This window comes from Corythoichthys intestinalis, chromosome 2 (assembly GCF_030265065.1).
Source record: "Corythoichthys intestinalis isolate RoL2023-P3 chromosome 2, ASM3026506v1, whole genome shotgun sequence".
Lineage (NCBI taxonomy): Eukaryota > Metazoa > Chordata > Actinopteri > Syngnathiformes > Syngnathidae > Corythoichthys > Corythoichthys intestinalis.
This window is the reverse complement of record NC_080396.1, coordinates 32,487,311-33,559,511: the sequence shown is the minus strand read 5'-3', so window position 1 is coordinate 33,559,511 and position 1,072,201 is coordinate 32,487,311. Positions and strand designations below refer to the sequence as shown.

The 1,072,201-nt window shown below is 40.1% G+C and overlaps 19 protein-coding genes, 2 long non-coding RNA genes and 1 pseudogene across 63 annotated transcripts; 11 read left to right on the top strand and 11 right to left on the bottom strand.

Annotated features, from left to right (window-relative positions):
- Positions 1 to 25,107: 25,107 nt before the first annotated feature.
- On the top strand, positions 25,108 to 39,399 carry LOC130912304 (chemokine-like protein TAFA-4). 2 transcript variants are annotated; one of them, XM_057830301.1, is made up of 5 exons: positions 25,108 to 25,336; positions 25,936 to 26,061; positions 34,881 to 35,036; positions 36,395 to 36,519; positions 37,727 to 39,399. In XM_057830301.1, exons 2-5 carry the CDS (start codon positions 25,941 to 25,943, stop codon positions 37,736 to 37,738), a joined length of 414 nt encoding a protein of 137 aa, XP_057686284.1. In that variant the 5' UTR covers positions 25,108 to 25,336; positions 25,936 to 25,940; the 3' UTR covers positions 37,739 to 39,399. The 2 variants fall into 2 exon arrangements, with proteins under 2 accessions (XP_057686284.1, XP_057686286.1); XM_057830303.1 differs by lacking the exons at positions 25,108 to 25,336; positions 34,881 to 35,036; positions 36,395 to 36,519; positions 37,727 to 39,399 and adding an exon at positions 31,282 to 33,332 and having other exon boundaries at positions 25,934 to 26,061.
- Positions 36,992 to 60,037, bottom strand: LOC130912308 (uncharacterized). Of its 2 annotated transcripts, none has more exons than XR_009062593.1 (3): positions 57,897 to 60,037; positions 49,853 to 49,967; positions 36,992 to 40,451 (listed from the first exon to the last, which is right to left on the bottom strand). It is a non-coding gene; the product is annotated as an uncharacterized LOC130912308 (long non-coding RNA). The 2 variants fall into 2 exon arrangements; XR_009062592.1 differs by lacking the exons at positions 49,853 to 49,967; positions 57,897 to 60,037 and adding exons at positions 46,616 to 46,926; positions 47,635 to 47,994.
- A 5,835-nt stretch (positions 60,038 to 65,872) lies between these two features.
- On the bottom strand, positions 65,873 to 153,275 carry LOC130912301 (chemokine-like protein TAFA-1). Of its 3 annotated transcripts, none has more exons than XM_057830296.1 (6): positions 152,989 to 153,275; positions 148,963 to 149,107; positions 89,792 to 89,932; positions 71,862 to 71,986; positions 71,629 to 71,718; positions 65,875 to 67,010 (listed from the first exon to the last, which is right to left on the bottom strand). In XM_057830296.1, exons 2-5 carry the CDS (start codon positions 149,102 to 149,104, stop codon positions 71,683 to 71,685), a joined length of 444 nt encoding a protein of 147 aa, XP_057686279.1. In that variant the 5' UTR covers positions 149,105 to 149,107; positions 152,989 to 153,275; the 3' UTR covers positions 65,875 to 67,010; positions 71,629 to 71,682. The 3 variants fall into 3 exon arrangements, with proteins under 3 accessions (XP_057686280.1, XP_057686279.1, XP_057686278.1); XM_057830295.1 differs by having other exon boundaries at positions 65,876 to 67,010; positions 148,963 to 149,104; XM_057830297.1 differs by lacking the exons at positions 148,963 to 149,107; positions 152,989 to 153,275 and adding an exon at positions 93,921 to 94,022 and having other exon boundaries at positions 65,873 to 67,010.
- Positions 153,276 to 201,426: 48,151 nt separating this feature from the next.
- On the bottom strand, positions 201,427 to 205,583 carry slc16a7 (solute carrier family 16 member 7). 4 transcript variants are annotated; one of them, XM_057830257.1, is made up of 5 exons: positions 205,487 to 205,583; positions 204,256 to 204,486; positions 204,024 to 204,167; positions 202,522 to 203,358; positions 201,427 to 202,445 (listed from the first exon to the last, which is right to left on the bottom strand). In XM_057830257.1, exons 2-5 carry the CDS (start codon positions 204,470 to 204,472, stop codon positions 202,240 to 202,242), a joined length of 1,404 nt encoding a protein of 467 aa, XP_057686240.1. In that variant the 5' UTR covers positions 204,473 to 204,486; positions 205,487 to 205,583; the 3' UTR covers positions 201,427 to 202,239. The 4 variants fall into 4 exon arrangements, with proteins under 4 accessions (XP_057686240.1, XP_057686241.1, XP_057686239.1 ...); XM_057830258.1 differs by lacking the exon at positions 205,487 to 205,583 and adding an exon at positions 204,596 to 204,665; XM_057830256.1 differs by lacking the exon at positions 205,487 to 205,583 and adding an exon at positions 204,579 to 204,644.
- Positions 205,584 to 209,591: 4,008 nt separating this feature from the next.
- Positions 209,592 to 229,309, top strand: LOC130912271 (calcium-independent phospholipase A2-gamma-like). Of its 3 annotated transcripts, XM_057830233.1 has the most exons (10): positions 209,592 to 210,511; positions 219,844 to 220,032; positions 220,104 to 221,520; positions 224,191 to 224,343; positions 225,768 to 225,925; positions 226,542 to 226,636; positions 226,714 to 226,885; positions 226,960 to 227,017; positions 227,098 to 227,292; positions 227,468 to 229,309. In XM_057830233.1, the coding sequence occupies exons 3-10, from the start codon at positions 221,512 to 221,514 to the stop codon at positions 227,924 to 227,926; spliced, it is 1,299 nt and encodes a 432-aa protein (XP_057686216.1). In that variant the 5' UTR covers positions 209,592 to 210,511; positions 219,844 to 220,032; positions 220,104 to 221,511; the 3' UTR covers positions 227,927 to 229,309. The 3 variants fall into 3 exon arrangements, with proteins under 3 accessions (XP_057686216.1, XP_057686218.1, XP_057686217.1); XM_057830235.1 differs by lacking the exons at positions 209,592 to 210,511; positions 219,844 to 220,032; positions 220,104 to 221,520 and adding an exon at positions 224,412 to 224,526 and having other exon boundaries at positions 224,237 to 224,343; XM_057830234.1 differs by lacking the exons at positions 209,592 to 210,511; positions 219,844 to 220,032; positions 220,104 to 221,520 and adding an exon at positions 224,412 to 224,526 and having other exon boundaries at positions 224,237 to 224,343; positions 225,549 to 225,925.
- Positions 229,310 to 229,369: 60 nt separating this feature from the next.
- Positions 229,370 to 257,636, top strand: nfascb (neurofascin homolog (chicken) b). Of its 6 annotated transcripts, XM_057830228.1 has the most exons (28): positions 229,370 to 231,131; positions 231,417 to 231,501; positions 234,500 to 234,612; positions 234,708 to 234,813; positions 234,902 to 235,092; positions 235,321 to 235,443; positions 239,067 to 239,285; positions 239,473 to 239,584; positions 242,695 to 242,882; positions 242,945 to 243,076; positions 243,152 to 243,295; positions 245,867 to 245,978; positions 246,058 to 246,221; positions 248,521 to 248,668; positions 248,772 to 248,896; positions 248,977 to 249,078; positions 249,836 to 250,033; positions 250,272 to 250,342; positions 250,409 to 250,631; positions 250,718 to 250,833; positions 252,540 to 252,750; positions 252,824 to 252,946; positions 253,106 to 253,279; positions 253,338 to 253,469; positions 255,456 to 255,525; positions 255,969 to 255,980; positions 256,069 to 256,104; positions 256,894 to 257,636. In XM_057830228.1, exons 3-28 carry the CDS (start codon positions 234,537 to 234,539, stop codon positions 257,126 to 257,128), a joined length of 3,543 nt encoding a protein of 1,180 aa, XP_057686211.1. In that variant the 5' UTR covers positions 229,370 to 231,131; positions 231,417 to 231,501; positions 234,500 to 234,536; the 3' UTR covers positions 257,129 to 257,636. The 6 variants fall into 6 exon arrangements, with proteins under 6 accessions (XP_057686211.1, XP_057686210.1, XP_057686214.1 ...); XM_057830227.1 differs by having other exon boundaries at positions 229,370 to 231,501; XM_057830229.1 differs by lacking the exons at positions 229,370 to 231,131; positions 231,417 to 231,501 and adding an exon at positions 231,521 to 233,475.
- A 3,235-nt stretch (positions 257,637 to 260,871) lies between these two features.
- On the top strand, positions 260,872 to 270,688 carry LOC130912279 (acidic mammalian chitinase-like). The gene is made up of 12 exons (XM_057830252.1): positions 260,872 to 260,974; positions 261,067 to 261,100; positions 261,173 to 261,202; positions 261,293 to 261,497; positions 262,249 to 262,305; positions 262,394 to 262,559; positions 262,642 to 262,766; positions 262,839 to 262,962; positions 263,060 to 263,242; positions 269,814 to 269,930; positions 270,064 to 270,196; positions 270,282 to 270,688. Exons 2-12 carry the CDS (start codon positions 261,076 to 261,078, stop codon positions 270,674 to 270,676), a joined length of 1,560 nt encoding a protein of 519 aa, XP_057686235.1. The 5' UTR covers positions 260,872 to 260,974; positions 261,067 to 261,075; the 3' UTR covers positions 270,677 to 270,688.
- Positions 270,689 to 285,608: 14,920 nt separating this feature from the next.
- On the bottom strand, positions 285,609 to 307,432 carry pm20d1.2 (peptidase M20 domain containing 1, tandem duplicate 2). 13 transcript variants are annotated; one of them, XR_009062583.1, is made up of 18 exons: positions 307,146 to 307,432; positions 306,971 to 307,057; positions 304,916 to 305,151; positions 303,744 to 303,830; positions 303,518 to 303,651; positions 303,322 to 303,441; positions 302,000 to 302,075; positions 301,867 to 301,928; positions 301,716 to 301,794; positions 301,568 to 301,639; positions 301,339 to 301,504; positions 289,391 to 292,944; positions 287,599 to 289,313; positions 287,050 to 287,208; positions 286,613 to 286,736; positions 286,113 to 286,266; positions 285,900 to 286,010; positions 285,609 to 285,769 (listed from the first exon to the last, which is right to left on the bottom strand). XR_009062583.1 is itself a non-coding variant. In XM_057830253.1 (13 exons), the coding sequence occupies exons 1-13, from the start codon at positions 307,339 to 307,341 to the stop codon at positions 300,888 to 300,890; spliced, it is 1,545 nt and encodes a 514-aa protein (XP_057686236.1). In that variant the 5' UTR covers positions 307,342 to 307,430; the 3' UTR covers positions 300,479 to 300,887. The 13 variants fall into 13 exon arrangements, 1 of the variants encoding a protein (XP_057686236.1); XR_009062580.1 differs by having other exon boundaries at positions 287,599 to 289,831; positions 290,026 to 292,944; XR_009062579.1 differs by having other exon boundaries at positions 287,599 to 290,175; positions 290,267 to 292,944.
- LOC130912289 (acidic mammalian chitinase-like) lies at positions 293,118 to 297,198 on the top strand. Of its 2 annotated transcripts, none has more exons than XM_057830271.1 (12): positions 293,118 to 293,251; positions 293,748 to 293,799; positions 293,887 to 293,918; positions 293,990 to 294,016; positions 294,133 to 294,322; positions 294,405 to 294,464; positions 295,609 to 295,735; positions 295,838 to 295,947; positions 296,029 to 296,128; positions 296,222 to 296,362; positions 296,448 to 296,525; positions 296,777 to 297,198. In XM_057830271.1, the coding sequence occupies exons 3-12, from the start codon at positions 293,894 to 293,896 to the stop codon at positions 296,921 to 296,923; spliced, it is 1,005 nt and encodes a 334-aa protein (XP_057686254.1). In that variant the 5' UTR covers positions 293,118 to 293,251; positions 293,748 to 293,799; positions 293,887 to 293,893; the 3' UTR covers positions 296,924 to 297,198. The 2 variants fall into 2 exon arrangements, with proteins under 2 accessions (XP_057686254.1, XP_057686253.1); XM_057830270.1 differs by having other exon boundaries at positions 294,402 to 294,464.
- An 83-nt stretch (positions 307,433 to 307,515) lies between the features above and the next one.
- Positions 307,516 to 338,761, top strand: mfsd4ab (major facilitator superfamily domain containing 4Ab). Of its 2 annotated transcripts, XM_057830251.1 has the most exons (12): positions 307,516 to 307,588; positions 310,382 to 310,544; positions 335,419 to 335,568; positions 335,646 to 335,844; positions 335,956 to 336,198; positions 336,287 to 336,449; positions 336,563 to 336,678; positions 337,294 to 337,467; positions 337,545 to 337,692; positions 337,784 to 337,854; positions 337,933 to 338,053; positions 338,162 to 338,761. In XM_057830251.1, the coding sequence occupies exons 2-12, from the start codon at positions 310,522 to 310,524 to the stop codon at positions 338,254 to 338,256; spliced, it is 1,503 nt and encodes a 500-aa protein (XP_057686234.1). In that variant the 5' UTR covers positions 307,516 to 307,588; positions 310,382 to 310,521; the 3' UTR covers positions 338,257 to 338,761. The 2 variants fall into 2 exon arrangements, with proteins under 2 accessions (XP_057686234.1, XP_057686233.1); XM_057830250.1 differs by lacking the exons at positions 307,516 to 307,588; positions 310,382 to 310,544 and having other exon boundaries at positions 335,224 to 335,568.
- A 4,344-nt stretch (positions 338,762 to 343,105) lies between these two features.
- LOC130912296 (CMRF35-like molecule 3) lies at positions 343,106 to 344,859 on the top strand. Its single transcript, XM_057830280.1, has 4 exons — positions 343,106 to 343,146; positions 343,213 to 343,575; positions 344,222 to 344,255; positions 344,490 to 344,859. Exons 1-4 carry the CDS (start codon positions 343,110 to 343,112, stop codon positions 344,632 to 344,634), a joined length of 579 nt encoding a protein of 192 aa, XP_057686263.1. The 5' UTR covers positions 343,106 to 343,109; the 3' UTR covers positions 344,635 to 344,859.
- Positions 344,860 to 348,370: 3,511 nt separating this feature from the next.
- Positions 348,371 to 351,853, top strand: LOC130912297 (cell division control protein 42 homolog). Of its 4 annotated transcripts, XM_057830283.1 has the most exons (7): positions 348,374 to 348,479; positions 349,466 to 349,594; positions 349,698 to 349,770; positions 349,840 to 349,949; positions 350,033 to 350,230; positions 350,859 to 350,982; positions 351,426 to 351,853. In XM_057830283.1, the coding sequence occupies exons 2-6, from the start codon at positions 349,490 to 349,492 to the stop codon at positions 350,946 to 350,948; spliced, it is 576 nt and encodes a 191-aa protein (XP_057686266.1). In that variant the 5' UTR covers positions 348,374 to 348,479; positions 349,466 to 349,489; the 3' UTR covers positions 350,949 to 350,982; positions 351,426 to 351,853. The 4 variants fall into 4 exon arrangements, with proteins under 4 accessions (XP_057686267.1, XP_057686266.1, XP_057686264.1 ...); XM_057830284.1 differs by having other exon boundaries at positions 348,371 to 348,479; positions 349,470 to 349,594; positions 350,859 to 351,853; XM_057830281.1 differs by having other exon boundaries at positions 350,859 to 351,853.
- Positions 351,854 to 351,885: 32 nt separating this feature from the next.
- Positions 351,886 to 358,011, bottom strand: LOC130912294 (F-box only protein 6-like). Of its 2 annotated transcripts, none has more exons than XM_057830278.1 (6): positions 357,922 to 358,011; positions 354,980 to 355,226; positions 354,795 to 354,909; positions 354,615 to 354,710; positions 354,168 to 354,303; positions 351,886 to 354,064 (listed from the first exon to the last, which is right to left on the bottom strand). In XM_057830278.1, the coding sequence occupies exons 2-6, from the start codon at positions 355,224 to 355,226 to the stop codon at positions 353,918 to 353,920; spliced, it is 741 nt and encodes a 246-aa protein (XP_057686261.1). In that variant the 5' UTR covers positions 357,922 to 358,011; the 3' UTR covers positions 351,886 to 353,917. The 2 variants fall into 2 exon arrangements, with proteins under 2 accessions (XP_057686261.1, XP_057686260.1); XM_057830277.1 differs by having other exon boundaries at positions 351,889 to 354,064; positions 357,606 to 358,009.
- A 918-nt stretch (positions 358,012 to 358,929) lies between these two features.
- Positions 358,930 to 374,213, bottom strand: dnajc11a (DnaJ (Hsp40) homolog, subfamily C, member 11a). Its single transcript, XM_057830249.1, has 16 exons — positions 374,080 to 374,213; positions 372,199 to 372,328; positions 372,040 to 372,113; positions 370,054 to 370,155; positions 369,714 to 369,842; positions 369,504 to 369,626; positions 365,383 to 365,456; positions 365,112 to 365,301; positions 364,934 to 365,019; positions 364,736 to 364,852; positions 364,217 to 364,372; positions 364,029 to 364,098; positions 363,793 to 363,850; positions 363,129 to 363,271; positions 362,914 to 363,043; positions 358,930 to 360,050 (listed from the first exon to the last, which is right to left on the bottom strand). The coding sequence occupies exons 1-16, from the start codon at positions 374,149 to 374,151 to the stop codon at positions 360,025 to 360,027; spliced, it is 1,680 nt and encodes a 559-aa protein (XP_057686232.1). The 5' UTR covers positions 374,152 to 374,213; the 3' UTR covers positions 358,930 to 360,024.
- On the top strand, positions 373,584 to 942,236 carry camta1a (calmodulin binding transcription activator 1a). 7 transcript variants are annotated; one of them, XM_057830217.1, is made up of 25 exons: positions 373,584 to 373,714; positions 379,732 to 379,900; positions 382,797 to 382,898; positions 396,461 to 396,564; positions 613,487 to 613,554; positions 687,300 to 687,435; positions 836,235 to 836,306; positions 885,339 to 885,492; positions 891,069 to 891,209; positions 895,558 to 897,839; positions 903,046 to 903,172; positions 905,303 to 905,437; positions 920,110 to 920,297; positions 921,029 to 921,225; positions 921,313 to 921,391; positions 921,763 to 922,111; positions 922,289 to 922,758; positions 926,406 to 926,584; positions 927,053 to 927,296; positions 927,903 to 927,974; positions 932,008 to 932,028; positions 932,115 to 932,314; positions 933,979 to 934,053; positions 934,329 to 934,359; positions 936,528 to 942,236. In XM_057830217.1, exons 2-25 carry the CDS (start codon positions 379,876 to 379,878, stop codon positions 936,558 to 936,560), a joined length of 5,484 nt encoding a protein of 1,827 aa, XP_057686200.1. In that variant the 5' UTR covers positions 373,584 to 373,714; positions 379,732 to 379,875; the 3' UTR covers positions 936,561 to 942,236. The 7 variants fall into 7 exon arrangements, with proteins under 7 accessions (XP_057686200.1, XP_057686201.1, XP_057686206.1 ...); XM_057830218.1 differs by lacking the exon at positions 373,584 to 373,714 and having other exon boundaries at positions 379,704 to 379,900; XM_057830219.1 differs by lacking the exons at positions 373,584 to 373,714; positions 379,732 to 379,900 and adding an exon at positions 379,914 to 380,677.
- Positions 604,693 to 605,022, bottom strand: LOC130912305 (uncharacterized; annotated as a pseudogene).
- Positions 942,237 to 950,844: 8,608 nt separating the features above from the next.
- ccdc187 (coiled-coil domain containing 187) lies at positions 950,845 to 974,296 on the top strand. Of its 2 annotated transcripts, XM_057829660.1 has the most exons (14): positions 950,845 to 951,098; positions 951,205 to 951,288; positions 951,552 to 951,613; positions 960,225 to 960,287; positions 960,518 to 960,656; positions 960,761 to 960,851; positions 963,574 to 963,649; positions 967,606 to 968,781; positions 969,176 to 969,297; positions 969,437 to 969,508; positions 969,597 to 969,731; positions 973,022 to 973,116; positions 973,197 to 973,291; positions 973,370 to 974,296. In XM_057829660.1, the coding sequence occupies exons 3-14, from the start codon at positions 951,565 to 951,567 to the stop codon at positions 973,504 to 973,506; spliced, it is 2,250 nt and encodes a 749-aa protein (XP_057685643.1). In that variant the 5' UTR covers positions 950,845 to 951,098; positions 951,205 to 951,288; positions 951,552 to 951,564; the 3' UTR covers positions 973,507 to 974,296. The 2 variants fall into 2 exon arrangements, with proteins under 2 accessions (XP_057685643.1, XP_057685644.1); XM_057829661.1 differs by lacking the exon at positions 967,606 to 968,781 and having other exon boundaries at positions 951,037 to 951,288.
- Positions 974,297 to 978,398: 4,102 nt separating this feature from the next.
- On the bottom strand, positions 978,399 to 987,355 carry tnfrsf9a (tumor necrosis factor receptor superfamily, member 9a). Of its 2 annotated transcripts, none has more exons than XM_057818619.1 (7): positions 987,099 to 987,355; positions 983,121 to 983,240; positions 982,913 to 983,050; positions 982,758 to 982,830; positions 981,829 to 981,923; positions 981,584 to 981,658; positions 978,399 to 978,978 (listed from the first exon to the last, which is right to left on the bottom strand). In XM_057818619.1, exons 1-7 carry the CDS (start codon positions 987,238 to 987,240, stop codon positions 978,860 to 978,862), a joined length of 762 nt encoding a protein of 253 aa, XP_057674602.1. In that variant the 5' UTR covers positions 987,241 to 987,355; the 3' UTR covers positions 978,399 to 978,859. The 2 variants fall into 2 exon arrangements, with proteins under 2 accessions (XP_057674602.1, XP_057674594.1); XM_057818611.1 differs by having other exon boundaries at positions 978,403 to 978,978; positions 981,584 to 981,745; positions 987,099 to 987,352.
- On the top strand, positions 981,573 to 999,701 carry LOC130905334 (uncharacterized). The gene is made up of 3 exons (XR_009061084.1): positions 981,573 to 981,958; positions 987,161 to 987,328; positions 998,271 to 999,701. It is a non-coding gene; the product is annotated as an uncharacterized LOC130905334 (long non-coding RNA).
- Positions 995,290 to 1,046,231, bottom strand: LOC130905312 (segment polarity protein dishevelled homolog DVL-1). Its single transcript, XM_057818600.1, has 15 exons — positions 1,045,756 to 1,046,231; positions 1,029,455 to 1,029,524; positions 1,027,781 to 1,027,902; positions 1,015,440 to 1,015,558; positions 1,010,546 to 1,010,684; positions 1,010,163 to 1,010,256; positions 1,009,949 to 1,010,018; positions 1,009,643 to 1,009,782; positions 1,009,003 to 1,009,079; positions 1,008,807 to 1,008,874; positions 1,008,645 to 1,008,722; positions 1,006,928 to 1,007,062; positions 1,006,641 to 1,006,808; positions 1,006,344 to 1,006,559; positions 995,290 to 997,015 (listed from the first exon to the last, which is right to left on the bottom strand). The coding sequence occupies exons 1-15, from the start codon at positions 1,045,923 to 1,045,925 to the stop codon at positions 996,540 to 996,542; spliced, it is 2,142 nt and encodes a 713-aa protein (XP_057674583.1). The 5' UTR covers positions 1,045,926 to 1,046,231; the 3' UTR covers positions 995,290 to 996,539.
- Positions 1,046,232 to 1,050,160: 3,929 nt separating this feature from the next.
- mxra8b (matrix-remodelling associated 8b) lies at positions 1,050,161 to 1,062,202 on the bottom strand. Its single transcript, XM_057856448.1, has 11 exons — positions 1,062,099 to 1,062,202; positions 1,061,711 to 1,061,888; positions 1,059,619 to 1,059,645; positions 1,059,226 to 1,059,537; positions 1,058,244 to 1,058,345; positions 1,057,707 to 1,058,168; positions 1,051,220 to 1,051,378; positions 1,051,107 to 1,051,137; positions 1,050,944 to 1,051,023; positions 1,050,826 to 1,050,879; positions 1,050,161 to 1,050,736 (listed from the first exon to the last, which is right to left on the bottom strand). Exons 2-11 carry the CDS (start codon positions 1,061,724 to 1,061,726, stop codon positions 1,050,711 to 1,050,713), a joined length of 1,269 nt encoding a protein of 422 aa, XP_057712431.1. The 5' UTR covers positions 1,061,727 to 1,061,888; positions 1,062,099 to 1,062,202; the 3' UTR covers positions 1,050,161 to 1,050,710.
- Positions 1,062,203 to 1,066,805: 4,603 nt separating this feature from the next.
- Positions 1,066,806 to 1,071,984, bottom strand: aurkaip1 (aurora kinase A interacting protein 1). 3 transcript variants are annotated; one of them, XM_057856120.1, is made up of 4 exons: positions 1,071,830 to 1,071,969; positions 1,071,386 to 1,071,486; positions 1,070,837 to 1,071,288; positions 1,066,806 to 1,068,887 (listed from the first exon to the last, which is right to left on the bottom strand). In XM_057856120.1, the coding sequence occupies exons 2-4, from the start codon at positions 1,071,429 to 1,071,431 to the stop codon at positions 1,068,771 to 1,068,773; spliced, it is 615 nt and encodes a 204-aa protein (XP_057712103.1). In that variant the 5' UTR covers positions 1,071,432 to 1,071,486; positions 1,071,830 to 1,071,969; the 3' UTR covers positions 1,066,806 to 1,068,770. The 3 variants fall into 3 exon arrangements, with proteins under 3 accessions (XP_057712103.1, XP_057712095.1, XP_057712088.1); XM_057856112.1 differs by having other exon boundaries at positions 1,071,767 to 1,071,914; XM_057856105.1 differs by having other exon boundaries at positions 1,066,810 to 1,068,887; positions 1,071,869 to 1,071,984.
- Between the last annotated feature and the right edge of the window lie 217 nt (positions 1,071,985 to 1,072,201).

Below are 1,072,201 nucleotides of genomic sequence, written 5' to 3'. Positions count from 1 at the left end.
AAGCTGCAGTACAGGTAAGTGGTTTGGAAATAATTGTGTGATATTGTGATATTGTCCTAGACAGAGATGTTTTTATTTTTTTCCCAGTCCTGTCACGTTGTATGCCTAAATTTAAATTGGGATGCCCCCCCCCCAAGACAGCTCAAAAAACATTAGTGACATTTTACACTGTAATATGTGCAGGCTCGGAATGGTTCGGTGGATGTTTCGAAATTCCTCTTCGTACCTGACTGGATTGAGGCCAAAGATAACTGTGATCCTGAGGCTTTGAGCAAGGACTCCACTGTAAGTAGTCACACTCTACGAAATCAACAAACAATAATACAGTTGCATAAAGAAACTGTTGTTTTTTATTCCACCTCCCAAACAGCCATGCATTTCAAAGCTTGTCAAAGTCTTGAACAGCTACAAATATGTACTGGACAAAGTGGCGAAATTCAAAAAATGTTCAAAATTCGTCTCTCCTCTGAAGCCAGTGTTGGACGGCCTGAGAATAAGCATGAGCAAATGTAATCAACTGACAAAGGTGAGTGGCCTCTGAAATGATGACACCAATTTACAATTTAGATCGAATGATTTAACAGATTTGACATCAAAACCTGTCACCATTAATGTTGGCAAATGAGTTAAACAGATGGTTTGTTATCTGTGCAGGACATCAGTGAGCTGACCCCGCATATCCGCAATCCAACAGATCAACCAGAAGAACTGTTGTGCCACTACATCCTGGATAGACTCTTCTCCTTTTCCATTCTCACTGCCCGAGTGTTTGCAGTCGGCCATCCGTCTCAGTACTCTCAAAGCTCGGCACACAATTGTATGTAGAAACCAGTCAATGCATCATGATCATACTGATCACCATATCAATTGTGACTGTGATCATTATCATCATGACAGACAATAGTGTGTCTATATTTCCAATGGAAAGGCCAAAAAATGTGTTTACTACATTTCTTAAAACAATATTTATTTTATTTATGACTATTTATTGTTTTTGTACACAATAAAAATATGACTACACCATAAGGATTTTGTGTATCCTTATTTTTCTTCTTCCTGCTACACCTCCTGCTACACCTCTACCACAGTATAGTCTACTGGGTTATCTGGGATTATCTCTCGCACTTCTGCGACCCTCGTGAAATTACAGCTAGGCGACATATATATTTTGTAATCGTAATTAATAGCATGAGATCGTTGCGATTGTTATAAACACACTACATTAATACTAAAACTAATGTATGGCACGCTTTTACTGGACTGTCTCAGAAAATTAGAATACACAATATTCTAATTTTCTGAGACAGTCCTGTATATTGTTCTATGTAAAGGACGTCAGCCAAGGTCGGCCCCCCACATTTTTACCACGCCAAATCTGGTCCCCTTTGCAAAAAGTTTGGACACCCCTGCTTTAAATGGTGGATTAATGTACAGGACTGTCTCAGAAAATTAGAATATTGTGTATTCTAATTTTCTGAGACAGTCCAGTATTTTTCATGTGCTGCCATTTGAATGAAAATATGTTTTCTTCAACAACAACAACAAAATGCAAACACAATTACGACATCAAAATTTCTGAGATAACTGCAGAAACTACTTTCTTTGATCAAACTGCAATAACAACATCTGTCTATCTGCAATATTCAATTACTATTATTCCTCTGCACCACAGGTGTCAAATTAATTCCACAAAGGGCCTATATTGCACCCCTTTTTTTTTGTTGAACCGGAAATGCACAAACAGTTTGACCAAAGAGGTTTTTGCTAAAAACAAGCTGGACCTGACTGCAATCAACTGATGACACTTGTAAGGTGTCCTCTTCAGTGGTTGAAAGGAAAGCTTGCACCTACTAGGCACTTTGTGGAATCGGTGCCCTACACCATGCCAGTTACTAAACAGATCATTAAAATTTGCAGATGATCAAAATTTGCAGATGATCAAAAAAAAAAAAAGGACAAATTATGTTGCAGGAGTGCTATGTACTTGTGTGAATTGGAGGGAAGCGTGAAGGCAAGGTGCCTCCTAGCATGCAGTGGAGCGCTACACATGTAAATAAGAATAAAAATTCATGATCTGTGCTCATTCTTCAGTTATTTTTCCAGTTGTTTTATTAATCGCTAGCTTTGGTATTCTGTAACACTTTATTTGACAGTGGCACCATTATACTGTCATAAGACCATCAAAATTATGATCTCAGACTGCCTGAGCATTAATAAACGCTTATAACAGATGTCATTTTATGTCATCCGGCAAACTATCTCACTTTTGAATAGATGTAAAAGATCCGAGCTGAACATAAATGGAGTTAGCGACATTATTTGCCGGATGATACTTAATGACATCTGTCATAACCATTATTTAATGCCCATGATAGTGTCATTTCACAATTATGACGGTCTTTTGCCAGTCTTATGACTTCACTGTCAAATAAAGTGTTGCTCATTAATCCAAATAAATCGACAAATAAGCCGCACTGGACCATAAGCCTCGGATTTCAGAATGAAGCAAAAAAGTAGCGGCTTATAGTCCACAAATTACAGGAGAGAGGGAGATCCCTTTTAGCTTTTACCTTTTCCCCTCAGGGGTGTCTACAGCGAAGCCTATGCTCACATGGTGGATATGGCACACAAGGTTCTTCGCCCTTCCTGACACAACGCATTAGTGGGAATCAAACCCGGGTCACCACAATGGCTTCAGGGTGCTCAGACTATCTAAACATTATTATTATTATTATCATTAATTTTAGTTATAGCTATAACTGATGTTGGCTGCAAGTTGGCCACCACTGTTAGTTAATAATGCAGATAATATCGAACAATAATTATCATTCATTAAAAAGGAAAATACAGGGCCCCTTTAAAAATGCTGACATAAGGAAGATGTATTTTCCCAAAATATTTCTGCTTTTCTGACTTCCCACCTGCTCCCATTCAGTTTTGTCCACTGAAGCAGATTTGCTTCTTTGAGTTACCTCACACACTTTGATGATGCAATTTCACAGTGCACAGTGGGTTTGTTTATTGTGTGTGGATTTTTGTTGTCAACGAGGAATGTTTAAATGGGAAGTGGCCGAAGGCTTAATGTGAATGAGCTGTATTACAGCTCAACAAGGAAGTTTGGCTCCATTCAAAGCTCGTATTACGCAACTCTGCAAACAATCATGAATGCGGATATCCTCAGACTTTGCGGTGCAGAGACATTACCTATTTGCAGGCATGTGAGCGTTGTGTTAAAAAAGATTTTGATCTTTTATTGTGCTCAAAGATACACATGCTGACTGAGTCACTATATATGGGTTATCCAGACTAGTTGTAATTTCGTCTTTTTGACTCCACGTTGAGAGGGTGACTACTTGCTGATCATATCTTTGGCTTTAAGAGGACCCAGTGCAGCTTGCAGAAAACAGATTATTTAGATCAGATGTATCCAGATAATTTTTCTCCGTGGGCCGCTTAAAAAAACAAATCAACAGATTCCACTTTCATTCATTAAACAATATGATACAGTATATTGTTATATCATATATCACTGATTAGTATACATATATATACAGTATGTATATATGTATACAGTATATATATATATATATATACAGTGCTGCTCGAAAGTTTGTGAACCCCACAGCGATGGTCAGATTTTTTGTAAAAAAAACTAAAATAACCTTATTAAATGTTAAGCTATACCCAAATCCACAATACTGACATTCCAAATAATGGACTGAAACAAAAGAAATAGTTATATTGTCATTCTTTATTTAACAAAAGTGGTTGATTTAAGAAAAACTCAGATATCATGTGTGCAAAAGTATGTGAACCCCTTCAGTTAATAGGATATTGCGCCTCCTTTTGCAGAGATTACCTCAACCAAACGGTTTCTGTAGTGACTAATCAGCCTCTCACATCTACTTTGGGGGATTTTTGCCCATTCTTCCTTGCAGAACACAGTCAGTTGAGAGAGGTTTGATGGGCGTCTGGCATGAACTGCTCGCTTCAGGTCCCGCCACAGCATTTCAATGGGATTTAGGTCAGGACTTTGACTGGGCCAGTCCAGAACACGAATCTTCTTCTTTTTCAGCCATTCCTTGGTTGTATTGCTGGAATGCTTTGGATCATTATCATGTTGCATGATCCACCTTCTGCCAAGCTTTAACTTCAAAACAGATGGCGTCAGGTTATGTTCTAGGATTTGACAATATTCCTCAGAATTCATGATTCCCTGGACTATGTGGAGTTGTCCAGGTCCTGAGGATGAAAAGCAAGCCCAGATCTTGACATTCCCACCTCCATGCTTCACTGTTGGGAGAAGGTTCTTTTGGTGGTATGCAGTGTTGACTTTTCGCCAGACATGGCGGTTTTGGTTGTGACCAAACAGTTCAATTTTGCACCTACATCAGTTGATGAAAACTCTTTTTAATTTAGTCTCGACAACACAACTGTTAAAAAAACAAAAAAAAAACTACTGAATTGATTGATTAGGAAATCAGGTTGAAATAATAGAAAATTCCAAAATGTTGAGGGGGTTCACAAACTTTTGAGCAGCACTGTATATATATATATATATATATATATATATATATATATATATATATATATATATATACTATATACTGGACTGTCTCAGAAAATTAGAATACACAATATTCTAATTTTCTGAGACAGTCCTGTACATTAATCCACCATTTAAAGCAGGGGTGTCCAAACTTTTTGCAAAGGGGACCAGATTTGGCGTGGTAAAAATGTGGGGGGCCGACCTTGGCTGACGTCCTTTACATAGAACAATATACAGGACTGTCTCAGAAAATTAGAATATTGTGTATTCTAATTTTCTGAGACAGTCCAGTATATAGGCAGGCCATTTATAGGAGGCCATTTGAGTACAGTGAACTCATTGTCATGTTCAAGAAATCAGTCTGAGATGATTCCAGCTTTATGACATGGCGCATTATCCTGCTGAAAGTAGCCATCAGAAGTTGGGTACATTGTGGTCATAACGGGATGGACATGGTCAGCAACAATACTCAGGTAGGCTGTGGCGTTCCAACGATGCTCAATTGGTACCAAGGGGCCCAAAGAGTGCCACCACCACCACCAGCCTGAACCGTTGATACAAGGCAGGATGGATCCATGCTTTCATGTTGTTGACGCCAAATTCTGACCCTACCATCCGAATGTCGCAGCAGAAATCGAGACTCATCAGACCAGGCAACGTTTTTCCAATCTTCTATTGTCCAATTTCGATGAGCTTGTGCAAATTGTAGCATCAGTTTCCTGTTCTTACCTGAAAGGAGTGGCAACCGGTGTGGTCTTCTGCGGCTGTAGCCCATCTGCCTCAAAGTTTGACGTACTGTGCGTTCAGAGATGCTCTTCTGCCTACCTTGGTTGTAACGGGTGGTTATTTGAGTCACTGTTGCCTTTGTATCAGCTCGAACCCGTCTGGCCATTCTCCTCTGACCTCTGGCATCAACAAGGCATTTCCGCCCACATAACTGCTGCTCACTGGATATTTTTTCTTTTTCGGACCATTCTCTGTAAACCCTAGAGATGTTTGTGCGTGAAAATGCCAGTAGATCAGCAGTTTCTGAAATACTCAGACCAGCCCTTCTGGCACCAACAACCACGCCACGTTCAAAGTCACTCAAATCTCCAACTGTGTGATGCCATCATGCCAATATGGACCAAACTCTTTGAGGAATGCTTCCAGCACCATGTTGAATCTATGCCACGAAGAATTGAGGCAGTTCTGAAGGCAAAAGGGGGTCCAACCCGTTACTAGCGTGGTGTACCAAATAAAGTGGCCGGTGAGTGTATATATATATACATACAGTGGGGAGAAAAAGTATTTGATACACTGCCAATGGGTTTTTCCATTGACAGTGTGTCAAATACTTGTTTTACCCACTGTATGTACATATATACTGGACTGTCTCAGAAAATTAGAATACACAATATTCTAATTTTCTGAGACAGTCCTGTATATTGTTCTATGTAAAGGACGTCAGCCAAGGTCGGCCCCCCACATTTTTACCACGCCAAATCTGGTCCCCTTTGCAAAAAGTTTGGACACCCCTGCTTTAAATGGTGGATTAATGTACAGGACTGTCTCAGAAAATTAGAATATTGTGTATTCTAATTTTCTGAGACAGTCCAGTATGTATATATACATTTTTTAATCGAGTTAATTACAGCTTAAAAATGAATTAATCGTAATTAATCGCAATTAATCGCAATTTAAACCATCTATAAAATATGCCATATTTTTCTGTAAATTATTGTTGGAATGGAAAGATAAGACACAAGACATATACATTCAACATACGGTACATAAAGACTGTATTTCTTTATTATAACAATAGATCAACAAGATGGCATTAACATTATTAACATTCTGTTAAAGCGATCCATGGACAGAGGGACTTGTAGTTCTTAAAAGAAAAATGTTAGTACAAGTTATAGAAATTTTATATTAAAACCCCTCTTAATGTTTTCCTTTTAATAAAATTAGTAAAATTTTCAATCAAAAAATAAACTAGTAGCCCGCCATTGTTTGATGTCAATATTTACTTACACAATGCTCATGGGTGCTGAAGCCTATAAAATCAGTCGCACCCAAGCACCAGCAGAGGGCGGCAAAACTCCATAAAACACAACAAGTGAGCGTTTCACTGTACTGTCATTTAAATCTGTCTGAGCAGGGCATCTGCGTTAATTGCGTCAAATATTTTAACGTGATAAAAAAAATAATGCCCGTTGACGCGATAATTTTGACAGCCCTAATATATATATATATATATTTATACATATACATATACAATTGTGGTCAAAAGTTTACATACGCTTGTGAAGAACATAATGTCATGGCTCTCTTGAGTTTCCAGTTATTTCTACAACTCTGATTTTTCTCTGATAGATTGATTGGAACAGATACTTTGTAAAAAAAAAAAAAACATTCATGAAGTTTGGTTCTTTTATTACTTTATTATGGGTGAACAGAAAAAAGTGATCAAATCTGCTGGGTCAAAAATACTGGACTGTCTCAGAAAATTAGAATACACAATATTCTAATTTTCTGAGACAGTCCTGTATATTGTTCTATGTAAAGGACGTCAGCCAAGGTCGGCCCCCCACATTTTTACCACGCCAAATCTGGTCCCCTTTGCAAAAAGTTTGGACACCCCTGCTTTAAATGGTGGATTAATGTACAGGACTGTCTCAGAAAATTAGAATATTGTGTATTCTAATTTTCTGAGACAGTCCAGTATACATACAGCAGCGCTAATATTTGGTAACATTTCCCTTGGCAATTTTCACTTCAATTAGGCGCTTTTGGTAGCCATCCACAAGCTTCTGGTTGAATCTTTGACCACTCCTTTTAACAGAATTGGTGCAGTTCAGTTAAATTTGATGGCTTTCTGACATGGACTTGTTTCTTCAGCATTGTCCACAAGTTCTCAATGGGGTTTAAGTCAGGACTTTGGGAAGGCCATTCGAAAACCTTAATTCTAGCCTGATTTAGCCATTCCATTACCACTTTTGATGTGCGTTTGGGGTCATTGTCCTGTTTGAACACCCAACTGCGCCCAAGACCCAATCTTCGGGCTGATGACGTTAGGTTATCTTGAAGAATTTGAAGGTAATCCTCCTTCTTCATTATCCATTTACTCTCTGTAAAGCACCAGCTCCATTGGCAGCAAAACAGCCCCACAGCATAATACTACCACCATCGTGCTTGACGGTAGGCATGGTGTACTTGGGGTTAAAGGCCTCACCTTTTCTCCTCCAAACATATTGCTGGGCATTGTGGCCAAACAGCCCGATTTATGTTTCGTCTGACCACAGAACTTTCCTCCAGAAGGTCTTATCTTTGTCCATGTGATCAGCAGCAAACTTCAGTCAAGCCTTAAGGTGCCACTTTTGCAGCAAGGGCTTCCTTCTTGCACGGCAGCCTCTCAGTCCATGGAGATGCAAAACACGCTTGACTGTGGACACTGACACCTGTGTTCCAGCAGCTTCTTATTCTTGGCAGATCTGCTTTTTGGTGATTCTCGGTTGAATCTTCACCCTCCTGACCAATTTTCTCTCAGCAGCAGGTGATAGCTTGCGTTTTCTTCCTGATCATGGCAGTGACAAAACAGTGCCATGCACTTTATACTTACAAACAATTGTTTGCACTGTTGCTCTTGGGACTTGCAGCTGCTTTGAAATGGCTCCAAGTGACTTTCCTGACTTGTTCAAGTCAATGATTCGCTTTTTCAGATCCATGTATGTATATTTTTGACCCAGCAGATTTGATCACTTTTTTCTGTTCACCCATAATAAAGTCATAAAAGAACCAAACTTCATGAATGTTTTTTGTGACAAAGAAGTATCAGTTCCAATCACTCTATCGGAGAAAAATCAGAGTTGTAGAAATAACTGGAAACTCAAGAGAGCCATGAAATTATGTTCTTCACAAGTGTATGTAAACTTTTGACCACAACTGTATATATACTGGACTGTCTCAGAAAATTAGAATACACAATATTCTAATTTTCTGAGACAGTCCTGTACATTAATCCACCATTTAAAGCAGGGGTGTCCAAACTTTTTGCAAAGGGGACCAGATTTGGCGTGGTAAAAATGTGGGGGGCCGACCTTGGCTGACGTCCTTTACATAGAACAATATACAGGACTGTCTCAGAAAATTAGAATATTGTGTATTCTAATTTTCTGAGACAGTCCAGTATATGTCAAAGGGAAATTGAAAAGCGAAATAAAAAAACTTAAAAAAAAAAAAAAAAAAAAAAAAAATCTGTAACACAATAGCTCAGTTTATTTCTATGAATTTGTATTTTTTAAAAGTTTAAAAAGTGTAAATCAAAATGCTTAAAGTCCACAGCGTTTCCTACTTTGATTTCAACATGTTGCCAGGCGGCAGCACGGTGTGGGAGAGGTTAGCACGTCTGCCATACAGTTCTAAGATCAAGGGTTCAAGTCTGTGCTCCTGCCTTCTCGTGTGGAGTTTGCATGTTCTCCTGTGCCTGTGTGGGTTTTCTTCAGGCACTCTGGTTCCCTCACACATCCCAAAAATTTGTGGTAGCCTGATCGAACACTCCAAATTGTCCCTAGGTATGTGTGTGTGTGAATTGTTGTTTGTCTCATCGTGACCTGCGATTGGCAGGCAACCAATTTACGGTGTACTCCAACGACTGCCTGTAATTACCTGGGATTGGCTCCAGCACCACCGCGATCGTTGTGAGGATGAGCGGCATGGAAAATGAATGAATGTTGTCAGATTTTGACCCTAGAGCTAATGGAGAGGCACTGTTTAAGTGACTAACTCTTACTAGTGTTGAAGCTGATAAGTGCAACAGAAATAGCGGCTGAACTCAAGCGCCCTATGCAGACCATTTTTAGAATTTGCTGCGGGCCGATAAAAAACTGGGCTGCAGGCTGCATTTGGCCTAGGGACCATAGCTTGAACACCCCTGTTTTAGACCATTACCTCAACACATATCTACCGTATTGGCCCGATTATAAGACGGTGTTTTTTGCATTGAAATAAGATTGAAAAAGAGGGGGTCGTTTTATATTCGGGTAAGGGTTAGACATTATACCCATTCACAACGCTAGATGACGCCAGATATCATTGAAGCGATGTTCTGTTATGACAGATCTCTGCTACTCTCCCCATTCACGACGCTAGTTGGAGCCAGATTTCATTGAAGCGATGTTCTGTCATGACAGATCTCAGCTACTAGTTTAACCAGTTTGCATTATTTTATTGCAATGTTTTCCTTATCCAAATTTGTTTTAAGAATATAGTTACAGTTAGACTTCACTTTGATAGTTAATGCAGTTATTGCAATTTTGTTGTTTTATCACAATAGATTGGTTTATTTACATTTAAAAAACCAGAAGCCATTCATTTACGAATGTGATAGCACTTTAGTTTACATATTTAAATGTTTAGATATTAAGATTTGAATGATGCAAAATAACATGCCTTTTCTTTCAAATATATTGTTATAATCATTTGTTTCAGATCCACTGTAATTATTTTCTGTATAAAAATTAATCAGTTTCGCTTCTCGTTGAAAACGTAATGCAAATGCACTGCTAGAAAGGCTCGGTCAGCAAGTTTACTATTTCCTGAGCGTGTCAAAAACTTTTGGGTAGTTTTTGTGGTGTATGTAAAAGGAACATGAACATTATATTACATTCCACATTTATTAGTTTTTCAGACATGCTGCAGGGAGGTCATCTGCTCAACAAGCAACTGATTTGGAACTTGACAACAACAATAAATCCATTAACAGATTTGATGGTCAAAATAACCACTAACTCTGATAAATTGCTTCATCATTAAGGAACGTTTAAAAAAAACAGTAATATAAAGAATTTCAACTTCACAGCAATAAATATTGTCTGATTTTTTTTTGGTCCTCCATGAAAGCAGCAGGGGCGGTTTACAGGTGTGCACATGTTTAAATAACACAATAGCCAGGTTTTGCTTTTCTTGAAAAAACAAAAATCAGCATTTTTACAGGACAAAGCAATAACTCAAACAGAAACACAGTTGTTTATTTTCCGCTTTGTTACGACGTAATAATGTTTCAATTTTAAATAAAGCGAAATAAATCTAAAAAACTCCCCCTCAAAACACTTTAACAGATTAAGAAAATACACATTAGTTGCAAGCCTATTTATTATTGATAAAATATTTGTTGCATGAAGAGTTTATTGTTAAAAATATTTTGTCTGTTTATAGTTTACAACGACAAGCGTATCACACTGGTGTGTAACTATTTTATTACAGCTCAGTGATGCATTGAAAGTTATATTGCAGATAGGTAAATATTGACATTTAAATGCGACATTATGAAAGTATGTTGAAAATATGAAATGTGAAAAAAAAAAAGTGTGTTGGGCTGTATTTTGGAAAATTTTGATTGTTTTTTTTAATTTTTATAAGTTGTATCATATGAGCACTTTTCAAATTATTGTTCTTTTTCATGTTAGCTTATATGCATTTATATAATTCTTTATATTAATTGCGATTTTTAACAATTATATTGGATTGGCACATAAAAATACAAAACTATTAAAACAATAGTACTCCATTTTTCATCTTTCCGTTATAAGATTCCGGAAAGGCTTGCTTTCTTTGGTGCCTGAAGTTTCTTCTTAATTCTAAGCATCAACAGCGACATCTAGCGCCTCATTTAATTCCAATGGAGTTGGTTAAATGTATCTGCACTACAGCGGCCTGCTTGAGTGATAAAAAGCTCAACCTCATCTCGCCAAGCTAAAAAATGAAGAGAAGAAGAAAGATAAACACAATTCAATAGATCAGTCACATATGTGAATTCCGCCAGTGCTTGTGTTTAGGCCATGCAGCAGAGAAGGCATTACTGGCGGACCAACAAACGATCTAAGAAAGTCGACTTGACTTGCTCATCAAATCAGGTTTATCTGTATTGCAAGCCTTCACAAATAAAAGTGGATAACTTACTAAGTTAAATGCATTACCATGAATATAATTTGTCAAAAGCAATGATCAAAGCAATACACATGCTTAATAAAATTGGATATGTATTATTTATTTATTTATTTATTTTTGTAGAAATAGGACTTATTCTAGTGAATATAATATATATGTGAACTATTCTAAATTTTTTTGAAAGCAACAAATTGCCCAGCATCACTGTACAATGAATGAATGAACAATTTAACCAACAAACTCCACATAGTCAGTGTTCGCTCTGATCACCCGAACAATGCAACAAATATGTTTCTAATTTAATCAATACAAGGTGGTCCACATCATCTGCTCACCTCTGATCCGGATCCGATCTGTCAAACTAAAAATATGTACGAGGTGTATTTTCTGTTCCGTCAACTTGCGGCTGAGCCAAGTCCTGCCGTTTAGCACGCACCAAACAGGAGATGTAATGTGGTCTGCTTCATTTTGCGCATGCGGGCGTCTGGGCGGATGGGAGATGTACAGTGGGGCAAATAAGTATTTAGTCAACCACTAATTGTGTTCTCCCACTTGAAAATAAAAAAAGTTCTCCCACTTGAAAATATTAGAGACGCCTGTAATTGTCAACATGGGTAAACCTCAACCATGAGTGACAGAATGTGGAAAAAAAAAAACAGAAAATCACATTGTTTAAATTTTTAAGAACTTATTTGCAAATCATGGTGGAAAATAAGTATTTGGTCAATACCAAAAGTTCATCTCAATACTTTGTTATGTACCCTTTGTTGGCAATAACGGAGGCCAAACGTTTTCTGTAACTCTTCACAAGCTTTTCACACACTGTTGCTGGTGTTTTGGCCCATTCCTCCATGCAGATCTCCTCTAGAGTAGTGATGTTTTGGTGCTGTCGTTGGGCAACACAAACTTTCAACTCCCTCCACAGATTTTCTATGGGGTTGAGATCTGGAGACTGACTAGGCCACTCCAGGACCTTAAAATGCTTCTTACGAAGCCACTCCTTTGTTGCCCTGGCTGTGTGTTTGGGATCATTGTCATGCTGAAAGACCAAGCCACGTCTCCTCTTCAATACCCTTGCTGATGGAAGGAGATTTTCACTCAAAATCTCTCGATACATGGCCCCATTCATTCTTTCCTTTACACAGACCAGTTGTCCTGGTCCTTTTGCAGAAAAACAGCCCCAAAGAATGATGTTCCCCCCCCCAATGCTTCACAGTGGGTATGGTGCAATTCAGTATTCTTTTTCCTCCAAACACAAGAACCTGTGTTTCTACCAAAAAGTTCTATTTTGGTTTCATCTGACCATAACACATTCTCCCAGTCCTCTTCTGGATCATCCAAATGCTCTCTAGCGAACCGCAGACGGGCCTGGACGTGTACTTTCTTCAGCAGGGGGACACGTCTGGCAGTGCAGGATTTGAGTCCCTGTTGGCGCATTGTGTTACTGATAGTAGCCTTTGTTACTGTGGTCCCAGCTCTCTGTAGGTCATTCACTAGGTCCCCCTCATGGGGTTCTGGGATTTTCGCTCACCGTTCTTGTTATCATTTTGATGCCACGGGGTGAGGAGGGAGTAGAAAGTCCGTGTTGCCCAATGACAGCCCCAAAACATCACTGCTCTAGAGGACATCTGCATGGAGGAATGGGCCAAAATACCAGCAACAGTGTGTGAAAAGCTTGTGAAGAGTTACAGAAAACGCTTGGCCTCCGTTATTGCCAACAAAGGGTACATAACAAAGTATTGAGATGAACTTTTGGTATTGACCAAATACTTATTTTCCACCATGATTTGCAGATAAATTCTTTAAAAATCAAACAATGTGATTTTGCTTTTTTTCCCACATTCTGTCTCTCATGGTTGAGTTTTACCCATGTTGACAATTACAGGCCTCTCTAATATTTTCAAGTGGAAGAACCTGCACAATTAGTGGTTGACTAAATACTTATTTGCCCCACTGTATGTAGTGGCCATTGGGCAACGCAGCTCGCACGTAGGCGGTCCGCAGTAGAGAGACGCTGAGCGGACACGTGCTATGTGGAATTTGGGGGTTAAAGCATAGCCGGAGTTTGACTTTTGGAGCGGGGTTGGGCAAAAACATGTTGATGACCCCGAAAAGCTGTGTCAGCAATAAAATTCACTGACAAGATATATGCTCGGTTAGTAGCTTAGCCCATGCTCGTAAATACAGGCATCCCTGCTATGTGTGTGTGGGTGTGCCTGAGTGTGTGAGCGCGCGCGTTTTTCTGTGGTGAAGTAGGCGCCGATTTTTACGTTCCAAAAATGGAAGCTATCCAATTTAATGCCAAGTTTTTCCAGTCACTCACACCCTTGCGAAAAGAATTCTCACCGTGGTGAGTTTGAAAATGGCGGCTGGCAAAACAGGAGATAATCATATACTGAATATGAGCGTTTTTTGTTTCCTATAATTTTTTAAGGGAATTATAAATCAGGCTGCTTAGGACAGGTATGCATTTGGCCAAGGACGTCGTCCATTGAATATGGTATGCCCGGTTGTGGCTCTGTTGTACAATTAACATCTTTAGTGGGACAAACTGAAACGCCGCTCACCATTTTGGCAGTGCTCTCCGGTGTTTCATGGTCCACATGTTCAATCCTTGATTCTCGCTCAGTAGTTGTTGTCGCTTTTATAAACTTAGATTTGAAAAAAATTACGTATCTCCATCTATCTTGTTTCTTCTGTCCTCAGGTAGTTTTGGCTAAGCAAAGCAATTGACCATCGCTAAGGTGCTAGTCACATGATCTGTTCGAAAATTGATTTTGACCCATTATAAAAAAATTATTTGTTCTTTTTATTCATTTTTGTTGGTGCTTTTATTGTTTTACAACTTTTCTTGATTCAATTTTACCGGCAAAGTCTTAATTTAAAATTCATATATTGGAAAGACAATTACATGCAATGATACTTTCGGCCACCGGAGGGGGCTATGCCCCCACAGCCCTTCCCTTAATCTCCGCGTATGGGTTAAACGTGTAACTCCACTTTATAAAATGAATGTGTTGGAATTACTTTGCAAACCACGACCAACCATTCTGTAATCACAGTCTGAAAAATTATGTCGATCATTGACCATCAAGATTAATTTTGGACCATTTCTCATACAAAATGTTTGCATTTCAACAAGATTTCTGGGATGTCTCCTGTGTGGTCTTGAGGTCATGGCATGTCATCTCAATTGTTTTTTTTTTTTTTTTTCTTTTACAGTTGCAACTTTTCGTCTGAAATATATGGTAATTTTTTATTCTTATGATAAAAAGGATTATCAATTGAAATTTTATGACAGACTTAAGTGGAAATTTCAAAGGGCTCACTTACCTTTCCCTGAGTTACTCCAGTCAGTTTTTTGTGTGTTTTTTTTAAAGAGCCATATGAAGAAAAAATACCGGTAACTAAGTAAATAAATAAACAAATAAATAAATAAATAAATAAATAAATGAATAAAGGAGCCATGTGTAAAACTGGTGGCCAAAAACGATACTGAGTCCAGGATCAAATTATTGAAGAGCACAAACTTTGGGCTGCTAGACAAACATTTGGCAAGCTACCTTTGGGTGAAGTTGCACCTGGTCTGTGTTCTGTATCACAAATGGTTATGATATTCTTGTTGCATTTTAATCAGGAATCAGAAAGACAAAAAACAAAAAACAAAAACAAAACTTTACACTAATATTAAAAGTCATCATCTGAGCATACAGCATATGTACTCTTTATAATGTCTATTCCATAGAAAAAATTAAGTGATCATATGATATAGTCTTCATATATAAGGGTTTCAAATTTCACCAGCGTTAAGTTAGTGCACGAATAAATAATCGTCATTCACGGTAGTGAGGGAGCGCTAGTTTTCTCAAAGTATAAGCACACTGGCAAAAAAATATTTATTGACACCACCCACTAAGACGATTTGTTTTTAATTGACTACTTTTTGCACAAGAGGTAGACGATATCCTTAGTTCAGACTGCTTGTAGCATGCAAACTTTTAGCCTAGGGATTACGGAGTTCTGGCAACCTGGACACATACACAAAACCAGGGCCGGAGTGGGACTCATTTTCGGCCCTGGAATTTCATGCCTCAGACCGGCCCACTCATTTAAAATTATGTCATTATGCATACACGTGTTAAGTTCAGTGTTCTCTAAAGCCGTGTACTGTAATTCTGTGTATTCCAATTCAGTGCAGGTCATGGTTGTTTAACAAGGTGGCTTTATTTTAACAAGTGCAACACAACATATTTTGAACAAATTTAAAAATGGATTTAAAAAAAAACTATATTAAATGATACATTTGAAAAATAAATTAGGCCTGTCAAATGATTAAAATTTTTGATCGAGTTAATTACAGCTTAAAAATTAATCGTAATTAATCGCAATTCAAACCATCTATAAAATATGCCATATTTTTCTGTAAATTATTGTTGGAATGGAAAGATGAGACACAAGATGGATATATACATTCAACATAAGGTACATAAGGACTGTATTTGTTTATTATAACAATAAATCAACAAGATGGCATTAACATTATTAACATTCTGTTAAAGCGATCCATGGATAGAAAGACTTGTAGTTCTTAAAAGATAAATGTTTGTACAAGCTATAGAAATTTTAATTTAAAACCCCTCTTAATGTTTTCGTTTTAATAAAATTTGTAAAATTTTCAATCAAAAAATAAACTAGTAGCCCGCCATTGTTGATGTCAATAATTACTTACACAATGCTCATGGGTGCTGAAGCCTATAAAATCAGTCGCACCCAAGCGCCAGCGGAGGGCGGCAAAACTCCATAAAGCACAATTAACGAGTGGGCATGTCATTGTACTGTCATTTAAATCTGTCTGAGCAGGGCATGTGCGTTAATTGCGTCAAATATTTTAACGTGATTCATTTAAAACATTAATTACCGCCCGTTAACGCGATAATTTTGGCAGCCCCAAAATAAAAGAATAAATAAGACCTTTTCTGCAACATCAAATATTAACAAAATGAGTGCTTACAGATAAAACAAACATAGCAACATAACAATATGAAAAATAAAGAATACGTATTGCACATTGTAACTGTCATATCTGTATGCCTTCTCAGTTCTTTTTTCATTCCAGCATCTGATTCAGCTGGATGGGCGGGGCCGTTGCAACACACCTGTGGCGCATTTGGAGCGCTCATTATTTAAGGACTCCGGCCACAGTCTGCGAGTGTCGGACTATTGCTTGTTTGCTTACTACTTGCCTTGCTTACCGCCTGTGTGTTCATCGTCAGCCTTCGAGTTTCCCGACGTTCTACGGTCGTATTTTGGTTTGGTCATCTTTACACTAGTGCTCTTTTGGGCTTGGTAGTTAGATTCTTGTACTGTTATATTCATGCATTTTTCGCGTGCTCCCTTTGTTGTACTGTATTATTATACTCGCGTTTATTGGCGTGCTCTCTCAGTTTGTTATATCCGCATTTTTCGCGTGCTCCCTTTGTTGTACTTTATTATTACACTCGCGTTTATTGGCGTGCTCTCTCAGTTTGTTAAACCCGCATTTTTGGCGTGCTCCTTTTGTTGTACTTATTAAATACAAACGTTCACTATTTCTGTTTCTTGGTCTGTGATTTGGATCCGCCTCAACGGCTTGCCGTTCACAACAGAATAGTCCGACCATATGGATCCCACAGACTCAGAAAGTATTCGACATGTGCTCGCGGAACACGGGCATATGATCAGCAGGAATGATCAGTCATTGCGTGCATTAGTGAATGTGATCGGCTCGCTAACTACAAGAATTGAGAATATGACGTCACCTGTACAGCCCGTTGACGCTGCCGCGGCGCCCGATCTATCCACCCCGTCTCCAGTGGGCTCGCCGGCAGCTTTTCGGGAGCCGTTGTTGCCACACCCCCATCGTTATGAGGGAGAGGCAGGTGCTTGCCAACTATTTTTGCACCAGTGCTCCCTTGTGTTCGACCAACAACCTCAAACGTTTGCGAGTGATAGATCCCGTGTAGCGTATGCAATGAGCCTCCTTGCCGGTAAAGCTGCAACATGGGCCATGGCGGTAAGCAACTCAAGACCCGCGATCCGTCATTCATTTGAAACTTTTAAGACTGAGCTCGTGAGAGTTTTCGATCATCCGGTTAAAGGCAAAGAGGCAGCCAGCCGCCTGCTGGATTTTTCCCAAGGCGATCTGACCGTAGCGGATTACTCTATTCAGTTTCGCATTTTGGCCGCGGAGTGCGGTTTCGAGGAAGCAGCACTGTGTGGTATTTTTCGGCGCGGGCTGTCTTCGGCGGTTAAAGACGAGTTGGCGGCCCGGGATGACTCATCGAATCTGCAGGAGCTGATTGAGTTGTCCGTAAATTTGGGTCATCGTCTAAAAGAGCGTGAGAGAGAGAGAGCTGCGGAGCATCGGGAACGTCGCGGGTCAACGCCGCAGAGCAGCCCGACGGCGGCCGGTCCGGACGGCTTCATCAAACCACCGTTGGTCTCTACGTCGACACGGAGGCCGGTACCGACGGGGAAGGAGCCTATGCAACTCGGCGGCGGACATCTTTCTGCGGCGGAGCGACGAAGACGGATGATGGCAGGCTTGTGTCTGTTTTGTGGCTTGCCGGGGCACCGTGTCGCCGCTTGTGACGCCGCCCCTTCGCATCGACTGGAATCTTCGTTGCCTGGGGCTCCCCTCGCCCGAGGGGGTACTAGTACGAGGTTCGTACAAGACAGCAATCCCTCAAGTGAGTTGCCTCGGGACGAGTTGAAGGAACAAAGAGACTCCCAAGGTGTGGTGAGACTGCAATTGCCGGGAGAAGTGTCGCACGGTGGGGTTCACTTTAGTTTTACTGCTCTAATTGATTCAGGGGCAGATGACTGTTTTATAGACCAGAGTGTTGTTGACGCGCTTAAATGTCCTTTAATAAGACTCGCTAGGCCCAAAAGGGTTTTAGACCTCAATGGGCGCCCTCTGGCGGACGTGAAGTTTATTACGCCCCCGCTCAAATTAAAGTTGTCCGGGAATCATTTTGAGGCCCGTAGCTTCTGGGTTATGCCGTGCAAATCGGCTCCGGTCGTGCTGGGACTCTCCTGGTTGAAAGTGCATAATCCTAATATTGACTGGGCGAAGACTCAAATAGTTGCTTGGAGTACGTTCTGTTATGCGCACTGTTTACGTTCGGCGTGTCTACTTCCCGGTCAAGAAAGAACTGCTACCGAGCCTGCTAATTTGAAAAATGTTCCCGCCGAGTATCATGATCTCCAGCGTGTATTCAGTAAAGAGCAGGCTGGTACCCTGCCCCCGCACCGTCCTTACGACTGTGCCATTGATCTGCTGCCCAATGCACCGTTGCCCAGTTCGCGATTATACAAGGTCTCTAGACCGGAGCAGGAAGCTATGAGGGAATACATATCCTCTTCCTTGGCTTCGGGCCTTATTCGCCCTTCGTCCTCTCCTTTGGGGGCGGGGTTTTTCTTCATTGGCAAAAAAGATGGGGGACTTAGACCGTGCATCGACTACCGGGGTCTCAACGAGATTACTGTTAAAAATAAATACCCGTTACCGTTGTTGGATTCGGCTTTCGCGCCGCTAAAATCTGCCACCATTTTCACCAAATTAGACTTGCGCAGCGCTTACCACTTGGTCAGGATTCGTGAAGGAGACGAGTGGAAAACCGCATTTAAAACCCCGCTTGGGCATTTTGAATACTTGGTCATGCCTTTCGGTCTGACAAATGCGCCCGCAGTGTTTCAGAGCCTCATTAATGACGTATTGCGGGACATGCTAAATGTGTTCGGTTTTGTTTATTTGGATGACATCTTAATTTTCTCCAGAAGCTTGCAAGAACATCGCCAACATGTCCGGATAGTTCTGCGAAGACTGTTGGAAAACCGGTTGTTTGTTAAGGCCGAGAAGTGTGAGTTTCACCGTGAGTCAATGCAGTTTCTCGGTTTTGTTGTGGAAAAAGGGCAGCTAAGGCCTGATCCAGCAAAAATTCAGGCGGTGGCAGAGTGGCCCACCCCCACCTCACGTAAACAATTACAACGTTTCCTCGGGTTTGCTAACTTTTACAGGCGTTTTATCCGCAATTATAGTATGAGGGCCGAGCCCCTTACCAGGTTGACCTCTAACAAGCGACCATTTGTGTGGTCCTCTGTGGCAGAGGCCGCATTTGTAAGCCTTAAACGAGCGTTCACAAACTCACCTGTCCTTGTTCATGCTGACTCGGATCTCCCTTTTGTGGTCGAGGTTGACGCATCGAGTTCCGGAGTGGGGGCCATCCTTTCCCAGAGGTCTGCAGTCGACCAGAGGCTGCACCCCTGTGCATTCTACTCCCGCCGCCTCAGCCCGGCCGAGGCGAATTATGATGTTGGCAACAGGGAGCTGCTCGCTATAGTCCAGGCATTGCAGGAATGGAGACACTGGTTGGAGGGCACTGAGGTACCGTTCCAGATATACACAGACCATAAGAACTTGGAATACCTTCGTGCAGCCAAGCGCCTCAACTCTCGCCAGGCCCGCTGGGCATTGTTCCTGACCCGTTTCAACTTCCAGATTACCTACCGTCCAGGGTCAAGGAACGGGAAGCCCGATGCGCTGTCAAGGCTCCATGAGGCAGCGGAGGAGGGGTCTTCAGAGGAGTCTATTGTTCCCGAGAATCTGATCGTTGGCGCCCTACGTTGGGAAGTAGAGCGTCTTGTGGAAGAAGCCTTACGAGGGGTTAGGGTACCTGGGGGCTGCCCTGCCGGCAAGTTGTTCGTCCCAGTTGCTCAGCGCGCAGGAGTGCTGAAGTGGGGCCACTCCTCGAAGTTTGCCTGCCACCCGGGTGTGTCCCGCACATTCTTCCTCGTTTCCCAGCGGTTTTGGTGGCCAGGCATGCGCAAGGACGTCACTGACTATGTCTCTGCTTGTTCCGTCTGTGCTCGGGGCAAGCCAGTCCATCGTGCTCCAGCGGGCTTACTCCATCCGTTACCTGTTCCAACTCGCCCCTGGTCACATGTTGCGCTCGATTTCGTCACTGGTCTTCCACGATCCAGGGGTTGTTCGGTCATCTTGACGGTGGTGGACCGGTTTTCCAAGATGGCGCATTTCGTCGCACTTCCCAAGTTGCCTTCAGCCCTGGAGACCGCTGACCTGCTGGTGACACATGTTTTTCGGGCTCATGGGATCCCGTGCGACCTCGTCTCTGATAGAGGGCCCCAGTTTGTCTCACAGGTCTGGGGAGCGTTCTGCAAGGCTTTGGGGGCCACCTCAAGCAAATCTTCGGGTTACCACCCACAATCCAATGGGCAGACGGAACGGGTCAACCAGGAGCTAGAGGCCGCCCTCCGTTGTGTTTGTGAACTGCATCCGGCCTCCTGGTCATCGCACCTCCCATGGGTGGAGTATGCGCGCAACACCCTTGTTTCCTCTGCTACTGGGAGGTCACCTTTCATGACTGCATATGGGTACCAGCCTCCACTGTTTCCTTCCCAAGAAGCCGAAGTCATCGTGCCATCTGTCCAGGTGCACCTGCGGAGGGCCCATAGGGTCTGGAGGGACGCAAGGGCTGCACTAGTCCGCACGGCGGCCCGCAACCGGCAGATAGCTGATCGCCACCGACGGCCCGCTCCAGTCTATCGCCCAGGCCAGATGGTCTGGCTGTCAACGCGGGATTTACACCTGGCTGGGACTTCAAAGAAACTGGGCCCTCGGTTCGTGGGTCCTTTTGCTGTTGATGCTGTGGTGAACCCTGTGACTGTAAGGCTGAAGCTTCCCAGCTCGATGAAGGTTCACCCAGTTTTCCACGTCTCTCTGCTCAAGCCAGTCTCCACCTGTCCCCTGAACCCTCCGCCAGTGCCTCCTCCTGCTCCTCGCGTAATCGACGGTGGGCCGGTGTACACGGTACGTGCCATTCTCGACTCAAGGAGGAGGGGTAGGGGGGTGCAGTACCTGGTCGACTGGGAAGGTTATGGCCCTGAGGAACGCCAATGGGTCCCCCGCTCCTGGATCCTCGATCCGTCGCTGCTGCGGGATTTCCACTCTCGTCATCCCACGAAACCAGGTGGTCCGCCAGGGGGCGTCCGTTGAGGGGGGGGTTCTGTCATATCTGTATGCCTTCTCAGTTCTTTTTTCATTCCAGCATCTGATTCAGCTGGATGAGCGGGGCCGTTGCAACACACCTGTGGCGCATTTGGAGCGCTCATTATTTAAGGACTCCGGCCACAGTCTGCGAGTGTCGGACTATTGCTTGTTTGCTTACTACTTGCCTTGCTTACCGCCTGTGTGTTCATCGTCAGCCTTCGAGTTTCCCGACGTTCTACGGTCGTATTTTGGTTTGGTCATCTTTACACTAGTGCTCTTTTGGGCTTGGTAGTTAGATTCTTGTACTGTTATATTCATGCATTTTTCGCGTGCTCCCTTTGTTGTACTGTATTATTATACTCGCGTTTATTGGCGTGCTCTCTCAGTTTGTTATATCCGCATTTTTCGCGTGCTCCCTTTGTTGTACTTTATTATTACACTCGCGTTTATTGGCGTGCTCTCTCAGTTTGTTAAACCCGCATTTTTGGCGTGCTCCTTTTGTTGTACTTATTAAATACAAACGTTCACTATTTCTGTTTCTTGGTCTGTGATTTGGATCCGCCTCAACGGCTTGCCGTTCACAACAGTAACAACTTCTAATGATACTATTATCCATTTTCCATTTCCACTTTAAAAACGCCACGTAATTGATTATATTAATTCTAATGTTCACTCGCTGAACGACATGGCAATCCTACCTTCCAGCTCTGCACCTGTGGTGTGTTCATTATGGCTAATGCTTGCTGCTACATATCCCTTGTGAGGTGCTACAAGAAGCCAAAGTTTCCACAATTACATATTGTCGTATCACACGGTGCAAGTTGCATTTTATTCGCCATGTGGCCTTACCACTTTCGTTGTAATCCTCTGTAGTTTGAGGCAGCAAGGTCGTTGCATGAAAAAAATTAGCTATTTTCGCGCATTTTGCCGATTCTTTCACGAGTGCTTTTCTCTTTTTAATTCTTATTTTTCAGCGCCACCCTTGCTCTTTTTATCCATCCGAGCACCGAGATAGCAGCTAATTTGGCTCAATAGAGACTACAATTAGGGGGCGGAGCTGCATGCTGTATTTTTCGTCTGCACACGTGAGGATGAGTCTGGAAAAAAAAATAATACTGTTTTTTTTTTTTTAAGACGGCCCACAGGGACAGCGGTAACAGAATGTAAGTTATACTCAGTGACACTGTCATAAATAAATACCAAACAAAAAATGATAACAGTGTAATTTTTTTTTTTTTTTTTTAATAAAACGCGGACCGGCCCATCTGGCCGGCCGGCCCTTCTGGAATCGTCCAGAAGCTCCCGATTAGTCACTCCGGGCCTGCACAAAACTGATCTTGTAACTGGCTGATTGGTGGAGCGTGGGGGATCCGTCGTAAACACAGAATCACAAAAATAAAAACCAAAACTTTTAAAATGGGAAAATCTCAGCTTAACCATTGAGAACCTTGTTAGAGATACACTACTTCAAAAAAATATATTTTTGAAATGTCTATTAAAATTAAGCCTGTCGCAATATGCAATAAATCCATTTATCGCACGATAAATAAAAATGAAGGCGGTAATTTTTCCGCTGCGATTTATCGCCTCACGTGCACGTGCGTGCGCGCGTGCGGCAGACGTGCTGTTAAAAGTTCGGATTCCTTGTTACCTACTGCGCAAAATGAATCTTCGTTCCAGGTCCGGCAAAAACTAGCGCCGGAGGCAATCGTTCTCATTACTGGACTGTCTCAGAAAATTAGAATACACAATATTCTAATTTTCTGAGACAGTCCTGTACATTAATCCACCATTTAAAGCAGGGGTGTCCAAACTTTTTGCAAAGGGGACCAGATTTGGCGTGGTAAAAATGTGGGGGGCCGACCTTGGCTGACGTCCTTTACATAGAACAATATACAGGACTGTCTCAGAAAATTAGAATATTGTGTATTCTAATTTTCTGAGACAGTCCAGTATATCGTATTGTTCAACGTATACCGGCCGTGTAAGTGCTCCGGATTGACTGCGGACCATCTCCGGCGCGACGGTGTCGTTGATGTGTGGGGGCTCCCGTCAGGGGTGACGTCTCAAGCGGGGTTCTATTTTTCGGCACAACGCCGGATATTTACAACGAAGTCCGCCAAAACATTGTTACCGACTTGGCTGCTACGAACAACCTCGCTTTGACAACGGCCAGCTGAATGGACATGATGAACATTGAGTGGCAAATTAAGAGCGCTGTGCTTCAAACTCGTCCTGTTTATGAAGGTTGATTGTCATATGCTAGTGCTGTGCAGTAATGAGCAGATGTGACTTTAGCGGCGTTTGCTAAGTTTTTTATTGCGCGCACACACTAGAAATCATGAAATAGCAAACTAGATATGCTACGTTCCATGCCATTGGCTACGTGAGCCCAGAGTGATTATGGGACATGTAGTTCATATACTACATCGATGAATTCTAAACTGTCATGACTGAATGGAAGTTAAGAAGGCCAAATCAATCCATACCAGTGACTATAGATAATGCTGCAAATATTATTAATTCACTCCGTAACACAGATGGACTTGGACCACAAAAAGGATGTTTTTCACATGTGGTAAAACCTCTAGTCACCTGCTAAGAGAGTAATAGCAATCAACAGTGTGCACTTAACAAACAGTAAAGATTTTTGTTAGCACTTTTAAACATTTTTTTTTTCAGATCAGTAAGAAGTAAGCACATAAATATTATGCACTAAAATGCATGTTTACATGATGGCAATTTAATTTTTGCTCATTAGCAAAACAAAAAACAAAAAATTGCTGTTTTTTTCAGAGCTGTATTGTATTGTATTGCTGTATTGAATCGGATCGAAAATCGTGTCCCCTGTATCAAAAATCGTACCGAACCGTGACTTAACTGTATCGTTGCATCCCTATGGAACACCGTTGCAGAAGCTATGAGGGGAAAAGTTTTCATTTGCCTAAATGCTTAAGTTATTAAGTGCAATTTCTTTTTTTTTTTTCTTGAAAACCACTTTTTATTTCTTCTGTTTCTGTGCGTTATTAATATTGTTGTCTTTTACTTAAGAGGCATGGTCTAATGTTATTAGTTGTGATTTCTTAAAAAGTATTTTTGAATTAAGAGTAAATATTTATCACGTTTAAATGGGTGTACTTGATCTAATAAAATAAACTGTATTCTCACTGTGTTATTGTGAATTGGTTTAAAAAAAAATTGGGGGGCGCAATAATATTGCATATCGCAATAATTTATGAGATAAATTATCGCACACTAAAATTTGTTATTGCGACAGGCCTAATTGAAATATTAGACCGTTTAATAAATAACTAAATTACAATTCTTAAATATGGCTCCTTTAAGGTTATCTGTCCAGGCACAAGCTACAAGTCTATCATTTTGGTCTCATTACAGTTCCTTGGCCCTTCCCCTCCAATTCCCATACCCAGTGTCAACATTGTGACACCATGTCAACACCATGATGCACTTTAATCTTCTTAGGCGTTAATGAAAGTGGATGCACATTGTGCGGGAGACAGATGGCTTGGGTCTTGATTAAGTTCTCATTTTCCCTCCTGCAGATGCTCGCAGGCTTTGCTGGGCCAGCTTCATCCCTAAGGAGAAGAGCTCGTGTGTGAAAGTGCAGCACGCGCTCTGCTTTGACTCTCTTTTCTTCCTTTATATATTTTTCTTGATGCAACTTGAGTATCACCTGCTACGTTGTAGCATTTTTATAAGAGAATAGGTTTTCTAAGGGGTTCATTTGAATGGATACTAATGGAAGCCTGAGAAGAATTTTGTATTGATAGTGAAGAGCAAAGGAAAAGGTAAGTAAACCTGAACTTTATTACAAGTGTCTTGAATAGAGGGAAAGTTAATTCACTGCTGGCTAATGGGAGGGTTATTATATCAATGTTTCATCATTCACTGCCAGCTCATCAGTATGTGTTGTGGGAGTTAAAAGAAGTTTAAAATGTACATCAAATCCACGTATTGATGGCAATAGACATTCAGTCAATTTGACTAGGAGGGGCTGGCAGCAAATGATCCTATAGATGGGATGTCTATCGCCATCAATAGCAGTTGAAGAGTTGTTAATTTCAAGTGAGTCAACTTCCCCTTCTTAGCATAAATACACTGCTGCAGTTCGACGACCCAGTTTTTTTTGGGTGACTCAAGTGGAGTCTTGACTATTTTTCAGTGTTACTTGTACTTGTTCTCAGAAGATGCTCACGTTTAAAGCCCCAACAGCAACTGACTCACAATTAAGTGCAAAGAGCTGCTCTAATCAGACTTTTCTTGGCATTCCATTGACTTGGCTCAAATTCTTGATGGAAGAATCATCACTAAGCGCATCTTAACAAACACCCACAAGCATGTGTGGTTACTTTGTTTATTATGATTCCACCCTCTTTTGTGTGTGCAGGCAAGATGACCCACAAGGGCCTTGTTTCAGCAAGGCCGTTCCACTGGGGTCTTCTTCTGTTTTGTGTGCTGAGCTTGTGCAGCCGGCGAGGGTCCGCTGGCAACCAAAGCTCAAGAGGCGAGACGGGTACGTGACAGAGCCGGCCAGATTTACGTATGCACCTAGGGGACTCATTAGGGCAGCTGGTCACCTGTCTGGGTGTTTCTTTGGTTGGAGCCTAAAATTACCTCTTCATACAAAAAACAAACAAGCACATAAACAAACAAAAAACAACAAAAACAAAGCAAAAAATATTCAAAAATTGTCATGTTTAATTTGTTGTAGCAAGTTGACATTAGTGTAGGAAAACAATATTTTAATTTTTCTGGAAAAAATGCATAATAAAACTTTAAAATAGAATGATAGTCAAGTACAACTATTTTGACCATTTGACCATTTCATATAGTTTTTTTTTTTTTTTTTTTAATTAGTTTTTTTTGTTTTTTTTTCGCAACAACTTTAGAAATTACTTTTTCAGGTTGAGATATTGAGCATTATCATTTATTCACATTATTTCCATTCACACAGTAGTCAATCAGGCAACCTGTAATGGTGCATAAATTCCTCACTGCCCATGTACACTGTAGTCCAATGCATTTACACGTATGTACTGTAATTTGAATGAAGTTTTTAAATAACTTTAATTATATACTAAATATGTTATATTTTATTAGCTTATTATTTTAAATGTTTTAATGCAATCATTTACAGATTATGCAGAATTTACCCATATTACTTTAAACATACATATTTTTCTTTTATTTTGGCTCAATTATTCTCAAACATTTGGACCAATGTAAAAATTTTGGGATGTTGTTTTTCCCTTATGTAACGTATTCTTTTTTTCTTTTATGACTATTAGCAAACTTTTCAATTTTTCACTTCAAATTTTAAACCTAAAATATTTTTTCATGGAATATCCCAAATTTAGGAGTACAGCCTTTATCTCATTAAAAAAAAAAAAAAAAAAAAAAAAAAAAAAAAAAAAAGATAATATGATACTCTTATATTTATATTCTAATGTTGGTCATTGGGCCATGTCTACACCGAGCAGTTTTTTTTTTTTTTTTTTAAACCGAGGATACTGTCCTCATACATCCTGAAAAAATAATTACGTCTACACCACCACGTTTGAAAAAAAAAAAGCATCCACAGCGAACCGCATTCATTCGCTTTTAAATACATTCATAACAATGCGCAAAAAATATTTGTCCATAATTTCGTCTTTCACATGTGTTCTTCAATATGGAGCAGTGCTAGAGTTTGTAAATAAATGGAAGCAAAAAACACCTTTCTAATAGTTAGATCGAAAGCCACTGCGAAGGGATCCGTTTTGACTCTAAATGTAAACATTCGTTTCATGTGTGTGGTAGGAACAAAGTTTGTCGCAGACAGTGACGTTTCCAGTTAAATCTTTGGTTATCCAGTGTCCATTTGATGGCGCTAAAAACGCAGAATTCGCACATCTTTACTTTGGTGGGAGTTTTTAAGAACCCTTGTTTTCAATGCCTAAAAAGTGAGTGTGTGTGTGTGTGTGGATGATACTGTAAGCCAAACCATGGAAAAAGTTATTCTTTTTGCCCAAATACCCTGCTACGAGTAGAGCTGGCCAGACATTTTTTATTCTTGCGTGGTACTGGTATAGCGCTTCAGCAAATATTTGACTAAACTCCTCCCATCCCCACCAACATCAATCATACTGTAATTCTCTGTCATCTTCGTTTGGAGACACGGTCATCAGACTTGGTAGGAGGGTGCATCTTGGCCAGACGAAGAACCTGTTTGCATTTATAAGCGATTGGTCAAGAATCGCCACAGTAAAATATAATAGAAATTGGATAAGTGATTGCCACGGAAAGAAATAACCTTAAATTGATAAGTATAAATTTAAAAAATTGATGGCTTGCCAATAAAAATCAATAGGAACTATGCAGTATTTTGCAGGTGATAAGTGACCCTCATTCCGCAAATTGTGTCAGTGCTTATCTAACGCGCGTGTTGCGCCCAGTCCTTTTTTCAAATTCAAAGGCGTCGAGCCTGTAAAGATTAGTTGTGTGGCCATAATGCTGCGGCTGAGGGAGTGCAACTGAGCACACAGCAGAATTTCTTGCTGGAATACCCCAACGTGAAGGTCGCCACGGAGCCAGAAATTTTGTTTATTTATTTATTTATTTTTTTTAACACATACAAAAACTGATTTTCATTCAAAATTGTATTTTTTCAATGATTTGCAAAATAAAAGTTAACAAAAACAGCAATAACCCAACCTCCAAACATTTACTTTTGCTTTCTTTTTTTTAATTTATGATAAAGATATAAATAACATACATTCAGAAAAATAAGTACAAATGACATATTAAGCAGAGTGAAATGGAATATATTTTGAAGCTCGCGCAAACATTGACTTTTTTAAATCATAATGAATAAGTAGCCTAACATAAATGAACAAATAGAGGTCCAAAGTGCACATTGACAGCTAAGATGTTCTGAACCTCCCCATCAGAGCAAATAAAACTAAATATGATAAATAAGCCTCCTCAACTCTTTCCTTGCTCTTAAAGATTTGATCCATTTTCTCTTGCATTGCCCTTTTTTGTCGCATCAATTCAACAACCTTTTTTTCCCCCGCTGTTCCAGAAAACATACACATTTGAACCAATCAGAGCTAACTATCTCTGCTGATCACATGTCAGTATGTCAGCCAATTGAACGGATAAATGAGTCCAGGCGTTTTGCTTTGCTGCGTGCATTCGCAATTTGACGTGACTAATCATCGTCAGACTCCGATAACTGCAACAGCTGAGGAAACCTCCATGCCGTCCGTGGAATAAAATCAATAATAAATATCGGTGGAAACTGATTACGCTACACAAGCACTTTATTATACTTGTTGTTAACACTTGTGTATGTAAATCTGATGTTGGTAGATTGTTTTCTTCTTAGAGATGAAATGCATGTGTTTTTTTACGTAGCATTTGACAGTTGGTGTCATATTTTTGGAATCAAAGCACCGTGTACCGGAACAGCATTCCGGCCCTGAATCTTACACCAGAACTGCGTTCCTGACCGTTCTGGCCAACTTTCCCCTTGGCGCACAGTCGGGGGCAGGTGCGCTAGTTACACTAAAGCACCACAAGTCCTCCTTTATCCCCACTATCAATTATTTTTCCAACCCTGCTAGCATTTCCAATTTGCTTTTCGTGTTGCCTCACATGCTTCCAGCCCGCAGACTCCTCGGACTTGATTATAAAATATGCAGGCAAGGGTTTGAGATGGAGCGCTCTGCCCCGTTGCACAACAATTTCAAATCACTTTGGCATGCATTCACACGAATAATTTGTAGAGACACAATCCAAATCTGCATCCATTTAAATATTCTGTGAAATGACGCGTTCCTGGGTTAAACATTTTTCTTTTCATGCGCATTATTTCATTATTTCTATTTATATGCATGCTACACATCAAATCAAGACCGTCAAACGCTATCATCTAAGAATTTTAGTTATGTTTCCGCTCAATGACCGCTGACGTCTTTTATCCACGTGATGGCGCTGTAGCTTAAAAAAAATCGCGTTAATTTTTTGATAAGCCTTTTAATTAGTTTCCCAGCCATTAATGCATCTCATGATTTTTCCTGCTCTATGTCAAATACGGGCATGTTTATCCATTCTCAGTGCCGCTTATGCTGCCTGACCCTTGTTGCTTACACAAACGTAAATACATATACTGTATGAAAATTAACAATTAATAAACAGATTAATCTGATTTTCATACAAGAAAGTAATGAAAAACAAACAAATTTTTTTTGATAATATCCATGGGCAAAATTGAAAAGTCGCCTAACATAAATTGGTATTGCAGGACCAACCGATTCCCACCCAACAACAGTATTGCTTCAAGTTGTTAAAGAAAAACAACAACAACAACAATCAAATGTAAAATGTATATGGCGGAAAACATTCAGGTGACTTGAAGTTCCGCTCTAAGACCACATTTGGCCACATTTCAAAATTGTCCAACATGCATGTGTGCTACATCATTGGAAAGTTTAAAATCTCAATTTTATGGGGGAAGAAAAATTTTGAACAGGACGGCATTAAAAAAATAAATAAATAAATAAACAGCAAAATCCTATCTGGAGGTGAGAGCACGCGAGATCAGAATTGCAAACGTCATGACTTTAACGAGAAATTATCGCGTACTTCCCTTGTTTCGATCCAAAAACTCCATGTAGCATGTATCATTGAGTGTCAAGACACAGCTGCGAATGGCCACAGCTGGATTTTTTGGGGGGATTTTATGGGTGAAACATGGTAATATAACAAGGATCGCGATGCAAAAACCGCAGACATCAAGGAGTGGTCGAGATTTTCGTTTTCATATATTTACCAAGCGTTTTTTGTTTTTGTTTTCAATTTTCCTCTGTTTGGATCGATTATTTATCATCTAACATAACGGAGAAAATGTGACAGTAACAAAAAAAAAAAAAATACATTAAGTGATAGTTATGAGATAGATATTCGTGACTTTTTTACAGACTCCATTTTTTCCATTGTGGCGTAATTCGTGTAAATGTTTAAAATATGTGACTGAATCATTTTTTAAAGTTTTTTTTTTTTTTTTTTTTTAACAAAATATTAGACATCGATTAATGATTCTAAGCTAAAAATGACAGACGTTTTTAATAAGAAATATAATTACCTTCGTTTTATAGCTGGGTTGAAACAAAAGCGGTTGCGTGACGTCTGTAAACGGGGGTTTGCAGGGTAAAATGGACAAATTAAAAATAGTTTGGGGGCTTAATGCGCCATGAATCTCCTACGGTAGCATATAGACACATTGTTCTATCAAACACAACAGTTGTTTTGGCTTAAAATACAGCAGTTTCTTTTAAAGAGGCGTGCAAGAGCAGAAACTGCTTTTTCAGTCTTGTCTGTGTTTTCCGCCATATCTTCTTTCATCAAGAAATATAACTGATAATACCTTGGCACATTGGCACATGAAAGTTTTTTGGGTACAAACATACACAGAAAACTGTCCTGTTGTTACATTATTGTGAAAAGAATAAATGCATTTGAAAAAACAGTTCCCGCTGCCATTTTTTAAATGCTTTTTGAAACCTCAAGATCCTCAGTGTTTGTTGGCTGGATTTGGTTGTTTTTCTCTTCTTTTTTTTTTTAAACCTGTCCTGTTCAGCTGCTTGACACGGAGAATTGAATCTGAGTGTCCTATTAGTCTATTTTAATTTGTCACATGAGCGTATGATTTTACTCGCATTGTGATTATTCATTGTGTCTTATTTATTAGGAGAATCCAGCGAACAGGAACGGAAAGGACAGAAAGGAAAATGGAAAAGGAGAGAGAGACAGAAGAGAAGAATAAACAACAACAAAAAATACATTCAATGCCTATGCTATCAATAATATAGTAGTGCTATTGTTAGCTAGTTGTATGTCCGGTTGACACCATGTGGGGGGGCCTGATGACAGAGGAGAAAAAGGAGGTGGGGAGAGTCAGAAAGAGATGTGATTAGGTGGGGTGGAGTGTACACAAGTCAGCAATGTGAGGTGTCGAATCCAGTATTATGTGAATCACATGCAAGTATGGATATGTTGACATCCTATTCTATGCTGCCTGATCGCTAATCCTGGCACCAACACCTACTTGAGTGTGCCTAATTGCACCCAGTAATGCATGAAACCCATCAGACGTGTGATAGTTTTGCAGGCAAGAGGAAATGCTTTGTGGTGGCCGCCCCAGGGTCACGGCCCCTCCCTGGCCAATCGGGGGTGTGAGCCAGCGCAGCCCATCCATCCTCTTGAAGGGGGCCGCCTTCATCCCTCCGGGATCCAGGGTGGACCCCCAGACCATCCGCACCCCATTAACCAGCCATCAGGGAAGGGATGAAGGGATGCGCTACCAACCGTCCGCCCACTCGGCCCACCAGTCACTGCCGCAACACCCCAACCGACACAGCACACTGCGGGACCCCCACGGCCCACTAGACCCAGGGCAGGACAGAGCCCCCACCCCGAGTGGCCAATACCCCGCCGACCCACCTGCACTTAGCCAACAACCAACGACGGAGCCTCAGGAGGATACCCGGGCAGAAAAGAGAGAGGAAGGTGAAGCAGGGAAGTGTTGAGAAGGCGCCGCTGGGCGGCGCAGGACGCCGAGGGACAGAAGCCACAACCCCCACAACCGGCAGCCCAGACAAAGAAGAGGCCACGCCCCGGGAGCAACACCACAGAGAATAAGTGTGGGATCCACCTACTGCCCGATTACTGGGGCTGCCAGGTCCCCGACTGGCAGACATTACCTAGATCGTTTTTTAATTTTACAGTATTTTATATACCATGTAAAAATGTTTAACATGCCGTGGGTATCTATCTTGGCCTATTTTTTTCCTCAGTACAATGTTATCAATATCACCATACAGCAAATTCTGATTGGGAAAAATATACAGAAATGAAGCGTCAGCCGTCCCATCCCAAGAGCATGCGTGCCCTTCAGTGCGCACTGGTGCACAGATAAAAATATTTTCTACCATCAAATTATATCACGGTTTTCCTTGGTCTTTCGGTTTAAATGAAAAACTGAGTTTCCAATACACACTCTCCACTAATATAAATGGCTATCGGTAATAGTTTTTTAAAAAATTTTTTATCATTTTTATTTTTTTAAAATGGTGCTTTCAGGACACTATGTGATTGATCACACCATGGTACGTCTGATTGGTATAATGGAGTCACGGGATCATTGTTGCGACATTTCATTGTTCAAACTGGTTGAGCCACCGTGAGCATCTCTGGCAGAAATAAAGTAAATCTAATGTAAAGAGGGGAAAAAGGGTAGGTAATGAATTAATTCTGGTTCACTTTCTTGTTAATTTTAGGGTACTTAAGGGCCGCTTTCTATATATTTTGTGGCATTTAAGGGGTCACTTCCTGTACATTTTGGATCATTTCTTGTGGTTTTTGTTGTTGTTTCAGAGCACTTCCTGGGATTTTTTAGCCTTTTAAGCTCACTTCCTGTTGATTTCAGATCACTTCCAAGTCACTTCTTGTACATTTTGGTTCACTTCCTGTAATTTTTGGAGCAGTTTGAGGATTTTTTTCCTGTCAAAAATGATGACCACTAATGGAATTTTTGCATGTCCGCAATTAAAATCAAAGTAGTGGAGTAAGAGTAGCTGTTCTTGACACATAGATTCAAGTATTCTGTCGGTGTGTGTGTGTATGTCAATGTGTCTCTCAGTCTGCCTGTCTGTCTGTCTAATACACAGAGAATATATACATATAACTTTTCAGATACTTTATTTTGTTTTCTATAAAACAACTAAATTTCAGCATCTACAGCGGGGCAAATAAGTATTTAGTCAACCAATAATTGTGCAAGTTCTCCCACTTGAAAATATTAGAGGCCTGTAATTGTCAACATGGGTAAACCTCAACCATGAGAGACAGAATGTGGGAAAACCCCCCAGAAAATCACATTGCTTGATTTTTAAATAATTTATTTGCAAATGATGGTGGAAAATAAGTATTTGGTCAATACCAAAAGTTCATCTCAATACTTTGTTATGTACCCTTTGTTGGCAATAACGGAGGCCAAATGTTTTTTGTAACTCTTCACACACTTTTCACATAATGTTGCTGGTATTTTGGCCCATTCCTCCATGCAGATCTCGAGCAGTGATGTTTTGGGGTTGTCGTTGGGCAACACGGACGTTCAACTCCCTCCACAAATTTTCTTTGGGGTTGAGATCTGGAGACTGGCTAGGCCACTCCAGGACCTTGAAATGCTTCTTACGAAGCCACTCCTTTGTTGCCCTGGCTGTGTGTTTAAGATCATTGTCATGCTGAAAGACCCAGCCACGTCTCATCTTCAATGCCCTTGCTGATAGAAAGAGATTTTCACTCAAAATCTCTTGATACATGGCCCCATTCATTCTTTCCTTGACACAGATCAGTCGTCCTGGTCCCTTTGCAGAAAAACAGCCCCAAAGCATGAGGTTTCCACCCCCATGCTTCACAGTGGGTATGGTGCAATTCTTCAGTAGTATTTAGTATTCTTTTCCCTCCAAACAAGAGAACCTGGGTTTCTCCCAAAAAGTTCTATTTTGGTTTCATCTGACCATAACACATTCTGTCGGTCCTCTTCTGGATCATCCAAATGCTCTCTAGCGAACCGCAGACGGGCCTAGACGTGTACTTTCTTCAACAGGGGGACACGTCTGGCAGTGCAGGATTTGAGTCCCTGGCGGCGCATTGTGTTACTGATAGTAGCCTTTGTTACTGTGGTCCCAGCTCTCTGTAGGTCATTCACTAGGTCCCCCCGTGTGGTTCTGGGATTTTTGCTCCCCGTTCTTGTTATCATTTTGATGCCACGGGGTGAGAAGGGAGTTGAAAGTCCGTGTTGCCCAACAACAGCTGCAAAACATCACTGCTCTAGAGGAGATCTGCATGGAGGAGTGGGCCAAAATACCAGCAACAGTGTGTGAAAAGCTTTTGAAGATTTACAGAAAACGTTTGGCCTCCGTTATTGCCAACAAAGGGTACATAACAAAGTACTGAGATGAACTTTTGGTATAGACCAAATACTTATTTTCCACCATGATTTGCAAATAATTTTTTTGAAAATCAAACAATGTGATTTTCTTTATTTTTTTTTTCCACATTCTGTCTCTCATGGTTGAGGTTTACCCATGTTCACAATTACAGGCCTCTCCAATATTTTCAAGTGGGAGAACTTGCACAATTAGTGGTTGACTAAATACTTATTTGCCCCACTGTACCTTTGTCAGGAATCACTGCTATAAGAAGTTGTTGCATGTCATACTCTCTGGGCTTGTACTCACACATAATCCCATTTTAAACTGCACTTTCCAAATTGTTCGCTTTAAGGGTCATCGAAGGAGAGGACAGGGACCTGTGAAGTGGTAGCGGCTCATCGTTGCTGCAACAAGAACAAGATTGAAGAACGCTCTCAGACGGTCAAGTGTTCCTGTTTCCAAGGACATGTTGCTGGGACAACGAGGGCGCGGCCTTCTTGCGTTGAAGGTCCTTGTACTACTCACCTTCTCCTGCTGGTCTCGAAAGATTTAAGGATTGACTTTTTTTGTTGTCTCTTTGTATATTGTGATATATATTGAGATATGAAAGAGCCAGTTTATGACCTGTCCGACTGATTCATTCTTTTTTTTTTTTTCCCTGTAACTTGTACCCGAAAATTTCAGATTAGTGTTGGCGCATGCTAACAGTGAACTGAAATTGATTATATTCACAATAAGCAATGCTCGGCATATTGTGGAAAGTTTATCAAAAAAGCGACTTCAATGCTATCCCAAATTCTAAAATATCTTATGTGAGGAAATCATACATGGTTTTTGAGACAAAATCCATATAGATTAAATATATTGTATTAAATTACTTTTTGAGATACATTTTTCTCAGCCCTCTGAACGGTTCAAGCTGTGACGGTAGCACATTACAGCAGGATTTAGACCAGTGTTTGTTTTACATGGTTGTAGTCGTCTCACTCTGGAGGTGATTTGATATTTTTCCAGCAAAAATGCCTTGATTTTGTGTCGTTGGTGAATGCAGTAATGTCACAGCTGACAGTGTTAATCTTTTTCCAAGCTTGATCAACAGGAAATTGGTCAGAATTCGTGGAGAAAACGCAAGTGTGGAAAGATCCCTCTCGGCGTTCTCTTTATTATACTCTGTGCACTCCGAATCAGATTGTTTTGAGGAGCTTTACTGTGCTGCAAGAGATAATGGACGAAAGACTGAGGGGTTCAGCACTGAAAACCATAGAGGCTTTTTTTGCAAGCCGCAGGTTGAGGAAAAATTTGGACAGACGAGCAGACTTAGGTCAAAATGAACAGCGCTATCATAGAACCATTAGTATTTAACTGGACAATATTTGTGCAGAAAATGCAAGTGTAACTACAGTTTATTTTTTTAATTTTCTTTGATTACGCCATTGCTACTCTACAGTAAATGACATAAGATGCAATTTCATAAACTTATATTTTCGTCATTAAAACAGATTAGTAAATTGGAAGATTTTTTTTTTAGGGAGGGACAAACTGAATAATTGCATCTCCATTCACTAAATGCAGAAAAGATATTTCTGCCTCCCTAATTTTTTCAAAATTTCTTTTCCATACACTGCTTTCAGTCACTATATTGTTTCCATGGCAACTCCACTGCCACAGAAAGTCATGTAGATATATCAGACAATCATACCCTAAGCCCATTACCCTAAAATAGCACGATAAGGATAATGTGATAAGTGTATTTAGTGTACAGTAAACACATTATCACATTATGAGAACCTTTTTTCACTGCAGCACCAACTTGCCTACATTGCTTCATGGTCACTGCTCTGCTGTGTTGTGTCATATTTCCTGCAGCCTCCATCGTGCGTCACAAGTGGTGGTGTCAGATGAAGCCGTGCGTGGAAGGGGAGGATTGCCGAGTCCTGCCTGACCTGACGGGCTGGTCGTGCATCTCCGGGAACAAAGTAAAGACCACCAAGGTGAGGAAAAGCCATCTCGCTCCATGTGAAATAACACCAAATCTGTTTGTTGAAAATCCTCTTTCCTTGTTGCATTACTTTCAAGCTAAAGTCTTACTTATGACACCATAAGCTCTTTTTGAAAGAGAAGGATCAGAGAGCAAAGCATGGTCATTGCTCCCGGTGGTCACATCGGTTCCCTCGACCAAACGCACAAAAAACTACTTGTATAATCTGCTGAACGACGGGGCCAAGAGGACAGACACGAGGATGGGCTGTAAACTAATACAGCGCACTAAAACCCGTGTAATTAAATCTGACGAGCAATGGAAACGGCGGTGCATTTTGAAATGCGCTTTCTCATAAATTGCTTTTTTGTTGAGCTGTTGAAGATTGTATACGACACGAGACTGCAAGCGTTTGGAGGATGCAAGGCGTGATCAAAAGAGAGCCACTTGTCTTGCCACTTTACCATGCAACAATAGAAGGAGAAGAAAAGTTTCAATTCAATCCAGTTCAGTTGATGCTACTGAATGGTCAACCCACTGTTAGTTACTGTTACTCAGTTTGACTTTTCTCATTTGCAGTCTTTGACTACACAGCAGGTATCCATCAAGAAATTTATGAGTTATAGCATGTTTTTCGCTCTTCACTTGTAGCCAGAAGAATGACAAAGAAGTTGGGTTCTACTAAAGAAACTCATAAATAGTAATAGGCTTGCAGAATTAATAATCATTATGGGCATTTTAAGAAAATCATTGTATTGTGAGCTAACTAGCGTTTGACTCAGAAAGCAAACTGGTTAATCCCTCCTCCCTTCCCATATAGGCATACCAATATTACTAACTGGATTCAGTCTTTACATTTTATAGTATTTCATGGAGCTATGATGCTTCACTCAACCATCACGCGTCTGTCACGAAAAGTCAACATGAATTTGGGATTTCAAAGCAGATTTAATCCAATAAAAAGGTGTCATATGGTCTCACAACAAAAAGAGGATACAGGACGTGAAGGTACAAAGTACAGTATAGTCAAGAATGATGCTAATCAAGCAGGGGCAAGGTTTGCCCTGCAGTACACCTACTAGGATCTCAAATCGGTTAGTTAGAAGAAGAATAATCTGCCCTGTTTTAGGTTAAATGTTAAAAATTAAATCAATTTTCAAATTGTTGGAATAAGGTTCTATTGCAATTGCAAAATGCTTGTTGTTCTACTTTTGTTTTAGGTGGCACGGTAGTTTAGCAGCAACGTCCAATCAGAGCAAATCCTAAGCAACTCTGGAACCTGAGGACTGTTGGATTCACAAAGACTACACTAAAAAATAGATGATATGAGAGGAACTTTTTTTTTTTTTTTTTTTTTTTTAACATTGACTGTGTTAAACACATATTTAGTCATAGTAATCCTGTGTGGACAATCTATTTGTGAAGACAAAAAAAGAACTGACTGTTGTGAACATTTTTTCCCCAATTGTCCCAGTGGTGCATTTACTGTATACGATCAGCACATGCACATGCATTCAAAGATAGGATGGGTCTGGTTATTGTTTGTGGATTTTCAACAGGCTCCAGCCATTGGTTTGCATTCTCCCTGCCCATTAAAAAAAGCACAAATAATATAACATCTATAACAGTGGACAATTCTGCAGACCCACTCTGAGTTTTACAAAGAGGTCGATCCCTTTGGACTGGGAAGACGCGCACGTACACACACAGGCTGCGTTTCGATTGTGGATTGGATGGACCACAGGATAAACATGCAGACATTCCTGCAATGTACGAAAATAAAAGTGTTTGAAATGCTAATCATGGGGAGAAAAGCGACAAGGAGCGTCTTCACTGTTGTGAGTATTTACATCTCGCTTTTGTTTATCTTGCCAAACGCTGCGCTCCTGCAGAGGAGACACAGTTTATTGTAATGATGGTGAACAATGAACGTTTTCTGCCTTGGAGCAAAGTGTAGCCACTAACAAAATGCTTTGTGTTATTACCAGTTAATCTTGATGAATAATATAATAATTGCTTTTGTTGTATTGCTTGAGTACAGCCACTGTGTTTGCATTGCATATTTTCAATGAAATAATAATACAAAAAAAATCCCAGAAAAAAAACCATACACTGGCGACATGCATACTGTACATTTTACGGTAAGGTGTGAGATGATAATGAATGTTAACTCCATTGACAACGACAGACTTGCAATCCATTTTAACTGTGAGGCCTGGTAGCCCTCTGAGTTAAAATGGTTTGAACGTCTATCGCCGTCAATGGCAGCCTATAAGCAAGGCCGGCCCAGCCTATACGCAGACTATGCAGCTGCTTAGGGCCACCACTAGGGGGACCCCAATCCGGCAACCTCATTTTATATGTTGTTAATAGAGCATCGTGAATAATGTGGCGCGCATTGCCGTTTATCTATGCAAACAACCATTTTCTTGTCATTACAATGTGACAACCTGGGGAGTGACGTTGAACCTGCTTTGCCATGATTGGTGCTCAAACTTGCTTGGACAATAGATGCACGAATATTTCGAAGAGAATCTATCCTTCTGAAGCAGAGAAACGAAAGAAAAAAATCGGAGAATAAAAGAAACAACAGTATCAAGGTAATAGAGCATGTTGTTGTTGTTGTTGTTGTGCAAGACACTCCGACTTGAACGTTGTTGTCAGCTGAGCTTGCCAATATGTCGTACTGGTAATTGCCATTTGCCGCAGGGCGAAGGCCCGGAGCTAATTAAGTAAAAACTTGGACTATACCACATGTCGGCTACACTAGTATGGATTAGTTGTTAGACGGCTAATGTAGACGGGTAATGTTACCCGCCGCCTACGCTCGGCCTACGCTCCGCCTACACTCGGCCTACGCTCGGCCTACGCTCCACCTACGTCTGCCTAATATGCCACCCCAAGATGAAAACATCTTTGTCCTATGATAAACCATGTACAAAATAATAATCTCCTAAATCATCAGACAATATCTTACTGGAGACACTGAAACAGTTCTTTAAATCTACAACTGCTCTGCTCTTCTGACGCAAGATGATGCTCCCATCCAGTTAGAGCAGCAACAGGTACAAGCTACACTGCTCAGAGTCCAGGCGAGAAAAGTTTGTGGGCCAGGTGGTGCCGAGGAATTTTGCATAGACTTGTTAGCATCGGCTTTCACCATGATATTAAACACAGTGAGCTGCATGAACGACAACTATGTTGTCCCAATGCACGTAAACTCAATTTGAAAGACTAGATTTGTCCGAATAATGACTTCATGACTGATATCCCGATATTTTCCAACTCCAAAAATCTGATACCAATATCAAACCAATGCTGATATATGCGGTCGTGGACTAATTGTATTGTGATGCCCCACTGGATGCTTTAATAATGATAAATGTAACAACTTAGAAAAATGGAACAGGAGATCGAAAGGCGGATCGTTGCTGTGTCTGCAGTGATATGGACTCTGCATCGGTCCGTCGTGGTGAAGAGGTAGCTGAGCTGAGCTGAAAGGCGACGCTCTCTATTTATTGGTCGATCTACATTCCTACCCTCACCTATGGTCACGAGCTGTGGGTCGTGACCGAAAGAACAAGATCTCGGATACAAGCGGCCGAAATGAGTTTCCTCCATAGGGTGTCCGGGCTGTCCCTTAGAGATAAGGTGAGAAGCTCGGCCATCCGGGAGGGGCTTGTAGTAGAGCTGCTGCTCCTCTGCATCAAGAGGAGCCAGATGAGGTTGCTCGGGCATCGGATTAGGATGCCTCCGGAGCGTCTCCCTGGTGAGGTGTTCCGGGTATGTCCCATGGGAAGGTGCCCGAGAGGCCGACCCAGGACACGCTGGGGAGACTACGACTCCCGGGAACGCCTTGGGATCCCCCAAAAAGAGCTGGCTGAAGTGGCTAGGGAGTGGGACGTCTGGCCTATCCTTCTGAAGCTGCTGCCCCCGCAACCCGACCTTGGATAAGCGGGAGAAAATGGATGGATGAATGGATGGTAAAAACTTCATGTTTTTCCAAATAAACATTCTGAGAAAAAAAGAAAAAGTTCCTATATTGCACCACTAATTTTATTGTTGTAAATAGTGCAAACATCAGTTTTTTGGATCAAGTGCAAGTGCAAAGAGTTAATTAGGCACTTATTCTGTCCTTAATGCGTGTGTGGGTAGACAAAAGTAAACAAATCAGGCTCTAAAGAGAGGTCAGATGCTGGAGTAAAGTTGAATTGGCTTGGCTGTGGTCATCTTTCTCTTAACAAGAGCACAGATACTTTTTTGTAAAACTAAAAACAACAAAACATTGTGTCAATAATACGAAATATCATTTTAAAATGCTTTTATAGGCCGGTTTTATCGGCCGGTACCCGATAATTGCAAACAACTCTATCAAGGACCTTCATTTCTAGATAACCTTGATCCACAGTAGTTTGCTGGATACAATTATTACAGGCCTCACACAGCTGCACAATTCCAACAAAACTCCCATCTTAAACACGGGGACACTTCATACATGTCTCCTCAGTCCCCACCTCTGCTCATTCTTATTACATAGATATGACAGCGTCCCCATTTCGCAAAGGAGCGCAATTGGCAAATTTGCTGATGATACCGCCCTTGTTGCACTGAACAGAAACAACGATGAGTCAGTCGCTATGAAAGAATTCTGACATTTCTGGCAATGTTGTGAAATTAATAACCTGCACCTGAACACAGCCAAGAAGAAAGAGATCATGGACTCTAAAAACAAAGAGTAAAGAGCCAGTTGTATTAAATTACGGAAACTGTCTTCTGGTGAAAGACATGGTACGATTTGACATACATTTACTATGTATGTACAGTGGTACCTCTACATATGTAGTTAATTCGTTCCAGGACCTTATTTGTAAGTCGAAATGGTTGTATGTTGAGCAGGATTTTCCCATAAGAATACATTATAATTCCATTAATTCGTTCCACAGCCTGAAAACCTATACTAAATCCTTAATAAATACTACTGGTACTATTGCAAAATACAGGGCAAAACAGATGAATTATGAATAAAAATAGGAATAATAATAATAGTAATAATAACATTAATACCTGTAATAATGTAACGAATCAGGTTCTGATGTGGCGAATGTGTTTTGCGTGGTGTACCTGAACGCACTGCGTGGCTGATGTGACAGAGTGAGAGAGGACTTTTTACTTTGACTTTTCATGTTCAACTGCGGCATGTTGTGTTCCACAAGTTTTGAAATAAATTATTAAAAACTTGACGAAGCTGGTGACTTCCTTGCCGATGTTATAACAATAATCATTGTCACTTTAACTTATAAAGACGGGCGAATAGAGGTCGGAGGAGGACCGTAAAAATTGTGGACATTCTGTGGCTGTATTGTCCAGCCACTTCACCGACGCATACACCACGCTCATATTGTCTATCATTTCCATCTTCATTTCAATGGTAAGCCTAAGCTTTTTCCTTTTTTTCACCACCTGCACTAACTATCTTGGAACCCATGTTGATTTCTCTCACAAGAAAATCCGCTGCAGGTCCGTCTAGCGGGACAACAAAGGAACTGTGGCGCTGTCATAAATCGTCGTATTTCGAGCATGTTGTTGAATGTAGAAAAAAATGGAGTCAAATTTTACGTCGGATGTTGAGGTACCACTGTATATATATGTACAGCGCCGGTGATTGGGGGGGGGGGGGGGGGGGGCAATACCTCCACTGGTGGCCGAAAAATGTCATTTCATGTAACTGACTTTCCGATAAATGAATTTAAAGGGGGAGTTCAGAATTTTTGACATAAGGCTTAATCTTCGAGTTAGTGGTGGTTTAATTAATCTGTGGAGTTGATTTCTACAAATTCCGTGCAGTTTGTTAGTTATTTGTAAGTTTCAGGACTTCGGAGTGGCTAAGCTAGCACCAGTCAATGGTGCCTGCTCAGCATACCAATAAAAAAACAACATATGCACGCATGAGATGATGTTGACCCCTTCAATCAATAATGTTGGCTGTGTTTTCAGGATACATTTCTTAAAACCTACCATTGCATGTCAATAATTGTACAATGAACAGCAACATTTGCAATCCAGCAGCTCTGGAGGCAACGAGTTGCCGAAGCACTCCTCTCTATTGTGGTTGCATTACGCATCTAAAAACAATAATTCTGCAGAATTAAATGAATCACGGCATTTGGTGTGACCTTATTTCGGCCGCAAGGGTATTTCGAACAATGATCTGCATTTTGAATTTATGTTAGATCTGTTAATATAATTTTTTTCTGTTGGCTTGCAAAGCAGGCACCATTGACTCGCACTAGCTTAGCCACTTGGGAGCCCTGAATCTAACAAATAATTGACAAACTGCACGGAATTTGTTGAAATCAACTCCACCGACTATTTACACCCGAGGATTAAGGCTAATGTTAAAAATTTTGAACTCCCCCTTTAAAATAATGACCTAGCTGTTAATATGTCATCTATAAACGTTGTAAAGCAATAAAACAAACAAATAAAATGAATGATATAAACACGATTCCTATAAAGTACCGTACTGGCCCGAATATAAGACAGTGTTTTTTGCATTGAAATAAGATTGAAAAAGAGGGGGTCGTTTTATATTCGCCGTCTAGACATTATACCCATTCACGATGCTAGATGACGCCAGATATCATTGAAGTGATGTTCTGTTATGACAGATCTCAACTACTCTCCCCATTCACAACGTTAGATGGCGCCAGATATCATTGAAGCGATGTTTTGTCATGATAGATCTCAGCTACTAGTTTAACCGGTTTGCATTATTTTATCCCAATGTTTTTCCTTATTCAGATTTGTTTCAAGACTACAGTTGGAGTTAGACTTCACTTTGATAGTTAATGCAGTTATTGCAATTTTGTTGTTTTATCACAATAGATTGGTTTATTTACATTTCAAAAACCAGAAGCCATTCATTTACGAATGTGATTGCACTTTAGTTTACATATTTAAATGTTCAGATATTAAGATTTGAATGAGGCAAAATAACAAGCTTTTTCTCTCAAATATATTGTTATAATCATTTGTTTCAGATATACTGTAATTGTTTTCTGTATAACAATTAATTTGGTGTTCAAAAAGTCTTTTTTTCAAACTTGAGTCTTGAAAAAGAGGGGGTCGTCTTATAATCAGGGCTGTCTTATATTCGGGCCAATACGGTACTTCATAATGGGTCAAACTAATTTTTCGAACAGATCACGTGACTAGCACCTTAGAGACGGTCCTTTGCTTTGCTTAGCCAAAACTACACCTGAGGAGGCAAGATAGATAATTTTTTAAACCTAAGCTTTCAAAAGTTTCAACAACAAGTGAGCTTGAACCGATGATTGAACACGAACAGCGTCAAGATGTATATTTATAAGTATATTGCAAGTTTTTTTTTACTGCTGACACACATTTCGGGACCCCGAAATATATATATATATGGCGGAAAACACAGACAAGACTGAAAAAGCAGTTTCTGCTCTTGCACTTCTCTTTAAAAGAAACTGCTGCATTTTAAGCCAAAACAACTGTTGTGTTTGATAGAAAAATATGTCTATCTGCTGCCATAGCAGATTCATGGCACATGAAGCCCCCGAACTATTTTTGATTTGTCCGTTTTACCCTGAAAATCCCCGTTTACAGATATTGCACAACCGCTTTTGTTTCAACCCAGCCATAAAATGAAGGCAATTAATTTTATTTATTATTCAAAATGTCATTTTTAGCTTAGAATCATTAATTGATGTCTAATATTTAGTTTAAAAAAACTTATTAAAAAAATTATTAACTTAGCATAACCTAGCATATTTGAAACTTTTAAACAAATGACGTCACAATGAAAAAGTTGGCGTCTGTAAAAAACTCACGTATATCTACCTCATAACTATCGCTTAATTGTATTTTTTTCGTTACTGTTGCATTTTCCCTATGTTTTAGATGATAAATAATCGATCCAAACAAAGAAAAATGAAAAAAAACCCAAAAACGTTTAAACGGGTAAATATATGAAAATGAAGATCTCGACCACTCCTTGATGTCTGCGATTTCTGCATCGCGACCCTTGTTACCATGTTTCACCCTTAAAATTCCCCCCAAAATCCGGATGTGGCCATTCACAGCTGTGTCTTGACACTCGGTGGTGATACATGCAACATTTTGGAGTTTTTGGATTGAAAAGAGGTAGGTATGCGATAATATCTCGTTACAATCGTGGCGTCTTTAATTCTGCTCTCACGTGCTCTCGCCTCCAGTTAGGATTTTGCTGTTTAAAAAACATAAAAAAAACATTTTTTTAAAAATGCCCTCCTGTCAAAAATGTTTCTTCCCCCCAGAAAATTGAGATTTTAAGCTTTCCAATGATGTATCACACATGCATATCGGACAATTTTGACAGTTGGCCAAATTGGGGGTCTCAGAGTGTTTTCCGCCATATACATATACACACATGTATCTAGTCAAACTTTTAATATTGAAGTTTATAATGAGTTGAGTAATTGGCTGCCAAGTTGGGGGGGCTTCTGTCATCTGAGAACAAAGGAAACAGGGCCCATTTTACTGCCTACTCATTTTTTTTTTTTATTGAGCTGTGTGACTGTGATTCATCCGTCTCAGGTGTAACTCACTGGTTAACTAAAATGTAAAAGTTTCCCATAAAAGCAGCAAAATATAGAAACTAAAATCCGCATAAATAACGATGAAGTTGCTACACACAGCCCCCGTAGCACCTGCCAAATATGCATGCATTTAAAATAGAAAATACGTGATGAAAACAGAGAGTGCACACCACGACGAGTAATTAAAATAAGAGTCATTTAAGATCCTGATTTCTTGCTCACCTGTGTTGGACAGCAGGCTGCTGTATTGCTCAATTACAATCAAATGAATGAGTTAACTCATTGGCTATTAATGGCAATATGTGTTCAATCCACATTTACTGGGAAGGCTGGCAGTGATCATGAGGAGAGGGATTTTTATAACCCCCAGGTGTCTTAAGCGAATGAAAAGAAGCGAGCCAAAGTTTGAGAGAGTGTGTCATAGTACTGACTGCAGCTGTTTTGACACGGGCTTGTAATCAATATAATTTGACCTGTCAAGCCAAAGCGTGTCAAGTGTCCTTCATGCCTGTCCACCGTGTGGTTCAAACTAGGCAACTAGAAAACTAGGCCGCATAAAAATATGGCAATTAAAAAATAACTATACATTGTTATGAATATTCACTCTGAGGAAGCATATACTGTATATCTCATATACCCAATTTTGGGATTGTATAAGATTGTAACCTGTATGTAAGCTTGAAATCTTGTTGTACTCTGTACAATGACAATAAAGGCTTTCTATTTCTATTCTATATTTTGAAAGGCAATGAAAATGGATCCTTATGATAACGACATCAGTGACTGGACTTTTGTCAACAAAATCTTGTATTTGAACATGTTCTATTTGAGTCTGTTTTGATCAGAAAGTGCTGACATCATACATTGACAACAAAGTTGGAAAATTCTCACATTTTCTGCTTTTAACTTTGTTACACATGTCCCTCGTAAAGCTGTGTTATAATTGACAGAAAAATAAAGAATTATTGCCATCTTAAACCGAGGGAGAATTTCCAGTTAATTTACAAATACAATTCTAAGTTGATGACAGTAAAATAGTAATTTGAAGGTTACAAATCTTGGTCATTAGTTAGTCAAAGTAAGAAATTTGTTAAAGGTTTTTTGATACAAGTCCACAGTATGTGGCTGCTGTTGATAGAAGAGAAAGTGTCTCGGGGCTCATGAAGGATATAATGGAAACTCAGCTCTCTTTCCCCTGGATAACTTTTCCCATCTGTATTTCTACTAAAAAACAACACAAGCCACATAGTCTATCTCACTGTGCGTGCACTTAAGAGTTTTCGTAACGTAAATTGGGGGTCTTTTACTGCAGGCAAGTCCAGTTGTAATATAAGTAAGTCGAAGCAATAAAATGAATGTAGTTTGGTCACGGCTCAAAGGCTTTGTCATTATGCATACAAGCTTGGATTGTGTTTCCCGCTTAATTAAAAGAGAGGGGGACAATTAGACTTTAAGAATAAACATTAATTGGATGATATTATCCTCCTTGTTCGATGTACTCACATGCATTTGTCCCCTTTTGACACTGTCTTAATGAAACAGAAATTGACTGACTTGCACAAGGGAGAACCACGTGATCAATAAGTCGGTGACTCGTTGACGTAGTTATTATCGGATCACCCCTTCATCACCAAAATATAGATTTTGTATATAATGTATGTCTGTCTCTGAGCCCTTTAGCAGTAGTAGTCCAGTCTTCTGGAATCTCCTCGACAATCTCTACAACATTTATCCTTTCTCGGCTTCCATCATGTGGTTCTCTACTTTGCTGTTGTCTTCTTGACCTTACCACCTAAAGAAAAAAACACCACCACCTAAACAAAACAGTAGAGAAAGCACAGCTCAAGTGCATTCATTAAGAAAAGAATCCCATGATTCATTAGAGGTACAAAAGAAAAACAGTTTTTTGCTGCTGGAGTTTCAGATAAAAGCCCTCAAAGCCTTGACTGACTTTAATCCATGGCTATTTGAGAAAACAATGAACTTTCTGCATAAGAGTAAATGTGTCAATATTGATCGGAATGGAGAACAATAGTGGATCTACAACAAAGCCATTGAGTACAAGTTTTGAAACATAAAACGTTACATGGCAAACTAAAATAAAATTATGTTCATTACATCAATTAACTGATAATATTTTCTTACTACTTAGCATTTGAACAATGGTAAATTGCTTTTTCTACACTGAAATTTTTGAAGTTATTCAAAAACAGAATAATTTAAGTGCAAACCTATATAATTATTTTAGTGCATCCATCAGAGTTGAAGAATTACACTGAAGAGTCACAGAACACTTCAATAGAGATTTTACAGCGTTATTAAGAACAACAACCTCAAACCAAACCAGAATGCACTCTAACTGCAGGCCATGTCGTCATGCATTGAATAATCAGATTAGGGTAGCTGAATTTCTTAAACTATATTTAAGTGTCTTGTGTGTATAATTGTGACTTAGTGTCAGTGTCGCTTAGAGTCAAACATGCGGCTTAAAGAGCCAATGGTGAGAGACGAAAACAACCTACAGCAAGACTCTGCAGTCGGCCCAAGTTGGTTGCTGCTCATTTCATGTCAGATGACAGATGACGGCCACATTATGTCATCCTGCGCTCGATTAGCTCAGCCAGCTGTGTTTCTAAAGGACGTGGGAGACGTCGCTGAGACTCAATGACGCCTTCAGAAGGTTATCATCTTAACGAGGAAAAAGAGCTCACATCTTTATTTATTTATTCTCTGTAAGGCTATTGACCTTTAAAACATTGTTTCAATTATCCATAAACAGCCTACATTAACAAGAAACATAAAACCAAAATCTCTCCATCTTTAGTCTTAGGTCTTTCAAAATTGGTACAGTATATGTTGATGTGTTATCCTAGATTCACAGAATGACATATATATATATTTTCTGAAAAGCATAGATATTAATACAGTTAAACAAATACAAAAGCTGGCAACGGTAATCCAAGTAAATACTAAATGCAATCTTAAAATGCTGAAAAAAACAACAGTATTAACAACAGGTCTCTTTAGCCTGGAGCTTCTCATGTGTGCCTCAGGGTATGGGGTCAAGCTACCTAGTCAGCTGGAGAGATACTAACTGTACTCCTGGGTCTTTAAAGGGAACCTAGGACTTAAAGACTTGTAGGCTCTAATAAGCTACAATTATTTTCTGTTATTAAAATATGTTATTAGAAACACATAAAATCTTGCCATTGATATAAAAATCTATAATATTTAGGACATGTTTTGACCTACGAAGGGCACCATGGACGCTCAAGCGCACAATGGACGCTCGGGGTGATGACGTAGATTTTCACTGTCACTCCATGAATACTACCGGGTTACTACAATTCCTTCTACGCGGCGAGACGTCCAACACATGCGCTCATCGGTTAAAAGCGGCGAGTAATTGTGTTTTTATTGCGTCTTTTATTACCTTTTCAATGCCTCAAAATACTTTTTGCATGTGTTTTCCTCTCATACTTTTAAGCATTGTGTTTTCTTGTAGCTATGAAGCAGATTGTTGATCTGTTGACCACATGAGTAACGTAGCATATTTAAACCACCCTTATTTGATATTACTACGTTTAAGTATTTTCTTAAGGAATCTTTCGTATGTTTTGTCTTCATGCATCTAAGCAAAACAAGCTGAAAGTGCACGGTAGTATTTTGGGTGTCAAACATACCACTTGTAACACGTTTTGTCGGTGTAGCACATTTTGGCAGAACACGTTTTTTTACCCCTATTCTCGTCTCGTGTCATCTCATTTTTCTTTTCCTGCTCGTTTTGCGAAATATCAACAGTGCTCTCATGCTCATTAATGTTCCTCTCGGGTTCACATTGAAAGGGTTGAACAGATGACATGTTTATGTCGCTGGAGTCATACTCTGAAAGCCCGGCAGCGTAACCATGTGACGTCACCGCCCAGCGACGTCAACAGCAATGGCGACCTACTAGTTAAACTAATTTTACAAATTGTATGAAAACGAAAACATCAAGAGGGGTTTCAATATCAAATTATTTTAATTCATTATAACGTTTATCTTTTGCTACAAGTCAACTACAAGTCTTTCTATCTGTGGATCCCTAAGTTTAATATGATGTGGTGGATGGATTCAATAAGAGTCAAAACTTATTATCCAAGTTGTTTTTTCGGCGACCCATACACGCACTAACCTTTTCCTCAATCGTGTTGTTCTCAATATCATTGACAGTTTGACGTTTGCCCTCCACGGGCGATAAAGTGCATATTGTACAATATTCAATTTGAACCCAGCCGTTGCAATAGACGGACAAACAATGCTGGCTTTTGATATTTATCCTTGAAGCGGAAAAAAATAAATAAAAATAAAAAGGATTGGTTTCACACAAAAATTGGTTTCAGCAGTGCGAAAAATTTGGTCATACCATGTAATAAGAATAATTTCCATAAACTGAGCTGAATGACTATACAAACGAAGGGAGAGTCATTTGTATAACCTTTGGAGCTTGTTACACCATTAATGCCCTCACCATAAGCAGACCAGATATAGTTATGTTTATTGCCATACCTGCTACTGAGCGTCTTTTAATAACCCTTCGATTTTTGGCAGATTGACCCTTGGCCGATTGATTTTTGGCAACTTGGAAAAAATTCACTCGCTGTATTTGTGTAGAAGTGTCTCATATGCAATATATTTTTTATTTTGATCACTATAATCCTTGCTTTCAACATTCCAAAGTGCTGGTAAGCGCCGATATACCTCTATCAGCTCAAGAAGAAAGTTCATCTCCTTTTTTGATGGCACCATGACGATGTCTTCTGTAACTGGGACAATTTTTCATCTGAAGGATCACCAAAAGCACTTCCCAGATGTTCTAGAGTAAGAAAAGGATCGACATACGAACGCATTGACATACGATTCTCTCGACATTCGACGTAAAATTTGACTCGTCATCTGTCTTGGTATATGACGACATGCTTGAATATGACAATTTATGACAGCGTCGCAATTTCATTGTCTTCACACAAGTCTGCAGCACATTAGAATTTCTTAAGAGAAATCATCATGGGTCTCAAAAAGGTTAGTGCAGGTGGTAGTAGCGGTGAAAAAAAGGAAGAAGAAAGTGACGCTTACTATTGAAACAAAGAAATGAATCATAGAAATGGGCGTGTGAGTGAACTGGCAAGTTGAGGCGACAATAAAAACGCTTTTTTGAATTAGTATATTCAGAATTTATTTGTTTTACATGGGCCTTATTCAGTGCAATTGTTAAATTTGACAGAACACGGCTCATTGTATCCTCTTATACCTACAGCCGTCTCATCCGGCATTTGTTCGCCAGTCTCTTTAGACCCCAATCACCAACGTCACACAATCACGTGATCGCTGTATTGTGCCGCCATATTGTTCGTCATTGTGTGTCCGTATTGTCATTGATCATAGTTTCTAAAGGTGGATTCACTTCCAAATTATGGAAGCCCCGGTGCTTTCAGACACTGTAAACTCATTGGATGAGTTGCATAAAAGCCGTTATTTGGAAAAGCTTCGGTCGATCCAGTTGCCAGATCCATATTTGATGCCCAAACCGATGTTTCCTCCCATCCAGTCCCGTGCGTCAGAGCTCGTCCTGAGACCACAAAATTTCCTATCATACTCCAGTTTATGTCACGATGAGGAGTCGGGTACCCAAAATCGGCACCTGCCCGAATATAAACCGACATTTGGTCAGCTGAGCGTCACCGTTGTCACGATTGTAAAATGAAACTTGATTGACAACGGGCCAGTGTGTGCCGAAAAAATAGCTGCCCCGCGTGTAATGTCCCCCTTCACGGGAGCGCTTATTTATAACATTTTATTGACGTGAAAACATCAAATGTTTTCATGGACGCATTACAGTAATGTATTTATGACTGTAAGATCAGTTTTAAATAATTAAATTACACAAAATATTAGTACTGTATTTTAGTAACAAATCGTAGACTGGGCCACATAAAATTCTTTGAACAGAAATGTATAGTCTACAGGTTTTCACGACCATATCCCAATGACAATCACACAGGTATGACATTTATTAGTCCAAGCAGAGTAAAATAATACATATTCACGGTACAAGAAAGTAGTTTCCGTGTGGGCGCTCGCGTCAGGGGGGGCATTTCACGCAGGGCGGCAAATTTTTGGCACAACACCTGTTGTTGCGCTCACCTTCTTGCTGCGCGACCGTGGTGACGAGCTTTGTAGTCTCCGTCTGATGATGTCTGCGATCGTGTCGGCATCATATTGATATTTTCACCGCTGTCTGACGGCTATCGACACAAACGCATCATGGACAAGTGCTTTGAGCACCTTGAAAGGTGGAAAAGCGCTATACAAGTATACTTCGGGCAAATCAAATCACATTTTGTAATTGTCAGTGATTGTGAATGATACCGATGATGATGACAATATAATTCCATTAAAAAAAAAAAAAAAAAAAAAACACCACCACCGAGATAAACAAACCATGCTGCTTTAGAGATTTACCCTTTTAACAATGGGCACACAGGAACTACTAAAATGACCGTTTATCTTCTCTGTTACTGCAACCAACCGCCATACATGCCTTCATCATTTTGATGAATCAATGTTAACGATTGTCAGGAAGGTTTTTGGGTTCGTTTACTAGGCGGTGATTCCTCAGACAAGCAGAAAACCAGTCATGCAGTAATAGGAGGAATGTACGTAGCGGTAATACGTAAACACGATAAGCTGACAGACAATATGGCGGCACCAGTCAGGGGGGCGGAGTTGTGACGTCAAGTGATTGGGGTCTATAAATTAAGATGACAGTAAAAATGCTTTTTTATTTATGATTTATTCATAATTTATTTGTTTTGCTATGTGTATTTGGATTTGCAATTGTACCAGCAGTATTTATTTAGGATTTATCGTAGATTTTTGGGCTGTGGAACAAATTAATCAAATTATTAATGGGGAAATCCATCTCGACATCCGATCATTTTGACATACAAACCAGGACGTGGAATTAATTAAATTCGTATGTCGAGGTACCACTGTATTATCTCATAGATTTGTCGAATGCATTGCTAAGTGTTGTTTTTGGTATGTGTACAATATTATGGATTTTACTTTAGGATTGGTGAGATCTCCCACGTAATTTCATGGAGTTGTTAAGTTTAGTTTTTCACACGTTTAATGATATGTACTTTGCTGTACATGTTATATCACGGTTTGTAATCGTTCTACTCTTTTCGATTTTAAGCAGTTGGTAAATTTTGTGTTAAATATGTGTATATTATGTATATGTGTGATTAGGCCTTGTAATCTGTTTACTGCTTTAGAATAAGCTTTGTAATATAACGAGATCTCTGATGTGACACCAAGCTGTACTTGGTTTACTAACAAACTTAATTTTCCCGTATAGTATAAATATGGTTGCAAAATGCGCGGTGACATCAAACCCTAACCCCTCGACCCACATACTTATTTTTTTCCCGCCTACGTGCAAAATTCGTAGGCTCGCAGTTCGCGCACGCATAGTGACACCAAACCTTACTTATTTTACAAACTGATTTATTTTTCCGACACCGCCACTTCAATAGTGTACCGCACCAATGGTATTTTTAGACAGCAAGGCTACGTGACATCAAGTGATTGGGGTCTATAAATTAAGATGACGGTAAAAACGCTTTTTTATTTATGATTTATTCATAATTTATTTTTTTGCTAGGTGTATTTGGATTTGCAATTGTACCAGCAGTATTTATTTAGGATTTATTGTAGATTTTTGGGCTGAGGAACAAATTAATCAAATTATTAATGGGGAAATCCATCTCGACATCCGATCATTTTGACATACAAACCAGGACGTGGAATGAATTAAATTCGTATGTCGAGGTACCACTGTATTATCTCATAGATTTGTCGAATGCATTGCTATGTGTTGTTTTTGGTATGTATACAATATTATGGATTTTACTTTAGGATTAGTGAGCTCTCCCACGTAATTTCATGGAGTTGTTAAGTTTAGTTTTTCACACGTTTAATGATATGTACTTTACTGTACATGTTATATCACGGTTTGTAATCTTTTTACTCTTTTCGATTTTAAGCAGTTGGTAAATTTCGTGTTAAATATGTGTATATTACAGTGCCTTGCAAAAGTATTCGGCCCCCTTGAATCTTGCAACCTTTCGCCACATTTCAGGCTTCAAACATAAAGATATGAAATTTAATTTTTTTTTGTCAAGAATCAACAACAAGGGGGACACAATCGTGAAGTGGAACAGCATTTATTGGATAATTTAAACTTTTTTAACAAATAAAAAACTGAAAAGTGGGGCGTGCAATATTATTCGGCCCCTTTACTTTCAGTGCAGCAAACTCACTCCAGAAGTTCAGTGAGGATCTCTGAATGATCCAATGTTGTCCTAAATGACCGATGATGATAAACAGAATCCACCTGTGTGTAATCAAGTCTCCGTATAAATGCACCTGCTCTGTGATAGTCTCAGGGTTCTGTTTAAAGTGCAGAGAGCATTATGAAAACCAAGGAACACACCAGGCAGGTCCGAGATACTGTTGTGGAGAAGTTTAAAGCCGGATTTGGATACAAAAAGCTTTCCCAAGCTTTAAACATCTCAAGGAGCACTGTGCAAGCCATCATATTGAAATGGAAGGAGCATCAGACCACTGCAAATATACCAAGACCTGGCCGTCCTTCCAAACTTTCTTCTCAAACAAGGAGAAAACTGATCAGAGATGCAGCCAAGAGGCCCATGATCACTCTGGATGAACTGCAGAGATCTACAGCTGAGGTGGGAGAGTCTGTCCATAGGACAACAATCAGTCGTACACTGCAAAAATCTGGCCTTTATGGAAGAGTGGCATGAAGAAAGCCATTTCTCAAAGATATCCATAAAAAGTCTCGTTTAAGGTTTGCCACAAGCCACCTGGGAGACACACCAAACATGTGGAAGAAGGTGCTCTGGTCAGATGAAACCAAAATTGAACTTTTTGGCCACAATGCAAAACAATATGTTTGGCGTAAAAGCAACACAGCTCATCACCCTGAACACACCATCCCCACTGTCAAACATGGTGGTGGCAGCATCATGGTTTGGGCCTGCTTTTCTTCAGCAGGGACAGGGAAGATGGTTAAAATTGACGGGAAGATGGATGCAGCCAAATACAGGAACATTCTTGAAGAAAACCTGTTGGTATCTGCACAAGACCTGAGACTGGGACGGAGATTTATCTTCCAACAGGACAATGATCCAAAACATAAAGCCAAATCTACAATGGAATGGTTAAAAAATAAACGTATCTAGGTGTTAGAATGGCCAAGTCAAAGTCCAGACCTGAATCCAATCGAGAATCTGTGGAGAGAGCTGAAGACTGCTGTTCACAAACACTCTCCATCCAACCTCACTGAGCTCGAGCTGTTTTGCAAGGAAGAATGGGCAAGAATGTCAGTCTCTCGATGTGCAAAACTGATAGAAACATACCCCAAGCGACTTGCAGCTGTAATTGGAGCAAAAGGTGGCGCTACAAAGTATTAACGCAAGGGGGCCAAATAATATTGCACGCCCTACTTTTCAGTTTTGTCTGTCTAAATAAAGAATTTAAATACAACTGAAAAACCTCTGAGAATACCAAAAATAAATAAAAATGGAACCTTCCTTCAGGTAAAACGGTACTGCTTCTGTCCACAAACACAAACTCAACAAAAAAAAATGAAAGCACCTTTGGGCTGCTTTAAGCCCACATAAATAAAGGGGCTAAACCTCCGTTCACTACATTTCTCACAGTTTAATTAACATTAACAGTAGAAAACATACTGAAGGACACTTCTCTCTAAGCAGCTTCCTACTCGAGTTTTGCAGGTTAGTAAATTCATATAGTTTAATGTTATGCTAACTCTGATGCAGGCTGGACTTTCAGTCGCAAAATTATTGGTGTGTTCCCCACCTCCACAACATTGACGTTTTTTTACATTACATACAGTGATTACTGTTGCTGGTTGAAATAAAATTCTAATATCCCTCGTTTTCGAAGAGGGCAGAGTAGGTGGCATGTTGTCGACACGTTGTATTTCTATCTGGGCTGTGAGTGTGTGTGTGTGTGTGTGGGGGTGTGTGTGTGTGTGTGTGTGTGTGTGGCCGGGGGATCATGTTATCAGCCAATCAAATGTGTAATTGAGGGAAAAAAATGGACTGGCACATTCAGCAAGTGAAAATGGGATAAATGTCAGCCTCAACATAATGAAAGTAATTCACTTAATAATGGTAGGGTCAATTCTATCTATACAACACATGGAAAGACAATATAAATTACCCATATAACTTATCTCTTGATATAATGCCAGTAAGGTTGCTTTAAAGTTGGTGGGGACAATCTGAGCATACTGAAAAGTTGGTCGTGTCATGTCCGTACCATCGCTATGCAAATCTACGGCCTTGATATAAACGACCCCCTAGAATGGTTAGAGACGTAAGACAGAGGATATATAAGAAAGACAGGGCATACAGTGGTAAAAGTAGCTTGTTGAAACAGTAGAATGTCATTGTCAGTTGCGTATGGTAATGCACACAAGAAAAACGTGTCGATAACAAAGCTACCTCTGGATCAGTTTGGCTCTTTTTCAGTCCTCGACACTCAAGGCATCTCTTTAACTGAACATTTGTATGTATTTCCACATTTTTACCAGTGAATTTGGCACCAGTGACATCATTTTCCGACATAATGGCGTACCGCAAGCAACACGTCACTTCCGTTCATTAATATTCATGAAATTAGCTTCTGTTGCTAAGTAGGGACAAGCCACCGTTTGTTTGCCTGGTACACCAGACTCAACGCTGGCCACCATTCCCACGGATACAATTTCCAGGGCGGAGCAAGCCACAGCAAACAGACAGCGGAGTGGACCAATCAGCGACGGGCAGACGTGACGTTATTAACTGACGACGGAAGGACGAGGGACTTGCGCGCAGAAGTAAACATACGAAGAGAGCGGAGTTTATTCAACATGGCTAGCGCGAGACAGACTATTGTCAATGACTCGTGTCGCTGTGTTTTTGGTAATTTAAAACAGAATTTACCGCGGATTGGAACATGTTCTCGGTTATCCCGTTGACCATCTGTGTTGTGGAGATGACTTTCGGCGCGCAAGAGTGACGTTGCTCGTGAAGAACACGTCACGGAAATAAACGAACCTGATTTGTCGATGGATTTTGTACCTGCTCGAAAAGGCCGTTAATGGGATGGTTCCCAGACCATTTCTCTCAGTGTTTGAAAAATACAGGGAGAATAGTCTGGCAGAGCCAGGCAAACCGTTTGTCCCTAATAGGAAATGAATGGAAATCGTGTACAAAGGAGATGTTTACAGAGCTAAACCTACCAATTCTCTCCGAAAATGATGTGCCTGGTGCCAAATTGACTGGCAAAGATGTGGAAGAACATAAAAATGTACAGTTAAAGAGATGGCTTTAGTGTCGAAGGCTGAAAAAGACGAAAAAAACGAGCCGACCTAAGCATAGCTTTAGCTTTTTTATCGACGCAACTGACAATGACATTCTCCTGTTTCAACAAGCTATCCTTTACCATCAGCCCTGTCTTTCTTATATATCCTCTGGTTGTCCTACGTCTCAGTACCCCCAAGAACCCCCAAGAACGGTAAGTTCTTGGGGGTAATTTAGTTAGCTTTGTGTAGCGATCGCAAATGCTACTCAGTGACAGCCAATGAACACTTTTAATTTTTTCATTGATAACACATCTTATTTCTATAATTTATTTACACTTCCCCTTTACTAAAGTTGTTTTTTTATATATATGTATAACAGAAACGGTAACGGTGGCAGCCAGATACCATTGTAATTCTTTTCAGGTCATTCATTGTCAGACAGAAGCAGTACGGCACAATGTTACGCTAAAAAAAATAAGTTAAAAATATAAAAATGGGTTATCTCTTTGTCCTCTGAAAGACCATGCCAACCCAACATAATGTTTACTGCATATGAAATGTGAATGGATTCACCGAGCTGGTGTTAAAAGTCTGCGCAAGTTGATTCAGTCTTCACATTTTTTCCTCCCGAGTTTTTGGGTTTCCGAAAACGTATGAAGAAAACATCCTTCATGTGTTGTAATGTCTAGAGTCGTTTCTACAAGTTCCAAAAAAGCAATGCGCGATCGGCATGTTCGTTTTTGAAAGATTACCGGAGAAAAGTAGCACAAATTACGTCGTATCTATGCGAGGGCGGGTCTATAATGTTCCACTTCGGCTTTACTTCCGCTTTACGATGAGACGTCACGGTCTAAAAATAGCCTGCGTGCGGTACGCCATTGGTAGGTTTCGCTCAGTAAACATCTCGTTCGAACACTATTTACATGCATCTAGCATGAGGGACAAACGCGAGCTTGACCCCCCCAGCAACATTTGCTAACGTCATGAAAATTAATGAGCAAAAGTGACATGTTGCCCGTGGTATGCTATAGCGTTTTCAAGTTGGAGCTTGTGTAAAACGCATTGGCAAGCATCTTACTTCCTGGGCAAATTGTGCACTTCACCATCAGCAGATCCTTTTTCGTTCCACGTACTTGAAAGAATGGTTAAATCACCACCTGTCAGAACTAGCTTTTGCATCTTTGGTTCGTTTTCATTAGCACGATAAGCATGTCTTGTAAACGCATCTACTTTTTCCCAATCTGTCTCAGCGCATGCCATTTTCCAGATGGCGACCAATCGGTGATGGTAAATGATACCTCGTGCCAAACCCCAACCACTCACTGTTCCATTCACACCACCTACCTTCTGTACTCTGCAGTGCGTGTAATATTATTAGTCTTTTCATTGAAGTAGTGCCTTACACCACTCGTTACTGGGACTAGTTATTTTAAAACAGTGCCAAGTTACTTTCGCAATAGTCCAACACTTGTTTACGAATCAGGTTGCTCCAGTCACTTGTGTCTTTTACAGGTGGTTCCTAATCCTTCTTTCTCTCAGTGCGCATCGGTTCACCTGATAAGGCAGGAGCAAATGGCAGACATGTTTCTAAGCGATTTTCTAGCGTTTCTCCTGCCATTAGCCAAAGCTATTTTTTGCACCCGTGTCAGCGTTTTGCAGACTGTAGACATTGTGTACCTCACAGTTGTGTGTTGTTCGCAATAACTTGACAAAAGACACAGAGATCTCATCTTTAATTCAAAGCAGCCTTTGTCACATCAAGATGAAGCCCTCCACCCACTTATGTAAGATACAAAAAGCTACAATTTTCCCTGCTTCTATTCAACGATTGTGTGTCCTTTACCTGTGTGTGGCACAGTTGAAAAGAATAATTCAATGTTCTGCTTTTGTTCACACCACGTCAGTGTTCCAGCGTGGACGCCGTGAGCTTGAGACGTGGTTCCTATTCAGACAATCTGGCCAGCCTGTTGGAAAAGGTTCACACCTGGAAGCGGAGCATTTTGCCACATTTCGTCTTCATTACGCTTTGTGATTCTATTATATTTCCATTTTTATCCCCCTTATTCCATTTACACCCCTACATTTCCCAGCAATGACTCAAAATATGAGCTGAGTGCCCCTGCATCGGTCTGACTTGACTTGATGCGAGGCGGTGGTGTCATTGTAAATCTGTGTCCGCTTGCTTTGTGCCATCTCGTTGTTATTCCTTTGTGAGGTCCTAACTGCATGAAAGGCCCGCTGTTCTCTGCATGAATCATTTAGATGAAAGCCTGTGGTGGAGAAGGGAAGGCGCATGAGGCACCTGATGTCAACTTTAATTACAATCCATTTTGGCCCGCGTTACCTTGACTTTGAAAATGTCACAGTCCTGCCGCTGCACAGGAGACGATAGCCACAATCGCGAAGGGAAAATGTGAAATCTTTTTTATGTCAACTTGTCATCAGGGACAATCAACTTTTAATTGGCTGTGTGTTTTGATTTTCTCATTGTGTCCTTTTCTTGTTTTGTTTTTGGCCCACCTGTGCGCTTGATTCTAAAGAATTCAAACACAAAAATGCTCTCGCTCAGACATTGATCTTCACTGAAGCAGATAATTACTGGCGTGTGGGGAGTTTACGTTGCCTTATTTCACACTCGATGCACTTTATCATCCAAACATATCCTGTTGATTTAAATTGCACCTTGATATTCATAGAAAGTCAGCCTTGACTTGCGAGGGCCGGGAAGGACTTGACTGTTTAATCATTTTGAATGAGCTCGTGTCTTCCCAAGGAACCTGTGGGGACTCTGCACTCCCAGGACGTCCCTGGTGTGTCATACTAAGAAGTCAGGCCACATCACCATCACTTGAGTCTCATTTCTCACTGTTCTGCAGCTGGAACATAAGACATCAGAGCCCTCAGCTGTAGCTGGAAGAGCAATGCTCCACACTGAAACTGGGACACTGCCTATTGACATATTGCACACATTAGTCACATTTAGTAAATATCTCAAACGGAATCTCAAACTGCGAGAGCCTGGAGCAAACAATGCAAGATCTAAACACTGTTTCCATCTCACCGTAACAATATGAACAGCGGTAACACTTAGAAATGAGACCAAAATGTTGTCGTATTATTGCAGTACATGATGAAACATGTAGTAATTTGCAACTGATGAATCAAAGACAGATGGAAATGATGAAGAAATCATTCCCATATTAGTGTGTATTTTGACCATTGGGCGAGAGTAGTAAGTAGGAATGTCGTAGTGTTTACATTAACTCATGTCCAATCTATTTGAATTGGAAGGGCTGTTCAAAGAGATTGGTCAACTGTATCCTTGATGGCACTGAAATATGATCTGACACTGCCAGCCCAGTCGGTTCATTGTTGTTACTAAAATTCTCATTTTGTCACTCTACTTGAGTCTAAATAGTGTAATGGATGTATTGCGGATTCATGTTTTAGAAAATTTGTCAAATTATGACAACTTTTAATCTTTATTTGAGACAATATACAATGAGTATTACTCCCCAAATGTTAAAGCAACACTTGGTAACTTTTCAGTTTTGGTGGATTTTAACGATGCCGGTGGACAAAAGCGGTAGTGTTTTGCCTTAAGGAAGACTGTGTTTCCCATGAGGACCAGTGCTGCGTTTCCCATGAGGACCAGTGCACACCCGCACAGTGTCATAAAATCATCAATCAATCAATAATCAATCTCCCGTTCACCTGCAGATGGATTGAACAACATTTATGTTTCCAGCAGCTTTGTGAAGGAAGAATAGTAATACGGTAATTAATCCAATTGTGGCAAAATAACAGCATATGACGGTTAGCACCATTTGGCTTTGTGTGGCTAATCCCGCTTCGACCCGAACTGGTCAACGCTGATGCGTTCGGTTGAGTGAAGGGACGTCATGCCAGCGAGCGAAAGCTGGGCCAATGTTTATTCTGTATATCTTGGTAGCCCCCCTTTTTTCCCCACCTCAGACTAAACCTTTTTTCTCTTTTGTTGCTCTGCCATCATTGCAGAATTCACGCGAAAGCATTCACATCGACATCCGTCTATATAATGAATGGGGAAAGGGGGAAGTGACGTATGCCGTAAAGCAATCAGCACATTCGCAGTTCTATTTTTTTGCGTGCCAGGGTTCCTGCCGCCCTCCTCAAAGTTAATTATTGCCGAGGAAAGCGATTCAGACCCCCTCAAGATATAAAACTAGTTGTCAGTCGACATATCTCCACAAATGCTATGAAAATATTTTACAAAGGTTGAAAAGTTAAGTAGTGTTGCTTTAAACGAAGATTTGCGCTCAGTAAAAAAGAAATTGGAGTATTTAAAATTTGGTCCACTTGATATAATTGGTTCACTTTAAAAAATAGTTTACATGATGCTTGAAATTTCAGGTTGCATTATATTTACTCACGAGTCAGACTTTTTTAAACTCCATCCATCCATCCATCCATCCATCCATCCATCCATCCATCCATCCATCCATCCATCCATCCATCCATCCATCCATCCATCCATCCATCCATCCATCCATCCATCCATCCATCCATCCTCAACACTGCTTAACTTTGTCAGGGCCGTGGGGTGCAGGAGCCTAGCCCTCTGACTTCTGGGCGAAAGGCAGACTACACCCTAAACTTGTCGCCAGTCAGTTGTAGGACACACACAGACTGGACAACAATTCACACTCACAATCACAACACCACTGAGTGGGATTTGACCCCACAATGCGAGTGCTGAAATAAAGCGTATCAGCGTAAACGTATCACTAAACCATCAGCGGCTTTTAAAAGTTCATACAATGTCTAATTTTTGTCAATAAGTCAAACAGGTAATTTTTCTGAGTGACATTTTTTTTTTTTTAATGATGTCAGTGTTGTCTTTATATATTGTTGTAATATCATTGAATATAACACAAAACTTGTTTTGATACAAATATAATTTAATTTAAAAGTTTTAGACCTGTTTGAACATGAACATGTAACAGTTAGTTGAGAGATGCCTTAATAGTCCTAATGACGCAGTTGAAAGAGTTCTCACTCCCTGTACTCAAATACGTAAATCACTGACCATCGAGGATTTCCAGGAGCCCGTGTTATGTCTGCTTTGATTATAGAAATTAAATGTAAAATGTCTTGTAATACATGTTATGACCTTTGTCTTCAAAAGTTACTTCAGTTAATCTCAGATCTGGTAGACCTGCTTTTTTTTTTTTTTTTTTTTTTAAATGATGTTAGGAGTATTTGTTTAAATGTCGATTTAAAAAAAATAAACATTTTTTAATGCGCTTTGTCACATTTAAATAAGAAGCATTGATTCTAAGACCAGAGGCCACCTCTACCCCAGCTGAATGAATTCTATTTAAATCTTGTATGACTTCAAGGTTGACTTGTGCAGCACATAAATGAGTATAACCTTTAGTTTTTTTTTTTTGCTTTTTTTTTTTTTTTTAACAAACACAGATCCGTTCTTATTTTCCCTTTCCCGTGTTTTTGCTCAGCTGAAGTTGTGCTTGAAAACATACATTACTATATTTTTTTCTGGTTATGCACAGAAGCTATATTTGGTAACTTGTTAGGCATATGGTTACATTAATAAAATATAAATCTAATATCAACAGACTTTGAGAAAGATTGAGAATATTAAACCAAACAATGTTTCCAGGCTTTGCAAGTTTCATACATTCCTGTTTCATAAAAAAAAAAAAAAAAAAAAAAAAAATCAGACTGTCTACTCTATGGATATAATACTAAAACTGGATAGAATGGATCATATGTATCATAGCATCATATAAATCAATTGGAGTTAGCATCCTTTTTTTTTTTTTTTTTTTTTTTAAATATCTACTGTATGTGCGCTTGTCCTCGACGTATGATGTAGGCCCATTAGATTTTTCTTCCCAGAAATTGCCCATACGCTAGTGAAGATGACTGAAAAACAGTCTTTGAAAGCTTTTTACGGGCAATAGGCCACTTGACGAGCCAGAAGAGGAGCCTACTACCTTGAAGAAAACCAAAAAATCTTTAACAGACAATACCAAGAATCCCACCTAAAATACGGGTTTGTCGCAACAGGTGACTCCCATGCACCAAGTCCACTCTGCATTATATGTGGCCAAAACCTCGCAAATGAGGCAGTGAAGCCTTCACAGCACTTCGGCACATAGGGACAAAGCAACCTGGCATAATAAATAAGCCTTTTTTTTTTTTTTTTTTAAAGTGCCAGCACGAGGGACAGAAACAATTACTGAGGGCCACCACATCACCAAAATGGAATGCTCTGAGAGCATCATACCTCGTGGCGAACCGTAATGCTTAAGCCAAGAAACCTTTCAAGATTGGAAAAGAACTTATTATGTCTGTGTACAGAGATATTTGCTCTCAAGTTTTAGGAGAGGCCGCCGTTAAAAAGTATTTAGTCAGCGTCTGGTGAGTTACATTTTTTCTGCACTCCCTGCATTTATATTTACTCGATTTTTCTGCCACACATTGCCAGTCTGTGAAAAATAGGCACACATCACACCAGTCCGTGGTGCAATAAAGGTTGGGGACCACTGCTTTAGACCAACTCATCCAATCTCTAAGGTACGATCGAACCAAGGTTGATGAACCAATCGAAAACACTAAAGTAGTATGCAGCCTAACGTTGGATTTTGTAACAGCTATGCTGATAAAAGTGTATCGCTGCAACACCATTAAAAAAAGGAAGTTTAGATAGGATGGACTGCTGGCAAAACAAAATGAAGCAGTGTCTTCTGGCTCCGGTCACGAGCGAGGCTTATGTAAGTATATGTGTCTTTGTTTTAAATATATTTCAAAGCACTTGACCTTATTTTGTCTTTACAGTATTATAGAACAGTAGTCAGATCGTAGACAGTAACTTTGATTCATACAGAAAATTAAAAAAAAGGACTTTGTCAATGACTTGAACTATAAATCAGACTCATCACATTATGACAGTGGATTGCAAAAATGACCACAATGAGATGCAAAACATACCGTATTAAAACACAAAATTTATCACGTTAATATAACGCAAAAAATATCAAGCTCAAATGCGAAACCTTTCACGTAATAATGCAAAATTTATCAAGTTATAATGCAAAAAGTATCGAGTTGGAATACGAAACATCACATTATAGCTCAAAACTTATCATGTTATAATGGAAATGTATCAAGTCAAAATGGGACTCCAATGTATTATTGTCGACAAAATCAAAACATAAAAACTATACATGTTAGAACACGGAATTACCATTTTAAAATGCGAAAATTATTGCATAACACCCAGAAAATGATAACAATATTTGAAATACGTTGTTTTAAAAAACAAAACTTTGAAACAAAATTGTTCAAACTGAAATGTGAAACTTGCCACTTTGTAACGCAAAACTTATCACTTCATAATAAGAAATTATTACGTTAAAAATGCAAAAATCTTCACGTTAATATGATTGTATTATAACACCGTATTTATATGGGTTCAAGTTATCATGTCATCAACCGATTGTGCTGCAAGTTACAAGGGTGTGGGAGGAGGGGTAGTATGTGCTGACCTTGAATGTGTGTGTGGATGTGATAATGTACATTTCCTCCCGTTGTATTCTGTTGACACGGCCTGTTTTTTAAGGTCTTCCACATGACTTTATGCATATAGCAGATACAGTGCCTTGCAAAAGTATTCGGCCCCCTTGAACCTTGCAACCTTTCGCCACATTTCAGGCTTCAAACATAAAGATATAAAATTTTAATTTTTTGTCAAGAATCAACAACAAGTGGGACACAATCGTGAAGTGGAACAAAACGGATTGGATAATTTAAACTTTTTTAACAAATAAAAAACTGAAAAGTGGGGCGTGCAATATTATTCGGCCCCCTTGCGTTAATACTTTGTAGCGCCACCTTTTGCTCCAATTACAGCTGCAAGTCGCTTGGGGTATGTTTCTATCAGTTTTGCACATCGAGAGACTGACATTCTTGCCCATTCTTCCTTGCAAAACAGCTCGAGCTCAATGAGGTTGAATGGAGAATGTTTGTGAACAGCAGTCTTCAGCTCTTTCCACAGATTCTCGATTGGATTCAGGTCTGGACTTTGACTTGGCCATTCTAACACCTGGATACGTTTATTTTTGAACCATTCCATTGTAGATTTGGCTTTATGTTTTGGATCATTGTCCTGTTGGAAGATAAATCTCCGTCCCAGTCTCAGGTCTTGTGCAGATACCAACAGGTTTTCTTTCAGAATGTTCCTGTATTTGACTGCATCCATCTTCCCGTCAATTTTAACCATCTTCCCTGTCCCTGCTGAAGAAAAGCAGGCCCAAACCATGATGCTGCCACCACCATGTTTGACAGTGGGGATGGTGTGTTCAGGGTGATGAGCTGTGTTGCTTTTACGCCAAACATATTGTTTTGCATTGTGGCCAAAAAGTTCAATTTTGGTTTCATCTGACCAGAGCACCTTCTTCCACATGTTTGGTGTGTCTCCCAGGTGGCTTGTGGCAAACTTTAAACGAGACTTTTTATGGATATCTTTGAGAAATGGCTTTCTTCTTGCCACTCTTCCATAAAGGCCAGATTTGTGCAGTGTACGACTGATTGTTGTCCTATGGACAGACTCTCCCACCTCAGCTGTAGATCTCTGCAGTTCATCCAGAGTGATCATGGGCCTCTTGGCTGCATCTCTGATCAGTTTTCTCCTTGTTTGAGAAGAAAGTTTGGAAGGACGGCCGGGTCTTGGTAGATTTGCAGTGGTCTGATGCTCCTTCCATTTCAATATGATGGCTTGCACAGTGCTCCTTGAGATGTTTAAAGCTTGGGAAATCTTTTCGTATCCAAATCCGGCTTTAAACTTCTCCACAACAGTATCTCGGACCTGCCTGGTGTGTTCCTTGGTTTTCATAATGCTCTCTGCACTTTAAACAGAACCCTGAGACTATCACAGAGCAGGTGCATTTATACGGAGACTTGATTACACACAGGTGGATTCTATTTATCATCATCGGTCATTTAGGACAACATTGGATCATTCAGAGATCCTCACTGAACTTCTGGAGTGAGTTTGCTGCACTGAAAGTAAAGGGGCTGAATAATATTGCACGCCCCACTTTTCAGTTTTTTATTTGTTAAAAAAGTTTAAATTATCCAATAAATGTTGTTCCACTTCACGATTGTGTCCCACTTGTTGTTGATTCTTGACAAAAAAATTATATTTCATATTTTTATGTTTGAAGCCTGAAATGTGGCGAAAGGTTGCAAGATTCAAGGGGGCCGAATACTTTTGCAAGGCACTGTACCTGAAAATCTGCTTCATAAATACTGGCTGTGACCAAATTCTAGTAGTCCATCATCAATGTAAAGTGAGCAAATTTGTTCTTTTTTTTTTTTTTTTAATCCCGAGTGGTTTTTAAAATTGTTTTATAACTGGTCACTTTTGGTGTTGGTGACCTTTGCTCAGGAAGGAAATAAAAATAATTTTTAGAGCAGAAGCAGCAAATCCAAGGCAAAGATTGTTCTCTTTTTTCAATGAGCCCAGGTTTTGCCGCTGCTTTGGTCTTTACGCCAAGCCGATATGAGCATATCAAGCTTTTCATCAGCAGCATCTTTTGGCAGGAAAGTGACAGGAAATAGAAGGCCTATCTCCGCCAAATGTCAGACTATTTCTGTAAATCATCACTTCCCGAAACACATACAGTATTCATGAAAAGTCTGCTTGGCTCATGCAACGATACACTGAGTATTCACCTACAGGTACAATGACTTTAATGACATTTCATCACATTTCATCAACATATGGCTTCATATGTACAATATCATCATTTGAATGATTTGACACAAATAAGGCATTTCAAGTGTCGAAAACAACCTAGTGGTATCACGTATTTGGCAAGTCAAGATTATTTATCAGGGTCTTTGATGTGTTACCAAGTTGGACTGGTAAAGCTGTTGAAGAGGTGGTCAAAGGCATACAGGGACCAGAGAAACAAATGTACAGCATCAAGACACACAGGTTTAAATTGTAAGACACCTCCAATTCTTCTTCTTAAGCTCCTCATTCAGGGCTCCACCAGAAATAAAACTGTTTTGCACATTAAAACACAAAGAGTTTATGTACAAATGTTGTCCTCACACAATGCTTAAAAAAGAAAACCCTGAGGGCTGTCAACTCATTTACTGTCTCCTCTCTGGCCCCGGGCTCGCCAGTAGACTGACGTCTGCTGAAGTGAGCGAGACGATCTCCTGATTTGACGTCTCGTCTCCAAGTTTTGCAAAAGTGATGAAATTATATTTGTAACAAGGTTACGATGATGTTGATGATCCCGCAGGCAGCCCGGAGCATCCGTAGAGTCAGCAGCCTTGAGCGGGATGCGCATTATGTATTCTACAACTTTATACACTGGAATCATGTCTTAAAACAATGGAAAGTTTGTTGGATGCTTGTTGCTTGGTCCTTTGAAAACGCTGAAAGGAGGAGAAACAACACTTACTGGAATAGTTACATTATGGTGTCATTACGGGAATCCCTGTCAAGCAAAGTCCTGGTCTGTTGTTCACCTTGTTACATTAATCAGGAGAAACTATATCAAACTTTTAATTAAACATCACGCATGTCAAATAATTTGTTCAAAGACATTTGAGTCAGATTGCTACACGGGTGCATTTTTGGGCTTAAGTTTTGACCAGGAAAAAAAATCTTATGTTTCTGCCTAACTGCTTTTCGTTGCGAAGCGGTATCTGTTGCCTCTACACAGTGCTTGTATCTCAAATTTCTGCAAGTAAGCCACAGCAAAACATCAGTGAAATGACAAGTTGTAAAACTAACAAGTCAAGTCACTCGTTTATCAAGACATCAATCAATATATCTGAAGGTGCAAAGAAACAAATTTTAAAATGTGATCAGTATATTGGCAGCAATGATCAAATGATCATGCTTATTGTTAATTTTTACTTTTAAAATGTGACTCTGTCGCACATTGCTCAACAATCCCCTCAAGAAATTGTCATCCAAATACTAGGTGGAATGCAAAATTCATTGACACAGCTTTTAGATCTCAATGTAGCAAATGTAAAGGTTAGTACAATGGTTCTTACTAGGGATGGGAATTGATAAGATTTTTACGATTCCGATTCCATTATCAATATTGCTTAACGATTCGATTCTTTATCTATTCTCTTATCGATTGTAATTTCGGGAAAAAGAAGAACAAACATTTTGATTGGCATCAAGTTTGTTTAATCAGAAGTCACAACCTTACAAATTCACAACGAGGTCAAAAGAGGCCCAAAGCCTCGATGTTAACTGTGGCAATAAGTGGCAAATGCACAAGAATGTGTAACATTTTACTGAAACATTTTCTAATAGAAATAAAACATATTGGTATATTTTGGCATATAGGTCGTTGTTCTGCCTTCAGCAATGTCCCCAAACTTTTTCCTGTGAGGGCCAAATAACTTTTCCCTTCTCTGATGAGAGCCCGGGGTCAGTTTGTAACAGAAAAAGTGTGACGATTGCAGGAGTGCGTAAATGTAAAAAAATTATTGTTTTTCAGAAAGCCACAATCAAATAACCCTCTGTGGATTCTTCCCGGAACAAAAGTAAATAAAATAAAAATAATAATATAATATAATAATAATAAATAATAATAGCACTATTAATTAAATAGATAATAACCAAATAACCCTCTCTGAGTTATTCACTGAAAAAGGCCTGGAAATAAATAACAGTACTGAGGGAGAAAAAAACAAAAAAAATTCAAAATGCTCTTTGTAATTGTTCAGGGGGCCGGACTAAATATGGAGACGCGGGCCGTAGTTTGGGGACCCCTGTTTTTATTTACCAGTACATTGAAATGCATGCCTTTTAGTTTTTATGGCGCTTTCACCCTCAAGCGGTGGCGCCCTTGCGCTTCCTCACGCGAAGAAGAAGAAATGCCGCATCCAAGCCAGTGAGCGAGTTAGTGAGAAAGGGAAACACTGCCACGAGCCTACGTTCTTTGTTAATGTTTGTAAAATATCCGCAGAGCCAACGCCTGTATGTATCATCTTCTGTGTTGTTGTTGTGTGTTTCCACTCGCGATCGGACACTTAAATCCAGTTGTGTAGTGGTTTAAACGATGTGCTAATGCTAGCGAACGCATGCTAACTGTTTGTTATGACTGTGTTAGCAGCTAATCATCGCTGATTTACGTTGATGCAAACCTGTTTGTTATTGGGGACGAAATTGATTTGTTTAATTTCTATTTTTAGTTTCAAGTGATGGTTGAATAAAGTCAGCAAATTATACCAACGTCTTCTGCATCGTCATTTGGGAGTTTAGCTAGCTGTATAGCCAGGACTGAGCTTTAGCGTCTCGGTGAGGACAGTGCAGTCTATTCCCTCCGGATGCAGTTATTTCCATCTCGCAATGACTGCAAGTCGCTTTGTTGTAATTTTTCCTCGTGAAGTGAAGACACACTTTCGAGCGTTCGAACCTACGTCATTGTTATGTTTACGGCGGCAACGCTCCTGCTAAACTATCTTAACCTTTCATTTTCACCCTTTTTCCTGGTGAAGTGTAGCCAAACTTTGGAGCGAGTGGTTCTTGGCGCCATGCTAGTTTGATGCGTCTGGACAACAAAACACGTCACGACGCAGTATGCGTCTTTAGGGATCGTTAAAGGGATTGTTAAGGCTTTTTCACTGTGATGTCGAGGCCTCGAAACACTCGGAACCGGTTCTGAATTGGAATCGGATTTCGATTCCCATCCCTAGTTCTTACCCTTCTCGGTGCTACCGAACCCCACCAGTTTCATATGCGCATTCACCGAACCCTACTTTAGTATTAAATAAAATATGATTTTTGTTCAAATTCAAGACATAGTTTTTCTACTGGAGCACAAAATGAACCATGCAGAACAAAACCAACATAGTGCATGAACTCACAACAAATTACATACCTGCTTTGCGATCAGGTACGCAACTTTATGATGTTGTGAGGATCAGTTTGTTAATGGTTACGAATCAAAGAGCAGGCAGAGTGGCCTTATCTTCGAATTTAGCTCTTTTCACCTTGAATTCACCAAACGTTGTGTTCTTATATTCCCCAACTCCATGCAGCTTCTCAAAGTGTTCCTTTAGTTTTGCCGGTGCAAGGCTAGAGTTGCCCAATTTGGCATTGCGAATCATGCAGCAAGGATGCTGATTCCCATCCTGTTACGTGATACATGAGAATCCAGATTGTATATATTCGTCCGACCACTTTCTTTTTGCTCGACATAGTTAGTATGGATTGAAATGTGGAGAAAGTAATTATACGACGTACTACGATGACTTTCAGACGTTGTATTGCTCCTAAGCAGTGTTGGGAAAAACGCTGTTATATATATAAAAAAAAAAAAATAACGCCGTTACGTAACGGCGTTATTTTTTCAGTAACCGGGTAATCTAACTAATTATTTCTTCCGCCGTTACAACGCCGTTACCGTTACTGACGGTCAAAAGCGGTGTGTTATTTACCCTGAATAAATTGAAGAAACTACCAGCCGTAGCAAGTCTTCTCTGCCCTGTTTATGTATCATCAAAGACTTGGGGTGCGTTCAGGTACGAGAATAGCCTCGGATAATTCTGTATCAGAATATTACAGTACGTACTTCTTATGACTCCAGGCTGTTTGTTCAATTAGATAATGCTTTCCAAAGCTTGCTAATGTTTCTGTTTTTGATGAGGCTACCTGAATGCACCACCTGGATAGATGCGATGGAAGTGATTGTGACTGGCTGAGGGTTAGAGTCATGTGTCATAGTAAGTAAATCAGAGCCGGTGTTTTCACACACAAACCGGAACAGCGCGTGTGGCAAACACACACACGCAAAACAGATGCAGAGGGATATGATGGCAGAGTATTCAGAGGAAAATTTGTCCTTTACGAGGTGGAGATATAAACACTATTTCAAGTCAAAATACTTGAAGTACAGTAGGCTATGTCTACTTGACCAGTTGTCTCAGGTTGTGAGAGTTAGATTTAATTGATTAAACTCACTTTATATTGTTTACTGCTGATTGTTATTTTATTATATCGTTTACTTTTTATTTTTGTTGCACTTCAAGTGTAGTATAACTCTGTTGCTGGTGAGGTGCAACAAATATTACAAGGTTCTATAACACAACTACCTGTCTGTTGTTCTCTATTCAACTGACTTGAATACTGCTCAGAAAATTTCAAATTCTTTGACATACAACAACTTCTTTTTAAAGTAACGGAAATAATTACTTTCCCTGGTAACTAGTTACTTTACTATAGAGTAATTCAGTTACTAACTCAGTTACTTTTTGGAAGAAGTAGTGAGTAACTATAACTAATTACTTTTTTAAAGCAACGTGCCCAACACTGCTCCTGAGTGCACTAAATTCTTTGCAGCACTGATTGGCCAAGCGATTTCACGTGATCATCTGCAGCCAGTGATGGCCATGCGGGGTATGCCATTGCATATAGACATGATTGGTTGGTGTGTCTTGTCCTCAACAGCAGAGGCTCCACCGAACCCCTGAGACCGATTCACTGAACCTCTCGGGTTCGATCGAACCCAGGTTAAGAAACACTGGGTTAGTACAATGTTTCTCAAACTGTTTACACTTAAGTACCACCCAAAAAATATCGAGCTCTTCAATTACCAGCAACATGGCCAAAAATAAAATACTGTGCGTCAAAGGTTGAAATCTTCAATCACAAATGAATTAAGATAAACATAATTCTGAACAATGAAGCAGAGGTTTCATTTGATATCAGTGAATAACTATACTTAATAAGGATTCAATGAAATTATACTACAGGTAGATTTTAACTAGGTAAATATTTGGAAAAATAAATGTACCTTAAAGTTGAATAAAACTGGACAGTAGTAAAAAAAATGTGCAAAAAAAAAAGTTAAGGCAGTTTAAAGTTTTACTTAATTCTTTTTTTCATGTTCTACAAGAGGACGCTCGCATATTGCTGGTGGTACTCGTACAACATTTTGAGAATCATCGGTGGAGTACATCCATATACTGTATATGTATGCTCTAAATTATTCTAACATAGATTCATTTTAGTGCAAAAACTTACCTGCCATTCAGCCTTCGCGCTGACAATGCTCAATTGTAAGCCTCTTGCAAAGCTTCAGTACGTCGATGACGTCGGGTATGGCTGAGTGTTCTAGAGATGGGGTATTAGGGTAATATTGTCATTAGTAAGACTGTCATATCCACCGATAGAATTCCATGCTAAAGCATTTTACTGGCCATGGTACATTCCTCTGCCTTAACGTTGTTTCCTGCGGTCAAGCGAGGTTATCTTACCCTGGTGGTTTTGATCTTGTTGCCTGCATAGCACATCCAGCCTGAGTTGTCAGGGAGCGTCTTGCATTCTTCTCCCTCCAGGCAAGGCTCCATCTCACACCACCACCTTCCAATTACAATGGACGCTACAGGCAGCAAAGACAAGAGACAGTAATAGAGGTGTCGAACAAACTGCAAATCCAGCTCAAGCCAGACACTTTAAAAATAAAGGGATTTTTTTTTGCTCCCCAAGTTGGCAGTACGTAACCTGCCCAGTCATTTTTCTTGTACTGTACATGCTTTGCAGCTTTAATGATTAGGTGGGCGAGTGAAAGTAATACTTTTCATGGAATGAGTGGGAAAAACGCAGACCACATTTGTGCCACTGGGAAAGAAAATTGACTTAAATACAGGGCTAGTAGACAGAAAATGGTGCATAATGAGTTATAGTATGTCTATTAAAGCTGAGATTGACTGATTTTGCAGTGCTGCAGCTCTACCTGAAGACTGGAAAAATATTTGGGAAACAGATTCACAAGGCGAGCTGTCTATGAGATACTTCGCAATTGACAGTCTGCCCTTTTGGTGTGAGGAGTGTGTAGCAGACATTTGACAAAGCGGGTACAACATAATTGTACATCAACAAGCTGCGCATTCAATATTTCCCACTCGTTGTTGCTTTTCTACTTTTGCCTGTGGTGCACTTCACATAGAAACCGGCTGTAAAATGAGAGAGAAAGCCAGAGAAACGTCATTTGATCTGAAAAAGGGTTTTGATTCTGTGTATATTTTCCTGTGCAGACTTCTCTCTTCGCTAAGTGTTGAACCAATTAGGCCTGTCGCGATAACAAATTTTAGTGTGCGATAATTATTCTCATAAATTATTGCGATATGCGATATTATTGCGCCCCCCCCAATTTTTTAAAACCAATTTACAATAACACAGTGCGAATACAGTATATATCAATAGATCAAGTACACCCATTTAAACACGATAAATATTTACTCTTAAATTCAAATATACTTTTTAAGAAATCACAACTAAAAACAATAGACCCTGCCTCTTAAGTAAAAAACAATAATATTGCTACCGCACAGAAACACAGAATAAATAAAATGTGTTTAAAAAAAAAAAAAAAAATTGCACTTAATAACTTAAGCATTTAGGAAAATGAAAACATTTCCCGTCATAGCTTCTGCAATGGTGTTCCATAGGGATAAAACGATACAGTTAAGTCATGGTTCGGTACGAATTTTGATACGGGGGACACGATTTTCGATCCGATTCAATACATTTAATGCTCTGTAAAAAAAATAACAGTTGTATTTTTTTTTTTGTTTTTTGTTTTTTTTTGTTTTGTTTTGTTTTTTTTTGCTAACGAGCACAAATTAAATTGCCATCATATAAACATGCATTTTAGTGCATAATATTTACGTGCTTACTTCTTACTGATATGAAAAAAAATTGTATAAAAGTGCTGAGAACAATCTTTACTGTTTGTAAAGTGAGGCAGGGCACACCGTTGATTGCTACAGCTCTCTTAGCAGCTAGGTTTACTACATGAGCAAGACATCCTATTTATGGTCCGAATCCATCTGTGTCACGTACTGAATTAACAATATTTGCAACATTATCTATAGTCACTGGTATGGATTGATTTGGCCTTCTTAACCTCATGTGACAAATGACTAGAATTCATCGATGTAGTATATGGACTACATGTCCCATAATCAATCTGGGCTCACGTAGCCAATGGCATGGGACGTAGCACATAGCACATCTAGTTTGCCATTTCATGATATCTAGTGTGTGCGCGCAACCGCGCATTGAAAAAGGTAGCAAGCGCCGCTGAAGTCAAGTCTGCTCATTACTACACAACACCAGCATGTGACGGCTTTCATAAACAGGACGAGTTTGAAGCACAGCACTCTTAATTTCATTCAGCTGTTCGTTGTCAAAGTGAGGTTATTCGTAGCAGCCAAGTCGGTAACAATATTTTGGCGGACTTCGTTGTAAATATCCAGCGTTGTGCCGAAAAATAGCCGCCCCGCATGAAATGTCACTCCTGACGGCAGCGCCCACACGTCAACAACACCGGCGCGCCATAGATGGTCCACAGTCACTCCGGAGCTCTGACGCGGCCGGTATACGTTGAACAATAGGATATAATGGGAACGATTGGCTCTGGCGCTAGTTTTTGCCGGGCCTGGAACGAAGATGCATTTTGCGCAGTTGGTAACGAACTTTTAACAGCACGTCTGCCGCACGCGCGCACACACGTGCACGTGAGGCGATAAATCGCAGCGGAAAAATTACCGCCTTCATTTTTATATATCGCGCGATAAATGGAATTATTGCATATTGCGACAGGCTTAGAACCAATTATAGTCAAATTGTTCAGGAGTCAACTTTCCTAATACACATTGACATTTAGTGAACAGGTGATGTCAACTGATGGCTAAGCACACGTTTTTGGCATCTGTCTTCCGAACGGCTAATTTACGTACAGAGGACTTTCAGTTCAAATTGTAGTGTCACTATCAGTGATATTATTACAGAATATTGTATCAATTTGGTACTTGACTACACTGGCTGGAAAAAGACATTGTTCCATTAGGAAAACACAAAAGTTGCAAAGTCGCAAATGCACATAGGGAAAAAGTCATTTTAAGAGACACACCCAATGGTCATAGGCGGAGTTTGCCTTTTGGGGCGGGGGGGGGGCAACATGGTAATGACCCTGAAACACAATGTCAGCAATAAAATTAACTTACAAGAATATTTATAATAATAAGTTGACAAGTTGAGCGTTTTCTGTTTCCCATCATTCTTGAGGGGAATTCTAAATGAGGCTGCTTAGTCAATACTTTTAGCCAAGATCGTCATCCATTGAATAAGGTACGCCAGCCGGAGTCGTGCCAATGTAGTTACCCCAGTCAAAATTTGTATCCCCTGGGCGGAGCCATATTATTATTCAATATAAAAAGTTACTTCAATAGAAAAAAAGTTGCTGCAATCAAAATATATATTTTCAATCAAAATAAAAAAGTCGCTTCAATCAGAAAATGCCAAAATAAATTTGAAACTCAAAACAATGCATGTAACAGCTATTTTTCTTTGACTGAATTTTTTTTTTTTTTTTTTTTTGATTGAAGCAATGTTGATTTGTGTTTGGGCCACATTTTGGCTAAGATGTTTTTTGTCGGCACGGTGGCTGAGTGGTTAGCACGTCTGCCTCACAGTTCTGAGATCAAGGGTTCAATCCTGGGCTTCGGCCTTCCTGTGTGGAGTTTGCATGTTCTCCCCGTGCCTGCGTGGGTTTCCTCCGGGGACTCCGGTTTCCTCCCACATCCCAAAAACATGCATGGTAGGTTGATTGAACACTCTAAATTGTCCGTAGGTATGAGTGTATGCGTGAATGGTTGTATGTCTCCTTGTGCCCTGCGATTGGCTGGCAACCAGTTCAGGATGTCCCCTGCCTACTGCCCGTAGTTAGCTGGGATAGGCTCCAGCACCTCCGCGACCCTCGTGAGGAAAAGCGGCATGGTAAATGAATGAATGAATGAATGAATGTTTTTTGTCTTCATTATTCAATCAAAAAATAAGTTGCTTCAAAAAAATATATATTTTCACAAAAAAAAAATCACTTCATCCATCCATCCATCCATTATCTTCCACTTAGTCTGGGGTCGGGTCGCGGGGGCAGCAGCTTTAGCAGGGAAGCCCAGACTTCCCTTTCCCCTGCCACTTCAGCCAGCTCCTCCGGCGGGATTCCAAGGCGTTCCCAGGCCAGCCGAGTGACATAGTCTCTCCAGCGTGTCCTGGGTCGACCCTGGGGCCTCCCGCCGATGGGACATGCCCGGAACACCTCTCCAGGGAGGCGTCCAGGAAGCATCCGAACCAGATGCCCGAGCCACCTCAACTGGCTCCTCTCAACGCGGAGGAGTAGCGGCTCAACACCAAGCCCCTCCCGGATGACCGAGCTTCTCACCCTATCTCTAAGGGAGAGCCCGGACACCCTGCGGAGGAAACTCATTTCGGCCGCTTGTATCCGGGATCTTGTTCTTTCGGTCACGACCCACAGCTCGTGACCATAGGTGAGGGTAGGAACGTAGATCGACCGATAAATCGAGAGCTTCGCCTTTTGGCTCAGTTCCTTCTTCACCACAACGGACCGGTGCAGAGTCCGCATCACTGCAGACGCTGCACCGATCCGCCAGTCAATCTCCCGCTCCCTCCCACCCTCACTCGTGAACAAGACCCCTAGATACTTGAACTCCTCCACTTGGGGCAGGATCTCATCCCCGACCCGGAGAGGGCATGCCACCCTTTTCCGGCTCAGGACCATGGTCTCGGATTTGGAGGTGCTGATCTTCATCCCAACTGCTTCACACTCGGCTGCGAACCGCCCCAGTGAGAGTTGGAGGTCACGGCTTGATGAAGCCAACAGCACCACATCATCTGCAAAAAGCAGAGATGCAGTGCTGAGGCCACCAAACTGGACACCCTCAACGCTTCGGCTGCGCCTAGAAATTCTGTCCATAAAAATTATGAACAGAATCGGAGACAAAGGGCAGCCTTGGCGGTGTCCAATCCTCACTGGGAACGAATTTGACTTACTGCTGGCAATACGGACCAGACTCTGACACCGGTCGTACAGGGACCGAACAGCCCTTACCAAGGGGCTCCGCACCCCGTACTCCCGGAGCACCCTCCACAGGACTCCCCTAGGCACACGGTCGAATGCCTTCTCCAAATCCATAAAACACATGTAGACTGGTTGGGCAAACTCCCATGCACCCTCGAGGATCCTGCCGAGGGTGTAGAGCTGGGACGAAAACCACACTGCTCCTCCTGAATCCGAGATTCGACTTTCCGACGGACCTTCCTCTCCAGCACCCCTGAATAGACTTTACTGGGGAGGCTGAGGCGTGTGATCCCACTATAATTGGAACACACCCTCCGGTCCCCTTTTTAAAAAGGGGGACCACCACCCCGATCTGCCAATCCAGAGGCACTGTCCCCAATGTCCACGCGATGTTGTAGAGGCGTGTCAGCCACGACAGTAGGGTTTGGGGATTGCCGCCACGACAGGCACCAACCACCTTACGGCCACAGCTCCGATCGGCCGCCTCAACAATGGAGGTGCGGAACATGGCCCACTCGGACTCAATGTCCCCCACCTCCCCCGAGACAAGGGAGAAGTTCTGCCGGAGGTGGGTGCTGAAACTCTTTCTGACAGGGGATTCCGCCAGACGTTCCCAGCAGACCCTCACAATACGTTTGGGCCTGCCAGGTCTGGCCAGCAACTTCCCCCGCCATCGGAGCCAACACACCACCAGGTGGTGATCAGTTGACAGCTCCGCCCCTCTCTTCACCCGAGTGTCCAAAACATGTGGCCGCAAGTCCGATGAAACGATTACAAAGTCGATCATTGAACTGCGGCCTAGGGTGTCCTGGTGCCAAGTGCACATATGGACACCCCTATGTTTGAACATGGTGTTCGTTATGGACAAACCATGACGAGCACAGGAGTCCAATAACAGAACACCACTCGGGTTCTGATCAGGGGGGCCGTTCCTCCCAATCACGCCCCTCCAGGTCTCACTGTCATTGCCCATGTGAGCGTTAAAGTCCCCCAGTAGAACGAGGGAGTCCCCAGAGGGGGCGCTCTCCAGCACACCCTCCAAGGATTCCAAAAAAGGATGGGTATTCTGAGCTGCTGTTCGGTGCATAAGCGCAAACAACAGTCAGAACCCGTCCCCACACCCGAAGGCGGAGGGAGGCTACCCTCTCGTCTACCGGGGTAAACCCCAACGTACAGGAATCAAGCCGGGGGGCAATAAGTCTGCCCACACCTGCTCGGCGCCTCTCACCGTGGGCAACTCCAGAGTGGAAGAGAGTCCAACCCCTCTCGAGAGGATTAGTACCAGAACCCAAGCTGTGTGTGGAGGAGAGTCCGACTATATCTATTCGGAACTTCTCTGCCTCACACACCAGCTCAGGCTCCTTTCCTGCCAGAGAGGTGACATTCCATGTCCCAAGAGTTAGCTTCTGCAGTTTGGGGTTGGACAGCCAAGGCCCCCGCCTTTGGCTGCCGCCCAACTCTCTGCGCACCTGACCCCTTTGGCCCCTCCCACAGGTGGTGAGCCCATGGGAAGGGGAACCCATGTTGCCTTTTTGGGCTGTGCCCGGCCGGGCCCCATGGGGACAGGCCCGGCCACCAGACGCTTGCCTTCGAGCCCCACCTCCAGGCCTGGCTCCAGAGGGCGGCCCCGGTAACCCGCGTCCGGGCAAGGGAAACTGGAGTTCATTTATTTTTTTCATCATAAGGGGTCATTTTGAGCCATGCTTAGTCTGGCCTCTCACCTCGGACCTGTTTGCCATGGGTGACACTGCCAGGGGCTTAAAGCCCCAGACAACATAGCTCCTAGGATCATTGGGACACGCAAACCCCTTCACCACGATAAGGTGATGACTAACGGGGGAGAAAATCACTTCAATCAAAAAAAAAAAATTCAATCATAGAAAACGTTTTTGGATACGAAAAAATGTTTGAGATTGAAAAGTTTGCATTTGAACACTTAATTTTTCATTGAAAAAGTTTTCTTTGATTAAAGCAATCCTTTTTGTGTTCGGGCCATATTATGGGTAGGACATTTGTGTCCAAATCATTCAATCCCAAAAAAGTTGCTTCAATAAAAAAAAAAAAAAAAAAAAAAACATTTTCGATCAAAGAAAAAAATCATTTGAAAAATAAAATTGCCCTCCCCTAATTTTTTTTTTAATTACAGTATATGCAAAGCAAATGACCACCAAAGGTGCTAGTCACATGATCTGTTTGAAAAATAATTTTGACCCATTCTAAAAATATATTTTTTTGTCCATTTCATTCACTTTTGTTGCAGTTTTATTGCTTTACAACTTTTATATATATAGGAAAGTCAATTTCATGCAATGACACAATTTGGCCAACCAGGCAGCCCCCCCCCTTGAAATCCGCTTATGCCTGTGGTATGATAAAATTATATTTGAACTTTTTTCCCCACAATGATTACCATTGTTTGTATGGAAAAGGGCAACGCTTGCAAGCCTGAGAACACCATCCCAACGGTGAAATGATTTGATGTTGGCATCATGTTGTGGGGTTGATTTGCTTAGGAAGGGACCGGTGCACTTCACAAACCAAAACCAACCTTTCCCATCATAGGGAAAGAACATTACATAGAAATATTAAATCAACATCTGGAGACAGTACGAAAAAGCTTGGGTCCAAATTGGTCTTTCAAATGGACAATGGGCCTAAAGCATACCATCAGACTTGTACAAAGTCGCCTTGGGTCATTGACACTTACTGTATTTTATAGTGTTGTACTTAGAAAATTTCCTGCCAACATGGTACAATTTTCTCCACAGGAGTCGTCTGATGTTTTCGCGCAATATTGATCAACTTGAAAAGCTCGGAAACATTTTTTTATATTTTCTTTGTTTTGTGGACCAATGATGAAACAGTGATGGTGCACTATTTTTATAACTACCATATTGGCCCGAATATAAGCAGACCCGGCTGCAGAAAGAAATTACAGGGGGGGCATTACATTTTTTTTGGGGGGGGCACACTTCTTCAACGTAAATTTAGCCGTAACAGTGGCGTTTTTACCCGTTATATTTCCTGATGAAAGTGTCAGTCAGTGTAACTGCAGGAGGTGGCAGCACTATCCCTTCATGTTGACTTTCGGCCGCGTCTTTGTCATGGCTTGAGTTCGTCTTTAGTTTCTTGAAAAAAAAACACGTACTGGACTGTCTCAGAAAATTAGAATACACAATATTCTAATTTTCTGAGACAGTCCTGTATATTGTTCTATGTAAAGGACGTCAGCCAAGGTCGGCCCCCCACATTTTTACCACGCCAAATCTGGTCCCCTTTGCAAAAAGTTTGGACACCCCTGCTTTAAATGGTGGATTAATGTACAGGACTGTCTCAGAAAATTAGAATATTGTGTATTCTAATTTTCTGAGACAGTCCAGTATGTCCATTCCAATTTGAATTAGCAACAGAGGAGCCGTTCTGTAACCGGAGCAATCCCTATCCAATCGAAGTACCCAATGGCCGGCTACTCAGCCCGCCCCCCTTATCTGTGATTGGCTAGAAATTGCCTACATTCGCTGCTCAGATTGGTTGAATTGAATGAGGACCAATCAAGATAGGATGACTAGAGTAGTGTTTTTCAACCTTATCTGAGTCACGGGACGTTTTTACGTTGGAAAAAATCTCGCGGCACACCACACCAAAATGTTCCAAAATTACTTTCCGTACAGTATATTTAATTATAAAACAATTTCTCAGTATTTGTACTTACTCAGTGTGAAACGTTTAGCAATTAGGCTTGAAAAACTATCAGACAGGGGACTTGAGCAACGTCTTTAAGCACATCAGTGCAGGTCGTTTCGCTGACAATGGCTTTGCAGGCAGGTAGTGTTAACGTCTCTGCCACAGTTTGGGACTTTTGGGATTTAGCAACAAAGTAACTGGCTTTCAGGGCTCTTATTTACCTTTGTAGTTTTTCTCAAAAAAGTTGCGCATTTCTCTGTGTTTTCACGAAGGCGTACAAAATAGTCCATCGACTTGTTCTGAAGCGACAGGCGTTTATTTGGAGATGACGTTTAAGCTTGTATGGCGCCATGGCGCTAGATAGCCGCTCGTGTCGCGTTCAATAACTGCTCGGTTTTCTAGCCCTCTCCCACCTTGCTGTCCTCGATAATGTGTTGGAATAAAACAAAGAGGGAGGATCAACGGTCGTCACATATGGATAAAATGAAAAGGACACTTTTGTGTATATCGACACTTGACGAGTCAAATAATGAACAGTAGACGTGCTGGGGTCCACATTGTTGCGGAGAGCAAGGTGGCTGATGGCTAGAAATCCGAGCAGCTCTTGAACGCAACACGACTCGTCTGCACACAATCGAGAACTTTTTGCTTACTCCTTCCTTCCTACTGCAACTTTGCCCGACGATGTTAAAAAAAAAGCGACATTGGATAATTTCTCGCGGCACACCTGGCGATCTCTCACGGTGGCGGCACAATTGGTTGAAAAACACTGGAATGTAGGGTTCATCCTCTCCGTGGGTGTATGTTTTTGTGGAAGATTAAAAAAAACATTACACAATTCAGTTTAATCGAGCTAGGGTGGGCACGGCCGTCCCTCAGGGCGGGCACGGCCCCCTAATGCCCGCCCATGCCACCGGGTCTGATAATAAGACGACCCCCTCTTTTTCAAGACTCAAGTTTGAAAAAAGACTTTTTGAACACCAAATTAATTTTTATACAGAAAATAATTACAGTACATCTGAAACAAATGATTGTAACAATACATTTGAGAGAAAAAGCATGTTATTTTGCCTCATTCAAATCTTAATATCTGAACATTTAAATATGTAAACTAAAGTGCAATCACATTCGTAAATGAATGGCTTCTGGTTTTTGAAATGTAAATAAACCAATCTATTGGGATAAAACAACAAAATTGCAATAACTGCATGACCTACCAAAGTGAAGTGTAACTGTAACTGTAGTCTTGAAACAAATCTGAATAAGGAAAAACATTGCAATAAAATAATACAAGCTGGTTAAACTTCAGAGTAGCTGAGATCTATCACGACAGAACATCGCTTCAATGATATCTGGCGCCATCTAGCGTCGTGAATGGGGAGAGTAGCTGAGATCTGTCATAACAGAACACTGCTTCAATGATATCTGGCGCCATCTAGCGTCGTGAATGGGTATAATGTCTAGACCGCGAATATAAAACGACGCAGTCTTTTTCAATCGTATTTCAATGCAAAAAACACCGTCTAATATTCGGGCCAATACGGTATACTCAAGCCGACTTAACTTGGTGAAAAAGAGATTTTGGGAGCTAATGCTGCACAGGTGTTTGCTTGGCTTCTTAAAGGGAATGGGCTTTTATAAGACTTGATATACAGTAGAAGCTTGTGCATGTTCAAATATTAGTGTGTTCAAACATGCCCTCGGCTTTACATTCATAGTATTTAATTAACTCAGAAGCAGCTATCCACAGTGATAGACGAACCAGAGTTGCTTTAAAATCAAAATATTTTTAAATTGACCACACAGTAACTATGGCATATTACCACTTATAACACTGAAACTGACGAAATACATCAACAAATGGCTTTAATGTTATTCATCAATAAATAAATTGGCTGCCATTGATGGCGACAGACATTCAATCCATTCTGACTGAGAATAACTGCTGTCAGCCCTCTCAGACTAAATGGACTAGCCCTCTGTCACTGTGAGCTGCAGTAAAACATTCGCCTGACTTTCGCTATGTACAAGATATATGGCAAGTCAGTCTTGTCTTCTGTGGTTTCAACATGTTTCCCACTCCGGTCTGATATTGACTGACAAATCACAGCACGCAAGGCGAGACTTTGTGATGCGTTATGAAGGGAATCGAAGGCCAATCTTTTTTGCACTCATGGGCGTTTTGGAAAGTGTTGTGCCGTCACGTGTTTTTTTTTTCTACCATATATTTGACGAAGTGGGTGCTATAGGGCAGTGGTCCCCAACCTTTTTTGCACCACGGACCGGTGTAATGTGGGCCCTTTTTTCACCAACCGGCAATGTGTGGCAGAAAATGACAGTAAATATAAAATAACACGTCGAGACTAAAAACAGATATTAAATGCAGGGAAAATGTCACTCACCATTCACTGAAACGTTTTTTTTAACAGCGGCCTCTCCTAAAACTTGTCGGCAAACATCCGTGGTCGCAAGCATAATGAGTTCTTCTCCAATCGTGAAAGGTTTCTTAGCTTTAGCAATACGGTTCGCCAAGAGGTATGATGCTCTCAGTGCATTCGCTTTTGTTTCCTCGTTTGCTAGCTTTTAGCCACATATTATGCAGAATGGACCTGGTTGTAGGCTCCTCTTCTGGCTCAGCAGGTGGCCTTTTCCCGGTAAAAAAGCTGTCCAAAGACATCGCCGCCCGCAGCACACAGCCAACAGCAGCTAAAGTCACATTTTACATTGACTGGCGCTGGGCTGCAATAGGTGTCCAAACACCCTTGTAATTGTGGCCAACCACTCGATGGCGACCTTTACAAATCTTTACTTGCATTAATCTATAAAGTACACAGGAATAATGATGTGTCAAGAACCACAGGCCAAATTGCAGTCGATAATAAATCATTTATTTCTCTGCGGCCTGGTAGCAAATGTGGCACGGACCAGTACCGGTCGCGGCCCGGTTGTATGGGACCACTGCTGTAGGGGACCCGATGGTACTTTTTCAGCGTGCTGCTATTGCTTTTACTACGTAAAGTCTTGTTCGCAACATGGGAAAACACCAGAACAAATTTTGCACATACGCTCTGCTGTCAGAACAAGTCAAAAGCAGATCTTACCTTTGCAAATCGACTTAAACGGACTTTTAGCGTTTGTTGTCTTTTCAAAAGTCAGTATCGTAAACGACAATACACCATGTATGCTTAGTTTTTACCCAGAAAACCGGCAGTAACTGTTTACGAGTGCGCTGGTACGATTTGACTGAATACCATGTAGTGTTGTGTCGGTCGTTTGGAGCAATGCGACCGAATAAATTAGCTGCTGCACTGATTCGTTCTTAAAGACCAAATGTGAAGTAAGGTTGGCCAACCATGTTTTTGAATAATATCAATGGCTAAACAATTATAAGCATATTTTCGTTATTCTTTTTAACGCAACCCTTCCAGATTCTTTGTTTAACCCATAGCAACGCCCTTGACAACGAAAATGCTTTTCTTCGACAACCTTTGGAAATCTTCGGAAATGACGTCACACCGACAACTGCGAGGGAAGTCCGTCATACACACAGTATTGTTGCATTGCTTCTCGGTAAGATGCCACGGCGGTGTGTGGCGATGTATTGTTTTCAATTTAAAGAAAAGTTGTATGAGTGGCCAAAGGATAGCGGGGCACTTAAATGGACATCTTTCGTTCGCACGAAACAAATGAATTTCACGCCATCATCGAGTAGTGTTCTCTGCTATAAACACTTCGAAGATGCCTGCTTCATCAACTGGTCTGCTTACGATCAAGGATTTGCAAAAAAGTAAGTGTGATTTTTGGATAGATGACTGATGACTTTGTCAAAGCAGAGCTGCTAGCTGTTGTGGAATGAACAGCAGAAGGTAGTGACGCTAGCTGAAAGGTACTTCGAGGCAAAACCCTGATCGTGTTGTGGAATAAACAGCAGAAGCAAACTCATGGCAATCCCCGATCATAGTTGTATTGAGTTCATTTTGCCTACACTTATAAATTCGTCAAAACTTTTCTTTTATCCCAGGCAATAGTAGGTGGTATATTAGGGTGACCATATTTTGATTTCTAAAAAAGAGGACACTCAGCCCAGCCTCAGCCCGGCCTCAAGATACTTGAATTTTACTCGAAGTTCACTCAAAGATACCTATATCACTTTAATATATTTAAAGTGTGCCCCCTCACTCTGGATGGGAAAAATGCAGTTTGATAAAAAATAAATAATGACTTAAAATAATAATAATAATAATATATATATATATAATGCAGACCCATAGAAATGTAGTCCAGTCAATACACATACACACAGTAGGCTATGTGCCAACTAAACATTTTTATAAATTACTATCACGACAATTGTCCTTGACAAATTGTTATTCCCATTCAATTGATGTTCTCATTCAATGTTCTAGATTGCAAACAAACAAAAACCGAAATAAACTGACAAACTATTCAATCAGCATGTTTCCAAACGTAGCAGTTCAAAACTATGTTTCCCATAATGCCTAGCGCGGTTTAGCTTACTGATAGCTAGCTGAGGCAAAAATCAAACTTTGCTATAAAAGTTTACAATCATCGGCAGCGCGCCGATGCGACACCAAACGGGATTTTACAGTCAAAGCTCCGACAGAAGTCAACAGTTGCCATTATATACGTATTTATCATTAAAAAAAACAACTTCTGGCATTGTGGCCAAATCGTCAACCCAGTAGATGGCGGTAAGGCCTCATGATAGGGGTAAACTGCCAACCAAAACAAGAAGAACTACTACTTCCCTCCATTCTCGTAGGAGCCACGTCAACTGCTGCCACCCAGCGGTCGGAAGGATTCTCTTCAAATTGGTCCCGTGAAAAATCAAAAAACCGGACATTTTTATGAATTTATAAAACCCGCCCGAACCACAAGGACACTACGTGAAAGTAGGACTTGTCCGGGCAAAAGAGGACGTTTGGTCACCCTATGGTATATACACCTAACATGCCTCGGCGAACACCCCCGCCCATGTCAGAGGGTCCGAAAGCGGAAGTGTTCGCCGAAACACGTCAGGCAAACAAAAGCTAACTTCGCTAGCCTGCACCGCTCATTCCACAACACGATCAGGGATTTGTCAAAACTTTTCTTTTATCCCAGGCAATAGTAGGTGGTTTATTTACGTGACATGCTTCAAAACATAAAAATAATAACAGCCTAAAGCTTACCAATCTTGTAATCTCGATGGGTCTTGTCTCAATTTCATGTCAGGTAGTCTGGGCACATTGTTTGCATCCTGATTAGCGTCTGGCTAATACAACGTACGGTCCAACATAAAATTCCAACCTCCTCCTCTTCCTCCAACTCTTCAAAAACTTGGATCTCCTCACTTGCGCTCGATCTGTCGCTTATATCGCTGTTTGAATCATTGTTTGAAGGGCTTTGTATGGTGGCCGTATGGAGCGCTGTCATCGCTGTTCTCGGTGTGACGTGTCACTTCCGGGTTCGTCCCCTTTCAGGCTCGAACTTCGGAAACGCGATTATTTTGTCAAAAATACAACATATAAATTATTTTTTTCATGCTTTATTTGTTGGACAATGTTTAATTACTTTAATTGTGACCCTATTTGGCATTTTATGGAATTACTTCACATTTGGTCTTTAAGGAAATTAGGACTTGCGTGGGACGGCGTTGAGAGCAAGCAGCAGCGTCTGACATCGTGCAGAACCAATCAGACGCCAGCCTTATCGCAAGCAGGGTAGGGAGCGGAAACAGAATCGGAGAGTCTGTCACTCACTTCCTCGTGTGGCCAATAAGCAGCCAGTGTGCAGGCAGAGGGCAAGACTGAGTTATGGGGGGAGGGGCAAACGATGCGTGAAACGATTCGTTTGAAAGAATCTTTTTACTGAAAGAATTGTATTGGATTCGTTCCCTCAATTGAACTGTTTATCCCGACACTAATACCATGATTCTATGTCAACGGCAAATTGACTACATCTGACAGCGTGAGTCGCATTGGGTTTATGTCACATCGGTGCTTCTGTGATTGGGTCTTTAAGATTCAGTCTGTGCTGTAGCCTTACCTCTAATATCAATTTCCAGCCGGAGCAACAGAAGACCAGGCAGACTTGCCATCTATCTTGTATTGTACATGGTGAAACGTCAGGCTTACTTGCATAGGCGGAGCTACTATTCAGGTGAAGTAGGCGATCGCCTTAGGCCCCCAACCAGTAAGGGGCCCGCAACCAGCCGCCCTTGCTCGTTGGGGCTTGGGCCACTGGATTCAGCAGCACCCCCAACTATTCGTCATGTATAATTATGTCAGCATACCAAACAAACAAATAAAAAAAAAAAAAAAAGAAGGCCATTTGAATGCTGCATTTATATTATCTCTCCCCCCCACACACGCACTACAATGGACTTTTCCACGACGACGGACTGAGTATCAGTCGCTTAGCTTCATTTAGCTTCGCTTAGCTCCGTTTAGCATCGCTTAGCTCCGCTTAGCTGTTTGTTAGCTTCACTTAGCGCTCCCGCGTTTTTCATGCTGCTAAGCTCGCTATTTTTACTGCTCACTTGCTACTTTGCACGTTGGCTATCGTTTATTTCGAATACACGAGCAAATGTGCTCTCCATGAGAGCCAAAGTGCAGTGAGGTAGTGTTGTATCGGTCGCGAACGATTCGGTCTTTTTGAACGAATTGTTTGGGTGAACGAGACCGAACTAATCACCATCTGCACTGATTCGTTCTATGAAGTTAGGGCTTGTTCGCTGCGTGGGAGGGCGTTGAGCAAGTGGCTGCGTCTTCTGACATCACACACGACCAATCAGACGCCAGCCTCATCGCGGGCAGGGGAGGGAGCGGAAACAGAATCAGGAAGTCTGTCACTCACTTCCACGTGTAGCCAATAAGCAGCCAGCGTGCACGCAAGGGGGCAAGACTGAGTTATGTCACTTCCCGTTCAGTGACTCGGTCCTCCGGTTCCTGACCTAGCTTGCTGCCAACTTGACTTTCCAGTAGTGCGGTGAACGAGTCAAAAAATGGAAGGAAATGACTTTGTCACATATTTGTTAATGTGGAGCCTATCAAATGATGCTCAAACAGACAAAACACCAAACAAATCTAGCGAGCATGGTTTAATGTACTACTTTTCTCAACAGACTCGGGACTACCTATGACTGACAACATACTGTCAAATTTACAGTAGTTAAAACATGGGTAGCTAAAAAAAAAAAAAAACACGGGTAGCTACGAGGCAAGCAAAAGTGAGCTGCGGTCGCGTGACGGCACGCACGGCAGTTAAGGGGGCAGAGAACTGTCTCTATATGGAGGCTTCATGGCAGCGATATTTACCTCATATGCGCACAGTAAAAATATTTAGTATTATCACCATAATACTGATTTGCAATGAAACTGTATATACATGTCAATTTTTTCCGACTGTTTTTTTTTTTTTTTTTTCCCGTGTCAGCGTGTCGGGTGTTGGTTGATTTGACAAATTATGTCCATCCGTCCATCATGTGCTACTCAAAAACAACGCACGCGGACACGGGAGATGTCGCAATATGTCTACATTTTTCTTAACAGACTAATGAGAGTAGAAAGGCAACATCGTAAAGAGCAAACAATTATTTCTCGTCAGCATTTGACGATCTGAGATGAGGGGGCGACAGGGGAGCTGACCGGATTATTTTATTTGTTAATACCAGTGCAAAAATTCAATACGATCATCTTAATACTGATTTGCAATTAAACTGTCGAATATCAAAATGTAGTATTGTTTTTATTTCAGAGCAGCACATTTGACAACTAGCTATTTACACTTCAGTTTTAACAATAGTGACCTAAAATAATAGTGATGAGCATAAAAACAAAAATACAACAGAGCGAGAGGTAAATATGATGTGTTGGTCGTTCCATATTTAGAAATTAAACTTTCGATTTTCGTGACAGCAAGCATGCTGCGTTGGCTGGTACCGGCAGCATTGTATATGTGATCAAGAACATGCTAAAGAAAGTCCGTGCTCCCCCGACCCCAAACCCCCACTCCCCCCCACAAAAGGAAAATGTTTAACCGTGTCCTAAATCGAAATGCAAGCACGAGCCATGACTTTGAGCCCATAGAACTAGGACAGACGACGCGGAAGTTCTCCCTCGCTTTTGCAGCAGCGGGAGGGAGGGAGACGAGGCTGTCTGTGAAAGCTGAATAATACCGCCTGTCACTCATTTCTGAAACTACGACGAGCGGTGCCTGTGTGCAAGAGAGGGAGGGACCAAGCAATGTCACTTCCCGTTCAGTTATACCGCGAAGCGGTCTTTTGTGATTCGTTCGGCAACGTCACTTCCCGTTCAGTAACCGAACGATTCGTTTGGGCGGGGAGGGAGATGAGGGGGGCGAACGATTCGTTGAACGATTTGTTTGAACGAATCCTTTTACTGAACGAACCGGAATGGATTCGTTTACTCAAGTGAACGACAGATCCCGTCACTACAGTGAGGTAGAAGTTGAGAACAGGCTGCTAATGCCTCTTTTAACTTTATTCTTCTTCACTCTGAACATAAAATACACGACAGCACACCCTGTGGTGAAACAATGCAGTACAGTTCCAATCAGTCATACAATAACACTCAACAGCTGGATAACAGCATTTGCTAACGAGAAAAAAAAAAAAAAATCTGTTAGTGACACCACAAGCAATGATAAAGAATGTTTTTTTACGGAGTGTAAAGCTTTCGGTTAGCGGTTTAGCCACCGTACCTCCAGTGAACATTTCAAAATAAAAGCATGTAATGTTCGTCAAATAAAGATTTCTGGAGTTAATCCCACATACTTCAGAATTAATATTATGATATGTAGAGTAAATACTACAGAATACAGATTCTACACTAAGAATAGCTTTCAAATGACACTCTTTATGACAAGTATGATTGGCAATGAATAATTAATATAGTTATTATATTACTATTATATATACTAGTATACTATAATAATAATGCTAGAATTTTTTAAAGAATTGTTTTGAATTATATTGGAAAGGCAAAGTCAGTGTTCTGAATCTATTTACTTTTCATTCTTTTGCACTAGTAAATGCTACCAGCATTTAAACTCATTGATTATTTGTGATTAATTATTGTTATTTACATGATTATTTGTACTTTAATAAAGAATTTAAGTGTTCCAAAATGGTTTTGTGAATTAATAAGCATCAACAAAAATTTAATTGCTAAATTAGTAAAACAAAAACAACAAAAAAAAAGAAAATTATTAGATTAGTCGACTAATCGTAAAACTAGTCGGCTGACTAATCAGAAGTAAAATTGTCGTTTAGGACAGCCCTAGTGTACCGGAACATGTTTCCTCCACACCCTTCTCACCTTTTTAACCCCTGACCCATGAAGAGGGCCCCTGGATATGTTCACCTTAGGCCCCAAAATTGCCAAGTCCGCCACTGCTTGCTTGTCATGATGCTCAAACATGATCATTTAATACCGCCATCCCGTTAAAATGGATTTGATGTTATCACTTCAATGGATGTGAATGAGTTAATTCATAAACTATTGAACACAGTTTTGGGGTGGAGCTGTGACTTAATAAACAAACAGCAAAACACTGTTTTAACCGTATGTACTGTAAATGTAATACTGTACTCACCATCAACACACGAAGGTCTGTTTCTGGTGGTTCCAGCTACCTTCCCCGGGAGGCAAGAACACTTGACGGTTTGTGAGCGCTCCTCAATACGATTCTTATTACAGCATCTGTGAGCAGCAATTACTTCACACGTGCCCCCCTCTGATAAGGGAAAAAAACAACAACAGTACATTAAATCAGCATCTCAGGGGTGGACTAAAACAACATTCTGCTTCCCGAGAGTGCAGGTTTATTTTTTATTTATCCATTTAATCATATTTGTCCTCAAGTTGGAGTTTGTATTATTTAGGTGTAATGCCGGCGCGCGCGATAATCATCCACAAATTCCCTATATATTAATCATTTATATTAACTGCTTAATTTCATGCAGCGAGAACACTACAAAATATCACCGTAAACATGAATAATAAGTCTGCGCTGTACACTCTTTGAGGCGTAGAAACCCCTGCAGCTTATTGATGTGGAGTGATGATGAAGAGACGTGAGTGTAGAGAAAAAAAAAATCGTTCTATTAGTGGGAGAAGAGGTCTGCTTCAGGGTCGTCATGAATATGAACACCTACTCCGCTGTGCAATTATCGCCCGGCTACGAGCTGCGCCCCAAAGGACGGGAGGCCTGGACCGAGTGCAGTCGACCCACCTCGACCGCTGGGGCATCTCCCACCCACTGTGCTCTAACTCTCCAATCGTGAGAGTAGAGCAGCAAAAGGACCATGTGACAATTACAGCCGCCAGTGTGACACAAGATCAAGGGGGCTGTGAGGAGAAAGAGGCGAGGGGGCCCAAAGGTGTAGCAGGTATATTGGCAGTAAAGTGATGTTTGACAATGAGCTGCCGCTTTGGGAAATGTGCCCCAGTTTGCATGTATTTCCCTGCTCTATTTGAATATTTCCTTTTGCGAGTCTGTTCAGATGCACAGGCTTTTCCTAGAAGCACCTTGATCAGTCATAATCTTATGTATACATTCCGCCATGTTGCTGCATTCGTCCGTTCCTTCTAGTGCTTAACCTTTTCAGGTTCACAAAAAAGCTGGAGCCAATCTCAGCTGATTTAGGGTGTCCTTAGACTCAAACTCAGTGTATAGAGTGCAGGGGAAATGTATGTGAACCCTTCAGAATATGTTAAATTTTTGCATAAATTGGGCATAAAAGACGGTATATCCTCATTAAAATATCAGGAATAAATAACCTGCTTATTCTAATACTACAAACAAGTTTTTAAAAAATTACCACATTTTATTTTTTAAAATAAATATTCTCAGGACAGGGAGGATAAAAAATGAATGAACCATTAAATTGAATTCAATAACTGTTTGTGCCTTCTCTTGCAGCAATCATTACAAGCATACGTTTCCTGTAGTTGTCTAACAGATGTGCACAACCATCAGGATGAATTTTAAAGCACTCTGCTTTATAATACTGCTGCAGTTCAGCAAAATTCCCGGTATATCTGGTCTGACTCGTTCCCCTGAGGTCATTGTTGAGCATTACAATCAGGTTGAATTCAGGAGTTTATGTACAAACTTGTTTAGATACGGAGGTTACAAAAGAATTTTTAAGGTCTTGTCCACATATAGCATTTTTTCCCCCAAACTGAATCACGCATTTCACAATTTAATGTTAAAACAATAGTCATGATCTCTTGCAGTTTATCAGTGTGAGCAAATGAGGTATTGCATTTTATATGTTTATTCAAAGCTTGGACAAAAAGTTGAATACTTTGTTAAGCAGTGACAATCTATAAAAAGAGAAATCACCGACATCAGTGTCATTGAAGGAGAACCTGCCTCGGGCATGGCATTGCAAGGTGGCCAAACATAGCTGTCCTTTGCCTGTGTCCTTTTTTTGGGTGGGGGCACCAAAACCCACAAGAGAGCATACGTACTGTCCTCGAATATAAACACGGGCCATATCGCTGCCACACGCCAAATGTATGCGTCAAACAGAATGGGCTTTTTGGGATATCACAATTGAATCTGTGGTCTAACTAATCAACCTGGTCCTAATGTAGGCAGCAAATAGTTCTGTGTGGACTTCGATTGAGCTCCGATGGGGATTTGTCAACAGAGCCCCACTTGACCTGCTGGGTGGAAGTAGATCACTTGGCTGTCATGCACTTGATTCAGTAATTTCCCACACTTATCATTGCATTAGGGTGACCGCCACGAGGCTAAATGGAGGTATTCTTCCTGGTGAGCTGACGTGCGATTTCTTTATAGTGGAAGTAAATGAAGAACAGCCATCACATCACAGTATGGCACATATAATACATGAATACAAAGGAATAAGCCATTTTTAAAAAGCAGTACGGAAGGGAATAATATATATTACATCAGAGCATTATAGTTTGGAAATTACGAGAATGAAGGTGTCAACTCCAGGAATTTAGATTAAAAAAGTGAACACACTATAATTTGATATTCTTGAACACTTGCCACCTGAATTTACCTTTAGCAAGTGACACACACAGATACTGGCAGAAAACCTAATTCTGAACTAGGGTTGATAGCTGACAAACAACCAGAAATGTTTTATATCCATCCTCTGTAGCGCTTATCCACACTAGGGTCGGTGCTCGATACTTTCCCCCATTTTGTTCCATAGAATAAGCAATGTTTATAACTTAATTACTCACCAAGAAATAATGAATTTACCTGTTTATGCTCTGTACTGTAGAGAAAAATTGGAAAAGGATGCCACAGGGTTTAATTCTTCGAGCCGTTCTGGGAGAATGTTTGTAGCTGTCTGGTGCATTCAACAAAAGGGCATGCATGTGCAACATTAAACGTGATGCACCAGCGGAAGCAGTGGGGCATCATTTGAAAACAACAGCCCACAGGGGTTTGTTCTTCTTAATGCATTGCCGTAATTGCAGAAGACAGCCCCAGATTTCTTCTTTGATCTATTAAAAAACACGCCGCTTCAACGGAATTAACTTGCATTGCTTGTCGGTAGTAAACAGAGCAAAGATAACGCTATATTTAGAAATCATCACCTTACAAAAATACATTAAAATCACAGTATTTCTCATCAGCACGATATCTCCAGCAGGTGCAAACTAAGTCATTTGATTTAGACATTGAGTACTGCATGTTTGTAAATGTCTCACTGGAATGAGGGGAAAAGCTTGGCAGCTGGTGGCTAACATTCTAATTGTCTTCACACCTTGTGTACTGTATACGTTTTGTCTCGCTGGGAACATTTTGATTGACGGTGTCTCGCAGGAATATTTATGCATCAGGTCAGAGTTGGTGTACGAGGTCTGAACTGAGCTGTGCAGCCATCTTCATTACGCTGGTGAGGTGAGAAACTGCCAGGTAACGAGGCCTCCGTCTCATTTTTAGTCCTGAAAAAAATCATGCGGCGCAGATGTTTCCAGGCTACTTTGCCATTTGTTTGGTTTTCTTAAATTCTGCACAATCTAGTAGACTGAAAAAAAAACCACCAAAATGAATTCATGCTATGGCAGCATTGGTTGCCAGAATTTTACAGTTATATGGAAAAATGTGAATTACACCTAAAAACGATGTACTGTAGTGCTTCAGTAACTGTAAATTTTAGGATATATCTTTGTAGATTAATTTTGGAATGAAAAAAAAAAAAAAAAAACATTTTTTTTTCAATGCTGTGATTGATATCTAACCAGTGTTGATGGTGACCTAACTGGATCCGTTTTCTCGCTCGTCCCCCTTTTCAAACAGGATTTGGACCCAGGTTGTCATCTTGGCAGTCAAGCGTGCAGACTACCAAGCTGCTAAAGACCGATTGGGAAGGTTAGGAAAACCTTATTCCCTGAGAATTAAAAGTGTGCTCCTGGAGCTGAGACAAGATGGGTCTGTTGACTCAGGCTACATCTACAATAGGACAGATAATTTTTGGCGTAAATTATTGTTTAAGGTGCGTTTAAAAGACCCTGTTCCTCCAGGGGACACCTGCATTTCTGCAGACTACTACGCATGCGCAAAAAGGAGCAGCCTCGTGTGTGACGTACCCGTCCGCGCGGGTCACCTCTGAACCGGAAGCTTATCATTCTTTGGCGCTGTTCAATGTCTTCTCTGGACATATTCAATCGTAAGATTTACAAGCTCTTTCAGTTGTAAAGAAGAGGAGAAGGAAAGCCGTGTCACTCACCTCCACTGTTTACAATGCCGTAATGCCACACAAAAAATGACGATAGCACGTTCCTTGACGTCATTTCCTATGGCTCCAATTATTACACAAAAATCCCGGCTATATTAGGCGGCTCCATAGTTTATTAAATTACACGGCCTCCTACCCCGTGGAATAAAACCTCTGGACAAAAGGTACATTAGTGTAGCAGACATGTACAGTAGCCTCAGTAGTCAGCACGCTGAATGGTCACAGTGAAAATGTGGATTCAAACCCCAGTTGGGAAGGAGTTAGAGAAAGGGTGTGAGGTAACCACGATTTGACTGGTTACACATGTTTTTTAAGCTTTTTCAGTGATTTGGTTGTGTATTCCTATGGCTGCCATTGACAACAACAGACATCCAGTCCATTTGAACTATTTAATTGTTCGATTATTGAAGGCCAATTTTCACACACTCATATTAAACTAAGAAATATACGAGACTGTCATGACATTGTGAATCAAATGAATATTTATTCCCCTGATTGTGCAAATTATTGCTTGATTGCTGAGAGAGAAGCGCTTACACTAATGAAAACTGAAATGACCTTTCATATTGAGATCTCAACATGTGAAGTTTCAAAACAATTGCAATTGGAAACTGTTGTGATGGAAAGATGGTTTATTTTTACTCGACTGTATCTGAGTAATTTTCAGTTGTAGATGAAAGAAATGGAAGGAAAATATATACAATATAAAGTCATGACAAGGCTTTGTAGCAAGATATGTTTCTCATCTGCTGTTACGGCGGTCAAGAATCAACTTTGATGCTGAAGCGCTGATGTAATTCGTTTAAACATTCTCACTGCAGATGTATCTGCTTTAATTCAGGGCACTGAGCACATTTTTCCAACATCAGAAAAATATAATTGCACACTTTCACATCAAAGAATTCATTACCTCCTGTGATAGTGACATGGGTTCTAAGTCCATGCATTTCTGTAGTGTGTAAATTGCTTTGGGTCTCATCACATTACATAGATCATCTAATTGAAACAGTTATAGTAGAAAAAGATTTTAAATAGTTGCAGGCACATCGTGACGTCTTGATTCGTGCCCTGACATATTTCTCGTCTCTTGTTGTGCTTTAGTTCATCGTAAAGAGGCAGTTTTGTTACAGATGCACATCAAGATGTAACAGCGTGTTGACAGGTTGTGTAAAATGTGTTTTAACAAGCCCTCTGGCACAAAACGAGGCAAGGGATGTGCTTTGTTCAAGTTCACTTCATAAAAATCAGTAACCATTTCAGTGAAACACTTGTTTCTGCACACATTGGAACAAAAGCAGATCACCCGCGTTGCGCCAGACAGTACCACAGCATTGAATGATGACTTCTAGATAGTCAGAAAAGGGGGTAATTGTACTCACATATTGATGTACGTAAAAGTACAGGTCCTGGTGAAAACAAGTACCTGTATTCCTTCTTAAGTTGGTTTGACTTTTGTGAAATAAAAACCTTTTTTTAGGTTAGCACATAGCACTCATGGCAGAGCATTTTCAATAGATGGGGAATATTCTCCTATTCCCAATCTTTTGCATCACCTATTTTAATGTTACCTTGTTCACCTCCCTCCATGTTAATGCCGTTTCATTTTTGTTCCCCACATAAGTCCCTAAAAGTCTTGACAGACAAAGATGACAGAACCCTTTTTAAATTTCTTCTTCTTTACGTCTTTACGCTTTAAATTCAGGCATTAAGGGCTTAACCGTCAAACATGACAACGATAAATGTCTTTGAACAAAATAAAAACAAAATTAAAATCAATATTCTTGCAATAATCTGTACAGTTAAAGATTGGAGGATCCACTTTTTCATTTTAAGTGAACCAGTTTGTCGTCACGCGCATCCACAGTAGTTTGAAAAAAGTAACAAGCCTAAAATAAGAGGCTTCGAGCTTTTTAATTGCACTCCCCGTTGTAGTATAGTTAAAAAACAACAACAACAACAAAACTTTCAGTATTTAAAACAATTTCCTGATCCTTGGTTTCAATTACTTGTTTTGAATTGTTTGTTTTAACATTATATCATGGTTTGCAGTGCCCCTCTCTCATGTCCTATCTACTCATTAGATATTCGTCTCCAACTTGTGTCAAACAACCATCTCCAGCTAGCCACGTGTCTCCTGTCCAGGCGTGCCTTTTTGTCTTTATAATTTGTTTGTATTTAGTTCCCTGGTTCCCCAAGTTTTTCTGCCTGGTTACGTCCCTCGACTGTCAAGCAAAGAAATGCTGTCAAAACATGTACTGTACTTCCAATGGTTGGGACTCACTCTTTCAACTTTCATTGGCTCCACACTTGCGCTTTCATAATTTATATGTGAACTACGTTATTTTGGGACCTGCAAATGTTTCTTCAAACATGACAAAACACAGCACGGTGTGAGAAATTTTGGCCATTCTATCATAATAGAAATGCTACTATGCAATGAGTTGGCGTCAAAGTAATGAGTCCAGACTTGTGGTTGTCTCTGGAGGTGCTCATAGCAGTCATTCGAATAGCCACTTGAACACAATGCCTGACCACATTACATAGGGGTGTAAACATACAGTATGTACCATTGGTTCAAATTTCATATTCAGACAGATTATTTAATGAGTAAGTGGGCAGCACTGACTGTTCATTCCACGTACTAACTGAAAAACCTGAGGGACGCTGTGCGGTAACATGACGCTTGGCCCGAAAACTCTCAGTACCAGTGATTGGCAGTCTAAAGCCTACTTAACACTGACAGTGTAACACAGTTCTTTCTGAGTGCATTTCTTTTGGACAGTGGTGCCTTGAGATAATAGTTTTAATTTGCTTCTAAATCACATTTGGAATTCTAAAACAATCACTGCAAGTCATCTCTCCCCAATGAATAAAAATGTAATTGATGTGTTTAATCCCCCCAAAACTAAAAGTTTGGGATTTTTATTTAAAATAAATAGAATCTCATAGCTGTCTGCTTTGTTATGAAAGTGGCTCTAATGTCAGTTTTCAATATTTTAAATAGTTTTATGCATAAGATGGAGTGTGCGCTGGTTGAAGTGTGTTGTCAGTGTAGTTTGTTATTTGATTATAATCACTCTACAACAAGGGCGTAGGTTTGCATAGGGACGGTGGGGACAAAACACTACCAACTTTTCAGTAGGCTCAAATTGTCCCCACCAACTTTCAAGCAACCTTACTTGCATTAGATAATTTGTTCAGTTATATAAGTCATTTAGATTGTCTTCCCATATGTTGTAACGATAATATTGACCCTACCATTATTAAGTGAATTATTTTCAATTATTTTCAGACTTACATTTACCCCTTTTTTACTTGCTGAATGTGCCATTTCATGTTTTTTTTCCTCAAACGTACGTTTGATTGGCTGATGACTTGACCCCCACCAGCACATACACACGCAACTCTCACAGTACAGAATTACGTTACATAGGAGGTATATAGACCCTACTCACGTGACACAGCCACGCCCCCGCGCCATGTTGTCCGTCTACTCGTCACGTTAATGCATTAGCGCTTCGTAAATTCCTCCTATTATGGCGTGTTTTTCTGCTCGTTAACATTAATAATCAAAATGGTGAAGTCGTGTGTGGCGGTCGGTTGCAAAAACAGAGAAGATAGACGGAGAGACTTGAAGTTTTACCGTATGCCGAGAAACCCGGAGAGGAGAGCGAGATTGACTGCTGCAATTCGACGAGAAAACTGGGCTCCAAACGACTACCACAGATTATGTAGTAGTCATTTTATATCTGGTAAGATGCATTTAATATATATTTAGAGCGTTTTGGGCTGACAAGCACAATTAAGATCATTGCTAGGCTAATCGCCGACAACATACACTCAGACGTTGTGAATGAACTACCTGAAAATATATAATTATAAGGGGATAATAAGACAGTTGTCATACAATTAATTTACAATTTCACTATTGAGGTCAAAAGCCAAAAAATAAATTCAACTAGGGACAATCTGGAGTAGTGCTATCGCACTTCATATTTATTACATATTATACAGTGGTACCTCGACATACGATCGCTTCGACACACGATCTTTTCGACATCCGACGTAAAATTTGACTCGCCATTTGTTTCTACATCCGACGACATGCTCGAAATACGACGACATGACAGCACTGCAAACGAACGCACGGTGGATTTTCTTGTGTGAGAAATCAACACAGTTTTCAAAAAAAGTTGATACAGTTGGAGAAACAAGGAAAAAAGTGATGCTTACCTTTGAAATGAAGATGCAAGTTATAGAAAAATATGAGCTTGGGGTGCGCGTCCCTGAACTGGCTCAACAATACAGCTCCATGGTCCTCTTCCGACCACCGTTCGCCACTATTTATAAGTTAAGGTGACAATTATTATTGTGGTAACATTGCCAAGGAAATCGCCAGCTTCGTCACGTTTTTATCATTTATTTAAGAACTTATCCAACACAAAACGCCCATTGTCTTAAGCAGTTGACGAAAGTATTATCTCTACCGCACTGACCTATCTCACTGAGACGTCAGCTTCGCGGTGCGTTCAGGGACAGTAAAAAGTGTCCGCCATATTAGAATCCGATTCGTTACATTATTTACAGGAATAATTATTAATTATTCTTATTATTATTATATTATTCTGAATTATTTATTTATAACTTATTTGTTTTTCTATGTTTAATTGCCATTTGTAACAGTGCCAGCAGTATTTATTAAGAATTTAGTGTACGTTTTTAGGCTTTGGAACGAATTAATGGAATTATAATGTATTCCTATGGGAAAATCCTGCTCGACATACGACCATTTCGACTTACAAACAAGGTCCTGGAACGAAATAAATTCGTATGTAGAGGTACCACTGTATATGTATGTAGTGAGAGTGCTATCGCTAAACCATATAAACATTAAAAGCCCTAGCTCCATTGACAAATGACATGCAATACATTAGACTTGACAGTGGATGTTAGCAAGAACAAAAGATTTTGAATTGAAAATTTCGTAACTCACCTTCCCGAGCACAAGATAGATTCCTGCCGAATTTTCGTGGACGAGGACCTGTTTCACCCAACCAGCAACGAAGTATTTATAAGCCTCCAAGCTCTTAAAGTTTTTCAAACTTTCGTGAGAATAGGCTGATTTTGTGTGGAAAAGATAGTTGTAAATATCAGGGTAGCAGATGTCAGGCAAAGACGGCGAAGACAGCGGGTCGAAAAACATCGATTTAGGCATCAAATATGGATCTGGCGAATGGATAAACTGAAGCTTTTCCACATAATGTCTTTTATGCAACGCATCCAATGAGTTTACAGCGTCAGATAGCACCGGGGCATCCATGACTTGCTGTATAACTTGTACGACTAATTGAAAACAATGAGAATAGGTCTAAAAAATACGGACAATATGGCGGCCGGATACAGCGACATGTCATTTTGTGACGTAGGTGAGTAGGGTCTATTAGTTTTTTCGGCCAGCGCTGTAAGTAACGTGAAACGTAACTGTTGTGAAACGCACCACTAATTTTGCTACTGAAAGTCAGACCTGCATCACAATTTAGCATTACCATTACATTAAACTGTGTGAACTTGCTAACGGAGTAGGAAGCTGCTTAGGAGAAGTGTCCTTCTGTATGTGTTTTCTACTATGTTCACGTTAATTAAACTGTGAGAAAAATAGTGAACTCTGCTAAGCTATAAGAAATTTAGTGTACCAAGGTTTACCCCCTTCTCCCCAGTTTTCATTTTTATGTTGCTTATGTGGTCTTGAAGCAGCCCAAAGGAGATTTCATTTTTTTGTTCGGTTTGACTGTGGACAAAAGCAGTAGTGTTTTTCAAGAAAGAAGTTATTCCCTAACTAAGAATATATTTTTTTGTTGTACTTATTTAGAAAGACAATTTTGTGTGGTATTAAGACAAATGTTTATTAATTTTTTTTGTTGCATTCCTGGAAACTTAAGAGATAATTAACAAGTTTATATTTCTTGTGTATGTTAATATAGTTTGGGTTCAAAACTTCAAATAATGCAATTTAAATTTCCTAATAAAATCCAGACATTTATTCTGGAAGTTTTCAAAATGTTTCTGTTCTCAAAATGTTAGTTTTCGGAAAACAAAGGTTTGAATCAAACAGTGTATCACCTGAACCAAAACATATACACAGCAAAAACCCACCTCCTTAAAACTAAAAAAAAAAAAAAAAAGTTTTCTATGTAAATCCACTAGAAATAAGTGAAATTATCTGCCAGTGCTTCAAGTAAATTTTACTCAGATTTCTTGAAATAAGAAAAATATCTAGCTGAAAATAAGGTTAACAGACTTGTTTTAAGCAAAAAGTTTGTATATTTAAACTAAAAAAAAAAACTTGTTCGTCAGAAATGTTCCTGATCCAATAATACAACTAGCTAACGATAGCACCAACCAGGGCCGGATGTATGGGGGGGGGGGGGGGCTGTGGTGGGCACGGCCCACCCAGACGTGAGTCGTGCCCACCCAATCAAAAGGTCGGGAATATCTATTGTAGCGTCGCACTGGATATAGAGAACGCACGGAGAGTTGGTCTCACCTACTTTTTTATTGCCCGATTAACGGTTACTGTTGGCCGCAACCACGCCGAACATGCAATCACCAAAACAAGCTGTTTTTCCAACCTCGTTTGTTATCCGCGCGCTTCCTCTCTCTCCTCCAGACACATTCTCGCAGTCGGACATCCGGGCATTAATGACATCACCAGCCACAACAAAGCGTCGCCATATTCAAATGGGGGCAAAACACAAGTCACAAGCAGTTGCTCTGTCGTGCATTGTAGTACAAACGTGTTGAACTTTTGTCTTATTTGTGGTCTTTTTTTCGGAATGACTAAAAGTTGCCTTGTTGCGGGTTGTGACACAAGGAAGAGTTCGGAGCCGCATTAGAAGTTCTTCATTCTTCCTCGTGAGAAGAAAAGGACAAGCAAATGGCTGAAAGCAATCGATCGAGGAACAGTAAAAGAAGACGGTTCCGTGGACCATTCTCGCCAGTGGGAACCTAAATCCAGACACATTTACGTTTGCAGCCGACATTTTATTACTGGTGAATGAACTTTACTCGAATTCTTTTTGCCCCAATTAGCTGCTAGGATTCAATAGACTAGGCAGTGGTTATTATTACCGTAACCGACAACTCGCAAAGCGTTATTTTTGTTTTGCCGTGAACCGCTCTGATCGGTCAATCGGTATATTATTGGCCTGGTGGGAATTGTTTTTTTTGCCGTGACGTGTTGACGGCTAAATAACGCTTGGAGGCGATTTACTGGTTACGGCAGGAATAATCACTCCGTATATACTACCAGTTTTCTTAGTTCCACACAGTACATATTCCACGTAATTGATAAAGGTCAACTTACTGGGTGACATTATGAGGTAGTTGTAGATGTTTCCGAACTCCACTGCAGGCAATTCCTTTGGATTATTTATCCAGCTATCAGCTGCGACTTTGTATGGGCAGATTTGCAGGCCAATACACGCTAATTTTAAGTTGTATCGCCTCCTCGTGTCTGTCGGCAGTGACTCGTGACAATAATAAGTCATGTTTAAGACGTTTTTATGAAAAAAAGACCCAAAACACAGCTGAAATATATGAATTTCAGACAACGTTTGTCTACAGATGTTTACCTTTGCGTGCCCCATCTCAAAATAGCGACACATTGCTATGCGTGATGACTTCATCGTGACATCACGCCGACTGCGAAAATAAGTAGATAGATAAATGAAAAAAACAAAACAAAAAAACCCCCCAAATAAACCCCCCAAAAATTAATGCAGCCTCAACGGGACACAAGCCAGTGTCCTACTTGCGCCGGTCCCAAGCCCGGAGAAATGCAGAGGGTAAAAAAAAGCCTGCAATGGGGGTGCCCACTCAAGATTTCTTAGTGCCCACACTGATGGGTAAACCTAGATCTGGGCCTGGCACCAACATATTCATAGTTAGCGTAGGTGTTTGATGTATTTGTTGTTGTTTTTGTTTGTGCTTCTGTCTTTCTCTCCTTCTTTTCTTCTGTTCCCCCATAACCCATTCCTGTTCGCTGCTTTCTCCTAATAAACGATGTAGGTTGAATGATCACAATGGGAGTATGTCATACTCCCATGTGATATATTAAAACTGTTTGGACCAATCGGACACTCAGATCTCAATTCTCTATGTCAAGCAGCTGAACAGGACAGGTTAAAGAAAAAAAAAGTTCTCAATTCAAGAATAGATATTGTTGAAAACATTATTTGAAAGCAATATTTTTTTGATTTAGGTGAAAAATGACCGACTTTTAGATGTATAGGCTTAATAAAAACTAATGGTAATATTTACTGAAAGTAAGTGGAAGAATCTGACACATTAATCTGTTAACTAGCCTTTAAAAGTCAAAACAAGATGAAATTTATTTGACTAGATTCAAGAAAAATTAACAGATGAAGACCTTATACTGTAAATTTGCTGTGTGAAAGTTAGTATAGATCAATACAGATTTATTTTGCATCAATCATCAAGCCTAGCCCTGACCTCCTTTCACCAATCTGTTTAGTCTTATTAATGTCCCATCCCCAGCAAAATGTGTACATGCAGGTTATGCTGTTATATCGTCCCTACCAACATTGAGACCAAACCTACACCCTTGGGCTACAAATGGTAGGTTTTAAAACTGAAAAAGGTGTGACTTATCACGCAAGTACCTAGCCTATGAGTGAGTGAATGTTAGCTAGTCAAGTTTACTGCGTTATACAGAGCCTCTTTATCAAATTGTAGGTCTAAGCAAGAAATTAGACGGTCAAAGACTCACATCTTGGAAAACCCATAAGTTGAGTCTACTTTTAACTGAATCCATAGTATGTTGTTTTAAGGTGAATATCTTCCATTGGACATAACATATGAATGACTACTAATAAGTGCCCTTGTTCTATGCCGGAAAAAAGCGAAGTTGGAGCCTGCGTGACCCTGCGATTAATTATTTTCGGTTTGAAAGTCATTTAAGAAGAGACAGCAGGTCCTGATCTCCGAACCGCAGAGGTCTGTGTTGTTGAGCAACATGCCTGTCACCTTTTAATGAGAAACGCATCCAAGGTGACCCATAATAGGCACGGCTTTCTCCACAAGCCAACGGGCAACTGGGGCTCTTCCTCTGTCGGCAGAAAGTTAAATTAATGCAGATGGAGGACCAAAATATGTGACTGCACGTTGTCAAATTATTTTCTCCCCGTCTTGGGTGAAAACATAAATCCCTGCAGTGCTTTTGTTATTCCGGAGTGACACATTGCTCAATAAACTTTGAGACAAATTTGTTTTGAAGCCAGAAAAAAAAAAAAATTGGACGACGCACATGTTGGAGTAAACAATTAAAGGCGAGAGTCAGAGTATATCTGACAAGTGAAGTTGAAGTGAATGCTTGAGAAGAATTTCAGATTAGGAACACGTCGAAACGAGGCACGGGATCGAGATAGAAACATCAGAACAAGTTACCAGAAAAGAGAATCTTGCAATTGCTGACAAAAGCACAGTGTGAGGCAAAAATTCACAATATTCCTTGACGACACGTCAGCCATGAGAACTGACGTAAATTGAGATATTTTAAAATGATACTAAGAGCGAGTGTTTCTGACACGCATCAACAGATGAAGTAATGCGTGTCGATTTTTTGTTTCACAGGACTGGGACTAATTAAACACATTAACATAGCTCTGACTCTAATGAGTGTGGCCGTAACGTATAGGTTGCAGCGACACGCGACACTTTTTCATGTCCATTACACACATAAAACCAAAGACAAACGCTCAACATTATCCTCCTCAGCCAACCACTTCTCAGGAAAAACAGCATTTAAAGGCACATATGTGTCCTCTGTCACTTTAATCTCGCTCATCTCTAAATGTCAAGTTGCACAAAACCTTCTTTCAAAATCCATCTCCCTATATGGCAAACGTTCTAAACCGTTATTTCATATTTTTAGATGGCAAGTGCTGATGAAAGTGTTACATTCAGAGAAAAGAAAAGAAAGCTGCGATAGACTAGGAACCTTTAGTGAGCAGCTGCCGTCTGGCCTCGAGTGGCTGCCGCGCCTCACGATGCCGGATGCCAGCAACCATGTGCCATGTCAATGGTCCAATAAAGCATAATGCAAGGCTAAATGACCTTTGGTCCTGGATGACATGATCCTAAGGGCAGCTTGTCAAAAAGCTGCAAAAATTTTCCTTTGATTCCTGTTTATAAAAAGTGGAAAACAGCTAAAGATAACTGAAGAAAATGCTTAATGAGAGGTTAGGAGGGGGTGTATGCCCCTGTGTGAAAAGATATTTTAACAAAAACAACCACAATCAAGCCTTTTCTAGAACTGCAAATGAGTCTTTCATAACTGTCGAAATATTTTTGTCCCACTGTTCTTTGCAGAACCCTTTTGATTCGGTAAAAGTAGAGAATTTTCAAGCATTAATGGCTTTTTAAGGTCATGCCAAAATATTTTAAATCAGATTCAAGTCCGGGTTTTAACAAGGCAAAGACCTTCTTTTTTTTGTGTATGTATTTTTCTAACGCGATTTAGAAGTTGAATGCTGGTGTGTTTTGGATGGTTGCCTTGTAGTAGACCTAGGCATGTGCCGGTATGAGATTCTGACGGTACGGTATGATAACCTTAAGCCAAAATATCACAGTATCACGGTGTTGCTATTACAGCTCTAGAATGTGTTACTTTGCGATATCTGGGTTAAAAAAACAAAAACAAACAAAGAACAGGATTCGTATTTTTAAAACATATTAGCAAATTGGAACATAAGTATAACGTTAAGTTAAATGAAAAATAACTGTAATATTCTAAATAAAATTAAAATAAATGCAGGCCTTTAGGTGAGCGTAAACCCACAGCCACAGCTCAACATTATTACCATCAGAACAAAAACAATTGAATTATTTTCCATAAATAGCAGGTATGTATGACTTGTATCATGTTTATATCATACACACATTTCTTTCTCAACACAGACAGTTGCCAGAGAGAAATAAAAAAAACTAGGGGTGTCAAACGATTAAAATTTTACAGCTTAAAAATTAATTAATCGTAATTAATCGCAATTAATCGCAATGCAAACCATCTATAAAATATGCCATATTTTTCTGTAAATTATTGTTGGAATGGAAAGATAAGACGGAAGATGGATATACACATTCAACATACGGTACATAAGGACTGTAGTGGGCATTTCACTCTACTGTCATTTAAATCTGTCTATGCTGTCCCCACTCCAAAGCGTCTACTTTTTCCAAAGCTAGACAGCTAGTGAATGACGCCTTAATAATCAGACTTCTTCCTTTTTCATCTGATTTATTAATAAAATGGCCTCAAACCATTGTCCTCTTTAGACCGTCGTAAAACTACAAAAAAACAAAAAAGTACACAAGCATTGCATTAGCAACAACGTTAGCTTAGCACGCTATACAGGTTCACTAAACATAAACAAAAAGCGTCTCATACAAAAAATACAACATTTCGCTTACTAACATAATATGTACATTCTTTACAACAACCATACTTACGGACAAATCTTGTCCATGGATCATATAAGCACAACATTACAACGTAGGCGTCAGCCCGAGACGTCGTGCAGCAATATTGAACTGGCAGGAAAACAATAAACCATGTCGCAAAGCGACCACAAGAGTTCGCTGTTGGACAGCACAAAAAGCCTTGCTGTAAAACTTACCAAAAGGCAGAATACTGTCTGAGCGGGACATGTGCGTTAATTGCGTCAAATATTTTAACGTGATTAATTTAAAAAATTAATTACCGCGCGTTAACGCGATAATTTTGACAGCCCTAAAAAAAACGTTTTACCATAACTAGACACACTAAACACGCTGGAGTTAAGTCTCGTAGCTGTTGAGAAATGTTCATGACAGTGTTTCCTAACCTTTAATTTTGTATAAATGCGAAATCATATTGGAGGTATTGCCTAATGGACAGCCACCCTCCGCACACATGTTTTACATGTCGGTTGGCCCTCCTCCTCTAAACCGCAGCCGTCTGTAACTTATCTGTAGTCGAAGTATTCCCATACCAGCGATCTAGTTTTCTTCGATGGGGGAAAAAGTTTAGGTGTTTCACTTCCTCTAACCATCGTGTAGCACAGCTGACTCACTGACACTGAGCAACAACCGGTGGGGGAGGGTTGAGCCTTGCATCTGCATGCGAGGGATTTCTCCCTTCATTTTTGGGACAAAAAAAATAGCTAATACCGTAGGAACAGTATGTTGGAAAACGTTTGCAGTTTTTGAAACCGTGACGTCTCCATACCACGGTATACCTTGAAACTGGTTATCTGTACATGTTGTAAAGGGTGCCTTTGTGGCTTCTTGGATGCTCTTGGAGTTATTTTTGGAGACTAGCCACTCCTGAGAAGGTTCACCACTGTTTCATATGCAAATGATCAAGGTGTTATCTGTCCCTTTAAAACCATATTTAAGTTTACTTTGGTTGTCGTTGTAAATTAAACAGCCCAAAATAAAAACATCCCAGTTTTTTTTTTTTTTTTTAATTATTAAATTTCTACTTAATTTGAAAATCTTCAATAATTCATATTTAGTTTCCTAAAATATGGCATTAAATAAGACATTTACAGTTAGGTGCAATAAAACTAAAGAATTGAACATTCACTAAATGAGATCAACATATAAATTGCCTAACCAGTGAATGAATATTATTTAGTTTTCCGATGTTACTGCTCTCTTGTCTATTCTTTAAGGCCTAGACAATGATTAGAGTGTTATCATATTTTAACCAGCTTTTGTTTAATGATGCGATGATAACATCCTTTATCTCAGTGTTGTAAACTAAGGAACTATTCATCAATTTTAGACTGCGAAAAGAAACACCAAGAGACTGAGGAACCATAGAAACAAAGCTATTTCGTCACACTTGAAGTTTGACTTGAACAGACATAGGAGCCGTAAATCCCGGTCAACAAATGATTAATTTATGTGGAAGCTCAGGTCTTTTTTTGTCCGTTGTTATAAAATTTTTATCAAACTTTTATTGAAAAGCCTTTTAACCTTTTCTTTTGCTGCAGCTTTAATGAGTTGTCAGCGAAAGACAACAACTGCCTAAATTGTCAAAGTGTGCTGTGTGATTGTCAGAGTCAATCAGAGAGACTTTGGATCTTAGTGGGCGAGACCTAACTACCCAGGGCCCATGAAAATCCAGATGTTTTTTTTTTTTTATCTTCATATTTTTCATTTCAAATGAATGAGAACGTCCAATTAAAATGCCTTGACAACCAAAACTGTATGTATACATCTTTTAACTAAATTACGTTCACTACAAAAGATGTATAAATATTTGTTTTCCTTCCATTCGTTTCTCCAAAGGAAGGCTTCAAAAAGGTCTGATGCAACCCTTCACAAAACGATTAACATGGAGTGCAATTTCAATGCCCCCCAAAAAGGCATTTTGTTAAGAGCATAGGAGGAAGGTAAGCGACACGTCCAAAAAATATGATGAAGACAAATGCAACGTGAAAAGTGTTTGGGAAATAAATCATTGTCAATTTTTTTTTCTGTCTGAGCTACGAACCCCACTGCTAACTAAACACATAAAAAGCCAGACTGGAGTTTGCAAAAATGTACCTGAGAAAGCCTTAATCTTTCTGGTGGAGTTGTATGGATAGACATGCCTAAGATAGAGCTTTTGGAAAAGCACATCATTCTACTGTTTACAAAAAAAAGAATGAGGCCTACAAAGAACTCAGTGCAAATAGTCAAACATGTTGACGGTTCAATAATGATGTGAGGTTGTTATGTATGTTATGGGTGCCTCGACAGTGTGCAAGGAGTCATGAAATCTGGAGACTATCAAATAGTTCTGAGTCCTAAGGCCAATGGTCAGAAATCTGGGTCTGCCTCAGAGGTCATTTGTGTTCCAGCAGAACAATAACCCAAAACATACCTCATATAGCACCAAGAAACGGTTGGAGAAAAAGCACTGATAAGCCGTGAAGTGGCCATTAACGAGTCTGAATCATTAAATACATATCAAAAGTACTCAAAATTGTTGTCGCAAAAAGGCACCCTTCAAATCTGAGAGACCTAAAACAGTTTGCTAAGGAAGGGTGGTGCAAACTTCCATCTGAGAGGTGCAAGAAACTGGTTGATGGGTATAGGAAATGATTGCTTTGAGTTATTTCTTCCAAAGCGTGTGCAACCAAATATTTTGTTGAGGGCACCAACGACTTTTACCAGTCCACTTTTCAAATTGCTGTGTAAAATTGTGTCAATCCAGGCTTTTGTCTTTAGCTTTTTTGTGTTTTTCTAATGCACACCCATGAAATAAATGCATTGATACTGAAAACATTTCCGACAACATTTGTAATTGCATTAATTTTCAGGGGAAATAGTGCATTTTCTGTAAAATCTCCAGGAGTGCCAATACAGTAGTTTTGTTAATGATTTTAAGTGAATATGTCAGGCAGCAGAGGACCCATGAGAGTGCAAAAAAGAAGAGCAGAACCTGGAGGGATAAGCTCCTAAATGGAATGTAACCCGGGCAAGCGGAAGAGGTGGCTGATATCAAGAAATCCTACCACTGGCTGGAGCAAGCTGGACGGACGGACGGACAGACACTAATTATGGCAGCACATGAATGGGCCAAAAGTACAAGGGCCATAAAGGCCAAAAAGAGCCAGAGTGCTGCTGTGCAAAGATGTAGGGTGTAAGATGCTAGCTGGATCCGCAAACAAGGAGAGGAACACCCAAGTGGCTGGGGCAGTTCTGTATACAGGAATATCTAATCATTGTGGAATAGATCCCAGATCCCAATGGGCCACACCACAGAAAACAGGCTGAAAACAACAAGGCCAAGGTTCTGTGGGACCTCAATTTCCTGGCTGACAAACAGCTCCTGGCTAACAAACCAGACATCATGGTGGTGGACAAAGAGCAGAATAGTGTGATGGTGATAGACACCAGTACCAATACCAGCAGACGCCAATGTCAAGAAGAAGGAATATGGGAATATATTGTAATTTTATTGTATTTTAGTTTTTTTATACCAGGTATTTTAACGTAAATTTTCCACTTTAACAGTGAAATCCATTTTACGTGGAAATTAGGGTTAGTCGCCAATTTAGGGATGGAATTGAAGACTCGAAAACTCCCTGTATAGGCATTTTTACTTTAGAATCTGATATCAATGGTATCCATATTCCAGTACACACATCACTCCAGTCGAGGGTCATCTGCGAATCTGAAATCAGCTGGGTATCCAAACTTTAGAGGTTATGGCGCAGTCTGTGTTTTTGGGTTGTTCCTTGATCTGACTTGTTTCCGTGTGTTTATTTCCTCTCTTGTCAGATTAGCTTTTCATTCCAACCCTTTCTTTGTGCCATTCAGTTTTATGTATTTATTAATTTATTGCAACCTAACACACAGCCCTTTACCATGTCCACTTTGACATCATGTGTTTTTTGAAGCTGAATGTGCATTTGGACCTGAAGGTTAGAAAGTAATTGCCAGCAACAGGATAAATGCAGTTATCTATAGATGCTTGTATTATACAGAGATTTGCTTTTCCTGCCTAGGCTCTCTTGAAAACAGCCTCATACCCTTATGTGTAAGACTGAATTAAAAGTCGTCCTTCAACCTAGTTACCTCCGGTGATAGATATCACTCACGCTGAAAAGAGATTTTCTTTGACTTTCTCTTGTAAAAAAAATAAGAAAAAAAGAAAACCCTCATTCTGGTCTGCATCACTTGCCTACAATCGCAAATTATAATTCGTAATTATGTCATTACCCTTTTGTGTAATCTAGTGCACTCTTGTTACCATGGTGAGTCAAAAGGTTGTTATATTGCAACCAGGCAAAGAAAATCTTTTTCTATCCATGTTACTGCTCTCGAGTGTGATAACCCAACATAGTAAAACATTTTTCTTGGTTGTAAGATTGTTTACCACTGGACTTTCTTTGTAGTTACATTACCAAACCTAGGTAATGATGAAAATCAAATCCTATATGAGGTATATTAAACAGTGAAATAGATAAAAGGTGACTGGCTAGCAGTTGGTCTCTGATTTCCCCGAGAAAAAAAAACCTTATTCTTTCTGTTTTTCAGTAAACGGCAGCAACACATGGGGAGGTTAATACAAAATCCACTAATTTCTTTAAGAAACCGCCGATCTGGACTCACAAGCCAGACAGATCTAAAATGGTGCATTGCTGCCATCTACTGATGGTTGTGTGTTAAGAAAATTGCTCTTGAACTGTAATTCATATTGAAATAGTTCCTCCCCCCAGCCATCCCCCACGCTTGACAATTGCCGATTCTAATTAACTGAAATTCAGAGTATTAAAGTATTAAATCCGCTCAGACACACAATATTATTACTTTTCTAGTTTTTATTATTACAGATCATAAGATACAAGAAAATGGATATTTTCTGTCTGATGAGCATGTTTCTGTTGTTGTTGAAAACTATGTGGCATTTGTGTGTGTCAATATTTATTCTTTTTATAGTTCAATATGGAGATTTGATGCTGATTTTCATTAGGGCTTGAATGGCATATTCCATTACTTATTAGTAAAGATACACGATAATATCGGTCACCGATAATTATCGGCCGATAATGGCAATTATGACGTCACACAGATAATCCAGATAATAAAAAAATTCAACCGATAATGCAATCCGATAATTATATACTTGATTTTGCCTCCAAATGTGCGCAACCAAAGAATTCAGCACGCCGCCTCCTCAACCCCTCCCCTCTCTGAAGCCCCTGAGGGAGGAGGGGTTGAGGAGGCGGAGTTACAAAACAAGAAGTAGTTGAATATTATGGCGGCTGTTACTAAAAAAAACGACGCTCTCGCCATCTGCGAAACATGTACCGTAGAAGTTCCACGAGGCAGAAAGAACGCGTCCTCATTCAAAACCACTAACCCAGCAGCCATTTAAAAATGCATCACAAAGAATTTTGGAACAAATACGAGGCTGCTGCTAGCAGGAATGCTAAAGCTATTGTAAACACTAAGTTAAACTACAGGGCTTGTGACGATACAGAGTCGGGCTGTTTGGGAATGCAGCCCAAGGCGGGTGGTAAATTCGCATCTAAGGCTAAACACCGGCACTACTGGAGACCGATAGTCGGCAAGTAGCCGTCTTCCGACGGAGCCCGCCGCTCTGGCCAGTCCGGCAGGCCGCCGCCGCCTCGCCATAGGCGGGGCGGGACGGGCCGAGCCCGGTTCCCCGGCCTCTGGACCTCCGGCGAACACCCCGGTTTCTCGAGCGTTCCCCCATGGCGTGCGAGCAGAGCCAGGACCCGAATACGCCGCGGCGAACCGGCTGGGGCGGGAGGATTATCCGGTACGAATGTAGCTGCCGCCGCCGCCGAGACGAGACACGTTTTTTTTTTTTTTTTTACCTTAATGACCCGAGAACCAAAGCCCTGGATAAAAGAAATAATGCAGTTTATTCGACCACCATTCTTCATGAAAAAGTGATGTCCGGTAAGCAAGCTTATCATGACGGCACAGTGGTTATAAGATAATTTAAACATGGAGAAAACGAAGTCAGCCAGTCAATAATGCATTCAGAATGTGAAATGACGAGCAGTCAGATGACTTTGTAACGCTGCCTTTATTTTCGGCTTAATAAAACTCAGGCACAAAACAACACGCACGCGGATGCGAGCTCCAACTCCGTCCAAATAGTACTGCCGTGTAGCAGTTTAGCTGCTGTAACGCAAATGTCGTGAAAGCCGCAAATGTAAACAAAGCGTTGCAGAATATAATCAAATTCTTAAATCAATATTCTGTAGCCACAAATATTATTCAAAATCTTTCCTTCTTCAAGTTTTTTTTTTTAGGATTAAGTATAATAATGTATTGCTTAAAACAAGGCTGTTAAGATTATTTTCAGCTAGCTATTTTTCTTCCAAGAAATCTGAGAGAAATACACTTGAAGCGATCGCAGATAATTTCACTTATTGCCAATAGATTTATACTTAAAACTGACTAGTTTTAAGGAGGTGTGCTTTGCAGCGTATTAATGTTATATATGTTAGGAATGGCTTACTTTTAAACGCATTTTTGTGCAACTTAGGTATTTACTCTGTATGTAATTGTTGCCAAAGGTTTACCATTACACAATGTCAGACAATCTGTCATTATTTAGATGTTTGAATTGACGACTTGTTCATACTATATGTTGAAAAAAAGAGCAATAAATTATATTTTTGCACATATTTTCTTTTGTGTATACTTTAAAATTTTACATAAATCTTTTAATAGAATTATCGGCTTGACATTATCGGTTATCGGTTGGAATGAGGAGGAAATTATCGGTTATAGGTATCGGTTGAAAAATGCATTATCGTGCATCACTACTTATTAGCGTTAAACTTGTGGACACATTCGGAAAACAAAATATATTTTGTATTTTAATCCACATTATCTGTAATTGTCCTTGTTATGTGTATTTACTGATGACCTTGACTGGTTTATAATAAACATCGCTTGTTTTTATTTTTTTACTATTATTACTTTTAATAAACTTGTCTCCATTCAATTCAATTTATTCACACACATTCATATTTACAAATTGTACATCATATCCTAGTGCTGAACCAAGATTATGTGTGAGTCAGGTCTCCTTAAGAAGCTACTAAAAGCTTATAGTCAGGAGCCTGCGTACATCAAATCCATCCATGTTTAATATCAAGCAGCATAATCGCTTGTACCAGGAACTTGACAATCTGTGATAGTTTGTAATTAATTAATCATTCTCTTTGACTGGCTGGCAACCAGTTTAGGGTGCATACTGCAGCCTGCCCGCTGTTAACTGGGATAGGCAATCGCGCGATTTTTGTGAGGATAAGCGGCTCAGAAGATGACTAAGTAAACATGTATATAGGCCTATATATATAGCACGGAAAACACTCAGGTGGCTTGAAGTTCTGCTCTGATATCCCCAATTTGGCCAGATTTCAAAATTGTCTTATATGCATGTGTGATACATCATTGGAAAGCTTAAATTTTCTGGGGGAAGAAACGTTTTTGAACAGGAGGGCTTTGGGAAAAAAAAAAAAGAATTTAAACAGCAAACCATTACTGGACGTGAGAGTACGCGAGAGTATAATTAAAGACGCCATGATTTTAACGAGATATTATCACGTACTTACCTTGTTTTGATCCAAAAACTCCACGTAGCATGTACAGTGGGGAGAACAAGTATTTGATACACTGTCGATTTTGCTGGTTTTCCCACTTGCAGAGCATGTCGAGGTCTGTAATTTGTATCATAAGTTCTCTTCAACTGTGAGGGACGGAATCTAATACAAAAATCCAGAAAATCACATTGTATGATTTTTAAATAATAAATTTGCATTTAATTGCATGAAATAAGTATTTCATACATCACAAAAATCGAACTTAATATTTGGTACAGAAACCTTTGTTTGCTATTACAGATACCAAACGTTTCCTGTAGTCCTTGACAAGGTTTGCACACACTGCAGCAGGGATTTTGGCCCACTCCTCCATGCAGATCTTCTCCAGAGCCTTCAGGTTTCGGGGCTGCTGCCGGGCAACATGGACTTTCAGTTCCCTCCAGAGATTTTCTATCGGGTTCAGTTCCGGTGACTGGCTAGGCCACTCCAGAACCTTAAGATGCTTCTTACGGAGCCACTCTTTAGTTGCCTTGGCTTTGTGCTTTGGGTCGTTGTCATGCTGGAAGACCCAGCCACGACCCATCTTCAGGGCTCTCATTGAAGGAAGGAGGTTGTCAACCAAGATCTGGCGATACATACAGTAGCCCCATCCATCCTCCCCTCAATACGGTGCAGTCGTCCTGTACCCTTGGCAGAGAAGCAGCCCCAAAAAATGATGTTTCCTCCTCCATGTTTCACGGTTGGGATGATGTTCTTGGGGTTGTGCTCATCCTTCTTTTTCCTCCAAACACGACGAGCCGAGTTTAGACCAAAAAGTTCAATTTTGGTCTCATCCAACCACATGCCCTTCTCCCATTGCTCCTCTGGATCATCAAACTTCAGACGTGTCTGGACATGCACTGGCTTCAGTAGCGGGACGTTGCGTGCGCTGTAGTATTTTAATCCATGACGGCGTAATGTGTTTCCGATGGTTTTCTTTGAGACTGTGGTTCCAGCTCTCTTCAGGTCATTGACCAGGTCCTGCCGTGTAGTTCTGGGCTGATCCCTCACCTTCCTCATGATCAGTGATGCCCCACAAGGTGAGATCTTGCATGGAGCCCAGAACGAGGCAGATGGACCGTCAACTTGAACTTCTTCCATTTTCTAATAATCGCTCCAACAGTTGTTACCTTCTCACAAAGCTGCTTGCTTATTTTCCTGTAGCCCATCCCAGCCTTGTGCAGGTCTATTATTTTATCCCTGATGTCCTTACACAGCTCTTTGGTCTTGGCCATTGTGGAGAGGTTGGAGTTTGTTTGTTTGAGCATGTGAACAGGTGTTTTTTATACAGGTAACAAGTTCAAACAGGTGCAGTTACTTCCGGTAATGAGTGGAGAACACGAGGGGTTCTTAAAAAAGAACTAAGAGCCGAAATATTTACTAGTTGGTAATGTATCAAATACTTATTTCATGCAGTTAAACACAAATTTATTATTTAAAAATTATACAATGTGATTTTCTGGAATTTTGTATTAGATTCCGTCCCTCACAGTTGAAGAGAACTTATGATACAAATTACAGACCTCTACATGGCTTGCAAGTGTGAAAACCAGCAAAATCGGCAGTGTATCAAATACTTGTTCTTCCCACTGTATCACTGTGTGTCAAGACACAGCTATGAATGGCCACAGCTGGATTTTTGGGGGATTTTATGGGTGAAACATGGTAATATAACAAGGGTCGCGATGCAGAAATCTCAGTCATCAAGGAGTGTTTGAGATTTTCTTTTTCATATATTTACCCTTTTAAAAGTTTTTTTTTTAATTCAATTTTTCTTTGTTTGGATAGATTATTTATCATCTAACATATCGGAAAAAATGCGACAGTAACAAAAAAAATACAATTAAGCTATAGTTATGAGGTAGATATCCGTTTGCCTGGCACGGCCAGACTGTTCTCCCTGTATTTTTCAAACACTGAGAGAATAGTCTGGGACCCAGCCCATTAACGGCCTCTCGAGCAAGTACAAAATCGATCGTCAAATCAGATTCATTTATTTAAGTGACGTGTTCTTAACGAGCAACGTCACTCTTCCGCGTCGGAAGTCGTCTCAACAACAACAGAGATGGCGAACAGGAGAGCCGAGAATATGTTCCAATCCACGGTAAAATCAGTTTTAAATTACCAAAAACACATGAACACAAGTCATTAACAACAGTCTGTCTCGCGCTAGCCATGTTGAATAAACTCCGCTCTCCTCGTATGTTTACTTCCGCACGCAAGTCCCTCGTCAGGTTTCTAACGTGACATCCGTCGGTCGCTGAATGGTCCACTCCGCTGTCTGTTTGCAGTGGCTTGCACCGCCCTGGAAATTTTATCCGTTTAATGGTGGCCAGACTCAATAGCTGGAACAGCGGTGAGTCTGGAGTACCAGGCCAGATATCTGTGACTTTTTTACAGACAACATTTTTTTCATTGTGACGTCATTTGTTTAAAAGTTTAGAATATGCGAGGGAATAATTTTTTAAAGTAGTTTTTTTCTTATTTTCAAACGGAGTATTAGACATTAATGATTCTAAGCTAAAAATGACAGACATTTTGAATAAAAAATATAATCATTTAACTTCGTTTTATGGCTGGGTTGAAACAAAAGCGGTTGCGCGACGTCTATAAACGGGGGTTTCCAGGGTAAAACGGACAAATTAAAAATAGTTCAGGGGCTTAATGCGCCATGAATCTGCTATGGCAGCATATAGACATATTGATCTATGAAACACAACAGTTGTTTTGGCTTAAAATAGAGCAGTTTCTTTTAAAGAGGAGTGCAAGAGCAGAAACTGCTTTTTTAGTCTTCTCTGTGTTTTCTGCCATATATATATATATATATATATATATATATATATATATATATATATATATATATATATACAGTGCCTTGCAAAAGTATTCGGCCCCCTTGAATCTTGCAACCTTTCGTCACATTTCAGGCTACAAACATAAAGATATGACATTTAATTTTTTTGTCAAGAATCAACAACAAGTGGGACACAATCGTGAAGTGGAACAACATTTATTGGATAATTTAAACTTTTTTAACAAATAAAAAACTGAAAGGGGGGCGTGCAATATTATTCGGCCCCTTTACTTTCAGTGCAGCAAACTCACTCCAGAAGTTCAGTGAGGATCTCTGAATGATCCAATGTTGTCCTAAATGACCGATGATGATAAATAGAATCCACCTGTGTGTAATCAAGTCTCCGTATAAATGCACCTGCTCTGTGATAGTCTCAGGGTTCTGTTTAAAGTGCAGAGAGCATTATGAAAACCAAGGAACACACCAGGCAGGTCCGAGATACTGTTGTGGAGAAGTTTAAAGCCGGATTTGGATACAAAAAGATTTCCCAAGCTTTAAACATCTCAAGGAGCATTGTGCAAGCCATCATATTGAAATGGAAGGAGCATCAGACCACTGCAAATCTACCAAGACCCGGCCGTCCTTCCAAACTTTCTTCTCAAACAAGGAGAAAACTGATCAGAGATGCAGCCAAGAGGCCCATGATCACTCTGGATGAACTGCAGAGATCTACAGCTGAGGTGGGAGAGTCTGTCCATAGGACAACAATCAGTCGTACACTGCACAAATCTGGCCTTTATGGAAGAGTGGCAAGAAGAAAGCCATTTCTCAAAGATATCCATAAAAAGTCTCCTTTAAAGTTTGCCACAAGCCACCTGGGAGACACACCAAACATGTGGAAGAAGGTGCTCTGGTCAGATGAAACCAAAATTGAACTTTTTGGCCACAATGCAAAACGATATGTTTGGCGTAAAAGCAACACAGCTCATCACCCTGAACATACCACCCCCACTGTCAAACATGGTGGTGGCAGCATCATGGTTTGGGCCTGCTTTTCTTCAGCGGGGACAGGGAAGATGGTTAAAATTGACGGGAAGATGGATGCAGCCAAATACAGGAACATTCTGGAAGAAAACCTGTTGGTATCTGCACAAGACCTGAGACTGGGACGGAGATTTATCTTCCAACAGGACAATGATCCAAAACATAAAGCCAAATCTACAATGGAATGGTTCAAAAATAAACATATCCAGGTGTTAGAATGGCCAAGTCAAAGTCCAGACTTGAATCCAATCGAGAATCTGTGGAAAGAGCTGAAGACTGCTGTTCACAAACACTCTCCATCCAACCTCACTGAGCTCAAGCTGTTTTGCAAGGAAGAATGGGCAAGAATGTCAGTCTCTCGATGTGCAAAACTGATAGAAACATACCCCAAGCGACTTGCAGCTGTAATTGGAGCAAAAGGTGGCGCTACAAAGTATTAACGCAAGGGGGCCGAATAATAGTGCACGCACCTCTTTTCAGTTTTTTATTTGTTAAAAAAGTTTAAATTATCCAATAAATTTTGTTCCACTTCACGATTGTGTCCCACTTGTTGTTGATTCTTGATAAAAAATTAAAATTTTATATCTTTATGTTTGAAGCCTGAAATGTGGCGAAAGGTTGCAAGGTTCAAGGGGGCCGAATACTCTTGCAAGGCACTGTGTATATATATATATACATATATATATATATATATATATATATATACACACAAATATATTATACAGTATATTAGTGCTGTGTGATATGACGATATACGTTGCCGTGTTTACCAAATGAAATTTAAAGAATTTCAAGTTGGTCCTTGCATCCCTCAATATTTTGGAAGAATTGGACATCACTGTTTAGAGTCACTAATAACTGACGAACACCTAAGTCCTTAAAAGTACCAGAAATGTCATCATGATAGAGATCTAATCATTATTCATTTGAACAGGCAGACCATCTCAAAATTAAATTGCAACACTGCAATGGTGAAGATGAGGATCTTGAAACTAATCGAACATTTACCCACGTATTTATCAATAATAAAATGTGTTTTGCACTGCAGGAAAACCGCCTAATGTTTTGTCCATGTTGCACAAAATAAAAGCAAACCCATAATTACATATTCTTCAAACTTCACTACTCCTTGTGAATTTCACCCCAAATGGCCAATACAATCCATCCAAGCATTTTACATGTCCAAATATTTCACTTTGCAATGGGCCAATCTGCTTGATCATTTGCCTGGAAAATCGTATGCCACAAGACGCGAAGGTCGGAAGTGTGTGATAGAATATTTAGAAACAGTGGGAAGACAACGTTATCATTAATTTAACAGCAGCCTTTGTTCCAAAGTCAGAGCTGCTGAATTAAAGAGAAATGGCGTTTGCACATAAACCCACACAGGTACTGCATGGAGAACTGCTGACAGTAATTACAAGGAGTCTGTAATGTGGGGGCTCCTTTTATTCTCTATGCAAATAGTGCATTTGCATTGGATATAAAATGTCTACACACCCACCACTGGTCAAACGTGTGCATACGGTTTTATGACTTATGAAATTTGTTTAGAGTGAGATGGGTGTGTGTGTGTGTGTGTGTGTGGGGGGGGGGGGATCATTTTCAACGGTTTGGCAGAAATATAAATACTGTATATAATTTTGACATAATAAATTTAAAGGATTTCGTTAAAAAAAAAAAAATTGAAAAAATTGAAAAAATTGCAAAAAAAAATAAAAATCCTTGATTTCTGTCCCATTATTTCATAATTTTAATACTAGTACCGTCAAGCAATTAAAAGATCATTCGCATGCAGTCCGTTGTTAACTAATCACATTTTGTTTTCATAGTTTTTATTTTTGTTTTTTTTTATGCAAAAATGATTAAATATTTGAAGTTTTAAATGTACACCTTTTAGCACAGGAGTTGACCGATGTGCTTAAAGTGATCCTCTAACTTAAATACATGTAGGCTCTAATAAACCACAATTGTTCTCTTGTACTAAAATATGTTGTTAGAAACACATAAAATGTTACATCAGTGGCAATATTTTATAATATTTAGTCCATATTTTGATCGTTAGTTGGCACCATGGTTTGCGGGCTCGCAGTGACGGCGTCATTGGTATCTTTCGTGTTCAACAATTGCTTATTGCTGCCTAAACTCGCGACGTAAAATGCCACGATGTGCTGCTTTTGGATGCAATTTCCAGTCAAATGGAAACAAGGGGAGTGAAGTGAGTGGTCAAGGTGGAATTATTATTTTTAGTGAATAAATGTGCATAAGTGGAAGCTTCTCCACCTTTTTGGTCCCTGTATGCACGTATCCTACCCACCACGCGTTACAACTAGCGCCCGAACATTTTTCCTGGATCCTCAGTCAAGTAAGGGATCCGTCTATTTTCTGGATCCGACGGTCCCACCGCGTCTGCAATATTGTTTTCGGATCTGTCCATTTTCTTTAATTCGTCGGTCCCACAGCGGCTTTTCGGGTCAGTCTATTTTGTGGAATCCACAGCCTAATCGCGGCTGCGACATTGCCATGGTATTGGTCTAATTTCTGGATCTTCGAGTGAGTAAAAAACGCGAATTTGGATTACTATTGCTTTTTTGTTGACTATTCTTCGTGGGAGTTTTCCCCAAATCATACTAAATAATTAAAGCACTATGGCACGCTACAGTGACGACAGTGACTCTGACGTGGACCTTACAACAATGTTGGTAGTTCGTCAGGGAACGCGTGTTTGCGTACTGCTGAGCTCCCAAGTGAAGAGTGGTCAAGGTGGAAATATTATTTTTTGTGAATAAATGTGCATATGTGGAAGCTTCTCCCCTTTTTGGTACTTTTATACTCGTATCCTAGCTACCACGCGTTACAATGTACAAGACCTGGATTACACAAGGTGTGCTCTTTAGCCTGAACTGTAAGCACACGACAGCTCTGGATGCTAACAATCTACATAATTATATTGGGATAAGTTTGAAAACGCAATATGCTTACCTTGAATATCTGCTAATAAAACCGGACAGCATACACTCTCGCTCCCAACCGGACTTCCCAACAGGACTCTCTCGCATCACCAGTTTTGCCCAACTTTTGTCTTATCAGATATTTGCTGCACGCATTTTTCCCTGAAGCTCGTCTTGTGAACGACCGACAGTGCTGTCCTGCTCTTCACTTTTCAGATCTGGTTCAATAGGAAGGGTAGAACTGAAGACATGTTGGGAAAGCTAACGAGTGAGCCGCTGGAATTTCGGCAACACGACCAGTGACGTCACGCACTGCGACGTAACAAGAATGGCGACCTATCACTTAAAATAATTTTAAAAACTTTATTAAAACAAAAACATGCTTCACCAGTAGGTAGATGGCAATATAGTGTAAAGCGCTTTGAGCGCCTTGAAAGGTGGAAAAGCGCTATATAAATATAACACCATTTACCATTAAGAGGGGTATTAATATCAAATTATTATAACTCATACTAACATTTATCTTTTAAGAATTACTTGTCTTAAAAACAGAGGATCCCTTTAAATAACAATTTAAATTTAAGAGTCATTAGAAACAAGAGTTGGGCAACTTTACATTTGTAAGGACGAATTAAACATCCATTTAACTTAAAGAATAATGCATTTCCGCTCACAGTTTTGAGATCAAAGGTTCAAAGCACAGGTCTGACTTCGAGTTTCTGTTTTTTTGGTACAATCTATAACACTTGTATTTTATTTTATATACTTTACATTTCTATATACATGTACAGTATATCTTAATGAAATATAACATTTCATGTCATTGGTTAAATATTATTTATGATATAAAATTCCCCCAAAAGTTGAAAAATGAGATAATAAAAAATAAACTCACCAAAATTCATGTCTTCCAAAGCATTTATACACTTCATCTGTGCATTTTAGGGGGAATTGCGCTTGCCAAGCCACCTCAAAAGCCACATTTTGGGTTAAAACACCAAAGTTACATTTTTCCTGAGAACGTGGATTCCTACCCGAACTTCCTTGTCCGTCTAGTATTCAGTGGGTATGTATTTTTAGTGGATTAAACCCTTAGGTCAGTTACAATACAGGCTGACAGAGAAGTGATATCTCTGAGGCTGACCACATTGGACTGACAGATAAATTTCTTTAGATTGGTAAAGCGGTTGTGCAGCACATGTAAAGAGAATGATTTTGAAATTCAGCCATTTCATTTTATTTCTACATTATGACACTTGCCGCGTTTACAAGGAGCCAAATATTCCAATTACAATCAGAATATTTGTTCAAACCGAATAAATGTGTTCCATATAAGCACCTCATTCGGAATGAACAGGCCCAAACCGAATGGAATTTCATTCCGATTCACAGGGGTGGAATATTCCTTTTCCCAAACCGATTAGAAGTAAAATTATATCATGTAAACAGGGAAGCGGAATGGTGTCTGGTTGCGTTCTTTCTGCACATGCTCCGTACTGACGTGGTGACGTCACTTGGTGACGTAAGTAACGTCACTTGCAACATGGCTTCCAAGCACAGCGCACCTAATTGGGAGTCCGGCGGAAAGATTGTATTTAATTCAAACTTTAAAAGAATTGAATATAATTGCTCGCTTAGACGGGTGTAAAACGAGGAACAGTGAACTATTTAAAAAAGTTCACGAGAGGTTACACGAAGCCGGAATAGGGAATGGGACATACTACGTCATTGTTTGGACGCGCCTCCATGCTGGCAATATGATTCACTTCCGGGCCGGCAGAGTCAATGCGGATTGTAACGTGTGGTCGTGCTAAGCTAACTCTTTCGGTGTTTTAGCAAGAAATTATGGGTGTGTATTGTTGTGTCACCGGGTGCAACAGCTTCTCCTACGACTAAAAAAAGGGCGAGGAAAACTGGACTCACTTTTCACCGTTTTCCTGCATGGAGGACCAAATATCAGATCACGAAGGCACGACGGATGGCTAGGGCGCAGCGGTTCGTTGGAAAAGCATTTCTCTTGATCATATTTCTGCTGGAATGAGAGTGAATTCCCCTCATCTCTACTCTCGTAAGTTGAACGATTTATCCGTTTTGGTTTCAATACGTTTTTTTTTGTTTTTTTTTACTGTTGTGTAAATCTGCCTCGGTAGCAATGCTAACCTTCTCCTCCTCCTCACCTACCTGTTGTGTTACTAGGAAAACCTGCATATGAAATGCTGACAACACATCCCGATTGGTCACCATATCTCTTCTTGGGTTAGTCCAGTGCTTCTCAATTATTTTCTGTTACGCCCCCCCAAGGAAGACGTAAATGTTTCGCGCCCCCCCAAACTCTCTGCCACCACTGTAAATAGTATCATTTGTCTATAAAATTACTATTATAAATACGCATCTGCCTAACATTGTGTCCTTTTTTTTCCTAATAACGAAAAAAAGTAACAGATCAACTTATAATAAAGTAGAACTTTATTAACATTGTTTTGTTTGTAACAGAGAAGACGACGCGCATCAATTTGCCTGAATTAAAAAAAAAAAAAGTCCCATCCAAACTAAAAAATACACTCAAGTTACATTTTTGACCATTTGATAAAGAAAAATAAAATGTAATAAAATCAGTAAATAATAACAAATTAAAATTGATTAGACACATTCACTCATGAGGACAATATGCCAAAAAAATTTGATCGGAAAAACAAAACTGAATAAAAGAAAAAGAAAAAAAAAAGTGTCCTTGGACAGAAGGACAGTTTTTATTTTTGTACCTCCTTTGCAATGGTGTGGAGTTATCTTGCAATGAGCATGCTAACAATGCTAATTGGTTTACTGATATTACACTGACAAAACAGGACGATTGTTGGAAATATTCGGCCGTTTTCGCTGAAAAACAATCAAGCTTATCAATGAGATTGGGGTCTTTAAATGGCGTCTTAATTGTTTTGGCTTCTGGCTGTCCGCTATAATTATTTTTAGACACAGTAAACAGTGGTCTTTCCTCATTACCCACTGTATTAATTTAAAAGTCAAAGCTAAAAGGCAAACGGCACGAAAAAAGCGCATTCCCGGCGGCCGAGGTAGAACCGTAGATGAGGGCGGTCGTCGTGACGATCCCAAGCCAAAAATGGCACTTCTCGGGCGGCGACGTGAGAACCGGCCGGACAAGACAGTGGGTCGCTGCGTGAGTCCGGTCGGAAAACGGCTTTCGAAAACGGCGGCGGCGCACTGCTCTTCATATCTGTTTTCTGTGTGTTCTGAGTGCTCTTCCTTAGTTCAAAAATACTGCGCGCACTCTGAAAATGAGAGCGCCACTGCCACCCACTGAGTGGATGTGCAAGTACACTTTATTCCAGTACGGCAAAAAAAAAAAAAAAAAAAAAAAAAGCATGTTCCCCGAGGTCACATGCGCCCCCCCCGGCATCGCTCTGCGCCCCCCCAGGGGGGCGCGCCCCACTATTTGAGAAGTACTGGGTTAGTCTGAGGTCAAGCGCACCACATCGGAGCGTTATGAGAGGTTGGAAAGGCGAAGAGTGCACGCTGAAACTTCAGTTTGCTCTGCTCTTACAAACACGATCCCAAGTGTTGTTGTGAAAAGTCAATAAAATATGAATACCAAAACATGACTTGAACAACTTCTTGACAAACTGTAACTGCTTGTTGTTTACTTCAGGTCTTCATAATAAACAGGTGTAATAATTACAAAGTCAGGTGACTTAATTTTGTTATTCTATTTGGAATATGCATTGACAATTTTTGGACAGTGTTGTAGACAAGAACTGGGACTGATAAGTTGCAATAGATTTATTTCAAGTAATGCAATTTCTCCAATACGATATTTGAATTGACAGTTTAAAATCTTTAAATTAGTGCAAACAAGGCCCACCCTCTGACGGTGGCAGCAAATATTATATAATTATAAGTAATACACAAATACAAGATCACAATAAACGTGTCTTTGTCAAAGCAGTTTAAAACACTATTTACTGGCCTTGGGTAAATTGCCAGACAGGATAAAAAAATGCTTTAAAGTTCTTGCATTTCCATTTTAAGTATTGCAAGTACTAGTCTCCAACACAGTATTTGAACTGACAGTTTAAAATCCTTTTAGTACAAAATGGCCCACACTCTGGCAGGGGGCAACAAATATTATAATACATAATACATTATAAAAAGCTATATACTATATAAATACAAGATCACAACAAAACCTGTATTTTTCAAAGCAGTTAAAAACATCCTTAGGTAAATAAAGGTGTATAAATATGTACTTTACAGTTCTTGCATTTCTATTTTAGGTATTGCAACTTTTCCAACACTATTTGAATTGACAGTCTAAAGCAGGGGTCTCAAACCGATTCCACAAAGGGCCGCAGTGGGTCCTGGTCTTTGTTCCAACAGATCCAAAACAGACAGTTCAACCAATGAGGTTTCTGCTAAAGTAAGCAGCACCTAACTGCAATTAACTGATTACACTTGTTAGACACCAGATTGGTGAAAAGGGATTGTTCTCGTTTGGTTGGAATGAAATCCAGTACCCACTGCGGCCCTTTGAGGACCGGTTTGAGACCTCTGGTCTAAAGTCTACATAAGTGCAAATAAGAATATTATAATTTAAAAATGATAATAGAATATATAAATTCAACATTACAATGAAACGTGTCTTTGTCAAAGTGGTTAAAAAAATAAAAATAAAAAAAAACCCGTCACTGGCCATAGTTAAATAGCCAGGCAGAATAAATATGTGCATTAAAGTTCTTGCATTTTCACAAGTTAAAAGCCCGCAGTTCATCGACGAGAAGGGCAGACCCAGATGGCGTCTGCTGCAGGGGCTTGTTTGAGTCCGACACAGGACAAATGGAACCACTCCATTGAACAAATTTTCTTTGTCAAATGATCCAAGAAGAGAGATGGTGACAAATAGGGATGTGTTGTCAGCAGGTTTACCTAGGAACACAACAGGTAGGTGAGTCGTAGTAGGCGAGCATTGCTACCGAGGCAGATTTACACAACGGTGAAAAAACAAAAACGTATTGAAACCAAAAGTGGATAAAGCGTTCAACTTACAAGAGTAGAGATGACAGGAACACACTCTCATTCCAGCAGAAATATGATCATAAATGCTTTTCCGACGAATCGCTGCAATCCAGCCATCCGTCGTACCTTCGTGATCTGATAATTGGTCCTCCATGCAGGAAAACGGTGAAAAGTGAGTCCATTTTTTCTAGCCCCTTTTTTTGTCGTAGGAGACGCTGTTGCACCCGGTAACGCAACAATAAGCACCCATATTTTCTTTCTAAAACACCGAAAGAGTTAGCTTAGCACTACCACACGTTACAATCCGCATTGACTCTGCCGGCCCGGAAGTGAATCATATTGCCAGCATGGAGGCGCGTCCAAACAATGACATAGTACGTCCCATTCCCTATAGACCGGAGCGTTGACCAGATTAAAAACCGGTGGAAAACCGGCTACTACAAGGCAAAAGAGCAAAACAGCAGAAGCGGATACGACCCCACAAACACAACAAGTGGGTTAAAGTTAAACTCCGACGATCGATCTCCATGTTTTGCAACGGGACACTTTGTTTTGATTAATCTGCGCATGTCAGACGGCAGTTGTCAAACGTCCTTTCGGAATAAAGGCAGTCACATGTAAACGCTGGATCGGAATAGATGAAGTGACATGTAAACAGCTGATCTGAAATTTCCATTCGGAAAGATTTGAATCAGTATGAATAAAAGTCAGCATGTAAACGTAGCTAATGTTTGAGTTATATTTTTAGAGGGGCGGGAAAATAGTAAGGTGTGGCACACGCTGTGAGAATGTATTGAAGTGCATGAGAGACATGCTAAGTACTTGAAAGTTGAGGATCCTGACTGTATATACTGTACCAAAAGAGAGGTTGATTCATTGAGTCTTTTATGTAAGTCAGCAGCTCCTATTGAGTAACCACAAAATGCAGCTACCGGTGGCTAATGTACAGGATTGTTCTATGGAACTTCCTGTCGTTGTCCAACACAATTCAGACAAATTAAAGTTTAATACTAATTACTTCTTACAGTCGCCATTACAGACAAATTAATATAAAAAATTCATGCTCTGCTGTTAACTCTCTTTAAAAGCCACTGATTCATTCTCAGTACTTAATGCTCCGCAGGCCTCCTCGAACAACGGCACGATATAAGAAAACCACTTATTTAGCTTGCACACAGCCAAAATAATGGTATTGCTAATAGTTTGCTTTGCTACACACAAGCCCTGGAGTGAGAAGGCAGGCAGTCAGCGAAGCACTATGATGCATTTAGAAAACCGCTGGCAGCCGCGAAACAAAAACAAACCAGGGAGAAAATGTTTTTTTTACCTGTCAGGGACAAAGTGTTTGGAAAATTCCTTCATTATTCCGTGTGGCAGCCATAGAAAACATTAAATTTTTTGTGTTGAGGTAGCTGTTGTTTAACTTCTTCGCTACAACTGATAGCGATAGACGTCCAATCTATTTTAACTAGAGGGCAGCAGGGATCATTCACAACCATCAGGGCCAACATTAACTCAATGTCTGCCAATAACAGTGATTGACATACAGTGGGGCAAATAAGTATTTAGTCAACCACTAATTGTGCAAGTTCTCCCACTTGAAAATATTAGAGAGGCCTATAATTGTCAACATGGTTAAACCTCAACCATGAGAGACAGAATGTGGAAAAAAACAACAACAGAAAATCACATTGTTTGATTTTTAAATGATTAATTTGCAAATCATGGTGGAAAATAAGTATTTGGTCAATACCAAAAGTTCATCTCAATACTTTGTTATGTACCCTTTGTTGGCAATAACGGAGGCCATACGTTTTCTGTAACCCTTCACAAGCTTTTCACACACTGTTGCTGGTATGTTGGCCCATTCCTCCATGCAGATCTCCTCTAGAGCAGTGATGTTTTGGGGCTGTCGTTGGGCAACACGGACTTTCAACTCCCTCCGCAGATTTTCTATGGGGTTGAGACCTGGAGACTGGCTAGGCCACTCCAGGACCTTGAAAAGCTTCTTACGAAGCCACTCCTTTGTTGCCCTGGCTGTGTGTTTAGGATCACTGTCATGCTGAAAGACCCAGCCACGTCTCATCTTCAATGCCCTTGCTGATGGAAGGAAATTTTTACTCAAAATCTTTCGATACATAGCCCCATTCATTCTTTCCTTTACACAGATCAGTCATCCTGGTCCCTTTGCAGAAAAACAGCCCCAAAGCATTATGTTTCCACCCTCATGCTTCACAGTGGGTATGGTGCAATTCAGTATTCATTTTCCTCCAAACAAGAGAACTTGTGTTTCTACCAAAAAGTTCTATTTTGGTTTCATCTGACCATAACACATTCTCCTATTCCTCTTCTGGATCATCCAAATGCTCTCTAGCGAACCGCAGACGGGCCTGGACGTGTACTTTCTTCAGCAGGGGGACACGTCTGGCAGTGCAGGATTTGAGTCCCTGGCGGCGCATTGTGTTACTGGTAGTAGCCTTTGTTACTGTGGTCCCAGCTCTCTGTAGGTCATTCCCTAGGTCCCCTCGTGTGGTTCTGGGATTTTTGCTCCCCGTTCTTGTTATCATTTTGACGCCACGGGGTGATTAGGGAGCTGAAAGTCCGTGCTGCCCAACGACAGCCCCAAAACATCACTGCTCTAGAGGATATCTGCATGGAGGAATGGGCAAAAATACCAGCAACAGTGTGTGAAAAGCTTGTGAAGAGTTATAGAAAACGTTTGGCCTCCGTTATTACCAACAAAGGGTAAATAACAAAGTATTGAGATCAACTTTTGGTATAGACCAAATACTTATTTTTCCACCATGATTTGCAAATAAATTCTTTAAAAATCAAACAATGGGATTTTCTCGTTTTTTTTTTTTCTTCCACATTCTGTCTCTCATGGTTGAGGTTTACCCATGTTGACAATTACAGGCCTCTCTAATATTTTCAAGTGGGAGAACATGAACAATTAGTGGTTGACTAAATACTTATTTCCCCCACTGTACAATCTGTTTTAACTCGGAGGGCTGGCAGCAATTGGGCTAACATGAACTCATTGGTTGCTTTTGTCACCTACAGATATCCAATCAATTTTGACTGCAAGTCAAAATGGGTTAGACCTCTAACCCAGTCCAGAGCACTGAAACATGACCATTCACTGTCAGCTCTTTCAGTTGAAATGTGAAGGAGAAGACGACAAATACTTTAATGCGGGAGGATGGATTTGAAAATGAGGATGTGCCAGAAGCCACTGATGATGAGGCGTCTTACTCAAAAACAATCGAGGACATGGCTGGCTCAGAGGTCACGAGGATGACGCATAACAGGCCGCCTCATGCTAAATGCTGCACTTACTGCTCCATGTCATGAGCGTGTTTGCTGTAATGCCAAGTTGGGGCATGGCAAAGATTGTTAAATATAGGCAAACCTAATTTAGAATACTTTGGTGAATCAGTAAACAGTATACGCAGTAAATAAACAAGTTATATTAACGAACTGCTGCATTTCGTGATCGGATTGATAATCAGTGATTAAACTTGCGTGTTTAAAGCACATACTTTAAACTTTCCACTCTCAAAAACTGAAACTCATCAACAAACTAATACTTCTGACCAGAGGAAAACAAATTTATGCATCAAGCAGTAAGCTTTCTTTAATGTTCTCGCATTCTGTGTAGGGCAGGCAGCATTTGACAAAGAAAGCCGGCTAATTAATTAAGCTGTGGGCAAGCAAAAGTCATTTTTGCAAAGAAGCGTTGGCCCCTACACATTGGCTGAAAAGCTTCAATTAAACATGCTGTTTAAACAAATATCCACAAGCTTAGAGGAGCACTCTCTTATGAATTATGCATTAACCGTAAAACGAATTAAATGGCAAATACTGAAATATGCAAAAGCTATTTGTAACCATGAGCATATAATCAAAATTAGGAGACTGATAGTCCCCTTGATTTATTTACTTTGAAAAGATTATTTTAGGGTGGCTTACAAAAGGAAATCTGTCTGAAGTGAGCTCACGACAAGAAAAGTGGGCCTATTGTATTTGATCGAACGCCTGCGGAAGCAGCCTCCCTTTTCCTCAAAGCCGAGACGTTCAAATAGAAAAAATCCATTTAGAAAAAGCAATAATACAATTTTCCTGTGTGCCACAAAAGGGTCAGTGGTCTGACATTAGAGCGGCATGTGTGACGACGGTCAAACAAAGTGGGGGCTGCAGATGTGGCGAGGCCTTTGGCTAAAGAAGAACGACGCCACCTCCCATTGGCACCATGCAAGCGGCATTGACAAAAGAGAACGTACGGATGAAATGAGTGCTGGGGAGAGTTAGTAGGGGGTGATGTGTGTCAAACTAATGTGCCTCCAGGATGCATTATATAAGGCTATTAAATAGTCAGTGTCTAAAACAGCGCGGAGAGGATATAACCTTTGTTTGTGACAGCCGAATATCCATTTTTCATGTCACCAAGAGAAGCCCGCAGCTTCCTTTCTTGGAGCTCACTCAGAAAAAATGAAAATAACATACTATTAAACCTGGTGAAAGGACGATAGCAAATTTTTGAATGATATTGGAAATGTAGAAATAATAAAAAACGTATCGCTAATAAAAATATGAATTGGAATTTTTGTTTGTTTGTTTTGGAAGCAACACCTATCATGATGTAATGGCTCATTTACTATTCACTCTTTCAGTTCCCACTTGGTCAATGTGTGAAAGGACCCCGTTATTTTCTGGAAACGGGTCTACTTTGGCTCAGGATGAATATGATTACGGATGGGAATTTATACTGTAGCTCCCAATCTTTAAATAAAACTTTATTTTATCATGCAGTAGCACCTTGAAATATCAGTTCAATTCATTTTATGTTAATTAAAAGCATTCACTGACATATTCAAAAGTTAATTAATCTCACAATCAATCAATCAATCAATTTCAAATCAATTAGCTGAAGGACAGCTAGTTTCTTGAACACTCTTAATCGCGTTACTCGTATCTCAAGACACCAATTGTTTTTTTTTTTTGTTTTGTTTTGTTTTTTTTTTGTTTTTTTTTTACCTTTAAAGCTTTCATGCACAAATCACAATTTAATTTTTGTTAAAAACCCTTACAACCCTTACGTCCAATCCATTTTGACTGGGAGGGGCGAATAAATGTTTCTTCATTCGTCCCTCCCAGGAGATGAGCGTTCACAACCATGTTTTCGCGGTTTAAATGAATTGGATGTCTGTTGCCATCAATGGCATGCATGCAATGAGTTAATTATTATGGGGATAAAAAAATATTTAGAGTATTATTTGGGGCTGTAACCAGCGTGCAATTTTTTTTTCATTTTAATTTCATTATTTATTTTTGTATTAATATTATTATCATTATTATATAAAAATACAATAAGGATGACTATACAATATTTATGTATATAGTAACAATAGCTTACTTTTAAAGTTTTTTAAAAATGACCAAAACGAGTCACTTGCTCCTTTAAAGTGCATGTGACATGAAAAAAAAAACCTTCAATAGCATTATTATTGGAATTAAAAACATATTTTGAGATGTTTTGACTATATACAACAATTTGGCAAAGCACAGATGAGAGAAATGCATCTTTAAATATGCAATTTAACTCCTCCTGTCATTATAACACTCTGGCACCTCCATCTTGGTGATGACGTCAAAGAATGAGCGATTTCAGTGGATTTAGCATTGAGCCCAATGGAAAAGGAAGCGTTTATCAGCGATTCTGGTTCAAGTGTGGATTTTTCAAACGATATTGTCGATCCAGAAGAAGTATTTCACATACAGCTGTATATGTTTGAGTTGTATTTGGAGGAGGAGGAAGATTCAAAACGAGAAAAAGGCAACAAAGACAACAAACACGAGGTTGATGACGAGAGCAGACTGCAAAATGTCATTGTTTTTATCCCTCTACTCCAATATTTTTACAGGATATTTTTTATATCTAAGTATTTTTCCCTCGATTGCTAAATAAATTGTGTGGTCATAACAAATAACAGTCTTGTGCTAAATGGAATATGAAATATTAAAAATGTATTCATTAAGTACGACAAGGCTAAATTACTGCATAATGGTCAAAACTGCCAACTTCTAAATCCTCCCGAATGGTATTTTATACTACCAGAGTTAATCCGGCTCTTGTCATTTCTCTGCAGGGACTCGGACACAGAGGAAAGAACGTAAACAAAAGAAAAGGGTGAGGCTACATGCTAACCCGAACCGAGTGGCTCTTCCAAGTCTCTTCCTCGCCTTTCGAACACAAATCACTCACTGTCTAAAGGGTTAAAGGTCATGACAGTCCATTTTTGAATAGCTGTCCACTGTAGTGATCACTGTCAGGGTTCAAAATGTTGTGTGTGTCATGAAATTAATTGCTCAATCAGTGTCAGTACTGTGCTGTTATTGGCCCATCTGAGTTTTGAAAATTGTAGATGGTGCCACAAATAATCAATCAAATATATCAATAGATGTACTGATAAATAATTCCTTGTTTGACTTAAAATGATCAAAATCTTTGGAATTTCAGACTCTTGACAAGCATCATTTCTCTTTAGACATACATATTAATAAAAGCCTTTCTTGAATTATTCCCTGAAGGAACACAATGACGACAGAAGGAACGCAATAGATTTGCTTGATTTCCATTTTCCCTAGTGATCAAAAGTGTTGACCAACAGTTGATTGTGTTCAACCTTAGAGGTGTCAATATATGACGTAATGTTCTTATTTGTTGCTGTGAAAGTGTCACCGATTGAGTCAAAGGTAATTAAAGCTTTCAACAATATCAGGCCCCAGAGCAGAGTGAATAGAGGGCAAAATACTGCAGTGTAAGAGGTATCACTCTGAGTAAAAGATTTATGACTTTTATCTGAATAAATGATATAGGTACTTACAAGTGAGTTATTTCTGCTTGTACGCCGCCGTGTTCTTTTGCTTCTGCATATTTCAACTCGTTAAATGCAAACAGTAAGCTCACAGGAAGAAAATATCGACACGGTTATGACAATAGACAACCTTTCAGGTGAGCATAGTGTGATGCGGCGAAGCTGACATATGGTGGGTTGGAGGTCACGGTTGTGCGAGGCCACCTCAGGCGACTCCAGTTATTCTTTGTCCCTCCACATAATGCCTCCGCTCACATTCAGCATCTTGTGTGAGTAATTTCTTTTCAATTATAGACGAGCGTATTACGCTGTGCATTGAAGCTCTTATTTGACTATTCTAATCTAGTCATACCAATGGGAGAAGCTCCAGGCCTATCACATCATCCCTGACATTTTACACAATCCATTATTTTCATAAAAAAAGGTGTTTAGAATGCAAGACTTGCAAGCGAGGATTTTATAAGGGCCATTGCATTTATGGCACTTTCTTGAGGCTACAAGACAAATGACAGGATTTGATACCAATTTACTAGACCAGTGTTTTTTAACCTTGTTGGAGGTACTGAACCCGCAAGTTGAAGAACATGCAACCACCAATAACTTTGAGAGAGAAAAAAAAAAAATCAACACACATTTTGTTAAAATGAACTTGGGCTACAGCTGACTACTGTAATTAGTTCAATAGTCATTTAGTTGTCAATTATTTTAAGTTGATTGATAAATTTGACTTTTTTTTTTTTTAAAGGTGCAGTCTTATTATTATTATTTTTTTTTCAAAAGCAAGACATTATTTCAAACTGACACACTAGATGTACAGTAATTTATTACACTGTCCAACAAAAAAATTGATGCATTAATGCAAACACTAGTTTGTAGGTAATTTGGGGGTGCTGAATCCAAATCTGCTTTTAGTTTTTGCCAGTAAGCTTTGTTGTTGTTTATTTTTTCATTTGTAAATCTAGGCTTACTGTATTTTACCTCGAACGATCCAGCCTTCCCACTCAAAATGGATTGTGCGTCTATTGGCAGCCAATGAGTAAATGTTGGTCGTGTCAATGGCAGTAAAAATTATGACTCAATACCAGCCTTTACATTTGAAATGGATTTGATGTCTATAACTATAATTTCAGTGAATGAGTTACAAGAAACAAAATAATCCAGAGGTATAAGAAAATTTCAAAAATATATGGCGGAAAACATAGACAAGACTGAAAAAGCAGTTTCTGCTCTTGCACTCCTCTTTAAAAGAAACTGCTGTATTTTAAGCCAAAAGAACTGTTGTGTTTGATAGAACAATATGCCTGTATGCTGCCATAGCAGTTTCATGGCGCATTAAGCCCCTCAACTGTTTTTGATTTGTCCGTTTTACCCTGGAAACCCCAGTTTACAGACATCGCGCAAGTGATTTTGTTTCAACCCAGCCATAAAAAGAAGTTAAGTAATTATATTTATTGTTCAAAATGTCTGTCATCTTTAGCTTAGAATCATTTATTGATGTCTAATATTTTGTTAAAAAAAAAACAACTTTAAAAAATTATTCACATATTTTAAACTTTTAAACAAATTATGTCACAATGAAAAAAAATGGTGTCTGTAAATAAGTCACGGATATCTAACTCATAACTAACGCTTACCTAATTGCATTTTTTTTTTGTTAGTGTCGCATTTTCCCTGATGTGTTAGATGATAATGTATCCAAACAAATTAAAAAAAAAAAAAAAAAAAAAAAACAATCTCGACCACTCCTTGATGTCTGCGATTTCTGCATCGCGACCCTTGTTATATTACCATGTTTCACCCATAAAATCCCCCAAAAATCTGGCTGTGGCCATTCACAGCTGTGTCTTGACACATGCTTGATACACGCTACATGGGTTTTTTAGATCGAAACAAGGTAAGTACGCGATAATATCTCGTTATAATCATGGCGTCTTTAATTATGTTTTCTCATGCTCTCAACTAGGCATGTGCCGGTATGAGATTTTGACGGTACGATAACCGTGAGCAAAAATACCACGGTTTCACGGTATCACGGTATTGCAATTATAGCTCCCAAAAATTTTGAGATGTATGGGTTAAAAAAAAAACAAATTTTTTCCATTGAACAGTATTTTTTTTTCAGACCATCGTTGCAAATTGGAACATGAATATATTGTTAAAATAAATAAATTATCAATAAAAAAAATTTGAAATAAAATTAAAATAAATATAACTTATAGAGTAGACTATACTCACAGCCACAGCTCAAGTTGCACAAGATTACAGCAAGAACAAAATAATTTCTATAAAGTAAAAACACTTCTGAATAAAATTTTTAAAAATTTATACTGCATGACTTTTTTTTGAGGGTGGAAAAGCTTAAGTGAAGTTTTGCCATTTTCAGCCACTGTGTCAACTCTAGTCTACATGATGTCATGCCTTTGTGTTAAAAAGAACATAAGGAATTCATAAGTTAGGTAAAAATGTATAAGTTAGTTAAAATGTCAATATTGTTGTGGAAAGGTTTCATCTAAAAAAAAAAACAAAAAAAACAAAAAAAACATTGGGAGTGAGACCTCACATTGATCCAGCGAACGTGGATTTATGCTTAGGGCAAGATCATTGTTCGCAATTAGCGATCTTTGATGCTATCAATTTTCCCCCTTCATTCAAGCGAATCAAGCTTGTTTTCTCACTCTGCGGCTGTAACACTCAACGAAGTTGCTCTCCCAGCTGAGCCTAGGCTAACATTCATCTTTGTAAGCTTTTACTTTGTTTGTATATTGAATTTGAAAGGAAAATGTGTGTTTTGTTTTTGGCGAACTTTTTCCATGGTGCTAATCTGTGGAAGCTACTCACATGGAAAAATCTAATTGTACAACATTTTAAATGTATTCATTTTGTAGATTAAATTTACCACGATTTGAGAGCTCAATAAATTGAAGAACAGTACGCCTCATGTTTGGAGTAATTGTTTTTGGGTTAGCTGGCTGTGTAGCCGATAGCATCACTCTCACACACAGCAACAAACGGGAGGGGGTGAGCGCTGCTGCGCCAAGCCGCTTCTGGCTGCATTTTTGACACAAGAAAAATAGTGAATACCGTCCTACGGTCTGACGGAAAATTTTAGTGGTTTTGAAACCGCGACGTTTTCACACCACGGTAAACCGTGAAACCGGTAACCGGTACATGCCTACTCTCAACTCCAGTTTGGGTTTTGCTGTTTAAAATTTGTATAATTACTATATATATATATTTTTTTTTAAATGCCCTCCTGATCAAATTTTTCTTCCCCCAGAAAACTGAGATTTTAAGCTTTCCAATTATGTATCACACATGCATATCGGACAATTTTGAAATTTGGCCAAATTGGAGGTCTCAGAGCGGAACTTCAAGCGGGGCCGGATCTATGGGGGGGCCGGGGTGGGCACGGCCCACCCAGACGTGAGTCGTGCCCACCCAATCAAAATGTCGGTGTTCTGTTATGCATAAAAGATTGATGGGTTTTGTGATTGAATACCTGAGTTTTATTGCTTTTACGTCTTATTAGCATCATCTAGTGGACGCCTTAATTTACTGCATCCCATGTGCACTTTATTTGAAAGAAACTGTCACACGGATGTTCAGTAGTTGTTCAGTAGGGAATCACACGAAGACGGCCGCAGTCAGTTCGCACTGTCTCTGTGACCACTTTGCCTTGAATTTGAAGTTGCATCGCCGGTATGTAGTTTAAATGTGTTTAAAAACGTAAATATGTGAATTGTGTGTACTTCAGTGCAAAAAAAAGTGTGACAGATTCACTTAGTATGAAACTTGTGATATGTTAATTACCCACGAGTTAGAGGATCGGCAAAATGGCGTCTCGGGCGCTCGGCTAATTGTTTATTCATATTTTCATATGCAGTTTGCTACAGATAGGGCAGTATATATGCGATTTCATATATTGTGCATAATTTGATTGTGTTGTTTTGTCTGTTTTCTTTAGTTTCACCCTTTTGAGTGTTAATAAACCTGCTTAGACATAGCCACGTCTGTAGAGTCGTTGATCCGAGAAAGGTGTTCATAGCCACGACTATCGTGACGGAACAGTCTCTATTTAGCGTCGCACTGGATATAGAGAACGCACGGAGAGTTGGTCTCACCTACTTTTTTATTGCAGGATTAACGGTTACTGTTGGCCGCAACCACACCGAACAAGTAATCACCAAAACAAGCTGTTTTTCCAACCTCATTTGTTATCCCCGCGCTTCCTCTCTCTCCTCCTGACACATTCTCGCAGTCGGACATCCGGGGATTAATGACGTCACCAACCACAACAAAGCGTCGCCATATTGAAATGGGGGCAAAACACGAGTCACAAGCAGTTGCTCTGTCCTTTATTGTAGTACAAACGCGTTGAACTTTTGTCTTATTTGCGGTCTTTTTTTTCATCGGAATGACTGAAAGTTGCCGTGTTGAGGTTTGTAACACAAGGAAGAGTTCGGAGCCACATTTGAAGTTCTTTATTCTTCCTCGTGAGAAAAAAAGGACAAGCAAATGGCTGAAAGCAATTAATTAAGGAACAGTAAAAGAAGACGGTTCCGTGGACCATTCTCGCCAGTGGGAACCTAAATCCAGGCACATTTACTGTACGTTTGCAGCTGACATTTTATTAGTGGTGAGTAAACTTTAATCGATTTTTCTTGCCCCAATTAGCTGCTAGGATTCAATAGACTAAGCATTTTTATTATTACCGTAACTGACAACTTGCAAAGCGTTATTTTTCTTTTGCCATGAACTGCTCTGATCGGTCAATCGGTATATTATTGGACTGGTGGGAATTGGTTATTTTGCTGTGACGTGTTCACAGCTAAATAACGCTTGGAGGCAAATTACCGGTTACGGCAGAAATGATCACTCCGTATATACTACCAGTTTTCTTAGTTCCTCACAGTACATATTCCACGTAATTGGTAAAGGTCAACTTACTGGGTGACTTTATGAGGTAGTTGTAGATGTTACCGAACACCACTGCAGGCAATTCCTTTGGATTGTTTATCCAGCTATCAGCTGCGACTTTGTATGGGCAGATTTGCAGGCCAATACACGTTAATTTTAAGTTGTATCATCTCCTCGCGTCTGTCGGCAGTGACTTGTGATAATAAGTCATGTTTAAGACATTTTTAATGAAAAAAAGACGCAAAACACAGCTGAAATATATTAATTTCAGACGTTTGTCTACGGATGTTTACCTGTGTATGCCCCCATCTCAAAATGGCGACACGTTGCTATGCGAGATGACGTCATCGTGACATCACGCCGACAGCAAGAATAAGTAGATAGATGAATGGAAAAAAAACAACAAACAAACAAAAAACAAACCCCCCCAAAATTAATGCAGCCTCAACGGGACACAAGCCAGTGTCCTACTTGCGCCGGTCCAAGCCTGGAGAAATGCAGAGGGTAAGAAAAAGCCTGCATTGGGGGTGCCCCCTCAAGTTTTCTTAGTACCCACTCTGGTGGGTAAACCTAGATCCGGGCCTGACTTCAAGTCACCTGAATATATATATATATATATATATATATATATATATATATATATATATATATATACAGTGATACCTCAGCTCACGAACATAATTGGTTCCCAGAAAGTGTGCGTGAGGCGAAAAGTTCGTCTTCCGAACATTTATTTCCCATAAGAAACCATTAAAATGAGAATAATCCGTTCCCAGGTCCCCATAAAACATAATTTTCTACTAAATAAGCCTTAAAACTACACAAAAATATACCTTATTTTATGTATAATAAGTGTGCTATTGTATTATAATTAAAGAAATAAACTGTACTGTATAATAAAGTTGTTTTATTTACCTTTGCGATGGTATGGGAGTGGGAGGAGTGGGAGGAGGAGGGAGGGAGTTACTGTTTGGAAGGAGAGTGTTACCGGCAAAGTGCGCAGTTAGCGTAGACTCCACTGCTGTGCCCCCCGCATGCTTTTGGTTGTTAATAAAAGCGCCCACAAAAAGCCATCCGACACCTCTGGGTGTTTGTATGCAAGCCGCCATCGGGCGCACCGAAGACAACCGACGACAACGAGCCAACGTGACTCGCCGGTCCACTTCTCACGACGGTGGAAGGCTGAAAGCACCGCCAATTACCAGTCGAGGGCGAATTGGTAACACGAGTCACCTTCCATAAGGACTGTATGTAACTCTTTTTCGGTCCCATAATAGCAAAAGTACACTCAATATGGTCCAAAATGTCTATCAAACACAAACCACGTCCGCACTCAACGAAAGGGAGGGGACGAACTGGGACGCCGTGAGCGTGCGTCAGCTTCTCGTGGCGCTGTCCGACCGCGTGGCTTGGTTCGTCCGCCGAAAACTAGTTCGCCAGCAGAGACTATATGCTCGCGAATTTAATGTTCTTGAGGCGAAAAGTTCGTGAGCTTAAGCGTTCGTGAGCCGAGGTATCACTGTATATATATATATCATAATAATGAAATCCTAGTTTCCTACATTGATCTGAACATATCAGATTTTGACCACTTAACTAGTAATTTGGACACTCCTGCTTTAACTTAAACAAGTTCTATAAAATATTGAATATGTCATCATATTAAGTAGGTTTTAATTACTTTGACAATAGATCAGTTGTTGATCGATAAATAGTTGCTGTTCTAAAATGAACCATTTACTGTAGATAGAAATTAGGGCTGAACGATATTGGACAAAAATTACATTGCAACTTTTTGGGGGTTTGCGATATATCGCGATAAATTTATTGCAATATTAAAACCAGAAGACATTTCACCAGATGACTTGAGTAGCTCTGTTTGGGTATACCTTGGTTGACTCACCATGTTTTTGTATTAGTGTATTGCATTCAGGATTTTATTAGATTGTTTTCTCCTGAGTTTCAACCTTGTTTTTCTCATTCATCCTTGTATTTTTATTTTTTTCTTTATTTTATATTATTTAAGCAATTTCATATTCTTCATTATAAAAATGTTATTTTAATTTCTGTATTTTTAATTGTTGCATTATAGATTTAAGGTGCTTCAATTTAATTGTATTTATGTATTCATTCATTATTTATTTAAAAACTAACGGTGCAAAAAATTGCAAAACTGTGATACGTGATTGTATTCATATAATACCATTTAATCCAGGTTAAATGGGTTTATCTTTGAATGATGAAGATTCCTGTGTATTAAAAGGATATAGGAAGCCATGTTTCTGCACACCTGCTGCTTTTATGAAGCAAACCAGAAGTTTGTGTAAAAAAAATAAAATGCACATCCTGCGATAGGACTATTGTGCATGCACACATCATGATGGCGATATTCAATCGATATATTGTGCAGGCCTAACAGAAATACTAGCAACAACAGCAAAAAACATGAATTTAACCCTTAAGTTTATGTAAAAGCTAATGTGACTTTTGCTGTTGTAATTGGAAATGTTACTACTTCCAAACCCTTAATCGCATGAAAGTCCAGCTCAAATTGTGTCATTTGACTGCCTGCTTCTTAAAGAAATAATCTGGCAACATGATGAGTTGATTCAGTCCTTCTAGTAAACTCAAGCAGAATCATTGATTTCAGCATGGAAATTCCTCCTCTGGACACCATTGCGGGGTCAAGAATCCACGACCCAAAAAGTAACATCCCTCCACAATGCTTAACAGATGCACGGCCAACACAATCTGTTCTCTTTTGTGCACTATTCATGCTCTTTGCAGCAAATAAATGCACACCTTATGAATCACAGGATTGAGTGCAGCAGTATACCAGTAAGGCAGAAAAAAAGCCCTCCAAGCAATCAGAGACTGTGGGGCAGGAAAGGTGTATAGGAAACATCTTTTTTTCTGTAATCGCTGACCTTACACTGTAAATATTTTAATTTATACAACACTCACTTTGGGATCACGAAGCTCACTGACTCAATTCACAGACTTTTTTCTTCACAGTCGTACGGAATACATGGAGCACGCTACAATACATACACATAAGCACTTTGTGACGGATGATAACAAGCATTTTTCTGTGCAAGGTTAGTTGAGGACATGATGTTCAGAATTAGACAGCCCCATCACAATATGATGTACTACAGCATCTTGAAAAATACACAAAAGAGTATTTATGCAACACTGAAATGGAAAAGAATTTATTTACTACATGAATAAAGAGTGCTATTTTTTCAAGAATAAAAGTACTTTTTCTCCTTTTCTAGGTGATGTGCACGCACTCACTGCCAACAGATAATCATATTTTTCTTCTAAGGTGGTGGTTTTTAAAGTGTGGTACGAGTACCACTAGTGGTATGTGGTGGCTTTCCCCAGTGGCAGCAAGAGATTAATTGAATTAAACGTTCAAACTGTGCCGCCCCGCGTTCCGCTCCCACCTCTGACTAGGCTGGGACGCCAACCCGCGCCCCGCTACGAATTCTAGTCGGCAGGCAAGTTCGGTAACCACTGCGCCAATAAGGCTCGAGTCAACGGCGCAGCCGTTAGCGTCATTACATGAAGGAATCGGCGGGGAGGTTTCCGCGTGCTACAACGGATACACGTTCTGTGTACCCGTTACACTCTCCCCCCGAAACCTTCGCTGCGCTGGGACGCGAACCCGCGCGCCGCGACGAATTCTAGTCGGCAGGTAAGTTCGGTAACCACTGTGCCAATAAAGCTCGAGCCAACGGCGCAGCCGTTAGCGTCCTTACATGAAGGAATCGGCGGGGAGGTTTCCACGTGCTACAACGGATGCACGTTCTGTGTACCTGTTACATATATCTTAACTATTATTTATTTATTAACTAATTATTGAAATACTGTAGTGTTTTTTTCCCTTGGGTTACCCCTTCTAAAAGGTTTAGATGTCCTCATCTAATTCTGTGTGTCTTGGACTGCGGCTTTTTGGAAGGTGTACAGTCTTTGTGTTTTAAAGAACTACCAGCAGTTCTTGGACTAAGATCAAGTTTTATGACCATGCCATGATGTACAATAGTCACCGGTTGGTCTACGGAATGGCCAGGTTTGTCATAAGTCAAGCGAATGACTGGTTTGCGTTGTCGTTGAGAATGTCTCGTCAGGTTGTCAGTTCTAACACTCAGCTCTAAAGGTAATGTCGCTTCTGGTTATTCTTCTAGGTCATTGTCACTGTTTTCAGATTCTTCTAAATCATTGTCACTGTTTTCTAATTCTTCTACGTCATTGTCACTGTTTTCTGGTTCTAAATCATTGTGTGATTGTCTTTCTGGACTGTCTGACTCACTTGCTTCACTTTCCATGACCTCCGAGTCCTCCTCTTGAATTTCAGTGATCTGACTGGATGGTTGGTGTGTATACAAAACACGTCTCTCAACTTCGTCTATATCAAATGAATGGGGTTCAGGTGCCACGTCCCACTCTGACTCAGAATCAGTGTAGTCACCAGTCACTATTGGTTGTTTAAGTCGCTGGTGCATGTTCTTGCTTCTTGACCTAGTCGCAGGCCTGTTTACTACTTTCTCTGTCTTATCCTGGACATCCGGCAGCCTCACCAGATAACCAATTGGCAAGAGATGGTCTCTGTGAAGGGTTTTGTTAGTTCCAGAACCACTTTCTGGTTTCACTTCATACACGGGTGAGTTAGGTAGCTGTCTGACAATGATGTATGGAGTAGATCTCCACCTATCTTGGAGTTTGTGCTTCCCGGTCAAGCCAAGATTTCTCAACAAGACTCTGTCGCCTTCTGCCAATGGCTGACCTCTCACACGTCGATCATAGTTAGTCTTGTTTCGGAGATGATTTTTGTCTGCTGCTTCTGTCGCAAGCTTGTAGGCTTTCTTGAGGTCTTGTCTTAACTTCTCCACATATTGCATATGATTGGATGTGGCATTTTCACCTTGAGTGACATTGAAACAAAGGTCAACAGGCAAACGTGCTTCCCTCCCAAACATTAAAAAATATGGAGAGTACCCAGTTGCATCGTTCTTTGTACAGTTATACGCATGTACCAACTGACTGATGTGTTGACTCCATTTGTGTTTTTTCTCGCTCTGCAGAGTACCCAACATTGATAAGAGTGTTCTGTTGAATCGCTCTGGTTGTGCGTCACCCTGCGGATGGTAAGGAGACGTTCGTGACTTTTTAATATCAAGACTTGAAAGGAGTTGTTTAATAATTCGACTCTCGAAGTCTCTTCCCTGATCTGAATGAATACGTGCTGGCAGACCATGATGATCAAAATATTTTTCCCAGAGAACCTTTGCTACCGTCATGGCTTTTTGGTCCCTTGTAGGAAAAGCTTGTGCATATCGGGTGTAATGGTATGTAACCACGAGTACATTTGTTGTCCCTTTACTGTCTGGCTTAATCTGAAGAAAATCAATGCAGACGAGATCTAATGGACCAGTACTAGTGATCTTATTCAGAGTAGCAGAACGTTGGGGAAGCTGTTTTCTAGAGATGCATCTTCCACATGTTTTTACATACTGTTCTACTTCATTTGCCATATGTGGCCAATAGAACCGGTCTTTTAGAAGCTCTAATGTTCTTTCTATTCCTAAATGACCGCATTCATCATGAAGAGATCTTAAGACCATGGATTTGAACCTCTGAGGTAAAACGAGTTGTTTAACCTCTTTGCCAGTCACTGTGTTTGACTCTGTACAGTACCCCATCTTGAAGCTGGAGCTTGGATGCTTCTCGACAAATCAAAGCAACATCAGGAGAGTCATGTGTGGTTGCAGCTGGTACTTTGCCAGCACCAATGGCAGTTTTAACTGGTCCTATGTTAGGATCCAAATCCTGGGCAACCTTGATCTCTTTTGGCGTGAGCTGATCAATGGTGTTTCCACTGAGACTAACTGGACAGGCATAAACTTCAGGAACAACTTCTGGAGGAGTACCAAGCTGGTCTACTAGTCTTTGTGTTATGCCCGAATTTTCAGCAGCATGTACCCATTTGCAGAGAGCTTTGATGCCTGATGGCGGAATAATTGTCCAGTCGTTTTGAATCTCAGCAGCATACTGTCTCGACAACAGATCAGCATCGACATTTTGACAGACAGGTCGATACTGAATTGTGAAGTCATAAGTAGATAGAGCTGCTAGCCAACGATGTCCTGTTGCATTCAAGCGTGCTGAAGTGAGCACATAAGTGAGGGGATTATTGTCAGTCCTCACAGTGAACTTCGCTCCGTACAATTAGTCGTGAAATTTGTGAACTACAGACCACTTTAATGCCAAGAATTCAAGTTGATGTGCAGGATATCGTTGTTCTGATTGGCTGAGCTTTCGACTTGCAAAGGCCACTGGCCGAAGCCCTTCAGGGTGCTGTTGATTTAAGACGGCTCCTAGACCAGTCGTGCTAGCATCAACATGTAGAATATATGGCTTAGCAGGGTCAGCAAAAGCCAGTACTGGAGCATTGATGAGGCAGTCGATTATTTTCTTGAAGGCATCTTTGCACGACTGATCCCATCGCTCTCCAAACTGCTCAGATACCTGGAGGTAAGACTTGGTGGAAACTGTGGCTTGCGTTTTCCTCCCTTTCTGTGTGGGTAGATACCCTTTGGTGAGCTCGGTGAGTGGTCGAACAATGCGTGAGTAATTTGCAATGAATCTGCGGTAATAACCACAGAACCCAAGAAATGACCTTAAGCTCTTGAGATCTGTTGGTTCTTTCCAGTTCTTCACAACAGCTATCTTTTCAGGATCTGTGCCAATTCCTGCCTCTGACACAATGTGACCCACATATTTGACTTTAGGTTGGCAAAATTGGCACTTATCAAGAGACACTTTTAAGCCAACTTCTTTCAGACGGTCTAGAACTTTAAGCAAGCGATACTCATGCTCTTCCAGTGTTTTGCCAAAGACAATTATATCATCTAGATAGACAATGACTTGAAGAAGATGCATATTACCGACTGCTTTCTCCATGAGTCTTTGAAAAGTGGCTGGAGCACCAGAAATCCCTTGGGGCATTCTTTCAAATTGGTAGAAACCAACTGGAGAGATGAATGCTGTTTTCTCTTTGTCTTGCTCACTCATGGCGATCTGATAATACCCACTCCGAAGGTCTAATACTGAAAACCATTTGCTTCCAGTCAGGCAATCCAAAGCATCGTCAATGCGAGGAGTGGTGTATTGGTCTGGTATTGTTCGACTATTGAGCAGACGATAATCAATGCACATTCTGATGGAACCATTCTTCTTGCGAACCACCACTATAGGTGAAGCATAAGGGGATCGTGATTCTTTCACAATACCAGCAGCAATCAACTGTTGGATATGTCTTCTCACGTCATCTATGTCAGCAGGAGCTAGCCGACGAGATCGTTCCCTGAAAGGGGTGGAGTCACTCAAACGAATGTGATGTTCCACTCCAGAGGCAAGACTAACATCCCATTCATGAAGAGAGAAAACATCTCGCCTTACTGCGAGTGCTTCACAAAGTTGCTTTTTCCATTTTTCTGGGACAGGTGAGTCTCCAAAGTCAAAAAGACTCAAGTCAAGGGGATCATCAGACTTGTCTGAAAGATGTGGCACAGCGACTGTATCGACAGCATACATTTCAGCAAGGACTGTTCCGACCTGGATTGAGGTAGATTTCTGGCTCTCATTTTGCAGAAGAACTGTAAAGATGTTATTGTCAATGTTGAAATCAGGAAGAACCCCCGGCTGAATCATAACACCAGCTGGAAGTTGTTGCATAACTGGATTGTCCATGAGAACCATGTCGTTTGATGACAAAGTTTGCTTTTCTACTTTGCAGGTGACGCTGTTTTTCTCTCCAGGAGCTAAAGTGAGTGGACCTGGACCTTGCCATGTCACCTGTCCAATTGTTTCTTCCTCGGCTGTTTTCTGAGGCAAAGATGACTGTGACTGTATCTGCTCATACAGTGCTTGAATTCTCATTGAGTGAACTTTGTGTTGACTGCCATTCTCTTTTGCAATGCCCCATAGTCTGTGGAATAGAAAAGTGTTTGTCCCAACTATGACAGCCGGGACGCGAACCCGCGCGCCAACGACGCTTCCACACGGCAGGCAAGATCGGTAACCACTGCACCAATAAGCTCAAGCCAACAGCACAGCCGCTAGCGTCCTTACATGAAGGAATCGGCAGGGAGGTTTCCACGCTCCACATGGACTTGCGTGTACCCATTACACAAGAAGTGTTTGTTTTGAATTAAATATAATAACTTCCAAGTCTAAAACCATTTAACTCATTCATTAATAAGTACATTATCTTTTTTCCTGAAAACTAAGCATAGTATTAATGCTCAAACTGATGCTCATGAAGATAATACAACTGCCTTTTTTCCCTTGAACATTTTACATTACACTATAAGGTACAGTATTTAACTCGTTGCCTGCCATTGACAGTTATTGATGTCCGAATTGTTTGGGACTGGGAGGCTAATGCCACGTGCCATTGATGCCAAAAGATACTCAGTCATTTTTTTTTTTTTTTTTTTTTTTTTTTTTTTTATGAGGAGCGATCATTTACTGCCAACCCTCCCTGTCAAAATGGATTAGATGTCTTGTGCCGTCATTGGCAGATGTCAATGAGTTAATGTTGGTCCCAAAGTTGGTACTCAGAAAGCCAGAAGTGGTACTTACTGTAAAATGTTTGAGAACCGTTGTTTGAAGGGTTAGATGGAACAGATCTCACGCAACCATGGAATAGTGTATCCTCAAAGCGATTGTTATGGAATTATTCCTTCATTAATTAATCCACAGGATAAAAAACAGACTACAGGAACAACCAATGACTTAACAATGTAAGTCATTTAATGGGTTTCTCAGCAGAGCATTTTACAGACTAATGTAACCTGTAAATAAACACAGAGCAAGGTGCACCGCCCCCCTCCTCCAACCCCAAGCCCAGCGGCCTTAGATGTCCAAATAATATATGTTTGGTCTAATAATTTGTCCCTCTCTGCGCTTCTTGGTTCCTGTAGTGGACAATGAAAAACTGCTGGTAGAAAAACAAGTGGAAGACTGAATACACCTGGTCTTTAAAACAACAATTAGGATTGTTATTATTATTTTAATGACAACTAATAAGATATTTAGCAGTGGTTTCAATTTGTTCCCAAACATATACGTGTTTCATAATGTATCAATGTGTTGTGAAAACATATTTGCATACCTGTTAACCCGACACCGTTGGCAATCTTACAAATTGGTGACTAATCTTACGTTTTATTTAGCGTGCAATATGAAACAAAAATAAAACTTTATTTAAAAAAAAAAAAAGAATTTATTGGTAATATTGTCACATATAACCTGGTGCAATCAAAGAACAATCAATATCTTCAGCTACATAATGATTACTAAAATTTAACAGTGACTTTTGTTATAATTACACACACACACACATATATATATATATATATATTCAAGGCACTTGAGCTCGCAATTCAGTTTGACTTGAAGGTAGTTTGTTAGTGTGTCCAATTATAAATTAAAAAGGCGAATTGATAAAATTACCTTACTGATGCAACCTTTGAGTCAGGGAACATTTCTTTTGCTAATTCTGAGAAGTGATAAGCAATTGTTGCAGGCAAATTGTGTTTGGCAACAAATTGGCAGAATAAAATCTCCCCTTTCGTCACTTTTCATTCTGCAGACTGCATCTTTATGACCAGTGTTGTTAATCTTACTTAAAAAGTAATCAATTACAGTTACAAATTACTTCTCCCAAAAAGTAATTGAGTTAGTAACTCAGTAACCTGAATGTAAGAGTAATTAGTTACTTGGCAAAGTAACTTCTGTTACCTTTCATGTTTTTTTTTTTTCATTAAAAAAAAAAAAAAAACATAAAAAAAAAAAACATAGTAACCTTTGCTATGTTTGGAAGTCATTTATTGTTGTGAATCAACTGTTAAAGTTGTTAAAATTGCCCCCCGTTTTTGCATTAGTTCCCTTCTGTCTACTTTCGACATGTGAAAGTTTTAAAACGATTTCATATTTTAAAGATAGATTCAAGTCAAGATTTTGCTGATTTAGGAGTATTTTAGATCAATAATTACTTAGGTTCGCTAGGAAGGTTCACAACAACAGAGCCTTTTTGAGAAGTCTACTGCTTTAAGATGGCAGCTGTTTACCAACGCCGGCAAGTGTATCATTTCGCAGCTAGTTCATATACATATAATATTTATCGTAGCATCAAGTGGGCGTAGTTAGTAGGCTACAGTCAGGTATTATTGGAGCCACCTAGCCTAGCATCGCGTTTGCAACGGAGTCACAACTCCCTCTTTCTCACTCCCGCTCTTCCCTCTCCGTCTCTGACTTTTCTTGCGTCATTCAACCAACGGAGTAATGCATAGTAACGCACATTGTCTCGTTGGCGAAACGGTCACAAAATCCGAATGGAAAAAAAAAACAAAAACATAATGCACGATAAATGTACGAATTTTGTACGTAAGGCGTACACATTTAAAAATCAGTGCTCACTTGTACAAAGCCGTACACTTGACAGGTATGTATTTGTCTCAATTTAGGATGATTTTTGTTATGTGCAGAAGGACACTCCTACGACAGCGAATGACTCAACTTTTTTGACATCTCAAGGATCTGAATTCCTACCAGAGTGGGCACAAGTGAGCCATCATCCTGCATGATCTCGATTTCCTCGAGTAATACTGCTCGTGTTGAACTTATGGCATTTGGCCGGCTTTAATGATTGGCCGGTTGGTCTCCATCCACTGGCCTTCTCGCCACCAATTCATGACCCGTCAACCCCAATTCTGCCGCCAATCCAACAGCCGCACGATGCAGAGCACAGAACAAATGTCTCAGTGTCTGGATCAATCTGGACGGGCAGACTATCGTGTGCTCATAAAACTGGCATCTCATTTATACAAGAGTGAGGACAGGCCACTTCACGCAAAATGGAATGGCAGCGCATTTAAACATTTTAATGGCGGAGAGCTCTGACAAATCCAAATCGTTCTTATGATGCAATCACTTCTTGTTTTCCCATAACACATGCGATTTGAAATGCAAGGTATGCAATGTACATAGAGAGGAAGACCTAGGCTCCCTTTGAAGAAGTGACAGCTTCTTCGCCATCAAATTCGGTAGTGAAAATATTAATATTTACACACCTTCTTGCACGCTGAAAACAAAAGTTCAACTACACTGGTTTGGTCATTTTCTATTCAATTTAATTTCACAAGGTGTGCTGTCGCCATTGCCGAGCAAATTGAGTGGAGGCAATGTAGCGTAAATATCAGCTGCAGACTCAAGGAGGAAATTGCAAAATGGAGCGAATATCTGAGGGATCCTCACTAAGGAAGCGAATCCAATTAAGGTTCAATCTTAATGAAGAACAAGCAAGTGGAAAATGTGTCTTCACAAACAATACCACCTCATATGCAATATGAAAGAAAACAATCATTTCCAGGCATTGATTTAACCATTAAATTGTTCGATGTCATTGAACAAATTCATTTGAACTGATAGGACTGGCAGTAAATTATTATATTTCACTGCGGCATTGATTGTCAAATCCATTTGAACTGTCAAAATGGATAGTGTGTTTATCGTCGTCCATGGTATAGTAACTATAGAGTGAAACTAAGTTTCAGTCTTTGCATACTATGTCTGTAACCAAAGCTACCAAAGCTACAGTGCATTTTAACAGCTAAATGCATGCCCCTCCAAATATATATTTTCATTTGATAACATGCCGAAAAAGTGTGAAAACACTGTATAAACAACAATAACCTAGCAGGTGAGAATTCTTTAAGGTATTTGTAGTGGCAGAAATGCACAGCGGGAGGCAGGAGGGAATCGTGACATTAACATTTTCAAGGAAAAACTGTGTTAAATGGGTTACTGTGAAATAAATAAAACATCAAAGCCTTTCTCCAAACACTTCTTCAACTGTCAGGTAAGAAATTATCTTAAGATATGAGATAAACATATGAAACCTTTCCCGCGTCCTTGGTACATGTGGGTTTCATGCTGGGAAGTGAGGAAATATATGAAAATGCCCAACATTGATTTGTTGCAAGGTTAAAAAATGTGATTTCCAAAGGAGATAGCGAAATGAACTCGGAGGAAATCGAAGTTGCTCTCTGCTAGCTTGTGACAATCTAATTAAACTCGGGAAGCTAAACCAGTTACAAAAGCTTTGTTCGATAATCGAGCGACAAAGTATTTTGTCTTTGTGAAATCGCACTGAAAAGGGCTCACCGATCATGTGGATGGTGGTGCGGCCGGGCCTCGTCCCATGCTGCTGCTGTATGGTGTCGTAGAAAGTGGCTTGACACAACTGAATGGCCGTCACGCTGACCCAGAGGCACAGGCAGAGCAGCCAGGACATGACAGGACACATCTGCTGGGGATCACGTTCACAAACCGTGACGTCAGATGACATACGAAAATACATTTCCAAGTTCATGCTGCGCTCAAGGCCTAATGTGCCTCAGTTTTTACATTTTTAGGGAAGAATACCATAGTTTGGGAGCCAATAACTTTGATTCATGAGACACAAAACCACCTTAGTTAGTCAAACATAAGTGATGAGTTATGTTAAAACATGATGTTTCGCGTTTCAATATATTTATCATGTTTTAATGCTAATACATGTTTTATTTTCACATTTCACCTAGCCATAAACCCTAAACTTAATTTCCATATTTCAACATTAAAATGTGCAAATTGTCACATTAAAATGTTAATTCGTCACATTGCAATGGGGTGCTAAACATTTTTTTATCTCAAATCACTAACTGTCCAATTCGTAAAAGCTCAGTGTTTAGGGTAGGAGAGCGAGTGGAACCCGTTGGTGTCCTGGCATGCAAAATTCTATTCTATTCTATTCTATTCTATTCTATTCTATTCTATTCTAAACAAGCAAATAGTGAATCTTTACACATTGAAGAATGTTTCATTCCTTTAATGAAACATTTTCGAGCAAATACAATATCTGACTAACTTCAGGAAGTGACAAAGATGTGGTACGAGTTCTCTTTTGTGTTGTAAGCATATTCAATTTGGGCATTCTGTAGGCGGTATCCTGTATGCAAAATTTTCAAACCAATTCTGCTGGACTATCAATAACAAATACAAAAGACACCTGAGTTCTGTTGTAAGAGCAAGTTTTTTCCAGCTCCGTCTCCTGGCCAAAGTGAAGCCTTTTCTTACTCGCCACGACTTGGAAAAAGCAATTCACGCTTTTATAAGCTCAAGGCTGGATTACTGCAACGCTCTTTATGTTGGTCTTCCCAAATCCTCAGTTTCTCGTCTCCAACTTGTTCAAAATGCTGCTGCTCGATTTTTAACAGATACACCTAGACGTGAACAAATTACCCCCGTGCTATCATCGCTCCACTGGCTTCCAGTCCATTTTAGAATTGATTTTAAACTTTTACTGTTTGTTTTTAATTCTATTAATGGCCAGGCTCCTTCTTACTTATCAGAAATTGTAACCATCCGTAACTCTGGCAGGAGTCTTCGCTCTACCGGCCAACTTCATTTGCAAGTCCCAAGGTCCAAACTCAAACAGTGGGGAGACCGATCTTTTGCGGTTGCTGCACCCAGGTTATGGAATAGTCTTCCCCCGGAAATCCGCACCACTACAAATTTGGGCCTTTTTAAATCTCGTTTAAAGACACACCTTTTTAGACTCGCCTTTCCCCAAGATTAGTTTAGCCTGGTTTTATTTCTTTAGGGTTTTTAATGTTTTCGGATTTTATCTGTTTTATTGTTTTGTTTGGTGTCTGACTAATCGTGATGCGATGGTTCGTTTTTTTTCTTTTCTTTTCTTCCTAATGTCATTTTATAACACTTTCCTGCCTTTTATTTACTATGTGCCATGTTTGTCTTTGTTGTAAAGCACTTTGGGGACCTTTCGGGTTTTGTAATTGGCTATATAAATAAATTTGATTTGATTTGATTTGATTGAGTGACAAGTGGGAAAGTGACAAGACATGTCCAATTCAAATTTTTCGTCTCGGGATTTTCCGTCTCCAGTCAGAGATACTGTTCTCAATTGACTTACCTGTACAAATACATTAAATAGACAGAAAATGAATACATAGAGAGATAGAAATGTCTGTATGAATGGGCATTGTTGTCTACAGAGTTTGGACAATCCAGTCCTCACCAAAAGAACAAGATCCCGGATACAAGCGGCTGAAATGAGTTTCCTTCGGGTGTCCGGGTTCTCTCTTATTAGTGATAAGGAGAGAAGCTCGGTCATCCGGGAGGGGCTCGGAGTAGAGCAGCTGCTCCTCCCCATCAAGAGGAGCCAGATGAGGTGGCTCGGGCATCTGATTAGGATGCCTCTGGGGCACATCCCAGGTGAGGTGTTCTGGGCACGTCCCACGGGGAGGAGGCCACGGGGCCGACCCAGGACACGCTGGGGAGACTATGTCTCCTGGCTGGCCTGGGAATGCCTTGGGATCCCCCAAGAAGAGCTGGCTGAAGACGCTGGGGAGAAGGAAGTCTTGGCTTCCCTACTGGGGCTGCTGCCACCGCGACCCAACCTCGAATAGGCGGGAGAAAATGGATGGATGGATACATTATGAAGTGACATGATACATTTTAACATGATAAGTTATCACATTTTATCCTGATCATTGTTAGGTTTTAACGTGATAAGTTATCACATTAAAACATACTAATCACGGCAAGGTGGCTGAGTATTTAGCATGTCCGCCTCACAGTTCTGAAATCAAGGGTTCAATCCCGGGCTCCGGCCTTCCTGTGTGGAGTTTGCTTGTTCTCCCTATGCCTGCGTGGGTTTTTCTCCGGAAACTCCGGTTTCCTCCCACATCCCAAAAACATGCGTGGTAGGCTGATTGAACATCCGTAGGTATGATTGTGTGCGTAAATGGTTGTATGTCTCCTGGTGCACTGCGATTGGCTGGCAACCAGTTCAGGGTGCGCCCTGACTACTGCCCGTAGTTAGCTGGGATGGGCTACAGAACCTCCGCGACCCTCGTGAGGAAAAGCGGCATGGGAAATGAATGAATGAACATACTAATCTTGTGTCATGTTTCAATGTGTCTTTTTACATTTAAATGTGATAAATTCTACGCACAAACTTGACAAATTATCCATCTTATAGTGAAAAGTTTCACCTTCATTTGTGGTAAAGAATTGATTTAAAATATGATCAACTTTATTGTAAAATGTATCACATTTGAGCGTGTTCATTTTCATGTTCACAGAAAGAAAAGCAAAATTTGATTTCTGGTTCACATGGATGAGTGGAGTCCTTTTTTTGTCTTATAAATCGAAACTTTTCACCTACTCTGCTCCTCTAAAATACTCCAAACAACAACAATAAGGCAAGCAAAAACATACAAGCCAATGATTTGCCTTTCAAATGGGGGTGTCACATATTAATATGATATTAATCATGATATCAGTGGGGTTTTTGTTTTCTTTTTTTTCTCCATGTGTTTCAGGAACACATGTAGGTACAACAGTGACCTGAGCACTAATCTAATAGTGTAATAACGCAACATGAGATTTCAAAGCAAAGCCACTTTTCATTTTCAAAAAAATAATAATTTGTGGACACTTTTCTCCATAATGTTGCTTTCATTATCACCAGGGGCATGAAATTGATTCTTCATGGCTTGTCTTCCTAGTTTGCCCTGTGTTCTAGCAGAGCGACGCGGCTGCAAATGTGGAGCGATCCCTGGGGAGTTTTTGTTCCCGTGCAGCTGAGATTTCCCCTGACAGACTGATTCCCATCTACTCCTGAGCAGTGTCCCTGCCTCCAAACCAAACTCCAACTTAAAGAAAAGACACGATTAGGCTGCAGAGGCTTTTCGCTGTCTGTCACAATAATGTGACAGTGACACAGCAGAAATAGGAATCAAAAGCTGTTGCAGCACATTGTTTAGATAAGAGAAATCATAGAATATAGCAACAGCAACTGTGGGGGGTTTTGTATGGTGAAGGCAGAAGGACTTCATCGCAGTGACGTTGAAGCTATTACATTTTCATCCTCTCTAACAACCTGGCATCATGAATTAAATTCACCGACGCGTTCAAAGTTGGGTGCACAGCCTTCTCATTATATTCAAAAGACTCACCGTATTTGAATGCGATGGAAGTGATTTGATTTGAACTTGAAACTAATTTTCATCTGTACCTTCCAACTTTTAGAGTAAAATACAAACAGTAGCAGATTGAGACAAATGACATTTTTCTTCCTTTTCCTGGCATCTTAACACATGAAGCTGTTAAAGAGCATCTCACCTGAGCAACCGGTCCGTGAGTCTATAAATTTCTCAGTAAAATGCCATAAATCCATCCATGATGCCGCTCATGTTGAGAACTCAACTCACTCTTCCTTCCCGCTGCTCCGCTCTTTTGCCCGCAACAGTCCAGTGAGTCACAGAGACAGGAAAGAGATGTTCACTTCTTTTACGTCCACCTCTGAAACACCACAGCTGCCCCTTGAGGAGTCACTCCCGCGGAATTCATCTGCCCATTTGCATGTGTCGGCACGTGTGGCCAGCTCCTTGTTCAAGTGTACTGGAATCTCTGCTCTCGCAGTCTGCATCCTCCACCCAGAGTGAGCGGCACGGACTGACTCCCCCCCACCCAGCCCCCATCAGCCAACACCAAGACACCAATGAGGCACCTCGGCGCACCTTCGGTCTCTGGATGAGATAGCATGTTGTGGAACTGCAGCACCTGATCAAATGCAAATGAGTGAGACAGGCAGCATGCACCTACGTGATTAACAACCAATTACATACTGAAGAATCACCTGGGGTTTTTTTTTTTTTCTTTTTTTTGCCATGTACAGCTGCCCCACATAATTACAAGCCGACTCTGTGTATAGCGGATGGCAACTCCCTCATGGAAAATTGAAATGTGGAATTATTATGGAAGTCTGTTTTTTTGTGATGAATGGAAAAAACATAAACTGGAAGCTATTGATGGTAGGGTTGTTGGTAGTGTGGTTCTTCACAGCAGATTCCTGCCACAGCAACAAAAAAAGTTCAATATCATGTCATAATGTGATAAATTAACTTGCATCTGCATTAGATAAACAAATATTTAGATAAAGGAAAATGAAGTAACTTTTTATAGTTCAGGTCACTTGTTGATACTTGTATCCTCGTTACTATTTTCTAAAAACCTAGCTTTGTTTATGTTTTTTTTATTTTATTTATTTTTTTATTTTTTAACATAAGCATAGAGGAGCTAGTAACAATAATTTGACAATATATGACAATAAAAGGATCCCACATGAACCGGAACGTGATAAATTGTCGCATTTAAATATCTAACTTTGTATGTTAAAATGTGAAACATGTAACATGTAAACACATTAAATGATAGAAGCTAAAATTTATGATTTTTTAAATTAAAGTAGCCCACAGAACATCAAAGTTCAAAATTTAGAAAATTATAATGAGCGACTTATCACATTAAACTATTTGAACCTATTACCATTATGTGTGAAAATAATTGTGTTGTAAAAATGTATATAAATATATAATATTTAGAATAATAAAATGTGAAGTTTAGTGCGTTTAATAATGAAACCTTTTATGTTAAAATGTAAAACTTGTCACATTAAAATGTTTTAACATACAGAATACTGTATTTTATCATACACATATATTACATAGATATGAAATCTGTTGATTTGTATAGGTCGTTGGTCAATGATATAGCATGGTTTCACAATTTTGCCATAAATGGCTGGCATTGGAAAAGAAACGTAATGACTTTAGACGCGTTGTAACACTAAATTATTGGTGGACTCTTTTTAAATCCAAAATAAAACACAAAAACTATTATCAAAATGAAGCAAAAAAAAGTTTACTTGAAGGAAATGTGTGCTGTGTGGATAAACAGCTCAATCCTCCACATTTCTCCACATGCGATGATTAAGTTTTTCTTTATCTGTGTCTGGCATGTACAATACTGGCAAGGTTTTTGAACCTGTAACGACTTTTCATCATGATGCGTGCAGAGGTCGAGCACACATTCCCAGCTAGCGAAGGAGTGAAGTAAGCAGCAAGACGCTGAAGGCAACACAGCGTTAACCCCAGAAGCTTTGGATGAGACACCTGGGTGCAGGAGAGATTTACCCCTTCGGGAGCAGGAAGCAAAATATTAATAAACTGTTGAGTTTTTGTGCAGAATGAGCGGGGAAAAAAAAAAAAAAAAAAAGCTGCTCATATGAGTCGAAATAACGAGAAATCATAAGCCTTACAGGCTACAGCCAGGTTTGTAGGAATTTTCTAGACCATTTAGTCAACTACAAAACAATTAGAAACAGCCAGTACATCAATATTATTTTGTTTTATTTTTTTTCTCTACTTGGAATTGATTCAAGTAGTCGACTGGTTGCCGAGTATGTTGGTTAATTCTTATCAAGATTTGGTGTTTGTAATTGATGAATTGACGTACCGTAATTATACATTGCAGTCCGAAATTATATCGGGTTATTTTGATGCACTGTACATGGCGTTACACTTATTTGTCAACTAGTCAACTAATTGAATTGATTATACCTGATCAACGATTAAAACTAGACTAATCGGTAGTCGTGTTTCGGAGAGAGTCAGTACACACAACACTGGGTTACTTCGATGTTCTCTATTAGAGTTTGATTCAATTTGTCAACTTGTCACTTGTGACGTTCAAAGCTGAAAGTCAATGAATTGCTAATTATTTGTTAGAGATAACCAGAACGTTGAAGGTAGCTGAATTTGTTGTTCTCGTGTAGGGCTTAAGCCAAATAGTCAACTAGTTACTAGTTGACCTCAAAACTCTTTCGTGATGAGTAATAGTGAGTCAGTTTGACGACATATCAATGTTTGAAGCTTGAAGTGGACTAATTGGTAGTCACATGTAGGATACAACCAGTTCGAAGAACATTCGCTTATTATCATATTCTCCACTAGGCGGTGAGCCGATTCTTTGGGTAGTCAATTAATTCATTAGACTATTCCTCCTCAACGATAAAAGCTTGAAGTCGAAAAATTGATTGATGGTGACGTGTTTTCAGCATTTTTTCTTTCACCAGAAGATTATCCACTTACCTGACAATTATGGACCAGAAAAACGTCGGACAGAAAAGGCAAAGTCTTCAAATCTCCATGTAGGGCCACAACTATTAAGGTAAACTGCTTGTGAATGTGAATATGGCTGGCTGGTGTTATTCCAGTTGTTATTACTCTTTAAATATTCATACCGGCGGAACCACGGGGACATCCGGCGAGGAGCAAGGGCCGTGGAGCGAAGTGTAACTTCATCGCAAAATATTTGTCAAATACATAGCTATTGACTGATGACCAAAGTTAGACCTGGAATGATAAGAGTGGATTGAATGGATTATAATGGCTTGATTTCATCATGTTATGCAGGCCATTATTTTAGATGCATTATTCAATTAAATGCTCATGACATTGTCTCTACTGTTAAGTATGTGTGTTGTTACTTGACTCTTTTCACTTGACCTGCTCTACCAACCGATCCACAGCCAGCCAGCGGGAGTAAGAATGTTATTAGTGGGTTGAAATCATGTAGCACAAACATAGTTTGTCTCTGTTAGGTCAACGCACATTGCTTCCGTCTCTTCTCTGAAAATGTTAGAGCAGGGGTCGGGAACCTATGGCTCGCGAGCCAGATCTGGCTCTTTTGACGGCTGCAAGCGGGGTTGTCGTATTCTGTTGTCGAAAAGAGCGGCTAATTTTAGAAACCCTTTTGAGAAGATGGCTAAAAGAAAAAAAGACGAGGAGTCATAGACTTCATAATGTATTGACGGGACACGGGGTGCGCGGCCGATTCATTGGGGGCCTATCTCCCTCAAAGCTGACCGAGTGTAAACAAAAAGCTTTTTCCGTTGAAAATTTTTGTAAATAATTGCTTAAATCCCTGACTTCTTTATAGATATGGACGTAAAACAGTATCGATTCTTGGTTAAAAGCAGAAAAAACGTGCAGTTAGCAGTTATTTTACGTAAATATTGCGAAGTATAATGCCAATGCTGTAGCGGCTAATTTCTCCCATTGATTTTTTAAACATTTCAAAATACATGCATGGTACGAAAAATATAATGATTACCTTGAATCCTCGAACAAATCACTCCTGAGACAATCCTTCTTGTTTGTATGCGGTACAGCTTTCGTACTTTTTCAACCTAAATCCGGCGTTGGATCCCTGCATGTGTTGACTAACTGCGACCGACTGCAAATAACTGAAGCGGACTGTAGGACAGCCCCCTACTTGAAGGCGTTGTGCAGTGGCTGACGGGCGTGACCCATCAATACAGTTATGAAGTCTATGAAGGAGTATCGTACTATTAAGCAGGAATGGACAGAGGAATTTGCCTTTGTGGGGAATTTTTGAAGACTCTTTGGATAAAGACAAGATAATTAAATGGATAAAAGATATGCGTCTATCGGCAAGAACTTTTCACGACCGTACCATCATGATGTCAAATCAAATTGAGGCAGTGCAAGTGTAGGACATTAATGCGGCACCGTTTTTTCTCTCGCTATGGATGGGTCAACAGACGTAAGCAATTTATCCTAGTTCAGCGTGATTGCAAGGTTTTGACTGTGAAATGGACAACAAGACGGGAGGATTTTTTCAAGTCCTTTACTGAATTCGCTAAAGAAAAGAATTATCGATGGATAAACTTGTTTCAATGTGCACTGATAGTGCTTCGTGCGTGGTGGGGGAAAACAGGGTTCGTGGCACTTCGTGAACATGAAAAGAGACGCATTCTAAGTTTCTCACTGCCTGCATGAAGTTTAACCCCACCAAGTATCAACCAGACTACAAAGCCATCAGCAAAACCATGCAGCACCAGAAGTCGCATTAATGATAAGAAATACTCATCATTGATTAGCAAGAGCATAACAATGTTATTAACATAATTCAGAGACTTATTTGTACTTAGGTGTTGAAATTACATAAAATGCACACATTACTTGTATTTTTAGTTTTAAACATATTGTACGGCTCTCACAAAATTGCATTTAAAAATATGTGGTGTTCATGGCTCTCTCAGCCAGAAGGTTCTCAACCCCTGTGTTAAACGCTCAGCATTGACCATCTCGCCATGGAGACTACGAGGAATTTTAATTGCAATTAAACACTCTCTGTCATAATTAGTCTCACTTTTCCGAGCCAAAAAAAAACAATATTGTTGAATTGGAAAAACAAACAAAATATTAACATCAACCAATGGCTAAATCTACGGTAATCATTGAATATATAACAGAGAAAATATCTGCCAAACAGACAAATAAAATGGACAACTACGAACAACAGTGGGAAACAGTTACTAGAATGATGAACATAGAATAAGGATTCTCTCTCGCCAGCGAAGTCATGCCACAACAATAATAAAAATGTATAAATAAATTGATATATGCGTGGTGTCCCGGCAACTCGTATGCATCCTTTTACAGCTGATAACTGGACATGTTTACACCTGAACTGCATTTTCACACTCTCAGTAGCATTTGGTAAATAATTTTCTTCCTTCAAAGTTTAGTCAGTCAATGGGTTCAATCTACAAAGAAACCCATAGACAATTTGGTTGGGTTTGCTGGGGAATGTATGCATTTTTTCTGGGACACCCTATATATAACAACAATGAACATATAACATATATATATAACATATATAACAACGAACAATTAAGGAACTATGTTTAAATAATACACTTTACTGGTCCTTGGCATACAGCTAAGGGTGTTTGATAAACCACTTCTTCTGTCAGCTTCACAGGTGGAGTTTGTTGGCGTCTTGCCCTGTGCTGTCCCGTCGCCGGTCCCGGCCCCGGGGTTTTTCGGCTTGAGCTTGTTTGGTCGCATCTGGTCGTGCGTGGGTCCCGTGGGCGCACGGTGGTCTCGCAGGCGGGTGGGGGTGCTGCGCAGGTGCTGCCCCGGTGCCGCAGCCCTTCCCTGGCTGACTGGGGTGGGATGGAGTGTGGTGGGGAATGGGGGGTGGGTGCGGCGGCCACAGTTCCCTCCCGGGTCGGCCGGAGCAGCGTCTCCATCTCCCGGGTACCGGGGAGGTGCTCCCTGGTGTCATACCGCGCACCCTTCCTGGCCCGGGGGTGGGTTGGAGGGTTTGCGCCTCCGTCTCCTTGGTCTGTCTCCTGCCTCTCTGGACCGCGGCGGCTGCCGCTGCCCTCCTGCAATTGGGGTCATCGGCGGAGCCTCTTGGAGCCCGTGGGGCCTTGGATGGCGTTTGCTGTCCCTTGCCGGTAGAGTAGACGTCCCTTGGTCTCCGGCGCTTGGCGTAGCGCCTGTTCGGGGTGTGGGGCGTGTTCTTGGGCGGCGGGGGGAGGGTTGGGCGGTTGCAGGTGCGCCGGGGGTGGTCTGGGGTGCGGGTTGATCATGGTCCTGGCGTTTTTCCCGCCCTACCGCCGGTGGTTTTGGTTGCGGGAGCCTGCCTCTTAATTCACGTACTCCTCACTCTGCAATGTAAATATCTTTCACACTGGCACCTACATACTCATTCATTCCTCCGGAGAGAGTTGGAACGGGGCCATACAGTCCCGGCCCGGCTCCCCCTCTGATTTTAATGCATCACACACCCAAGTTTTGGCATGGATGGGACCTGAGGTGGTGCTCATGGTTAATTCCTCACGGCAGGCCTCGCCATTCCTGCACCTTTTTTAATGCACCACACACATCATACTCCATGGGAGAGCTCCGGCAAAGGGTGGCGGGATGGGCGGCTGGGTAGAAATTCCATGCAGCCTGCGGTCCCACTGCCCCAAGCAGAGCATACACTGCACTACCCTCCCCACACAATCCCATCACGGTGCTGGGTAATGGCTGTCAGCTGGGAACCTGGCAGCCACAGTAATAGGGTGGTAGGTAGGTCCCACACTTTTTCTCTGGGGGTCCCGTGGCTTGCTGTGCCGGTTGGGGGGCTACGGCTGTGGCCTGTGGGCCGGGTGGGCGGACGGGGTTGAGGGTGGGCGTGGGGCTGGTGGTGCGTCCTCTCTTCCCATGCCTGGGGGCCTGTTGATGGGAGCGCAGGTGGTCCGCCGGGCCTGGATCCTGGGGGGGTGACGATGGCTCCTTTGCTGGGCTGCGGGAGGAGGGATAAAAAGTTCCAAACAATTTAATCTAATAATGTGGGTTTGTTTTGAGCATGTAAATGTGTTGGCATAAAAGTACTAACGGTTCAGCACATTCACTTCCACTGACGGAGATAAACGTCTAATCCTTTTTAAAAGTGGGAGGGGTGGTGAATGGTCACTTACAGCCCCCCTCCCCCTCCAGACCTCAGTTCAAATTAAATGGACGTCTATCGCAACGATGGCAGTGAATTAGTTAACTGCCTTTCTGACTAAAATTAAATACGTTGCGTCTAATGCTTTTCCCATAAAGCACAGTCCAACTTACCTTTTGTGAGGCAGCATAAAGCAAGCACATGAAAACGCAAATGCCCTCCTGTCTATCATCCTTGCAGCGCTGCAAACCAATCACAAAGATTTTTTCTGACCTGCACACCACCGATTTCTGTCTGAAAAAGGTTCATGCACTACTGATTCAATGGACCTCTCCCTGAATGCTTCTGACGGCGGCTCTCTGAAAAGCAAGCCTGACTTTTTTTCCTGAGCCTATAGTGTTCAGAGATAGTGCCTAATTCTCAGATGATAGTTACAGATATGTCACGCATGCAGCATGTTTTTACAAACAATACATATAAAGACTATTCAAAGAGTGGACAACATCAAACCATGTTTTCAAGTAATTATGGCAGCACTCTGGGTTTTACCCTTAACGGCTGTCTGCCTCTGTGCTTGTAAATGGCATGCCTACAAAATAAGGTGTTAGTTGCTTCTTCCAGAGGGCGGCTAAGCACAGTGAAAATGTCAATAAATCGTTGTGTTTTGCTCAGGGTGGGACCATTGAAAATGTCTCTGGAAGAACTATGGAGCCAGGATGGTTCTAGTCTATTTAGATTCTCTCTCAGCAGTGCCACAGTCTTGTTATTATAAACATCACTTAAGGCATTTTTTTATACCCACAAAAAAAAAAAAAAGACAGAAATGACATTTTAAGATGATATTCAGATTACAACAACAACAACAACAACATGCCTGGGGTTACAATTCTGTTGGATGTGTATGACGTAACACTGTGAAAATCATCCTGGAGCAATGCTTTTCGAACGATGAAAAAGTAGAAGATGGTGAAGAACAGTGGTTCTCTGACATTTTACATCAAGTACGTACTACTATTAATATAGCTCTCTGAGTGCCACAGTCAGGATCAACAGTAACTAATGGGTACACTGACAGAGAAATTTGCTGCCATGACGCTCTCCCATTCAATGTGAATTAAACATCTAGCGCTGTCAAAGGTAGTAAAGCATGAGTGTTCACTGCCAATCCTCTCATTTCCAGTAATTTGGCAGCCAATGAGTTCAAAAGTGTTAGTGTGGTAGGCCACAATGTTCTGAAAAATGGCAGAAACTTTACTGTATTTATTTTTATAAGGATCCGTTTGACTATTAACACTGCACTTAACTTTTTTGGGGGTAAATGTAATGCAACGTAATGTAATGATTCAAATGTGTGTCAGCAATTTGCAAATTCCAAACGTTTGGCAAAAAACACAGATTCAAGAGCTGCAACACGATTGCAAAATGACCACAACAGAAATAAAAGAAGAAGTAAAGTAGATAAGTTACGATTTGAAATACATTCGGGTAGATATCGCTTGGTTACCATATCGACTTAGGTATTTCAGAAGTACTCATCTAGTAGCGATCATTGTATGATATTGGCCGCTAAATTCATCATCCAGTAGTGACGTTTGCTACTGACACTAACCAGTCAAAAGTAAATGTGCGCTGCTTATTTCCGTTGTAATGCTTGGAATGGAAGAGTGTGGGTACACACTTCCATTGTAAGCCTTTCAATGAAAGTAAGTACTGTAGATACACTTATTCCCATATGATTGTTCATTTTACTTGGTCTTTTCATTTCCATATTGTTTGTGTTATTCACTAGGTGTCTGGAAGAAGTGGGAGCCTTTCTCCTAAGGCTATTGTAAACAGATAATAACATATAGAACCTGCCCAGTAACTTTCCACTTTCTTGTGAGCCACTTAAAGCGTTAACATGTCGGCTGGAGTCCACCTGCTAACTCGCATTTTGAAAATAATGAAAAGGGTAGGTGGGAAGGTCAAATCCGAATCTTCTGGAAGGCACCTTGAGGCACTCTAGGAGCATAGGTCCAGGTCAGCCTGTTTTTAATTGTTCATTAGTGATTATTTTCTTTCCTTTTGTTTCTGATTAATATGTCATTATCTTCTGTTAATTTAGGGAATAATAATTGTTAAAAGAGAAAATCAGCTTTTTTCTTCTTCATTACAACCTTATGTCTGACTGACTAATTTTAACGGCTAACGTCACACAACTATGTCTGCTGGATGGCTAGTTCTGAAAAGCATAAGGAAGAGATGGTCATATAGCGATCAACCAGAGTGTAAGTCTGCTTCCAATGTAAGTCTACTTCTGCTGTTGTCATTTAGCATTCGTGTTTTGGCATTCGTGTTTCTTTTTTTTTTTTTTTTTTTTTTTTTTTTTTTTTTTTTTTTTTTTTTTGCAAATCGTTTGGAATTTGCTAAATCCTTAACACTTCTCACCCACAGTATATTAAGTAAGTTCTTCCTTATTCATTTTCAAAGACAACGTTCCAAAACATTTAATGGGAATATATTGCGTATGAAGTTGAATACAACTAAACTGTACTTGATAATGCACTGTTGAAGAATTAAAGACAGTTCGAGCATTTAAACTCAAACAGTATTTTGCTACACTAGAGGGAGCTTGCATAATACTGATGGTACCACATTTTGAGAACCACTGATATAGAAAACCTTAGGCATTACTTGGGGGACCACCTGTCCGGTTTTAGGACGGACACTCAGCCTTTTCAGTGATGTGTCCGGCATCCGGCCCAACCCATCAGCCAGACGCTATTTGTCCAACTTTTGAAGAAAATGGGCTGCGGTTCAGTTTATGTGACGCAACTCAGCCCCACGGTTGTCACAACTAGCCTACAATTAGACAAGAGTGGCTTCAGTTAAAAATGTCCTATATCATTAGTTCAATAAAATGTAAACAAAGCTTCACATGTGGCAATCTGACGACATCATCATCACATCAGATTGTACAACAGTGCTGGCGAACATTTTTTAACATTGAATGGACGAAAGAGCATGATTTCCTCGCCAAAAGCAGCCGAGATTCGTTCCACGGTTTCTGCACTCTGTGCCGGTGTAGTGTGGACGTGAGGAGCAGGGGCAAAACATCCGTAGAACGTCACATCGAGAGCGCGCAACATAAAATAACTAGGCGAGCAGCAAGTGCGACGACAGTGAAAACATTTTTTTAAAAAACCCTCAGTGCCTTACAAAGGGTCAGGGGCGCCGTATAGGGGTGAAAAGTGAGACTGATTCTCAGGGCCCATGCCCTGATGGGGGCCCACAAAGAAAATTTGAAAATTAGGTAATCGTTTGCAAATTTAAATATTAATCATTAGCATTTTAACAGGAATAAAACAAAGGGTTTCGTTTTATTGTTTTGTTTTGGCAAAAAGTAAACACCCAGAGAGCATATTTATTGCCAGCCCCAACCCCAAATTTTCATTAAATGTTTTGGTCCGCTCTTCCTTCGATCAGACCGGGAGCATAGCGGTTCACATTTACACCACTCAATGACTCGAAGTGCGCGCAGCGCAGTACTGCAGAAATGTTTTCAAAACAAAAATCGGGTTTTCAAAAGAGGAAAGAAAAGAAAGCAAAGCAGGAGATGGGTAGAAAAGGCCAACAGGATGTGACCAACTACTTCACAAAGGAAGGTTGGTGTCTTTTTGGTATCCTACAGATGTTGAAAGTTGGTGTGGAAATGTTCTTTTTTAAAATCAACTTGAATCCACTTTGTCAAGAATTTTTTAAATTTGGTTTATCATCAATTGAATTTAGTTTTTTAAAGAGGGACCTCACTTCGGAGCTGTAATCTATAGTGGAGATCGCAAATTTCCAGATGAGGCTAAGCCTACTCCATAATGAAATACTATAATTGTTTGCTAGCTAGTGTTTGCTCCACTTTTAGCTTACATTTAATCAGTACAGCAGGCAAATCTTTAGCAATCTCTTCATACTAAAACAGTTGTATACTGTACACTGTAATGTATACTGTAGTATAGTTAGGTTCAAACAAAACATTTATTCCAAGTCATTTATTATGGTATTTGCTTTTGAGAATATTTCTAATAAAAATATATTTAGATAGTAAAAGATGGCCTTCAGTACATTTCTTATAGATGATATCAGTCTATTCATTATTGCTCTATACGCTGTATGTTTACTTAAATATTAGACCTGTCAAACAATTAAAATTTCTAATCGAGTTAATCACAGCTTAAAAATTAATTAATCGTAATTAATCGCAATTCAAACCATCTTTAAAATATGCCATATTTTTCTGTAAATTATTGGTGGAATGGAAAGATAAGACCCAAGAGAGATATATACATACAACATACTGTACATAAGTACTGTATTTGTTTATTATAACAATAAATCCACAAATGGCATTATTAACATTCTTTCTGTTAAAGTGATCCACGGATAGAAAGACTTGTAGTTCTTAAAAGATAAATGTTATAGTTACAAGTTATAGTAATTTTAAATTAAAACCCCTCTTCATGTTTTCGTTTTAATAAAATTTGTAAAATTTTCAATCAAAAGTAGAGTTAATATAATAAGAATAAAAATAACAATAATAAGAATAGAGTGACCAAAGTCTGAGTAAGTTGCCAGTTCATGCCAGTTCACTTTGCATTGTTGTTTAACTGTGTGAGAATAGGGCCTCATTACTACAGACTGAAGTGCTTTTCTTTTTGTGAACATTATTTTTTTTGAGAGATAGGAATATTATTTTTGTTGTGCTTTCACTAAATGACACTTATGTTTGTTGTTAAGGAGTTGCCGAAGCTTATGCCGATAAACGGCGCGGTCCAAAGAACGCCTGTGCCCACTCGCCTTTATAACATATATATATACAGTATATCTGTCCATATCTTACCCAAAATACAACAAGAGACACATAATTGCCGCTAAAAGAAAGAAAACTTACAGAAATATGCGTGAAGCACAAATAGCACAATGTAACAGCATAAACGTCTCACAACTACTAATTCTCCCACTCGTAGAAGGAATAACATTAGTATGGAATGGTGCTGCCCCCAAGCGGCCGGTGGCATTCTCTTTAGTCTTAATGTCCATAAACAGCGTCATTGTAAATTGTTTGAGGCAATGCGTGAGCGGGTCATTCAGTGCATGCGTTAATTGCGTCAAATATTTTAACGTGATTAATTTAAAAAAACAACTAATGCCCGTTAACGCGATAATTTTGACAGCCCTATTAAATATATTTTCATCTTAAATCAACGCAGAAAATGTACAAATTAGTGTGTAAAGATTCACCAGAATGCAAGAAATCACGTACTTGATACTCTAAATGTGTGTGTGTGTGTTTGTCCCGGCACTGGTGGTGGGGCACAAAATCCCTGGCAGCGCCCCTGCAAAGGGTTCACTTCTTTTGAGCAGTTCAATGCTCACATTTTTTATACACAAAAAAATTATTGTTCTTAAGAATTATGTCTGTTACAAATGTTCCTTGTTAATACAGCTTTTCTGCCAAAATATCCTACACTGCCAAAAGTCTACTAATGGCGAATATGACACCCTAAGTACTCATCTTTCATCTTGTTTTGTTTAGATGCATACAGGAAGAACGTACTTAAAATGCCTTGAGAAAATACTTAAACACAATAATATCAAAGATGGTTTAAATACACTACGTGACTGATGTGGTCAACAAATAAACACTTTGCCTTAAAGCTACAATAAAACACAATGTTAAAAGCTATGAGAGGACAACACACGGCAAAAGTATTTTGAGGCAATAGAAAGGTAAAAAAAGACTTAATAAAAAACAAAATAATAAGTACTCGCTGCTTTTAACTGAGGTGCGCATTTGTGCGCAAGCGCAATGTACCTTGGTAGACATTTCGCCGTGCAGGATACCATTTCAAAATAAAGATTTGTTCTTGGGCATGTTGCAATTTGAAAACATGATACTGTAAACTAAATAAAGTGTCAAAAAAGTTTGACCTTTATGGGTATTTTTTACTATTTAGATACAGAAATGCACCGCAAATCTGATGTTTTTATTTTATTTTTTTTCATTAGTATGTCCTCCATTTTGACCTTATTGAAGTGGTTACCCTATAAATCACCCTCACATGCACAAAATTTTTGAAGTACTCAAGGGGGAAAATGCTTATATGCAATACCACACCATCTATAAGTTAGTCACTAGTCACAGTACTGCCTTTCTCGGGAATCATTTGCATTTTCATTGGCCGTTTTTTGTTTTCTCAAGCCTTCCACAAAGGTCAATAGGAAACGGTTGCTGTCTACTTTATCTGCATGAAGCGACTTTCGAGTTCAGCCAAGTAAGAAATAAGATTACGTTGAATGAAGGAAGTGTGAAAATCTGGCCTTTGAATCACTTTTAGTGGAGTATTAACATCTAAGTGGGTAAAATCAATACAAATAAGTCTTAAGTGGGATATTTTTCAATTTGCCTGGGTCCCACCCCTAATGCTGAACAGATATCGAGCTTTTACACCTTTCACATCGTTGATCTTAACATTTAATAGCTTCTCTTCAGGATATTAATCTGATCCGTTTTTGTGGATAAGAAGTAAAGCAGCGAAACAACTCATTAGCTTGCTGGGCACAGACCTTTCCGCACTTGAGGTGTGCTCTGTGAAAAACAGAAAAAAAGCAGAAAAAACGCTATGCATGCTTAATTTCTGAGAATGCAAATGTTTTCCATTACATCCCGAGTCTAACATTGACATTTACCCAGAGCGACGCTATTTGATCTTGAGTCAAATGTCATTGCATGCACATTATGAAATATTCAAATTAACAAAGAACTGTTCAATGGTTCAATGTTGAGGATTCCTTATTTTTGTCCCACTGCTGATGACAGTCTGCACAGATGTTTTTACCTTCTGGCTCCAAGCTGGGCCGTTCCAGCCCAATAAGCATCCCAATGCCTCCAGAGATCTGCGACCGTTTTACACTATTGGCAAGCAGGTGCGAGACATTGAACACAATGGAAGGCGTTTATCCGTGGCCTTTCCAAATGTCATTGACAGTTATCTGCGTTAATATTTACAATCGTCCCAAGCTTGATGTGCATTTCTTGTATTCAAGATAAGGAAACATCATGCTGGGAGATTACAGTGCCTTTGAAGCATTTGAAAAGAGATGAAAATCTGATGAGATCAATCATTCCAGTTGCCTTCATTGAGCGATCCCGCTAAAGACCATTGGCTCCCACTCCAACATCACATCACAAAGCCAACAATTCTTATTCCACCTGTAATTTTTGTTTTCTCTGACAGGCTGTATTCATCTCCCTATATGAAACTGCATTTGTCCTTCAAATCTTTACAGTCATGTCTAAATGACATGAACACAATCAAGCCCATACGCATGGCGTCAGGTATGCGCAGGAGAATTCTGAATCGAATCTGAAATATGGTACAATTAAGCATAATGCCTTCTTATGTTACATGTTGTGGAAAAATGCCAGAAAGTGCCTATAATTAAGAGCGATTCTCTCCCTCTTAAAGTGATGCCAGAACAAGGGCAGAATACTGTATGAAAGGTGGTTCTCAGAAAAAAATAATTCAGGAAGCTATCATTTATATTATATGACATATGTCAAATCTTTGCCCATCTTTGCAGTCAGAGAATGATTCACAAAAAAATCTAAGCCTCCTGACAAGGTCAGAGTGTCTCATGCAACCTTTTTTTGTGGAAATCACTCAGCACAACAAACGAAGACTAAACTGCTTGATGCCTGCTGTTTGTGCTCGAAAGGCAGCTCACAAGACTTGATTATGGACACCAACCCTGGCACGTTGAACCCTCCAGCATTTGTTCTGGGCCACTGCCGCCCGAATATGACTTGAACAGCTGGAGGAAACGCAGCGGCAGAGGTCAGCTACAACTGCCTCCAGAGTTAATGAAATCTATAGAGAAAAAACTGACATTTGATGGGCGGATATACAAAAGCAGAAAATGCAATCAAACCACCTTTCACTTTCAATCGGAAAATATTCTTGTCTGACTCTTTTATGTCTACTTTATAAAGACACGTTTCCTGAGCGAAACATGGGCGGCGCCATCTTCAACATTTTTTGCTACAGACTTCCGGTTTAGACAGAACAACAGGAAGTGCTGTTGACGTAGGCAGTGTGTAGATCAAGTTGAGACTGCAAAATCAACCAGAGGAACCCACGAAATCTCCAAAAATTCAGTGTTGTGCGTTTGTTCTTATCACTTCGTTGATCGTTTGTGGACAAAATTCTAACAATCTGTGCAGCCTGTGTGAACATGAGTTGTAGATTGATACGTCAGCCACTTGTGTGATCAAAATGAGGCAAAATTACAAATAATATTACAGTTTCCGAATGCAGAAGGGCTGACACAGATTTTGTTGTTTAAAGGAAATACTACAATGTATTGTTCATCTGGTTAGATTATAGTTATGGTATTATGAGCTCATCACACATGTACATAAACACAACTAGTATTTCATTCTTTTTTTATTGCAGCTATCGATCACAATAAAACTTTTGGACAACATGATTCCATTTCTTCTTTTATTTAATACGTTTAGTGCAAGTGCAAAACAGGTAAATAAATCACAATTTATACAATTATTAGAAAAATCTTCACGAAGGTGGAGCATAAGTGCAGCTTTCAATCATCAAAGTAGAATGCACGTAGTCTCGATATATGTCCATCCATAAACTTCATAATACTTGACATGACACGGGAAACGGGGCCGATCCATAGGGGGCCTATTTTCAAAAACTTCAAATTAAAATATTTTCAAAACCAAAGCTGCTACCGACATAAACCAAAACAGGCACCTACCATAGCCATATATGAGTCTCCATGATCAGTGGCATAAAAAAATTCAAAGTTATTCGCTTATAAAATCCCGAATAATTATATATATATATATATATATATATATATATATATATATATATATATATATATATATATATATATATATATATATATATATATATATATATATATATATATATATATATATATATATATATACAATGGCTATAAAATTCTCAGATTTTACAGTAGATGCACAAAAGTCACCAAATGCAGGATAATCACCTATATTTTCAATACCAAATATTTAACATATCATATAAGTTTTTGACCGAAATATATACAGTATATATATCTATATATATCTATATCTATCCATCTATATATATATATGAATAGATAGATAGATAGATAGATAGATAGATAGATAGATAGATAGATAGATAGATAGATAGATAGATAGATAGATAGATAGATAGATAGATAGATAGATAGATAGATAGATAGATAGATAGATAGATATTTTTTTTTTACTGCACGTTTTCAACAGCTAATAAATGACTCAATTCGACATCAGAAACTTAATACTTGAGGAAAACATGCAGAATCAATTATAAATAATGTAAATAGATTATTAATAAATTCTATATACAATCACAACTTATTATAGAATAACCCTTTATTATCATTATACAGTTATGAAATTGTGGAGCGTCCCTTTACAGTGCAGGATAAGTTAAAATCTCAAAAGTGATATGCAAGTATGAAATAAAAACATAAATTTAAAATGCGCATGAGATAGCCCTAAAATTCAGGCAGTGCAAATAATCAATGTGGTGTTACCACGATGTGAGCTTCGTCTTTCAACAGTCACATAGCCTTTTTCTATGCCTTGCGTTTTCTGGTCACCTCGACTTGTACTTGTCCCTGTTCCTCGCTGTCTCCTTTCTGCCCTCCTCGACTCTGCTCTTTTTCCTGCCGGCCGGCAGTGTTGTTAATCTTACCTTAAAAAAGTAATTAATTACAGTTACAAATTACCTCCCCCAAAAAGTAATTGCTTTAGTAACTCAGTTACCTGAATGTAAAAGTAATTAATTACTTGGCAAAGTAACTAGTGATAATTTTCATGCCCCCCCCCAAAAAAAAAAACCCCAAAAAAACAATGTTCTGAATCAACCGTTAAAGTTGTTAAAATTACTCCCGTGATTGCATTAGTTCCCTTCTGTCTACTTTCGACATGTGTATGTTTTAAAACTGTTTCATCATTTAAAGATAGATTTAAGTCAAGATTTTGTCGATTTAGGAGCATTTTAGATAAAAAGTTACTTAGCTTCGCTAGGAAGGTTCTCTACAACGGAGCCTTCCTGAGAGGTCTACTGTTTTAATATGGCGGCTGTTTACTAACGCATCCAGTTCAATATATATATATATATATATATATATATTAGGGCTGTCAAAATTATCGCGCTAACGCGCGGTAATTAATTTTTTAAATTAATCACGTTAAAATATTTGACGCAATTAACGCACATGTCCCGCTCAGACAGTCTTCTGCCTTTTGGTAAGTTTTACAGCAAGGCTTTTTGTGCTGCAGCACAACAGTGAACTCTTGTGGTCGCTTTGCGACATGGTTTCTTTTTTTCTTGCCAGTTCATATGGCTGCACGACGTCTCGGGCTGAAGCCTACATTGTAATGTTGTGCTTATATGATCCTTGGGCAAGATCTGTCCGTAAGTATGGTTGTTGTAAAGAATGTACATATTATGTTAGTAAGCGAAATGTTCTATTTTTTGTATGAGACGCTTTTTGTTTATGTTTAGTGAACCTGAATAGCGTGCTAAGCTAACGTTGTTGCTAATGCAATGCTTGTGTACTTTTTTTTTGTAGTTTTATGACGTTCTAAAGAGGACAATGGTTTGAGGCTATTTTATTAATAAATCAGATGAAATTGGAAGAAGTCTGATTATTAAGGCGTCGTTCACTAGCTGTCTAGCTTTGGAAAAAGTAGGCGCTTCGGAGTGAGGACAGCATAGACAGATTTAAATGACAGTAGAGTGAAATGCCCACTACAGTCCTTATGTACCGTATGTTGAATGTACAGTGGGGAGAACAAGTATTTGATGCACTGCCAATGGATTTTCCCATTGGCAGTGTATCAAATACTTGTTCTCCCCACTGTATATATCCATCTTGTGTCTTATCTTTCCATTCCAACAATTTATTTTACAGAATATAAATAATTTACAGAAAAATATGGCATATTTTAGAGATGGTTTGAATTGCGATTAATTGCGATTAATTACGATTAATTAATTTTTAAGCTGTAATTAACTCGATTAAAAATTTTAATCGTTTGACAGCCCTAATATATATGTGTGTGTGTATATATATATATATATATATATATATATATATATATATATATATATATATATATATATATATATATATATATATATATATATATATATATATATATATATATATATATATATATATTAGGGCTGTCAAAATTATCGCGTTAATGGGCTGTAATTAATTTTCTTAATTGATCACGTTAAAATATTTGACGCAATTAACGCACATGCCCCACTCAGACAGATTTAAATGACGGTACAGTTAAATGCCCAGTTGTTAATTGTGTTTTATGGAGTTTTGCCGCCCTCTGCTGGCGCTTGGGTGCGACTGATTTTATAGGCTTCAGCACCCATGAGCATTGTGTAAGTAATTATTGACATCAACAATGGCGGGCTACTAGTTTATTTTTTGATTGAAAATTTTACAAATTTTATTAAAACGAAAACATTAAGAGGGGTTTTAATATAAAATTTCTATAACGTGTACTAACATTTATCTTTTAAGAACAACAAGTCTTTCTATCCATGGATCGCTTTAACAGAATGTTAATAATGTTCATGCCATCTTGTTGATTTATTGTTATAATAAACAAATACAGTCCTTATGTAACATATGTTGAATGTATATATCCATCTTGTGTCTTATCTTTCCATTTTAACAATAATTTACAGAAAAATATGGCATATTTTATAGATGGTTTGAATTGCGATTAATTGCGATTAATTACGATTAATTCATTTTTAAGCTGTAATTAACGCGATTAAAAATTTTAATCGTTTGACAGCCCTAATATATATATATATATATATATATATATATATATATATATATATATATATATATATATATATATATATATATATATATATATATATATATATATATATATATATATATATATATATATATATATATATCTGTCCTGCTCCATCTGTGTCTTGTTCCAGTAGCCCACTTGACATCAGGTGTTCCTGGTCCCCCAACACCTGACGTGAACCTTGTTAACCCGGGCGACGTTTGAGCCGGTATGACTCTATATATATATATATAGATATCTAATGTAGCATCATGTGGGCGTAGTTTGTAGGGTATCGGCTACAATCAGGTATTATTGGAGCCACCTAGCACAGTGTTTGTAACGGCGTCCCCACTCCTGTTCTGCTCTCTCGTCTCCGTGAGTCCGTCTCTCTCAGACTTTTCTCGTGTCATTCAACCAACATACTAGCGCATTGTAACGCACGCCTTTCCCGCCTCTGTAACGGTAACGGCGTTGCCAAGATGAGAAAAGTAATTAATTAGATTACTCACTACTGAAAAAAATAACGCCGTTAGTAACGCCGTCATATTCTAACACCGTTATTAACAACACTGCCGGCCAGTCACTCCAAGGCCTTGTTCTTCCTCGCTTCTGAAGTCACATCCTTGGAGAATTTCGCACCAAAACAGTTGAAGAGGGACTGCCAGGAACTCAAGCAGGTGCTCTTGTGCTTCCTGCACATCAGGGAGTCCCACAGCGACATTGCGAAGGACGCCATGTGGGCCATGGGGAGAGATGAGGACTGTTTGAGGACAGCCCGGCCCGTCTCCAGGTCTCCCTTGTCCTCTGGAACATCTCCAGGATGTTGGCCCTGTGTGTCCCTGTGTTCCTCCTTGCCCGTGCGACCGTGTTGGGGTTAACGACTGTCATGATGAGCCCGACGCTCTGCTTCTCGATCGAAGAGCGTGCCAGCATCTTCTGGGTCAACTTGTAGCCAGCCTTGACAGACTTGTAGTTCTCCCACCTGGCCAGCACCTTTCGGCTCGAGAATCGGGCCTTCCTCATCCTTTCAGGCTCCTAAAAAACATATCTGTTTTCGAAAGATAGGTGTTTTGATTCATATGTTTTAAGAAGTGAATAATGCTGGCCACTTACTTCAGACCCAGGACACCTGGGCAGCACCATACAGCCGTTGTTGTGGAAACTGCTGTAGATGTTCTTCCAGAGGTGCACGGGGTCAGAGTAGACAAAGATCTGCTTGTTGCCGTCGGCGTAGGGGTTGGTGTAGGACCATGTTGTTAAACTGAAAGTTATTAGATTGAAATATTACATAAAATAAAACACGTAAAAGCTGATTCTTCTTTAATATGGATGCAGAAATATCCAAAATAAAATCTAGAGATACAAAATCCAACATGGCCGCCGTGGCAAAACAAATAGCTTTTTACGTTGAGATTCTTGTGAATGAATGCTTAAATAACTGAATTCTTTATAGATATGTATGTAAAACAGTCTCAATTCTTGGTTAAAAGCAAAAACTGGGCAGTTGGCAGTTATTTTACACAAATAAAATGGGGTGGTGTGGCTCAGTGGTAGAGTAGTTGTCCCCCAACACAGAGGTTGTGGGTTCAATTCTCCGCCCTGATGAACTCGCCTAAGTGTCCTAGAGCAAGATACTGAACCCCACGTTGCTCCTGGTGCTGCGTCACCAGTCGGTGGATGGCGAGATAGTGTAAAGCGGTTTGAGCGCAAGGTGGAAAAGCAGTATATATGTATAACACCATTTAACACCAAATATTGCGAGGTATGGAGCGGCTAATTTCTCCAATTGATTTTTTTCATGTTTCAAAATGCATGCATGGTACGAAAAATATAATAATTGCCTTGAATCCTCGAACAAATCACTCCTGAGACAATCCTTCTTGTGAGTATGCGTTCCAGATTTCCTACCTATTGAATGTAAATCCGGCGTTGTGCTCAAAAGCATGTGTGAGAGTTTCACTCCCACCGACATCTAATACATGAAGCTGAGTCACACAGCCCCCTACCGGCAGGCGGGGCGCAGAGAATGAAGAAGCTTTGCAGTCAAGTATCTTGATGTCTATGGTTCATCAAAGTACAACACAGTTTAAGTGTGGTTGTGAGGCACATCAAGTTGTCTTCCCTTGTCGAACAGCGTTTTCTACCTAAACAAACAAAAACTTGTAACGCTTGCATTTATGCATTTAGGGTAAGAAGCCCATGTATGACTTGTAGTGGATGAGTGTTTGTTTTCCATTTTTTTTATTGCTGTATAACTAGATTTAGGAAAGCTCAGATGTCTCAGCTGTGATGCAAAACACAGAATTTTAGTCAAATTGAACATAAATGTGTCATCCTACACGTACTGATTAACAAGAGGCTAGCTAGCCAGCTATCATGTGTTGCAGCCGCAGCAGTACAGTAGTTGTGGTAAATAATATTAAACATCATCATAATTCCAATCATCATCATAAAAACAATATCAAAGACAACAAGTCCTTTCATGCGCAAGATTTTAGCGTTAGTATTTTTGGAGCACTGAACTCATGAAAATACAGGGATAGGAAGAACATAACTTCCATAACACCGCGGCAATATGGCTACATAAACACCCAGTCTTTGTGGTGGCACGGGCTTGGTTCCACGTCTGCCTTTATGAACATGTTGTCCTATCCTGTCGTGATGGTGGCAGAAGGATTTTGAAGTGATTTTGATGAATGATGCCGCTCCAGGTCCACTGTTGTTTTGGTTAGAGAAAGTGTAAAACATAGGTCGCTAGCAAAAATGCGGAAGTAAAGTGGAAGTACCTTGGAAACTTGTCTATACTGTAAGGAATGAATCTGCCCCAAATGTTGTGTCCAGACCAAAATGTGACTTCACACGTTCAGTCAGTTGGTTGACATATTTTTTCTTGGTGTGCTTGAGACCACAGCACTAAAAACAGAACTCAGACAAGACCCAAACGTTTGGGAGTCCAGTCCTAGGTGAAATTAAGACCTTCATAATGTGGTCTTCAGAAGCAAAAAGGAAGGTCTACACTTCTTCAGAAAGAGGCAAACCCGGGGTCTGATAAGGTAACAAGATGATAAAAATCACATATTAAGGAACTAGGTTTTTGTAAAACAGCAGCGTATATCAGTAATGAGAAAGAAAGAAAGAAAGAAAGAAAAAGATTAAGAAAACAGAAAAAAAAGAAAGATAAAGAAATGAAAATGTAATAAGGAACGAGCAAACCGCACAAACTACAGCTGACTACATGACTTTCCAACATTTGGATGTTGACTTTGTGAGAATACCCATGACATCCAACTATTTTCCTCTCAATTCAGCTGTCTGAAGAAGTCATTTTCTTGTCTGAGAAAAATGGGTAATTGACAAAAATCTATATAATGATAATGCAAAAAAAAAATAAATACAGTCACCTGCAGTGAGCAGGATTGCCAAACTTGATGGTTAAAGGAAACAAATGATTGGAGTGAACTGGAGCTCGCCAGCTCTTTACTCACCTCCACAGGCAGAATGTGAGGATAGCTAAGTGGAAACCCAAATTGTGATTTTTTTTCCCCTGTAAAGAGGAATGGTTGCATATCAAGTTGGCTGCTTCAAGTACCCCCTGTGTACGACTCCTGGGTGCAGAGAGAGGAAACATTTTTCTTCCAGCCGCTGGAAGAGCGAGTCAGGTTTATGACTGTGGTGGGGGAGCGAGGGGGGCAGAGGGTGGCCTTTATTTCCCTGAGAAGAGTCATTATTATTGCCCTGCAAATTTATGGCTTACTTCTGAGAAGAACGTAACAGCTGAGTGCCTATCATTTCTCTTACCAGATGATACATTATTGATAAGTCTATGGACCTATCATCTCTAGCGTGCCGGGGCCATAACTCATCGGCACGCAATGACACATACAGTGTGTGTGTGTCTATGATGTTTCCCCAACTGTATTTTTTCACCTTACAACAAGAATGCTTGATTCCAAATAGACTACTGTTCAGGTCGCTCTACAGTGTAGAGTTTACACTGTAAATGCTTATATACAACTTGATTAAAAATGATAAATGAACCAAACTTATTTCTTATCAAGCTGTTATGCAAACTATTTTTTTTTTTTAAATAAGTAAGTAGTAACTTGGGGCTGGAAAACATGCCTGACTTGATGTACTGTATCTCAGTTAAGTCAAATTACATTAAAAAAAGAAGAAAAAAAAACTTCTTTAGGCATTCCTTCGGCGTTCTTTCCCGTTCTTTCCTTTTTCTTTCTTGGGGTCATGTGGTGTGTGGGGCACAAGAACAGCAAGTGTTAAAAACAAAAGCCAGTCTCTGTAATTCTTCTCCACGTCGCTGGCCACTCTTTACTTACCAAATCGATGTGAAGTAAGTGAAGGCGTTGAAGAGAGTTCTGGTTATACCACTGTTTGTTCATTTCACACCTAACATTAACAAAACATTCAGCAGTGTGTCAAGAGCCAGTGTCTCTTGTGTCTGAAATCCATTGTTGAGCATTTTAAAACATTATCCCGTCATTTATTTGGGGGTAGGGTCATTACTGTTTGAAAATGTGTTATTAATTAAATTAGCATGTGCTGTAAGCACAATAATAATAATAATAATGTAATAAGCAGCACTAAAGCTAACTAAGATCTCACTACAGTATTTTACATAAAATAAAATAAAAAACTGTATTTTCATTTTTTTTTTTTTTTTGTAATCCGCAATAGAAATGGGTCTGTTCGATCAAAATGTCACAGTTTCTCTATATTTTTAACTTCATATAACTGTATGAACATACTATAACATTAATCTATCAGTGAAGTAAGACAAGTGGCAGACTCATGGACCGGGGACCAGATTCTGCCAGCAACATCATTTTGTATAGCCTGTGGCATTTGCTCCTCATGCTCCTTGCTAATATATCAACATTATTGTCATTCTTGTTAGTTTTGAAAACGTTGAGATTCACAAACATGTTTTCTTACCGATCCCAATTTTAAAATAAATTACATAATTTTCAAATCAACATTTCTTTGCTGTTTTCTGATTTCACAACCGGGTATCATTCAATTTCTTATTTGAAGCTTTCATACAGTATATTTAAATGGGATTTGTATGGGTTTGGAGTCATAATGGCCCCTACCAACAGTGTTGTTAATAACAGCGTTAGAATATAACGGCGTTACTAACAGCGTTATTTTCTTCAGTAATGAGTAATCTTAAGTGATTACTTTTCTCATCTTGGCAACGCCGTTACCGTTACTGAGGCAGGAAAGGCTTGCGTTACTATGTGTTACGATGTTGGTTGAATGACGCGAGAAAAGTCTGAGAGAGACGGACTCATGGAGACGAGAGAGCAGAACAGGAGTGGGGACACCGTTGCAAACACTGTGCTAGGTGGCTCCAATAATACCTGACTGTACCCTACAAACTACGTCCACATGATGCTTCGGTAGATATTATATACACAGAACTGGATGCAAATGACAGACACGGCGGCATTAGCAACATATATAATAAAGAACTAGATGCATTAGTAAAACAGCCGCCATCTTAAAGCAGTAGACCTCTCATGAAGGCTCTGTTGTAGAGAACCTTCCTGGCGAACCTCTCAGTCAGTCACTTTTGATCTAAAATGCTCCTAAATCGGCAAAACTTAACTTAAATCTATCTTTAAATGATGAAACAGTTTCAAAACTTACACATGTCTAAAACAGAAAAACCCTTTAAACTTCAGATTGTGTGACCATTTTTTTTGTTTTTTTTTTTTTAGGGAAAAAAAAAACATGAAAATTATCGCCAGTTCCTTTGTCAAGTAACTAATTACTAATACATTCAGGTAACTGAGTTACTAACGCAATTACTTTTTGGAGAAGTAATTTGTAACTGTAATTAATTACTTTTTTAAAGTAAGATTAACAACACTGCCTACCAAAGGAAACCACAAAAATGAGTTTGACAACCCTGAAAAGAGTTGCAACAATATTTTCACATGGCAAATACATTTGTGTAAATTCATAACGAGAATATTAACTTTCTGACGGTGACCATAGTCCAATTCATTTTGATATTTTGGCCCAGTTAAAATGGGCTGGACGTATACTGCTGTCAGTGGCAGCACGTAAAACGAAGAGTAAGTATTGTACTGTATATTTATACGTTCTTAACAAAAGCAATCAATTGCCAATGGCAGTGAATGGGTTGAAAACTTTTTATTGTTCATTCAAAGCAGAAATAACATGAGTGATCAATTTGCGATTAAATGTGAGTTAACCCTTGATGTGCCATTCTACTGTGAATTAAAGTTAGTTTGCCATTCGATCACTGCCACCCCTCCCAGTTCAAACGGACTGATCGCTGTAAATGGCAGCCAATGAGCCAAGCCAACTATGTGAATAATGAAAAAATACGTACTTTAATCACATGCAAGGTATTTAGAAAGAAATTCACTCAGAGGCTCATTAGTCTTTGTAAATTGGGTGTCATGAGCAAGTTTGCATGATTTGGGTTCACACGCGGGTTGACGAGATGTAGAAAATGGTTTCAGACGGGACAGATGCAGGCTGAGAAACTCAGTGAGTCTGCCTGCGTCAGCCATAAGGGACAGGAGTTATTCTCATTTTCATAATGTAGCCAGGACATGGAAATGTGAACTCATACTCACAGAAGAAAATTTGTTAGTTTAGACTGTGAAACATGCAGTGATACTCTATATAAATTAACAAATGCTTAAAATGACTTTATAAAAATGATGGGAAATAATGTGCCGAATGATAAATTATAGGTTTGAACTGGTTTTCCAATGGAAGCTGGTTATTGCTATTCACCATAAATGTTATGAAACAGTTTCCTAGGGAGATAATGACATCATTATGTTGCGAAATGATAATGAGGATGTGCCTCTTGCAACAAAGGCTCCCCTCTTTGACGTTGTACTTCACCTGGCTGAAAACAGCTTTTCTATTGAAGGTGCAGGAATGAAAGCCACCGAGGGCAACCCATGACAGGTGACACACCAGAGTCCCTCCGCATGCTGATCATCATCGCATCATCGGTGCTGATGTTTTACATGAGGCCTCCCACACGTGCGCCCCTGGCTCAAGGACCCTTCAGCCCGCCAGCAATCATCCTATTTAGACAGCTGAGAGGGCCTCCTTTTTAAAATGTGCTATTGTGTAACTCAGCCTTCACTCGCAATCACACTCTTCACAGTGCCACAACAACGCTTCATATGGTGCTTTTGTTTATGTTTGGTGTAGGAAAGAAGTTCAGTACAGCCTCAGAAAAGGTTTATCAATGTAAAGCATCACTATTTAGAATTTGCAAATTATAGAAGAAAAAAACAGTTACATAAGCCTTATTCTCTGAATTCCCTGGCAAGTCCTATGTATCACATATGAATAACACACCTTAAAAATAATAATAGATAATAATACATTTTATTTATAGACTACTTTTACAAATGCTTTTTTTTTTTTTTTTTTTTTTTTTTTTTTTTTTTTTAGTTTAATGAAGGAAGGTCTGAACAACAGTTGAAACTGTTTTTACTTGGGACTTTCAGTACTGGAGTCTTGACAGCTTAGGTTAGTTATATTTTATTCTATCTATGTAATGACAGGCAAGTAAACATGTAGGCAGTCAAATGTTAGGAAACTAACATTACTAGTTAAGTCTATGTTTTTACTACATGCTATCAAATATATATTTTTTTAATTACAATTTAACCATTCATTAACTTGTCTTCAAGCAAGCATAAGTGTCCTTGGGTGACTGTCTTGACATTCAATTGTTTATGTGGTTGACGGCAGCCTTATCCATACTATGCATTTGGTGAGCCTTTGAAAAAAGGCACACAAAAAATTCCTCCCCCCAATCTTTCAGAGTACGTAGCGTTGGAATTTCAGGTACCCCACGCAGAGCATTAAACCATCAGGGTTTTGCTATTTTAAAATTACAAAAAAGATGTTTAAAGTCACTACCACACATTATTTCTATGCAACTATACGGCTAGGTGTCCGACTTTTGTGATTTGGGGGTGTGGATTTGCGATAGGTCCATTGGCCTACAACAACTACAGTATGACTTTAGCTTTTCGCCAAAACATAAATTTGCATTAATTGTCATAATTTGGATGGGGATTATCATCACACAGTGGGCAGTACAAAGGATTATTTCTTTCATCTTCCGTAACACTTATCCTCGTGAGGATCACGGGGGTGCTGGAGCCTATCGTTGCTAATAATGAGCAGGACACAAGGTACATCAGGGACTGGTTGCCAGCCAATCGTGGGGCACATGTAAACAAACAACTGTTCACACTCACAGTCAGATAAAGGTAGTACCCGGGTTACGAATGAGTTCTGTTCCTAGGCTGGCGATGTAACCCGAATTTCAGAGTAAATCGGAATAACCCTTTGAGCAGGCTAACCCAGCCTGACGTTTGGGCCGGTCGTAATATACTGTACATTTTTGATGAAGCTCTCAGATTGTTTTCGAGCATGTTTGGATGAAAGTACAGCGATGAACCTACCGACCTAAATATTGTAGGTCATGATATTTAGCGAGCCAGGCTGAAAATGAGTCCCACTTCGGCCCTCCCTTTGAGTATCCCAAGATACCCTTTGAACCCCAAAGTAACTGCCCAAAAACATGTATTATACGACATATTAATAACATAAAGTAAAAAATAAGATATTGTGAGGTACGTTGTGTTAAATGCCGTTATATTCAATGACTATTCAGGCTTTAAAAAAAAAAAAAAAAACTATTCACCTTGGTGAGAGAAAGTGCGCTGTGGAAAGGGTAGAGACTAGAGAGGCGAAAGAAGGAGGATATAATGGCCGCTCAGGTCGCTAGCGTCTGCTTTCTTAACGCAAGCCAGCCGTCCGAACCGAAAAAAAACGGATCGGGACTCGCGAGAGGAGTCTGCGCCGGGGGGAGCAGCAGCAGCAACAGCATGAGAACAAGAAAGTAGGATCTGCCGTATGGAACTGCAGGATGGTGGCGACGCTGCTGGGGGAGGCAAGACATGACATGGCAAGAACTAGGTACTCTTTATCGACAAAAAAAAAAAAAAAAATCCTGTATATGGAGAAAGCATGTTTTGGGATGTAGGAAGAAACCAAAGTACCTGTAGAAAATCAATGTAGGCAAGGAGAGAACATGAAAAAATTCCACACAGAAAGATGTGCTTACTTTTTTTATTGTCACTGTACATGCCACATTGAAGTTGTGACTTCATGCCACTCAGCTTGACAAATTTGTGACTAGACTTGACTTGCCCACAACAGGAAAGACTTGGGACTTGCTTGAGACTCGGACCAAATGACTTGGATCTGACTGACTTGTACAATTGTCTGTTAAATAGGATTAAAAACCACAATATGAGGGCTTTAATGTTTTTATTTCAAATTTGACGGTCTACATTTAGTAGCAATCTTTCATGCAGTTATTGCTGTCAATACTGAAAACAGACATTTTTTTCCCTACAAGCTTCAGTGCTGAAAAGTGGCAAAACAGGTTTAATTTTACACAAACGAAAAAGTTTAAACAAGACGTCCTTAAAAGGATCCAAAAAACTTGACTAATTCAATCAAAGCCGAATATCACTCTTTATCATTAATCATGTTTACACACAAAGTCTCCTAAATTGATTTCAGTTCATTTAGAATCAGAGTCTGGAACCTATGCAGACAACAACACAATTTCTTCTTTCAAAAATTTGCTGAAACCTATTTTAGTCCGGATATATATATTAGTGCTGTCAAACGATTAAAATATTTAATTGAGTTAATCACAGCTTAAAAATGAATTAATCGTAATTAATCACAATTCAAACCATCTATAAAATATGCCATATTTTTCTGTAAATTATTGTTGGAATGGAAAGATATGACACAAGACGGATATATACATTCAACATACTGTACATAAGTACTGTATTTGTTTATTATAAGAATAAATCAACAAGATGGCATTAACATTATTAACATTCTGTTAAAGCGATCCATGGACAGAAAGACTTGTAGCTCTTAAAAGATAAATGTTAGTACAAGTTATACAAATTTTATAATAAAACCCCTCTTAATGTTTCATTTTAATAAAGTTTATAAAATTTTCAATCAAAAAATAAACTAGTAGCTCGCCATTGTTGATGACAATAATAATTATGGTGCTGAAACCCATAAAATCAGTCGCACCCAACTGCCAAAACACCAAAAAACACAAGTAACAAGTGGAAATGACACTTTGCTGTCATTTTAATCTGTTTGAGCGGGGCATGAGCGTTAAATGCGCCAATATTTTAACGTGATTAATTTAATAAATTAATTGACGCCTGTTAACGCGATAATTTTGCCAGCCCTAATATATATTTAATAAAATGCATGGAGGGGAGGGCGGATTCTGACGGGAGTGCATTGTAAAGTTAAAACATTAACAGAAACGATAGAAACGATAAGATTTATAATCAACGTTTGAATTAATATTGTATTATATACATTATATATATAGTTTTATTGGTGAAAGTGGGGATGGCAAGGCAATTGGTAGGACCTGCAGCTCCTGCCCCCTGCAACTCTATGGATCCGTGGCGGATCTTTACAAAAATATGTTTCTGTACGAGCGTATTGAGTGTTTTCTTCTGTGAGTAAACAAGTTTGAATATGGCCCACCAGAAGGTGAGATTTGTCCATATCAAAACCAGCATCTGCTCATAATTGAGACTTCTACATCAGTTGCTACTCACTTTTAGCTAGTTGAGATGAACATTGTTAATGTGAATTAAAAACGATTAAGACTCTTCCAAATATGGCAACATTCTTGGTACGTTTTTGAAACATCGAGTTGCACGTGACATTGCAATTGAGAAAAAAAGGAAATCCACCCAAAGGGTCAACCATCACACTTATTTGCTTCCCACTTTCTCAAGCCTGGCCAATCCATCACCACTGAATGACCTTATGAATACATTAAAATAAATTACAGCTGATTGGCTGTGCAGGATTCACTTGGTGGTGACTTATGTTGTTTGTCATTCTATGTTTCACGAGTTGCTGCAGCCTGCAGGTAATGATGCACGGGGAAGAAAGCACGGCAGTGTCATGCGGCTCTCAAGTCTGCGACCACATCACTGCTTTAGTTTCCTTCTTGTTTTTTTCAACATGGCAAACATATTTCAATCAGTTTTTCAATTCTAGATTGGTCGGACTCTTCTCTGATGTATAATAAACTTAAATATACATATACAATACTGTATACGGAGGGGAAATACTAATAAAAATTCCCCAAAAAACCTTGCATGTGAACAAAAAGCGTTTGTATATGTTATGAATACTCAACTCTTAAGCCTACGGGATTTAGAACCTACACTCATCATTTCCCATGCACACATGTTTGAGGTCAAATACAATGTAAAAGAATTACATTTATGATATATTTTCAATTGCTGTCAAATCTCCAAATGTTGCAAATGTGACCCTAATATTTTGTAAGTCTTATGCAGTGAAACATGAAACACTAAAGGAACTGTGTTTTTTCATTCAAGTACTGTAGCTCAAAGGCGAAGGTCATTTATTAACTGTGAAATATATATATATGGCAGAAAACACTCAGGTGACTTGATGTTCCGCTCTGAGACCCCCAATTTGGCCAAAATTCAAAATTGTCTGATATGCATGTTTGATACATTATTGGAAAGCTTAAAATCTCAATTTTTTGGTGGAAGAAAATTTTGAACAGGAGGGCATTGTCTAAAAAAAAAAAAAAAAAAAGAAAATTAACAGCAAAATCCTAACTGGAGGTGAGAGCACGCCAGAGCAGAGATATTATTGCGTACTTACCTCTTTTTGATCCAAAAACTCCATGTAGCATGTATCACCGAGTGTCAAGACACGGCTGTGAATGGCCATAGTCAGAATTTTTAAAATTTTTATTTTATGGGTGAAACGTGATATAACAAGGGTCGCGATGCAGAAATCGCAGACAACAAGGAGTGGTTGAGATTTTCTTTTTCATATAGTTACCCTTTTAAACGTTGTTTTTCAATTTTTCTTTGTTTGGATCGATTATTTATCATCTAACGTATCGGGGAAAATGCGACAGTAACAAAAAAAAATACAATTAAGCGATAGTTATGAGGTAGATGGCCGTGACTTTTTTACAGACGCCAAATTTTTCATTGTGACGTCACTTGTTTAAATGTTGCGAGTGAATAATTTTTTAAAGTTGTTTTCTTTTTTAAACAAAATATGAATTAAATAATTAATGATTCTAAGCTAAAAAGACAGAAATTTTGAATAATAAATACAATAACTTACCTTCTTTTTATGGCTTGCTTGAAACAAAAGCGGTTGCGCGACGTCTGTAAAAGGGGGTTTCCAGGGTAAAACGGACAAATTAAAAATAGTTTGGGGGCTTAATGCGCCATGAATCTGCTATGGCAGCATATAGACATATTGTTCTATCAAACACAACAGTTGTTTTGGCTTGAAATACTGCAGTTTCTTTTAAAGAGGAGCGCAAGAGCAGAAACTGCTTTTTCAGTCTTGTCTGTGTTTTCCGCCATGTACTGGTATATCTCAGTCTAAAAGGTTCCTGACCCCTGCTGTATAGTGTTCCATAGCCTCTCTTTCAAAAGCGTAAAATCATATACCTCTCACATACCGTAGCAACAACCTCATCGTGCCCATCACATGATGAGGGTGAATGTCCTTGAAGCACCAAGAACCACTGAAGACGTTGATTCACTTTAGTCATATTACAAAGGCCATTACACCGGTGACAACTACAAAAAAACAGCACAACATCCTTACTGATAGGAACAATCTTTGCTTGAGTTGCCAAACACTACAGTCTTCAAGCTGGTCTTATACAGTAAGGAGCAGAAGTATTTGCACCCCTTGTGGTTTTGAAATTTCACCCACTCAGAAAATAGGTAGAAGTCTGAAATTCCAATCATAGACGCATTTCCACTTATAGAGACATAATCTTAAAAAAAAAAAAAAAATCCGGAACTCACATTGTATGATTTTTCAATAATTTATTTGTAGGGGTTCACAAGTATTTGTATCCCTGAGAAAATCAGTGCTACTATTTAGTGGAGAAGCCTTTGTTTGCTATTCCAGAGGTCAGATGCTTTCTGGAGTTCTTTACCAGGTTTTTACATATGGAAACAGGGATTTTGGCCCATTCTTCCACACAAATCTTCACTAGATCTGTCAGGTTTTGGGGCGGTCGTTGAGAAATACGAAGTTTAAGCTCCATCCAAAGATCTTCTATTGGATTGAGGTTTAGAGATTGGCTAGGCCACTGCAGAACCTTGATATGCTTTTTACGCAGCCACTCGTAGGTCAGCTTGGCTATGTGCTTCGGATCATTGTCGTGTTGGAAGATCTCTGACTGAGGGAAGGAGTTTGCGGCTCAAAATCTGACGATTCATTTCACCATTCACCCTCTGCTTTATACAGTACAGTCGTCCTGTCCCCTTTGCCGAAAAGCAGCCCCAAAACACAAGGTTTACACCCCCGTACATCACAGTGGGGATGGTGTTCTGGGGATTGTACTCACCCTTCTTTTTCCTCCACACACGACGATTAAGGTTTGCACCAAAAAGTTCTACTTCAAAAAGTTCTACTTTGGTCTCATCTGACCACATGACTTTCTCCCATGACCCGTCTGCATCATTCAGATGGTCCCTAGCAAACTTCAGACGGGCCTTTACATGTACTGGCTTCAACAAGGGAACCCTCTGAGCAATGTATAATTTTAAACTATTGCACCGTAGTGTTCTACTAACAGTAGACTTTGAAACTGTGCATCCAGCTCTCTTCATGTCAGTGACCAGCTCCTGCCGTGTAGTTCTAGGCTGAGCTCTCACTTTTCTCATCATTAGTAATGCCCCACGAGGAGAGATTTTACATGGAGCACCATTCCGAGGTAGATTATTAATCATGTTTAGCCTTTTCCATTTTCTAACAATTGCTGCAACCGCTGATTTATTCTCACGAAGCTGCTTTTCATGTCCCATCTTCGGGGGGCTTTCCACATTTCATTCCCCTCAAAATGTAATTAGCCAGAAGGTCACGAAATGAGGAAGTTCTTTGTTACATTCAGCAGCAGAAATCGGCAGAATAAATACACATTTTTATTTCCGGATCCCAAAAGAGAAGGTGCGATATGACAAGTGACTGGCTGTAATCAAACAGGACAACTCACAAATATATATTGCAGTAAGTCAGAGTAAAACTTTGTCGCAAAGAAGTCAGTGATTCTCAGTAGTGACAGTGGCGCCTCCAGAAACTTTTCATACGGGTGGCCAGATGGGGCCACTCAAAATTTTGGGGTGGCACACCAAAACTAAAAGCCATAATTTCAGGTTTTCATTATATTATTGCAGTAAAAAGGTCAGGGGAAAACTATCAGAAAGACACGGCTACTGATATACTTTGGTGCATTGTGTAATATTTGATGTTACTAATGATTTAATATGCATAGTCCATAACTGTCCAGTCAAGATTTGGAGTTCCACAACAATTCTGTTTTATTGTGTTATGTATACATTAGGCATAAGGTGTACATTTAATAAAACAAAATAATTACTGGAGAAAAGCAGGTGCTGGCAGATACAAATAAAAGCAAGTACAGAGGCAATCATATCTTAACTGGATATTTCCCAACACACTGTTAATGTGACACAAAAATAATTATTACTGAATGAACAAAACATAAAATGTACTTCCCAACAGGGATCAACAGATTACCAGGCTATACCGTATGTGCAACATACACTCATATCGTTGTTTAATGACACGCAAAAATAATTACTGAATTGTCTGAACAAATATACTGAACAAAAAATAACAAAAAGAGCTTGCCAAAAGGATCAATATTCTCTGATTTTGATGAGCAGGCTATCAGTATGCTTCAGAACAGTTTTATTCGCCTGTTGCTGTTTTTTGGCAAAGGCATCCACAAAGTCATCAAGATTTATGGCCCTAGCCCTTCGTGATTCGACACTTAGCACCCCTAAATTGTTTAAACGCTCATCAGTCATGGTACTTCTCAAGGCAGTTTTGATTAACTTGAGCTTAGAAAAACTGCGCTCACAGGATGCAGTGCTCACAGGTCATGAAAGTGCTATTTTGCACAATTTCTCCTCCTCACTAGCCTCTGTTGCTCCCCTGTTGTTTCATTCTCTCCTCCAGTGCTAATTTTCGTCTTAAAATAAGAAGCAATGTCTGTCGACTTTCTCTTCATTGTCTGAAAATTGACCAGCAGCAGCTAGCGTTAGCTACGTAACTCAGTTACACAAGTCGAAAGCACGTCAAAAAGCTGCTCTAACAGGTGTGTAACAGCACAATTTAGCTCTTAAAAAGCACTTGTTATGATGGCGCATACTTCCCCTTCTTTTACAAAAGTATTCTGACTTATATACTTGTAGTCTTCTCCGTCTTCTCTCTTTACTTTTTTTGGCGTTCACCAAAATAAGCTGCCCATCAAATTGTGCTACCTTGTCGCACGCACTCAACTGTTGCTGTCGGAGCGCGCAACATCAGCGGGGGCGGGGCGGGGCGGGGGCACTACAGACCCCACTCACATGACGTCACAACCACGCCTCCACGCCATATTGTCCGTCAGCTCGTCGCGTTTACGCATTACCGCTACGTAAATTCCTACTATTATGGAATGTTTTTCTGCTCGTTAACATTAATAATCAAAATGGTGAAGGAGTGTGTGGCAGTTGGTTGCAGTAACAGAGAAGATAGACGGAGAGACTTGAAGTTCTACCGTATTCCGAGAGACCCGGAGAGGAGAGCGAGATGGACTGCTGCAATTCGACGAGAAAACTGGGCATCAAACGATCACCACAGACTATGTAGTAGTCATTTTATACCTGGTAAGATGCATTTAATATATATTTAGAGGGTTTTGGGCTGACAACCACAATTAAGATCATTGCGAGGCTAATCGCCAACAACATACAGTTTCAAATTCAAGATGTTTATTTCTTCCGCCATCATTATTTTTTGAATAATATTTAGCTGGTACCAAGTGAAAGAAGCTGGTCTCGTCTACGGATCATCAGTTAAAGAGGGGTGTCCAAACTTTTTGCAAAGGGGGCCAGATTTGGTGTGGTAAAAATGTGGGGGGCTACCTTGGCTGATTTACGTAGAACAATATATTTAAACAATTTTTAGCAAGCCCTGCTGTGTGTCACATTTGCTTTATTATTATTTTTTATAAATTCATAATTTCAAGAATCTCGCCTTTGTGGCGTTCTCTTTCGACACTCGGGCTCTTGCGAAATACTGCTGCTGTGAAATTTAACTAGCTCCAAGTTGCTATAATTTCTTGCTGCGTATCTTCCTTGTAAATTTGTCGTACATGTCAGCGTGTCTTGTTTGGTAATATCATGTCAAATCGAACTCTTTGAAAACAGCGACTGTCTCTTTTCAAATGAGGCAACTTTTTTTTTTTTTATTGATTGTCGCCATTTTAGAAAATTGAAAGTAAAGGGTCACACGGGGTAATGTTGCTTCGAGTGCTGCTCTTAAAGTTTTTCAAAGTTTCGTGAGAATAGGCTGAGTTTTTGTGGACAAGATAGTTGTAGATATCAAGGTAGCAGATGTCAGGCAGAGACAGCGGGTCACAAAATATTGATTTAGGCATCAAATATGGATCTGGCGAATGGATAGACTGAAGCTTTTCCACATAACGCCTTTTATGCAACGCATCCAATGAGTTTACGACGTCTGAAAGCATCGGGGCTTCCGTGAATTGCACTATAAATTGCACAACAAATTGAAACCATTGAGAATACAGATAAACAATGACGGACAATAAGTTGGCCGGATACAGCGACACGTCATTGTGTGACGTTGGTGAGTGGAGTCTACTGTGAAGGTAAGTAGCAGCGGCTTGTCTGGCTGTGCATTTGGGATGAAATGCATAACTAATGCTACAACAATCTAACGATATACAGTACTGGCAAGCGGGGTGGCCAGTGGGGTGGCCAACAAATTTACCACCCCTGGCCACCCCCTGGTGGCGCCATTGAGTAGTGATGGGTGAAATGAACAGAGACGTCCAATTCATGTTTGAACCATCCTGAAGCAGCACACTGATTCAGGAAGTGTTTTGCTTGTTTGGGGTCCACTCAAGGGTGAAAGTGGGCCAGAACGGTCAGGAACGCAGTTCCGATCTGAGATTCAGGGCAGGAACGCAGTTCCGGTATAAGATTCAGGACCGGAATGCTGTTCCGGTACACGGTGCTTCGATTCCAAAAATATGACGGCAGCTGTCAAAACGTTATGTAAAAAAAAAATTTAAATGCTGAGCTGCCACACATGCATTTCATCTCTAAGAAGAAAACAATCTACCAATATCAGATTTAAATGCACAAGTGTTAATAACAAGCATAATAAAGTGCTTGTGTAGCGTAATCCGTTTCCACCTATATTCATTATTTATTTTATTCCGTGAACGGCATAGAGGCTTCCCTAGATGCTGCAGTTATCCGAGTCTGACGATGATGAGTCACGTAAATGTGCCAATGCACACAGCAAAGCAAAGCGCCTGGACTCCTTTATCCGTTCAATTGGCTGACATATTGACATGTGATCAGCAGAGATATTTAGCTAGCTAGTGCATGTTTTCTGGAACAGCAACAACAACAAAAAAAGTTTTTTGAATTGATGCGAAAAAAAAGGGCGATGCAACAGAAAATGGATGAAATCTTTAAGAGCAATGAAAGTTGAGAGGCTTATTTATAATATTTAGTTTTATTTGCTCTGATGTGGAGGTTCAGAGCATCTTAGATGTCAATGTGCACTTTGGACTTACGTATATTTGTTCATTTATGTTAGGCTACTTATTCATTTCAGTATGATTTTAAAAAGTCAATGTTTGTGCGATCTTCAAAATATATTCCATTTCACTCTGCATAATATAATAAAAATGAAATAATAAATAAAATAAATAAAATAATAATAATTTCTGAATGTATGTTACTTATATCTTTATTATTTAAAAAAAGAAAGCAAAAGAAAATGTTGATATTAACTTCAATTTTAATATAAATTATGTGTTCTTAAGTAGTTAAAATTTAGATTTTGCATTTAGTATGTGAGGAAATGAGGGAAAATAAAAACTTAGGAGATGTAGGTTGGGGTTATTGCTGTTGTTGTTAACTTTTATTTGGCAAATCATTGAAAAAATACAATTTTTAATGAGAATCATTTTTTGTATGTGTTATAGAAATAACTGTGCCAAAACAGTTTTTTTTGCATTTCAGTAGTTTTAGGAGGTTCGTACCCCCCCCCCCCCACACCCTCCCCCCCCCCAAAAAAGAAAAGAAAAAATAAATAAACAAAATTTCTGGCTGGGTGGCAACCTTCACGTCGAGGAGTTCCTGCAAGAAATTCTAGCCACTTTCACCCCTGGGTCCACTGCATGTCTTTTGAGACATAGAAGGCACGGCAAAACGCAGTGGAGTCCACCGCACGGAGTCCAGCCCCAGATGGGCTTTGTTGAGGTAAAGCTAGCAGGCACCTATGGTATCACCCTTCAAATAAGTGTTCCAGATAAAGTAAGATTTTTCTATTAGAAATCCATGTCAAATGTGCCACATATGAGACACTTTCATGTTTGAAGATTCTATCTCAAGCTTGCAACAGTCATGAAAGGTTGTTGTTCATATGAACCATTTTAAATGTTGCTGTCCCTGGGTTACGATGTACTATATACGATTCTGGCCCGTACACACACACTCCCGCCTGTAATTTGACCAGTGTTGTTAATAACGTTAAAATATAACGGCGTTATTTTTTTCAGTAGTGAGTAATCTAATTAATTACTTTTCTCATCTTAGCAACGCCGTTACCGTTACTGAGGATGGAAAGGCGTGCGTTAGTATGCGTTACTGTATTATTTGAATGACGCGAGAAAAGTCTGAGGGAGACCAACTCACTGAGACGACAGAGCAGAGCAGGAGTGAGGAGGAAGAAAAAAAGTTGTGACGCCGAGCAAACGAGATGCTAGGTGGCTCCGATAATACCTGACTGTAGCCGATAGCCTAAAAAACTACGTCCACATGATATTGTAGATATGGTAGACATGGTAGATATCACATATATATGAAACTAGATGCAAAATGACAGACACAGCGGCGTTAGCAACATGTACAGTATAGGACCTAGATGCGTTAGTGAACAGCCGCCATCTTAAAACAGTAGACTTCTTAGGAAGAGAACCTTCCTAGCAGACCTAAGTAACTTTTTATCTAAAATACTCCTAAATTGGCAAAATCTTGCCTTGAATCTATCTTTAAATGATGAAACAGTTTTAAAACTTACACATGTCAAAAGTAGACAGAAGGGAACTAATGCAATAATGGGAGCAATTTTAACAACTTTTAACGGTTGATTCAGGGTAAAGGGTAAATTAGGGTAAAGAATTGGCCTAGGGCCAATTGTCCCAAAAACCTTTTAAACTTCACATAGTGTGACCTATGGTTTTTGTTGTTGTTGTTGTTGTTGTTTTTTTTTTTAGGAAAAAAAAAACAAAACATGAAAATTATCACCAGTTACTTTGCCAAGTAACAAATTACTCTTACATTCAGGTAACTGAGTTACTAACGCAATTACTTTTTGGGAGAAGTAATTTGTAACTGTAATTAATTACTTTTTAAAATATTAACAACACTGGACGTGACAGATGGTAGTAAACAATGTTTAGCCACGCTGTTGAATTAGCCGAGTGTCTTCGTAATTCCCGTGGCACAGGCAAGTAAAATCAGGTTTCTTCAGTAAGTATGGAAAATACTTAACGGACGGTGACAGGTTATTTCTATATATACTATATTATGATAGAAACAAAATGATGTGATTTTCGGAATGACTCATATTTCCCCATTTATATTGGATTGCAAGCAAATATCGAGTGCATACCCCCATCTACTGTACAAGAGTGTGCAGCACCCATCTGTAGAAGCTGCTCTCACTGTTGGTTTTTATTGGTCAATATCTTGTTCACCTGCCTAATCTTGCATGTATTCATGTTGCTGCCTCTAGTATTACAGTATAGTTGCAAAAGGCATATTGATTGCCCCGGAGGCATGAAGATGAAACTATCACTTAACAATTAAAAAAAAAAAAAAAGGTTACGCAGGTGACAGTTTGAAAAGTAGAGGAGTAAAAATAATTGTACTCAAGTAAAGTACAGATGCATAAAAAATGTACTTAAGTACAGTAACAAAGTACCTTATTCCACCACTGGATACGAAGCTAAATTATACTTCCTTAACCATTTGTAGGGCACTCAATTTTACAACTCGGAGCCCCTCTGAGCACGATCAGAAATGTTTCATATTTTTCTGGATTGGGCTGTCTTTGGAGCAGCTCAGCGGGAGAATTGAATTGTTTGTATGTGCTGGTAGAGTGATTCCGCAAGCTTCAAAACAAACTACCTCCAAGCAGCCTGGAGGCAAATATAGACAAGACAGAGGGTAATATTGTGATTATTGTGCTGTCCCATGCATTTCATATGCCCCCTTGAGACTAATGTCTGGTGATGGGTCTTCTTGTGCAAATGTGTGTGTAATGTACTGTGTGTAGTGTACATTTAAATTGCACTCACTTTATTGACGATAATTTAAACATCTGAGTTGTTTCTCACCAATAAACCTGCTTAACAAATCCAGCCATGAAGTACTGGTAGACCTAAGGGCTTTCATAGTTTTTTAATTTTGGGGAGTGTAATTATTCTTCATATTTGAAAGGTAAACCAAATTCAGCATATCATAAGATTAAATAATGTCCTTACAAAAATGTTTTAGGCAACAAATATGGATCCATTGAACCAATCAGGGTATTCTTGTCAAGTGTACCACTTCTTTTTGTGTCGATTCACGTTGAGTTGTATTGCTAAAACACGGTGTTTGATGTCCGAAGGTTGTCATTGGGGTGGAATCACGTCACGTGTCAAATGACAATGAAAAACGTCTTTCACGATTTAATGGACTAAGGGAGTGAGACGGGCTTCATGTGACTCTCAGACAGAGAAAGAATGAAGGAATTTTGCAAAGGTACAGAAACTAAAGAGTGCGTGCTTATTTGTTTGAGTGTCTAAGCGTTTATGTGCTGCATATGCATGGGATATCCGTCACACAATGGCTAGGCTCACAAGCGGTGTCGTTTTATGTGTTTAATTTTTTTTTCTCCGTTATCGTAGTTTCAATAAATTTGTGATTAGTTGCTCAAAGAATCTACATATTTTCAAAAGTATCAGGGGAAAAAAGCAAAGCTTTTGCTTATTTTTATTAGCCTTGATGAACACTGCATTTTCATTTAAAATGGTAATTAATTAATTAAGTTGTAATGTACTCAAGGATCGACTTAAATGTTATTACACCTACAAGTTGTTCCGTTTGAAAAGAAACCGTTCTTAAACATCATACGTTAATCTTTTCTACTTTAAGTTGAATACAACTGAACTGTGTTTGATTAATGCGCTGTAGCGGAATTTAAAAAAAAAAAAAAAGTTTTAACATTTAATTCAGTTAATCTTTTGTCTACCACTAGAGGAAGCCCACGTACCACTGGTGGTACTCATACCACACCCTGAGAACTGATCTTGAGTAATACAAATTCTCACTATATGAAGAAAAACTTCAGCACTGGTTCTTCTCTACCAATAATGACGCTGTCAGGTTGCGGCGTCACGTTTCACCCCGACCTTCATTCATTTTGAGGACGAGCTGACATGCCTCACTTGCTCCACTAATTATTTCTGCTCCTCTCCCTCTTGCATACGGGTCCCTGTCATGCTACCTCTTTCAACCCGAGCTCGGGTGTCGACTCTCCAGGGCTCGGCACCGGAGGGGGTCCTTCAATGGGCATCTGCAGATGCTTGAGAACGGCCAGGGATTTGGGAATCAACAATCCGAATGTGTTAAAAGTCCAACCAAAGAAGGTCGTATTGGTCACGCGTGCGTGTCTGACACAGTGAGAAGAACAGCCAGTTGCTTTTCATCATCAACATGACACATTTTACTTCATGTGTGCTCTGCGTGTAAATGTGTTACAGGGCAGCCTCATGGGCAGTGAATGCCATTTAGTCTTCAACCAAATGTGTTTATGCAGCGGTGTGATTCAGCGTGGCATTCAAATGCTTGATTACAATCTGTGTCTTCCCTCATTTAACAGGCACACGCGAATGCCATCGACCACAGACATACGTGCTTTAGCAGGTTTCTGCATTTGCCAGATAAAGAGAAACAATGGTCTTAATAGGCAGCACAGAGCTTCCACATGCAGTCTTTCTGTAACACATTCCTTCTAACAAAGCATAAATGTATTTTGAGTGGCAGATTAAGGATATTGGTCAGAGGGGCTCTGCATTGTAAGCAAAGAAAAGTAGGGTAAATGTGCATATAGTTGATAATTCAAGCATTTTTAGAATGTCTTTTTTGTCTGCCGACTATTTTCTTCTGGCTTTTGGGGAATGTGTTTCACAGATAGTTAATTATGGGCAGCATAATCGCATTAAGTCCTTTGGCGGTCGACTCGCAAGCATTGGTCATGACAAAGAAGTTCAGGGGCCTTCGCTTTTGTGTATGTTCATATAAATCCTTAATGCAGACTTGAATATTAAGGAGATCACAATTTGGGGGAATTTATTGTTTGTGGAGTGTAAATTGCCAGTTTCAGGACAATGTTTCACAATATCAATTCTTTGGAAAACGATATTTTCCCATATTACAAAGGCCACCAAGATTTAAGGTGAAGTGAAGCCTAAATAATCTTTTGTTGAAATAGTTGGCATGTATTCTTGATTTCTAGTCATGGCTATGCTTCTTTGTTTGTTTCAAGCAGTAATCGCAACAAATGTTATGTTTCGATTAAAACGCACATTAGTCAGGACCACTGCCAGCTCATATGCAATAAATACATTTAGTCAAAATAATCAAATCAAATGGCAATGGAATTCTCCGTCACATCCATGTCTATATTATGCACTGTGCTGTACTCTCATATACTGTAATTGTCCTTCAGCGGTTATTCAGGGTGAAATAAAATGAATAACTGCAATTGAATCACAGTTTAAAAATCATAAATGTGAATTATAATTATCATTATTATCATCCGATTACATGCAAGACAGATATGCGATTGTTCCATTCATCCATTTTTATTTATTTTTTTGCCGCTGTGGATCAGCCAATCGAAGGGCACATACAGACAAACAAGTATTCACTTACAATTGAAAGTCCCACCAAAGCATGTTTATGGAATGTGGGATTGCACATTTTGAGTGACATATTGTGAGTAAACCAAATGCCTGGTCATCAGATGATTAAATGCTTCCGTGTCGGGTTAACATGACGTCACTCCGCGTGTTGGTGTCAACATGGCAAAGACAGGATTACTGTTGTTTCACAAAGAAGATTAGTAGTGTTTATCAACCAGCATGTTGGATTCAAATCAGTCTTGTTTGAAGCTGAGCTTGGGGTCCAATGGCTCAATTCATTTAAACACATTCAACGCAGTTGCAGTTGTCACAGGAATAGCTGCCCGGATTAAATCGTACTGTCCCAATTAAATTCAGATTTATTGATATCAGTCACAGTTCATTGCAGTGATTAAAGTCAAACTGCTAAGAGAGGATGTGATATAACACTTATGGTTCCTGCCGCCTATGTGAAGTCTTGATTTTTCCTCAAATTATACTGTCACGTTAGCTCCATGTTGCGACACATGAATCTCAAAGGAGTTTGAATAATGAACTTGGTCTTACCTGTCAGCAGGTTGGAATAAAAAAAACATTCTGCCCCAAAAAATATAGATTTAGGCATTCTATCTCATCTGCAGATAATGTTATCTGCACTTATAAAAGAACATTGATTCGCTCACATAAGCAATTTTAGTGCGTAGGAAAGGGAGTCAATATGTACCTTGCAGGGACATAATAAGGATAGAACATTTAAGCATACATTTGTAATAATGGGGTTGTTCTCTCCCCGAATGGCTCTTCAATACATCTTGTACAGCAGATGCTTCAGGGTACGTGGTTCGAGTCCAAGCAAACTTTTCAAAAACCGCTCAACTAAAGCCATTAACATCGCTTAACCAGTCAATCACTTTTTAGTTTTTCAGTTTTCATTCTCCATGGAGCCTGTCAACGGAATTGAGAGCTTTTTTTTTTTTTTTTTTTTAATTACAACCTTTGTCATATTTTTCATAGAGTCATATAACTTCTCGGCTTGATCCCCTTTCCATTGCAGAGTGTCAGTCATTTAAGCTAGTGAGTGTTGACCCGAGGGCGAAAGCTACCATTACTGTAGATTTTGTGCAGGTAAACTGAAACAAAGGCTGTGACATTTGTGACTACAATCCATTTTGTTCGCACAGTTAACTGCTGAATGGTTAACACTGCCACCAAAATGTGTGTCGTCAGTGTTTTTTCTAGATACCATCGGTGTGTCGTGTAATCTTGACATTTGTTATATATATATATATATATATATATATATATATATATATATATATATATACACACACACACGTATATATACATGTATATATATATATATATATATATATACACACGTATATATACACGTATATACACTCACCGGCCACTTTATTAGGTACACCTGTCCAACTGCTCGTTAACATTTAATTTCTAATCAGCCAATCACATGGCGGCATCTCAGTGCATTTAGGCATGTAGACATGGTTCAAGACAATCTCCTGCAGTTCAAACCGAGCATTAGTATGGGGAAGAAAGGTCATTTAAGTTACTTTGAACGTGGCATGGTTGTTGGTGCCAGAAGGGCTGGTCTGAGTATTTCAGAAACTGCTGATCTACTGGGATTTTCACGCACAACCATCTCTAGGGTTTCCAGAGAATGGTCCAAAAAAGAAAAAATATCCAGTGAGCGGCAGTTCTGTGGGCAGAAATGCCTTGTTGATGCCAGAGGTCAGAGGAGAATGGCCAGACTGGTTCGAGCTGATAGAAAGGCAACAGTGACTCAAATAACCACCCGTTACAACCAAGGTAGGCAGAAGAGCATCTCTGAATGCACAGTACGTCAAACTTTGAGGCAGATGGGCTAAAGCAGCAGAAGACCACGCCGGGTGCCACTCCTTTCAGCTAAGAACAGGAAACTGAGGCTACAATTTGCACAAGCTCATCGAAATTGGTCAATAGAAGAATGGAAAAAAGTTGCCTGGTCTGATGAGTCTCGATTTCTGCTGCGACATTCGGATGGTAGGGTCAAAATTTGGCGTCAACAACATGAAAGCATGGATGCATCCTGCCTTACATCAATGGTTCAGGCTGCTGGTGGTGGTGTAATGGTGTGGGGAATATTTTCTTGACACTCTTTGGGCCCCTTGGTACCAATTGAGCATCGTTGGAACGCCACAGCCTACCTTAGTATTGTTGCTGACCATGTCCATCCCTTTATGACCACAATGTACCCAACTTCTGATGGCTATTTTCAGCAGGATAATGCGCCATGTCATAAAGCTGGAATCATCTCAGACTGGTTTCTTGAACATGGCAATGAGTTCACTGTACTCAAATGGCCTCCACAGTCACCACATCTCAATTCAATAGAGCATCTTTGGGATGCTGTGGAACGGGAGATTCGCATCATGGATGTGCAGCCGACAAATCTGCACCAACTGTGTGATGCCATCATATCAATATGGACCAAACTCTCTGAGGAATGCTTCCAGCACCTTGTTGAATCTATGCCACGAAGAATTGAGGCAGTTCTGAAGGCAAAAGGGGGTCCAACCCGTTATTAGCATGGTGTACCTAATAAAGTGGCCGGTGAGTGTATATACATATACGTACAGTGGGGAGAACAAGTATTTGATACACAGTCAATGTAACCCATTGGCAGTGTATCAAATACTTGTTCTCCCCACTGCATATAAGTTATGTATCCTGAGGCTCTACACAAAGCGGAAAGAGGGCGGCCGAGGACTAGTGAACATCAGAGCCACTATCCAGGAGGAAACTACATCCCTCCAAGAGTAAATCATGAAGATGGCCCCCAGTAATGACCTGCTCGGTGAATGCCTCAGGGAACAGATGCCCAGGAAGGAGATATCATGGAAGGACAAGCCCCTGCATGGTATGTACCACTGACAAACTGAGGGGGTAGCTGACATGGGAAAAACATACTAGTGGCTGGAAAAGGCCAGGCTGAAAGACAGCACGGAGGCACTGATCATGGCAGCACAAGAACAGGCCCTAAACACAAGATAAATAGAGGCAGGGGTCTATCACACCAGACAGGACCCCAGGTGCAGGCTATGCAAAGAGGTCCCTGAGACCGTCCAGCACATCACAGCAGGGTGTAAGATGCTGGCAAGCAAGGCATGCATGGAACGACAGAACCAGGTAGCAGGCATAGTGTACAGGAACATCTGTGCCGAGTACGGACTGGAGACCCCGGAGTCAAGGTGAGCGACACCTCCAAAGGTGGTCGAGAACAACCAAGCCAAGATCCTGTGGGACTTCCAGATCCAGACAGACAAACTGGTGATGGCCAACCAGCCGGACATAGTGGTGGTGGATAAACATCAGAAGACAGCAGTAGTGATAGATGTAGCAATCCTGAGTGATCGCAACATCAGGAAAAAAAGAACACGAAAAGCTGGAGAAATATCCAGGGTTGAAGGAAGAGTTGAAGAAAATGTGGGGAGTGAAGGCAACAGTGGTGCATGTAGTGATTAGGACACTAGGGGCAGTAACCTCCAAGCTGGGTGCATGGCTCCAACAGATACCAGGAACAACGTCCGACATCTCCGTTCAGAAGAGCGCAATCCTAGGGACAGCTAAGATCCTGCGCAGAACCCTCAAGCTCCCAGGCCTCTGGTAGAGGACCCGAGCTTCAAAGGGGAGACCATACCGCCCGGGTGGGCGAGACAACGATTTTTATTATGTATATACCTGTATATATACGCTGTATAGTTACCTAAAAAGAGAGTGACTTAAATTATTAAGTTAAAAATTTTAAATTAAATTACTATTATGAATTATTACTATTATTAGATTTAAGGATGTGTAATTTTTCAATCTAGATTAATCACATTTTGTAAAAACTGCATAGCAATATTTGTCCCAAAAAACTACATTTGTAAACTGAAAAGATCTGAAGTTAAAGTGCCTTTGACAGTAAAAAGCATGTTTATTTCATATTTCACGCGGTATTTTATGCTCCTGAATGAAATGGACTGCTTGGATGTGGATGGAAGCGATCGTTTTATTTATTCAATTTTTTTAATCCTGTGCCATGAAAATGAGTGCCTTCCGGCCGCAGTCTCAGGTTGAGGACGAATGCGAATGTGACGTCACCCGGGTCAGCATCTTACAATACAGCACTGCTTTATAACATGCAGATGGACTGCGGATTCAGCTGAGTTTGAGGATTGTTTCACATATTTTTCACGTCACGCCAGCCATATGTGCTGCAGAGTTGTTGCTGCACCAGGGAGAGGTGTGTGAGCCTTTTTAGGTTTCAAAAAGTTCCCGTTCACCCCGAGATTGACCAAAACAAGTCCGACAACTGTGGGACCATTGGACTTACGGGGAAGAGAGTAAGCATTGTGTTTTGTATTGTGTCGAATACTGGGATCTTGGCACACATTTTAAAACGGATATGACTTGCATTTTGTGGCCAACCGGCGGCTTGTCGCACACACCCCTCGGTCCTCTTCGCGTGCCCGCCGGGAGAGCGTTATACTCGGCTTATGCTTGTGCGGTTCTCCATATCGTCCAGACTTCCAGCCCGCTCTGCCCTCTTCGTGTGCCTGGCAATAGACCACTATCCTCGGGTTAGGCTCGGGCAGCAATGCGCTCCTCCGTCGGCCGGTTTGTCTGGCTCCAGCTGCTTCCCCGGCAGAGCTATCCTGCCCACAGCAGAGGAATGCTGTGCTGTAACTTGCTCGTTGCCGGGGGGGGTTGCCGTTTGGTGAAGACAATCAACAACCGCGCCGCCGTGTGATATGATCCTGGGTAGTTTTGTGTGATTTTTTTTGCTTCGAAAGGTGAGAATAAGACTGCCACTCGGTTTGGGTTAAAATGTAGGCTAGCTGTCACACCTCCTGGGACTAACTCCGGTGGCATAAAATATCTTTCGGTCAAGAGGTGCAAGAAATCGACAGTTTTGACCTTTAGGGAGTAATTTTGTCATGTCGTACTGAATAAATGCATTTTTAATATTTCATATTCCATTTAGCACAAGACTTATTCGTCATGACCATACCATTTATTTGGTAATTGGGAAAAAAATTCTTAGACAAAAAGAATATCCCGTAAAAATATTGGAGTAGAGAGATTGAAACAATGAAATTTTGCTGCTCTTTTCTTCCGATTTTCCTCGTTCTGAATATTTCCCCCTCAATGGGCTGACTTCTAAATCAGATGAAATCGTGACCCTGTCGACGTCATCCTCCAGCTAGGGACGCTAGAGCGGTATAATGACAGGCAGGGGCTAAACGGCAGATTTAAAAACTAATTCCCCATCATCTCATCCTCCAGCTAGGAATGCTAGAGCGCAATAATGACAGGCAGGGGCTAAACGGCAGATTTAAAAACTAATTCCCCATCATCTCATCCTCCAGCTAGGAACGCTAGAGCGCAATAATGACAGGCAGGGGCTAAACGGCAGATTAAAAAACTAATTTCTCATCATCTGCGCTTTGCCAAATTGTTGTATACAGTCGAATAGTCTCAAAATATGATTCCAATTCACATGAAATGTTATTTAAGATTTTTTTATGCTTTTTTCACATGTACTTAGATCCCGGATACAAGCAGCCGAAATGAGTTTCCTCCGCAGGGTGTCCGGGCTCACCCTTAGAGATAGGGTGAGAAGCTCGGTCATCCGGGAGGGACTCGGCGTCGAGCCGCTACTCCTCCACGTAGAGAGGAGCCAGCTGAGGTGGCTCGGGCATCTGGTTCGGATGCCTTCTGGACGCCTCCCTTGAGAGGTGTTCCGGGCATGTCCCACCGGCAGGAGGCCCCGGGGACGGCCCAGGACACGCTGGGGAGACTATGTCTCTCGGCTGGCCTGGGAATGCCTTGGGATCCCGCCAGAGGAGCTGGTTGAAGTGGCTGGGGAGAGGGAAGTCTGGGCTTCCCTGTTAAAGCTGCTGCCCCCACGACCCGACCCCGGAACAAGCGGAAGATGATGGATGGATGGACGGACGGACGGACGGACGGACGGATGGATGTACTTTAAAGGGCCATTTTAAGATGGTATTAAATGGTATTTTTTAAAAAATGAAAGTCAAGAAAAGATCATAAAGTGCACATTTTTCTTCTATAAATAATAATTTGGGAGGCCTAAAACTTCAAGTAACATTGGCAAAAACAGTGGTCCCTGACCTTCTTTTCACCACAAACTAATTTCATTTGAAAACATATTTTGACTTACCATTTCAACCCATAATTCCATGGATGAATTTTATAATAACCATCACATACACAGAATTTTGCACAAAACCACATTTTTTAATAACTGTCTTCTTTTAGATGAAACATTCATTTTGTTGGATTTCACATTTTCCACAGCCATTACCTGAGTTGATGCATACGTCAGTTTAATCAGTGTTTGGAAAATATTTCGGTTCCGTAATTAGAATATAACATGCGACTAAAATACATTAAAAAAAAAAGAAAAAAGTTAAATCGTTTGTAATTATTTAATTGCAATTAATGCATTACAGTCCTACTCCAAATAAACAAATTTTAACAAAAATACTATTGTAATATTCAGTAATTCTATGTAAAATATCTATTACAATATGTTACAGTACAATACAATACATTTCAAGTAATACATTGTTAAATATATTTTCTTGATAGTACCTCACTCTATGCTTGTGAAATCAGGTGTATATGAAACACTTCTATAAAATAATGTTAAAAGTTTTAATATATTCATAGAAAATTACGATGCATATTTTTACACTATTTTAGCCCGTTGTGTCAGATCAATCTATTAAATACGTCATATATGGAAAGTGTTTACAAATATGATAAGATGAGAAAAACTTAAATTATAGCATAGAGAAGAGATTTCAGCCTCTTTGTTTAACAATACAAAATACTTTTCTAGTACACATTGGTCAATTTTACATGTTGGTATCTGCTGCCATCTAGCTGTAACAGATTCATTAATGACCTACAAACACATTTACGGTGTACGCGCACACACTGGATGGGCATGGTGCGTTATTTGAAACCTGCCTCCAAAGAGATAAAGCGGCCACACACAAAATAAAAATATTAATCTATAAGTTAAATCTGAGGTAGAGTCCTCACATAATAGCCATCATCCAATTCAGCTCTGTCCTTCCTGGTTTATTCTCAGGTGCACGACTTCTTCACACATCATCATCTCCGCTGAGCGCTGCTGTCTCTGCTCTTCGTCCAGCCTCTTGTAGTTGAAGTAATGCATGATGAAAAAAAATATGCCTGGCACCAACATCAACACACCACAGGCATAGTACATGTATTTGTAGTCCCCAAAAACATCAACCAAAGCTCCTGAAAAATAAGATAAACTCGTCACAAAGTTGTCACTTCAATCTAATGTATTCACAGGGGTTGTTCAGTTCCGAACCTGAAAGAGGAGGTCCGAGAAGCACCGGGCCGCACTCGATAATTGTGACGAGTCCGACAGCGCTGGAGAAGCGATGAGCTCCCACGAGGTCCATCAACACTTCGAACAGCAGAGAACACACCATTCCGAACGCCATCCCAAAAAAGACAGCGTAAATGACCAGGCCAACGTATCCAGTTGCAAGAGGGCACAGAAGGTGGCACACACCATTGTAGGAAACAGAAAAACTGAATAAATACTGAATCCTGGGTCGGATCCCTTTCATGTTTCCAATTAATCCAGTCGCTGGTCTGACAAACATGTCCACAAGAGCAAAAATGGAGAGCAGGAATGCTGCTGAATATTCATCGACACCTAAATGTTTGGCATACGGAGCTAGGAAAACTATGGGTGCAAAAAGGCCAAAAAACATGACCACATTACCGACAAGGTAAATCATGAATCCCCTGTGTTTGAAAAGTGAAACATCTATAAACCTATGGATGCAGCCCTTTTTATCACTTTCATTTTGGACTTCAACTGTTTGTTGGTGATCTGTGGGGACTTCCTCTCCTCCATTACTTTCGTGCAGCTCGCTTTTTAGTTCAACTTGGACTTTTTTGTTGACGGGTCTCATCAGCGAACCGGCAACACAGCAGTTCAAAACAATGGCTCCCAGGATCATGAAGCTTCCTCTCCAGCCAAAAGAATCAAAGAGAAACTGATTGAGCGGGGCCAGTGTAAAAAGGACCACCGGACTTCCTGTCATCGCCAGTCCGTTTGCCAACGGCCTCTTCACATGGAAGTAGGTTCCAATGATAGTCAGAGCGGGCTGGAGATTAAAAGCGAGGCCGAAACCTGTGGAAATTACACAAGGGTTAATTAGCACACCATGAATAATACAGTAGATGGTAAAGATGGCTTCATGTCAAGATATGGCACCAGACTGCAAATAATGACATCTTTTTCTACTATTAAGACCACTCAATGTTTGCATGATGAGATTTTTATGAGCACTGCTTTCCCAAATTGCACCACACAAAAGCAATATTGTGAAGATTTGTTCTATTATGTTGCATTTTACAGAACTAGCATAATACACATGTATTGTTTTATAAATCACGTATTCTCCATCTAAGTAAGGACACATTTAGGTAATGATTTTCAGCATTGTCTAAAATCATCTGAATGATCTGAGAATTAATTATTTAAAAGGCCTGGATTTTCATCACAACTGTAAACAGTTCTCTGAAAAAGTATTTGCCATCTTTACAACTGAGTTCGTCAATCATAGAGCATAAAACAAATGTCGATTCAAAAGATAGTAATCTATGAAAGAAAAACGTTTCGATTGGGTAATGAGCTGAGAAGGTTTAGTAGCATTCCTATAAAACTTGGCACGTACTATATGTAGATAGATTTATAATGACATATGTATTAAAATATTAATAAGACCATTTCCATACTCCTTAACAACTAACCCTTTAGACAACCTTTGGGACTCTTTAGAAAAGTTTGATTACCTCCAATTACTCCAATACAGAGATACAGATGGATAATAGTTGTTCCAAATGAGGCGAGGACCATGGCAGTGGAAACCATGAGCCCACCAACCATAACCACTGGTCGGCTACCATAGCGATTCACAAGAATGCTACTCACAGGCCCTGCACAGTAAAAAACAATCACATTTTCCCCACAGGCCTCACTTCATCCAATTGAGAGTACACATGAACACGCGGCATTACAACTAACCTGCTGCATACATAGATGCAAGCATGACTGAGGACACCCAGGCAATCTGGCTGTAGGAAATTGAAAAATATTCCTGGATCTCCTTGTAGTAGATGGTGAGTGATTTCGGGAAGGCGTAAGCAAATCCTATGGAGATGAAGGAGGCGAAGACGATTGCCCAGCCCCAGCCTCCGTCTGGTGGAATGTAGCCCAGATTTGTTGCTGGTTTCTCCGGCATGTTGGATTGAATGGCTGAATAGGACACAGAGGCAAAACTAATCAACAGAGTTAAGACTTCTACATAGATGTCAAGCAAAGGTTACAACTCAAAGTGCAAACCACACCTCTGCACAATCCTTACAAGTGTATTGGCTTGCTCAGGAAGTGTGTCGTCGGGTCTGAGTGTGACTAGTAAACCCTCAGAGCGCGCCTTCTGAAAGACTTCTGATCTCATCACGTGTGCTCGACTCGCATAATAACATGAAGCAAAGAGCGGGTGGGAAGGTGGGGCCAAAAGAAAAAGTCAAAAACCCAACATGAGGTTGTAAACTCAAAACAGTGTCTGCCGAATCAAATCTGCCGTGAACAACTGTCGTTAACCTCAGATTTACAATTGCAACCCTAAAAACCTTTTGAGAAATAAATATACAGTACATAATGGACAGGATACAGAACGGAAACCAAAAGTTCACTGATAGTGGTGGTGGTGGTGGTGTTTTACTTATATAGTGGTAGATGTCCATTCCATTACCTGGGAGGACTAGCAGTGATCATTCACACAAGTAGTGTACGTATATTGTTTGGTAACACGCTGCATTGAAAACTGCATCAACGCTGCTTCTTTTTAAAATATTGTCAGAAAATCAGAAGTGAATTGTGGACTTGGACAAGTTTGGTTCATCCTTGGGTGCAATTTCAAGTATAAGTTGTTTATGCGTATAAACATCCTTATATGCGTTTAAACATCCTGGGAATGCCCAGCCACTATTGCTCTCAGGAGTCTGTGTCCCACAGGTGACCATGATATGATTCCATGAAAATACCGCGGCTTCCCAGGACACTTGCTCTTCAAATGTTAGACAGTATACAACATGCTTGTTTTTTCTTTTCACAACGCCTAATATTTCATAGGAACTATTATACTGCATCTGTTGACATGTACCTAGAGGAACGCCTTTCATTTTCCTTCCAAGAGAGGTGGATGAAAGAAAACTGGGGAAATAACATGCATATTTTCAAAGGTGAGACTTACGACATGATTGTTCTACTTCCCTCAGCTTAGCAGTGTCAGGAATGAACGGGCAGGCAGGCAGGTTGTTATGGACCCAAATGCAGGGAAAACGAAAAAGGCAGCGAGGCAGGTGGCAGAGAACTCAAAAGGGCTTTAATGATAACTAACAAAAGGCACAAAGTACAAAACAAAGGCTGTGGTGATCAAAAAACTATCAACAAATAACTTAGGTCACTAACAAAGGCTGAATATCAAAAACTTACTGAGACGAACACTAGGGCTAGGACTGGACTTCAACTTTGACGCAGGCACAGACATTGACATAGACATAGACAATGACGCAGCAAGGAGTGAACAGAAAATGGGAGCATATATACACAAGCAGACAAGGGATAACGAGACAAGGAACAGCTGGGTAACACAGGTGGATGCAGATTGCCGAATACACTGGGAAAACACACACAGGTGAGAGTAATGGGTAATCACAGGACAAGTCACACAAGGAGAAACCAAACACAAAACCTAACAGTACCCCCCCCTCAAGGGACGGATCCCAGACGTCCCGAGGAAACAAAAAGTCAGAAGGTTGCTCGGAGGAGGGAGCAACACCAGCCCGTCACGGCCAGTCAGGCGGGCGTCCAGGACGCCAGACGTGGGCCGATCGCACGGGTCGATCGGGAGGGCGCCCGGGGCGCCAGACATTGGGCGACCGCACAGGCAGATCAGGCGGGCGTCCCCGACGAGGTAGTGCTCGGTTGTCCATACCGCCACGTTTTGGCAGGAAACGGGGAGCAGCATCATCGGGGCGAGGGTCCGGAACAGAGTCGGAGTCGTCGTGCGGACCAGGAACGGAGTCGGAGTCGTCGTGCGGACCAGGAACGGAGTCGGAGTCGTCGTGCGGACCAGGAACAGAGTCGGAGTCGTCGTGCGGACCAGGAACAGAGTCGGAGTCGTCGTGCGGACCAGGAACAGAGTCGGAGTCGTCGTGCGGACCAGGAACAGAGTCGGAGTCGTCGTGCGGACCAGGAACAGAGTCGGAGTCGTCGTGCGGACCAGGAACAGAGTCGGAGTCGTCGTGCGGACCAGGAACAGAGTCGGAGTCGGAGTCGTCGTGCGGACCAGGAACAGAGTCGGAGTCGGAGTCGTCGTGCGGACCAGGAACAGAGTCGGAGTCGGAGTCGTCGTGCGGACCAGGAACAGAGTCGGAGTCGGAGTCGTCGTGCGGACCAGGAACAGAGTCGGAGTCGGAGTCGTCGTGCGGACCAGGAACAGAGTCGGAGTCGGAGTCGTCGTGCGGACCAGGAACAGAGTCGGAGTCGGAGTCGTCGTGCGGACCAGGAACAGAGTCGGAGTCGGAGTCGTCGTGCGGACCAGGAACAGAGTCGGAGTCGGAGTCGTCGTGCGGACCAGGAACAGAGTCGGAGTCGGAGTCGTCGTGCGGACCAGGAACAGAGTCGGAGTCGTCGTGCGGACCAGGAACAGAGTCGGAGTCGGAGTCGTCGTGCGGACCAGGAACAGAGTCGGAGTCGGAGTCGTCGTGCGGACCAGGAACAGAGTCGGAGTCGTCGTGCGGACCAGGAACAGAGTCGGAGTCGTCGTGCGGACCAGGAACAGAGTCGGAGTCGGAGTCGTCGTGCGGACCAGGAACAGAGTCGGAGTCGGAGTCGTCGTGCGGACCAGGAACAGAGTCGGAGTCGGAGTCGTCGTGCGGACCAGGAACAGAGTCGGAGTCGGAGTCGTCGTGCGGACCAGGAACAGAGTCGGAGTCGGAGTCGTCGTGCGGACCAGGAACAGAGTCGGAGTCGGAGTCGTCGTGCGGACCAGGAACAGAGTCGGAGTCGGAGTCGTCGTGCGGACCAGGAACAGAGTCGGAGTCGGAGTCGTCGTGCGGACCAGGAACAGAGTCGGAGTCGGAGTCGTCGTGCGGACCAGGAACAGAGTCGGAGTCGGAGTCGTCGTGCGGACCAGGAACAGAGTCGGAGTCGGAGTCGTCGTGCGGACCAGGAACAGAGTCGGAGTCGGAGTCGTCGTGCGGACCAGGAACAGAGTCGGAGTCGTCGTGCGGACCAGGAACAGAGTCGGAGTCGTCGTGCGGACCAGGAACAGAGTCGGAGTCGTCGTGCGGACCAGGAACAGAGTCGGAGTCGTCGTGCGGACCAGGAACAGAGTCGGAGTCGTCGTGCGGACCAGGAACAGAGTCGGAGTCGTCGTGCGGACCAGGAACAGAGTCGGAGTCGTCGTGCGGACCAGGAACAGAGTCGGAGTCGTCGTGCGGACCAGGAACAGAGTCGGAGTCGTCTGCTGGCGGGACAGCAGCGGTGTCGTCTGCTGGCGGGACAGCAGCGGTGTCGTCTGCTGGCGGGACAGCAGCGGTGTCGTCTGCTGGCGGGACAGCAGCGGTGTCGTCTGCTGGCGGGACAGCAGCGGTGTCGTCTGCTGGCGGGACAGCAGCGGTGTCGTCTGCTGGCGGGACAGCAGCGGTGTCGTCTGCTGGCGGGACAGCAGCGGTGTCGTCTGCTGGCGGGACAGCAGCGGTGTCGTCTGCTGGCGGGACAGCAGCGGTGTCGTCTGCTGGCGGGACAGCAGCGGTGTCGTCTGCTGGCGGGACAGCAGCGGTGTCGTCTGCTGGCGGGACAGCAGCGGTGTCGTCTGCTGGCGGGACAGCAGCGGTGTCGTCTGCTGGCGGGACAGCAGCGGAGTCGTCTGCTGGCGGGACAGCAGCGGAGTCGTCTGCTGGCGGGACAGCAGCGGAGTCGTCTGCTGGCGGGACAGCAGCGGAGTCGTCTGCTGGCGGGACAGCAGCGGAGTCGTCTGCTGGCGGGACAGCAGCGGAGTCGTCTGCTGGCGGGACAGCAGCGGAGTCGTCTGCTGGCGGGACAGCAGCGGAGTCGCAGGAGACTGCTGGCGGAGCAGCAGCGGAGTCGCAGGAGACTGCTGGCGGAGCAGCAGCGGAGTCGCAGGAGACTGCTGGCGGAGCAGCAGCGGAGTCGCAGGAGACTGCTGGCGGAACAGCAGCGGCGTCGCAGGAGGCTGCTGGCGGAACAGCAGCGGCGTCGCAGGAGGCTGCTGGCGGAACAGCAGCGGCGTCGCAGGAGGCTGCTGGCGGAACAGCAGCGGCGTCGCAGGAGGCTGCTGGCGGAACAGCAGCGGCGTCGCAGGAGGCTGCTGGCGGAACAGCAGCGGCGTCGCAGGAGTCTGCTGGCGGAACAGCAGCGGAGTCGCAGGAGTCTGCTGGCGGAACAGCAGCGGAGTCGCAGGAGTCTGCTGGCGGAACAGCAGCGGAGTCGCAGGAGTCTGCTGGCGGAACAGCAGCGGAGTCGCAGGAGTCTGCTGGCGGAACAGCAGCGGAGTCGTCGGGCACTGGAACGAAGGTCAGACGGCGAGGCGCCGGGACAGGGACTAGGCGACGAGGCGCCGGGACGGGCACCTCGGGCAGCTTGGACTTTGGCGCTGGCACTGGACTGCGTGGAATCAGCGCAGGCACTGGAACGGAGGCCAGACGGCGAGGTGCCGGGACAAGGACTAGGCGACGAGGCGCCGGGACAGGCACCTCGGGCAGCTTGGGCGCCGGGACGGGCACTGGACTGCGGGGAGCCGGCGCGGGAGGAACTGGACTGCGGGGAGCCGGCGCGGGAGGAACTTGACTGCGTGGAGCCGGCGCGGGAGGAACTTGACTGCGTGGAGCCGGCGCGGGAGGAACTTGACTGCGTGGAGCCGGCGCGGGAGGAACTTGACTGCGTGGAGCCGGCGCGGGAGGAACTTGACTGCGTGGAGCCGGCGCGGGAGGAACTTGACTGCGTGGAGCCGGCGCGGGAGGAACTTGACTGCGTGGAGCCGGCGCGGGAGGAACTTGACTGCGGGGAGCCGGCGCGGGAGGAACTTGACTGCGGGGAGCCGGCGCGGGAGGAACTTGACTGCGGGGAGCCGGCGTTGGCGGAACTTGACTGCGGGGAGCCGGCGTTGGCGGAACTTGACTGCGGGGAGCCGGCGTTGGCGGAACTTGACTGCGGGGAGCCGGCGTTGGCGGAACTTGACTGCGGGGAGCCGGCGTTGGCGGAACTTGACTGCGGGGAGCCGGCGTTGGCGGAACTTGACTGCGGGGAGCCGGCGTTGGCGGAACTTGACTGCGGGGAGCCGGCGTTGGCGGAACTTGACTGCGGGGAGCCGGCGCGGGAGCTTCGGGAACCCACGACGTCAGCACCGCCGCCCGCCGTCGGCGTTGACGGCCAAGCCGAGGCTTTTGCTGAGGGCCTTCAGGTGGCAGGGGCGGCAGAATAGCCCCATTAGGCCGCAGTGAGCCTGGGCGTCCCCGCAGACCACCCCGGGGGGGTCCCCGATAGATGGCCCACCGGGATCCCAGGTAGGAGTCTTTGGCCAAGATTTCAGAACGGGATATAAAGTGCGACGGGTGGAAAGAAAAATTACCAGGGGAAACGGAGGGCGTGAAATCAAAATCCAGGTCGGAGTCGGAATCAGAATGGAAATCATATGAATCGTGATCTTCAAAATCAGAAAAATCTGAATCTAAAAAAACGTGGCGAGGCAGAATATAATCAGGGGAACATGCGGATGGTCGTCGGCGTGTACGCCGGTGCTGGATTTTTCCCGCTGGGTCCACTAGTGGCTGCGTCATTCTGTCAGGAATGAACGGGCAGGCAGGCAGGTTGTTATGGACCCAAATGCAGGGAAAACGAAAAAGGCAGCGAGGCAGGTGGCAGAGAACTCAAAAGGGCTTTAATGATAACTAACAAAAGGCACAAAGTACAAAACAAAGGCTGTGGTGATCAAAAAACTATCAACAAATAACTTAGGTCACTAACAAAGGCTGAATATCAAAAACTTACTGAGACGAACACGAGGGCTAGGACTGGACTTCAACTTTGACGCAGGCACAGACATTGACATAGACATAGACAATGACGCAGCAAGGAGTGAACAGAAAATGGGAGCATATATACACAAGCAGACAAGGGATAACGAGACAAGGAACAGCTGGGTAACACAGGTGGATGCAGATTGCCGAATACACTGGGAAAACACACACAGGTGAGAGTAATGGGTAATCACAGGACAAGTCACACAAGGAGAAACCAAACACAAAACCTAACAAGCAGGAGGTCTCAGCTGTCCAAACATAACTCTGTGGAACATTTTTACCTTCAGTAAGGTACTACCGTCCACATAATTCTCATATGTATTATTGTCGCATTAAATCTGACTGATATGCAGCTACGTGTACTTGCAATTTCTGAGAATAAAGTACATTGTACATTTTGACTCATATATTTTTGCCCTGTAGTCAGTTCAGCATAAAGCTCATTGACTTTGCAACTGAAATTATAGTTTCTTATTTGCGCTCTCCATAGAGACATCTGAGGATAGGACTGCTGAAAAATCATCTGTACCAAACTCCCCACTCTCAAGGAACTGCACACTGCAAGAACTTAGACAAGCCCAGCCCGACCGCCGACAAACACATGCGCACACACCCCCACGCAGATCCTGGCCACTACCTTTGGCAGCTTTATCCATGAGGTAGACAGTATCAATCACACTAAAACTAGCAGGCAATCCAACAGTTTTTTTCCATCCTGCTATCAACTTTTAAAGAGGACAGACAATTTAACATTGCCAAATTTTGTTGTGCTGCGCTAAGCAGTTGCATTTGATGCACAGAATCAGGTTTTAATGTAGCAGTTGTGTTTTGCATGCTGTTCCCGAGTTCCTGTGTGAGAGTGACAGTAGCCGAGACGGGTCGAGCATCTCGGGGCATCCATTTCGTGAGTCTCGTGATCCTGGAAATAGCGACAATTTGACGGTCCAAAAAGTCACGAAAGTGAGAGCGATAGCACGCCTGTGTAGCGTGGGGTACCAAGCGCTTCCCTTTCGTGGTTTAATTTTCCCCCATGCAATTTTTTTATATATAATATATAAAAAAAAGTGAACTGGAATATATAATATATTCTAGTTCACTCGGCTTTGATTCGGGACGGTGCGACCCCGCCGCTGGCCGAGCAGCGACTTAATTTATGTTACATTATGTCAGGGGTCGCGTTAACTGAATATTTTCCATCGTTGACCGGTTTTTTAAAACGGTGACGGAAAAAACTGAAGTCCATCTGTCATTTTGACAGGTTGCAATTCACACCCCAGACCACAGGGTGGCGAGTGAGCATATTAATTAGCTATTGTCTCTCTTAATGCATGACGTCGTTGGCCTTACTCGGAAAAATGTCAAGGCAACTGAGTGTCCGAACTAAGTCGTCTGTCTGAGGCAGAAGTCCAAAACCTCATGACAATAGCCTCTGAAGGAATCCCACTTGAGACATTTGATTATGGACAAGCGGGCACGCAATTCAAGTCCATGCGCACCAGGAGGAAGACTGTGTTCAGGCCACAGCAGGTGAACTGTTAATTTCATTGCTCCATATGTAGCCTACCTACTGGGGCCACAGTCAGCTGTTTTTGTCACTGCGGAGAAAAAGTTACATATTCATATGCTTGATGGCACGGTGTGGATTCTGTTAAGCTTGTTCGGACAGAATATTGTAGCGTCACCGGGGTCTGGCGGCGCCACCGTGATTGACACATCAACGCGAGGTTCTTATTGGTGCACCCGGTGTGCCAGTGCGTCATTCAATTGGTGGACTAGATTGCCGCCTGTGTATATAGTTGCCTCTTTTTCTTTGGGGGTGGAGTTGTTGTTTTGTTGGTGTTGCTGGCGGTAAGCAGAGTAAAAAGAGGGGAAAAAATACCACCACTTCCGTGTCTAATTTTTCGCCGCCAAGCAAGCATTACAATATTAACTAGGCCTGCAAGCAGGACTGAACGGGCCCTCGCAATCTAGCGCAACTCGGACGTCACGCAACTCGGACTGTGTGCAGGTCAGGGTGGTGGGAGATCCTCCTCTCTAATCATCTCATTAGAACCTAACATGCTCGAAAGTCGCCTATTTACATTCCCACACCCAAGAGATAAAAACCCCTATTGGAGAGAGTACTACAAAAAAGGAGCCACTACTGAGCTGTGCAGCCAAGCCCTTATTCAAAACCAAAATTAATCTTCTAACTGGGCCAATTCGACCAAGTGTGCCAACTATTGTGGCTTTATAAGCTCCCTGAGTCTCTGAAAAAAAATATTTCCTTTAAATGGCGAACAAAGGGTCGTCACGGCAACAGACAGAGACACGTGGACATGGGCCGTAAAAAAGTATTTTAATAGGTCTTGAAACTACAATGACCAACATGAAAAGAACTGGACATGTTTTGGAAAAACGAGTGACTTTCTATCGCCACTAGTTGGCGCTGTAGGGTTGATGCAAATGACCCCTACAAGGCCCTTCAGGGTATGACTCTCAACAAGCACGGGAAGTTTGGCGCAGATATCTTGTATATCTGCCGAGTTATGACTGTTCAAAGTTTTTGGAGAGAAAAATTGTTGACAGTCATTTTCACTTTCCTGTTTGGACCCCTCCGCTTCAACGAAACTTCAATATTTTTCATCAGGCACCTGAAGACAGGTCTTAAGGTTTCCCTTATGCAGGTTTGAGGTAGATTGATTTTTTCCCTTTAGAGGAGGAGTGTGTCCCGTAAAAAAGGGCATTTCCTGTTCCCACTAGGAGGCGCCAGGCACAAATGGTAAATTTTCAATCCAGTCCTGCTCAGGCTGGTATACCTCACACACATGCCAGATTTAAAATAGATTGAACGTTGTATGAGGGAGTTATCAGTCATTTTCCGAATTCGGTGTTTTGACGAAAAAATGGAAGAATTTGGCGCCCCGCCCAGGTCAGGCCCGTGAATGAAAACACACCATTTTTATAACTTAAGATTTCATATGCCTCATGAACAGTCTCACCAATTTTGAGAATGATCAAACTAATTCCCTAGGTGCCAAGGTGTAAAATGTGCACACTGTAAACCGATAAAAAGTTCACATTCAATCCAAAATACCCGATTTCCTGTAGGATTTGGAATGTGTGTGCAAGAGACTTTTTGGAGCAGTTTTGCACAAAGTTTTGACTCTCCAAATTTCATCACTCTATGTTAGAAAAACCTAAATGGAGAGGCCTTTTTGAAAATTTCAAGGGGGCGCCACTGAGCCATTTTGTTAAATTGTTTCGTAACGTTGCAAGATTATCGAACGTTATCCAAAGCCGCATGTATGTGCAAATTTTGGTGAGTTTTTATGCATATTCAAGCCTCCAAATGTAAACTCTTACTGTGAACCCATGAAAATTTCACATTCGATCCAAAATACCCGATTTCCTGTTGGATTTGGAATATGGGTGCAAGAGACTTTTTGGAGCAGTTTTGCATAAGGTATCTACTCCCCAAATTTCCTTGCTCTATGTTGAAAAAACCCAATAGGAAAGGCCTTTTTTAAAACTTCTTTCTGTCGCCACTAGTTGGCACTGTAGAGTTGATGCAAATGACCCCTACAAGAACCTTCAGGGTATGACTCTCAACAAACACGGAAAGTTTGGCGCAGATATGTTGCATATCTGCCGAGTTATGACTGTTCAAAATTTTTGGCGAGACAAATTGTTGACGGTCATTTTCACTTCCAGTTTGGACCTCTCCGCTTCAACGAAACCTCAATATTTTTCATCAGGGACCTGAACACATGTCTTGAGGCTCCCCTGAAACAGGTTTGAGGTCAATAGATTTTTTTCCCTTGGAGGAGGAGCCTGTCTCGTAAAGAAGGCCATTTCCTGTTCCCACTAGGGGGCGCCAGGCCTAATGGGTAATATTTCAATGCAGTCGTGTTCAGGCTGGGATATCTCATATACATGCTAGAAATGAAAAAGATTGAACGTTGTATCACGGAGTTTTTAATCATTTTCTGAATTTGGTATTTTGCCCAAAAATGGCCGACTTTGGGACCACGCCCAGGTCAGACCCTTGAGTGAAAACTCACCATTTTGAAAACTTAAGATCTCATATGTCTCCTGAATAGTCTGACCAATTTTGAAGACGATCCAACTATTTTCTTCAGCGACAAGGTCTCAAATGTAAATCGATAAAATTTCGCATTTGATCCAAAATTTCCGGCTTCCTGTTGGGTTTGGAATATGGGTGCAAGAGACTTTTTGGAGCAGTTTTGCACAATGTATCGACTCGCCAAATTTCATCGTTCTACGTTGAAAAAACCAAATAGGAAAGGCCTTTTTGAAAATTTCAAGGGGGCGCCACTGAGCCATTTTGTTAAATTTTTTTGTAGATTATCAAAATTTACGCAAATTTGCATGTATGTGCAAATTTTGGTGAGTTTTCATGCATGTTCAGGCCTCCAAATGTAGACTCCAACTGTGAACCGATAAAAATTTCACATTTGATCCAAAATATCCGATTTCCTGTTGGATTTGGAATATGGGTGCAAGAGGCTTTTTTGAACAGTTAGGCATAAGGTATCTACTCCCCAAATTTCATTGCTCTACGTTGAAAACCTGAGAGAGGCCTTTTTGAAAATTTTAAGGGTCAAGGGGGCGCCACTGAGCCATTTTTTGACATTTTTTCAAAACGACACAAGATTATCAAATTTTACGCAAAGCCGCACGTGTGTGCAAATTTTGGTGACTTTTCGTGCATGTTCAGGCCTCCAAATTGGCCATTTTCATTTGCCCTGAAAAAAGAAGAAGAATAATAATAACTAGGCCTGCAAGCAGGACTGAACGGGCCCTCGCAATCTAGCGCAACTCGGACGTCACGCAACTCGGACTGTGTGCAGGTCAGGGTGGTGGCAGATCCTCCTCTCTAATCATCTCATTAGAACCTAAGATGCTCGAAAGTAGCAAAAACCCCTATTGGAGAGAGTACTACAAAAAAGGAGCCACTACTGAGCTGTGTAGCCAAGCCCTTATTCAAAACCCAAAACTAATCTTCTAAGTGGGCCAATTCGACCAAGTGTGCCAAATATTGTGGCTCTATAAGCTGCCTGAGTCTCTGAAAAAAAATATTTCCTTTAAATGGCGAACAAAGGGTCGTCACGGCAACAGACAGAGACACGTGGACATGGGCCGTAAATAAGTATTTTAATAGGTCTTGAAACTACAATGACCAACCTGAAAAGAACTGAACATGTATTGGAAAAACGAGTGACTTTCTATCGCCACTAGTTGGCGCTGTAGGTTTGATGCAAATGACCCCTACAAGGCCCTTCAGGGTATGACTCTCAACAAGCACGGGAAGTTTGGCGCAGATATGTTGTATATCTGCCGAGTTATGACTGTTCAAAGTTTTTGGAGAGAAAAATTGTTGACAGTCATTTTCACTTTCCTGTTTGGACCCCTCCGCTTCAACGAAACTTCAATATTTTTCATCAGGCACCTGAAGACAGGTCTTAAGGCTTCCCTTATGCAGCTTTGAGGTAGATTGATTTTTTCCCTTTAGAGGAGGAGTGTGTCCCGTAAAAAAAGGGCATTTCCTGTTCCCACTAGGAGGCGCCAAGCACAAATGGTAAATTTTCAATCCAGTCCTGCTCAGGCTGGTATACCTCACACACATGCCAGATTTAAAATAGATTGAACGTTGTATGAGGGAGTTATCAGTCATTTTCCAAATTCGGTGTTTTGGCGAAAAAATGGCCGACTTTGGCACCCCGCCCAGGTCAGGCCCGTGAATGAAAACACACCATTTTGATAACTTAAGATTTCATATGCCTCATGAACAGTCTCGCCAATTTTGAGAATGATCAAACTAATTCCCTAGGTGCCAAGGTGTAAAATGTGCACACTGTAAATCGATAAAAATTTCACATTCAATCCAAAATACCCGATTTCCTGTTGGGTTTGGAATATGCATGCAAGAGACTTTTTGGAGCAGTTTTGTACAAGGTATCGACTCTCCGAATTTCATCCCTCTACGTTGAAAAAACCTAAATGGAGAGGCCTTTTTGAAAATTTCAAGGGGGCGCCACTGAGCCATTTTGTTACATGTTTTCGTAACGTTGCAAGATTATTGAACGTTATGCAAAGCCACATGTATGTCCAAATTTTTGTGAGTTTTCGTGCATGTTCAAGCCTCCAAATGTAAACTCCTACTGTGAACCGATAAAAATTTCACATTCGATCCAAAATACCCGATTTCCTGTTGGATTTGGAATACGGGTGCAAGAGACTTTTTGGAGCAGTTTTGCACAAGGTATCGACTCCCCAAATTTCATCACTCTCTGTCAAAAAAACCTAATAGGAAACGCCTTTTTGAAAAATTCAAGGGGGCGCCACTGAGGCATTTTGCTACATTTTTTCGTAACATTGCAAGATTATCGAACGTTATCTAAAGCCGCATGTATGTGCAAATTTTTACGAGTTTTTGTGCATATTCAAGCCTCCAAATGTAAACTCCTACTGTGAACCCATGAAAATTTCACATTCGATCCAAAATACCCGATTTCCTGTTGGATTTGGAAAATGGGTGCAAGAGACTTTTTGGAGCAGTTTTGCATAAGGTATCTACTCCCCAAATTTCCTTGCTCTATGTTGAAAAAACCCAATAGGAAAGGCCTTTTTTAAAACTTCTTTCTGTCGCCACTAGTTGGCACTGTAGAGTTGATGCAAATGACCCCTACAAGAACCTTCAGGGTATGACTCTCAACAAACACGGGAAGTTTGGCGCAGATATGTTGTATATCTGCCGAGTTATGACTGTTCAAAGTTTTTTGCGTGACAAATTGTTGACGTTCATTTTCACTTTCCTGTTTGGACCCCTCCGCCTCAACAAAACCTCAATATTTTTCATCAGGCACCTGAACACAGGTCTTAAGGCTCCCCTGATGCAGGTTTGAGGTCAACAGATTTTTTTCCCTTGGAGGAGGAACCTGTCTCGTAAAAAAAGGCATTTCCTGTTCTCACTAGGGGGCGCTAGACCTAATGGGTAATATTTCAATGCACTCGTGTTAAGGGTGGGATACCACACATACATGCCAAATATGAAAAAGATTGAACGTTGTGTCAAGGAACTATAAGTCATTTACTGAATTTGTCATTTTGCCGAAAAAATGGTCGACTTTGGCACCACGCCCAGGTCAGACCCGTGAATGAAAACGCACCATTTTCAAAACTTAAGATTTCATATGTCTCCTGAACAGTCTCACCAATTTTGAAGATGATCCAACTAACTAACTCGGCGAAAAGGTCTCAAATGTGCACCCTGTAAATCGATAAAAATTTCATATTTGATCCAAAATAACCGATTTCCTGTTGGGTTTGGAATATGCGTGTAAATGCTTTTTTGGAGCGGTTTTGGACAAGGTATAGACCCCCCAAATTTCATTGCTCTACGCTGACAGACCCTAATGTTATAGGCCAATTTTAAAATTTCAAGGGGGCGCCACTGAGCCATTTTGTTATATTTTTTTGCAACGTTGAAAAATTATCGAAATTTACAATTTTCCGGACGTATGTGCAAATTTTGGTGACTTTTCGTGCATGTTCAGGCCTCCAAATTGGCCGTTTTCATTTGCCCTGAAAAAAAAAAAAAAAATAAAAAATAAAAAAAAAAATAATCCTTTGCAAAACAATAGGGCCTTCGCACGCTTAGTGCTCGGGCCCTAATAATAATAATCCTTTGCAAAACAATAGGGCCTTCGCACGTCTAGTGCTCGGGCCCTAATTAAAAATGAATGAAAACTAAATACTATTGAATGTCATTATTATCATTTAAAAAATTTAAGTGATGGGTAAAAATAGATTATGACCGGATTTTTATGACCCTGTTAGTCAAAATGACAGACAACGAAAAAGTCTAGCGCAACCTCTGCATTATGTGCAGCATCACAGCACCTCACTGTGATGCTCCACGCTCCCTCCCAGGAGGCAATTATATCCTGTTCTATTTGTCCAATCAATGAGTGCGTCTTTCGTCCACGTGATGCTACTCAGAAAGTTCGGGTGGCGCAATGTAAAATACTGAACCTTTTCAACATGTCATTTGCAAGTGCTGTTGCAAGGTAGCTCTCCAACCGGACCCTGGTGCTCTTGGTCTAATGTGAAAGCGCCATTTGTGACCTAAAATGAAGGGGAAACATTTTATTCATTTTTGCAACGGTGCTTTGAAAGTGTTATTGAACTATAATAATTTTACACAATGAACCTATACAAATATCACATATTTCTTATGAAATAAAGAAGAAACAAAAGAAGTAGCTTTGCAGTTTGCACTTGGTCAGAGCCAGTCATGACCGCAGCAATATGGCGTCCGTTTTGACGCATTAGAAATGGGCGGACACAGCCACTGTAGCGAACCCGGAAGTTCTTGCGCTCTTTGGTTTATGATCACACCCCCTCAGCCCGGCTGTTGTTACGAAAGGGAAGAAGCACTCACGGTCGGTTTCCTTCTTCGGATCGAATTCAAGTAAATACATATCCTAGGTAGCTCCCAATGTTTACCACACGAGCACAACTCGTGTCGGCTTTAGCCAGACTGCCCACGCGCGTCGATTCCAGTGTGGCAAGCGCACTTCACTGCAGAAATCAGCATCGGAACTTCACCTCTCAGACGTCTTGTGTAAAGGCGAGTTTTTATTCAAACCTGGCAAACCACACACACATGCTTTTGTTTGTTATTTTATGTTAAAAGGTGACGTTAGGAAACGTGCATGTGTCGTCACAGTCGTTACCTTACCTCTGGTCAAATCACGAGGTCAATGAAATCACTACATCTGATTTATTTTCATAATTCCTCTTAAAACTATTTAAGGTGGTTTGTCATAAGTTAGGAAATCAGTCGTCTGCTGTAGCCAGTTACAGTGTTACATCATAATATAGCAATATAAACATAACGATGATCACACATGTTGAGGAAAATCACAAATCACGTAATTATTAAACGATTATCTCGAGCATCACCTTGAAAAAAAATCCTAGATCAGCACCTCGTGGCTGGTTCAAGTTCAATCGCCAGATTGTCCTCGCTGACTGAAGTGTCAACTTGGCTTGCTGGGCAAAATGAACACCAGATATATATGGCCAGAGTTTTAAATGTCAGTGATGTGATGCGACATGTCACAAACGCTGCAGTGGATGGCCTCCTGCCGCTAGAGTATTAAAACTAGTGCAAACCATTAATGCAAATGCTTTGTTATCTAATCGTGTACAGGCAGACGTCAAAGAAAAAATCATTCATGAATAGTAATCTTGATTAAAACATTGCATTGTTGTCCCACATTAGAGATTTGTAAGTTTTTTGACATATGCCATTTTCATTGAAATAATATCTCCATGCCAAGCATTTTGATATTACAAACAACCAATAGTCATTACTAGTTTATAGGGTGTCAATCACAATTCTGTAGTGCTGTTGAGGATTGTGTTGCTCTTCACTTTATATTAATATGGAATCACATATTTCATAAAACATTTTTTTTGTCTCTATTTTCAGGTGCTGTATGATGGGCGTTGTCCCATCTGTGTGACAGAGATCCGGTTCCTTCAGTTTCTGCAGAGGAAGCAGCCCGACAAAGTGGACTTTGTCGATATTTCACGCCCCGGCTATGATGGAGCCAAATACAAAGGAGTCAGCTACGAAGCGGCCATGGACGAAATGCATGTGATTGATGAAAATGAAGAGGTAAAAAGCAGGAAAGCAATATTTTTGTTTAGGTATATTTTGTTAATTGTTTTTTGCTATTTTTGCCTCAGGTTCATCGGGGAGTTCCAGCGTTCGCAGTCATGTACGGCGCCGTGGGCTTGAGTTGGTTGGGCCGCTTTATGATGTGGCCATCGGTGCGACCGTTCATGGACAAGTCCTATGCTATCTTTGCTCGGAATCGCTTAAAGTGGACCGGCCGCGGTGAAGAGTGCGCCGATGGACGTTGTGAGAAGAAAACGCAGTGACAGGCACAAATAAGAAATGTCTTAATTTGCAAAAGTGCAATTTGGGGGGGATGTGTTACACCCAACTGTGTGCTCCTGTACTGTCAGTACAAGCTATGCCAAGGCCTTGAGCAGACCAATAGAACAAGTTTAAAGTAATAAGTTACCAGGAAATGAAGCTGGAAACCAATCCATTTTCAATTCCAACATCATGTCTTCACATTCTGAATTGGAGTCACTCACATTTTTTTTGTCTGAACAGAACATATTTATTCAGTCTGTGTTTCGCCACCTTTATTGAGTTAAAACACATCATAGAAAACCACCACATACACCACCAAAAAGGTCACATGAAATTACAATGACATTGTTGTAACTGCTTGTAAATTAAGTTGAATGTCTATATGTGGATCCCCTCCAGCAATGGAACACCAAATTTATCCAGCGTGGATAGACGAACAAACAGAATTTGTTTTAGATGAATTATAGTTTGGAGAACAATTAGCTCATTTGCTGTTCTTGATAGGAAGCATCTTCAAATGTATTTAAACTGGGAGAGCCCACTTCAAATAGATTGGACATCTGTTGTCACCAATGGCACCCAGCTTGTTGAATGTAACTGGATAAAGACTTATGAGCAGAGAAAGGATGTCCATTTGATGCTGTTTGTAGATCCTAATCTTTATTTTACAATATATAATTATTCTAGTGGTAATTGTGTGAGTGAGAAAACAGTTAATGGGTCATACAGTGGGATTTTCTTAGCTTTTTATGACGTGCAGTTGTCAGTGAATGCATGCCTGGTGTAAAAATAGCAACCTTGTCAACAACAATGACAGCGTATTTGTGTATTTGTGAAATGTGATATGAATAGTCTCTGCAGAATTGCAGGTGTTTGCAAAATGTACACCATGTCCACTTTAAATGTTGTTTGACGTAAGACGGACCTAACATTAGCCCTCTGAGTGCGTCTCCAGCAGTCATGAGCAGTAGCACCATGCACGTGACCTTAAGCTTGTTTGCTTTGACCGAACACTGGACAGGACCACCCCCAACGCCCCCTCTCCCATTCAGTTCATCCAATAAACTTCATGCTTGGCCAGAAAGGAGTTAAGTATCTAAAAACAAGTGGAACATTGCTTCGGGCATTCTTACAAGTGGATTTTCCTACCCCCACGGCCCCCCCAAAAAACATCTTGATGGCTGAAGTGGAAGCGTAAGGACAAGAAGCTTAATGTTTCAGGTAAATACTCAGCAGATGTCACTCAATGTCAAAGCAAACTTTATTGCCTGGCACGATACAGTATGTCCTGATTTGATTTGCAAGTGGCAACAATTAAATCTTACATATAAAACCATGCTGCTGCTCTTCTTATTATTCCCACTGAATTTTATAATTTAACCCTTGTCCCACTAACAAATACTAGCATGTGTAAAGAAAAGAGGGCAGCCAAGGGCATGCTACGGTGTTGGTAGAATTACTCTGAGGTTTCATAATACATAAATTGTATTGCTTCCGAGTGAGGATGTATGTGATAAGAGTTTGTTAATAATCATGTTAACTATTGATACATTTTGTTATTAAAGTAAACATTTTTATTTTTCTGTATTTTTTATTTTATTATCATTGTGTTTTCTTGTTTGTCTTTGTTTTTTTCAACGGATTATCTGTGTATTTAAAACTGCAATACTTGAGGGCGACATTAGAATGTCTCAATATGACAAATTTTTGACATTGAATTTTAGATGTTGATTGAAATGTAATAGACCATCTCCACCACTAGGTAGAGCAACTATACTACATTATGTCCTGACGTCCACTGTTTTAGCTGTCCTCTTTTTTCCCTAATAGCTTTTGGGTCTATAACTGTGGTTCTCATATTTTTATACCAATTATCACAGCTAAAATTAAAAAAATAGAATAGAATAAAATACACCTAATTACCAACAACAAATTGACTGCATAAAACGGACCTAAATAATACTCTTATATCTATCTACTGAAGAACTCGCTAAAGGTTGTCTAAACATTTCAAAATCTAGTGCAATGTTCGATAAATTGTTCTTGATACTCTATTGAAATTCTCCTCAGTTACCAAAATACACAATTTACTGAAATAGTCACTAAAGATTATATAAATATTCTTCAAAACTGACCCAAATACCTACAATTGAACTGATTAACTTCATTCATATACCTGTATATCTAAATACTCCACATTTATTGCAATATTTCTTAAAATGACGTAAATAGTCTTAAATCTACTGAAATACTTCCTGAAACTAGCTAAGGTACTATAATTATATTGACATTAGGGCTATGTGATTATAAGATGGAGATCGTAGATTGGAGAGAAATTTTTAAAAAGGTTGATCCCAGTATTATTCGACCAAACATGGTGGAGAGGCATATTGACTGTAATTTGGCAGATTGCTAAAAGTTTCACAAATGAAGTCCAATGATGACTTAACGCAGTAGCCTATATTACAAACCAGATGATTGTTCGATATGAAAGACAAACTTGTGGTCCTTTTTTTGACCAGATCGCCAAGCCCTTATTCAACTCATTTGAACTAGGGTTAGGGTTTGATAGTGATTATTGACATTATGTTGTCACATATTTTCTTTAGCCTTCACATTGTACTGGTTGCTTAAAGCAAGTATTCTTTTTTGGTCCTGTTTTCCTCAGAACCATTCTCAGGGGTTAGGGTTTGCTCCTGCTCGAACAAAGACAACTTTGACCAATATAAACTGATCCCATCAGGCCGACAATGGGACGTTACCATAGAATCAACCTCAGGCCTGTGGGCAGTAATTGGAGCTCATACTGTAAAATTAAATACTTCATCATTCTCCTAAGAAGGTGCCCAGCTTGTGATCCGCTGCACCGCCGCAGATATTCATCATCACTTGCTCCTCATCGCTCCAGATATGCACACAAAACTCAAAATGCTCCAACTTCTATCAGTAGCACACAACGGCGTTGTCGAAGTCAGCAGGTATCTGCACAGGGTGCTACATCTATTGCTAAAGACCCAGCAGTCCAATCTGGAGGCGATAAACAGGAAGACTCAGGCCTTGCAAACCCGGGATTGCAATTATTTCACATTAGTTCTTTGGCAACCAAATTTGGCGAGAGCTACAATTACATCGCCAATCACATTAACTCTACTTTCTCTTTGGGTTTCGCTAAAGTGGAAGTTCAAGAAAAAGGGCAAAACACAAATGGATCCAACCAAAGACAGATGAAGAAAAAAATGCAGCATAATCATATTATATCCTCCAAAGGAATGGAAATATCTCCACTCAAATTAAGTGCTGACCAGGCAACAGTGGAACCCTATTCTAATAAGAGTTGGGAGGAGGGCTACCGTCATTTTGCAAGACACATCAATAAGTACTTCGGTGCCAAGGTTGCCGATGATGCTGGCTGTCACAGTCAACCAAAATGTTCCACGCAATCTACCTCACACACCCATGTCGACGCAACACGACACAGTCAAGATCCCATTCACCCTGAAATGGGCCTGTTCCACAGTAGCGACAACACAACCAATTTTGGGGAGAACCATTTTCAAATGGCAAGTCACATTAATCACTATTTTAAGGCCGCCAGCAGTTTGGATGACACAAGCTGGAATCTAAAGAAAGAGGCCAAATTGCCAGCTGCTAATCGGCAAAGGGCAGTCTCCTTGATGGACTGCTTTCGTCACCCTACAAGAGCCATTCCTGACCTGTTAGGGGTTTATTTGAATGAGCCAAAACCTACACTGACATCACCAGAAGCAGTCATCAGTGAAAAGGTGGGTTTCTCGGGATTTGAAATGATAAAATTGTCCTTAAGATGACCTTGATTGCAAAACAAAACCAAAACAAACAAACAAAAAACATGTTTCTGTTGCATTTTATCAGCTTTTTAGGAGCCACAAGCAAGCCGAGGAAGTGTTTTTTGGCTTGATTGAGAACCTGAGACAAGCCTCATCGGCAGAAGTTCTGACTACCTATGTGGAGATGCTGAATGAACACCTTCGACATCACTCATCATGTAGAGCTTTGATGTGGCAGGTCTGTTTCAGGAGAACAGTCATTACATAACAAATCATTACATCAAAGCTGCCATTTGTCACCAACAGTGAACAGTTGTGTGTCATACCAAACATTGACACCCAGTGGCCAGTAGATGTAAGAGCAAAAACAAGGAACCATTCGAGCGTCATACCATACATTGACACCCACTGGTCAGTGGATGTAAGTGCAACAAGTCTCATTGTTATCCTTCCATGAATAAAAGAGGAATAGATTTAAAAAAAAAAAAAAAAAAAAAAAAAGGATAGTGTACATACCCTCAACAAGATGAGTGATGACTTCACAGGTCTGTAAATATAAGGAATAATTTAAATCAAGCACCAAATCAAATGTCGGCATATCCAATTAAATTACCCCAAATCATTTAATGAAATCTTTCCTTTTAATCATGAATGATCTATTTTTAAAAGTACAGTAAATATTTTTCTAGTGTCTCTAAAATTGCTGTCCATTGTTTTGTTAGGGCTAATGTTCCTTTAAGAAATCCACATATTATAGTTTTTAAAACCAAGTTATTTATTTATTTATTTATTCATTTTTAATCATTTAAAGTCGCTATGTGTAAATGAGTATATTCTGGAAACATTAGGGATTTAAATTAGACATACCTTCTTTTTCTGAAGATACTTTCTAGGAGAAATATTTACATACATGTCGACTCAATCATATTGACCAATTCACGAGACAAAAGATTGACTTACCGGGCTGACCAATTGTGTGATATTTTGTCGTTGCCACAGCAACATTCCAACATATCATATCGCCTTTTACCAACTCAAAGGGTGCTTTCCCCACTCATACTTTATACTTTATTTTTGCTAACGTTTTGTCAACCAATTTATCAAAGTAATAGATTCGAGCACAGGTGCATGTGATATTGGATATTAATGACATACTGAGGAAGAGTGAAAAATTTGGGATGCTCACATTTGATTGGCCTAAATAGTACTGCCGGCACTGAGAAAATATCTCCTAACATGTAGGACAGCAACGTCCTGGAAATACTCTGAAAATCTAAATTACGTGTTTTTTCATTTCATTAAAAGATATTCTTTCAACTGGGATAGAAATGACAAAAGTGTTGCATTTTTGTTTAATTCATTGCCTCTTTTTTTTTTTTTTTTTTTTTTTTTTTTTTTTGCAAAGCAATGAATGCATTTTTTCCCTTTTTTTCCACTAATAAGTACTTGAGCAACCGGTGGGAGTGTTCCGAATGACATGCCAGCGTCCACTTCCTTGACTGATTCACATCTTTATGACATCATCAACAAATTTGCAATACATTTGACAGTACTGAACTATGTTAAGTACATTTAAATTATCAATGGAATGATACGTGGATGGATCAATGGATGGAAACCAGTTAAAAGTCAAATGGTCATCTCATCATTTAAATGTTTCAGGAGAAGATGGCGTTGACATTGCTGAGACATCGGCGTGTACATCGAGACAACCAAGATCTCCAGAGGGCCACAAGAGAAGCGCTGGCACTCATTGGCTATGTAGATTCGGTCAAAGGTCGTGGGATTAAGGTGCTTTCCATTGATGGCGGAGGAACAAGGTAAGAGTCGCTCCTCCTGTTCATATGGAGTGGACGTTTTATGCTGTCAATGGCAGCCTTCTGCAATGACAATAAAGCGAACCCAATCCAATGAGTCAACCACCTGAGCAATCTCAATCCACGCTATTAATTATGAAGAATCTGTGACTGTCACTAAAGTGCAATAGCAAGTCACACCTGTTGTCTTTCCTCCTAGAATCCTTTGAACGCACATGATTGAGTGACAGCTCAAGGAGGAGGCAATAATTATACATAATTTAAGATAATCGGTTTTGACATTGGCATTTGGTCACACAAAGAACTTTGGCACAATGTTTGTAAGGCAACTGTAATTGTAGATACAAAGCAATAATTTTGCAGTGAGAGAGCCAGCTTACTATTGAGGCCCTGGGGGAAAAAAACGAAGGGAGCAGTGAAATTTTCCTTCAGTACAATCATATTAGTTATTAACATGATCCCTCGATGATTTCAAATGTTGAGTTTTATTCATAGATATTTAATATATACAGTATATTATTCCTTTTGAACTGTTTTTATACATGATTTTCAACCAGTTTCTGTTCAAATGGTCAAATATGGCAGTCCTACATGCCACTTTCTATTGTTTGTGCCCCAGAGGCGTGGTGCCTCTACAAGTGCTAAAACTACTGGAAGCACAGACGGGCAAAAAGGTTCATCAGCTCTTTGACTACATTTGTGGTGTCAGCACAGGTGACCAAACCTTGAAATGACTGTCTTTTCAGAATAAATACATTGAAATCCTCAGTGTCACAATTATTTCACTCCAGGAGCTGTTTTAGCCTTCATGCTCGGCCTGGCACATTTTTCCCTAGAGGAGTGTACTGAAATGTATCGGCGTTTTGGCTCTGAAGTATTCCGGCAAAACCGCTTGGTCGGCACTGTGAAAATGGGTTGGAGTCACTCTTACTATAACACAGAGACATGGGAGGCCATACTAAGGTCAGTAAAATTTGGGAGACTGGATATATTGTGGATAAATATGAAATCAAATGTCACATTTTTATTGCATTTAGAGAGAAGCTTGGTGATCGAGTGCTCATTAAAACAGTCAGAGATGAGTCGAGTCCCAAGGTAAGAGCACATCAACAAAAGAAAGAAAATACATCCCACTTTAATTGAGTTGATTTTATTTACCGTACAATTGTGCTCAGGTTTCAGCGGTCAGCGCTGTGGTCAATTGGGGCAACAGTCCAAAGGCCTTCGTGTTCTGCAATTACAACCACAAACCTGGATCCCTGAGCCGCTACGCAGGAGGCTCCGGCTACTCAATGTGGCAGGCAGTGCGAGCGTCATCGGCTGCTCCGGGATACTTCCAGGAATTCCCATTACAAAGCGACATCCACCAGGTGCCAAGAATGACTTTAAAGTATTGGCCAAGGCACATACTGGGCATTACTCTACTGCACCACTGCTACATTGTTTGAGATGTACAGTAGTTAAATATTAGTTATGTTAATTATTAGAATGCTATTATTTTCAACAAAACTGTGTGAGGAATTGATGAGTTATTTTTCATTGCAGGATGGAGGGATTATCATGAACAACCCGTGTGCCTTAGCCGTGCATGAGAGCAGACTCTTGTGGCCCAACCACGCATTCCAGTGTGTGCTGTCACTCGGCACCGGTCGCTATGACAATGCTAAGAGAGGCCCTGTCACATCCACCAGCTTGAGAGCCAAAATAAGCAACCTGATCAGCAGTGCCACCGACACTGAGGGAGTCCACACACTATTGGATGACCTGCTCCCCCCTGATGTCTATTTCCGCTTTAACCCAATGCTGAGCGCTGAGGTGTCCCTCGACGAGAGCCGCCCAGAGGCTATGGACCAATTGGAGATGGACACACAGGTTTACCTGGAGAGAAACCGCCTCAAACTGGTTCGACTGTGTTTGGTGCTCGGGGCGGAGCGTTCGGCTGTTAGCAAAACCAAAGACTGGATCAGTGAAAGGGCCTGGGAGATAAAGCACAGATGGGTCTAGACTATCTAACAGGGGTGCCCACACGTTCTTTTTTATGTACAGTTGTGGTCAAAAGTTTACATACACTTGTGAAGAACATAATGTCATGGCTCTCTTGAGTTTCCAGTTATTTCTACAACTCTGATTTTTCTCCGATAGAGTGATTGGAACAGATACTTCTTTGTCACAAAAAAACATTCATGAAGTTTGGTTCTTTTATGACTTTATTATGGGTTAACAGAAAAAGTGATCAAATCTGCTGGGTCAAAAATATACATACATGGATCTGAAAAAGCGAATCATTGACTTGAACAAGTCAGGAAAGTCACTTAGAGCCATTTCAAAGCAGCTGCAGGTCCCAAGAGTAACAGTGCAAACAATTGTTTGTAAGTATAAAGTGCATGGCACTGTTTTGTCACTGCCACGATCAGGAAGAAAACACAAGCAATCACCTGCTGCTGAGAGAAAATTGGTCAGGAGGGTGAAGATTCAACCGAGAATCGCCAAAAAGCAGATCTGCCAAGAATTAGAAGCTGCTGGAACACAGGTGTCAGTGTCCAGTCAAGCGTGTTTTGCATCTCCATGGACTGAGAGGCTGCCGTGCAAGAAGGAAGCCCTTGCTCCAAAAGCGGCACCTTAAGGCTCGACTGAAGTTTGCTGCTGATCACATGGACAAAGATAAGACCTTCTGGAGGAAAGTTCTGTGGTCAGACGAAACAAAAATCGAGCTGTTTGGCCACAATGCCCAGCAATATGTTTGGAGGAGAAAAGGTGAGGCCTTTAACCCCAAGTACACCATGCCTACCGTCAAGCACGGTGGTGGTAGTATTATGCTGTGGGGCTGTTTGCTGCCAATGGAACTGGTGCTTTACAGAGAGTAAATGGGATAATGAAGAAGGAGGATTACCTTCAAATTCTTCAAGATAACCTAACGTCATCAGCCCGAAGATTGGGTCTTGGGCGCAGTTGGGTGTTCCAACAGGACAATGACCCCAAACACACATCAAAAGTGGTAATGAAATGTCTAAATCAGGCTAGAATTAAGGTTTTCGAATGGCCTTCCCAAAGTCCTGACTTAAACCCCATTGAGAACTTGTGGACAATGCTGAAGAAACAAGTCCATGTCAGAAAACCATCAAATTTAACTGAACTGCACCAATTCTGTCAAGAGGAGTGGTCAAAGATTCAACCGGAAGCTTGCCAGAAGCTTGTGGATGGCTACCAAAAGCGCCCAATTGAAGTGAAAATGGCCAAGGGACATGTAACCAAATATTAGCGCTGCTGTATTATATTTTTGACCCAGCAGATTTGATCACTTTTTTCTGTTCACCCATAATAAAGTCATAAAAGAACCAAACTTCATGAATGTTTTTTGTGACAAAAAAGCATCTGTTCCAATCACTATCAGAGAAAAATAAGAGTTGTAGAAATAACTGGAAACTCAAGAGAGCCATGACATTATGTTCTTCACAAGTGTATGTAAACTTTTGACCACAACTGTATAAATGGTAAATGGTGTTATACTTATATAGCGCTTTTCCACCTTTCAAGGCGCTCAACTTTATAGACCACATTAATTGTCATGTTCAATACAGATACTGTTTTACTCATTGGTGCACTGAATCCTGATGGTACAGAACAATTGAGAATATGTTTGGTTATCACCTTGCTGTGATGACTTGCTGTTACGTCCCACGGATGGCTCGCTAAGGACGTAACATAAAAAAAGCCACACGTATACAAGTGGACACAATTCATTTACTATAATCAAACTCGCAATGAACAGAATATACAAAATACGAATTAAGCTTCAGGGTAAGCCCAGGCCAAAATAACAAACAAAAGGAATCTGCACTTAAACCCCACCCGCTAACTAAACCCTGATCGTGAAAAAAAGAAAATAAAGAAAAGACAGCCACTACCCTAGCTTCTTACACTAAATAAAACACAAGAAAATGGGTTGAACAGAAATGGCAGCTTACCCCTACTGCTTCAGTGCTCTTATTTACAGTGGTGAACAAAAAAAACATCCAATAACGAATAAACAAAAAAGACCTCACTGAAAACGCGGGAGTGTATCAAACTAGTGATCAAATGCACACGAGAGTGAATGGCGAGCAAACAGCTGGCGAGGAGGACCGCAGCACGAATGTTGTCAATGCGACCTCTCAGAGTGTTGACAGCGGCAGGTTTTTGAAGCTTGGCGCCCTTTCATCGTGGCCAATCAGCAGCGGCGACGTTGTCGGTCCGTCCGGCGTCGATCAGCTTTCGTCACAGTGGGAGGGGAAGCAGCCAGTTGGCAGAGGCGAGGATCAGCTGACTGTTGGCTTCTCAGAATAAAACAATTAAACGGCCAGGGCCGTCACACTTGCACTGAATGAAAACTTGATTATCGTGAGTGACATATTAGGCAACTCCACTCTAAAATTGCTGATTCCATTAAAGGATGATTTTTATTCATATACAGTACAGACCAAAAGTTTGGACACACTTTCTTATTCGTACGTTTTCTTTATTTTCATGACTATTTACATTGTAAATTCTCACTGAAGGTAATAAAACTGTGACTGAACACGTGTGGAATTACATACTTAGCACAAAAAAAGGTGAAATAACTGAAAACATGTAATGTTCTAGTATCTTCAAAGTAGCCACCCTTTGTTCTGATTACTTTTTTGCACACTCTTGCCATTCTCTTGATGAGTTTCAGGAGGGAGTCACCTAAAATGGTGCTTGACTTCACAGGTATGCCTTTTCGGGGTTAATTAGTGGATTAATTGCTTTATCAATGGGGTTAGGACCTTCATTTGTGTTGCATTGAATGAGGTGTGCCCACACCTTTGGTCTGTACTGTATGTAGAAGGATGGGATTTGATATTTTCAGGTGGCTTAAAATCAATTCAACTAGTGTGACAGAAATAGAGTAAATTGCTAAATTCTGGTAAGTGGATACTGTAGGTGAGATTTCAAACAAGAAAAGTTCACAATCTTTGATCACAGAGGGATCACTTTCTGTACAACCATCCCAACTATAATCATTTAAGTGTTGACAAATGATGTAATAGTTGATCACTAAATGACATGCTATCCAATCACTGAATTTCTGTGGTTTAATCCCGCCCAAATCTCTCAAAGCTGAGACACTGTGTCCACAATAGGGGGCCTTGATTGTAAACAATAGTTTATTCAGAAAATGCTGCATGGTGCCAGTCACAGTTAAGATAAGGTCAGTAAGAAACACTTTGCTCCACTAAAATTCAGCCTCACATGAAACAAGAAAATAACTTAAGTTTTTCAATTGAGATGTATTAAGACGGTTGACAAGGGTACTCTTGCTTCAACTTAGCAGTGCTTTTTAGTTGTATTCTGGAACCACAGTGGCATTGACGTTATTTGTGTCAGCGGTTCACGGTGAATTTATAACCTCAAACCCGGAGTATCACAGTTGTCGAGCAGGCATTGTTGAACTCTGTTTTATCTGACGTGCTTGCTTACCTGGAACCAATGCTAGTGACACTGAAGATGAGAAAAAATGAGGGCTCTGATTTTCACGGCAACTAACAGAAAAGGACACGGAGCAACGCAAGTACTTAAAGGTAGGAAAGTCAACTTCGTCACAGAAAACAAAAGTTGAACATACCGTAATAATGCTGCCATTATACTTAGTGTTAGGTTGTGAAAGGGTGCTTTTGTGCTTAATAGCCAAGAACTGATGATGTCACCAGTGGGTTGGATCTAAAAGTGCATTGAGAGCCTATTGAAAAAATATTGAGTCAACTGCCCTAGCTCTAGCTCTGTCATGTTCAGAGATATGTTGAATATTGGTGCCCATATTCGGCAACTGGCAAGAATCCAGATTATAATTCGTCACTTTTAAGTGCCAACATTGACAATTTCCCAGTTATGCTCTACTGCATGGTGTCTTTAAAAGTACGGACATCTCATACAAGTATCTTTTTTAAAATGTTTTGTAATTCAGCCTGCGCAATGTTTGAAAGACAAACTGTCAAAAACCTTGGGGAGATCAGTCTAATGTTTTGAGAGGTTGAATTCATCATAAATTGGGATGTCCATAGAAACTTGGTGAAGATCTGTTTTCGGATACGATGTAATTGTTACTTTTTAGACAATCCTGTATCCACCCACATGAATAGTGATGCTTTTGATCTCTCAGAAAGAACAGCACTCAACCAGAGAAATGGTAAAAAAATAAATAAATATGTGACAACACGGGGTGGGGGTATCTGATTTTTCATTATACTCGAACGGTTATAGGAACTATCGATGAAATAAAAGTGTTTTTTTAGGACAGTCTTTTCCCAGTTCAGCACTATATGTTGGATCTTGTCCCCCAGTGGATGTGATGTCCAAATGTTGTAAAATGTTTGACTCTAACGGACACTCCTTAGTCCAGTCGCCTCTCCCAGACATAATGACCGTAAAGTGTAAGCGATATGGGCAGAATAACCCCCCAGTCCCCCACTCAATTACCATGTGCTTCCATTGAACCTCCAGTCTGCATGCAAGTACAGATCTTGTCGTCACCGAACTGACTCCCTCACAGTGCAGTGTGGTGCATGGCACTGATCTCCACTCACTAGTATAAAGTATGACAAGTTTGAGCCCACTGTGACAGATCGCCCCTTCTGCCTCTGCCTTGGTGGCTTTATTCCAATATGTTTGGTATGTCTTTCTTGAAAGTAGGAATATATATATCAAAAGATGCCATACCAGCTAACAAAGTTTTGCTTTACGCATGTTGCGATGCCTGAGAGCTTTCACATAAACTGCTTCTGTTTCCTTGACCACTTTTAGTAGTGAGAATCTACATGCATGTAATCAATGCAATAATAATATTTAGATTCTCCTTCATCCAAGAATAGGCATGTTTTTGCCTCAGATGAAGGGTGAAATATTAGTCAATCTATTTCCAAATCATGGGCCTGATGCCAGGGAGTCATGAGACTTGAGGTCTGCCACATGCAAATTGTATGTGAGAGAAACAAACATTGCTTTCATACTGGGCTGCGTAGTTATTCAGAGAACAATAAAGCCCACATTTAGATGTCATCAAAACCAGCAGGAATGCAGTTTTGCCCCATTATGGGATTTTTATCTACTATCATTTGCATTTATGACAATCACATTTACTATTATCATACACCTTATTAGTTTTAAGCAAATGATATTTCATGAGAAGGCCCGAGCTAATCCTCCTCCAATAATTTAATATTTCATGAAGCCTGTTCTCAGGTGATAGTTAAATTAATTCAAATTTGTTTTCATGGTATTGCATTTTATAGACAAGGCTCATTTGAGGGAATTGTTGTGATTGTGAGGACAAAACAACGAAATGCAGAGACTGAGGTGTAGGTGGTTGTATGGTGCTCATTCTTTATTCATGAGCTGGCGAGCCACTCCGTAAGTGGCAGTGACGGACACAACCGCTATTACCGAGGTGCGACGCTGCTGATATTTTGTGGATTATACGTTACGCCACACAAAGAAGGATCCTTATTGGAATGTTTAATTATGATGAGTTTGATAGGGAGGACAATCACATGAGAAAGGTATGTGCAATAAAATTAGTACTTTAATAGACTTTTCTTCCAAGATATTTTTAAAAAATCTACCACTAAATCCTAAATAAATAAGTATTTAACAGATTAATTTCAATTAAACAATATATAAAAATGCATAAAGTTAGTCAGAGCCAATTGGAAATTTTACAAGGCCCAGATCAGGGCATCTGTTGACACTTGTATTGATAAGTGAATTGTTGACACAAGAGAAATATCTTATCTTTTTGTGAATTCTTATACTTATTAACAAGCATTTGGTTGCATTGGGAATTATTTCTGTCTCTTTTACAGGCATGTGCACTGGGGTTTTTTTTTTTCTCTAAGAGGCGGGGGGAAAGTGCCATTATTCAGAGAGCTCATAGGGGAAAAAAGCATAACATAAGTTATTTCTTCTAACAAAACCAAATTAAAAAAAAAAAAAAAAAAAAAAGAAAAAAAAAACATCGGTTAACCGGAAGGTGACGAGAGTGGAGATAAAAAGTCGTACCCTTGTTCAAATGACATGTTTTGTGATATACAAAGATAAAACCCAGATTTAAAACACAAAACAAAACAAAATTCCCCACTATTTATGAATATATAATCTATACAACCCAACTGGATATGCATATTCTAGAGAGTACAATCAATAAGTTACTTTATTGTATTATTCCTATTTTTTTTCTAAATATTTTTTATTTAAAGAAAAGGCAAATGAATTTCTGCAAATAGGTTTCTGTGCATGTTCCAGCTTATTATATTTTTAAACATTTCTCTCTGCACTCTGTTCAGTTTAATTATGAATGCTCAATCAATAATAAAACCACCAATTTTTATCAGAGTTTGAACTTTATATCACAGAAAAAATATGTCCGTGCACCTTTTTCCCAGCATGCATAAACTTAGACATTACAGTTCTCATAAATGTATGAACCATCTATTATTTATTTTTAAATACATTATTACTGTGAACTGCAATGCCAATAAACACAGTTAGATAAAGTATCAACTACCTGTATGTGTTTCAATGAAGAGTTTGTGACAACCGGTGGACCCCATGCACATTAAAGATGGGTGCTCTGGTCCAACCAGCACTCTTGATGCTTTTATGGCACAGTGTTTGGCCTTTGGACATCCCTCTGGAAAGTGAGTCAATAAACTCCTTTTCTGCTTGGACTTTGCGATACGTCATTTGCAATCTTCTGCTTTCATGCCTACGCTCATTCTTTTCCTGCCTGCAGTCCGACAACCCCCAAGCATCATCAAGCAGTCGATGAAGGAGCATATTGTTGACCCCAAAGACACCATGGTCATTGAGTGCGAGGCCAAGGGAAACCCTCACCCTATGTAAGCAGCAGATGTAGTCCGTTGTCAAGTTTGGATTCAAACTCTTACAACAAAGCTGTTTTTCCCCCTCTTTGTCTCAATCACAAAGTTTCTCGTGGAGACGCAACGGGAAATATTTCAACGTGGCGCGTGATCCGCACACATCTATGCGCAGGCGTTCGGGGACACTGGACATCTACGCCCGCAACAATCCCGAGGTGTATGAGGCAGAATATCAGTGCATTGCCTCCAATCAGTATGGCTCTGCATACTCCCATAAGATCAGACTGCAATTGTACAGTACGTTGAGAATCACTGTTGTTTTACGTATATGCAATATGCAAAATGCCTATAGTTTTAGGGTCTACTCGTTAGGCTGTCATTGGCGGTTATAGACGTACTATTGTTTTGATTTCATTTTATCTTAGGCATGTAAACTTGATGGATAGGCTTTTGACATTATGCACAGTGGCTGTTAAATTCCACTCTGAAAGTGAATGGAAAGTGACGCACATTGTGCTTGAGTAGGAGCTCCTGTGTGGCCGAGAGAGATTGTGGAACCAGTGGTAATAAGTGCTGGCTCCCCTTTGGTCCTGTCCTGTGACACCCCAACTGGGCCGCCTAAACCTGAAACCTACTGGATGACAAGCTGTAAGTGTCTCTTCACAGGTAGACCTTGAAAGCGGCAAGTACATAAGCAGAACCTGTGCTCCGTTGGTACCAACTCTTCCACATTTGCCGGGGACTCGTTGCAAAATTCAATTGATTTTGAATCATAACAATGTGTTATACAGTGGTACCTTAAGACATGAAATTAATTTGTTTGAGTGGTTTTCGTATTATGATTTTTTTCCTATAATAAACTGTGTTTTATATGTAAATTACCTGGTTAGTTCCAAGCTCTACTAAAACATCACATTAAATTTTGTAAAACAACATAATTTGAGGAAAAAAAATAAAAAAAATATGACCAGTGTTGTTAATAACGGCGTTAGAATATAACGGCGCTACTAACGGCGTTATTTTCTTCAGTAGTGAGTAATCTAATTAATTACTTTTCTCATCTTGGCAACACCGTTACCATTACTGAGGCGGGAAAGTCGTGCGTTACTCTGTTAGTTGACTAACGTGAGAAAAGTCTGAGAAAGACGGACTCACGGAGATGAGAAAGCAGAGCAGGAGTGGGGAGGAGGTAAGGGAAGGTGACACCGTTGCAAACGCGATGCTACTATGCTAGGTGGCTCCAATAATACCTGACTGTAGCTGATAGCCTACAAACTACGCCCACATGATGCTTCGGTAGATATCACATATATACAGACTAGATGCAAATGACAGACACGGCTGCATTAGCAACATGTATAATAAAGAACTAGATGCATTAGTAAACAGCCGCCATCTTAAAGCAGTACACTTCTCAGGAAGGCTCTGTTGTAGAGAACCTTCCTAGCGAACCTAAGTAACTTTTTATCTAAAATGCTCCTAAATCGGCAAAATCTTGACTTCAATCTATCTTTAAATGATGAAATAATTTTGAAACTTATACATGTCAAAAGTAGACAGAAGGGAACTAATGCAATAACGGGAGCAATTGTAACAACTTTAAAGGTTGATTCACAACATTAAATGACTTCCACACATAGCAAAAGTTACTATCTAGTTATCGCAATATCCGCAATACCCCTGTGTCTAGTTAAGTTTAGGGTAAAGAATTGGGCTAGGGCCAATTGTCCTAAAAAAAAACCTTTAAACCTCAAATTGTGTGACCTGTTTTTTTTTTGTTTTTATTTTGTTTTGTTTGTTTTTTGAGAAAAAAAGATGAAAATTATCACCAGTTACTTTGCCAAGTAATTAATTACTCTTACATTAAGGCAGTACTTCTCAAATAGTGGGGCGCGCCCCCCTGGGGGGGCGCAGAGCGATGCCAGGGGGGGCGCATGTGTCCTCGGGGAACATGCTTTTTTCTTTTTTCTTTTTTTTTTTTGCCGGACTTGAATAAAGTGTACTTGCACATCCACTCAGTGGGTGGCAGTGGCGCTCTCATTTTCAGAGTGCGTGCAGTATTTTTGAACTAAGGAAGAGCACTCAGCACACAGAAAACAGATATGAAGAGCAGTGCGCCGCCGTCGTTTTCGAAAGCCGTTTTCCGACCGGACTCACTCACGCAGCGACCCACTGCCTTGTCCGGTTCTCACTTCGCCGCCCGAGAAGTGCCATTTTCGGCTTGGGATCGTCACGACGACCGCCCTCACCTACGGTTCTACCTCAGCCGCCGAGAATGCGCTTTTTCGTGCCGTTTGCCTTTTAGCTTTGACTTTTAATACAGTGGGGTGATGAGGAAAGACTACTGTTTACTGTGTCTGAAAATAATTATAGTGGACTGCCAGAAGCCAAATCAATTAAGACGCCACTTAAAGACATTCGACCACAATCTCATTGATAAGCCGCTTGATTGTTTTTCAGCGAAAACGTGCCGAATATTGCCAACAATAGTCCTGCTTTGTCAGTGTTATATCAGTAAACCAGTGAGCATTGTTAGCATGCTCATTGCAAAATGACTCCACACCATTGCAAATGAGGTAATATTGAGTGTGAGCAGCAAAAATAAAAACTGTCCTTCTGTCCAAGGACACTTTTTTTCCTTTATTCATTTTTGTTTTTTCGGTCAAATTTTTTGGCATACTGTCCTCATGAGTAAATGTTTCTAATCAATTTGAATTTGTTATTATTTACGGATTTTATTACATTTTATTTTTCTGTATCAAATGGTCAAAAATACCCTGAGTGTATTTTTACAGTTTGAATATGACTTTTTTTTTTTTAATTCAGGCAAATTGATGCACGTCAAGTCTTCTCTGTTATAAACAAAACAATGTTAATAAAGTTATACTTTATTATAAGTTGATCTGTTACTTTTTTTCTTTATTAGAAAAAAAGGACACAATGTTAGGCAGATGCGTATTTATAATAGTAATTTTATAGACGAATAATACTATTTACAGTGGCGGCAGAGAGTTTGGGGGGGCGCGAAACATTTACGTCTTGGTTGGGGGGGCGTAACAGAAAATAATTGAGAAGCACTGCATTAAGGTAACTGAGTTACTAACACAATTACTTTTTGGGAGAAGTAATTTGTAACTGTAACGAATTGCTTTTTTAAGATTAACACTGAATATGACAATGTGAAACATGAGCTTTCGAGTGAGGCGATGTCTGAAAGCCAAAGTAATACCAATGCAGTCAACCATGTGGGGCGTAAAAACACTCTTCGTCAGACAAAAACGTGAGGAAATATGTACTCTTTTGGCAAGACAACGTTTAACACTTCCTTCTCTCACATTTCCCCACCGTGCCTGTGCACATCATCACACTAAAAGGCCAAAAGGAGAAAGGAATCATGTTACTGTATCATGGGAAAGATTCTGACCAATAGGGCAGCAGGATTTTATGGCGTTTATGGCCCGACTTTGAACATTTTCTGCCAGTGGGAATTACATATCTTTTATAGTACGTATTATCTTTCGCATATACATTTTACATGTACTGAAGCTTTCGTATCTTGAGGTACCACTGTATTCGTAATTAAGAGACCACAATTTAACTTTTTTAATTGAAGTTGAGTGATACCCAAATAGGCACCCTTGTATCGGAAATTGTTGTGTGTCGTATTATGAAGCAGTGGTGAGTTGATATAAGCCTTCACTCAGCTAGCCATAAACAATGTTTGCTTACCCATCTTTACAAGGGTCCAGTTTTTCTTGAAAATTCCACTTTAAAAAAATAAAATTAATCAATGACATTACAGCATACACACTGTGTTTTTACATTTTGGAGCATGGAGGGAGGTCAACTAGTCAAAGACTCATACTTAGCACACCTCAACAAACCAGAGGACAGGAAAAATGTTGTTCATTTTCACCCGCCACAATCCCTTAAATGGCGATTCTGAAGTCGGATTGGTTAAGAAAGAAATCTGAATAATAACAGTGTGTATGTGGGAACCGACAGAATTTGAGATTATGTAGGCTCTGGACATACAATTAAAAAGCAACAGAGCAGCCGAAATCTGATTACACAAAAACAGAGTGGAGGGACATTAAAGAGGCAGCCACGCCATGAAACAGAATGTGAGAAAACAAATGAATACTATTTCATCTAAGATGTAAAAGACACCCACATTTTCTGATAGTGTTTAGGCCAGCAGAGAATGATCTAAAGGCCCTTAGAGGACGCCACTGTTTGCAGTGGACTTAAATAACCGTATTTCATTTCAGGCTCCTATGCCAGACCATTCAACTGGCCAATTCAAACAGCCTTCCCTACCATGCGCGCCGTACGGCAAGACCGTCGGGTGTCTATGGGTCTCAACGGGGACCTGTATTTTTCCAACGTTCTATTCAACGACTCTGCCTCAGACTTCTGCTGTAGCGCCCGCTTTCCCTACAAGAATGCCATCCAGCAAAAGATGCCAGTGGTCGTCAAGGTTCTCACAAGTATGGAGCTGTACTTTATTTCTGTTCTGCCATTTGTTATTTGCCTTTAATTCGTACGTGGTGACTTATGCTTATTTTAGGTTGAAAAAAAAACATCAGAATGTGCTTCTGCTAAGTTTCCAAAAATAAGTCAAATTTATGAGGGTTTGTGTGAGGCAATTTTTAAGCTAGTATTTTGCCGTTACAGCTCGAGCGGTGGTGGAGGCTGCCCCCACCTGGTTGTCTCCCATGGGCTCGTCCAGCTCTGTTCTGGTCCTTCTTGGGGAGGAACTGCTGCTGGAGTGCATTGCTGCAGGAGTGTGAGCGTGTTTCCACATTTTCAGATATGACTCCAATCCTTTTATTTAGGAATTATAACATCCTTCAATAAGAAGTGTTTGCTTCTCCGTAGTCATAAAATTTTCAGAACTCATTTACAACATTTCAGTAGAATTACTGGAATACGATCTAGACTACTAGAGAAACTACAACTGTAGAGCAGAAGTGTTAATAGTCTGCTTCTTCACTGAACTTCCCCTTTGTACAGTAGTATGAAAAAGTATCTGAACCTTTTGGAATTTCTCACATTTCTGCATAAAATCACCATCAAATGTGATCTGATCTTTGTCAAAATCACACAGATGAAAAAACTGTCTGCTCTAACTAAAACCACCCAAACATTTATAGGTTTTCATATTTTAATGAGGAAGGATTGCAAACAATGACAGAAGGGGGAAATAAGTAAGTGAACCAGAACATTTAACGTTTTTTGGCCCCCTTTTTGGCAGCAATAACTTCAACCAGACGCTTCCTGTAGCTGCAGATCAATCTAGCACATCGATCAGGACTAACGTTGGCCCATTCTTCTCTACAAAACTGCTGTAGTTCGGTCAGATTCCTGGGATGTCTAGCATGAATCGCTGTCTTTAGGTCATACCAAAACCACTCCAGAATGTGTATTTTGTTCTTCTGAAACCATTCTGAAGTTGATTTACTTCTGTGTTTTGGATCATTGTGATGTTGCAGCATCCATCCTCTTTTTAGCTTCAACTGTCTGACAGACAGCCACAGCTTTTCCTGCAAAACATCCTGATAAACTTTTCAATTCATTCTTCTATTAATGATTGCAAGTTGTCCAGGCCCTGAGGAAGCAAAACAGCCCCAAATCATTATGCTCCCTCCACCATGCTTTACATTGGGATGAGGTGTTGATGTTGGTGAGCTGTTCCATTATTCCTCCACACATGATCTTGTGTGTTACTCTCAAATAATTCAACTTTGGTTTCATCAGTCCACAAAATATTTTGCAAAAACGTCTGTGGATTGTCGAAGTGCTTTTTTACGAACATTAAACGAGCAACAATGTTTTTTTTAGACAGCAGTGGCTTCCTCCGTGGAGTCCTCCCATGAACACCATTCTTGGCCATAGTTTTACATATAGTTGATGTGTGCACAGAGATATTGGACTGTGCCAGTGATTTCCGTTAGTCTGTAGCAGATACTCTAGGGTTCTTTTTTTTTTTTTTTTTTATACCTCTCTGACTATTCTGCGCTGTACTTTTGGCGTCATCTTTGGTGGACGGCCATTCCTTGAGAGAGAAGCAACAGTGCCAAACTCTCTCCATTTGTAGACAACTTCTATGAGTGTTGATTGATGAACATCCGGACTTTAAGAGATGGTTTTGTATCATTTACCAGCTTTATACAAATCAACAATGTTTGATCACAGGTCTTCAGACAGCTCTTTTGACCGAGCCATGATGGACATCAGAGAATGACAATTTCATCAAGACAATTCCTTCCAGGTGTATATTTTATAGTGGCAGGACAGCTTTAAACCACTCATCAGTGATTGGGCACACACCTGACTTAACCTGTTTGGTAAAAATTGGTTTCAATTGCTCTTTCAGTCTCCTTAGACAAGAGGGTTCACTTACTTATTCCCCCCCACCCCCTTCTGTCATTGTTTGCATGCTATACTCATTAAAATGAAAACCTATAAATTTTTCGGTGGTTTTAGTCAAAGCAGACACTGTTTTTACATCAGTGTAGATAGATAGATAGATAGATAGATAGATAGATAGATAGATAGATAGATAGATAGATAGATAGATAGATAGATAGATAGATAGATAGATAGATAGATAGATAGATAGATAGATAGATAGATAGATAGATAGATAGATAGATAGATAGATAGATAGATAGATAGATAGATAGATAGATAGATAGATAGATAGATAGATAGATAGATAGATAGATAGATAGATAGATAGATAGATACTGTTGATAGATAGATTTTATTAACAGACTCAATGTCCAAATCGCAACAACACAAAACAGCAATAGATAAAACACAAAAAAATATACATACATATATATATACTGTATATGTTATATATCAGTGTTGTTTTTTTGCAGCGCTTTTCATTTTTGTCCTAATCTTCATCTTTTGAAAGATAATACTTATCTTTATATTTGATACTTTAGTTGTCTCAAAAGGTGTTTCTCCTCCACTAGTTTTTCTTGACGAAAACTCAAGACAAATTTTTTTTAGTTTTAGTACTCCAAAAATAAATAAACAAACGTTTCCAACTATTTCAAATGAACATTGACGGACGAGCATTTATAGTAGCATCTACAAGGACAATGCCAACTTTGTGATAATAATACACACTCAGCAGGAAAACAGCTGTTCTCATGCATAATTACACATTATAGCACATTGTTTTCATTTAATTATAGCCACGTGGACGCCACGAACTGTATGTAAAAATAAGTTGTCCAAGAATTTAAAGGTCGCTTGCTGTTAGCATTAGTCTAATGCTAACGCGAATGTGAATGCTATGCTAATGCTATGAGTTACATTTAGTGTGTGATGATCACTCAGCTCAGACTTTTAAAGGCTGAACCAACATTGCATATTCTCTATATCCAAGAAAACAAATCTTACTGTGTGTGCAAGCTTGCATGGAGACTGGAGACGGCACACAGGTGAGTTGCGAAGGAGGGGGGTGCAGCACGTCACGAGTGACACAACCAGACACTGCTCCATGCAGGATAACTACACATAAACCGTCACACATTGTGAACATGTGACAAAAAATATTGAGCATTTTCGTCTCGTCTCGCCATTCATCTCATTATGTTGCAGTCTCCCAAAACACGTTTTTAGCTCGTTATCGTCTCGTCATCATCATGAAAAAGTGTTCGTTGATGAAATATTTTCATTATCGTCATTGTTGATGAAAACAACACTGATATATGCTGTATATATACTGTTTATTTATTTATATATTTCCATGCTATACCATTATTTTTGCAACCAAAGCCTAAAAAAACTTCTCGATTGTTCAACAATTTTATTTGAATAGATCAATACATGTAAGCTTGAATTTATAACACATCTTATTTTAAAATCAACAACAAGGCCCACTCCTCTTATTACCTGGACAAAGGATGGTTATGACTTGCCGGTGATCCATCGAATGAAAATCAAAAACTTCAACAAGATGGTTCAAATCCCCAAGGCCACTTTTGAGGATGCAGGCGAGTACATGTGTACTGCAACCAATAAGATCAGCTACATCCAGCACACCATAACCGTCATGGTTAAAGGCAAGTGTAGAGTCACTTAGTGGAGTTAATGTTCCATGAACTAACAAGAGTGTCTTTGACAGCGGCTCCGTTCTGGTTAGAAAAGCCTGAAAATTTAGTTTTGGCTCCAGAGGAAAGTGGGAATTTGGTGTGTCGTGCCGATGGCGTTCCTCGTCCCACAATCAGCTGGTTCATCAATGGAGAACCTATTGAGGGTATGTTTTCAAAAAGCGTGCGATGCAGCAAAATTCAAAAGTGTACCTAAATCTTTTTTTTTTTTTTCCTACAAGATGCTACACCGCAATCCAACAGACGGGTATCAGGAGATACGCTAACCCTCAGCAGTGTGGCCGCCATCAACACAGCTGTCTACCAGTGCAATGTCTCAAACCCGTATGGCTACTTATTGGCCAACGCTTTTGTCAACGTACTACGTGAGTAAGCCTAATAACCACTCTGGGATTTGTGTTTAAACCCTGAATTGAATGGAAGTCATTTACAGACAACACATTGTAGGCCCTCCAAAATTAAAAATTTCCAAAACTTTCAATATGTTGGAAAAGTTTGTTCTTTTCAATAATAAATACATTTTTCCAGGATAGTGAAAGTTTTTGAAATTCTATTTGTGTTGTATTACATTTTTGGGGAAAGTCAGTCTGAATTATGTACTGTAGATGATGAAATCACTAAATTCAACTCATATAAACATGGGCCTTTGATTGCAAATGAGGTTTGTGCCCCTTGTACCTCTACATTGTCTAATGAGTTCATCTCATGTAACAAAATAAGATCACACAAATTACACTCAATTAAAGTTAATTATTTTGCAGCATTTGGCATCGTAGGTGGAACTCTTGCCCATTCTTACTTGATGAATAGCTTCAGTTGTGTATGTCATGAAAGTGTCTCATTATTTTTTACCAGGTATCTTCAGTTCAAAGAACAATGTACATTGAAAAACATTTTCAATCTTTTACCTTTTTTTTTAATTACAAAGTTGATGAGGAAGTAGGAAGCCTTGCCCCGTCTTTACTTGCAAAAAAAAAAGTTGATCAGTTTGGACATTGTCTTTTAGTCTATTCCACTGAATATAAGTTAAAAAGTATTTCCAAAACAAGTTATTCTGATTTTATTTACGTTTTTAACAACGTTCTAATTTCAATGGATTTGGGATTTCTTCTAGTTTATGTGGTATACAAGGGATGATTCTACAGTGTGTTAAAATCAATCCCAAGTGTGATAAACCCTGTAGCACCAGAGATTGCCACTGGAGGCTGGCTTCAAAACAGAGGAATTTTGCTATAGACCCTACTCACCAACGTCACAGAATGACGTGTCGCTGTATCCGGCCGCCATATTGTCCGTCATTGTTTATCTGTATTCTCAATGGTTTCAATTTGTCGTGCAATTTATAGTGCAATTCATGGAAACCCCGGTGCTTTCAGACGCTGTAAACTCATTGGATGCGTTGCATAAAAGGCGTTATGTGGAAAAGCTTCAGTCTATCCATTCGCCAGATCCATATTTGATGCCTAAATCGATATTTTTCAACCCGCTGTCTTCGCCCTCTCTGCCTGACATCTGCTACCCTGATATCTACAACTATCTTGTCCACACAAAATCAGCCTATTCTCATGAAAGTTTGAAAAACTTTAAGAGCAGCACTCGAAGCAACATTACTCCGTGTGACCCTTTACTTCCAATTTTCTAAAATGGCGACAATCAATAAAAAAAAAAAAAGTTGACTGTGATGGCCGACGCTTCAAGGATAGGTGGATATTGGACTATTTCTTCAATAAAACACGCAACAACTGTGTCTGCCTCATTTGCAAAGAGACAGTCGCTGTTTTCAGAGAGTTCGATGTGACGCGATAATGATATTACCGAACAAGACACGCTGACATGTACGACAACATTAGAGGGAAGATACGCAGCGAGAAATTATAGCAACTTGAAGCTAGTTTAATTTCACAGCAGCAGTATTTCGCAAGAGCCCGAGTGTCAAAAGAGAACGCCATAAAAGACGAGACTGTTGAAATTATGAATTAAAAATAACAATAAAGCACATGTGACACACAGAAGGGCTTGCCAAAATTTGTTTAAATACAGTATATTGTTCTATGTAAATCAGCCAAGGTAGCCCCCCGCATTTTTACCACACCAAATCTGGCCCCCTTTGCAAAAGGTTTGGACACACCTGTTTAACTGATGATCCGTAGACGAGGCCAGCTTCTTTCACTTGGTACCAGCTAAATATTATTCAAAATGTAATGATGGTGGAAGAAATAGGCATCTTGAATTTGAAACTGTATGTTGTCGGCGATTAGCCTCGCAATGATCTTAATTGTGGTTGTCAGCCCAAAACCCTCTAAATATATATTAAATGCATTTTACCAGATATAAAATGACTACTACATAATCTGTGGTAATCGTTTGGAGCCCAGTTTTCTCGTCGAATTGCAGCAGTCCATCTCGCTCTCCTCTCCGGGTCTCTCGGAATACGGTAGAACTTCAAAACTCTCCGTCTATCTTCTGTTATTGCAACCAACCGCCACACACGCCTTCACCATTTTGATTATTAATGTTAACGAGCAGAAAAACACGCCATAATAGGAGGAATTTACGTAGCGGTAATGTGTCAACACGACGAGTTGACGGACAATATGGCGCGGAGGCGTGGTTGTGATGTCATGTGAGTAGGGTCTATTGACTTCTATCACAGTAATATTAATGTTAATTTCTGCTTTATCTTAAATTGTAAAACACTATGCTTCTCCCACAATAGCTCAGTGGTGTTGAATGGCTGTTGATTATTATGAACACTGAAATATTGGGTGCAAATGGAGGCCGGTTAATGCTATGGGTGACATCACCAGGGGTTTGTCACTTTTTTGGTCACATCTATGGTTGTGAAAGTTAAAGGAAACCTTTTGTTTGTTTGTTTGTATTTTGATGAAGAACAGATCACGTTCAAAACATTCACTAACTTTCCCCTTCACCTGTAGATGCAACACCCCGCATTCTTGGGGTGAGGGATGAACACATCAAGGTCGTAGAGGGACGCCGCACCTTCTTAGACTGCCGGTACTTTGGCTCTCCGGTGCCTGACTTACGATGGTGAGCTGATTCTCTTTGACTATTTGTCTGTTTATCACTGTGATGCGTGTCATTTTTCACCACAGACTCACTCACACAGGTCCAAATACGGCCAGGGGAATCTGGAGGGAAATCGTTTCAAGGTGCACAGCAACGGCACCCTGGAGATAAGGCGCACGCAGATCGAGGATCAGGGAACCTACATATGTGTGGTCAGCAACATCGCAGGTCGAGATGAGAGTCAAGTCCGAATTGAGGTCAAAGGTGGGCAAATCAACTGCTTTGATTTCTGTATCAATATTAATATTCCTGGGAAACACCAAGACGGATCTCAAAACCTTTGAACACAGCAGACGCACTAAATGCAGTTGAGTGATGCCTTGAAATACCTGAACGTCATAATGCTCATATTTCAAATCATATTTCCTCACAGAAACAAATGAAAATGCCTTCAGTCTGTTGAAAAATAAAAGTAATGTATTACACTGAGTTTAAAAAAAAATAATAATAATAATAATACTGTATTTTAATCCATAAAATTGTGGTTATTACCAGTACATTAGTGAATAGAATAAAAAAATAATCACACAATTCTTTTCACACGGCGTCAATTGGGCTGATATTCCTGTTCATTAGAACAGCACTAATGTTATCTGTTCTCCGCTTGAGGATTGTAGCATGGCAACATTCAGTAGGTGCTCTTTGGCATGAGCTCTACGGAAGCAGACTGAAACTATGTGTTTCTTTAATTACATAAATTACGATGATTTTTGTCATTGTTTAGTTTTCGCCAAGTGCCATCAAACAGAGTGAAGCTTCCTTTTGAACAATCACCCACTATTGTCCAAGTGTTTTGTAAAGTGTTTTGAGTTCACTGCCACCACAATGCAATAGTACAAAAATCTCATTTAATTAACGCACCTGTCAAAGCAAATAAAAAATAATAATAAAAATCGGCTAAGCTTATAGCTTGTAAAATTTGACTGTTGTGTCACCTACATCTTAAAAGGTCCTCTGGCATGGATAAGATAAGATAATTTGTAATTTGTTTGTGTTCTTGTAACAGAGCAAAAATCAACCTTGGGCAATGAGCCCCATAGTGCTTCACCAAGTCTTGATATAAATATTTCATTATTTTTATATTATAGATACATAACACGCTCTGACAAAATCACCATTACATAACCGTAATATTAACAACTTACTGTCAGTGTCAATTGAAAGCGGTCAAAATTGCCTTTGTACATGAAGCATAATACTGTATATAGCTTTTATAGTGGATATTAAGATAAAGTGCAAGCGATATTATTAACAAAGGATTACCCAGTCTATGTTCACACCACTGGTCAATTCCAGTTTTTTTTTGTCCATATATAGTTAACATTTTCATGCAATATGAACTCTAATTCCAATATTTTAAAATTAGACCAGGGCCTTTTTTGGCACTGAGAACGTTCATCGTATAGTCAAACATAAGTGAAATACGTCACCACTGTTTGACAAAACAAATAGATGCTAACAAGTAATGGTGGACAAAGACACAAAGACTATGTTTTGCTTCATGATACCACACGAGAAGCAATTACTGTATTGACCCGAATATAAGACGGTGTTTTTTGCATTGAAATAAGACTGAGAAAGATGGGGTCGTCTTATATTCGCTGTCTAGATATTATACCCATTCACGACGCTAGATGGCACCAGATATCATTGAAGTGATGTTCTGTCATGACAGATCTCAGCTACTCTCAAGTTTAACCAGTTTGCATTATTTTATTGCAATGTTTTTCCTTATTCAGATTTATTTCAAGACTACAGTTACAGTTTGACTTCACTTTTAATGGCTAATGCAGTTATATTGCAATTTTGTTGTTTTATCACAATAAATTGGTTTATTTACATTTCAAAAACCAGAAGCCATTCATTTACGAATGTGATTACACTTTAGTTTACATATTTAAATGTTCAGATATTAAGATTTGAAGGAGGCAAAATAACATGCTTTTTCTCAAATATATTGTTATAATCATATGTTTCGGATGTATTGTAATTATTTTCTGTATAAAATTAATTTGGTGTTCAAAAAGTCTTTTTTCAAACTTGAGTCTTGAAAAAGAGGGGGTCATCTTATAATCAGGGTCATCTTATATTCAGGCCAATACGGTAAATTTAAAAATAAAAAAAAAAGCAGAAGAATGTTGGCTAAAATAGCATTAAATCCTCATAAAACGTGATGACTGAGACTTCCTGGAGGGACCATATTGTCTTTCGTAAACACTGCGACACGTAACGACAGTCAGACTTCGAGTCACATATGTTTGTCCAATATGAATGACTACACAAAAATATCAGAATTAATAAAAGATCTGAATTTGGTGCCACAAGCTGTGGTTTGAAGGTAGCCAAAGAATGCCAAGAATGTGTATTATGGCCTCCAAAGTTGAGCAGGTTAGCACAGTGGTCATAAATCTGTGGCAGCGACTGCGCATATACAGCATGATGATTTTCCAAAATTGGACAACTATACAATTTGGATGATATGCTTTTCTCATTTTGTACCCAGAACCTACCTTTATTATGAAACGACCGCAGAATATGAAAGTCATCCGTGGAAGTGATGTCCGTTTGGAATGTGACGTGAAAGCAGACGCCACAACTCCTGTCACAACCACCTGGATGAAAGATACAAACACAGTTACACTTGGCTGGAGGTGTTTTGGTTTTTTATGTCCCAACTTCAACACATGTTGATGGTATCACAAGGCTCTTAATAATCTTTTCTTGCTGTCTTTCAACATATTAACAATACCTCAGAATATCCCTGGATGAATCGAATTTGGTAATCACCAACGTTAACAGAGGTGACGCCGGCATTTACACGTGTGTCATCAAGAGTGAACTTGACCAAATATCTGCATCAGCACGCCTAATGGTGATGGGTATGACATTGTTGGTCTTCAACAATCAAGTATGTCAGGCTTTTAATGCCTTAAGTTTGAGTGAATGTGTTTGTGTGTAGATTATCCTGATCCTCCAACTAAACTTGAGCTGTCGGATCCTTACGAAAGAAGTGTAAGACTTAGTTGGGTGCCGGGAGACAGCAACTTCAGCCCCATTACAGGTAGGACATGTGGTTTACAAAACATTGAGCACATGTTCAGACTTTAGCATGCACATCACATTTTCACCCATACAGTAACTACACATTTAATTAACAAGTTGGAGCACCTTATAGAGAAAAGGACAAAAATGATTAATGAATGAAAAAAACGGAGTATCTGATCTCTTCTTTTTAGCAAAGAGCAATTTACAGTATATGGTTTGGTATGTGTACGTGGTGGGAGGGGTGCGCAGTGTGTGTATGTGTTTAATTAGGAAAAGAAAAGCAGGAATAAACCATTGCGACAGCTAGGATTACAATTATGTGGCCTTTTTTTTTTTTTTTTTTAAAGTGGAATTCTTTTATGGGAGAGGCTGTTTAAATGCCGCTGCTGTGTTTAAAACCAATTATGTTTCTGACACATGACAATAAGCACGTTGTTCTATCATCCTCATTACCTAACCACACATTACTGATCTTAATTAGTTTTTACCTTATTTGTATGAAGAATACCTCTGGGCCAAAAATGTAAATCAATTCAAAGAATAACATATCCTGTATGTTTTGAAATGTCATAACTTGGTGTCACCAAGTAAATAATTAGTTTAGTGTTATAAGTGGAAATGTGCTATAAAGGTGGAGCCCATTTTTAAGAACAGATGTGGAAGAAACCTAATGTAACACCTGCACTTCTAAACAAAAACAAAAACAAAACAAAACAAAAAAACACCTGCACTTCTGCTTAATTCTTCTACATCTGATTTTAATTTTAATTCAGAATATCTGGTACAATATGACGATGATGACTGGTTACCTGGAAAGTGGAAGAACTTATCAACATACCCTGGAAGTCTGAACTCTGTCATTTTGCATCTTATACCTTTCACGTACTATGAGTTTCGAGTCATCGCCATCAATGAAATTGGTCCGAGTCGCCCAAGTCGTCCTTCGATGCGCTTCCAGACCAGCGGTGCACGTGAGTTTAATACTCCCGCTTCGGAGATTTTAGGGAGGTTTTGCCAACATTTACCTAGGAATAAAACTTGAGAATCATCCTTTTTGGCCAAGTACATTAGAGATTCATGTGGTATTCATTTTTCAATTTTAACTTGCCCAAGGAATAGACATGAAACTAGACAGAAATTTAGGGATTTAGGGAGTTTTGAGTAAGAATTAAACTTGTTTCTCAAGGTAACACTGTAATCTGTCAACAGCTCCAGATGTCATCCCAAAGAACGTAAAAGGTGTTGGAACATGGAGAAACAACATGGAGATCAGCTGGGAGGTAAAACACTCTTGATTATGAAGTACAGTACCATTTACCCTCATAAAATTGAGTTTTTTCTTTTAGCCTCTTAGGTACAGAGAGTGGAATGGGCCACACCTCAAGTATCTAGTCTGGTGGCGAAGGAGAGACTCCAGAGAGGAGTGGAAGAATGCCACCACTAAATGGCTGAAATATTATATTTACGATGCAGATACATTTACTCCTTATGAGCTCAAAGTCCAGGCTGTGAACGACTTTGGTCTCGGCCCAGAGTCGCCCATTGTCATTGGGTACTCCGGAGAGGACCGTAAGTCCCAAACGCGTTGTTTTTCTCTCGTTTCTCTTCAGTAATGATTTGGCACCAAACACAATTGACATTCTGTCTTTTGGAAGGTCCTGTTGGTGTACCCCAAAACTTGAGAGTGTCAGACATTCAAAGCACACAGGTGACTGTGCACTGGGACCCAGTGGTTGAAAGCTCCATCATGGGACAACTGAAAGAATACAAGGTGTGTAATAAATTGCTTATATTAAGATTGAGAAGCCACAACATCAAAGAAAGTACTGTAGATATGTTGTTTATAAACATTGCATGCAGAAGTTATTCCACAGAGTTGACTACTGATACAATATGCATAGAGTAGATGCATATTTTGTAGATTTTTATCAGCATTTGTTTTTACGGTCAAACTTGTATTTTATTTGGCCCACAATCAGGGGTGAAGGTAGCTAGAATTTCGTACCGGAACTTCCTGACATAAAGGTCGCTACGGAGCCATATTTTCTTTGTTTTGTTTTGTTTTTGTTTTTTTTTGGGGGGGGGGGGGGGGGGGGGGTTGGGAGCAAACCTCCCAAAACCTACAAAATTCAAATAAAACCGCTTTTGGCACAGTTATACCTATAACACACAATCAAAACACAACAGGTTTTACACATGAAATAGGCTATTGCATTACAAATACTGTAACAAGGCATAAATTCAAAACTGATTTTCATTCAAAATTGCATTTTTTCAATGATTTCTAAAATAGCAATTAACAAAAATACTGGTAATCCCAAACTCCATCTTCTAATTTTTTATTTTCCCTCATTTCCTCACATCTGAATGCAAAACCTCAATTTTAACCACTTAAGAACGTAGGATGTACATTGAAATTGAAGATAAAAATAAGTCAATATAAAAAAAAAAAAAATCAAATAATAAAGGTATAAGTAACATACATTAACATAAAATAAGTACAAATTACTTACATTATGCACAGTGAAATGGAATATATTTTGAAGATAATGCAAAAATTGACTTTTTTAAATGATCAGGAAATAAATGATAGCCCAACATAAAGGAACAAAAAAGCGCACATTAATATGAAAGATGTTCTGAACCTCCCCATCAAAACAAATTTAAAAAATAATGAAATAAAATAACCCCTTTCAACTCTTTCGAGTTTCTTAAAGATCTGATTAATTTTCCGTTGCATTGCCCTTTTTTACCGCATTAATTCAACAAAGCTTGTTCATTTTCTTTCTTTTTTTGTTGTTGTTCCAGAAAGCATGCATATATACTAATCAGAGCTAACTATCCATGCTGATCACATGTCAGTATATCAGCCAATTAAATGGACAACAGAGTCCAGGGTGGTTTGTTGCGCACATGCTCACATCGACTTGTCAGATTCAGATACACTGAGAATAAGACGCCGGATAGAACGCTGTGGAATAAATAAATACTAAATATCGGTGGAAACGGATTACGCAACACAAGCACTTTATTAGGGTTGTTGTTAACACTTGTGTATTTAATTCTTAGGTTAGTAAACTGTTTTCCTCTTGGAGATTCATGTGTGGCAACCTGGCAGGTTTTTTTTACATTGAGGTTTGACAGTTGTCATCATATTTTCGGGATCAAAGCACCATTCCGCCCCGTTCCGGCCCCAAATCTTTTACCGGACGCCGTTCTGGCTCACTTTCACCCCTGCCCACAATAGGGAAATTAATCTTTTCAGTTATGACCGTTTTCATCAGTTAAGTAAGCATATACAGCACAAAGACGGCAGGTACTTAATCCATTGGCTGCCATTGATAGCAATAGAAATCCAATCGCACCCACCTATCGCAGCCACTGAATTTGACAAAGAATGACGAACCTACAAAACATAATGTCGACACTAAACGAAGCAGCGGTTGCTTTGCTGCCTGGTTTGTATTGGCCATACAGATTTACTACTGGAGGGACAGCAGCCAGCTAAGGTGGCTGCGCGTCAACAGAGCGATGATGTCCCAAGTGTTTGAAGACATCGGTCCTGAGCCATCAGGGGTCCTTACGGAGCTCACTCCCTACAGCAACTATAAGATGTACATTGTGGTGGCTAACAGTCGATATGAAGGGCCGCCCAGCAACAATGTACACTTTTCTACACCGGAAGGAGGTAGGGAAAGTCTTCAAGGACAATAAATTGGAGTTTGATTATAAGTCATGGCTCACTGTGTTTATGTGTGTAGTTCCATCTGCTCCGACATCCTTCAGGATCCAGCAGCGACACCTCGACACTATTTATGTGGACTGGGACCTGCCAGCAGAACCCAATGGGATTATCACCGGGTATTCCCTCAAGTACCAGACAGGTGATTAGACTCAGTAATACTTTTTTTACGACCCTTTTATTTGGTCCTTTGGTGCTCATTAGTCCTAGTTACATTTTATTCGCCTCCTGATGTGACAGTTTTACTTTGGTTTTACTCACTTTTTTCCTTATTATTTTTTAAATTCATCTCACTCCACAGTGAATGCCACTAGAGGAGAGGAACTGAAAGTAGAGGAGTTCCTTGCCAATGTCACAAGTTTCTCGCTGCGTCGATACGACCGTTACACTCGATACCGATTCTCTCTGGCTGCTCGAACTCGACTGGGTTTGGGGGAATGGTATACTGAAGAGTCGCCACACTACACCACTGAGAGTAAGTACATGCACAAAGTTGTCGAGTCGCCCCTGATGTGGACGTTGTCCATCTGCAGTCTACGCACAGGACCAAGTTGACATATCCACTAAAGGCTGGTTTATTGGGATCATGTGTGCTGTGGCCCTCATCGTGGTCATGCTTCTCATCGTGTGTTTCATCAAAAGAAGTCGAGGAGGGAAATACCCAGGTGTGTTTCCGCTCCCACTGATCATCCAGTTGTCACTTGGTATTACCAGGGGTGAAAGTGGCTAGAATTTCTTGCCGGAACTCCCTAACATAAAGTTCGGCACGGAGCCTTTTTTTGGGGGGGAGGGGCGGGGGTTGGTGCTTAAACCTCCTTAAACTACCGAAATGCTAAAACTGCTTTTGGCACAGTTACAAATATAACACAGAATAAAACAAAACAAAACAGGTTTCACAGTGGTTAGCATGTTCCCCTCACAATTCTGAGATCAAGGGGTCACAATCCTGGGCTCCGGCCTTCCAGTGTGGAGTTTGCATGTTCTCGCCATGCCTGCGTGGGTTTTCTCCTGGTACTCCGGTTTCCCCCCACATCCCAAAAACATGCATGTAGGCTGAGCAAACATTTTAAATTGTCCCTAGGTATGACTGTATGCGCCTCCTCATGCCCTCCGATCGGCTGGCAACCGATTCAGGGTGTACCTCATATACTGCCCATAGTTAGCTTGAAATGGCTCCAGGGCCCCCGTGACCTTCTTGAGAATAAGCGACTCAGAAAAAGAATTAATAGGTTTTACACATGCATTAGGCTGCTGCATTACACTGGAACAAGGCCTAAATGAGAAACTGATTTTCATATAAAGTGCTATTTTTTAACTGATTTACAAAATTCCATCCAAAACTCCATCTAATTTTTATATTTCCTCAAATCTAAAAGCAAAATCTCAATTTTAACTATTCAAAAACATAGGATGTACTTTAAAATTGAAGATAATATACTTTTTTTTTTTTTTTTTTTAATAATAATAAAGATATAAGTAACACACATTTTTTAAAAAGTACACATTACTTATATTATGCACATTGAAAAGGAATATATTTTGAAGACAAAGCTGTCACACTCAGACAAGATGTAATGGACTCAGATGCAGAATTCAGTCTTTTAATAACATAAATGGTCAGAGGTAGGTACAAACTGAGGGCGCTCCAGGAGGAGGAAAAAACAGGCTATGAAACAAAAATAAAACCAGCCAGGCAAAATGCACTGGAGTTTACAACTACAACAAAGGGCTATGCATGAGGCACAAAATAAAAAAGAGCTATGACAAAATGCTATGCTATGGACTGGCTTTGGTGGCAACGAAGGGCGAAGACACTTTAGCATGAGACTTTGGCGTGACAAACAATTTAAGCACATGAAGAATGGGGCACAGGTGGGAACAATAGGTTATCATAATCAGAGACAGGTGAGACAGCAGGAAGGGTGAGTGGTGGAAACAGGAGGGTGAGGCTTCAAAATAAAGCAGGAAAGGACATTGACTTTTTCAACAACAACAACAAGAACAACATGGAAGATGTTCTGAACCACTCAAATAAATTCAAATAAAATAAACCTCATTCAACTCTTTCCTTTCTCTTAAAATCAATTTTCCGTTGCATTGCCCCTTTAATTCTTGCATTTTTTACCCCTCTATTTGTTGTTCCTAAAACAAGGTCCATTTGAACCAATCACAGCTAACTATCCATGTTGATCACATGTCAGTATGTCAGCCAATTAAACGGACAGCAGAGACCAATTTTTTTTTTTTTTTTTGGCGGCGTGCCCTACAGTGGCTGTGCACTGTGAGTGCAGGGCAACGCGACTTGTCAGTTACAGAGAAAATATGGGAAGAACTACGTAGAATTAATAAATGAATAATAAATATCGGTGGAAACGGATGACACTACACAAGATCTTTATTCGGCTTGTTGTTAACGCTTATATATGTAAATCTGATGTTAGTAGATTGTTCTTATTGGAGATGCGTGTGTTGCAGCGTGGCAGGTTTTTTTTTTTTTTAAACATGGGGATTTTCGGGAATAAAGCACTGTATGCCGGAACGGCGTTCCGCTTTCGTATTTCATGGCGGAACGCCGATCCGGCGCTTTCCGGCTCGTTCCGGCTCACGTTCACCCCTGGGTATAGCCTAAATCTATATTTTTTATATTGCAGTGCGGGAAAAGAAAGATATTTCACTGGAACCCGTGGATGACATAGATCAAGAAGGCTCCTTTGATTATCGGTAAATTTGATTGTGTTTAATCAATGTGTCATCTTAACTCCTACACTATTATTAACTGCAACAGATGCCCGATTCATTTAAAGCATGAGAGTTACAAGTGTATGATCACTGTCAGATCTCCGAGCATAATGGATTACACATCTATCACCGTCAGTGGCAGCCAGTGACTTAAGTTAATGATATTATGATGAACTCTGACAGACATCTATTTTGTTCTGCTGCTATTTACCTCCCTTTGTTCTGTTACTGTGTAAATTGTTGGGCAACCTGAGAGGAAGCTCTCATGTAAACAAACACTCAAAAACAAATTTCACAGCAGCGTATCACAATGTGTAAAAAAAAAATGACTGCACAGTCACAGACCAAATTATCAATAATGATTTCCTCTATTAATGTATTTCTTTTCATCCCCTCAATCATTTTCTTTTCCTCTAAACAACAAGGTCTCTTGAAAGGTATGACCACAAAATGTGTTTTGATGCAATACGTGGCTTAAGTGGTGATGAATGATCAACTTATCATATGTTGTTCTCTGTACTGTAGGATTACACGCGTCACCTCTTTGGCCTACCCACGGTGGTATGTACACTGCAACATGATTTTATGAGCAATGACTGGAAATCATACTGAACTGTACTCGTGCAAAAACGGATATACTGTATTCGCAGACTTTTTATGTTTAAAAACGTGATAAATTTAAAATGACACTCAAAATATACATTTAGATATCAGTTTTGGGTAAATTCTTTTTCTATTAGTTCACACTTCAACATTTTGAACCAAGTTCAGTCTTCTGAAAATGAAATAGTTTGTTGTTCTCTTTTCCCCCAAAGTAGTATAAAAGTTTGAAACTTGAAACTTTGCTCTTTTTTTGTGAATTTATTTTTCTTGCTTGCCCAAGAGAACACAAATCAACACAAATCCTTTAGAACTTGAGCCAGAAAGGTGCTATATTAATAATGGTGTAATTTGATGAGCATTAGTAAATAAAATATAAAAAACAAGACCAAACAAAACAAAACAAAAAAAAACTGAAGAGTCAGTCAGACTTACGGATATTTATTAATCGGAAAGGAAGTTTATTTTTTGTGTTTGTATGTTTAAAAATGTTAAGAGAATGTACGTGCTGTAAACATTATAAAAAATATACGCAAGGTTTATTTGACTAATTTCAAGCTTTCCCAGTTAACATAGATATTTGACCTCTGTAGCCGTCAGTGGCAGTGAAATGGTTAAATGTGGTATGGCTATATATATCTTGGACTTTGCTTGCGCGTGTGGTCTGGAATGTTAACTCCAAGATAGAAGGGATAACTATTGTATGTATAAAAAAGTGCTATATTCCTTATTCCTTATTCATTCTCATAGGGAGGAGGAAAGGGGTCTCCAGAGAGGCCCGCCTGCCAGAGAGTCTGTGATGAAAAGGACCGAGAGCGACGACAGCCTAGTGGACTATGGAGACATAGGAGGAGACATACCGTTCAATGAGGACGGTTCCTTCATTGGCCAGTACACTGCGCAAAGGAGAGACGTAAGGGACTTGGACTTTGGGGGGAGTCTGGAGCTTCATTCTCCAATGAACGCCATCTACTCCCTGGCTTGAAACTATGGAAAATGGAAAACGTGGACTGCCAGAGCCAGCAGCTGCATGAGATGGTGTCCAAGCAGCTGGGAAAACAAAATGTCATTTGCATAATCACACCTGCACCTACATACACATTTGCATGGTTGTCAAGTGGAGCCCTGCAAGTCAGCCTGACTTTCACAATGTACAAAGTACATGGCACGTTAGTCTGGTCTTCTGTGGTTTTAGTTTAATTTTAAAATCGATGCTAGAGGTAGCATTCAGTCTAACAAGCACAGACTGAATCTGAAAGAACCAATCACAAAAGACTCACACAATTGGTTCTAGTTAATTTATAGTTCACAAACAATCCTGGCATGCAGTCGAATTGAATGAGCGCACCGGTAAACGATAACTGCCGTTTTTTATGAAAAAAAAAAATCTAACAGTATGTGGTGTATTCTTATTGTTAGAGATGTCCCGATCGATCGGCATTGATCGGGTCCGATCACGTCATTTTCAAAGTATCGGAATCGGCAAAAAAATATCGGCCATGCCTTATATATATATATATATATATATATATATATATATATATATTTTTTTTTTTTTTTTTTTAAATTTTATTTTATTTTATTAAATCGTTTTCTAATTGTATTTAATGTTACAAACATAATATGTTACACTCATCCAGAGTCTTTAGTTTAGGCTTAAGGTAGGGTTATCAAATGTATCCCGATAACAGCGGTAATTAATTTTTTTTTAAATGTATCACGTTAAAATATTTAACGCAATTAATGCATGCGCTGCACAACCCACCCACGCATTGTGGTGCTCAATCTGTAATGGCGCCGTTTTACCTATATAGCGAGATAAAAGGCAGTGTAAAATGAGTAGATTAAATTTTGGCAGCCTTTGGAGCCTTTTCTTAATTGGCTAAAGCCTTACAATCCCTCTCCCTACGATTAGAAATATCATGGGAAGCAACGTGGGGAAGCAAGGCAGCAAATGATCTTTTTCTTTACACCTTATATTATTTCCCAACGCAGAGAAGATATATCAATTGGTAGCACTACGCACAGTCGTGGTTCCACTTCCCATCATGCATTTGGGCATGGCTACAGTATCATTTACTGAAAGCTCAACAAATACACTAGATGGCAATATTGAGTCACAGTTTAGAAAGTCACAAGTCTTTCTATCCGTGGATCCCTCTCACAGAAAGAATGTTAATAATATAAATGCCATCTTGAGGATTTATTGTCATAATAAACAAATACAGTACCTATGTATTGTGTGTTGAATGTATATATTTGTCCGAGTTTTATTCATTTTTTTCTTAATGCATTGCCAAAATGTATATGATCGGGAAAAATTATCGGGAATGATTGGAATTGAATCGGGAGCAAAAAAAGCAATCGGATCGGGAAATATCGGGATCGGCAGATACTCAAACTAAAACGATCGGGATCGGATCAGGAGCAAAAAAAACATGATCGGAACAACCCTCATTATTGTTTTTAATAAAAGAACAAACGCTAAGAGTCCGTTCAAAAGATTCGCAGAGTTAGGTTGTCTTTCATTCTGTTTGAAAGCAAGTATGTGCAAAGTTTCTTTTGGTGCTGTGATTTGTCGGTCCAAATTGGAGCAGAGAAGAAATGAAATTGAAACCGCAGAGAACTGGACTGAATTGCCATGCATCTTGTCATTTTTTGGCCCCTTTTCAACGGAGCTGATGTTGGTGCTCTTTCCGGGCTGGTGCTTGGCTTAGCACTGGTTCTTTCTGTTTCGATCAAACAAGCTCTAGTCCAAGGGGCTACAAACTGGGGTTTAGCAAGCACAAACTCATTGCTGGGCCAGACCTGGGCCAACTAAGGACCAACTACTACGTCAAGGGCGGGGAGTTATCGCGAGAACGAGAAGCTGTAAGCGAGCGGCATTCAACTGGTAGTGGTCGACGAGCAGTAGCACGAAAATAGTGTCTATTTAGTCTAAATCTAAAATCTACTTTCAGCAACCATCTTACGATGAGTTATGACTGCTGCTGGTGAAGTTGCTGGCTGCCTAAACTCGGAGCCCGTGGCCTTTTATGGGGAGAGATTTCCCTCAATAATATTCACACAAATACACATGTGTTTCAAGATCCACAAATATATATATCCAAGTATTTTTGTGCTACTACTCTTGTCGACCTCCACGAGTTGAATCCCACTCGTTCACATCGCCACAGTTTTTCCATTGCTGTGTGTTCTGTTGTGTTCTGTTGTTAGGTCGTATACAATACCTTAATAAACACACTGGGTTCGGGAAAGGCACTTTCTTTGCTGTGTCATCCAGCACAAAATACAGTTCTTCACTTCTCACCGCCCCATACACGTTCCTTTCTCGTTTACTACCACAGTAATGATGCACTGACGTATTCTGGTGACGTATGACATAGCTCCAGTTTGGTTCATTTGCTGATAGAAAGCCAACTGGTGTTTGGTAAGCACGCGAAAAGAACCATTATCGCAAGCACGAGCACCTGCCTGATCGAATTTTAGTTGAAAAGGTGTGTGTGAAAGTCGGGCTGGCTTGCCAGGCTATGTCAAGTGAGATCCTGGGTGGTGAATGACTTTATCATGTTGATAAAAACAAAACACGAGATGAAAACATTCCGTCACGTGTGGGTTTATTTTTTGCCAAGATTAGTAGTGAACTCTTAGAACTTTCGATCGCATAATTTAACACCTGCTCATCTCAGGATATTGCCAAAAACTAATGATTAATTTCCATCCATGAAAGTAGGGGTCACTGTCGTAAACTAAAACTTAATGTAACTTACCACTGACAAGCGAGAAATGACTAATGTTGATGCTCTAATCCATGTTGTAAACAGTGTTTATTACAACTGTATATGTACTGTAAATAAAGTGTTATATATTGCAACATGGTGAAAGAATTCAATTTTACTGCGCTCGCAAAGTTCAAATCCATGTAAAATCAAAACAAAATGTAAACATACACTACAAAGAAGGTTCTTTAAAACGTAAACCATTTGTTTAAGTAATGCAATTGAAATCGTTGGCTTCAAGCATCATTGTTCTTAAAGATAACTTGAATTCTTGCTGCGTGACGTGTTCACCGTTTTGAACTCTTGAACGAATTGCCTCCGGACAAGACAACTCACTGTTTTATCATGCAGGTTAGTGACAGAAAGAAACTTCTTATCATATCACCTCTTCGGTAAGGAAGGTATTGTTAACTGATACAGTGTGGCTGTGTTATAGCAGTGCTGCACTGGATGGCAAAATGCTGAAGTCGACATGAAGACTGAAAGAATACACCACCACTAGAGCACTAATAATTAAAACTGTAATTTGAATTATGGATTATACCGGATGTAAAATTTCTGCTTAAATTTGGTCATAAAATGTACTCTGATCTTCAATTTTATCACAAGAATTAACATATTCTGTTCAAAATGCTGTAGACAAAGTGATATTAAAACAAGTTAGTCATTCGGCAGACCCTTAAAAGTGGGCCAACTGTGTGGCAAGTTCAAGTCTAAAGTTTGAAGCTGCAAGTCCTCAAAGTGCAACGGGTGTTAAGTGTGAAATTTCATGTGAGGAAGCAAATGCTTCATCAGAACATTTCTCAAGAGTTTCTTATCAGCAGAGGAATATTTACATAACCTCAGTTGCGTTGTCCTGATTTATCTTTCCAAAAATCTCTAGATATCATCTAAAGCACTCCACTAATGGTTTACATTTCTCAACTGAAATGATGGTTCAGTGAGCATCTCTCCCAGCTGGGCGGCATGCAGCCTTTGGCCTTCCTCACCCACCATATAAAATTCACTCCCACAAAGACGACTAACACATCCAGCCAATCGCATTAGACCAGGTAAGCCAGTCGTTGTTTAAAGCTTATGCAGTGGAATTTTGAACAGTTTTTCAAGAAGAATTCACTGCATACCTCTTTGTTCATAATTGCAGGGCAGTAACATGGCTCACTTAAAACTATTGGCTGGTAAGCTTATTATTCAATATTTTAATCAAAGGTATTGACATACATAATCAAAGTTGCAATCTCTTTTCTTAGGACTGTCCCTACTAATGTGCCTCCAAGTTGGTATGATGTTTTCACTCTCATCACTCTTCTAATGATACCTTGAAACCTTAAAAGGAGGTTGATTCATTTAATTCTTCTTGTTTCCAACAGCATCCTCAACAAAACTGGTGTGCTACTTTACAAACTGGTCCCAGTACAGGCCAGGTGTTGGCAGATATTTGCCACAAAATGTGGACCCCTACCTCTGTACGCACCTGATTTATGCGTTCTCCATCATCAGCCCCACAAATGAGCTGTCAACCTACGAATGGAACGATGCCGCTTTGTATACATCCTTTAATCAACTCAAGAACATGTAAGTTCTGTCAAAATTATAGAATTCTATTGTTCACGTGTGGCATCCAACTATTATTAAGGTGATTTTGTCATAGTTCTTCTATTGCATGTGGATTTTATTATCTATATTATAACTATATTATTATATTATTACCTCTATCATATCGTTTTTTTCTCTAGAGCTTAGCTACTTCTTATGTTGTGACTACATTCACACATCTAGCCCTTTCCTTTATAAAACATAGCAGTGTTAAATAAATATTGCAGTCATGACTGTTTCGTTAATATTTAATTGTATGTCAAGATTATAATTTGTTTTTAAACGAGCACATATATGGTAAGTACAGTGAGTTTTTGAGAAGTGGGGATTCTTTTGTTTAAAAACGTAACGTGATACAGGAAAAATTTTTGTGATTCTGCACCTCAAAAATTATTCAAAGAAATGATTGCATTTTCTAAGGAAAATACAAAAAAAAGATACAAGTTGCATACATTTGGTGCTTGAAGCTAGACATAAACAACTGCTTTAAATTTTGCAAGCGTAGTTTTAGAAACATACTGTATGTGAATCATGTACTCTGGGACAAGCTCTGTCTCACTATGGCTGCACCAGTACAAAATAATGAGAACCAAAAAAAATACTGACCTTAATCTAGACCCCCAAAATGCAGCAAAGTAAAAAGAAGACAGAAAGGCAAAATCCAATGAATATTCATATGAAATAAAATATTAACACATCTAAAATTCAAACTGTACATGTGGTCACACAGAAACCCGCAGCTGAAGACTTTGCTCGCTGTTGGCGGCTGGAACTTTGGAACCACACAGTAAGTTTACAAATTAAAGAGGTCATTTGGATTTTTTTTTTTAATGATGATGAGCTGTGTTTTACCAGTTTGTTCCCCATTTCTGCAGATTCACTAACATGGTCTCCACTCCAGCCACACGCCAGACATTCATTCAGTCTTCCATTAGGTTCTTGCGACAGTACGGCTTTGACGGTTTGGACCTAGACTGGGAGTACCCCGGGGCACGAGGTAGCCCACCGGTAGACAAAATGAGGTTTACAGTGCTTTGTCAGGTTAGCTGGTATTTGTTCAAATTGTTGGAGTAAGTTATTTTCTTAGAAAATGGCTGCAAATTATGACTGCAATTACATGTAGGAATTGCTGGCTGCCTTTGAGGAGGAAGGATCACGAACCGGTCGACCTCGCCTGCTACTAACAGCTGCAGTTGCTGCTGGAAAGGGGAACATTGACAACGGTTATGAGATTGCAAATGTCTCAAGGTGAGTTCGCTGTCATTTTTGCAATCGGTTGGTACCTTTGCTTATGCCAAAATGTGCTACTGTTTCTGACAGGTTTCTCGACTTCATCAATGTTATGACTTATGACTTCCATGGAGCATGGGAAACGGTCACTGGTCACAACAGCCCCCTGTACCGCGGCTCTTTTGACCAAGGGGACAACATCTACAACAACATTGTGAGTGCTGTTTTCAATAAAATATTGCTGTGGCCTCCAGCTTGGGAATCCATTGAATATCATATGTTGAAACATGTTTGTCTCACTCTTCTCGAAGGATTTTGCAATGAAATACTGGCGAGATCAAGGAGCTCCTCTTGAAAAGCTCAATGTTGGCTTTGCCACGTATGGGCGGACTTTTCGTATACCATCAGAAGAGAACGGTGTTGGCACTGTTGCCAGCGGGGCGGCGTCTGCTGGGAGCTACACCCGTGAAGCAGGCTTTTGGTCCTATTATGAGGTCAGTCGACGCTTGATTCATTTTTCTGTCTCCCCAACTCATACATGCCCAATCTATTTGGACGAAGGCCGTAGGTTTCCACAGGGATGGTAGGGACAACACTGCCAACTTTTCAGGATGCTGAAATTGTCCCCACCAATTTTTAAGCAACCTTATTTGGCATTATATAATGACTTCAGTTATACAGTACTATAGGTAATTTAGATTGTCTTCTCTGTTGTAAGGATAGAATTGACCCGACCATTATTAAGTGAATTAAAGTACTTTCATTATGTTCGGACTTGCATTGATCCCTTTTCGCTTGCTTAATGCGCCAGTCCATTTTTTTTCCCCTCAAACGCACGTTTAATCTGCCCCCCCCCCCCCCCCCCACACACACACACACACGCATATTCACAGCCCGACAGAAATACAACATGCTGCCTCCACCGCCCCCTTCGAAGACGCGGGATGTTAGAAGTTTTTTTCCGCCAGCAGCAGCCACTGTAAGCAATGTAAAAAGCTGTTGTGGAGTTGGGGAACATACCACCAATTTTGCTACTGAAAGTCCAACCTGCATCAGAGTTAGCATAACATTAATCTGTGTGAGGAGGAGGCTGCTTTGAGAGAAATCTCCTCCTGGATGTTTTCTATTGTTAACATTAATTAAACTGTAAGAAATTTAGTGAACTAAGGTTTCCCCCTTCCCGCTATTGTTAATTTTTATTTTATTCACGGTCTTAAAGCATCCCAAAGGAGCTTTCATATTTTTGTTGAGTTTGGCTGTTCTTGTGGACAAAATCAATAGTGTTTTACCTGAAGGAAGGCTCCGTTTTTATGCATTTTTTGCTATTCCCTAAGACGTTTTTTGTGATATTTAATTTACTTTGACAATTTTGAGTGGTATTAAGACAAATGTTTTTTTTTTTCCTGGCTAGTTAAGAGATGATTAACAAGTTTGTATTTCTTGTGTATGTTAAGATAATTTGTGTTCAAATATTGCAATTGAAATGCTAATTAAATCCAGACATTTATTCTGGAAGTTTTTAAAACGTTTCTCTAGTAGTTTTTGAAAACAAAGGTTTGAATCAAATGGTGTATCACCTGAACCAATATATATGTACTGCAAAAACCTACCTCCTTAAAACTACTGTATGTGTATGTGTTGGGGGGGGGGTCCCTTGTTTTTCTGTGTAAATCTACTAGAAAACAAGTGACATTGTCTGCCAGTGCTTCAAGTAAATTTTACTCACTTATATTTCTTGAAATAAGAAAAAAAAACAGCTAGCTGCAAATAAGCTTAACAGACTTATTTAAAGGAAACAGTTTGTATATTTAATCTTAGAAAACAACTTGTCACTAATGTTCTGAATTCAAGAATAGATATTGTTCATTGTTTGAAAGCATTTTTTCTTGATTTAGGGGAAAAATCACCAACTTTTAGATGTATGGGCTTAATAAGAACAAATACCGTAGTAATATTTACTTAAAGTACCAGTAAATAGAATAATCTTACGCATTAATCTGTTAACTAGCCTTTAACACTCAAAACAAGATGGACAAAATTATTCGACTAGATTGAAGACGTTATGAATTTCCGGTGTAAAAGTTAGTAGGCAATCCAGATTTATTTTTGCAGCAATCATTTAGCCTATCAATTAATTAGGTTCATATTTCTGAAAAATGTGGCCCTGACCACCCTTCAGCCAATCTGTTTGGTCTTGTCCCATTGCCAGCAAAAAGTGTACATGCAGGTTATGCTGTTATACATCCCGTCCAATATAGAGACCAAACTACGCCCTTGATTTGGACAGTATCTAATATATACTGTAGGCTGTCTAGCACTGTCAGTGGCAGTGAATGAGGTAGTGAGGGGGAGGAAGGAGTTTGTGGGAATTCAAACATTTGAATTCTGATTGACAGGTTTTCCTGTTGTTTGTACTTTAACAGTTCATCATTCGGTCATTCGTCCATCTACATTATCAGTTAACATTTTGCATTTGCACTGTACATACGGAACATACACACATGCATTCATATTTTGGAGCAATAAAATGCAAAAATAAAGTCAAATGAGGAAGTCAAATAAGGATGCACTATCTTAACAACAACTCTTTGTTGTAGGGAAACACCACAGAGAAAAGGTTTCAAACCTGATCTCAAACAAAATCACATGTTAACAATACTAAAAGGACATGAAAATAAAAGGTTAAGATCAATAAATATCCTAGAGCAGTTAAAATGAATACTGATATATAAATTTAATCAAATGTTAAAAGGCTAAAAAGATACCTTTTAGGCTTGGCCATGTGTTTTCATTGCAATCATAAAAGTTTAAAAATACTGTAAAATAATCTTGAACATAACTCCTGAAGTACACAGGTAGCCAGTTTGAAGACTAAATACAATCATTTGAGGTCTCTATTTGGTCCTTGTAAGCAGGTGCGCAGCTGGGTTCTGGGGAAGATGCAGGAAGGGTGCAAGATTTAATTTTTTTTTTTGTTTTTTTTGTTTTTGTTTGTAGGACTAAAAAGATGACCATTAAAATAGTCTGTTCTGGTAGTAATAAACATTTGAATAAACGTCTTGGTATTTGTTCTGGTGCGAAATGGCAGAAATTTGACAATGACATTTTTTTTTTTTTTAAATGTTAAGATTCCCTTTCTCTTTGACTCAGGACTGAAAACCAGTGCTTCAGTCTTCTAAAGTTCCCCTCACGAAGTTTTCTACCTCTTATGACTTGATACCCACCACAGAATACTATATTAAAATACATTGTTAGACCACAATTTATAGAAAGTGAGCGATATAAAACTGTGTGTCATCAGCTAAACTCTAGAAGTTTATGCCATTTCTCATAATGACATCACTGGCCGGAGGCATTTAGAGCAGTGATGTCATAACAATGGCTCGTGGTCCAACTTTAGACCGTGGCCCAGTTTTTATTGGCCAGCAGCAAATTATGAAAATATCATTTAGTATGGCCTGCACAAGAAGCTTGAGTTCAGCCTACATTCTGTTGCACCTCTCTGCTTCAATACTAGATGGAATTGGTAACTTAGAGCCACCCCATTAGCTTAGGGGTCAAAACTTTACATGTTCAAATGAAGGCAGGAAACCGTGTAGAATTTCAGTTGACGAATGAGAGTATTAATTGCAGTGTAGTACCCATGAGTCTCATTTTCGTGTGATATACATACATATTAAGAAGGTTCTCATCTTAAAAACTCATGAAAATACACCCATTTCTACCCATCATTTTAATACAAAAACAACATGGCTTGATATTTTGGGTGAGTTATTCTAACATTTTTAATGTTCACCCAATTTTCAACAAAGATGCCATCTTCCCACAATATTTCTTATTGATTTTCAAACTAATAATTCACACCATCAAAACAATACCATAAAGAGACAACACCAGGAACACACAAAAAACAAATAAACCCAACAACAACAAAAGAAAACAATTGTTCCTTTACCATTATTAAGCTCCAGCTTCACCCCTCCCTCCCTTCTCCTCCTTCTTCCCCCTTTATTCTCCATAAACACAGAATCACAATCCACAGAATCACAGTCAACAGTATGATCCAGTGACCCTCATATTAGTTTCGTCTTCTTGACATAATTCATAAGCGGTGTCCACAAGTCCTCAAAAGTCTGTTGTTTGCCCTTCAATATTTATGTCATGAGTTCTAGAGGTATTACTGACAACATCTGATTCATCCATTGTTTGGTAGAAGGTCCATAATTTAATTTCCATGCTAATGCAATGCATTTCTTTGCCATTATTAAACCAAGGTTGATAAGTGTCTGTTCATGTTTGTTGTAATTATATTCTTCTGGAAACAATCCCAACAGAAAGAACTTTGGTCCAAGTGGAATGTCTTTTAAAACTAGATACATTTAGGAAATTTTCAAAAAATTGCCGTTTACGGTCGAACGGAAATTTTTTCGGGTCCATTTGAAAAAAAGCCACTGTCATCCGAAAATTCCGGACGACTTGATACTTGAACGGTGCCGATCGGTCAAATGGTTCGAGCTGCGCGGCGCGCTGAAGAAACGCGCAAAAAAAGTGGCAATCACTCAATTATACATTTTTTGAAAAACCCGCGTTAGCGGGCAAACGTAAAATTTTTCGCTGCCATTCGAAAAAAAGCCTGCATCGCACAAATTTTTCGGTTGTTTGGTACTTGAACGGTGCCGATCAGTCAAATAGTTCGGGCTGCGCGGCGGGACGAAAACGGGCGGAGAATAAGATGTTTAATAATAATAAAGTTGACGAACAACATATACCTGGCTTTCCCTTTGGGAAAGACCTAGGTAATCATTCCCTCCAATGTCCGTCTTACCTCAGCCCAAAATTTCTTAACTTCTCCGCATTGCCATACACAGTGATACAGGGTACCTTTTTCTTTTGTACATTTAAAGCAGGTGTCAGGAATCTTTTTATTATATATGTTTAGTTGTACTGGTGTTATGTATGTTCTCATTATCCATTTGTATTGAATAAGTCTAAGCCGTGCGTTCATGCATTTGGTTGAGCATTTACACACAGCTTAGCCCATTCTCTTTGTTATATCCTTATCCAAATTATGAATCCATGCCCTCATTTTGTCTTTTGAATTTTCAAGAGAGTTACCCATTAAAATTTTGTACAACCTCGAGATAGCCCCTCTCCAAAGGTGCCATCTTTGTAAAGATGAAACAAAGTACAATTAAGAGGCCTTCTTAGTTGAAGAAAATTACGATTACCATGGCTGTTATGATAGTTCAGAATAATATCGAAAGATTTGGTATTCTCTACTTCCATCCATCCATCCATCCATCCTTCCATCCATCCATCCATACATACATACATAAAGACATTAGTGCTATACGATAGGACCAATTTCTATATCGTAGTGTTTTTACCAAATGAGAGATAAAGAAATTCTAGTTGCCCACATGGATCCTAAAAACACACACCACCGATGTAGAGGTTTTTAAAAATTAATGAATAAATAAAATAAAATAGGGCCTAAGATTGAGCCACTTTAGCATCAAAGTCGAGGCTACGTATACTAAGGATAATAGTTATTATTTTAATGTGTGTAAGGAATCCCACATTTCCATCTTGAAATAGTTGTGCATGCTACCTTTATTTAGCCTGACATCAGATAACTGAAGCTGAAGAACCTCAATGCATTTGCCTTCTTGACAGTTTTTAGAGGTGCAAGAAAAGATTGAGTCCAGAAAAATAAAAATATTCAAGAGCATGCTTTTCCGTACTGCCTTGCATGCACCCTGACAAGATTTGAACTTTCATGTGTCGGCTGTCGCTATGGCAATTAAGACACACCTCCACAAGACACACTTCCTACCTGTCCAACCGCACACAATTCGTCAAACTTGGCCCCCATAAATCCAGTTCCCTCCCTGTCTCCGCTGGCGTGCCCCAGGGCTCTGTCCTGGGGCCGCTCCTCTTCATCATCTACATTCTCCCCCTTGGTTCCATCTTCCACAAACACAACATTCACTTTCACTGTTACGCGGATGACACCCAGCTCTAAATATCCTCAAAACCAACCGCCTCCTTCCCACTTTCCTCCCTCACCCTTGGCTTAGATGACATTAACTCCTGGTTCTCCTCAAACTTCCTCCTACTTAACAGCTCCAAAACAGAAGTCCTCTTAGTTGGAACCACCGCAACGCTCTCTAATGTCCATAAGTTCTCTATTACCATCAACAATTTACCGATCTCTCCTTCGTCTCCGGTTAAGAGTCTGGGTGTCATCCTCGACAGCACACTTTCCTTCTGGTCACATATCAACAGCATCACCAGATCAGCCTATTTCCACTTTCACAACATTTCTCGCCTCCTCCCTTCTCTCACCCGCCATACCGCCTCCACCCTGGTCTGTAATCTAATAACCTCCCGGCTCGATTATTGCAACTAACTGCTCTTCGGTCTCCCTAACAAGTCCCTCCAGAAACTGCAGCTCCTCCAAAACTCAGCAGCACGCCTCATCACTCGAACCCCCGCAACACACCACATCACCCCCATCCTCCGTCAACTTCACTGGTTTCCCGTCAAACAAAGAATCAACTACAAAATCCTCATCATCACCTTCAAAATACTCCACGCCCTGGCCTCTCCCTACCTTTGTGATCTTCTCCGTCTAAACAATCCAACCCGTTCACTTCGCTCTACCACTATTCTTCCCCTCTCCATCCCCCGTGTCCGCCTCTCCACCTTTGGTTCCAGAGCTTTTAGTCATTGCGCCCCCCAGCTCTGGAACTCTCTACCCCCTGATCTTCGCAGCATATCTACCCTATCACTTTTCAAATCTAGACTGAAAACACACCTGTTCACTCTTTCTTACCCACCATAACCCCTAGCTCTGTTATATTTTTACTTCTTTTTATTGTGCTTTTGTTATCCTTTTAATACCTTTTTATCGTACTGTAACTCCATGTCTCTTGTGAAGCATCTTTGCGTGTTTTGAAAAGCGCTCTAGAAATAAAATATATTATTATTATTATTATTATTATTATTACACCTATAAAGCCTTCAAGATAATCTGAACGTATTTTTTCTTCATCCCAACAGATTTGTACTTTCCTCAAGGGAGGAATTCTCAATTGGATAGAGGAACAGAAGGTGCCGTATGCTGTAAAAGGCAATGAATGGGTTGGCTTTGATAATAGACAGAGCTTTGAAATCAAGGTAACAACTGGCCTTCTTGATGCATGTTATCTCTGTTTATAGAGATAGTAAAACTAAAAACGAAACACACCCAGTGCATTGTGCCAATTGGTGTCATGCATCTAAAGCACTCACAACACATAATGTCTCAAAGGCACAGTACCTGAAAGCTGAAAACTTTGGTGGCGCTTTTGTGTGGGCTCTCGATCTGGATGATTTTACTGGACAGTTCTGCGCACAAGGCAAATATCCACTCATCAGTTACCTACGCTCTGCTCTGGAGTCAGGTCAGGAGTTCTTTGCAAATCTTTCAAATTTATTCTAAAAAGTCAAATTGCTCTGAATAATTTATCATCTGCCTTATAATGTTAGATTTCCCATCACCGCCGTTGTCAACCACAAGTGGACCATCCGAAGTTACAACTGAGGCAGTGGAGACCACAGAACCCCCATCCACAACAACAATGAAGCCAGAGACCACAGAAGCTCCATCCACAACAACAATGAAACCAGAGACCACAGAAGCCCCATCAACAACAACAATGAAACCAGAGACCCCAGTTGTTCCAGAGACCACTGCGACTCCACTAACCACCACAACTGTTGTGTCTGGCAGTGGTTTCTGCGCCGACAAAGCTGACGGTCTTTTCGTGAACGAAAATGATAGCCACTCCTTTTATCAGTGCTACAACAGCCGCACTTTCATCATGAAATGTCCCGCAACTCTCGTTTTCAACGACAGATGCAAGTGCTGTGATTGGCCATAATAAATATGAAATAATTGCCCTGCTCAACTGAGCGGTGTGTTTTCATTTAAGGGGATTGCAGTATATCTAATTAACAAATGCTATCTCAGAGCTTTCTATTCATGGAGATAATATAAACTAAATTTGTGCATCACACATACAGTGCAGTATTTCGTTTGTAGCTTTTGTAGAGCTTGACCATCGACTTCACTATCAGTTGACGGGAAACGGGGCCACTCCACAGAGGGCCTCTCCAAATACTTAAAATTTGGATATTTTCAAAACCAAAGCCACTACTGACCTAAAACCAAAACAGACACCTCCTTTAGGCATATACAGTTGTGGTCAAAAGTTTACATACACTTGTGAAGAACATAATGTCATGGCTCTCTTGAGTTTCCAGTTATTTCTACAACTCTGATTTTTCTCCGATAGAGTGATTGGAACAGATACTTCTTTGTCACAAAAAACATTCATGAAGTTTGGTTCTTTTATGACTTTATTATGGGTTAACCGAAAAAGTGATCAAATCTGCTCGGTCAAAAATATACATACATGGATCTGAAAAAGCGAATCATTGACTTGAACAAGTCAGGAAAGTCACTTGGAGCCATTTCAAAGCAGCTGCAGATCCCAAGTGCAACAGTGCAAACAATTGTTTGTAAGTATAAAGTGCATGGCACTGTTTTGTCACTGCCACGATCAAGAAGAAAATGCAAGCTATCACCTGCTGCTGAGAGAAAATTGGTCAGGAGGGTGAAGATTCAACCGAGAATCACCAAAAAGCAGAGATGCCAAGAATTAGAAGCTGCTGGAACACAGGTGTCAGTGTCCACAGTCAAGCGTGTTTTGCATCTCCATGGACTGAGAGGCTGCCGTTCAAGAAGGAAGCCCTTGCTCCAAAAGCGGCACCTTAAGGCTCGACTGAAGTTTGCTGCTGATCACATGGACAAAGATAAGACCTTCTGGAGGAAAGTTCTGTGGTCAGACGAAACAAAAATCGAGCTGTTTGGCCACAATGCCCAGCGATATGTTTAGAGGAGAAAAGGTGAGGCCTTTAACCCCAAGTACACCATGCCTACCGTCAAGCACGGTGGTGGTAGTATTATGCTGTGGGGCTGTTTTGCTGCCAATGGAACTGGTGCTTTACAGAGAGTAAATGGGATAATGAAGAAGGAGGATTACCTTCAAATTCTTCAAGATAACCTAACGTCATCAGCCCGAAGATTGGGTCTTGGGCGCAGTTGGGTGTTCCAACAGGACAATGACCCCAAACGCACATCAAAAGTGGTAATGGAATGGCTAAATCAGGCTAGAATTAAGGTTTTCGAATGGCTTTCCCAAAGTCCTGATTTAAACCCCATTGAGAACTTGTGGACAATGCTGAAGAAACAAGTCCATGTCAGAAAGCCATCAAATTTAACTGAACTGCACCAATTCTGTCAAGAGGAGTGGTCAAAGATTCAACCAGAAGCTTGCCAGAAGCTTGTGGATGGCTACCAAAAGCGCCTAAGTGAAGTGAAAATGGCCAAGGGACATGTTACCAAATATTAGCACTGCTGTATGTATATTTTTGACCCAGCAGATTTGATCACTTTTTTCTGTTCACCCATAATAAAGTCATAAAAGAATCAAACTTCATGAATGTTTTTTGTGACAAAGAAGTATCTGTTCCAATCACTCTATCAGAGAAAAATCAGAGTTGTAGAAATAACTGGAAACTCAAGAGAGCCATGACATTATGTTCTTCACAAGTGTATGTAAACCTTTGACCACAACTGTATGCGTCTCCACGAGCAGTGGCATAAAAAAATTCAGTCGTTCACCACTAAAATCCCGATTTATTATTTCTATACAAGTATAACAAAACTTAAAATGAATATAAAGTTATCAGATTTTACGATAAATGCACAAAAATCACCAAATGCAGAGATAATAAGATATCATATATTATCTTACAAGTTTTTGCCTGAAATAGCGACTTAATTTTTGTGTGTGTGTGTGTGTGTGTGCTGTTTTCAAAAGCTAATAAATCACTCAATTTTCACATCGGAAACTTAATACTTGAGGAAAGCATGCAGAATCATCTCATTTTACCCAACAAAATCACAACTTTTTAGGTTGAATTCCGATGTCACTATTGCCTCAGCACGTCTTGCCGGCTATCTGGAGCTTGTCGTTTTTAGATTGAAATGTTACATAAAATAAAACACGTAAAAGCCAAATATTTTTGTTTGGACGCAGAAATGTCTAGATTACTAGTTTTTTGCCGAAAAAATTACCTGATTATTTGAATGTAAAGTTATGCTATTGTGTATGTATATATAAAATCCAACATGAAGGCCATCACAAAACAAAGAGCTTTTTAAGTTCAAAATTCTTGTAAATAAATGCGTAAATCCCTGAATTTCTATGGATAGTTAAAAGCAGAAAACAGCAGCTATAATTCATTTTACGTAAATATTTCAAGCTAAAGTTACGCTAATTTTTTTCATTCATTTCATTCATTCAACGTTTCAAAGTGCATGCATGGTGCTATATAATATAATAATTACCTTATAAAATCCTTAACTAAATCACTCTTGAGACACTCCTGCCTGCTTATATGGACTAAAACCTTAATCCGGATTCCACCTAAATCCGGCATTAGAACGCAGCGTGTGTTTATCGAAGTGAAAGCTGCACACGACGCTCTGCCTGGCCCGGCCCCCTACGAAAAGCCGTGGCGCAATGTCTGTAGGAGCTGTCTCGTCAACTGATAGTGAAGTCTATGACTTGACTTGAATCAAATTATATTTTGATGTATTTCTTGAATTTTTGGACCCACACAAAACCATGGAAGAGTAAGAAATATTGCCCTGAATTGGTCAACGGAAAGATAACGCTATAAATGTACTATCCCCTATTCCGATGCAATTGGAAAGTTGAGTAAAATAGAATACAATGATTTGCAAATCCTTTTCGACCCATATTCAATTGAATACACTTCAAAGATAGAATATTCCATGTTCAAATTGATGAACATCGTTATTGTTATTTTGCTCACATTTTAAATTTGATGCTTGCGGCATATTACAAAAAAAATGGGAAAGTTGCTTATCCATTATTTTTTAATAACACAATTGCAAATAACTTAGGGATTCGCGCACCATATATCGTATGACACAGTTGAACAATTAAAGTTGTTTCTGAGAATTCCACCAGCAAAGTTTTAACGATTAGTGTCCTCAGTTCCCATATGCTTATCTAACTCGAGTGACAGTAATTTGTATGACCTCACCTTGCAACAGCAAATGAATTTATTAGAAAAAAAAACAAAATTTGCATTTATTTCAAGGCAGCATGTTGGATGACTGGATAACATGACGCCTCAAAGTTCTGAGATCAATACCAGGCTCAAGGTCTTCACTATGTGTCGTTTACATGTTTTACCCACGCCTACGAGAGTTTTCCCCGGGTATTCCAGTCCCCCCCCATATCCCCAAAACAGAAAGCGGGAGAAAAAAAGAATGGACTTTGTCACTCTGGTATGCACAAGTGAATACAGAATGAAAAGTCGTTGCATTTGACCCGCACAGTGTTGACAAAAAAAATAAAATACTCCTAGGTCCCTACAAACGAGTAAATATACAGTAATTTGATTACAATAGCACCACTATGTTCATCAGTAGCATAGGCGTTAAATAAAGTATCTTTTTATGTTGTTTGTTGTTTTCCCCTTCTGTCTGCTTCCTTTGTTTCGGTTCCCCTAAAATCCCTTCTTGTTCGCTGCTTTCTCCTAACAAATAAAACATAATGAGCAACCACAATGGCAGTACAGTATATCAAACCCCCATATTCCAAAATTAAACTGCTCAGATCATTAGGACACTCAGATTCCAATTTTCCGTGTCCAAGAAGCTGAACAGGACAGGCAAAAAAAAACAACTAATAAAATAATAAAATCTGAATAAACATTCTGGGAATTGGAGTGCTGTAACACAGTGTAATTGAATTGTGCAAAACGAGAAGGCCAGGAGGGGGTTCACAACAAGACACAATATTTCAAAATACAGTGAAAGGTAGATAATAAAGGTAGATAATAAACTGTCTGAATGCTGTACATGAGTGCAGAGAAGAGATGTGACAATGTACAAGCCAGGTAGACATGTTATGTAAAGGATTTGCGGTTCAACAGCCAAATGGCCACGAGGAGGACAAAACTATTTAAGAACCTGGTGGTCCTGCACTGCACACTACAGAGCCTCTTACAGTGTTCGTACACCCTTTTTACATGGTTAAATTCAAGCACTTTTGAAGGACTTTCAATCCCAATTTTCCAATTTTTCAAGTACCCTTTAAACGTTACGCCAATTTTTTTTTTTTTTTTATAATGATGATGAGGCAGAAATAAAATATGATGACTTCTCACAAGTACGCAAACGTCAGTCAAAATGTTCTACGACCCGAGAGGCTAGAGAAATTTTAGTTTGAAAGGTGCCGATTCTGAAACTCCATGGAAGAGTGCGTTCCTGTCGGCAGTTCTGGCCAATAGCAGAGGTGCTGGCATAGTGATAGTATGCTGTTTGGTGGACAGATACAGACATGTCACAGCCAAGTAAACTAAATAAAAATACAATACTAATTTATTTATAGTTTGATGGTCACGCATGTTTTTTTTTTTTTTTTTTAAATATGCCGTCTTTTCATACCCTGAGCAAGGTACTGTACTATCATACGCTTTTCAGCAGCAGAGAGATCGTTGTTCTTCCCCATATTGCTTGAAACTTGTGTACTCCTTAATATTGTGGAACATCACTTTTAAGCAGTTTAGCTTTAACTGGGCTCACCTGGGAGACAATTTATCACAGGAGTCTGAGATTTATGTCAATGATCTACAGAGCCTTGAGACACAATGCCACTCATGAGTTAAATGGAAAAACAAAAACATTTTCATTTTATACTTTTAAATCAAATTTGCATGATAATTTGGATCAGTGTAGGTTTCCGACCACTGTTGTAGACTCTAGCGCAGGGGGCCCATTTCGTCGATCAACGCTAGAGTGGGAAAAATTATAAGCTTCCGGTTCAGAGGTGACCCGCGCTAACGATGGGGTCACACATGAGGCTGCTCCTTTTTGCGCAGGCATCGTCTGCGCAATAGCAGGCGTCCCTTGAAGGAGCGTGGCACTTATAAACGCACCTTAAACGTAGTGCAAACAGTTATAAAATATACTCCGAATTACAAAGCAAAAAAAATAAATTCATCTGTCCTAATGTAGATGTAGCCTGACTAACTACACATTTAAAGCCATTGTCCATCCTAGTGTAGACGTAGCCCTATTGTAGACATAGCCTCAGTGTACACCCTCATCTGCTTCACAATAAGTTTTTCTCTGATAAGCAGTGGCTTATATGTAGAGGTGGGTAGTAACGCGTTACATGTATTCCATTACATCTACTTGAGTATCTTTTTGAGAAAAATGTAATTCTAAAAGTAGTTTTACTAAGCTATACATTTTACTTGAGTAGATTTGTGAAGAAAAAAACTTTTTTAATTTTTCCTCTTTATTCTACATATTACTTTTTTTTTTTTCGCCAGCGATGCCAAGAGTAGAGACGTGCCTGGTGTATTACCGGGGTAGCGCTACAGATTTCACCAATGAGACGTCCCAACAATAATCACATGACTCCATTATACCAGTCAGACGCAAGCTTGCCTTTCTATCTTCACGCCAGCCTGTTCAATCTTGTGGTGTCTTTAAAGCACCGTATAAAGTGAAGAACAGTATTTGATATCGAGCGCTGCCCTCAACATGACTCGAAAGCGCAGATTTTAACCTCTCTACCAGTTTTTATTTGGCACCAACTGACCACGGAAAACCGGAGATATGATGCTCTTAATTCCAAAATAGTAGTTATGAATGAACTCTTCACTATTCAAACTAGGAACTATTTTCTCCACCAGAGGGCAGTCATGCTCTTTGGACGAATAATGCTTCATTTAAGTATTTTTTTTTTTCTCTCTCTCTCTTCGGAATCAAATTTTTTTTATTTTTTTTTGTTTTTGTATTTCTTTGGCTTAATGTGGTTATGTAATGGGATATTGTACAGTATCATTATAACACCAGTCCATATAGATCACTTTGTGCTCAGAAAAAAAAACCCATTGTTTAAAAAAAAAAAAAAAAATCCAACAAAAATATGAGCAGTTACTTACAATGTTACTCATTATTTGAGTATTCTTTTTACCAAATACTTTTTTACTTGTACTTGAGTACATTTTTTGGATGACTAATTTTACTTTTACTTGATTAATATTATTTTGAAGTAACGCTACTCTTACTTGAGTATAATTTTTGGCTACTCTACCCGCCTCTGCTTATATGCAGGAATTAGTGTAACAGATAGGTGGTCTGAGGAGCCAAGGTGGGGGAGGGGGGCTGCTCTGTATGCTTCTTTGCTATCCAATGTGTTCTTCTCCCTGGTTGCAAAGTCAACATGCTTGCGGAATTGTGGTGGTGGAATTGTGGGAGAACTGTTTTCATGTTGGCCTGGTTAAAATCCCCAGCAACAATGAAAATGCCTCCGGTATAAGCATGTTGTAATTCACTAACAGTTTTAAAAAGAACATCTATTGCCTCCTTTGTGTTCGCGATAGGGGGCACATACACAGCAGTAATGACAACAGTTGTAAACTCCATGGAATGATAGAAGGGTCTACAGTTCACAGTCAAAAGTTCATTGTCGCATTAGCAGGGACTTGAGATGACTGTCTACATATACTGTACTGTAATACAGATATAGAAGGGTCTACAGTTCACAGGCAAAAGTTCATTGTCCCGTTAGCAGGGAATTGAGAAGACTGTGTACATATAATACAGAGTACTGTAATACAGAGGTCTCTAACATATTTTAAAAAGAAATTGCAATGGCAGCTTTGCTTTGATGGTTGGAATATCAGGTCACTTTCTATGGACTTGGGTGCTTTTTTGGGTCACTTCCTGTTGAATATGGGACATTTTGGGGTCACCTATTGATTACAGGACACTTCCTGTCAATGGAATTGACGTACATGGCTGCCAGTGGAATTGATCAGTACAGTATTAGAGATCGACCGATATGGGTTTTTCAGGACCAATAACGATTATTAGTAGTTAGAGGGGCCGATAACTGATTTTTGGACGAGTCCATTGCGCAGTGCAGATGGACAGGCACTCCTCAAAGACATGACATCCATCCTGAGCCATTGGTCCAGGACTTAGCATTACTCTGTGTCCCTAAGCTGCCAGTCAAATTGGAACTGGACGAAACGCCTACGATGCAGGAATTTACTAAAGCCATAGAGCAGTTAAAGAATGGCAAGGCAGCAGGAGTTGATGGAATTCCACCTGAGTTTTGGAAAACTGGAGGACCAGCGCTACACAGCAAGCTCCATGAACTCCTTGTCTGTTGTTGGGAGCAGGGCAAACAGCCAAGAGACCTCTGCGATGCAGTCATTATTACCTTATACAAGAACAAGGGGGAAAAGTCTGACTGCTCCAACTACCGGGGATCACACTGCTCTCCATTGCAGGAAAAATCTTTGCCCGTGTGCTCCTGAACAGGCTAGTACCTATCATCGAAGAAGACCACCTCCCAGAAACTCAGTGTGGCTTCAGAGCAAACCGGGGTACCACAGACATGGTTTTCGTCCCCCGGAAGCTCCAAGAAAAGTGTCGGGAGCCGAACAAAGGACTGTATGTAACATTTGTCAATTTAACCAAGGCGTTTGACACGGTGAGCAGGAAGGATCTTTGGCTAATCATGGAGCGCCTTGGCCCCTTAACCCCCCTAAGTTCCTCAGTATGGTCATACAGCTGCATGAAGACCAGCATAGCCAAGTTAGGTTAAACAACGACCTCTCTGAACCCTTCCCCATTGTCAACGGCGTGAAACAGGGTTGCGTCCTGGCACCGACTCTGTTCAGCATCTTCTTTAGCATGACGCTCAAGCAGGCCAAGGAAGACTTTGACGATGACGATGCTGTCTACGTCTGCTATCGCCTTGACGGCAGTTTATTCAGTCTCAGGAGACTGCAGGCCCACACAAAGACTCGTGAGCAGCTATTTCGAGACCTTCTCTTTGCCAACGACGCTGCCCTAGTTGCACATACGGAAAGAGCCTTGCAGCTCCTGACATCCTGCTTCGCAGAAGCTGCCCAGCTCTTCGTATTCGAGGTCAGCTTGAAAAAGACGGATGTCCTCCACCAGCCTGCAACTTGAGAAGAGTACCGCCTTCCTAACATCCCCATTGGCGAGACTGTGTTAAAGACCGTTCACCAGTTCACCTACCTGGGGTGCACAATCACATCAGACGCCAAGATCAACAGGGAAGTAGACAACAGGCTGGCCAAGGCAAACAGCGCTTTTAGCAAACTGTACAACAGAGTCTGGAAAAACAAACATCTGAAAAAGGGCACCAAGATCAGCGTGTGCAGAGCAGTCGTACTCACCACCCTACTGTACGGCTCTGAGTCGTGGGTTACGTACTGTCACCACCTGTGACTTCTGGAGCATTTCCATCAGCGCTGTCTCCGCATTATCCTCAACATTCACTGGAGCAACTATGTCACAAATGTTGAGGTCCTTGAACAGGCGGAGATCACCAGCATTGAGGCCATGCTGCTGAAGTCACAGCTACGCAGGGCAGGACATGTCTCCAGAATGGATGATCATCGCCTGCCCAAGATAGTCCTGTATGGTGAGCTTTCCACTGGCCACCGTGACAAGAGGGGCACCAAAGAACCGTTACAAAGACTCCCTGAAGAAGTCCCTCGGTACCTGCCACACTGACCATAGCCAGTGGTGCTGACTGCTGACCACGACTCCTGGCGCCACATCATCCACCAGGCTGCCTCCTCCTTCGAGGATTCCTGAAAAACAACCTGAGGGATGAACGCCGCAGGAGGAAAACTCGCCTCAGCTGTCGTACCTGACGTGACCTTTGACTGCAGCCTTGTTAGCCACGAGCGTGCCTGCAGTTGACGTGGGAAACGCCTTCATGAAATCTTCGTTCGCGAAGCCAAGCCGAGATTGATTACAGGGCACTTCATGTCAATGGAATTGACGTACAGTTGGGCAAATAAGTATTTAGTCAACCACCAATTGTGCAAGTTCTCCTACCTGAAAAGATTAGAGAGGCCTGTAATTGTCAACATGGGTAAACCTCAACCATGAGACACAGAATGTAGAAAAAAAAAAAAAAACAGAAAATCACATTGTTTGATTTTTAAAGAATTTATTTCCAAATTAGAGTGGAAAATAAGTATTTGGTCACCTACAAACAAGCAAGATTTCTGGCTGTCAAAGAGGTCTAAGTTCTTCTCACGAGGTCTAACGAGGCTCCACTGGTTACCTGTATTAATGGCACCTGTTTTAACTCATTATTGGTATAAAAGCACCTGTCCACAACTCAGTCACACTCCAAACTCCACTATGGCCAAGACCAAAGAGCTGTCGAAGGACAACAGAGACAAAATTGTAGACCTGCACCAGGCTGGGAAGACTGAATCTGCAATAGGTAACGCTTGGTGTAAAGAAATCAACTGTGGGAGCAATTATTAGAAAATCAAAGACAAACAAGACCACTGATCTCCCTCGATCTGCGGCTCCATGCAACATCTCACCCCGTGATGTCAAAATGATAACAAGACTGGTGAGCAAAAATTCCAGAACCACACGAGGGGACCAAGTGAATGACCTACAGAGAGCTGGGAGCACAGTAACAAAGGCTACTATCAGTAACATAATGCGCCGCCAGGGACTCAAATCCTACACTGTCAGACGTGTCCCTCAGCTGAAGAAAGTACATGTCCAGGCCAGTGGCGCCCCCAGGGGGTGGCCACGGCCCCCCCTATAAATTTGTTGGCCACCCCACTGGCCACCCCGCTCGCCAGTATATCGTTAGATTGTTGTAGTATCAGTTATGCATTTCATCCCAAATGCAAATCTGCCCTCACCTGCTTTTCCCCAGTAATTATTTTCTTTTGTTAAATGTACACCTTATGCCTAATATATAGATAACACAATAAAACAGAATTGTTGTGGAACTCAAAATGTTGACTGGACAGTTATGGACTATGCACATTAAATCATTAGTAACATCAAATATTACACAATACACCAAAGTATATCAGTAGCCGTGTCCTTAAGTCTTTCTGATAGTTTTCCCCTCACCTTTTTACTGTAATAATAAAATGAAAACCTGAAATTATGGCTTTTAGTTTTGGTGTGCCACCCCAAGATTTTAAGTGGCCCCATCTGGCCACCTGTATGAAAAATTTCTGGAGGCGCCACTGATCCAGCCCCATCTGCGGTTCGCTAGAGAGCATTTGGATGATCCAGATGAGGACTGCGAGAATGGTTATGGTCAGATGAAACCAAAATAGAACTTTTTGGTAGAAACACAAGTTCTCGTGTTTGGAGGAGAAAGAATTGCATCCGAAGAACACCATGATGTTTTGTGGCTGTCGTTGGGGAACACGGACTTTCAACTCCCTCCTCACCCCGTGGCATCAAAATGATAATAAGAACGGGGAGCAAAAATCCCAGAACCACACGGGGGACCTAGTGAATGACCTACAGAGAGCTGGGACCACAGTAACAAAGGCTACTATCAGTAACACAATGCGACGCCAGGGACTCAAACCCTACACTGCAAGACGTGTCCCCCTGCTGAAGAAAGTACACGTCCAGGCCCGTCTGCGGTTCGCTAGAGAGCATTTGGATGATCCAGAAGAGGACTGGGAGAATGTGTTATGGTCAGATAAAACCAAAATAGAACTTTTTGGTAGAAACACAGGTTCTCTTGTTTGGAGGAAAAAGAATACTGAATTGCACCATACCCACTGTGAAGCATGGGGGTGGAAACATCGTGCTTTGTGGCTGTTTTTCTGCAAAGGGACCAGGACGACTGATCTGTGTAAAGGAAAGAATGAATGGGGCCATGTATCGAGAGATTTTGGTTCATCAGCATCAGCAAGGGCATTGAAGATTAGACGTGGCTGGGTCGTTCAGCATGACAATGATCCCAAACACACAGCGAGGGCAACAAAGGACTGGCTTCGTAAGAAGTATTTCAAGGTCCTGGAGTGGCCTAGCCAGTCTCCAGATCTCAAGCCCATAGAAAAGCTGTGAAGGGAGTTGAAAGTCCATGTAGCCCAACGACAGCCCCAAAACATCACTGCTCTAGAGGATATCTGCATGGAGGAATGGGCCAAAATACCAGCAACAGTGTGTGAAAAGCTTGTGAAGAGTTACAGAAAACGTTTGGCCTCCATTATTGCACACAAAGGGTACATAACAAAGTATTGAGAAGAACTTTTGGTATTGACCAAATACTTATTTTCCACCATGATTTGCAAATAAATTCTTCAAAAATCAAACAATGTGATTTTCTGTTTTTTTTTTTCTGTCTCTCATGGTTGAGGTTTACCCATGTTGACAATTACAGGACTCTCTCATATTTTCAAGTGGGATAACTTGCACAATTAGTGGTTGACTAAATACTTATTTACCCCACTGTATATGGCCACCAGTGGAATTGATCGGTACATTATTAGAGATCAACCGATATGGGTTTTTCAGGACGGATACCGATTATTAGTAGTTAGTGGAGCCGATAACTGATTTTTGGAGCCGATATTGATTTGCAGTAAAAGTGTAAAAATTGGCGACAAAATTGAATAATGCAAACACTGAACCTCGTTGAAATGCTGAAAGCATGTTTATTGAATCACACAAATAGAAAATAACAGTTCCAGAAGTGCCTGAATTTAACTAGACTGAGAAACATCTCTAATAAAGTTGCATAAAAGGTTAAATAGCTCTCTGAAATGTTTCCACAGAAAAGAAAGCCCTGATGACCTTGTCTAGGTATCCTTGAGCAAGATACGAAATCTCACGTTGCTCATGGTGCTACGTCACCAGTAGGTAGAGGAAGAAATAGTGTGAAGCACTTTCAGGGCCTTAAAAAGGGGAAAAGGTGCAACATAAGTGTATCTCAATTTACCATTACCATTTAACCAATCAGAGGATGGGGTGAATACTAGTGCAGGAGACAGCAAGCAGGAGAAAGAGGCGCGGCTGTATTAAGCCGAAATAAGCCAGTTTTAAATTGGGTTTTTCATATCGGCCGGTCGGATTTAAAGAAAGGCTGATACTGATACACGTCAAATTTCCATATATCGACGCGGCCGATAATCGGTCTACTTAAAAATCCGTATACATGATGTTAGAGTCCTATTCACCATGAATGGGACCCAATAGGGCAGGGGTGGGCAATTAATTCCACAAAGGGCCGCAGTGGGTGCGGGTTTTTGTTGCAACCCATTAAGATGACACCTTTTCACCAATCTGCTGTTTTACAAGTGGAATCAGTCGATTGCAGTCAGGTGCTTCTCATTTCTGCTGAAACCGCATTGGTTAAACTATCTGTGCTGGGTCAGTTGGAACAAAGACCAGGACCCACTGCGGCCCTCGAGGACCGGTTTGCCCACCCCTGCAATAGGGACTTGTTTGTGGGTAAATGTTCAATACAAATGTAAGCACCGGGGATTTTTTGGTGGGTCTAGTAACATTGACCGTGGAGTCAAATTATTCTGTCAGATCCAATGGAAAGTTTTTGGATGGAATTTTCCCAATTTTATTCACATAAGGAGCGAGTTTGAAGTTGGAGTGGTTGAAATGGCCCAAAGGAATGGACATACATAGACATCAATGGAAAGGTTTTGGTCATAAATCAGGACGACTAATAGTAATATTGTTTGGGTCCTCCTTTGTTGTTGTTGTTTTTTGGAAAGTCCAGTAGAAAATCATTAAGAGTGGGGGTTTTTTGCACTCTTGGAAATGAACAGAATTTGGTGAAATAGTGAGGTTCTGGTCAGAAATTGGGAAATTTTAGTAAGAGAAATTGGTAAATTATGGTTTAGAATTGTGATTCTTCTGATTTAGTCAAAAATGTGGAAAAATTGAAATGTTTAAATGTTTGGTGAATATGTTGGAGTTGGAATCATGTGTGAATGACATGACAAAAGGTTGGGAATGATTTGAAGCCAAAATATTTAATGAGCCATTCAAAATAAATGGAAATGTTAGGGCCTCCGCCCCTCCCTCCTGACACCTAACCCACCTGGGGCAGGTGCACATGTTTTTATCTGATTACAGGTTGAGACGGGTGGAGCGGCCACAGGTGAGGGCAACTAACAATCAGCCTTCCTTAAAAGCCAGTGGACGCTGTCATTACCCGATCGTGACGGGTGCATCGATTGTGACGGTTGCTACTGCGCACGCCCAGATCGACGCCATTTTCTCCCGAGCGATGACGGGAGATATAGACATATATGTGAGAGACTCAATGATCGAAATACATTTAAAATGTATTTTTTTTAATCGGTAGGGCATCTGAGGTACACCCTGATCCAAGCAATTCATGTGTACACAAAAAGAAAACCTTAAGACTTTATTTAATCATGAATAAATCTTAGGCAAGCCGCGATTGGTTCTGCGCATGCGCGTAGAGCACCGCCCCCACTTGAGTCACGATGCCGCAAGAGTGATTTATGTGGTAGATTCTGACATAAAAAAATATTAATCAACCTAAAGACATCGAAGAATAGTGAATTTTTATGTCTGAATCTCTTGCGTTTATAAGCGTAAAGCCTTTGAAGGAAGTGACGTGATGCAGTCACGTGAGAGACAGTCGCGAGCGGGTAGCTATCTGCGCATGCCCGTTAAAGTTCTTCGTTTTTGTTTTTTTTTTATTAATCGCGAATTTTAGTGCATACTGCCATCTACTGTATAAAAATGTACATCATCTACAGTTTGCCTCCACCCTTATCTGTGTATCAATATAGTAATAATAATTCTTTAAAAGAATTGAAAAAGTGCTTCCCTTACATACTTAAATGTCTTCCCCTCCCCTCCCCTCCCCTCACCCCCAGTAACCCCTTCAGAGACCATTCACGCTGGTTAAATTTAAAAGAAAAACTTTAAACCTTACGGACTGTTATAACATACGTTTCTCAATGGTATTACAAATAGAAATTGTTATTGTAATAATGTACGAAGGCTTCAGAGTCCTAGATTTATATGGTGAGTATAGTTTAGTCCTTAACAGTAACAATTAAAAAGAGCCTCTATTTTGACTTTTTTATATTTAGTATATATACAAAATTTTGTTGAAGCCCATGCTTTGATTTAATTCTGCAGCTAAATCCAACAATAAAATGTTTTTGTTTTGTATATATTTTGGTATATTCGTAGTTTCATGTAATTTGCTGTGATTATAAAAAAACAAAACATTATCACTGTCAAATTTATTGTTGTAATATTTCGACCATTTTATAAGGATTCAAGGATTTTTATTGTCTCATCAGTTCACATTTACATGTTAATGGTGAGAAATTAGAACTCAGGTCCCGTTTTAAAAGCAAATATAAATGCAGAGTGAGTATAAAAGAGCAAAATTGTAAGGTGCATACAAAAATAACAAGCAAGAAAGACAAAAACGCTGGATAGAAGTATAAAAATATGTAACTACTAAAACAATTTAGCAGTTGGCTGACTTGAGCTTGTTAGGGGCTAAGATGTTAGTGAGGTATATAGACATGATCATAGTAGTCCAGTAATATTGGGGGTCTACGGAGCATGGCAAGAGTTCAACAGTCTGACAGCTTTAGGGAAGAACAACAGAAAATTTATGACAACACTGAAAACTATGTGGCAGTCATTCTTTAGTCCAAAATACATAATACAAACCTACAAATGCATAAATATAATTAGAAATACTCTTGAGGATAAACAGTAGAGAAGGTGAATAAACAAATAAAAGCTGTAAGGTGACATTTATTGCTGTATTAAATTTAGGGGGAAAAAAAAAGTTTCATAGGAAAGCATCCAATGATTATGCTGTAGATTGAAGAAAACAAAATGCCTTAAGCTGAAACAGTTTTAATGTGCATGTGTAGAACAAACTCAAACAAAAACATTAAAGTTTAATGCATTGGACAGCAGGAACAACTGCAGTATCCTGTAGGTGTTTCCTCCTCGCAGTAAAACGCCGTTACTTTACCCCTTTTCTCCTCTCCAACAAATCCTATAAAAGAACATAAAAACACTGAGAAATACCGTTTCCAAGCACTGTGGCTTTTCCACCATGTCTATGCTTTGTTGAGATATTAAGTGTCTCTAATGACACCAAGATAAGCTTACACAGTGCAACTCACCTCGTGGGGATTGTTTGAACTGCTCCCCATACCCATGGCAGATCTCAATGGTGTACATGTTGTAATACTCTCTCCTGAATTCTGCACAGAACCTGCTCCATGTCCAGACACCTGTGGGATAAAAAAAAATCACATTTACATATATAGCTTGTAGACAAATGTGACAACAGCACAAAAAAAGTACATGTCATTGCATTTTACTGAAGTACTTACTGTTAAGCCATTTAAAATGTGGCCGTCTTCTGAAGGAGTCTGGAGAACCAAGGTCTCTGATTCTGGACCACACAAGCGCCAATGTGCATATAGCACGGTCACCTTCCCGAAGGACAACTTTTTCATGTATGTTGGCAGTCAATACTTCTGGCAACTGTAATATAGGTGAGCCGACAATGAAAAAGTATCAAATTTATTAAAAAACAAACGTTTAAAATGTAATTGGCTTCTCATGACAATTACTAAACTCCCTGCGCAATACTGCCTCATTGGGCCCTGTCTCTAATTATAATTACTAGTATAGCAGTTATGTCCTCAATTTAGATCAAAGGAAATTATGTCCAGGATTAGGCAGCTGTCAGTGTCATCCTCAACCTTTCAAAGAAGACATAATTTACACATGACATGCAGGTGAACGTTATGACCAGGTAAGCAATCAATTGCAGTGATGACCATTCCCCTTATCAACATTGATTGATTATCTTGTAGTTTTCTTTTACCTGTCTGATTGAAGTTTAGTAAGATATAGAGGGGGTTGCCTTTGGAACCCTGAAGACAGGCTGTAGAGATCCCTGAAGAAGAGGGGACGCTTTCTCTGTCCAGAGGGCAAATCTGTGCCCATGCCTTTAAAAAGAAATGCAAATAAATCCATGCCCAATACCTCCCAATGTTCTTTGACATAAGTGTCACAAAATGAAAAACAGACCACCAAAAAGGCTTTAAAAATGTGACAATATTTGATAATTTTTCAGAAAAAAAAAAAAAAAATTATTTACAATATTTCTACAATTCTGAAAAGGAGGATGGTCTAATATCGTAATGTCTGTTGAGAAGTGAAAACAATCCATTTGTGCTTCAATATAAATCATTACTTTAGATGAAATAAATTTCATGTAACGCTTCTGATTTAACTTAGTTGCTCAATTAAGGCATTTACCCATTCATTGATGTCCTGAATCATTGTTGGCCAATAGAAGCTAGAAATGGCCTCGACGCCGCTCTAGTTCCCAGAGTTATTTTGACACTCCATGAGGATAGTCTGCTTCCCCTTTGACTTGATGACCAGGCGCATATATTTCATTGGGGGGTCTTTTATCTGTTGGACGAAAATTAAAAAAGCAAAGAGATTCTTAAAATTCAGTAGATTAAAATGACCACCACCTGACAGAGATCAATAATAATAAATAAATAAAACTCAGCTCTGGACCTTCTCCCACCTGACATTCACAACAGTTTCACTTATTTTTATTATAACATCTCATATCTTTCTCATTTTCTACTTAAAAAACAAAAATAGAAAAAGTGCCTCTTTTTTTCAATGATTTCAATATCTTTATAAATAGTTTATGGAGCTGCGTTTTTTAAATGGCATAAAAAATAGTTACTTGGCCTATAAAGGATTAAAAAAACGTAGAGGCTCATATATTCATGACCCTCTTTTCAGACCTATAACACAAATTGCCAGTATAACATCAGTTTTACTTACCTTTAACAATGAAATCACGCACCATTCGTCGAATCTTACGGCGCCCACTTGAGTAGTTGGAAGCGTTCCGTCGACCAGGTACCTTGGAAGATGCTAGGTATCCACATTCATCTTCTCGGATCACTCGAAGTATCTATTAAGACATATTCAAGCATTTCATGCTACTCGAAGATAGCGGCGTACACACACGCATAAAAAACCCTCAATGTCCGAGCCTAACGCATAAATCTATATCTCCCGTCATCCCTCGGGAGAAAATGGCGTTGATCTGCGCGTGCGCAGTAGCAAACCGTCACAATCGATGCACCCGTCACGATCGGGTAATGACAGACGCCACCACCTCGTCGCCCGATCAACTCGTCTGGTTACTTCCGTCAGTTGTATCTCGCATTTCCTTGATTCATCGTTTTGATTACTAGTTGCTGACATTTTTGCTCTTGCCCCAGGACTTGTCTTATGCGCGCCGATTGTCGGATTCCACGCCTGCCTCTCCTCGAGCCTCCGCTTCGCCTCCCTGCTAAGCCCTCCAAGCCTGACGTCACCCGCCTTCTGCCTCGACGCTCGTGTCATCATTTTGTTCACCAATAAAATATCCATCCTCACAACCGGCTGTCTGCTTTGGGATCCCCTCCTTGCTCACGCCACCCTAACAGGAAAATTGTTAGTTTTCGGTCAAAAATATGAAGAGTTGAAAATATGTGAAATGTTTGGTAAACATATCGAAGTTGGAATCTTGTGAAGGTCATGAAAGAGGAATGGGAAGCTTTCCAAGCTGAAATATCGAATGTTAAATAGGAAATGAATGTGATTTGTGACAAAGTTGGAGCGAAGTGAATTGGTGAAAGCGTGTGGAAGGAGTGCTACAGAAAACCTGAGAAAAATAACATTAAGACGAGGAAACGAAAGAATAAAGAGAGGAATTTAGTTTCTGATAGCTTTGGCACAAATCCACAGTAGTATCAATTAAAGCTCGAACAGGTGTGGTGTTGCTCTTTAAGCAGCCTAATAACACACTGTACTCATGATTATTATCTTTAATGTTGTCATTATACAATTAAGGAGATGTGAAAACCTCAAACACATGACACAGTCCTGGTTTGCTGTCAGCAAGGGTCTCAGAATGAATGACTACACCCTGCACAGTAAAAGTCACAATGAATTGATGTTTATCATATTTAGTGATTTAAAAAGAAGAAAAAGTGTTCCATATCATTTTCTGTGAAAATTTGCTCCTGATGTTCAAGGTTTGGTTTGTTGTGTGGGGCAAAATGACAAAAAAAGGGGAAAATGATTTTTCTCCCCTTGATAATCAATGTGATAAATTAAACCCCCAATTCAACGTTAACTGTTTCCATACATAATGCATTAAAATCTATTCCTCTGAAGACTTCGTGCATATGGTAATTTCCCACGTAAAAAGCACATTTTATTGTGTTTATACGTATAAGTACAAGTATATTGAGGAAATTTATACTGTATCAATCTTCACCAGTAGCGAGGTCTTGCAAAACAGATGTCTTTTCTCCAATCCTAACCTCTGAAAATAAAACAATCACCCAAATAGTTAAGATTTATGAATGTTTTGTGTCGCGGCAAAGTTGGCAAAGTCGATGTGGACCAAAGTGCGACCAGAAAACGGAAGTGGAGTGAAGGGTTTTTATTGAACAATGGCTATGGCTGTAGCTGTGGCTGTGAGGACTTGATGGGTGGGTGTCCTGATGGCAAAGAACAAGATTAATCAAGAATTCGATAAACAATTGTCAAAAACTTCAGGCGTAGTTGGCCACTGTACCACTGGTGATTGGCAGAATCATCTGGCACCTGCTTACTGCCTAGGCCGCTCCTTACAAGCAGTGTTGATTGTGATGAGCTGCAGGTGAACTCCCAGGTCTGCCAAGGTTGAACTCATGCCACATAAAACAGGAAGTGTAACAACAATAAAAGCCAGTAGAGGGGAGTGTGGGCTAGGACCACCACAGTAACCCCCCCAACGGACGCCACCGGGCGGCCTTCCCAGCTTCCCAGGGTTAGCAGCATAGAAGTCCCGCAAGAGGGACGGGTCCAAAATAAGGCTACGGGAGATCCATGACCTCTCCTTAGGGCCATAGCCCACCTATTCCACCAGAATCCACGGCCGCGAGGCCGGACATCAAGAATCTTGGAGACTGCAAATGCGGGTTGGCCATCAATGAGAAGGGGCAGGGGAGGTGCAATGGCAGGAGGACACAGGTCACTGGAGGAAACAGAAATGAGAAGGGAAACGTTAAAGGTAGGGTGGACATTCACGGATGCCAGGAGGTCCAACCGAACGGCAGAGGGGTTGATGATCTTTGTTATTTTGTAAGGGCCCACGAAGCGGGGGGCAATTTTGCATGACTCTACATGCAGGGGGAGGTCCCGGGCGGACAACCAGACCTCCTGTCCCACCTTGTATTCTGGGGCTGGTGAACGATGGAGATCGGCCAGTCGCTTGTTTTTCTCAGCGGTGCGAGCGAGGGCAGTCCTTAGTCTTCCAGATTTCCCTAATGCTGCCAACGTGGTCCTTCACAGCAGGAACGGCTATTTCCTTTTCCTGCTCTGGGAACAACGGAGGCTCAAAGCCATTACAAGCCATGAAAGGGCACATGCAAGTGGCCAAGCAGATGAGCAAATTATGGGCATACTCAACCCATGGAAGGGAAGTGCTCCAGGAGACCGGATGGTGGGCGGTAACACAACGCAGAGCAGCTTCTAGGTCCTGGTTGGCCCTTTCCGTCTGGCCGTTGGTCTGGGGATGGTATCCTAAAGATAGACTGGCTGTCGCCCCCACCGCCATGCAGAATTCTTTCCACACCACCGAGGAGAACTGGGGACCACGGTCTGAAACGATGTCTAAAGGGAGGCCATGAAGCCTGAAAACATGCTTGACCAAGAGATTGGCGGTTTCAAGAGCAGAGGGTAGTTTGGGAAGAGGAACATCGTGAACAGACTTGGGAAAATGATTGATAATGGTAAGGATAACTGTGTTACCTTCAGAGGGAGGCAGACCGGTTACAAGATCAACTGCGATGTGGGACCAAGGTCGACTGGGAACAGGGAGAGGGCATAACATACCAGCGGGTGGCTGATGGGAGGCCTTCCCTTGAGCACAGACTGTGCAGGCATTGGCAAAGTTACAGGCATCTTTAGCCATACCAGACCACCAGAACAATTGTCGGAGGAAACAGAGGGTCCTATGGACCCCAGGGTGGCAGGTTAGCTTGGACGAATGGCTCAATTCCAGGACTTGAGACCGCACCCCAGATGGGACATATAGGTCGGTTTGGGGGACCGTTTCCTGGATCCGGATCAGCCTTCTGAGCTTCCCTGACCAGTGATGTGATCTCCCATCTAGCTGCACCGACCAAGCAGGCTGAGGGAAGAATGGGCCCAGGGTCTTCTGTGTCCAGATGGGGAGATTGTAGCCGTGATAGTGCATCAGGTTTGCCATTAGTTGTATAGAGTTAATTTTGCCTACACTTGTAAATTCATCAAACCTTTTCTTTTATCCCAGGCAATAGTAGGTGGTTTTATTTACCTGACATGTTTCGGCGAGCACTTCCGCCTTCGTCAGAGGGTCACTGTCGCCAAGTCATGGTATTCAGGGGGCACACTGGTGAGGTCAGGAGGCACTGGCGGACAGGTTGGCTTTCTTACCGGTCTACCAAGTGGGTGCGCCGAGCCAAAACATTCCAAAAGGCAGCGATTGCTCCATCCCACGATCTTTCCCTCCGTCCAGTTGATGTTTGGGTTGTGGTGTTTAAGCTAGGAGAGACCAAGGATGACATGTGCTACTGGTGAGGAGATAATAAACATTTGTATTAATTCATGATGATTTCCCGAGACCTTGAGCATGAGAGGGATGGTGCGATGGGTTACCGAAAACAGCTTTCTACCGTCCACGGCTTCTACTACCTTGGGGGCCCCAAGGGGTTTGAAAGGGATTTTGGCTTCGTTCGCAAATCTTTCATCCATGAAACTGTCATCAGCACCTGAATCAATGAGAACCTGAAGTGGCTTAGCTACCAAACCATGGGAGATGCTAGCAGGGAGTACGAGTCGTGACAGAAGGCGAGGATTTGAGGACGTTTGGTTCACTAGCGTGCTCTTTCCCTGGTGAGCCCTGTCTTTTAGCCGTGCTGAGCAGGAGATCGCAAAGTGTCCGGTTTGTCCGCCGTAAAAGCAAAGGTTATCTTGGCGGCGCCTGTGGCGCTCGTTCGGCGCTAACTGGGTTCACCCAAGTTGCATGGGCTCCTCCAAAGGAGAAGGGAGTGTCAGTGTCGGAGTAGCATTAGGGGGTGGGTTGACTGCACCAGCCCATGGTGACATGAGTGGCGGGAACAGGCGTGATTCACTAGCTTTCTCCCTCTTACGTTCCCTGATGCGATTATCAATCTTTATGGCTAGGGTGATTAGCTCTTCTAGGGTGGAAGGTTCATCCCGTGTTGCTAGTTCGTCTTGGATATTATCTGCCAAATTGCGTGTAAAAATAGACACTAAGGCTAGCTCATCCCTGCCACTTTCTGCGGCCAAAATACAAAACGCGATTGAAAAGTCTGCCACCGATTTGGAACCCTGCTGGAGGGAGAAGAGGCGGTTTCTGGCCTCTCTCCCACGAACAAGGTGATCAAATACCCTGCATAGTTCCCCAGAAAAAGCCTCAAAAGTGTTTAACACCGGTGAGTTACTCTCCCACAGTGCAGTCGCCCACTGACCAGCCTTTCCCCTCAACAGATTAACACAAAAAAGCAATCCTGGCGGCATCGGAGGTATAACTAGAAGGTTGCATATTAAAAACTAGACTGCAATTGAGCAAAAAACGACTGCAAGAAGCCAACTCCCCAGAATAACATTCAGGGGTTGGAATATATACGTCCGGCCAACGGGGGGTTGGTAGACCACCAGTTGGACTACTCACAGATCCAGTAGGACCGTCCCTGGATGTGGGGGATTGCAAGAGCTGTGTCGTGACCAGCTGCAAGTCCATAGAAATTGTCCTGAGCGTTTCTCCTAGGCTACATAGCACCTGCTCATGCTTGCCCAGCACGATTACCTGGTGTCCGAGGGTGTCTTGGAAGGAGTCGGCGGTCGCTTGGTCCATTTCTGAAGGCCAGATGATTATGTCGCGGCAAAGTTGGCAAAGTCGATGTGGACCAAAGTGCGACCAGAAAACGGAAGTGGAGTGAAGGGTTTTTATTGAACAATGGCTACAATAAAAGCCAGTAAAGGGGAGTGTGGGCTAGGACCACCACAGTTTTGGACTCCTCAGCTTCTATCATTCTTGCGTGCAACAGAAGGCATGATCGTAGGCTTGGGAATTGCATCACTCTGTAAAATGATTAAAGAAAAAAAAGTTTAAAAGATTAAATAAGCCAGAGGCTTCTTTTAAGAGTGATACCTAATTAACTGTAATGAGTTTTGGTTTTTTAATTGCAGGTGTGGCTCACCTATTAATTGGTTTACTTTGAAAAAGTGCCATATACTTTTTTTGTAGGCTGCTATGCCCTTTGAAAGAATGACAGACCCAAGCCAATTGCCCCACCCGATATTATCAACATGATGTATATATAAGAAGGAATATCTACTCATTGGTCATCCATCATCAAAGGAAACACTGAAAGCTGCCTTTAAGTTGGTAAGTAGACAATTTGATTATCTTGTGTTCATTTTAATAGCATGATTATCATGCATGTTTTACAGAGACTAAAGCGTTTTATACTTTATCCGTTGAAATTTGTATGTTGTCCGAATTCACAGTCTTGACTGAAAATTGAATATTAGTTGTTAGTGATTGTTAGGTTTATACAGAACTGATTTCTCGGAAAACCAGGCTAATTTGTCCAACTGGAAATCCTGACACTTGATTATAATGGTACATGTTGAGAGCTCACTGAAATTGAAAATGTAAAAATCAAACAATGAATTGGATTTTCTCTGCGGGTCTGAAAGGTGTTCACAAATGTTTAATTGGGTAGGAATCGAAAGGCAATACATTTAAGGCCCATTTACCATATACAACACTTACCATTAAAGCAGCATCTTACAAAGTTTGGAGAAAATATTTGGAGAAGCTATTTGTTTCATTTATTGTATACTAAGTTGTAATAAAACTGTGCTCTTGTGTTTTCCAGTCATTCCAGAATCTATTTGGTCTCTGGTTAAATCTTTGCCATCCCAATAAAAGTAAGGAAAATTTCAAATTTAACATATATTATTGTAATATACTCCTACAAGTTTACCTTTTAACATTTTATGCTTCTTACTTTATAGCAACAACATGCAGAAGTGCATTTTACTGGCAGGTGGGTTTCACAAATTGAAACTGCTTATGTAAGGTAGTTTGAACATTTCTCATTTCTGAGTATATTTTCAGGTTTCTACCTGTTTGCCGCTCAGCTGGGTAAGTTTATGCCTTGTGATAATATGTACATCCAATGTAAATATTTGAAAAATCCCAATGTACTGTAATTCCTACCATTTTAGACAAACAACGGGTGATTTCTGTCAATGTTTTAGGTTCAACCACAAACATTGTGTGTCAATATGAAAGCACATCAGCTGTACACAGCAGCCAATTCGATATTGCCCGAATTAGTGGGGACCTGTGCACCCATCTGATCTACAGCTCTGTCAACATTAATTCCAATTTTGAAATTTCGCCAACAACTGATGAATTTAAAAAAATGAATGCCTTTACTGCAATAAGGTCAGTTCAACATGAACAATTTAATTGGTGTTTTCATCATGTTTTTTATTTTATCAATAAGTAAACATTTTTGCTCCAGCAGCAGCCAGAGTTCGTCGGTGAAAAAGCTTTTAGAGGTCAACTTGACAATCAATACACCAATGTAAGTTAAGACCAGCAAACATCACAGAATTTCCTCTTTTATTTTATTTTTTTCATTCTGTAAGTAACTAGAAAACAGGGATGCTTTGCTCTCCCATGGGTCACTTCCTGCTTATTTCAGATCACTTCATACTAATTTTTGGGCATTTTTGGGTCACTTTCTTTTTAACTCATTGACTGCTATTGAGGTCACAAGGCATCAAATCCATATAGACTAGGAGCATTTGAACATTCATTCCCCTCTCCCAGTCCAAATGAATTAAACGTCGAGTGCTGTCAATGGCAATGGAAAGATGAGTGTACTTTCCACAGCCACTCCTCTAGATTTAAATCTATTGGCTGTCTCTCATGGTCAATAGTAGGCAATAAGCGAATTTTGGGTAACTCCCTTATTAATTATTACTGGCACATTCCAGAGTCACTATTGGAAAATTTGGCTAATTTATTCTTAATTTTGGCCATTTTGGGTCATTCCCTGTTGCTTTTAGGTCATTTTCATTAGGTTTGGAGCATTTACAGGTCATATTTTGTTAATTTCTTGTCACTGTCTGATGATTTAGGAAAAGGTCTGTCACTGTTAATTTTGGGACAGTTTGTGGATTTTTTTTAAGACCACCAATGGAGTTTTTTGCAGGTCCGAGTTGAAGATAAATGGGAGTGAATGAAAACATTTTTGTGGGAGTTAAATGTACCAATGGAAATAGAATGGGTCATTGAAAATGTACGGGGAAGTTTTTGTCAAAATTTTCACACACCTTGGTTTTTGTAAATGTTTTGATACGTGATTTCTTTGAATTTGACAAAAATGTAGGACAAGTAGCATTTCTTAAAACTGGCATTTAAAATGTTTTTTCCTTTGCAAATGAATGGGGCTTTGTCAAAAAAGTGTTTTTGGTGAATCTTTGAAATTGTGAAAACAGAGCCTGCATTGCGTGAATTTTTAGAATAAATCAGTCAAAGTGTGTGCTGTGCGACGCGCAAAAAAAAGCGGATGAAAATATTTACAGAGCTTTCACAAAGCATCCAGAAAAATATAATCAAAACAATTGAATTCCAAATTATAAGGTATTGTGAAAAGCTGCATACTGTGTTAAGTTCTTTGTTGCTCTATTTTTAAAGACCACTTGTGTTCTGTTGTGTCCAAGGGTCTTTGGAGACAGGCATTCGTTTATACTAAACACAATTACCTTCTTGAGAGGACAAAACTTTGATGGGATCAACCTCTGGTGGGGGACTGAACAAGTTACGGCGAATACCATTTCGCTCATCTCGGTATGATCAATTCAGACTAGAAATTACCGTGGTCAGTCATTATCAGATAAAAGCATATCCTGCCATACTGTATGTTTCCACTTAAGTCCTTCTGTTGTATAGGAATTCAGAACCAAAATCAATCAAGAGGCACGTTTATTTGAAAAGCCTCAACTGCTGCTCACTATGAGTGTCCCTGCCATACATTTCAATAACATCCATTTGATTGCCAGGTAAAGACAATTTCCAAAATGATTCTCTCAACATACTCCCCACGTGATTTCTGAGGGAGTAACTCCTCTGTTTTTTATCAGTGATGTAGATTTCTTGAATGTGATGACATCAGACATTGAAAAATACATTAAATCGCAGAGACCATCTTTATGGTCTACAACTGATTCATACAATGAGGCAGTAAGTAACAACCAGCAATGTCCTTGCTATGTATGTCTGTAGCCCATGTTCAAATATCTGAATTACCATTTCTGTTCTCTTGTGATACTTTAGGTCAACGCGATGTACAACTGGAGAGATGAGGGAGCACCAGCCAATAAGCTTAACATGGGAATTGCAGTGTTTGCAGAAACTACTTCTGACACCGCAAGCACCTTTACCGATTTACCCCGAGGTTTCATGCCCCTTTCTGAGGTAAAACACGAGGCAGTGGATCGGCAGTAGCTTCCCTTTGAATAGATTACGATACTGTATGTGAAAATATGGATCTTCTCCTCAGGTGTGCAATTGGATTCATTTGAAGAGTCCGTTAGTGGGTGAGATTACCTTCGACACTCAAACTGAAATCATTCAAAAGGTAAACCAATGCTGCCAAACAGAAAGTGAAAACCAAGTCACAATATTATCCCTAATGTGAATATTTTAATTTTCAGAAACACTGAATTTAGTTGTCTTCAAACATAATCATCAAACTTTCTACCCATATTAACTTGAAATATTTCACTTGATGTAAAAAAAAAAAAAAATCTACATAGGTTTCACCTACTGAAATTAATGGGGACAAAAAAATTAACATTTTCCATAATGTTCTCTTTTTCGCACATACAGGCGAATTTTGTTTCCACAAACCATTTTGGAGGAGTCTTTGTCATGTCTCTGAACCTGGATTACTTTGACGTAGAGTTCTGCAATGGCCGGTTTGGTGAGATTGGACCTTATCCAGTCATCAAAACTCTGAAGAACTACTTCAAGTAATCACATTTACATACCTTACATAAGTGAATGGTTTCATTATATTAAAACATTAAGTCTGCTTTGTCATACAGAAGAACACAAGCATTTTGTGGGCGGCCTGCTCCACAGTTATTAGTTAATTGGGGTATTTTTACCTAAATGTGGGATGAACTGTTGAGTATTTTTATTTCTGGATGGGGGGGAAAAAAATCAATTTTTCAATGGTGAGCTTGTATGACTCAGGGTTTTTTTTGGGTGGGGGGTACCGTATCTATGAATTAAAAATTGAAATCCACATTAGTTGTTGTTTCGGGAATAATTTGGTGATTTGTTGGAAAAATCAATAAAATGTCTTTGACAACAGTGTTGATTTCTGTATTGATACATGTTTTTTAGGTCGGGGGTTTCACTGCTGTAATTTAACAATGAAAAGAGTAGTTTCACTAGAAAATTAGGAAACCCATATTTTGCAGCATTATTAAACATCTTCAAGGAGGAAATTACTAATTAATAGTTAATTAAGAATATTTGTGAACATGACCGCTTCTTAGGGTATAGAGCTAACTAGCGGACACTGTGTCTGCCTTATATTTTCGAGGGTTAGTGTTGGAATACTGATGGTTGGCTTTATTTACATTTAAAATGTGGGCTCAGCAGGACATTGACAACTACTAACATCCAATAGCCCCTGTTCAAATATAGAATCGGATTTGTGCCTAAAAAGTTCATTCATTCATTCATTTTCCATGCCGCTTTTCCTCACTAAGTTCGCGGAGGTGCTGGAGCCAATCCCAGCTAACTACGGGCAGTAGGCAGTTATTTAAAAAAAAAAAAAAAAAAAAACATGAGGTCAATCAAAACTTGCAAACAAAAGTTTGAGCAAAACAATAAAACAAGCAAAAAAAATGGAATCTGAAGGGCAAAACACAACAAAACAAACAACAAAAAGGACTATGATATACTGTTACTATGAGGGGGAAAAAGTATTAATACATAGGAGTAATAAGACGCTACACATTTTATGCACATGTACCTTAGCTGGGAGCTACGACGAAGCATTAGCTTAAATCCTTCTATTAATTATGATTTGATGTAGATGAGATAAAAGATTAAATATTTTCTTGTTTTGGAAACTGATTTTAAAACACAGCCTCACAAGATGCTTTCAATATGGTTGATTTTAAAGGGTAAGTTCAGAATTTTTGACATTAGGCTTAATATTCAACTTAGTTGGGGTTTATTTTGTCGATGGAGTTAGTTTCAACAAATTCCATGCAGTTTGTTAGTTAACCGTTAGTGGCAGGGCTCCGAAGTGTCTAGGCTAGCACAAGTCAATGGTGCTTGCAAGCATGCCAATAGAAAACAACATATGCACTCATGAGAATCACCGATGACCCATGCAATCAATAGTGTTGGCTATGTTTTCAGGACAAAGTCATTAAAATGTACCATTGCATGTAAATAATTGTAGTATGAACAGCAACATTTGTAATCAAGCAGCTAGTCAGGGAACAGGTTGTCTATACAGGCAGGGCAGAGTGACGTCACATCGTTTTTTTTCACCGCTGATTTTTTGGGTGGTAATGAAAGGGACTTCCCATCTCCCAATCACCCTGACGCACTGTGCATAGCAGCTTATTCAGCTACATTACTCCTACGTAAAAATATGGCTTTTTTTCTAGTAGTAACAGTATAACTTTTTTTTCCGTTACATTTCAACATTTTTTCTCGTAACAGTGTGACTTTAATCTCGTAGTCAGAAAATCACATTGTTTGATTATTTATTTGCAAATCACAGTGGAAAATAAGTATTTGGTCAATATCAAAAGTTCATCTCAATACATTGTTATGTACCCTTTGTTGGCAATAACGGAGGCCAAACGTTTTCTGTAACTCTTCACAAGCTTTTCACAGACTGTAGCTGCTATTTTGGCCCATTCCTCCAAGTAGATCTGCTCTAGAGCAGTGATGCTTTGGGGCTGTCGTTGGGCAACACGGACTTTCGACTCCCTCCACAGATTTTCAATGGGGTTGAGATCTGGAGACTGGCTAGGCCACTCCAGGACCTTGAAATGCTTCTTACGAAGCCACATCTTTGTTGCCCTGGCTGTGTGTCTGGGATTATTGTCATGCTGAAAGACCCAGCCACATCTCATCTTCAATGCCCTTGCTGATGGAAGGAGATTTTCACTCAAAATCTCTCGATACATGGCCCCACTCATTCTTTCCTTTACACAGATCAGTCATACTGGTCCCTTTGCAGAAAAACAGCCCCAAAGCATGATGTTTCCACCCCAATGCTTCACAGTGGGTATGGTGTTCTTCGGATACAATTCAGTATTCTTTCTCCTCCAAACATGAGAACCTGTGTTTCTACCAAAAAGTTCTATTTTGGTTTCATCTGACCATAACACATTCTCCCAGTCCTCTTCTGGATCATCCAGATGCTCTCTAGCGAACCGCAGACAGGCCTGGACGTGTACTTTCTTCAGCAGGGGGACACACCTGGCAGTGCAGTATTTGAGTCCCTGGGGGCACCTTGTGTTACTGAGCCTTTGTGACTGTGGTCCTAGCTCTCTGTAGGTCATTCACTAGGTCCCCCCGTGTGTTCTTGGATTTTTGCTCTCCGTTCTTGTTATCATTTTGGCGCCACGGGGTGAGATCTTGCATGTAGCCCCAGATCGAGGGAGATTATCAGTGGTCTTGTATGTCTTCCATTTTCTAATAATTGCTCCCACAGTTGATTTCTTTACACCAAGCGTTTTACCTATTGCAGATTCAGTCTTCCCAGTCTGGTGCAGGTCTCCAATTTTGTCTCTGGTGTCCTTCGACAGCTCTTTGGTCTTGGCCACAGTGGAGTTTGGAGTGTGACTGACTGAGTTGTGGACAGGTGTGTTTTATACCGATAATGAGTTAAAACAGGTGCCATTAATATAGGTAACCAGTGGAGCCTCGTTAGACCTCGTTAGAAGAGGTTAGACCTCTTTGACAGCCAGAAATCTTGCTTGTCTGTAGGTGACCAAATACTTATTTTCCACTCTAATTTGGAAATAAATTATTTAAAAATCAAACAATGTGATTTCTTCCCCCCCCCCCCCCCCCCCCCACATTCTGTCTCTCATGATTGAGGTTCACCCATATTGACAATTACAAGCCTCTCTAATCTTTTCAAGTAGGAGAACTTGCAGAGTTGGTGGTTGATTAAATACTTATTTGCCCCACTATATTTGGCCCTAATACGCCGTCGGAAGATAATGTGCAGTAAATAGATTTTTTTACACATTCATCATAAAAAAATCTCTGCCCTCTCATGAATTCACTGCTTTTCTCTTTTACTACTTCATCTTTTCCATCTAGAACAGGGTGCCCAAGTCTGGTCCTCGAGAGCCCCTATCCAGCTTGTTTTCCATGTCTCCCTCCTTTAATACACTTGAATAAAATGATTGGGATGATCAGCAAGCTCTGCAGGAGCCTGATAACGATCCTGATTATTTGATTCAGGTGTGTTGGAGAAGAGACACATGAAAAACAAGCTGGATAGGGGCTCTTGAGGACCGGACATGGGCACCCCTGATCTAGAAAATAACACATTTTCTTCACTCTTATCAGAAATGTTTTGCCTTTTAACAAACATATTCGGGAGACCCCTAGTGTTGATATTTTGTAAAACGACTAAACAGAAACAAAGGTTAATTTGTGTATTTTACTAAAACTCAATTCACAGTGTGAAAATTCCAGTGCACAGATTCAGCAACACTAAATTGTTCTGATGTACTCCAATCAAATGAAAATATTAATAAGCTATAAATATTATTACATTCCAGCATTTGCAAAGTCAGCATCAATGACATTTCTATGTTGTGATTTGGTACATTTGCCATAAAATATTTACTTGAGACTGTAACATTGCAAAGCACCACAATAATTAAGCATCTACATAATTTTGTTTTAGGCCAGAGAATATGATTTTGTATTTCCAATTTGTTTAGAGTTCATGGACAAATGTGTGAGGCTCAGGGAGTTTCCCAATGTCACCGTTTTGGATTAGTCTGAAGTAGAACAGAACCAGCTCCTCATAGTTCTTTTTAGAAATCCTTTCATTTATGCCATGAAACCTAGAAGAAGAGAAAATGCATTCCCTATAAATGAGTCAGGTCTTTAAAAAAAAAAAAAAAAGGGGGGGGGGGCCTATATTGCACATAAATCGAATCGAATTATTAATTCTGAGCAGAAGATGGCCCAATTATCATTTGTTCAGTATCGATTCTGCCATCTTACCTCTTTGCATCCCCTGGTTTGAACCATAGAGGAGCAAAACGGTAAATATCGTTGGTCAGATCTTTGAAGTGTCGACTGTCTGTGTTTCCAACGCAAATACCTGCACATTGAAACATTGAAAGCACATTTACAAAATACTGGGCGTCCTTTACATTTACCTGGAGCTACCGCTACTGTCGGAAACATGTCCAACAAGGTTTTCTTGATGATCTGGAAACCAAATGATTTCTCATTGGATGAACTGACGGGTAAAGGATCAAAGCCCTCAATGAGCTCTATTTTTACACGGTGGTCTCCAAGTGTTAACTGGATGAGGTCCAGCACCTAAAGAAACAGTCATTTTATTTGATGCTGAAAACGCCAGAGGGAATAAATTTGACCTAATACCTCTTGTAATGACTGTGCTGAGTGGATTCGTAAATTCACATATGCTTCAGCAAAGGAAGGGATTACATTTGTCTGATGAAAAAACAAATAAATAAAAAAATTTAAAAATCACACTAAATTATCGGAAGCTAATTTCCATCGGCTTTACCTTTACACCTGCATTAAACATTGTAACTGCAGTAGTTGTCCTTACAAAGGCATTTGAGTCTGGTTTTTGTTGAAGAAACCTCGGCCAGAAAACAGACCCATTTTATTTCAAAAGTCAGAAAAAAAATATGTATAGTGCAGACGGTTATTACCTGCCAACAAGTGGAGAAAACAGCCACAAGTTTGAAAGTATGAACTTCATTGGAACCCCAAACTAAAATCACAAAAACAAAAGATTTCATCCATTTAAAACTTCATCAAGTAAGTAGTTTATTCAAAATGTACCTTGTGAGCTAGGTGTTCAAATGTTTCACGTTCAGGTCCGTAACCAAATAACATGGGCATGGGGTTGTCCTCCAGTCTAAGAGAAATATTGTTTTAGAAATGGATGCTGAAAATGGATTATTAAAAAATTAAAAAGATATTTAACTTCTGTATTTTCCGGACTATAAATCACTTTGGTATAAGTCGAACTAGTCAAATAATGCATCAAGCACAGAAAAAAAACAACATAAATTGCAGATTAATTACAAATCCAATTTTTGGAGAAAAATGTATGATCATTATATTGGTTGGATTAGACATAAATATAATCAGCCCTGTTTAGAACACTAACATTTCTTGGCCAAGAGCGCCCTCTAATGTCTGGGTCCAGGATAATGTTTACTCCATGGTTAGATGGTATAATATTTCACCAGATGTAAAATTCTACGTTTTAACATTATATTAGTCACACGTAAGTATAAGTCACAGATTCAGCCAAAGTATGAAAGAAGTGTGACTTAAGGCCGTTTCACACTAGTGGCAGCCTAGTGTAAAGGGTTCCACGGCAACCCATTCATTGTGTATGTGGGAGGGGTGGGTGGCTATTTTGGACAGAATGGCAAGTTTGAATGAATTTGTGCTGAGAGGCGGGGCCCATAATAGAGCCTTGCTCTATTTTCAGAGTGCCGCCATGCTGACGTCAACAACACATCCAATAGCAGAGGGGCAAGCCTACTTATATCTGTGCTATCAGGATGTTTCGGTGGACGGATACACGCAAACCATGGCCGACGATAAGTTTCGCGAGTTCTAGGACACTCAAGAAATGACTCTCATACCTCTCCTTGCTAGGCTTAATGGCACTTAATGTGTGTTTTTGTTGAAATGCAAAAACTATTCTCCTTCACACCGAAACTAGTGAAACTCTTTATACGGCTATTATAATGCCCCCTACTTCTTGAAAGGTGGTTTTCTAGTGGAACAATGAAAAATAAACGCATTGGTGCTTGGAACTATAGTAAATATGCTTGCCGCTTTTCACTTGTTGACAGCGTCTACGTAAGTCTACATGCTCGTCCCGTTTTTCGCTTGCCGTGGACCGCTCTTCACACTGGGCTGACGCTAGTGTGAAAAGGCCTTTATAGCCCAGAAAATATGGTAATTGCCTGCCCTTGATGGCATCTGTCTGCCTTCATTGGTCAAATGGAGTTTTTTGCCGGCAATGGCACTGAAACATAATACCCTGCCATGCTACTAAGTTAAAATGGATGTGACATCTATCAACGTCAATGGCATCCAATGAGATAAAAAAAAACATAATAATAATAATTGAAAAGAAAAACTTTTTGACTGCTGCTGCTAAGATCCCAATACAGCTCTCCCTTGAAGGCATTGATGAATGTCCAGGAAGCATGGAAACACTCAGCTTAACAGTGGCAGACCCCTTTTCGCTTACACCGATTCTACAAAACACATGCAAAGAGTTTATCTATTATATGTTGCAATACTGTACTACTAATTCCATCTTGAGGTTCTCACAAAGCAGCGGGTCCATCGAGACCGCTGATGACCCCATCAAGCACAGCAAGACCCTCGTCTAGTACAAATGCCAGTCGAGTGTTTCGCTGTTTCAAAAGTCGTGCAATGTTCACAGCTCCCTGATAACCACTGACCTTAAAAAGACAGAAAAGACAACTACTTGCAAAGGGAACATCTCACTAAGCCTCATCTACTTCCGAAGTCCGTTTAGTGAAAGGTGGCTTACTTCCTCATCATGGCCGAGACCAATATAAAATCCTCTACGTGGTGCATAGCCTTTAATCAGCAAGTATTCCAAGGCTTGAAGAATACCCTGGAATAAAAAATAAAGATATGTTTCTTTCTTGCTTCAGTTTAGGTCAGCGGTCGCCAGTCCCATTCCATTCCAGCACACAAAGTTAACCCAGCGTTTGTAATTTGTTACCTGGCAAAGCAAAATTATCTCAAAATATAGCAAAAACAATCACTGATGTTCTTATCGGTTTCATAAATATTCACATGGATAAACCCAGTTTACGAGTCTCTGTATAAAGATAAAAGATTCTCTTTTGCAAATTTCATACCCAATTTAATAATTTCAATACTGTTATGTACTTAAATAAGGGAAGTAATGCATAAGATTTTTCCATAATACAACGTACCGTTAATTCATGCATCACTTGTTGCGAGCCGAAAATACCGGCCTCCCATTGGTCTGTTTCGGCCTACTGCTCAAAATGGGTTTATTTTCACATGCCAATGTGTTGTGGTATAATTAATCTATGGTCTTTGGTTTTCACAAACTCTGACATATCTATGGATTTTCATGGTTAAAAAAAAGGACAGCTTGAGAAAGAAGATACAGTGGCTGTTTCAAAAAATACTCTACCGTAGTTACCTACAGTCTGGTTCGATGGTGTTACTGATCTGGTGTCATCATATAGATCTGTGATTATAATAGATGTGAAGGCAGCAACTAGTCAAAATGATGATAGCTCGGGTGAACTTGAAAATTATGCTGAAAAAATAAATGTGAATGACAATAACGGTTCATGTTTGGATATTAATAAGTCAATCAAGACCCTTTGGTTGTTGGTGAGGTTCAACTACACTGTTTCAGAATGAATTCTAAAAGTTACGTCTTGAGATTCTGTGCCTAATTTGGTAGTTGTCTACCCTAACAATTAACATTCTGGAAGCTAAGGACAAGCGGGGTTGCTTTAAAAATATAAGGGCGATCTTGCAAATCTGTTTAATAGACAGACCACCAAACTTAAAATCGCAGTTTCACTGAGATGAAAAGGCATAGCAAAATGGTTGCAATGTCATTGCCGAGATTATTCATTTGTGAAAATTGAGAAGGTAAGACTCATTTTTAATGTGAGAGGTCACATTTACATTCGGAAAGGTTTCTCTCACCATTAAAGAGCCTTTGTCATCTATGGTCCCTCGACCATAGATGAAACCTTCTATCTCCTGTGCAGAAAAAGGCGGAGCCACCCAGCCGTCAGACTCTGTGGCGGGCACCACGTCGATGTGAGCCAACAGCAGGTAGGGGAGCAGGTCGGAATTGGATCCAGGGATCCAAAACAAGTGGCTGTAGTTTGCCACCAGCTCATGCTGGACCAGACTTGAACTAAAAATTGTAGGGAAGGCTGACAAGAGAAGCCAAGAATACAGAGAATGGTGAAGAAACTGCATACAGTATTCTTTTTAGCTTAGTTTATTACAGAGCCATGTAGAAAGAGTTGCGAGACTCTCTGATCTCACCGCAGGTGGTCACGTGGTTCATGTAGACGTGAATAGCTCCAAGCACAAGCAGCACTGTAATGTTTTTTTTTTTTTTATAGAACTAACAGCGGTGATTGCGACATTTATGGTAAAAACGGATATTCGGATATTCACTCATTTTTTATTCCTCATCACTGTCCATATCTTTTTTGAAGGGCAGATTTTTCTTGAAGAAGATCAACTAATCCACATGTTCATGTTTAAGTAGACTGCGTTTCGTGGAAACAATATGCCGCCCTTTCCACCATTGTAGCGGGTTATTTTTCAGGGTTAAAAACTCACAATCTCTGTACCGCTCCACATTTCACACAAGCTCTGTCCCTTGTGAACAGATCTGGCTGCCTTCATCACTTCAAAGTCCGACTTTTTCCTGGGTGCGTTGAAAATCAATCGCTGCACGTCGCTGGCGTCGGTGATCACACTGTCCATTGTTTTAGCATGTTGCTTCGTTGCCACTACTAGTTTCGTTTTGGGCTGTGAAGAAAATGCTATGGAGCGTGCCTTACAGTGGTTTCGTTAGCTCTCGCGTTGTTATGACACGCCCGTGACGATCGGGTAATGACGGCGACTAGTAGCGGTTCTGCCAAAATGCATGGGAAGTTGAGGCAACCACGATTGTGAGTAGTGCTTGTCCATATTATATCATGCGTGCGGTCTCGATCTAAGTGCACTGTGTGGTGAATGACACAAGCGCAGCATGTGAAGTAAAAGCTAAATTATTATCATATTAAGCAATGCATTGAACTTGGCATTAGAAGCCGACTCTTGTGCTCGCGATAGCCGAATTCTATCTCTACTATCGGTTCATTGAATATTTAATGGCTAATTGCTGTCGAATGTCAACTTTATTATCGATACATCTGTATCTCTCACCTGTAAAACCGGATATCCGGTCGTATCAGTTTATCGTTCTCAAGCTTAATTTAAGGTCATTAATCTGTTGATTTTCAGTTACTTCCTGTTCATTTTGGGGTATTTTATGGGTCACTTCCTGTTTATTTTGTGTTACAGAACAGGAAGTGACCTGGGAATCACCCAAATGAATAGGTAGTGACACAAACCCAACAGGAAATGACCTGGAAATGCCCTAAAATGAACAGCAAGTGAACTGTAAATGCCCTGAAAATCTGACAGAAGGACTGTGAATGCTCTGGTTCCGAATGAACGACCGCTTCCAGTCTAAATGCATTGGGTGTCGTATGGTAGCCTTAGAGTTAACTGAGACACTATTATGGTGGAGGATTTTGGTAGCAACTTGTTGGTTCCTTTTTTTTTTTTTTTTTTTTTTAATAGACATTGACAGCTTTTTAAAACGATATCTCGATTTTTGCAGGAGCATATCGATAACCTTTTGTGATACAAAGTATCACGATATGTCACCGTTTCGATATTTTGTCACACCCCTACTTGACAGCCAGCTATTGAAATGAATGGGGGTCTGCCCTCGTCAAAGCCATGTTTGGAACTATTCGAGGTTCCGTTACTCAGAAGCAAAATCGTATAATGGATCCCTATGGGAGGTTCGCAACTCTCGCACTGTATAGCTCTGGCTTGTTATGTACAGCACAGTAAATGCCCACTGGTCTCGATTGCGGCCTTTTTGTACTGTGTTCAGTACACCGCAAAGTGTGTACCGACTGGTGACTTAGCTTACAACTAACTACTAACTCAAAGCGGCAGTACCTCTTCGGAGAAACGAGTTGAAGTCGAGCAGTGCAGTTGTGTTGCTCTCCGTGGGTGAAAATGACACAGTGGGGATGCGAATGGCCTCTGAATTAGATAAGACATAAATAACTAAATAATAAGAGGCAGTAGTCGTAAATTGAGTTTGTTGCTTGTGTAAAATGGATATAGTTACCTTTAAAGCGAGTTAGGAGCTCCTCTCGTTTACGGTGGTCTATATCGAAGGAGATATTACTCACCGTTTCCCAGCGTGCGAGTTGAAGTCCAGCGTTGACGTCCAGTGACAGAGTTCTAATTGACGCTATCGTAACCAAGATGAAAATGAAAGCAAAGCCCGTACCGAGTATTATCTTTAAAAACTTGATCATCATCACCAGGTTAACGTGGGGAACAACAACAGTAGCCTTTAACCCAGGAATTTCAATTTTTCTGTCACCGGGGCACGCATGCGTCACATAATGACGTCACGCACGAGGAGACGTCACACGGAAGCTACATTGAAGCTTTTTTTTTTAAGCAGATGTTTGTGAACATGTACGTTTGGGGGGGGAACTACATTGAAGCCGAAGGTTTTTTATTTATTCCCCCCAAGATTTTCCCAAAACATTTTAGCGCCGTGTAAGTTTTTGCTTGTTTTTTCTTTTTCTTCTTTTTTTTATTTTTTATTTTTTTATACCATAGTATTCAAATACGTAGTTCCATCAAAGTCCTATTTGTCGCTACCAAATAATTTCATACAGTATAATTCGAGGTAGCCGTCAAGGGTGGTCAATTTCAGCATTCCTTTTTCTTGTTCTCATACAGCTACACTCCATAATTTCCAAAATATGAATGTATAAGTTAATGCCACAGCAAACAGAACTTAATATACAGTACACAAAACAAACACTTTAACAGTAATTTACTGTGGATCAGGGGCGTTACCGGGTGGGGTGGGTGGGGCGGTAGTGCCCACCCACGGACAAGCTCTGCCCACCCAAAGAAAACTGGATGGAATACTAACGTCAGTCTGGGCACTGCGTATGGTATCCCATTCATATAGTACTGATGTGTTCTAAGTTTTTAAAAAAATGAAATGAAATATTGTTTTTTTTTTTCCCTAGGGGGCGCTACACACATTTACACATACATATTTATATATATATATATATGTGTGTGTGTGTGTGTGTGTGTATGTATATATATATATATATATATATGTGTGTGTGTGTGTGTGTGTGTGTGTGTATATATATATATATATATATATATATATTAGGGCTGTCAAAATTATCGCGTTAACGAGTGGTAATTAATTTTTTTAATTAATCCCGTTAAAATATTTGATGCAATTAACGCACAAATGCCCCACTCAAACCGATTAAAATGAGAGCACAGTGAAAGGTGTACTTGTTGTGTTTTTCTGAGTTTTGCCGCCCTCTGCTGGCGCTTGGGTGCGACTGATTTTATAGGCTTCAGCACCCATGAGCATTGTGTAAGTAATTATTGACATCAACAATGGCGGGCCACTAGTTTATTTTTTGATTGAAAATTTTACAAATTTTATTAAAACGAAAACATGAAGAGGGGTTTTGATATAAAATTTCTATAACTTGTACTAACATTTATCTTTTAAGAACTACAAGTCTTTCTATGCATGGATTGCTTTAACAGAATGTTAATAATGGTAATGCCATCTTGTTGATTTATTGTTATAATAAACAAATACAGTCCTTATGTACCGTATGTTGAATGTATATATCCATCTTGTGTCTTATCTTTCCATTCCAACAATAATTTACAGAAAAATATGGCATATTTTATAGATGGTTTGAATTGCGATTAATTACGATTAATTAATTTTCTAAGCTGTAATTAACTCGATTAAAAAATTTAATCGTTTGTGATATATATATATATATATATATATATATATATATATATATATATTATATCAAAGTTTTTACCAGTGTTCACCTGGCTGTTGAGTTTGGTGAGTTTTGAAGCATTCTGAGGGGGTCAAAGTAGGGCTCAAAGATTCGGCGGCTCAAAAAATGACTGTTAGGGGACGCTACATAGTGTATTTGGAATTTGTCTTTACACAGTATCAAAGATTGCACCTGTCTTGACCTGCCTGCCAATTTTGGTGCATTTTGAAGCATTCTAAGGGGGTCAAATTGAGCTCAAAGGGGCTGCGGAACTCAGAATAACTATAATAATAATAAAACCGAGGAACTACAATAGGTTACCTAAAAAAAAACATTGTCACCTGCATGTCCATACTGTTAAGTTATGGATGTGTTCTAAGTCAAATACAATCAAATCACTTTTATTTGTTTAGACCAGGGGTCCCCAAACTACGGCCCGCGGGCCAGAGACGGCCCGCCTCCACATTTGGTCCGGCCCCCTTAACAATACCAAAAAGCATTTTGATTTTATTTTTTTCTCTCTATTTTTTCTCTCTCTATTATTTGTTTCCTGGCCTTTTTCTGTGAAGAACTCAGAGAGGGTAATATGGTTATTATCTATTTAATTAATAGTGTTATTATTATTTATTATTTATTTATTTTTATTTTATTTACTTTTGTTCCGTGAAGAATCCAGAAAGGGTTATTTGATTGTGGCTTTCTGAAAAACAATAATTCTTTACATTTAGGCACTCCTGCAATCGTCACACTTTTTCTGCTGCAAACTGACCCCGGCCCCTCATCAGAGAAGTGAAAAGTTACGTGGCCCTCACAGGAAAAAGTTTAGGGACCCCTGGTTTAGACCAAATCACAACAACAGGTATCTCAAGGAGAAAACAAAGCATGTTTTAAGGTGCAGTAGCCCTACGCTGGATTTCGACCTACTTGAGCATTTTATTTTATTTTATTTTTTTATTTTTTTTGCCCCCCCCCCAGGTAAGACTAATGCCCACCCACACCTGGCATCCTGGTAACACCACTGCTGTGGATCCTTGTAGAGTTGTGACTGTGTCTGTTGAAGTGAAAATTTCAACAGACACAGTCACAAAAAAATCACGTACATCTGTTACTATAACAACATTCATTGTTTGCATTTCATCTCTATTACAATATTTATTGTTCGCATATTTACCCGAATAAATTTTTTGACTTTCAAAGTTGTCTGAAATAAGATAATACAAAAACGTTGCAACAAAGTAAATCACTTTTATTGAAAAAGATTCTAGTACAAGTCACATTTGGACAGCAATACAACAAACAAACAACAAACACAGGATGAAGCGCAACAAAATAGATTGAGGTTTCTTGCTTGGTAATTGGTTACAGTTCATCATTTCTCTCTCTTCTCAGCCTCTTTGTCATCCAACCTGTGCTTTTTGTTTTCTTTTGAACGAGTACAACCCAACACAAATGAGAAACAAGTGGGAAAAATAAAATTTACCATCACTGGTGTTTTTGTGCACAGGACTTCTGGGTTTGAAAGACCCAATAAAGACACTCATGACTGCATTCCCCACTTCAACTCTTCAAGCACCAGCACAGTTTGAGCTTCAAGTGTAATTGAATGACCTGAAAACTTCTTATTAACCTACTGGACCGAGACCAATGCTCCTTCACATCGACAACAAGTGAGTATTTCAGACAACCGGAGAAAATAAATGCTAAAATATGTAAGAACAACTTTCCTCAGCAGCCCTTTGAACAATGCCGAGTTCTCTGAAAAACAAGAAACTTTCTGAATGATTTTTGAAAAATAATATGACAAAATACTTATTATATATATATATATATATATATATTTTTTTTTTTTTATTTTTTTTTTTTTTTTTAGCTCTTTGTAAGCATGATCTTTAAACTCAAAGTTGGTGTCTCAAGAAGACAAACTCAGAATGTTAATGAGTATACATGTGTCAGAAACTGTCAAAATTATTCCTGTCAAATGGTTACATTTTTTAATCGCATTTTTTCATCGTTAACACATAGTTAACTGGATCTTTTTTGTAAAGAAAAAAATCAACCCATTATTATTTGATATTTTTCCGTAACTAATTGCGCGTTAAAAAAATTGACAGTGTCAAAGGTGGTTTGCGTTAACACCATTATTAACGCGTTAACTGACAGCATTTGTAACAAGAAAGTACGATCCCTTCACAGGTGATCAAGGAAACACATAGCTGCAGTACATTTTAAAATAAATAAACAGTAACAAATTAAACACGCTGCATCCACCAACATTCATACTCTGTATTTTAGCATGGCTTCAGTCCTAGACTGTTTCTGACTTTTCTGTATATTTCACAGATCATTTTGTGAGTCTGATGATGACAGTGTAAAAGTGTTTTTAGTAACACTAAGGCAGAAAAATCAAACCCATTTTCCAATTGGAGAACAATGTCCTCTTCTTGTTGACAGTCCACTGTGTATCCAATGGCTTTAAACCCTACGTGACAAACTAGAGGGAACTCACATAGGAATAGAAAGCCATATGACACAGTTGTGGGTTTATTTGGATGGCAAGGCTTGTAGTGCGGCAGCAGTAAGAGCTTGGAAACAAAAAGAGGTAAAATGAGGGGCAGGTTACAAACAACATTCCGGATTTAAAACTCACATAAGCATGAATAATTAAACAAAGAAACTGCATGTCTTCAAAAGCCCCGGGGAACCAGCACTCGCCCAGAAAATGTACTTTTCACAGCACGCACTAAAATAAAATGACCCGCTCCCCGATGTTTGAACCTTCCAGCAGCATTTCCCAAGAGTGATTTTAATTCCTAGCTGGCAAAACTAATCTTTGTTCTAAAATGCTTTACACAAGGTGCATTTTAATCACGACTATATTTCTGCTTATGTTCAGCACATCACAGAAACTTTAGTTAATCTGAGTTAAAATGAGTAAGCATTTCCTAATCACTGCTTGTTGGGCTAAGAAAAATCCAGTCCATTTTAAATGGGAGGGCTGGCAATCCCAGTTAAATTGGATTTGACATCAATCGCTGTCTGTGGCAGCCAATGAGTTCAGAACATTGTAGAATAGTTCATAGAGTAGTGGCTCCAACTATGAAGTCCAGATTTGCTGTCTCAGATGTGTACTCAGAGAACAGTAGCCCTTATACAAACAAGACGGGGGAAAAAGTGCTGTGTACAGAGTGGAAACAGGCTACTATGGAGGACAGAGGAGGCATTTATTGACATTGTTTAAAGTGCAACAGAGGTATTTGAGGTACGTCGGGGGCAGGTATTTCTCGTATCCAATTTGAACAACAAAAGCCCCTTTGAGACGGTGTCCCTTTTTTCCTTCAACTTCCTGTACTAAGCTGCAACTTTCCATTGCTGGGAGAACCACTTCTCTCCACTTTGCATGCACCTGTTACTATCTTGCATATATTTGATCTCACCTTAAAATTCAACCACAAGGGGTATTAAGGCGGCTTCTGACAGAGTGAATTTGCTGCACACTGATTGAGCCAAGTTGTTTACTCATGAAAGGCCACCTCCGATGAGCCCCAGTGAGCTTGTGCCGATGCATATCTCAGCATTAATTATCAAAGCCTCCGTGACAACCTCTGTCCAGACAGGAAGGTGATTGTTAGCCATGGGGAGGATTAGCTCTAATCCCCGAACATCGTACATAGTTTTTCCTCTGTTGGGAGCCAGTTCAGACAATCAACTCTGGCCAGATGTTCTCAATCACATACGATCATCTACCACACTTACGCATTCTTGTGTAAGCATGAACTGAGAGATTGATATAAAGAATAGACAAGACGCAGCAAATGACTCATACATCATCACAGGTTACTGGTTTAGAATTTAAAGATGATTTCCTATCCCATGTTGCACTCTCAATACAAAAGCAAGAAAAGCAAAACACTCTCTCGAGCCGATTTCTGGTTCTCCGCACTTGTGAAAGTAAGGTTCTGTTCGCGCGTGCTTATGATGGAAATTCAACCCTTACCTTATTCTGCCTCTCCCACGTCTCTCGCCGGAGTCAGAATGGCATCCCCTTAGCCTGATACTGTATGGGGAGACAATGGGTAGCAGAGGGGGGAGGAGTTACTATGCGAGCAGCAGGGAGTAAAAGGCGAATGAAAACCAGGAGAGAGAGAAAGAGGGTGAAAGGGGGGCTCTGGGGGGATCACCCACTTATCATGCTCTCCAAACGTTACGTGAATGTCAATTCTTTTGCACCCCACTTTCCCCCCTTGGATGTAATGTCAGAGAAAACATCAAGTAGAAATCCCCGCTTCACGTGGGAAATGTCAAAGAAAAAAAACGAGTGTGAGAGAATGCTGTTCCTGGTCCCTTTCTTTGGCCTTCTTTGAATGATTTCTTAAGACTCCAAGTGGGCAGAGTGCCCACTGGTCCTGGATGGATAAAAGAGAGGCTGAGGTAGGGGGGCTTTCTATTGTGTTTGTTCCCTTCCTTTCAGGCCGGCCACTCAAATTGATCTTTGCAGCCAGTGAGAATATTCCTTAGTTATCCTTCACTGTCATCACTTCCATTTCCACTAATAATGTATTTTATCCACTCGCCCACCCCCACTGTCACGGACAAAAACAAGTTGCATACCATGGGAAGTATTGACATGAGGTGAAACCCCCATCCACTCCGAAACAAATCCATGAGGTTTTTTTTTCTTAGTTAATGTGGGATGAAGACGGCAGGTGTTGTAACCACCTCCTCCTTGTTTTCCTCCTTTTCAAATGAGCCAACGCTTAGAGAAGCGGACTATGACAAGAAATACCATTTTCAAATGTGAGTGATGCCATGTCGTTCAGATGGAGTTTTCTTGATAAATGCAAGTGCAACTCTCACTTGTGCTGCATCAATGCTGCAAGAGGAGGCTTGTTTTTACTCGCAGTCAACCCCTCCTCCTCCGCATTCCCCACTAACCCTTTCCTACCCTCCTAGTCTTCCTCTGGATTTTCCAGCAAATAGGCCCAAGCTGGGCTCATTGCTATGCACCAGCTTCCTGGAGGTCTCACATCACTGACCTACGATCTACTTACGTATCAAAATGACAGGCATGAGGCCAAGGAAAAAAGTGGATTGAAATTACTTGATCCCGAAAGATATGATACAAGGAGAGATATCATCTGCATGTAGAACGTCTGAATTTTGTGCTCTGACCAGATAATTGCATGCATGGTTTGCTTGCTCTGAAGAGAAACATTTATCATCTGTAGGGGTTTAATGATCCCAATTAGCATTTTATAGCAAATAACATTTAAAAATAGTAACTATGGGGCTGTTTACAGATGTGCTCCGAGTGAATCAACAGAAAACGCCAGTAACAAATTGACGTGCACTGCTCACCATCAGACAAGAGCTCAATTTCGATCTCTGAACTATGCTGCCAGTCTGTGGTAATACAATGTAGTATTCATCCCATGCAGTAGGGTGCAGTTTAGTTTTACAACGCAACAGCTAATACACACAGTTCATTGACAACATCCTGTCAGTTTTCTGTTTGGACGGACAGAAAATTTGAATTACCGTATCGACCCGAATATAAGACGGTGGTTTTTACATTGAAATAAGAGTGAAAAAGAGGGGGTCGTCTTATATTCGTGGTCTAGACATTATACCCATTCACAACACTAGATGGCGCCAGATATCATTGAAGCGATGTTCTGTCATGACAGATCTCAGCTACTCTCACCATTCACGACGCAAGATGGCGCCAGATATCATTGAAGCGAGGTTCTGTCATGACAGATCTCAGCTACTCTTTTTAGTGTAACCAGCTTGCATTATTTTATTGCAATGTTTTTCCTTATTCAGATTTGTTTCAAGACTACAGTTACAGTTAGGTTACAGTTAGACTTCACTTTGATGCAATTTTTGATGTTATTGCAATTTTGTTGTTTTATCACAATAGATTGGTTTATTTACATTTCAAAAACCAGAAGCCATTCATTTACGAATGTGATTGCACTTTAGTTTACATATTTAAATGTTCAGATATTAAGATTTGAATGATGCAAAATAACATGCTTTTTCTCTCAAATATATTGTTATAATCATTTGTTTCGGATGTACTGTAATTATTTTCTGTATAAAAATTAATTTGGTGTTCAAAAAGTCTTTTTTCAAACTTGAGTCTTGAAAAAGAGGGGGTCGTCTTATAATCAGGGCCGTCTTATATTCGGGCCAATACGGTACTACTTCGGGCTGCAATGAACTACAAAACATTTAAATATCAACGTGACTTCGACTGGGAGCCATGCTAATCTAAGTGCACAAATAACCATTATGGACACTCAAGTTGTTAGTTCTTGCCCAAGTTGCAAAAGGAATGCTACCTTTGTCTAAACTTAGTATTTTAGTGTTTGCGTGTGTGTTTAAATATGTAAGTTAAATATAATCAAGACATACAGAATTGTTTATTCATCATATACCACACAGTCCTATAGAAACAAATGCACCAATAAAGTGAAGGTTTTAATGTTTGTATTGACGACACTCCTCTGAAACAGCCACTAGAAACTCTGTAAACGAGAGCTCCCCAAAAGGTCCAGTAATTTGATTAGCCAAGTGGCCCAAGATCCAAGCATGGGCTTTGGTCCAGACATAAAAAAAAAAAAATAAAAAATAAATAAAAAACATTTCTTCAATCGAAAACATATGGATAAATTAGTAATGATATTATTATATTATTCTTACAACAGTTTTTTTCTGAAGATGCACTTGACTCATTTTTTTCCATTATTACTTTTTACGAAAGAGCCTACAAAGGCTCCAGTATGTCCAAAACAGCGCTGCCAGGGTCCTGATGAGGGTGCGTAAACACAAGCACATCACCCCCATCCTTCACACCCTACACTGGCTCCCTGTTCACCTCCGTATTGAATTCAAAATCCTCCTTCACACCCATCACTGTCTACATGGTGTAGCCCCCACCTACCTCACCAAACTCCTCACACCAAATACTTCAGCCAGAACCCGGTCAGGCCAACTGCACCCTCTACTCCCGCCCAGGACTTGGCTCAAGACTATGGGCGACAGGGCCTTTGCAGCTGCTGCTCCACGTCTATGGAACGCCCTACCAGACCACCTCAGAACCCCGCAGACAGTGGATGCCTTTAAAAAAGGACTTAAAACCTACCTTTTTAAAAAAGCTTACCCTGGCTAATTTTATCCATCTTATTTGATCTGATTTCCATCTGATTTTATCTATGTTTCTGTCTATTTATGCTTTTACTGTTTTATTCTTAGTCTTTTTATTTTATTACATGGTAATGTGCACTTTGAGATTTGTTTTTCAAATGTAAAGTGCGTTATAAATAAAATGTATTATTATTCTTATTAATATTATTATTACTTTTCATAAAATTGGATGCCATTTTAACAGGTTTGCATGACAATTTGCGTTAGTAGTGTCCAGAATACCATTATCTAAGCCATTCTAATCATTTTCACTCATTTTAAGCATCTGACTGGAGCTAATTTGCATACTCTTTGCACTGATTTGCCATCGGTCGAATAGTTGTGTTGGTCAGAAGCTCGTGGGCGTTGGTAATCCGTGGGTGACTGCTACATCACGGAAACGCGGACTACAATCTTCTTAAAAATGACATCAAGCTTCGCTATTTCAAAATTATACACAAATAAGATATTCACTCACTTTACCCTCCTGGCTTCAGCTGGGTTCTGTACGCAGAGATGAATTTCAGTCAGGAGGCTAACTTTTGGTATGACTTCCTGGTTATAAAACCCTTATTTTTACTTAAATAAATCATTAACACACTTGACGCGTGCATACACACACAGTGTGTGGAATTCATAGCCTTTCAGATGTCAGGAGGTGACTTACAGGAAATGGGATTTTGGTTAAAGTCGTTCACGGACAAGACGAGGAGGGTGACCTTTGGCGGTAAACAAGCTGGCAGAGGTGATTCTTAGTTGGGTAAATGGCAGGGAACGTTGCAGGATGGAGCTCGTGGGGGAGGGTGACAAAGACAGGAACTGGTCTTTGCGGCGAAAGTATTGCACTAAACTAGTGATGCACGATAATGCATTTTTCAGCCGATACCGATAACCGATAATTTCCTCCTCGTTCCAACCGATAACCGATAATGTCAAGCCGATAATTTTATTAAAGATTTATGTAAAATTTTAAAGTATACACAAGAGAAAATATTGCTGTGCAAAAATAATATTGCTCTTTTTTTTCAACATCAAATGTAAACAAGTAGTAGTAGTAGTAAATTCCAACATCTAAATAAAGACAGATTGTCTGACATTGTGTAATGGTAAACTTTTGGCAACAATTACTTACAGAGTAAATACATAAGTTGCACAAAAATGGCTTTAAAAGTATGCCATTCCTAAAGTATAACATTACTACACAGCAAAAACACAGCTCCTTAAGACTAGTTAAAGTCCCTTGTTTTCAGTGTAAATCTATTGGAAATAAGTTAAATTAACTGCCAGCACTTCAAGTATATTTCACTCAGATTTCTTGAAGAAAAATGGCCAGCTGAAAATAAGATTAACAGCCTTATTTTAAGCAATAAATTATTATACATAATCCTAAAAAAAAAAAAAAAAAAAAACCTTGTCAGAAATGTTCTTTATTCAAGAATATGTATGGTTCAAAACATTATTTGAAAGCAATTTTTTCTTGATTTAGGTGAAAAATGACCTTATTTTTTTAGATGTTTGGGCTTAATAAGAACAAATTGCAATATTTAGTTCAAGTAAGTGGAATAATCTGGCGCATTCAACTAGTCTTCAACACTCAAACAAGATGGGGAAAATTATTTGACTAGATTTAAGAAGAATGATCTGATTAAGACGTCATAAATTTAAAGCGTACTGAATGCATTACTGACTGGATGACTTCTTTGTGTCGTTTGGTGCATGTTACAATTATCAACTAACCACTGTGCCGTCATGATAAACATGGTTTGTTGGCATCACCTGTGTAAATGTCCGTGATAAAACTGATGTCATCGGCATGTCTTTCACGAAGAATCGTGGTCGTATAAACTGCATTATTTTTTCATCCAGGGGTTTGGCTATCGGGTCATTTCGGGAATTTCCTCCCGCCTGTGCCCTTCAGTCAGGCAGCTAAGTTTGTACCGGATATCCGCCCGCCCCGGCCGGCTCGCTGTGGCGCATTCGGTGCATGGCTCTGCTCTCATGCTCTACCCGCCTAGGGCGAGGCGGCGGCGGCGGCCTGCCGTACCAGCGGGCTCCGTCGGAAGAGAGCTACTTGTCAACTATCGATCTCGTGAGGTGTTTAGCCATAGATGGGAGTTTACCACTCGCTTTGGGCTGCATTCCCAAACACCCCGACTCCGCAGCGTCTCTGTATTGTCACAAGTCCCGTAGCTTCCTTTATAGTTTATTTGTTAACAATAGCTTTAGCATTCGTGCTAGCAGCAGCCTCATATTCGTTCCAAAAATCATTGTGATGCAGTTTTAAATGGCTGCTGGGTTAGTGCTAGTGGTGTTCAATGAGGACGCTTTCTTTAGGCCTTGAGGATCTGTTTTTGTAGATGGCGAGAGCCACACTGGAAAAGTAACGCACGCTAGTGAGAGCGCCTCAACACTGATGTGTAACACCGCCTCCTCTATGACGCCGTACTCCTAAACCCCTCCTCCCACAGGGGCTTCAGAGAGGGGAGGGGTCGAGCAGGCGGCAGTGAAGAAGTGGAGAAAACTGCTTGGTTGCGCACATTTGGAGGCTAAATCAAGTATATAATTATCGGATTGCATTATCGGTTGATTTTTTTATTATCTGTATTATCTGTGTGACGTCATAAGTGCCATTATCGGCCGATAATTATCGGTAGCCGATATTATCGTGTATCTTTACACTAAACCATAGCAATCGCACAGGTATGCTGAAAGTGGCAACCTCCAGACAGCTCAGTACTCAGGACTCCTGATGATAGTGGGAGTGAAAGATGAACAAAGAGGGTGGGTACTTGCGTATTTGTCCACAGTGTGACGTCAGACTGTGCTCAATTTCAAATCCTACCACCTGCGAGGAGGATTTAACTTCCAAACCCGATTGCAATCAAGTTAAAAAAAAAATTGGATAACACACTTCAACCAAGGGCACACCTCCACTTCGACCTATATTTTGCATGAAAAAGTTGAAAATATTGAAAACTGAGAAGAGTGCCTCTATAAGTACAGTATTCATTTGTTTTGTGCAAATATTCAAATATTCATGTAACTTATGTTAGAAAAAACATAACACAACCAAATGTTGCAGGATACAGATACGAGTGGGCCACCATTAGTGGCAGCTATGCATGCCCAAAATGATGTCCAGCATGTGGTAATGTCATCACAACAAGAGAGTTCGGTGCGAATCATCCCACTTTGGAGATGGCAATCAAATCGCTGCACCATAGACTTCATAATACTTGACAGGACACGGGAAACGGGGCCGATCCTAAGGGGCATATTTTCAAAACTTCAAATTCAAATATTTTTTAAAACCAAAGCTGTTACCGACCTAAACCCAAAACAGGCACCTACAGTCGTTCCCTTATAAAATCCCGATTAATTATTTTCTATATAAATATAACAAAACTTAAAATGGCTATAAAATTCTCAGATTTTATACTGGATGCACAAAAATCACCAAATGCAGAGACAATCACCTATATTTTCAGGATCAATAGCAATATTTAACATATCATATAGGTTTTTGATCAAAATAGCAACTTAGTTTTTTTTTTTTTTTTTTTTTTTTTTTTTTTTTTTTTTTTTTGACATGTTTTCAAGTGCTAATAAAGCTCGCGGCGGCTAGCGAATGCAACGGTATAATTTGAGGAACTGTTATCAACCGAACTGTCATCAACCAAACATGTTTATACATTGTTAAGGCGCACTTCAACGCGATACTTACTTCTCTCATTTACACACAACTTTTGGATGGTAAGTAAACATGACGGTAGCTTGGGGACAATCTACACTGCTGTGAAGGGAAGAGAGATTGGGGCGAGCTTCGCTCTTCTTAAAGGGCCAGCATCGCAACAATTAAACCAAAGCACACACACTCACAATGGGCTTTCCTATAAGAGTCTTGGTTAGAGGGGAAAAAAACGGGCAGTTACCGTTCATGTTACGTAAATATTTCGAAGTATAACGTTAGTGAGAAATCCAATATGGTGGCCGTAGCAGCTAGTTTTTCCCATTGTATTCACGTTTCAAAATGCATGTATGGTGCGAAAAATATAATAATTACCTGGAATCGTCGACCAAATCAATCTTGAGACACTCGTGCCTGCTTGTAGGCACGGGTTTCGTCGTGTTTCAAGCTAAATCCGGCGTTAGAACGGAGAGTGTGTGTCTGAGAATTGCTCTCCGTACCAGGGGTCTGGGCTGGTGTGGAGTAGGCCGGCCCCCTACTGGAAGAGGTTGGGCAGGGTATCGGGGGAAGTGTCATGTCAATATCATTATGAAGTCTATGCGTTGCACTTTGGAGCCTGCAGTCAGGTGCTTACATCTTTGCTCTCAGGATTCACCTTCATTGTCAAAACGAGAGGTCAGTCGGCAAAATGGACCCCACTCAAAAAAATGGGGTGTTGAACTGACATTAAAAAAATTATGGAAAGAATTTGCACCTGATAATATTGCTTTCCTTCAGCATTTAGCAATTGTGTTCTTTTAACATAAAGCACACATGTCTTGCCAACATTAGGCACTCATGTTGCGCGAACATAACGCACTCTTGTTGAGCCAACATAAGGCACTCATGTTCACCCCAAAATACATGTTGAACCGACATTAACGAAATACATAATTTGCACCTGATTAAATTGCTTTCCTTCAGTATTTCGCAATTGTGTTCTTTTAACATAAAGCACATATGTTGAGCCAACATAAGGCACAACTAGGGCTGTCAAATTTATAGGGTTAACGGGCGGTAATTAATTTTTTTAATCAATCACGTTAAAATATTTAACGCATGCCCGAAACGACCCACTCACACATTGCCGCACACAGATTACAATGGCGCCATTTAACGTATATACAGAGCTAAGAGGCAGTGACAAGTGAGTGGAGTGGATACATGCATTCATTTGGACCGTGCTTTTAATTGGCAAAAGCTTTGACATCTCTCCCACAACAATTATTACTATTGAAGCGAGCGAGCTTTTTCTTAACACCCTGCATTGTACACAATGCTGAGAAGATATAGCATTTGCAGCCACCACACACAGTAATGGTTGTGAGATTTCATTTCCCATCATGCATTTGGGCAGAACAGCTTAGTCACTACAGTATTATTTACTGAAAGCTCAACAAATATACTAGATGGCAATATTTAGTCACAATATACAAACTCACATTTATCCTTTAAGAATCTATCCGTGGATCCCTTTCACAGAAAGAATGTTAATAATGTTAATGCCATCTTGTGGATTTACTGTTATAATAAACAAATACAGTACTTATGTACAGTATGTTGAATGTATATATCTGTCTTATCTTTCCATTCCAACAATGATTTACAGAAAAATATGGCATATTGTAGAGATGGTTTGAATTGCGATTAATTACGATGAATTAATTTCCAAGCTGTGATTAACTCGATTAAAAATTTTAATCGTTTGACAGCCCTAATTTTAACGTAAATGGCCGTCAATGGCATCAATTTACAGTATATACTGTATGCCTCAATGGAATCCAGTACATTGGTATCAATAGTAGCGACATTCATGATAGTCAACGGCATGGACGTACATAGCTGTCAGTGGTATTGACTTACTTAGGCGCCAGTTCAATGTCAATGGGCTGTAATGGTAAGTGGTCAAAAATCACAACCACCTATGTTTTCCTGTCATTGAAAATTAAGGGAAATGCTTGCCATTAAAAATGAATGTAATTCCAGTCATTTTGATATTTAAACTGTGCTGGTCGGTCAAACAGTTTGGAGTCTCCAGTGCACCGAAAAAATGTGGATAATAAGATTAGGAAAGAAAGAAATAAAAATAAAGTTGAGGAATTTTACTAGCTGGGCCTGTACCTTGTAAAGCCCCATCTAATAAAAAAATCACTTTTCACAAACAAAATAATAATTAAATGAAGACGGTTATTGGGCCGGCCGGCTCTACCAATGAGGTGTCACTTATTTTTTCAGGGAGTTGACAACCCTACTTTTAAATCTCGCGAGAAATGACGAGACTATTGCAATTGGTTGGAAAGGCATGCTAACATTATGTTGCATCAACATGATCTAATCTAGCTACTCATTCATTGTTCACGTATACTGTATGTATGGACTGCATGATTTAATCATGCTCACCTTGGAAACATGATGTGTTCTTGCTGAAGATGCACATTGTCTTTTAGTAAACTTTACAACCTACTGGAGTCATTTTTTTGAGTGTAGAATAGCGTACCGCACGAATGCTATTTTTAGACTGTGACGTCACCATCGTAACACGGAAGTGAGACATTATTGAAACGCCCTTGCATACAATCAATGTTATTTCACACAAGAAAAAGGTGTCGATGAAAAAGCCAACTCTGGATCAGCTCGGCTCTTTTTCCCCGTCTTTTTCAGCCCTCGACACTCAACCCATCTATTTAACCGAACATTTGTATGTTCTTCCACATCTTTACCAGTGAATTTGGCACCAGGAACATCATTTTTGGACAGAGTTGGTAGGTTTAGCTCAGAAAACATCTCTTTCGTACACTATTTCCATGCTTTTACTATTGGGGACAAACGCCTGGCTTGACCCGCCTGGCCACAATTGCTAACCTCATGAATATTATTGATCAAAAGTGACGTGCTGCCATTGAAAATGAAAATTGATATCTTGACTTCAAAAAACAACATTCTCGTCAAGCACCTATTTGACTCGTTGACTTACTTTGATAAATGCCCATTACTTTTTAAATGGGAGGACTGTCAGTGATTATTCACTGCTGTCAATGGCACTAATACATGACCATTCTTCGGCTCTAGAAATGTAACACTTTCGTTTTGACCTTGCTCTGGGTTCCCAAAAAATCCCTCAAATTAGCTGCAAATACAATATGTTGAAATCAAAGGTTTAGCACAGTTTGTCCTGAGGGGAAAACTACGAAGTGGTGAAGAAGCTTTTATACTTTCTAACTTGAGTGAAGAGCAGGAATGATGATGTAGACACAAGGACAGTACTCCATGAAGTTATTCATGTTGATGCTCTTTGCACAAACCAAGCTTTTCCCCAGAGAGTCATGATAAACTTCGACGAGACTTGACACAAGGTGATTGAAGCATACAAAACTACCAGAACAATTGCATACTTTGTTAACGACTTTAATATCAACAGTGACAGATTATTTCATAGCTTGGATGCACAGCGGTCAATCGAAATGGTAATACTTTGAAGATTGGGAATTTGTCTTGGGCCAAAAAGTCCTGTAATGCGCTGTAATCCACAGTCAGCGCAGGTCAGAGGCGCTCATGCTTCATTCTTGTCTTAATCCACAATTCACAGAGAGGGACTCACACTTTGTTGTTTTTGTAGCAGAAAGGCAGAACTTGTGGTCTTTTCAGGTCTATTCTTTCTCTGAATGTACTGATCAACATTTATTAGCTAACACAAAGAACTCTACTTGTCAGAAACATCAAAATGACCCCACCATACCCAAGATGTTTTAAGCCAAGCCCTGGAAAAAAATGTCACGTCGGGCTAAGGAGTTTAAATGTTTCTGACTAGCTTTGATGAGAAAGGCTACGGCAAAATCTTCCACCAACTGGACCCCCTGCTGCAAGCTCATTAAATCTCCGACTGCCCAATACAATAAGACCATACACCAAAAAATTAGTTGGGCTCTGCTGAAAATGCCAGGAAGGGGGCACAGGGAGCGGAGTTCTGCATTTCCCTCTTGGCGGTTCCCCAGAGACACATGGGCTATGTCAGATGGTTAATGTGATAGCGACCTTTAATTAGTTTGAGGCAAAGTTGTGTTACGGGTGGAATTGTAACAGACAGAGGGAATGAGGGTGTGGCAAACAGTCTGCGAGCGTGAAACAAACAGGGAATGAGGGTTTGGCAAACGGTCTGCAAGCGTGAACCCTTCTCCCCAGGTGTTCTTGATTGAGGCTAATGAACACCTGAATGGATTGATTGGCTGAAAGGAAGTATGGTCGGCTACAAGTGCGGCGTGGCCAGAAAACACAACAGGGTGGACCGTCCGCTCTGTGGATGTATGCCGCACGTAGAAGGAGAACTGATAGCACCTGAGCAAGACGAGAAAGACTAGGGTGGAATGGAGCGGAGCCGAACAGGTCAACCACCACCAGATCACTTACCACCTCATCAATCAACCCACGCAGAAAAGGGAAGCCATTAGCCCCATTTTACCGTTTCATATATAAATATATATATGTATATATATATATATATATATATATTTTATTTTTTTTTTTTAAATTGACTGTTTTGAAGAAACATTTTAGACTCAAGTTTCTGGCTGACCATATGCGGTCGTTTAACGGCCTCAACCCCAGGTCACATCGGCCTGCCCGTATTCACCCAAGTACTGTTTTATTTTTGTAGTTTTTGTATTTTTGTAGTCAAGGGCAGTGCCATCCTCCTGGGGAACCCATGCCCCAAGAAGTCCGGTCCAGAAGCGACTCACTTTTTAGCTTGTTTTTCTTTCTTTTTTTTTTTTTTTTTTTTTAAATTAAGTTGTGAAAACGAGAATCTGCGTCCAGCCTCCTCTTGCTGTGTCTCAGGGGCGGAACTAACCTCTGGGTCGTTACAGATCACAAAGAGCAATTTGTCAGAAAGGTGCTGAAAGTTTTGGGATCCCACGCGTAAAGCTCGAGGTTATTCCCGCCGGCCAATGAGAATGCTGAGGAATGGCGCAGTACAACTGATTAATTAGCACGTTCATCAGCTGCTTCATCTAGGTGCTTAACAGTGCTATGGTGTGTGCTTGGTTATCAAATGCTACTTTCACTAATCAGTGCTGTTGGAAGTTGACCTAAAATGCTCTTGAATCGATAGTGAAGCATCTTGAAGCCATGCGTGGTGTGTGCCAGGTCCATGACTGCTCAGATTGACATATGACACATATTGACGCATTGCTTCAGAGCTGGAATTGTTGCAAATAGGGTTGGGTACACAAATCATGCGTCAAATTGGTACCAAATCTGAAGCAGCCGGTGGTAACAGGACTGAATAAATACAAACATTTTGGTGTTTTAGTATATGTGCCCTCTGATTGCTTGCTTGTATTTGTAGTGCTTGGTTGCAACCTTGTGGAACATTGGTGTGGCTAATACCACTTTGTTCTTTAGATGTAATCACGGGATATCTTGCCTTATTTGTACACAGCAATTGCTAATAAAAGGATCTTACTTCGACAGCTATTGTATAAGTACAGTTCCTAACATTGCCTTTCGCTGTTCGTGCCTTCGGCAATAATCACTTGTTATTATGCCTTTGTTTCACATAACATGAGTGTAATGCAGCACAATGGTAATATTATTTTGTTTATTTACAGATAAGTGGCAGTAATGTTAGTCAAACGTAACTGCATCTTTACATTGCATTGCAATGCAAATTGTTGCTTTTTATTTCAACATGTTATCGTTTACGTTTGTGTAACATTCACAATTTCATAACATGAATGACAGATGTTTGTGTCGTTTCAGTTTTAGACAACAGTAAAGCCTATTTAATAATTTTCATAATTTTGATTACTAATTTGTATTCAATTGTGCACTGTAAATTAAAGGGTAGTTTGTTTTTATTTAAATTGAGCTTGTGTGAGTTTTTTATGGGGGGGAGTAATACTCCAAGAATTGTTTAAGCACCGGAACCATTTTTAAAAGTACATAGTAGTAACTGGTATTTAATAAAACCCCAAACGAGACCCAACCCCAGTTGCAAATGACTTCAAAGTCAACTGTGACAGGTCAATTAGAAGTTCAGATATACAGAGTAGTTGATATCAAAGTTGAGCTGATTAGATTTAGAAAACTGACACAATGTCATGTAATCTGTAATCCACGGGTCAATGGTGTTTTGACCAACAATTCATGGCGATCAAAACGAGGAACTCACTCTTCATTGTCTCTGTAATAAACAACTGCTGAAATGGGCAATCCAAGCTAAAGCAGAACTTGTGGTCAAGGTCGAAGAATTACTAATCGGGATATGGCAAAACCTCTGTCAGGACAGGTTGGAGGTGAGCCACGGGGCCGTGTTATGTCTTTCAAAACAATCTGACTATGAGTGAGTCTTCAACAAAGCCTTTGGTCAGTTTAGTAAGTGGATGTGGCAAACAGGTAAGGGAAGGTGAGAGAAAAATGAACGAAAGAAAGATAAAAGTGTCGTTATGGCTAAAAGTGTCATTATATTTGACATAAATACCGATATGGAATTTAACAAATAACAAACAAAAAAAATCTTTAAAAGCAAGTATCTAGGAGAAGTAATCCTGACCATATGGTTTACCAAATCATTAATGCCCAAAAACAGAAACCATTTTCCTGCAAAATAACATGCATGGAGTTAGCCCACTACAGTATAGCTCTCTCTGACTCAATTTTGCTTTAAAAAAAAAACATAAGGTAGATACACGGGATTTGCTTTAGCAGGCCACATTATTGATATGACAGGCCAGATATCTACCCCAGGCCTTGAGGTCTTGGAATGTTATTTTTATAAAACAAATTAATATTTTGTATATGGCGGAAAACTCTCAGGTGACTTGAAGTTCCGCTCTGAGACCCCCAATTTAGCCAACTTTCAAAATTGTCCGATATACATACATCATTGGAAAGCTTAAAATCTCACTTTTCTGGGGGAATAAAAATGTTGAACAGGAGGGCATTTAAAAAAAAAAAAAAAAGTTTTTTAAACAGCAAAACCCCATCTGGAGGCGAGAGCACGCGAGAGCAGAATTACAGACGCCATGACTTTCACGAGATATTATCGAGTGCTTATCTTGTTTCGATCCAAAAACTCCATGTAGCATGTATCACTGAGTGTCAAGACACAGCTGTGAATGGCCACAGCCGGATTTTGGGGGGATTTTCTGGGTGAAACATGGTAATTTAACAAGGGTCGCGATGCAGAAATCGCAGACATCAAGGAGTGGTCGAGAGTTTCTTTTTCATATATTTACCCTTATAAACGTTTTTTTTTTTTTTTTAATCAATTTTTTTTGTTTGGGTCGATTATTTATCATCTAATATATCAGACAAAATGCGACAGTAACAAAAAAAAAAAATACAATTAAGCGATAGTTACATATGAGGTAGATATCCGTGACTTTTTTACAGATGCCATTTTTTTTTCATTGTGACATAATTTGTTTAAAACTTTAAAATATGTGAGTGAATAATTTTTTTGAGTCGTTTTTTTTAAACGAAAAATGAGACCTCAATTAATGATTCTAAGCTAAAAATGACAGACATTTTGAATAATTAATTACCTTCGTTTTATGGCTAGGCTGAAATAAAAGCGGTTGCCTGACGTCTGTATAGACCCTACCCACGTGACGTCACAACTCCGCTCTCCTGAATGGTACCGGCCAACTGTCCATCAAAACATAGTGTTAACCTGTTACGGCTACGTACATTCCTCATATTTACGGCGTGTTTTTCTGCTCCTTAACATTAGTAATCAAAATGGTGAAGGCGTGTGTGACTGTTGGTTGCACTAACAGAGAAGATGGAAGGAGAGACTTGAAGTTTTACCATATTCCGAGGGATCCAAAGAGGAGAGCGAAATGGACGGCTGCAATTCGACGTGAAAACTGGGCACCAAAAAATCACCACAGACTATGTAGTAGTCATTTTATATCCGGTAAGATGCATTTAAGATATACTTAGAGGGTTTTGGGCTGACAAATAACCACAATTAAGATCATTGCTAGGCTAATCGCCGACAACATACACGTATGTATGTAGTGAGAGTGCTATCGCGAAACCATATAAACATTAAAAGCCTTAACTCCATTGACAAACGACATGAAATACATTAGACTTGACTGTGGATGTTAGCAATAACAAAAGATTTTGAATTGAAAATTTCGTAACTCACCTTTCCAAGCACAAGATAGATTCCTGCCGAATTTTCGTGGACGAGGACCTGTTTCACCCAACCAGCTACGAAGTATTTATAAGCCTCCAAGCTCTTGAAGTTTTTCAAATTTTCGTGAGAATAGGCTGATTTTGTGTGGACAAGATAATTGTAAATATCAGCGTAGCAGATGTCAAGCAGACAGGGCGAAGACAGTGGGTCGAAAAACATCGATTTGGGCATCAAATATTGATCTGGCGACTAGAACGAAGCATTTCCACATAACACCTTTTATGCAACACATCCAGTGAGTTTACGGCATCAGAAAGCACCGGGTCTTCCATGAAATGCATTTTAAATTCCTCGATCAATTGAAACCAATGCTAATACAGAGACAAAATGACGGACAAGTGGGCGGAACCATACAGCGAGCACGTGGTTTTGTGACGTCGGTGGGTAGGGTCTATACAGGGGTTTTCAGGGTAAAACGGACAAATTAAAAATAGTTCGGGGGCTTAATGCGCCATGAATCTGCTATGGCAGCATATAGACATGTTGATTCTATCAAACACAACAGTTGTTTTGGCTTCAAATACAGCAGTTTCTTTTAAAGAGGAGTGCAAGAGCAGAAACTGCTTTTTCAGTCTTGTCTGTGTTTTCCGCCATATACACGAAACACTAAGTCCAAGCCAATTTGTTTAGAGAAGCTCACCAGTACGGTAGTGTGTTGTAAGCAACTCTTAAGTCTCCAATATTGCTTGATAAGGAGCTCTTCTAAAGAATGTAGCCTTTAGTGCATTGTAGAATAGAATTTTAATATTTTCAAAATAGTGTAGAAAGAATAGTAATGCTATCAATAACTGAGCTTCTTTCCCAAGTAAACTAGTTTAAAAAGTGTGCATTTATTTATTTTTTCGAGATATATTTATCAATACCCTTAGCTTTGAGGAAGATGGATCACACATGACAAAGGTATTGAAGAAAGCCATGACATTTCAAAAGGTTTACAAACTTTTTGTCTAACCACATCCTCTGTTTACGTAGCTCCTTGACTCCACTTTGGGTGGGCTGCAGGATGTGGCCATCTAGAATTTATCATGAAAATGGGGTTCGGTGACAATTACAATTTGTCTTGCGGCACAAAGAGTCTGCGTCAAATCTACTTGACCTTCACTTTGTCACAGCACTTGAATTTTTTGCAGCTGTCTGACTTTCCCAGTGAAATATCACAAACAAATGGCGACTTCCTACTTCCTGTCAACACTCACAGCTTTATTTAGCTTATTTTTCTGTTATCAAACAGTGAAAAGCTTGGGGAAATTGACTTGCAAGTCCAGGGCAGTGAAAATGCTGAGTGATTTAGTCAGCAGCAGTGGCGGAGCTAGAGGGGGGGCCGGGGTAGCACTGGACCCCCCTAAAATCTGATTGGACCCCCCAGGTGCCACCTCAGATGATTGACAATGACATATCGCGGCACCGACTGCTAAGTCCTTCCTGTACAGCAGTTGGCGCGATGTACCATAAAGCGTTGCAAATTCGCTTTCATGAGGAGAAGAAGAATCGCCACTGAAACGGAGGAAGATTTGAGATTTGAGTACTTGGTCATCGTTGACGGAACGGAACACGGAAGATAAACAAAGTGACAAGAACAAACAAGGAGACAAACTTGGATACCCTGCCTTCAAGCCACTGAAATCCTCGTCGTAATGTAAGTTTTATGCTGGTGTCCTAATGAGTCAATGTTTAAATTTGTAGGAAGGAGATTTTTTGTTGTCCCTAAAACAGAGAGCCACGGCATCAAGCAAACGTTAACGTTATCTCATGTCGTCCAGCTTCCAACAGCCGCTCGATATTAACGTCTATATTTAATTCATTTGGGTCGCTATTTACATACATGTTTCTCCAATAATTGTGGAGCATTAGCCAGCTGTCTCATGCTCTCTTGCCTTAAATGAAACGTCACGTGAACACGGTAGTTGGCCGGGCCTGCTGTCAACTAGCTTAAAAGTCAGAATATTAAATTTATGTCTACAGTGGTTTATTTGCCCTGAATTTTTTAAGGCTTGAAGTAGGGATTTAATCATTTACCAACATTGTGTGATTATGAGTGATGCTAGGAGTAACGTTAACAGGACTGGCTCATTGTTTCATAGGGACAGTTCAGAATGAAAAGGCAGGGGGCGAAGATTTATAACCTCTTTTTAAAGCGATCCAAGTCTGGGACGAGTCAGGCTCAGGATGAGAAAGAATCTGGCACACACTGCCCATCACCAGGTCAGTCAGAGCAGAGAAGCAGCTTCTCTGGTCTGAGAAGCAGTCACATGCTCACTTCAGCAGTAATTTTTCAGATACAGGTTTCCTACGTGAGTATGGAACGTATGGAACTTGATTTTTTATATTTAGTTCTATAGTAGTAGTTCTTCTATATATTTCCATACAATGGCTTCCATACCACTAGTATGGAAGCCATTGTATGGAAATATATTTATCTTAAAATATTTGGATTAATTATTTTGCATACATCACTTATCTACAATCTCCTGGAAATAATTTAGTGACATAATGACATACAAATTCAGACTAATTATAACAAATGATTTGCATGATGAATTGCATCATCTATTCATAATTGATGAGAGAAGGGGGGGGGGGGGGGTCGTATGAGTAACTGTGAATGTGTTGGTGCATTTTCACCATTTTTGTAAAAAATAGTTATTATCAAGTTAATAAACAAATTATATACATAAATCTCATCACCTGTGTGCTTAGTATGTACATTTCAACATTTGACACTCTGATTGCAATTGATAAGTCAAGAAACAAATGTATTGTTATAGTCTGTGGACCCCTTGAAATAGCCTCGGCCATCCCCTGGCCACCCCAAGAATAAAAGTCTAGCTCCGCCACTGGTCAGCAGAATATCTGTGCGGCACGCGACGCAAAGCTCTGAATATGACTTGACCTCAGATAAGTCGTCCATCCTGTGCCTTGTGCTTTATGTGCATTTAACACACACAAAAAAGAGGTCTGATGACATCTTATGATTGATGACAATGCTTTGATTGAGCTTGAGTGTTTAGATGACGTGTGTTCAATTGCGAATTGTTGCAGTACATTGCCGCCATCTTGTGTTAAATTTTAAAACAAACTTTTCCGTGCGGAAAAATGAAAAGGGAGCGTTATTGTTGTATGGCACACTCACCTAGTAGGGAGGCAATTTCGGCACAAAATTACAGATTTATGCAGCTTTGACGCGAAAATATATTACGAATGAACTTTGCATGTATCCACAAACACATAGGCTTCTCTTAAGAAATAATTTTAGTCACAATGAGTTTTTTTTAATGCATTTCCTTTTATATATGTATGAAAGAGAATTTTTTTTTAGTATTGTTTTAAATAAATGCCATAAAACCGAACCCACTCTAAACCCTCGCCTTTATCGACAGTAACACCAGTGACACGTTGTTCCTTTTTGACAATCAGGCCTTCGTAAATAATAAGTTCCTGTCCTACTTCAGTAAGTAACCAGACCCAGCTGTTGAATTTTAACAGCAAACTCATGATTACAAAAGTTGACAATTACCTGAAAGAAGTCATCCTGTGTTGTTATATCGCCAGAAAAGGAAGTGGAGGAGGGTAAATGTTAATAAATATCTTTTGTATAAACAGTTCCTTCTTGAGCGTTCTCTTGTGATAATGTCCACTTCAAGACTATTTTTGTAAAAATACAGTGGGGAGAACAAGTCTTTGATACACTCACAATGGGAAAACCCATTGGCAGTAAAAAAAAAAAAAAAAAAAAAAAAAAAAAGTTTATAAGAAAACCATTCGTCGTGCTCATTCGAGTCTCAGGACAACTGACACTAATTTCTTTCCCGACAACGAGACAAATAATAGATAGACTAAACATAATGCAAAATGTGTATTTTTGTTGTTATGGCATCTCACTAAAGAGGCACTGTTTTTGGCAGGAAAATAGGACAGTTACTTTTAGATAAGAGCAACCCAACTTGTGAGTTAAACATATTTACATATTATTTGTATTAATTATATACAGTGGTATGAAAAAGTATCTAAACATTTTGGAATTTCTCACATTTCTGCATAAAATTACCATCAAATGTAATCTGATCTTTCTCAAAATCACACAGATGTAAAAACAGTGTCTGCTTTAACTAAAACGACCCAAAGATTTATAGGTTTTCATATTTTGATGAGGATAGCATGCAAACAATGAAAGAAGGAGGAAAAATAAGTAAGCGAACCCCTGTGCTTGATAAGACTTAAAAAGCAATTGAAACCATTTTTTTACCCAACAATTTAAGTCAGGTGTGTGCTCAATCACTGATGGGTGGTTTAAAGCTCCACTGCCCACTATTAAATACACACGTGATAAGAATGAGAAGCATTGCCTGATATGCATCATGGCTCGTTCAAAAGAGCTGTCTGAAGACCTGTGATCAAGGATTGCTGATTTGTATAAAGCTGGGAAAGGATACAAAACCATCTCTAAAACTCTGGATGTGCATCAATCGACAGTCAGAGAATTTGTCTATAAATGGAGAGAGTTTGGCACTGTTGCTTCTCTCCCAAAGAGTGGCCGCCCACCAAAGATGATGCCAAGAGTTCAGCGCAGAATACTCAGAGAGGTAAAAAAGAACCCTAGAGTGTCTGCTAAAGACTTACAGAAATCACTGGCAATATCTCTGTGCACACATCAACTACGCGTAAAACGATGGCCAATAATGGTGTTCATGGGATGACTCCATGGAGGAAGCCACTGCTGTCTAAACAAAACATTGTTGCTCGTTTAATGTTCACAAAAAGGCACTTGGACTCTCCACAGAGGTTTTGGCAAAATATTTTGTGGACTGATGAAACCAAAGTTGTATTGTTTGGGAGTAACACACAACGTCATGTGTGGAGGAAAAATGGAACAGCTCACCAACATCAAAACCTCATCCCCGCCGTGAAGCATTTTGGAGGGGGCATCATGAATTGGGGCTGTTTGTTGCCTCAGGAACTGGACAACTTGCAATCATTAATGGAAGAATGAATTCCAAAGTTTATCAGGATGTTTTGCTGGAAAACCTGTAGCCGTCTGTCAGACAGTTGAAGCTAAAACGTGGACGTAAGCTGCTATAAGACAATGATCAAAAACACAGAAGTAAATCAACTTCAGAATGGTTTCAAAAGAACAACATACACGCTCCGGAGTGGCCAAGCCAAAGTCTAGTCATGAACCCCATTGAGATGCTGTGGCATGACCTAAAGAGTAAAGACAGCGATTCATGCCAGACACCCCAGGAATCTGACTGAACTACAACAGTTTTGTAGAGAAGATTGGGCCAAAATTAGTCCTGATCAATGTGCCAGACTGATCTGCAGCTACAGAAAGCGTCTGATTCAAGTTATTGCTGCCAAAGGGGGGAGGGGGGCAAAATATTTAGTGTTAAGGTTGACTTTCATTAAAGTATAACACCTATCGATGTTTGGGTGGTTTTAGTTAAAGCAGACATTGTTTTTTCATCTGTGTGATTTTATAGGTGATTTTATGCAGAAATGTGAGAAATTCCAAAAGGTTCAGATACTTTTTCATACCACTCTATTATAACATAACTTCTTAATAAATAACACTTTTTTTGCTAATAAGGAAATGGTTAGAGAGGTACATAAATTCAGAAAATTCATCATATTGTATGGATGTTTCTGTTATAAGAAAATTTTGCTGCTATTATTTGGTAAATTAGGGAAGGGTCCAAGGTGGGGCCACAGAATTTTTCCTCACCGCCCAGAACCAGTAATTATTCCGCGCACTGTCTTTCGCTTGAACAGAGTGAATCATCTGTGGGGTTCGGACTGTGCTTTGAATGGGACAAAAATGTAATCCTAGTTGTTTCCTAAAAGTACTCTATCATTCATCCATGCCTCATTCACTGACGTCTTGTAACTGTATCAGAGTAGGACATGCCGCCTCTAATCAATGAGCCATGAAAATATTTTATTTATTTTAATATATGACAGTTTTATTGCACTGGATACCTGTTAAGCCTTGCTCTAAATATAATACATACTTGAATGTGATTTACACACTTGCGTGTTTCATCGTTGTATTACTGTATTTTTGTTAGGTTTTAGGCCAAATGAATTAGAAATGTTTTGGTATTGCCGGAAGCCCATTTTAAACATATTCAAGCTAACCAGCATTGCTTCTCCCCTGCAATCATTCAACGAATTGGGGATTAGTTATTAATTCACTGTTTTACTCACACTGCTTCGGGTTAAATAACACTGCATGTTACTGTCATTCACAGCGGTATTCACATAGTTTTAAAGGCTAAAAAGCAGCCTAACAGATCACAGCATTTCTGAATGTCACTGAAGACTTGACTTCTTCTGTGTCTATATCTTGACAGATAGATGCAATCTCTGACACCTGGACAGTTGATGCTGTACGTGTCATCAAACATGCATTCTTGATCACAGTCCTGCTGGAAACTACACACAAGATATATTCATTAAATGAGCCATTGCATTTATGAATCACAAAAAAATGGAGAAAATAAACAACAGTTGCAGCTGACATATGGCAGATGATAAAAATACAGTGGTTGCCTTTTGATACGATGACAAAGAGTCTGTGGATAGCAAAAATCTGCAAATTATTGATGGCCAGAGAAAACCATTAACATAAAAAAAAAAAAAAGAATTTTAGAAATCCCAAATCCCAAAAATAAAGCACCAATAAACTTTTCCCAAGAGAGGTTCACCCCAAAAGTACCAAATATAAACAATTCAAAGAAATATTTTTTAAATTTTTTTTAAAAACATATAAGAATTAATATATATAATAATAGTTTAAAACATTCAAACAACCAAACAAATAAATACCACTCCACTTTATCTTGAATTTGATTCTAACTAGTCATAATTCCAGTTTATGATGTCTACAATGTAGAAAGGGGCCTTGTACTGTATGTGAAAATTAATATATAAACCACCCAAAAAGATCAAATGATTAGCAAAAATGATGCAATTTGTCCTAGACTTGCTTATAAGTGTGAAGTGCTTATAACAGAACTGTCGATTGTGTAACATGATAGAACACAATCCTCCCAATGTGCCATTGCCTCTCAAATTGAAACATTTCCGTCCATCAGGAAAGAAACACTCATTCTCTGATAGCCTTTCAACAGAGGCTTTTTTTTTTTTTTTTTTAAGATAATCATTGACCCAATTTGAATATGTCTGTTATTGTTAGAAGCATCTCTGCTTTACCCATTAACCCAAGAGGACATCCTTTTAGTTAAGGAATAAAATTGAGAAAGGGAGTGAAACGCTTTAAAAGAAACCATGGGAACTCATGACAATCCAACCTGCCGCCGCCACTCATCCCTTTTGGCTAGGCCAAGATGTTTCTGGACGATCGGATAGTAACTTTGTTCAAAAGGAATGCCCACCACACGTTGACTTACTGGAGTGTTTTCTTCAGTTTCGGACTGTGCATCGCCTTTCTGGGGCCAACTATTCTGGACTTGCAGTGCCAAACCAAGTCCACGCTGAGCCAAATTACATGGGTGTTCTTCTCCCAGCAGTTCTGCTTGTTGATTGGCAGTTCGGTCGGTGGTATTTTCAAAAGGACGTAAGTAACGAGAAGATGCAAAGTTACCATGTTTACAAATCACCGAGACATCATGACTGTGCCTTTCTCCTTTACAGCTTGTTCACCGCTCTATCTGCTTTATTTGTCTCCGCGCTCATCATCTCAGTGATATTTGCCATCATCCCTTTTTGCAACAATGTCCTGGTACTGGCCATCGCCATGGCCGTGTCCGGTTTGGCCATGGGCGTCATCGATACCATTGCGAACATTCAACTGGTCACCATCTATCAGAAGGACTCTGCTGTTTTCTTGCAGGTGAAGTGTCGACTTCTCCAAGTGGACCGCCCTAAAAAGTGTACAGCGTACAGTGGTCGATCTAATTAAAAGTATAACTCACTTCTTTGTTTTTGTTTTTTTTTCTGGCAGGCGCTCCATTTCTTTATTGGCTTCGGCGCCCTGGTGAGCCCTCTGATTGCAGATCCTTTCCTCTCAGAGCACGGCTGCGGGAATCACACTGGGAACGCGACAGAGATAATGCATCATTTCCGGAACATGCTGAGAAACAGTCCAATTGCCGAGCACAACATCACTCAGAGCCACTTGCCCCACGGGGGAGAAGAGGAGGAGTCCAGTGTGCACTATGCCTTCTGGATCATGGCTCTTATCAATGTAAAGCCTCTGAAGAAAGACTCTGAATAGATGGTGATATTTCAGCTCTCGAGTGGAAAATGATTATGATTTGATTTTGCCCCCTAAGCTGCCCGTACCCTTGGCAGTCCTATTTCTGATGTATCGTGAGCAGCTGATCCCATGTTGCCCCGGCGGCACACCTCGTCTCCTGGACAAAGATGAACTGGCACTGGAGAACCAACAGGGAGTTGAGGGCACGGAAGTGGAGCAAGGAGCTCAGGAAGCTGGAGGTATACTGGTAATCCATGAATGATTCAAGTTTTCCCCGCTTGCACGAGAGGCGGGAAAAATAAAAAAAAGAAATGCCTTTTTGGCTGCTGCAATGTGTCAATTGTGGGCACAGGTCACGGGGATATCTTTAGCTGCTGTCAGAATGATAACCTGCGCGGGCTGCCAGTATCCTTCTTCATGATTCACATCCTCGGCGGGATGGTGCTCTTCATGACTGATGGCATTGTGGTGAGTGAGCTGTACACACACAAACACACATAAAGACACTGACACAACATCCATTATATGCCAAACTTTAAACATCTACATTGTCTATTTTAGAAATCTAGGACCCCTATTTTCTTTTCCTTTTTCAGTTTTTTGGTAATCAGCAGTTTACATTGGCTGCCAGTAATATCTATCATCCGGGGCCTAGAACAGCATCAAATTCTGGGCCTCTCAATGTCAATGGGCCCCTATTTTTGCCAGTACATGAGACGTGTGAGGGGGGGAAAATGTATGTATTCATACAGTATATTTCTTCGTCTTTTCTTTTGTCGTTTTTTTTTGGGGGGGGGGGGGGTAAAAAGAGACTGAAGCTAAAACCAGTTTTTTAAAAAATATGATGTATGATGTTCTGAAAAAAGAAATACAGTACTGTACTTTTACCTGCAGTCCCTTTTTACTCCGAAATTTTTTAAAAAAATATATATATATCAAGAAATGACCTCTATCAAAATTTGGGGCCTGTATAAAGAAAAACAAGGTTTAAAGCAGAGGAAAAATATAGTGGCTTATAGTCAAATATTCAATTCACAAGTATGTGTGTCTTTTTGTGTGGGTGTGTGTGTATGTCTTTTTCAGGGGGCATACGCCGGCTTTGTGTACACATATGCAGTTGCATCACCGATGTCCCTACCTCATAAGACAGCAGGCTACTTAGCCAGCATTTTCTGGGCAGCCATCACCGCAGGTCGGCTGCTTTCTATCCCTCTCTCGTACCGTTTCCAAGTTGTGAGACTGCTCATGTTCAACCTGGTAATGAAACATTCAAAACAGAGATGTGGCAAGCTGACATGTGAAAGTCAAGCTAGATGTGTTGTCCTCTTTTACAGGCGGGCGCTATTATCACTGTGCTTTTGTTACTGATCTTCTACACCAGCAGCACATTTTTGTTTGTTGGGACCTGTTTGTGTGGACTTTTTCTCAGCAGCATCTTCCCCTGCATGCTTGCCTACACTGAAGACATCCTGGATTATCAGGGTGTGGTTACAGACTCTAAATTTCAACAAATAAGAAACCACACAATCTACAGTGAATTGATATCGATTCAAGTGGATGCATTGTTTTGTAGGTTGTGCTACCTCAGTATTGGTAACAAGCGCAGGAATGGGAGAGATGGTAATGCAGGTTCTGGTTGGGTCGGTAAGTCAATAATGCCTATGGATAATAAAATGATGATATATGTCTCCTTAACAACAAGTGTTGCTATTATTTCCCCAGATTATCCAGACTGAAGGCAGCTATAGTTTCCTTCTCTGCGGAGTGATTATCGCTTGCATTGGTTTTATCCTTTTCATTGGTCTGCTTTTTTTCCACCGGATGCACAGAAACTACCTCACAGGTACAAAGGCGACTCATATTGAGACACTGTAGGCCAGCAGCAGGGTAATCTGCAAGCATTTCACCCTTGTCATCATTCACTACCTGCCCTTCCCTTGTTTCCCACCAGGAACGTCCAAAAAGTCTGCCATGGTGGAGGAGGAAACGCCACAAACTAATGGATCTCCCAAAGCTGAGCCAAAAGAAGAGACGCAGAAGAGCTGAAAGGGGCAGTCTGTGGTTTTTCTTTCTAGTGTTACATTGTTCTATACCGCGGTGGCTCAAACTAGAAGAATATTCAAATAACAATCTAACCCAAGTCTTTATCAAGGGAATGTTGTCTAAAGCCTTAATTTGTACCACAAGTGTGTTATTGTGAGAAAGATTTTGAAACACCTGTAATACTGTGATGTAGTTTTTTTTATATCCAATAAAAATATATATACAGTATAATTAAACTGTTGGTATGTAGGTGTACGCACAACGCACAACAATTGAATTCCATGCTGTTTTTGTAGCTTTCCAAATGACCTACTTTCTTTTAGCACTAACCTTAAATAATGAGACTTTAGACTTTGTAAGTAACACATTCCTGACAGCTTAAGTTCAATTAGTATTTCATCTCCTCAGAAGCACATTTTGTTCATGAGTGTTGGACGTAACGTCATACCAGCCAGTTCATCTACAGACATCCTAAAGGGGGCAATAAAGATTACAGTCATCACTTACATACTAGTCCTTCTAAAAAAAAATTAGCATATTGTGATAAAGTTCATTATTTTCTGTAATGTACTGATAAACAATAGACTTTCATATATTTTAGATTCATTACACACCACTGAAGTAGTTCAAGCCTTTTATTGTTTTAATATTGATGATTTTGGCAAAAAAGTCAAGAAAAAACAAAATTCCCTATCTCAAAAAATTAGCAAATTTCATCAGACCAATACAAAAAAAGTGTTTTTCAATACAAAAAAGTCAACCTTCAATTAATTATATCAGCTATGCACTCAATACGTGGTCGGGAATCCTTTTGCAGAAATGACTGCTTCAATGCGGCATGGCATGGAGGCAATCAGCCTGTGGCCCTGCTGAGGTGTTATGGAGGCCCAGGATGCTTCGATAGCGGCCTTAAGCTCATCCACAGTATTGGGTCTTGTGTCTCTCAACTTCCCTCTTCACAATATCCCACAGATTCTCTATGGGGTTCAGGTCTGGAGAGTTGGCAGGCCAATTGAGCACAGTAATGCCATGGTCAGTTAACCATTTACCAATGGTTTTGGCACTGTGAGCAGGTGCCAGGTCGTGCTGAAAAATAAAATCTTCATCTCCATACAGCTTTTCAGCAAATGGAAGCATGAAGTACTCCGAAATCTCCTGATAGCTAGCTGCAATTACCCTGCCCTTGGTAAAACACAGTAGACCAACACCAGCAGCGGAAATGGCACCCCAGACCATCACTGACTGTGGGTACTTGACACTGGACATTTTGGCATTTCCTTCTCCCCAGTCTTCCTCCAAACTCTGGCACCTTGATTTCCAAATGACATGCAAAATTTGCTTTCATCTGAAAAAAGTACTTTGGACCACTGAGCAACAGTCCAGTGCTGCTTTTCTGTAGCCCAGGTCAGGCGCTTCTGTCGCTGTTTCAGGTTCAAAAGTGGCTTGACCTGGGGAATGCGGCACCTGTAGCCCATTTCCAGGTTTCTGCAGGTCCCCCAAGGTCTGGAATTGGCCCTTCTCCACAATCTTTATCAGGGTGCGGTCACCTCTTCTGGTTGTGCAGCGTTTCCAGCCACACTTTTTCCTTCCCACAGACTTCCCACTGAGGTGCTTTGATACAGCACTCTGGGAACGGCCTATTCGCTGAGAAATTTCTTTCTGTGTCTTAGCCTCTTGCTTGAGGGTGTCAATGATGCCCTTCTGGACAGCACTCAAGTGAGTAATGAATCAGGCTGGGAGTTTTAAAAGACTCAGGGATCTTTCGCAGGGGTTTTGAGTTCATTCGTTGATTTAGATGATTAGGTTATTAGCTTCTTTAGAGTACCTTTTCATGAAATGCTAATTTTTTGAGATAGGGATTTTCGGTTTTTCTTGACTTTTTTGTCAAAATCATCAATAGTAAAACAATCAAAGGCTTGAACTACTTCAGTTGTGTGTAATGAATCTAAAATATACGAGAGTGTAATGTTTATCAGTACATTACAGAAAATAATGAACTTTATCACAATATGCTAATTTTTTAAAAAGGACTAGTATGTGTTTACAACATTTATGCCACTTAAAAAATAATGGTTTCTTCAAATACAATTGATATTAATAAATAATTACAAACACATCTAAATGCATATGATGAGAGAGTGAAAGCGCAAATGATCCTACTGTGTGTTTATTTTCTACATTGCTGAACATTGGTGAGCATTGGTAAGCTTTTTTCCCAACAAACAAACTTATTATCTGAAAATAGAAAGTTCAAGTTCATTGTCATATGTACAGAATAAACCATGTTTCCCTGTGGAATGATATACAGTACTTCCTTTGCTATGCCCAATGAATGTCAAGCACAAATTCGAAAAAGGCAACAATGTAGAAAAAAAGAAGACAAGGTGTACAATCATGTACAATAGTTAGCATATGCAAAAATAAAAAAAAAGAATGTGCAAAACTGATAAAAGTAGTCAATGGCTGAGATTCCTGTTTTTGTTCAGGAGTCTGATGGCTGAGGGAAAGAAGGATTTCTTAAATGTGGAGTATGTCAACGTATGTCAATACTCATGCCCATTGCTGTATAAAGTGTAATGTAACTACAGCTGTTAATTTCTCTGGGCAGGAATGGAAGGATTGAAGAGAATTCTGACAATCTTCAGAAAAACTAGGGTAATACAACATCCATCTATTTTCAACACCGATTATCCTTCTCAGGGTCACAGGGTGCTCGAGCCTATCCCAGCTGACCTCAGGCAAAAGGCAGACTACACCCACCTAAACTGTTCGCCAGTCAGTTGAATAGCATACACAGAGAAAGACATCCATTTGCACCCACAATATCACCACCACTAGGTGGGAATTTATCCCTTGCAGCCAGCACCGAGGTCAGGCGATTGCACCACTACACTATCAGCAACTGACTATAATTTATGAATGCCGTAAATATGGTCTGTTTTTGGTGGCACATTGGAAAGTGGTTAGCACATCCGCCTCAGAGTTCTGAGATCAAGGTTTGGATCCCAGACTCCGGCCTTCCTGTGTGGAGTTTGCATGTTCTCCTGCATGTGCCCCTGGATTGGCTGACAACCAATTCAACTTGGACCCCGTCAACTGGGCATAGTTAAGCCTCCCGCACCTCCACAACCCTAGTGAAGATAAGTGGGATGGAAAATAAATCAATGTTCTGTTTTCATTCTTCTTCTTCAGTCAAATTCATAGTGTCAAACAAAATTATGATGACATCTAGTGTTCCACAGTGGAATTACCCACCCTCCCACACACACACACACACAGAAATAATTTTTACCCCAAAATATCCCCAATATAGCAGGACCGCAAACCTCTAAATTACATGTTTTTATGTTTTCATTTTTACAATTGATGACCAAACCCCAATGGCTAATCCAGCCTTCACAAACAGACACTCTGGTTCTTTTAGTTCATTTGTAATATACAAAATTATGAAGAAATAAGAGTTCAGCAACAGCAGTTGAGGGGAGCTCAAAAGAATGTTTGGCATATCTTTTTCTGCAAGCATGAGAACTTTGCCTTAACTTTCATGACAATAAATGAATAACCTTTCATGACAATGGTTTAGCTCCAGAAGATTAATGACAATTGTCTAAAGCTTATTGAATATAGCCAGTTTTCATAACACATTTGGCTATGACTTTGTACAATAAAGCATTCACAACTAAAAACTTTTGACACAGGACGTTTAGGACAGCCATATTATTTGCACTCTCATCAAATATGCATCTCATGTTTCCTAGCTAATACATTTACTGCCTCTTTTGAGAGGTGACATAAAACATTAGCAGCCAAATCACATAAACAAGAAGAAAAATAGCCTTGGAAAAGCTAATTACACTTCTGATATGTGACGATAAATATGTTTGACAACACCAATCGTGCAGAGAAGAGGGTAACTATATGTCATGGAGATACTCTTGAGTTTCTGTGAAAAGCATTTAAAAAGGTAAATAGAGAACAACTTATCTAATCACACAGTTTCCATTGTAATGTAGAACCTCCTTTATCTTTAACAGTTTATGTTATATTACGGCTGTCAGCAGAAAATACCTTGGCCGAGGCCCAGAAAGAGAAGTAATAACAAATTCTGTTGCCATAACAGAATCAGCAGACCGTGTGGATGAACATTCAAAAAGAGAAGTCAACCAAATGTCAAGGAAAATCAGATTGACTACTGACGTATTTTACATGCAAGTCAAACAAATCAATGTCTCGACTGTCTCAGGGCAACGAACTAAAGAGGATTGGGGCGTTCAATAAACTTAAAAAAAAAGAAAACGAAAAAAGAAAAAGTTTGCGATGCAATTACTATTTTTATTTTTCTTTAGCCAAATATACAGTCTACAATGTAGTGTTTGACAGTGACATTCACATGCAAAATAAATGTGAGGTAGAAATAAATAAAGTAACAAACTGTAGTCAAGAAAAAAACAAAACATATGGTGGTACTGCGAACTCAAAATCCAAAATGAAGATGGACGGCATTTTCATGATGCAGATGTGAACTGTCTGCTCAAATGTGCATTGACTACATAGCCTCGCCTAAAGAGAAATAGATGTGGCAAATGTCAGAAAAATCTAGTTTTTTTTTTCTTTAAACTTCAAGTGATCACTCACTGTCAGCCCTTCCCTTGTAAAATGGATTGGGTGTCCATTGGTGTTAAAGGCAGAAATGGAGTTAAGTCTTAGTTGACATTTCAACTCCCACTCACCAGTAAACATCAGTGGGGAAGATGAGCCATGCAGATTGCACAACGTAACCACGGAGGCCACGTAAGAAGAAGAACAAAATATTTCCCCATTGGCTTCCACGCTACATTGTTATTTCCTCCTTAATCATGAGAAACTCTTGGTCACTGTTTGGCCTCTTCAATGGTAATGCGTCTCTTTATTTTGCATATTGCTAACAAATAACTTCATTTCCACTTTTGCATTTTGCAGCACTGCTTCTCTTTATCTGGCTGCCGAAGAATTCAGCGGACCCGGATCAGTTGAAGGCTCCGAGTTCAATACGTGCAGCATATGGAGAATCTTTAACTGTGCCTTGTTGGTACGACCCTAAGTTCCGAGACTACACAAAGTACTGGTGCAGGGGGGCAATATACAAGCTGTGTAAGATTGTGGTGAAAACGCCAAAGCAGCGCTATCATGAACGATGGTCCATCACTGATGACAAAGAGGCAGGAAAATTCATCGTTACTATGACATCTCTGGAAAGAAGTGATGAGGACATGTACTGGTGTGTGATTGCCAGACATGGAAAGAATGTTTTCTCTGGCGTCAAGCTCATTGTGTCCGAAAAAGGTACTACACTTTCTATTTACTGTATAATTGCATGGTAACTACTGCCCAAGAATAATAACTTTTTAACTGTCATTAAATAGATGTCCAATTCAACCTTCAAATTATATAATTTGATTAAATGTGACCTCAAGTGAGAATCATTTTTTCCCCACTGTTTCATGCTTAAGAAGGCTAAAATGAGTGTGACCAAGATGCCATGGCCACCATGAGAGGCATATCGGGTGTCATATTTACAGGCATTTTTGCTGTGCAGAAAAATTTAAGTTCTGGTTCCAGATGGTAGTAACATTTGTGACACCCCACATCAAACGATCAGTGTTTTAACTTTTTGTTCATAAATTATAGACACTTGTCCACTAATGTACCTACTAATACACATTGGCCAAACAGAGAATAGAGCATCAATTTGAATATTGAACATTCAGGTTTTACTAAGTCAGACACATTATTGAGAATCGGGCTGATGCAGAGGCAAACAAAATTGACCAAGTGAAATTGCTTCAAAAGGGAAATTCTGGGCATTTTTAACTCAAATTGTCTCACAAACCTGATAAAATGGTGTCAAATATTATGAAAAATAAATGAATGAATAACACAAGTCAACATCTTGTTGATGATAACATAACATTTCCCCTCTTTTTCACAGTACCAGACGAATCATCAGAGACAAAGATTTCACGGTGAGAAATAGTTGTAATAAAAGCCACTATATCGAATGGCAATACACCATATAAAAATATTATCTTGCAAGTGAACTCCCAATGCATTGCTAAACACGTAATTAAGAATACAACACAGCTAGTAAATTATATCATCCAAAGCAACATCTCATTTTATTCTTTGCATGTTGATACCTTTATGGTCATTGAAACTGAATGCTACATTGTATTGTTTTGCTTTCATTCCTCAACTAGATGGTGGGAGCCTCTTCGATGGATCATTTTTTTGTCACTAGTGTTGACTTTGGTACTGGCACGTGTTGTCGTGTGGAGATCAAAAGCTACGCAGAAAATATTCCACACCAATGTCTCTCAACGTAGTACTAATATATATGGTTGAAAACCACTACATGAAAAAAAAATCATCCTTTTTTTGTTATTTTGTTTTTAATGTCTTGCTCGTATTGTGTTGTTGTGATTTGGACATTGAGTCTGTTGATAAAGCTATCTGTCTGTCTGTCTGTCTGTCTGTCTGTCTGTCTGTCTGTCTGTCTGTCTGTTTGTCTGTCTGTCTGTCTGTCTCTATGAAAATGCCTGCATACATGTTTGTTTACAAATGTGAGAAAATGAGATTTAAATAATTTTAATGTGATAGGAGGTTGTGTTCTCTGGAGGTAGATTTTTATCTTTATTTTATTTTATTTTTTTTTAAGTTGCTTCAATTAAAACATGTTTTCAATAAAAAATTTTTTAAAAAAACACCTCATTCAAAGAAAAAGAATGTTTAGGAGTGAAGTTAAGCCACTTTTCGATTGAAAAAATATTTCAGACTATAAAGACACAAATCTATCGCCATAGTATTCAGATGAGAATTTAAAAAAAAAAAAACGTTTTTCACAAATATTAAGTTTTTTTCCCCCGTTTCCAGATTCTTTGATTTTTTTTAAAACAGATTATGTAACACACAGTCTCATTATGAAAGTGAGAAAAAGATGGTAATAGCTTGCTAAATTTACATTTGCACAGGTAGAATTTTGATAACAATATAAATAGATTAATAAATAAAAACATTTTCATTCTTGAGGTTTTTTTTCTAGAAACAAAAAATGACATTTTTCCATTTGAGTGAGAGCAGGTCCAAAAAAGATGCTGAACTGCCTTTGGATAATTTCCACAGAACCAACAGTTTGTATCAATGTCCCATTTGAATTTTTCTCATGTTGTGGCTTGCAGGCTAGTATCCATGGATGATTATGAAAGAGATTCTGATGAGATTTTTTCTTTTAACTGTAACAACAAACACAAATATACATGGCGGAAAACACTCAGGTGACTTGAAGTTCCGCTCTGAGACCCCCAATTTGTCCAACTTTCAAAATTGTCCGACATGCACGTGTGATACATCATTGGATAGCTTAAAATCTCAATTTTCTGGGGGAAGAAAAATTTTGAACAGGAGGGCATTTAAAAAAAAATCTTTTTTTTAAGCAGCAAACCCTATCTGGAGGCGAGAGCACGCAAGAGCAGAATTACAGATGCCATGACTTTAACGAGATATTATCGCGTACTTACCTTGTTTCGATCCAAAAACTCCATGTAGCATGTATCACTGATTGTCAAGATACAGCTGTGAATGGCCACAGCTGGATTTTATGGGTGAAACATGGTGATATAACAAGGGTCGCGATGCAGAAATCGCAGACATCAAGGAGTGGTTGAGAGTTTCTTTTTCATATATTTACCCTTTTAAATATTTTTTTTCAATTTTCTTTGTTTGGATCCATTATTTATCATATAAAATATCGGAGAAAATACGACAGTAACAAAAAAAAAAAAAAAAAAAATACAATTAAGCGATAGTTATGAGATAGATATCTGTGACTTTTTTTCAGACACAATTTTTTTTCAATGTGACGTCATTTGTTTAAAAGTTTAAAATATGCGAGAATAATTTTTAAAGTCTTTTTTTTTTAAACGAAATATTAGACATCAATTAATGATTCAAAGCTAAAAATGACAGACATTTTGAATAATAAATATAATTAATTACCTTCGTTTTATAGCTTGGTTGAAACAAAAGCAGTTGCGCGACATCTGTAAACGGAGGTTTCCAGGGTAAAACGACAAATTAAAAATAGTTTGGGGGCTTAATGCGCGATGAATCTGCTATGGCAGCATATACACATATTGTTCTATCAAATACACAGTTGTTTTGGCTTAAAATACAGCAGTTACTTTTAAAGAAGAGTGCAAGAACAGAAACTGCTTTTTCAGTCTTGTCTGTTTTCCGCCACAAACATAGGGCGAAAAATTCACATACAATCAACAAATTTAGAACAAATAAAAAATTAAAAAAAATTGCCAGGGTTATTTTCAACACAAGCTTTGCACAGTTTCTTGGTCCTTATAGCCTTGGCGTTCAAAGATAAACTTAAATTGTCCAAATATTCAGTTGAGAAGGAATGTCCTTTTTGTATGTGACGTCATCCGCACTGCCCGATGTCTGCGTGGTCAAAACTAAGCTTGAGAACGATAAACCGATACGTCCGGATATCCGGTTTTACAGGTGAGAGATACAGATGTATCGATAGTAAAGTTACCATTCGACAGTAATTAGCCATTAAATATTCAATGAACCCATAGTAGAGATAGAATTCGGCTATCGCGAGCACAAGAATCGGCTTCTAATGCCTAGTTCAATGCATTGCTTAATATGATAGTAATTTAGCTTTTACTTCACATGCTGCGCTTGTGTCATTCACCACACAGCGCACTTAGTTCGAGACCGCACGCATGCTATAATATGGACAAGCACTAGTTGTGGTTGCCTCAACTTCCCATGCATTTCGGCAGAACCGCTCACTAGTCGCCGTCATTGCCCAATCGGGTGTGTCATAACAACGCGAGAGCTAACGAAACCACGGTAACGCACGCTCTGTAGCATTTTCTTCACAGCCCAAAACGAAACTTGTAGTGGCAACAAAGCAACATGCTAAAACAATGGACAGTGTGATCACCGACGCCAGCGATAGATTTTCAACGCACCCAGGAAAACAAAAGTCGGACTTTGAAGAGATGAAGGCAGCCAGATCTGTTCGCATGGGACAGAGCTTATGTGAAGTGGTACAGAGATTGTGAGTTTTTAACCCTGAAAAATAACCCACTACAATGGTGGAAAGGGCGGCATATTGTTTCCACGAAACGCAGTCTATTTAAACATGAACATGTGGATTAGTTGATCTTCCTCAAGAAAAATCTGCCCTTCAAAAAAGATGGACAGTGATGAGAAATAAAAAATGAGGAAGCACAGGCATAAGTGAATGACTTTGCTGTGTATTAGGTTAAAGTAATGATTATTGACCTGTCTGTCTAAAATGCCATGTTTTTATTCCCCCAATTATACCAGTCGTAAAGCATAATTTATTATTTATTTATGATAACTCTAGTAGGTTTAATTCTTTTTTTTCTAGAGCTGCTGCATATAATTAATATTTTTTGTTTGTATGATGTTTACGTTGAAAGTTTGCACTTAAATTACTTACCTCTTGTGTTAAAAACACCAGGAAATACAGTAATTGAATTACAACACTTTATTGTTGTCTGTCACTGGAGTTTTATTTTATTATCAATCCCATCCAACAAAATGATGGTCATATAGTAAGCCTTTTTTTTTTTTCATAAAAAAATAAAACATAAAATTGGCATGAAATTTTGTTGTTTAATTTTGCTATATTAGAAATGTGGTCCTTTTATATGTTTAAAATACTGACAAACACACACAACAAATATTTACTATCGTATCGTTTTCACTATCGAACCGTATCGTTCTTACACTGTATCGAATCGTATCGAATCGCTCGGCCTTAAAAATGTGTCGTTTTTTTAATCGAATCTTAACCTGGGTATCTAGATACATATCGAATCGGCTTCATGCCAGAGATTCCCAACCCTAGTCAAAACTCAACTGGAGAATGAGCGAACATCTTCAAAGTAAAATCACCGCAGCACGGTGATTTATGCATAAACATAAGATAAAAATAATAATAGGGAAAAAAAACAGGCACCTTTTTATTTTTGAACGATTGTCTCTAGTGTTTTCACAGTAATCTCGATATCCGCTACCATTCTTTCAAATTCACATTTGGACCGGAAGTACAAATAGTTAGCCAAGTTACCCTCTGTGCCAACGCCCGGTCTCGTAGAAGCTAAGCTAAAGTTAGCTCGTGGACATTACGAGGGCCACACGTAAGTTCTCTTAACATGTAGTAGCGGATATTCTGTGGTGCTTATTAGAGAAAAAGATGTCCGTCTCCCTCGTCTGTTCCTGGTAGTCTTTTATAGAAACTCAGACAAGGCGGCTCGGCCTTTTTGCGAGTCGAACAAACCAAACAGCTAACGGTTCTTTGCGCTGCTTACTGATGACAGATTTCTTTCCCCACGTTTAATAAATTTCAGGGTGTCTTCTCAAACAACTTCTGAGTCAGGTTTTAAATACATCATTACTCCAGCATTGGTTTATCATGGTTAGTAAACCTTTGCTGGATTTTAGATTTTGTAATCGACGTACTGCACCAAGTTTTTGCGTGTGCGTAAAATGTCACATATTGAACGTCATTCCGAGACGTGTGCAGTTGTTATAAAGACGTCTGTATTGATGCAAGTATAATTTTCCCTTGGTAAACATGAAGAATGTTTAAAATCGCTGAGAATGCAGCGATTTCTGCCCAATTTATTAAATGAACAGAGGTCAAGATTATACTTTTTTTGTTCGAATTTTACCTTTCAATCTTTTTTCAATTATCATTATACTTTTTAAGGCCGGTATTAGCGGTACATAAATACGTTAATTGACAACAAATTGAAATGAAGGGCGGGGGGATCAAAAACTATTTCGATGATTGCTTAGAGACCTTAACAATTCTTAAGAATAGCTATAAACCAGCTATAAATATTCTCCCATTTTTGGTGTCCTGAATGAAAAGCAAATGGGTTGTCCTTTTGCTTTATCAATTCTTTTAGTTTGGGAACCGTGAGCAACATTTTTGCCTGTTAGAGACCAATATTAGTAGCTGTAGGTACATTAAAAATGTTCCATCAACTCAAGATTGTAGCTGCTAGAGTGACCACTTCCAACTGCCGGTCGTTAACAAGTTAGTGCTATATTTAATAGCTGAATTTTATGTGAAGTTGCAGACTTTGTTTCTTTGTACGTAAAATATCTGTCATCGTAGGCAGCCCCAACACGAGAAACTGAGATGCAGACCATCAAATGTGTGGTGGTGGGCGATGGAGCAGTGGGAAAAACCTGTCTACTGATTTCATACACCACCAATAAGTTCCCCTCGGAATATGTACCAACAGTGAGTAGATGTGTTTGGTAGTGTTTTGAAACAATTCATTGTTTCACTCGGCTGGTTTAAGGCTAAGTAAATAGTAAAGTAAATATGCCCCCACCACCACCAGGTGTTCGACAACTATGCAGTAACTGTTATGATCGGTGGTGAACCGTACACCCTTGGCTTATTTGATACAGCAGGTAAGTTAAAACGAGTTCAGTAGTTGATGTCCGAGTTTCGTCTTTATTAAAAGGTGCATTTCTTCCCAGGTCAGGAGGATTATGACCGGTTACGACCACTAAGCTACCCACAGACTGACGTCTTCTTAGTCTGCTTCTCTGTTGTTTCTCCATCTTCGTTTGAAAATGTTAAAGAAAAAGTGAGTGGGTTTCTTCTTGGCCACAAAACAATAATTCCCACTTGTACAATTTATGTGATATTTTTTTTCCTCCCCGCATCTAGTGGGTTCCGGAAATCACCCACCACTGTCCTAAGACCCCGTTCCTGTTGGTCGGCACTCAAATCGACCTACGCGATGACCCCTCCACAGTTGAGAAGTTGGCCAAGAACAAACAGAAGCCCATTACCCCGGAGACGGCCGAGAAGCTCGCGCGGGACCTTAAGGCGGTCAAGTACGTGGAGTGCTCGGCCCTCACACAGGTAAGCGTTCCGGTATCGCGGCGGTACGCTTGCCCAACATTTCCCTAACTGCAACCGCCTTCCTAACGCTGTCTAACTATGTGGTTGCCTGTCTTTCCTTCTTGTATTCTCTCTTTCCTTAGCGGGGACTGAAGAACGTGTTTGACGAGGCTATCCTAGCCGCTTTAGAGCCCCCTGAAACTCAGAGAAAGAGAAAATGCTGTCTGTTCTGATGTCTTGACTGACTCTTGCTTTGCCTCTCGATCAACTGCTGCTTTCTCATTGTAAAGAAAATGCCAAGCTAACTACGGTACAAGACGAAATGTTGTAGGGCAACATTTTGTCTTCGAGTTCAACTCGACCTAATCACACTTACACGGGCTGCCTGATATGAAAAGAGTGCCAAACTTTACTTCTACGTCCCTGCATGCATGTCTGTCACAGAGAGTGATTGTTGTTTCCAGTCTTAATTTCTTTTTCTACTGCTTTCCCCCCCTTAACACTTTCTCTGACTATGGGTAGTCTTGTATCATATCATTTGAATAAATAAATATCTGGATTTCCTCGCTACCTCTCTACTCGACTTTCTTTTCTGCCGTTTGATGGTAGCCTTGTCTTTGTTTTGAACCCAAATGTTGTGTTTCCACAGAAAGGATTAAAGAATGTGTTTGATGAGGCAATACTGGCTGCCCTGGAGCCCCCCGAACCTAAGAAAAGACGTAAATGTGTTCTGCTCTAAGTTTGATCGGAGCCTCCTCTGCAGCGTTTTCTAGGTTAGCAGTACACGGACCAACACTATTTGAAAGACCATGAAATATTTGCCTCCTGCCTGAATTAACCTAAATACATATTCAGTGTGTTGTAGTCTTAAGAATTGATGCTGTTTTTGCTGACATCTTATGAAATTGCTTCGCACAAATTCTTTAACTGTATCACAGAGGGACATGTCTAGACAATAGTTCAGCTTAGTCCACAAAATGACTTTTTGTTATACAGTATTAATGCACAAAGTAGTCAAATGCACTTTGTTGCTCGTTTAATCAGTTTGAATGTAAAACCTACACAATTATACAAATCAGCTTCCGGACTGAGCTGAAGTCTATTTGACTAGTGCTTTTGTTTAACAGCAGTTACTATTACCTTGCAGTGTGGACACTCTATGTAAGACCTATTTCTCTTGAGTACTTAACACAAATGCTGATATTTCATTTTGTAGGTGCAGAGACCCAGGCCAGTATACTTTTTAAAGCTGGCTGATACAGCTTCTTATGTCAGATAGCGACGCAGTGTGGCACACTTCTTTAAAAAGGAAGCCAAAATGTTTAGCTTTCAGATCCTGTGAAGGTTTTGAAATGCCAGTTTGCATTGGTCTTCTACTATAGCCATTCCTAGATGTGAGCTTGATTTTATTTGTACATACAGTATAGTGAAAATAATTCATAACTTATTGACTGATAAGTGTGCATTACTGATGGTTATATGAGAAGTTGAGGTGATACTGAAAAGAAATGACTAGAAAGTGTTTCCAATTGAAGGATGAGCTATGTTTTTAATAATTTTCAATTTAACATCAAGCTGTACTATATTTTCCCTGTGATTAAATGTCACAATAAACCAGTATTATGGAAATAATTCGTGTTATTCTGTGTTGATGGTTTAAGAAGATGAACTGACACACCCTCATCCAATGTTAGAACAGGATTTATTGCACAAATGTATCGGATACAGTAAATGTACAAGTCAGTATGAAAAGTAAGCGCATGAATAAGTACAGAGGATCAATGAGTTAGTCTAATTGATACACAACTGTATGCATTACACCCACTATTTTTTCCCCCCCCTTTACATCTACTTGATGCGCGAGCGTATGAGACATTTTGTGACAGCCTTCGCACCTTGATGACTTCAATCTATTAACCCAGACATGACACATTTTTTTTAACTGTTGCCTGTGACAACAGCAACGTGCGCATTGAAGTCAGCTGTTGTCTGTGTCAGAAGAAACTTGTGATTTTAGCTTGATGACGTAGTCTTTGTTTGCTTGTCACTGAAGTTAGATAGCTATTAGTACTTTAAAATGTCGATCGTCAAATTTGCTACAACATCCCTGTTTGATTTCATTATTGTGTGACTGGCTGCGCAAAGAATCATCATGTGCATGCGCCAACAATGGTAAGCATTTTGGGGAAATGGTGCTCGTATATTTAATATTTAGCATCTGATTTGTAAAACGAAAACAAATATACCATGAATAATGGCTACAATAATTATAAAGGCTTTGTCAAATTATTTGGCATATCAATATTCATATCAATGTTAAGTACCGGTATATGTATGTATATACAGTACAGCGTTAAATATAAAATTAGAAATTTCAAGGTGATCATTATATCATGTATATAATTTATGACAATATTTCAACTTTGTGAAGCAGAATCAGCCATATATTTGGAATGGTGCTTCTGTGGGGTTGCTCCAATTTTGTAAAATGTGTTCTGGCATGGGTGAATTTCGGCTGGCCGTGATGACTTTTTGTAGGATGATATAGTGTATTTTACCCACTATCGCGATAAATTATAGCGTTTTTCTTTTCCTGGAGGCATAAATATTGCAACTTGTAAATTATTAACACTTGAAAGGTTATTAAAAGTGAGATTTAATGGGCTATCTCATTTATTAACTGGTATCTGCATGGGCAATACTGACCTGTAGTTACTTGGACCATTATTCTCCACACTTGTCAGTGTGTATGTGGGATAGTCCCACCTCCAGCAGAGAACCGCTTTCCTTAAAGAAAGAGAGTGCAAGAACAAGGCAGTGCCGATGTTGATGACACGTAATTTATTGTGCCCTGAAAAACAATTGTTGGGCATTTTATACAGTATGTCAGGTGACACGTTAATATATAAAATGGCCAAAGATGTTTTTATTTTTACTATCGAACAATAAGTCGATATAGTAATTATCGTGAGAGGCCTATGTGAGTTAAGAAAAGTATATGAACAGTATAACTACTGCCAACGGCTAGACTACACCTTGGCAATGGATGTTAGAGCTGATGGCAAAGCTGCTTTCAAACACAACAAGAATAAGAAAGCCTATCAAAAGAAGGACTTGGGTACATGTCTTACCTGTTTTAAATGCACAGATATCAGTTCACAAGTCATTGCAGGGGAGAAAAAAATTGCGGGGCAACTTAACTCGTAAAACAAGTTTGGTCATTCATGTCGCAATAAATTACCCAAAAGGAAAACTGCTTTGCTGTTGGCATACATTTTTATCATGAAAGCAATATTTGCAATAAAATAAAAAATAGTGCAATATTACGCATAAAGCAAAATGGATGCACACACAAAGTGTGCCAGAGAAGGTCCAGGATCTGTCACAAGAAGAACATCCACACCTCTGAATTTTTTTTGTGTGCCTCAGATTAAGGTTGTCATCAAGGGGAGCCGTTTTGAAGATTTTTTTTAATCGTGAATCCTTCCAGGTGTGCATATGGGTGGTTGGGATAGTGCATTTGACTCCAGGGGGATTATTTCCAAGGGGAAAAGTTGGGATAGGAAATATCTTGTGACATTAGACCCATGAACTCATTGGTTGCTATTGATGGTGATAGGTGTCCAATCCATTTGGCCTGAGCACAGTTTAAATGGATTGCATATCTACAGCTGTCAATAGCAGTGAAATGATGTGAAAACCTAAGAACTATGTGTCCATCGCGGGACAAATCTCGACACAACTGTCCGTCAGGCGAATTCCATACCATCCCGCCCAGAACTGCGTGTCCTGCCCTCCATGGACAAAGCGGATGTATCTCACTCCTGGCCCATAGTTCTGAAACACGTGTGTTATCTAAAAAAAAAAAAAAAGTTTTTTTAAGCTCACACTGTATTCATTTATTCTTTGATTTATAATTTCATTAGCGGGTCAGTGGCATCCTCAGGCATGCTCATACCTGATTCCATTTACCGTCATTCCATTGCTCAAAATAAATCTCTTTAGGCGAAAAGATCTTAATTGGCTTCTTCTTTTGATTAAGAAGCTCCACGTGGATCTTATATTGACAACCACAGTCCGTCCGGGGGGCGTACCTACAACATACCACAATTTGTTATAAGTAAATATCCACCAGAAGCATAGCAGCGGCAGGGTTAATGTCATGCTCAAACTGTTAAAAAAAAAAAAAAAAAAACTCTTTAAACATTAATTTTGGAACTAGAAAAACATGGTAATAAGAACCAAATGTTATATTTAAAGATATTAAACTCATAGGCTTTCATTGATAGCAATTGGGGCCCAATCCATTTAAATTGGGACATCTGCTTTAAATGGACTGAACCTCTATCGGTCAATGGCAGTCAAAATGAGTTAACAAATAATACCTGTGTATATTTCAACTCACCAATCTGATATTTTGATGTGCGGCTGTAAGTGATCCATAAATGATGCGTTGTAACCTTCCATCTCTAAATCTATCAGCTGGGACTTCCTGCATATGCTAGAGAACATAAAATCCAGCGTTCATGATGAGGAGGGACGCCATTGTGTAACATACTGTATCTCTTGACTTGTCATTACTTACTCAAATGATGTCACAAAGTTTTTCTGGACGCTTTCATTTGGATGGGCCACCATGACCGGTTCTACTTTCCATTGGTCACCATTGTTATCCAATAGTTGCCAACCTGTCATTTGATCTAGAAAAATAAAAAGCAACCACTGTGACGAAACTGGCAAACGCAGAAGTGACGTTCCTTCCTTCCCGACCTTCCGCTTGTGGGTTCTTGAGAAGATTCCGTCTCTTCTTGCACATGAAGTAAAATAACCTCCAGTCTTTGGGTACCTTCGAAGTATCATGGAGGTGATAGCCTTCCCGCCTGCATCTGTCCTTCCATAAAGACTGGCTGTCAGCGATGTCTTTCCATTGACGGCATACTAAGCGACAAATCCGGACCACCTGCTCAGGGGGAAGATTCAAGAAGATCTCTTCCAGGACCTCCAAAGGAACAGACATCTGAAGCAAACAGAGCGAAGATAAGAAACAAAGTACAACTTATAGCTTCATTTTTCACGTCCACTTCCTCTGGTGAACATGACTTAATATTCACAAAACTCCAGATGGTTTTAAACCTAATGATTAAAATAAAAAAAATACATTTTCAAGGCCACCAATAAATACAAATGAATGTAGACATGTTGACAGTCTCCGACCAGCATTTTACGACTTGCTCAAACCACTCCAACTTAAAAAGCTTTAGCTTAATCGGAGCATTTTGGGAACTATTTTCAGAATTTCATGTGAGCATTCCAAAGTAGGACCAGACATTTTCATAGGTTGGCCCTTCAACTTTTCTAGGCCGGTACAACACATTCCAATTAAAAGGTTTAGCTCAATTGGTTCAATATGGGTACTGTACTAAATTTCACTTTGCTGAAATTGATTTTTTTTTTTTTTTTTTATAAGAATCCACATTTTTAATTGGCTTCCATTAACAACAACATATAGCCAATCCACTTTGACACCCAGTCATTAGGCATGGACATGTACTGCTGTGAATTTGTGTTTTTCATTATAAATTGTGTTCTTTTTTTACAAACTACCATAGCACATACGCTGTGAATATTACACATTTACAGTGGTACGGTCGACATACCAAGTTAATTCGTTCCAGGACCTTGTTTGTAAGTCGAAATGGTCGCATGTCGAGCAGGATTTTCCCATAAGAATAAATTATAATTCCATTAATTCGTTCCACAACCCGAAAACCTACACTAAATCCTTAATAAATACTGTTGGTACAATTACAAATGGAAATTATACATAGCACAACAAATAAATTATGAATGAAAACCAGAATAATAAAATAATAATAATTCCTGTCATAATGTAACGAATCAGGATCTAATGTGGCGGACGTGTTTTGCGTGCTGACGTGACAGAGAGAGGGAGAGGTGCAGTTGAGATTTAATTTCTTTTTATGTTGTATTGAGAACACCGTCAACTGCGGCAGACAGTAGGCGTGTTGTGTTGCATGATTTCTGAAATAAATGATTAGAAACCTGACAAAGATGGCGATTTCTTTGGAGATGTTACCACAATAATAATTGTCACCTTAACTTATAAAGACTGGCGAACGGAGGTCGGAGGAGGACTGTGAAGATAGTCGACATTCTACGGACGTTTTGTTGAGCCAGTTGTATCTTTCTATCTTCATTTTCAATGGTAATGGTAATGGTTTTTCCTCATTTCACAAACTGTGTTGACTTCTCCCACAAGAAAATCCGCCTGCGGCACCGTCATAATGTCGTATTTCGAGCATGTTGCTGGATGCAGATAGAAACAAATGGCGAGTCAAATTTTACGTCGGATGTTGAAAAGATCGTGTGTTGAAGCGATCGTATGTCGAGGTAACACTGTACTTGGGCTTGGAGTGAATTAGTCAACATTTACAAATATTACATTTAATATGATGGCATTTTCTTCCACATTCATCAACCAAAAATTCCAACCTCAGTAACATCATCGTATCTAGGCAATGATTTAAAGCAACACTTTGTAACTTTATTTTAGCGACGCCGGTGGACAAAAGCGGTAGTGTTTTGCCTTAGGGAAGACGGCGTTTCCCATGAGGACCAGCACACATCAAACAGTGTCATAAAATCATCAATGAATCAAAACTCGATCTCTCGGTCACCTGCAGATGGACAAATAGTTGTGAATCCAGTTGTGGCTAAAGATTACCATATGACGGTTAGCAACTGTGTGGCTTAATGCGGCAATCTCCCCCACCTCACCCGAACACGTCAGCACTGATGTGTACGGTTGGTGGGGGGGTGTCGTCACACCAGCCAATGTTAATTCTATATACCCTGGTAGCTCTCTTTTTTCCCATCTCAGACAAAAAATTTTGTCTCCTTTGTTGCTCTGCCATCTTTGCAGAATTTGCGTGAATGCATTCAAATCGACCTCAGCTTTTAGAATGAATGGGGACAGGCCAAAGTGACGTATGCCGTACAACAGTTTGCCCATTTTTGGTGTGGCAGGTTCCTGCTACCCTCCTAAAAGTTAATTAGTGCTGGTAAAAGCAAATACAGACCCCCTCACGATATAAAATACATATTATACAACTAATTGTCAGTCAACATATTATCAAAAATGTTATGATCATATTTTATGCAGGTTGAAATATTACCTAGTGATGCTTTAACACATTCCCAAAATCACCATTTATTTATTTTCACACACACTTTTAGTTCCGGTTATAGTTTCAGTTTAGTTTTCCTCAGGAGGTGGGGTGATAAAATGTTGCTTTCACACTTCACATACAACACCGTGCGATAAGTAAGAATGGATTGGACGTCAAAAGACGTCATTGAAGGACATAAAATGTACCTTTGACATGGCGGGAAGGGGAGAAGGTCTCTGAATCGAACTCTGTGTCGCACCCATTCTAAATCCAATTTACGTCTCACAAACGACGTCCTTACGGCAAATAAAGTCTGCCAGGGGACCACAACTAAACAGATTTCAAACTGTAATGTCTTAAAACTAACTTATGCGGAACTCAATCTCAAGTAACAGCGGTTCTCGAGTAAATGTAGCGATAGAATGGTAATTCCCTTGACACTCCTCACTCAAAACATGCATTTAAAAAAAATCATGCTCATAGCGCGGTGGTCACATCCGAATAAGAGTGTCAAAACGAAACCTGGAAGACATTCCCCTCGATGTCAGTCACTGCTTTCGTGACCAGACCTGCCCGGAAATCGGAATTATTATTACGCAAGCGGGGCCGAATTTTCCAAGAGAGTCTGGCTGCTAACTCCGCCCGCCTGGTACTTCAAGTACAACATTTGAATCACAACTTTTAAGCATAGATATACTGTATATGAACACAGATGTATAAAAGCGGCGTATGTAACTAGCAGCCATTTTGCGTCGGGGGACTTCTCTGGGTGCTCTACTACAATTTTGTTTTAAAAACCAAATATACAGTGGCTATGATTCAGGCTGGATTTTACAATGAAACATTTTTTGTTTTGCATTGAATTTTCTGCGTCGCTGACCTGGCAAGCCATTTGAAAATTGAGCAATCAAAAACTATTTTAAAGTACACGCTCCATTGACCATGTTACGCGAACGGCTCTGAGGCAATATGGCCGACAAGTGGCGGCGGCCGTCCCCTTTGACTAACAGCACGGAATACATCTAGCATTCTGTATGGTATATATATGCTTGAAAGCATCCTTTACCGCTTATCATCTTGTGGTTGTATGAGCGTTTAATGAGAGTCCAGATGAGGATTGTATGCAGTTGCCAACTTGGCGACTTTTGTTAAACCCACTTTTCGTTTCTTCCACGACGCGATTCTTCTCCTACAGCGTCCATTACGATTACAGTACATGCAAATTGCCAATCTTGCAAATTAAATGGACGTCACTGACTTTTAGGACAGCCAGTAGCTACTTCCCTTACTGTGGATTTGAAACACTGGTAGCAGAGCACTGGTAGTATGCTTCTAACAGGGCCTCATTGGTAGAGCCGGTGTTCTGCCAGACCAGCATGATGGGCATCTTGATCTTGAGATGGTGAAACACCGGTTGGTCCGATAACAGCCTTTCTTTTTTTTTTTTGTATGTGAAAAGTGATGTTATAATAATTTTACTCAAAACTGAATTAGGTACATATTTGAATTATACAAGCACATGGAAAACAGTTATCAGCAATGTATTTTTAATAGAAAATATATTAGAATTAAATCTGTCCTGCTAAATTTTAAATTGTATAATTTAACGCCTAAGGCCCTGATGTGTGTCCGTTTTTAATTTTCTTTTAACAATTCAGGTGCGTTCAAAGTCCCCCCAGAAATAACATTTTCACAAATGATCACTCCAAATATAATGAATTTGACAGAACACAAAAATATAATACAATTAGTGAAACTGGAGTACACAAAGAAGAACAAGAAAAGACATCCCACACTCTAAGTTGTCTTCCGTTAACGACAGTAGCTCAACTAATGAGATGAGTGGGATTTTGTATAGTCATTGTTCCGTCAGCTCATTGGTCAAAAAGCAGGATAGGCGAGGGAATGCGTTTCCCTGCATATTGTTGTAAAGCACCTTTTCAGTATTCGGTCGTTGTACAAATAAGACACAATTTTCGAGTTTGATGATAACAAGGGAAAAGCATGTCCCTTGAAAGCTCAATACGAGACATGTACTTTTGTTTCTGAATACCAGACTATTACACATTTTTCAAGGGACAGTTGGCAACCCTACTGACAATCCAAGAGGAGATGACCAGCTACCCGATTTGAATTTTCATTTGTATTGGGGGAGAAAATAATTTGTTTTATTGAACTCCAACTGTCCTGTGCATTCATCAACATCTAAATCCATTTGTTGAAAGATTGACCGATAAGAAGAAGAAAGATGCACAATTACATATAATGGATAAATGTTTTTTTAAATTAATGGCAAACAAACTGGTGCAATTATTTTAAATCACATAGGCACTGCAATGTTAAACAACTTAATCAAGTGTTCATAAAAGACATGCCTCAGTAAGAGTAAATGCAGCCTGAGGAGGCCTTAGAGATCTTAAAATGATTTCAGGGTCACATTTCAAATGTGTCCACAAATATCGTTTGCGATGCTTTATTTCCCTTCCTGCACGTTCTTTACTGATCAATATGTAGATTTTTTTGGGGTGGAGGGGTTCTCTGTCATATCTAAAACAGACAAATCCGTCTTCCCAGCTGCGATGTGTTGTGTTTTTTTTTTTTTTTTTTTGGTCAGCACAGGAACTCCTATGTGTCTGTGTCAATCCTGTGTGCTGCAAAGAAGAACATGCACAAATATGTCAAACACAGAAGACACGTGTTGATTTATAAAACATGGAATAATTCTTGTGGTTCAAAACGCTGATGTGGAGTGTACAGAAGTAGCCTAGAGGGAAATACTCGGTGACAGGTAATAAAAACAACCTTTCGTAGTCTTCCCTTTTACCAAATTCAAGCAGGAAAAGTGAGACAAATCAGAGCTCACAGATGACGCAACAGAAAACACTAAGGCTAGGTTCAGACCGTAGGTCTTAATGCACAATTCAATATTTTTGTCAATGCTTTTGTCTAATTTTTTTAAAGCTTATTTTTCCTTAAAGTGAAAAGGTTTGGGTATGAAGAAACCATTACCTCCTTGCAAGAAGATGAGTGACTAGCCTGAGCCTTGACGCCGGTCCTGCCCAGTGTTGGCCATTGGCGCTTTTGTCTTTTATTTGCTGTGTAAATAGTTTGATCCTTTTCTCTCTTTTCTGGGAATGTTTTGTGTTCTTCAACCAGAATGTCTGTGTTCCGTTCAGACTGCCTTTGTCTATTGAGCCCGTCCAAGCATTATGCATGCGCAGTTGCGCACTAACCTGACCAGTCTGACCAGCGCTTAGCAAACTGACCCGCTTGCGCAGAAGCATCAAAACAAACAACTACACATGCTGGCTGTACGTCATTCTAGGGTGATCATGTTTTGTTTTCCCAAAAGAGGACACAAAACACAGACATAAATAATCCCCGTTTAGTCTTATATTTAAAGTTTATATGTATTGATAGAACGCATGCACACACACATGATGCCCACACATACCATCAGTTTGCCATGACTCTCGGCCATGTAAGCAATATTGAAATATACTAGTCCTTCTTAAAAAAATTGCATATTGTGATAAAGTTCATTATTTTCTGTAATGTACTGATAAACAGTAGACTTTCATATATTTTAGATTCATTACACACAACTGAAGTAGTTTAAGCCTTCATTGTTTTATTATTGATGATTTTGGCAAAAAAGTCGAGAAAAACCAAAAATCCCTATCTCAAAAAATTAGCATATTTCATCCGACCAAATAAAAAAAGTGTTTTTTAATACAAAAAAAAGTCAACCTTCAATTAATTATTTCAGCTATGCACTCAATACTTGGTCGGGAATCCTTTTGCAGAAATGACTGCTCCAATGCGGCATGGCATGGAAGCAATCAGCCTGTGGCACTGCTGAGATGTTATGGAGGCCCAGGATGCTTCGATAGCGGCCTTAAGCTCATCCACAGTGTTGGGTCTGGTGTCTCTCAACTTCTTCTTCACAATATCCCACAGATTCTCTATGGGTTTCAGGTCAGGAGAGTTGGCAGGCCAATTGAGCACAGTAATGCCAAGGTCAGTAAACCATATACCAGTGGTTTTGGCACTGTGAGCAGGTGCCAGGTCGTGCTGAAAAATGAAATCTTTATCTCCATAAAGCTTTTCAGCAAATGGAAGCAAGAAGTGCTCTGAAATCTCCTGATAGCTAGCTGCATTGACCCTGCCCTTGATAAAACACAGTAGACCAACATCAGCAGCTGACATGGCACCCCAGACCATCACTGACTGTGGGTACTTGACACTGGACATTTTGGCATTTCCTTCTCCCCAGTCTTCCTCCAAACTCTGGCACCTTGATTTCTGAATGACATGCAAAATTTGCTTTCATCTGAAAAAAGTACTTTGGACCACTGAGCAACAGTCCATTGCTGCTTCTCTGTAGCTTGACCTGGGGAATGCGGCACCTGTAGCCCATTTCCAGCACACGCCTGTGCACGGTGGCTCTAGATGTTTCTACACCAGACTCGGTCCACTGTTTCTGCAGGTCCCCCAAGGTCTGGAATCGGAATTCTCCACAATCTTTCTCAGGGTGCGGTCACCTCTTCTGGTTGTGCAGCCTTTCCTGTCACACTTTTTCCTTCCCCCACACTTCCCACCGAGGTGTCTTGATACAGCACTCTGGAAAACAGCCTATTTGCTCAGAAATTTCTTTCTGTGTCTTAGCCTCTTGCTTGAGGGTGTCAATGATGCCCTTCTGGACAGCAGTCAGGTCGGCAGTCAGGCCCATTATTGCGGTTTTGAGTAATGAATAAGGAATCTTTTGCAGGGGTTTTGAGTTAATTCGTTGATTCAGATGATTAGGTACTTATTAGCTTCTTTAGAGTACCTTTTCATGATATGCAAATTTTTTGAGATAGTAATTTTTTTTTCTTGACTTTTTTTTACCAAAATCATCAATATTAAAACAATAAAAGGCTTGAACTACTTCAGTTGAGTGTAATGAATCTAAAATATATGAAAGTCTAATGTTTATCTGTACATTACAGAAAATATTGAACTTCATCTCAATATGCTTATTTTCTTTAAAAGGACCAGTATACTGCTCATTTGGCGCACAGAAAGAAAACCAAGCGTTCTAATATCTTTTACCCCCCCGCCCTCCCACACACACACATTTTGTTTTTCTTATAATGACTGTTGTCAAGCCCGCCTCTTCCCTAAAAGCCGCATTCAAACTAGGTACTAATGTACAGTTCCGTCGCTGCCGTCCTCCGTGCCTCTCACTCTTTGCTGACGTAATTGCTGCGTGAATTTTGATTTGAGAGACTTGACAGCAGCCACACTCTGGAAAAATTTTAACCACATACGAAAATGACCTAGATAGGATTTAGAATGGTCCAGTTTTATGTGACCTCTCCCGTTAGGATCGTTAAGTTAATGCCTCACTCAAGTAGGAAAAAAACGAAAAAAATTGGATTTGTGCATTAAGACCTGCGGTATGAACCTAGCCTTAGAGACACACTTGGTGAAAATGTATCTTGACCTGTTTAAACTGGGGGAAGAACTCACATTGCTTTGGTATCCTGAGTGGTTCAGAGTCTCCTGACAGGACTTGATGCATGACACCGCGGAACTGATACAGCACCTTTAGGCTTTTTTCTTCCCCTACACAGGGGTCATAGAAACCAGGGAGCCCTGACTAAAATACAAACCGGAAAAACAAAACATACACATGTTGACAAACTCCGACGCAACGGTTGACATCAGAAAATTTCCTCTCATACCTTTGCAGCCTCAGTCAGGATGAGTTTGGAGTCTTTCACCAGACACTGCAGGGGCACGCTTACGTCAATTACCTTTGCCCTCTCGTGTTTTCGACTGTTATCAGTCACGAACTTGCCGTACCAGGCATTGAGGATGATGAGACCTGGGGAGTGGAAATCCTATGCAACTGAGTTATTTTCCCGAGTGTAGCGACATCTGAGTGAATCACAACTCATTCATAGTAAAGAAAACACATGAAAGATCAGTTCAGTGTTCATAAAAAGAAAAAAACATTACTACAGCAAAATCTGCCAGACCGTTAAAAACTGTAAACTACAACCTTTACGGTGACAGTTGCTACAGCAGAAAATTTAACGGTGTGCTTAAAGTATTTTACTAGTGCTCTTATCAAGGGTTGGCTTAAAAGCACCAATTATTGCCACTCAAAGGCATTGACCGATTACAACACCATTATTCGCCTATTAAAAACATTCGCATTGTTTATGAGCCTGTCCAAAAACTTTTCTGCTGTCACATAATTTTGTTTTATAGTGAGAATAGAAGCACCGATAACTAAAATGTTTTTTTTTGTTTGTTTGTTTGTTTTTTTGAGGGGGGGTCTCTCAAAAGCACTCAAGCATTTCTGTAGCTGTTAAAGAAACACAAAGACATTACTAATCGTACCCATTCGAGACTCCTCGGCTTCAATAATCCTCCGCACTGACTCCTGCATGAGCAAGACCTTCAAAGATGAAAAAAGGCACACAGAAACAAAATTTGGGATCAGATGGATCTTATGTATTCATGAAATCACTAAGACTTTCTCTCTTATTCCGTCTCCACATGGGCATTCCAGCAACATTTCTACATTTCTGCTGCGTCTAACACAACAGCAGCCCCATCTCTAATGAAGTTCTCACCGCTGCCTCTGCCTCTTGTTTCTTCTTGGCTATGTTAGAGGCTGAGCTCTCGCGCTGCTTCTCCAAGTCTCTGTTAAAAGATAGATGGGAGGGAATAAAAAGAGCTTAAAAAAAAAAACTGCCGCAAATAATGCATGCGCTGCTTCCTCCAGCAACTTTCCTTGCATAAAATACAGAGAATTTCTTACTGTTCCTTCTGGGCCCGCACGTACGGCCGGATAACGAGTTGCTGCATGGCGAGGTAGAAGACCAGTGGTCCAACTGTGGCGTAAAACACGGCACTTGGCAGGAGCTGGTCAGTCAGGTGAATAGGGAAGAAATACGTCTGGCTGGCTCTGTTTAGTCTGCAGACAGTCACTTTTATTACTAAACAGCCAAGCAGATGAACTATGTCACATCTCTTAATGACACAACACGCTTAAGTTTTCGAATGTTCCATCCAAAAAAATTCTCAAAAAATGAAATGATTTGTATCGAAAATGAGGGGAAAAAAATGATTCAAGTTGAAAATATCCATGTCAATTCCCTGTAATGTGAAAAAGTCACCACGGAAGGGTACGATTACATATCCTGGAAAAAAGTACATAAAACACTGAATTCACTACAACAGGGTGTTCAATTTGTAAAATTAAGACCAACCAACCCAATGTTATGAATGGTGGCCAACCATTTTGAATGAATAAAAAATAAATAAAAGAACTACTTACTTGACCTTGAGTGAGACTCCTTGAGGCACCCCGACGCTGACCGTGGCCCCCAAAATGCTGTGTCGACTGATTTTTCTCTCGGCGCCATACTCCAGCACCGTCCCAAAGAAACCGGACCTGCAACATACACGCCAATAACAGTGCAAAAATATTTCCAGTGTATTTATAATAGTATGATATTATCTTCTGACAACATACTTTAAGGAGCCTTTAATTTTTGTCTGGTCTTCATCCTGGAACTTGTACTGGTAGCTCATCATCATAAAAGTGTGTGGAATGCCGAGCTGCAAAACGTAAGCGGACATTATGGCTCATTAATGATGGGCGACTGTAGATTTGATGGTGGCGCATATATGAATGTGTGCTAGCGGCAGACCTGCACTGCAAATGTAAAATTGCTGCTCTTGGTGTCCCTGACTATGCTGGTGTTCATGGAGGACTGAATCCCCCAACGCCACTGCAGGTAACCCATTGTGTTCTTGTCAAGATGACGAGCCAGCACTGTGGTGATGCCAGGACGCACACCTCGGGACGAAAACTGGAGGCCACACTGCGCTGTCACATAGCTGACATGGAACACACAAAAGTACTAGCTTAACAGTTGTCTATAATTGAGTCACTTGCTGCGCATCTTCTTAAAATCTTACAGGCGTGGAGTCAAATTTCGGAATATCTTCATTCCAAAGAGAGGTCCGTGTGTGTCACCGGCGCCAAGCTCTATCTGCATGGACAGAAAATGTGTGACAGGGCTGTAACTCACTACATTTACTCTGTTCCCATCAAAGGGACCCTCCTGGCAAGATAAGTCAGTTTTTCACTATTAAACTCATTCAGGAAAATGAAAATGGCATTTACTTTTAATATCATCAGTGTTGTCACAGATTACTTGAAAAAGTAATTTAACTACTGATTATGCCTCAAAAAGTAATCAAGTTACTTTACTGATTACTTTATTATCAAAGTAACTAAGTTACTTGAAAAGTAATTTATCGGTTACTTTGTGCCAAATTCTCTCCCTTTGCTGCCTCAATATAAGAATGACAACAGAAAAATGCCATCGCATGTAATTGACTTATTTGGAAGATTGTGGTAGCAACTTGTCGGTTCCTTTTTTTTTTTTTAAACATTGACACCTTTTTAAAATGATATCTCGATTCTTGGCATGAGCATATCAATCACCTTTTGGGATGCAACGTATAATGATGTATCACCATTTCGATATTTTGTCACACTCCTATTAACAACTGCGGGTTTTCCTTGTCCTCTTTAGTCTGGATGACATAGGGTCCCAGTTTTCTATTTTAATCGTGGTTCATCGGACCACAGATGAGTTTTCCCACCTTGCCACAATCCATTTTTATTGGCTCAGAGAAAACCCCTGTGCTTCTAGGTCCTGGTTAGAAATGGCTCCTTTGCACTGCAGGGTTTGTGCTGGCAAAGGCGGATGGCAAGGTGGTTGTGTTCACCCACAATAATTTCTGTATTGCTGAGCCCATACTGTGATTTCATTTATAGTACCATTCCGGCTTGTAGTGAAGTGCTGTTTAAGTGCCGAAGATCATGGGCATCCAGTATTTTTTTTCCAGATTCTCTGAATCTTCGAATGATATTATGCACTGTAGATGATGACGACGATAACTTCAGACTCTCCCCTCTCTGATATTCCTCCACTTCTTTTCTGTGCAATCTTGGAGGAATGAGTCATCTTGGCTTCTGAAACACACTGCCACTCTGAGGGTTCGTTTACATGGTGACCCTACGACACCGAGACGCAACGATTATGTTTGGAAATTGCCTCGCATTTATACGGTCACGGCGAAAACGGAAGGGGAAGATGCAAACTTTTGATTCCGGCCTCCAAAGTGGGAGGATTCGATTGCGGGGATTGCTCTGCAACCATATGAAAGGAACGCTCTCGCTCCGATGACGTCAGCACTGACGCACGTCACTTTGAGCATGCGCAGTCGCTGCTACTAAACATTCAAAACAGCAAACATGGTGGAACGTTGGCCTTAATTGACTGTTTTTATAATATTTTAAAATTAAATATATTTTATGTTCGCATTTTGTGCCTCTTTCTTCCGTGCAGAGGAGGTTGTTGTCAAGGAAGTGCATCATTGGCCGCCACCTTGTAAAACTGCACTGCCTCTTGGGCCTGGCATGAGTACTACATCGTCCTCACTCGGAATTGCGACATTGTTCGAATGGAGACAGAACCTAGATAGAACCATGTAAATGCAAACACAAAATGTATCGTATTATTCTCGGAGCGTCATCATGTAAACGCCCCCTGAGTAAGTCTTTTCATACGCAATCATGTTGCCATTGGACTTAATTAGTGGTAACTGCAGCAAAGCAAATGTAGCTATTATACAGAACATATTAGTGCAGCCCAAGGTGACTCAAAAAATGTCATAAACAGAGGCCAGAAGTCACCAGTCCTACCAGATTCTTTGGACGGCAACTTTTCTCTACTGGCTAACAATTTAAATGACCACTTCATTTCCATTGGTGAGGAACTTGCAAACAAAATCAGACCCCCTGTAGGTTAATTTTACAAACACTATCTTTCTGGCAATTATTTAAACTCCTTTTTCCTTAGAACGACAGATGCTAATGAACTCCGTACAATTATCAAAAACCTGAGAAGCTCTCATGCAGCAGCAGCAGATAAAATAAACAGTAAGATCCCGATTCCTATTGCCCATATAACTGCAAAACCACTTGCACACTGCATTAATTTGTCATTACTTCATGGCGTAGTGCCAAAAAACACCAAAATTGCTAGAATCACTCCAGTTTACAAATCTGGAGATAAAAATAACATGAACAATTATCGCCCAAATGCAGTTCTACCAACTCTCTCTATGGTACTAGAAAGAGTTGTGCACAATAGACTAAGCGAATACCTAGACAAATTTCATATTCTAACCAGTTCACAAGATGGCTCCAGGAAGAAGAATTCAACGTACATGGCAATTCTAGACCTTGTTGAAAAATTTTATGATGTCTTTGAGGAGGGCAAGTGTGGAGTTGGTATTTTTCTGGACTTATCCAAGGCTTTTGACACCATTGGCTTTAATATTTTACTGGAGAAGATTCATCATTACGGTATTAGAGGAATAGCATACAACCGGTTCAGAAGTTACTTATTCAGTCGACAACAATATGTCAGTATTAACAGTCATGTTTTACAAAAAAGGAAATAAAATATGGAGTGCCCCTAGGTTCAGTTTTAAGCCCACTGCTTTTTCTTATCTATATTAATGACCGTGTTAACTCTTCTGACATATTACATATGATTTTGTTTGCTGATGATACCAACTTGTTTCTTTCACATAAAAACCCATTAGACCTACAGCACATTTTGAATGCAGAGTTAATAAAGACAGATCTCTGGCTCAGGTGCAACAAACTTTCCCCCAACATCGACAAAACCAGTTAAATAGTATTTAGATCAAGTAAGAAAGCAATAGATACAAACAGGATTTGTCTGAAAGTAAACGAGAATTTATTACAAGTCGATTTCACAAAGTTCCTGGGAGTCCTCATTGACAAGTCTCTCAATTTCAAATGCCATATAGAGTGCCTTACATCAACACTATCCAAATATGTTGGTCTATTCTTCAAAATAAGACACCATCTCCCTTTAACCGCACTTCTTACCTTGTACAAAACCTTGTTTGAGCCGCATATCAACTACTTTAACACCATACGGTGTAACACATTCCCCAGTCACCTAAAGAAATTAGAACCCTACAAAAGAAGATGGCACGGGCCATGTCCTGGGCTAGTTTTAATGCCCCCACCTACTTCTTGTTTTATAGTTTACACCCTCTCCGACTCACTTAGCTGAACACATTTCATAAAGCATGCATAATGTTCCAAATTGTAATTAATGTGAACCAGTCTGGACTCCTCTCCATACTCATAACACCAGGAACAAAAACCTCATCAGTGGAAAAAAGAGAAGACTTGTTGGCAACAGCCTGAGCATTGCAACTAGAGGCCCTCAGATTCGGAATGAGCTCAACGAAAATCTAAAGGTGTTGAAATCCATCTCCAACTTTAAAACAATGCTAAAAATCATTCTGATCAGTAAATCTAACAACTCCAACATACTTAGGTTATAAATTCTCTTCTAGGGAAGTATTTTTATTGTTATTCTTTTTGTGTGTTTGGGGGGGGGGGGGGGATATACAGAGTTTGTTGTTGTTCATTAGTATGTTTTGTATGAGAACACTGTAATATACTACAACTCATCCTTCTGCTCATCTGATAATTTTTCTTATGATTGTCTTGATGTACGCAGGCTCCTGACTATAAGCTTTTAGTAGCTTTTTAAGGAGACCTGGCTCACACAACGTCTTGGCTCAGCACTGATATGATGTACACTTTGTAAACATGAATGTGTGCGTGTGAATACATTGAAATTGGTCTTGACTTTTGTAGTCTTTTTTTTGCTCCCTAGCTTTTTGAAATTTGTTGACACCATGAAATTTAAATCAACATATATCCCCCTTAAAATGATAACAATTTTTCAGTTTAACAATTTGATCCGTCATTCATGTTCTATTTTGAATATTGAAATTTAGCACTCCCACATCAATGTATTCAGTTTTTAGTGAAAATGTGTGTAGCGTCCCAAGTTTTATAGAATCCGATTTGTATTTTACTTAACATTGTTTAACTAAAAAAAAAAAAAAACTGGTGATGACTGCTGCCATTGATTTCAGAGTTGCGTACTAAGTAACATACTATAATGTACCTCGCCCCAACCCTGAGCTGAGGTGACTCTCCTCAGGGCCAAGTTGATAGTGCCGCCTCCATTTCCGTTATGTGTGGACAAAGAACCAGACAAAATAGCCGTATCAGTTGTGGTAAGTGGGGCCTGAAGAAGGAACACATATACAGGGTTTATTAAACCAGCCAGATATCCTCAGAAACAGATGTGCAACAGTGTAGCAGCATATGTCACCTCTATGGATTGTGATATATGCATCTTGTTGATTTCCACGTGTGGGACGCTGCCACCAACCATGTCCTCATAGTCCTCATCATAACGATCAAAGAGGTCTGTGGCGTCAATGCCGACACTAATTGTGCCCTTTGAATAAAGAGCAGTGGGAGAAAACAGAGTCATAGCTTTCTTGAGGGAATTATTTACTTGAAAAAGACTACTGCACAATTTTGACTGGGTATAAATCTGGACACCATCTGTCTTACAAAGCAAAGGAAGTTAGAGAACAATCTCTTAAAAGACAAGACAGTCATGCAAGTCAAGATGAGGCCAGTTGTCGAGCTGCGGATGTATGTACCTTAGGGTTGGTCCTTTGCTGCAGTCTCCTTTCCTCTCGCTCCTTCTGAAGACGCTCGTACTCCTCTCGAATCTCTGCAGGAGTTCTTTTTCTCTCCACCACCTGAAAGAACAACATAGAAGATATCTTGCACTCAGAAACATTTGCCATGAATTAGTGCTTTAACAGTTCACAAATCCCACATGTATCAGACAAAAAGATACCATGGTGTCTCGACATACGATCGACACACAAACTTTTCGTCATCTGACTCAAAATTTGCATCGCCATTGTTTCTACATCCGACGACATGCTCGAAATACGAGAATTTATGATAGCACCGCAGTTTCTTTGTTTTCTCGCAAGATGGACGCACGGCTGATTTTCTTGAGAGAAATCAACATGGTTTCCAACAATGTTAGTGCAGGTGGTGAAAAAAAGGAAAAAGGTGAGGCTTACCATTGAAATGACGATGGAAATGATTGAAAAATATGAGCGTGGTGTGCATGTTTGTGAACTGGCTCGACAATCCACCCGAAAACTGTCCATGATCAAGGTGGTTCTCCTCCATTCGCCAGTCTTTATAAGTTAATGTGACAATTATCATTATTGTTACATCGCTCAAGAAATTGCCATCTTCGTCAGGTATTTAATCATTTATTTCAGAACTTGTGCAACACAACATGCCTACTGTCCGCCACAGCTGAAACCCTACAACAGAACATGAAAGGTGTAAGTAAAAAGTCCTCTCTCACTCTGACACATCAGCCACACGGTGCGTTCAGGTACACCGCCAAAAAAACATCTGCCACATTAGAACCCAATTTGTTACATTATTACAGGTATTATTATTATTATTATTACTATTACTGTATTGTATAATTTATTTGTTTTGCTCTGTGTAACTGCTGTTTGCAATATTACCATTAGTATTTATTAAGGATTTAGTGTAGGTCAGGGGTGTCCAAACTTTTTGCAAAGGGGGCCAGATTTTGTGCCGTAAAAATGCGGGGGGCCGACCTTGGCTGACGTCCTTTATGTAGAACAATATATTTAAGCAAGCCTTTAGCAAGCCTTTCTTTGTGTCACATTTGCTTTATTATCATTTTTAATTAAGTATTTCAACAATCTCGCAACCAGCCTTTGTTGCATTCTCTTTCGACTCTCGGGCTCTTGCGAAATACTGCTGCTGTAAAGTTAAACTATCTTAAAGTTGCTTCAATTTCTCGCTATGAAGCTTCCCTGTAATCTTGTCGTACATGTCAGCGTGTCTTGTTTGGTAATATCGCCTCACATTGAACTCGTTTTAAAAACAGCGACTGTCTCTTTGCAAATGAGGCAGACACAGTTGTTGCGTATTTTAGCGAAGAAATAGTCCAATTTCCACCTATCTTTGAAGTGTCGGCCGTCGCAATCAACTTTCTTTTTTTTTGTTGATTGTCGCCATTTTAGAATATTGGGAGTAAAGGATCACATGAGGTAACGTAGCTTGGAGTGCTGCTGCCTTTTCGTGGGTAAATAAGGAGCAGCATTTAGTGTGTAAGCTACTTCATATGCTGGTAGCAGTACTGCTGACCAATTTATTAAGTCCGTGCCAAACGTTATTGATTTTATGACTGAGGCTGGGGGCCGGATGAAATTTGACAACGGGCCGCATTTGGCCCCCGGGCCGGATTTTGGACATGTCTGGTGTAGGTTTTCAGACTGTGGAACGAATTAATGGAATTATAATGTATTCTTATGGGAACATCCTACTCGACATACGACCGTTTTGACTTACAAACAAGGTCCTGGAACGAATTAACTTTGTATGTAGCGGTACCACTGTACTGACAATTTAAGGGCAATAAAAAAGCCTGTAATCGTATGTAGCGGTACCACTGTACTGACAATTTAAGGGCAATAAAAAAGCCTGTAATCAAAAACAGAATTAAAATCTGACTTCCTATCTAACAAATCAGTCTCAAAGAGTGTTATCCTTGCTCCAACTTTCATATGGCCACTTACCTCCCATCCATCCACATCAAGTCCGCGCTTGCCATAAATATCATAGATTGCCCGTGCCTGTGGATCGCTGAGCACTACGATAAAAATCATACAAACAGAGAGGTTTCCATGAATGTCGATGCTGATAATGAGTTAAGCTGTCAGTATGTCGTGTGTTACCTTCGTAAGCTTCATGTACAAGGTTGAAAAGCTGCTCTGCTTGTCGCTTTAGTTCTGGATCTCGATGCTTGTCTGGGTGGTATAACATACATAATCGCCGGTACGCTGCCTTCAATTGGTCTTGTGTTGCCTGAAGCCATGAAGATTAGCATTCTTAGATTTTTTTTTTTTAATTTTTAAAAATACCACCTACCTATCTATCTATCTACCAATCTATCTTCTTTAATGCTTGTCCTCATTGGTGAACGGTTTGCAAGTCAATTGCAGCTAATTTAGAGATGCTTTTCCACCAACAAACCCCACCCACCCCAAACACCTTAAAAGTTCATTCGGGCCTTATAAATGGTACACGACTCTTAAGTTTGCAGCAATTTCTCGAAAAATGAAACACAGAAAAATGTAAATAATCATTGAATGGACAATAGAAATACCGCGGGGAAACGTCTATTCTGTCTACATCAAATGTTCTTGCCGATTACAGTAGGAAACATTAGATAACAATCCTCAAGAAGGGTTTAATGGATTTAACATGAGAAAATGCAAGAATGTTCTTGGAACACTGTTTGGTTACAGGTTTATGATATTACATTTACTTAAGCCATTTTGAGGATAACTGTACTTGACAGTAGTTCAGTTGCAACGTGTTTTCTGAGTATTGTTGTGTGAGAAGAAACATTACACTGTAACATAGATTTTATACATTACCTTAATTTTTTATGATTCTGACCTATGTTTTGGACGGTCCATAAGAGACTTCTGCCTTGGGTGCTGTCATTTCAATTCTAAAGCATAAAACTTCTTCATTGTCTTTACGTAGTCTGTAAATGTTATCAGTGGTCAGTAGCTTTAAATATTGATGTCGTAAAAGATTGTGGGTAATACATCTCCTTTCGTTTCGTAAAGGTTTGTCAGGAGTAACCTTTAAAGGTGGCTTAAAGGTTGCATCGAGGCACCTTTCCTAAGCATATTTAGAATTCTAACGACTTCTCCTCCAAGTACTTCTGTAGTAGGAGGGGTACACCCTGAATCAGTTGCCAGTCAATTGCAGGGCACAAGGAGACAACCAACCATTCACACACACATACACACCTGGGGACAATTTGAACTTCTCAATCAGCCTACCGTGCATGTTTTTGGGACATGGGAGTGAAACGGAGTACCTAGAGAAAACCTATGCAGGCACAGGGAGAACACTAAAATTTGCACATTCCTGTTGACGTTTTTGTCTGGTTAATGCTTTGGTTCATCAGACTTCCGAAGCCGTGGGCGTTTTAACTTGAATTCTAAAGTGTAAAACGTCTCCAGTGTCTGTGGTTTAAAAAAAAACACAAGTCAATCTGACTTAATAACTTGACTCCACTATTATTTTAAAGTAAAGGATTAAGAACAATTTGTTGCTGTTTTAAGTTCCACTACGACATGCGAAGATCCACACAGCACCCCGTGCACTGCATTCACAATTGAAGACACCAGTAAGAACTCGATCCTCTGACATCACAGTCTAATCTGATCAACTGTAAGTAAATCCAAGTGTAGTCAGTGGTGATACCATAAGCAACCAGCTCTGTGAACGGCAATAAAGTAAGGCGTCAAATTAAAACTTCCCGGAAGAAAACAAATAGACAAATTCATGCTGTTTTCTCGACCGGTCATTTTTCCGGAGTGCAATTATGAGCTAGCAACGTGTTGGATGTCATGAAAAAAGTTTCCAGGCAAAGGCAGAGAACACTAATCAATGTCGTGGGTCACAAGTTAGCCATTGAGCTAACGTGAAACATGCTTAGATCGCGTAACGGGAAACCAAAATAGTGTGACGGCGGACGGAAACGCTCGAACACGCTGGCACATATTAGTTCTTCGCCAAACAAATTCGTTACGTACATCTCGCCGAACATTTAGAAGGGAATAGTAGTCATCACTGGATATCTCATCATCGTCCAAGGCAGACGCCATGTTTGCGCCCGGTCATTTCTTCTTCGTCATTACTTTTGACCAACATAATAGTGGGTGTGCCATGGCGCCATCTAGTGTTGCGGATGTACGATAAACAACATTTTTCACTTTCATATTATAATGCGGTACAAATGCACACATTTTTCAAATTGTAGTTTTTTGTTGTTGTTTTTGTTTAACTGAATTTAGTGATGAATTTTTGTTGGCAATGGTGGCATTTCAATGTAGGAGCCACAAATAATGATATTTCAAACTAAATATTCTGTCTCAGTGTTAATGCAAATGCAATTAACATCACTCTTGACGCAACTACTATTTTTTTTTAAAAGAAAAAACACACATGATGAATTCGAACCTATTCAATTATTTATTCTTTTCAAGCCGCTTTGCCATTTGTAACCTAACACAACAAGGATATAAAGTCTGGTACCTATTTTCCAGAAAACGAAAAGTTGCAAAGAATATAAATTCCCATGAATACTGCAGGCCTTTCGTGAGTTTATATTTCCTTTTCCCATTTTCTTTCCAATGGCAGAGCCCTTTTTTTTATTTTTTATTTTTAGTGTGCAAGGCCAGCAGGCAGCAGAGGAGCTATCCTTTCAGCACCACCTCGTCCCCCATTTCAGCACCGATGGCCCACATCGTGTTAATGTAGGATGAAGGCTGTCCTTAAGTGCAGTATTTGAAAAGAGTGCCAACAGCAACGTGTATCAAGCTCAATGATCTGTAATTAGATTGCTTGTAGTTATTAACGCAGCCACACTATTGTCAAGCCTAGCTGCACCACAAATATAAAAGAAGGAAATCTCAAAGGCACATTGAAAGATATCAGATGTGTGCCTTTGTTCCAAAATTTTACCAACAACTGACCTCTATTGGCTTTATTTATCTTACTCATTGCCTCTCACAATGATAATGATGATGGCATATCCTGTCTAAAAATTCTTTCCACGGATCCTGTTCAAAGTCTGGGGGGGTTCAAATGGGGGTGATAGGTAACAGAAAATGCAAAAACAATTATCATATAATTATTAAAAACAAAAATATTGACCAATGGTGGTGCAAAGGGTCATATGATTAATTCATTTGCAGGAGAGGCTAGATTCCAATTTAATGTCCCATTCATTCTCATTTGTGTGCCCAGTGGCTTTTATTTTGGATCAAAATGTGTTCTTATTGCTGCCAAACAAACCGAGGCCTCAGATTCCCTTCAAATGTGGAACACTCACATCATGCATTGAAAAGTACGGAACAAAACAGCAAAAACAGTCACATTGGACCACCCACTCAGAAAAATAGGCACCATTTGAGATGGTGAATCCGTTTTAGACCAAGCCACCTATAGTCTGAATTGATCACGTCCTGATGCAGGTGAGAGCACAAAGGCACAATTTTCTCTACACACCAAACAAGTAAGAATAGCCACTGCTTTCAATTTTGTCCGCTGTTTGGAATTTATATATCGTGGACATGTTGGCTGTGAGTCAGTTATGTTAGCGAGATAGCGTCGGCCAGCGTGTTGCTTCTCGCCGCTTTTTGATAACATCATCACAAAAGGACTGAGGTTCTTCACACTATTCGGTGGTAAACTTTCAGTCTTCATAACCGAAAACCAATAATATACATAGAAGAGCTCCAACACTATTCATTCATTTTCTGTCCCGCTGATTTGCGAGGGTGCTTGAGCTTTTCCCAGCTACTTATGGGCAGGAAGCAGGGTACTCCTACACCTTGAATGAATTGCCAGCCAATCGCAGATGACATAGAAATACAAACATTCACACTCACAATCACATCTATGGAGAATTTGGAATGTTGCTCCAACACTAATTTAATATAATTAAACAAAATTTAGTTCAGTAGGAGACATTCTTTTCTCTGCGTGAAAAGTTTAAAACTGGACAACATATAGAGAGAAGTGTTTCACTTGTCTATTTTTTCATTTTGAGGTTGAGACTTCAAATGTTTTTCTGCAAAGCTTCCATCCTTAGAGCCTGATTTTTTAAAAATTATTTCTTTTAGGGCTGAAAAAACAAAAATAAAATAATTGCGAACTAATCCTCTAGTAGGTTCTGAGTTAGCCACTCAAGGGCTTGTGTGCCCTTCTTTCAGCCTGTTAGTGTGCCTAGGCACATTTGTGCTTGTTTAGATGAAATGTGCTTATCTGATCGGCTTTCAGTACTGCATTTGTTTTTTGTATTTAATTAAGTGTAAGTAATCCGTTAAAGGCATACACACACATACACACACACACACACACACACACACACATTATATATATATATATATATGTCCGACCACCCAGAGTGGCTAACCCAAAGTCGGACAGTCCTTATCATGAAGGACCCCCAAATGGGACCAGTACCATCCACCTACCGGCCTATCACTTGCCTCAGCACCACATGGAAGCTCCTATCAGGCATCATAGCGGCTAAAATGAGCAGGCACATGGAGCAATACATGCACAAGGCACAGAAAGGGATTGGCAATAACACTAGGGTAGCCAAGCACCAACTACTGGTGGACAGGGCAGTCGCCAGAGGCCAAGGCCAGGAGCACCAACCTGTGCACTGCCTGGCTTGACTATAAGAAAGCCTATGACTCAATGCCACACACATGGATACTGGAATGTTTGAAGGTGTATAACATCAACAGGACACTAAGGACCTTCCTCCAGAACTCAATGGGGATGTGGAAGACAACTCTAGAAGCCAACTCAAAGCTAGTTGCACATGTGAGTATCAAATACGGTATCTACCAAGGAGACGCTCTCTCACCCCTGCTGTTCTGCATAAGCCTAAAGCCCCTCAGCCAGATCATCCCCAAGAATGGTTTCGGGTACCAGTTCGGAAGTGGAACAACCATCAGTCACCTCCTCTACATGGATGATATCAAGCTGTATGCCAAGAACAAGCGTGACATCGACTCCATGATTCACCTAACGAGACTATACAGCAATGACATCGGGATGTCATTCAGACTAGAGAAGTGTGGGCGAATGGTAACCAGAAGAGGGAAGGTGATCTCAACTGAAGGGGCTGAACTACCTGAAGGCAACATAACAGATGTGCAGGACGGGAACAAATACCTGAGGATCCCACAGGCAAATGGGAACCATGAGGAAGCAAGTAGGAGGTCTGCCACAACCAAATACTTACAGAGGGTGAGGCAGGTCCTCAAGGGTCAGCTGAATGGGAAGATTAAGATCCAGGCCATTAACAGCTATGCCATACCAGTAATCAGATAGCCTGCTGGCATCGTATCCTGGCCACTGGAAGAGATGCAGAAGCTCCTTGCAATGCACAGAGGGTTTCAACCTAAGTCCAGCATCCTGAGGCTCTACACAAAGCGGAAAGAGGGAGGCCGAGGACTAGTGAGCATCAGAGCCATTATCCAGCAGGAAACTACATCCCTCCAAGAGTACATCATAAAAATGCCCCTCAGTGATGACCTGCTCGGTTAATGCCTCAGGCAACAGAAGCCCAGTAAGGAGGAGGACCCTGAGGAGCTATCATGGAAGGACAAGCCCTTGCATGGTATGTACCATGCACCGACAAATTGAGGGGGTAGCTGACATGAGAAAAATATACCAGTGGCTGGAAAAGGCCGGACTAAAAGACAGCACGGAGGCACAGATCATGGCAGCACAAGAACAGACCCAAAACACAAGATTAATAGAGGCCGGGGTTGTCACACCAGACAGGACCCCAGGTGCAGGCTATGCAAAGAGGCCCCTGAGACAGTCGAGCACATCACAGCAGGGTGTAAGATGCTGGCAGGCAAGGCATACATGGAACGACATAACCAGGTAGCAGGCATAGTGTACAGGAACATCTGTGCCGAGTACGGACTGGAGACCCCAGATTCAAGGTGGGCAACACCTCCAAAGGTGGTCAAGAACAACCTAGCAAATATCCTGTGGGACTTCCGGATCCAGACAGACAAACTGGTGATGGTCAACCAGCCTGACATAGTGGTTGTGGATAAACAGCAGAAGACAGCAGTAGTGATAGATGTAGCAATCCCGAGCGATAGCAACATCAGGAAAAAAAGAACACGAAAAGCTGGAGAAATATCAAGGGTTGAAGGAAGAGTTGGAGAAAATTTGGGGAGTGAAGACAACAGTGGTGCCAGTAGTGATCGGGACACTCGGGGCAGTAACCCCCAAGCTGGGTGCATGGCTCCAATAGATACCAGGAACAATGTCCGACGTCTCCGTTCAGAAGAGCCCAATCCAGGGACAGCTAAGATCCTGCGCAGAACCCTCAAGCTTCCAGGCCTCTGGTAGAGGACCCGAGCTTGAAAGGAGAGACCACACTGCCCGGGTGGGCGAGACGACGATTTTATATATGTATATAAACTGTATATATATATATATATATATATATATATATATATATATATATATATATATATATATATATATATATATATATATATACTGTATATACGAGGGGCATTCAAAAAGTAATGCACACAGGTGCGTTGCTCGTACAGGATTTTACCAATCTTGCTTATACTTGGCACAAACATGATAGGACACACCTTTTTGAGATTGTTATATGTGTTTTTCTTATTTTCAGATTTTTAAGGCTTAAACTAACTCATCAGCATAAGTTTTGTTGTCAGGATTGACAGAGGTGGATGGGCGACCACTACAGGGCTTATCGCCTATGCTGGCTTTACCCACCCCTTCGTGGTCTTCAGTACTGTTTTTAAATCGCTGTACCCATCTTTTTACAGTACTATAGGCTATGGTATCATCCTTGTAGACATTTTCCAGCCGGTTGTGAATCCTCAGAGCGGTTTCTCCCTCTGCAACAAGGAATTCGATTACAGCTCTTTTTTTCTGACGAGCTTCAAGAGGGGCAGCCATTTTGGAAGCTAGTTTAAGCTTTAAAAATCTGAAAATAAGAAAAACACATATAACGATCCCAAAAAGGTGTGTCCTACCTTGTTTGTGCCAAATACAAACAAGATTGGTAAAATCCTGTACGAGCAATGCACTTGAGTGCATTACTTTTTGAATGCCCTTCGTATATATATATATATATATATATATATATATATATATATATATATATATATATATATATATATATATATATATATATATATATGTATGTATGTATGTATGTATGTATATGTGTGTGTGTGTGTGTGTGTGTGTGTGTGTGTGTATTTATATATATAAATTGGAAAGTCAAGTTTTTTTTTTTTTTTTTTTTTTTTATCACCAAACATGGTCACTTGCCCTATAAAGGTTTGCAAAGTCGAAAATTCGACTCAAAGTCGAAATTAACTGTCTACGAAAACTGCATATTGTGTATGTAAACAAACAAACAAACAATCAAACAAACAATGTCGCTCTAACTCATTGGCTGCCATTAACGGCGAAAGACGTCCAATCCACTTGAACTGGGAGGGTTGGCAAATTGAATGATCACACGGGTATCAGTGGCAGCCAATGAGTTAAAGATGAGACTTAGGTGTCTGAAAGGGAAGTCATATTGTAAGTCACAAACGCACACACAGTAGGTAAGGAGGGGGCAACGTGTGTGTGTGTGTTTGTGTTGTCAGTCAGCTCCTGGCAGCCAATAGTAAGTTGGCCTGGTTCGGACGGACTCGCCGCCTGCTCCTCCACTCCCTCCGCGTGCTGTCCTCGCCGTGCACGCGCGTGGTACCCACGGTCGTGAGGAGGAGGATGTTGCGCGTGAAGGGGAAATGGCTGCCGAAAACAAGCCGGAAGGTAAGAGAAATATAATAGGATTAATTCACTTGCTACGCGCGTATTTCTTTTTAAAATGTCATTTGGAAGTGGCGAGCGGGCGACGCGCGCGCTTCGAGCCGTTTTCGCCTTAACCCCCCTCCCAAAAACAAACAAAAAAACAAAACAAAACAACACACAAATCTCCCCTAAAACACGTCGTCGCTCTTTGCTGTTTCCACGCGAGCAGGCGGCTCCAACGTGGAGACGTTAGCTGGCTAATATTAGCCCGATCGGTCCCACCGAGGAGCTCCAAAGCGGCGGCGCCACGGGAGCGAAGGACGAGAGCGGTGGGAAGTGCCAGCCGTGTTTACCGCCGACGTGGGTTCTGAGCTAAGTTAATGACAGCATGTCAGGTGGCGTCGAGCAACTTCTTCCTCTCCTATCCCCCTCGCTGTCGCTATTGTAAAACCACGAGGACAAACGTGGAATCTAGTTGTATTGTTTACTCGTCTTTGACATCCAGAGTCCACGCGATCACTGTTTCCGGTGTTTTCCTGATCCCAGTTTGACTCCGAGTACTTGGCATTTATTTGAGTGGGTTTATACCGTGAAACGTCACCACTTGCCGGGGCTGAATGCCATCACATCGGTCGGAGGAAATCGTTGAGGTTGGAGAAGGCTTGCAGCAGCTCGCCGGGCAAAGTGATGCCTCGCCCCCCACTCGTCTGATTTTACACGGCTCACTAACTTGAAATGAAAGCCATTACACTTACTTAGTGGGATATTGGACGGACCGTGGAATTGTAACAACGCAAGGTGGGAAATGAGGGTATTTGCTTTCTAATGAAGAGTTTGGCAGCACATCCTTCGTATTGAACAGAGAGGAGAATCTTGCATGAGAAGCTTTATTGAGTCCCCTTAAGTATAATGACGCCCGCAAACCCGGTTTTGTGGCTGAGATGTCTCAATAACTGTCATTGTCGTGTCACATGTACAAAAAACGACAAACAGGAAACCTACATGATTCCCTGTTTGCGACCTCTTTGTGAGCTTCTTTATTTGCTTGCTATTCTGAGTTTGCTGTCAACGACCGCTAAACCCGGTTTTTATTTATAAAATGAATATTTAGTGCTCCAAATTACCACTGTACATGTGAGGAATTCGGCTCAAGTGTTCCAGCTGATGCACGGAGTGCCACCAGGGGGTGATGTTGAGCTACAGAAGCGGGATCCCACTGTGAGGCGTTTGTCTGTGGGAAAAAAATGAAGACGTCTGCTTGTATGCTAGTACAATGCTGTCATGGCTTCACATGTGGAGTCCTCATGTATTCACCTAGACAACTGAAAGCTAACCAACAGGGTCCGGTTGTTCTGAATACAACCTCACAACCTTCACTTGGGAGTCCCACTGCTGAGCACGGGAAGTTATTTTCAGTGTCCCTGAGAGGCCAGCTCTTGGGAAGGAGGAAAACCAAGCTCTATGCAAACGTGCGTCCACTTTTCACACGTCACAATGGCCACTGACCCACTGGGTACCTTTTTGACCTTAGGGGTATGCAGGTTGCACTGACCCCGCTAAGTACTTTGACATCCCAAATGATGACTGGCCCCTAGCCACCAAGGGCTTTGTGTTGTGTTAAATCCACCGGGCCACGACCCGGTCTTACTCGGTGCGCTACTGTTTACGCCCTGAGGTTTGCACTCCAGCTAACTCCTTTGTCAGATCCCTTAGCAGTCATGTTTTTTTTTTAAGCACCCATAAAAAGCAACACCCAGCCATTACTGAGCTCAAAGCCTGGGGGACACAAAAAGGCTGGTGTGGTATGTCATTTAGCTTCACCAAAGAATGAAAACAGAGCAAAGAGCAGGGGGAATATCCAAAGATTTACCCCAAAACAAGGATTGGATTTATGAACGTTAATTTAAATTCAAGGTCAAACAGATGTTGTTAATACTGACTGCTGGCTGTTTTCAAAGCAGTTTACACATTTTACAAAACATTCAGAATTATGTGGCTGGGACAGCAGTAGCACCAAACCTATCAAAAAATGTAAAAAATGAAAGTTTGTTTGTAGCTTTTTCCGCTCCTGAGTAATCAGCAGACAAACATCGGTTGCTGACAAAAAGTTTGGAAAGTTAAGCTTTTTGTGACTCCTCAAATTATGAAAAAACAAAAACATAACCGGGAGCTTTTCATGGTAAAATGATAATTGATAGAAATTGAAGATAAAAAGATGACGTTTGTGATGCTGATTAACAGCATGACTAAAATTGAACATTTCTGTCCCATAATAATTTGGCCAAAGCTTTTTGAATTGTGTAATTTCATTTGACTTGCCCGAGATATTGTTGAAAAGAAGATGTACTGTATATACAAATAATATGACTTAAACTTAGTGTATAGGTTTATTACAATAAATAGACACTGATCTGGAAATTTGAGTCAAAATTATTATTTTATTTTTGTCATTATATTATTTATTAAAATGTAAGTTTAATACCTTTGGTTTATGCTGTACCTATACATAATCTGTTTGAGGCTGAAGAGCCTAAATTTACATGTGGTCATTTTTTCTCTCATAATCAATATGACAACCCGAGATCCTCCACTATTCTTTATCACTAACTCAAAAGCTGCAAAACACTGCCATCCACAGGAATCTGTTTGACATAACTGGTTCACGAATCTGGGCGAGATCCTCTTCCATGCATTTGCACAGAAAAAAAAAAAAAAAAAAAAAAAAAAAAAAAACTTGACAAGTCAGATATATTTGTGGCAGAAAGCAGTCAGATTCCAGTGGTCCAATTTAACAGTTAACCTGTGTATTATTGTTTTGTACACTGATGTCATGTGTTGTGATTTCTGTTATTTTGTATGGGGAAGGCTGGAAAAATGATTGTTTCTCTCTACTTTGTTTTTTCTGTGCCTTCCGAAGGACTGAAGAAAGTTCGTAATCCGGATCGAATGTACAGATCAACCGTGTGTTATGCTGGCCACGGTCCACCTAAGAGTATCAGTGATGACACAGAGACCAACAGTAAGAGCCAGTTATTAATACTGCATTGCCGCTCCGAGAGGCCATGCGCTGGCCGATCAATTATTCATTCATCGATTCATTTATTTACTCCTCGATTTCATCTACTCACCATTCCACATCCTCCCTTATTTTTTTTTTCTCCGAAATAACACTTCCTCCAGCCGCGCCACTGATTGAAGTATCAGCTTTGTCGGATCATGCTGTCAATAGCTGAAGTGTTTTTCTTAACTAAGAGGGATCGTTCCATGCCTAGGCCAAGGATCAGGACCTGAGTGGACCCGTTGAGAAAGAGAGTCCACAACAACAGCAGTTGCTTTTTTTTTCATCAACACTGAACGAAATGAAACTTGATGATAGCTTAAAAAAAAGAATTAATCCATCACACCTAATATTGTAGCTTTGACTCATGTAAATAATTCATGTAATGCAAACAGAAATTTTAAAGTCTATGAGAACCTAATTTCTATTGGTGAAGCAATCCAATTATTTAAAGCGGGCCTAAATTAAAATAATTAAGTAGGCTTTATTAGTGAAAGTGACTAATCTTTTCAGTTTAACCTAAAAGTTTTTACTTCGAGGAAACCATTTTTGAATCCAGAAAAAAGTACGTTATTGATAGCTTGCACTCACATTCTCGGTAATGGACAACCTGAGGGAATCTAATGATTCTTTTTGGATTGCGGAAAGACATTGAAGTACAGTACTAGTGTTTGGATTTGAACGAACGACCTTTGGATTCTTATCAGTCATCTCATCGGCGTGACTGCTTACATGCAACTGAATGTATAAAAAAGCTTTAAAATACTATGTTGTGAACAAACATTATGACCATTCTGTTTCCTATTTTTTGTCAAAAGGTAAATAGTCTTTTATCCATTCTCAACCAAGGTTGAATCTAAAAATATGCATATTAGTTTAGTTAAAGTTGCCCTCATCTGCAAATGTCCGTGGACATGTGGTGTGGGAAATAACTAACTCTAACTCCACCGTTTAAAATCTTTATTTGACCAAACTTTAAAGGGATCCACGGATAGAAAGACTTTTAGTTCTTGAAAGATAAAAGTTATAATGAGTTAAAATAATTTGATATGAAAACCCCTCTTAATGTTTTTGTTTTTATACAATTTTTATAATTAGTTTAACTAGTAGGTCGCCATTGTTGTTGACGTCGCATGGCGGTGACGTCACTGGATCACGCTGCCGGGCTTCCAGAGTATGACTCTAGCGACATAAACATGTCATCTGTTCAACCCATTCAATTTGAACCCGAGAGGAACATTAATGAGCATGACGGCGCTGTCGACATTTCACAAAACGAGCAGCAAAATGAATGAATGAACAGGACAGACGGGATGAGATGTGACGAAAGTAGGGAAAAAAACTGTTCTGCCAAAATGTGCTACACTTGCGAAACGTCTACAAGAGGCGAATTTTACCCCCAAAGTACTACCGTGCGCTTTCAGCTTGTTTTGTTTAGATGCATATAGACAGAAGTCACAGAACATACTAAAGATGCCTTAAGAAAATACTTAAACGTAACAATATCAAATAGGGGTGGTTTAAATACGCTACGTTACTAATGTGGTTAACAGATCAACAATCTGCTTTGGAGCTACCACAAGAAAACAGTGCTTAAAAGTATGAGAGGGAAACACATGCAAAAAGTATTTTGAGGCAATGAAAAGGTAATAAAACACTCAATGAAAACAAAAATAGTAAGTATTAGCCGCTTTTAATTGATGTGCGCATGTGTTGGCCGTCTCGCCGCGTAGAAAGAATTTGAGTACACTGGTAGTGTTCATTTAGTGGCAGTGACAAATTCCCTCATCACCCCGAGCATCCATTGCCTGCATAAAATATGGCACCCTCCGTAGGTCAAAACATGTACTGAATATTATAGATTTCAAAATGAATGGCAATATTTAATGTATCTAATAACATATTTTAGTAAATGAGAACAATTGGTGGCTTATTAGAGCCTTCAAGTCTTTAAGTCCGAGGTAGATTGTTCTAACATTAAAAAAATGTTTTCCATGAAACCAAAACTTTTAAGTGCAACTGAAAAAAATGCCTTCAGTAATAAAGCCAAATTAATTATTTTACTTTAGGACCAGTTGAAATAATTGTCTCACTTCACCTTAAGAAATGACTTTCCATGAATTTAAACATTTCTGATTGCACCGAATAAATTATTTACATGAGTCAAAGGTACATTATAAACTGCAAAGGATTACTTCTATGCCAAACATCCCCCTTAGCCTTGTTTTCCTCCAAAGGTAACGTCACAGTCAAGTTTTTTTTTTTTTTTTTTTTTTGTTTGGGAACGATTTCAGCAGTGTCACACATCTGAGCAGCAGTGCTTACAGCCAAGCAAATCAGTTGGAAATGTAGGCCAAAGCGTTGGCTTTTATTTGCAGGGATCTTCCCCTGATTCGTCTTTAGAAAAAAAAAAGGAAAAAAAAAAGAACACGAGCCAGATTGTTCCTCAGAAGAAAGCATCCCATTCGCTGTTAATGAATACACCAGTCTCTTCACTGTGGCTGTTGATCTAGACTAGAGGCTGGCTAATTAAGTGCGCTCATGTATTGTCATTTCTAAATAAGGAGTTTGAAATCAGAAGCTACCCCTCGTTAGACTTCTAGCTCGATATGTGTCACCGCTTCGCTGCACGCTTTCTTTTTGGGCTTCTTCAAAAGCGGTGGTTTTGAAAGATTTAAAGGCCAGTGCATATCTATGAAACATAGATGCAGACTGCTGTTGCACTTTTGCCCTTTCACACATCACGTGACCGTGGTAAAAAACAGCCCCCTCGCTTTCCCCCCCTCTTTTTCTGTTATTGTGGGCTGTTACAGTGCGTGGCTTTAATGCATTCACCCTGAAGGTTGTTTCTGGCTGGACACTCTATGGCAGGCAGATATGCCATTGATTTGAGTAATCGTCTGAGTAATTGTGGGAGCAGTTATGATACAGAACAGGCTTTTGTTTGTGTGCATGTGTAAGCAGCTGGGCGAGAGTGAATGAGAGTGAGAGGTGTTACATGGAAAAGAGAGAGAGAGAGAGGGAGAGCGAGAAACCTCACCTCTGCTCTCCTTGAGATGGGATTTTTATGGATGGGTGAGCTTGGTGAGGGCCGAGAACACATAAAGAGTCATTTTCAGTTTGTTGCAGGCAGTTAACCATGTGTGCATGTTTGTTGAACTTCTAGTAATAGGCTTTTTTTTCGAGCTGTTTGACTTTTTGACACTCTTACCTTATTATGCTGTGTTCCGCTACACTACAATAACCACTTAGAGCCGCGTTAACGTTGCAACCAGTAGATGCTACCAATGTGATTGGAAAAAAATCCCATGCAACCATGGAAAAAATGCCCTGTAAGATTTAGTGAAATTATTTTCACTGCGGGTTTTCTTGTTCCGATTTCATGAGCATCGGGTCAAGCACTCATGCTATAGACGGCGGCAAAGCGAGAGGCGGTGCAAGGCTTGTGCTGCTAGACTTTGCTTTCGCTTGTGGGCGGTTTGTAATTTCACTGTATGTAAGAGTGTTGTCGAACAGGCTATAGGCCAAATGATAAAAATAATTGCTTCCCCACTTCCACACCAACGCTATTTCATGTTTTCACACCCCTATCCATCTCGTCATCAAGAGCCATCAGGCTGTGGGCCCCCAAACGGCAGCCCAATCAAATTGGACTTCATTTGAAGTTCCTGGCCAAGTGCCACTCGTCTTCCTTGTTGCTCCAATATAAAATGGATCATATACTGCAGATAGTAAGGGTCTGTACAAAGATTTTTGTTAAAGTTGGTGAAGCTTCAACCCTCTCGGATAAGCAATTCGCAGAGATGTGAGCTGTGAGTAAAATTACTGTGCATCCTAAGATGTTCAAGTATGTTTGGAAAGCCAAGATGAGATTGTGCACACTGATATTGTCAAGATTACTAGTTGATAGATGTTTAGCTGTCAAACAAGCATGTTATGACTTCAAGAAAATTAAGCATGTCAAGAGGAGCCGAAAGGACATTTTGAGTATTGTTGAAGGCATTTTTGTCCATGTAAAAAAAAAAAAAAAAAGACCACAGCAAAGTAAAACAAAGCTAAATAAAAGCAAATACTAGTAGATGGGCTAATACATAAATAAGAAATTTGATTTTGTTTCATAGATCATGTTAATTTGCAGTGCAGCTTAATTAAGAAACTTAAACAGTGTACCTCACTAGCCCTTTAATAACGATATTGGGATAAATGACTGAGTCGGTTGGGCAGAAAATGAAAAATACAGTAATAAGGACTTTGGGAGCAAATGGGCTCACAAATATGCTGGTTGCTGTATGCATGGTAAGCAGACAGCCAAGAAGGGAAGGTCTTGCTAATAAGTCAGTCAAATGCGCAGTCCTTTCAATCCAGGCAATCTGTAAGGGGCATAAACAAGGCATTTCATCAAAACATAACATAATAAGAGGAGTAACGTCGACTCACTTTAAAAGTACAAGGTCATTAAAATATTGGTTGTTGGGCTCAGCCTGTTTTGTTGCCATGCAAGTACATTTTTGATGAGCCTGCATAGAAACAAACAAAAACAAATGATAAAATATACAACTGGCCCTTATGCTGAATTTAGTTGTTTACATGAGTGTACCTGTTCACTTCAGCGAGACAGTATAACTTTAGGGTTGTGTTTTTTAATTCAGTAAAAACTCCAACTGCTTGTCTTTTAATGGAGGTTGGGTAGATAGGTTCCTTGTGCAAAATTTCTATGGCTTCAGAGCCTCGTTTGTGAGCCTGTCGTGCCATATTAACATACATCAGAGTCCGCTAGCAATAAACCATAACTTAATTAGGACTGGCAATACAGTTTCTATCACCCATATTGCATGTTCCTCTTTTTGATGCTCCCAAAAAACAGTTACATTTTACTTATTTTTTACTAGCCTATAGGCTTAATTTTATTTCGTGTTCACATGACTGCAATTATTATTTTGACTGCTGCACAGTCGTATGCACCTCATTTTTAAAATTGAACACTTATTCTACTCTTGGGATACGAGTTTATTTTTCCCATTATCACATTTGTGATTACAAATACGTCCCTCAAAAAAAAAAATTTCCAACCGAAAGAGTAGAAGTGACAAATTAAGTAATGCACAAATGTTAATTGTTCTTTGCAGAGCATAAATTATATATGATAAATATTTGATGTTTGTCCACAACCAATTGTTATAATGTCAATTAGCTGAATAAGAATCTTACAATCCAGTGGTAGCAGCGTCCTGGCTATTAACAAACAGCCAATCTTTATCTTACGTCCTTCTTCTTACGCTCTTTGCCAGTGGATTGATTGATTGATTGATAGATTGATTAGGCACTACACCCGGGTTGGCTGACCACATTTCCTCCCTCTCCCTTGATTCCTGCATGTGGTCTGAGCCTTTTCTTCCTAGACCACTAGACTAATTTGAACTCCGTCCTTACCCCACATTTCACTTGATTTTATTGATTTTTTTATTTGTTCATTTATTTATTTTTTAAATGTTTAAACATTTTAGGAATGCCATGGAAACTGCATGTTTGTATTGTATTTTTTTCCTACCGTGCATGCTGCGAATGGATGCCATTTATGTTCACTTCAGTCGACTGCAGGCCTGTGTTTTTTTTTCATGCGTTTTGATGTGCTTGCATTGATGGAATCAACCCTTGAAGAAGATTGCCTTTCAAATCCCCTGGCTGCTCGTGTTGCAAGTAATACACAGTTTGTGTCACACACACGGTAACTGCTTGAGTGTTTGAGTATTATTCCGTCCGTTTAATAAACGGATTAAGTGATCAAAATGGCCTCTTATCTGAAGATGTGAGCTTCATTGTTAGTTGCAGAAGGTGCAGTATATGACAGCACATTTCTTGTTGAAACAATCCTCTGTTGCTCGGAATTCGGTTCATGATAACAAAACTGGCCAATCTCGATTCTCAAGTGTTGTATTTGTGCGAGATGTAATTCCAGCCCAATTGGTTTCACAAATGATTTCTTAAAATAGCAACGTTAATTAACGATATTGGGGCTGCAGCTATCGATTATTTAAGTAATTGATTAATCTATTGATTAATTAGTTTGATTAATCGAATGATTGAATAACAAACATTTCATTCATTGCAAAATAATTAAGGTGAAAAAAAAGCAGAAAAAGAGCAACTCAGGCAACCCCAGTTTATAAATAATTTTAATACGCCTGTTCTGTCCTCACTAAATGTAACGTTATTAGCTAGACAGACAGCAAACATGACAATTTGTGGTTTCTTTAAGTTCCCTATTAGACTTCCTTCACTTTACTTCCTTCACTTTTTCCACATTTTGATTTTTTTTGTGTGTGAAGCTGTAACACAAACACATTTACAACTATGAGCAAAATGACACACATTTCGACATTAAAATCCCCACAAAACAATTGGAGTTTAAAAGTAATTTGTCAAATTGATATGTAAATTTAGTAAATCGAATTAACCTAACTTGCAAAAGTCAGCGGATCTTTTCCAGATAAGCCCCGCTACTAATGCAAAAAGTGCACGTGCAAAAAGTTAAGCCCCACCACTGTGCCAGCTCCAATTTAATGCACGCACTAAGCCCCGCCCTATCCCTAATGCGGCACACACCGATCTTTAATGAACAGCTACTTGTGTGAGTTTGTTTGGAGGCAAAGGTACCAAAATATGGACCTTTTCATGCAAATTATTAATGACATGCCCCAATTTCACAATAAAAACTAATAGTACAAGTGATGTATCCTTTTTTATAATCTTTTAGAAGTGGCACGGGTTAACTTTTTGGCAGGGTTTATCTGTAAATGATCCAAGTCAGCTTGCTAAAATGCTATTAAATGAGAAAGTTTTACAATTCTCTTGACAAATCGTAAATATACATCTAAACTAAATTACGAATGCACATACAAACATATTAGTTCAAATATAAACTTACAGCCTTAAGTTGGCCTCAATAGGGAGACACTGGATTCAGCTATGTTAGATGAGTTATGTCATATTCACTGTCGTCACCACAGGGAAGTGGATCCTCCGAAATCAATAAAACTAAATTCAACACGTTCAAAACAGACCATTTCATCGGCACTCTAATTAAACGAATCATTGAAGCAGCAAAATTGAAATCGAAGCTTTTTTTCTAATCGAATTCCTCGATTTAATCAAATAATTGTTTCAGCACTAATTATTATCTTAGAATTCTTCAGTTTGAATTCAGTTTGACCTTTTAATTATATCTCTCCGCTTATGATTCGATTGAACGATAACTGCAAAAACATACAGTGAAAAAGATTTTAATCAAGATTCGCACATAATCTGTAAGATTTTATAATGACACGCGACCTTGGCTATTGAGCGTTTTAAATCGAGGATGTCGGTTCCACTTTTAATATATATATATATATTTTTATTAATGAATGAAAATATTAAAATTGATCAATGTGTTATGTTGTTGGTTTGCGTGTCTCGCTGTTACTGCTGTTTCACCAATAGTATGCTTCTTTTTGAATAATGTTTTGCCAATGATGCTTAAATGGTGTGAAATGTTAATATTGGCTTGGTCCAACCTCAGCAACAAAAACTAAAATGAAGCATTTTTTTTTTTTAAATCATTGTTTCTCTCTGTTGGTTGGTTTCATATTGCTGCACTGTAGATTTTTCGAGCATGAACAGTTAAACTATTTGGAAGATTTCAGTCTCATTAAATCTGATGTAAACGTACAGCTGCAATGTCGCACGTGTTCCAGAGAATTGTCATAATATCACAAGAAAAAAGTATTAATATTACGAGACAAATGTCGTTATTATACTTATTTTTTACATTAAGTGAACTGGAAGTTGTTTAGATTCGCAAACTTTGACATTTTGTGAGTTCTGTGTGAAAGGAAAACTGCTTTTGGCAATGGGTATAGTGCGAGCAAGGCATTGCTGTGCTTCCTTTTAATTTCAGTGTGAACGCAGCCTAACACCATTTTAGAAAATATACATCGAATCAAGTCAGATATGTTGGTAATGTGATGGTCTGGGGCTTCTTTGTTACCTTAGGACTAGGGAGCCCAGCAGCAATCGATTATTTAAGTAATCGATTAATCTATTGATTAGTTCGAATAATCGAGTAATTGGATTACAAACATTTAATGCCTTGCAGAATAAATTTTAGGAGATGTAAAACAAAAGAAACAAATGTTTATGCTTGCAATAATTATTTTGGCTTGCTAAGATTGCACTTTCAAAAGAGCATTAAATGAAAATGCAGAAATGGACTTTAATTAAAAAAATTAAAATACCTGAGCTTAGCCTCAAACAATATAAAAAAAAAAAAATGAGGATCTAAGTGCAACAAAAGAACAATTGGCTAACTTGTATAGCAAAAGTCTGATAGCTTAAGTGCTATAAATTGCAATTTTTTTTTGTACAACACTCTTAACAAATCGCTCAAACACATATTCCTACAAAAAAATTCCAAATATACTTCTACTTTAAATTTTTGACTGCATTAACACATGTAAGCTTAAACAGAAACTTATAATAACCTTGTGATAGCCTTAACAGATGAGCAGTTAGATTCGGCTGTTTGATGAGTTACTGTATGTCATATTCACTGTTGCCACCAGAGGGGAGTGTATCCACCAAATCAATAAAACTAATACAAACACTTTCAAAACAAACCATTTCAATGCCACTCTAATTAAATGAATCCTCGAAGCAGCAAAATTTGATTTGAAACTTTTTCCTAATCGAATTACTCGAGTTATTAATAGCTGCAGCACTATTTAGGACTTGGATGACTTCATGTGATTGACTACCTTTAATTCTGCTCTTCACCACAAAATCCTAATTAAGAAAGTTCAGTCATCAATTCAACACACGGACAAAAACATCAACTTTTTAATGTCTTAAAACAACAAAGTGATAGAGGGAAGAGTGGGCTTAAAAATCCCCACAGAAAAGTGAAGAAGAGTCATTGGCCAATCTCGAGAATGTTTGATTGCATTTGTTGCTGCTCAGGGGGGCAATTACTTTTTCACACAGAGCCAGGTACCATTGATGTTTTTTTTCTCTCTAATAAATAAGAGCAGTATTTTAGGTCTGCATTTTATGTTTAATTAGGTTATCTTTGTTTGATATTTGTATTTGTTTGGCAATCTTAAGCATCAAGATGGGAATCTAAACATTTTCTGTAAAAAGTAATCGAAGAAGGGTTCAGACACCCTTTCATGGTACCATACATTCTGAAATTTATTCAATGAACCATACAGCTTTTCCCTGAATGTTTCATTTACAGTATAACTACAGAGAAGCAAATAATATGTCACATCACGGTGTTACGCTGCTGTGAAAAATATTGTTACTCAAGATTTTCACCACCAGCAGTGATTTGTTGAGTGATCTATGGCCAAAACATTAGCTTGCAATTTCACCACAATGTGGGCACAGATTAAAAAGAAAAGCTGTCAGTCTCCAAGCATGCTGAGACAGAAACAAAGAAGACGGGGGCTGGTGGTGGTGGGGGGTTTGGGGGGGGATAGGGGGGGGGGGCTGCTGGTGGGACCCACGCTTGCGTTCAGGGCTCGGATATTGATTAAAGATTTGTTTTTGTCAGCCTTTCCAGGCTCATGACCCTCGCTCTCATCTTGAGGGTGGGGCTAGAGAAAGCTAGCATGACAGAAATCTCTCAAACACGCGCAGAATTTGTGCATCCAAGCCAAGGTCAGTCAAAATCTAAAAGAAGCACACACAAAATTGCTCTTCAAAAGCGGAATATCTTTTATACTTGTTTATAATACACTCCTGCTGATTTTCAGATAGCCATGCTCAACATTTAAAGTATTATTCTCAGTGTTTTAATAAATTGGGATTTCACTTTTTCCTCTTTGTGCAGAATCGGCATCCTTGATTTTTGACAATTTGTTTTTCTAAAAAATGCATACGGTTATTGGGAAATTACGCCAAGTCATAATACTTCATCACGCTTTGTGCTCAGCAAGCCGTGTGTTTTATGTAGAGTTGTTTGAATTTGGTAATATGTAATTTATTTAAATAGTTGGAAAGATTGCGTGGTGTAGCTATAAACATGGTTTTGAGCAAAGCATGGCAGATGTGTAATTTCATCTCCTACCAATCAGTTCAAACTAATTAATTGTCTGCATTCCAAATTTGGCATCCAAGCTAATCACACGAACACAGTCTTGAGCTGATGAGATGGTCGACAAGTGTTTAAAGTGTTGCTGATACATGATTCCAGCAGAACATCTGGGCTATGATTAATATAGATAAATAACAGCTGAGAGAATAAAACAGTGTTATGAAAGTGGCAAAACCGCAGAGCACAACGGCAGTTATGTTGCATTCTCTTTTTTTGCGCTTTGTGCCTCAGGAGCCTCATGAGACGTGTTTCTGTGTAAAACTGAGCGGCTCTCAAGTAAGACAAGGACTGCCAGATTACAGAAGGCCAAGTCTGAACATCTGAGCAGCTGAGTGCCACATCTAAAACACATGCTTTATTTAATAGCGCAGGGCACTGTTTGAAACAGAGAAGAGGAAATACAGTCATCTGTGACCGAGACGCATAAATCACAACGGCCCTCAGATGTTGATGTGCAACTGGCATTTCAAATTGTCTCCGACAAACCAAACACAAACGATTTGTCCATTATCATAATGCATTGTGGCACTGACAAAGCTTAAACAAGCAAGTCAGTTGTAGAACTACAACCCTTCATGCGGTACATTTTAAATCTTCTCATATTTTGGTTTAGTAGCAAATATAACAGTCTGACCGATACATGTACAATCAAGACACAATGTCATTTTTAATCCAATTAACTCCATAATTCTTTTTTTTGCAAGGAAAACACATATGTCCTTTCAGTGTGACCCCAAGTGAGCCGTTTGTTAGTGAGGATAAAGATCAGGTTTTCTTCTCGGTCATTCAATAACATTCTTCATGGGTCTTTCAGGTCTTTACAAGTATAGAAGGATAAGACAACAAAAACAACAGCAAACACAAAGATGAGCGTCAGCACTTTAACCGATTACATGCTCAAGTACAAAATGATGTCTGAGGTATTTTTGCTGCGCCTTATTTTCCTATTTCTTTCTGATATATTCAAACTGTAAATGAGATTCTCCCAAATATACTGTATCTGAATGACTAGTGCTGACATAATTTGCTTATCCGGTGGGTGGTTGCTAAAAAAAATGGCGCTAGAGGACCATCCCACCACACACAACGAAGACAAAAGAAAAGTTGGTGTTCAGAGGGTAGCAACACCTCCATATAGAATTTTAAAATGGTAACCACCCGTCTGCTTATGGCGAGTCCCATGATTTGATAGAGTTATTAATAGTTATTTATTTATTTTTCTTTAATACAAAACTCTTATTTCTCTGTTTCATGCTTAATAATACGATAAACATCGGTTGAGGGTTTCAAGAAAATTTACCAATCATATCTGCCAAATTGCTGCTTGTTCTGAAGTGAGTTGAGTCATACCTTGAGTGGGTGCTAGTATGCCAAAGCAAAAAAAAACAAAACAAAAAAAAAACTTGGCCGAATGACAGCTAGTATCTCAAAACTCAAAAGTAAGTCAGTTAAGAAACCAGCTGTATTTTGTCTGCTTCTCAGCACTAAGACACCAAGTTAAATTGCTTCATTATTTCAAAACTCACTGGTAGTATTTTTCAGGATGCCAAGATGCAAGGGTCTATGATTTTGTTTTGGATTTTGCCACATCCGTAAGTGTTTTGGCCTGATGGCAGACAGAGCAGACACATCTGATTTGTATCTCAACTCTCCTGGTGAGAAAATCCTCAACATCCTTGAGTTGTGATGTATTCCAGTGCAGTTTTGTCTAGGCATGCTGGTGTTATTGTGCCAGAGGGCAGCACTGAATCCCGAATAATCTGTGGAAAGACAGATCTGCAATATGTATCTGTCACCACTGCTTTCTGCAACACATTTTCCCTGTGCATTTAACATAGCAGTAGGTGGGAGTTAGTCTGAACCTTAGAGTCTACCTGTGCGAATTCCTGCATATGAATTGGCTTCTTGACCCTACATTGATGATGCACTGCAATGTTTTTGCTATTAAAACTGTTTCCTCACACCTCATTTCCTCCTTTATCTCTGATCACTCATTTGCATCATGTTTTGCAGTTCACATAGCTCCTACGGCACCCTAGAGCAGATGCTGTATGTGATTGTTAATTGGCTGAAGCAAGTTATTACACATGCCTATGCATCCCATATTGAACAGTTTACATTGAGAATTATAGGTACAGATGGATGCTGCAAATCGTACAGATATCCGGACCTACTTTTTTAATTCCTCGGGGAACAATGGGTTTTCATGTTCTGAGCTCCATCTTCATCTCTGTGGACACACTCGCACCAAATTGTCCATATGGAGCTGTTTGGCCAGGAGCACTGAGTTGTGCATCAAGCCACATATGCTCCTCTTATATCCCCATAATCAAGAGCAGCAGTGGATTATTTCTTTTGGCTTTAAAGTGGTGTTTTGCTTTAGTTGAACTTTTCTCTCCTATTTTACTGCCAACTTCTCAAATCAGCCATCCGAAGAATACACAGTCAGCTGTTTTCTTCGTTCACATTCTGTTCTGTTTGAATATCCTAATATACAATCTTGTTTGCATCCTTGTACTGCATTCATGTTTAAAGACAATATAAAGCAAACAAATATATACATACATATATATTTCTCGTAAATTTGACTCACCAGAGAATGAGAATTGTTATTAACAGCTTGTTTGTTTGTACTCTGCACAAATACTGTATGATTTCATCATCTTTAAATCTGCATCTAGTACAGTCAGAAACAAGCAAAGCATGGCAGCTTCCTCTATTCGAGATGCTGATGTTTTAGGTACACCCATGCCTCATTAACCCAGTTAAATGTCCTTTGGTCCAAAACCACACCAGCTGTTACTTTAAGATCATTAACATCACTATTTTTCATTTCTCTCACAAATTTGACTCATGAGGACCTTGCACCATATAGTCGACATGTTCCCCATAAGTAGTACAATGTGCGCATGTCCGCATATGTGAGTAGGAAGAAAGCAGCGCAATGAATCCGACATTAAAGTGCATCCATGCATGTGGGGATGCATGAGTTTTATAATGCTTGTAAAATGATTGTGAAGTTCACATTATAGCTTGGGTGATTTACATTATGTGAAAAGCGCCAGGCCCGGTCATTGTAATAATTTCCTGGAATAATATACCACATTGTGACACGCAGTAGATTCTTCTACTAAATCCTCAAATGCAACAAAATCACTCAAGGGTGTTTATTATGTCTAAATAATGTATAGACACAGCCTTTACTAGTTGACAGTGAAAAATGTTGGGTCAACTCCCTTGATAGACTATATTTCACAAAAATATCATGTATTCAAGCGCTAAATGAAATGAATGCTATATTCTATTCTTTGTTTAATTTCCTTTTGGTTTTTGCCAATGCTAATGATGCTGTTGTGTGATGCTTTTTTTTTTTTTTTTTAATTTATTTTAGATGAACATGGACATTTGAAAATATACCTGCCGAAGAAGCTGCTTGAATGTCTACCAAAATGCACCACGCTGCCGAAGGAGAGACACCGGTGGAACACTAATGAGGTAAAATCAAAGATTTGTCTCAAATGAAAAACATTAATATTGTACATTATAATTTGGACATACAGTATCTGTAAAGCTATAAATCTTTTAATATTTTTTAAGTACAGCAACATTCCCGTGCCAAAATTTACACTTTCGTGCTGTATCCTGTCTTGCAAATTCATATTGTCAGTTGTGCCTTACTGCGCCTACCCATTGTTCTTAAGAAACTCAACAAAGTGGTGCTGATGTCTGGGAAAAATAAAATGTTTCTACACTGGCCACATTATAAAAAGGAAATACATATGGAGCAAAAAAATTGTATTAAGTACAATACTATAGTACATTGTTTAAAAAGTAACTTGTTCTCAGCAATCTTTTAATTCCTGTTGCAACACACAGTATAATATGCTAAATACAATGCTGTTTTACATTTGCTCTTAATATTGAGGTTTTTTTTTTTCCTCAACATATCACAACCTTTGAAATTCTCCTTTTTGAAGCAGTTTATCAATATTAATGGGACATTTATGATTTTTTTTACTGTCCAATTTAAATTTAAGTCTTTGAAGTTATTTTCTCAAAAAAGTGTTGACTGATATGTTCCTTACCAGCAACTTTGTTTAAAATTGTCATTGCTATTTTCCTTCAATTTTTGGATATTAAATGCTCAATATTAGATTGATTATTCAGTATTACTCCACACCTCTTAACCATACTGTATGTCAAATAAGGGGTAACCAAAGAGCAATACAAAATAAATAATGTCTTTTCATTGAAGAGATCTGAACATTTCTGCAAGAGATTTACATAATTCTGTGTTCATGTAACTGAGGTTTCCAATTTACCTTGTTTGCTTATTGCTCAGAATTTTATTTGATCAACATTGCCTATATCTGTGATATGTATTATTAATTTTCTGTCTGTTTTAGGAACATGCCATGCAATGTCAGAATCATAATCCTTTTAAATGCACAATGCTTATCTTTTATTTAATGACATTACAGTGTTGTTGTTGTTCTTAGTAATTTTTGTTTGAATATTATATTCTCAGTGTTACTGTCTACAAAATAGAAATTAAAATGGAATTGAATGAAAAGGAAACAAAAAATTAATTTTATATTGAAAGAAAAACAGATGGAACAGAATGGAGGACTAAATACCTGAATGTGTTATGAGCGGTCAGGAAATGCCAGGGACTCAGTTTAGAGGGGCTTTAGAATTTATTCTCTAAACAAAGTCTCAAACACAAGAGTGCCATAAAGGGATAAATGTGCTTTTTGGAAAAACTAAATGTGACCATGACAACTAACTCACTGGAACAGCTACTAATCTAATACTCGGGAATGCGTGGTCTACTCAGGAGCGAGGCTACTAAGAGAGAAACAATGCTAGTGCTGGAAATCATCTGGTAACTGGTGTATATTTGGCGTGGGCTTAAAAAGGCTCTACTAGTAAGCCACACGTGTTCCTGGTTAGCCTCACTCCTGAGGAGACCGGTCCCTCTCGTGCCCGTGCAGCCTACAGACAGAGGGAAAAGGTATCAAAGCATTGCAAGTGGAACGTAAGGTAGGATCACAACAGGATGAAAAGATTGTTCAACAGCATGGTTTCACAGAAGACTACAATAAGCAAATTATGAAATTTCAGTTGTCAGTTTTCACTGGAAGGAAAAGGATCAGAAATGGAAGACCACAAATAATTCTTATTAAGGCCAGAGGTGCCAGGCCAATAGAAATATCAGAGATGCCAAGGCGAAGGATGTTGTGAATAGTCACAGAACACACATTTCACCACCAGAGAACTACAACTTTATTTGCTACAGATAGTGTCACTGTGCATTGTTCAACAATTTAGTGCACTTTGCACAAAGACAAACTGTACGAGAAAGTGTACGTAGAAGTAAGGGTGTAATGGTACATGTGTTTGTATTGAACCGTTTCGGTACGTGGTGCTTGGTTCGGAACGGAGGCATACGGAACGAGTTTCTGACGTAATGTAACCCTTACTTTTCGAGGCTGTGAGTCGATCGGGTTACAGTTTCTTTGTGTAGATTATATTTACTCCGTCTTCTCTCTATAATGAGGACCAACACGGTAGAACAGTATAACCCAGAAACGTCGACGGTGCGACTACGTGGCCGCCGCAAGAACACAGTGAAACGCGGGCGTTAAAGTCGATCAGCCAATGCACACCAGTCGCAGTGCGGCCGCGTGTCACACGCGTCCCAGAAGCGGCTCACGCGACGCATGCGAAAAGAACGGCAGAATTTGACGCGAGACGCGACCCTCCTGCGTCAATACTACTACCGGTAGCAAGGATCGGGCAGACCGGAAGTCACTCATGTAAAAATATGGTGGATCCGGTCGACTTTCAAGCTAATATGCAATCGTTACCCACTTTTTGAGTCCATCAGATCTCTTGAGTGGTAGCTCGGGGCACAGTTGACTTGTCTTTGTTGATTTACCACTGTCTTGTGTGCTATAATAATAACCAATACGGCCCCGTGATCAATACAAAACCCTCCTACAAAACAAGTAGGAACTAATATTCACATAGGAACTAAAGTTGTACAACATTAAATATACAATATAAATGAATACTGCATCACATTTGTAAAATATAAACACGTAATAAAATAAATAATAGCCCATTTAAATAAAATGAATTGAAATGAGCTAAAACACCTGTAATTAAATGATAATAACACACAGATCCTGCTTACACAATTAAATTTCTGTGTAGCGCTTTAACTTGAGAAAATTCACCAATAAAGCTTTTGAAAACCGTTCATAAGAAAAAAATGATTCATTGAGGCATTTCATTTATAAAATACATGTTAAAATCTTTGTCATTGGGACTGCTTTTCTCTTTAGCACAGGACTTCTTTTTTCTTCTTTCTTTCAGAAAGAAAGCTGACCAATATGCGGGGTCTGAAAGGCAAATTGTTGTTGGATTATCTTTAAATACCCGTTACTTTTTGAACCGAATTCTAGCTTTGTATAGGCTAATGTTCCTACTGTTGAAAGCACAAAGGTACATAATAAACAACTAGCACATTTATATTATGCATTTTGTTTTCTTACTGTACCGAAAATAACCCGAACCGTGACCTCAAAACCGAGGTACGTACCGAACCGAGATTTTTGTGTACCGTTACACGCCTAGTAAGAATCCTTTTCGGCACACATGCCACAAAACAGATTTACTTGAGGTATGCAAAAGTACATTTGGATAAACCAGCTTCATTTTGGAACAAGTTACTGTGGACGGATTAAACAAAGGTTATGTTATTTGGTGATAATAAGGGGTGTTATGAATGGTAATGAAAGAACACTGCATTCCAAGGAAAGCACAGTAAAATATAGTGGCGGAGCCGTCATGCTGTGTGGCCAGTCCTAGGGCTGTCCATTACAGGTAAGATCGGGCCTAAAAAATCCAGGCCGATCCGACCTAGGTCCGCGGGTATTAAAGCCCGACCCGGCCCGAGCTCGATCAATTTGCGTATTTGATTTGCAGGCCCGAGCCTGAAACAAACCCGAAAGAGGCACGAGGAGGTGTGGTCCTCAAAACAAATGATCATACAGATGTTTGACGATCATCATTTCTGCCACTACAGATTTTTAAATGCCTGCTCAATGTCGAGGTGCCAGTCTTTCTGCTCTCGTATGAGAGCAAAGCGCCACATTCGTTACATTCAGTGAAGCTGACACAGGTTTTTGTAGCATCTTCAACAATCAATTTGAAGCCTTTCCACACCCCACTCTTACCGATGCATGTTTGTCTTTTCAGTTCCACCATCTTAAGTTTGTTTTTCACTTCTTGCTGCCCCATACATCGAATTACCTGGTCAAAAATATGTAACAGATGCGGAGAAGATTAAAGAGAGGGCGGGGCCACGACGTTCACCTGCGCAGGGCATGCTCTGGCTTTGCGGCTTCTATTTGCAATTACCATACAGCGCCTTCTCTGTTTTATCCAAATTATTTATTTCATAACAAGTATTCCTTAGTTTAACATCCATACATCGTTTTAGTACACATAATATATAAATATATATTTATTTTAAAAAATGTTAGTGAGAGAGAAGCCCGGCCCGACCCAAAATAATTGACATTAATTGACAATAAGTAACCCGACCCGACGCGTTCGGACTAGGGCTTAAGATCTAACCTCTACTGTCCATGCTCGGCAACCATCAAAATTTACTGAACTGGAGAACTTTTTTATGGAGGAATGGTCCAAATTAGCTGTTATTTTGGCAAAAGGATGATATACTGAATATTGGTTCTCTTTTTCTGTTGGGGTGCCCAAAACTTTGCACCTGTATAATTTTGTTTTGATGCACATTGCATATTTTCTGCTATTCCAATAAGTCTTATGGAAATATTACTCTGTTCATCAGTTAAAAAAAAACAACAACATTGTGTTTGTGTGTGTGAAAAATAAGTTGCTGATCCAAACACCCAATGATTGATGATTTATTAATTAATTAATAAAAAAAATGTCTGGGGTGCCCTAACCTTTTAATACCACTATATTGTCACAAAACTATATGAAAAATAGAATTCGTAATATAGTGAGGCTGCAAACCTGGAACCTCTAATGATAAATACCAAAGGATAGTGATAATTTGTAATTATGCACATCGTGTCCGTCATCTGTTTGTTCCTTGCTCCAGCCCAGTTCTGAAAAATAATGCAAAAGTATTGTGTTTGTAATTGGCTAAGGCTGTTACATGTTTGCCCTCTCTGACCTGCATTTTGCTGCGAGCAGTCTAAATTAATTAACACGACTTTGAAATTGATCTCAAACTGTAATTCTAAGCCCTTGACGAGGCTAAATGCTGTCGGCTACAGTTGTTAGCACGTCTGCTGGATTTTTTTTTTTAGGCGCGTTTATTTTCAACAAAGCCAAGCCACTGTGTTTCTGGCAGCACAATTTTTTTATACAGCTGATAAGAATGTAGGGAAAGCCAGTGAAAAATATGATCCCAGAAGTGGTGTCTTATGCAAGTCAACATGTTTTTCCCTGACAGAAGAAAGCAGGGAGTAATTTCCTAAAATGAAGAATGTTTCACTGCTCAGAGCGCAAACATTATCAGTGACGGGAGGGAGCGTGACACTCTTGATGGGACGTGAACCTTTGCGAAAATAATAATCAGTACATCTAGCTTTTCGTCAGCGCCGAGTAGTAAAACAAAGGCGAGCTCGTTGACGCGCTCTTTGGGAATCCTGCTTTTATCTTCTCTTTGTGAATAGTGTGTTGTTTTACCATGGTTGCAAAGAGCCCATAATTCCATGTTTTAACCTCAAAGCAGCTATCAACACAGGATGCAAAGTAACGCAATAATCAATTTCATTATCGCCATAGCAGTGGCGGCTTAACCGTCACAGGAGATTCTAATTGGTAACAATCTTTAATACACAGTATCCACTTTCTTTTGTAAAATCAGCATACCTGATTCCGTTTGGTGCCATTAAAAATTTCTTTCATTGAGGTGACATCTTGCTTTTTGCAACCTTTGGGATGAAAAGTCAGTAAGTAAGTGGTCACTCTTGCAATAAGGTGACCTGAAATTAATATTATCCTCACCATGACTCCCATTGGTATCTATCTGTAAGAGAGAGAGATGTGTATGCATACATTTCAAGCATTTGCTCAAACATTAGCAATAGCAAACACCCTTTGTTCATTTGAATTATCTTCTCTTGCACAATTCTACGAAAGGGATGAGCAGTTTTTGGCTTAACTCATTGGCTGCCATTGACCGTCAACAGCCCTGAAACACGCATTCACTGCCAACCCTTATTGTTCATGTGGATTGGGCGTCTATTACCGTCAGTAGCAGCCAATGAGTTTTTGTAATGATCAAAAAATGTGTCCTCAGAAGAAATACAAAACATTGCTATGACTGGAAAAGGAAACATTAGACAAACTCTGGCTATACCAGTCACCTTTTTGCCGCTCAGGTATGACAAATAATTCTTTCAGGGCTCCATATGCTTTTTGTCACTGTGACACTGTGACCTCTATTTTTCTAGAGATTTCCGTTAAGATGGAAATCTTTTGAGAGAAGAAGATTCCACACAGGGATGGCTTTAGACTTATATCCCCTTCATGCTCAAACATTGTCTGCCTCTTGTTTGGTTATGCTGGCGTGAAGGTTGTGTCACCTGAGTTGTCCTGGAGAATTACAATGTTCCTTGCTGAAAGACGCAAGACAATGCTCCAATTCAAACAATGCTATGTCATAGGAAGTTGAATTAAAAAAAAAAAAAAAAAGGGCCGTCCCTCTTAAGGAACAAAATGCAAAATATATTTTTTGAATAATCTGATCCAAAGATGGCCGCAGGTCACAGTATTCTGGTTGATATTGCATTTGTGGATCAACAAATATCTTGAAAAGTTTTTAAGTTTTCTTCCATCTCAGTGGGTTGCTATTTTTTACAACACTGCCCCGCTGTTGTCAACCACAATTAACTCATTCACTCCCAGCCATTTTCACCTGAGCAAGGCCCTTCGCTCCCAGCCGTTTTACTGGATTTTGACTGATTTTGAAAGGCCCACAGAAAATTCTGTTCTATTGCTATATAAACATGGAACCCACCAAAAGAAAGATTAGACTATTCTTTCAGCAGAAAAAAAGTAAGTTCATATCTTCTTCCATTCTTTAGAAATCAGCATTAGAAAATAGCTTAGTTTGAGCAATTTTCCAATTTCTGATGAAAAAACAGAGAAATTGAGCTTTTTGTGAACGCATACATTTCAAACATAACTTTGACTTTAACACAGCTATTTTTCGCTTATGTGACATCCCAAACATCTGAATAATGTTTTCGTTCTACAAAATAACAAACAACAATACAAATAGAGCTTTTGATCGCAAAGTAACAATTTATTTACACATAACTAAACAATTTAAATGTTGAACTATTTGGGCACATAACAACGGAGAAGCTCTCGGCTGCTCCCAGTTGAATGAGGTGGGTTTCTCTGATGAGTCCGGATCAAGATCGGTGTCACTTTTTTCATGGTTCAACCTTGGGCTAAGGAGTGGAACCTGACGCTGTTGTGGACGTCACCGTCTGTCTCATCAAGATAGATTTTTTAAAATCCTTCTTTGACGATGGTTTTGTTTTCTTTACAAAACACTCCTCCAGTGTCGTTTGCCTTTTTTTCCTCCGATCGTTCTCCACATTTTTCTCAAATTCTCACGCGTCTTCACAAGATCCCTCCAACTTCCGTTTCCTGACTATTTTTCTTCACTTCCTTTCTTGGCCCGAGATGAGTTCTTACCAAATGCGCTACTGACCTCCAGTGGCCAGTTTTATTGCTTTAAAATGGGTTTTGAGCTTTGTGCATTGTATCTTAGATAGATCGGAACCTCTAGATGCCTCTTGTCAAAACAACGCAAAAGACGTATAAACTATAAATACATTTTTGGGACATTGAAGCAATTAAAAATAGAAGGTATTTACACATTTTTGGGAGCAAATGGGTTAATACAATAGTTTGTAATGCAGGCACATTAAATGTCACATAATTGAAACCAGAAATCGGGTTTTACTGTGTATCTGCGACTACCGGTGTCAATATGGGTTGAAAACATGATGGTTTGAAAATACCATATTTTGGGTTCATATCATCATCTCATCAATCCATTTAGGATTCATCATTTATACTTCACGTCTAAGTTCGTATTTCCAAGTCGAGGCAAAAAAATGGCCAAATGGCGTTTCAAACGTTTGGTGATTTGTATATCAAGGAAAAGCTCAGTCTTCTTGAGTTTTAACAAGTAGCCCGATATTCCGTCATTTTAAAACACTATTGATAAACAGAATGTTAATAAAACTCTGACAGCAACTATGTCCTCAGACTCTTTCTTAAAAAGTGAGCGAGTGCTGCATTAAGCCTGGCTGAAACCGTGTGCGACACCCTCAGGCTGTAATGAACGACCCGACGCTCCGAGTACTGTGAGCTCTCACTCAGCTTGGCGGCAACTGCTTCTGAACCGCCGCTGAACCGCTCCAGAGAAGAGAGCAGCTGCTCTCGCCTCCATTGGCCTGCTACACATTTAATGCCCGTGTTGTCAGGACTAAGCCAGCGCGTTTCGCACCACTGCCAGCAGAAGCACAGCACGGTGCCCACTGCACATGCAAGGTGAAGGAGTGTAACAGATGACAAAAGACGGTGATCAAAAGCCTCAACAAATATAATTAAAGGTGGGATTGGATAAACTGGCGCACCTGTCGGTAACACTTTGAGATAGGCACAACAGTGACAAACACGACTGGCTGCACAGCGGCACGGTTATTCAGTCCTTATCTTTGACTAACCTGCGCTTTGTCAGTGTTATCTGGGATGCCGCACTTATGGTTTGTCACAACAATTCTTCCATTTGAATACAATTACAGAGATGAGACACACGTGTTTAAATATGTCACATTAAACGACAATGGCGCCGTGTCTGTGTGCAGTAGCCAATAAAAGGCTCTCACCTCTTCTCCTCAGGCCGCGTCTCCTATAAAGCATCGGCTTTTATGGACACAGACAAATTAGGTTTTTGTGAGGTGTATGGCAGACCCAATACTTTGGCCCCTTTAGAAGAACCTGACCTCATTAAAACAAAGCATAAAATGCTTTTTGTCCATGGGAATTAATGTGACATGTTTAGAGAGACTATTCCAGTCATTACACGTACTAAACCTGACCCGTTTGTGTTGTTTTCACACGCGTTCATGCTTGATTCACTTTTTTCCACCCCATTTTTAGTTGAGCTCCGACTAGACATGCACATTAATTAGTACGATTTCCACCAACTCATGCTGTTTGTTCATTATTTTTTCTGATGCAGTAAGTGGAAGTTAAAGGGCATTTTGGTTTATTTATTTTTTTCAATGTATGTGTTTCATTTTCCCCCCTTTGGTAAATTGCAATCTGTCTTTTAGGGACGAGTGCCAAAAACTTCAATAAATAATATCGATTGTATGGATCTCCTGTGGGGATCTTTTAATGTAAGTTTGTTTTTCCTTCATATCATCTCTTAACTGAACGACTCAGTTGAGCCTTATGGCAAAATGCCTGCACAATTTACTTTGGCGGCTCAGAGAGCTCAGTTTGTCAGGAATAGCGTTGCATTTTGACAGCTACTTCGATTTCTTTCTTTAGCACAATCACCCAGGGTAATTGATGTATTTGTGAGGAGTCAAGTGATCATATAATTTGATTTGGCTGCAGAACCTCTCCATTGCAGTTTACTAAATACGTTTCATGCTGTGTTTTCACCTCATCACACGGTGGCATTTAAAAGTTGCACATTGACGCTTGAGTTCTTGGTAACTTCCCGTGAGCTTGATAAGTTTGCTGATCAGCTGTTGCACTGCTGACTGGGAATTTAATATAAGAAAACTACAGTCAGGTTGTTTTAAGTCTCCTGGAGGCTCTTCTGCACGGCATGTGTGTGCACATTGAGGCGGGGGCCTGCTATATCCTCTGAAGGCGTGGTTATTGCGTGACCTCCAATGTAGCAGATACAGGTCACTTCACCTCTTGTGGGAAGCCTTTAAATTGAACCCAGCTTGTGTCTTCGATTTCTTACACTCTTCTTCCTCTAGTGTCCCTCCTTTACTCACCCTCACTCTCTTTTCCATCACGTGTTCACTGAGCTGTAAAGCTATTCAGGTATAGATGTGAAAATTTCTACCATTTCCTGTAAATTGCCTGGTCAGGCATTTTCTGTGCGGAAGTATTTGGTGACGGAGTTGAATTCCATTTAATAAACTAGACCATGTAATTTCTGTAGAAATTCAACTGAAGGCTAAAAGTTATAGTTAAGTTTGGGAAATGAGAACTTTCTGAATATGGAAAATATTTTGTTTTTGCAATTGTCTGAAACAGTCAATCCATTTGAAGAGGTAGGGAATAGTGTCTTTTTAGTGTGGGAACTTTACCATTGAAAAATGTTGACTTTCAAAAAATGTGATTATTATTATTATTATTTTTTAATGTGGAAAATATTTTGTCAAAGAAATGGTTTGAATTGGTCAATAAGTGTCCGGGCTCTTCCTTAGCGATAAGGTGAGAAGAGAAGCTCGGTCACACAGGAGGGACTTGGTGTCGAGCCGCTAAGCCTCCACGTTGAGAGGAGCCGGTTGAGGTGGCTCGGGCATCTGGTTCGGATGCCTCCTGGACGCCTCCCTGGATAAGTGTTCCGGGCATGTCCCACCGGCGGGAGGCCTCTGGGACGACCCAGGACACGCTGGAGAAACCATGTCTCTCGGCTGGCCTGGGAACGCCTTGGGATCTCGCCAGAGGAGCTGATTGAAGTGGCTGGAGAGAGGGAAGTCTGGGCTTCACTGTTAAAGCTGCTGACCCCGCGACCCGGATTAAGGGGCAGATGGTAGATGGATGGAAGGATGCGGGAATAATTTTGACTTTGTCTAACTTTTGAAATTAGGGGATTCTTTTTTTTCAACTAAATTAAATGAGAAACGGATATCCTCGTGGAATATGCTTGTGAGTGAGTGATTTGGTAGCATCTGGTCGTTAGCATTCGGTAGCGTTGAGGAACTGTTAGGTAAACTTCCACAAAACATCTAATGAAAAACACACTGCTGCTGAAACCGTCACTCAGGCTGAGGTAAAGCCCTTTTGTTACTATCCAACCGTTTCACATCTTCTCTGAGTAACTCTGAAAGTGATGGTACCAAATGCTAGCGCAGCTAGCCAGACTCCATGGTCCAGCCAATCTCTTAACTGACTCTGCCTTATGTATTTGATAGACAGCACACGCTTCATTGTGCTGGAAAACGACATTATGAAATAAAAATGCCATTGCGGAAAAGACATTATTAAATTAAAAAAAAAAAAAAAAAAAAACTTTGTGAAAAACGCTTTTTATCTTGTAAAATCTCATTGTGCTGAAAAAACGACATTATGAAATAAAAAGGCTATTGTGGAAAAAGGCATTATGAAATAAAAAAAATATGAAAAACGCTTTTCATCTTGTAAAATCTTTTTCATAATACCATTATCTTATTTTACAATTAAGGGCCTTATTACAAAATTTGTTATTTATCAAAATGCTATTCATTTCAAAATGTTTTTTTCATTCATTTATTCATTTAATTTGGACCCTGCAATAGGTTGTCCATTTATAGTCAATGTGTGGTATGCTGCTAGAGGGTCCCCCTGCAGCTGGTTCCTCAGGTCTGTCTTCGCCTACACAAAAATTAAAAAAGATGAGATCTAGGAAATGAAGACACACAAGCATCTCTTACTTACATTGTACAGTTCTGTATATTGTACAGCTGACCAAATGTCTTACACTGTTCATTGCAGAGAAATCTCTCTTACAGTTCACTGTTGAGATGGGCACTGTCAACGCAATGGCCGACAGTTGGCTAAAGCAAAGGTACAGCCCACCCCATTAATCAGTCTGTGAGGCCATCTTTGATATCATGGTGACCTGGTCGATACTCTGAAACATATTCATATTCATATTCTTAGCCATTAGTACTACACCGTTTCAACCTCGTGTTTTTAAACTGAAGTGTCTTTGTGAGAATTACTTTTCTGATTGTTTTAAAGTTAGTCCCTCGTGCAAACTGATAAAAAAAAAACAAACAAACAAACAAAAAAACCCATTTATTTCAATGAGATGAAAATACTTATTTCAATGGAAATTAGCAATCTGTTTTGAGATTTTATGGGATAAAGAATATGCTATAAACAATGAACTTTTTTTCAACACTGTAACATAAGTTAAAACAATTCAATTATGATTAATAAAAATACTAGCTGCACAATTCTTAATACATACCTTGATTTGTGTGGCACAGCCAGGGCTTGAACTTTGCAAATTTCTGTCCTATGTTGGGTCCCAGCCAGATTCCCTGTGTTTGCTTTTTTTATTAGTTCTCCCTCCCTGGACCTAGTACATCTTCCTGACTTGTGCCTCCAACTATGATCTTCCCTATTTAGTTTTTGAAAAGATTATCTCGACTGTAAATTATAATGCTTGTCATAATCGATTGGTTATTTCTACTCCTCGGAACTTGAGAGTTATATACCTTCGGAACTGAAGGGCACCCTGGAACATGAGGCTCACGTTCAGAAATATTTAATTTACCTTAGAGGCTAATAAAATATTTCGGAACGTAACGGTCTACATCACCACAACACCTGTTACCTGACCCTCCTCCTTTAACCTGTTTTGAGATTTTTTTGGATAAAGAATATGCTATAAACAATGAACTTTTTTCAACACCGTAACATAAGTTAAAACAATACAATTATGATTAATAAAAATAATAGTTGCACAATTCTTAATACTTACCTTGATTTGTGTGGTACAGCCAGGGCTTGAACTTTGCAAATTTCTGTCCTATGTTGGGTCCCAGCCAGATTCCCTGTGTTTGCTTTTTTTATTAGTTCTCCCTCCCTGGACCTAGTACATCTTCCTGACTTGCGCCTCCAACTATGATCATCCCCATTTAGTTTTTGAAAAGATTGTCTCAACTTTAAATTACAATGCTTGTCATAACCGTTTGGTTATTTCTACTCCTCGGAACTTGAGAGTTATATACCTTCGGAACTGAAGGGCACCCTGGAACGTGAGGCTCACGTTCAGAAATATTTAATTTGCCTTAGAGGCTAATAAAATATTTCGGAACGTAACGGTCTACATCACCACAACACCTGTTACCTGACCCTCCTCCTCAGGAACTTTTCTCTTTCCAAAATACGGTACTTTAAAATAATCATCTGAAATTACAACCAGTGACGTAAGCAACAAAACATGCTATGCTAGGGTGCGACGTTTTGGGTCAAAGACTCGCCATAAAAATTTAAACATTATGTCAATGTCCATTTTAAAGTCGTCTTCACAGGCTTAAAGAGCATATGACACGAGAAAAAAAGTCTTAAATGGCATTATTATGTAAATTAGAATCATATTTTGATACGATTCGACTATATACAACAATTTAGCAAAGCACAGATGACGAGAAATTAGTCTTTTAATCTGCCGCTTAGCCACGCCTACCATTATAGAGCTTTAGCGTCCCCAAAAGGTGGATGACGTCAGTGGTAGACTGGGCTCATCGGTTTTACTATTCAGCCCATTGAGGGGGAATTATTCAGAACGAGGAAAACGCGACGAAGAGAGCCGCAAAATGTCATTGTTTCAGTCGCTCTACTCCAATATTTTTACAGGACATTCTTTTTATCCAAATATTTTTCTCCAATAGCTATATAAATGGTTTGAGAAGGACCAGTCAGCCCGTCAAGGGGGAACTATTCACAACGAGGAAAACGCGACGAAGAGCGCGGCAAAATGTCAGTGTTTCTGTCTCTTAACTTCAATATTTTTACAGGATATTCTTTTTATCCAAGTATTTTCCCCAATTGCTAAATAAATGGCATGGTTATGACAAATAACAGTCTTGTGCTGAATGGAATATGAAGTAATAAAAATGCATTTATTCAGGACGAGATGGCAAAATTACTCCATAATGGTCAAAACGGTCGACTTCCCCTTAACTGTCGCACCTCCCGAACGATATTTTATGACACCTAAATCGGACATATGTCATTTCCCTTCCCCGGCTTCGGAGAATGTAAACAAACCAGAAGGCGTGACAGCTAGCCGACATGCTAACCCAGACCGAGTGATGTTTCAAAGTCTTCGAAGCGGAAAATCACACATAACTAGCCTGGATTATTTGACATGACGACCCGGTTGTCGATTGTCTTCGCGGATCGGCAAACCGCCCGGCGGAGAGCAATTTACAGTTCGTTCCCGGAGGAGGGTGGCTGTAGTTGTTGTGCAGCTAACGTGCTGCTGCTAATGAGCATTAGGAGAGCTTTTTACATGCCTATCAATGATCAAACGTAAGTAGTCCTTTATTTAAAGGGAGTTTGTAGTGTTTACTTTGTAATCGGTGTATTCGTATTTGACATAATACAAAACAAGATGTTTACTCACTTCCTCGTAAGTCCAATGGTCCCACAGTAAATATCCACGGTGAATGGGAACCTTTTGAAACTCCAAAAAGGCGCATACGCCTCTCCCTCATACAGAATGATTTTTCTGCAGCCGTTTGGCTGGCGTGATGCGAAAAATAAACGTATTAATCCGCAAAATCAGCTGAATCCTTCGTCCTCATACACAACAGTACACTGTAGCGTGAAGAGGACGTCTTCTACCGTACACGTCACAGCGCCCTCCTCCTCAATGCAAGACCGAAGCCGGAAGTCACTCATTTTCATGGCGCAGGATTCAAAAAACGAAATAAAAATAGCGATCACTTCCACACGCATCCAAGTGGTCCATATCATTCAGGGGCATAAAATATCGCGTGTATTATGAAATAAATATGCTTTTTCGTGTCAGAGGCACTTTAAACCAGAATTACATTCATTAAGTTGAAATACCTTTCTGTGGATTTTTCTCCCCATTTCCAACTTCGTGCCAACGTAGTCAGGCACAAGCTTACAAAAGGAGAACTGATGTGATTTTCAAAATAAAGCATGTAAAGGAACTATTTGTATTTGAAGTGCTATTTCAGATGACTTATGGCAAATAGTGCGTAAATAATGAGCTATATATATTAATTTAGACGTCATGTTAAATTATACAAATTATAAATTAGAATGTATCTTTAAATCTTTAAAAAAATAAAATCATTTGCAAGGCGTGGCGTCTTTTATTTTTGTAAGGCAGTGCGCCACAATCTTCAATATGTAAGGAAAACCCTGGAATAGACATATACATGATACAGAGTGTCTGTGGAATTAATTAATTCACAAGAACATTTACTGGTCTCTATTCCTCAAATAGTATTATCATGCAAATTTTGCAAGCATCACACAAAACATACACTCAAAACAAGTAAAATTCAGTACCATAGTGTCACGAGTTGACAGAAAAATTGTAAAAGATTGCAAACAAAATTAATGCCAGCTTTGCTCTTGTCACTTGTACCCCGGTGGAATACAAAAACAGTGGTTTAACATCCTGTCGGAAGTGTCAGGAGATTGCAGCTTACAAGAAAGCCACTGCTAAGCTATATTACTTCATTTTGAATTATGCATGTTACTTTAGATAGCATACTGCTCAGCAGAAGTGTATATTGTTTAGCCAGTGTGGTTAATGCTTGGCAACTGCAATCAAGGTTTTTGAGTTGACATCACAACTGTAGAAATGACTCAATTTGAGAGAAAAAAATCTAGTTTTCATTCTAAAACATGTATTTTTGTCTCTGGATCAATCATGCTATTTTGTCCTCTGTATTTAGTCACGAACTGGAGCATCGCCTGTACATAGTCTTGATGGAGTACATCCATCTGAATGAGCTTTCTCTCGGGTAAACTCCTTGTGGTAATCTCCAATAAAAATTCTGAGCTGAGCCTCAGCTGAGTTCATATCCGGAAGACTTGCCCTTTCAGTTTTATTTTGGGGTGTTTTAAAAACCATTCTTGTAGCTTGGCATTTGTTCGGCTCCACTAGTTCTCCCATTTTGTGTTTTGCCAACAACAGTCCGAGCTAGCAGAAGGACATCGTGTATCTTCTTTTTTTCGGCCGAGGCAATGAAAGCGAGGAGAGTGGCTCCTTCCATCATGGCTTTTGGAGTGTCAAAGATTTAGAGGATGTTAGCGGAGAGTTGATGTTAGATTGAGGAGGCTTCTCTTCGGCAGGAAATCCCTTTGCAGTTCTTTGAAGACAGTCTTGGTTCTTGTCATTCATTCAAGCCCATTGATTATTTCTACTCACGGTCGTTGGTCCGTTGCACTTATCTATTGTCTCTCCCTTTTTGACCTGTTGTCTGCTCATCTCTGATCACTAAAGATCCTTGAGAATGAGAGGCCAGCAACAACGGATGGATGAGATCCTCTGTGGCCCATTTTGGACCACAGCCAATCATGCTTTTTTGATCTGAATGACAGTTCTGGGCATGGCAGTGTCTCTATCATGCGACTGCACAAAGCTTTCCAATGATTAAACTCGTTGCACAATCTGGAAATAAAAACAATGACCTGCTTTTTAGGCAGTAAGGCCACAAATGTGTATAATATACAGTATGTATGTATATATTAGACACAGGTCACGGTTCGGTACGTACCTTGGTACAGGGGTCATGGTCTGGTATTGGTTCAGTACAACAGGAAAAAGTTTATATTTTTTTTAATCACAGCATTTGAAATTTAGAGTTTGTTCTATTGGGTAAAATAAAAGGCAGCTCTTATTAATGTGCAAAATAAATAGATGAAAACATCAAACTTGTGAATTTGTGTATGTATTGTTCTAACATTTTTTAATTCACAACTTTTTTATTTATTTATTTATTTATTTATTTATTTAAAATAAAAATAAGATAATACCATTTTCAATCTTGGCTTACCAGTGAACACACACTCCCACACAAGCTGTATTTTTATATTGTTTAAATTAAAATAAAAAGTGCAAATCATTCTCAAGCTGAAAAAGCAGCTCTTGAAATAGTGCAAAAGAAAAGTCGCAGTTTTTTTTCGAAGTTTGGCTGGGGGTGCGACTTATACTCAGGAGCGACTTATGAGTGAAATTATTAACACGTTATGATATCATTTCACATGTTATTTTGGTGTTTTGGAGTGACACTGATGGTTTGGTAAACTTGTTAGCATGTTCTTTATTCTATAGTTATCTTAATAACTTAATAGCTATTGTCACGTTCGCGTTCTGCCTTTGGCAATGTGTGTTCAATTGTATTATTGACTTTTTTATATTGAAATGCATGCTTTTAGTTTGTAGCGCTTTCACGCCCACGTGGGGGCGCACTTGCACTTGTTTACGTGAAGAAGAGCGCTCACACACCAGTAGAAGACCGACAGCTACGTGGCTCTGACTGAGTGGGCAAGTTAGCGAGAGAGAAACACTGCTGCTAACCTACGTTCATTGTTTATGCTTGTAAAATATCGCTATAGAGGCGACGCCTGTGTGTATCAATTTTTCTGTTGTTGTGTGTTTTCCACCCGCGATCGGACACTTAGAACCAGTTGTGTGGTTGTTTGAACGATGTGCTAATGCTAGCGAACGCATGCTAACCGTTTGTGTCATGTCATTGCTGTAAAAGCACCTAATTATCATTTATTTACATCGATGCGAACCTGTTTAGTATCGAGGACGAAATTGATTCAGCAAATTATACGGACATCCAGCATCGTCATTTGGGAGTTTATCCCGCTAAATAGCCAGGACCGAGCCGTAGCGTCCTGGTGAGGACAGTATATTTGCATTTAGTTGTTCATGCACTGTACACTGTACACTTATCAGCATGTTGTTCTTTATTGTATTTTTATATTAAATTGCCTTTCAAGATGACATGTCTGTTCTATGTGTTGGATTTTATCAAGTAAACTCCCCCCCAAAATACTCCGGTGCGGCTCGTATGTTTTTTATCTCTTCGTTGGCATTTTATGGCTGATGCGACTTATACTCAGGTGTGACTTGTAGTCCGAAAAATACGGTACCCACCTTTTTTATCTGATTAATTTTTGCACAATTTGGCATTCTCCCGATGAGCTTCAAGAGGTGGTCAACCTGAAATGGTTTACACTTTACAGGTATGCTCTATCAGGGTTAATTAGTGGAATTTCATGTTTATTTTCAGTTGGTTTCGGACCATAATTCGTGTTGAATGAGGTTACTCGAAACTTTTGGCCTTAACTGTATATTCATTTAGTACACACACAGGACACAGTTGAAGCCGTGAACAACTGCACTAGTAAATGCAGCTCTTGTATTCATTTGCAAACATAATGGAAGCAATCAGATTTTGTGGCTGGGCATTTCCATTAAAGCTTGTAATTTAGTAAACTCTGCCCCCCCCCCTCAAATCTGCTAGTTTTATCTGCTTACTCTTCTGTTCCATGAGGATTGCAACATTTCTTTTGATAATATGTCCTTGAGCCCTTTGGTCCCAGTGAATGAAGGCACTTTTCTCCTGCAGATGTTTACACATCAATGAACTTGGCTCTGTTGGAAAAATAAAGCTGACAAGGACATAATGATCCGTCCCCACAGGTTCAAGATCCAGGACTGAGCAAGTTCTTCAAAACCTTGTTTGCTCCCATACAGTCACAGAACAAGGACATTCTCTGTGGATTTTCTTCTAACAGTTGTTTAAAGTAAAAAGAAACCGTGATGACTCTTTGTGCTCTTATGCTGTTTTCCCCTGGTCACCTAAATGTCTAAAACATACCTTTGCTGCAGTAAATCTTGCCCATGTTTAGTGTGCCCAATAAAAGTTGAGCTCAAAACCGTTTTCAGTAAGGAATGAATTATACTAAGCACACACTGAAAGCAGAGTAGGGTGTTTATTGGATTGCTCTCAGCTCTCCTTGTTGATTATATTTTGCACAAGTGCATTTTCTGCCTTGCAAGAGACATCTGCCCAGCGTATTTGAAAACCTTTCTGGAAGATGATGTTCTTGGATGTAGAATGTAGATTATACAAAAGTTTGATGTTAATACTCAACTGTATAAATTCAAAATCTTCATTAATTCCATGAAACATTGTGAGTTTTGGTTTGTCTTGATGTACGTACCTTAAAATTGGCCGGTGCCCACTATACGATGCACTGTATCTCTCACCCAAAATCAGATGGCATAGTTTCCATCTCACCGTCATTCTTCATCAGGCTAAGCAGTATGGAAAATGGATAGAGGGATACATTCGACCTCAGTTTCGTCTTCCGACAAGGCAGATGAAGAAAACAACATCTGATATGTGCTGTGCAGACTGCATCAAAACACCAGAGTTTGGCTATTTTTGTGTGCATCATAAATGAACCTGTTGTGATTATATATGCAGTCTTGTCTTTTTAGTACATTTGTGGTTCCAATAATAATCTGTCATCTAAAGATTAGTGGGCAAGGCCTGTTGCTGCGGTTATTTAGATGTGTGCCAGAAAAGCTCCAGGACTATTGTCATTAGAGATGTATTGAAACCCTCTTCAGTGTTTGCCAGATGATCAAGCAACATGCCTATAAAATGATTTGGCACCGTTTGCATGGTAGAGTGTACAAAATGAGGCGAGCGTTGTGTCAGGACTTGCGGCTGCTCCCAATACCCTCAACTCCAGAAAATTTCCAGCCGAGAAGAACGTCACCCGATCTAGCTTCTGTGATATTCTTTTTACCTCTTTGAAATAAATCGTTTGTGACGCCAGTCTTGGAGGTTTTCTTCCACATCTTGCATCGTTGCTCGAGAAAGCAGATTGTCGTTTGACTCAGTTTCTGTATATAGACAAGGTCTGGAATGGATTTTTGGTGACAGTTTACCTCTGACTTTCGCCTAAGACGTTGAGGCGCCAGCAATGCTATAGTAAAGTGTCCTCCTTTCCCCTCTCCTCGACGCAGCCTGTCCTTTAACAGAACCTTGAAGCACCATTGAAATTCCACTCTGCCTTTTGAAATCTCGCTTGATGAGGCAACACGGACCCACAGTGGCTTTTCTATTCTCCCACTGCAGGATATTTTTCAAAGTCATGTTTATATACTATAAGTAGAAAGGATAGAATATGCTTTGATGATATCTTACAGCAAAAATGCTTAGAAAACTCTTTTGGCGCAGCGTATGATGTGCTGTGTTTCTCTCATGAGATGCTCACGCACTGTAACCCTTGGGTTATATAATGTGTAACCAATCGTGTATTAATGCAAACATTTATTCATAGCGATTACAAGAGCTTACAAACAGTTCACAAATACATTTTCTTTATCATCATATTTATATTGAGAAATTGTGCCCTCAATCAGCCATCCAAGGAGTGATTAATGTGCATGATTTTGCACAGTGGTTCCAGTCTGGCAATGTAATCTCATTTTTCGCCTGTTGGTTTGCTGTTATGTTGAGAGATAATTGAGCTTTACTTTAAAGTTAGTAGCACACATCTTTTATAAAAATGAGTTTGACATGCAAGCCACTAATTCCTTGAGTCATTTTGTTTTCATGGCGTTTACAAAAGTCCTTTGACCACGCTCTGAGAAGCGTACGGTGTAGCTGTAAAACCAAACAGTGCACATTGAGTAAGAAGCTACAGAATATTTCAAGCCTTTATCCCTCAAGGTGTTTGTGATAAGCCTTCACATATCTGTCTTTTTTGTTGACATCTCCCTTTTCTTTGTATCCACTCACACATTTGACCTTTAGCAAAGCCATTTTCTGTATTGAGTTTCCAAGTATCATGTATAATATGTGGATTGATCAAAAGAGGAAACGATACGTTCCAGTAAGACTTTCTACAGGGCGTGTGTGTGTGTGTTCAGTTGTGTCTCCATTGCCATTCATGTAGTGTTGGGGTTAGGTCAATATTATATTAGCACTGCCATTGCATTTTCCACAGCGCCATGAATAATGTAAACGTTAGCTATGCCTACATATAAACACTGCCCATTATCAGCCCATATACTTCGTAAACGCAACACTGTTCTTAGTTTTTCCACCCAGATTTGATTAACCTTATTTTATGTGGTCTGGCCAAGTCGGTGGCCTGAAGTTGTTGCCACAAGAGATAGAGCCCTTTCACTGCAGAAAGAGACCTTCCTGTGACCTTGTTGGAGACAATCAATGGCCGTTATCTCCCCCAATGCATAATATATCCCACAGAAGGTGGTCCACACATCCTCGTAATGTATTGACCTGCACAGCCAACATTTATCAACCGGACTAGCTGGCTAAATAATTTAGCTTTTGAGTTCAGACCGTACTTAGTCAGCGGCGCCCAGACAAAGTTAGCCCTTTTCCAAGTTAGATTGATGTTTTATACAGAAACGAAAAGCACAATGGGTGAAACAACTTTATTAACTCTATGCTGCACAGATAGCACATTGCTACTTTTCTCTTTGTTCTACATATTCAGCTCCGCAAACCATTTCAATCCCTTTCTTTGGAAAGGCTGAATTCAAAGCTGGTTGAGTTTCACAACTAATACGTGTAGCCTCTGCTTGGTAAACTCTGACCACATTACAGTAAATTCAGAATCGATAGGCACAATATATCCCACGGCGGTCCTTCATATATTACACTCGTTTCCACGGCTCTACATTTATTATTTTCCTACCCAGTTATTTACTCTTAAATTGCCACAGGGTCTGGACTTATCGGCCCTTGAATCAACTCAACAGCCTTAATCGCTGTTGTCGGCAGATAACATTTGCTTTCATTTACACGAGCAAACTATAGATTGTTTTTGCTGAAACTGTTAGTGTCAGGTAAAATACAGACAGCTCACTTAATTCTCACATCGGAGTAATTGAATGGAAAAATACGCACACATTCTTCTGAAATGCCGAGTAGTTTATTTGAGATGTTTTTCTTATTGTTTAAGTTTTGTAGCTCAGAGGCTATTAATTTGTAAGCCTCCCAGAAAGAAAAAAGATCATTATACAAGCTTTCAAAAAGATCACATTTCTGAACAACAATGCAATTTTGAATTCCTTGAAGAAAGCAGAGCAGTAAATTAAAATTGGATTTTCTCTTTGTTCACACTTTTCACTCCACTGTTTTAAGGCTTAAATCTTACCTTTAGGATATTTGCTGGCTGTATTAATAAGAAATTGATGTTGCAGATGACTTTCAGTCCAGCTACAGCAGATTACCATACACAGGATGCATACTAAGCAAGACAAAAGAAAGGAGGCTCATGCTGCCTCTAAACTCAAGCCTACCTCGAACCAAATTACATTGCTAAAACTATGGCCTCACCAAAGCAACATATTATTGATAATCTAGTTGGAGAATGCAAATTTACTGTGTAATTAGGAATTTATTTATACATATTCACAAAAAAATCTTATGTGCTTGTTGGATGTACTGTTAAGATGTTGTACTTAATGTTGGCCTTGGTTTTGAGAGCAATGTTTCTTAAAAAAAATATCCCTTGATTTATGATCTTCAGTTGGCCGAATGCAATGTTAGTGATTTGCATTTTTTTGCTAAATGCTTAACTTTCAAAGGTTATGCTTGCCAAGTTTTAATACTATTGCTCTAAGTATTAAAATATGCCATGAAACCTGACTTTTGGAAAACACCCTAAAATGCTCCATCATTGGAAATTATCATATTTTAACTCCAAGTTCAGTTTTGAAGACTTTTATTTTGGATTAATGAATAACAATCTGCCATCTGATCTAATCAACATCTGGATGATGTGATGCATGTGTACTTGATATGCATGCTGTAATTAATGGTATATTGATTGAACAGTCATGTAAATCAATGCAAATGCTCAAATGTGCGTGGACACATTATAACATAATTCCTTCTTTTGGGAATGAATGATTACTGGTACTTTTATCACTGTAAAATAAGCATTAGGAACTACATAACCTGCAAACCTTTTATTTTCAAAATAAATGATTTGTGAGCAATACGTTGCAAATTATTATAATTTAATTAATTATTATTATTATTTAATTATTATAATACATTTACTGCGAGAGCCATATACTATTCTTTAAACAAAATAGAATGGCTTCACACACACATTTAATTAATCCTTTAATGGCATTCAAATGAAACTATGCCAATTCAGAGATGCACATTCATTGATGCACATTCATTGAAAAAAAAACAACAACAACAACATACAAAATAACGAAAAAATAATGAGAAGCCCCTGCTTTAGTCAGCGTTCATAATGAAAAAAAAAAATCCCATATTTCAAGAATTCCTCCCCAGTGAACACAGCAGGACACACCTACAGACATGCTTATTTCTTTAAATCTGTTACATGACAATCATATGATAAATGCCCAAAGGTTTTTTTAATTCTATTAAAATTATTTGGCTGATTTTTGACAGCTGTATTGATTGCTACACACTGTATAGAACAAGATGAGTTGCTTTGATTGGAGCTTTCTAAATTGTTGTTTACCCCTAATTCTACTTACTCCGTTAGAGTTTGGGTTTCCGGAAAATGTTCTACTTTCAACAAGTTTTCCTTATAATCGACAAGTAGAGATTCACCACCTAATCTTTATATTCAGCTCAAAAGCTGTACTGATCTCAAATCCTTAGCGATGACGTGTCGCCATCTACAGGGACCTGTTAGTCATAGTGGTTTACAAACCCGAATTTCACCAGAGGGCTTCCTGTTGAGAAACACACTTGAAGAAGAAATGGTTGGATTCCAGAATAGAAACATCCATCCAATAGAAACATCCATGGCATTGAATGACTTCATTGAAGTGTGGCTCCCAGAAAATCAGTAAGCATTTGTCCATGTTTCTCAAGATTGCCTCCTCACGTTTAAGCGAATGATTCCAAATAAATGTTGCTGGAAGTCTATAAGATGGCAGTGGCAAAAAAAAAAAAAAAAAAAAAAACCCAAACAAACAAAAAGCAAAAAAAAACCCAACAAAAAAAGTCAATGCTTGCATTTGTATAAATACACCGACATTCAATTGCAGATTGTCTTGGTCGAATGCAAAGCAAGGCATCAAAGCTGGATGTACATTGTCACTGCATAATGAACTACATTCAGCTCTTTCTAGCAGCCCCCTAAACCTGTTAGCACTACATGCTCTCTGCTGCCAGTATGCTGACATGATGGCTTTTCCAGTGAGTGAGCAGGCCTGCCAATAGTGTCTGCGCCAGAATGGGCTGCCGGTGTAGAAAGCAGAGGAGAGGGAGACTCTATGCAATTCTATAAATACCGCTGTCAGGCTTATATCAAATCAGTCCTGCACACTAAAAGGCCGACATTAGTGTTTGGTGTATTTTCACGCACACGTCTTTAGAGGTCCACAAACACCGGAAAGGTCAGTGTCACGCTCAATAGCACATTCACATGAGTGGCTTTGTGCAATGATATTTGTCGGGATGGGTGTCATGGACAAAAAAAAAATTCATTAGAACTAATTATCCAGGGGGTTATAACATACGGCTATTAAATCTCCTCATCCAACTGCTCTTGCGTTCATCCTGCACAGCAAATTTCGACCACAGATGAAAAAATAACTCTAAAAAAATACACAATACACTGACATTTAGTCTCTTGAATGATTTATTATTCCATTTTTCTTTGCCCATGGGTAAACATACTCAATACTTTCTGACTGAGTACTTAGTGTTCCTATTGTTATGCTCTGATTTGTGTCCGAGCTGTCGAAAAATGTCTAACTAGCTGCTCCAGTATCAGGGAACCCCTTATTTAAAAGGCAAACATTCCTTGCCTGAAGCCTGCTCATAGCAGCCTGCGCCGATCATAATGAAGTTTCCTGGGAACGGATGATAATCCTGACACTGCATCCTCCTAAGTCAGTGAGCCATGCAGCCTAGATATGGATGTGTCGCTGGCAGATTGGGAGCTAGATTTCCCATCTCACACCCCCTGTGGTTGCTGGAGCCGTGCAAATGCAGCTACAGTATGTAAAAGAATAGGGCTGTGGGAGTGAAACATCTACGGATAACCTTCAAAAACGACATGGACCAGTGCCTTTACAGAAAGGTTCAGGTTAAGGGCTGTGCAAACTCTCCCCATGAGAAAAGATCACATTTTAGGGATGGCACATTGGCACAGGCAATCATTTAAAAAGGTTGCTCAACGCTATTTTTGCTTTGATTTGCGGTCTAACATCGGAGATAGCAGGACTATATGGTGGCAGTGTGCAGAAGTTACATCATAACAAGCAGCAGTTAGCCCATTATGGAATAGTTGTTCAATAATATGGCTTCAAGCAGTTTATGGTTTCTCAGTAGTTTTAGAGGTTGTTTAGAGACTAACTCATTTCGCATAAGAAAAAAAATGAAACCCTACAAAGGAAAATTAAATAAGATAACTGTTATGGCATTCGTTTCTATGGCACCTTGAAATAAGTAGATAGTAGATCTGTAGATAACCCTCTCTTTTTTTGTTTTGTTGTGGTTGGCTTGAATTTTGGTTGTGACTCTCATAATTAAATTTGTGACAAAATGTTGGATTCATTGTGTTTTACGAATTAGCAAATTTATGCTCTTTTCTTAGTGTTTTGATTGACATCTTGTTGAGCGATTAGCAGCCATTTTGGCTTACTGAAATCTGATACTTGTGGCAGCCAATTTGGCTCATAGTAATTTGAATTTTATCATGTGACCTAATAAACGGGGTTTTGAGCCTCTGAGCTCAGAGCTTCCCTTACCATGCCAGAAGTAAGCTCCCTCCAAAGGGACATCATGCCTCTCATGAGTGTTTTTCTATAGTTCGACTAGACACGAATTAATGTTTAACACAAAAAAAGAAAATTGCATTACCAACTCTCAACATGTTGTACTCGTATTGATATTGGCATCATTGCATTTTATGATAGTTATCAATCTGTTCACCTTCAGTGGTGCTGTACTATAATATAAATGCTCTGGATTGCAAGCTGGCACAGATGTGTGTTGCCTGAAGGTCAGGGATGGGTAATGCCCATCTGCCTTTCATTCTTTTCCTCCATCAAAATGTTGATGGTGTGAGCTGGAATGTGGTAAATAGAAGCGGAGTGAAATAGAGGCTGGAATAGAGATGAGGTTTTTGGGTGTCATTGTTAAGCTGAGCCGCAGGCTCGTCCCGAAGGACATTTAAACTTTAAGTCCAAACTAAGCTCAGAATGAGGAGCCAACGTTAATCCACCATCCTCCGGCAGGTATTACACAAAGGCTAAACATATACATGGGGAGGCTGGCCATGAGAGAAAGTTGGATAATTAAAGTCTGCATTGTATGGAGAGGGTATACCCTTGAGGTGAGTCTGTTTGTCTGTCCGGTGTTTTGAATAAATGTTATCACGGTCATAGAAATGGGGATCAATTTTGGAATGACCGTATTAACATTGTTTAATGCTAAACTCATCTTGGGATCTTATTTTTTTCATTGCTGTTTATTCAAACATTAAGAAACCATCAACCACCTGTTTTATTGCTGTTTGAAAGTGTTTTAGGACGTATTCACACCAGGAAAGGCACTTTCTTTGGTCTGCACCAAGATACATTTGTCCGCACTTTTTTTGATGCGGTTCCTTTTCACATTGCAGTTTGAGCACGCCACCCAAGATTTGACAACAAACCTACGCATGTGCAAAAAAATCGTTCAATCAATGGACAAAACGGTCTGGGCAGGGTAAGATTGTAAGATTAGAAAATAAACAGTCACTGAGCTGCAGAGTACTACAAACGTGCTCATAACGATTTAATTTTTTAAAAAAAATTTTAATTGAAGCGTTTGCGGGAAATTTGAAGCATTAGAGGCCTTTGATGCCACGTGCATTTTAAAAGGACAGTAGACATTCCGCTCCACATTGAAACCAGACTCATATTAGCCGATGTACTGCTAACCACAGACTGATGCTAACCAAACAACACTTCCCTGAAAGCCTGTTACTTGCAAAAAGGTATGACCTTTCTAGAGGTGGGAATCTTGGGGCACCTAACGATTCAGTTACGATTCAGAGGCTCCGATTTGATAAATCGATTATTGATGCACCCCACCACCCCAGCTATTAGCTGCTTTTAATGTTTCGTACATTAGTTACAAAAATTGTACAAAAACCTTCTCAGGCTTAAATAAACTACTATTTAAGTATGAAGTTAACAGTTCAAAACAGTAAATAGATTACTCAAGTCCCCATTCTGTAACGGCAACTTTAAACTATCGATATCGAATCTTCCATGGCCGAATCGCGAATAATCTTAGAATCGTAAATTTCGCACACCTCTAGTGATTTCCATTGTTGCCAATTTGGCGACTTTCTTACTAAATCTGGCGAATTTCAAAGCCTCTTGGCGACTTTTTTTGTTCAAAAGCGACTAGCGACAAATCTAGTGACTTTTTCTGTTTTTTTTTTTTTAACTCACTTTTTGCTTCTCCCACAAAGTTATTCATCACTCCAACAGCACAAATACTGGCAAATGGACAATTATGCAAATAAGGTAATGACGTCTCTCCTAAAATTCTAGCGAATTTTAGGAGAGCCGATAGCTACTTTCCTTAATGGGGAGTTGGCAACACTGTTGATTTTAGCTATGGCCTGGACCACGGTGCGGTCGCTTTCACACCTATAGCGAACCGCACCACGGTACGCTTGGATGCGAACCGAGACCACCTCTCCAGCGAGGTCACAGATTGGCTGTTTGATCTGCTCCAGTGTTCTCTGGTTTGTATTCACACCAGTCCAAAAGGTGTTGACCATGAACTTTTTTGGTTTTGACTGGGTCAAACAGGGCAGGTGTGAATACGGCCATAATTCTTGTTTGAAACCATTTTTATGCCCTGCTGTATCACCCAATTGCATGTTTTCACTTTTAAGGACAGCATGTCAAGACAATAACAGAATATTTTTCTGTGGATTTTAAAAATGCATATTTGTGAGATAGTATATCACTAGTTTATTCAAAGCTAATAGACCACATATTTGTTTTAGTGTCAACAACTATAACTATAAAACAATAAAATATGACAAATGTAAAGGTTATCAATACACATACTGTAATTAGTTTTGTGTTGATTGAGAATGGCTATAGTAGGAGCTCATGCTGACCCAGACAAATTGTCCATTGTGATCATTTTGCCTTTCAGTAACTTGAATCATTCTTGACATGCCAAGGTGTCTTTGTCTTTGACAATCCTGATCCTCCTTAGCTGAAAAAGAGCCAAAGTCAAATTGAATCCAGAAAGGAGGATTTTAAACGGAAAGATAAGGGGGCAGATATGCCTTAATCATCATTTGCTCTTGATTAGAAAATCAATGGTCTTTGATGCCAGAGTGCATGTCTGCCTTTGGAGTTAAGAGTGTGACAATGACAATGTAGACTGGAAAATTGGCCTTTTAAGCAGCTGCTGTCCCTTTGTTGTTTGGAGCCGTCTTCTTAAATGCGGTGAAATGTCTCTTCTATCACAGAACGTCTGCTTGTCAAGACCTGACTTTTTCTTGGGCTTTCTCTGTTAAAAAAAAAAAAAAAAAGTTTCCAAAGCTCGGGGAACTTCTTATTTGGTGGAGCCGACTTTTCCCATATTTCCTTGATTTATGGAACAGATGGGGAATCAAGTTGTCACTCAATTCTCTGTGGCAGTTTTTTTGATTTCCAAAAGTCAGAGAATCTTTGATGTCTTCCCTGGCTTACCTGTCATATTATTTAAATAGAGCGTATTTCAAATTATAGCAGGGGAGGGGGGCATTTTTCAAAATTTTATTATTCTTTTTTTGAAATTGGTGTTGGTATAAAAAGTGAAACAATCGTTTGCCTCGTTTTCAGCTTTCACAATAGGTTTTCCAAAAATGATGCGAGCAATTAATGTTTAAATGATTATATTCTTCCTTAAATTGCGTGGTTGGTTATTGGTTAAAATATTCTTAATATGGTAAGATTTGGAATGCTTCTTAACATTCATGTGGCACTGAGGATGATTTCTACACATGGTTCAGCATCTTTTCTTGAGTCTCCTGTCCTCTCTGTTCTTTGCCTTTGGGCATTCTGTGCTGTACTTTTTTTTTAATTTTTTTTTTTAACCAGGCTCTGCATATTCAATAATGGCTTATCAACACTAGCTTCGTTTGCAGGAGCCTGTGGGAAGATGGATCATGCCTGGTTGGCATTTAGGGTTTTGGGATACGATGTTGGTGTACATATTATTCAGTTAATGTCTCGCTTGAACTTAACTAATAAGTTACTGAATATTTTTGTTATATTTTATAGTCTGGTTTAGGTACGTTTCCAAGTTTTGATACATGGGATAAGTTCCAGTTACCCGCAGTCAGTGTAGAAAACACATGGTTTTATTTTTGTCCATAAAAGCATACATTTTACATGTATTTTGCTAACCAAATAAATCAAATTCTGGCAACTGCAGCACTAGTCAAGTAGTGCAGTGGTTTCTTAGGTGTTTTCACCATTGCACCTACAGTTTCCTATTGTTGCTAAGCAGTGTTGGTAGTCTTACTTTAAAAAAAGTAATTAGTTACAGTTACAAATTACTTCTCCCAAAACGTAATTGAGTTAGTAACTCAGTTACCTCATTGTAAGAGTAATTAGTTACGAAGCAAAGTAACTGACATTACCTTTAGTCTTCTACACGTGATTGCATTATACATTATATAACATCTTTCACATCAAAAATGTTTATATTAACCGATTGAAGAATAAAAGCACTATACTGTTTACAGTATTTTAGAACGTTTGGTATTTATTTGGATCAAATATGTCACAGTCTGTCAAGAAAACACAAATGTAAACTGACAATTAACCAGTGCAATTAGGAATGGTAACGGTGTTGCAAAGATGAGAAAAGAAAATGTCGGAATGATCATATTTCAAGCAGGATTTTCCCTTAAGAATACATTATAATTCCATTAATTGGTTCCACAGCCCGAAAACCTACACTAAATCCTTAATAAATACTGCTAGTACTATTGCAAGTAACAATTACACAGAGCAAAACAAATAAATTATAAATAAAAATCAGAATTACAATGTAATCATAATAATAATTCCTTTAATAATGTAATGAATCGATTTCGAATGTGGTGGATGTGTTTTGCGTACTGTACCTGAACGCACCGCGTGGCTCGCGTCACAGTGAGATAACTGCGTGCGGTAGAGATTTTAGTTTCACTTTTAATGTCTTGTTGTTTTTGGCATATATTGCGGGGGACAAAAGGCTTGTTGTGCTGCACAAGTTCTGAAACAAATGATTAAAAACCTGACGAAGCTGGCGACTTCCTTGCTGATGTTACCACAGTAATAATTGTCACCTTATAAATACTGGTGAATGGAGGTCGGAGGAGGACCGTCGAGATAAGAGACATTCTATGGCCGTATTGTCGAGCCAGTTCATGGACATGCACATTTTCATCTTCATTTCAATGTAGGGCTGCAGTTATCGATTATTTTAGTAATCAATTAATCGATGAACTAGTTAGTTCGAATAATAGAGTAATCGGATAAGGAACATAAAAAATTAAAATACCTGAGCTGAGCCTCAAACTTCATGAAAAAATACATAAATAAGGATCTATGTACAACAAAAGAACAATTGGCTAACCTACATAGCAAAATTCCGCTAGCTTAAATGCTATAAAATGCTAAGGTTTTTATTTATTTATTTATTTTTTAAATGCTCTTAACAAATGGTTCAGACACATATTCCCACAAAAAACGGCTAAATATACCTATAAACTCAATTACGAATGCATTAAAAAAAACATTTGCTAAAAAAAAGAACTTGACCTTTGTTGGTCTTAACATGGAGCAGCTCGACTCAGCCATGTGAAATGAGGCAGACTCGAAGGCAGTGTATCCACCCAAATAAATAAAACTAAATGCAAACACTTTCAAAATAAACTATTAGAACTTCAATTAAACCGATACTCAAAGCAGCAAAATTTAATTAGAATCATTTTTTTCTAATCGAATACTCCGGTTAATGGATTAATCATTGCACCACTATTTCAATGGTAAGCGTCTCCTTTTTTCACCATTGCACTAAAATTCTTCGAGCCCATGTTGATTTCTCCCACGAGAAAATCCGCTGTGCGTCCGTCTTGCGGGAAAACAAAAAAATTGCGGCACTGTCATAAATCGTCATATATTGAGCATGTCGTTGGATATAGAGACAAATGGCGAGTCAAAATTCACTTCGGATGTCGAAAAGATCGTGTGTCGAAGTGATCGGATGTCGAGGTACCACTGTAATTGCATTACTCACTACTGAAAAAAATGCCAATATATTCTAACGCCGTTATTAACAACACGATTGTTAAGTCATGACCTGCTTTTACAGATTTGATCTTCTCTTTAAAATGTTAATTGAAAACATGCACTGTATGTCATATTTAAACTTTAATGGCACACACTTACAAAGAATAAAAACAATCCCAAAATGTATTTCTACATCCTGAATAGTGAGCCACATCCCAAAAGAAGTCAGAAAATGTTAGAAGTTGTTTTTTTTTCCCCCTTGTGTCTCTTAGTGTCTCTTCTTCTTCTGTAAATGCTGGAGGAGTTTTGCCCTTGACTTGCTTGAGGTGATTTTGCACTGAATAAAAGCAACATTTTAAGGGAATTATGTAGCCATAACAACCGTCTAAGGTACCAGCACATTGTGTCAGCTGCGGTTGTTGAATGTGAAGTAGCAGCTTATTCTGCTATGGGAATTGCCACATCAATCAAACAGTTTTGATGCGTCTTTAATTTTTCTATCCATGAGCACCCAGTTTCCTTCTAGATTAGATTAGTGATTGAGCACTGACAAACAGTGGACCACCTTCAGCTACTCTCGTACCTTGACTGATTAAAGTCACTTCAGCATTTCTCAGTTTAATGTCAGGCAATAAAATGTTTGTTGAGCATTTGACAGACTTTACTTCCCATACCTTGGATTCCAGTGGCTTCAATGCCACGTTTATATGCAGGTCTATTTCTTTTGTATGTAACTGAAAAGCTGCCATCTATGAATGTTGGACTTCTGACATCAGGAGATATTTTTCTTTCTATCTTTATTAAGATGTGCAATAGTTAAATACTGAATATAGGACTATTTTCTGCAGATCAAGGGTGAGGGAAAACTATGATGCAGCGTGTCATAGCAGCTCCTAGCACTTATTAAGCATCCAATAATTTTGCTCTGATTCCTTAGATTGCTTATACCACCTCCAGGCATATTAGATATGTTGTGATTTCTTTCATTCTTTCTTTGGTATTGCATCCTACTAAAAGCATTTCCTAGAAACAAGTTTTGTTTCTTATCCTATTAAAAGGAAAATATACGGTATATATCATTTTTTGGGAGTATAACGTACATGTTTTTGCAAAATCATCACAAATTGACGAATAATTTACTAGTCTACAAGCAAAATGCTTCATTGATGAAAGTAGTGAGATTTTACTAATTTGGCTCACTAAAAGAGAAAGGTGACGCCAAAAGTGTCAATTGACTATAATTTTTTAGATACAATACCTTGCCAAAATGTCCAAGTAATATAGGCAAAAATGAGTATCAATTGAAATCAAAAGGTTTATTTCTGGGTAAACATATTTTATTTCAAAAAGTGTCTACCATTTCAGAATATAATTGTGTCAGTAAGAGCTCTGTCATAATGTACTGCATATTGCATGTGGACAAAATGGTTGAATGTAGACAAATTTCATGTTATGTCAAATGTAGCAGTTGTAAAACTGACGTTCTCTAATTCCACCAATATATCAAACTTCTTAACTTATAATCAAACTTCAACATTAAATAACTTGAATACCTTAGCCAACCAGCACTAAAAGCTTTTATTTTCCAATCCATGTCACCACAGCACGTACGATTTAGCCATTTTTTTTTTTTTTTTTAAATCCCTGAAGCAGATATTTTCCAAAATTTTGTAGACCAGTGTAATAGATGAGCACAAGAAAAAATGAAAAATAAAAACAACAAAAAATAAATAAAGGAAAGAATATGACGTAGTCATACTGTTTACAGTAGATACAGTAATTTCCTAAGACTTTTAATGAAAATATGATAAGCCTTGTCTAGTGTTACAAATTTATCACTTTATCAATTGATTATATTTTAAACCAGGATTATTTGCACAAGGCCAATAGCTTACTCACGATTAATCTCTCATTATTTTAAAATTTTACAATAAAATACATTTTCGAAGGTTTTATTACTCAACACATGAGTAAACAAAGACTGTATGCTCAATTTATGGAAAAATTAATCATTGTTATATTAACATCAACTTTTTGATGTTAAGAACTACTTCTTGATACTGTTTAATGCAAAGGGTTACCGGTGTGATACATACTTATGAAATAACACATTTGCCCAAATGATAATTAAATCTGATAATTTTGATTATGCCTGACAACAACTCTGGCCAACATTTTTTTTCATTTTCGGTTGCGTTTTTCTGTATGCTTTAGTTTCAATGCAATCGGCATTTTTGATATTTTTGTATAAGTGGTATTGGATTAACATTAATGCAATACATTGTTTGTTGACCAGTATAGTTAGGTAACCAATAAATATCAATTTGCTACAACCTAATTTATATGAATCCCAACTTAGCTTTACATTTTGAAATATTCACTTGCACAACGCTCTAAGAAAATCACAACACAATAGCTCATTGGTGAGTCATCCCACAATCACTCTTCACTGTTTGGAAAATATTCTCATAATTTTTCTGATTTAGTGTACAGTGGGGAAAATAAGTATTTAGTCAACCACTAATTGTGCAAGTTCTCCCACTTGAAAATATTAGAGAGGCCTGTAATTGTCAACATGGGTAAAACTCAACCATGAGAGACAGAATGTGGAAAAAAACAGAAAATCACATAGTTTAATTTTTAAAGAATTTATTTGCAAATCATCGTGGAAATAAGTATTTGGTCAATACCAAAAGTTCATCTCAATACTTTGTTATGTACCCTTTGTTGGCAATAACGGAGGGCAAACGTTTCCGTAACTCTTCACAAGCTTTTCACACACTGTTGCTGGTATTTTGACCCATTCCTCCATGCAGATCTCCTCTAGAGCAGTGATGTTTTGGGGCTGTCGTTGGGCAACACAAACTTTCAACTCCATCCACAGATTTTCTATGGGGTTGAGATCTGGAGACTGGCTAGGCCACTCCAGGACCTTGAAATGATTCTTACGAAGCCACTCCTTTATTGCCCTGGCTGGGTGTTTGGGATCATTGTCATCCTGAAAGACCCAGCCATGTCTCATCTTCAATGCCCTTGCTAATGGAAGGAGATTTTCACTCAAAATCTCTCGATACATGGCCTCATTCATTCTTTCCTTTACACAGATCAGTCGTCCTGGTCCCTTTGCAGAAAAACAGCCCCAAAGCATGATGTTTCCACCCCCATGCTTCACAGTGGGTATGGTGCAATTCAGTATTCTTTTTCCTCCAAACACCAGAACCTGTGTTTCTACTAAAAAGTTCTATTTTGGTTTCATCTGACCATAACACATTCTCCCAGTCCTCTTCTGGATCATCCAAATGCTCTCTAGCGAACCGCAGACGGGCCTGGACGTGTACTTTCTTCAGCAGGGGGACATGTCTGGCGGTGCAGGATTTGAGTCCCTGGCGGCGCATTGTGTTACTGATAGTAGCCTTTGTTACTGTAGTCCCAGCTCTCTGTTGGTCATTCACTAGGTCCCCCCGTGTGGTTCTGGCATTTTTGCTCACCGTTCTTGTTAGTATTTTGACGCCACTGGGTGAGGAAGGAGTTGAAAGTCCGTGATGCCCAACGACAGCCCCAAAACATCACTGCTCTAGAGGAGATCTGCATGGAGGAATGGGTCAAAATACCAGCAACAGTGTGTGAAAAGCATGTGAAGAGTTACAGAAAACGTTTGGCCTCTGTTATTGCCATCAAAGGGTACATAACAAAGTATTGAGATGAACTTTTGGTATTGAACAAATACTTATTTTCCACCATGATTTGCAAATAAATTCTTTAAAAATCATACAATGTGATTTTCTGTTTTTTTTTTTTTTTTCCACATTCTGTCTCTCATGGTTGAGATTTACCCATGTTGACAATTACAGGCCTCTCTAATATTTTCAAGTGGGAGAACTTGCACAATTAGTGGTTGACTAAATACTTTTTTGCCCCACTGTAGGTTAAACTTAAGCTTAACCACACATAATGAGGAAAATGCTTGACCTGTAAAAATCCATAACAATGGGGCGATTATTCTGATATTTTCAGAGGTTGACGAGGGTTCAAGTTTGGTGACGTATGATCATAGATTTTTGTGTTTGCAGTTTCTGAGTGAGTAGTTGAGGCATATTGAACAGGAAAGCTGCAATTAAGTCACTCACATCCATGAAGATTATAGTGTTTACGCGGCATCCAATTGAACCCAAAGCAGCTCAGACATTATGAATGCATTTTATACTGTAATTCTAACATGACATGTGAGACATCTCTTCAGTCATTCATAATTGTTGACAGAGTGCACTTTGGAATTATTAATCATGATTGAACATTTACCAAAGCTGTTGTTGGTTTATTTGTCCCAACAGTATGACGTCTTCTTGTTTTGTATGCATGCAGGTAATATTTATCACCAAAAACAATTTTTTGCCAGTTGGTTTGTTAGTCTAGCCTGCATTCCTGTTTTTTGCCTTGTGATTCTCTTCTCTAATCCATGCTGCAAACTGTGCTCGCAGCGTGGCAGTGTGTTCCACTCAGGCAGCCCCGCTGTGCCAAGGTAATGATTGCAGGTGTGTGTGTGTAGAAACTACTTGTTGGCCTGACAAGATGCGCACAACAGTCTCAAAATCAAACGTTTTTTCAAAAGATTCTGTTCCGTGTGTTATCCGCACCTTCGATGTTCCGCGGATGTCTGCACACAATGCGCTGGCCGTATGTGTTTGGCATTGTTCCTCTAAAGATGATGTTACAAGTCTTGTCATCGGATCCAGTGCTATTTGCATTTTTCTGGGCCTTTTGTGACGCAGCTGTGTCCCGGTAGTGTTCTCCAACCAGAGAAAAGGCCATCGTTGTCAAAACAAGGGCCTTGTCTTGCTCTGCTGTGATGTGTCTATCGCTCCTCACGCCTGTTGCTCCTAGGGCCAAAAACAATATGCTGTAAATTGCTCTACGGCCTCTTCAGGTTAATGTGCTGCCCGTGAACGTGATGTGATTGGGTATCGATTCACAGCACACCGCTAAAATTGCCTGCCTCATAGCCCCTGACACCAATTGTGACAGCTTCAGTACACGGTGGGTGGAGTGTGGCGGCACGGGCACACGTCTGCCGAAGGATACATCGGCTCTCTGCGCTCTGATCCCCGGCCTCGGCTTCCCTTAAGAAGGCAAAGGATTACAGATTAAAAGAGCCTCCCCCCTGCAGAGTAGCGTGATCACACTATGCAATACATATAGCAAACTAAAAACCAAAATGCTAGACTGCACATTTTGCATTCATTTTAAAAATAAAAATTCATGTAAACATCCCCAAGCACATTTGCACACTTTTATAATCTGTTTAAAATTGGCAAAACTGACCCAGGATGTGCTGTGCATGTATATGTCTACATCACTGCGAATAAAAGCAGTATCCTGTTTTAAGATTAATAATTACATGGTAAATAATCACTCGACACTTAATCCCCTCAGACGCGATAAGCAAACATGTCACACTCCATCTTTGTGGACGCGACGCCCAGCTAAATTTGAAGGCTTTACTGCTGCTGGGCCGTTTCAATGGAAACTTGTTTACATGAATTTGATTTCACAATTACAAATATTTATATATAATTGCCCCTTGAGATACAAGTGAAGTAATTTTAGAGAATATTGAGAGCCCAGCCAACGAAGGACGGTGCTAATCCTAAACATAAAAATTGAAAACTATTAGTTGCGCATTTAAAACAATCAAAGAACATTGCTTTATGGCTGGGAAAGCATATAAGGGAAAACAAAATTGCCATGATAACATTTTGCTTTCGTTGTAAACTTAATTAATACCTTATATACGGAACAAATTACCGTAATGGCCTGAATATAAGACGGCGTTTTTTGCATTTAAATAAGACTGAAAAAGTGGGGGTCGTCTTATATTCGCGGTCTAGACATCATACCCATTCACGACACTAGATGGCGCCAGATATCATTGAAGCGATGTTCTGTCATGACAGATCTCAGCTTCTCTCAAGTTTAACCAGTTTGCATTATTTTATTACAATGTTTTTCCTTATTCAAATTTGTTTCACGACTACAGTTACAGTTAGACTTCACTTTGATGGTTAATTCAGTTATTGCAATTTTGTTGTTTTATCACAATAGATTGGTTTACTTACATTTCAAAAACCAGAAGCCATTCATTTACGAATGTGATTGCACTTTAGTTTACATATTTAAATGTTCAGGTATTAAGATTTGAATGAGGCATAATAACATGCTTTTTCTCTCAAAAATATTGTTATAATCATGTTTCAGATGTACTGTAATTATTTTCTGTATAAAAATTAATTTGGTGTTCAAAAAGTCGTTTTTCAAACCTGAGTCTTGAAAAAGAGGGGGTCGTCTTATAATCAGGGCCGTCTTATGTTCGGGCCAATATAGTAGTGGCATTTCCACTCATCCCCATGTAGAAAAAATATTTGAGATACAAGTGTGAGATAGGAGCATGGTTACGGATCAGTTTGAAATTTTATATCAAGGCACCGCTGCAGTTTTTTTTTTTTTTTTTTTGCTTGACTGACTTTGGTTGGTTGCAGGAGAATCAAATGAATCCTCAGGCTACTCAATCAATACAAATTCTGACACTTAATGTTGAGATACATATAGGATGCTATGGTAAAATTCTGCCCAAGCCCTTCCACCCTTTCGTGGGCCCCTCCAATTGATCATCCACTGCAGCGGGTGGGTGCTGACAGACACATTTGAAATGTTCATACAGTATTATATCTCAGTGCATCATCATAATTGCCTTTTACACCTTACCCTCGTCCACCCAGATCACCTTTACGTCCAAAAACCGGGCTCTCCGGAGGACCGGGCCAACGGGCGGAGACGACATGTTGTATTTGAACCCACATTTCCCTACTGCTCTATTAATAAGCTATGCAAGTGATGAAACATATCATCATCAACTCAAACAAAAGTGTTTTAAGACACTATGACATTACAAATGGTGCGCCTTGGACGGTTGGAAGAAGATACAGTTTACTATATCAAGCAGATACCATAATAGGTAGTGGAGGTGACTGGAGGACTCAGGAGTGATGTGATTGATTAATTCCGATTTATTTATCATCATTAATTCTAATAATTCTAAAACAGTTTTACTCAGGCAACATACAAAAATGACATACTAATATGTGTCCTCCATGTTTTTTTGCCGTGACAACAAAAGCACATGAACAGGACGCACTCAAAATTAACAATTAGCAAGTGGTATGGAGGATTAACTTTTCCAGAGCACGTGAAGACTGCATTAGTTTTAATGTGTTCATGTTTTGTTTTTAGCATTATCTGATGCCATCCAACAAATGTGTCATTGTTGTCAATATCATACTTTACCTGAGATTTTTTTTTTTTCATATTTAAAAAACAGAATGCTTACCAATATTTTTTTTTTTGTTTGTTTGAAATTTGAAATTCCCCATGATTGATGTCAACATGTCTTATTGTTTTATTTCTGCATCGTGTCAAATCGTATTGCTTCCAAACCAAATTGTAATCGAACCGTTGTCTTGAAAGATGTTTTAGAATTAAATCACCGCCCATGTATCTTTATAGGTATCAAATCGGCCTCAGCCCTTATGCCAAAGATTCCCAAACAATTAGAATATGTTGTCTGACATAAAGTACATATTATTGCCATTCTGATTTGGCATCAAGGGGTACTGCTTTGTTTACACCAAGAAAGAACAAAGTGTGATTTAGGGAAGAGAGAGGTCACGCTACTTGATGTATGAGTGTTTTTCTTCATAGGTGAAAAGAATGATGAATGGATGAAGTCCACTGTCGCCACATAACGGTACCCCTGTGTACCATGGCAGTGGGGAAAGAGGAAGGTGTATACTTGAGAGAATAAAAGTCAGCCTCCTCAATCAGCACTGGCCAAAAGATTTCCTGACAATATATCCTTGTGGTTCTTTTATGATAAGCCACAGGCTGTGGGGGTGGGAAGTATGAGTTTGTGTGTGTGTGTGTGTGTGTAGTGGTGGGAGGGGGGTCTTGAAAAATAAAATCTGTTTATTTGACCTTTGGTTTTGTGGCATTGGAATTAAACATGACTCGGTTAATACACTAAATGCAGCGACAAGGCTGAATACAAATGTTGCTTTAGTTTCTTTTTGGGTTTACTTTACACGTGATCAGCGTCAGCGATGACATCCAGGTTGTATAGGGAAGTCCATCATTCCGTTTTTTTTTGGACCATACAGTACTAGATTGGTTCAATATCACTTTTCCTTCAAACGACATGTATCTATGTATTCATTCTCCCACCAAGGCTGACCTTAATGATCCTTGACTTTACCTTTTTATATTCCTGCTGGGAGGAATAAACCTTATACCATTATCAAAGTAAGTTGCTTTCTGTCTCAAGATGCTTGCAAAATTGAATTTCAGCAACTTTTGCAATAAAGAAATTCATTCATTCAATTCACAGATAAACAACCAGAGTTCATAATAAAACAACTCAGTTCAGTTGAATTATTACATCATCAGTTTTAGGGGTCATTTGTCTGAAACAGTGCATTTTGTTTGCGTGTGTGTTTAAAAGTCTTTTTGTCTATCTCTTTGTTTGCACTTGTCCTGACAGGTCGTTTGTTGTCGAAGCTATTAATTCCACCCATTGGCCTGCTCCCGTTGTGGCCTCATTTGCCGATATATACTTGCTCTGTCATTAGTCTATATGCCTACTCTGCACCTTGAAGAGAAATATTGACATTGTCCAAGTACTGCTCATAGCTTTTGAACGCCATCTGCGCTTTTACATATCGGGTGTCAAACGCAAAGGGTGAATTCATCAACGTACTTGCGCCTCACTGATGTAGCCACGGTCATCACCTTGAACGTGGATCGGGAAAAGAGGCACTTACAGCGAGTAGCAAAGCGCAGGAGCTGACCTGGCCATTCTGATGCATATGTTGCACGGAAATATTGACTAGCTCTTTAGTCTGCGACTCCCTCAGGTCCGAGTAATTGTCTGTCTATGTTTCTATTGTTTAAACTAACAGTATTTTGGCAAGCCTCCTTTTCAAATGAGTGTTAGAAACCTTGGCGAAACCATGATGGCTGAGATAAACAAGGATCATTTATCACGTCGATTCAGATGATCAACATTAGTTATTTCTCCCGAGATGTATGGCCTTTTCTGAAGTGGTGACATTTGCATTCAAATAAGGTCAGTGACATAACCTGACCTTTAATCGTGTTATTCCTTACAGTAAACCCTTGTTTAGGGGGCACTTGCAATCTTTTTAACCTCTACCCTTTACTGTTATCGATGAAACATATTACTGGAAATTCAAATATGATTCTGAAATGAAATTATGAAAATGAAATGGAAATCTGTTTTCGATTTTCTTACTTAAAGGTGAAACAATAGTAAAAAGAATATTCAACTTTTTGCTTGAATAATTTTACTCATAATGCTTTGGTTCATACATTTGAAAATGAGTCTGATTTCACCCTGTTTTACGTGAATATTTAAAGACTAATATAATACATTTTTTTCCCCAATTGAAAGCTCACTCATAATATTCATGTTTTGCAAAAAGAAATTCCCTAAGTTAACCCATAACAAAATACAAATTGAGTGTGTATAATCTCAGTGGAAATAACATGATCAAAATCTGTCTTCAAAACACTTTGCAAAACAGTCTAATCAACAGTTTCCAAAGTAAAATAAACCTTTTTGCACTGGGAAATGCTGTTTTTTAGAGTGGCTAAATTCAGACGTTCCTGTGATTTGTTTATCCTCAGCGGGCATCGATGTGCAATTAGAGAATAGTGGAAGATTGTTTACATCTCAAACAAATCCAAGAATAGCTTTACAACAAATAAAGATAATGAATCATGTGCTCAATCACAATGATGTAAACAACACTAAAAACGATAATCTTAACAGCGGGCACTTCCAAAGACCTTTGCACCAAGCTTAACAATCAGTTTGACAATGATAAATAGAGCTGGGATTTGGATATAAAGTTCACAGATGAGAAGAATTGAGTAAGGCAGGAAAAAAACACTCATGTTCATTTTTATTAACCCAAATTAAAATGTTCACAGGAACCAAATGTTATTGAGTCTATGCAGAATGCATGTACTGTATTTCAATTTTTTGTCAAGAGTTGGATTCAAATGAAAATACCGTATTGGCCCGAATATAAGACAGTGTTTTTTTGCGTTGAAATAAGACTGAAAAAGTGGGGGTCGTCTTATATTCGCGGTCTAGACGTTATACCCATTCACAATGCTAGATTACGCCAGATATCATTAAAGCGATGTTCTGTCACGACAGATCTCAGCTACTCTCAAGTTTAACCAGTTGGCATTATTTTATTGCAATGTTTATCCTTATTCAGATTTGTTTCAAGACTATGGTTACAGTTAGACTTCACTTTGATGGTTAATGCAGTTATTGTAATTTTGTTGTTTTATCACAATAGATCGGTTTATTTACATTTCAAAAAACAGAAGCCATTCATTTATGAATGTGATTGCACTTTAGTTTACATACTTAAATGTTCAGATATTAAAATTTGAATGAGGCAAAATAACATGCTTTTTTCCCTCAAATATATTATTATTATCATTTGTTTCAGATGTACTGTATTTATTTTCTGTATAAAAATTAATTTGGTGTTCAAAAAGTCTTTTTTCAAACTTGAGTCTTGAAATAGAGAAAGTGGAACAAGTCACAATGAGTGGAGGGTGGCAGACTATCAAATGAAATATTTTTGGTGACTTTCTCATACTACGATGTGTTTATTGTAGGGCTGTCAAACGATTAAAATTTTTAATCGAGTTAATTACAGCTTAAAAATTAATTAATCGTAATTAATCGCAATTAATCGCAATTCAAACCATCTCTAAAATATGCCATATTTTTCTGTAAATTATTTATATTCTGTAAAATAAATTGTTGGAATGGAAAGATAAGACACAAGATGGATATATACAGTGGGGAGAACAAGTATTTGATACACTGCCAATGGGAAAATCCATTGGCAGTGTATCAAATACTTGTTCTCCCCACTGTACATTCAACATACGGTACATAAGGACTGTAGTGGGCATTTCACTCTACTGTCATTTAAATCTGTCTATGCTGTCCTCACTCCGAAGCGTCTACTTTTTCCAAAGCTAGACAGCTAGTGAACGACGCCTTAATAATCAGACTTCTTCCTTTTTCATCTGATTTATTAATAAAATAGCCTCAAACCATTGTCCTCTTTAGACCGTCATAAAACTACAAAAAAAAAGTACACAAGCATTGCATTAGCAACAACGTTAGCTTAGCACGCTATTCAGGTTCACTAAACATAAACAAAAAGCGTCTCATACAAAAAATAGAACATTTCGCTTACTAACATAATATGTACATTCTTTACAACAACCATACTTACGGACAGATCTTGCCCAAGGATCATATAAGCACAACATTACAATGTAGGCTTCAGCCCGAGACGTCGTGCAGCCATATGAACTGGCAAGAAAAAAAGAAACCATGTCGCAAAGCGACCACAAGAGTTCACTGTTGTGCTGCAGCACAAAAAGCCTTGCTGTAAAACTTACCAAAAGGCAGAAGACTGTATGAGCGGGACATGTGCGTTAATTGCGTCAAATATTTTAACGTGATTAATTAAAAAAATTAATTACCGCGCGTTAACGCGATAATTTTGACAGCCCTAGTTTATTGACATCACACACACAGCTCGCAGAAGCTCCCCCTAATCACAGCTCTATTCTACATCTACATCTATATCTACAGTTCTGGGTTTCAGCCCTGCTTTATTGCATATTTAATAATTGTACTGCTGACATGAACCGTAATGTATATGCATGCTGTAAGTCTGGTTGTTTTTTTTTTTTCATCCTGTATTGGTTTTAGAACCTAAGAGCAGACATCTTCAATTTGTAGATGCAAAATATTGCACTTGGGCTCTTTTGATGACTTGCATCTAATTTGGAATTAGCATATCCCAGTGAAGTATACTGTAATTTGTCTTTGATGATTGGTGAGGCTGTAATAGATGGGGAATTGCTTACTCTCCCTACTGCCCCATCTTCTTCTCTCTGGTTTGCCCTCACTCTCTTTCTTCAACGATTCTTTGAAATGCCCTTTGACTATCAGAACTGTTACACAGAGCTCCTATTTTACAAACTCGAAATGAAAGGGATTAGGTGCAAAAACCCGAGGCTATCCAGATTTACGGGTGCTAATTTATTTGTTTTTTTTCCCTCCTTGAAACAGAGCAGACTTGGATCTAATCATCATAAAATTCCAAAGCTTTGGGCTTTGAAGCTTTTTGACAATTTTGCTGCAAAGCAAGCGCGACGCCCGAACAGCATGTCTGCTTTCAGATCATCCGTGATACCCTGTCATCAGCCTCCCTCGCTTCCCGCAATGTTTTTGGTTTTTGTTTTGGTTGCTTCTATTTTTTGTTGTTGTTGCTGCTGCTGCAAAACACATACAAATGCTAGATAATGAATGAGTAGGAGACAGAAGACTGCAGAAATGGGACCCTTTCAATTTCACTGCCGAGAGCCGCATGGATTGTTTTTTTGTGTTTTGCGGGCACACGTACTTTGCAATTATCTGTGCAATTATCTGTAATTATGGTATAAGAATTTATCAGGCATCCAATGTGTAGGAAGAATGAATATAGATTGTTTGCACAGCTAAATGCAGATTGTTTGGTTGATGGCAATTAGCAGTAAATACCTGTAAGCTGTCTAGTCTGCTTGGAACTCTCATGTTCCACATTGATCAGCTACAGATCACATTTATTCACACTGCATTTATTTATTTTTAAATGTAACGAAGTATGCTAAAAAATAAGATCAGTTTCTCCTTAATCATAATGTGTTAGTCTTATATAATGTTTGTAAAATTGTTTATAGCATGACATCAACATAGTAACCCCGAAGGTGCTCCTGAAAATGTACTTTTTGGGCTCTCAATTAAATTGTGGTGCAGATGTGTGGAGGTTTTCACATTTTTAAATGACACTGTAAATGTTTGTTTAAAATCTATTTCATTGGAGGCCAGAGATGACTGGGCTCGGTTGGTGGAGCGGTCGTCTCTCGAGTTTGAGTATCCTTTGGCAAAGAAGTTAGGCGGATGCCTAACTTTTTTTTTTTTTTTTTAATTAAACTGGGAAATTGAACCAAATGTTTTAAGTATTGTTTATCTGTTTGTTTTAAAGTAATTAGAGCTCACAGAATTGTAGTCCCTTTATATTGAACCAAAACATTTTCTGTATTCTCTTGGCCCATACTTTCCTCCTCAAAGTTTTTAAGAAATGGTTAAAGCACAAGGAAGAAAAAAAGAAAACTAAACATCATGGAGAGAAGTAAAAATAAAAATATAATCTTAAAATAATCACCAAAACATGCGTAAGCATGGTGTACTAACTCTAAGTGATGAATCTTTTCTGCTCCAACTGCACATCCATTTGCTTTCTTGACGTCTGGCAAACATCAAAGCCTCTGACGTCTTTGCTACGCTAGAGCATCACACTGCCTTTTTTAGGCTACTATCATTTCTTTCTCTTTTTTCACTTGTGTCGGCACCATTTGCTCTGCGTGTAAGCGCATAGGAAGAGGGGGGCGGGCATGAAACATAAAGCATGAGTGATGTTTCAGCAGCACATCGGTATCTTGCAAAGTCTACCTCATTTTGCTGAGAGGTTTTAGGATGAGCAAACGCTAAATTTATGGTCTCTATGCTGTTAAAGGATGATAAAAAGATGCCTTCTATTGTTTAAGGGTTGGCGTAAGTGTGTCTGTGATTCACAAAGCCTGAAATAGCTCACCAGCACCACCACTTAGGGTAACGGAGCGCCTCTGCTTGAGTCTCTGCTGTGAATCAGCGCTTACTACAGTATCACATGAATATTTGAGTGTTACATATTATCAAGTAGATGCACTTGCACAGAAGTGTACTTACATAAACTCCTTGTTTATTTCTTCCAGAAACATCCATGCTCTCTCATACTATGACCCCTGACCTCCTGCATAAGCTTGGTAATCATTTCATTTCTTTTTAATTTGCTACATTATGATTCATTTGCCATTTGTCTTCACTACTGTTTTGTTCCACATGACAAATTGAATTATTTGTGTTGCTCGGGACCTCCAGGATTTCACAGATACAAGTTGTAATGTTTTGTGATGTCTACTTGGGCACGAACAACTACAATAAATTGTCATTCTTCATTTTGTACTAAAGGGTCAGGATTGCCTTAATTATTTATCAGTGATTGATGATTCAAGTAAGAAAAAAATTAAATATACAGAACAATTATTGAGTGCCAACATATTATTTGAATTTTGTACGATTGGGTGAAAAGTAAATGCCATGCAGTTATTTGTCGTTTATACTACTGCTGATTTCAATATCCGAAAGAAAAAGATTCCTGTAACAAACTGATTTGACAATTACAGGTAGTTGGTAAACGAACAAGTTCCATTCCTTTGCTGGCGATGTAACCCGGATTTCCACTAAAGTTGGAATTAGCCCTTTAAATACCTCTAAACACCCTCTGAATAAAAAAAAAACAAAAACAACATCTTTCCAAAAACACGTATTGTACATTATTTATTCTACTGTCCTCGCCAAGACGTTGGAGCTAAGTCCTACCTAGACAGCGAGCTAAGCTCCGAAAAGATGTTGTCAGACGTCCGTGTGGTTTGCAGACTTTATTCAGCTGTTCATGACATCAACACTTGCAGAATGAAAATAAAATGAAATTAATTCAGTCTCATCTTCAATACCAGTAATTCAAATTAGCATTTACAAGTAGCTGCTGATACAGCAATAACAAACGGTTAGTATGTATCAGTTAGCCTCTGACCATCATCAAAAATGATCACATAAACTCGCCCCAAGTATTTGACCACAATTGAAAATGCACAAAAACAAAAAACAAAACAAAACAAAAAAAAAAAAAAAAAAAAACAAGAATCAGACGTCGTAAAGTTGAAATCACGTATGTCGTAACCCGGGGACTACCTGGACTGGTAAATTATAGAATACAAAAGTAACTAATGAATAGAAAACTATTGCATACAACAGTAAAGATATGAATTACAGGTGGAACATTTAGCTGTTTCACTGCACATTGTCCTTTCGCATTTGTTTAGCTTTACGAGAGAAGGAAAAATCTGCAAATAGCAATAATGTTTGTATGGATGTTATTTCTAATTTCAGTATATGTTAATGTGTAAAAAATGTGTGAAATTTGAAAAGGACTCATATTGACTGACTAAACTGGGTAACTGATTATTTGGTCTGCTTAGAATTAATGTATGCGCTAAAAGACAAAGGTAGGGTAAAATTGATGGAAAATTTTACTGATGTGCAAAGTTGCAGAAATAGGACATTATATCGCAGTTAAGCTAAATCCTGGAGAGACGAGTCAAGTATGTTGGTTATCCCTTTATGAGTTTTCATTGCATTTAATGTTATTTTGTTATATTTCTTCATCATCATGCTACCTACAGGGGTGCCTTCAGATACGAGTGGCACATTTTCTGTGTTTTTCAAGACAAGTTTTTCTGACCGTCTTCTTTTGACTATTTTTATTTATTTATTTATTTTTGCTTTGCCTTGCGACCAAAATGTACATGTGCTGCATGGTGGCAGTGAAATCATCTCACCTCACAAGAAACATTTTGAAAGTTTACACAACTTTCCCCTGAGTAGACAGGTAAACAATTATCATCTGTGGCATATATTCTTCCTTTGGAAAAAGAGACTAACTGGTTACTGAGGTGCTGAGATGTCACTGTACTTACTGTAGCAAAGGCATCCACACCCACGAGTCTAGGTCTATGAATTGAAACCAAAAAAACCAAGTGACATTATGTTCATTGATTAAATGGAGAATACTGTATTGGCTCGAATATATGACGGCCCTGATTATAAGACGACCCCTTCTTTTTCAAGACACAAGTTTGAAAAAATACTTTTTGAACACCAAATTAATTTTTATACAGAAAGTAATTACAGTACATCCGAAACAAATGATTATAACAATATATTTGAGAGAAAAAGCATGTTATTTTGCCTCATTCAAATCTTCAAAACATTTAAATATGTAAACTAAAGTACAATTACATTCGTAAATGAATGGCTTCTGGTTTTTGAAATGTAAATTAACCAATCTATTGTGATAAAACAACAAAATTGCAATAACTGCATTAACCATCAAAGTGAAGTCTAACTGTAACTGTAGTCTTGAAACAAATCTGAATAAGGAAAAACATTGCAATAAAATAATGCAAACTGGTTAAACTAGAGTAGCTGAGATCTGTCATGACAGAACATCGCTTCAATGATATCTGGCGCCATCTAGCGTCGTAAATAGGGAGAGTAGTTGAGATCTGTCATGACATAACATCGCTACAGTGATATCTGGCGCCATCTAGCGTTGTGAATGGGTATAATGTCTAGACCGCGAATATAAGACGAATATAAGATGTTATTTCAATGCCAATGTCTTATATTCGGGCCAATACGGTATTACCCTGTGAGTGTTTTTAAATTATGAGCATGGTAAAAAACAAATTAAACTCGTATCACAGAGCACCACTGTAATGACCTTTTTAATGTCAAACATATTTCCATTTGTTTGAAAGCAACATATCATTATGTCCCTGTAATGGGTGGCAGAATGCTTGACACTATTCAAGGACAGCAAAGCAAGACTGAAAACTGCCTGTTTTACAGTATCTTGTCCCTTTTGGCAGTCCCTCTCACCCGCTGAAATGTAAATCTGACCCCTACCAGGCTGACGATCAGTTTACTTTCCCCCCACCATTATGTAAACAAAGTTGTGGTTAGTAGTAGCAGCACCGGTGAGCCCAGGGAGTGCGCAGCCACAGATAGCCGTTTGCTAGAAGCAGGAGGAAGGGTTGTCGGGTGTGCGTGTGTGTACGCGTTAGGGGGGTGTATAGGGTTGTTGGAGAGAAGTCGCAAGGTTGCAGCCCAGAGCAGTAGACTTGCTTGTCTCAGCAGAGTAAACATCACCCCTCGTCTGCACACAGTAATGACTAACAGAGGAAGACGTGCGCAGAAACACTATCAGAAGTGCTACCTTGTCCCGCCAGACCTCACGCACACCCTTGCTATCATCTCCCAGCCTTTGCATTCCTAAACATGAGCAGAACCACCCTGAGCTCCACGATTATTATAGGTGCTGCGCCTCTGCCCTTGATGTTTTGTGTCGCTTAAAGTGTCGAGGGACACCTACCATATCCAAGATGGATAAGAAGAGCCCCTCGCCGGGCTTATTTCTGGCACAGCTAATATTGAACACTCCCACTGTTGTTTACTCTGACTCATCGGACCCCAATTGAGAGCAGTGGAATTGCAGCACAACAACAGGAAATTATGAGTGATTGGGAGCATCTTGAGATGTGACCTCCAGTTGTTTGACTGATTTTCTTTTAATTGCTTGCCGTCTCTCACTTGACACCGTCACAGCGTTGCGCCGGAGGTGAGACAGATGAAATGTTTCGAGATTGCCACCAATGAGATAAGGAATGTCTGCGAATGGGACCGCAATCAAGAGGCGGCCGTCACATTGCAGTTCTCATGTTAATGAACAAATATGACAATTTGTAATTGTTCCACACCATCCAGCTATTGATAATTTAGCTGAAACATTTTTCAGAAGTGTTCACGTAATCAACTGAATATCTTACATTTAGCTGACAGATTTATTTGATGAATCAATGCTCAATTAATATCAGAAATTTATTTGCGTTTTTTTTTCCCTTTAAAAGAAAGAAAGCAGTATTTATATCACCTGAAACCCCCCTTGAAATTTCTTCAAACTCCTGCATAAAATGTTAAAAAATGTTGTCTATTTTATATCAAATTCACAATGATATACTTGCCAAAACTGATATTGCATTAAAAAAATAAAATGTTTTCAAGTTGAGGTCAGAATTTTATCGTTGAACGTGTCTCAATCTGAAAAAGGTTACAAAATTATTTCTAATCCTTGATGTTCATCACTTTGTATTCATAAAAAAAAATATCAATGTATTGCTTTTCATGTTTCTTCTAATGTTCGATATTGGTTTAAGCAGACTGTGTATTCTCTTGATTTTCATGAATATCTGACCACATTTTATTTTCAAATATTTGCACACTTTTACTTCCCACTATCGATAAGAATCCTCTAGTACAGGGGTAGCCAACGTCCGTCCTCGAGGGCCACTATCCAGCTTGTTTTTCATGTCTCCCTCCTCCAACACACCTGACTCAAATAATCAGGATCGCTATCAGGCTCCTGCAGAGCTTACTGATGAGCTGATCATTTGATTCAGTTGTTTTAAACGAGGGAGACATGGAAAACAAGCTGGATAGGGGCCCTCGAGGACCGGAGTTGGCTACCCCTGCTTTAGTAGCTTCACAGTCACCATGTACCTCACAAGCAAGGATTTAATGTACTTCCAATTAGGAACCCTATTTGCACATCTGCACATAATGGAATATACAAACACGGACACATTTTTAACTTGATTTGCATTTTATTTATCCAGCACAATTTTGTCAGAAGCATTTGTTACACAGCGACTAACAAATGCATCTTGCCAATGGTTTTGTAGCTCTATGAATCTGGTGTTTGTTTCAGAGAGAATCCCCAATATTTTTTATGCATTTTTTTACAAGACAACATTATTTATGGTGCAAGATTGCATCAAAATCAAATCCTCAATGTGTGTGTCAAGTTTGCAACCACAGAATGGGTTTCATTATCGTGCGGTGACACGAGAGACTTGACAAGGCTGAGGGGCTAGTTGTGATACAAAGAGGGACTCGGCCAAGGAATTTGCATGGCAGGCAGAGGCTGACGCCGGGAGCCAGCGAGGACAAGTGTTTGCTATGCCTGGTGATGTGCGAGACAGCGGGAGCAGAAGATTATTGTTAGCATACCGAGAAAAGATCATGAATTCCAATGATTCTCCAAAGCACAGCGAGAAGACAACAACGTCGCACCTTCTGATGCCTCGATTGCTTTCGGCACAAATGATTCGAGGTTGAGGGAATTATTGCGTCCTTTGATAATAAAGAATAGAGCGTGCTATTTTGGCTAAATGTACAATCCACGTTTGAGTGAGGAAATGGGATATGTGCAACAAGATAAAAGGAAAAATGAGACAGTGACAGTGAAAAATCCCCTCTAAAGAAGATATGGAATACGTGTTAAGGCAAAGCTTGGGAATGATTTTGGCTTGAGTAACATATCAAAGGAATGTGTTTTCCATGAGCTGTTGTAGTCGTTGAAAGAACTCCTCATATTCACTTGATGATCTTGCGAGAGATGCCTCACACCCCGTCCTTGTATTCATTAAAACATTCTAATAGAGGTTGGCCCACGTCACGGCAATACACAACGCAGCGATCACAGCTGCTCGTCCTTGTCCGTTGTTGACCCGTTTTGTTAACCTCACTGCTGTATTTCTCGGCCTGATTAGATGTCACTCAATTAGAGGCACAATTTTGCAGCGAGAGCGAGCTCCCCAGTTGCCATGGATCCTTGTAAAAGGTTGCCTCGAGGGGTGTAACGTCGGTCACCGAGCTCTGTAATGTTATGGTGGCAATTGGCTGGACAACCAAACTTTTAAAACCAATCAACAAGAGCCGTTTAGCAGACTTTTTGCTTTGCACACTGCAAAATTAAAAAGGCTGTCTCAAGTAAGTCACGGAGGATTTGCCCGTTTTATAGTCATCTATGAGAACCATTAGGATTAATAGACCTAACCTAATATGCCTCGCGCTGGTGGTCCCTGAACACTCTGATCAGGTGAGGCCCAGTGAAGCAAAGATCATTTATAAGTGCTTCATTATTTTACCTTTGCAATTCTCTGTCCGCCATTGATTTAATAAACACTGATGTATCTGCTTGTTGAAGGGAAGTGCCATTTTTAGTTACCTACATTTGCTATCTTTATTGCTCGGGATTCAACGGGAAGACGAAGCCGAAACTCTGCCACACAATGGAAGTGCCATTATTTTATGAAAGCTTTGTACATTGCTTTGCACACCAACAGTTTGTCGGGTAAAAATATCCAAAAGTACGCTGTGTATTCGTGAAAGGAGCTACAATAATTAATGATCTATCAATGATGATTAATGTATGTTTGATGGCGCAATAAAGCGTGTGAAAGAGACAATGAGCTTTGTTATTTTGTATTCCCTGTGGTAAACAGTGGCAGGAACACAATAAGCGTGTTGAAGTGATGAAACGAAAAAAGTGAGCACTATTAAGGTTAACTGTCAGTAAAGTGTACTGATGTGTTTTTATTTTTTACCACAGACGCTTGTTTTTATTTTTCTGATGCTTGTTCATGTGTGGGGTTAAAAGCAGTTTTGTGGTCAGGTTGTGTGTGTTTGTGGCGGCCACATCAAATCAAGATGAAATGGAATGATCAATTTGCTCTGCATTAATCCCTCCTCCCCAGCTACATTCTATTGATTTTTTGTTCAGCTTCCCTGATAACAAGAATCATTTAAAGGTCACATTTTGATGTCTGTCAAAAAGAAAACATTCTTAATGCATTGTGAGTGGCCTTTAAGGCTCACACGGTTGTCAGAGAGCGCAGAGTGAATCGCGGAACTTCAGACAGAATATACCAACAAAAAAAAAAAAAAAACAGACCAAATTGTGGTTGATGTTAAAAAAAGCAGATACCACTCTTTCTCAATCAGAGCGATATAATTAGAGATTACAGTGTCCCTTCAAGGTAATAATTATGATACATGCCAAAATTAGCTCCATCCAAGCATACATTTTTAATTCATCATAGAACTAGACTTTGGAACCCCCAGTGGAGTTGCTTAAAATAGCTCAATGGTTTGCTGTCCTGATGGACATGCAAAAATATTGCTAATGAGAATTTTAGGCATACGTGCTCACCAACTCCAATAATCTGCTTCTCTTTTATCTCATACATCACTCAAAGCATAGGTTAGCTTTCTTCACTTTTTTCCTTATGTGAGGGCGTCGGTGATTGGTGGCACATAGAATATATTCTATGCGACCGTATGAAAATAATAACCCGCTTTCGGCATCCAACGCTGACCTTTACTTGATTCTGTTCTACGATGTGGAACAGTGGCATCACGGGCAACCGCCTGAGGTGAAAAGGATTGCGGACGGGAAGCCTCTTGGAGTGTCAGATCAAATGCAAAGCAAACCCAGTCTTCTAAGACTCTGCCATCTACTTTATGCATTCCTTTTAGGGCTTTCAAACGATTAAAATTTTTAACTGAGTTAATCTCATTTTAAAAATTAATTAATCGTAATTAATCGCAATTCAAACTATCTCTATAATATGCCATATTTTTCTGTAAATCATTGTTGGAAAGAAAAGACAGGATGGATATATACATTCAACATACTGTACATAAGTACTGTATTTGTTTATTATTACAATAAATCCACAAGATGGCATGAACATTATTAACATTCTTTCTTTGAAAGGGATCCACGAATAGAAAGACTTTTAATTCTTAAAAGATAAATGTGAGTACAAGTTATTGTAATTTTATATTCAAGCCCCTCTGTATGTTTTCGTTTTAATAAAATTTGTAAAATTTTCAGTCAAAAGAAAAAACTAATAGCTCGCCATTGTGGAAGTTAGTGATTGAAATACACCACAAGGTGTCACGGGCGAGTTTTAAATTAATTAGAGAGCTAGCCAAGTTTTTCTAGTGCGTTAAACCCCTCGACTGACGCTGTAGTTTCCAGGTTCATTGTACCTTACGTTCATTTGAGTGTTGACTTCACAACGTACGAGACCTCTGATAGTTGGTATATTGTGACCATCTTGTGTATTTGACCAGAGTTTGACCAAAGTCTGAGTATTATTTTGCATAGCTATTTTGATTGGGAATGCCAGAGTCCACTCCTCTCGCTTGTCTCTGGCTATTAGCTCTCAATATACATAAAACGGCGCCATTGTAGTCTGTTTGCGGCAATGCATGAGTGGGTCGTCCCGCGCATGCGTTAAATGCGTTGAATATTTTAACGTGATTAATTAAAAAAAATTCAAAACACGATAAATTTGACAGCTCTAATTCATTTGGAAACTAACATAACCATACACAACCAACACAACCTTGGTCAAATTGCTAATGATTTTAAAGAGGGAGTGATTTCAATGAACCCTCTAACATGGTTACTCATAGCATACAACTATTAACAGGCATTGTTGACGTGGAGAATACTGTCCAGTGTCAACATATTTGAGATGTGGATTAACAAGTGAACCAGATGGTCGGAATTGAAGATCTTTTACTGAACACAGAACCCTTTTTGTAAACGCTCACAAATATTTAATAAAAACCACTTCTACTCCTAGAAATGTATGGACAATCAAGTGTTAGGGTTCTTGGAACTGAGGGGATCTTAATGCAGACAATAACACGACTCACTGTGATCAACAACATTTTATTGTTGCTAGAATCTATAGCATCCAGACAGGCAGGTAGACAAGGTTCAGAGGAAATTCAGGCTTGAGGTTCCGACATGCAGCATGAAGAGACAGGTCATGGGACAAGAGCAACAAATCATAAGCGGGGAATCATAGAGGAAATTCAAACAAGGTGTGATGCAACTGACAGCTGAACTAGATGAGATGATCTGGCGCCGAGGTGAGGCGTCCACTGGCTTTAAGGCTGCTGATGGTGATAGCCTGCACCTGTGGCTGCTCCACCTGTCTGACGTCCAACCTGTAAATGTGTTAAAAGATGCACACCTGCCGGAGGTGGCCCGGTTTCAAGAGGGAGGGGCGGATGCCCTAACATCAAGACAATGTGCAACTATTGTTTTTTGAAAGGAAGCTGACGGTGTTAACATGTTCTGGCCAACGAGCTGAAGAAAGCATGACTCCATATGTTCTCTTACTGTTTCTTCCCTAATTCTGGCATCCCAGTGTGAGAATTTGGTTTGTGTCTGATTAAATTTAGATAATCCTAGGCTATGTTCGTGTATTGGGGTGAACTCTCAATGGGGGTGTCTTTGTCAGCATGAGTTGGCGACATGGTACGTCACTTGTCCTTTCCTTGCCGTTGGACACCTTGGTGGGCTTCGTCCATGCTGGAACTGGCTCCGTCCTTGACTGCGACCTTTCCGATTAATCCTAGAGGCTGTAGGCCTTAGTGTCATGTCATCTCATTTTCAAGTTTTGTTGTTTGAATGTGCAGTCAACTAAAAATCAAAAAGAGGTGATCAACCTAGCTTTTGAGCGGTATGTTCATAAATTTTTTTTTTTGTATTTTTTTTTATAATCTTACAAGTGCCAGAGAGTACGGACCCCCCTTGCCCCCCTTAATAATTTTACTCATGTGTTCCTGCTAAGTCTTACTAAAAGTTAAACAATTTGATCATTTTTTTTCAAGCTCACCCTTTTATGACAGCTATATTCATTCGTAAAGTATAAAAATGACATTTAGTCTGAAGTCTACTCTCCTCTTCAAAAGATGAACAAAGAGGCTGTCTCAGAATTAACAGATTAATGCAGTATATGACAGCAGGTCGTAAAGGAAAATTGTTCCAGCAAGTGGAGCTGGTATAAGCTTCAGTCATACGTAATCACATCAACTCCTCTCATCTCCATTACAATCTGTTTAATGGCCCAGGAGGAGCATCCCGATTGCCTTCTCCAGAGAGGATTGTGTCCTTATTTGGAGGTGTGGAGTCAAAATACAGCACTTGCAATACAATTACAATAAAGACTAATTAATATGTGCTTTAAAGCTAAGTTTATACACATGCAGTCATGTTTTTAAAACAGTTGTGTGTTGATTTTGATCAAATTAGGAATTCGGAAAAACTGAAAAAAGAAGTACTGCAGAAATGGATGTTGCGTCACAATCTTCGTGCCAATAATTCAGCATTACAAAACTAGATTAAGAAGACTTGAATACTTGATTATCTTTATATTACTATTCTTACAGAGTGTAAAAAGTGTGAGGAGTACAGTATAATATAGTCCATATTAGTGCGGCAACGATTAATCGATTAACTCGAGTATTCAATTAGAAAAAAGATTCTAATTAAATTTTGCTGCTTCGAGTATTCGTTTAATTTAAGTGGCGTTTTAATGGTTTATATTGAAAGTGTTTGCATTGTTTTATTGATTTGGGTGGATACACTGCCTTCCTGTCTGCCTCATTTCACATAGCTAAATCCATCTGCTCCATGTTAAGACCAACATAAGCTACGTTTTTGTTTGAGCTAATGTTTTTTTTTTTTTTAATGCATTCGTTATTTAGTTTATAGGTATTTTTAGCCTATTTTTGTGGCATATGAGTCTGAACCATTTTTTAAGAGCATTGTAAAAAAAACATTTTATAGCATTTAAACTAGCGGACTTTTGCTATGTAAGTTAGCCAATTGTTCTTTTGTTTTACATAAATCTTAATTTATTATTTTTTTTAATAACGTTTGAAGCTCAGCTCAGGTAATTTAATTTTTCATGTTCCTTATCCGATTACTCGATTATTCGACTTAATGGTTCATCGATTAATCGACTACTAAAATAATCGATAGCTGCAGCCCTAGTCCATATGATCAGTTGGTTACTTATTAGGATAAAACACATTACCGATTTTCACGTGAACATAGCAGCCACGGACTTCATTTTGGTTTGTTCCTAGCAACACTGTTTTAGACCTTTTAATTCATTTACTACAACAAGAAGAGAATCAAAATGTAAAAGCTAAAGATGCACCAATACCGATACCAGTATTGGCAGGGGGGGCCTATCCGGCCCGAAATGGTGGTATCGGCAAGTACCAACAAAGAAGGCGCTGATACCATTTACCGGTCCAGTATTATAACATTTGACCGCAGCCTTTTCTCCTCCTGACGTTTACTCCACTCTGCCTCTGTATTGTGTGATGACACGTGATCACTTTGCATGCCAAACAGCTATCGCTACTGGCCTTCTCCAGACCAATGAGAGCGGGCCAATAGCCGCTCTCAACCAGTGGCAGGGCAGCTTTTTCATACGTAGGAAAAACAAGCTACAAGAGTAAAATGTCGGTGTTCTGAACATATTTCAGTTTATAATCTCCGTTGAGTACTATAACTGCATGCAAGACTTGCGGCCTGAAAGTTTTGAGAGGTTCAGTTAAATCGGTCAGTTTCAATACCTCGAACCTGATAAAACATTTGAAGACGAAACATATGAACAAACACTAATAGTTTGAGACTGTAACAGCAGGACTGCTATCCAGAGGAAGGAGAAGTAGACCGGAGCAGCAATCTCTGGTCATTTCACTACGTCTACTTTACTTTTATTGTCTTTTACTGAAAGAAATGCCGCAGTAATTCAAGACCTGTTTCCAAAGTAGGGTTGCCACCTTTCAGAAATAGAAATAAGGGACTCCCCCCTCCTGCCCAAAGCCGTACAAGCAACGGTAAAAAGGGACATCCCCAAACTCCTAAAATGCATAGAAATGTATCTATTTATATACATGTCCTTCTCAAAAAATAGCAATCAAGTGATTACACTTGTAAGACACCAGATTGGTGCAAAGGTGTCGTCTTTTATTGAGTCTTTTTTTTTTACCTTTTCATTCCCTCAAAAATACTTTTTGCATGTATTACTCTCTCATACTTTTAACCATTGTGTTTTTTTGTGGTAGCTTTAAAGCAGTTGACCACATTAGTCACGTACCGTAATTAAACCGTCCTTTTTTAATATACTGTAACTACATTTAAGTATTTTCTTAAGGCATTTTTTAGTATGCTCTGCCTGTTAGCATCTAAACAAAACAAGTTGAGAGCGCACTGTAGTACTTTGGGTGTCAAATTCGCCTCATGTAGACGTTTTACTGATGTAGGACATTTTGGCAGAACGCCGGAACATATTTCCTCCACACCCTTCTCACCTTTTTAACCCCTGACCCATTTTCATGCCTGTATAATCCTGTACACGGTTATTATGCTTGTGTTAAAAAAAATGTGCAAATTGACAATAAATCCTCTTTAAAAACTTACCATATTTACCATAACATATATATACTCCATATGTATGTCTATATATGTTCCGACTGAATGTATGTTACATGAACACGCAAATCCTAATTGGATCAAAATTTGTTAGTGTTCGCGAAAACAGTTTTATCCAATTTTAATCCGAAAATTGTTCGGATTAAGGAAATTTTGCCACGTAAAAATAGCCATTTGCAACCAATAGATCAAGAAAATATTTCAATTTTGTGATGGTTATTACTACCACCTACAGGACTGGAGTAGAACATCACTGCCAACACGTCATCATTTTTCAGCCATGTCAGATAAACTGGATTGTTCGCCCTCGGCAATACTTGAGTATAATTCAAGTGGTGCGTCTTTTCACTCTTACTTACCTGAACGGGGCTGTCTTGCACTGGGAGAAAGCTGACTGAAGAAGAGCAGCCAGCCCTACCACTCATTGTGCCTGGGTCAATATAAAACCTCATTACTGGGGTGTCATAGAAAATTTGTGCACTTTCTGCTCCATCTAGCAGCAATTTTGCTGGATAAGCACTCCTCTCGTTTGTTTTAAGCATTTTAACAAAAGGAAGGCCTGAAACTGCTGCCTTTCCTGGCACAGGGACTCTGCTCGCCCCCTGCTTTTACTTTTGTACACTATGTGCTTTCTATAGTAGAACCGTTAATTAGTTAGTTAATTAGAAATTCAGATATATTCTAGCAAAGGATGACCGATTGGATGCGTTCCTTTTCTGGGTTTGGGGAAATTAAGGAAAGCATCCTGTTCATTGTGAACTTTATTGTATTCTGTAAAGATGGAATGTTTATACATTAATGGGTTGTTCAATGAGGTTATTTTATCCCATTTTCACCTTTGCTTTTCTGGGAGTCAGGATGTGGTTCCAAGTGTTTTGCTCCCCCATAACTTTGCCTTTAGGTGTGAAATTAGTCAGAAATGCACTAATTAACTCACAGACAAATTTGCAATCTTGACCTCCTTCCTGCAAGCTTTGCTTGTTTATTAATTGGAAAAAGGGGTGTGTGTACCTACTGATGTGCTGGCCACTGCCACTTTACTAAAGAGTTTTAAAAGAACACCATGAAGCTTTTGCTAAAGAGCAAAAAGCTCCACTGGGGTGTTAAATTCTGTTTATGGGTCAGTGGGGAGTAAACCGCACGGGCAATACTAATATTTGACGAAAAATGGCCACAAAATGCAACACAAGATTTCTGCTTCTACTTTACCAACTCTCGCTTCCTTTCCTTGCAAAGTTGTAGCTAATTATGTAGAATGTGCAGTTATATTTTAAAGTATTCACTCACTTATTCCAGTATAGCAGCCTTGTGCACACTGTGGCAAGCAGTGAAATCAAAACAAAGTCAAAACACCCAGGGCAAGCTGTTCCTCTGTAATGGGATCAAGCATCGGACGTAGTCTCCCTGGACAATAATGACCTGTGAGTTTTGTTTGAAATGGCTGATTGGTGCTAGAATAGCATCCTTTTTTGATGGCAAACGGTGGATATCGTTAAAATTGTTCTTTTGAAGCGTTATATACAGTGTTGTTAATAACGGCGTTAGAGTATAATGGCGTTACTAACAGTGTTTTTTTTTCAGTAGCGAGTAATCTAATTAATTACTTTTCTCACCTTGGCAACGTCGTTAACGTTACTGAGCATGTAAAGGCGTGCGTTACTATGCGTTACTACGTTGGTTGAATGACGTGAGAAAAGTCAGAGACACGGAATCACGGAGAAGAGAGATCTCTCGGTGGGAAGGGAGTTGTGACGCTGTTGCAAACGTGATGCTAGGTGGCTCCAATAATACCTGACTGTATCCGATAGCCTACAAACTACGCCCACATGATGCTACTTTATATATCACATGTATATAGAACTAGATGAAAAATGAGAGACACGGCGGCGTTAAGCACATGTATAGAGAACAAGATGCGAAATGATAGACTCGCTGGCGTTTGTAAACAGCCGCCAACTTCAAGCAGTAGACTTCTCTGGAAGGCTCTGTTGTAGAGAACCTTCCTAGCGAACCTAAGTAAGTTTTTCTGAAATACTCCTAAATCTGCAAAACCTTGACTTGAATCTATCTTTAAATGATGAAACAGTTTTAAAACGTTCACATGTCTAAAGTAGACAGAAGGGAACTAATGCAATAACGGGAGCAATTTTGACAACTTTAACAGTTGATTCACAACATTAAATGACTTCCAAACATAGCAAAGTGTAGCAAAGTTTTCTATGTTTTTGTTGTTGTTGTTTTTTTGGGGTTTTTTTTGTTTTGGTTTATTTTTTTTTTAAATGAAAAAGAAAATATGAAAGGTAACACCAGTTACTTTGCCACGTAACTAATTATTCTTACATTCAGGTAATTGAGTTACTAATAGAGCTGGGAATCTTTGGGCACCTAACGATTCGATTACGATTACGATTCAGAGGCTCCGATTCGATTATAAAACGATTATTGATGCACCCCCCCTCCTTTTTTTTTTTTTTTTTTTTTTTTTTTTAAATTAAATGTTTTGTACATTAGTTCCAAAATTGTTCAAAAATCCTCTCAGGCTAAACCAAAATACTATTTCAGTATCAAGTTAACATATAGCAGTAAACAAATATACAAAAATAACAGTAAATAAAAAACTCCAGTCCCCATTCTGTAACAGCAGCTTTAAACTACATTAAATTAATTTAATGTTGTGAATCAACTGTTAAAGTTGTTAAAATTGCTCCCGTTATTCCATAATTTCCCTTTTGTCTACTTTTGACATGTGAAAGTTTTAAAACTATTTTTAAGATAGATTCAAGTCAATATTTTACCGATTTAGGAGTATTTTAGATAAAAAGTTAATTAGGTTTGCTTTGAAGGTTCGCTACAACAGCCTTGCAGGGAAGTGTACTGCTTTAAGATGGCGGCCGTTTACTAACGTGCTGCTCACGCTACCGAATCAATGGTGCATCTAGTCCTATATAAATGATATCTACCATTACATTATGTGGATGACGTACTTTGTAGCAGCTTTTCGGCAGCAGTCAGGTATGTTGTTGTGTTTTTTTATCTCGTGGCATGAGTTGAGCTAGAGCCGTGAGTTGAGCATTGGCATTACCCGAGGGGCCGGGTAATGAGAAGCATGATGTTTAACTACTCTCGCTGCGTTCTTCCTCGTGGCGCCCCGAAGACCGCGCGGCGTGCTGAGTGTGTTGTACTTCCGCTTTACTTGGCATATTTCAATAATCGGAATTTGGATGTTTGTGAATCGTTCTCGAATCTTCCACGGCTGAATCGCGATTAATCTAAGAATCGGAAATTTTGCACAGCTCTAGTTACTAATGCAATTACTTTTGGGGAAAAGTAATTTGTAACTGTAATTAATTAATTTTTAAAGTAAGATTAACAACACTGGTTATATAGCATCAGATGAAGTCCTATTCATTCATAAAATCCATAAATATTTTAATGAAGTCTGACAAAGATAGCTAGCGTAGCAGCTGAGACCCATATCAAATGGCGATTAAACTTGGACATTCATTCTTTAAAAAATGTCTAATCATCAATGGTTAGACTTAAATGTTTTTCCCTATTTGCATCTACCTAAAATTAACTAGTACAGACTTTGAACATACTGAACGTAGCAATGCCGTCTTGATACGCCAGGTCGAGGAGCTAAATGAAAATGTCTTTTTTTTTTTTTTTTTCAACGAGAAAATATGATTAATACATCATTTTATACGTCTGTTAAAATAAAATGAAGTAAATTAAATCCACAAAGCCACTTTGGCATAAAAACTGCAGGCTACAAACACAGAGAAAAGACTTCATAAGTTATAGTTTAGGTTGAAAGTCTTGAAAAATATTTAATCTAAAAGTCCAGTTGCAGGCGTGCCTCCTTGAATGATACGACTCACAACAGCTAATCAAATGTTGTTTTGGTGGCAAAAAAGGGGAAGAATTGTTGTGCGTTCAAGTGATGCTGTTGTTTTAAGGGAATGCTGTAACATTTTAAAAAAATCACACACTTAAAAAAGCATTATAGTGGAAAAATTATCAAAGGGCGGGGTGGCCAAAGAATCGCAGCATAAATAGTTGAATGAATTTGATGAATTTTGAGTAGCTTCCTGCTAGACTACCAGTCAGCATCTGTAGAGCCGAAATGCATGGAGGGGGCCTTTGTGGACAAGTGTGACAGAAAAAAAGGCATTCAAGGTGGGCTTTGTTTTTGTAATACATAGCCCCACATGGGTCAAAGTTAAGTCCAGATCATGCTGTGTCATTCCTGCGGCGCTACCTGCTATCATGTGTGTCTATTTTTGTGTGTTTGCTCACAACTGACTGTTGCATGCTGTTCACCTCCAATGGCGCGGTTGTAGTATACCTCTTCTAGCCGGATTATCCGAAAGATTGCTTTGAGTTTTCAAACGTGTAGCACATACTGCCTGTGGCGCAATAGAGAGGACATCTAACCATGGGATCAACAAGCTGCATTAACAACACTATCTTTTGTCGGTGTGTTAATTACTCCCATGGCAAAGTTGTCTGCGCTTTGACACCTCTTTGCTTCTGGCTGTGGCACAGCTGTTTCACATAGTGTGGTGGCAGGGGCACTTTTTTTAACAGTTCTGCAGGATCCAGATGGCTAATTGTACCTGACCTCCAACTGCTCAGTTTTAGAAATACCTGAAAATTACCTTTGATCCAATCTCCAGACTCTATTTTTGTAAAATACACTATTTTTTTTACTTGTAAACAAAAGTCTACAGCATTACAGTTGGAAAATGAAATAGACAATTTGTTGTTAAGAAATACTTTGCTGTCTTTTTCCCAGCACAAATTAAATTTTATGTGTTTTACATGTTGTGGATCGCACTTCTTTTAAAAGCCCCTGAATTCCAAAGTAACCAAAACCAAACCAAAGTGACCATTTTTATTTCTCAGCATAAGGTGGCTAATTTACTACTGCTACTAAATAAGTTTCTCCTTTTCTTTGACTCGGAATTCAAATAACTTTAATCAGATGTAGTAGGATTGTCTCAAACTACCCAGAAAGTGTTGTTTCTCTTTAATATAACTTTTGTGAAAAGCACAGTGAGCAGTGAAACTGAAATTCAGTTTTTTCTGACTGGACTGGTCAAAGTTTTGTTCGCTAATCTTCAAACCAAATTCTCCAGATTCCTACTTTATTGGGAGTCTTCAAACTTAACTCATCAGTGGGAAATGAGTCATTGGAACCTGCTTACATGACACAATGGAGCAAACGATGATTAGCATGAATTACTTTAAAACAGGGGTCCCCAACCTTTTTTGCACCACGGACCGGTGTGATTTGGGTCTTTTTTTTCACGGACCGGTGTGCTGTCAAATTTTGCACCCTTATAAAATTTTGCTCCCAAAGCTCTTGTGGCGATGAAAAAGCCCTCTTTTATATTCAGTTGGACTCTTTTCTATATGTCCATCCATGATCAAGCGTAAGTTAATATTCCTTTCTTTAAAGAAAGTTTGTAGTGTTTACTTTGGAATCGCTACATTCGTCGCCATTTTTAACGTTACGCGCATGCAAAATTTGTCAGAACACTGGCAATGTGTGCCAGAAAAATACAGAAAGTATAAAATAACTAGGCCTGCAGCTATCGATTATTTTAATAGTCGATTAATCGATGAACTAGTTAGTTCGAATAATCGAGTAATCTGATAAGGAACATGAAAAATCAAAATACCTGACCTGAGCCTTAAACGGTATAAAAAAAATAAATTAAAAAAAATCAGGATATATGTACAACAAAAGAACAATTGACTAACTTACATAGCAAAAGTCAGGTAGTTTAAATGCTATAAAATGCCAACTTAAAAAAAAAAAAAAAAATGCTCCTAACAAACAGTTCAAACACATATTCCCACAAAAAACGGATAAATATTCCTTTAAACTAAATTGCAAATGCATAAAAAAAAACATTAGCTCAAACAAAAACTTAGCTTATGTTGGTCTTAACAGGGAGCAGCTGGATTGGGCCATGTGAAATGAGGCGGAGTAGAGGGCAGTGTATCCACCCAAATCAATCAAACTAAATGCAAACACTTTCAAAACGAATACTCAAAGCAGCAAAATTTATTTCAAACATTTTTTTTCTAATTGAATACTCGAGTTAATCGATTAATCGTTGCAGCACTAAAAATAACATTTGTTTTTAGCCCCGTCATGTTAAGTGCAGGGAAAATATAACTCGCCCGCTGAATCAGTGGGAGGCCTGAGCTTGTTTCGTTGAGACGAGATGGTTCCATCTACAGTGCCTTGCAAAAGTATTCGGCCCCCTTGAACCTTGCAACCTTTCGCCACATTTCAGGCTTCAAACATAAAGATATAAAATTTTAATTTTTTGTCAAGAATCAATAACAAGTGGGACACAATCGTGAAGTGGAACAAAATTTATTGGATAATTTAAACTTTTTTAACAAATAAAAAACTGAAAAGTGGGGCGTGCAATATTATTCGGCCCCCTTGCGTTAATACTTTGTAGCGCCACCTTTTGCTCCAATGACAGCTGCAAGTCGCTTGGGGTATGTTTCTATCAGTTTTGCACATCGAGACACTGACATTCTTGCCCATTCTTCCTTGCAAAACAGCTTGAGCTCAGTGAGGTTGGATGGAGAGTGTTTGTGAACAGCAGTCTTCAGCTCTTTCCACAGATTCTCGATTGGATTCACGTCTGGACTTTGACTTGGCCATTCTAACACCTGGATACGTTTATTTTTGAACCATTCCATTGTAGATTTGGCTTTATGTTTATGATCATTGTCCTGTTGGAAGATAAATCTCTGTCCCAGTCTCAGGTCTTGTGCAGATACCAACAGGTTTTCTTCCAGAATGTTCCTGTATTTGGCTGCATCCATCTTCCCATCAATTTTAACCATCTTCCCTGTCCCTGCTGAAGAAAAGCAGGCCCAAACCATGATGCTGCCACAACCATGTTTGACAGTGGGGATGGTGTGTTCAGGGTGATGACCTGTGTTGCTTTTACGCCAAACATATCGTTTGGCATTGTGGCCAAAAAGTTCAATTTTGGTTTCATCTGACCAGAGCACCTTCTTCCACATGTTTGGTGTGTCTCCCAGGTGGCTTGTGGCAAACTTTAAACGAGACTTTTTATGGATATCTTTGAGGAATGGCTTTCTTCTTGCCACTCTTCCATAAAGGCCAGATTTGTGCAATGTATGACTGATTGTTGTCCTATGGACAGACTCTCCCACCTCAGCTGTAGATCTCTGCAGTTCATCCAGAGTGATCATGGGCCTCTTGGCTGCATCTCTGATCAGTTTTCTCCTTGTTTGAGAAGAAAGTTTGGAAGGACGGCCGGGTCTTGGTAGATTTGCAGTGGTCTGATGCTCCTTCCATTTCAATATGATGGCTTGCACAGTGCTCCTTGAGATGTTTAAAGCTTGGGAAATCTTTTTGTATCCAAATCCGGCTTTAAACTTCTCCACAACAGTATCTCGGACCTGCCTGGTGTGTTCCTTGGTTTTCATAATGCTCTCTGCACTTTAAACAGAACCCTGAGACTATCACAGAGCAGGTACATTTATACGGAGACTTGATTACACACAGGTGGATTCTATTTATCATCATCGGTCATTTAGGACAACATTGGATCATTCAGAGATCCTCACTGAACTTCTGGAGTGAGTTTGCTGCACTGAAAGTAAAGGTGCCGAATAATATTGCACGCCCCACTTTTCATTTTTTTTTATTTGTTAAAAAAGTTTAAATTATCCAATAAATGTTGTTCCACTTCACGATTGTGTCCCACTTGTTGTTGATTCTTGACAAAAAAATTAAATTTCATATCTTTATGTTTGAAGCCTGAAATGTGGCGAAAGGTTGCAAGATTCAAGGGGGGCGAATACTTTTGCAAGGCACTGTAGGTGTGATGGGAGAGTGAGAGAAGCCCGTTTCACAAAGATACAATGTTGGAAATTGCAGCACGGTTTTCAGTGCTCTCGTAGCGATGTCGGGATATTTCGGAATGACTTTAATCCAGACCCTCGGTAGAGTTGTTGTCTCAAATGTACAGTACGTTTAAGGTTGCTGTCATTTGCGATCTCTTCAAGCTGATCCTCCTGTTGCACAGACATCCTTGAATCACTCGGTTTATTCGCAAATGGGTCACGAATCCACTTCTTTGCAGTTCGTGGGTCTTTCGTGATTGGGAAGTAGTGTAGATTTTGTTTTTTTCGAGGTTGTAGCTTCATCTTCTGGCTCGTCGGGTGCCCTTTTCCCCGTAAAAAAATCTGTCCAAAGACGTCTTTTTTTTTATTATTTTTTTTTTTTTTAGTCATTCTAGTGTTGGGGCTATTTTTTTTCCGGGAACAAATGTGATGCGGCTGCCTTACGTTATATGTTATTATCGAGGACAAGCGCACATAGATATACAAAACAAGATGTACAGCTAGCAGTCAAATAATGGATTTCTATGACGACATTCTATCCTGTAGTCTTATATCTAGAGTAGACAGGGATATTGGTGTGTTAATGGGCACAGGCCAATGTTAATTCGGCCAGAATTCAGTCGTTAATAAATTATTAAATCCGTGCAGCCCAGTAGCAAATGCGCCACGGACCGTTACCGGTCCACGGCCCGGCTTCGTGGGACCCCTGCTTTAAAATGATTATTTTCCTTCAGGAATTAAAGAGGGAAAAGAAAACATGCTTGTTTTAAGTCATTAGGTTCTCCGATTAGTATCGGTGGGTTCCCTCGACCCACCAGAACTATGAGCATTGTTCAAGGAATTTGCACTGCTAATTGTATCTAATACTGCACCCGGTGGAGAAGGCGCCCCACGTTAAACCACCTAGTGATTCGTTTGTGCGCATTACAATGACGTCTAATTTAGTATCTGCTTCTTAGGTTGTATTTTTTGTGTCCTGTTGTGTTAAGCACTTTGTTGGCCTGTCGTGGGAGTCGAGCCTGGGGACTCGTTGAGCCACACGAGTGCTCCAGTCATAGAAGGCCTGCTGGCTGGAGCAGCCAAAGCAAGTAGTCGGCCCTCTCACTTAATCATAACGCCGACTCACTCTTGCCTGATTGTATTCACGGCTCCGGGGATCTGCCATAATTGGATCCTTGTAAGTGGGATGGAGGCGCTAAACAACCAGATTGCTGTTTGTTTATACCTTTTCATATATTAGTAACGTGCCGGGACTTCTCAAGCAGCCGGAGCCTCGTCTCACCGCTTGCTCTGCTAATTAGTAATTCATTCTTAACATATGCCTCGATTGTGACCCAGTACAGCAATTTGTGATCGACTCAACTTTAATTAGGCTTGCTTGTGGAGACTTTAACGCTGCATGGACGGGGGTTTTGTACACCACTATTTCTAATTGTGGCAAAAGCAACCTTTTTTCACATCTTCTGTGTGGTTTGTGATATTTTGGAGTCCTAAAGTATGGAACAACAATTTACTGAGGCTACCAAACTGCTCATAATGTCAGAAAATGACCATTCTTTTACATGCAGGAATATGACAAACAATCTAATGCAGCGTGAGACAGTAAGATTCAGGCACACTTTACGCAATAAAGGCAGTCCCCCCCACACAATAGTGAATGACTGTAATTAAATGGTGACAGCTGAACGGATTATCTACAAAATGAAGTTTGTGGAGAAACCCATGCAGGGAAAGGGGCATTTTGTCACATAACCTCAAGTTCCCCCACTGATAAAGCTCATTTTCTTTAGCAGTGGGGTAGAAAAAGTAGAGAGCACAGCCCATTTGGTTTTGGCCTCACATGGGGCCCACAGGGGTAGCCAGCATTTTATTTAAGGTCACCAGGAGTAAATGGGATTCAGGCTGTGTCTGGCAGGTTGCAGTGGACAGGGTCCAGACTTAGGCCTTTTCAACCCCTACTACCCTGAGGCACCCTCTCCATCTCCTTTTGCAGTTCTTTTCATGCCTTCCATTTCCCTGTCTGGCGGCCTGACTAACGCCTCCCAACTCTACGACTCTCGATACCGGCATTGTGTCAAAGGGTAATAGCATGGTAAAATCTCCCCCAGGTTGTTCAAAAGGGGGAGTATGGACAAAAAAAGCGCACATTAAGAAGTCTCTTAGCTCTAGTTGGTTTCATAATTAAAACTAAAGTGCGAGGGCTGAGCCAAGTCTGTACGGTTTGGTTGCTAGTTAGCAATACCTAAAACACAGGTGGTAAACCACATTGTATGATCCTCTGAGAGGTGACACCTCACTTGAGCTGCTCTGTTATAAAAGCTGCATTAGGCTTTCAAGGCAGCCAGTGGCCCCTTACAATCGAAAGGCTTTTCTCTCTGGCGGAGGCAACAATAAGATACAATGGGATCTGGCTGCCAGTCAAGCTTTGTATCAGTGACTGCGCTTTTGTGGAAATATGAGGGTTCGGACTGCTGTCCCATCACAGCATGATTTAGTGAGAGTCACAGTGAGAGGGATTGGAGTCCAGGCTGATGCCAACCTGCTTCACAGAGCTGTTTATATGCATGTGTTAGAATTGAAATATGCATGGGTTTGAATGTTACCTTTGGTTCTCTTTAATTAAAAATCATCTCATGACGCACACTTCTCCCAAAAATCATGAAAACAATAAAAAATGGAAATGGACATAATTAAGTGAACTTTCCCCCCCTACTTCAAACATTCTGAATTCTCTGGAGTGTTATGTGAGGTGTTACCTGTTTTCAACAGTTCAGCAGAGCCTGAAAGATCTTCAAAACCAGTCAAGCTGTGTCAAGATCAATGTTCACAAGGTTATCTGCACAAAGCTACTTAATTTCATTGTCAGAAAGTGGGGGAACCTCTAAAACGATAAATTGGGTCAATAGGGCAGCGGCGTAATGCCTGTGTGACTCAAAAATATGTATGCTCTGAGTACCCTATGAGCAGGCCTTCAAGATGAAAAGTTCCATCCAGTTGTTAGAACTGTACAGTTCGACCCCAGGGAACAACTGCACTGTGTGCTTTTTGAGATTGTACAAGCAAAGGGTCACCTTGACCTCTCTTTGTCCCCCTGTACACCTCACTGGACTTGTCACTTCATTGCCAAAGGATTCCTGATGCAGGTTAAAGGTTCAGTCAATCAGGTCAAATGTAATCTGAGGCTTGCTCCTTATTCAGGTTCACGGTCAAGATGACTCATTGAACACACTTCTGGCGAATGTATGACAAACCTACTGTCACTCGCAGTACCCGTTGAATCATGATTCTTAACAGAAATATTTTGGGTTATATACGATCCTGAACAACCCACTTCACATTATTACGGTAATTTCAAAAACAGACTAATTAGTCAGATGAGTTTTTTTTAGGTTTTGGAGAAATTCTGAATGGATAATCATTGTTTAGTTAAAAATCAGGAGCCTGGCTTTAATTAGTGAAAGAAGAGGCCAGTCACAATGATTGGTTAAACAGATGAAGCAAACTTGTAATGAATTTGCTTTTGGAGTGATCAGACCAGCTCTTATCTGTCTCATCTCGAGCCATTTACACATTTTGTCAAGTCAACGTGTTAGTGAGTCACACCTGCAGCAGAGGGGAGAGCACTTTTTGAATGCATGAAATGGCTCGTAGGGCTTATATTAGGGGTGCACAATATCAATTTTTTGAAACCGATACCGATATCGATAACTTCCTGCTCCTCAAAGCCGATACCGATATCGATAACCGATAATAAATGTATAATTTTTTCAATGTATAACCAGAGTTTTTGAACACCTGGAGGTTTAAAAAAAAACACAAAAAAAAACTAGTGGTGGATTCAACATAGATTTGCCTTTGATCTCATCAGATTTTTCATAATGACATGAACAAAACAGTTCACTTTTGCACTGCCCGACAGCCAGCTAAGAAAACTTCCATAAACCACAAGGCTTGGTCTTTCCTTGCTTTTATGGGAAGACACTCGTCTTAATATTGTGAAAGGACAACAGAAAAATACACATATTCAATACTCAATATACAAAAAACTGCACAATAAACTTATATACACAACTATTACATGTATAGCATAGCACACTAGCTTGAGCTACTAAAGCATTGGCTGGCTTCGATAACACAACTTATGAAGTTCTGTACATATGATCCATCACCACAGAAGTAAACATATATTGCACATCCATATGTTATAGTAAACATAACATACTTATATATATATGTATATATATTTATATATAGGTAGAAATGTAACAGAAAGCATTCACGACTGTCAGTGCTACCGCTAGACACCGCAATGTGTAAGTGATTGAACCAAACTACTGTAACAAAAAATAGATGCAGTGAATTATTCTGACCAGCAGGTGGAAGCAATGGCCCGCAAATGGTCAACTGATTTCCCATACTAGAAACTGTAAAGCCAGAACAGTACATATTAACGGTCCTATTATAAACAGTGTTGGGCACGTTACTTTAAAAAATTAATTAGTTACATTACTCACTACTTCTTCCAAAAAGTAACTGAGTTAGTAACTGAATTACTCTATAGTAAAAGTAACTAGTTACCAGGGGAAAGTAACTATTTCTGTTACTTTAAAAAGAACTTGTTGTATGTCAAAGAATTTGAAATTTTCTGAACAGTATTCGAGTCAGTGGAATAGAGAAGAACAGACAGATAGTTAACTTTTTAGGCGCTTCAGCAGATTTGAATTGCTTACCACAGATGTCGACAAAAGCTTTGCCCCGGGACATAAATTACACATTACATGCAGGTTCTTTCCTTTAATTTCGACAAACTTGAAATAGTGTCTATATCTCCACCTCTTAAAGGACAATTTTTCTTCTGACTACTCTGCCATCCCGACCCTGTGCATCTGTTTTGCGTGTGTGTTTGCCGCACGCGCTGTTCCGGTTTGCTTGTGAAATCACCGGCTCTGATTGGCTTATCACGACACATGACTCTAACCCTCAGCCAATCACAATCACTTCCATCGCATCTCTCGAGGGCCTGCATTCAAGTAGGCTAGTTTCCCGAATATTCACGTCACCTTCAAAGCGTCTACCGTCCTCAAGATGGAAGCAGAATTATCGCTGGCTGACAGTGGAAGATGGGAACGAGGCTAGCATCAGGTGTAGCAAACACAGAAACGTTACCAAACTTTGGAAAGCATTGCCTAATTGAATGAGCAGGGACATACAGCTTGGAGTCAGAAGTACGAGTGCTATTCTCGAACCTGAATGCACCCCAAGTCTTGGATGATGTAAGATGTGCTTTAATGCTTTTGCACACTAACAGTATTTAAACCAATTGTGTGTTTAAAACTAGGTGTTATGATTATGTTTTCTCATGTAACAGTCTATTCCCTTGTGCTTTAGTGCTTACACAATGAAAAGAGTCATAATGTTTCTGTTTTCAGTAGACATCACCATAATGTTTCCTTTTCCAGTAGACGTCACCATAATGTTTCTGTTTTCAGTAGACGTCACCATAATGTTTCTGTTCTCAATAAAAGGCTGTGCACCTCAGGGGTTAGGTTAGATAAGTTTGTTGTGAGCCACACGGCCCGCATCAACCTTTTCTCCTGACGGCCGTTAGCGTAAAAGCTTTATCTTCATCTCAAGTCTGATTCTTCCTCCGTCCCTTCCTAGGTCTTTTGTTGTTTTCTTAGTTCAAGTATTAAGTTTAGACCTAACAGATGACAAATCAACAGAGCAGAGTCGACTCGACACGGTTTCTTCAATTTATTCAGAGTAAGTAACGTACCGCTTTTGACGGTCAGTAACGGTAACGGCGTTGTAACGGCGGAAAAAGTAATTAGTTAGATTACCCCGTTACTGAAAAAATAACGCCGTTACGTAACGGCGTTATTTATAACGGCGTTACTCCCAACACTGATTATAAATGTTATTGGATTTATCGGGATGGCGTCATAATTCCTACTATCGGACCGATAGTTATCGGACCAATAATTATCGTGCACCAATAACGTATATAGAACTTCTGACATTTTGTTGTTGTTTTTCTTTTCATGGTTTGAAAACAAATATATACTATGTTTAAGGGAGTTCCAAAAAATCGATTATTAGATGCATTGCGCTCGATTACGATTCATAAAGGCTCAAAAACGATGAATTTCCTTCATAACTTTATGACAGCCACTCGTAATGGAACGAAATTCAAGACAGATTTACTTCTTTTCGAAAGACAGGAAAATAAATTTGTGTATGAGACAGGCAGGAAGCCGGCGGTTGCGCTTCTTTGCACAAGTTATTTTTTAAAGCGAGAGGGGAAGAGAGATAGTTCGTTGGTCCATTTCACTCAGATGTCCAGCAGTAGTTTCAAGTCATGTCTATTGAAAAATGTCCTGAGTGTGTCGCTAAGACCCGTGTGCATCTTTAAGAAGTGAGTTCATGAACCCTCTTGTTCTGTTTAGCCTTTATTTTTGTCGTTTTTGAGATGTTAATAGTTAGCGCCAAGCGCTAGGCTAATTAGCTAATTCGCTAACGTGTATTTCATATGCAGAATGTGTAAAACCATGATTAAGTACAGCGGTAACACTACAAAGATGCGAAATAGTACAGAAATCTGTGAAATCAAAGTATATTGGTTAAAAGAAGTCTTATTACTAAAGACACTTTGTTTCCAGAAAATGTGGAATTCATTCCACCTGTGTAAATTTTATCGTATTGTTGAAATAAGTGCTCTCTTTAAAACGGTTAATGTTTTTGCACTTTCTAATGAAAAAAAAAATAAATAAAAAAGCAGCTTAAGGGCAGCTTTTCATTGTATAGGGATGTTTCCATTGTTCCTGTTGAATCATTAGGATATTTTAAATAAATAATGGACATACATTTGTTTGACTTTATTAATTAGTAGTGTACGATGCATCGATAATTCTGATAATCATGATAACCGTGATCATCGTCAATACCGTGACCATCGTTCAATAATCGAATCATAGCACCCTGAATCGTAATCGAATCGAATCGTGGGGTGCCTAAGATGGCACACCTCTAAATGTGTATATTGTAACGTTTGCTAAGCGAAAGTTTGGCAGTGAAAACAACACACGAGCCTCAACGCCTTTTACCTCCTTTTTTATTAACTTCCCGCCACCACACCAATGCAGAAACAACAACAACTATATACACTGGCGGGTATCCTATGGAGGTAGATTTGTGTCTTTATTATTCAATCCAAAAAAAAAGTTGCTTCGATCAAATAAAAAGTTGCTTCAATCAAAATATATACTTTCAATTGAAGAAAACGTCACTTCAATCAAAAAAAATGTGTTTGAATGCAAAAATAAATTTGAAACTCAAATATATTTGAAAACTTTTTCTTTGAATTTTATTTTTTTGATCAAAGTCAAGTTTTTTTTAATTGAAACACCATTTTTGATTGAAGTCATGTAATTTTCCGTTTGGACCACATTTTGGCTAGGACATTTGTGTCTTTATTATTCAATCAAAAAATAAATTGCTTCAAACAAAAAAATATATATTTTCAAAAGAAAAATCACTTCAATCAAATTTTTTTAAAAAATCAATCGTAGAAAAAAAGGTTTGAATGTGAAAAAATATTTGAGACTCAGAAATTCGCATTTGAACACTTTATTTTTCATTCAAACTGTTTTCTTTGATTGAAGCAATCCTTTTTTGTGTTTGAGCCATATTAGGGGTAGGACATTTGTGTCAAAATCATTCAATCGCAATAAAAATTGCTTTAATCAAAAAACTATTTTTAATCAAAGAAAAAAATCATTTGCAAAAACTTTTTTTTTTTTTTTAATATATTTTTTATTTGAAATATATATATATTTTTTTATTGAAGTGTCACTTTTTTTGAAAAGCAAAACGTTTTAAACTTATTTTTTTCAAAGTGGAAAAAGTTTTGAACACACTTTTTTTTTTTTGAAGTGGAAAAAGTTTTGAAGGCACTTTTTTTCGATTGAATCATTTTGACACAAATATTCTCCTTCAACGCTAGTTCCGGTGTGTTTGATTGGCAGGTAGCTAAGCCAATGACATAAAAGTATGAAGCAAGCATAATGGCCACCAGGGCTCCATCCATCCAGCCATCGGAGTCTGTTGGAGTCTAAGCCGAATATAGGGCACCGGTACGGGCGTGTGACATCGGCATTTCACCGGAGTACCCGCAACGGTACGGTGCCCTGTCGTGGCACACTGGTCGGACCCCGATATCACCTCCCAGGCGCGGAGGCCGGCTGTCGAGTGGATGCCCCGCGAATGACACGGCACTCATTCAAAGCTGAAGCGATGGGGCTGCCGGCGTGGACGCCGGCGACTCGCCGGTAGTCCACTCGCTTACTGGGCAGGCTAGTGTCGGGCCACTCGCCGACCACTCCCGTACCGGCGCGTCGCGGACACTCCGGTTGGAACCAATTGCCAACCGTCACGTCAGGGCAGCGGGTGAAGTTCGCCGTGTTAAATCACATTAAGCAACAGGGCACCGTACTCCGGTGAAATGCCGATGTCACACGCCCGTACCGGTGCCCTATATTCGGCTTAGACTCCAACAGACTCCGATGGCTGGATGGAGCCCTGGTGGCCATTATGCTTGCTTCATACTTTTATGTCATTGGCTTAGCTACCTGCCAATCAAACACACCGGAACTAGCGTTGAAGGAGAATCTTTGTGTCAAAATGATTCAATCGAAAAAAAGTGCCTTCAAAACTTTTTCCACTTCAAAAAAAAAAGTGTGTTCAAAACTTTTTCCACTTTGAAAAAAATAAGTTTAAAACTTTTTGCTTTTCAAAAAAAGTGACACTTCAATAAAAAAAATATATATATATATTTCAAATAAAAAATATATTAAAAAAAAAAAAAGTTTTTGCAAATGATTTTTTTCTTTGATTAAAAATAGTTTTTTGATTAAAGCAACTTTTATTGCGATTGAATGATTTTGACACAAATGTCCTACCCCTAATATGGCTCAAACACAAAAAGGATTGCTTCAATCAAAGAAAACAGTTTGAATGAAAAATAAAGTGTTCAAATGCGAATTTCTGAGTCTCAAATATTTTTTCACATTCAAACCTTTTTTTCTACGATTGATTTTTTAAAAAAAATTGATTGAAGTGATTTTTCTTTTGAAAATATATATTTTTTTGTTTGAAGCAATTTATTTTTTGATTGAATAATAAAGACACAAATGTCCTGGCCAAAATGTGGTCCAAACGGAAAATTACATGACTTCAATCAAAAATGGTGTTTCAATTAAAAAAAACTTGACTTTGATCAAAAAAATAAAATTCAATCAAAGAAAAATAGTTTTCAAATATATTTTTTTGAGTTTCAAATTTATTTTTGCATTCAAACACATTTTTTTTGATTGAAGTGACGTTTTCTTCGATTGAAAGTATATATTTTGATTGAAGCAACTTTTTATTTGATCGAAGCAACTTTTTTTTGGATTGAATAATAAAGACACAAATCTACCTCCATAGTATCCTTGCCACCAATCGGAGCGTCGCTCTGGTGCACGAGCACACCAATGACAGCCCCGCGTTGGTGCATAAATTACCGTGCCGATGACAGCCCCAGTGACGCTACAATATGTTTGAATACATTTCTGCCCCATTTCCACCAAGCTGTGCTGTCCAGTACAGTTTTGTATGATGCATATTTCTTTACTATTTCCATGATAATGTGTCCCAAAATATAACCTGAACTGTCCTGTAATTGCGTTGTGTGGGTTTGACTGGCAGAAGAAAACCAAACTGGCATTTAAAAACGAATGCGGATTACAACGGGGAAAGGCATTCGCGTTGTTGGGCTTACAAAGGTATCAGCGTAACACCTACACGCTCAGAAGCAGAAACTGGTTCAGATGTACCGTACCGTGTATGTAAGCACCATACCATGACAAACCAAACTGACATGAACTGCTCGTTGGAAAACAGGTTGTATTCAGCTCACTTTCTCCCTCCACCTGCTGCGTGCGTATCATCACTCTCAACATGGATCAGTTATTGGCAATGAAATTAAAATTGAGTATTGCTGAATGATTTAAGCGTGTCACACATAAATATTAAAAAAAAAAAAAAAAAAAAAAAAAAAAAAAAAAAAAAACACCTTTTTTCCCCACAATATTGTCCATTCTCTATCAAGGACAGCAAACGCCAGATTATTTTGTGCTTTTTCAAGACGATCCGATCGGTGCAACCCGTCAAGAGGACACCTTTTCACCAATCTGGTGTCTTAAAAGTGCAATGAGTTGATTGCAGTCATGCGATTCCTGTTTCCCCGGATCCGTCATTGGCTAAATTGCCTGTGCTGGATCAGTTGTAACAAAGACCAGGACCCACTGCGGCCTTTGAGGACCGGTTTACCCACCACTGGCCTGGACCAACAATCGTCCTAAGTATTAAACATATTGAATATTTCCTATGTAAAATCTTAATCTGTTTGAGGAAAACCAACTCCCAAGTCATGGCTCTGCAAATTTTGACGTAAAATGATTAGGATAATAACAGCAGCCATTTGAGAACTTAACCTCTGGCTCGCTCGCTCGTCCGTTTCCATGCTGTCTCCAGGATATTATCTAATCCCCCCCCCCCCTTCCCTTTGAGTACTTTCTGTAAGAAGTCATCCCACAAACACAATTATTTCCTCCTTTAGTGTGTCTTGTTAATTTTTGCTGTTTCTTCGTCATTTCTGTTTTTCCGTCATTTGATCACTCGAGCTATTTGTCTTGGATCACTGAATTGTAGATTTTGCTGGAATAGAATCTTTACATATGTGATTACAAATATCCTTATGTGTGGAGCTTAGTTTACATTAATGCGTACTAATTTAACCCTTAGTACACTGTGTCTTGGCAAGAAAATGTGATGCCTTCCGGGCCTAAACGCAATGTTCTTGATAGCAAAGTGTGGGGAAAAAAAGTATCAAAACTGCTTACTACTTTGAATATCCAAACTTAAATGCAAAAAAACAAAAAACAAAAAAACAACTGCCCCCAAAACAAATGAAATGTATCCTCTCATAAAGAAATGCATGGAAATTAGATAAGAATGATATTATGCAAACAGCAAGAGGAGCCCTGCGTACTGAATGTCAGATGTCAGGGATGCATTTTTTACACCCTTGTGGAATGGAGATGATTATCATGCTAATTATTCTGCATTTCAACAATCTGTTTTCAGTGCATAACACTGTGAAACACATCTGGCCAGGGATCTAATGTTTGTTTGTTTGTTTGCCACCATACTCAGGGAAACAGGCAATAGAGGTGGGGTGAAGTGGCGAGGAGTGTGAATTGTCTGCAATGCAACGAGATCAGCCTTGTGGAGGGAGAAAGTGTGTCTTTCCTCCTATACTTGGCTTCTCTTGCATTATAAAGATTGGGGTGGAAGTGGAGCACATATCTTTATCTCTCAGATGGGGGAGGGCTGGCTTGAGCCCTGTCTTTTTGTTTTCTCACAACGTTCTGTTCATCCTTTATGCACTCAGTATTTTTAGAAGCCAGGCTTGTGGTTTAATATGCAAGATAAATTTTATTCCTGTATTCATACCCATTATCCTTTGGAATGAGTACCCCTCTCTGCCAGGCTCTGCTCTTCAGATAGGCAAATGTCACACTATGAGATGGCCCCGTCCTCCTGGTAATTATTAACCCTGTGACTGGAGAATGACCCCTACACCTACACGTACGTCTCTGGCTCATCAGAATGCTTCGCCGTCAGGTTTTGATTCTCTTCTTAGTCCTGATGTACAAGCCTGAGCTTCCAGACAGCTGAGCTGCCTCATCTGCGGGCTACGTGCCTACTCACGTAAAACACTTCACACAAAACCCTTGCAGACAACACTCAGGTTGGTTTATGTATGATGTAATTGTGAACCATTGGGGGGTTGGCCAAGGATCACTGTGCTCGATTAGCAGCAGGGGGGTGTTTTGGATGCGCTGCTTCTGTTAGCTACCTTTCCTCATCCACACTCACATTAGTCATACAGTTCAAGTTCAGGCCTACTCTAGATTTTCTATGAAGTGGCAAACCAGTCAATTTTTAAATTTTATTTATTTATTTATTTAAGCTTTGTTAGGTGTATTCTTGTGTTCATCTAGTGTACTTTGGAACTGGAGTTGTCTAATGAGTCTAAGGTTTTAGCTTTAAAATTGCATTGCAACCAAAAATTATGCATAAATAAATTATCATAAACTTTTTTTGTTGTTTAATTATTAATTTTGTGTCATCCTTCATATAATCTGGTATGGTAATAGAGAATATTCTCAATTGCAATACAGGTAGTCCCCAGACCCTGGGTTACAACGTACCTGATTTACGTAATTTTGACTTTACGACGCCGGAGTCTCGTCTGTTTTTTTTTTTTTTTTCTTTTTTTTCTTTTTTTCTTTTTCATTAGTCACGTAACAATGTCTCGTCCACCATTTTGTAGCCATTCACTATCTTATTTTTTAAATTTATTTTATTAATATGACGTATATGCCTGTTTTTGGATAGTTATTTTGAGGATTGGGGTATTTAGTGGAACTTAAAGGGTTATTTCCTATTTACACTGAAATTCGGGTTACATTGCTAGCGTAGGAAGTTTTTCATAACCTTGGGACTACCTGTAGCTGGTTTCCAAGAGCAAAGTAAACAAAATATTTATGTGTATGAATAAAGTATTAAATTGTTGACATCAAAAGTATTAATTAGAAAAGAAGAAAATATATATTTTTTTGCAGTCTAACATTGTGTTATAGGGTTTTAATACTAATAATAATCCATTTTATTTCTAGAGCGCTTTTCAAGCCACACAAAGACGCTTCACAAGAGAGATGGAATCACAGTATGAACAAAACAATCATTAAAAAAAGCGATATTAAATAGTTAAAAGATTAAAAGCCCAATAAAGAGAAGTAAAGATATAACAGAGCTAGGGATCATGGTGGGTAAGAAAGAGTGAACTGGTGTATTTTGAGTCTGGATTTGAAAAGTGAAAGGGTAGATATACTGCGAAGATCAGGGGGTAGGGAGTTCCAGAGTCCACACTGACTAAAAGCTCTGGAACCAAAGATGGAGAGACGGACATGGGGAACAGAAATGGGGAGGATAGTGGAAGAGCAAAGTGGACGGGGTGGATTGTTTAAACAGAGTAGATTGCAAAGGTAGGGAGGGGCCAAGCCATGGAGTGCTTAGAAGGTAATGATGAGGATCTTGTAATTGATTCTCTGTTTAACGGGAAGCCAGTGAAGTTGACGGAGGATGGGGGTGATGTGGTCTTTGGCGGGGGTCCGAGTGATGAGGCGTGCTGCTGAGTTCTGGAGGAGCAGCAGTTTTTGGAGGGACTTGTTTGGGAGACCAAAGAGCAGTGAGTTACAGTAATCGAGCCGGGAGGTTATTAGACTACAAACCAGGTTGGAAGCGGTATGGTGGGTGAGAGAAGGCAGGAGACGAGAAATATTGCCTAGATGGAATTCGGCTGATCTGGTGATGCTGTTGATTTGTGACCAGAAGGAAGGCGTGCTGTCGAGGAAGACCCAGACTCTTAACCTGGGTAGAAGGAGAGATTGGTACAGTGTTGATGGTAATAGAGAACTTATGGACATGAGAGAGCATTGCAATGGTCCCAACTAGGAGGACTTTTGATATTTAGCTGTTGAGTAGGAGGAAGTTAGAGGAGAACCAAGAGTTAATGTCATCTAAGCAGAGGGTGAGGGAGGAAGGTGGAAGGGATACTGTTGGTTTTAAGGAAGTGTAGAGCTGGGTGTCATCCGCGTAACAGTGGAAATGAATGTTGTGTTTGCGGAAGATGGAACCGAGGGGGAGAATGTGAATGATAAAGAGGAGTGGCCCCAGGACAGAGCCCTGTGGCACCCTTAGCATCACAAAATTTGTTATTCCAATGTGTAATTAACGTGACATCGAATGCGTAACCTATAGAAAGTGCTGCTCTCTAGGTACAAAACTTACCAGTCAATGTGTGCTTTTGAAAGCTTGTCTGTTATTGGCTCGCATAATTTTGCATTCTATTCTTCTTCACCATGTATTTTTTAGTACTCTTCTAAGAGTGAGATCGTTGCCGGCTGTTAGTCGGGAATTCAAGGTGGGTCAAGCATAGACTCTGCGGGTACGGCATGCCGCACTGTTTCAGGTGTGCCTGCTTGTACCGCCCCAATTCAAGGGGGTCTTGAGACAGCAGTGTTCCTTCCATCCGACATTCGGGTGGAGCCCTAGTAGGTCTCGGCTTTTTACTGACTGCTTACAGCAGGGGTGGGCAAACTATTCCACAAAGGGCCGCAGTGGGTGTGGGTTTTTGTTCTAACCCATCATGAGGACAGCCTTTTACCAATCTGGTTTCTTACAAGTGCAATGAGTTGATTGCAGTCAGGTTCTTTTTGTTTTCACTGAATCATCATTGGTTCAACTGTCTTTGCTGAATCATTTGGAACTAAGACCAGAACCCACTGCGGCCCTTGAGGACTGGTTTGCCCACCCCTGGCCTAGAGTTTAGCTTAGCTGTTAGTGTACTCAAATGGTGACTACTACACATGCCTTTCCAAATCAATGGCCACTACTGTTAGTTTTCAGCATTGACCAACATTAAAATAAATGGGCATCGTAGTTCTAAGTACTTTTCAAAAGTGAGACAGATTGCACTCCTAAAGTTTAAGCATGTAATGTGAAAATTAGAATTACTATAGACTACAAAATTCTACTGCTTGTCTACAAAACTGGCCTCGGACCAAAATACATGCTTGATTTGTTTAACCCCTATGAAGCATCTAGACCACAGGTGTCAAACCGGTTCCAGAAAGGGCCTAGTGGGTGCTGGATTTTGTTCCACCCGATAACCTGCAGAGAGTTTAACCAATGAACTTCCTACTGAAACAAGCAGCACCTGACAAAGTTTAACTGATTACACATGTAAAAGATCTAATTGGTGAAAAGGTGTCCTCTTCATTGGTTGGAAAGAAAACCTGCACCCACTAGGCCCTTTCTGGAATCGGTTTGACAACTGTTATCTAGACCCCCAAGGTCGTCAGGAACGGTCTTCTGTATGTTTCAAGAACAGATCAGGGTGAGACAGCATTTAGTTACCATGCTCCTCAACTTTGGTACAAGTTACCTGAAGGTCTGAAGTGTGCTCATACTGTTAGCTCCTTTAAATCAGGGCTAACAATGCTACTTTTTAACCACAGCAAATTTATAACTGCCAATATATTTCAAATTTCAAGTTATTTGCTTTTTATTCATCTTTTATTTCCATTTCCGATTTCAACTGTTTTTTTTTTTTTAACTCTCTTTTAAATCTCCTTGATATTGACGTATAATTTCATCTCTCTGAATATTCATGTGATTATGTGTTCTATACAAATAAATTTGCCGTGCCTTGCCTAAAAAGCAGACACAGAACTTGAATCCTGACCCCAAGGACATTAAAAACCTTTGCGATGTGATACAAGTGTTCCAATACTTCTGTCCATTGTGTTTAAGTGCTTCATTGCCATGTTCACTTGTGTGTTTCATTTATTTCGACAAAAAAAGATTGTTTCATGAAAATTCAATCAGCCTTAATTGGGGCCCTTAGGGATTTAACACACAAAGATGTATGAGTTGTTTTCTTCCCTTTTTGCTGTTAAAGTGGAAAGCCGTTTTTTGTGTGTAATTTATACAGTAACGACAAAATGTTGCTTCCTATGCTAATCACGCAGAAAATCCTAAAAGGTCTGTTTCCCTGCACATTGCCTCAGCAGTGAACCCGCAGAGCTTATTTATTTGTGTTTTTGTTTTGTGAGGTTCTGTAATGCATTGAAATGAGGGCTCTACAAGTCCCAGCAAGTTGCTTATGGGGTGCGTTGTCATCGAGCAAGCTCCGTGGAATGAGATTTGCCATCAGTGAATGCGATTGTCGGGCTTTTTCTCTCAGAGTATGTTGCGCTGGGCCTTCAGCCGCCTCTTGACGCAAGAGAAAGGATGGCTTGTCAAGGTCAGCGCTAATTAGCGTTCAGCGTTGAACTGCTCGCTTGATTCTTGTGCCCTTCACCCCTGAGGCCTCATTGCATTTTATAAGTGCGCGTGTGTTTTTGTCTGCCTTTCTTCGACAGTGCAGATGCCTATACATTAAATAGCTCTACAATCACACTCCAGACTTGACTCAGATGGGGCAGTCAGATGTGACAAGCAGGCAGAGTATCTGGCGATAAAAGGGGTTCTGGCAGCAAACATTTAGCATCCCACTGGACTTTGTCTGCTTGTTATAGCGAAAGATCACACAGAAAGGCGAGGGCATGAGAGAAAAGGTGAAAGAGAAAAGGATTGGATGTTGCCATGGCGGCCACTGAAGGAGGGGCACTAAACAAAAGAGGGTTCACTGGATAATGATGACATTAATGACATCTGAGGATGCAAAGCCAAAAGTTCAGACATATCTTTAGGGGCACTTTAGGCATTTTCTTGGAACTGCAATTTCCTCCAGCTGTATTAGTTATATTACTGTGTAATCATTGGACTAATTCATCATCTTTGACGTCTTCGTATATCCTGTTGCCCCTTTGGTTTATCAAGAAAAACTTTTTTGAATAATTGCAAACTATGGACTGATACACAAGCTTTGCTTCATACATTTGCTAGGAGACCTAATGTCCGATGAAACCAAAATTAAATGTATTGAGGTTGTGTTGGTTTCTACTGCAGATCATTTGTTCAAAATAATTTTGACATGCTATAGTGTCAATGATTTTTTTTCCCCAATAGATTTGAGTGTGCCCTTTTGTGATGTATTGTGTGCTTACTTGGTGCTTGACACCTGTACAGCCAATTAAAGCAAATGCCTTGCTGTGGTACCCCAGAAGTTTGGACTCAAAGCGGCATCAAAATAAGTAAAAGTATATCTAGGAAAAAATATACTCAAGTAAAAGTACAGAAGTACTTGCTTCAAAATTTACTTTAAACATAAAAAGTACACTGTAAAAAATTGCTGTAAATTTACAGCCCTTTTTGAACACTAAAATACTGTTTTTGTGTTAAACAGTTTATTACTGTAGTTAGCAATGCATTGTGGGTTACCAGCACTAAAGCAACAAGACAAATGCTGTAAACGGTATGTTCATGTTTCAATTACATGACACTACCGTATTTTTGGGAAACTGAGTTTTGACTGGAAATTTGGAGCATGGTCAGAAATCTGACATCTTTTACATTGTGGCAATATAGACTATGTTTTTTGCCAATTTAAATTAAATTAACTAGACACCACAAATAATTTGCCATCAAATCCTGGAGGACATAATTAGCCATAATTTGGATGTTGGAGACTCTTCAGAGGATGACTTTAGATGACATTTGCTGCTCTTCAGTGCTTGTTCTTAACTTATATTGGGATTTATGTATACCAATTTATAATTGGTGGGTTAATTAAGTCTTACTCATATTACCTAAATTATTGTATATTAAACTAAAGTTCTGAGGATTGCTGGATAGCGATGTATAATATTGATGTGAATTCCTCTGGAGTGCCAGAAGAGGGCAGTTTTCTATTGTTTTGCAAAAGATGCAGCTGAGTGATTTTTTTTGGGAAATAAATAAAAAGTGTTTGCCAGTGAGCAGTTAAAAAGGCAAAATCCCAGTGTCTCATATGTATGCAACAGTGGAGTTACAATATGATAAAAAATATTTTTAATTATTTCTCTATTTATATTATTATTTATTTAACATATTTATTATGTTTATGTTTTGATTGTTAGTAGTTTTAAATTTTGATGTTGCAAATGTTAGCTAAATGCATTAGCGTTAGCTGTAGCGGATGATGTATGGGAGTTGAGCCTCAGACTACAACACAATCACATCGACGCAAACACCAGACTGGATGTTTTGTTGACTTATAGGCTACATTATTATATTATTTGACGTCGCCTCCATTCTATTCTACTTATATGTTTCTTATTGTATCCCCACTCTGATATAAACTGGCCCTTCTCCAAAAATTGTAGTATTCCATCACCCTGAAGGCTGATTTATGCTTCTGTGTAGTGGTGACGGCAGACCTACGCCATTAACACAGACTCGATTATGACCCTACGCCATAGCCTGACGTGCACCTCCAAAAAGTCCTGACTACACATCACGTCAATGCGCTTGACGTGAGCGGCGAATGACTGTGATTGGTCCGCTCAGAACATTGTTTCCGGTTCAGCACAACAACAACACCATTTTCAAAAATTCGCAAACGTCTTCTGTGTCGCCTACGCTTCAATTGCTTCATTGCTGTCGATGACCGGTGGAAAATAAAGGAATTCGACAAGAGTCCCCCAAAACCACACCAAGACGAAGCCACACCAATCTAGTGGTATAGCAGTGAATTACTGTGGAAACGTCACTGGCTGCGACAAACTTTGTCCCCACATCACACATGAGACCAATGTTTACATTTGGAGTAAATTAGACGGGTGCTTTTTTGCTTCAATTTTTTTTTCTTTTTACAAACTCTTACTTCTTCATATTGAAGAACCCATGCGAAGAATGGGAGTATTATGGACAATGATTTTTCACGCATTGTAAAGTCAAACCCTGATAAACATCAACAAAAAAGCATTGAGCAGACAACCAGGGCGTGAACTGGAAAATCACCGGCCTGCAAGCACTATGGAAACGGTTGCACAGCTGGAAGAGATTGGCCAATCAATCTATGAGCAACCCAGAGCTATAAAACCAGGAAAGGAAGATGGCAGCCTGGTTTGGCTATTGACACTTGCAGTCCTATGCAGCTGGAGACGTTGGCAAAAGATAACCAGAGAGGCAGCCGGTAAGCAGCAGAATTAAAAGATGAAATGTGCCAGCAGCAGCCATTAGCACATGACTTGACTCACCGGTGGAAATGTTTGGACAATTGTAGTATATTGTTTAGGGGTAATTTGGGATTTGTCCTTGACTGATCACCACTTCTGACCCAGCCTGTCCTGCCTGACCTGACTATGCCAGAGTTCCAGCCCAATCAACTTGCTCAGCCTGTCCTGCTTGACCAGACTATGCCAGCACTCCATTGAGCTCAACCTGTCCTGCTTGACCCGATTATGGCAGATCTCCAGCCTGCTCAGCCTGACCTACACGACCCGACTACACCATCTCTCTAGTTCCTGTCCGTTTTCACTGCCTGCCAACACGATAAAATAAAACCTGTTCTGTTTCGCACCTGACATCAGCATTTTTTTCTGTACTAGACGGAAATGTATGCATTCATAGACTGTAAAGTCATTTTCTCAAATACTGTTAAAACACAGTATATTGTTAAAAACGCAGCATACTGCAGCTTCTCAGTTGCCTGCTCTTTACTGTGAATTCTGGTAATACAGGAATATTCAGTTTTTCCTGGTTTAGACTACTACTGTTGAATATTTTTACATTACCAAGACTGTAAAATAAGTCTGGTAATGGCAATCCTGCTGACGGACTTTTACTGTATTTTCTATAAATACAGCAATCAACAGTTTTTCTGGATAACGGACTATTACTGTGAAACATTTTTACTTTACCAAGACTGTAAAATAACAGTATATAAATGGCAACCCTGCTGCCAGCTCTTTACCGTTATTTTACACTGAAATTTTTTACAGTGTATGTATTTTTTGCCGATGCAAAAATGTGCTATATAAGAATAGTGTGTTTTGTATATTGCATAAGTGGAGTTTTATATTTTGAATATTAAGTTGTAATTATTAACTGAAAACGCTCCGACTCCTAAGGTCAATGGCGAAGGTAAAGATCATCGCGACAACCAAATGGCGCAATATGTTCAATTACCTTAGTAAATTTCTGAAACCAAATTATCAACATGACGGAGGCACAACATTTTCGCTACATAATAGTACGACTTTTTTCTCATAGTAACAGTATGACTTTTTTTCTCGTAGTAATAGACTTTTTTTCTCGCAGTAATAGCATGACTTTTTTCTCGTAGTATTATTACAGAAAGAAATGTCATATTGTTTCGTTGGGCTAATGTAGCTGAATAAACTGCTACTAACGCTTCGCCATCGTTAAAATCCACAATATTTAAAGCATCTTGTGTTTCTGAATCGTTTTTACAAATTAGGAAAAGCAAATCCTTCATATTTTAGTTCATCTACATCAAATCATTATCAATAGAATTATTTATAGGCTGCCAACACTTCGTCAGAGCTCCCAGCTACAGTATGTATACTTTGACATGTAAGTGACGTAATAGCGAATTTGAATAATATTTTGCATCTCCTGAGTCTATATTTTAGAATCTGCTTATAGATTAATCAATCCTTTATCTTTTGGCTCATCTACATCAAACTATAATCGATAGATGGCTTTATACAGATGCTTTGGTGTAGTTCCCAGCTAAGGTACATGTACGTAAAGTGTGTAGCGGTTCACCTTATGTAATAATAAGACTTTTTTTCTTGTAGTACAAGCATGACTTAAATCTCGTAGTCCCCCCCCCCCCCTCCTTTTTTTGGCCCTAATCCTCCGTTGTAGATTATCGCCATCAAATTTTTTTTTTTTTCAGCACACATATTCAGTTGTCCTTTCATCATCACCTCACCTTGTGTTTTACTTGGCAAAGTCTTACTTTTTAGACCCTCCCACTCATGCCTATTTCTTGTCCTACATTTCTTCTCCTCCTTTTGGCTCACAGTGTTTTAGAGCCTATGAATCACTAGTCATTCTAAAAATAAGTGAAGTTCATTCAATGGTCATAGGGCATTTCCAGCTTTATCAGCCAAATCCAGGGACTTAAATAATCAGGTCTGGTAAGGCATTAAGCACAGTCTATTTGAAGTTTGCTTTATAGCTTGCAAAGTCACTTTTTTTTTTTTTTTGTACTCACTGACTGTTGACTGAGTCGTCCCATTGAAATCGTGTCATAATTTTTGCATGGAAGGCATTTAATTGCCAGACTTCCACAGAATTATGGGCATCACACTCAATATTTAGATTTCAGGATACAGTGGGATGAAAATACCAGAGGGAGAGGATAGTCTGAAAACATTTCTTATCATTGCACAGCTCTGTTAGAATTATAAAGACGGAGCAACAAAGTGCTGCTCTAACACTAATTTCATATAACAGAGCCATATCCTTCTAGTTAGTATGTGGTTCAAGAAGAAAATAGAAAGTTTTGCACTCCCTGAGGGTCAGTAGCAACCTAACAAACGTCTTTTAGTACAGTCAGCGATTGCAGGGTACTACAGCTCCACACACATTTTTAATCTCTTTGTTAGGTCAGGATGAAGTGTGGATCCTTTCTGCCTTACTCATTATTTCTAACAGTTGCTTTAAGGTCTTTCTCGGGTTCAGATAATGTGCCTTCTGTAACGCATACAGCTCGCATCTCATGATATTGTTAGCAGGGGAAAAAAAACAATGTCTTGCCATACATAGTCTTATTTGTATAAACGTAGTAAACATCGGGTCATTGGGCTCTATTTTTGTAGAGGGGCACCTGTTTTCGAATTTGGGAGATGTGCCAAGCTGTACGTTCTGGCATAATGAGGGTCAAACCTGAAGATACGCAGGCAAATTAAGAGTTAGGTGACAGAGTATCAGTTAAAAGCAGGGGTGTCGAACTCAAATTACCTAAGGGGATCAAGCCTGAATTGCTCTGTACTTTGTACATCACATTAAATCTAAAGGTTATGATAAGTGTGGCTTTGATTCGCGGGGAATGCAATCGATATGTTTCATGTCCACAGCAGTAGACACCGCCCTGTTAGAGTATGTGTTTGAGATTACCAACACTGGGTCTAAAATAAATGGCTTGTTGTTGGGTCTACAGTTTGTTCAATGCTTAACTAGACCTCACAATTTAAATTTAAACCTCTGAAATGAGTGTAGTATCAAGTAAAAATGTCTTTCAATTATTGTAATTTGAATTTTAAACACACGTCAACACCTTAAACTCACAACTGCACTGTCATTGCCTAGCTGGAGGATCTGGTGTATAGCACACATTTGTTTCAGTCACTTACCATTATGACATCATTAATTGACTCCGGATATTAAAAGAAACGAGTGAAAAATTGAGTCTCGGTAGAAGAGATTTGCTTTTGAATGGATGGTGATTGGCCGGCCTGCTGTTTAAACAGCCTCACAGGCTTTGGGCAGGTGGAGGAAGAGGGCTCTTATCTGTCTTCATCATAATATCAAGGTCATGGATGGCTAGCTGAGCTAATCGCTTTCTTCTCATTCCTCTTGCTGAGCCAAAGAGCCGGCAGGCGGGCTGTGTATTAAGCCCTCTCTTGCCAAAGACGTAATATGATGTGTGATGCACGCAGGGAAGTATGATAAACTATACCCAAATACAATTAACTATTCAGAGGTCTCAGTATACATCGGAGATGTACTGTACACATGATGCACTCAGACACCAGCCACTAAATCAAGTTAGAGATAATCTATGCAGATTCATTTTTGGCACCAAAATATTGACTGGCTGGCTTCCTTATGCCCGAGAGACACATTTTTATTTGTATATGCCACAATTCCGCATGCAATACGCTATTAAATATTGTCGCATTCTTATAGGGGGACATGATCAGCGCACAAGAGTGTGCGTGTGTTCGTGCATGCGAGTTTAATAATGATAGAATCGAGTTGACGGATGAGATTGGTTAACGACTCTGCATCTCACAAGAGCGTCAACTCCTCCTCCCTCGGACAGATTTGCCCCTGTACGAGGTTTTCTCGGCATTGTTCATTAGACTTCTGAAGGAATAATTAACAAGGCTTTAAAACACAGCTTTTATGGATCACCTGCTGTCCCCCAATATCATTTTTTGCGATTGCTCAGCAGAATCCAGGGAGAAGCATCGACACCAATGTCTGGCACCCAAATGCCTTGCAGGATCAGTAGCTCTCCAATTAAAGCAACATCCCTCAGTCTTTTGCCTTGCACCACAGGGCTTGTCCACACACAAACAGCATTTCTTTATAACAGCAACGTGGCCCCGAGATAAGAATAAATAGCCTTAATGCACTGATGTAACACAGCGTTACATTATGTTTTATCTGGCTGAACTGTGTTGTGTAGTGATAAGCCAACAGCTTGGTGGAATAATGGGAGGCAAGACGCCGTTCATTTAAAGGTAAAAAAAAAAAAAAAGTAAGAGAAACAAGATTTCTTTTTACTTAAATGTTTCAGTTGAGTCAAACACCATTACCCCTTATCACCGTCTGGAGACTGTGAGGGGCACAATCTTCTCTCCGAGTCACAACTTCTCAAAATGCACAAATGTCTTTGTCATGTCTGGAAGCAAATATTAACACCCAACAAGCAAACAAACAGTCTTTCAGGTGGTAGATAAAGGCGAGGCGTGTGGCGAAGTTAATGGGAGCGGGCTATTAGCGTTGTCACTCAGTCTGCCAGCTCTGACAGTGCGGCTCGGTCTGAGGGCCTCTCTTCGTCCACCTGCTTATCACGCGGATAAATTAACTCCAGCGGGCGAGCGGGGTGCGCCAGCCAGCAGGGGTGGGCTTACAGTTCCGCACCCATCAGCAGACAGCAACGCCAGGCACAGATCATTGCACTGTTGACTCTAGTTAATAGTGTGGGGCCACGGTGTGTCAGATTTTTGGGGGCGACTTGAGATTGGCGTGCTGGGCAGGAGAGTAAACACTTGATAATTAAACACAAATGTGTGTTTGTCAAAGGTGATGACAATGTCCACAGACCCAGACTGCTTCTCTCCTTACACAATTACCTAACTTTACATGAAGATACCATGGTTCTGATCATTTTTGCAATGTGTGACTCTTAATTGCAATACAAAAAGGTTAAAAGGCTTTGTGTGACCTCGGTTCCAGGTTAGGCATGTCTTTGATGTTTGAGTCTATAGGCTACACAAGAGTACTGGAGACGAGACGTGCAAATAAGAGCACCGCAGCCTCTCTAGCTCAGGTGAATCTCACCTTGTCACCTTGATTATATTGGTAGTTGAATATGTTAAGGCACCGCTCGTTTTAACAGAGGTTGGTTACAATATGTATGGTAGAAACTAAGCTTGAGAACGATAAACCGATACGACCGGATATCCGGCTTTACAGGTGAGAGATACAGATGTATCGATAATAAAGTTACCATTCGACAGTAATTAGCCATTAAATATTCAATGAACCGATAGTAGAGGTAGAATTCAGCTATCGCGAGCACAAGAATCGGCTTCTAATGCCTAGCTCAATGCATTGCTTAATATTTTACTTCACATGCTGCGCTTGTGTCATTCACCACACAGCGACCTTGGATCGAGACCGCACGCATGATATAATATGGACAAGCACTACTCACAGTCGTGGTTGCCTCAACTTCCCATGCATTTCGGCAGAACCGCTACTAGTCGCCGTCTTTTGGCTAAGATCTTGTGTAGTAGTGTAGTATCATTACCCGATCGTCACGGGCGTGTCATAACAACGTGAGAGCTAACGAAACCTCTGTAATGCATGCTCCGTAGCATTTTCTTCACCGCCCAAAACGAAACTAGTAGTGGCAACGAAGCAACATGCTAAAACAATGGACAGTGTGATCACCGATGCCAGCGACGTGCAGCGATTGATTTTCAACGCACCCAGGAAAACAAAAGTTGGACTTTGAAGTGATGAAGGCAGCCAGATCTGTTCGCATGGGACAGAGCTTGTGTGAAGTGTGGAGCAGTACAGAGATCGTGAGTTTTTAACCCTGAAAAAAAAACACTACAATGGTGGAAAGGGCGGCATATTGTTTCCACGAAATGCAGTCTACTTAAACATGAACATGTGGATTAGTTGATCTTCCTCAAGAAAAATCTGCCCTTCAAAAAAGATATGGACAGTCATGAGGAATAAAAAAATGAGGAAGCACAGCCATAAGTGAATGACTTTGCTGTGTATTAGGTTAAAGTAATGATTATTGACCTGTCTAAAATGCCATGTTTTTATTCCCCCAATTATACCAGTCGTGAAGCATAATTTATTATTTATTTATGATAACACTAGCAGGTTTACTTCTTTTTTTTCTAGAGCTGTTGCATATAATTAATATTTTTTGTTTGTAAGATGTTTACGTTGAAAGTTTTTTTTTTTTTTTTCCCATAAAAAAGTAAAACAACATTGGTATGAATTTTTTTGTTTGTTTAATTTTGCTATATTAGAAATGTGGTCTTTTTATATGTTTAAAATACTGTACAAACATACACAACAAATATTTACTATGGTATCGTTTTCACTCTATCGAACCGTATCGTTCTTGCACTGTATCGAATCGCTCGGCCTTACAAATGTATCGTGTTTTTTAATCGAATCGTAACCTGTGTATCTAGATACATATCGAATCGGCTTCATGCCAGAAATTCCCAACCCTTGTAGAAACTAAGGCACAGTAGGTACTAAGGGTGTAACGGTACATGTATTTGTATTGAACCGTTTCGGTTTGGGTCCTTGGTTCGGAACGGAGGCGTACTGAACGAGTTTCTAACGTAATGTAACCCTTACTTTTCGAGGCTTTGAGTCGATCGGGTTACAGTTTCTTTGTGTAGATTATATTTACTCCGTCTTCTCTACTATAATGAGGACCAACACGGTAGGACAGTATAAGAAACGTCAACGGCGCGACAACGTGGCTGCTGCGAGAATGCAGTGAAACACGGGTGTGTTAAAGTCAATACGCCAATGCACACCAGTCGCAGTGCGGCCGCGTGTTAGACGCGTCCCAGAAGCGGCTCAACGCGACGCACACGAAAAGAACGGCAGAGTTTATTATTTGACGCGAGACGCAGCCCTCCTGCGTCAATACTACTAGCTAGCAGCGGGCAGACCAGAAGTCACTCGTGTAAAAACACGGTGGATCCGGTCGATTTTCAAACTAATATGCAATCGTAACCCACTTTTTGAGTCCATCAGATCTCTTGAGTGGTAGATCGGGGCAGAGTTGACTTGTCTTTGTTGATTTACTGCTGTCTTCTCTGCTATAATAATAACCAACACGCCCCATGTTCAAACAAAACCCTCCTATCACAACAAAACAACTAGGAACTAATATTCACATAGGAACTAAAGTTATACAACACAAAATATACAATATCAATGAATACTACATCACATTTGTAAAATATAAACACATAATTTAAAAAAAAAAACATTTAAAGAAAATAAATTGAAATGAGCTAAAACACCTGTAATTAAATAATAAGATCCTGCTTACACAATTACATTTATTAATTTCTGTGTGGCGCTTTAACTTGAGAAAATCCACCAATAAAGCTTTTGAAAACCGTTCATAAGAAAAAAAATGATTCATTAAGGTATTTCATTTGGAAAATACATGTTAAAATCTTTGTCATTGGGATTGCTTTTCTCTTTAGCACAGGACTTTTTTTCTTCTTCTTTCTTTCAAAAACAAAGCTGACTAATACGCGGGGTCTGAAACGCAAATTGTTGTTGGATTATTACCTTTAAATACCCGCTACTTTTTGAGCAGAATTCTAGCTTTGTATAGGCTAATGTTCCTACTGTTTAAAGCACAAAAGTGTGTAATAAACAACTAGCACATTTATATTTTGCATTTTGTTTTCTTACTGCACCGAAAATGAAACGAACCGTGACCTCAAAACCGAGGGACGTACCGAACCGAGATTTCTGTCTGCCGTTACACCCCTAGTAGGTACTGTACTGGAAGTGTGTTTCATGGAAAAATTAACTGCATGTAACGAAACCACTGATTTTCAATTCCGGCCTTGCAGAGAGTTGTACAGCTGCCAATATTTTATTATATTTGCATTCAAAATATAATTTTTCCCTCTTTCAATAACCCTTTTTATGTTTTATCAGTTAAAATGCTACACAAAAAACAAGACAGCAATGAATATAAAGCACAGATGTGTAACTGTTCGAGTTTTTTTCCCTCATTTATTCATAATTTGTTTGTTTTACATGTGTCTAATTTAAGCGATTTGTTAAATTAGACAGAACACTGTTCCGAACACTGCTCACCATATACTCCTCTACCTCCACACCTGCCGTCTCCTTCGACCTCCGTTTGCCAGTCTTTATAAGTTTAGGCAGGGGTGTCCAAACCGGTCCTCAAGGGCAATTGTGGCTCCTGGATTTTGTTCCTACCAATTGAGCATACAGAGTTTAACCAATGACCTTTCTGCTAAAACAAGCAGCACCAGAATGCAATCAACTGATTACACTTGTAAGACACCAGATTGGTGAAAGGTTGTCGTCTTGTTTTGTTGGAATGAAATCCAGCATCCACTGTGGCCCTAGCCTGGTACACCAGACTCACCGCTGTTCCAGCTATAGAGTCTGGCCACCATTCAGCGGATAAAATTTCCAGGGCGGAGCAAGCCACAGCAAACGGACAGCAGAGTGGACCAATCAGCGACGGGCGGATGTGACGTTAGTAATGTGACAAGGGCAGTACGAGGGACTTGCGCACGGAAGTAAACATACGAGGAGAGCGGAGTTTATTCATCGTGGCTAGCGCGAGACAGACTGTTGTCAATGACTTGTGTCGATGTGTTTTTGGTCATTTAAAACTGATTTTACCGTGGATTAGAACATATTCTCGGCTCTCCTGTTCGCCATCTGAGCTGTTGTGGAGACGACTTCCGACATGGAAGAGTGACATTGCTCGTTAAGAACACGTCACGCAAATAAACGAATCTGATTGGATGGTTGATTTTGTCCGTGCTTGAGAGGCCGTAAATGGGCTGGGTCCCAGACTATTGTCACAGTGTTTGAAAAATACAGGGAGAACAGTCTGGCCGTGCCAGCCAACTGTGGTCCTATTTGGAATAGTTTGGACACCCCTGAGTGAAATTGACAATAAAAGCGCTTTTTAAAAAAAAAAAGTTATTTCCGATTTATTCCCCTGGTCCCTCACATAGGACTTGTTTGCTATGGGTGACCCTGCCAGGGGCATATAGCCGCAGACCACATAGCTCCTAGGATTATTGGGACACGCAAAGTCCTCTACCACAATAAGGCGAAGACTCACGGGGTGTGTGTGATTCACTTAAAAAGTACAATATTTTTAAAATTAAAATATCTGGAACAGAATAAAAAGCAAAAAAAAATAATAATCTTAACATTTGTGTTAGCTTGAGTTTAGGCACAAATTTGTGAAAAGGGTTTGTTTTTTGGTTTTGTAAAATAGATACTCTTGTGGATGGCACGGTAGTGAGTGGTTAGCATGTCACAGTTCTCAAGGGTTTAATCCCGGGCACCGGCCTTTCTTTGTAGATTGTGCATGATCTCCCTGTGCCTGCGTGCGTTTTCTCCGGGTGCTCGGGTTTTCTCCCACATCCAAAAACATGCATGGAAGGCTGATTGACCACTTCAAATTGACCCTAGGTATTAGCGTGTGTCTGAGTGGTTGTTTGTCTCTTTGTGCCCTACGATTGGCTGGCAAGCATTTCAGGGTTTACCTTTCCCACTCCCCATAGTTAGCTGGGGTAGGCCACAGCACCCCTGTGATCCTCGGGTGGATAAGCTGAACAGAAGATGAATGAATGAATGAAGATGCTCTTTTACAACATGTCAGGAGTGTTAATTTTAGACAGTAATTTGTAGTTGACTGTGCAGACTGTAATTTTGATTTGCTGCATTTTTACTTTAAACTTTAAGCTTTGAAATCATATGATCCAGCCAGCGCAAGGAGGAAAATGACTGTGGATTGCTTCTTCACAAACATGGGTGGTTGTTTTAAGACTTTCTGTGGTACTTGGGGAAGCGATTGTGTCTATTGGAAGGCATTCAGCTGGTTTGAAGTTTTATGGGCCCAGTTTGCCTTGTGGGTGCTCTCTTTTTAATTGAACATTCATTAGAGAGTACACTGTTATACCCCCACAGTTTATAGTGACATTCCCCCCAAATGAAATGCAATTAGGCCTAGGCAAAATAGTGGACTGAATGGATCCAGAGCTGCGCTCTAACTGTGTACAGTTTGTACTTTTGCTGGCTGGCCATAAAACAAATAAATTTGGGGACACTGGCTTGCACTCACAGCGTATGACTGCCACAGCACGATTTCAAGCGGCGCTAAAACAGAGCAATAATAGAACTTTAGAGATCTTGATGCAATTACGCCAACCCTGGTGACTAAGAGTCAAGCAAAAGCGTTTTTTTTTTCCTCAATGAGGGCAATCGAAAGGGTAGAGAGGGGTGAGTCCTTGCACTCCTCCACCCCTCCTTTGGAGGTCTGAGTGCCACTCAGCAATGCTTGAGCCGTTGCTGTGTTAACACTTTCTGTTCTCTCGGGACCAGAGGACCAGAGAGCTTGAACTGTCTCCCACCTTCAGTTGGCTGAGAACGGTAAAACCATTCCAGCATGGTCATTGCATAGTTTAGACGACACAGCATCACCAAAGTAGATCTTCTTGGCTGCTCAGCATGTAATGTTGAATGTGAAATATCCTGTTGCCATTTCCAACATTCTCTCAATACTATACAGAGCAGTGTTTTTGTGTTTTTAGGGGTCGGGATTGGATTGATTTATTTGCTTCCATCGAGGGTTTTATTGACATCCAATATGTTTCAATTGGGAGGGTTGTCAATGATCATAACAGCCCACACAGTTTGAACAGACTTCATGTCTATTGTTGTCAATAGTCATGACAAGTGAAATTTCCGTTAGGCATGGAACAATATAAGATTCTGATATACGATAACCTTGAGCGAAAATGTCGCGGTTTTATCAGTATTGTAATTTTTTTTCCTCATTGAGAAAATACTGGTTTTCAAGTAAAAAAAAAAAATGGTACCGCAAAAGTATGCTTAATCAATAAATATGAATAAAATGAATCAATGTAGATATGTAGTTAACAACATAATGATTGTACAGGATTGTGCAAGTTGCCTGTTTTTTTTGGGTCGTTTTTTTGTAGAAAATGTTACTTTTTGAGAGCTATGCTAAGACAAGCAAAATAACAAACATGATAACTACTTCTACTGCATAAGAGTAACAGTAACAGTTTTAATGTTTTTTTCAAACAATGAGTCCTGCCCTCAATTTGATGTGATGGTTTACCGGTTTCCATTCCATTTACATTCATTTTATTGGGTGTAGATGATTTGAGATACAAGGTATTTGGGGAATGGATGTGGCTACATATACAAATCTTAAATTGAGGCACCACTTTGGTCAAGTGCATCGGAAAGCATGACATAGACGCTAAACCACCTTCATCGAAATACAACAGGTGTTCTACCTTCAATGAAGTCTGTGTAATGAAAGGCATGAAGCTCTCTACAAGTATCAGAATGAATGAAAAAAGGGACTAGGAAAGTAATTAGAATAGATTGAACAAAAGTGTGAAGGTGGAGGGATTGAATCCATCAGTTAAGTCTTGTGTCGTATTGTGCCAGCACCTTGGGTCTCATTTAGCCATTGAATAATGCGGTTCCTGCTGCTTCATTAATTGGCTTTCTCCACGTAAATCATGAAAAAAAAACACCCCCACCCCCACACACACACAGACAATGTTGTCCCTGCAGTTGATATATACAGAAACTAGCGAAGAGGAATGGAAGCGAGCAGAAAAGTGATCATTTGCTGCTAAATGGTGCTGGCGAACCTTTGACCAACTCATTTAGTGAATCACAACAGCGTATCTGTGCACGTTTCATCGTGCAGTAAAACCCGAGATTACAATCTGCTGCTGAGAAGTTACGTAGTCATCTTTTCAAAGTTTTCCAAGAATGGTCCCTTGGGCAGAGACTGCGATGGGTGAGTTAAGGTGGAGGTTGCAGGTTTCTTGAACTCTCCGTGGCGCAGGAACCAAGCGTCTTAACATTCAAGAGGGAGCCCATCAAAGAGCACGAGTTTAAAGGGAGGAGGGATAGTTTTGGAGTTTTTCCTGCGTTGTGGGAGACATCCAGGTAGCCGTGTCGTGTATTGATGTGGAGCACTGTCCCGAGACACGCTTCCCCATTCTTTATTTCCTCTCGCCCTGTTGAAACTTAAATGTGCTGTGCTTCAAAAACAGTACTTTATCAAAGACACTACTTAAATTGCTCCCCCTTCTTTCTTTGCTTCTGACAAATACTGTGTCTTTCTGGCCCAAGTGCTGCAAAGGAGCCTTCTCAGAGCATTCGGGTGGAAGAAATCCCAAAGAGAGGTGGAAAAAGGAAATATGCTGTTTAGAATTTCTTTGGAGAGGTGGTGCGCGACTGGACTTTCTTACTAATTCAGCATCTGCTGTGCACTTTTCTCCGTGTGTCTCTTTGTGTGACCCACGGGGTCCAATGAGACATTCTGTCTAGCAACTCTACAAATGACTTTGCCCCTCTCTCTTTTGTCCTCTGTAATTCTAAACTATGCAATATAAAATGCTTTCTCATTCAGACTGCTGTCCTGTGGATTAGTGGCCAGTATGTCAAAATAAAACCAAGCAAAGGAATCCAAGATCGTATGGGTTTAGCAGACGCTGTGACAGTGGGAAAAAATAATGGTGGCATCCACACTAATTGTGACACCGAGCTTCACATGGGCAATTATTCAACAAAAGTCCAATAGTAGCAAAGTCCATAGTTGGATCAAAAACTCTTCTGCTACTTTGATGGCATCAAATGATGTCACAATTAATTAGGCGCTGTGTTCTCTTTTTCTATCATAAAGCCGAGTCGGCAAGTAAACTTAAATCGATAGTTACAGAAGGACTGGCCTAGTTCCTCTGGTGCTCTGTCACTAAATTTCACACTAATTGGTCACACCAACTGAGAAACACAACAAGTACTTTTATTGAGTGTGTTTATGCATTTGCAGAGTCAGAAAGGACACATTTTAACATGTTTCCTGCTCAAATGCAGGAACTTGATTGCACATGCAAATAGATAAAAATGTTATGCTCAACAGGCTCAACCAGAATTGGATGAAAGTTTTAACTTATTTGATATAATTCATGTTTATTCCATCTGAACCAATTTTGAATGTTGGGAGCAATTACTCTAAATTTGTCTCAGAGATTCTCATATTTTTTATATATTTTCTATATTTTCATCACACTCACATTTGCACCTACTGGCATTTTAGGCAATTTACTTAACCTTACATGCAGCATTTTTGGAATGCAGAAGTAAAATGGAATCAACTAGTCTAAAACCAATCAACATAAAATACATTTTGAACACCGTTGTTTTCTTCAAGGATAATGAAAATATTTCAACCACAAACAATTTTTCCATGACGATGACGATGTAAAAGCATATCTTGGGAGTGTAAAACATACGAGACGTATGCCAGTTTTGTCTGACGAGATGACAATGAATCGACGTAGTTTCTGTTAAATGTTCACAATGCGTAACATTTTCTTATTTAACGTGTGGTGCACCAGCATGCATTGTAGCAGTGTTTGGGTTGTGTCACTCATTTAAGATATGCTGCGCCACCTCACCCTTCATCCTCACCGGTGTTAGGATGTGCTTCAAGCTAGTCTGCGCCCCCAGGGTTGGTTGTTTTGAAATAAACGGTAAGATTTTTAAAAAAGTTATTATTATCCTGGCAAAAGAGAATATTGAATTTTGCTTTAGCCCAGTACTTCTCAAATACTCGGGTGATACTGATACTGATTATCGGCTGCGCCGATATTTTGAAATTTGATGAACTGTATTGGCCCGAATACAAGATGGAGTTTTATGCATTGAAATAACACTGAAAATGAGGGGGTCGTCTTATATTCGCGGTCTAGGCATTATACCCATTCACGACGCTAGATGGCGCCAGATATATTTGAAGCGATATTCTGTCATGACAGATCTCAGCTACTCTTTTTAGTTTAACCAGTTTGCATTATTTTATTGCAATGTTTTTCCTTATTCAGATTTGTTTCAAGCCTACAGTTACAGTTGGACTTCACTTTGATGGTTAATGCAGTTATTGCAATTTTGTTTTATCACAATAGATTGGTTTATTGACATTTCAAAAACCAGAAGCCATTCATTTACGAATGTGATTGCACTTTAGTTTACATAATTAATTTGGTGTTCAAAAAGTCAATACGGTATATAGGCATGGGCCTTTTTTTTTTTTAATCCGATCGGCCGAAATGAAAGAGCAATTTAAAAATTGGTTATTTCGGCGCCGATGAACCCACGCCTCTCTTTAGGTGAGCATGAACAAATCTGTTACAGTAAGTGTGCACACTTCGGATGTTTAGGATTTTAGTGAATCAGGCCCCTAATTTACCTGTGCTTGTTACAGGTTAAGCAAAATCTGTAGTGTCCATTTTCAATGAGACCTTGTCCGTTCAAGCGTATTCATTGATGTAGCACTGAGTAGTGAGTTTACACCATCATGGAACTGTTGTGTGAAATATATTGCAGAACCACCTACCATATTTGCCAGTCAGCCTCAGTAGCAGCTGCTTAGCAGTTTCCTAGTGTGTGAAAGTTCTGCTAGAGCTGCAATGTCAATGCTTATTTGTTCTGCATTTGCCTCTTTGGTGCTGGCTGATGCAAGAAGCCCAGGGGTCCTGTGGTTTGATCGGTGTAGCATCCCGTCTGTAATTCTCCCCAATGAGTTTAATACTGAACACGCGGCTCCCTGTCGACAGGATCCTTGATTGAGTGAAATATTGAAGGAGGTAAAGGCACACTGACAACAAACATCCTCTGAGACAAACAGTTACAAGTATTACATGGGCTTTCAGTTAAAAACGAAACACACAGTGGATCTGGACTTTTTTATAATTATTAGTCCTTTTTCTGCAAGTGGGGATAGAACGATCACAGATAATTTCAAGGTAACTGGTGACGTCTATGGCGGAAAACACAGACAAGACTGAAAAAGCAGTATCTGCTCTTCCACTCCTCTTTAAAACAAATTGCTGTATTTTAAGCCAAAACAACTGTTGTGTTTGATAGAACAATATGTCTTTATGCTGCCATAGCAGATTAATGGCACATTAAGCCCCAGAACTATTTTTAATTTGTCCGTTTTACCCTGAAAAGCCCCTTTTACAGACATCGCGCAACCACTTTAATTTCAACCCAGCCATAAAACGAAGGTAATTAATTATATTTATTATTCAAAATGTCTGTCACTTATAGCTTAGAATCATTAATTGATCTCATATTTCGTTTTTTTGAAAAAAAAAAAGACAAAAAAATTATTCACTCACATATTTTAAACTTTTAAACAAAATATGTCACTATGAAAAAAATGGCGTCTGTAAAAAAGTCACGGATATCTACCTCATAACTATCGCTTAATTGTATTTTTTTGTTGTTGTTGTTGTTGTTAATGTCACATTTTCTCCGATAGGTTAGATGATAATCAATCCAAACAAAGAAAATTTGAAAAAAGAAAAAAAAAAAAATTAAAAGGGTAAATATATGAAAAAGAATATCTCGACCACTCCTTGATGTCTGCAATTTCTGCATCGCGATCCTTGTTATTTTACCATGTTTCACCCATAAAATCCCCCCAAAATCCAGCTTAGCCATTCCCAGCTGCGTCTTGACACTCAGTGATACCTTGTTTCGATCCCTAAACTCCATATAGCATGTAAATACACCATAATATCTTGTTAAATTCATGGCGTCTGTAATTCTGTTCTCGCGTGCTCTCACCTCCAGATAGGGTTTTGCTGTCTAAAAAACTTTTTTTTTTTTTTTTTTAATGCCCTCCTGTTCAAATTTTTTCTTCCCCCAGAAAATTGAGATTTTAAGCTTTCCAATTATGTATCACACATGCATATCGGACAATTTTGAAAGTTGGCCAAATTGGGGGTCTCAGAGCGGAACTTCAAGTCACCTGAGTGTTTTCCGCCCTATCTTTCTGTAAGGATGATGCTATGTCTGTAATCAAACTTCTTGTGTCCTTAAACTGAGCGCATCCCCCAGCTTTGCCTCATGGTGTCAAAACTCTGACGGAATTTTAATGACGAACTCGATGAGTCGAAATTGTCACCTCAATCCACTTCACGTTAGATACTGTATATTTTTTTCTGTATGTCTTTGAAAAGTATGAAAAAAAAGTATGAAAACCTTCTTCAGGAGAGGTTTGCATCCATTCTGCAAAGTGTTTTTTGACGTTCAACCGAAGTGTTTGATTAGCAGCAAGACTAAACAAAAACAAGAACTTGTCACTCCAATGTTTTCCTGCTGAGCAAAGGTGAGAGGAGTGTGACTGTGGGAGAAAATCTTGAAGTTTAAATGTGTTCTCAAAGTTTGTTGCTGAAAAGCCAAAGTGACAAAGCAGGAGATAATAGGTTTGCTGTAACGTCACGCCTGAGTGTATGTCCACATAGAGCATTTCTTGAGCCGTCCGCTTTCTGACGTACTCATGACAGCCCTCGTCCTATTTCCCTTTGTGCTGCACGGCTCTGCGGCCACAGCCCATTTTACTTGCCCGCTCTCAGCATGCTCCATGGGCTGCTCTGTTGCCTATTACTTTGAGTGCTGAGCTATCAAAAAGTCTGATTTGTTATTGATAAAGTAATGGTCATAAAAGTGAAACAAAGCCCATTTGTTTGTTTGCCTGGTGGGATACAGAGACTGCTTTTTATTCTTTTGCTGCATTGTTTTATCGCAGCAGAGTCCATGTAATCCTCTGCACTTAAATGGTATGTTAACTATGGAATTAAATAATGATTTAGTGCCCAAAATCCCATTACAGTGGCCAAAATGGTTCCACATATTAGCCTCCGGGACAAAAATAAAAGCATTCTAAGCTTTCTCCACCCATGGCTGCAGCCTGTCTATTTCAAACTCACATCATTTCTCCGTCTTTTCTCTCGGCATTGACCTTGACGCTGTCCCCGTGGCGCTAATTCAAGCACAAAAAACTCTCTGTTTCTTCTCATCCGCCTCCCGTGCCTTCGTTTTCATTAGTCCGCTCAGTCAACCTGCCGAGGGATGGCTCAGCGCCGCGCTCACGTTACAGGCCTATTGACTTCACAAGAGAGAGGAAATACTTTGGACATGATTCCTTGTGCATGAAGCACATGATACTGGCTTTATCTGCACCTTTTTGTCAATGGGGGGAGGGAGCTGAAAAATAGCACGCCCTTTATATCGGCCTCACTTCAGGCGTGTCAGTGATCAGATGCACAGAAAAGCCAATTAATATTTGGAGATGCTTCATGCACTTTTACATTGGCTCTATTACAAATGGCATTCTAGTGACTCCCACATCACAGCTGTTAAATGCTGGAGGATCATTACTTTGGTGTTCTATGTAAGTCAAACTGAATTATGCTGATAATAATGTAAAATATCAATTGTTGCTTTGTGGAAATGTGTAGGTATATCATCACAAGTGGCGGCGAACATAAATGGGAGGCTTGCGCTACATTCTTCACAGAGTGCCGTAATTGCCGACAGACACATTTAACCAGAGGTATTGTTAGGCAGCATAAGCAGGCTTCCGGTCGATACAATAAGGACTTGGCTGACTGTCAGTTTAAGCATCGCCCAGGGTGGCCCACAGTTTTGAATGGGTTCAAACATATATCAAACATGGCAGTCATTTTAACTGCAACTGTGCCTTGATTTGCAAATTTCATTTTTTTTCAACAACTACACTTATCACTCAAAACCTTAATTTGTAAAACCATTTTGTACTAAAATCAGTAGAAAAGGGCAGGAATTTGCTGTTGTAATGTAAATATTAAATACACAACTCAAAAATAATTGTACTTCATTAAAGGTACTATATGGAATTCATAGTGTTAATATAAGAGCCTGCTCACACTAGCACTGTTGGGTCCGTTTTAAATTTATCAGAGTTGTTTTTCTCATATCGTCCGACCATCTGAACTCTAGTTCGGACCAAGTAACCGAGCTCTGGTCCGCTCAAAAATCGTGGGTCTCGGTCCGCTTTTAGCGCACCCTGCTTCGCTTGTGAATGCACCCGGAGCAAGATGCAGTTTTCCTACACGCAGGGTATCTTTGAAAGTGGAGGTACAACGCAGATGCTATTCAAAATCAACAATGGCAAGATGACAGACAATTAGCAATGGCCAAATATTGTTCTGCGCTAAGCAGTTGCATTTTATACACAGAATCGGGTTCTAAAATGGCGATTGTGTTTTACATGCTGTTGTTAAATGTACTGTGTGAGAGTGACTGGCCGAGACAGGCGGAGCCTCTCAGGGTGGCTGTTTCGTGAGTCTTGCTCTCCTGGAAATGGCGACAATTTGACAGCCCAAAAAGTCACGAAAGAGACCGCAAAGCGCACCTGTGTGACTTTGGGTACCAAGCGGTTCTCTTTCGAGGTTTAATTTTCCCCTATGCACTTTTTATATACTCCAGTTCGCTCGGCATTGGGTTGGGAGGCAGCGACACTGCTTCTCGCCGAGCGGGACTTCCTATGCTTTGCTACATTACTTTTTAAAAAAAAAAAAATTTAATTCGAACTTACATGCATAAAAACTGCTTCACAAAACAGTTGACAAAAATCGACACATACAAATGCACGGTATATTATCATTGCAAAATAAAAGACAGTCATAAAAAAACATACAGTTTAACATGTAAAAATAATACAGTCCTACATTACATGCAGCATCATAGCACCACGTGATGAAGTGCCACGCTCCCTCCCCTCCTAGGAGAAAGGTATTTCCTCTTCTATTTGTCCAATCAATGAGTGCGCCTTTCGTCCATGTGATGCTGCTCGGAAAGTTTGGTGGGCGCAGTGTGAATGCTGAACTTTTTCAACAACTCCAACCGGACTCTGGTCCTCTAGGTCTAGTTTGAAAGCACCCTAAAATGCTTTTCTACTCCATGCATTCTTCTCCATTGCCGTGATTGAGTTCACAGAGCTCTGACATTCTATCAGAGACTGCCCCAAAAAGCCCTTTTTCTTCTCTTCAATACGAACACGCACCTGTGCATGTCCCCGCGCGTCCCCGCTGCAGCAGTGCTGTTAACCGAACCTCCGCCTAGTCTCCTCTTGGCAAAACACTGCACACGAGAGCGGGCTGGTAACTGTCCACAGTCTACAATGGATTCTGCAGACAATAAGGCTAGGTTCATTCACAGGTCTTAATGCACAAATCCGATTTTTTGTCATATCTGTTTTTTTGGCGTGCCCGTTCAGACTGCCTTTTTCCATCGAGCCCGTTCAGGTATTACGCATGCGCACTAATTGGCTGTCATCCATCATTCCAGGGAGATCATATTTTGGATTTCCAAAAATAAGACACAAATAACAGACAAAAATAATCCCCATTTAGGCTTATATTCAAAGTTTATATGGATCGATAGCATGCACGCACTGTCCATTCATGTCACACACACACATGCTTACGGCCAGTTTGCCCCGACTCTCGGCAGTGTAAGCAATCATGAAATATTGCTCATATAGAGCAGAGAGGAAACCGAGCATTCACAGGCTTATCCTCAACCCATTTTTATTTATTTATTTTTGACTGTTGTCAAGCCCGACCCTTCCCCAAAAGCCGCGTTCAATGCAAGCTAGGCGCTAATAATGCACAGCTGCACCGCTACCGTAGCGCCCTATCCCTCTCGCTCTTTGATGACGTAATTGCTGCATGAATTCCGATTTGGGAGACTTGACAGTTCAGACCGCCGTGACATTCTGGAAAAATGTAGCCAAGATCAGATTGAAACCCCATACCAAAGTGACCCAGATCGGATTTGAAATAGTCCACTATGCGACTTGTCCCGTCAAGTTAATGCCTCACTCGAGTCGGGAAAAAAACGAAAAAATCAGATTCGTGCATTAAGACCTGCAGTGTGAACCTAGCCTAAGAGACTGGCTTCCAGCACAGCCCCAACTCCAGTACAACTCATACTAGCATGCGCACCATGTACGAGCTTAGCACAGAGGCTGCACTTACGTTTTAGGCTGGAGGTGGCAGTCCCGAGTAAAAACGTTACAAACTCCGTATAGCACCTTTAAAAAACTGGGTAATAACACAATTAAATACAATTTAAAAGAATTAAACATATTTTGTCTCACTTTTTCAATTAAATTGCAATTGCACTGCTCTTTCTGCTGTGTTGGCCTTGGCCACCTAATAGGCGGAAATATTGTTAATTTCAATATTTCAACTCCTTCACTCAGCTCAGTGCGACACTAATACTGTATATTAGTTTTCTCTTCGCAGATTATTAAAGATATATACTATAAAATTCTTTTCCCGTGTTTCGTTGTATATGCCAGCACACGTTTAAACACAGTGTGTTGATCCATGTAATGTTTATGGAAAACTCATTCATTCATTTTAATTGAGGAATATCATTAATATTTTTTATCCATTTGAACAGAAATACACTAACATTTTGTTCAAACCATCATCTTTTGCTCATTCCACAGGGGTCAGTCCCAGTGTTGTTTTCATCAGCAATGACGAAAAAGAAAATGTTTCGTCAACAAACAGTTTTTTTCATGACGATGACGTCACTGTGACGCGCTGAAAACGTGTCTTAGGAGACTAAAACATAACGAGATAGATGCCAGTTGTCGTCTGACGACACGAGAACGAGATGAAAATTCGCCATAGTTTCCGTCATAAATTCACAATGTATGATATTTTCTTATTGTACGTGTAGTTAGCAAGCATTTAGCAGTGTTTGTTCGTGTCACTCGTGTGACGTGCTGCGCTCCCGACTTCAGTTCAAACTGAAGTGCCTTTGTTGGAGTTACTTTTCTGATTGTTATTGCAAATTCATATAATGATTTGTTTCAATGAGAGAAATACTTCTTTCAATGCAAATACGCCATCTGTTTTGTAATGTTTTGGATAAGGAATATGCCAGGTTATCGACAATAATAATAATGTGTATAGTTTATAGACAATTAACCTTTTTAACACCAGAATTTAAGGTAAAATAATACAATTATGATTGTTAAAAACAATAGGTGCACGATTCTTAACACTTACCTTGATTTGTGTGGTACAGCCACGGCTTGAAATTTGCCATTTCTGTCCATGTTGGGTCCCAGCTAGATTTTCAGTTTGCTTTTTTTGCTTAGTTGAGAGTTCTCCTACACTGAACTGTGTGCCTTCCTGATCTGCGTCTCCAACTGTGATCTTGCCTCATTTGAAAACCATTACCATGGTTATCTAACCATTAAAATACAACGCTTGCCATAACCATTTGGTTATTTCTACTCCTCAGAACAAGAGAGCTAGTACCTTCGGAACTGGGGAGCGTGAGCCTCACGTTCTAAAATATTATAGTTAGCTTCAGACGCTAATAAATTGTTTAGGAACATGATGGTGTAGATCACCAGAACAACAATGCTCATTTTCTTAGCGGACCCTCATACTCAGGTACATTTCATTCTCCAAAACACTGTACTTCGAAATCCTCATCTGAAATTACAACAAGTGACGTCAGCGCCGAGCAATTGCTATGCTAGGAGGCGACGAATCGGGTCAAAGACACGCCATAAAGAACTTAAACTCTACATCAATGTCAATATTAAGGTCGTTTTTACAGTCTTCACCCAAAAGTAAATTGATTAAATTCAAATGGATTTTTGTGGATTTTTCTCCCCATTTCATTCTCGACGTACTCGAGGCGCAAGCTTTTTAGTAGAACTGATGCGCTTTTCAAAAAAAAGCGTGTAAAGGAACAATTTGTATTTTCCGTGCCATTTCAGATGACTTATGGCAAATAGTGCGTAAAAATCAGCTTCTTATATTCATTTAGACGTCATGTTAAATACCGTAATTTCCCAAATATAACGCGCACTTTATTTCCCAAAATTTACTCGTAAAATCATGGTTGCGCGTTATTCACGGGTACAGGGACGGAGACAGAAAAAATTCATCATGATTCATGTTCCATTGTAAGCGTGGACCAGCACAACATTACCTAATCCGAACGACAGTGATATAATAATCAAGTTTCATATGGTAAATAATTGTTTACATGATATTTTTCACATCTAATAAAAATAAAATGTTTTTTTGTACTATTCGTTTATTATTTACCGGTACATTTTTCTTACCTTATAGTTACAACATGCCGGCACATGGCGATGTTGTCTTGAATAGAACGTATATGGCGATCTGTTTCGTATAAATGTTGACCGTGTGGCTAGCTAGGACAGGAGCCTGAGGAAGAGTGTCGAACCACTGAGCCAAGCTACGTTGTTTTATTTACATTGAAACTCACAAAGTAACAACGTACGTCTTGCACGCAAATCACAGGACATTTGTTTACTTCCGGCTGTTCCCTTAACTAAACTCTTCCCCCCGGGAACTACACAAATGAATTCTGTTAAAACTCGCTACAACTCCTTACTCTGTGAAAATTATTACCGTATACTGTGAGCAATTTTACCACGAAAATTAATATTCTATTTTTTAAAAATATTTGACAAAAGGATTAAAAAAGGCTAAAAAAGATCGCTTACTTTATAAAAGTTCGAGACGCGAGACTCATATTTATTCGTGCTAAAATCAGCGGGGCGCTTTATACACGGGTATAAGAATTTTCCCTAGATTTTACAGGTAAAGTTGGGGTGCGCGTTATACACTGGTGCGCGTTATATTCGGGAAATTACGGTAATACAAATTATAAATTAGAATGCATCTTACCAAAAAAATCTTATTTGCAAGGCGTGGCAGCTTATATTTTGGTGTGGCGCTGTGCCACGATTTTTAATGTGTAGGGGAAAGCCTGTATTATCATCATGAAAATGGTAATATCCTTGTAGACTCTACAGTTATGTGCTCGTCTATCATGTTCATTCAAAATGGTTGGAAACCTTAATCTTTTTATGGACTAAAACTTTTGACGTCTAGAGATGAAAATATTTTGAGAAATGTCGACTAAAACTAGATGAAATTTATCTGAGATTTTGTTGACTAAAACTAGATGAAGATGAACACATTTTGAAATGATTAAGAAGAAAATTTAAATGGTTGCCAAAAACAACACTGTTCAGTCCGCTAACATGTTTTTTGGTCACATAACATTTGCAACATGACTGTGAGAACAATTTTGATGTTAATTTTGTTCAACAGCAGAGGATTATATTGTTCAAATAAGGCCACCTCTGAAACAGAGGAAAACTGTAAAAGAAACCCTAAGAAAAACTAAAGTTTGAATTTACAAATTAATCTCTTCAATTCAGATTCCACAAATTCTATATACTCTGTATAAATTAGAATATTGTGTTTAGAATACCCGGACATATTATTTCATGAAAAAAAAATTGGCTATAGTGAACTTTGTGCAATGATGAAAATACTGGTGGGAAGCCTAATTAACAAACACGGCTGAATGTTTTACAGCAGAGATGAACTTCTTCAGGATTCAATGTCTGCTCTGCGTTTTGGCTCCTCTATCTCCATCATTCATCCTCAAGCGGTGCTGTTGGTGTTCTCTCCTATCTGCAGCTGTGCAATCTGAGCGCTGAACTCTGACACTGTGGTGTCAGGCTAATCAACAGTTGAATACATTGAGATCTCTTGTACGCAGTAACACAGCAGGCCTTTTATATGCGGCGGTTGACCCGATGTTTCTGCAAGGGGATGATGAGATGACGCACCTGATAGGTTGGCAGCCTGGCAGCAATCAGTTCGATGACTGATAGACGTGCTCAGAGCGCAGCTGCGCAAAAACCCCACCCAGGAACCAAATGTCTGACAATCAGAGGCTGCTATTTTGAGTTCTGCACCCATTGCGGAGAGCAGATTTCAGTGAATTACTTGGCCGTTAGGCCTCCTAATTATGCAAAGAAGCCTGTGCTGTGCTGTGGAAAGTTGTTTGACTATTGTTCCTACTTTATTTCAATCCAAAATGTAAACAGACATACATTCTCTAAGATTTGGCCTCAAAGCAACCTTCAAATTCCTCCAATTACTTTTTTCCTAATAGGCAAACTCACCATTAAAACATACTCGCTGTTGTCTAACAAGGTACCGCGTCTCATTGGGCTGTCGATTTACCGTAATGTTCCCATTGTAGCCTCTCAGGCATCACTTTGAAGGGCAGCTTGGCTTCAGGTCTGCCCATATTAAAGAGACCTGTACGGGGAAAGGGCACAGGCTGCCACTCTTTGGCCGCTGCTCCCTAGCTGTGAGGTGTAGAAACAACAAAAAAACAAAACAAAGCTGAAACAATTACAACCTGCTGTGAGATCTTTCCCTTAGCTCAGCCTGAAAATGTGAAGCCGCATACAACCATGCGGACCCTCATCGCAAAGCCAATGTTATTAAAAGTAATTTACTTAATTAACATTTAAAAAACTTAGCAGAGCTGTGTGAGGATTTCAGTTGACTGCCGTAAGCAACACAAATCCATCCACAACTCCGAGACATTTGTGTTAAGCCTCTGGTCAGTCCATCAATGCAAAGAGAGGGAAGCAGTTCGCAGCTGCACACAGCACTACAAGTCCTCTTTGCACCCGTGAAGGTGGAAGACTTATGTGTTAATCCTGAAGCCCCCGCTACCTAAGCCCCTGTAATAAAGCACGCTCTCAATCAGGACCGACCCCCTCCCTGCAGGCAAGGCAGTTTAGGTCTCTGCAATCACTAGTTGGTGAGCCTCTGGAAAGCTAATGAGCCCCTTGTCTAGACGTCCAGTGCCTGCCTACCTGCGTGACTTTTCGAGTTGAAGCTCTCTCGGGTTTATGCAGGTGGAGAGGAATTGAAGGCAAGGCCAGAGGAAAATCCCAACAGGGTGATCGTATGGTGACTAGTCATTTTCTGGTTTGCATTTCAGTGGTTCATGCAGGTCAGATGGACACCTTGAAGCTGAGAACTTGCTCAAAGGAAAAGGCTTGCAGATCTCTTTGGTGCCTCAAGGCAAAGGTCTATGTAAAAGGTCCGCAACCTGTGCTTCGGTTGTCCTTCTGCTGTGGCCTGCTGTGACGTTGGAAAATAAAGAGTGTTTCCTTTAAATTCTATTGAAAGGGACTGGCAACACCTTTATCATGTGAATCCCAGTGGAATTGTATTTAATAAATTGAAAAAAACACCGAAATCTTTTTCTGATGTGTAATAGTTGAGAAAAACGTAAGTAAAAACTCAGATTTTCCAGGAAGTGGCCACGCTTTAGTGCTGGGAGGAATTGTATCTGGTACTAGATTTGTCGAAAAAATGCAAGTATCCCACATGTGACATAAGCAATATCCATTTCCCCAGGAACCTATGTTTTCGAGTCTATCAGTGTTTATGTGCATGAGTATAACTAAAATCACAAAATGGTTGCGCTTATATGTGGTGTGACTTTTTTGTTTTGTTTTTTTCCCTATCTAAGATATGTGTGACTTCTATAATCACATAAAGGTTAATTATAGTACTAGGTGTTTTCTGTCTCTTTAAGCTAGCATGTCCAAAGTCCGGCCCGGGGGCCAAATGCGGCTCGTGGTCAAATTTCATCCGGCCCCCAGCATCTGTCATAAAATCAATAACGTCTGGCCCGCACACAGACTTAATAAATTGGTCATCAGTACTGCTACCAGCATATGAAGTAGCTTACATACTAAATGCTGCTCCTCATTTACCCACTAAAAGGCAGCAGCACTCTAAACAACATTACCCCATGTTACGCTTTACTTGCAATTTTCTAAAATGGGGACAATCAACAAAAAAAAGAAAGTTGACTGCGATGTCCGACGCTTCAAGGATAGGTGGAAATTGGACTATTTCTTCACTAAAATACGCAACAACTGTGTTTGCTTCATTTGCAAAGAGACAGTCGCTGTTTTTAAAGAGTTCTATGTGAGGTGATATTACTAAACTAGACACGCTGACATGTTCGACAAGATTCGCAGGGAAGATACGCAGAGAGAAATTGAAGCAACTTGAAGCAAGTTTAATTTCACAGCAGCGGTATTTTGCTAGAGCCTTAGAGTCGAAAGAGAACGCCACAAAGGCTAGTTTCGAGATTGTTAAAATTATTAATTCAAAAAAATAATAAAGCAAATGTGACACACAGAATGGCTTGCTAAAATTTGCTTAAATATATTGTTGTACGTAAAGGACGTCAGCCAAGGTCGGCCCCCCACATTTTTACCACACCAAATCTGGCCCGCTTTGCAAAAAGTTTGGACACCCCTGCTTTAAGCAGTCATGTTATTTGAGTTATTTGCTCAAATTGTGTCATCAGATCCGATGTGCGACACCTGGTGCCACGATTCATTGAGCTAGTCGATCCCCACAAGACAATCCCTGGATAAATCCAAGAAAAGTTTCTGAAGAAAATATGACATCTAATGCAACAAGCTACATGTGCTATTGCACACATCCATGAACACACCCACACACACCCCTACACACACGCACTCACACACATACCCCCGCATACAGATAGTATACTATATACCATTATAAATTGTTGGTTTGCATTTTGGATTGGCTGCAGGTAGATAATTGAAATTTGGGGTAACACTTTACAATAAAGGTCCCTTAATTAACATGAGTTAATGCATTTTTAGACAATAACTAATGTTTAAGTAACATGACAATAATTCATTTAATCCCTTATCTAACATTTATTAATATATTAATTAACATGAGTTAACACATTAAGTTAATGCATTTTAAGACAATAACTAAAGTTTAAGTATCATTAAAATAACTAAATATAATCCCTTATTTAACATTTAGTAATATATTAATGAACATTAGTCAATGCATTAGTTAATGCAGTTTAAGAAATTAATTAATGTTTAAGTAACATTACAATAATTCATTGAATCCCTTATTTAATATTTAGTAATATATTGATTAACATTAGTTAATGCATTTTAAGACAATAACTAATGTTTAAGTAACATTACAATAATTCATATAATCCCTTATTCAACATTTAGTAATATATTAATTAACATTAGTCAATGCATTAGTTAATTCCTAACCCGACAGCAACTAATAGTTTGGTAAAATTAAAAATATGTATAGGCCTATATAGGGTTAGGGTTAGCGTTTAAGGTTAGGGTTTGTTAACTTAGGCATTTATAATTTCTTAGTTAATTGACTCATGTGCTACACTTTACAATAACGGTCCAAAAAACATTCAGTAATGGTTAATTAAGGTTAAGTAATACTTATGAGGTACGTTCACGTGAAATAATACCATACTTAAGGTTAGGTCATAACATATAATATACATAATACATTACTTAAAATTAATTCACATATGCATTAGTGCATTAAAAATAGTTATAAATGTATACTGGTATTAGTAAGTGATTATGTTATTTCAAAATGAGAAACATTGCTCTGTGAGTCCTTGGGTGCTGCTGACCTAACATTGAGTATGGTATTATTTCACGTGAACGTACATCATAAGTATTACTTAACCTTAAGTAGCCATTACTGAATGTTTTTTGGATCCTTATTGTAAAGTGTAGCACATGTGTCCCTTAACTAAGAAATTAAAAATGCTTAAGCCCCCCCTCCACCCCCCCTTAACCTTTATTAACCATTACTGAATTCTTTTTGGACCCTTATTGTGAAGTGTAGCACATGTGTCCCTTAACTAAGGAATTATAAATACTTAAGTTAACAAACCCTAACCCTAAGGCCTGTATATGTTTTTAATTATACCAAACCATTAGTTACTGTCTGGTTATGCATTAACTAATGCATTAACTAATAGTTTAACTAATGTTAATTAATATATGAATAAATGTTAGATAAGCAATTATATTAATGATTGTAATGTTACTTAAACATTAGTTAATGTCTAAAAATGCATTAACTCATGTTAATTAAGGGACCCTTATTGTAAAGTGTACCAAATTTAGCTTTTGTTTTACAAATATGAGGAATTCTTAAATAGACTATTTTTTTAAGTCCGCTTCAACCAAGCACAGTTCATTGATTTCAAAACTGCAATGCTACAGCTTTTATAGATTCAGGTAAAAAAAACTAAAAAAAACAAGATCAGTGCTGTTTAATCCTCATACATTTTTTAAAGTCCTCTTTGTTTTCTGTAGCAAACAGTTAAGATGGCTCTTAGAGTATTTCAAGTTCTGACACCTGGTCTGGTAGTTGTTGGGCTCAGGCACTCTGTGCACAGTAAATGTGGGCAGTTCCCCGTAGACTGCTGATGTGCAAAATGCAGATCGGCTTTATGTAAATGGTAACGAGCACAATGCAGATGTGCTATTTCGAGTTTGTACATCTGTTGTGCCTGAGGAGAATTTGGGATGTTAATTCACCTGCTGCGGGTGCATGGAGTCTGTTCCATCTGGATTCAGGAATCTTCTTTGTGAGTCAGTCTTTTTCATTTCTTTATGGCACCTGTTACTAACACGCACAAAAGAGCCTAATTTTCTGTTCATTATGCCGAAATCATCCCCGGGTTCCTTCGTTATGTGGTAATAATTTCGGTTCACTAGAATGCGTCCAGATACTGTAGTCCAGATAAAGTACAAATCCTGAGCTGAGTTAGAACTAACCAAATTTTGTTTTGCATAATAGCGCCTGTTTTGTGGCCAGGTTCCAATTAAATTCCCAACACAGGAACAAATCCGCTCTGATTAAGAAAGCAACTAAGAGAGCAGTTAGCCCGTGTCTTGGATGTTTTGAGGATTGCGTCGAAGGGAGCGGGCCACTTGTGTAAGTGTTTGTTATTCAGGTTTAATTATGTCCACGGGGCCCAAGTGTGTGTTGGCCAATCTACACACCGCCTCTTTAGCCGAAGCCACAGTGGACTGGCTTGATGTCTTCCTCTTCTTTCCTCCGCCCTGAATAAGCAATTAAAGGTCATATCAATTAGAGCATGTAGTGGTCTCCTGACTCGTTTTCAAAGAGTTTGCTTTAAGAAGGAAGTATACTAGCTCAGCTGTCCTTACTCCGATCCTAAAGTTGGGGGAAATCTCCTCTCCAACACTAACTAGCTGTAATGAGTTGCTCAGCTCAGGCCTCACTCAGCGTGAAGTCTACGTTTTTGCAGTTCAGACCATGTGTAACCCATCATTTGATCGTTCATCAGACTCAAGTCAGTGAAATGAACGTGAGAGAGATTATGATTTATTTGCATAAAATCTCAATCCGCAACCTCACTTGTGACCTTCCTGCGAGCAAATAATTTGTTTCATGTTTCAGTGTGTCAGTTCATGTATATGCTAATTAGCCAGTCTGTATGATGCACTTAAGTCTTATGTGTAAATAAGATATGGTAGCGAAAGGAAAATGTTTAATTCAAGCAAGCATAATATTTTTGATAGACTTTGTACTTGCTTACTGGTCAGATATATCACTGCCTTTGAAGTAGAAGCAAAAATAAAATCAATTTAGTCCCAATATGGAAGGCCCTTTATTTCCATCTTCATCATATTGTATGCAAACAATCATTCACAGCAGTGCCAAATGATGGACGGAGAATTGTTTTCACTGATGATTCATGAATCCTAATGAAGAAGCTTGGACAAGGGGCAAATTGCAAAAAGGTTAGACGTGCTGTTGCTATAGTGAATCCTGCAGCACACTCGCCTTGTTTGTGCGTGCCAAGATTAGAGGAAGTGTTTGTTTGTAAACACAAATGCAGTCAGAGGTTCCTTGGCAGTCTTGTGAGCGAGCAGGCAATTGTGGGGGGATTCCTTAAATCTGATTAGATGAATTTTAATCCATTCATTTATTCATGATATTCAATGGTCCCCATGTCTTGGAAAGCAAAAGCCCTCGCTAGTTTCTTCATCACTTTGTACTGTTTGCGAAGGACAACTCAATCGTTTCTCCTTTCATGGTGATTCAAAAGGAGGCAATCTTACAACACTGCACAAACACCATTGTGGCTTTTCTACAGTCACCCGTGTTAATCGCGTGACACAGTTTTCACTTTGCTTTTGCTGAAAACGGATGTGTGCAGTGGTGGCAGGTGTCTGTAAAACCGTTTCGTAATGATTGACAAAATATGGAGGAAGGCAAAGAAATCATGGTGGATGTTTCACTGCGAGAAACGGAACATGCATTGGAGCATGACTTGAAAATATCAAACTTTTTTAATACTCCACATGTCCTGGATGAAAGACATGCTGATTAATATACCGTAATACATATACAGTACGTTGTGATCTATGAGAGCACCATAAGTAATCATTTGATCATCAATTGAAAATGTTCACATGGCATCATCTATTGAACATTTGTGAGATTGTTTGCAATAATAATATCACCATCTTGATAAAATGTTTTATTGCTTCCCACCCATACCAAAACCTCCACTAATTAATTAATGATATTTACTGGTTCCATGTCTTGGAAGAGATGGCGCATTGAAAGCCCTTGCGTTGCACTTGTTGTAATGACAATAAAGCTGAATCTGAACTGCTTTTGGTCTTAAAATCTTATTTTCAATTAGGGCTGCAGCTATCGAATATTTTGGTAATCGAGTATTTGGCTGAAAATTCTATCCATTAATCAAGTAATCGGATAAAACATTTTTTTTTAGTTAAAGAGCAATTATAAATATACATCAGAAAACAAGACATTTCATCTAATATTGAACCATTTTCAGACAATCAATGTCTTTATTTTCGATGTACGTTGTTGAAAACAGTCAACAACTGCATCTCAGATGTGACTGGAAAAAAACAACAAATTCACTGCTTTCACTCAAAAACCTCTAGCTCTTATAGAAAAAAAATCTGATTTCTTACCTAAAAATGTCATTCGCTTCATAACACACATCAGGTAAAATGTTTTTCACATGTGTTTCAAATGAATTTCCATTTGTGTCAAGCCATTTTTTCCTAGTCGTAGTTAAGTTTTATGTTTGTCTAAATAAGTCCTGATTGGATTTTGACTTTTTGCAGTGTTCAAAATAAATTTGATACCTGTTGTGTACCTGCACAATAGGCACCAGTGCTACTTGTTTTATTCATCAATGATACTGAGCTCAAATTGACAACATATCTGTTATCTTATGATGTTTTATTTTACACCCTCATCAGTCTAAAGTGCTGTTTTTTTTTTTTTTTAACAGATTAAATAAAGCCTGTATGAAAGCAAGGCACAGTAATGTTAATCATATTTAATAGCGCTACTTTAACTTCATTTTACGTTGTCCCGAGTATCGCTCGAGCGGAGGCTAAGTGGGTGGGTTGCGTGGCGGCATCGTTCATGAGGCACAGCCGGGGGTGTGGAAGCGTCGGCGGGGCCGCGGGTAGCCGGGGCCGGGCAGGGGTATTGTTATGCAAGCGCTGTATTACAGTGAATACATGAAGCAGTGTTCGCCTTGGTCTCCAGCTTGAAATGCTCCCATACTTTTGATATTTTCTGTCTATTGGCTTTCGTCAGCTTCTTGGTCATTATCTCTATATCAATGCATGGTTGAAATCAAATACCTATATCCGCCGCCACTGTTTTGTACGTGACGTCGGCGCGTTGTCCCGCATTAAAAGTAGTCCGGGCAAAACGTGATGCTTAGAGCTGGCAAAATTAAACTATTCCTCGATAAAATTACTCGGATCAATTTTTAAAATCCAATTACTCGAGTATTCGTTTCAGCTATGTTTTCAATTGATAGCTTTTGCACAAGTATATTTTCCTTGCAAACAGCTTTGGCTGTGTGTGTCCTATTACATTCCTACAATATGACAAGGAGTGTTGTCAGTAACGCGTTAGTTAGTAACGCGTTACTGTAATCTGATTACTTTTTTCAGTAATGAGTAATCTAACGCGTTCATTTTTCTACACCAGTAATCTGATTAAAGTTAGTTTCCTTAGTGTCTCTGCGTTACTATTTTTTCATTGCCTCATAACGTATGTAGAATGAAGAATATTGTAGTCATGTACGAAGAGCATTTTGAATAGAAAATGCTAAAATAAAAGGTTCCCGGTATGTGTTTCCATGACAACCTCTTAGCTATTTCCTGTTTTGGACTCACGTCACGTGTTGTGGGACTGAGGCGAGTGGACATTCGCGGCAAGTGTTCAGACGTTGCAAGAGAATGTTGATCATCTTGATCTGTTGATATCCATGAATGAAGGTGAGTATTTTTCCTTCATTCTGGAGGGTATCAGCAAAAGGTTGGACCCCCTACATGCGCGGCCGTTTCGTAGCTTTGCCGTAGCAACGACGGGCAGTCATCGCTCCAACTTGGCAAGCTTCGTTTACATCATATGCGTGTTGCAAATTTATGCCGTGAGGTGATGTGTTCGTTTAGCATCTGTGGGATGTGTTGTAAGTCCGATTGAGTGTAAAGTGCTTAGTTGCCGCCACGTTTTGTGGCCAAATTGACCGCGTTTTATGTTGAGAGGAGTACTTCCGGGTTGTTAATGTGCACGGCTGCACGCGCATCAGCGTTCGCCACTACCTTTGTGTTTATTGCACTGTACATTCCACTTGTGTGTTGTTGATTATTGTGCCGTCAGTTTGCATTGTTTTACATTGGCACTGATATGCTGTTAACCATAACCCGAAATTCACAAGTTTTGACATTAGGCTTAATCTTAAAGTTAGCGGAATTTAATTGGTCGGTGGAGTTGATTTCAACAAATTCCAAGCAGTTTGTCAGATATTTGTTAGTTTCAGGGCTCCGGAGTGGCTAAGCTAGCGCGAAATTCTGATATTCCCCTTTAAATTAAATCATCGGAAAGTCAATTACATGTGATGACATTTTTCTGTTGTCATTCTTATGTTTAGGCGGCAAAGGGAGAAAAATGGGTAAAAAGTAACTGATAGATTACTTTTAAAGTAACTTAGTTACTTTGATAATGAAGTAATCAGTAAAGTAACTAGATTACTTTTTTGAGGCGTAATCAGTAATTAAATTACTTTTTCAAGTAATATGTGACAACACTGATGACAAGTTATATTGACAATCTGGTGTGTCACTGAGCACCTTGGACTGCATTTCTGAATCATATGGCATCTAACTACACCTTTCTCACAACCCCTTGGCTGTGATTAAATCTGATAGCTGCTTAATGCCAGAATTTACATTATAAACAAATATGCTTTATACATTGGAGGAAGGAACTGGCGGCACGGTGGCAGAGTGGTTAGCACGTTAGTCCCGCAGTTCTGAGATCCCGGGCACTGACCTTCCTGTGTGGAGTTTGCATGTTCTTTCTGCGGGTACTCCAGGTTCACCCCACACCCCATCCCAAAACAAGCCTGGTAGCCTGACTCACTGAACACTCTACTGTAAATTGTACGGGTGTGTACGCGAATGTGCCCTGCGATCAGCTGGCAACAGATTCAGGGTGTACCTGCCAACTGCCCATAGTTAGCTGGGATTGGCTCCAGCACCCTTGTGAGGATAAGCAGCTAATGAAAGAATGAACATTGGAGGGATACACAGCTACATAAAAATAGTATTACCAGAAATATAATACAAGTATGTAGTTGAAAAAATACTACAAATTTGGGGGACAAATCATGAAAAGGTAAATATGGGGGGGGGGGAATCTTTATTCTTTACTCATTATTATTGATATATATATATATGTGTATGTATATATATATTTATACTACGAGGGGCGTTCAAAAAGTAATGAACTCAAGTGCACTGCTCATACAGGATTTTACCAATCTTGTTTATATTTGGCACAAACATACGACACACCTTTTTGCGATTGTTATATGTGTTTTTCTTATTTCTTATTATTCATATTTCTAAAGCTTAAACTAGCTTCCAAAATGTCTGCTCCTCTTGAAGCTCGTCAGAAACAAAGAGCTGTAATCGAATTCCTTGTGGCAGAGGGAGAAACCCCCTGTGAGGATTCACAACCGGCTGGAAAATGTAAAAAGATGGGTACAGCGATTTAAAAACATTACTGAAGACCATGAAGAGGTGGGTAAAAGCTAGCATAGCCGATAAGCCCTGTCGTGGTCGCCTATCCACCTCTGGCGAGCTTCAAGAGGAGCAGCCATTTTGGAAGCTAGTTTAAGCTTTAAAAATATGAAAAACACATATAACAATCGCAAAAAGGTGTGTCCTATCATGTTTGTGCCAAATACAAACAAGATTGGTAAAATCCTGTACGAGCAATGCACTTGAGTGCATTACTTTTTGAATGCACCTCAAATAATATATATATCAATAATGATATATATAATATAACATATATATTAATAATATATAGATTATATATTAAAAATTCTTTTTATTTAAGGGTTAGTTTGTTTTTTTTACATTTTAAAACATTTTAAATTTTATTTTAAATATTTTTTAAAAATATTTTTTCTATCTATATATTTTTTTAAATTTTGTTATTTTAGGATTTCCATTCATCCATCCATTATCTTCCGCTTAGTCCGGGGTCGGGTCGCGGGGGCAGCAGCTTTAGCAGGGAAGCCCAGACTTCCCTCTCCCCAGCCACTTCAGCCAGCTCCTCCGGCGGGATTTCAAGGCGTTCCCAGGCCAGCCGAGCGACATAGTCTCTCCAGCGTGTCCTGGGTCGACCCTGGGGCCTCCCGCCGGTGGGACATGCCCGAAACACCTCTCCAGGGAGGCGTCCAGGAGGCATCCGAACCAGATGCCCGAGCCACCTCAACTGGCTCCTCTCAACGCGGAGGAGTAGCCGCTCGACACCAAGCCCCTCCCGGATGACCGAGCTTCTCACCCTATCTCTAAGGGAGAGCCCGGACACCCTGCGGAGGAAACTCATTTCGGCCGCTTGTATCCGGGATCTTGTTCTTTCGGTCACGACCCACAGCTCGTGACCATAGGTGAGGGTAGGAACGTAGATCGACCGGTAAATCGAGAGCTTCGCCTTTTGGCTCAGCTCCTTCTTCACCACAACGGACCGGTGCAAAGTCCACATCACTGCAGACGCTGCACCGATCTGCCTGTCAATCTCCCGCACCCTCCTACCCTCACTCGTGAACAAGACCCCAAGATACTTGAACTCCTCCACTTGGGGCAGGATCTTTTTTTTTTTTTTCTCTCTCGAAAAGCAGGTGACAATTTCATGGGGAAAAAAATGGGTGTTACAATGAGAGCAGCTGCAATTCCAGACAGAAAGAGATGACAAATTCCAGACTGAAAGAGATGACAAATACTAACATTTTCCATTTGCGTTTAGTTCTGAACTCAACATGAACTTGTGATAGCGTTTTTTTCTTTCATTTCCCATATTCAAATCGGTTTAGCTTAGAAAATCCCACACTGGTGCCCCTGGCACAAGAACATAGACATGCAGTTTGTACAGTATATATCTCAATACATGAGTTCCCTAGTGTGGTGAGGTGGGCGTCTTCTTCATCATGCTCGCTTCAGTCGGGACTCCTCCGTTCGTTTTGGGCAGCAAAACAGAAATCAAAAAGCGCACGCATCTTTGTCATGAATTTTTTCACATCAAACAAAACCAGAATGGAAAGAGACATCTCATCAAGCAGAAGAGAAGTATAGCAATTTAGCCAAAAGTGACATGCTGCAACAGACTCTTTGCTTTTGTCTTTGCCTTCATGTTCACAACTAGAAAGAAAAAGAACAGATGTGCTTCTTAGTGTCAAGCTTTCGTTTGCATTTTATTCCTTTTGTTGTTCTTAAAAATAATTGTTTCAGAATCCCTTTGGAAAGAACCCCTTTGTGGATTCTCAATAAGTGTTGTACTGTACATAAAGCTAACTAACGCTGTTGTTTTTCCATTCTTCTTTTTCATGTCTTTTGGTTTCGCCTTGGCCGTCACTGTCCACAACAGGTAAAAAAAAAAAAAATCTTAATCTTTATATTGTGCTTCTTCAATATCAAATTGTCCAACTTTTAACTGTCAGATTGCTTCCTTGTCAACTTTCCCTTGCCCCATCTTGACCAATCATATTTGATGTTTGCCTCTGTGTGTCTGAGCGTGGTCCCCCGCTGTCTAAACAAGCCTGCACCCCTGGCCCCCTCCCCCTGACTGCGCGTGCCCTTTCCTGAGCGCTGTTGTGGAGAGAAAAGGGCAAGAGAGCAGTCCTCAGTCTAAGCAATAGCACTGGGCTGAGATGTTACACCCATGGATCTGTGAGGAGGAGTATGATGATGATGATGATGACGATGATATGAGCAGACTACTGTTGTTGTTTCTACTTTGCTAAATGCTAACACGCAGCCCTGTATGGCTTGGCGTCCACCCGCCGTGTGGTCAGGACCCCGGCGGTTGCAGTGAGATGGCGTGAATGGGGTGTAATGATCCCACTCTGGACTGCTGAGGCCGCATTTGTTGAACGGCGCGTGCCTCTGGATGTGCCTGTGCATTTTAGGCTGCCATCTTTGCAAACCGTTTTCCGCCCTGGGCCTTCTCTGAGGCTTTCATGATGCTTTGACAGTGGCATACCTACTGGCTACTGGTGCCTTCTGAGGATTTGGCTCCAGTCCGGCATTTAGTAGTCCATGTCAAAGAAAGCGCCTTGTAAAGCCTGAATATCATGGTTTACAGTAAATTTCATAAGTGACTCCCCCAAACAAAATAATGTTTTCAGTTGTTAGAGAACTGCAAATCATGAATTGGATGAAGGTTTTTGTGGTGACAGTAAAGTCAACTTGACTCCTTGACATTACAATGAGCAGCAGTTTGGCCACAATTAAACATTTGATGGAAGAAGAAACTTTAGGCTGTAGTCCAGATGACATTTGCTGTCACATTAAACATAAACACACACACAAAAGAGTGGCTGATAGATCTTAAAGAATTCTCAGTCTATTATGTCGTTTCAAACACATACATTAAAAATGAAAAAAAAACAAAAAACAAGTTATCCGCCCATCGTTCCTTGCTGATGGATTTTTTCATTTTTTATTTGGAGGAACCAATCAGAGCCCTTTTAGCCTATCACCTACCCTCCATGCCATTTGGCTTTGATATACAGTAGTGGATTTATTGCAAGTCGTCACAGCAAGTTAATGATCAAAAGTATTGTCGTGTATATGTATACGTGTATAATACATACAATATATACAAAAAGTGATATATTTTTGAATAATTTGTTCATATATATAAAATATATACGTAATTTAGAGGTGGGTAGTAACGCGTTCCATTGACTCTTTGACATTTACTTGAGTAAGTTTTTGAGAAAAATGTACTTTTAAGAGTAGTTTTAACAGGCCATACTTTTTACTTTTACTTGAGCAGATTTTAGGGCTGTCAAAATTATCGCGTAACGGGCGGTAACTATTATTTTTTAATTAATCACGTTAAAATATTTGAAGCAATTAATGCACATGCCCGGCTCAAACAGATTAAAATGACAGCACAGTGCAATGTCCACTTGTTACTTGTGTTTTTTGGAGTTTTTTCGCCCTCTGCTGGCGCTTGGGTGCGACTGATTTTATGGGCTTCAGCACCCATGAGCATTGTGTAATTATTGACATCAACAATGGCGGGCTACTAGTTTATTTTTTGATTGAAAATTTTACAAATTTTATTGAAACGAAAACATTAAAAGGGGTTTAAAATGGGTTTTAATCTAAAATTTCTATAACTTTTACGAACATTTATCTTTTAAGAACTACAAATCTTTCTATCCATGGATCACTTTAACAGAATGTTAGTAATGTTAATGCCATCTTGTTGATTTATTGTTATAATAAACAAATACAGTACTTATGTACCGTATGTTGAATGTATATATCCATCTTGTGTCTTATCTTTCCATTCCAACAATAATTTACAGAAAAATATGGCATATTTTATAGATGGTTTGAATTGCAATTAATTACGACTAATTAATTTTTAAGCTGTAATTAACTCGATTAAAGATTTTAATCATTTGACAGCCCAAGTAGATTTGTGATGACGAACTGCTACTATTACTTCCCTACTTTGGGTTGCACTAGAGTCGTTACATTATTAATATTAGATTTGATATTTTTGCCAGAGATGCCGACAGTGGTTTTACCAGTTTCACCAATGCAACAATAATCGCACGACTCCATTATAAAAATCAGACATACCAATGCAGGGTTGCAGTCGGAAGTCATGTATTCACGCCGGCCTGTTTCATCACGTGGCATCTTTAAAGTGCTGTAAAATTCAATTATTTGACACACATTACTTGTTTTCAATTCATGGTGGAAAATGTTTTTTTTCTCCCACTAGAGGGGACGCTTGCTCTTTGGACGTGTAATGTTTCATTTTATTTCTAGTTTCAGTTGGATGATTTTTATTTTTTTAGTGTCATGATAATTTAATAGGTTATAGTAAAGTATAATAAATAATACTATTGTTTAAAAAATCACACTGTAAGCAGTTACAAAGTTACTCATTACTTTGGTATTCTTTTTACTGGATACTTTTTTACTTGTGCTAGAGTACATTTAGTGGATGACTACTTTTACTTTGACTTGAGTAATATTTTTTTAAGGTAAGACTACTCGTACTTGAGTGTTTTTGGCTACTCTACCCACCTCTCTACATAATGTACTGTTATTTGTAGACTATAAGACCTGACTACAAGCCGCACCCGTCAAATCTTACGAGAAAACAGTATTTGTTCATATATAATCCACACTGGACTATAAACCGCAGATAGCCACATTGTAATATTGGTTATAACCAGGGGTGCACATAATTTTTTTGCCCAGGTTCTCAGAGGAGGACCTGGAGATGTGACTTGGTCCTCATTCAGCTTGAGAGCCGACCCGCCTGATGCGATAAATTTATGACAAGCTTTACTTAGAGCCAATTAACTTTAATTAATTATATTAACAATTAATGCTTGACTAACATCAACTGGCACAACAAAATTGCCATTACTTTGAAGTGAAATGTAAAGAAATAAAAAGCACCATTTCAAAATAAAGGGCATTATGCGGCTCCCACATTAACTCCAAGCCTTTTTAAAAGTGGGATGTCCTCCTCATAAGACCTCATTGAACATGCATGTTTAGCTTTGTAAAATGCGAGCAAAAACACGTTTGTCAGTGCATGTCGCTGTTCATTACCTTTATTCCGCCCTATTCCGCCACTTGTCCATAGGGCGAGTGGGGTCCTGTTTGACATCGATAGTTTGCTTAATTCCCACATGCTCTCTGTTTTTTTCGTGCTTTTCAAAGTTTGGATGGCTGAAATTCTTTGACCCTACATAAAATGCGCTGCTCTTATCGGCGACATTGGGATTCTCACGGCACATTTTGTACCGCATTTCCGTGCGAGCATCATTTGCTTCTAGCCATGATACCGCCTGTAGCCACTTTTCAGCAAAAGTCCTTTTTTTCGGTAGCTCCGGTGACGTCTCTGTCGTCTGTCTGTCTTTAGACGGGGGTGGGGGAATACGGAAGTAATTACTCAGTGTGGCCTGCCTCTTCGACATTTTGAGAAGTTATTTTCTCGTGTCCGCCACAAATACAGTGGTCAGCCATCGGTACGCAAAAGCGTATTGAAGCCGTTGAGGGCCAGCGCGTTTGTCTACGTCCAGTACGCATGCGCGCATGCGGACCACTTATGTGCACCCCTGGTTATAACGTATAGATCAAAAGACATACCGCTCATTAGCCTGGAGAAATCCATATGTATGCCGCTTTGGGAAAAAGTAGTGGCCTATAGTCCAAAAATTAAGATATATACAGTATGTGTGTCCTATCAAAAAAATGCTTTTGTTGTCGTTGTTGTGGAGTGCGCTGTGTTTCAATTCATTCTAATGGGGTAAGATGATTTGAGTTACAACCTTGGTCACAGAAAGAGTTAAACATATCTCAGGGCAAACCTGTGACTAGCCTTCATTAAGTTTCCTTTATTCCACATTTTTGCCTCCAAATGAGGCCAGTGTTTTGATTAATACTGAACATCACAAAGTGAAGTTGATAACTGAAGTGATGTGATAACTACGCAGAATATATTCGTGTCAAATCAGCAATTTCTTTACAACGTGTGCAGTACTGTTAAGACCCAAATCATTCATACCCAGGCTTAATTGAATTGGTTTGCAAATGAATTTCAATTTGGTGATGGTACAAAAATGTGGCACACAACAATCAATGTTGCAGTAGCCGTAATAACATTTCGAAAAAGATCAATATGGTATCTCTAATTGTCAGAACAATTTTGACATTTTATGTGGCGGCAAATGTTGAACTGAGGTCTTCAATCATTAACTTGCCCTCAAGTCAACTTTTGGGGCAGATTGACTGTTGAGGACATTGAAAGAAAAGCATTTTCCATTAAAAAACAAAAAACAAACTCAAACACATTCTGCAAGATTCTACAGTAATATGATGTAAAAAACATTAAACACTACCTGTGAATCTTCTCTTGATGTTCTTTCTTTTTTAAGTGAGCCTGCAGGACAGCCTGCTGGCAGGCAAGGATGCAAAGGGGCTTTCTCTCATGGCACATGAGTGAGGGAGACAGATGGAGCATGCCAGACAGTGGTTTGTGGATTTATACAGATTTATGATGAGAGGAAGTGAACAGGGAGAGTCATGAGGAAACCATTGTTGGAGATGGATGAGCAGGGACAGTCCCAGCACAGTGTTGATACCCTTCTTGTTCTTCTTTTACTCGATTATGTTCAGTTTCAGACAACACTTGGAATCGAAATTTCTTTCAAACTTGTATTCCCGACCTTAACTTTGAATGTTGGAAATACTTGGTGAGAAATTGCTGAACATTCTTGTATTGTCATGATTTATTTATTTATTTAAATTTATTTTATGTGCCGTATAAAAAAATATAAATAGGAATTGTTCGATTGCAGAAGCAAAGTACAGCGGTACCTCGACATACGATCGCTTTGACACACAATCTTTTCGACATCTGACGTAAAATTTGCCTACATCCTACATTCTACATCCGACGAAAACGACGATTTATGACAGCGTCACAATTTCATTGTTTTCCCACAAGACGGACGCACGGCAGATTTTTTTTGTGAGAGAAATCACCATGGGTTCCAAGAATGTTAAAGCAAGTGGTGAAAAAGATGAGGCTTACCATTGAAATGAAGATGGAAATGATAGAAAAATATGAGTGTGGGGTCCGCGTCCGTAAACTGCTTGACAACTCTCTTCCGACCTCTGTTTGCCTGTCTTTATAAGTTAAGGTGACAAATATTATTGTGGTACCATCGACAAAGAGATCGCCAGCTTCGTCAGGTTTTTAATCATTTATTTCAGAACTTGTGCAACGCAACACGCCAACTGTCCACGGCAGTTGATGCCAGCAACAACAGGACATTAAAAGACAAAGTAATACAGTGTTTCCCCTAGGATTTTTTGAAGCTGTGGTGGTGGGCTGCATCGGAGTCGGACAGCCTCACCATGTCGTGCCACAGCGAATTTTTTTTTCTTCATTTTTCCCCCCAAGAAGAACCATAACAAAGATATATTTGAAATATTTCATTAGCCAGGCTAATGTTGTACCTCTCAGCTACAGTACATGTATGTAAAATGCGTAGCTGATTACAGCTACGTTACCCGATGTACTAATGCGACTTTTTTTCTCGTGGCAATAGTACGACTTACATCTCGTAGTGACTCAGGGTTGGCAACCCAAACTGATGAAAGAGCCATATTTGACCCCAAAAAAAACAAAAAAAAAACCTGATACAGTATGTCTGGAGCCACAAAAAATTAAAAGCCTTGTACAAGCCTTATAATTATCGATACTAGCTATATTAGCCTACTATAGAAATGACTAAGTTGGCTAGAAATACGTAATTAGCCTTCATGATTAAATGTTTATTTTCCCTGCAGTGGATCCTATAGAGAATGATGCACCACGTGACTACTCTGTTGTACTATGCCACCACAAGTTTAACTTCATTACAATATTAATGAATTGAAAGAATGTTTGTGTCATGTTTGTCCTCCTAGAAATCCTATTAAAACAAAAAATATATTTCCCTCCCCCATCTTTTTCCATTTAAAAAAAAAAAAAAAAAAAAAAAAGCTCCGAAGCATCGCTAAAGAGCCGCATGCGGCCCGAGAGCCGCGGGTTGCAGACCACCGTCGTAGTCCTCCTTTTTCCTTTTATTTGACCCTCATAAGTACTACATTACCACAACAATAACAGTCCTTCTGTCAACTGACCCATTTAGAGCACTGGGGGAATTCTAATAGCCGTGTAAAGAGTTTTACTTGATTCGGTGAGAAGGTGAATAGTTTTTTCCCCGTTGTTCGTAAACTAAATTTCCACACAAAGGCACGTCGAGGTACCATTAACTTAGCAAGGAGAGGTATGAGAGTCATTTTTCGAGTGTCCCAGAGCTCGCGAAATTTGGGTGGGGGGGCGCATTTATCAAAGTTTCGTCAGCCGTAATTGTCTGAAGTTGGCGCGCCGGTGTTGTGCCGAAAAATAGCCACTCCACGTGAAATGTCCCCCCTGACGGGAGCGCCCACACGTCACTCGTACAAACAGCCTTTTCTTACCAATCGATGGAACCAGAAACGACGTTCTTGTACCGTGAATATGTATCATTTTACTCTGCTTGAACTGATAAATCGTTTACTGTGACCAACGCTCTGAAAATAGAGCAAGGCTTTATTTTGGGCCCCGCCTCTCCGCAGTCTCTCAGCGCAAGTTAGTCAAAGTTTGCTTTCCGTCCAAGACGGCCGTCCACCGCTCACTTTCGCCGAAAAGTCCGATCCAAATTATTGTAATGCCCCGGATATGGGCAAGAAGGAGAGAAGTCTGTATTTGCTTACCCACTTTATTGTGGTAACAATAATAAAGAAAAACAATAACAAAATAACAGCGGGCTGCTACGACATGCGACCGCTATCTCTCGCTATCTCGCTCGTTCTCCCATTCTTCCTACTCGTTCCCCTTGCGTCTCTTAAGGGGGGGCCTGCATAGTTACGAACATTAGGCTACAATACACAATGAATAGGTGTCCGCTGAACTCCTCCCACTCGGCTGCCGCTAGTTTGAAGCGGCCTTAAAAAATGTTTTTTATTTAAATAAATAAATAAAATACATCTCATTTGCCAGGCGTGGCGGCTTTCATTTTAGTGTGGCGGTGCGCCACAATCTGTTGAATATAGGGGAATCCCTGTAATATTTCAACTGCAGCGTCTCTCTGTCGTCAGCCACGCGGTGCGTTCAGTTACACCGCACAAAATACATCTGCCACATTAGAACATTACAATTTGTTACATTATTATAGGTCGTATTATTATTATGACTAATATTATATTATTATTCGTGTGTTCATAATTTATTTGTTTTGCTCTTTGTAATTGCTATTTGCAATATTAACAGCAGTATTTATTAAGGATTAGGTTTTTGGGGTGTGGAACAAATTAATGAAATTATTGATGTATTCTTATGGGAAAATCCTGCTCGACATATGACCATTTCGACTTACAAACAAGGTCCTGGAACGAATAAACTTCGAATGTAGAGGTACCACTGTATAGTGACGATATTGAAATGGATACTGATACTAGGGTTTTGAAAGATGCTGATTCCAATCCAAATGTACATCTTCTCTGTTCTTGCCCTCTTTGAGGAGATAAAAACAGGGATACCAGGCCTTGGAAACCTGTATTTTGCCCTTGTTTCCACGTACACGCAATTGTCTCATGGTGACTCGACTCACACACTGGAAAGCAACAAGCCATTGTTGCCAGATGGGAAAGAGATTCTCCAGCCCAATCACAGTGTAAAACCCGCCCAGTTGAATATAAAACAGCCCAAATTACAACCTCACGTTCAAGCTCATTCTATATTTGCATATTTTAGCCAAAAAAAAAAAAAAAAAATCGACCATTGGGAGACACATTGTAGAGGAATCATTGCTGTGTCACCAATAAGGCTCATGGGAGATGTACTTATTCTCCAAAGTTTAAAATCAATATATTATTTTCTTTTCAATAAACACAATAATGAATAATTAACAAAATATTTGTCAATTATTAAACGTCAACATACTTGTTTGTCAGTAGAAATCACTGAAGATTTACAAGTTTGACATTTTGACAAGTTTTGATATTTTCCAGAGCTGACTTGAAGTGCATTATAGGTAGAATATTTTTTACTGCGATTGGTGTCAAAAGCATGAGCAAATCCACCTGTCACGAGGAATCGAAATGAATCAGTATGCGCAAAAAACCCCAAAAAACTAATAAAATAAAATAAAAAAAAATGACACAGAATCTTACACATTTTAATCTTTTCAGGGACAGTTGTATCTACAGTGGACATCTATTCAAAATAACTCAAATAGCAAATACCTCTTTTTAGTAATTAAAAAGAAAACCCATAAATAATAGTAATATATATATTTAATTATAAATCATTATGGTACGTTTATATATATATTAGGACTGTCAAACGATTGAAATTTTTAATCGAGTTAATCACAGCTTAAAAATTAATCATAATTAATCGCAATTCAAACCATCTGTAAAATATGCCATATTTTTCTGTAAATTATTGTTGGAATGGAAAGATAAGACGGATATATACATTCAACATATCGTACATAAGTCCTGTATTTGTTTATTATAACAATAAATCAACTAGATGGCATTAACATTAACATTCTGTTCAAGGGATCCATGGATAGAAAGACTTGTAGTTCTTAAAAGATAGATGTTAGTACAAGTTATAGTAATTTTATATTAAAACCCCTCTTAATGTTTTCGTTTGAATAAAATTTGTAAAAATTTCAATCAAAAAAAAAAAAACCCCAAAAAAACCCCTAATAGCTCGCCATTGTTGACGTCGCCGAGCAGGACGTCACATGGTCTTTAACTACGTAAGGTAGTGATTGAAATACACCACAAGGTGTCATTGGTGAGTTTTAAATTAGATATCTAGCCAAGGCAAAGTCTGAGAATGTTTTATGAGTATTTTGCATAGCTATTTTGATTGGTAATGCCAGTTCTCTTGGCATTGAGCGCTTTTCTTTTTGTAAACATTATTTTTTGAGAGATAGGAATATTATTTTTGTGGTGCTTTCACAAAATTATACTGTAGCGACTTAACTGTTCCGCCCAAATGCATGATGGGAAGTTGGGCAAACATGACTGTCAGTGGTGGGTGCAAACGCTATAAAGTATGTTCTGCATTGTGTTCAATTAAGCATGTTAAGAAGAAGATTGTCTGTTGTGAGACATAGCAATATTATTTTTGCTGTGTTTTCATTAAATTATACTGTAGCGATTTAACTGTTCCGCCAAATGCATGATAGGAAGTTGGGCAACAATGACTGTCAGTGGTGGCTGCAAATGGTATATATTATGTTCTGCGTTGTGCTTGATTAAGCGTGTTAAGAAAATTGTCTGTTGTGAGACATAGGGACATTAATATTGTTGTGCTTTCATTAAATGATACTGTAGCGACTTAACTGTTCTACCCAAATGCAGGATGGGAAGTTGGGCAACCATGACTGTCAGTGGTGGCTGTAAATGGTATACAGTATGTTCTGCGTTGTGTTTAATTAAGCGTTTTAAGAAAAAGATCGTCTCCTATCATTCTTCCAGACGTCATTCGCCACAATACTAATATTTGTTGTGAAAGAGTTGCCAAAGCTTAAGCCAAAAAAGGGCGCGATGCAATTTAGCTGAACTTCCAAACTGTTGAAACTAACAAAAACAGTTCCTTCCAAAACTGCCAAATTTTGTCCATGTAGCCCAAATTATTGGCCTCAATGCCTTTTTCTCCTGCCCCAAGTCTTTTAAAATAGCTCAATTGGGCTGGAATCCGCCAAATCTGGCAAGACTGCTGCAAGCAAGCAAGCACTAGTAAACGGTGTGTTCACAGCCACTCCGAGAAAAGTGTTTCAAGATTATCCCTTCATTTGCCATCCGGAAACACAAAGGAAATGACAGAACACCAAAATACAATACAAATAGTGAAAATAGAGTACAAAGGTGGTGTCTGTGAACTAATATTAGATTATTATTATTAGCATTTTGCACAGGCTTTGTACTCAATCAAATCTAATTACTAATCTAATTTTATGTTGTTCTTTGTTGTAATGTCGGTACCAAATAAACATTTGTCATTCTAAACATTAAGACTTACTATTTGAAATAATAATAACATTTTAAAAAATGAATAATAATTGTCTAAATTGTGTTTTTTATTAAATTAATATAAAAGTAGTTTCGGTTTTCAGCCTCAATTTTCTCATATTTGGTTTCGGCCAAAATCTTTCTTTTGGTGCATCCCTAGTCTTTTTTTTATTGTGCTGCATGTGTCTGTATTTCTTCTGTTCTTCATTTCTTGTATTGTTTATTTGAATGTCATGATCTTTGTCTTTTGTTTTAATCAGTTTAATGCAGTGAATGCATAAGACAGGGCTAATATTTCAGCCTTCCGATCAACTGGTAATAATTCCTAATGATTTCCGACATTAACTTGCGCCGCACATCTCTCTCTCTTATCCATCCTTGATGTTTACATCTTGTAATACAGGCTTCACGTTCCTTCTCCTCATCCATCTTGGGAGTATAGAATTCATTTTTCATTTGATCGAAAAGCTTGAATGCATGCTTCTCTAGTATACTTTTCACAGGTTAGGCTTTTGGGTCTGATTGAAGGGAAGACTGAAAAGCAATTTCAAGAATATGGAGAGATCCCTTTCCCCCTAAAAATCTCATCCCATTCCTCATTTTAGTGGCTGCAAGTTTGAAGTGAGACGGTGACACGCGGTTACTGTGGCAAGTACATGCAGACACATTCGTCCCCGTTTTCATAATTCCTGCTCTTGTGAGTGGACCAGTGGCTTTCTGACAAATGATACCTTTTTTCTTTTATGTATTGCTTGCGAATGAATACATGTGCTTAGTTGGATCTGTTGAAATAAATAGATTTAAGCACGACAAATCATTGGACAAGGCTGCAACTATTCAACTTGCACAAATCCAACACAATTGAGGGTGGCCTTTCTCGCTTCTAGCTTAGCCAATCAAAGTGAGCCCCCTCCATACAGCTTCCGTTTTTGTTTTTTTATGCAATTCATTCTTAAGATATAGTTCGTAAGTTTCCCCGGGGACATAATAATTGCTCGGAAGCAACAGTGAAATCTGTCACAGTCACAAAGTATTTACTGTATTCCGATAAAAGGGATAGAAGTGGGGAATTTAGCGAATAACTGAGCCAAACTGAAGCTTTCATCGTGCAGCACAAAAGGTCCTTTTTCTGTGTCAATCCTACAAGCTTTGTTGACATTTTCCATACTTTGTAATTTCCTGTCTTACTTTGAAAATATTTCCTGTCACTTTCTGCTCTTGAGATTGCCTACCTTGCCTTGTTTACTTCACCAGTGTGTATTTGTGTTTGTGCGCTGAGTAGGGCTGAAGTGGATGGGAGGTTTGGCTGTTATGATTATTGGACATTCAGGTGCAGCTATTATTTAATGGTAAAACTGGTGGGAGCAAGAGCCTATCCTGTTATCATTTTTCGTGTTGTCTATATAGATCTACCATTTATTTTCCTACTTACAGTACAGTGTATCACGAAAGTGAGTACACCCCTCGCATTTTTTGCAGATATTTAACTCATTCACTCCCAGCCATTTTCACCAGAGTAAGGCCCTTCGCTCCCGGCCGTTTTACTGGATTTTGACTGAGTTTGCAAGGCCCACAGATAATTCTGTTCTATTGCTACATAAACATTGAACCCACCAAAAGAAAGATTAGACTCTCTTCTTTCAGCAGAAAAAAAGTTAGTTCATATCTTTTTCCATTCTTTAGAAATCAGCATTAGAAAATACATTATTTTGAGCAATTTTCCAATTTCTGATGAAAAAAATGGAGAAATTGAGCTTTTTGTGGAAGCATACACTTCAAACATAACTTTGACTTATACACAGCTATTTTTCGCTTTAGTTACATCCCAAACATCTGAATAATGTTTTCCTTTTACAAAATAAGATAAACAACAAGACAAATAGAGATTTTGATAGCAAAGTAACAATTTATTTACACATAACTAACTGAAAGCTGAAGCTGTTCTGGCCGCGATAGCCGGTTAAACTTTTCCCTCATCGCCGTCTGTCTCATAAAGATGATTTTTTTTTTGTAGTCTCTGCGGGCTCTGCTCGCGAGCAGCACGGACTCAAAGGCTACGTCCGCTGCACCAGTGGTCCCGGTCGTTCTGCTCGGTCGTCCAGCGCCTGGCATCCCGGGCATCCTACCGGTTGTTCTGCTCAGTCGTCCGCCGCCTGGCATCTAGTCGGTCGTCTTGCGCCGGCACCCGGCGTGCGGCTTGGCCTTTCATTGCCATTGAATCGGGTTGCGGGTCTTACCAAATGCGCTACTGCCATCCAGTGGCCAGTTTTATTGCTTTAAAATGGATTTTCAGCTTTGTGCTTTGGCGCTAAATTGAATCACGACCCAGAGATGTCTTTTTTGGAAAAAAACAACAACAACAACAAAAAACAACAACGTAAAAGACGTATAAATACGCCTTTGGGACACTGAAACAATTAAAATAGAACATATTTATACGTTTTTGGGAGCAAATGAGTTAAGTATATCTTTTCATGGGACAACACTGACAAAATCACACTTTGAGACAATGAAAAGTAGTCTGTGTGCAGCTTATCTAATAGAGTTAATTTATTTTGCCCTCAAAATAACTAAAACTATAACCATTAATATCTAAACCCCGGCAACAAAATTGAGTACACCACTTAGAAACTACCTACATCCCTAAAATCCCCAAATTGAGTACTGCTTGTCATTTTCCCTCCAAAATGTCATGTGACTCATTACAGGATTGCTGTCAGCGTTGCTGCAGAGATTGAAGAGGTGGGGGCTCAGCCTGTTAGTGCTCAGACCATACGCCGCACTCTACATCAAATTGTTGTGCATGGCTGTCACCCCAGGAGGAAGCCTCTTATGAAGACGGTACACAAGAAAGCCCGCCTGTCTCATCAGACCATAGGCCATGGTTCCAGTAACCCATGTGCTTTGTTGACATGTCTTCAGCAAACTGTTTGCTGTAATGCTGACAGCAGTCCTGTAACAAGTCACATGACATTTAGGAGGGAAAATGACAAGCAGTACTCAATTTGGACATTTGGGGATCTGCGTAGTTTCTAAAGGGTGTACTCACTTTTGTTGCCAAGGGTTTAGATATTAATGGATATATTTTGAGTTATTTTGAGGGAAAAATAAGTGAACTCTATTATATAAGCTGCACACAGACTACTTTTCATTGTGTAAAAGTGTCATTTTGTCAGTGTTGTCCCATGAAAAGATATACTTAAATATCTGCAGAAATGCGAGGGGTGTACTCACTTTTATGATACACTGTAAGTACAATTTCGAGCTGTACTTTTTACTTTTATCTCCTTTTGCCTTGTCCTTTCTCAAACATAATCTCTAACTGTAACAATGTACACTGCTAAAAAAGACTGGAAAATCATTTCATCTCATCACAAATCACACATTTTCAAGTTGATAGTGTACCTCAAATGATAAATTCCCGTTCAACTTTTCTGTCTGAAAACATTGTACTTGATGCAAGTCAGTCAGCCTGGCAGGGTGCAAGATGTTTTTGTTTTGTCAACATTGTGATCAATGTACTCTCTCCCCTTTTACCTCCGCTACACCAAACCATCAGGGAGTGCAACAACAAAAGAACAAGAGAAAATAAATCACTTCATCTTCTCTCCTAACATTTGGATACCCCAGAGTTTCCCACCCAAATAAATGAACCAGCAAATAAGGAAATTATCCTCTTGTATGCTTGGAAATGGAAAAAAGCCGAGGCTAAAATGCAAACAGATTGCGTTGCATGTGAAGGGTGTAGCCTCTGATTTTACACAGTTCTTTTTGGTTTAATTGGCCTTTGCAATGACAACACTGACATATTTGCAGCTTGAAAAAAAGAACAATTAAAAAAAAAAAAAAAAACATCTATAAATGCAAAAAGAAAATAAAGAAGTTGGATGATCTGGGAGTCTTAATTACAAGTTATGTGAATATCCGCTCAGGTAATAATATCAAAAAGGTGATAAAAAGAGGGCCTGTGTGAAACTTGTACCGCCATCCATTCTTGTTACGTGAGCAAAAAGTTTTTTATGGGACCTGCTTGGATCGTTACAGTTCCATCTCCGTGAGGAAACAGCCTGTGCTGTGGAGCGGCACTCTGCTTGATGAGAAGTGTTGCCGGCTAGAGGAGCTTTTTATTGTCGGAGGCGTCTCTGGCACAGCACCTCCCGGTGGCCTCCGTCCGCACCCGCAGGCACACTGGCTATGATTCCCCCAGGTTAGGATTATTGTATCACACCCGGGCTCTCTTGTCTCCGTACAATGAATTTTCTTCTCATTCCTGTCCTCTCTGCCGATTGGCTATCTTCCGTTTTAGCGCCTTTGCAACACCAGCCATTTTCAATTCTGCTCGTTCGTCACCATAAGACACCTTTTTTGTCTTTTTCTACCCCCAGCCTTTTGTCTTTCTGCAGTGTAAATGGAAGATAAAGATGAAAGGCAACAGAGAAATACCCACTAAGCAAACAAATAAGACCACTAAGAAATGCTGCTTTTCCCATAGAGGCGACGGCGCCAAAATGGAGAGTTAAAACTTGATTACAGTTGTTTATTTTCCACCAATTTTGTGTTCATTTTCAACACATTCTTGAGCGAGTAGGCACTTACTATGATACAGTTTTAGAAGTGTGAGAGTTAAATAAAGGGACGCACACAGAGTAGCCAAGAGCTGTGAGCCGTGAACATACATTTATTAACCCTTTAACACCTAAGCCTATTTTTGCCGAATTTGCATGCATTTGATGTTGCCTTTATATTTCAAAGACAAAAATGTTTACAATGGCCAAGTCGGGTCCCTGTTTTCAGGACACCTTGAACTTCATGTCTAAACTGTTGTTTTCTTCACTGACTAATTATAATCCACGTTTTGGACCCAAAGAGACAAAAAAAAATCCCAAAATCTTTTTTCAAACTTTGTAATGTTGACGTCCCATGATGCTCGACCAACCGTTTTGAAGCTTGAAAATATTTCTTCAACTTGTTAGGATAAACAATCAATAGAAAAAATATAAGATTGACTAGTTTTATGTTTGACAATTCAACACAAACAGCAGGTATGGTCATAGGCGTTTATGGCCTTACACATACTATGGTCAAAACAGGTTATATGCAGTGCAAAATAGTGAGAAAAAAGATTATATATATCATCTAACACACAAAGGGTTTAGAAGTTGTCTCTTTTTTGAAGTTAGGTGTTGTACCCATCACCTTATCAAAAGTAGATACGTACATGCAATCAAGCTTCTTGAACACACATCTACATAAAATTGAAAAGATTATAGTGAAGAAAAAATATATATAACATTGAAAAAAGTATTTTAAAAAATATTGACAAGTAGTTCAGTTCATTCAAATTTTTCTGGCATGCGACCCCAAAAAGTTTTTTTTTTTTTTGCGCACTCAATAAAGCTTCTTCTTGAACAGGTCACGGAGCTGCGTCACACACAACGTCACACAGCCTACTCTTTCGCCGTTTGCGCGCTGCTGTCACTTCTACTCGCCGAGACGCCGACTCATCCCAAGAAAACAATGACAAATACGGCTCAGCTTCTTCCTTGAGTTAATGAAATAATGCATTAGCTTGCGCTAAATATAGTTTTAGATTCATTGTGCACGTTTCAAAGTCGCTCGCTCAAATCAACCGGCTGTTGCTTGCTTCGCATGCCTCCCTATCAATAGTTGGCGCCTCGCTCGGAAATTTATTTAAAATGATCACATTTGGTTCGTCCTATCTGACATTACAACGGCTCTTGGGATATGTAGTCTTTTGTGCTGCTTTCGGTTTTGAAAAAGGACAAGAAATGATGGAAATATGGAGATGGATACATGGTCCATGCAGCGTTTTAATGCATATTTATGAGTGCAATAAAACTCAAATGACATTATCTCCCGTTTTTCTTGGCCGATTGACTTCAAATAAAAACTGGTGTGGACATCAACTTCCGCACTTTCAAACGAGACCAACCAGCGGCACATGGGTGACGTAATTACAGCGTGACAAAGCTTCAAAGTTGATCTGCGTAAACGCGTCGCTGCCGACACGTTCGGTGTTAAAGGGTTAAGAAACAGTGATGGAATTTTCACTTTTTAACAAATGATGTTCTTTAAATGGCATCCCCCTGTACGAATGCTTTCTTGAAATCCGCTGTTGAGATTCCTCATTATTTCCTCATCTAAGATGGAATACTGTGAATTTAATCCTGAATTCACCGTGGTTACTATAATGGCACATTGTTTACTGGCTCAAGGTCACTGTCTTGCAGTGCTGCCACTTGTTGTTGCCACTCATGACTGCCAATACGCAAAGATTTTCTTTTGGTCAACAGCAGATTTCAAGAATGAATTCATGCAGGAGGAGGTTATTTAAGGGACATAATTTAAAAAAAAATTAAAATTCCATGATTATTTCTTAAATGGCATGATTTAAAGTTCCAATTATTATGAATAAAATATTTTTCTTCCACCACTCTTGGTTTTATTAGATTGTTAAAAAGTTGTTTTTGGCTCACCCTGTTGTTGTTGTAGTAATAATAGCTTTATACATCCACTAGATGAAGCTACATAATGTCATGATTAAGCAATATTGATCCATATATAAGGCGCACTGTCATCTTTTGAGAAAATGGAAGGCTTTTAGGTGCACCTTATAGTGCGGAAAATACGGTTGCATTAAAAACTGCAGCGACCGTGTTCTATCATGTGATTGTGCCCTTGTTTGATTGGTCAAATGAAGGAAAACCTACTTGGTTACGTTGAATTGGTGAAACAGTCATTAGGAGTCTCGAACCAAGATAGATTGTAAACTGCAGCCCAATACATCAGAGTAGAAATAACACTTTTTCACTAAAATATTGATGTTGTGACTATGAAAAGGACAATGCATGTTTCTCAATAGAAATGCCTACCTAATTACATTATTTCATATGCTGTCTTTTACCCTTTGAGAACAGTAGTTCCACCTCAATTATTGTGTTCCCCTAAAAAATAATAATTACTTCTCTACTCCCCTTAAACTGCGACTTGGGATTCTTGCACCACCGTTGGGAACTACTGTGTTATTCTACTTCAATTGATAATGTAAGGTGCATATTTATTCTTCTTTGTTCGCCGGGTAACCTATTACGTAAAAGTGTGCAATCGAGGATGACCCAATGCCCTGCCCTGAATTCCGAGGTTACTTAAATCGAGCTGCAAATTACTCTGGCAACAATGTCTTATGTCCACACTTTTCATGAACTTTAGCTATCTTCCAACCCCAAAGCTGCTTTGTGCACTGAGGAGTGAATACAAATAATGTATCACAATTTGGCCTCGAGCTCTGGTGAAATTTTCTCGTAGATCCACCCACCCTTTTTTCTTAACTTATGTGCCTGCGCCTGATATATCCTCTGCTCTCTCATCACAACAGGCTGTGTTTGCAAATGGTCCTGTCAACTCTCTGTCCCTGACTGTGTGTTAAGTCCAATACAGTGCAGACAGAGAGTAATCACCACATGGAGAGGCAAAAGATTTATTAGGCTGCTGTTTGTATTGTTGGTGCTTAAAACTAAATTCTCATGCACAATCGCAGAATTATTCATTTGATCTTTAGCATCAAATAAGTCGTTGTTGGCTGTGGTTGTGACATTGGAGAATTTATTCCCTTCTCAGGCTATAAAGCGTGTCATTGGCGGATAAGCGTTTCTCTTCTCACAAAGGAAGAAAACCCGGTTAAAGGAATGTCAAAGGAAGTGCGCTGACTGTCATTAATAATAAATCGCAATTGTCTGAAGCCGACCTGGTACGAAGGATGGACATAGTGGGGGAAAAAGCTCAACGTGGAGGAGGGAGCACCTCCCATTTATGTCTATCACATCTTCAGATATGGCCTTTTATCACACGCAGGAGCAATTAACCTTTCAGAAAACAGTGTCACTCAAGTGCAGACCAAAGAGCATTTTGGAGATGTTCAACAAGTCCTTAGACAAATGACTTTGATAAGGTTGCCATTTATGGTCACCCTGCAACAATTGAGTAAAGTTTACAATAATTTGATATTCTTGTATATCCTTCACTTTGGATGAGACGACTGGCACCGCCGCCTCCTGTCATCATACCTCTTATATTTGGTTTTATTGGACCTTTGAAACAAAAGTATCTCTTTTTCTAGCACTAAACAGATGGACTCTGAGGACATCAGCATATTACACGAATCTTGTAAATATATTTAAAAGTGTGTTGGATGAACTTGCAAGAGGGACATCCAAGTGGAAGGCGCAGGTGTTGTAAATATATTTTATCTCGGTTCAAATTGTCATAATTGGAAGTTTTGCAGATTGTGTGCTAAGCACACCTAGTGGTTGTACTGTGTGAGCCTGTGAAACGGAGGGAGGGAAGGCCTTACCGTCAAAAAACAATTCAGCAGTGCACCCCCGCCCCCCAAATCTACAGCCCAAAACTCAAGAGTAAATAAATGGATTTTCAGATGTATTGCATTACTCTGAATGGAAATGCAAGCATTTACAGTACTTGATAAAGAAAATCCTACGTAGTTTTTATACCGTGGAAATTACCTTCACACGTTAATGTAAACAAAGGAAATTGCCTCCCGAAAATGGAAACTCTTCTTATTATGGCTTAGTTTTGTTTTTAATGTACACTTCTATCTCATTAGATTTATTTTTTAATATTTCAAGCTAGTTTTTCCACAATATATATACAGAGGTCACACTACATACGAAGTTAATTCACTCCAGGACCTTGTTTGTAAGTCGAAATGGTCGTATGTCGAGCAGGATTTTTCCGTAAGAATGCATTCTAATTCCATTAATTCGTTCCATAGACTAAAAACCTAAACTAAGTCCTTAATAAATGCTGGTGGTAGTATTGCAATAGTAAAAATGATAATACCTGTAATAATGTAGCGAATCGGGTTCTAATGTGGCAGATGTGTTTTGCGTGTTGTACCTGAATGCACGCGTGGCTGACTTAAAAAAGTGCGGGATGACTTTTTACTTTGACTTTGTTCAGCTGCGGCGGACAGTAGGGATGTTGTGTTGCACAAATTCTGAAATAAATGATTAAAAACCTGACGAAGCTGGCGATTTTTTTGGCCATGTTACCACATTAATAATTCTCACCTTAACTTATAACGACTGGCAAACGGAGGTCGGAGGAGGACCATTGAGATCGTAGACATCCTACGGCCGCATTGTCGAGCCAGTTCACGGACGTGCACACCACGCTCATATTTTCCTATCATTTCCATTGTCATTTCAATGGTAAGCCTCACCTTTTCCTTTTTTCACCACCTGCACTAACATTCTTGCAACCCAAGTTGATTTCTCTCACAAGAGAAAATCCGCCATGCACCCTTTTTGCAGGAAAACAAAGAAACTGCAACAGTGTCACAAATTGTCATATTTCGAGCATGTCGTCGGATGTAAAAACAAATGGCGAGTCAAATATTTACATCGAATGTTGAATATATATATATGCTGTCAAACGATTAAAATTTTTAATCGAGTTAATTACAGCTTAAAATTATTGTTGGAATGGAAAGATAAGACACAAGATGGATATATACATTCAACATACGGTACATAAGGCAGGGATTCCCCTATATTCAACAGATTGTGGCGCACCGCCACACTAAAATGAAAGCCGCCACGCCTGGCAAATGAGATGTATTTTATTTATTTATTTAAATAAAAAAAATTTTTTAAGGCCGCTTCAAACTAGCGGCAGCCGAGTGGGAGGAGTTCAGCGGACACCTATTCATTGTGTATTGTAGCCTAATGTTCGTAACTATGCAGGCCCCCCCTTAAGAGACGCAAGGGGAACGAGTAGGAAGAATGGGAGAACGAGCGAGATAGCGAGAGATAGCGGTCACATGTCGTAGCAGCCCGCTGTTATTTTGTTATTGTTTTTCTTTATTATTGTTACCACAATAAAGTGGGTAAGCAAATACAGACTTCTCTCCTTCTTGCCCATATCCGGGGCATTACAATAATTTGGATCGGACTTTTCGGCGAAAGTGAGCGGTGGACGGCCGTCTTGGACGGAAAGCAAACTTTGACTAACTTGCGCTGAGAGACTGCGGAGAGGCGGGGCCCAAAATAAAGCCTTGCTCTATTTTCAGAGCGTTGGTCACAGTAAACGATTTATCAGTTCAAGCAGAGTAAAATGATACATATTCACGGTACAAGAACGTCGTTTCTGGTTCCATCGATTGGTAAGAAAAGGCTGTTTGTACGAGTGACGTGTGGGCGCTCCCGTCAGGGGGGACATTTCACGTGGAGTGGCTATTTTTCGGCACAACACCGGCGCGCCAACTTCAGACAATTACGGCTGACGAAACTTTGATAAATGCGCCCCCCCACCCAAATTTCGCGAGCTCTGGGACACTCGAAAAATGACTCTCATACCTCTCCTTGCTAAGTTAATGGTACCTCGACGTGCCTTTGTGTGGAAATTTAGTTTACGAACAACGGGGAAAAAACTATTCACCTTCTCACCGAATCAAGTAAAACTCTTTACACGGCTATTATAATTCCCCCAGTGCTCTAAATGGGTCAGTTGACAGAAGGACTGTTATTGTTGTGGTAATGTAGTACTTATGAGGGTCAAATAAAAGGAAAAAGGAGGACTACGACGGTGGTCTGCAACCCGCGGCTCTCGGGCCGCATGCGGCTCTTTAGCGATGCTTCGGAGCTTTTTTTTTTTTTTTTTTTTTTTTTTTTAATGGAAAAAGATGGGGGAGGGAAATAAATTTTTTTGTTTTAATAGGATTTCTAGGAGGACAAACATGACACAAACATTCTTTCAATTCATTAATATTGTAATGAAGTTAAACTTGTGGTGGCATAGTACAACAGAGTAGTCACGTGGTGCGTCATTCTCTACAGGATCCACTGCAGGGAAAATAAACATTTAATCATGAAGGCTAATTACGTATTTCTAGCCAACTTAGTCATTTCTATAGTAGGCTAATATAGCTAGTATCGATAATTATAAGGCTTGTACAAGGCTTTTAATTTTTTGTGGCTCCAGACATACTGTATCAGTTTTTTTTGTTGTTTTTTTTGGGGTCAAATATGGCTCTTTCATCAGTTTGGGTTGCCAACCCTGAGTCACTACGAGATGTAAGTCGTACTATTGCCACGAGAAAAAAAGTCGCATTAGTACATCGGGTAACATAGCTGTAATCAGCTACGCATTTTACATACATGTACTGTAGCTGAGAGGTATAACATTAGCCTGGCTAATGAAATATTTCAAATATATCTTTGTTATGGTTCTTCTTGGGGGAAAAAATGAAGGAAAAAAAATTTGCTGTGGCACGACATGGTGAGGCTGTCCGACTCCGATGCAGCCCACCACCACAGCTTCAAAAAATCCTAGGGGAAACACTGTAAGGACTGTATTTGTTTATTATAGCAATAAATCAACAAGATGGCATTAACATTAACATTCTGTTAAAGCGATCCATGGATAGAAAGACTTGTAGTTCTTAAAAGAAAAATGTTAGTACAAGTTATAGAAATTTTATATTTAAACCCCTCTTAATGTTTTCGTTTTAATAAAATTTGTAAAATTTTCAATCAAAAAAATAAACTAGTAGCCCGCCATTGTTGATGTCAATAATTACTTACACAATGCTCATGGGTGCTGAAGCCTATAAAATCAGTCGCACCCAAGCGCCAGCAGAGGGCGGCAAAACTCCGTAAAACACAACAAGTGAGCGTTTCACTGTACCGTCATTTAAATGTGTCTGAGCGGTGCATCTGCGTTAATTGCGTCAAATATTTTAACAGGATTAATTTAAAAAATTAATTAACGCCCGTTAACGCGATAATTTTGACAGCCCTAATAGATATATATGTGGTTGTGTATATAAATTTAACCCATTTAAATGCAATTAAACTACATACATAATCTATTGATATTATTTTATGTTTAGCGGTGCACTCGCCCCAAATATGGGTATGCACTTTTTAAACAATATGACATACTTTTAAATCTTTCCCGGACCCCAAAGCTAAAGCTCCCTGATTAGTAGATACTATGGTGAATAAATGATCTCCTACTCCCAGGTAGACACAACTTAAGTGTAGAATGTACTAATACTCTGGATAGTATGGGTTTTTATCATGAAATAACCTGATCCACCACAACCACAGCATATACCTGTTTGAAAGTTTACTGATAATAAGTGGGATAAGCAACAATTTTCTTGTTTTTGCAGTCTATCATACCTGTGGCCTATACTACGAAGCCGGTTTTCTGGCTTAGCAGGGTAACTCCGAGAGTATCACGTGCAACCTATCTCCCAGCTAAGCGTGACTACGAAAGGTAGATATGTTGGAACCAGGGAGTGTTGCCATGGCAACACGCGCCACACGTCAAAACTGGTCGTCTCAGAGTTAGAGCTTGCTTAACCCCAGGATTCCGATTAACCACGCTCTATTTAAACAGCACTCCTCCCTGGCCGTGTCCTCTTGACAATGACAGCGTACCTGGACGACCCGTACGACATAGAATCCGCTGGCGTACCCGGACGATGTTTTCCATGAAAGATAGATTTTCAGTCATAAGCGGATTTTGCAGGGGGGCCAAGGGGGCCAGGAGCCCCTGGTGGCCGAAAAGTGTCTTTGCATGTAATTGACTTTCCTATATATGATTTTAAAACTAAGAGTTTTTCGTGAAATATTACTCCATAAAAGTTGTAAAGCAATAAAACAAACAACAAAAATGAATCAAATGAAAAAAATATGTATATAATGAGTCAAAATGATTTTTCTAACAGATCATGTGACTAGTACCTTAGAAAGTCATTTGCTTTGCTAATCCAAAACCACCTGACGAGTCGACGGCCGAAGAGGAGAGATGGATATATGCAATTTTTTTAAGCCTAAGCTTTCAAAAGTGACAACAACACTTAAGGAAAAACCAATGATTAAAAATGTGGATCTTGAAGCGTCAGAGAGCACCGCCAAAATGGTGAGCGGAGTTTCAATTTACCCCACTACAGACGCTAATTATACAACAGAGCCACCATTTTTAATGGATGACGATCTTGGCGAAAAGAAAAGCTGTCCTAAGCTGTCTTAATTAGAATTCCCCCCCAAAATGATGAGGGAAATAAAATGCTAATTTTCATTTCATGATTATAAATATTCCTGGCTGGAATATTCAGTCAAAAAAGGATCCCGTCTACCGTTTTGCCTGCCGCCATTTTCAAACTGACCACGGAAAGGATTCATTTCGCAACGGATGAGTGACTGGAAAGTGAAAGTGCTATAACTGCCAACTTGTCACTAGTTAGAGTGGTGGATATCTACGCGGAACACAAAAATCTGTGTCTACTTCTTTACTAGGTAAGACAAAAAAATGGCAGCACCCACACACAGCTGGCATTGCTGATACTGCGTTTCGGGGTCATCAACATGTTGTGCCCCCCCTGCCCCAAAAGTCAAACTCCGCCTATGTTTTCAGTTGAGGGAATTCGTTACCTGTGCCAGCTGATCGAAGCGGACATCACTAATGTAACCCGCCGAAGTCAGGCCCTTACAACCGCGCAGAGTATGTGCCTGTCCTTGCACTCTTTCACCAGCGGACAATATACAGTATGTATTCCATCGATGATGCTGAATATCTGAGTAAGAACACTGTATGCCGTGTGATTCGGAAAGTGGTAGGAATGGGGTATGGAAACACTTCAAATTGATTGTTGAAAATGCTATACAGAAATCTGTCGGCTTCGCTGAATGTAAACGAAAGTGGAGCTTTGCTCTCATACAAGAAATATATTTAACAAACTTTTCCAGCGTTATTTCGTTGTGTAAATGCATTTATAATAATCATGGAAATATGTAGACTCTTTAAACATTGAGAAAACTTTTTTCCCGCCAACTCAGAGATTATAATAAATGTCAAATCTACTGATAGAACAGACACACAAATATAAAAGATATAAATGTTTATTGAATATGCATCTTACAGTCTTGTTTAATTATGAGAATTCGTTACAAAAGACGGGCTTTAACTTAATTATCATTTATTGTCACAAATGTGATCACACAAAACGCAACCACGCATCGCATCCCCGCATTTCCTTCTCCTGAGTCCTCACAAATATAACATAAAATTTCGGGGGGGTGCTAGGCTCGGGCCTGCAAATCAAGTTAATTGATCGGGCCGGGTCGGGCTGGATTTTTTTTTTTTTAGGCCCAATCTAACCTCTACTCTGAAGATGTTCAAAGGACATACATATTCATACAGTCAATGGGACTAAACATACAATCATCCTGCTTCATGTGGTGATGCACGATAAATTATTTCTTACAGTTAACGTACTCAATCTTATTTTACTCTCCTGACAGCAGGCTTTATTTCTTTTCATGGACATAAGTAAACTGGCCTATTGACGCATTCACAAATCACACGATCTGTACTTCGCTGCCAACAGACTAGTCGCGCTCTACTAGTTGAAGCGGTGTTGGATTTCGCGGTGAGGGTGGATTTTAATTCCTCATAACTCCGCATGATTATCGGGAATTCCTCCTCCGTTAAGTAATGTGCCCGTGCCATTGTCAAAAGTCGTGTTTGACTCTGGTCTCCGCCCCCTTTTATGTGAACGCGCAGTAAATCTGGATGGGTTGACACAGGTTCGACTAATCAACCTCATAATCAGCGCTTGACTGCACCGATTGACCACTCACTAGATAACCAGGTTTTGTCAACTCCGGTTACCTGCTGGTGAGCAGGATTACTTCTGGGGAGGTTGAACTCTGTTCATAGTACAGGCCACTGACAGTTGTACAAAAATGCAAAATACAGACAAGCAATAAAGAATAGAGGCATTAAAGAATCCAGTGTATATTCTCATGGCTGAGGGGGAGAGAATAATAGCGTATAGTAGCCCTGATTCATGGCTTACAACGGCAGTTTGTTTTCAAATGATGACAATAGAAAAAAAAACATTTATTTAGCATCTTTTCAATCAAGAATTGGCGTTTGATGACCATTTGCTTCTACCAATTTGCTTGAGGGTGCAAGGAAAAGTACAGAGAGTGGCTAACAATACTTTGTAAAGATATCTGCACTGGAATGTAAATAGAATGATTCATTTTATTACATGAATTTATTTCTCAGTACTTGAATTTCTGTCGGGCAATTGTTACTACTAATGAGGAGCCCCTGTGTATCTGAGAAAGAACTAATCTTCTTTCTTCCTCAGCTGTGTACTGCAAATGTTCGTTTCTACTGTCCTGAGAGTGACTTTTTGATATCCTCCGAGACTGTTAGAGTGCACAACATGTTTTAAATGTTAATCTGCTTTGGAAACAGTGGTTGCGTTAGCAGTTTTTCTATGTGAACATGCTTGGTTTGCGTTGGCATTCTCCCTGCAGGTTTATGGATGTTTTGGCCCCACGGTCGCCACTCCCTTCAAGAGGATCCATACTTTGTGGAATTAAGGCAGCCAAATCTCCTCCTGTGTCCGTCCTTTTAGAGTAATTACACAATGCTGCCTCTCACTGAAAAGAATAATGGGATGGCAGAAAGAAAGAACACTTAAGGGATCAACTGTACATATTTCCACACAATGTTTGACAAGGATGAGGCAAAGTAAGACAATAGCGTGATATTGTTGAGCCCTCACAAAGACAACAAATGCAAGCAATAGGAAGGGTCTTTGAGGTCAGAGGCAGACATCGTTTCTGTATTTTATTTATTTATTTTTTAAATTAAAAATAGGACAGAAAAAATAAACAGGCTCAGCGCTGGCAAATATTTTGGTATCTGGATGCTAAATATTTTACAAGATAGATGATAGAGTCTAGCTATACGATGGAAATTGCACAGAGTGCCGCTGATATTTTTGTCTGCATGTTATTTATAGGCAGTTTTACTCTTTGCTCCTTGCCACGCGCTTGTCATGAGAGCGTCCTGCGCTTTTGTGATGCATAGAGGGGCTGAGGAAGCTGACGGAAGGCAATTAGGTCTATTATTAGTACGACAGAGGAAGGATTGATGTTTACAATAGTCAGTGTGTAAGCAGAATGCTCGGCTACGTGAAGGGATTTTTAATGGTGAGAATTTCCGAGATTATATGGGCCTTCATTAACATTTTCACACATGGCTGCCTAACAAATGAGAAAAGAGCCCTGGCATACCATCAGATTTATCACATGCGGACACACAGCAGACTGGCTAACGCCTTCCTCGGCTCGACTGTGCAGAACATGCGCTGTATCTACTCTCACAGCAGCACTGGCCATGGGCACTTTGGCCTTTGAGTAATGGGCCAGCAGGACTGTGCTGTTCCATTGTACATAATATATGAAGCTACATATTGTTTATCTAGCTATGGCCTCCCAGAAAACCTGGGGCTGGTTAAAGATACTGGGCTACACTCCTGCGAGAACTGTTGTTTCCCAAGTTGGGTTTTCTTCGTAAAATAAAAAGGTTCAAGGCGAATATTCCCTCGAGAAAATTCACAGTGTGTGCACATGTTTTCTTTATCTGCTGCTTTTTTTTTTTTTTTTTTTACATCTGAACAATAGTTTTAAAACAGTGCATCTAATTGCTTACGGAGGCAGTTGTGTTTAGGTCCTCTTACTGTCAGTGAACTGCCAGTCCTGTCCATCGCCTTCAAACGCACTGATCATTTTCTGCCAGCCCTCCCAGGCAGAGAATAATTCAAATACATGAACGAAACAGTAAATGAACTTTTTTAAGGTGGCTTGAGAAACTTGCTGTCTCGCCTAAAGGCCGATGCACAGCACAATATGGACTTGCATGAATGTTCCCTGTTAAGAAGTCATTCACAAACAAGCATCTTGCCTGTTAGGCAAGGCCGCATGAATTAACTGGTTCACATTTTGCATTCTTTTCTCTCCGACATCTTGAGAAATGATCTCTCAGATGCTTTTTTTCCTCCCCACTGCAGTTCATTAGAATGACTAATAGCATCCCGCCATGAATTGAAAAGCATCAACAAGGTTACAAGGCAAAGTATGATCTGAGTAAAGTTGCATGCAGGGAGGTGAATGAGTAAGTTTCCATACATCCACAGGCTGACAATCTCCTTGGCTTTGAACTAACATACGGTGTGTGATTGAACTGATCGGCCGTACGATATTGAGAGTTCCCGTTTGAAGAGTTGAGCCCGGCTGGCTGAGACCGCTCTAATCTCCCCAATCTTGCGGCAGGTGCCATGTCAGCAGCAACGGCGGCAGCTCAGGCTGGAGGCAGAGAGGTCAAAGTCGTTTTCTCCACTCTGCTTGTTTTGAGGATCGTTGCATGAATGACTTGTTGCCATAACAAAGCCAGCAGCTCAGAACGCTCTCTTCCTCTTCATCCTCTCTGGTCGCTCTGGCAGTCCGCCAGACCGTCCCTCCGTATCAATAATGAGCGTTTTAAAGAACAGCTTTGGCAAGTGCAAGCCCACCTAATGTCCGCAAGACAAAAGGAGATATTGCCATGGACGGGGGACCTAGAAATCAATTTCCCATTTGCCGCTTTAATTTCACTGAGATGTGCAGAGAGATTAGAGCCGAAGGCACCTGTAAGCTCCCTTGTTGATGAGCTTTACCTGGCCCTGCTGTGCTGGCTGGCCTGACCCCCTGGCTAATTAAAGCCCTCAAATTGATCCACAAACAACATGATACAGATCTGTCCTTTACCACCCTCAGGAACACATCTCATTGTAGGAACTATCCCATAATGGCCTCATAAAACAACAGTTTGGTTGTTTCCTGACATCAATGCTGCGATCCATTAGATTGTGTTTCGTTTATGTGGTTATGGCCGCAACAATGGTTAAATGCTAAGCAGTGGTCATTGACACACAAGGCAACTTCTTCACTTGGGGCCTGATTCACCAAGATCACAAACATTGGATGCCAACTTGTGTGTTCACTCACTTTTAGCAAATAGCTGGTGTTGTTGACAACAGGTATAAAAGTAGTGTAGATTTGTGCTTTAGTTAGTGCTGTTGGTTTTCATAATGAAACATTCGGGGGATTACCGCAAGCGCAAAATAAAGTTTGAAGTGATGGAATTTGAGTTGTTAGTGAAAAACAAAGAGAAAGAAATCAGTTGTGTGTGATCTAATCTGCCCCATGTGCCCATCACGATTAGTATTGCGTTTGAAACTTGATACAGCACATATGACTGAGACTCAGGCACATGGAAATAGAGAAGCGCAAGGAGTGTTGCCATAGGAGACTAGCTCAGTCAGGTCTTTGATCATTCAGAATCTTACAAAACACATGTAAAAATATTCAACCATAATTGTTCATTATTGAATTTAAAATGCCACCATTTTGGCATTTCAAAAATGTCCTCCTGACCTCTCATTTTTCCTTGTCATAGTTACGCACGTGCCATTCAGTCACAGCATTTATCCACGTCCACAATTTGTTTCAGGTTTTAAAAATATCTTTGTGAGCTCCTCCGGCCATAGAACAATGGGACAATTTTGCAATCTCTAATGAATAAATTTGAATGAATGTTATAAGGTTTAAAAAATATATTATTGTGTCACTTTGTAAAGTAGGTTTTTTTTGTTCTAAATTATCAATTACAAGCAACTCCTTATCATATAAATGTACATTGATGCCTCTGGACTGTGTGTAGTGTAATAAGATCCTTAAGAGAAGGGGGGGGGTGAGCAAAATAAAAAACAACTCCCATTACATTGCAGACAATTCACATAATTACTTAGTTAGCAGTAGAAGTTAATCCATTTTATATTCACTGTAGGTAAAGACATTAAAGGTCTATCTAATCATCAATGCATTTGCATCCAAAGTGCTGCTGTACTTTCAGGTGCTTTTTATATCTACTTTGCTCTCTTTCCTCTACCGCTTTACATTAAGTCAATTCATCCTCCACTGTGATGCTTCTTCCATTCCGTCACCACCTGCGTCTTTGTTGACTTTCAGATTGTTTTGATTGGATTTAGTTTTGTTACTGTTATTTTTTGTTACCCTTGTGTACTTTGTTCTTCTCTTCACAGTCTGCACATTATGTCTCTGTCTGCCTGTTTTCATCAGCCTTGTTCCTTAACATTAAAAATACAAAACAATCAGGGTAGGAACCGGTCTTTGAGTGTCCACTTCACTCTAGATCTCTGATGTCGTCATCCCATAGACTTCACTATCAGTTTACGTGACATGGGGCCGACCCGTAGTGGACCTATTTTCAAAAACTTAAAGTATATTCCAAACCAAAGCCACTAGCGACCTAAAACCAAAACGGGCACCTCCATTAGGCATATATGAGTTTGCTTGGTACACCAGACTCAACGCTGTTCCAGCTATTGAGTCTGTCCACCATTCCCACGGATACAATTTCCAGGGCGGAGCAAGCCACAGCAAACAGACAGTGGAGTGGACCAATCAGCGACGGGCAGACGTGACATTATTAACTGACGACGGAAGCACGAGGGACTTGCGCGCGGAAGTAAACATATGAAGAGAGCAGAGTTTATTCAACATGGCTAGCGCGAGACAGACCATTGTCATTGACTCGTGTCGATGTGTTTTTGGTAATTTAAAACAGAATTTACCGCGGATTGGAACATGTTCTCGGTTATCCCGTTGAACATCTGTGCTGTGGAGACGACTTTAGACGCGCAAGAGTGACGTTGCTCGTGAAGAACACGTCACGCAAATAAACGAATCTGATTTGTCGATTGATTTTGTACCTGCTCGAAAAGGCCGTTAATGGGATGGTTCCCAGACTATTTCTCTCAGTGTTTGAAAAATACAGGGAGAATAGTTTGGCAGAGCCAGGCAATATATGAGTCTCCATTAGCTGCAACATAAAATTATTCAAAGTATTTCCCTAAAAAATCCAAATTATTTTTTTATACAATTATAACAAAACTTAAAATGGTTATCAAATGATCAAATTTTACGCTAGATGCCAGGCCCGGATCTAGGTTTACCCATCAGAGTGGGCACTAAGAAATCTTGAGGGGGCACCCCCAATGCAGCAGGCTTTTTTTTACCCTCTGCATTTCTCCGGGCTTGGGACTGCCGCAAGTAGGACACTGGCTTGTGTCCCATTGAGGCTGCAATATTTTTTGGGGGGGTTTATTTTATTTTTTTGTTTTGTTTTGTTTTTTCATCCATCTATCTACTTATTCTCGCAGTTGGCGTGATGTCACCATGACGTCATCTTGCATAGCAACGTGTCGCCGTTTTGAGATGTGGGCACGCACAAGTAAACATCCGTAGACAAACGTTGTCTGAAATTCATATATTTCAGCTGTGTTTTGCGTCTTTCATAAATACGTCTTAAGCATAACTTATTATTGTCACGAGTCACTGCCGATGGACGCGGGGAGGCGATACAACTTAAAATTAGAGTGTATTGGCCTGCAAATCTGCCCATACAAAGTCACAGTTGATAGCTGGATAAATAATCCAAAGGAATTGCCTGCAGTGGAGTTCAGAAACATCTACAACAACCTCATAAAGTCACGCAGTAAGTTGACCTTTATCAATTACGTGGAATATGTACTGTGTGGAACTAAGAAAACTGGTAGTATATACGGAGTGATTATTCTGCCGTAACCGATAATTCAACTCCAAGCGTTATTTAGCCGTCAACACGTCACGGCAAAATAACCAATTCCCACCAAGCCAATAATATACCGATTGACCGATCAGAGCAGTTCACGGCAAAAGAAAAATAACGCTTTGCGAGTTGTCGGTTCCGGTAATAATAACCACTGCAGTGTTTCCCATAGGATTTTTTGAAACTGTGGTGGTGGGCTGCATCGGAGTCGGACAGCCTCACCATGTCGTGCCACGGCGAATTTTTTTTTTTTCTTCATTATTTTTTCCCCCCAAGAAGAACCATAACAAAGATATATTTGAAATATTTCATTAGCTAGGCTAATGTTATAGCTCTCAGCTACGGTACATGTATGTAAAATGCGTAGCTGATTACAGCTACGTTACCCTATGTAATAATGCGACTTTTTTTCTCGTAGCAATAGTACGACTTACATCTCGTAGTGACTCAGGGTTGGCAACCCAAACTGTTGAAAGAGCCATATTTGACCCCCCCCCCCCCCCCCCCCCAAAAAAAAAAAAAAAAAAAAAAAAAACCTGATACAGTATGTCTGGAGCAGCAAAAAATTCAAAGCCTTGTACAAGCCTTATAATTATCAATACTAGCTATATTAGCCTACTATAAAAATGACTAAGTTGGCCAGAAATACATAATTAGCCTTCATGATTAAATGTTTATTTTCCCTGCTGTGGGTCCTATAGCGCACCACGTGACTACTCTGTTGTACGATGCCACCACAAGTTTAACTTCATTACAATATTAATGAATTGAAAGAATGTTTGTGTCATGTTTGTCCTCCTAGAAATCCTATTAAAACAAAAAATATATTTCCCTCCCCCATGTTTTTCCATTAAAAAAGAAAAAAAAAAAGCAGCGCTAAAGAGCCGCATGCGGCCCGAGAGCCGCGGGTTTCAGACCGCCGTCGTAGTCCTCCTTTTTCCTTTTTATTTGACCCTCGTAAGTACTACATTATCACAACAATAACAGTCCTTCTGTCAACTGACCCATTTACAGGACTGGGGGAATTCTAATAGCCGTGTAAAGAGTTTTACTTGATTCGGTGAGAAGGTGAGTAGTTTTTTCCCCGTTGTTCGTGAACTAAATTTCCACACAAGCGCACATCGAGGTACTGTACCATTAACTTAGCAAGGAGAGGTATGAGAGTCATTTTTCGAGTGTCCCAGAGCTCGCGAAATTGGGGGTGGGGGGGCGCATTTATCAAAGTTTCGTCAGCCGTAATTGTCTGAAGTTGGCGCGTCGGTGTTGTGCCGAAAAATAGCCACTCCACGCGAAATGTCCCCCCTGACAGGAGCGCCCACACGTCACTCGTACAAACAGCCTTTTCTTACCAATCGATGGACACGGAAACGACGTTCTTTTACCGTGAATATGTATCATTTTACTCTGCTTGAACTAATAAATATTTTACTGTGACCAACGCTCTGAAAATAGAGCAAGGCTTTATTTTGGGCCCCGCCTCTCCGCGCAAGTTCAATCAAAGTTTGCTTTCCGTCCAAGACGGCCGTCCACCGCTCACTTTCGCCGAAAAGTCCGATCCAAACTATTGTAATGCCCCGGATATGGGGAAGAAGGAGAGAAGTCTGTATTTGCTTACCCACTTGATTGTGGTAACAATAATACAGAAAAACAATAACAAAATAACAGCATGCTGCTAAGACATGCGACCGCTATCTCTCGCTATCTCGCTCGTTCTCCCATTCTTCCAACTCGTTCCCCTTGCGTCTCTTAAATAAATAAATAAAATACTACTCTAAAATGCTACTCTACTACCCGCGCGCGCTCTCGCGGGTAGTAGAGTGGAGTGGGCTACATCTGTGTAATCGGCTGACTGACGCATCTGATTATTATCTTCTTCTTTTTTTCGGCGGGGGGGGGCAAACGAGACTGTGGCGGGCTGCCACAGTCTCGTTCATTTGTGGGAAACACTGCACTGCCTAGTCTATTGAATCCTAGCAGCTAATTGGGGGGGGGGGGATCGATTAAAGTTTATTCACCAGTAATAAAATGTCGGCTGCAAACGTAAATGTGCCTGGATTTAGGTTCCCACTGGCGAGAACTGGTCCACGGAACTGTCTTCTTTTACTGTTCCTCGATCGATTGCGTTCAGCCATTTGCTTGTCCTTTTCTTCTCACGAGGAAGAATGAAGAACTTCAAATGCGGCTCCAAACTCTTCCTTGTGTTACAACCCGCAACACGGCAACTTTTAGTTATTCTGACGGAAGAAAAGACTGCAAATAAGACAAAAGTTCAACGCCTTTGTACTACAATGCACGACAGAGCAATTGCTTGTGACTCGTGTTTTGCCCCCATTTCAATATGGCGACGCTTTGTTCTGGCTGGTGACGTCATTAATGCCCGGATGTCCAACTGCGAGAATGTGTCTGGAGGAGAGAGAGGAAGCGTGCGGAAAACAAACAAGGTTGGAAAAACAGCTTGTTTTGGTGATTGCTTGTTCGGCGTGGTTGCGGCCAAAAGTAACCGTTAATCCTGCAATAAAAAAGTAGGTGAGACCAACTCTCCGTGGGTTCTCTATATCCAGTGCGACGCGACAATAGATATTCCCTACATTTTGATTGGGTGGGCAAGACTCATGTCTGGGTGGGCCGTGCCCCATACATCCGGCCCCGCTAGATGCACAAAATCACCAAATACAGAGATAATCATCTATATTTTCAGGATCAATAGAAATATTTAACATCATATGAGTTTTTGCCAAAAATAGCAACTTAAGGTTTCAACACCTAATAAACCCCTCAATTTTCCCATCAGAAACTTAATACTTTAGCAAAGCATGCAGAATCATTTTAATTTTACTCCACAAAAGCAAAATTAGCATTTTTCTATATGCAATCCCAACTTATTTAGGTTGAATTCTGATGCTGCTATTGCCTCAGCACGTCTTGCCGGTGTTCTGTCAAATTATTCATTTATTTATATTTTCCTCCCATAGCTTTTGTGGCGGTGAATAAGCCTTGTTTTACATTCAGTTGGACTCTGAATGTTATCCAAAGGTGCTAAATAAACAAGTTACATCATTAACATACTGTACATTTGCAACACGAAAATGGCGTAAATTAATGCTTAACGACACGGCGAAGACGTTAACAGTGAGACAGCGGCGTGCAGCTAACATAGCGGGATATGTCTGAGGAGAACTTTTCTACATGCCAGTCCATGATCAAACGTAAATTAATATTCCTTTTTTAAAGAAAGTTTGTAGTGTTTACTTTTGAACCGCTGCATTCGCGGCCATTTTTAACATTACGCTTATTCGCAGAACCCAAAAGTCGCAATTTCTGATGGGGTGCAAAATCTGACAGAACACCGGCTATCTGGACCTCGTCATATGTAGATAGAAATGTTACATAAAATAAAATACATAAAAGGCAATTTCTTGTTTTGTTTTTTTGTATAGATGTAGAAATATCTAAATTACGACTTTTTTGCCAAAAAACGGGCAGTTGGCCGAAAATTACCTGATCATTTGAATGTAAAGTTATGCTACTGTGTATGGATACAACATGGCGGCCATCACAAAACAAAGAGCTTTTTAAGTTGAAAATGTTTGTTATTAAATGCGTATATCCCGGAATTTCTATAGATATGAACATAGAACAGTCTAGATTCTTGATTAAAAACAAAAGAACGGGCAGTTGTCATTCATTATACGTAAATATTTCAAGCTAAAATTATTATTGTTATTGTATTGTATTATTATTGTTATTGTGTAATCCAACGTGGCAGCCGTCACAAAACAAAGAGCTTTTTAAGTTGAAAGTGCATGCATGGGTCTCTTTTATATAATAATTACCTTGAATTCTTGACCAAATCACTCTTGAGACACTCCTGCCTGCTTGTATGCAGTAAAACATTTGTCCTGTTTCCACCTAAATCCGGCGTTTGAATGCAGCGTGTGTTTGGGTTTTTCACAGTGAAAGCCAACTCAGGTCTTTTTGGGTCAGCCCCTAATGGGAAGGCGTGGCGGAATGTTTGTAGGAGCTGTTTTTTCAACTGATGGTGAAGTCTATGGTCATCCACTCGAGTATGGTTGTCTGTGGTTCCTTATAAATGTCGTTTGTGAACTTCCATCTCCCGACTGCAGCAAATCGGTTTCTTCTATTGTCATGATAATGACTACCAGTACGCCCCTCGTACGCCAGATTCAAAGGAAAGAGGAGAAGCCTTTTTGATTAGATCGGAATCATAATCAAATTTATTGGCCAATTATGTTAGATATACACCTGGTATTATCCACGGTATGTAGAGCCACACTCGTAAACAACAACAACAAAAATGCAAGCACACAAATAAAGCAAAAGTACATTTAGCACAAAAGTACAGAGAGCCATATACTTTAGTATTGTAGCCATTTAATGATAAAAGCAGTGCAAAGGAAGTGTGCAATGACAGCTGTGCAAGTGATGAAAAGAGTTGTACAACCTTAAGTGCGGCACTGTAGAATAGAAACATTAGAGCAACCAATGCAGTTTTGACAAAAAAATAAAGCGATGTTGACATGAAATGCTGCTAAATGTAATACATAGTGACAGTAGTATGCAATACTGATTGATGGTCGTTATTCAATTTACAAATGTAGACTTCGAGGCTGAAACAGTCACTATGGTAGTACTGTTAAAACAGAGCTGTATAAAATTTGGCAGATTCGATCAAATGGAATTAGAAATCTAATTTAAAAAGTTAATTACAATAGGAAAAAGTCTGGATGAACAGCAAACCTGTATTTTTTCCAAACTATCAAACCTAACTTGACATTATGTTTCAATAATCTCAAAATGGTTTATTTTTTCTATTTTATTTTATTTATTTATTTTTGGGTGGGGGTGGGGGTCAGAACAATGGCTCATATGTGTTGTGTAGTAAGTACTTTTTGCTTTCATTCTTCTGTAGTGAAATTTACAAAAAAACATACTTTGCTATAGTGGTCAACGATGAAACTGCCTCCCAAAATTTACTAAAGGCAAAGCAAAATATAGATAAACAAACTGTACAAGAGCAAACAATCTGTGCTGAAGCGGGAACGTGAATATGGAACTGGACTGAAGGGGATTACTGTATTTCTCTGCTTCTTTGAAGTTATTTCCTGATTTATGTGGGCCGAATGAATGTGACCAGCACAGATGCAATTTGATCTACTTTCCTAGGCAGTGAAATTACATAATGGGCCCTTTCAGTAGCCATGTGCTTACTTGGCTACGAGGGGGTTATTTTTAGCAGCCAGCATGTTGCCCTTCCCTTTCATACAATGGTTGTCAGCCTCATTGTGGTGAATCTTTAACAAGGGGCCTTTTCCTAAGCCCCTCAGAGGAGTTAATTAAAGTGATAGAGGCTAGAGCTGATGAGCCACACCACCGTGACCTTGACACTCTGCTTTTCCCACCTCGTTGCAATTGTACCTGCATAATCAAGAAGTATGCATACACACACACACACACCAGCACACACACAACCACAACCTCATTGCCACTAGCTCCAGAGCCACTAAATCACTGGGGAACCCCAACAATCTTTGCATATACACAGATACTTTGTCACACAGCGTGGTTGTGTTACTTTGTGGACAAAATTATTATTTTCCATCTGAACAATCAAAGAAGGTTATTATGCTTTTGCACATGCCTCTGTGCTGAGGGGATATTGTTTCTTGATAAGACAAAAACACAAGGAGAGTTTTGGCGATGATGTCGAGCTCGTTAGAACAACAACAGCGTTGCGCATGTGCATGTCATCACGGCGACACCAAAATTGAAACGCAATTAACAATAGTCCAGTAGGAGAGCAGAAGCATGTTACTGACGCACGATGGAAAAGATTCTGACCAATAGGGCAGAAAAATCATGTTAATAAGCATTATGGGAAATATTCTGACCAATAGGATAGCAGAATCTTATGGCGGGTCTTTTAAAATTTTCTGCCAGTGGCAGTGTTGTCAGTAACGCGTTACTGTAATCTGATGACTTTCTTTCGGTAACGAGTAATCTAACGCGTTCATTTATCCAATCCAGTGTTCTGATTAAAGTTTCCTTATTGTCTGTGCGTTACTATTTTGTTATTGCTTCATAATGTACAGTATGTAGAATGAAGACTACTCTAGTTATGTACGAACAGCATTTCTAGTAGAAATGTTGCTCTTGCGTTTGGGAGTTTTCTCATGGGAGAACAAAAAAAAAAAAAAACGGGTCACGTGTAGCTATTACCATGCCGTTTGATCGGCGCTGAGAGTGCGGCCAAAACAATAGCATAGCTACCTCGTCAGGACGCGAATAATGACAGAGCCAGGAGAGCTACCACAAACGGTTGGCTCACGTTCTGTCCAGTGAAGATGGTTAAAATATTTCCCTGCGTCGCAAACTTTGCGCTAGCTCAAAAACACTGTGGACTGCTAAAAACTCCACATTCAATTCAAGGAACCAATTGGAATTACAGCGCAACGCGTCGAAACTCAAAGCAAAGCCTACAGGTTACGAGAGCACATTTACAATTTGTAACCAGGCTTTACGTACATTTTATAGTTACAGTTTGTAGTTTGCAGTTAGAGTTTGGGTGGGACTTTTGGGTGTGTAGGGGGGGACTTTTGGCCTGTACTTTAGATTATATGTATACATATATGGCAGAAAACACTCAGATGACTTGAAGTTCCGCTCCGAGACCCCCAATTTGACCAAATTTCAAAATTGTCCTATATGCATGTGTGATCCATCATTGGAAAGCTTAAAATCTCAATTTTCTGGGCGAAGAAAAATTTTGAACAGGAGGGCATTTAAAAAAAAAAAAAAAAAAAAATTTTTTTTACAGCAAAACCCTAACTGGAGGCGAGAGCATGCGAGAGCAGAATTAAAGAGGCGATGATTTTAACGAGATATTATTGTGTACTAACCTCGTTTCGATCCAAAAACTCCATGTAGCATGTATCATCGAGTGTCAAGACACAGATGTGAATGGCCACAGTCGGGTTTTTGGGGGATTTTATGGGTGAAACATGGTAATATAACAAGGACATAACAAGGGTAGCGATGCAGAAATCGCAGACATCAAGGAGTGGTCGAGATGTTCTTTTCCATATACAGTATTTACCCTTTTAAACGTTTTTTTCCTAATTTTTCTTTGGATCAATTATTTATCATCTAACATATTGGGGAAAATGCGACAGTAACAAAAAAATACAATTAATCGATAGTTGTGAGGTAGATACCCGTGACTTTTTTAAAGACGCCATTTTTTTCATTGTGACGTAATTTGTGTAGAAGTTTAAAATATGCGAGTGAATAATGTTTTAAAGTCGTTTTTTATTTTTTTAAACAAAACATTAGACATTAATATAGGATTCTAAGCTAGAAATGTCAGACATTTTGAATAAGAAATATAATTACTTACCTTCTTTTTGTGGCTGGGTTGAAACAAAAGCGGTTGAGCGCCATCTGTAAACAGGGGTTTCCAGGGTAAAAGGGACAAACTAAAAACAGTTCGGGGGCTTAATGCGCCATGAATCTGCTATGGCAGCATATAGACATATTGTTCTATCAAACACAACAGTTCTTTTGGCTTAAAATGCAGCATTTTATTTTAAAGAGGAGTGCAAGAGCAGAAACTGCTTTTTCAGCCTTGTCTGTGTTTTCCTCCATATATATATGCACACCTTGACATTGTTCTTGTTCAATTCTCGGTTCATGCTCAGTTGTGGTTGAAGCTTTTGAAAGCTTAGGTTTAAAGACATTCTAAATATCCATCCTCAGCTGTAGTTTTGGCTAAGCAAAACAAAGGTCTCTAAGGTACTTCTGTTCGAAAGATAATTTTGACCCATTATGAAATACTTACTACTTTAGGATTCTTTTTCATTTCATTCATTTTTATTGTTTGTTTTATTGCTTTAAAAAACTTTTATAGACAACATTTTAATAGCTAGGTCTTTATTTTAAAGGTGAAGTTCAGAATTTTTTACATTAGGCTTATTCTTCGAGTTGGCAGGGATATAATTAGTCCTTGGAGTTGATTTGAACAAATTCCGTGCAGTTTAATGGTTGAAATCAACTCCGACTAATTAAATCCCCGCTATATCGAAGATTAAGCCTTATGTGAAAAATTTGATTTTCTGCTTTAAATTAAATTCTCGGAGAGTCAATTACATGTGATGACATTTTGCTGTTGTCACCTTATGTTGAGGCAGCAAAGGGCGAAAAATTGGTAAAAAGTAACTGATAAATTACTTTTAAAGTAACTTGGTTACTTTGATCATGAAGTAATCAGTAAAGTAACTAGATTACGTTTTTAAGGCATAATCAGTAATCAGTAAGTAAATTACTTTTTCAAGTAATCGGTGACAACACTAGCCAGGGGAAATTAGGTATCTTATTTTTCACATGCGGAATCATTTTTCGCAATATGAAGTGAAAAAAGCTTCGAAAAACTTGTACCACTGTATATTCGTAGGGGATATATCAATGTGTATAAATATACAATCGATCTGGTGATCCATGTTAACACAGACTCATAAAATATACATAAAAAGCATCACAGAGTAAGAGAAAGATTTGTCTCTTAGTTGATGGGGCCAAAGACCGTGTCTCTCTCCCCAAATACCCTCACAATATCATATTTATCATGTAGCCTACTACTGGTTGACAAATTCCAGCCTATCATGTGGTTTGTAAGATTATCCTATAAAATTAGCCTTTGGTATGATGTACTGAGAGCCAAATGCGCTTCTCACCAACAGTCGGCTCCTAAACAGGTCCGGGCCAGCAAAGTTAAATAATTAAATAATAAAGGTGCTCAATATTTCCTACTTATGCAATAGAGCCAGTCAAAGATGAAATGGCCATGTGAAAAAGAACATTGTTGCAACTAAAAATAAACATTCCCTACCTGGTGTCTTTTTTTTTTTTTTTTTGTCTAAAAGCAGGTTCCCCAGTATTTTACAAACCACATCTGCTATGACAACATCCCCTTTCGACAAAATTTCTGCCACTAGTCCAGAGGTCGGCAACCCAAAATGTTGAAAGAACCATATTAGACCGAAAAAACAAAAAACAAATATGTCAGGAGCCACAAAAAATTAAAAGCCTTAAATAAGTCTAATAATGAAGGCAACACATGATGTATATGTCCGAATGAGCTATATTGGCCTACTATCAAAATGACTAAGTTGGATTAAAATACATAATGAGCCTTCATGATTTAATGTTAATTTTCCCTGCAGTGCATCCAACGCACCACGACTACTCTGTTGTATGATGCAACCTCAAGTTCACTTCATTACAATATTAATGAATTGTTTCATTGCTTTTTATGAAATTATAGAAATGCAATAAAGAAATCCGATTTTTGATTTTGTTTTTATTTTGAGGTTTCTAAAAACAAAATGGAACGTGCATAACATCCCCTTTTCTGGTCATGTCTTTGATTTTCTTTATTATCTCGGTTTTGTTTTTGAAGTCTGCGCAGAAGCATCAAAACAAATGACCACATATGCTGGCTCAACGTCATTCAAAGGTGATCATATTTTGATTTCCAAAAGAGGACACAAATAACAGACATAAGTAATCCCCGTTTAGTCTTATATTCAAAGTTTATATAGATCGATAGCATGCACGCACTGTCCGTGCATGACACACACATACGGACAGTTTGCGACTCTTGGCTTTGTAATCAATCTTGAAATATTGCTCATATGGAGCAGAATGAAAACCGAGCATTCTCAGGCATATCCTCAACCCATTTTATTTTTTTATGACTGTTGTCAAGCCCGACACTCCCCCAAAAGCCGTGTTCAAGGCAAGCTAGGCGCTGACACACAGCTGCACCGCAACCATAGCGCCAAGTCTCTCTCGCTCTTTGCTGACGTAATTGCTGCATGTATTCCAATTTGGGAGACTTGACAGTTCAGACCGCCCGCCACATTCTGAAAAAAATGTGGCCCAGATCGGATTCAAACCACATCCAAAAGTGACCGAGATCGGATTTGAAATGGTCCATTTCTATGCGACTTGTCCCGTTCAGACCGTAAAGTTAATGCCTCACTCGAGTTGGAAAAACATGAAAAAATGGGATTTGTGCATTAAGACCTGCGGTATGAACTTAGCCTAAGTTCTTCAGAAGTAATGGAAGCGCACTTTATCTCTCACACCCAACTGGGTACTTGGCTGCCAACAGGTGTTGTGACTTGCTTACAATAGCCATCTGCCTGGCATCCTGCCCCGCTGATAGAAACGAGTGTCGCAGGCTATGACGCAAATCTTCGTTGACAGAAATGTTGAAAATTAACATTGATTCAACACATTTTTGCAGCATTGGAAAACGTTAAGAATGTTTGAGTCATTTTTGTCCTCCCACAGAAACCATATCAAAACAAAAAATAATGTTTCCCTCAACCATCTTTGTCCATTTTCAAGCATTTTTGAAAATGTTCCAGGGAGCCGCTAGGTTAGTGCTGAAGGGCCGCGGCTCTCAAAATACGGGTTCCCGACCCCCCGCACTAGTCCTTTCGTAAACACTTTGTAAACATACAGTAGTATATAGTACTATATGTATCACTGATTTGCTGCCAGCCTTTCTTATTCAAAATGGATTCGACTTCTAGGGGCGTCAATGGCTGCCACTGAGTCCAATGAGGTCCCTAAGTGTTAAAGGAGATCTAAACCGAGATATCAAAATATTGTTATATTTTAAATGTATATGTCTTCTTTATTGTTATAGGTTTTCTTATAGCTATGATTGATTTAAGCAAAACAATGTTAAAAAAAAAAAAAAAAACAACATCTATCTTTGCCAACCACCATTTTCAATTTGTTTCAATATCATGGTCGACTGCTGCTTCTCTCCAGAGACGATTGTTTATGCTGTTTATTTTTTATTCTACAAAGTCAATATTAACTGTGTTTTGACTAGTGCTTGCAATTACTGTTTATTCATGCTTTAAAATTGTTGGGGTTTAGCTTCTCCTTATTATGACACGTCCTGGCAGATCCACCACCATACAAGCACTTAAGTAAGTGATAGTGTTTCCATGGCGATGACTGTAATGCTTGTTATGACAAGGCAATGTGGCATTCAATAGATTTTTGAAGATGGTACTTTAACCTTAAAGTAGAAGTTCAGAATTTTTGACATTAGGCTTAATCTTCGAAATAGCATGGGTTTAATTACTTGGTGGAGTTGATTTCAATAAGTTACGTGCAGTTTGTTAGTTATTTATTAACTTCAGGGCTCCAGAGTGGCTAAGCTAGCGTGAGTCAATGGTCCCATCCTAGTATGCCAATAAAAAAATTATATTAACAGGTCTAACATAGTCAAATAAATTCAAAATGCAGATCTTTGTTCAAAATACCCATGCGGCCAAAACAATGTCACCCCAAACTGCCGTAATTAATTTATTTCTGCGGGACTTTTTTAAGATGCGTAATGCGACCACAATAGAGAGGAGTGCTTCGGCCACTCGTGCTCCTGCTGCATTCAAGGAAGGTGGCAAGTCGGACGTATGCCACTCGAGTGGTAACAGTTGCGACTTCAAAGCGTTCCAAACTTTTTTTATTTTGGCTGTCAAAAGACATGTTGACCTCCTGCAAACTTGCCTTCTTGTAAGCGATCAAATAGTGGAGGAAGAACAATGGCTAAGGTAAATAGACCACACTGTAAACTGCCTTCTTTAGTTTTACTATTGACGGTCTGCTTTTTGATGGGCAGCGCATTTTGTCGAGTGACGTCTGATTGAAGCAACTCGTGAAGTCGGGGTACTTTTTTCTCTGACTTTGCGACTAGGGCCTCCCAGTTCGGGTGGCGTTCCAATGATATTTTTCCTGGTCGAAGGTTGGAAAACTCTGACTTCCCACCTACCTCAAATGCACCATCAGTCTACGGAGTGTTGGCTGAAGAACGGCAAAATAGTGAAACGTGCATTTAGAGGCTGTGAAAAGTGACAGACGAAATGTGCAAATGAGAGTTTCCACAAATTTCCTATGAAGAACAAGGAACAATACAAACTGGATACTTGCTGTTGGCTACGACATAAACATACTGTTGGAAAAAATATCACTCCGCTCTGCTGCCTCTTACCTACAGAGCTGCTGGATTACAAATGTTGCTGTTCATACTAGTTATTAAGATGCAATGGTAAGTTTTAATAACTTCATCCTGAAAACATAACCAACATTATTGATTGCATGGGTCATCGGTGATTTTCATGCATACATATGTTGTATTTTTTATTAACATGCTAGGACGGGCCCATTGACCTGCGCTCGCTTAGCTACTCCGGAGCCCCAAAACCATCAAAAACTAACTGCTTGGAATTTGTTGAAATCAACTCCTACGACTAAATAAACCCCGCTAACTCGAAGGTTAAGCCTAATGTCAATAATTCTGAACTTCCCCTTTATCAACATTGCTCCTTGGAATGGTCTGCCAATTCTGAGTTTGAAGCAGCTTTTTGGAACCAGTATGGGGAACTTCCTTTCCTTCAGTCAGATGTGTGCTTGATTCTTTATTACTGTCATATAGTATATTACCATCACATTTACAAACTGATCATTACATTAAATATGATGAGCCCAGGAACGGTCAAGTTCTTCACTTTTGGGTCAAATGCAACTACTGCTGTTGAAACTAAAACACTTTCTTGTTTTAGCGCTTCACTTTAAAAGTGTTTGGGTAGGTGTTTATACATCGGTGTTCATGGATCACCCTGCTGCACTCGCGACACAAAAGGCTCCACAGCGGATTACTTGTTGTAATGGGAAGGAAAAACAGTCGTAGAATGCTGTGTCGTGCTTGACTAAACTAATCTTTGCAAAATGCATACAAAAACCTTGCATGTTTGCTTTATGCTGTCACCTTTTCTCTGCCTCCCTCTGTGTGCCAGTGTCTCAAGTGCCAATGTATGGCCTCGCCAGCAAAACAGGAGATGACTTTGTATTCGGTGATGTGGTGCATGCAAATGATTCCTCTGTCAAGGCCGCTTATTGTAATATGACAGCGTTGTGAGTTATCTGGGCGACTATATTGGCAAGCAGATCCACGGCTGCCGGCGAGATGATAGGGGCTTAACTGCGTGCGTGCGCCATCAAGTGAGACAGTGTGAGACAATAAATAGATGAAGACATGCGAGAGCGTGAATCCATCCAAGACAGACATCAAATAATCGAGACACGAGAAGATGACCGGGAATAAGGGCGAAGACGTTCCTCCAGGCCCGTCCCAAACATGTCCGACTTCTCCAATGTAGGCGCTTTTTCGTCGAGCTGTCTCTTCCAACAACACCGCCTAGACATGAGTAAAAAGAAAATGAGAGGAAAAAAAGGTTTGGCGAGATGGGATGTCACAGCAGATAAGCATCACGAGCTGCTCCATATTTATTATGTGTAACAATTTGACTAACCAGAGAATTTAGATTAATAACAGCGGGGCCCGGGAAGTAATTTCCTTTTCGCCAAAGTGATTTACATGGCGCATCGCTAAAAGAACAGCTCTCACAGGCGTTTTTTGGTTGTGTCAGCTAAAAATAATGACATTTAAAGTAGCAGCCAAGGTTAATAGGCTTCCTCCATGCTTGTGAACTTTTTGTGCATGCTACTCCCTCTGTTCTCCCGACGAGCTGACCCGCCGCATACATTGCTACTGACTGTAACCTACCTGCTCATTTTCACTGCTCCTTTGCAAATCCTTGTTACCTGAACCTCCTATCATCCATTAGTCAGTACTACTTAGCATGATGTTCTTTGGAAATACAATATTATCTTGAGATTTGAGTCAAATTAATTCCTTGACTGCGTGCATCCTGTTCTCTCACATTTCCGGTTGAAAAGAATGGAAATGTAATTGTACATTGTTCCTCCTTCATCAAAAATCAACAAAAATGTCATGTTTTCAAGAGAACATGACAAAAAGATTTTATTTAAACCAATATAAACAGGAACAAATACATTTGAAAAATGTACAGGTTAAAAACAAAAGGACAGATGCACAACACATGTCTACGATTTTTGAAATATCATTTTATATTGTTGAGAGATGCACCAAAAGGAATTCTTGGTCGAAACTGAAACTGAGTATGAGAACACGGAGGCCAAAATCCCAAACCAATTATCTTAAAAAACACAAAGTAATTATTCAGATTTTACTGTTTATATATATATATATATATATATATATATATATATATATATATATATATATATATATATTAGGGCTGTCAAATGATTAAAATTTTTAATCGAGTTAATCACAGCTTAAAAATTAATTAATCACAATTCAAACCATCTCTAAAATATGCCATATTTTTCTGTAAATTATTGTTGGAATGGAAAGATAAGACACAAGACGGATATATACATACAACATACTGAACATAAGTGCTGTGTTTGTTTATTATAACAATAAATCCACAAATGGCATTATTAACATTCTTTCTGTTAAAGTGATCCACGGATAGGAAGACTTGTAGTTCTTAAAAGATAAATGTTATAGCTACAAGTTATAGTAATTTTATATTAAAACCCCTCTTCATGTTTTCGTTTTAATAAAATTTGTAGAATTTTCAATCAAAAGTAGAGTTAATATAATAATAATAAGAATAAAAATAACAATAATAACAATAGTGACCAAAGTCTGAGTAAGTTTTATGTGTATTTTGCATAGCTGTTTTGATTGGGAATACCAGTTCACTTTGCATTGTTGTTTAACTGTGTGAGAATAGGGCCTCATTACTACAGACTGAAGTGCTTTTCTTTTTGTGAACTTTTTTTTTTTTGAGAGAGATAGGAATATTATTTTTTTTTGCGCTTTCACTAAATGATACTTATGTTTGTTGTGAAAAAGTTGCTGAAGCTTATGCCAATAAACGGCGCGGTCCAAAGAACGCCTGTGTCCACTCGCCTTTATAACAAATATATCTCTGTACATATCTTACCCAAAATACAACAAGATACACATAATTGCCACTAAAAGAAAGAAAACTAACAGAAATATGCGTGGAGCACAAATAGCACAATGCAACAGCATAAAAATCTCACAACTACTAATTCTCAATGTTTCTCAATTGGCCTACTGCAAGACATTCTGTATTTGAAAAGAAAAACTTATTGCACAACATCACGTCAACATATTACAGCTTTTTCATTTAGAAACGACAGGAATGATGTCTTATGAAGACAATGCACATGTATGCATGCTAGTTGTTTAGCTCTAGCTATAGGTAACAACAGGCCAACTTAGGGCAAAGTTACCGAAATTTGCGTAGACAAACGAAATTAACTTACCACAGTGGAAGTGCATAGCGCAAACTCTGTGTGTAACTGGAGAATCAAACGTTATGCCCTTCCTTCTGATCGAGGCCACCCGTTGCATTCTTCCGATGTTTGGTAAGTTCAGATATGACCTTTCCCTCGCCTTTTCTCCATGTAGGGATCCGGAAGAAACTCAATGGGGTTTCGTCGAGCTGTACATTCTCCTTTCTATTCGATCGGTTGTTGCAATTCTTTACCGCACGATAATTTCCAACCATTTTTAAAGAGCGACCTGGGTCAAAATGCCTCACTGTTTATGTTTCCCGGGGTTCTGACACCGAACTTCCTGCTTCCAAAATGGCGAAAGGGGCGGAAACCTCGCGAGTGCCACGTCATACACACGAGCCTAATATAGAAGGAATAACATTAGTATGGAACGGCGCTGCCCCCAAGCGGCCGGTGGCATTCTCTTCACTCTTAATGTCCATAAACGGCGTCGTTGTAATCTGAGGCAATGTGTGAGCGGGTCATTCAGTGCATGCGTTAATTGCATCAAATATTTTAACGTGATTAATTAAAAAAATTAAATAACGCCCGTTAACACGATAATTTTGACAGCCCTAAAATATATATATATATTTGATTATTATTATTATTTTGAATAGTAATTTTTAATCCTATGAATCTGCAAAAAATATTTACTTGACATTTATTTGGTACGGATATTTAATCAATTCACAGCATAAAGTGAGATTAAGCAAAAAAATTAAATGCTAAACTATAGTGTAAATAGCAATTTTTATCATTGATTCGCAGAAATCACCTCTGTACTTTTTTTCACTTCTTTTTATTTTGCACTGGTGTTCTGTTGGTCTCGGGAATGAGAGCAAAATAGTTCCCAAAGCTGGAAAGCCAACCTGGTTGTCCTGTTTTTCGCTACTCAAAGAGAGCAAGAAAGGAAGGTGTGATGTTAATGTTGCGGGTGCTGTTCCACTCTGAGTCTGGCTTCTATAGCCGTACCGTAACGCAAGAGGAAATGCAACATATGAGTTTTTTGCTTCCACCAAAGACATTTCCGGTCTCGGTAATGTTATTTCGGTAAAAAAAAGCGTTTCGCGAAAACATTTTTTTTTTAAAAATAGTGCAGTGGTTCTTAAATGGGGTTCGGTCGGACCCCAGGAGTTCCATGACCAAGCCTCAGGGGTTCGCTGAAGGTTAAGAAATGCAGAGCCCTATTTTATACGCTGACTAAATCTAGCCATAGTGGCGTTTTAGACCAGGTTTTAGACTGGTTTGCCCTCACTTTACAGGCTTTATTCAATTTCTTTCAAATGCTAGCCCTCTAATAGGAGGAGAAATCAGTTTGTTCAGTGGAAGGTTGACTGGAACTTGGTATGAGGAAGTTTAACAGACCTACAGACAGCGTGAACTGCGTGGATAATTTTTTTTAAAAAAATTGCGTCATTTTACTCCGTATGTGATGCAATGATTCATTCATTTTCCAAGCCGCTTATCCTCACGAGGGTCACGGGGATGCTGTAGCCAATCCCAGCTAACAATGGGCTGTATAGGTATGGTACACCCTGAATCGGTTGCCAGCCAATCACAGGGCACAAGGAAACGAACAAGCGACAATAAAACGAGAATGTAGACATGAAAACAAAAAAGGAACAGTGAAAAATGAAAAATGAAATGAGTTTACTTATCAACGTTAAATTCCATCAAAATTATTTGTAGTAAATTAGAAATCTGGAAGAAATTTGAACAGGAAGTAGATGTTAGTTTGCTAGGTTTTGAATTCGTTAAAAAATGGCTTTATTATGAAAATCCGAAGGGTTCGGTGAATGCACCTGTGAAATCCGTGGGGTTCGGTACCTTTAGCAAGGTTAAAAACCACTGCTTTAGTGTCATCATTTTCATGTTTTTGACATGATCCCCATTTCTTAGGATCTTGAAGAGAATTGGGTAACCTGCCACCACACTATGCTCGGATCTCAAATTTTTGCTCACAGTTCAAATTGTATGTCAAAGCATCACTTCAATTGAGTGTTTCCAACAGGCAGTTACAAACATTCCTTTACAGTAACATTGAAAGGTATTGCTCTAGTTGAGGTCAACAAAGCAACTTCAAAATCCTGGCTGGACCTTGCTATATTTCACATTCCACTGGGCTGGAATAGAGGGTAGGCACTAGGCAGGCATGTGCTCAGGGCCTCCTCAACCTCTTTATCTGCCGCTGCTGAGGCAAGACCTTCCCATCCTTTCCCTTCCCTTCACCTACTCCCACTTTTTAGACAGATCTATTTTTGATGTAGAGTTGCTCCTTGTGCTGTCCAGGTGCTCCTAATAAGGTGCGCCCTGCATTCCATGTAGTCTGCAGGAGGCTGGAGTTATCGATAAATCATTAACGTAGGCGGAGGAGGTGTGGAGGAATTGTAGCTTACTCTGCTTCGGAGAGCTGCCTCGCTGCTAAATATTTCATGGACACACAGATGTGCTGCTGTCTTTGTAACAGCTCAAGGCTCAGCAGAGCTCTACCATTACACATCAGTGAAATCCCAACACTTGGTCCACTAGCCAAACCTGGAACAGGTTTGTTATAAAGGAGATGACACCCCACCCCTCCCCACACCGCGTCCACAATGCACTCGGCTGTTCAGAACCCCTCCCACGCTTTGCTAAAGCATATGTAAAGAGGAGCAGCAACCCATAACACAGTGGGCAGAAACGGCAAACAAATCTGCGTCATAACAGACGGCGCTGCTTTTTTGGGCGAAAATATTCCCCAACTGTGGCCATGCAGCACTTCTATTGCTCCAATTCCATTAGACTTATCTCCTAAGTGGGAGACTGCGAAACAAGTGCTGACTCAGAACGGGGATTACTTATTCACCATGTCATCTGTGCAGAGGCGTGTCGTTGGTGCTCTGCCCTTATCCCCTATTTCGCTTTTACCACAGCTATCTCCCCCGGGATGCCGTCCTCATTGCACCCATTTGTCTCAGCTATGTCCCTCTGCCCCTACCCGTATGGGAGCATGAGCGCAGGAATGTAAGGCCAAATGCCAGGATGTGTATAGGAAGAATCAAAGCGGGAGGAGAGAAGTAGAGCAAGCAGGAGTGGGACAGGGGGGAACACGGAGAAATATGGGGGAATAAGAAAAGGAGATCTCCAAGCTCACCCAGCCCTGATCAAAGAGACGTCTCCCTAATCCTCCCGATTCAGCAGTCAGCCTGTCTCGGAGCATTTCCAGGCGCAAACGAAAAAGAAAGGAGAAGCACTTGCGGCTAAATTGCCCTGAAGTGGTGCTATTTTTACTTCATCACAGAGGCAAAAAATGGGACCCCCTGCTGGGGGTACGCACAAGAGGGAGGGAGATGTTTTCTTCTGGAGCCATCGAAACAGCAGACACAAAAGTGCCTTTAGAGTACAGTATAATCATATGCTTAAATAGCAGACTGTGATACAATGTTTACAAACTATATGTCCCACTGGACATTTGCAATCCTTTGTGTTCATGCTAAATGTGATCACATTTCACATCATGCAGAAGCAAATACTTGAATTGACTACTGGGTTTTAAAGTTTCAATTTGAACCCCCCCCCCCAAAAAAAAAAAAAAAAAAAAAATCTCCAAGTATATAAAATGTACAGCAATATGTTGGAGTGGCGTTTGCTCTTTAAGTACCAAATAAATAACCTCGAGGTGAGTAGTTTGATTGGAATTATTGCTATTGTAGCTATGGCTGACTCAATATAATATAAATGATCACATAGCTTACTGCAGCTTTAGCATACCTTTTATAACCTTACACAAACACACAAAATTCATATTACATGTCATACACCACATGGTGTGCTCCTTGAGACCACAACTTCCTTAATAACACTCTGAAGATGTCTAGCCCAATATGCATGAAGGTGAATCACAGTATCAATGTGTGCTTAGGGGTGGGAGAGCTGAAAAATGCCTGCTCAGATAATGCTGGGTAAAAGGGGAAGAGGTGGAGGGAAGTAATGAATGAGTCAGGGGAAAGCTGGGAGGAAACTGGCAGGCAATGGGAGGCTGTAAATCAAAGGCGGGAGTTGAGACGGGGCAAGAAAGGTGAGGTCAGTCAGATGGAGGAAAGGGAAGCCGATCTGGCCGGCAGCATGGAGGAGGAAGAGGAGGAGTATAAAAAAGTGGTGGTGAGGTAATGGCAGTGATGAATAGCCTGTAGCTGATCACTAGAAGCCTGCTTGGTGTTTGAAGATTAGATTTTAATACAGCACTCTGACTTCACTTGAGTTGGAAAATAATCACAGCGGAAAAGCAAATTAGGAATTATTTCATACAAGTGAAATTGATTGTGCCTGTTTGCCCTTGACAAGAAAGGCTTGCACAACCTGCCATGTTTGGGTTGTTCAGGGCTGTGTTCGAGCTCAAGCTGAGTCAATCATTTCAAAAGTGACGATTTTTAAAAGCACCTTAATGTGGATTATTCACATTAGCTGCAACAGTGACACATTCCGAAATTACTAAACGATTAGTGTCAGGGAAGATTATAATTATACAATTGTTGAACAAAGAATTTTTTCCTGCAGATCATCATCCCTAAAAGTCAGTTTCGTTTTATTACGTTGTAATCCAACCGTGGGTGCGTTCACACCCAAATGTTTGGTGTAATCAAACTAACTTTGGTCAACTGCCAAAGTTCCATGTCTAATAAATATAAAAACAGTCTACACACCCTTGAAATGTCTTTCCCCCCCCTTTTTTTTAAAATGTAATTAAATGAGGAAGGGATGAATCATTTTGAAACTTTTCCCAAAATCAGTGTGACGTATAACTTGTACATCTCAGTAGAATTCATCACATTCAAACTCACTCACTGTCAATGTTTTTCACATTGACTGCTATTTGGAAGTGTTGATAGTAGGCATGTGCCGATATGAGATTCTGACGATATGATAACTTTAAGCAAAAATATCACGGTGTCACAGTATCGCAGTAGTGCAATTACAGCTTTAAAATGTGTTACTTTGAGGTATCTGGGTTAAAAAAAAAAAAATCCATTGAACAGGATTTTTCAAAACATATTAGCAAATTGGAACATACGTATAATGTTATAATAAAAATTATTATTATTTTTTTAATTAAATAACTGAAATATTCTACATAAAATCCAAATAAATGCATTCCTATAGGTGAGCGTTAACCCACAGCAACAGCTAAATATTACCATCAGAACAAAAATAACTGAATGACTTTCCACAAAAAGAATATGTGTATGACTCTTACCATCAGAACAAAAATAACTGAATGACTTTCCAATATGTGTATGACTCGTATCATGTTTACATTATACACCACTGGTGTCAAATTGACTCCATAAAGGGCCAAGTGGGTGCAGGTTTTCTTTCCAACCAATGAAGAAGGCACCTTTTACCAATCTGATCTCTTACATGTGTAATCAGTTAAACTTTGTCAGGTGCTGTTTGTTTCAATAGAAAATCCATTGGTTAAACTGTTTGCGCGGTATCAGTTGGAACAAAATCCAGCACCCACTTGGCCCTTTGTGGAATTGGTTTGACACCTATGTTATACATGCTCTTTCTCACACAAACAGTTGCCAGAGAGAAAAAAATATGTTTTACCACTGCTAGACACACTAAACACGCTGGAGTTAACTCTCGTAGCTGGTGAGAAACGTACATGATAGTGTTTACTAACCTTTGATTTTGTATGAATGCGAAATCGTATTGAAGGTATTTCCTCTTCGCCAGCCACTTTCCGAAAACATGTTTTACATGGCGGTTGGCCCTCCTCCTCAAAGCAGTGGCCGTCTGTAACTTTTCTGTAGCCGAAGTAATCCCATACCAACGATTTCGTTTTCTTCGATGGGCGGAAAAAGTTCAGGAGTTTTACCTCCTCCGGCCATCGTGTAGCACAACTGACTCACTGACACTAAGCAACAACCAGTGGGGGAGGGTTGAGCCTTGCAGCTGCGAGCGAGGAATTTCTCCCTGCATTTATGGGACTTAACTTAGACTTCATAATATATTGACGGGGCACGGAGCCGATTAACAGGGGGCTTATCGCCGTCAAACCTGACTGAGTAGGAACACAGACAAAGAGCTTTTTACGTTGAAAATTCTGGTGGATAAATGCTTAAATCCCTGAATTCTTTATAGATATGGACATAAAACAGTCTTGATTTGTGCTTTAAAGCAAAAAAAAAATAACGGGCAATTTAGCATGTATTTTACATAAATATGTCGAAGATGCTGCTAGTCTTTAAGCCACTGTTGTGCCACCTTGTTACCACAAAGAGCTTTTTACGTTTAAAATTCTTGTGAATAAATGCTTAAATCCCTGATTCTTTATAGATATGGACGTAAAACAACAGTCTCAATTCTTGGTTAACAGCAATAGATATGGACGTAAAACAACAGTCTCAATTCTTGGTTAAAAGCAAAAAAAAAAAAAAAAAAGGGGCCGTAAGCATTTATTTTACGTAAATATGTCGAATATGCTGCTAGTCTATAAGCCACTGTGGAACCACCTTATTACAACAGAGCTTTTTATGTTGCAAATTCTTGTGAATAAATGCTTAAATCCCTAAAATCTGTATAGATATGGACGTAAAACAGATTCTTGGTTAAAAGCAAAAAAAAAAAAAACGGGCAGTTAGCATTTATTTTATGTAAATATTGCGAATTATGACGCCAATGCCGTAGCGGTTCATTTCTCCCATTGATTTTTTTTAACGTTTCAAAATGCATGCATTGTATGAAAAATATCATAATTACCATGAATCCTCAAACAAATCACTCTTGAGACAATCCTTCCTGTTGGTATACAGTACAGCTTTCGTACTTTTTGAACCTTAATCCAGGGTTGCGTTGGTTTTAAGAATTACTAGCATTACTTAGCCTTAACTGAAGCTGAGTGTGGGCAGGCTCCCTACCGTAGGCGTGGCACAGGGTCTGGCGGAAGTGTTATGTCAATATATAATGAAGTCTATGGACATAAAAAAATAGCTAATATTTTAGGGATGGTATGACGGAAATTTTTTTACGGTTTTGAAACTGACATTTTCCTACCACGGTATACCTTGAAACCGGAAACAGGCACATGTCTATTTGATAGTCCTCTACCACTAGCGTAGGGTTGCTGCCTGTACTAGGCATTACTGAAGATATAGCGTTTCTGGTGATAAACAGTGTTTTGTTTGCAACAAATAGAACTTTTGGAATTATGGCCAAGATGTTCGTTGGAGCATAACAGAATCATCCAAAATGTTGGAAAATATGTAATGGTTTAAATTAGCTTTAATATATGTTTATTAAATAATAATAATAAAAAAATCATTATTAGTTGTGATAGGTCCCAACAGTGGTCCGAAAAGTTTTGGCTTTTTTATGAGCAATGTAAACCGTATCTTTCAACTTTTAGCTTTTAAGATCTCATTGTGCATATTGAGCAGGTTGGCCATTACGTGTAATATGAATTCTGTTGAACTTTCTAAACGTTCTGCAGTCGTTCTGATATTCATCTTTCTTTAGCAATTGGGTTGCTGAGAACTACACAAGCACTTTATTGAATGCCTGCAGCAAATAACACATGCAAGGAAATTGAGCCTGGCTCCGATCCTACGATTGATGATTATGAATGAACGTTACTTTCCACCTAAATTGCCGTTGTTGCTCATTCTGTCCGATTGACCCTGCTGACATGCCTGAAACATGAATTTGTCTGCATATCATCTCAGAGGCCGGCTAATTAAAGACACAGGACAGGTTTGTGTGACCCACTTCGTTATAAGCGGGAACAAAAGCGTCCGCGAGCCCAAAGGATTGGCTTCGTCTTGCCAGCCATCACTGTGGCTCGTGGGGGGGGACGAAAATAGTACTCTGTCTGTTGCCAAGGTTACAGCATTGACAACATGACGAGGCCATTCATTCTCAATACTGTATCTCCCTGGCCTTCTGTGAGAAAGTGGCGGCTAATCTTAGCCCTCAATCTGCGCAGCTGTCATTGTGAAGAGGGGAAGCAGAGCAGGTAAGGAATGAGAGTAGCTGGGTCAGCTTCGTCCCATTCCATATCTGCTGGGGACCCACATCCTCTTTCCGGGCGGCACATGTTCTCGCAGCTCAAAGATAAAACGCGGACCCTCCCATTCCAGCCAGTGTGAGGCATTTCGGCCTGAATGTATGCGTCCCTTCTCAGGTATGGGGTTGCCTGAGGAGAAAAGCGTGAAAGCCCGCCGGAAGATATTCACAATAAAACTGTAATTGAAAGATATGTTATCGGAACTATTTCAAGCGAGGGGAAGTGGTATCACCGAGACAAGGGGAAGAAGGGAATCTCCTTTAATTAAAATAAAACAGTGCTGAAAAGAGCAAGAAAAAGTTGAAACTGGAGACATGTTTGGCATGAATAAGTTGCTTCCCCCTGCTTTGTATCGTGACACTGACAAATAGCGCTCCGTCAGTGAAAAGGAGACTTATCTTTGATGGCTAATGAATTCAAATCACGGAGATGAGCGTGCTCTTTGAGGTTCAGGGGGCTTTAGCTCAAAGTCACATTATCTCACGCCAACAAATGGGAGGTGCTCTGTCCTGTTGTAGCCCCCTCTCTCCATCCCCCCGCTCAAGGCGCTGTTGTGATAGTGCTGCGCAAGTTGTGCAGTTGCTTCTGACCTGAGTTCTCCCATTTACATGTTGCTGTAGAGCAGAGCAATAGTACAGTTGGTGAGTGTTTCAATTTCAAGTGATCAGTCACACCTGGAGGCTACTGATGGTCAGACACGTGGATGTGGCGGAAAACACTCAGTTGCCACGTTTACATGGAGCATAATATTCCAATTACAATCGGAATATTTGTTCAAACCGAATAAATGTGTGCCATATAAACACCTCATTCGGAATGAACAGGCCCAAACCAAATGGAATTTCATTCCGATTCACAGGGGTGGAATATTCCTTTTCCCAAACCGATTAGAAGTAAAATTATATCATGTAAACAAGGAAGCGAAATGGTGTCTGGTTGCGTTCTTTCTGCGCATGCTCCGTACTGACGTGGTGACGTCACTTGGTGACGTAAGTAACGTCACTTGCAACATGGCTTCCAAGCACACGCACAGCGCACCCACACAACTTTTTAAATGAACGGCGTATCATTCTGAAGTTTTGTTTCCACTCGAAAAGTTAAAACAGCAGCTGATCTGACGATCGATCTCCATGTTTTGCAACGTGACGCTTTGTTTTGAATAATCTGCGCATGTCAGACGGCAGTTGTCAAACGTCCTTTCGAAATAAAGGCAGTCACATGTAAACGCTGGATCGGAATAGATGAAGTGACATGTAAACAGCTGATGTGAAATTTCCATTCGGAATGATTTGAATCGGTATGAATAAAAGTCAGCATGTAAACGTGGCTACTGACTTGAAGTTCCGCTCTGAGACCCTCAATTTAGCCAACTTTCAAAATTGTCCGATATGCATGTGTGATACATCATTGGAAAGCTTAACATCTCAATTTTCTGGGGGAAGCAAATTTTTGAGCAGGAGGGCATTTAAAAAAAAAAAAAAAAAATTTAAACAGCAAAACCCTATATGGAGGTGAGAGCACGCGAGAACAGAATTATAGACGCCATGACTTTAACGAGATATTATCGCGTACTTACAGTACTTTGTTTGATCCAAAAACTCCATGTAGCATATATCACTGAGTGTCAAGACACAGCTGTGAATGGGGGATTTTATGGGTGAAACATGGTAATATAACAAGGGTCGCGACATCAAGGAGTGGTCGAGATTTTCTTTTTCATAGATTTACCCTTTTAAACGTTTTTTTTTTTTCAACTTTTTTTGTTTGGAGCAATTATTTATCATCTAACATATCTGAGAAAATGCGACAGTAACAAAAAAAATACAATTAAGCGATAGTTATGAGGTAGATATCCGTGACTTTTTTACAGACGCCATTTTTTTCATTGAGACATAATTTGTTTAAAAGTTTAAAATATGTGAGTGAATAATTTTTTTAAGTCATTTTTTAAAAAAACGAAATATGAGACATCAATGAACGATTCTTAGCTAAAAACGACACATTTTGAATAATAAATATAATTAATTACCTTCGTTTTATGGCTGGGTTAAAACAAAAGCGGTTGCGGTCTGTAAATGGGGGTTTTCAGGGTAAAATGGACAAATTAAAAATAGTTTGGGGGCTTAATGCACCATAAATCTGCTATGGCAGCATATAGACATATTGTTCTATCAAACACAACAGTTGTTTAAGCTTAAAATACAGCAGTTTGTTTTAAAGAGGAGTGCAAGAGCAGAAACTGCTTTTTCAGTCTTGTCTGTGTTTTCTGCCATATTTAACCTATTATTTGTGCTGAACCTTTTTATTTTTATAACGGACGCCGTTTTCCACATGCACACAAAACCATTTCTGCTCAATTGCTCCCAGCGGCGACGCCAAATAGATTTAGCCTTGATATTGTGCGAGGGGTGATGGGGAGCGAGCGTGAGTGAGCAGGGAGAGAGACCTCGGGAACAACTAGGAGAACAGGAAGAAACCCAACATGGGACTCAATGGAATTTTTAGCAGTTGAGCTAAGAAAAGCTTTGAATGTATTTGAATCAAAGACTCAATCTGCCACCAGCCCATTTTATTAGCTGCTCGACAGCGCAGCATATTGTTGGGATTATACAGCCAATGCTTGTGTAACGCTGGGGTCTTCCCAGCGAAATTTGCTTTTGAGCGTTCTTAGCAAACCTCCATTGTGTCTCTCCAGTTTCCCTCTTTTGTATGCAGAGCGCAGCACATTTTAGTTTCATGTGTCGGGAAACAAATATTGAGACAATTAGATATTCTGACCTTGTTCTTTTCTTCCCCTCATTTGTTACATGTGATTTCTCGTCCTAATATCTTGAGAGAATGGAGAAGATATTCAAATGAGTTCTTTTGTAATGGGTAATGTTATAGCCCGGGTTTGTCATTCTTCAAACTATTAATTGAATAAAAATGAATCATGGCCTCTTGAGTGGTGTACAACATATCCCTCCTTCATCCCCTGTGTATTACTGTGTCGTTATCTATCGCTAATTTATGCTCGTCTGAATTTGAAAACGTACAGGGTGAACTGAGTGTCTTACCGCAATTGCGTATGTGCTAGAATCACAAATGGCCTGGCAGGATTAGTTTGAATTGTGCTCCATTCTTCAAATAACTCTTAATCGGAGGAAAAGCACTTTATCTCCTTTTCTTCCTCTTCCTCTGAAGAGACAAGGAGTTGAGTATTTACACCCTGCCTGAAACTTAAATATTTTACAAGAAGATGTCTTCCTTTGTTCATTGTTATTGATAGAAGTTGCCTCAGGCCATTTTCTTTTAAGCATCCTTCATTAATGGCACACTTTGTGAACACATGGGGTGGATTTGTCATAATTAAACCAAGGCTTGGCTCTGACTTGAACACGGGCTCAATAAAGGTGGTAGTTCATTTAGGCTAAACATCTCAACTATAAGGATGTATTCACAAATAACTCAATCTCGTTGCACAAATATATAAGGTAATAAAGTAACTCTATTAACTGTGTTGACTCCCTAAAGCTTTGGAGCCCGTGTTGGCTTTTCTTTTTTTTTTTTAATCACTGTAGAGGTCATCAGGGATTGAATCAGACGGTGCCAGTTCCTCAACATTGCACACATTGAACACTGTTCAATTGCTTGGCTTGTAGATCCACAGTCCTAACCTCTTTAGACTATATTGAATTTACCATCTCAGTCAATCGATAATACTAAGTTTTGCAGGCGATATAGAAGTTCAACCTCACACATTTACCCACTGGGTGGTTTCTCGCTGAATGATTTGGAACTCACTGTCAGTCATGCACAAAATAACATTCAGACTTGTAAAAATCCATAGGATTGCGTAGTAAGACAGGCTCACCTTCACCTTTGAGTGATTAGTCAAATAAAATTGGAGTCAACCTGGAGATGTTAGTTGTGATGCTGTGCAGAAGCAGAGAATCACAAGCAGACCATCTCCTCTCATTTATTTCGGTAATCCAATTGACTCACTGAGTTATTTTGAGTAATCTTCGGTCCTGTAAATTTGTATCTATGATAACCGCGGGCTTAAACAGCAACAACTAAGTTGTGTATTGCCGAGGCTTTTAGAACATTGAGATTCACCATTGGCCTCCTGGGTAATGAAAGGCCTAATAAATGATTCCATCACAGTGTCTGTGTGTATCTGGAATGCAGTCAGGCTCAGACGTACCCAGTCTCTGGGCACACGTAGAGGGATGCCAATGCTGGCAGGCCTGATGAATGGGTGGCACGCCGCACCGTGACAAAGACGAATGTGACAGCCCCCGTCCCGAGGAAGGAGGGAGGTGCTCAACTACCGAGGGGCCATCATGTGACACTGACCACCTTCCGTTCTCAGTCACATCCCCTGCTTGCTAAACTCAAGGATGTGATCGGGGGGGTTCCAGATTATTTGACTTCGGAGCGCCTTCCCTCTCTAAACATTCATACCTACACAACACAGAACGGTCTGGTCCACAATTAACTAGACGAGAACAGAGTTAGGATTATGCACCACCGCAATGGATTTTCAATAAAGTACTATTGCTCTGGCCAGAACTCTAAATAGGTAATAAGGTGAAAAGAGGGCTTTTACAACCAGAGTGCATTTTTTCAGTGGCTCAAAAGTATTTGTATCCTCGATATCGTTTGTAATATATTGATAGAAATCCTTTTTAGTCAGTGCCTAGAGATCATGCAAGAACTTGATTATGAGTTTTCCTCCGTGTATTTGCTTTCCTTAATCATCAATACAGCCTCCTTCACTTTAACTACCATAATTTCCCAAATATAAGGTGCACCTGTGTATAATGTGCACCCCAAATTTACTTGTAAAATCTAGGGGAAATTACTGTACCCGTTTATAACGCGCACCCTAATTTTAGCACCAATAAATAGAAGAATACAAGAAAACAGAGCTCGTGTACAGATACAGAAATGTCATTTTACTGACTGGTGAAACACAGCACAAGCATAGCATATTGGTAGTTCAAAACATTACCATAAACTGACAATATTTATGGTAATAATATGATTTGACAACTTCTCCAACTTACCAGAATCTAGGGGAAAACAAAACAGATGTGTGTCAGGGATTGCTGGGCGGGCAGGTGTGTGAGGACCCAAACGCAGGAAAACAAAAGCAGCAAAGCAGGTGGCAGAGAACTCAAAAAATGGTTTTAATTATAACTAACAAAAGCACAAAGTACAAACAAAAAGACTAGGGATCAAAAGGCAAGGTTCAAACCAAAACTTACTTAAACAGAGGGACTGGTACACGAGGGCGTGGAACGGACTCGACTTTGGCAAAGACGGACATAGACATAGACAATGACGCAACAAGGGGTGACAAGGAACTGGGTCATTATATACACACGCAGACAAGGGGTAACGAGACGAGGAACAGCTGGGTAACACAGGTGGATGCAGATTGCAGGATACGCTGGGAGAACACACACAGGTGAAATCAATGGGTAATCACAGAGACAAGTCACACTAGGAAAAACCCAACACAAAACCTAACAATGTGACTTTTCTTTTAAAGGCTGCTGTATAACTTGCTTGTTTCATCATGATGAATAAATGTTTCTTCCATGGATTGATACGGTAAAATGAAAGTGGGAACGTAAGTCGGAAATCCGAGAGAGCTCATCGCTGTCGACACGACAGTAACAATAGGAACTATTGTTATTTGGGTTTGAGTTTCCCGAGGGACAGATATAGTTGACGGACACACACAGGAAGTCTGTGTTGTTATGTTTGTTATGGTCCGAGTTGCGAAGCTGCAATAAACGTTGACTCAAATGAGTTCAAGAAACTAAATTCTGTGCTTTATGAACAGTGAAAAAAAGCAGAATTTAACACAGACGAAATCATTCGATCAGAGTGAAGTATTACCAAAACAAAATGATGACATCACGTACGGTAATGGTCGGCAATGGATCAGTTTCTTCAACACAACGTGGCCGTGTCAATAAAAAAAAAAAATCGGTTAATATATACAGTATATATAATATATATATATTTCTGTCTCCATCCATCTACCCGTTTATAATGCGCACCATGATTTTACAAGTTGATTTTGGGGGAAAAAAGTGCGCGTTATATTCGTGAAATTACGGTACCTTCACTTTTGCAGAAAAAAAGTGCCTTAGTAAACTTGCGCAAATGTTTTGGAATGAGATTCTTCGGACGAATTAAATACAGTATGTATTAGTGATGTTCCCAATCTGATCTCAAGATTGGAAATCAGGCCTTTTCGCGTAGTTTTCAGAGGCTTGGAATCAGGTGTAAAAGATCAGTTTATTTATTCCTTTTTTTTTTTTTTTTTTTTTTTTTTTTAATGCATTTTTTTTTAACTTTTGAAGTATTAACCCATTGGCTGCAATTGATGGTGACAGACATCCAATCCCTTTTGACTGGGAAGCGCTGCCAAACCCCCTAGTAGATTAAATCCTTCAATTTGTTAAACTTTTGTAGGTCCGCACAAGTTGATCCATTGTTCACATTATTTCCTCTGAGTTTTTGGCTTTGGGAAACGTATGAAGAAAACATCCTTCATATGTCGTAATGCCTAGCGTTGTTTCTACAAGTTCCATAGCAGCAGTGTTTACTCGGCATGTTCCTTTTTGAAAGATTACTGGCAGAAAACAAGCAGTACTAGCATGGGTTGTATGCGAGCGCGCTTCCATGTTGACCCCTTTCCGGTTTACGATAGTGACGATCCGTCTAAAAATAGCATTCGTGCGGTACATCATTATGAAGTGCACGACTACTCTGTCCTTTCAGACAATGCTACAACTGCGAATTAGGAATGTGTGACACATCACTAATTCACAGTAGATCCGAACATACTTGAAAGGCATCTCTGACCCTTTTATGTCCAAATAATTGAGTATTCTTCATTGGCACTGGTCTGTAGTCAATATTTTTGGTTGTGGAAGAAAGCATTCGAGTTCTGGCAAACTGTCATTAGAGAGAAAACTTAATTTGGGTACATGTAATATTCACTATTACATCAACAGTTTTATTATCAAGCGCTTGATCATAGCCGTAATTTCTTATATAACGGTAATCAAATCTGGATTATTTTATTTCACATCAGTTATGGTGTTACTAAAGGCAAAAACATGAATCGGCCCTGAACAAAACTTCAAATGATAAAAAATGCAGAGGAATTCATGATTTGAGTTATTGCAGTAATGTTTGAGAAATGGTCAAGAGTGGAAAGTCTGGACCTTTATTTGCTCCTCAAAGTGATTAGCGGTGGGAGGAACTAAAGACTGCAGATCAATAGCAATATTTGTTTATACGTATTATGCAGGTGTCTGATTTTGGTAACTGTCTCTTTCAGATGAACAAATTCACTTTAGTTGAACATGTACTTTTACTATTACAAGTGCCTATCCGTAATCACGCGTCTCTCTTTTTCATCCCATCTAAATGCCAAGAGGGTCTTGTGTTTCATCCATTTCAATTTGAATGATTAAGGTTCACTTTTCGTGCTACAAAGCACAATAGTTACATGCAGGATATTTGATTTATTATCCAGACCAATCGGTTCAGACGAGACTAAAGCTGCAGTTTTACTGTCGACAACCTCCTTGACCTCGTTTCTAAACTCCTCAATAGGCACTGACATCTACTCTGGCCACAAGGGGAGGGGACTATCCCATCTAAGACGGGCCCCTGATGAGTGGGGAGAAGCACCAAAGGCAGCATCAATGGGAAACAGAGATAATTAAGAGGCTTTGGCTGTTAACAGAGAAGAGACGATTGGTTTCTATCGCGCTCTCTCCTTTTCAACGCCCAGTCCCGTAGACAGACCTCTGCCTCAGCCTGAACAGGCTCTGTACTTGCCTATTAATAGACTATTGAGCAGTATTGATCCTCAGCTCATGTGACACTTAAGATACAATGAGCCATAGATCCCAGTATAGAACCATGGGTTTCTTTTTACTTGACTACAATTGCATATGATTACAGGAGTAGCTGGCTCAGGCAGACTGGTCTATCTCGGTATAACGATGACCAGAAATGGGGTGTAAAAGCTCACTGCAATTTGGAAACTTTTGTCATACTCACAAAAGCCTTTGAACAAAATGACCCCAAAGGAGAGTTGGCTTTGCCTGGAGCAACTGCTGCGTCTTCATTATGTGATGAATTGGTTTTTATGTAAACTCTCTTAACCTGGATGTGTTTCAAAGGAAGCTCTGCAGCCAAGCTAAAAAACCCTCCAAAATGATGCGATAAAATTACATCTGAATTAGAGGGATAATGACGAAAGGGAATGGTGGCGATATCAATAACTCCTCTAATGGTCAATTACCGCATGCTCTCTGTGCTGTGCTAGATTTAGTGTAATGGATAAGGGTACCTGTTTAGCAGAGGCTTACTTGTCACCAAACGTGAAAGTGAACCTCAAATAGCCAAATTAAAAACTAAATAATAGATGAGCGATACCAGAGTGAGAGAGAAAGAAGAGGAGACAGCTGTAATTCCTACTCTTGGGAAGAAAAAGATGCCCTGGCATGCAATTGTTAGGAATTTATAAGGGCATCGGAGAGAAATAGAGAAAAAAACGAGACATACATCCTGCTGTGAGGATCACCTTTACAGAAAGAAACTTAATAATAAGCTTTATATCACTTGAAGGTCTGCAAAATCTCCCAAAATGGCAAATACTGTTGTGATTGAGGTTGACTGCCGCACCATAAAAAGCAGAGCCATCTATGAAAACGTGCCCCTTTGACGAAAGCATTGGCAACAGCCTTGACGGGAAGTCAAGTTAGGAATCCCACTCGAGCGACAGTACACAGGTTTATCGTGGCAGCAGCTTGCATCAGAATGTGTCAGAATATCTAACAAGGTGTTTGCACATTCAGGCCTCAGCCTCAGTGTGCATGTGAACGCCACAACTCACTGCTCCATTGTGAGATACCTAAACCTTTTTAGAATTCCAACATTTTGGAACTTCTGTCTCTATAAATATTGAAAGATACTTGTCCAATATACTGGACTGTCTCAGAAAATTAGAATACACAATATTCTAATTTTTTGAGACAGTCCTGTGTATATATACAGGACTGTCTCAGGAAATTAGAATGCACAATATTCTAATTTCCTGACTGTCTCAGGAATACACAATATTCTAATTTCCTGACTGTCTCAGGAAATTAGAATATTGTGTATTCTAATTTCCTGAGACAGTCCTGTATATATACACAGGACTGTCTCAAAAAATTAGAATATTGTGTATTCTAATTTTCTGAGACAGTCCAGTATACAGTGGTGCAATTAAGTATTTAGTCAACCACTAATTGTGCAAGTTCTCCATCTTAAAAAAAAAAAAATTGGAGAGGCCTGTAATCGTCAACATGGGTAAACCTCAACCATGAGAGACAGAATATGGAAAAAAAAAGAAAATCACATTGTTTGATTTTTAAAGAATTTATTTGCAAATCGTGGTGGAAATAAGTATTTGGTCAATACCAAAAGTTCATCTCAATACTTTGTTATGTACCCTTTGTTGGCAATAACGGAGGCCAAACGTTTTCTGTAACTCACAAGCTTTTCACACATTGTTGCTGGTATTTTGGCCCATTCCTCCATGCAGATCTCCTCTAGAGCAGTGATGTTTTGGGGCTGTCGTTGGGCAACACGGACTTTCAACTCCCTCCACAGGTTTTCTATGGGGTTGAGATCTGGAGACTGGCTAGGTCACTCCAGGATCTTGAAATGCTTCTTACGAAGCCACTCCTTTGTTGTCCTGGCTGTGTGTTTGGGATCATTGTCATGCTGAAAGACCCAGCCACGTCTCATCTTCAATGCCCTTGCTGATGGATGGAGATTTTCACTCAAAATCTCTCGATACATGGCCCCATTCATTCTTACCTTTACAGTGATCAGTTGTCCTGGTTCCTTTGCAGAAAAACAGCCCCAAAGCATGATGTTTCCACCCCCATGCTTCACAGTGGGTATGGTGTTCTTCGGATACAATTCAGTATACTTTCTCCTCCAAACACGAGAACCTGTGTTTCTACCAAAAAGTTCTATTTTGGTTTCATCTGACCATAACACATTGTCCCAGTCCTCTTCTGGATCATCCAAATGCTCTATAGCGAACCGCAGACGGGCCTGGACGTGTACTTTCTTCAGCAGGGAGACACATCTGGCAGTGCAGGATTTGAGTCGCTGGCGGCGCATTGTGTTACTGATAGTAGCCTTTGTTACTGTGGTCCCAGCTCTCTGTAGGTCATTCACTAGGTCGCCCCGTGTGGTTCTGGGATTTTTGCTTACCGTTCGTGTTATCATTTTGACGCCACGGGGTGAGATCTTGCATGGAGCCCCAGATCGAGGGAGATTATCAGTGGTCTTGTATGTCTTCCATTTTCTAATAATTGCTCCCACAATTGATTTCTTTACACCAAGCGTTTTACCTATAGCAGATTCAGTCTTCCCAGCCTGGTGCAGGTCTACAATTTTGTCTCTGGTGTCCTTCGACAGCTCTTTGGTCTTGGCCATAGTGGAGTTTGGAGTGTGACTGACTGAGGTTGTGGACAGGTGTCTTTTATACCGATAATGAGTTAAAACAGGTACCATTAATACAGGTAACGAGTGGAGCCTCGTTAGACCTCGTTAGAAGAAGTTAGACCTCTTTGACAGCCAGAAATCTTGCTTATTTGTAGGTGACCAAATACTTATTTTTCACTCTAATTTGGAAATAAATTCTTTAAAAATCTAACAATGTGATTTTCTGTTTTTTTTTTCTTCCACATTCTGTCTCTCATGGTTGAGATACAGTATACCCATGTTGACAATTACAGGCCTCTCTAATCTTTTCAAGTAGAACTTGCACAATTGGTGGTTGACTAAATACTTATTTGCCCCACTGTTTGTCGGTGGTAGTAAATAGTTGAATTACAGTTGACAAATATCAAATCCACAGCAATAAATTTGGAAAAAATGGATACATACAGGATAGATCTAATATGTAAGGTAATAACTGTATGTCATATTGTAATTTATTCCCCTAACAAGTACAAACATGGATGTATTTTGTGTCACATAAGAGATCAATAACAAGGAACAATGCCATAATCAGTAACATGATGAAACTGGCTCACACTATGGAATATAATAAGCAGAAGATAAGGCAGTATCAGCAAACATGCTAATAACAGAAGCTAGACACGTCTTCTGTTCTCACTTGCTGTTTTTCCCACTGAGCTTATTTTTGTTTTGTTTTGTTTCCATGTTCAAGCACCTGTACGAAGAAATACTTCTCTGCTGGCAGCTAGTGATGCAGTATGAGTGTGTGATCACATAACGGCCTCTCTGGTGAAGAGACCATTAAGGGTGGATCATTTCCACTAGCCCAATGATAAGCCCTTACAAATAAGGTTGTACCTGAATTGGACATGCATTCTATGTGTGTCCCATTTAAAGGGTGTGTTAGTGGTTTACAAATATTGTACATGAAGATGAACAATATGAAAACTGCATTAGTTGCGCAGACATCTTAATTCTCATCTTAGGTGACAATATTTTTCTTCTATTTTGTCAGAACAGTTTGGTCCTTTTGTATTCTTTTTTTTTTTTTTTTAAATTGGTACACTTGAATGGTTTCACTGTGCAAGAATTTGACAGCCCTGACCTGAACAGGGTTGTCAAGTTCAACACCTGTCACTACTTTCTGGGTGAGCTTGAACAGTGATGATGAGGCGGCAGACCTGCTTTCAGGTTCAGCGTCAGCGACTTCACAATCAGTGTTCTTCTGAATGAATGGATGAACTCAAAATCACAGACTCAATTCATATTTTTGCAGAAAGTCCTCCCACAGAGTGAAAGCCATTTTTTCCCTATGAGTACATCACTAGATTTTCTACATAGTGGAACTGTTTTTCATGAAGCAGTAATTTACAAACTGTTTATACCATGTAACACCTTGAACAAATAATTACCACTTTAGTAGACAACATTAGAATATAGTAAAAAAAAAAAAAAAAAAGAATTAAAAAAAAAATTAAAAAGCAATTAAAAAAAAAAAAAGCACTGTCTGTAAAGACGATAGCCATCTTAACCATTTGAACTGGGAGGGGTGGCTGTGATTGATCACTGTCAGACCTCCCAATTCAAATGAGTCAGACATCTGTCACCATTAATAGCAGCCAATCAATTAAAGGGCCCATACCGTCATGACTAGGAGTGGGAACCTCTTGGTACCTCACGATACGATATGATTTGCGATACAAAGCTCATGATAATGATGATCTGACGATATGGCAATACAACGGTTATCGATACATTGGTCAGGAAATCATTATAGGATATTCCACAAACAACTAATAAACAGAAAAACAAACTTCTGCTGTGAATTGCAATCAGTTTATCATTAGTAGACGTCCAATACATTTGAACTGGGAGGGTGGTAGCTCATTCGCTGCTATCCCTCCCACTTCAAACGGATTGAACGTCTATGGCCATCAGTGGCAGCCAAATGCCAGGCAATGAGGTAATTTTTGGCCATTTAAGGTCATTTACCTGTTGATTTTCAATTACTTCATGGTGACTTTGGGGTATTTTATGGGTCACTTCCTGTTTATTTTGAGTTACAGAACAGGAAATGACCTGGGAATGACCCAAATGAATAGGCAGTGACTCAAACTCAACAGGAAATGACCTGCAAATGCCCTAAAATGAACAACATGTAAATGCCCCGAAAACAAACGAAAGACTGAATGACTGGTTTTGAATGAACATACGTTCCCTTTCTAAATGGATTGGTCTTCGAGCACTATCAATGGCAGCCTTAGAGTTAACTGAGACACTATTATGGTGGAAGATCTTGGTAGCCAGTTGTTGGCTCCATTTTATTATTATTATTATTATTATTTTTTTTTAACATTGACACCTTTTTAAAACAATATAGCCATTCTTGGCAGGAGCATATCGATAACCTTTTGGGATACAAAGTATCAAGATATATCACCATTTCGATATATTGTCACACCCCTAGTCAAGACGGTCAATTTTTTAAGAAAAGGCTCACTTTATTGTATTTGTATTTTTTAAAAATAACAGATGAAGTGGATGAATATTACATGTGCTCTGATAGAGAACTGAGCTGATTTTCCACCGCTAACCATCAAGCTCACGCAGGTTTGACCTAAACCTATGTATTCCGAAATCCGCTTTAAAAAAAAACAACAACAACAACAACAAAAAACAACAAGAAATGAGCCAAAAATTACTCCACAGAATAAGACATAAATAAGTTGCAATATTTTTTACATTAGAGAGGTCATTTAAGTGTAAAAAGAATATTTTTAAACACTATCTGTCAAATCGAACCCTTCACACCTAAGATCAGCTGGATAAGGTTGGACCAAAAAAAAAAAAAAAAAAAAAGTTTAAAACTGGGCAATCGATCTTTCTGTTATTATTTAGAAATACTTTTTCATGCTTGCAATACAATCATTGTAGAGTCAAGTAATAGGAGATGAGTGAAATCCTGCTAGATAATGATATGGACTCTGACATGATAGTTGGGGCAATAAACAGATGGACGTTGTGTTATTCTCACACACACTGTTCAGAGGTCCCTATCCCATCACCACCATGGCAAGGAAATAGAATTGAATGAGAGGAGAAAGAGTGGGAGAAGGAGTTAATCGGCACACTGATGCTGTACTTAATCATCGTTTCCAAAGCAAAACTGCCTCCCTCCCCGGTCTACAGAGCGCCCCCTGCTTCCACTTTGAGCCATGATAATGTCGAGAACGAGATCAAAATGAGCTTGTTTGACTGAATGCCTGTTACTCAAGTGGCAGGACTGTTTGTTGAGACACCCAATGCACCATATGAAAGCTGTTGACCCTTGAAGGTGATTCAAGCGTCTGCTGTTGAGGAGATCATTTCTACTGACCTTGACTGTTTTACAATGCAAAGTGCGCATTTGTGCTTTTTCATGCATGCCTGTTCTGAATGAACTTTTTTTTTTTTTTTGTGTCAAGGCCCACATGTGGTGCATCCCCCCCTGTGCAGTGTTTGGACACAGCTTGGTGTTACTAATGTGTGCTGGTTTATTAATTCATGTGTGCACAAGTGCATGTAGGAGCCTTACTGTGCACAGGGGTGGTTCTGAAACAGGCAGTGAAGGTGAGTGTGAACAAGCTCCTCCCTCAGGCTCTCGTTCCTTCCATTCAGAATTAGGTACATGTTTGGGCAAATTATGTGGTAATTTGTGGTAGGTAACATTCTTATTTAATCTTTTTATTAGATTATTTTTAAAGAACAGTTTTCCTTTATTTAGCAATGTTGCAGCTTTGCATTCCAGCAAATGGAGATAATGATCTGAGTTGACACTCTCCTCATCATTATTGCCACAAGCTATTCTGGTGATGCCACGCACAGACTTGGACAGATGTCTGTGCTTCCACAATTGTTTTTGCACGCTAACTAAGTGATCATTTGCAACTTGTCGGCTTGTGGGAAAACATTTATAACCCCATGTGTGTCTATGTACGGTTTTAAGAAGGAATAAACATGCAGGATTGAAACGATTCAAGCGACACATTTCAGATAGTTATTTTTTTTCTTTTTTGAAATCCCCATTGGCAGTTTGAATATGTGTCATATTAGGATATGGAGAGAGGAAAATCATAATTTCAGACATCAGGATCTGTGCTGTTTTAAATGCTAATGAAAGCCAAATATATACTGTATCTTCTACAGCTATCTAACCAGAGTTAGGAATGATGGCGTTATTTTTTCAGTAACGGGGTACTCTAACTATTTTTTTCCGCCGTTACAACGCCTTACCATTACTGACGGTCAAAAGCGGTGCGTTACTTACTCTGAATAAACTGAAGAAAGTACCGGCCGTAGCGAGTCTACTCTGCTCTGTTTATTTGTCATCCAAGACTTGGGGTGCGTTCAGGTTCGAGAATAGCGCACGTGTTTTTTTTTGGTGCTTTTTCGTAGCAAAGATATAACACACGGACATGCTGGCACTCTGTTTCTTTAATAGCACATATAACTTCAACATTAACACAAACGTACGGCTCTCGGCAGGCCGTGTCTCTAACTCACTCCCGCATCACCTGAGCAAAACAATATTGGCGCCGTGTGCACTTTAGGGTGCCTCGGATAATTCTGTATCAGAATATAACAGCACGTACTTCTTATGACTCCAGGCTGTTTGTCCCTACTCATTCAATTAGACAATTGTTTTCCAAAGCTTGCTAACGTTTCTGTTTTAGCTACACCTGAATGCTAGCCTCGTTCCCATCCCCCACTGTCAGCCAGCAAGAATGCTGCTTCCATCTTGAGGATGGCAGACGCTTTGAGGGTGACAGGAGGAGTAGGGGGACGAGGCTACCTGAATCCACCACCTGGATAGATGCGATGGAAGTGATTGTGATTGGCTGAGGGTTAGAGTCATGTGTCATGGTAAGCCAATCAGAGCCGGTGTTTTCACACACAAACCAGAAGAGAAGAAATATTATAGTTTTGGCCACACGACAACGGTTATTTTTATGCACTATTAACTATTGCTAAAAGCATTAAAATCGTCCTTGTATGCTTAACTGTGTGCAATAAGTACTTATTTGCTGCTACAGCCTGAAGGATGCTCTCTACTGGCTAACTTGTAACCTACAAGCAACACAGGCACTAATAAATCCACTCGTTGTGCGCTACAAGCATGTCCTCTACTTGCAAATTCCTAACCTACAGAAGGCTGCCCTCTACTGGCTAAGTGCTGTCTATAATTCCGCAATTATTTAATCACCCTCGATACAAAATAAAACATGGGGTTCCAAGGATTGATACAACCTGGCCCATGCTACATAGCTGTAATGTTTAAGACATAGGTGTCAGAACAGTTCCACAAAGGGCCAAGTGGGTGCTGGATTTTGTTCCAGCCGATACTGCACAAACAGTTTAACCAATGAATTTTCTGATGAGACAAGCAGCACCTGACAAAGTTTAACTGATTACCCATGTAAGAGATCAGATTGGTCAAAAGGTGTCCTCTTCATTGGTTGGAAAGAAAACCCGCACTCACTTGGCCCTTTGGCCATGTCCACACGTACAGTGCCTTGCAAAAGTATTCGGCACCCTTGAATCTTGCAACCTTTCGCCACATTTCAGGCTTCAAACATAAAGATATGAAATTTAATTTTTTTTGTCAAGAATCAACAACAAGTGGGACACAATCGTGAAGTGGAACTTGGATAATTTAAACTTTTTTAACAAATAAAAAACTGAAAAGTGGGGCGTGCCAAATTATTCGGCCCCTTTACTTTCAGTGCAGCAAACTCACTCCAGAAGTTCAGTGAGGATCTCTGAATGATCCAATGTTGTCCTAAATGACCGATGATGATAAATAGAATCCACCTGTGTGTAATCAAGTCTCCGTATAAATGCACCTGCTCTGTGATAGTCTCAGGGTTCTGTTTAAAGTGCAGAGAGCATTATGAAAATCAAGGAACACACCAGGCAGGTCCGAGATACTGTTGTGGAGAAGTTTAAAGCCGGATTTGGATACAAAAAGATTTCCCAAGCTTTAAACATCTCAAGGAGCACTGTGCAAGCCATCATATTGAAATGGAAGGAGCATCAGACCACTGCAAATCTACCAAGACCCGGCCGTCCTTCCAAACTTTCTTCTCAAACAAGGAGAAAACTGATCAGAGATGCAGCCAAGAGGCCCATGATCACTCTGGATGAACTGCAGAGATCTACAGCTGAGGTGGGAGAGTCTGTCCATAGGACAACAATCAGTCGTACACTGCACAAATCTGGCCTTTATGGAAGAGTGGCAAGAAGAAAACCATTTCTCAAAGATATCCATAAAAAGTCTTGTTTAAAGTTTGCCACAAGCCACCTGGGAGACACACCAAACATGTGGAAGAAGGTGCTCTGGTCAGATGAAACCAAAATTGAACTTTTTGACCACAATGCAAAACGATATGTTTGGCGTAAAAGCAACACAGCTCATCACCCTGAACACACCATCCCCACTGTCAAACATGGTGGTGGCAGCATCATGGTTTGGGCCTGCTTTTCTTCAGCAGGGACAGGGAAGATGGTTAAAATTGACGGGAAGATGGATGCAGCCAAATACAGGAACATTCTGGAAGAAAACCTATTGGTATCTGCACAAGACCTGAGACTGGGACAGAGATTTATCTTCCAACAGGACAATGATCCAAAACATAAAGCCAAATCTACAATGGAATGGTTCAAAAATAAACGTATCCAGGTGTTAGAATGGCCAAGTCAAAGTCCAGACCTGAATCCAATCGAGAATCTGTGGAAAGAGCTGAAGACTGCTGTTCACAAACACTTTCCATCCAACCTCACTGAGCTCGAGCTGTTTTGCAAGGAAGAATGGGCAAGAATGTCAGTCTCTCGATGTGCAAAACTGATAGAAACATACCCCTAGCGACTTGCAGCTGTAATTGGAGCAAAAGGTGGCGCTACAAAGTATTAACGCAAGGGGGCCGAATAATAATTGCACGCCCCACTTTTCAGTTTTTTATTTGTTAAAAAAGTTTAAATTATCCAATAAATTTTGTTCCACTTCACGATTGTGTCCCACTTGTTGTTGATTCTTGACAAAAAATTAAAATTTTATATCTTTATGTTTGAAGCCTGAAATGTGGCGAAAGGTTGCAAGGTTCAAGGGGGCCGAATACTTTTGCAAGGCACTGTAGCAGGGTATTTGGCAAAAAGAAGATACTTTTCTACGGCTAGGCCTATCATCCACACGCACACGCACATTTAAACCAGAGTATTTAAGAACGACGAGGAAAGTGAAGAAGTGTGAATTCTGTGTTTGTGGCTCCATCATGTGGACACTGATAACCGAAGCTTTGCGTCACTGCCTGCGACAAATTTTGTCCTCACGTCACACATGAGGCCAATTTTTACATTTGGAGTATATTGAATAGGCACTTGCTGTGATTCTTATCAAATAATGGGTATTTTGGACAATTATTTAATTGTTTTGAATGTACTTAAAAATGAATGACAGCGGTTCTCTGTGGAAGTTTTCGTTTTTTTTTTTCTACACAAACTTGAAGGTGTGGACGTAATTATTTTTCCCCGACATATTAGGGCAGAATCCTCATTTTAAAAAAACCCTGCTACGTGTGGACATGGCCTTTATGGAGTCAGTTTGACACCAGTGGTTTAAGACAAGGGTGTCCAAACCGGTCCTCGAGGGCCGCTGTGTGTCCTGTTTTTTTTTTTTTTTTTTTTTTCTGCCAATCAAGCACAGACAGTTTAACCAATGAAGTTTCTGCTAAAACAAGTAGCACCCAACTGCAATCAACTGATAACACTTAAGACACCAGATTGGTGAAAAGGTGTTGTCTTGTTTTATTGGAATAAAATTCAGCACCCTCTGCGGCCCTGTGTGGAATACTTTTGACACCCCTGGTTTAGGACGATCAGTTTACAAATGACAGAGGAGTATTATTTCAAAGTTAGCGTCCACAAGAACAACAATCTGAGTGCCGACTTGACAGGCCTTTAGCCTGTAAAAAATCTAAAACGGGAGCGTACAATAATATGTTGCCTCAAGTTTTTAAATTCAGGTGACAAAGGAAATTGAAATACATTTTAGTAAACCTGTTTGCTTAAATATTGATCGCTGTAAGGATTCAGCACTGAAGGAAATGGTTAGCTATGAATGTGTGTTCAGATTCATCTCGGCATGTTAAACTGCTCACTCAGCTCATTGTTAAATTACTGCATCAAAAGTGCTTTGCTTTTGTGTTGTAGCAAGGGCCTGGTGGGTTGGAGTGACGTGTTGGCAACGTGTCCTCCTACCATTTGAATCCATATTAATTTGCAGTTGTTTAGCATATTAAAGTAGGGATTTGGCATAATCTCAGGTTTATTGTTTACTTCCGTGTTCCGTGTTGTTTACTTCCACTTCGAATGTGTATGCTCAAGTTGTTTAACTGCCACTTAAGCATCTGGGCTTGCAGATTGTTTTCAGATTTGGTGAAATTGTATACGGGACATGAGGAAATTAGCACTGGTACACTTTCTTTGTGAATTCATCTATCGTGTCATATCTTACAAGTGGTTTGATGGTACATATATATTGTGTGTGTACCGTATATGAGTGATAGAATGACAGCCTACATGACAAGACTTAAGATGTGATCGCAGCTCTGTTGAAGAGACATCCAAGGCGATGCCTAGCTTGGATGTCTGTCAGTTGTCTTTTCGTCAGCTTTCCTTGGTCATAGTGTGGCTACGTGTACATATAGGCACTCAAATGTACCTGTCTCTGTGCTTGATGGCCCCCTGTCTGTCAAACACGCACACACGCGCATACTCAGTCAACAAACTGATGACTGAGACGCCATGCTGCACTGATTTCAGCTTTGGTTCCACATCACCTGCAACTAATGGTGGTAATTAATTGATGAATGAGGTCAAACCGGAGATATCCAAGCATGTCTCAATTCACATACAACCTCATCCCATCATTGCTTGCCTCAATACCCCCACGCCGCCCCCACCCAAGTTGTTTTCTTAATGTGCAGTGCACCACATTCCCTCAGTGCTCATCTGCATAAGACCTTGGGATGAATGTTAACGATGTTTAATTAGACAAGAGGTGAGATGGATGAGAGGGTGGCGGAAGTGAATTCAGAGTGGTGCTGCCCCCCACCGGGTGGAGAGGAAACGAGTCACACAATACTGTCGATGTCTGCAAGTGTCAGTTACATGTTCACGGTTCCTTTACCATAAACCATTACATTTGATTTGGCCGTTTATCACCAGCATCTCAGGTGTACACTTTGGATTATTAACTCATTTCAGGAAAAAAAAAGACAAAAGACAAAAAAAAGACAAGGATTTTGACTGATCTTTCAACAAAATGCTTATTACATGTATACGTATTGAATGAATGAGAATGACAATCATTTTGCTGGGTCAACTATGTTACAAATGCACATGGAATTCATTTTTCAGTTTCAACCTACCCTCGGAAGATGTCAGTTCAGGAAGAACTGTTGGTTCATGCAATGTTTGCGCCTTGGTTGCAATCTACCAAAAGAAAGCTTGGACTCCCCTCTCTGTCAAGGAGAATGTGTGAGTCTACCTTTGTAATCTGCCAGTAATAATCAGCAGTATAACATAGGTCAATTTTACAAAGCATTTTAAGATTTTATAAAGCTCAACACAACAGTCACAACAGTGACTTTCATGCGCTCAGGCTTTTTACTGTATAACTGATTGCTTTCACGTAAAGAAATTTTCTAACAGAAGCATAGAAACAAAGAACAAATGATCAAAAATACAATTTACTGTTATTCTCAATGCAATTGTTGTGAGCGTGTTTTAAAAGAAAAAGAAAAACAAACAATCAAATACGGTTGTTGTAAGATGACATTGGAGCTAGGCTCCAAAAAATTTAGTAGGATTGCACTGATTTCTTTAATAAATAATCATCTCTTGATTATGTTGTCTGAATAGCCAGATTAACATATAAACAAAAAATAATCTTAGGTCCTACCTCTTTATCCAGAAACATGACATATTTCAAATTGATAGTCCAGAAAAAGTCCGAGCATGAATGTATTATAATCAAGTAACTGGTGTGGTCTGTAACATGTCAAATAAGGACAAAAATGTTTCCCTGGTTGGCTCCGAGCTTGCAGTTTTCAGCCACAACATCTTCTCCATTGGCATGCGATTCCATATTGTACTATGCACTTTGTGTGTATTGTTCCGTTTTGTCGCACAGCTTTGTGCTTATCTTGTGGTCACGGGCAGGCAGACACCTGCGTATGCTGTGGATTAGCACCCTGCCTAGGGTTAAGGTGTTTAATGTGGTGCCCTAAGCAAGCTGTGCTGAAGGCAGCGTGACACTGAAACGAGCTAAACTGCTCTTTCTTTCGAGTTTACTTTAGTGACTCGACGCTACGCTGACCTAGAAAGTGTTCAGTCAATATAATGGCTAGAAAAGTGTGCAAACATGCTTGTAGAGTAGCATACTTTGTTCTTGTGAGGTTTGACTGAAAAAAAACAAACAAACAAAAAAAAAAAAAAAAACAAGGCTGCAAGTTGTCCTTTGTTTTAAATCTCCGCTCTTAATTAATTTGAGGAGTGCACAAAGGGAGCGTTTGTCACCCTTGCTCCTGCCTGTTAGTCTTATTTGTCTTCAGCTGACCTTTGATTTCACACAGCATTGCTTTTCTTACGTTATGGACAAGAGGGGTTTTTTTGCTGACAGTTGTGGAAACCTTATCTTTTAAATAAGTAATTTCACAACAGATCTCAGAGTTCCCCAGCAGCCAAATATCGGGCATGCTGAAACGGCAGCCATACAGACACTCTAGGGAAAAACCCTCCCTCCACATATATGCTCTATGAGCTACAGAACTGTCACCTAACTTAGATTAAACGTTTCACGATGTTTGAACAAAACTCTCTGTTCTATTCTTACAGCATGAAGACTGTTTGCAGACATATTTTATGTTATTTTTCAGATAATTGGAAAGAAAAAATATAACCAAAAAAAACAAAAAACAAAAAAACTCAATTTTCTTGAGTTCTAGACTGTGCACCACTGAAATTAGGTTTTTTCTTTTTTTTTTTCTTCTTAAAACCATGAATTATGGGGAGAAAATCTAACTAAGCAGCAGTTAGTGGATTTTAATATGTGAGAAAATTAACTTTCATGGGTCATGCTCTTCTTTCTGCCTCGAAGCATTCCACAGGGTTCGTACGGGTCCTTGAAAATGTTAGGATTTTACTGTCGAGTTTTCAAGGTTTGAAAAATTCTTAGATTTTGCATAAATTCTTGGAAGTGTTAGGCACACAATATTTCTCAACACCCATTTTAAAAATATAAATTATTAGGTGAAGGAAAATTAGATAAATTTGCAGCATCACTGTCACATGCTTTTTCTGATGTTGCTTTCCCGTGGTGTCCCATGTCACATTGTAGCTCCAAAGAGTGCAGTGCATTTGAGCCCACGAGTGAGCAGTGTTGTCACAGATTACTTAAAAAAGTAATTTAATTACTGATTACACCTAAAAAAGTAATGTATTTACTTTACCGATTACTTTATTATCAAATTAACTAAGTTACTTTAAAGGTAACTTATCAGTTACTTTTTACCAATTTTTCTCCTTTTGCTGCCTCAACATAAAAATGACAACAAAAAATGTCATCGCATGTAATTGAATTTTTCACATAAGGCTTAATCTTTGAGTTAGCGGGGGTTTAATAAGTCGATGGAGTTGATTTCAACCACCATTGACTCGCGCTAGCTTAGCCACCCCGGAGCCCTGAAACTAACAAATAACTGACAAACTGCACTGTTAAAAATAAACTCCAACGACTAAATAAACCCCCGCTAATTCCAAGATAAAGCCTAATGTCAAAAATTCTGAACTTCCCCTTTAAAATAAAGACCTAGCTGTTAAAATATTGTCTATAAAAGTTGTAAAGCAATAAAACAAACAACCAAAATTAATGAAATGAACAAGAATCCTACAACATATTTCATAATGGGTCAAAATCATTTTTCGAGCAGATCATGTGACTAGCACCTAAGACACTAGCTTTTGCTTTGCTAAGCCAAAACTACACCTGTGGAGGCAAGATGGCTTTTTAGAATTTCTGTAAACCTAAGCTTTCAAACGCAACCAATAACAACTGAGCTTGAACAGTTTTATATACAGTATATGTATATATACAGTATTGGCCAAAAGTTTGGCGACACCTCAAAGGTGCACACTTTGAAGAATGTAGAATATAAAACCTGTTTTCAGTTATTTCACTTTTTTTGCCATTCCACATGCACAATAGTAGGGAAAATATATAAAACGTAAAAATGTTTAGGTGTGTCCAAACCTTTGAATTTTGTTTCAGTCATCAACATGCTTTGCTCCCAGCCCCACAAAAGTAAAACTCCGCCTATGGTTACAAACACTGACAATAAAATGTGCATAAAGGCTGGTTACAAACTGTAGAAGTGCTGGCTGTCTTGTTACCTGTAGGCTTTGTTTCGAGTTTTGTCGCGTTGTCCTGTAATTCCAAGTGCTTCCACGTTGAATTGGATGTAGAGTTTTTAGTGGCCGACAGTCTTTATAAGCCAGCGTAAAGTTTGCAACGCACCGAGATATTTTTGCCATCTTTACTGGACAGAAATGTGAAGTAATAGCTGTATTTCCAGTGAGCAAAGGCATCCATTTGCGGTATATATCCTGCCTTACATTGTTAGCCTCGCTGCCTCGTCACAATGCTATGTTGTTGACCGCTGTGGCAGACAGCCTCAAACAGCATCGTAATACACGTGACCCGTTTTTTTTTTTTCCCCCGATGAGAAATGCTCTTCCTACATGACTACAGTATTCTTCATTCTACATACATTATGAGGCAAAAACAAAATAGTAACGCACAGGCACCAGGGAAACTAACTTTAATCGGATTACTGGCTTGGAAAAATGAACGCGTTAGATTACTCGTTAATGAAGAAAGTAATCAGATTATAGTAACGCGTTACTTAGTAATGCGTTACTGACAACACTGTGCGTGAGTAGTTTGGACATAATCAAGAATACAGAAATAAGTATAGCAGTATTTAAATGCATACATGTGCATTTGCTGTGGATTTGTATGATACTTTTATTCCACGACAAGTTCCATTTTTATTTTTATTTTTTTTTGTGACCTCCAAACCCCTTCTGCAAGTCGTTGTTTAATCGAGATGGGAGCCACTTCCTTCGACTTCATTGCCGCTAGGACTCAGCCTACTCCCCTGGCTCTCAATTGACTCCTCTTCTTCCTAACTTATCTTATTTTAAGGAGTAGGAGAGATTGTAATAGACTTGTGAAGACCTTTACTAATTTTAGTGAGAACAAAATGGATTTTTGTTGTTGTTGTGAACTGCAGTTCCTTACAAACGTAGATCGAGATATCATTGAGCTTTGCAATGGGAGGTGTGAGAGCCAATTTTTGAGTGTCCCAAACTTCAAGAAAACACATTCATCAAGGTTTCCTTAGCTGTGACATGTGTCTCCGTCCACCGAACAGCATGCTATCACTATGCCAGCGCCTCTGTTATTGGACACGCTCAGTTTTCCAGAAAACGCTTACTGCCTCCGGGAGCAAACCCTTTCAGAGGGTTTCAGAATCGGCACCTTTCAACCGCCGCCACGAGAGCAGAGAGTGGCTCCAGATTAAGCTGCCGCGGAAGCAGAGAGCGGTTTGAAGATAACCGCCATGAGAGCAGAGTGTGGCCCCCGGAAGAAGCCGGCGCAAGAGTGGAGAGCTTCCAGGGCTGCAAACTACTGAACGGACCCATGCCGATCGAGATGCCCTTTCCCGGCGGGACGCATGCTGCTGGGCTCTCATCGGCGACCCCGGTTTCCGTCTAAGGCAGCGGTCTCCAACCCGGTCCTCAAAGGCCCGCTGTGGGTCATGTTTTTTTTTTCTACCGATCCAGCACAGATAGTTGAACCAATGAGATTTCTGCGAAAATAAGCAGCACCTGACCGCAGTCAACTGGTTGGACTTGTCAAACACCAGATCGGTGAAAAACTGTTGTCATTTTTCCGGTTGGAATGAAATCCTGCACCCACAGCGGCCTTTGAGGACCGGGTTGGAGACCACTGATCTAAGGGATGGTGTGTGTAGCGCCACAGTTTTCCAGGGCTCACCACAGGGGTTTAGCACCATGGACAGCGACCACCACACGTGCCGGCAATTGACTCATGATGCCATATCTGGTGGCTCGTCATCCATCAAGGTTCTCTCCCCTACATATAAAAGGGGGGAGGTCATGAGAAGGAGTGGAGTTGCGGGAGCTACCCTGACGAGAGAATGGAGAGGCATTCCTCAGCATGGCCGTGATCCCCAATGACAGACTTTTTGGTTTGTTTTGCTTGTAGATTGTTACATTTTTCTGTTTGAATAAGAGCGGGCCACAAGCACCCAGCCTGTATGCGGCCTCTACTTGCCTGTCCTTCTTCCGACTTGTTTTACATGAGAAACACAGCAACTTTACTAACACTAACTATTGTTGACATCTGTGATGTCTCCACCCATTTGATGTTGTCACTCAGGTAAAAGGGATGGAGTAGAAGATAAAGTTAAACATTTTGGATCAGATCATCCAAGCAGTCTAAATATTTCAAAATCAGTGTGAAAGCATGCAAACATTTCAGCCTAAGGTGGCAGAAATTGTGAGGCGACAGTTGGAATTGTAGACGTGAGGAGGTTGTGGGAATTGCAAAGAAATGAATGTGCTAGCACCTGGTTAATACCTGATGCTGGCAGTAATGTTGACGCATGGCCTTGAATTATATTAGGCTGTGCCGGCTGCTCACGAGGTACATATCAAGTCTTTTGGTGACTTATTGATTAGGTTTTTTCCATGTGTCATAAGGTTTTCCATATAAACACAACTGAACACATTTGAATAATAACGATAATTAGGGATGTTATACAAGAATTGGTATTCATACTGACAGCTATATTTAACCGTGGGTTTTGTTTCTCTTCAAATGGCAACTGGTTGAAAAAAAGGAGTACAAACCATTTTTTTTTCTGAATGTCTCCTGTGTGCCTGTCTGGATAACACCTAATTCACTGGCTGCCTCTAAAGTGTAGCAAATAGAAGTCATGCCTTTAGCCCTTTGTTCAACTCTGACATGGCTGTTGGGACGCCTTTGTTCTGAGAGGAGAGGCCCATTCACAGAGTGCCCGGGGAACAAATTGAATCTGGTTGACAATTAATAGCCATGCGCCGCGTTTAATTAAGAGCATGAAGCTAGCGATCAACGGCGCGGAGATAAACAGAGGACTGCTGCACAGAGCCAGACCGGCCTCACAAAGGAGGTGGCCGTTGCGTTTGCTTGATCGATTCTCTGCTGTCTGCGAGGAGCAGTCTTCACATGCTGTCTTTGACTCCCCCTCTGAACCCAGGCAAACTTTTAGATGCTGATAATGCACAAGTAGCAAACACATCCAAAGGTTTAGGATGTTTTTTTCTTCTTCTTCACGGGAGCATCAGTCTAATGTTTTCTGATGCAAGATGGTTGGTCTTCAGGCGTCATTCCACATGATTATGATTGGAACATGAGCACAAAGCCCACAGTGCGACACAGTGATTGTCATACGGTACAATAGGTCATAAAATAATAGCAGTGGTTGCACAAAGACACATACACACACACTCTCATAGATCTGCACGATTCACAGAAACTCATTCACTTACAAGCACTTCAATTATGAAAGGCCCTCTTACGAAGCTAAAGTAAGTCAGCAACAAAAGCTGATAGTAGATCTTGAAAGCATTTGACTCATGAGATTTGTGCTTGCATGTAGTGTATATCCAGATTAGGTGTGTGAGTGCTGACAAGTGCACAGAGATGTACTGTAATTTGCATAGGGAAGAATTACAGTGGTCATCGTGAACTGCACAGCCTGGGCGAGAGAATTAACAAATGATAAAGGATACTCTCATGATAACAACTCGTCACATCTGGGGCTGAAAAGATTTTTGGCCAGCCAACTGGCCTGACGTAAAGAACAAACCATTCCTTTGGTGAAACCTGGGATTTTTACCAATATCATTTTGTCATTTCAAGGATATGGCTGTGTTCATTTATCCTTTTTAAATGAACTACATTTATGCCATCATGAACATGACATAACCTCTGCCACGCTTACCCAGTCACTCGGTTTATCTTTTGCCTTTACTCCCATTTTCCTCTACTTTTCTCTTGATTCTGATAACAGTTATTCTTAACAAGTGTGGCACGTGTGTTTTGCCAGGGATCATCAAAAAAGCCAAACATGTCCACTATTAGAAGTGTAGGATTTAAGGGAGAAAAAAAATTGACAAAGCAAATAATTTCACTGTTAAAAACAAGAGATCAAATACGCTGACAGACAGTTACTGTCTGCAAACTTGAAACATACAACAATTGGTCTCCTTTATTTGTATCATAATATAATACTTGCCTTACATACTACCATTTGGCGAATCAAAAAGGTAACATAAGTGGAACAAGTGATGATAAGAATTCAGTTAAATACACCTAATCTGCCACCCATGATAACTGCAAGAAAAAAACCTGATAGCTAAAGATTTGTGGTACAGTAAAGATGTGTGGTTTGTTAACTCTGTGCCATAGACATTTTTACACCGTTTTAACTTGAACCTATGAGTAACAGATGGAAAAAGTGTGGGTTGATTAACCATGCCTGCAGAGTGGAGTACATGCATGACCATGGATTAACCAAACTGTGACATGTGCAAAAAAATACAAGTTTTGTATTTTCATTTTTATTTATTTATTTTCTTCCCAAAAAACAGGTAAGTAGACTGTGCTGTGGGTTACCTCTTGTGTTTTACACTTTATTTATCTCTATTCATGCAAAAGTATAAATCAGGATTTCCGCGCATGGGTCTCCAAACCGGTCTTCAAGGGCCGCTGTGTGTCCTGGTTTTTGGTCCTACCATTTGACCACAGACAGTTTAACCAATGAGGGTTATGCTAAAACAAGAAGCACCTGACTGCAATGAACTTATTAAACTTGTAAGACCCCCAATCGGTGAAAAAGTGTCATCTTGTTTTGTTGCAATGATATCCTGCATTCACTGCAGCCCTATGTGGAATAGTTTGGAGACCTCTTTTTCTAGCAGCTTTGTGTCCAATTAAATTGATTTCACACTGCACAAGTTTTTACCCGACATTTTAGTTTAGTAGTAGAGCAGTGAAGTCTTTCTAATGTGAAGGCCTGTGACGTGATAAAAAAAAAAATCTTGAATAGCATTATGTGAATTCAAATCATATTTTGAGATGATTCGACTATATACAACAATTCGGCTAAGCACAGATGAAGAGAAATGCGTCTTTCAATCTGCCGTTTAGCCCCACCTGTCACTATAGCACTCTACAGCCTCCATCTGGGTGATGACGTCGGCAGAGTAATAATTTCAGCTGATTTGGATTTAGAATTCAGCCCAATGGGGAAGATTCAAAACGAGAAAAATGCGACAGAGAGCAGCAGAATGTCATCATTGTTTTTATCTCTCAACTCCTATATTTTTACAGGATATTCTTTTTATCCAAGTATTTTTCCCCAATTGCAAAATAAATTGTATGGTCATGACAAATAACAATCTTGTGCTAAATGGAATATGAAATATTAAGAATGCATTTATTCAGTACGAGAGGGCTAAATTACTGTATAATGGTCAAAACTGCAGACTTCTTAAACAATATTTTATGTCACCGGAGTTAGTCCGGCTTTTGTCAATTCCCTGCCTCAGCTTCGGAGACCGAGGAACGAGCATAAATAAAAGAGGAAGCGTAAGAGCTTGGCGACATGCTAACCTGAACAGAGCGGCTTTTCCAAGTCTTTTCGTCGCCTTTCGAAAAACGAAAAATCACACAAAACTACCCCGACTCATTTCACACGGAGTTGATTGCCTTCACCGATTGGCCAGCCCCCGACGGCTAGCAAGTTTCGGCTCGTCGTTCTGCTGGCTCTGGCAGGCAGGCATTGCTCGTCGTCGGTGGACAAACCAGCCGACGTCGGAGCGTGTGGCTGCCTGAGCCCAAGCTGAGTATAGTGCTCTCTCGACAGGCACGTGAATAGGGCCGAGGGGGGTCGAAGTCTCGATGCAATCGAGAACCGGAGACAAGAGCAGGGGGCTCCCCGGGCCCAAGCCGAGGATATTGCTCTATAGGCGGGCACGCGAAGAGGGCCGAGGGGGGTCGAAGTCTCGACACAATCGAGACCCGAAGGCGACAACGGGGGGCTCCCTGGGGCTGCCCAAGCACAGGCACGTATCATATACCGACCATGGTGTGCGACAAGCCGCCGGTCGTCAGCTGAGTGGCTTTCTCGGTTATCACCCACAAATGCAAGCCATCTCCTTATTGAAATGTTTGCCATGATCCCAGTATTTGAGAAAACATAAAACATAGCTTACTCACTTGGTCATCCGTCCAATGGTCTCTTGATTGTAGGACTTCGCGGTGAACACGATCTTATGGAAATCCAAAAAGCCTCACACCAGTCTCCCTGGGGTAGCAACAAAAGCCTGCAGCCCATTGGGCTGGCGTGACGCAAAAAAATAAACGAATTAATTCGCAAAATCAGCTGAATCCGCAGTCCTTCTGCATACAATAGTAATGGCTGTGTTGTGAAGATGATTTGTCCGCTGACGTTACATTTGCCTTCTTCCTCAATCCGAGACCGTGGCTGGAGGTCTCTCAATTTCGTAGCGCAGGATTAAAAAAATTGAATAAACATATGGATCGGTTTCACACACATCCAAGTGGTCCATTTCATTCAGGAGCATAAAATATCGTGTGTAATATGAAATAAAGATGCTTTTTTGTGTCACAGGCACTTTAAAGTGATCCTCTAACTTAAATACATGTAGGCTCTAATAAACCACAATTGTTCTCTTGTACTAAAATATGTTAGAAACACATAAAATGTTAAATCAATGGCAATATTTTATAATATTTAGTCCATATTTTGACCGTTAGTTGGCGCCATGGTTTGCGAGCTCGCAGTGATGACGTAATTGGTATCTTTCCAAATGTGTAGCGTGTTAAACAATTGCTTATTGCTGCCTAAACTCGCAAAGTAAAATGCCACGATGTGCTGCTTTTGGATGCAATTTCCAGTCAAATGGAAACAAAGGGACTAAAGTGAGTGGTCAAGGTGGAATTATTATTTTTAGTGAATAAATGTGCATAAGTGGAAGCTTCTCCCCCTTTTTGGTCCCTGTATGCACGTACCCTACCCACCACGCGTTACAACTGGCGCCCGAACATTTTTACTGGATCCTCAGTCAAGTAAGGGATACGTCTATTTTCTGGATCCGACGGTCCCACCACGTCTGCAATATTGGTTTCGGATCTGTCCATTTTTTAAAAAATTTGTCGGTCCCACAGCGGCTTTTCGGATCAGTCTATTTTGTGGAATCGACGGCTGCGACATTGCCATGGGATCGGTCTAATTCCTGGATCTTCGAGTGAGTAAAAAACGTGGATTTGGATTACTATTGCTATCTTTTATGTTGACTATTCTTCGTGGGAGTTTTCCTCAAATTATACTAAATAATTAAATCACTAAAGCACGTCACAGTGACGACAGTGACTCTGACGTGGACCTCGCTACGGTGACGACAGTGACTCTGACGTGGACCTCACAACAATGTTGGAGTTCATCAGGGAACGCGTGTTTGCTTACTGCTGACCTCCCGAGTGAAGAGTGGTCAAGGTGGAAGTATTTTTTGTGAATAAATGTGCATAGTGGAAGCTTCTCCCCTTTTTGGTACTTTTATACACGTATCCTAGCTACGCGTTACAATGTACAAGACATGGATTACACAAGGTGTGCTCTTTGGCCTGTACTGTATGTAAAGCACACGACAGCTCTGGATGCTAACAATCTACATAATTATATTGGGATAAATTTGAAAACGCAATATGCTTACCTTGAATATCTGCTAATAAAACCGGACAGAATACACTCTCACTCCCAACCGGAGTTCCCAACAGGACTCTCTTGCATCACCAGTTTTGCCCAACTTTTGTCTTATCAGGTATTTGCTGCACGCATTTTTCCCTGAAGCTCGTCTTGTGAACGACCGACAGTGCTGTCCTGCTCTTCACTTTTCAGATCTGGTTCAAATAGGAAGGGTAGAACTGACGACATGTTGGGAAAGCTAACGAGTGACACGCTGGAATTTCGGCAACAGGACCAGTGACGTCATGCACTGCGACGTAACAAGAATGCCGACCTATCACTTAAAATAATTTTACAAACTTTATTAAAACAAAAACATTGAGCGGGGTTTTAATATCAAATTATTATAACTCATACTAACATTTATCTTTTAAGAATTACTTGTCTTAAAGGCGAGATAGTGTAAAGCGCTTTGAGCGCCTTGAAAGGTGGAAAAGCGCTATATAAGTATAACACCATTCACCATTTAAAAATAGAGGATCCCTTTAAGGTTGGGAAACACAGCTGCAGAATAGGCTATATTTGACTATTCACCATCGACTCAAGATTGAGAACAGTGATGAGCATATTACATTCACAGCCCAGGCAGAGTTCCCGCTTGTATGAGTCCAACTCTAAGAAACCAGTGATTTAGAAGGACAGGTTGTGGGTGGCATCGGGTGTATCTTGGATTGAAAGTTTGAAATTGGTTTTCAGGCAAGGGCGCTTCAATCATTCAGTGCCACCGAATAGCATAATTCAGAGGATAATGTGTGTATTAATTGATTCTGGGGGCTGAAATAAATTCGCTATTGGGCTCACACGAGGCAGACCTTTGCTCATTTGCACATGGAAGCCCGAGCGGAGTCACTGCTCTCCGCCCACCTTCCTCCCCTCATCAGTAAGGTGCAGGAGCTGACATGATTGATATCACGTGAATGGTGACCTTCCAGGTTCCTTTGTCATCTCATTTATGCTCGATACCATCATGCTGCTTTGATATTGGGGACATTAGAGTGAGATTTCACAATTGAGTTCATACAAGAGAATCTTATAATGTTTCCTCTAAGTTTGCTCATATTTTGATGATATCTAATGCCCTCGCTGCGAGTTTTCATAGCAATATTTGTCTCGATCAAAGCACGAACCCTGTCTGCCCTCTATCATATTGTAAAATTAAATTAGGAAGAAATAGACCCTGTAGCTTCCGGCTGGGCAATCCGACACTTACTTTAAATATGTGCTGTTTATTACAACAACGGCACCTGTCAACGGGAAGACATATAGTGAGGTGAGGCACAGCCTGCCGCTACCTATTGTTTTGACTTCTACTGCAGATTTCCTACCTCCTGGAAAGAAAGCAGATTTGATGGAGAGAAAAAGTTAAGCACCAGATTTGTGGCGCACCCTGGAGTCTCAGCAGTGGGGTTAGCATCACAGCAGCTCTACCACTCACTGTTCTCATCAGTTGGGCTACCAGCAGGGGACTGCTGGGTGTGGTAAGGTGCTTCAATGATGGAAAGGACGTGTAAAGTATACTTCAGAGGTCATGCAGCCATGGGATGTCTAGATGTAAACCTAGACCTTTTCAATGCATCCATGTGCACATATTGTCAATACATTTTCCTGTCATTTACGGACTGATATTTTTTCACACTTAGTGTCTTGATCAGAAGTTGGTGCCAGAATGTGTAAGAATTAAAGAGTAGGTGTGGGAGAATCCATGCACAGGACACATTTCTCAAGGGTACAAGCAGTATGAGGTCCCATGTGGGATTTAAAACAGCAGGCACACACTGACATCTAAAGCAATACCTACAGGGTCACAATGCAGCATAATTATGGCTGACAGAGATGAATGTATTTCGTCTTAGTCAACTTTAAGCCCAAATCTGTGTTACTAAAACATCTTGTTCATCTGCACTTACAGCATTCCCATTCATCAGTCGTCTAAGTCTGTCTTTTAGTTGCACGCTTACCGGTAGTGGGAACAAATAATTGCAAATATTACGCATTGTCATCCTTCTTATTGATTATAGTTGAATCCATTTTTTGTTCCATTTTGTGTATTTGTGTGTCTAGACTGTGTGTAGTATGACATTTGGGCTGTGGATTTTGCAAGCGCAAGATCGGTTTCAGGAGGTCACCAGTCGTGGCTAAACGAGATGAAACCAGCTGATTCTGGTCATTGGGTGATCGATCGGGGCACACTAGAAAAAAGGTACACATGGAAGCACAGTGGAAATAAGTGAATGCATCACCAAGCCTGTGACATATCGTATGTAGAAAGCAATGTATGGTGGACCAAGGAACTGTAGTGAACATTGATTATGGAAGCAGAGGGGCGTGCAGCTTTAAGGAGTAAGAGAATTTTTCCCAGGAGAACACTTCACTTTTTTCAGATTGGTTGTACGAGCAGCAAGCCAAACAGAAATGTGGTGACAGCTATTGACCAACTGGAAGACGTCTTGGATATCCAAGCTGGATACCAAATGGAACGATATGAAACGAAAGGCTCCTGATAAATGAACTAAAAAAGAGTTTATTAAAATATTGTACGTGTTTAAAGATCATTTGTTAAAACTGCCGTGTGCCTTAGATAATACAGCACCTCGTCAAGAAAGTCTGTTACTGTTGTCGCACTAGGGTGCACCATTGTCACAGTGCAGCAAAGTCTCAAGGGGATGTGATGGGATAAATTCCAGGGGTGTCTCATGATTTGGAGCAGGAATGAACACCAAAAACAGGGTCAGCCACAGCACCATCTCATATAGAGAATTGAATGTATTGTATTTTATGGTGAAATTGCATGTTTTATTTAAAAAAAAAAAAAAAAAAAAGGACAGAAGTATGGAAGATTGCTGTTTTGGTCTTTTTGGTCAGCCTACAGTGTCAATATCCTGTACTGCGGGGTTTCCATGGATTCATATTCCCCCACCTTAGTTTTCTCCTTGGCTTCTACCACACAAATGATCTAAACTGGACAGCTCCCATTCTGCTGCTTGGGGATCCCTCAGAAGCCCGATAGAAGTCCTAATGAGCAGAGCGTTGGTGGTGATGAAAAAGGGGGAGGGGGGCATCTCTTTAAGCCAGCAGAGGGACTCATAGAGCAGCCTCACAACGCTTTAACAGATGCCAAGTGCAGCTGTCAACAGCCCTTACCCTCCTCACACCCCATTGTTTTTTATTTCCATTTTCTCTTATGTGTCTGTTTCTGTCTCACCCTTCTAAATCCCCAAACCCCGTTTCCTGCTCTGACCAACCATCTCCACACAAGATACACTGCATCCTATTACAAGATGTGCTCAAACAATTGTGACGGCAATAGTTGGACCTTAACATGCTTGAACTGATTCACTCACTTCTTCCCCTTTCTTTTAAGAGTAATATTGCACTCGGGATTACATACATAAAGTATGTGCTATATTATTGATTGTGCATTAACAATTCATAAAGTGTAAACAAACGAGAAAAAAAGGAAACCAACAAAAAAAGTACCACAACAGGATTCACTTGCTCGTATTGAGCCCAGACGTAGTTTTTAAGCGCCATCTTCATGCTTTTTATGGTTTGAATGCATTTATCTCTGTCATACAGTGCAGAAAAAAGAAGCCCCCTTTCTTTTTCTCCAACATGCTCCCCATCCTTCATTACTGTGTGTTTGCATCTCTTCTGGCTCTAATTGCACTTGAATTTGTTCCCGACGTAATCTGGTGCTGGCCTCAAGCTTCGGCAGGCACCCACCAATGGATTTGTGCATGGCCCTGGGCAGGTTAGTTTCCTGGGCTGCCTTGCAGGAAATATCAGATCGCCCGGTGTTTCGTAGTAAAACCCAGGTCACTAGGGAGGGTTCTTCTATCTCCTTCCTTTGGTCCCCCTCGCCCGCACTTCCTGCTTTCAAGTACAGGACAAGGTCAAAGCTTTGAGAATGCATTCCCCAGTCTTCACCACCAGGCAGGCCACTGGCTTTGTCTTCTTTTCTAAACCCACTTGGTAGTCTTGTCTTTAACATCCTCTTACTCATGCATATTCATTTCATTAGATCAAGCTTTTACTGCAATCAATAGGTGTTAAAATTGTGTTTTCTTATACAGCTCCATTATGTTCCATAATTGACCAGCCGTTTCCAAAATGACTATGGAGCCAGGAATTGGCAGTGTCTTTTACATACATACAACATGTGACACAAGTCTTTTATTTTATTTTATTTTTTTTTAAACTAAAATACTATTTTGTTCCTCGTATGTCATATTGTATCAGAAAAAAATTACAGTGATGCCTTGACAATGGGCTAAATGAGAATTCTAACCGCCAAAGCCATGAAGAGTATTTCCCTGTCTCTTGAGAGTGTAGACCTCATCCTTGAAAATAACAGTCCTCCTTTTAGTGTGCTAGGTATAGGTGACAGTTTTGCAAATAACATTCTCCAGGAAGACCTTAACTCTAAGAACACAATGAGTCTGGTCATAAGTCAGACTGGAGATCCAAATGACATCATTGTGGTGAACCAGATGACGAATAGCGGGCAAGGTAATTCCTTGGATGTATTCTCGGAGAATGGTGCAATGGTGGTTGGCATCATCCTTCCCCAAGCATTTGCTGCCTTTGTCTCTACCAGACATTCTAGCAGTGTTGCTCTCGAACAAACCTGCAAGAGATAAAGCGGCAAGGGGGATGAGTGGTTAGCACTTCCGCCTCACAGTTCTGAGATCAAGGGTTCATTCACTGGCTCCGGCCTTCCTGTATGCACGTTCTCACCATGCCTGATTTTCTCTGGATACTCCTGTTTCCTCCCACATCCCAAACACCATCACTGTAAAGAGCAGTGAAACTTCATCATACATTTGTGCAATCACAATAAAGGCATTCATTCACCGAGTCATTCATTAATTCATTCATTAATTCACATGCATAGTAGGCTAATTGGATGCTTTAAATGCTTACATAAGTGTGTGATTGTGTGAAAGTGTGAAATGTTGTTTGTCTATATGGGCCCTGCAATTGGCTGGCAACCTGTTCATGTTGTACCACACCTCTTGTTGTCCATAGTTACCTGGAATAAACTCCAGCAGACCCGTCACCTTTGTGAGGATAAGCGCTAAGGAATAAATAACATGAATCAAAGCCTTCACATCACCATTGTGGTAACTCAAAACAGTCCTATCTCACATTGCTTTCCCTAATTGAAATGAATATACCGTATTTTTCAGACTATAAGCCGCAGTTTTTTTCATAGTTTGGCTGGGGGTGCGACTTATACTCAGGAGCGACTTATGTGTGAAATTGTTAACACATTATGATATTATTTCACATGTTGTTTTTGTGTTTTGGAGTGACACTGATGGTTTGGTAAACTTGTTAGCATGATCTTTATGCTGTAGTTATCTGAATAACTTAATAGCTATTGCCACGTTTGCGTTCTGCCTTTGGCAAAGTGTGTTCAATTGTATTATTGACTTTTTATATTGAAATGCATGCTTTTAGTGTGTTGCGCTTTCACGCCCACGTAGGGACGCACTCACACTTGTTTACGTGAAGAAGAACGCTCACACGCCAGAAGAAGACGGACAGCTACGCAGCGTCTATGAGCGAGTGGGCGAGAGAGAGAGAGAGAGAAAGAGAGAGAGAGAGGCACGGCTACAAACCTACGTTCATTGTTTATGCTTGTAAAATATCTTGACAGAACTCCTGTGTGTATCATCTTTTCTGTTGTTGTTGTGTGTTTTCCACCTGTGATCGGACACTTAGAGCCAGTTGTGTGGTTGTTTGAACGATGTGCTAATGCTAGCGAACACATGCTAACCATTTGTGTCAATGCTGTAATAGCACCTAATTCTAATTTATTTAAGTTGATGTGAACTTGTTTGGTATCGAAGACGAAATTGATTCAGCAAATTATACGGACGTCCAGCATCGTCATTTGGGAGTTTAGCTCGCTGTATGGCCAGGACCGAGCCGTAGCGGTGAGGACGGTATATTCGCATTTCGTTGTTAATGCATCATGTAACATCATACTGTACACTTATTCAGCATGTTGTTCTCTATTGTATTTTTATATTAAATTGCCTTTCAAGATCACATATCTATTCTATGTGTTGGATTTTATCAAGTAAATTTCCCCCAAAAATGCGACTTATACTCCGGTGCAACCTATATGTTTTTTTCCTCTTCGTTGGGTATTTTATGGCTGGTGCGACTTATACTCAGGAGCGACTTGTAGTCCGAAAAATACGGTAAAAGATACTGTAATACTTAAAAGTCGGGTCATTTCTATCTCAAAGCAGCATTGAAATAATATTTTCAATGTTGTCATTCATTTAATTGTTTTGCTGTTGTGGCCATATTTTGTCATAAAAGAAATGTAGTAATTTGACCTTTAGATATCAGATTTGAAATGGTCTAATGTACCAGAGCTAATGAATGTCGTTTCCAGAATTTTGTGTTCTTAGAGATTTTATATCTGACCAAATAAAACTGTAATGTATTTTACAGCATGTGCTGTGTCCTCAAGTAAATGAAGAGTATATGAAAATTATTTCTGACATTTTAAGGTTTATGATTGGCTTCTCGGACAGTGGTTTTGATGTAATGTAAGTGTAGTACAGGAAGGAATGGGCACGAGTGTTTGTCCAACTATTATTTACTGTCAGCTCTGATATACAGTAGAGGCAGAAGGAGAGGATGATACTACGGCTAGAGTGTTGAGAGAGTGCTTCTATCTGTCCTTGGAAAGGAACAATGATGGTTGTTTCAAGTGATCAGTTCTGTCATCGAAATGCTTGAATGTTGGTCCTCTCAGCACCTTACATTTTGCCAATAAATCACCCTTGCTTGTAAGGGAATGAGGAAGGGAAGAGGTGGGGCAAAACAAAACAGTCAGGGCCTCAGGTCATGCCAGGACAGTGGCTGCAATTACCACACTCATGTTTGGCTGGTTTTTGTGTCCGATGAAAGTTGACAGTTGTTATCCATAACGCAAAGTGTTGTTTTGAGCTTGGTGACTGGAACTGATTGCGACAAGCATATTAAAGAAAGGTTCACGTGGTGTGTATTTCCTGTTTCCGCTCCCTTTGCCAGTGCAAAGAAGTGAAATAGAATGAATAAGTTAGTGTCATCTCCAATTTCACCCAGATAGACATTTCAAAAGCCGATTCTCTCAGGGGGGAGATGTTGTAACCTCAGGAGAGAGAGCAATCGCGTAAGCGAGAGTGAGAGTGCGAGCGAGAGAGAAAAAAATGATGGCTTTCTCCTGGTCGATCTTTTTTTAAGTTTAAGACGATATTTGGAGTGAAAATCGCAGAGACACAACAATGATTTCGGGAATGAAAACTCCTTGTCAACACAAAGCTAACGGTATTTTAAGCAGAAGCCGGTGACCAGTGATCAGATTGTCTGATTGTCAGTCAGCAAACAGAAAAACACATACTCTCTTCCCATCTCAATCAGTTTAGAGATTCTTCGACTCTGCCACCATGCTGTTCTCACAAGGAAACAAAAGATGCAAATGAGATTCCCAACTCAGCTTTACTTCTAGAGCACTGAGTACTCTGTCACTTTACTTTTCTCCATTTTAGTGCAAGCTTTCGTCCCTCTCCATATCTCCATGTTGACAGACAGAGGCCTCTGTGCAAGCCATCTTCACAACTTTTGTTTTGCATTCCAAAATATCGATGCCGTTCATTTAAAGCAGGGGTCTCAAAACCGGTGTTCTGCCAAAATCTGCTACATCGGCGAAACGTACATTAGTCGAATTTGACACCCAAAGTACTACCGTGTGCTCTAAACTTGTTTAGATGCATACAGGAATAACGTACTAAACCAATGCCAGCAGAAAATACTTAAATGTAGTTATATCAAATAAGGACGGTTTAAATACGCTACGTGGTCAACTGCTTCAAAGCTTAACACAAAAAAACCCACAATGGTTAAAAGTATGAGAGGGTAATACATGCAAAAAGTATCTTTGAAGCAGTGAAAAGGTTCTAAATAACTAAATAAAAACAAAAATAGTGAGTACTCGCCGCTTCTAACCGATGTGCGCATGCTTGTGGATGCTTGCACAAGCGTGCTGAGCATTGTATAGACCCCACTCACCAACGTCACACAATGACGTGTCGCTGTATCCGGCCGCCATATTGTCCGTCATTGTTTATCCGTATTCTCAATGGTTTCAATTTGTCGTGCAATTTATAGTGCAATTCATGGAAGCCCCGGTGCTTTCAGACGCTGTGAACTCATTGGATGCGTTGCATAAAAGGCGTTATGTGGAAAAGCTTCAGTCTATCCATTCGCCAGATCCATATTTGATGCCTAAATCGATATTTTTCGACCCGCTGTCTTCGCCGTCTCTGCCTAACATCTGCTACCCTGATATCTACAACTATCTTGTCCACAGAAACTCAGCCTATTCTCACGAAACTTTGAAAAACTTTAAGAGCAGCACTCTAAGCAACCTTACCCCGTGTGAGCCTTTACTTCCAATTTTCTAAAATGGCGACAATCAATTAAAAAAAAAAAGTTGACTACGATGGCCGACGCTTCAAGGATAGGTGGATATTGGACTATTTCTTCAATAAATACGCAACATCTGTGTCTGCCTCATTTGCAAAGAGAGAGTCGCTGTTTTCAAAGAGTTCGATGTGACGCGATATTACCAAACAAGACACGCTGACATGTACAACATTACAGGGAAGATACGCAGCGATAGATTATAGCAACTTGAAGCTAGTTTAATTTCACAGCAGCAGTATTTCGCAAGAGCCCGAGTGTCGAAAGAGAACGCCACAAAGGCGAGATTGTTGAAATTATGAATTAAAAAATAATAATAAAGCAAATGTGACACACAGAAGGGCTTGCTAAAATTTGTTTCAATATATTGTTCTACGTAAATCAGCCAAGGTAGCCCCCCACATTTTTACCACACAAAATCTGGCCCCCTTTGCAAAAAGTTTGGACACCCCTGTTTAACTGATGATCCAAAGACGAGGCCTGCTTCTTTCACTTGGTACCAGCTAAATATTATTCAAAAAATAATGATGGCGGAAGAAATAAACATCTTGACTTTGAAACTGTATGTTGTCGGCGATTAGCCTCACAATGATCTTAATTGTGGTTGTCAGCCCAAAACCCTCTAAATATATATTAAATGCATCTTACCAGATATAAAATGACTACTACATAATCTGTGGTGATCGTTTGGTGCCCAGTTTTCTCGTCGGATTTCAGCAGTCCATCTCGCTCTCCTCTCCGGGTCTCTCGGAATATGGTAGAACTTCAAGTCTCTCCGTCTATCTTCTCTGTTACTGCAACCAACCGCCACACACGCCTTCACCATTTTGATTATTAATGTTAACGAGCAGAAAAACACGCCATAATAGGAGGAATTTACGTAGCGGTAATGCGTAAACAGGACGAGCAGACGGACAATATGGCGCGGAGGCGTGGTTGTGACGTCATGTGAGTGGGGTCTATAGGGACGTTTCGCAGCGTAGTAAGGAATGGCCGAACACTGGTCCTCCAGGGCCGCTGTGGGTCCTGGGTTTTGTTCTTACCGATCGAGCACAGACTTTTAAAACCAATGAGGTTTCTAGTTAAAACAAGCAGGACCTGACTTTAATCAATTGACTACATTTGTGAGACACCAGATTGGTGAAAAGGCGTCATTTTGCTTTACGTGAAATATTTTGGAGACCCCTGATTGGTGTGCTTCCAACTCCAAGACTAAATTAAATTTTCCTTACTATTTCAGACCGGTGCTGTCTGATCTAAATCTTGTCAGGTTAACTAATTTTCTGTTCTTCAGTTGTTTAATGAAAAAATACTGCTCACTCTCTGAAAATGAGAGCGCCACTGACACCCACTGAGTGAATGTGCAATTACACTTTATTCTAGTAAGGCAAAAAAGTATGTTCCGCGCGGTCCCATGTGCCCTATGGGACCCGCCCTCCCAGCATCGCTTCGCCCCCTACCATTTGAGAAGTACTGGGTTAACTGATGGATCACGCTCTGTTGAGAGGAGAAATGTCTTCTAAAACAACCAAAACTGCCATTTGCATCACTACACTGCTGAATGTATGACCTGGAATAATAAAAATATTTATTGCCAAAGCAGTGAAAATATTCCCAAACGGGTTGGCATGTCAAATGGACAAATGGACACTAAATGATTAATAAAGGAGAAAATTGTAAGAGTTGACGTTCAACACATTGGTGGTGATTTTACAAATATTCATTGTTTTGTTTTGCTTTGTTTTTTTTTAAACATTTTTTTTTTTGGTTCCAAATGAGATGGCAAGAACAAACAGAACCACCCCTACTCACCAAGTTGATTTGAACAAAATGTTCTCAAGGTTTCTTTCCTGCAGCAATCAAAATGCCTTGTACGATATACTACAACTGCACCTGGAGAGAAAACCTCGGCCAGGAACATAACAACAGCTGAGGCAAACAGGCAGGAAGTACAAACAGACTTCCTGGACCAAAACTCTGACATGTGAGGTTGAGCGAGGTGGCTCATGTGTATACTGAGTGCTTCTATTCAATATTTCCCCAGCGACTGAGATCAGACCTGAGGCATTGAGGTCAGCAGATAGCCCAATGCCCATTGACAGCTGCTGGTTTGACTTTGATGCACCATCAGTGTTGAGTATGCGGCTCCCCCACCCATTCTTCTCACACTCACCCGCAAGCGTGTTTGCTCAACCTGAACGCGTGCTAGCCTCTCATTATGCCGCCCATGCAAACTTTGTCTCTTTGCAGCTGTTTAATGGCCACGCGTCTGTTTTTGTTTGTTTCCTCGCCATAAGATTATTCCACCTTTATGGTTGGTCGGGGGGTTGGTATTATCCCTGGCATCTGCTCAGAGGTAGGAGGTTGGGAAGGGGGATGGGGTAGAGGTATAGCGACTCGCCTCTATATCTTTTTTCAGAGACCATGCTTCAGCCTCTCTCATAGTCTGTTAGGGAGAATGTGGATGGATTTTTAAGAGAGGGGTGATGGAGCGGGCTCAGTGCTAACAGGCTCTGCGGTCACCCCCCACAATCTCCCAGCTGAATAGCTTGCATTAATCTAATCAGAGCAGTGTTAGTCTAATTTACTTACAAATGCACGCATAAAAATAACATTACCGTGACCCTTTTTTCCTTGTGCTCCCTGTAATTGTTATTGAAACAATTAACACGTTTGCTCTGCATGTTGTGCTTCCAGAACACACTTGTCACTGTGGTTATTGTACTTTCTTCAGATTTTATTCAAGTCTGGTCGTGCTGTAGAGACAGAGAGAACACTATCGCCATCAGAATGGCAAGTTTGTCGCTGGTCCCATCCTGTACCTGGAGGCAAGGCCACTAGTTCATGCTACAGCTTTCTCCAGTTGGGGCTGCTGCCGAGAAACACCCTCGCATGGCTGCACCCTGCAGCATCGTTATGGGCAATTGCGAGCGTGCTGTGTTTCTGTGCCAGCTAACACTGAAGACCTTAAACCATCTTAGTAGGAATGCAAATCGACTGGAATGAGAAACAAAGGGATACCTTGTTGACTTATATAGTGGTCCCTTGAGATACTGTACGAGCAATTCTACTTAATTTCTCCATATCCATCGATCAAGATCCGAGTACTGTATGGTGGCGCCAAACTCCTGACTTTACTATAAGCAAATTGCGAAGCTTTGGCAAATGCGGAGCAATGCTTTAAACAGGCTTCAAACTACTTAATGCACCTCTCAGTTGTTGTTTAATCAGAAATCAGAAAATATGCTTATGTGAAAATATCCGTAAACATTTGAATATTATTAGTAGAAATAAATCATTTAAGTAGATAAATCATCAACATAGTTATTAATTTCTGGGGATGGCGTGGTAGAGTAGTTGTCCCCCAACCCAGAGGTTGTTGGTTCGATTCTCTGCTCTGATGAACTCGCCTAAGTATCCTTGAGCAAGATACTGAACCCCACATTGCTCCTGGTGCTGCGTCACCAGTAGGTGGATGGCAATGTAGTGTAAAGCGCTTTGAGCGCTTTGAAAGGTGGAAAAGCGCTATACAAGTATAGCACCATTTGCCATTCTGTTATCAGCATTCAGGAGTCACAGATTTTTTTCAGACGTTAAGTCCTGCTTAACAGGGACCTAACCGTCTACCTCATGGTAGCAAATTGAGCATTGTATGTCCTGAATGACATGAACAAGTTAAAATATGAATTAAGACACAACAAACGAGACACTATTTTAACAAATCAAACAATTCATTTCGTAGAGGGTTGCGCATCTTTTAAATTCATATAGATGCAGGCAGCAGGTCTGTCAGTGTCAAGTGTTCTCAACACTCCAAGTACGTGATAAATGCCCTAGCTGAAGACTGAATTGCCGCCTGTCGCTGGTAATCATTGGGTTGTCAACCAGCATGTAATGTGCTTGTATTTATGCCCATTAGTTTGGTGAGAGAATGGCCAACTGGGGTCCAGCAGCTCCTCTCAAAGTCAGACTGATGATGCAAGTAGGCAAGACGAGTACAGGAAACATAAAAGTGGAGCTCTATTTATGCCACTGGCAGATTTGAATCTTCTTTTCATATTTCATATAGAATTGCTTTGTAGACAACTTGACTCCAAAGGCTCGAAAGGCTTTTCTGAACGAGCACGCTATATGAGACGACTGTTGTGGAATTACTATGCAAAGGTTAAAGAGGGGATTGATCCAAAGAGGAGTGTCAAGGGCAGATCAAAAGGATTTAGGCGAGGATAGGACCAAAAATGTTAAAAGCTGCTCACTCTTGAAGACATAGATGTCAATCTTCCTGTGCGCACCTTAACGTCCTTGAGCTTGATCAAAGCGTTTAGAACAAAGATGGTCTCAGAAGATGATCTGACCTTAACTGCCTTCAACTTCGGTCTACCTCGTTAGCTTCACTGGTCTCCATTTACCTGCTCGAGCTCCTTGGTACTGCCCCCATCTCTGTTTTCCCCCCATTTATGCTGCTGGTTAGGCTGTCGGAATGCCAATGAAGTGGTCTCGGTGTTTTACAAACACCAGAGAATAGTGATTAAAGATGACATATTGAAGCCTCACACCCCTCCTCTTTCCTTTCCGCTTCTATTTTCGCAGGAGATTGCAGCTTACTTGATAACGTTTGAAAAGCATGAAGAATGGCTAACAACATCCCCTAAAACAAGGTAAGACAATTATGGCATCATCTGTGAAAACATAATTTAAAGAATTAATTGTCCTTTCATTTGCCATCAACATCGTTTAAATTTCTTGTTGATATCACGTCAGGCTGAAGATAAATGCAATATAATTTACACATCCATCTTCACATTTAGGTTTAAACTAGGGCTGTCAAAATAATCGCGTTAACGGGAGGTCATTAATTTTTTAAATTAATCATGTTAAAATATTTGACGCATTTAACGCAGATGCCCCGCTCAAACAGATTATAATGACAGAACAGTGTAATGTCCACTTGTTACTTGTGTTTTTTGGTGTTTTATCGCCCTCTGCTGGTGCTTGGGTGCGACTGATTTTATGGACCATCATGAGCAGTGTGTAATTATTGACATCAACAATGGCGAGCTACTAGTTTATTTTTTGATTGAAAATTTTACAAATTTTATTAAAACGAAAACATTAAGAGGGGTTTTAATGTAAAATTTCTATAACTTGTACTAACATTTATCTTTTAAGAACTACAAGTCTTTCTATCCATGGATCGCTTTAACAGAATGTTGATAATGTTAATGCCATCTTGTTGATTTATTGTTATAATAAACAAATACAGTACTTATGTACTGTATGTTGAATGTATATATCCGTCATGTGTCTTATCTTTCCATTCCAACAATAATTTACAGAAAAATATGGCATATTTTATAGATGGTTTGAATTGCGATTAATTACGATTAATTAATTTTTAAGCTGTAATTAACTCAATTAAAAATTTTAATCGTTTGATAGCCCTAGTTTAAACTGCCTTGTCAATGATTTATTTCCAGTGGACGATGAACACCATTGGTCACAAATGTCAGATTCAGACCACAAAATAAGTCACCTGCTGAACTAAATTCAGTCTGTCCATACAAGGCCGCCGCTGCCAAAGTTGACATGTTCATGCATTTTGAATCAGTCTAATATGTTAAGCGTGTCTTATTCCTTTTTGCCAGCCGACGGTTTTGCTATGCAGCCACTTGCACGGATCCTCATGCATGTGTAAATGGGACACTGGGCTTTTTAACACAGCCAGAATTCCTCCTGCGCCTCAACCCACACCTTATCTCTTCCATAGACTCATAGGGACACTGACATTAGCTGTGCATAACGACATTTGTTAAAGGAATGCATTTTAGGAAGAGAACGTCTATTTTTCATTAAAGATATTACCTCTGAGTCCTAACACAAATTTAAATTTTTTGTTACGACTTACGCCGAAATACAAGGGGATGCAATTCTGATGAATGACACATAGGTGGAATATAAAAATAGGGTGCACTATGCCAATATTGAAAATGTCAGAGCTCTGGCATTCTACATTCAATTGAAGACAATCTAACAATGACACCCGTGCAAGACTTTTGATCCAATGACTTTCCAGCCAGGATCTTCACGGACAGTCTGTCGGTTCTGGCTGTCACAATCTGTATGTGTTGCTCTCAATAGCCTGTGCGCTCTGGGATTTCAACCCCTTGTCAAATCTCAGTGCAGGTGCTGCAATATAAAAAAACATAACACCAGGGAGCGTCCCTCTTGTGTGTACATCTGCAAAACACCTGACAACACAAAAACACGTCCTGTGGCGTATAAGAGCCGTCACTATGGGACAGGTTTTTTTTCTAATGCAGAGTGTATGGATCTTAACAAGGGAGACACTGAGAGTAGGGTGAAGTGTTTGTATTTTCCGAGATGTCAACTAAAGGGCAGTGCAATGTGATGGATGGCTGGCCAGGAAAGCTTGTCAGCAATGAAAGGGTGCCTTACATATGTCTGATTGATGGGAGCTGATTGATAGCTGGCCTCTATACCAAAAGCTTTCTGCTTAAGGTAATAGGTGAAAGGTCAAACATGGGACACCTGTGGTTAAGTGCCACCTTAGCATTTGGTATCACATATCTAGTGGCTTTGGTGTGTGCATGTGGGTGTGTGTGGGGGTGTGCATATTAAACTTAGAGTTTGCATTCTACATATCTATTTGATTTGACCCCTGGGAAAGGCTAAGTCGGCTAATTCTCCCCCCTGCCAGCTCCTATGGACATTATGAGCAAGGCGTGATGGAAAGAAGCGATAACCGGCAGCAAAGTCACATCTCGAGATACCCCGAATAAATGCAACTACATCGACATATGCAGCCCGTAAACACAGGAGCCGACAACAGAGGCGAGTTCAAGGATCTGAAAAGTGCGGCTTGACCGAGGTGGTGTGTAATGTAAAAAGAGACTGCAGGCTGTGAACGCAAAGATGAGGAGCAATTGCAAGCGTGATTGATTTTATTAGAGTAATATTCTTCACCTCAGACAGGCATGTGTAGTGGTCTAACAATACAAACATCGCTCTCTTTTTAGGCTTTTGTTTTTGTTTACCATCTCATCTTCTGAATGAGCAACACGAGAGTGGCGGCGTGCTGAGTGATTGATGCGCACGGCTCTCGCAATACACATTCTCTTTCTGATAGGAAGTGCAACCGTGCTTAAAATCAATACCAGTGTTCTCTCACCGACTGCTTCAACAGAGCTACAGCTAATTCAGGGCGCACCTGTCAGAGCTTGGGAAATCTCTCCACACTCTCACACTAACACTTTAATTTACACTCGCAGCCTTGCTAGCTTCCATTTCCATTAAAGAGCGAGCCTGGCATTATGGTTTTAATGAAGGCCATCGCCAGACGGTGATTTAACATAGCCGCCACACCACACCTTTACTCCGCAGTAGGGAATGCATTTAAAGGGACAATTAGGAGTTTTTCTTACTCTTCCGTCGTCATTGACGATGTGTTCATGTGTTGCCTCAGCGTTTTGGACATCAGGGTACCCCTGGGAGGAGCGGGCACACACAAACGAATCTCTAAAACAATGCAAATCTAGACAGCTAGGGATTTAAACCCATCTTGAGTGTGTGCTAGAGAGAGAGCAGGCCTTCTTTGTCTGCCATAAATGAGACAAACATCTCCTCTGGGGCTTTTTCAGAGGTGTTTGTATGCTGTCAGATGTAGAAAGTATTGACCAGAGGGTGTCACACGTTGGTCTGGCCAAAGAGCTAATGGACACCTGAGTATTGTGAAAAGGTTGCTTGTTATCATGAGCATCCATAACTCTATAAAAAGCTATGAAAATGTGAGTGTTATGGGACGGGTTGCACTTCATTTGTAGCTTATAGAGTGTTTGCATGCTTGATGTATTCTGTATGCCTTTCTGATGTTTATCATGACTTGAGGCTGTTCGTTATCAATATGCTTATGGAACCTTTTCAACAAACACCTGTGTCCACTAAAAATGCTAAAACATTATCACAGGAAGTCACCAGAAGGATAGAATGAAAAGCTTGTGTACTGCAAATGTACAACAATGACGGGGAGTGTAGAGCGACAGTCGCTTCACATTTCCCTTCTGGTCGAATGTCCTTGTGTTCGGTTGCCCCTCTGTCCTTCTGGTTGTTGTCTGTCGTGGATTTAGTGACATTTTTTAATACTGTTCTACCTCCACTCGTTGCTGATGATAGTAGTAGTGGTGCAGGAGATTTTGCCATCATGCCATATCACACTTAGGATTTCCTGCACCCCGGTGATCGACTATCGTTGTTGTTGGCAGTGTATGCGCAACGTTTCACCAGAGCCGCTGCATAATCATCTCAGGATAGATGCTTATGTGTTTTGAACGTAGAAACTCAAGGCCAGCATTTCCATATTTATTCATTTTGGGACCCACTTTAGAGAGGCCCTCAACTCATTTTCCAATACTTTGAATGGTTGGATCCATAAAATGGGAGTGTGCGCTGGATGGTGTATGTTGGTTAAGTGTTTTATATAATTGCAATCGTGTTTGGAAATTACCCTATTGGCCCGAATATGAGACGGCCCTGATTATAAGACGACCCCCCCCCCCCTTTTTCAAGACTCAAGTTTGAAAAAAGAGTTTTTGAACACCAAATTAATTTTTATACAGAAAATAATTACAGCACATCTGAAACAAATGATTATAACAATATATTTGAGAGAAAAAGCATTTTATTTTGCCTCATTCAAATCTTAATATCTGAACATTTAAATATGTAAACTAAAGTGCGATCACATTCGTAAATGAATGGCTTCTGGTTTTTGAAATGTAAATAAACCAATCTATTGTGATGAAACAACATTGCAATAACTGAATTAAACATCAAAGTGAGGTCTAACTGTACCTTTAGTCTTGAAACAAATCTGAATCAGGAAAAACATTGCAATAAAATAATGCAAACTGGTTAAACTTCAGAGTAGCTGATATCTGTCATAACAGAACATTACTCCACAAGTTCAGCATTCGCTTCAATAATATCTGGCGGCATCTCGCGTCGTGAATGGGTATAATGTCTAGACCCCAAATATAAGATGACTCCCACTTTTTCAGTCTTATTTCAATTCAAAAACACCGTCTTATATTCGGGCCAATACGGTAAGTTCTTTAGCAGACGATAGGATTTGAAATTGTTAAAATGTGAACGTGAAAATGTGCACCGTGCACATTTATGCAAGTACCTGCTTCTTCGTTCTACCTTCACGCCCACTTCTATCGGGAGAGCTGAGCACAGAGATAAAACCGTCTTTAGGGTTGCCATTTCCTGCATCTAAAATGTACCTCATTATGCATAAAGTATATAAACAAAGCATAATTTAAATGTATACATGTGAATTTGCTGTGATTTGGTAAAATAGTTTTGTCGCACAACCACGTCCTGTCTTTGTCACTTTTTTCCTGGCGAGTTCCACACCCCCTTCATTGCACGCCGCTTACCCAGCTGAGTGGCACTTACGCTGGCTTGCTCACTGCAAAAAGTCGGCTTGCTTGTCTGGTTCTTACTCGACGTTCTTTCCCCCGCGTGTTTTTCGCTGTCTAGATAGCCGAGAGGCACTTCACCCGGTTTGCTCGCCACCAAAAGTCGGCCTCCTTGTCAGGTCTGCGATGAACTTTAACCCCAACGTCTCCTATGCGCAACGCGCTATGTGAGTGTGTTGGCGACAAATGTGTAAATGTTTTATTCAAGGAGAAAGAAGGATTTCGTAACCATGTAGTCATGCCGATGTTTTCCTCCTGACTGAAACACCTCACTGTGCACAAGCGCGCACAGAACCCTGTTGAAGGTAGGAGTGTAAAGTGACAAAAATTGTATTTATTCATTCATCTGTTCAGCTTCCTCTCACGAGGGTCACGGGGGTGCTGGAGCCTATGCCAGCTAACTATGGGCAGGTTTACACCCTGAATTGGCTGCAAGCCAATCTCTACGGCACAAGGAAACACACAACCAATCATGCACACACTTATACCTAGGGATGGGAATCGAAATCCGATTCCAATTCGGAACCGGTTCCGAGTGTTTCGAGGCCTCAACATCACAATGAAAAAGCCTTAACGATCCCTTTAACGATTCCTAAAGACGCGTATTGCGTCGTGACGTGTCTTGTTCTCCAGACGCATCAAACTAGCATGGCGCCAAGAACCACTCGCTCCAAAGTTTGACTACACTTAACCAGGAAAGAGTGTGAAAATGAAAGGTTATGACGGGTAAGCACGAGCATTGCAGCCATAAACATAACAATGACAGCACGTAGGTTCAAACGCTCGAAAGTGTGTCTTCACTTCACGAGGAAAAATTACAACAAAGCGACTGGCTCAGTTCTGGCTATACAGCTAGCTAAACTCCCAAATGACGATGTAGAAGACGTTGGTATAATTTGCTGACTTTATTCAACCATCACTTGAAGAGTGAAACTAAGAATAGAAATGAAACAAATCAATTTCGTCCCCAATAACAAACAGGTTTGCATCAACGTAAATCAGCGATGATTAGCTGCTAATAACAGTATGGTTAGCATTCGTTCGCTAGCATTAGCACATCGTTCAAACCACTACACAACTGGATTTAAGTGTCCGATCGCAAGTGGAAACACAACAACAACAAGACAAAAGATGATACATACAGGCGTTGCCTCTGTAGATATTAACATTAACAAAGAACGTAGGCTCGTAAGTGTTTCCCTCCCTCACTTCGCTCGCTCACTCGCTTGGATGCGGCATTTCTTCGGGTGCCCAAACTGCGGCCCGCGGCCCAAATACGGCCCGCCTCCACATTTGGTCCGGCCATTTTGATTTTTTTTTTTTTTTCTCAATCGTGTTATTTATTTCCTGGCCTTTTTCCCTTGAAGAATTCAGAGAGGGTTATTTGGTTATTATCTATTTAATTAATAGTGTTTTTATTATTTATTATTATATTATTATTTTTATTTTATTTACTTTCATTCTGTGAAGAATCCAGAAAGGGTTATTTGATTGTGGCTTTCTGAAAAACAATATTTTTTTTTACATTTATGCACTTCTGCAATCGTCACACTTTTTCTGTTACAAACTGATCCCGGCCCCTCATCAGAGAAGGGAAAAGTTATGTGGCCCTCACAGGAAAAAGTTTGGGGACCCCTGCTTTAACACATATTGCCAAAGGCAGAACAACAACCTATCCGCCAATATATACCAATATTTTTTATTTCTATTAGATAAATGTTTCAGTAAAATGTTACACATTCTTGTGTATTTGCCACTTATTGCCACAGTTAACATTGAGGCTTTGGGCCTCTTTTGATTTCGTTGTGAGTTTGTAAGGTTGTGAGTTCTGATTAAACAAACTCGATGCCAATCAAAACGTTTGTTCTTCTTTTTCCCCAAATTAGAATCGATAAAGAATCGAATCGTTAAGCAATATCGATAATGGAATCGGAATCGTAAAAATCCTATCAATTCCCATCCCTACTTATACCTAGGAAAAATTAGGGGAGGTCAATCATCCTATGATGCATGTTTTTTGGGATGAGACCCAGGAGGAATCTGTATTACTCAGAGAAAACCTACGCATGCGAGGTGGAGAACATGGAAACTCCACACAGGAAGACTGGACCCCAGGATTGAACCCTTGATCTCAGAACTGTGAATCAGACATACTAACTACTCCCCACTGCGCTGCTGTGAATATTTTATTTTTGTATAATTGTGAGATAAGGATAATGTCATCCTTAAGAAGATTGCGATGTGTCAGTCACCACACACATTGCCAACGCCCTTAAGCTTGGGCAAAAAAACGTAATAGTTACAGGCACCTTTAAAAAAAAAAGTATTGTATTCAGGCTCCCAAACACTGCTTTCATCTGAACATTAATGTAAAATGAAAAAAATCCCTTTGCCTTAACACACGTGTTTGACCTGATAGTGAAATCCAAAGAAGAAATTGTCACATACTAACTAAGCTGTTGAATTTGTGATCAAAAACAGAATGAACAGTTGAACTTTCTGGATCCACTGTTTATGTATTTCTCTTCCACTTGGAGAGTTAACGGAGCTCTTACCACTGATTCCTCCGGTAGTAAAACAAACTGACACACAATAAACCATTGTAAAATGGCAAAGTCAGGGTAATTAAAATGAATGACGATGTGCTCACGAGGCACCATATCAACGATACCCTCAAATGGTTTTGTTCCTGACATGTTACAGCTCCAGGAAAAAAAAATGAATATGGTAAAGCGCTACATTAATAAAGCAGATGACGCATTCTGAACAATTTTCATTGATTAAACTGTTGCATAATTGATTTATAATCACTTAGAAACAACAGTTAAGGTTTGTAAAGGGGGTTCTAAATTATCACGCAAAAAACATAAAATGTGGACATCTGACCTTTGACTGGTTGTTTATTTTTATGTGCTGCAAATAATTTGTCACCATTCAAGCTGGGATAAGCTACTGAACTACATGGCAATTAGAAAAGGGATGGAGCTTTGTTTTTCAGCTGAACACCACATTTAAACTTTGAAAACCATTTTGAATAGACATTTTTGAACAGCAACGGACAAGGATTTTTTCCCACTCTGTAAGTGCTGCCTTAATCAACCAGTGGTTTATTTACACGTTTGAAAAATACACACACAAGCGCACACACATGCTTATGACTGTGCTTCCATGAAACACACAATCATTGTATATTGAAACTATTAAACAATAGGAAGCAGTCCTTGGAGGGCCCTTCAATGACACTGAACCCTACTGCCCCCACATCCCAGCGCAATAGCCCTTTCTCCTCCTACAAGCACAACAGCAGTAGCAGCAGCACTCCAAAATGAAACTGAGTCCCTTTAGACAGCTTGCAAAGACAATGCTTTTATTAAAACCTACAGCAGCGGTGCCACCCTTGAGGCACAGGCTCACCAACAACACAGTAAAGCAAAGCTGAGAGGCAGCCTGAAATCTACTAATGACTGTTTGTTTGCTATTGTGTATGGAGGCTGTGAATATATGTGCGTGCGCACAAACAGTATTTCTGCAAACTTGATGGAGCATGACTTTGCATTTGAAAAACACATTCTAAACATGTGGCAATTCATGAATGTACCATTGAGACTACATTAGGGTTCATAATTAACAGTAAATCCCCGTGAATGTGTTTGGAACACATTTTCTGAAATTGTGAAAGAGCTTTCAGACTTTCCAGACCAAAAAAGAGCGACAGAAAGGCATATAGAAAGAGGGAGGGACATTCAGAAACAAAGGCATAAAAGATAAAGGGACGTTAGATAAGATCACTTTCAAATGAAGACAGCAGTAATGAATCGAGTGCGAGTCAAAAGCCAGAACGTCAATGAAATGTGAAGTGGGCTGAGGTGAACTAGTGTAATCTCTTTCATCTCTTTACTTTGCATGTCCTCCACTGTTTTTCATCCCAACTCATCAGGAATTACTGCTTGATGCCACCGGGTCTGATGGTGACACGTCTTGGCTCCTACTTTGCTGGAAGGGCTGACTGACTCCATTATCTCCTGACTTTCCATTCATAGTTTATGTGGGAAGCAATACAATGCTTTCTTCCACTGACATGTGACTTAGCACCGATAGAGATGAAGTCCACTAAACTTTAAATGAAAACGTCCAAAATTTGGCACTTACAGGTGGTGGGTGTGTGGTTAAGAATTACTGCTTGTGACCAATAATATGACTTTGAGGAGCGCCCCAACTTCCTACTGCTTCAAAAAAGCCTCAATAGTGTGTGCAGGGCTAACCCTATGCAATATTTCAAGCTGATGGTCTCAAATGCTAGCTGTGTACCGACAACTTTACTATCAAAAGTCAGTTACTCAGATGTCTTACCGTAACTCAACACAATCAATGAAGCAAATGCTACAAGTAGGCATGTGCCGGTATGATATTCTGACGGTATGATAACCTTAAGCCAAAATATCACGGTTTCATGGTATCGTGGTATTGCAGTTACCACTCTAAAATGTGTTACTTTGAGATAGAAAAAAAAAACAACAACACTTTTTTCATTGAGTAGGATTTTTGTTTTTCAAAACATATTTGCAAATTGGAACATAAGTATAATGGTAAGTATAATGGTAAGTTAAAATAAATAAGAAAAAAAATGTATTGATTCTAAATAAAATTAAAATAAATGCAGTCCTTAAGGTGAGCCTAACCCACAGCTCAACTTTATTACTATCAGAACCAAAATAAATGAATTATTTTCCATCAAAGCACGTGTGTGTGAACAATATCATGTTTAGGTTATCCACATACTCTCTTTATCAACAAGGACAGTTGCCAGGGAGAAAAAACACGTTTTACCACCGCTAGACACACTAAACACGCTGGAGTTAACTCTCATAGCTGGTGGGAAACGATCATGATATTATTAACTAACCTTTAATTTTGTATAAATGCAAAATCATATTGGAGGTATTGCCTCCTCGGCAGCCACCCTCCGCTAACATGTTTTACATGTTGGTTGGCCCTCCTCCTCTCAGCTGAGACCATCTGGAGCTTTTCTGTAGCCGAAGTAGTCCCATACCAGCAATTTCGTTTTCTTCAATGGGGGAAAAAGTTCAGGAATTTCAGCTCTTCCAGCCATTGTGTAGCACTGACACTGAGCAACAACCGGTTGGGGAGGGTTGAGCCTTGCAGATATGAGCGAGGGATTTCTCCATGCATTTTTGGGACATACGTAAAAAATAGCTTGTACCTTAGGAACGGTATGGCGGAAAATGTTTGCAGTTTTGAAACCTTGACGTTTTTATACCACGGTATACCTTGAAACCGGTAATCGGCACATGTCTAGCCACAAGTTGTCTTTGTTAACTTGCAGGAGAAATTCGTATTGTGAACCATATCGTTTGTACACATTAGTAAGCAAAGATACATTTCACCATCTGGATAAAGTATAGCAGACAGAAAAGATGTAGCATTCGATACTGTGAAGAAGAAGCTTTGTTCCTTGTGCCCAAAATCCTCCCTGGGGGTTTATGCAGTTGTTATAATTCCTGCAGGCCCGACTTGTCAAGTTTCAAAATAAACCACAGTGGCAGACTCTCAATCGTATATTGCATCACTTGTTCAAAATGAAATCCTCTGCGTCCTGGATAGACATCAAGTTGTCACCGGATTTTCACCTTGTTTGATGGAAGTTCCACAGAAAACACAAAATTGAAATGACCACCAAGATTAAGACGGGCAAAAAATTCTCTGCTTAACGATGGAGCCTTCTTATCTGGGGTAAAATGATGAGAGAAAAATGTACAGTGCAAACAAACATGATGGAGTTCTGGCGTAAGGCTTTATATTGTTCCATGGTGACTGCTCCATTCTGTCTGGCCCTGGAACACACTGTCCCACGTTGCTTGGTGAGCATCACAAACAAAGGCAGCTCAGCCCATTTGGGCCCTGTGGTTTGGGTGAAAGCCCACCGAGGGATGCTGGGAGAAGAAGGGCCTGAGGTGGACCAGGGAAAGTTTGAGTTCAGGGTAATGAAAAGACAAACTGAAAAATGAGCATCGAAAGAAGGTTGAATATGATGGAGCGAGAGCAGTTTAGAAAATGGAAACATGTCGATAGGAAAAAGCAATGGATGAGATGGTGATAGGAGGAATCCTGATGGATGGGATGAGAAAGAGTGAGGGGGAGAGGATTTACACAAAGAGACCAAAGAAGGAAGGAGCACGGGAAGATGGACCTGACGGGCGTACGAGGGAGGGGGAAAAAGAAAACAGATTGCGTAAACAGTAGATAGAGATGGAGGGAGGTAAGAAATGGATTCTGCTGACAGATCGAAAAAGGTTCTGTGGTTTTGGGGCATCAGAGGGAGAACACAAACAGTCAATAGATTATTACTTGTGCAGGCCCCACTGCCTCAGCCTTGGACTTAATCGCACCTCATGTTTGTCTGTCCTCTCAAGCCAAGCCCAGTGAAGCAGCCAGAGCCTGAGGCGAGTGGAAATGGACAGGGGACCAGATAGATGTTGATTCTCATCCCAGCCACTGTTTATTACAAAGGCCAGTTTGCCCACTGGAGACTATTCAGTGGAACACACAACATTATCTTGCTGGATTGTCTTCATTTCCTTCTAAACTTCCTTCTAAACCTTTTTATTACGTGGCCATTTTGTTCAATTGCAAGTCAGTCAATACAACAGAGGTCCGAGTGTCCATGTTATATCTTCAGCACTAAATTTGACCTCTTTATGGAGGACAAACCTCATTTGTTTTCAGATTTACTCAAAATTCATTGATAAATTTATTGACTGCCACAGACAACTTATTAATGACGAGTATACTCTAAATCTGAGTGATCACTGCCATCGATGAGTATATATGTCAATTCCTTTTTTCAGTGGGATTGGTGCTGCTTCCAATGTAAATTGCAAGTTCGGAAACAACTTTCTTGACACAGCCTCCATCACATGACAGCAATGCCCAATTTTAGTTTTTGGGTCTACATGAAAGGTGTGTGGGACAATCGGCTGCATGTTGAATACTAAACAGCAGATTTTTTAATATATTTTTTTAAAATCAAATCTCATTTCCTTAGTTAACACAACATGTATTTACTGTTTATTCATAAAATACATTTTTGTTGGTGTTGAAAAAAATACTCATAATGCTCAAAAATGGTTGTTGGCATTGTCTGTTCTGAAAACCAATGGCAGTTAAGAGTTAAGGGGAAAAAAATACAATATTCTACTCAATTCATTCCTTTTGTATTTTTCTTTTTATTTGTATTCAACCAACCATGTTTTTCATGTTTTTTTTAGCCCCTACTTCACCCTTCAAAACAAACAAACAAACAAACAAACAAACAAACTGTTGTGTCATAGTTCAATACAGTATTTGGGTGGTGAATTCCACAACTTTCTGAACTTGCTGAAGGTAAAAAACTTTGATTGTCACAACACTGAGCAAATATGTGTTTATCTCAGCGTAGAGGCGTCACGGTGCACAGACGGTCGAGGGAGAGATTCTGACGCCGGCCATTGTGAACAGGCGGTGAAAGGGAGTGCAGCCAGCAGCAGGCCACAGGAGAGAGGGGATAAATAAATAGAGGAGGAAGTTGATGTCAAGCAGGTGTTCAAGGAGAAAGTGTCAGCCAAGCGGACCGAGATCGGGAAAAGTGCTGCCTCTGCAGCCTGATAATAAAGACTTAATTCAATTAGCGCTTCTGCACTGGTGAGCAGCGTCCAGGCTGCCCGTCACAGAGCGGAACTTGGAACCAGCTGAGCACACTCGCAGCCACCTAGACACATGGAGACCAGACTTGCACTAATACTGTGCACGCACAACATACCTAACATGCAAGACTATTCAACTCTGAGTGACTGAGCAGAACAGACACGCACCTACCTGAATGGTTTGCCTTTAAAAATACAATTCAGAGTCAAGAGAAGATGGTCTGTCCGCACGGCAGGTGTATATGTGAATTTAGACCCATCGTTATAAGTGCTGCTACTTTTCAGCTGAATTTGTAAATATGTTTAGCCGGGTATTTGTTGGTTAATCATATTGTGAAAAAGTGTTTGCTTTACCAAATCAAGTTGGTGTTGTGTTTAGCTACACCCCTGTTGAAAAATTCACTTTTTGGCTGCTGTGTCCAAATTTGAGTCAAATTTTAAGGCTTATCACAACACAATTTCCTCTCGTTTGACTTGACATCGCCTCAATATTATTGCTGTCTATAATAATGTGGGTGCAGGCTGACAAAAACAAAATCTAAATGTTCGTTACAAACTTCAAACCTGTCAGCTTATGTATTTCTAGTACAAAAGCTTTATGCGTTTAATTTGAATAACATAAAGTGATAAACCTCTCCCTAATAATTTTGAATGCGCCATAGTCATTTTGCAGCTGCAGATCCCCAGCTTCCGCTCATCAAACCCCATGACTCATTTGGGTGTTTTTCTGCCGACATATGGTGTCGCATTGCTCAATGGAGCTGCCTATTTCTTCCCCACACAACATGCTGAAATCTGACTGGCCACCCTGTGTCACGGGCGTGCGTCTGGCACTGGTCCCGTCCTGATCAAGTTGCTCCAGTGTGATGGTGATGCTCAAGAGTCCACGAAAGCCAGAGAGGCAACCGAATCACCTGCAACCTCAAAACACGCAGTACACCTTCTGGCCCCTTTCGGTTTTTCAACTCAGTTTGACGGAACAGGAAGTAGTGCAGGAGGGCAGTAAGTGACATGACACCATCTCATGTTCAATAATCCTGAATCCTTTGCACCTAATCAATTGGGGGAGCATGAAAGAGCATCAGCCTGGCCGGCAACCACAGGTAACGTCATGGATTAAACAGCAGTGGGCGGGAAGCTCTGCTTTTAGTTGACCCTTGCCCCACATCCACTGATTGAGCTGCATAACTGAGCACCATAATGACATCTTGTGACTGACATCCTTTTCTTGTTGTGATCTTTGAGCAGTGACTCAGTTCCTTAATTATGGGGCTTATTACAGGCTACTTGCATTTTTCTTGTGTATCATTTACTTTTAAAATGACCAGTGATAATAATCATCTTTGGATACCAGTTATGCATTGATATTTTTAGGGATGTCCTTAAATTCTCAGTAAATACCATCCTTTTAATGTTGGATATAAACAGTGTTGTTAAAAACAGCGTTAGTTTAATGGCATAACTAATGGTGTTATTTGTGTCAGTAGTGAGTAATCTAATTAATTACTTTTCCCATCTTTGCAACGCCGTTACCGTTTACCGAGGATGTGAAGGGGCGCGTTACTACAATTTTGTTGAATGACAAGCTAGATGTCTTGTTATTTCCTGTTGTTTTACTACCAAAAATGGTCACTTGCCCTAAAATTTTCTTGAACTACGTTTCCATAAACATTGTGTGACTTTTTAAAAAAAATTTTATTCAAAACAACAAGATAGGAGAGGGACGTGATTCAGAGCCTCACCTGCATATTGAAAAATATATCCATACAGTATAATAGGGGTGTGACGGTACGCACACGGTACCATACCTGTCAAGTTGTACGGTTTCGGCGTGATTTGTACAAGTGAGCACTGTTTTTGAAATGTGTACACCGTACGTTCAAAATCTGTACGTTTTTCTTGCATTACGATTCTGTTCTCCGTTCGGATTTTGTCACCGTTTCGGCAACGAGACAATGTGCGTTGCTATGCGTTACTACGTTGGTTGAATGACGTGAGAAAAGTCAGAGACACGGGGAAAGAAGAGCGGAAGTGGGAAGGAGGGGAAAAGTGTTTTGACGCTGTTGCAAACACAATGCTAGGCTAGGTGGCTCCAATATTTCCTGACTGCCCACTTGACGCTACACAATATATCATATGCATATAGAACTAGATGCGAAATGACAGACTGGGCGGCGTTATTAAACAACCGCCATCTTAAAGCAGTAGACTTCTCAGAAAGGCTCTGTTGTAGTGAACTTTCCTAGCAAACCTAAGTAACCTTTGATCTAAAATACTCCTAAATTGGCAAAATCTTGATTTGAATGTATCTTTAAAAATGAAACCGTTTAAAAACTTTCACATGTCGAACGTAGACAGAAGGGAGCTAATGCAATAACGACAGCAATTTTAAGAACTTTAATGGTTGATTCACAACATTAAATGAGTTCCAAACATAGCAAAGGTTACTATGATTTTTCTTTTTTTTTTTTTCTTTTTCTTTTTTTTCGTGGAAAAAAATGAAAGAAAGAAAAAAACCATGGAAGGTAACACCAGTTACTTTGCCAAGTAACTAATTACTCTTACATCCAGGTAACTGAGTTACTAACTCAATTACTTTTTGGGAGAAGTAATTCATAACTAATTAATTACCTTTTAAAAATAAGATTAACAACACTGGTCATAAAGATGCAGTCTGCGGAATGAAAAGTGACAAAAGCAGAGATTTTATTCTGCCAATTTGTTGCCGGACACAATTTGCCCGCAACTATTGCTGATCACTTCTCAGAAATAGCAAAAGAAATTTTCCCTGACTCAAAGATTGCATCGGTAAGTTAGTTTTATCATTTGACCTTTTTAATTTATAATTGGACACACTAACAAACTATCTTCAAGGCAAACTGAATTGCAAGCTGAAGTGCCATGAAGTGCAGCCATCAAAAGACATAATAGAAATTGCCAAAAGTGCTACATACAATTTTAACAAAAGTCACTGTTAAATTTTGATTATCATGATGTAGCTGAAGATATTGATTGTTCTTTGCTTGCACCAGGTTGTATGTGACAATATTACCAATAAATTCATATTATTTTAAAAATTGAGTTTTGTTTCATATTGCACGCAATACGTCACTATTTGTAAGATTTGCCAACGGCCTCGAGTTGAGAGGTATGCGGTACACACATACGTATCCAGGTTTGGTGCGGGTTCAGTACAACAGGAAAAACAAAAAAGGCTTTTTTTCTCACAGCATTTATAAGTTAAAGTTTGTATAGCATCACACTCTTGTATAGACCCTACCCACGTACCACGTGCTCGCTGTATGGTTCCGCCCACTTGTCCGTCAAAACATAGTGTTAACCTGTTACGGCTACGTACATTTCTCCTATTTACAGCGTGTTTTTCTGCTCCTTAACATTAATAATCAAAATGGTGAAGGCGTGTGTGGCTGTTGGTTGCACTAACAGAGAAGATGGAAGGAGAGACTTGAAGTTTTACCGTATTCCGAGGGATCCAAAGAGGAGAGCGAAATGGACGGCTGCAATTCGACGCGAAAACTGGACACCAAAAAATCACCACAGACTATGTAGTAGTCATTTTATATCCGGTAAGATGCATTTAATATATATTTAGAGGGTTTTGGCCTGACAACCACAATTAAGATCATTGCTAGGCTAATCGCCGACAACATACGACGTAGTACGACATAGTTTCAAATTCAAGATGTTTGTGACTTCCCTTTCTTCCACCATCGTTATTTTTTGAATAATATTTAGCTGGTACCAGGTGAAAGAAACTGGCCTCGTCTACGGGGCTGACAAATAACCACAATTAAGATCATTGCGAGGCTAATCGCCGACAACATACGACGTAGTACGACATAGTTTCAAATTCAAGATGTTTGTGACTTCCCTTTCTTCCACCATCGTTATTTTTTGAATAATATTTAGCTGGTACCAAGTGAAAGAAACTGGCCTCGTCTACGGGGCTGACAAATAACCACAATTAAGATCATTGCTAGGCTAATCGCCGACAACATACACGTATGTATGTAGTGAGAGTGCTATCGCTAAACCATATAAACATTAAAAGCCTTAACTCCATTGACAAACGACATGAAATACATTAGACTTGACAGTGGATGTTAGCAATAACAAAAGATTTTGAATTGAAAATTTCGTAACTCACCTTTCCAAGCACAAGATAGATTCCTGCCGAATTTTCGTGGACGAGGACCTGTTTCACCCAACCAGCAACGAAGTATTTATAAGCCTCCAAGCTCTTGAAGTTTTTCATATTTTCGTGAGAATAGGCTGATTTAGTGTGGACAAGATAATTGTAAATATCTGCGTAGCAGATGTCAGGCAGACAGGGCGAAGACATTGGGTCGAAAAACATCGATTTGGGCATCAAATATGGATCTGGCGACTGTATAGAACGAAGCTTTTCCTCATAACGCCTTTTATGCAACAGATCCAGTGAGTTTGCGGCATCAGAAAGCACCGGGTCTTCCATGAAATGCATTTTAAATTCCGCCATCAATTGAAAACAATGCTAATACAGAGTCAAAATGACGGACAAGTGGGCGGAACCATACAGCGAGCACGTGGTACGTGGGTGGGCTCTATAGGTCAAATCTAAAAAAATGTAAAAAGTGTGACCTATGTTTTTATTTTCGGATGAAAAGACATTTCAATTCAATCAGTTAATAAAAACATATTTGATGTGAAAGACGTTATAGAATGGGTCATGTCACATGTAGAACATGAAAAGTAACGTTAATTACTTTACTGAGTAACTAATTACGCTTACATTGAGGTAACGGAGTTACTTACTCAATTATCTTTTTGGAGGAGTAATTAGTAACTGTAACTAATTCCTTTTTAAAGTAAGATTAACAATACTGGATATAAACACAATACTATCACGCAAAAAAAAAAAAAAAAAAACACTTAGTATTTGGAAGAATGGAGATCACACTCAGGAGTACGTCTTATAGAGTGCCTTGCAAAAGTATTCAGCCCCCTTGAACCTTGCAACCTTTCGCCACATTTCAGGCTTCAAACATAAAGATATAAAATTTTATTTTTTTGTCAAGAATCAACAAGAAGTGGGACACAATCGTGAAGTGGAACAAAATTTATTGGATAATTTAAACTTTTTTAACAAATAAAAAACTGAAAAGTGGGGCGTGCAATATTATTCGGCCCCCTTGCGTTAATACTTTGTAGCGCCACCTTTTGCTCCAATTACAGCTGCAAGTCGCTTGGGGTATGTTTCTATCAGTTTTGCACATCGAGAGACTGACATTCTTGCCCATTCTTCCTTGCAAAACAGCTCGAGCTCAGTGAGGTTGGATGGAGATTGTTTGTGAACAGCAGTCTTCAGCTCTTTCCACAGATTCTCGATTGGATTCAGGTCTGGACTTTGACTTGGCCATTCTAACACCTGGATATGTTTATTTTTGAACCATTCCATTGTAGATTTGGCTTTATGTTTTGGATCATTGTCCTGTTGGAAGATAAATCTCCGTCCCAGTCTCAGGTCTTGTGCAGATACCAACAGGTTTTCTTCCAGAATGTTCCTGTATTTGGCTGCATCCATCTTTCCGTCAATTTTAACCATCTTCCCTGTCCCTGCTGAAGAAAAGCAGGCCCAAACCATGATGCTGCCACCACCATGTTTGACAGTGGGGATGGTGTGTTCAGGGTGATGAGCTGTGTTGCTTTTACGCCAAACATATCGTTTTGCATTGTGGCCAAAAAGTTCAATTTTGGTTTCATCTGACCAGAGCACCTTCTTCCACATGTTTGGTGTGTCTCCCAGGTGGCTGGTGGCAAACTTTAAAGGAGACTTTTTATGGATCTTTGAGAAATGGCTTTCTTCTTCCCACTCTTCCATAAAGGCCAGATTTGTGCAGTGTACGACTGATTGTTGTCCTATGGACAGACTCTCCCACCTCAGCTGTAGATCTCTGCAGTTCATCCAGAGTGATCATGGGCCTCTTGGCTGCATCTCTGATCAGTTTTCTCCTTGTTTGAGAAGAAAGTTTGGAAAGACGGCCGGGTCTTGGTAGATTTGCAGTGGTCTGATGCTCCTTCCATTTCAATATGATGGCTTGCACAGTGCTCCTTGAGGTGTTTAAAGCTTGGGAAATCTTTTTGTATCCAAATCCGGCTTTAAACTTCTCCACAACAGTATCTCGGACCTGCCTGGTGTGTTCCTTGGTTTTCATAATGCTCTCTGCACTTTAAAGAGAACCCTGAGACTATCACAGAGCAGGTGCATTTATACGGAGACTTGATTACACACAGGTGGATTCTATTTATCATCATCGGTCATTTAGGACAACATTGGATCATTCAGAGATCCTCACTGAACTTCTGGAGTGAGTTTGCTGCACTGAAAGTAAAGGGGCCGAATAATATTGCACGCCCCACTTTTCAGTTTTTTATTTGTTAAAAAAGTTTAAATTATCCAATAAATGTTGTTCCACTTCATGATTGTGTCCCACTTGTTGTTGATTCTTGACAAAAAAATTAAATTTCATATCTTTATGTATGAAGCCTGAAATGTGGCGAAAGGTTGCAAGATTCAAGGGGGCCGAATACTTTTGCAAGGCACTGTATGGCTAGTGATGGGTGGAATCCTTACATTACATACACTTATCAGCAGGATAAAGGTTTCAGCCTGACACTTGTGGTATTTTTGATTAAACGAGGGTATTGTCATATTGGTAATTTAGATCAAGAATTTGTTTTTTATGGTACAGGTGTTTGCTGGCCAAACAAACACAGTACCTCCTCAGCCGCACCCATGAACACCACCTTGACGTTATAAAACCCTCGGTATGGACTGAGCTTGAGTGAGACGTCTTCATTAGCGCAGATTTGTGGTAGATAGCTACCCCGGCACTCCATTCACACGCTCCTTCCTTCACGTTGTACGTTACCCCAGGCACAACCTTGACTACTTAAACTGTTTCATTAGAGGTGGTAGAGAATGAAGTTGGTGAAAAGTGGATGAGTGCAATGTATTAATTTTGTATCACTGAATTAATCAATTCAAATAAAAGCCAATTGATAAATAATTCAAACCTCTTCCTTTTTTTCCGTGTGCATTAGAGAGGAGTGTGCAGAAGGAAAGGTTAGGCTCATTTCAGATGGGATAATTCTTACCCATAACTTCTCCAAAATTAATTAAGAAAATAGCAATACATTTAATATCATTTTTTAATTAAGAGTTGTTAAGAAAGATAATTCTCTGTGATTGCTCAAACGCTCACAATTAAAAGCATCAGATTTCCTTCCTTGTGTCCCCTTGCGACTCCTTGTAATTGATACTGCTGCTCCCTGTCTGCAGCCTTTTCATGTGACTCAAATCTGAGAGATGAATAAACACGATGATGAGTTTCATTATTCCACACCAGAAGTCAATTTAATAAACCGGCGTATGGAAAAAAGCACATCGTCCACCTGCAGTCACCACTGTCGTGGCAAGATGTTGCGGATTGCTTGCTTGGATTTTAGATTTAGTTTTTTTTCTCCCTGATGCAAAGCTTGTCCACGCTGCTTCTACTAACGTAATGGTGATATGATTGCGTTGTAATGGACATGAAGGTTTTCAATAATTTACAGGTGATGTGCCGGTTGAATTGGCAATGATGGGGCTTATAAATTATCTCCTCTGTCTAATTTAGCCTCCAGCGGAATAATGGTAGTATTGAATAGAGGTGAAGCCACTTCTCTCTTAAATTCTTGCCTATGCAGTACATTTGTGCCTTGAGATACAAGTTCATCTGTTCAGTGACCAATATCACAACTGAAAACACTTACCGTGAATCTCAAATCATCCTCCCCTATTGAAATGTATGTGAATAACAATGAACCGTTACCACTTTCCCCCAAAAACCCAACAAATAATGCAAATGATGTTTTTTATTTAAATTTAGATAAGAAGCAGTCTATAATCTTATCATGTATAAATAGATTAAAAACATCATTAAATAAAATGTACAGTAAATAATTAAGTTAACAAATTGGACACCATTATTTAATGCTTCAATTTATTGTGCTACTCCTTCTTGTGTCCCCACCTTGGCCAGCAGGAGGAATTATATTCCAGTAAAGTCATGGTTATGTAGGCACAAACAAAGAAGAATGGTACTTCCTCAGCTACTTACATATAAATAAATATATATCCATATCTGCATTTAGTTGGGGAAAAAAATGAGACATAATTTAAAATTCCCATTGAAGAAAATTCACAAATGTAAAATGATTTTGATCGAGTTCCTGATTTTGCATCTGGGAATATGTTTACTCTCGAGGGGATGAAGTTCAAAAGATTTGCACTATTTTAAGGTCTCCAAACAGATTATTGTCTATAAATTAACTGTCAATTTCATAAACGATTAATTGTCGATTAATCAATTACCATAATTTTCAGTCTGGAAGGCGAACCCACCAATTTTCACAAGAAAAGGGCATTTGTTCAGATATACCAGTACATAAGCCACACTGGACACTGGACAGGTGTCCATAATGTATTATGCGATAGTTACACTAGAAGACATTGAGCTCATTTGTATGTAAAAATCCATAAATTAGCTGCTCTGGACTATGAAACACATTTTTAAAAGCAGTGTTGTTAATCTTAATTAATCTTACTTTAAAAAAGTAATTAATTACAGTTACAAATTACTCCTCCCAAAAAGTATTTAAGTTAGTAACTCAGTTATCTCAACGTAAAAGTAATTAGTTACTCGGCAAAAAACTGACGTTACTTTTCATGTTCTACACGATATTACATGATCCATTCCATAACATCTTTCACATCAAATATGTTTATATTAACTGATTGAATTGAACTTTTTCATTAAAAAACAAAAAAAAAAAACCAAAAAACAAAGGTCACACTATATATATATATATATATATATATATATATATATATATATATATATATATATATATATATATTTTTTTTTTTTTTACCAATAAAAGAGTGTAATGATATACAAACTTTCAACTTTCAAATGCTCTGAGAAGAAAGCCTTTATGTTTTTCCTGTTGTACTGAACCCGCACCAAACCATGACCCCTGTACCAAGGGATGTACTGTGTGTAGGTAAGGCTCTGACTCTCTTCCCTCTTCTACCTGTACTCCAGTTCAGCATTTAATCGCTATTTAACACAAAGTTGCAATTTCTGGTAGGTCGGAAAATTTGACAGAGCACATGAAGACGAGTATAGTGCTCTCCCGGTGAAAGGATGTGCGACAAGCCGCCAGTCATCAGCCAAGGGGACAAGGAGTATGTCAGCCACAAAATGCAAGCCACCTACAAATTAAAATGATCCCAGTATTTGAAATAATACAAAACACGATATTTACTCACTTCCTCGTAAGTCCCATGGTCCCTCGTACAGTAAGATTTTTCTGCAGCCGTTTGGCTGGCGTGATGCGAAAAATAAACATATTAATACGCAAAATCAGCTGAATCCTTAGTCCTTCTCATACAACAGTACGGCTGTATACATAGGCGGCTCTACTATTCAGGCGAAGTAAACGATCGCCTTAGGCCCCCAACCAGCTGCCCTTGCCCCAACGAGCAACGGCTTGGGCCACCGGAGCCAGCAGCACCCCCAACTATTCGTCATGTATAATTATGTCAGCATACCAAACAAACAAATAACAAAACAAAAAAGAAAGCCATTTGAATGCTGCATTTATATTATCTCTCCCCCCCACACACGCACTACAATGGACTGTTCCACGACGACGGACAGAGTATCAGTCGCTTAGGTTCATTTAGCATCGCTTAGCTCGGCTTAGCTGCGCTTAGCTGTTCGTTAGCTTCACTTATCTCTCCCGCAGTTTTCACGCTACTAAGCTCGCTATTTTTACAGCTCACTTGCCACTTTGCACGTCGGCTATCGTTTGTTTCGAACACATGAGCAAACGTGCTCTCCATGAGAGCCAAAGTGCAGTGAGGGAGAAGTTGAGAACAGGCCTCTAATGCCTCTTGGAACTTTCTTCTTCTTCTTCACACCGAACATAAAATACACGACATCACACCCGTTGGTGAAACAATGTAGTAGAGTTCCAATCAGTCATACAATAACACTCAACAGCTGGTTAACAGCAAAAGCACGTCATGTTCATCATATAAATAATGATTTCTGGAGTTAATCCCACATACTTCAGAATTAATATTGTAATATGTTGAGTAAATACTACATAATACAGAATAAGAATAGCTTTCAAATGACACTTCATGACAAATATGGTTGGTAATGAATAATTATTATCATTATATACTACTATTATATATAGTAATATACTATAATGATATTGCTAGAATTTTTTTAAAGAATTGAATAATGTTGGAAAGGCAAAGTCAGTGTTCTGAATCTGTTTACCTTCCATTCTTTTGCACTAGTAAATGCTATCAGCATTTAACCTCATTGTTTATTTGTGATTAATTATTGTTATTTACATGATTATTTGTACTTTAATAAAGAATTTAAGTGTCCCAAAATAGTTTTGTGAATTAATAAGCTTAAAAAAAAAATTCATTGCTAAAGTAGTAAAAAAAAAGAAAAGAAAATTATTAGATTAGTCGATTAATCGTAAAACTAGTCTGCTGACTAATCAGGATGAAATTTTTCATTTAGGACAGCCTTACTGTACCAGAACATATTTCCTCCACACCCTTCTCACCTTTTTAACCCCTGCCCCATGAAGAGGGCCCCTGGATATGTTCGCCTTAGGCCCCAACATTGCCAAGTCCGCCACTGGCTGTATAGTGATGAGGACTCCTTCCTCCGTACACGTCACAGCGCCCTCTTCCTCAATGCAAGACCGAAGCTGGAAGTCTGTCATTTTTTTAGCGTGGGATTCAAAAAGTTGAATAAATATATCGATCACTTTTTCACACATCCAAGTGGTCCATTTCATTCAGGAACATAAAATACCGCGCGTATTATGAAATAAACATGCTTTTTAGTGTCACAGGCACTTTAAATAAGGAGTGGCAATACATACCTCGAAGCCTTTTTAAATGACAACTCCTTTCTCAGAAAACAGTGGTCACAGCTATCTCAACCACCTCTCTAGTAGAATGTCTGATTGCTGATCTAGTAGCTTACTTCTTTCAGTCACTAAGGAGTATCCGAGTGTGCTCGCCAAAGAAACGATTTTACAATGACAAATACAGGGTTCTGCACCAACAGCCTCCATTATTTTACACTAGTCGGCGACAACGAGACAAATCGGTGAAGGGAACGGGAAAGGCAAAGGGAATGTCAGATCAGAGGGAAATGTCATGTTTTGGTGTAGCCTGGCAAACAGAAAGTAGCTTTAAGTCAGAGATGGGCAGGTTTGTTGTAAAGGAGAAATAAATGTAGTGTTACCGTGCGCACAATTAGGCCATCGGAGGATTAGTGATGAATGGGAAACTCGTTGCATGCTGTATTATTTTAGTGCGTGGGTTTGTGATGCATTGTGTCTAAGGAACTGCACCATCTGTTTTTTTTTCTACTTCAAGAGAAAAAGCAAAAAGAAGCAGTTTATTGTGTGAATTTGTCATGTCTCGTCACCATCCGGCTTCCCTTTTCAGCATGTAGTAACCCATCCTTAGAGCCTGTTTACTCACCCTTCTCTCTTCTTAATGCGTTTACAGACGCCAAATCCCCAGCAAGCCCTAATGTCTGGGCAGCCCATCTTTGCATCTATTTCAATTGCATTTAATTTCTTACTGACAAACGTAGTGCTCACATGGGGAGACTCAACATTAGGGTTATTATGAGTTTAAAGCACTTAAAAGCTTTTGGCCATTCTGACATTAGGAGATGCAAGGGTCCAGAGGAGCAGGGCGCCATCACGCGCCACTTTTAGAGGAAAGTAAATCCCAGATGGACGTGCTTGAATGTTTGTAAGTGTTGGTTTGTGTTCTGTATGCACATAATTATTCATAATACAGTATACACCCAAGCATAAAAAATGGCCTAGTTTATAGAGCCTTGCATCCTGTCTGGAACAGTCAACCGTGTGACTTGTGGAAAAATATTTTCACACAGTGCTCCACAACATTCAAATAATATATCATTGCGTCTATGGCTGACTCTTGAGTGCTTGCTCTCGAGGTCACGCATGGAATCAAAGAGCTTTTCGGAGGCAAAGAGGTGCGACTCGCCCCGAGAATTGCATCTTGCACTCTCTGTGCATCTGTCTCCCCTCCGTGTCTCTTATTTATTCCTTCTCTCTGCCTAAAGAGTTACGCGCAACATGCTCAGCAGTAAACCTATTTCATTTAGTGTATTTTCACATTTTTATCCAATCACGCCATGCTCGGAGGATTCAAAAGGCACATGACATCTTAATTGGAGCGTAATTAAGGATCTCTGATTTAATGAATGTAATGCAATACAGCTCAATAATGAGTGTGAAGCTCTGACACAGAACAGAGGGAGATGTGGTTCATGTATTTTTTTTTTTTTTTTCTTTTTTCTCAGTCTTGTAAAATATTTCACAAGAGTTTCTGGTGTCCGCACTGCCCCCCTATGAGGATTAGGCATTAGCAGCTTTCACACAGCCAGTTTAGAGTAGGAATGTTGCACTATGATTAAGCCTTGCCCTTCTGGCTGAATCCAAATACATGGAAGGCACTGGCGGGTACGCGTCACACCTGATTACTGGAGGGGCCGTGTGATATTTAAATCCACACAATGGGCAACATTCCTCCCACCTGGCCAACATCTGTCCTATGGCAGTTTGCAGGCTCGGTGTGAATGCGGCAATCGGCTGCGGTGTGCTGCTGTGTGTTCAGATGGTCAGGGATAATAGGCCAGACAGAGAGAGGGGCGGGAACATGGCAGGGGAGTCTGGGCCAAAGTGAGACCTTGTCAAGTGCACGGTAGAAGGGTGCCTTATCTAAACTCGTGTCTAGCCGCTGTGGACTTCAACTTGTGGACACTAACGGCATTGATGGCTGACAGGTAGAGCGGACACTTCCTGGCCTAAAACACAATCACTCACTCGAGCCTCAGTTGCTGACATCTATCTTTGTTTCTCCCCACGCAAATGCTACACAACTACAAAATCATCCCCTTGGATTTATAATTCTTTGCAGCCTTTATTTTGTTCTTTATTAGATGTCATAGCCTAAGTCTAGAATAGTAAGCCCCTGGTACTGATAACAAATTTTTTTTTTTTTTTTTTTTTTTAATCTTTACGAGATTTTCAAGACCAAGATTGTTCTCCACCATCAATTTAGAATCTAATCATCTAAGGCAGGAATCTCTTTACTTAACAAAGAAAACACAAGACAGTATGAATGAGGTCACAATGGAGGAGGGAATGAAAGAGTAACTTCAACTATTTGTGTATATAATTATAACGTTAGCACAACTTAAAAGAATTAACTACTAGAAATAAATATGTCCACATTTTTTTTATAGGTTCAAGTTACATTACTGCACGTGTCTCATATTGATAAGGTCATAGTGTGATGAGGGATGATACAAAATCACATAATCATTTTTAGTTCAGTACTGTCATGATAAGGCGCCTACAGTATGTTTATTGTTTATATATTGTGCAAACAATGTTAGAAAAAATACTGAAATAAGAATAAATGTAGATTAGACTTGAGCAGTTTAGATTTAGGCCTTCTGCACACATAGTAGGGCTTTTTTTTTTTTTTTTTAAACAGAATATCCTTTTCTAATTTAAAAATCTTTGAAGGGACCCTCAGAGTTAAAGACTTATAAGCTATAAAAAGCCACAATTGTTCTCTTTTACTGAAATATGTTAGTAGAAACACATAAAATATTGCCATTGATTTAAAACTATAATATTTAGTACATGTTCTGACCTACGGAGGGTGCCATGTTTTTATAACTGCAATAGACGCTCGGGGTGATGACGTACATAATCACCTTCACCCGACGAACACTACCAGGTTACTGCAACTCCTTCTACGTGACGAGACGTCCAACACATGTGCATCGGTTAAAAGCGGCGAGTACTTACTATTTGTGGTTTTATTGAGTCTTTTATTACCTTTTCATTGCATCAAAATACTTTTTGCATGTGTTTCCCTCTCATACTTTTAAGCATTGTGTTTTTTTTGTGGTAGCTTTAAAGCAGATTGTTGATCTTTTGTTAAGTATTTTTTTAAGGTATCTTATGTTGTATCTTTTGTCTATATGCATCGAAACAAAACAAGCTGAAAGTGCACGATAGTACTCTGGGTGTCAAATTTGCTTCTTTTAGGACGTTTCGCAGGTGTAGCACATTTTGGCAGAACACCGTTTTTTTCCTACTCTCGTCTCATTTCATCCCGTCTTTCCTGTTCATTTTGCTTTTGCTGCTCGTTTTGTGAAATACCGACAGTGATGTCATGCTGATTAATGTTCCTCTCGGGTTCAAATTGAAACGGTTGAAGAGATGACATGTTTATGCCGCTAGTCATACTCTGGAAGCCCGGCAGCGTGACCATGTAACGTCACCGACAATGATGACCTACTAGTTAAACTCATTTTACAAATTGTATAAAAACGAAACATCAAGACGGGTTTCAATATCAATGTTTTTTTTTTTTTTGACTGAGACTTATTGCCTCCTAAGCTATCTGGCATTAAGTCTAAGAGTTAGATGTATATTATATATATATAATGTATATCAAAGTATGTTAATAGGTATGATATGTGTGTTTGTGTGTGCGGGGGGTGGGTGTGTGGGTGTGTTATTGGGGGGGCGGGTAATAAAGCTTCATATTACTGTATGTACAAATTGAATGAATCAATCAAAAAAGGCTGTTATATGACAGATTTTACCTATTGAGAGTAAATTGTTACTGTATTATCATTGTGGGTTAAAACTCTGGATTGTCCGCTTTATTTTTATTAAATAATAAAGTTATGATTTTAACATTCTCCTAAAATTATGTACAGTGTTTTGATTTTTTTCTCGGTTCATTTTATGTCGCACCTAATTCCAAACCGTTTCACTTTATGAGCATAGTCTAATTTTACTAAGCAAGAAGCATTTGAAGCACTTAACAAACACACAGGAATGTATTTGTCTGATTAAAAATGTCTTATGCTGAATAAGTGCTGTGTTGTTGTAAAGTGTTGAGAGGGGAAGATTGATGTTTTTACTGTCACTCTTCCAGTGGAAACTGTGGGTGTGTCCTGTAATTAAATCCCCGCAGTCCCATGTAGCGAGGAGAGTTGCACATCAGCAGAAGTAGCCCATGTTAAACTTTATGTTGCCTGAAAATGGCCTGCGCTTCCAGTACGTTGGAGGCAGAGATGGTTTCACAGTAAAATGCTGAGTTTTATAGCACAGTTATCAGCATGATATTCCTTAAAGATGCCGCGCCGCACACTGTGGCATTCTCCGTCTGCGGGTGGAAGCAAATTGATATGAACAGATCAACTGAGTGGTGCCCTTCTGGACGTCCTTGGCACCACACTTGCCCTGAAATTGATTTCTCTCATATCTCCTACGCCAAAAAGCTCCCATTTAGAGATTTTATACTCCCACTGCTTACACATTTTGTTCAGGTTTGGCCAAGATTTAGTGTCTGAATGTCATTCATTCCTGACATTTACCTCCATACTTTTTTAAAAGTAAGCTAATAGTATTGCAGCATATATAGTGGCGCCATTTGTCACTCTTGTGTGTGCATTTGTTGGTAGATGCATCAGTGAAGATGTATGCGTGTGCATGTGTGTGCAGTGCCAGGAGCAGAGAGATTGCTTTTGATTTAATGGCCATTGTGCTTGACTTTGTGTGTAGTGGTGTGTCCTTCCCTTGTCTCTGCTGTAGCGGGTAAACTCTCTCAATCCAACATTATTTCTCTCTCCCTCCCTCACTCACACGCTTTATTAAGTGGGGCTGTGTTTTAAACAGGAGATGGACGCCATATATGGGACAGCTTTTTTTTATCTCAACATGCTGCAATCTATTGATCATGTCTCTGTTTTTCGTGTCTATGTGTGTGTTTGCTTTCTGGAAATTATTTTCCCTATTTGTTATTTAGCACTTTAGTTGCTATGGAAACCTCCGCTTTCGTTAAACACCTCTGAACGTTGTCTTGTTTGTGGCTGGAGTGAGTAACCGGAGACACACAATCTTGGATGATTCAGTCACAAATGGACTTCTCTAGGATCATCTGCAAGCAAAAGGCTCTATCATTCATTGTCAATTATTTTCAGGATGGGGATCTCATCTGTTTGCTTCATGGGCAAAGAAACACAATGATCCTTTTGTTTACATGGCTCTTTTTAAACCTTTAGTGAAAGCCAGAACAAGAAATGTAAACCAATTAATATCAAATATCTTAGTGTGAAGTGAAACCAGCGCATGGCATATAGCCATATTGGCCCGAATATAAGACGGCCCTGATAATAAGACGGCCCCTTCTTTTTCAAGACTCAAGTTTGAAAAAAGACTTTTTGAACACCAAATTAATTTTTATACAGAAAATAATTACAGTACATCCGAAACAAATGATTATAACAATATAGTTGAGAGAAAAAGCATGTTATTTTGCCTCATTCAAATCTTAATATCTGAACACCTAAATATGTAAACTAAAGTGCAATCACATTCGTAAATGAATGGCTCCTGGTTTTTGAAATGTAAATAAACCAATCTATTGTGATAAAACAACAAAATTGCAATAACTGCATTAACCATCAAAGTGAAGTCTAACTGTAACGGTTGTCTTGAAACAAATCTGGAATAAGGAAAACACTTGCAATAAAACAATGCAAACTGGTTAAACTGGTAAACTGGTTAAGAGTAGCTAAGATATGTCATGACAGAACATCGCTTCAATGATATCTGGCACCATCTAGCGTCGTGAATGGGGAGAGTAGCTGAGAGCTTTCATGACAGAACATCGCTTCAATGATATCTGGCACCATCTAGCGTCGTGAACGGGTATAATGTCTAGACCGCGAATATAAGACGACCCCCTCTTTTTCAGTCTTATTTCAATGCGAAAAAACACCGTCTTATATCGGGCCAATACGGTATATTTATACCTATCTTCTTTTTTCCACATACCCTATAGCAATTGATACTATATGTTTGATTTCCACAGCTCACTATGTTCATCAAAATAATGGATAATCCCGGAATATTAACTCTATTCATACTAAGGCTACATCTACACTAGGACAGATAATGGCCTCAAACGTGTAATTAGTTGGACTATACGGCATGTCGGCTAAACTAGTATGCCTATTATCCGGATTAGTTGTTAGACGGATAATGTAGGCAGATGATATTATCCGCTGCTTAATATGGACTGCTGTGTCCGTACAACAATCCGATACTAAGGAAGTGACGTTATGCCGTCGCCATTTTTAGTGCGGCATGACGGCATCGTAAACAACGGAGGCGGACGATCACGATGTGGCATTCTTGCTCCTCTTTTCTTTCCCACACATTTTTCTTCAACCTTCAAACTACGTCTTAACAATATGCTTCAATTCAGTCCCCATTTGTGGTCCTCCCATCACAGATGATGCAGAGATGAACGTTTTTAACAGGGCTCATCTCCCGCGTTGTCTCCAATCAGCCAGCTATGGGGCTGGCCCCTCCCAACTCAATGCCTACTGAACATGAGTATATAAAAATGCGTAAAGGAAAATGAAACCCCGAAAAGTCAAAGAGGCGCGCGATCAGTTTTTTTCCATGACATTTCTCCCTGTCAAAACTGTCGCCACTTCCAGGATCGCCACATATGCACAAGCACTCCTGGTTGTGGCTTCGAGGAAATATACGCAGCGCCACACCATATGCTTCTATTTGTTATTTTCCAAGTTGTGAGAGCGCAACTGAGCATCGATTGTAACATCCCAAGTAACGATATCAGGCTTTCGATGTTTTCCAAAGATGTATTTCAATCACAACTCGGCGGCTGCTTGTAAAAGCATAGTGTGCTCTCCCTTCACTCCCACTCCTGCGTGATGCGTTCAATTGCGTTCAATGAAAAAAGAGTGATCACAAAATAATGACAGTCTAGAAGGTGTATTAATTTTGATATTTTCCGCCGGCGAGTTATGAATTTCCGGTTCAGAAGTAACCCACGCGGGCGATGACGTAACATATGAGGCCGCTCCTTCCTACGCGCATAGTTTGCGCAAATGCAGGCGCACCATGCAGAAGCTGGGAAGCCTTAAACACACCTTAAACGTAAGTGTGAACAGGTATAAAAGTATTCGGCAAAATACCCTGGAGAAAAGTATCTGTCCTAGTGTAGACATAGCCTAAGCGGTCCTTACTCTTCTTCAGTCGTAAACACCACCATTATTCTTGGTGAGTAGCTACAGTGAAATTGTGTACCGGTATCACACCTAAATTTATAACATTTAACATGATGTGTGCTGGAAAATGTAACTGACTTTTTAAGTCCATGATGCAAATGCACGTGCCCTATCACATTCCACTAACGTAACGGGTTTTCTATAGTCAGGATCGGTGATCAGTGCATTTCCGAACGCACCGGCTCACATGGGAACCATTAACATAACCCCGAAGTCTTGGTAAATGGCATTTAGCAAAATTTTGCATTGACTCATCTGTAGTACACACACTCCGTTTTTGATGATTCAGTTAGCAAAAAATTGGACTATACAATTATTATTTGTCCCTGAAATTTGTTTTCTTAACCTTTATCATCTGGTTTTCGTCAAAGCTTGAGGATGTCAATTATTGACAAATGAGACTCACGATGTGTGCATGTTATCATTGTGGTTATGTTAGATTGTATTCATTCAATAACTAAACTTAAAAATCACAACTGCAAATGCAGCATCAAACCGTGTGCTACTTTAGTCAGGATTGGTTTTGTGTATATGGCGTGGCTTCAGGCCGCTTCCAGGAAAGGCGACAAGGTCAATGCTAATCACCACTTACATAATGAATTTGCTTGATCATTGCCGGGTCCATCTAAATGCCACTAGCAGAAAATCCGATGGCTTGCTTTGCCTCAGAATACTTGTGCACAAATTGCCTCCCCTGTAGTGTCCTGATGCACGGCTAATGTTGTTATCATGCTGTTCAAGCCACTGGCTGACCATTTATGTCTTGTTGATAGGGACATAGACATCCCGGAAGGCGCTGTTCCCATCAACATAGACATGCAGAGAGGTAAAGGCAATTGCTGAGAATTAATGGATTATCTGAGTAGAATTTGGCTGGCTGACAAGAGGATGCTGGATGTAGACTTGTGACACACAGTTCCCCCCAGGTCAATGCAAAATAAGCTGTTATTGTTCCCTCACATACAAACTGCAGCGTGCGATAGTTTTCTCCCAGCTTGGCCATTGGGCTCGTTATGCGATAAAACCCGTTTTCATACTTTTATTTCTATGGTCCCAAGGGGAGAAGGCAGTTCCTGATCACCTTTATTCTTTTAGCTCTGACAAATGAGAAGTGTTGCACAAAACAACGCATCCTTTGAAGAACAAAGTCAAGCTGCCACTTTCGAGTTGACTTGAGAGGAATCCCACCTCGACTGTTTTTCCAGACAGGGAGGGAAAAGCACACCTAACAACAAAATGATATAAATTACCATTGTTATGGTCTATACGGTTCAATTTAATGTGCTTGTAATGATAAATTATTTTGGTTATGAATCTAAAGTGGACCTGAGTGCAGTCAGAGCAGCAGGACTGTTGAACAATTGCAGCTGTCTCCCAGGGCTGTGGCCATTAGTCAATAAATTAGAAAGTAATTAGTTTCTGCTTCTGTGGCTCTATTTGAAGCTCTCCGCACAGGTGTAATGAGAATTTATTGGAGCTGTTGATCCGGAGGAGAAAAGAAAAGTAGAGGATTTGTAACACCGCATTTCCATCCGTCTCTCTTCTTCTTTTGCTGGCGGCGACAGGTAGAGTTAGTTATGATGACCACCATAGTGAGATTTGGTTTCTTTGGAGAACCAATTAGCTAGCAGCTATGAATATTTCATGTGTGGATAGTTAATAAGAAGACTTCCCTTTTTTTAGGGCGGGGGGTGTTTGTGATGAAATACTTCACTAAAAAAAAAAAAAATAAATAAAAAGCTTGATGAGAAGTTTTATTTAAAACCATTTCATCTTGTCATCCAAAAGACAGCTATCCCTTTAACTCATTTGCCCCCCAAAACGGATAAATATGTTCTATTTTTAATTGCTTCAGTGTCCCACGTTGCGTTTGCGTTTTTTTTTTTTTTTTTTTTTTTTTTTTTTTTTTTACAAGAGGCATCTGTAGGTTCCGATCTATCTAAAATATAATGAACAAAGCTCAAAACCCATTTTAAAGCAATAAAACTGGCCACTGGAGGTCAGTAGCGCATTTGGTAAGAACTCATCTCGGGCCAAGAAAGGAAGTGAAGAAAAATAGTCAGGAAACGGAAGTTGGAGGGATCTTGTGAAGACACGTGAGAATTTGAGAAAAATGTGGAGAACGATCGGGGAAAAAAAAGGCAAAAGACACTGGAGGAGTGTTTTGAAAAGAAAACGAAATCATCGTCAAAGAAGAATTAAAAAAAATCTATCTTGATGAGACAGACGGTGACGTCCACAACAGCGACAGGTTCCACACGCGTTCTGCGGAGCTCACGTTGTGTTACTTCTTAGCCCGAGGTTGAAACCAATGATGAAGATGATGAAAAAAGTGAGACCGATCTTGATCCGGACTCATCAAATTAGCCACGGGAGCAGCCGAGAGCCTTCCCCGTTGTAATGTGCGCAAATTGTTCAACAGTTCAATAGTTTAGTTATGTGTAAATAAATTGTGACTTTGCGATCAAAAGCTCTATTTGTCTTGTTGTTTATCTTATTTTGTAAAAGGAAAACGTTATTCAAATGTTTGGGATGTAACCAAAGCAAAAAAATAGCTGTGTATAAGTCAAAGTTATGTTTGAAATGTATGCTTTCACAAAAAGCTCAATTTCTCAGTTTTTTCATCAGAAACTGGAAAATTTTATAGTGCTGATTTCTAAAGAATGGAAAAAGATATGAACTAACTTTTTTTCTGCTGAAAGAAGAGAGTCTAATCTTCCTTTTGGTGGGTTCCATGCTTATATAGCAATTGAACAGAATTTTCTGAGGGCCTTGCAAAATCAGTCAATATCCAGTAAAACAGCTGGGAGCGAAGGGCCTTGCTCCGGTGAAAATGGCTGGGAGTGAATGAGTTAACTGTCTATTCATATAATGCATTTATGGCCAGTGGTCAGCTTATCTAAATGCACTACACTATTTTGCTTGTTTTCCCTCCCACAAAAAGCGAGAGTGTCAGACTTCAGCCATCAGGTTTGCCTAATTGAACCACTTCACATTCCCCTTTCATGTCGCTGTGAACTGATCAAGGCAGTCACACCAAGTGTTTTGTTGGCATACAATATCAAAGCTATCTCTTGTATCTGCTGGAACATAAGGGCAACGGGTGCTGAAATTGGGTACAACTCTGACGTTAGTGAGTAGCATGAAAGACAGAAGGGTGGCGTTGCGGCAGGAGACAGATAAGAAGGGGTGAGGAGATGAGCAAACAGAGGCATAAAGTGGGTAAGATAGAGGAAAAGCTGCAAGGACACGGAAGAGGAGACAGGATGGACGGATGTATGAGGCCAGCAAGGCAGCTCGGTCCCATTTCAAGCTATAGCCAATTAGAATAAAATTAGCTGGACCTTGGCAAAGGCTAGGGCACACCGTCAGGCCGGAAGAGAGAGGGAGAGGGGTGTGGGGGGCGAGTGGAGGAAGAATATCCTGGTGATTAAAACCGAATGATTAGTGGTGTGTAAGGCAGAGGGTGAGAGAGCTGGGGTCACCTGAGCCTGGAGGGAGAGAGAATAATAGTAATGAGAGCAACCTTCCCTCTCCTCACTGTCGCCGCCTCCTCTCAGGGGCTGACGTGAGACATTATCTTTTAAGCTGGTTCGTCCCCTACCCACACACATTTCCATCCATCACCTTCTCAAAACTTCTGCAGGGAATTTGCGCCATTGTTAAAGGTCAGTTTGATCACGGTGACCTCATGTCTGTGTGATTTCAAGAGAACACCTTGTATGAACTCTACATACTGTTTGAATCGATGCTGGGCTGATTGGATTTTGCTGTTCAAAAGTCAAGGTTGCTGTGACATCATATTAGGTATCGGTGTTCTTTTTGTGAATGACGTGTCTTGGGAAAACCTGGGAAAATTTGAATGCATTGTCTGCGTGATTTTTATATCTGATTTAGACATGTTTGGACACGAATGCAGCATATAGGGAAATTGAATAACATGATGAAGTGATGACATTTTAGATCCTAAAGGCATCACAATGGTTTAAAACAAGTCTGTGCCTCAGCATTGTTGGTGGAGGCCTACATTCGCGTGATAAATCCAGCTCTGTCTGTCATCGAGCCTTTCCCTGTCTGCTCCTTCTGCCCTCCTTTCACAACTATATTACTATCCATTATTCTCTCCTGCCTTTGGCCAAATGTGCACTAATGCTGTTGTTCTGGCAGACAGTTTAACTTTGTGTGATAAGCAGTGATTTATAAGTAGTTTGTTTATCTGTGTCAGTCAGAGGTGTAGATCTGCAGGTGCAAGCTAATAAATGGATGGAGCGACAACAATAAACTCAACATGGGACTGGCATCTGTGTGAGCACAGGATTTTATAGCAGCATATCAAAGTACAATCAGTATTGATGCCAAAACCAAGGTGAATTCTATTAAGTTTTACCTGTCAACATGTGCGAGTGACTCAAGACTAACAACTAAAAATACTGCAGTGCCTCCTGCTACGAGTGACCCGACTTAAGAGTTTTCTAAAGCCCCGTTCACAAACATATCCCGGAAAATGTAAGGTGACGTGGGATTTACTCGCATAATTGCTTTCACGCATGTAGAGATATCCCGGGAATGACGTGAGCTGGACACTTGTCCTGTGTTATCCACTTGTCGCTCTCTGTGCGGGGAGAGCTGCGGACGCGATTTTATAACCCGGACATTACGTCATTTTTGGTCGGCATCGGCTGTAACAATGTTGGTCAAATCGTGTTTTGTTACAGAGCCGGTTGTGGGAGTGTTCCTGACGTCGTAACTGCAGCCAACTCAAGCTCATCAGCCTGTATTTAAGCCTAAGCGATCAAAGAGAAGTGTGCCGAGATATTAACTTGCTGGTCGCCATTCGACACCTTGTACTCTCGAATTTTTTGCATTTGCTAGCTTGTTCTTCTGCCGGCCTTATTTTGAAATCCCCTACGTTGTGCTGGTATTTGATTGTTTTTATTTTGTTGTCTTATCGGCTCTCTGCCTACCGCTGAAGTTTGTATTATTGATTCCCGTCGACCTACTGTCATGGATCCATTGTGTTATTCGCCTTTTTCCGTGACCGCGTGCATTTTCGTTTGTATTTAATTAACTCTTGAAGGCATCACTCTGTTGTTTTGTTTTTTTGAAGTACAACCTTGTTTCCGCAGTTGCGGACCCTATCATCAGCCACCATATAAACCACATATTTCCAAAAATGGACGATGAACTCTCTTCCTCTGCTCTACGATCCAGTACCAATTTAATTTCATTCCAGTTTCCAGTATACCGTATTTTTCGGACTATAAGCCACAGTTTTTTTCATAGTTTGGCTGGGGGTGCGACATATACTCAGGAGCGACTTATGTGTGAAATTATTAACACATTATGATATCATTTCACATGTTATTTTGGTGTTTTGGACTGACACTGATGGTTTGGTAAACTTGTTAGCATATTCTTTATGCTATAGTTATCTGAATAACTCTTAATAGCTATGGCCACGTTCGCATTCGGCCTTTGGCAATGTGTGTTCAATTGTATTATTGACTTTTTTATATTGAAATGCATGCTTTTAGTTTGTGGCGCTTTCATGCCCACGTGGGGGCGCACTCGCACTTGTTTACTTGAAGAAGAGTGCTCACACGCCAGAAGAAGACGGACAGCTACGCAGCTCTGAGTGAGTGGGCGAGTTAGCGAGAGAGAAGCACGGCTGCGAACCTACGTTCATTGTTTATGCTAGTAAAATATCTCTACAGAGGCAACGCCTGTGTGTATCATCTTTTCTGTTGTAGTTGTTGTTGTTGTGTGTTTTCCACCCGCGTTTGGACACTTAGAGCCAGTTGTGTGGTTATTTGAAGGATGTGGTAATGCTAGCGAATGCATGCTAACCATTTGTATCATTGCTGTAATAGCACCTAATTATCATTTGTTTACGTTGATGCGAACCTGTTTGGTATCGAGGACGAAATTGATTCAGCAAATTATACGGACATCCAGCATCGTCATTTGGGAGTTTAGCTCGCTGTATAGCCAGGACCGAGCCGTCGAGTCCGAGTGAGGACAGTATATTCGCATTTTGTTGTTCATGCATCATGTAACATCATACTGTACACTTATACAACATGCTGTTCTCTATTGTATTTTTATATTAAAATGCTGTTCAAAATGACATATCTGTTCTATGTGTTGGATTTTATCAAGTAAATTTTCCACAAAAATGCGACTTATACTCCGGTGCGACTTATATATGTTTTTTTTCTCTTCGTTGGGCATTTTATGGCTGGTGCGACTTGTAGCATGTAAAATACGGTAGTTTAGCAATTTCCAACTTGCTGTGTTGATAATTGCGATGTTTGTTTATCGCTTTTCGTCTTACTGCAAAGAAAGACGAAGTGAAGATCGGCCCACCATGATATTAATGTCATCAGCCATCGTGCTCTGACACGGGAATGTAATGCTTGCTTTCATATACGCTTCGTCCCGGGAAAATCCCGGACATTATACTAAGACGCGACCTGGAAATGTCTGCGTTATCTCCGTGTCAGTCGACACGGAAAATTGCTTTCACATACCATGGCTTCCCGTTTAGATCCTGGGATTTATTTAGGCGTATGTGAAACGGGCTTAAGATATCAGCCGTTTGAAATTTGGCTGATTACTTAGCCTTGACTTGCAAGACCAAGCTTGAGATATGAGTAATAAACACATTAAGTTTTTGTTTTTGTAGATGGAAGATTTGAATGGCATGTAATTTCCATTCATATGACCGAGGTCAGGGGAAGATTTAAAACTCGAAAACCAAGCCATATTTAGCATGAACAAGTTCATTTGTGGCCTCGTCTATGTCCACCTCATCGGCCATCCTGGAAATGAGATGAGCTCACATATTCGGCCTCAATTTACTCCACTGCAACCCCAGTCCCAACAATGTAAACATGTTGAACATGACAATCCACAGTAGAAGAGCAAACTCAAAAAATGCAAACCAGTGTTAATCTATGTTGCACATACACTAAATGGAGAAAAGATGAATTGTGCTTTTCTCTTTTGCCTGTATGGTTTGCTCTGTTATATGGCCAGATGTCATCATGTGGAGATGATGCGTGTGTGAGAATGTAGACGTGTATTAAGTTTGCATAATGAGCCCTGTCAATTTGCATGTTTAACAGACCAGAAGCAGCACCTCTAATGTGCTGCATATTTCAACATCCCTGCAGTGCCTCAAAGGATAAAGGAAGATGGTCTGTGTGTTAAAAATCTGTGTTTGTCTTCTTCTCAGCTCCTCAAAACATTTGCAAACTATTCTGTTCTCTCTTTTGACGCCCATCAATTATTTGTTCTTTTGTAATATGCAGACACCTTGATCTTGTTTTTGAGGTGCATGTTATACCACTTATGTGTGTTTGTTTGGACTGTACCCCACAAGCAGGAGGACACGCAAACTGCAAAGCTGAGATTCAAACCCAACCTTTTGTCTGTGAAGCAGAAATACTAGCCACACGCTCGACCACCGCAATATTCCTTGTCTAGAGTTTTGACACTTAAATAACGATTTACAAGAATGGGCCCTCTTTCACTTTAAGGAGCAGCAGAGCAGTTAATTGGCTTCTCCATGTGGCATCTACCATGAATAAGTATTGTTTTTTCTTTAGGGGAATCTGCGTTCAATCACGTAGAGCGTACAGCCCTCATATCGTATGAGACATCTCGCTGCCACATCCCAAATTGGTCTCAGCTCACCTTAATTGGTCTGCAGCTGATTTAGATTTACTCAACTTTAGAAACATACTCTTCTGTCAAGTTGTTGCTATTCTCGCATTTGTTTTAGTCTTCAAGACTTCTTTTTCCCACAGTGTTGATTTTCTTCAAATTTTCCTCAATCTATGTAACTCAGTTTGGTGTTTGCAACTTGAATAGAGTTGTGAACATTCCCCCCTGTTAAGAGAAGAGCTGCCATTAAGCCTGGAAGACAGCAACAGATTGTAAGAAATGCCAGAAGTAAGCCTTTGGCGCGCCTTTTGCACACATGCCAGAGTGATATGTTTGAAGCCTGGATAGCAATAGCGCACACACAGCCTTTGGTCAAGGCCACAGGTCTCCAGACATGAGGAACTATGATGCCAGACGGTATTGAAAAGGAGATACTGTACCTGCAGAGTGGACTGGTTGGTGAAAAAGACAGTAGTTCTGTTTGTGTTCCAGCCGACAATGGCAGGCAACCAATAAAGCAACATGCACAGAGAGGTGACAAATACACACCCTACAACTTGTGACCATTGTTTGAGTTGCCAAATTGCTCTGTTGGTGGTCAGTGATTATCATTGCTACAGGACAGTGTGATGAGTTTTTGCTGAGCAAAAAAAAAAACTGGGAGCAAATGAAATCCTTCACGGTTGGCTGCTGGTGATTTGAGGCTGATTTATGCTTCTGCGTTGCGGTGACGGCGGACCTATGCTGTTAACGCAAAACCGATTCAAGACCCTATTCCGTAGCCTCACGTGCACTTCCAAAAAAAATCCTGACTATGCCCCAAGTCAAAGCGTGGTGATATGAACGTCAAAGGACTGTGATTGGTCCGCTCAGAATGTTATTTCTGGTTCAGCACAGCAACACTGCTATTTTCCAACATTCAAACACCTCCTCAAACGTCTTCCGTGTCACCTATGCTTCAACATTTGTATTAAAAACATTTGTTGTTCAATATTGAAGAGTTTTAGCTGCAAGTACACACGTTCCATTTCCGCAATGCGCTCCCTTGACGCAAAACTTTGAATGCTCAATGACAATGTAAGGTCTACGCCATTGCTTCGCCATCAACGGAATGCAGAACCATAAATCAGGCCTTTGCTCAGCCAGTTCACTTATAGCGCTACCTGGCACTTAACCCTTGTAGTTATTACTGACCAGTGTTGTCAGTAACGCGTAACGCGTTACTGTAATCTGATTACTTTCGTTCAGTAATGAGTAATCTAACGCGTTCATTTTTCGAAGCCAGTAATCTGATTAAAGTTTGTTTCCATAGTGTCTGTGCGTTACTATTTTGTTTTTTCCTCATGATGTATGTAGAATAAATAATTCTGTAGTCATGTACAAAGAGAATCTGAAGAGAACACATTGCTCTTGAGTTTGGCAGTGACATCAGATGTCACGTTTTCTCATCGGGGGAAAAAAATGAGCGCTGTTGGCAGCCAACAAACAACTGGCTACCTCTCAGGATGCTAACAGTGGAAGACGTAGGAGAAGAACCACAAATGGCTGCATTTGCTTATTGGACATACAGCCATGGCTTCACATTTCTCTCCAATAAAGATGACCAAAAATATCTCCGTCCATCGCAAACTTTGCGCTGGCTCAAAAGGGCAGTCGACCGCTAATAACTCTACATCTAATTCAAGGAACCACTTGGAATTACAGCACAACGCGACAAAAATCGAAACAAAGCCATCAGGTAACGAGACAGCCAGCACTTTTACAGTTTGTAACCAGCCTTTACGTACATTTTATAGTTATAGTTTGTAACCATAGGTGGAGTGTGACTTTGTGTGTGTGTGTGGGGGGGGGGGGGGGGGGGGGACAAAAGAGCGCGTCAAAAGTCAAAAGTTTGGACACGCCTCATCATTTGTGCTTTTTATATATTTTCACTACTATTATAAATTCTCACTGAAAATATCAAAACTATGAATGAACATGAGGAATTATGTCCTTGAAAACAGGATCTTATGTTCTACATTCTTCAAAGTATCCACCCTTGAGGTATCTCCAAACTTTTGGCCTATACTGCATGCATTATGAAATACTTTGCAGGATTCTTGTTCATTTCATTTGTTTTTGTTGTTTTTTTTATTGCTTTGCAACTTTTATAGACAGCATTTTAATGGCTAGGTCTTTATTTCGAAGGGGGAGTTCAGAATTTTTGACATTAGGCTTAATCTTCGAGTTAGCGGGGGTTTAACTAGTCGTTGGAGTTGTTTTGAACAAATTCCGTGCATTTTATCAGTTATTTGTTAGTTTCAGGGCTCCGGAGTGGCTAAGCTAGCTCAAGTGGTTGAAATCAACTCCATCGACCAACTAAACCCCTGCTAACTCGAAGATAAAGCCTTATCTGAAAAATTCAATTACATGAAATGAAATTTTTCTGTTGAGGCAGCAAAGGGAGAAAAATTGGGAAAAGTAACTGACAAATTACTTTTAAAGTAACTTAGTTACTTTGATAATAAAGTAATCAGTAAAGTAACTTGATTACATTTTTGAGGAGTAATCAGTAATCAGTAATTAAATTACTTTTTCAAGGAATCTGACAACACTGTTACTGACCTCAACAAGCTGAATCCCAAATATGGTACCTTATACAGTGGTACCTCTACATACGATCGCTTCGACACACGAACTTTTCGACATCCGACGTAAAATTTGACTCGCCATTTGTTTCTACATCCGACGACATGCTCGAAATACGACGACAATGGCAGCACCGCAGACGAATGCACGGCGGATTTTCTTGTGTGACAAATCAACACAGGTTTCAGAAAAGGTTGGTACAGGTGGTGAAACAAGGAAAAAGTTGATGCTTACCTTCGAAATGAAGATGCAAATGACAGAAAAATATGAGCGTGGGGTGGGCATCCGTGAAATGGCTCAACAATACATCTCCACGGTCCTCCTCCGACCATCGTTCGCCAGTCTTTATAAATTAAGCTGACAATTCTTATTGTCTCCAAAGAAATCGCCAGCTTCGCCACGTTTTCATCATTTCTTTTACAACTTATTCAACACAAAACGCCTGCTGTCTGCCGCAATTGATGGTGTTCTCAAGAGAACATTCAAAGTGAAAGTGAAACTCAAGCTCACCGGTCTGTCTCTGGCACGTGAGCCCCGCGGTGCGTTCAGGTACACAAAAAAACGTCCGCCTTATTAGAACCCGATTCGTTACACTATTCCAGGAATTATTATTATTCTTTTTATTACATTATTCCAATTTTGATTTATAATTTATTTGTTTTGCTACGTGTAATTGCCATTTGTAATAGCACCAGCAGTATTTTTTAAGGAGTTAGTGCAGGTTTTTGGGCTGTGGAACGAATTAATGGAATTATAATGTATTCCTATGGGAAAATCCTGCTCGACATACGACCATTTCGACTTACAAACAAGGTCCTGGAACGGATTAACTTCGTATGTAGAGGTACCACTGTATAACCACCACTTTACACCAAAACATGGAAGACATATGCCATCCTGTGTCAACTACATATTTGAAGCTCTGGCCTGCCAAAGTCAGCAAGGTTGCTTGTCGCAATTTTGCGCATAAAGGTGTAAGACCTGGATCATTGTGAAACAACAGAAGGAAAAACACAGAGAAATGGGCAGTGTTCACTCTCGAGCCCTTTATGCATTTGTATAGGGTACTGGTGCCTTGCCTTTGTATAGTGTATAGTGTACCAGTACCTTGCCTTTTTTCCCTCTGACCTGCCAGCACAAACTTCTATGTAAATATACTATATACTGTATATACTAGGGCTGTCAAAATTATCGCGTTAACGGACGTTAATTAATTTTTTAAATTAATCACGTTAAAATATTTGACGCAATTAACGCACTAGCCCCGCTCAGACAGATTTAAATGTCAGTACAGTGAAAGGCCAACTTGTTAATTGTGTTTTATGGAGTTTTTCCGCCCTCTGCTGGCGCTTGGGTGTGACTTGCATATGTTATGTGGCGTAATGTCGCCCTCTGCTGGCGATTCAGTGCAGCTGATTATTTGGGTTTTGGCGCGCTTTTCTGACGTGATTATATGTCGACGCGAACTCACACTAATAGACAGTGCTATTCAGACCAGCTAACGTCCGCATCCAGTATTCAGTGGCAGTTCTCATAGCCCCATCACACTGTTTGTGTCTAATACATGCATCGCTTGTGAGTTATATTCCTCCTTTGTTTATATTCATGAGCATTAGATAGTTATTGATTATGTGTATTTGAATTTGTTCACATATATGGTGAAATGCAGTTACATTGTTAGATGCTTGTGAGCTAATTGGCTAGTGCTACTGCTCAAATGGACACGTGTGTGTACATTTTATGTTATTTTGTGATTTATGCAAGTTATTGACACATTGCCTTGTTATTTTCAGTTTTACAAAAATACAAGAAACGTGCTCCTGTCAAAAAGAGATGACTTCAGTAAAGCCCATGCATCTTTGCCACACCGTCTGATTTCTTTTTGGAACTTATGTTCGCTATCTGTCAATTTGTGTACTCACACACATTGAGGACAGAATAGGGCTACTAGTTTATTTTTTGATTGAAAATTTTACAAATTTTATTAAAACGAAAACATTAAGAGCCGTTTTAATATAACATTTCTATAACTTGTACTAATATTCATCTTTTAAGAACTACAAGTCTTTCTATCCATGGATCACTTTAACAGAATGCTAATAATGTTAATGCCATCTTGTTGATTTATTGTTATAATAAACAAATACAGTCCTTATGTACCTTATGTTGAATGTATATATCCATCTTGTCTTATCTTTCCATTCCAACAATAATTTACAGAAAAATATGGCATATTTTATAGATGGTTTGACTTGCGATTAATTGCGATTAATTACGATTAATTAATTTTTAAGCTGTAATTAACTCGATTAAAAATGTTAATCGTTTGACAGCCCTAGTATATACATATATAGTTTATCACCATTCATTCTGTTTGTGTTATAATTTTCCTCTTCTGCCTCGCAGGGCCCAGGTAGGAACATCAGAAGGAACAAAAAATAAATTACTTGCAGCATGAAATCAAGATGAATAAACAGTGATTTTTTTTTACATTCCAATACATTATGGTTTTACTCTACATTGTTATGAAGTACAATAATATAGCCGGCTATTTTGTTCCTTAATAATTGGAACAGGTTGTTGCCATTTAATTTCATTTCGATGGTGAACGATGACTGCAGCTAATAAGAGGGTTTTCAATCATTAGTGCGGTCAGGGAACAAATTATACCTGTAACTCAAGGCACAGTCCAGATTTAGATAACCCCTGCGACTACCTACAGGAGGCGTGGTCAAGTAGACGACAGCGAGGGTCATTGCGTTCCCAAGGGGGGTCGGACTCCCAAAGGGTTTGGGCAGATGGGGTCTGGAACGAGCGTGTTCTCAGACAGGTGGATGGCTGTCACCCTCATTTTGCCAGAGCTCGCAAGCAGGTGGCCTCTCCCTCCTCCTGGTCCCCTTAAGGGTCACCTTCACATGGCACTGCTTCCCCCTGGGTCCCATCCCATCACATATATGCCGTAGCGCATACGCAGACATACACGTACTGACACACGCATACAGTGCTCTCATACTGTCTGACTCTCAGTCAACTGGAGTACCTGGGGAAGGATAGTGTAAACAGTCACTCTCAAGGTTGAACCCAGGTGTTTCATTTCCATTAAGGCTCTCATCGCAATCACAGCCTCCTCCTTCTGACTTTGGCCCGAACATGTAGTGAATAGTCATTAAATTCCAGTGTCCCTCCCTTTGCCTTTGCACATACGGTGATTCGAAAGGTCTATTTTAGATGTCTAAGAAATAATTATCTCCTGACTCTCTGCCCCAGACAACTTCAAAAGTGGATGTTCCATTGATGATTTTTGCCCTACATCATAGCTTTGCTCTTGCCGTGACTCTACAACCCAATATAGCGTAATTAAACTAACAAAGTGACATCAATAGAGACAGAAGTGCTTTGTAATTACAGTCGGTGCTAGGACATCATAAGCAGGCGGTGTCATCACCCTAACGAAGGAAATAAATCGATGGCAGTCAGACAAAGCCTTTACGATCTTCTTCTCCGACACACAAAGCCTCCCATAAACAGGAGTACAACCAGAGTTTAATGGCAATCTTAAAGTTGTGTAGGCCACTAGCTTTTCTTTACTGCTCCTGCCCAGCAATACAATGGGTGCCTTGACACCTTCACCTCTCCCATCCTCCCCTTCATTAGTTTTTTTCCTTCTCCTTTCCCTTCTATATGTTGTCTGGTCTCCTCACCCCTCTGGAGACATATGACTGACAGGCCTCCCTCGTAATAACAGTGCACTCCTATTCTGACACGCTTGCACCAAACAGAACCCCCTAACAAATAAAGCTCGAAGCTCGAGCATCATGGGGACGGTGGCATTAAATGTCAGAGAAAGGTTTTTAATTTGCCCGTGCACACACCCATGCGTAGAGCAGCTCTCAAAAACCCTGTGCTGTAGGGTAAGCACATACAGAATGTGAGCGTAAGGCTAAATGTCAAGGGATGATGTAAATTTGCACGATTGCTTCCAGAAGTAGTTCATCACAATGACAACGCTGGGCAGATCAGTGTGTGACTGTCCTCCAACAGTGTAGCTTTAGCAGGAGATACTCACCACCGTCATGTGCCCATGGGCTGCTGTTTGATCTCAGATGAAATCCACAGTCTCTCTCTGCTCCATGTTTTTGAGGGCTAGCCCAGATTCCTTCAAAAGACTTATCACTGAGAGAAATAATTCACTATGCTAGATCACAACTCACATTTTTTTCTTAGTGCTTAATAGTAAGTAACACACCATATAATAAATTAGCTCAACTTTTGGAAAAAGTTAAGGACTGTTTGCTATTCATATAATGTCATGTTCATCAAGCATCATTTGTGGAACTATGCCTGCGGGAATTTGGAGAGTAAGCTCTTCCATGAACTGACAATCTCATTGAAATAAAATAATAGGAAAAAAAGTCTGCAAAACAATTGTGGACAGACAGCGGTGGCGGATGCTGATCTTTCAAGGAGGGGAAGCTCAAAGTGTGTCCACCTGTGAGTGCTTTGTGATGGTGAATTGGCTCAGCGGTACCTGTTGCTCAGTAGGGAAAGAAACTAAAGTGCCAGAAGTCAAGTCTCCAAACATAAGCAACTACAATTAAAAAAAATAAATAAATAACACCAAAAATAGAAGCTCATTTTTCATGTCATTTTTAACAAAGCAAGTGTTGCTAGAATGATAATGAAAGTCTCCAGTTCAACGCAGAACAACGGAATTAACATTGAAAAATGACTCCCATAGATGTTAATACAGCAAAGATCACTGATTCGCTCATTTTGCTGTCAATTAAAAAAGGGATTCAGCCTCAAACAGATCATCCAGTCATCAGAGAAGCAGAGCGTCCGGGCCAGCCGAGCCCCACCTACTGCCCTTAGACCCTGAGAGACACACAGCGTCCAATAGGCGGGATAAACCCAGCCTTTAACCAATGACTCGTCTTGTTTCGCTGTAGTGGAACAATGCACTCTCAATTCTGGAGACGTACAACGTCCTCACTGTTTAAAGGACTGTGAAGCTGCACGAATAAATGAAAAGCAGCCTGCATTGTAACTAGTGATAGAAGCTAATTCTGAGCAAAAGTTGAGCGCATTGTTGCGCATATTTAGTCAACGACATGTATACACAACAGTATACATTTGATCCCTTATTTTTTGACGGTTTGGGGGAAGCTTAGCTTCATTTGCAGTCTTAGACCAATTGCTACTGGTGGAAAGGTATATAGCTAGATCAGTATTTTCATGAGAATTGGAGGAATACATAGATTACCCTTTTGGACATTATTACATTTCTTCATGAATTGGTCATGAAATGTTGTCTGATTAAAATCACAATAATAGTGCTTAAACTAATAACAAAACAAGCTTCCCTGCAGAAGCTGCTGTCCCCCATGACCCTACCTCAGATAAACCGGACGGAAATGGATGGATGGATGGATTAATGGATGGATGAAGGGATGGATGGATGGATGGATGGATGGATGGATGGATGGATGGATGGATGGATGGATGGATGGATGGATGGATGGATGGATGGATGGATGGATGGATGGATGGATGGATGGATGGATGGATGGATGGATGGATGGATGGATGGATGGATGGATGGATGGATGGATGGATGGATGGATGGATGGATGGATGGATGGATGGATGGATGGATGGATGGATGGATGGATGGATGGATGGATGGATGGATGGATGGATGGATGGATGGATGGATGGATGGATGGATGGATGGATGGATGGATGGATGGATGGATGGATGGATGGATGGATGGATGGATGGATGGATGGATGGATGGATGGATGGATGGATGGATGGATGGATGGATGGATGGATGGATGGATGGATGGATGGATGGATGGATGGATGGATGGATGGATGGATGGATGGATGGATGGATGGATGGATGGATGGATGGATGGATGGATGGATGGATGGATGGATGGATGGATGGATGGATGGATGGATGGATGGATGGATGGATGGATGGATGGATGGATGGATGGATGGATGGATGGATGGATGGATGGATGGACAAGACAATAAGAAAAAGGCTGCCAAACCCTTGAATTTTAAAAACTGCTTGACGTTGCAATCTCAACCAATTTTTTCCTTCTGTTGCAGATTAGAAAGAGTCAAGGATAAATTTTGGATCCATTCTTTTAACTAATTCACTGCTGTTTTCAAAAAAGGCATCACCATTGTCCCAGCCATTTTAGAGGATTTTCACTGATCTTTTAAGACCCACATAAAGCACAAGACGGCCCACCCATTTGAGGGGTTTGTGTGCCCTTTTGGCAGGTGACTGGAGAGCTTCAATTGGGTCACTGGAATACGGGGCTGTCACAGTCAGTGTCAAATCCAGGGTTCAGATCCAAGTGGTACTCTAGTTAAGACTTCTGTGACAGGCTTCTAAGCATCAATATTCTAGTATTTGGGTTTCTTCTTCTAGTCAGCACAGATGATTTTCCGATGTTTGCTTGGTGTTTACTCTGTCAGATGTGAATTAAAGTGAAAGTGTCACAAAAGGAAAACGTTCCAACTAGTCAAAAGAGTGTATGTTTAAAAGTAGGAATTCATCTGTCTGGTTCACTTTGATATGAACATGCGGACCAGTCACTGTGATCAGAATCAGACCGCTGTGACTTGTTTTATTTTTATAGTACAAAATACTCTTCACACATTCTGCCTGGTCTCTGGGTGACAGCAGATCTCCCTCTGCCCCTCCCTTCAGCCCCCCTCGACATCATTGTTCAAAGAAAACCTAGCTGAATATATTGTTCGAAAGAAATATGAGCAATTTATGATACAGTAGTAAGTGCATGTACCACAGTGATGAATAAAACATAGATCCCATTCAAGAGAAGTCTCCCTTTGCCCAATCCGTATATCTGGCTCAGAAGCATACTCTTTTCCCAGTGTGGACTGTTGCTTTTACGACTAGAACCACCAACCGTCAATCACCGAAATTCTCACTGCTGCAGAGGTGACTGATGAGCGGGCGTGTCAAATATAGGGGAACCAGTCAATCAGCTTCCATGTAAAAGCTGCTGGAGGGTGTGTGGAGAAGTCACACTCTGTGCCAGACTGAGGATTTTATAGTGTTGGGAGAGAAGGGATTAACCCCCTCCACCCTCTTTGGTAAGTATTGTTAGATGCTCTGTAGCGTATGTGTGTGTACATCATCCACTCCAAGGTGCCTGCTTCTGCCAACAGAGTTTGGGTATGCACATACTATATACTGTACTGCAAATATGTTCAAGGAATAAGAGAAGGGAAACGAGAATGGCCGTGGATCATTTATGGTGGTGAGTGTGTTGAAGTGATTTATTGTGCCAGTACGTCATGGTCGGTTGAACTTCGAAAATGAGCAGGCAGAGGTGGCCATGATTAGAGGTGCGCCTCTCTGACTACTTTATGAGAGTATTCAGATGTGTGCATGTTGATGGTAGCGGGAATCAGTAGCTGGACAGAGGTAGATAAACAAAAAGAGACAAAAGCAGTCCATCATCTTCATTGTCTGTGTACTGTATAGCCTATTAATGTGCGTGAGTCTGCCGAGGAGAACTAGACTTGACTTCTGCTCACTCAAATGCATGTGTGTGTTTGTGTGTGGGTGTGTGAGTTGAGGCCAGAGCATTATAAACGCAGCTGAATGATCCCAGACATGCGATAGTGAGAGAGTGCTTGGGTGGGAAAGAGCAAAATCAACCTGCAGACCAACACTGATAACCTCATTTTATGTATACACCAATGCAACTACACCCGCAGTTCAAGGTTTTGAGACACTTCCCCTTTCAGTAGGATGAGAAACTGTCTCAAAACCTTTGATTGCTGGTGTAGGTATCTCTAAAGCTAAAGGTCGTCAGCTGGAACGCCTCTACAGGAAAACAAGTTTCACTATTCACAAGGAAATGTATAGCAACCACATATAAGTTTATAAGGATTCAATTATGAGGACCAATATCCTCCACTACTCCAGAATAATCACTGCCAGTCAAGGAAACTCCAAAACTCTCTTCTCTCTCTTCAACAATATCACCCAACCACATGACGGTCTCCCCTATCACTGCTACACATACACCTTCTGCAATTCCATCGTTAAGATTGTTCACCGAAAAAGTCAAGAATATCCACCACAAACTTGGATCAACCCCTCATCCCAGCATTTTAGCCAACTGGCAACCACCTTCACTGCCATTCTCCCCTTCCACCTCCCCCTCCCCCTCCAAGATCACTGAACTCATCCAGAAATCCAAATTATCCACCTGCCAACTGGACCCCATACCCACACAAATGGTTAAAGCCTGCTCCCTCTCCCTGGCCCCGCTCATCTCCGCTATCATTCATTCATCTTTAACCTCTGGAATTGTCCCCACTTCTTTCAAAACGGCTACCGTAACCCGATCAACTCACAGCCCCGAAAAGTAAGGGTTACATTACGTCAGAAACTCGTTCGGTACGCCACCGTTCCGAACCGAGCACATGTACCGAAACGGTTCAATACAAATACATGTACTGTTCCCCCCTAATTATTATTATAATTAACTCAGCGCCACTCAATGCGTAGCAAAATACTGGAAAAGTCTGGCTGTATGAATGAATTATTTAGTCATGGGACATAATTAACTCTTTCACTCCCAAAATATATGGACAGGAACTGACTGTATATTATACAATCCAAACATTCTGTCCAAATATAGGATAGACATAGTATGGGCAGTGGTATTTAGCAGAACTATATGTGTCATACATTTGACAAGTATAACTGAGTAGAACTTGGCTATATCTGCCAATTCTGGACCTTACAGTCGCCACGTGAACAGCAAATAATGAAATTATAAAAATACAGGCAAAAATACTGAGATGCATTTTGGTGAGTTTCTGTATTCAGTTTTGCTCAGTATGTATTTTGCCATCAAAACCATTCCCAATTGCTGCTCTCCAGCGTGAAAACACTGTTCACATGTTAGAAGTCTCACAAAGTCCATGTTTTGTTTGACACGTCTGGTTAAAAAAAGAAGTTAATTTTTCCAATGTATTAAAGGGTAATAAAACGTCAAGATACCGGTACTTTCTGTAATACTTTAAATGTGCTTAACTTCTTAATCTGATGTCTTTTACCTAAATCGTCAATGTATTCATTGAAAAAGAAAGGGGAATAAGGCTCCAGACCATATTTCTGCTGCTATACGTTGTTATTGTTTTAAAAAAAATAATAATAATAATTAAAAAAAAAAAAAAAAATTTTTAAAGATCAACAATGTATAGTCTATGAGCTTAGAAAAATCAAACTTGATAGTATGTCTTTTTTCCTAAACCCCGCCTGTGCTTATGCTGCTGCATAGTTGAATTTTCAGGCTCATGTTGTCCAAACATAATATTGTCACTGGCATAAAACAAGGTAAAAGCAAGTTTATTATTAAGCAGATTTATTAAAGGCACCCCAAAGTGCTTTGCAGATCATGAAGATAGGAAAAAAAACAAAGAGACGAACAAGAGCATAAAAATAATAAAATGATCAAAGTTTGGGTGAAACAATAAAAACACAAGTGAGTAATCAGCAAATAATGAAAGAAAATTAGTTAAAAGCGTCTCTAAATTTCAACTCCCCTGCTGATCAGCCCTTTGCTGGGGATTTTAGCTACTGATAGTATTTCCTGTTGGAATCAAAAGACTTTCAGTTTGTCTTGTTTTTATAGTGGATATTAATCAAATGTTAAAATGTGGAATAAAACATTTATAGTTATTCTTTAGCTTTTTGGGGTGAAAAACTGGCATGTATAGTTGTGAATAAAGATGTCAAACAATTGGATTCCATTTTCTTGGCTCTGTGTCTTCCATGGATATGTCACACTACTTAGTAGGAGGAGCACTATGCAGCATGTAGATTTAATAATGAGATTTGTTCTCAACCAAGCAGTTTCAGCAACCGCGGTTTGAGTTTCTGTATGTTTAATAGTGAGATCATGTGTATATGACGACCACGGTCCCTGATATTCAATTTCATCTGCATAGCTACCATCTTCAGCCTCTCTGGTGTCTGTCCCTAAAATCCACCCCCCCACGCTTTGTCGGTGGGAGCTACTGAGCCCCAGGCTCTGAGTAATCCCATGATGCCTGTCTTTGGTAGGTGTGGTGACCAGGCAGGGCGCAAAGAGATGTGATTCCCAGGTGAAAGGTGGGATAGACTTTCTGATTCGCTCCAACACACTGATAGAGTTACAGCTCAATTCCGACGTCTTGGCCATGCCGCTCTATCCTCCCAATGAAAATAGGAGCAAGAAAATGGGTAGGGGAGAGGAAGAATAGCTTCTTCTCGTCTTCTTAGCTGTCCAGCTTGCTCAGCTTGTGCAGTGTCACTTCTCAGTCTCTAATTCAATATTACCTTTAAAAGCAGAGTTATTGTTGACCTCATTGGTTCTTCCACCTCTGTCTCTCCAGTTGCCCTTTCAGTTGTGTGCTTTTGGCTTCTTTTTGTGGACACGGCAGGATTTCTGAATAAATCATAAATGGTTCAATAGCTGGCTTGAGATATGCTCCGTCACTAGGGGATCAATGGTGGAAGGACAGTGGCACTGTGACGGCACTGACTGGAGGAGAGATGGGATGTCGAGGTGATCCATAAACTCAGTCTGGCATGAGGCTGGATGGGGAGGAGAACCTGTCCTTGCCCACATCTTCACTCTCTCCGGAGAGAAACTGGTGTCATTGTCTATGTGAAGAAGGCAAAAATAAGGGCACAGTGTACAATAAAATGTATACATATAGAGAAAATGAATAATTTTTTTTCATATTGGCGGCTATTCCCTTTTCATTTTGTGAAAAGAGAGCAATATTGTTGTAAAAAATATCTTATAATTTCTCATTGTGAGGATTTTTTTTATTGTTATAAGAACCAATTCCCTACTTGTTATGCATTATTAATAGCGCAAAATGGCATTGAGATATAATGCTGTGTAATGTAGTGTAGTGATTCGCAAAGAGTGGAACTAGTACCTTGAGAAGTGCACAAGAGAATGATTTCCTAAGTTCAGTTCAGTTTTATTATTATTAATATTATTATCATATTATCATTATTAGTAGTAGTATTACACTAACAAGCACATTTTGTTGTTGTTAGATCTGACATCTGCTTTCAAAGGGTTACTCTATTTTTAAGACAAGTAATTCTTAAAAGATAAATGTTAGTATGAGTTATAATAATTTGATATTAAAACCCCTCTTAATGTTTTTGTTTTAAGAAAGTTTGTAAAATTATTGTAAGTGATAGGTCGCCATTCTTGTTACGTTGCAGTGCGTGACGTCACTGGTCCCGTTGCCGAAATTCCAGCGTGTCACCCGTTAGCTTTCCCAACATGTTGTCAGTTCTACCCTTCCTATTTGCACCAGATCTGAAAAGTGAAGAGCAGGACAGCACTGTCGGACGTTCACAAGACGACCTTCAGGGAAAAATGTGTGCAGCAAATGCCTGATAAGACAAAAGTTGGGCAAAACTGGTGATGCGAGAGTGTATGCTGTTTGGAACTCCGGTTGGGAGCAAGAGTGTATGCTGTCCGGTTTTATTAGTAGATATTCAAGGTAAGCATATTGCGTTTTCAAACTTATCCCAATATAATTATGTAGATTGTTAGCATCCAGAGCTGTCGTGTGCTTTACATACAGTACAGGCCAAAGAGCACACCTTGTGTAATGTCAATGTCTTGTACATTGTAACGCGTGGTAGCTAGGATACGTGTATAAAAGTACCAAAAAGGGGAGAAGCTTCCACTATGCACATTTATTCACAAAAAAATATTTCCTCCTTGACCACTCTTCACTCGGGAGCTCAGCAGTAAGCAAACATGCGTTCCTTGACGAACTCCAACATTGTTGTGAGGTCCACGTCAGAGTCACTGTCGTCACTGTAGCGTGCCATAGTGCTTTAATTATTTAGTATGATTTGGGGAAAACTCCCACGAAGAATAGTCAACATAAAACATAGCAATAGTAATCCAAATCTGCGTTTTTTACTCACTCGAAGATCCAGGAATTAGACCGATCCCATGGCAATGTCGCAGCCGTCGATTCCACAAAATAGACTGATCCGAAAAGCCGCTGTGGGACCGACGAATAAAAAAAATGGACAGATCCGAAACCAGTATTGCAGACGTGGTGGGACCATCGGATCCAGAAAATAGACGTATCCCTTACTTGACTGAGGATCCAGAAAAAATGTTCGGGCGCCAGTTGTAACGCGTGGTGGGTAGGGTACGTGCATACAGGGACCAAAAAGGGGGAGAAGCTTCCACTTATGCACATTTATTTACTAAAAATAACAATTCCACCTTGACCACTCACTTCACTCCCCTTGTTTCGATTTGACTGGAAATTGCATGCAAAAGCAGCACATCGTGGCATTTTACTTCGCGAGTTTAGGCAGTAATAAGCAATTGTTTAACACGCTACAAATTTGGAAAGATACCAATTACGTCATCACTGCGAGCCAGCAAACCATGGCGCCAACTAACAGTCAAAATATGGACTAAATATGATAAAATATTGCCATTGATTTAACATTTTATGTGTTTCTAACAACATATTTTAGTACAAGAGAACAATTGTGGTTTATTAGAGCCTACATGTAAAAAAAAAAAAACAAGAAAAATGTGTGGTTATTTATAAGAATTAGAGTTGTCCGGTCATGACTTTTTAACCAATAACGGATATCCCGATATTGTCCAAATCCAAAGATCCGATACCAATATCAAACCGATACTGATATTCGTTGACATACCGTATTATGGCCAATTATATTGTGATGCCCCACTGGATGCTTTAATAATGATAAATGTAATAACTTCAAGTTTTTTCAAATAAACATTCTGTGAAAAATTGCACCACTATATTTATTGTTTAAATCAAAATAGTGCAAACATTGTTTTTTGGAGCAAGTGCAAAGTGCCAATACGGCAGTTATTCTGTCCTCAATGTGTGTGTGGGTACACAAATTGACAGTGAACAAATCAGGCTCTAAAGAGAAGTCAGACGCTGGTGTAAAGTTGAAATGGCCTTATTTTGGTCCTCTTTATTTTGACACGAGCACTGATAGTTTTTTGTAAAACCGATAACAACGAAATACTGTGTCAATAATATGGAAAAAAGTCACAAAACAAAGCAAAGTGTACACCACGTGTCAATTTGAATAGTAACTGGTAGTGCAGCTTGCAAGCAATTAAATAATGTAACCACATTTTACCACAAATGCAACAAAACAAAATTTACACAACTCCAATATACTACACAACGCTCATGACTAGAAAACAAAGGAAAAATATAACATACTAGCTGGCAAGAACTGCAATGGTACGCTGGCTGCAGATGTTAGCTCGTCCATTTAGCTCTCTATTCACAATAAGCTCGGGTCTACATAAGATTACGTCAGCAGAAAGTGCTGGGACCCATCAAAACTAATTACACCTAAGTGCTAGCAGAGGATGAAAAAAAAACAAACACCAGAAACATAGGTAGCAAATAGGTGGACATGACAGCGCTGTCATATGGATATTGGCCCAAAACCGATAATGAAAAACCGATGTTGATATTATCCGATATCATTTTGAAATGCTTTTATCGGCTGATATTATCAGCAACCCGATAATATCGGTCAAATCTAAAAAGAATGTTTAAATATTGACATACAATTAAATATGAAAGGAACAGGCTTGACTGCAATGTTTATTTAACACTTTCACACTTCTGTTCTCATAAAGGATATGGCTACTGTATTGTGCAACTTGTAATTGTAGGTAAGCTGTTGAGAAAAAATCTTAATTGCTTAAAAAGAAATAATGACTACAAATTTTGAATCAGTATGCCAATTTTAGTTATAATCAGCATAAAAATCTAACAACAGAAATGCTGTGAATGAGCCTGTTGGGAGGTCTCTAACCGTAGGATCTGGCCCCTGAGGTCAGCCTTTTCATATCGTTCCCCAAATGATCTGTGAATGGGAATGGTGAAAAACTACATTGTCTACAAAAAAAACAAAAACAAATGATTACCATTAAAGCTTCCAGTTTCCAATGTAAGATTTAAATCATTGGCTTCTTAGCCACATACCAAGCATGCATTCCGACAAAAGTCTGAATTGAGCCATCCTTCACTCAAATGATGCCCAATCCTTTTCAGAAACCAGTTGAAAATCATTTGTATTTTAACCTCGTGCAAACAAACACATTCAACCATAGTCTGCATTTCATGGTTGAATAGGAAGCATGTTCACAGAAGATAAAAAATACACTCTTTAAATTCGAATTCTTTGTCGCCTATCCAGTACATCAAAGCTCAGAAGTGTGCGCGTTGACAGAGATTGGGTGGTGTAGCCAGTGGACAACATTGTTATTTGTAAATGATGTCCTAGTGGCACAAGCTGAGAGTTTTCCATGTGAGAAGCGATGGCAGCTACCTTGAAATGTGCATGAAATGTGCTTTGTGTAATCAGTGAAGCATCATGGCCAGACACCTGCCTCCTTTCCTCGCTCTAGGGCAGGGGTGGGCAAACCGGTCCTCGAGGGCCGCAGTGGGTCCTGGTCTTTGTTGCAACTGATTCAGCATAGACAGTTTAACCAATGAGGTTTCAGTGGAACCATGAAGTACTGACTGCAATCAACTGATTGCACTTGTAAGAAACCAGATTGGTGAAAGGCTGTCGTCATGATGGGTATGAACAAAAACCGGCACCCACTGCGGCCCTTTGTGGAATAGTTTGCCCACCTCTGCTCTAGGGACATACGTTGTGGTGTACATGCGGTCGACCTGCCCCTCACATCCATAGCCCCCAGTATGCAACGTCATTTGGGGACAGAAACAAAGATGTAAAGCTATAGACAAGTTTCCTGAGCGAAACATGGGCGGCGCCATCTTGGAAAATTTCTGCTCCGAACTTCCGGTTTAGACAAAACATCATGAGTTGCGGTTGAAGTAAGCAGTGTGGTGACAAAGTTAAAACTGCAAATGAAACCAGAAGAACCCACGGACTCCCCAAAAATGGATTCAGCAGGACGTAGATCAGACTTTCTGTGCTGTGCGTGACCTCCTGGAAGCGCCTATATATATTGTTTGAAGTGTCATCCAGCTTCAAAGCGCCAGTGTGGATGTACCTAGCCATACGCCTTAAATCGAAACCAGGTGCAGACAATAAGTTAAGGATGTGATTTAAACCTAAGGATGCACCTAAAAGATTGTATGTTTGTTGTTGTCATTTCATTGATCATTCGTGGATACGCCGGCCATTTTAGTAACCAAAATGAAGTGAAATTACAAATAATATTACAGTTGCCAAAAAGGGCTGACACGTATTTTGTTGTTACAAGGAATACTACAAGGTATGTACATATAAACAAAAATAGTATGTCATTCTTTTTTATTGCAGATATTGATCGCAATAAACCATTTGGACAAAATGATTTCTTGTCTTATTCAAAATGATTGGTACATGTGCAAAACAGGTCATTAAATCGCAATTTATAAAATTGTTAGAAAAATATTAACAAAGGTGGAGCATAAGTCGAGCCTTCCCTCATCAAAGTAGAACACAAGTAGTCTAGATATATGTCCATCGACATACAATACGTGTTATTGTGAGGCATATCAATTTCTGTTCCCTTGCCTAACAGCGTTTTCCACCTGTAAACAAAAGAACAAAAAACGTGTAACACTTGTGTTAATGCGTTAACACAATTGTGCCATCCTTCACGTACTGATTAGCAACAGGCTAGTGGCAGATAGCATGTGTTGCACTTGCAGGTAGTTCATAATTGCAATCATTTCATAACAACATCAAAGACAACAAGTCGTTTCATGCGCAAGATTTTAGCTTTAAAATTTTTTGACCACCGGACACATGAAAATGTGGGTATAGAAAGAACTTTCATAAAACCAGAGGCAACCTGGCAACATAAACACCTGGAATTTTTGGTGGTGCTTTTTGGCGCTTGGTTGCACATCTGCCTTCATGAACATTTTGTCCTCCCATGTCGTGATGATACCAGATGGAAGGGATATTTTCAAATTGTATTTTTTGGGGGATTTTGATGAATAATGTTGCTCCAGCTCAACTGTTGTTTTGGATGGTGAAATTGTAAAACAGAATTGACGAGCAGATAAAGCCGAAGTACCACGGAAACCTGTCCATAGCTACTATAATCTTTTGCCTCTTCATAATGTGTGTGATTTTTTTTTTTTTTTTCTCGTTAAAGAAAGTGCAAAGGAACATCTTTTTCGGCCGAAAATGACAGTCCGAGCTCTCCCAACATCACTGGCACTTTGTATCATGAGCAAAAAGGGATGGAAACACTACCTTAGTTATATCCCACCCCATTCTCAATTACAGAATTTCACGTTGATGAACAAGTATTTTTCTCCATCTGGAGTATATGACACTGTTTGGCAAATTCAGTTTCATCATTCATCTCCATCTACTTCACATCACATACACTGATTTCTGTTCTCTGCGAAATATGAGTGTGACCTTTCAGCTTGTCTATAAAGTGAGGATTAGAATGAAAGAGGAATTATATGATTTAAATCAAACACGATCCGTAACTTTTAGCCGATTGATTCACACACAAGTCTCTTACCCTTTTGTATCATCGGGTATAATAAGGCATTCGTTGGACTCAAGTTGGGAACGTGGAAAGTTGGCACCACAGCCTCATTGTCAGTCAGAGAGAAATGTTTGGTCATTTTAGTGAGTGTGCGCGTGTGCCAGAGAGGGAGAACAGGCTCTGACTCTAAATCCACAGGCCATGCCAGATTTACATTTAAAGTAGTTTTAGCAAACGGTCCAATTGCAGATTCATTTTTTTTTGGCGTGGCTGAAGGGACGGGCTTATCTGTGAGTCATCAGTTACGCGTACAGTGTCCAGACAGAAGCTCGAAGGAAGATGATGTGCCATATAATGCGCACTGTTGCTTGAAAATCTAATTGCATTGCACGTAGACTCGCTGTCTCTCTGCTTAGTGTCAATCCATGCATACTTTTCATACAGTGCCATGAAAAAGTATAAGTCCCTTTCTCAAATTCTTGTTTTTTTCTGCATTGTTTCCTCACTTAATGTATAAGATCATCTATTAAATATGACCAAAGTAAACATAACATGCAGAGGTAGCTCCCAGGTTACTACGTACCCGACTTACGTGATTTCAAGTTTAAGGCGCCTGAGTCTCATTGTTTGTATTTTGTTTTTTTTGTTTTTGTTTTTTTTAATAGTTTGTTTTGGTGCGGGAAGCTTAGAAAAGAAAGTGTGCGCATATACAGACGCGCCCAGTGCTGCCCACCGCACACACGGCACGCGCCCACAGAGCAGCCGAGTGACAGAGGAGACAGCCTGCGCGCACATTTGTTGCTTCTGAAGCATCCCGAATCGCCGGCTGTATATAACCCCTTTTGTATTGTTTATTGTGCGTTTTCAATTGTGGTCGAATACTTTTGGTGAGTTAATGTGATTGTTTTGGATGATGTACGGGCGCTAACTAATACTAATCATATGTTATTGCTGTATCAACAGTTATTTGTAAAAGCACATTTGAATTGCTGTTATTGAAGATGAGACTGATTTAATTTCATTTTATTTTAGTTTCTTTCTGCAAGTGTTGATGTCATGAGCAGCTGAATAAAGTCAGCAAACCAAAAGGACATCTGACATCATCATTTCGGAGCCTAGCTCACTGTCTAGCTAGGATTTAGCTTCAACATCTTGGTGAGGGCAGTACAATGACGTATATTACATGTTTTTAGATTTAATTTAAAGGGTGTTTTGAGGTATTTAAAGAGTTCATTCCGACTTACGGCGAAATCCAGGTTACATCACTAGCGCAATAACGGATCTCGTTCGTAAACCGGCAGGGGCGCTGCCAGGGATTTTGGGCCCCATGAAAAGATATCACTTTGGGCCCCACCACCAGTGCCGGGACACACACACACATTTAGAGTATCAACTACGTAATTTCCTGCATTCTGGTGAATCTTTACACACTAATTTGTGCATTTTCTGCATTAATTTAAGATGAAAATATATTTATGTAAACATACAGCGTATAGAGCAATAATGAATAGACTGATATCATCTTTAAGAAATGTACTGAAGCCCATCTTTTACAATCTAAATATATTTTTATTAGAAATATTCTCAAATACCACAATGAATGACTTAAGTTAAAACAAAACTTTTATTCTAACAATACTACAGCATACATTAACGCCAATCAAAAAAACAATCTTTAGAATGATATGACAAACAAAGCGAACACACACACACACACACACGCACACACACACACACACATACACACACACACACACACACACACACAAGCAATCACACTCACAATTACAAACAAAGCGAGCAGATTGCAGGTTGCTCAGCCTTAGTCACCAAGAGCCCAGCGCCGAGCCTTCTTGATAGCAAAGTCAGTGATCAAATCATTAAAGTCTAGCTTCCTATCCAACTGACTTTCAATGGACAACATGGCAAGACTAGAAAGCCTGTCCTGACACATAGTGGACCTCATATAATTTTTTATGAGTTTTAGCTTACTAAAAGCTCTCTCGCCGCCTGCAACCGTTACGGGGAGTGTGCAAAATATTCGTAAAGCGATGCACACTTCTCCAAAAATGCTTTGCAGCTGCATCTTAAAAATTGCATTCAGGAGACCAAGAGAGGACAAGTTAGGGGGGAATGTAGCAGTATACACAGAGTTCAGGTGTCTTACTGAAGATGGTCCTGGCTCTGTAGTGTACATAAAATGACAAATATAACATTATCTTCTATATTATTCTAGTATCTTAATTTAATTATTAATTATGTATCATTAACTAATAATAATAATAATTATTATTAATTATTATTACTTATTACTATTTGTCTCTTAGCCACTGATATTTTATGTGTGGTGTGGCAGTGTTCAAGTTGATTCCTCACCTCCTTCAGTTGGGAGTAAAGATGAGGCTGGCTCATAAAGGGTGTCAGGAGACAGGGCTGCTGAGCCAGACGCAGCAAGAGGGGTTTTGCTTGTGCCTATTACAACAGGCGAGGGCAGAGACAACTGTTTTGATGTGGAGAGCTTGCGAAAGGGTTAACCTGCTGTACTAATTAAATGTAAGCTAAAAGTGGAGCAAACACTAGCTAGCAAACAATTACAGTATTTCATTATGGAGTAGGCTTAGCCCCATTTGAAAACTTACAATCTCCACTATAGGCTACAGCTCCGAAGCCAGGTCCCTTCCTTGTTAACTAACTAAATTTAATTGATGACAAACTAAATTCAATAAATTCTTGACAAACTGGATTCAACCAGATTTTTAAAAAAAAATCCACACCAACTTTCAACATCTGTATGATACCAAAAAATGCCGTCATTATTTGGAATTCATGTTCTTGAATTGGTCAATGTCGCTCACTGAGGTCGGGAAAATCCCGTATTTCTTACGGAGTGAGCTGGGACCTGCTTCTGAGCTTTCTAATAGACGTCGCGTGAGCTAAAATAACAGGTTAATTTTCAGCACTACACAGACACAATTTACACTAACCTTCCTTTGTGAAGTACTTTTTCACATCCTGTTGGCCTTTTCTACCCCTCTCCTGCTTTGCTTTATTTTCTTTCCTCTTTTGATAGCCTGATTTCTGTTTTGAAAACATTTTTGATGTAGCCTACCGCACGCATAGTACTCAGAGTTAAATGTGCACCGCTGCTCAGCCTGCGCGCGGTCTGATCAAAGGAAGGACGGACGAAACCAATTAATGTAAATACGCGGGGGGGAGGGGTTGCTGGCAATACATATGCTCTCTGGATGTTTACTTTTTGCCAAAAATAAAACAAGAAAAAGAAACCCTTCGTTTTATACCTTTTAAAATTATAATGATTAATATTTAAATTAGCAAACGATTACCTAATGCTGTAATTTTCTTTGTGGGCCCCCTCAGGCCATGGGCCCTTAGAATCAGTACCACTTTTCCCCCCTATACGGCGCCCCTGTAAACCGGGGACTACATGTATTTAAATACTGATTTTATTTCTAACGGGAAAATAGCTATTTTTAAAAATTATTAAACGCTACATGGCCCTGTGTCAAAAACGAACTTCCCTAAAAAATTAATAACTTAATGGGCACGCCGCAGCAGGAACAAATTAAATCAAGCATCAGGGAACAGAGTCTTTAACATTTCTGTTGAAATATTTTGGAAATAGAGCAAAATAATTGTTTTCATTCAGAAAATAGAGGCATTTCAGTCAGATCCAGTTTGAACTTTGACCTTGTCACGCTAAAACTTTTATTTTTCTTAATTATTTTTAAGCCATACAGAAGTTGCCTTCCTGGTGTAAGCTCACAAGTGATGGCTGAAGATTGTACTCCAGGATATTTCCGTAAAATGCAGAATTTATTGTTTCTTTGCAAAGCAAGTTTTTCAGGTCCTCGATAATGAAGCAACCCCAGACCATCACACTACCACCACTACCCTTATTTGATCGTTTGTGTGATCTTTTTATAAGATCTTGTTTTACATTTGCGTACAAAGAATTTTCTCCTAATGTCTATGTGATTTTTGTTGTGGTTTCTGCTTTGGAACTCTATCATGGATGTCATTAGTTCCTCAGTCTCTTACTTAATTAGGTTGTCGTGGATTCCTCTCTGACCTTGTGGAGGAGTCATCACTTTGCTCTTATGGTCATTTTTGGAGGCCGCCCACTCCTCGGAAGATTCAACACTGTTTCATGTTTTTTTCCATTAATATATCATGGCTGGCTTTCTGGTTCGATGGAATCCTAATAATTTAACAAGGGGACTATGATTTTTTTTCACACAAATGGGTAGCGTTAAATATTTTCCCCCTGAATGCAATTAAAAAGTATGTGCTTTATTATTACTTGGGTTATCTTTGTATGAGATTATGAGTCGCTTGATTATCTCAAATGTTAATGCGGGGTAAAAATGCCCCAAAAAATGAATAAAATTTAAAAAAGAATGAGCTTGAGAAGGATGAGAGACCTATTTTACAGTACTAAAACTCCCTTTACACATGGGCTGACTGTTTCAGTGTTGATTGACAGGGTAAGTAATGGTCAGCATCAGAGTGCCATTGATGTTCCACCACCCTCACATAGTGCAACAGTGTTACTAGCAACTTGAAGTGTGTGTGAGTGCATGAGTACCCAAGGGCATATTTGTGCCTCATATTTACTCTTAATAGGGTTAGTGTTTGTGTCACGCCAATCGCAGGCGTGTAGATGAGAAGGTAGAAGTGTTGTTGTTGACACATGAGGCTAAAGGCTGAGATTGCTGAAGGCTCTGAAGGGTAATTGAGAACAGCATGTTTCCTCCCTTCCGAGCCACTTCGGGCCCAAACCAGCTCGTCCTCCGACCTCTAAAGGCTCCGTGGACCAGCTTTCCACTTCCCCTCCTTATCCTCTCCTCTTCCACTCCTCGTATATTGCCAGCTGAGCTTACTGGAGAGAAAATAGCAATATACAACCCCTAGCAAAAAGTATGGAATCCCCAGCCTCGGACGAGCACTCACTCAGACATTTTATGAAGTAGAACAAACTCTGATAAAAAGTTTCAAAAAATAAGGAATTAGTTCAAAAGTGCAACTCGTTAGTATTCAGAAACACTAAAAGAAATGAATGAAAAAACATTGTGGTGGTCAGTACATGTTACTTTTATAGAGCAAGTGCAGGGAAATATATATGGAATCACTCCATTCTGAAGAGAAAAAAAAAAATGGAATCATGAGAAACAAACAAATAACAATCAAAACACAGCTCAAGTATTTAGTAGCACCACCTCTGGCTTTTATGACAGCTTACAGTCACAGAGGCATGGACTTGATGAGTATTCTTCATCAATTTAGTGCCAACTCTCTTTGATTGCAGTTGCCAGATCATCCTTGCAGGTCGGAGCCTTGCTGTGGACCCTTTTTTTTTTTTTTTTTTTTTCAAATTTCCACCATAGGTTTTCAATAAGGTTGAGATCTGGGCTATTTGCAGGCCATAACATTGACTGGAAGAGTCTTTCTCCAAGGAACACTTTAACAGGTTTAGCTCTGTGGCACGATGCGTTGTCATCTTGGAAAATGACAAACATATTTTCAATTGAAGGGATAAAAAAAGCTGTCTAAAATTTCAATGTAAACTTGTGCATTTATTGAAGATTTAACCACAGCCATCTCCCAGTGCCTTTGCTGACATGCAGCCCCATATCATCAAGGACTGAAGGAATTTTGATGTTTTCTTCAGGCAGTCATCTTTGTAAATCTCACTGGAACAGCACCAAACCAAAGTTCCAGCATCATCACCTTGTCCAAATCTAGATTCTTGACTCTTGACTAATTTTTTTCAAGCTTTTTATCTGAGTTTGTTCTACTTGATAAAATGTCTGAGTGAGTGCTTGTCCGAGACTGGTGATTCCATACTTTTTGCTAGGGGTTGTATGTGGTATTAATCCACTCAGGACAACATGGGAATGGGGCAAAATGGGAAACGAGGGATGGAGTTCAGCTATTTCTACTTCACAGGCTCACCAAGAGATACACTTTTTTCTTTTTTTTAATCTAATTCTGTAGACATCGTTGTAACTTTGATATACAATTGACCTGTTTTTGAAGGTCCGAGCTGTCGATCAGCCATTTTTTCCCCCTGTTGCTTGCTTTACCTATGAGCACAAACAAGACCTATAAGCCCTATTTGTTGGCAGATATAACAGTATACTAATGTAATAGGCAGTGTGACTGTTTTCTTTGGGTTTAGAGCAACGTCTGATGTAGTGTGAGTCGACTGTAATGTGGAAGCCAGCCTAGTTTATAGGCTTCAACTAAGTTTTGGGAGGATTCTGGTTTCATTTAAGTTTCCAATGCCAGTGCTTGAACTCGGTCCATGTGAAGCGGGCTGGCTTTCTGCACTTTGGCTTTATTACACATGCTCAACATGTCACCAGCCTCATAAAGCCAAGCTACACCTTAGCCTTTTCTGACTTTCTCAAATTAATAAATGTGATTCAGCGAATGCCATTACCTGGACAAATGTGTGATTCCCAACAGAGTGGACGAGGCCTAACACAACGCTGAGTGCAAAGCTTATTATCATTGTAAACTCCAAAGAGGACAGAGGCAGCTGCGGAGCTGGTCTGAGGTCCACATTTCCATATTAATCTGGCTCATTTAGGCATTTGAGACAGAAGGCCTCCTGTCACGCTTGTATGATAACACAGAATTTAGCTTTCCCCTCTCATGTATAAATATGTCGAATTCTGATAAGATTAATTGAATGGACGTGGCAGGAAAGGAGCGGGAGGGAGAGGTTGGAGACTGCAAGAGGGAACGGCGACAAGTGCTGTTGCCAAAGCATTCATTTTAGTCTGGTCTCTCTGTCTTCGAAGGTGTCTGAGCTCACTTCTCTGGCTGGAATTGAAAATAGCATCTACCTAACGGACCCTCAAAAATAGCTGAAAGAAAAAGTTTTTGCACCTAGCTGATAAATATGGCGTGGCGCCTCTGACACTGAAGCCTCACCCCAATTTTCAGTGCTCTGGAGGAGATCAGATAGCCCTGTGTCATTTGATTTTCCGCCTTATCTCATCTGCACCCATCTTTTTGTCCCATGCAGAGCTAACACACGTTGCTTGTATCTTTTGAAGGGCAAAATGTTACGGCAAGGTAGGCAAAGTTGATGTGGACCAAAATGCGAACCGGAAACACATGAAGTGTGAAGTGATCTTTATTGCACAAGGGCAAGGTGTTGAGCGGCTGGTGGGTTGAATGGTAAATGGCTGAGGCTGAGGCTGAGGCTGAGGCTGAGGCTGAGGCTGAGGCTGTGGCTGAGGTTCAGGCAGTGGCTGTGAGGGCTTGGAGGGTGGGTGTCCTGATGGCAAAAAACAGAATTAGTTAAGAGTTCTAAGACAGGAATCACAAACTACAGTGTTCGTTGGCCGATGTACCAATGGTGACTGGCAAAATCATCTGGCACCTGCTTGCTGCCCATGCCGCTCCTTAAAAGCAGTGTTGATTGTGATGAGCTGCAGGTGCGCTCCCAGGTCTGCCAAGGTTGAACTCATGCCACATAAAACAGGAAGTGTAACAACAATAAAAGCCAGTAGAGGGGAGCGTGGGCTAGGACCACCACAGTACCCCCCCCTCAACGGACGCCACCGGGCGGCCTGCCCGGCTTACCAGGGTTGGCAGCATAGAAGTCCCGCAAGAGGGACGGGTCCAATATGAGGCTACGGGAGATCCACGACCTCTCCTCAGGGCCATAGCCCACCCAGTCCACCAGGAACTGGAATCCACGGCCGCGAGGCCGGACATCAAGAATCTTGGAGACCGCAAACGCGGGGTGGCCATCAATGAGAAGGGGCGGGGGAGGTGCAATGGCAGGAGGACACAGGTCACTGGAGGAAACAGGCTTGAGAAGGGAAACATGAAAGGTGGGGTGGACATTCATTGATGCCGGGAGATCCAACCGAACGGCAGATGGGTTGATGATCTTTGTTATCTTGTAGGGGCCCACGAAGCGGGGGGCAAGTTTGCGTGACTCTACCTGCAAAGGGAGGTCCCGGGCAGACAACCAGACCTCCTGTCCCACCTTGTATTCTGGGGCTGGTGAACGATGGAGATCAGCCAATCTCTTGTTCTTCTCGGCGGAGCGAGCGAGGGCAGCCTTTACGGTCTTCCATATTTCCCTAATCCTGCTGACATTGTCCTTCACAGCAGGAACAGCGATTTCCTTTTCCTGCTCTGGGAACAACGGAGGCTCAAAGCCATTACAAGCCATGAAAGGGGACATACCAGTGGCCGAGCAGATGAGCGAATTATGGGCGTACTCAACCCATGGAAGGAAAGTGCTCCAGGAGACCGGATGGTGGGCGGTGACACAACGCAGAGCAGCTTCTAGGTCCTGGTTGGCCCTTTCCGTCTGGCCGTTGGTCTGGGGATGGTATCCCGAGGAGAGACTGGCTGTCGCCCCCACCGCCTTGCAGAACTCCTTCCACACCACCGAGGAGAACTGGGGACCACGGTCTGAAACTATGTCTACAGGGAGGCCATGAAGCCTGAAAACATGCTTGACTAAGAGATTGGCAGTTTCAAGAGCAGAGGGAAGTTTGGGAAGGGGAACATAGTGAACAGATTTGGAAAAACGATCGATAATGGTAAGGATAACTGTGTTACCTTCAGAGGGAGGCAGACCGGTTACAAAATCCACTGCGATGTGGGACCAAGGTCGACTGGGAACAGGGAGAGGGCACAACAGACCAGCGGGCGGCTGATGGGAGGCCTTCCCTCGAGCACAGATCGCGCAGGCCTTGACAAAGTCACGGGCATCTCTGGCCATGCCAGGCCACCAGAATGATTGGCGGAGGAAAACGAGGGTCCTATGAATACCAGGGTGGCAGGTTAGCTTGGACGAATGGCTCCATTCCAGGACTTGAGACCGCATGCCAGATGGAACATATAGGCGGTTTGGAGGACCGTTTCCTGGATCCGGATCAGCCTTTTGAGCTTCCCTGACCAGAGATGTGATCTCCCATCTAGCTGCACCGACCACGCAGGCCGAGGGGAGAATGGGCCCAGGGTCTTCTGTGTCCAGATTGGGGGAATGAAGCCGTGATAGGGCATCAGCTTTACCATTGCGTGAACCTGGGCGGTATGATAGTGTAAAATTGAACCGGGCAAGAAACAGTGACCAGCGGGCTTGTCGGGGGTTAAGACGCTGTGCGGATTGGATGTAGGAGAGGTTCTTGTGATCGGTCCAGATTAAAAATGGGGTCTTGGCACCTTCCAGCCAGTGACGCCATTCCTGCAGGGCCAAAACAACCGCCAGCAGTTCCCGATTTCCCACATCATAGTTCCTCTCTGCAGGGCTGAGCCGCCGGGAGAAAAAGGCACATGGATGCAGCTTCTGGGTGGTGGGATCTCGCTGGGACAAGATGGCCCCAACTCCGGTGTCCGACGCATCCACCTCCACCACAAATTGGCGTGAGGTGTCTGGGTGTTTGAGGATAGGGGCAGAGGTGAAGAGAGACTTTAGCTGAGAAAACGCCTTACCAGCAGCTTCAGGCCAGGGAAAGGGGTGTTTGGTGGAGGTGAGTTGAGTCAGCGGGAGAGCCACTTTGCTGTAGCCCCGGATGAAGCGACGATAGAAATTTGCAAAGCCCAAGAATCTCTGAAGCTCCTTACGGGTATTGGGAGTAGGCCAATCAACGACTGCCTTGATCTTTATTGGGTCTGGTTTTAGTTGCCCCTGGGCAATTATGTAACCTAAAAAGCTAACCGAGGACACATGGAATTCACATTTTACCGGTTTAACAAAAAGCCTGTTCTCCAGGAGCCGCTGCAAGACCATCCTGACATGATGCCGATGTTCCTCTAAGGATCGTGAAAACACAAGTATGTCATCTAGATAGATAAATACAAAACGGTTAAGAATATCACGAAAGATATCATTCATGAGCCGTTGGAAAACAGCAGGAGCATTTGTGAGACCAAAGGGCATTACTAAATATTCAAAGTGACCAAGAGGAGTGTTGAATGCCGTTTTCCACTCGTCCCCCTCACGGATTCGGACGAGATGATATGCAGTTCGGAGATCCAGCTTTGTGAACAACCTGGCGTGACTGAAGGGCTCAAAAGAAGGGTCAATTAGAGGCAAGGGGTACTTATCTTTTATTGTTATGTGGTTTAGGCTCTGGTAATCAATGCATGGCCGCAGGCCGCCATCCTTCTTGCCCACGAAGAAGAAGCCTGCGCCGACAGGGGAGGAGGAGGGACGGATGATACCAGAAGCCAAGGAGTCTCTGATGTAGTCTTCCATAGCCGTTCTCTCAGGACCGGATATGTTGTACAGTCTGCTTGTCGGAAGGGGAGCCCCCGGTAGGAGATTAATGGCACAATCATAGGGGCGATGGGGAGGCAGAGTGTGGGCGAGGTCCTCGCTGAACACCGTCGCCAAGTCGTGGTATTCAGGGGGCACATTGGTGAGGTCAGGAGGCACTGGTGGACAGGTTGGCTTTCCTACCGGTCTACCAAGTGGGTGCGCCGAGCCAAGACATTCCAAGTGGCAGCGATTGCTCCATCCCACGATCTTTCCCTCTGTCCAGTTGATGTTCGGGTTGTGGTGTTTAAGCCAGGGGAGACCAAGGATGACCTGTGCTATTGGTGAGGAGATAATGAACAACTGTATTAATTCATGATGATTTCCTGAGACCTTGAGCATGAGAGGGATGGTGCGATGGGTTACCAAAAAAAGTTTTCTACCATCCACTGCTTCCACTACCTTGGGGGCCTTGAGGGGTTCGAGAGGAATTTTAGCTAGAGTCGCAAAACTTTCGTCCATAAAACTGTCGTCAGCACCAGAATCGATGAATACTTGTAGTGGTATAGCATCCAAACCATGGGAGATGCTAGCCGGGAGTATGAGTCGCAACTGAGAGACAGAGTTGGAGGAGGTTTGGCTCACCAGGGTGCTCCCTTTTATCTGGTTAGTCTGGACTTTTGGCTGAGCAGGGCAGGTGAATGCTAAGTGTCCGGTTTGTCCAAGTTCCACGGGATCTTCGAACAGAAGAGGGGATGTCGGTCGCCGAGTGTCGCTAGGGGATGGTTTGATGGCATTGGCAGTGGGTGACATGAATGGCGGAGACAGACGTGACTCAATAGCTTTCTCCCTCTTACGTTCTCTCAGTCGATTATCCATCTTTATTGCTAGGGAAATTAGCTCCTCCAGTGTGGAAGGCTCATCCCGTGTTGCTAATTCGTCCTTTATTTCCTCCGCCAAACTACGCGAAAAAACAGAAATCAAAGCCAGCTCACCCCAGCCACTTTCGGCAGCCAAAATACGAAAAGCGATTGAAAACTCTGCCACTGATTTAGAACCTTGCTGGAGGGAAAAAAGGCGATTTCTGGCCTCTCTCCCACGAACAGGGTGATCAAACACTCTACGCAATTCTCCAGAAAATGCCTCAAAAGAACTTAGCACTGGTGAATTCTTCTCCCAAAGTGCTGTCGCCCATTGACCCGCTTTTCCCCTCAACAGGTTAATACAGAAAGCAACCTTAGCGGCATCATAGGAATAACTATAAGGCTGCAAATTAAAAACTAGATTGCAATTGAGTAAAAAACGGCTGCAAGAGCCCAACTCCCCAGAGTAACATTCAGGAGTAGGAATGAACACGTCCGGCCGAAGGGGGGGCGGTAGGCCACCAGTAGTACTACTCACAGAAATAGTAGGGCCGGCCCTGGAAGTGGGGGATTGCGAGAGCTGCGTCTTGACCCGGTGTAAGTCCATCGAAATTCTCCGGAGAGTCTCTCCAAGGCTACCTAGCGTCTGCTCATGCTTGCCTAGCATGACTCTCTGGAGTCCAAGGGCCTCTTGGAGGGTGTCGGCGGTCGCTTGGTCCATTTCTTAGTGGCCAGATGATTATGTTACGGCAAGGTAGGCAAAGTTGATGTGGACCAAAATGCGAACCGGAAACACATGAAGTGTGAAGTGATCTTTATTGCACAAGGGCAAGGTGTTGAGCGGCTGGTGGGTTGAATGGTAAATGGCTGAGGCTGAGGCTGAGGCTGAGGCTGAGGCTGAGGCTGAGGCTGTGGCTGTGGCTGAGGTTCAGGCAGTGGCTGTGAGGGCTTGGAGGGTGGGTGTCCTGATGGCAAAAAACAGAATTAGTTAAGAGTTCTAAGACAGGAATCACAAACTACAGTGTTCGTTGGCCGATGTACCAATGGTGACTGGCAAAATCATCTGGCACCTGCTTGCTGCCCATGCCGCTCCTTAAAAGCAGTGTTGATTGTGATGAGCTGCAGGTGCGCTCCCAGGTCTGCCAAGGTTGAACTCATGCCACATAAAACAGGAAGTGTAACAACAATAAAAGCCAGTAGAGGGGAGCGTGGGCTAGGACCACCACACAAAACTCTAAAAGATATCGGAATAAACAAAACTATCCTGCTGTTTGCTGCTGGCTGCTTGTGTCTAATGAGTGTCCTTCATTTGACACAAAAGATGCAAATCTTGCACAAGTACATTTTGTGTTTGGAGCTGGGTTTATGACGCCGCTGCCTTAATGATGGCATAAAGCACTTCAGAACACAATTAAGACCCCGTATAGCTCTGCATCCGCTTCTGAAAACTGACCAATAAAAGTTTTTATTTTGACTTTTTTTTTTTTTTTTTTTTCCGAGGTATGCAGTGTTTAAACAGGGGAGGGTGTATCATGTGTCAAAAACAGAGTGTACACTATTACTGTAATTTGGCATTTGCTTGGACCACACACAACTTTACATAATGTGGGTAGGACTATTTTCAAAATGTGCTATACGTAAGGAATATTTTCAATGGACAACAAACAGTCATGAAAAAAATTGCATAATTTGCAGGCTGCATAACCAAAAACGTTGCTCACACAGCATAATTAACTATGTATTTACATAAAAAATAAATACATTTTTTTATTTATTATTTTAATGCCACGAGCTACCCACACTAGCGTTGTGATCGACTGTTCAATCGTGATCAACGTAATGGGCACTCCTGCTTCAGTGTGTTGAGCACACTTGTGCTTGTTTTGTTAAAGGGATCCAAAGATAGATAGGCCTATAGTTCTTAAAAGATAAACGTTATTAGGAGTTAAAATAATTTGATATTGAAACCCCTCTTAATGTTTTCGTTGTTATACAATTTGTAAAATGTATCTAGTAGGGCGCCAATGTTGTCGATGTCGCAGAGCGGTGACGTCACATGGTTACGCTGTCGGGCTTCCAGAGTATGACTCTAGTGACAATACATGTCATCTGTTCAACCCTTTATATTTCAACCCAATAGAAACATTCATGACCATGGCAGCACTGTCGATATTTCACAAATCGAGCAGCAAAAGCAAAATGAACAGGAAGAATGGGATGAGACGAGATGAGAGTAGGCAAAAAAATTGTGTTCTGCCAAAATGTGCTACACCTGCGAAACATCCTGCAAGAGGCGAATTTGACAGCCAAAGTACTACCGTGCGCTTTCAGCTTGTTTTGTTTAGATGCATACAGACAGAACATACTAAAGATACCTTAAGAAAATACTTAAACATAGTAATATGAAATAAATATGTTACATGACTAATGTGGTCAACCGATCAACAATCTGCTTTGAAGCTACAAGAAAACACAATGCTTAAAAGTATGAGAGGGAAACAAATGCAAAAAGTATTTTGAGGCAATGAAAAGGCAATAAAAGACTCAATAAAAACAGATAGTAAGTATTCGCCACTTTTAACTGATGTGCGCATGTGTTGGATGTCTCGCCGTCTAGAAGGAATTGGAGTAACCCGGTACTGTTCGTCTAGTGACAGTGACAATCTACGTCATCGCCTCGAGCCTCCATTGTGTGCATAAAACATGGCGTCCTCCGTACGTTAAAACGTACTAAATATTATAGATTTTTAAATCAATGACAATATTTTATGTTTTTCTAATAACATATTTCATAAAAGAGAACAATTGTGGCTTATTAGAGCCTATAAGACTTTCAGTCCAAGGTTTCCTTTAAACAATTTTCAAAATACACCTTGACTGCCCAGCTTGCTCCCTAAAAGTCTCATCAGCCCAGAGAAATGAAAACCTAAACCAAAGAGGGCGCATGGCCTCCAATGGCTACCTTGATCCCACAGACAACAATAAGTCTGAAATTCATTCATTCATTCATTCATTTTCCATGCCGCTTATTCCTCACGAGGGTCGCGGAGGTGCTGGAGCCTATCCCAGCTAACTTCGGGCAGTAGGCAGGGGACACCCTGAATTGGTTGTAAGTCTGAAATTACTTAATATAATTAAATTGCAACAAAAATTTTAAGACCACAATAAAAAAAAAATCAAGAGACGAAAAATAATAATTGGGCTCCCAGGATAAATGCATATAAATCCCTAGAATATAACAACCACATCTCATTTTTAACCATCCATGGATGACGAAGGAGTAGCTATTTGATTTTGCAGTTAATTAATGAAATAATCAGTCGAGACAAAAAAAAAAAAAAATCCAGCTCTGGCGATCGATGCGTAAACAGCCCTAGAAAATACATACAGACCAAATTTCACGGATTCGTCCAAACATTATGCATTTTTTAATGTTGGATTCAGTGATTCTTTCATGCACCATCAGAGGGAACCAACAGACAACAAGTGTTACTCGAATCTAATAATGCCATTTGGGGAGACTGTGTGTGATTACATGAATTTACTTGCATTTTACCAATTAAATAGCAATGAGGTGAATTCAACGGGTGTCTAGACTTTGTGTTTGAGCAAGGATGGCGTAGCAGCAGGTGAAAGTGAGGGATGCTTCGACTGCTTAAAGACGAACATTGTGAGTGGAGAAAACGTTCTCACAGTTGACTCGAGGCAAAAATAAAAATCAGCCCACAATGATATTCACAAAATAAATAAATAAAAAAGTGGGGAGAGTGCAAGAGAGTGAGTGGCGTCTCTCATTAGAAAGTGTTTTCTGGGGCCACAGAGGAGGGACTATGGGGATCCCTATCTCCCCCCTCCCCTCTCTATTCCTACCGACCCCTGAGAACAAGCTGAGGAAGTGATTGATGAGTAATACCGAGATAGACGCGCACCCTGGCCCCCAAAGGCGTCTCCGAAAAAATGATGTGCGCAGTTATAAATAAACATTTCGCAAATAAATAAAACAAAAACAATGCAAAACAATCGTTGGGGTTTGTTATTATGGAAATTGTTCCTTGAGACAAAAATCTACTTGGCTTTTGTTCTATTCTTTGATGAGACTTTTTCTATTTAGGTGTGCGGGTGCATGTGTGGGTGTTATGCTTATGCATGTGAGTGATGAGCTCAAAGCAGACAAGGCCTTGCAGCTGACTGGATGTCTCGCTTTCTCTCTTTCCCGCTCATTCACAGTAAAGCACCATGCACCCTCATTTGGGAGCACTCCAAATCATCGCAGCTGTGTGCGTGCATGTGCGTGTGCGCGCGCGAGAGCGTTTGAGTGTTAAACTGATTCGCACGTGTGGCATATGCAGACTCATGATACGGGGGGCAAGCCACGATTCACAAACACACGCACACATCTCTGTCCAACTGCTCTCTAATTGTTGAGTGAGTTGTAAATGTTTTATGTTACACTTTGTGCTAATGTTCAACACTGAGTACCAAATGCGTTGGTTACAAATCGAAGCAGAAAGGCAGATTATCGTCAAATAGTTACATTATATCATGATGAGCCTCCGGGCTGTGGTCTGGTGGAGGAGAGAATGAATTATGAATGGATAGTGAGGGAGAATCTTCTCTTCTCTCTTGGGATTTCAAACAGCTGAACTCATTTAGGTTGGATGAATGAGAGATAAGGAAGAATGGCGAATAAAGTCACTGAAGCCACACTCACTGATTCCAACATGCATGCTGCAGGAAGCTTTATTCATTGCCTATCTTGAATAACCATAAGAAATAGTATCATTAAAGTCACCGGCGCGTTGCCTTCAGACTGGTGTCTGCTTAACAATTCCTCAATATTTCTCCTCTGCTCTCTGTCTTCTCTCCATTGATGCAGGCCGCAGAATGGGTCGATGATATTGTACAATAGGAAGAAGGTCAAGTACAGAAAGGATGGCTACTGCTGGAAGAAGAGGAAAGATGGGAAGACCACACGGGAGGATCACATGAAACTGAAAGTGCAAGGAGTTGAGGTGAGTGGCTTCGTTGGAGCTGAAATGAGGAAGTGTGGGAGCACTGAAGATCTGTGGCTCTAGTGCCGTTTTCAGCAAGCGGTGCTGTTTTGGTACTCTGTTTATGATTGGTCTGCTTCCTAACTCCATACAAAAAGCAGACACTCTTCCGGCAAGGTGTGATGCCTAACGTATTGTGACATTGCGCTCAGTCCACTGGTCAACAGGAATGTCACTTCTGTTAAAAAATGTGGATATGAAGGAGATCATTCAATGCCAGGTGTTCCTCATATTTTAAGAGCATTTTAAAGACGTACAGAATATTGTGTTTGATATCAATTTGAGCACTAAAACCCCAAGAAAAACATGAGTAGTCTTTCTCCGTTCATCCCCTGAAGAGGTTCTCTAATAATCAGTCATGGATTATATAATGGCAGGGTTGGCTCTAACTCATGAAATGTCCTAACCAATGTAGCAAAACAGTACGAAAATCTGCATTTGAGCTTAGTTGGCCCCAAGTACATTTTGGCATACTGTATGAAATTTCAGCAGGATTTGAAAATGTCAACAGTTTTTATAATGTGTGGAAATTGGGTGGTCTTGGTTGAGCATCATAGATTATTCACAAAAACATCCAAAATATGTATTGTTGAATTAATTAATTAATGATAATGGAAGGGAATCGAACATGAGATATACTTATTGTAAATGTTAAATCAAAATATGACCTTATTTGTGGATGATGGGTTTGATTTATTTGTCATTTTATGGTGCCAAAAAGAGTATAGTCTACTGATACTGTCATTGGAGCTTCTTTGGTTGGTTGGTTGGTTGGTTGGTTGGTTTGCAAAATAAATTGTTTAATTATTAATTGTGTAATTTTAACATTTATTTTATGCACATTAGAAGCCCTTCAAATGTCACTAAAGCAACACTAGGTAACTTTTCAAACTTTATAAAATATTTTCATAACATTTGTGAGTATATGTCAACTGACAACTAGTTGAATGACAAGGAGGGTTCCACACATAAAAAAAAACTATAAATGTGCTGACTGCTTTACGGCATATGTCACTTCCCCTTTTTCCCATTCATTATAAAGACAGAAATCAATGCGCTATAGCGCAAATTCTGCTAGGATGGCAGAGCAATAAAAGTGACAAAAAGTTTTGTCCGAGGAGGGGGAAAAAAGGGAGGCTACCAGGATACAGGAAAAAACATTGCTTTTTACTTGCTCGCGTGACGCCCCACCCCGAAAATGAACTCGTCAATTATGACGAGTTCGGGTGTTTTTTTGTTTTTTTTAAGCCACATTAAGACACACGGTTGCTAACCGTCAGATGCTATTGAAGCCACAAGTAGATTCATTACCATATTACTATTTATCTTTCACGCAGCCGCTGGAGACAGAAATGTTGTTTAATTCATCTGCAGGTGACAGGGAGATCATGATTTTACGACACTGTGCGGGTGTGCACTGGTCATCATAGGAAATGCAGTCTTCGTTAAGGCAAAACAATACCGCTTTTTTCCACTGACGTCGCTTAAATCAGGGGTCCCCAACCCTTTCCACATCACGGACCGGTGCTATTTGGGTCTTTTTTTCACGGACCGGTGTTCTGACAAATTTTGTAACCCATCAAAAATTGCAACGATGCAGTTCTGCGCATGCGCGTAACACTAAACATAGCCGCAAAATGTGCAAATGCAGCAATTCCAAAGTAAACACTACAAACTTTCTTGAAAGAAAGGCATATTAACTTACGTTTGATCATGGAAGGACTTGTAGAATAGTTCTCAGATACATCCTGCCATGTAAGCTGCACACAACAACTGCACTCCGCTCTCACCATTAACGACTTCACCTTGTCGTTAAGCATTGATTAAGAAGCCCGCTTCACAAAAATACGATGTTGGAAATTGTAGCAAGGTTTTCAATGCTCTCCTAGCGATGTCAGGATATTCCAGAATGACTTTAATCCAGAACCTCGGTAGAGTTGTTTTCTCAAATGTACGTTTAATAAGGTCACCGTCATTTGCGATCTCTACAAGTTCATCTTCCTGTTGCACAGACATGCTTGAATCACTCTGTTTATTCACAAACGGGTCACGAATCCACTCCTTCGCAGTTCGTGGGTCTTTGAGGTTGTAGGCTCGTCAGGTGCCCTTTTCGCCGTAAAAATATCTCCAAAGACGTCTGTTTTCCAGTCATCTTCGCTCGTGTGGGGGCTAAATTATTTCCGGGAACAAATGTGCTGCGTCCGCGGCTTAGTAATACGTTATTATCGAGGACAACCGCACATAGATATATTATACACACAAACAAGATATACTGCTAACAGTCCAATCAATGGATTTCTATGACGACATTTTAATCTATCCCGTAGTATTATATCTAGAGTAGACAGGGATATTGGTGTGTTAAGCAGGAGCACAGGGTTAATTCGGCCAGAATGCAGTCGTTATTATTTCTGTGCGGCCCGGTAGCAAATGCACCACGGACCGGTACCTGTCCGCGGCCCGGCAGATGGGGACCCCTGGCTTAAATAGACCAAAATAGAAAAGTTACCTGGTGTTGCTTTAAGTATTACCTTTAATACTCCCCCTGTCCTGATCACAGTCCGCCAATGGATTTCCATAAGATAAATTGACAAACTTAAAAATTCATCATTACGCTAATATATATCATATAATTACTAACCATATATCATTGGAAAGTTAATTTTCAGATCTTTTTAAGCATTTAGGTCATGATAGCACAGCAGCAATTGTCAAAATTAATTACCATGTGATCACAATTATCTTTTTGTTTTGAGAGACCAATTTTCTTCTTCTCGCTGTATCTCGCAGCTAATGATTTTTTTCTTACCACTCCATTTTGTCTGATGTGTCCCGACTACAATCCTGCTTTACTTTATTAGAGGCAAAACTCTTGCTGTTTCGTACTTTATAGGGGCGAGGAGGTTGTCGAAATATTGTTCTTTTCTGTCATACTTTTCATTTGTCTTTCTGATAGCATTGACGCTAAATGCTAACTGGCTAATTTCCACCACATGTTAGCAAAATGATTGGATTGATAGGTGTTGTTTAATTGATACTATAGCCAATCATATGCGATGCCGGCCTCATTGGGGATTATCATTTTATTCATGCAGACAGCCCTCAAAGTGGAGGCTTTTGACTGATGCTTTTGAGATGGGATGACTTTCATCCGCCAAATGTTCTCTTCGCCAGCGTGGCGAGAATGAAAAATATTTTCCTCGGTCAGTTCGCCACTGAGAATTTGCCTTGCTTTTGTAACACGTTAAACTATAAAACAAAAACAGATCTTGAGAAAATGTTTTTTAATGAAAATATGATTGGTTCATAAATGTACTTTTAGGAAATGTGCCATTAGTGACGCACACTCGTCGCATGACTCAACATGAACCTCAGTATATTTTTTTACATGGCGTTCTTTATTTGTTCCCTGAATTGCGCCATATTTTCTCACAATTGCTGACTGGTTTGCGTATAAATGCGGTTGTTAGTGTCCAATACAAACACCACATAAAAATTAGAAGACTCACCACCTAATCTTTTCATCTACTCAAAAAATCTCAAATTCAAAGTCGAACAACATTGCCATATAACAATCTCACAAATAAGATAGTTGAGCCACTCTTTCTTCGACACCATTCTGCTGAAAAACTGACTAGACAAATAAAAGGAAAAAAACGGTGTGTCTATTGTGCTGTCTATTAACGTCCTCGGCAGTGAATGAGTTAATAATATGGTGTGGCATGCTGGCTGACCTCCACTTTCCTTTGTTTGCTTTTGAATTCCTCTTTTTTTATTACAGTTTTTACATGATGGAAAAACCTCACCACATTCTCCATTTCATACCTTACCGTGGCATTCTGAACCCAAGCGTAGCGCTCAGTGGAAGCAAGGCCGGGGTCTGCTGAGAGGCAACCTTTTGGCCATCGTTGAGCTCTCCCTGGGCTGTAATGGAGATAGTGGCATGCTGCCGTCTCCAAGGAGCCTCAGCAGCAAACAATGCAGCACAACAATAGTTTTCCCTAGGAAACCAGTCGAGTGGAGCCGATTGTTTGTACCTTATTAAGACTCTGGATGTTGCCGTTGCTTCGGAGAGCCTACATTAATCTTGCTTGCTCAAAGCAGTAGTGAGCAGTGAGCGCTCCCTCACCTCACTCCAAGTCACCTCCCATACAAGCCATAAAACACCCAGTTGTATCTATTTTTGGCTATCCCAGGCTTATTTCTGCTTGATCTGTGGTGGTGGCATGCAACGTTGAGGTAGCTAGGCTGATTTATCAGCAATTCCACTCCAAGCCAAACTTTTCCTCCCAAGCTGTCTATAGTGCTGAAGTTTGGCTTCTGTTTTATTACTAGTGGAACAGAAGTTGAGATGTACAGCAGATATGACATATTTATGTGTTTAGGATTTTGATTTATGTGTTCTCACAAAAACACACACAAACATGACACACAGCACGCACCTCAGGCAGAGGTGTTTGTGTCACACAGTGTGACATAGACAAAGCTCAGGCATTCTCCCAACAGGGGCTTTGCTCTCTGTTTGCACTCCTCCAGATATTTGTCACTCGGAGGAAATGGCTCGGTGTCATCGCTGGTCCTGCAATGGTCTGATAACCTGCTGGGACATTACACATCCATCTGTTTGAGCTCTTACATATTTTCACAGCATCCGATACTTCCGAGTGTTTAGTCAGCTAGCCTCTACCATTATGGCTGGAGTAAATTGTAGTCACATGCGTATGAGATGGTCATCAAATTTCCTATAGTGGGGACGAATGAAGTCGGACAGATAGGTAGCCTTACTAAAAGTCATGCACTTAAGTAATGGAAAACATACAAGTTTGAGCTTTTTTTTTTTTTTTTTCAAATGCTGTTTTTCATTGCATGTTATTGAAACGGACTTGCTTTGGGGGGGAAATCGCCAAATGTAGCCATCTTTATGTTTTGTGTAATACACAAAGTGGTACCCATGTTACTGGAAATATTTCCGTTTGGATACAAAAGTGTTTCTCTCCAACTTTCTCCCAAAACTATTGGATGGAAACTACATCACTATTTTTAGATGACTTCAGTTGATTGTGCATTTAGCTTCATACAAGATTGTCATCGGTTTTGAGGTTTGTTGATGTCAATGGAAGGTGTTCAATTCAAATGAGTATAATGCTAACAGGGTCTTGTATTTTCTTTCGCCCTTCTGCTATTACCATCTAAGACATTAGAAAATAAATAAGCAATATGTCTTTTTGATCCGTTTATTCATAAGTAAGTATGTGCTTCAATTTTAAAATGTTTAAGTTTCCCTACCGCTTAGCTACCTACCTACCCAGATAGCAAAATATAACTGGAGTCGACATGGGCCAGATGTACAGCAGATGTTGGCCCAATTTCATGAAACGGATCCACCCCAGTGTCTTTTTGAACAATGGGTCAAACTCAGTATGGATTGACTTGCCGGATCAGCAAACAGTTTGGGCCAGAACTGGTCCAAAGTTGTAGAAACCACATTAATATATGGCCCGGATATGGCAAACATGTTACCCAGTCTGGGCCAGCACTGGGCCAGATGTAGTCCAGATTTCCAGATAGCAAAATATAACTGGAGTGGACATGGGCCAGATATAATGTAAAATTCAGCCCAATTTTGTACAACGGATCAGCCCCAAACGCGAATAAGCCGGATAAGCAAATAGTTTGGGCCAGAACTGGGCCAAAGTAGCAGAAACCACAATGGATGGCCCAGATGAAAAGATTATTTCATTTGGAACAAGCAATTTCACATTAGAAACCCATTTTTAAACTGCAAACAACATATTGCATTTGTTAAGGTTGTAGGGGAACGGGAGACCCAAGCGCAGAGACGGGAGGCAAACTGGCAGTAAGAGCAAAAGTTTAATGATAAATAGCTGGAGTGGCGGAAAGTGAAGAATCCGGTGGGCAGTTTGGTGATAGAACAGGTTAATGGCTAGGCAGGTATTCTGGTAAGTAAGTAGTACAGGAACTAGGGAGAAAAAAAATGAGCTCAGTATAAGGATTACAAGATCCTTTGTTAGCTGAAAGCTGGAGTCACAAACTCAGAGTTGAGTTGCTGATGTGAGCCCAAGGATCGGTTTAAGTGAGCTGCTGATGATGATCACCGGCACCTGGTCCCAGGCTCACCCATCTGTCCAAACCTGCAAACAAGGCAGTGACACACACACACACATACATACAAGTACACACAATGAGGAGGAGCTTGGCTCAAGGGGCAGGGGCCCTAACAGTATTCAAACATTAAAACATCAATACTAGACAGCAATACTAGTAAAGAGTAAATGCTTTCTCCCTAAATATGTTGTTCTGCAACAAGTTTTGAATTACTTTACTTGCAAACATGGCAGAACACTTGAATACACCGGCCATTGTGTTTCCATCAAGTGTTTCACAAGTTACCTAGCACAGTGGTCTCCAACCCGGTCCTAAAAGGCCTGCTGTGGGTGCAGGATTTCATTCCAACCAGACAAATGACAACACGTTTTCACCAATCTGGTGTTTTACAAGTGCAATCAGTTGATTGCAGTAGGGTGCAGCTTGTTTTAGCAGAAATCTCATTGGTTCAACTATCTGTGCTGGATCGGCATGAACAAAAACCACGTCCCACAGCGGGCCTTTAAGGACCAGGTTGGAGACCACTGACCTAGCAACCTCAGGTTCTGAGCTGTAGACCTAGGGATGACAAATATTTGTGATTACAAATGATTTAATGATAAAGGACAATAAAAAAAATAAAATACTGGTTGTAGACGGTATAAACATGTTACACATTACTTTGAAAAAAAAAAGGACCCCAAAATTAATACTTAAAATGGTTTTGATACAAATCTGGCCTAGTGCTGGCTCAGATTGGGTAACATGTTTGCCATATTTGGGCCATACATTAATGTGGTTTCTGCTACTTTGGACCAGTTCTGGTCCAAACTGTTTGCTGATCCGGTAAGTGAATCCATACTGGGTTTGGCTTATTGTTCACAAAGACACTGGGGTGGATCCGTTTTACGAAATTGGGCTGAAATTTGCAGTACATCTGGCTCATGTCAGGTCCAGTTATATTTTGCTACCGGGGTAAACGTTGAATAACTTGTTTACCAGTCAAGCAGTTTCTTCAAAATGCAATTATGACTTTGAATAAAGCACTTATCATAAACATTTGCCATCCGCCAAGATGTTGTGTCCTGACTCCTGAGTGTTCTCCTGTTTTGTATCACAGCGCGGATGCAAGCTTTCAGGGTGCGCGCTCATATGATGTCACATGTCGACTGCTAAATACAGATTTTGAGTGCTTCCGGTCTGCATGGTCCGCCCCGGAACAGTGCGTAACCATCATCTGGACTGTCAGATTGATCCCGGCTATATCTGGCGCACTGACGTTCAGTGAATCTAATTGCTATGTGAATCTGGCGAGCTGAGCACAGCGCACAGTCACCTGCTATTAGTGTAGGTATCTACCTACCTTACTTCTTTCTAGGAGTGGGAACCTCTTAGTACCTCACGATACAATACAATTTGCGATACAAAGCTCACGATTACGATGATATGACGATATAGCGATACAACGACTTCAGATACATTGGTCAGGAAATCATTCTAGGATATTCTACAAAAAACTAATAAACAGAAAAACAAGCTTCTGCTGTGAATTGGAATGAGTTTATCATTAGTAGATGTCCAATCCATTTGAACTGGGAGGGTGGCAGCGAATGAACAAATATTCATTCGCTGCCACCCCTCCCATCCCTCCCACTTCAATGAGTAATTTTACACCATTTAAGGTCATTTACCTGTTGATTTTCAGTTACTTCCTGTTTATTATGGGGTATTTTATGGGTCACTTGCTGTTTATTTTGCGTTACAGAACAGGAAGTGACCTGGGAATCACCCGAATGAATAGGCAGTGACTCAAACTCAACAGGAAATGACCTGTAAATGCTCTAAAATGAAAAGTAAGTGACCTGTAAATGCCCCAAAAATCGGACCGAATGACTGTGAATGCTCTGGTTTTGAATGAACGAACGTTACCAGTTTAAATGGATTGGGCGTCGAGCACCGTCAATGGCAGCCTTTTTTTTTTTTTTTTTAATTGACACCTTTTTATTGACACCTTTTTATAACGATATCTTGATTTTTGACGGGAGCATATCGATAACCTTTTGATACAAAGTATCACAATATATCCCCATTTCGATATTTTGTCACACCCCTACTTCCTTCCTTACTTACTTACTTACAGTGCCTTGCAAAAGTATTCGGCCCCCTTGAATCTTGCAACCTTTCGCCACATTTCAGGCTTCAAACATAAAGATATGAAATTAAAATTTTTTGTCAAGGATCAACAACAAGTGGGACACAATCGTGAAGTGGAACAACATTTATTGGATAATTTAAACTTTTTTAACAAATAAAAAACTGAAAAGTGGGGCGTGCAATATTATTCGGCCCCTTTACTTTTAGTGCAGCAAACTCACTCCAGAAGTTCAGTGAGGATCTCTGAATGATCCAATGTTGTCCTAAATGACCGATGATGATAAATAGAATCCAAATGTGTGTAATCAAGTCTCCGTATAAATGCACCTGCTCTGTGATAGTCTCAGGGTTCTGTTTAAAGTGCAGAGAGCATTATGAAAACCAAGGAACACACCAGGCAGGTCCGAGATACTGTTGTGGAGAAGTTTAAAGCCGGATTTGGATACAAAAAGATTTCCCAAGCTTTAAACATCTCAAGGAGCACTGTGCAAGCCATCATATTGAAATGGAAGGAGCATCAGACCACTGCAAATCTACCAAGACCCGGCCGTCTTTCCAAACTTTCTTCTCAAACAAGGAGAAAACTGATCAGAGATGCAGCCAAGAGGCCCATGATCACTCTGGATGAACTGCAGAGATCTACAGCTGAGGTGGGAGAGTCTGTCCATAGGACAACAATCAGTCGTACACTGCACAAATCTGGCCTTTATGGAAGAGTGGCAAGAAGAAAGCCATTTCTCAAAGATATCCATAAAAAGTCTCGTTTAAAGTTTGCCACAAGCCACCTGGGAGACACACCAAACATGTGGAAGAAGGTGCTCTGGTCAGATGAAACCAAAATTGAACTTTTTGGCCACGATGCAAAACGATATGTTTGGCGTAAAAGCAACACAGCTCATCACCCTGAACACACCATCTCCACTGTCAAACATGGTGGTGGCAGCATCATGGTTTGGGCCTGCTTTTCTTCAGCAGGGACAGGGAAGATGGTTAAAATTGACGGGAAGATGGATGCAGCCAAATACAGGAACATTCTGGAAGAAAACCTGTTGGTATCTGCACAAGACCTGAGACTGGGACGGAGATTTATCTTCCAACAGGTCAATGATCCAAAACATAAAGCCAAATCTACAATGAACTGGTTCAAAAATAAACGTATCCAGGTGTTAGAATGGCCAAGTCAAAGTCCAGACCTAAATCCAATCGAGAATCTGTGGAAAGAGCTGAAGACTGCTGTTCACAAACACTCTCCATCCAACCTCACTGAGCTCGAGCTGTTTTGCAAGGAAGAATGGGCAAGAATGTCAGTCTCTCGATGTGCAGAGCTGATAGAAACATACCCCAAGCGACTTGCAGCTGTAATTGGAGCAAAAGGTGGCGCTACAAAGTATTAACGCAAGGGGGTCGAATAATAATGCACGCCCCACTTTTCAGTTTTTTATTTGTTAAAAAAGTTTAAATTATCCAATAAATGTTGTTCCACTTCACGATTGTGTCCCACTTGTTGTTGATTCTTGACAAAAAAATTAAATTTCATATCTTTATGTTTGAAGCCTGAAATGTGGCGAAAGGTTGCAAGATTCAAGGGGGCCGAATACTTTTGCAAGGCACTGTACCTACTCAAATATCCACCTTATCTCCCAAATAGGACTGTAGAATTAACTGCCCTCCGAGGTTCCCGCAAACCTTTTTTCTTGATGCATTTTCATAATGCGCTGGTGACTATTACACCTTTGCTTGCCCATGTATATTAATATGTTGAAATTAAAGTTTAATATAAATGCTCTTGTCCAACCATTGAGCCTGCACTGTATATTCTCCAATAAAAACATTCCAAACCATAAGCCACATTAACAAGTTAGCTGTTTAGTCACTCTTTAAATCATAATAATTGGAGAGCTTTCAAAACACAATAACACCATTTATTATTACGTATTTCAATAGCCTTCGCCCAAAAATGAGCAGTCACCATCCCTCAACAAAATAATTCGTCTTCATAAGAGATATGACTGTATTCTGTCACATACTAAATAAAAGCACTGAGATGAAAGACTGTAACTTGTTGGCAGAGTTTGATAAGTTTTCATGAGTACATTGAAATTGCGGCAAAAGCCACTGACGGTGTGTAGTCCTTATGTAATGGGAGGGGCGGTCAGAAATCTAAGTTTTATGGGCATCAGTAGGGATACCTTGTTTGGGCATGCTGAACAATATCATGTCAGCTAAGTAGGTGAAAAAGAGTTGAATTCAGGACTAAATTGTTCTTGATGTTTGCACATGATTTTGGAAGTTAAACATATTTCATTTATTTAGAAATAAATGATCAAAATAACTTTACAGGACAGAACATGACATAACATTACATAACGGGACTTTTAAAAATGAAATAAGTTCTGTTTGTGAATACGTTTGTACCCTGTGGTTGTCTGTAACCAGACCAAGTTGAACACTGCATTTCACCCAAAGTCAGCTTGCAGTCTCCAACTCACCTGAGATCCTCGTAAGGATACTAAAGCGATCCAAAAAAATAAATGGTTGGTTGTTGCAGGCCTCAAGCGACTTTGTATGAGGCGTTTTCTGGCGTGACAAGAGGAGATGTCTGTCCCGTCTGCTTTGCAGTGCTGGCTCAGCAACCCGTGAAGACCCATGCTTCTATGTTCTCCCTCCTCTTCTTTCCATCTCCACAGTTTACTGTGTTCTGTCTCTTCTATCCCCTTTGAGTCTTTTGTTTCTCAGTCTTTTAATTCTTTAGCGAATATGTCACAGCCCTGTTTCCTACTCCACCTCTTTCTCCCCACTGCCCTTTCTCCTCTCCACCCTCCACTACCCTCCAAGTCCACCATCCAGACAGACAGAACCTTGAGCTGGGCGGTAATGCTCCCTGTTCCCTAAAATTGGAGCGCAGGGCATGTTGCAGAATTAGCGCTTAACAGGCCGTGAAATAGCAGCCTGCCTTGCTGACGTCTCCCCCATCACTCCAGGTGAGTTGGCCAGACGGCTGGATAAATGAGCAAGCAGTACCCATAGCACCCACCATGTTTTGGGGCACCTTAGGAGAGATGTCCGTCAGTGATTACCTCACCACAGACCACCAATCCAGATATATTTCTCACCTCAAATTACGTGACAGTCTTTCGGGTATATCCAATGTCCACCAATATGGGAGGGGCCTCAGTCTATAGAGTGGTATTATTTACTCAAAGCAGTGGTTTATAAGTTTGGCCCGGGACACTTTGTGTCCCCACTGTATGTCATTTCATGAAAAACAATACGCAGAGTTGCACATTATTAGAAATTATGCTTTATTTTGGATATTTACATATTAAAATTATGAAAATTAACCAAATTCAGTTTTCACGAGGTACCAACAAAAAAAAAAATGATGCAAAATGTGGTGGAAATTAATAACACGATCTGTCACTTTGAAAGATTGAAAATACTGTTAAAGTGTATCACACAGATCTTGAACATACTTAAGTAAAGTTGTATTGTTCAAAAAGTAAAAATAAAATGTCACCTGATTTTCTTTTAACCATGAATCTTTTAAAGCAGCTCATGATAATCTTTGAATGGTTGAGGAAAAAAGGATGTCAAACTACTTTGAATGTAGTATGAAAAATATTAAAGGTATTGGCTTTTCTATTTTCACAATAAATTAATTATGAATTCCACACTTTGTTTCACACATTTTGTGATTAAAAGATTGACCATGGATAAGTTTTGAATTTCAGAAGATACATAAACCCTAATACAGTTTTGCTTTGTCACTGACAACATAATGTTCAAATAGTTGTTTGCCCCCCTTAAATACATTTAATAGCTTAGAATATGTACTGCACAGTATAACCTCCAGTTTATTAGATTGTTTTTAGCATTGTTTCACAAACACGAGATGAAGTGGCCCTTTTCCGCTTACCATTTTCCACTTTCCATATTCTTGTATGCGGCCTTTAATGGAACAAGTTTGAACATTCCTGAGTCAAAGTCTTCTCGACTCAATTCAGGGTTCAGGTATCAAAATGTACATTTTGCTTCAGCAGCCCCTTAATTTTCTCTAAGAGTCCCAACTTTTCTATTGGTGTCTTCTCGTCAAGCTTCGACACCAATGTTACTAACGGTTTGCTGATTAGCTGTTAATGTGAGCTCAGAAAACGAACCCCCCACCTCGCCACCGACACCCCTCCTATCCTATCCCCCCATTATTCCCCAGCTTTAATAAACTCCCTCAAACGTAGATCGATTTTCTCTTAAGTGAAGGTGGCAGTGCCTCCGACTTATTTCATTATCTCAGGCTAATTATGCTGATTGAAATGAGCTTCTCTTCTTAAGGTATGCTGGGCTGCGTTTACCATATGGACTTCTCCTCCCTGGGAAAAAAAACAACTTTACATTTAGTGCACTTTTTGGCCAACTTCTTCAATATCTTCTTTCTTCGGCACCTCCCCTACTGTGCCTTCACCCTTTGCCATGACACCTAAGTAATCAGCTGCTCTGTCCTTAGCACCCGTAACTTGTCATTTGGTGTTAGATCCATCCTAATGTGTGATTTCAGCTGTGCAACTATGCAATGAAGGAAGCTAATGGAGCATGCTGGTGACTCAATCGCCTCTGCTCATTGATAATAATGAAGACAAATGTCAAAACATTAGTTGCAAAGACTGTAATGGAGTTGATGCTTGTGGTTGCACCCTGGATGCTGTTCTATTTTGGCTTCAAATTTCATATAACCTTCAAATCCCAATTTTCTTTTTACTACTAGAGTTTTAGGGCTAATTATTTATATTTATATGTTATATTTTTGTCATATTTTGTTTGCCAATACAGTACAGTAGTTCTCATTAAACAGAACTGTCACATCCGAAATCAGTATTCGATCTGCACTCTAAAAAAGAGAAATAAAAAGAATAATTTGCTCAATTAAACTAAACTTAAAAGGTTTGGGATAAAGATTAATCAATTATTTTATTTGACAATAATTTTTTATGACAGCAAGCAACCAAATATTTTTTTTTTTTTTCAAGTTTTAATCAAATCATTTTGTTCGATACGGAATGACTCCACATTCTATTCAAACTAATTAATCTAGGCATGTCTGGCCTCAGTAGTCACACTATTAAGATGCACCTGGACACGAATGAATTGGAAAGGCATATGTACTGAGCTTTTCAAAATGTAGTGTTTTAGTTGTTAGCACGTCCGTTTCACGGTTCTGAGATAGTGTTCGATCCTGGGCTCCGACCTTCATGTGTAGGGTTTGCAAGTTCTCCCATGCCTGCGTGAGCTTTCTCTGGGCACTTGGTGATCACTCCCAATTCTCCAGAGTCGTTATTGTGAGTGTGATTTTTTTTTTTTTTTTTTTAAATAATTGAACCAATGTTAATTTGTTTTTTCATAGAGTCTAGACCTCACATTATATTATAATTTATATTACATATACTGTGCGTCCGTACACAAACATCAATACAGCGCCAACCTGAAGTTATGCTAATTTATTAAACTAGCACACTCAAAAATGTAAAATTTACCACACGGTCGTTGATTAAACATCAAAGTCTTTGCTAAAGCCCCCTTTGTAAGACCAAAAACGTCTGATACTTCACAATTCATGCAAACGACAGCGGGTACATCTGTCCAAAACTTTCATCCATCAGCGATGTCATTAATAAAACAATGAGCTAATGGTTAACCAAGTATTTCAATAGAAACAAATTAATCTTTAAACAATTTACTTTCATTACTGTAACATCACTACTACATTTCTTCTGCACCAAATCATTAAAGCGATCTGTTATTGATGAAAAAGAATCATATCAATGTACAGTATATCTGCTATTTTCACGGCTTGTCAAAATAGCGTCTGGACTTCTGATCCCCAAGAGTAAGGGAAGAAGCAGACTTTCACATTTTCCAGGCAACTAGTTTTGAAGAGAATTAAATGATTTGTTTTCAAGCTATTTTCAGCATTTTGATTTGGTTGATAATTCTTTTAAAAAATAATAATAATAACAGACTGACCAATATTGTTGATTCATGAACAAATATTAAATTAACCATATTTGGGCATAGTAATATCCTGGAGTGTGTGTATGTGTGTGTGACCTAGACTACACTTGTTAGTCCTGGGTATTAATCACCTACGTGTTTGTTTTATCGAGAGTAGCAATGATAGCTTTGATTTACAAATGAAGCAGATTGCCAACCAGATGTGGGAAGGGCACTAAACAAAGACCAGTTTTAAAGAAGAGGTGACATGCATGCTTTCCCTGCCCCGAATCCAAGTCAACTGTGAAATCAGGATCACGGAGTTGATTCAAGTATTGCTCAAAGCAAATATATTTTGCATGTAAATATTTAAAGTTATGGGAATTGTGTCAAATAACAGTCAGTAAACAGCGCAGTTAAGAAAGAAGAAATCACTTGTTCCGTTCGTGTGTCTGCGCCTCTTCTGCAACCTCGTTTTGTTATTCACTATTCTAGGACTTTGCCTCAGAGCTCACGAAGCAGCCGTCACTTTCTTTATGAGATACATGACTGTGGAGGAGTATGCGTAATATTTGAAAGAACGGTTACCATGGTTATAAGTCTTAATCCTGTGCTCTCTTGCGTAGAGAATTCTGGAGTGAGTGAGTGAGGGCTTGCTAAGGTGCAGGATGTTGATGTTTTGGTTGCATTTGGTTATCCAGGGCAATATCAGGTAAATGTTAATTAATGTATTGTTGCATATGGGCAATTGGTCATGAAAAGAGCCTACCTTTTGCATTGATATTAAAGGCAAATGCATTCATGATGATCCAAATGCATTCATGATGATCCATCTAATTGTGTCTTGACGGAAGAACAACAAATACAAGGCGTTCCAAAATCATGACTGATCTAGGTTTTCTTTTTATAAGGTATTCAGGTTTCCAATGATGATTTAGTTGGAGAACATTGCACCACCTTGAGCTTCATGCACACGCACCAACCTGTGACCTCCTGTATTTTGCTCAAGTTGAGTTATTCTGGTTGCTTGACTGCTAACAGATGATTTAACAGTGCTTAAGAGAGCTTTTCTCTTCACCGTCACATAATGTACAAAATCACTTCTCGTCGTCACCAAGGTTTTATTATTATTATTACTGTTTATGTTTTGCATGATGGGTTGGCAATGGCAGCATGCGTTTTGGTTATCTGTGCATTTTACATTCAGCAGAGCAGATTAAAGCGTGCTCTATCCCCAGCATAATACTATAATGGGTTGTTCTGTTTTATTAGCAACTGAACCACAGCATTCCCACATGAATATCTAACCTCCCCGCCATTGGGAAAGTCCACTATACCCATAGTTTTTCTTTAAGCCCACTGTAATTAGTTTTCTTCTCTGACTTCTTGCAATTGCCGAATAAGTCAGCAGCAGTTAAGCCCTCGCTCTGCCTTTCATGTTGACCTCGCTATCACCAATTCAATCCAGCAGCTGGACTTGAGGGGATAATTTTGGAAAGGTTGCTGTCGAGAGCACATGTATTAAGGGACTGTCAAAAAGAAGGCATTATCGACAGCTTCTGTAATTTAATTTGCTACTTGTTGCCTGGTGTTGTGAGGTTGTCACGCTGAGGCGTCTCCACAGGGGATCCCTACTTTATTATGAAGGTGACTGAGGTAATATCCCCAAGAAAACAGCCGGGGAGATATTCTAATTTGGAGCAAAACTTGAAGACTTCCATATATAGACTTGCAGCTTTATTGAGGTTGCCCTCTGTAGCTCCCCACTTCCCTTCTCTTTTCCCGTGAACAAGAGGAAGCTGTCAGGGAAATTACTTGACACAGTGTGAGCTGAGCATAATTTGGGGACATTTGGATGCAAGAGATCTTCTGAGAGATACACCGGGATATTTTGCAGCACTTTGCATGTCACTCGTTAGATTAGTTATTACTGAACGGCTTCCAGTCGTCAGCCTTGTTTATAAGATATTTATGGTCACCTTTGGGATGAGTTTGGCAAACCCAAACAACAGATAGGAAAAATAGGCGAAAGAAACTTTGCTAAAAGTATAGGTCGGAAAAACAATAACAATGTAAAAATGTATACCTACCCTAATATATTACAAATATATATATATATTCTAGCTGCCAGGCAGAAACCCTGTACATGCTTGGGCAAATACGTTCATGTTGATATTATTTTCATAAAGCACTACTATTGTTCTTTTGCCATTCAGCCTGTTATTGTTATGCATTTTCACCCAATTTAAAGTGTTGGGAATAGCTTGGCAATGTCTTCATTTATTTTCATTGATGCTCAACTGTACACTCCCATCTCTAAAAAGTACTTGACTCTTCAAGTGCAACCATGAGGGCAAATATCAAATATTTAGCGAAGTGGTCATCACAAATGAGGTTAAGTGTTTGTTTGTTTTTTCCTTCAATATTTTATTGTAAGCTTCTGTAACAGTTTGAGCATTAAACTGTAAATATAATATAAACAGGTAACTGACTTAAAGGGAACCACGAATAGAAAGACATTTAGTTCTTAAAAGATAAATGTTAATACGAGTTATAATAGTTTGATATTAAAACCCCTATTAATGTTTTTGTTTTAACAAAATTTGTAAAAATTTTAAAACCAAACGCATGAATTAGGAGCTCACCATTGTTGTTGAGGTTGCAGGGTACTGACGTCACATGGGTGTGCTGCTGTACTTCCACAGTGTCACTCTTTAACTATGTTAGGTAATGATTTTAATGCACCACAAAACGTCAATGGCAAGTTTTAAATTAATTAGAGATCAAGCCAATGACTGCGTTTTGTCCCTTGACTGACGCCGTAGTTTCCTTTTTAGTGCGGGTCCATTGTGCCTTATCTTCAATTGTATGTCGTCTTCACAACATACAAGACTCCTGATAATGGTTCCCATTATCATAGTATGTACATTGTGACTAAATATTGCCATCCAGTGTATTTGTTGAGCTAAACAAGTTGCTAAAATGTTTAGTTTGACCGAAGTCTGAGTAAGTTTTATGTGTATTTTCCAAATCTATTTTGATCGTGAATTTGTGAATGCCAGTTCTCTTTGCATTGTTGTTTAACTGTGTGAGAATAAGGTCTCATTAATACAGACTGAAGCGCTTTTCATTTTGTGAACATTATTTTTTGAGAAATATGATTGTTATCTTTGTTACATTTTCACTATATGATACTTATGGTCAATTATATGTTGTGAAGGTGTTGCCGAAGCTTATGCCAATAAATGCCACGGTCCGAGCTACAAATCTGAACGCTCGTGTCCACTCGCCTTTCTCTGCGTCTTAGATCTGCATCTGCAAAATAAGGCATCAAATAATTTGTTGAACAGAAAATGATACGAATAGCCAGCAATCACACTAAGTTTAATAAATTTATTCGTTTTCTGTGTTGTTTATTCACCGGAAAGCAAGCTTCGGGAGCAACATCTGATAAATCTGATAAATCTGAGAACACCGGCAGGATGATCAACAATCTGGATATCTGCTTGTACGTGACAAAAATAAGGTACAGCAGCATTCTCTCGGTCATGGAGCCCCTTAGACGTCTCGTTAGAGGCTAACTGCATCAACGTTTTCGTGTGCTGTGATGCACGGGCTATCATCAAAAATAATCAAACTGCTGTGTTTCACTGTATACTCTAATCAAATGGGAAACACACGACAGCTCTGGATGCTAACTATCTCCATAATAATAATGGAATAGTTGAATCCCACAATAGTTTACCGTGAAGATCTGCAAACTGTTTTTGACATCAAACACTCTCCTGCTCTTGTCAACTGCAGGAGCAGGAGAGTGCTGTCACTTGTGAACTTGGCACATGAACGCAACTCGTCTTATCCCGTCTTTCCTGTTCATTTTGCTTTTGCTGTCCTTCTCATTACTGTTCCGCTCGGGTTCAAATTGGAAGGGCAGAACCAGTGACACGTTTATATAGTTAAAGAGAGACACTGTGGAAGTCCGGCAGTGTACCAAATGTGACGTCACCGCCCTGCAATGCAATGGCGACCTACTCGTTAAAATAATTTTACAAATTTTATTAAAACAAAAACATTAAGAAGGCTTTTAATATCAAATTATTATAACTCTTTCTAGCATTTATCTTTTAAGAACTACATGTCTTTCTATCCATGGTTCCCTTTAAACAATGATTCAGGTACATTTTTATTACATTTAAAAGTTAAATTAAAATTCTACATGAATACGTATTTCAAAATAAAAAGGTCTAAGAGATTTAATGTGAATGTAATTGACAACTGAAAATGCAAAAACTAAAATAATAATATTATATATACAAAATAGTATATATATATATATATATATATATATATATATATATATATATATATATATATATATATATATATATATATATATGTGTGTGTGTATATGTATGGCGGAAAACACTCAGGTGACTTAAAGCTCCGCTCTGAGACCCCCAATTTAGCCAACTTTCATAATTGTCCAATATGCATGTGTGATACATCATTGGAAAGCTTAAAATCTCAATTTTCTGGGGGAAGAAAAAGTTTGAACAGGAGGGCATTTTAAAAAAATAATTAAAAAAAAAAAATGAAACAGCAAAACTCTTATCTGGAGGTGAGAGCACACGAGAACAGAATTACAGACGCCATGACTTTAACAAGATATTATCGCGTACTTACTTTGTTTTGATCCAAAAACTCCATGTAGCATGTATCACTGAGTGTCAAGACACAGCTGTGAAGGGCCACAGCTGGATTTTTTGGGGGATTTTATGGGTGAAACATGGTAATATAACAAGGGTCGCGATGCAGAAATCACAGACATCAAGGAGTGGTCGAGATTTTTCTTTTTCATATATTTACCCTTTTAAATGTTTTTTTTTTTTTTTTGGTCTGGATCAATTATTTATCATCTAACATCGGAGAAAATGTGACAGTAACAAAAAAAATACAATAAAGCGATAGTTATGAGGTAGATATCCATGACTTTTTTACAAATGCCATTTTTTTCATTGTGACATAATTTGTTTAAAAGTTTAAAATATGTAAGTGAATAATTTTTTTAAAGTGTTTTTTTTTAAACCGAAATATGAGACATCAATGAATGATTCTAAGCTAAAAACGACAGACATTTCGAATAATAAATATAATTAATTACCTTTGTTTTATGGCTGGGTTGAAACAAAAGCGGTTGCGTGACGTCTGTAAACGGGGGTAAAACCGTTAGGGTAAAACGGACAAATTAAAAATAGTTCAGGGGCTTCATGTGCCATGAATCTGCTATGGCAGCATATAGATATATTGTTCTATCAAACACAACAGTTGTTTTATCTTAAAATACAGCAGTTTCTTTTAAAGAGGGGTGCAAGAGCAGAAACTGCTTTTTCAGTCTTGTCTGTGTTTTCCGCCACATATATAGTATATACGTGTATGTGGATAACAAAGACAATGATAGTTTGAACATTTAATTGAGTATTATTATTTTGTTTACCTTTGGAAGCAGCCGGGGTACCGTTAGTGTTACCCAAACCACATTTTGACAACCACTGATTTACTTACTGAAGAAGAATTTATATTCGGGGAGTATAGACTATTCTTTGGTGTCAGATTTTAGTTCTTTCAAGAGCAAAGCAACACAATTCTCCAGGCGACTGTCTGTCAGTTTGTTTGTTCTTAGCCAAATGAAAAGCTTTCACAAGTGCATTTTCCTTCCATCACATCTACAACCACATGCAGTTCTCAAAAAATAAAGAACAACCAAAAGCTATTACGCAAGAATCTAAACCAAGTGTTGCTCGATTAAATTTGAAATTAAGAGTTCAAAGACAGTTGTTGCTGGAGTTCAGAGAAAATGGTTTCAGATCTTGTGCTACTCTCTTTAAATTATTTGACATGTGGGTGAAGGTTATTTGTAAAATATTGGCAAGAGCATGCATAGCCAGTTTAGTCCATTTGACATATCTTATCCTGGTTTTGTCTTTTTTTTTCCTTTGGTCAACACACAACACCTTTAGCTATACATATAAAAAGCTTATTTTCTCCGAACAACCTTCAGATAGGAGCATCCCAAATATGCTTTAAGATTCTGCTCCACACGGAGCAGTAAGAATCATACAGAGACATCATCTCCTCTTTACTCATACAACCACACAGTAATCTCCTACTCTGCATTTCTACCTCATCTGCAAAAAATGTTTTGGGCAATTGATGTTTGTGAGATGAGTTAAATTCTTACTTTATTTTTGCTTGGCTATTTCTTCTGCTGGCTTACTGCACTTGCATGTATTATTAACCAGCAACGCTGAGGTTTTGGTGTAATTTGCTTCTGTGTTGTAGCTAATAAATGCATCAAAATGTACCAATGTTCCAACGCTCACTCTTCAAAGGAGGTGTAATGAGTGTACCAGCAAAGTTCAAACAGAATGCTTAAGTGTTTGTATAGAATTATTGGGTAGGAGCAACTGGGCTTTCCTCGCAGTGATAGTGAAAGATTGCTTTACATGAAAGCGTCCGGAGGAGGAGTTTAAAACAGGAAGCAGGTTTAACCCTTCTGCTTCGGGCAACAGAGGGAATACTGCCGCATATAAAACATCTTCCCCTGTCAATCATCAGACCATTGTCTTGTTACTTTGTCTTTTTTATTTTCTTCAGTTTGTATTTCACTTTACAGCCCGCCTTTTCAATTCCTGGCTGATACATCATTGTTACTGTCCATTTTGCTGTGATCTAAATGGATTTGTGCATTCACATGGATCTGTGTTTTTCTTGAAATATCGCCTGGTTTGAAAGATGTGTTTGTCTTTTAAGCAGGCGGCTCGTTTTTGGACCGGAATGTTCTCCATATAACCTGAAAGCAAGGCAAATAGTGACACCAACCGACGTGTAAGGGTTTAAATTTGAATTTAGATAGTGAAAGAAACATCTCTTTAAGCCTAAGGAGATTCTAGGATTGTTTGTTCCGTTGTTTATTTTGACATTGGTCTTACATCAGTGTCACTATTGCCAGATAACCGTGCATGCATCATTATCACGTGGAATGATTTGGACAGGTATAGGCCTACTGACACCCGCATGTACTCACACACATTTCGTACCGCAGCTGTACATTTGTTTAAGAGCACTGAGACTCAGAGGAGAAAAATCTACATTTGTATTATGTGAAAGGCAATATTCTCGTTCATTATACACAAGAGTAAAAATGTAAGGAATGGGAGCTCGTTGTTTCATAAACGCTTGAAAATTAGGTGTTCGGATACAGTCAAATGCTAACGATGTGAGGAATAAAATGGAATGAAAACTTGTGTGGAAAATAAGAGTAAGAGAGGGTTAGGAGGTGGATGGATTGTGAGGGAGAGAGGGAGGGCTGAGCGGAGAGCAGAAAGAAAGTCGGAATGAACGATATATAGCCTCTGGCAAACAGAAAACAATTGTTACACTGCCTCCCATAACCCACTTCAACCTTAAACAGCAGATTTTTTTCACTCAATTAATTTCTACACATTGGAGCAGGGGCCTTGGCTGAAGCCGGGCTTTTATGTGCACCCGCTGATGCTACTGCTGCAAGGCCTCGACACATCTCTGCCTTCTCTGTCTCTTCCTCTCTCTCTTTTTAGGTTTTGTTTAGTTTTTTTTAAAGATTGACTTCTGAGAGCTGGCAGCTGAATATTAAGGGACATTCACACAGCACCTACTATCGTATTCAGTGGCTGTTTTGCATCATAGGGACAAGGGATGTTTCAGTTGGAAAATTAATGTTTATAAATGAACTTGTGTGATAATCCTTGTAGTGCTGTTTTTGGAGTAATTGCCTTGGTCCTTGACTTCCTGTTTCTGCCAGCTGTCTGTGCAGGGCCACTGCACCCCAAGTTTGCCATTCCAACAGCCTTGTGGGCGTGAAGGGCTCATGCCAATTTTTCCATGATTAGTCTTTTTCTCATTAATGTTATTGATGCAGCTGTTGTTACCTCCTCCTCCTCTCTCTCTCTCTCCCTTCTGTTCTTATATTTTCACCCTTAAAACTGCTTGCTCAATTTTTATATTTTAATTTTGGGGTGGAGATTGTTGAGTCTTAGATTGAGTGTGATCAATAACATTGGCTTAACAGATTCAAACCATTTTTAGCATTTTTTCCCCATTTTTTAGAAGACCCGCCTTCTCCAAAAGCCAGTTTATGTTTCCGAATCAGTTTTTCATTCATTGACATTTTAGACATATTTTATACCAGCAGCATATTGGACTACTTTATTCCCTCACTTTGAATCCTGCACCTTATAGTCCAGTGATGCTTATTTGTTGATTTATATGGGTTAATAGGTAACACATTAATTGACAGCAGCATCATAAGACTGTCATAATTATGATATGACACTGTCATGGACATTAATGGAGTTTATGACCGATGTCATTAAGTGTCATCCGGCAAATTTTGTCACTGACTCCATTTATGTCCAGCTCGGATCTTTTACATCCATTCAAAAGTGAGATAATTTGCTGGATGACACCAAATGACAACTGTCATAAGCATTCATTGGTGCTATTGACAGTGTCATCTCATAATTATGACAGTCTTATGACAGTTTTATGACGCCGCTGTCAAATTAATTGTTATCGCTTAATATCTTTTGGTGTAAATATCCCATAATACAGTGTGGACAGCTGGAGCTTATAGTTCGGTGCGGTTTATCTGTGAACAAATGCCGTTTTCATGTCTAATTTGTTGGGTGGCGGCTTAAGGCTGGTTTATGCTTCTACGTTCCGGTGACGGCGGAGCAACGGCGTAGATCCTACACTGTCATTGCGCATTCGAAGTTCTGCGTCAAGGGAACGCGTTGCTCTGTAACTCACCACCATGTCACTAGAGGGGTGTGGCTTTGTCTTTTTATGGTTTTGGGGGACTCTTGTCGAATTCCTTTAGTTTTTCTTCGGTCATTGACAGCAATGGCAACAGAGATGGAGCGGGTGTTTTTGCAGCTGCGAAATCACAAAAAATCAATCAATATTGAACAAGAAATGTTGTTAATACCAACGTTGAAATGTAGGCGACATAGAAGACGTTTGCGAATGTTTGAAAACGACGGTGTTGTTGTGCTAAACCGGCAACAACGTTCTTTGCGGACCAATCACAGTCCTTCGATGTTAACATCACGTGCATTGATGTGACGAGTAGTCAGGATTCTTTGGAGGCGCACGTCAGCCTATAGCGTAGGGTCGTAAATTGGGTCTGCGTTAACGGCGGAGGTCCGCTGTCACTGCTACGCTGAAGCATAAATCAACCTTTATAGGCAGAAAATTACGATATTTAATTATTCATTTTTCTAGAGCATTTTTGGGTCACTTTGGATGTTAACCCATTTATGGTTATACAATCTCAACCCAAGACGTAGAGTTACACCCGTTACAATAATGGTTACAATAAGTACTGGTTGGGTTGGGCCATTTTTAGGAACACGTTGAGTTACCCAAATAATGTGTTATTTTTAACTCAGCAGCTTTAAAGGTTTTAACTAGGGCTGTCAAAATTATCGCGTTAACGAGCGGTAATTAATTTTTTTAATTAATCCCGTTAAAATATTTGACGCAATTAACGCACAAATGCCCCGCTCAAACATTAAAATGACAGTACAGTGAAAGGTGTACTTGTTGTGTTTTTCAGAGTTTTGCCACCCGCTGCTGGCGCTTGGGTGCGACTGATTATATAGGCTTCAGCACCCATGAGCATTGTGTAAGTAATTATTGACATCAACAATGGCGGGCTACTAGTTTATTTTTTGATTGAAAATTTTACAAATTTTATTAAAACGAAAACATGAAGAGGGGTTTTAATATAAAATTTCTATAACTTGTACTAAAATTTATCTTTTAAGAACTACAAGTCTTTCTATCCATGGATCACTTTAACAGAATGTTAATAATGGTAATGCCATCTTGTTGATTTATTGTTATAATAAAGAAATACAGTACTTATGTACCGTATGTTGAATGTATATATCCATCTTGTGTTTTATCTTTCCATTCCAACAATGATTTACAGAAAAATATGGCATATTTTATAGATGGTTTGAATTGCGATTAATTGCAATTACTGTAATTACGATGAATTAATTTTTAAGCTGTAATTAACTCGATTAAAAATTTTAATCGTTTGACACCCCTAGTTTTAACCCAAATGCGGATGGCAACCCTTTTGAGGTTTATTTTGCTGTTATTGACAGCAACAGACGAACAACAATTTTGCTTTGATAGATCATAGACAGTCCTTCCAGTTCAAATGGGTTGAATGTCTGTTTGAAGTGTTGTTTGGAAATGTCTTGGAAATAACTAACTATAAAAGAGTGCTAAATAAATCGAATCAAACTGAATTGCCCATGGGTCAGCTAAGATGGAGCCGTATGAACTTTTTCTGACTGGTGGTCAGGCACTCGCATAAAGCTGCACCAAGTGTAGTTACAGTGATTTTCTATGAGATTGTGAATGCAACTGAAAAATACATTTGAAGTCAAAAGAGCAGCTCACACTCTAAGATTGAGTTATGTTTAGCCACATGAAACTCATGATACAATTTGAATATCTGATTTGAAACATGATTTGGCCAAATTGAATCTTGCACATTACTGTAATGAAATGTTAATTCCTCTAAAGAAGAGTTATATTCTAGTGTAATCATCAGATAAAGAACACATTTACGGTCACCCTGGACTGTGGGTGGGTTTGGCTGAGGCCACAAGGCAGACAGATGGACATATAGATAAGGGAAACCATGACTGAGCGGTGCCTACGTGTAGTGAGTGAGAGCCACTAAGAACAACATGAATCATGGCTCTGGCTGAGAAAAGGGGAGATCCAATCGATAGCCGCACAGAGGGGGGCATAAGAGAGTGGGGATAAGGATCAAGAGAGGACATGAGAGGCGTTCATCACTTGACCACACATGCTTCATAAACATAGCTAAGCACTGGCTAATAATAGAGAGAACTTGCCTTTAATGATGATTTCAATTATGATTTTTTTTTTAATTCAACTAAATCTCATCAAAGGCCTCTTATAAAAGTTTAAGGGCATATGCCGCTATCTAATGAGATCGCCAAGTGTTGTCTATTAATTTAGAAAAGTGCTGGGAAATATGAAATGAACCGTTTTGAGGACTGAACATGCTCAAAATTTGTTCTTCTACTAAAAAGTGAAATACATACAGGGTTACACGTCAAAATTGGCCAATGGGCTGCCATAGGTACATACTGTAAAAGATTGCCTTAGATACAATATTTGGGCAATACAGGTGAAAGACATCATCACTAGTCTGTATTGTGCTCAGTCTCAAAATGAAATCCCAAAATAAAAGTCAGCGCCACTCTGTGTTAAATAGATTTTATAATCCAAGAGATAAGAGATCAAGAGCTGTGTGTTAATTCCCTTGTGACCATCTTAACCAACACCGTATTGGCATGTGACCACATCATTCTGCTTGTTGACAAACGGAAAACAAAAAGAACAAAACTTTGTCAAGGGCAACTTTATTTCCTTCCTCAAATATTTCCAAGTGCTGGACATTTCTCCAGCTCTGAAATCGGTTATTTACTGCCATATTTCCCCTTCTGCTTGTGTTTACTTTGGCTGGTCATTGAACATCCCTCTTGATAGAGGATTTATGAATTAAGCTGTAACACAGACATGAGGGTGAGCCAAAGTGACTCGATGCGGGAGTCCTAACTAAAAGCTCAATGACCACAGACAAGACTCCAGCAACAGCATAGCAGCAAGATTTTGGGAAGGAGTTAAGAGGGCTTGGCACTTTTGAGATGATTTGGACAAGCCTCATCCTTGAGAGCATTATACCCATCAACAAGCCTCCTTAAGTGATGAGCTGACACAAACAATTTATAGTATGCCATGGCAGTGGAAATATGTTCAATCCGATTTCATAAAACTCCTGTCAGAGAATATGCCAGGCGATCTTCGTTCTTTCACGGTTAAGTTTGTCTGAGGACCTGCATATGCGAATTATCCTACATTTTTGTTTGCCAAAGAAATAAAGAGGGCAGGTCAGTTTATTAAATAGCACAAGGCAGACACACATTGAGGTGCTAGTGATGTAGGTGTGAGTGCAGGTTTTTCGGCAGGTGAGGGGGCAGATTGTCCTCCAGAGTTGCACTCTTTCTGGCAGCGTCACTTCAAGGACTCCGCTGCTTGCCGTTCGAGAGCCCCGGCAACTGCCAACGCTGCCCAGCTACGCCTCCTCTCTCTGTCTTTGCATAATTAGCCAGGTGATTGTGGAGTAACTGACTTTGTCACCAGCTCACTAGAAGCTCTGGCTTCGTTTAATAAACAGCTGGAACATGTATCCCATGTTGTTGAAAAGTATATTAAGTCACGAAGGATGCAGGAGACCGTGCAGAGTCTGAGCAGAATGTGTACACATTTTCCAAACACAAACAAAGAGATGAAATTCCCCGGGCAAGTCCTGAACCTGTTAGGCAAGGTCAGTGTATTATCAATGATGCAAAGCAGACAGGTACAAGGTTATGAGAGTGGGAGATGGATGCACTCAGACAGTGGGCGGAGATGAGGTTTCAGAGAGCATGTGCTAGTAGTAGAAGTTGTAGGCACGAGTGAAGGGGATGAATGTATGGAGGGGGGGTGCAAAAAGGCGAGCGGGCTGAAGTGAAGCCTCTCAAAGCTAATGACATTAAGGAAGTCTGATGAATCGAGACCCACAGAGTGTTATTGACATCCCCTGAGTTTGCCCAAGCAGAGCAGGCCTCCCAGCCGGGGTATCAGCCAGCTCGGCTCCTCAATTAGACCGCCTGATTAGATTCCCTCAGTTGTGCCCTCTCTCGGGGTGAATGGGGTGGCATGATGGATGTGATGGTCAGGATTATTAGAGAAGGGTGTCACCCGTGCCCCACCCGGGAGGGCCTAGACGATGGATTTGACCAGTCTCTGCAGGGGTGTGGAAGCAAAGTGCAGGGGTCTCTTATTGAGGCTGTCAATCATTGCCGCTTGCAACGCACAAGCGGTCTCTGCAAAAAGATGCACAACAGTAATTACCATTTCATTCTGCTTTGAATTAGATACGTTTCCGTTTTTCCTCATAAGCATGGGTGCGCATGCAAATGTTGGAAATATTTTAAAATAGTTGTACTGGGTGTGAATCTTCCTTTCTTTACTCATTCTTGGAGTTGCTCAAAATGTGTACATGCGTTCATCTTTTTAAAAAAAATAAATAAATAAATAAATAAATAAAAAAAAAAAAGCATATATATAATATATATATATAGTGGGGCAAATATTTAGTTAACCACTATTTTTTCTCCCACTTGAAAATATTAGAGAAGCCTGTAATTGTCAGCATGGGTAAACCTCAACCATGAGAGACAGAATGTGGAAGAAAAAAAAAAAAAAAAGAAAATCACAGTTTGATTTTTAAAGAATTTATTTGCAAATCATGGTGGAAAATAAGTATTTGGTCAATACCAAAAGTTCATCTCAATACTTTGTTATGTACCCTTTGTTGTCAATAACGGAGGCCAAAAGTTTTCTGTAACTCTTCACAAGCTTTTCACACACTGTTGCTGGTATTTTGGTCCATTCCTCCATGCAGATCTCCTCTAGAGCAGTGATATTTTGGGGCTGTCGTTGGGCAACACAGACTTTTAACTCCCTTCACAGATTTTCTATGGGGTTGAGATCTGGAAACTGGCTAAGCCACTCCAGGACCTTGAAATGCTTCTTACGAAGCCACTCCTTTGTTGCCCTGGCTGTATATTTGGGATCATTGTCATGGTGAAAGACCCAGCCACGTCTCATATTCAATGCCCTTGCTGATGGAAGGAGATTTTCACTCAAAATCTCTCAATACATGGCCCCGTTCATTCTTTCCTTTACACAGATCAGTCGTCCTGGTCCCTTTTCAGAAAAACAGCCCCAATGCATGATGTTTCCACCCCCTTGCTTCACAGTGGGTATGGTGTTCTTGGGATGCAATTCAGTATTCTTTCTCCTCTAAACACGAGAACCTGTGTTTCTACCAAAATGTTCTATTTTGGTTTCATCTGACCATAACACATTCTCCCAGTCCTCTTCATCCAGATTCTCTCTAGTGAACCGCAGACGGGCCTGGACGTGTACTGGCTTCAGCAGGGGGACACGTCTGGCAGTGCAGGATTTGAGTCCCTGGCGGCGCATTGTGTTACTGATAGTAGCCTTTGTTACTGTGGTCCTAGCTCTCTGTAGGTCATTCACAGGTCCCCCCCATGTGGTTCTGGGATTTTTGCTCACCGTTTTTGTTGTCATTTTGACGCCACGGGGTGAGATCTATCATGGAGCCCCAGATTGAGGGAGATTATCAGAGGTCTTGTACGTCGTCCATTTTCTAATAACTGCTCCCACAGTTGATTTCTTTACACCAAGCATTTTACCTATTGCAGATTCAGTCTTCCCAGCCTGGTGCAAGTCTACAATTTTGTCTCTGGAGTCCTTCGACAGCTCTTTGGTCTTGGCCATAGTGGAGTTTGGAGTGTGACTGACTGAGTTTGTGGACAGATGTCTTTTATACCGATAATGAGTTAAAACAGGTGCCATTAATACAGGTAACGAGTGGAGCCTCGTTAGACCTCGTTAGAAGTTAGACCTCTTTGACAGCCAGAAATCTTGCTAATTTATAGGTTGTTTATTTATAGGTACTTATTTTCCACCATGATTTGCAAATAAATTCTTTAAAAATCAAAAAATGGAAAACTTGCCCTATTGGTGGTTGACTAAATTCTTATTTGTTTGTAAATTATATATATATATTCTGTAAAATAAATTGTTGGAATGGAAAGATAAGACACAAGATGGATATATACATTCAACATACGGTACATAAGGACTGTAGTGGGCATTTCACTCTACTGTCATTTAAATCTGTCTATGCTGTCCTCACTCTGAAGCGTCTACTTTTTCGAAAGCTAGACAGCTAGTGAACGACGCCTTAATAATCAGACTTCTTCCTTTTTCATCTGATTTATTAATAAAATGGCCTCAAACCGTTGTCCTCTTTAGAGCGTCGTAAAACTTCAAAAAAAAGTACACAAGCATTGCATTAGCAACAACGTTAGCTTAGCACGCTATACAGGTTCACTAAACATGAACAAAAAGTGTCTCATACAAAAAAATATAACATTTCGCTTACTAACATAATTTGTACATTCTTTACAACAACCATACTTCCGGACAAATCTTGTCCAAGGATCATATAAGCACAACATTACAAAGTAGGTGTCAGCCCGAGACGTCGTGCAGACATATTGAACTGGCAAGAAAACAATAAACCATGTCGCAAAACGACCACAAGAGTTCGCTGTTAGACAGCACAAAAAGCCTTGCTGTAAAACTTACCAAAAGGCGGAATACTGTCTGAGCGGGACATGTGCTCTGAGCGGGACATGTGCGTTTATTGCGTCAAATATTTTAACGTGATTAATTTAAAAAGTTAATTACCGCCCGTTAACGCGATAATTTTGACAGCCCTTATACATATATATATATATATATATATATATATATATATATATATATGTATATATATATATATATGTATATATATGTATATATATGTATATATATATGCATCTATATATATACAGTACATAGGTATATATATTTTTTGTATTATATTTTTTTGCATTATGCTGTTTCAGGGTGCTGTATCTGTTCATAAACTTGGAGCGTTGTTAAAATGTGCCGTTTGGTATTCAGAGTGGCAATCATACCGTTGCTCACTCAATTGCTAGATTGGCTAGACTTAGTAAAGTACTGCCGATGACACCCAGCCAAAGTAACGACAACTTTTCCAACAAGTCACAAGCCCCTGTCCAAACAACCTTGAACTAAAGCATATACCCCTGTGTTACATCATCTATCTGGACACTTTTTTTTAAAGCCACGAGCATACAATACACCGCAAGTTTCGTAAACCTGGTGCGTTTATATAGAGAAATGAAGCGCGCAATGATGGGTTCCATAAATCGGTCAACAGAACGAGTAAATGGAAAGTCGCTTACTTCACAAACACTGAATGTTCAATAGATTTGTTTCCAATCTTTTCAACTGGTAAGTACTGTATAAAAACAATAGACAAGTGGCTAATTTTAATTGGAATTCACTGGGGTGTACCTTCTTTGGTATGGCTGTGACTTGTGTCACACTTCCACATTATCTTTTGTAAATGTGGGGGTTTTTAGAGTTGGATCCCCCCCCGTAGAAATGTTTGTTCAGCACTTTAAAATAAAGTCCGATTTCTGTTACATTACAGAGGCTGTTTAAAGTTGATGGTGTAATGTAAAATGTCTCCTTAACCCTCTTCTCTGTACCTTCTGGTTTAGTGACAGTTTCCTCCAACCATTCATCACCATCTTGGCTCCTGTGGTGCAAAAATGGGGCAAGTCAGATAAGTGTCCCAATTCAGCAGTTTTGAAAGGCAGAAACTAATGATAGCTTGAGAATGGGAGCTGCTTGTGCTTCCTTGAAAACTTTGTTTCTTGTTCGGCTGCTTGTTGGCTGGCTGAGTAGCAAGGTAATGACCTGTCTCAGATGAATTAGCGGCTCTGACACCTTGCAAACACACTCTGCTAAGGTCAGAGAAGCTCACAGATGCTCAGAGGCTCTAGCAGTCTAACACAGCCTCATGTCAGAAAGCGGGTGCGTGCATTCCAATGGATGCAATTGGTTTGAAAAGTGAAGAAAAAGCTTTAGTAATCTGGGCTGCTGTTGTCCTAATTGGTGGCCATGTGCACATCCCACTCTTACTAGAGAAGACACTCGTGTGCAGCCGTTCACTTGACGTGATTCTATTCTCGATTGAACGCTGGCATTCCACCCACCAGTCTGTGATCAAGATTCCTCTTACACCCAATAAATAGCTTAGTGAATGTGCCTCTGCTCAAGCACCTCAATATTTCTTCACAATAGCACCAAGTTGTTTTCAAATACAGCTTGGTATAATGCTCCATTATGCAGTGTAACGTATTGAATATTGCATTACATTGATTTACAGTATAACTGAGTGCAGTCAATGTGTCAACTCTGCTGTCGAGGCGACTCTTTGGCAAAGATGCATAGAAGAACTAGTGAAGTGTACGGAAACAAATGGATTAGAGCACGTGTGTGTAAAAACAGGCACACGCGTACATGCTGACAATGCGAACGCACATCACTTCATGTGCACGTCCACCCACACGTTAGTGTCTGCAGGGAACAGGCTAAAATGTCAAACTGTGTGCACGGTTGCCTCTGTTGACGCCTCACTCCTTATTTCACAGCAACACCTGGTGGTGACAAAGAGCACAGAGGCGAGTCTCCCAAGGAGGGAAGGAGACGAGTCAAAAAGGTGAGGATGAGACAAGGGGAGGTGAGGAAATAAGAAAGAGAGGAGGAGGAGCGCCTCCTCAGACAAAAGACCGTCCTCGTCCCATCCATCTCTGGGCTACTTCATTTCACTTTCAATTGACGATATTTGAGCCTCTGCCAAGGTTTGAGGGATTTTAAGCTCTGTATCAAAGCCAAGGAGTGTAATGAATGAAAAGCCCCCTCCCAAATTGATTTCAGGCTAAATCAAACCCCACTATTCAATTATCTGCCAGAGCTGCCTCTAAGGAACTTTAAAGTTGGGTCCACAGACGTACAGAGAAGGAGGGGCGGGGCAAAAGTGGAGAGAAGTCAAGAGATCAGTCTGAGCAGAATGCAAATGGCTCCATTCTGGTGTCGTGTTAGAACAGGTGGCCCTGTGTTGGTGCTGGTCCTGATGAATGAGCTGTTGAAGTGGAGCCCACTGCTGCCCCGAGCTGGTGGCAGTTCCAATTCTGCCCAGTTAAGCATTTGGCCTCTTCTGCCAGGAAGGCTTAATTGAAGGAATCATCACAGGGAACGGGACAGATCTGGTGTTACGCCGACCAAATCTGCCTCTACAGACTGTAACATTACAATAATGTTAAATATTGTTACATGAAATAATAGTGTCCAACAAGGACTGGGATCATTTTGATTAAATTGCAGTCTGTGGCGGTCACAGCAATTTTGTCATTGATGACTAATTGCAGCTTTAGTGAGCTTTGTAGGCATGCAGTTATTGTAAGCATTAACTAGGGAACGGACATTTAAGCTGGTGGTCAACAACATGTGACTTTGAAACAGGAGTGATCTGACTGAAATATTTAATATTTTTTCAAGATCTGAGCTGCCATTCGATTTTTGTTTTTTTGTTTTTGTTTTTTTTTTTTTTTGCTTTGACTTGGAAGCTCACACTTGTGATACGAGCTCTTTGCTGTGGCAACTCTCTAAGCAGTAAGCAGCAGTCTGGCAAAAAGTTAACCATTTAAAAAAAAAAGAGAGAGAGAGACTTGACACTGTTAAATCCACTTTCAGTCAAAATTTATGGTCATACTAAAAGTGAAACAAAGACAACTTTTATGTATTGTATTTTATTGTATCGTATTGTATCGTATCATATTGTATTGTATTGTATTGTATTGTATTGTATTTCTTTTAATCTGCAATCTTAAAGCTAATCCTACCACTTAATGGGAAACATATACAACTACTAATATCTTATATATTACTAATACTAATATCTATTGATATTTGAAAACAAACTGTGCAGCACCGCATGTAAACATTTAATATTTGGAGTTTTTCCTTGCCTCCATGGAGGATCTAAGGATGGAGGATGCCCAGGACATGAACTTCATCGAATTCACCTACTGTTTCTGACTGTGTATCATATTGACTCTGCAAATCCCTCTGAGACAACCTTGTGGTGATATAGGGGCTATACAAATAAAATTGAATTGAAAATGAAATTAAATTTAATATATCAGTCACATATTCTTCATTCTCTGTAAGGAGCTGGGACGTCTACAATGTACAGATGTCCATTTGTAGTAATTCCATTATTCATACTGCTTTTTGATGGCCACTGTGTCTGTGGGAAGCACTGCCATTTAATCGAAAAACTGCTGAATTTGTTTTAATTCCATCTAGTGATGTCACAAAATTGTTTTATTGAATAATAAAATGCACCAATTTTCTATTTAAAAAATCACATGTGCAAAAATGGAAGGAATTAATGGTACAGTATTTCCATTCATTTCCACTGGAAAAATGTAAGGAACTATAGTCGTCATGGAAAACTTTTATGTACAGCATAAACCAGACAAGCATTTAGTCTCACAATCCCAAAGAATATTCACTTCAGTCTCATACCTTTTGTTGTTTTAAAGAGAGAGGACTGAAATTTTGCCTTGTTGCTTTATCCAAGGCAATAATTGGATTTTTATCAGAGTGAGGGGCTAATTATTGGTAAATTACAAAAACCTGTCCTGTCAGCGGTAACTTCTAGAAAGTGATCAAAGTCAAAGACACGACAATTCCAAGCAAAGGGGGAAAAAAATACAAAAACAAAAGGAAAGGAGCAGCCGTTGGCCTCCTTCCACACCTGCTCACAGTGTGTCAAATGTTTGGCTTAACTAATGAATGACTAAATGCAATTATAACATGCTATCTCTGAAATTAGGCCTGCCATGGTGTTAATTACATAATTACTGAAGATGTCAGCTGTATATGGTGAGCGGGCGTGTGGGTGGAGCCGGTGGATGACGAGCTAAGGGAAGTTGCTTTGCTTTCCGAGGATGAACTATAGAATCTTCTTTGATTCATGATGCCGCCTTGGTGGAAAATATCACCTTTGCCAAGTTAATTTTGAAAAGGCCAGCATATTTGGGCAAAGACAATCAGCCTGACCTTTCTGAGAACACCCCCTGTTTTCACTTTATCACTGCTTTTTTTCCAATTCTTTTTCCCACTTCTCATTGCCCCCTCACCCTTACATTTCCATGGCTCTCTACCCATCGGGATTTAGAAGCTCATCCTAGTGAGCGACATGCAAATTCAGATTACCACAGTTGTGTTCTGTACAAGAGAAATATATAACTGAAGCTTCTGTCAGCATATACTTAGCTTTGAAACAAGTCTTTATGTAGCTAGACATTTTTATTCTCTTGCCTGAGTAGGTCACTAATCAAGATAGGCAGATAATTTGTTTTTGTTTATCCATGTGGATGAGTAATATCACATCTCTCGATACATAAGTGCTCAGGGCAAATTTGAAAGTCTCAGAACACAACTTTAACGGTCACTAAGACAATCTAATTACAGGAAATGCTGGTTTATCATTGGTGTTAGATTTCGGATGACTTGGCAAACGAATGGACCGGCGTTTTTTTTTCAAAGTGTTATGAACATCTTCACAGTGCTCAAAAATTATATTAGTGAAGATGACAAGCCACGTCGAATAATAGTCACATCTCCCAAGTTTATGAGGAGTCTCCTTTGTACCTCTCTAATCATTTCAGCAAGAAAAAAAGAAAAGAATATGGCACGCTCACATAAAACAAAGATAGTCTTCCTCCACCTGCTGTCTCGGTCATCTGCTGTTTTCACAGGAAATTAGCCAGATGTCCCCCAGGGTAGAACCTCGTACCTCACAAGAGATCTACCTGTCAAGGTTCTTTAAGTCGAAAGCATCCACTGCCTCCTGCTTCTCTCACTATCTTCTTGCTTGTGTCCAACCCCCACCAAGATTCCATCAACCTCAAACATTACATCCCTCGGGGGTCATGTCTGACCACATAATAGTGAAAATGAGTTGCTGTGATTCTGTGATTCTAGTGAACGAATCAAATACTCAAGGTGAGCTTCCTTAATTTCCTAACAAAGGATTATATTGTTATATTATATTTTCTTGGACAGTATCAGTATTAACATTTCTATTGTGGTCTCCTAACTTTTAGCCTCCAATAAGTCTGTTGCTGCACCATGAATTAATTTTTTCATTCATATTTCATTATTGATGTATCTGTTTTCGGATTTCTGACTATCGTCTGTAATAGATTTACAAAGGTTGTGTAACAAAGCAAAGTATCAAGCAAAAATAATAATACATTGGGTGTAGATAGCGTTTTTAGGTCACTCACAGACACTTTACATTGCATTATTCTTGTTAGGATTCACGGAATGGTGAGGATCCCTGAGCAGACTCAAGCGCGATGGTGATGATGAACAAAACAATTTATTAGTAACAAGACCAAGCTTTACGCTCGGGGTAGTGGTGAAGCGATGAAGCTCGGGAAGGTGGCAGCCGTAGAATGAGACGAGAGGACCTGGGGCGAGAGCAAATAAGTCGTGAGCCAGTGATCAGATAACAAAAAAAGAACACGAGATGCAACTGACTGAGGAAACAGACTAGCTGATCGGGCAACGAGGTGGCGGCGTCCACTGGCTTTTAAAGATGGCAGATTGTCATTGCCGGCTCCTGTGGCCGCTCCACCCATCTGACGTCCAACCTGCAGTCAGAAAAAAACACGCACACCTGCCCAAGGTGGGCCAACTCTCAGCAGGGAGGGGCAGAGGCCCTGACAATTCTTTCACTCCACACTGGATGGTGGTAAGCTACTATTGTAGCCACAGCTGCCTTCCAGGCAGTCCAACAGAAGCGAAGCTGCCAATTTGCGCCATTGGACCTTTTCACCACAACCAACCACTTATTCTCACAGTACTTTCACACAGGCAAGTAGGGTGAAGTACCTTGGCCAAGGATACAACAACAATGGGCACAAATGGGAGATGGATTCGAACATCTGATCCTTCAATCAGTGGACGACCCGACTTAAAAGAATATGATGTATACATTTTTCTGAGAATGTGGCTTACCTGTATGTAAGTTCCACAACTGTTGTATACTCATATTGATTGAACTGACAACTGTAAACCCAAATTGCAACATGATGAAATATGGAAAAAAAGAAAAACAAAATCTGCCCAATTATTAATCATTGAGGTCTTTTCTGTTCCAAGCATCTCATTCTATTGTCATTTTTGTTCAAGTACCAATGAACTTCAATTGCTAAGGAAGTTCCAAGAAAAAGTTGAATGGCCTTGCCTTAGTTCTTGGAGAGTGCAAATCCCCAAGAGAGAATAGGGTGGTCTTCTCAGCAGGCCTTACGGTCCATTGAAGTCAGACTTTGTCCTTCTTTGTAGCACCACCAAACCAGATTGTGGTGAATGAAAACAGGACTGGTTCAATAACTACTATGTAGGATTGCCTCAACATCTCCTTCGCCAGGGCATGCTTCCTTGGCAGCCGCAGGAAGTACATCCTCTGCTGAGCCTTTGTGAGGAATGAGTTGTTGTTAGCCTGCCTTTTTGGGTCCTGCGAGACATTTTGGAAATTTTTTGCTATAAAAATCCTATGCCCGACCGCAATAATGTAAGATGTCTCAGATTCACTTGCAATTACAATGTTTTTGTTTCTTGTTATTTATGACTTCGACTATTTTTGCAAAGGTGATTAACTTTGTAAATTCTCATAAGACATATTTTTGTGTGTGTGATTCATAGACACCACAAGCTCTTATTCTTAAGGTTGACCTCTCCGATCCTGTTAAGGGCAGTTGGATTGAAATAGCCGTGGGAGAGTATTAAATGGGCCATTCTGAGGCCCAATTTTACCCCTGGCCGCGAGAGAACAGAAGGTGGACATCAGTGACAGTTGGGGAGCCCAGGGAGAACCGGCTTCTCTTGGGAAGTGTCCCTAAAGTGAAGAATGGCTAAAGCAGACTATTCAGTGTGCCCGGTGACACAAAGTACTGTCCTGCTTTGGCACTCGTGGGACACAGTCAGCAAAGTGCCCCTACAAGCAGCAAGACCAGAGGAGGCAATTCATTGTGTGTATCGCTTTTGCACTCCTGCCGCCGCCGCATTGCCCCCCCTACACACACTTTTACACTCCAGACAGTGAAGAATGGCACTCATGCCTGACATATCTATTAGAGGCTCAAAAGACAAAAGGCCACGTTTGTTTTGGCGCAGAGGACGGAGGACTTTGAAAGCTTTTTAACGTGGAACAATCTCCTGGTATAAGTGGTGTCTGCCTAAGCTCGGTGACGGGAGAATGGAAGCTAATGCGTTTCCCTAACAGGCCGTGCACTTCGGCTGCTCATATGGCGTTATTTACTTTGTCGGTGGACAGGTAGATCACATTACTATGAAAAATAAGACCCCTGTCCCACACTGCATCTCCTTAGTTCAAGGATACTGGCTACCATCACTAATCCACTAAGTAAGTGTGTTGTGTGTGGCCACTCAGCCTTGCTCTTCAGGGGACAGTGTTTGCGTGTGGTGCTACATGTACAACACGTGATCCAAATACACGACATGCGAGCAACGGGTCACATCTAAGGCCTGACAGCCAGAACAAGGGTGGAGCAAGGGGTGCACAGGAGTCTCCCATGAGCTTACACCTGCTTAGACTGTTGGTAGGCACATGAAATATTAACTGTGGCAGCTTCCCCACTGAATAGGATGATAGAGAACGAAAGGGTGATGTCTGCCTCTGCCTCAGTTTAATACAGTTTGTGCCCCTTAAGGCCAGCACTTGTTCCGAGAAGTAGGAGTTCCCCCACTTAGCATCCCTCCTGTTCTTCATTTCATCAGTCTTATGTTTTCGATGACTGTCTTTTTTGTTTCGTCCTCCAGTTGATGATTTGTACTTTCTTTATTCTCTTCTTACCTGTTTCAAAGTGGAGGACAGAATGCAAAAGAAAGTGTGAGAGAGATTGTGAGCAGTGGGATTCGGTGGGTTGAATATTATCAAGATGCCAATCGAACTGGCTGCTCCATAACAGCCTGTTGTATGTTCTCTGGCTGCGTTTTCGAGCATGTGTGGAGAAAATGGCTGTTCTTTTGTGATCTCTGTTTTATGAGGCGCCTTCTCATCATAACCCACCCCCCAGGCAACGTCACAGTCTTATTTGTTTCCTACAAAGCATTAGAAGAGCCCTAGGAAGGTGTGAGTAACTTTTCAGTTCAGGAGGACATAAGCTGAAAAATTTTGCAGTAATTCTATAAATCATTTACATGTGAATTTGTACAAGTGAATAGTTTTAGCTATCCTCCTTTTAAGGATTTTTATAGCAAAAAAATATATATTTATAGAATTAGTTTCGCAGTAAACTGTTTCTATTGAGATATATGGCTGAGTCATATATTAATTTATGAAAGATGCGAAAAATGTACTTTAGTCAAGTGCATAACAAAGCAAATCACTTTTTGTACAGATTCAAATTGTATTTGGCCAGATCTATTCTCTTCTTCTTTGAAATTTATATTGATTGTTCATTTTTTGCTTCTTTGCCCTCAGTCACTGACGGGCAATGCTCTATAGTTTTCCTCTTATTTCCTCATTTTCTTACATTCCTCCATCTGTGATTAAAAAAAGAGCCAAAATATGTGACATTTATCTGTGCGGGGGTGGAATAGGCTACAGGGAGACAGCTGTAAAGATGCAGTTTTATCCTTTTTATTCATACTGCTAAAACAAGATTTATCACCTCACAAATATTGTCATATTTTAGCAACTGATTTACACTCTGTATGCTTTATATGACACTGAGGGCTTAACTGCTTGGGCCGTTATCAGCTGTGTCTCGGTTGATTTCATCACCATTATGGAGCACAGATATATTCACGAGCACAGCGATGAATGCACTGAGGATCACATGCAGTATGCTGTAGCTTCCACTGTGCTTCAACTCTACATTACAATTTTTACATGTGTAGTATAAGTAATGAACTGTATATTCAAACATTGCTGTGAAAAGTCTTATTTACAAAGCAGTAGAACTGTTAATGATTCTCAATCACTGTGAATGGATGGAGTTGAAATGTAATGATTTCACCTACAAGATTTAATAAACTATCATTTTAATCCACTTATACATCTCAATATTGGTAGTTGGAGTAGTCTGGCTGATGGTCTTCATTTGTTGTGGTAACAGAAATGAATGTAACTGTATATTTTAAAAACCGTGAGCTTCTATTGATCCATTTGCTAAGCCAGATGTTTTCATTAGGCTCACAAGAAAGCTAGAGCCTGCAATATCTCTGAATTGGTTACTAGCCAACCGTAGACCACTTACTTATTGTCTAATAAAATAACAGGCTGTTTGGCTGAACATAGTAAGGTGTTGTTTGCGTTATAAAATGCATCAGATTTGCATTTCATTGTTTTTTGTACCATAGGCATCACTAACCAGTTCTGAAAATGTGATTTTGCTTTCAATCCAACGCACTTTTTCACTGCGCTAACAGTACCAAAACTAGTAGTTGCTTCAAGCAATAAGCTCAGTCGCATGCACTTCTCTGCACTCGAGCGGTGAATAAGGATGCGTTGGCTTGGTGCAGTCATTCAAACTTACAGTGGAAGAGCACCCAACGCATTCACTTCCCACCTTTAGATCTTCTCTCTTCTTGTCCCAATTGAGCGGCTGAAAACGGGGCCACCAGGGTTGTCGTTATGGCTTTGAAAACATTTATTTTGCTCTCAATTCCATGTGCGGGCAAGCTATCTTTTCTCACGGTGACTCGACTACAAGCACAACTAACGGGTGCATTCATTTGCCACTCCTTGAAACGTGTTTCAAAATGATCCCTTCATTTACCATCTGGAAACACAAATGAAAGGGACACAACACCAAAATATAATACAAATAGTGGGGAAAAAAAGTACAAAGGGGGTGTCTGTGAACCAATAGCTGATATTATTAGCATTTTGAACATGCCTTTCACTCAAGTTAAACGGGTTGAATTAATATTTTGCAATTAATCTCTTTTATGTCAGTTCCAAATTAATATTTTCAAATAAAAAACTTTGTCATTCGAAGCATCAGAAATTCATGTTTTAATACATAAATTAGATAATTATAAAATTAAAATCGTAACAATATTTGGCTAAATTGTGTGTCAAGGTGTGTGTGTGTACTTTTTTTTTTTTTTTTTTTTTTCAATAAATATAAAAATGAATAGATAAAACATTTTCGGCCTCAGTTTTTTCATATTCGGTTTTCGGTTTTAGCCAAGAATTTTCATTTGGGTGCGTCCCTAGTAAAAAGCTGTGAATGTAAATATACTAATGAATTAATTGTCATAAATCGCAATTGATATTACCGTATTGGCCCAAATATAAGACGGCCCTGATTATAAGACGGCCCCCTCTTTTTCAAGTCTGAAGTTTGAAAAAAGACTTTTTGAACACCAAATTAATTTTTACACAGACAATAATTACAGTACATCTGAAACAAATTATTAAAATAATATATTTGAGAGAAAAAGCATGTTATTTTGCCTCATTCAAATCTTAATATTTACATTTAACATAACATTTAACATTTAAAGTGCAATCACATTCGTAAATGAATGGCTTCTGGTTTTTGAAATGTAAATAAACCAATCTATTGTGATAAAACAACAACATTGCAATAACTGCATTAACCATCAAAGTGAAGTCTAACTGTAACTGTAGTCTTGAAACAAATCTGAATAAGGACAAACTTTGCAATAATATACTGCAAACTGGTTAAACTTGAGTGTAGCTGAGATCTGTCATGACAGAACATAGCTTCAATGATGTCTGGCGCCATCTAGCGTCGCGAATGGGTATAACGTCTAGACCGCCAATATAAGACGACCCCCACTTTTTCAGTCTTATTTCAATGCCAAAAACACCGTCTTATATTCGGGCCAATACGGTAATTGCAGCGAAAGTTGTTATTATTTAGTTATATTTGGTTTAATCCGTTAAAACTCTGAATCCGCTTTGCAGTCTTTTCCTACTTTTCCTCCTGGTTTTATTGTTGATGCACTTAGCCCTGAAGAAATGACAAAATATTTGTCCAATTGCTTGTTGTTGTTCTTTTGTTTTTGTTTTTTTTCTCTCTCCCAAAGTGCCCTTTTCTTCGAAACATTTTTCAGATGCATTCGTTAAACACTTGTCTTTTTATGAAAGAAAACACCTGGCGTTTCACGTGACAACATCTGTGCAGCCTGAAACAACACCGTAAAAGTTCACAGGGTGTATTTTATATCGGATGTTTGTCCGTATTTTTACACCGTTGCTGTCTCTCCAAGGGAGACCTGCACTTAATTATTATATGGTGCTGTATAACTGCAGGAGTCTCCTTGCACTGTGTTGTTTCCGTGCTGTTTGCTGAAATGTTTCCTTTTGGTTAAGAAAAGAAATTGCTTTGACTATTCAACCATAGCCCTGGTATTTTCTTTATTATGTTTTTATTTTGTCTACCGTGTCACTGGTTCTCATCAATTTTGCTTTTATTTATTGATTTACAAAACACACACCGAAGAAGGGGAAAATATCATCGTTGGAGATGAAAAAAAAGCATCCAGAAAGTCCTAATATACTACACTCTCACAAATGAAATTACATGGAGTCATAGCCATCTTTCCTCCCTATTTGCATGTGATTTCTCCTCCCCCACCACTCTCCTCTGGCGGCGTAATTGACAGGCTTCAGCAGTTTAGACCTCCAGCAGCTCTTTCTTCATTTGGAGACACTTTGTCTGTTTTAATCAGGGCTTTAATTGGCAGGCTGGCAGTGGGTGATTGGCACTAGAGGCTGGGGCATAGAGGAGACACTGACTTTCTGGGCATACGAGTTCACACTTGTAAAACGTCCTTTTCGACCTCTTTTACCATTTGTTGAATGTTTAGTACTCCTATGTGTCACACATGCATCTGCATAAAGCCTCTTGGCTTCTCTGTGTTGTGTTTGAATTGGACTGCAGTGATTTTAAGTTGACTCCTTCATACTTTGGAGGAAACTCGATACAATATAGGCCTCACTGTCTCTCCATGTGGGACTCGTCTGTGATTTGGCCTCCCACTGAGGTGTTAACAGTGCCACGGGACAGAGCAGATTGAAAACGAGTGAAAAAGAAGTGGTGGTGGGAGGTAGGGAGAGAGCATGGATAGGCTGCAGAAAAAGAATACATTTGAAAATCCACATCAAAAAGCTATTTTTGGGCTATATATGTTGGTCATTTTGATAAAGTGACAGTTTTACATGCGCTGAAGCACGCCTTTGTGCCAGCCCGTAGTATTTTGTGTGCGCCTATGCGCAAATGTGAGTAGAAAAAAAGCACTTATAATCAACAAGCATCCTGTGTATTTTGCAAGGCCAATTAAGAGTCATTCATTTGCTAATGAAGGCCCTGTTGAGGTCTAAACTGCTCCTCGGGGCTCACAGACATGCAGTCAGCACACTTGCAGCACTCAGCAAAGCTCTGCACCACCAGCAGCACAGTCATCAGCCTTTGCCCGCTGTTGTACACACGCCTATGCATTGCCCACTCAGCACATCTCACCAGCAGCAGCCCCTGAACACTAAAAAGTATAATTGAATTCATTATTTCCTGTTTTATGACTTGTTCCGGTGTGGCTTTAATTTGTCCTGTAAAAAGATGAGGCCGGCCGGCGTTTCCTCAGTCCCCCTGCTTCTTCTCTCCCTGGTTGCCTTGTTCTGCTGCAGAGTCTGGGATTTTACGAGGCAGAGGTCTCCTGTGGCGTGGGAGCCGACTTTACCACTAATCATTTCCTCAAGGTTGCTACCTCCATGCCAAGCAGGAGGAATTCAAGTAGATGTGCTGACAAATTGTGCGCCTAGCTACCTACTTAATGACCTAACTGCTTGACCTTCACAACGGCTCCATCCAAGCTGAAGAGATCACCCATCTGTGTATTGATTTAGTCATGAGAATAATCTGAAGACATCCCGTGTCAATATTTCCTCCCTGCCTTCAACTTCCCGAAGGATGCTCAGCACAAGGGCAAGGTTAGGAATTGCGTGTTCGTGTTCTTTGGATGTGTAATTTGGTGATAATAAACCACTGGTATACATCCAGACTCGGTCGATGGTCCAATGGCTACAGTATGTGTACGTTTGCTCTACGGAAAGAAAGTAGCCTTTTGGTATTGCTTAGAACAATCAAAGCTTATATCCATGATGTCAACACAAAATTTGATCCAGATCATAAAACACGGTCGCACTAAAACAAAGAATAGAGGCTGTTAATCGGCAGAGTGCACTTCTGGCTCAAGAAGGATCCTTTGTGGATTACAGCCGGCATGTATTCAGCGGTTGCGATAGACGGTGCTCAATGAATTCACCTGTTTGGCTGAATGTATTCAGCAAGGAATAGAAAATACCATGAGTCTTATGCAACTGAAGAATACTGTATATGTAGGTTTAAAAAAAAAGAGCCCTCTTTATTCTTGCAATGTGTGGGTCGAGATGGCTCTGATGATGTCATGAGCTTATGTCTATAGCAGGATCCTCCGTGGGTGGTTGTGCCTGGCACAGAGGTATAAGCGCTTTACAATGAACTGTGACGAAATAACCTGAAATACAGATCGAGATCTGCAGCGTGTCGCAGGGTGACAAACATACGGGAATATGAGATTTAAATAAAACTCCAAGTAGTGAGGAAGACATTCTGTTAAAAGCTGCTTGTCGTGGAATCGTAAACAAACCCTTAAAGAGGTGTTGGAAGGCATTTCAGGAGTCTGTGTAAATACACTGCGTGAGATGTAAGCATTTTCAAGGCATCAATTAGTTCTTTGGACACGGAGTGACACTCAAAAGGAAAGAGGACAGACCGTATTCAATGTGTATTGGAGTAACTGAGGGAGGAGGGAGTGTTTTGAACACATGCCTTGCACGTAGGACTCAGCTGAGCAAAAGAGCTTTGTATCCTTCTCACCAGGGGAAATAAAGCGCAGGTGAAACAAAAAACTTTTCTACTGCCCCAGGCTACTGTTACCTGGCAGCCACTGAGGAATTTAAAATATCATTCTGCCTCTGCATATATTCTAGATGTCTGTGAGAGACAGCCCCGTGAAATCCTGTCTGTTTCTTCTTAAGGAGTTCACTCCAGAAGGGAGGGAGAAGGTTTGCCAGAAGATGGGAGCACCCGTTTTTGGACACTGCTCCAGTGGATGTCTTGGAATATGATGATGTTAGTTTTTCACTGTCACCCGGGCTGCTTCTTTGACTTGCAGCCATTTGCATAGGAAGCGTTACTCCAGCAGATAATATGGGGCAGCTAAGAAAACTCAGAGCAGATGAAAGGAGGGAGCAAGAGAGTAAGTGATAGTGATGGACGGTGCGATAAAAATAGAAGTGGCGATGGCAGGATAATGCATCGTTCTTTTTTGCCGGGGCCGAGGTTCAGACCTGTCACTGAGACGAGGTGGGGGTGAGGGGCTGGAGAGAGGAGCTGTGCTTGTCTTTTTCAGGTCAGCGTGAGCTGCTAGAGGTGCATAAAGACGCTTGATTAACTATGACCATTATTGTCATCATCTCGGCCAGAAGCATTAATCAAAGGATGGACAGAGGGCAGGTGGCGATTGGGGTGATGGGTCGTATGTGTGCATGGCACACCTCCATCCCACCAGTTCTCAAAAACATGCATATGTCGCCCTTCAGAATAATAAATCAAATGTCGGTTTGCCTCTTGTCAATCGTCTTGCTTCCGCTACTCCAAAACGCATTGTGATCAATGACATGTAGTTCAATATTTGAACTGCATGCCAATAAAGCCGGCCAAGTATGAATTGACTTCAGCTAACCTGACAGCCGCTCGCTTATCCCGTTTGTCAGGACATCTGTCGTTAAACTGCAACCAGTGGATATGACAAGTTGATTTACACTTGCCAAGCTGGGATTTGCCATAAAGCTGTGTGAGCTCCCAACAACATTCCCACAAATCTTTGTCAAATACTCTCACATGCTGAGGATGTGCCACAACGTGTGGCAATAAGTAAACAAAGCAATACTGGATGCTTCATAGCCCATTCTACAGAAAGAGACTCACATTTCCATTTTGTCAAATCATTTTCTCAGTTTGCGGGGGTTCAGAATCTTCCCAGAACAAAAACCCAAGTTAAAGCATATTGTAAATTGAAGATGCTTAATAGTCTGAGATGTGAGTGTGAATGGCTGTTATTCAGTATGTTTCAGTCCTTTGATTGACCTTTCATGATATAGTTAATTGTTTACAAGCCCTTGACCTTGTCACCCTCTTCGCACATCAGTGAAAACAGTGTTCATGCCTTGAGAGTTTAAAGCAGTAATGTGAAGTAAGGTTGGCCAACCATGTTTTTGAATAATATCAATGGCTAAACAGTTATAAGCATATTTTCGTTTTTTTTTTTTAACGCAACCCTTCCAGATTCATTCTTTAACCCATAGCAACGCCCTTGACAACGAAAATGCTTTTCTTCGGCAATCTTCGGAAATCTTCGGAAATTACGTCACACCTAGAAGTGCGAGGAAAGTCCGCCATAGAACAGTATTGTTTGTTGCATTGCTTCTCGGTAAGATGCCACGGCGGTGTGTGGCGATGTTTTGTTCTCACTCAAACGAAAAGTTGTATGAGTGGCCAAAGGATAGCAGGGCACATAAATGGACATCTTTCGTCCGCACGAAGCGAATGAATTTCACGCCATCATCGAGTAGTGTTCTCTGCTGCTAACACTTCGAAAATGCCTGCTTCCTTAACCGGTCTGCTTATTACCAAGGATTTGCCAAAATGTAAGTGTGATTTTTGGATAGATGACTGATGACTTTGTCAAAGCAGAGCTGCCAACTGTTGTGGAATGAACAGTATGAGCTAGCGACATTAGCCGAAAGTTAACTCGTGGCAATCCCCGATCATAGTTGTTGTTGCGTTTGCTAGGTTAAGCGTGTTTAAATTGTGCGTCATCTACGATCTTGTCCGAAAGGGGTAATCCACTGTCAATCGGGAAAGGGGTGTGGATGTGCATATAAGCGGGTCGGCCTCGCGGTAATTCACGGTCACGTTGCCGAAAGAGACACGTACACACCGCCGGTGAGTTTGTGCACATTTATTTGTATTTGTATTATATATTTCCACCTTCATGCTTCAAGCATTGCATTGCATTTGTACGGTTCGGCGTTTCTTTCACAGTGATCGCTTGATAGCCTTCTAGTTTGTGTTTTACGTACGAGAGCCGCTGACAGGTGACAACAACAAGCGTGTTGCTTTTAATGTCTGGCAGCGAATCAGCGAGCGCGCAGGTCACGCAGTGAATCATGGGAAATGTAGTCTCGGGACAACATTGAAGTGGTGCTTTGTAATCTGTTCGCTTGTTTGAAAAAACTACATTTCCTCACGCCACTAGACGCCACTTCCTGCCGAGAGCCCCTGTTAGCACAATGTGTTAATAAAGAAACAAAGTTGTCAGCACGTCGTGTGTTCGATACATTCGTAAACAAAAAGCTCATAACAAGACACTATGCACGATCCGTTTAAGAGACGCTGGAGTAGTAGGAGGCGAGGAGGAGATGAGCAAGAAGCAAAACTTTGCGTTCGAATGTGGCGGCAGTCCGCTCTTATTTTGTTTTCTTATTGTTGCCACAATAAAGTGGAGAAAGCCATCAACGACTCATCTCCTTCTTTCCCCCCAACATTTTTATATTATTATTTTATATGCACGAAAGCTGCCGGATCTGCCAAAATGAACATGAAGTCTGATTATTATTTTTTTAACAATGTCATCAGATAGACAAAAACATAAAATTATGTGCAAATGCCTGCATCTTCAAATCATAAAAATAATAACAGCCTATATCTCACCAATCTTGTAAGCTCGATGGGTCTTGTATCCATTCCATGTCAGGTAGTCTAAGGCACATTGTTTGCATCCTGATTAGCGTCTGGCTAATACATGTTAGGTCCAACATAAAATTCCAAGTTCCTCTTCTTCCTCCAACTCTTCAAAAACTTGGATCTCCTACCTTGCACTCGATCTATCGCTTATATCGCTGTTTGAATCATTGTTTGAAGGGCTTTGTATGGCGGGCTGTATGTATGGAGCTGCCATCGCTGTTCCCGGTGTGACATATCACTTCCGGGTTCGTCCCCTTTCAGGCTCGAATTTCGGAAACGCGATTATTTTGTCAAATATACCACATATAAATTATTTTTTCATGCTTTATTTGTTGGACAATGTTTAACTACTTTAATTGTGACCCTATTTGGCATGTTATGAAATTACTTCACATTACTGCTTCAAACAATCCAAAACTTGAAAAAGTGCAGTTGCAGTGGCATAAGTATAGAAATATCCACATACAAAGTGGTGTCTCTTTTCGACAATAAGCTGTGTGTAGAATGCAGTAGCACATAAAACACAACCACAGACGACACCCGCGATAGTCTCCTTCACAATTAGTAGTGAATATTTGATTATTTATGAATTTGCAACATTATATATTTCAGATCATTCTGATACAAAATTACACCTTTACTTGAAAAAAAAAATGCCTGGGGACTGTAAATGTCTATGGCGGAAAACACAGACAAGACTGAAAAAGCAGCTTCTACTCTTGCACTCCTCTTTAAAAGAAACTGCTGTATTTTAAGCCAAAACAACTGTTGTGTTTGATAGAAAAATATGTCTATATGCTGGCATAGCAGATTCATGGTGCAGTAAGCCCCCAAACTATTTTTAATTTGCCCGTTTTACCCTGAAAACCCCCGTTTACAGATGTCGCGCAACCGCTTTTGTTTCAACACAGCCATAAAATGAAGGAAATTAATTACATTTATCATTCAAAATGTCTGTCATTTTTAGCTTGCAATCATTAATTGATGTCTAATATTTCGTTTAAAAAAAACAACAACTTTAAAAAATCATTCACTCACATATTTTAAACTTTTAAACAAATTACGTCATGAATGAAAAAAATGGAGTCTGTAAAACAGTCATGGATATTTATCTCATAACTATCGCTTACTTATATATATTTTTTTGTTTCTGTCGCATTTTTTCCAATATGTTAGATGATAAATAAACGATAGAAACAAAGAAAAATTGAAAAAAAAAAAACGTTTAAAAAGGTAAATATATGAAAAAGAAAATCTCGACCACTCCTTGGTGTCTGCAATTTCTGCATCGCGACCCTTGCTATATTACCATGTTTCACCCATAAAATCCCCCAAAAAATCCAGCTGTGGCCATTCACAGCTGTGTCTTTACACTCAGTGATACATGCTACATGGAGTTTTTGGATTGAAACAAGGTAATTATGCGATAATATCTCATGGCGTCTGTAATTCTGCTCTCGCGTGCTCTCACCTCCAGATAGGGTTTTGCTGGTTAAAATGTTTGTTTTTTTTTAAAATGGCCTCCTGTTCAAAATTTTTCTTCCCCCAGAAAATTGAGATTTTAAGCTTTCCAATGATGTATCACACATGCATATCGGACAATTTTGAAAGTTGGCTAAATTGGGGGTCTCAGAGTGGAACTTCAAGTCACCTGAGTGTTTTCCGCCCTATACAATATGAAAGATTGTCTTTATTTTTCCTTTACTTACTGTATGTATTAAGACCCAAACATCCATGATGATATGTTTTTCTTTTTCTTACGGTTGATCCTTATGTGAGAAATTGTAGTTCTCACCCTCTGTGAAAAATTTGTAATTGTGTATCTTTTTAAATCACTGTTATGGTGACTCTTCTTTTTTTGGGTCTGCATGATTGTATTTCACTGCCTCCAGTCACGGCACACTACAGCACAATTGATTGAACTGAAACATTAAATAACAAAGAATTTTAAAGCACAAAATTATAGAGTGCTATTTTACCTCATTAAAATGTGTTACCCATTGTAGTTGTTTTGCCACCAACATATTAATACATAAAGATTATTAAAGGTATGAGTGTGCTGAGTTATGAGTGCACAAAATGAAATTACCAGGGTTCTCAATTTATAAAAATTGTTTGTTTGTTGTGCATGTGTGTGTGTATGTGTTTCCTCTAGGATTTTTTCTCAGCAGCAGAGCTAGAAATAAATGTAAATGTTTAAAATATATACGTACGTAACACCATTATTATCATTTTTTTTAAAAAAAGTCAATAGGAAAAAAATTGAAAAGAATCGAGATCAGATGATATAATAATTTGGGGAGCGCACGTCACCCAGAGCTAGTTTGGTGTACATTCTCTATGAACCTGTCTTTTTCTACTGTTATCTATTTCTCATGTCCCATTTTACCCCATGTAATAATGGACATCAGACAGGATAAGAGCTCGCGAGGATGTATTTTACCAGTCAGCCACTAATGCCGGTCATTCAACACGGTCGAGGCGTCTCTCTGACTTTTATGAATACGTATACACAGCTCACAGCGGCTGCGGATTTGTCTTTATAAGTCGTGGTGACACGTCTGCAGCAACCCTACTTCATTTATACCACTTGTATAGATTAAGGTTGGCATTACATGTAAGGTCACAGCATGCATCAGTGTTACCTTGACATCACAGCGATACTAAGCGTGATCGGGCGTTGCCATTACTCCACCCTGGCAAGAAAACTCCATCAATGTCCCGATTTTTGCATCTTATTCTTTCTACTAATTCCCCTCATTGTAACACCATGCCATTCTCTCCCCTTCACAATGTGTTCCTGGGAGGATATAGGACAGGTGTAAACACTCATCCAGGAATGACTTGGTCCCTCACGCACTCGCTGTGTCAGAACAGGTGCGCTCCAGGATAGGATGTGTGTGGCAGGTGTTAGATGATGCTTCGGTTCACGAGTGTATCTGTCAAAATGACTGTGTTCCCCCTCTTCTTTGATGACATGTTAATCCCTAACACTTGCTTACAACTGGGGCCTCTTCGCCAGTCAGGCGTATAATAAACAAGGAGTTTGGGGACGTCCTCTACTGACACTTGAAAATGAACCGCACTAATAAAACGTGTTGCATTCTACTCCAAGTCAACTCTCCGGGCTTTTTGAAATTGGGAAAGAAGGCACATCAAACCAAAGACCAGATCCCTGCTTAAGTTGGTCATTGGAGCAGAAGCTTGCCTATTGAAAGGTGGTCCTCTTAACCTTCACACAGGCCCTTTGCTCTTGGGGAGTCAGTGGCAGTCATCTGGCCTCACAGGTAAGTCCTTGTGAGGCAGACAAGTGCTCTTAGCTGTGCTGATATTTATTTTAGTGTGGTCCTTAACTCCCTGGGACATGATATGCACTCCTTGTGCCTCTTAAGAGGAGAAAAAATACTTGAAAACTTGGACGAGAATCGGACTAACTTCAAGATTTTGCTATGTTTTGCAAGTAATTTGCAAACAGTTTGCTGTAAAGTGGTGCCTTGAATCCTGTGACTCGACTCTCAGGTTCTTGGAGATATTCTGGCCCTACTTTCGAGTGCAGATTCGTCAAATTCTTCAAAAACTAATATCCAAGCTGTTTTTTTGGTACTTCCAGTTTATGTATAAACTACAACCAAAGATAGAACTGAGAGAACAACATGTTGTGTATTAGAAATTGTCGCAAAACTTTAGGAATCTTAGGAAAGTCAGCAGACCTAACGCTAATCTCAAATAGCATCTATGTTGTTTTCAAGGGTGCACAGTTTTTTGTAGTAGTTTCCTCGACTGAGCCAGCCACCAGCGTCTCAGTCATCTGTTCGCCACCATTTACCTGTTGTATTTATTTCACTGGCTGTTTGGAGGATTTATTCGTCATTTACTACATTGGTGAAACAGACTTGTAACTCATAAATGAACTCCAATGTGCTGGCCTGCTAGGCTTCCAACTCCATCCTCAACTACTTATAGCAGTCAATCAGGCTAATCTATTCCATGTCACGTAACGGCGAAAGGCTTTGACTTTTTCTATTGGCGTCAAAGAATATCAAGCTTGCCTCCAAACTATACTCTCCTGTTTTGATCTGCCTGAACAATGGCGGTTCAGTCCAAAACCTGAAAGAGAGCAGAAATATACATGTTGGGGAGCCATAGATGAAGAAAGGAATACATTGTTGGCTTTGATATGTATGTATTTATTCATGTATGTATTTATTGCTGTGTGTATTTGGGCCAGTAGACCAAATCTGTGTTTTTTTTATTTATTTATTTATTTATTTATTTTTTATGTAAATCTCACAATGTATATAATTTCAGGATTCTTTTCTATGGCAAGTTTGATCATACACACATTTAACTATTCAACGACTTAAAATGTGCTTCAGACCATCTTTGACAACATTTTTCTTTTATTGTGTTGAAGCCCCTCATTTGAGTAACAGACTTAGAAGTGAGGTTTTAGGACTGAATCAAAACCTCAAGTGTGAATTTAAACTAAATTGCTTCTTTGTTGATTTTATAGATGATAAACAACACAAATATCCATCTATTTTCAACACTGTTTATCCTGTTCAAGTTTGAAGGTTGCTGTTGTCTATCCCATTGGGCAAAAGGCATTCCACACCCTCAACTTGTTGCCAGTCAATTGCAGGGCAAGCCTTTATACTGACAGCAAAACAAGTAAAATATGTAAAAATAATAAGAATTAAAAAATAAAAAAATAAAAAAAAATCCATATTTTAAATTTCAGAGACCATCAAAAATGACAATACTACAGGTGTTCAAGGTAGTTTTAATGAATATTGGAAATCACATTTTTAATCACTAGCAATTACAATAATTTGCAGTTCACTTAAAAAACATTTTAGTTTTTTTTTTCTGCAGCATTATAACAATTTATAATGGACGCAAAAGGCAGTGATTTGATGGAATGGCCCCATTTCACTATTTGTTCACACACATTGTATGTCATATATAGTCAAGACTATTTGGACGTGTTTCCTCGCGTCCACGCGGACCTGCTACAACCTCCTGCAAGCCTTCTCTTCACAGGTCAAACTGATACTTAGCACCTTGGACACAGTTACACTGCCGGAAATGGTTTTCCTGTGAGTCCCCATCGCGCAAATTTCAGAGGTGTCTTTTGTGGTTTAAGGTCGACCAAAAATCTTCCTGTCTGTTTCATCTAGTTTCCTATTTTCACCTTTTGATGCTTCAGCAAACTGTCATTCCTGACACCATGACTCTTATTGCTGTTTCTTCTTGAATGGAAAATCACGCACAATAGTTAAGGTCTATTTTTAGGGTCTTTTTTGGGGGCGGGGGTATACTAATACCTACGTTGCTTTGTGAAGTGATTTGCATATAAAAATGGGTTGGTAAGACATTTATAAAACTAGACTAATATCACGCAACACACTCAAAATTAATTTAATTTTGGTCACTTTAGCTCATGTGCTTTAGATAATATTTTGAAGCCTCAGCCCTTGGCTAAAAATTTATACAGTTCGGGACCACCATGGTCCTCCATCACTAATATAAGCTTCAGGGAATTATGGAAGGGAGTCCTCCAACTCAAGTGCTCTCTTGAGTGCAGCTGCCTTGGAATTCTGTGTTGCTCTCTATTTTTCCAGTGCCACACGATGTCATTGAACAATATAACAGCAAAGCCCTTATTAAGCCAGTCCTCTCTCTTTAGTTTTCAGACCTAGGGGAAAATCACACTTTCAATACAAATTGTTTTTAATTCTCTTATGATGCTAAATATTTGAGGGCTCCAACTAACCATTATTTTAATAATTGATTAATCTGTCGATTAACTTCAGTCGCCCGATTGCTGCCATAATGTTCGGAGAAGAGGGTGACACAAGGTCATGGAAAACAAAGGGCAAACAAAAAGCTGAAAATTATGAATTTATATCTGCAGCCTTTCCTGAGAAAAAAAGTCAAATATATAAAAGTCACCTGTTTAATTAAATTTTAAGATTGTATAAAGGGTAAAAATCAAACCTGAATACTGAGCTTCAGTAGCCTTTTTTATAATATGCATCACAATGTTCATTGCGCACAAGTTCATCATTGTCAACCTTGGCCCACTGGAAAACAAGACACTAATGACTTCATCACTAAAAGATATACTGTATTAAGCGTGTCACAGACACGTTACATTACCAAGGCGATGTTTGCAGTATCGGAGGTGACCTCTACTGCTCCCATCCCAGCTCTTATCGTGCTTGCCTCACCTTTGCCAAACACCAGAGCTGTTTGTCATGGATGATTTGCTAATAAAATGAGAAAGGTGTTGAGTCAGCGACAGAAGTCCCCGTTCCAGCTGGCCCCTCTGTCATCCATATCCCATCCGGGTGTTTGCATGCGCTCAAGTATCCCCGCACACAATCTCTTCTCAAAATTGTATGCATTCAAGCCTATATAGATAGCCAAAAAAATGCATGAGCACCCCAGGAGCGGCCATATACAGTATGCTTACTCACTTCATTCTCCCGTTTTCTTATTCCAAGCAGATGTCTCTCACATAAAGTTGGCCCCAAAGACATTGTGTTGCGCTGATCACAGCATTCATAACTTTGTTTCATACAACCGCAGGTGTGTTATGTTTTGGTCCTTTCAATTCGGCACTCAGCATTTATCACCTCTTACTTCTCCGGTCACCTCTCTCGGTGACACATATAATTGGTCTAATGTAGTGCAAAAAGGAAGCCGTCCAACTGCACACGTACTCGTGTGACCACACTGTTGATCGACTAAATATATGGTAATGGAGAACTTAGACTTGATGTGCACTCAGGAGCTTTAGCTGACACAAGAGGGCTGCTTGACAGTGTTCTGACGACTTAAATATTTATAGCGTTGAAATTCCATTGCGCATGAACAGTTTGACTGATATAGTTACTATGCATGTACTTTGTACAACCTCATTTGTGGCTTCAGCGATGACAGGCTGGGAATATGAAGGGCACTTGTTAGTCGTATCATATAATAATAATCCTTTTTTATTTCAAAGCAGTTTTTTTGCATGTGCGTATTTTCACAGGGGTAATTCATGCATAGAGCTATTGCAATGTTTGAGTTCAGCTGTGCAGCGGTATATTGAGTGCCCTATGATAATTTCTGGCACCAGCGTAGTGGTTGAACATCATACATTATGCAGACTCCATGATATAAAGCACTATACAATTGTAGGACACTGCGGACTTAATCACCTTCTGTTGCTCTTGTACCCTTCATAGATGCGCTCTATAGGCAGACATGCATGCATTCCGAATCACATACTGTATATTAGCATACCAAGCTTGCTCCAGTGTGCTTCTTTCTCATCCGATGAGCTGTGTTGACTTTTTTCCAAGTGTGCACAGTAGGTAAACAAGAGTTACCAAGCAGGAGCTCCTCAGATGAATATTGAATACACCTACAGTATAGCCTGCCTAAGTGTTGATTTGGATGTCAGGGACAGTGTTTATGGTGCTTGCTGGGCCTCTTAGTGCTGTTAGGTTTCTACAGCACCCCCTATATGACCATCAATTTTACTACAAGATCATCATCTTGGGTTTTTTGTGTGGAGGGGGGGGCGCACCACCGTCACCTCGCTTCTTGCTCACTTCCTGTCCTGCGGTCGCCTTCTCCCTAGTCCATCTCTGCGTGGCCATCTCACCTTCCTTCCTTCCAGATGGTGCATTTCACAACCTGCTAGGCACGATCAATCAAGCCCAGATGCAGACCGGGCTATTAAGGTCAGTAATGATCGGCCTTTGAGCGTTATGGGCCCGACTCCTGTTGTAAAGCCATGCATCAAACTCTGTTCCAGCGCTCGGCTCGCCCGCCCTTAACAAGCCAGCTTAAAATATCGGCCGGAGGATACAAAATGAAAAGGGTACAACCTTATCTCTCCAAAGACAGGCCACTGTAGCTCCAAGGTGTAATAAAACTACAGAACTTGGCCGTCGCCTAGAGTCATCTCTTTTATAAGCAATATCTATCAAAGATCAGCTAAGCGGTGGGCTATAGGTTCTCTGGAGAGAGATGTAATGCATCACATTGCATTTCCCTGCATGGAAAGCAAAAATCTACTCACTACTCAGCCCATCTCTGGGGGGAAAGTTTCTCTCCGCCTTGCTTCATTCTCCACATGGGATTTAGATGTAATAGTGTGGGAAGCCCAGAGTTAGAGGGGGATTTGACAGGGTTTTGGTTCTGGTCCGAGTTGAAATTCTCCTTTGGAAAGAGAAACCAAAAGGTGCCGGAGGACAGCAACTCCTTCGGCTTGGGTCCTGGCAGTGCTTTTAAATCCTTATTGAGTTACTGTTGGGTCCACACTGGCCTTAAATTTACACCTGCAAAAAGGGCAGCTTCAGATCTTTCCATTCCAAGTAATGATTTCATTTGGATCCTTGCAATACAACTGAGACAGCAGCCAAGAAAGATTGGAGGCCGTGGGAAATGTCTGCTCATCGGAGGATTGGTTAACGTGTATAGTGTATTTTTTTTTCTTTCAGTGTTATTTTTTTTCTCTTGGATTCACTCCCAGCTTAATCACTCAGGAGTTCTTAAATGTGGTAATATTCCAGGCTTTCAACTCATTTGCTGCAATTGACAACGATAGATGTTCAATCTGGCGGTGAATGATCACTGCCAACCCTTCCAGTCAAAACGGATTGGACAGCTTTGAGTTGGATGACGTCACTTAATGAGTTGAATAAGTTCAAATAAAGTGCACTGACTGATATGCAATATATGGCTGATTATCTCCTGATGCAATAGATTGTGATTTAGAGCTAGTTCAGAGACTACAGCTCACTGTAATGCAGCTTTTTACAACCTTTTGTGTGTGTGCAGATTGTTATAAGTCTGCTTTAGAGTCTCATTGTCAGCCTCCCATGCACCATTTCTACTGAAACTGGATCAAAAATAAAGACAGACTTTAACTCTCTCAATGTGTCATTGAAAGTGTGCCTTCACAAAATGATGACAAAAGCATGCCCTAGCTGTGCTATTCTCTAATCAGGAGCGGCTTCTTCTGTGTAAAGAGTATGAATTTTAGAGTCCATGTTAAGGTTTTTCAATGATCTTTCCCAAAGCCCTTTGCTTGCACTGAAATAACTCCTGCTTGCTTTCAGATTTGTTCAGTACTGTACGCTTCTGCTCAGATTGCCTCTGTGCACTCCAAAAACTGCTGATCTCAAACCAAAGTGCTAGCTTTTGGAATTGTGTGTGTGCGTGTGTGTGTGTCATTCCTACTATGATTCATAATTATAGATGTGATGCTGACCAAAGTTTTATCGACAGATACGTGGGGATTGTTGAAGAAGCGGAAATTAGTACAGCGATGCCTTGAAATATCAACTTGACCTGACTTCAAGATAGTTTTGTCGTTCAGCCTTTTTTTGCTTTGACTTGCAAGCGTTGGGTTACGAGCACTTCATGGCCAAGTAAAATGGTGATTTGATAAATAAATGATTTAAACCAGCAGGGTAATGCAATGAAGTAAACGTACTTCTTAAATTACCACTTAAGTTTATATTTTTCTACTCTAAAATACATCCAGGGTTCTTCTAACTATTTCTTCATAGAATACGTTTTACAATTCCACATGTCTTTCTGTAAACTGCCGGTAATCCCACAGAACCCTTTGGCCAGTGGCCTTGATGTCATCCTGACGGTAGCACACCAATGGGTTTAGAGTCAGCCAGTCCGTCTGCAACCTTTGCACAGACCAATAAAACAGAGAAGCACAGAGCAGAAAATTAAAAGCATCATGGAGGTGCTACGCCTGTGCTGGGGAGGAAGATAAAGGTCTTGGCCCTAGATAGAAGCATTTTAGCTGGAGATGCATGCTGGGGGCGGTAGGATTTAATAACCTCCGACTAGGAGTTTTAGGCCTGCGAGCATATAGTGGCAGAACACAGTAATAGTTTATCGTTGCGTGGCCGTAAACTGCAAACCCGTGATTATTAATGTGTGCCATCTCATGGGAGCGGTGCCCGTGTTTTACCGTTCTATGTATTATAGATAGACGTCGCCAACTTTGTGTTTTCATTCACTCTTTCACACTAGTTGTCGTGTCTGTCATCTACTAGGATCAAAAATAAAATCTTGTCCAGGGAGACGATGGGCATTTGTGCTTGGTCCTGTCTGACATTTGGATGAAGTCTTCACTGATTCTGTTTGATGGCCACATCCCTTTTAGTGGACGTCACCGGCTACATCTGCCATGAAGCCAGACACATGAGTCATTTCCAAAGCTTCACGTTTTTGACACATTTTGCACAATAACATCAGGAAGTTCTATCTATCTATCCATCTCTCTCTCTCTCTGTCTCTCTCTGTCTCTCTCTCTCTCTCTCTCTCTCTCTCTCTCTCTCTCTCTCTCTCTCTCTCTCTCTCTCTCTCTCTATCTATCTATCTATCTATCTATCTATCTATCTATCTATCTATCTATCTATCTATCTATCTATCTATCTATCTATCTATCTATCTATCTATCTATCTATCTATCTATCTATCTATCTATCTATCTATCTATCTATCTACAGTGCCTTGCAAAAGTATTCGGCCCCCTTGAATCTTGCAACCTTTCGCCACATTTCAGGCTTTTGCCACAAGCCACCTGGGAGACACACCAAACAAGTGGAAGAAGGTGCTCTGGTCAGATGAAACCAAAATTGAACTTTTTGGCCACAATGCAAAACGATATGTTTGGCGTAAAAGTAACACAGCTCATCACCCTGAACACACCATCCCCACTGTCAAACATGGTGGTGGCAGCATCATGGTTTGGGCCTGCTTTTCTTCAGCAGGGACAGGGAAGATGGTTAAAATTGACGGGAAGATGGATGCAGCCAAATACAGGAACATTCTGAAAGAAAACCTGTTGGTATCTGCACAAGACCTGAGACTGGGACGGAGATTTATCTTCCAACAGGACAATGATCCAAAACATAAAGCCAAATCTACAATGGAATGGTTCAAAAATAAACGTATCCAGGTGTTAGAATGGCCAAGTCAAAGTCCAGACCTGAATCCAATCGAGAATCTGTGGAAAGAGCTGAAGACTGCTGTTCACAAACATTCTCCATTCAACCTCACTGAGCTCGAGCTGTTTTGCAAGGAAGAATGGGCAAGAATGTCAGTCTCTCGATGTGCAAAACTGATAGAAACATACCCCAAGCGACTTGCAGCTGTAATTGGAGCAAAAGTTGGTGCTACAAAGTATTAACGCAAGGGGGCCGAATAATATTGCACGCCCCACTTTTCAGTTTTTTATTTGTTAAAAAAGTTTAAATTATCCAATTCGTTTTGTTCCACTTCACGATTGTGTCCCACTTGTTGTTGATTCTTGACAAAAAATTAAAATTTTATATCTTTATGTTTGAAGCCTGAAATGTGGCGAAAGGTTGCAAGGTTCAAGGGGGCCGAATACTTTTGCAAGACACTGTATCTATCTATCTATCTATCTATCTATCTATCTATCTATCTATCTATCTATCTATCTATCTATCTATCTATCTATCTATCTATCTATCTATCTATCTATCTATCTATCTATCTATCTATCTATCTATCTATCTATCTATCTATCTATCTATCTATCTATCTATCATATTTTTAATTACAGTTAATCTTAATGTCTTAATGTGCATTTAAAAATATTGTACCAGAAGGCTCAAATGGCTCCCATTCAAAGAAATGGACAATAGCTGTTCTGCATTCCACTCTCACCGGCTATTATACGGTTTTCTGTTGCTTGTGTAAAGCTGTTTAAAAAAATAAAAAAGAAAAGCATAGGCATTGAGCATAGGCCTTCTCTTTCAACTCACAGATGACAAATGAGTTGTGACCTTGCCTAGTATTTACCCATTATTCTCAAAGTACCTGAGCAGATGTATAAAAATACCCCTGGCTTATAAGCATTTGTGAAGAGAAACATAAAGGCTTAAGAATTGTGCCACTCTAAGGCACAGTTCTTACATTATTAAAGTAAAATTTCATATCTGGGGAAGAAATAAATAAATAAAAACACCATCTTGCTCAAGGTACTAAAAACTGCATTATCTAAATATTTTACCTTATATTGTCATTATTTCCCATTGCACATGGACACAGTAATCAAAATGATGTTCAGTTATGCTGTCATTAATTAAAATGGTATATAGAATAATCAAAATATTACACACATGCAGATATGCAAGGAGACATTTAAGGGGCACAGTAGCCAGCAAGAAGACATGTCTACAACAGCGAGATGCCATTTTTTGTGGGACATAAACTTCAAGCAAAAAAGAGCAAATCTTTAAAAGCTGAACTATGTCCTTCTAAATGTGTCTAATGGAACTATTTGAACTGGTCACTGACTAAAAATCATCAGAAAATGTGTGGACTACCCGTTTGTAGAAAAAAAATTAATTGAGCATTTTCGTAAACACTTAGCGTCCGTCAAACTGTTGATGATGTTATACAGTATAGTATATACTGTTTATATATTTATATATATATATATATATATATATATATATATATTTTTTTTTTTTTTAACAACATTGATTAATTTTACTATTTGAAAGGCAGTTTGGTACACTCAAACACCAGCAAACGGTGTTTGAGCTTCATTACCACCACCGCATGGACATTTTCCGTGCATCACTGCAATGCATTGTGGGATATAGGGAGCTCTTAAGTGACCATCGTTGCTGAATCGATAACTAAGCCCTCAAACAGTCGACCTCACCAAGTTCACTTCAGCTGTTTAGAGAAATGGAACAGCCCTTGAGATGGTGGCGAGATTCAACACAAAACAACTGGTGTTCAAATACCATCTAGTCTGATCAATATGTATATTTAGCAGATTAAATTAGCCCAATTTGCCTAACAAAAGTCCACTAGTTTAAATGCTACAAATGCTAACGTACTTACAATTCTCATTGCAAACAGCCCACACATAACTCCAAAAACTGTAGCTGTAAATCTAATTACAAATGCATACACAAACATATTAGCTGAAACAACTTACAGCCTGATGTGGGCCAAACCAGAGTGCAGCTATCCTTTAACCATGTCCTGCTCTTCAGTCATACAAGGCAACAGCCCAGGTAGATCCAACACTGCCACCAGAGGGCAGTGTATCCTCCATCATTAAACAAAATAGAATACTTTTGTACTTTTTGGAAAGTTATTTTAAAATGTAGGGGTACTTAAAGGGTTAATTCCGATTTAGGCGGAAATCCGGATTATGTTGCCAGCGTAGGAACGGAACTCGTCCGTAACCCGGGGACTACCAGGATATTTGTATTTCAGTCTTATATCCGCAATATCGCATCTTTAGGCTCGGTTGAAGATCGAGTCACAGTATCATTGCGGGCTTGAAAATCTGTATCATCTTCAAGCCGTCATGTCCTCTCACTCTGTCCCCTACCCACCTTTAGAGTCCACTGGGGCCCATTTGGCTTCCTAAGGGCAAAAGCGTGAGCGCATGGCCGCGCTGCCATAAGGCATGATGGGTAATAAGTGGAAATGGCAGTGATCCGGCACTCGCTGTTCTCGCTTCCCCAGTTCACAAATGCCAGTGAAGGAAGATGGATCCATTTGTGGTGTGACCGGAGTCAGAGCGCTTTCTGCCATGGTCTGCTTATCGCTCATGCTTGCTCTTTGACCCCAAAGAATCACCTCTCCTCCTTTTTTCTTATCATCTGTCCTTTCATCTCATCTCTTTCACTCCATTCACTTTTCATATACACCTGCCTGCCCGCCTCTCATTTTCATTCCTATTATATTTTGTTCACTTCTGGTGTATTGCGTGCCACACCCTCTCTTCCTCTTTGCACTGACACTATCATCTCCTGTTTTTGCGTTTACCAATCGAGCCACTGTTTTTTTTTACCCACACTGTTACTTTTTCTCTTACTTTCATTCTGTAACCCTCCCCACCTCTTTGGCTCCCTGACCTGCTGGATCCTGGCATTCCTCCCACCATCCCTCCCATCTTCCCCGTCTTTCCCTGAGCCGGCTGTGCATGCGGCTCCTGAGTGGCAAGGTGACATTGTGTGTCATATCAGCATTCCACGGCAGTCCCCTTTCTCTCTAGAGAGTAATTATTTCTTTCAGAGTGAAAGGTTCAATTTGCTATAAAAGAACAAGAGCCTCAGGTATAGAGGCGGCAAGGGGTGGGAGTGACGAAAGAGGGAGCGATAGGGGGGGTGGAGGGGGTGAGACAGGCAGAAAGGAGTGAGGAGGGAGAGCCAAAATGTCCCCTCTGAGTTTTGGCCACAATGTTCTTAAGGGAGTAACACAATGTACGTGCATGTGTGTGTCGTATGGGATGGTGTGGGCAGCTAGAAATTCTGGGTGACGTCATTGCACCGTTGGTTCCCACTTCAGTCCAAAATGAGGTTACATCACCAGTAGAAACAGTCATGTTATGCCTCTTTAAATGTACACCAGTCTATTGCTTTTACGATTTACTCTGCGTAGCCGTTTTTTGGCTGCAAAATTGTTATTGTATTTCCGCAAACCCTTATAAATTACCTAAAAGTATAACTCAAATAAAAGTACAATTGTGGTATCTTAGCAGAAAATAACAGTAGAAGTTAGGCAAATTATTATACTACTTAAAAATGTTAAGTCTGGGTTAAGTATCAGACGTATTTTTTTCACATTAAAGATTTATAATGTGATTTCTTAGTTGTATGCTCGTATTCATTAGAGTGTTATTTTTTATGTATTTTCTTTACGCGAGGAGAATAAGTGGTTAGCATAATTTGCCTCTCTGGAGTTCTCCCCATGCCTGTGTGTGTATTTCTCTGGGCAGGCTTCCTCCGACAATTCAAAAACTTGCTTCTTTGTTTATTGCACATTCACCTGTTGTTAAGCACACTACATTTTCCAAATAGCTTGTCCATCAAGACTGCCCAGGAGTGGTGCTTTAAAAATAGCAGCATCCCGCACATACAGTGCTGCTCAAAAGTTTGTGAACCCCCTCAACATTTTGGAATTTTCTATTATTTCAACCTGATTTCCTAATCAATCAATTCAGTAGTTTTTTTTTTTGTTTTTTTAACAGTTGTGTTGTCGAGACTAAATTAAAAAGAGTTTTCATCAACTGATGTAGGTGCAAAATTGAACTGTTTGGTCACAACCAAAACCGCCATGTCTGGCGAAAAGTCAACACTGCATACCACCAAAAGAACCTTCTCCCAACAGTGAAGCATGGCGGTGGGAATGTCAAGATCTGGGCTTGCTTTTCATCCTCAGGACCTGGACAACTCCACATAGTCCAGGGAATCATGAATTCTGAGGAATATTGTCAAATCCTAGAACATAACCTGACGCCATCTGTTTTGAAGTTAAAGCTTGGCAGAAGGTGGATCATGCAACATGATAATGATCCAAAGCATTCCAGCAATACAACCAAGGAATGGCTGAAAAAGAAGAAGATTCGTGTTCTGGACTGGCCCAGTCAAAGTCCTGACCTAAATCCCATTGAAATGCTGTGGCGGGACCTGAAGCGAGCAGTTCATGCCAGACGCCCATCAAACCTCTCTCAACTGACTGCGTTCTGCAAGGAAGAATGGGCAAAAATCCCCCAAAGTAGATGTGAGAGGCTGATTAGTCACTACAGAAACCGTTTGGTTGAGGTAATCTCTGCAAAAGGAGGCGCAATATCCTATTAACTGAAGGGGTTCACATACTTTTGCACACATGATATCTGAGTTTTTCTTAAATCAACCACTTTTGTTAAATAAAGAATGACAATATAACTATTTCTTTTGTTTCAGTCCATTATTTGGAATGTCAGTATTGTGGATTTGGGTATAACTTAACATTTAATAAGGTTATTTTAGTTTTTTTTACAAAAAATCTGACCATCGCTGTGGGGTTCACAAACTTTCGAGCAGCACTGTAAACATGTGACGTAATACTAGCAATGAAAATACTTCATAAATAGACCACTATGAAGATATTGTACGGATCTGATAAATAAATACGTTGCAGCCATGTTTTAGTGTGAAAGTATCCATTTTGCTTAGGAATGGAAGTGACTGAAAACTACAAGTTGCTAGATACATAAATAAGGAATTAAAGTATTGCTATTAGAGCTGCAACGAATACTCAAGCAACTCGAGTAACTCGAGTTTAAAAACTGATCCGAGTAATTTTATTCACCTCGAGTAATCGTTTATTTTGACAGCTCTAAGCATACGTTTTGCTCGGACTACTTTTAATGCGGGACAACGCGCTGATGTCACGTGCGGAGAGGAAGAAGGGAAAAAAAAAAAAACTTACTGCAGCCGACAGCCGCTACAAACTTCGCCGACATTGCTAAATACTAGCCCGCACGATGCTACGTTGGTAGCAGGTAGCGTCTGATGCGTCTCATAGAGATCACATGTATGTTGAACTAGAGGCGAAATGACAGACTCGGCCGCGTCTGGGCAGCGTTAGTAAACAGCCGCTATCTTAAAGCAGTAAAGCGCTAAGCGCTAATAAATAAGATTAACGTTACTGTCACTACTAGCTCACGTAACGTTAGCCCTGCGGAAGACTAGGTTTCTATTAATTATGACCACTGTCGATGCGTGGCTAACGTGTCTTACATATAGGCTTTAACATAACATAGCATTATGGAGTGATGAGGGTGTAAAATAAAAACTTAAGAATGCTAACTATCAATTTTAGCTCAGTAGTCATTGCTGGATAAATCACCAAGTAGCACTGGTCCCTAATGTGCTCCAATGCAGCCTGTATCATACAATTATTTTGAACACTGCAAAAACTAGTTTAGACTAACTTAAAACTTAACTAGAACTTAAAAATGGCTTGACACAAATAGAAATTCAAATGAAACACGTCGGAAAAAATCCTAACTTTTAAGTGATGTGTGTTATCAAGCGTAACGGCATTTTTAGGTAAGATAAAGTTTTTTGAGTGAAAGCAGTGAATTAGTCTTTTTTTTTTTATTCTAGTTACATCTGAGATGCAATTGTTGGCTGTTTTCAACAATATACATTGAAAATAAAGACACTGATTGACTGAAAATGGTTCAAGATTAGATTAAATGTCTTGTTTTCTCATGTATATTTATAATTGCTCTTCATCTAAAAATGTATTTTTGTTTTATCCGATTACTCGATTAATCGATAGAATTTTCAGTCGATTACTCGATTACTAAAATATTCGATAGCTGCAGCCCTAATTGCTATATACAGTAAAGTTTCCACACAAATACAGTAAATGAGTATTTGTATTTGCTTTAAATGATAAATATTCTGTAACCTGAGTATTCGAGCCTGGTTGTGTATCCTCGCTCACAGTCACCTGATTCAAATTGACTTTCTGGTGTGAACTATTTTCTTCTGTCTTCTTGTTGGAATGTCGCTCACCACTGGGATTAAGGCGCCTCTCCAGACAGGCCAAGGCACTTATTTAAAGCAGCAGGCCTGTCACAAGGACTATTTTAAGTGGGGACTTGAAGACAATTGCTTCCGCTTTCCTACATGATGTTGGCTCTGAGTTATTATGCACTGTTTTAGTGGCAGGATGTTCTCTTCCCCACTGGATAAATAGAAGAATAAGAAGAAATAATGGATGGATTGTGAATACTTTATTACAAATGTTGCCATTTGATAGTTCATGTAAATGAGTTTTTAACAAGTCTTTGTCATAATTTAATGACCATGCCTTTCAGCCAGTATCTGTCAAACCGTTTGCCTTCAGGTGATTCATTGCAAACTAGCTGACTGATTATTACATTTCATGAATCTCAGTAAAGATTTGTGCTTATTGAATATGTTTCAAGCTAGAAGCACCATATCAAATACAAAAGAGGGGTCTAATACTGAATGTTTTATTCTTTTCATATTGACTTTTTTTTTTTTTTACATTTAATACAAAGGACACAGGACCTTCCTCTGAGATTCTGTTTGTCGGTTGCATGAAAAAAGCATATACAGAGAATGTTATTATCTATTCTGTTGACAAAAGGATTTGAATGTGTCATTCAATGCATTTTAATACAGCCGTCTGACACACTTGATGTACCTTTGCCTTGAGGAACAACCAAAAATCTCTGATAGATTCTGATGTATTCATATACAGTATGACTGAGCTTGTAATAAAATAAATAGTTTAAGGTAAACAATTCGTGTTCATGTCAGGTTCTTAGAAATTTATGTCAGTGTCAAAATTATACAGTGTATCACAAAATTGAGTACACCCCTCGCATTTCTGCAGATATTTAAGTATATCTTTTCATGGGATAACAATGACAAAATGACACTTTGACACAATGAAAAGTAGTCTGTGAGCAGCTTATATAATAGACCTAATTTATTTTCAAAATAAGTCAAAATATAGCCATTAATATTTAAACCCCTGGCAACAAAAGTGAGTACAACCCTTAGAAACTACGTACATCCCTAAATGTCTAAATTGAGTACTGCTTGTCATTTTCCCTCCAAAATGTCATGTGACTCATTACAGGAGTGCTGTCAGCATTGCTGCAGAGATTGAAGAGGTGGGGGGTCAGCCTGTTAGTGCTCAGAGCATACGCTGCACTCTACATCAAATTGGTGTGCATGGCTGTCACCCCAGGAGGAAGCCTCTTCTGAAAACGGTACACAAGAAAACCCGCCCGTCTCATCAGACCATAGGACATGGTTCCAGTAATCCATGTGCTTTGTTGACATGTCTTCAGCAAACTGTTTGCGGGCTTTCTTGTGTACCGCCTATAGAAGAGGCATTCTCCTGGGGTGACAGCGATGCACAGCAATTTTATGTAGAGTGCGGCGTATGTTGTGAGCAATAACAGTCTGACACCCCCACCTCTTCAATCTCTGCAGCAATGCTGAAGGCACTCCTGTAATGAGTCACATGACATTTTGGAGGGAAAATGACAAGCAGTACTCAATTTGGACATTTAGGGATGTACGTAGTTTCTAAAGGGTGTACTAACTTTTGTTGCCAGGGGTTTGGATATTAACGGCTATATTTTGAGTTATTTTGAGGGGAAAATAAATTCACTCTATTATGGAAGCTGCTCACAGACTACTTTTCATTGTGTCAAAGTGTCATTTTGTGAGGTTGTCCCATGAAAAGATATACTTAAATATCTGCAGCAATGCGAGGGGTGTACTCACTTTTGTGATACACTGTAGCATGTTTGTACGACTACACTTGGAAGTTCAGCTAAGAGTGTACTGTATTTTCTGCACAATAAGACGCACCTTCAACGAGTGGCCTATTTTAAAGCAGTTTTTATGAATAGGATGCACCACATCGTAAGGCGCAGTAGTAGGAGTGGTTGGGGTTGTGTTATGCATCCACTACATGAAGCTGTGCTAAAGGGAATTTCGTGCCATGAGTAACCAATGTTGATTCATATACAAGGTGACCCAACAAGGGAAACGGGAACTTTTTAACACTCCAATAAAACCAAAACTGATGCAAGAAAAAATATTCTAGTTACAGGAATTGAAGCATCAAAACATGCCAATTAGGAAACAATTATATAATTTTTACTTTTTAAAAATCCGATTCTTTAAATAGCGTCCTCTTGTACAAATGCATCCTTGAAATCTGCTGTTGAGATTCCTCATTGATTCCTCATCTGAACTGGAATACTTTGAATTTCATCCTGATTCTACCATAGTTACTAAAATGGTACATTGTTTACTTGCTCAAGGTCACTGTCTGGCAGTGCTGCCACTTGCTCATGTCTGCCAATACGCAAAAATTCCCCTTTTTTAATATTTTTTTTAAGTGGTCAACAGCAAATTTCAAGAATGTATTCATGCAGGAGGACGCCATTTAAAGGACATACTTTTTAAAAATGAATTCCATAATTGTTTCTTAAATGGGATGTTATAACGTTCCAATTACCATGAATAAAAGATTTTCTTCCATTTCTCATGGTTTTATTGGATTGTTAAAAACCTGTTTTGTTACTGTTGTTGTACATAGTTGTAGTAGCTTTATGCATCAACTAGATGAAAGTATGCTAAAGGGAATGCCATGTCATGATTAACCAATATTGATCGTTATATAAGGTGCATCTGATTATAAGGTGCACTGTCGGCTTTTGAGAAAATGGAAGGCTTTTAGGTGCGCCTTATAGTGCTGAAAATACGGTAGCTATGTCTAGTAACTTAAGCACTTTTCAGTATCGGTCCTGAAAAGTGCTAAATATTTGGACATTGTTGTCTTCTTGCTGCCTTTTGTACAGTACTTGCATAAGAGTCACGATGACAGAAAGGGGAGATAAAACTCATTTGCATACCCCCTCCCAGTGGCATCTATTAAAAGTGGGAGGGAGGGAAGAAATAACGGAGGGGAAAGAGGGCAAGAAGAAAAAGAGTGTTTACGAGAAAGGAAAGACGGCATCTGATGCCACTGGATGTTGGCTGTTGTATTTCTCTCACAGGCGCTGGAGCAAATCACACCACTCAATTGCGCATATACACATTCAACATCTCTAAGGTTGTATAAATCACAGTACTCTGCTACTGAACCAGCATATCCTGCCCACCATGAACAATTACGCCGCAAGCCCCCCCAACCTCTTGCTCAGATAACAAAGCATCGTATCTTAATAAGCATCCACCACAGGGAGCTAATGGTCTCGCTTCTCCTTTTAATTTTATACATACCTAACTATGAGATATTAATAATGAATACAGCGTAAACAACAGTTTAAGATGCCGACCACGCCATTGTGGACTAATTGGCTCATTAAATGTAACATTAGGTGGGAGAGGGGCCCTTGATTGGGAGCTCTAGGCCCTAGTCAATGCTAACGCTCAGAGATCATTGATCTTTAGCCAGCCTGCATTGCTCTGATTAAAGAGCAATAAAGATGGGGCTGCTTCCCTTCGGCTCCATAACACTGACACAATTTTCTGAAAGTGCCTGACACATTGCCAAAATGTTGCCTGAAATTTTGTCTTTCATGATCATCCCCCCCTTCCGGGGTGCTATACCGAAACCGACCTTCAAGGACCACCCAGGCACAGCTGCGGCCACTCCGACAGCGCTCAGAGTGGCAGAGGTGCTAAGAGGATGAGATCAATGAGAAAGTGACTGGGATACGTCCATCAGTTCCAGGGCATTCGGCATTTCGGGTTGTGATGTATGTGTGCCATTGTCTTTATGAGCGCTTCAGCTGAGCTCATCCTTCATGTTGCTGCAGGGCCCTCTAAAGTGCTTCTGGATGATACCTTTGTTTCCCTTGAAACGTTTAGGAAGCCCAAAAATAGACCGAAGAACAGATGCTAAAGACTTACATACAGTATGCTACGAGATGGGAAAGAGGAGTCTCAATTGGTGATCGTCACCACATGCTCATGTACATACAGACATGCTTGTTTCCTGCGTCTCAACATTATGATGTCCTTTTGGACAGAAATGGGAACAAAAGCTGACCACATAAAGGTAATGTGAGTACTATATCCACTAGGGTTAATATCATCACAAAAATGTGTACTAGGAGATTCATGAAAGAGTGTTCTGGTTGAAAATCCTCAAACATATTACGTAACTCTTAGTTGGAGTGGCATAAAGTAAGCTAGCATTCTCCCAATTTCAAGACACAGTCCTGCCTGTAGAAATGTCTGAACAGAACAATGTAATCTGTGATAGCTATTAAGGGGGGTACAATTCCCTTGTAAAGCATTTGGTTTAGATCATAAAAACGGCTGTAGATGCCCCAGTACTTTTGTTTTCATTGTATGTTATCATACAGCATCATTATTTTGTAAAAGTCTGTTGTTTTGGGGTCTCAACAGTTATAAAGGAAATCGTTTGTGCTTGAGGATTGTAATATGTTGCTTTGTTGGCACGATTTGCACTTTTCCAAGTTGTGTTGATGATGAAATGTGGGGAATGGAAGCCAAAGGCATCTGGACTGGGTCAGCTCGAACTTAACTTGACTGCCTATTCTGGCTAGGAGTTTTATAGCAGCACTCAGTCAGTCCTGGGTATTGAGCTGAGTTCTAATAAACATCCAATATGTTATCACAGACTCTCATACGAGACGAGATGGTACTCTGTAAAACCACAACAAGCCTGCAATAACCTTTTTTATACATGATGTGACCCCTTAAAAGCTAAACTAGACTTGATCAGTTGTTGAGGGACTTCAGCTAAGTTATTGAGGAGTAACTCACTCAAGTCCACGATGACTAAGAATCTAAATAGACATGAGACTTATTGGCGTCACCAGACATATTTCACTGGAGCACGTGCCCGAGTATTGATCTACATTGCCCGAGTATAAATTGCATTGATTAAAAAAAAATAATGACTATACTTTGGAGTTTTAAGCCTACATAGCATATTCTACAGAATGTGCCTATTTAATATGGTTATATTACCCTATTCACTCCATATACATAATCTGCACATGGCTCCTTAATATGGTAATTTATGCACCTAACTTTGGCTGTGATAGGCATATGAGTTGACACTTCCGCAAAGCATCTTCGGGAGATATGCAGCGTTCATGTACTGTATATTGGAAGATCTGAGATCCCAAGTTGGAAAATCTTTCTGATGTATTGTAAAGTCGTAATGTGGGATGAAAACATGGTTGCTACAACGGCGAGTAGCCTGTTTTAATGCTCCAACAATACACCACAAGTTGAGTGACTGTTTGGCGCTTTTTTATGTACACCACGTAATCGAGAATTAATTTTTTTCAACGACTCCAACAAGACATGAATGCAGCATAAATATTATGGTGCGAGTGCCAATCATACAGTCAGTGGTGCAAATTACATCTTCCTGCCAGGGAAGGAGAGAGGTTAGTGCCAGATAAACTGCCCATCCTTGTTGTTCGTTTTTACCCCTGTGTTGATGTTTGTTTGGTCGCCTATTCCCATAATTTGCTATTTTAAATGGTTCAACTTCACTCTTTACGCATCAGGCAGTTAACTGTGGAAAACTACTCTGGTCAGAAATCGAAGTAGCAGATTAGCTGTCGTCATTTAGCAAACTGGCGATGAATTCAATGACAATTCAATGTGATTTGAGTGAGAGGGTCTCACTCAGAGGCTTTGTCTAATATAGTGTTAATATGATGTGTGCTATTTGAATGTATCAATACTGATGCCATTTATTGCTATTTGTTTATATGACCAAAATGAATAGAATCAATCTGTATGAATTAATTGCCCATCTTTGAGATATAACCTCTAACAATTTTGTACTAGTATGTGTGCTCATCATAGTTTTGAGCTCTTTTACAAGCATTTTATTTGTTAATGCAATCCCTGTAATCTGGAACAAGATGTAGTATTTTTTATTCTTATATGACTCAAACAGCATTACTCTTGCAGATGGATATTAAAATGTTATTTGCTTGCAGCAAGTGGGAATGCGAGAGGTAAGCTAGGTAACTCACCTAGGCAACATAAACCACTTTTAGGTCATAACCTACCAGTTGAAAAACACTGATTAATTGCATAATAGTTACAATGATATATCCTTATTTCTGTCCAGACAAAGTAGAGCAGCAGAGTGTAGGAAGAAATAGAGGAGAGATGGACATTGATGAGCATGAGCAGAGGTGAATTGACTATCAATAAGGGATGTCCCAATTTTGATTTTGAATACTGATGGTGGGAAAAAAAAAACAAAGTCACTTTTTTACAGAGACTTGTATTTGGTGCGATTATTTTAAAACAATTTCTACCTTTTTATGGTAGATAAGTGCTAAAAAAGAAAAAAAAAATCTCACTCGCCAGTGCCCCGCTGTGCCCCAGTATTGTATTAGGACTAGTGACGCCCCTGATGAGACTAGTTTGTTTTCCCAAAGGCACTGCCCTTCTAAATGATGTTGTTCACGGATATGGGAATGTAAACTTGTCAAATAGCCTTTTGAGTGGGGAAAAAAGAATCTACAGAGAAATTACTTTTCACTGATATGAAATGTTGTTTGTCTCTGTCAACACAAGGTCAATATGCCGTTACCTTAAACAAGATTCATACAGGCCTTCATCTTTCACTGCTTGTAAAAAATGATCTTTGTGCCTTTGAATACAGAGGTGACAATATCTGATAAGGAGAAAAATACGCACTGTTGTCTACTTTTTTTTTTTTAAGTGTGTTCTACATTTGCAAGGCCACGACTTTACATGCACAACTCGATTTTCCATTGAACTTGACTACACTGTAAGTGGATTTACCTTGGGGGACGCAGCAGTTATTTTTACTTTGGTGTTTCAGATATTGATTCTGATAAATGTTTTTAGATCAGTGTGCTTGAAAATAAAACTTATTTCTCTCTACATGGCTAATCCCTTTGACTTGCAGCCCCCACGTTTATTTTCACACCCAACAACCATTACAATGAGTGGAGAATGTGGAGCAGCAGCATAGCAAGAAATCAAACCACGATAACGACTGCCTCGAGCCTGGTTTAAGGCCCGAGCTGATATCTTCAGTGCACAGCCCTCCTCCTCCTTCTTCCCATCTCCCTCTTGCACCCTCATCAGCCTCTCTCCCTGCTTCCAGCCTTCCTTTGCTTCACCTTCCTGTGCCCTCCGCTGCCCCACCTTCCTGATCTCATCTGGAGACCAAGCAGGTGCTATGGTGAGATAGAGGAAGGGTGAGAGAGGCATGTCCTCCCAGGCTAGTGATTCTTGCTCCTTTCTTAACGTTTTATGCTGAAACATTTTCTCTGAAGGAGTGTGAGTGAGTGAAGCCAAATGTGAACAGGAAACATCATAGGAGTTGAAGCCAGCTAAAGACGGTCTCCTGTACATGATGAAAAGGTTTTTCGAAGCATGTGCGCTTACGCACCTAAATGCTTAAACTTCCATTTTTCATGTGTGCGTCCGTCCATTCACCTTGTATTCCAACTGATTTAAGATGGACACGCACTGTGTAAATTAATCTTGTTGGAAGCGGAATATGGAGTCAGTCGATTAATTTCTTTTTAGAAATGCACATTTTTTGTCTGGCTTTGTTTTTAGTATTAGTTAATCCATAATGACTTCTTCTTTGACAGTCAGGAACAGTTTGAAACATCACTATCTACACCTGAAGGAATTAAGTAGAACAGCAATGATCCAGACTCACAGTCTGAGCAGTCAAATCATGTCTTTCAGTCGGTCCTTACTGTGTGAGCACGTCTCCCATCAACTTTGACTTTCTGTCACAGGCGATTAGTTTGTACAGTGTGAGTTGGAATTTAAAACCTAACACTTTTTAAACTGTATGCTGTGCTTTGGGGTGATGGCTGTTGCATGCCCTGGATTTATCCGGAATTACACACGGAGACAGACCATTTACACCAGGGGTCCCCAAACTTTTTCCTGTGAGGGCCACATAACCTTTCCCTTCTCTGATGAGGGGCCGGGGTCAGTTTGTAACAGAAAAATTGTGACAATTGCAGGAGTGCCTAAATGTAAAAATTTATTGTTTTTCAGAAAGCCACAATCAAATAACCCTTTCTGGATTCTTCACGGAACAAAAGTGAATAATATAATATAATATAATATAATATAATATAATATAATATAATATAATTAGGGCTGTCAAAATTATCGCGTTAACGCTCGGTAATTAATTTTTTAAATTAATCACGTTAAAATATTTGACGCAATTAACGCACATGTCCCGCTCAGACAGTATTCTGCCTTTTGGTAAGTTTTACAGCAAGGCTTTTTGTGCTGTCTAACAGCGAAATCTTGTGGTCGCTTTGCGACATGGTTTATTGTCTTCTTCAATATGGCTGCACGACGTCTCGGGCTGATTCCTACGTTGTAATGTTGTGCTTATATGATCCTTGGACAACATTTGTCCGTAAGTATGGTTGTAAAGAATGTACATATTATGTTAGTAAGCGAAATGTTATATTTTTTGTATGAGACGCTTTTTGTTTATGTTTAGTGAACCTGTATAGCGTGCTAAGCTAACGTTGTTGCTAATGCAATGCTTGTGTACTTTTTTTTGTAGTTTTACGACGGTCTAAAGAGGACAATGGTTTGAGGCCATTTTTTTAATAAATCAGATGAAAAAGGAAGAAGTCTGATTATTAAGGCGTCGTTCACTAGCTGTCTAGCTTTGGAAAAAGTAGATGCTTCGGAGTGAGGACAGCATAGACAGATTTAAATGACAGTAGAGTGAAATGCCCACTACAGTCCTTATGTACCGTATGTTGAATTTATATATCCATCTTGTGTCTTATCTTTCCATTCCAACAATTTATTTTACAGAATATATATATATAATTTACAGAAAAAGATGGCATATTTTATAGATGGTTTGAATTGCGATTAATTACGATTAATTAATTTTTAAGCTGTAATTAACTCGATTAAAAATTTTAATCGTTTGACAGCCTTAAATATAATATAATACCGTATTGGGCCAAATATAAGATGGCCCTGATTATAGGGCGACCCCCTCTTTTTCAAGACTCAAGTTTGGAAAAAAAGACTTTTTGAACACCAAATTCATTTTTATACAGAAAATGATTAGAGTACATATGAAACAAATGATTATAACAATATATTTGAGCGAAAAAGCATATTTTGCCTCATTCAAATCCTAATATCTGAACATTTAAATATGTAAACTAAAGTGCAATCACATTCATAAATGAATGGCTTCTGGTTTTTGAAATGTAAACAAACCAATCTATTGTGATAGAACAACACAATTGCAAAAACTGCATTAACCATCAAAGTGAGGTCTAACTGTAACTGTAGTCTTGAAACAAATCTGAATAAGGAAAAACATGGCAATAAAATAATGCAAACTGGTTAAACTTGAGAGTAGCTGATATCTGTCATGACAGAACATTACTCCTCAAGTTCAGCATTTGCTTCAATGATATCTGGCACCATCTAGCGTCGTGAATGGGTATAATGTCTAGACCCCGAATATAAGACGACTCCCGCTTTTTGAGTCTTATTTTAATGCAAAAAACACCGTCATATATTCGGGCCAAAGTGGTATAATATATAATAATAATAATAATAATAACACTATCAATTAAATAGATAATAACCAAATAACCCTCTCTGGAGCCAGGAAATAAATAACACTATTAAAAAAAAAAAAAAATCAAAATTTTTTCTGGTATTGTTCAGGGAGCCGGACCAAATGTGGAGACGGGCCGTATCTGGCCCGCGGGCCGTAGTTTGGGGACCCCTGATTTACACTTACAAACAGTGTTGTTAATAATAGCGTTATTTTCTTCAGTAGTGATTAATCTAATTAATTACTTTTCTCATCTTGGCAATGTCGTTACCGTTACTGAGGCGGGAAAGGCGTGCGTTACTATGCATTGCGATGTTGGTTGACTGACGCGTTAAAGTCTGAAAAAGACGGACTCACGGAGACGAGAGAGCAGAGCAGGAGTGGGGAGGAGGCTACTACTATGCTAGGTGGCTCCAATAATACCTGACTGTCGCTGATAGCTTACAAACTACACCCACTTGATGCTTCGGTAGATATCACATATATACAGAAATAGATGCAAATGGCAGACACGGCGGCATTAGCAACAAGTATAATAAAGAACTAGATGCGTTAGGAAACAGCCGCCATCTTAAAGCAGTAGACTTCTCAAGAAAGCTCTGTTGTAGAGAACCTTCCTAGTGAACCTAAGTAACTTCTTATCTAAAATACTCCTAAATCGGCAAAAGTTAACTTAAATCTATGTTTAAATTATGAAACAGTTTTAAAACTTACACATTTCAAATAGACAGAAGGGAACTAATGCAATAACGGGAGCAATTTTAACAACTTTAACGGTTGATTCCCAACATTAAATGACTTCCACACATAGCAATGGGTACTATCTAGTTATCGCAATATTCGCAATACCCCTGTGTCTAGTTAGGTTTAGGATAAAGAATTGGGCTAGGGCAAATTGTCCCAAAAACCCTTTAAACTTCACATTGTGTGACCTGTTTTTTTTTTTTGTTTGTTTGTTTTTTTTTTTTGTTTTTATTGTTTTTTTTTTTTAGAAAAAAAAACTTGAAAATTATCACCAGTTACTTTGCCAAGTAACTAATTACTCTTACATTCAGGTAACTGAGTTACTGATGCAATTACTTTTTGGGAGAAGTAATTTGTAACTGTAATTAATTACTTTTTTAAAGTAAGATTAACAACACTGCCTACAAACAAGTTCGTTTTTAATAAACCTCACAAACACTTTTAGTTTTACTGTGACAGGGGATTAAAGTGCAACTATACTTGATATGCTTCTTAAGTAAATCCAAGCTCCTTAAAAATCATTTTGAAACTGTTTTCAAGCTTTCGACATTAAACAGCAAGCACATTTCCTATATCCTTTCATCCCTCCTATCCCATCCATACGCTCTCACACCAACTAACATATGACTTGTTCGCCGTAATTTGAAAAGACAACATTTTCCATTGACCTCTGTGTCGCAACTCTGTGATTTTCAGTCAAGGTTAGCAGCCGACAGCCACAGAGAGAGAGCCAGTTCAAAAGTTCAAACCAAATGCATGTAAACACACGAGGTGTGCTATATGCGCACATACACACACAAACACTGTCAGAAACGGTAATGGGCTGTGCTTCAAATATGAGGAGCCACAGGTCACAGAAAGTTACTGTCAAAGACCGGCATGACTCATGAAAAGCAAGCAACACACTCAGAACACCACTAAAACTCTAAATCTCTAATGTGAAACAATATGGTGTTGTCGTTTTCAACCAGAAACCTTTTCATCCTGAATCATTTCTGCCTTTAAGACTTTTGAAATAGAGTTTGGGGTGATGATTTACCCACAGTCATTTGGTATTATTAAGCCTTATCATCAGAGGGCTCAGCGCCACCACAGATGGGCACAATGGGCACGACTAGTAGCAAAAGTGAGTCTGCACGATGTAATCAATAACATACCATACCATCATCTTCCACTTGCTCCGAGGTCAGGTCGCGGGGGCAGCAGTTTTAGCAGGGAAGCCCAGACTTCCCTCTCTCCAGCCACTTCAACCAGCTCCTCCGGCGTGATCCCAAGGCGTTCCCAGGCCAGCCGAGAGACATGGTCTCTCCAGTGTGTCCTGAGTCTTCCCTGGGGCCTCCCGCTGGTGGGACATGCCCGGAATACCTCTCCAGGGAGGCGTCCAGGAGGCATCCAAACCAGATGCCCGAGCCACTTAAGCTGGCTCCTCTCAACGCGGAGGAGTAGCGGCTCGACGCAGAGACCCTCCCAGATGACCGAGCTTCTCACCCTATCTCTAAGGGAGAGCCCGGACACCCTGCGGCGAAAACTCATTTCGGCCGCTTGTATCCGGGATCTTGTTCTTTCGGTCACGACCCAGAGCTCGTGACCATAGGTGAGGGTAGGAACGTAGATCGACTGGTAAATTGAGAGTTTTGCCTTTCGGCTCATCTCCTTCTTCAACACTACGGACCGGTGCAGAGTCCGCATTACTGCAGACGCTGCACCGATCCGCCTGTCAATCTCCCGCTCCCTCCTACCTTCACTCGTGAACAAGACCCCAAGGTATTTGAACTCCTCCCCTTGGGGCAGTATCTCATCCCAAACCCAGAGAGGGCACTCCACCCTTTTCCGACTCAGGACCATGGTCTCTGATTTGGAGGCGCTGATCTTCATCCCAACCGGTTCACACTCGGCTGCGAACTGCTCCAGTGAGAGTTGGAGGTCATGGCCTGATGAAGCCAAAAGCACCACATCATCTGCAAAAAGCATAGATGCAATGCTGAGGTCACCAAACTGGAACCCTTCAACGCTTCGACTGCGCCTATAAATTCTGTCCATAAAAATTATTAACAGAATTGGTGACAAAGGGCAGCCTTGGCAGAGTCCAACTCTCACTGGGAATGAATTCAACTAACTGCCGGCAATGCGGACCAAACTCTGACACCGGTCGTACATGGACCGAACAGACCTTACCAAAGGGCTTGGTACCCCGTACTCCCGGAGCACCCCCCACAGGACTCCCCGAGGCACACGGTCGAACGCCTTCTCCAGCTCCACAAAACACATATAGACTGGTTGGGCGAACTCACATGCACCCTCGAGAATCCTGCCAAGGGTGTAGAGCTGGTCCATTGTTCCACGGCCGGGACGAAAACCACACTGTTCCTCCTGAATCCGAGATTCGACTTCCCGATGGACCCTCCTCTCCAGTACCCCTGAATAGACTTTACCGGGGAGGCTGAGGAGTGTGATCCCTCTACAATTCACCTTCTTAAAAAGGGGGACCACCACCTTGGTCTGCCAATCCAGAGGCATTGTCCCAGATGTCCACGCGATGTTGTAGAGGCATGTCAGCCACGACAACCCCACAACATCACAATAATAATAATCAATATTAATCGATTAAACAATATTTTTGTGAGGTGTTATTTGGATGTTGGCGAGAAACATTTGAATCCTCTTTTCTAACCCTGGTGACCTCATATCATCTCTCACCACTAAGTGTGTAACGGTATTTATATTCACTCCGTACCATCACGATGTGAAAAAAAAAATCTCTTTCAGAGTTAGTCCTCCTCTACTCCAGGGGTTAGAGGTAGAGGTAATGCGCCTAAACCAACAACCGATATTACGGTAAAAACAAGACAAACTTAAACAGATAACAGTTATCATTGAAAATCACTACTAAGAAAGTTATGTACAGCTTGGGAGTTATCATATGCAGTATTACATTCACTGTTAGAAGTGCCATTATTGAATATTATGGCGTTCACAAGGACTAACAAAGGGATTTAACTTCCCTTAAGTAAGCACAGGAGCCAGGCTCACTTTTTACACACGTTCGTTACACCACACTCACCGATGTCATACATCCAACAACAATTTACAATTGTGTCAGTCAACCCACAAGTCTTTTTGCCTGCGAATCACACCAATAGGAGCGATATTTAATGCACCAATAGGAGCGTTGCATTGCCACAACATTGCAGCGCAAGCATTACTAGTAGCAACGCTACTGCCAAATTCAGCTGCTGGTCGGATTTTGTTTTGTTGCAGAGCCGTTCCCAAGGTTGCACCTGCAGCAAATTCCAGCTCATCAACATTAGTATATAGTAAATGCAGGCGATCCAAGGGTGCCAAGATATTGACCTGCTGGTTGCCATTTGACACCCGTTACTCTCGAGTCTCATGCTTTTGCTAGCTTCTATGTTTTTTTTTGTTGCTTTTTTCCCCCCACTATTTTCACATATGCCTTTTCACAAAACAAAAGTTACCAAGGTTGCCAGCTGGCGAGTGTTACCTGACATTAACTGTAACCTCAGTCGATCCCAACAAAAAAGGGTGTGTTGTCTGATTTTGCACATAAATTGTGAATTAAAGAATAATAGCATCATAAATACACAAATTCAAAAGCTTGATGTTGTCTTCTATTTATTTTGCTCTTTGATAAGAGCTGCTTTTAAGCTAGTAAAACAAACTTTTAACTTTCAAATGCTGTGATTTTAAAAAAGCATTTTTGTTTTTGCTGTTGTACTGAACCCCAAGGGCGTTGGTTTGGTCTCAACATTGGTAGGGACGATATACCAGCATTACCTGCAGGTACACTTTTTGCTGAGGATGGGACATTAATAAAATAGATTGGGTGAATTGTGGTCAGGGCTATATTTGTCACGAATATCAACCTAATTAACTGATAGGCTAAATGATCAGTGCAAAATAAATCTGTATTGACTTATACTAACTTTCATACTGTATGTATTGGTTCAGGTGATACACCATTCGATTCAAAGCTTTGTTTTTTAAAAACTACTAAAGAAACATTTTGAAAACTTCCAGAATAAATGTCTGGATTTATTAGTAAAATTATATAACCATGCACAATAAATACAAAGTTGTTAATAATCTCTTAACTATCCAGGAATGCAAAAAAATATATATAAACATTTGTCTTTAGACCACTCAGCATTGTCTAAATAAAGAAATTAAATATAACTGAAAAACTTCTTAGTCAAGGAATAACAAAAATAAATAAAAATGGAGCCTTCCTTCAGGTAAGAGACTACTACTTTTGTCCACAAGCACAGCCAAACTCCACAAAAAATGAAAGCTCCTTTAGGCTGCTTTAAGACCACATAAATAAAATAAACATGAAAACTGGGGAGAAGAAGGTAGACCTGGGTTCACTACATTTCACACGGTTATATTACGTTAACAGTAGAAAAAACATAGAGGAGGGCCCTGACTCCGCACTCTAAGCAGCTTCCCACTCAAGTTTTGCAGGCTCGCAAATTCACACAGTTTAATGTTGTGTTAACTCTGATGCAGGACCCTAACTCCACAGCATTGACGTCTTTTTACATTACTTACACTGGCTGCTGCTACTGTTGGCCGAAAAGAAAATTCTAGTTTCCCTTGTCTTTGAAGGAGGTGGATGAGGTGGCATGTTGTCGACTTGTTGTGTTTCTATCGAGGCTGTGAGTGCATGTTTGTGTGTTTGTGGAGGGAGGGGGTCAAGTCATCATCCTATCAAACGTACATTTGAGTGGTATATAATGGACTGGCACATTCAGCAAGTGAAAACGGGTCAATGTCAGTCTGACCATAAGGAGAATAATTCACTTAATAATGGTAGGGTCAATTGTTTCCTTACAACGTATGGGAAGACAATCTAAATTATTTAACTGAACCCATTATATAATGCAAATAAGGCTGCTTAAAAGTTGGTGAGGACAATTTGAGCATCCTGAAAAGCTGGCAGGCTCAGCTTCCGCCCCTATGCAAACCTACGCCCTTGTTGAACCAGCATCAAACCGTGAACCCCGTACCGAGGTAAGCACTGAACCGTGACTTGTGTGCACCGTTACACCCCTACTCTCTACATCTATTACCTTCTCATAGGTCTTTCTCAAACTCATCATCAATATACCAATATACAACACTATCTCTGTGGACTTCTCCCAGTTATCTATGTCTGCTCTCTTTAACTTTGTCCCCAAAACTTCTAACATAGACTGGGGTGCCTTTAATCTAATCCAATCAAATAATATTGTAACCATATCCAACCTGGTCCCTCCTAAAGAACCTCAACATATTCATTCCAGGCACTTTCTCTGTGGCTACCTACGTATTGTCTCTTTAGTGCCATTGTCGCTAATCTGAAAAATTCCCCTTTAGAGAACATTCTATCACGTACAACACCTGTCACTTTCCTTTACCTATTTCAACCTTTAAAGATTTGTTTCATCACCTCCTTACTGTATTCACTATTGTTCTGGACTGTTGGCTGTTGCACAAGTCTTCCATTCTCATTCATGTACAGATATACTGTTTTACCTCAGCAAATCTTTCATTGCTTTCAGGCGCATGGCTCCGCCTTAATGTTCCTCCACCTGCTTTTTCATCTGCGAACATCACGGTCTATGGGGATTTCAGTTCAATGCCTACTCACCTCGCAACTGTCCTGTTTCCTTATTCATGTCCTGTAGTATTTAAACACATACACTTTGATATAAAAACTTAGATGTATCAACATTTGAATCCAGATGCCCTTAATGACTGCATTGAATGTTACATACCAAATATTGAATTCACTATGCTTGCCATTCTAGCTTTGTACCAAAGCATTCTGTACATCCCAAATTAAGAAAAGTATGGACAACCATGATGGGATGAGCAGATCATTCCCAATATCAGCCAATTATCAGATCATCCTTCACTTGATGTGAAGACTTAAGTCCAGTTGGCATTTTTAGCATTAATTATCACTTCCCTCACTTATCTCCTGCTGGTCCCTGACTTTTTAGTATTACTTACTCACTCGAATTACATTCTGCAGACTTTTGTGTGCGGAACACATTTATTCTTTCTTTTTTGTCCATTTTTAGAAATAGAATGTTGAGCTCCCAAATCTATCCCAAGTCTTTTGCTGAAGGTCGCCCTGACATACAGATAAACACAAACATTTACTGTAGCCAGTTATACATATTTTACAGGTAAAAGGGCAACATCACATACCACCCCCCATTTCTACTCCGCTTGCCTTTTTGTTTCCTTCTAGCAGCAGTCCTGCTGATAAACTGGACAATTGTAGGATCTTTCACATTTAGTGTTCCTCACTCAAGTAAGAGCGAGTGTGACGACTACAGAAAAGGCCAAATCCTCCTGGGAGAAGCTTTTTACTCCCAGTTTGTGTTCATTTGTCCCCCGCTTCCCTCGACTGCCTTTGGGAGCGACTCAGCACTTGTTTTATTGGCCGTTACTGTTTGTCAGGGAGCAAATCGCTTTTTACTCACCGGTGGAGGACAAGTGTGAGTGTTCCATTACTTTTTGCATCACCTTGGACTATCTGCCTTGCGCATTCCTCTCTCTTGCTTTCACCGTGTTTCCCATTTGTTCATATTAACGTGGTTGCACGCTTATATATGAGTGGCTGCAAAGCAGATGATGGAGCCAGTTCCCTCTGTGTTGTTTATTATCACATTTTGTGTAATTATATAATTACCGCTAATCACCCACCTGAGGTGTCGGTGTTATTGCGACACTCTGTTGCAGAACAAACACAGTGACATCAGCGCATCACACACTCATTAACACACTCCTCTCCTTATCATTTGCCTTCGAACTTTGCCTCTTTCTCTCTCAGTCTCTTGCTCATTATAGCATGTCTTTATTTACATTCATGAACAAAATGTGTGGGTGGGCTTGCATGTGTGTGTGGTTCCAATTTTCACACTCGCCATGCTAATGTAATGAAGATAAGTGAAAATGGTGTATTTTTTTCCTCACCAGTAAACTTGTCAAGAGATATTTTGCTTGTTTTTATTGCAAAATAACAACAAACATTTAGGAATATACGGTAACCTTCTACAGTATGAGTGCTTTTCAATGTGTTGCATAGCTGTACAAGAACAGTATACATAAAGAACAATTTTGAAATTGTAGCTTAAAGCTTTCAACTTTGTGGACACGGCACCGGCTTGTACTACAGCCATAGCCATGGTGACCCTGGATCTCCTAATTTAGTGGCCTGTGTTAATATGCTGGATGTGATAAAACTATATGCAGGCAGTTTGAAATGATAATAATTGATGCATCTCTAAACATGACAGGAATTAATTGCTGATGCTTAATACCTAATATTTGTCCAAAAGTATGTAGAGGTTGGACACTTGAGTTACATGTCTTGCCTCGACACTTTCAGTACGTGGGACTTGCTTGTCTCAACCATATTGAAGACTTGACTTGAATTTGATTTTCACTTACATGATTTGAAAAGTCATTTTGTTCTACCTCAGAAATGCATTGCATTTGACTTACATTGGCTTTAAAATGTGACTATTTCTTTCAGTTATTTTAATTGTACTGCTTATAAATGTGATGTTGCGTTGAGGTGATTTGGGATTGCAAAAGACATATCTCATATTTCAGAGAACATGAAATACAATATTGCAGTTCATAATAGTCTTCACAATCATTACATATGCCAGGTTTAGTAATCAGAGATATTGTTTTCATTCCCATTTGCATCCTGGTGTCAGTTTATTTTTGTGTTTGCCAGGAAATATATTAAATGTCATTTAAGCCTTTTCCAGGAGTTGTTTGGGGGGGTTTTGTGTGTTTTTGCTGTCTGGTCCTCACAGTTTGTCATCCTTCAAATACTTTATTAATATGCCGTTTGGCAAGGAAATCTTACGTTCACTCCTCTGTCATCCGAATGTTTAAAGCTCCCAGCTTAATTAAATTTCACCCTCAGCAATGGACACAAATTTGAAAGTCGTAGACAAGTCCAAATAATGTATTTACAACAGTCAAGGGGACCCAATGACATTTGAATCAGAAATTCATTATGAGAACCTCTGGATCCTAATAGTGCTTGAAAAGAATTGGAGACAGGAACGTAATGTTCGTACATACCACCCTCACTATACACCCACAGACACACAAACTGCAGTATCTGTGCACCCACTGAGAGGCATTATGCTGGCTGACAGCGTGACAGGCTGGCACCAGGAGACCCCCAAACATCTCGCCCACATAATGAGATAGGGCATAGCACTGGGGGCTCTGGAAAAAGAGCTGATGGAACATTTCAGTCCATATGAAGAACGGGGAGGACGAGACGGACACCCCCGACGGATAAGGCAACCCGAGACAGACCGAACTGAGATGAGCAGCGCTGGCAGGCGCAATGAAGGTATCACAAAGTGGCGACAGACAACACTTGTTCATCAGATGAAAACTGAGCTATAATTAAGGAGGCGTATGTTTTGATTAGATAGCATCACTCAGCTCAACTTGCTCAGATTAAACAGCTTGTGTCGTTTCCTGTGATTTTTTTCTTACCTCTTACCCTTCTTTCTAAATGTTGCAAGAGTGCAGATCTACCCTCGCTAAAATGCTGGAGCAACAATTTATGGGCCTTGGTGATATATATATTACTGGAAGGCTCTTTGTAGCCACAGTTTGAATTGCCTCTTCATTCTTATCCAGTAGCAATTAGGGATACACCTAAGAAGGGTATAGTTCTGGGCATTAAGACTACATTTGGCCATCACGGCGAAAAGTTAAGGGTAAATTGAACTTGGAGGCTCAGTTGTTATCAATCCGGTGGCCAGGTTCTTCATTAGTCATAGAAGCGTTCAATGCCAGCAGTTTTACGAACAGCTGGCCCCATATTGCCAGTCACTTTAGCGCGTTTTGCCTTTTTTCGGCACAAAACTCCCAGAATATTCTGTTCCATGGTTATATAGGCATTGATTAAACCATATAAAAGGATAGACTCTCCTATTTCACCAGGAAAAATGCCTAATTTATCTTCTTCGTGATCCACTTATTGTGTACTCACAAACTGTGCTCATCTCATTGCTGAATGTGCATTGGTGCCATTTATCTGTGATTATGAATCAGTAAACTGGTTTCCCTCTCCCTTACAACCCTTCTTTTTTTTTTTTTTTTTTTTAAACACAATTGATGAGTATACTCGTCAATGGCATTTAACATCTGGATTCTAACTGAATAGCAGAATGAACATGTGGTAAACTGACATAGATTTTAGAATAGCCTTATAATGCGCAAGCAATGTACATGTTTAAATTACGTAAAGTCAAACATAAACCCACAATGATTTGCAGACAAAGAATGACTCATAAGACCTTCTATGATGAGCACAAACATTGAACTACGATTTCCCTTGGCCGGACGCGTGTCACCGGTGCCCCTCTCTTGAGCCAGGCCTGGAGGTGGGGCACGATGGCGAGTGCCTGGTGGCTGGGCCTGCACCCATAGGGTCTGTGAGGTTTAGAAATTCCGACTTGATGTAGTCGGGCTCACCTCCACACATGGCTTGTGCTCTGGTACCAGTCCTCTTGAGGGGGGTTGGACACTATTCCACTCTGGAGTTGCCCATAGTGAGAGGCGACAACCAGGTGTGGGCATAGTTTTTGCCCCCCGACTCGCCTCCTTTACATTGGGGGTTCAACCCAGTGGACGAGAGGGTAGCCTCCCTCGGCCTTCGGGTGGCGTTCCTAACTGTTGTTTGTGCTTATGCACCAAACAGCAGTTCAGAGTACTCACCCTTTTTAGAGTCCTTGGAGGGGGTACTGGAGAGTGCTCCTTCTGGGGACTCCCTCGTTCAGCTGAGGGACTTCAATGCTCACGTGGGCAATGACAGTGAGATCTGGAGGGGCGTGATTGGGAAGAACGGCCCTCCCGATCAGAACCCGAGCGGTGTTCTATTGTTGGATTTTTCCACCCGTCGTGGATTGTCGACAATGAACACCATGTTCAAGCATAAGGGTGTCCATATGTGCCCTTGGCACCAGGACACCCTAGGCCTGAGTTTGATGATCGACTTTATAGTCTTGTTATCGGACTTGGGGCCGCATGTCTTGGACACTCGGGTGAAGAGATGGGCGGAGCTGTCAACTGATCACCACCTGATGGTGAGTTGGCTCCGATGGTGGGGAAGATGCTGGTCTGGCCCGGTGGACCCGAACGTTTTGTAAGGGTTTGCTGGGAACGCCTGGCAGAGTCCCTGTCCGTAGGAGTTTCAACTCCCATCTACGGCAGACCTTCTCCAGGGAGAGGTGGGAGACATTGAGTCCGACATGACCATGTTTCGCACCTCTATCGCTGAGGCGGCTGTCCAAAGCTGCGGCCGCAAGGTGGTCAGTGCCTGTTGTGGCTGCAATCCCAGAAGCAGCTGGTGGACACCATCGGTGAGGGATGCCGTCAAGCTGAAGAAGGAGTCCTATCGCACCTTTTTGGCCTGCGGGACTCAAAAGGCAGCTAATGGGTGGTCACTGAGGCGAAAACCCGGGCATGGGAGGAGTTCAATGAGGCCATAGTGAACCACTTCTGGACGGCTTCGAAGAAATTCTGGTCCACTATCAGGCATCTCAGGAGAGGAAAGCAGTGAACCACCAACACGATGTATAGTGTGGATGGGGCGCTGCTGACTTCGACCAGGGATGTTGTGAGTCGGTGGACCAAATACTTTGAAGACCTCCCCAATTCCACAAACACGCCTTCCCATAAGGAAGCAGAGCCTGGGGACTCCTAGGTGGGTCCTCCTATATCTGGGGTTGAAGTCAACGGGGTGGTTAAAAAGCTCCTCAGTGGCAGAGCCCCGGGGGTCGATGAGATCCGCCCGGAGTTTATAAAGGCTCTGGATATTAGGGTTAGGGACCGGAGGATGTGCTCCACCTGTAGGGGTATCATACTTCTCAGTGGGAAACCCACTCCTGGCAAGGTCAACTCAGGTGTACTGGAGAGGAGGGTCCGTCAGGAAGTCGAATATCGGATTCAAGAGGAGCAGTGTGGTTTTCGTCCGGGCCACGGAACAGTGGATCAGCTCTATACCCTCAGCAGGGTTCTTGGGGGGTCATGGGAGTTCGCCCAACCAGTCTACATGTGTTTTGTTGACTTGGAGAGGGCGTTCGACCGTATCCCCCGGAGAGTACTGTGGGGGGTGCTCCGGGAGTATGGGGTATCGGAATTCTTGATACGGGGGATCCGGTTTGGTCCGTGTAGCCGGTTGTAAGTCGGATCCGTTTCCAGTGAGAGTTGGACTCCGCCAAGGCTGCCCTATGTCACCGGTTCTGTTCATCACTTTTATGGACAGAATATCTAGGCGCAGCCGAGGCACTGAGGGGGTCCGGTTTGGTGGCCTCAATATTGCATCTCTGCTTTTTGCCGATGATATGGTGTTTTTGGCTTCATCAGGCCGCGACCTTCAGCTCTCACTGGAGCGGTTCACAGCCGAGTGTGAAGCAGTCAGGATGAGAATCAGCACCTCTAAATCCGAGACTATGGTCCTCGGTCGGGAAAAGGTGGAATGCCCTCTCCAGGTCAGGGATGAGGTCCTTCCCCAAGTGGAGGAGTTCAAGTATCTCGGGGTCTTGTTCACGAGTGACGGAAAAATGGAACGGGAGATCAAAAGGCAGATCGGCGCCGCATCTGCAGTGATGCAGACTCTGCATCGGTCCGTCGTGGTGAAGAGGGAGCTGAGCCGAAAGGCGAAGCTCTCTATTTACCGGTCGATTTATATTCCTACCCTCATCTATGGTCACGAGCTGTGGGTCGTGACCGCAAGAACAGGATCCCATATACAAGCGGCCGAAATGAGTTTCCTCCGTAGGGTGTCCAGCCTCTCCCTTAGAGATAAGGTGAGAAGCTCGGTCATCCGGGAGGCGCCGCTGCTTCTCCACATCGAGAGGAGCCAGATGAGGTGGCTCGGGCATCTGATTAGGATGCCTCCGGGGCGCCTCCCTGGTGAGGTATTCCGGGCACGTCCCACAGGGACTGGCTAAAGTCAAATTGCTAATTTCTACATTGTGTCACCCGTGAAAATGCATTTTGGTGTATATATGTACTGTATAGCTACCTAAATAGCACAAAATGGATAGCCACTGATACAAATTAAGTTGCAGAAGTTCCGGGGAAGAGGGACTGTTTGCGTTTTCCATAGTGAAATACTTGGCACTCATTTAAGTAATGCCCAAAAATGAAGAACATCGATATGCTGTGAGGCAAGCACTGGTGTAAATGTTTGAACGGATCAGGCTGAATTGACTCCAGGAAGAGTAGATGTACCTGTTACAACTAATGGAGATCAAAATAAATACAAAATACAAATACAAATACAAATACAAATGGTGAAAAAAACATTTAATGCTACTGTATATGGTATCTCCACATTTCAGTACTACATTGTAGTACACAGTCTTTGCACGTTTTCAGCTTGAAACGTGCAGTGCACTTATATTTTCGGAATTTAATATAATTTCGGACCAGAAGGGACTCTTAAATTTTTATTTTTTTCTCTCCAAAATTGATAGTACACTTCATAGTGTGCCTTAAGTATGAATGCTGGTTGTACTTAACAACCTCAAACCAGTTTTGTTGCAGCATAACTGTATTATTCAGTTCAAGTATATCAAGACACAACTTCATAATTTATCAAACCCATAAATTAAACAAACAAACAAAATAAATTAATACATAAACAATAATTACAATATTAAAAGATAAAGAACAAATGAAAAATGCTCTACAGTGAGGCGCTAGTGAAAACAAACTTGTTGCTTGATGGTCTGGCTTCTCTGAAAATAGAGTAGGACGACTGTACAGGTTATTAAATACTGATTTTGACTAGTTTGTAGACATACTACTAAATATTGCGCATACTCACTCTTTGACGCCGATTCACTTTGGGAAAAATGTTCCTCCTACAGATAAAAAGGTTTTGGTTTAAGAGTGCCTACATGGAGAAACCCATTTCACATTACATCAGCAAAGACCTTTTCAACAATGAGCTGCATATTTGCATTCATATACAATTGGGTGTCCTTTACAAAGAAACATTACCATGTGATTTGCATGACAGCTATCAAAGTTTCATGCGTTTATGCACATACGTATGTTGTATTCAACATGTGCTAGGGCTTTGTGAATACTGAGACTGTATGATCCATATGTCATAAAGCTGATAATAATGTTGGCATATAGCTGACTTGACATCCTATTGGCTGTCAGAATGGCTGACAGCTCTGTGTGACAAATGATGCAAAAATTTCATGTCACGCTCATGACATTGAACAATGTCATCGCTGCAATCAAATCAGGAGCTCGTTTTCCAATCACTGACCTAAATCTTCATAATGTCACTTGGACCCACATGTTATGATTGAATGAGTGTGTGATTGTGTGCTATTTGTCACAAGAAGTCATTAAACAGCTCAAATATCATAATCAGACGGCCATTTGTAAAGCCATTATTCACACACTGCGGTCGGAGGAAGTCAACATTGTTCAGTGTCTTCTGGATCTTTTCCTCATACTCAGCTGAACTCTGATTTTACTGTGAAATGCCATCGGCACGTTGCCCTTTTTGCCTCTCTGAAGAACATATGCTCTGTGACGGAAGTTCTGTATTCTGGCAAATGCAACCTTTTTCAACATTGCGGCACACTCAAGTAAAAGGTGGTACATCCTGTGTGGAAAAAAAAACAATGACAGCATTAGACACAATACAAATTAAGGGGGAAAAAATATTTTTATTTCTCTGTGGTCCTTAGTGCGTTAGTTGAGAAATAAGACATTTTACAGTGGTTAGTAGATCCCTTTCTTGCTCATTGGTATGCATGGCTGGGCCTGTCGTGCGTCTCAAGAACATTTTAATGATAACTGGTCCTTTTGTTTGCTTAGATGACAGCTCTATTTCCCTATGATTTATAGCATGTGGCATTCAGAGAGATACTATACTTATTACTTGAAATGTAATACGCTCAAAGCAAACAAAATGAATGGCCGATGGCCACTGTTCACCTCCTCTGCTGACCAAGCTTATGCTTTTTTTTGGTCAGGTAGTGTTTGCATTGTCAAAGCATGCGCTACAAGCTGACCCTTCATTCCAGGGTCATATTTAGTTTTATGTTTGTGGACCAATAGGCCGGGCTTCACCCTCAGAATCCTCATTAACAGCCAGAGACCATTGCCACCTGGTGGTTGAACAGTATGACGCATTCTGGTGAGAAGAATCACTTGAGCAATTACAGTGTACTGTAAATGTAGACTTTGGGATTTAAAGATGTTTTTAGTGGGAAAAAATAAGGAGGGATAGATGTAAGGGGAGAAAGAGGCAGGTTGTCGTTGATTTTGACGGATTTAGTTACAGTAGTACGAAGATCAATTATTCAGCAGAGGCATGCATGGACGCAGGATTAATGGTGCATGCTGCAAATAAATCAAGCACTGGACTCGAACGTCTCGGCAAGAGAGGAAAACGGTACAAGGCAAACATGGAGACGCGTTTGACGTTGGCATTTTAAATTTATCCCTCACCATTTATAACCTTGAGATTTCACAAGAGAATGGGGACAAAGAAACCATTCCGCTACAAATAACACACAGATTTGGGCAATAATGTCTAAAAATGTCCACATTATTTTATTTCAGGTGGCGATTGCGGCTGCGAAGGACAGAAGTGTTTTTTCTGCTCTCAGATATTAAAACACAAGACCATATACTTTCTGTTGGGAGCTGAAACGATGCTATATTTTACAACCTCTGGAGACCTGTCTGCATTCAGACTGAGCACCTTGACTTTGTCCTGCATCCTTGTTGCTTTTATTTGTCATTACTTTGAAACTGAATAGTACAGCTCACTTCAGATGAACACAGTCCAGTTTAGTAATTTGAGGAAACCCGCGTGTAGCTTGTTTGTACTGAAGGTGAAGTGGCAACAGCTGTGTGTGTAAATAGTGTTACATCATGGCATCTTGACACAATGAACAGAAGAGGAGTATGACACTGTACAGGCAGGCTCGGAGTGGCTAATCAGGAGGACCAGGACAAATCCCTGTGGTCCGGACTGACGTTTGCGCCATAAGGCCCAGTCTTAATATACATTTTTAATTAAGCTGGCAGTTAAACTCGTTAATAATGGCATTAAAACAACCCGTTGACGCCGTTGATTTTTTTTACGTGCGATAAATTATGGCCCTTACCGCACATCGTAGTTTGGAATCAAGACCCTGCAGCACACTCCCATTGCCGCCAGCCAGGGGTTAATTTGTGCAGGATCCTGGCTGAACAAGATCCGGCACCTCTTGATTTTGGCCTCTCTGTGTACCGGGACTTATTAGGGCAGATCCGGCACCTCTCGTGTATAGAAAATAATAATAATAATACAGTGCCTTGCAAAAGTATTTGGCCCCCTTGAATCTTGCAACCTTTCGCCAAATTTCAGGCTTCAAACATAAAGATATGAAATTTAATTTTTTTGTCAAGAATCAACAACAAGTGGGACACAATCGTGAAGTGGAACAACATTTATTGGATAATTTAAACTTTTTTAACAAATAAAAAACTGAAAAGTGGGGCGTGCAATATTATTCGGCCCCTTTACTTTCAGTGCAGCAAACTCACTCCAGAAGTTCAGTGAGGATCTCTGAATGATCCAATGTTGTCCTAAATGACCGATGATGATAAATAGAATCCACCTGTGTGTAATCAAGTCTCCGTATAAATGCACCTGCTCTGTGATAGTCTCAGGGTTCTGTTTAACCCTTGAGAGTCGAAGGACGCGCCGGCGCGTCCTCAGCGCACGTCGTCTTTGAAGCGCCCTCACGTTTTAATTACGTCACCCACATGCCGTTGGTTGGTCTCGTTTTAAAGTGTGGAAGTTGCGGTTTACTCTCGTTATTATTTGAAGTCAATCGACCAACTAGAACGTGAGATATTGTCATTTAAGTTTTATAGTTTTATTGTCCTCTCAAAAAAACATTAAAACGCTGCATGGATCATTTGTTTATGTCTATATTTCCATCATTTCTAGTCCTTTTTCAAAACGGAAGCTCCATGAAAAAAACACAAATCAAACGAACCCTTTCGAAGTCACAGTGGAAGCACAAAATGCGTTTTTTTTTTTTTTTTTTTTTATAAATATAACTGCGGTGCGAGGTTCAACCGAACGAGAGGGAGGAGGAGTGTTCTGAAGCAGCGAGGTGGCGAGCGACGGCCAGTTGGATACTGCTGGATCGAGCAGCGACTTTGTGTGACTTTGACAATGAACGGAAAACTAAATTTAGCGCAAGCAATTGTGCTTCTGATCAACTTGAGGAAGAGGATGGTCCAAATTCGTCATCATCGTCTTCTTCGGAAGAGTCCTCGAGTGAAGATAGTGACGGATTTGAATACGTGGGTGACGCCATCGACGAGCAGAGGTAAACCAACTCACTCTTTTTTTTCATGCTGAAAACGTTTCTTTTGAAAGTTTCTTTTGATATTGCAAGACAAAGTTAATTTTGATGCAATATAAGTGTGTGTTTGTGTATATAATAATAAAATGTGCATATCAGATCAAAGTCGTACGTGCACTGTGGGTATCCCAGGCAGGAATTTATAATTTGTGGTGTTCTTCTTTCTATATGAAGATTAGGGATGTAGCACATATTCAGCTATGGTATTCTTTCTATTGTCATACATATAGATTTCCATTATTATTTATTGCTGTATATATTTTAAATACTGACTTATTTTCATGTACATTTATAGTGACAATGAAAGCAAAGTGAAATGAAAATGGAAGGGTGGAAAGAGGACCGACACCCCATGGAAGTGTGAGCTGTGTGATGTAGCCGTGTCTAATTCCAGGACGAAACTGCTTTTCGGAGTGGCATGACTGAAAAAAATTTAACTTGTTTATTGTAAATATTTTTGAAAATGCTTTTTCTCCCCCAATGTTATATATATATTTTTTTCCCACATCAATCTTCTCAATTTGTGTATATAAATGTGTGTTCAAGAAGCTTGATTGTGTGTACATAGTTTTCATCAGGCGATTGGCCGCAATACCTAAACTCATAAAGAGATGGCCTCTAAACACTTTTTGTGTTAGATGGTATATATTTTTTCACTGTTCTTCACTGTTAGGTCTGCTGTATATAACCTGTTTTGACTGGAGCATGTATAAAGGCAAAAAACGCCTATGGCTATACCTGTTGTTTATGTTGAATTGTCAAATATAAGACTATTTATTCTAAATTTTTTTTGGTTGAATGTTCATCCTAACATGTTGAATAAATATTACAAAGTTTCAAAACGGTTCGTTACGCATGTTTGGTTGTCAATTGGACATCAATATTAAAAATTTTGACAAAACGATTTTGGAATTTTTGGTCTTTTTGGGCCCAAAATGATGATTTATAATTGATCAGTGAAGGAAACAACAATTTGGACATGAAGTTCAAGGTGTCACAAAAAAAGGGACCAAACCAGGCCATCGTAAACAATTCTTTCTTTGAAATATAAAGGCAACTTCAAAGGCATGCAAAATCAGACAAAATAGGCCCAGACCTTAAAGGGTTAAAGTGCAGAGAGCATTATGAAAACCAAGGAACACACCAGGCAGGTCCGAGATACTGTTGTGGAGAAGTTTAAAGCCGGATTTGGATACAAAAAGATTTCCCAAGCTTTAAACATCTCAAGGAGCACTGTGCAAGCCATCATATTGAAATGGAAGGAGCATCAGACCACTGCAAATCTACCAAGACCCGGCCGTCCTTCCAAACTTTCTTCTCAAACAAGGAGAAAACTGATCAGAGATGCAGCCAAGAGGCCCATGATCACTCTGGATGAACTGCAGAGATCTACAGCTGAGGTGGGAGAGTCTGTCCATAGGACAACAATCAGTCGTACACTGCACAAATCTGGCCTTTATGGAAGAGTGGCAAGAAGAAAGCCATTTCTCAAAGATATCCATAAAAAGTCTCGTTTAAAGTTTGCCACAAGCCACCTGGGAGACACACCAAACATGTGGAAGAAGGTGCTCTGGTCAGATGAAACCAAAAGTGAACTTTTTGGCCACAATGCAAAACGATATGTTTGGCGTAAAAGCAACACAGCTCATCACCCTGAATACACCATCCCCACTGTCAAACATAGTGGTGGCAGCATCATGGTTTGGGCCTGCTTTTCTTCAGCAGGGACAGGGAAGATGGTTAAAATTGACGGGAAGATGGATGCAGCCAAATACAGGAACATTCTGGAAGAAAACCTGTTGGTATCTGCACAAGACCTGAGACTGGGATGGAGATTTATCTTCCAACAGGACAATGATCCAAAACATAAAGCCAAATCTACAATGGAATGGTTCAAAAATAAACGTATCCAGGTGTTAGAATGGCCAAGTCAAAGTCCAGACCTGAATCCAATCGAGAATCTGTGGAAAGAGCTGAAGACTGCTGTTCACAAACACTCTCCATCCAACCTCACTGAGCTCGAGCTGTTTTGCAAGGAAGAATGGGCAAGAATGTCGGTCTCTCGATGTGCAAAACTGATAGAAACATACCCCAAGCGACTTGCAGCTGTAATTGGAGCAAAAGGTGGCGCTACAAAGTATTAACGCAAGGGGGCCGAATAATATTGCACGCCTCACTTTTCAGTTTTTTATTTGTTAAAAAAAGTTTAAATTATCCAATAAATTTTGTTCCACTTCACGATTGTGTCCCACTTGTTATTGATTCTTGACAAAAAATAAAAATGTTATATCTTTATGTTTGAAGCCTGAAATGTGGCAAAAGGTTGCAAGGTTCAAGGGGGCCGAATACTTTTGCAAGGCACTGTATGTGGACTGGCAATTTCCGTGGTTCGTTCGTCATCGCTCCTACGTCCAGTTCTTTATTCAGGGAGGTGGTGTAGTGTATAATACCACAGAGATGCCTCGGATGTCTGTTGCATGGAGACTTTTATTAGCGAAACAAAAACAAGCGGGGGACAATCAGTCAGTCAACACCGCGCTCCAACGCAAATCTCCTTTTCACTCCCTCTCTCTCCCCCTTACACTCGACCATTTCTTTTTCTACACCGAATTGGCAATGCCGGTCACATTGAAACGGGACAGCGGCCCCGTGGGGATGCAGGTAACAATGTTGTTTTTAAAAAATTAACTTCATTTGAAAGAGTCGGAGATTTGTTGATGCACTGAAAAGCTGTACCAACAACTCACGCCCCTGACAATAAAGATAAATAAATAAAATAATCATTTTAAAAAAACTTAGGAAATTTGCAGCATCTGGGGAGCAAGCAGCCAGGATCAAACGGACCAGGTGCAGCATGAGATTAGCGCCGTAGCAGCTAGCCAAGTTCACGGACAGCCAGCTACCATGGCAGCAGCTGGTCAGGTTCAGCGCCACCCGGAGTGGGGGCCCGCTACAGCGCCAGCAGTCAGCCAGGTGGACCACCGACAGCCAGAGCAAAAGGCCAGTACCCTTATTGGAAATTCGGGTTTTGGCTGCACAATTTGTAAGGCGGTGGGAACTTTGGGGCCAGAGAAGCCAAGGGGTGGGGCGGGGGGAGTTGGGGTTCAAACTAGCAAAATAATGGGTTTGTTTTATATATTGTAATATCAGATTTTTTTTAATGTTTTATAAGTTAGACCTTTTGAGAAACTAATAGCTGACTGTGTACTGTAAGTCCCACCTGTGGTTATGTGGGCAATTGCCCGTGCTGTGCAGAGTATAGCCTAAATAATTGTAAATTGTTGTCATACCATGGATATTATCTGAAATTGCGGATTGTAAGTCCCACAGCATACCAAGTGGGCATTTGCTGTTTTCAGCACCATTTTCTGCGTATGTTCCGGGACCTCTGTCCGTCTCGTCATCCCTGCACGTGGTTATGTGGGCAATTGCCCGTGCTGTGCAGAGTATAGCCTAAATAATTGTAAATTGTTGTCATACCGTGGATATTATCTGAAATTGAGGATTGTAAGTCCCACAGCATGCCAAGTGGGCATTTGCTGTTTTCAGCACCATTTTCTGCGTATGTTCCGGGACCTCTGTCCGTCTCGTCATCCCTGCGCTGTCATATGTTACTTTGCGTTCCGGCACCTTATGAATTACAAATTAAGCACTGCCGCTAGTTCTGGGAAAGAGTATCTGGTTGACTTGATCCTCGTTAAACTTAATTTGGGGTTGTAACGGCCAAAATTGGGCATGTTGAGGCAGCGTGATGAGCGTGAACCCGCCTGGCCGCTTGGTGCGACCCATTGAAGACCCATGGATGAAAATACAGAAATGAACCTACCAGCGCTTGGGGCAGCTGTTGTGCCAAGGCGCACTATGGTGGGCAAAAGCACACCAAGGCTCAGGGTGAAATCCCCTTGTCAGGTGAAACGTAACTTTGTCCTTTTTAGCCCAAAATGTGGAACTCTTGCCATTTATTACTGCAATGCACAGATATACTGTGAATGAATGTGTAGTTTAAAAGAATATGAACGTTTTTGAGCTCCATTAGAACCTCCAGCATGGAGGCTCCGGGCACTTTGCGCTTCTGTCATAACCGCCTGAAGCTCACTATTTTTGGGCACAAAGACATGGAGGATTGGGGTGAAATCCATGTTCTCAGGCAAAACATTATTTTGGAGTTTTAACCCAAAATATGGCACTCTGAGGTGGATTGATGGGTGCGAACTCCCCTGAAATGCACAGATGTTCCAACTGTATAATTGCTTTGTGAAACAGCCGTTTTGGTGAGTTCAATCATTTTATCTTTCACATTTCATTCATTTTTTGTTTGTTATGTCATAAATAATATAAACCAACGATAACAAATTCTATATTACATTAAAGTATATACAGTACTACCTGAAAAATTAGAATATAATGTAAAAGTAATTGTACTGAGCCATTTCATGCAAATTGACATATCTCAAGCAGTTCCCCATTGTAACTTTTCTGAATAAGATTTTTCGGCTGATTAAAACCATAAACCAGAATAAGGAGAAAAACTTAAGTTTTGTATGGGTTTGCTGCAAGTGTGATTCATAATGCCTGCAAAAGGTTCCTGAGCCTTTAAAAAGTTCATCTTAGCTTGGCCCAGAAGACTTCAAACATGCATGGAGAATACTGCTGATCTGACTGGATATTTTCATTTTTCTGAGTTTTAGTGTATATGCCAACACACACACACACACACCTACACACACACATACATAATAAAGATATATAAAATAAAATTATAGATTGTACCCAAAAAAATAAAATGTAAACTCCACACAGAACCCATGCTTGAGCAATTGATCTCATAACTGTGAGCGGACTATGCTCATGCTAACCACTCTTACTCCCTGCCGCCTTTTTCAATTTGAATTATGTAATGTAAGAACATAGGCCAACTCCTGTACTGATAGATGTATTTACAAAGTTAACTATGGACAGTATACGATTAATGGCGATTAAAAAATGTAATCGCTTCACAGCACGAATATCATTGCAATTTTTCAAAACAGTAAGTCATGATATAAAGTGGGCCGAACTGTGGCATAAAACTCCAGGGCTGAAAAGTAATCCCAATCTAGCCCTGCTGTACAGGAAGGGCATGTAGCAATTTGATGACCTTCATCTTGACAAATTGTAATAGATTTGTATGGAAAAAGACATATTTTGGGGTGCTATTTGTTTCTCTTGACGAATAAACATTTGACAACTGTATCACTGATGTTGATACCCAAAAACAGGGGTGTCAAAGCTATTCCTCAAAGGGCTGCAGTGGGTGCAGGTTTTTGTTCCGATCAAGAAGACACATTTTCACCAATCTAATGTCAAACAAGCGTAATCAGTTGAATGTAAACAGGTGCTGCTTGTTTCAGCAGAATCCTCACTGGTTAAACTGTATGTGCTGGATCAATTGGAACAAAAATCTGTACCCACAGCGGCCCTCTTTGTTTGGAGACTCCTGCCCTACGTCAGTGGTTCTCAAATTGAGGTGAGTACCAATAGTGGTAGACTGACTCCTTCTAGTGGTAGTTGAAAGAATTACTGAAATAAGTACAAACCAAAGCAAAGCAAAGCAAAAAAGCAAGCTTTTATTACTATTTATTAAAAGCAAAAGCATTAAAATAAACTTGCAATGTATACAGACTGTTTAAACGTCGTACAGTAATCGTTTTAAGTGCACTTCATTTATATTTATACTAGGGCTGTCAAATTTATCGCGTTAACAGGGGGTAATTACATTTTTTTAAATTAATCACGTTAAAATATGTGACGCAAACAGTTTACAATGAAGCCGTTTTAGCACATTGAGAGCGAAAAGCCAGAGAAATGCGAGTGGATACAGGCATTCATTGGACTGGGCCTTTTATTGGCTTAACCTTTGGCAGCCACTACTAACAGTCATGGTTGCCCAACTTCCCATCATGCATTTGGGCGGAGCAGGAGACAATCTTTTTCTTAACACGCCTAATTGAACACGACACAGAACATATTGTATACCATTTGCAGCCACTACTGACAGGCATGGTTGCCCAACTTCCCATCATGCTTTTGGGCGGAGCAGGACACATTCTTTTTCTTAACACACTTAATTGAACACAATGCAGAACATTATGTATACCATTTGCAGCCACCACTGACAGTCATGGTTTCCCAACTTCCCATCATGCTTTTGGGCGGAGCAGGAGACATTCTTTTTCTTAACACGCTTAATTGAACACAAAGCAGAACATAATGTATACTATTTGCAGCCACCACTGACAGTCATGGTTGCCCAACTTCCCATCATGCATGTGGGCGGAGCAGGAGACGTTCTTTTTCTTAACATAAAATTACTATAACTTGTACTCATATTTATGTTTTAAGAACTAAAAGTCTTTCCGTCCGTGGATCCTTTTAACAGAAAGAATGTTAATAATGTTAATGCCATCTTGTGGATTTATTGTTATAATAAACAAATAAAGTACTTACTGTATGTACAGTATGTTGAATGTTTATGTCTGTCTTATGTCTTATCTTTCCATTCCAACAATAATTTACAGAAAAATATGGCATATTTTAGAGATGGTTTGAATTGCGATTAATCAAGATTAATTCATTTTTCAGCTGTGATTAACTCGATTAAAAAGTTTAATTGTTTGACAGCCCTAATTTATACCAATTGTCCAAATGTTAGCAAACATTGAATTCAGTAAATAAAAAAAACTGAGGCGTATCACTTTACGCAATGAAAACGATTGTGCTACGGGGGCAATCAGTTATTTAAAATTTACTCCAAAATGGCAGTGTAATGGTGATACTTTGAGAGCTACGGTAAGTATTTCTTGAGGTGGTACTTGAGAATAACTGCTCTAATGGAAGTACTGTATAATCTTTCGAATGATTTGTGTGTATTATTTCGAGTGATGAGTTTTAATATTGGTGGGGAAAAAAATTCAGCACAACTGCTGGAAAAGCTCTCTTTCATAGTCTGATTTTTGTCTGTGTGGCAACCACTTGTGTGAATGCACACATATTCATCTCCACAAACTGAATTGGCTTCACTCAAGACGCCCACCTTCTATTTTTCTTTCCAGCCTGCTTGTACCTGTGTTCGTAAAACCCTTTATATTCCATTCAATGTCAGAGTCAAAAAGCTTCAACGACCTTCCTTCAAGGATGCCAAATTACATTGCTCTGTTCCCATGGTTATTTTCTGTAATCATTCCAGTGGTGTCGAATGGCCCAAACCCCCCTAAATAATTTGTTGTTGCTTTATTTTAAAAATAAAAAAGGGCTGACATTGTCGCAATGAAGTTGCCTTTAATATAATCATAAATCTGTCATGTTCCCCTCACTTCATAGAGTAAGGTAGCGAGCCCCTTCAGTGCGTCGTTATTCATCCTTTCCACTTGTTCATATAGAGAATGCCCGCATCACTGAAATTCCAGTGCGTGTTTTCCCTGTGACCGTGCTTGCAGTCGGTACCAGACTACCGGCGTGTGTGTGTACCTCTGACGCACACAGAGCACAGCGTGAATAGATGGATGAAGGATGGATATAAGAAAGTGAGTACTCATCACTGCTGATAGTTACAGTTAGCTCCAGCCCCCGACTAACAGCAGAAAGTCCCATGTGATTAACAAACCAACTGCTCTGTGTTTGACAAATAAAAAGCTGGCTTGCACGCTACAGACAATCTCTGTGCACGTCTTACCTTTGTTGTTTTGCGGTCAAAAGTTACATCCCATCTCTAAAATAACGCTGCTACTTAGCTGCTGCTAGGTAGTTAGTCTGAAATGCATTGTGAAGGTCCTGGTTGCTACAGAGTTAAGTATGGACTCTTTTTACCACTATCTTTGGGGCGACTTCCTTCTGGAGTATCAGCTGTGTTTCTCACTTTATACATAGATAAGTACAGGAGTTGAGCTCATTTACGTATGATTATCATCAGTGGATAGTCATAATACTACACTAATAATATTCACTCCACCACCTTTATTGAACAGTAAGAGTCAAAGCAGAGTGATAGTGATAGCACCACATTCTTTGATGCTTCCATCTACCAACTAACTTGCAATTGTAGCAAATTTTTCCCTGGTTGTTCTTCTGTATTAAAAATAGACTAAAACAACAACAACAATAATAATAATGAATATATGATCAGTCTTTGTTAGCTGTTTGTGACGTTTTGTGCTTGTACGCTACGTTCACTTACATCCTGTTCATATCTTGAGGGCTAAGCCCCCCCCGTTCTTAAAGCCTAGTGACAATCCTGATTCATTCTTTTTGGACAATCTCTAGTCAACACCAATGGGTTTTATTCACATGCATTTACTTGCCCTAAAAATATGTATGAGAAACCTGAAGCAATTACTTTTACCTCCCAGTTTCAAGCTGGAGTTTGGAGGACTTTGGCCATGTGGTGGAAGAGAGACTCAGAGAATTTTTTCATTTGGGAAGGCATGGGAGGATCAAAGCAAAGCATGGTGGCATTGCGCTGTCCCCCTCTTGGTGGGTCCCTTGCAGTAAGGTTAGTGCCACAGGTATCCCCAGCGAGCGTAGAGCCAGGCATAAGGCCAGCAGAGATGCATGAACAAGCCAGCTTACAAACATCTCATAATAACTCAGGCAGAAGAAGCCCTCTGAATTAAAGTGTCACTTTTCATTTGCTTTGCTTTCCCTCTTTTTGGCTTGCTGGCTGGCTTTTTTTCCCCCCTCTCTGGCTGCTTTCTTCCTTTTTTGCTCCCTTGCCTGCTTCCCCCAACCACCACACCCAAACACCCCACATCTCTCCCCATTCGTCTTAAGTCTGCACAGAACATGGACCCTTTCACTTGCCTTCCCACTGTCTTCATCACAGGGCCGCCTGTGGGCATTCAGGCGGCTCCATCTACCCGCTGCTCTCCGTGCCTTCACGTTAGCCTGCCACACTTTCACTCTGCGGCGCAACCTTTCTCTCGAAATCTGTCTTTTGTGCGTGTGCTCGTGTCTGCAGGCCTCTTTACCCCCCACACGGACTCGAGTGTGAGCGCCGGCATTGGCGAGATTTAAAATATTTGACTATGGAATGCAAAATGATCATGCACGCTGGTGTTATCTTGTCGAAACCAGGCCGGCAAGCAACAAAGAAAGAGTTGTGTAGCCGCTATGAGTGTTTTCACTGACAGATGTGCGGCCTGTTGGAGTTCATTCACTTTAATTCAGTTGGCACATTGTCCCCAATTCTTGGAAGCAAAATATATAGTTGCCGGTTAAATGCATGGGAGCACCTCTGTGATCATTATTGTCATCGCCTCTAATCTCTAATCTAATTTCCACATTGGGTGTGAAAGGTGTTGCCAGATTTGAGGGTGACTCAGGGCCGTGGAGGAAGAAGCAGATGAAGGTTGTTGCCATTCTTGTCTTCCCTGCAATATTGAGTGAAGACAGACCAGCCAGCAGTCCTTAATTGGGCACCAAGGGCCACAATGAAGTCATCTCACAGTATGTTCAAATAGATACAGTGTGATATGAAGTGTGGGTTTGGTATATGGATGCTGTCTCATGCAATGTCTATTGGCAGGTGTTGTTCAGCCCAATTTCATGCCTCTGTGAACGAATGTGCACCCAGACGAAAAGCGCTTCCAAGTCGGGCACAGCAGCCACCGCTCTGCGGTTCAGTCTCAGCTTTTATGTGCAGTCGGTTGTGATGGGGTGGACGTCCTGCCACATGGCGGGGGCTCCTTCTAAAGCATAGAATGAATGCTTAGGAGACTAGCGTATATAGGTGGTAGGATAGCAGGGGTTACCAGCTGTCCCTAACTAAAGGACCTATTGAGTATTGAACCTTGCATGTTTCTTCTCTTTTCTTTTTTGTTTTCTTTTGGTCTCAAATTCATCAAAATAATCAGGGCGTACAAATATCTTGCCAAATCGAAAATCAACATCTTAGGGGCTGTTTACACAACAACGGCAACGGCAGTGACAACACAAAAATAGAGACCCCTATCATTTACACCGCGACGGTGTTTTGGAGGGCTAAAAACGCAAAAACTTAAAAACACTCTCCAGAGTGGAAATCTTGAAAACTCTCCTCCCTGTCGTTTCCGTCTAATCAGTTGACAACACAAAAGTAAGTTTTGGGTGAAACTGACTTGCATACTCAGTCCACATTAAATTACACTCCCTGATGCGCTTTGCCATGTTGTTATTTGACCAAGAAGAAAGAGGAAATAGCAGAGTGGAAGTGTTACACGCAGGAATCAAATTTTGGTTGTGTTGCCACCTACACACTGGGTTGCATAAAACATTGGCAAATTGGAGGTTTCATGCACTTTTGCGCTTTCGTGTGCACGCAGTTGTCCCCACAATGTTTGTGTAAATGCCGAATTAAAGTAACGGCAAAATGCCGCTTTTGCATTATTGCGTAAGATCGTTGGCGTGTAAAGGTGGCCTTAGAAATATATTACACAATTTCAATGTTTTAATTGTGACAATGACAGAGTGGACTTCAAACAGCATTCTGTGCATCTGCAGCCAACCACAGCACTTGCATTAGTGGATGCCACCTCTCCAGAGAGTGTGTTGCCACAAGCTTCTGCGCTCATTTGATGGTTGTTTAAAGAAAAACTGCTGCAGAGTGAGATGTGTAAGCAATTTGCTCACACGCCCATAGGCCAAACAAAACTACAAACCCAGTCCATAAAGCCTGTGGCTGAGTAGCTCGCTGACCAGCATCATCAAAGAGTTGAAAGAGTTGCAGGTTAGCAAATATGATGCTTTAAACGATTTACCAATTTTAGCTGTGTGATATTTTGCAACAAGCAAACTTGAACCCCACTGGTTGCATTCGACGATGATATTAGTCATTGCTGTTGTATCTAAGTGAGGGCAACCCAAAACTCACCCACCAACTACAAAGCTGAATTGAGTCAGTGTGCATTTAACTCATTGGCTGCCACGGATGTTGATCATCATCCATGGTCATTCAGACCATTTGAACTGGGAGGTTTGGCAGCAAGCTTCCTAACCACACACCTGAATAAAAATATGCTGTAAATGTATTGTTTACAATTGAAAGATGCACTCATATAAAGGGAAATTGTATAAATGCTTAGATGAGAACCTTAGTTTTTCGATTAATCCATTCCGATATGTGAATTCAATTCACCCAAAATATTAACAAACATACATTTTATAGTGAATATCAGCAGTTTTGCATATAAAAAACTATATGAACTAAACATTGACTAATAAGAGGATCAATTAACATTTTAATATTCTTTCTACCTTTATTTAATTCATTTAAATGGTATATATAGCAAGAAGAGAAGAATACTTTTTCAAGTCCTTTATTGAATTCTTAATGTTTTTCGCCTTCTTTATCAAATGGCTGGCACTTTCTTGTCTTCTTTTGTAAAAAGGATTCAACAGATAATGAGGTGTATTCTACAATGCAAGCTTTTATTAACAACTCAAGCGTTTCGATCTGCTCAACAGCCCGAGCCCCGCAACAACAGCATAACATTTTTTCAAAAGTCAGGCTTTCAAAATGAAAGGATGCCAGTTAATAACACGTTATTCAGCAGAAAGTATGGCAAAACTGTGTCTTTGTACTCCATGGTTTTATTTTAAAGGACTGACTATTGTAAGGATGTATTACAAAGTTTTATTGAATATTCCTTGTTATCTATTGAACCATTTAAGCACATACATTTACCGTATTTTTCGGACTATAAGTTGCGTTTTTTTTTTTTTTTTTCATATTTTGGCTGGGGGTGCGACTTACACTCAGGAGCGACTTATGTGTGAAATTATTAACACATTATGATATCATTTCACATGTTATTTTGGTGTTTTGGAGTGACACTGATGGTTTGGTAAACTTGTTAGCATGTTCTTTATGCTATAGTTATCTGAATGACTCTTAATAGCTATGGCCACGCTCGCGTTCTGCCTTTGGCAATGTGTGTTCAATTGCATTATTGACTTTTTTATATTGAAATGCATGCTTTTAGTTTGTGGCGCTTTCACGCCCACGTGGGGGGGCGCACTTGCACTTGTTTACGTGAAGAAGAGTGCTTACACGCCAGAAGAAGATGGACAGCTACGTAGCTGTGAGTGAGTGGGCGAGTTAGTGAGAGAGAAAAACGGCTGCGAATCTACGTTCATTGTTTATGCTTTTGAAATATCTCTACAGAGGCAACGCCTTTGTGTATAATCTTTTCTTTTGTTGTTGTGTGTTTTCCACCGGCGATCGGACACTTAGAGCCAGTTGTGTGGTTGTTTGAACGATGTGCTAATGCTAGCGAACGCATGCTAACCGTTTATGTCATTGCTGTAAGAGCACCTAATTATCATTTATTTACGCTGATGCGAACCTGTTTGGTATCGAGGACCAAATTGATTCCGCAAATTATACGGACGTCCAGCATCGTCATTTGGGAGTTCGCTGTATAGCCAGGACCGAGCCGTAGCGTCCTGGTGAGGACAGTATATTCGCATTTCGTTTTTCATGCACTGTACACTGTACATTTATTCAACATGTTGTTCTCTATTGTATTTTTATATTAAATTGCCTTTCAAGATGGCATATCTGTTCTATGTGTTGGATTTTATCAAGTAAATTTCCCCCAAAAATGCGAGTTATACTCCAGTGCGACTTATATATGTTTTTTTTCTCTTCGTTGGGCATTGTATGACTGGTGGGACTTATACTCAGGTGCGACTTGTAGTCCGAAAAATACGGTATTTTCTATCAAACTTAGCCTGGTGAGGTTCACGGGTTGGTGGAAACGAACTACATCCTAGACTGGTGGACAGACAAGGCACATATAAAGACAAGCATGACGTATAGAGTCAACCATTCAGGCTCACACAATTACGAGAAAAACTTCAAACCTGAGGATATTGAAATATGTAGGCTATTGTACGTATACAGTAGATACAGTATGTGTACACTTGCATGCACTGGCGCAAGCAAACGCAAAATGATGAAACGCAAATGATTGACAGTCTACAAACACTTAGGAAAACTTACCAACTTTTAAATTTTTATGATTGGTCAACTTTAAGTGGTAGTTTTGAGGTTTGCTGATATTTTCAATCAACAAAAACTCTTGTCAAATCAAACAAAAATGTATTGACGGTTTAATTTACTTTTTGATTATGCCTTTTTTGGGGGTGGGGGGTGGGGGGGTTAAGGTATAGCGTAAAAATATCCTGCCATGCATGACTTGAGAACGTTGCAAACCGACGGAAAACCGGACATTATCTTCAAATCATAAAGACAGGATGTAAAAGTGGACGTTTGGTCACTCTACTGATGATTTGGATTGTCAAGTAAGTTTTCATGACACCAATATGTAAACAAACAAACGTTTTGAGTCATAGCAAGAAACTACACTTGTAAATTGGCATGTTTTGAATTGAGTTCTGTTCAACTGCTTCATCACCTTCTAAAATGTCTGAAATAACTTCAAAATGATCACCCAGTTGGAAGAGATAGTCAGCGCTGTCTTGTTTTGAATGTGTGCACTTTCATTAACACTTGACTTGTACCTCCAACCCCAAAAGTCTCCCAAAGGTGTAATCGGAAAGTTTGCTGGCTTTCACAACCATCTCCCTCTACTAACTCAGATGAAACCAAGGTTCTACTTAATATACTCTTCTTGTTAATGCATTGTCATGATGCAAAACATAGTTAATGGGACATCCCTAACAATTACTCGTACTTTTACTAATCTTCTAGATTTTATATATTGTAGATGTAAAAGGCGCACTACTAATATGTCTATCATCTTTAACCTTAAATATAAAGAGGTTCCTCAGTTTCATATTCATCACACTTCCTGTGTGGAGTTTGCATGTTCTTGCGTGGGTTTTTTCCAGGTACTCCGGTTTCCTCCCACATCCAAAAACATGCATGTTAGGTGGTTGACCACTTCAAATTTTCCTTTGGTATGAGTGTGTGCGTGATTGGTTGGTTGTCTCCTTGTGCCTATAATTTGTGGACAACCAATGCAGAGTATAACCTGCCTACTGCCCTTAGTTTGCTGGGATAGGCTCAAGAACTCCCAAGACTTTCATGAGGTTAAGCAGAACAGAAGATGAATGAATGAATTTTTCTGCCCACGCTGCTGAAAAGAAAAAAAACCTAGAAGAAACATTGTACATAGACATGCGCGCAGCTCAACACACAAACACACGTACACATAAATTGAAGCATTCCCTTTGCATGTTATAGTAAGGTTTTGGTATCTAGCTGTGACAATTGACGTTTGGAAAGCAGGCTCAGGATGCCTGGGAAAGTCCAAATGTGTCTACGCGTCTATGGCACAACAGGACAAGACATGTGGGCATCCCGTGTCCATCGTGACGAAAACGAGTTGTGATGCGCGATGTCCCGGCTCGGCATCTTGTCTGACCCCGTCTCGCATCCTCTCCTGTTTCCTCCCCGTTCTCTTTTATTCTCCTATGCCTTCGTCGCCCTCCTCACCCTTTGTGCCCCCCCTTCCTGTACTCTGTGTTTGTGTTGGTAAGATTAAGCTGCTCTGACAAAGCTGTGTTTACAAATATGCAGGCAGAGAAACAGGCCAAGCGACTCTGAATAGGAATAGAATACAAATTGCTTTTTTATCTCTCATAGGGCCAGGGTGAGAGAAAATGTGTTTGCGATTGTTGCTCCTCCGCCTGTGAAGGATAAAGCCTCAGTACTGGTTTTGGGCTCCCTGTTAGCATTCATTCTATCCCCCCTTCTCTCTGTTCTCCCACTCCCTTTCTTCCCAACGGTCTCTGACTCTTTCTCCCCAGCAGGATTTTTTTCCCCGCCGTCTCCTCGGTAATCGTATCTCTTCTCCTCTTCTCTCTCTGAAGTCTGCCTGTTCTGTGCTCCTCTCCCCTCTAGATGTGCCCTACTCCCTCTCCTATCACCTCATTCCCTCCGTAATTTCCCTCCACCCTTTTTCTCTCCCCTCTTCATGTTTCCATACAAACCATGTCGCTCACTAGCTTGCTCGCAATCCATCCATCATATTTTCGCCACTGCTCTGTGAGGCTCGTCGTGATTTACAGTCCCACTGCGCTTTCCCTTGCTCACACTGGATATATTGGAAATTTGAAGTGCCTATAGATCACAACGGGGGGCACAGACGTGACCCTCTGCTAATCAGCCCAAAAAGAAGTGTACGGCATCATAACTTGGAGTGCTCATGTGAAATTAGGCGCTGTGTCTGCCTGCTAGGTGCTAGAGTTGACGGATAGGGAAGACAGTCTCCTGCCCATCACACCCTAACCCCAGCTAAGTTAAGCAATAACCAGTCCGAATTACAACCTTACATTCAAGATAAGCTGTTTCCCTTATACAACTTTTTGTACAGTACATGTTCGTATTATAACCTGAAAAAAAATTAGGTCAACAGTGGAGGACACATTATGGTGGAATCGTTGCTGTTTTGCCGATAAGCATTGGTGTAGTTCTTCTTAGAAAAGGTAAAAACTAAATTAAATTATTTTCGTTTCAATAATAAAATACGGTAAATACAATAAATAATAATAAACCATATACTTATTTATTTTCAAACATCAAAAATACATGTTTGTTGGAGAAAATCACTGTCAAAGTACAATTTTGACAATATTTACCTGCGCTGATTTTGAACTATACTCTGAGAAAACTAGTTCTCATTTTAAATGCCATGTCATTTTAGGAATCATTTTGTTAATTTTGACTTTGTACCGTATTATTCGGACTATGAGTCGCACCTGAATATAAGTCGCACCAGCCATAAAATGCCCAACGAAGAGAAAAAAAACATATACAAGTCGCACCGGAGTATAAGTCGCATTTTTGGGGGAAATTTACTTGATAAAATCCAACACAGAGAACAGACATGTCATCTTGAAAGGCAATTTAATACAAAATACAATAGAGAACAACATGCTGAATAAGTGTACAGTGTACAGTGCACGAACAACAAAATGCGAATATACTGTCCCCACCAGGACGCTACGGCTCGGTCCTGGCTATTCAGCGGACTAAACTCCCAAATGACGATGCTGGACGTCCGTATAATTTGCTGAATCAATTTCGTCCTCGATACCAAAGAGGTTCGCATCGACGTAAATAGATGATAATTAGGTGCTTTTACAGCAATGACATGAGACAAACGGTTAGCATGCGTTTGCTAGCATTAGCGCATCGTTCAAACAACCACACAACTGGCTCTAAGTGTCCGATCGCGGGTGGAAAACACACAACAACAACAGAAAAGATGATACACACAGGCGTTGCCTCTGTAAAGATATTTTACAAGCATAAACAATATACGTAGGTTCGCAGCCGTGTTTCTCTCTCGCTAACTCGCCCACTCACTCAGCTACGTAGCTGTCAGTATTCTTCTAACAAGTGCGCAAGTGCAAGTGCGCCCCCACGTGGGCGTGAAAGCGCCACAAACTAAAAGCATGCATTTCAATATAAAAAAGTCAATAATACAATTCAACACACATTGCCAAATGCAAAACGCGAACGTGGCCATAGCTATTGTTATTCAGATAATTGTAGCATAAAGAACATGCTAAGAAGTTTACCAAACCATCAGTGTCCTTCCAAAACACCAAAATAACTTGTGAAATGATATCATAATGTTTTAATAATTTCGCACATAGGTCGCTCCTGAGTATAAGTCGCACCCCCAGCCAAACTATGAAAAAAACTGTGACTTATAGTCCGAAAAATACGGTACCTACAAATCTGAAATTACATGCAGTTTGCCACTCATGCGTTGTGGAGCGCTAAAACACTAGTTCAGTGATCTCCAACCTTGTTAATAGACAAGTTTCCTGAGCGAAATACGAGCAGCGCCATCTTAAAAAATTTCTGCATCGAACTTTGGTTTAGACAAAACCTCATGAGTTGCGGTTGAAGTTAGCAGTGTGTTTGCGAAGTTAAAACTACAAAATTAAGCCAGAGGAACCCACAAAATCTCCAAACATTGATTCAGCATGACGTAGATGAGATTGTATGATTGTTCTTATCACTTCGTTGATCATTCGTGGATAAAATTATTGCAACCTGTTAACCTGTGTTGACGTGAAGTATAGATTGATACGCCGGCCACCTGAGTGACCAGAATGAGGTGAAATTACAAATTATATGACATTTGACGAATGCAGAAGGACTGACCCGGATTTTGTTGTTATAAGGAAATACTACAAGGTATGTACATATAAACAGAAATACTATGTCATTCTTTTTAATTACAGATATTGATCGCAATAAAACACTTGGATAACATGATTCCATTTCTTTTTTATTTAAAACGATCGGTGCATGGGCAAAACAGGTCAATAAAGCACAATTTATAAAATTATTAGAAAAAATAGCATACGAAAACGTGATATCAGTCAGCAGAGCTCCGAAGCGGCCTGAGAGCCTCGCCAAACTTTGTCCCGACTTTACGCAGACCCTCGGCGGCATATAGGCGGTCTTTTTCCTGCTGTCCTCGGTAATTCCAGCTCAAATAGCGTATCTTAAAGTTGCTGTAGTTAAAAAGCTCGTAGTTGGATCTCGAGATCGACCTGACGGTCCGCCATGAGGCGAGCCACCGTCTCCAGCAGCACCAGCCTCTCGGTCGCCAGCCTGAAGAACGCACGTATTCTCGGTATATGTCCATCACCATACAGTAAGTGAGCCACATCAACTTATCTTCCCTTGCCTATAAAAGTTTTCCACCTGTAAACAAACGGACAAAGAACACTTGCTTTTATTCGTTGACATAATTGTGCTATAGAGGAAGTTGGACATCAGGGCATTTAATGACGTCACCAGCCACAACAAAGCATCGCCATATACAATGGGGAAAAAGACGAGTCACAAGCAGTTGCTCTGTCGTGCATTGTAATACAAACGCATTTAACTTTGATTTTATTTGCGGTCTTTTTTCCATCGGAATGACTAAAAGTTGCTGTGTTGCGGGTTGTCAAACAAGGAAGAGTTCGGAGCCGCATTTGAAGTTCTTCATTCTTCCACGTGAGAAGAAAAGGAGAAACAAATGGATGAGAGCAATTAATCGAGGAACAGTAAAAGAAGACGGTTCCGTGGACTATTTTCGCCTGTGGGAACGTTTGCAGCCGACATTTTATTACTGGTGGTTTTGCCCCAATTAGCTGCTAGGATTCAATAGATTAGGCAGTGGTTATTATTACCGTAACCGGCAACTCGCAAAGCGTTATTTTTCTTTTGTCGTGAACTGCTATGATTAGTCAATTGGTATATTATTGGCCTGGTGGGAATTGGTTATTTTGCCGTGACTTGCTCACGGCTAAATAACGCTTGGAGGCAAATTACCGGTTACGGCAGAAATACTCACTTCGTATATACTGCCAATTTTCTCAGTTCCACACAGTACATTTTCCACGTAAATGATAAAGGTCAACTTACTGGGTGACTTCATGAGGTAGTTGTAGATGTTTCCAAACTCCACTGCAGGCCATTCCTTTGTTTATCCAGCTATCAGCTGCGACTTTGTATTGGCAGCTTTGTAAGCCAATAAACGCTAATTTTAAATTGTGGGAAGTGGGGTGCTGAGGGTGCTGCAGCAACCCCTGGTGTTGTGGAGAAGAAAAAAAAGTGTTTTGATAATGATTATAATTTTTTTTTTTTTTTTTGTTAAAAATAAATCAATGAATAAAACCTATTGAAACAATAGTGTATTTAACTTTGGGGATGAAATACATATGTTGAAAAAGATTTTTTTGTTGTTAATAACATGGTCAAGCCTCAGTGTAGAGCACTCTTAGATATCCGTGTGTAATTTATTTGAGTGTTGTGAAATGTAGGTGTTAACCTGAGGCTTATTGGATCTTTTAGTTTTCAAATGTATTTGTGTGTCATTGCGCCGTAGCTGCGGGAATTTGTATTATAATACACCGGCGCTTTTATTTCCAATACAAAAACTCCAACACACAATGTAGGTGAAATAGAACGCTGTCTTTGTAGTAGCCTAGTAGTAGTACGTAAACTATCCAGCATGTGCGTGTACTGCCATTGTGCACGCCTTGTATGGAGAAAAGGCACGAGCATGACTAATGTCTTCCAGGGCCCCTGCTTAAAATGTTGTTTTTTTTGTCTAACCTTATAATTGCAAAAACCCAATGGTCTTACACTGTGCGTGGGGTAACTGTAATTCCAACACAAAATACCCTGAAAGATTGGGGGGAGGAATTGTTTTGATACCTTTTTCAAAACCTAAAAGAAAGCTCACCAAATGCAAGCTATGGATAAGGCTCTGTTGTGGACCAAATAAACAACTAAATATTAAGACAGTCACCGAAGGACACTTATGCTTGCTCAAAGGTAAGTTAATGATCGATTTGTAAAAGTAATAATAATAATAATAATAACATTTTATAGCATATAGTAGAAACATACACTTTACTATTAATGTTAGTTTGCTAACATTTGACTGTTTGCTTGTTTACTAACCTTTCACCACACAAATAGAATAAAATATAACAAATCTAATATGTCAAGACCCCAGCAATGAAAGTCCAAAGTAAACACCACAAACCTTCTACAAAAACAAGAATATGTACTTACGTTGGGTCACGGACGCACAGGAAGGAGAGTTCTCCTCACGCACATCTAATATGTGGCTGCGGTCAACTCGACTGCACGCTACCCTCTCAACACTGAGCACTCATTTACGTCGTATTCATGTTGCACATGTATGTTTATGATGTAAGTTGTTTATCAAGGATATAATAATAATGGATCATATTGAAAATGAACTGAATGTAAAAGACTTTTTAAGGCTTATTCATCGCCACAAAAGCTTCGGGAAAAAAATCTGACAAAACACATGACATAACGTTACTAAGTAGCTCACGTTATAGCGATATAGATATTTGGCCTGTGGGGTTTCTCGTTTTTAAGTTGCGTGTGGTAGCATTTCATCTAGATTATAATAATGGTCTCCTCTCTGTGAAACTTAACACCATGGACATACATTGATTAAAAAAAAAAAATCATTTAAAAAAAAACAGGTGTGTTGCCAGCTGTAGTGCCAATTCATAAATTTGAGCTCCCGCCATCATCCATAAATCGCTCGTTCACTCAGTCACTGTCACTGAGAGAATTTAACAAAGCCTTGGGTTGTCTGAGTTTTCCAAGGAGGCGGGGCTTTGTGATAGGTCTCTTGGGGCGAAGATTCTGCTGTAAGCAAGCACCACACAACTGAACTTCAAGGTGAAGATATACAAGTTTAACTGTTAAAACTAGTGCTGTCAAATTTATCGCGTTAACGGGCGGTAATTGATTTTTTAAAATTAGTCTCGTTAAAATATTAGACGCATTTAACGCATGCGCAGAATGGCCCGCTCATGCATTGCCTCAAACAGATAACAAGGATGCAGTTTTTTGCACATTGAGAGCTAAGAGGTGGAGAAAGGCGAGTGACACAGGGGTTCATTGGACCGCGCCGTTTATTGGCATAAGCTTCGGCAACTCCTTCACAACAAACATAAGTATCATTTAGTGAAAGCACAATAAAAATAATATTCCTATCTCTCAAAAAAATGAATGTTCACAAAAAGAAAAGCACTTCAATCTGTATTAATGAGGCCCTATTCTCACACAGTTAAACAATGCAAAGAGAACTGGCATTCCCAATCAAAGTAGCTATGCAAAATACACGTAAAACTTACTCAGACTTTGGTCAAACTCTATTCAAACATTTCGTTTAGCTCAACAAATACACTGGATGGCAATATTTAGTCACAATATACAAACTATCGGAGGTCTCGTACGTTGTGAAGTCAGCCCTCAAATGACGGTAAAGTACAATGGATGGACAAGTAAACAGGGAACTACGGCATCAGTTGGGACAAAACACACTCATTGGCTTGATTTATAAGTAATTTAAAACTCGCCATTGACACCTTGTCGTGTATTTCAATCACTACCTTAAGTAGTTAAAGACAATGTGGAAGAACGGCACGGAGCCCGATGTGACGTCACCGCTCAGCAACGTCAACAGTGGCAAGCTACTATGTTATTTTTTTATTGAAAATTTTACAAATGTTATTAAAACGAAAACATGAAGAGGGGTTTTAATACAAAATTACTATAACTTGTACTTACATTTATCTTTTAAGAACAACAAGTCTTTCTATCCGTTGATCCCTTTAACAGAAAGAATGTTAATAATGTTAATGCCATCTTGTGGATTTATTGTTTTAATAAACAAATACAGTACTTACAGTATGTTGAATGTACCGGTACTGTATATATCCGTCTTGTGTCTTTTATTTCCATTCCAACAATAATTTACAGAAAAATATGGCATTATTTGGAGATGGTTTAAATTGCAATTAATTACGATGAATTAATTTTTAAGCTGTGATTAACTTGAATAAAAATTTCAATTGTTTGACAGCCCGAGTTAAAACTAATCATAACGGTTCCTTCCAAAACCGCCAAGTTTTGTCTAAAGTAACTCACATTTTATCAACTTGCTGAATGCATTTCTCTTCAGCTCAGAGTTTTTGAACATAGTCCAACTGGGCGTGAACCAACCCAATCTGGCAATACTGCCAGACACTGAGGCTGTGACATCATCTGTAGCAGTGGGTGTGCGTGTGCGTGTGTATGGCTGTGTGTGTGTATCATCTCATTTTACAAACAGTGGCACTTTTCTATTTAGCCCAGCTGAGAGAATGAAAGTTTAATGTGCGCTCTCATAGAGTAATGTTTTACATTTATTAAGCAGAAGGTGCCTCACATGTGATGCTTGTTTTAGCTAAAGTTTGAATATATTGAAAGCTGCTAAGGAGAATATGAGCAGGTTGCCAAGGAAAAAGCCGAAATAGATTCCAATTGCTCTTGGTTATTTATTGTTATATTGTTAAAGTTCCATCTGCCAATGTGCAACCAAGGTCTACTCCGCTAAGTAGATTCAGCTTGATAAATACAGTAGAATTTGCCAAATAGTTACAAAAATTCCTATATCAGGGACCATAAAGTGATTTTTTTTAAGAAGGCAATTTTTATCACAGTTTTGCAATGATTGGTGTGAGTTTTGGGTTAACAAATTGTTGTAATTGTAATTGTTGTAATTAGGTATCAGCACAAAGGCTTAAGTAAGTAAACTATCAATCAACCTCTTGCTGGCTTGAGTTAATGGTGACCTGGTTCTCCAGGTTTGAAAAGTGCTATACTGACAAAACAACTTGCTGGGAGAGGGGGCAGCCACAAGTAAACTGCTTTTTGCAGGCCAGTGTCTCTGAATGGAGATAGTGAAGAAAAGAATGAGAAATGTTTTCAGTCAAGAAAAAGAAAAATGAACATCTGCACTCTTGGATTCCACTGTTTTCTTTCAGCATGTCTGTGAGTTCGCATACCTGTATCCTCACAAGTCTACCTACATTACAATGTACAACGCACCATGAATTGACAATGAGGCACCTTGTAAATGTAAAGTCAGTTGAGAGCAATAAATTGTTTTATAGCCCGGAGTGGGCGCAACTAAATTGCTCTCTGTCTCAGTATAGCTGTTTAGTGTTGATGTCCCTTTGGCTGCTCTCCAGCACATACGTATAGTACTGTATAGAGGGGCCTGATTTACTAAAGGTTTACGCATGCAAAAAGCAGCACCAACTCAATTGCTTGATTGTGGAAAGTGATCTACTAACTGGCTGCACCTAGAATTGGGCCGTGCAGGTCAGACAGGAAGGGATAGGGTGCAGTGGGCTGAGCCTGACCACGAATAGTGAAAATCTGTGAATAATTGACAGCCATTGGGGAAAAGAAGCCAAACCTATTTTTCAAATATTAAAAAAATAATGATAATAAAAACTGGGGTTGGATCACAAATAGGATAATCGGGTCTTTAATCGCAAATAAACAGGCGTCCACTGTTTAATAATTTAGGACATGCAATGCTTTTATTAAACTTAAGAAAAATTATGCTGGATGTTTTTGTGTTTTAATGGCAAGGCAAGGCAAATTTATTTATATAGCACGATTCAACACAAGGCAATTCAAAGTGCTGTAATGTAAAATGCAGCCATTAACCAGTACTCAATTGGTGGCAAAAAAAAGAAATGGCAAAGAGAACCTTTCTGCTCATGCAAACATTTTTAAAATGGCAGAAACAAAAAGGATCGCGATATATTCTTTTCAATAATATAGTTCCAAGAAGTAAGTCAATAGTTCCAACACTTCAACTTTGACTCCCAAATTTTCAGCTGTGAAAAGCATGAGCACTTCAGAAAGAAAAAAAAGCCTTCTTTTGAATGTTGGAGGTTTCCACAACTGTTAAAAACAATCAGGGGTGGACTGGAACCAAAACATGGCCCTGGCATTTCTGAGCTGGCTGGGTGTGTGTATATATGTATAAATGTATATACAGTACTGTGCAAAAGTTTTAGGCAGGACACCTGCCTAAAACTTTTGCACAGTACTGTATATTTTTATTATATTATGTATATACATGATATACTGTGTGTATATATGTTCCCCAAGTGGAAGCTTCCATGATCCTAATAAATTTAATAATTAAAAAATATATATATACAGTGTAATTGGCGGGACAATAAGTAGGAGCATGGTGATTTGTACATTTTGTACACAAAAAAAATTGCAGCTATGGTCATCGTGGAATAATACTGTAAATTGGGATTTGAAATCTTCTCTTCTTACTGTATTCAATTGAATTTCAATGTCATATTTGCTAAATGTCCCCTAATAAAGAATTTCAGGACATTAAAAAACTGTAAGGCTAATCGACTAATTCGATAAATTAATTACAAATCCTGTAATTTAATTAGTTAGAAAATGTTTAATTGCCTGACAGCACTTATACATATATGCTAAGGCTGTCAAAATTATCGCGTTAACGCGCGGTAATAAATTTTTTAAATTAATCACGTTAAAATATTTGACGCAATTAACGCACATGTCCCGCTCAGACAGTATTCTGCCTTTTGGTAAGTTTTACAGCAAGGCTTTTTGTGCTGTCCAACAGCGAACTCTTGTGGTCGCTTTGCGACATGGTTTATTGCTTTCTTGACAGTTCAATATGGCTGCACAACGTCTCGGGCTGACGCCCTCGTGGTAATGTTGTGCTTATATGATCCTTGGACAAGATTTGTCCGTAAGTATGGTTGTTGTAAAGAATGTGCATATTATGTTAGTAAGCGAAATGTTATATTTTTTGTATGAGACGCTTTTTGTTTATGTTTAGTGAACCTGTATAGCGTGCTAAGCTAACGTCGTTGCTAATGCAGTGCTTGTGTACTTTTTTTTTTGTAGTTTTACGACGCTCTAAAGAGGACAATGGTTTGAGGCCATTTTATTAATAAATCGGATGAAAAAGGAAGAAGTCTGATTATTAAGGCGTTGTTCACTAGCTGTCTAGCTTTGGAAAAAGTAGACGCTTCGGAGTGAGGACAGCATAGACAGATTTAAATGACAGTAGAGTGAAATGCCCACTACAGTCCTTATGTACCGTATGTTGAATGTATATATCCATCTTGTGTCTTATCTTTCCATTCCAACAATTTATTTTACAGAATATAAGTATAATTTACAGAAAAATATGGCATATTTTATAGATGGCTTGAGTTGCAATTAATTGCGATTAATTACGATTAATTAATTTTTAAGCTGTAATTAACTCGATTAAAAATTTTAATCGTTTGACAGCCCTAATATATACATATATATACACACACACACCAACGTTTTTAGAAATAATTATAACCTATATGACTCCTCCACTCCTTTCACCAGTCTGGCATAACTAATGGAGAAAGCGAGGAGCACAGGATGTTAATTCATTTATTCGTATTTTAATTTATTTTATTTTATTTTTAGTATTTATTAATTCATTAATAAGTGTTGTATTATTTGCTGCTACGAATTTTGAAAACATGCTTAACCGTTCAGCATAAGATAAAAGGCAAAAAACCTAAATAGGCCAATATTTGTTCAACTAGAAATATACAGTATATAGCTATACAATTTTAAACATTGTGGAAATAATAGCTATAAACCACAGGTGTCAAACCGATTCCAGAAAGGGCCAAGTGGGTGCTGGATTTTGTTCCAACCGATAACGCGCAGAGAGTTTAACCAATTAACTTCCTGCTAAAACAAGCAGCACCTGACAAAGTTTAACTGATTACACATGTAAAAGATCTAATTGGTGAAAAGGTGTCCTCTTCATTGGTTGGAAAGCAAACTTGCACCCACCTCAGCCTTTCTGGAATCGGTTTGACACCTGTGCTATAAACTGTAGAACATACAAAACTGACTTTATAGAAAACTAAAACAGCACTGCAGATTAGTCTAGTCAACTTATTGATTAATTTCTCTCTTTAATAATCACTTTAATCACTCTTTATGTGTATCACTCTCTTTACGTGCGCACGCACGCAACATATGGCACCGCTGCCACTCTGGTGACAGCACCTGTCGACGTACGCTTTTGCTGACGCTGTACAGGGGTTTGTTTGAATAAACATGTCAGGTATTCTTCCAAATTTCACTGTATCAACCTGTAGACTTTTCAGCCTCTTATTCATTTCCGTCTCAGTTGTTCGGGGGACGGGGTGGGCGGAGCACTGAGACATTTCATTGAACTAACAAAAATTGGAGCAAGGAATGGGCTGTGTGCCACAGCCGAGAAACTTTTTAAAAATTATTTTTAAACAGCGTCACCGGCTCAAAAATGTGTGTCGGCATACCGAGAAGTGCCCGATACGCCCGATGGCCAGTCCACCTCTGACAACAATGTGCACAATTGATTAGTGAGTGACCAGCCAATTAAGAGAAACACTTTATGATATTACTAATTCAGGCTAAAAGTGTACTTCTGCCTTGATTAAGCAGACACACAGTATGGAAATGTCTCCTGTTTCACACCATCAGGGCCGTTCCTGAACAATTTGGTGCCCTAGGCAACATATTTATTGGCGCCCCCCCCCCCCCCCCCCCTTATTTTCACCACATATATTTAGACACTCACACTGAAAAAGCACGTTATCTCTTTGTAATTTATTATATAAAAAACGACAACGAACAAGTGCAGAAATTAAGAGAAAAATGCTGTAATAACTATTCAAAAGCACCAATGAAAACACTTAAAAAACAAATGCATTAAATAAATTACAATTGTTATTACAATAGGATTAACACCCACCCACACAAACCTATATAAAGACACACAGAACACTTTAAAATGCAACAGTTTTTTTTTTCACCTTGACTTATAAACCTTACTCACCTTGTCTTCACTGATGCAAAAGCATCTATTGCACTTTCATATGACAGTTGTTTTGGAAGGTGCACTTCTTTACAGGACTTGGTGGGTTTGGACTTGGTGCTGATGTGGATAAATTCGCTGTAAAAGATGGCCCAGGATGTACAGAGGTAGAAAGAAAATATTTCAGAAGAGCATCTACAAAGAGAAGAAAGTGGAATGTTACATTATATTCGTCAAATAGCTGTTGATTATGAAACCATCTACAAAGAGAAGAAAGTGGAATGTTACATTATATTCGTCAAATAGCTGTTGATTGTGAAACCAGCATGACATAACCATAATAGCGCCTAAATTCTTGCAGCCTAGTGTACCTGTCTATTGGATCCGGCCACTATCTTTGATGGGCGTAGTTAAAAGAAAATAAATTCTTGAAGCACGGCAACTACACAGGACTATACAATAATAATGAATTAAATAGTATAAGATAGCAAAAAAATAATAATAAATTGAATATGTTTATACATGAATGTGATCGCCATTTTAATGAATTAATGACACATTTAATAACAAATGTTTGCATTTGAATCCATGGCACTTTTAGTACCCATTACCACAGAACTTTGAAATTATTAAATCCATATTTAATGGTGTATTTATTTAATTAACCTTGGCACTTTTAGGCAAGGCAAATTTGTTTGAAAAGCACAATTTAACACAAGGTAAAAGTGGTTCACTTCACATGAAAATACGGTAAGCAAGACAATTTTAGTCTCCCATACACTTTGTCCAAATTTCTCTAAAAATGGAGGGGGAGTAAATTTAACTGAAACTAATCCACAGCTGGCTGAATACTGAAAATATTTCTAAAACAACAGCCTGGCTAATGATACAGTATAATTTCTGCGTGCTTAAGCTGTTGAAAAAAATCATCACAACAAATCTCTGTTTTTCTTCACGTCTTTGCTGTCTTCTTTCTCTTCTGACCAGAAGGGCTCTTGTCTTTTCATGAAGTTGACTTGTCACCGTAACGTCGCTCAATTGCGGAGGCTAAAAATAGCACCTCAGGTAGCTCGCTGGTCTGCTGGGTGGTGAGACTAGGGTCCGTGGTGAAATTATCGCACCACAGGAAAAAGTGAAACGGGCAGAAGGCACACTAGAAAAATGATTTCATTATTATTTAAAGACTTATTATGACGGTTTTGTTGTTCTTTTGTTTTAATTTTGTATAATTTTTTGAATACTGCTTTCATAAAATATTATTTGAATATTTTTCTTGACGCCTTTTTGGACGCTGGTGCACCCTTAGGCGGTTGCTTAAATTGCCTTATGGGCGGCACGGGTCTGCCCACCATGCCAGAAAGGGTAGGCGTGCAGCATGGAGTCTGACTGTTTTTCTACACTGCTGTATCCATTATTTGAACTTGATGGAAATTTAGTGTGCAATATGTTTGATAGCTTCTCATTTGTAATGCAAACAGATCATAATGGCTGCTTTTCTGCTACCGTTAGACCAAGCCACACAGAGGTGAGGAAGTTTCAACTTAAATGGCTGCTATCAACCAGCTGTGACTTTATATGCAGATAATCAAAACTCATTTACAACATGTCACATAAAATATTGATTAAAATTAACATGTACATTCTGTGGCATAAGCTTTTAACACTTTCAACTTTATTACTTGCAGCTCTGGAACTGTTACAGGGTCAAAATTTGTATTGCTTGCGATTAAACATTTATTTTCATTTTTAATTCTGGAGTTTGGGGCATATATTGATACATTACCACTATCGAGCAGATAGCAATTTACAGATATAGATTATAAAAGTTTGCCTTTTCAAAAAATGCAGATTAACCAACATGGATTTCAAGTTGAAGAATTCAAGCAATTGAAAGATAAAATCAAGAGTGATAAAAAGTGGAAATATGCTGTTCAAAGTCTCTGCTTGGCTTCAGGGCTATTGCAGAAACTCTTTTGACTTTGGTGTACCTGATAGAAGTGCTGCAAGCTTTACGAAGATTTGCTTTGTAACCCGTCGTAATGTGTCGATGGCAGGTCAAGGCGAGGCCTTTCCTCACGCTTTATAAAGTATAAAAAGTAGTGTGATACATTCACTTGTCCAGCCTTTTCACCTTTCTCTTTTTATTAAGGTTTTCATTGTAGTCAGGTGCTATTTATCCAGCGCAAAGGGAAATGTATTAAACAAAAAAAAATGGGATGAAATATAAATGTTGTCCCTGACAAGTGTACTTATTTGACAAAAGCAATGTGTAGTAGTTAACCATAAATAAACAATTGCACTGAATTATATTGCAACTATAGGGGGTAATACAATAGTGGTATCTGTTAATGCCATTGTAGCCCTGAATGATATACCGTACTCTAGTTCTCTCTAACCCCCTTCTCTCAAACTTTTTTTTTTTTTTTTTTTTTGCCACTGGCCTGCTACAACACGTCTACAGACTTGGTGCATCCCTCTTACTCCAGACACACTCAAAAATGTTGAATCAGAAACCCAAATTTGTGGTAAATAATGGCATTTATTTGTATTCGTTAACTGGAATCCAACTGTTTACTGCTACCATTTTTGTCGAATTTTATTTTATTTTATTATCTATTTATTTATTTCAATGATTAGGTGTTTGTAGAGGGCCTAGTCCAGCATATCTAGTAAACCACTGTAATTACAAACTGGAGAAGGTGGGATTTGATGGTTAATTGTGGTATTGCATCACTTTTAAGATGAGCACAATTTTTGAGTTGAAGAAGTGACCGTGAGAAAGGATGACAAAAATTTATAGATGGAACGACAAAAGTTGCTGACATTCAACTCGAGCAATTTGGTGAGTCGCTGTCGCTCAGTTTTTCTTAGTTGTATATCAGTATGTAAATTACAACAAAAGCTATTTGTCAGTCATGTTTTTTCATTTTATAGATTGATATGTCCTCAAAGAAAAAAATGCAACCATGGTCACTGTTTGACTTGACAAATTTCCTTTCACAAGAAAAGCTTTTTCTCTCAAATCCACTCATGTTCTACTGTATATTACTAAAGAACAGAACATGTTGTTTGTGTTTATATGAGAGAGCAGTGTTGGGCACGTTACTTTAAAAAAGTAATTAGTTATAGTTACTCACTACATCTTCCAAAACGTAACTGAGTTAGTAACTGAATTACTCTTGCCTGGTATACCAGACTCACCGCTGTTCCAGCGATTGAGTCTGGCAACCGTTCGGCGGATCAAATTCCGAGGGCGGAGCAAGCCACAGCAAACAGACAGCGGAGTGAACCAATCAGCAACGGGCAGACGTGACGTTGTTAAAGCAACAAGTAATTAGCGTGAGCGGAGAATGGAGAAGTTTATTCAACATGGCTACCGCGAGCCATGTTGACTATTGTCAATGACTTGTTTCGATGTGTTTTTGGTCATTTAAAACTGGTTTTACCGCGGATTGGAACATATTCTCGGCTCTGCCGTTCGCCATCTGTGTTGTTGTAGACACGACTTTCGGCGCGCAAGAGTGACGTTAATCGTTAAGAACACGTCACGCAAATAAACGAATCTGATTGGACGATTGATTTTGTACCTTGCTTGAGAGGCCATTAATGGGCTGGGTCCCAGACTATTTCTCACAGTGTTTGAAAAATACAGGGAGAATAGTTTGGCTGTGTCAGGCAAGAAATACTCTATAGTAAAAGTTACTAGTTACCAGGGAAAGTAATTATTTCCGTTACTTTAAAAAGAAGTTGTTGTATGTCAAAGAATTTGAAATTTTCTGAGCGGTATTCGAGTCAGTTGAATAGAGAAGAACAGACAGGTAGTTGTTTTATAGAACCTTGTAATATTTATTGCACCTCACCAGCAACAGATTTATCCTACACTTGAAGTGCAACAAAAATAAACAGTAAACAATATAATAACATAACAATCAGCAGTAAACAATATAAAGTGAGTTTAATTAATTAAATCTAACTCTCACAACCTGAGACAACTGGTCAAGTAAACATAGCCTACTGTACTTCAAGTATTTTGACTTGAAATAGTGTTTATATCTCCACCTCGTAAAGGACAAATTTTCCTCTGAATGCTCTGCCATCATATCCTTCTGCATCTGTTTTGCGTGTGTGTGTTTGCCGCACGCGCTGTTCCTGTTTGTGTGTGAAAACACCGGCTCTGATTGGCTTACCATGACACATGACTCTAACCCTCAGCCAATCACAATCACTTCCATCACTATCCAGGTGGTGCATTCAGGTATCCTCGTCCCCCTACTCCTCCCGTCACCCTCAAAGCATCTGCCATCCTCAAGATGGAAGCAGTATTCTTGCTGGCTGACAGTGGGGGATGGGAACGAGGCTAGCATTTAGGTGTAGCAAAAACAGAAAGCATTGGGAAAGCATTGTCTAATTGAATGAGCAGGGACAAACAGCCTGGAGTCATAAGGAGTACATGCTGTAATATTCTGATGCAGAATTATCCGAGTCACGCTAAAGTGCACACGGCGCCAATATTGTTTTGCTCACATGATGCAGGAGTGAGTTAGAGACACGGCCTGCCGAGAGGCGTACATTTGTGTTAATGTTGAAGTTATATGTGATAATAAAGAAACAGTGCCAGCACGTCCTGTGTGGGATATCTTTGCTAAGAAAAAGCACAAAACAAAACACGTGCGCTATTCTTGAACCTGAACGCACCCCATGTCTTGGATAACAAATAAACAGAGCAGAGTAGACTCGCTACGTCTGGTAGTTTCTTCAATTTATTCAGAGTAAGTAACGCACCGCTTTTGACCGTCAGTAATGGTAACGGCGTTGTAACAGCAGAAAAAATAATTACTTAGATTACCCCATTACTGGAAAAAAAATAACGCGTTATGTAACGGCGTTATTTATAACGGTGTTATTCCCAACACTGTGAGAGAGTCTACAATTTCTGGTGGTCAGTTTTTTTCTGCTTACAGTCAAAGAACACAATGTTGGGTCTTGAAAAACAATCAGTCAAAATGTGTTAAAACGACTGGCAACTCTGAAAATGGCTTAGGTTAGGTTAGGGTTAGGTTAGGCTAGGCTAGGGTTAGATATTCAATTAAGAAGGACAATAAATGTAAGTTAATAAAGGCTCCTCTGTAGAGATTGTGGCCATTTCTATGTATTCTTGCTAAATTGACCTCATTGAACCTGTCAGGTTGACTCACTGAATATATTTGTAGTTTTTGTGTCCATTTTCAGTTCATGATTCTCTGCATCTGTGTACAGTATGTCAGTACTCTCCCCACCCACTCACTTACCCCTGTCCAACATCCCATTAGTCGAGCCCAGCCCCTGTCAGTCTGCTTTAACCTTGGCCAGTGGGCTGGAGGAGAGGGAGAGTAATTCTAACCTTAAAAAGCTGCTGATTAAAGCTAGTTTGGTGAAATTCAATTCCACTTAATGCCTTTGGCTATGTGCCCAGACGAGTAGCATTAGCATCAACAGACAGTGTGCCTTACGTCAGGCTGGTGGAAGTACGGGGCACATGCTTGAGTTTACCCTGGCACGTGGCAAAGAGTAGCTAAAAGCCCCGTCGTTCTTTTGTTCCGCTCTCTGCCCCGTGGAATCTTATCCCCAGCTGTTAAATCATATGGCATCATTTCCTCGAACACGTCTCCTCTTTAATTCTTTCTTTCTAGTAAATTTTGGAATGCTGCATGCTGTGCGGTCAGGGGTTTGCTCTCCACCATTGCGTCATCCCTGTTATTGTTTCCACTTGAACTTGATGTATAGTTGTGTTTACCCGCTCAGCATGGCTAATTAATTTTCCACTTCAGGGCCTGTTTATCAAGTGTTTGTTTATTTTACAATGAGTAGGCTATTTTTAGAGTCGGTCAATTCCATTAGACGTGCATATTTCCCCGAGAATGATTTGTTTTGCTTTGGTGCGGAATTTAGATTTGTTTTTAATTTTTCCCACTCCACCTTATGTGTACAGCCTGCCAATTCATTTTTCAGGCTGCCTCGCTTTGACTGATTAAGAGTCTGCAGTTTGTCCAAGAGATAAATCTAAGCTTATTTTGATTTATCACAGCATGTATTATATCTCATCAACGGTGGCTTACATACATATTCCAATGCAAAGAGAGTTATATTCTTACAAGGAAGAATCATTATAAACAAACAGTAGCTGTGATAAAGTCATAGAGCCAATAATGTACGGCTGCTGTGTATACTGTGTATTCCTGCATCCGAAATGCAAGTGCATACTACAATATATATTATGTGCATTCTGGGGATAGGGCCACCCTTGAGTGTCTCTGCCGGTGATATCATTCTCCCTCAATGGTTTGGAGATGTGGCGTGGATGACTATGAAGACAGCCGTTGAGATGCAGAGCTCGGCACTGAATTGAAAATCAGCACATCCCACAAACTGGAAGTGGCACTTTTCAGTCGTAACTTATCTAATCACATTTGTATGGCGCTGGGAATCGTTGCTTGATCAATAGTCATCATGGATGCTGTCAGTGCTGTGGGTAGCTTGAATCTTGCATGGTCCATGAATCTCTACTGAGTATGGATTTGGTGTTCCTTCAAGAGATCTGTTTATGCATTTGAGCCCTAGGCTCCTATGTTACCAAACATATGCAAACATATGCAAAGATGCACATCTCTACTACAATGTACAGTATATATACAGGTATACTGTATGTATATATATATATATATATATATATATATATAAAATATATACTGTATATTAGGGTTGTTCCGATCATGTTTTTTTGCTCCCGATCTGATCCCAATCGTTTTAGTTTGAGTATCTGCCGATCCCGATATTTCCTGATTCGATTGCTTTTTTTTGCTCTCGATTCAATTCCAATCATTCCCGATCATTTTTCCTGATCATATACATTTTGGCAATGCATTAAGAAAAAAATGAATAAAACTCGGACGAATATATACATTCAACATACAGTACATAAGTACTGTATTTGTTTATTATGACAATAAATCCTCAAGATGGCATTTACATTATTAACATTCTTTCTGTGAGACGGACCTACGGATAGAAAGACTTGTGACCTTGTATATTGTGACTATTGCCATCTAGTGTGTTTGTTGAGCTTTCGGTAAATGATACTGTAGCCATTCCTAAATGCATGATGGGAAGTGGAACCATGACTGTGCGTAGTGCTACAAATGGATATATCTTCTCTGCGTTGGGAAATAACATAAGGTGTTAAGAAAAAGATCATTTGCTACCTTGCTTCCCCATATTGCTTCCCATGATATTTCTAATCATAGGGAGAGGGATTGCAAGGCATTAGCCAATTAAAAAAGGCTCCAAAGGCTGCCAAAATTCACTCTACTCATTTTACGCTGCCTTTTATTTCTCTGTATAGGTAAAACGGCGCCATTACAGATTGAGCGCGACAATGCGTGAGTGGGTCGTGCAGCGCATGCATTAATTGCGTTAAATATTTTAACGTGATACATTTTTTGAAAAATTAATTACTGCCGTTATTGGGATAAATTTGATAACCCTATCTTAAGCCTAAACTAAAGACTCTGGATGAGTATAACATATTATGTCTGTAACGTTAAATACAATTAGAAAACGATTTAATTAAAAAATATATATATATTAAAAAAAAGGCATGGCCGATATTTTTTTGCCGATTCCGATACTCTGAAAATGACGTGATTGGACCCGATCGATCGGCATCGATCGGGACATCTCTAATATATATAAATATATATATATCGGCAGTGTATCAAATACTTGTTCTCCCCACCGTATGTATGTGTGTGTGTGTGTGTATATATATATATATATATATATATATACACACATATACACACACACACACATATATATATATATATATATATATATATATATATATATATATATATATATATATATATATATATATATATATATATATAGGTGGTGAAAAAAAGGTCACGCATACCATTGAAATGAAGATGGAAATGATAGAAAAATATGAGCGTGGTGTGTGCATCCGTGAACTGGCTCCATAATACTACTCCTCCGACCTCCGTTAGGCAGTCTTTATAAGTCAAGGTGAAAATTATTACTCTGGTAACATCGCCCAAAAATCGTCAGCTTCGTCAGTTTTTTAATCATTTATTTCAGAACTTGTGCAACACAACATGCCCACTGTCCCCCACAGCTGAACAAAGTGAAAGTAAAAAGTCCTTCCTCACTCCTTTAAGTGAGCCAAGCGGTGCGGTCAGGTACACCATGCAAAACACACTCGCCACATTAGAACCCAATTTGTTACATTATTACAGGTATCATTATTATTATTACTATTATTATATTATAATTGCTATTATTATTCCTATAAATAAATTATGAATTATTTCTTTTTTTATTCATAATTTGTTTTTCTCTGTGTAATTGCGTTTTGCAATAGTACCAGCAGTATTTATTAAGGATTTAGTGTATGTTTTCAGGCAGTGGAACGAATTAATGGAAATATAATGTATTCTTATGGGAAAATCCTGCTCGACATACGACCATTTCGACTTAAAAACAAGGTCCCGGAATGAATTAACTTCGTATGTATCGAGAGTTGTACCACATTTGCACGCCTGCTGCTTTCTTCGGATGTGGTAGCCGTTTCTCAGGCTCCCTCGCAGGAATTGAACCCTGATTCCCCATTACCCGTGGTCACCCTAGTCGGCGCAGAAAGTACCATTGCACTCCCGACTTAGGGAGGTATTGATGAAAAATAACAATACGGGACTCTTTGGAGGCCCCATTATTGGAATAACCACGCTCTAAACCTACGCTGAGAACCCCTACCAAAAAGTATAGACTCACCAGTCTTGGACGAGCACTCACTCAGACATTTTATAATGTAGAAAAAACTAAAAAGCTTGAAAAAATAATGAATTAGTTCAAAAGTGCAACTCTTTAGCATTCAGAAACACTCAAAGAAATGAATAAAAAACATTGTTGGTGTCAGTAAATGTTACTTTTATAGAGCAAGTCCAGGGAAATTTACATGGAATAACTCCATTCTGAGGGGGAAAAAATGGAATCATGAGAAACAAACAAATAACAATCAAAACACATCTCTAGTATTTAGTAGCACCACCTCTGGCTTTTATGACAGCTTGCAGTCTCTGAAGCATGGACTTGATGAGTATTCTTCATCAATTTGGTGCCGACTCTCTTTGATTGCAGTTGCCAAATCATCCTTGCTTCCTTCCGGAGCCTTGCTGTGGACCTTTTTTTTTTTTTTTTTTTTCAATTTCCACCAAAGGTTTTCAATAGGGTTGAGATCTGGGCTATTTGCAGGCCATGACATTGACTGGATGAGTCTTTCTCCAAGGAATGCTTTAACAGTTTTAGCTATGTGGCATGATGCATTGTCATCTTGGAAAACGACAAACATATTTCCAATTGAAGGGATAAGAAAGCTGTCTAAAATTTCAATGTAAACTTGTGCATTTATTGAAGTTTTAAACACAGCCACCTCCCCAGTGCCTTTGCCTGACATGCAGCCCCATATCATCAAGGACTGAAAGAATTTTGATGTTTTCTTCAGGCATTCATATTTGTAAATCTCACTGGAACAGCACCAAACCAAAGTTCCAGCACCATCACCTTGTTAAGAGTCAAGAATCTGCATCGAACAAGGTGCTGAATCCAATCGTGACCTTAATTCTTTTCTGTAAGCTCTAAATATTTTGCAAATCAGGATATTTTCATTTGCACTGCAAAATTATTGCCATGTTATATAGCTGGCACTTAAAAAAACAGCCAAAAAGTAATAATATGTAGCAAAATAACGCTGATAATGATTGTATAAATTAAAGATAAAATGAATAAACTCAAGGCAATGGCATCCATGCGTTTTTTTTCTTTTCTCTCTTGCTTCAAAAGGCACAAAAACAAACGTGACAATAAAATATATCTTATTTAAAAAACAGTAAATCATAGAAGCCGTTCTGTGCATGCAAGTGACGTGTGCGAGTGCTGACGTCAGCGGCGCAAGAGCATTCATTACGGTGCAACCCTCGCAAATGAATCCTTCCGCTTTGGGGCCTGGGATCAAAATTTTGTGTCCTCGTCTTCCGTTTTCGCCATCACCATGTGAAGGCGAGGCCACTCCGCAACACGACTGTTGCGTCTTGGTGTCACAGCAACACCATGTAAACGGCCCACAATTCAGCTAATGTACATTGCAAAGGGAATTGTTCAATACAACAAGAAGGAAAATGCTACATCTTAAAATGTTGATTCAAAATAGATGTCAACTGGACATTGTTTGAGGATGATGAAAGCGAATACTTGAAAAGGCAAGAAATGTGTCTATTCTGGCTTTTATTCTGCATGTGTACGAGCTGTATTATTTGAAAAGAAACTCGCAGCAAAGTACAAATGTGTTTCTATGAATGTGTACCCCAACTCAGTTGGATCCAGCAGGGTGATACATTTGAGTCAGACAATAAAATGTTTGCATCTCAGCAGGAAGGAAGTAAATTGCCAGTACACTGTAAATAAGATGCCGCCCACTGATTAAGAGTTGTTAGTTTATAATGAGAGGATTCTCCCTCTCACTAGGTCTTGCTACATCTGTCCGTATGACTCGTTTAACATCTCAAAGCTGAGTCACTGAAAACCTCTAAGGCTATGTTCATACCATAGGACATAATGGTCAATTTAGTTTTTTTATTGATTAGGATTTGTGTGTGTGTGTGTGTATGTAGCTGTTCTTATTGCAAAAACATGCGACTTTGTGAACGGAATGTGGCTGCAAAGTGACACACATGCGCACTGCAACACGTGATGTTTATGCAATTAAATACACTCTCTCCAGGAGGTCCCTGCTGTCACTGTTTTGCGGCACTTTCGGGTAATTTATGCTGCCGTACCAACTTTTTTTTTTTTTTTTATCTTGATGGCTTTATGTGCGACATCAAGAAGCAAAGGTATTTTCATTTTCATCTGTCATTAGTATTTGCACCTATTGTTTGTTTTGTCAAAGAGTATTTCACTTGTTGATGACATATGTGTCATATTCATAAGGTGGTCATACTGCAGAGGTGCCTGAGAGAAACCAGATTCTATCCCACATATTATTAAGCCCTGGTCAGATTTTTAAGCCCTGGTCAGATGTGAAATGATCAGAATTGGACTATTTACACTGTATGAAATTAGTCAGATACCTGTTGCATTTGGGCAAAGAAATCAGATTTGACCTGCAGTGTGAAGGTAGCCTAAATGACAGGGAAATATCAAAGAAACATTTGAATGAATGAATGAATGAATGAATGAATGAATGAATTTACTGTCATTGTCATCATCATCAAAATCATTGACAGTTTCAGAGTGTGGAATTTTACCCGAAGGAAAGACGAAGACAGACATAGGAAAGACGGGAAAAGCAGATGCTTATCGATACCCGTTCCCCATCAGCAAGGGACGCACAGACAGCATATTTGTGTTACAGTCCAGTCATAATCTTCACATTTCGTTCAAAAGTCAGTTTAACAACCCTTTTCATAGCCCTGTAAAAAAAAAAAAAAAAAAAGGAATGGCTGCATCGCTGCTAGCTTTGACACTATAATCTTGACAAGACTTTTTCCAATGTGTGAAGATAGTGATTAAATATAAACAGTATTGGAACAAACTTTCATATTGATTCTACAACAAAATCACACTAAGAATTAAATGAGTACTCTGTCATGTCCTCAAACATGGGCCTGCCCTTGTGCTGTGCATTATATCCCGTTTTCTTTTTTTTTATCATTTACACATTTACATCTCTTTCAGTGTCAATGGAAATGTTGAATGTGTATTTTTAAATCAAAACTTTTATCTATAGTCTCTTTCCTGCTGGTTTGTTTGCCTTTTTGTGAAAGACAAGAAGTGTCTGAAAGGCATCATTACTGGATTCAATCTTAAGAACAATGCAGGTGGTCCAGAAAGCAGAGATAATTTTAACCCATTCTGATCACGTACTTGTGAATTTGCAAATCGTCCCCCCAGGTCAGCGGTATGATGTATTGGTTCAGGAAAACAAACCTCTATGCAAATTCCTTTTTTCCTACTGCCATGAAGCTGCTAAATGCAAAAAATGTAGAATAAACCGAGAATCATTCCGGTCCTCATTGAGCTGTTTGGTCACTGGTTGCTCTTGTTATTGCTGTACTAATGTATTATTTGTCATTTATTTCCTTTACTTTACTCTGGAGTATTGTACTTTTACGTGAGCCCTTCCACCAAAACTAGTTGCTTTTTGCACCTGATGTGGGTGTGCGTGTCCCCAAATTTGAGGATTTTTTTCCAGGTTGTAAAAAAAAAAATGTTGAAAACAAGCACGAGTGTGTTACAGCACACTACAGGCTAAATAATGTGACAAAGAGGACGCCTGCCCTCTACTGGCTAACACACTCACCTAGAGGAAAATATAAGTCCGCAATTAAATAATCAGCCCTGATACAAAAAAATAAAACAAAAATCAGCCTTTGAGGATCGATAGATTCCATGCTACATAGTTCTAGGACGATCGGTTCTTGAAAAACGTACGAGTAGGACATTAAAGTTTACAAGAACAAGATGAGGAAGAAGAAGAATAACTACTGTACAAACTGACAATTTTGAATATCCAGTAAAAGTTGTTTTATTTTGGCAGTTTCACAAAAAAGATGAAACCAACAAATTTTACTGAGCAACTGGGCAACCTTTTCCTGATTAAGATTTTTAGCTTAAAAAACCATGAACGCACAAACTCAAAATTATGAATAATGTGAAAGCTTTATAGTGTTAAATCAAGGCCAAAAGTTTTGTAATCCAGAAAAAAGAAACGCTTGGAAAAAATGTTTTTAAACTGAATGTTTAAGTCTTGTTCTTGAATCTTTCAAAAGCGAAAAAAACGTTTTGATTTTTTTCTGTTACAAAGTTGATATTTTCTGGTTCAAAGATTTCTGAACGTGGTTTTTTTCGCATTCAGATCTTATTTTTTTCAGTTTAATTTTTTTTTTTCACTGTCAGATCTTTTTTTTTTCAGTTTCAAATTTGAAAGTGAAAAAAAAACCTTTGTACCTGAAAATATCAACTTTGTAACTGAAAAAATCAAAACGTTTTTTTCGCTTTTGAAAGATTTAACAACAAACTTTAACATTGTTTCAATTTTTTTTTTTCAATCGTTTCTTGTTTTTAGGATTACAAAACTTTTTGCCTTGATTTAACACCCCTCGTCGCTCCACAGAGAATTTCCTGGCCCCATTTTTGCGACTTAATTAAAAAAAAACAAAAAAAAAAAAACAGTACAGTATTAACAGCAATAACTGGATTATCGCGGGGTAGTTCTTTACATATGGCGGCTCCACGAGATTCGGACACGTATCAAGAAATAAAGTGGAGAGAGTGTGGAGTGATAATTCATCAAAGTACCCACGTTTCCTGAAGGCAGCATCATTCGGGGATGCTTTGATAGGCTGTCTCACAAGTCAACACGCCTCTCATCGAGGCCGCGCCCCCCCACGTTAAAACACGGCCAAAAGTTTTTAAAAAGATCTGAAAGCGTAAAAAAGATTCGAAAGTGAAAAAAAGATTTGAATGTAAAAAAAAAAATTGAAAATGAAAAAATAAGATCTAAATGTGAAAAAAAAATCTTTGAACCTGAAAATATCAACTTTGTAACTGAAAAAATCAAAACATTTTTTTCCGCTTTTGAAAGATTCAACAACAAAACATAAACATTCAGTTTGAATTTTTTTTTTTTTTTTTTTTTCCAAACGTTTCTTTTTTTTCGGAATACAAAACTTTTGGCCTTGATTTAACACCATCATATGAAAGTATGCTTCAATTTTGTACATACTGTAGTTGGCACACATGTAATCCAATCCAATGCAAAGAAGTCCTGAGCCTTTAAGAAGTCAATCTTAGGTTAAGTTTTAGACATAGGGCAGACTGCTGATCTGACAGGATATTCTAATTGTCTGAGTAGTAGTTGAGTGGCAACTTGACATGCCTTTGCTTCAGCTTGTAAAAAAGAAATGCCCATTATTGAGAGACTTTCACCATATCAGCTGCTAAATGACTTCCCTCTCTCAATTCTCCATAAACGATCAAATTGAGGGCCGTGTAACGGATATTTGCTAAGGTTTTTTTAGAAAGGCATACGTTCTTTGATAATTTTTCACATAGTTTAGTATCATGATTCTTGAATTCCTTAAATTTAAGGAGAAAAATACTATCACTTTATTGGCTTTAATCAGATTTCAAATATGTTTGCCGTGTTTAGAAAGCTAATCAAAAGTGCAATAATGGCAAGTGGAGATCACATTTTTCCATTTTTGACCGAAGTAGCTGATTTCGATGGTGCGGCTCACACATTTTGGTACTAATGGACAGGTTGACTGTAATATTGAATTGCTCTTTTGAGACTAAAAAAATATTCAGAAACTAAATCATGTTTGCAAAGAGACGTTGTACTTTGCTGCCACGTCAGTGCCCGTCACCTCTCAGACATGATTGATGAGTAGAAGTGTGGTGTTGCCACGGCAACAGACAGGCCAGGGTCAAATGATGATTCCGAAGGGAGGATAGGTAGTTGTTGGCGGCCCTGCCTTTAAGAAAGCTTTATTAAGGCTAAACACTTTATCACGGAGCTGTCTTGCCCTTTTGCCCTGAATGAGCTTTGAACTTGAATAAGTCAAAACATCTTACAGAGGGGCAGAGAAAGTGGAGAGGTATTCTGTCGTTGGGACAAGCCAGCTTTGCTTGCTGGAATGACAACTGCAATATAATTGACTGTGTTGTTGTAACTCTTTTATCCCTTGCTGTCTGCGGTGACAGCACATGAATACATTATGAACAAACTTCTTTTGTACACCTTTATGTAGTCCTCTATTGTGTGTCATGTATAGTACCAAAACAACATGTATCTGCTTTGATGCGTGCCAAGGCCCCTTAAATTTTACACCACATGCCTATATGTTTTATACTGTATGTGGCTGTAATTGTGGTTTAATGGTTTTCTTGTGATTTGCTGCTATCTGTCATAACTCAAAGACGGAAAATAATGGTTATGCTGCCGTCACTTTAGTGCACAGGTGCTTGGTTGTGCAACAAGCAGCAACACGGGTAAATAATATGTGTCTTGAATTACTGATAAGCACTCTAGTTTGATGGTCTTTGCGTGTAGGCGTACTCACATGCACAAAAACTGTCCCAGCGTGTTGTGGTTGTGTGTTAAACTGTGCACAAGGGCATGTGTGCACGAGCGCAAGACGATGTCTGCACTCGGGCGAGCGCTTCTAAACGCGTGGGCGCTGTTTTGTCAGAACTCATTGCCAAATTCTACTGGTGTGCGAGTGTGGGTTGGTGGAAGTGTGGCTGGAGGCTAAAGGTGCACAAGCTTATGTGTGCATGCAAATGTGTTTGATACTGACTGTATATAGTCACTGGAAGGTGCAACAGTTGTTGAGTTGTTTTTCCTTCACATTTCTTCATGTGCTTGAACAATTGAGCAAACTGAGGGAAAAGCCTGGGGGCTAATTTATTCCCTCCCCAGCCGAGTCACAGACGCCCATTGCCCTGGCCTCCGTCAATTGTGAGGAAGCATGCCAGAGCCTCGTCCAAGCACACGCAGCCCACTCTCAGTGGACCAAGTGCTATAGGCAAAAACAGTATCAACTGTGATACGTCAATAAATCTTCAGTATTCACAATTTACAAAGACAGCAATTCCTTTATTTTCCTGGCAGCGGCACCCTAAACAAATTGTGGAGGAATACAAACAAAAAGCAACGTAGTTACTTAAAAGTAATTGCTCACCTCCCTTGGCTTGCATTGAACTTAAGTGACATCCCCCCTCTTAACAGCTTCGACTCTTCTGGGAAGGCTTTCTAAAAGTTGTGATATTGGGCAAAACGCCTTACTCACAGTCATTGCGCTAAGGTTTCCTTCAAGGTTGAGGTTAAGACTCTGTGCAAGCCTGTCAAACTGCATGTTCATATTTCCCACCAAGCTGTCCTGGAAGTGGAGACCACAACCATCGACATGTGCATAGCAGGGCCTTGATAGGTGGAGCCTGGGCAGCCATTAGAAGAGCAACTCCTGTGCAGATTTCGTCAATGGCGTACCGCACGCATGCTATTTTAGACCGTGACGTCGCATCGTAAAGCGGAAGTAAAGCCAAAGTGGGACATTATAGACCCGCCCTCGCATAAAAACAACGTAATTTGTGCCACTTTTCTCTGGTAATCTTTCAAAAACGAACATGCCGATCACGCATTGCTTTTTTGGAACTTGTAGAAACGACTCTAGACATTACGACACATGAAGGATGTTTTCTTCATACATGTCCGGAAACCAAAAACTCGGGAGGAAAAAATGTGAAGACCGAATCAACTTGCGCGGACTTTAACACCAGCTCGGTGAATCCATTCACATTTCATATGCAGTAAACATTTTGTTTGGTTGTCATGGTCTTTCAGAGGACAAAGAGGTAAGCCATTTTTATATTTTTACCTTATTTTTTTAGCATAACGTTGTGCCGTGCTGCTTCTGTCTGACAATAATTGACCTGAAAAAAATTACAATGGTACAGTATCTGACTGCCAATGTTACTGTTTGTTATACTGTATATACTGTATACAGTGGGGAGAACAAGTATTTGATACTGTGTACTGTGTGTACTGTGTATCAAATACTTGTTCTCCCCACTGTATATAAAAAAACAACTTTAGTAAGGGGGAAGTGTAAATAAAGTATAGAATTAAGATTTGTTATCGATGAAAAAATTAAAAGTGTTCGTTGGCTGTCACTGAGTAGCATTTGCGATCACTACACAAAGCTAACTAAATTACCCCCAAGAACGGTAAGAGACGTATGACAACCAGAGGATATAAAAGAAAGACAGGGCTGTTGGTAAAGGATAGCTTGTTGAAACAGGAAAATGTAATTGTCAGTCGCGTCGATAAAAAAGCTAAGGCTATGCTTAGGTCGGCTCGTATTTTTTCCGTCTTTTTCAGCCTTCGACACACAAGCCATCTCTTTAACTGAACATTTTTATGTTCTTCCGCATCTTTGCCAGTGAATTTGGCACCAGGCACATAATTTTCGGAGAGAATTGGTAGGTTTAGCTCTGTAAACATCTCATTCGAACACGATTTCCATTCATTTCCTATTAGGGACAACTGGTGGCTTGTCCCTACTTAGCAACAGTAGCTAATGTCATGAATATTAATGAATGGAAGTGACGTGTTGCTTGCGGTACGCCATTTAGACACACACAAAAACCAGACAAAAGGTTGTTATTTTAATTCTGAGATTTATAATTATTTTTCAGCATGATCCTTTATATTGTGGACAAGTTTATTCTGGTTCAATGTTATGTACTTCTTTAATTTTATTTAGGTATATATCGAGTCTTATTGAGTATTGACATTTGGGGGGCTGGGGGTGGGGGCGTATAGCCCAGTCCCTCCCTGGCACGGCCAGACTGTTCTCCCTGTATTTTTCAAACACTGTGAGAATAGTCTGGGACCCAGCCCATTAACGACCTCTCGAGCAAGAACAAAATCAACCGTCCAGTAAGATTCGTTTATCTGCGTGACGTATTCTTAACGAGCAACGTCACTCTTCTGCGTCGGAAGTCGTCTCCACAACAACACAGATGGCGAACAGGAGAGCCGAGAATATATGTTCCAATCCACAGTAAAATCAGTTTTAAATTAACAAAAACACATAGACATAAGTCACTGACAACAGGCTGTCTCGCGCTAGCCATGTTGAATAAACTCTGCTCTCCTCGTACGTTTACTTCCACGCGAAAGTCCATCTTCGCTTTACTAACGTCACGTCCGCCCGTCACTAATTGGTTTAGTCCGCTGTCTGTGTGCTGTGGCTTGCTCCACCCTGGAAATTTTATGCGCTGAATGGTGGCCAGACTCAAAAGCTGGAACAGCGGTGAGTCTGGTGTACCAGGCTAGCCCAGTCCTACTTTCAGCAGTACTTGAAATTTAATTAATTTTCGTTTTGGAACAGCCATCCATCCATCCATCCATTATCTTCCGCTTATTCCGGGGTCGGGTCGCGGGGGCAGCAGCTTCAGCAGGGAAGCCCAAACTTCCCTCTCCCCAGCCACTTCAGCCAGCTCCTCCGGCGGGATTCCAAGACGTTCCCAGGCCAGCCGAGCGAGATAGTCTCTCCAGCGTGTCCTGGGTCGACCCCGGGGCCTCCCGCCGGTGGGACATGCCCGGAACACCTCTCCAGGGAGGCGTCCAGGAGGCATCCGAACCAGATGCCCGAGCCACCTCAACTGGCTCCTCTCAACGCGGAGGAGTAGCGGCTCGACACCAAGCCCCTCCCGGATGACCGAGCTTCTCACCCGATCTCTAAGGGAGAGCCCGGACACCCTGCGGAGGAAACTCATTTCGGCCGCTTGTATCCGGGATCTTGTTCTTTCGGTCACGGCCCACAGCTCGTGACCATAGGTGAGGGTAGGAACGTAGATCGACCGGTAAATCGAGAGCTTCGCCTTTTGGCTCAGCTCCTTCTTCACCACAACGGACCGGTGCAGAGTCTGCATCACTGCAGACGCTGCACCGATCCGCCTGTCAATCTCCCGCTCCCTCCTACCCTCACTCGTGAACAAGACCCCAAGATACTTAAACTCCTCCACTTGGGGCAGGATCTCATCCCCGACCCGGAGAGGGCATGCCACCCTTTTCCAGCTGAGGACCATGGTCTCGGATTTGGAGGTGCTGATCTTCATCCCAACCGCTTCACACTCGGCTGCAAACCGCCCCAGTGAGAGTTGGAGGTCACGGCTTGATGAAGCCAACAGCACCACATCATCTGCAAAAAGCAGAGATGAGATGCTGAGGCCACCGAACCGGACCCCCTCAACGCTTCGGCTGCGCCTAGAAATTCTGTCCATAAAAATTATGAACAGAATCGGTGACAAAGGGCAGCCTTGGCGGAGTCCAATCCTCACTGGGAACGAATTCGACTTACTGCCGGCAATGCGGACCAGACTCTGACACTGGTCGTACAGGGACCGAACAGCCCTTACCAAGGGGCTCGGTACCCCGTACTCCCGGAGCACCCTCCACAGGACTCCCCTAGGCACACGGTCGAACGCCTTCTCCAAATCCACAAAACACATGTAGACTGGTTGGGCGAACTCCCATGCACCCTCGAGGACCATGCCGAGGGTGTAGAGCTGGTCCACTGTTCCACGGCCGGGACGAAAACCACACTGCTCCTCCTGAATCCGAGATTCGACTTCCCGACGGACCCTCCTCTCCAGCACCCCTGAATAGACTTTACCGGGGAGGCTGAGGAGTGTGATCCCTCTATAATTGGAACACACCCTCCGGTCCCCCTTTTTAAAAAGGGGGACCACCACCCCGGTCTGCCAATCCAGAGGCACTGTCCCCGATGTCCACGCGATGTTGTAGAGGCGTGTCAGCCATGATAGCCCTACAACATCCAGAGCCTTTAGGAACTCTGGGCGGATCTCATCTACCCCCGGGGCCTTGCCACCGAGGAGCTTACCAACCACCTCAGTGACTTCAACCCCAGAGATTGAAGAGCCCACCTCAGAGTCCCCAGACTCTGCTTCCTCAAAGGAAGGCGTGTCGGTGGAATTGAGGAGGGCTTCGAAGTATTCTCCCCACCGACTCACGACGTCCCGAGTCGAGGTCAGCAGTACACCATCTTCACTATACACAGTGTTAATGGTGCACTGCTTTCCTCTCCTCAGACGCCGGATGGTGGACCAGAATTTCCTCGAAGCCGTCCGGAATTCGTTTTCCATGGAAACATGGAACAGCCACATACAACTATTTATCTCAGTAAGGTAACTGATAACAGTTGCCTTATGTGCATTTTGTAATTGAATTATGTAACACCATTACATGTAATCTGTGACTCCCCAACACTGGTTATGTACAGTATTGTTGTTACTTAACTCTTACAAAACTCATTGAATGGCCTTACTACGAGTCCAGTGATGGCAGCTACAATAATATCTGTACCTCTGGTGTAGGTATTGCAACAAATTGTTATTAAACAGTAAATAGTCTTGCATCACAAAATGTTTGCACATGGAAATGGGTGCACAACTGCAGTTTGTGTCCTAAATCCTCCCAAAACTTCACAGCAGGCACACGCAAGCTGATTGCAGACGCAATTGTGTGGAGTAATGTGACATTACAGTGGCTACACTGTGGGAGTGGGAGGACACGTCTGCTTGTTGCCAGCGTGTAGTAATGGATGGCAGCATTATAAGAGTGGGAGAAGGCTTGCATCCTATTTGGGACAGCTTTAAAGGATGACAGTGTAGTAAAAAGTAAAAGCAGGGGGAATTCTGTGAGACAGTTTACCATTTCAAATCAATCGCAAAAAGACACACACACAAAAAAAAAACCTGGGCGGTTCATTACGTAAGGTGTAGGTGTTAAATGTGTAAAGTTGTTTTTTTTTTTTTTCACTTGTATAATGTGTCCGTTAATTTGTGCCACATGTTTGTGGTGGTAGAGTGCTACAGGAGTATAATTAATCAGGGCATTTTATGTTGCCAAACAAATGGTTTTACAAACAGACTTACTCTGCAGGCTTAGCTCTTCTATTATCTCTGTTTTTTCTCCCCTTGGCTTCAACAACATGAGACAACACACTCAGGGTTGCCTATTTATCACATGCTACCTGATGCTTTGTTTCACACCGTCCAATTCATTGCTTTTGCCTTCTACCATTCCTTATCCACAGTATGCTAGGAAAACATGTTTGGGCTCCTGTAGCAAGTAACACTACCTAATGAGTGTCAGTGTCGGTGTGTTGCCACCACTAATTAGAGTCGAGAGAATGTGTACATATCAGCTAGGCAAAATTGTAGAAAATGCCTTGCTGTTTGCATACACCAGCCCCATCTTTTGGCTTACCTGTAACATACACAAACTAATAGCACTATTAACTCATTCACTTCCACGGACGTTTATATTTAGCAACTGGAATCCAGTCATTCACTGCCAGCAATGTGAATACTTGTCATGTACATTTTTTGTGGAAGTGCAGGGTGATATCTATATCTATACTTAACGTAATTTTTTGGCTACAAGCCGCAACTTTTTTCACTCATTTTCAATCCTTATATCTTATAGTCCAGTGTGGTTTATTTGTTGATTTAACTGGGTTAATAGGTAACACTTTATTTGACAGTGGCGGTCATTAAAGAAATACTAGGTAACCTTTCAGTTTTGGTCGAATTTAACGAAACAGGTGGTCAAAAGTGGTAGTATTTTGCCTTAAGAAAGTCTGCGTTTCCAATGAGGACCAGCGCACTGTGTTGTAAAATCCTGCCGATTAATTAAGCCTGCAGATGGATTAAACCAATGATCCCCAACCATTGGGCCGGGTACCATGGCACATTTGCTACCGGGCCGCAGAGAAATAATAAATAATTTGTTAAAGACCACAATCTGGCCTGTGCCTCTTGACATATCAATATGCATGTCTACTCTATTGACTAATCCGAGTAGACATTTGTGTACGTCTGCCTCTAGTGGTTTGCCGCCATTACTGGGGTGCACTCCTATAGCAGCCCAGGGTGAGTCAATGTAAACAGTAAGGTTAGCTGCTGTTGGCTGTGTGCTGTAGGTGGCAACGTCTTTGGACAGCTTTTTTACGGGGAAAAGGCCACCTGCTGAGCCAGAAGACGAGGCTACAACCAAGTCCATTCTGCTTAAAATGTGGCTAAAAGCTAGCAAACGAGGCAACAAAAGCGAAGCGTTATACCTCGTGGCAATTTTAGATTTACTGTAATTTTCAAATTTTCACATTGCCGGTCGGTGAAATAAAGGCCCACCGCTCCGTGGTGCAAAAAAGGTTGGGGACCACTGGAGTAAACGACATTTCTGTTTCCAGTGGCTGTGTAAAGGATGAATAGTAATGAGTTAATGAATCCAGTTGTGGCTAAACAATAACATATGACGATGTTAAAAAAAAACAGGTTTGATTTTGTACTGTATTTCCCCACCTCAGTTCTGATGAGTTCTGATGAGGGAGGGGCGGTCACGCCAGCGAGTGAGAGCCGGGCCAGTGTTTATTCTTGAGTGTCCTTTTATCCTGGAAGCCTCCCTTATTTTCTTTTTTTTTCTTCTTTCTTTTTTTTGTCTCCTCGGACAAAACATTTTGTCTTTTTTGTTTATCTGCCACCTTTGCAGAATTCACACGAAAGCGTTCGCATCGACTTCTGTCTTTATAACAAATGAGGGAAGGGGAAAGGGACGTATGCCGTAAAGCAGTCAGCACATTTGTCATGTGTGTGGCAGGGTTCCTGCCACCCTCCTCAAAGTTAGTGCCGGTGAAAGCGATTCAGACCCCCTCAAGATATAAAAGAGGTGTCATTCAACTAGTTGTCAGTTGAAATATCATCACAAATGTTATTAAAATATTTTATAAATTTTGAAAAGTTACCTAGTGTTGCTTTGAGTGTCATCCGGCAAATTTTGTCACTAACTCCATTTATGTCTAGCTTGGGTCTTTTACATCCATTCAAAAGATAATTTGCCGGATGAAACTAACTGACATCTGTCATAAGCATTCATTAATGCTCATGACAGTGTCATGTCATAATTATGACGGTCTTATGACAGTCTTATGACACCGCTGTCAAATAAAGTGTTATCAGTTAATATCTTTTGGTGTAAATATCCCATAATACAGTGAGGACAGCTGTGGTTTGTAGTCCGTTGCAGCTTATCTATGAGCAAACGCCGTTTCTGTGTCAAATTTGGTGAGTGGCGGCTTATAGTCAGATGCACCTTATAGTCCGAAAATGACGGTATATATAAATGGAACTTTCTTCGGATGAGTCGACAAGTGAGAAGAGTGACAGCATTGCACTCCCTTGAAGAGTGCGCTGTGTGACGTAGCCCTGTGCCTTGTTCCAGGGCAAAACTGAGTGGCATGCCTGAAATGTTGAACTGTACAACTTTATCGTCAAAATTATACTTAAATTCTCCAAAGTTATATTTGATTTTTTTCCTCCCAATCAATCTTTTCAATTAGTATATACAGTAGATGTGTATGTTTCGAGAAACTTGATTGTATGTATAAGGTGCTGGGTGCAATACCTAACCTCAGGAAAAGATATCCTCCAAACCCATTTTAGTAAAATGGTATATATATATTTTCACTATTTTGCATTGTTGGTCTACTGCATAACCTGTTTTTTGACCATAATATGAGTAAAGATCAAAAACGCCTATGACCACACCTGCCGTTTCTGTTAAATTATCAAAAACTATTGAGTCTTATTTTTTTTTCCTGTTGAATGTTTATCCTAACAAGTGGAATAAATATTATTAAGCTTCAAAACGGTTCGTTGAACATGTTTGGTTGTCAATAGGACATCAATATTACAAATTTTGAGTCCAAGATTTTGATTATAATTGGTGTGAAGAAAACATGGACATTGACGAAAAAATCGACCCAACCAGGCAATTGTGAGCAATTTCTCCTTTGAAATATAAAGGCAACATCAAAGGCATGTAATTTTGGACAAAATAGGTCTTGACCTTAAAGGGTTAAAGAAGAAAAAGTTTATTCACCTCACACTCAAATGCATTCCTTAGTTGTAAATCATTTAAAACACAAACATAATTTTACCATTAAAAACACTGGCTTTTTTTATCGTTGAGGTGTCAATAAAGCAAGAAAGATTTGTCTCTGTAATGCTTAAAGTCTGGTGTAAGTAGAGAGTCCACTCTTATGGGAGGTTTGGTGCTCACATTGTCACAGAACAGTATATTCTGTTGCTCTAAGAGCTAGCTGCCTTATATGGCTCTCAAACTCCATTTATAAATACATATTTCACCTTTATATGTTCTGTCTTTAGGTGATGTTAGGAGACAGTTTGATGTGTGCATTTATCAATGGTAATGACTAGAATTTGCATTACAGTTTGTTGAAAAAAAGTGAATCTGGCCAACACTTTTTCATCTGATTTTAATCTTGTGGGTTTATTTGATTGCACCAAAATTAAACTCATGTCTACTCATATGTTTAATTTTTTACTTAGTTTGAAACTTCTTGTTGCTATATTGTTTTCAAAAGCACATTACAGAAGGTCCCTGAATGCTGTAGATTCTATTTGCCATCACAAACAAGGTAGCCCCTGTCCTGTGGGTCACCTGGGAGCCTTGGCCAATGGTCTTTCTGAGAAGAATGGAACACATCAATGTTTGGGGGGAGGATAACTGTTATGTCCTCTGGTCTTGTGTTGACTACTTTTTGGGTTTAATTTCTTTCTAAGATTGTACATTGTTCATCCGTCCACAGGATGTCGCTATTCTAACTCAGAATCTTAAGTTTTTCTTTGGTATTGCTGTTTGCGCTCGGCTTCCCCTAGTGGCGATTTGCTGTAAGCAGCAGGCAGAAAGAACTTTTTATTTCAGTTGGAAAAGAGGCCTTGAGGTGTTAAGACGTTACACACCTCCTCTGCACCATACATCGTTGGGAACCCTTGACAAAACAAAATCTTTTTACCACACACACACACACGCACACACGTTGACACAAAGAAATAAATGAGAGGAAGGAGTTCGGGCCTCCAAGTTTCTTTGTCGGTTTAGCTCGCTGCCAAAGTCGAGTAGCCATACGCTCGGCTGAGGGCAGAAGAGTAAAAAGATTTTCAACACATCAAGCACCCAAGATGTCTCAGCAAGAAGTTTCACCACCTATCAGCCAAGTGGTCACCAGGTCGGAGGCCAGTCATTCTCATTCTTCACGCCGGTCCAGAACGAGTCAAGCTGCTGCACAAGCACGAGCAGACGCCGAAGCTGCCTACGCCAGAGCACGGTACGCCAAACGCCAAATCGACATGGAGGTCGAGAAGGCACGCATCGAGGCAACACTACACGCTCTGAAGACGGAAGGTGAAGCAGAAGCAGCGCTCGCCGCAGCTAAAGTTTGGGAGGCGACTTTCGAAGAAGAGGAGCGCGCCAAAGTCGACCTCAGCGAGCAAGGGGTATTTTCCAAGACACCCCCCTCCATCAGGCGTGCACAAGAGTATGTGCATGCTCACTTTGACGACCAGCGTGTGCAAGCAGATGGCACACAAACGCCAAACACTGAGCACCTGGTTAGGCACAATGACTCTCAACAACCAGAAAATAGCCCAAAATCAGCTGGTGCTTTTCCACATGTGCGTCACATCGACATCGCTGACGAAGAGCATCTCCAATCTCATCGTGCGAGAACGGACATCTCACACCAGCCTACACCTTCAGCAACCCCACAAAGTGAACTGTCCAATTTAGCAGCCTATCTAGCACGGCGTGATCTGCTGACATCGGGGTTCAAGGTTTTCGACAACCGGCCAGAGTCCTACCTGTCCTGGAAGTCCATGTTCTGCAACGCGACGGAAGGCCTCAATCTCAAGCCCAGCGAAGAGCTCGACCTTCTCACCAAGTGGCTCGGCGGGGAGTCTCTTCAACACGCTCAGAGGATCAGGGCGGTCCACGTGAGTAATCCACAGGCAGGTCTCCAACGTCTGTGGCAGCGGCTAGACAAGACTTATGGCTCTCCAGAGGTAATTGAATCCTCACTCTTCCAACGGTTGCAGACTTTTCCAAGAATCTCCAACAAAGACACTCACTTACTGCAGGAGCTTGCTGATCTTCTGTTAGAGCTATCGTATGCCAAAAGTGAAAGTTATTTGCCGGGTCTTAGCTTTCTCGACACACCAAGGGGCATAAACCCGATAGTTGAAAAACTCCCATATGGACTCCAGGAGTCATGGGTTACACAAGGTACCAAATACAAAAGGGAAAACGGTGCAGTCTATCCACCTTTTTCGTATTTTGTGCGGTTCGTAAATGACTACGCTGAAATGAGAACAGACCCTAGCTTTATGTTACAGTGTTCAAACGTAATAAATCCAAGGGTTGATAAGACATCAGTAAGACGAGACAAATACAGAGTTCCATTGGCGGTGAATAAAATAGAGATCAGTCCGGCTAAATTGACAGCACTCGATCCAGACAAACAATGTCCTATCCACCAAAAACCACATTCACTCGTCAAATGCAGGGGGTTTAGAATGAAAACACTAGACGAAAGAAAGAACATTCTCAAAGAGCACGCCATTTGTTTTAAATGTTGTGCGTCCACAAATCACAGGGCTCGAGACTGTAAAGCTATTATCCAATGCTCAGAATGTGATAGCGATGCTCATGTGTCTGCCATGCATGTCGGTCCACCTCCATGGACACCTCAAGACTTTAATCCCCCAACCCAGAGTCACGGCGGGGAGTCTGAGGGCCCAAATCCTGTGAACACACCCAGTTGCACAGAAGTATGTGGACAAGGCGTAAAAGGAAAATCATGCTCAAAGATCTGTTTAGTTAATGTATATCGCCAAACTTCTCCAGAAAAGAAAAAGAGGGTATATGCCATGTTGGATGATCAGAGCAATTCATCCTTAGCCAGATCTGCGTTTTTTGACATGTTTAATGTGCAAGGTACCATATTCCCATACACCATGAGAACATGTGCAGGTTTATCAGAGACACAAGGTCGTAAAGCTGATGGCTTTGTTGTAGAAGATGTAGATGGTAAGGTCTCCATGATGCTGCCTACAATAACAGAATGTGATCAGATTCCAGATAATAGAGACGAAATTCCCAGCCCTGAGGTAGCAGCAGCTCACCCTCATTTGCGATCAATCGCTTCACAGATTCCTCCTCTCGACCCATCGGCAGACATTCTTCTGCTCCTGGGAAGGGACATCATTCAGGCTCATAAAGTTCGTGGTCAGGTAAATGGGCCAAACAATGCACCTCATGCCCAGCGTCTCGATTTAGGATGGGTTGTCATAGGTGATGTCTGTCTCTCTGGAGCTCATAAACCCACATTGAACTCATTTAAGACGAACGTTCTAAACAGTGGACGTCCCACGTTCCTCAGTCCTTGCGAAAACACAATCGTTATCAAAGAGAAATACACCAAAAACGATCCACTAAACACACAAGCGGAACTAGGACAACATATTTTCCAACAAACAACAAATGACGACAAAGTTGCACTTTCGGCAGAAGATGCGTTGTTCCTAGACATTATGCACAACAACTTTGCTAAAGATGAGGCGAATAACTGGGTAGCTCCACTTCCATTCCGCTCACCTAGGCGGCGCCTACCTGACAATCGGGAGCAGGCCTACAATCGTTTAATGTCGCTCCGCAAAACGCTGAGAAGAAAACCTGAAATGAGAGCGCATTACGCTGAGTTTATGGAGAAAATATTCAGCAAGGGCCATGCCGAACCAGCGCCCGCACTGGCGCCAGATCAAGAGTGCTGGTATCTCCCTAGTTTTGGCGTTTACCACCCGCAAAAGCCAGAAAAAATTAGGGTAGTCTTTGATTCGAGTGCTCAACTTGACAATGTTTCTCTCAATGACGTGCTCCTCAAGGGACCAGATCTTAACAACACTCTCGTAGGAGTTCTGATGCGGTTTAGGTCCGACCCATACGCCGTTATGGCAGATGTGGAGCATATGTTTCACAACTTTATAGTACGAGAAGACCACCGTAACTACCTTCGTTTCTTGTGGTTCCAAAATCATGACCTTGATGGAAAAGTGCAAGAATTTAGGATGACTGTCCATGTGTTTGGTAATTGTCCTTCCCCATCAGTCGCCATCTTTGGACTGAAAAGAACAGCCATAGAAGGAGAAATGGAATTTGGCAGTGACGCAAAAGAATTCATTGAACGGCACTTCTATGTAGATGATGGGCTAAAATCATTCTCTTCCATAGAGCAGGCCATTGATGTTCTTAGTAGGGCACAGAAGATGCTGGCTCAGTGTAACATACGCCTGCACAAAATCTCATCCAATTGTCCTCTCATAACAGGAGCCTTTCCAACCGAAGATCGTGCTGTAGGCATGCAAGGTCTTGACATTGGGCAGACTACCCCACCAATGCAGCGCAGTTTGGGCTTAGGATGGGAGCTGTTGACTGACCAATTCAAGTTCCAAGTAAGAGTAAATGAAAGGCCGTTCACAAAAAGGGGAGTTCTGTCAGTTATCAACAGTGTGTTCGACCCACTTGGTTTTGCTATTCCAGTAATCGTAGGGGGTAGAACCATACTCAGAGACATTTCCACAAATGTTTCAGAGTGGGACACTGAACTGCCAAAAGACAAATTAGAACAGTGGCAAAAGTGGAAAAGTTCCCTCGGACACCTACAACATCTTGAAATTCCCAGAATGTACACTTCAATACCGCTGTCTGCAGCCCAAAGAATAGAGATTGACGTTTTTTGTGATGCTTCCACAAAAGCCGTAGGTGCGGTAGCATACCTCAAACTCACAAATGAGGACGGACACAGCGAAGTGGGATTCCTCCTCGGCAAAGCACGTTTAGCTCCTAAACCAGACATCACCATACCCCGACTTGAACTCTGTGCAGCAGTCCTGGCCGTGGAAGTAGCAGAGTTGGTTCTAGAGGAGCTGGATGTCACAGTCGATCAGGTGAATCTTTACACAGACTCAAAGGTAGTGCTTGGGTACATCTCAAACACCAAGAGACGCTTTCACGTTTATGTGCACAACAGAGTCGAACGCATCAGGCGCTTTGCACAAACTCACCAGTGGCATTACGTGCCCACACACTTAAATCCGGCAGACCATGCCACACGAGCGTTGCCCGCTGAGCAGCTCTCCAGCTCCACCTGGCTCAGAGGCCCAGCTTTCCTCTCCAGGTTGGACCAAAGTCAAGTTCGAAGTCAAACCTTCGATCTCATAGACCCAGAGACTGACTGTGAGTTGCGTCCTGAGGTAACAACTTGCACTACCACCCTATCAAAAGGCCAGTTTAATAGTGCCAGATTTGAAAGGTTTTCAAGTTGGAAGGTGCTGCAAAAGGCTATTGCCAAACTCCAACATATAGCTCAATCATTCAAGAACAACTCTGAGGTTTCCTGTCGTGGCTGGCACAACTGCAACAAACATTTAACTGAAAAGTCACTGCAACTAGCCAAGACCACGATCATTCGCACCGTTCAAAGAGAGGTCTTCGCAGAAGATATTGGATGCATTGAAAAAGGCACAGCTCTAAAAAACTCAAGTCCACTCAGCAAACTGAATCCATTTGTTGACACGCAAGGGCTCCTTAAAGTTGGAGGCCGACTAAAGAAAGCACAGTTGTCTGCAGAAGAAACCAATCCCATACTAATCCCTGGAAAGCACCATCTTGCTCAGCTCATAATAAGACACTTTCACGAAAAATTATGTCACCAGGGAAGGCATTTCACGGAGGGAGCAGTCAGAGCAGGGGGCTTTTGGATTGTGGGAGGAAAAAGAGCAGTAAGCAGTGTGATTTTCAAGTGCATCACATGCCGCAAATTAAGGGGCAGGCAACCTGAACAGATCATGGCTGAGCTACCTGAAGACAGGCTGTCCACGGACCCTCCTTTCACAAATGTAGGCCTTGATGTGTTCGGTCCCTGGTCCGTTACAGTGAGAAAAACGCGTGGTGCTAATGCAGATGCTAAAAGATGGGCAGTCATATTCACCTGCATGAGTACACGTGCAATTCATATTGAAGTGATTGAGTCAATGGACACATCGTCATTCATTAATGCACTGCGTCGTTTCTTTGCCATCCGAGGTGGTGCCAAACTCTTGAGATCTGATTGTGGGACAAATTTTGTGAGTGCCTGCAAAGAGCTCCAAATAGACAAACTAGGCTGTCACAATGACAAAATAGGCACATTCTTGAAAGACAGTGCGTGCAAATGGCAGTTTAATCCTCCACATGCATCCCATATGGCTGGTTCCTGGGAACGCATGATCGGCGTCACCCGAAAAATCCTCAATGCAATGCTCCTTGAACATCCATATGGGAAGCTCACACATGAAGTACTCGTGACATTGTTAGCTGAAGTCACCGCAATTGTAAATGCACGCCCGCTAACGGCTGTTTCTACAGATCCCGAAAACCCAGTCATTCTTACTCCTGCGATGCTACTCACGCAAAAGGTTGGCACACCACCGATTCCACCAGGGCAGTTTCAGACCAGTGACCTATTCAAAGCCCAATGGAAGCGCGTGTAGTACTTAGCTAATGTTTTCTGGAGTCGTTGGCAGAAAGAATACATCGCAGGCTTGCAGGTTCGTCGCAAGTGGAAAATAAAAAAGCCGAACCTTCAAATGGGCGACGTTGTTTTAATGAGGGAGTCTCTGGAACATAGGAATAATTGGCCACTCGGACTGATCACAAAATCTTTCCCAAGTGAGGACGGTAATGTCAGAAAAGTTGAGGTTAAGATTTGCCGAAACGGCGAGAATAGGTTTTACATTCGCCCAATTCGTGAAGTTGTGCTTTTGATGTCTAAGGATAGCATGTAAAACGAGTTATTGTTGTGTATCGTTCATTAGTTAAGAGCTGACATCTTGCAGATGTCAGGCGGGGAGTGTTATGTCCTCTGGTCTTGTGTTGACTACTTTTTGGGTTTAATTTCTTTCTAAGATTGTACATTGTTCATCCGTCCACAGGATGTCGCTATTCTAACTCAGAATCTTAAGTTTTTCTTTGGTATTGCTGTTTGCGCTCGGCTTCCCCTAGTGGCGATTTGCTGTAAGCAGCAGGCAGAAAGAACTTTTTATTTCAGTTGGAAAAGAGGCCTTGAGGTGTTAAGACGTTACACACCTCCTCTGCACCATACATCGTTGGGAACCCTTGACAAAACAAAATCTTTTTACCACACACACACACACGCACACACGTTGACACAAAGAAATAAATGAGAGGAAGGAGTTCGGGCCTCCAAGTTTCTTTGTCGGTTTAGCTCGCTGCCAAAGTCGAGTAGCCATACGCTCGGCTGAGGGCAGAAGAATAACACTGCTGGCTTTATTTACCTCTGTCGCCGGCTGTTGAAAAATGTCTCATGGCCCCTCTGCCAGATATGGGGAGGTGTTATCAACCCTGCCTAGCTCACTCCACTGTAACTAGCCCCCAGGCACAGTATTATCTGTTTACGATAAGGATATTAATAACACTGTAGTTTAGTTATGTGCTTGGGGTGCCCCGTGGGGTGTTGGCATAAGGAGGGCTTTAATCATTCTGTCAGGGGCTCTCTCCAAGCAGGACAGGATACGGTGGATTGCAAGGAAGGAAGTAGTCAAATTGGGAAATCAGTATTGCTATCTTCACCAGTTAAACCAATACAGGTCCATTCTCGAGGTTACAGACATCAATGGCTTCACCATCATACTTCATTTGGTCTGTATCAAGGATGGAGCATCGATTTTACACCACTTGACTCGAAACTGGTTGGCTGTCAGTCACAGGGAACATACAGTAGAGTGACCGACAACCATTCACACTCACTTTCACACTGCCATGAAGTTTGAACTGAACCCACTCTGCCTCCAAAGTCAGGCCTACATACCACTGCACAATATGGGACTCCATTATAGTGATGCTAATACTGCTTACCTTTCTATCTGACACCTACTCCTGTGTCGTCTTCTTCCAGTGTCTGTATGGCTGCTACGTCCACTCGTCCATCATCCCCACCTTCCACCGTCGGTGCTACTGGCTGCTCCAGGTAAGAGCTCCTTTGAACCAGAATGTGTCACTCGAGTCCCTTTCACATACACCTGAACACCATTTCAATCCCGGGATTGAAACGGGCAGCCCTTATATGTGAAAGCAACTTCCCGGGTCGACTAACACGGCGATGATGCGGACATTTACCGAGTCTCAGTAAAATGTACGGGACTTTCCCGGGAAGCGGTGTGCGTGAAAGCAGGCGTTAAATTCATGGCTCACAGCTTGATGGTTGATGACGTAAATATAATGGCGGGCCGATCGTTACTTTCTCTTTCTTCACAGTAAAGCCTGAGTTATGCTTCTGCGTTGCGGTGACGGCATAGCGACTACGGCGTCAATGAGCATTTGATAGTTCTGCGGCAAGGGAATGTGTTGCTCTGTAATGCACCGCCAAACCACTAGAAGGATGTGGCGTTGTGTTTGTACGGTTTTGGGGGACTCTTGTTGACTTCCTCTAGTTTTCTTCTGGTTACACAATGGAGATGGAACGCCGGAATGTGGATCCCATCAACATTTGTTGATCTTACTGTGAAGTCCGTAACTATGCATGGTCGCTTTAAGAGGCGATCAGATTGCGGAGCGGTGACGTAGCGGGAAGCGAGTAGAGAGGGAAAACGCGCAAGAGAGCGAAAGTTAGCGGACGCATTTATGGCAGTCTGCTGTTATTTTGTCACTTGTTTATTTTATTGTTGCCAAGTGGGGAAAGCCATCATCAACTCCACTCATTCTTCCCCCATCCAGGGCTATTACAATACAAATGTTGAGGCGCAGGCGACGTAGAAGACGGTTTCGGAGGTGGTCATTAGCGCAAGAATGTATGTAAATAGCGGTGATTTCGCGCTGAACTGGAAACAACAGTCTGAGCGGACCAATCACAGTCCACTTGCATCACGTCTCTACGCGTTGACGTGACGCGAAATCAGAAAATTGTGGAGATGCACGTCAGGCTACGGTGAAGAGTCGTAAATCGGGTCTGCCTCGGCGGCGTAGGCCTGCCGCAGAAGCATAACTCAGCCTAAAGACGGAAAGCGGTAAACAAACATCGCGATCATCAACATCGCAAGCTGGAAATAGCTAAATTAACGGAAAACATAACGAAATTAAATTGCTACTACATCGTAGAGCCGAGGAACATCCTAAATCCATCCTAAATCTTTGGAAAAGTGTGTTTTTTTTTTTTATGTTGCCGATGTTAGGGTCCGTAACTGCGGAAACAAGGTTGTACCTCATATCGGAAAACAACGTAGGTATGCATTCAAGGGTTTATTAAATACAAACAAAATTACACGCGATCGCGGAAAAGGGGGAATAACAAAATGGATCTGTGACAGTAGGTCGACAGGGATCCATAATACTAACCTAAGCGGTAGGCAGAGCCGATAAGACAACAAAACAAATGCACTCAAAATACCAGCACAAGGTAGGGGATGTCAAAATAAGGGCGCCAGACAAACAAGCTGGCAAATGCACGAAATTCTAGAATACAAGGTGTCGAAGTTAATATCCTTCTCTTGAATCGCTTGGGCTTAAATACAGTCTTGATGAGCTTGAATTGGCTGCAGGCACGACGCCGGGAACGCTCCCACAACCAGATTAGTAACAAAACAAGATCTGACCAACAGAACATGAGAGCGGATACTGACGAAAAATGACATAATGTTCAGGTTATAAAATCGCGCCAGCAGCACCCTCCTGCACAGAGAGCGCCGAGTGGGCAACATGGGACAAATCTGTAAAGGTGTCCAACCCGCGTCATTCCCGGGATCTCTCTCCATGTGCGAATAAATCCCGCGTCCCCTTACATGGGAATTTACCGGGATATGTGTGTGAAAGGGGCTTAGGTGTCAGAGGCCGTATAACCTCAGCATTTTACTTTGTCATCTGGCAGTACTGTGTCAGCTTATGGACTTCACTCACCACTGTTTGTTCATTTATTTTCCAAGTCATTCTCATCTCTGATGCTATTGCACAAACATTCCATCCAGTATGAGAGGAATCTTGGTCTGCTAAAAGCACTGCCATCACCCTTGTCTAACTGCATCTGTAAACTATGATGGAAGAGGTTTCCTGCACCACAGAGTTTGCTTACAGAGGGTCATTAAGTGTGCAAGCTTAGTTGTCCTTCCCATCACTCTTGTTACCGTACTAACCGCCTGCTAGCTTCACCAGTGCAGTTTTATAACATACTTTTTGTAAAGTTTTTGTTTTTCTTTTTTTTTTTTTTTTGGACAATTGTTGACATTACTGTTGTCATGATAAGAAACATGAAAGATGCTGTACCTACCCCTAATTTTTCACACTGCCCTTCAATTGATTTACAACCTTCTTCTCTAGCAACATTTTGTGCTCCCCCATTTACCTCCAATAAATGTTTTGATTGTTTTGTGGGTGCCTAATGCACAAAGCTACCAAACATGCCTCTCTCTCAATCTACATGCAGATTTCAGAAGTTGCATTCAGAAGCATTGTGTCAGACTGTCAGACTGTCGCTTTTCCACCCTCTTCCTCTCTCTGCCTTAACTCTGCCTCTGTGACTCCCTGTGTACTATTAGCTGTGTCCATATGTGATTTGCAGACGGTAGTCTGTCAACAGGCGGGCAGCAAGGAGACTGGTGTTCCCAAAGCGGCGAATTGGAAAGGTCACCAGTGAGTGAAAAATGCAAATATTCAAGCATCCAGCAACAACCGTCGCAGAGAGGCATGGATGAAAATATATTCCATTACCCAGCACAGTCAGGGAGGGAACACAGAGGACAGAGGGGAATGCGGGTGAATAGAGGGAGATGGGCATAACTTTTAAAAAGTTTTAAAATAACTGTGATGGCCACCGAGATGTAAAGCAATAAAAACAGACAGTGAAGCAGTGAGTGAATGAGGATGGATCCATGTTTAACATGCATGGCAGTATTTTTAGAGGAGGACACAAACAGTGAAGTTAGAGAAAGGTGTTTCAGGGAGAGAGCTTATGGTTGCGTGCCTCTTTATCCACTCTTTATTGAGTGAGCCAGGTAAAGACTGGGTAATGAGCCTGGGGACACAAGTGTAGAGCTGCAAGGGTGGTCTCTCTCACTCGATTCACTTCATTTTGTGCTTTTCACCTCCCAATTTGCTGTCACCCCTCCACGGCTTCAGACACTTGAGTCTAAAATGTCTCTAAAATCGACCATTGAATCCGTCTCCATTTCTGCAGTCACAAACAATCCGTTATATTTGAGTTAATAGAGCTTGATGTTGTAATGACACACGTGCCTTTAAAGTACCACGCTCTCATCCATCAAAATTAATGACTTGATACTTGCAGGCATTTTTGACCTTTTCTGTAAGTATTTTGCATTCACAAAAGTTGAATCCAAACAAATACTCATAAATGGAGATGAAATGATTTATTATAATTGAGCTAAAGTAGCCATTTCAATAATTGGTGATATTAGTAAATGAATAGCACACGTTATTTTGTTACTTATCTTGTTCCCTGTTCCATCCATAAAAATATATTAAAAGACTGTTTTATCAGTCTAGTATCTATTTCGGCTTTGTGGGTTGCACGCAGTCGAGTGCAATTATGGGAGGAAATCATTACAGAGGTTGAAAATTGCTCTCTCTTGTGGACCAAAGCATGTGGTATCACAAGCGTTTAAATGGAAATTGAACAGAAAAACACACTTCATTCCATTTGAACTGGAATATTTTCTAGCGAAATCAGTCTACTTGGATGGCACTGAAGTGAGATATCAAAAATATCATTTTAGACTCGAGACCGGTCTTGGTCACATATTGAAATAATTCATCTGGTCTCAAACTCGATCTTCCAAAACACTTGGTCTTGGTCGGAGATCCCCGAAAGTAATGGGTCATGATTTGGTTTTAGAGAGTTCTGGTTTCTCCTAAATGTTGGTTCGCTCTAGTTGTTGAGCAGAAAAGTAATGAATACTTTGGTGGAACGTATAGTAAGCTGACTCCAATTGAAAAGTCAGTGGTAAAAGCTTTGGCGGTATACCTGGATGAGTTGTGATGACACATATGCGGGCGCCTATTGACACGAAGAACCGCGCCGCTGACACTGATTGATTCTCTCGCCTCATGTCTGCCTCTTTTGTTTAGAGCTAATCGAATGTAATTCCACGCTTGCACCTCTCCATCAAATAAGACAGCGGCGTTTGCGCTGGCTAGCGGGGGCACAGAGGTGGGGATAATTATGATATTAATACGGAGGGGGTCTGAGGGGAAACTTCATTTGTCCTGCTGCCTGCCTCTACTCAGAGAGGGGTCAATAGCTTCTCCTGCCTTTCCCACTTTAGAGAAGAGAGAGGGATGAGATAATGAAATGACTTCCAAGGCAGGAGGGAACGCTGACGACCTTGTTTCTTTCCAGCTATCGCTTCCTCCCTCATACCTTTCTCAACTCGGGCCACCGTGCTCTTGTCTCTCATGAATACATTATTAATATCAGTATTCACCGCACTTCCATTTTTCTTATGACATTATTCCTCGTGAATATAATGACTTTGGAACCACTTGAACCAGTGTTATGTCGAAAAATTGGCCCTCACCGTTGTCCCTGTGATCATTCTAGCGCTATTAGACAGTATTCAGTCTTTTAATGTATGTATGAACCCAAGGGTCACTTAATTGGAAAGGGAGCAGACTAAGTGATGGGAGATTGACAGAGTGGACTATCCGCGGGTCTCCTTTTTATTGTCTTTCATGATTTATTTATCATTGCCTCACCTTGCCAATCGAGATCTTGCACCTGCCAGCGTCTGATTGTACATCCCATTCACACAATCTTAAGAAAATACAGATGAGAATAGTTTCATATGTGAGCCTCCATCACATGCTTATGTACAAGAGAATTGTGGCAGCTCTGTGGCCTTTGCTGAAATGCCGGCAGACACAAGGCAGGCAGATATATTCTTTATATGTACGAGAATTCTGTTCAGCTCAGTTTAGCCGCCGCCGCCACAGCTGCTCCGAGCAGTGGGAGACAAGTGCCGGACAGCTCAGGTGATGTGTGATGACCAAGAAAGGCTGTCAGTTCCAGATTATTCACATCAGATATGTCCAAACGATGCAAGGCTCCATAATGAATATTTCACAGAGATAAATCATGGATGAGCCCCGGGACCCGTTGAGTTGATTTCACTGAGAGGCTTGCGAGGTAGGAAAAGCTGGCAAGGTGTTGACTGGCTGTCTGCAACCTCGGGGCAAACGAGCACTAGAAACATAATTGCCTTTAGCGATGCAGGCTGTTGTTTGTATCAGATGGAAATGCACTTCAACAGAGAATGAGATCAAATCACCGCATATCAATTTGACGCCGCTGCCTGACAGTATTATTCACTACAGGATTGACAGTACCTCTTTACGGAATGTACACGTCATGGACAAAAATATCGGGACACTCCACACAAGGGCACATGCAATGGATAAATGAGTCCCCTTACAACCAGCGATTGCTCAGACCAAAGAGTACTTTCAGCTACACTACTCTTTGGATTTAGTGGCACATCTACTCGTAGAAACTCCTCCATGTTACATCCTTCCCCTAGCTCGTTGTGCAGTCACAGAAAAACTGTGCGTCTGACTTTCAAACATTTTCGCCACCCTGATATGACTTTTCCTCTGGTCTGCTGAGCACGCCATGGCCCAAAGCAGCAATGCTGAGGCTCCTGACCTCCAAACAAATTGAAGGTTACACGGGTGCTTAATTAATAGCCCCCGCTGGAGCTCTTTTTCCAAAAACAATGAGCAAGGGATGATCTGTTCCACTGTGCCTTCGACCTTTTCTCCACTCGTGGCCAAGCCCAACAGCACAGCCAATTATCACAAATCCCCCGCTGCATTTGTCTTGCCATTTTCACATCGCGACCAAAGAAGCGTGCGTGGCCCTCCTCTGCCCCTTCTCAAACCAGCGTGAGCCTAGACGGACAAGCAAAGCCCCACAACAGGTATAGGCTTCTTAAATAATTCAGTTATCCTGAAAGGTTAAGGCTCGGCCAGCGAGGCAAATTGACATTCATCGTGCTCTACAATCTTGACGCCCACTTTCCGTGGGAGTCACTATTGACTTGTTTACATTTTGTCCCTTCCAAGACTCTTATTGACGCCAATATTTTACATGTCAGTCTACCAGTACTGTTATTTCAGCAGGCAGCCTAGTATAGTAAATAACTTGATTCCGTTAATACTGCAAGCTCTCGCTGTGTAAACGTTCCCACCAGGCAATACGCTTGAGTTTTTGAATTCCGCCACAGATCCTTATGGGGTTTCCATTGGACTGGAGGATAAGTGTTACAGAAGCTGAATGAATGAATGAATGAATGAATGAATGAATGAATGAATGAATGAATGAATGAAAGGGCAGCATGTCAGGCACACGAATATCGTGACATAGTAAGAACTACAATTTGTGTCATTACTGTTTACTAAAGACAACCTCTGTTTGATAAGAGGAGCATTTTTCTTTCATTGTAATTCTGGATATTTCGCTACCAGGGTTTCAGGGGACACTAGATGCTGTGAGAGATAATCATCAGTGCTGCAAGAAATTATACAATGATACCTTACTATAGTGCAGTAACTTTTTGCAGTCTCACTGTATCACATTGTTTTTTTTTTAAATCATGTCTCCTCATTTTATATTCAAGATTTGTGATATGGTTATCATTTTTACACTCAGACGCACACACACATACACCAAACTCTACTGGAGTCTCATGCAACAATTGACACGAACCAATGAAGAAATTGTATGACTGTCCGAAATAAAAGAGCAACATTTATGATAATCTCATGCCTAAAGAACATGATAAAGTGTCAGAAGTCTCCTGTGAGGCAGAACTGCAGAAGTATTTTAATAACGCTTACTGCCACCTAATGTGTAGCATTGTAATGCCTCACACATTCATTCACTAGCTGGACCTCCGTGAAGTTGGCCCCCCATCAGACGCAAATTTATATAAAAATTATGTCAATCGTTTGTGCTATGATTGTGCTCGTTTGTGCTGCAAAAAGTTTCGTTTGTGCCATCATCGTTTTGCAGTTATTAAACATTGTTTTTTTAGGTCATCCAGAGTTCACCCAGCCCCCCATCTGCGGTGGAATGGAACCCCAGTGGTGTCATTTGATTCTGCCTCGTTAGTGCTGGATTGTGCTGCAAAAAGTTTTGTTTGAACTGCTCCGGTTTTCGAGATATTCATAAAAATGTCTAGTGATGACGGCACGCGCAGCCCCCCATCTGCGGCGGAATGGAACGGCGATGATGCCATTTCTTTCTTCGTCGTTAGTGCTGGATTGTACTGCAAAAAGTTTTGTTTGAACTGCTACGGTTTTCAAGATATTCATAAAAATGTCTAGTGATGACGTCACGCGCAGCCCCCCATCTGCGGCGGAATGGAACGGCGATGATGCCATTTCTTTCTTCGTCGTTAGTGCTGGATTGTGCTGCAAAAAGTTTTGTTTGAACTGCTACGGTTTTCGAGATATTCATAATAATGTAAAGTGATGACGTCAGTTTTCAGCGCTGCAGGCCGCACAATAGATAAGCGGAGAACGTCACTGAAACCTGCCAGTGGACGCAATCTTATTTCTGCACGACGACGACCAAAAAATATAAACACTGTTAGTAAGCCATAATATCCTGCTGTTCAAATCGCCATTTTTAGTCCGAGCCGGTCTAATTATTTCCATTATTTCACAGGAATAAAGAGCAGGACATGAGACCGCAAGTTGCAGACTGCAGTCAAGGCCGGCCCGCAGTTTAAAAGCTTTTATTTCATTTTTATTTTTTTATAATTAATTTTTGGTATTGTTGGCATTACAATAAAGAATGTTATTTCAAAGCATTTGTAGTTTTTTTTTTTTTTTTTTTTTTGCTGCTGTCCCCTCTCCTTGTCAGAGAGGCGCGTCCATGAGAGAACAATATCCTACACACTCAGAAATATATTTAACAAACTTTCCCAGCGTTATTTCGTTGTGTAAATGTTTTTATAATTCTCATAAAAATGTGTAGACTATTTAAATATTGAGTAAACTTGCATTTTTTTTTCTGACAACTGTGAATTCGTTACGAAAGACACTTTTATTTATGCACAAAGGCAAGACAAATGTGATCCTTTTGAATCTTCTCCACTGTGTGTCTGCAAAACCGCATATATTGTTTTTAATATTAAACTTTCCCTGCGTTATTTCGTTGTGTAATGTTTTTATAATGATCATAAAAATATGTAGACTATTTAAACATTAAGAAAACTTGCGTTTTTTCTGCCAACTCGAAGAAATAAAAATAAATTGCTGCTGCGTTTTTTTTCCTGCGTCACTCCAATAAATTAAAAAAAAAAAAAAAAAAAAATCGGGTTTTTCGGGCTCGGGCCTGCAAATCTAGTTAATTGATCGGGCTCGCGCCGGGGCGGGCCTCAATACCAGCGGGCCGTGTCGGGTCGGGCTGGATTTCTTAGGCCCGAACTAGGCTGTATTATGAATATCTCGAAAACTGCAGTTCAAACAAAACTTTTTACAGCACAATCCAGCACTAACGACGAAAAAAGAAATGGCATCATCGCCGTTCCATTCCGCCGCAGATGGGGGGCTGCGCGTGACGTCATCACTAGACATTTTTATGAATATCTCGAAAACCGTAGCAGTTCAAACAAAACTTTTTGCTGCACAATCCAGCACTAACGACGAAGAATTAAATGGCATCATCGCCGTTCCATTCCACCGCAGATGGGGGGCTGCGCGTGACGTCATCACTAGACATCTTTATGAATATCTCGAAAACCATAGCAGTTCAAACAAAACTTTTTGCTGCACAATCCAGCACTAACGACGAAGAATTAAATGGCATCATCGCCGTTCCATTCCGCCGCAGATGGGGGGCTGCGCGTGACGTCATCACTAGACATTTTTATGAATATCTCGAAAACCGTAGCAGTTCAAACAAAACTTTTTGCAGCACAATCCAGCACTAACGACGAAGAATTAAATGGCATTATCGCCGTTCCATTCCGCCGCAGATGGGGGGGCTGCGCGTGACGTCATCACTAGACATTTTTATGAATATCTCGAAAACCGTAGCAGTTCAAACAAAACTTTTTGCAGCACAATCCAGCACTAACGAGGCAGAATCAAATGACACCACCGGGGTTCCATTCCGCCGCAGATGGGGGGCTGGGTGAACTCTGGATGACCTAAAAAACAATGTTTAATAACTGCAAAACGAAGATGGCACAAACGAAACTTTTTGCAGCACAAACGAGCACAATCATAGCACAAACGATTGACATAATTTTTATATAAATTTGCGTCTGATGGGGGGCCAACTTCACGGAGGTGCTGATAGAGCTACAACTGGCAGCCAGGGACTCAACACGCAAGGTGGCTAAACAAAGCTAACAGCAGCTAACTTCACTCTCATTCCCTGGTTTAGCATACATCGCTCACCAGGAAATGCCATTTCTATTAAAGCCACACAAATTCAAAGTCACAGAGGTAGTGTAGAACGTGTGCTAAGTGAAGAAAGAAAGTGTGCGAAGTGCTCCACATATTCAGATATAGCTTTAAATGTAAAAATAAATAAATATATACGTTTTCCGATAATTACTTTTTAACCGATAACCGGTATCCCGGTGTTGTCCAACTCCAAAATCCAATACGGATATATGCGGTCGTGAACATTTTATTGCTAATGATATTGTGATCTCCCACTTGATGTTTTAATAACCATGAGGCAACAAAGAATTACAAATACAGGCTATTATAGGACACGTGGATTAAATTGGGTGAGAAAAATCATTTGACCAAAACTTTCATCACGTTCGCTTTGTTTCCCGACTTGTTGAGATGGATCAGAACCTCTCTTCATGGCTCCCAACACACGTTTGCTGAAAAAAGGGCTATTACAACATGCATAATTTTTTGTGAATCAATTAAATGGGTAGCCCAGTAAGAATTAATAAATGGAAAATAATAATAATAATAAAACACAATAAATTATTTTTTTTTAATAAATCTAAATTTAAAAAATAATAAATAAATAAATAAATAAATAAATAAAAATAAAGGTTCATTCTAGCCGTGTTCGTCTCAAAGGCCAATGACAAAATAAGAACTTTGCAGTGGGCAAACTGCATGTACTTACTGGATTCTTTCCAACTGAATAGCTTAAGCTTGATGGTTTATAATAACAGAGCCTAAAATTAATTAAGAGGGCTGTAACAGCACAAAAAACAAAATAATATTCAAAAAAGGTGAGACAAGACAGGATTCAAAAACAACTGTAACAAGCTTGTAAAAGACCTCTATGTCCTCATGCATTACCAGCCACCAGCACCTCTTGCTGAAAGATTTCCGTCACCCCGACGGAAAACTTTAATCTATGACATGTCAATGCAAACACAATTCCAAAGATGCATTTTTCTGGGCTTTTGTACAGACTTTTATTTCTAATTATTACTTTTCTTACTTTCTTATTATTTCTTTCTGGTGGCGCAGTAGTTATACAGTGGTATGCAAAAGTTTGGGCACTCCTGATAATTTTTAAGATTTTCCTACGCAAATCACTTTGTTTGAAAAAAAAAAAAAAAAGTCATTTAAATATATCATATTCCAGATGAACACAGTAGTATTTGAGAAGTGAAATGAAGTTTTTAGGATAAACAGAAAGTGTGTAGTAATTATTTAAACAAAAATAGGCTGGTGAATAAATTTGGGCCCCCCTTACAGAAAAACATGATCAATATTAAGTAGAGCCTTCTTTTGCTGAAATAACAGTCTCTACACGATTTCTATAGCTTCCAACGAGGGTCGCTGGATTTGGGTTGAAGCTATTTTTGACCAATCCTTTTTAAAAGACATCCCCAGCTCGGTCAGGTTTGATGGCTGCCGAGTATGGAAAGCCCGCTTCAAAGCAGACCACAGATTTTCAATAATATTCTGGGGACTGAGATGGCCATTCTAGAACGTTGCACATGTTCCTCTGCATGAATGCCTTAGTAGATATGGAGCAGTGTTTAGGGTCATTATCATGTTGAAATATCCAGCCCCTGCACAATTTAAACTTTGTCACTGACTCTGGAACATTGTTTGCAAGAATATGTTGCTATTGACTGGAATCCATGCGACCTTCAACTTTAACAAGATTGCCAGTGCCTGCACTGGGCACACAGCCCCCTAACATGATGGAACTACTACGAATGTTTTTTTGTAGGTAGCAAGTATTACACTATGTTGTTATGCCGAAATAACTAAAATTTTTGTTTCATCAGTCCACAGAACTTTATTCCAAAATTAGGCTGGTTTATCCAAATGTGCTTTGACATACCTCTGTTTGTGGCAGAAAAGGCTTATTCCACATTACTCTCCCATATAGCAACTCCTTGTGCAAACAACGCTGAATAGTTGACCGATGCATGGTGACACCATCTGCGGCAAGATTATGTTTTAGGTCTGTGGAGTTGGTCTCTTCCTACCATCCTTCACCTCTGCTTATCCGAGATTTTACGTGGCCTGCCACTCCATACCTTAACTTCAACTGTGCCTGTGGTCTTCCATTTCCTTACTATGTAATAGTGGAAACTGACAGCTGAAATTTATGTGACAGCTTTTTGTATCCAACCCCTAAATTACTAATAGTCGTTTCTTTCAGATCTTTTAACAGTTGTTTTGAGGTCCTATATTTCCACTCCGAGATAATGCAAAGAGGAGAACAATTTGCAATTAGCCATCCTAAATACCCTTTCTCATGATAGGCTTTACCTGTGTATGTAGATCAATGTCATTCATCTTATCATATAGATTTTTAGTTTAAATATTTTTACAAAAGGTTTTCTAATAAAAAAAAAAAAAAAACAAAGGTGCCCGAAATTATGCACCCACCTATTTTTGTTTAAATAATTGTTAAGTACTTTCTGTTTATCCTATAAACTTCATTTCATTTCTCAAATATTACTGTGTTCATCTACTATTTGATATATTTAGTAGAAAATGTTGATCCGAACAATCAGTGATTTACAAAGGACAATCTTAAAAATTAAAAGAGGCGCCCAAACTTTTGCATACCACAGTATGTGATGAGTTTCTAATTCATAATTTTTCATTGATCGTAAATTTTATTTGAGGACCATGAGTGATAAGCATCTTCCTTCAGTTAATTAGTCAAATTCCAGGCAGCTCAGTTTAGAGATATCAAGAGGTTACGCTAAGCACAGTTGCTGTGCTAAACTGTGACCAGTAGTGGTGGTGAGATGAAGCCACATGAGGCATTGCTCCACTTGAGCCAATTGGTTCGAGAAAGAATTCATTTCTCGGAGCTTCATGTGTCCACGGAACCACCTACTGGCTAAGTGTATAAGCACAGTCATTTGTCTCCCAACCACATAAGTGATTCGTTAATTTTTGTGTGTGTGTCTGTTGAGACGATATTATTTAGCAAAACATTGCCTGACCAAATCCTCGATGTACATGGATTATCACATAAGTATATATAATTTTTCTTCGGCTTTCTTTTCTTTGTTTTCCAGTCACAGAAGTTAAATTTGGCATACATCTTCAGCAGTGGGATCAAACTCATAACCTGAGTGACCATAATGTATGGGGGGCAGTACCCCATGAATCAAAAAGGGGAAAAAAAGGACTTATACATATGAAACAAAAACAAAAAACACACACACAGACATAAACAGTACCTCACAGTCATAAAAATATATTATATCGCGATGTCTCCTGTAGGTCAGCAGTGCCAAGCAGCTCCCAAAAAAATCAACGTACAACAAATTATACATATAAACATATGAACTTTTGGAGGAGTAAGAGGAGTGGCCACACTCACAGTCATACGTCACTCATGAAGTAAAGGCTACAACATTTTTTTTTAATGTAGTATTTGTGTGAAAATGATTCCAGAAATGGCATTATCATAATGGTAGTTTTACAATGTTTTTTTCTGAAAATAACATGTGCGTATGTAGCCGGTGTTGCATGGATCCGCGGCCACAACGCAATCCGCCCCCATTGCCCTTTACAGGACTCGAACTCACGGCTCACGAAGCATCAAGCACGGCGGGCGGATGCTGTGACCACCAAGCCAGATGCCAACAGACCTGCGTGTACACATTACACACACCCATAATCACGGAGAGAACAGTAAACGTGTTTGTGTAACATGAAAAAGGGTTGTAATTATGTTTGTGTAATTTGGACATTGATGCAGCTACAGGATGGTGGGAATTTTCATTCTGTTACATTATAAAAATATATATATATTTTTCCAAGTCCTATTTCTTTATCTATCAACTACTGTTCCCTTCTCTCAACTCAAACTATTCACTCTCCAAACGACCTCCAAACTATCCAAACTCTCACCTGATCGCAACTCTCCTTCAAACACCCACATTTTGAATACAACCAGAGGTGTTGATTGACTGTAGCGAGCTGTCAATCCGCACAGCAAATCTAAAGCACTGCCTGAAGCAATCACGTGGTACGGCTGGGCAGCGAGGCTTCGGACGTCATCATTTTCGGAACCTCCCCTAAATGAAGTGATCCTCGGTACGCGCTTCGCGGAAAAGACCCTTCATTACTCGACACACGCTTCGAAGGCTCGGCGCACCTCATGCCATCACTAGTGACCAGCCCAAGCACATAGGCTAAAGGCTTGTACTTTGACTTACAACCCAGCATACATACTGGCGCAGAACCAATACCGATGCATTCTGATATACAGTGTTATTATTAATGACGACACCGCTGGCCAAAAGTATTGGCACCCCTGCAATTCTGTCAGTTAATGCTCAATTTCTCCCAGAAAATGATTGCAATTACAAATGCTTGGGTAATAATATTTTCATTTATTTTGCTTGCAATGAAAAAATACAAAAGAGAATGAAACAAATGACTTCCAAACTATCCAAACTCTCACCTGATCGCAACTCTCCTTCAAACACCCACATTTTGAATGTAGCCAGAGGTGTTGATAGACTGTAGTGAGCTGTCAAACCGCGCAGCAAATCTAAAGGACTGCCTGAAGCAATCACGTGGTACGGCTGGGCAGCGAGGCTTCGGACGTCATCATTTTCAGAACCTCCCCTAAATGAAGCGAGCCTCGGTACGCGCTTCGCGGAAAAGTCCCTTCATTACTCGACACACGCTTCGAAGGCTCGGCGCACCTCGTGACATCACTAGTGACCAGCCCAAGCACATAGGCTAAAGGCTTGTACTTTGACTTACAACCCAGCATACATACTGGCGCAGAACCAATACCGATGCATTCTGATATACAGTATTGTTATTAATGATGACACCGCTGGCCAAAAGTATTGGCACCCCTGCAATTCTGTCAGTTAATGCTCAATTTCTCCCAGAAAATGATTGCAATTACAAATGCTTGGGTAATAATATTTTCATTTATTTTGCTTGCAATGAAAAAATACAAAAGAGAATAGGAAAAAAAAAAGATAATCATTTCATTTTACACAAAACTTCAAAAATGGGCCGCAACTGCGAAGAACCGCGGCCGGTATCCATCAGTGAGTTTCTTACAATTCTCTGCTGGAATTTTAGACCATTTTTCTTTGGCCAACTGCTCCAGGTCTCTGAGATTTGAAGGGTGCCTTCTCCAAATTGCCATTTTCAAATCTCTCCACAGGTGTTCTATGGGATTCAGGTCTGGACTCATTGCTGGCCACTTTAGAAGTGTCCATTGCTTTCTCTCAAACCGTTTTCTAGTGCTTTTTGAAGTGTGTTTTGGGTCATTATCCTGCTGGAAGACCCATGACCTCTGAGGGAGACCCAGCTTTCTCACACTGGGCCCTACATTATGCTGCAAAATTTGTTGGTAGTCTTCAGAGTTCATAACGCCATGCACACGGTCAAGCAGTCCAGCGCCAGAGGCAGCAAAGAAACCCCAAAACATCAGGGAACCTCCACCACGTTTGACTGTGGGGACTTTGTTCTTTTCTTTAAAGGCCTTGTTTTTTTCCTGTAAACTCTATACTGACGCCGTTTCCCCAAAAGCTTAACATTCGTCTCATCTGACCTGAGAACATTCTTCCAAAACATTTTTGGCTTTCCCAGGTAAGTTTTGGCAAACTCTAGCCTGGCTTTTTTATGTCTCTGGGTCAGAAGTAGGGTCTTCCTAGGTATCCTACCATAGAGTCCTTTTTCATTCAGACGCCAACGGATAGTACGAGTTGAGACTGTTTACCCTCGGACTGCAGGACAGCTTGAACTTGTTTGGATGTTAGTCGAGGTTCTTTATCCACCATCCGCACTATCTTTCGTTGAAATCTCTCGTCAATTTTTTCTTTTCCTCCCACATCTAGGGAAGTTAACTACAGTGCCATGGGGTTTACACTTATTTATGACGCTGCACACGGTAGACACAGGAACATTCAGGTCTTTGGAGATGGACTTGTAGCCTTGAGATTGCCCATGCTTCCTCACAATTTTGCTTCTCAAGTCCTCAGACAGTTCTTTGGTGTTCTTTCTTTTCTCCATGCACAATGTGGTTCACACAAGGACACAGGACAGAGGTTGAGTCAACTTTAATCCATTTTAACTGGCTGCACGTGTGATTTAGTCATTGCCACCGCCTGTTATGTGCCACAATTAAGTAACAGGTGCTGTTAATTTCACAAATTACAGAATCATCACATGATTTTTCAAAGGGTGCCAATACTTTTGTCCGGCCCATCTTTGGAGTTCTGTGTAAAATGATAATGAGTTTTTTTTTTCCCATTCTCGTTTGTGTTTTTTAATTGCAAGCAAAATAAATGACGATATTACTACCAAAACATTTGTAATTGCAATCATTTTCTGGGAGAAATTGAGCATTATCTGACAGAATTGCAGGGGTGCCAATACTCTTGGCTAGCAGTGTATGTTATTGCTTCGTTGTTATTTTTTTTCTAAGGGATAGAACAGACCCAATCCCATAATAAACAAGGCACTATTATAATTTGTCTGAAAATGATTTTTTTTTTTTTGATTGATCTTTTTATATCCATGTAGATGTTTCTACTGTAAAATGTGCAAAACTGACCTGGTTGGAAGAGGCCAACAATTTCCACCGGAAACGTAGTTTGAGTTATAAAAAACTGTGACCCGACTTTGATGTTGCACTTTCATGAAATTCTGTCATGTCCTTTTAATCAAAGTGTGACCATGCAGCCCAGTCTGTTTGTGTTCATTTCCTCTATGTGTATGTGTTCGAAAGCGGAGGAGATCAGCGCCTCCCAACTCAGTCCGTGCCAATCTCTTTGGCCCCTCTCATGTCAAGCCGCAGATTGCCCATGTCACTGTGTAGGCTCGGGCGTGATGACAGAAGCATGCAAGCGTCACCCCGCTTCCCAGAGAACACTGGTCACAGCTAATGACCAGAACTGTCCGATTTGTCCTGCCCTGATTGCTCCTCTGAGCTCCAATTAGCTGTGGATGAGGGCTGACAGTGTGCATGGATGTGTCATGGAGGGAAAGAAAAGACAGCGGAGGCAGAGTGGTTAAAAGGGAGAAAAGGGGGTCGAGCACGTGCACTGATGAGACAGGATGGAAGCTGCCTCTCATTCACTTTGCATTCAGCATGATATCGATCTCAGTTCGTTTTTAACTGACAAGCCCTCTTCAACATACAGGTCATCATCTTTGATTGCAATTTCGATAATTGGCAATTTTCATTGTTCAAATAGAAGAGTCTTATCTGGTCATATTGCTCATCAGTGGAAGGATGACGGTTTTAAGGTTTGTTTGTGCTGAAGTTATCAGATCAAGTCAATTTGTCATTGGAAGTGGATAGTGAAGTCCCCATTGAGTGTGGGGCATTTAATTAACTCATTTGCTCCCAGAAATGTATAAATATGTTCTATTTTTAAATTCTTCATTGTCCCAAAAACATATTTATGCGTCTTTTGCATTTTTTTTACAAGAAGAAGCTATAGCTTGCGATCTATCTGAGAGACAAAAAACAAGGCTCCAAACCCATTTTTAAGCAATAAAACTGGCCACTGGAAGGCAGTAGCGCATTTTGTAAAGACCCGCAACCCGATTCAACAGCAATGAAAGGCCGGGCAGCACGGTCGGAGCGCTGGCAGCAGTATGCCAGGCGGCAGACGACCAAACAAAACAACCGAGAGGATGCCTGGAATGTCAGGCGCTGGAGGACGGAGCAAAACGACTGAGACCACCGTGCACCGGGCTCGCCAAGCAGACCCCGCAGAGATTAAAAAAATAATCCATCTTTGTGAGACAGACAACGATGAGGGAAAAGTTTACACGGCAGACGCGGCGACAACAGGTCATCTCGGCGACAACAGGCATCATCTCTCAGTAGTCATGTGTAAACAATTGTTACTTTGCTATCAAAAGCTCTATTTGTCTTGTTCATTATGATATTTTGTAAAAGGAAAACAATATTCAGATGTTTGGGATGTAACTAATGCAAAAAATAGCTGTGTTAAAGTCAAAGTTATGTTTGAAATGTATGCGTTTACAAAAAGCTCATTTTCTCCGTTTTTTTCATCAGAAATTGGAAAATTGCTCAAACTAAGCTATTTTCTAATGCTGATTTCTAAAGAATGGAAAAAGATATAAACTTGCTGTTTTTTCTGCTGAAAGAAGAGAGTCTTATCTTTCTTGTGGTGGGTTCCATGTTTATATAGCAATAGAACAGAATTTTCTATGGGCCTTGCAAAATCAGTCAAAATCCAGAAAAACGGGCGGGAGCGAAGGGCCTTGCTCTGGTGAAAATGGCTGGGAGTGAATGAGTTAAGAATTTTAAAAAAAAAATGTTTCCCTGTTTGTCACTGTCAATGTGTTTGGAATGTCCTATTTAGCCTCTTATGTATTTTCTCTTTTTGGGTCGTCCTGCCAATCTGTCTCTGCCACAGTGCACCCCCTCCAAGATTTCATAGTGATTCCTTCATCTGCAAGTTTTTTTTTTCATCATCCTCACTCAGCAGGGGGTAGTAGAGAAGTAACTACAAGGGAACGTCAAGCCTTCGGTGCCAAAGTAGATATCTTTTAGACTTTTTTTTTTCTCATCTGGATAGATGTCATATTGAACACACATAGCCTTCAGTTTGTTGTCTTTGCTCTTTTTTTCCAGTTACATCTCAAAACCTAACCAGACCTCACAAGAGGTGGATAGCAGAGAGCTCAAATGTGGAATGCCAGGAGGGGCTCAGTGGATTGGGGATTAGCAGCAGAAGATGTTATCATTGGGTGAAGATGAGGGAGAGCAAATGAGTGGTGCAAATTTGCAGATGTTAACGAGCTGCCTTGTAAATTACAGCAGCTCAGAGTGTGCTCGGATCTCAAAGGAACTTTGAAATGCACAGGAAGCCTACACTTGTCCTAACGTTATTTACTTTCTCCACTGCATTCTCATTACACAATGGTGCCTTGAGATACACATTTAATTAGTTTTGTAATCAAACATCACTTAAAACAATCTTATCTAATTGAGGGCAAAAATAAAGATTAATTGATGCAATGCAATGCTTTCCTGCATAATTCAATATCGATTCACTAAGTCTTCTGGTTCTTGTCACTAACCAGCCACTGGAAGTCAACGCTTTCAATTTTTTAATCTGGTGTTCAAGATTAATTTGGATTAATGTGTGAGTACAGGTCATCGACAAAAGTAAGGTCTTCTGCTAATTATGTTCATTGCTCAAAAATGTGATGTGTTAAGTTCACATTAGCATAAAAATCTTAACATATTGCCCCCAAAACGTCAATGTGTCTGTTTTTAATAAGTACAATAACACTTGTTTAGGCTCTTTATAAACCATATTGCAATAAAATAAATAAATCACCAAACTGCAATTTATCATGAAGGAAGTTGTATTGACTTCACTGCCAATATACAGTTCTTCTGTGTCAAGTTTACCCTCGCAAGTCAAAGCAGAACTATGTCTAACGGCAGGTTGCATCTCATAAAACTTTTAAATCGGGTCACTCCTATCTCAAGACACCACTTTACTCCCACAGAAGCATGTGATGATGTAAGGAATCAGCTTGTTCTCCCCCTGGAATGAAGGGGCTTCCTTCTTCTCACATATAGAAAGAGTGCTTCAACTAGGGAAAGACATACATATAAATTTGTGCTGTCATGCGAAATTTAATCACAGTTAATTGCGTTTTTTAATAGTTAACTCATACTAAACTTGCATTTTTTGGGGGGGAAAAAATCCTTGATTTTGTTTTTTTCCACATTATTTTTATCAAGTTTGAATACTCAAGTAATTGAAAGATTAATTGCATGCAGTCCATTGTTATCTTGCGATTAATTGCATTTAATTTTTTTTAAATGCAAAAATTACTATACATTTTAATTTTTGAATACATCTATTAGCACATGAGGAGGAATATCCTTACCTTACATTGTTCAAATGTAAGCCTCATTAGAAACAAGAGTTGGGCAACTTTACACTTGTAAAGATGAATTAAACATCCATTTTTCCTAAATTGCTGAAAAGCGAAATAATCTTTATTTTATATACTTAACATTTCTTCATACATCTATACTTTACTAAAATATAACACTTGTTATCATTGTTTAGTATTTTTTATGAAATAAAATCAGAAAAAAAGTGAAAAATTAGATAAAATGATTGAACTCACCAAAACGCTGGTCTCCCAAAGCATTTATATAGTTCATCTGTCCATTTTAAGGGGTTTTGCGCCAATCTATCCACAGAGTGCCACATTGTGTTAAAACGCCAAAGTTACATTTTGCCTGAGAACGTAGATTTCACCCCGTTCCACCGTGTCCAAAAATGGTGAGCTTCAGGCGACCGTGAGAGGAGCGTGAACTAGCCTGGAGCCTCCATGTTGGAGATTCTCGTGGTGCTCGGAAAACATTCTTTCATTCCACACGTTCATTCACAGTTTATCTGCTCATTGCAGCTCAATAAACAATTAATCCATCAATCCTCCTCAGAGTGCCACATTTTGTGCTAAAAAGCCAAAGTTATGTTTGCCATACCTGGGGATTTCACCCTGATTCTCCATGTGCTTTTGCCTGCATATAGTGCATCTCGGGCATCCCGATTGCTACGCATTGCGCCAGGCGGTTTATCGCTATATTTTCATCTATGCATGCTTAAAACATGCTTAAAAACGACCATAAATGTCGCGACAAGTTGCCAGGCAGGTTCATGCTCGTCACGCTGCCTCAGCGTTCCCCAATTTGGTCATATAAAAACAAATAATACGTTTCGTCTGGAAGCCAGTGTTTCACTCTGGCTCTCTGGCAGCCACGGGAGCGCGCGCACTGCAAGTTCAAACAACTGGGGGCGTGCAGGGCCATAATTTATCGCGTGTTAATAAATTGATGGCGTCAACAGGGGTTTGCGATAACGCCATTATTAACTCGTTAACTGGCAGCATTAATATACTTTATGTTTTCAGCCAAAAAGTAAAAAGGTAAGTAGTAAAAGTAAAGTAGGGCAAAGGAGTGATTAAGTTATATTAAAATTAAGAAATTTTAGTGATTTGTAAACAAAGATTTAGCCCCAGTTCCGTAATTGTATCTCTTTGGTCATTCAATTCAATTCAATTTTATTTGTATAGCCCTATATCACAACAAGGTTGTCTCAAAGGGCTTCGCAGAGGCAATATGATACACAGTCAAAAACAGTAGATGAATTAAATGAAGTTCTAGTCCAAGTCCTGGGCATCCCTCATCCTTAGACCCTCCATGTCGGCAAGGAAAAACTCCAAAAACCCTTTGGAAAAAAAGAGAAACCTTGGGGAGAACCACAGTCAGGAGAGCTCCACTCCCAGGATGGATAGACAAGATGCACCAGGACTGCTAATGGGAATTAGCAGATGCAGTTACAGTTTATAGAAATGCAATAGAGTGAGGGAACAAGAGGGGGTCCATCTAGCCAGATGAGAGGGGGTGGGGGGTGCAACGAGGACGTCCATCCAGCCAGCTGAAAAATAGCCCATGTGCACCAAAGATGGCAGCCATTCAGCCCAAAGGAAGATGCAGAAGCATCCCAAGGTGGGATGAGGGAGCTGCACTGAAGCAATGATGTGGAGGGATAAGAAGAGGTTACCTCTCTTCTTCTCTTTCTCTCTGAGGGTGCAACTAGGTGGGCGGTGGGGGCTAGGTGGTGGGGGGCACACCGTATTGTCTTAGCCAGAAGCCCAGCACCAGGAGAATGGCTTTCATTGACAGGATTCTAAATATTACATGACTTCCTGATGGCAGTGTGTAGTCAGAGGCGCTGTCTGGCCTGGTATTCACCTGTCTGGATAAATCAGCATTTTACACAATTCCCCCCCACTGGCCAAAGTACTTCTCACTCATCCCGTCTGTATTATTATCTGTGTTTCCTTTTCTTCTCGTGATTCCGCTCTGCACACACAGTTCTTATGTACACTTTACGGTACGCTGTATGTGTATGTGGAGTTACTCTCTGCTCCTCTGCCAAGGGCCCTAAAGTCATACGCAGCCTGGCAGGTGACAAATAGTTTTTTAATTGCTTGCGCCAGGAAAATCATTAGTCTCGTCCCTTTCCTTGGTGGGACCGAGTGGGACGTGTGTGCAATAATAATGCCCTGAATCCCGTTCCTGCTTTCATCCTACTATTTTTAGCGAATGTGTTCAAGGGCCATTCCCATTGCAATATTGTCCACATGCACACATCATATGAATACACAGAGTGGGCTAAATGCTCCTGTGTGCCTATTTTATCCTCGTGAGAGTTTTCCCCTCATCGTTCTTGCTGTTCCCAGTCGACATTAGTGCGCTATTTCGCTGTGTGTTGCTGGTTGTGTGTGTGTCTCAAATTCATTTTTTAAATATATTTTATAGATATATATTACAATAGAAATTCACTGTCAGATGAAGCCATTCGGTGTCTGGAACAAGCTGCATACTCCAGCTGATTTTAGTTGGGTTTTTGCTTAGCAGGGACATACTGTAGAGTATTGATTTTCTCTCCTCTGTGACCTTGCTATCCCAATGTAGGTATGCACCAGAAGCCATTTACTAGGAGGTAAGCAGGGAGAGTAGCTTGTAGTGTAAATGTGGCGATACTGACCCCAGTCCTTCACACAAAAAGCCACTGATAGTGGAAGAGAACTAGGGACTAGGTGGACTAGGGCTGTCCTAAACGACAAATTTCCTCCTGATTAGTCAGCCGACTAGTTTTACGAGTAGTCGACTAATGGGATGGTGTGGCTCAGTGATAGAGTAGTTGTCCCCCAACCCAGAGGTTGTGGGTTCGATTCTCTGCCCTGATGGACTTGCCTAAGTATCCTTGAGCAAGATACTGAACCCCACATTGCTCCTGGTGCTGTGCCACCAGTAGGTAGATGGCAATGTAGTGTAAAGTGCTTTGAGCACCTTGAAAGGTGGAAAAGTGCTATACAAGTATAACACCATTTACCATCTAATATATATATATATTTTTTTAATACTAATTTAGCAATGAAATTTTTGTTGACACTTATTAAGTCACAAACCCATTTTGGAACACTTAAATTCTTTATTAAAGTACAAATAATCATGTAAATAACAATAATTAATCACAAATAAACAAGGAGGTTAAATGCTGATAGCATTTAGTAGTGCAAAAGAATGGAAAGTAAACAGATTCAGAACACTGACTTTGCCTTTCCAACATTATTCTAAACAATTCTTTAAAAAAATTCTAGCATTATTATAGTAGGTTATACTACTATATATAATAGTAGTATAATAATCATAATAATTATTCATTGCCAATCATATTTGTCATAAAGACTGTCATTTGAAAGCTATCTTAGTGTAGAATCTGTATTCTGTAGTATTTACTCAACATATTATAATATTAATTCTGAAGTATGTGGGATTAACTCCAGAAATTGTTATTTATATGACGAACATGACGTGCTTTTATTTTGAAATGTTCACCAGAGGTACGTTCGCTAAACCGCTAACCGAAAGCTTTACACTCCGTAAAAAAACATTCTTCGTCATTGCTTGTGGTGTCACTAATAGACTTAATTTTTTTTTTCGTTAGCAAATGCTGTTAACCAGCTCTTGAGTGTTATTGTAAGACTGATTGGAACTGTACTGCATTGTTTCGCCACAGGGTGTGCTGTCGTGTATTTTATGTTCGGTGTGAAGAGGAAGAAGAAAGTTAAAAGAGGCATTAGCGGCCTGTTCTCAACTTCTCCCTCACTGCACTTTGGCTCTCATGGAGAGCACGTTCGCTCATGTGTTCGAAATAAACGATAGCCGACGTGCAAAGTATCAAGTGAGCTGTAAAAATAGTAAGCCTAGTGGCGTGAAAAACGCGGGAGAGCTAAGTGAAGCTAACGAACAGCTAAGCGGAGCCAAGCGATGCTAAACGGAGCTAAGCGAAGTTAAACAGCGCTAAATGAAGCTAAGTGACTGATAGTGCGTGTGTGTAGGGGAGAGATAAAATAAATGCAACATTCAAATGGCTTTCTTTTTAGTTTTGTTATTTGTTTGTTTGGTATGCTGACATAATTATACATGACGAATAGTTGGGGGTGCTGCTGGCTCCGGTGGCCCAAGCCCTTGCTCGTTGGGGCAAAGGCAGCTGGTTGGGGGGCCCCCTACTGGTTGGGGGCCTAAGGCCTGAATAGTAGATCCGCCTATGACTATACCGCATCATACTGATGGCTGTTTCCTCTGTTTTACCACTTACAGCTAAATAAAAATTATTTTGAGACAATGCAGTTGTACTCCAAAAATACACCTGACTGGATCTTCTTAAATTATTGCAGAAAATATAACTATTTTTTTGTCCTGGGCTCTATATTGTGTGGCTTTATGGGTGTAATTATGGGTGTGTGCAATGCCAATGTCGTGCAAAATCAGTCCAACCGCCTTTCTAACACCTTCATTTATTCCCCCACCTCTCTGTCCCTCTTTTGCTTTAACGCCACAGAAAAATTAAATGAAGAAACATTTCAGTTGCCCCGCGGTAGCTCGAGCATTACTAGTCTTATTGCACAAAATATTTCATACATATATTATATTGCTAAATAATCATATTAAGTCTTGTATGAAGGTATTACTATGCAAGGCCTTTTTGTGAATTCAAGTATGACACTAATAAAATGTTCCAGAAAAGAAACTGAATTAAACGCGCCAGACTGTCAGTGTTATTCAGTTTAAAAGCCTGCTTTAGTAAATAATGAACATTCTGCTGTGGTCTATTGTTGAGGTTATTGCCAAACTCCTGAATAGCAAATGCTTCTCAGTTATATTATAGGAGGAGTTGCACCCTAAATACGTTGGGACATAACTCTAAGAGTTCCCAAATGCCACTCATCTATGAATGTTTGACTCCAATCAGGCCAAGCCTGGCAGATCTGAGCCAGGGAAGACCTCATCTTTTTCCAGTTTCATCCCTCTAGATTTGTTCGACTAAGTAGTGCCATGGTGTTGATGTTGGAGAGGTTTGGAGTGGCAAGCGCGGCAGCGGTGCAGCGTATGTGTGGTTCGCCTGAGCCAATGGGGCTTGGCATGAAGCGCTAACATATGTTCATGGCCGGGCTTCCTCTTTTCCTCTTCCGTCTTACTCTCGCTCTCTCAGCTCGCTCTTAATAACTCTCAATTTCCCCACAACCTCCTTCTCCTTTTTGTTTTGCTCTCTTTTGGCCTAGGACAGAGATCAAAGTGTATTGGAGTCCTCTGAGGATAGCCCACCTTGTATGAGAGACATTCATGTTTGTGTTCCTTTGTCATTTTTGTCATCTGGCACAGGATGAAAGAATATTCAGAGCTGCGGGTAGTATGTTGTGGCTGTGAGGTGATTTCAATGTCATTTTTTTTTCTTAATTCATTTATGCCTTTCCAGCATTTGGTCACGAGCAACTTGGCCCGTCCCCACCACACATTGGCACTGGCTTGTTTTCAAACACATCCCAAATTTGAAATGTCCCTCTATGCAAACTACCCTTTTTGGTGTCTAGCAAATGGTTAACTGTGTCCCATTTAGCCCAATCCAGCTGTTGCAGACTTTCACTCCACCGCTCTCACTGCCTGCTCATCTTCCCTGCCTCTTGGACCAGTAAATGCAAGCTCATTTGCAAGTTAGATAAATCCTTTGAATGTATTATTGATGCAAACAAATTAGCCTGTAGGCCCCAGACAATACCTAATGGAGCCTCGGCTTTCGGGTGAGGTAGTTTCCAACGAGGGCACTGTCGGTGTTCCACGATTGATGCCTGCTCCTCTGCCCTGTAATTATTTCTCCTACAAATTATTCTGCTCTTCTGATGCAGTTTGGGATTTAAAGTTAATGCAGCCTGTATGATTCCAACCCAGCCATATTCATTAGTTTATTAAAGAAATAAAAGAGAGGCAATTAGATAACTGGGATGAAGCCCCTGAAATGAGGAGATGTGTCATTATTCAAGTTTATGCATGCTGTTCTTAATTCGCCAGGGTTTATGTTGGTTTTGGAGGATGTTCTGTTATCTTGCTGCACACACACATGTGCACTTGTTATACGAAATGTTGTGTTTATATGGATAACATTAAGTTGATGTAAACCTGATTAAGGCAGTACAAAGTAAAACACTGCCAGGAAAATATTATTTTTAGATTTAAAACTATCAAATGCAATGTTGGTTGTTAAAGTTTAAAAAATAAAAATAAAAAGACTAAAATGAGAGTTTAACATTCCCTCATGCTAATTAATATATTGCTGGTTTTCAGAACAATCAACGCCATATTGGCAGGCATATTAGTGAATATTGACTCACCAGGACAGTAGTTGGATTGTACTTTTTTCATTTTTCCACAAGACTGCCATTTATCCCAGAAACTTTTCATGTGGAGTCAAACTTTGATGGTCCAAAATGTAGCGTCGCTGGCGGTTTTCAAGAAGTAAAATTGTTACCGAGATTAAGATTACAGTGAAATTACCTGTCCTCATTGAAAAACATGATTGAAGACTATGCTTGGCAATGGCAGTGAACTTGTATTTTTTTTTTTTAATGATCAGTATACTTGCCAATGACAGTGAAATAGGTAACTCGCAATAGCTAATAAAGGTTTGATATTACTGAATGCAGAATAGAATATGATCCTATGGACCAATTGTGCTTTAAGACGAATGAAAATTACCTTTCTCAACCCATCGCACTGTACACATAAACAGAAGTACATTTATCCCTCATTTTTCGCGGTCAATGGATACTACATGGTGACCCAAAAAAAAGTTTACACTGCCATAATACAACTTAAATGCCATGTTTATTCATCTTAGAATTAGAATTGAATCACAAATTATACATTATTGTAAAGAACATGTACAGTACACTCTATTTTTCAATGTGTCCTCCCTTAAGTGTCACAACAGCCTCCAGGCGCCTGCGGAACGCTTCTTTATGTAGGATGATGTCATCTTTTCCCAAGATCTAACAATGGACCTCTCCAAGGCTGCCACAGAAGTTTGTGGCTTCTTACAGGCACTGTCCTCCACAGTTGCCCATATGCTATAATCCAGGGGATTGAGATCTGGACTCTGGGGTGGCCACATATCACCTTGTCAATCAACTTTTTGGTCCGCACAGATCTTCACTTCCAGACCCAGATTTTCGTGAGGCTGTTCCAGTATCTTTCAGCTTCTTTTTAACTTTGTAGACTGCACATCTAGATATTCTCAGATTTGCTGCAATCTCAGTAGGTGTCAGACCGGCACGCAGCAATTCAGGTACAGCTAAAGTTTTCTTCATTTTCAGCAGAAGCACAGGAATTGTAGAGACGAGAGATTACCAGCTGCATTGAGTGACCTTAATGTATCACTTAACCATGACAACCTATTTAGATATGTTTCAATGGCTTTTAAACAAGCAGTCAACTGAGTGTAAACTTTTTTTTTGGGTCACCCTGTAGAACCCACCGCAATAAGTGAAAAACTGCTAAGTAGCACCGCGAAGTAGTAGAAGTGGGGGTAGGGGGGGTGCCAAAAAGGTCTATATCTATATTTTTTTTGTTTGTTTTTTTTTTGGTTTTTGTGTGTTTTAAGTGTACTTATTCAGATTTAGCATTGGAAAGAGATACATATAGGACATGTGCCCCTCCAAAGTATATTTGAAAAAACAAAACAAACTTATGTATATGTATGTTTTAATAAATGTTTTTATGCACTTCAAATGTAATAATTATACATTTTAAACATGTTACTGTCCCACCTAATTATTTTTAAACAAGAATGAAGTATAAAAATGCTTGTCTTTATTAAATGTGTCATTGAGTGAGTCCACTCAACTTCGCTCACTCTCCTCACTTACACACAATGAGTTGCCACAGTAACTGTTTAACCAGTTAAACGATGATTGACGCATGCAGCGCTTTGATGCTGAGGCTTCCAGGAATCTGTGGCAAGATCAAACAGAAGACGTCTATCAATCATTGTTAACTTTAATAAGCAACTCCAGTGCATTGCCTGAACAACAAAGAGCAGGGAGAAAGGGAAAGTGAGACTACGCGATCGGCTCGGGACAGCTTATCTGTATTTTTTTTTTTTTGTTTTTATTTCAATTGAAAAAAAATCATGGATGGACTGAGTGTGCGAAGTTTAAAGCATGAAGTCTCCAAGGGATCACTGTAAATGTGGATTATTTTATAAGAGCCGTACAGAAGCAATCTAGCCTGGTTTTATTTAGAATAGGTTCCGCAGTTGCCTACGCTGCATTTTTTACAGGAAAAGACAGTGCTGCTGTCAAAAACTAGACCAAGACGTCCATACACAGTTGCAGTCTATCCAAGTGAGAAAGGGTAAGTGTCGTGAAACCAGAATACAGTAAATCATGAGCAATTTGAGATCAGAGAAAAGAGGAAGAACTGGTCTGTCCTGGGTGATTAGGACCTTTTATTGATCATACTAGGGAGGCCAACAGGGGGAGGGCAAGGAAAGGCCTCGGGGGCACAGGCCCCATCTCTCTGGTGTCTTCGACTTTTTCTGCTGCAAGCTGGCATGTACTGCCATCATCTGCATCAAAGGCTTTTGTCTGTCCAAACGGGGGATCTCATATACATACTCACAGATGGATGTTACAACTAAAAGGGGTTAACCACCATTTTCAAGTAGTACAGACATTGCACTAATTTTGTAAGACACATCAAAATGAACATTTTTTTTTTTTTAAAAAGAAAAAGAAAAAAAACTCCCTGCTGGTAGTCAATAATGTGCAACGTTGTTGGGCAAATAATGGAAGTTGTGAGTCAGTCATCCAAACGTCATCAAATTCTATCACACGCCAGACTTGCTTGAAAGAAACAAATAAAACACAAACACATTTTCTACTGCTAATTGGAATATCCACACTAGCCACGTTTACATGCTGACTTTTATTCATACCGATTCAAATCATTCCGAATGGAAATTTCACATCAGCTGTTTACATGTCACTTCATCTATTCCGATCCAGCGTTTACATGTGTCTGCCTTTATTCCGAAAGGATGTTTGACAACTGCCGTCTGACATGCGCAGATTAATCAAAACAAAGCGTCACGTTGCAAAACAGGGAGATCGATCGTCAGATCAGCTGCTGTTTTAACTCTTCGAGTGGAAACAAAACTTCAGAATGACACGCCGTTCATTTAAAAAGTTGTGTGGGTGCGCTGTGCGTGTGCTTGGAAGCCATGATGCAAGTGACGTTACTTACGTCACCAAGTGACGTCACCACGTCAGTACGGAGCATGTGCAGAAAGAACGCAACCAAACACCATTCCGCTTCCCTGTTTACATGATATAATTTTACTTCTAATCGGTTTGGGAAAAGGAATATTCCACCCCTGTGAATCGGAATGAAATTCCATTCGGTTTGGGCCTGTTCATTCCGAATGAGGTGTTTATATGGAACACATTTATTCGGTTTGAACAAATATTCCGATTGTAATTGGAATATTTGGCTCCATGTAAACGGGGCAACTGTGGTCATCTTTAATCGCACTGCACCTGGCTACTCCTCTCTCCGAACGTTGACCCACTGAATCCTTTAAAAAAAAACACACACACACACACACAAACCTATTGATGCCAGCTTGTCTTTTTACACAATATCAGTTCTTCATGATGGGACAGTCTGTAATGTTTACCGGTATACAGAGTGTGTTCATGAATGAGTCATTATGCTAGTCTCTCAGGTACAGATTTGTGTTAATGCATTGTGTCCTCTCGAGCACCTCCTTCTCATATGTACACAGTCTATCGTCGGTCTACTTTTCGGCTGACTTCAAGTTTTGTCAATCTTATTTGCCTTTCAACCTAGATCAATTGCTATCATCTCTGCAGCTCCTTAATCATGAACTGCCCATTGGCCTAATCCAATAGACACCAGGTGGTGAAGGCGCACCGCAGTGGCCGTCTGTATTTGGACTGGGCTCAGGCCTGTTTTGGGGTGCGTCACATGGTCACACAGAGTCACTGCAAACACACAGCTGTTCTGTTCTGCCATGTTTATACACAAACACACCCAATCCCCAGTATGAGTCTGGTTTTGTCTTTGCGTGATGCATGATTCATGAGACGACACGTTCATCTCAGTGCGACACCTTCAACAAATTTGAGATGTAGTGCTCTTAACGGCTTAATGTAGTTGCTACGGTTTGCGTCTCTTCTGGCTGATTAAAATGGCACTCCAGGCCTTGTGGTGCTCTGTCTCACAACGGATTAGGTGTTAGAAGAAACATGGCTTCCAGAAGAGATTATTAATATTCTTCCGACACGTTCGGATTTGACCGTTTCACAGAATAAATGTTGTCACTTTTGAAGGAGTTGAAAATGACAGATAAGAGGTGTCCCAATGTTTCAAAAAAATGTGCCTTTTCTCATTTTCGTAAGTTGTTGCTTTACTTTTCTACTCTTTTGCAACCCAGCACATCCAACTTTGGCTGTGTGAGTGCGTATGTGAGCACTGCCAAGAGAAGAACAGCCAGCAAAGTGCCACCTCAGCACCTGGGCTTTAATGATTAATACCATATTGATGGTCTCAATTAATTTCCTATTACACTACCAGGAGGCTGCGGTCGCTCCGTCTCTGTCACAGTCCCACACTTGTTTTGGGACTCCTCTTTGTGGCAGCTGCTGGATGGAGATAGTCTGCCCCCTCCCCCTCGCCATAGCACAATTTTACAGCTCCATGTACCAAAACATGCACCTACACATGCAAGTATCTTAGACAAACACACATGCAGACTATTACACGCAAACTCGCTGCTCACTAGGAGAAATAAAAGGTAATGCCAAATTCTTGTTGAATCATTTTTCAGAGGACTTTGTATCAGGGATGTTAAGAAAAAAAAAACAGAGCCCTTGGGATTCAGCTAGTCTTATTTGTACAGTGCAGCAATTTTACAAATCCCTGCTCACCTGATTCTGTGATATATAGTCCTTTTTTTTTTTTTTTTTTTTTTTTTTACATTTGAAACTAGTGGAAACACAGAATAGCATTTCAAACTTCTGTTTTACCTCCTGGCCTGCACTACTTCATCATATTTGTAATAACTGTCCCTTTGATACTTGATGATCAACTCTATTCAGACTGGTTTGACAAGCTGTGGCCATGACCTTAATTGTCACCAGACCTGCTCAGTGAATCAACTGACAGTCAATACTGCCCCCATGGAAGGGTAGAGGAAATGCGCCATTTTTCAGTGGGTTCATCAGATTTCTAGTGGTGCCTTTCCTCCCTTTCACGCTCTCGCTCTCTTCATTATCCGTCCATAAGCTATTCATGACGTCTTATCTCTGGATACTCGTTACTTCACCCCATAAAGCCCTCCATCTTTTTCTAATACGCATTGTTTATAGCAAACTCACTCTCTCATTCTGTCACACACAACCAACAGCAGTTTTTTTCCCTCCATGTGGCCCTAACATACCACAGGTTGCTAGGAAACCATTTCATCATTTGATAGGATTTTTTTTTTTTTTTTTTAGAACACCCATTTGTATGGTGTTTGTGTGTGCATATAAGAGGTCTTGCGAAGCTGAGCTCCTGAATTCATCCCGGTAATAATAACGAGATCCTTACTGTGTCTGACATAGCACCCAGTTTAAGCAGTCCTTAGGCCATTACTGCTGACATTGAGTGTATGATGTGTGTTTGTTGTGCATACACATCTTCACGTACTATATGTGCATTTATGCTTCAATGAGAATCTTTTCTGTTGCTACCTCAAGCGTTTTTTGTTGATGCTCACATTCAGTGTAGACTATTGTTGTTCAGTGGGCCATTGCAGAGCCAGATAATGGTCGAGTTGGACGCATACCAGTTCTCGCCGCGACTCCTTGTTCCCAAATGCACAAGCACGTTGCTCGCTTTCTCGCCCCTAGCAGCTCCTATGAAGTTCTTATTCGCCCACAGTGACAGGCGAAGGCACATCGATAACACACCTCTTCGACTGACATGAGGAGAAAGACGCCGCAATGAAATTGGACTTGCCGCTGTTATGAACATGACTGGGAGCAGACGTGAAGGAATCGAAAGGGATTGCATTAGCTGTTTTTTGCTACCAATAAGTTGAACAATACTCTGAGAGAGAGATACGGAAATGAGTGGGACGGGGGTGCAGAAAGTTTATTGTAAGGCTTATACAAAAGAAAAGAAGAAAGACAAGGGCCCGTAAAGCAAGAGCTTCGTGTTAGTCTCACCTGGCTGTCCATTGAATATTAAGTTCAGTGCCATGGGCACAGCCAAGGCCATTATTGTATCCATGTGGGTTCATCATGGTCTTTCCTCAGCCTGCTCCTGAACAGCAAAGCACATCTCACTTGGGACCACCTCAACTAATGGAGAGTGTTCTCTGTGAGCTTCTCAGAAAGAGTAAGTTGGCTGTAAACTGCGAGCTGAGTTGTGGCAGCTAAAGGGACTTGAATGCCTCACTGCCCGGCTTACCGCTTGACTTACCGCTTGCCTGCTTGGCATCAAGCGTGCTCCTCCATATTCAGCCTCTGAACGCTGGCCTTTTGCACTTTTATTCTAATGCATGCAGGCGCTCGGCAAAGCGACCGACTCACCTCACTTTTGCTGTGATGCAGTGCACAAATAAAAAGCTTCAAAGCAGGGGAGGAGCCACATACCGAAATAGGGGGCCACTCTCTCAGAACCCAAGAAAAGCAAAATGCACTCACATATCTGCACAAATACACACACACACACAGTTTCATTGCTCCACTCAGAGTGAAGCAGTTCTGCCCCTCTAAGCTGAGTTATTTAAAGCCCCAGCTCTCAACTCCATCGAAGTGATTATGTGCTCCTGAATTAAACATCACAGGCCCCAGCCCCTGGCTTCCTTCGAAACACGCTCAAACATGCCGGCCTCTTCCTGTTCCTCAAAAGTTCCAGCATGTGCCTTTTATATGTTCTCACCATTACACAAGGTAGCGGAGGTAGTGAGGTGGAGTCTGACTGTCCCCTAAATCAGGATCACCTACTGTGCCATCTGCTCTGCAATTCCTCTTTGAGACCCGAGACGGAGGCAATTCAAGTTCAATCTGGATGGGCTTGCTACCTGCACGGCACAGCACTTTATCAGCAACTAGGGAAACGAAAGGATGTATTTGCGAGTCGAAGCAGTGCTCGAGATACCCTAATTAGGCTGAAAGAGAGGGCGGGAATCAGATTCAGATTATGGATTACTCTGATGCTACCCAGACAAGAGCTTCAGGCTATTTGCTGTCTTGTTTGGAGTGTTTGGCATGAGGTTTTATTTACGTCTGTGTATGTGTGAGCGCTCCATGTGTGGCTGCGCGAGGCGAGGCGTTTGCCAGCCACCCCCGCAATTCAACAAGCACCCGTTGGCAGGGAAAGGTTCAAAGTGAACGCAGAAACTCTCGTCGTGCCTCATGGTAGTGAACCTGCAGAATCGCTCAGGCGGTTGACCTTAAAATGAACGGTAATGTTTATACACAAGATGTAAGGGGTGTGGTGTTTAAGTGAGCAACCTTAGCGCCTGAGGCCAGAAGGCACTCTAATGAATGGCAGCCATCAGTGGCGCTGGCAACTATATGAGAATCAAAATGTATGATCCACGTCATATAGCGAAGATCTTGCTTGCATACTTCTGCCAACTACCACAACACAAACTATGACATGCGTCCAATTATCTTTTTTAGTATAAACCTCTCCACCATTTTCTCACAAAGATTTTTTTATTGTGTGTGTAGGTGTAAATTAGTTTGATGGCAAATCAAAAATGATACATTTCTGCCCTGTTTTTGGTGGTTTCATTTTTTTTCACTTCATTTACAAACTTGGAATGCACAGAACAGCTTCTGTATAATCTCACGCCCTAATCCCTATGACAAAACACACTTCTAAGACACAGATCTTTTGTTTTATAAAAGATGTACAGTATGTATTATTCGGTAGTAGAGTAGAAAAATACAGATTACAGAGTTTGGTTTTTGAAGGAACAGATTCATTATGATTTGAGGAATCTCAAGGCATCACAGTACATTGAGCTAGACCCAAGAAAGCAATGTAAAGCTTGCACATAGAGGTCACATGCCACAGCACAAAGACAAACCACAAATTCTCATATTCATGAATATGCAGTCAAACTAGCAGATGCACTCACTCACACTCCATTCATTGTGCTCATTCCCCATGCATATTGATGTGTGTATGCTAAGCAACATAGAGACATGCGCCTCTAGACACTCATTCACTCTCTATTTATAATTCAATGTAGGCAGCCCAAAACACATAAAGGTGACAATACATTCACAAAGAGAAATGGTCACACAAGCTCTTACCCTCTTTGTTACTGTCTTGATGCTGAATGTTTGTGACAAAACATTTGACTGTTCCTCTTTTTTTATATATATTTTTTGTTCATTGAAAGGAATATCCCAGTAGCCTGTGAGTTCAAAGCTCATGCATATTCTGTTTTCTTTCCTCTTTTGCATATTTTTCTTATTCCACCTTAAAGTGAAGACAGCCATGTCTGCTGAACTGTTTCCTCCACTTTGATAGGCTGTTGTAGCCCCAATTCTTCCTCTTTATGGGGATATGTTTATCAGGGAGGAACAAGGGTTCCCCCAATCCTCCCCCCTGGTTTGTCTGTGTTCCGTGATGCATCCCCTCTCAATTAAGATGCTTTCATGTTAATGGCGTTCTTATCACATGCGTGCCTGGCCTCTCTAAGCAAAAGCGAAACGTAAAGTCGAAAACGAGCTCCCAAGCCAAATGCCTTATTTCTATGTCGGCTGGGCATTCTTGTCTGTGTCCTTTTGACTTTCAGTGCATCTCTGTCTCCGACTAGATTTAGCTTGCTGCACCCTGTGGCTTATTAAGATATCCTAAGTTGTCAGTGGGTCGGTGGATACGTGGAGGTGTTCCAAGAGGGAGGCAGATACGAGACTAGGGTCACCAAGGCTTAATGAGACAGCAGACACATTACGTGGCCTGCTTCAGCCAACAGATTCCACTCTTTGTCTCTTGTAGCCGCGTGATGCGATTCAGCAGACGTTGAAGGTCATTGTATCCATCTCCATCTAACTCTGTCTACATTCTGTCTAATGGTCGGCTTCATTAGCCAAACTATCTTCTTCCTTGGTTCTGTCTTTCCCTTCCTTGTCTAGCAGAGTAGAACAAGGTTTGTGACCTCAGGACAAGGTAGGCAGCCACTGATAGATTGCAGGAGGCTGCCTGAAAGTGCGTGGGTGCCAGAGAAAACCTGTTGCCTGGCTACAAGATCACCTTCAGTCACTGGTTGCGATGGCAATATCTTGCATATGCCCGCGTGTTATCACATAACAACTTTTTTTTTTCGTGTCCGTTTCTGATACACAAACCGTGAATGGTAAATGTGTTTTTTCACACACACATGTACTTGCTATGGTGTGTCAGATTTATGTGAAGGCACTCCCCCACCCACTCAGCAGGCCTTGCGCCCCCATGGCTGACTCCCTGAGACTCTGCTTGCAATTAGTTGAACATCTATCCATCTGTTCTAGGGAGGTGAAATAAACATGAACACAAACACTGTCTGGAGACATGTAACACTGGCACATACTACAGCCGTATAATAAGAAGCTTTTTGCATGTTCACAGATATCATTGCACAACCGTGTGTTTATTTATAGATTTGACCCTTAGATTCATACAAACATGCACATTCAGACACGAATCTCATGGGCGTCGAAGCATTCCCTTCCGCAGCTGAGATAAGACTGTAGAGAATCCCTTTGGGAAGCAAGCAAAAGCAACCCAAAGACCACATTATACAATTAATCAATAACTTAATGAGATCTCATTTTCTCTGCAAAAGAGTATCGAGGGAAAAAAAAGTTACCCCTCAGCCTTTTCCTACCCTTTGCCGAGGTTGCGATATTGCGTGGTGAAAAAGGACAGCAGCCAGTAGGAAATTAAATTAAATCACCATCCTGATAGATTTATGTGGCACTTTACATTTTCATTGTGTTGATTTCTCTTCTCTGTTCTCTTCTTTAATGGAGATGTGTGCACAAGTTTGGAGGGCGTTGCTCAGTGTTAGAAGTGTGAAGGAAGGAAAATAGGACTGCGGGTAAAGCGTTCTTTCTCTAGCTCTAGTACAAGAGATTTAAATTGAGGCAACACACTTTACTGGGCTTTGAATGAGCTGTCTCCACATGGGATTTTAGCACTGAATGATTATCACCTTTACATTCTTCGGGAGCTCAAACCTCTGATTAATTGAGGAAATTGATTGCCTTGATTAAGTTTAATACTGTATCTAAAAAGAGTTAAGTGTCATGAATATTTGATTTGACTAAAATACCTCAGATAGTGATTTAAAAAAAAAAAAAAAAAAAAGTGAAGTTTTCACTTAAAATAATTATACAATGTTATATGAGTGCAATTGTAAATGTTTATTGTATACATTATGAAATATACTGTATTTTTTTGACTATAAGTTGCTCTGGAGTACAAGTCGAACTCGTCAGACAAAGACAAAAAGCATCAATAAGTCGCAGTGAAAGTGGATTTTTTAAGGAAAATGTACCGTATGTTGTATGCTATTCGTATGCTAGCTCAACCACAATAACAAATACTACTTCAGCATCAAAAGAGCAATTAAAACCAATTGAATAGTTGCCAAAACCAAAGCATTGAAAGTCACAAATGCTAGTGTTTTTGCTACTGCTAAGCACTGTTGTTAATCTTACGTTAAAAAAAGTAATTACTGTAATTTCCCGAATATAACGCGCACTTTTTTCCCCCAAAATCAACTTGTAAAATCATGGTGCGCATTATGAACGGGTACATGGATGGAGACAGAAAAGACAAATATATGTATATATGTATATATATATATATATATATATATACAGTGCCTTGCAAAAGTATTCGGCCCCCTTGAACCTTGCAACCTTTCGCCACATTTCAGGCTTCAAACATAAAGATATAAAATTTTAATTTTTTGTCAAGAATCAACAACAAGTGGGACACATTCGTGAAGTGGAACAAAATTTATTGGATAATTTAAACTTTTTTAACAAATAAAAAACTGAAAAGTGGGGCGTGCAATATTATTCGGCCCCCTTGCGTTAATACTTTGTAGCACCACCTTTTGCTCCAATTACAGCTGCAAGTCGCTTGGGGTATGTTTCTATCAGTTTTGCACATCGAGAGACTGACATTCTTGCCCATTCTTCCTTGCGAAACAGTTCGAGCTCAGTGAGGTTGGATGGAGAGTGTTTGTGAACAGCAGTCTTCAGCTCTTTCCACAGATTCTCGAATGGATTCAGGTCTGGACTTGTACTTGGCCATTCTAGCACCTGGATACGTTTATTTTTGAACCATTCCATTGTAAATTTGGCTTTATGTTTTGGATCATTGTCCTGTTGGAAGATAAATCTCCGTCCCAGTCTCAGGTCTTGTGCAGATACCAACAGGTTTTCTTCCAGAATGTTCCTGTATTTGGCTGCATCCATCTTCCCGTCAATTTTAACCATCTTCCCTGCCCCTGCTGAAGAAAAGCAGGCCCAAACCATGATGCTGCCACCACCATGTTTGACAGTGGGGCTGGTGTGTTCAGGGTGATGAGCTGTGTTGCTTTTACGCCAAACATATCGTTTTGCATTGTGGCCAAAAAGTTCAATTTTGGTTTCATCTGACCAGAGCACCTTCTTCCACATGTTTGGTGTGTCTCCCAGGTGGCTTGTGGCAAACTTTAAACGAGACTTTTTATGGATATCTTTGAGAAATGGCTTTCTTCTTGCCACTCTTCCATAAAGGCCAGATTTGTGCAGTGTACGACTGATTGTTGTCCTATGGACAGACTCTCCCACCTCAGCTGTAGATCTCTGCAGTTCATCCAGAGTGATCATGGGCCTCTTGGCTGCATCTCTGATCAGTTTTCTCCTTGTTTGAGAAGAAAGTTTGGAAGGACGGCCGAGTCTTGCTAGATTTGCAGTGGTCTGATGCTCCTTCCATTTCAATATGATGGCTTGCACAGTGCTCCTTGAGATGTTTAAAGCTTGGGAAATCTTTTTGTATCCAAATCCGGCTTTAAACTTCTCCACAACAGTATCTCGGACCTGCCTGGTGTGTTCCTTGGTTTTCATGATGCTCTCTGCACTTTAAACAGAACCCTGAGACTATCACAGAGCAGGTGCATTTGTACGGAGACTTGATTACACACAGGTGGATTCTATTTATCATCATCGGTCATTTAGGACAACATTGGATCATTCAGAGATCCTCACTGAACTTCTGGAGTGAGTTTGCTGCACTGAAAGTAAAGGGGCCGAATAATATTGCACGCCCCACTTTTCAGTTTTTTATTTGTTAAAAAAGTTTAAATTATCCAATAAATGTTGTTCCACTTCACGGTTGTGTCCCACTTGTTGTTGATTCTTGACAAAAAAAATTAAATTTCATATCTTTATGTTTGAAGCCTGAAATGTGGCGAAAGGTTGCAAGATTCAAGGGGGCCGAATACTTTTGCAAGGCACTGTATATATATATATATATATATTTAAACCGATTTTTTTTTTTTTTTTTTTATTGACACGGCCACGTTGTGTTGAAGAAACGTATGCGGTGATCCGTTGCTGACCATTACTGTACGTGACGTCACTCTGATCGGCCGAATGATTTCGTCTGTGTTAAATTCTGCTTTTTTCACTCTTCATAAAGCACAGAATTTAGTTTCTTGAACTCACTTGAGTCAACGTTTATTCCAGCTCCGCAACTCGGACCATAACAAACGTAACAACACAGACTTCCTGTCTGTGTCCGTCAACAATATCTGTCCCTCGGAAAACTCTAACCCAAATAACAATATGTTAGGGTCCGCGAACGCGGAAACAAGGTTGGACCTCACAACAGACAACAAACGACTGAAGGAAGCGTACATGGGTTTATTAAATACAAAACAAAAAACACGCATTCGCGGCAAAAAGGGGAAATAACAAAACGGGTCCGTGACAGGAGGTCGACGGGGATCAATACACAAACGCGAGGGTAAACCAAGGTGCTAGGCAGAGCCAATAAAACAACTAAAATACACTCACATACCTGCACAAGGTAGAGGCATACAAAACTAAAGTGACTGGCGACTAAAACCCCCGGAGGGTGCGAAATTACAAAAGTAGCAAGTTACTCGAAATGCAAGGATGTCAAATGGCGACCAGCAAGAATAAATATCTCGGCGTCCTTCCAGTGGATCGCCTGCGTCTTTATACTGTTGTTGATGAGCTGCAGGTGTGACGTCGGGAACGCCCCCACAGTCGGCTCTGCAACAACACAAAATCTGACCAGGAGCAGAACGTGACAGTACCCCCCCTCAAAGGGAGCCCCTTGGCGACCCACCTGGCTTCCCCGGACAGCGTGTGTGAAAGTCTCGGATGACAGATGGATCCAGGATCCAGGAGCGGGGGATCCATTGGCGTTCCTCAGGACCGTAACCCTCCCAGTCGACCAGATATTGAACCCCCCTGCCCCTCTTCCTGGAGTCTAAAATGGACCGAACCGTGTAAACCGGGTCACCATCGAGCAGACGCGGAGGCGGAGGAGGAGGTTCCGGAGGGCAAAGCGGGCTGGTGGAGACAGGCTTCAGCAAGGAGATGTGGAAAACTGGATGGATCCTGAGGGATGGAGGCAGCGCGAGTCTTACAGCTACCGGGTTGACGACCTTATCAACCTTATAAGGTCCAATGAAGCGGGGACCCAGCTTCTTCGAGACCCCAGCAATGTTCGAGTCCTTGGTAGAAAGCCAGACCTCCTGGCCTGGTCGATACTCAGGGGCCGGTCTCCGGTGACGATCCGCCAACTGCTGGTTGCGCACTGCCGTCCTCGAAAGCGCTGCACGGGCGTCCCGCCAGACTCTATGAGCTCGTCGTAGGTGGTGCTGTACCGAGGGTATGGAGATGCTCGATTCCTGGGTAGGGAACACAGGGGGCTGGTAGCCGTAAGCGGTCTTGAAGGGCGACATACCTGTGGCTGTGCAGACCAGCGTATTGTGAGCGTACTCCACCCAAGGGATATGGGTGGACCAGGAAGATGGGTGCTGGTGGCAGACGCACCGAAGAGCAGCAGCAAGGTCTTGGTTGGCCCGCTCTGTCTGGCCATTGGTCTGCGGGTGGTACCCAGACGACAAGCTAGCTGTAGCTCCCATGGCTTTGCAGAAGGCTTTCCACACTCTCGACACAAACTGGGGACCCCTGTCAGACACTAGGTCAGTGGGCAGGCCATGGATGCGAAAAACATGATTCACCAGTAGGTTTGCAGTCTCTAGCGACGAAGGCAGCTTGGGCAGAGGAATGAAGTGTGCCATCTTGGAGAATCTATCAACGACGGTCAGCACCACAGTCTTTCCCTTGGACACCGGAAGACCAGACACGAAGTCCAAGGCTATGTGAGACCATGGACGGGGTGGAATTGGAAGTGGGCGCAGGAGGCCAGAGGGAGCATGATGGGACTGCTTATTGCGGGCACACACCGAGCAGGCAAGAACAAACGCCCGGATGTCCTTGTTCATCCCAGGCCACCAGAACTTCTGGGAAACTAGGAACCGCGTCCAGGAGACCCCTGGGTGGCAGGCGACTTTAGAGGCATGTCCCCACTCTAGTACCTCAGACCTGTGCTCTTGAGAAACAAACAGTTTGTCCCTGGGGCATCCGACCGGTACGTTCCCGTCTTGCAACGAGCGGGCAACCTTCCTCTCCACTTCCCACCGAAGTGCTCCCACCACACGTACAGCAGGCACAATAGGCTCCGGAACAGTCTCGTGGTGGACTGGGCTGAAGATCCTTGATAAAGCATCTGGTTTGGTGTTGCGGGACCCAGGGCGGTAAGTGATGGAAAAGTTGAAACAGGTAAGGAACAGGGCCCAGCGTGCTTGACGGGAATTCAGACGTCGGGCTGCTCTGATATACGACAGGTTTTTGTGGTCCGTGAAGATTTCGAAGGGCACAGACGTCCCCTCCAACCAGTGCCTCCACTCGTGTAGTGCCAGAACGATGGCCAGCAGCTCTCTGTTACCGACATCATAGTTACGTTCGGTGGGACTGAGGCGACGTGAAAAGAAGGCACAGGGGTGAACCCTCTGGTCGACTGGGGAACGCTGTGACAGGATCGCCCCCACTCCCGTATCCGAGGCATCCACCTCTACAACAAATGGCAAATCGGTGTTAGGGTGAGTGAGGACAGGAGCACGAGTAAACGAACTTTTAAGTGCTACGAAAGCAGCCTCAGCCTCTGGGGTCCATTTAAATGGAACTTTTATAGATGTAAGCCTCGTCAAAGGTTCCACCTTCTGACTGTAGTTTCGAATGAAGCGCCTATAGAAGTTAGCAAACCCGAGGAACCTTTGCAAGTGCTTTCTTGATGTCGGAGAAGGCCACTCGACCACAGCCTGTATCTTCGCTGGATCTGCTCTCAACTGGCCCTTCTCCACAACGAACCCCAGAAACTGGACCGACTGGGAATGGAACTTGCATTTCTCTGCTTTGACATATAACCGGTTTTCGAGTAACCGTTGTAAGACCAAACGTACGTGCTGCCTGTGCTCATCAAGGTTTCTGGAAAAAATAAGGATGTCGTCGAGATAAATGAAACAAAACCGCCCGATCATGTCTCTGAGAACATCGTTAATCAAGTTCTGGAAAACCGCTGGCGCGTTAGTGAGCCCGAACGGCATAACTAAATACTCAAAGTGGCCGATAGGAGTGTTAAACGCCGTTTTCCACTCGTCCCCTTCCTTTATCCTCACCAAATGGTAAGCCTCGCGTAAATCAAGAGTGGTAAAAACAGAGGCGGATTGCAACGGAGCGAATGCAGAGTCCAGGAGAGGTAGGGGGTATTTATTCTTGACGGTTATGTCGTTTAGACCCCTGTAATCAACGCATGGGCGAAGTGTTTTATCTTTCTTACTTATAAAAAAGAACCCAGCCCCAACTGGAGATTTGGACGGTCGGATAAGCCCAGCTGCGAGGGACGACGTTATGTAGTCGTTCAGGGCCCCCTGCTCCGGTTTAGACACCTGGTATAGTCTAGAAGTGGGCAATTTGGCGTTCGGAACCAGATCGATGGAACAATCATAGGGGTGATGTGGAGGAAGTGACTTAGCTAGGGTCTTGCTGAAAACTAACTTGAGGTCATGGTATTCGCAGGGCACCAAGGACAAATCGATCGGTTCCGGCTTAGACGGCACTGACGCTCCAGGGAAAGATGACGCTGCACGTAAGCAATGGGAGTGGCAGTGAACACTCCAATTAACAATCCTAGGGGCCTCCCAGTCAATGTCTGGGTTGTGCTGCTTTAACCATGTTAACCCGAGAACAACTGGAGCAGACTTGGTTGGCATAACAAAAAATGGTCTACGCTCGGCGTGATTACCAGACACAACCAATGCGAGGGCTTCAGTTTCGTGGGTAACTGTGAAAACAAGATCTCCATTAAGGTCCCGTACCTCCCGGGGCTCCTTCAATTTAATTAGGGAGCCACCAAGCGAGTCCACGACCGAATAATCCACAAAGCAGTCATCTGCCCCTGAATCAACTAAGACAGTTACCTTTAAGCTGTGACCGTTCCCCGTAATAATCCCAGGCAGTTGCAGTCTGGTGTTCTTGAGCTGTCTTGCGGCTTTAGCGGCCGTAGACGGGTACTCACATGGCCGCGGTGGGGTGCCTCTTGAGGGGGACTTCCCCGCTGCGAGCCCGCTGTTTGAAGTAGGTCCGCCCCTGCAGGCTGCACGAGGGTTTGATGGACAAGAGGCGACGCGATGGCCAGGCTCACCGCAGTAAAGGCACAGCTGCGCCGCCATGCGTCGTTCACGCTCTCTTGTGTTGAGCCGCTTCCCGCCGAGCTGCATGGGCGCCTCTCCTGTTGTAGACTGCCCACCGAGACCAGGCGAGGGAGGAGAAGCCGGATTGAAGACACTCGTGCTCGCCGCTGGACCGGCTCTCTCGATGACGGCCCTCGGATCAGCTCTCTCAATGACGGCCCTCGTCGACCGGTCACGCCATTCCACGCCTCTTTCACGCTCCCGTTCGAGAAGCCGATTGTCCAAACGCACCGCCAGACCTATAAGATCCTCCAAATCAAGTGCTTCGTCACGGGCGGCTAGTTCGTCTTTTACTAATGGGCGTAGCCCCCTCCGAAATATACAGCGTAATGCCGCGTCATCAAAGCCGCTCTCCGCTGCCAAAATGCGGAAGGAGACGGAGTAGTCCGCTACAGACTGTTTGCCCTGAGTCAAGTCGAGCAAGCGACTACCTGCCTCCTTACCCCGAATAGGGTGATCAAAAACTCTCCTCATTTCCTCGAGAAAATCCGGAAATGAGTCGTGTATCACTGGGTATTGATTGCTGATCGCCATCGACCATGCTTTACCGGTGAGGAGGCTCATGACGAACGCAACCCTGGACCTATCGGAGGAATACGTGAGGGGCTGTTGGTCAAAAACTAACGAACACAGATGCAAAAACTGCCCACACAAGCCGGGTTCCCCCCCATAGCGTGGTGGGTGCGGAATGTTAGGCTCACGCGACGGAGAGGAAGCCGGAGCCGGCGGAGAGGCGAGGGGAACGTGGACGGATGCCGTAACCGCCGGTGAGACGGGGCGGTGAGCGCAAACCCGGTCTACACGTGCCTCGAGAAAGCGCAGGTTAACGGCTAGAGCGTTTATCGCTGACCTGATCTCATGGAGAACGCGATCGTGCGGGTCTACAAGCTGCCTCGAGTCTGAGGACGCCGGGGCTTGGGACTCGCTGTCTACGGGTTCCATTCTTGTGGCCGAGATATTCTGTTAGGGTCCGCGAACGCGGAAACAAGGTTGGACCTCACAACAGACAACAAACGACTGAAGGAAGCGTACATGGGTTTATTAAATACAAAACAAAAAACACGCATTCGCGGCAAAAAGGGGAAATAACAAAACGGGTCCGTGACAGGAGGTCGACGGGGATCAATACACAAACGCGAGGGTAAACCAAGGTGCTAGGCAGAGCCAATAAAACAACTAAAATACACTCACATACCTGCACAAGGTAGAGGCATACAAAACTAAAGTGACTGGCGACTAAAACCCCCGGAGGGTGCGAAATTACCAAAGTAGCAAGTTACTCGAAATGCAAGGATGTCAAATGGCGACCAGCAAGAATAAATATCTCGGCGTCCTTCCAGTGGATCGCCTGCGTCTTTATACTGTTGTTGATGAGCTGCAGGTGTGACGTCGGGAACGCCTCCACAGTCGGCTCTGCAACAACACAAAATCTGACCAGGAGCAGAACGTGACACAATAGTTCCTATTGTTACTGTCGTGTCGACAGCGATGAGCTCTCTCGGATTTCCAACTTACGTTCGCACTTTCATTTTACCGTATCAATCCATGGAAGAAACATTTTTTCATCATGATGAAAGTGGCAAGTTATACAGCAGCCTTTAAAAGAAAAATCACATCTGTTTTGTTTTCTCCTAGATTCTGGTAAGTTGGAGAAGTTGTCAAATCATATTATTACCGTAAATTTTGTCAGTTTATGGCAATGTTTTGAACTACCAATATGCTATACTTGTGCTGTGTTTCACCATTCAGTATAATGACATTTCTGTATCTGTACACGAGCTCTGTTTTCTTGTATTCTTCTGTTTATTGGTGCTAAAATTAGGGTGCACGTTGTAAATTTTCCCTAGATTTTACAAGTAAATTTGGGGTGCGCATTATACACGGGTGTGCCTTGTATTCGGGAAATTACGGTAGTTACAGTTATACATTACTTCCCCCAAAAAGTAACGTACTGGCCCGAATATAAGACGGTCCTGATTGTAAGACGACCCCCTCTTTTTCAAGACTCAAGTTTGAAAAAAGACTTTTTGAACACCAAATTAATTTTTATACAGAAAATAATTACAGTACATCTAAAACAAATGATTATAACAATATATGTGAGAGAAAAAGCATGTTAGTTTGCCTTATCAAATCTTAATATCTGAACATTTAAATATGTAAACTAAAGTGCAATCACATTCATAAATGAATGGCTTCTGGTTTTTGAAATGTAAATAAACCAATCTATTGTGTTAAAACAACAAAATTGCAATAACTGCATTAACCATCAAAGTGAAGTCTAACTGTAACTGTAGTCTTGAAACAAATCTAAATAAGCAAAAACATTGCAATAAAATAATGCAAACTGGTTAAACTTGAGAGTAGTTGAGATCTGCCATGACAGAACATCGCTTAAATGATATCTGGCGCCACCTAGCGTCGTGAATGGGTATAACCCGCCCACTTTTTCATTCTTATTTCAATGCAAAAAACACTGTCTTATATTCGGGCCAATAGGGTAATTGAGTTAGTAACTCAGTTACCTCATTGTAAGAGTAATTAGTTTCTCAGCAAAGTAACTGACGTTACTTTTCTTGTTCAACACGTTATACATTATACATTCTCTAACATATTTCAAATAAAAGATGTTTGTATTAACTAAATGAAATGGACTTATTTTATTTTAGTCAAAAACAAAATGTAGGTAACACTTTTGACATTTTTTTTCACCTGTACAACAGTTATCCAACTTTTAATTTTTAAATGCTGTGAGAAAAAAAGCCTTTTTGTTTTTCCTGTTGTGCTGAACCCGCACCGAAATATGAGCCCAATACCGAGATACGTACTGAACCTTGACTTGAGTGTATCGTCACGTCACACCCCTAATATATACTGTATGTAGATACTGTATATTTTTCCATATGCAGGTGAGGGCGCTGAATCTCCTGCCTCTTCTGTCTTTGTTCTAGTTGTTTTGATTAAAAAAAAACACACAAGGTTCATGGATACGTCATTCAAGAAAAGTTTAGGGCAAGTGGCTATTTTTGGTATTAAAAAAAAATATTTATATATGGCAGAAAACACTCAGGTGTCTTGAAGTTCCACTCTGAGACCCCCAATATGGCCATATTTCAGAATTGTCCTATATGCATGTGTGATACATCATTGGAAAGCTTAAAATCTCAATTTTCTAGGGGAAGAAAAATTTTGAACAGGAGAGTATTTAAAAAAAAAAAAAAAAACAATTAAACAGCAAAACCCTATCTGGAGGTGAGAGCACGCGAGAGCAGAATTACAGACGCCATGACTTTAATGAGATATTATCGCCTACTTACTTTGTTTCGATCCAAAAAGTCCATGTAGCATGTATTACCGAGTGTCAAGACACAGCTGTGAATTGCCACAGCTGGATTTTTGGGGGGATTTTATGGGTGAAACATGGTAACATTACAAAGGTCGCGATGCAGGAATCGCAGACATCAAGGAGTGGTCGAGATTTTCTTTTTCATATATTTACCCTTTTAAATGTTTTTTTCTCAATATTTCTTTGTTTGGATCGATTATTTATCATCTAACATATCGGAGAAAATGTGACATTAACAAAAAAAATACAATTAAGTGATAGTTATGAGGTAGATATTCGGGACTTTTTTACACACTCCATTTTTTTTCATTATGACGTAATTTGTTTAAAATTTTTAAATGTGCGAGTGAATAATTTTTTAAAGTTGTTCTTTTTTTAAAAAAAAAAACGAAATATTAGACATCAATGAATGATTCTAAGCTAAAAATGACAGACATTTTGAATAATAAATATAATTAATTACCTTCGTTTTAAGGCTGGGTTGAAACAAGAGCGGTTGCCCAACGTCTGTAAATGGGGGTTCCCAGGGTAAAACGGACAAATTAAAAATAGTTTGGGGTCTTAATGCGCCATGAATCTGCTATGGCAGCATATAGACATATTGTTCTATAAAACACAACAGTTGCTTTTGCTTAAAATACCGCAGTTGCTTTTAAAGAGGACTGCAAGAGCAGAAACTGCTTTTTCTGCCTTGTCTGTTTTCTGCCAAATATGTAATACTGTATATTGTAGTGTCTACACGCACACTTGGTAGGAAAACAGTACAATTTTTCCTATAAATTGTACCCACCTGAATGCCACGAACTGTATGTGAAAAAAAGTTGCCCGAGAGTTTAAGATGACGCTCGCCACGCTAAATGCTAATGCTAACAAAACGCGAATGCTATGCTAACGCTCCGAGCAACCTAGCCCATCATCATCGCATTTGCAACGGCGTCACCTCCCAATTCCCACCTTCCCCCTCCTGCTCTGCAGCCTCCAAGTTAGGGAGGAAGTCAGATGTTTGACAAAATCAGACAACTTGCGCTTCATTTAACCAAATTGTAGTTATGCACCCCTTCACATCCTCAGTAATGGCAACGGCGTTCTAAAGATGGGGAAAGTAATTAATTAGATTACCCACTACTGAAAAAAAATGATGCTGTTAGAAACGTCCTTATACTCAAATACCGTTAATAACATATTGGTGCTAACATCAGCACCCTTTATTAGGTATTTTGGACCAAATTTCTTTTTTCATCAAAACCCATCATGTAATACATCACTTTAAAGGTGTAATGGAAATTTAAGTCTAGACTGTTTAACCACATCTGCTAATTTTACCCTGACAACTTGTGCACTTCTTGTCCTTTTGATGAACTAACGGAAGTGGAAATAACATGCGCCTGACCTTGTTTGAATGACGCACGTTAAATGTTTACTTCATGGTCAGCCAGTCTAACATTTCAAAAGATGTCGAAGTCTATCAAAGTCTAAGATATGTCGCATCCGAGTATAAGTAGCCGACTCAGCCAAAGTACGAGAAAAAGTGCAACTTATAGTTCGGACAATATGGTATATATGTATCATCCATAATGCAACACATCAACTCATCAGCACGGCATGGCTCTGATGGTAAAGTGATTGTCACACAAGACAAAGATTGTGGGTTTAGACATCGACCCAACTTGAATGAAGCTGAGCTGTGGAATGTTGTAATCAGAATATGTGAATTAAAATTTATGACAAAATGTGAAATGGGTTGTTTTAAAATGGTTCCAAATTTCCCTGTCCTCTTAACTGACTCAGTTTTACAATAAAAAATGACTCGGGTTATTTTAGCGGCAATTTAACTGTTTTACAAGTTTGTTATATCAACTCATTTCTTTTTTATTAATAGATACCATTAGGTTTTACATTGTACAAAACTTGTTTTAACTGACTTATAGGTGGATGGGACGTCTACAATTTAATCTGATTGTCTGTTGAGTTCGGAAAAAAAATTGTAGCCTAAAAAAATTATTTTATTTTACAATTATTATTGTAAATGAATAAAAAAAAATTAAATAAAGGTTATGACCTTAATCGACACATTCTTGTGATTGTCATGCAGTCACATAGAATTTATTCAAAACAGTTACAGGCATGTATGTGCTGTTGGTAGAAAGCTGTCGATGTACGATAACACTATGTTTTAAATTTACATTTCAGTAAAAATGTTTGGGTCACGAACGGACACTACCAATCTACCAGACGTCCATTTAATAGTAAATATTTTTCCCAGTCCACTAAATCGAGGTAACGATATTCATGTTTGTAAGTGTGTTGTGCAGTTTCTGCATTCTGAAGCAAAGATGGAGGACATGGCTTTGCCGTTAACACAGCTGGTAGTGCCATCTGGGGGCATGGCTCGCCACCCTGCGCCATCTGCATCCAAACAGGGCAGCCGCCATTGTATAGTGTCCATATCAATGACAGGAGACGAGCAAAGCAGGGAGAGAGCATTCCGCGAAGTGCTGACGTGAGGTCATCAGAGAGGGCGGCAGTTGTTTGTATGTTTGGGCTTCTTTTTCACACAAGTAATTGTTTTTCTGGGCCTGCTCGCCCTCAGCCATACCCCTGTCTGATGAAAGGGGAGAAAGCGAGACGGAGCGCGGGTGTCTGGTCCCCTGATTAATGGTATACACAGCGAGAGGGCGCACAGACCTACTGTAGCCGCGCCTTGATTTATTTGCCACTTAGTCCTGATGAAGCTTCAACCTGCAGTTGCACACACATGTTGTCATTGCATTTTTCTCTATCAGCCCCTTTGCTGTTTGTCGATTCTCGCATCTTGTTTAGTTGCAAGTGCTCGCATGCTACTAATTATTGATGTTTTCTGTATTTCTTTCCCAGCTACTGTCCTTTAAAAATAGTTGGCATCAAGTACATCTTAGACATGCTAAAGTGTGGCTGAACCTTACTTGGAGAGTACGATGATCATTGAAAAGCAATCAAGAAATGTAATGTTAATTTATTTGCTAAACTTGGCAGTCAAAACGTTCCTCGTAACCTCGGAACAAAGCTTAGTGTGGCATTATTTTCGGGCAACCTATCAACCTACCATATGGGAGGACTTGATGAAATGCCATCAATATGTTACATAAGTACACATATGCAAATGGAAGGGTGTAGGCGAACAAATCCGAAGACATGCTCGCACAAATATGTATGAGTGAGATTATTGCAGATTTGCTTTTGTCTGCTTTGTTTGTAACTCTGTGCTGTTTCTAGTTTGACTTCTCATTAACCAGCTGGCGCCTTTCAGCCTGCTGAAAGCACTCCCAGCTGAGCCGCCACGTCCATGTGTCACTTGCACTCTTTGCCGTAGCATCCTTAAGAGCATTGAACATGTTCCCCGTGTGGCTGACGCCACGCATAATCTCATCTCTGTTCTCCCCCACAGAACCCGGACATTGTGCTCGTCCACTATTTGAATGTGCCAGCCATTGAAGATTGTGGGAAACCATGCGGTCCAATCCTGTGTTCCATCAATACAGACAAGAAAGAGTGGGCCAAATGGACCAAGGAGGAGCTGATCGGCCAGCTCAAGCCCATGTGTGAGTGTTTTGCCATCCATTCAGAAACTTCTATTTATAGCTTTTATTACCCAACCCTGGAAATGGTGTGTACATGCATGACATAGATTTATTTGGTCTGGGGTTCCAGCATTCGCTCTTTTTAGCTGATTGCTACTAAACTAAGTGCCCTTCAGATCCTCAGTCAAAGAGCATCTTCGGTCACTGTCTGTTCGTTCTTTTATGAGTGGTGTGCGCTTCCTGGAACCGTTTGCAAGTCGCGGGTCAAAGGACAGCCCATCTTATACTCTGGCTCCACTCAGACCAGGCCAAGAGCATCACATCAGCGATCGAGTCATGTTAGCGTGCAGGTGCAGGAATGTCTGACTCACCAGAAAATGGCACACCCACCCAGCCACCCCCACTGCTTGTGTGCCTCCGCCCTATTGGATTGATCTATGTTGTTAAGGTCTTTACAGATGTTCTGTTAGATTCTAGATGTGTGTTTTTATGGGTCTCAAGGCTTACCTAAAAACTGAGGTGATGTTGTGGAAAAGGTCAGGGTTTTTCAGATGATGGTAATTGTCAAAATGGGAGGTTGTTCAGCACAGAGAATCTTCCAGGGATCAGTATTCATACCCATAATGACCCGTTTGTGATTTAGGGGAATCGAGCATGTGATGGCAGGGCGATGACTTTCAATGGCCAATTATTAGTGCCGTGGTCAGGTAAAGAGAAGCCTTAAGGCTCTCGCACTTGCCTGCAGTGCACTGACAGGTCTCATCGCTGAGGTTTTGTCTACATCATTATCCTCCTCATCGCTCCGCTTCCTGTCACTTTTAGAACATAAAGCCGCCAAGCTACAATGGCCCAAAGTGTTCATTACATCTGTGACTTAATGTAAAAGCAAGCACCATTTGCAGTAATGCGTTAAGTCATTAACTTTGGGAGTTGTTGGGACAAAGAGGGTGACGCCTTCTAGCTACCAGGCTGCACGAGAGGGATCCATAAAGTTTAAAAAAAAAAAAAAAAAAAAAAAAAAAAAATACACTCATGCTTTCTGTCTTTGCTCTTTTTATCTTTTCCCTCCTTAATTTCCTTTCATGGAGGGTTTGAAGTAAGATCTGTAAATGGAGCAACATTGTCATCTAGTGGTTTTCTTTGGTATGGTCGGCCATCCAATGTTGAACAAGAGGAAGACCGCCAAGATGTAGTGTACTCACCAGGCAATTTATTTATTTTTGGCAATTTGGTACACTTTCACTACTGTACCTCATTTGCTGTACTACACGTTGTGTCAAAATTGTCAATTACATGTGTAGTTTATGTTTGGCAATGTATGAGAAGAAATATGCTTGACAACCCTTTTTTATTTATTTATTTTTTTACATCAACCCGCAGCTATAATTATGGTTCTTCTGCCAATAATGCGGATGTTCAAAAAATTAAATCAAGGATTCAACATTTGATGAAGTAATTCAAATGCAGAAGTATGTCAAATATTTAATGCATCTTAATCACATGTGACCTAATTTGTGAAATGCATATATGCATATGCTGTGTCAGCAGTGGTAATATGCATTGCATTCATTCAAAAATACATTCAAACAGGCCTGTATCTTTAATGATGAGATGTTTTCCCTCATGTCGCAGCACATGTTATGCGTGTAAGTAATGATCTCAGAACCTCTTTCCAAAGGGGCTCTGTTGATAAACTGGCAGACCATTTCTGTTTTCTTATCATAATTTTGCTAAAAGACATCAATACACCATCAACTATTACAATGTATTTTCACTCTTTTGTGTCTCTTCAATATTTTACAAATAAAAACTAATGATGCACAGGACAAAGGCAAAATAGGACATTTGTGAATGGGTTGAACATGTGCAATCCCCTGACAAGAACACACTCACATCCACACAGTGACTCACATTTAATCGGAATATGACCTCTGCCACCCTCACACCCTTTGTTGTTTGATGAAAAAGATAAGAGGTCGAGAAGAAAATGACAAGGAGAAGCCTAAAAGATTGGCATCATTACTCAGTCACGCTACAGTTCCATAGACAAGGCAGGCAGTTTGATTCAGTCCTCCGGTCTCACGCTATAAACACGCAGCTCCAGATCGCTCCACAGCTATGCCCCCGGCCTGCTGACAGATAGCGCATGAGCGGCTTTAACAAATACTCAGACAGACAGACACAAGGCCCTTCTCCAGGCTAGAGAGAACGGGTCAAAAAAACAAGGCAGGCTGAGCTGTGTTGTCCTCCCATAGTTTACAGTGGCAGCCTGTTAAAAGGAGCGTTTCCTACAGTTTCTCATCAAGGCGGTGTGATGATGCTCATTACATTTACCAGGCCATCACTCGACTGTTATTTGAGAAAAGGTGATGGCAAGGGGAGCAACGATGAGGTTCTGTTTTGCATATTATTCTGTTCTTTTACCATTACAGTGAACATCATGGACAATAAAGCTAAAAGCTCGTAAAATCCACCACACTGTGCAGATCCAAGCATACAAAATACCATCATTCATGAGTAGAGCTGTTGTTGACAATGGCAATAAAGACTATTCTATTCTATTCTATTCTATTCTATTCTATTCTATTCTATTCTATTCTATTCTATTCTATTCTATTCTATTGAAGGTCATGTGCATGTGTGATTCTTTTTTGAAGTGAATCGAAGTATCGATACTGAAATATTGTATCCTGATATGATATTTGATTGCAAAAGTATCGATACTCAACCTGTCTTAGTTCATTTTCATGTAATTTCTACAGAGAGACTAAACATTTGTAGTAACAAAGTGTTTTGTTACTTCTTGTTTTTATTCAGCAAATTTGTGGGTTTAACAGTATTACCCTTAAATATTGTTCTAATCGTTGATTTTTTTTTTTTTTCCATTTTTTTTTTAAATTTTATTTAATTACCTTTTTTTTTTTTTTTTGCACTGCCACTAGAAATTTGTTGTCATGGAAGAAATTTGATAGAAATGAATAAATGGAGGCTAATTTTGCATCTTCCATGTTTAAAAATAAGTACCTTTTTTAAAATTATTTATTTAGTTTAAAAATGTTATCGAATATTTTTTAAGCATCGATATATATACATATTTTTTTTTTTTCTTTCTTTCTTTCTTTTTTCTTTAATATATAGTATAGTGAACATAGTAGTAGATACTAGATGCCTAATTAAATTGGGTGTGCCGGATGAAAATATAATCATCATATTCACTTTTTTGTAAGAACTAATTATCTCACAGTTGTTGTAAACCTCAGATATATAGGCATAGCTTCAGTGGTATGAAAAAGTGTGGGCACAGCTGATGATTTTTCAAAATTTTCCTTTTTTAAATCATCGGTTTTATGTGGATCAGCAATTTCATTAAATATATCGTACAGTATATCAGACAAACACAGTAATATTTAAGAAGTAAAAAAGGTTTTAGGAGTTACGCAAAGTGTGTAATAATTGTTTTAACAAAATAAGCCAAGTGCATATACTGTATTTGGGCAGACTTCTTGTTTCTTAATTTCAATACATTTAGCAGTAGTTATTGGAATACAAATTTTCTTTAGTAAGCTCATTGAGTCTTCAGTTAATACGCAGGTGAGGCCAATCATCAGAAAGTGTATTTAAGGTGGCCGTTTGCAAGTGTTTCTGCTCTTTGTATCTTGCCTGAAGAGTGGCATCATGGAAGTCACAAGACAACTCTCAAATGACCTGATTACAAAGTTCGTTCAAAATCATGGTTTAAAGTAAGGATACAAAAAGATAGCGCAGAGATGTCAATTTCCACTGTGAGGTATACAGTGAGAAAATGGAAGAGCACAGGAAGGTTCTAGTTAAAGCCTGAAGTTGAAGGCCAAGAAAAATCTCCAGGTTAGCAGAGGTGAAGGATGGTGAGAACAGCCAAACTCAACCCACAGACCAGCTTCAAAGACCTAAAACAAGATGTTTCTGCAAATGGTGTCACACTGTCATTGTGCATTGTTTAGCACACTTTGCAAAAAGAGATGCTGTATGGGAGAGTAATGTACACATGCCACAAACAAAGTCACTTTAGCTTGGCTAAAGTTCATACATTTGGTCAAGCTACCTTAATTTTGTACTTAGGTACTGTGGACTAAAATTGAGTTATTTGGGCATAACCTTGCTACCCGCAGTAAAAAAAAAAAAATTAATTAATGTGTGGTTTTTCGTTCATGCTGTGGGGCTGGGTGGCCATTGCAGGTATAGCAATCTTATTAAGTTGTAGGTCGCATGGATTCCAGTAAGTCTCAGCAGATTCTTTAGAACGATGTTTAAGAAGCAGTGACAAAGTTGAAGATGTGCCAGGGCTTTCAGTAATGAGGTTGGGAATGTTAACAAGTTAGTGTTTAAAAATAAATAGATAACATTTCGAAATGCATGCCAATTTTAAAAAATAAGCTTTTAATGAAGAACTGTGCAAAAAATATTTCCCAAAAAAAGGAAATCCAATGGCTACAAATATAGATTAAAGGATTTAATTTTATTTGTTTAAATAAAGTATACTAATCCCAATTGTCATAATGTGATGAGGGTTGATAAAGTTTGATCCCACGTCTTGTCTCAGCTCTTAATTTTGGCCCATCGTGAATTCTATTTCGATATCCCTTATGTAAATTGTGTGTAGGTTTGAATGTTAGTGCGATTGTATGTTTGTCTATATGTGCACTGTGGTTGACTGGTGATCAATCGAACATGCAACACACCTTTAATAAAAGTAAGATCGCACTTGCTCATCTACTACCCAAAGTAGGACAAGCCGTATGGATGGAGGAATGTCAAATACTTACTGTATATGAACACTTATCAACAAAAAATGTGTATTCTTTTAAGACTGAGCATTTTTCAGACATGGTCTTGTCCACAGTCTGTAGTTATCTCCATTGCATACATAAACAAACAATAAAGTGAAATACGGTGCTGGATTTAGTTTGAAGAATGATGACAAATGTCCTTCACTTCAACAATATGATTTTTTTTTTTCCCTGCATCAATCTAATATACAGTATCGTCCCACACTCCCTGAAAGAGATATCCATTTGATTAGCTGTTTGGACTGCTTGTCAAGTAGAATGATGAATATGCTTAGAGTATTAGTAGGTTTGGACTGAGCTCACCAGGAGAATGTTTATCTTTCCCCACGGTACGACATCTTCTTGGTAGTGTTTCATCCCAGAAGATTCCCCAACAGTGCAGAGAATTGGGTTAGAGTAACTAAAAGCGGCAGGTGGAAGGAGTGGGCTTGCTTTCACTTTGATCAGTGCTCATTGAGAGGACACAATAGCTTGTTGGCAAAGAAAAGGCTGCTGATGGGAGACAAATTTTCAGGAAAAGGGAATATCACAGGGAAGATGACACAATATTATTCTTTGTGGTTGTCTGAGTATGATGGTAAGGTAAGTGTGATAAAGAAACACTCACCAAAAGCAATCATTTTGGACCAGACAAGGGGTAATTGTTGTTTGCCTTCACGAAGTGTCGTGTGACCAACATTACGATTGTCAGGTAGCAGGCAGTGGGTGGGGCGGGGTGATGGCGTGGCTGGTGGTCTGACATCTGTGTATCCTCCTCCTCTCTCCCGGCAGTTCATGGCATCAAGTGGACTTGCAGCAACGGGAACAGCAGCTCTGGCTTCTCAGTGGAGCAGCTAGTGCAGCAGATACTGGACAGCCACCAAACTAAGCCACCTCCCCGGACTCACAACTGCCTCTGCACAGGCACGCTGGGTAAGGGCTTTAGTGACGGGGGCTGAGTTTGTGGTCAAGGGACAAGCAGGAATACATCTCGAGGATCCCAATATGCTAGAGTAGAGAATTTGGTTGGACTTTAAAGCTTTTTTTGGTGTAGTTTAAAATTGAAGGTTTGTTCTGTATTTGTATGTCTATGAGATACCGTATTGGCCCGAATATAAGACAGTGTTTTTTGCATTGAAATAAGATTGAAAAGGAGGGGGTCGTCTTATATTCGCGGTCTAGACAATATATCCACTCACGATGCTAGATGGCGCCAGATATCATTGAATCGACGTTCTGTTATGATAGATCTCAGCTACTCTCCCCATTCACGACGCTAGATGGCGCCAGATATCATTGAAGCGATGTTCTGTCATGACAAATCTCAGCTACTAGTTTAACCAGTTTGCATTATTTTATTGCAATGTTTTTCCTTATTCAGATTTGTTTCAAGACTACAGTTACAGTTAGACTTCACTTTGATGGTTAATGCAGTTATTGCAATTTTGTTGTTTTATCACAGTAGATTGGTTTATTTACATTTCAAAAACCAGAAACCATTCATTTACGAATGTGATTGCACTTTAGTTTACATATTTAAATGTTCAGATATTAAGATTTGAATGAGGCAACATAACATGCTTTTTCTCTCCTTTTACTCCTACAAACCTTTCAGTGTGTGCTTTCCAACGGGGCTGATCTCATACTATTAGTATGAAAAGGGTTGTGCACCCCTTATCATTTTTAAGATTTTCCTGGATAAATAAGTGTTTGTATGGACCAGCAATTTCTGTTAAATATATATAAATTAGTAGGAAACAAAACAATATAATTTTGAGGTGGAAAAAAAAGTTTATTGGCATTATGGACAGTGTGTAATAAATAAAGACAGAGACAACAAACCCGAGACTTTCTCACTGGGCAACCAGTGCAGTATGGGGAACACAAAATGTCATCATTATATTTATCGCTCCACTCCAATATTATTACAGGATATTCTTTGTATAAGTCTTGATGTGGCCTCAGTGGCCTTCACGTTATTCCCTGGGTGCAACATAAATCGCATTTTCATGATGACAAGTAACAGTCTTGTGCTAAATAGAATATTCTATGACAAATGCAAGGATACTTATTGCTGACAAAATCTTGCAAGTAAAATACTGAATTGTTGCTGTATGAGGCTCAAGACAATGACTTAGCATAATGTCCAGAATACATCATGAGTCACTAGTTTGTCAACAGAGACAACATGGACTATGATGAATTACCGTATTGGCCCGAATATAAGATGGCCCTGATTATAAGACGACCCCCTCTTTTTCAAGACTCAAGTTTGAAAAGACTTTTTGAACACCAAATAATTTTTTATCCAGAAAATAATTACAGTACATCCGAAACAAATGATTATGACAAAATATTTGAGAGAAAAAGCATGTTATTTTGCCTCATTCAAGTCTTAATATCATTTAAACATTTACATTTAAACATTTACATTTAAATATGTAAACTAAAGTGCAATCACATTTGTAAATGAATGGCTTCTGGTTTTTAAAATGTAAATAAACCAATCTACTGTGATAAAACAACAAAATTGCAATAACAGCATTAACCATCAAAGTGAAGTCCAACTGTAACTGTAGTCTTGAAACAAATCTGAATAAGGAAAGACATTTAAATAAAATAATGCAAACTGATTAAACTAAAAAGAGTAGCTGAGATCTGTCATGACAGAACATCGCTTCAATGATATCTGGCGCCATCTAGCGTTGTGAATGGGTATAATGTCTAGACAGCGAATATAAGACGACCCCCTCTTTTTCAGTGTTATTTCAATGCATAAAACACCGTCTTATATTAGGGCCAATACGGTAACTGACAACAATCGAAATACGACCCAAGAACCGATTTTTTGCAGCGAACAGGATCTTTTGGAAACCCAAAAAGGCTCAGAACACTCTCCTTGGTGTAGCAACAAAAGCTTACAGCACATCGGGGTGGCATGACGCGAAAAATAAATAAGCAACTACACACAATCCACAGAATTTAAACCAAAGCAACTATGACTGTCAGGTGAAGGGTTCATCCACCGACGTCACATCCGGCTCTTTCCTCAATCTAAGAATCTCGAGGGAAATTATGGCACGGGATTAAATAAAAAATGTAAAAACATATCGATTGCGTCCGCGCACAGCCAAGAAGTCTACTTTATTCAGGAGCATAAAATAACAGGTGCAATAGGAAATAAACATGCTTCTTGGTGTCGCATACACTTTAAGGTTACAAAGACAATTTTTTTCTGGTAAGCTTTCTTACCCGTGGCCTACATACACAGGTAAAGCCAATCATGAGAAAGGGTATTTATGGTTGCAAGTCTTTCTACTCTCTGCATATTGTCTAAAGAGTTGCAAAGGGGAGCTTCAAAACAACTCTTAAATGACCTAAGAACAAGGGGCGGTGTGCATGGAGGATGAAAACCACATTCCGAGACAAACATGTGCTACCCACAAATTTTGGTAGGGTTCCATCATGCTGTGGAGGTCTGTGGCCAGTGCAGGTACTGGCAATTTTGTTAAAGTTGAAGCTCACATGGATTTCAGTCAGTATCAGCAGATTCTTAAGCACAATGTTCAAGAATAACTGAAAAAGTTGTGGAAGGTCTAGATACTTCAACAAGATAACACCCCTAAAAACTGCTGAAAAACTACAAAGCCATTCATGCAGAAGAAAAAGTACAACATTGGACATCTCAGTTCCCAGACCGCAATATTATGGAAAACCTTTGATGTGATTTATAGTAGGCTGCTTGGAAACCATCAAACCAGACAGAACTGTAGATGAAGACTGGTCAAAAAAATTTTAAATCCGAGTCCAGACCTTCATTGGAAGTTACAGGAAGCGTTTACAATATTTTATTTTTGCAAAGGGAGGATCTGCTAACCATTGATGTAATTTTTGTGTTGGGGTGCTCAGATCTATGCTCCTGGCGTCTTTAGTTCAAAATAATCCTTGTACACTTTCCATATTTCCCATGAACTTTTTTTCACCAGTGAAATAATACTGTGTTCTCCTTGCCTTGCTGTTTTATGTATTTAATTAAGAGGTGCCCAAACATTTTCATACCACTGTTTGTTAAATGGTGCATTACTGCCATATGCTGGTGGTTGTACATTGTTGGAATTGTTTCGGAGCTTGTAATTACAGTGGTGCAACATTAGATCCTCCCCCGACCATTCCTATCAAAAATGTAATTGACAAGTACTATACTTGTAAGTGTATTTACACTATGTTAATGCCAGTGAAAAAAAAATTAGAAGGGGTTTATGCACAAAACCATACCACTGGATCTGGATGACATAGAAAACAAAGTAAATTTTTACCCTTAGGAAATAAATAAGATAGCAAAATAATGGACAGGTGGCAGGAAATTTAGTGCTTCAGGGGCCTTGATTTGACTTATAGTGCCTGAGCACATACATATGTGTCAACTCATCTGACAGCTCATTTTTCCCAACTTAAAATGAGAGGCATCAGACAAAGTGTCAAAAAGGGTTTGGAATAGCAAATGCATGGCTTACCTTTGTGCATGGTTTAAGTAAACAGTAGGCAAACAAAGATTATTGCCTGTGACTCAAGATTTACAGCGGCACCAAGCGTTTTATGAAAAATGATTAATAACCTTGTATACAAAATGAAGCAAATATTATTGTTTAATCTGTCATGATTGTTTCTATGGTATACCTTCCGTGAGTATAAAATAGACTACTCAATATTACTGCCCATGATTCAGGAAAATGTCATCCAAATAAACCTAATTAGCATGATTGTGAATGTAAAGCCGACTTAACTCCTGTGTGGCAGAGAAAGGAACTGAGAAGCAGTGGTGGAATGTAACGAAGTAAAAGTACTGCGTTACTGTGCTTAAGTACTTACTTTTTTGTGTATCTGTACTTTACGTGAGTACAGGTATAAAGTTGTACTTTTTACTTTTACTTCATTACATTTTGTAGCACGTATCTGTACCTGTGTTTCATGTTACTTTTTTTCCCTCGTTGTGAATCGATTCGTTTTCATGCCTCCCGCGCAATCGATAAGACCCATGCAACTATACCATAATTGATTGCACTCTTTACTTGGATATTTGCACATTTACTTAAGTATTTTTTTCTCCCTGTATCTGTACATTTACTTAAGTAAAAAAAAAAAAAGTGAGTACTGTATTTTATTCAGAGAAATAAATCTTTCTTAATCGAAAACACAAAATCTTTAAACTTATTTCATTTTTTCCAACCTTTGCCCCCTCACCAACCCAAATCCTTTGCCTTGTTTCTTGTTTACCGTTCAGGTGCCGGTAGCAGTGTACACCACAAATGTAACAGCGCCAAACACCGCATCATCTCCCCCAAGGTGGATCCTCGCACAGGAGCTTACAGCAACTCTCACTCTGAAGTACAGAACAACGACGTGTCTGAGGGAAAAACCGAGCACAGTGGCCATGGCGGCAACAAAAGCTCTGGTGCAGGAGGCGGTGGAGGGGGCAGCACCAGGGAGAAACGTAATGGGAAAGTCCACAAGCCTATCTTGCTGCATCAGAACAGCACTGAGGTTTCATCCACGAACCAAGTGGAGGTGCCCGATACCACCCAAAACTCCCCTGTGTCCATCAGTAGTGGCCTCAACAGTGACCCAGACATGGCTGACAGCCCTGTAGTAACAGGAATGAGTCACGTGGCCTCCGTCATGTCTGGCCTTTCCCAGGGGGTCTTTATGTCAGAAGTTGCTGGAGACCCCATCTACAGCATGTCTCCAACTGCTGGTCCGAACTCTCACCTCATGGGCACAGATGCCAACTCCCAGGGCTTGGTGCTCTCAGTGACCCCTGATCGCCACAAGTTCGCTTTTCCCAGCGGGGGAGTTGGAGAGCCTGGGAACACAGGAGATGGGCTTTCCATGTTGTCCACAGCCGGGGTTTCTGAGGAACTGGTGCTCTCAAGCAGTCTTGACTCTGGAACCATTAAGATACCAGAGACCAACATGAACTTTGACCCGGACTGCTTCCTGAACAATCCCAAGCAAGGCCAGACGTACGGAGGTAGTGCAATGAAGACTGAGGGGAACTGTGCTTCATCCTCCTGCGGGGTCAGTGGCAGCACCAACGGGACTCTACAGAGCTCTCCGTCCATGACAGATAATAGTTACAGCTTCAGCTCAGCTTTAGTGAAAAATATCAAAACAGAAGACACTTCCTTTGAGCAGCAGCTGGCCAAAGAGAGTGGCTACCAGGTGGGAGCAGTAGTAAACTGCGGTAGCGGGGTGTCTGTGCCACCCGGTGCTGGTTCAGGTCAGGGCAACCTCACCCTGACCCCAGCTGGATCCTTGCTTCCTTCAGGTGGTGGTTTAAGTCCGAGCACCACCCTGGAGCAAATGGACTTCAGTGCTATTGATGCCAAGCAGGACTACACATCCAGTGCTTCCGCAGTGAGCTATGGGCAAGCAATAGCTAGTCCTCACATGCCACACCAGAACCGGTCTCCTAGTTTTTTCCTTCAGGATGCCTCTCAGTCCAGCCAGACTCAACAGGGGAGGGCCAGCATGGCCCAGAAAACACACATGATGGATCACAACGCCCATGAATCTGGAGCTGCATATATGGGGCTGCATGTGGTGAAGACCGAATCTACAGGCAGTAATGGACACCTGCACCACCACCAGCAGACCCAGCATAGGTCCAACTGTAATGGAGGCTCACCAACCGACACCACCGGCCATACCGGATCCCTGCAGCTGCTACAGTATCAGGGAAGTTTTCCAGGACTCGGCAGTGACCACGAGGAGGTGGTGGGTCTGGAACAGCCAGGCAACGTAACCTCTGGGCAGACAGGAGCCTCAGAAAATGGAGCTGAGAATTTACTCAAGCCAGGAGATCAAATGCAGTCCTGTGTGACAGGAAATGGAGAAGGGGGTGCCACTGAGCACTACCTTCAAGCATCAGATAGTGGGGCAGGAGGAAATGGCAGTGCGGGGGAAGGTATGGCTCTCCACAACGGAAACAGTGATGGCAGCAATCGTACGCCACAGCAGCTGCAGCCTCTCCTCCAGGGAGCAAACATGGTCCAAGGACTCTACAACCCTGTTACGACCCATCAAGCCTTGGGGGGAGCCACCAGTAATGGAGGAGGAGGGGCAGCGGGCATGGAGATCAGCCTAGATCACTTTGACATCTCTTTTGGAAACCAGTTCTCAGACCTCATCAATGACTTCATTTCCGTGGATGGCACTGGGACGGCCATGTCCACTGGAGGAACCCTCTATGCTCACCAGCTCGTCACGTCACATGGCTCTGATGGTCAGAACCCTACAGGTGGCGGGCCCCCACAGAGCCAGGAGGATACCAGGAGTTCTGGCTACAACCCTTCGGAACTCTGCCTTCAACCGTGCTGCAGCCCCCAGTCTCTGAGTGGGGCTGCGGCTACAGGGGGAAACCCTGGGGAGGCAGGTTCACTGTCGTACATGAATGTAGCCGACGTGGTCTCCGCAGCTGTTGCACATGGTGCTCTGGGCATGCTCCAGGCTACTGGGCGCCTCTTCATGGTCACTGACTACTCTCCTGAGTGGTCATATCCTGAGGTGAGAGAGAGTTTATGTTGTTTGACGTGAGGGAATCATCAGGAGAGCAGACAATGATATCAGTTTTTTTTTTGTTTTTTTTTTTGATTACTTGAATTTCATGTCTAGTGATAGGAATCGAAATCCGATTCCAATTCCGAACCGGTTCCTAGTGTTTCGAGGCCTCGACATCACAATGAAAAAGCCTTAACGATCCCTTTAACGATTCCTAAAGACGCGTATTGCGTAGTCACGTGACATGACGTGTCTTGTTGTGCAGACGCATCAAACTAGCATGGCGCCAAGAACCACTCGCTCCAAAGTTTGGCTACACTTCATCAGGAAAGTGGGTGAAAATGAAAAGTTACGATGGTTTAGCACAAGCATTGCAGCCGTAAACATAACAATGACAGCACGTAGGTTCAAACGCTCGAAAGTGTGTCTTAACTTCACGAGGAGAAATTACAACAGAGCGACTTGCAGTCATTGCAAGGTGGAGATAACTGCATCGGGAGGGAATACGACTGTACTGTCCTTACCGAGACGCAAAGGCTTAGTCAAGGCTATACTAGGGTGACCAAACGTCCTCTTTTGCCTGGACATGTCCACCTTTTTCGTCGTGTCCTCGTCATCCGGCCGGGTTTTATAAATTCATGAAAATGTCCGGTTTTTATGATTTTTCACGGGACCAATTTGAAGAGAATCCCTCCAGCCGCTGGGGGGCAGCACTCGCCTGCGTTGTCATGGCTCCTACTAGTAATGGCGGGAGAAGGAGTACAGTTTACCCCTTGTATTATGGGGCATTACCGCCATCTACTGGGTTGACGGTTTGGCAAGAGAACAGGCAGTTACAGACTACAACAAAGAGTAGTTTTGAGAGACGTTTATAGTGCTCCGTACACCTTTCTGTAAGTTTATTTTCTGTTAATGTCGCTCATGTGTCTTCTGTTATATATTATACAATATATGGGTACAAAGAGATGCAGTATGTTGTATTAGTCTTGTATTAATTGTTCTGCGATCGTGTATTTGGTTGAATGTTTGTATTATATTCTAAGTATGAGCGATAAATACGTATATAATGGCAATTGTTGACTTCTGTTGGAGCTTTGTACTGGCGTGATCTGTAAAGGGTTAGGGTTACCGTTTAGTGTCAAATCGTTGCGCTACCAATGATTTTAAACTCATGCAGCAAGGTTTGATTTTGCCTCATCTCCCGGTACTCGCTAATAAGGTAGCTATCAGTGCGCTAAGCCGCGCTAGGCATTATGGGAAACGTAGTTTTGAACTGCTGCATTTGGAAACATGCTGGTTGAATAGCTTGCTTATTTTGGTTATTGTTTGCGTGCAATGTAGAACATTGAATGAGATTAAAAATTGAGTGAGAATAACAATTTCTCAACGACAATTGTCGTGATAGTGATTTATAAAAATGTTTATGTGGCACAAGCCTACTGTGTGCCTGAACTATATTTCCATGGGTCTTCATTTTTTTTTTTTTTTTTTGTCATTATTTAATTTTTTTGTTGTTTTTTTTTTTTGCGTTTTTTTTTTGTAGGATTATTTTTTTGTAAGAATAAAGCCTGTTGAGTAAAAAACTTATTTCCATATAGTATGTAATAAATACTATATGGCTTTTTTTTTTTTTTTAATATAACTGAATTTTTCAGTCCAGACGGAGGAGGCACACTTTAAATATATTAAAGTGATATAGTAGGCATCTTTGAGTGAACTTCGAGTAAAATTCAAGTATCTCGAGGCCGGGCCGAGTGTCCTCTTTTTTGGAAATCAAAATATGGTCACCCTAGGCTATACAGCGAGCTAAACCCCCAGATGACGATGCAGAAGACGTTGGTATAAAATGCTGACTTTATTCAGCCTACGTTATGACACCATCACTTGAAGAGTGAAACAAAAAATAGAAATGAAGCAAATCAATTTCGTCCCCAATAACAAACAGGTTTGCATCAACATAAATCAGCGATGATTATCTGCTAATACAGTAATTACACAAACGGCTAGCATGCGTTCGCTAGCATTAGCACATCGTCAAACCACTACACAACTGGATTTAAAGGGTATGTCATGCCCTGGGAAAATGTTAATATTCCATCATTTATCCATAAACGCATGCCTTTTGTATTCCTATCATGCCACTTCGTGTAATTACACACAAGAAAATGAGAGAAATTTGGCTCGATTGACAAGCTAAAACGACCGGCGCCCGAGATCTGGCAGATTGTGTGCGTGACGTCAGGACAAGTGAAGAGAGGGCCACTGGCCACTAGGGGGGCAGCGCCTGTCTGCATCAATATAATTCCTTCTAGTGAGGGGAGAATTAGGGGTGTTTTGAGCTGTTTATGCTGATGCATTGTGTTCGTCCTGCACATATTCCAGGTTCCCTCATGAAGAAACACCCCTCGTTGTCAATAAAACAGAATTCAGAATTGACAGTGAGGGGTGTTTCTTCAACAAGAAAAAGGCTCAGTGCGTTAATACTGAATGGCGGCGATGATGGCAGACAATTTCGTTTCTAGTTTCAGCGACGAATCCGACGTAGAAGGACGTAACGAATGTTCATCTAATGGTGACGAGGAGAGTTACGAAGCTTTAATCGGTGTTTTAGGTTACCAATTTGAGCCCAAACGAATGCCAATGCAGCGTAATGAAACGGTCATTGAGGGGAGCAATGACACTGATGAAACATCAGCAGCAGATCGTGTGGGAAACACCAATGATTTATTTTGCATTTCTTTTTGTGAAGCTGATACACCGTGACTGCAAAATAAAGGAATGCATAGAATAATTATCATTTATTGCGCTATCATAGCTTTTCGCTGTGCCAACAGACACAAATATGAGTGGGATCAGAGGATTTGTTCTATATATTTTACGAGTGATAATTTATACATGTGTCCAGTCCTGTATCCAATGCGTGATATTTTTTTATCATAAAAGAGTACTCACTCTGGCCATTTCGAGCTTGGCCTTTGCTTAGCCTTAGCCTCCTTTGCCACTCATCGTCCTCTTTCTTGATATCTCGGGACATTTAGGTCGCTGCGCGTGTATGGTCTGCACCGCATCTCCTTTGAGCAGCAATCTTTTAGCAAAATCCGATTTCACTTGTCCATAGTTCGAGAAGCTTTCAGGTGGAAAATGCGCACCACAGAAAAGCGTGCCGGAGGCTGTGTCTAGAAAATTAGCCCTCTTTGCACGGACGAACTTTACCCATTGTCTGCGTAGTCCAGCTTTTTTTTTCGCGTTCGGGAACTCATGGATACTATATTCCGATAAATAACTATTTGTACACCACATAGCACAGCAGTTTTGAACCATTTTTGTGATGTTTTCGTCAAACAAACCCCAACGCTACTCTCTTGTCGTTAAAAAACAATGGCACCTGGCTCCGCCTCGACTGTCAATCACTTGTCGTGACGTCCCCGCCCCATTCAGCTGTTTCCGGAACACTTTCGGGAATGTTCGTCATTTTCGATCTATTTTCGATAATTGCTCATTAAAGTGATTAATTTTTTTGTTAACTTTATCAATATTTGTTATCTTGGCACATAACGGTTCTATTGATGTCTCACACCCCCTTTGCCGCTACATACCCTTTAAGTGTCCGATTGCGAGTAGAAACACACAACAACAACACAAAAGATGATACATACAGGTGTTGCCTCTGTAGATATTTTACAAACATGAACAAAGAACATAGGCTCGTAGAAGTGTTTCCCTCTCTCACTAACTCGCTCACTCGCTTGGATGCTTTGTGGCTGCACTTCTTTGCGTATAAGCACGCTCTTCTTCACATGAGCGCGTTCTTCTTCGTATGAGGAAGCGCAAGGGCGCCCCCACTTGAGCGTGAAGGCACATTAAAAACTAAAAGGCATGTATTTCAATATAATGGTAAATAATACATTTTAACACATATTGCCAAAGGCAGAACAACGACCTATATGCCAATATATACTTTTTTTTTTTTAAATTTCTATTAGAAAAATGTTTCAGTAAAATGTTACACATTCTTGTGCATTTGCCACTTATTTCCACAGTTAACATTGAGACCTTAGGCCTCTTTTGACATCGTCTTGAGTTTGTAAGGTTGTGACTTCTGATTAAACAAACTCGATGCCAATCAAAATGTTTGTTCTTCTTTTTCCCCAAATTAGAATCGATAAGAGAATTGATAAAGAATCGAATCATTAAGCAATATCGATGATGGAATTGGAATTGTAAAAATCGTATCAATTCCCATCCCTATTCATGTCACTTTCTGAGCATGTGAGTGTATTACTCTGTTCACAAGTGAGAACAGTGCTCTGTTTAAATAATGTTTAAAATTTAAAATATATACTGCATTTATTGTGGCTATAGTTTTGATATTATTAGAATTTGATGTAGGCATTAGTAGATATGGTCACGTACATGTGGGCGACGATTAATATTTACCAACATGAAGCCATGCCTAATATGATCGTAAATGTTGACACATACACACAAAAACAGCCCCAGTGATGGTCTAATTCATGGTGAGTATTGCGAAAATTGTATTATTTATAAATTTGTCACATTAGACATTACGCATCATTCTGAAATGAAATTACATGTTTTTCATAATCCCTAAATTACGTTGAATACCTTTCCAAAATGTCTTTTCTAGTTCCAAAGTGTCACAACATGCTTCTTATCGCCATTAAAAGATATAGTTTTGCCTTTAGTATGTATGTAATGTAGAAATTGCTAATTATCCCTGCAAAATGACTGTTTAAATAAATTTCACAATACACGTTCCCAGTTAATCTTGCCAGAATTTAGATATACAACGTAAACTCCTCTTTAGTGCACCATAATAAAGTACAATAATAGTATACTGCACAAGCGTTTCAAAAATTTTGACTGCAGGGCGGGTGTACTGTAACTTGGGGGGAAATTATCAACTTTACTTTTATACTTAATGTCCACCAGATGGCAGTCGAAGCACTTATATATTTTTCACACGTTGGTTTTGCTTAAAGTGTTATTTCGTGTTTTGTACTCTGGATGGCAGCATACAGCAGTTCAACAATCTCAGGCATAGCACTGTCAATGATCATGATTCAATATAAAGACCATGTCCAATAATGTTGTACGTATAAAATTATACCTTCATAAAAACTGGGCTAGCCATCAAGAGTAATTTTTTAATATTTCTATTGAGTTCATGACTTCCACGTCTGTTTTGAAGGGTGGCGTTAAGGTGCTAATCACAGGTCCCTGGCAAGAGGCTGGATCAAATTATAGCTGCTTGTTCGACCAGATCTCAGTTCCAGCTTCTCTCATTCAACCAGGGGTGCTGCGTTGCTACTGTCCAGGTGAGGTAAAGTGGGAGAAAAAGGAATGTGAGCCCTTTGGAATGTTTTATACTTTTGCATGAATTGATCGAATTGAATGTGGTCTTATTTTACTTATGAAATCTCAAGAATAAATAAATAGTGTCTGATTAAACTAATTCATCACAAAAACAGTATGTTTTTAGTTGGTTTTTTTTTCGTGTTTTTTTTTTTTTTTTTTTTTTTGTTAAAAAAAAAAAAGACATGATGCAAAATTGGTGAAACCTGCAAATCTGCTGAAACTAGAAGCAATATTTTTAAGCAAACATTTTCTGTAGTTGTTTTGTATCAATGTCACATTGCAACACCACTCCTCTTGAGTTTCAGCTCTTTGACAGGTTAGGGGTCTCCTGCAAAATAACTTGAACAACCTATGAATTGATTTTACATTCATGATAGCAATCTGTACACGGTTATCACGATCCCCTGCAAAACTCTTGTCAGCTGTTGTGCACCTACAGTACACACTGTGATTCAATACGTCAGATGCCCTCTGTAGTGGCTCTGTAGAAGGCCACCAAGAATTTCTGCTGTATGTTGTGTCTCCTGAGCACTCTCAGGAAGTGAAGTCACTGCTGGTCCTTCTTTACCACCCCGAAGGTGTGAACAGACCAGGATTAGTTGTCAGTGGTGTGGACCTCCAGATATTTGAATGATTGGACCCTTTCTACATATTTACCGTCTAGTTTATTTATGCGTAAATCCATAATTAACTCCTTTTTTTGTGGTACTGAGTGTGAGTCCGTTTCCCGATTTCATCTCTATATTTGGACACATCCCTGCCTCGTATTATATACAATGGTTCACCCCGTTCACTCCCGAGTGTTTTCCATCGATCCCTGACTTTCCGCTGTTAATGGGGACAGGAACCCTCCGTGAATGCTGAATTTCCATGAAGTAGGACACCAAAAAAAAAAAAAAGATCGACCCCCCCAAGTGACGTACTTTATACTGTACAGACATGTATATGTGTATTAATTAATTCATATTCAACAGTATAAATGCAAAAATAACAATTAAAAATTAAAAAATAACGCATGAGAAGTAAAAATATAACTATCCTATTGCACATTTACTGCAGGGGATTCGAGAGTTCATCTCGAGGCACTGATGAAGATTTCCAACGGACAGGAACATTGTGATGTTGCCATGTCCAACTTAATACGGTTACTGAACTCGATGGCTCTGTCTATGTTGGCAACAATCTCTTTGGCCTTTTGTTGAACAGCCAGTACCCTGTTGCACAGCCCTTACATGTTTTCCAGAGTGACGGCACACGTTCTGATTTCTTTCATCCATGATCCATAACGATATCGACAGTGTCACAACACGCTTCGTATCTTGATTCAAAGATTCAAAGCCGTTTTGCGTATTTTCTTTGCATACCATCCTTCTATATGTAGCGCACTGTCAATTTAGTCAAACTGTTTTGGCGCCCTACAGCCGTTTAGCAACAGCCTTCCTTAATCATGTTTAATAATTTCACTTTCTCTTCCACTATCATCATCTTCCGCTTCTTTTTCGTTTCAGTAGAAGATTTAGAAGGAGGGTGTCGTTTTAGGAGGCATTTACAAAGGAGTCACAAACACTTATTGCACACAAACAAATAGCACAGTAGTAAATAACGGTTACACGATACGTCCTTACATGAGCTGCTTTCCACTAGAAACGATGCTGGGAAATTCGTCTCAACCAATTTCAGAGCCACATAACCCCAAGTATCAAACCCAGTTACGTTTTCCTTTACACATCCCCTTTTTTTCCCGTAATATCTTATCTTAATATCTTTCTCCGATGAGTATTTTTGAAAAACCTATGATGCACTGGAGTCACAGAAATTGTAGTGATAAGTAGTACTACAATAGAAATATAAATGTGATGTTAGTTTGAGCAGACTGTTTATTCATGTAATTTTTATGACCCGATTACATTTGAGGACCAATATATTCAGAAATATAGGAAATTCCTTTGGGTTTACTTACTTTTATTTTAGTTTATAGATACATTTTTAATTTTTCTTTAGTCCAGAAATCCATACATAATATAATTATGAAGATCTTGCAAGCTAATAGTCAATGAACTCTAGTATGAATGTTTTCTCTCTCTTGCCAGCTCACGACACAGGTCTGGTGACACTCCAGGTGGCCGCCAGTAATCAGATAATTTCCAACTCTGTTGTTTTTGAGTACAAGGCTCGAGCTCTCCCTTCCCTGCCGTCCTCTCAGCATGACTGGCTCTCACTGGATGGTATGTCTTCTGATATTTTTAACCATTATTTCACCTTCCTTTCTCTCACTTTAACATTTTCTGACACTACTTCAAATGTCTAATGGAATTATTTTAAAAGTCAACGTAAGTAAATTCTGTTGCAATAAATATCTTAGATTCTCGCTTACTTGTCTTTGAAGCATAAATGATTGCAACTTTCTTTCACTCTAGTCTATTCATGACTGCATTTAAACCTAAATCATCTGTTAACATTGAAATGAATGGAAATGCCGATGGTGTTTCTCACGATATATTATTAGCATGCTGATAGCAAACTTTATGGGAAAGTTTTGTGGTCATATAACTACATGTGTAACTCACCCTTTATTTTTAGTTGGACAGTACAGTTTAGCACGAAGTGGCATTAGAAAGATTGAAGCCTCTTTATTGGAAAATTGTCCAATACTTACAAAACTACTGCTTGATGTGGAGTGCGCAGACCTGAGTTGAGCTAGTGCCAACATATAGCGCTCATATCTCAAATTTTTGCTCAGTAGTTGTGCCAAAATAACAGACTTTAAAAGCCAATTACTTTTTTCTCAATGAAAATAAAACTAGACATTTTAAGTACACATACAAAAAATGTCAAACAGAATATGCAAGAGCAATTGGAAACATATCTATATTAGGGCTGTCAAACGATTAAAATTTTTAATCGAGTTAATTACAGCTTAAAAATTAATTAATCGTGATTAATCGCAATTAATCGCAATTCAAACCATCTATAAAATATGCCATATTTTTCTGTAAATTATATATATATTCTGTAAAATAAATTGTTGGAATGGAAAGATAAGACACAAGATGGATATATACATTCAACATACAGTACATAAGGACTGTAGTGGGCATTTCACTCTACTGTCATTTAAATCTGTCTATGCTGTCCTCACTCCGAAGCGTCTACTTTTTCCAAAGCTAGACAGCTAGTGAACGATGCCTTAATAATCAGACTTCTTCCTTTTTCATCTGATTTATTAATAAAATGGCCTCAAACCATTGTCCTCTTTAGACCGTCGTAAAACTACAAAAAAAAGTACACAAGCATTGCATTAGCAACAACGTTAGCTTAGCGCACTATACAGGTTCACTAAACATAAACAAAAAGCGTCTCATACAAAAAAATATAACATTTCGCTTACTAACATAATATGTACATTCTTTACAACAACCATACTTACGGACAAATCTTGTCCAAGGATCATATAAGCACAACATTACAACGTAGGCGTCAGCCCGAGACGTCGTGCAGCCATATTGAACTGGCAAGAAGACAATAAACCATGTCGCAAAGCGACCACAAGAGTTCGCTGTTAAACAGCACAAAAAGCCTTGCTTTAAAACTTAACAAAAGGCAGAATACTGTCTGAGCGGGACATGTGCGTTAATTGCGTCAAATATTTTAACGTGATTAATTAATAAAATTAATTACCGCGCGTTAACACGATAATTTTGACAGCCCTAATCTATATATATATTTTATGTATTGATTCCTCTTTGTTTACTTTCTGCAAGTGTTGAACATAGATCAACAACAAACCATTTGTTTCCTACCTAGCAAACTTATCACCTGACATTAAACATATCCAAAGATGTCCAATCTCATTTAATGAGACTCCAACATGAGATTCATTAAGCTTCTGCAAAAAGATCTGAAATACTTCCAGTTTTCCATCTTCTTCTTTAGTCAAATTTACAGCGTCAAACTAAATAGTGCGCCCCTATCTAAAGGTCAAAAGTTGAATTCCAAACAAAATATGCGGGAGGTAGAACCAAATCGAACCAAACTCTTCTCGAAAAAAAATTACTACCATAATACCGTGATAGAAGCGGGTTATTGTACAAAAAAATTCCACACTTTGTGATATGTTTCATTATATTAGTGGTTTTACCCACATTGACCCTCTTTACTTGTACGAGGGGTATTGGGTGTAGGGTGTTAGACAAACTACAGTAAAAAGGCAACATTTCAGACCTTTGGAGATGAATAATGTAAAGTTTGATCTATATACCTTATCTAATGATCACTTCCATCTCTCCCAGCTCAAATATATTGGACGTCTATCACCGTCAAAAACAGCCAATGAGTAAACGTACCAAGACAAACAATTACGGTTCTTTGTGGATCTATATGTGTGTTTTCTTGGTCTGTGTGGCGTGTGTCCTGTGGTGTGATGAAAAGCATTACTGCAGTGCCTAAACGTTGACAGGATAAAGTTGGATATGGTGAAGAACGGGTTCCCAGGACAGCTGCATTGCAGACGGCCCTGTAGAGAGTGGGAGGGAGATACAGTACAGTGACTCGTACACATCACAACCAACGGATCCCTCCGCCATTCATGCGCTAGCGCCTCAGCATCACTGTCTCATTCACAGAAACAGCTTAGTAGGAGCCGGCTGACTGTGGGAAAACGCTGCCCCGCACTTTTACCTTCCTTTTTTAACTCCTTGCTCGCTATATGCTGTAGATTGTTATTGTGGTTGTATTAATACTAATAGCTATTTGTAATTTCAAAATCAAAAAATGGTTAATGAATACCTAATGAATGAATACAGCACAATTTACTATCCTTCTCTTTTATTGGATTGCGCTTATCTACCTAATTAAGTTTTTAAATGAATGTTAAATGACAACATTACAACAAAACATTTAGTGGAAGATGGGGTCACTTAAATAACTCCATCAATAAAGCAGCTTTGGAAACCCTTAAAAAAATATATGAACTAGCTCCTATGTTGGTGTACAGAATCATCCCAATCTATTCAGTTACTGTCACTTCTCATTCAGAAGAAACGGTCAAATATGAAGGCTTCATTTTTTTCATTGTATTGACATTTGGGCTTGTGAAAAAATATATATTTTGCATTTTAAATGGATTTTGCAAAACTTTGGATCGTTTGGAAACTTGTCACATTGTCAGAAAGGGACAAATAGTTCACAGCGTTTGTAGATTTAGGACGCCAGATTGGATTTATGAGCACACTAGTAATCTCTAATGTTATAAATTTATACATACTGTATTGCCATTTTCCTCTACCCACATCGATGCACATCTGGGGCAACACTATGGTGATTAGGGGTAGAGAGAAGAGGATAGATTTTGATGTACTGTGTAATTTAGATGAACTAATTTACTTTCTTGACGGTGACAGACGTCAAATCCATTTAATCTGTTCAGATGAAATGTGATGTCTGTTGCCATGACCCAAACCCTGTTGAATGGGTTAACTGAATGTGGGGTAATTTAGGCTGTTTCGACAAAATATCAGCAGCATCGGGACCACTGCCAATAGACAGATTTCGGTCTTTTCCTCATTTTGACTCTTGTGCTTTGTTCCCTCTGAAACAAGTTGAAAGCTACCATCTCTGCTAACTTTCTTCCCAAGTAGGGCAGATTGTGTCACTGGCGCATATTGTCGTCATCCGTACAGCGATCACACCACGCTTGCAATGCAGTATGTGACTTACAGTCAAAGAGCAGCCACCTGATTCCAAAAGGCAGCAGAGGTTGACATAACATTTTGTATTTAGTCCGCAGACATGTACGCAAGCAGAACGACTCGCTGTTGTGATAATCTTAATGGAACTGCTGCCTGACTGCCTGACTGCCTGCCTGCCTTGATTTGTCATAATGCAGAGTGGGGGAAGGGGCACTTTTTTTCCCTTCCTCTGCAGCATTGCAGGTAGGGAGCCATGGGCAGGACACAGCCAGAATCGGTGCACATCTCTCCGATAAGATCCTGTGCTCCCAACCTTATAAACCCCATCCCAGGGTGGGTGTGTGTGTGTGTGTGGCTCAAAATTTAGCTGCAGCCAGATTACAGCCGGTTTGCAGACTGTTGCAAGCAGCGCAGTGACCAACTGCACACACATAATACAAGCTCGGGAGGTGGGCGTGTTTGTCCAAATCACAACAAAGATGCGCATTAATGAGATAACACAAACCTGTTTGAATGCTACTGACACATCCTGACACTGTGGACGTAAAAGGCAGTAAAGCAAGAATTGAGCGGGGAGATGGAAGAGCCTCCTTCGGTGAGGACTGTAGAGTCTGTTTACCGGCAGCACGTGTGCACAAGCGTGTGCGTGCGTGTGTGAGGAGAAAGAAGTGGAGAAGAGGAGGGAGTTGGAGGAGGAGGGGGCCATCGGAGCAAGAGGAGTAGCTCTCTTCACGCCGCTCTCTTCCCTCACTTGTTCCACTGTTTGACTCAGTGGAGGAGGCTGACACAACATCTACGCGGATGGACTTTGGCGTTCCTTTGTCCACGCGCAGACTGTCTAGGAGGCTGGGACCATCTTGGGGGGGAGTAAGACGCAGCCATGGAGGGATCGCGTGGGTCAGGATACTGGTGACGGACACCTGCGCCTCCTAACAAACAAAAGAGGCGCGTGGGGGTTTTTCTCTCTACCAAATGGAAAATAAGATAGAAGGTTAGAATTTAAGGCTATATACGTATCGTGTGTGTTTGTTAGAACAAGTTGAAGTTGCATGCTGCTGTTGTTGCTCTGAATTGGCTAAGATGGACTCTGAAACAAATGTCCATCCCTGGATGTAATAGACAAGTTCTGGCTTACTACTAATGGATGAAATCAAAGACACATAAAAAATTGTAAAATGTGGCCTTAATTTGGGGAGAACAAAACTTATTTTTTCATATGAATGGCAACAGGCAGATACACGGGTAAATTGAACCTTCCATTTAGGGGAAGAGCATTTACAGTAATTGCTCTGCCTATAACTATGTCACTGGCAAAGATACACAATGCCACACACAGTGGTTGAGAATCCCTTAAATACTCAACATCCGGAAACCCTTTTCATTGTTGTTAAAAGTGTATCAATACCACAGTAAGGTATGTCTGTTCACTTGACTTTTACAGCTGGGAAACTTGCAACTGTTGCGGAAATAAAATACTGTTACCTTGGAATCCAAATTAATCTGAATTAATATCTCTGTCTTCCTGTCTGTCTATATCTTTATCCTTCTATCCATCTAGGAGAACTGTCTGTCTATCCATCCATCCTTCCACCAACCAGTAGTGTAGCTGCAACTAAGCATTTGTGCACCAGCAGTGACTTCCAACTGAACTTTTTATCCTCCCTTTTGTTCTTTGCTGGAGTGAAAGCATTTAAAGGTCTATTATGTATCGATCTATCTATCGAGGGAATCTATGTACCAATTTGGGACTATGGTTACTGTACATTGTTTCGGTAAGAGAGTAGTAATTAACTCATTAGATTTTTTTTTTTTCTTTAAGGCAACTGCCTGAGTAATATCCCTTTAAGAGCATTTTGATAATTATTAAGGTACGAAAAAGTACAGTGTAGTGTTCTGTTACGGTTTATACATCAAATCTACTAAAGTGGCGCTAAAGTTGTTGATGGTTTTATAACCCTTAGATGACATTTTACCAGATTTGCACAAGCATTTACGTCGAATCTAATTTTCCAACTACTTTTGTTGGAGTTTGGAGCTCTTCTGCTGACGCGGAGTTCATATTTAAAATGCAGGTGACTGGATCTAATTCAAATACATTTTGCTCTGATTGGCCGTCAGTAGAGTGGTTGTGTCGTGGAGAGCTTGTCTGCGTTGGCAATATGTGGATTACAATCATTCTTCAATGACACCAAGCTTCGCTATTTTACAATTATACAAAAATAAAATTCCCCACTTACTTTAAAATCCCGCTTCAGCTTGATTCCATACGCGCTACCATTCAGAGAGGCGTATTTCAGTCAGGACTTTTGTTTATTTCCTGGTTCTCTTCCTGCCGGGTGGAGGTCGTGTTAAGGTCTGCATCGGCTCAAACAAGGTTGGACTTCAAAGCAGACAACAGCTGAGTGTAGATTCAAGGGTTTATTAAATACAAACCAAAAAACACACGATCGCGGAAAAGGTGGAATAACAAAATGGTCTGTGACAGCATGTCGACAAGAATCAATAATACTAACCTCAGGGTAAACCAAGGCGGTAGGCAGTGAGCCAGTAAGATAACAAAATAACACACTCAAATATCTACGCAAGGTAGAAGATTTCAAAACGAGGGCAACAGATGAACAAAACACAAGACGGGCGAAACTAGCAAAAGCAACGATATTCGAGAGTATCAGGTGTCGAATGGTGACCAGCAAGTCCATATCTCGGCAAGCTTCTCCTGGATCGCCTGTGTTTAAATACAAAGTTGATGAGCTGGAATTGGATGCAGGTGCGACGTCGGGAACGCTCACACAATCGGCTCTGTAACAAAAAACAATCTGACCAGCAGCAGAATGTGACAGGTCGCAGGGAAAAAAGTAAGAAAGACAGGTTTAGATTTTAAATAATGCTTTATTTATGTATTGTAAGCTCAATGCGGCACATTTTAGAACCAGGATGGTTTTTCTCAGTGTTTAGCGCTCTCAATGTTAGAAGGCGTGTAGGAAGCACGAAGAGGCCATGTACTCGCATAATATAGCACAGTGTGACATCACACCGTGACCAATTCCAAAACCTACTGTTTGACCATTTACAGATTAATTTAACATGCAAAATCAATTGCAACTTAAAACAAATCTAAACTGCACAGATCACACTCCTTCAAAGAGAGGGAAAATAACCTTTTTGTGAAATGAAACATATCAAGCAGAACACTGATGAATGATAGTTTTTTTTTTTTCTTTCTTTCTTTGCTTTGAGAGTTATACACATGTAAAGTTACCAATGCCAAACAAAATTATCAGCATTTTTACCATGTAACTTTTTGTTATTATTATTATTTTATTATATATTCATGAATCATCTTACTTTACATCATTACAGAACTATTTTGCAGTGACTTGTGGCATTTTGTTGACATATATTGAATTAGTTGGCTTTCTTGCTTTTCTTTCTCACTGTGGTGGCCATTCATTACTTATTCATACTTTGTGGCAGGAATGTCTGAGAGGTTCCGATAAAAGCTTTGCCAAGTGTGGACACTTGTACGTTGATAAGGTGCTTTTAACCAGTTTCGAGCTGAGGTGTAGTCACTTTTCATGCTTGTCAAGTTACAATGTAAATGTATGGAATATTGACACTACAATGTGTGCCCCATTTCACTTTTAATTCTTAAGTTACAAAACTGCCTCAAATGTTCCATTAAATTGGTTCCTACTTTGCATAATAATGTGCTCTCTATGATATTGTTTAGAAATCGCAAAGTCAAACTGACCTGCTGCCCAAGAAACCCAAGCCAATTGTGTAGAGGTGTATTAGCGCAATGGTAGATGACAGTAAGTCCCCATGGCACTCACTCTTGGCATTTTACCTTTGTTGTGACAAAATCTATCTCTTCACTTTTTCAAATAGACTTGTATTGACCTATTTAGCTGGACAAATGCCAGAAGGCTAAGAGCCGCTCTCTTTGTTGCTGGACAAGTGATGCAATCACACATTGTGACCTTTGCTAACTGTTCGTTTATCTTTCTATATGATTCCCAAAGCGACATTAAGAAAACATTGGGGGAAAAGGTGTACTGTACTTTCCCTCTAAGATGATACGTAATGTATAATGTTACAAATTCATACAAACCTTGAATCAGAGAGCATCATCTGTTATCATACTACAGTGCAAGGAACAGTAAGCTTAACTTAGAAAAGAATAAGGCCGCTTTATGCCCAAAATGTTCAGTCAGTTGTCTGAAAATTGATGTTGATATCGCTCCTTACACTCACTTCAATCTCTGAAGAAACCAGAATGATCTCCCAAATTTTAGGAGTTTAATGAACGTTTTTATATCCAGAGGTCCGTACATAACTGTGAAACAGAGCAGAAACAGAGATGTCCTCATAAATTTTGGTGACAATTTATTATAGATTTGGGACATTTTGTGGCGTTAAGCTTTTTCCATTTATGTTAAGTGTTTCCGACGTCAAGCAGTAAACCCTGTTTATTGGCAACAAAACAAAACTACTGCTTTACCGTAGCTGACGCTGGTGGAATATAAAATCACAAATAGAGCATGGCTTTTTCTCCAGCTTCCCACATGCGCAAGAAAGACTGACGTGTTTAAGAGCTAGAAAGAGTTATGAGTGCGGAGGGGTAAAAAAAAAATAAAAGAAAGTCAATTTTGGGGGGCATTTAATGAGAAATAGCAGTAGTTGTTGTAACAGTAGCGCTCACGTGTTTGAAATCAAGATATTGCTTAATTTAAAAAAAAAGAAAGAAAAAAAGAAAAAAGGTTCTTTAATTGCAAAAGATTTCCGAGTTATTTAAGAAATAATGAAACTGGATGAAACCCTTCTTCTTAAGATACAGTAGGTAGTTCTTCAGGTGTAGATTTTCCAAAGCCACACATGTTGCTTCAAAAATGTCCTCTAAATTTTTACTACTTGCTTCTTTCACCCATGCTGAGAATTCTCCAACCTTTCTTGTGATGTGTGCCCCGGCACATCCTCTCCCTTCTGCCCTTCTCATCCTCTTTTCCCGTCTCATCTCAGATCAACCTTTTGCTCCCCTTGCATGTAATCTGCCTGTGTTGCATATCTTTCTTCTAGCAGTCTCTTGAAGAGCTGCTCCCATGTCAAGAGACTGCCAACATGTATTATAACATGTATTGTGACTTCTATGTATTAAGAGCATGATTGACCTCTGAAAGAAGCAGTCGAAAGTCATCCACTGCATTGATGGAGAGTTAGTTTCATCATCCACAAAGTAGACTGGCTAAACAGCTTTCCACAAAGGTCTGCAAACGCAGCTAGTTGGTTCTCAGGTCCACAGGGGCAGTGCAAGTGATTTCTGATAATGAGGATCCATGGCAAGCAATAAAATGACTCATTTGTGGTAGTGGTCGTAAACGTTCAGGCCTTTTTGTCGATCAGTATTAAATGGATTTTTCTTTACGTGTTCTCTGATAACGACCATTACATTAAAATACTTCATTGGTGGCATTTTTCAGCCACTTTGGGTATTTATCTCTTAAACGGGAGATGGATTACTTCAAAGATTTATGTTGTGAGCTGCAGTGTTTGCTATTCCCACCTTTATTTTTATCTTCTTGATGGAAAAAGTAAAACTCCAGTGAATTCCTAAAAAATAGCATACATAATGTAGTTAGTATAATCATCAACATTATTCGGTGCTGTAAGTAAAATTAATGAACCATGCGCACTCACTTTGGTTAAATGTGCGAGAGCGCACACGTCTAAGTCCACCTCCACAAACCTAAGAGCGGGAAGATGCTGGACAACGTCACCGTGTTGATGTACTTCTGTTTGGCTGATTACCTTCCATTTCTCCTCCCACTCGTCTCTTCCCCCATCCTCCCTCTGCAGTGGACGTGCATCGCATTCAGAGACAGCAGGTGGAAATGACATCATCTGCACTGCAGCACACTGCAGCACTGGGCCTGAACAAAGACATGTCAGCGTGCTGCTAACTATCTGTTCCGCTTCTCCCTTGACCCGTGTCGGCCGAGGGAAGCGAGAGCGCGTAGCCTTGTGCTGTGACAGCTTGCAGTGCTCTGACCTATCACAAGCCCAGCGCTTCACTTAAGATTCGCTTAGCTTTATACTGGAGAACTCTATATTGGCACTAATTACCAGGTCAATTAATAGAGATGCTGTAAACACATGCGTTGTTGCTCTGATAGGTTTTCTACAAGAGGGAAAGAGAGAAGCGAGCCGAACATAATAGCCACAGTGCTGCATGCTGTCACTGAGAGCAGCAATTTGCCAGCCACTGACAATATGTTTGCTTGTTTGACCTCTTTTACTGTAGGCTGATATTAGCGTTCTTCAGAGACACCGCTGTTGTCAAAAGCGCAAATGCCACAGTCTTGTGTTGTGAAGACACCCTACTTAGAGATATCGAGCCCAAGCTGACGACTTCCACATAAGAAACAAGTGGGCCAAATTGTTCAATACATAAAGCACAGGGAAGAAGATTCATAGATTTCCTTCCATGTGCTCCCTCCCTCCCTCCCTTCTTTACTGTGTACAGTTCTTCTCCTCCCCTTCATCAATAAGCTAATAGAAGGCAGACCATACACACACTGCCATGTTCCTGTCGCCTAGTTACCGCTCAGCAGCAGGTTTCCACAGAAACAGCCTCATGGTGGCTAAATAGGGAATGCTAATGCAGTCTACTCTGGACTCACATCCCATTACACTAAAAAGACATAACAACCTTTGTATGTATGTGTACAGTGCCTCGAAAAAGTATTTGCCCTCTTGTCAGATTCAATCTTGTTTTCATAGTTTCACCATTTCACCTGTTTTGTTTGAGATAAACAAATAGAAATGCCAGACAAAGATGAACTAAGTAAAAATAAATGCTTTTTAAAAATATGTAACTCTACTTTTCAATGCTATCTTTCCCCATGTGAAAGTATTTCCCCTATAAACCTCATAAATGGTTGTTCACACTTAGCATCAACAACTGAAATAGTGTATTTTCTAGAACTACCAAAGAGACTTTTTCAGTCAAAATATTTTAGCTCACCATTCCTTGAAGAAGTTTTTTAATTCAGCAGGAAGGAATCTATATGTGTGTGCGTTTGTGTAATGGGCCTTTTAAAGTCATACCATAGCATTCCAATGGAATTCAAGTCCGAAATTTGACTTGACCAGTCCAAATCCTTCACTCAATTCATGGCACTATAGATCACAACAAATTGTCCAGGTCCTGAAGCAGAAAAGCAGCCCCAAGAAATCACATTACCACCATCATTGACTATTAGTATGATGTTCCTTTTCTGAAATGCAGGTGAAATACTGTGTTACTTTTACACAAGACTGAATGAGACACACACTTTCCATAAGTTCCATCTTGTCAGACTCATCATCTCGCTAAAGTCTTAGGAATCATTTATGGGGTTTTGCAAAATGAATCTTTTTTTCCCCCTATCGTTGGTCAGCATTGATTTTCTTACCATGAATCTTTGCTGTGGTTGACATTTTTCATTTTTATTTTGCTTATTGTTGAGTCATGAACTCAAATGAAATAAGAGAGGCCTGCAATTATTTTTTTGCCTTTATCATGGGTGCCTTTTTGGCATCCTGGGTAAAATGTCCTTGAGCTCTTGGGGTATTTTTGTAATTTCACTAGCATCTCACCACTTCTCCATTTGTGGATAATGACTCTTACCATGGTTCGCTGGAGTGCTCGGGCTTTAGGAATGTCTTGGTAACATTTTCCAGACTCCTAGATTTCAGTTGCTTTATTTCTCATCTGAAAAACCTCCACCCTGCCAAAAAAATAGGACCATATAAGTATCATATATCTTATGTCTAATCATTTGTAGAGAAACATCATTGGTATTAATTACTTCGTTGTTATCATCATCCCAAAACTTGAACAATGCAACATTTTTGCAGTAAGATGAGGACAATTGCCGAAAAGTCATAAAATTTCATTAATGTGGTTTATAGCAGTGAGAAAAATATAATATAGTGTATGCATATATATATATATATATATATATTTACTATGTGTATATATAAAATTTATACTATCATAATTAAGGTTGTAACGGTACATGTATTTGTATTGAACCGTTTCAGTGCGTGTTGCTCAATTCGGAACGGAGGCGTACCGAACGAGTTTCTGACGTAATGTACTTTTCGAGGCTGTGAGTCGATCGGGTTACAGTTTCTATGTGTAGATTATATTTACTCCGTCTTCTCTACTATAATGAGGACCAACACGGTAGGACAGTATATAACCCAGAAACGTCAACGGCGCGACAACGTGGCCACCGTGAGAACGCAGTGAAACGCGGGCGTTAAAGTCGATCAGTGCGGCCGCGTGTTAGACCAGAAGCGGCTCAACGCGATGCACGCGAAAAGAATGGAGTTTATTATTTGACGCGAGACGCGACCCTCCTGCGTCAATACTACTAACGGTAGCTAGGATCTGGCAGACCGGAAGTCACTTGTGTAAAAATACTGTGGATCCGGTCAATAATATGCAATCGTAACCTACTTTTTCACACCATCAGATCTCTTGAGTGGTAGATCGGGGCACAGTTGACGTGTCTATGTTGATTTACTGCTGTCTTCTCTGCTATAATAATAACCAACACGGCCCCGTGTTCAATACAAAACCCTCCTACCACAATAAAACAAGTAGGAACTAATATTCACATAGGAACTAAAGTTATACAACATAAAATATACAATATAAATGAATACTACATCACATTTGTAAAATATAAACAAATAATAAAATAAATAATAGCCCATTTAAATAAAATAAATTGAAATGAGCTAAAACACCTGTAATTAAATAATAAGAATAATACACAGATCCTGCTTACACAATTAAATTTCTTAATTTCTGTGTGGCGCTTTAACTTGAGAAAATCCACCAATGAAGCTTTTGAAAACCGTTCATAAGAAAAAAAATGATTCATTGAGGCACTTCATTTGTAAAATACATGTTAAAATCTTCTGTCATTGGGATTGCTTTTCTCTTTAGCAGAGGACTTCTTTTTTCTTCTTTCTTTCAGAAAGAAAGCTGACCAATACTTGGGGTCTGAAAGGCAAATTCCTGTTGGATTACCTTTAAATACCCGCTACTTTTTGAGCAGAATTCTAGCTTTGTATAGGCTAATGTTCGTATTGTTGAAAGCACAAAGGTGTGTAATAAACAACTAGCACATTTATGTTTTGCATTTTCTTTTCTTACTGTACCGAAAATGAACCAAACCGTGACCTCAAAACCGAGGTATGTGCCGAACCGAGATTTTTGTGTTCCGTTACACCCCTAATCATAATATATAAACAGGGGTGCACATAAGTGGTCCGCATGCGCGCATGCGGACTGGACGTAAACAAAGGCGCTGGCCCTCAACGGCTTCCATACGCGTTTGCGTACCGATGGCTGACCACTGTATTTGCGGCGGACACGAGAAAATCACTTCTCAAAATGTCAAAGAGGCAGGCCCCACTGAGTAATTATTTCCATGTTCCCCCACCCCCGTCTAAAGACAGACAGACGACAGAGACGTCCCCGGAGCTACCGAAAAAAGGACTTTTGCTGAAAAGTGGCTTCAGGAGGTACCATGGCTAGAAGCAAATGATGCTCGCACGGAACTGTGGTACAAAATTTCCCGTGACAATCCCAATGTGGCTGATAAGAGCAGCGCATTTTATGTAGGGTCAAAGAATTTCAGCCATCCAAACTTTGAAAAGCACGAAAAAAACAGAGAGCATGTGGCAATCAAGCAAACTATCGATGTCAGACAGGACCCCACTCGCCCTATGGACAAGTGGTGGAATAAAGTTAATGAAGAACAGCGCCATGCACTGACAAACGTGTTTTTGCTCGCATTTCACAAAGTTAACATGCACGTTCAATGAGCTCTTATGAGGAGGACATCCCACTTTTACAAAGGCTTGGAGTTAATGTGGGAGCCGCATAATGCCCTTTACTTTGAATTAGCGCTTTTATTTTTATTTCTTTACATTTCACTTCAAAGTAATGACAATTTTGTTGTGCCATTTGATAATCAAGCATTATTTGTTAATATAATTAATTAAAGGTAATTGGCTCCAAGTAAAGCTTGTCATAATTTTATCGCATCAGGCGGGTCGGCTCTCAAGCTCAATGAGGACCAAGTCACGTCTCCAGGTCCTCCTCTGAGAACCTGGGCAAAAAAAAATATGTGCACCCCTGTATATAAAATAGTCACTGACGGAGGTAGGGCCTACCACCCCGCATTGTGAGTCAGGGGCCCCTTAGAGATTGTTGCTGTCAGTCACACATTGTTATTGCTCCATTCAAGCAGTGCTTTTTCATTGATATGGGCCAATGTCAGCCTCCCGCTGGGGCCCCCTTCCGCTCAGGTCCCTCGTGCATTGCCTGCCCAGCTGCAACACCTGCTCAGTGTATATTCTGGGGAAATATAACAATTTCACACAGGTTGTTTCACATTGCCTGGTGCCCAAGACCCACCTCTTGACTTATAGAAGAGTCTATGACATTAGCCACCTCCTAAGCAGCATGTGAGCACTCTCAAGGCTAATGCACTTCTATTCTGATGTATGGAACGGCGGCTTCTTCAAGGGCTCTGGCTATGGTTGTGATTGATTGGTAATGTCCCTTCTTTTCCCTCGTATGGAGTCGGCTTATGGAAGGGGAGAGGGGAGTTGGGACTCTTTGGCTTTAATGGGTTGCATTTAATCAACTGGAGAGGCCTTCACACGCACACTCCCTGCAGAGTCCTGCGTGCCCTGTGTGAAAAGGGGGGGCCAATTTCCCGTCTTTGCTCAGCTTGTTAATCTTCTTGGGATGTGATGGAGGGAGCAAAGCTAGTTTAGTTATGGAAGCCCCTTACAGGCAATTGATAGATTTTGGGAGTGTTTTTTGGCAAATTGTCTTGTTAGGAAGATGTTAATGATTGCTGCCATTGTTCTCAGACCAATCTTATGCAGATTAATGATGATTAAACAAGGTATGTAATAGTTGGAAGAGGGACCTTGTCATTTACAGCTTGTGTGTCACAAATGTTTAATGGTTGTGGTTCAAGGGGCTCAGAGCAATGCCTTTGGTGCCTACAGTGTGATCATTTATCATGTCATGATACAAGGTTGTTTTCACGATTACGGCGCTGAACACATGCATTTATTTGCGCACTGGCACTGACTTGTTGGCTGACTTGTGTTATTCTGTCTCACCGCCTTGCCAGATAACCAGTTCAGAATGTCTATCCTGGAACGCTTGGAGCAGATGGAGAGAAGGATGGCCGAGATGGCCAGCCACCAGCAGCAGAGCAGTGCTGGGAGTGGTGGCGCTGGAGGAGGAACAGGAGGAACTGGCGGAGGAGGTGGGGCCACTGGAGGTGGCGGAGGGGGAGACAGCAACAGCCAAACACAGGTAAGTAGCTGCTCGGGCAATTCATATAGCACAAATATGAGTACAGTACTCCAAGGCTATTATAAACGGCGTTGAATTATTTTGTTTCTAGGGGAAATGCTATACTTAAAATGGATCCTTTACTAAATATACTTATACCGGCATAATTTAATGACCAGAAGAAGAGCGTTCCCACAGCTAACCGTGGTGGTGGCACCTTTGTGATTTGGGCATGTTTTTCTCCAGCGTTGCCATTTTTAAGTCAATGTTTGCTCAAAACAGTCAGATGTCTGCTAGAAGTTGACCTCTCAGCATGACCACGATCTTAATCAACATAAATGTTTGGTATAGCTCGGCTGAGGTGCAAACAAAAAAAAAGCCTATGTAACGTCTTTAAGGTGACCTGAAGAAGTTGTACACAGATGTCCTTGAAGTCAGACACATTAAGCATTAAGGGTCCAAGTAGAGATGTGCCTCCCTGACAGCATTCCATCTTTTTAATTATCCCAGTTTCTCTTACAAGTACATAGCATAGCAATTTTGATACAATTACTAATGTGCACCAGCCTCTAGTAAACAACAATCAGATAGTAGTTGTATTGTGACATAAGCATTAGGATATTGTGATTCATAACACAAAGAATACAATAAAGTAATTCTGTTTTGTTAGAAAATGTTTTTTAAAAAATAAATACATAAATAATAATAATAATAAACATTTTTTTTTAAATGGGATGTTGTGTGTTTGGCAGTGTGGATCAGGCCCAACGCAGGCCAGCAGCTCCTTCGAGAGCCGTGTCGTGGTAGTTTGTGAGAAGATGATGAGTCGAGCTTGCTGGGCCAAGTCCAAACATTTAATCCACTCCAAAACTTTCCGAGGCATGACGCTCCTTCACCTGGCTGCAGGCCAGGGCTACGCTACCCTCATCCAGACGCTCATAAAGTGGCGGTGGGAGCAAAATACTGACAATACACTGGTAATTTAGTTTTTAATGTGCTTTGCATATAAATTAATTTCCGTTTGTCTTCATTCCAGCACCAAGCATGCTGATAGCATTGATTTGGAGTTGGAAGTGGACCCTTTGAACGTTGATCACTTCTCCTGCACACCTTTGGTAAGAGTCCAGAGCTTGACAACTTGAGTATAATTAGATTTTTGTGCTATTTACCATAAGCCGTGTTTTTAGAGCAAGTGATGCCGTCCAAATCGTCACAGTAATTCTAACACATCCATTTGTAGAACTTTTCATAATGTTAGTCCATATCAGTTTACTGGTGGATAATTTTACCTGAAATTTTTCTGATTTGTTTGATCTGAATCCCCAAAATCATAAACGGCAATCAGATTACTTCAATTTACTGTGAAGGTAGCACTGCTGATACCATTTTGGTTATGTGGAAAATGTTAATTCTTGTTTTTACACTTCTGGTGTGATAAAAGCCATTCAATCTGTGTGTCGTTTCTGCTTTTCCACAATTGTGCCAGATGTGGGCTTGCGCACTGGGTCATCTGGAAGCTGCAGTGGTCCTATATAAATGGGATCGACGGGCCCTGGCAATTCCTGATTCTCTGGGCCGTCTACCCCTTTCCATCGCCCGCTCTCGTGGCCACACCAAACTGGCTGAATGTCTGGAGCAACTGCAACGGGAGGAGCAGCAACCACCGGCTCCTCTACCCCCTACAACTCGCATGTCCTTCTCCCCGGCGCCCGACACCCCCACGACAGACAGCTGGATGCTGAACTGGGCCAATGAGAGTGTAGTCACAACCGGTGGAAAGAGAGGAGGTCCCGCTACAACGACAACCACATCAAGCAACACCACCCACAACCCAGGCTTGTAGCTCTTTTTCTCCACGGGCGCCGGTTAAAACTCAGTATCTAAAAAAAAAAAAACTTTCAATATTTGTGTTTTATAAAGATGTAGCAATGCCATTAAAATATGTCATTGGTTTGACTGATCAATTTGCTTGAATTGTTGCAGCTTACCGTTAAATATTTTGTGTTTTACAGACTTGCGAAGGCCCAGGTCAGAGCCTTCCAGCTACTACACCAGCGAGGGTCAAAGAGACCTCCCGCTCGCTAAGAAGCATAAACCCAACCCACAGCACTTTCAGACACGGCCCGACAAGGCCATGTCTGTTCCTCTTAGCCTGGAGCAGCAGCAGCTACACAAGCTGTCCTCTAGCCCCAAGAGCCAGTCCTCCGAAAGCCCAGACAAGAGTCTGTCTATAGGCGGTAGCACGGGGACAGCCAGATGGACCAACCGGGAGAGTTTCTCCATTAGCAACGTGGGAAGGAAGGGGCCGGGTGTCAGCGGAAGCGGCAGCTTGGGGAAGGAAAAGCTTGTCGCCCGATTACGCCAGCGGGAACAGCTCGGCATGCTGGTCATGGCAGACAGAAACATGGCTGATGCAGAAATGCTGTCCTATCGGGATGATCTGGAGAATCACGACTGTCTCTCGCAGATGGATGACCTACAGGTGAGATGAATACATTGACTGCGTTGGGTGGTTTCTCACTGTCTAGTGGCTTTAGAGTAATCACAGACAGGGGTCGACAATATAAATGGCCCGGTGGCCCAGATGTACTTTTAAAACCGTCAGGGCCACCAAAATGCACCAACCTCTGGCCCGGTGGGGCCAGTAAAAATAATGCGTCGATTTAAAAAAAAAAAAAATCTTATTTCACAGTGGTTCCGTGTTTTGACGAAGTTACGCTATCCCGATCAAAGACAACCTTACAGTCTATGCTGCAGCCGTTGCGCTCTGTCGGGCGTAAACTCACTTTGTTCGGTCACTCGCTCCCGCGTGAATGCGCGCAACCTGATTACTGCTTCTGATTGATTGTTAGTATTTCAGTACCCACCTAAAGTTATACTACAAGATGACATGTTTCTGAAACGCCAAGCACCAGGGGAAAAAAGACCTCTTAAGAAGGACAAAGTCACCGGAACAGTTGCGGGAAAGCAAAATCCATTATGAAAATAACAGTTTCAGCCCCAGCCCCTCTGGATTTGGCTTGGCTAAGATGAGAAAAACAACAAGGTTTACTGTGATGTGTGCTGATCAATGCCCACATATGCAGACAAATAAGTATGAGGAAAGTTAGCGAAGATAAAACCTATGGTATGGACATAACGTGGCAATTCATCCGTGTGACTACGGAGGAAATAATACCGTCATAACAATGGTCAAGCTTAAAAATCGTTAGCCGTAATTGCCATCTCTTTGACTTCTAAATTGCTGCCACGACAACCGAGCCGGGGTAGACTTCCAGAGGGCGGTAAGGGGAAGACAGGAAAGCGTCACCCATGCACGGGGCTCTCTCGCGGGCCCTTCTCCCCCTGGAGCTCCCAAGTAAAAATGTTGACTATACTGGAGTGAATATGGAATTGGAATAGGATTACTTGCACTTGATGTTTTTACAGTGTTTTGCTGAACTTTTCATTAAATTTACCTAATAGAAAAAAAATGCTATTCAAGCAAATTGTTGTGATTATTTGGCCCAATAACTCACGCATTTCCCTTGTTGTCTACCCCCGACAAAGACAAACAATCAGGGTTCCATTACACCATGTAACACAGTTTCTTCCCAGGTTGTAAGTCGTATTTCCTAGTTTGTTTCCTTGCATTGACATATAAAAACACTTATGTTACCATATGTTACAACCCGGTCATGGGAAATCCAAACACGTGTCGGTGCTCCTCCCGTCCAACCCTCACCTGAAAGGCCAGCAAAAGCAGTATTTTAAGAGCAGTTTCTCTTTATTTGGCTTCAGAGGGATAAATTTGCCGAAATGACAAACAAAACAGTCTATTAAAACCCTACCTTCCCTAACAAAAAGAAAAAGAGCAAAATAAAAACATTTCACTAACCTACGTCCTAATAAAAAACAGGAGAAAACTGCGTGTACAACAAAAAAACTTCTCCCTTCTACATCACTGCTCTACTATTTACAAAATATACAAGTATCTTGTGGAACTCGACATAAAGCAGGAATCCCTGCCACAGGTTGCGATCCGCACGAGCTCTGAGATAAAGTGCTTGTGATGAGCTTCTTAAATAGTCCAGGCAGTTCACACCTTGGCCAATCGCGTGGCACCAATTAGGAACTGTTGGACAGGCAACTCCTGCACCTAATCAATTCAGTCAGCAAACCAATTCATGCACACACACACCCGACCCATGAACACACACAAAGAGCAGTAGAAAAAGCAAAACAAGAACAAATGACCTACACCGTCATAACACCCAAAAGGGTGGTCATGACTTTGAAATTCTATTTTCCACTTTTCTTTACTGATGCACTTTCTAATGCTTTTATATATACTGTATATGGCGGAAAACACAGACAAGACTGAAAAAGCAGTTTCTGCTCTTGCACTCCTCTTTAAAATAAACTGCTGTATTTTAAGCCAAAAGAACTGTTGTGTTTGATAGAACAATATTACTATAAGCTGCCATAGCAGATTCATGGTGCATTAGGCCCCCAAACTATTTCTAATTTGTCTGTTTTACCCTGGAAACCCCCGTTTACAGACGTCGCACAACCGATTTTGTTTCAACCCAGCCATAAAACGATGGTAATTAACTATATTTATTATTCAAAATATCTGTCATTTTTAGCTTAGAATCATTAATTGATGTCTAATATTTTGTTTAAAAAAAAAAAAAAAGACTGAAAAATTATTCACTCGCATATTTTAAACTCTTAAACAAATTACGTCACAATGAAAAAATTGGCATCTGTAAAAAAGTCACGGATATCTACCTCATAACTATCGCTTAATTATATTTTTTTCATTACTGTCGCAGTTTCCCCAATATTTTAGATGATAAATAATTGATCCAAACAAAGAAAAATTGAAAAAAAATGTTTAAAAGGGTAAATATATGAAACAGAAAATCTCGACCACTCCTTGATGTCTGCGATTTCTGCATCACGACCCTTGTTATGTTACCGTTTTCACCCATGAAATCCCAGAAAATCCAGCGGTGGCCATTCACAGCTGTGTCTTGACACTCAGTGATACATGCTAAATGGAGTTTTTGGATCAAAACAAGGTAAGTACGCGATGATATCTCGTTAAAGTCGTGGCGTCTGTAATTCTGCTCTTGCGTGCTCTCGCCTCTAGATAGGGTTTTGCAGTTTAAATTTTTTTTTTTTTTTTTTTTTAAACAAATGCCCTCCTGTTCAAAATGTTTCTTCCTCCGGAAAATTGAGAATTTAAGCTTTCCAATGATGTATCACACATGCATATAGGACAATTGCGAAATTTGGTCAAATTGGGGGTCTCAGAGCGGAACTTCAAGTTACCTGAGTGTTTTCCGCCATATACATATGTACATTTTCCTTCTTATTTTATAGACTTAGTTTTACCTGAAACACAAAAAAAAATGACATTCAACAATATTTTCTGCATAGCTAGGACATAAAATCGGAAAATTTGAAGATAGCCTTTAATTTAAGCAAAACCAATTTTTTACCTTTTTAGTGCCACTTTTTCATTAGTTTGGACTCAAACAACACAAATAAAATGATTACAAACCAGGAACTTTTTTTTTTCTGTAACATGGAGTTTATCGTAGATTAGCGTAAAAATGTGTAATTTTAGTTTTCGAGAAACGTCTATCATAAAGTTGGCAATTTGACAGGCTGTTCTGAACTGAACTGTGTCTTCCGGCATAGCAAGGTTGTGTCCTTGAAGTCACGCTTAGTGAAATGACAATTTTAAATCAAAAAGTGTAATTCATGTCTCTGGTGGTCAATTTGATTACTGGCAGACAGACTCTGACCTCTGCAAACATGTGCGTGGATGTCAGAACCCATTTTGTTTGTAAATATGAGAACAAAGGGACTCTCATGCAAGATTGCTGTGCACCACATTTAAAAGGGAATGAATTGAGACGTTTTGATTGGAGTCGACTATTCATGCCCAAATCCACCCTCCTTTAAATGCATCATCCAGCATGTGTCTGTAAAATTGCCTACACTCAACCGAAAGCTCCTCACACAGAGACTTGCTGGATATGCATTGGCTATCAAAACTGAAAGCTTAACTTTCCAGAGAACTGATGGTTTTTCTTCATCAGCCCATAGTCATCCATGTTTGTCTCAACAAAACAGGCGAATATGATGTCTCTGGCTGAGCACATCATTGAGGCAACACCAGAGAGGATCAAGAGGGAGCACTTTACTGCTACCGACTCTTTGCCAGTAGAAACATCAGGGGTCAACAACACCATGAATTGGCTGGCCAACTACCTGGGAGATGTGGAGCAGCTGCCTAGCATCCTACACTTACGGTAAGCAGTGATCTTATACAGAGGTATTATTTCTTATTCATTAAACTAAATAAGTGTTTTTAATTATATTTCTTGAATGTTAAGTGGTAGTAGACTTTATTTGAATAATTATTACAGTATATCATCGAAAAATATGGTTTTCTTTGTGAAGGAAGACTGATTCAAGGCTTGCATTGAATCTCAAAAAGCAAAGTTCCACATATCACTATTTGAAAGCATGTTGACAGATCTTTGACGACCTGCATATCATTGCATTCTGTTACTACAATAAATCATTAACGCAAAAATGAACTCTTCTTTTTGCAAAAAAAAAAGCTATTTTGACAGTTGCTGCTTTTTACATGCCAAGTAATTATCTCTGTGAACTTTACGGACATGGTGGCCGAAGCGCACTTTGACATTGTGCGTACAGAAAATGTAATAATGTGAAACAAATTATAAAACCCCAGCTCCTTTTCTTTCCCACAGATCTCTGTATAATGAACCCTTCACCTCATCGTCCAAACCCAACTTGAGTCCAGGAGGTTCTCCGCTAGCAGAGGTACCGTTGGAGAGGCCCACACTCCCATCCCCAGCAGACTGGAGTGAGTTCATCAATGCTTCCAACAGCAAAGTGGAGAGAGACCTGGCCCAGCTAACACTGTCTGATCCAGAACAAAGAGAACTATACGAAGCTGCCCGTCTAGTTCAGACTGCCTTCCGCAAGTACAAGGTACAGGCCTGCCCCTCACGTCGGGTTCTGTATGATATGCAGTGGAAAGTGAATACTTGTAGCACTTTTGGAGAAACGTTGATGGGTTTGCCTTTATTTGCTCCCAAACTACTGGGGCACTGTGACTTCTGCAGGTCATATTTTTGTGTGGGAATGAATTGGTGTATATTCCTCAGTCTGTATTGAATTTTGTTTATTTTCCCTTTTTGCTAAAGTACACATGACAACATAAACAATACATGTCACTGTGATCTCAGCATGGGACGATTGCCTGAGCAAAGCATGTTGTTTTGCATTGCCCTCCATATTGCTCTTCCTGGTGGTTAAGCTTTCTCTGCTCTGTTTGATGAATGGAACCTGCTGCTTGTTGTTAACTAGATATCTAAACAGCTGTTCCTCAATAGATTTACTTTCTTTAATATTATCAACTGTTTGTTGTCCTTCATCGTCTTTGGCGCCTGTCTTCTTCATCGAGACTGGACACAGGCTCAGGTGGCGTTCACATCGTGGAGACTCGAAGAGACTGGACCAAGCCACTTGTATGGAAGGTGGCAAATAGCAGGTTATAATTTGGCCTCTCACCCATCCTGCTCTACTCTCCAACAGGGACGACCGCTTCGAGAGCAACAAGAAGTAGCTGCTGCTGTTATTCAGCGTTGTTACAAGAAATACAAACAGGTAAGATGGGGGATGTTAGTATTTGATTGAATCTGTAGTGGAACCTCAATTTTTAGTCTGCTCTGAAAACTCATGCCGAATTGTACAAAAACTACATCAATATTTCCTGTAGAAAAAAATGATCTAAAACCAGTTAATTTGTTCCCGACATCTAGGGGGGGGAAAAACAATCTGTTTATCGCTTCCTGTTCTTTTCTGAATTCCATGGTGTCTTGTAACTTTCGCCCATGGCAAATTATTGAAGAGTAGCACTCAATAAAACAAATCGCACAAAGTAATGCTTCCAATAAAGAAGTGGTGTGAGCAGGGGTGGACTGTAGCCAAAAAATGGCCCTGGCATTTCTGTCCTGGGGGGCCCACCTTGATCACGTATGTGTGTGAGTGTGTGTGCATGCTAGTGCATATATCTGACAACAAGAGTCTTACTGCCATCTGCTGTAGGTCATACCTGAATTAATGAGGGGCATATTTCAGTGATAAATGCACATGAAAAAACAGTAATTATCACCAGTGTATTCTTAATACGAAAATTAAAATAATATACTAGAGTAAAATACCTGTCCTTCTTAATTTAAAACTATTTGATTTAACTCTTAAGGACCTGAGCCTTCTTTGTGGGTTTTTTGACCGTTTTTTAAATTTTATTTATTTTTTTATTTTTATTTTTTTTTTGTCTCTTTCTGTTTAACATGCTCTGGGTTTCTTACTTAGTGTCATTTTTCTCCGCATAACATAGTTTTTATGAACTGTTATTATTACACTATAACCTATTAGATTACCACATTAGGCCAATAAATACAGAGAAATAGTCCAATTCCAACTTGAAAAATACGTATACAGAAGTGAAGCATCAAGACGTCCCATCCAAAAGCACGAGTACTCTATTGTCTATAGAGGCAGTCGGACATTCGGGCATTAATGACATCCCCAGCCACAACAAAGCATCGCCATATTGAAAACAGGGCAAAAGACGAGTCACAAGCAGTTGCTCTGTCGTGCATTGTAATACAAACGCGTTGAACTTTCGTCTTATTTGCGGTCTTTTTTCCGTCGGAATGACTAAAAGTTGCTGTGTTGCGGGTTGTCACATAAGGAAGAGTTCGTAGCCGCATTTGAAGTTCTTCGTTCTTCCTCGAGGGAAGAAAAGGAGAAGCAAATGGCTGAAAGCAATTAATCGAGGAACAGTAAAAGAAGACGGTTCCGTGGACTATTCTCGCCTGTGGGAACCTAAATCCAAGCACATTTACGTTGGCAGCCGACATTTTATTACTGGTGAGTAAACGATTTTTTTTTTTTTTTTTGCCCCAATTCGCTGCTAGGATTCAATAGAATAGGCAGTGGTTATTATTACCGTAACCGGCAACTCGCAAAGCGTTATTTTTCTTTTGCCGTGAACTGCTCTGATTAGTCAATCGGTATATTATTGGCCTGGTGGGAATTGGTTATTTTGCCGTGACGTGTTCACGGCTAAATAACGCTTGGAGGTGAATTACCAGTTACGGCAGAAATAATCACTCTGTATATACTACCAGTTTTCTTAGTTCCACACAGTACATATTCCACGTAATTGATAAAGGTCAACTTACTGGGTGACTTTATGAGGTAGTTGTAGATGTTTCCGAACTCCACTGCAGGCCATTCCTTTGGATTGTTCATCCAGCTATCACCTGCGACTTTGTATGGGCAGACTTGCAAGCCAATGCACGGTAATTTTAAATTGTATCGCCTCCTCGCTTCTGTCGGCAGTGACTCGTGATAATAGAAAGCCATGTTTAAGACGTTTTTATGAAAAAAGACGCAAAACACACCTGAAATAAATGAATTTCCGACGTTTGTCTACAGAATGTTTAGCTGTGCGTGCCCCCTTCGCAAAATGGCGACAAGTTGCTAATCGAGGCGACGTCATTGTGACATCACGCCGACTTCCTCCTGTGCACAGGTGCATGGATACAGATATTTACCTAATAGAATTAAAACGAGCATATCTCAGTTTTTCTGTGTTTATCAGTGACCAATAAAAATGTGGGAGAGAGTTTCAAATCCTTGCCTTCAAGTGCTTTATGTGAAAATTTTATTTTAAAAACACCACATAATTGATCACGCAGGCTTGACCATAGGACTCATGAGGGTTAATATGCAAAACAGAACATTTTGTGCAGTACAAAAAGACCAAACATAAAATAATAACTTCTATTCTGCAGTATTTTTCGTCCATTCTATGTTGTCTTCCGTTATCGTCATGATAAGCAACAGTACCTCAACCAATGAGATGAGCAGGATTTTGTATTGTCATTGTGATACTCGTATGCTCATTGATCACAAAGCTGGAGAAGCGGGGGAGTACGTTTGCCTGCATATTTGTAATAAATATTTGAATATTTGTTCGTTTTACAAATCAGACCCGATTCCGTTTTTCAAGGGACTCTTTGCAATACTATTCCCGGTAGATGTAAACAAAACAAAACACTCGGAAGCCGAACCGAGCCTTTTTGGAATGCTGGCCAAATAGTGCATTTGTGTCTATGTCAGAGAGAAATAAAGCCTTACTACTTAGGTTGATGCTGAACCTGCAGGCCTTTCAGCTGCTTATCACACAGGTTCTAGGCACCTCCCTTTTTTTTTTAAGAGCATTCATTTCCATCTTATTTGTCCGGGGGGCAGGGTGAGCGGAGCATGCACTGAAATTTTTTATTGAACTAAAAAACCAACCAATAGCCCACGTAAAGTGTCTCTAATACCGTCGCGGGCCACCGCTGAGAAACACATACAAGGTCATTCAATAAAAGGTGATTTATTTTTCAGTGTAAGGATAATTACATTAACAATATTTTGCACATTAAATTTTTTTTGAGAATTTTGATGATTAACAAAGATGGCTGACCAAGAAGCATGCTCCAGAATTGAACAGCGGTCGGTTATCAGGTTTTTGGTTGCTTAAGGGTGCAACCAGTTGAAATTCATAGGAGAATGTCCGCTGTGTATGTTGCCATGTTTCAGACAATAAAATGTCTGAAAAAAAAGGCACAAAGTTTGAAAACGACGATGGAATCAAAAGTGTTATGAGTGACTGGTTGAGAAATCAGTCCAAAGATTTTTACGCTGAGGGAATACGGAAGCTTGTGCACAGATGGGAAAAGTGTGTGACAGTGCTGGGAGACCATGTTGAAAAATAAGATTTCATCTGTATTAGAAGTCCTTAAACCGAAAAGTTCACCTTATTTATTGAATGACCTTCATATTATTGTTTCTTTTTTTCAAGTTTCACTGGCTCAAAAATGAGTGTCACCCCACCTGACATTGCCCAGTATGCCCGATGGCAAGTCCACCCCTGGGTGTGAGGTTCACTCTTCAACAATCAATAATGTCGCACATACACATGGATTGCCCAAGTGCTTGTTTGCAAAACATGAGAGACTGCGTCATGCGTTTTGAATGAGTTGGATGCTGACCATTTTCATTGTAGCAAAACAGATACAAAATAAATGTTAAAAGCATTAATAGACATTAAATGGATTTAGTCAAAATTCAGGCCTTAAAAAGCATTAAACTAAATGTTTGAGGCATTAAAAATTTTGTAAACCTGACAGGTTTGGTGGTGGGTGTTTATGCTTCTCAGTTTTGCTTCATATAAGATAATAATACGTTATCTTAAGACCAAGATTCACTCTTATATATCAGTAGCTAACATGGTTACTAATTTTGGGGCTGCTAGTGTTCCTCTCCTACAGTAGCGCTCCTCCATGCATGGCCTGCAGTTGGGCATGGCATTAAATTAGTTTAAAGTGGCTTTAAAAACATTAAATGAAATTTGCTGATACCTGTAGAAACCCTGAAAATTGAGCCAAAGATGCATCCCAAAACAAACAAACAAAAATACAAATATTAGAGCATAAGAAAATTGAGATTCTACTGGACTTGTTTTCCCACTGTCTCACAAATCCAAACACTGATGAGAGTATTAAAAAAAATATTTCTAACAATGATGCATCACCACAGTGCTGAATTAAACATGCATATTTTCCCCCCATACAAGCTTACATGGATAGCTTTGAAGGTAAACCTCCTCACAACAACCACTTTCTTTACAAAAGCAGCCCAGCTGTCACACCGCATGTTTTCAATTAACATTTTCATTTCCAGTATGCACTTTATAAGAAGATGACGCAGGCCGCCATCCTTATCCAGAGTAAATTCCGCAGCTATCATGAGCAGAAGAAGTTCCAGCAGAGCAGGAAGGCAGCTATGCTCATTCAGCAATACTACCGCAGCTACAAGGACTCAAGCAGACTCAGGCCTCACCACCATGGGGCAGCTGCTGCCCTTGTGCAACACAAATTGAGGTAGAACTAAAATCACAGGGCCAGTCTTAAACATAAGCGGAGATTGAGGGGGGCCCGAAAAATGTCATTGCATGTAACTGACTTCCCTATACAGGTAGTCCCCGGATTACGACGTACCTGACATACGTGATTTCGACTTTACGATGCCGGAGTCTCGTCAACTAATTGCCTCTAGTTGTTGTTTTTTTTTTATGTTGACTTTTGTTTTGTGGTGCATGCTTTTTTTGGCACAGGAAGCATAGAGCAGGTAGTACTTCCACACTAAGTAAGAGCGCATATACACTCAAAGAAGAACATATTGGCGCACACGAAGAATAGCGCACAAGCACACACGAATAATTCGCACAGCCGAGTGAGAGAGAGAGGGGCAAGAAAGCCTGCGCGCACATTTGTTGCTTGTGATGCATCCACAGAGGCAACATCTGTATATAACACCTTTTGTACTACTTTATTGTGCGTTTTCAATTGTGATCGAATACTTGGGGTGAGTTTATGTGATTGTTTTTGATGATGACGCTAACTGATACATGCTACTCGGTTGTGTAGATTATTATTGCTGTGAACGCAGCTAGTTATGAAGACAAATTTAAATTGCTGTTATTGAAGATGAAACGGATTTAATTTCATGTTTATTTTAGTTTCATTCTGCAAGTGTTGATGTCACAAGCAGCTGAATAAAGTCCGCAAACAACACAGACATTGTCATTTCAGCGCTTAGCTCGCTGTCTAGCTAGGACTTGGCTCCAACGTCTGGGCAGGGAAGGTACAATGAGGTATAATACATGTTTTTGAATAGTTATTTTGATATTGGGAGGGTATTTAGGGGTATTTAAAGGGTTAATTCGGACTTTCACGGAAATTCTCTTTACGTCGCCAGCATAAGCACGGAACTCATTCGTAGCCCGGGGACTACCTGTAAATAAATTTAAAGGAGAAGTTCAAATTTTTCTACTTAATCTTCGAGTTAGTGGGGGTTCAACTAGTCGGTGAAGTTGATTTCTACAAATTCCGTGCAGTTTGTCAGTTAGTTGTTAGTTTTAGGGCTCCGGAGTGGCTAAGCTAATCTTCCACCGACTAAACCCCTGCTAATTTAAAGTTTAAGCCTAATTATAAAAATTCTGAACTTTCCCTTTAAAATAAAGAGCTAGATGTTAAAATGATGTCTATAAAACTAAAAAAAAAAGAAGAAAGAAAATGAACAAGAATGCTACAAAGTATTTCATCATGGGTCAAAATTATTTTTCGAACGGCTCATGTGACTAGCAACTTAGAGACGGTCCATTGCTTTGCTTAGCCAAAACTACACCTGAAGAGGCAATATGGATATTTAGAATTTTTTTAAACCTAAGCTTTCAAAAGCTTCAACAACAACTGAGCTTGAACCAAGGATTGAACACAGTGTCAAGGTGTACATTCATACGTATATACAGTATATATACTATATATTCAAGGTCTTTAACATGTTTACATGTTTTGCCCCCTCCCCTCACCCTTCCACAAAAGTCAAACACCGCGTATGGTCTTTAGTCGCTGGAGTAGTTTGACAACGATAGTGTATCCTGGTGTAGTGAATACATGCTACTCCATAATCAGTTTCTTGTGTCTCCCCAATGCTTCCACTACACCTAATGAGATTGTCTCCACCTTTTTGTGCTATCCTCCAGAGGAAGTCTGCTCACTAAGAGGCAGGATCAAGCTGCCAGGAAGATCATGAGGTTTCTGCGTCGCTGCCGCCACAGGTAGAGCCCCTAAAGCACACTTTTGCAACACATTAGATCTTCACATTGATTCCTATCACGGTCCAACTCAGCTAATCCACTAAACTAGACTCTTATATTATATACCTTCCCCACATCGTCTTTTTTTTTTAAACATGCATTAGTTTTGGTTGGATGTGATTAGATGGTCCCCACACCTTACTGTAATTGGCCCCCCACCTGTCCTAGCACTCCTCCTGCAGAGTGCCTACTGTGTGCTAATAGCTGTCTGGTATTGTTTTGCTGTTTATGCCAAGCCCCTTGATGGACCATAGACTGTTCAAGCGGGTGAGTGCTGCTTCAGCAACTCAATTCGTGCCTCCTTCTCTCTCTTGATTTCTCTCTCTGTCTCTATCGCTCTTTCATAATACAATAATCTGCACTCTCGGCCTTTGCATTCTCTTTCCTCTCGCGCTCATTTTCTCCTTTGCTTTCTCTCTGTTTTTCGTCTCTCTTCCAACCGAACTTCGTCCTCCATCACTTTTGCTTGATGCCTGCTTGCATGAGGGCTGCCAGCTGGAGCCACAGGTGTACTGAAAAGCTCCCAATCAGTACGGGACGAGTCAAACTCAAAGAAACAGTGCAACAGGCCTTTTTTTCCCTTTCATTAAAACTTTGTTTTATATCAGTTAAGTCGGTTCACACAGAAAGACAGTTTGAGAGAGCGCGGGGGATGCGTCTTTCAATCACATATTACTTTGCTGCATGTCAAGTGTCGACAACTTTAGGCCTGAAGGCATGCTACGGGCCTGTTGTTTTCTCAAATTGTCTCTCTGTTTTACCGGCTGGCTGTCTGCTTTGTTTCTTACCACTTGACAGACTGAGAAAGTTTGAAAACATCTTGTTCTTGAAAGCCCAAAACGGTTAGAAGTTGGAACTGTGGGGTGACAAATTAATAGAGGAACCATATTAAAATCAAGTCAGTGGATAACATTTGCTACATGTTTTTTCACTCATTTCCTCTAAAGCTCCTCTAATTCATCAATCGTCTGCTGATCTTTCATGCACAACTCAACAGGCGGAATTGTGCAGCATCCTGCACCAGAGGACTGTCTGTGGCAAATCGTCTAATAGGTCAGACCAGCAGGAAATCATGTAGGTCACAAGGAGAAAAAAAACCAATGGATTCCTCTACCCAGTGGGAGAGCAGTAATGGATTCTTACCTCCAGAGAGTTCACAAGCACAGCATGAGAGAATGCAGCACAGACACACACACAAGCTCTACACACAGATGCACGTAAATGTCACAATGAAAAAGAAGCCGAGTGGAGTCGAATCTGCCATTGTCACCATGGTTGATGGTTGGAATACATTGTTGGGCTACAGAACTGTTTGCTTCAGACGGGATGATGCACATCTTATGTATGGAGCCAGAAATTCATTCAAGTCATTCGCTGTAATTAACAGTGATAAATGTGCAATCCATTTGAATTCTTTAAATAAATTGGACATCCATTGCCGACGGTTATTAAACAACATGGGAAAAGGAAACATTTTACTTGCTGCGTGTTTGTTTTCTTCGTATAAAATACATAAAATGAGGTTGTTGTTTTTATAAATGTGAGTGATCAGCAAAGTAATAATTTCTGCGACCGTGGGCCACATTTTGAACAATAAAGTTACACTGATGCCTTGAGTTAAAAGTGAACTGTCTTTAAAAAATGTTAATGAAAGGAGTCATTGTTGGTTTTGCTTCGACGAGAGCTGTATAGTGACGTTGCAGCCAGACCCCGCAATAAGTGAAATCCATGATATGGAAATGCCCTATTTAAATCTTGTTTTTTCCAAACTAACAAATTGAACTCATTTGACTGTTCATGCGCAAAGATGTTCATTATGAAATTAAGATACAACTGTTTCCATTCTAGGCTGAGCCTAAATACGTACCTCTTTTATAACTTTTTGCAACTTCCACTGCCACGATTTCATTGTTGACAGTGGAATTCCACCCAAAATATCTACGTATAAATGGTCAGCAGTAAAAAAAATAAAAGTAACAAAAACTGTACAAAAACATCCTTTGGTAATTCTGTTTTATAATGATATTTCCATACACTTCAATGGGGAGAGTTCATATATATGTCTTAAGTAACGAGTGTAACGAAACAAATTGTATTTGGATCTCAAAGCACCACTGTTTTGCTACGTTAAAAATCTAAACGTTTATAATATAGTATATACAATGACAATACTGTAGATTTTAATATTAACATGAAAATTCATACGAAAATACACAGAATGCATTTTTGATAGTTTAATGTAAATGCAAGCATAGACCAAGGAATGCTATATTTGCATTTTCCTGCAAATGTGATTTGGTGTTGTACTGACCAGCACTTCCTTTCACAGAGCAGCCGTACTTCCTGGTGGCGCCGCCTTTCATATTTTGTCGTATAACTTGAACCTCATATCAGGAATATTTGATGTTTCATGTTTTTTTCTCTGTGTGTTCCAGGGTGAAAGAATTGAAAAGGGCCAGGGAACATGAGCCCACACAGAAGCCCCCCCTCGCAATGTGACGTCACACCTCTAACGACTCCTTTTTTTTCCCTCCTTTGGACCCAAGATATTAATATAAAATACAATTTCACTACTCTTACACACAATTTCCCCACTACATCACTTGCATTTGGAGCGTTGCAACTTCTACTACGGGATTACAAACTTTTGGGGGGTGGGTGTTGCATACAGTGCAGTTTCATGGCTTTTTTTTTTTTTCTCGGACATGATTTTGGACAAAGAAGGAAAAGAACAGTGGATCAAAAATGTAAAGCTACTGTAATTCATAGCTGCTGCTGAATATCTCACAAAATAAGGAGACCGTGCTGGAAGACTCTTAATTGTATTTCGGAATATTTTTAGGTGACTGATCAATTCCTGCAATGATGGATTTTTTTTAAATTCTATAATTCTATACCATTAACATCAGCGACCCACTAAACTACATGGATAATCCACAAGTCAGATCAACATCTCACCACAATCTACAATGCTCTGCCCCGTCCTACACAGCTGGAGTTGCAACTGAATGTAGTCGGAGGAGCAAATAGTTGCCTGTTGTTACATTATGGCTTGAATTTGTTTCACACTGTTCGACCCTTCATGTCTAACGTATCTGTGATTAATATCCAGGTTCTATGTTGTAGAATCCAACCTAGGGAAAAAAATGCATGACTTACGGCTAAGAAAAGTCTTTGCTCGTGTGTTTTATGGTCTTAGTCTTTTGGCGGCAGGCTAAGTCTTTATTGTTTTTGTCACACACGTTTGCGTGTTTTTCGTTGTTACAGTCAGTCGGGGTCATGGTCAGGTTACGCTTGTTTTTCAATAAACTTCAAAGCCCGTGAGGGTTTTTGAGGGAAGATCACATACATTGCCTTGACATCTTAGAGATTCTTTGAAGGGTCCCTAAGATTGTCCCAAAATAGGGGTTTGACAGATCCATATTTTTGAGAATTGAGCAAACGTTTCTGTATATAAAGAAGGTTGGAAGTAAGTAGGAATTAAAAAAAAAAAAGAATAATAATAACACATCTACCCAAAGGGGGTTGTATTTTAGAATATATATTATTTTATTCATTAAAAAATGGGCCAAAAAGAGGTACAAGAACAAAACTAATATTTGTATAGTTTTCTTTGAATGCCTAAGAAGTACAGATGTATTGTTTGTAAATAGTGTATATAACAGGGATAAAAATGAGGTATGTGCATGTAAAGTAAGAAGAGCCAAGGGTGGTAGATGGGGGACACAACAAAGCAGTAGTGGCTATGCTCTGTAAAATTAAAACAATTTCACTCTTAGAGTATTTTATTTTGATTGTTCCAGAAAAAAAAAGAAAATTTTGCTAAAGCATGTCATAAATGCCATATAAAAATTGATACTAAAAAATACTGTTTGTAGAGTTAGGTGTCTGTAAAAATCACCCTAGAACAACTGAAAACTGTCTTTTCTCATCTATTCATGTTGAGCTACCCAGAATTCTTTGCCATTGGTGCCGAGGAATTTGAACGCGACATAGCTTGGGAAAATCATTTTGCAAGGCTGACAAGAAAATATATTTTCACTTTCAAGATTACATCTGACTGATGACCACGAGAACAATAACAACAATAGTGCACATTTTTAAGAGGGAGTCATATTTTAGAAAGCATGATATAAACACTATCACTCATTAATATTATAGCTTTTCTCTCTCCTCTCTCTCTCTCTCTCTCTCTCTCTCTCTCTCTCTCTCTCTCTCGCTCTCTCTCTACATAAGGAATGTGATGAGTTACTGTGTGCAATTTTTTCAAGATTGTAAATGGCAGCCTTGATCAGCCGGGTTCTTTCATCGCCATCAACAAGATCTTGATATGTGCCGTGCAATGTTTCTCAGTATTACATGATGACATCATCCTCATCCAGTATTTCATTCTTGATCAAGGCTGCCAGGTCCAAAGTGATCTTATGCTGTATTCTGTGTAAAAAGGTCAATATTTCAAGCTGTAACACATGTAGCATACTGTGCACGGCTGTGCTCCTATGTCAAACAGCCAAAGGTGCTACTTTTACTTTATCCACAATTGAATATTAAAAATTGACTCTCAATTTGTACAAAACTAAAAAAAAATTTAGGTGTATTTTGCATATGTTTCTCCAACAGTAATTTGGCAAAGTAAATGTTTTGTGTTTACCTAGCACCCTTCCCTCAATTAGTTTTGTCTGTGTTTATGTTAAAAGTGCCTATTCACGCTAGTTTGCGCCAATTTTAAATTGCTTCGTTTTGTCTATTGGAGTCACAAACAGGCTCACAATGATACCCTCCACTGACCATAGCTACAGTTGAAAACAGATGTTTACGTGCGCTATTTAAAAATAAATTTATACTATACATTTTTTTTCTCACTGTCCAACATGGGTCCAAAATTTATCATGTTTTATGTCACTTCGGATTAGCAAAATTATTTCTACTGTATTTCCAAAATGCCATAATACTTTGTTTTATGATTATTAAATCAATTTTAAAACATATTCTTCAAAGTCAGAAGTTTGCATATACGTATTTTCTGAATATGTGGTAGTAATGTCCTCAAACTGTATGACTTTGGTCAAACATTTTGGACGTTATTCCACAAGCTTCTCACAACAATTACCAGGAATTTTGGCCCACTTGCCTTTGGACGGACCCAATGAAATTTAGTTCTTAGGCCACATTTCTCACATGTCTTTTTAGATCTGCCCATCAATTTTAAATAGGATTTTCATTAGGACCATATGATAGCCATTCCAATTTTTTTTTAAATTTTTTATCCTTAAGTCACTTTGTGCCCAGGCTTTCCCTACCTACCCTCTTTGAGATATTGTGCCAGTATTTCAGCATAATGTGTTTTTCCCATAATGGTCTCTGTTTTGTCAAATGCACCAGTTCCTCTTGAAGCAAAGCAACCAAACAACATGACACAAGGAGCAATTTAGGTTTTAGTGTCTTTTCCAAGGACAAGACATGTCCTGGGACCCTAAGGCTACGTCTACACTAGCACAGATAATTTTCTCAAGGGTATTTTGCCGACTACTAAGGCCCCCCTGTTTCTGCAAAGTACGCCTGCATTTGCGCCAACTACGCATGCATTGAAAGGAGAAGCCTCATGTTACGCCATCGCCCGCGCAGTTTAGTACATCTGAAAGGGAGGGCACTCAAGCTCGGCTTTTAGTAGCAGTCGCCAAGTTGTGATTAAAATAAATATTTACAAAACAACAACGAAGGCCTGACATCATTACTTGGGATGTTACAATCGATGCTCAGTTACGCTCTCCCCACTTGGAAAATACCAAACAAATATATGGCGTGGCGCTGAATATATTTCCTGGAAGTGGAAACTGCAGCAAGGAGGGCTTGCACATAACAGTTACGCTCCTGGAAGTGGCGACTGATCTAGCGCCTCAGTGACTTGGGGTTCCACACAGTTCATTTTTCGGGGTTTAATTTTCTTCTACGCATTTTTATATACTGCAGTTTGGCCGGCATTGTGTCAGGAGGGCCCTGCTGCTAGCTGATCGGAGGCGATGAACTAATCCGCGATGGGAGGACCACAAGTGGGCACTGAATTAAAGCATATTACTGCCACATACGTTTGAAGGTTCTAGAAAAATGTGTGAATGCATGATCAGCTCATCAGAGCCTGTGGAAAAGAAAAGGGGAGCAGGAACGCCATGTCGTGATCGTCCACCTGCATTGTTTACAATGCGGTCATGCTGCACTAAAAGTGGCGATGGCACGCTCCGTGATCCTTAGTATCCGATTGTTGTATGAGGACAGCAGTCCTTATTAAGCAGTGGGTAATATTACCCACCTACATTATCCGTGTAGCAACCAATCCGGATAAGTGGTATACTACTGTGGCCGACATGCCGTATTGTTTAACTAATTACACGTTTAAGGCCAATATCTGTCCTCGTGTAGACGTAGCCTACTTTGCCCCCATTGGGTTGGCAGCGACTTGCAATGTAACAGCACGACTGGTGTGTGAAAGTGCACGTAGATAAATGTGCTCTATAAGTACGTACTCTCGATTTTAACTTTGGAGTTTGAAGAATATAATGGAAAAATTGTCTTTGAAATAAAAACTCCTCTTCTCAAAATTCCAGAATTTAGCAAATATTTTGGTAATCCTAATTGACATGGAACAGAAAATGAATTCTTGGAATTCATGTCACACAGTGAGAAAAAAAGAACAGCACGGTTCTTTTTATAAGGCTATTTACATTTCTGGTTTCATAATGTAATATTCCCTTATCACACCAGTGTCTATGCAAAGGCATGGGAAGCTCACTTCATTATTTTTTGCCCTTCTTTCTGCGTGGCACAGCTCCCTCAAATCCCATTTTGACATGCCACTACTGCAGTTTGTTGCAATGCATTTCCACCCTCAAGTGGAAAGCATAGCCAATGCAAAGTCCCTAAAAGGAGGGGGACTTATTATGCTTGCATGGGTAAAATAGTTAACTGAGTGATAGAAGTGCACCTGACGCATGCTTTCTTTCCTAGAATCAATAGTCGGATGAACTGACACATGATTGACAAACTGGTTCTGCAATACGATGAGCGATGGGTTGTCATGCCGCAGGAAGGAAAGCGGCTCGAGAAGCCCTCTAAATGGTAGCTACTAATATTTTCATGGCAAAGCACGTGGATTGATTTTACAAACAGCTTGAAATTAGCCTTTTTTCCCCTCTTTTAATTAACATTTTTCATTCCTTTTAATTGAGTCTGTGCTCCAAAACTGAATGACAGGATTGTGAAATGGTACAAAAGTCTAGTCATACATGTCAGCGATCAGTGTCGCACTGCTGTTTCGTCTCCCTTCTGTGTTTTACTCAGGGTGCCAAAATGGAGAGGAGGAATGAAAAATGTTTTCATTTTGGTGAATATTTTAGAGGCTTGTCAAATCGTTGTGCCCAACAGATTAGTATAAAAGAAGCTCTGTGGCGTTAGTCTGCCTTATTGACAGAATGACATTTGAGCATCTGCCTTTCCTCCTCTTCTTTTTCCCACTGCCCTCGCCAAAGAGAGGTACAGTAGACACACATCAGGATAAGTAGTCTCACTACATCTTCCACTCGTCAACAGAGCAATAAAAGAGACCTACGTTTAAAACGACCGGGCACACGTAGTTGACTGACTCTTATGCAAAGACAAGCACTCAGTAGTTTATGGAGAGAAATTATATGGCACCCTATAACCCAACTGCACGTTTTCATCAATGTCCAAGCGAGAAGAAAAAAAAGGCCCTACTTTAATAGAAAGTTATGGGTCCTTGACACTTTGCATGTGATGAACTAGTGTTAGCTCTACTTTCCTCTCCTCTATAGCGCTCTTTCTCTGTCTTCCCATGTTATGTGAATTTTCCTCCTGCCCTTCAATGTTCCGGCTAACCTCAGTTCTCCTAATGTGTTTTTGCGTTCTGCTTTTTTGTTTTTGCCCCCTCCTTTCCTTCTCGTCTGTAGCTTTTATTTTTGTAACTGTGCATGTACAAGCGTCACTGACTCGATGGATATGTTGGAAAAAAAAAAAAAAGTGATTTCAGCTGCTGAAGCCATGCAAAACATTTTGAAATGCCCTTAAATATGGAAGATGTTTTCTGAATGCTTTATATTCTTTCTGCTGTAAAATAATAAAAAATGACAAAACTGTTGGAACATTGTCTTAAACAGTTGCACATCTTTCTTGCCTAAGATTTATGTTGTTCTTCACAGTATACATTCATACAATCTTCCTTTTTCCAAAAGGTCTTTAAACACTGTTCTACAAAAATATAAACACATAAACACAGATCAAGAGTAGTGGATAGCAAAACTATTTTACGGTGTTCCAATGTTTACTAAGTTGTTGTTGTATAACAAAGATGGTCAGCAATATTTATTAATCATGCCCAAAAATGTACATTTAAAAAAATGAACCTACATCCACTGCTTTCTGTATGAATAAGTTGAGAACTGTGAAGTTTACCAATCTTCAGCGGAAAAAAAAAAATCGGCTGATCATAAATACATCCAGTTTTTGTTCTTCTCGCTAAGTCAAAATTATTGTAAAACAACAAAATTGTGTGCCACTATCTAGCTGTATACAGTGGAATTACATCCCAAAGTGAACAGGAGACAAAACAAAATTGTATTTTGAAAAATAAAATGCAATACGGCCGAACCAAAAAGGAGCTAATGCAGCTTTTCACAACAAAAAGTAGGACGTTTTGGACAAATTTCAAAAACATTCTGCACTGAATTCTGCATCATTCTGTGTTCATGTTGACATTATAATAGGTGACATACAGTGGGACAAATAAGTATTTAGTCAACCACCAATTGTGCAAGTTCTCCTTCTTGAAAAGATTAGAGAGGCCTGTAATTGTCAACATGGGTAAACCTCAACCATGAGAGAAAGAATGTGGATGTAATTGTCAACATGGGTAAACCTCAACCATGAGAGACAGAATGTGGGGGAAAAAAAGAAAATCACATTGATTTTTAAAGAATTTATTTCCAAATTAGAGCAGAAAATAGTATTTGGTCACCTACAAACAAGCAAGATTTCTGGCTGTCAAAGAGGTCTAACTTCTTCTAACGAGGTCTAACGAGGCTCCACTCGTTACCTGTATTAATGGCACCTGTTTTAACTCATTAGCGGTATAAAAGACACCTGTCCACAACCTCAGTCAGTCACACTCCAAACTCCACTATGGCCAAGACCAAAGAGCTGTCGAAGGACACCAGAGACAAAATTGTAGACCTGCAGTGTAAAGAAATCAACTGTGGGAGCAATTATTAGAAAATGGAAGACATACAAGACCACTGATAATCTCCCTCGATCTGGGGCTCCATGCAAGATCTCACCCAGTGGCGTCAAAATGATAACAAGAACGGTGAGCAAAAATCCCAGAACCACACGGGGGGACCTAGTGAATGACCTACAGAGAGCTGGGACCACAGTAACAAAGGCTACTATCAGTAACACATTGCGCCGCCAGGGACTCAAATCCTGCACTGCCAGACGTGTCCCCCTGCCGAAGCCAGTACATTTCCAGGCCCGTCTGCGGTTCGCTAGAGAGCATTTGGATGATCCAGAAGAGGACTGGGAGAATGTGTTATGGTCAGATGAAACCAAAATAGAACTTTTTGGTAGAAACACAGGTTCTCGTGTTTGGAGGAGAAAGAATACTGAATTGCATCTGAAGAACACCATACCCACCGTGAAGCATGGGGGTGGAAACATTATGCTTTGGAGCTGTTTTTCTCCAAAGGGACCAGGACGACTGATCTGTGTAAAGGAAAGAATGAATTGGGCCATGTATCGAGAGATTTTGAGTGAAAATCTTCCATTAGCAAGGACATTGAAGATGAGAAGTGGCTGGTTCTTTCAGCATGACAATGATCCCAAACACACAGCCACAGCAACAAAGGAGTGGCTACGTAAGAAGCATTTCAAGGTCCTGGAGTGGCCGAGCCAGTCTCCAGCTCTTAACTCCATAGAAAATCTGTGGAGGGAGTTGAAAGTCCGTGTTACCCAACGACAGCTCCAAAACATCACTGCACTGCTCTAGAGGAGATCTGCATGGAGGAATGGGCCAAAATACCAGTTACAGTGTGTGAAAAGCTTGTGAAGAGTTACAGAAAACGTCTGGCCTCCGTTATTGCCAACAAAGGGTACATTACAAAGTATTGTGATGAACTTTTGGTATTGACCAAATACTTATTTTCCAGTATGATTTGCAAATAAATTATTTAAAAATCAAGCAATGTGATTTTCTAGCCTGGTACTCCAGACTCCCCACTGTTCCAGCTATTGAGTCTGGCCACCATTAAGGGGTTAAAATTTCCAGGGCAGAGCAAGCCACAGCAAACAGACAGCGGAGTGGACCAATCAGCGACGGGCGGGACGACGGTCTTTCGCGCGGAAGTAAACATACGAGGAGAGCAGAGTTTATTCAACATGGCTAGCGCGAGACAGACTGTTGTCAATGACTTGTGTCGATGTGTTTTTGGTCATTTAAAACTGATTTTACCGTGGATTGTAACATATTCTCGGCTCTCCTGTTCGCCATCTGTGTTGTTGTGGAGACGACTTCCGACGCGGAAGAGTGACGTTGCTCGTTAAGAACACGTCACGCAAATAAACGAATCTGATTTGTCGATTGATTTTGTACTTGCTCGAGAGGCTGTTAATGGGCTGGGTCCCAGACTAAACTCTCAGTTTTTGAAAAACACAGGGAGAACAGTCTGGCCGTGCCAGGCAAGTGATTTTCTGTTTTTTTTTTTTTTCCCACATTCTGTCTCTCATGATTGAGGTTTACCCATGTTGACAATTACAGGTCTCGCTAATATTTTCAAGTGGGAGAACTTGCACAATTAGTGGTTGACTAAATACTTATTTGCCCCACTGTACATTAGGTTGGTTGTTGAATATACATCAATATATTCTAAACTGAACAGAGTAGTATGAAGATAAAGAATGAGTATACGTACTGTATATTTGGGACAACCTCTGTATAATTTTTAACCCATTCACTGCCATAAAAGACATTGATCATACACAGTTTTTCTGTGTATGTTTTATTTGTTGCTGTTTTTTATCCGCTTCTACCTGTCACGCAATGACTGGCCTCATAAAAGTCCTGTGACGGCCCGTGCATCAAGGTCACTCAAGTTCTACCACCTATCACCTTGTTTTATAGACTGTGTAAATATCGCCAAAACAGGCGTTTGAAATGTTCCTCCATGAAGTAGCTTAGAAAGCTGTTGAAAAGTAATCCTTGTAAAACATCAATATCAATATGTCCAAAGACACTCGATTAAAAAGAAAATATATGCTAGACCACTCTGCCTGTAAGCCATCTGACATTTGCAGTCAATTGAAAACAATACTCCGTACAGTATTCCAAAGGGCACGTATTATTTAGTGGCCGTTCTGGTTAGAGACTCTATTTATGCTTTTGTCAATAGACTCTGCTTTATTAGCAGGCCCAGTAAATGCAAAGAGTGGCAAACGAGTTCCGATTAGCTAGAAAGCTGCAGGCAGCAATTTCAAATGTCTCATTCTGAACTGTTGTATGTTACTTGCACATTCATCAGAAAGGTGATGTCAGTGTTCAGTCTGTTGTATCATAATGAGAAGTTTGGAGCAACAGTGACATTTAATTTTATGCTTGAAAGAGCAAACAGGCCATTAAGAGCTGCAGTGTATAATGAAAAGCTATTAAGATTTATATTCTGTATTTGTCAAGACCCCTCTTAAAGCCTTATCCTACTTTCTCAAGTAACTATTCTCTGCCTGCACTTGATATTATTATTACTCTCTATTGGCTTGCTCTTTTGAGGCACATGTTTTGTTCCATGGCCTTGTGCATAGATTGTTTTGGATTGTTTGTTGTTTTGCTTCTAAATCTTTTTTTTTTTTTTTTTTTTTTAATATTTGTACGTACAAGCTGATTAACTAATAGAATTGTGGGGCTGCACTATTATGTTGCATATAGGGAAGCCACCACGCTGAAGTTGTTCAAGAAACGGTCCAGGAGCTCCTAATGGATTTTGCTAATGAGCAGAGTGCTGATATTGTGGCAAAATAAATATCTGACAATTTAAAATAATTATCACTTTAGGTCTCATCACCTTAAACCTAAATTTGAACATCTTATTTTAGACGGCCCCATACTGTCACCTTTCTACCATGAGAATCAGAATTAATTTCCCCTCCCCTTTACAGCACACCAACATCAAACCAAAATTATTCAAAATTCCTTTATGGAATAGCCAGAATAAGGGAATTCGGGGGTCTTTTTAATTTTTATTTATTTATTTTTTTGGTGGGGGGGGGGGGGGGGGGGGATTATTTAAAATTTGCTTACCCAGCGTGAAATAATGGAAAAATTGATGATCAACTCAATCACACTCACATTTTTCACAAGACATGCCCTTCTTTCAAATGCCACAGAATATTGTGTTCAATGGCTACATGAAGACTTACAAAAAGAAAGATTCGTTTTCCCATCTTTCATCATTGAGATGGTTTGTTTCCACTTTTTTTTTTCGTTCTTTAGTCATGGACAGTTGAACATCATAAACTTTGTTTATAGGCTATGCGTTTTCAGGATGCAACTATACTCGATTTTACAGTTGTGGTCAAAAGTTTACATACACTTGTGAAGAACATAATGTCATGGCTCTCTTGAGTTTCCAGTTATTTATACAACTCTGATTTTTCTCCGATAGAGTGATTGGAACAGATACTTCTTTGTCACAAAAAACATTCATGAAGTTTGGTTCTTTTATGACTTTATTATGGGTTAACAGAAAAAGTGATCAAATCTGCTGGGTCAAAAATATACATACATGGATCTGAAAAAGCGAATCATTGACTTGAACAAGTCAGGAAAGTCATTTGGAGTCATTTCAAAGCAGCTGCAGGTCCCAAGAGCAACAGTGCAAACAATTGTTTGTAAGTATAAAGTGCATGACACTGTTTTGTCACTGCCACGATCAGGAAGAAAACGCAAGCTATCACCTGCTGCTGAGAGAAAATTGGCCAGGAGGGTGAAGATTCAACCGAGAATCACCAAAAAGCAGATCTGCCAAGAATTAGAAGCTGCTGGAACACAGGTGTCAGTGTCCACAGTCAAGCGTGTCTTACATCTCCATGGACTGAGAGGCTGCCGTGCAAGAAGGAAGCCCTTGCTCCAAAAGCGACACCTTAAGGCTCGACGGAAGTTTGCTGCTGATCACATGGACAAAGATAAGACCTTCTGGAGGAAAGTTCTGTGGTCAGATGAAACAAAAATCGAGCTGTTTGGCCACAATGCCCAGCAATATGTTTGGAGGAGAAAAGGTGAGGCCTTTAACCCCAAGTACACCATGCCTACCGTCAAGCACGGTGGTGGTAGTATTATGCTGTGGGGCTGTTTTGCTGCCAATGGAACTGGTGCTTTACAGAGAGTAAATGGGATAATGAAGAAGGAGGATTACCTTCAAAATCTTCAAGATAACCTAACGTCATCAGCCCGAAGATTGGGTCTTGGGCGCAGTTGGGTGTTCCAACAGGACAATGACCCCAAACACACATCAAAAGTGGTAATGGAATGGCTGAATCAGGCTAGAATTAAGGTTTTCGAATGGCCTTCCCAAAGTCCTGACTTAAACCCCATTGACAACTTGTGGACAATGCTGAAGAAACAAGTCCATGTCAGAAAGCCATCAAATTTAACTGAACTGCACCAATTCTGTCAAGAGGAGTGGTCAAAGATTCAACCAGAAGCTTGCCAGAAGCTTGTGGATGGCTACCAAAAGCGCCTAATTGAAGTGAAAATGGCCAAGGGACATGTTACCAAATATTAGCGCTGCTGTATGTATATTTTTGACCCAGCAGATTTGATCACTTTTTCTGTTCACCCATAATAAAGTCATAAAAGAACCAAACTTCATGAATGTTTTTTGTGACAAAGAAGTATCTGTTCCAATCACTCTATCAGAGAAAAATCAGAGTTGTATAAATAACTGGAAACTCAAGAGAGCCATGACACATTATGTTCTTCACAAGTGTATGTAAACTTTTGACCACACCTGTATATTGAACCGTTCGATACGCCCTCTTCGATTCAATACGCAAAAACATTCGATCCAAATGAAAAACTCCCAAAATGTATTTTCCGAATTTATTTTTGTCGTCTCTCTCGCTAAAATATGCGGTGCAGCTTTGCCTTGAAAAAACAAACTCTGCCGCTAGCAGCCCCCCTCCTCCACCAAACTGCATGAAAGGCACACGAGAATCATTGCTCATGAGGTAAGACAGAAACTCAAGGAGGTGGCTTGCCAGCTTCAATATCGTACAGATCCGTTGTTTGGCCGCATTTTGGATGAGGTGACATGCTATTCCCACTCATACATATTAAACAAAGACTGTCTTTACGCATACGTTCAACAAAGTCCGCCAATACTATATTGTGGCTGTATTGGCTGCTACGAATAACCTTAATTTGACTACAGACAGGTTAAGACCGTGGGTCACAGAGAGCTAACTCACAGTTACATGATGAACAATGAGTGGCAAATTAAGAGCGCTGTACTTCAAACTCGTCCAGTTTATGAAAGTCGATTGTCCAATGCTGGTGTTGTGCAGTGAAGAGCAGAGGTGACTTGTGTGGCGTTTGTTCGCTTTTTTTTTTTTTTTTAAATTCCTCACAACACTCGCGCGCACACACTAGATATTATCAAATAGCAACCTAGATGTGCCACGTTAGCTCCCATGCCATTGGTTGCGTGAGCCCAGACTGATCATGGGACGCGTAGTCCATATACTACATGGATGAATTAAAGATTGCCATGACTGAATGGAACTTAAGCAAAGGCGGAGTTTGACTTTTGGGGCAGGGGGTGCACATCATGTTGATGACCCCAAGAATGCAGTGTCAGCAATAAAACTAATTTACAAGAATATTTACAATAATAAGTTGACAATGAGCGTTTTTTTTTTTTCTCGTCATTCTTGAGGGGAATTCTAATTCAGGCTGCTTAGGCAATACTTTTCGCCAAGATCTTCATCCATTGAATATGGTACGCTCGCCGGTGTCGTGCCAATGTAGTTACCCCAGTCAAAAATTGTATCCCTTGGGCGGAGCCATATGGAGGTAGATTTGTGTCTTTATTGTTCAATCAAAAAAAAAAAAGTTGCTTCAATCAAAATATATATTTTGAATTTTTAAAAAAAAAGTGAAAAAATACATTTGAAACTATTTGTACATGATTGATTTTTTTGTTTTTAATTGGAGTCAAGTTTTTTTTGTTTGAAACAACTTTTTTGATTGAAGTATAATGTTGATTTGTGTTGGGGCCACATTTTGGCTAGGACGTTTTTGTCTTTATTATTCAATCAAAAATAAGTTGCTTCAAAAAATTTTTTTTTCAAGAAGAAAAATCAACTAAATCAAAAAAAGAAAAATTTCAATCATAGAAAACGTTTTTGAATCCGAAAAAAATATTTTAGATTGAAAAATTTGCATTTGAACACTTAATTTTTCATTCAAAATGTTTTCTTTGATTGAAGCAATCCTTTTTTACATCTGTGTATAAATCATTCAATCCCCTCAAAAATTTGCTTCAATAAAAACATTTTCAATCAAAGAAAAAAATCATTAGAAAAATAAAATTGCCCTCCCCTAATTTTTTGGGGAAAATTATATTCAAACCAAATGACGTCTAAGGTGCTAGTCACATGATCTGTTCGAAAAATAATTTTGACCCATTATAATAATATATTTCTTTGTTCATTTCATTCATTTTTGTTGCAGTTTTATTGCTTTAAAACTTTGTATATGTATTGTATATATTGTATATTTCTCATGTGGTAAGCATACCTGCTAGGAAAGTAATAACAATCAACAGTGTTCCCCGCCTCACTTCACAAACAGTAAAGATTGTTCCCAGCACTTTTATACAAAATTTCTTCAGATCAGTAAGAAGTAAGCACATAGATATTATGCACTATAATGCATGCTTATATGATGGCATTGTTATTTCTGCTTGTTAGCAAAATAAAAAAAATAACAACAAAAAAACGAAAAAAAAAAAACACTTGTATTTTTTGTTTCAGAGCATTAAATGTATTGAATCGAATCGAAAATCGTGTCTCTTGTATCGAAAATCATATCGAACGGTGACTTAACTGTATCGTTGCATTCCTAATATGTATGTCTTGCGAATGAATTAAATTGTCTGGTCGAACTCAAAACAGTCTACCAATCTGACCAGTAGATGGCCACATAACCTACCGAAACCCAACGCATCAAATGAAAATTCTGCTTGGCCTTCTGTAGCAATAGAAACAAGGGGCTGCAACTCTAATAAAGAAAACAACATTTAAGCATTACAGTCCGACAGTAAAAATACATTTTCATACAAATTGTTGCAGATATAATGGATGCCACCCCCACCATACTTAATGTGGATCCACTCTCAATTGTATTACTAATATTATCATTTTAAAGTCGTTATAATGTATATTCAGTAAATGAATAAATATTAAATAATTGAAGGACTGTGACTTACTCTTCTTACAAACGAGTGAGAATGCATTTGCAATTCACCTGGGGGGCATATTCTACTAAACTGACCGTCTTGTCCGTTCAAAAACATAACACACATTATGGTTCGGTTCAATGTGGTCTGCTGTAATCATTGACTGAGCACAGCGAGAATGCTGCATTCACGTAATATCGGAAAGAGTCTTGACGAAAGTCATCTCTGGCAGAACAAGAGTGCCTAGATTCATAACTTTCTAAAACCGTGAGCGTCTCTCGTATTAGGACTAACGGCGAAACTTATCTCCTTCACAAAAGTCGTGAATACAATTCGGATCGGCAAACTGACCACGAAAGGTATCTCCCTCTTGAAGGTTGCCAATATTATTCGGCTGACAAGCGTGACTCTTGAATTCCGTGGAGCACCTGAATGCAGCAAAGGATATCCGCCCACACGTCGTCCACCTCGACTCTGTCGGCTTCAAGTTTCAATGTCTGTTGAGCTTTTGTTTCGGTTGACCAACAATAATTATAAGAGTGTGTGGCTCTTTGAATTTTATCATCCGATTTTCTCATTTTAATCAAAGGTCTTTTACCAGTTTAGTTGAACAGCACACGAAGAAGACGAAGGAAAATGTATGCCACTTGTTGAAAACAACGCGAGGGCAGCCGGTGGGCAAGGGGTAGGTTTCCAACGCTCTCCTACATGATCTATGGACTAAAATGTTCTTTTGGTTGCACGTTATTTTTTTTTCCCCAGCAAATTCGACTTATGTGTTCTTAAAACGCTGCTGGAAGTTTGTTACCTAATGATGAGCTAATAGACCACATTTGGATGAGTCACAGACATTAAAAATATAAACAAGTCATGACGCGTTTGTGTCAGTCAGATCGTTGCTAACGCCTATTAAATGTTGTTTTTCTTTATTGGATCACTTTGATGCAGTGATGGCACAGTGATGGCAGAGCTCCAGATAGACCAATCGAACTTACCCCGGGTTCAGGAAGGTGAGAAAACTCAATACAAACCACATTCTTTTTTTTTCTTTTTTTTAATTTAATTTAATTTTATTTTATTTATTTATTTATTTATTTATTATTGGCTGCCATTGACAGCAATGGACCATTGTCGCCAATCGCTTGGATTGGGTTAACACATTCGCGTTTGTGAGGCATCAGTGTTTGTTTGTTTGTTTGTTTGTTTGTTTGTTTGTTTGTTTAACGAGTTGAGCCTTGGAATGGGATACTGTCCTAATACTTTTCTTTTGTCCATAGACTCAAACAGCTTTGAAATCTCTATGATGTGATCTGCAAATGGCTTTATTACTACAACCCGATTCTCTTTTCACACATCAAAGTCATAAATAATGAAAACTTCAAATCTAAAATTTAGAACTGACGAAGCTTTGATTGAAATCTGAATGTGCTGGTCTGACTCATTTATTCATTCGTTTTCATGTATAATGCTAAAATCATCTTACACAGGTGATCTTAACAGGATTGTCAAGTTGAATTTACAAAAGGAGTCTGCAACTCATCAAAACAAAATTAAATTCATGGTTAACACATTCATAAGTGCACTGTCATGGTACAGCTAGTTGCATCAGTGTTGGTGTGTAGCCACACTAATGATCCGGGAGGAAATAGTTCTGCATGAGTTCAGTATCGAGCCCGCGTCATTCGGTGCTCGACCCGCTTCTGTTCACACAAAGCACTCACTGTGTGGCTTCCATGCTTTTTCGGGCATAAAACACAGCAGCTATAAACTCAATAACCCTCTGTAAATCAGATGTCTTAACATGTTAAATATATCTTGTCATACTGTTGTGACTAAATATTTTGCTCTGGGGGTGTTTCCTCTAGAGATGCGGGTGCCCTGTGTCCCATCTCAATCTAAGAGACAAGTGAGGCCATTTTTTCCCCTCCTCACACACCCTTATCAGTTCCTATTTTGGGTCGTGTCTAGCTGCTTCTGATATAGCTCCCTCTGGAATTCCCCAACTACCCCCCCCCCCCCATTCCTAATTTCCGTCTCCTAACTGGTGATCCGTAATACAATTCATCCTTTTTCTGCTCAAGAGCTAGGTTAGCCAGACCATGCCAGAGAACTACGGCATAGAGATGTTTAGTGCGGAAGAATTCTGCAAAAGGAGCAGAACAGAACAGGCCAGTAAAGGGGAGGGGGGGTGTAGTGGTGGGTGGTCAGGGGTGTATTTTGAATAAAAATAGAACAAACCCATGTCATTTTCTGCTAGGGTCAATTTCTTTGTGTGATACAGTGGGGCAAGTAAGTATTTAGTCACCCACTAATTTTGCAAGTTCTACCACTTGAAAATATTAGAGAGGCCTGTAATTTTCAACATGGGTAAACCTCAACCATGTGAGACAGAATGTGGGGGGGAAAAAAACAGAAAATCACATTGTTTGATTTTTAAAGAATTTATTTGCAAATCATGGTGGAAAATAAGTATTTAGTCAATACCAAAAGTTAATCTCAATACTTTGTTAAGTAACCTTTGTTGGCATTAACAGAGGCCAAACGTTTTCTGTAACTTCACAAGCTTTTCACACACTGTTGCTGGTATTTTGGCCCATTCCTCCATGCAGATCTCCTCTAAAGCAGTGATTTTTGGGGCTGTCATTGGGCAACGCGGACTTTCAACTCCCTCCACGGATTTTCTATGGGGTTGAGATAGAGCAGGGCGGTAAACCGAAAATTTACCGTCACCGAAATTCTTAACGATGACCGACGTAATTTTGACCATGTCGGTAAATTAATAAAATTAGTCTTTTCATCCCGCTTTGATTCTGTGTTGTTCGTCTATGTTCATTCCCCTTTAAGAAAGCAGTGAATGTGCTTACGTAGGGAGTCACGTGATCATCAGGAAGCCAATCAAACAAAAGCCCGGTAAGCTAACGCTAGCAGCTAACGCTACAAGCAAAACGTGATGGAATGTGGTTTAAGGGAGGTTCACCAAACTTTCAACCGACATTTAGTAGACTCTTGGTGGCATCCAGACGGGCTTTCACCTGCTGTCCTCCTTTGTTCTCGCGATTTCCGGAGATGGTGCTTTCAGTGCTTTCTACCGGTAGCCAGGCTAACGCTAGCTAGCGGCTAACGCTACAAATGAACGTTATGGAGTCGGATAGCGGCTCTAACCTTGTCGAAACGGCTGAACTTAATGAGTGGATTGGGCACGGACTGCATCTAGCAATTACTATGTGGCGTTATTTTGTATCTGTCTGTGTGTGATTCCTCTGATAGCTTTTGTGATGGTAAAGCATTCAGCATAAAGTACAATCCAACGGCAAAACTTATAATGACCGAGAAATGGCCCCAGCTATTTTTATTGTGCGTGCATTTATTAAAAAATGCACTGGGGGGAAAAAAAACCTTAAACCATAAAGTAAACACTTGTATTTAATAATTATGTCACAGCAGCCATTAACAATAAGTTGTCTTTTTGAAGTGTACTGTTCAAGCTGCAAGTCATTTGTGTTACAATTACATGTTTGCACAGGCATATTGATTTTGACAATGTACATTGTTCAAGTCATACACGCTGTTGTAAATGTTCATACTTGAATTCTTATTGCTTACTATACATTTTTATAAACTTAATGTTTAGACTGCATGTACAATTGTTAAATACAGTATATCAAATTGAATGCTGGTAAATAAATCAACAAGAAATAGTTAATCTGTATTTCATGCATTGATTCAGATTTTCAAATTATATAACAGTCCGCTTGGGCGAATTTATCGTCATTTATCGTTATCGAGATAAATCTGCTCAATTTATCGTGATACATGTTTAAGGCCATATCGCCCAGCCCTAGGTTGAGATCTGGAGACTGGCTAGACCACTCTCCAGGACCTTGAAATGCTTCTTACGAAGCCACTCCTTTGTTGCCCTGGCTGTGTGTTTGGGATCATTGTCATGCTGAAAGACCCAGCCACGTCTCATCTTCAAAGCCCTTGCTGATGGAAGGAGATTTTCACTTAAAATCTCTCGATACATGGCCCCATTCATTCTTTCCTTTACACAGCTCAGTCGTCCTGGTCCCTTTGCAGAAAAACAGCCCCAGAGCATGATGTTTCCACCCCTATGCTTCACAGTGGGTATGGTGTTCTTCGGATGCAAATCAGTATTCTTTCTCCTCCAAACACGAGAACCTGTGTTTCTACCAAAAAGTTCTATTTTGGTTTCATCTGACCATAACACATTCTCCCAGGCCTGGACGTGTACTGGCTCCAGCAGGGGGACACGTCTGGCAATGCAGGATTTGAGTCCCTTGCGGCGCATTGTGTTACTGATACTATAGCCTTTGTTACTGTGGTCCCACCTCTCTGTAGGTCATTCACTAGGTCCCCCCGTGTGGTTCTGGGATTTTTGCTCACGGTTCTTGTTATCATTTTGACGCCACGGGGTGAGATCTTGCATGGAGCCCCAGATCGTGGGAGATTATCAGTGGTTTCCTCATTCTTTAAAAAGTCAGTCTAATATAAGATAAAATTATAGCTAGTACCCCAAAAATAAAATGGTAACTTCACACAGAACCTGCGCTTGAGTCCTTGATCTCAGAACTGTCAGTAGACATGCTCTTCCTCTGTGCCTCCCCTTTTACAAGTTATTTGGGGAAAATTCATATTTGATTCACCTTTACAAATGTAAAGGAAAACTCTTTTCTTGTTTCTAATGAGGCTTAAATTTGATGAACTCCTGTGCTAATCGGTGTATTTAGAAATTGAAATATATAATTTATGCATTTTTTAAAAATCGCGATTGCTATTGACAGCCTGTGATTAGTCGCGATTTTAAAAAATTAATCGCTTGACAGCACGATAATTATTACAATATTTTAATAAGGTAGGTCATGACATAAAGAGGGCCGGTCTGTGGCACAAAACTTTTTGTTTTAATTGTATCTTCAATAAATGTGCATTCTTTTGTCAAACACACTTAGTAATTGAGGTTAAATTTGATGTTCAGTGCTTTATTTTTTTAATATGATTAAATATTATCTAAATAATAGGTGCGAGGAAAGTACTAATTTTCAGTTGAAATGGCATTAAAAAAGGTCTTAAAAGTCTTGAATTTAGATTTATCAATCCTGGGGAGACCCTGTATTGCCAAAGGCAGAACAACGACCTATATGCCAATATATACCAATATTTTTTATTTCTATTAGAAAAATGTTTCAGTGAATTGTTACACATTCTTGTGCATTTGCCACTTATTGCCACAGTTAATATTGAGGCTTTGGGCCTCTTTTGACCTCGTTGTGAGTTTGTAAGGTTGTGACTTCTGATTAAACAAACTCGATGCCAATCAAAACGTTTGTTCTTCTTTTTCCCCAAATTAGAATCGATAGGAGAATCGATAAAGAATTGAATCGTTAAGCAATATCGATAATGGAATGGGAATTGTAAAAATCTTATCAATTCCCATCCCTAGTACCCACACTCAGATCTTTGTTTTAGTCTAGAATTCTGACTGATAACTAAACTATTGGGGGGGGGGGGGGTGGCATGGAAGCATGGCCAGAACTTTAGTAAGTACATGTTTTTGAATCTTGGACTTGAATGCCTCATGCTGACCCTCCAAACCTGTTTAGCACACAGCGTGTGAGTCCCTCCCCTAGCTGGGCTAATTTCACTGTTGTGAGTTTTGAAAAACAAGTTAACCAGCAATTCTGACACACCCTTATAATTCTCATGGAGAGGTCTCTTTCATTTCCTTGCATCCATTGGCGCTTACTTCATTCTGGCGTCTCGTCTCTGAATTTGCAGTCGGCTTGTAGTTAAACTGTCACTTTGTCCCATTGGATTGAATCTAAAACCTAATCCCTCCTCACTGGCAGACAGAAGGCATAAGGCCACTTGGAAATCCATTTAGTGGACCGTCTCTTATGGCATTCAACAGGTGTAAGTAATAATGCATGTCTGTTTTAGCATGGGTTAACTCCATGTGGATTTACAGAGGTCATCCGTTCTGTCAACAGACTTTCATTTGTCTGACTTGTTGTCTACGGACAGATTTTCCCCATTCTGTGGAATTAGTGTACTTATTTCCTTAATCTGAACTCATGCCAGTCTTAAGAAGCTCTTCTTGTTTTCGTAGACCGATTGTAATCAACTCGGAAGAAACTCAGGAAACTTAAGTAGAGCAACAATGACGCTTATAAATCCCTTGCCACATTGATTTTGGTGGGATTAAAGCAAAAACAACAGTATTGGTCTTGTTGGGTGGATCTATGAATACAACAAAGTATTTTAGTTTTTTTGTTGTATGAACTTTCCACGTTGAGGCCACAGGTGCCTGTTCATAGTTGTCTTTATAGTTTGCACATTTAAGATGTCCCTCGAAGTCATTTGAACTGCACATGTAGTCAGTGTTGTTAATCTTACTTTTTAAAAAGTACAGTAATTACTTCTCCCCAAAATAAATAGATTTACCTCAATTTAAGAGGAATTAGTTACTCTGCAAAATAACTGACGTTACTTTTCATGTTCTACGCGTTATTACATTATCCATTCTATAATGTCTTTCACATCAAATATGTTTATAGACCCTACTCACATGACGTCACAACCACGCCTCCGCGCCATATTGTCCGTCTACTCGTCGGATTTTAGCATTACCGCTACGTAAATTCCTCCTATTATGGCGTGTTTTTCTGCTCGTTAACATTAATAATCAAAATGGTGAAGGCGTGTGTGGCGGTTGGTTGCAATAACAGAGAAGATAGACGGAGAGACGAAGTTCTACCGTATTCTGAGAGACCCGGAGAGGAGAGCGAGATGGACTGCTGCAATTCGACGAGAAAACTGGGCTCCAAACGATTACCACAGACTATGTAGTAGTCATTTTATATCTGGTAAGATGCATTTAATATATATTTAGACGGTTTTGGGCTGACAACCACAATTAAGATCATTGCGAGGCTAATCGCCGACAACATACAGTTTCAAATTCAAGATGCTTATTTCTTCCACCATCATTACATTTTGAATAATATTTAGCTGGTCCCAAGTGAAAGAAGCTGGCCTCGTCTACGGATCATCAGTTAAACAGGTGTGTCCAAACCTTTTGCATAGGGGGCCAGATTTGGTGTGGTAAAAATGCGGGGGGCTACCTTGGCTGATTTACGTAGAACAATATATTTAAACAAATTTTAGCAAGCCCTTCTGTGTGTCACATTTGCTTTATTATTTTTTTTTTTAATTCATAATTTCAACAATCTCGTCTTTGTGGCGTTCTCTTTCGACACTCGGGCTCTTGCGAAATACTGCTGCTGTGAAATTAAACTAGCTTCAAGTTGCTATAATTTCTCGCTGCGTATCTTCCCTGTAATGTCGTACATGTCAGCGTGTCTTGTTCGGTAATATTATCGCGTCACATCGAACTCTTTGAAAACAGCGACTCTCTCTTTGCAAATGAGGCGGACACAGTTGTTGCGTGTTTTATTGAAGAAATAGTCCAATATCCACCTATCCTTGAAGTGTCGGCCATCGCAGTCAACTTTTTTTTTTTTTTTTGATTGTCGCCATTTTAGAAATCACACAGGGTAATGTTGCTTAGAGTGCTGCTCTTAATGTTTTTCAAAGTTTCGTGAGAATAGGCCAAGTTTCTGTGGAAAAGATAGTTGTAGATATCAGGGTAGCAGATGTCAGGCAGAGAGGGCGAAGACAGTGGGTCGAAAAATATCGATTTAGGCATCAAATATGGATCTGGCGAATGGATAAACTGAAGCTTTTCCGCATAATGCCTTTTATGCAACGCATCCAATGAGTTTACAGCGTCTGAAAGCACCGGGGCTTCCATGAATTGCTCTATAAACTGAACGACTAATTGAAACCATTGAGAATAGGGCTAAACAGAGACGGACAATATGGCGGCCGGATACAGCGACACGTCATTCTATGACGTCGGTGAGTAGGGTCTATAGTAGCTGATTGAATTGAACTGTCTTTTTCATTCCAAAAAAAACATAGGTGACACTCTTTACATTTTTTAAAATTTCACCTGTCTAAGAGTATAATGGTAAACAAACTTTAACTTTTAAATGCTGTGAGGAAAAAAGCCTTTTGTTTTTCATGTTGTACTGAACCCTCACCAAGCCATGATCCCCATACCGAGGTACGTACTGAACCATGATTTATGTGTACCGTTACACCCCTAATATATACATAGATATCATTTTTAATATGCAGGTGAGGCTCTGAATCTTTTCCCTACTCTAAAGTTACTCTAGTTGTTTTTTTTTTTTTTTTTAATTAAACACTGTTTATGTATACGTCATTCAAGAAAAGTTTAGGGCAAGTGACTATTTTTGGCAATAAAAAACAAAAACAAATTATTATTATATTGTAACATCTACAAGGACAGCGCCCACTTGGTAATGATAATGCATACTGAAAGTGAATACAGTCCACTATTTTCAATTAATTGTACCCACCTGAAGCCACGAACTGTATGTAAAAAGTTCCCGAGCGTTTAACATGACGCTCGCCACGTTAAATGCTAATCCTAGCGAGAATGCGAATGCTATGCGAACGCTCCGAGCCACCTAGCATCGAGTTTGCAACGGCGTCACAACCCCTTTCCCCTCCATCCCTCTCCCGCGCTGCTCTCTCCATGTCTCTCAATTTTCTTGTCATTCAACCAACATAGTAACACACAGTAACGCACGCCTTTACAACCTCAGTAATGGTAACAGCGTTGCAAAGATGGAAAAAATAATTGATTAGATTACACACTACTGACAAAAATAACGCCGTTATTCGCTAATGCTGTTATTAACAACACTGCGTACAATACATATGGAAATCTCTTGTCCAAAGCATCATAAATAATGGACACAACTACAGAGGTCCCAAGTCCTGACCACATGATTTTGACACCGAATCAGTGTCACCTGATTTTGAGGTACCGAGTCCTGATTCGATACATCGGCAAATGTATTAAGGAAAAAAATCCCACATTCCCAAATGTAAAATATTTCCATACGTGCACAATACTATTTAACTTTAGCTTTCCGCGGCAGCTACCAGAACGTGTTTACTTCCGCTTCAGCTGTTTCCGCCCTTGTTGCGATATTATGTAGTATGAAAAATAAACAATTTTCTGTCTTTTGACAATATCCAAATACATCTGGGACATTTTGGTGCTTTGTAGCCCATAAGTAATCTAGAAACAAAAATAAATACATCTTACAAACCAGAACTTCTTTGTTTCTAGTTTTGTAATCATGCCAATTTTAGAACACGTGATCGGATCAGGGACAACATTTTTTGGTTAGTAGAATATTTCCGGATGGTTTGCATCTGGACAAAGTGCAAATGCCATTGGCAATGAGTGTCAAGCAAGCCCACGTATGGAGTGCTTGGGTGTACTTTTAAGTGGAGCTGCGACCTCTCTAGACATGAGCCAGCCTGCTCAATGAAGGGATTAAACACAGGGACATGTGTTCTTATACATACATGGTGCCCACGTGTCGGGCTAATTGATGAAAAAAAAACCTACCTGCGTTCTTTGTTACTGCATAAATTGCTCAGAAGATGAGTTGGTATTAATGAAGATCCCTCACTGGCTGTGTTTTCTTCCCCGTTAAGTCTGCCAGAGCTTCGCTGTGTTGGAAGATGGAGTGTTGGCACACACACTCCAGGAGCAGGAAAGTAAGTCAGGCCACCATATGATAACTCAATAGTGCTCACGTGCTGTCATCTATGTACCTACCCACTTCGCTCATCTACATCTGTGTGTGTTTAGGAACCTCACTTTCAGTTGAACTTAATCAGAACAGTAGATCTCGCTGATGTGTGAAAACAAGTTGTTTTTGTATTCCTATTGATTTACGAGTGATAGGTTGGATACTATCTCACCCTTTGGTGTGTTGCCCACGTAGTCGAGCAGTACTACACCACCAACATTCAGAAGAGCCAGCTGGTGCAGAATGACATCCGTGTAGCCAAGCAGCTTCAGGATGAGGAGGAGCAAAAGCGGGCCTTGCAGAGAGCTGTGCTAAGACAAGAGTCCAGACAACTGTAGGTCATCACTCTGTTGCTATCTTACTAGATAAGTTGTATTGGTAGATTTTTGTTGGTTAGATGGTGTCAAATATTGGAATCCTTTTCTGGTTGTCCCCCAGAGAGGAGCAGGACCATGAGTATGCCTGTGTAATCCAGGAAGAGATTCGGCGGCGGGCTGAGGAGGACTGGAGGAGGGAGCAGGATGATGAGGTGAGTCCCAAGTGCAAAGCTTTTAATTTAGTTGAATTTATACATTTGCTTGTAGAGATGTTGTGTTTTCAATTAATTGGCTGCCATTGATTGCGATAGACATTCAATCCATTTTGACTGAGAGTGCTATAACTGAATGATTACTCTCAGGGAACCATTACATCAGGGCCAACAGCATATTTTAAGATTTTTTTTCCCAGGAGTTAAAAGGCCATCCGTTAAGTCTGGTCAGGCCACATGTTATAATTCTGTAATATTTGAAAGAAATTAGCATTTTCATTCCAAATCCATCCATCCAGCCACCCACCCACCCACTGACTGACACTGGGCTGCTATACGTGTGCAAACACCCCAGTAATGGCGGACAACTACTAGAGAGCAACGTACACAAATCACTACTCGGATTAGTCAACAGCACACTGCAAGGCAATGCTGCTGCGTGCTGCCAACTACTTGAAGGGAGTACAAGTCCAGTCGCTAAAAGTGCTAAGTTCGATACAGATGGATCTTGCATCGATACAAGAATTGTGCGACGTAATATCGTGATATCTCTCAGACTCGATTTTTTTTTTTAAGCGCCCCTTGTAAAATGGCTTTTAATGTATTTTGAAAGTCTTGTAGCATGTAGTTTTATTGATTTGGGTGGGTACACTGCCCTCTAGTGGCAACAGTGAATATGACATAACTCATTTAACATGTCTGAATCCAGCTGCTCCCTGTTAAGACTAACAGAACATAAGTTTTTGTTTGGGCTAATGTTAATGCATTCGTAATTTATTTTTGTTTTCATATTTATGTTTTCTTTTTTTTTTTGTGCTTATATCCTCATTTTTCTTTTTTTTAAATGAAAGCGCGTGGTTCAGTGGTAGAGTACTTGTTCTTCCACCCACAGGTTGTGGGTTCGATTATCCTCCCTGATGACATTGTCTAAATATCCTTGAGCAAGATACTAAATCCAACATTGCTCATGGTGCTGCGTCACGTCACCAGTAGGTAGATGAGGATATATTATTAAGCACTTTGAGGGCCTTAAAAAGGTGGAAAGGCGCAATACAAGTACAACTCCATTTACCATTACCATTTAACCAATCAGAGGATGGGGTGAATTCTAGTGCAGGAGAGAGAGGCGAGGCTGCATCTGAGCCGAAATAACCCAGTTTTAAATGTACTTTTTTTCATATCGGCCGGTCGGATTTAAAAAAAAAAAGGTCAAATTTCCAAATATCTGCGTCGATAATCGGCCCGGCCGATAATCGGTCTCTAAGTATGAGCTTTATTCAGGAATCACACAAGGGGTCCATAGCACACACACCAACAAACAAAGAAATAAATTTGCTGTGGGCCGATTAAAACTGGGCCGCAGTTAGGCTGCTGGCTGTAGTTTGGACACCCCTGGCTTAACCCTTTTTTTTGCCAAATTTATTACAAATCAAAGTATGAAGTCTGTACTGCTGCCACATACTAATGACCAGAAAGCAGAGAGGAAGACAGAGCACAGAAAATCCAAACGGACAAAGACAATGCATGGACAGTGAGCAAAAACAAGAATTCAAGCAATTGTCTGGAGCAGAGCCATTTTTGAGATGTCTCCGCTCTGGGGCCTGTTTGGAGGCGTGAGGGCATTTTATTAGGGATCACAAACTGTAAACTTCATGTGGAAGCAGGACAAGAAAATAACAACAACCTTCAAATGACTTATCTTCACGGGTAACTCTTTAAAAAGGGATAAGAAAACAACACACCAAAAAAAGTATGGTAAGCGCACACTGTGAGGCAACCAGATGGTAACCATCAATCAGCTTGTTCTGCTGTGCACACTAGACCGCCCTTTAAAAAATGTTCCCTTTGACTTTTTTTTTTTAATATAAAATATGCACATCTCAACAATTCCAAAAGGATACAACTACTGAAATAGAAATAAAATGAATGACTGCAACTGTTTTTTTTAAGAAAAAGCAAAATGGGGAGAAAACTGGTACAGTGGTTCTGTTGTTCAGTGGAACAGTTGCTTGACTTAGCTGCTCCACAGAAATATTTTCCTTTGGCCTGCCGCTTCCTTTTTGAGAAGAGCTTCTTAAACAACCCTTTTTGTAGGATGTGAGGTCAGAGGGCTATCGGGGAGATCTAGTTTTGTGTTTAGGATTCGTGCATTGGTCTTTTTAAGATGACCCATTCATTTCTAACTCATGGCTAACTGGAGAATTGGCATGAATGAACTTGTGGGCAGACTTTCTTTAACTGGGCATCTGAGCTGAGGTTTTATTAAATCTGTGTCTCGGTTGTGCCTTTAATTACCGAACAGGTGGCATCAGACGGGGATAAAATGCCAAATCCCTGTGGGACTGTACACTTAACCTGACATTGCAAGCTGCTAATTGTCTGCTGATCTCGCCAAAGTTGCTGAGTGACATACATTTGAACTGCTGTGTTGCTTTATGATATGAATCATTCTGCCTACCCAACTTGGGTTGCTGTGGTCAGAAGCGCCAGGAATAAGTAGACCAGGGTGCTCATTACGTCAATGAAACCCAAGTGTGAGTAGATAGCGTCAGTAGCAGTACTTCAGAAATAAGGTGCATGTTATGTTCCCATCTGCTGGTTATAAAGGGCACATCTTGACAACCCAATTGTCACTTCTCAGATTTTTCCATTAGCAGAATCGTCTGAAATCCTTTCTAGTTTATATTTCTGTTCAAAGAAATATTTGTCTGTTCATGCAAAGGAAATGGCTAAACAGATGCAGGCTGAAGAAGAACGGAGGATGAGGAGAGCCAGAGCAGAGGAGGAGCGCCGTGAAGGTACACTTTTACATTCTCATATTTACGTTACTGCTTATTTTGCTGTAAAACTCTGCTGCCGTTTTTATTTTGCGTTTATATTTTCTGTAATGTATTTGATTCTTAATTTTGAGGATCAAACAGTGTTATGTTTCTTCAAGTCAATAGGGATTTAAAAATAAAAAATTGCAGCGCTCTCATTCATTGTAATAGCATGCCATACATATGATATGCTTGTAAAATCTATACCTAGCCACCCTTTTACTTGTTTAATTGTCTTGGTTTTTTGTCATGTGTTCAATGAATGCATGTTTTGTTTTATATTGGCCTTGAGTGAGGACTGCCAGGGCTTTATCCACCTCTTAGTGAATCCAGTTCTACATCACAATTATAAAAACAATAAACACTTTACAAAATTGCCTTAGTGCACCCAGTTCTACGTCACAATTATAAAAAAGAAAATAAACACTTTACAAAATTGCAAAGCAAGCGTGCCATGTCTTTCAGGTGAAACAATGACATTTTACATCTTTATTCCAATCCACCGTTTTAATCCAATCTTTATTTCATGCAAAAAAACAAACAAAAAAAACCCCTAAAATATTGGAATTAAATACTCTCAAGATAGTCATGACATTGAATTTGATTTCAATGAGTTTTGCTCTGACCGGCACATAAGACAATTGTAATGGCGTACCGCAAGCAACACGTCACTTCCGCTCATTAATATTCATGAAATTAGCTAATGTTGCTAAGTAGGGACAAGCCACCGTTTGTCCCTAATAGGAAATGAATGGAAATCGTGTACGAAGGAGATGTTTACAGTGCTAAACCTACCAATTCTCTCCTAAAATGATGTGACTGGTGCCAAATTGACTGGCAAAGATGTGGAAGAACATAAAAATGTTCAGTTAAAGAGATGGCTTTAGTGTCGAAGGTTGAAAAAAACGATCCGACCTAAGCATAGCTTTAGCTTTTTTATCGGCGCGACTGACAATGACATTTTCCTGTTTCAACAAGCTATCCTTTACCATCAGCCCTGTCTTTCTTATATATCCTCTGGTTGTCCTACGTCTCTTACCGTTCTTGGGGGTAATTTAGTTAGCTTTGTGTAGCAATCGCAAATGCTACTCAGTGACAGCCAACGAACACTTAATTTTTTCATGATAACACATCTTAGTCCTATAATTTATTTACACTTCCCCCTTACAAATGTTGTTTTTTTTAATATATATATAACAGAAACGGTAACAGTGGCAGTGAGATACCATTGTAATTCTTTTCAGGTCATTCATTGTCAGACAGAAGCAGTACGGCACAACGTTATGCTAAAAAAACAAGTTAAAAATATAAAAATGGCTTACCTCTTTGTCCTCTTAAAGACCATGCCAACCCAACATAATGTTTACTGCATATGACTAGGGATGGGAATTGATAGGATTTTTACGATTCCGATTCCTTTATCGATATTGCTTAACGATTCGATTCTTTATCGATTCTAATTTCGGGAAAAAGAAGAACAAACATTTTGATTGGCATCGAGTTTGTTTAATCAGAAGTCACAACCTAACAAACTCACAACGAGGTCAAAAGAGGCCGAAAGCCTCAATGTTAACTGTGGGAATAAGTGGCAAATGCACAAGAATTTGTAACATTTTACTGAAACATTTTTCTAATAGAAATAAAAAATATTGGTATATATTGGCATATAGGTCGTTCTGCCTTTGGCAATATGTGTTAAAGCAGGGCTCCCCAAACTTTTTCCTGTGAGGGCCACATAACTTTTCCCTTCTCTGATGAGAGGCCGGGGTCAGTTTGTAACAGAAAAAGTGAGACGATTGCAGGAGTACGTAAATGTGAAAAAATTATTGTTTTGCAGAAAGCCACAATCAAATAACCCTCTGTGGATTCTTCACGGAGCAAAAGTAAATAAAATAAAAATAATAATATAATATAATATAATATAATATAATATAATATAATATAATATAATATAATATAATATAATATAATATAATATAATAATAAATAGTAATAGCACTATTAATTAAATAGATAATAACCAAATAACCCTCTCTGAGTTATTCACTGAAAAAGGCCAGGAAATAAATAACACTACTGAGGGAGAAAAAAAATTTCAAAATGCTCTCTGGAATTGTTCAGGGGGCCGGACCAAATATGGAGCCGCGAGCCGTAGTTTGGGGACCCCTGTTTTTATTCACCAGTATATTGAAATGCATGCCTTTTAGTTTTTATGGTGCTTTCATGCTCAAGTGGTGGCGCCCTTGCGCTTCCTCACGCGAAGAAGAACGCGCTCACGTGAAGAAGAGCGCGCTTACACACGAAGAAGAAGAAGAAATGCCGTATCCAAGCAAGTGAGCGAGTTAGTGAGAAAGGGAAACACTGCCACGAGCCTACGTTCTTTGTTAATGTTTGTAAAATATCTACAGAGGCAACGCCTGTATGTATCATCTTCTGTGTTGTTTTTGTGTGTTTCCACTTGCGATCGGACACTTAAATCCAGTTGTGTAGTGGTTTAAACGATGTGCTAATGCTAGCGAACGCATGATAACTGTTATTACTCTGTTAGCAGCTAACCTTCGCTGATTTACGTTGATGCAAACCTGTTTGTTATTGGGGACGAAATTGATTTGTTTCATTTCTATTTTTAGTTTCAAGTGATGGTTGAATAAAGTCAGCAAATTATACCAACGTCTTCTGCATCGTCATTTCGGAGTTTAGCTAGCTGTACAGCCAGGACTGAGCCTTAGCGTCTCGGTGAGGAGTGGACAGTGCAGTCTATTCCCTCCTGATGCAGTTATCTCCACCTTGCAATGACTGCTAGTCGCTTTGTTGTAATTTTTCCTCGTGAAGTGAAGACACACTTTCGAGCGTTCGAACCTACGTGCTGTCATTGTTATATTTACAGCGGCAATGCTCGTGCTAAACTATCGTAACCTTTCATTTTCACCCTTTTTCCTGGTGAAGTGTAGCCAAACTTTGGAGCGAGTGGTTCTTGGCGCCATGCTAGTTTGATGCACCTGGACAACAAGACACGTCACGACGCAATATGCGTCTTTAGCGATCGTTAAAGGGATCGTTAAGGCTTTTTCATTGTGATGTCGAGGCCTCGAAACACTCGGAACCGGTTCCGAATTGGAATCGGATTTCGATTCCCATCTCTACATATGACATGTGAATGGATTCACCGAGCTGGTGTTAAAGTCCGCGCAAGTTGATTCGGTCTTCACATTTTTTCCTCCCGAGTTTTTGGTTTCCGGAAACATATGAAGAAAACATCCTTCATGTGTCGTAATGTCTAGAGTCGTTTCTCCAAGTTCCAAAATGCGTGATCGGCATGTTCGTTTTTGAAAGATTACCGGCGAAAAGTAGCACAAATTACGTTGTGTCTATGCGAGGGCGGGTCTATAATGTCCCTCTTCGGCTTTACTTCGGCTTTACGATACGACGTCACGGTCTAAAAATAGCCTGCGTACGGTACACCTTTGGTTTAACATAAATAAACATCTATTGCTTATATATTTAACGTTTCATAGACCAACATGACTGATTCTGAGCTGGGGGGGGGGGGATCTAGTCGTACAGCCAAGAGAAAGTCAATAAAATGAAGAAAATTTACTGTTGGTATAAAATGGATAAATTTCACAGACGAAATATTCTAATTTAGCAAAAAATTGCCCTAACAACTTTCAGTTTACGTTTTAATTGTGCAGGTGCATGAAAAGTGCATGCAGTTGTTACAAAAGCAAGCAGGAGTGTCATTCAGCTGTCACGCAGTTTCTCTCTTGTCAAAATCTTGCTTGTTGCAATTCATATTCAACGAGCATGGCTAAGCATCTCAACTGTAAGAGTCTGAGGATTTGAATTAGTCATCATTAACTGCTTTTGTGTAAAACCCGCTAACAGCTAAACGCACCCACATTGCTTTTTTTGTTTGCATGTTTGCCATAAAAAAGGCAGCTCCAGTGATTCTGCATCGTCGTCACCAAGGCAACGCGCACTCAGCAGACGTCGTCTGAGTCAAGCGCAGGACTCGCATATCACCGCTAGATGGCAATATTGTAATTCTCCTAACTCTTCAGATTACTACAACAGGCCTCCACCGCCTTACTATCCGAGAACGGTGGCAGTAGACCAAACTGCAACTTCGTGGTCAAATGAAGGGCACGCATATTCCCGCGGGCAACTCATGGAAGAATTGGAAGAGTCACTCCATGAAAACTCAGTTTTCTTTGAACAAAGACTAAGCAAAAGACACAACACAGCGCCTCTCCATCGCAGATCATCTTTACGTTTACCTTGTGAAAGAAACTACAGGAGTCTTCACACACCCAGCAGAATTGCTGAGGAGAGTGATGGATGGGAGCAGTATTATGACAATGGTGGTCAAGAAAAGAGAAGGGCTGGTGATTGGGAACAGGAAATGAACAATTGCGTAGAAAACGGGACACAGTCAATATATGATGATCAGAACAGAACCTCCGGGTCGTCCAAGGCTTGTGAACAACGGTGGCGACGCAGCAAATCCGTCCGGATTCCTGTTCGCTCAAGACACGGTGGCAGTGACTCTTCCAGGACGTGGAGCTACAGAGAGAACACTGACAAGCGCGTCCACTTTGCAGCAGATGCCGAGAGCGCCGACGGACACCCGAATGCAGGCAGTCGGGTTTGGGAGATGCTCGGCCACGTCCTCAGAGAGCGGGGCGTACCTGTGAGCTTTGGGAGTAGTGGAGCTCCCCTGAAAATCGGCAGGCAAAGTCAAGATGGTCGAACGGAACTTCACGGGAGCGACCCTCAACCTCATCCGACACAATTTAAAAGATCTGCCTCCTCAAGGCACAGTTTCCATGGTGATATGAGGCAGTGGAGATTAACTCGCCGGGAGAGCAAAGGGTCTGAAAATGGTCAGCAGGAAAATGATGCGCTTGGTGACATCAGAGGCACTAGAAGGTGGGAGCGCCCGAACCTGGACAAGGGGAGCGCTACCAGCGAAGGCTTGGGCGAGAGGTTGACAGGCAGAAACTGGCACAAAACCATAAAAGACCGTTTGAGTTCAGAAGAGGAGGTGGAAAGGAAAGCTCCGCGAAGAACCCTCAGCGCCAGCTGGGTGAGGTCGCGACTCATGGCAGCAGGTATCGTAACGAACAGAAACTCCGCCAACTGCAACCCGCAAAATGAGTGCTTCCAATACTATTTTACATCTTGAGTCTAATTCTGCCTCGCCTTCCTCAGTTGGTGTCATGGACAATCTTTGGATCTGGTTGTGCTTTGGGTTTCACAGCTTAATACAATAACAGTGTCTTCTTTGATTTCTGCAACTTCTACTTTAATGCGTGTTTCACCCACTAATTGACTTTTTCAGTCTTGAATCAGCCTGGAAATGAAAACTCATGATTTGTTGAACTTGTTCTTTGATCTTCTTTTGCCTCTATTGTAGTTTTTTGTGATTCTTCAATGTTATTTTCCATACATGGTCTAAAATAGTTTCTTCTGGATTCGTAACCTGTACCCCTATCATATCGTTAGGAGCATCACTGGTGCCTAAAAAGAGGCAGACGAGCCTGGACTTGGGCGACCTGCAGCAGGTCTTGTGTGATGAGGAGCTGGCCCGCAAATTGCAGGAGCAAGAGAGCAAGTTGTTGACAAGGGTACGGCACCAGTAACACGACGACAACCACATTCTATTTGCGTGATTTATTGTTGTGATGATTAAAATTTGGTAGGTTTGTTAACACTTGTGTATAATTTAAACTTTTGTATTGTGTTCACTGTTATTTCTTTTGTCAGACCTCTCAGTCTAGGCAATATAATCATTCCCCTCATGGGGACTTCCGGGTAGCGCAGGTGGCCCAAGATGAGGTATGCTGCCGCGTTGCAATTTTGCCACGTTGTCGCTCTGTTGTGTCAACCAGAACTCGAAAGACACTGACGGAGGTGTATCCCCCAGGAAATTGCTCGCTATATGCAAAAGCAAGAGATCAAGTCAAATCGACTATCACGCCAGATGGAAGGACCAGCGTCATGGCGGGAGCACCGAGCCATGATGAGTCATCACGACCGCAGAATGGCACGAGAGAAAATGGTGGGAAAAACACATTAATACATGTGTAGAATGTAAATAGTTTAAACTGTAAATATACCACAACCTATACTAAACATTAGGGGAGCACCGAAATGAAAATTCTTGGCCAAATCAGAATATGAGAAAACTGAGGCATAAAGGCAGATCAAGTTATTATTCCAAATGTATATGGCGGAAAACACTCAGGTGACTTGAAGTTCCGCTCTGAGACCCCCAATTTGCCCAAACTCAAAATTGTCCTATATGGATGTGTGATACGTCATTGGAAAGCTTAAAATCTCAATTTTGGGGGGAAAGAAATTTTGAACAGGAGGGCATTTAAAAAAAAAAAAAAAAATTTTTAACAGCAAAACGCTAACTGGAGGTGAGAGCACATGAGAGCAGAATTAATTTTTTTTTCAATTTTTCTTTGTTTGGATCGATTATTCATCATCTAAGATATCGGAGAAAATGCGACAGTAACAAAAAATACAATTAAGCGATATGAGGTGGATATCCATGACTTTTTACAGACGCTTTTTTCATTGTGACGTAATTTGTTTAAAAGTTTAAAATATGCGAGTGAATAATTTTTTAAAGTCGTTTTTTTTTTTTTTTTTCAAACGAAATATTAGACATCAATTAATGATTCTAAGATAAAAATGACAGACATTTTGAATAATAAATATATTTAATTACCTTCATTTTATGACTGGGTTAAAACAAAAGCGGTTGCGCGATGTCTGTAAACTGGGGTTTCCAGGGTAAAACGGACAAACTAAAAATATTTCGGGGGCTTAATACGCCATGAATCTGCTATGGCAGCATATAGACATATTGTTCTATCAAACACAACAGTTGTTTTGGCTTAAAATACCGCAGTTTCTTTTAAAGAGGAGTGTAAGAGCAGAAACTGCTTTTTCAGTCTTGTGTGTGTTTTCCGCCATGTACATATATATATATATATATATATATATATATATTTCAAATATTTATATAAATAAAACCCAAATCAATTTGATCAGATTGTTTTTTTCCATTAATTTTTTTAAATGCATGTATTCTTAATGCTCAGAATTTCAACGATGCACAACATAAAATACAATTAAACTAAAATGTTTAAAGGGATCCTCGATCTCAAAGACAAGTAATTCTTAAAAGATAAATGTTAGTGTGAGTTATAATAATTTGATATTAAAACCCCTCTTAATATTTTCGTTTTGATAAAATTATTTTAACAGATAGGATGCCATTCTTGTTGACATCGCAGTGCGGTGACATCATCGGGCCCGTTGCCGAATGTCCAGCGTCACTCGTTAGCTACCCCAACATGTCGTCGGTTCTGCCCTTCCAATTTGAACCAGAGCGGAAAAGAAAAGAGCAGTACAGCACTGTCGGTCGTTCACAAGATGATCAGCAAAGGCAAAATGCAGAGCAGGAAATACCTGATAAGACAAGAGTTGGGCAAAACTGGTGATGCACTTGCGGCATGTGCGTCTCAATGACAACAGAGCGAGAAAGTGTATGCTGTTGAGAACTCCGGTTTTTGTTAGCAGATCTTCAAGGTGAGCTATTGTGTGATCAAACTTATTCCAGTATAATAATATAGATTGTTAGCATCCAGAGCTGTTGTGTGCTTTACATACAGTACAGGCCAAAAATTTGAACACACACCTTTTCAGTCGTGCATTGTTATTTTCATGACTATTGACATTAACTCTCACTGAAGTTAATAAAACTATGAATTCACACGTGTGATAGTCAGGATCGGAGTCGTTTCGTGGCTGACTGTCCTCATTAAATTCGTCATCTGACGGCAACAAATCCTAGAATGATGAACTGACAGTAGAGGTAAATTATTAGCTTCCTCTGTGACTAGCGGTCCGCCCGAAAGTTCGCCTACCGCTGTAGCGACAGGAGTGGCTTGCCTGCTTAAGAAAGCGGCCAACCGTTTGTCTTTGGCGCTTTATTGCATGTATTTCACTCATTATCCGAGCACGTTTAGGCTTCTTGTGAGGGAAAATAGTTGGAACAGCATTTGATTTTAGTCTCCGCTTATATCCAGCCGCTCCGGTGAGCTCTTTCATAATTTGTCGTCGACCTAAAAGCCTCGAACGCGGTAGGAGAAAAATGGCTAGAACAAAACCTTGGGTGTTTGGGAAGTTTTTTTCAGTCCAAAGGCATTTTCCCAAACCTTTCTGCTCTTCTTGTCAATAGGAAATCTGTGGAGACTCACATCACTCCCCTTCTTTCCATTTGACTGGAAATTGCATTCAAAAGCAGCACATCGTGCAATTTTACTTAGCGAGTTTAGGCAGCAATACACAATTGTTGTACACAATTGGAAACGTCCCATTTACGTCATCACTCCGAGCCCGCAAAATATGGCGCCAACTAACGGTCAAAATATGTACTAAATATTATAAAATATTGCCATTGATTTAACATTTTATGTGTTTCTAACAACATATTTTAGTACAAGAGAACAATTGTGGTTTATTAGAGCCTACATATCTTTAAGATGGAGGATTCCTTTAACTTGACCCACTATAGAGTGGAAAGCAAGTTAAACTTGCTATTGGTATTGGACAGCCCCTTTTGTGTTTTATTTTTCTGTTTTGCTGTTTTCATTTTTGTTTCTGGATGGTATGTGAAGGGATCATTATGAAGCCGTTTTTTCAGAGTGGCCCTCGAGCACAATTTACCACGTGCAGTCGAGTCAACATGAAAAATGAGGGTTCCCTCATGCAGGGACAAGAGCAAAGCTAGAAAGACAACTCTGTAGCAAGGGGGCAAGAAGAGAAAAGACCTAAAGTTGGGAAGTGAATGTCGTGGGGACTCCTCCACTGCTGGTGTGAATTCTCACTCTAATTCACCACTAGAGGGCACTAGAGGCACGAGCTACCACACTTTTTGCTTGTAACAAAATAGCTTCTGGTTTTGGTATTATTTCGGTGAAAAAAGCGCTTTGGACCGAAACCAAATATTTAGTCACATTTTTGGTGCATCTCTATTAAACATCATTTCAACCTGGCTTTACAACTCCACCCGTTAAAATAAACAGATAATATCCTACAATTGCATTCACTATCTTCTTAGATTTCTCCTAATATTCTATATGTTGAACACCACTTTTTATTTTGGGTGGTACTTAGTAAAAAAAACGCATAAAAACCTAGTCAAATCCAGTAGGATGCTATGTTGCCATCTACAAGGAATTGTTTGTTTTAGTAAGCGTACTTGACAGAAATGTCTGTGGCCAGATGGACGAAAATAAACTGACTTCATTTTGTCTGTATTCTTTTTGTCAGATGCAGAGAGAGCGGCTGGACTCGGAGGGGCTCCCTTCCCCCACTGAGGACTACTCACCTGAGAACCAGCCTCCCAGCCCCATTTCCACACTAGAGTACTTGTCTAAGCACAAACATGTCCTGTCTCCATTTTGACCTTATGCCACGCTGACTCGGCGAATGTTGTGTGTTCCAGACAATCCCAGCAAGTCCGAAACATTGCAGAAGACTTGGACCCGACCTTCCAGGCCAAGAGCCAAGAAGCAGACATCCTCCAAACGGGTCAAAACGGTAACGTAAATCAGACTAAGAACGCTTTGTTTGCCGTTACTGCATGGTGCATAATCACATCTTTTTCCTTCTACGCAGGCACAGCCCGCCAGTCGCTTCCCGACGTGCAAGACTTACTCGGTGAGGCCACCTTCATCCCACCCACCAAGCGTCAAAAGGACAAAGCGGGACGCACTAAATCCAAAGAAAAGAAGGAAAATTGTAAGCAACAATAATGTTCAAAAAATGAACACTGCCTTTTTTTTTTTTTAAATCACTTTTTTTACACTACATGCAATTTTAGGGGCCGTTTACATGGTAACTCTCCGAGAATACGAAAAATTTCAAATTTGCATTTGCGTCTCCATTTGAACAATGTCGCAATTCCGCATGAAAACGATGTAGTATTCATGCCAGGCCCTAGGGGGCAGTGCAGATTTACAGGGCGACAGAGAATGATGCACTTTGACCCCACCAAGCTCCCTCAGCCCGGAAAAAAATATGCCCGCCCACTCGAAGCAATGTCCTTTTTCTTTTGTTCAAAAAGGCACAAAAATTGAAACGTTCAACATATATAATTTAAAAATATTATTAAAACAATAAATTAAAGCCGACATTCCGCCATATTTGCTGTTTTTAATGTTCAGTAGCACCGCTGGGCACGCCCAATGTGACGTGTACAAGTGCTGACGTTAATGGCGCGGTCTCGCGCCACAGGAGCCTTTGATATGCATGCCGAGGAAGCCCCCCTCAACCCCCTGCAATCGGATTCTTCCACTTTGGAGGCAGGATTCAGAATTTTCCGTCTTCGCCGACGCCATATGCACGCGAGGCGAGTCCGCTACACAGTCATTGCGTCTTTGTGTCGCAGAGTCGCCATGTAAACTGCCCCTTACACTCATCAATAGTTTTGTAAACTGCAATCATTAGCTTAGTAACCCCAGCAGCACTTTAGAGCAGGAAAGGTTGGGAGACGATATGTTTTGTATTCTTCCTGTAAAAAATAAAAGGGAATCCTGCCATGCATTTGAGTCTTCAAGTGATTATTTAAACGTGCACTATCCTTGTTCAATAAAACTGTCTGACGTGTGGGGGATTTTTTTCAATGTTCGGAAGAACTATCATTTTAGTATTTCTGCATGAGAAAACTGGTACTACTGTACATTTTTTCTGCTTATGACTAAAATTAATTTTGTAATACAATGGAGTTCTTAAAATCATAACTGCTATCGCTGGTTAATCTTGGCTTTTTGAAGAATTTTTGGGTTTCAATGCAATGTCGATAGTGTCAATTATTCATGGATTCCCCCCAAATAGCAGGGTTTTACTGTAAACATTTGCTCTCCACGTAACAAAAACAATCACTAAACAAAAGCAGAAAGTTGGAGCAGAACACCTGATTGACTAATGTTTTTGTCAGCAGTACAGTGAATGAGTGGTTAGTAAGTTTGCCACACAGTTTTGAAATCAAGGGTTCATTACAGGGCTCTGGCCTTCCTGTGTGGAGTTTTCTCATTTTCTCCCCCACGACTAGAAGGGTTTTCTCCCAGTACTCTGTTTTCCACCCACATCCCAAAAACGTGTGGTACTCTGGACACTCTTAAATAATTCTCAATAGGTGGGATGGTGACAGGGTGGTTGTATGGCCCCTCTCCCACAGAGATGGAACTGGTGCTCATGCTTGGGTGAGCACCGGTTCTTTGTGTTTCGATCACATGCGCTTAGCCAGTGAAGGGCTAACTATGTCAGGGGACCTTGGCGGGTTTATCAACGGTGTTTCTTCTTCTACATTGCATTTCGGCAGACTCGACGCCGCCGGTATGGTTTACATATTGACACACTTGACGTATTCTGGAGACGCATGTGGCCCCAATTTGGATCCTTTGGACATGGAAAGCCAATTGTTTTTTTGGAAGCACACAAAATGTACCAACAAAGCAGGAGCACCAGCACAGAATGAGCATGCTCATTATTTGGGTGGAAAGGGGTTCTTAGTGCCCCGTGATTTGCTGACAGCCAGTCCAGGGTGTTTTCCAACTCCTAGACATAGTCAGCTGGGAAGGGCTCCAGCACCCCCAGGGGTTCTTAGTGCCCCGTGATTTGCTGACAGCCAGTCCAGGGTGTTTTCCAACTCCTAGACATAGTCAGCTGGGAAGGGCTCCAGCACCCCCACGACCCTTGTGAGCATAAATTGTACGGGTAGTAAATTTCTTTATCGGGCTTGTTTGCAGGTGTTTTATGGCGCAACAGCACCACCTACCGATAGCTTAACTGGAAGGCAATATAAATGAATGAAGGTGAAGTGTGGATGGCGCTATCTAGTGATGGGGCTTAAAGCAAATTTATGTACTCCTATGTCAAAATATAAGGCACACGCTGTCGTACTTGAGTTTCTACAAAGAAGCAGTATTACTCAAGTAGCATTTAGTTTGAAATGTCTTCCCTCAAAACAAGTTAATGTGTAGATAATGCTTGAAAATGCTGAACTTGTGTGTTAGCTACATCCAATTTTCCTCTTGCTGTCAAAGCAGGGTTTCAATGAAATCAAACGAATACCACACAAAAATATATATTTTATTGAAATTACTAGGACATGGAGAAAAAAGTAAGGGAACCCTTTCCCAGCAAAAAACACAAGCAAACTTATCCTGTAGTTGCAGGTAAAGACGTGCACAACCATCAGAATTAATTTTGGACCTTAAAACCAAGATTTCAATGACTTTAATACTACTCAGTAAAAGAAATGTTTTACTGTCTCAGTCACATAACTGGACAAAAGCTCTGAAAAAGAAATACTCAGATCACGGAATGCTAGACAGTAATTGTAAGGTTTTGGGTTTGCCCCCCACTCAGAACATTCCGTAAACAATGCTGACTTACGCAAAGGTCAGTGAGCAGGTAGCTTAAAAAAAGTCCCCTTCCTGTGTTATTGCAGCTGCCCACTCATGACAGTAGACAAGAACAGGATGCACTCTTGGGGGATTTCCATATGTCTTGTTTGACCCATTCAGCTGTGACTTACGTCACATTTCCCCAGAAGGTTGAGTTAACAAGAAACCAAAACCACCTGGGAACACTCGAGTGCAACCTCTATCCATTCGTTCATGTGGTCTGTTTATCCCATTCAGAATCCTAGAGATTCTGAAAAAGCACACAGTGAGTTTGTATGTAATGTGAGATTTTTGGACTCTCAATGCAAGCAAGTCCAGGCTTGTACCGGAGTTGTTGCACCAAATATTGCCTTCCCCACACCCAACCCCCAATACACATGTACTGGATGTATACACAATACATTTAAACAGAAAAAACTACTAAAATACTTGCCTCAAAATGGATCATACTGATATTAAACATTATTGCAGAAAACAAATGGTCACAAACAAAGGCCATAAAAACATCAGACCGCAAAAAAAGCCATTCATGTGTTTTTAGCAATAGGGTATCAAGAAATTCCATGACGTTTGGTCATATATAAAATGTGATGTCCAAGTACCATATTTTTCGGACTATAAATCGCAGATTTTTTTCATAGTTTCAGGAGTGAAATTATCAACACATCATTATATCATTTCACATGTTATTTTGGTGTTTTGGAGTGACACTGATGGTTTGGTAAACTTGTTAGCATGTTATTTATGCTATAATTACCTGAATAACTCTTTATAGCTATGTTACGTGAACATACCGACCACATTCGCATTTCGTTGTTCATGCATCATGTAACATTATCATACAATACAATTATTCAGCATGCTGTTCTCTATTGTATTATTTTAAATTGCCTTAAAGATGACATACAGTGGGGCAAATAAGTATTTAGTCAACCACTAATTGTGCAAGGTCTCCCACTTGAAAATATTAGAGAGGCCTGTAATTGTCAACATGGGTAAACCTCAACCATGAGACAGAATGTGGGGAAAAAAAACAGAAAATCACATTGTTTGATTTTTAAAGAATTTATTTGCAAATCATGGTGGGAAACTAAGTATTTGGTCTATACCAAAAGTTCATCTCAATACTTTGTTATGTAGTACCCTTTGTTGGCAATAACGGAGGCCAAACGTTTTCTGTAACTCTTCACAAGCTTTTCACACACTGTTGCTGGTATTTTGACCCATTCCTCCATGCAGATCTCCTCTACAGCAGTGATGTTTTGGGGCTGTCGTTGTGCAACACGGACTTTCAACTCCCTCCTCACCCCGTGGCGTCAAAATGATAACAAGAACGGGGAGCAAAAATCCCAGAAACACACGGGGGGACCTAGTGAATGACCTACAGAGAGCTGGGACCACAGTAACAAAGGCTACTATCAATAACACAATGCACCGCCAGGGACTCAAATCCTGCACTGCCAGACGTGTCCCCCTGCTGAAGAAAGTACACATCCAGGCCCGTCTGCGGTTCGCTAGAGAGCATTTGGATGATCCAGAAGAGGACTGGGAGAATGTGTTATGGTCACATGCAACCAAAATAGAACTTTTTGGGTTGAAACACAGGTTCTCTTGTTTGGAGGAAAAGGAATACTGAACTGCACCATACCCACTGTGAAACATGGGGGTGGAAACATCATGCTTTGGGGCTGTTTTTCTGCAAAGGGACCAGGACGACTGATCTGTGTAAAGGAAAGAATGAATAGGGCCATGTATCGAGAGATTTTGAGTGAAAATCTCCTTCCATCAGCAAGGGCATTGAAGATGAGACGTGGCTGGGTCTTTCAGCATGGCAATGATCCCAAACACACAGCCAGGGCAACAAAGGAGTGGCTTCGTAAGAAGCATTTCAAGGTGCTGGAGTGGCCTAACCAGTCTCCAGGTCTCAACCCCATAGAAAATCTGCGGCGGGAGTTGAAAGTCCGTGTTGCCCAACGACAGCCCCAAAACATCACTGGTCTAGAGGAGATCTGCATGGAGGAATGGGCCAAAATACCAGCAACAGTGTGTGAAAAGCTTGCGAGAGTTACACAAAACGTTTGGCCTCCGTTATTGCCAACAAAGGGTACATAACAAAGTACTGAGATGAACTTTTGGTATTGACCAAATACTTATTTTCCACTATGATTTGCAAATAAATTCTTTAAAATTCAAACAATGTGATTTTCTTTTTTTTTTCCACATTCTGTCTCCCATGGTTGAGGTTTACCTATGTTGACAATTACAGGCCTCTCTAATTCGGTGGGAGAACTTTCACAATTAGTGGTTGACTAAATACTTATTTACCCCACTGTATCTGTTCTATGTGTTGGATTTTATCAAGTAAAGTTCCTCCAAAAATGCGACTTATACTCCGGTGCGACTTATATGTTTTTTTCCCCTTCGTTGGGCATTTTATGGCTGGTGCGACTTATACTCAGGAGCGACTTATAGTCCGAATGATACGTTATGTGGACGGCAGGTCTTTTTTTATGACCGAAAATAGTCAGCTGCCCTATACAGGGCTAAAGCTTCTCTAGAATTTCCCTTACTCCAGTTGGATTACTGGATCTTGGGTGACCTTTAGTATGAGTTAATGAAATGCGCTGCCCACACAAACTAATGACGTGTACTGTACAGTAAGTTATTTTTTCTGTGAAGGACCAAAAGCTTTCCTAGTTCACACCAAAAGATGGTCTCCAGACTCTCTTGAGGGTAAACACTCAGACGAGCTGCTGCCGTGCTCTTCCTGGGCTTCGTGGAAACTGCATTCACTGGCGATTAACGTCTCAGGATCGTCTAAACAGGAGAACAAGTTCAAAGCAAATTGACTAGGTGCACAAATATAGCGACCGTTGACAGTCTAAAACGCCGGTAATTAGACAGAGAGAAAGTCTAAACTAATTAGTCTTTTAAGCATTAAAACGATTTACCTTTCAAGTTGCGAGGACATAAATATTCATTACTGTGTGCCGTTTTGCCACATTAAAACAAAAATGTGAATTTCCATGCATGCCCCGTTGGTGCTGCGGTACAATACGACTAAAAGTAGAAGCGGATTTTAATGTCACATTGCAACATTAACACTTTTAGGGACAGTGGTCACTACAGGGCAGTTATTCAAAATGTTGACACTTAAACCTTTTACCCTTTATAGGGAAAGGTTAACTATTGTAACTATTGTTGGTCATTTAAAGGGAACCTCAGACTTAAAGACTTGTAGGCTCTTATAAGCCACCACTGTTCTCTTTTACTAAAATGTTATTAGAGACACATATAATATTGCCATTTAATTAAAAATCTATAATATTTAGTACATGTCTTGACCTATGAAGGTCGCCATGTTTTAAGCGCACAAGGTGATGGCTGAGGGTGATGACATAGATTAGGGTTCACTTAATCCGGACCTCGGGGCCACTTTTCCTGTCGTGTTCTCCACGTCTCTCTCCCCTAACACACCTGAATCAAATGATTATGTCATCAGCAACCTCTCCAGAATCCTGATAATGATCCTGATTATTTTGATTCAGGTGTGTTGGAGCAGGGAGACATGGAAAACACGACAGGAAAAGTGGCACCGAGGTCCGGATTTAGTGAACCCCGACATAGATTGTCACTGTCAATCAAAAAAAGTTACTGCAATTCCTTTTACGCGACGAGACGTCCAACACATGCGCTCATCAGTTAAAAGCGGCGAGTACTTACTGTTTGTGTTTTTATTGACACGTTTCCCTCTCATACTTTTAAGCATTGTTTTCTTGTGGTAGCTTTAAAGCAGATTGTTGATCTGTTGACCACATGAGTCACGTAGCATATTTAAACCACCCTTATTTGATATTACTACGTTTTTGTATTTTCTTTAGGCATCTTTAGTATGTTCTGTCTGTATGCATCTAAACAAAACAAGCTGAAAGCGCACGGTAGTACTTTGTGTGTCAAATTCGCCTTTTGTCGGACGTTTTAGTAGAACACCGGTTTTGTAATACTTTAGTCTCGTCTCATCCAGTCTTTCCTGTTCATTTTGCTTCTGCTGCTCGTTTCGTGAAATATCGACAGTGCTGTCATGCTCATTAATGTTCCTCTCGGGTTCAAATTGAAAGGGTTAAACAGATGACATGTTTATGTCGCTAGAGTTATGGCAGCATAACCATGTGACGTCACCGCCCTGCGACAGCAACAACAATGGCGACCTACTAGTTAAACTAATTTTACAAATTGTATCAAAACAAAAACATCGAGAGGTTTTAATATCAAATTATTTTAACTCACAATAACGTTTACCCTTTAAGAACTATAAGTCTCTATCTGTGGATCCCTTTGAAAAAATAAATATAAAGAAATATTAAAGTTATAAAATTATGGTATTAAACAGTATTAGTAAAAAAAAAGAAAAGTAATATTATATTATGTGATACATATGGATGCAGTACTGCTAATGTAGCTAAATTAGAGGTTATGTACTTTACGGAGTGCTTCTCCGCCTCCATTAAAATAAACAATATTGAGAGCATCTCGTGAGGCTGTGTTTTAGAATCATTTTCACCAATAAGGAACACCTTCATCTTTGATCAAATTATAATCAATATATGGATTTGTACTAATACTTCGTCGTAGCTCCCAATTTATTTGTTCATTTTAACGGAGGCGGTTCAGAGCTATGTCAGTTATGTAGCAGCTAATATAACTAGATTACATCTAGTGCTGCATCCATACCAATAATTTAATATAAGGATTTTAATCTCGTAATATTATGACTTTGTCCTTGTAATAGTGTGACTTTAAATATCATACTATTTAGACTTTTGACTAATACTACAGCTTTAATCTTGTTAATATTACTTTTTGTCTTGTAATACTACGACTTTAATCTCATAATATTGTGGCTTTTTTCCTCATAATACTATGGCTTTAATCTCGTGATATTACAAAGTATGACTTTATTCTAGTATTACTACTTTTCCCCCGTAAAATCACAACTTTAATCTCTTAATATTACAACGCATGATTCTATTAATATTAATATAATATTACTTTATTCTCGTAGGCCTAATTTTTTTCCCTTTCTTTGTTTGGCCCTTATACTCCATCGTAACTTTAATACCACTGTCCAAATTAATGTTACAAAAACATTTCTTGAAAAAAAAATAAAATCCTAATTTGTAAATGAAAGAATTTAAAGTCTTTATTTTAAATTTGAAATTTATTATTTAAAACTCTTCACACATTTCTCTAGCTGTCAAATAACTGGCATTTTAGACCGGAAACACTTGTCAGCGATGGACATATTTGTGCAAACATGCTGTGCTATTGTACTGTATTTAGGATTTCGGAGGTGGAATTTAAGATCAGGTAGCACAGAATCACTTTGAGATTTGCTTCTACGGCGGAGCCGACATGATCATACCTGTTGCTGTTCTTATTATTGGTCTCTTGGTGATTTCTGCTTTTGCCTTCCTTTTTCGCTTTTCACTATACACGGCTATGATCAGAAAGATGATTAAAGCCACACTCAGGAAAACAGATAAGACTGGGGGCCAAGTGAACGCGGTGTGATCGGATTTGGATTCTGAAAGACATTATGTAGTTCCTGGGAAAGCGTAGAAGACAAATACTCGCATTCAACTGAAGGAGTGGAAAGAAATGACTTACCGGGTTGTTTGAGGCCACTGCTTGAAATGTTAACACACAGATTATCAGTGAAGGCATCGCCTTTGATCACAATTGTTTGATATGGATTGGGACACCTTGAAAAATACAATACATCCATATTGAACATTGAGTAAGTACTGCATTTACGGAATTGTATTGCTATCACACAAGAAAAACAACTAGTTCAGAATCATGTTGTATCATAATTTGGACATTTTAATGTGATCTATTTTACGCTTTAACATGTTTCATATTTAACGTTTGCTCTTATCACGTGAAATATCAAGTTAAAAAGGATGTAAATTTTCCTTGTTCGCGATGAATTCCGTGTTTTAACACAATCAGTCAAAACTTTCATAGTACAGTAACTGTCTGGTTAAAACAGGGGTCTGCAAGTCCGGTCCTCGAGAGCCGCTATCCAGCTTGTTTTCCATGTCACAATCAATTAAATGATTGGCTCATCGGGAAGCTCTGCAGGAACCTCATAACAGCCCTGATTATTTGATTCAGGTGTGTTCAAGGAGGGAGACATGGAAAACAAGCTGGATAGCAGCTCTTGAGGATCGAACTTGCAGACCGCTGGGTTAAAAAATTAAATTTACTACGTGATGACACACCCAATCACACTGTAATTTGATATACTGTATATTATGATAATATATGAACGTTATTATATTAAAAACATTTTAACAAATCACATTAAATCATTAAGCATGTGTTAAAGAATTTATACAGTCCAGGTTAAAATGTGATAAATTCTGCATGATTAATTTCACACTTTACATGATAAGTTCAATGTTTTAACGTTACACATTAAAACAGGTACCTAAACATATTATAACAAGATACTGATTTTTTTTTTTCTGGTGTGACAGCTTACTGTATACAGTACGTCTGTAAGGAACAAATGATATGAATGTGTATCTCACTTGGTACGCCAGGGTTTACACTTCTGATGAATTTGGTCATTGAAAGTTCCATTTGGACATGTTCTGCAATCACCTGGGAAGTGGGAAATTGTTGCCTTTCTGGATCATTATGTTCAAAATGTAAATGTTTTACAGGATGGCAGATCTAATCTTACGGTCTTCATCGGGTTCCTCGCCTTTGTTGCACTTTTTGATACAAAAGGAACACTGTGCGTCGCCGCACTTCAGCCCATCTTTGCACCCACACTGTGTGTCTCTCGTGGTTGTACATTTCTCCAGCTCAATCTGCGCACCTGCAAGGCCAAAGACATGGTTGAAAGCCCCAAAAGCCCATGAGCTCATGGCTGTGGAAAAAGGACCGACCTGTACACTGAGTGCACCTTTCACACTTGATGTCCTTGGCGTTCTTTGTATAGGTTCCTTCCCTGCACGGAGTGCAAAGCTGTTCTGGGTTGGGGCCACAATGAAAAACCACATGGTTGCCTGCAAACACGACAACAGAAAAGCCAAACCAAAAACTCATTTCATGCATGTTTTTCAAGAAGGCTGGCGTGGATTCATAGCATTTCAATTGGTTTCAGCGGCAAATGTTTTGAGATACAACCATAGTCACAATTAAACACATACCCATTGAATGTTTTGATTGGACTGATTAAGTAAGGATCTGATGTTGAACATATCCAAGATTTGACACAAAAAATATTCTTCAAGTTCCATTGAACAGCTCAGAACCACTTGGTTTTCATTTGATGTTGCATTGAAAAGATGAATGAAGTTCAATGAAAACCAACTACGAATACGTTACCAAAAAGCAGTTCCGTTTGTTTACCAGCAAAGAACTGCTTTTGGGCACCACTTCATGTTGAAGACAAATTTGTAGTTATTGTTTTTTTGAGAGCGCAACAACAATTCAGCAAAAACATAAATTCACAAACATTTTATGACATCACTTCGTTGAGAAATAGGCTTGACTTTTTGCCATTTGTGGTATATTTTAGATGTTTAGTCATACAGCTGAGTCATAGTTTCGTTATGCTGTGTAAAAGTGACGAGAGAGAGAGAGAGAGAGAGAGAGAGAGAGAGAGAGAGAGAGAGAGATTTTGGGTATGCTTGCAAGTACGAAGTGTATTACTCCATCTCTGATGTTTATGACGAACCAAGCAGTTTGAAAATATGTTGAAAATTGAGGGATAGCTATTTCAAAGTACTCGCTCAAAAGTACTCAAAGTCCCCATTGGTTAACAGCGCTCACCAGACATCTCGCTTGTTCTTTATATCTATGATCGTCAAAGACATCGTAAATGTAAAAGTCAAGGTACATTACAACATTAATATGTCTTCAAATAGTGATTGCAATCAGCAATGAGCAGTGTTGTCACTGAAAAAGTAATTTACTGATTACGCCTCAAAAAAGTAATCTAAAGTTACTAGGGCTGTCAAAATTATCGCGTTAACGGGTGGTAATTAATTTTTTTAATTAATCACATTAAAATATTTGACGCAATTAACACACTTGCCCCGCTCAAACAGATTCAAATGACAGAACAGTGTCATGTCCACTTGTTACTTGTGTTTTTTTTGTCTCCCTCTGCTGGTGCTTTGGTGCGACTGATTTTTTTTAAGCACCATGAGCATTGTGTAATTATTGACATCAACAATGGCGAGCTACTAATTTATTTTTTGATTGAAAATTTTACAAATTTTATTAAAACAAAAACATTAAGAGGGGTTTTAATATAAAATGTCCATAACTTGTACTGACATTTATCTTTTAAGAACTACAAGTCTTTCTATCCATGGATCGCTTTAACAGAATGTTAATGTTAATGCCATCTTGTTGATTTATTGTAATAATAAAAAAATACAATACTTATGTACAGTATGTTGAATGTATATATCCGTCTTGTCTTATCATTCCATTCCAACAATAATTTACAGAAAAATATGGCATATTTTATGGATGGTTTGAATTGCGATTAATTACGATTTATTAATTTTCATGCTGTGATTAACTCGATTAAAAATTTTAATCGTTTGACAGCCCTACTAGTTACTTTACTGATTACTCTATCATCGGAGTAACTAAGTTACTTTAAAAGTAATTTATTAGTTACCTTTTACCAATTTTTCTCCCTTTGCTGCCTCAACATATGAATGACAACAGAAAAAATGTCATCGCATGTACGGTAATTACATTTTTGACATAAGGCTTAATCTTCGAATTAGTGCGGGTTTAATTAGTTGATAGAGTACGGTATATTTCAACCGCCATTGATTCGCGTTAGCTTTGCCACTCCGGAGCCCTATGAGTTAGTGTGTCTAGCATTGGGGGAACAAATGCTACAGGCTGCTGCTACATAGATACATACATACATACAACATTGCTAATTAGCATGGCTAACAATTTACATCACATTCACAATAGGAACAGCACTCATTTTTTTGGCCCCCCAAAAATGGGTAGGCTACCGCTACCATTGTGCTCCTAAGTAAATACTATCACATCTGTTAATTTTTTTGTCTTCCCCGTTTTGAACAGTGAATAAAATGATTTTCGACAAAAAAAAGTGTTGTTTCCCCCACCGAAATAAAGTAACTTTTACTTTGAGTAAATATAAATTAACTGATTTTTCCTTTTATATTAAATAGATTATTACAAAAGTACTTTTACATCAGTAAAATTTTACCAGTACAGTATAACCGGGGGTGCACATATTTTTTTTGCCCAGGTTCTCAGAGGAGGACCTGGAGATGTGACTTGGTCCTCATTGAGCTTGAGAGCCGACCCGCCTGATGCGATAAAATTATGACAAGCTTTAGTTAGAGCCAAATACCTTTTATTAATTATATTAACAATTAATGCCTGATTAACATCAACTGGCACAACAAAATTGCCATTACTTTGAAGTGAAATGTAAAGAAATAAACATAAAAGCAGTACTAATTCAAAATAAAGGGCATTATGCGGCTCCCACATTAACTCCAAGCCTTTGTAAAAGTGGGATGTCCTCCTCCTCATAAGAGCTCATTGAACGTGCATGTTTAGCTTTGTGAAATGCGAGCAAAAACACGTTTGTCAGTGCATGGCGCTGCTCTTCATTAACTTTATTCCGCCACTTGTCCATAGGGCGAGTGGGGTGCTGCCTGACATCGATAGTTTGCTTAATTGCCACATGCGCTGTTTTTTTCGTGCATTTCAAAGTTTGGATGGCTGAAATTCTTGGACCCAACATAAAATGCGCTGCCGTTATCAGCGATTCTCACGGCAAATGTTGTACCACATATCCGTGCGAGCATCATTTGCTTCTAGCTATGGTACCTCCTGCAGCCACTTTTCAGCAAAAGTCCTTTTTTCGGTAGCTCCGGTGACGTCTCTGTCGTCTGTCTGTCCTTTGACGGGGTGGGGGAACACGGAAATAATTACTCAGTGGGGCCTGCCTCCGACACTTTGAGAAGTGATTATCTCGTGTCCGCCGCAAATACAGTGGTCAGCCATCGGTACGCAAAAGCGTATGGAAACCGTTGAGGGCCAGCGCGTTTGTATACGTCCAGTACGCATGCGCGCATGCGGACCAGTTATGTGCACCCCTGAGTATAACACTACTTTCACTTGAGCAGATTTTTTACATCAGTACCTTTACCTGATCAAAATTTCATTATACTGTAGTACTTATATTGTACTTTTACTAGAATAGATGTTTTTGGAACTTTTTCCTCACTAATTTTTTTTTTTTTTTTCAGGTAATCGGCCAAAAATAAAATAAATAAATAAAACCCCTAATGGTTCCTAAATGAGTTGATAGGTTAATCAAACACATTGTGCTTTATAAATTTTGAAATAGCCTACATGGAAGCAGGCTATAAATGTTGATGTTTCAGCTAATCTGCCAAAATTTAAAAATAAAATAAAATAAATGAAAACCCTAATGGTTTCTAAATGAGTTGATAGGTTAATCAAACACGTTGTGCTTTATAAATTTTGAAATAGCCTACATGGAAGCAGGCTATAAATGTTGATGTTTCAGCTAATCTGCCAAAATAAAAAAATAAATACATAAAAACCTTAATGATTCCTGATTTATTAATTGTATTTTGCTTTTATTCTGTCATTTTGCTTCTTGCTGGTATGGGTATGTCTTCCTTTTCTCAGTGGGACCAAGATGTAACAAATAAAGGCTACACAAATAATAAAGTTAAATCCAAAATGAAATCTTGAAAATTAGAAATAATTAAAAAATAATAATAATAAATAAAAAAAAAAAGACATTCCTTGAAAGAAGTAATGAGTGTTTAGCTTGAAGGATCCTGCCTGATACACTTCTATCATATATTCTAACTCACCTGGATGGCATTCTTCACAGCAAACGTTTTGTTTTTGCTCACTTGGTTTCCATCTCTTGCAGCCTCTGTCCCTCTGCAGCATGCTGCTTAGAGCGCCCTTGGCCAGCAGTAGAACGAGGATGGTGCTCACCAACATGGTCATTGGTAGCACTGAAGATCACACTACCAAAAGATGGGCAGTCGAGCGTGTGGTGGGAAATATCGCGTGTGGACCCCTCAGTCTCATTTGTGTGAGTAGCAGTGAGTCAGCTGCAGCATAACATGTTATTCATGCTCTTCTGTTTTTTCCCCGTTCAATAGAGGCGGGACTTCAAACTGATGAAACGGTCTAGCCCAATTATTTAGCTGTAGAACCTTCACATATTTTGCAGTACTGTAGTATCTTGTGAATTGCAGTAATTCACGTTTTTCAGTGGTGAGACCCCAAAGGGGAGAACTTTTTCTAATGACCTTAACACCATGCACTAATAGTTACAATTTCTGCCATGTTAAATGATAAACCATACGATAAATGCCATGTAAATTCATATTTTTAAATTTAAAGCAACACTAGGTAACTTTTCAACCTTTACAAAATATTTTCATACCATTTGTGATAATATGTTGACAATTTTTTAATATATTTGAATGACACCTCTTTTATATCTTGAGGGGGTCTGTATCGCTTTCACTGCGACTAATTAACTTTGAGGAGGGTGGCGGGAACCCTGCCACACAAGGAAAAAAAACTACAAACGTGCCGACTGCCTTATGGGATACGTCACCTCCCCCTTTCCCCATTCATTATAAAGATGGAAGTCGATGTGAACGCTTTCGTGTGAATGCTGCAAAGATGTCAGAGCAACAAAAGAGACAAGTTTTGTCTAAGGAGGGAGGAAAAAGGGAAGCCACCAGGATATACAGAATAAACATTGGCCTGGCTTTTACTCGCTGGCGTGACACCCCCCCCCCACCCCCCCACCCCCGCCCCGAACTCGTCAGCGATGACAAGTTCAGGTGGGGTGGGGGGTTAGCCACACTAAGCCACATGGTTGCTAATCGTCATTTGCTATTGTTTAGCCAAATCTGGATTTATTATCCCCATTACTATTCATCCTACACACAACCGCTGGAAACAGAAATGTTGTTTAATCCATCTGCAGGCGACCGGGAGATTGATTTTTGATTGATTGATGATTTTACGAGACTGTGCAGGTGTGCGTTGGTCCTCATGGGAAACGCAGTCTTCCTTAAGACAAAACACTACCGCTTTTGTCCACTGGCGTCGCTAAAATCGACCAAAACTGAAAAGTTACCAATTGTTTCGTTAAGTATTTTTAATTTAACCACACTGATCAGGATCCCTCGAGATTCAACTTTCTTTTTAATGTACAGAAGTACTATGATTGTAACTTTATTTGTATTTTAATTCATATTCACCATTGAAATTAATGAAAATGTTTTTGTAATTACTAAATTGACTAAGGTGAGGGGGGTTCTTTCATCTTCCACCAGAGAAAACTTTTTTTCTTTAGTAATGAGTAGTAAAACCTAAGTAAATTCTACAAAATGCAAGTTTCTCCCAGAAATCTATCAGCGACAAGTCAAAAACAGGGATTACCTTTCATATTGAATATGGTAAAAGGCTGCCATCTGCAGACAGTTGTGTGTCAGAAAATAGTTTCCAAGCTTGAAATTCAAAGGGAAGCAGCATTTGAACCCCCCCCCCCCCCCACCACCACCACCTATACCCATTGGAAAACTTCAGAATGAATACAGTACAATTTCTCTATCTCAAGGAACTCCTGTTCATAACCCTGGAGTCTCTTAAATACAGAAGAACTAGTGCTCTAAAAAAAAGCCTCCGTTTTTTTTCATGTTGTAATGAAAAAAAAAAAAAAAAGAATTAAATTCCAAGGTTGTATGCTTTACCCTTGGAATTAAATTCATTTCAATAAAACTGATGACTTTTAAAAACCAAACAAACATATATAATGACTGAAATTCAGAATGAAGATGAGATCAAATTTTGGAGAACTAGGTGAAAGTATTAAGAGAATTAAAGGTCAAATGTCGGCTTTTTATTAAATGAAGGAAGGAAGTTTTATATCTAGTTTTTGTTCCATTGTTCCAATTCATTGTGCTTGGTGGAGTTTTTGTGGCGTGTGTCACTTTATTATGAATTAAAATCCCAATGACTCAACTGCTTCCCGCTCTATGTTGGAATTGAAGTCATTCAGTCTTTGTCAGCCTTAAAATTCCACTTGGTAAATTCCTGTTCAAACCTGCCCAGATTACCCTGCCAGCAAGTTCAAATAAGTAACCAGATAGCTAAATATCCACTTCCCAGTCACAACACTGGATGAAATTCAATTCATTACGATTTAGTTTACTGGGTGTGTGCAAAAGTATCATAGTAATTTAAGGGAAAAGTGGGATCAAGTTGGTGAAACTGTGACTCACAGGTTCCTCATCACACAACTACTGAAGTTAATCAGCGATTCCCAAAATATAATACGAGTACCAGGCCAAGAAATCATTCAATTATGAACTGTGCATAATATTAAATGTTCTTTCCAATCCAATGCAGTACATTTGTTACAATAAGCACTAACTTTAAAGTACATTTGCCATTTATTTTAGTTTTTTCCCATTTATTGAGATACAATTTTCAATTTTACGTGGCATACATTTTGAAGTGGGAACATTCTAATCATTTTATTTATGCGTTTCAGTAATTCCAAGAGTATTTAAATACTTTTAAGGGAATACTACTGTGGCTTCATAAGTAGTTGTCTTACTTTTAAGACGTATCAGTCCTAGATATAATGAACATCTAAGAGTACAATATTTCATTTTAGGAAGTATTTCAGTTAAATTAAGTGCATTTTAGGAAGTATCTATTAATATCTAGGAGTACTTTTTGAAAGTAGTTTAGTAGATTCTATTTTACAAGTCATTTTAGGGAGCATATGAGTATATCGAACAGTATTGGTATTCCTTTCAGCAAGTATTCCTGAGGATTCAAGAGTGATTGTGCTTTAAAATAGACAAATTCATTAAGCAGAGGTTAGGTCACATTAGGTTTGGTACGCAACTGTACTGGTCCTTCTCAAAAAATTAGCATATTGTGATGAAGGTCATTATTTTCTGCAATGTACTGATAAACATTAGACTTTCATATATTTTAGATTCATTACACACAACTGAAGTAGTTCAAACCTTTCATTGTTTAATATTGATGATCAGTGTTGTTAATCTTACTTTGAAAAAGTAATTAATTATAGTTACAAATTACTTCTCCCAAAAAGTAATTGCATTAGTAACTCAGTTACCTGAATGTAAGAGTAATTAGTTACTTGGCAAAGTAACTGGTGATAATTTTCATGTTTTGTTTTTTTTCCCTCAAAAACAAACAAACAAATAAAAACACTTAGGTCACACTATGTGACGTGTAAAAGGTTTTTGGGACAATTGGCCATAGCCCCTAATTTACCCTTTACCCTGAATCAACCGTTAAAAGTTGTTAAGATTGCTCCCATTATTGCATTAGTTCCTTTCTGTCTACTTTTGACATGTGGACGTTTTAAAACTGTTTCATCATTTAAAGATAGATTCAAGTCAAGATTTTGCTGATTTAGGAGTATTTTAGATAAAAAGTTACTTAGGTTTGCTAGGAAGGTTCTCTACAACAGAGCCTTCCTAAGAAGTCTACTGCTTTAAAATGGCGGCTGTTTACTAACGCATCTAGTTCCTATACTGTACATGTTGATCACGCCCCCGTGTCTGTCATTTCGCATCTAGTTCTATATACTGGACTGTCTCAGGAAATTAGAATACACAATATTCTAATTTTTTGAGACAGTCCTGTGTATATATACAGGACTGTCTCAGGAAATTAGAATACACAATATTCTAATTTCCTGACTGTCTCAGGAAATTAGAATAATTTCCTGAGACAGTCCTGTATATATACACAGGACTGTCTCAAAAAATTAGAATATTGTGTATTCTAATTTTCTGAGACAGTCCAGTATATTAGCAGCGCAACGGTTCGCGGTTCAAAGCCGAACCATACGGTTCGCCCTGTACGGTTCAACACGCCTTTGTGAACTGCGCCTTTTCGGTTTTGCAATTAATTTATTCCGAGCGCCTGTGGAATAAATTGGTCGAGCTCTGTGTGCCTGTGTGTGACGTGAAGCACAGCTGTGGAGACATCCCCACCCCGTGAAATGTCCAATCGCTGTCAAGCACCTCTGTAATAGGAGCCGAGTAATGCCCTCTCTCGTTTACGAGCCACGTGAAAATGAAACAAGAAAGAAAACACAAAAAGCTATGGCGAGCGGAGAAGTGGAGAGACCGAATTTTGAGGAAGCCCCGGCTTCTTTCAAATCTGCTGTGTGGCAACATTCCGGTTTCCCCGTGAACTACAATGCAGAGGGAGAGAAGACAAGAAAATAACCCGCGCAGTGGGGATGTGCATTGCAAAAGACATGCAGCCATATTCCGTGGTTGAAAATGCGGGCTTCGTTAATTTAATTGCAACGCTTAACCTGCGTTACATTGTTCCCTCGCGGACATATTCTCCAATAATGTGTAACCGTGTCGGGCAAGGCAGGCCCCTTGGTTTCCACCTTGTTACTAATGTAATCCCCGACATTTATGAAATGGCACGCAAAGCCATCGAAGACTATTTCACTAAAGCACATAGTTTCGCCTTGACCACTGATAGTTGGACGTCCCGCATTGGCACATGAAAAGTGCAGTCCTGCATGAAAGCCATACCAGCGCCAAATTAGCTGAGGAATTGTGCAGCGCAGTGGATGAGTGGAAATTGAAGCGGCCGAATATAAGCATACCAGTCACCACAGATAACGCATCCAACATTGTCAACGCGGTGAATGAAGCTGAGGGACCAGGGCCACAGATTGACTGCTTCGGCCACACTGTTAATCTGGCAGCCAAAAGAGCACTGTCAAACAACCCTGCCGTGTCCCGCCTCCTGGGGAAAGTGAGGAGAGTGCCATTGGCAGCCATCCCAAAATGTTTCATTCAATCAAATCATGCATTATATTTAAAATTATTGATATACCGTATTTTCCGCACTATAAGGCGCATCGGAGTACAAGGCGCACCTTCAATGAATGGCCTAGTTTAAAACTGTTTTCATTTATAGGACAAACCCCTATTATAAGACACAGTAGAAGTAGTTTTTGGGGTTGCATTATGCATCCACTAGTTGAAGCTGCGTTAAAAGGAATAAAAATATTGATACATATGTAAGGCGCATTGGATTATAAGGGGCACTATTGGCTTTTGAGAAAATTGAAGACTTTTCGGTGCATCTTATAGTGTGGAAAATACGGTACTTTTATTTTACTGCCCACAGCAAAATATGTGTGGGCATCACCAATACAGCATTTGGAGGTCAAATGGGGGCTGCAATTGGTCCCTGGGCCCTAAATTTTGAAACCCCTGTCTTATATGAATGAAATAAAATCTGTAAAAAAATAAAATAAAATAAAAAAACATATTTCACGCTTATACTACTGTGTGTGTATTTCAGTAGTCAGTCACTACACTAGCCAAAGAGCTAAAACGCATTTTAACAGTTGAAAATATTTACATTTTAAGTGTTTATTTCATTTTCTTAAAAGCAAAATAAAAGGCAGTCTTTTGGAAAGGCAGACTTTTTTTTTTTTTTTAAATGCAAAACCGAAACCGAACCGTGATCCCAAAACCGAGGTTCAAACCGAACCATGGGCTAACCGAACCATTGCACCCCTAATATATATGTGATATCTACCATATCTACCATATCATGTGGGCGTAGTTTGTAGGCTATCGGCTATAGTCAGGTATTATTGGAGCCACCTAGCATCGCGTTTGCTCGGCCTCACAACTTTTTTGCCTCCTCCCCACTCCTGCTCTGCTCTGTCATCTCGGCGAGTCCGCCTCTCTCAGACTTTTATTGCGTCATTCAACCAATATAGCAACGCATAGTAACGCATGCCATCCTCATCAACGGTAACGGCGTTGCCAAGATGAGAAAATTAATTAGATTACTCACTACTGAAAAAAAAATAACGCTGTTAGTAACGCCGTTATTAACAATACTGTTGATGATTTTGGCAAAAAGTCAAGAAAACCCAAAAATCCCTATCTCCAAAAAATAGCATATTTCATGGCATGGCATGGAGGCAATCAGCCTGTGGCACAGCTGAGGTGTTATGGAGGCCCAGGATGCTTCGTAGGCGGCCTTAAGCTCATCCACAGTGTTGGGTATGGTGCCTCTCAACTTCCTCTTCACAAAATCTCACAGATTCTCTATGGGGTTCAGGTCAGGAGAGTTGGCAGGCCAATTGAGCACAGTAATGCCATGGTCAGTAAACCATTTACCAGTGGTTTTGGCACTGTGAGCAGGTGCCAGGTCGTGCTGAAAAATGAAATCTTCATCTTCATGAAGCTTTTCAACAGATGGAAGCATGAAGTGCTCCAAAATCTCCTGATAGCCAGCTGCATTGACCCTGCTCTTGATAAAACACAGTAGACCAACACCAGCAGCTGACAAGGCACCCCAGACCATCACTGACTGTGGGTACTTGACACTGGACTTCAGGCATTTTGGCATTTCCTTCTCCCCAGTCTTCCTCCAAACTCTGGCACCTTGATTTCCGAATGGCACGCAAAATTTGCTTTCATCTGAAAAAAGTACTTTGGACCACTAAGCAATAGTCCAGTGCTGCTTCTCTGTAGCCCAGGTCAGGCGCTTCTGCTGCTGTTTCAGGTTCAAAAGTGCCTTGACCTGGGGAATGCGTCACCTGTAGCCCATTTCCATCATACGCCTGTGCACGGTGGCTCTGGATTTTTCCACTCCAGACTCAATCCACTGTTTCTGCAGGTCCCCCAAGGTCTGGAATCGGCCCTTCTCCACAATCTTTCTCAGGGTGCGGTCACCTCTTCTGGTTGTGCAGAGTTTCCTGCTACACTTTTTCCTTCCTTCAGACTTTCCACTGAGGTGCCTTGATACAGCACTCTGGGAAGAGCCTATTCGCTCAGAAATTTCTTTCTGTGTCTTAGCCTCTTGCTTGAGGACAGCAGCCAGGTCGGCAGTCTTGCCCCTAAATCCGGTTTTGAGTAATGAACCAGGCTGGGAGTTTTTAAAAACCTCAGGAATCTTTCGCAGGGGTTTTGAGTTAATTCGTTGATTCAGATGTTTAGGTTAGTAGCGTCTTTAGAGTACCTTTTTCGTGATATGCCAATTTTTTTTAGATTTTTTATTTTTCTTGACTTTTTTTTTTGCCAAAATCATCAATATTAAAACAATAAAAGGCTTGAACTACTTCAGTTGTGTGTAATGAATTTAAAATATATGAAAGTCTAATGTTTATCAGTTCATTACAGAAAATAATGAACTTTATCACAATATGCAAATTTTTTGAGAAGGACTAGTATTTTCACGTTGGTCACTACGATGGCTTTCTCAATTTGTTTATTTTGAGGTCGTACGCGGTTCAGAAGGTGAATCTGAATATGAAATGACATGACTCACTTGTGCCAAATAGCATACCAACAGGTGTCTGAAAAGTATAATTTCCGCACATAATGTCACACACATTTGGCTGCGTGCGCGTTGGGCTAATAATAAGTGTCTTGCAGTGTTCGAACCAATCAAAGAAGCCGACTTTCTGTTTGACGCAACTGCAGTCTGACGATTGACTGGAAATTTGGGTGATGTTGAGGGCAGCCTTATCTCAATTGGCCCACGTTCATGTAACACCTCCCACACAGGAACGGCAACATTCTGTGAGGTTATCTACAAAAGCAGAGATAGCATCGCCGAGTTTGTATTTGCATGTGGCTTACAAGTGCGAAGCTTAAAGCGACAGCAAGCAGTGAGATCCTCAGGGGTCTGCTGAGCTCACTTCCTTCCTGTGTGGGTAATGCGACACATGTAAGCTTATTCTTTTCATTTATCAGAAAAGGGGGGCTCAAATGGTATGAAACGACCTGATGAAATCTGCCCACTTGGAAAGTACACACAAGTTGGCCTCTGAAGTCCCACGCAGGCACCTCAATCTTCAAATAAACGTAAGCCTCATCTCAAGTTGCTGCCATTTCAACATTGAACCCCTTGATGTATTGTTGCATCTCCGCTACTTTCCTGAGCGAGCACCGTTTGCGCTTGATGTGGAGTGATAGATTCAGTCAGACCTTTCAACATAGAGATTTTTAATCATATATAATAAATTTCTATGTACAATTAACTTTTCTTTTGTAAAGAAAGACAATTCAAGAGAAAACTGATTGCAAACAGTGTTTCATACCAACGTGAGGAGAGACTACTAGAAAAAGTGCTCATTAAACTTTTCTATTCTGGGGGAAAGAGGTCTGGATAATTGGGAAGTCATCTCGTTGTCAACTGATCGAACATAAGGGGTTTTGGCTTCGTCTAGTGATTTTTTCATAAAGTAGGGTTGGATGTGACAAAAATATCATAGCTACGCTAATGCAGTCAACCATAAATATGGCACATGTTGATTCCTAATGCAGGCTGTGAGTCAATAAGACGGGAAGTGCTGCCAAAAATAAATAAATAAAGAGCCCATTTGATCAGTTTAAATCTAAAGACTAATTGCCATTTTAAAAGTGCTGTCACTGAAAAGATTCGTTTCCATTTTCCCTCCAAAGTGTTTGCATTTGATCTCTGCTTGACAGCCTTCTGATTGGAAACATCAGTTTCCAAATTACTTTGCCAGGAGGAAAAAAATGATTAGAATGCTCCTCCTTGTCCACTGTCTGCAATCTCACTGAAAACCAAATTAACGGTCAACTTTCTTGACGCTGACAACGATACATTCGACGAAGCACGGCAACGACTGTAGAGACTGGCCGCTGATTGACAGACGGCCAATATATGATTGTCAGTCAGTCAAAATGGACAAACGTTTGGCACCACCAATGCAACGCAACCACATAAATAACAACACAAACATACTCCAGTGTACGGATTGTTCCTTTTGGACATTGGCCCATATAAAGATCATACTTGAAACCAAACGCACTTGAAAGTCATGCATTGTCTCGCCTCCTTCAAATTAAGATGAAGAAACCCTCTGACCGCAGTTTAGATAAAAACAAAAAAAACTGTGGTACTGCTACAGAATAGGACAACCAGTCAAAATTTGGCAGCCAACGTGTACCAGTATGACTCACTTGAGTCCAGTTAGTGCGAGATGTTGACGGTCTGGGGATTGATATCCAGGCCCAGCCAGTTAATGTTCTTGCGGAGGAGAATATCTGAGACAGAGCAGATAAACACCTTAGATGGCTGCTTGAGAGATTAGAATCACCACATTGAACATCACTTCACAAACTGTACACTTCACATCCAATCTGCAGCCACAGAATTGCCCGTCAGGAGAAAGCCGGAAGCAGTGGTAGGCCAAAGGCACTCTTCCGTCACATTATGTCAACAAAAAACTCGCAGGGATTGCCCATAGCGTGCTGGAAGGATTGGCGGCTGGCGGTGAGCTCGGGGGGGAAAGCGGCCAATTCTCTCCCGGGTGGCGCTCCTGGTGGTGTGCCACTGCTGACCGAAGCCTTGGGAGCCAAGCGGGCCAGACAGTAAGGTGGAGGAAGGCCGGGGGGCCCGTAAGATGACGCGTGGCTTCGCTCGCTGCGGGCGCACGAGCCTGGCCCGTGCTGGGAGAAGGGCGCTTGGCTGTAGTTGAAGGGGGCCTGGTGGCTCCTGTGTGACTGGCTGTGACTCGATCGGGCGTGGCTGCGATGACTCATCTGACTGGCGCACCTATCGATGCGCTTACCCCCGCGCATGCCTGCCTCCGACTCGCTGCATGTCGACTTGTGGGTCTTCTCCTGCGGGGAGGAACGTCTCCCCTTGCCTGCACTGGGGTTGGATCCACTGCTACGGCTTCCTGTTAAAAAGATAAGTGTATATTTAGCAGATTAAATTCATCAGAAGAACAGCCTGGGCACACAGAACAACTGTGATTCCCGATACATCTTGCATTACTAATATACGTCATTGTAATACAATTAACATAATTCCAACCATGAACTGGAGTTTATCCCAGCTGGCTAAACATTTAGCAAACGGACATCAATGAAGTTAGGGATTTAATCAAATATATATGTCTTTTAAAGGTTTAAAATTTGTGAGGCATTCATACTGAGATATTTATATTGCACAAAAGCGCAAATTCCATTTTATTTTTGCTACATTGTACTGTAAGACCACAGTAACTTGTATGAGCGTCGATGACAACATTTGCGGTTTATTCCATTTTAAGTGAAGGCAATGAAATCTGATTCCCAAATTTGACGCTATAAAAATGTTATGAAACCTCTCAATCGGATCTCTAACTAAAAACATTGAGAACACAAAATGACGCAAGTTGTACTTTTCAAAAAATGTAGTTGTACAATTTAAAAGCACACTTATCTATTTAAAATAATTTATTAGCCACCAAATCACAATCCCGAAATGTTGAAAAAAGTAAATTCTACTACAGGATCCATTCAATGTCGATAAATATTTAGAATAGATAACATATCCCAGCGCATTTAACAGAGGCATACCACACAGCGGCCTTAATCTTGCATAAACATTGTACAACTCCCCTTTAACAATGAGCCCAACAGTACTGGGTAGAAATGGTACAACACAACGGTATCACTGGCCTCACGCTGTAACTCCCAGCAAAAAAAAAAAAAAAAAAAACATGCCCAAAGGAGCGGGAGGAGCTGTCGAACGGGTGGCCGGGGTGACATACGATACAAAAGACAACACGAGATGAGTGCAGGGCAAACTTTAATAACCCTGTAAAGTGAAATCGTAGACTCTTTGTTTAAAAACACAAAACATCATAAAACACTACTGCACCTTATGACCATAACAGAGCCTCTTCAATGTTTCACAGTCGGGACAGCACACTTTTCTGTGACTACTGTGACGTCCAACAGAAGTGTACAAAATTTGAGCAACACTAGAATTTGCTATACTGCATTTTGACAGCAACGCTTGGTTTCACACATTCAACTTTGGCATTTTTCACAATTTTTGAACCCTTTTTTATTACATACCGGACTTTTGAATCACTTATTGGCAAGGTTTTTCACAACACTTCTTTTTAGTGTCGACATAAGAAGGCAATTATTTTCACTTTACAGGGACTTAATGCTACGGCGGGCAGACAGAGTGACGAGTGCCAGAGCAAATGAACGAGAGAAAAAGATGGAGAGGGATGAAGTGGTGGAGATTTGAGGGCTATTGCAGGCTTACCGGTTCCCCCAGTGTCCTGGGACTACCTCCTCCTTCAGTCTAACGTTTGCCCAGCAGAAACAGAGGGAACAACACAATTACATACACCTTCCCTATGACCGAATGTAGTGTACATGCACTCCGACACAATTATTGGGGAACGGCGCCATGTGGTGAAAATAAAAAAATCTAATAAAAAACAATGAATGTTGTGAAGATAAGCCTTTTAACTCATTCTCTACAAAGGACATATAAAATGTTGTTTATGATATTCAACTGCTCATAACTAAAGAATGAAAAAAATTGGAAACAAACGTTTTTGTATATGAAATGGGAATCTCATCTTTTTGTAAATTGTGTGTTCATGTAGTCATAGAAAAAAATATTTTGTAGCACTTGAAAGATGTGGATGTCTTGTGACATGATGTTTAGTAGTAAATGAGTTAAAAAAAATTCACATACGTGACAAATGCTTGGGTGGAAAAGAAATTAAAAGATATTCTAAACAAAAAGCAAGACGGCTGATGTTTCATGGCTATATCTAGAGCTTGTCACACGTGAAGCCTTCATAGACAACATGAATAATGAATATACAGGTGGCCCTCGGGTTACGAAGGACCCGACTTTACAATCACTGAGTCTCGTCGTTTATTTATTTATCTAATTTTGACTTCTGTTTTGTGATGCATGCTTTTATTTTGGTGCATGAAGCGTAAAACAGGACGCGAGCGTATGTAGACGCTCCCACCCCACACACACACACACACACACACACACACCTACACACACACACAGACAGAGAAGCCAGAGTGACAGAGGTGACAGCCTGCGTGCACATTTATTGCTTCTGAAGCATCCGGAGGCGACGGCTGTATATAACCCCTTTTGTACTCTTTACTGTGCGTTTACAATGGTGGTTGAATACTTGGGGCAAATTTATATGATTGTTTTCGATGACGTGCAGACGCTTATACATGAAATGTGATACATGCTAATCGTTTGTTATGGTGGTATCAGCAGCTAATTGTAAACGCAAATCTGAATTGCTGTTATTGAAGATTAGAACTGATTTGATATCATTTTAATTTAGTTTCTTTCTGCAAGTGTTGATGTCATGAGCAGCTGAATAGTCAGCAAACCACGCAGATGTTTGACAGTCATTTCAGAGCTTAGCTTGCTGTCTAGTTGGACTTAGCTCCAACTTCTTGGCGAGGACAGTACAATTAGCTATAAATAACTATAAATACTGTTTTTGGATAGTTTTTTTTTTAAATTTAGATGGTGTCTTGAGGTATTTAAAGGGTTAATTCCGACTTACGCAGAAATCAGGGTTACATCGACAGCGCAGGAACGGAACTCGTTCATAAACCGGGGACTACCTGTAATGACAATGCTTTCCTTGTTTCCTAATATGCCATAATAAATCCAAACACTGGCCCCAATTACAATACATGCAATAGGAGGATCTCTAGGATTTTTTTTTTTTTTAACATATTTTCAGCTCATGCAAAGTTTATTGCACGACAAGGAGTCCCAATAATAGGCAGTGAAAACGCGACGAACGGTTAGTGGGCGAAATTTGTGATGCATAACGACTGGAGGAGGTTGAGAAAGAAGCTGAAAATATGTATTGGCGACAAAATCGGAGTACAGCAATTAAAAGCCGTATGAGGTCTGAAATGATGGGAAATTAGTAGTCCAACTCACCTCTGTCTTGGGCACAAATCTGCTCACGAGCCATTTATTCCTATTAAATAGAAAGCTATGGACCCTTCACCCTTGAAAAATTAAAGTCAAAAGTCTGAAGTGGTAAGGTTATTTTATTTCAAGGAAAGTTGGTCCAGTTAAAAAAATAATAATGACAATACTGTAAATGTATTTGCATTAATTACAGAAAAAGGGGCGGGCACACAACTTTTTGAAATGCAGTTCAGTGTGCGCCAAATGTGGTTAGTCCATAATTACATTTATGAATTAACAAGTATTATAAAGCGCCATGAGCAACATTAAATGTGTAGAAAAACGATATATATTCATACTGGCATCCCAATATACCAGAATGCCAGGCTCCCGATCGATTTTTGCCAAAATTTTCGGTTGGTATTCGGGGAAAAAAAACTTATTGTCAGGCCACTAACAGGCCATACAACCAACCATACAGCAGAGGTAAACCATCAGCCTCGCTAAATCCTCCTCCAAACGTCTAAAACAATCCAATTCCACGTAAATAAGACCGCCTCTTGCCATACGTAACGATGATGCCACGTGAGAAAAGTAGCAATGACAACACACTAGATCCTCCTATACACTGATGCCTTCAGATACAATTAATTGACCTTCCTCTCGAGTATTCATCTTGATGTTTTTTGGCTTTGACTTGCAAGCAAAAGGGTGAGACTCAAGTACTGCATTGTGGTTAAAATGTTTAATTCTTTACATCTGGGGCGTCCTTTGGACAGAATTAATTAATTTTTTATTAATTTATTAATTAATTAATTAATTGTAAAGAATTAAACACAAAGAATTAAACACAAGGACTGCCCAGATTTGGGGGGGGGGGGGGGGGGGGGGGGGGATGAAAAAAAATAAATAATTGAATATGGCTCACATAAGCTGTTTAAATGTAGCCTACCTTTTGTTATACTTCTTAGCTTTTACACTAGATGGCTCTAGTCACTGAACATAGCCTCTTCATTAGCTCAGGGGACAAAAACCTGACACGTTGAAATCAATGTAGGAAACTGTATAATTTCAGTACTGGTAGTCCCCGGGTTATGATGTAGCCGACTTACGTGATTTCGACTTTAGGACGCGTCTCATCCGCCGTTTTGTCACCAGTCATAATTTTTTTTAAGTGACCTAAGTGTCTTGTTCCCAACTCTCAGGATTGATTGTAAATTCACTATATTATTTGTAATTTACTTGTGTTATTTATTAGGTATAATTAATCTAATTAAATTATAATTAATGGTTGACTTCTACAGTAATACAGTATTTCATTTTACTACAGTATATATACGATCTGCTTTTATTTGTTGCACTTGGACTTGTTTGACGTCACGCCAGCACTATATTCTGTTGGTTTCGAGCGTTGCTTTCACGTTGGAAAGCGGGTGTGAACGCCAGTTAACATTTCAAGAAGGCAGAGAAACGGTAAACGACGCGGGCTCTGCGATGCCCTCCCTTGTTAGCTTGTTATTAGCCTGCTAGCTTAATGAGCAGCGTTCGTTTTCACCGATGCCACTAATAGCTGCCGTTTTCCTTGATGAATTGCCCAAGATTTGGATGGTATTTCCCTCCGTATTATTGTGCAGCCATTGAGGTATGTTTTTGTAAGCAAATATGTCTCTATTGATTTACTACAAAGCATTATTGTAAGCTCTTTGTCATTATTGTATTTTCTAATATTGTGTTCATAGTTTGACGGTGACAAATTAAGAAATGTCAGCTGTAAGAAGAACTAAGGTGTAATCAGTGTTACCGGGGGGAAGTAATCTATCTATCTATCTATCTATCATTTTATTTTAACTTTATTTTATTAATGTGACGTATAATACATGTTTTTGGATAGTTATTTCGATAGGGGGTAATTAGGAGTACTTAAAGGTTAATTCCGACTTGTGTGTAATTTCGGGTTACGTCTCCATCGTAGGAACGGAAACTTGCTCGTAACCTGGGGACTATCTGTATTTTGTTTTACATAAATAAACTTGTATATGTAAAAAAATAATCCAATGAGATAAATTTAGCTATCTTGGTTGTCATTGTCTTGAACTTTTTGCTGTCGCTAGACATTTTTTTCTTTGTTCTGCAAAGTTTGTTTCAGTAGAGTAAACATTGTGTGTCTGTCTGTCAATAGATAGACATATTGCAATACCCTTATACCTCTGGATTATTTTGGAACCCATTTACAGCCAATGACAGTTATAGACATCCAATATATTTCAATTGGGAAGGCTGACATTGAGTGATCATATTTCACTGATCGTTTGATCGCTGCCACCCTGTCAACTTGGATTGGATGTCTATTGATGTTGTCAATGGCAACCAGTAAGTGAAAACTTTAAAAAAAAAAAAAATTTTTTTTTTTTAAACCAGATCTTTTTTACCTGATTCTGATCCTCTGTTTAACAAATGAAAGTGGAAGGATTTTATGTTGGCTCTTGCATCCTTTTATTTTTCTGAAAGCGGCCATCGGAGAAAAAAGTTTGGACACACCCGTTTAACATTCTATTTAAAAATGTTAATGTTTTTTAAAGTACAATTTGAAAGTGTGTGTGTGTGTGTAAGTTTTTATTCATAACACAAACATATTTGATTTATGGGTAGGTAGAACGCAATTTGCATTTGAATTCATTTCAATAGTGAACAATGATTTGTGAAAAGCATTTTGAGTGTCATTCGTGACTGTATTAAACTAACATCTCAAGGCACCACTGTATTTTGAATGGTAGAGCTGCTTTTAAATGAGGATAAAGGTGGGAGTGTACATTTTTGTTTTAAATATCAACTGAAACCACCGTTCACAATGGCCCATATAGAGAAAGACCACTCAGTTTTCCACATTTGCACAGTGCAGGTAACATAAAGCATGCAGCAGGCCCAATGTTGATTGATTACAACATTGATGGAGAGTAATGTGTCAGATTTAGTTGTCACACCCAGTACTGAAGAGCTGCATGACACAAAAAATGCTCAGGAATACTGTCAACCCCCTTCTTTTCATGTGTTGACTGGCTTGTTGGCAGTAACACAAACAAATATTTGTGTGTGTTACTGTGACTTCCTAATGTGCCACAACATGGCGACAAGCAGTCAGTGAAGATGAAGTAATCCACCATATATCATAGGTTTGGGAATCTCGGTCCCGCTATGTCGCAGATATTGTATGTACTTAAAATTTTTGGTATACTAGTTTGGTATACTTCTTCTAGTTTGTGTTCTTCAGCTTTCCATTCATCTTGGGTATAATGACGAACAAAAGCAGGAATTACTTCAAATCACTATAGTTTCTGCAAAAGATTGAATGTCATTAGAGATGTCCAGATCGATTGGGATGCCGATTGGGGGTCCGATCACGTCATTTTCAAAGTATTGGAATCGGCAAAAAAATATCGGACATGCCTTTTTTAAATATATATATATATTTATTAATTAAATCATTTTCTAATTGTATTTAAAGTCACAGACAAAATGTCTTACACTCATCCAGAGTCTTTAGTTTTGGTTTAAAGATTGGTTCATAATAACAACAAACATCCTCCTCTGCCATTTATTGTGGCACTCACAAAGTGTGGCACCGAAAAAAACTTGGAACATGGAAGTGACGTCGTGTAACTTTATTTTAAGCGGAGGGGGTTATGTTTATTGTTTACATACTTTATGGCACAGTGCTGATAAGCTTTGTTTTGATCCAAAGCAGTGGAATAATGTCATGTTGAACAATAAAAAAAAGATACTTTGAGTAATTGAATTGAGTTTTATTCATTTTTTTTCTTAATGCATTGCCAAAACGTATATGATCGGGAAAAATTATCGGGAATAAATGGAATTGAATCGGGAGCAAAAAAAAAAAGCAATCGGATCGGGAAATATCGGATCAGCAGATACTCAAACTAAAACGATCGGGATCGGATCGGGAGTAAAAGAACATGATCGGAACAACCCTAAATGTCATATTTGTCATTTAATTAGTTTAATCCTGCTTTTAACCCCCACGGAAATGAACAGCTACAAGTTCGTAGATATGTATGTAAATTTTTGGGCATGATCAATTAGTACTGAGAAAACAAGATCTAAACATGCTGTGGATTTCAGTTTTTACAAGGGCGGTCTTGTGAGAAATTGATTGCTATAATCGGCCTTTATTTTAATCCGACTGGCCGATTTGAAAAATTTTTAAAAGTGGGTTATTTTGGCTTAATTGAATACTCTGAAAACTCCTGCACTTTTTGTTTAAAGTTAAAACAAATCTACCGTAATTTCCTGACCCTAACCCTAAGACGCACCCGTGTATAACGCGCACCCCAAATTTACTTGTAAAATCTAGGGGAAATTATTGTACCCGTGTATAACGCGCACCCTAATTTTAGCACCAATAAATAGAAGAATACAAGAAAACAGAGCTCGTGTACAAATACAGAAATGTCATTTTACTGACTGGTGAAACACAGCAACAGCATAGCACATTGGTAGTTCAAAACATTACCATAAACTGACAATGTGTACGGTAATAATATGATCTGACAAGTTCTTCAACTTACCAGAATCCAGGAGAAAACAAAACAGATGTGACTTTTCCTTTAAAGCGGTGGTCTCAAACCGACTCCACAAAGGGCCGCAGTGGGTCCTGGTTTTTGTTCCAACAGATCCAGCACAAACAGTTCAACCAATGAGGTTTCTACTAACATAAGCAGCACCTGATTGCAATCAACTGATTACACTTGTAAGAAACCAGATTGGTGAAAAGGTATTTGTCTCGTTTGGTTGGAATGAAATCCAGTACCCCCTGCGGCCCTTTGAGGACCGGTTTGAGACCACTGCTTTAAAGGCTGCTGTATAACTTGCTTGTTTCATCAAGATGAATAAATATTTCATCCATGGATTGATACGGTAGAATAAAAGTGAGGATTTACGTCGGAAATCGGAAAGAGCGCATCGCTGGAGACGAGACTGTCACAATAGGAACTATTGTTATTTGGGTGTGAGTTGCCGAGGGACAGATATAGTTGACGGACACAGAAGTCTGTGTTGTGTTACATTTGTTATGGTCAGAGTTGCGTAGCTGCAATAAACGTTGACTCAAAAGAGTTCAAGAAACTAAATCCTTTGCTTTATGAAGAGTGAAAAAAGCAGAATTTAACACAGACGAATCATTCGACCAATCAGAGTCAAGTGTTCCCGAAACAAAATGGTGACGTCACGTACCGTAATGGTCGGCAACGGATCGCCGCATACGTTTCTTCAACACAACATGGCCGTGTCAAAAAACAAAAAAAACAAAAAAAAAACGGTCTTTACATATATATAATATATATATATTTCTGTCTCCATCCCTGTACCTGTTTATAATGTGCACCATGATTTTACAAGTTGATTTTGGGGAAAAAAAGTGCGCGGTATATTCGGGAAATTATGGTATATCGAAATTTTAGTTTATTTATTGTGACAAAATTCAGGGAGCTATCATCCAAGTTTTCATTTAAATTTACAAGCGGTGCTGCTGTATTGTATTTTCAGTGGAAAATTTTCAGAGAGCTATTTATTTAACCTTTTATTCAACTACACGCCTGTAATGTCACACACATGCACACTGTGGAGAGTCATCAGGTGTGGCAGTGTTTTTGAAAGTAAATACGGTCTCGGCGCCACACTTTTGTGGCATGTTTTGAAGATTTTATGCTACCGGAGCAATTTATTTTTAAACCGTCAATTGCCGTATCGAGAAGGAACACATATTTTGTCTGCAATTGTTCGTTCTCATCTGTTATTTGTTTTAGCGAACAGGGGTAAGTACTTCACTTGTTAATGACATATAGATCAGTTGTCTATGGAGGAGTGTTCATAGTGAAGAGGCATCACACCACACATGAAAGCGGCCCAGGCCGGATTTAAAAATATCACATAATGCATGAAAATATCTGATATGTGTCATATATTGGCAAAGAATTCAGAATTGAGGTGCGGCCTGAAAATAGCCTAAGAGACAAGCTCTTTTCAGTTTCATTCACTTATTTGCCTTTGCTTTTGTTTAAAGCAGTGACTTGCTGTAAACATATTCAATTAGTTTTACTAAATACAGTTAGAACAACAGCTATAAATTAAGCCTGGTAGATGATTCTCCTTTTGAACACGTGTGTATCGGCACTTTGAAAGATGCTTTAAGACAAAGAGCCTATTTTGATTAATAATGATGTCATTCGGTATGTGGATTTTCTTCCTAGAATAAAAGTGTCATCCAGCCCCGACTTGTCAGTACTCACCCTCACTGTGCTGGCTGCCTGCGCTCCCGCTGTGGAAACTGTGGCACGGGTCCGAGTATCCCGGTGGGAAGCAGGGGGGCGCTGAAGGGAAGGGGGGGTAGGGGAATGGTTGCCCCCCCATGGGCCATGGGTTGGCAGCAGGAGGGAGCGGCGCCAAAGCGTCCTGCTCAGACCCACCTCCGCTAGATGCCTCGTTTAAATTAAGAGACGCCATGTCTTTTGAAACAAAGAAGAAAATGACCATTATGTTGACTCGCTGGATTGACACAAAACAAGATACATTTCATGATACTCTACTTTGGCAGAGGTCCCCAAAAGTGTAGTAACACTGTTCAGAGAAGGTGATCTTGTTGACAGTGTGTCTCAGGTAGCCATGTTTCAGCAAGCTGCTGGCATACTTCCTAGCATCCCGCCGATCTTTGAAGCCCTCCACCCGGGAGTAGAGCCAATCTACCACATCAGCACCTGACACAGCAGGCAGAGCCACACTTGGATTCAATCTCAGAACCTAATTTAAACATCGTTTTCCAAACGCACTTGGTGTATTCACCCAACCAAGTTTTGCAATGAGTTCTGTTACTTACCAATGACAGCATTGGCAATGGTGATCTTCAACCACATCCGGTCCCGAATCTCCAGGCCTGAGTCTGGTAACTGCATAATCTTGACAATGGTTGCCATGTCGGTTTTACTCGTTGATAGAGGTAATTCATCAAAATCTGAAAATAAAAAAACCTATTCAGTGCTACATTATAAGGTCCCTTGTAACCATCACTTTGTATTGCGTAAGAACTGTCACCATACTGAACTCCAAATTACTTTATACTGTTAGACAAGTATAAATGCATCGCAGTCATTGCACGGCACCTTAAACACTACTTTTATACTGTAATTACATAGTTAAATGTCTCTTTGTACTTAGTATGTGTTGCATCCGAAATGTACTTTTGTTATAGTGGCTTGTTAGTTGTAATACTAGTGTCTCTAGATACTGAAGAAAAATTACACATGTGTTGCTCAACACTTAACCAAAAAAGATTATTCTAATTAGCGTTGGCAACTTCTGGGTAGCTCATGATATGATACAATTTCTAAAACAAAGCTCACGATAACGATTCTCTCTCAGTATGGCGATACAACAAATATCGTTACATCAAGTCGGGAAATTAAAAAAAAAAAAAAAAAAATTCTAGGATACAACTATCAAAGCCAAAATCAAGCTATTTCTAAATGAGAATATTTCAGTGCGACTTTTCTTTTGAATAAATACAGCAACACTATATTATTGCCATAGACTTCATAATTGTATTGATAGGTCACATCCGTCAGCCGCTGCGCAACGCCTTAAAGCAGGGGGCTGTCCTACAGTCCGCTTCAGTTATTCGCAGTCGGTCGCAGTTAGTCAACACATGCAGGGATCCAACGCCGGATTTAGGTTGAAAAAAGTTCGAAAGCTGTACTGCATACAAACACGAAGGATTGTCTCAGGAGTGATTTTATATTATTTATTTTATATAAATAATTGTAATTATTACATTTTTCGTACCATGCATAAATTTTGAAACATTGTGAAAAAAATCAATGGGAGAAATTAGTCGCTACAGCACTGGCATTATACTTTGCAATATTTACGTAAAATAAATGCTACCTGCATGTTTTTTTTTTTTTGCTTTTAACCAAGAATCGAGACTGTTTTATGTCAGTTTTATGTTTTATGTTTATTTCAGGGATTTAAGCATTATTCACAAGAATTTTCAAATGAAAAAGCTCTTTGTTTACATATGGCGGCCGCTAATTTCCTTACTGACTAGCCTCATAGTTTGCAATATTTACGTAAAATAAATGCTACCTGCATGTTTTTTTGTTTGCTTTTAACCAAAGATTGAAACCGTTTTACGTCCATACCTATAAAGAATTCAGGGATTTAAGCATATATTCACAAGAATTTTCAACAGAAAAAGCTTTTTGTCTGTGTTTCCACTCGGTCAGCTTTGACAGAGAAAGGCCACCTACGAATCGGCCCCACGCCCCGTGTCCCATCCATAGATTATGAAGTCTATGATTATTGCAACCCTCTTGTGAACAAATGAATGTCTTTCTTAACAGACACTTTTCTAGAGTAATAATTGGGTAGTGAATCTTTTATTACACAATGACACATTTATAAAAAACGATACATCAATTCATATCGATAACCTATAAGGGTACAAAGTATCACGATATATCACCATATTGATATATTGTCAGACCCCTAATTCTGATGGTGGTGTCTGTTATGGTGGTGGTTCAGAATGACATTACCGTAGTGGGGGAATGGTCCTGTCAGGGCAGTGGTGTGTGAAATCCAGGCAGCAGGATCAATGGGCCTCACTGGCTCAGCTGCTCATAATGACAAGGATAATACTTGACTTTTGAATGTCTAAATCGACATTGCTTTTGAGACAATTCAAATATTCATCATACCACGAGGGATGGTGAAGTAGCTTCGGGGAGATGGGTCCCAGCATTTGGCAACAGTAAGACTAATAGGACTGAAAAGAACAGCAAGGGAGAGAAGCTCAGAGACGAAAAAATGTGTCATTCTATAGGTTACTAATATCTTTATTCATTCACAGACTAGACAATTTTTAGGCAGCTGGAATTTGCCAAAGGTTGTTACCCGGTTTTGGAAACGATCTCTCTCAGGATCCTCACAGCATCATCATTGCTCATGTTTTCAAAGTTGACATCGTTCACCTGCGCAAACAACACACAATTTGTGGATTGACAATTATCAATAATTGACTACACACGTCATGAGAAAGACCTGTATAGATGTAATTTAATCTACAAAGACCTTTCAGCATCATGCAGTTCATCAAAAAAATAAATAAAATAAAAAATTTCCAAAACCCTAAATATGAACCTACTGTTATTCCTTTTCAAGAAATTGATTCAAGTCATAATTTCAAATACTGAATACAGGTATTCAGTACATTTTTAAGCACGTTCATATGTATTTTTCCCATCTCTCCCGTGTTTTAATTTTCAACTCAAAGCAGCCCTCTTGTGGCCAACAAAGAAAATGTGTCTCTGGAGCTAACAGGCATTCAAGATGGTCAAAACAGATTCAAGTGATGCAAGAATAGGACGTTAAAACGGGAAAAAAATTATTTGGCATGCCATTGCAATGCACAAGGCACTGTAGTTATTTACAGAAATAAAACTCTCTGCTGGAGCTTTGCTCTATTTTTATCTGCTTGTCAAATCTTTGTCACTTCACCTGATCAAAAGCAGACAATGAGGATGCGCTTGTGTACCTGCAGGAGCATGTCTCCGGGTTCTATCCTGCCATCAGCAGCCACAGCTCCACCCTTCATGATGGAGCCGATGTAGATTCCACCGTCACCACGGTCGTTGCTTTGACCCACAATACTGATTCCCAGAAAGTTGTACTTCTCTGGTGGTGGAGACAGAAATGACAAGTGAGCAGATGCATAAGAAGTTGAGATGCAGGAGGGATGTCATTTGTCCATGTAACAATGACATGTTTCGATTATTTGGAGTTGAAGCATGATCATTTGCTCCCAGCCCTCCAGTTTAAATGGGAGTTTTAGAGAACTTACCCATATTAAGTGTGACGGTGATGATATTGAGGCTCATGGTGGAATCGGTGATGCTGCTGAAGGATGAAGACTGAAAAGGCAGAGGGAGAACACATAATGCATGCAGCAAAAAACTCAATGTGGCACCAAGTCAATATCATTAAGGCCGCTCCTTTGTCTCTCACCCACAGCGTCACAGAAAATTACAGCACTAATGCATCCTGGAGGAGCTCACCCGGTCTATCTTGGCCACTTTGTGCCTCCGCCTGCGAAGCTTGTGCCTGCGCATCAGCTGGGAGGAGGTGCTGTGTTCAGTGGAGCTACTCAGCCTAAAAGAGGAGTAAAAAAATTGTTTTTAGTTCAGATGTTATTCTTCGGTTGACAGCATGGAATTAGGAAAAAAATGCAGCATATAAACAGCAGAATAAAACCACTAGATTTCAAAGACGTGCACATGTGGGAGAATATCAGGGGATGACGCTGCAGCCATTCTAGGTGCTCACATCATCCATCTCATACTGCGAAGAGTTATCCTATTGAAATATGCCTTATAGTAGCAGGAGGTATAGAGAGTGTTGCAGGGATGTGACAGAACAACATTCTGAGGTGAGCGCTCACCTGCTGGCATCTTCGTCTTCGTCGCTGTCGGCGAATGAGCTGGACTCCAGCTCGCTGCTCATCACAGAGGCGCTGTCGTAACCCATGGCCGAGTCCCTTGCAGTGCGCTCAGATTTTGAGTGGCCATTGATGCGAGGGACTGCTCACATAGTTAGGGGTAGTCAGAGAAGTCACAAAATTAGGAACACTTACATATTCCCTGCTCTAACAAAAAAAATGTTTTAAAGAGCCAATAAGTTTCAGTTTTGACACTGTCAAAAAAGGTATTCATTTATGAATGATTAACTTTGCAATCATTTATAACAGCACTGCTTTACACCGAGAGTTGTTTCTAATATTTTGTCCCATAATCCAAACCCTCTGAGTAGCCAAAAAACGAGACTATTTGTAAAAAAGGAATTTTCCACATGGTTCTTGTAAGGTGTTGTATTAAGATTTTGTAGGTGTCAACGGTAAGAGCCTGAGGGACAGAAAGATGATAGCGTCATGAAATCACACGCAGTATACATACACCGCCAACGGGGAGGGGGTGCCTCCGGAAAACAGCGCATTCGCCGGAACGGTCGGATGAGGCGAAGAGAGCAAGTCGTCGAACGCATCTGCCGAGCTCTAGGAAAACACTCCAGCAATGAGGCCGTTCCCATTGCAGCGAGTAGTGGTTCAGACTCAAAGCCTCAAGGAAAAGCCTTCGCTAGAGTTTGTTGCCACTTTTTTCTCCTGCACACCTCCATATATTTCTCTATCTAAAAATGTCCACTCACCATTTGAAAAACAAAAAAATCATTTAATCAAAAGCTAAGGCTCCAAGTAACTCTATAATTGCGCCACATCGTTCCTAAAAATAATGGTAGTAATTGACATTCAAGTTTTAACATTCAACAGTCAATTATCATTTTACAAAAAGTGAAAAAAAATACTGTAGATTTCACCAATGAGCCTTCGTCGTATGCGCTGAACGTCTGACAGTCAGGATCAAATGTTGTCAACTTGTTGTGTGCCTCTCATCACTCACAACTATAGGACGCCTGCTAATCTGCCTCTGACCAATCAGAGAACAGAGAGGTAAGGAGAGCTCTACTACGAGGTGCTGTTCTCACCCATCGCTGCCTCAGGTTTAAACACGCCGAAAGTTATAGAACCCCCCCCCCCCCCAAAAAAAAAAAAAAAGATTTGAACTTTATTTTCTCTTCTATTTTGGACAATAGTCATTTCTGTGCTAACACTTCCAAATTGAAAATTGTGGACAAACTCTGACTTATCACATGACTTTTCATGTAGTGGTGGTACTACTAGTATATTACAATATCAGACTTGTCAGATCACCCGATGCCCTTACAATTGATCAAATCCCTTGACAAACTGCCAGTGACCCACAGGGTTTGACACCTATTTAGCCTTCCAAGAGTTTCAACTGCACAATTCATCTCAAAACATCATCGCACAGGCAATAAAATAATAAGGGATATATTTCCAGGATGAACAGGTTTAGGCGATTACTGTAAAACTGCACTGACAGCATGACTTGGAGCGGGTGGATAAGGTAACCGGGGAATTCCTGCCGCTCATGCTGCCGGCAGCAAGGAAGGCTTCCAATACTCTGTCACTTTGTCTGTCTTTGTTATGACTTCACATCCAATCTGAGAGACGATTGCTGTATCCAGTCAGCCAATGCCAATAGAATTAATTAAATGAATTTGGGTTGACTTGATAGGTTTATATAGTGTCTGTCATTTGCATTTAGTTCTGTATATATGTAATATCTAACGTAGCATCATGTGGGCGTAGTTTGTAGGCTATCGGCTACAGTCAGGTATTATTGGAGCCACCTAGCATAGTAGCATCGCGTTTGCAACGGCGTTACACTCCCTTGCCTCTTCCCCGCTCCTGCTCTGCTCGCTCATCTCCGTGAGTCCGTCTTTCTCAGACTTCTCTTGTGTCAGTCAACCAACATAGTAACTTATAGTAACGCACGCCTTTCCCGCCCCAGTAACGGCGTTGCCAAGATGAGAAAAGTAATTCATTATATTACTCACTACTGAAGAAAATAACGCTGTTAGTAACGCTGTTATATTCTAACACCGTTATTAACAACACGGGTCATAACACCGTCATAGACATGACAACTGACATGAATAAATTCATGTACAATGGGGAGAACAAGTTTTTGATACACTGTCAATGGGTTTTCCCATTGGCAGTGTATCAAATACTTGTTCTCCCCACTGTATGTATGTTTGTTGGGAAGTAATGTATGTAGACAGGAAGGTACAGTGGTATGCAAAAGTGTGGGAGGCCCTGATAATTTTTAAGATTTTCCATAGTAAATCACTGTTTGAAACAAATTTCACTTAAATTTATCATATAGCAGTTGAACACAGTAATTAAGTTTCTAGGATAAACAGAAAGTGCGTGATAATTATTCAAAGAAAAATAGGCCAGTGCGTAAATTTGGGCACCCTTCTGTTTTTATTGATTCGAAAATCTTTAGTAAAACATTTTTCGACTCAAAATTTGTTTGCTAAGCTGACTGACATTGACCTACATACACAGGTAAAGCCGATCAAGTGAAAGGGCATTAAAGATGGCAAATTGTTCTCCTCTTTGCGTCATCTCTGAAGAGTGGAAACATGGGAGCCTAAGAAAAGATTATTAAACATTGTAGTCGCAGAAAATTCAGCTGTCAGTTTCCACTGTGAGGACTAGGGCTGCCTAAATTCACGCACCGCCCAATATTTATTTAAATAATTATTACGCACTTTCTGTTTATCCTATTAACTTCAATTCTCAAATATTACTGTGTTCATCTGCTATATGATATATTTAAGAGACATTTTTGTTCCTAACAATCAGTGATTTACCAAGGAAAATCTTAAAAATGATCAGGGCTACGACGGGTGGTGTTCACGTAAATGCAAAATCATATTGGAAGCATTGCCTCGCAGCCAGCCATCTCTAACTTTTCCGTATCCAAAGTATTGCCATACCAGCGACTTTGTTTTCTTCAATATGAGAAAAAGTTCAGGGGTTTCACCTCCTGTAGCACAGCTGACTCACTGAGCAACAACCAGAGTGGCAGGGGTGATCCCTGCAGCTGCAAGCAAGGGTTTCTCCCTGCATTTTTGCGAAAAAAAAAAAAATTTAAAAAACGGTATGACGGAAAAAATTTTAGTGGTTTTGAAACCCTGATGTTTTCATACTACGGTATTACTTGTAACCGGTAACCGGCAAATGTCTTGCTGAAAATATAAAATAAATAAAATAAATCGTTTTAGATGGCCTAACCCGGTGTTAGGACACTTGATGACATGTCATTTGCCACGTTTACATGGAGCCAAATATTCCAATTACAATAGGAATATTTGTTCAAACCGAACAAATGTGTTCCATATAAACACCTCATTCGGAATGAACAGGCAAACCGAATGGAATTTCATTCCGATTCACAGGGGTGGAATATTCCTTTTCCCAAACTGATTAGAAGTAAAATTATATCATGTAAACAGGGAAGCGGAATGGTGTCTGGTTGCGTTCTTTCTGCACATGCTCCGTACTGACTTGGTGACGTAAGTAACGTCACTTGCAACATGGCTTCCAAGCACACGCACAGCGCACCCACACAACTTTTCAAATGAACGGCGTATCATTCTGAAGTTTTGTTTCCACTCGAAAAGTTAAAACAGCAGCTGATCTGACGATCGATCTCCATGTTTTGCAACGTGACGCTTTGTTTTGATTAATCTGCGCATGTCAGACGGCAGTTGTCAAACGTCCTTTCGGAATAAAGGCAGACACATGTAAATGCTGGATCGGAATAGATGAAGTGACATGTAAACAGCTGATGTGAAATTTCCATTCGGAATGATTTGAATCGGTATGAATAAAAGTCAGCATGTAAACGTGGCTATTCATTCATGATAGGTTTCATGTCATGAATATGACAGTTTTACGACACTTTCATTAGAAGCATTCAAAGTGTGACTGGAGGTTTTCTTTTTTTTTTTTTTTTTTAATTTATTTTAAACCTGTCCTGTTCAGCTGCTTAGACACGGAGAATGGGAATCTGACAGTCCTTATGGTTTTTTTGACATAATTAATTTCATTTCGAAGTAAAAAGAGGAAGCACAGTAATGCAAGTGGAAATAAAAATACATCGCAAAAACGATGCACTGTGGTTTAGGCTTATAATTTTATAGCACTATTTCTGTTTTGGAGACTCCGGATATGTACAGCATACAGCTGCACTTTTACGTCAACATTATTTTTCAAATATGACTGGTGACTGAACGAGGGACCATCTGATTTTCTATATCGTTGTCAATATTTAAAAATTGGGATATTTTGAAATGTCTTTTTCAATTTTGATCCTTTTCAAGGCAAATGTTTTCATTTTACAAAATCTGCCAGCTTATGTAAACTGATGAGCATGTGAATCATACTCTTTCATTGATTGATTGATAGACACGCCAGAAGCCTTGGAGCTAACATTTTTGAGTAATGTGCATGGTAAAATACATACAGGTAATTGTACATTTAATGAAAATTATTGCCAACTAAATCCATTACAAACAAAAACAATCTGGTAAAAGCAGCTCCACATGGTGTATTTGAAGGCTCAGAAAACATGTGGAAATCACAAGCAAAGTCACAAGATGCTCAAATTGTAAAATCTGCCTTATCATGGTCGGCAACATTAAGGCAGACTTTATTTGTCCCTGAAATAAACAAAATTGAATGAGACAGACACGTGGGCTTGCTGCGAAGCAGGAAGGAAGACACTGATGGCTGTTTTTTGCATGCAACATCTGATGCCAGTACTTCATAGGATGACAGGAAATGCAACAGCCAATGGGACCAAACAAAAAGGTCAGGTTTTCCATACCGATGTTGTACTTACGCTCGTTTTCTCGAGCTCTCCTCCGCGCACGCTCCCTTTCACGCTCACGTCGGTGGCTGAGGAGCGACTCCGTGCCCGTTTCAGTATCCAGGCCGTCACGACTGCTCACCGCATTGGCGCTACAATCAAGAAAACTTTACTCAGATTGCATTATGGGTGGTGGGGACTTCACCCCTGTCAGGGGCATGTATTTTTTTTTTAGCTGCAGAGAGACTTGCATCTTATTTGAGGACCGACTTTCAAATCCACCCCCTTGTAGTCATTGTTCTGAGACATTGTGTATTTTCCAGTTTCATTAATAGGAGTGGGAACCTCTTGGTACCTCACGATACGATACGATTTGCGATACAAAGCTCATGATAACGATGATCTGACGATATGGCGTTACAACGATTATCGATACACTGGTCAGGAAATCATTCTAGGATATTCTACAAAGAACTAATAAACAGAAAAACAAGGTTCTGCTGTGAATCGGAATGAGTTTATCACTAGTAGATGTCCAATCCGTTTGAAGTGGGAGGGATTCCCTCCCAAATTCCCTCCCAGTCTATGGCCGTCAGTGGCAGCCAATGCCAGGCAATGAGGTAATTTTGGGCCATTTAAGGCAGTACTTCTCAAATAGTGGTGCGCGCCCCCCCAGGGGGCGCAGAACGATGCCAGGGGTGGCGCATGTGACCTCGGGGAACATGCTTTTTTTGTTGTTGTTTTTTTTGCTGTACTAGAATAAAGTATACTTGCACATCCACTCAGTGGGTGGCAGTGGCACTCTCATTTTCAGAGTGCGCGCAGTATTTTTGAACTAAGCAAGAGCACACAGAAAAGTGATATGAAGAGCGGTGCGCCGTTCAAAAGCCGTTTTCCGGCCGGATTCAGGCAGCGACCCACTGTCTTCTCCGGTTCTCTCGTGTCCGCCCGAGAAGTGCCGTTTTCGGCTTGGGATCGTCACGACGACCGCCCTCACCAACTGTTCTCCCTCGGCCGCCGAGAATGCGCTTTTTTCGGGCCGTTTACCTTTTGGCTTTGACTTTTAATATAGCGGGAGATGAGGAAAGACCATTGTTTACTGAGTCTAAAAATTAATATAGCGGACAATCTGAAGTCAAATCAATTAAGACGCCACTTAAAGACATTAGACCTCAATCTCATTGATAAGCCGCTTGATTGTTTTTCAGCGAAAACGTGCCGAATATTGCCAATTGACACAATCGTTTCGCTTTGTCAGTGTTATATCAGTAAACCAGTGAGCACTGTGGTGATACTGTGAGCAGCGAAAATAAAAACTGTCCTTCTGTTCAAAGGCACTTTTTTTTTCTCTTCTATTCAGTTTTGGTTTTTTTTGGTCAAATTTTTGGGCATATTGTCCTCAAGAGTAAATGTTTCTAATCAATTTGAATTTGTTATTATTTACTGATTTTATTAATTTTATTTTTCAGTATCAAATGGTCCAAAATGTACCTTGAGTGTATTTTTAGTTTGCATGTGACTTTTTTTTTTTTAATTCAGGCAAATTGATGCGCGTTAAGTCTTTTCTGTTACAAACAAAACAATGTTAATAAAGCTATACTTTATTTTAAGTTGATCTATGTTACTTTTTTTCTTTAATAGAAAAAAAGGACACAATGTTAGGCTGAGGCATACTTATAATAGTAATATTATAGACAAATGATACTTTCTACAGTGGCGGCAGAGAGTTGGGGGGGGCGCGAAACATGTACGTCTTCCTTGGGGGGGCGTAACAGAAAATAATTGAGAAGGACTGATTTAAGGTCATTTACCTGTTGATTTTCAGTAACTTCCTGTTGATTTTGGTGTATTTTATGGGTTACTCCTGTTTATTTTGAGTTACAGAACAGGAAGTGACCTGGGAATCACCCAAATGAATAGGCAGTGACTCAAACTCAACAGGAAATGACCTGTAAATGCCTTAAAATGAACAGCAAGTGACCTGTAAAGCCCCAAAAATCGGACCAAATGACTGAATGCTCTGGTTTTGAATGAACGAACGTTCCCAGTCTAAATGGATTGGGCGTCAAGCACAGTCACTGGCAGCCTTCGAGTTAACTGAGACACTATTATGGTGGAAGATTTTGGTAGCAACTTGATGGGTCTTTTTTTTTTTTTTTTTTTTAAACATTGACACCTTTATAAAACGATATCTCGATTCTTGACAGGAGCATATCGATAACCTTTTTGGATACAAAGTATCACGATATATCACCATTTCGATATTTTGTCACACCACTAGTCATTAATGACCAGATCGCCACAGAGTGTTACTCAAGACACAACAGGAAAATGGCAATAATGAGATCCATTGAAAGTCCAGATGGTGCCGCGAGCATGATTGGGAATGAGACACAGAGCTGAATGATAGATGGCTTCAATAGGTTTGCAGTGGCGGATCAGGTGTGTGAGCGCAATAAACTGGCATGTGTATTAGGTGTCTGCAGGGGTTAAAGAAGTGCTAGAGGGCACATTAATATTATGTCAGAGCGCTGAAGGCGACGAGGGATCAAGAGAATCGACGAAACCAGAGTCTGGTGAGAACTCAACTTATGTCACTGTCTGTCATGTACAATTTGGTAAACATGTTTTTTCCACAAGTATACATAATTCATGTGTGTCATAATTAATGAACATGCTCATACAGAAATGAGCAAATTCAAAAACTGTGTGTCCAAAAATGTGTCCTGCGTTAACTAGTGGCGTCTGCCTGGCCATGCTTCTTGATCTAGGGCTATATTATACAAAGCTAAACTGCAGCTGTGAACAAATCCCATCCCCCTTTTTTAAATCAGCCAGCCCCTCTGCCGCCAATGTCCGCCCCTCCCTTTTGGGAAATGGAGATGGGTGCTTTTAATGTTTTTTAATCCGGATTACCAGGCAGAAACGCATCACTTGCTCCTAAAACAGCTAGCCAGCGTGCTCATCAAATAAACCCATTTACGCCGAGGAAAATGTGAACGGCATTAATGTAGGACAAAAGGGAAATTAAGTGGTAATAATATTCAGTCTATTTAGGGAGAGCGGGAAAGGCTGGAGAATAGAGAGGAGGTTCCCGATGAGGATTATGGAGAAAAAGGCTGGCCTGTCTGACTCAATAGATATAAAGAGAGCGAGAGAGAGTAGGAAATACAGGGAGAGCGACAGAGTGAGACAGAAAAGTGGGGGCATTTGAATGTGAAGGTCGTTGCATTGTCATTTAGCACCACGTGGTGGCAGTAGTCCTGAATACAGCAGGCTGGGGACAATCAGATCAGGAGGGGGGAAACCCCTGCCACAGAGGGCAAACTCGACCCGAGATGTCAACACTGGATAAAGAGATGAAGTGACACATGACAGATTGGTTGTTCTCAATATAGAGCCTCGGCCATATTGCTTTGGCCCCGCGATGACAACAACCCTCACCCCCAACGACAACCCTTTAAGCTATATTTAGAGAGGTGCGATATTCTCCAGGTACTGCTCAGCCTAATCAGGCCGCTGAAATAATATTGCCAAACCAAGGAAAAAGTCAAAACAACTGTAAATGCTTGAGACATATGAGGTTACTAGAAAATCTAATGATACTAGGAAAATTAAGGTGTAGTTTTAGGAGAATAAAGTTGTTGTTTTTTTAAGGAAAAAAACATCAATAAAGTCAACCCAAGATGATAACCAATGTACAAGGTGAAAATCCATGATGCAGAGAAAGACCCTTCCAAAAATGTAAATTGCTTTACCAGTCCTAAAAGCTTTACCAGTCCTAAACAATGTTAAATCTGTTGAAACCGATTTGAACACAGAACAAATATAACAAAAAACAAAGTCTTGAGATGCCTTGAGATTCGAATGATAAATATTAGAGGTGTGCAAAATTTCAGATTCTTAGATTATTCGCGATTTGGCCGTGGAAGATTCGAGAACGATTCACAAACATCCAGATTCCGATTATTAAAATATGCCAAGTATAGCGGAACTAAAACACTGTCAGCGCGGTCTTTGGGACGGAATGAGGAACGGACCAAGAGTAAACATCATGCTCAACTCATGCCGCTAGATAGGGTGCATCAATAATCAATTTATAATTAAATCGTAGCCTCTGAATCGTAATCGAATCGTTAGGTGTCCCAAGTTTCCCACCTCTAATAAATATACAAGCACTACCAGGGGTTCCCAACCTATTCCACTAAGGCACACTGTGGGTGCAGGATTTCATTCTTACCAAACAAGATGACAACACTTTTTCCCCAATCTGGTGTTTTACAAGTGCAATCAGTTGATTGCAGTCAGGTGTGGCTTGTTTTAGCAGAAGCCTCATTGGTTCAACTGTCTCTGCTGGATCGGCTGGAACAAAAACCAGGACCCACAGTGTGCCTTGAGGACTGGGTTGAAAACCCCTGCACTATACGATGGAGACAGCACGCAGCAGTTTGTCGGTGAGAAGATTAAAATGTGTTTGACTTCTATTAAATCAATTCATTATTATTATAGTTTTATTACCACATTATTCGGCCTATTAGGCACACCGAATTAAAATGTGAACCCTCAATGAACTACTTTATTTTCATACATAAGGTGCACCTGATTTTAAGGCGCCTTAGCAGACAATTGTAGCCTTGCCAGCAAGACTGTACTTCCTGATTCTTTTATTCATCATGCAGTACAGTTTTGCAAACCATCCAACCACTTCCCCGGGCATCTGATGTTCAACCCAATCAGGAAAAAGAGGTGGGAGCTGCAGAGGTGAGCAGGTAGTGAGTTCTTGTAGATGGTTCAGTTTCGTTTTGTCGGAATTACACTTAATTTCCTCATCAAAAGAAGGTCACAAAAAGCTTTTCTCGACAGGAAACAATGTTTTGTTCCCTGAACCAATTCCCCCCTACTGTGGCCTAATGTGGATTGGTCACTTTTTGATGGCTAGCCAATCAGGGGAAAGAGGCGGGAGCTGCAGATGTGACCAGGAAGCAACTATCTGCTTGAATACTAGAGATGGGAATCTTGGGGCACCTAACGATTCGATGACAATTCAGAGGCTACGGTTCGATTATAAATCGATTATTGATGCACCCCCCCCCCCCCCCCCCCCGCACTTTTAATGTTTAGTACATTAGTTCCAAAATGGTTCAAAAATCCTCTCAGGCTAAACCATACTACTATTTCAGTATCAATTCAACAATTCAAAACAGTAAATAAAATAATCAAGTCCCCATTCTGTATCAGCAGCTTTAAATTACCGTATTTTTCGGACTATAAGTCGCAGTTTTTTCCATTGTTTGGCTGGGGGTGCGACTTATACTCAGGAGTGACTTATGTGTGAAATTATTAACACATTATGATATCATTTCACATGTTATTTTGGTGTTTTGGAGTGACACTGATGGTTTGGTAAACTAGTTAGCATGTTCTTTATGCTATAGTTATCTGAATAACTCCTAATAGCTATGGCCACGTTCGCGTCCTGCCTTTGGCAATGTGTGTTTAATTGTATTATTGACTTTTTTATATTGAAATGCACACTTTTAGTTTGTGGCGCTTTCACGCCCACGTGAAAGAAGAAGACTGACAGCTACGCAGCTTGATTGAGTGGGCGGGTTAGTGAGAGAGAAACACGGCTGCGAACCTACGTTCATTGTTTATGCTAGTAAAATATCTCTACAGAGGCAACGCCTTTGTGTATCATCTTTTCTGTTGTTGTTGTTGTGTGTTTTCCACCCGCGATCGGACACTTAAAGCCAGTTGTGTGGCTGTTTGAACGATGTACTAATGCTAGCGAACGCATGCTAACCGTTTGTGTCATTGCTGTAACAGCACCTAATTATCATTTATTTACGTTGATACGGACCTGTTTGGTATCGAGGACGAAATTGATTTAGCAAATTCAGACTTCAAGCATCGTCATTTGGTGGTTTAGCTCGCTGTATAGCCAGGACGGAGCCGTAGCGTCCTGGTCAGGACAGTATATTCGCATTTCATTGCTCATGCACTGTACACTGTACACTTGACTTATTGAGCATGTTGTTCTGTATTTTATTTTTATATTAAATTGCCTTTCAACATGACATATCTGTTCTATGTGTTGGATTTTATCAAGTAAATTTCCCCTGAAAATGCGACTTATACTCCGGTGCGATTTATATGTTTTTTTTTCATCTTCGTTGGGCATTTTATGGCTGGTGCGACTTATACTCAGGTGCGACTTATAGTCCGAAATATACGGTACATACAATTAATTTAATGTGGTGAATCAATTGTTAAAGTTGTTAAAATTGCTCCCGTTATCCCATAATTTCACTTGTGTCTATTTTCGACATGTGAAAGTTTTAAAACAGTCTCATCATTTATTACAAGAGAGATACTGTACAAGTCAAGATTTTGCCGATTTAGGGGTATTTTAAACAAAGTTATTTAGGTTCGCTACAAGAGAGCTTTCCAGAGAAGTCTACTGCTTTAAGATAGCGGCTGTTTACCAACGCCGGCAAGTTTGTCATTTCGCATCTAGTTTTCTATACATGTTCTAACGCCGCCGTCGTTTGTCATTTCACATCTAGTTCTATATATATATGTGATCTCCACCGTAGCATTATGTGGCCGTATGTTTGTAGCAACTATCAACTGGGCGTTGTTTGTAGTGGCTGTCAGCCGCAGTCTGGTATTATTGTTTTTTTATCTAGTGGCATGAGTTGAATATAATATTTACTCTTGGTCCGTTCCTCATTGCGTCCCGAAGACCGCCCTGACTGTTTTAGTTCTGCTTTACCTGGCATAATTAAATAATCGGAATTTGGATGTTTGTGAATCGTTCTCGAATCTCCCACGCAGGGCCGGAGTGGGACTCATTTTCGGCCCTGGAATTTCATGCCTCAGACCGGCCCACTCATTTAAAATTATGTCATTATGCATACACGTGTTAAGTTCAGTGTTCTCTAAAGCCGTGTACTGTAATTCTGTGTATTCCAATTCAGTGCAGGTCATGGTTGTTTAACAAGGTGGCTTTATTTTAACAAGTGCAACACAACATATTTTGAACAAATTTAAAAATGGATTTTAAAAAAAACTATATTAAATGATACATTTGAAAAATAAATTAGGCCTGTCAAATGATTAAAATTTTTGATCGAGTTAATTACAGCTTAAAAATTAATCGTAATTAATCGCAATTCAAACCATCTATAAAATATGCCATATTTTTCTGTAAATTATTGTTGGAATGGAAAGATGAGACACAAGATGGATATATACATTCAACATAAGGTACATAAGGACTGTATTTGTTTATTATAACAATAAATCAACAAGATGGCATTAACATTATTAACATTGTTAAAGCGATCCATGGATAGAAAGACTTGTAGTTCTTATAAGATAAATGTTAGTACAAGTTATAGAAATTTTATATTAAAACCCCTCTTAATGTTTTCGTTTTAATAAAATTTGTAAAATTTTCAATCAAAAAATAAACTAGTAGCCCGCCATTGTTGATGTCAATAATTACTTACACAATGCTCATGGGTGCTGAAGCCTATAAAATCAGTCGCACCCAAACGCCAGCGGAGGGCGGCAAAACTCCATAAAGCACAGTTAACAAGTGGGCATGTCATTGTACTGTCATTTAAATCTGTCTGAGCAGGGCATGTGCGTTAATTGCGTCAAATATTTTAACGTGATTCATTAAAAAAATTAATTACCGCCCGTTAACGCGATAATTTTGGCAGCCCCAAAATAAATGAATAAATAAGACCTTTTCTGCAACATCAAATATTAACAAAATGAGTGCTTACAGATAAAACAAACATAGCAACATAACAATATGAAAAATAAAGAATACGTATTGCACATTGTAACAACTTCTAATGATACTATTATCCATTTTCCATTTCCACTTTAAAAACGCCACGTAATTGATTATATTAATTCTAATGTTCACTCGCTGAACGACATGGCAATCCTACCTTCCAGCTCTGCACCTGTGGTGTGTTCATTATGGCTAATGCTTGCTGCTACATATCCCTTGTGAGGTGCTACAAGAAGCCAAAGTTTCCACAATTACATATTGTCGTATCACACGGTGCAAGTTGCATTTTATTCGCCATCTGGCCTTACCACTTTCGTTGTAATCCTCTGTAGTTTGAGGCAGCAAGGTCGTTGCATGAAAAAAATTAGCTATTTTCGCGCATTTTGCCGATTCTTTCACGAGTGCTTTTCTCTTTTTAATTCTTATTTTTCAGCGCCACCCTTGCTCTTTTTATCCATCCGAGCACCGAGATAGCAGCTAATTTGGCTCAATACAGACTACAATTAGGGGGCGGAGCTGCATGCTGTATTTTTCGTCTGCACACGTGAGGATGAGTCTGGAAAAAAAAATAATACTGTTTTTTTTTTTTTTTAAGACGGCCCACAGGGACAGCGGTAACAGAATGTAAGTTATACTCAGTGACACTGTCATAAATAAATACCAAACAAAAAATGATAACAGTGTAATTTTTTTTTTTTTTTTTAAATAAAACGCGGACCGGCCCATCTGGCCGGCCGGCCCTTCTGGAATCGTCCAGAAGCTCCCGATTAGTCACTCCGGGCCTGCTCCCACGGCCAAATTGCGAATAATCAAAGAATCGGAAATTTTGCGCGTCTCTATTGAATACTATGTTGGAATGCATAGAAATTAATGTAGATAGGTATATTTCCCAAGTTTTGTCTGAAATACACTTAATTTAATCATTAAATGCGGGGCAAAAAAGGTCACTAAAACTTTTTTTTTTTTTGACAGAAACAACGTTTTCACAAGAAAAGATCCATTGTCCAATCAGTAGCCGTATATTTTTTTATGATTTGTTCCATGAAACCGGCCTCAATTGGAACTTTCCCAGATAGATGTGTGGAATATATTCCTAGCGGTTATATGGATCAACAATCTGGCATACCAGGTTAAGACAATTGGACTTTAGTCAAAAATTTGATGACATGCAACTCGACTCGGACTTGAAGGGAAAAAAAAACGGATTCTGAGTTGACTCGCTTGGGCTGGGAGGTTCCGAAACTCGACTAGGAAGATAATTATTTGAGACTCATCAGGACTCAACTCGGGAGACAATGACTCAAGATTCAACTAGCTGACTCTGAAAATTTAAAGCAGTCATACTGTGGCGCATAACAGTTCCCACATGTTGCAGTAGCTCGTTGAAGACTGTGACCGCCTCGGTCTTGGAGACCGGTACGGCCACGGCGAGTTCTGCTAATCACAGAGTAATCTATTTTTCGTCTGAAAACTTTTTGTGTGCAATTCCTTAGTTACCGTATTTTTCGCACTGTAAGTCGCAGTTTTTTTTCGTAGTTTGGCAGAGGGTGCGTCTTATACTCTGGGGCGACTTATGTGTGAAATTATTAACACATTATATCATTGTTGCTTGTTAGCATGTTCTGTATTCTATAGTTATCTCTATAACTATGGCTCTCAGTTCATTTTTTATGCGTCATGTAATGTTAGCATACTGTACGCTTATTCAGCCTGTTGTTCTCTATTGTATTTTTATTTTAAACTGCCTTTCAAGATTACATGTCTGTTCTTGGCGTTCTTGCTGTTCTTGGATTCTATCAAATAAATGCGACTTATACTCCGGTGTGACTTACATATGTTTTTTTCCTTTTTCATTGCGCATTATTGGGCTGGTGCGACTTATACTCGGGTGCGATTTATAGTCCAAAAATACGGTAGGCTTTAAAACTGCCGCCAAAATATATTTTTTTTAACGTCACTCTATATGGCACAGTGAAATTGTGACTTAATGCGACTCGGCTTGACAAATTTGTGCCTCATCATGACTCAACTCGACAAGCTTGTGACTTGACCCGACTCGGCTTGATAATCTTGTGACTCTGTTTTACTCAACATAACCTCGTGGCAACTCGACTTGACTTGCCCACAACAGGAAACACTTGGGACTTGTCTGCACCTTAGTGCACCAATATATTGCATATCTCATTTGTACTTCATAGTTTAACATTCTAATTGTTCTATTTTATGTCATATTTGTTAGGGCTGCAACTAACGATTATTTTCATAATCCATTAATCGGACGATTAATTAATCAGATCAATGTCACTTCTTTCAATTACCTTCACAACTTACTTTGAAGTTGTTTTCGGCATGTTGTAAGTAGCAATGACGACAAAATGGATTTCCTTCAACTGTATTGATTATCAAATTCGTTGGCAACTAATTTATTAATCGATTGGTTGTCTCAGCCTTATTAAGAAGCTAGTTTAGATGTCCAAAAATTGGCAAAAATGTGGATTGCTGCTTTTCAAAGTAAAAGCTGATTTTTGTTCATGTCCTACTTTGAGTTAACAAAAAATAATGACGAAATCTGATCATATTTAGAACTGAGAAGCTAAATATATGTTATAATTTCAAGAATTTAGGCAAGTTTAAGGTAAAGAAGATCCGACATGACTAATCACTTATCAAAATAGTTGTCGATTAATTTGCTAATCGATTAGTTGTCGATTAATCCATTGATTGTTGCACCTCTAATGTTTTATTAAATTATCAGTTATTTGTTTTATTTATGGGTTTGATAAATGTGTGTCTCGAGCACTTTACTGGAGCAGTATACAGTGGTACCTCGATATATGATCGCTTCGACACACGACCTTTTTGACATCCGACGGAACATTTGACTTGCCATTTGTTTCCGTTGTTTCCGACGACATGCTCTAAATACGACAATCTATAACAGCGCCGCAGTTTCTTTGTTTTCCCCCCAAGTCGGACGCATGGCAGATGTTTTTGTGAGAGAAATCAACATGGGTTCCAAGACGATTAGTGCAGGTGGTGAAAAAAAGGAAACCATTGAAATGAAGGTGGAAATGATAGAAAAATATGAGCGCGGTGTGCGCATCCGTGAAGTAACTGGACAATACGGCCATTGAATGTCTACAATCTCGGCGGTCCTCCTCCGACCTCCGTTCGCCAATCTTTATAAGTTAAGGTGTCAATTATTTTTGTGGTAACATCGCCAAAGAAATCGCCAGCTTTGTCCGGTTTCTAATCGTTTATTCCATCAACTTGTGCAACACAACACGCCTACTGTCCCCTTGCAGCAAGTAAACAAAGTGAAAGTAAAAAGACTCACTCTGTGAAGTCAGCCACGCGATGAGTTTAGGTACACCACGCAAACACATTTGCCACAACCCGATTCGTTACATTATTACAGGTATCTTTATTATTATTATTATTCCTTTTTTTTCATTTTTATTCATAATTTCTTTGTTTTGCTCTGTGTAGTTGCTATTTGCAATAGTACCGGCAGTATTTATTAAGGATTTAGTGTAGGTTTTTTGGGCTGTGGAACGAATCAATGGCATTACGATGTATTCGTATGGGAAAATCGTGCTCGACATACGACCATTTCGACTTACAAACAAGGTCCTGGAACAAATTAACTTCGTATGTAGAGGTACCACTGTATTACGGATATACTTTAACAAAATAGGCCTGAGTTCATTACCCCTTACTGCCATTGACGATGATGGATGTCCAAACATGTGGCTCTTTTCATCATTCTGCTGTGAATTTAAGTTAGTTAGTCACTAGTAGATATAAAAACCATGTGAAATGGGAGGCCCGGCAGTGAATGGAACTTTGTTTGCTACTATCCCTCCCATTTCAAATGGATTGGAGGTTTATCACAATTAATAGGAGCCAGTGAGTTAAGCACAAACAGAATTCTTACATAAGGCGCACTGGATTATAAAGGCGCTCATTTAATTTTGGGGGAAAAAAATAAAAAAAAAGAATTGTAAGTGCACCTTACAAACCAAAAATACAGTGTGCACAGTACATGGTATAACAATATTTTCTAGTACCATTTCTTCCCTAAAAACACATCACTTGAACATATTAAAGCATTTTCTCATCATACTTCATCTTTGTATCATTTTCTTGCTTCTTTTCAGCGTGTCCCTAATACTCATACACAAGCACATATGGATGACTGCTTGGAGTGACTAATGCTTCTCAATGAGTGCCTGAAGATGGTTATGCTGCAAAAGCTATTTTAGAACGCATCATTTGTATAAATAACAGCGTAAATAACGCCTCTATACTCCACGGTAAGCAAAGAGTGAAAAAAGTGGCCCCGGAGCATGCTTCTATATAGTACAGTTTTCGCACATATGTGGAACATTCACACATAGGCGCACAGCGACTTCACCTCCAATGAAGCTTGTGATGATGAATCTATGTGACTAGCTCAAATGGGCGCGCTGCGTGGTTAAAAGCTCACCAAGGAGTGTGTGCTTGAATATGAGTATGTGAGTGTAATTGTGCATGTGTGACAAGCAGTGATCGGCCTACTCACTGGAAGGAAGGGGGCCGCGAGTCACCAATGCCGCCTGTTCTTTCGAGGGGTGGGGGCAGATCCGGATGGCTCTCTGTGCACTGCGATCCTCCATCAGAGTGAGTGTTCTCTGCAAGCACCAACTATGAGAGGAAGCAGGAAAAATAATGATTGATTCTGTTGAAGCTCAGGCCATTTGTTACAGAAACATAACCGTTGAATTATGACATTCGCTGCCTTTGAGAACGATAGATTCCAATCCATTTGAATTGTGGGGGCTGGCAGTCAATCCAAGTGTGGGTTGACTGATCGGTACATGGTATAGTGGGACATTTTCTTCAACGCCATTTTTCTTTTAAAATCACTTCCACAGGCACAGCACTGTGAGACTATTCGTGATACAAGCCTATACCAGGTGTTGGTGTCGTTAACCTATGGCTCACAAGCCGCATAAGGCTCTTTCTTCTGCTGCCGATTGAGTAAATTATCATTACTAATGAGAGTGTACATGAGGAAAGCCCTTATCGAAATGCCAGTATTGACCAACGTTGCCATGGGAGGGCAATACTTTCCTACAAAAGAACTTTGCCGTTGAAATCAAAGAAGAAATGAATTCGCTGGTAAACTATGAGCCTACAGCTATGAAGTGCAAAAACAACATGCCAGTGATCTCGGCGAAAGGTAGTCTTGCACTTGCCCCTTTCGGAGTATGAAAAACGTTCTTCAACAAATATGCAAACAATCCAGTCAGAAGGGGTCGCCACAGATATAATGAGATATGCCAGCTTGTTGCAGTAGCCTGGCCTACCGAAATGCCAACATGGTAGTCATGATAGAAAAGTTGACGCTACTTTTAAAAGGATTGGATTTTGAAAAGTAAGCGATTGATTTAATAAAGACCATATGTTATTATTTGTCTAAATGCTTAATCAAACGTAATTTCAACATATGGTCAAAATAAATGTTACATGGAGCTTTATTTCATTTTCAATATGCTTTTTTGTTGTTGTCGCGTGTTATTTTTTCCTGTGGGAAACGGGTCCAAACGGCTCTTTCGGCAGTAAAGGTTGCTGACCCTTAGTGCTGTGTAAACACATTAATTGTATCACAATAAACAGTGCTTGTTCCAACCAACCAAATGTTACTCTGTGGCCCCTGACACTTCAATACAACATTAAAAAAACGTAAACCAATTGTGAGAGCAATTAATAACATAAACATTAAATATGGCCAAAAGCAACTCGCTAAATTAAATGAGCAGCCTGCTGTACAATCTTGCTCATCAATAATTTAAAACACAGCTCTGACCTCCATCTTCATCCCTAAATGAGAGTGAAACAGTTAAAATGTAAATCCTCTGCTAACACGGCAGCTTGATTTAATTTGACATTCCTTATTGCCCCCTGGGGACACTCTGGTAATTACACAACACGGCAAAGCAACTGAAGTAACAGACTGACAAATAGGTTGCACTGGAGCTAAGACATCTTGCTTTCGTTGTCAAATTCAATGAATGTTTAAGCAGTTTAACATATAATCCAGCTCAGCACACCTACAGTGTATAGTATAGATGAGCCATTGAATCATGTTGAAGAGCGTTTAGAAAAAAGCTCTGTGGAGGCGTTTCCATTTGCATGATCCTCAAGTGTTCCATACACTCGAAGCCAGGCATGCATGGTTCATCATCTCACTTACCCAGGACACAACTCTGCCGTTGAAGCAAGGCAGCTTGGCATTGTCATCAGAAATCTCTTCTTTGACAACCCTAGGAAACAGGAAGAAACACACAGTCAGGTCCAACTCCCCCCAAAATTAAAGCAATACATTGAAACTAGGGATGTCCCGATCCAGGTTTTTGCACTTCCGATCCAATACCGATATTGTTTTGCACTTCCGATCAGATACCGACCGATACCGATACCGACCTATCTGAGCATGTGTTAAAGTTTAAAGTTATTTAGCCTCCTTACTTAGTTGTCAGACTCATGTTGAAAAAGGTTTTAGTACCCTTGATAACAACTAGCCAGCTGAATTAGGTGAGTTTGAATAACACACGACGGTTGGTAACAAGAAACTGACCTGTTTATTAAGTGACAAACACAAAACATTATTGTTTATTCAGTGACAAACACAAAACATAAATAACAAACAGAAATGGCATAGTCAGTCAGTAAAACGTGCAAATAATATTGTAAACTGTCTTAAAAAAGCAAAACACACCAACAACCTCAGTGGAAAATCCCACAAATCCCCCAAGCTATTAGATGCTTTTAATGTTTCGTGCATTAGTTACAAAAATTTTATAAAAAGCCTCTCAGGTTTAAATAAACGACTATTTTAGTATCAAGATAACATTTTAAAACAGTAAATAAAATACTCAAGTCCCCATTCTGTATCAGCAGCTTTAAACTACATTCATTTAATTTTGCGAATCAACTGCTAAAGTTGTTAAAATTGCTCATGTTATTCCATAATTTCCCTTCTGTCTACTTTCGACATGTGATCAGTGTTGTTAATCTTACTGAAAAAAAGTAATTAATTATAGTTACAAATTACTTCTCCCAAAAAGTAATTGCGTTAGTAACTCAATTACCTAAATGTAAGAGTAATTAGTTACTTGGCAAAGTAATTGGTGATAATTACTTATAATTATTATAATAATAAAAAAAACCATTGGCCACACTATGTGAAGTTTTTTGTGAAGGTTTTAGGTACAATTGGCCCGAGCCCAATTCTTTACCCTAATTTACCCTTTACCCTGAATCAACCTTTAAAAGTTGTTAAAATTGCTCCCATTATTGCATTAGTTCCATCTTCTCTACTTTCGACATATGAAAGTTTTAAAACTGTTTCATCATTTAAAGATAGATTCAAGTCAAGATTTTGCCGATTTAGAAGTATTTTAGATAAAAAGTTACTTAGGTTCGCTAGGAAGGTTCTCTACAACAGAGCCGTCCTAAAAAGTCTACTGCTTTAAGATGGCGGCTGTTTACTAACGCATCTAGTGCCGTGTCTGTCATTTTGCATCTAGTTATATCTATATACAGTATATGCGATATCTACCATGTCTACCATAACATGCGGGCGTAGTTTGTAGGCTATCGGCTACAACATGTATTATTGGAGCTACCTAGCATCGCGTTTGCTCGGCGTCACAACTTTCTTGCCTCCTCCCCACTCCTGCTCTGCTCTGTCGTCTCGGTGAGTCCATCTCCCTCAGACTTTTCGACCAATATAATAACGCATAGTAACGCATGCTTTTCCGTCCTCGGTAACGGCGTTGCCAAGATGAGAAAAGTAATTAATTAGATTACCCACTACTGAAAAAAATAACGCCGTTAGTAACGCCGTTGTATTGTAACGCCGTTATTAACAACACTGGTGAAAGTTTTAAAACTGTTTTGAAGATAGATTCAAGTCAAGATTTTGCCAATTTAGGAGTATTTTAGATAAAAAGTTAATTAGGTTCGCTTGGAAGGTTCACAACAGCCTACTAGGGAAGTCTTCTGCTTTAAAATGGCGGCTGTTTACTAACGCATCTGGTTTTCAATACTTCAATGTTGCTAACGCAGTCGAGTCTGTCGTGTAGCATCTGGTTCTATATACATATGATATCTATTATCTCCAGTAAAGCGACGTTGACGTAGTTTGTTGCGGCTGTCAGCAGAAGTCAGGTATTGTGTTTTTTATCCAGCGGCATGAGTTGAGCTAAAGCCGTGAGTTGAGCATTGGTATTACCCGGGTCTAAGACAAGTTATGTTTATTTTCGGGACGCAATGCGGTCAGTTTCTCATTGCGTCCCGAAGACCGCGCTGTGTATTAGTTCCGCTTTACTTGGCATATTTCAATAATCGGAATGTTTGTGAATCGTTCTCGAATCTTCAGCGGCCGAATCGCGCGTTGGATGGTGCGTCTTTACTCACGTGAGATAATGGCTCGTCATCCAGAATGAATTCTTCGGCAATGACTCTTGTTATTCCCTGGGCTTTGGGACTGTCGAGTGCCAATTTGTCACGCGTAGCAAAAGTTTCTGCCAGTGTTAGTTGCGTAGGACCTTTCTTTTTGTCTTCGGTTTTCTTAACATACTCCTCATATTGTTTGTGGTGGTATTTCGCTAAATGCTTGATTAGGTTGGTTGCATTAAAACTTCTTACTGCTTTACCACTACGCTTGACTTTATTGTGGCATATGTTGCTCTCTGCCTCTACGTCTTTGTCGTCCTTAAAGGTGAAATCGTCCCACACAGCTGACATTTTTACTGATAAAGTCTCTCGGTAAATTGGGAGACGGTAATGTAAATGTAGTGTGTTGAAGGTGTGCCGTAAAATGCGGACCGGATTTTAGGGAAACCGAAGCAAAAACTGGAATGGATTGTGTAAATCGGTGCGCTGGAAAACCCGGACCGGACTTTAAAAAAAAAAACTGGATCGGAAGTCTGGATCGGAATTTTTCCCGTGTTCCGATCCGATACCAATGCGCATTTTTTGCCCATATTTGCGTCCGATCCGATATTGAAACAGTTTTTTGTGTTATGTTGCCCAGTTGTAAAGATAGTAATCCATGAGGCTTTCAGGCCTTCTACATCACAGATGTCAAACTGATTCCAGAAAGGGCCGAGTGGGTGCAGGTTTGCTTTCCAACCAATGAAGAGGACACTTTTTCACCAATCAAATCTTTTACATGTGTAATCAGTTCAACTTTGTCAGGTGCTGCTTGTTTCAGCGGGAAGTTCATTGGTTAAACTCTCTGCACGGTATCGGTTGGAACAAAATCCAGCACCCACTCGGCCCTTTCTGGAATCGGTTTGACACCTGTGTTCTACATAATTGCAACAGAGCATTGAAAAAAAAACGTAGGTTATCACATGGTAACAGATAAAAACGCATTGCCACTTTCATCACTGGCGGCTGTAAATTCCCCAACAAAAATACCTTGCAGTTAACTGTTGACCTGCTGGGACAAAGTTCAACGGCAGTCTGTGTCACACCTGCCAGGCACACGCAGATGGGCCAGGAAATGAACTGGCCAGCGCACTTAGAAACATGATGAGTGTCAACAAATCCATGGGAGCCATAATTTGTGGTGTGAAGTGCATTTTATTCGAGGGACCCGTTTTTTAATCAGGGCTGATTTCACGTCTGGTGGGGCGTTGTTACTGGAGCACTGTACAAGGGAAAATAAGAAATGATTGACGGCTGCCTACTGGAATTTCAGGTGTGTGCAAAATTTAGTGTGAGCGCTCACACTGAAGTATTCATCAAAATTTCAAGTGTTCAAGTGCTTGGCTATTTATATGTCTAGGTCCATTTCTGAACAAAAGAAGACATAAAATTTGGTGAAACATCAGTTTGATGCTAACAAACACTAATATTTTAAGTCCACAGTAGGGCAAATGCCTTCATTCATTTTGACAGACAACTGTTGGAAAGTACGCTATTGACACCTACAGAGCTTAAGTGGAACAGCAATGACTTAAAGCTGAAGTACACGTACAGTCAAGTGTGAACATGTCACTCACATTACACACGATGTCAGTTGGAATTTAAACTCTACAATTACACAGTGTATGTACGGTTCGTTTCAGCAGACCCTAGTAGCACAAACCCTTGAAGAGCATCATCGAGGAGGTGGGCACTGAACCAGCATGAGTGACAGACAGAGTGAAGCATATGGAACAAGGAAGACCTCGGTGCAGGGGCAAGCCATGCGGAAGTTTGCAGCGAGATGGCTTCAGGCTGCGACTTTTCCAACAACTACGACCTTTGCGGTTGTGACAATGGGAAAGGAAAATAGGAGTGACAGATAGTTCTATTGGAAGTGTTTGCATCTCTCAGGAGCTGCATGAGCAGCTGTCTGGCATATTGTGAGGATGGACAAAGTAAAAGCAATGTCTCTCCTTCCTGATCCTTTCATTACGTGGATGAATGCGTTTCTGAATCAAGTAATCCTTTAAACATCTTTTTAAAAAATATCACCTTCGGCTCCACTCTATAACGCATAAATAAATTAGTGCCTTGAGATGGGAGTTTCATCATATTTCCCCACTGAAATGAATGAAAATGCCGTTTATCTGCTCCAGTAAGACCCCAAAAACAACAACAAAAAAAGGTTGTGTATGTGAATGAGGAAAAATAGCGCGACATAACTTTTCACTTCATAAAAACAGCGATTTAAAAATATGTACAGTGGTATTTTTGCTTATGAAAGTCTCTACCTACAGAATTTTCAGGTTAAGACACGCCTCAACCAGAAAATATTGCCTTTTGTTACGAGAGAAATTTCAGGATACGAAAAGGCAAAACTACAGCATGGCTGGTATCCGCAGCTCCCAGAGTTTACTGAATGTAACATGTCAGCTGCTCTGCCATTGCCTAGCATCCCTGGCATCTAATTGGCTAAGGTGGACCTCTATAGTATGTGTATGTGTGTATCCGAGCGTCCCCTTCATAGGCCCCTTGTATTCCGACAGCTTTACAAGAGCGTATTAACTTTTATTCTTTACTCTATTCTTGCTTTTTTACATTAGGCACAACTCTGATTTTATGTTTATTGTGCAATAAACATGTACAGTGCCCTCCATAATTATTGTCTACACTTATAGATTAGTCGAATTTTTCTTTTAGCGATTCCTTTATCGATATGCTTCCGCCAAGTATCGATACTTTTATTTGACACATTGGACACTGCAAACTGCTCATTCAGTGTTTGTTGAGCAATTCCTTGGCGGTCCGCTAAGGGCGGTCAGAGTGGCGGTAAAGGTACAGTGCATGCAAGTCGTCTAGAGAAGTAAAGATACAAGGGATGAAAATCAAAAGTTTACTATTATTGTTGCCATTTTGATACAATAAGCTATAAAATGGTTTGAATAGTTCGGATATACAGTGGGGAGAACAAGTATTTGATACACTGCCAATGGGTTTTCCCATTGGCAGTGTATCAAATACTTGTTCTCCCCACTGTATAAGGTGATGTGCATGTTAATTAATGTAACCTACATTATAAAAATAAGTAAATATTGGATTTTTTAAATTGTATACATTCAATTGATATATCTTTTTAAGGCACTCAATACTTCAAACAAACACGCACACACACAAAATCAAACTTCAACTCAAAAGCTATTAAGTAGCTATTTTTTGTTTGTTTGTTTGTTTTGTTGTTTTTAAGGTAAAGAATGTGACTGACTGAGTCCGACAACTCGAGAGCCGAAGAGATGGTAGAAGTGCTCAAACCAATGCTTGTAGCAACAAAGGTCATGTGAGAAAAAAAAAAAAGGGACCCACCAATTCTATCATTGCCCCACTCCAAGCTTAACTGCTAACTGACATCTCTAACGCTGCTAAAGATTCACCTCTGGTTCGAGAAATAAAGGGCGCCATTCATCATCTCTCCAAGAGATATCAATGGTTGTGGTTTGTTCCCTCTGTATGTGCAGGTAAACATTTTGCAGTAAATTTATATTTTACAGCAATGTGGCACAGAAAAGGTGTCACTGTTTAATAAAGGACTCAATGAACAGTATTTTTTTTTCCATTTTGAAATATCTCGTTTTTTCATTTTAACAGTTGTATCATAGAATATCGTACATCAATTTTCCGACCAATGTATCGATAATCACTGCATCACGATATAATCGTTATCGTGAGCCTTGTATCGCAAATCGGATCACATTGTGAGGTGCCAGAGGTTCCTATCCGTAATATATATATATATATATATATATATATATATATATCTCAAAGATCCACAATGCAAAATTTAACTTTAAAAATCTACAAAAAACTGAACCCAATGGTAGCAAACCACAAATACCCATAGGCCAACTGTACTGTAAATTCAAATATAGTTTGAAAAAAAATCAATCGGGTAACTCCTATATCAATACACTACAACATATGCTATACATGCTATATATGCTAATCTCTTGCTCCTTCTCGGGTCACGTTTCGCAGATTCAGTGCATCGCAGAATTTTAGAAAGTATTCATATAAATAAAAAAGCAAATATATGTGTTGTCTCATTTTGAGGTGGGAGAGAGAATGTTTCATGGTACATGACTCAGGGGCTTTGTACATACCTACGAGCACACATCTGAGGCGCATGATTGGTTTCTGGTGCGAGATTGACACATGACAAAACCAATGAGCACAATCGAATCCGCCCCCATTATGATTGACACGATGAGACCGCCAATAAGAGTACCCCATGAGCTGATTGGATGCGCACCATCGCGGCCTCCCCTATGGATTGACAAATGAGGCCACCAATAATAGTGGGTTTATCCTGTGTGCTGATTGGCTGCGCACATCGCAGCCTCTCCCAGCTTTTAACCTTGTTTTATCTCGTCTTACGCGAGGATTTCAACAACAAGACCTCAGGGCTCATTTTTAGCGGGACTTTTCAGCATTTTTACATTTTTATACCCAAATATGCATCTCTCCATCTTGCCAAACATCTCTAGGACCTCCAATGACTATTTTTACCTGCTTTTAGAGCACCCAAGCCTGCTAGAACTCCAACAGCTCCAGGGGTAATTTCAACAACTTTTACCAGCAAATGGAGCACCACCAAACACCTGTATTCAGCGGTACTTTCACCATTTTTACCAGCCTTGAGTGCTCCCAAAGCACCCATATACCCACTACATGCTCGTGAGTGGACAGCCACGACATGCAGGAGGTGTGCCAAGTTTCCCCCAAGCATCACAGAGTGACTGTATAAGGACAGTAATTACTGTAAATAAATTTAAATACTGTACTTTACAGTATACAAAATGTAAATAAATACTGTTTATGATATTTTTAATTTTTTGAGGGGGTGTGGGGGCGAATCCTATTTCACGGTTTTCCACTTTTCGCAGGGCGTTCTGGTCCCTCTTAACCATTAAAAATGAGGGATTACTGTATATAACATTTATACAGTACCTGACATGTAACTTTCATAGCATGCAATCCCGGAGCAATTTCTTCCACTCCTCAAATCATTCACACACTTGAGCAGCGAACCGAGTAGGCAGAGGAACTTGCATGTGACATCTTAAATTGACAATAATAGATTTCACAGAATATAACACAGCTGAGAATATTTGTATAGCTGCGGGGCGGAATTAGACATGTTTGTTTGTGCTTTGAAAGGGACAAATGTTGTTCGACTGTAACCTTTAGGAGGCAGCACAAGCAAAAGAAGAAATAAGACTTTAAGTTGAAGACGAATTCATATGAAATATCCTCTGTGTAACTTAGTTACCAAAGGGCAAATGAAAATGTACATACACTGTATCACAAAAGTGTGTACACCCCTAGCATTTCTGCAGATATTAAAATATATCTTTTCATGAGACAACACACAAAATTACACTTTGACACAATGAAAAGTAGTCTGTGTGCAGCTTATACAGTGCCTTGCAAAAGTATTCGGCCCCCTTGAATCTTGCAACCTTTCGCCACATTTCAGGCTTCAAACATAAAGATATGAAATTTAATTTTTTTGTCAAGAATCAACAACAAGTGGGACACAATCGTGAAGTGGAACAACATTTATTGGATAATTTAAACTTTTTTAACAAATAAAAAACTGAAAAGTGGGGCGTGCAATATTATTCGGCCCCTTTACTTTCAGTGCAGCAAACTCACTCCAGAAGTTCAGTGAGGATCTCTGAATGATCCAATGTTGTCCTAAATGACCGATGATGATAAATAGAATCCACCTGTGTGTAATCAAGTCTCCGTATAAATGCACCTGCTCTGTGATAGTCTCAGGGTTCTGTTTAAAGTGCAGAGAGCATTATGAAAACCAAGGAACACACCAGGCAGGTCCGAGATACTGTTGTGGAGAAGTTTAAAGCCGGATTTGGATACAAAAAGATTTCCCAAGCTTTAAACATCTCTAGGAGCACTGTGCAAGCCACAATATTGAAATGGAAGGAGCATCAGACCACTGCAAATCTACCAAGACCCGGCCGTCCTTCCAAACTTTCTTCTCATACAAGGAGAAAACTGATCAGAGATGCAGCCAAGAGGCCCATGATCACTCTGGATGAACTGCAGAGATCTACAGCTGAGGTGGGAGAGTCTGTCCATAGGACAACAATCAGTCGTACGCTGCACAAATCTGGCCTTTATGGAAGAGTGGCAAGAAGAAAGCCATTTCTCAAAGATATCCATAAAAAGTCTCGTTTAAAGTTTGCCACAAGCCACCTGGGAGACACACCAAACATGTGGAAGAAGGTGCACTGGTCAGACGAAACCAAAAGTGAACTTTTTGGCCACAATGCAAAACGATATGTTTGGCGTAAAAGCAACACAGCTCATCACCCTGAACACACCATCCCCACTGTCAAACATGGTGGTGGCAGCATCATGGTTTGGGCCTGCTTTTCTTCAGCAGGGACAGGGAAGATGGTTAAAATTGACGGGAAGATGGATGCAGCCAAATACAGGAACATTCTGGAAGAAAACCTGTTGGTATCTGCACAAGACCTGAGACTGGGACGGAGATTTATCTTCCAACAGGACAATGATCCAAAACATAAAGCCAAATCTACAATGGAATGGTTCAAAAATAAACGTATCCAGGTGTTAGAATGGCCACTCAAAGTCCAGACCTGAATCCAATCGAGAATCTGTGGAAAGAGCTGAAGACTGTTGTTCACAAACACTCTCCATCCAACCTCACTGAGCTCGAGCTGTTTTGCAAGGAAGAATGGGCAAGAATGTCAGTCTCTCGATGTGCAAAACGGATAGAAACATACCCCAAGCGACTTGCAGCTGTAATTGGAGCAAAAGGTGGCGCTACAAAGTATTAACGCAAGGGGGCCGAATAATATTGCACGCCCCACTTTTCAGTTTTTTATTTGTTAAAAAAGTTTAAATTAGCCAATCAATTTTGTTCCACTTTACGATTGTGTCCCACTTGTTGTTGATTCTTGACAAAAAATTAAAATTTTATATCTTTATGTTTGAAGCCTGAAATGTGGCGAAAGGTTGCAAGGTTCAAGGGGGCCGAATACTTTTGCAAGGCACTGTATAATAGAGCTAATTTATTTCCCCCTCAAAGTATAGCCATTAATATCTAAACCCCTGGCAACAAAGGTGAGTACACCCCTTAGAAACTACATACATCCCTAAATGTCAAAATTGAGTACTGCTTGTCATTTTCCCTCCAAAATGTCATGTGACTCATTACAGGAGTGCTGTCAGCATTGCTGCTGAGATTGAAGAGGTGGGGGGTCAGCCTGTTAGTGCTCAGACCATACACCACACTCTACCTCAAATTGGTGTGCATGGCTCTCACCCCAGGAGGAAGCCTCCTCTGAAGACGGTACACATGAAAGCCCACCCGTCTCATCAGACCATAGGACACGGTTCCAGTAATCCATGTGCTTTGTTGGCATGTCTTCAGCAAACTGTTTGCGGGGTTTCTTGTGTACAGTCTTCAGAAGAGGCTTCCTCCTGGGGTGACAGCCACGCATACCAATTTGATGTAGAGTGCAGCGTATGGTCTGACCACTAACAGGCTGACCCCCCACCTCTTCAATCTTTGCAGCAATGCTGAAAGCACTCCTGTAACGACTCACATGACATTTTGGAGGGAAAATGACAAGCACTACTCAATTTGGACATTTAGGGATGTACGTAGTTTCTAAGGGGTGTACTTACTTTTGTTGCCAAGAGTTTAGACCAGACATGTCCAAAGTCCGGCCCGGGAGCCAAATGTTGGTCAAATTTCATCCGGCCCCCAGCCTCTATTACACAATAAATGCTGCTCCTCATTTACTCACTAAAAGGCAGCAGCACTCTAAGCAACATTAACCCCGTGTGACCCTTTACTTCCAATTTTCTAAAATGGCAACATCAACAACAACAAAAAAGTTGAATGTGACGGCCGACGTTTCAAGGATAGGTTGAAATTGGACTATTTCTTCACTAAAATACACAAGAACTGTGTCTGCCTCATTTGCAAAGAGACAGTCACCGTTTTTAAAGAGTTCGATGTGAGGCGATATTACCAAACAAGACACGCTGACATGTACGACAAGATTACAGGGAAGATCTCAGCGAGATATTGAAGCAACTTGAAGCTAGTTTAATTTCACTGCAGCAGTATTTCGCAAGAGTCCGAGAGTCGAAAGAGACCGCCACAAAGGCTAATTGCGAGATTGTTAAAATTATGAATTAATAAAAAATAATAAAGCAAATGTGAAACACAGAATGGCTTGCTAAAATTTGCTTAAATGTATTGTTCTACGTAAAGGACGTATGCCAAGGCCGGTCCCCCACATTTTTACCACACCAAATCTGGCCCCCTTTGCAAAAAGTTTGGACACCACTGTTTTAAGACATTAATGGCTATATTTTGAGTTATTTTGAGGGGAAAATAAATTAACTCTATTATATAAGCTGCACACAGACTACTTTTCATTGTGTCAAAGTGTCATTTTGTCAGTGTTGTCCCATGAAAAGATATACTTAAATATCTGCAGAAATGCGAGGGGTGTACTCACTTTTGTGATACACTGTACATAGATAATAAAGTTACTGGATTGGCCTGTAACCTCTCAGAGAACAGTTAAAAGCAAATGTTTTTGGTAAAACAACAAAATAACTGGTCTGCTTTTATGGAAGATGACAGAAATGTTCATTATGTTTTCCATATAATTGTTACACCTTTTAATTAAATCCAAATGATAAGATCAGTAATATTCTTAACGTCCTACTGTTGCTTTAGACACTGATATGGTGTTTTAGGACAGTACAAACATGATCAAAAAAACATCATGATGAGTGTCCTTTCTTCAATGTTATGAATAGACAAATACAAGGCAAACAGGCTAAGTTACAAACTGTAGGGGCTTGGCATCGTGTGCCCCCCCCCCGTGCCCCCCCCCCCCCCCCACCCCCCCGGGAGGCCCCCTTATTGTCTGAGACTCGAGCTTGGCTGCCGTCTCCACAGTGCCTCTGTGACAAGCATCACAGTGAGATCCGGAGCGCACTCGAACCCACCAGCGGCAACGATGCCCGCCGCTGCAACGCACCATCATCACCTTGAAGTCTCACGACAAGCAAAGCGGGTCGCTCAATTAGCTACTTGCCTTATGAATATTGATGGCGTGGTGAAAACAAAAACAAGTGGAATAGGAATTGTGCGCAAATAATACACGTCCATGCAAATGTGCAGTTACAACTCCATTGGGAACTGCAAGGACACGTCCTCAGCAATAAAAGGACAAGTCGAGCGGTTCGTTTGGCCGTCCGTTTATCGCGTTTTGCGTGGCCGTTATTCAAAGTGCTTATAAAAATGGGGTTCATGTATTTCAGCAATCCCATAAGAAAATGTCTGCTTCTTCCCGCGCGGCAGGGGGTCTACTACAGAGTACCCTGCACTGGTTGCTCATTTCCATTTCAAACAGCATCTAGAACTGCAAGGGATTTGATGTTTTCCCTTTCTGCTCAGCAGTCTTACCGCTCCTTCGGGCAAAGCGGCCAGCACGGCTGCCACAAAAGAGCCGCCGTCCTCTGTGCCTTTGCCTGCCTTCGCTTCTATAGTGTGCCAGTACCATACGCTCCTCACACAGTCTGGATATTGCAGTCTAACTGAAAGGCCAGAAAGCTTCCGCTGACACCTTTACACTTAAACGAACCTCAGTCCAACAGAGGCCTGCACTCTGCTGATACACAAGCTGGGCTTTCCAACACGAAGCTGCGTCAGTGAACAGAGAGCAAACACATTCTGTTTGTTTCCATAATCTGATTGTTGATCACCTGAGGCCCAGGGAGCAGCCCGCCTCACACTGCCAGAGAGGCAGGAAGCCCAGCATACAGAGCAAAACCAAGCCCGGCCTACCACCAGGAAGAGCCGGTTTCCCTTCCAAGGTCAGCCTGCAATGGAAACAAATGACGACTGGGCCTGCGTGGAGACGCCGCCAGTCTTCCTACTTCCTCCGGTTGAGGTTTTAGCATTTACAGCGCATGCAACAGAATGACAAAACAGACACAAATATGTCATCCTCAGCTGCATCCACACTAATTTTCTCACCGTCATCATAGGTGTCGGGGGCGCCGTTTATGCAGATATTAGATATAAACCTAACCTGGAATAGTCAGCAAAGAATCACACACACACTCCGTGTGTAGAATGATGACCACGGTCACTAAAAGAGTCAAGTATGCACGAGTCATTTTCTGACAGCAAGTGCTGAGAAAGCTGAATAGCACTTTTCTAAAAAAAAAAAAAATTGTAAACCCCCCCCCTTTTTTTTTTTTCAATGGCTAATAAAATCTAAAGTGGGTTAATTTGGTTCTGATGCTGCCCTACCTCTCACATTCACTGTAGAAGAAATGCTGGTAAACTTTGCTTTCTTTTTTATAAAAAAAAACAAAAACAAAAACAAAAAAAACAACAACAAAAAAACAAAGATAAGGTGAGATATACTGCGTGAGCCTGAGAGCTCCCTGCATTTTTCTGTAGAACTGATAATTTTTTTTTTTTTTTTTTTTTTTAAAGAACGTCTATAAGACTGTTTCTCAACTGTTAGGTCTCAACTCTCAACCCAAAAGTTGGTCACGAGCCATTTTTGCACAGACACAATACAGGGCCTCAATTTATGATGGTACTGAATGAAGAAACTAAGACGACAGAGAGCATGAAATACGTTTTTATTTTGTTTATTTCCGCATTTGAGTATTTTCTGTTTTTAGTTGTTTCATATATATACATATATATATATATATATATGTGTGTGTGTGTGTGTGTGTGTGTGTGTGTGTGTGTGTGTGTGTGTGTGTGTGTGTGTGTATGTAGTGTTTTATTATACTGTACATGCATTCATTCATCTTCCATATTAACTAATTATGACAAATACGGCATTAATTATGATTATTGATTTTGGCATACACATTTGGGGTATGTCATCACCATACAAGCCAAATATTAAACATGGATCCCAGGTCAGAGTTGCTTTTATCAGGAAAATAACATTATTTGTGGCTTTGTGTGCAATCTTACATCAGCATTTAAATATCTGGGATTTTTAAAATGAAAAAAATCCAGATCATTAAAACTGACAGTTGCAGTCATTGTACTCATACCTTTTTGATGAATAAAAAAAAAAAGCTCTAAAAATATAAGCACATGTAGTTAACATGGTATACGTACATATGTTTTAAAAGGCAATTTACATTGTCTTTAGTGTGGTTAAAATCCATCAAAGGAGGTTGTTATTTAGGGCGCGAGACATTGTTTCTCAAAGTTTTGACTGCAAGTACCAAATACTTAGCCAATTAGACATTTATAAAATTCTGTAATTTTGTGGATTATACTTGTGCCTACAAGGCACGTGTATAATGCCTAACCTGCTGTTGCTCAAACAGAACTGCGTGGTGGTCACAGAGCTTTAGGGGTTAGGACAATAAAAGTTAGATATTGCTTTTGAATTTCTGATCAACAAAATTATCTTTAAAAATAAATTTGTGTAACAGACCACAACAAAAATGGCAAATGTTGCTATTCCTAAATTAAGATATTTTTGCACAAGGTTTTGAGGCAATCACTGCAATCAAAAGATTTTTGTAACCTCAAGTGAGACTTCAGTACCTTTCATTTGAGAATAGGACACTTTTTAATCCATGTTTAAGATCATACTCCTGTGGCAAAACTCATGGCCTCCAACTGACAGCAAACTTTCTGACATTGGGCAGCAACTTTCTTTTTTAGAAATCCTTGATAGTCTTGATAGCCTTGAGAGTGCACTGCACACATTCATTAAAAAATATGTTTCAGTAAGGACAGTGTACTTCCCTGTGACCACAGTGGGGTTAACAAAGTGGTACTAACTACACTTTCGAACATGTGTGAATTAACTTTTTAGTTCAATACATGTATTTAGATACAACTGAGGATTTATCATTTTGCGAGACAACAGAGCAAACCAGTCGTGTTACTTGTACTAAAATGGTATAACATACCGTGGTACCTCGACATACTGTACGAACACCTGGAAATATGATTCTTTCGACGGTCGACGTAAAATTTGACTCGTCATTTGTCTCGACATATGACAACAAGCTTGAAATATGATGATTCACAACAGCGTCACAATATCATTGTTTTCCGCAAGATGGTAGCATGGCTGATTTGTGCGAAAAATCAACATGGGTCCCAAGAAGGTTAGTGCAGGTGGTGAAAAAAAGGAAAAAGGTAAGGCTTAGAATTGAAATTAAGATGTATATGATCTGTCTACGATCAGTCTTTATAAGTTAAGGCGACAATTATTAATATTGTAACATCGGCAAGGAAGTCGCCAGATTCGTCAGGTTTTTAGTCATTTATTTCAGAACTTGTGCAACACAACACAGCTACTGTCCGCCGTAGCCGACGTCAGCAACAACAGAACATGAAGTGAAAATAAAAAATCTAATGCACCTCTCTCAATCTCTTGTCAGTATGTTCGGGGAACAGCATGCAAAACAAAACCGCCACATTAGAACCCAATTCATTATATTTTTATTATATTACTACTATTATTCCGATTTCTATTTATAATTTGTTTTGCTATGTGTAATTGTTATTTGTAATTGTACAAGCAGTATTTAGGAAGGATTTATTTAGCGTAGGTTTTTGGGCTATGGAACGAATTAATCGCCATTGGGGCTCAGCCCACAAGCCAGCTGTACTGAGTAGCAGGGAGACGACACTGCCCCATCACCCAGAGATGTTCCGGGATGAAAGGGGCAAAACGTCGATGAGGGGTGGCTCCCGGCTGACGACCCTACAGCGGGCCCACTGGCACCGTCGGAGGTGCGACAAGCATTTATGCTCAGCAGGCTCCATCTACCTGTAATCCCAACAGTATTTAGGAAGAATTTAGCGTAGGTTTTGGGGCTATGGAACGAATTAATCAAATTATTATGTATTCTTATGGGGAAATCCCGCTCGACATACGGCCATTTCTACTTACAACACAGGTCCTGGAAAGAATTAAATTTGTATGTAGAATAGAAGTACCACTGTAATATATATATATATATATATATATATATATATATATATATATATATATATATATATATATAATGTCCAAAAGGTTGATGCATAAAGTTTCCTTTTTCTTGCTAATGATTATTTGATTCAAATGTCAAATGTGTAACCAACCATGCTATAAGAAACATTTCAGTAAGATTCATTCATTTGGTTTTCTGTAACAGATGAGCTATAGCTAATCTCAGCAGACTTTGAGAAATAGGTTGAGTGAACCCTCGATTGGAAACATAAAGACAGGCTCGCATTCACACCTTTGTACAGATTAGAGTCTTCGTGAAATCAAAAATTCATCCTTTTCGGGAAGAATATACAAAGTCCACGAAGGTAATTGGTAATTCAAATCCCAAATCTCAGAAGACTGGCAGAAATCATTACCAGTGCTAGGTGTATCAACAAGATCATAATTATAGATAGTGTCAATTAAATCTTGAGATTGCATGTTTGATTTAGCTTTTGTATCATTCCATTAAATTGAGCCGATGCGAATGGCGAGTGAAAATCAACATTTTATATTTTCACTACAGCGGAAAGCCCCTGAATTGAATGTTGATTGTCATTAAATAAGCGAAACCGTGTCCTTACACAAAGCATTACTGCGTGTGCTTATTAGCCCATGCAAATGACAGTTTTAATGACAATCCACCACGGAGCTGTTCACCTGCAGTCGGTGTTGTTCAACAAATGACACAACAACAAACGAGAACGTGTACGTGCATGCATGCCTTTATGTGCGTCATGACGAGCCCACCGGACGGATCTGGTCTGAGCTCGAACACTCGTGTGACTAGACCACCGCGCACTGGACCGCCGGGAATAATGAGCAGGTGCCAGGAAGCGTGGAAACACGCAGGGCGCTGCTTCGTAACAGCACAACGCTTCGGCACCCGCACACGATCGCGATAAGAACACAATAAGCAGCCCGACGACAACACGAGCGCCGATACGCGTCGGCCACTCACCCGAAATCCTGGTCCATCGATTTGAAGAAGAATTTGTAGCTGTGGACGGGTCGATTGTTGAGGACATTTTTGAAATCGGCTAAGGTGACTTTGTCCGGAGAAACGGACAGTTTAACCAAATAGGGAGTCTCCTCCTCGTCTATGTGATAAATGATTTTGGTCTCCGCCATGAGACCGAGAGGAGGGCGAGCATTGGCAGACTGGAACGGAATGGCAATGAGCAGGCCCGCTAAAGCTTTAGCAGGGAGCGCCACACACGCTAGTAAAAGCGCGTCCGCGTGGGGGACGAGCCCTGCGAGTCGGATTCCGACATGTTCGCCCTCGGAGCGGCCGACTTTCTGCTCCGCTGAGCTACGGTGGCTGTAAAACAGGAAGGGACAGTCTATCTACATCCTTATGATATGTTCATTGCTCACTGGGAGTATTGGCGAGGCTTGAAAGTGACTCATAGGCTAGATGGGGCTGTCATCTAGCGGTGAGTTCGGGTAGTGCGCCCTAGAACTTGTACGTGTAGAGAGTCGTGCAAACAAACACCGTCCTGAACCTGAGACGTACGTCAATTACGCCGCCATGTTGGATGTGTGTGCAAGTGTTTGTCTGCAACCTGCACAGTACAAAAGTATTATATTAAACCTTACCACCACAACAAATGCAAATGTTCATTCATTTTCCATGCTGCTTTTCCTCACGAGGGACTGTATATATTTTGATACGGCATTCTTAAGTATTGTACATTTAGTGATGCTCAGTTAAGAACTAGAAAGTTGTCAACTTCAGACTCCCAATATAAGGAAAAACGAAGAGGACAGGGTTCTGCCAAGAGGCACCTTCATATTTTACACCGCGACCAATTTCACAACCTGCCATTTGCAGAAACAATTCACTTGCAAACATGATTGCAACCAAAGAACTACACAGATAACATATGGAGTTAGGTTTGATTTGATTATTTAATCCCCCCAAAACGTTGCTTCAATCAAAATATATATTTTCAATCGAGAAAAAAAATCACTTCAATCAAAAAAAAAAAAAAAAAAAAAAAAAAAAAATCAAAGACTAAACTGAATGCAAAAATACATTTGAGACCCCCCCCCCCCCCCCCCCCCAAAAAAAGGGGGTTTGAACACCATTTTTCTTTGCTGGTAACTACCACCAACAACTCAGCCAGCCCAGTAAGCCGTGGAGCAGTGGGGGAATCAACAACGACCACTGCTCCACGGCTTTCTGGGCCGGCGAGTGGTGGCCATGTCTCTTGCTTCTTCATATTTTCAGAAATACGCCATTGGGGTAGCCACTTGTCACTCAAACATGTCTGATCAATAGCGAAGCGCAACATTTGTGTCAAAATTATTCAATTAAAAAAAAAAAAAGGGTTACAAGGTTTTTTCACTTCAATCAAAAAAAGGAGTTCAAAACTTTTTACACTTAAAAAAAAAACGAGTTGAAAACTTTTTTTTTCGCTTCAAACAATATATATGGCGGAAAACAGACAAGAATGAAAAAGCAGTTTTTGCTCTTGCACCCCTCTCTAAAATAAACTGCGGTATTTTAAGCCAAAAGAACTGTTGTGTTTGATAGAACAATATTTCTATATGCTGTCATAGCAGTTTCATGGCACATTAAGCCCCCAAACTATTTTTAATTTGGCCGTTTTACCCTAGAGACCTCCTTTACAGACATCGCGCAACCGCTTTTTTTAAAACCCAGCAATAAAAAGAAGGTAAGTAATTTTATTTATTATTCAAAATGCCTATCATTTTTAGCTTAGAATCATTAATTAATGTATCATATTTAGTTTTAAGAAATGTTTGGAAAAAAAATATTCACTCGCATTATTTTAAAATTTTAAACAAATTACGTCACATTGAAAAAAATGTCTGAATAGGTCACGGATATCTACCTCACAACTTGCGCCTAATTGTATTTTTTGTTTGTTTGTTTGTTTCTGTCGCATTTCCCCGATATTTTAGATGATAATCGATCCAAACAAAGAAAAATTGAAAAAAAAAAATAATATAACAGTTAAAAAGATAAATATTTGAAAAAGAAAATCTTGACCTCTCCTTGATGTCTGCGATTTATGCATTGTGACCCTTGTTATATTACCGTGTTTTACCCACAAAATTCCCAAAAATCTGGCTGTGGCCATTCACAGCTGTTCTCTTGACACTCGTTGATACATGCTACACAGAGTTTTTGGATCAAAATAAGGTATACGCGATAATATCTTTTTAAAATCATGATGTCTTTATTTATGCTGTCTCATGCTTTCACCTCGAGTTAGGGTTTAAGGGTTTAAATTCATTATTTTTATTAATGCCCTCCTGTTCATTTTTTTTCCTCCCCAGAAAATTGAGATTTTAAGCTTTCCTATGATGTACACATGCATAGAATACAATTTTGAAATTTGGCCCAATTGAGGTCTCAGAGCGGAACTTCGAGTCACCTGAGTGTTTTCCGCCACATATACATATATATATCAAATCTAAAAAAAAAAATACAAAAAAATCTCTGAGGGTATTTTTGCATATTAGTTTTTGATTGAAAACATATTTTTTGATTGAAGCAACTTTTTGGGGGGATTGAATGATTTAGACACAAATGTCCTACCCATAGTAAGGCCCAAACAATAAAAAGGATTGCTTCAAAGAAAACATTTTCAATTAAAAATTAAGTGTTCAAATGCAATTTCTTGAGTCTCAAATATTTTTTTGTATTCAAACTTTTTTCTATGATTTATTTAGTTTTTTTTTTCTGTTAGTGATTTTTCTTTTGAAAATTATTTTATGTTTGAATCAATTTATTTTTTGATTGAATTTTACCGAAAATGTGATCCAAACAAAAAACTAAACATGACTTCAATCAAAAAAAAAAAAAAAAAAAAAAATCAAAGAAAAATTGTGTATATTTCCTTTTTATAATAGGATACTTCAGTTTGAGTCTAGGGGTCCTCCAGTGTCCCCCTGAAGTGGACCAGTTCTTGGATAGCTCCCCGTTTTTTTAATATAAATTTTAAAATCAAGAGACTTGCACTCTGGAGCCACCTTGCTGCATTACCGTAATGCACATATTACAAGCAATGATCCAAATGAGGGGCAGCTAACTTGACTTTATTTTTACGAGTAGAGGCTGGCCTGACCACAGTGTTCTGCCAAAATGTCCTACACCGGCAAAACGTCTACAACAGGCGAATTTGACACCCCAAAGTACTACCGTGCACATTCACCTTGTTTTGTTTAAATGCATACAGGTAGGGTCGCGTTAACCGAATATTTTCCGTCGTTGACCGATTTTTTAAAACGGTGACGGAAAAAACTGAAGTCCATCTGTCATTTTGACAGGTTGCAATTCAGCCCCCAGACCACAGGGTGACGAGTGAGCATATTAATTAGCTATTGTCTCTCTTGATGCATGACGTCGTTGGCCTTTCTCTGAAAAATGTCAAGGCAACTGAGTGTCCGAAGTTTCTTCAAAAAGCCCCAAAACGACGATGGTGTTGATAAAAGAGGTGAAAAAAGAGGGACTGCACAAGCGGGCACGCAATTCAAGTCCATGCGCACCAGGAGGAAAGTGTGAGAATGCGTTCAGGCCACAACAGGTGAACTGTTAATTTCATTGTTCCATATGTAGCCTAGCTACTGGGCCCACAGTCAGCTGTTTTTGTCAGTGCGGAGAAAAAGTTACATATTCATCTGCTTGATGTGTGATGGCATGGTGTGGATTCTCTGTTAAGCTTGTTCGGACAGAATATTAATTTAAAATGAATGAAAACTAAATACTATTGAATATGTTGAAGTTGCAATATTAAGAGTCTTGTTAGCTCGAATTGCTGTGTCCAGCCGCTGTAGCTCTGCTGCTCTCTATTAAAGCCGGAACGCGCACGGCTAAATGGACACACAAGTACGGAAGGTGAATTATGCCAAACAAATGGTCACCACAATGTCGTTATCATCATTTTAAAAATTTAAGTGACGGGTTAAAATAGATTATGACCGGATTTTTATGACCCTGTCAGTCAAAATGACAGACAACGAAAAAGTCTAGCGCAACCTCTGGTAACGTACTAAAAAAAATGCCTTAAGAAAATACTTAAACGTAGTAATATCAAAAAAGGGTGGTTTAAATGCGCTACGTGACTAATGTGGTCAACAGATCCACACTCTGCTTTAAAGCTACCACAAGAAAACAATGCTTAAAAAGTATGATAGTGAAACGCATGGAAAAGTATCTTGAGGCAATGAAAATGTAATAAAACTCAAAAACAAAAATGGTAACTACTCGCCGCTTTTAACCGGTGTGCACATGCGTGAGCAAGTCTTGACGCGTAGTAGAAGGAATTGCAGAACATGACATTTCGACCCATCTTATGCGCTAAACGGTTCAAAGTATTGGAAAACAACCTTAATGGCTCTTTAAAACGTTTATTTTTTTGGGGGGTAACACATACACACTCGGCAACAATTTGTGTACCTATATTTAAAAAAACTAAGTAACATTAAAATGTGTCACCACTGGTGATTCTGTCCACACACAGTAAACGACTTGATGATTTGCAGATAACAATACAGCAGAAAGTGTGCCAACAACAAACCAACAAACAAAAGAGAAAGAGATAGGCAATATTATTTTTAAAAAATGGAAAGTCAACAAAAGCTCTGCATGCATGCACATTACAGCTGAACCATGCTGGAAAATGACCAAAAACCCTGCTACAAAAACATTACAATTAAATATTGTGAAATAGTGGAACATACATCCCCTGTTTAAAAAGAGAAGAATAACATCTCAAATACAACATAAACCCTAAAGTATAAAATGAAGTTGACTAAATTTCATAAATGAAAACAAAAAGGTGAAAAGCCTTGGGATTTTCAGCAGAGGAGCATTGCGCGTCCCTTTCTCTCTCTCGCAGTGTTTGCTCTGGTCCTGCCAGCAGCGTCTCCAAAGCGTCTCTCTCACTTCCATGGCTTGCCATCAAAGTCTGCACCGAGAGGGGAGGAAAGAACAGTTCTGAAGTTTATTTGCTGTGGCGCCAATGTGAGGTAAACCTTCGGTATTGCATCATCTTACCCTTGTTGCAGTCTTTGCTGAACTCTCTCTCTTTCAGGAGATTGTTTTTGTAATCTGTAGGGTGCACATGTGTGATTTCATCTGTCATTTATACTTGGACAGAGCAAATGTGATTTACCTGAATTGAGCGGTTCTTGATTGCGGGTCCTCAGCTCTGTGCAATCCAGTGAGCTTTCACCTTCATTAATGCCATTTCTCCTGCATAGATATCAAATGGGTTTAATTTACATACGGATAGAAATAACAGACATTTTATGTTTGGAAGCACTTCAACATCTTACTCGTCGCATCTGCGCAGGTCGTATGCCAGGCCTACAAAAATGTTTAACAGCCATCAAAAAGACTTGATCCATTGACTTCACACTACATGATCCTTGTCTAATAAGTACCCCACCTCGCTTTTGATGACGCCGAGTCAGCACAATGATCGTGATGACGATGAAGGCCAGAAGCAGGAAAGTTGCCAAGAAATAGCCCAAATGCTGCACGAAGTAGCTTCGATGCTCAGGGAGGATGACGTTCACCACATGAGGGCTGACCACCTCTTCAATCCCTGCCAACATGCAACGTGGAAATCGTGAATGGTGAACCCCACGCCATTCATGGTGTAACTATAACACAGATTTTGTTTGTTTTGTTTTGCTGCGCCATTTCATTTCTGCTCTCCATTTGTTTTAGGTGTTATTCCACTGCCAACCACCAGAAAGTAACAGTGGACTCACACTGCTATTTGGAATTTAACTAAAGAATCATGAAAAAAAAGGAAATCCGCCTTTTACCTGATTGTGGTAAATGTCACAGTCCTGAATTGCTAAATTCCTTTCATAATGTACATCTTTGGGCAGGATTACGAGATTTTATAAAGAATTGTGAGACGATTCTTTTGTTAGTTTGGGAAAAAAAGGATGTGTGTTTATATGATTCTTTACTTCCCTCTGGTCGCACATTACTAGAAGCAACCCGATTGAATTGGTACAAAAATTTGGAGGAAATTAATTATATCATTATGTACTGTATGTTTCAACTAAATACAAGAACAACACAATATAAACACATTTGTTGGTATGTTTTTGAGGAGCTTCAACAGATTGATAGCATTGTTATTCATATCAATGCCTAAAGTAGGGATGTACCGACTGCATATTTTTCGAGTCCGAGTCACCTGACTTTGACAATGTGCCAACACACAGTACCAATCAGATTCCGAAAAAAAAATTTTTTTTGTTTTTTTTTTAACAAAAGTTTTAAACATTTTACTGTCCCACCGTGCCGCCATCATAATGTGAATTATTTTTAAACAAGAATACCGTAGAAAAATGCTTGTGTTTATGAAATGCTTCCTTGAGTGAGTCCACTCAAATCCACTCACGCTGCTGAGAACAGCCTCTCACTTAGACAATGAGTTGCCACAGCACACCACCGCTAGTGTGTAGCAAGCTAAACGTTAATTGACATATTTGCGCCTTTAATCGAAGAGCTACCAAGCTTCTCTGGCAAGATTAAAGCTACAAATCTGTCAATCATCGTTAACTTTAACTAGGAAAATTCAGTGCACTGCTGACCAAGAAAAGCAGGAGGAAGGCGAGTGAGAGGCTATGAGCCTGAAGCTGAAACATAAATATTATTTTCTAAATTAAAAACCCGATCCTTTTCGACCAATTCCGATCCTCTGAAAAATGGCGCAATCAGCCCGATTTTCGATCACGTGATCAGATCGGGACATCCCTAGTGAAGAGTGGTCACCGAATGAATTTAACTCAAATCTCCAGAAACCCCGATACAGTGAACAATAAAATATTGTCAACACTGTGTTTGAAAAACTATGAGTAACTTCCCAAATCTTTGGGCTAATAGTTCGTAGTACACTGACGGCCAAAAGTATTGGCTCCCCTGCAATTCTGGTAAATAATGCTCAATTTCTCCCAGAAAATGATTGCAATTACAAATGCTTTGGTAGTAATATCTTCATTTATTTTGCTAGCAATGAAAAACAACTAAGAGAATGAAAAAAAACTAAATCATTATCATTTTAAACAAAACTCAAAAAATTGGCCGAGTATTGGCACCTTCAGTCTAATTCTTGGTTGCACAACCTTTACACAAAATAATTGCGAACAACCGCTTCCGGTATCCATCAGTGAGTTTCTTACAATGCTCTGCTGGAATTTTAGATCATTCTTACTTGGGCAACTGCTCCAGTTCTCTGAGATTTGAAGGGTGCCTTCTCCAAACTGCCATTTTCAGATCTCTCAACAAGTGTTCTATGGGATTCAGGTCCGGACTCATTAGCCACGTTTACATGCTGACTTTTATTCATACCGATTCAAATCATTCCGAATGGAAATTTCAGATCAGCTGTTTATATGTCACTTCATCTATTCCGATCCAGCGTTTACATGTGTCTGCCTTTATTCCGAAAGGACGTTTGACAACTGCCGTCTGACATGCGCAGATTAATCAAAACAAAGCGTCACGTTGCAAAACATGGAGATCGATCGTCGGAGTGCTGCCGTTTTAACTTTAACCCACTTGTTGTGTTTGTAGGGGTCGTATCCGCTTCTGCTGTTTTGCTCTTTTGCCTTGTAGTAGCCGGTTTTCCACCGGTTTCTAATCTGGTCAACGCGCCGGTCTATTACGGCTTCGTGTAACCTCTCGTGAACTTTTTTAAATAGTTCACTGTTCCTCGTTTTACGCCCGTCTAAGCGAGCAATTATATTCAATTCTTTTAAAGTTTGAATTAAATACAATCTTTCCGCCGGACTCCAATTAGGTGCGCTGTGCTTGGAAGCCATGTTGCAAGTGACGTTACTTACGTCACAAAGTGACGTCACCACGTCAGTACGGAGCATGTGCAGAAAGAACGCAACCAGACACCATTCCGCTTCCCTGTTTCCATGATATAATTTTACTTCTAATCGGTTTGGGAAAAGGAATATTCCACCCCTGTGAATCGGAATGAAATTCCATTCGGTTTGGGCCTGTTCATTCCGAATGAGGTGTTTATATGGAACACATATATTCGGTTTGAACAAATATTCTGATTGTAATTGGAATATTTGGCTCCATGTAAACGTGGCAATTGATGGCCACTTTAGAAGTCTCCAGTGCTTTCTCTCAAACCATTTTCTAGTGCTTTTTGAAGTGTGTTTTGGGTCAGTTGCCACGTTTACATGGAGCCAAATATTCCAATTACAATCGGAATATTTGTTCAAACCGAATAAATGTGTGCCATATAAACACCTCATTCGGAATGAACAGGCCCAAACCGAATGGAATTTCATTCCGATTCACAGGGGTGGAATATTCCTTTTCCCAAACCGATTAGAAGTAAAATTATATCATGTAAACAGGGAAGCTGAATGGTGTCTGGTTGCGTTCTTTCTGCACATGCTCCGTACTGACGTGGTGACGTCACTTGGTGACATAAGTAACGTCACTTGCAACATGGCTTCCAAGCACACGCACAGCGCACCCACACAACTTTTTAAATGAACGGTGTGTCATTCTGAAGTTTTGTTTCCACTCGAAAAGTTAAAACAGCAGCTGATCTGACGATCGATCTCCATGTTTTGCAACGTGACGCTTTGTTTTGATTAATCTGCGCATGTCAGACGGCAGTTGTCAAACGTCCTTTCGGAATAAAGGCAGACACATGTAAACGCTGGATCGGAATAGATGAAGTGACATGTAAACAGCTGATGTGAAATTTCCATTCGGAATGATTTGAATCGGTATGAATAAAAGTCAGCATGTAAACGTGGCTATTGTCCTGCTGGAAGACCCATGACCTCTGAGGAAGACCCAGCTTTCTCACACTGGGTCCTACATTATGCAGCAAAATTTGTTGGTAGTCTTCAGACTTCATAATGCCAGGCACATGGTCAAGCTGTCCAGTGCCAGAGGCAGCAAAGCAACCCCCAAACATCAGGGAACCTCCGCCACATTTGACTGTGGGGACTGTGTTCTTTACTTTGAAGGCCTCGTTTTTTCCCTATAAACCCTATGTTGATGCCTTTTCCCCAAAAGCTCTACTTTTGTCTCATCTGACCAGAGAACATTCTTCCAAAATGTTTTTGGCTTTCTCAAGTAAGTTTTGGCAAACTCCAGCCTGGCTCTTTTATGACTCTGTGTCAGAAGTGGGGTCTTCCGGGTATCCTACCCTAGAGTCCCTTTCCATTCAGATGCCGACGGATAGTACGGTTGACACTGTTGTACCCTCGGACTGCAGGACAGCTTGAACTTGTTTGGATGTTAGTCGAGGTTCTTCATACACCATCCGCACAATCTTTCATTGAAATCTCTCCTCAATTTTTCTTTTCCGTCCACATGTAGGCCTTGGGCTTTACACTTATTGATGACACTGCGCACGGTAGACACAGGAACATTCTTCCTCACAATTTTGCTTCTCAAGTCTTAAGACAGTTTTTTGGTCCTCTTGCTTTTCTCCATGCTCAATGTGGTACACACAAGGACACAGGACAGAGGTTGGAACACAGGACAGAGGTTGAGTCAACCGTAATCAATTCAATTGGCTGCAAGTGTGATTTAGTTATTGCCACCACCTGTTATGTGCCACAGGTAATAACAGGTGCTGTTAATTACACAGGTTAGAGAAGCATCAAATGATTTTTCAAAGGGTGCCAATACTTTTGTCCGGTCCATTTTTGGAGTTTTGTGTAAAATTATAAGATTTAAAATTGTCCCCATTCTCTTTTGTGTTTTCTCATTGCTAGCAAAATAAATGAAGATATTACTACCAAAACATTTGTAATTGCAATCATTTTCTGGGAGAAATTGAGCATTATCTGACAGAATTGCAGGGGTGCCAATACTTTTGGCCAGCAGTGTATGTAATATATTCGTTTATACTATGATAATAGACAATCATAATTGCCCTTTGTACGATCCTGATAAATGGAAAAAATACTTAAGTCCCAATTTTCCACTAATAGTTGTCTACCATATACACAGTAAAGAAATATTTTAACGCGTCTTAATTACTATTTATTTTTCCAAAGTCAGAAAGAGGAAAAGCAGAGAGCGACGAGTTGAATGTCAAAATTCTTGTCCCCAGTAATAAGTTCCAGACCCAGTTTTCCCCTCTGAGAAAAAAACAGACTGACCACAAATGAGAGGAAAGTGTGAGGAGAGACAAATTCTCTTATGTGGTCTGTCTGCAGATCACTTTTTGATTTCTTGTGTCACTATTCGTTTTGCACATAATGTCTAATGTACATTCCTTCTTTCCTTTTTTGGTCAGAAAATAACTGGAGAGACTTATCAACTATGCGGTTGACGCGACGAGCAATGAGCAATGATCTGTCCATTCACCGACACCAATGGTAGGTATGAAAATCTAACTCTGAGTTAATCTGATAATTATTAGAAACACTGCAACAGTATGATGCACTGCATGCCTACATTGCAGTGTACAACAACACTGGATATTACCCTTCTGACCGTGTCAATCAGAACTCAACATTATTCATTTATAAAGGAATTATTACAGCTTTGTCATCATTACATTATATTCCAGCATTGAGTAGTTTTTCACCCTGAAATTTCTACACATAATATCCCAAATGAATAAAGTTAGTTCTAGTTTAAATTTTCTTTTAAAAATTCTATCATTATATGTGGACTCTCTACAAAATGAAACATATAGCTCTTTCCCTTAACAAGAAATAAAATGTTGGAGTTTGCCTTTTTAAGTTCTTCAGTAATTAGCACTAAAATATGGGTAGGTGCTCCCACCCGAAACCTCTTGTACAGTACAAGTGCAAAACTCTTATTTGTCAATGCCAGTGATTTCTGGTGCTTAGTGAAGAAATGAATGTAATGTTTACAAAACAGAGTCAGGCAATCAATCCTTGAATGCCAGGAGAGCATTTCTTTAAAAGGGTGAGGTGAACTATATTCTGACAGCAGACCCCTACAACCCCTTGCATGACATAGCTGGTGCAGATGTTGAACAGATGCAACAGACTTCCGCTGACCGCTGGTAAACATGCCTCCACCCGAGGCTGATACTCATCAGCTGAGAAAATACCAAAGACCCAGCATAGCGCAGGATAAACCACAGTTGGAAAACAGTGTAAGATGTCTGCACACAAGCTCGGAACTTTTAGGAAACTGGGTCAAACGTGAGAGAAACTACAATACCCTCCCTAAATTGCTGGCGCCTAAACAACTTAGAGCTGTAAAAATGCCTCCAGATGGATATATTAAAAAAACAAGTCAGGGAAGAAAATGATCTCAGAAATGTTTTAATTGTTCACTGTAAAGTTTGTAGACTTTGTTTATTCCAGTGTGCTCTTCCTCTTGCAGGAGAAATTGGGAACAGAGCGAGACTTGACTTAACTGACCAACTATGCGATAAATGCAAGTACAGCTGTGCCTTCCCCCTCTGCTCAGTTGAAGAGGAAAACAACAGGAAAATTATTTAGCCTTCCCAACATCCAGAAGTAGCAACTGCACAGCATTACAGTTGACATGAAAAAAGATGCTCAAGTTCAAGTGTGTCAAAAATCAGGAAAACTCAAAGGGTGAAAACACTAACATTGCACACTATTTTCATTACCAGTGTAAATCTGGCAGGGTGGCCGATATGAGTCAGCTTCACCACTTTGAGAGTCCTTACAGATAACTCAAATCGCTGCCAACCAAAGTGGCTCATTTAAATCCCCTTAAATGTGGTGCCCGCACATTCTCGCATGCAGACATCTCTGTATGCACAAGAATGAAGCATAATCACATTGATCTGTGCTATGTAATTCTGATTTTTAATCAAAGCTTTGAGCAATCATCTTCTAACATGTAGTATAATATTCACTATTCACTTGAATGCACTTGACCTGGACTTTAAATTGTGAATGGCTTACTTGGTTCAGGTTCCTTATTATAGCTGGTCACTGATGAGGTGGTAGGAACTGACTGCGGTGAAGTTCCCACGGTGAGTCTGAAGATTCGTCTCTCGTGTAAGCCACAGTAGTGGTGATGCAGGTGGCAGGAGTACAGGCCTTTGTCATCTGGCTTTAAGTCCAAAATGGTCAATGAAAAGTCCCCGAGTGTAAAAGCATCCTCAGCCACACTCATCTTCTTGTCAGCAAAAAGTGGACCGTAATCCCTACGCTCTCCTGAAGCATAGAGGTCCACCAAGCGGTTGGCTCGATCTGGGCGCACCCCCGGTGGCTGAAAGTCCCAGTGGGCCACCTGCTGCTGGTCCTCTTGGAGGCCATCTCTCCACAGGGGATGCCGGTTGACACATGGCAATACAACTGAGCTTCCCAACAAGACCACGAAGATGGTCTTCTCTCCATCCCAGTATCGCTTCTCCTTGTTCGCTATCAATTGTAACATGTTGTTAAAAATGTGGTATGTCTCATAACAGATGCATTAACACAACAGACAAGCCTCACCTGACTTGGTTGTGTTGAGCTGAATCTGAACAGACTGCTGATTCTGGCAGTAATGATGATGCAGATTGCACGTGTAAACTCCTCGGTCATTTTGGACCACATCTGGAAGGAAAAGGAATCACGGTTCAACTCATTCACCACCAGATTTTTTCACCATGATCATCACCACCATGCTTCTTGGTTTATGCGGTTTGTTAGGATCATGAGGCTTCCTTTCTTTCTTCATATGTTTCTCTTCAGTACAACTCTCGTCACAGTTTGTTTGTCTCATCAGTCCATAGGATGTTGTTCCAGAAGTTTAAAGGTCTATTTAGGTGTAAATCTTCTGTATTTACAGTGGTGATGTCTTCGTTTGATTGTTGTCTGGTCTTCGACACAAAAGTACATTCCTCCTGGTGAGTGTTCTTGATCTGGCCAGCTAACAGTTTCTGTGAAGAGGTTTTCTTCACCAGGGAAATAATTATTTAGTCATCTACCACAATTGTTTTGCACGGTCTTCCATGCCTTATGATGTTGCTGGGCTCACCCATGAATGCATATTTTCATTTTTTTATGAATGTTTGGAGGAAATTGTTTACATTTTATGGCCTAATGATGGCTTGCTTCACAGATAGTGACAGCTCTTAGTTCTCATATAGTGTGTTGCATGCAATACATTCCAAATGCAAATATCACACTAGAAATCAACCCTTAACTTGGATAGTGGCATAAAACCTAGCCATGGATTAGCTGAGCAGCCAATTATCTTAGAAAATGTAGGTCCCTTTTATATTGATAGGCAAATAAACCAACTATTGTAAACTATCTCAAATCCAATGACGTTGTGTTTAAAGCCAAATATATGAGAATTGTGTCCACGTTCCCATGCCGAAGTCGGTACAAACTTCAATTTCTCTTTGTCCTTGAACACAATTAATTGCATAATAAATGGGGTGACGATAAGATATAGTGAAGTAATGAAGTAAGTGAAATTATGTCTTACTGTTGATGACAAGGGAGAAGTTGCCATCTTTAAACGCAGAACCTGGTATGGAAATGCGACCCTTGTTGAAGCTATTGTAGACCCTCTGACGGGCTCCAGGAGACATATCCAGGATTCGTTCCACTGAGTATTTTGGCGTGTTCCGCATCACGTCCCAGTGCACTACCCTCTGACGGTCCTTTAGTCTATCCCTTGTCCACACCATGCGAGGGCTGTGGCAAGGCAGGACAGCCTTACTCCCCACAGGGAGTGTTATGTTCCTGGCATCAGCCAATACACCAAGTCTGCTGTCGCTATTCCTCTGACCCCATGCTGATGTCATAAACACAGACATATTCTCAGAAAACCACCAATAAATACAAACCTGCGTGGTTGGCAAAAGAACTGGTTTACCTTCTGGCAGGAAGACCACAGCAAGAACTGAAAGAGACAAAAAATGGCTATTTAGGGCAATACCTTTTAGTTGTTAGGGTTACCAGTATTGGAATGTTGATCCTCGTCATTGGAAGTGTTACTTATTAGTTAATAAATTTTGACCTTATTCAGAAGTCCAGAGTACCTGCAAGTCGGTTTAGATACTATAAATATCCACATGGAAACGCATTTAGACTGGTAGTCTAGAGATGCACACAGAGGGTTTATTCAACCGAACTTCTCTTGACTTGCTGCCGAGTTATGGTCTACAGGGGATGAAGGTAGTTGACTAGCCCTAAAGGCTGCTGTCATTTTGGAAGTGGTCCCCGATCTCTGTAGGTCCATAGTACTTCCGAATGTTCAGATTATCATTGACTACTATGTTGGTTGCCACTTGTCAGTGAAGAAGTGTGGTCAGTTTTCTACTATTTTAAAGCAAATAATGAGATCATAACATAATTACCTTGCAGGGATGACATGCAGTCACATTTGATTGCTACTTGTACTATAACAACACTTCTAGCGGGGCAAAGACTTCATGCTTGAAAATTGGTTTCACTAGTGAAGGGAAATGAAAATGTCTCATCCCAACCCCTTAATTTGCTAGTTTAACTTTCTGCTGGTGAGTCACAATACTTTTACACAATGACTAAAAACATGCACTAAATTACCAGTAAGGGTAACCTATTTGCCAATTGAACTTTCAAATCTGTTTATAATTTGCAACCGCAGCAATCAGATTAACATCACCCCCATACTATGAAGCCAAGATGTGAGAGTCAAATCTGAAATATGTCTTTACTCTGCACAAAGTGTATGATTCATGAATGTCACGGCTGTGTCAGACATTTACTCACAACCACATCACACCAGCTGGGAATAAACCTGTGCAGCTGTACACTTGGTTCCAAGTACAAAGGCACATTCACAGACTGGAGTAAATGTGGAAGGAGGCCAGGATTACAGGTACATTAATATACAGTACTTTTCCACCAAACCAATGAGCAGGTTTTTATATTTACCTCTTGTACATTTTTAAAACTACACATTTCTAGCAAGGGCATGTCTGACAGAGGAACATCGGCAAATTGTAATCATCATGACGACATTTCCCTTTTCACTTATTCGCTACCAATGGCGACAGATGTCCATTTCACTTTGTGATGGTGGGGCCCTCCTCCTAGTACAATCTTTTGGGGGCATCCACCACCATCAAAGGCCATGAATGGGCACAACACTTGACAGTCATATGACATCAAATCAATTTGATCTGGGTTGGCATTCAGTGATCATGTTTCAGTCCTATTGACTAAATGCCCAATCCATTTTGACTTGGGGGAGGTTTCGATCACTCACAGTCAAAAGGTTTTGGACATCTACCACCGTCAATCGTAGCCAATAAGCATCTTAAAAATGTAAAATATATAACAGAAGAAAGGTTGATCTGTTTTCTTAGTTTCAGTGTGGCCATTAAAAACTGATTTTTTTTCAGCTAATGACTGTCAATGGCAGCCAGTGAGTTAATAGCCCCCCCCCCCCCCCCCCAAAGGTCCCTGTTAACTACATAATCATGAAAGCCTCCTGTTTAACGTACGCAACCCACCTGAGAAGAAAAGTTTATTAGTTAAACACATTAAATGAGGGGCTGTTGGAAAATGCTGACTCCTCTCCTCAGACCACAGCTAACAAGAAACACATTGGGCCAAAACCATGAAAAAAACCCATAAAAACGTACACACAAAAATCCCCCGGGCAAAGACGAGTCATGCTTCTTGGCAATTCACATCCATCGTTTTTTTTTATTTTTTCCTGTGACATTTCAGCTGTCATCCTGACCTAAATACTGAAGAAGAAAAAAACAAACAAAAAAACATAACAAAACTACATAAAAATGAATTGAAGACTTATCGCAGCTTTTTAAAGAAAAAGAGCAGCGAATAGAAAAGCAAACATGCTGACCGAAAGTGTTCCAACTTGACACTTTATTTCAAAACTACAACAGTCCAAACGGAACATGCCGGGCCCTTGATGCCGAATGTATTTGAGTTCTATATAAGAACAATTGACTCACCTGGCAGCAGAATCATACCGACGTGTATATTCTATCAAGGAGCGAACAAACGGTACCGCAAAAGAACTTCAGAGCTGACCAAGCAGTTGTGTGAAGTGTTGTCGTCGTGCACGTCTGGATGCTGAGTCCGACCCGCAGCCCGCAGACGCTCCGCCTCCGCAGCACTTGAAACCCAACACTGGCAAACATCAGTACGGCAGCCATCACAAAAAGTACACTCATAATCATAAATAGGCCTCTATAACTTACTACTGTTTTTCATTCAGTAGTTTAAAATAATTGTCACTTTCAACCCTTTACACGGTAAGTACTCTTGTAGTAATTAAAAACAACAAAAACAATTCTAACGAACAGCTGGGAGCGAGGGGGCGTGGCAGGACGAGCGTACCTGAACTTTTCTCCCAAAGGGCTCCCAATCGCGCTCGATTAGCACCTGGCTACGTAGATTGGTGGAGAGGAACAATGAGCGGTCATAAATGCGGCATCGCGAGAGCACAGCGTGGGAACCGCCCGCTCTGCGAACGGGCTCGCTACGAGGAGGGAGGACTGGCATTTGCCCGGCACGCACTCAATGCGAGAAGTTTGACACCACGCTCGTCTGCAGCTGCCAGGACTGCACGAGGGACAATTGGACGCTTAAGCGGATTTTAAGGGGGGCCAGACCCCCCCCCCGGTGGCTGAAAAGTGTCATTGCATGTAATTGTCTTTCCTATATATATATATATATATATATAAAAGTTGTAAAACAATAAAACTGCAACAAAAATGAATGAAATGAACAAAAAAAAAAAAAAAATTTTTATAATGGGTCAAAATTATTTTTCGAAAAGATCATGTGACTAGCAACTTAGACGGTCATTTGATTTGCGTACAATTAAAAAAAAAAAAAAAAGATTAGGGGAGGGCAATTTTAGTTTTCAATTTTTTTTTCTTTGAAGCAACTTTTTGGGGGGATTGAATGATTTAGACACAAATGTCCTACCCACAAATGGCCCAAACATAAAAAGGATTTAAAGGCATCTTTAAAGGCAACTTTTTCAATGAAAAATTAAGTGTTCAAATTAGGGCTGTCAAACGATTAAAATTTTTAATCGAGTTAATTACAGCTTAAAAATTAATTAATCGTAATTAATCGCAATTAATCGCAATTCAAACCTTCTATAAAATATTCCATATTTTTCTGTAAATTATTTTTTGGAGTGGAAAGATAAGACAAGATGGATATATACATTCAACATACGGTACATAAGGATTGTATTTGTTTATTATAACATAAATCAACAAGATGGCATTAACATTATTAACATTCTGTTAAAGTGATCCATGGATAGAAAGACTTGTAGTTCTTAAAAGATGAATACTAGTACAAGTTATAGAAATGTTATATTAAAACTAGGGCTGTCAAACGATTAAAATTTTTAATCGAGTTAATTACAGCTTAAAAATTAATTAATCGTAATTAATCGCAATTAATCGCAATTCAAACCATCTATGAAATATGCCATATTTTTCTGTAAATTATATATATATTCTGTAAAATAAATTGTTGGAATGGAAAGATAAGACACAAGATGGATATATACATTCAACATACGGTACATAAGGACTGTAGTGGGCATTTCACTCTACTGTCATTTAAATCTGTCTATGCGGTCCTCACTCCGAAGCGTCTACTTTTTCCAAAGCTAGACAGCTAGTGAACGACGCCTTAATAATTAGACTTCTTCCTTTTTCATCTGATTTATTAATAAAATGGCCTCAAACCATTGTCCTCTTTAGACCGTCGTAAAACTACAAAATAAAAGTACACAAGCATTGCATTACCAACAACGTTAGCTTAGCACGCTATACAGGTTCACTAAACATAAACAAAAAGCGTCTCATACAAAAAATATAACATTTCGCTTACTAACATAATATGTACATTCTTTACAACAACCATACTTACGGACAAATCTTGTCCAAGGATCATATAAGCACATTATCAGCCCGAGACGTCGTGCAGCCATAATGAAGAAAGAAAAGAAGAAAATAATAAACCATGTCGCAAAGCGACCACAAGAGTTCGCTGTTGGACAGCGCAAAAAGTCTTGCTGTAAAACTTACCAAAAGGCAGAATACTTTCTGAGCGGGACATGTGCGTTAATTGCGTCAAATATTTTAACGTGATTAATTAAAAAAATTAATTACCGCGCGTTAACGCGATAATTTTGACAGCCCTAATTAAAACGCCTCTTAATGTTTTCGTTTTAATAAAATTTGTAAAATTTTCAATCAAAAAATAAACTAGTAGCCCTATTCTGTCCTCAATGTGTGTGAGTACACAAATTGACAGATAGCGAACATAAGTTCCAAAAAGAAATCAGACGGTGTGGCAAAGTTGCATGGGCTTTATTGAAGTCATCTCTTTTTGACAGGAGCACGTTTCTTGTATTTTTGTAAAACTGAAAACAACAAGGCAGTGTGTCAATAACTTGCATAAAATCACAAAATAACATAAAATGTACACACACGTATCCATTTGAGCAGTAGAACTAGCCAATTAGCTCACAAGCATCTAACAATGTAACTGCATTTCACCATATGTGAACAAATTCAAATACACATCATCAATAACTATCTAATGCTCATGAATATAAACAAAGGAGGAATATAACTCACAAGCGATGCATGTATTAGACACAAACAGTGTGATGGGGCTATGAGAACTGCCACTGAATACTGGATGCGGACGTTAGCTGGTCTGAATAGCACTGTCTATTAGTGTGAGTTCGCGTCGACATATAATCACGTCAGAAAAGCGCGCCGAAACCCAAATAATCAGCTGCACTGAATCGCCAGCAGAGGGCGACATTACGCCACATAACATATGCAAGTCACACCCAAGCGCCCGCAGAGGGCGGAAAAACTCCATAAAACAATTAACAAGTTGGCCTTTCACTGTACTGACATTTAAATGTCTGAGCGGGCCTAGTGCGTTAATTGCGTCAAATATTTTAACGTGATTGATTAAAAAAAAATAATTAACGACCGTTAACGCGACAATTTTGACAGCCCTAGTTCAAATGCAAATTTTTCAATCTCAAATATTTTTTCGCATTGAAAAACTTATGATTGAAATTTTTCTTTTTGATTGAAGTGATTTTTCTTTTTGAAAATATTTTTTTGAAGCAACTAATTTTTTGATTGAATAATAAAGACCAAAATGTCCTAGCCAAAATGTGGCACAAATCACAAATCAACATTAATTCAATCAAAAAATTTGCTTCAATCAAAAATATACTTGACTTCAATTAAAAAAAATAAATTAACAAAGATCAAAGAAAAATAGCTTTCACACGCATTTTCATTTTTTGTTTTTTTGAGTTTCAAATTTATTTTTGCATTTTTTTAGACTGAAGCGAATTTTTTGGGGTTGTAAATATATACTTTGATTGAAGCAACTTTTTTTGATTGAATAATAAAGACACAAATGTACCTCCATATGGCTCCGTCCAGGGGATATAATTTTTTACTGGGCAACTACATTGGCACGACACCGTCGGGTATACTATAGTCAATGGATGACGATCTTGGCGAATAGTATTGCCTAAGCAGCCTGATTCAGAATTCCCCTCAAGAATGATGGGAAACAAAAAACGCTCATTGTCAACTTATTATTATAAATATCCCTGAAAGTTAATTTTATTGCTGACACTGCGTTTCGGGGTCATCACAACATGTTGGTCCCCCCCCTCGCCCCAAAAGTCAAACTCCGCCTATGCTTGCACAATCGTGAAGTGGAACAACATTTATTGGATAATTTAAACTTTTTTTAACAAATAAAAAACTGAAAAGTGGGGCGTGCAATATTATTCGGCCCCTTTACTTTCAGTGCAGCAAACTCACTCCAGAAGTTCAGTGAGGATCTCTGAATGATCCAATGTTGTCCTAAATGACCGATGATGATAAATAGAATCCACCTGTGTGTAATCAGGTCTCCGTATAAATGCACCTGCTCTGTGATAGTCTCAGGGTTCTGTTTAAAGTGCAGAGAGCATTATGAAAACCAAGGAACACACCAGGCAGGTCCGAGATACTGTTGTGGAGAAGTTTAAAGCCGGATTTGGATACAAAAAGATTTCCCAAGCTTTAAACATCTCAAGGAGCACTGTGCAAGCCATCATATTGAAATGGAAGGAGCATCAGACCACTGCAAATCTACCAAGACCCGGCCGTCCTTCCAAACTTTCTTCTCAAACAAGGAGAAAACTGATCAGAGATGCAGCCAAGAGGCCCATGATCACTCTGGATCAACTGCAGAGATCTACAGCTGAGGTGGGAGAGTCTGTCCATAGGACAACAATCAGTTGTACGCTGCACAAATCTGGCCTTTATGGAAGAGTGGCAGGAAGAAAGCCATTTCTCAAAGATACCCATAAAAAGTCTTGTTTAATGTTTGCCACAAGCCACCTGGGAGACACACTAAACATGTGGAAGAAGGTGCTCTGGTCAGATGAAACCAAAATTGAACTTTTTGGCCACAATGCAAAAGGATATGTTTGGCGTAAAAGCAACACAGCTCATCACCTTGAACACACCATCCCCACTGTCAAACATGGTGGTGGCAGCATCATGGTTTGGGCCTGCTTTTCTTCAGCAGGGACAGGGAAGATGGTTAAAATTGACGGGAAGATGGATGCAGCCAAATACAGGAACATTCTGGAAGAAAACCTGTTGGTATCTGCACAAGACCTGAGACTGGGACGGAGAGTTATCTTCCAACAGGACAATGATCCAAAACATAAAGCCAAATCTACAATGGAATGGTTAAAAAATAAACGTATCCAGGTGTTAGAATGGCCAAGTCAAAGTCCAGACCTGAATCCAATCGAGAATCTGTGGAAAGAGCTGAAGACTGCTGTTCACAAACACTCTCCATCCAACCTCACTGAGCTCGAGCTGTTTTGCAAGGAAGAATGGGCAAGAATGTCAGTCTCTCGATGTGCAAAACTGATAGAAACATACCCCAAGCGACTTGCAGCTGTAATTGGAGCAAAAGGTGGTGCTACAAAGTATTAACGCAAGGGGGCCGAATAATATTGCACGCCCCACTTTTCAGTTTTTTGTTAAAAAAGTTTAAATTATCCAATAAATTTTGTTCCACTTCACGATTGTGTCCCACTTGTTGTTGATTCTTGACAAAAAATTAAAATTTTATATCTTTGTTTGAAGCCTGAAATGTGGCGAAAGTTTGCAAGGTTCAAGGGGGCCGAATACTTTTGCAAGGCACTGTATATATACACCTTTTTATTTATTTATTTATTTTTTTTTTAAAAATTTTATTTTAACCTTTTTAAGTGACTTTTTTTTTTTTTTAATTTTAACTTTTAAGAGACTTTTTGAGGGTGACCCCAGCGGGAACTTGAGACTCAATCTATGAGAGACCTGAAGGCCTGATCGCGTGGATTTGTGGGTTTTTTTGCTTGCAGTGTTGGATTGCTGTGTTGGGCCAAAAGCACGGCTGTCCTTCCAGGGGGGGTACGAACACCACAGAGCCCTGCCCAACCTGGGATCGATGCACCCTCGTCTTGTTTTGATTTTTGTTTTATTAAACAGGTGTGTGAACTGAAAAGCTTTGTCAAGCCTCCTCTTGCTTTGTCTCAGGTCCTGGAGCAAACCTCCGGGTCGTTACACAATCACTTTAAGACATGAGGTCCACATACAGTACGTGGATATCACGAGAGGTCATGTGGATACAGTAAAACATTTTGTATACAATAAACACTATTTTAATCTATTATTTTTACATTTTAAATAATAGGCAAAAAAAATACAGTAACACAAATGAAATGAACGTTATGGGCCCCAATAACACTCGTTTTTAATGTGTGTGTATGTATATTATATATATATATACACACACATATAAGGTGTCAAACGATTAAAAATTTTAAGCGAGTTCATTACAGCTTAAAAATTAATCGTAATTAATCGCAATTCAAACCATCTATATGCCATTTTTTTCTGGAAATTATTGTTGGAATGGAAAGATAAGACACAAGATGGATATATACATTCAACATACGGTACATAAGTACTGCATTTCTTTATTATAACAAATCAACAAGATGGCATTACCATTATTAACATTCTGTTAAAGCGATCCATGGATAGAAAGAAGTGTAGTTCTTAAAAGATAAATGTTAGTACAAGTTATATTTTATATTAAAACCCCTCTTAATGTTTTCGTTTTTAAAAAATTTGTAAAATTTTCAATCAAAAAATAAACTAGTAGCACTCCATTGTTGATGCCAATACTTACACAATGCTCATGGGTGCTGAAACCTATAAAATCAGTCTCACCCAAGCGCCAGCAGAGGGCGACAAAACTCCGAAATACACAAGTACACATTTCACTGTGCTGTCATTTTAATGTTTGAGCGGGGCATGTGCGTTAATTGCGTCAAATATTTTAACGTGATTAATTTAAAAAATTAATTACCGCCCGTTACCGCGATAATGTTGACAGCCCTTATACATATATATATATATATATATATATATATATATATATATATATATATATATAACTCAAAGCCCGCAGTTGACAAGGATGGACAACCAATTCATTTAAACCTGGGGGACTGGCTGTGAATGGTCGTTTTAGTGCCAGACAGCGCTAGACGTCCAATACATTTTTACTGGGAGGGCTGAGTTGAAGCAACTGTTCCCTGCCAATAATCCCAGTCGAAATGGAATGTCTAGCACCGTCAATGGAAGCCAATGAGTTAAATCAACGCACTTTTGAGGTTTATGTTGTGAGCGATTATTATCTGAACGTTTATTAAATCACACAATCTTTTCCATAGACTGTTTTATTTAGCAATAACTTCTAGACTGCCAACACCGCCATCTACAGTATCGTGGAGGAACTGCGCCGGTTCAACAAAAAAAAGTGCAGCACTGAGATGAGACTGCACATGTGCTCAAATGTTGAGAAATCATTGATAAAACAACAAAAACAAAGAATATGGGAAGAAAACCCATCCAGTGTGAACAGATTGGGCCACAAAATGACTCAGTTCTTCCTGTTCCCGTGTTGTTTAATGAAGATCTTGGGTGTTTCCCATCCCTCTGGAGCCTTCTTCAATCCGGCCCGCCTCCAGATCCTTTGCAGGTCGTCCTCAAAACGTTTCTGAAAGAAGAAAACTGCCGTTAGATGAATCACTTAAATCATTGGCTGCTATTGACTGTGCTAGACATCCAATCCAATTTGACTGGGAGCAGCTGACAGCTAGTGACCGCACTGAAACGTGAGCATTCACAGCCAGTCCTCTCAGTTTAAATGAATTTCACATCTATAGTTGTCAATGGTAGGCAAAGAGATAATGGTAAATATTATTTTTAAGGTTTTTAAATGTTTGTTTTGCCTCCACCCTTTTTACCCCCCACCAAAAAGGGTAAAATAGAAAATCGTATTTTTGTTTAATTGCTTCAATACAAAATATGAAATCATTGAAAATGATTATCCATTTTTATTTTAAGAACAAAAAGGGAATGCGTTTTGAAAAAGTTCTTAATGCTATTTCAATTTTGCCTGGCACGGCCAGACTGTTCTCCCTGTATTTTTCAAACACTGAGAGAAAAGTCTGGGACCCAGCCCATTAACAGCCTCTCGAGCAGGTACAAAATCAATCGACAAATCAGATTCGTTTATTTGCGTGACGTGTGCTTAACGAGCAACGTCACTGTTGCGCGTCGAAAGTTGTCGCCACAACACAGATGGTGAACAGGAGAGCCGAGAATATGTTCCAATCCACAGTAAAATCAGTTTTAAATGACCAAAAACACATCGACACGAGTCATTGACAACAGTCTGTCTCGCGCTAGCCATGTTGAACAAACTCGGCTCTCCTCATATGTTTACTTCCCCGCGCAAGTCCCTCGTCCTGCCCTCGTCGTTTTACTAACGTCACGTCTGCCCGTCGCTGACTGGTCCACTCCGCTGTCTGTTTGCTGTGGCTTGCTCCGCCCTGGAAATTGTATCTGCTGAATGGTGGCCAGACTCAATAGCTGGAACAGCGGTGAGTCTGGTGTACCAGGCAAATTTCAATTATTATTTATCAGCTCTAGAGTGTTATTGGGGGCAATAACCGGAGTGTATTTCTTTTTAAAAAAATGTATTTTATATTACAATTTTTAAAAATATATATTTATTCATTGGTTAGCAATGAATCATAAAATAAATTACTGTATAATTGAGACATTCACATATGGGAACATAACATTTTGGGTCATGTAGGCCAGAGGTCCTCGGGCCAGAAGCAGCCCACCACGGGGTCCAATTTGGCCTGCGGGGTTGTTCTGCCTGACAGGCATGTTGTAGGTCATTCATACTGTACATATACAAAATAACATGCTGATGTTTTGACATTGGCACCTTAAAAACCAGATATTTGTGCATATCTACAATTGACTTACTTTTGTGTCCGCAGTCACATTCATTCATTCGCCCCCTCCCTGTCAAAATAGAATTGACATCTAGCACCGTCAGGGGCAACCAATGAATTAACAAATAAGTGACCCTAAAATGCCCCGAAACCAACAGGAGGTGACCCAAAATCAACAGGAAGTAACCTGGAAATGCCCCAAAATCAACAGGAAATGAACCAAAATATATAGTCAGGAAGTGACAGAGATACCGCAAAATATACAGAGTGACCAGTGAGTACCCATAAATTACCCAGCTCACCCAAATTTAACTCTTTGGCTTCCGCTGACAACGATAGAAGTCCAGTTAACAAACTTGGAGGATTATCCCCCTGGCAGTCATATTTCAGTCCCTTTGACAGCGCTAGACATCTAATCCATTTGGACAAGGAGAGGGCCGCCACTGAGTTATCTTATTTGGCAAAAAATAAAGTGATCCAGCCCACATGAGATATAATTGCCTTGAATGTGGCCTGCGAACCAAATGAGATTGACACCTCTTACGTAGGCTACACTTGTACAACACCAAATGTTAATATTGTGGTCTACATGACTTAAAATGTGATTGATGTCCACGCGTTTGGATGCCAGTCTTTATGGGGATACGTTTTTTAAATGACCAAAAATAGACATCCACCCATCTCAAAAACATACCTGCTTCTTTTTGCCCCTGCTCTCCTGCACTCGCCTCCTCAAGAATTTAGTCCGTTTCCGCAGCTTCTTGTATTTGTGCCGATTCATCTTGCGCCGCCGAATCTCCAGGTCATTTTTACAACTGAGGGGCATCGCCGGGCTATCTCCATCCTCAAAATCAGCAATGCCCATGGGTGGTAGCACTTTCTCCTCTAGCAGGTCTGAGTGCTCCTGTTTTGGCAGGGCCAACTCCGGCAGGGGAGGAAGGGAATAACGCAGGGAGAGCCAGGTCTCCAGAGGACTTACTGACAGTTTACGTGGCACAAGCGCCTCATCGAGCTCAGGTTCCAGCTGGACCCATCGAGGTGGATATCTATTGTCGGCTGCTGTTGAGTAGTGCCGGGGTGTTTTACTGCATGGTGAGTTGTACGCAGTAGTTGCTGGCCGCATACATCCACTTAGAATGTCTCCAACTATGAAGAAATGACACCAGACGTCATGTTCACGGCAGAGTACATTAATTCTCCAAATGCGGACAACATAACATAACATAAGTAACTCCACACTTACAAGTTGGCTTGTGCAGTAAACGGATACGATGGAGGAGTTTAAACATTGTTGGACAGCATCAAAGTCGAGTCATCAGGGAATGGATTTCCGAGTCAAATGTCCTGTGGAATGTTAACCATTAAGTAAACAGTGAATATCTACGCAAACGTCCGAAAATTGATTACGCCTGAAAATACTGACGCCTTGTAGCGTCGAATATAACTTGAAAGAACTTAGAATTTGATAAGAAACGTCGGCTTTTATGTCGTTACGTGTCACCTAAAAAATGATTAAGTATGCCGATGGACAGAAAATTACAATTAGTCGCAAACTTGCATTTACATTTCATGCATTCTGATCTTATCTCTGAAAATGGCCGAATGGTGTCTCCTGGCTACTAACCCTTATGGTAGCTCTTGATTTTAAGAGATGGGTCAAAAGTTCACAATAAAGTATTATTCATACGTATGTCGACGGCGCAGGTGTATTTATGCCAGGCCTCACCCAGTACTTCACTTTAAAGCAAATGAAAATGTCCGTCCTCAACGAGACGATAGTTTTCAATGTGACACCAGCATAATTTTTCCACTCGGTGTCACACAAATTGTACGCGCATCCGGTTTCCCGAGTATTAAAATGTTCCGTTCACAGATATAATATATATAAGGTTAGAAAGATTGGATTTGGCGTAAGTAACTTGCGGCCATCTTGCGTCGGAGAACTCGATGACGTTCTTTGCGAAATTTAAGCGAATGAATTTCTAAATGTTTTAGTTAACCACAAACCGTATTAACAGGGCCATTATTCGGGTTATTTTTTGAGAAACTATTCTAAATT

What these genes read in the sequence shown, in the direction of transcription:
- nfascb (XM_057830228.1), top strand. Translation starts at nt 234,537, where the DNA reads ATGGGTGCTCTGGTCCAACCAGCACTCTTGATGCTTTTATGGCACAGT. An exon ending in AAGGGAAACCCTCACCCTAT is followed by an intron (nt 234,814 to 234,901) that starts GTAAGCAGCAGA and finishes TCAATCACAAAG; the next exon opens with TTTCTCGTGGAGACGCAACG. An exon ending in AGCACGCCTAATGGTGATGG is followed by an intron (nt 248,897 to 248,976) that starts GTATGACATTGT and finishes GTTTGTGTGTAG; the next exon opens with ATTATCCTGATCCTCCAACT.
- ccdc187 (XM_057829660.1), top strand. Translation starts at nt 951,565, where the DNA reads ATGGCAGAGCTCCAGATAGACCAATCGAACTTACCCCGGGTTCAGGAA. An exon ending in AGACAAGAGTCCAGACAACT is followed by an intron (nt 960,657 to 960,760) that starts GTAGGTCATCAC and finishes GTTGTCCCCCAG; the next exon opens with AGAGGAGCAGGACCATGAGT. An exon ending in AGCCCCATTTCCACACTAGA is followed by an intron (nt 973,117 to 973,196) that starts GTACTTGTCTAA and finishes TGTGTGTTCCAG; the next exon opens with ACAATCCCAGCAAGTCCGAA.
- LOC130912289 (XM_057830270.1), top strand. Translation starts at nt 293,894, where the DNA reads ATGCAGAAGTGCATTTTACTGGCAG. An exon ending in AACATCCATTTGATTGCCAG is followed by an intron (nt 295,948 to 296,028) that starts GTAAAGACAATT and finishes GTTTTTTATCAG; the next exon opens with TGATGTAGATTTCTTGAATG. An exon ending in CTGATTCATACAATGAGGCA is followed by an intron (nt 296,129 to 296,221) that starts GTAAGTAACAAC and finishes GTGATACTTTAG; the next exon opens with GTCAACGCGATGTACAACTG.
- mxra8b (XM_057856448.1), bottom strand. An exon ending in TAATAAGGAACCTGAACCAA is followed by an intron (nt 1,051,379 to 1,057,706) that starts GTAAGCCATTCA and finishes GCATGTTGGCAG; the next exon opens with GGATTGAAGAGGTGGTCAGC. An exon ending in CAGCAAAGACTGCAACAAGG is followed by an intron (nt 1,050,737 to 1,050,825) that starts GTAAGATGATGC and finishes CTCTCGGTGCAG; the next exon opens with ACTTTGATGGCAAGCCATGG.
- slc16a7 (XM_057830257.1), bottom strand. Translation starts at nt 204,472, where the DNA reads ATGCCGGAGAAACCAGCAACAAATCTGGGCTACATTCCACCAGACGGA. An exon ending in CTGTATTGGAGTAATTGGAG is followed by an intron (nt 203,359 to 204,023) that starts GTAATCAAACTT and finishes TAATTTCCACAG; the next exon opens with GTTTCGGCCTCGCTTTTAAT. An exon ending in TCTCGGACCTCCTCTTTCAG is followed by an intron (nt 202,446 to 202,521) that starts GTTCGGAACTGA and finishes CTTATTTTTCAG; the next exon opens with GAGCTTTGGTTGATGTTTTT.
- mfsd4ab (XM_057830250.1), top strand. Translation starts at nt 335,339, where the DNA reads ATGTTTCTGGACGATCGGATAGTAACTTTGTTCAAAAGGAATGCCCAC. An exon ending in GGTGGTATTTTCAAAAGGAC is followed by an intron (nt 335,569 to 335,645) that starts GTAAGTAACGAG and finishes TCTCCTTTACAG; the next exon opens with CTTGTTCACCGCTCTATCTG. An exon ending in AGGAGCTCAGGAAGCTGGAG is followed by an intron (nt 336,450 to 336,562) that starts GTATACTGGTAA and finishes TTGTGGGCACAG; the next exon opens with GTCACGGGGATATCTTTAGC.
- LOC130905312 (XM_057818600.1), bottom strand. Translation starts at nt 1,045,925, where the DNA reads ATGGCGGAGACCAAAATCATTTATCACATAGACGAGGAGGAGACTCCC. An exon ending in ACGGCAGAGTTGTGTCCTGG is followed by an intron (nt 1,027,903 to 1,029,454) that starts GTAAGTGAGATG and finishes TTCCTCTCATAG; the next exon opens with TTGGTGCTTGCAGAGAACAC. An exon ending in TTTTGGGGACCTCTGCCAAA is followed by an intron (nt 1,006,560 to 1,006,640) that starts GTAGAGTATCAT and finishes TTGTTTCAAAAG; the next exon opens with ACATGGCGTCTCTTAATTTA.
- LOC130912297 (XM_057830284.1), top strand. Translation starts at nt 349,490, where the DNA reads ATGCAGACCATCAAATGTGTGGTGGTGGGCGATGGAGCAGTGGGAAAA. An exon ending in CCTCGGAATATGTACCAACA is followed by an intron (nt 349,595 to 349,697) that starts GTGAGTAGATGT and finishes CACCACCACCAG; the next exon opens with GTGTTCGACAACTATGCAGT. An exon ending in TTGAAAATGTTAAAGAAAAA is followed by an intron (nt 349,950 to 350,032) that starts GTGAGTGGGTTT and finishes CCCCGCATCTAG; the next exon opens with TGGGTTCCGGAAATCACCCA.
- LOC130912304 (XM_057830301.1), top strand. Translation starts at nt 25,941, where the DNA reads ATGACCCACAAGGGCCTTGTTTCAGCAAGGCCGTTCCACTGGGGTCTT. An exon ending in AAGCTCAAGAGGCGAGACGG is followed by an intron (nt 26,062 to 34,880) that starts GTACGTGACAGA and finishes GTTCGCTTTAAG; the next exon opens with GGTCATCGAAGGAGAGGACA. An exon ending in GCGGCCTTCTTGCGTTGAAG is followed by an intron (nt 35,037 to 36,394) that starts GTCCTTGTACTA and finishes TATTTCCTGCAG; the next exon opens with CCTCCATCGTGCGTCACAAG.
- LOC130912271 (XM_057830233.1), top strand. An exon ending in CATTTGTGGTGTCAGCACAG is followed by an intron (nt 226,637 to 226,713) that starts GTGACCAAACCT and finishes ATTTCACTCCAG; the next exon opens with GAGCTGTTTTAGCCTTCATG. An exon ending in GAGATGAGTCGAGTCCCAAG is followed by an intron (nt 227,018 to 227,097) that starts GTAAGAGCACAT and finishes AATTGTGCTCAG; the next exon opens with GTTTCAGCGGTCAGCGCTGT.
- dnajc11a (XM_057830249.1), bottom strand. Translation starts at nt 374,151, where the DNA reads ATGGCGTCTGCCTTGGACGATGATGAGATATCCAGTGATGACTACTAT. An exon ending in TGTACATGAAGCTTACGAAG is followed by an intron (nt 372,114 to 372,198) that starts GTAACACACGAC and finishes TTTTTATCGTAG; the next exon opens with TGCTCAGCGATCCACAGGCA. An exon ending in ACTCAGGATACCAAAGCAAT is followed by an intron (nt 360,051 to 362,913) that starts GTGAGTTCTTCC and finishes TCTTCTTTGCAG; the next exon opens with CACACAGGATTGACACAGAC.
- pm20d1.2 (XM_057830253.1), bottom strand. Translation starts at nt 307,341, where the DNA reads ATGATGATCAAGTTTTTAAAGATAATACTCGGTACGGGCTTTGCTTTC. An exon ending in CAGCACAGTCATTACAAGAG is followed by an intron (nt 301,505 to 301,567) that starts GTATTAGGTCAA and finishes CTGTTTCTTTAG; the next exon opens with GTGCTGGACCTCATCCAGTT. An exon ending in GACAGTAGCGGTAGCTCCAG is followed by an intron (nt 301,281 to 301,338) that starts GTAAATGTAAAG and finishes TTCAATGTGCAG; the next exon opens with GTATTTGCGTTGGAAACACA.
- camta1a (XM_057830217.1), top strand. Translation starts at nt 379,876, where the DNA reads ATGGCTGCCGAAAACAAGCCGGAAG. An exon ending in GGTGCTACTGGCTGCTCCAG is followed by an intron (nt 836,307 to 885,338) that starts GTAAGAGCTCCT and finishes TCTCCCCCACAG; the next exon opens with AACCCGGACATTGTGCTCGT. An exon ending in ACTTCTCCTGCACACCTTTG is followed by an intron (nt 921,392 to 921,762) that starts GTAAGAGTCCAG and finishes CAATTGTGCCAG; the next exon opens with ATGTGGGCTTGCGCACTGGG.
- tnfrsf9a (XM_057818611.1), bottom strand. Translation starts at nt 987,240, where the DNA reads ATGACCATGTTGGTGAGCACCATCCTCGTTCTACTGCTGGCCAAGGGC. An exon ending in AAGGTGCACTCAGTGTACAG is followed by an intron (nt 983,051 to 983,120) that starts GTCGGTCCTTTT and finishes TTGGCCTTGCAG; the next exon opens with GTGCGCAGATTGAGCTGGAG. An exon ending in CAGTGGCCTCAAACAACCCG is followed by an intron (nt 981,746 to 981,828) that starts GTAAGTCATTTC and finishes AATGTCTTTCAG; the next exon opens with AATCCAAATCCGATCACACC.
- aurkaip1 (XM_057856105.1), bottom strand. Translation starts at nt 1,071,431, where the DNA reads ATGTTTAAACTCCTCCATCGTATCCGTTTACTGCACAAGCCAACTT. An exon ending in TTTACTGCACAAGCCAACTT is followed by an intron (nt 1,071,289 to 1,071,385) that starts GTAAGTGTGGAG and finishes ATTTCTTCATAG; the next exon opens with TTGGAGACATTCTAAGTGGA. An exon ending in GCAGGGGCAAAAAGAAGCAG is followed by an intron (nt 1,068,888 to 1,070,836) that starts GTATGTTTTTGA and finishes TTCTTCTTTCAG; the next exon opens with AAACGTTTTGAGGACGACCT.
- LOC130912296 (XM_057830280.1), top strand. Translation starts at nt 343,110, where the DNA reads ATGAGAAACTCTTGGTCACTGTTTGGCCTCTTCAATG. An exon ending in GCTCATTGTGTCCGAAAAAG is followed by an intron (nt 343,576 to 344,221) that starts GTACTACACTTT and finishes TCTTTTTCACAG; the next exon opens with TACCAGACGAATCATCAGAG. An exon ending in TCAGAGACAAAGATTTCACG is followed by an intron (nt 344,256 to 344,489) that starts GTGAGAAATAGT and finishes TTCCTCAACTAG; the next exon opens with ATGGTGGGAGCCTCTTCGAT.
- LOC130912294 (XM_057830277.1), bottom strand. Translation starts at nt 357,662, where the DNA reads ATGGGTGCGACACAGAGTTCGATTCAGAGACCTTCTCCCCTTCCCGCC. An exon ending in AACTTTGTGACATCATTTGA is followed by an intron (nt 354,711 to 354,794) that starts GTAAGTAATGAC and finishes TATGTTCTCTAG; the next exon opens with CATATGCAGGAAGTCCCAGC. An exon ending in ATGACGGTAAATGGAATCAG is followed by an intron (nt 354,065 to 354,167) that starts GTATGAGCATGC and finishes TTTTTTTTTTAG; the next exon opens with ATAACACACGTGTTTCAGAA.
- LOC130912301 (XM_057830296.1), bottom strand. Translation starts at nt 149,104, where the DNA reads ATGTGTCCTGTCATGTCCTGGCTGCTCTGCCTGTGCCTCTGGGTCAGC. An exon ending in CACCACCATCCACATGATCG is followed by an intron (nt 89,933 to 148,962) that starts GTGAGCCCTTTT and finishes TTCCCTTATCAG; the next exon opens with AGGGGGGCACGTGTGAAGTA. An exon ending in ACAAGATCAAAACCACCAGG is followed by an intron (nt 71,719 to 71,861) that starts GTAAGATAACCT and finishes CCCCATCTCTAG; the next exon opens with AACACTCAGCCATACCCGAC.
- LOC130912279 (XM_057830252.1), top strand. Translation starts at nt 261,076, where the DNA reads ATGGCTCACTTAAAACTATTGGCTG. An exon ending in TTTAATCAACTCAAGAACAT is followed by an intron (nt 261,498 to 262,248) that starts GTAAGTTCTGTC and finishes GTGGTCACACAG; the next exon opens with AAACCCGCAGCTGAAGACTT. An exon ending in ACGCTCTGCTCTGGAGTCAG is followed by an intron (nt 270,197 to 270,281) that starts GTCAGGAGTTCT and finishes TTATAATGTTAG; the next exon opens with ATTTCCCATCACCGCCGTTG.